Consider the following 965,504-nt stretch of genomic DNA (forward strand, 5'->3'; position numbering starts at 1 on the left):
TGAGTTCTATAAGATAAAGCCATAAACATGTTTGTCTGAGTCTTCTATCAAAAGTTACAGCTATTTATATGAAGTTGTACAAAAACGCTTTCTTTCGCCAAGACAGTGCGTTTCTCACTGTTACATGCATTTGAATGGGGAACTCGACCGAAACAAAGTATAGGTTTTCATTATGTGTATAACTTGAAAATCTTAGCTCAAACAGCTGCAAAACCTGTTTTCCCAGCACGGGGACCTTGAGTTCTATAAGATAAAGCCATAAACATGTTTGTCTGAGTCTTCTATCAAAAGTTACAGCTATTTATATGAAGTTGTACAAAAACGCTTTCTTTCGCCAAGACAGTGCGTTTCTCACTGTTACATGCATTTGAATGGGGAACTCGACCGAAACAAAGTATAGGTTTTCATTATGTGTATAACTTGAAAATCTTAGCTCAAACAGCTGCAAAACCTGTTTTCCCAGCACGGGGACCTTGAGTTCTATAAGATAAAGCCATAAACATGTTTGTCTGAGTCTTCTATCAAAAGTTACAGCTATTTATATGAAGTTGTACAAAAACGCTTTCTTTCGCCAAGACAGTGCGTTTCTCACTGTTACATGCATTTGAATGGGGAACTCGACCGAAACAAAGTATAGGTTTTCATTATGTGTATAACTTGAAAATCTTAGCTCAAACAGCTGCAAAACCTGGTTTCCCAGCACGGGGACCTTGAGTTCTATAAGATAAAGCCATAAACATGTTTGTCTGAGTCTTCTATCAAAAGTTACAGCTATTTATATGAAGTTGTACAAAAACGCTTTCTTTCGCCAAGACAGTGCGTTTCTCACTGTTACATGCATTTGAATGGGGAACTCGACCGAAACAAAGTATAGGTTTTCATTATGTGTATAACTTGGAAATCTTAGCTCCAACAGCTGCAAATCCTGTTTTCCCAGCACGGGGACCTTGAGTTCTATAAGATAAAGCCATAAACATGTTTGTCTGAGTCTTCTATCAAAAGTTACAGCTATTTATATGAAGTTGTACAAAAACGCTTTCTTTCGCCAAGACAGTGCGTTTCTCACTGTTACATGCATTTGAATGGGGAACTCGACCGAAACAAAGTATAGGTTTTCATTATGTGTATAACTTGAAAATCTTAGCTCCAACAGCTGCAAACCCTGTTTTCCCAGCACGGGGACCTTGAGTTCTATAAGATAAAGCCATAAACATGTTTGTCTGAGTCTTCTATCAAAAGTTACAGCTATTTATATGAAGTTGTACAAAAACGCTTTCTTTCGCCAAGACAGTGCGTTTCTCACTGTTACATGCATTTGAATGGGGAACTCGACCGAAACAAAGTATAGGTTTTCATTATGTGTATAACTTGAAAATCTTAGCTCCAACAGCTGCAAACCCTGTTTGCCCAGCACGGGGACCTTGAGTTCTATAAGATAAAGCCATAAACATGTTTGTCTGAGTCTTCTATCAAAAGTTACAGCTATTTATATGAAGTTGTACAAAAACGCTTTCTTTCGCCAAGACAGTGCGTTTCTCACTGTTACATGCATTTGAATGGGGAACTCGACCGAAACAAAGTATAGGTTTTCATTATGTGTATAACTTGAAAATCTTAGCTCAAACAGCTGCAAAACCTGTTTTCCCAGCACGGGGACCTTGAGTTCTATAAGATAAAGCCATAAACATGTTTGTCTGAGTCTTCTATCAAAAGTTACAGCTATTTATATGAAGTTGTACAAAAACGCTTTCTTTCGCCAAGACAGTGCGTTTCTCACTGTTACATGCATTTGAATGGGGAACTCGACCGAAACAAAGTATAGGTTTTCATTATGTGTATAACTTGGAAATCTTAGCTCAAACAGCTGCAAAACCTGTTTTCCCAGCACGGGGACCTTGAGTTCTATAAGATAAAGCCATAAACATGTTTGTCTGAGTCTTCTATCAAAAGTTACAGCTATTTATATGAAGTTGTACAAAAACGCTTTCTTTCGCCAAGACAGTGCGTTTCTCACTGTTACATGCATTTGAATGGGGAACTCGACCGAAACAAAGTATAGGTTTTCATTATGTGTATAACTTGGAAATCTTAGCTCCAACAGCTGCGAATCCTGTTTTCCCAGCACGGGGACCTTGAGTTCTATAAGATAAAGCCATAAACATGTTTGTCTGAGTCTTCTATCAAAAGTTACAGCTATTTATATGAAGTTGTACAAAAACGCTTTCTTTCGCCAAGACAGTGCGTTTCTCACTGTTACATGCATTTGAATGGGGAACTCGACCGAAACAAAGTATAGGTTTTCATTATGTGTATAACTTGAAAATCTTAGCTCAAACAGCTGCAAAACCTGTTTTCCCAGCACGGGGACCTTGAGTTCTATAAGATAAAGCCATAAACATGTTTGTCTGAGTCTTCTATCAAAAGTTACAGCTATTTATATGAAGTTGTACAAAAACGCTTTCTTTCGCCAAGACAGTGCGTTTCTCACTGTTACATGCATTTGAATGGGGAACTCGACCGAAACAAAGTATAGGTTTTCATTATGTGTATAACTTGAAAATCTTAGCTCAAACAGCTGCAAAACCTGGTTTCCCAGCACGGGGACCTTGAGTTCTATAAGATAAAGCCATAAACATGTTTGTCTGAGTCTTCTATCAAAAGTTACAGCTATTTATATGAAGTTGTACAAAAACGCTTTCTTTCGCCAAGACAGTGCGTTTCTCACTGTTACATGCATTTGAATGGGGAACTCGACCGAAACAAAGTATAGGTTTTCATTATGTGTATAACTTGGAAATCTTAGCTCCAACAGCTGCAAATCCTGTTTTCCCAGCACGGGGACCTTGAGTTCTATAAGATAAAGCCATAAACATGTTTGTCTGAGTCTTCTATCAAAAGTTACAGCTATTTATATGAAGTTGTACAAAAACGCTTTCTTTCGCCAAGACAGTGCGTTTCTCACTGTTACATGCATTTGAATGGGGAACTCGACCGAAACAAAGTATAGGTTTTCATTATGTGTATAACTTGAAAATCTTAGCTCCAACAGCTGCAAACCCTGTTTTCCCAGCACGGGGACCTTGAGTTCTATAAGATAAAGCCATAAACATGTTTGTCTGAGTCTTCTATCAAAAGTTACAGCTATTTATATGAAGTTGTACAAAAACGCTTTCTTTCGCCAAGACAGTGCGTTTCTCACTGTTACATGCATTTGAATGGGGAACTCGACCGAAACAAAGTATAGGTTTTCATTATGTGTATAACTTGAAAATCTTAGCTCCAACAGCTGCAAACCCTGTTTGCCCAGCACGGGGACCTTGAGTTCTATAAGATAAAGCCATAAACATGTTTGTCTGAGTCTTCTATCAAAAGTTACAGCTATTTATATGAAGTTGTACAAAAACGCTTTCTTTCGCCAAGACAGTGCGTTTCTCACTGTTACATGCATTTGAATGGGGAACTCGACCGAAACAAAGTATAGGTTTTCATTATGTGTATAACTTGGAAATCTTAGCTCAAACAGCTGCAAAACCTGTTTTCCCAGCACGGGGACCTTGAGTTCTATAAGATAAAGCCATAAACATGTTTGTCTGAGTCTTCTATCAAAAGTTACAGCTATTTATATGAAGTTGTACAAAAACGCTTTCTTTCGCCAAGACAGTGCGTTTCTCACTGTTACATGCATTTGAATGGGGAACTCGACCGAAACAAAGTATAGGTTTTCATTATGTGTATAACTTGGAAATCTTAGCTCCAACAGCTGCAAATCCTGTTTTCCCAGCACGGGGACCTTGAGTTCTATAAGATAAAGCCATAAACATGTTTGTCTGAGTCTTCTATCAAAAGTTACAGCTATTTATATGAAGTTGTACAAAAACGCTTTCTTTCGCCAAGACAGTGCGTTTCTCACTGTTACATGCATTTGAATGGGGAACTCGACCGAAACAAAGTATAGGTTTTCATTATGTGTATAACTTGAAAATCTTAGCTCAAACAGCTGCAAAACCTGTTTTCCCAGCACGGGGACCTTGAGTTCTATAAGATAAAGCCATAAACATGTTTGTCTGAGTCTTCTATCAAAAGTTACAGCTATTTATATGAAGTTGTACAAAAACGCTTTCTTTCGCCAAGACAGTGCGTTTCTCACTGTTACATGCATTTGAATGGGGAACTCGACCGAAACAAAGTATAGGTTTTCATTATGTGTATAACTTGGAAATCTTAGCTCAAACAGCTGCAAAACCTGTTTTCCCAGCACGGGGACCTTGAGTTCTATAAGATAAAGCCATAAACATGTTTGTCTGAGTCTTCTATCAAAAGTTACAGCTATTTATATGAAGTTGTACAAAAACGCTTTCTTTCGCCAAGACAGTGCGTTTCTCACTGTTACATGCATTTGAATGGGGAACTCGACCGAAACAAAGTATAGGTTTTCATTATGTGTATAACTTGGAAATCTTAGCTCAAACAGCTGCAAAACCTGTTTTCCCAGCACGGGGACCTTGAGTTCTATAAGATAAAGCCATAAACATGTTTGTCTGAGTCTTCTATCAAAAGTTACAGCTATTTATATGAAGTTGTACAAAAACGCTTTCTTTCGCCAAGACAGTGCGTTTCTCACTGTTACATGCATTTGAATGGGGAACTCGACCGAAACAAAGTATAGGTTTTCATTATGTGTATAACTTGGAAATCTTAGCTCAAACAGCTGCAAAACCTGTTTTCCCAGCACGGGGACCTTGAGTTCTATAAGATAAAGCCATAAACATGTTTGTCTGAGTCTTCTATCAAAAGTTACAGCTATTTATATGAAGTTGTACAAAAACGCTTTCTTTCGCCAAGACAGTGCGTTTCTCACTGTTACATGCATTTGAATGGGGAACTCGACCGAAACAAAGTATAGGTTTTCATTATGTGTATAACTTGGAAATCTTAGCTCCAACAGCTGCAAATCCTGTTTTCCCAGCACGGGGACCTTGAGTTCTATAAGATAAAGCCATAAACATGTTTGTCTGAGTCTTCTATCAAAAGTTACAGCTATTTATATGAAGTTGTACAAAAACGCTTTCTTTCGCCAAGACAGTGCGTTTCTCACTGTTACATGCATTTGAATGGGGAACTCGACCGAAACAAAGTATAGGTTTTCATTATGTGTATAACTTGGAAATCTTAGCTCAAACAGCTGCAAAACCTGTTTTCCCAGCACGGGGACCTTGAGTTCTATAAGATAAAGCCATAAACATGTTTGTCTGAGTCTTCTATCAAAAGTTACAGCTATTTATATGAAGTTGTACAAAAACGCTTTCTTTCGCCAAGACAGTGCGTTTCTCACTGTTACATGCATTTGAATGGGGAACTCGACCGAAACAAAGTATAGGTTTTCATTATGTGTATAACTTGAAAATCTTAGCTCAAACAGCTGCAAAACCTGTTTTCCCAGCACGGGGACCTTGAGTTCTATAAGATAAAGCCATAAACATGTTTGTCTGAGTCTTCTATCAAAAGTTACAGCTATTTATATGAAGTTGTACAAAAACGCTTTCTTTCGCCAAGACAGTGCGTTTCTCACTGTTACATGCATTTGAATGGGGAACTCGACCGAAACAAAGTATAGGTTTTCATTATGTGTATAACTTGAAAATCTTAGCTCAAACAGCTGCAAAACCTGTTTTCCCAGCACGGGGACCTTGAGTTCTATAAGATAAAGCCATAAACATGTTTGTCTGAGTCTTCTATCAAAAGTTACAGCTATTTATATGAAGTTGTACAAAAACGCTTTCTTTCGCCAAGACAGTGCGTTTCTCACTGTTACATGCATTTGAATGGGGAACTCGACCGAAACAAAGTATAGGTTTTCATTATGTGTATAACTTGGAAATCTTAGCTCCAACAGCTGCAAATCCTGTTTTCCCAGCACGGGGACCTTGAGTTCTATAAGATAAAGCCATAAACATGTTTGTCTGAGTCTTCTATCAAAAGTTACAGCTATTTATATGAAGTTGTACAAAAACGCTTTCTTTCGCCAAGACAGTGCGTTTCTCACTGTTACATGCATTTGAATGGGGAACTCGACCGAAACAAAGTATAGGTTTTCATTATGTGTATAACTTGAAAATCTTAGCTCCAACAGCTGCAAACCCTGTTTTCCCAGCACGGGGACCTTGAGTTCTATAAGATAAAGCCATAAACATGTTTGTCTGAGTCTTCTATCAAAAGTTACAGCTATTTATATGAAGTTGTACAAAAACGCTTTCTTTCGCCAAGACAGTGCGTTTCTCACTGTTACATGCATTTGAATGGGGAACTCGACCGAAACAAAGTATAGGTTTTCATTATGTGTATAACTTGAAAATCTTAGCTCCAACAGCTGCAAACCCTGTTTTCCCAGCACGGGGACCTTGAGTTCTATAAGATAAAGCCATAAACATGTTTGTCTGAGTCTTCTATCAAAAGTTACAGCTATTTATATGAAGTTGTACAAAAACGCTTTCTTTCGCCAAGACAGTGCGTTTCTCACTGTTACATGCATTTGAATGGGGAACTCGACCGAAACAAAGTATAGGTTTTCATTATGTGTATAACTTGGAAATCTTAGCTCAAACAGCTGCAAAACCTGTTTTCCCAGCACGGGGACCTTGAGTTCTATAAGATAAAGCCATAAACATGTTTGTCTGAGTCTTCTATCAAAAGTTACAGCTATTTATATGAAGTTGTACAAAAACGCTTTCTTTCGCCAAGACAGTGCGTTTCTCACTGTTACATGCATTTGAATGGGGAACTCGACCGAAACAAAGTATAGGTTTTCATTATGTGTATAACTTGAAAATCTTAGCTCAAACAGCTGCAAAACCTGTTTTCCCAGCACGGGGACCTTGAGTTCTATAAGATAAAGCCATAAACATGTTTGTCTGAGTCTTCTATCAAAAGTTACAGCTATTTATATGAAGTTGTACAAAAACGCTTTCTTTCGCCAAGACAGTGCGTTTCTCACTGTTACATGCATTTGAATGGGGAACTCGACCGAAACAAAGTATAGGTTTTCATTATGTGTATAACTTGGAAATCTTAGCTCAAACAGCTGCAAAACCTGTTTTCCCAGCACGGGGACCTTGAGTTCTATAAGATAAAGCCATAAACATGTTTGTCTGAGTCTTCTATCAAAAGTTACAGCTATTTATATGAAGTTGTACAAAAACGCTTTCTTTCGCCAAGACAGTGCGTTTCTCACTGTTACATGCATTTGAATGGGGAACTCGACCGAAACAAAGTATAGGTTTTCATTATATGTATAACTTGGAAATCTTAGCTCCAACAGCTGCAAATCCTGTTTTCCCAGCACGGGGACCTTGAGTTCTATAAGATAAAGCCATAAACATGTTTGTCTGAGTCTTCTATCAAAAGTTACAGCTATTTATATGAAGTTGTACAAAAACGCTTTCTTTCGCCAAGACAGTGCGTTTCTCACTGTTACATGCATTTGAATGGGGAACTCGACCGAAACAAAGTATAGGTTTTCATTATGTGTATAACTTGGAAATCTTAGCTCAAACAGCTGCAAAACCTGTTTTCCCAGCACGGGGACCTTGAGTTCTATAAGATAAAGCCATAAACATGTTTGTCTGAGTCTTCTATCAAAAGTTACAGCTATTTATATGAAGTTGTACAAAAACGCTTTCTTTCGCCAAGACAGTGCGTTTCTCACTGTTACATGCATTTGAATGGGGAACTCGACCGAAACAAAGTATAGGTTTTCATTATGTGTATAACTTGGAAATCTTAGCTCCAACAGCTGCAAATCCTGTTTTCCCAGCACGGGGACCTTGAGTTCTATAAGATAAAGCCATAAACATGTTTGTCTGAGTCTTCTATCAAAAGTTACAGCTATTTATATGAAGTTGTACAAAAACGCTTTCTTTCGCCAAGACAGTGCGTTTCTCACTGTTACATGCATTTGAATGGGGAACTCGACCGAAACAAAGTATAGGTTTTCATTATGTGTATAACTTGGAAATCTTAGCTCAAACAGCTGCAAAACCTGTTTTCCCAGCACGGGGACCTTGAGTTCTATAAGATAAAGCCATAAACATGTTTGTCTGAGTCTTCTATCAAAAGTTACAGCTATTTATATGAAGTTGTACAAAAACGCTTTCTTTCGCCAAGACAGTGCGTTTCTCACTGTTACATGCATTTGAATGGGGAACTCGACCGAAACAAAGTATAGGTTTTCATTATGTGTATAACTTGGAAATCTTAGCTCAAACAGCTGCAAAACCTGTTTTCCCAGCACGGGGACCTTGAGTTCTATAAGATAAAGCCATAAACATGTTTGTCTGAGTCTTCTATCAAAAGTTACAGCTATTTATATGAAGTTGTACAAAAACGCTTTCTTTCGCCAAGACAGTGCGTTTCTCACTGTTACATGCATTTGAATGGGGAACTCGACCGAAACAAAGTATAGGTTTTCATTATGTGTATAACTTGAAAATCTTAGCTCCAACAGCTGCAAACCCTGTTTTCCCAGCACGGGGACCTTGAGTTCTATAAGATAAAGCCATAAACATGTTTGTCTGAGTCTTCTATCAAAAGTTACAGCTATTTATATGAAGTTGTACAAAAACGCTTTCTTTCGCCAAGACAGTGCGTTTCTCACTGTTACATGCATTTGAATGGGGAACTCGACCGAAACAAAGTATAGGTTTTCATTATGTGTATAACTTGAAAATCTTAGCTCAAACAGCTGCAAAACCTGTTTTCCCAGCACGGGGACCTTGAGTTCTATAAGATAAAGCCATAAACATGTTTGTCTGAGTCTTCTATCAAAAGTTACAGCTATTTATATGAAGTTGTACAAAAACGCTTTCTTTCGCCAAGACAGTGCGTTTCTCACTGTTACATGCATTTGAATGGGGAACTCGACCGAAACAAAGTATAGGTTTTCATTATGTGTATAACTTGGAAATCTTAGCTCCAACAGCTGCAAATCCTGTTTTCCCAGCACGGGGACCTTGAGTTCTATAAGATAAAGCCATAAACATGTTTGTCTGAGTCTTCTATCAAAAGTTACAGCTATTTATATGAAGTTGTACAAAAACGCTTTCTTTCGCCAAGACAGTGCGTTTCTCACTGTTACATGCATTTGAATGGGGAACTCGACCGAAACAAAGTATAGGTTTTCATTATGTGTATAACTTGGAAATCTTAGCTCAAACAGCTGCAAAACCTGTTTTCCCAGCACGGGGACCTTGAGTTCTATAAGATAAAGCCATAAACATGTTTGTCTGAGTCTTCTATCAAAAGTTACAGCTATTTATATGAAGTTGTACAAAAACGCTTTCTTTCGCCAAGACAGTGCGTTTCTCACTGTTACATGCATTTGAATGGGGAACTCGACCGAAACAAAGTATAGGTTTTCATTATGTGTATAACTTGGAAATCTTAGCTCCAACAGCTGCAAATCCTGTTTTCCCAGCACGGGGACCTTGAGTTCTATAAGATAAAGCCATAAACATGTTTGTCTGAGTCTTCTATCAAAAGTTACAGCTATTTATATGAAGTTGTACAAAAACGCTTTCTTTCGCCAAGACAGTGCGTTTCTCACTGTTACATGCATTTGAATGGGGAACTCGACCGAAACAAAGTATAGGTTTTCATTATGTGTATAACTTGGAAATCTTAGCTCAAACAGCTGCAAAACCTGTTTTCCCAGCACGGGGACCTTGAGTTCTATAAGATAAAGCCATAAACATGTTTGTCTGAGTCTTCTATCAAAAGTTACAGCTATTTATATGAAGTTGTACAAAAACGCTTTCTTTCGCCAAGACAGTGCGTTTCTCACTGTTACATGCATTTGAATGGGGAACTCGACCGAAACAAAGTATAGGTTTTCATTATGTGTATAACTGAAAATCTTAGCTCCAACAGCTGCAAATCCTGTTTTCCCAGCACGGGGACCTTGAGTTCTATAAGATAAAGCCATAAACATGTTTGTCTGAGTCTTCTATCAAAAGTTACAGCTATTTATATGAAGTTGTACAAAAACGCTTTCTTTCGCCAAGACAGTGCGTTTCTCACTGTTACATGCATTTGAATGGGGAACTCGACCGAAACAAAGTATAGGTTTTCATTATGTGTATAACTTGGAAATCTTAGCTCAAACAGCTGCAAAACCTGTTTTCCCAGCACGGGGACCTTGAGTTCTATAAGATAAAGCCATAAACATGTTTGTCTGAGTCTTCTATCAAAAGTTACAGCTATTTATATGAAGTTGTACAAAAACGCTTTCTTTCGCCAAGACAGTGCGTTTCTCACTGTTACATGCATTTGAATGGGGAACTCGACCGAAACAAAGTATAGGTTTTCATTATGTGTATAACTTGAAAATCTTAGCTCCAACAGCTGCAAACCCTGTTTTCCCAGCACGGGGACCTTGAGTTCTATAAGATAAAGCCATAAACATGTTTGTCTGAGTCTTCTATCAAAAGTTACAGCTATTTATATGAAGTTGTACAAAAACGCTTTCTTTCGCCAAGACAGTGCGTTTCTCACTGTTACATGCATTTGAATGGGGAACTCGACCGAAACAAAGTATAGGTTTTCATTATGTGTATAACTTGGAAATCTTAGCTCCAACAGCTGCAAATCCTGTTTTCCCAGCACGGGGACCTTGAGTTCTATAAGATAAAGCCATAAACATGTTTGTCTGAGTCTTCTATCAAAAGTTACAGCTATTTATATGAAGTTGTACAAAAACGCTTTCTTTCGCCAAGACAGTGCGTTTCTCACTGTTACATGCATTTGAATGGGGAACTTGACCGAAACAAAGTATAGGTTTTCATTATGTGTATAACTTGGAAATCTTAGCTCAAACAGCTGCAAAACCTGTTTTCCCAGCACGGGGACCTTGAGTTCTATAAGATAAAGCCATAAACATGTTTGTCTGAGTCTTCTATCAAAAGTTACAGCTATTTATATGAAGTTGTACAAAAACGCTTTCTTTCGCCAAGACAGTGCGTTTCTCACTGTTACATGCATTTGAATGGGGAACTCGACCGAAACAAAGTATAGGTTTTCATTATGTGTATAACTTGGAAATCTTAGCTCCAACAGCTGCAAATCCTGTTTTCCCAGCACGGGGACCTTGAGTTCTATAAGATAAAGCCATAAACATGTTTGTCTGAGTCTTCTATCAAAAGTTACAGCTATTTATATGAAGTTGTACAAAAACGCTTTCTTTCGCCAAGACAGTGCGTTTCTCACTGTTACATGCATTTGAATGGGGAACTCGACCGAAACAAAGTATAGGTTTTCATTATGTGTATAACTTGAAAATCTTAGCTCCAACAGCTGCAAACCCTGTTTTCCCAGCACGGGGACCTTGAGTTCTATAAGATAAAGCCATAAACATGTTTGTCTGAGTCTTCTATCAAAAGTTACAGCTATTTATATGAAGTTGTACAAAAACGCTTTCTTTCGCCAAGACAGTGCGTTTCTCACTGTTACATGCATTTGAATGGGGAACTCGACCGAAACAAAGTATAGGTTTTCATTATGTGTATAACTTGGAAATCTTAGCTCAAACAGCTGCAAAACCTGTTTTCCCAGCACGGGGACCTTGAGTTCTATAAGATAAAGCCATAAACATGTTTGTCTGAGTCTTCTATCAAAAGTTACAGCTATTTATATGAAGTTGTACAAAAACGCTTTCTTTCGCCAAGACAGTGCGTTTCTCACTGTTACATGCATTTGAATGGGGAACTCGACCGAAACAAAGTATAGGTTTTCATTATGTGTATAACTTGGAAATCTTAGCTCCAACAGCTGCAAATCCTATTTTCCCAGCACGGGGACCTTGAGTTCTATAAGATAAAGCCATAAACATGTTTGTCTGAGTCTTCTATCAAAAGTTACAGCTATTTATATGAAGTTGTACAAAAACGCTTTCTTTCGCCAAGACAGTGCGTTTCTCACTGTTACATGCATTTGAATGGGGAACTCGACCGAAACAAAGTATAGGTTTTCATTATGTGTATAACTTGGAAATCTTAGCTCAAACAGCTGCAAAACCTGTTTTCCCAGCACGGGGACCTTGAGTTCTATAAGATAAAGCCATAAACATGTTTGTCTGAGTCTTCTATCAAAAGTTACAGCTATTTATATGAAGTTGTACAAAAACGCTTTCTTTCGCCAAGACAGTGCGTTTCTCACTGTTACATGCATTTGAATGGGGAACTCGACCGAAACAAAGTATAGGTTTTCATTATGTGTATAACTTGGAAATCTTAGCTCCAACAGCTGCGAATCCTGTTTTCCCAGCACGGGGACCTTGAGTTCTATAAGATAAAGCCATAAACATGTTTGTCTGAGTCTTCTATCAAAAGTTACAGCTATTTATATGAAGTTGTACAAAAACGCTTTCTTTCGCCAAGACAGTGCGTTTCTCACTGTTACATGCATTTGAATGGGGAACTCGACCGAAACAAAGTATAGGTTTTCATTATGTGTATAACTTGGAAATCTTAGCTCAAACAGCTGCAAAACCTGTTTTCCCAGCACGGGGACCTTGAGTTCTATAAGATAAAGCCATAAACATGTTTGTCTGAGTCTTCTATCAAAAGTTACAGCTATTTATATGAAGTTGTACAAAAACGCTTTCTTTCGCCAAGACAGTGCGTTTCTCACTGTTACATGCATTTGAATGGGGAACTCGACCGAAACAAAGTATAGGTTTTCATTATGTGTATAACTTGAAAATCTTAGCTCAAACAGCTGCAAAACCTGTTTTCCCAGCACGGGGACCTTGAGTTCTATAAGATAAAGCCATAAACATGTTTGTCTGAGTCTTCTATCAAAAGTTACAGCTATTTATATGAAGTTGTACAAAAACGCTTTCTTTCGCCAAGACAGTGCGTTTCTCACTGTTACATGCATTTGAATGGGGAACTCGACCGAAACAAAGTATAGGTTTTCATTATGTGTATAACTTGGAAATCTTAGCTCAAACAGCTGCAAAACCTGTTTTCCCAGCACGGGGACCTTGAGTTCTATAAGATAAAGCCATAAACATGTTTGTCTGAGTCTTCTATCAAAAGTTACAGCTATTTATATGAAGTTGTACAAAAACGCTTTCTTTCGCCAAGACAGTGCGTTTCTCACTGTTACATGCATTTGAATGGGGAACTCGACCGAAACAAAGTATAGGTTTTCATTATGTGTATAACTTGGAAATCTTAGCTCCAACAGCTGCAAATCCTGTTTTCCCAGCACGGGGACCTTGAGTTCTATAAGATAAAGCCATAAACATGTTTGTCTGAGTCTTCTATCAAAAGTTACAGCTATTTATATGAAGTTGTACAAAAACGCTTTCTTTCGCCAAGACAGTGCGTTTCTCACTGTTACATGCATTTGAATGGGGAACTCGACCGAAACAAAGTATAGGTTTTCATTATGTGTATAACTTGGAAATCTTAGCTCAAACAGCTGCAAAACCTGTTTTCCCAGCACGGGGACCTTGAGTTCTATAAGATAAAGCCATAAACATGTTTGTCTGAGTCTTCTATCAAAAGTTACAGCTATTTATATGAAGTTGTACAAAAACGCTTTCTTTCGCCAAGACAGTGCGTTTCTCACTGTTACATGCATTTGAATGGGGAACTCGACCGAAACAAAGTATAGGTTTTCATTATGTGTATAACTTGGAAATCTTAGCTCCAACAGCTGCAAATCCTGTTTTCCCAGCACGGGGACCTTGAGTTCTATAAGATAAAGCCATAAACATGTTTGTCTGAGTCTTCTATCAAAAGTTACAGCTATTTATATGAAGTTGTACAAAAACGCTTTCTTTCGCCAAGACAGTGCGTTTCTCACTGTTACATGCATTTGAATGGGGAACTCGACCGAAACAAAGTATAGGTTTTCATTATGTGTATAACTTGGAAATCTTAGCTCAAACAGCTGCAAAACCTGTTTTCCCAGCACGGGGACCTTGAGTTCTATAAGATAAAGCCATAAACATGTTTGTCTGAGTCTTCTATCAAAAGTTACAGCTATTTATATGAAGTTGTACAAAAACGCTTTCTTTCGCCAAGACAGTGCGTTTCTCACTGTTACATGCATTTGAATGGGGAACTCGACCGAAACAAAGTATAGGTTTTCATTATGTGTATAACTGAAAATCTTAGCTCCAACAGCTGCAAATCCTGTTTTCCCAGCACGGGGACCTTGAGTTCTATAAGATAAAGCCATAAACATGTTTGTCTGAGTCTTCTATCAAAAGTTACAGCTATTTATATGAAGTTGTACAAAAACGCTTTCTTTCGCCAAGACAGTGCGTTTCTCACTGTTACATGCATTTGAATGGGGAACTCGACCGAAACAAAGTATAGGTTTTCATTATGTGTATAACTTGGAAATCTTAGCTCAAACAGCTGCAAAACCTGTTTTCCCAGCACGGGGACCTTGAGTTCTATAAGATAAAGCCATAAACATGTTTGTCTGAGTCTTCTATCAAAAGTTACAGCTATTTATATGAAGTTGTACAAAAACGCTTTCTTTCGCCAAGACAGTGCGTTTCTCACTGTTACATGCATTTGAATGGGGAACTCGACCGAAACAAAGTATAGGTTTTCATTATGTGTATAACTTGGAAATCTTAGCTCAAACAGCTGCAAAACCTGTTTTCCCAGCACGGGGACCTTGAGTTCTATAAGATAAAGCCATAAACATGTTTGTCTGAGTCTTCTATCAAAAGTTACAGCTATTTATATGAAGTTGTACAAAAACGCTTTCTTTCGCCAAGACAGTGCGTTTCTCACTGTTACATGCATTTGAATGGGGAACTCGACCGAAACAAAGTATAGGTTTTCATTATGTGTATAACTTGAAAATCTTAGCTCCAACAGCTGCAAATCCTGTTTTCCCAGCACGGGGACCTTGAGTTCTATAAGATAAAGCCATAAACATGTTTGTCTGAGTCTTCTATCAAAAGTTACAGCTATTTATATGAAGTTGTACAAAAACGCTTTCTTTCGCCAAGACAGTGCGTTTCTCACTGTTACATGCATTTGAATGGGGAACTCGACCGAAACAAAGTATAGGTTTTCATTATGTGTATAACTTGGAAATCTTAGCTCAAACAGCTGCAAAACCTGTTTTCCCAGCACGGGGACCTTGAGTTCTATAAGATAAAGCCATAAACATGTTTGTCTGAGTCTTCTATCAAAAGTTACAGCTATTTATATGAAGTTGTACAAAAACGCTTTCTTTCGCCAAGACAGTGCGTTTCTCACTGTTACATGCATTTGAATGGGGAACTCGACCGAAACAAAGTATAGGTTTTCATTATGTGTATAACTTGAAAATCTTAGCTCCAACAGCTGCAAACCCTGTTTTCCCAGCACGGGGATCTTGAGTTCTATAAGATAAAGCCATAAACATGTTTGTCTGAGTCTTCTATCAAAAGTTACAGCTATTTATATGAAGTTGTACAAAAACGCTTTCTTTCGCCAAGACAGTGCGTTTCTCACTGTTACATGCATTTGAATGGGGAACTCGACCGAAACAAAGTATAGGTTTTCATTATGTGTATAACTTGGAAATCTTAGCTCAAACAGCTGCAAAACCTGTTTTCCCAGCACGGGGACCTTGAGTTCTATAAGATAAAGCCATAAACATGTTTGTCTGAGTCTTCTATCAAAAGTTACAGCTATTTATATGAAGTTGTACAAAAACGCTTTCTTTCGCCAAGACAGTGCGTTTCTCACTGTTACATGCATTTGAATGGGGAACTCGACCGAAACAAAGTATAGGTTTTCATTATGTGTATAACTTGGAAATCTTAGCTCAAACAGCTGCAAAACCTGTTTTCCCAGCACGGGGACCTTGAGTTCTATAAGATAAAGCCATAAACATGTTTGTCTGAGTCTTCTATCAAAAGTTACAGCTATTTATATGAAGTTGTACAAAAACGCTTTCTTTCGCCAAGACAGTGCGTTTCTCACTGTTACATGCATTTGAATGGGGAACTCGACCGAAACAAAGTATAGGTTTTCATTATGTGTATAACTTGGAAATCTTAGCTCCAACAGCTGCAAAACCTGTTTTCCCAGCACGGGGACCTTGAGTTCTATAAGATAAAGCCATAAACATGTTTGTCTGAGTCTTCTATCAAAAGTTACAGCTATTTATATGAAGTTGTACAAAAACGCTTTCTTTCGCCAAGACAGTGCGTTTCTCACTGTTACATGCATTTGAATGGGGAACTCGACCGAAACAAAGTATAGGTTTTCATTATGTGTATAACTTGGAAATCTTAGCTCAAACAGCTGCAAAACCTGTTTTCCCAGCACGGGGACCTTGAGTTCTATAAGATAAAGCCATAAACATGTTTGTCTGAGTCTTCTATCAAAAGTTACAGCTATTTATATGAAGTTGTACAAAAACGCTTTCTTTCGCCAAGACAGTGCGTTTCTCACTGTTACATGCATTTGAATGGGGAACTCGACCGAAACAAAGTATAGGTTTTCATTATGTGTATAACTTGAAAATCTTAGCTCCAACAGCTGCAAATCCTGTTTTCCCAGCACGGGGACCTTGAGTTCTATAAGATAAAGCCATAAACATGTTTGTCTGAGTCTTCTATCAAAAGTTACAGCTATTTATATGAAGTTGTACAAAAACGCTTTCTTTCGCCAAGACAGTGCGTTTCTCACTGTTACATGCATTTGAATGGGGAACTCGACCGAAACAAAGTATAGGTTTTCATTATGTGTATAACTTGGAAATCTTAGCTCCAACAGCTGCAAATCCTGTTTTCCCAGCACGGGGACCTTGAGTTCTATAAGATAAAGCCATAAACATGTTTGTCTGAGTCTTCTATCAAAAGTTACAGCTATTTATATGAAGTTGTACAAAAACGCTTTCTTTCGCCAAGACAGTGCGTTTCTCACTGTTACATGCATTTGAATGGGGAACTCGACCGAAACAAAGTATAGGTTTTCATTATGTGTATAACTTGGAAATCTTAGCTCCAACAGCTGCAAATCCTGTTTTCCCAGCACGGGGACCTTGAGTTCTATAAGATAAAGCCATAAACATGTTTGTCTGAGTCTTCTATCAAAAGTTACAGCTATTTATATGAAGTTGTACAAAAACGCTTTCTTTCGCCAAGACAGTGCGTTTCTCACTGTTACATGCATTTGAATGGGGAACTCGACCGAAACAAAGTATAGGTTTTCATTATGTGTATAACTTGAAAATCTTAGCTCCAACAGCTGCAAAACCTGTTTTCCCAGCACGGGGACCTTGAGTTCTATAAGATAAAGCCATAAACATGTTTGTCTGAGTCTTCTATCAAAAGTTACAGCTATTTATATGAAGTTGTACAAAAACGCTTTCTTTCGCCAAGACAGTGCGTTTCTCACTGTTACATGCATTTGAATGGGGAACTCGACCGAAACAAAGTATAGGTTTTCATTATGTGTATAACTTGGAAATCTTAGCTCCAACAGCCTCAAATCCTGTTTTCCCAGCACGGGGACCTTGAGTTCTATAAGATAAAGCCATAAACATGTGTGTCTGAGTCTTCTATCAAAAGTTACAGCTATTTATATGAAGTTGTACAAAAACGCTTTCTTTCGCCAAGACAGTGCGTTTCTCACTGTTACATGCATTTGAATGGGGAACTCGACCGAAACAAAGTATAGGTTTTCATTATGTGTATAACTTGGAAATCTTAGCTCAAACAGCTGCAAAACCTGTTTTCCCAGCACGGGGACCTTGAGTTCTATAAGATAAAGCCATAAACATGTTTGTCTGAGTCTTCTATCAAAAGTTACAGCTATTTATATGAAGTTGTACAAAAACGCTTTCTTTCGCCAAGACAGTGCGTTTCTCACTGTTACATGCATTTGAATGGGGAACTCGACCGAAACAAAGTATAGGTTTTCATTATGTGTATAACTTGGAAATCTTAGCTCCAACAGCTGCAAAACCTGTTTTCCCAGCACGGGGACCTTGAGTTCTATAAGATAAAGCCATAAACATGTTTGTCTGAGTCTTCTATCAAAAGTTACAGCTATTTATATGAAGTTGTACAAAAACGCTTTCTTTCGCCAAGACAGTGCGTTTCTCACTGTTACATGCATTTGAATGGGGAACTCGACCGAAACAAAGTATAGGTTTTCATTATGTGTATAACTTGAAAATCTTAGCTCCAACAGCTGCAAAACCTGTTTTCCCAGCACGGGGACCTTGAGTTCTATAAGATAAAGCCATAAACATGTTTGTCTGAGTCTTCTATCAAAAGTTACAGCTATTTATATGAAGTTGTACAAAAACGCTTTCTTTCGCCAAGACAGTGCGTTTCTCACTGTTACATGCATTTGAATGGGGAACTCGACCGAAACAAAGTATAGGTTTTCATTATGTGTATAACTTGGAAATCTTAGCTCCAACAGCCTCAAATCCTGTTTTCCCAGCACGGGGACCTTGAGTTCTATAAGATAAAGCCATAAACATGTGTGTCTGAGTCTTCTATCAAAAGTTACAGCTATTTATATGAAGTTGTACAAAAACGCTTTCTTTCGCCAAGACAGTGCGTTTCTCACTGTTACATGCATTTGAATGGGGAACTCGACCGAAACAAAGTATAGGTTTTCATTATGTGTATAACTTGGAAATCTTAGCTCAAACAGCTGCAAAACCTGTTTTCCCAGCACGGGGACCTTGAGTTCTATAAGATAAAGCCATAAACATGTTTGTCTGAGTCTTCTATCAAAAGTTACAGCTATTTATATGAAGTTGTACAAAAACGCTTTCTTTCGCCAAGACAGTGCGTTTCTCACTGTTACATGCATTTGAATGGGGAACTCGACCGAAACAAAGTATAGGTTTTCATTATGTGTATAACTTGGAAATCTTAGCTCCAACAGCTGCAAAACCTGTTTTCCCAGCACGGGGACCTTGAGTTCTATAAGATAAAGCCATAAACATGTTTGTCTGAGTCTTCTATCAAAAGTTACAGCTATTTATATGAAGTTGTACAAAAACGCTTTCTTTCGCCAAGACAGTGCGTTTCTCACTGTTACATGCATTTGAATGGGGAACTCGACCGAAACAAAGTATAGGTTTTCATTATGTGTATAACTGAAAATCTTAGCTCCAACAGCTGCAAATCCTGTTTTCCCAGCACGGGGACCTTGAGTTCTATAAGATAAAGCCATAAACATGTTTGTCTGAGTCTTCTATCAAAAGTTACAGCTATTTATATGAAGTTGTACAAAAACGCTTTCTTTCGCCAAGACAGTGCGTTTCTCACTGTTACATGCATTTGAATGGGGAACTCGACCGAAACAAAGTATAGGTTTTCATTATGTGTATAACTTGGAAATCTTAGCTCAAACAGCTGCAAAACCTGTTTTCCCAGCACGGGGACCTTGAGTTCTATAAGATAAAGCCATAAACATGTTTGTCTGAGTCTTCTATCAAAAGTTACAGCTATTTATATGAAGTTGTACAAAAACGCTTTCTTTCGCCAAGACAGTGCGTTTCTCACTGTTACATGCATTTGAATGGGGAACTCGACCGAAACAAAGTATAGGTTTTCATTATGTGTATAACTTGGAAATCTTAGCTCAAACAGCTGCAAAACCTGTTTTCCCAGCACGGGGACCTTGAGTTCTATAAGATAAAGCCATAAACATGTTTGTCTGAGTCTTCTATCAAAAGTTACAGCTATTTATATGAAGTTGTACAAAAACGCTTTCTTTCGCCAAGACAGTGCGTTTCTCACTGTTACATGCATTTGAATGGGGAACTCGACCGAAACAAAGTATAGGTTTTCATTATGTGTATAACTTGGAAATATTAGCTCCAACAGCTGCAAATCCTGTTTTCCCAGCACGGGGACCTTGAGTTCTATAAGATAAAGCCATAAACATGTGTGTCTGAGTCTTCTATCAAAAGTTACAGCTATTTATATGAAGTTGTACAAAAACGCTTTCTTTCGCCAAGACAGTGCGTTTCTCACTGTTACATGCATTTGAATGAGGAACTCGACCGAAACAAAGTATAGGTTTTCATTATGTGTATAACTTGGAAATCTTAGCTCAAACAGCTGCAAAACCTGTTTTCCCAGCACGGGGACCTTGAGTTCTATAAGATAAAGCCATAAACATGTTTGTCTGAGTCTTCTATCAAAAGTTACAGCTATTTATATGAAGTTGTACAAAAACGCTTTCTTTCGCCAAGACTGCGTTTCTCACTGTTACATGCATTTGAATGGGGAACTCGACCGAAACAAAGTATAGGTTTTCATTATGTGTATAACTGAAAATCTTAGCTCCAACAGCTGCAAATCCTGTTTTCCCAGCACGGGGACCTTGAGTTCTATAAGATAAAGCCATAAACATGTTTGTCTGAGTCTTCTATCAAAAGTTACAGCTATTTATATGAAGTTGTACAAAAACGCTTTCTTTCGCCAAGACAGTGCGTTTCTCACTGTTACATGCATTTGAATGGGGAACTCGACCGAAACAAAGTATAGGTTTTCATTATGTGTATAACTTGGAAATCTTAGCTCAAACAGCTGCAAAACCTGTTTTCCCAGCACGGGGACCTTGAGTTCTATAAGATAAAGCCATAAACATGTTTGTCTGAGTCTTCTATCAAAAGTTACAGCTATTTATATGAAGTTGTACAAAAACGCTTTCTTTCGCCAAGACAGTGCGTTTCTCACTGTTACATGCATTTGAATGGGGAACTCGACCGAAACAAAGTATAGGTTTTCATTATGTGTATAACTTGGAAATCTTAGCTCAAACAGCTGCAAAACCTGTTTTCCCAGCACGGGGACCTTGAGTTCTATAAGATAAAGCCATAAACATGTTTGTCTGAGTCTTCTATCAAAAGTTACAGCTATTTATATGAAGTTGTACAAAAACGCTTTCTTTCGCCAAGACAGTGCGTTTCTCACTGTTACATGCATTTGAATGGGGAACTCGACCGAAACAAAGTATAGGTTTTCATTATGTGTATAACTTGGAAATCTTAGCTCAAACAGCTGCAAAACCTGTTTTCCCAGCACGGGGACCTTGAGTTCTATAAGATAAAGCCATAAACATGTTTGTCTGAGTCTTCTATCAAAAGTTACAGCTATTTATATGAAGTTGTACAAAAACGCTTTCTTTCGCCAAGACAGTGCGTTTCTCACTGTTACATGCATTTGAATGGGGAACTCGACCGAAACAAAGTATAGGTTTTCATTATGTGTATAACTTGGAAATCTTAGCTCAAACAGCTGCAAAACCTGTTTTCCCAGCACGGGGACCTTGAGTTCTATAAGATAAAGCCATAAACATGTTTGTCTGAGTCTTCTATCAAAAGTTACAGCTATTTATATGAAGTTGTACAAAAACGCTTTCTTTCGCCAAGACAGTGCGTTTCTCACTGTTACATGCATTTGAATGGGGAACTCGACCGAAACAAAGTATAGGTTTTCATTATGTGTATAACTTGAAAATCTTAGCTCCAACAGCTGCAAACCCTGTTTTCCCAGCACGGGGACCTTGAGTTCTATAAGATAAAGCCATAAACATGTTTGTCTGAGTCTTCTATCAAAAGTTACAGCTATTTATATGAAGTTGTACAAAAACGCTTTCTTTCGCCAAGACAGTGCGTTTCTCACTGTTACATGCATTTGAATGGGGAACTCGACCGAAACAAAGTATAGGTTTTCATTATGTGTATAACTTGGAAATCTTAGCTCAAACAGCTGCAAAACCTGTTTTCCCAGCACGGGGACCTTGAGTTGTATAAGATAAAGCCATAAACATGTTTGTCTGAGTCTTCTATCAAAAGTTACAGCTATTTATATGAAGTTGTACAAAAACGCTTTCTTTCGCCAAGACAGTGCGTTTCTCACTGTTACATGCATTTGAATGGGGAACTCGACCGAAACAAAGTATAGGTTTTCATTATGTGTATAACTGAAAATCTTAGCTCCAACAGCTGCAAATCCTGTTTTCCCAGCACGGGGACCTTGAGTTCTATAAGATAAAGCCATAAACATGTTTGTCTGAGTCTTCTATCAAAAGTTACAGCTATTTATATGAAGTTGTACAAAAACGCTTTCTTTCGCCAAGACAGTGCGTTTCTCACTGTTACATGCATTTGAATGGGGAACTCGACCGAAACAAAGTATAGGTTTTCATTATGTGTATAACTTGGAAATCTTAGCTCAAACAGCTGCAAATCCTGTTTTCCCAGCACGGGGACCTTGAGTTCTATAAGATAAAGCCATAAACATGTGTGTCTGAGTCTTCTATCAAAAGTTACAGCTATTTATATGAAGTTGTACAAAAACGCTTTCTTTCGCCAAGACAGTGCGTTTCTCACTGTTACATGCATTTGAATGGGGAACTCGCCCGAAACAAAGTATAGGTTTTCATTATGTGTATAACTTGGAAATCTTAGCTCAAACAGCTGCAAAACCTGTTCTTTTTTCCCAGCACGGGGACCTTGAGTTCTATAAGATAAAGCCATAAACATGTGTATCCGAGTCTTCTATCAAAAGTTACAGCTATTTATATGAAGTTGTACAAAAACGCTTTCTTTCGCCAACACAGTGCGTTTCTCACTGTTACATGCATTTGAATGGGGAACTCGACCGAAACAAAGTATAGGTTTTCATTATGTGTATAACTTGAAAATCTTAGCTCAAACAGCTGCAAAACCTGTTTTGTTTTCCCAGCACGGGGACCTTGAGTTCTATAAGATAAAGCCATAAACATGTTTGTCTGAGTCTTCTATCAAAAGTTACAGCTATTTATATGAAGTTGTTCAAAAACGCTTTATTTCGCCAAGACAGTGCGTTTCTCACTGTTGCATGCATTTGAATGGGGAACTCGCCCGAAACAAAGTATAGGTTTTCATTATGTGTATAACTTGAAAATCTTAGCTCACACAGCTGCAAAACCTGTTTTGTTTTCCCAGCACGGGGACCTTGAGTTCTATAAGATAAAGCCATAAACATGTGTATCCGAGTCTTCTATCAAAAGTTACAGCTATTTATATGAAGTTGTACAAAAACGCTTTATTTCGCCAAGACAGTGCGTTTCTCACTGTTGCATGCATTTGAATGGGGAACTCGCCCGAAACAAAGTATAGGTTTTCATTATGTGAATAATTTTAAAATCTTAGCTCAAACGGCTGCAAAACCTGTTCTTTTTTCCCAGCACGGGGACCTTGAGTTCTATAAGATAAAGCCATAAACATGTGTATCCGAGTCTTCTATCAAAAGTTACAGCTATTTATATGAAGTTGTACAAAAACGCTTTATTTCGCCAAGACAGTGCGTTTCTCACTGTTACATGCATTTGAATGGGGAACTCACCGAAACAAAGTATAGGTTTTCATTATGTGTATAACTTGAAAATCTTAGCTCAAACAGCTGCAAAACCTGTTTTGTTTGCCCAGCACGGGGACCTTGAGTTCTATAAGATAAAGCCATAAACATGTTTGTCTGAGTCTTCTATCAAAAGTTACAGCTATTTATATGAAGTTGTACAAAAACGCTTTCTTTCGCCAAGACAGTGCGTTTCTCACTGTTACATGCATTTGAATGGGGAACTCGACCGAAACAAAGTATAGGTTTTCATTATGTGTATAACTTGGAAATCTTAGCTCAAACAGCTGCAAATCCTGTTTTCCCAGCACGGGGACCTTGAGTTCTATAAGATAAAGCCATAAACATGTGTGTCTGAGTCTTCTATCAAAAGTTACAGCTATTTATATGAAGTTGTACAAAAACGCTTTCTTTCGCCAAGACAGTGCGTTTCTCACTGTTACATGCATTTGAATGGGGAACTCGCCCGAAACAAAGTATAGGTTTTCATTATGTGTATAACTTGGAAATCTTAGCTCAAACAGCTGCAAAACCTGTTCTTTTTTCCCAGCACGGGGACCTTGAGTTCTATAAGATAAAGCCATAAACATGTGTATCCGAGTCTTCTATCAAAAGTTACAGCTATTTATATGAAGTTGTACAAAAACGCTTTCTTTCGCCAACACAGTGCGTTTCTCACTGTTACATGCATTTGAATGGGGAACTCGACCGAAACAAAGTATAGGTTTTCATTATGTGTATAACTTGAAAATCTTAGCTCAAACAGCTGCAAAACCTGTTTTGTTTTCCCAGCACGGGGACCTTGAGTTCTATAAGATAAAGCCATAAACATGTTTGTCTGAGTCTTCTATCAAAAGTTACAGCTATTTATATGAAGTTGTTCAAAAACGCTTTATTTCGCCAAGACAGTGCGTTTCTCACTGTTGCATGCATTTGAATGGGGAACTCGCCCGAAACAAAGTATAGGTTTTCATTATGTGTATAACTTGAAAATCTTAGCTCAAACAGCTGCAAAACCTGTTTTGTTTTCCCAGCACGGGGACCTTGAGTTCTATAAGATAAAGCCATAAACATGTGTATCCGAGTCTTCTATCAAAAGTTACAGCTATTTATATGAAGTTGTACAAAAACGCTTTATTTCGCCAAGACAGTGCGTTTCTCACTGTTGCATGCATTTGAATGGGGAACTCGCCCGAAACAAAGTATAGGTTTTCATTATGTGAATAATTTTAAAATCTTAGCTCAAACGGCTGCAAAACCTGTTCTTTTTTCCCAGCACGGGGACCTTGAGTTCTATAAGATAAAGCCATAAACATGTGTATCCGAGTCTTCTATCAAAAGTTACAGCTATTTATATGAAGTTGTACAAAAACGCTTTATTTCGCCAAGACAGTGCGTTTCTCACTGTTACATGCATTTGAATGGGGAACTCACCGAAACAAAGTATAGGTTTTCATTATGTGTATAACTTGAAAATCTTAGCTCAAACAGCTGCAAAACCTGTTTTGTTTGCCCAGCACGGGGACCTTGAGTTCTATAAAATAAAGCCATAAACATGTGTATCCGAGTCTTCTATCAAAAGTTACAGCTATTTATATGAAGTTGTACAAAAACGCTTTCTTTCGCCAAGACAGTGCGTTTCTCACTGTTACATGCATTTGAATGGGGAACTCGACCGAAACAAAGTATAGGTTTTCATTATGTGTATAACTTGGAAATCTTAGCTCAAACAGCTGCAAATCCTGTTTTCCCAGCACGGGGACCTTGAGTTCTATAAGATAAAGCCATAAACATGTGTGTCTGAGTCTTCTATCAAAAGTTACAGCTATTTATATGAAGTTGTACAAAAACGCTTTCTTTCGCCAAGACAGTGCGTTTCTCACTGTTACATGCATTTGAATGGGGAACTCGCCCGAAACAAAGTATAGGTTTTCATTATGTGTATAACTTGGAAATCTTAGCTCAAACAGCTGCAAAACCTGTTCTTTTTTCCCAGCACGGGGACCTTGAGTTCTATAAGATAAAGCCATAAACATGTGTATCCGAGTCTTCTATCAAAAGTTACAGCTATTTATATGAAGTTGTACAAAAACGCTTTCTTTCGCCAACACAGTGCGTTTCTCACTGTTACATGCATTTGAATGGGGAACTCGACCGAAACAAAGTATAGGTTTTCATTATGTGTATAACTTGAAAATCTTAGCTCAAACAGCTGCAAAACCTGTTTTGTTTTCCCAGCACGGGGACCTTGAGTTCTATAAGATAAAGCCATAAACATGTTTGTCTGAGTCTTCTATCAAAAGTTACAGCTATTTATATGAAGTTGTTCAAAAACGCTTTATTTCGCCAAGACAGTGCGTTTCTCACTGTTGCATGCATTTGAATGGGGAACTCGCCCGAAACAAAGTATAGGTTTTCATTATGTGTATAACTTGAAAATCTTAGCTCAAACAGCTGCAAAACCTGTTTTGTTTTCCCAGCACGGGGACCTTGAGTTCTATAAGATAAAGCCATAAACATGTGTATCCGAGTCTTCTATCAAAAGTTACAGCTATTTATATGAAGTTGTACAAAAACGCTTTATTTCGCCAAGACAGTGCGTTTCTCACTGTTGCATGCATTTGAATGGGGAACTCGCCCGAAACAAAGTATAGGTTTTCATTATGTGAATAATTTTAAAATCTTAGCTCAAACGGCTGCAAAACCTGTTCTTTTTTCCCAGCACGGGGACCTTGAGTTCTATAAGATAAAGCCATAAACATGTGTATCCGAGTCTTCTATCAAAAGTTACAGCTATTTATATGAAGTTGTACAAAAACGCTTTATTTCGCCAAGACAGTGCGTTTCTCACTGTTACATGCATTTGAATGGGGAACTCACCGAAACAAAGTATAGGTTTTCATTATGTGTATAACTTGGAAATCTTAGCTCAAACAGCTGCAAAACCTGTTCTTTTTTCCCAGCACGGGGACCTTGAGTTCTATAAGATAAAGCCATAAACATGTGTATCCGAGTCTTCTATCAAAAGTTACAGCTATTTATATGAAGTTGTACAAAAACGCTTTCTTTCGCCAACACAGTGCGTTTCTCACTGTTACATGCATTTGAATGGGGAACTCGACCGAAACAAAGTATAGGTTTTCATTATGTGTATAACTTGAAAATCTTAGCTCAAACAGCTGCAAAACCTGTTTTGTTTTCCCAGCACGGGGACCTTGAGTTCTATAAGATAAAGCCATAAACATGTTTGTCTGAGTCTTCTATCAAAAGTTACAGCTATTTATATGAAGTTGTTCAAAAACGCTTTATTTCGCCAAGACAGTGTGTTTCTCACTGTTGCATGCATTTGAATGGGGAACTCGCCCGAAACAAAGTATAGGTTTTCATTATGTGTATAACTTGAAAATCTTAGCTCAAACAGCTGCAAAACCTGTTTTGTTTTCCCAGCACGGGGACCTTGAGTTCTATAAGATAAAGCCATAAACATGTGTATCCGAGTCTTCTATCAAAAGTTACAGCTATTTATATGAAGTTGTACAAAAACGCTTTATTTCGCCAAGACAGTGCGTTTCTCACTGTTGCATGCATTTGAATGGGGAACTCGCCCGAAACAAAGTATAGGTTTTCATTATGTGAATAATTTTAAAATCTTAGCTCAAACGGCTGCAAAACCTGTTCTTTTTTCCCAGCACGGGGACCTTGAGTTCTATAAGATAAAGCCATAAACATGTGTATCCGAGTCTTCTATCAAAAGTTACAGCTATTTATATGAAGTTGTACAAAAACGCTTTATTTCGCCAAGACAGTGCGTTTCTCACTGTTACATGCATTTGAATGGGGAACTCACCGAAACAAAGTATAGGTTTTCATTATGTGTATAACTTGAAAATCTTAGCTCAAACAGCTGCAAAACCTGTTTTGTTTGCCCAGCACGGGGACCTTGAGTTCTATAAAATAAAGCCATAAACATGTGTATCCGAGTCTTCTATCAAAAGTTACAGCTATTTATATGAAGTTGTACAAAAACGCTTTCTTTCGCCAAGACAGTGCGTTTCTCACTGTTACATGCATTTGAATGGGGAACTCGACCGAAACAAAGTATAGGTTTTCATTATGTGTATAACTTGGAAATCTTAGCTCAAACAGCTGCAAATCCTGTTTTCCCAGCACGGGGACCTTGAGTTCTATAAGATAAAGCCATAAACATGTGTGTCTGAGTCTTCTATCAAAAGTTACAGCTATTTATATGAAGTTGTACAAAAACGCTTTCTTTCGCCAAGACAGTGCGTTTCTCACTGTTACATGCATTTGAATGGGGAACTCGCCCGAAACAAAGTATAGGTTTTCATTATGTGTATAACTTGGAAATCTTAGCTCAAACAGCTGCAAAACCTGTTCTTTTTTCCCAGCACGGGGACCTTGAGTTCTATAAGATAAAGCCATAAACATGTGTATCCGAGTCTTCTATCAAAAGTTACAGCTATTTATATGAAGTTGTACAAAAACGCTTTCTTTCGCCAACACAGTGCGTTTCTCACTGTTACATGCATTTGAATGGGGAACTCGACCGAAACAAAGTATAGGTTTTCATTATGTGTATAACTTGAAAATCTTAGCTCAAACAGCTGCAAAACCTGTTTTGTTTTCCCAGCACGGGGACCTTGAGTTCTATAAGATAAAGCCATAAACATGTTTGTCTGAGTCTTCTATCAAAAGTTACAGCTATTTATATGAAGTTGTTCAAAAACGCTTTATTTCGCCAAGACAGTGCGTTTCTCACTGTTGCATGCATTTGAATGGGGAACTCGCCCGAAACAAAGTATAGGTTTTCATTATGTGTATAACTTGAAAATCTTAGCTCAAACAGCTGCAAAACCTGTTTTGTTTTCCCAGCACGGGGACCTTGAGTTCTATAAGATAAAGCCATAAACATGTGTATCCGAGTCTTCTATCAAAAGTTACAGCTATTTATATGAAGTTGTACAAAAACGCTTTATTTCGCCAAGACAGTGCGTTTCTCACTGTTGCATGCATTTGAATGGGGAACTCGCCCGAAACAAAGTATAGGTTTTCATTATGTGAATAATTTTAAAATCTTAGCTCAAACGGCTGCAAAACCTGTTCTTTTTTCCCAGCACGGGGACCTTGAGTTCTATAAGATAAAGCCATAAACATGTGTATCCGAGTCTTCTATCAAAAGTTACAGCTATTTATATGAAGTTGTACAAAAACGCTTTATTTCGCCAAGACAGTGCGTTTCTCACTGTTACATGCATTTGAATGGGGAACTCACCGAAACAAAGTATAGGTTTTCATTATGTGTATAACTTGAAAATCTTAGCTCAAACAGCTGCAAAACCTGTTTTGTTTGCCCAGCACGGGGACCTTGAGTTCTATAAAATAAAGCCATAAACATGTGTATCCGAGTCTTCTATCAAAAGTTACAGCTATTTATATGAAGTTGTACAAAAACGCTTTCTTTCGCCAAGACAGTGCGTTTCTCACTGTTACATGCATTTGAATGGGGAACTCGACCGAACAAAGTATAGATTTTCATTATGTGTATAACTTGGAAATCTTAGCTCACACAGCTGCAAAATCTGTTTTCCCAGCACGGGGATATTGAATTCTATAAGATAAAACCATAAATACATCAATCTGAGCCTTCTATCAAAAGTTACAGCTGTCTTCATGAAGCTGTACAAAAACACTTTATTTCGCCGAGACAGTGCGTTTCTGACTATTACATGCATTTGAATGCAGTTCTCGCACGAAACAAAGTATAGGTTTTCATTATGTGAATAACTCGAAAATCTTAGCTCAAACCTGTTTGCTCAACACGGGGATACTGAATATTATAAGATAAAGCCATAACTACGTAAATCTGAATCTTCTATCAAAAGTTACAGCTAACTTCATGAAGTTGTACAAAAAGGCTTTATTTTGCAAAGATAGTGCGTTTCTGACTATTACATGCGAGACGTGTCTCTTTACTGTGTTTAAGACACTTTACAGGTCCCTCCCCTAATGAAGAGTAGTGAGCAGCTGATTGGACCATGGAACAGGTGACCACGTTCAAAAAGCCGCTCTGACAGCTCCAGAGGGGAGAGAGGGAGAGAGTGTGTGCAACGAGCGAGTAGCCTGACAGCCGTGGCGGTCCTGACCATGGTTTTCCCAGCCTGTGCTTATCTTGTGTATTTGTGTGAGGGTGAATTGTAAAAGCCGCTCCTAGTGCATTAGCTGAGAGCTTAGGCACTCGTGGGCTGAAGCGGAAGGGGTGAGCTGCCTTTTCTTTTGGAATCGTTTTCTCCAGTTTTCTTGGTCAGGGAGCGAGGGATAGCTCTGTCATTTGTTTGTTCTTTTTCTTTCCTAGGGTTTAGTTAGTCTTTGCTGGTGGGTCTTAGTTGGTTTTGTTTATTATTTTGGCCTGGGCTCACCCTGGAGCTATGCTTCTTGTCCTTAAATAAAATCACCTTTTTTTTACTCACAACTGGTTTGGATGTTTGGCTTGGGAACCAGGGCGGGGATTTGTATCTCTCTCCTCCAACCTTATGTGCGTCCCTACACGCCTAGATTAGGGGCGTAACATAAATGGAGTTCTCACACGAAACAAAGTATAGCTTTTTATTTTGTGAATAACTTAAAAATCTTAGCTCAAATAGCTTTAAAACTGTTTGCTCAACGGGGATATTGAATTCTATAAGATAAAGCCATAAATACGTATATCTGAGTTTCCTATCAAAAGTTACAGCTGTCTTCATGAAGTTGTAAACCCTTTATTTCGCCGAGACAGTGCGTTTCTGACTTTTACATGCATTTGAATGGAGTTCTCGCACGAAACAAAGTATAGGCTTTCATTTTTTCAATAACTGGAAGCTCTTGGCTCAAACAGCTGCAAAACCTGTTTCCCCAGCACGGAGATGCTGAATTGTATAAGGCAAAGCCATATTGATGTGTGTCTGAGCCTTCTATCAAAAGTTACAGGTAACTTCAAGCTGTACAAAAACACTTTATTTCGCCGAGACCGTGCGTTTCTGACTATTACATGCATTTGAATGGAGTTCTCGCACGAAACAAAGTATAGGTTTTCATCTTGTGAATAACTTGAAAATCTTAGCTCTGTTTGCTCAACACGGGGATATTGAATTCGATCAGATAAAGCCATAAATACGCATATCTGAGTCTCCTATCAAAAGTTAGAGCTGTCTTCATGAAGTTGTAAACGCTTTATTTCGCCAAGACAGTGCGTTTCTGACTATTACATGCATTTGAATGGAGTTGTCGCACGAAACAAAGTATAGGTATTCATTTTGTGAATAACTTGAAAATCTTAGATCAAACAGCTGCAAAACCTGTTTGCTCAACACGGGGATATCGAACTTTATAAGATAAAGCCATAAATATGTTTATATGCGTCTTCTATCAAAAGTTACAGCTGTCTTGAATGAAAGCATTATAGCAGCTTACCTCGATCATGTGGTAGAACAGACACATGGGCCACCTACGTGTCCTTCTACGGCAGGAGTAGTTGCCACAAACCTGCAAAACAAAAAGAAATGATCAGGTGACATGAACAGATTTATACAGCCATAAGCAAGAGATTCTTCCTGCCTGTGGGCGTCAAACTGGACCCCCCCCCCCCCCCCCTCCTTACTGTAACTATCAAAACTATCATAGTCTAAGACTATCATCTCATATCAAAACTATTATAATCACATTATCTGACTTTATCAGTTATAACAATGAGAAACGGTAAACAATTTGGCAAATAAATTACTTATAATTGTGCTTACCTGGTCCAAATGATCCACAGTCCCTTTGCATTTGTTATAATCCAGGATGATGTGGGGCTTTCTCTTCCCAGAGTCCTGGACTTGTAGCTCACGGTGCCTGGTGCTCAATAAGACAACCTTTTTTCTTTGCTTGGGGATGTAGGAAACCACAGCCTTGCCCCCCCCCCCCCCCCCCCCCCCCCCCCCCCCCTAGCGACCTGGACGGGAGAGACGATCATCGAATCTTACTGCCCGATTAATTTGCTCAAATCATTTTTTTTTTGACATGGTAGCATGAAACAGAAGAGCCCTGTCTCCCCATTTCACAGGCTTGTTGTCGTTTCATGTTGAGACCTGTACAGGCCAGCCAGCATCACAAGCCCCATGTAAGCCTGCAACTCCTCATCTATGTCCTTCCAGTCTTTTACTGACCTGTTGCCCCTGCAGGTTGGTGAAATGCAGGATTAGCTGCATAATGTCCTCTGCAAAAAAAAGATGGAAAGTGCTCACAGGGCTGCTGATCCTATACGAATTGCATAATGGGTTGGTCCTGGGGTTAAAATGGGGGGAGGAAAAAATGGCAGGACCTCTTCGTGTGTGGGTTGCCACATGATTTCTCCATTTTTAGATCTCCACTGGCCATCCTCCAGTCTTGTCTCTTCCTCCTGCTCTTCTTCCTCCTTCTCCTTCTCCTCCTCCGCACATGAGCTGCAAAGCTCCTCGGTGCCTGGCAAAAATTCTTCTTCGCTGTCAGAAGTATCTCCACTGCTTGTGGAGAGTGCAAAACTGCAGCAACAGCCTCCTCTAAACTGAGTGCACGCTTCATTGTGTCTGTGCAGAAATGACCACTCAGACCAGGCTGCAAAGTATTCTCATAGACTTCAAAGGTGCACCTGAATAAACATGCTATACCATACATCCAATAAGAGAGAGGAGGCACACTCTTGATCAAGAAAAAACATAAGCGCACGCCTTTGATCTCTCTCCCCCCCCCCCCCTCTCTCTCTCTCTCTCTCTCACACACACACACACACACACATGCACATACATACATACACAATACCATTTTATGGTGGTTAGCTGTTTTATTGTCATGCATTTTACAAGGTAAGATAACCATGTCCTGCATTCAAAACCACTGAAAATGTCTATGGTGGTGCTGTGCCTAATATTGTGCTGGTGTATGCTGGGTAATCGCACAGCTAGCGACTGGGTGACTTTATTCACCCGCTTCGGCTGTTGTCAGTCCATATCCCCTAGATATGGACCATCTCCTGCTAGATTGTTCAGAAGGTTGTTATCATCCATCCAGATGGAGGATCACTAACAGGAGCGTGGGAAGACTCCAGAATCCACTCTGGCTGCAATCCGGTGGATACAGGAGTGTGTACAGGTAAGACCGTTTAAACGGACAGCATTTATAGAATGACTATTAAAAGTCAGACCAGCGAGTGTCAATAATGTTAATGTGGTTATGTTAGTAATACACCGAGTGCTAATATAACAGCTTTAAGATGCATTTGTAGATGTTATTACGTGTTTTACCGTCTTTATGGTGCTAGCTTAAAGTTACGGTGTAAACGTTAGCTTATATTGGAGTAAAGCTGTTACTGTTTAAACGATGTTAGCACAGAAATATTAGCTTCTGTCATGACTGACGAAGTTACTAGTTAATAAAGTTTCCAGTAAAGTGTTTAATCGCAGCCACAGACTGACAGCAAATATCTCGATTAGCTTCAGTGCATCTGTAATAAATATGTGCAAGTTTCAGTGCTTCGTTTAAACTGTATGATACTTATACTGACCCAGGGTCAGTGTAAAATACAATCCTAGCTGTGTGAACAAAGCCTGGCTCCTTTAATCCTGCATGAAAAACCTCAGGATGCAGGCTATTATTACTCTTTCCTGCTGGCACACCTGTCACACCTGAGAGTCAGCTAGAAACTTACAGTGACGTGGACATCATGCAAAGACTGCCAGACTCTGTAATACTGCGAATGATCAGTGACTCAAGTTAACACTAAACTTTAAACGGTACCTCTGTGTCTCTGTGTGCTGAACATTTAGGATTGAGTCAGGCTGCATCTGTGTTAGTCCTCTGACAGACTGGTGACCTGTCCAGGTGTGCTCTACCTATGACTACTGGGACAGGCTCTAGCTCCTGTAATAGAAATTTTATGTTATTCTCATTTAAAGCATTTAAGTGCTTATGCATATGCTTAGTTGTGACACTGTTATAGACTGTTCAATGAAGGTTTCTAAAACTAGATGAACTTACTTCAGCAGTTTGAGAAAACAACTCCCTTTACAGGTGCTGATAACGTCAAGGGCACAAAACAGCATAACCATTGATCCGTTAGGTTTCATAGCGAGACACGTGAAGTGGCAGAGCTGACATGACTGAACTGTGATGTTTGATGTGTGTTTGCTCTCCTGTGCACAGTAATAAATAGCATGATCACAGCTCTTTCTGTGTTGCAGACTTTATTTAAAAAATTCCATGACATCTACTATAACTGAACCAACCTGGTGCTCTTCATTTATGGAGGCTGTTGAGTCTGAATGTTGGATGTTGTGTATCTCGTGTTCTCTGGGCTTTGTTGTCCTCAGTCTTTTTGCAGGATCAGAAAACAAAACCGGGAGGCGTGTAAATGTTTCTTCTCCATGATGTTTCTTCAAATGTTTCTTCTGGATGATGATATGACCGTGACACGGGATGCCACCTTTGGTCTTGTGACGAAGCAAAGCTCAGGAAGAAGTGTGATTAAATGGTACCCACATGTTGAGAAGGATGTACAGGGCACCTGCAGCCAAATCCAAGCTTCAGCTTAGTTGTAGTTGCAGAATGCTATAGGACTGAGACATCTAAGGCATCAAATGTTTGATTAAACGGATGAAAAAGAGAAGTTTTTTCCCTATAATTATCACTTCTTAAAATCTGTAGCAACTTCAAGTCTGTCAGCATGCTGAGCATGCTCAGAATGTGACAATATATTTTTGTTCAATATTTAATTTCTTTCAGTTGCAATTGTTAAATGAAAAAATATATATTCTTATAATTTAGCAAACGAATTTATAAAAAAAAAATACATATATCTGTATTAGTTTTAGTAAATTAATTTGACACCTGTATTGAAAATACCATATTGTATTCATACAGAATCAGTATGGTATCATTGTTTGTCTGTTCACTGATTGTTGAAGCTAAGAGCTACTTTGATCTGTTTAGATCTAAAGTATCCAAAGTTGAGTTCTAATGTTTCTTCACCCCTGTGTGTGTGATATGTGATTTCCTACATGCTGGCAGAGCAGAGCAGCAGTTTGTGCTCACAGATGGTGACGGTGTGGAGAGACGGTGGTATTTCCTCAGAAGAACCAGCAGAGTCACAAAGGACACCAGTCCATCTCACCACCTTGACTTGCTGACTGATGTTCGTCTACACTGCACAGAGGAAATCAACTGACCGAGGTTTGTCCAGTGACGTGTTATGAAATGTATATTTGTTTTATGCTTACAGATATGTTTTTCTTGACAGAGGCTCTGCAGAGGTTAGACAAAGCAGAGAAAACATGTGCTTTACATTTTACTGTGATTTATTGAGATATTTGTTGCCTGATGTTCAGCAGGAATGGAGAAATAGAATCAAAGGGAGATGTTTTTCCTGTTTTTGTAATGATGTAAGTAAATCTTCAATATTATTTATTTGCTTGGTTATATTAGGAGCGTTTCTGAGTGAGGGGGAGAGGAGTCATCATCCAGGTAAAGTGACGTGGATCAGTGGATACACTTGTCTCCCCTTTAAAGGAGACGATCCAAGTCATCCTTAAATGTTAGCGCTTTCAAATACACAAACATTTTTAAAGGACAAAAATGAACATCCAACTTTGACTGTAATACAAAATAAATCTTTGCATGTGTGTTTTCAAACTCTCAGATGGGCAGTATATCAGTCTTGGACTGTCTAACCTGCCGGAGCAGCACTGAATGACCACCGCACGAGCATGTTCCTGCAACATTCAGCATCTGATCCTTCATCTGTGTGCTTCTGCTTTTGGTAAGTAGAGTTACCCAACTCCAGTAACTCTAAACACATGCCATCCATTTCTAACGGCCTGGTTACTTCCTGTCAGTTACTTTAGAAACCATGTGGTCACCTGACCTAACACTGTTTCTTCTTCTTCTCCTTAATGTTGAAGTGTCAAATGTCAAACAGCTGGAGAGGAAACTACACCAGTGTACTGGGATGTTTCAGCAACACGTGCCAGATGCTGTTCCTTCATGGTGACATCACCAGAGACAGTCCCGCCAACCTCAGGACCCATTGATTATGATGATCTGATCCATCAAACCCCCAGCAGGTGAACTTTATTCATGACATAACACCGCAACAATGTAAAAAATTAAACAGCAACAGTCTAAATGTAAAGTGCATTCTAAAGTCCTCTTCAATAAATTGTATGCAAAGAGTCATTCAGGTCACTACAGAACCCAGAGTCTTCATCATTAAATCTCTGGTTGCTTCAATTTTTCTATCCTATATCAGATATTTTAAAGGTTAGCTTAGGTAAAGTTCCATTCTCATGGTGAGGCAAAGTGCTTTATGTGTGTGTGTGCCCGTGTCATGAACGGCTATAAAAGGCCTATAATTAAAGAACAAAGCGGGGTTTGAGTTCGAGTTGCGGCAGACTGTCACTACTTGTAAATGGAACGCAGCCTTCCTACGGCGGACAGCTAATAACAGGAATCGGACGCGGTCCAGCCAAGTCCACAGCAACCACCATAGCAACCGCCTAGCATGACCTTAAAAACATATTCTGTCTTCATAACTATCAAAATCGTGAAATGATTTGCAAAGTGTGAAAGTGTTACAGCTGCAGAGAGCTATGGCGGTATCTATGGAAGCTGTTTACATAGCTAATAATATACGATGTAACCATGGAGACAGTCAGTCACTTGAGCTAGCGGTGCATGTTTACTACAGTGAATAAGGTGATTGAGTGCACAGCGTCCACACTCTGCAGGGAGTAAAGACATTACTTCAATATTGTTTTATATTGATATATATTAGCCTTCTGTTGACCATCACCTCAGGTTCACCATTACAGTTTCAGATTACAGATGCACACTGTCTAAACACATTCAAAAACTCATGTCTCAGAAATAAGCACAGCTGTTCATGTTTGTCATTAGAGTTTTATTTGTAAGAAAATTATGAACTTCATATTGTGCATTAAATAAAAGAACATTTCACAACTCTGAGTCAACAGAAACAGGTAACAGAAATGTCTCTAATGTGTACAGTGTAGTGTAAGCATTAAAAGATCATAAAGGAAAAACTAACATTTATGTGAAACTAATTGTAATAAAAAATGAGCAGGTGCTTTATAGATTTAAAAGAAAGAATCTGAAAACAACACTTTTTTGGTCTAAGTGATCAAAGTAGAAAACAGAACTGATGTTCAAGAACAAACCGTAGCTGCACTAATATTACACATCTCGATCGTTGTACTGAACAGACATGTTGCTTTTAAAACCACATGCAGTGTGTGACCATGACTGTTCACTGAGACCATGAACGCCACTTCGCTGAAGCATTCTTCTTCTTCTTCTTGCCATTAAATTGGAAGCAGAAGCAGCACGAGCTGATTTGATCTACTGAAAGGAAAAAGCAGAACATCTGAGTTGAAACCAGTCAGCTGAAATCATTAAGACAGGAACAAATTCAATGCAGTGTCTCAAGTGGCTTAGCCTGTTACAACTGTTGATACAAGCTAAATACGGTTAACACACAGTGTCAGGGAGCTCCAGTGTGGGAACTAGTGGCTTTAGGTTTGTAGTCATTTAACTTTCATCCATTCATTCGTTTAATTCAGGAGGAAGAAATGCCAGGTTGGTGCAGGCTGGTTACATGCATTTGGTCCCATGCTGTCTTTAATTAAATGACTTGGTTCATTTTATGGCTGGGCTGTATGTGGGGTTATATCATGTTATTTGGGCAGGAGTACCTGTCCCCTGTTAGACTTAGAAAGTTTCTCCATAAGTAGAGTTTCTAACTCTTCTAGCACATCTGTGGCTGACAGCTTTTTGGTGGCTCTTTTTACCCCACACTGGTTGTGAGTGTGTAAATAGCCCCACTAGTTATTTTGGGTTGCAGTTAACTAGGGAGGAAGGGGTGGGTATGCCATGATTAGGTGAATAACAATTATATGTGATACATAAATTTCACAATGCATGCATATATCTCTATCAATTAAACCTGGCCTGAGGGCTGCCATTTTTTACATTCAGTTATTTCTCTTAGAAATGTTGGAACTAAATAATGAATGTGTTACAGTTAAAGTGAAACACTGGTCAGTGTAAATGGCTCATTGGGACACAGAAACCTTTAAATTAAACCTGATATCTAGTGTCAAACAATATCAAAGCTGTAAAAGATGTTTACATTCAGAATTTATAAAACTATGATTGTAAATAAATTCAAACAAGTGAGCTTTTCTCTTTGTGCTGAATATCAACACTGTGGTTTCTTAGACTGTAAGCTGTACTTTAGTGCAACCAGTTGCAGAAGCTGCCACTCCAAATGTCTTTTGATAACAAGAAAAAAATACCTTTTCAGTACACGGCCTGAAGTTCTTCTCCGACATCTTCTGCAATCGGCTTTGTCTGCTGGTTTGAAGACAATAAACCACAAAAAAGATGATTTAGTCACTTTGTCTGCGTCATGCAGCTCGAATGTGTCGTGTAACGATGTTGAATAGCCGTCGTTATCCCTCTGCTTTGAGCCTTTTATCAAAAGTTACAGCTAACTTCATGAAGTTGTACAAAAAGGCTTCATTTCGCCGAGACAGTGCGTTTCTGACTATTACATGCATTTGAATGGAGTTCTTGCACGAAACAAAGTATAAGTTTTCATTATGTGAATAACTTGTATTTTACACTGACCCTGGGTCAGTATCAACTTCATGAAGACAGCTGTAACTTTTGATAGAGGACTCACACACACACATATTTATGGCTTTGCCTTATAGAATTCAGCATCTCCGTGCTGAGGAAATAGGTTTTGCAGCTGTTTGAGCTAAGATTTTCAAGTTATTCACAAATTGAAAACCTATACTTTGTGTCGGGCGAGAACTCCATTCAAATGCATGTAATAGCGAGAAACGCACTAACGTGGTGAAATAAAGCGTTTTTCCATAAACTTCATAAAGACAGCTGTAAATTTTGAGAGAAGACTCACACACACATTGGGGGGATATTGAAGTCTATAAGATAAAGCCATGAATATGTTTGTCTGAGTCTTCTATCAAAAGTTACAGCAAGCTCTATGAAGTTGATGAGAAACGCGTTTCTCACTGTTACATGCATTTGAATTTAGTTCTTGCCCGACACAAAGTATAGGTTTTAATTTGTGAATAACTTGAAAATCTTAGCTCAAACAGCTGCAAAACCTATTTCCTGAGCACTGAGATGCTGAATTCTATAAGGCAAAGCCATAAATATGTGTGTGTGATTCTTCTATCAACAGTTACAGCTGTCTTCTTGAAGTTGATACTGACCCAGGGTCAGTGTAAAATACAATCCTAGCTGTGTGAACAAAGCTTGGCTCCTTTAATCCTGCATGACAAACCTCAGGATGCAGGTTATTATTACTCTTTCCTGCTGGCACACCTGAGAGTCAGCTAGAAACTTACAGTGACGTGGACATCATGCAAAGACTGCCAGACTCTGTAATACTGTGAATGATCAGTGACTCAAGTTAACACTAAACTTTAAACAGTACCTCTGTGTCTCTGTGTGCTGAACATTTAGGATTGAGTCTGCATTGACTTTATTTATTGAGACTTTAATGTGCTAAAAGCAGGTTGAAGACAGCTCAGAAACATTTGAAGATTAAAATTTAGCATTATGGCTGCTGGTGGTTTGTAAAGCCTATACTCAGCTGTAGTTTTTGTTACTAATTTATGTTTGTTGTTGTTTAACACAGATTTCAGAAGAGCAAATATGCTTAATAGTTTAACTAGATTTCATTTGTCAGTGTGGGACTGCTGAGTCACCTGAAGAACTCATTTCATTCATTCTCCACATGATGTTCATATACAGAAATGTTTCACAGGAACTGGTTCCTCCCAAACTGTGAACTAGTGTGTTTCCATAGATTATCTCTGTATGAATGTACTTTTAAATGAAGGCAAGTGTTTGTCCTTTTTTGTTCCTCAGTTACAGTACGTGATATCTTGATATCAGGCGGTCAACACTGGGGGAAGACAAGAAGCAGACGTACTTCCAAGAGGGAGCTGCAGTGAGGACACAGCCAGGTCACTGAGGTCAGAGGTCAGAATCTGAAACAGCTCAGGTTTATATTTTAGGGGTTATAAAAAATCAAAATGTATTTATGAAGAAACCTTTAAATAATAGTCATAATTATGATTATTATAAGAAATATCAAACATTTAAGTGGATTTTCTGTTACACATGTTGTATTAGCCCTGCAATAAACTGGCAGCCTGTCTTTGTCCTGTATCAGCTGGGATAGGCTTCATCCTCCCGCAACCCTGAATTGGATACATTGTATTCCAATTATGTAATCTGATCATTTACAAACTCAAGGTATCTAATCAAAATGTAAGTAATAATTATAAAATGGGAAAGCAGAAATAAGTGTGACATAAATGTAAATGTGTTAGCTGACATAGAGGACAGCTACATGTAGTCTGAAAAACCTTTGTTGTCAAGTTTGCAGGTATATCAGCACGAGACATTCTTACATAGAAGAGTCTGTTAAAGTCTCTAACTCAGCGAAGCATTATTGGTCCCGTCTGTTTGGATAAATATAGTAAGTTGATGTTTGTCCATTTATTGACACATTTTCTTAAGTGCTTATCCAGTTCAGGATCACAGTGGAGCTGCAGCTGGATATGTTCATTAAATAAACCTTACAAAAGTTAACAATAAACCTGCATCCATGTACGTTGTTGTCCACAGGATAAGAAAATCAAACTGGAACACTGTGGAACATGTTAATAAATGTTTGTGTGTTTATGCCTGTGTCTTTCACAGGAGGCGCTGGAAGGTTTCCCTAATAGTTCCTGGTGAATCAAAGCAGAACCATAAAGGTTGCTGGATTGCATGATGGCCTTACCCCTGAGCAGTCATCCTGTTAAAGGAGGAACCAGTTAGAAGCTGTTTTCAAAGTAGCTGAGCAGATTTCATCTCAAGTAAGCGATTAACTGTTTGTTCATCTGTTCTGCCACTTAAAGAGCATTTAAGGACGTCTTTTGAGTGTCCAGCTGAATTAATTCTACTGGCTCTCATGGTCATTTGTTATTATAGACATATTTTTCATGTTCATCCAGCTATTTAGTAAATTCTATCTATTTAGTAATATCCGTCAGCTATAAAATGTAATATAAATATAAAAAATATCTAAATATCTCCTGCACTTTATATTTTAATGATGTAAGTCTGTTATCGTGTTACATTAGCATTCCTCACATATCAATGAGATGCTGTACAGTACAATCCTACTGACGCAGCAGAGGGATAACGACGGCTATTCAACATCGTTACACGACACATTCGAGCTGCATGACACAGACAAAGTGACTAAATCATCTTTTTTATGGTTTATTGTCTTCAAACCAGCAGACAAAGCCGATTGCAGAAGATTTCGGAGAAGAACTTCAGGCCGTGTACTGAAAAGGTATTTTTTTCTTGTTATCAAAAGACATTTGGAGTGGCAGCTTCTGCAACTGGTTGCACTAAAGTACAGCTTACAGTCTAAGAAACCACAGTGTTGATATTCAGCACAAAGAGAAAAGCTCACTTGTTTGAATTTATTTACAATCATAGTTTTATAAATTCTGAATGTAAACATCTTTTACAGCTTTGATATTGTTTGACACTAGATATCAGGTTTAATTTAAAGGTTTCTGTGTCCCAATGAGCCATTTACACTGACCAGTGTTTCACTTTAACTGTAACACATTCATTATTTAGTTCCAACATTTCTAAGAGAAATAACTGAATGTAAAAAATGGCAGCCCTCAGGCCAGGTTTAATTGATAGAGATATATGCATGCATTGTGAAATTTATGTATCACATATAATTGTTATTCACCTAATCATGGCATACCCACCCCTTCCTCCCTAGTTAACTGCAACCCAAAATAACTAGTGGGGCTATTTACACACTCACAACCAGTGTGGGGTAAAAAGAGCCACCAAAAAGCTGTCAGCCACAGATGTGCTAGAAGAGTTAGAAACTCTACTTATGGAGAAACTTTCTAAGTCTAACAGGGGACAGGTACTCCTGCCCAAATAACATGATATAACCCCACATACAGCCCAGCCATAAAATGAACCAAGTCATTTAATTAAAGACAGCATGGGACCAAATGCATGTAACCAGCCTGCACCAACCTGGCATTTCTTCCTCCTGAATTAAATGAATGAATGGATGAAAGTTAAATGACTACAAACCTAAAGCCACTAGTTCCCACACTGGAGCTCCCTGACACTGTGTGTTAACCGTATTTAGCTTGTATCAACAGTTGTAACAGGCTAAGCCACTTGAGACACTGCATTGAATTTGTTCCTGTCTTAATGATTTCAGCTGACTGGTTTCAACTCAGATGTTCTGCTTTTTCCTTTCAGTAGATCAAATCAGCTCGTGCTGCTTCTGCTTCCAATTTAATGGCAAGAAGAAGAAGAAGAATGCTTCAGCGAAGTGGCGTTCATGGTCTCAGTGAACAGTCATGGTCACACACTGCATGTGGTTTTAAAAGCAACATGTCTGTTCAGTACAACGATCGAGATGTGTAATATTAGTGCAGCTACGGTTTGTTCTTGAACATCAGTTCTGTTTTCTACTTTGATCACTTAGACCAAAAAAGTGTTGTTTTCAGATTCTTTCTTTTAAATCTATAAAGCACCTGCTCATTTTTTATTACAATTAGTTTCACATAAATGTTAGTTTTTCCTTTATGATCTTTTAATGCTTACACTACACTGTACACATTAGAGACATTTCTGTTACCTGTTTCTGTTGACTCAGAGTTGTGAAATGTTCTTTTATTTAATGCACAATATGAAGTTCATAATTTTCTTACAAATAAAACTCTAATGACAAACATGAACAGCTGTGCTTATTTCTGAGACATGAGTTTTTGAATGTGTTTAGACAGTGTGCATCTGTAATCTGAAACTGTAATGGTGAACCTGAGGTGATGGTCAACAGAAGGCTAATATATATCAATATAAAACAATATTGAAGTAATGTCTTTACCCCCTGCAGAGTGTGGACGCTGTGCACTCAATCACCTTATTCACTGTAGTAAACATGCACCGCTAGCTCAAGTGACTGACTGTCTCCATGGTTACATCGTATATTATTAGCTATGTAAACAGCTTCCATAGATACCGCCATAGCTCTCTGCAGCTGTAACACTTTCACACTTTGCAAATCATTTCACGATTTTGATAGTTATGAAGACAGAATATGTTTTTAAGGTCATGCTAGGCGGTTGCTATGGTGGTTGCTGTGGACTTGGCTGGACCGCGTCCGATTCCTGTTATTAGCTGTCCGCCGTAGGAAGGCTGCGTTCCATTTACAAGTAGTGACAGTCTGCCGCAACTCGAACTCAAACCCCGCTTTGTTCTTTAATTATAGGCCTTTTATAGCCGTTCATGACACGGGCACACACACACATAAAGCACTTTGCCTCACCATGAGAATGGAACTTTACCTAAGATAACCTTTAAAATATCTGATATAGGATAGAAAAATGAAGCGACCAGAGATTTAATGATGAAGACTCTAAAACCCACTGTCTTGACAAAATAAAGCGTTTTTGAACAACTTCATATAAATCGCTGTAACTTTTGATAGAAGACTCAGACAAACATGTTTATGGCTTTATCTTATAGAACTCAATATCCCCGTGCTGGGCAAACAGAACAGGTTTTGCAGCCGTTTGAGCTAAGATTTTAAAATTATTCACATAATGAAAACCTATACTTTGTTTCAGGCGAGTTTCCCATTCAAATGCATGTAACAGTGAGAAACGCATTGTCTTGGCGAAATAAAGCGTTTTTGAACAACTTCATATAAATCGCTGTAACTTTTGATAGAAGACTCAGACAAACATGTTTATGGCTTTATCTTATAGAACTCAATATCCCCGTGCTGGGCAAACAGAACAGGTTTTGCAGCCGTTTGAGCTAAGATTTTAAAATTATTCACATAATGAAAACCTATACTTTGTTTCAGGCGAGTTTCCCATTCAAATGCATGTAACAGTGAGAAACAGACTGTCTTGGCGAAATAAAGCGTTTTTGAACAACTTCATATAAATCGCTGTAACTTTTGATAGAAGACTCAGACACACATGTTTATGGCTTTATCTTATAGAACTCAATATCCCCGTGCTGGGCAAACAGAACAGGTTTTGCAGCCGTTTGAGCTAAGATTTTAAAATTATTCACATAATGAAAACCTATACTTTGTCTGAGGCGAGTTTCCCATTCAAATGCATGTAACAGTGAGAAACGCATTGTCTTGGCGAAAGAAAGAGGTTTTGCAGCCGTTTGAGCTAAGATTTTAAAATTATTCACATAATGAAAACCTATACTTTTTTTCAGGCGAGTTTCCCATTCAAATGCATGTAACAGTGAGAAACGCATTGTCTTGGCGAAAGAAAGCGTTTTTGAACAACTTCATATAAATCGCTGTAACTTTTGATAGAAGACTCAGACACACATGTTTATGGCTTTATCTTATAAAACTCAATATCTCCGTGCTGGGCAAACAGGTTTTGCAGCCGTTTGAGCTAAGATTTTAAAATTATTCACATAATGAAAACCTATACTTTGTCTCGGGTGAGTTTCCCATTCAAATGCATGTAACAGTGAGAAACGCATTGTATTGGCGAAATAAAGCGTTTTTCAACAACTTCATATAAATCGCTGTAACTTTTGATAGAGGACTCAGAAACACATGTTTATGGCTTTATCTTATAAAACTCAATATCTCCGTGCTGGGCAAACAGGTTTTGAAGCCATTTAAGCTAAGATTTTAAAATTATTCACATAATGAAAACCTATACTTTGTCTGAGGCGAGTTTCCCATTCAAATGCATGTAACAGTGAGAAACGCATTGTCTTGGCGAAAGAAAGCGTTTTTGAACAACTTCATATAAATCGCTGTAACTTTTGATAGAAGACTCAGACACACATGTTTATGGCTTTATCTTATAAAACTCAATATCTCCGTGCTGGGCAAACAGGTTTTGCAGCCGTTTGAGCTAAGATTTTAAAATTATTCACATAATGAAAACCTATACTTTGTCTCGGGTGAGTTTCCCATTCAAATGCATGTAACAGTGAGAAACGCATTGTCTTGGCGAAATAAAGCGTTTTTGAACAACTTCATATAAATCGCTGTAACTTTTGATAGAAGACTCAGACAAACATGTTTATGGCTTTATCTTATAGAACTCAATATCTCCGTGCTGGGCAAACAGGTTTTGCAGCCGTTTGAGCTAAGATTTTAAAATTATTCACATAATGAAAACCTATACTTTGTCTGAGGCGAGTTTCCCATTCAAATGCATGTAACCGTGAGAAACACACTGTCTTGGCGAAATAAAGCGTTTTTGAACAACTTCATATAAATCGCTGTAACTTTTGATAGAGGACTCAGACACACATGTTTATGGCTTTATCTTATAAAACTCAATATCTCCGTGCTGGGCAAACAGGTTTTGCAGCCATTTGAGCTAAGATTTTAAAATTATTCACATAATGAAAACCTATACTTTTTTTCAGACGAGTTTCCCATTCAAATGCATGTAACAGTGAGAAATGCACTGTCTTGGCGAAAGAAAGCGTTTTTGTACAACTTCATATAAATAGCTGTAACTTTTGCTAGAAGACTCGGATACACATGTTTATGGCTTTATCTTATAGAACTCAAGGTCCCTGTGCTGGGAAAACAGGATTTGCAGCTGTTTGAGCTAAGATTTCCAAGTTATACACATAATGAAAACCTATACTTTGTTTCGGTCGAGTTCCCCATTCAAATGCATGTAACAGTGAGAAACGCACTGTCTTGGCGAAAGAAAGCGTTTTTGTACAACTTCATATAAATAGCTATAACTTTTGATAGAAGACTCGGATACACATGTTTATGGCTTTATCTTATAGAACTGAAGGTCCCTGTGCTGGGAAAACAGGATTTGCAGCTGTTTGAGCTAAGATTTCCAAGTTATACACATAATGAAAACCTATACTTTGTTTCGGTCGAGTTCCCCATTCAAATGCATGTAACAGTGAGAAACGCACTGTCTTGGCGAAAGAAAGCGTTTTTGTACAACTTCATATAAATAGCTGTAACTTTTGATAGAAGACTCGGATACACATGTTTATGGCTTTATCTTATAAAACTCAATATCTCCGTGCTGGGCAAACAGGTTTTGCAGCCGTTTGAGCTAAGATTTTAAAATTATTCACATAATGAAAACCTATACTTTGTCTGAGGCGAGTTTCCCATTCAAATGCATGTAACAGTGAGAAACGCATTGTCTTGGCGAAAGAAAGCGTTTTTGAACAACTTCATATAAATCGCTGTAACTTTTGATAGAAGACTCAGACACACATGTTTATGGCATTATCTTATAGAACTCAATATCTCCGTGCTGGGCAAACAGGTTTTGCAGCCGTTTGAGCTAAGATTTTAAAATTATTCACATAATGAAAACCTATACTTTGTCTGAGGCGAGTTTCCCATTCAAATGCATGTAACCGTGAGAAACACACTGTCTTGGCGAAAGAAAGCGTTTTTGAACAACTTCATATAAATCGCTGTAACTTTTGATAGAGGACTCAGACACACATGTTTATGGCTTTATCTTATAAAACTCAATATCTCCGTGCTGGGCAATCAGGTTTTGAAGCCATTTGAGCTAAGATTTTAAAATTATTCACATAATGAAAACCTATACTTTGTCTGAGGCGAGTTTCCCATTCAAATGCATGTAACAGTGAGAAACGCATTGTCTTGGCGAAAGAAAGAGGTTTTGCAGCCGTTTGAGCTAAGATTTTAAAATTATTCACATAATGAAAACCTATACTTTGTCTGGGGCGAGTTTCCCATTCAAATGCATGTAACAGTGAGAAACGCACTGTCTTGGCGAAAGAAAGCGTTTTTGTACAACTTCATATAAATAGCTGTAACTTTTGATAGAAGACTCGGATACACATGTTTATGGCTTTTTCTTATAGAACTCAAGGTCCCCGTGCTGGGAAAACAGGATTTGCAGCTGTTTGAGCTAAGATTTTCAAGTTATACACATAATGAAAACCTATACTTTGTTTCGGTCGAGTTCCCCATTCAAATGCATGTAACAGTGAGAAACGCATTGTCTTGGCGAAATAAAGCGTTTTTGTACAACTTCATATAAATCGCTGTAACTTTTGATAGAGGACTCAGAAACACATGTTTATGGCTTTATCTTATAAAACTCAATATCTCCATGCTGGGCAAACAGGTTTTGAAGCCATTTGAGCTAAGATTTTAAAATTATTCACATAATGAAAACCTATACTTTGTTTCGGTCGAGTTCCCCATTCAAATGCATGTAACAGTGAGAAACGCATTGTCTTGGCGAAATAAAGCGTTTTTGTACAACTTCATATAAATCGCTGTAACTTTTGATAGAGGACTCAGAAACACATGTTTATGGCTTTATCTTATAAAACTCAATATCTCCGTGCTGGGCAAACAGGTTTTGCAGCCGTTTGAGCTAAGATTTTAAAATTATTCACATAATGAAAACCTATACTTTGTCTGAGGCGAGTTTCCCATTCAAATGCATGTAACCGTGAGAAACGCATTGTCTTGGCGAAAGAAAGCGTTTTTGAACAACTTCATATAAATCGCTGTAACTTTTGATAGAGGACTCAGAAACACATGTTTATGGCTTTATCTTATAAAACTCAATATCTCCGTGCTGGGCAAACAGGTTTTGAAGCCATTTGAGCTAAGATTTTAAAATTATTCACATAATGAAAACCTATACTTTGTTTCGGGCGAGTTCCCCATTCAAATGCATGTAACAGTGAGAAACGCATTGTCTTGGCGAAATAAAGCGTTTTTGTACAACTTCATATAAATCGCTGTAACTTTTGATAGAGGACTCAGAAACACATGTTTATGGCTTTATCTTATAAAACTCAATATCTCCGTGCTGGGCAAACAGGTTTTGCAGCCGTTTGAGCTAAGATTTTAAAATTATTCACATAATGAAAACCTATACTTTGTCTGAGGCGAGTTTCCCATTCAAATGCATGTAACAGTGAGAAACGCATTGTCTTGGCGAAAGAAAGCGTTTTTGAACAACTTCATATAAATCGCTGTAACTTTTGATAGAAGACTCAGACACACATGTTTATGGCTTTATCTTATAGAACTCAATATCTCCGTGCTGGGCAAACAGGTTTTGCAGCCGTTTGAGCTAAGATTTTAAAATTATTCACATAATGAAAACCTATACTTTGTCTGAGGCGAGTTTCCCATTCAAATGCATGTAACCGTGAGAAACGCATTGTCTTGGCGAAAGAAAGCGTTTTTGAACAACTTCATATAAATCGCTGTAACTTTTGATAGAGGACTCAGAAACACATGTTTATGGCTTTATCTTATAAAACTCAATATCTCCGTGCTGGGCAAACAGGTTTTGAAGCCATTTGAGCTAAGATTTTAAAATTATTCACATAATGAAAACCTATACTTTGTTTCGGTCAGTTCCCCATTCAAATGCATGTAACAGTGAGAAACGCATTGTCTTGGCGAAATAAAGCGTTTTTGTACAACTTCATATAAATCGCTGTAACTTTTGATAGAGGACTCAGAAACACATGTTTATGGCTTTATCTTATAAAACTCAATATCTCCGTGCTGGGCAAACAGGTTTTGCAGCCGTTTGAGCTAAGATTTTAAAATTATTCACATAATGAAAACCTATACTTTGTCTGAGGCGAGTTTCCCATTCAAATGCATGTAACAGTGAGAAACGCATTGTCTTGGCGAAAGAAAGCGTTTTTGAACAACTTCATATAAATCGCTGTAACTTTTGATAGAAGACTCAGACACACATGTTTATGGCTTTATCTTATAGAACTCAATATCTCCGTGCTGGGCAAACAGGTTTTGCAGCCGTTTGAGCTAAGATTTTAAAATTATTCACATAATGAAAACCTATACTTTGTTTCGGTCGAGTTCCCCATTCAAATGCATGTAACAGTGAGAAACGCACTGTCTTGGCGAAAGAAAGCGTTTTTGTACAACTACATATAAATAGCTGTAACTTTTGATAGAAGACTCGGATACACATGTTTATGGCTTTTTCTTATAGAACTCAAGGTCCCCGTGCTGGGCAAACAGGTTTTGCAGCCGTTTGAGCTAAGATTTTAAAATTATTCACATAATGAAAACCTATACTTTGTCTCGGGCGAGTTTCCCATTCAAATGCATGTAACAGTGAGAAACACACTGTCTTGGCGAAATAAAGCGTTTTTGAACAACTTCATATAAATCGCTGTAACTTTTGATAGAGGACTCAGACACACATGTTTATGGCTTTATCTTATAAAACTCAATATCTCCGTGCTGGGCAAACAGGTTTTGCAGCCGTTTGAGCTAAGATTTTAAAATTATTCACATAATGAAAACCTATACTTTGTCTCGGGTGAGTTTCCCATTCAAATGCATGTAACCGTGAGAAACGCATTGTCTTGGCGAAAGAAAGCGTTTTTGAACAACTTCATATAAATCGCTGTAACTTTTGATAGAAGACTCAGACACACATGTTTATGGCTTTATCTTATAAAACTCAATATCTCCGTGCTGGGCAAACAGGTTTTGCAGCCGTTTGAGCTAAGATTTTAAAATTATTCACATAATGAAAACCTATACTTTGTCTCGGGTGAGTTTCCCATTCAAATGCATGTAACCGTGAGAAACGCATTGTCTTGGCGAAAGAAAGCGTTTTTGAACAACTTCATATAAATCGCTGTAACTTTTGATAGAAGACTCGGACACACATGTTTATGGCTTTATCTTATAATACTCAATATCTCCGTGCTGGGCAAACAGGTTTTGCAGCTGTTTGAGCTAAGATTTTCAAGTTATACACATAATGAAAACCTATACTTTGTTTCGGTCGAGTTCCCCATTCAAATGCATGTAACAGTGAGAAACGCACTGTCTTGGCGAAAGAAAGCGTTTTTGTACAACTTCATATAAATAGCTGTAACTTTTGATAGAGGACTCAGAAACACATGTTTATGGCTTTATCTTATAAAACTCAATATCTCCGTGCTGGGCAAACAGGTTTTGAAGCCATTTGAGCTAAGATTTTAAAATTATTCACATAATGAAAACCTATACTTTGTTTCGGGCGAGTTCCCCATTCAAATGCATGTAACAGTGAGAAACGCACTGTCTTGGCGAAAGAAAGCGTTTTTGTACAACTTCATATAAATAGCTGTAACTTTTGATAGAAGACTCGGATACACATGTTTATGGCTTTTTCTTATAGAACTCAAGGTCCCCGTGCTGGGAAAACAGGATTTGCAGCTGTTTGAGCTAAGATTTTCAAGTTATACACATAATGAAAACCTATACTTTGTTTCGGTCGAGTTCCCCATTCAAATGCATGTAACAGTGAGAAACTCACTGTCTTGGCGAAAGAAAGCGTTTTTGTACAACTTCATATAAATAGCTGTAACTTTTGATAGAAGACTCGGATACACATGTTTATGGCTTTTTCTTATAGAACTCAAGGTCCCCGTGCTGGGCAAACAGGTTTTGCAGCCGTTTGAGCTAAGATTTTAAAATTATTCACATAATGAAAACCTATACTTTGTTTCGGTCGAGTTCCCCATTCAAATGCATGTAACAGTGAGAAACGCACTGTCTTGGCGAAAGAAAGCGTTTTTGTACAACTTCATATAAATAGCTGTAACTTTTGATAGAAGACTCGGATACACATGTTTATGGCTTTTTCTTATAAAACTCAAGGTCCCCGTGCTGGGAAAACAGGATTTGCAGCTGTTTGAGCTAAGATTTTCAAGTTATACACATAATGAAAACCTATACTTTGTTTCGGTCGAGTTCCCCATTCAAATGCATGTAACAGTGAGAAACGCACTGTCTTGGCGAAAGAAAGCGTTTTTGTACAACTTCATATAAATAGCTGTAACTTTTGATAGAAGACTCGGATACACATGTTTATGGCTTTATCTTATAAAACTCAATATCTCCGTGCTGGGCAAACAGGTTTTGAAGCCATTTGAGCTAAGATTTTAAAATTATTCACATAATGAAAACCTATACTTTGTCTGAGGCGAGTTTCCCATTCAAATGCATGTAACAGTGAGAAACGCATTGTCTTGGCGAAAGAAAGAGGTTTTGCAGCCGTTTGAGCTAAGATTTTAAAATTATTCACATAATGAAAACCTATACTTTGTCTGGGGCGAGTTTCCCATTCAAATGCATGTAACAGTGAGAAACTCACTGTCTTGGCGAAAGAAAGCGTTTTTGTACAACTTCATATAAATAGCTGTAACTTTTGATAGAAGACTCGGATACACATGTTTATGGCTTTTTCTTATAGAACTCAAGGTCCCCGTGCTGGGCAAACAGGTTTTGCAGCCGTTTGAGCTAAGATTTTAAAATTATTCACATAATGAAAACCTATACTTTGTTTCGGTCGAGTTCCCCATTCAAATGCATGTAACAGTGAGAAACGCACTGTCTTGGCGAAAGAAAGCGTTTTTGTACAACTTCATATAAATAGCTGTAACTTTTGATAGAGGACTCAGAAACACATGTTTATGGCTTTATCTTATAAAACTCAATATCTCCGTGCTGGGCAAACAGGTTTTGCAGCCGTTTGAGCTAAGATTTTAAAATTATTCACATAATGAAAACCTATACTTTGTCTGAGGCGAGTTTCCCATTCAAATGCATGTAACAGTGAGAAACGCATTGTCTTGGCGAAAGAAAGCATTTTTGAACAACTTCATATAAATCGCTGTAACTTTTGATAGAAGACTCAGACAAACATGTTTATGGCTTTATCTTATAAAACTCAATATCTCCGTGCTGGGCAAACAGGTTTTGCAGCCGTTTGAGCTAGGATTTTAAAATTATTCACATAATGAAAACCTATACTTTGTCTGGGGCGAGTTTCCCATTCAAATGCATGTAACAGTGAGAAACGCATTGTCTTGGCGAAAGAAAGCGTTTTTGAACAACTTCATATAAATCGCTGTAACTTTTGATAGAAGACTCAGACAAACATGTTTATGGCTTTATCTTATAAAACTCAATATCTCCGTGCTGGGCAAACAGGTTTTGCAGCCGTTTGAGCTAGGATTTTAAAATTATTCACATAATGAAAACCTATACTTTTTTTCAGGCGAGTTTCCCATTCAAATGCATGTAACAGTGAGAAATGCACTGTCTTGGCGAAAGAAAGCGTTTTTGTACAACTTCATATAAATAGCTGTAACTTTTGCTAGAAGACTCGGATACACATGTTTATGGCTTTATCTTATAGAACTCAAGGTCCCTGTGCTGGGAAAACAGGTTTTGCAGCTGTTTGAGCTAAGTTTTCCAAGTTATACACATAATGAAAACCTATACTTTGTTTCGGTCGAGTTCCCCATTCAAATGCATGTAACAGTGAGAAACGCACTGTGTTGGCGAAAGAAAGCGTTTTTGTACAACTTCATATAAATAGCTGTAACTTTTGATAGAAGACTCGGATACACATGTTTATGGCTTTATCTTATAGAACTCAAGGTCCCTGTGCTGGGAAAACAGGATTTGCAGCTGTTTGAGCTAAGATTTCCAAGTTATACACATAATGAAAACCTATACTTTGTTTCGGTCGAGTTCCCCATTCAAATGCATGTAACAGTGAGAAACGCATTGTCTTGGCGAAAGAAAGCGTTTTTGTACAACTTCATATAAATCGCTGTAACTTTTGATAGAAGACTCAGACACACATGTTTATGGCTTTATCTTATAAAACTCAATATCTCCGTGCTGGGCAAACAGGTTTTGCAGCTGTTTGAGCTAAGATTTTCAAGTTATACACATAATGAAAACCTATACTTTGTTTCGGTCGAGTTCCCCATTCAAATGCATGTAACAGTGAGAAACGCACTGTCTTGGCGAAAGAAAGCGTTTTTGTACAACTTCATATAAATAGCTGTAACTTTTGATAGAAGACTCGGATACACATGTTTATGGCTTTTTCTTATAGAACTCAAGGTCCCCGTGCTGGGAAAACAGGATTTGCAGCTGTTTGAGCTAAGATTTTAAAATTATTCACATAATGAAAACCTATACTTTGTCTCGGGCGAGTTTCCCATTCAAATGCATGTAACAGTGAGAAACGCATTGTCTTGGCGAAATAAAGCGTTTTTGAACAACTTCATATAAATCGCTGTAACTTTTGATAGAGGACTCAGAAACACATGTTTATGGCTTTATCTTATAAAACTCAATATCTCCGTGCTGGGAAAACAGGATTTGCAGCTGTTTGAGCTAAGATTTTAAAATTATTCACATAATGAAAACCTATACTTTGGCTCGGGCGAGTTTCCCATTCAAATGCATGTAACAGTGAGAAACGCATTGTCTTGGCGAAAGAAAGCGTTTTTGAACAACTTCATATAAATCGCTGTAACTTTTGATAGAAGACTCAGACAAACATGTTTATGGCTTTATCTTATAAAACTCAATATCTCCGTGCTGGGCAAACAGGTTTTGCAGCCGTTTGAGCTAAGATTTTAAAATTATTCACATAATGAAAACCTATACTTTTTTTCAGGCGAGTTTCCCATTCAAATGCATGTAACAGTGAGAAATGCACTGTCTTGGCGAAAGAAAGCGTTTTTGTACAACTTCATATAAATAGCTGTAACTTTTGCTAGAAGACTCGGATACACATGTTTATGGCTTTATCTTATAGAACTCAAGGTCCCTGTGCTGGGAAAACAGGTTTTGCAGCTGTTTGAGCTAAGATTTCCAAGTTATACACATAATGAAAACCTATACTTTGTTTCGGTCGAGTTCCCCATTCAAATGCATGTAACAGTGAGAAACGCACTGTCTTGGCGAAAGAAAGCGTTTTTGTACAACTTCATATAAATAGCTGTAACTTTTGATAGAAGACTCGGATACACATGTTTATGGCTTTATCTTATAGAACTCAAAGTCCCTGTGCTGGGAAAACAGGATTTGCAGCTGTTTGAGCTAAGATTTCCAAGTTATACACATAATGAAAACCTATACTTTGTTTCGGTCGAGTTCCCCATTCAAATGCATGTAACAGTGAGAAACGCATTGTCTTGGCGAAAGAAAGCGTTTTTGTACAACTTCATATAAATCGCTGTAACTTTTGATAGAAGACTCGGACACACATGTTTATGGCTTTATCTTATAAAACTCAATATCTCCGTGCTGGGCAAACAGGTTTTGCAGCCGTTTGAGCTAAGATTTTAAAATTATTCACATAATGAAAACCTATACTTTGTCTCGGGTGAGTTTCCCATTCAAATGCATGTAACCGTGAGAAACGCATTGTCTTGGCGAAAGAAAGCGTTTTTGAACAACTTCATATAAATCGCTGTAACTTTTGATAGAAGACTCGGACACACATGTTTATGGCTTTATCTTATAAAACTCAATATCTCCGTGCTGGGCAAACAGGTTTTGCAGCTGTTTGAGCTAAGATTTTCAAGTTATACACATAATGAAAACCTATACTTTGTTTCGGTGGAGTTCCCCATTCAAATGCATGTAACAGTGAGAAACGCACTGTCTTGGCGAAAGAAAGCGTTTTTGTACAACTTCATATAAATAGCTGTAACTTTTGATAGAAGACTCGGATACACATGTTTATGGCTTTTTCTTATAGAACTCAAGGTCCCCGTGCTGGGAAAACAGGATTTGCAGCTGTTTGAGCTAAGATTTTAAAATTATTCACATAATGAAAACCTATACTTTGTCTCGGGCGAGTTTCCCATTCAAATGCATGTAACAGTGAGAAACGCATTGTCTTGGCGAAATAAAGCGTTTTTGAACAACTTCATATAAATAGCTGTAACTTTTGATAGAGGACTCAGAAACACATGTTTATGGCTTTATCTTATAAAACTCAATATCTCCGTGCTGGGCAAACAGGTTTTGAAGCCATTTGAGCTAGGATTTTAAAATTATTCACATAATGAAAACCTATACTTTGTCTGAGGCGAGTTTCCCATTCAAATGCATGTAACAGTGAGAAACGCATTGTCTTGGCGAAAGAAAGAGGTTTTGCAGCTGTTTGAGCTAAGATTTTCAAGTTATACACATAATGAAAACCTATACTTTGTTTCGGTCCAGTTCCCCATTCAAATGCATGTAACAGTGAGAAACGCATTGTCTTGGCGAAATAAAGCGTTTTTGTACAACTTCATATAAATCGCTGTAACTTTTGATAGAGGATTCAGAAACACATGTTTATGGCTTTATCTTATAAAACTCAATATCTCCGTGCTGGGCAAACAGGTTTTGCAGCCGTTTGAGCTAAGATTTTAAAATTATTCACATAATGAAAACCTATACTTTGTCTCGGGTGAGTTTCCCATTCAAATGCATGTAACCGTGAGAAACGCATTGTCTTGGCAAAAGAAAGCGTTTTTGAACAACTTCATATAAATCGCTGTAACTTTTGATAGAAGACTCAGACACACATGTTTATGGCTTTATCTTATAAAACTCAATATCTCCGTGCTGGGCAAACAGGTTTTGCAGCCGTTTGAGCTAAGATTTTAAAATTATTCACATAATGAAAACCTATACTTTGTTTCGGTCGAGTTCCCCATTCAAATGCATGTAACAGTGAGAAACGCACTGTCTTGGCGAAAGAAAGCGTTTTTGTACAACTTCATATAAATAGCTGTAACTTTTGATAGAAGACTCGGATACACATGTTTATGGCTTTTTCTTATAGAACTCAAGGTCCCCGTGCTGGGCAAACAGGTTTTGCAGCCGTTTGAGCTAAGATTTTAAAATTATTCACATAATGAAAACCTATACTTTGTCTGAGGCGAGTTTCCCATTCAAATGCATGTAACAGTGAGAAACACATTGTCTTGGCGAAATAAAGCGTTTTTGTACAACTTCATATAAATCGCTGTAACTTTTGATAGAGGACTCAGAAACACATGTTTATGGCTTTATCTTATAAAACTCAATATCTCCGTGCTGGGCAAACAGGTTTTGAAGCCATTTGCGCTAAGATTTTAAAATTATTCACATAATGAAAACCTATACTTTGTTTCGGTCGAGTTCCCCATTCAAATGCATGTAACAGTGAGAAACGCATTGTCTTGGCGAAAGAAAGCGTTTTTGAACAACTTCATATAAATCGCTGTAACTTTTGATAGAGGACTCAGAAACACATGTTTATGGCTTTATCTTATAAAACTCAATATCTCCGTGCTGGGCAAACAGGTTTTGAAGCCATTTGAGCTAAGATTTTAAAATTATTCACATAATGAAAACCTATACTTTGTTTCGGTCAGTTCCCCATTCAAATGCATGTAACAGTGAGAAACGCATTGTCTTGGCGAAATAAAGCGTTTTTGTACAACTTCATATAAATCGCTGTAACTTTTGATAGAGGACTCAGAAACACATGTTTATGGCTTTATCTTATAAAACTCAATATCTCCGTGCTGGGCAAACAGGTTTTGCAGCCGTTTGAGCTAAGATTTTAAAATTATTCACATAATGAAAACCTATACTTTGTCTGAGGCGAGTTTCCCATTCAAATGCATGTAACCGTGAGAAACACACTGTCTTGGCGAAATAAAGCGTTTTTGAACAACTTCATATAAATCGCTGTAACTTTTGATAGAGGACTCAGACACACATGTTTATGGCTTTATCTTATAAAACTCAATATCTCCGTGCTGGGCAAACAGGTTTTGAAGCCATTTGAGCTAAGATTTTAAAATTATTCACATAATGAAAACCTATACTTTGTCTGAGGCGAGTTTCCCATTCAAATGCATGTAACAGTGAGAAATGCACTGTCTTGGCGAAAGAAAGCGTTTTTGTACAACTTCATATAAATAGCTGTAACTTTTGCTAGAAGACTCGGATACACATGTTTATGGCTTTATCTTATAGAACTCAAGGTCCCTGTGCTGGGAAAACAGGATTTGCAGCTGTTTGAGCTAAGATTTCCAAGTTATACACATAATGAAAACCTATACTTTGTTTCGGTCGAGTTCCCCATTCAAATGCATGTAACAGTGAGAAACGCACTGTCTTGGCGAAAGAAAGCGTTTTTGTACAACTTCATATAAATAGCTATAACTTTTGATAGAAGACTCGGATACACATGTTTATGGCTTTATCTTATAGAACTTAAGGTCCCTGTGCTGGGAAAACAGGATTTGCAGCTGTTTGCGCTAAGATTTTCAAGTTATACACATAATGAAAACCTATACTTTGTTTCGGTCGAGTTCCCCATTCAAATGCATGTAACAGTGAGAAACGCACTGTCTTGGCGAAAGAAAGCGTTTTTGTACAACTTCATATAAATAGCTGTAACTTTTGATAGAAGACTCGGATACACATGTTTATGGCTTTTTCTTATAGAACTCAAGGTCCCCGTGCTGGGAAAACAGGATTTGCAGCTGTTTGAGCTAAGATTTTCACGTTATACACATAATGAAAACCTATACTTTGTTTCGGTCGAGTTCCCCATTCAAATGCATGTAACAGTGAGAAACGCATTGTCTTGGCGAAATAAAGCGTTTTTGTACAACTTCATATAAATCGCTGTAACTTTTGATAGAGGACTCAGAAACACATGTTTATGGCTTTATCTTATAAAACTCAATATCTCCGTGCTGGGCAAACAGGTTTTGCAGCCGTTTGAGCTAAGATTTTAAAATTATTCACATAATGAAAACCTATACTTTGTTTCGGGCGAGTTCCCCATTCAAATGCATGTAACAGTGAGAAATGCACTGTCTTGGCGAAGGAAAGCGTTTTTGTACAACTTCATATAAATAGCTGTAACTTTTGCTAGAAGACTCGGATACACATGTTTATGGCTTTATCTTATAGAACTCAAGGTCCCTGTGCTGGGAAAACAGGATTTGCAGCTGTTTGAGCTAAGATTTCCAAGTTATACACATAATGAAAACCTATACTTTGTTTCGGTCGAGTTCCCCATTCAAATGCATGTAACAGTGAGAAACGCACTGTCTTGGCGAAAGAAAGCGTTTTTGTACAACTTCATATAAATAGCTGTAACTTTTGATAGAAGACTCGGATACACATGTTTATGGCTTTTTCTTATAGAACTCAAGGTCCCCGTGCTGGGAAAACAGGATTTGCAGCTGTTTGAGCTAACATTTTCAAGTTATACACATAATGAAAACCTATACTTTGTTTCGGTCGAGTTCCCCATTCAAATGCATGTAACAGTGAGAAACGCACTGTCTTGGCGAAAGAAAGCGTTTTTGTACAACTTCATATAAATAGCTTTAACTTTTGATAGAAGACTCGGATACACATGTTTATGGCTTTTTCTTATAGAACTCAAGGTCCCCGTGCTGGGCAAACAGGTTTTGCAGCCGTTTGAGCTAAGATTTTAAAATTATTCACATAATGAAAACCTATACTTTGTTTCGGTCGAGTTCCCCATTCAAATGCATGTAACAGTGAGAAACGCACTGTCTTGGCGAAAGAAAGCGTTTTTGTACAACTTCATATAAATAGCTGTAACTTTTGATAGAAGACTCGGATACACATGTTTATGGCTTTTTCTTATAGAACTCAAGGTCCCCGTGCTGGGCAAACAGGTTTTGCAGCCGTTTGAGCTAAGATTTTAAAATTATTCACATAATGAAAACCTATACTTTGTCTCGGGCGAGTTTCCCATTCAAATGCATGTAACAGTGAGAAACACACTGTCTTGGCGAAATAAAGCGTTTTTGAACAACTTCATATAAATCGCTGTAACTTTTGATAGAGGACTCAGAAACACATGTTTATGGCTTTATCTTATAAAACTCAATATCTCCGTGCTGGGCAAACAGGGTTTGAAGCCATTTGAGCTAAGATTTTAAAATTATTCACATAATGAAAACCTATACTTTGTTTCGGGCGAGTTCCCCATTCAAATGCATGTAACAGTGAGAAACGCACTGTCTTGGCGAAAGAAAGCGTTTTTGTACAACTTCATATAAATAGCTGTAACTTTTGATAGAAGACTCGGATACACATGTTTATGGCTTTTTCTTATAGAACTCAAGGTCCCCGTGTTGGGAAAACAGGATTTGCAGCTGTTTGAGCTAAGATTTCCAAGTTATACACATAATGAAAACCTATACTTTGTTTCGGTCGAGTTCCCCATTCAAATGCATGTAACAGTGAGAAACGCACTGTCTTGGCGAAAGAAAGCGTTTTTGTACAACTTCATATAAATAGCTGTAACTTTTGATAGAAGACTCGGATACACATGTTTATGGCTTTTTCTTATAGAACTCAAGGTCCCCGTGCTGGGAAAACAGGATTTGCAGCTGTTTGAGCTAAGATTTTCAAGTTATACACATAATGAAAACCTATACTTTGTTTCGGTCGAGTTCCCCATTCAAATGCATGTAACAGTGAGAAACGCACTGTCTTGGCGAAAGAAAGCGTTTTTGTACAACTTCATATAAATAGCTGTAACTTTTGATAGAAGACTCGGATACACATGTTTATGGCTTTTTCTTATAGAACTCAAGGTCCCCGTGCTGGGAAAACAGGATTTGCAGCTGTTTGAGCTAAGATTTTCACGTTATACACATAATGAAAACCTATACTTTGTTTCGGTCGAGTTCCCCATTCAAATGCATGTAACAGTGAGAAACGCATTGTCTTGGCGAAAGAAAGCGTTTTTGTACAACTTCATATAAATCGCTGTAACTTTTGATAGAGGACTCAGAAACACATGTTTATGGCTTTATCTTATAAAACTCAATATCTCCGTGCTGGGCAAACAGGTTTTGAAGCCATTTGAGCTAGGATTTTAAAATTATTCACATAATGAAAACCTATACTTTGTCTGAGGCGAGTTTCCCATTCAAATGCATGTAACAGTGAGAAACGCATTGTCTTGGCGAAAGAAAGAGGTTTTGCAGCTGTTTGAGCTAAGATTTTCAAGTTATACACATAATGAAAACCTATACTTTGTTTCGGTCCAGTTCCCCATTCAAATGCATGTAACAGTGAGAAACGCATTGTCTTGGCGAAATAAAGCGTTTTTGTACAACTTCATATAAATCGCTGTAACTTTTGATAGAGGATTCAGAAACACATGTTTATGGCTTTATCTTATAAAACTCAATATCTCCGTGCTGGGCAAACAGGTTTTGCAGCCGTTTGAGCTAAGATTTTAAAATTATTCACATAATGAAAACCTATACTTTGTCTCGGGTGAGTTTCCCATTCAAATGCATGTAACCGTGAGAAACGCATTGTCTTGGCAAAAGAAAGCGTTTTTGAACAACTTCATATAAATCGCTGTAACTTTTGATAGAAGACTCAGACACACATGTTTATGGCTTTATCTTATAAAACTCAATATCTCCGTGCTGGGCAAACAGGTTTTGAAGCCATTTGAGCTAAGATTTTAAAATTATTCACATAATGAAAACCTATACTTTGTCTGAGGCGAGTTTCCCATTCAAATGCATGTAACAGTGAGAAATGCACTGTCTTGGCGAAAGAAAGCGTTTTTGTACAACTTCATATAAATAGCTGTAACTTTTGCTAGAAGACTCGGATACACATGTTTATGGCTTTATCTTATAGAACTCAAGGTCCCTGTGCTGGGAAAACAGGATTTGCAGCTGTTTGAGCTAAGATTTCCAAGTTATACACATAATGAAAACCTATACTTTGTTTCGGTCGAGTTCCCCATTCAAATGCATGTAACAGTGAGAAACGCACTGTCTTGGCGAAAGAAAGCGTTTTTGTACAACTTCATATAAATAGCTATAACTTTTGATAGAAGACTCGGATACACATGTTTATGGCTTTATCTTATAGAACTTAAGGTCCCTGTGCTGGGAAAACAGGATTTGCAGCTGTTTGAGCTAAGATTTTCAAGTTATACACATAATGAAAACCTATACTTTGTTTCGGTCGAGTTCCCCATTCAAATGCATGTAACAGTGAGAAACGCACTGTCTTGGCGAAAGAAAGCGTTTTTGTACAACTTCATATAAATAGCTGTAACTTTTGATAGAAGACTCTGATACACATGTTTATGGCTTTTTCTTATAGAACTCAAGGTCCCCGTGCTGGGAAAACAGGATTTGCAGCTGTTTGAGCTAAGATTTTCACGTTATACACATAATGAAAACCTATACTTTGTTTCGGTCGAGTTCCCCATTCAAATGCATGTAACAGTGAGAAACGCATTGTCTTGGCGAAATAAAGCGTTTTTGTACAACTTCATATAAATCGCTGTAACTTTTGATAGAGGACTCAGAAACACATGTTTATGGCTTTATCTTATAAAACTCAATATCTCCGTGCTGGGCAAACAGGTTTTGCAGCCGTTTGAGCTAAGATTTTAAAATTATTCACATAATGAAAACCTATACTTTGTTTCGGGCGAGTTCCCCATTCAAATGCATGTAACAGTGAGAAATGCACTGTCTTGGCGAAGGAAAGCGTTTTTGTACAACTTCATATAAATAGCTGTAACTTTTGATAGAAGACTCGGATACACATGTTTATGGCTTTTTCTTATAGAACTCAAGGTCCCCGTGCTGGGAAAACAGGATTTGCAGCTGTTTGAGCTAACATTTTCAAGTTATACACATAATGAAAACCTATACTTTGTTTCGGTCGAGTTCCCCATTCAAATGCATGTAACAGTGAGAAACGCACTGTCTTGGCGAAAGAAAGCGTTTTTGTACAACTTCATATAAATAGCTTTAACTTTTGATAGAAGACTCGGATACACATGTTTATGGCTTTTTCTTATAGAACTCAAGGTCCCCGTGCTGGGCAAACAGGTTTTGCAGCCGTTTGAGCTAAGATTTTAAAATTATTCACATAATGAAAACCTATACTTTGTTTCGGTCGAGTTCCCCATTCAAATGCATGTAACAGTGAGAAACGCACTGTCTTGGCGAAAGAAAGCGTTTTTGTACAACTTCATATAAATAGCTGTAACTTTTGATAGAAGACTCGGATACACATGTTTATGGCTTTTTCTTATAGAACTCAAGGTCCCCGTGCTGGGCAAACAGGTTTTGCAGCCGTTTGAGCTAAGATTTTAAAATTATTCACATAATGAAAACCTATACTTTGTCTCGGGCGAGTTTCCCATTCAAATGCATGTAACAGTGAGAAACACACTGTCTTGGCGAAATAAAGCGTTTTTGTACAACTTCATATAAATCGCTGTAACTTTTGATAGAGGATTCAGAAACACATGTTTATGGCTTTATCTTATAAAACTCAATATCTCCGTGCTGGGCAAACAGGTTTTGCAGCCGTTTGAGCTAAGATTTTAAAATTATTCACATAATGAAAACCTATACTTTGTCTCGGGTGAGTTTCCCATTCAAATGCATGTAACCGTGAGAAACGCATTGTCTTGGCAAAAGAAAGCGTTTTTGAACAACTTCATATAAATCGCTGTAACTTTTGATAGAAGACTCAGACACACATGTTTATGGCTTTATCTTATAAAACTCAATATCTCCGTGCTGGGCAAACAGGTTTTGCAGCCGTTTGAGCTAAGATTTTAAAATTATTCACATAATGAAAACCTATACTTTGTTTCGGTCGAGTTCCCCATTCAAATGCATGTAACAGTGAGAAACGCACTGTCTTGGCGAAAGAAAGCGTTTTTGTACAACTTCATATAAATAGCTGTAACTTTTGATAGAAGACTCGGATACACATGTTTATGGCTTTTTCTTATAGAACTCAAGGTCCCCGTGCTGGGAAAACAGGATTTGCAGCTGTTTGAGCTAAGATTTTCAAGTTATACACATAATGAAAACCTATACTTTGTTTCGGTCGAGTTCCCCATTCAAATGCATGTAACAGTGAGAAACGCATTGTCTTGGCGAAATAAAGCGTTTTTGTACAACTTCATATAAATCGCTGTAACTTTTGATAGAGGACTCAGAAACACATGTTTATGGCTTTATCTTATAAAACTCAATATCTCCGTGCTGGGCAAACAGGTTTTGCAGCCGTTTGAGCTAAGATTTTAAAATTATTCACATAATGAAAACCTATACTTTGTCTGAGGCGAGTTTCCCATTCAAATGCATGTAACAGTGAGAAACACATTGTCTTGGCGAAATAAAGCGTTTTTGTACAACTTCATATAAATCGCTGTAACTTTTGATAGAGGACTCAGAAACACATGTTTATGGCTTTATCTTATAAAACTCAATATCTCCGTGCTGGGCAAACAGGTTTTGAAGCCATTTGCGCTAAGATTTTAAAATTATTCACATAATGAAAACCTATACTTTGTTTCGGTCGAGTTCCCCATTCAAATGCATGTAACAGTGAGAAACGCATTGTCTTGGCGAAAGAAAGCGTTTTTGAACAACTTCATATAAATCGCTGTAACTTTTGATAGAGGACTCAGAAACACATGTTTATGGCTTTATCTTATAAAACTCAATATCTCCGTGCTGGGCAAACAGGTTTTGAAGCCATTTGAGCTAAGATTTTAAAATTATTCACATAATGAAAACCTATACTTTGTTTCGGTCAGTTCCCCATTCAAATGCATGTAACAGTGAGAAACGCATTGTCTTGGCGAAATAAAGCGTTTTTGTACAACTTCATATAAATCGCTGTAACTTTTGATAGAGGACTCAGAAACACATGTTTATGGCTTTATCTTATAAAACTCAATATCTCCGTGCTGGGCAAACAGGTTTTGCAGCCGTTTGAGCTAAGATTTTAAAATTATTCACATAATGAAAACCTATACTTTGTCTGAGGCGAGTTTCCCATTCAAATGCATGTAACCGTGAGAAACACACTGTCTTGGCGAAATAAAGCGTTTTTGAACAACTTCATATAAATCGCTGTAACTTTTGATAGAGGACTCAGACACACATGTTTATGGCTTTATCTTATAAAACTCAATATCTCCGTGCTGGGCAAACAGGTTTTGAAGCCATTTGAGCTAAGATTTTAAAATTATTCACATAATGAAAACCTATACTTTGTCTGAGGCGAGTTTCCCATTCAAATGCATGTAACAGTGAGAAACACACTGTCTTGGCGAAATAAAGCGTTTTTGAACAACTTCATATAAATCGCTGTAACTTTTGATAGAGGACTCAGACACACATGTTTATGGCTTTATCTTATAAAACTCAATATCTCCGTGCTGGGCAAACAGGTTTTGCAGCCGTTTGAGCTAAGATTTTAAAATTATTCACATAATGAAAACCTATACTTTGTCTGAGGCGAGTTTCCCATTCAAATGCATGTAACCGTGAGAAACACACTGTCTTGGCGAAATAAAGCGTTTTTGAACAACTTCATATAAATCGCTGTAACTTTTGATAGAGGACTCAGACACACATGTTTATGGCTTTATCTTATAAAACTCAATATCTCCGTGCTGGGCAAACAGGTTTTGAAGCCATTTGAGCTAAGATTTTAAAATTATTCACATAATGAAAACCTATACTTTGTCTGAGGCGAGTTTCCCATTCAAATGCATGTAACAGTGAGAAACGCATTGTCTTGGCGAAAGAAAGAGGTTTTGCAGCCGTTTGAGCTAAGATTTTAAAATTATTCACATAATGAAAACCTATACTTTGTCTGAGGCGAGTTTCCCATTCAAATGCATGTAACAGTGAGAAACGCATTGTCTTGGCGAAAGAAAGCGTTTTTGAACAACTTCATATAAATCGCTGTAACTTTTGATAGAAGACTCAGACACACATGTTTATGGCTTTATCTTATAGAACTCAATATCTCCGTGCTGGGCAAACAGGTTTTGCAGCCGTTTGAGCTAAGATTTTAAAATTATTCACATAATGAAAACCTATACTTTGTCTGAGGCGAGTTTCCCATTCAAATGCATGTAACAGTGAGAAATGCACTGTCTTGGCGAAAGAAAGCGTTTTTGTACAACTTCATATAAATAGCTGTAACTTTTGCTAGAAGACTCGGATACACATGTTTATGGCTTTATCTTATAGAACTCAAGGTCCCTGTGCTGGGAAAACAGGATTTGCAGCTGTTTGAGCTAAGATTTCCAAGTTATACACATAATGAAAACCTATACTTTGTTTCGGTCGAGTTCCCCATTCAAATGCATGTAACAGTGAGAAACGCACTGTCTTGGCGAAAGAAAGCGTTTTTGTACAACTTCATATAAATAGCTATAACTTTTGATAGAAGACTCGGATACACATGTTTATGGCTTTATCTTATAGAACTTAAGGTCCCTGTGCTGGGAAAACAGGATTTGCAGCTGTTTGAGCTAAGATTTTCAAGTTATACACATAATGAAAACCTATACTTTGTTTCGGTCGAGTTCCCCATTCAAATGCATGTAACAGTGAGAAACGCACTGTCTTGGCGAAAGAAAGCGTTTTTGTACAACTTCATATAAATAGCTGTAACTTTTGATAGAAGACTCGGATACACATGTTTATGGCTTTTTCTTATAGAACTCAAGGTCCCCGTGCTGGGAAAACAGGATTTGCAGCTGTGTGAGCTAAGATTTTCACGTTATACACATAATGAAAACCTATACTTTGTTTCGGTCGAGTTCCCCATTCAAATGCATGTAACAGTGAGAAACGCATTGTCTTGGCGAAATAAAGCGTTTTTGTACAACTTCATATAAATCGCTGTAACTTTTGATAGAGGACTCAGAAACACATGTTTATGGCTTTATCTTATAAAACTCAATATCTCCGTGCTGGGCAAACAGGTTTTGCAGCCGTTTGAGCTAAGATTTTAAAATTATTCACATAATGAAAACCTATACTTTGTCTGAGGCGAGTTTCCCATTCAAATGCATGTAACCGTGAGAAACGCATTGTCTTGGCGAAAGAAAGCGTTTTTGAACAACTTCATATAAATCGCTGTAACTTTTGATAGAGGACTCAGAAACACATGTTTATGGCTTTATCTTATAAAACTCAATATCTCCGTGCTGGGCAAACAGGTTTTGAAGCCATTTGAGCTAAGATTTTAAAATTATTCACATAATGAAAACCTATACTTTGTTTCGGTCGAGTTCCCCATTCAAATGCATGTAACAGTGAGAAACGCATTGTCTTGGCGAAATAAAGCGTTTTTGTACAACTTCATATAAATCGCTGTAACTTTTGATAGAGGACTCAGAAACGCATGTTTATGGCTTTATCTTATAAAACTCAATATCTCCGTGCTGGGCAAACAGGTTTTGCAGCCGTTTGAGCTAAGATTTTAAAATTATTCACATAATGAAAACCTATACTTTGTTTCGGGCGAGTTCCCCATTCAAATGCATGTAACAGTGAGAAATGCACTGTCTTGGCGAAGGAAAGCGTTTTTGTACAACTTCATATAAATAGCTGTAACTTTTGCTAGAAGACTCGGATACACATGTTTATGGCTTTATCTTATAGAACTCAAGGTCCCTGTGCTGGGAAAACAGGATTTGCAGCTGTTTGAGCTAAGATTTCCAAGTTATACACATAATGAAAACCTATACTTTGTTTCGGTCGAGTTCCCCATTCAAATGCATGTAACAGTGAGAAACGCACTGTCTTGGCGAAAGAAAGCGTTTTTGTACAACTTCATATAAATAGCTGTAACTTTTGATAGAAGACTCGGATACACATGTTTATGGCTTTTTCTTATAGAACTCAAGGTCCCCGTGCTGGGAAAACAGGATTTGCAGCTGTTTGAGCTAACATTTTCAAGTTATACACATAATGAAAACCTATACTTTGTTTCGGTCGAGTTCCCCATTCAAATGCATGTAACAGTGAGAAACGCACTGTCTTGGCGAAAGAAAGCGTTTTTGTACAACTTCATATAAATAGCTTTAACTTTTGATAGAAGACTCGGATACACATGTTTATGGCTTTTTCTTATAGAACTCAAGGTCCCCGTGCTGGGCAAACAGGTTTTGCAGCCGTTTGAGCTAAGATTTTAAAATTATTCACATAATGAAAACCTATACTTTGTTTCGGTCGAGTTCCCCATTCAAATGCATGTAACAGTGAGAAACGCACTGTCTTGGCGAAAGAAAGCGTTTTTGTACAACTTCATATAAATAGCTGTAACTTTTGATAGAAGACTCGGATACACATGTTTATGGCTTTTTCTTATAGAACTCAAGGTCCCCGTGCTGGGCAAACAGGTTTTGCAGCCGTTTGAGCTAAGATTTTAAAATTATTCACATAATGAAAACCTATACTTTGTCTCGGGCGAGTTTCCCATTCAAATGCATGTAACAGTGAGAAACGCACTGTCTTGGCGAAAGAAAGCGTTTTTGTACAACTTCATATAAATAGCTGTAACTTTTGATAGAAGACTCGGATACACATGTTTATGGCTTTTTCTTATAGAACTCAAGGTCCCCGTGTTGGGAAAACAGGATTTGCAGCTGTTTGAGCTAAGATTTCCAAGTTATACACATAATGAAAACCTATACTTTGTTTCGGTCGAGTTCCCCATTCAAATGCATGTAACAGTGAGAAACGCACTGTCTTGGCGAAAGAAAGCGTTTTTGTACAACTTCATATAAATAGCTGTAACTTTTGATAGAAGACTCGGATACACATGTTTATGGCTTTTTCTTATAGAACTCAAGGTCCCCGTGCTGGGAAAACAGGATTTGCAGCTGTTTGAGCTAAGATTTTCAAGTTATACACATAATGAAAACCTATACTTTGTTTCGGTCGAGTTCCCCATTCAAATGCATGTAACAGTGAGAAACGCACTGTCTTGGCGAAAGAAAGCGTTTTTGTACAACTTCATATAAATAGCTGTAACTTTTGATAGAAGACTCGGATACACATGTTTATGGCTTTTTCTTATAGAACTCAAGGTCCCCGTGCTGGGAAAACAGGATTTGCAGCTGTTTGAGCTAAGATTTTCAAGTTATACACATAATGAAAACCTATACTTTGTTTCGGTCGAGTTCCCCATTCAAATGCATGTAACAGTGAGAAACGCACTGTCTTGGCGAAAGAAAGCGTTTTTGTACAACTTCATATAAATAGCTGTAACTTTTGATAGAAGACTCGGATACACATGTTTATGGCTTTTTCTTATAGAACTCAAGGTCCCCGTGCTGGGCAAACAGGTTTTGCAGCCGTTTGAGCTAAGATTTTAAAATTATTCACATAATGAAAACCTATACTTTGTTTCGGGCGAGTTCCCCATTCAAATGCATGTAACAGTGAGAAATGCACTGTCTTGGCGAAAGAAAGCGTTTTTGTACAACTTCATATAAATCGCTGTAACTTTTGCTAGAATACTCTGATACACATGTTTATGGCTTTATCTTATAGAACTCAAGGTCCCTGTGCTGGGAAAACAGGATTTGCAGCTGTTTGAGCTAAGATTTCCAAGTTATACACATAATGAAAACCTATACTTTGTTTCGGTCGAGTTCCCCATTAAAATGCATGTAACAGTGAGAAACGCACTGTCTTGGCGAAAGAAAGCGTTTTTGTACAACTTCATATAAATAGCTGTAACTTTTGATAGAAGACTCGGATACACATGTTTATGGCTTTTTCTTATAGAACTCAAGGTCCCCGTGCTGGGAAAACAGGATTTGCAGCTGTTTGAGCTAACATTTTCAAGTTATACACATAATGAAAACCTATACTTTGTTTCGGTCGAGTTCCCCATTCAAATGCATGTAACAGTGAGAAACGCACTGTCTTGGCGAAAGAAAGCGTTTTTGTACAACTTCATATAAATAGCTTTAACTTTTGATAGAAGACTCGGATACACATGTTTATGGCTTTTTCTTATAGAACTCAAGGTCCCCGTGCTGGGCAAACAGGTTTTGCAGCCGTTTGAGCTAAGATTTTAAAATTATTCACATAATGAAAACCTATACTTTGTTTCGGTCGAGTTCCCCATTCAAATGCATGTAACAGTGAGAAACGCACTGTCTTGGCGAAAGAAAGCGTTTTTGTACAACTTCATATAAATAGCTGTAACTTTTGATAGAAGACTCGGATACACATGTTTATGGCTTTTTCTTATATAACTCAAGGTCCCCGTGCTGGGCAAACAGGTTTTGCAGCCGTTTGAGCTAAGATTTTAAAATTATACACATAATGAAAACCTATACTTTGTTTCGGGCGAGTTCCCCATTCAAATGCATGTAACAGTGAGAAACGCACTGTCTTGGCGAAAGAAAGCGTTTTCGAACAACTTCATATAAATAGCTGTAACTTTTGATAGAAGACTCGGATACACATGTTTATGGCTTTTTCTTATAGAACTCAAGGTCCCTGTGCTGGGAAAACAGGATTTGCAGCTGTTTGAGCTAAGATTTTAAAATTATTCACATAATGAAAACCTATACTTTGTCTCGGGCGAGTTTCCCATTCAAATGCATGTAACAGTGAGAAACGCACTGTCTTGGCGAAAGAAAGCGTTTTTGTACAACTTCATATAAATAGCTGTAACTTTTGATAGAAGACTCGGATACATATGTTTATGGCTTTTTCTTATAGAACTCAAGGTCCCCGTGCTGGGAAAACAGGATTTGCAGCTGTTTGAGCTAAGATTTTAAAATTATTCACATAATGAAAACCTATACTTTGTCTCGGGCGAGTTTCCCATTCAAATGCATGTAACAGTGAGAAACGCATTGTCTTGGCGAAATAAAGCGTTTTTGAACAACTTCATATAAATCGCTGTAACTTTTGATAGAGGACTCAGAAACACATGTTTATGGCTTTATCTTATAAAACTCAATATCTCCGTGCTGGGCAAACAGGTTTTGAAGCCATTTGAGCTAAGATTTTAAAATTATTCACATAATGAAAACCTATACTTTGTCTCGGGCGAGTTTCCCATTCAAATGCATGTAACAGTGAGAAACGCACTGTCTTGGCGAAAGAAAGCGTTTTTGTACAACTTCATATAAATAGCTGTAACTTTTGATAGAAGACTCGGATACACATGTTTATGGCTTTTTCTTATAGAACTCAAGGTCCCCGTGCTGGGAAAACAGGATTTGCAGCTGTTTGAGCTAAGATTTTAAAATTATTCACATAATGAAAACCTATACTTTGTTTCAGGCGAGTTTCCCATTCAAATGCATGTAACAGTGAGAAACACACTGTCTTGGCGAAAGAAAGCATTTTCGTACAACTTCATATAAATCGCTGTAACTTTTGATAGAAGACTCAGAAACACATGTTTATGGCTTTATCTTATAGAACTCAATATCCCCGTGCTGGGCAAACAGGTTTTGCAGCCGTTTGAGCTAAGATTTTAAAATTATTCACATAATGAAAACCTATACTTTGTCTCGGGCGAGTTTCCCATTCAAATGCATGTAACAGTGAGAAACACACTGTCTTGGCGAAATAAAGCGTTTTTGAACAACTTCATATAAATCGCTGTAACTTTTGATAGAAGACTCAGACAAACATGTTTATGGCTTTATCTTATAGAACTCAATATCCCCGTGCTGGGCAAACAGGTTTTGCAGCCGTTTGAGCTAAGATTTTAAAATTATTCACATAATGAAAACCTATACTTTGTCTCGGGCGAGTTTCCCATTCAAATGCATGTAACAGTGAGAAACGCATTGTCTTGGCGAAATAAAGCGTTTTTGAACAACTTCATATAAATCGCTGTAACTTTTGATAGAAGACTCAGACAAACATGTTTATGGCTTTATCTTATAGAACTCAATATCCCCGTGCTGGGCAAACAGGTTTTGCAGCTGTTTGAGCTAAGATTTTAAAATTATTCACATAATGAAAACCTATACTTTGTTTCAGGCGAGTTTCCCATTCAAATGCATGTAACAGTGAGAAACACACTGTCTTGGCGAAAGAAAGCATTTTCGTACAACTTCATATAAATCGCTGTAACTTTTGATAGAAGACTCAGACAAAAATGTTTATGGCTTTATCTTATAGAACTCAATATCCCCGTGCTGGGCAAACAGGTTTTGCAGCCGTTTGAGCTAAGATTTTAAAATTATTCACATAATGAAAACCTATACTTTGTCTCGGGCGAGTTTCCCATTCAAATGCATGTAACAGTGAGAAACACACTGTCTTGGCGAAAGAAAGCATTTTCGTACAACTTCATATAAATCGCTGTAACTTTTGATAGAAGACTCAGACAAACATGTTTATGGCTTTATCTTATAGAACTCAATATCCCCGTGCTGGGCAAACAGGTTTTGCAGCCGTTTGAGCTAAGATTTTAAAATTATTCACATAATGAAAACCTATACTTTGTTTCAGGCGAGTTTCCCATTCAAATGCATGTAACAGTGAGAAACACACTGTCTTGGCGAAAGAAAGCATTTTTGTACAACTTCATATAAATCGCTGTAACTTTTGATAGAAGACTCAGACAAACATGTTTATGGCTTTATCTTATAGAACTCAATATCCCCGTGCTGGGCAAACAGGTTTTGCAGCCGTTTGAGCTAAGATTTTAAAATTATTCACATAATGAAAACCTATACTTTGTTTCAGGCGAGTTTCCCATTCAAATGCATGTAACAGTGAGAAACACACTGTCTTGGCGAAAGAAAGCATTTTCGTACAACTTCATATAAATCGCTGTAACTTTTGATAGAAGACTCAGACAAACATGTTTATGGCTTTATCTTATAGAACTCAATATCCCCGTGCTGGGCAAACAGGTTTTGCAGCCGTTTGAGCTAAGATTTTAAAATTATTCACATAATGAAAACCTATACTTTGTTTCAGGCGAGTTTCCCATTCAAATGCATGTAACAGTGAGAAACACACTGTCTTGGCGAAAGAAAGCATTTTCGTACAACTTCATATAAATCGCTGTAACTTTTGATAGAAGACTCAGAAACACATGTTTATGGCTTTATCTTATAGAACTCAATATCCCCGTGCTGGGCAAACAGGTTTTGCAGCCGTTTGAGCTAAGATTTTAAAATTATTCACATAATGAAAACCTATACTTTGTCTCGGGCGAGTTTCCCATTCAAATGCATGTAACAGTGAGAAACACACTGTCTTGGCGAAAGAAAGCGTTTTCGAACAACTTCATATAAATCGCTGTAACTTTTGATAGAAGACTCAGACAAACATGTTTATGGCTTTATCTTATAGAACTCAATATCCCCGTGCTGGGCAAACAGGTTTTGCAGCCGTTTGAGCTAAGATTTTAAAATTATTCACATAATGAAAACCTATACTTTGTCTCGGGCGAGTTTCCCATTCAAATGCATGTAACAGTGAGAAACGCATTGTCTTGGCGAAAGAAAGCATTTTCGTACAACTTCATATAAATCGCTGTAACTTTTGATAGAAGACTCAGACAAACATGTTTATGGCTTTATCTTATAGAACTCAATATCCCCGTGCTGGGCAAACAGGTTTTGCAGCCGTTTGAGCTAAGATTTTAAAATTATTCACATAATGAAAACCTATACTTTGTTTCAGGCGAGTTTCCCATTCAAATGCATGTAACAGTGAGAAACACACTGTCTTGGCGAAAGAAAGCATTTTCGTACAACTTCATATAAATCGCTGTAACTTTTGATAGAAGACTCAGACAAACATGTTTATGGCTTTATCTTATAGAACTCAATATCCCCGTGCTGGGCAAACAGGTTTTGCAGCCGTTTGAGCTAAGATTTTAAAATTATTCACATAATGAAAACCTATACTTTGTTTCAGGCGAGTTTCCCATTCAAATGCATGTAACAGTGAGAAACACACTGTCTTGGCGAAAGAAAGCATTTTCGTACAACTTCATATAAATCGCTGTAACTTTTGATAGAAGACTCAGAAACACATGTTTATGGCTTTATCTTATAGAACTCAATATCCCCGTGCTGGGCAAACAGGTTTTGCAGCCGTTTGAGCTAAGATTTTAAAATTATTCACATAATGAAAACCTATACTTTGTCTCGGGCGAGTTTCCCATTCAAATGCATGTAACAGTGAGAAACACACTGTCTTGGCGAAAGAAAGCGTTTTCGAACAACTTCATATAAATCGCTGTAACTTTTGATAGAAGACTCAGACAAACATGTTTATGGCTTTATCTTATAGAACTCAATATCCCCGTGCTGGGCAAACAGGTTTTGCAGCCGTTTGAGCTAAGATTTTAAAATTATTCACATAATGAAAACCTATACTTTGTCTCGGGCGAGTTTCCCATTCAAATGCATGTAACAGTGAGAAACGCATTGTCTTGGCGAAATAAAGCGTTTTTGAACAACTTCATATAAATCGCTGTAACTTTTGATAGAAGACTCAGACAAACATGTTTATGGCTTTATCTTATAGAACTCAATATCCCCGTGCTGGGCAAACAGGTTTTGCAGCCGTTTGAGCTAAGATTTTAAAATTATTCACATAATGAAAACCTATACTTTGTTTCAGGCGAGTTTCCCATTCAAATGCATGTAACAGTGAGAAACACACTGTCTTGGCGAAAGAAAGCGTTTTCGAACAACTTCATATAAATCGCTGTAACTTTTGATAGAAGACTCAGACAAACATGTTTATGGCTTTATCTTATAGAACTCAATATCCCCGTGCTGGGCAAACAGGTTTTGCAGCCGTTTGAGCTAAGATTTTAAAATTATTCACATAATGAAAACCTATACTTTGTCTCGGGCGAGTTTCCCATTCAAATGCATGTAACAGTGAGAAACGCATTGTCTTGGCGAAATAAAGCGTTTTTGAACAACTTCATATAAATCGCTGTAACTTTTGATAGAAGACTCAGACAAACATGTTTATGGCTTTATCTTATAGAACTCAATATCCCCGTGCTGGGCAAACAGGTTTTGCAGCCGTTTGAGCTAAGATTTTAAAATTATTCACATAATGAAAACCTATACTTTGTTTCAGGCGAGTTTCCCATTCAAATGCATGTAACAGTGAGAAACACACTGTCTTGGCGAAAGAAAGCATTTTCGTACAACTTCATATAAATCGCTGTAACTTTTGATAGAAGACTCAGACAAACATGTTTATGGCTTTATCTTATAGAACTCAATATCCCAGTGCTGGGCAAACAGGTTTTGCAGCCGTTTGAGCTAAGATTTTAAAATTATTCACATAATGAAAACCTATACTTTGTCTCGGGCGAGTTTCCCATTCAAATGCATGTAACAGTGAGAAACACACTGTCTTGGCGAAAGAAAGCGTTTTCGAACAACTTCATATAAATCGCTGTAACTTTTGATAGAAGACTCAGACAAACATGTTTATGGCTTTATCTTATAGAACTCAATATCCCCGTGCTGGGCAAACAGGTTTTGCAGCCGTTTGAGCTAAGATTTTAAAATTATTCACATAATGAAAACCTATACTTTGTCTCGGGCGAGTTTCCCATTCAAATGCATGTAACAGTGAGAAACACACTGTCTTGGCGAAAGAAAGCGTTTTCGTACAACTTCATATAAATCGCTGTAACTTTTGATAGAAGACTCAGACAAACATGTTTATGGCTTTATCTTATAGAACTCAATATCCCCGTGCTGGGCAAACAGGTTTTGCAGCTGTTTGAGCTAAGATTTTAAAATTATTCACATAATGAAAACCTATACTTTGTTTCAGGCGAGTTTCCCATTCAAATGCATGTAACAGTGAGAAACACACTGTCTTGGCGAAAGAAAGCATTTTCGTACAACTTCATATAAATCGCTGTAACTTTTGATAGAAGACTCAGACAAAAATGTTTATGGCTTTATCTTATAGAACTCAATATCCCCGTGCTGGGCAAACAGGTTTTGCAGCCGTTTGAGCTAAGATTTTAAAATTATTCACATAATGAAAACCTATACTTTGTCTCGGGCGAGTTTCCCATTCAAATGCATGTAACAGTGAGAAACACACTGTCTTGGCGAAAGAAAGCATTTTCGTACAACTTCATATAAATCGCTGTAACTTTTGATAGAAGACTCAGACAAACATGTTTATGGCTTTATCTTATAGAACTCAATATCCCCGTGCTGGGCAAACAGGTTTTGCAGCCGTTTGAGCTAAGATTTTAAAATTATTCACATAATGAAAACCTATACTTTGTTTCAGGCGAGTTTCCCATTCAAATGCATGTAACAGTGAGAAACACACTGTCTTGGCGAAAGAAAGCATTTTCGTACAACTTCATATAAATCGCTGTAACTTTTGATAGAAGACTCAGACAAACATGTTTATGGCTTTATCTTATAGAACTCAATATCCCCGTGCTGGGCAAACAGGTTTTGCAGCCGTTTGAGCTAAGATTTTAAAATTATTCACATAATGAAAACCTATACTTTGTTTCAGGCGAGTTTCCCATTCAAATGCATGTAACAGTGAGAAACACTGTCTTGGCGAAAGAAAGCATTTTCGTACAACTTCATATAAATCGCTGTAACTTTTGATAGAAGACTCAGAAACACATGTTTATGGCTTTATCTTATAGAACTCAATATCCCCGTGCTGGGCAAACAGGTTTTGCAGCCGTTTGAGCTAAGATTTTAAAATTATTCACATAATGAAAACCTATACTTTGTCTCGGGCGAGTTTCCCATTCAAATGCATGTAACAGTGAGAAACACACTGTCTTGGCGAAAGAAAGCATTTTCGTACAACTTCATATAAATCGCTGTAACTTTTGATAGAAGACTCAGACAAACATGTTTATGGCTTTATCTTATAGAACTCAATATCCCCGTGCTGGGCAAACAGGTTTTGCAGCCGTTTGAGCTAAGATTTTAAAATTATTCACATAATGAAAACCTATACTTTGTCTCGGGCGAGTTTCCCATTCAAATGCATGTAACAGTGAGAAACACACTGTCTTGGCGAAAGAAAGCGTTTTCGAACAACTTCATATAAATCGCTGTAACTTTTGATAGAAGACTCAGACAAACATGTTTATGGCTTTATCTTATAGAACTCAATATCCCCGTGCTGGGCAAACAGGTTTTGCAGCCGTTTGAGCTAAGATTTTAAAATTATTCACATAATGAAAACCTATACTTTGTCTCGGGCGAGTTTCCCATTCAAATGCATGTAACAGTGAGAAACACACTGTCTTGGCGAAAGAAAGCGTTTTTGTACAACTTCATATAAATCGCTGTAACTTTTGATAGAAGACTCAGACAAACATGTTTATGGCTTTATCTTATAGAACTCAATATCCCCGTGCTGGGCAAACAGGTTTTGCAGCTGTTTGAGCTAAGATTTTAAAATTATTCACATAATGAAAACCTATACTTTGTTTCAGGCGAGTTTCCCATTCAAATGCATGTAACAGTGAGAAACACACTGTCTTGGCGAAAGAAAGCATTTTCGTACAACTTCATATAAATCGCTGTAACTTTTGATAGAAGACTCAGACAAAAATGTTTATGGCTTTATCTTATAGAACTCAATATCCCCGTGCTGGGCAAACAGGTTTTGCAGCCGTTTGAGCTAAGATTTTAAAATTATTCACATAATGAAAACCTATACTTTGTCTCGGGCGAGTTTCCCATTCAAATGCATGTAACAGTGAGAAACACACTGTCTTGGCGAAAGAAAGCGTTTTCGAACAACTTCATATAAATCGCTGTAACTTTTGATAGAAGACTCAGACAAACATGTTTATGGCTTTATCTTATAGAACTCAATATCCCCGTGCTGGGCAAACAGGTTTTGCAGCCGTTTGAGCTAAGATTTTAAAATTATTCACATAATGAAAACCTATACTTTGTCTCGGGCGAGTTTCCCATTCAAATGCATGTAACAGTGAGAAACACACTGTCTTGGCGAAAGAAAGCGTTTTCGTACAACTTCATATAAATCGCTGTAACTTTTGATAGAAGACTCAGACAAACATGTTTATGGCTTTATCTTATAGAACTCAATATCCCCGTGCTGGGCAAACAGGTTTTGCAGCTGTTTGAGCTAAGATTTTAAAATTATTCACATAATGAAAACCTATACTTTGTTTCAGGCGAGTTTCCCATTCAAATGCATGTAACAGTGAGAAACACACTGTCTTGGCGAAAGAAAGCATTTTCGTACAACTTCATATAAATCGCTGTAACTTTTGATAGAAGACTCAGACAAAAATGTTTATGGCTTTATCTTATAGAACTCAATATCCCCGTGCTGGGCAAACAGGTTTTGCAGCCGTTTGAGCTAAGATTTTAAAATTATTCACATAATGAAAACCTATACTTTGTCTCGGGCGAGTTTCCCATTCAAATGCATGTAACAGTGAGAAACACACTGTCTTGGCGAAAGAAAGCATTTTCGTACAACTTCATATAAATCGCTGTAACTTTTGATAGAAGACTCAGACAAACATGTTTATGGCTTTATCTTATAGAACTCAATATCCCCGTGCTGGGCAAACAGGTTTTGCAGCCGTTTGAGCTAAGATTTTAAAATTATTCACATAATGAAAACCTATACTTTGTCTCGGGCGAGTTTCCCATTCAAATGCATGTAACAGTGAGAAACACACTGTCTTGGCGAAAGAAAGCGTTTTCGAACAACTTCATATAAATCGCTGTAACTTTTGATAGAAGACTCAGACAAACATGTTTATGGCTTTATCTTATAGAACTCAATATCCCCGTGCTGGGCAAACAGGTTTTGCAGCCGTTTGAGCTAAGATTTTAAAATTATTCACATAATGAAAACCTATACTTTGTCTCGGGCGAGTTTCCCATTCAAATGCATGTAACAGTGAGAAACACACTGTCTTGGCGAAAGAAAGCGTTTTTGTACAACTTCATATAAATCGCTGTAACTTTTGATAGAAGACTCAGACAAACATGTTTATGGCTTTATCTTATAGAACTCAATATCCCCGTGCTGGGCAAACAGGTTTTGCAGCTGTTTGAGCTAAGATTTTAAAATTATTCACATAATGAAAACCTATACTTTGTCTCGGGCGAGTTTCCCATTCAAATGCATGTAACAGTGAGAAACACACTGTCTTGGCGAAAGAAAGCATTTTCGTACAACTTCATATAAATCGCTGTAACTTTTGATAGAAGACTCAGACAAACATGTTTATGGCTTTATCTTATAGAACTCAATATCCCCGTGCTGGGCAAACAGGTTTTGCAGCCGTTTGAGCTAAGATTTTAAAATTATTCACATAATGAAAACCTATACTTTGTTTCAGGCGAGTTTCCCATTCAAATGCATGTAACAGTGAGAAACACACTGTCTTGGCGAAAGAAAGCATTTTCGTACAACTTCATATAAATCGCTGTAACTTTTGATAGAAGACTCAGACAAAAATGTTTATGGCTTTATCTTATAGAACTCAATATCCCCGTGCTGGGCAAACAGGTTTTGCAGCCGTTTGAGCTAAGATTTTAAAATTATTCACATAATGAAAACCTATACTTTGTTTCAGGCGAGTTTCCCATTCAAATGCATGTAACAGTGAGAAACACACTGTCTTGGCGAAAGAAAGCATTTTCGTACAACTTCATATAAATCGCTGTAACTTTTGATAGAAGACTCAGACAAACATGTTTATGGCTTTATCTTATAGAACTCAATATCCCCGTGCTGGGCAAACAGGTTTTGCAGCCGTTTGAGCTAAGATTTTAAAATTATTCACATAATGAAAACCTATACTTTGTTTCAGGCGAGTTTCCCATTCAAATGCATGTAACAGTGAGAAACACACTGTCTTGGCGAAAGAAAGCATTTTCGTACAACTTCATATAAATCGCTGTAACTTTTGATAGAAGACTCAGAAACACATGTTTATGGCTTTATCTTATAGAACTCAATATCCCCGTGCTGGGCAAACAGGTTTTGCAGCCGTTTGAGCTAAGATTTTAAAATTATTCACATAATGAAAACCTATACTTTGTCTCGGGCGAGTTTCCCATTCAAATGCATGTAACAGTGAGAAACACACTGTCTTGGCGAAAGAAAGCGTTTTCGAACAACTTCATATAAATCGCTGTAACTTTTGATAGAAGACTCAGACAAACATGTTTATGGCTTTATCTTATAGAACTCAATATCCCCGTGCTGGGCAAACAGGTTTTGCAGCCGTTTGAGCTAAGATTTTAAAATTATTCACATAATGAAAACCTATACTTTGTCTCGGGCGAGTTTCCCATTCAAATGCATGTAACAGTGAGAAACACACTGTCTTGGCGAAAGAAAGCGTTTTCGTACAACTTCATATAAATCGCTGTAACTTTTGATAGAAGACTCAGACAAACATGTTTATGGCTTTATCTTATAGAACTCAATATCCCCGTGCTGGGCAAACAGGTTTTGCAGCCGTTTGAGCTAAGATTTTAAAATTATTCACATAATGAAAACCTATACTTTGTTTCAGGCGAGTTTCCCATTCAAATGCATGTAACAGTGAGAAACACACTGTCTTGGCGAAAGAAAGCATTTTCGTACAACTTCATATAAATCGCTGTAACTTTTGATAGAAGACTCAGAAACACATGTTTATGGCTTTATCTTATAGAACTCAATATCCCCGTGCTGGGCAAACAGGTTTTGCAGCCGTTTGAGCTAAGATTTTAAAATTATTCACATAATGAAAACCTATACTTTGTTTCAGGCGAGTTTCCCATTCAAATGCATGTAACAGTGAGAAACACACTGTCTTGGCGAAAGAAAGCATTTTCGTACAACTTCATATAAATCGCTGTAACTTTTGATAGAAGACTCAGACAAACATGTTTATGGCTTTATCTTATAGAACTCAATATCCCCGTGCTGGGCAAACAGGTTTTGCAGCCGTTTGAGCTAAGATTTTAAAATTATTCACATAATGAAAACCTATACTTTGTTTCAGGCGAGTTTCCCATTCAAATGCATGTAACAGTGAGAAACACACTGTCTTGGCGAAAGAAAGCATTTTCGTACAACTTCATATAAATCGCTGTAACTTTTGATAGAAGACTCAGAAACACATGTTTATGGCTTTATCTTATAGAACTCAATATCCCCGTGCTGGGCAAACAGGTTTTGCAGCCGTTTGAGCTAAGATTTTAAAATTATTCACATAATGAAAACCTATACTTTGTTTCAGGCGAGTTTCCCATTCAAATGCATGTAACAGTGAGAAACACACTGTCTTGGCGAAAGAAAGCATTTTCGTACAACTTCATATAAATCGCTGTAACTTTTGATAGAAGACTCAGACAAACATGTTTATGGCTTTATCTTATAGAACTCAATATCCCCGTGCTGGGCAAACAGGTTTTGCAGCCGTTTGAGCTAAGATTTTAAAATTATTCACATAATGAAAACCTATACTTTGTTTCAGGCGAGTTTCCCATTCAAATGCATGTAACAGTGAGAAACACACTGTCTTGGCGAAAGAAAGCATTTTCGTACAACTTCATATAAATCGCTGTAACTTTTGATAGAAGACTCAGACAAACATGTTTATGGCTTTATCTTATAGAACTCAATATCCCCGTGCTGGGCAAACAGGTTTTGCAGCCGTTTGAGCTAAGATTTTAAAATTATTCACATAATGAAAACCTATACTTTGTTTCAGGCGAGTTTCCCATTCAAATGCATGTAACAGTGAGAAACACACTGTCTTGGCGAAAGAAAGCATTTTCGTACAACTTCATATAAATCGCTGTAACTTTTGATAGAAGACTCAGAAACACATGTTTATGGCTTTATCTTATAGAACTCAATATCCCCGTGCTGGGCAAACAGGTTTTGCAGCCGTTTGAGCTAAGATTTTAAAATTATTCACATAATGAAAACCTATACTTTGTCTCGGGCGAGTTTCCCATTCAAATGCATGTAACAGTGAGAAACACACTGTCTTGGCGAAAGAAAGCGTTTTCGAACAACTTCATATAAATCGCTGTAACTTTTGATAGAAGACTCAGACAAACATGTTTATGGCTTTATCTTATAGAACTCAATATCCCCGTGCTGGGCAAACAGGTTTTGCAGCCGTTTGAGCTAAGATTTTAAAATTATTCACATAATGAAAACCTATACTTTGTCTCGGGCGAGTTTCCCATTCAAATGCATGTAACAGTGAGAAACGCATTGTCTTGGCGAAATAAAGCGTTTTTGAACAACTTCATATAAATCGCTGTAACTTTTGATAGAAGACTCAGACAAACATGTTTATGGCTTTATCTTATAGAACTCAATATCCCCGTGCTGGGCAAACAGGTTTTGCAGCCGTTTGAGCTAAGATTTTAAAATTATTCACATAATGAAAACCTATACTTTGTTTCAGGCGAGTTTCCCATTCAAATGCATGTAACAGTGAGAAACACACTGTCTTGGCGAAAGAAAGCGTTTTCGAACAACTTCATATAAATCGCTGTAACTTTTGATAGAAGACTCAGACAAACATGTTTATGGCTTTATCTTATAGAACTCAATATCCCCGTGCTGGGCAAACAGGTTTTGCAGCCGTTTGAGCTAAGATTTTAAAATTATTCACATAATGAAAACCTATACTTTGTCTCGGGCGAGTTTCCCATTCAAATGCATGTAACAGTGAGAAACGCATTGTCTTGGCGAAATAAAGCGTTTTTGAACAACTTCATATAAATCGCTGTAACTTTTGATAGAAGACTCAGACAAACATGTTTATGGCTTTATCTTATAGAACTCAATATCCCCGTGCTGGGCAAACAGGTTTTGCAGCCGTTTGAGCTAAGATTTTAAAATTATTCACATAATGAAAACCTATACTTTGTTTCAGGCGAGTTTCCCATTCAAATGCATGTAACAGTGAGAAACACACTGTCTTGGCGAAAGAAAGCATTTTCGTACAACTTCATATAAATCGCTGTAACTTTTGATAGAAGACTCAGACAAACATGTTTATGGCTTTATCTTATAGAACTCAATATCCCAGTGCTGGGCAAACAGGTTTTGCAGCCGTTTGAGCTAAGATTTTAAAATTATTCACATAATGAAAACCTATACTTTGTCTCGGGCGAGTTTCCCATTCAAATGCATGTAACAGTGAGAAACACACTGTCTTGGCGAAAGAAAGCGTTTTCGAACAACTTCATATAAATCGCTGTAACTTTTGATAGAAGACTCAGACAAACATGTTTATGGCTTTATCTTATAGAACTCAATATCCCCGTGCTGGGCAAACAGGTTTTGCAGCCGTTTGAGCTAAGATTTTAAAATTATTCACATAATGAAAACCTATACTTTGTCTCGGGCGAGTTTCCCATTCAAATGCATGTAACAGTGAGAAACACACTGTCTTGGCGAAAGAAAGCGTTTTCGTACAACTTCATATAAATCGCTGTAACTTTTGATAGAAGACTCAGACAAACATGTTTATGGCTTTATCTTATAGAACTCAATATCCCCGTGCTGGGCAAACAGGTTTTGCAGCTGTTTGAGCTAAGATTTTAAAATTATTCACATAATGAAAACCTATACTTTGTTTCAGGCGAGTTTCCCATTCAAATGCATGTAACAGTGAGAAACACACTGTCTTGGCGAAAGAAAGCATTTTCGTACAACTTCATATAAATCGCTGTAACTTTTGATAGAAGACTCAGACAAAAATGTTTATGGCTTTATCTTATAGAACTCAATATCCCCGTGCTGGGCAAACAGGTTTTGCAGCCGTTTGAGCTAAGATTTTAAAATTATTCACATAATGAAAACCTATACTTTGTCTCGGGCGAGTTTCCCATTCAAATGCATGTAACAGTGAGAAACACACTGTCTTGGCGAAAGAAAGCATTTTCGTACAACTTCATATAAATCGCTGTAACTTTTGATAGAAGACTCAGACAAACATGTTTATGGCTTTATCTTATAGAACTCAATATCCCCGTGCTGGGCAAACAGGTTTTGCAGCCGTTTGAGCTAAGATTTTAAAATTATTCACATAATGAAAACCTATACTTTGTTTCAGGCGAGTTTCCCATTCAAATGCATGTAACAGTGAGAAACACACTGTCTTGGCGAAAGAAAGCATTTTCGTACAACTTCATATAAATCGCTGTAACTTTTGATAGAAGACTCAGACAAACATGTTTATGGCTTTATCTTATAGAACTCAATATCCCCGTGCTGGGCAAACAGGTTTTGCAGCCGTTTGAGCTAAGATTTTAAAATTATTCACATAATGAAAACCTATACTTTGTTTCAGGCGAGTTTCCCATTCAAATGCATGTAACAGTGAGAAACACTGTCTTGGCGAAAGAAAGCATTTTCGTACAACTTCATATAAATCGCTGTAACTTTTGATAGAAGACTCAGAAACACATGTTTATGGCTTTATCTTATAGAACTCAATATCCCCGTGCTGGGCAAACAGGTTTTGCAGCCGTTTGAGCTAAGATTTTAAAATTATTCACATAATGAAAACCTATACTTTGTCTCGGGCGAGTTTCCCATTCAAATGCATGTAACAGTGAGAAACACACTGTCTTGGCGAAAGAAAGCATTTTCGTACAACTTCATATAAATCGCTGTAACTTTTGATAGAAGACTCAGACAAACATGTTTATGGCTTTATCTTATAGAACTCAATATCCCCGTGCTGGGCAAACAGGTTTTGCAGCCGTTTGAGCTAAGATTTTAAAATTATTCACATAATGAAAACCTATACTTTGTCTCGGGCGAGTTTCCCATTCAAATGCATGTAACAGTGAGAAACACACTGTCTTGGCGAAAGAAAGCGTTTTCGAACAACTTCATATAAATCGCTGTAACTTTTGATAGAAGACTCAGACAAACATGTTTATGGCTTTATCTTATAGAACTCAATATCCCCGTGCTGGGCAAACAGGTTTTGCAGCCGTTTGAGCTAAGATTTTAAAATTATTCACATAATGAAAACCTATACTTTGTCTCGGGCGAGTTTCCCATTCAAATGCATGTAACAGTGAGAAACACACTGTCTTGGCGAAAGAAAGCGTTTTTGTACAACTTCATATAAATCGCTGTAACTTTTGATAGAAGACTCAGACAAACATGTTTATGGCTTTATCTTATAGAACTCAATATCCCCGTGCTGGGCAAACAGGTTTTGCAGCTGTTTGAGCTAAGATTTTAAAATTATTCACATAATGAAAACCTATACTTTGTTTCAGGCGAGTTTCCCATTCAAATGCATGTAACAGTGAGAAACACACTGTCTTGGCGAAAGAAAGCATTTTCGTACAACTTCATATAAATCGCTGTAACTTTTGATAGAAGACTCAGACAAAAATGTTTATGGCTTTATCTTATAGAACTCAATATCCCCGTGCTGGGCAAACAGGTTTTGCAGCCGTTTGAGCTAAGATTTTAAAATTATTCACATAATGAAAACCTATACTTTGTCTCGGGCGAGTTTCCCATTCAAATGCATGTAACAGTGAGAAACACACTGTCTTGGCGAAAGAAAGCGTTTTCGAACAACTTCATATAAATCGCTGTAACTTTTGATAGAAGACTCAGACAAACATGTTTATGGCTTTATCTTATAGAACTCAATATCCCCGTGCTGGGCAAACAGGTTTTGCAGCCGTTTGAGCTAAGATTTTAAAATTATTCACATAATGAAAACCTATACTTTGTCTCGGGCGAGTTTCCCATTCAAATGCATGTAACAGTGAGAAACACACTGTCTTGGCGAAAGAAAGCGTTTTCGTACAACTTCATATAAATCGCTGTAACTTTTGATAGAAGACTCAGACAAACATGTTTATGGCTTTATCTTATAGAACTCAATATCCCCGTGCTGGGCAAACAGGTTTTGCAGCTGTTTGAGCTAAGATTTTAAAATTATTCACATAATGAAAACCTATACTTTGTTTCAGGCGAGTTTCCCATTCAAATGCATGTAACAGTGAGAAACACACTGTCTTGGCGAAAGAAAGCATTTTCGTACAACTTCATATAAATCGCTGTAACTTTTGATAGAAGACTCAGACAAAAATGTTTATGGCTTTATCTTATAGAACTCAATATCCCCGTGCTGGGCAAACAGGTTTTGCAGCCGTTTGAGCTAAGATTTTAAAATTATTCACATAATGAAAACCTATACTTTGTCTCGGGCGAGTTTCCCATTCAAATGCATGTAACAGTGAGAAACACACTGTCTTGGCGAAAGAAAGCATTTTCGTACAACTTCATATAAATCGCTGTAACTTTTGATAGAAGACTCAGACAAACATGTTTATGGCTTTATCTTATAGAACTCAATATCCCCGTGCTGGGCAAACAGGTTTTGCAGCCGTTTGAGCTAAGATTTTAAAATTATTCACATAATGAAAACCTATACTTTGTCTCGGGCGAGTTTCCCATTCAAATGCATGTAACAGTGAGAAACACACTGTCTTGGCGAAAGAAAGCGTTTTCGAACAACTTCATATAAATCGCTGTAACTTTTGATAGAAGACTCAGACAAACATGTTTATGGCTTTATCTTATAGAACTCAATATCCCCGTGCTGGGCAAACAGGTTTTGCAGCCGTTTGAGCTAAGATTTTAAAATTATTCACATAATGAAAACCTATACTTTGTCTCGGGCGAGTTTCCCATTCAAATGCATGTAACAGTGAGAAACACACTGTCTTGGCGAAAGAAAGCGTTTTTGTACAACTTCATATAAATCGCTGTAACTTTTGATAGAAGACTCAGACAAACATGTTTATGGCTTTATCTTATAGAACTCAATATCCCCGTGCTGGGCAAACAGGTTTTGCAGCTGTTTGAGCTAAGATTTTAAAATTATTCACATAATGAAAACCTATACTTTGTTTCAGGCGAGTTTCCCATTCAAATGCATGTAACAGTGAGAAACACACTGTCTTGGCGAAAGAAAGCATTTTCGTACAACTTCATATAAATCGCTGTAACTTTTGATAGAAGACTCAGACAAAAATGTTTATGGCTTTATCTTATAGAACTCAATATCCCCGTGCTGGGCAAACAGGTTTTGCAGCCGTTTGAGCTAAGATTTTAAAATTATTCACATAATGAAAACCTATACTTTGTCTCGGGCGAGTTTCCCATTCAAATGCATGTAACAGTGAGAAACACACTGTCTTGGCGAAAGAAAGCATTTTCGTACAACTTCATATAAATCGCTGTAACTTTTGATAGAAGACTCAGACAAACATGTTTATGGCTTTATCTTATAGAACTCAATATCCCCGTGCTGGGCAAACAGGTTTTGCAGCCGTTTGAGCTAAGATTTTAAAATTATTCACATAATGAAAACCTATACTTTGTTTCAGGCGAGTTTCCCATTCAAATGCATGTAACAGTGAGAAACACACTGTCTTGGCGAAAGAAAGCATTTTCGTACAACTTCATATAAATCGCTGTAACTTTTGATAGAAGACTCAGACAAACATGTTTATGGCTTTATCTTATAGAACTCAATATCCCCGTGCTGGGCAAACAGGTTTTGCAGCCGTTTGAGCTAAGATTTTAAAATTATTCACATAATGAAAACCTATACTTTGTTTCAGGCGAGTTTCCCATTCAAATGCATGTAACAGTGAGAAACACACTGTCTTGGCGAAAGAAAGCATTTTCGTACAACTTCATATAAATCGCTGTAACTTTTGATAGAAGACTCAGAAACACATGTTTATGGCTTTATCTTATAGAACTCAATATCCCCGTGCTGGGCAAACAGGTTTTGCAGCCGTTTGAGCTAAGATTTTAAAATTATTCACATAATGAAAACCTATACTTTGTCTCGGGCGAGTTTCCCATTCAAATGCATGTAACAGTGAGAAACACACTGTCTTGGCGAAAGAAAGCGTTTTCGAACAACTTCATATAAATCGCTGTAACTTTTGATAGAAGACTCAGACAAACATGTTTATGGCTTTATCTTATAGAACTCAATATCCCCGTGCTGGGCAAACAGGTTTTGCAGCCGTTTGAGCTAAGATTTTAAAATTATTCACATAATGAAAACCTATACTTTGTCTCGGGCGAGTTTCCCATTCAAATGCATGTAACAGTGAGAAACACACTGTCTTGGCGAAAGAAAGCGTTTTCGTACAACTTCATATAAATCGCTGTAACTTTTGATAGAAGACTCAGACAAACATGTTTATGGCTTTATCTTATAGAACTCAATATCCCCGTGCTGGGCAAACAGGTTTTGCAGCCGTTTGAGCTAAGATTTTAAAATTATTCACATAATGAAAACCTATACTTTGTTTCAGGCGAGTTTCCCATTCAAATGCATGTAACAGTGAGAAACACACTGTCTTGGCGAAAGAAAGCATTTTCGTACAACTTCATATAAATCGCTGTAACTTTTGATAGAAGACTCAGAAACACATGTTTATGGCTTTATCTTATAGAACTCAATATCCCCGTGCTGGGCAAACAGGTTTTGCAGCCGTTTGAGCTAAGATTTTAAAATTATTCACATAATGAAAACCTATACTTTGTCTCGGGCGAGTTTCCCATTCAAATGCATGTAACAGTGAGAAACACACTGTCTTGGCGAAAGAAAGCGTTTTCGAACAACTTCATATAAATCGCTGTAACTTTTGATAGAAGACTCAGACAAACATGTTTATGGCTTTATCTTATAGAACTCAATATCCCCGTGCTGGGCAAACAGGTTTTGCAGCCGTTTGAGCTAAGATTTTAAAATTATTCACATAATGAAAACCTATACTTTGTCTCGGGCGAGTTTCCCATTCAAATGCATGTAACAGTGAGAAACACACTGTCTTGGCGAAAGAAAGCGTTTTCGTACAACTTCATATAAATCGCTGTAACTTTTGATAGAAGACTCAGACAAACATGTTTATGGCTTTATCTTATAGAACTCAATATCCCCGTGCTGGGCAAACAGGTTTTGCAGCCGTTTGAGCTAAGATTTTAAAATTATTCACATAATGAAAACCTATACTTTGTTTCAGGCGAGTTTCCCATTCAAATGCATGTAACAGTGAGAAACACACTGTCTTGGCGAAAGAAAGCATTTTCGTACAACTTCATATAAATCGCTGTAACTTTTGATAGAAGACTCAGAAACACATGTTTATGGCTTTATCTTATAGAACTCAATATCCCCGTGCTGGGCAAACAGGTTTTGCAGCCGTTTGAGCTAAGATTTTAAAATTATTCACATAATGAAAACCTATACTTTGTTTCAGGCGAGTTTCCCATTCAAATGCATGTAACAGTGAGAAACACACTGTCTTGGCGAAAGAAAGCATTTTCGTACAACTTCATATAAATCGCTGTAACTTTTGATAGAAGACTCAGACAAACATGTTTATGGCTTTATCTTATAGAACTCAATATCCCCGTGCTGGGCAAACAGGTTTTGCAGCCGTTTGAGCTAAGATTTTAAAATTATTCACATAATGAAAACCTATACTTTGTTTCAGGCGAGTTTCCCATTCAAATGCATGTAACAGTGAGAAACACACTGTCTTGGCGAAAGAAAGCATTTTCGTACAACTTCATATAAATCGCTGTAACTTTTGATAGAAGACTCAGAAACACATGTTTATGGCTTTATCTTATAGAACTCAATATCCCCGTGCTGGGCAAACAGGTTTTGCAGCCGTTTGAGCTAAGATTTTAAAATTATTCACATAATGAAAACCTATACTTTGTTTCAGGCGAGTTTCCCATTCAAATGCATGTAACAGTGAGAAACACACTGTCTTGGCGAAAGAAAGCATTTTCGTACAACTTCATATAAATCGCTGTAACTTTTGATAGAAGACTCAGACAAACATGTTTATGGCTTTATCTTATAGAACTCAATATCCCCGTGCTGGGCAAACAGGTTTTGCAGCCGTTTGAGCTAAGATTTTAAAATTATTCACATAATGAAAACCTATACTTTGTTTCAGGCGAGTTTCCCATTCAAATGCATGTAACAGTGAGAAACACACTGTCTTGGCGAAAGAAAGCATTTTCGTACAACTTCATATAAATCGCTGTAACTTTTGATAGAAGACTCAGAAACACATGTTTATGGCTTTATCTTATAGAACTCAATATCCCCGTGCTGGGCAAACAGGTTTTGCAGCCGTTTGAGCTAAGATTTTAAAATTATTCACATAATGAAAACCTATACTTTGTTTCAGGCGAGTTTCCCATTCAAATGCATGTAACAGTGAGAAACACACTGTCTTGGCGAAAGAAAGCATTTTCGTACAACTTCATATAAATCGCTGTAACTTTTGATAGAAGACTCAGACAAACATGTTTATGGCTTTATCTTATAGAACTCAATATCCCCGTGCTGGGCAAACAGGTTTTGCAGCCGTTTGAGCTAAGATTTTAAAATTATTCACATAATGAAAACCTATACTTTGTTTCAGGCGAGTTTCCCATTCAAATGCATGTAACAGTGAGAAACACACTGTCTTGGCGAAAGAAAGCATTTTCGTACAACTTCATATAAATCGCTGTAACTTTTGATAGAAGACTCAGACAAACATGTTTATGGCTTTATCTTATAGAACTCAATATCCCCGTGCTGGGCAAACAGGTTTTGCAGCCGTTTGAGCTAAGATTTTAAAATTATTCACATAATGAAAACCTATACTTTGTTTCAGGCGAGTTTCCCATTCAAATGCATGTAACAGTGAGAAACACACTGTCTTGGCGAAAGAAAGCATTTTCGTACAACTTCATATAAATCGCTGTAACTTTTGATAGAAGACTCAGACAAACATGTTTATGGCTTTATCTTATAGAACTCAATATCCCCGTGCTGGGCAAACAGGTTTTGCAGCCGTTTGAGCTAAGATTTTAAAATTATTCACATAATGAAAACCTATACTTTGTTTCAGGCGAGTTTCCCATTCAAATGCATGTAACAGTGAGAAACACACTGTCTTGGCGAAAGAAAGCATTTTCGTACAACTTCATATAAATCGCTGTAACTTTTGATAGAAGACTCAGAAACACATGTTTATGGCTTTATCTTATAGAACTCAATATCCCCGTGCTGGGCAAACAGGTTTTGCAGCCGTTTGAGCTAAGATTTTAAAATTATTCACATAATGAAAACCTATACTTTGTTTCAGGCGAGTTTCCCATTCAAATGCATGTAACAGTGAGAAACACACTGTCTTGGCGAAAGAAAGCATTTTCGTACAACTTCATATAAATCGCTGTAACTTTTGATAGAAGACTCAGACAAACATGTTTATGGCTTTATCTTATAGAACTCAATATCCCCGTGCTGGGCAAACAGGTTTTGCAGCCGTTTGAGCTAAGATTTTAAAATTATTCACATAATGAAAACCTATACTTTGTTTCAGGCGAGTTTCCCATTCAAATGCATGTAACAGTGAGAAACACACTGTCTTGGCGAAAGAAAGCATTTTCGTACAACTTCATATAAATCGCTGTAACTTTTGATAGAAGACTCAGAAACACATGTTTATGGCTTTATCTTATAGAACTCAATATCCCCGTGCTGGGCAAACAGGTTTTGCAGCCGTTTGAGCTAAGATTTTAAAATTATTCACATAATGAAAACCTATACTTTGTTTCAGGCGAGTTTCCCATTCAAATGCATGTAACAGTGAGAAACACACTGTCTTGGCGAAAGAAAGCATTTTCGTACAACTTCATATAAATCGCTGTAACTTTTGATAGAAGACTCAGACAAACATGTTTATGGCTTTATCTTATAGAACTCAATATCCCCGTGCTGGGCAAACAGGTTTTGCAGCCGTTTGAGCTAAGATTTTAAAATTATTCACATAATGAAAACCTATACTTTGTTTCAGGCGAGTTTCCCATTCAAATGCATGTAACAGTGAGAAACACACTGTCTTGGCGAAAGAAAGCATTTTCGTACAACTTCATATAAATCGCTGTAACTTTTGATAGAAGACTCAGAAACACATGTTTATGGCTTTATCTTATAGAACTCAATATCCCCGTGCTGGGCAAACAGGTTTTGCAGCCGTTTGAGCTAAGATTTTAAAATTATTCACATAATGAAAACCTATACTTTGTCTCGGGCGAGTTTCCCATTCAAATGCATGTAACAGTGAGAAACACACTGTCTTGGCGAAAGAAAGCGTTTTCGTACAACTTCATATAAATCGCTGTAACTTTTGATAGAAGACTCAGACAAACATGTTTATGGCTTTATCTTATAGAACTCAATATCCCCGTGCTGGGCAAACAGGTTTTGCAGCCGTTTGAGCTAAGATTTTAAAATTATTCACATAATGAAAACCTATACTTTGTCTCGGGCGAGTTTCCCATTCAAATGCATGTAACAGTGAGAAACACACTGTCTTGGCGAAAGAAAGCGTTTTCGAACAACTTCATATAAATCGCTGTAACTTTTGATAGAAGACTCAGACAAACATGTTTATGGCTTTATCTTATAGAACTCAATATCCCCGTGCTGGGCAAACAGGTTTTGCAGCCGTTTGAGCTAAGATTTTAAAATTATTCACATAATGAAAACCTATACTTTGTCTCGGGCGAGTTTCCCATTCAAATGCATGTAACAGTGAGAAACACACTGTCTTGGCGAAAGAAAGCGTTTTCGTACAACTTCATATAAATCGCTGTAACTTTTGATAGAAGACTCAGACAAACATGTTTATGGCTTTATCTTATAGAACTCAATATCCCCGTGCTGGGCAAACAGGTTTTGCAGCCGTTTGAGCTAAGATTTTAAAATTATTCACATAATGAAAACCTATACTTTGTTTCAGGCGAGTTTCCCATTCAAATGCATGTAACAGTGAGAAACACACTGTCTTGGCGAAAGAAAGCATTTTTGTACAACTTCATATAAATCGCTGTAACTTTTGATAGAAGACTCAGACAAACATGTTTATGGCTTTATCTTATAGAACTCAATATCCCCGTGCTGGGCAAACAGGTTTTGCAGCCGTTTGAGCTAAGATTTTAAAATTATTCACATAATGAAAACCTATACTTTGTTTCAGGCGAGTTTCCCATTCAAATGCATGTAACAGTGAGAAACACACTGTCTTGGCGAAAGAAAGCATTTTCGTACAACTTCATATAAATCGCTGTAACTTTTGATAGAAGACTCAGAAACACATGTTTATGGCTTTATCTTATAGAACTCAATATCCCCGTGCTGGGCAAACAGGTTTTGCAGCCGTTTGAGCTAAGATTTTAAAATTATTCACATAATGAAAACCTATACTTTGTTTCAGGCGAGTTTCCCATTCAAATGCATGTAACAGTGAGAAACACACTGTCTTGGCGAAAGAAAGCATTTTCGTACAACTTCATATAAATCGCTGTAACTTTTGATAGAAGACTCAGACAAACATGTTTATGGCTTTATCTTATAGAACTCAATATCCCCGTGCTGGGCAAACAGGTTTTGCAGCCGTTTGAGCTAAGATTTTAAAATTATTCACATAATGAAAACCTATACTTTGTTTCAGGCGAGTTTCCCATTCAAATGCATGTAACAGTGAGAAACACACTGTCTTGGCGAAAGAAAGCATTTTCGTACAACTTCATATAAATCGCTGTAACTTTTGATAGAAGACTCAGAAACACATGTTTATGGCTTTATCTTATAGAACTCAATATCCCCGTGCTGGGCAAACAGGTTTTGCAGCCGTTTGAGCTAAGATTTTAAAATTATTCACATAATGAAAACCTATACTTTGTTTCAGGCGAGTTTCCCATTCAAATGCATGTAACAGTGAGAAACACACTGTCTTGGCGAAAGAAAGCATTTTCGTACAACTTCATATAAATCGCTGTAACTTTTGATAGAAGACTCAGACAAACATGTTTATGGCTTTATCTTATAGAACTCAATATCCCCGTGCTGGGCAAACAGGTTTTGCAGCCGTTTGAGCTAAGATTTTAAAATTATTCACATAATGAAAACCTATACTTTGTTTCAGGCGAGTTTCCCATTCAAATGCATGTAACAGTGAGAAACACACTGTCTTGGCGAAAGAAAGCATTTTCGTACAACTTCATATAAATCGCTGTAACTTTTGATAGAAGACTCAGAAACACATGTTTATGGCTTTATCTTATAGAACTCAATATCCCCGTGCTGGGCAAACAGGTTTTGCAGCCGTTTGAGCTAAGATTTTAAAATTATTCACATAATGAAAACCTATACTTTGTCTCGGGCGAGTTTCCCATTCAAATGCATGTAACAGTGAGAAACACACTGTCTTGGCGAAAGAAAGCGTTTTCGTACAACTTCATATAAATCGCTGTAACTTTTGATAGAAGACTCAGACAAACATGTTTATGGCTTTATCTTATAGAACTCAATATCCCCGTGCTGGGCAAACAGGTTTTGCAGCCGTTTGAGCTAAGATTTTAAAATTATTCACATAATGAAAACCTATACTTTGTCTCGGGCGAGTTTCCCATTCAAATGCATGTAACAGTGAGAAACACACTGTCTTGGCGAAAGAAAGCGTTTTCGAACAACTTCATATAAATCGCTGTAACTTTTGATAGAAGACTCAGACAAACATGTTTATGGCTTTATCTTATAGAACTCAATATCCCCGTGCTGGGCAAACAGGTTTTGCAGCCGTTTGAGCTAAGATTTTAAAATTATTCACATAATGAAAACCTATACTTTGTCTCGGGCGAGTTTCCCATTCAAATGCATGTAACAGTGAGAAACACACTGTCTTGGCGAAAGAAAGCGTTTTCGTACAACTTCATATAAATCGCTGTAACTTTTGATAGAAGACTCAGACAAACATGTTTATGGCTTTATCTTATAGAACTCAATATCCCCGTGCTGGGCAAACAGGTTTTGCAGCCGTTTGAGCTAAGATTTTAAAATTATTCACATAATGAAAACCTATACTTTGTTTCAGGCGAGTTTCCCATTCAAATGCATGTAACAGTGAGAAACACACTGTCTTGGCGAAAGAAAGCATTTTTGTACAACTTCATATAAATCGCTGTAACTTTTGATAGAAGACTCAGACAAACATGTTTATGGCTTTATCTTATAGAACTCAATATCCCCGTGCTGGGCAAACAGGTTTTGCAGCCGTTTGAGCTAAGATTTTAAAATTATTCACATAATGAAAACCTATACTTTGTTTCAGGCGAGTTTCCCATTCAAATGCATGTAACAGTGAGAAACACACTGTCTTGGCGAAAGAAAGCATTTTCGTACAACTTCATATAAATCGCTGTAACTTTTGATAGAAGACTCAGAAACACATGTTTATGGCTTTATCTTATAGAACTCAATATCCCCGTGCTGGGCAAACAGGTTTTGCAGCCGTTTGAGCTAAGATTTTAAAATTATTCACATAATGAAAACCTATACTTTGTCTCGGGCGAGTTTCCCATTCAAATGCATGTAACAGTGAGAAACACACTGTCTTGGCGAAAGAAAGCGTTTTCGAACAACTTCATATAAATCGCTGTAACTTTTGATAGAAGACTCAGACAAACATGTTTATGGCTTTATCTTATAGAACTCAATATCCCCGTGCTGGGCAAACAGGTTTTGCAGCCGTTTGAGCTAAGATTTTAAAATTATTCACATAATGAAAACCTATACTTTGTCTCGGGCGAGTTTCCCATTCAAATGCATGTAACAGTGAGAAACACACTGTCTTGGCGAAAGAAAGCGTTTTCGTACAACTTCATATAAATCGCTGTAACTTTTGATAGAAGACTCAGACAAACATGTTTATGGCTTTATCTTATAGAACTCAATATCCCCGTGCTGGGCAAACAGGTTTCGCAGCCGTTTGAGCTAAGATTTTAAAATTATTCACATAATGAAAACCTATACTTTGTCTCGGGCGAGTTTCCCATTCAAATGCATGTAACAGTGAGAAACACACTGTCTTGGCGAAAGAAAGCGTTTTCGTACAACTTCATATAAATCGCTGTAACTTTTGATAGAAGACTCAGACAAACATGTTTATGGCTTTATCTTATAGAACTCAATATCCCCGTGCTGGGCAAACAGGTTTTGCAGCCGTTTGAGCTAAGATTTTAAAATTATTCACATAATGAAAACCTATACTTTGTTTCAGGCGAGTTTCCCATTCAAATGCATGTAACAGTGAGAAACACACTGTCTTGGCGAAAGAAAGCGTTTTCGTACAACTTCATATAAATCGCTGTAACTTTTGATAGAAGACTCAGACAAACATGTTTATGGCTTTATCTTATAGAACTCAATATCCCCGTGCTGGGCAAACAGGTTTTGCAGCCGTTTGAGCTAAGATTTTAAAATTATTCACATAATGAAAACCTATACTTTGTTTCAGGCGAGTTTCCCATTCAAATGCATGTAACAGTGAGAAACACACTGTCTTGGCGAAAGAAAGCATTTTCGTACAACTTCATATAAATCGCTGTAACTTTTGATAGAAGACTCAGACAAACATGTTTATGGCTTTATCTTATAGAACTCAATATCCCCGTGCTGGGCAAACAGGTTTTGCAGCCGTTTGAGCTAAGATTTTAAAATTATTCACATAATGAAAACCTATACTTTGTTTCAGGCGAGTTTCCCATTCAAATGCATGTAACAGTGAGGAACACACTGTCTTGGCGAAAGAAAGCATTTTCGTACAACTTCATATAAATCGCTGTAACTTTTGATAGAAGACTCAGACAAAAATGTTTATGGCTTTATCTTATAGAACTCAATATCCCCGTGCTGGGCAAACAGGTTTTGCAGCCGTTTGAGCTAAGATTTTAAAATTATTCACATAATGAAAACCTATACTTTGTCTCGGGCGAGTTTCCCATTCAAATGCATGTAACAGTGAGAAACACACTGTCTTGGCGAAAGAAAGCGTTTTCGTACAACTTCATATAAATCGCTGTAACTTTTGATAGAAGACTCAGACAAACATGTTTATGGCTTTATCTTATAGAACTCAATATCCCCGTGCTGGGCAAACAGGTTTTGCAGCCGTTTGAGCTAAGATTTTAAAATTATTCACATAATGAAAACCTATACTTTGTTTCAGGCGAGTTTCCCATTCAAATGCATGTAACAGTGAGAAACACACTGTCTTGGCGAAAGAAAGCATTTTCGTACAACTTCATATAAATCGCTGTAACTTTTGATAGAAGACTCAGAAACACATGTTTATGGCTTTATCTTATAGAACTCAATATCCCCGTGCTGGGCAAACAGGTTTTGCAGCCGTTTGAGCTAAGATTTTAAAATTATTCACATAATGAAAACCTATACTTTGTCTCGGGCGAGTTTCCCATTCAAATGCATGTAACAGTGAGAAACACACTGTCTTGGCGAAAGAAAGCGTTTTCGAACAACTTCATATAAATCGCTGTAACTTTTGATAGAAGACTCAGACAAACATGTTTATGGCTTTATCTTATAGAACTCAATATCCCCGTGCTGGGCAAACAGGTTTTGCAGCCGTTTGAGCTAAGATTTTAAAATTATTCACATAATGAAAACCTATACTTTGTCTCGGGCGAGTTTCCCATTCAAATGCATGTAACAGTGAGAAACACACTGTCTTGGCGAAAGAAAGCGTTTTCGTACAACTTCATATAAATCGCTGTAACTTTTGATAGAAGACTCAGACAAACATGTTTATGGCTTTATCTTATAGAACTCAATATCCCCGTGCTGGGCAAACAGGTTTTGCAGCCGTTTGAGCTAAGATTTTAAAATTATTCACATAATGAAAACCTATACTTTGTTTCAGGCGAGTTTCCCATTCAAATGCATGTAACAGTGAGAAACACACTGTCTTGGCGAAAGAAAGCATTTTCGTACAACTTCATATAAATCGCTGTAACTTTTGATAGAAGACTCAGACAAACATGTTTATGGCTTTATCTTATAGAACTCAATATCCCCGTGCTGGGCAAACAGGTTTTGCAGCCGTTTGAGCTAAGATTTTAAAATTATTCACATAATGAAAACCTATACTTTGTTTCAGGCGAGTTTCCCATTCAAATGCATGTAACAGTGAGGAACACACTGTCTTGGCGAAAGAAAGCATTTTCGTACAACTTCATATAAATCGCTGTAACTTTTGATAGAAGACTCAGACAAAAATGTTTATGGCTTTATCTTATAGAACTCAATATCCCCGTGCTGGGCAAACAGGTTTTGCAGCCGTTTGAGCTAAGATTTTAAAATTATTCACATAATGAAAACCTATACTTTGTCTCGGGCGAGTTTCCCATTCAAATGCATGTAACAGTGAGAAACACACTGTCTTGGCGAAAGAAAGCGTTTTCGTACAACTTCATATAAATCGCTGTAACTTTTGATAGAAGACTCAGACAAAAATGTTTATGGCTTTATCTTATAGAACTCAATATCCCCGTGCTGGGCAAACAGGTTTTGCAGCCGTTTGAGCTAAGATTTTAAAATTATTCACATAATGAAAACCTATACTTTGTCTCGGGCGAGTTTCCCATTCAAATGCATGTAACAGTGAGAAACACACTGTCTTGGCGAAAGAAAGCGTTTTCGAACAACTTCATATAAATCGCTGTAACTTTTGATAGAAGACTCAGACAAACATGTTTATGGCTTTATCTTATAGAACTCAATATCCCCGTGCTGGGCAAACAGGTTTTGCAGCCGTTTGAGCTAAGATTTTAAAATTATTCACATAATGAAAACCTATACTTTGTTTCAGGCGAGTTTCCCATTCAAATGCATGTAACAGTGAGAAACACACTGTCTTGGCGAAAGAAAGCATTTTCGTACAACTTCATATAAATCGCTGTAACTTTTGATAGAAGACTCAGACAAACATGTTTATGGCTTTATCTTATAGAACTCAATATCCCCGTGCTGGGCAAACAGGTTTTGCAGCCGTTTGAGCTAAGATTTTAAAATTATTCACATAATGAAAACCTATACTTTGTTTCAGGCGAGTTTCCCATTCAAATGCATGTAACAGTGAGAAACACACTGTCTTGGCGAAAGAAAGCATTTTCGTACAACTTCATATAAATCGCTGTAACTTTTGATAGAAGACTCAGACAAACATGTTTATGGCTTTATCTTATAGAACTCAATATCCCCGTGCTGGGCAAACAGGTTTTGCAGCCGTTTGAGCTAAGATTTTAAAATTATTCACATAATGAAAACCTATACTTTGTTTCAGGCGAGTTTCCCATTCAAATGCATGTAACAGTGAGAAACACACTGTCTTGGCGAAAGAAAGCATTTTCGTACAACTTCATATAAATCGCTGTAACTTTTGATAGAAGACTCAGAAACACATGTTTATGGCTTTATCTTATAGAACTCAATATCCCCGTGCTGGGCAAACAGGTTTTGCAGCCGTTTGAGCTAAGATTTTAAAATTATTCACATAATGAAAACCTATACTTTGTCTCGGGCGAGTTTCCCATTCAAATGCATGTAACAGTGAGAAACACACTGTCTTGGCGAAAGAAAGCGTTTTCGAACAACTTCATATAAATCGCTGTAACTTTTGATAGAAGACTCAGACAAACATGTTTATGGCTTTATCTTATAGAACTCAATATCCCCGTGCTGGGCAAACAGGTTTTGCAGCCGTTTGAGCTAAGATTTTAAAATTATTCACATAATGAAAACCTATACTTTGTCTCGGGCGAGTTTCCCATTCAAATGCATGTAACAGTGAGAAACACACTGTCTTGGCGAAAGAAAGCGTTTTCGTACAACTTCATATAAATCGCTGTAACTTTTGATAGAAGACTCAGACAAACATGTTTATGGCTTTATCTTATAGAACTCAATATCCCCGTGCTGGGCAAACAGGTTTCGCAGCCGTTTGAGCTAAGATTTTAAAATTATTCACATAATGAAAACCTATACTTTGTCTCGGGCGAGTTTCCCATTCAAATGCATGTAACAGTGAGAAACACACTGTCTTGGCGAAAGAAAGCGTTTTCGTACAACTTCATATAAATCGCTGTAACTTTTGATAGAAGACTCAGACAAACATGTTTATGGCTTTATCTTATAGAACTCAATATCCCCGTGCTGGGCAAACAGGTTTTGCAGCCGTTTGAGCTAAGATTTTAAAATTATTCACATAATGAAAACCTATACTTTGTTTCAGGCGAGTTTCCCATTCAAATGCATGTAACAGTGAGAAACACACTGTCTTGGCGAAAGAAAGCGTTTTCGTACAACTTCATATAAATCGCTGTAACTTTTGATAGAAGACTCAGACAAACATGTTTATGGCTTTATCTTATAGAACTCAATATCCCCGTGCTGGGCAAACAGGTTTTGCAGCCGTTTGAGCTAAGATTTTAAAATTATTCACATAATGAAAACCTATACTTTGTTTCAGGCGAGTTTCCCATTCAAATGCATGTAACAGTGAGAAACACACTGTCTTGGCGAAAGAAAGCATTTTCGTACAACTTCATATAAATCGCTGTAACTTTTGATAGAAGACTCAGACAAACATGTTTATGGCTTTATCTTATAGAACTCAATATCCCCGTGCTGGGCAAACAGGTTTTGCAGCCGTTTGAGCTAAGATTTTAAAATTATTCACATAATGAAAACCTATACTTTGTTTCAGGCGAGTTTCCCATTCAAATGCATGTAACAGTGAGGAACACACTGTCTTGGCGAAAGAAAGCATTTTCGTACAACTTCATATAAATCGCTGTAACTTTTGATAGAAGACTCAGACAAAAATGTTTATGGCTTTATCTTATAGAACTCAATATCCCCGTGCTGGGCAAACAGGTTTTGCAGCCGTTTGAGCTAAGATTTTAAAATTATTCACATAATGAAAACCTATACTTTGTCTCGGGCGAGTTTCCCATTCAAATGCATGTAACAGTGAGAAACACACTGTCTTGGCGAAAGAAAGCGTTTTCGTACAACTTCATATAAATCGCTGTAACTTTTGATAGAAGACTCAGACAAACATGTTTATGGCTTTATCTTATAGAACTCAATATCCCCGTGCTGGGCAAACAGGTTTTGCAGCCGTTTGAGCTAAGATTTTAAAATTATTCACATAATGAAAACCTATACTTTGTTTCAGGCGAGTTTCCCATTCAAATGCATGTAACAGTGAGAAACACACTGTCTTGGCGAAAGAAAGCATTTTCGTACAACTTCATATAAATCGCTGTAACTTTTGATAGAAGACTCAGAAACACATGTTTATGGCTTTATCTTATAGAACTCAATATCCCCGTGCTGGGCAAACAGGTTTTGCAGCCGTTTGAGCTAAGATTTTAAAATTATTCACATAATGAAAACCTATACTTTGTCTCGGGCGAGTTTCCCATTCAAATGCATGTAACAGTGAGAAACACACTGTCTTGGCGAAAGAAAGCGTTTTCGAACAACTTCATATAAATCGCTGTAACTTTTGATAGAAGACTCAGACAAACATGTTTATGGCTTTATCTTATAGAACTCAATATCCCCGTGCTGGGCAAACAGGTTTTGCAGCCGTTTGAGCTAAGATTTTAAAATTATTCACATAATGAAAACCTATACTTTGTCTCGGGCGAGTTTCCCATTCAAATGCATGTAACAGTGAGAAACACACTGTCTTGGCGAAAGAAAGCGTTTTCGTACAACTTCATATAAATCGCTGTAACTTTTGATAGAAGACTCAGACAAACATGTTTATGGCTTTATCTTATAGAACTCAATATCCCCGTGCTGGGCAAACAGGTTTTGCAGCCGTTTGAGCTAAGATTTTAAAATTATTCACATAATGAAAACCTATACTTTGTTTCAGGCGAGTTTCCCATTCAAATGCATGTAACAGTGAGAAACACACTGTCTTGGCGAAAGAAAGCATTTTCGTACAACTTCATATAAATCGCTGTAACTTTTGATAGAAGACTCAGACAAACATGTTTATGGCTTTATCTTATAGAACTCAATATCCCCGTGCTGGGCAAACAGGTTTTGCAGCCGTTTGAGCTAAGATTTTAAAATTATTCACATAATGAAAACCTATACTTTGTTTCAGGCGAGTTTCCCATTCAAATGCATGTAACAGTGAGGAACACACTGTCTTGGCGAAAGAAAGCATTTTCGTACAACTTCATATAAATCGCTGTAACTTTTGATAGAAGACTCAGACAAAAATGTTTATGGCTTTATCTTATAGAACTCAATATCCCCGTGCTGGGCAAACAGGTTTTGCAGCCGTTTGAGCTAAGATTTTAAAATTATTCACATAATGAAAACCTATACTTTGTCTCGGGCGAGTTTCCCATTCAAATGCATGTAACAGTGAGAAACACACTGTCTTGGCGAAAGAAAGCGTTTTCGTACAACTTCATATAAATCGCTGTAACTTTTGATAGAAGACTCAGACAAACATGTTTATGGCTTTATCTTATAGAACTCAATATCCCCGTGCTGGGCAAACAGGTTTTGCAGCCGTTTGAGCTAAGATTTTAAAATTATTCACATAATGAAAACCTATACTTTGTTTCAGGCGAGTTTCCCATTCAAATGCATGTAACAGTGAGAAACACACTGTCTTGGCGAAAGAAAGCATTTTCGTACAACTTCATATAAATCGCTGTAACTTTTGATAGAAGACTCAGAAACACATGTTTATGGCTTTATCTTATAGAACTCAATATCCCTGTGCTGGGCAAACAGGTTTTGCAGCCGTTTGAGCTAAGATTTTAAAATTATTCACATAATGAAAACCTATACTTTGTCTCGGGCGAGTTTCCCATTCAAATGCATGTAACAGTGAGAAACACACTGTCTTGGCGAAAGAAAGCGTTTTCGAACAACTTCATATAAATCGCTGTAACTTTTGATAGAAGACTCAGACAAACATGTTTATGGCTTTATCTTATAGAACTCAATATCCCCGTGCTGGGCAAACAGGTTTTGCAGCCGTTTGAGCTAAGATTTTAAAATTATTCACATAATGAAAACCTATACTTTGTTTCAGGCGAGTTTCCCATTCAAATGCATGTAACAGTGAGAAACACACTGTCTTGGCGAAAGAAAGCATTTTCGTACAACTTCATATAAATCGCTGTAACTTTTGATAGAAGACTCAGACAAACATGTTTATGGCTTTATCTTATAGAACTCAATATCCCCGTGCTGGGCAAACAGGTTTTGCAGCCGTTTGAGCTAAGATTTTAAAATTATTCACATAATGAAAACCTATACTTTGTTTCAGGCGAGTTTCCCATTCAAATGCATGTAACAGTGAGAAACACACTGTCTTGGCGAAAGAAAGCATTTTCGTACAACTTCATATAAATCGCTGTAACTTTTGATAGAAGACTCAGACAAACATGTTTATGGCTTTATCTTATAGAACTCAATATCCCCGTGCTGGGCAAACAGGTTTTGCAGCCGTTTGAGCTAAGATTTTAAAATTATTCACATAATGAAAACCTATACTTTGTTTCAGGCGAGTTTCCCATTCAAATGCATGTAACAGTGAGAAACACACTGTCTTGGCGAAAGAAAGCATTTTCGTACAACTTCATATAAATCGCTGTAACTTTTGATAGAAGACTCAGAAACACATGTTTATGGCTTTATCTTATAGAACTCAATATCCCCGTGCTGGGCAAACAGGTTTTGCAGCCGTTTGAGCTAAGATTTTAAAATTATTCACATAATGAAAACCTATACTTTGTTTCAGGCGAGTTTCCCATTCAAATGCATGTAACAGTGAGGAACACACTGTCTTGGCGAAAGAAAGCATTTTCGTACAACTTCATATAAATCGCTGTAACTTTTGATAGAAGACTCAGACAAACATGTTTATGGCTTTATCTTATAGAACTCAATATCCCCGTGCTGGGCAAACAGGTTTTGCAGCCGTTTGAGCTAAGATTTTAAAATTATTCACATAATGAAAACCTATACTTTGTCTCGGGCGAGTTTCCCATTCAAATGCATGTAACAGTGAGAAACACACTGTCTTGGCGAAAGAAAGCATTTTCGTACAACTTCATATAAATCGCTGTAACTTTTGATAGAAGACTCAGACAAAAATGTTTATGGCTTTATCTTATAGAACTCAATATCCCCGTGCTGGGCAAACAGGTTTTGCAGCCGTTTGAGCTAAGATTTTAAAATTATTCACATAATGAAAACCTATACTTTGTTTCAGGCGAGTTTCCCATTCAAATGCATGTAACAGTGAGAAACACACTGTCTTGGCGAAAGAAAGCATTTTCGTACAACTTCATATAAATCGCTGTAACTTTTGATAGAAGACTCGGACAAACATGTTTATGGCTTTATCTTATAGAACTCAATATCCCCGTGCTGGGCAAACAGGTTTTGCAGCCGTTTGAGCTAAGATTTTAAAATTATTCACATAATGAAAACCTATACTTTGTTTCAGGCGAGTTTCCCATTCAAATGCATGTAACAGTGAGAAACACACTGTCTTGGTGAAAGAAAGCATTTTCGTACAACTTCATATAAATCGCTGTAACTTTTGATAGAAGACTCAGACAAAAATGTTTATGGCTTTATCTTATAGAACTCAATATCCCCGTGCTGGGCAAACAGGTTTTGCAGCCGTTTGAGCTAAGATTTTAAAATTATTCACATAATGAAAACCTATACTTTGTCTCGGGCGAGTTTCCCATTCAAATGCATGTAACAGTGAGAAACACACTGTCTTGGCGAAAGAAAGCGTTTTCGTACAACTTCATATAAATCGCTGTAACTTTTGATAGAAGACTCAGACAAACATGTTTATGGCTTTATCTTATAGAACTCAATATCCCCGTGCTGGGCAAACAGGTTTTGCAGCCGTTTGAGCTAAGATTTTAAAATTATTCACATAATGAAAACCTATACTTTGTTTCAGGCGAGTTTCCCATTCAAATGCATGTAACAGTGAGAAACACACTGTCTTGGCGAAAGAAAGCATTTTCGTACAACTTCATATAAATCGCTGTAACTTTTGATAGAAGACTCAGAAACACATGTTTATGGCTTTATCTTATAGAACTCAATATCCCCGTGCTGGGCAAACAGGTTTTGCAGCCGTTTGAGCTAAGATTTTAAAATTATTCACATAATGAAAACCTATACTTTGTCTCGGGCGAGTTTCCCATTCAAATGCATGTAACAGTGAGAAACACACTGTCTTGGCGAAAGAAAGCGTTTTCGAACAACTTCATATAAATCGCTGTAACTTTTGATAGAAGACTCAGACAAACATGTTTATGGCTTTATCTTATAGAACTCAATATCCCCGTGCTGGGCAAACAGGTTTTGCAGCCGTTTGAGCTAAGATTTTAAAATTATTCACATAATGAAAACCTATACTTTGTCTCGGGCGAGTTTCCCATTCAAATGCATGTAACAGTGAGAAACACACTGTCTTGGCGAAAGAAAGCATTTTCGTACAACTTCATATAAATCGCTGTAACTTTTGATAGAAGACTCAGACAAACATGTTTATGGCTTTATCTTATAGAACTCAATATCCCCGTGCTGGGCAAACAGGTTTTGCAGCCGTTTGAGCTAAGATTTTAAAATTATTCACATAATGAAAACCTATACTTTGTTTCAGGCGAGTTTCCCATTCAAATGCATGTAACAGTGAGAAACACACTGTCTTGGCGAAAGAAAGCATTTTCGTACAACTTCATATAAATCGCTGTAACTTTTGATAGAAGACTCAGACAAACATGTTTATGGCTTTATCTTATAGAACTCAATATCCCCGTGCTGGGCAAACAGGTTTTGCAGCCGTTTGAGCTAAGATTTTAAAATTATTCACATAATGAAAACCTATACTTTGTTTCAGGCGAGTTTCCCATTCAAATGCATGTAACAGTGAGAAACACACTGTCTTGGCGAAAGAAAGCATTTTCGTACAACTTCATATAAATCGCTGTAACTTTTGATAGAAGACTCAGAAACACATGTTTATGGCTTTATCTTATAGAACTCAATATCCCCGTGCTGGGCAAACAGGTTTTGCAGCCGTTTGAGCTAAGATTTTAAAATTATTCACATAATGAAAACCTATACTTTGTCTCGGGCGAGTTTCCCATTCAAATGCATGTAACAGTGAGAAACACACTGTCTTGGCGAAAGAAAGCGTTTTCGTACAACTTCATATAAATCGCTGTAACTTTTGATAGAAGACTCAGACAAACATGTTTATGGCTTTATCTTATAGAACTCAATATCCCCGTGCTGGGCAAACAGGTTTTGCAGCCGTTTGAGCTAAGATTTTAAAATTATTCACATAATGAAAACCTATACTTTGTTTCAGGCGAGTTTCCCATTCAAATGCATGTAACAGTGAGAAACACACTGTCTTGGCGAAAGAAAGCATTTTCGTACAACTTCATATAAATCGCTGTAACTTTTGATAGAAGACTCAGACAAAAATGTTTATGGCTTTATCTTATAGAACTCAATATCCCCGTGCTGGGCAAACAGGTTTTGCAGCCGTTTGAGCTAAGATTTTAAAATTATTCACATAATGAAAACCTATACTTTGTCTCGGGCGAGTTTCCCATTCAAATGCATGTAACAGTGAGAAACACACTGTCTTGGCGAAAGAAAGCGTTTTCGTACAACTTCATATAAATCGCTGTAACTTTTGATAGAAGACTCAGACAAACATGTTTATGGCTTTATCTTATAGAACTCAATATCCCCGTGCTGGGCAAACAGGTTTTGCAGCCGTTTGAGCTAAGATTTTAAAATTATTCACATAATGAAAACCTATACTTTGTTTCAGGCGAGTTTCCCATTCAAATGCATGTAACAGTGAGAAACACACTGTCTTGGCGAAAGAAAGCATTTTCGTACAACTTCATATAAATCGCTGTAACTTTTGATAGAAGACTCAGACAAACATGTTTATGGCTTTATCTTATAGAACTCAATATCCCCGTGCTGGGCAAACAGGTTTTGCAGCCGTTTGAGCTAAGATTTTAAAATTATTCACATAATGAAAACCTATACTTTGTTTCAGGCGAGTTTCCCATTCAAATGCATGTAACAGTGAGGAACACACTGTCTTGGCGAAAGAAAGCATTTTCGTACAACTTCATATAAATCGCTGTAACTTTTGATAGAAGACTCAGACAAACATGTTTATGGCTTTATCTTATAGAACTCAATATCCCCGTGCTGGGCAAACAGGTTTTGCAGCCGTTTGAGCTAAGATTTTAAAATTATTCACATAATGAAAACCTATACTTTGTCTCGGGCGAGTTTCCCATTCAAATGCATGTAACAGTGAGAAACACACTGTCTTGGCGAAAGAAAGCGTTTTCGTACAACTTCATATAAATCGCTGTAACTTTTGATAGAAGACTCAGACAAACATGTTTATGGCTTTATCTTATAGAACTCAATATCCCCGTGCTGGGCAAACAGGTTTTGCAGCCGTTTGAGCTAAGATTTTAAAATTATTCACATAATGAAAACCTATACTTTGTTTCAGGCGAGTTTCCCATTCAAATGCATGTAACAGTGAGAAACACACTGTCTTGGCGAAAGAAAGCATTTTCGTACAACTTCATATAAATCGCTGTAACTTTTGATAGAAGACTCAGACAAACATGTTTATGGCTTTATCTTATAGAACTCAATATCCCCGTGCTGGGCAAACAGGTTTTGCAGCCGTTTGAGCTAAGATTTTAAAATTATTCACATAATGAAAACCTATACTTTGTTTCAGGCGAGTTTCCCATTCAAATGCATGTAACAGTGAGAAACACACTGTCTTGGCGAAAGAAAGCATTTTCGTACAACTTCATATAAATCGCTGTAACTTTTGATAGAAGACTCAGACAAACATGTTTATGGCTTTATCTTATAGAACTCAATATCCCCGTGCTGGGCAAACAGGTTTTGCAGCCGTTTGAGCTAAGATTTTAAAATTATTCACATAATGAAAACCTATACTTTGTTTCAGGCGAGTTTCCCATTCAAATGCATGTAACAGTGAGGAACACACTGTCTTGGCGAAAGAAAGCATTTTCGTACAACTTCATATAAATCGCTGTAACTTTTGATAGAAGACTCAGACAAACATGTTTATGGCTTTATCTTATAGAACTCAATATCCCCGTGCTGGGCAAACAGGTTTTGCAGCCGTTTGAGCTAAGATTTTAAAATTATTCACATAATGAAAACCTATACTTTGTCTCGGGCGAGTTTCCCATTCAAATGCATGTAACAGTGAGAAACACACTGTCTTGGCGAAAGAAAGCATTTTCGTACAACTTCATATAAATCGCTGTAACTTTTGATAGAAGACTCAGACAAACATGTTTATGGCTTTATCTTATAGAACTCAATATCCCCGTGCTGGGCAAACAGGTTTTGCAGCCGTTTGAGCTAAGATTTTAAAATTATTCACATAATGAAAACCTATACTTTGTTTCAGGCGAGTTTCCCATTCAAATGCATGTAACAGTGAGAAACACACTGTCTTGGCGAAAGAAAGCATTTTCGTACAACTTCATATAAATCGCTGTAACTTTTGATAGAAGACTCAGACAAAAATGTTTATGGCTTTATCTTATAGAACTCAATATCCCCGTGCTGGGCAAACAGGTTTTGCAGCCGTTTGAGCTAAGATTTTAAAATTATTCACATAATGAAAACCTATACTTTGTTTCAGGCGAGTTTCCCATTCAAATGCATGTAACAGTGAGAAACACACTGTCTTGGCGAAAGAAAGCATTTTCGTACAACTTCATATAAATCGCTGTAACTTTTGATAGAAGACTCAGACAAACATGTTTATGGCTTTATCTTATAGAACTCAATATCCCCGTGCTGGGCAAACAGGTTTTGCAGCCGTTTGAGCTAAGATTTTAAAATTATTCACATAATGAAAACCTATACTTTGTCTCGGGCGAGTTTCCCATTCAAATGCATGTAACAGTGAGAAACACACTGTCTTGGCGAAAGAAAGCATTTTCGTACAACTTCATATAAATCGCTGTAACTTTTGATAGAAGACTCAGACAAACATGTTTATGGCTTTATCTTATAGAACTCAATATCCCCGTGCTGGGCAAACAGGTTTTGCAGCCGTTTGAGCTAAGATTTTAAAATTATTCACATAATGAAAACCTATACTTTGTTTCAGGCGAGTTTCCCATTCAAATGCATGTAACAGTGAGAAACACACTGTCTTGGCGAAAGAAAGCATTTTCGTACAACTTCATATAAATCGCTGTAACTTTTGATAGAAGACTCAGACAAACATGTTTATGGCTTTATCTTATAGAACTCAATATCCCCGTGCTGGGCAAACAGGTTTTGCAGCCGTTTGAGCTAAGATTTTAAAATTATTCACATAATGAAAACCTATACTTTGTTTCAGGCGAGTTTCCCATTCAAATGCATGTAACAGTGAGGAACACACTGTCTTGGCGAAAGAAAGCATTTTCGTACAACTTCATATAAATCGCTGTAACTTTTGATAGAAGACTCAGACAAACATGTTTATGGCTTTATCTTATAGAACTCAATATCCCCGTGCTGGGCAAACAGGTTTTGCAGCCGTTTGAGCTAAGATTTTAAAATTATTCACATAATGAAAACCTATACTTTGTCTCGGGCGAGTTTCCCATTCAAATGCATGTAACAGTGAGAAACACACTGTCTTGGCGAAAGAAAGCATTTTCGTACAACTTCATATAAATCGCTGTAACTTTTGATAGAAGACTCAGACAAACATGTTTATGGCTTTATCTTATAGAACTCAATATCCCCGTGCTGGGCAAACAGGTTTTGCAGCCGTTTGAGCTAAGATTTTAAAATTATTCACATAATGAAAACCTATACTTTGTTTCAGGCGAGTTTCCCATTCAAATGCATGTAACAGTGAGAAACACACTGTCTTGGCGAAAGAAAGCATTTTCGTACAACTTCATATAAATCGCTGTAACTTTTGATAGAAGACTCAGACAAACATGTTTATGGCTTTATCTTATAGAACTCAATATCCCCGTGCTGGGCAAACAGGTTTTGCAGCCGTTTGAGCTAAGATTTTAAAATTATTCACATAATGAAAACCTATACTTTGTTTCAGGCGAGTTTCCCATTCAAATGCATGTAACAGTGAGAAACACACTGTCTTGGCGAAAGAAAGCGTTTTCGAACAACTTCATATAAATCGCTGTAACTTTTGATAGAAGACTCAGACAAACATGTTTATGGCTTTATCTTATAGAACTCAATATCCCCGTGCTGGGCAAACAGGTTTTGCAGCCGTTTGAGCTAAGATTTTAAAATTATTCACATAATGAAAACCTATACTTTGTTTCAGGCGAGTTTCCCATTCAAATGCATGTAACAGTGAGAAACACACTGTCTTGGCGAAAGAAAGCATTTTCGTACAACTTCATATAAATCGCTGTAACTTTTGATAGAAGACTCAGACAAACATGTTTATGGCTTTATCTTATAGAACTCAATATCCCCGTGCTGGGCAAACAGGTTTTGCAGCCGTTTGAGCTAAGATTTTAAAATTATTCACATAATGAAAACCTATACTTTGTTTCAGGCGAGTTTCCCATTCAAATGCATGTAACAGTGAGAAACACACTGTCTTGGCGAAAGAAAGCATTTTCGTACAACTTCATATAAATCGCTGTAACTTTTGATAGAAGACTCAGACAAAAATGTTTATGGCTTTATCTTATAGAACTCAATATCCCCGTGCTGGGCAAACAGGTTTTGCAGCCGTTTGAGCTAAGATTTTAAAATTATTCACATAATGAAAACCTATACTTTGTTTCAGGCGAGTTTCCCATTCAAATGCATGTAACAGTGAGAAACACACTGTCTTGGCGAAAGAAAGCATTTTCGTACAACTTCATATAAATCGCTGTAACTTTTGATAGAAGACTCAGACAAACATGTTTATGGCTTTATCTTATAGAACTCAATATCCCCGTGCTGGGCAAACAGGTTTTGCAGCCGTTTGAGCTAAGATTTTAAAATTATTCACATAATGAAAACCTATACTTTGTTTCAGGCGAGTTTCCCATTCAAATGCATGTAACAGTGAGAAACACACTGTCTTGGCGAAAGAAAGCATTTTCGTACAACTTCATATAAATCGCTGTAACTTTTGATAGAAGACTCAGACAAACATGTTTATGGCTTTATCTTATAGAACTCAATATCCCCGTGCTGGGCAAACAGGTTTTGCAGCCGTTTGAGCTAAGATTTTAAAATTATTCACATAATGAAAACCTATACTTTGTCTCGGGCGAGTTTCCCATTCAAATGCATGTAACAGTGAGAAACACACTGTCTTGGCGAAAGAAAGCGTTTTCGTACAACTTCATATAAATCGCTGTAACTTTTGATAGAAGACTCAGACAAACATGTTTATGGCTTTATCTTATAGAACTCAATATCCCCGTGCTGGGCAAACAGGTTTTGCAGCCGTTTGAGCTAAGATTTTAAAATTATTCACATAATGAAAACCTATACTTTGTTTCAGGCGAGTTTCCCATTCAAATGCATGTAACAGTGAGAAACACACTGTCTTGGCGAAAGAAAGCATTTTCGTACAACTTCATATAAATCGCTGTAACTTTTGATAGAAGACTCAGACAAACATGTTTATGGCTTTATCTTATAGAACTCAATATCCCCGTGCTGGGCAAACAGGTTTTGCAGCCGTTTGAGCTAAGATTTTAAAATTATTCACATAATGAAAACCTATACTTTGTTTCAGGCGAGTTTCCCATTCAAATGCATGTAACAGTGAGGAACACACTGTCTTGGCGAAAGAAAGCATTTTCGTACAACTTCATATAAATCGCTGTAACTTTTGATAGAAGACTCAGACAAAAATGTTTATGGCTTTATCTTATAGAACTCAATATCCCCATGCTGGGCAAACAGGTTTTGCAGCCGTTTGAGCTAAGATTTTAAAATTATTCACATAATGAAAACCTATACTTTGTCTCGGGCGAGTTTCCCATTCAAATGCATGTAACAGTGAGAAACACACTGTCTTGGCGAAAGAAAGAGTTTTCGTACAACTTCATATAAATCGCTGTAACTTTTGATAGAAGACTCAGACAAACATGTTTATGGCTTTATCTTATAGAACTCAATATCCCCGTGCTGGGCAAACAGGTTTTGCAGCCGTTTGAGCTAAGATTTTAAAATTATTCACATAATGAAAACCTATACTTTGTTTCAGGCGAGTTTCCCATTCAAATGCATGTAACAGTGAGGAACACACTGTCTTGGCGAAAGAAAGCATTTTCGTACAACTTCATATAAATCGCTGTAACTTTTGATAGAAGACTCAGACAAAAATGTTTATGGCTTTATCTTATAGAACTCAATATCCCCGTGCTGGGCAAACAGGTTTTGCAGCCGTTTGAGCTAAGATTTTAAAATTATTCACATAATGAAAACCTATACTTTGTCTCGGGCGAGTTTCCCATTCAAATGCATGTAACAGTGAGAAACACACTGTCTTGGCGAAAGAAAGCGTTTTCGTACAACTTCATATAAATCGCTGTAACTTTTGATAGAAGACTCAGACAAACATGTTTATGGCTTTATCTTATAGAACTCAATATCCCCGTGCTGGGCAAACAGGTTTTGCAGCCGTTTGAGCTAAGATTTTAAAATTATTCACATAATGAAAACCTATACTTTGTTTCAGGCGAGTTTCCCATTCAAATGCATGTAACAGTGAGAAACACACTGTCTTGGCGAAAGAAAGCATTTTCGTACAACTTCATATAAATCGCTGTAACTTTTGATAGAAGACTCAGACAAAAATGTTTATGGCTTTATCTTATAGAACTCAATATCCCCGTGCTGGGCAAACAGGTTTTGCAGCCGTTTGAGCTAAGATTTTAAAATTATTCACATAATGAAAACCTATACTTTGTCTCGGGCGAGTTTCCCATTCAAATGCATGTAACAGTGAGAAACACACTGTCTTGGCGAAAGAAAGCGTTTTCGTACAACTTCATATAAATCGCTGTAACTTTTGATAGAAGACTCAGACAAAAATGTTTATGGCTTTATCTTATAGAACTCAATATCCCCGTGCTGGGCAAACAGGTTTTGCAGCCGTTTGAGCTAAGATTTTAAAATTATTCACATAATGAAAACCTATACTTTGTTTCAGGCGAGTTTCCCATTCAAATGCATGTAACAGTGAGGAACACACTGTCTTGGCGAAAGAAAGCATTTTCGTACAACTTCATATAAATCGCTGTAACTTTTGATAGAAGACTCAGACAAAAATGTTTATGGCTTTATCTTATAGAACTCAATATCCCCGTGCTGGGCAAACAGGTTTTGCAGCCGTTTGAGCTAAGATTTTAAAATTATTCACATAATGAAAACCTATACTTTGTCTCGGGCGAGTTTCCCATTCAAATGCATGTAACAGTGAGAAACACACTGTCTTGGCGAAAGAAAGCGTTTTCGTACAACTTCATATAAATCGCTGTAACTTTTGATAGAAGACTCAGACAAACATGTTTATGGCTTTATCTTATAGAACTCAATATCCCCGTGCTGGGCAAACAGGTTTTGCAGCCGTTTGAGCTAAGATTTTAAAATTATTCACATAATGAAAACCTATACTTTGTTTCAGGCGAGTTTCCCATTCAAATGCATGTAACAGTGAGAAACACACTGTCTTGGCGAAAGAAAGCATTTTCGTACAACTTCATATAAATCGCTGTAACTTTTGATAGAAGACTCAGACAAAAATGTTTATGGCTTTATCTTATAGAACTCAATATCCCCGTGCTGGGCAAACAGGTTTTGCAGCCGTTTGAGCTAAGATTTTAAAATTATTCACATAATGAAAACCTATACTTTGTCTCGGGCGAGTTTCCCATTCAAATGCATGTAACAGTGAGAAACACACTGTCTTGGCGAAAGAAAGCGTTTTCGTACAACTTCATATAAATCGCTGTAACTTTTGATAGAAGACTCAGACAAAAATGTTTATGGCTTTATCTTATAGAACTCAATATCCCCGTGCTGGGCAAACAGGTTTTGCAGCCGTTTGAGCTAAGATTTTAAAATTATTCACATAATGAAAACCTATACTTTGTCTCGGGCGAGTTTCCCATTCAAATGCATGTAACAGTGAGAAACACACTGTCTTGGCGAAAGAAAGCGTTTTCGTACAACTTCATATAAATCGCTGTAACTTTTGATAGAAGACTCAGACAAACATGTTTATGGCTTTATCTTATAGAACTCAATATCCCCGTGCTGGGCAAACAGGTTTTGCAGCTGTTTGAGCTAAGATTTTAAAATTATTCACATAATGAAAACCTATACTTTGTTTCAGGCGAGTTTCCCATTCAAATGCATGTAACAGTGAGAAACACACTGTCTTGGCGAAAGAAAGCATTTTCGTACAACTTCATATAAATCGCTGTAACTTTTGATAGAAGACTCAGACAAAAATGTTTATGGCTTTATCTTATAGAACTCAATATCCCCGTGCTGGGCAAACAGGTTTTGCAGCCGTTTGAGCTAAGATTTTAAAATTATTCACATAATGAAAACCTATACTTTGTCTCGGGCGAGTTTCCCATTCAAATGCATGTAACAGTGAGAAACACACTGTCTTGGCGAAAGAAAGCATTTTCGTACAACTTCATATAAATCGCTGTAACTTTTGATAGAAGACTCAGACAAAAATGTTTATGGCTTTATCTTATAGAACTCAATATCCCCGTGCTGGGCAAACAGGCTTTGCAGCCGTTTGAGCTAAGATTTTAAAATTATTCACATAATGAAAACCTATACTTTGTCTCGGGCGAGTTTCCCATTCAAATGCATGTAACAGTGAGAAACACACTGTCTTGGCGAAAGAAAGCATTTTCGTACAACTTCATATAAATCGCTGTAACTTTTGATAGAAGACTCAGACAAAAATGTTTATGGCTTTATCTTATAGAACTCAATATCCCCGTGCTGGGCAAACAGGTTTTGCAGCCGTTTGAGCTAAGATTTTAAAATTATTCACATAATGAAAACCTATACTTTGTTTCAGGCGAGTTTCCCATTCAAATGCATGTAACAGTGAGAAACACACTGTCTTGGCGAAAGAAAGCATTTTCGTACAACTTCATATAAATCGCTGTAACTTTTGATAGAAGACTCAGACAAAAATGTTTATGGCTTTATCTTATAGAACTCAATATCCCCGTGCTGGGCAAACAGGTTTTGCAGCCGTTTGAGCTAAGATTTTAAAATTATTCACATAATGAAAACCTATACTTTGTTTCAGGCGAGTTTCCCATTCAAATGTATGTAACAGTGAGAAACACACTGTCTTGGCGAAAGAAAGCATTTTCGTACAACTTCATATAAATCGCTGTAACTTTTGATAGAAGACTCAGACAAACATGTTTATGGCTTTATCTTATAGAACTCAATATCCCCGTGCTGGGCAAACAGGTTTTGCAGCCGTTTGAGCTAAGATTTTAAAATTATTCACATAATGAAAACCTATACTTTGTTTCAGGCGAGTTTCCCATTCAAATGCATGTAACAGTGAGAAACACACTGTCTTGGCGAAAGAAAGCATTTTCGTACAACTTCATATAAATCGCTGTAACTTTTGATAGAAGACTCAGAAACACATGTTTATGGCTTTATCTTATAGAACTCAATATCCCCGTGCTGGGCAAACAGGTTTTGCAGCCGTTTGAGCTAAGATTTTAAAATTATTCACATAATGAAAACCTATACTTTGTCTCGGGCGAGTTTCCCATTCAAATGCATGTAACAGTGAGAAACACACTGTCTTGGCGAAAGAAAGCGTTTTCGAACAACTTCATATAAATCGCTGTAACTTTTGATAGAAGACTCAGACAAACATGTTTATGGCTTTATCTTATAGAACTCAATATCCCCGTGCTGGGCAAACAGGTTTTGCAGCCGTTTGAGCTAAGATTTTAAAATTATTCACATAATGAAAACCTATACTTTGTCTCGGGCGAGTTTCCCATTCAAATGCATGTAACAGTGAGAAACACACTGTCTTGGCGAAAGAAAGCGTTTTCGAACAACTTCATATAAATCGCTGTAACTTTTGATAGAAGACTCAGACAAACATGTTTATGGCTTTATCTTATAGAACTCAATATCCCCGTGCTGGGCAAACAGGTTTTGCAGCCGTTTGAGCTAAGATTTTAAAATTATTCACATAATGAAAACCTATACTTTGTCTCGGGCGAGTTTCCCATTCAAATGCATGTAACAGTGAGAAACACACTGTCTTGGCGAAAGAAAGCGTTTTCGTACAACTTCATATAAATCGCTGTAACTTTTGATAGAAGACTCAGACAAAAATGTTTATGGCTTTATCTTATAGAACTCAATATCCCCGTGCTGGGCAAACAGGTTTTGCAGCCGTTTGAGCTAAGATTTTAAAATTATTCACATAATGAAAACCTATACTTTGTTTCAGGCGAGTTTCCCATTCAAATGCATGTAACAGTGAGAAACACACTGTCTTGGCGAAAGAAAGCATTTTCGTACAACTTCATATAAATCGCTGTAACTTTTGATAGAAGACTCAGACAAACATGTTTATGGCTTTATCTTATAGAACTCAATATCCCCGTGCTGGGCAAACAGGTTTTGCAGCCGTTTGAGCTAAGATTTTAAAATTATTCACATAATGAAAACCTATACTTTGTTTCAGGCGAGTTTCCCATTCAAATGCATGTAACAGTGAGAAACACACTGTCTTGGCGAAAGAAAGCATTTTCGTACAACTTCATATAAATCGCTGTAACTTTTGATAGAAGACTCAGACAAAAATGTTTATGGCTTTATCTTATAGAACTCAATATCCCCGTGCTGGGCAAACAGGTTTTGCAGCCGTTTGAGCTAAGATTTTAAAATTATTCACATAATGAAAACCTATACTTTGTTTCAGGCGAGTTTCCCATTCAAATGCATGTAACAGTGAGAAACACACTGTCTTGGCGAAAGAAAGCATTTTCGTACAACTTCATATAAATCGCTGTAACTTTTGATAGAAGACTCAGACAAACATGTTTATGGCTTTATCTTATAGAACTCAATATCCCCGTGCTGGGCAAACAGGTTTTGCAGCCGTTTGAGCTAAGATTTTAAAATTATTCACATAATGAAAACCTATACTTTGTTTCAGGCGAGTTTCCCATTCAAATGCATGTAACAGTGAGAAACACACTGTCTTGGCGAAAGAAAGCATTTTCGTACAACTTCATATAAATCGCTGTAACTTTTGATAGAAGACTCAGAAACACATGTTTATGGCTTTATCTTATAGAACTCAATATCCCCGTGCTGGGCAAACAGGTTTTGCAGCCGTTTGAGCTAAGATTTTAAAATTATTCACATAATGAAAACCTATACTTTGTCTCGGGCGAGTTTCCCATTCAAATGCATGTAACAGTGAGAAACACACTGTCTTGGCGAAAGAAAGCGTTTTCGAACAACTTCATATAAATCGCTGTAACTTTTGATAGAAGACTCAGACAAACATGTTTATGGCTTTATCTTATAGAACTCAATATCCCCGTGCTGGGCAAACAGGTTTTGCAGCCGTTTGAGCTAAGATTTTAAAATTATTCACATAATGAAAACCTATACTTTGTCTCGGGCGAGTTTCCCATTCAAATGCATGTAACAGTGAGAAACACACTGTCTTGGCGAAAGAAAGCGTTTTCGTACAACTTCATATAAATCGCTGTAACTTTTGATAGAAGACTCAGACAAACATGTTTATGGCTTTATCTTATAGAACTCAATATCCCCGTGCTGGGCAAACAGGTTTTGCAGCCGTTTGAGCTAAGATTTTAAAATTATTCACATAATGAAAACCTATACTTTGTTTCAGGCGAGTTTCCCATTCAAATGCATGTAACAGTGAGAAACACACTGTCTTGGCGAAAGAAAGCATTTTCGTACAACTTCATATAAATCGCTGTAACTTTTGATAGAAGACTCAGAAACACATGTTTATGGCTTTATCTTATAGAACTCAATATCCCCGTGCTGGGCAAACAGGTTTTGCAGCCGTTTGAGCTAAGATTTTAAAATTATTCACATAATGAAAACCTATACTTTGTCTCGGGCGAGTTTCCCATTCAAATGCATGTAACAGTGAGAAACACACTGTCTTGGCGAAAGAAAGCATTTTCGTACAACTTCATATAAATCGCTGTAACTTTTGATAGAAGACTCAGACAAACATGTTTATGGCTTTATCTTATAGAACTCAATATCCCCGTGCTGGGCAAACAGGTTTTGCAGCCGTTTGAGCTAAGATTTTAAAATTATTCACATAATGAAAACCTATACTTTGTTTCAGGCGAGTTTCCCATTCAAATGCATGTAACAGTGAGAAACACACTGTCTTGGCGAAAGAAAGCATTTTCGTACAACTTCATATAAATCGCTGTAACTTTTGATAGAAGACTCAGACAAACATGTTTATGGCTTTATCTTATAGAACTCAATATCCCCGTGCTGGGCAAACAGGTTTTGCAGCCGTTTGAGCTAAGATTTTAAAATTATTCACATAATGAAAACCTATACTTTGTTTCAGGCGAGTTTCCCATTCAAATGCATGTAACAGTGAGAAACACACTGTCTTGGCGAAAGAAAGCATTTTCGTACAACTTCATATAAATCGCTGTAACTTTTGATAGAAGACTCAGAAACACATGTTTATGGCTTTATCTTATAGAACTCAATATCCCCGTGCTGGGCAAACAGGTTTTGCAGCCGTTTGAGCTAAGATTTTAAAATTATTCACATAATGAAAACCTATACTTTGTCTCGGGCGAGTTTCCCATTCAAATGCATGTAACAGTGAGAAACACACTGTCTTGGCGAAAGAAAGCGTTTTCGAACAACTTCATATAAATCGCTGTAACTTTTGATAGAAGACTCAGACAAACATGTTTATGGCTTTATCTTATAGAACTCAATATCCCCGTGCTGGGCAAACAGGTTTTGCAGCCGTTTGAGCTAAGATTTTAAAATTATTCACATAATGAAAACCTATACTTTGTCTCGGGCGAGTTTCCCATTCAAATGCATGTAACAGTGAGAAACACACTGTCTTGGCGAAAGAAAGCGTTTTCGTACAACTTCATATAAATCGCTGTAACTTTTGATAGAAGACTCAGACAAACATGTTTATGGCTTTATCTTATAGAACTCAATATCCCCGTGCTGGGCAAACAGGTTTTGCAGCCGTTTGAGCTAAGATTTTAAAATTATTCACATAATGAAAACCTATACTTTGTTTCAGGCGAGTTTCCCATTCAAATGCATGTAACAGTGAGAAACACACTGTCTTGGCGAAAGAAAGCATTTTCGTACAACTTCATATAAATCGCTGTAACTTTTGATAGAAGACTCAGACAAACATGTTTATGGCTTTATCTTATAGAACTCAATATCCCCGTGCTGGGCAAACGGGTTTTGCAGCCGTTTGAGCTAAGATTTTAAAATTATTCACATAATGAAAACCTATACTTTGTTTCAGGCGAGTTTCCCATTCAAATGCATGTAACAGTGAGAAACACACTGTCTTGGCGAAAGAAAGCATTTTCGTACAACTTCATATAAATCGCTGTAACTTTTGATAGAAGACTCAGACAAAAATGTTTATGGCTTTATCTTATAGAACTCAATATCCCCGTGCTGGGCAAACAGGTTTTGCAGCCGTTTGAGCTAAGATTTTAAAATTATTCACATAATGAAAACCTATACTTTGTTTCAGGCGAGTTTCCCATTCAAATGCATGTAACAGTGAGAAACACACTGTCTTGGCGAAAGAAAGCATTTTCGTACAACTTCATATAAATCGCTGTAACTTTTGATAGAAGACTCAGACAAACATGTTTATGGCTTTATCTTATAGAACTCAATATCCCCGTGCTGGGCAAACAGGTTTTGCAGCCGTTTGAGCTAAGATTTTAAAATTATTCACATAATGAAAACCTATACTTTGTTTCAGGCGAGTTTCCCATTCAAATGCATGTAACAGTGAGAAACACACTGTCTTGGCGAAAGAAAGCATTTTCGTACAACTTCATATAAATCGCTGTAACTTTTGATAGAAGACTCAGACAAAAATGTTTATGGCTTTATCTTATAGAACTCAATATCCCCGTGCTGGGCAAACAGGTTTTGCAGCCGTTTGAGCTAAGATTTTAAAATTATTCACATAATGAAAACCTATACTTTGTTTCAGGCGAGTTTCCCATTCAAATGCATGTAACAGTGAGAAACACACTGTCTTGGCGAAAGAAAGCATTTTCGTACAACTTCATATAAATCGCTGTAACTTTTGATAGAAGACTCAGACAAACATGTTTATGGCTTTATCTTATAGAACTCAATATCCCCGTGCTGGGCAAACAGGTTTTGCAGCCGTTTGAGCTAAGATTTTAAAATTATTCACATAATGAAAACCTATACTTTGTTTCAGGCGAGTTTCCCATTCAAATGCATGTAACAGTGAGAAACACACTGTCTTGGCGAAAGAAAGCGTTTTCGAACAACTTCATATAAATCGCTGTAACTTTTGATAGAAGACTCAGACAAACATGTTTATGGCTTTATCTTATAGAACTCAATATCCCCGTGCTGGGCAAACAGGTTTTGCAGCCGTTTGAGCTAAGATTTTAAAATTATTCACATAATGAAAACCTATACTTTGTCTCGGGCGAGTTTCCCATTCAAATGCATGTAACAGTGAGAAACACACTGTCTTGGCGAAAGAAAGCGTTTTCGTACAACTTCATATAAATCGCTGTAACTTTTGATAGAAGACTCAGACAAACATGTTTATGGCTTTATCTTATAGAACTCAATATCCCCGTGCTGGGCAAACAGGTTTTGCAGCCGTTTGAGCTAAGATTTTAAAATTATTCACATAATGAAAACCTATACTTTGTTTCAGGCGAGTTTCCCATTCAAATGCATGTAACAGTGAGAAACACACTGTCTTGGCGAAAGAAAGCATTTTCGTACAACTTCATATAAATCGCTGTAACTTTTGATAGAAGACTCAGACAAACATGTTTATGGCTTTATCTTATAGAACTCAATATCCCCGTGCTGGGCAAACAGGTTTTGCAGCCGTTTGAGCTAAGATTTTAAAATTATTCACATAATGAAAACCTATACTTTGTTTCAGGCGAGTTTCCCATTCAAATGCATGTAACAGTGAGAAACACACTGTCTTGGCGAAAGAAAGCATTTTCGTACAACTTCATATAAATCGCTGTAACTTTTGATAGAAGACTCAGACAAACATGTTTATGGCTTTATCTTATAGAACTCAATATCCCCGTGCTGGGCAAACAGGTTTTGCAGCCGTTTGAGCTAAGATTTTAAAATTATTCACATAATGAAAACCTATACTTTGTTTCAGGCGAGTTTCCCATTCAAATGCATGTAACAGTGAGAAACACACTGTCTTGGCGAAAGAAAGCATTTTCGTACAACTTCATATAAATCGCTGTAACTTTTGATAGAAGACTCAGACAAACATGTTTATGGCTTTATCTTATAGAACTCAATATCCCCGTGCTGGGCAAACAGGTTTTGCAGCCGTTTGAGCTAAGATTTTAAAATTATTCACATAATGAAAACCTATACTTTGTTTCAGGCGAGTTTCCCATTCAAATGCATGTAACAGTGAGGAACACACTGTCTTGGCGAAAGAAAGCATTTTCGTACAACTTCATATAAATCGCTGTAACTTTTGATAGAAGACTCAGACAAAAATGTTTATGGCTTTATCTTATAGAACTCAATATCCCCGTGCTGGGCAAACAGGTTTTGCAGCCGTTTGAGCTAAGATTTTAAAATTATTCACATAATGAAAACCTATACTTTGTCTCGGGCGAGTTTCCCATTCAAATGCATGTAACAGTGAGAAACACACTGTCTTGGCGAAAGAAAGCGTTTTCGTACAACTTCATATAAATCGCTGTAACTTTTGATAGAAGACTCAGACAAACATGTTTATGGCTTTATCTTATAGAACTCAATATCCCCGTGCTGGGCAAACAGGTTTTGCAGCCGTTTGAGCTAAGATTTTAAAATTATTCACATAATGAAAACCTATACTTTGTTTCAGGCGAGTTTCCCATTCAAATGCATGTAACAGTGAGAAACACACTGTCTTGGCGAAAGAAAGCATTTTCGTACAACTTCATATAAATCGCTGTAACTTTTGATAGAAGACTCAGACAAAAATGTTTATGGCTTTATCTTATAGAACTCAATATCCCCGTGCTGGGCAAACAGGTTTTGCAGCCGTTTGAGCTAAGATTTTAAAATTATTCACATAATGAAAACCTATACTTTGTCTCGGGCGAGTTTCCCATTCAAATGCATGTAACAGTGAGAAACACACTGTCTTGGCGAAAGAAAGCGTTTTCGTACAACTTCATATAAATCGCTGTAACTTTTGATAGAAGACTCAGACAAAAATGTTTATGGCTTTATCTTATAGAACTCAATATCCCCGTGCTGGGCAAACAGGTTTTGCAGCCGTTTGAGCTAAGATTTTAAAATTATTCACATAATGAAAACCTATACTTTGTTTCAGGCGAGTTTCCCATTCAAATGCATGTAACAGTGAGAAACACACTGTCTTGGCGAAAGAAAGCATTTTCGTACAACTTCATATAAATCGCTGTAACTTTTGATAGAAGACTCAGACAAACATGTTTATGGCTTTATCTTATAGAACTCAATATCCCCGTGCTGGGCAAACAGGTTTTGCAGCCGTTTGAGCTAAGATTTTAAAATTATTCACATAATGAAAACCTATACTTTGTTTCAGGCGAGTTTCCCATTCAAATGCATGTAACAGTGAGAAACACACTGTCTTGGCGAAAGAAAGCATTTTCGTACAACTTCATATAAATCGCTGTAACTTTTGATAGAAGACTCAGACAAACATGTTTATGGCTTTATCTTATAGAACTCAATATCCCCGTGCTGGGCAAACAGGTTTTGCAGCCGTTTGAGCTAAGATTTTAAAATTATTCACATAATGAAAACCTATACTTTGTTTCAGGCGAGTTTCCCATTCAAATGCATGTAACAGTGAGGAACACACTGTCTTGGCGAAAGAAAGCATTTTCGTACAACTTCATATAAATCGCTGTAACTTTTGATAGAAGACTCAGACAAAAATGTTTATGGCTTTATCTTATAGAACTCAATATCCCCGTGCTGGGCAAACAGGTTTTGCAGCCGTTTGAGCTAAGATTTTAAAATTATTCACATAATGAAAACCTATACTTTGTCTCGGGCGAGTTTCCCATTCAAATGCATGTAACAGTGAGAAACACACTGTCTTGGCGAAAGAAAGTGTTTTCGTACAACTTCATATAAATCGCTGTAACTTTTGATAGAAGACTCAGACAAACATGTTTATGGCTTTATCTTATAGAACTCAATATCCCCGTGCTGGGCAAACAGGTTTTGCAGCCGTTTGAGCTAAGATTTTAAAATTATTCACATAATGAAAACCTATACTTTGTTTCAGGCGAGTTTCCCATTCAAATGCATGTAACAGTGAGAAACACACTGTCTTGGCGAAAGAAAGCATTTTCGTACAACTTCATATAAATCGCTGTAACTTTTGATAGAAGACTCAGACAAACATGTTTATGGCTTTATCTTATAGAACTCAATATCCCCGTGCTGGGCAAACAGGTTTTGCAGCCGTTTGAGCTAAGATTTTAAAATTATTCACATAATGAAAACCTATACTTTGTTTCAGGCGAGTTTCCCATTCAAATGCATGTAACAGTGAGAAACACACTGTCTTGGCGAAAGAAAGCATTTTCGTACAACTTCATATAAATCGCTGTAACTTTTGATAGAAGACTCAGACAAACATGTTTATGGCTTTATCTTATAGAACTCAATATCCCCGTGCTGGGCAAACAGGTTTTGCAGCCGTTTGAGCTAAGATTTTAAAATTATTCACATAATGAAAACCTATACTTTGTTTCAGGCGAGTTTCCCATTCAAATGCATGTAACAGTGAGGAACACACTGTCTTGGCGAAAGAAAGCATTTTCGTACAACTTCATATAAATCGCTGTAACTTTTGATAGAAGACTCAGACAAAAATGTTTATGGCTTTATCTTATAGAACTCAATATCCCCGTGCTGGGCAAACAGGTTTTGCAGCCGTTTGAGCTAAGATTTTAAAATTATTCACATAATGAAAACCTATACTTTGTCTCGGGCGAGTTTCCCATTCAAATGCATGTAACAGTGAGAAACACACTGTCTTGGCGAAAGAAAGCGTTTTCGTACAACTTCATATAAATCGCTGTAACTTTTGATAGAAGACTCAGACAAACATGTTTATGGCTTTATCTTATAGAACTCAATATCCCCGTGCTGGGCAAACAGGTTTTGCAGCCGTTTGAGCTAAGATTTTAAAATTATTCACATAATGAAAACCTATACTTTGTTTCAGGCGAGTTTCCCATTCAAATGCATGTAACAGTGAGAAACACACTGTCTTGGCGAAAGAAAGCATTTTCGTACAACTTCATATAAATCGCTGTAACTTTTGATAGAAGACTCAGACAAAAATGTTTATGGCTTTATCTTATAGAACTCAATATCCCCGTGCTGGGCAAACAGGTTTTGCAGCCGTTTGAGCTAAGATTTTAAAATTATTCACATAATGAAAACCTATACTTTGTTTCAGGCGAGTTTCCCATTCAAATGCATGTAACAGTGAGAAACACACTGTCTTGGCGAAAGAAAGCATTTTCGTACAACTTCATATAAATCGCTGTAACTTTTGATAGAAGACTCAGACAAAAATGTTTATGGCTTTATCTTATAGAACTCAATATCCCCGTGCTGGGCAAACAGGTTTTGCAGCCGTTTGAGCTAAGATTTTAAAATTATTCACATAATGAAAACCTATACTTTGTCTCGGGCGAGTTTCCCATTCAAATGCATGTAACAGTGAGAAACACACTGTCTTGGCGAAAGAAAGAGTTTTCGTACAACTTCATATAAATCGCTGTAACTTTTGATAGAAGACTCAGACAAACATGTTTATGGCTTTATCTTATAGAACTCAATATCCCCGTGCTGGGCAAACAGGTTTTGCAGCCGTTTGAGCTAAGATTTTAAAATTATTCACATAATGAAAACCTATACTTTGTTTCAGGCGAGTTTCCCATTCAAATGCATGTAACAGTGAGAAACACACTGTCTTGGCGAAAGAAAGCATTTTCGTACAACTTCATATAAATCGCTGTAACTTTTGATAGAAGACTCAGACAAACATGTTTATGGCTTTATCTTATAGAACTCAATATCCCCGTGCTGGGCAAACAGGTTTTGCAGCCGTTTGAGCTAAGATTTTAAAATTATTCACATAATGAAAACCTATACTTTGTTTCAGGCGAGTTTCCCATTCAAATGCATGTAACAGTGAGAAACACACTGTCTTGGCGAAAGAAAGCATTTTCGTACAACTTCATATAAATCGCTGTAACTTTTGATAGAAGACTCAGACAAACATGTTTATGGCTTTATCTTATAGAACTCAATATCCCCGTGCTGGGCAAACAGGTTTTGCAGCCGTTTGAGCTAAGATTTTAAAATTATTCACATAATGAAAACCTATACTTTGTTTCAGGCGAGTTTCCCATTCAAATGCATGTAACAGTGAGGAACACACTGTCTTGGCGAAAGAAAGCATTTTCGTACAACTTCATATAAATCGCTGTAACTTTTGATAGAAGACTCAGACAAAAATGTTTATGGCTTTATCTTATAGAACTCAATATCCCCGTGCTGGGCAAACAGGTTTTGCAGCCGTTTGAGCTAAGATTTTAAAATTATTCACATAATGAAAACCTATACTTTGTTTCAGGCGAGTTTCCCATTCAAATGCATGTAACAGTGAGAAACACACTGTCTTGGCGAAAGAAAGCATTTTCGTACAACTTCATATAAATCGCTGTAACTTTTGATAGAAGACTCAGACAAACATGTTTATGGCTTTATCTTATAGAACTCAATATCCCCGTGCTGGGCAAACAGGTTTTGCAGCCGTTTGAGCTAAGATTTTAAAATTATTCACATAATGAAAACCTATACTTTGTTTCAGGCGAGTTTCCCATTCAAATGCATGTAACAGTGAGAAACACACTGTCTTGGCGAAAGAAAGCATTTTCGTACAACTTCATATAAATCGCTGTAACTTTTGATAGAAGACTCAGACAAACATGTTTATGGCTTTATCTTATAGAACTCAATATCCCCGTGCTGGGCAAACAGGTTTTGCAGCCGTTTGAGCTAAGATTTTAAAATTATTCACATAATGAAAACCTATACTTTGTTTCAGGCGAGTTTCCCATTCAAATGCATGTAACAGTGAGGAACACACTGTCTTGGCGAAAGAAAGCATTTTCGTACAACTTCATATAAATCGCTGTAACTTTTGATAGAAGACTCAGACAAAAATGTTTATGGCTTTATCTTATAGAACTCAATATCCCCGTGCTGGGCAAACAGGTTTTGCAGCCGTTTGAGCTAAGATTTTAAAATTATTCACATAATGAAAACCTATACTTTGTCTCGGGCGAGTTTCCCATTCAAATGCATGTAACAGTGAGAAACACACTGTCTTGGCGAAAGAAAGCGTTTTCGTACAACTTCATATAAATCGCTGTAACTTTTGATAGAAGACTCAGACAAACATGTTTATGGCTTTATCTTATAGAACTCAATATCCCCGTGCTGGGCAAACAGGTTTTGCAGCCGTTTGAGCTAAGATTTTAAAATTATTCACATAATGAAAACCTATACTTTGTTTCAGGCGAGTTTCCCATTCAAATGCATGTAACAGTGAGAAACACACTGTCTTGGCGAAAGAAAGCATTTTCGTACAACTTCATATAAATCGCTGTAACTTTTGATAGAAGACTCAGACAAACATGTTTATGGCTTTATCTTATAGAACTCAATATCCCCGTGCTGGGCAAACAGGTTTTGCAGCCGTTTGAGCTAAGATTTTAAAATTATTCACATAATGAAAACCTATACTTTGTTTCAGGCGAGTTTCCCATTCAAATGCATGTAACAGTGAGAAACACACTGTCTTGGCGAAAGAAAGCATTTTCGTACAACTTCATATAAATCGCTGTAACTTTTGATAGAAGACTCAGACAAACATGTTTATGGCTTTATCTTATAGAACTCAATATCCCCGTGCTGGGCAAACAGGTTTTGCAGCCGTTTGAGCTAAGATTTTAAAATTATTCACATAATGAAAACCTATACTTTGTTTCAGGCGAGTTTCCCATTCAAATGCATGTAACAGTGAGAAACACACTGTCTTGGCGAAAGAAAGCGTTTTCGTACAACTTCATATAAATCGCTGTAACTTTTGATAGAAGACTCAGACAAACATGTTTATGGCTTTATCTTATAGAACTCAATATCCCCGTGCTGGGCAAACAGGTTTTGCAGCCGTTTGAGCTAAGATTTTAAAATTATTCACATAATGAAAACCTATACTTTGTTTCAGGCGAGTTTCCCATTCAAATGCATGTAACAGTGAGAAACACACTGTCTTGGCGAAAGAAAGCATTTTCGTACAACTTCATATAAATCGCTGTAACTTTTGATAGAAGACTCAGACAAAAATGTTTATGGCTTTATCTTATAGAACTCAATATCCCCGTGCTGGGCAAACAGGTTTTGCAGCCGTTTGAGCTAAGATTTTAAAATTATTCACATAATGAAAACCTATACTTTGTTTCAGGCGAGTTTCCCATTCAAATGCATGTAACAGTGAGAAACACACTGTCTTGGCGAAAGAAAGCATTTTCGTACAACTTCATATAAATCGCTGTAACTTTTGATAGAAGACTCAGACAAAAATGTTTATGGCTTTATCTTATAGAACTCAATATCCCCGTGCTGGGCAAACAGGTTTTGCAGCCGTTTGAGCTAAGATTTTAAAATTATTCACATAATGAAAACCTATACTTTGTCTCGGGCGAGTTTCCCATTCAAATGCATGTAACAGTGAGAAACACACTGTCTTGGCGAAAGAAAGAGTTTTCGTACAACTTCATATAAATCGCTGTAACTTTTGATAGAAGACTCAGACAAACATGTTTATGGCTTTATCTTATAGAACTCAATATCCCCGTGCTGGGCAAACAGGTTTTGCAGCCGTTTGAGCTAAGATTTTAAAATTATTCACATAATGAAAACCTATACTTTATTTCAGGCGAGTTTCCCATTCAAATGCATGTAACAGTGAGAAACACACTGTCTTGGCGAAAGAAAGCATTTTCGTACAACTTCATATAAATCGCTGTAACTTTTGATAGAAGACTCAGACAAACATGTTTATGGCTTTATCTTATAGAACTCAATATCCCCGTGCTGGGCAAACAGGTTTTGCAGCCGTTTGAGCTAAGATTTTAAAATTATTCACATAATGAAAACCTATACTTTGTTTCAGGCGAGTTTCCCATTCAAATGCATGTAACAGTGAGGAACACACTGTCTTGGCGAAAGAAAGCATTTTCGTACAACTTCATATAAATCGCTGTAACTTTTGATAGAAGACTCAGACAAAAATGTTTATGGCTTTATCTTATAGAACTCAATATCCCCGTGCTGGGCAAACAGGTTTTGCAGCCGTTTGAGCTAAGATTTTAAAATTATTCACATAATGAAAACCTATACTTTGTCTCGGGCGAGTTTCCCATTCAAATGCATGTAACAGTGAGAAACACACTGTCTTGGCGAAAGAAAGCGTTTTCGTACAACTTCATATAAATCGCTGTAACTTTTGATAGAAGACTCAGACAAACATGTTTATGGCTTTATCTTATAGAACTCAATATCCCCGTGCTGGGCAAACAGGTTTTGCAGCCGTTTGAGCTAAGATTTTAAAATTATTCACATAATGAAAACCTATACTTTGTTTCAGGCGAGTTTCCCATTCAAATGCATGTAACAGTGAGAAACACACTGTCTTGGCGAAAGAAAGCATTTTCGTACAACTTCATATAAATCGCTGTAACTTTTGATAGAAGACTCAGACAAACATGTTTATGGCTTTATCTTATAGAACTCAATATCCCCGTGCTGGGCAAACAGGTTTTGCAGCCGTTTGAGCTAAGATTTTAAAATTATTCACATAATGAAAACCTATACTTTGTTTCAGGCGAGTTTCCCATTCAAATGCATGTAACAGTGAGGAACACACTGTCTTGGCGAAAGAAAGCATTTTCGTACAACTTCATATAAATCGCTGTAACTTTTGATAGAAGACTCAGACAAAAATGTTTATGGCTTTATCTTATAGAACTCAATATCCCCGTGCTGGGCAAACAGGTTTTGCAGCCGTTTGAGCTAAGATTTTAAAATTATTCACATAATGAAAACCTATACTTTGTCTCGGGCGAGTTTCCCATTCAAATGCATGTAACAGTGAGAAACACACTGTCTTGGCGAAAGAAAGCGTTTTCGTACAACTTCATATAAATCGCTGTAACTTTTGATAGAAGACTCAGACAAACATGTTTATGGCTTTATCTTATAGAACTCAATATCCCCGTGCTGGGCAAACAGGTTTTGCAGCCGTTTGAGCTAAGATTTTAAAATTATTCACATAATGAAAACCTATACTTTGTTTCAGGCGAGTTTCCCATTCAAATGCATGTAACAGTGAGAAACACACTGTCTTGGCGAAAGAAAGCATTTTCGTACAACTTCATATAAATCGCTGTAACTTTTGATAGAAGACTCAGACAAAAATGTTTATGGCTTTATCTTATAGAACTCAATATCCCCGTGCTGGGCAAACAGGTTTTGCAGCCGTTTGAGCTAAGATTTTAAAATTATTCACATAATGAAAACCTATACTTTGTCTCGGGCGAGTTTCCCATTCAAATGCATGTAACAGTGAGAAACACACTGTCTTGGCGAAAGAAAGCATTTTCGTACAACTTCATATAAATCGCTGTAACTTTTGATAGAAGACTCAGACAAACATGTTTATGGCTTTATCTTATAGAACTCAATATCCCCGTGCTGGGCAAACAGGTTTTGCAGCCGTTTGAGCTAAGATTTTAAAATTATTCACATAATGAAAACCTATACTTTATTTCAGGCGAGTTTCCCATTCAAATGCATGTAACAGTGAGAAACACACTGTCTTGGCGAAAGAAAGCATTTTCGTACAACTTCATATAAATCGCTGTAACTTTTGATAGAAGACTCAGACAAACATGTTTATGGCTTTATCTTATAGAACTCAATATCCCCGTGCTGGGCAAACAGGTTTTGCAGCCGTTTGAGCTAAGATTTTAAAATTATTCACATAATGAAAACCTATACTTTGTTTCAGGCGAGTTTCCCATTCAAATGCATGTAACAGTGAGGAACACACTGTCTTGGCGAAAGAAAGCATTTTCGTACAACTTCATATAAATCGCTGTAACTTTTGATAGAAGACTCAGACAAAAATGTTTATGGCTTTATCTTATAGAACTCAATATCCCCGTGCTGGGCAAACAGGTTTTGCAGCCGTTTGAGCTAAGATTTTAAAATTATTCACATAATGAAAACCTATACTTTGTCTCGGGCGAGTTTCCCATTCAAATGCATGTAACAGTGAGAAACACACTGTCTTGGCGAAAGAAAGCGTTTTCGTACAACTTCATATAAATCGCTGTAACTTTTGATAGAAGACTCAGACAAACATGTTTATGGCTTTATCTTATAGAACTCAATATCCCCGTGCTGGGCAAACAGGTTTTGCAGCCGTTTGAGCTAAGATTTTAAAATTATTCACATAATGAAAACCTATACTTTGTTTCAGGCGAGTTTCCCATTCAAATGCATGTAACAGTGAGAAACACACTGTCTTGGCGAAAGAAAGCGTTTTCGAACAACTTCATATAAATCGCTGTAACTTTTGATAGAAGACTCAGAAACTCATGTTTATGGCTTTATCTTATAGAACTCAATATCCCCGTGCTGGGCAAACAGGTTTTGCAGCCGTTTGAGCTAAGATTTTAAAATTATTCACATAATGAAAACCTATACTTTGTCTCGGGCGAGTTTCCCATTCAAATGCATGTAACAGTGAGAAACACACTGTCTTGGCGAAAGAAAGCATTTTCGTACAACTTCATATAAATCGCTGTAACTTTTGATAGAAGACTCAGACAAACATGTTTATGGCTTTATCTTATAGAACTCAATATCCCCGTGCTGGGCAAACAGGTTTTGCAGCCGTTTGAGCTAAGATTTTAAAATTATTCACATAATGAAAACCTATACTTTGTTTCAGGCGAGTTTCCCATTCAAATGCATGTAACAGTGAGAAACACACTGTCTTGGCGAAAGAAAGCATTTTCGTACAACTTCATATAAATCGCTGTAACTTTTGATAGAAGACTCAGACAAACATGTTTATGGCTTTATCTTATAGAACTCAATATCCCCGTGCTGGGCAAACAGGTTTTGCAGCCGTTTGAGCTAAGATTTTAAAATTATTCACATAATGAAAACCTATACTTTGTTTCAGGCGAGTTTCCCATTCAAATGCATGTAACAGTGAGAAACACACTGTCTTGGCGAAAGAAAGCATTTTCGTACAACTTCATATAAATCGCTGTAACTTTTGATAGAAGACTCAGACAAACATGTTTATGGCTTTATCTTATAGAACTCAATATCCCCGTGCTGGGCAAACAGGTTTTGCAGCCGTTTGAGCTAAGATTTTAAAATTATTCACATAATGAAAACCTATACTTTGTTTCAGGCGAGTTTCCCATTCAAATGCATGTAACAGTGAGAAACACACTGTCTTGGCGAAAGAAAGCATTTTCGTACAACTTCATATAAATCGCTGTAACTTTTGATAGAAGACTCAGACAAACATGTTTATGGCTTTATCTTATAGAACTCAATATCCCCGTGCTGGGCAAACAGGTTTTGCAGCCGTTTGAGCTAAGATTTTAAAATTATTCACATAATGAAAACCTATACTTTGTTTCAGGCGAGTTTCCCATTCAAATGCATGTAACAGTGAGAAACACACTGTCTTGGCGAAAGAAAGCATTTTCGTACAACTTCATATAAATCGCTGTAACTTTTGATAGAAGACTCAGACAAACATGTTTATGGCTTTATCTTATAGAACTCAATATCCCCGTGCTGGGCAAACAGGTTTTGCAGCCGTTTGAGCTAAGATTTTAAAATTATTCACATAATGAAAACCTATACTTTGTTTCAGGCGAGTTTCCCATTCAAATGCATGTAACAGTGAGGAACACACTGTCTTGGCGAAAGAAAGCATTTTCGTACAACTTCATATAAATCGCTGTAACTTTTGATAGAAGACTCAGACAAACATGTTTATGGCTTTATCTTATAGAACTCAATATCCCCGTGCTGGGCAAACAGGTTTTGCAGCCGTTTGAGCTAAGATTTTAAAATTATTCACATAATGAAAACCTATACTTTGTCTCGGGCGAGTTTCCCATTCAAATGCATGTAACAGTGAGAAACACACTGTCTTGGCGAAAGAAAGAGTTTTTGTACAACTTCATATAAATCGCTGTAACTTTTGATAGAAGACTCAGACAAACATGTTTATGGCTTTATCTTATAGAACTCAATATCCCCGTGCTGGGCAAACAGGTTTTGCAGCCGTTTGAGCTAAGATTTTAAAATTATTCACATAATGAAAACCTATACTTTGTCTCGGGCGAGTTTCCCATTCAAATGCATGTAACAGTGAGAAACACACTGTCTTGGCGAAAGAAAGCATTTTCGTACAACTTCATATAAATCGCTGTAACTTTTGATAGAAGACTCAGACAAACATGTTTATGGCTTTATCTTATAGAACTCAATATCCCCGTGCTGGGCAAACAGGTTTTGCAGCCGTTTGAGCTAAGATTTTAAAATTATTCACATAATGAAAACCTATACTTTGTTTCAGGCGAGTTTCCCATTCAAATGCATGTAACAGTGAGAAACACACTGTCTTGGCGAAAGAAAGCATTTTCGTACAACTTCATATAAATCGCTGTAACTTTTGATAGAAGACTCAGACAAACATGTTTATGGCTTTATCTTATAGAACTCAATATCCCCGTGCTGGGCAAACAGGTTTTGCAGCCGTTTGAGCTAAGATTTTAAAATTATTCACATAATGAAAACCTATACTTTGTTTCAGGCGAGTTTCCCATTCAAATGCATGTAACAGTGAGAAACACACTGTCTTGGCGAAAGAAAGCATTTTCGTACAACTTCATATAAATCGCTGTAACTTTTGATAGAAGACTCAGACAAACATGTTTATGGCTTTATCTTATAGAACTCAATATCCCCGTGCTGGGCAAACAGGTTTTGCAGCCGTTTGAGCTAAGATTTTAAAATTATTCACATAATGAAAACCTATACTTTGTTTCAGGCGAGTTTCCCATTCAAATGCATGTAACAGTGAGAAACACACTGTCTTGGCGAAAGAAAGCATTTTCGTACAACTTCATATAAATCGCTGTAACTTTTGATAGAAGACTCAGACAAACATGTTTATGGCTTTATCTTATAGAACTCAATATCCCCGTGCTGGGCAAACAGGTTTTGCAGCCGTTTGAGCTAAGATTTTAAAATTATTCACATAATGAAAACCTATACTTTGTTTCAGGCGAGTTTCCCATTCAAATGCATGTAACAGTGAGAAACACACTGTCTTGGCGAAAGAAAGCATTTTCGTACAACTTCATATAAATCGCTGTAACTTTTGATAGAAGACTCAGACAAACATGTTTATGGCTTTATCTTATAGAACTCAATATCCCCGTGCTGGGCAAACAGGTTTTGCAGCCGTTTGAGCTAAGATTTTAAAATTATTCACATAATGAAAACCTATACTTTGTTTCAGGCGAGTTTCCCATTCAAATGCATGTAACAGTGAGAAACACACTGTCTTGGCGAAAGAAAGCATTTTCGTACAACTTCATATAAATCGCTGTAACTTTTGATAGAAGACTCAGACAAACATGTTTATGGCTTTATCTTATAGAACTCAATATCCCCGTGCTGGGCAAACAGGTTTTGCAGCCGTTTGAGCTAAGATTTTAAAATTATTCACATAATGAAAACCTATACTTTGTTTCAGGCGAGTTTCCCATTCAAATGCATGTAACAGTGAGGAACACACTGTCTTGGCGAAAGAAAGCATTTTCGTACAACTTCATATAAATCGCTGTAACTTTTGATAGAAGACTCAGACAAACATGTTTATGGCTTTATCTTATAGAACTCAATATCCCCGTGCTGGGCAAACAGGTTTTGCAGCCGTTTGAGCTAAGATTTTAAAATTATTCACATAATGAAAACCTATACTTTGTTTCAGGCGAGTTTCCCATTCAAATGCATGTAACAGTGAGAAACACACTGTCTTGGCGAAAGAAAGCATTTTCGTACAACTTCATATAAATCGCTGTAACTTTTGATAGAAGACTCAGACAAACATGTTTATGGCTTTATCTTATAGAACTCAATATCCCCGTGCTGGGCAAACAGGTTTTGCAGCCGTTTGAGCTAAGATTTTAAAATTATTCACATAATGAAAACCTATACTTTGTTTCAGGCGAGTTTCCCATTCAAATGCATGTAACAGTGAGAAACACACTGTCTTGGCGAAAGAAAGCATTTTCGTACAACTTCATATAAATCGCTGTAACTTTTGATAGAAGACTCAGACAAACATGTTTATGGCTTTATCTTATAGAACTCAATATCCCCGTGCTGGGCAAACAGGTTTTGCAGCCGTTTGAGCTAAGATTTTAAAATTATTCACATAATGAAAACCTATACTTTGTTTCAGGCGAGTTTCCCATTCAAATGCATGTAACAGTGAGGAACACACTGTCTTGGCGAAAGAAAGCATTTTCGTACAACTTCATATAAATCGCTGTAACTTTTGATAGAAGACTCAGACAAACATGTTTATGGCTTTATCTTATAGAACTCAATATCCCCGTGCTGGGCAAACAGGTTTTGCAGCCGTTTGAGCTAAGATTTTAAAATTATTCACATAATGAAAACCTATACTTTGTCTCGGGCGAGTTTCCCATTCAAATGCATGTAACAGTGAGAAACACACTGTCTTGGCGAAAGAAAGAGTTTTTGTACAACTTCATATAAATCGCTGTAACTTTTGATAGAAGACTCAGACAAACATGTTTATGGCTTTATCTTATAGAACTCAATATCCCCGTGCTGGGCAAACAGGTTTTGCAGCCGTTTGAGCTAAGATTTTAAAATTATTCACATAATGAAAACCTATACTTTGTCTCGGGCGAGTTTCCCATTCAAATGCATGTAACAGTGAGAAACACACTGTCTTGGCGAAAGAAAGCATTTTCGTACAACTTCATATAAATCGCTGTAACTTTTGATAGAAGACTCAGACAAACATGTTTATGGCTTTATCTTATAGAACTCAATATCCCCGTGCTGGGCAAACAGGTTTTGCAGCCGTTTGAGCTAAGATTTTAAAATTATTCACATAATGAAAACCTATACTTTGTTTCAGGCGAGTTTCCCATTCAAATGCATGTAACAGTGAGAAACACACTGTCTTGGCGAAAGAAAGCATTTTCGTACAACTTCATATAAATCGCTGTAACTTTTGATAGAAGACTCAGACAAACATGTTTATGGCTTTATCTTATAGAACTCAATATCCCCGTGCTGGGCAAACAGGTTTTGCAGCCGTTTGAGCTAAGATTTTAAAATTATTCACATAATGAAAACCTATACTTTGTTTCAGGCGAGTTTCCCATTCAAATGCATGTAACAGTGAGAAACACACTGTCTTGGCGAAAGAAAGCATTTTCGTACAACTTCATATAAATCGCTGTAACTTTTGATAGAAGACTCAGACAAACATGTTTATGGCTTTATCTTATAGAACTCAATATCCCCGTGCTGGGCAAACAGGTTTTGCAGCCGTTTGAGCTAAGATTTTAAAATTATTCACATAATGAAAACCTATACTTTGTTTCAGGCGAGTTTCCCATTCAAATGCATGTAACAGTGAGAAACACACTGTCTTGGCGAAAGAAAGCATTTTCGTACAACTTCATATAAATCGCTGTAACTTTTGATAGAAGACTCAGACAAACATGTTTATGGCTTTATCTTATAGAACTCAATATCCCCGTGCTGGGCAAACAGGTTTTGCAGCCGTTTGAGCTAAGATTTTAAAATTATTCACATAATGAAAACCTATACTTTGTTTCAGGCGAGTTTCCCATTCAAATGCATGTAACAGTGAGAAACACACTGTCTTGGCGAAAGAAAGCATTTTCGTACAACTTCATATAAATCGCTGTAACTTTTGATAGAAGACTCAGACAAACATGTTTATGGCTTTATCTTATAGAACTCAATATCCCCGTGCTGGGCAAACAGGTTTTGCAGCCGTTTGAGCTAAGATTTTAAAATTATTCACATAATGAAAACCTATACTTTGTCTCGGGCGAGTTTCCCATTCAAATGCATGTAACAGTGAGAAACACACTGTCTTGGCGAAAGAAAGCGTTTTCGTACAACTTCATATAAATCGCTGTAACTTTTGATAGAAGACTCAGACAAACATGTTTATGGCTTTATCTTATAGAACTCAATATCCCCGTGCTGGGCAAACAGGTTTTGCAGCCGTTTGAGCTAAGATTTTAAAATTATTCACATAATGAAAACCTATACTTTGTTTCAGGCGAGTTTCCCATTCAAATGCATGTAACAGTGAGAAACACACTGTCTTGGCGAAAGAAAGCATTTTCGTACAACTTCATATAAATCGCTGTAACTTTTGATAGAAGACTCAGACAAACATGTTTATGGCTTTATCTTATAGAACTCAATATCCCCGTGCTGGGCAAACAGGTTTTGCAGCCGTTTGAGCTAAGATTTTAAAATTATTCACATAATGAAAACCTATACTTTGTTTCAGGCGAGTTTCCCATTCAAATGCATGTAACAGTGAGAAACACACTGTCTTGGCGAAAGAAAGCATTTTCGTACAACTTCATATAAATCGCTGTAACTTTTGATAGAAGACTCAGACAAACATGTTTATGGCTTTATCTTATAGAACTCAATATCCCCGTGCTGGGCAAACAGGTTTTGCAGCCGTTTGAGCTAAGATTTTAAAATTATTCACATAATGAAAACCTATACTTTGTTTCAGGCGAGTTTCCCATTCAAATGCATGTAACAGTGAGAAACACACTGTCTTGGCGAAAGAAAGCATTTTCGTACAACTTCATATAAATCGCTGTAACTTTTGATAGAAGACTCAGACAAACATGTTTATGGCTTTATCTTATAGAACTCAATATCCCCGTGCTGGGCAAACAGGTTTTGCAGCCGTTTGAGCTAAGATTTTAAAATTATTCACATAATGAAAACCTATACTTTGTTTCAGGCGAGTTTCCCATTCAAATGCATGTAACAGTGAGGAACACACTGTCTTGGCGAAAGAAAGCATTTTCGTACAACTTCATATAAATCGCTGTAACTTTTGATAGAAGACTCAGACAAAAATGTTTATGGCTTTATCTTATAGAACTCAATATCCCCGTGCTGGGCAAACAGGTTTTGCAGCCGTTTGAGCTAAGATTTTAAAATTATTCACATAATGAAAACCTATACTTTGTTTCAGGCGAGTTTCCCATTCAAATGCATGTAACAGTGAGAAACACACTGTCTTGGCGAAAGAAAGCATTTTCGTACAACTTCATATAAATCGCTGTAACTTTTGATAGAAGACTCAGACAAACATGTTTATGGCTTTATCTTATAGAACTCAATATCCCCGTGCTGGGCAAACAGGTTTTGCAGCCGTTTGAGCTAAGATTTTAAAATTATTCACATAATGAAAACCTATACTTTGTCTCGGGCGAGTTTCCCATTCAAATGCATGTAACAGTGAGAAACACACTGTCTTGGCGAAAGAAAGAGTTTTTGTACAACTTCATATAAATCGCTGTAACTTTTGATAGAAGACTCAGACAAACATGTTTATGGCTTTATCTTATAGAACTCAATATCCCCGTGCTGGGCAAACAGGTTTTGCAGCCGTTTGAGCTAAGATTTTAAAATTATTCACATAATGAAAACCTATACTTTGTTTCAGGCGAGTTTCCCATTCAAATGCATGTAACAGTGAGAAACACACTGTCTTGGCGAAAGAAAGCATTTTCGTACAACTTCATATAAATCGCTGTAACTTTTGATAGAAGACTCAGACAAACATGTTTATGGCTTTATCTTATAGAACTCAATATCCCCGTGCTGGGCAAACAGGTTTTGCAGCCGTTTGAGCTAAGATTTTAAAATTATTCACATAATGAAAACCTATACTTTGTTTCAGGCGAGTTTCCCATTCAAATGCATGTAACAGTGAGAAACACACTGTCTTGGCGAAAGAAAGCATTTTCGTACAACTTCATATAAATCGCTGTAACTTTTGATAGAAGACTCAGACAAACATGTTTATGGCTTTATCTTATAGAACTCAATATCCCCGTGCTGGGCAAACAGGTTTTGCAGCCGTTTGAGCTAAGATTTTAAAATTATTCACATAATGAAAACCTATACTTTGTTTCAGGCGAGTTTCCCATTCAAATGCATGTAACAGTGAGAAACACACTGTCTTGGCGAAAGAAAGCATTTTCGTACAACTTCATATAAATCGCTGTAACTTTTGATAGAAGACTCAGACAAACATGTTTATGGCTTTATCTTATAGAACTCAATATCCCCGTGCTGGGCAAACAGGTTTTGCAGCCGTTTGAGCTAAGATTTTAAAATTATTCACATAATGAAAACCTATACTTTGTTTCAGGCGAGTTTCCCATTCAAATGCATGTAACAGTGAGAAACACACTGTCTTGGCGAAAGAAAGCATTTTCGTACAACTTCATATAAATCGCTGTAACTTTTGATAGAAGACTCAGACAAACATGTTTATGGCTTTATCTTATAGAACTCAATATCCCCGTGCTGGGCAAACAGGTTTTGCAGCCGTTTGAGCTAAGATTTTAAAATTATTCACATAATGAAAACCTATACTTTGTTTCAGGCGAGTTTCCCATTCAAATGCATGTAACAGTGAGGAACACACTGTCTTGGCGAAAGAAAGCATTTTCGTACAACTTCATATAAATCGCTGTAACTTTTGATAGAAGACTCAGACAAAAATGTTTATGGCTTTATCTTATAGAACTCAATATCCCCGTGCTGGGCAAACAGGTTTTGCAGCCGTTTGAGCTAAGATTTTAAAATTATTCACATAATGAAAACCTATACTTTGTTTCAGGCGAGTTTCCCATTCAAATGCATGTAACAGTGAGAAACACACTGTCTTGGCGAAAGAAAGCATTTTCGTACAACTTCATATAAATCGCTGTAACTTTTGATAGAAGACTCAGACAAACATGTTTATGGCTTTATCTTATAGAACTCAATATCCCCGTGCTGGGCAAACAGGTTTTGCAGCCGTTTGAGCTAAGATTTTAAAATTATTCACATAATGAAAACCTATACTTTGTCTCGGGCGAGTTTCCCATTCAAATGCATGTAACAGTGAGAAACACACTGTCTTGGCGAAAGAAAGAGTTTTTGTACAACTTCATATAAATCGCTGTAACTTTTGATAGAAGACTCAGACAAACATGTTTATGGCTTTATCTTATAGAACTCAATATCCCCGTGCTGGGCAAACAGGTTTTGCAGCCGTTTGAGCTAAGATTTTAAAATTATTCACATAATGAAAACCTATACTTTATTTCAGGCGAGTTTCCCATTCAAATGCATGTAACAGTGAGAAACACACTGTCTTGGCGAAAGAAAGCATTTTCGTACAACTTCATATAAATCGCTGTAACTTTTGATAGAAGACTCAGACAAACATGTTTATGGCTTTATCTTATAGAACTCAATATCCCCGTGCTGGGCAAACAGGTTTTGCAGCCGTTTGAGCTAAGATTTTAAAATTATTCACATAATGAAAACCTATACTTTGTTTCAGGCGAGTTTCCCATTCAAATGCATGTAACAGTGAGAAACACACTGTCTTGGCGAAAGAAAGCATTTTCGTACAACTTCATATAAATCGCTGTAACTTTTGATAGAAGACTCAGACAAAAATGTTTATGGCTTTATCTTATAGAACTCAATATCCCCGTGCTGGGCAAACAGGTTTTGCAGCCGTTTGAGCTAAGATTTTAAAATTATTCACATAATGAAAACCTATACTTTGTCTCGGGCGAGTTTCCCATTCAAATGCATGTAACAGTGAGAAACACACTGTCTTGGCGAAAGAAAGCATTTTCGTACAACTTCATATAAATCGCTGTAACTTTTGATAGAAGACTCAGACACACATGTTTATGGCTTTATCTTATAAAACTCAATATCTCCGTGCTGGGCAAACAGGTTTTGCAGCCGTTTGAGCTAAGATTTTAAAATTATTCACATAATGAAAACCTATACTTTGTCTCGGGCGAGTTTCCCATTCAAATGCATGTAACAGTGAGAAACACACTGTCTTGGCGAAAGAAAGCATTTTCGTACAACTTCATATAAATCGCTGTAACTTTTGATAGAAGACTCAGACACACATGTTTATGGCTTTATCTTATAAAACTCAATATCTCCGTGCTGGGCAAACAGGTTTTGCAGCCGTTTGAGCTAAGATTTTAAAATTATTCACATAATGAAAACCTATACTTTGTCTCGGGCGAGTTTCCCATTCAAATGCATGTAACAGTGAGAAACACACTGTCTTGGCGAAAGAAAGCATTTTCGTACAACTTCATATAAATCGCTGTAACTTTTGATAGAAGACTCAGAAACACATGTTTATGGCTTTATCTTATAGAACTCAATATCCCCGTGCTGGGCAAACAGGTTTTGCAGCCGTTTGAGCTAAGATTTTAAAATTATTCACATAATGAAAACCTATACTTTGTGTCAGGCGAGTTTCCCATTCAAATGCATGTAACAGTGAGAAACACACTGTCTTGGCGAAAGAAAGCATTTTCGTACAACTTCATATAAATCGCTGTAACTTTTGATAGAAGACTCAGAAACACATGTTTATGGCTTTATCTTATAGAACTCAATATCCCCGTGCTGGGCAAACAGGTTTTGCAGCCGTTTGAGCTAAGATTTTAAAATTATTCACATAATGAAAACCTATACTTTGTTTCAGGCGAGTTTCCCATTCAAATGCATGTAACAGTGAGAAACACACTGTCTTGGCGAAAGAAAGCATTTTCGTACAACTTCATATAAATCGCTGTAACTTTTGATAGAAGACTCAGACAAAAATGTTTATGGCTTTATCTTATAGAACTCAATATCCCCGTGCTGGGCAAACAGGTTTTGCAGCCGTTTGAGCTAAGATTTTAAAATTATTCACATAATGAAAACCTATACTTTGTCTCGGGCGAGTTTCCCATTCAAATGCATGTAACAGTGAGAAACACACTGTCTTGGCGAAAGAAAGCGTTTTCGTACAACTTCATATAAATCGCTGTAACTTTTGATAGAAGACTCAGACAAACATGTTTATGGCTTTATCTTATAGAACTCAATATCCCCGTGCTGGGCAAACAGGTTTTGCAGCCGTTTGAGCTAAGATTTTAAAATTATTCACATAATGAAAACCTATACTTTGTTTCAGGCGAGTTTCCCATTCAAATGCATGTAACAGTGAGAAACACACTGTCTTGGCGAAAGAAAGCATTTTCGTACAACTTCATATAAATCGCTGTAACTTTTGATAGAAGACTCAGACAAACATGTTTATGGCTTTATCTTATAGAACTCAATATCCCCGTGCTGGGCAAACAGGTTTTGCAGCCGTTTGAGCTAAGATTTTAAAATTATTCACATAATGAAAACCTATACTTTGTTTCAGGCGAGTTTCCCATTCAAATGCATGTAACAGTGAGAAACACACTGTCTTGGCGAAAGAAAGCATTTTCGTACAACTTCATATAAATCGCTGTAACTTTTGATAGAAGACTCAGACAAACATGTTTATGGCTTTATCTTATAGAACTCAATATCCCCGTGCTGGGCAAACAGGTTTTGCAGCCGTTTGAGCTAAGATTTTAAAATTATTCACATAATGAAAACCTATACTTTGTTTCAGGCGAGTTTCCCATTCAAATGCATGTAACAGTGAGAAACACACTGTCTTGGCGAAAGAAAGCATTTTCGTACAACTTCATATAAATCGCTGTAACTTTTGATAGAAGACTCAGACAAAAATGTTTATGGCTTTATCTTATAGAACTCAATATCCCCGTGCTGGGCAAACAGGTTTTGCAGCCGTTTGAGCTAAGATTTTAAAATTATTCACATAATGAAAACCTATACTTTGTCTCGGGCGAGTTTCCCATTCAAATGCATGTAACAGTGAGAAACACACTGTCTTGGCGAAAGAAAGCATTTTCGTACAACTTCATATAAATCGCTGTAACTTTTGATAGAAGACTCAGACACACATGTTTATGGCTTTATCTTATAAAACTCAATATCTCCGTGCTGGGCAAACAGGTTTTGCAGCCGTTTGAGCTAAGATTTTAAAATTATTCACATAATGAAAACCTATACTTTGTCTCGGGCGAGTTTCCCATTCAAATGCATGTAACAGTGAGAAACACACTGTCTTGGCGAAAGAAAGCATTTTCGTACAACTTCATATAAATCGCTGTAACTTTTGATAGAAGACTCAGACACACATGTTTATGGCTTTATCTTATAAAACTCAATATCTCCGTGCTGGGCAAACAGGTTTTGCAGCCGTTTGAGCTAAGATTTTAAAATTATTCACATAATGAAAACCTATACTTTGTCTCGGGCGAGTTTCCCATTCAAATGCATGTAACAGTGAGAAACACACTGTCTTGGCGAAAGAAAGCATTTTCGTACAACTTCATATAAATCGCTGTAACTTTTGATAGAAGACTCAGAAACACATGTTTATGGCTTTATCTTATAGAACTCAATATCCCCGTGCTGGGCAAACAGGTTTTGCAGCCGTTTGAGCTAAGATTTTAAAATTATTCACATAATGAAAACCTATACTTTGTGTCAGGCGAGTTTCCCATTCAAATGCATGTAACAGTGAGAAACACACTGTCTTGGCGAAAGAAAGCATTTTCGTACAACTTCATATAAATCGCTGTAACTTTTGATAGAAGACTCAGAAACACATGTTTATGGCTTTATCTTATAGAACTCAATATCCCCGTGCTGGGCAAACAGGTTTTGCAGCCGTTTGAGCTAAGATTTTAAAATTATTCACATAATGAAAACCTATACTTTGTTTCAGGCGAGTTTCCCATTCAAATGCATGTAACAGTGAGAAACACACTGTCTTGGCGAAAGAAAGCATTTTCGTACAACTTCATATAAATCGCTGTAACTTTTGATAGAAGACTCAGACAAAAATGTTTATGGCTTTATCTTATAGAACTCAATATCCCCGTGCTGGGCAAACAGGTTTTGCAGCCGTTTGAGCTAAGATTTTAAAATTATTCACATAATGAAAACCTATACTTTGTCTCGGGCGAGTTTCCCATTCAAATGCATGTAACAGTGAGAAACACACTGTCTTGGCGAAAGAAAGCGTTTTCGTACAACTTCATATAAATCGCTGTAACTTTTGATAGAAGACTCAGACAAACATGTTTATGGCTTTATCTTATAGAACTCAATATCCCCGTGCTGGGCAAACAGGTTTTGCAGCCGTTTGAGCTAAGATTTTAAAATTATTCACATAATGAAAACCTATACTTTGTTTCAGGCGAGTTTCCCATTCAAATGCATGTAACAGTGAGAAACACACTGTCTTGGCGAAAGAAAGCATTTTCGTACAACTTCATATAAATCGCTGTAACTTTTGATAGAAGACTCAGACAAACATGTTTATGGCTTTATCTTATAGAACTCAATATCCCCGTGCTGGGCAAACAGGTTTTGCAGCCGTTTGAGCTAAGATTTTAAAATTATTCACATAATGAAAACCTATACTTTGTTTCAGGCGAGTTTCCCATTCAAATGCATGTAACAGTGAGAAACACACTGTCTTGGCGAAAGAAAGCATTTTCGTACAACTTCATATAAATCGCTGTAACTTTTGATAGAAGACTCAGACAAACATGTTTATGGCTTTATCTTATAGAACTCAATATCCCCGTGCTGGGCAAACAGGTTTTGCAGCCGTTTGAGCTAAGATTTTAAAATTATTCACATAATGAAAACCTATACTTTGTTTCAGGCGAGTTTCCCATTCAAATGCATGTAACAGTGAGAAACACACTGTCTTGGCGAAAGAAAGCATTTTCGTACAACTTCATATAAATCGCTGTAACTTTTGATAGAAGACTCAGACAAACATGTTTATGGCTTTATCTTATAGAACTCAATATCCCCGTGCTGGGCAAACAGGTTTTGCAGCCGTTTGAGCTAAGATTTTAAAATTATTCACATAATGAAAACCTATACTTTGTTTCAGGCGAGTTTCCCATTCAAATGCATGTAACAGTGAGAAACACACTGTCTTGGCGAAAGAAAGCATTTTCGTACAACTTCATATAAATCGCTGTAACTTTTGATAGAAGACTCAGACAAACATGTTTATGGCTTTATCTTATAGAACTCAATATCCCCGTGCTGGGCAAACAGGTTTTGCAGCCGTTTGAGCTAAGATTTTAAAATTATTCACATAATGAAAACCTATACTTTGTTTCAGGCGAGTTTCCCATTCAAATGCATGTAACAGTGAGAAACACACTGTCTTGGCGAAAGAAAGCATTTTCGTACAACTTCATATAAATCGCTGTAACTTTTGATAGAAGACTCAGACAAACATGTTTATGGCTTTATCTTATAGAACTCAATATCCCCGTGCTGGGCAAACAGGTTTTGCAGCCGTTTGAGCTAAGATTTTAAAATTATTCACATAATGAAAACCTATACTTTGTCTCGGGCGAGTTTCCCATTCAAATGCATGTAACAGTGAGAAACACACTGTCTTGGCGAAAGAAAGCATTTTCGTACAACTTCATATAAATCGCTGTAACTTTTGATAGAAGACTCAGACACACATGTTTATGGCTTTATCTTATAAAACTCAATATCTCCGTGCTGGGCAAACAGGTTTTGCAGCCGTTTGAGCTAAGATTTTAAAATTATTCACATAATGAAAACCTATACTTTGTCTCGGGCGAGTTTCCCATTCAAATGCATGTAACAGTGAGAAACACACTGTCTTGGCGAAAGAAAGCATTTTCGTACAACTTCATATAAATCGCTGTAACTTTTGATAGAAGACTCAGACACACATGTTTATGGCTTTATCTTATAAAACTCAATATCTCCGTGCTGGGCAAACAGGTTTTGCAGCCGTTTGAGCTAAGATTTTAAAATTATTCACATAATGAAAACCTATACTTTGTCTCGGGCGAGTTTCCCATTCAAATGCATGTAACAGTGAGAAACACACTGTCTTGGCGAAAGAAAGCATTTTCGTACAACTTCATATAAATCGCTGTAACTTTTGATAGAAGACTCAGAAACACATGTTTATGGCTTTATCTTATAGAACTCAATATCCCCGTGCTGGGCAAACAGGTTTTGCAGCCGTTTGAGCTAAGATTTTAAAATTATTCACATAATGAAAACCTATACTTTGTGTCAGGCGAGTTTCCCATTCAAATGCATGTAACAGTGAGAAACACACTGTCTTGGCGAAAGAAAGCATTTTCGTACAACTTCATATAAATCGCTGTAACTTTTGATAGAAGACTCAGAAACACATGTTTATGGCTTTATCTTATAGAACTCAATATCCCCGTGCTGGGCAAACAGGTTTTGCAGCCGTTTGAGCTAAGATTTTAAAATTATTCACATAATGAAAACCTATACTTTGTTTCAGGCGAGTTTCCCATTCAAATGCATGTAACAGTGAGAAACACACTGTCTTGGCGAAAGAAAGCATTTTCGTACAACTTCATATAAATCGCTGTAACTTTTGATAGAAGACTCAGACAAAAATGTTTATGGCTTTATCTTATAGAACTCAATATCCCCGTGCTGGGCAAACAGGTTTTGCAGCCGTTTGAGCTAAGATTTTAAAATTATTCACATAATGAAAACCTATACTTTGTCTCGGGCGAGTTTCCCATTCAAATGCATGTAACAGTGAGAAACACACTGTCTTGGCGAAAGAAAGCGTTTTCGTACAACTTCATATAAATCGCTGTAACTTTTGATAGAAGACTCAGACAAACATGTTTATGGCTTTATCTTATAGAACTCAATATCCCCGTGCTGGGCAAACAGGTTTTGCAGCCGTTTGAGCTAAGATTTTAAAATTATTCACATAATGAAAACCTATACTTTGTTTCAGGCGAGTTTCCCATTCAAATGCATGTAACAGTGAGAAACACACTGTCTTGGCGAAAGAAAGCATTTTCGTACAACTTCATATAAATCGCTGTAACTTTTGATAGAAGACTCAGACAAACATGTTTATGGCTTTATCTTATAGAACTCAATATCCCCGTGCTGGGCAAACAGGTTTTGCAGCCGTTTGAGCTAAGATTTTAAAATTATTCACATAATGAAAACCTATACTTTGTTTCAGGCGAGTTTCCCATTCAAATGCATGTAACAGTGAGAAACACACTGTCTTGGCGAAAGAAAGCATTTTCGTACAACTTCATATAAATCGCTGTAACTTTTGATAGAAGACTCAGACAAACATGTTTATGGCTTTATCTTATAGAACTCAATATCCCCGTGCTGGGCAAACAGGTTTTGCAGCCGTTTGAGCTAAGATTTTAAAATTATTCACATAATGAAAACCTATACTTTGTTTCAGGCGAGTTTCCCATTCAAATGCATGTAACAGTGAGAAACACACTGTCTTGGCGAAAGAAAGCATTTTCGTACAACTTCATATAAATCGCTGTAACTTTTGATAGAAGACTCAGACAAACATGTTTATGGCTTTATCTTATAGAACTCAATATCCCCGTGCTGGGCAAACAGGTTTTGCAGCCGTTTGAGCTAAGATTTTAAAATTATTCACATAATGAAAACCTATACTTTGTTTCAGGCGAGTTTCCCATTCAAATGCATGTAACAGTGAGAAACACACTGTCTTGGCGAAAGAAAGCATTTTCGTACAACTTCATATAAATCGCTGTAACTTTTGATAGAAGACTCAGACAAACATGTTTATGGCTTTATCTTATAGAACTCAATATCCCCGTGCTGGGCAAACAGGTTTTGCAGCCGTTTGAGCTAAGATTTTAAAATTATTCACATAATGAAAACCTATACTTTGTTTCAGGCGAGTTTCCCATTCAAATGCATGTAACAGTGAGAAACACACTGTCTTGGCGAAAGAAAGCATTTTCGTACAACTTCATATAAATCGCTGTAACTTTTGATAGAAGACTCAGACAAACATGTTTATGGCTTTATCTTATAGAACTCAATATCCCCGTGCTGGGCAAACAGGTTTTGCAGCCGTTTGAGCTAAGATTTTAAAATTATTCACATAATGAAAACCTATACTTTGTTTCAGGCGAGTTTCCCATTCAAATGCATGTAACAGTGAGGAACACACTGTCTTGGCGAAAGAAAGCATTTTCGTACAACTTCATATAAATCGCTGTAACTTTTGATAGAAGACTCAGACAAAAATGTTTATGGCTTTATCTTATAGAACTCAATATCCCCGTGCTGGGCAAACAGGTTTTGCAGCCGTTTGAGCTAAGATTTTAAAATTATTCACATAATGAAAACCTATACTTTGTTTCAGGCGAGTTTCCCATTCAAATGCATGTAACAGTGAGAAACACACTGTCTTGGCGAAAGAAAGCATTTTCGTACAACTTCATATAAATCGCTGTAACTTTTGATAGAAGACTCAGACAAACATGTTTATGGCTTTATCTTATAGAACTCAATATCCCCGTGCTGGGCAAACAGGTTTTGCAGCCGTTTGAGCTAAGATTTTAAAATTATTCACATAATGAAAACCTATACTTTGTCTCGGGCGAGTTTCCCATTCAAATGCATGTAACAGTGAGAAACACACTGTCTTGGCGAAAGAAAGAGTTTTTGTACAACTTCATATAAATCGCTGTAACTTTTGATAGAAGACTCAGACAAACATGTTTATGGCTTTATCTTATAGAACTCAATATCCCCGTGCTGGGCAAACAGGTTTTGCAGCCGTTTGAGCTAAGATTTTAAAATTATTCACATAATGAAAACCTATACTTTATTTCAGGCGAGTTTCCCATTCAAATGCATGTAACAGTGAGAAACACACTGTCTTGGCGAAAGAAAGCATTTTCGTACAACTTCATATAAATCGCTGTAACTTTTGATAGAAGACTCAGACAAACATGTTTATGGCTTTATCTTATAGAACTCAATATCCCCGTGCTGGGCAAACAGGTTTTGCAGCCGTTTGAGCTAAGATTTTAAAATTATTCACATAATGAAAACCTATACTTTGTTTCAGGCGAGTTTCCCATTCAAATGCATGTAACAGTGAGGAACACACTGTCTTGGCGAAAGAAAGCATTTTCGTACAACTTCATATAAATCGCTGTAACTTTTGATAGAAGACTCAGACAAAAATGTTTATGGCTTTATCTTATAGAACTCAATATCCCCGTGCTGGGCAAACAGGTTTTGCAGCCGTTTGAGCTAAGATTTTAAAATTATTCACATAATGAAAACCTATACTTTGTTTCAGGCGAGTTTCCCATTCAAATGCATGTAACAGTGAGAAACACACTGTCTTGGCGAAAGAAAGCATTTTCGTACAACTTCATATAAATCGCTGTAACTTTTGATAGAAGACTCAGACAAAAATGTTTATGGCTTTATCTTATAGAACTCAATATCCCCGTGCTGGGCAAACAGGTTTTGCAGCCGTTTGAGCTAAGATTTTAAAATTATTCACATAATGAAAACCTATACTTTGTTTCAGGCGAGTTTCCCATTCAAATGCATGTAACAGTGAGAAACACACTGTCTTGGCGAAAGAAAGCATTTTCGTACAACTTCATATAAATCGCTGTAACTTTTGATAGAAGACTCAGACAAAAATGTTTATGGCTTTATCTTATAGAACTCAATATCCCCGTGCTGGGCAAACAGGTTTTGCAGCCGTTTGAGCTAAGATTTTAAAATTATTCACATAATGAAAACCTATACTTTGTCTCGGGCGAGTTTCCCATTCAAATGCATGTAACAGTGAGAAACACACTGTCTTGGCGAAAGAAAGCATTTTCGTACAACTTCATATAAATCGCTGTAACTTTTGATAGAAGACTCAGACACACATGTTTATGGCTTTATCTTATAAAACTCAATATCTCCGTGCTGGGCAAACAGGTTTTGCAGCCGTTTGAGCTAAGATTTTAAAATTATTCACATAATGAAAACCTATACTTTGTCTCGGGCGAGTTTCCCATTCAAATGCATGTAACAGTGAGAAACACACTGTCTTGGCGAAAGAAAGCATTTTCGTACAACTTCATATAAATCGCTGTAACTTTTGATAGAAGACTCAGACACACATGTTTATGGCTTTATCTTATAAAACTCAATATCTCCGTGCTGGGCAAACAGGTTTTGCAGCCGTTTGAGCTAAGATTTTAAAATTATTCACATAATGAAAACCTATACTTTGTCTCGGGCGAGTTTCCCATTCAAATGCATGTAACAGTGAGAAACACACTGTCTTGGCGAAAGAAAGCATTTTCGTACAACTTCATATAAATCGCTGTAACTTTTGATAGAAGACTCAGAAACACATGTTTATGGCTTTATCTTATAGAACTCAATATCCCCGTGCTGGGCAAACAGGTTTTGCAGCCGTTTGAGCTAAGATTTTAAAATTATTCACATAATGAAAACCTATACTTTGTGTCAGGCGAGTTTCCCATTCAAATGCATGTAACAGTGAGAAACACACTGTCTTGGCGAAAGAAAGCATTTTCGTACAACTTCATATAAATCGCTGTAACTTTTGATAGAAGACTCAGAAACACATGTTTATGGCTTTATCTTATAGAACTCAATATCCCCGTGCTGGGCAAACAGGTTTTGCAGCCGTTTGAGCTAAGATTTTAAAATTATTCACATAATGAAAACCTATACTTTGTTTCAGGCGAGTTTCCCATTCAAATGCATGTAACAGTGAGAAACACACTGTCTTGGCGAAAGAAAGCATTTTCGTACAACTTCATATAAATCGCTGTAACTTTTGATAGAAGACTCAGACAAAAATGTTTATGGCTTTATCTTATAGAACTCAATATCCCCGTGCTGGGCAAACAGGTTTTGCAGCCGTTTGAGCTAAGATTTTAAAATTATTCACATAATGAAAACCTATACTTTGTCTCGGGCGAGTTTCCCATTCAAATGCATGTAACAGTGAGAAACACACTGTCTTGGCGAAAGAAAGCGTTTTCGTACAACTTCATATAAATCGCTGTAACTTTTGATAGAAGACTCAGACAAACATGTTTATGGCTTTATCTTATAGAACTCAATATCCCCGTGCTGGGCAAACAGGTTTTGCAGCCGTTTGAGCTAAGATTTTAAAATTATTCACATAATGAAAACCTATACTTTGTTTCAGGCGAGTTTCCCATTCAAATGCATGTAACAGTGAGAAACACACTGTCTTGGCGAAAGAAAGCATTTTCGTACAACTTCATATAAATCGCTGTAACTTTTGATAGAAGACTCAGACAAAAATGTTTATGGCTTTATCTTATAGAACTCAATATCCCCGTGCTGGGCAAACAGGTTTTGCAGCCGTTTGAGCTAAGATTTTAAAATTATTCACATAATGAAAACCTATACTTTGTCTCGGGCGAGTTTCCCATTCAAATGCATGTAACAGTGAGAAACACACTGTCTTGGCGAAAGAAAGCGTTTTCGTACAACTTCATATAAATCGCTGTAACTTTTGATAGAAGACTCAGACAAACATGTTTATGGCTTTATCTTATAGAACTCAATATCCCCGTGCTGGGCAAACAGGTTTTGCAGCCGTTTGAGCTAAGATTTTAAAATTATTCACATAATGAAAACCTATACTTTGTCTCGGGCGAGTTTCCCATTCAAATGCATGTAACAGTGAGAAACACACTGTCTTGGCGAAAGAAAGCATTTTCGTACAACTTCATATAAATCGCTGTAACTTTTGATAGAAGACTCAGACAAAAATGTTTATGGCTTTATCTTATAGAACTCAATATCCCCGTGCTGGGCAAACAGGTTTTGCAGCCGTTTGAGCTAAGATTTTAAAATTATTCACATAATGAAAACCTATACTTTGTTTCAGGCGAGTTTCCCATTCAAATGCATGTAACAGTGAGAAACACACTGTCTTGGCGAAAGAAAGCATTTTCGTACAACTTCATATAAATCGCTGTAACTTTTGATAGAAGACTCAGACAAAAATGTTTATGGCTTTATCTTATAGAACTCAATATCCCCGTGCTGGGCAAACAGGTTTTGCAGCCGTTTGAGCTAAGATTTTAAAATTATTCACATAATGAAAACCTATACTTTGTTTCAGGCGAGTTTCCCATTCAAATGCATGTAACAGTGAGAAACACACTGTCTTGGCGAAAGAAAGCATTTTCGTACAACTTCATATAAATCGCTGTAACTTTTGATAGAAGACTCAGACAAAAATGTTTATGGCTTTATCTTATAGAACTCAATATCCCCGTGCTGGGCAAACAGGTTTTGCAGCCGTTTGAGCTAAGATTTTAAAATTATTCACATAATGAAAACCTATACTTTGTTTCAGGCGAGTTTCCCATTCAAATGCATGTAACAGTGAGAAACACACTGTCTTGGCGAAAGAAAGCATTTTCGTACAACTTCATATAAATCGCTGTAACTTTTGATAGAAGACTCAGACAAAAATGTTTATGGCTTTATCTTATAGAACTCAATATCCCCGTGCTGGGCAAACAGGTTTTGCAGCCGTTTGAGCTAAGATTTTAAAATTATTCACATAATGAAAACCTATACTTTGTCTCGGGCGAGTTTCCCATTCAAATGCATGTAACAGTGAGAAACACACTGTCTTGGCGAAAGAAAGCATTTTCGTACAACTTCATATAAATCGCTGTAACTTTTGATAGAAGACTCAGACACACATGTTTATGGCTTTATCTTATAAAACTCAATATCTCCGTGCTGGGCAAACAGGTTTTGCAGCCGTTTGAGCTAAGATTTTAAAATTATTCACATAATGAAAACCTATACTTTGTCTCGGGCGAGTTTCCCATTCAAATGCATGTAACAGTGAGAAACACACTGTCTTGGCGAAAGAAAGCATTTTCGTACAACTTCATATAAATCGCTGTAACTTTTGATAGAAGACTCAGAAACACATGTTTATGGCTTTATCTTATAGAACTCAATATCCCCGTGCTGGGCAAACAGGTTTTGCAGCCGTTTGAGCTAAGATTTTAAAATTATTCACATAATGAAAACCTATACTTTGTTTCAGGCGAGTTTCCCATTCAAATGCATGTAACAGTGAGAAACACACTGTCTTGGCGAAAGAAAGCATTTTCGTACAACTTCATATAAATCGCTGTAACTTTTGATAGAAGACTCAGACAAAAATGTTTATGGCTTTATCTTATAGAACTCAATATCCCCGTGCTGGGCAAACAGGTTTTGCAGCCGTTTGAGCTAAGATTTTAAAATTATTCACATAATGAAAACCTATACTTTGTCTCGGGCGAGTTTCCCATTCAAATGCATGTAACAGTGAGAAACACACTGTCTTGGCGAAAGAAAGCGTTTTCGTACAACTTCATATAAATCGCTGTAACTTTTGATAGAAGACTCAGACAAACATGTTTATGGCTTTATCTTATAGAACTCAATATCCCCGTGCTGGGCAAACAGGTTTTGCAGCCGTTTGAGCTAAGATTTTAAAATTATTCACATAATGAAAACCTATACTTTGTTTCAGGCGAGTTTCCCATTCAAATGCATGTAACAGTGAGAAACACACTGTCTTGGCGAAAGAAAGCATTTTCGTACAACTTCATATAAATCGCTGTAACTTTTGATAGAAGACTCAGACAAAAATGTTTATGGCTTTATCTTATAGAACTCAATATCCCCGTGCTGGGCAAACAGGTTTTGCAGCCGTTTGAGCTAAGATTTTAAAATTATTCACATAATGAAAACCTATACTTTGTCTCGGGCGAGTTTCCCATTCAAATGCATGTAACAGTGAGAAACACACTGTCTTGGCGAAAGAAAGCATTTTCGTACAACTTCATATAAATCGCTGTAACTTTTGATAGAAGACTCAGAAACACATGTTTATGGCTTTATCTTATAGAACTCAATATCCCCGTGCTGGGCAAACAGGTTTTGCAGCCGTTTGAGCTAAGATTTTAAAATTATTCACATAATGAAAACCTATACTTTGTCTCGGGCGAGTTTCCCATTCAAATGCATGTAACAGTGAGAAACGCATTGTCTTGGCGAAATAAAGCGTTTTTGAACAACTTCATATAAATCGCTGTAACTTTTGATAGAAGACTCAGACAAACATGTTTATGGCTTTATCTTATAGAACTCAATATCCCCGTGCTGGGCAAACAGGTTTTGCAGCTGTTTGAGCTAAGATTTTAAAATTATTCACATAATGAAAACCTATACTTTGTTTCAGGCGAGTTTCCCATTCAAATGCATGTAACAGTGAGAAACACACTGTCTTGGCGAAAGAAAGCATTTTCGTACAACTTCATATAAATCGCTGTAACTTTTGATAGAAGACTCAGACAAAAATGTTTATGGCTTTATCTTATAGAACTCAATATCCCCGTGCTGGGCAAACAGGTTTTGCAGCCGTTTGAGCTAAGATTTTAAAATTATTCACATAATGAAAACCTATACTTTGTCTCGGGCGAGTTTCCCATTCAAATGCATGTAACAGTGAGAAACGCATTGTCTTGGCGAAATAAAGCGTTTTTGAACAACTTCATATAAATCGCTGTAACTTTTGATAGAAGACTCAGACAAACATGTTTATGGCTTTATCTTATAGAACTCAATATCCCCGTGCTGGGCAAACAGGTTTTGCAGCTGTTTGAGCTAAGATTTTAAAATTATTCACATAATGAAAACCTATACTTTGTTTCAGGCGAGTTTCCCATTCAAATGCATGTAACAGTGAGAAACACACTGTCTTGGCGAAAGAAAGCATTTTCGTACAACTTCATATAAATCGCTGTAACTTTTGATAGAAGACTCAGACACACATGTTTATGGCTTTATCTTATAAAACTCAATATCTCCGTGCTGGGCAAACAGGTTTTGCAGCCGTTTGAGCTAAGATTTTAAAATTATTCACATAATGAAAACCTATACTTTGTCTCGGGCGAGTTTCCCATTCAAATGCATGTAACAGTGAGAAACACACTGTCTTGGCGAAAGAAAGCATTTTCGTACAACTTCATATAAATCGCTGTAACTTTTGATAGAAGACTCAGAAACACATGTTTATGGCTTTATCTTATAGAACTCAATATCTCCGTGCTGGGCAAACAGGTTTTGCAGCCGTTTGAGCTAAGATTTTAAAATTATTCACATAATGAAAACCTATACTTTGTCTCGGGCGAGTTTCCCATTCAAATGCATGTAACAGTGAGAAACACACTGTCTTGGCGAAAGAAAGCATTTTCGTACAACTTCATATAAATCGCTGTAACTTTTGATAGAAGACTCAGAAACACATGTTTATGGCTTTATCTTATAGAACTCAATATCCCCGTGCTGGGCAAACAGGTTTTGCAGCCGTTTGAGCTAAGATTTTAAAATTATTCACATAATGAAAACCTATACTTTGTCTCGGGCGAGTTTCCCATTCAAATGCATGTAACAGTGAGAAACGCATTGTCTTGGCGAAATAAAGCGTTTTTGAACAACTTCATATAAATCGCTGTAACTTTTGATAGAAGACTCAGACAAACATGTTTATGGCTTTATCTTATAGAACTCAATATCCCCGTGCTGGGCAAACAGGTTTTGCAGCCGTTTGAGCTAAGATTTTAAAATTATTCACATAATGAAAACCTATACTTTGTCTCGGGCGAGTTTCCCATTCAAATGCATGTAACAGTGAGAAACACACTGTCTTGGCGAAAGAAAGCATTTTCGTACAACTTCATATAAATCGCTGTAACTTTTGATAGAAGACTCAGAAACACATGTTTATGGCTTTATCTTATAGAACTCAATATCCCCGTGCTGGGCAAACAGGTTTTGCAGCCGTTTGAGCTAAGATTTTAAAATTATTCACATAATGAAAACCTATACTTTGTGTCAGGCGAGTTTCCCATTCAAATGCATGTAACAGTGAGAAACACACTGTCTTGGCGAAAGAAAGCATTTTCGTACAACTTCATATAAATCGCTGTAACTTTTGATAGAAGACTCAGAAACACATGTTTATGGCTTTATCTTATAGAACTCAATATCCCCGTGCTGGGCAAACAGGTTTTGCAGCCGTTTGAGCTAAGATTTTAAAATTATTCACATAATGAAAACCTATACTTTGTTTCAGGCGAGTTTCCCATTCAAATGCATGTAACAGTGAGAAACACACTGTCTTGGCGAAAGAAAGCATTTTCGTACAACTTCATATAAATCGCTGTAACTTTTGATAGAAGACTCAGACAAAAATGTTTATGGCTTTATCTTATAGAACTCAATATCCCCGTGCTGGGCAAACAGGTTTTGCAGCCGTTTGAGCTAAGATTTTAAAATTATTCACATAATGAAAACCTATACTTTGTCTCGGGCGAGTTTCCCATTCAAATGCATGTAACAGTGAGAAACGCATTGTCTTGGCGAAATAAAGCGTTTTTGAACAACTTCATATAAATCGCTGTAACTTTTGATAGAAGACTCAGACAAACATGTTTATGGCTTTATCTTATAGAACTCAATATCCCCGTGCTGGGCAAACAGGTTTTGCAGCTGTTTGAGCTAAGATTTTAAAATTATTCACATAATGAAAACCTATACTTTGTTTCAGGCGAGTTTCCCATTCAAATGCATGTAACAGTGAGAAACACACTGTCTTGGCGAAAGAAAGCATTTTCGTACAACTTCATATAAATCGCTGTAACTTTTGATAGAAGACTCAGACACACATGTTTATGGCTTTATCTTATAAAACTCAATATCTCCGTGCTGGGCAAACAGGTTTTGCAGCCGTTTGAGCTAAGATTTTAAAATTATTCACATAATGAAAACCTATACTTTGTCTCGGGCGAGTTTCCCATTCAAATGCATGTAACAGTGAGAAACACACTGTCTTGGCGAAAGAAAGCATTTTCGTACAACTTCATATAAATCGCTGTAACTTTTGATAGAAGACTCAGAAACACATGTTTATGGCTTTATCTTATAGAACTCAATATCTCCGTGCTGGGCAAACAGGTTTTGCAGCCGTTTGAGCTAAGATTTTAAAATTATTCACATAATGAAAACCTATACTTTGTCTCGGGCGAGTTTCCCATTCAAATGCATGTAACAGTGAGAAACACACTGTCTTGGCGAAAGAAAGCATTTTCGTACAACTTCATATAAATCGCTGTAACTTTTGATAGAAGACTCAGAAACACATGTTTATGGCTTTATCTTATAGAACTCAATATCCCCGTGCTGGGCAAACAGGTTTTGCAGCCGTTTGAGCTAAGATTTTAAAATTATTCACATAATGAAAACCTATACTTTGTCTCGGGCGAGTTTCCCATTCAAATGCATGTAACAGTGAGAAACGCATTGTCTTGGCGAAATAAAGCGTTTTTGAACAACTTCATATAAATCGCTGTAACTTTTGATAGAAGACTCAGACAAACATGTTTATGGCTTTATCTTATAGAACTCAATATCCCCGTGCTGGGCAAACAGGTTTTGCAGCCGTTTGAGCTAAGATTTTAAAATTATTCACATAATGAAAACCTATACTTTGTCTCGGGCGAGTTTCCCATTCAAATGCATGTAACAGTGAGAAACACACTGTCTTGGCGAAAGAAAGCATTTTCGTACAACTTCATATAAATCGCTGTAACTTTTGATAGAAGACTCAGAAACACATGTTTATGGCTTTATCTTATAGAACTCAATATCCCCGTGCTGGGCAAACAGGTTTTGCAGCCGTTTGAGCTAAGATTTTAAAATTATTCACATAATGAAAACCTATACTTTGTGTCAGGCGAGTTTCCCATTCAAATGCATGTAACAGTGAGAAACACACTGTCTTGGCGAAAGAAAGCATTTTCGTACAACTTCATATAAATCGCTGTAACTTTTGATAGAAGACTCAGAAACACATGTTTATGGCTTTATCTTATAGAACTCAATATCCCCGTGCTGGGCAAACAGGTTTTGCAGCTGTTTGAGCTAAGATTTTAAAATTATTCACATAATGAAAACCTATACTTTGTTTCAGGCGAGTTTCCCATTCAAATGCATGTAACAGTGAGAAACACACTGTCTTGGCGAAAGAAAGCATTTTCGTACAACTTCATATAAATCGCTGTAACTTTTGATAGAAGACTCAGACACACATGTTTATGGCTTTATCTTATAAAACTCAATATCTCCGTGCTGGGCAAACAGGTTTTGCAGCCGTTTGAGCTAAGATTTTAAAATTATTCACATAATGAAAACCTATACTTTGTCTCGGGCGAGTTTCCCATTCAAATGCATGTAACAGTGAGAAACACACTGTCTTGGCGAAAGAAAGCATTTTCGTACAACTTCATATAAATCGCTGTAACTTTTGATAGAAGACTCAGAAACACATGTTTATGGCTTTATCTTATAGAACTCAATATCTCCGTGCTGGGCAAACAGGTTTTGCAGCCGTTTGAGCTAAGATTTTAAAATTATTCACATAATGAAAACCTATACTTTGTCTCGGGCGAGTTTCCCATTCAAATGCATGTAACAGTGAGAAACACACTGTCTTGGCGAAAGAAAGCATTTTCGTACAACTTCATATAAATCGCTGTAACTTTTGATAGAAGACTCAGAAACACATGTTTATGGCTTTATCTTATAGAACTCAATATCCCCGTGCTGGGCAAACAGGTTTTGCAGCCGTTTGAGCTAAGATTTTAAAATTATTCACATAATGAAAACCTATACTTTGTCTCGGGCGAGTTTCCCATTCAAATGCATGTAACAGTGAGAAACGCATTGTCTTGGCGAAATAAAGCGTTTTTGAACAACTTCATATAAATCGCTGTAACTTTTGATAGAAGACTCAGACAAACATGTTTATGGCTTTATCTTATAGAACTCAATATCCCCGTGCTGGGCAAACAGGTTTTGCAGCCGTTTGAGCTAAGATTTTAAAATTATTCACATAATGAAAACCTATACTTTGTCTCGGGCGAGTTTCCCATTCAAATGCATGTAACAGTGAGAAACACACTGTCTTGGCGAAAGAAAGCATTTTCGTACAACTTCATATAAATCGCTGTAACTTTTGATAGAAGACTCAGAAACACATGTTTATGGCTTTATCTTATAGAACTCAATATCCCCGTGCTGGGCAAACAGGTTTTGCAGCCGTTTGAGCTAAGATTTTAAAATTATTCACATAATGAAAACCTATACTTTGTGTCAGGCGAGTTTCCCATTCAAATGCATGTAACAGTGAGAAACACACTGTCTTGGCGAAAGAAAGCATTTTCGTACAACTTCATATAAATCGCTGTAACTTTTGATAGAAGACTCAGAAACACATGTTTATGGCTTTATCTTATAGAACTCAATATCCCCGTGCTGGGCAAACAGGTTTTGCAGCTGTTTGAGCTAAGATTTTAAAATTATTCACATAATGAAAACCTATACTTTGTTTCAGGCGAGTTTCCCATTCAAATGCATGTAACAGTGAGAAACACACTGTCTTGGCGAAAGAAAGCATTTTCGTACAACTTCATATAAATCGCTGTAACTTTTGATAGAAGACTCAGACAAAAATGTTTATGGCTTTATCTTATAGAACTCAATATCCCCGTGCTGGGCAAACAGGTTTTGCAGCCGTTTGAGCTAAGATTTTAAAATTATTCACATAATGAAAACCTATACTTTGTCTCGGGCGAGTTTCCCATTCAAATGCATGTAACAGTGAGAAACACACTGTCTTGGCGAAAGAAAGCATTTTCGTACAACTTCATATAAATCGCTGTAACTTTTGATAGAAGACTCAGAAACACATGTTTATGGCTTTATCTTATAGAACTCAATATCCCCGTGCTGGGCAAACAGGTTTTGCAGCCGTTTGAGCTAAGATTTTAAAATTATTCACATAATGAAAACCTATACTTTGTTTCAGGCGAGTTTCCCATTCAAATGCATGTAACAGTGAGAAACGCATTGTCTTGGCGAAATAAAGCGTTTTTGAACAACTTCATATAAATCGCTGTAACTTTTGATAGAAGACTCAGAAACTCATGTTTATGGCTTTATCTTATAGAACTCAATATCCCCGTGCTGGGCAAACAGGTTTTGCAGCTGTTTGAGCTAAGATTTTAAAATTATTCACATAATGAAAACCTATACTTTGTTTCAGGCGAGTTTCCCATTCAAATGCATGTAACAGTGAGAAACACACTGTCTTGGCGAAAGAAAGCATTTTCGTACAACTTCATATAAATCGCTGTAACTTTTGATAGAAGACTCAGACAAAAATGTTTATGGCTTTATCTTATAGAACTCAATATCCCCGTGCTGGGCAAACAGGTTTTGCAGCCGTTTGAGCTAAGATTTTAAAATTATTCACATAATGAAAACCTATACTTTGTCTCGGGCGAGTTTCCCATTCAAATGCATGTAACAGTGAGAAACGCATTGTCTTGGCGAAATAAAGCGTTTTTGAACAACTTCATATAAATCGCTGTAACTTTTGATAGAAGACTCAGACAAACATGTTTATGGCTTTATCTTATAGAACTCAATATCCCCGTGCTGGGCAAACAGGTTTTGCAGCCGTTTGAGCTAAGATTTTAAAATTATTCACATAATGAAAACCTATACTTTGTCTCGGGCGAGTTTCCCATTCAAATGCATGTAACAGTGAGAAACGCATTGTCTTGGCGAAATAAAGCGTTTTTGAACAACTTCATATAAATCGCTGTAACTTTTGATAGAAGACTCAGACAAACATGTTTATGGCTTTATCTTATAGAACTCAATATCCCCGTGCTGGGCAAACAGGTTTTGCAGCCGTTTGAGCTAAGATTTTAAAATTATTCACATAATGAAAACCTATACTTTGTTTCAGGCGAGTTTCCCATTCAAATGCATGTAACAGTGAGAAACACACTGTCTTGGCGAAAGAAAGCATTTTCGTACAACTTCATATAAATCGCTGTAACTTTTGATAGAAGACTCAGACAAAAATGTTTATGGCTTTATCTTATAGAACTCAATATCCCCGTGCTGGGCAAACAGGTTTTGCAGCCGTTTGAGCTAAGATTTTAAAATTATTCACATAATGAAAACCTATACTTTGTCTCGGGCGAGTTTCCCATTCAAATGCATGTAACAGTGAGAAACGCATTGTCTTGGCGAAATAAAGCGTTTTTGAACAACTTCATATAAATCGCTGTAACTTTTGATAGAAGACTCAGAAACTCATGTTTATGGCTTTATCTTATAGAACTCAATATCCCCGTGCTGGGCAAACAGGTTTTGCAGCCGTTTGAGCTAAGATTTTAAAATTATTCACATAATGAAAACCTATACTTTGTCTCGGGCGAGTTTCCCATTCAAATGCATGTAACAGTGAGAAACGCATTGTCTTGGCGAAATAAAGCGTTTTTGAACAACTTCATATAAATCGCTGTAACTTTTGATAGAAGACTCAGACAAACATGTTTATGGCTTTATCTTATAGAACTCAATATCCCCGTGCTGGGCAAACAGGTTTTGCAGCTGTTTGAGCTAAGATTTTAAAATTATTCACATAATGAAAACCTATACTTTGTTTCAGGCGAGTTTCCCATTCAAATGCATGTAACAGTGAGAAACGCATTGTCTTGGCGAAATAAAGCTTTTTTGAACAACTTCATATAAATCGCTGTAACTTTTGATAGAAGACTCAGACAAACATGTTTATGGCTTTATCTTATAGAACTCAATATCCCCGTGCTGGGCAAACAGGTTTTGCAGCCGTTTGAGCTAAGATTTTAAAATTATTCACATAATGAAAACCTATACTTTGTTTCAGGCGAGTTTCCCATTCAAATGCATGTAACAGTGAGAAACACACTGTCTTGGCGAAAGAAAGCATTTTCGTACAACTTCATATAAATCGCTGTAACTTTTGATAGAAGACTCAGACAAAAATGTTTATGGCTTTATCTTATAGAACTCAATATCCCCGTGCTGGGCAAACAGGTTTTGCAGCCGTTTGAGCTAAGATTTTAAAATTATTCACATAATGAAAACCTATACTTTGTCTCGGGCGAGTTTCCCATTCAAATGCATGTAACAGTGAGAAACGCATTGTCTTGGCGAAATAAAGCGTTTTTGAACAACTTCATATAAATCGCTGTAACTTTTGATAGAAGACTCAGAAACTCATGTTTATGGCTTTATCTTATAGAACTCAATATCCCCGTGCTGGGCAAACAGGTTTTGCAGCCGTTTGAGCTAAGATTTTAAAATTATTCACATAATGAAAACCTATACTTTGTCTCGGGCGAGTTTCCCATTCAAATGCATGTAACAGTGAGAAACGCATTGTCTTGGCGAAATAAAGCGTTTTTGAACAACTTCATATAAATCGCTGTAACTTTTGATAGAAGACTCAGACAAACATGTTTATGGCTTTATCTTATAGAACTCAATATCCCCGTGCTGGGCAAACAGGTTTTGCAGCTGTTTGAGCTAAGATTTTAAAATTATTCACATAATGAAAACCTATACTTTGTTTCAGGCGAGTTTCCCATTCAAATGCATGTAACAGTGAGAAACGCATTGTCTTGGCGAAATAAAGCTTTTTTGAACAACTTCATATAAATCGCTGTAACTTTTGATAGAAGACTCAGACAAACATGTTTATGGCTTTATCTTATAGAACTCAATATCCCCGTGCTGGGCAAACAGGTTTTGCAGCCGTTTGAGCTAAGATTTTAAAATTATTCACATAATGAAAACCTATACTTTGTTTCAGGCGAGTTTCCCATTCAAATGCATGTAACAGTGAGAAACACACTGTCTTGGCGAAAGAAAGCATTTTCGTACAACTTCATATAAATCGCTGTAACTTTTGATAGAAGACTCAGAAACACATGTTTATGGCTTTATCTTATAGAACTCAATATCCCCGTGCTGGGCAAACAGGTTTTGCAGCCGTTTGAGCTAAGATTTTAAAATTATTCACATAATGAAAACCTATACTTTGTCTCGGGCGAGTTTCCCATTCAAATGCATGTAACAGTGAGAAACACACTGTCTTGGCGAAAGAAAGCATTTTCGTACAACTTCATATAAATCGCTGTAACTTTTGATAGAAGACTCAGAAACACATGTTTATGGCTTTATCTTATAGAACTCAATATCCCCGTGCTGGGCAAACAGGTTTTGCAGCCGTTTGAGCTAAGATTTTAAAATTATTCACATAATGAAAACCTATACTTTGTTTCAGGCGAGTTTCCCATTCAAATGCATGTAACAGTGAGAAACGCATTGTCTTGGCGAAATAAAGCGTTTTTGAACAACTTCATATAAATCGCTGTAACTTTTGATAGAAGACTCAGAAACTCATGTTTATGGCTTTATCTTATAGAACTCAATATCCCCGTGCTGGGCAAACAGGTTTTGCAGCTGTTTGAGCTAAGATTTTAAAATTATTCACATAATGAAAACCTATACTTTGTTTCAGGCGAGTTTCCCATTCAAATGCATGTAACAGTGAGAAACACACTGTCTTGGCGAAAGAAAGCATTTTCGTACAACTTCATATAAATCGCTGTAACTTTTGATAGAAGACTCAGACAAAAATGTTTATGGCTTTATCTTATAGAACTCAATATCCCCGTGCTGGGCAAACAGGTTTTGCAGCCGTTTGAGCTAAGATTTTAAAATTATTCACATAATGAAAACCTATACTTTGTCTCGGGCGAGTTTCCCATTCAAATGCATGTAACAGTGAGAAACGCATTGTCTTGGCGAAATAAAGCGTTTTTGAACAACTTCATATAAATCGCTGTAACTTTTGATAGAAGACTCAGACAAACATGTTTATGGCTTTATCTTATAGAACTCAATATCCCCGTGCTGGGCAAACAGGTTTTGCAGCCGTTTGAGCTAAGATTTTAAAATTATTCACATAATGAAAACCTATACTTTGTCTCGGGCGAGTTTCCCATTCAAATGCATGTAACAGTGAGAAACGCATTGTCTTGGCGAAATAAAGCGTTTTTGAACAACTTCATATAAATCGCTGTAACTTTTGATAGAAGACTCAGACAAACATGTTTATGGCTTTATCTTATAGAACTCAATATCCCCGTGCTGGGCAAACAGGTTTTGCAGCCGTTTGAGCTAAGATTTTAAAATTATTCACATAATGAAAACCTATACTTTGTTTCAGGCGAGTTTCCCATTCAAATGCATGTAACAGTGAGAAACACACTGTCTTGGCGAAAGAAAGCATTTTCGTACAACTTCATATAAATCGCTGTAACTTTTGATAGAAGACTCAGACAAAAATGTTTATGGCTTTATCTTATAGAACTCAATATCCCCGTGCTGGGCAAACAGGTTTTGCAGCCGTTTGAGCTAAGATTTTAAAATTATTCACATAATGAAAACCTATACTTTGTCTCGGGCGAGTTTCCCATTCAAATGCATGTAACAGTGAGAAACGCATTGTCTTGGCGAAATAAAGCGTTTTTGAACAACTTCATATAAATCGCTGTAACTTTTGATAGAAGACTCAGAAACTCATGTTTATGGCTTTATCTTATAGAACTCAATATCCCCGTGCTGGGCAAACAGGTTTTGCAGCCGTTTGAGCTAAGATTTTAAAATTATTCACATAATGAAAACCTATACTTTGTCTCGGGCGAGTTTCCCATTCAAATGCATGTAACAGTGAGAAACGCATTGTCTTGGCGAAATAAAGCGTTTTTGAACAACTTCATATAAATCGCTGTAACTTTTGATAGAAGACTCAGACAAACATGTTTATGGCTTTATCTTATAGAACTCAATATCCCCGTGCTGGGCAAACAGGTTTTGCAGCCGTTTGAGCTAAGATTTTAAAATTATTCACATAATGAAAACCTATACTTTGTCTCGGGCGAGTTTCCCATTCAAATGCATGTAACAGTGAGAAACGCATTGTCTTGGCGAAATAAAGCGTTTTTGAACAACTTCATATAAATCGCTGTAACTTTTGATAGAAGACTCAGACAAACATGTTTATGGCTTTATCTTATAGAACTCAATATCCCCGTGCTGGGCAAACAGGTTTTGCAGCCGTTTGAGCTAAGATTTTAAAATTATTCACATAATGAAAACCTATACTTTGTTTCAGGCGAGTTTCCCATTCAAATGCATGTAACAGTGAGAAACACACTGTCTTGGCGAAAGAAAGCATTTTCGTACAACTTCATATAAATCGCTGTAACTTTTGATAGAAGACTCAGACAAAAATGTTTATGGCTTTATCTTATAGAACTCAATATCCCCGTGCTGGGCAAACAGGTTTTGCAGCCGTTTGAGCTAAGATTTTAAAATTATTCACATAATGAAAACCTATACTTTGTCTCGGGCGAGTTTCCCATTCAAATGCATGTAACAGTGAGAAACGCATTGTCTTGGCGAAATAAAGCGTTTTTGAACAACTTCATATAAATCGCTGTAACTTTTGATAGAAGACTCAGAAACTCATGTTTATGGCTTTATCTTATAGAACTCAATATCCCCGTGCTGGGCAAACAGGTTTTGCAGCCGTTTGAGCTAAGATTTTAAAATTATTCACATAATGAAAACCTATACTTTGTCTCGGGCGAGTTTCCCATTCAAATGCATGTAACAGTGAGAAACGCATTGTCTTGGCGAAATAAAGCGTTTTTGAACAACTTCATATAAATCGCTGTAACTTTTGATAGAAGACTCAGACAAACATGTTTATGGCTTTATCTTATAGAACTCAATATCCCCGTGCTGGGCAAACAGGTTTTGCAGCCGTTTGAGCTAAGATTTTAAAATTATTCACATAATGAAAACCTATACTTTGTCTCGGGCGAGTTTCCCATTCAAATGCATGTAACAGTGAGAAACGCATTGTCTTGGCGAAATAAAGCGTTTTTGAACAACTTCATATAAATCGCTGTAACTTTTGATAGAAGACTCAGACAAACATGTTTATGGCTTTATCTTATAGAACTCAATATCCCCGTGCTGGGCAAACAGGTTTTGCAGCCGTTTGAGCTAAGATTTTAAAATTATTCACATAATGAAAACCTATACTTTGTTTCAGGCGAGTTTCCCATTCAAATGCATGTAACAGTGAGAAACACACTGTCTTGGCGAAAGAAAGCATTTTCGTACAACTTCATATAAATCGCTGTAACTTTTGATAGAAGACTCAGACAAAAATGTTTATGGCTTTATCTTATAGAACTCAATATCCCCGTGCTGGGCAAACAGGTTTTGCAGCCGTTTGAGCTAAGATTTTAAAATTATTCACATAATGAAAACCTATACTTTGTCTCGGGCGAGTTTCCCATTCAAATGCATGTAACAGTGAGAAACGCATTGTCTTGGCGAAATAAAGCGTTTTTGAACAACTTCATATAAATCGCTGTAACTTTTGATAGAAGACTCAGACAAACATGTTTATGGCTTTATCTTATAGAACTCAATATCCCCGTGCTGGGCAAACAGGTTTTGCAGCCGTTTGAGCTAAGATTTTAAAATTATTCACATAATGAAAACCTATACTTTGTCTCGGGCGAGTTTCCCATTCAAATGCATGTAACAGTGAGAAACGCATTGTCTTGGCGAAATAAAGCGTTTTTGAACAACTTCATATAAATCGCTGTAACTTTTGATAGAAGACTCAGACAAACATGTTTATGGCTTTATCTTATAGAACTCAATATCCCCGTGCTGGGCAAACAGGTTTTGCAGCTGTTTGAGCTAAGATTTTAAAATTATTCACATAATGAAAACCTATACTTTGTCTCGGGCGAGTTTCCCATTCAAATGCATGTAACAGTGAGAAACACACTGTCTTGGCGAAAGAAAGCATTTTCGTACAACTTCATATAAATCGCTGTAACTTTTGATAGAAGACTCAGAAACACATGTTTATGGCTTTATCTTATAGAACTCAATATCCCCGTGCTGGGCAAACAGGTTTTGCAGCCGTTTGAGCTAAGATTTTAAAATTATTCACATAATGAAAACCTATACTTTGTCTCGGGCGAGTTTCCCATTCAAATGCATGTAACAGTGAGAAACGCATTGTCTTGGCGAAATAAAGCGTTTTTGAACAACTTCATATAAATCGCTGTAACTTTTGATAGAAGACTCAGAAACTCATGTTTATGGCTTTATCTTATAGAACTCAATATCCCCGTGCTGGGCAAACAGGTTTTGCAGCTGTTTGAGCTAAGATTTTAAAATTATTCACATAATGAAAACCTATACTTTGTTTCAGGCGAGTTTCCCATTCAAATGCATGTAACAGTGAGAAACACACTGTCTTGGCGAAAGAAAGCATTTTCGTACAACTTCATATAAATCGCTGTAACTTTTGATAGAAGACTCAGACAAAAATGTTTATGGCTTTATCTTATAGAACTCAATATCCCCGTGCTGGGCAAACAGGTTTTGCAGCCGTTTGAGCTAAGATTTTAAAATTATTCACATAATGAAAACCTATACTTTGTCTCGGGCGAGTTTCCCATTCAAATGCATGTAACAGTGAGAAACGCATTGTCTTGGCGAAATAAAGCGTTTTTGAACAACTTCATATAAATAGCTGTAACTTTTGATAGAAGACTCAGACAAACATGTTTATGGCTTTATCTTATAGAACTCAAGGTCCCCGTGCTGGGAAAACAGGTTTTGCAGCTGTTTGAGCTAAGATTTCCAAGTTATACACATAATGAAAACCTATACTTTGTTTCCGTCGAGTTCCCCATTCAAATGCATGTAACAGTGAGAAACGCACTGTCTTGGCGAAAGAAAGCGTTTTTGAACAACTTCATATAAATAGCTGTAACTTTTGATAGAAGACTCAGACAAACATGTTTATGGCTTTATCTTATAGAACTCAAGGTCCCCGTGCTGGGAAAACAGGTTTTGCAGCTGTTTGAGCTAAGATTTCCAAGTTATACACATAATGAAAACCTATACTTTGTTTCGGTCGAGTTCCCCATTCAAATGCATGTAACAGTGAGAAACGCACTGTCTTGGCGAAAGAAAGCGTTTTTGAACAACTTCATATAAATAGCTGTAACTTTTGATAGAAGACTCAGACAAACATGTTTATGGCTTTATCTTATAGAACTCAAGGTCCCCGTGCTGGGAAAACAGGTTTTGCAGCTGTTTGAGCTAAGATTTCCAAGTTATACACATAATGAAAACCTATACTTTGTTTCGGTCGAGTTCCCCATTCAAATGCATGTAACAGTGAGAAACGCACTGTCTTGGCGAAAGAAAGCGTTTTTGAACAACTTCATATAAATAGCTGTAACTTTTGATAGAAGACTCAGACAAACATGTTTATGGCTTTATCTTATAGAACTCAAGGTCCCCGTGCTGGGAAAACAGGTTTTGCAGCTGTTTGAGCTAAGATTTCCAAGTTATACACATAATGAAAACCTATACTTTGTTTCGGTCGAGTTCCCCATTCAAATGCATGTAACAGTGAGAAACGCACTGTCTTGGCGAAAGAAAGCGTTTTTCTACAACTTCATATAAATCGCTGTAACTTTTGATAGAAGACTCAGACAAACATGTTTATGGCTTTATCTTATAGAACTCAAGGTCCCCGTGCTGGGAAAACAGGTTTTGCAGCTGTTTGAGCTAAGATTTCCAAGTTATACACATAATGAAAACCTATACTTTGTTTCCGTCGAGTTCCCCATTCAAATGCATGTAACAGTGAGAAACGCACTGTCTTGGCGAAAGAAAGCGTTTTTGAACAACTTCATATAAATAGCTGTAACTTTTGATAGAAGACTCAGACAAACATGTTTATGGCTTTATCTTATAGAACTCAAGGTCCCCGTGCTGGGAAAACAGGTTTTGCAGCTGTTTGAGCTAAGATTTCCAAGTTATACACATAATGAAAACCTATACTTTGTTTCGGTCGAGTTCCCCATTCAAATGCATGTAACAGTGAGAAACGCACTGTCTTGGCGAAAGAAAGCGTTTTTGAACAACTTCATATAAATAGCTGTAACTTTTGATAGAAGACTCAGACAAACATGTTTATGGCTTTATCTTATAGAACTCAAGGTCCCCGTGCTGGGAAAACAGGTTTTGCAGCTGTTTGAGCTAAGATTTCCAAGTTATACACATAATGAAAACCTATACTTTGTTTCGGTCGAGTTCCCCATTCAAATGCATGTAACAGTGAGAAACGCACTGTCTTGGCGAAAGAAAGCGTTTTTGAACAACTTCATATAAATAGCTGTAACTTTTGATAGAAGACTCAGACAAACATGTTTATGGCTTTATCTTATAGAACTCAAGGTCCCCGTGCTGGGAAAACAGGTTTTGCAGCTGTTTGAGCTAAGATTTCCAAGTTATACACATAATGAAAACCTATACTTTGTTTCGGTCGAGTTCCCCATTCAAATGCATGTAACAGTGAGAAACGCACTGTCTTGGCGAAAGAAAGCGTTTTTCTACAACTTCATATAAATCGCTGTAACTTTTGATAGAAGACTCAGACAAAAATGTTTATGGCTTTATCTTATAGAACTCAATATCCCCGTGCTGGGCAAACAGGTTTTGCAGCCGTTTGAGCTAAGATTTTAAAATTATTCACATAATGAAAACCTATACTTTGTCTCGGGCGAGTTTCCCATTCAAATGCATGTAACAGTGAGAAACGCATTGTCTTGGCGAAATAAAGCGTTTTTGAACAACTTCATATAAATCGCTGTAACTTTTGATAGAAGACTCAGACAAACATGTTTATGGCTTTATCTTATAGAACTCAATATCCCCGTGCTGGGCAAACAGGTTTTGCAGCCGTTTGAGCTAAGATTTTAAAATTATTCACATAATGAAAACCTATACTTTGTCTCGGGCGAGTTTCCCATTCAAATGCATGTAACAGTGAGAAACGCATTGTCTTGGCGAAATAAAGCGTTTTTGAACAACTTCATATAAATCGCTGTAACTTTTGATAGAAGACTCAGACAAACATGTTTATGGCTTTATCTTATAGAACTCAATATCCCCGTGCTGGGCAAACAGGTTTTGCAGCCGTTTGAGCTAAGATTTTAAAATTATTCACATAATGAAAACCTATACTTTGTCTCGGGCGAGTTTCCCATTCAAATGCATGTAACAGTGAGAAACGCATTGTCTTGGCGAAATAAAGCGTTTTTGAACAACTTCATATAAATCGCTGTAACTTTTGATAGAAGACTCAGACAAACATGTTTATGGCTTTATCTTATAGAACTCAATATCCCCGTGCTGGGCAAACAGGTTTTGCAGCCGTTTGAGCTAAGATTTTAAAATTATTCACATAATGAAAACCTATACTTTGTTTCAGGCGAGTTTCCCATTCAAATGCATGTAACAGTGAGAAACACACTGTCTTGGCGAAAGAAAGCATTTTCGTACAACTTCATATAAATCGCTGTAACTTTTGATAGAAGACTCAGACAAAAATGTTTATGGCTTTATCTTATAGAACTCAATATCCCCGTGCTGGGCAAACAGGTTTTGCAGCCGTTTGAGCTAAGATTTTAAAATTATTCACATAATGAAAACCTATACTTTGTCTCGGGCGAGTTTCCCATTCAAATGCATGTAACAGTGAGAAACGCATTGTCTTGGCGAAATAAAGCGTTTTTGAACAACTTCATATAAATCGCTGTAACTTTTGATAGAAGACTCAGAAACTCATGTTTATGGCTTTATCTTATAGAACTCAATATCCCCGTGCTGGGCAAACAGGTTTTGCAGCCGTTTGAGCTAAGATTTTAAAATTATTCACATAATGAAAACCTATACTTTGTCTCGGGCGAGTTTCCCATTCAAATGCATGTAACAGTGAGAAACGCATTGTCTTGGCGAAATAAAGCGTTTTTGAACAACTTCATATAAATCGCTGTAACTTTTGATAGAAGACTCAGACAAACATGTTTATGGCTTTATCTTATAGAACTCAATATCCCCGTGCTGGGCAAACAGGTTTTGCAGCCGTTTGAGCTAAGATTTTAAAATTATTCACATAATGAAAACCTATACTTTGTCTCGGGCGAGTTTCCCATTCAAATGCATGTAACAGTGAGAAACGCATTGTCTTGGCGAAATAAAGCGTTTTTGAACAACTTCATATAAATCGCTGTAACTTTTGATAGAAGACTCAGACAAACATGTTTATGGCTTTATCTTATAGAACTCAATATCCCCGTGCTGGGCAAACAGGTTTTGCAGCCGTTTGAGCTAAGATTTTAAAATTATTCACATAATGAAAACCTATACTTTGTTTCAGGCGAGTTTCCCATTCAAATGCATGTAACAGTGAGAAACACACTGTCTTGGCGAAAGAAAGCATTTTCGTACAACTTCATATAAATCGCTGTAACTTTTGATAGAAGACTCAGACAAAAATGTTTATGGCTTTATCTTATAGAACTCAATATCCCCGTGCTGGGCAAACAGGTTTTGCAGCCGTTTGAGCTAAGATTTTAAAATTATTCACATAATGAAAACCTATACTTTGTCTCGGGCGAGTTTCCCATTCAAATGCATGTAACAGTGAGAAACGCATTGTCTTGGCGAAATAAAGCGTTTTTGAACAACTTCATATAAATCGCTGTAACTTTTGATAGAAGACTCAGAAACTCATGTTTATGGCTTTATCTTATAGAACTCAATATCCCCGTGCTGGGCAAACAGGTTTTGCAGCCGTTTGAGCTAAGATTTTAAAATTATTCACATAATGAAAACCTATACTTTGTCTCGGGCGAGTTTCCCATTCAAATGCATGTAACAGTGAGAAACGCATTGTCTTGGCGAAATAAAGCGTTTTTGAACAACTTCATATAAATCGCTGTAACTTTTGATAGAAGACTCAGACAAACATGTTTATGGCTTTATCTTATAGAACTCAATATCCCCGTGCTGGGCAAACAGGTTTTGCAGCCGTTTGAGCTAAGATTTTAAAATTATTCACATAATGAAAACCTATACTTTGTCTCGGGCGAGTTTCCCATTCAAATGCATGTAACAGTGAGAAACGCATTGTCTTGGCGAAATAAAGCGTTTTTGAACAACTTCATATAAATCGCTGTAACTTTTGATAGAAGACTCAGACAAACATGTTTATGGCTTTATCTTATAGAACTCAATATCCCCGTGCTGGGCAAACAGGTTTTGCAGCCGTTTGAGCTAAGATTTTAAAATTATTCACATAATGAAAACCTATACTTTGTTTCAGGCGAGTTTCCCATTCAAATGCATGTAACAGTGAGAAACACACTGTCTTGGCGAAAGAAAGCATTTTCGTACAACTTCATATAAATCGCTGTAACTTTTGATAGAAGACTCAGACAAAAATGTTTATGGCTTTATCTTATAGAACTCAATATCCCCGTGCTGGGCAAACAGGTTTTGCAGCCGTTTGAGCTAAGATTTTAAAATTATTCACATAATGAAAACCTATACTTTGTCTCGGGCGAGTTTCCCATTCAAATGCATGTAACAGTGAGAAACGCATTGTCTTGGCGAAATAAAGCGTTTTTGAACAACTTCATATAAATCGCTGTAACTTTTGATAGAAGACTCAGACAAACATGTTTATGGCTTTATCTTATAGAACTCAATATCCCCGTGCTGGGCAAACAGGTTTTGCAGCCGTTTGAGCTAAGATTTTAAAATTATTCACATAATGAAAACCTATACTTTGTCTCGGGCGAGTTTCCCATTCAAATGCATGTAACAGTGAGAAACGCATTGTCTTGGCGAAATAAAGCGTTTTTGAACAACTTCATATAAATCGCTGTAACTTTTGATAGAAGACTCAGACAAACATGTTTATGGCTTTATCTTATAGAACTCAATATCCCCGTGCTGGGCAAACAGGTTTTGCAGCTGTTTGAGCTAAGATTTTAAAATTATTCACATAATGAAAACCTATACTTTGTTTCAGGCGAGTTTCCCATTCAAATGCATGTAACAGTGAGAAACGCATTGTCTTGGCGAAATAAAGCGTTTTTGAACAACTTCATATAAATCGCTGTAACTTTTGATAGAAGACTCAGACAAACATGTTTATGGCTTTATCTTATAGAACTCAATATCCCCGTGCTGGGCAAACAGGTTTTGCAGCCGTTTGAGCTAAGATTTTAAAATTATTCACATAATGAAAACCTATACTTTGTCTCGGGCGAGTTTCCCATTCAAATGCATGTAACAGTGAGAAACGCATTGTCTTGGCGAAATAAAGCGTTTTTGAACAACTTCATATAAATCGCTGTAACTTTTGATAGAAGACTCAGACAAACATGTTTATGGCTTTATCTTATAGAACTCAATATCCCCGTGCTGGGCAAACAGGTTTTGCAGCCGTTTGAGCTAAGATTTTAAAATTATTCACATAATGAAAACCTATACTTTGTTTCAGGCGAGTTTCCCATTCAAATGCATGTAACAGTGAGAAACGCATTGTCTTGGCGAAATAAAGCGTTTTTGAACAACTTCATATAAATCGCTGTAACTTTTGATAGAAGACTCAGACAAACATGTTTATGGCTTTATCTTATAGAACTCAATATCCCCGTGCTGGGCAAACAGGTTTTGCAGCCGTTTGAGCTAAGATTTTAAAATTATTCACATAATGAAAACCTATACTTTGTTTCAGGCGAGTTTCCCATTCAAATGCATGTAACAGTGAGAAACGCATTGTCTTGGCGAAATAAAGCGTTTTTGAACAACTTCATATAAATCGCTGTAACTTTTGATAGAAGACTCAGAAACTCATGTTTATGGCTTTATCTTATAGAACTCAATATCCCCGTGCTGGGCAAACAGGTTTTGCAGCCGTTTGAGCTAAGATTTTAAAATTATTCACATAATGAAAACCTATACTTTGTCTCGGGCGAGTTTCCCATTCAAATGCATGTAACAGTGAGAAACGCATTGTCTTGGCGAAATAAAGCGTTTTTGAACAACTTCATATAAATCGCTGTAACTTTTGATAGAAGACTCAGACAAACATGTTTATGGCTTTATCTTATAGAACTCAATATCCCCGTGCTGGGCAAACAGGTTTTGCAGCTGTTTGAGCTAAGATTTTAAAATTATTCACATAATGAAAACCTATACTTTGTTTCAGGCGAGTTTCCCATTCAAATGCATGTAACAGTGAGAAACGCATTGTCTTGGCGAAATAAAGCGTTTTTGAACAACTTCATATAAATCGCTGTAACTTTTGATAGAAGACTCAGACAAACATGTTTATGGCTTTATCTTATAGAACTCAATATCCCCGTGCTGGGCAAACAGGTTTTGCAGCCGTTTGAGCTAAGATTTTAAAATTATTCACATAATGAAAACCTATACTTTGTTTCAGGCGAGTTTCCCATTCAAATGCATGTAACAGTGAGAAACGCATTGTCTTGGCGAAATAAAGCGTTTTTGAACAACTTCATATAAATCGCTGTAACTTTTGATAGAAGACTCAGAAACTCATGTTTATGGCTTTATCTTATAGAACTCAATATCCCCGTGCTGGGCAAACAGGTTTTGCAGCTGTTTGAGCTAAGATTTTAAAATTATTCACATAATGAAAACCTATACTTTGTTTCAGGCGAGTTTCCCATTCAAATGCATGTAACAGTGAGAAACACACTGTCTTGGCGAAAGAAAGCATTTTCGTACAACTTCATATAAATCGCTGTAACTTTTGATAGAAGACTCAGACAAAAATGTTTATGGCTTTATCTTATAGAACTCAATATCCCCGTGCTGGGCAAACAGGTTTTGCAGCCGTTTGAGCTAAGATTTTAAAATTATTCACATAATGAAAACCTATACTTTGTCTCGGGCGAGTTTCCCATTCAAATGCATGTAACAGTGAGAAACGCATTGTCTTGGCGAAATAAAGCGTTTTTGAACAACTTCATATAAATCGCTGTAACTTTTGATAGAAGACTCAGACAAACATGTTTATGGCTTTATCTTATAGAACTCAATATCCCCGTGCTGGGCAAACAGGTTTTGCAGCCGTTTGAGCTAAGATTTTAAAATTATTCACATAATGAAAACCTATACTTTGTCTCGGGCGAGTTTCCCATTCAAATGCATGTAACAGTGAGAAACGCATTGTCTTGGCGAAATAAAGCGTTTTTGAACAACTTCATATAAATCGCTGTAACTTTTGATAGAAGACTCAGACAAACATGTTTATGGCTTTATCTTATAGAACTCAATATCCCCGTGCTGGGCAAACAGGTTTTGCAGCCGTTTGAGCTAAGATTTTAAAATTATTCACATAATGAAAACCTATACTTTGTTTCAGGCGAGTTTCCCATTCAAATGCATGTAACAGTGAGAAACACACTGTCTTGGCGAAAGAAAGCATTTTCGTACAACTTCATATAAATCGCTGTAACTTTTGATAGAAGACTCAGACAAAAATGTTTATGGCTTTATCTTATAGAACTCAATATCCCCGTGCTGGGCAAACAGGTTTTGCAGCCGTTTGAGCTAAGATTTTAAAATTATTCACATAATGAAAACCTATACTTTGTCTCGGGCGAGTTTCCCATTCAAATGCATGTAACAGTGAGAAACGCATTGTCTTGGCGAAATAAAGCGTTTTTGAACAACTTCATATAAATCGCTGTAACTTTTGATAGAAGACTCAGACAAACATGTTTATGGCTTTATCTTATAGAACTCAATATCCCCGTGCTGGGCAAACAGGTTTTGCAGCCGTTTGAGCTAAGATTTTAAAATTATTCACATAATGAAAACCTATACTTTGTCTCGGGCGAGTTTCCCATTCAAATGCATGTAACAGTGAGAAACGCATTGTCTTGGCGAAATAAAGCGTTTTTGAACAACTTCATATAAATCGCTGTAACTTTTGATAGAAGACTCAGACAAACATGTTTATGGCTTTATCTTATAGAACTCAATATCCCCGTGCTGGGCAAACAGGTTTTGCAGCTGTTTGAGCTAAGATTTTAAAATTATTCACATAATGAAAACCTATACTTTGTTTCAGGCGAGTTTCCCATTCAAATGCATGTAACAGTGAGAAACGCATTGTCTTGGCGAAATAAAGCGTTTTTGAACAACTTCATATAAATCGCTGTAACTTTTGATAGAAGACTCAGACAAACATGTTTATGGCTTTATCTTATAGAACTCAATATCCCCGTGCTGGGCAAACAGGTTTTGCAGCCGTTTGAGCTAAGATTTTAAAATTATTCACATAATGAAAACCTATACTTTGTTTCAGGCGAGTTTCCCATTCAAATGCATGTAACAGTGAGAAACACACTGTCTTGGCGAAAGAAAGCATTTTCGTACAACTTCATATAAATCGCTGTAACTTTTGATAGAAGACTCAGACAAACATGTTTATGGCTTTATCTTATAGAACTCAATATCCCCGTGCTGGGCAAACAGGTTTTGCAGCCGTTTGAGCTAAGATTTTAAAATTATTCACATAATGAAAACCTATACTTTGTCTCGGGCGAGTTTCCCATTCAAATGCATGTAACAGTGAGAAACGCATTGTCTTGGCGAAATAAAGCGTTTTTGAACAACTTCATATAAATCGCTGTAACTTTTGATAGAAGACTCAGACAAACATGTTTATGGCTTTATCTTATAGAACTCAATATCCCCGTGCTGGGCAAACAGGTTTTGCAGCCGTTTGAGCTAAGATTTTAAAATTATTCACATAATGAAAACCTATACTTTGTTTCAGGCGAGTTTCCCATTCAAATGCATGTAACAGTGAGAAACACACTGTCTTGGCGAAAGAAAGCATTTTCGTACAACTTCATATAAATCGCTGTAACTTTTGATAGAAGACTCAGAAACACATGTTTATGGCTTTATCTTATAGAACTCAATATCCCCGTGCTGGGCAAACAGGTTTTGCAGCCGTTTGAGCTAAGATTTTAAAATTATTCACATAATGAAAACCTATACTTTGTTTCAGGCGAGTTTCCCATTCAAATGCATGTAACAGTGAGAAACGCATTGTCTTGGCGAAATAAAGCGTTTTTGAACAACTTCATATAAATCGCTGTAACTTTTGATAGAAGACTCAGAAACTCATGTTTATGGCTTTATCTTATAGAACTCAATATCCCCGTGCTGGGCAAACAGGTTTTGCAGCTGTTTGAGCTAAGATTTTAAAATTATTCACATAATGAAAACCTATACTTTGTTTCAGGCGAGTTTCCCATTCAAATGCATGTAACAGTGAGAAACACACTGTCTTGGCGAAAGAAAGCATTTTCGTACAACTTCATATAAATCGCTGTAACTTTTGATAGAAGACTCAGACAAAAATGTTTATGGCTTTATCTTATAGAACTCAATATCCCCGTGCTGGGCAAACAGGTTTTGCAGCCGTTTGAGCTAAGATTTTAAAATTATTCACATAATGAAAACCTATACTTTGTCTCGGGCGAGTTTCCCATTCAAATGCATGTAACAGTGAGAAACGCATTGTCTTGGCGAAATAAAGCGTTTTTGAACAACTTCATATAAATCGCTGTAACTTTTGATAGAAGACTCAGAAACTCATGTTTATGGCTTTATCTTATAGAACTCAATATCCCCGTGCTGGGCAAACAGGTTTTGCAGCCGTTTGAGCTAAGATTTTAAAATTATTCACATAATGAAAACCTATACTTTGTCTCGGGCGAGTTTCCCATTCAAATGCATGTAACAGTGAGAAACGCATTGTCTTGGCGAAATAAAGCGTTTTTGAACAACTTCATATAAATCGCTGTAACTTTTGATAGAAGACTCAGACAAACATGTTTATGGCTTTATCTTATAGAACTCAATATCCCCGTGCTGGGCAAACAGGTTTTGCAGCTGTTTGAGCTAAGATTTTAAAATTATTCACATAATGAAAACCTATACTTTGTTTCAGGCGAGTTTCCCATTCAAATGCATGTAACAGTGAGAAACGCATTGTCTTGGCGAAATAAAGCGTTTTTGAACAACTTCATATAAATCGCTGTAACTTTTGATAGAAGACTCAGACAAACATGTTTATGGCTTTATCTTATAGAACTCAATATCCCCGTGCTGGGCAAACAGGTTTTGCAGCCGTTTGAGCTAAGATTTTAAAATTATTCACATAATGAAAACCTATACTTTGTTTCAGGCGAGTTTCCCATTCAAATGCATGTAACAGTGAGAAACACACTGTCTTGGCGAAAGAAAGCATTTTCGTACAACTTCATATAAATCGCTGTAACTTTTGATAGAAGACTCAGACAAACATGTTTATGGCTTTATCTTATAGAACTCAATATCCCCGTGCTGGGCAAACAGGTTTTGCAGCCGTTTGAGCTAAGATTTTAAAATTATTCACATAATGAAAACCTATACTTTGTCTCGGGCGAGTTTCCCATTCAAATGCATGTAACAGTGAGAAACGCATTGTCTTGGCGAAATAAAGCGTTTTTGAACAACTTCATATAAATCGCTGTAACTTTTGATAGAAGACTCAGACAAACATGTTTATGGCTTTATCTTATAGAACTCAATATCCCCGTGCTGGGCAAACAGGTTTTGCAGCCGTTTGAGCTAAGATTTTAAAATTATTCACATAATGAAAACCTATACTTTGTTTCAGGCGAGTTTCCCATTCAAATGCATGTAACAGTGAGAAACACACTGTCTTGGCGAAAGAAAGCATTTTCGTACAACTTCATATAAATCGCTGTAACTTTTGATAGAAGACTCAGAAACACATGTTTATGGCTTTATCTTATAGAACTCAATATCCCCGTGCTGGGCAAACAGGTTTTGCAGCCGTTTGAGCTAAGATTTTAAAATTATTCACATAATGAAAACCTATACTTTGTTTCAGGCGAGTTTCCCATTCAAATGCATGTAACAGTGAGAAACGCATTGTCTTGGCGAAATAAAGCGTTTTTGAACAACTTCATATAAATCGCTGTAACTTTTGATAGAAGACTCAGAAACTCATGTTTATGGCTTTATCTTATAGAACTCAATATCCCCGTGCTGGGCAAACAGGTTTTGCAGCTGTTTGAGCTAAGATTTTAAAATTATTCACATAATGAAAACCTATACTTTGTTTCAGGCGAGTTTCCCATTCAAATGCATGTAACAGTGAGAAACACACTGTCTTGGCGAAAGAAAGCATTTTCGTACAACTTCATATAAATCGCTGTAACTTTTGATAGAAGACTCAGACAAAAATGTTTATGGCTTTATCTTATAGAACTCAATATCCCCGTGCTGGGCAAACAGGTTTTGCAGCCGTTTGAGCTAAGATTTTAAAATTATTCACATAATGAAAACCTATACTTTGTCTCGGGCGAGTTTCCCATTCAAATGCATGTAACAGTGAGAAACGCATTGTCTTGGCGAAATAAAGCGTTTTTGAACAACTTCATATAAATCGCTGTAACTTTTGATAGAAGACTCAGAAACTCATGTTTATGGCTTTATCTTATAGAACTCAATATCCCCGTGCTGGGCAAACAGGTTTTGCAGCCGTTTGAGCTAAGATTTTAAAATTATTCACATAATGAAAACCTATACTTTGTCTCGGGCGAGTTTCCCATTCAAATGCATGTAACAGTGAGAAACGCATTGTCTTGGCGAAATAAAGCGTTTTTGAACAACTTCATATAAATCGCTGTAACTTTTGATAGAAGACTCAGACAAACATGTTTATGGCTTTATCTTATAGAACTCAATATCCCCGTGCTGGGCAAACAGGTTTTGCAGCCGTTTGAGCTAAGATTTTAAAATTATTCACATAATGAAAACCTATACTTTGTTTCAGGCGAGTTTCCCATTCAAATGCATGTAACAGTGAGAAACACACTGTCTTGGCGAAAGAAAGCATTTTCGTACAACTTCATATAAATCGCTGTAACTTTTGATAGAAGACTCAGACAAAAATGTTTATGGCTTTATCTTATAGAACTCAATATCCCCGTGCTGGGCAAACAGGTTTTGCAGCCGTTTGAGCTAAGATTTTAAAATTATTCACATAATGAAAACCTATACTTTGTCTCGGGCGAGTTTCCCATTCAAATGCATGTAACAGTGAGAAACGCATTGTCTTGGCGAAATAAAGCGTTTTTGAACAACTTCATATAAATCGCTGTAACTTTTGATAGAAGACTCAGAAACTCATGTTTATGGCTTTATCTTATAGAACTCAATATCCCCGTGCTGGGCAAACAGGTTTTGCAGCCGTTTGAGCTAAGATTTTAAAATTATTCACATAATGAAAACCTATACTTTGTTTCAGGCGAGTTTCCCATTCAAATGCATGTAACAGTGAGAAACACACTGTCTTGGCGAAAGAAAGCATTTTCGTACAACTTCATATAAATCGCTGTAACTTTTGATAGAAGACTCAGACAAAAATGTTTATGGCTTTATCTTATAGAACTCAATATCCCCGTGCTGGGCAAACAGGTTTTGCAGCCGTTTGAGCTAAGATTTTAAAATTATTCACATAATGAAAACCTATACTTTGTCTCGGGCGAGTTTCCCATTCAAATGCATGTAACAGTGAGAAACGCATTGTCTTGGCGAAATAAAGCGTTTTTGAACAACTTCATATAAATCGCTGTAACTTTTGATAGAAGACTCAGAAACTCATGTTTATGGCTTTATCTTATAGAACTCAATATCCCCGTGCTGGGCAAACAGGTTTTGCAGCCGTTTGAGCTAAGATTTTAAAATTATTCACATAATGAAAACCTATACTTTGTCTCGGGCGAGTTTCCCATTCAAATGCATGTAACAGTGAGAAACGCATTGTCTTGGCGAAATAAAGCGTTTTTGAACAACTTCATATAAATCGCTGTAACTTTTGATAGAAAACTCAGACAAACATGTTTATGGCTTTATCTTATAGAACTCAATATCCCCGTGCTGGGCAAACAGGTTTTGCAGCCGTTTGAGCTAAGATTTTAAAATTATTCACATAATGAAAACCTATACTTTGTTTCAGGCGAGTTTCCCATTCAAATGCATGTAACAGTGAGAAACACACTGTCTTGGCGAAAGAAAGCATTTTCGTACAACTTCATATAAATCGCTGTAACTTTTGATAGAAGACTCAGAAACACATGTTTATGGCTTTATCTTATAGAACTCAATATCCCCGTGCTGGGCAAACAGGTTTTGCAGCCGTTTGAGCTAAGATTTTAAAATTATTCACATAATGAAAACCTATACTTTGTCTCGGGCGAGTTTCCCATTCAAATGCATGTAACAGTGAGAAACGCATTGTCTTGGCGAAATAAAGCGTTTTTGAACAACTTCATATAAATCGCTGTAACTTTTGATAGAAGACTCAGACAAACATGTTTATGGCTTTATCTTATAGAACTCAATATCCCCGTGCTGGGCAAACAGGTTTTGCAGCCGTTTGAGCTAAGATTTTAAAATTATTCACATAATGAAAACCTATACTTTGTTTCAGGCGAGTTTCCCATTCAAATGCATGTAACAGTGAGAAACACACTGTCTTGGCGAAAGAAAGCATTTTCGTACAACTTCATATAAATCGCTGTAACTTTTGATAGAAGACTCAGACAAAAATGTTTATGGCTTTATCTTATAGAACTCAATATCCCCGTGCTGGGCAAACAGGTTTTGCAGCCGTTTGAGCTAAGATTTTAAAATTATTCACATAATGAAAACCTATACTTTGTCTCGGGCGAGTTTCCCATTCAAATGCATGTAACAGTGAGAAACGCATTGTCTTGGCGAAATAAAGCGTTTTTGAACAACTTCATATAAATCGCTGTAACTTTTGATAGAAGACTCAGAAACTCATGTTTATGGCTTTATCTTATAGAACTCAATATCCCCGTGCTGGGCAAACAGGTTTTGCAGCCGTTTGAGCTAAGATTTTAAAATTATTCACATAATGAAAACCTATACTTTGTCTCGGGCGAGTTTCCCATTCAAATGCATGTAACAGTGAGAAACGCATTGTCTTGGCGAAATAAAGCGTTTTTGAACAACTTCATATAAATCGCTGTAACTTTTGATAGAAGACTCAGACAAACATGTTTATGGCTTTATCTTATAGAACTCAATATCCCCGTGCTGGGCAAACAGGTTTTGCAGCCGTTTGAGCTAAGATTTTAAAATTATTCACATAATGAAAACCTATACTTTGTTTCAGGCGAGTTTCCCATTCAAATGCATGTAACAGTGAGAAACACACTGTCTTGGCGAAAGAAAGCATTTTCGTACAACTTCATATAAATCGCTGTAACTTTTGATAGAAGACTCAGACAAAAATGTTTATGGCTTTATCTTATAGAACTCAATATCCCCGTGCTGGGCAAACAGGTTTTGCAGCCGTTTGAGCTAAGATTTTAAAATTATTCACATAATGAAAACCTATACTTTGTCTCGGGCGAGTTTCCCATTCAAATGCATGTAACAGTGAGAAACGCATTGTCTTGGCGAAATAAAGCGTTTTTGAACAACTTCATATAAATCGCTGTAACTTTTGATAGAAGACTCAGAAACTCATGTTTATGGCTTTATCTTATAGAACTCAATATCCCCGTGCTGGGCAAACAGGTTTTGCAGCCGTTTGAGCTAAGATTTTAAAATTATTCACATAATGAAAACCTATACTTTGTCTCGGGCGAGTTTCCCATTCAAATGCATGTAACAGTGAGAAACGCATTGTCTTGGCGAAATAAAGCGTTTTTGAACAACTTCATATAAATCGCTGTAACTTTTGATAGAAGACTCAGACAAACATGTTTATGGCTTTATCTTATAGAACTCAATATCCCCGTGCTGGGCAAACAGGTTTTGCAGCTGTTTGAGCTAAGATTTTAAAATTATTCACATAATGAAAACCTATACTTTGTTTCAGGCGAGTTTCCCATTCAAATGCATGTAACAGTGAGAAACGCATTGTCTTGGCGAAATAAAGCGTTTTTGAACAACTTCATATAAATCGCTGTAACTTTTGATAGAAGACTCAGACAAACATGTTTATGGCTTTATCTTATAGAACTCAATATCCCCGTGCTGGGCAAACAGGTTTTGCAGCCGTTTGAGCTAAGATTTTAAAATTATTCACATAATGAAAACCTATACTTTGTTTCAGGCGAGTTTCCCATTCAAATGCATGTAACAGTGAGAAACACACTGTCTTGGCGAAAGAAAGCATTTTCGTACAACTTCATATAAATCGCTGTAACTTTTGATAGAAGACTCAGAAACACATGTTTATGGCTTTATCTTATAGAACTCAATATCCCCGTGCTGGGCAAACAGGTTTTGCAGCCGTTTGAGCTAAGATTTTAAAATTATTCACATAATGAAAACCTATACTTTGTTTCAGGCGAGTTTCCCATTCAAATGCATGTAACAGTGAGAAACGCATTGTCTTGGCGAAATAAAGCGTTTTTGAACAACTTCATATAAATCGCTGTAACTTTTGATAGAAGACTCAGAAACTCATGTTTATGGCTTTATCTTATAGAACTCAATATCCCCGTGCTGGGCAAACAGGTTTTGCAGCTGTTTGAGCTAAGATTTTAAAATTATTCACATAATGAAAACCTATACTTTGTTTCAGGCGAGTTTCCCATTCAAATGCATGTAACAGTGAGAAACACACTGTCTTGGCGAAAGAAAGCATTTTCGTACAACTTCATATAAATCGCTGTAACTTTTGATAGAAGACTCAGACAAAAATGTTTATGGCTTTATCTTATAGAACTCAATATCCCCGTGCTGGGCAAACAGGTTTTGCAGCCGTTTGAGCTAAGATTTTAAAATTATTCACATAATGAAAACCTATACTTTGTTTCAGGCGAGTTTCCCATTCAAATGCATGTAACAGTGAGAAACACACTGTCTTGGCGAAATAAAGCGTTTTTGAACAACTTCATATAAATCGCTGTAACTTTTGATAGAAGACTCAGACAAACATGTTTATGGCTTTATCTTATAGAACTCAATATCCCCGTGCTGGGCAAACAGGTTTTGCAGCCGTTTGAGCTAAGATTTTAAAATTATTCACATAATGAAAACCTATACTTTGTCTCGGGCGAGTTTCCCATTCAAATGCATGTAACAGTGAGAAACGCATTGTCTTGGCGAAATAAAGCGTTTTTGAACAACTTCATATAAATCGCTGTAACTTTTGATAGAAGACTCAGACAAACATGTTTATGGCTTTATCTTATAGAACTCAATATCCCCGTGCTGGGCAAACAGGTTTTGCAGCCGTTTGAGCTAAGATTTTAAAATTATTCACATAATGAAAACCTATACTTTGTTTCAGGCGAGTTTCCCATTCAAATGCATGTAACAGTGAGAAACACACTGTCTTGGCGAAAGAAAGCATTTTCGTACAACTTCATATAAATCGCTGTAACTTTTGATAGAAGACTCAGACAAAAATGTTTATGGCTTTATCTTATAGAACTCAATATCCCCGTGCTGGGCAAACAGGTTTTGCAGCCGTTTGAGCTAAGATTTTAAAATTATTCACATAATGAAAACCTATACTTTGTCTCGGGCGAGTTTCCCATTCAAATGCATGTAACAGTGAGAAACGCATTGTCTTGGCGAAATAAAGCGTTTTTGAACAACTTCATATAAATCGCTGTAACTTTTGATAGAAGACTCAGAAACTCATGTTTATGGCTTTATCTTATAGAACTCAATATCCCCGTGCTGGGCAAACAGGTTTTGCAGCCGTTTGAGCTAAGATTTTAAAATTATTCACATAATGAAAACCTATACTTTGTTTCAGGCGAGTTTCCCATTCAAATGCATGTAACAGTGAGAAACACACTGTCTTGGCGAAAGAAAGCGTTTTCGAACAACTTCATATAAATCGCTGTAACTTTTGATAGAAGACTCAGAAACTCATGTTTATGGCTTTATCTTATAGAACTCAATATCCCCGTGCTGGGCAAACAGGTTTTGCAGCCGTTTGAGCTAAGATTTTAAAATTATTCACATAATGAAAACCTATACTTTGTCTCGGGCGAGTTTCCCATTCAAATGCATGTAACAGTGAGAAACACACTGTCTTGGCGAAAGAAAGCATTTTCGTACAACTTCATATAAATCGCTGTAACTTTTGATAGAAGACTCAGACAAACATGTTTATGGCTTTATCTTATAGAACTCAATATCCCCGTGCTGGGCAAACAGGTTTTGCAGCCGTTTGAGCTAAGATTTTAAAATTATTCACATAATGAAAACCTATACTTTGTCTCGGGCGAGTTTCCCATTCAAATGCATGTAACAGTGAGAAACGCATTGTCTTGGCGAAATAAAGCGTTTTTGAACAACTTCATATAAATCGCTGTAACTTTTGATAGAAGACTCAGAAACTCATGTTTATGGCTTTATCTTATAGAACTCAATATCCCCGTGCTGGGCAAACAGGTTTTGCAGCCGTTTGAGCTAAGATTTTAAAATTATTCACATAATGAAAACCTATACTTTGTCTCGGGCGAGTTTCCCATTCAAATGCATGTAACAGTGAGAAACGCATTGTCTTGGCGAAATAAAGCGTTTTTGAACAACTTCATATAAATCGCTGTAACTTTTGATAGAAGACTCAGACAAACATGTTTATGGCTTTATCTTATAGAACTCAATATCCCCGTGCTGGGCAAACAGGTTTTGCAGCCGTTTGAGCTAAGATTTTAAAATTATTCACATAATGAAAACCTATACTTTGTCTCGGGCGAGTTTCCCATTCAAATGCATGTAACAGTGAGAAACGCATTGTCTTGGCGAAATAAAGCGTTTTTGAACAACTTCATATAAATCGCTGTAACTTTTGATAGAAGACTCAGACAAACATGTTTATGGCTTTATCTTATAGAACTCAATATCCCCGTGCTGGGCAAACAGGTTTTGCAGCCGTTTGAGCTAAGATTTTAAAATTATTCACATAATGAAAACCTATACTTTGTTTCAGGCGAGTTTCCCATTCAAATGCATGTAACAGTGAGAAACACACTGTCTTGGCGAAAGAAAGCATTTTCGTACAACTTCATATAAATCGCTGTAACTTTTGATAGAAGACTCAGACAAAAATGTTTATGGCTTTATCTTATAGAACTCAATATCCCCGTGCTGGGCAAACAGGTTTTGCAGCCGTTTGAGCTAAGATTTTAAAATTATTCACATAATGAAAACCTATACTTTGTCTCGGGCGAGTTTCCCATTCAAATGCATGTAACAGTGAGAAACGCATTGTCTTGGCGAAATAAAGCGTTTTTGAACAACTTCATATAAATCGCTGTAACTTTTGATAGAAGACTCAGACAAACATGTTTATGGCTTTATCTTATAGAACTCAATATCCCCGTGCTGGGCAAACAGGTTTTGCAGCCGTTTGAGCTAAGATTTTAAAATTATTCACATAATGAAAACCTATACTTTGTCTCGGGCGAGTTTCCCATTCAAATGCATGTAACAGTGAGAAACGCATTGTCTTGGCGAAATAAAGCGTTTTTGAACAACTTCATATAAATCGCTGTAACTTTTGATAGAAGACTCAGACAAACATGTTTATGGCTTTATCTTATAGAACTCAATATCCCCGTGCTGGGCAAACAGGTTTTGCAGCCGTTTGAGCTAAGATTTTAAAATTATTCACATAATGAAAACCTATACTTTGTTTCAGGCGAGTTTCCCATTCAAATGCATGTAACAGTGAGAAACGCATTGTCTTGGCGAAATAAAGCGTTTTTGAACAACTTCATATAAATCGCTGTAACTTTTGATAGAAGACTCAGACAAACATGTTTATGGCTTTATCTTATAGAACTCAATATCCCCGTGCTGGGCAAACAGGTTTTGCAGCCGTTTGAGCTAAGATTTTAAAATTATTCACATAATGAAAACCTATACTTTGTTTCAGGCGAGTTTCCCATTCAAATGCATGTAACAGTGAGAAACGCATTGTCTTGGCGAAATAAAGCGTTTTTGAACAACTTCATATAAATCGCTGTAACTTTTGATAGAAGACTCAGACAAACATGTTTATGGCTTTATCTTATAGAACTCAATATCCCCGTGCTGGGCAAACAGGTTTTGCAGCCGTTTGAGCTAAGATTTTAAAATTATTCACATAATGAAAACCTATACTTTGTTTCAGGCGAGTTTCCCATTCAAATGCATGTAACAGTGAGAAACACACTGTCTTGGCGAAAGAAAGCATTTTCGTACAACTTCATATAAATCGCTGTAACTTTTGATAGAAGACTCAGAAACACATGTTTATGGCTTTATCTTATAGAACTCAATATCCCCGTGCTGGGCAAACAGGTTTTGCAGCCGTTTGAGCTAAGATTTTAAAATTATTCACATAATGAAAACCTATACTTTGTCTCGGGCGAGTTTCCCATTCAAATGCATGTAACAGTGAGAAACACACTGTCTTGGCGAAAGAAAGCATTTTCGTACAACTTCATATAAATCGCTGTAACTTTTGATAGAAGACTCAGAAACACATGTTTATGGCTTTATCTTATAGAACTCAATATCCCCGTGCTGGGCAAACAGGTTTTGCAGCCGTTTGAGCTAAGATTTTAAAATTATTCACATAATGAAAACCTATACTTTGTTTCAGGCGAGTTTCCCATTCAAATGCATGTAACAGTGAGAAACGCATTGTCTTGGCGAAATAAAGCGTTTTTGAACAACTTCATATAAATCGCTGTAACTTTTGATAGAAGACTCAGAAACTCATGTTTATGGCTTTATCTTATAGAACTCAATATCCCCGTGCTGGGCAAACAGGTTTTGCAGCCGTTTGAGCTAAGATTTTAAAATTATTCACATAATGAAAACCTATACTTTGTCTCGGGCGAGTTTCCCATTCAAATGCATGTAACAGTGAGAAACGCATTGTCTTGGCGAAATAAAGCGTTTTTGAACAACTTCATATAAATCGCTGTAACTTTTGATAGAAGACTCAGACAAACATGTTTATGGCTTTATCTTATAGAACTCAATATCCCCGTGCTGGGCAAACAGGTTTTGCAGCCGTTTGAGCTAAGATTTTAAAATTATTCACATAATGAAAACCTATACTTTGTTTCAGGCGAGTTTCCCATTCAAATGCATGTAACAGTGAGAAACACACTGTCTTGGCGAAAGAAAGCATTTTCGTACAACTTCATATAAATCGCTGTAACTTTTGATAGAAGACTCAGACAAAAATGTTTATGGCTTTATCTTATAGAACTCAATATCCCCGTGCTGGGCAAACAGGTTTTGCAGCCGTTTGAGCTAAGATTTTAAAATTATTCACATAATGAAAACCTATACTTTGTCTCGGGCGAGTTTCCCATTCAAATGCATGTAACAGTGAGAAACGCATTGTCTTGGCGAAATAAAGCGTTTTTGAACAACTTCATATAAATCGCTGTAACTTTTGATAGAAGACTCAGAAACTCATGTTTATGGCTTTATCTTATAGAACTCAATATCCCCGTGCTGGGCAAACAGGTTTTGCAGCCGTTTGAGCTAAGATTTTAAAATTATTCACATAATGAAAACCTATACTTTGTCTCGGGCGAGTTTCCCATTCAAATGCATGTAACAGTGAGAAACGCATTGTCTTGGCGAAATAAAGCGTTTTTGAACAACTTCATATAAATCGCTGTAACTTTTGATAGAAGACTCAGACAAACATGTTTATGGCTTTATCTTATAGAACTCAATATCCCCGTGCTGGGCAAACAGGTTTTGCAGCTGTTTGAGCTAAGATTTTAAAATTATTCACATAATGAAAACCTATACTTTGTCTCGGGCGAGTTTCCCATTCAAATGCATGTAACAGTGAGAAACACACTGTCTTGGCGAAAGAAAGCATTTTCGTACAACTTCATATAAATCGCTGTAACTTTTGATAGAAGACTCAGAAACACATGTTTATGGCTTTATCTTATAGAACTCAATATCCCCGTGCTGGGCAAACAGGTTTTGCAGCCGTTTGAGCTAAGATTTTAAAATTATTCACATAATGAAAACCTATACTTTGTTTCAGGCGAGTTTCCCATTCAAATGCATGTAACAGTGAGAAACGCATTGTCTTGGCGAAATAAAGCGTTTTTGAACAACTTCATATAAATCGCTGTAACTTTTGATAGAAGACTCAGAAACTCATGTTTATGGCTTTATCTTATAGAACTCAATATCCCCGTGCTGGGCAAACAGGTTTTGCAGCCGTTTGAGCTAAGATTTTAAAATTATTCACATAATGAAAACCTATACTTTGTCTCGGGCGAGTTTCCCATTCAAATGCATGTAACAGTGAGAAACGCATTGTCTTGGCGAAATAAAGCGTTTTTGAACAACTTCATATAAATCGCTGTAACTTTTGATAGAAGACTCAGACAAACATGTTTATGGCTTTATCTTATAGAACTCAATATCCCCGTGCTGGGCAAACAGGTTTTGCAGCCGTTTGAGCTAAGATTTTAAAATTATTCACATAATGAAAACCTATACTTTGTTTCAGGCGAGTTTCCCATTCAAATGCATGTAACAGTGAGAAACACACTGTCTTGGCGAAAGAAAGCATTTTCGTACAACTTCATATAAATCGCTGTAACTTTTGATAGAAGACTCAGACAAAAATGTTTATGGCTTTATCTTATAGAACTCAATATCCCCGTGCTGGGCAAACAGGTTTTGCAGCCGTTTGAGCTAAGATTTTAAAATTATTCACATAATGAAAACCTATACTTTGTCTCGGGCGAGTTTCCCATTCAAATGCATGTAACAGTGAGAAACGCATTGTCTTGGCGAAATAAAGCGTTTTTGAACAACTTCATATAAATCGCTGTAACTTTTGATAGAAGACTCAGAAACTCATGTTTATGGCTTTATCTTATAGAACTCAATATCCCCGTGCTGGGCAAACAGGTTTTGCAGCCGTTTGAGCTAAGATTTTAAAATTATTCACATAATGAAAACCTATACTTTGTCTCGGGCGAGTTTCCCATTCAAATGCATGTAACAGTGAGAAACGCATTGTCTTGGCGAAATAAAGCGTTTTTGAACAACTTCATATAAATCGCTGTAACTTTTGATAGAAGACTCAGACAAACATGTTTATGGCTTTATCTTATAGAACTCAATATCCCCGTGCTGGGCAAACAGGTTTTGCAGCTGTTTGAGCTAAGATTTTAAAATTATTCACATAATGAAAACCTATACTTTGTTTCAGGCGAGTTTCCCATTCAAATGCATGTAACAGTGAGAAACGCATTGTCTTGGCGAAATAAAGCGTTTTTGAACAACTTCATATAAATCGCTGTAACTTTTGATAGAAGACTCAGACAAACATGTTTATGGCTTTATCTTATAGAACTCAATATCCCCGTGCTGGGCAAACAGGTTTTGCAGCCGTTTGAGCTAAGATTTTAAAATTATTCACATAATGAAAACCTATACTTTGTTTCAGGCGAGTTTCCCATTCAAATGCATGTAACAGTGAGAAACACACTGTCTTGGCGAAAGAAAGCATTTTCGTACAACTTCATATAAATCGCTGTAACTTTTGATAGAAGACTCAGAAACACATGTTTATGGCTTTATCTTATAGAACTCAATATCCCCGTGCTGGGCAAACAGGTTTTGCAGCCGTTTGAGCTAAGATTTTAAAATTATTCACATAATGAAAACCTATACTTTGTTTCAGGCGAGTTTCCCATTCAAATGCATGTAACAGTGAGAAACGCATTGTCTTGGCGAAATAAAGCGTTTTTGAACAACTTCATATAAATCGCTGTAACTTTTGATAGAAGACTCAGAAACTCATGTTTATGGCTTTATCTTATAGAACTCAATATCCCCGTGCTGGGCAAACAGGTTTTGCAGCTGTTTGAGCTAAGATTTTAAAATTATTCACATAATGAAAACCTATACTTTGTTTCAGGCGAGTTTCCCATTCAAATGCATGTAACAGTGAGAAACACACTGTCTTGGCGAAAGAAAGCATTTTCGTACAACTTCATATAAATCGCTGTAACTTTTGATAGAAGACTCAGACAAAAATGTTTATGGCTTTATCTTATAGAACTCAATATCCCCGTGCTGGGCAAACAGGTTTTGCAGCCGTTTGAGCTAAGATTTTAAAATTATTCACATAATGAAAACCTATACTTTGTTTCAGGCGAGTTTCCCATTCAAATGCATGTAACAGTGAGAAACACACTGTCTTGGCGAAATAAAGCGTTTTTGAACAACTTCATATAAATCGCTGTAACTTTTGATAGAAGACTCAGACAAACATGTTTATGGCTTTATCTTATAGAACTCAATATCCCCGTGCTGGGCAAACAGGTTTTGCAGCCGTTTGAGCTAAGATTTTAAAATTATTCACATAATGAAAACCTATACTTTGTCTCGGGCGAGTTTCCCATTCAAATGCATGTAACAGTGAGAAACGCATTGTCTTGGCGAAATAAAGCGTTTTTGAACAACTTCATATAAATCGCTGTAACTTTTGATAGAAGACTCAGACAAACATGTTTATGGCTTTATCTTATAGAACTCAATATCCCCGTGCTGGGCAAACAGGTTTTGCAGCCGTTTGAGCTAAGATTTTAAAATTATTCACATAATGAAAACCTATACTTTGTTTCAGGCGAGTTTCCCATTCAAATGCATGTAACAGTGAGAAACACACTGTCTTGGCGAAAGAAAGCATTTTCGTACAACTTCATATAAATCGCTGTAACTTTTGATAGAAGACTCAGACAAAAATGTTTATGGCTTTATCTTATAGAACTCAATATCCCCGTGCTGGGCAAACAGGTTTTGCAGCCGTTTGAGCTAAGATTTTAAAATTATTCACATAATGAAAACCTATACTTTGTCTCGGGCGAGTTTCCCATTCAAATGCATGTAACAGTGAGAAACGCATTGTCTTGGCGAAATAAAGCGTTTTTGAACAACTTCATATAAATCGCTGTAACTTTTGATAGAAGACTCAGACAAACATGTTTATGGCTTTATCTTATAGAACTCAATATCCCCGTGCTGGGCAAACAGGTTTTGCAGCTGTTTGAGCTAAGATTTTAAAATTATTCACATAATGAAAACCTATACTTTGTTTCAGGCGAGTTTCCCATTCAAATGCATGTAACAGTGAGAAACGCATTGTCTTGGCGAAATAAAGCGTTTTTGAACAACTTCATATAAATCGCTGTAACTTTTGATAGAAGACTCAGACAAACATGTTTATGGCTTTATCTTATAGAACTCAATATCCCCGTGCTGGGCAAACAGGTTTTGCAGCCGTTTGAGCTAAGATTTTAAAATTATTCACATAATGAAAACCTATACTTTGTTTCAGGCGAGTTTCCCATTCAAATGCATGTAACAGTGAGAAACACACTGTCTTGGCGAAAGAAAGCATTTTCGTACAACTTCATATAAATCGCTGTAACTTTTGATAGAAGACTCAGAAACACATGTTTATGGCTTTATCTTATAGAACTCAATATCCCCGTGCTGGGCAAACAGGTTTTGCAGCCGTTTGAGCTAAGATTTTAAAATTATTCACATAATGAAAACCTATACTTTGTCTCGGGCGAGTTTCCCATTCAAATGCATGTAACAGTGAGAAACACACTGTCTTGGCGAAAGAAAGCATTTTCGTACAACTTCATATAAATCGCTGTAACTTTTGATAGAAGACTCAGAAACACATGTTTATGGCTTTATCTTATAGAACTCAATATCCCCGTGCTGGGCAAACAGGTTTTGCAGCCGTTTGAGCTAAGATTTTAAAATTATTCACATAATGAAAACCTATACTTTGTTTCAGGCGAGTTTCCCATTCAAATGCATGTAACAGTGAGAAACGCATTGTCTTGGCGAAATAAAGCGTTTTTGAACAACTTCATATAAATCGCTGTAACTTTTGATAGAAGACTCAGAAACTCATGTTTATGGCTTTATCTTATAGAACTCAATATCCCCGTGCTGGGCAAACAGGTTTTGCAGCTGTTTGAGCTAAGATTTTAAAATTATTCACATAATGAAAACCTATACTTTGTTTCAGGCGAGTTTCCCATTCAAATGCATGTAACAGTGAGAAACACACTGTCTTGGCGAAAGAAAGCATTTTCGTACAACTTCATATAAATCGCTGTAACTTTTGATAGAAGACTCAGACAAAAATGTTTATGGCTTTATCTTATAGAACTCAATATCCCCGTGCTGGGCAAACAGGTTTTGCAGCCGTTTGAGCTAAGATTTTAAAATTATTCACATAATGAAAACCTATACTTTGTCTCGGGCGAGTTTCCCATTCAAATGCATGTAACAGTGAGAAACGCATTGTCTTGGCGAAATAAAGCGTTTTTGAACAACTTCATATAAATCGCTGTAACTTTTGATAGAAGACTCAGACAAACATGTTTATGGCTTTATCTTATAGAACTCAATATCCCCGTGCTGGGCAAACAGGTTTTGCAGCCGTTTGAGCTAAGATTTTAAAATTATTCACATAATGAAAACCTATACTTTGTCTCGGGCGAGTTTCCCATTCAAATGCATGTAACAGTGAGAAACGCATTGTCTTGGCGAAATAAAGCGTTTTTGAACAACTTCATATAAATCGCTGTAACTTTTGATAGAAGACTCAGACAAACATGTTTATGGCTTTATCTTATAGAACTCAATATCCCCGTGCTGGGCAAACAGGTTTTGCAGCCGTTTGAGCTAAGATTTTAAAATTATTCACATAATGAAAACCTATACTTTGTTTCAGGCGAGTTTCCCATTCAAATGCATGTAACAGTGAGAAACACACTGTCTTGGCGAAAGAAAGCATTTTCGTACAACTTCATATAAATCGCTGTAACTTTTGATAGAAGACTCAGACAAAAATGTTTATGGCTTTATCTTATAGAACTCAATATCCCCGTGCTGGGCAAACAGGTTTTGCAGCCGTTTGAGCTAAGATTTTAAAATTATTCACATAATGAAAACCTATACTTTGTCTCGGGCGAGTTTCCCATTCAAATGCATGTAACAGTGAGAAACGCATTGTCTTGGCGAAATAAAGCGTTTTTGAACAACTTCATATAAATCGCTGTAACTTTTGATAGAAGACTCAGAAACTCATGTTTATGGCTTTATCTTATAGAACTCAATATCCCCGTGCTGGGCAAACAGGTTTTGCAGCCGTTTGAGCTAAGATTTTAAAATTATTCACATAATGAAAACCTATACTTTGTCTCGGGCGAGTTTCCCATTCAAATGCATGTAACAGTGAGAAACGCATTGTCTTGGCGAAATAAAGCGTTTTTGAACAACTTCATATAAATCGCTGTAACTTTTGATAGAAGACTCAGACAAACATGTTTATGGCTTTATCTTATAGAACTCAATATCCCCGTGCTGGGCAAACAGGTTTTGCAGCTGTTTGAGCTAAGATTTTAAAATTATTCACATAATGAAAACCTATACTTTGTTTCAGGCGAGTTTCCCATTCAAATGCATGTAACAGTGAGAAACGCATTGTCTTGGCGAAATAAAGCGTTTTTGAACAACTTCATATAAATCGCTGTAACTTTTGATAGAAGACTCAGACAAACATGTTTATGGCTTTATCTTATAGAACTCAATATCCCCGTGCTGGGCAAACAGGTTTTGCAGCCGTTTGAGCTAAGATTTTAAAATTATTCACATAATGAAAACCTATACTTTGTTTCAGGCGAGTTTCCCATTCAAATGCATGTAACAGTGAGAAACACACTGTCTTGGCGAAAGAAAGCATTTTCGTACAACTTCATATAAATCGCTGTAACTTTTGATAGAAGACTCAGAAACACATGTTTATGGCTTTATCTTATAGAACTCAATATCCCCGTGCTGGGCAAACAGGTTTTGCAGCCGTTTGAGCTAAGATTTTAAAATTATTCACATAATGAAAACCTATACTTTGTCTCGGGCGAGTTTCCCATTCAAATGCATGTAACAGTGAGAAACGCATTGTCTTGGCGAAATAAAGCGTTTTTGAACAACTTCATATAAATCGCTGTAACTTTTGATAGAAGACTCAGACAAACATGTTTATGGCTTTATCTTATAGAACTCAATATCCCCGTGCTGGGCAAACAGGTTTTGCAGCCGTTTGAGCTAAGATTTTAAAATTATTCACATAATGAAAACCTATACTTTGTCTCGGGCGAGTTTCCCATTCAAATGCATGTAACAGTGAGAAACACACTGTCTTGGCGAAAGAAAGCGTTTTCGTACAACTTCATATAAATCGCTGTAACTTTTGATAGAAGACTCAGACAAACATGTTTATGGCTTTATCTTATAGAACTCAATATCCCCGTGCTGGGCAAACAGGTTTTGCAGCCGTTTGAGCTAAGATTTTAAAATTATTCACATAATGAAAACCTATACTTTGTTTCAGGCGAGTTTCCCATTCAAATGCATGTAACAATGAGAAACGCATTGTCTTGGCGAAATAAAGCGTTTTTGAACAACTTCATATAAATCGCTGTAACTTTTGATAGAAGACTCAGACAAACATGTTTATGGCTTTATCTTATAGAACTCAATATCCCCGTGCTGGGCAAACAGGTTTTGCAGCCGTTTGAGCTAAGATTTTAAAATTATTCACATAATGAAAACCTATACTTTGTCTCGGGCGAGTTTCCCATTCAAATGCATGTAACAGTGAGAAACACACTGTCTTGGCGAAAGAAAGCGTTTTCGTACAACTTCATATAAATCGCTGTAACTTTTGATAGAAGACTCAGACAAACATGTTTATGGCTTTATCTTATAGAACTCAATATCCCCGTGCTGGGCAAACAGGTTTTGCAGCCGTTTGAGCTAAGATTTTAAAATTATTCACATAATGAAAACCTATACTTTGTCTCGGGCGAGTTTCCCATTCAAATGCATGTAACAGTGAGAAACACACTGTCTTGGCGAAAGAAAGCGTTTTCGTACAACTTCATATAAATCGCTGTAACTTTTGATAGAAGACTCAGACAAACATGTTTATGGCTTTATCTTATAGAACTCAATATCCCCGTGCTGGGCAAACAGGTTTTGCAGCCGTTTGAGCTAAGATTTTAAAATTATTCACATAATGAAAACCTATACTTTGTTTCAGGCGAGTTTCCCATTCAAATGCATGTAACAATGAGAAACGCATTGTCTTGGCGAAATAAAGCGTTTTTGAACAACTTCATATAAATCGCTGTAACTTTTGATAGAAGACTCAGACAAACATGTTTATGGCTTTATCTTATAGAACTCAATATCCCCGTGCTGGGCAAACAGGTTTTGCAGCCGTTTGAGCTAAGATTTTAAAATTATTCACATAATGAAAACCTATACTTTGTCTCGGGCGAGTTTCCCATTCAAATGCATGTAACAGTGAGAAACACACTGTCTTGGCGAAAGAAAGCGTTTTCGTACAACTTCATATAAATCGCTGTAACTTTTGATAGAAGACTCAGAAACACATGTTTATGGCTTTATCTTATAGAACTCAATATCCCCGTGCTGGGCAAACAGGTTTTGCAGCCGTTTGAGCTAAGATTTTAAAATTATTCACATAATGAAAACCTATACTTTGTCTCGGGCGAGTTTCCCATTCAAATGCATGTAACAGTGAGAAACGCATTGTCTTGGCGAAATAAAGCGTTTTTGAACAACTTCATATAAATCGCTGTAACTTTTGATAGAAGACTCAGACAAACATGTTTATGGCTTTATCTTATAGAACTCAATATCCCCGTGCTGGGCAAACAGGTTTTGCAGCCGTTTGAGCTAAGATTTTAAAATTATTCACATAATGAAAACCTATACTTTGTCTCGGGCGAGTTTCCCATTCAAATGCATGTAACAGTGAGAAACACACTGTCTTGGCGAAAGAAAGCGTTTTCGTACAACTTCATATAAATCGCTGTAACTTTTGATAGAAGACTCAGACAAACATGTTTATGGCTTTATCTTATAGAACTCAATATCCCCGTGCTGGGCAAACAGGTTTTGCAGCCGTTTGAGCTAAGATTTTAAAATTATTCACATAATGAAAACCTATACTTTGTTTCAGGCGAGTTTCCCATTCAAATGCATGTAACAGTGAGAAACACACTGTCTTGGCGAAAGAAAGCGTTTTCGTACAACTTCATATAAATCGCTGTAACTTTTGATAGAAGACTCAGACAAACATGTTTATGGCTTTATCTTATAGAACTCAATATCCCCGTGCTGGGCAAACAGGTTTTGCAGCTGTTTGAGCTAAGATTTTAAAATTATTCACATAATGAAAACCTATACTTTGTTTCAGGCGAGTTTCCCATTCAAATGCATGTAACAGTGAGAAACACACTGTCTTGGCGAAAGAAAGCATTTTCGTACAACTTCATATAAATCGCTGTAACTTTTGATAGAAGACTCAGAAACACATGTTTATGGCTTTATCTTATAGAACTCAATATCCCCGTGCTGGGCAAACAGGTTTTGCAGCCGTTTGAGCTAAGATTTTAAAATTATTCACATAATGAAAACCTATACTTTGTCTCGGGCGAGTTTCCCATTCAAATGCATGTAACAGTGAGAAACACACTGTCTTGGCGAAAGAAAGCGTTTTTGAACAACTTCATATAAATCGCTGTAACTTTTGATAGAAGACTCAGACAAACATGTTTATGGCTTTATCTTATAGAACTCAATATCCCCGTGCTGGGCAAACAGGTTTTGCAGCTGTTTGAGCTAAGATTTTAAAATTATTCACATAATGAAAACCTATACTTTGTTTCAGGCGAGTTTCCCATTCAAATGCATGTAACAGTGAGAAACGCATTGTCTTGGCGAAATAAAGCGTTTTTGAACAACTTCATATAAATCGCTGTAACTTTTGATAGAAGACTCAGACAAACATGTTTATGGCTTTATCTTATAGAACTCAATATCCCCGTGCTGGGCAAACAGGTTTTGCAGCCCTTTGAGCTAAGATTTTAAAATTATTCACATAATGAAAACCTATACTTTGTCTCGGGCGAGTTTCCCATTCAAATGCATGTAACAGTGAGAAACACACTGTCTTGGCGAAAGAAAGCGTTTTCGTACAACTTCATATAAATCGCTGTAACTTTTGATAGAAGACTCAGACAAACATGTTTATGGCTTTATCTTATAGAACTCAATATCCCCGTGCTGGGCAAACAGGTTTTGCAGCTGTTTGAGCTAAGATTTTAAAATTATTCACATAATGAAAACCTATACTTTGTTTCAGGCGAGTTTCCCATTCAAATGCATGTAACAGTGAGAAACACACTGTCTTGGCGAAAGAAAGCATTTTCGTACAACTTCATATAAATCGCTGTAACTTTTGATAGAAGACTCAGAAACACATGTTTATGGCTTTATCTTATAGAACTCAATATCCCCGTGCTGGGCAAACAGGTTTTGCAGCCGTTTGAGCTAAGATTTTAAAATTATTCACATAATGAAAACCTATACTTTGTCTCGGGCGAGTTTCCCATTCAAATGCATGTAACAGTGAGAAACACACTGTCTTGGCGAAAGAAAGCGTTTTTGAACAACTTCATATAAATCGCTGTAACTTTTGATAGAAGACTCAGACAAACATGTTTATGGCTTTATCTTATAGAACTCAATATCCCCGTGCTGGGCAAACAGGTTTTGCAGCTGTTTGAGCTAAGATTTTAAAATTATTCACATAATGAAAACCTATACTTTGTTTCAGGCGAGTTTCCCATTCAAATGCATGTAACAGTGAGAAACGCATTGTCTTGGCGAAATAAAGCGTTTTTGAACAACTTCATATAAATCGCTGTAACTTTTGATAGAAGACTCAGACAAACATGTTTATGGCTTTATCTTATAGAACTCAATATCCCCGTGCTGGGCAAACAGGTTTTGCAGCCGTTTGAGCTAAGATTTTAAAATTATTCACATAATGAAAACCTATACTTTGTTTCAGGCGAGTTTCCCATTCAAATGCATGTAACAGTGAGAAACACACTGTCTTGGCGAAAGAAAGCATTTTCGTACAACTTCATATAAATCGCTGTAACTTTTGATAGAAGACTCAGAAACACATGTTTATGGCTTTATCTTATAGAACTCAATATCCCCGTGCTGGGCAAACAGGTTTTGCAGCCGTTTGAGCTAAGATTTTAAAATTATTCACATAATGAAAACCTATACTTTGTCTCGGGCGAGTTTCCCATTCAAATGCATGTAACAGTGAGAAACGCATTGTCTTGGCGAAATAAAGCGTTTTTGAACAACTTCATATAAATCGCTGTAACTTTTGATAGAAGACTCAGACAAACATGTTTATGGCTTTATCTTATAGAACTCAATATCCCCGTGCTGGGCAAACAGGTTTTGCAGCCGTTTGAGCTAAGATTTTAAAATTATTCACATAATGAAAACCTATACTTTGTCTCGGGCGAGTTTCCCATTCAAATGCATGTAACAGTGAGAAACACACTGTCTTGGCGAAAGAAAGCGTTTTCGTACAACTTCATATAAATCGCTGTAACTTTTGATAGAAGACTCAGACAAACATGTTTATGGCTTTATCTTATAGAACTCAATATCCCCGTGCTGGGCAAACAGGTTTTGCAGCCGTTTGAGCTAAGATTTTAAAATTATTCACATAATGAAAACCTATACTTTGTCTCGGGCGAGTTTCCCATTCAAATGCATGTAACAGTGAGAAACACACTGTCTTGGCGAAAGAAAGCGTTTTTGAACAACTTCATATAAATCGCTGTAACTTTTGATAGAAGACTCAGACAAACATGTTTATGGCTTTATCTTATAGAACTCAATATCCCCGTGCTGGGCAAACAGGTTTTGCAGCTGTTTGAGCTAAGATTTTAAAATTATTCACATAATGAAAACCTATACTTTGTTTCAGGCGAGTTTCCCATTCAAATGCATGTAACAGTGAGAAACGCATTGTCTTGGCGAAATAAAGCGTTTTTGAACAACTTCATATAAATCGCTGTAACTTTTGATAGAAGACTCAGACAAACATGTTTATGGCTTTATCTTATAGAACTCAATATCCCCGTGCTGGGCAAACAGGTTTTGCAGCCGTTTGAGCTAAGATTTTAAAATTATTCACATAATGAAAACCTATACTTTGTTTCAGGCGAGTTTCCCATTCAAATGCATGTAACAGTGAGAAACACACTGTCTTGGCGAAAGAAAGCATTTTCGTACAACTTCATATAAATCGCTGTAACTTTTGATAGAAGACTCAGAAACACATGTTTATGGCTTTATCTTATAGAACTCAATATCCCCGTGCTGGGCAAACAGGTTTTGCAGCCGTTTGAGCTAAGATTTTAAAATTATTCACATAATGAAAACCTATACTTTGTCTCGGGCGAGTTTCCCATTCAAATGCATGTAACAGTGAGAAACACACTGTCTTGGCGAAAGAAAGCGTTTTCGTACAACTTCATATAAATCGCTGTAACTTTTGATAGAAGACTCAGACAAACATGTTTATGGCTTTATCTTATAGAACTCAATATCCCCGTGCTGGGCAAACAGGTTTTGCAGCCGTTTGAGCTAAGATTTTAAAATTATTCACATAATGAAAACCTATACTTTGTCTCGGGCGAGTTTCCCATTCAAATGCATGTAACAGTGAGAAACACACTGTCTTGGCGAAAGAAAGCGTTTTTGAACAACTTCATATAAATCGCTGTAACTTTTGATAGAAGACTCAGACAAACATGTTTATGGCTTTATCTTATAGAACTCAATATCCCCGTGCTGGGCAAACAGGTTTTGCAGCTGTTTGAGCTAAGATTTTAAAATTATTCACATAATGAAAACCTATACTTTGTTTCAGGCGAGTTTCCCATTCAAATGCATGTAACAGTGAGAAACGCATTGTCTTGGCGAAATAAAGCGTTTTTGAACAACTTCATATAAATCGCTGTAACTTTTGATAGAAGACTCAGACAAACATGTTTATGGCTTTATCTTATAGAACTCAATATCCCCGTGCTGGGCAAACAGGTTTTGCAGCCGTTTGAGCTAAGATTTTAAAATTATTCACATAATGAAAACCTATACTTTGTTTCAGGCGAGTTTCCCATTCAAATGCATGTAACAGTGAGAAACACACTGTCTTGGCGAAAGAAAGCATTTTCGTACAACTTCATATAAATCGCTGTAACTTTTGATAGAAGACTCAGAAACACATGTTTATGGCTTTATCTTATAGAACTCAATATCCCCGTGCTGGGCAAACAGGTTTTGCAGCCGTTTGAGCTAAGATTTTAAAATTATTCACATAATGAAAACCTATACTTTGTCTCGGGCGAGTTTCCCATTCAAATGCATGTAACAGTGAGAAACGCATTGTCTTGGCGAAATAAAGCGTTTTTGAACAACTTCATATAAATCGCTGTAACTTTTGATAGAAGACTCAGACAAACATGTTTATGGCTTTATCTTATAGAACTCAATATCCCCGTGCTGGGCAAACAGGTTTTGCAGCCGTTTGAGCTAAGATTTTAAAATTATTCACATAATGAAAACCTATACTTTGTCTCGGGCGAGTTTCCCATTCAAATGCATGTAACAGTGAGAAACACACTGTCTTGGCGAAAGAAAGCGTTTTCGTACAACTTCATATAAATCGCTGTAACTTTTGATAGAAGACTCAGACAAACATGTTTATGGCTTTATCTTATAGAACTCAATATCCCCGTGCTGGGCAAACAGGTTTTGCAGCCGTTTGAGCTAAGATTTTAAAATTATTCACATAATGAAAACCTATACTTTGTTTCAGGCGAGTTTCCCATTCAAATGCATGTAACAATGAGAAACGCATTGTCTTGGCGAAATAAAGCGTTTTTGAACAACTTCATATAAATCGCTGTAACTTTTGATAGAAGACTCAGACAAACATGTTTATGGCTTTATCTTATAGAACTCAATATCCCCGTGCTGGGCAAACAGGTTTTGCAGCCGTTTGAGCTAAGATTTTAAAATTATTCACATAATGAAAACCTATACTTTGTCTCGGGCGAGTTTCCCATTCAAATGCATGTAACAGTGAGAAACACACTGTCTTGGCGAAAGAAAGCGTTTTCGTACAACTTCATATAAATCGCTGTAACTTTTGATAGAAGACTCAGAAACACATGTTTATGGCTTTATCTTATAGAACTCAATATCCCCGTGCTGGGCAAACAGGTTTTGCAGCCGTTTGAGCTAAGATTTTAAAATTATTCACATAATGAAAACCTATACTTTGTCTCGGGCGAGTTTCCCATTCAAATGCATGTAACAGTGAGAAACACACTGTCTTGGCGAAAGAAAGCGTTTTCGTACAACTTCATATAAATCGCTGTAACTTTTGATAGAAGACTCAGAAACACATGTTTATGGCTTTATCTTATAGAACTCAATATCCCCGTGCTGGGCAAACAGGTTTTGCAGCCGTTTGAGCTAAGATTTTAAAATTATTCACATAATGAAAACCTATACTTTGTCTCGGGCGAGTTTCCCATTCAAATGCATGTAACAGTGAGAAACACACTGTCTTGGCGAAAGAAAGCGTTTTCGTACAACTTCATATAAATCGCTGTAACTTTTGATAGAAGACTCAGACAAACATGTTTATGGCTTTATCTTATAGAACTCAATATCCCCGTGCTGGGCAAACAGGTTTTGCAGCCGTTTGAGCTAAGATTTTAAAATTATTCACATAATGAAAACCTATACTTTGTTTCAGGCGAGTTTCCCATTCAAATGCATGTAACAGTGAGAAACACACTGTCTTGGCGAAAGAAAGCGTTTTCGTACAACTTCATATAAATCGCTGTAACTTTTGATAGAAGACTCAGACAAACATGTTTATGGCTTTATCTTATAGAACTCAATATCCCCGTGCTGGGCAAACAGGTTTTGCAGCCCTTTGAGCTAAGATTTTAAAATTATTCACATAATGAAAACCTATACTTTGTCTCGGGCGAGTTTCCCATTCAAATGCATGTAACAGTGAGAAACACACTGTCTTGGCGAAAGAAAGCGTTTTCGTACAACTTCATATAAATCGCTGTAACTTTTGATAGAAGACTCAGACAAACATGTTTATGGCTTTATCTTATAGAACTCAATATCCCCGTGCTGGGCAAACAGGTTTTGCAGCTGTTTGAGCTAAGATTTTAAAATTATTCACATAATGAAAACCTATACTTTGTTTCAGGCGAGTTTCCCATTCAAATGCATGTAACAGTGAGAAACACACTGTCTTGGCGAAAGAAAGCATTTTCGTACAACTTCATATAAATCGCTGTAACTTTTGATAGAAGACTCAGAAACACATGTTTATGGCTTTATCTTATAGAACTCAATATCCCCGTGCTGGGCAAACAGGTTTTGCAGCCGTTTGAGCTAAGATTTTAAAATTATTCACATAATGAAAACCTATACTTTGTCTCGGGCGAGTTTCCCATTCAAATGCATGTAACAGTGAGAAACACACTGTCTTGGCGAAAGAAAGCGTTTTTGAACAACTTCATATAAATCGCTGTAACTTTTGATAGAAGACTCAGACAAACATGTTTATGGCTTTATCTTATAGAACTCAATATCCCCGTGCTGGGCAAACAGGTTTTGCAGCTGTTTGAGCTAAGATTTTAAAATTATTCACATAATGAAAACCTATACTTTGTTTCAGGCGAGTTTCCCATTCAAATGCATGTAACAGTGAGAAACGCATTGTCTTGGCGAAATAAAGCGTTTTTGAACAACTTCATATAAATCGCTGTAACTTTTGATAGAAGACTCAGACAAACATGTTTATGGCTTTATCTTATAGAACTCAATATCCCCGTGCTGGGCAAACAGGTTTTGCAGCCGTTTGAGCTAAGATTTTAAAATTATTCACATAATGAAAACCTATACTTTGTTTCAGGCGAGTTTCCCATTCAAATGCATGTAACAGTGAGAAACACACTGTCTTGGCGAAAGAAAGCATTTTCGTACAACTTCATATAAATCGCTGTAACTTTTGATAGAAGACTCAGAAACACATGTTTATGGCTTTATCTTATAGAACTCAATATCCCCGTGCTGGGCAAACAGGTTTTGCAGCCGTTTGAGCTAAGATTTTAAAATTATTCACATAATGAAAACCTATACTTTGTCTCGGGCGAGTTTCCCATTCAAATGCATGTAACAGTGAGAAACGCATTGTCTTGGCGAAATAAAGCGTTTTTGAACAACTTCATATAAATCGCTGTAACTTTTGATAGAAGACTCAGACAAACATGTTTATGGCTTTATCTTATAGAACTCAATATCCCCGTGCTGGGCAAACAGGTTTTGCAGCCGTTTGAGCTAAGATTTTAAAATTATTCACATAATGAAAACCTATACTTTGTCTCGGGCGAGTTTCCCATTCAAATGCATGTAACAGTGAGAAACACACTGTCTTGGCGAAAGAAAGCGTTTTCGTACAACTTCATATAAATCGCTGTAACTTTTGATAGAAGACTCAGACAAACATGTTTATGGCTTTATCTTATAGAACTCAATATCCCCGTGCTGGGCAAACAGGTTTTGCAGCCGTTTGAGCTAAGATTTTAAAATTATTCACATAATGAAAACCTATACTTTGTCTCGGGCGAGTTTCCCATTCAAATGCATGTAACAGTGAGAAACGCATTGTCTTGGCGAAATAAAGCGTTTTTGAACAACTTCATATAAATCGCTGTAACTTTTGATAGAAGACTCAGACAAACATATTTATGGCTTTATCTTATAGAACTCAATATCCCCGTGCTGGGCAAACAGGTTTTGCAGCCGTTTGAGCTAAGATTTTAAAATTATTCACATAATGAAAACCTATACTTTGTCTCGGGCGAGTTTCCCATTCAAATGCATGTAACAGTGAGAAACACACTGTCTTGGCGAAAGAAAGCGTTTTTGAACAACTTCATATAAATCGCTGTAACTTTTGATAGAAGACTCAGACAAACATGTTTATGGCTTTATCTTATAGAACTCAATATCCCCGTGCTGGGCAAACAGGTTTTGCAGCTGTTTGAGCTAAGATTTTAAAATTATTCACATAATGAAAACCTATACTTTGTTTCAGGCGAGTTTCCCATTCAAATGCATGTAACAGTGAGAAACGCATTGTCTTGGCGAAATAAAGCGTTTTTGAACAACTTCATATAAATCGCTGTAACTTTTGATAGAAGACTCAGACAAACATGTTTATGGCTTTATCTTATAGAACTCAATATCCCCGTGCTGGGCAAACAGGTTTTGCAGCCGTTTGAGCTAAGATTTTAAAATTATTCACATAATGAAAACCTATACTTTGTTTCAGGCGAGTTTCCCATTCAAATGCATGTAACAGTGAGAAACACACTGTCTTGGCGAAAGAAAGCATTTTCGTACAACTTCATATAAATCGCTGTAACTTTTGATAGAAGACTCAGAAACACATGTTTATGGCTTTATCTTATAGAACTCAATATCCCCGTGCTGGGCAAACAGGTTTTGCAGCCGTTTGAGCTAAGATTTTAAAATTATTCACATAATGAAAACCTATACTTTGTCTCGGGCGAGTTTCCCATTCAAATGCATGTAACAGTGAGAAACGCATTGTCTTGGCGAAATAAAGCGTTTTTGAACAACTTCATATAAATCGCTGTAACTTTTGATAGAAGACTCAGACAAACATGTTTATGGCTTTATCTTATAGAACTCAATATCCCCGTGCTGGGCAAACAGGTTTTGCAGCCGTTTGAGCTAAGATTTTAAAATTATTCACATAATGAAAACCTATACTTTGTCTCGGGCGAGTTTCCCATTCAAATGCATGTAACAGTGAGAAACGCATTGTCTTGGCGAAATAAAGCGTTTTTGAACAACTTCATATAAATCGCTGTAACTTTTGATAGAAGACTCAGACAAACATGTTTATGGCTTTATCTTATAGAACTCAATATCCCCGTGCTGGGCAAACAGGTTTTGCAGCCGTTTGAGCTAAGATTTTAAAATTATTCACATAATGAAAACCTATACTTTGTCTCGGGCGAGTTTCCCATTCAAATGCATGTAACAGTGAGAAACACACTGTCTTGGCGAAAGAAAGCGTTTTCGTACAACTTCATATAAATCGCTGTAACTTTTGATAGAAGACTCAGACAAAAATGTTTATGGCTTTATCTTATAGAACTCAATATCCCCGTGCTGGGCAAACAGGTTTTGCAGCCGTTTGAGCTAAGATTTTAAAATTATTCACATAATGAAAACCTATACTTTGTTTCAGGCGAGTTTCCCATTCAAATGCATGTAACAGTGAGAAACACACTGTCTTGGCGAAAGAAAGCATTTTCGTACAACTTCATATAAATCGCTGTAACTTTTGATAGAAGACTCAGACAAAAATGTTTATGGCTTTATCTTATAGAACTCAATATCCCCGTGCTGGGCAAACAGGTTTTGCAGCCGTTTGAGCTAAGATTTTAAAATTATTCACATAATGAAAACCTATACTTTGTCTCGGGCGAGTTTCCCATTCAAATGCATGTAACAGTGAGAAACGCATTGTCTTGGCGAAATAAAGCGTTTTTGAACAACTTCATATAAATCGCTGTAACTTTTGATAGAAGACTCAGAAACTCATGTTTATGGCTTTATCTTATAGAACTCAATATCCCCGTGCTGGGCAAACAGGTTTTGCAGCTGTTTGAGCTAAGATTTTAAAATTATTCACATAATGAAAACCTATACTTTGTTTCAGGCGAGTTTCCCATTCAAATGCATGTAACAGTGAGAAACGCATTGTCTTGGCGAAATAAAGCGTTTTTGAACAACTTCATATAAATCGCTGTAACTTTTGATAGAAGACTCAGACAAACATGTTTATGGCTTTATCTTATAGAACTCAATATCCCCGTGCTGGGCAAACAGGTTTTGCAGCCGTTTGAGCTAAGATTTTAAAATTATTCACATAATGAAAACCTATACTTTGTTTCAGGCGAGTTTCCCATTCAAATGCATGTAACAGTGAGAAACACACTGTCTTGGCGAAAGAAAGCATTTTCGTACAACTTCATATAAATCGCTGTAACTTTTGATAGAAGACTCAGAAACACATGTTTATGGCTTTATCTTATAGAACTCAATATCCCCGTGCTGGGCAAACAGGTTTTGCAGCCGTTTGAGCTAAGATTTTAAAAGTATTCACATAATGAAAACCTATACTTTGTCTCGGGCGAGTTTCCCATTCAAATGCATGTAACAGTGAGAAACACACTGTCTTGGCGAAAGAAAGCATTTTCGTACAACTTCATATAAATCGCTGTAACTTTTGATAGAAGACTCAGAAACACATGTTTATGGCTTTATCTTATAGAACTCAATATCCCCGTGCTGGGCAAACAGGTTTTGCAGCCGTTTGAGCTAAGATTTTAAAATTATTCACATAATGAAAACCTATACTTTGTCTCGGGCGAGTTTCCCATTCAAATGCATGTAACAGTGAGAAACGCATTGTCTTGGCGAAATAAAGCGTTTTTGAACAACTTCATATAAATCGCTGTAACTTTTGATAGAAGACTCAGACAAACATGTTTATGGCTTTATCTTATAGAACTCAATATCCCCGTGCTGGGCAAACAGGTTTTGCAGCCGTTTGAGCTAAGATTTTAAAATTATTCACATAATGAAAACCTATACTTTGTCTCGGGCGAGTTTCCCATTCAAATGCATGTAACAGTGAGAAACACACTGTCTTGGCGAAAGAAAGCGTTTTCGTACAACTTCATATAAATCGCTGTAACTTTTGATAGAAGACTCAGACAAAAATGTTTATGGCTTTATCTTATAGAACTCAATATCCCCGTGCTGGGCAAACAGGTTTTGCAGCCGTTTGAGCTAAGATTTTAAAATTATTCACATAATGAAAACCTATACTTTGTCTCGGGCGAGTTTCCCATTCAAATGCATGTAACAGTGAGAAACACACTGTCTTGGCGAAAGAAAGCATTTTCGTACAACTTCATATAAATCGCTGTAACTTTTGATAGAAGACTCAGACAAAAATGTTTATGGCTTTATCTTATAGAACTCAATATCCCCGTGCTGGGCAAACAGGTTTTGCAGCCGTTTGAGCTAAGATTTTAAAATTATTCACATAATGAAAACCTATACTTTGTCTCGGGCGAGTTTCCCATTCAAATGCATGTAACAGTGAGAAACGCATTGTCTTGGCGAAATAAAGCGTTTTTGAACAACTTCATATAAATCGCTGTAACTTTTGATAGAAGACTCAGAAACTCATGTTTATGGCTTTATCTTATAGAACTCAATATCCCCGTGCTGGGCAAACAGGTTTTGCAGCTGTTTGAGCTAAGATTTTAAAATTATTCACATAATGAAAACCTATACTTTGTTTCAGGCGAGTTTCCCATTCAAATGCATGTAACAGTGAGAAACGCATTGTCTTGGCGAAATAAAGCGTTTTTGAACAACTTCATATAAATCGCTGTAACTTTTGATAGAAGACTCAGACAAACATGTTTATGGCTTTATCTTATAGAACTCAATATCCCCGTGCTGGGCAAACAGGTTTTGCAGCCGTTTGAGCTAAGATTTTAAAATTATTCACATAATGAAAACCTATACTTTGTTTCAGGCGAGTTTCCCATTCAAATGCATGTAACAGTGAGAAACACACTGTCTTGGCGAAAGAAAGCATTTTCGTACAACTTCATATAAATCGCTGTAACTTTTGATAGAAGACTCAGAAACACATGTTTATGGCTTTATCTTATAGAACTCAATATCCCCGTGCTGGGCAAACAGGTTTTGCAGCCGTTTGAGCTAAGATTTTAAAAGTATTCACATAATGAAAACCTATACTTTGTCTCGGGCGAGTTTCCCATTCAAATGCATGTAACAGTGAGAAACACACTGTCTTGGCGAAAGAAAGCATTTTCGTACAACTTCATATAAATCGCTGTAACTTTTGATAGAAGACTCAGAAACACATGTTTATGGCTTTATCTTATAGAACTCAATATCCCCGTGCTGGGCAAACAGGTTTTGCAGCCGTTTGAGCTAAGATTTTAAAATTATTCACATAATGAAAACCTATACTTTGTCTCGGGCGAGTTTCCCATTCAAATGCATGTAACAGTGAGAAACGCATTGTCTTGGCGAAATAAAGCGTTTTTGAACAACTTCATATAAATCGCTGTAACTTTTGATAGAAGACTCAGACAAACATGTTTATGGCTTTATCTTATAGAACTCAATATCCCCGTGCTGGGCAAACAGGTTTTGCAGCCGTTTGAGCTAAGATTTTAAAATTATTCACATAATGAAAACCTATACTTTGTCTCGGGCGAGTTTCCCATTCAAATGCATGTAACAGTGAGAAACACACTGTCTTGGCGAAAGAAAGCGTTTTCGTACAACTTCATATAAATCGCTGTAACTTTTGATAGAAGACTCAGACAAACATGTTTATGGCTTTATCTTATAGAACTCAATATCCCCGTGCTGGGCAAACAGGTTTTGCAGCCGTTTGAGCTAAGATTTTAAAATTATTCACATAATGAAAACCTATACTTTGTTTCAGGCGAGTTTCCCATTCAAATGCATGTAACAGTGAGAAACGCATTGTCTTGGCGAAATAAAGCGTTTTTGAACAACTTCATATAAATCGCTGTAACTTTTGATAGAAGACTCAGACAAACATGTTTATGGCTTTATCTTATAGAACTCAATATCCCCGTGCTGGGCAAACAGGTTTTGCAGCCGTTTGAGCTAAGATTTTAAAATTATTCACATAATGAAAACCTATACTTTGTTTCAGGCGAGTTTCCCATTCAAATGCATGTAACAGTGAGAAACGCATTGTCTTGGCGAAATAAAGCGTTTTTGAACAACTTCATATAAATCGCTGTAACTTTTGATAGAAGACTCAGACAAACATGTTTATGGCTTTATCTTATAGAACTCAATATCCCCGTGCTGGGCAAACAGGTTTTGCAGCCGTTTGAGCTAAGATTTTAAAATTATTCACATAATGAAAACCTATACTTTGTCTCGGGCGAGTTTCCCATTCAAATGCATGTAACAGTGAGAAACGCATTGTCTTGGCGAAATAAAGCGTTTTTGAACAACTTCATATAAATCGCTGTAACTTTTGATAGAAGACTCAGACAAACATGTTTATGGCTTTATCTTATAGAACTCAATATCCCCGTGCTGGGCAAACAGGTTTTGCAGCCGTTTGAGCTAAGATTTTAAAATTATTCACATAATGAAAACCTATACTTTGTCTCGGGCGAGTTTCCCATTCAAATGCATGTAACAGTGAGAAACACACTGTCTTGGCGAAAGAAAGCGTTTTCGTACAACTTCATATAAATCGCTGTAACTTTTGATAGAAGACTCAGACAAACATGTTTATGGCTTTATCTTATAGAACTCAATATCCCCGTGCTGGGCAAACAGGTTTTGCAGCCGTTTGAGCTAAGATTTTAAAATTATTCACATAATGAAAACCTATACTTTGTCTCGGGCGAGTTTCCCATTCAAATGCATGTAACAGTGAGAAACGCATTGTCTTGGCGAAATAAAGCGTTTTTGAACAACTTCATATAAATCGCTGTAACTTTTGATAGAAGACTCAGACAAACATGTTTATGGCTTTATCTTATAGAACTCAATATCCCCGTGCTGGGCAAACAGGTTTTGCAGCCGTTTGAGCTAAGATTTTAAAATTATTCACATAATGAAAACCTATACTTTGTCTCGGGCGAGTTTCCCATTCAAATGCATGTAACAGTGAGAAACACACTGTCTTGGCGAAAGAAAGCGTTTTCGTACAACTTCATATAAATCGCTGTAACTTTTGATAGAAGACTCAGACAAACATGTTTATGGCTTTATCTTATAGAACTCAATATCCCCGTGCTGGGCAAACAGGTTTTGCAGCCGTTTGAGCTAAGATTTTAAAATTATTCACATAATGAAAACCTATACTTTGTTTCAGGCGAGTTTCCCATTCAAATGCATGTAACAGTGAGAAACGCATTGTCTTGGCGAAATAAAGCGTTTTTGAACAACTTCATATAAATCGCTGTAACTTTTGATAGAAGACTCAGACAAACATGTTTATGGCTTTATCTTATAGAACTCAATATCCCCGTGCTGGGCAAACAGGTTTTGCAGCCGTTTGAGCTAAGATTTTAAAATTATTCACATAATGAAAACCTATACTTTGTCTCGGGCGAGTTTCCCATTCAAATGCATGTAACAGTGAGAAACGCATTGTCTTGGCGAAATAAAGCGTTTTTGAACAACTTCATATAAATCGCTGTAACTTTTGATAGAAGACTCAGACAAACATGTTTATGGCTTTATCTTATAGAACTCAATATCCCCGTGCTGGGCAAACAGGTTTTGCAGCCGTTTGAGCTAAGATTTTAAAATTATTCACATAATGAAAACCTATACTTTGTCTCGGGCGAGTTTCCCATTCAAATGCATGTAACAGTGAGAAACACACTGTCTTGGCGAAAGAAAGCGTTTTCGTACAACTTCATATAAATCGCTGTAACTTTTGATAGAAGACTCAGACAAACATGTTTATGGCTTTATCTTATAGAACTCAATATCCCCGTGCTGGGCAAACAGGTTTTGCAGCCGTTTGAGCTAAGATTTTAAAATTATTCACATAATGAAAACCTATACTTTGTCTCGGGCGAGTTTCCCATTCAAATGCATGTAACAGTGAGAAACGCATTGTCTTGGCGAAATAAAGCGTTTTTGAACAACTTCATATAAATCGCTGTAACTTTTGATAGAAGACTCAGACAAACATGTTTATGGCTTTATCTTATAGAACTCAATATCCCCGTGCTGGGCAAACAGGTTTTGCAGCCGTTTGAGCTAAGATTTTAAAATTATTCACATAATGAAAACCTATACTTTGTCTCGGGCGAGTTTCCCATTCAAATGCATGTAACAGTGAGAAACACACTGTCTTGGCGAAAGAAAGCGTTTTCGTACAACTTCATATAAATCGCTGTAACTTTTGATAGAAGACTCAGACAAACATGTTTATGGCTTTATCTTATAGAACTCAATATCCCCGTGCTGGGCAAACAGGTTTTGCAGCCGTTTGAGCTAAGATTTTAAAATTATTCACATAATGAAAACCTATACTTTGTTTCAGGCGAGTTTCCCATTCAAATGCATGTAACAGTGAGAAACGCATTGTCTTGGCGAAATAAAGCGTTTTTGAACAACTTCATATAAATCGCTGTAACTTTTGATAGAAGACTCAGACAAACATGTTTATGGCTTTATCTTATAGAACTCAATATCCCCGTGCTGGGCAAACAGGTTTTGCAGCCGTTTGAGCTAAGATTTTAAAATTATTCACATAATGAAAACCTATACTTTGTTTCAGGCGAGTTTCCCATTCAAATGCATGTAACAGTGAGAAACGCATTGTCTTGGCGAAAGAAAGCATTTTCGTACAACTTCATATAAATCGCTGTAACTTTTGATAGAAGACTCAGAAACACATGTTTATGGCTTTATCTTATAGAACTCAATATCCCCGTGCTGGGCAAACAGGTTTTGCAGCCGTTTGAGCTAAGATTTTAAAATTATTCACATAATGAAAACCTATACTTTGTCTCGGGCGAGTTTCCCATTCAAATGCATGTAACAGTGAGAAACGCATTGTCTTGGCGAAATAAAGCGTTTTTGAACAACTTCATATAAATCGCTGTAACTTTTGATAGAAGACTCAGACAAACATGTTTATGGCTTTATCTTATAGAACTCAATATCCCCGTGCTGGGCAAACAGGTTTTGCAGCCGTTTGAGCTAAGATTTTAAAATTATTCACATAATGAAAACCTATACTTTGTCTCGGGCGAGTTTCCCATTCAAATGCATGTAACAGTGAGAAACACACTGTCTTGGCGAAAGAAAGCGTTTTCGTACAACTTCATATAAATCGCTGTAACTTTTGATAGAAGACTCAGACAAACATGTTTATGGCTTTATCTTATAGAACTCAATATCCCCGTGCTGGGCAAACAGGTTTTGCAGCCGTTTGAGCTAAGATTTTAAAATTATTCACATAATGAAAACCTATACTTTGTTTCAGGCGAGTTTCCCATTCAAATGCATGTAACAGTGAGAAACGCATTGTCTTGGCGAAATAAAGCGTTTTTGAACAACTTCATATAAATCGCTGTAACTTTTGATAGAAGACTCAGACAAACATGTTTATGGCTTTATCTTATAGAACTCAATATCCCCGTGCTGGGCAAACAGGTTTTGCAGCCGTTTGAGCTAAGATTTTAAAATTATTCACATAATGAAAACCTATACTTTGTCTCGGGCGAGTTTCCCATTCAAATGCATGTAACAGTGAGAAACACACTGTCTTGGCGAAAGAAAGCGTTTTCGTACAACTTCATATAAATCGCTGTAACTTTTGATAGAAGACTCAGAAACTCATGTTTATGGCTTTATCTTATAGAACTCAATATCCCCGTGCTGGGCAAACAGGTTTTGCAGCCGTTTGAGCTAAGATTTTAAAATTATTCACATAATGAAAACCTATACTTTGTCTCGGGCGAGTTTCCCATTCAAATGCATGTAACAGTGAGAAACGCATTGTCTTGGCGAAATAAAGCGTTTTTGAACAACTTCATATAAATCGCTGTAACTTTTGATAGAAGACTCAGAAACACATGTTTATGGCTTTATCTTATAGAACTCAATATCCCCGTGCTGGGCAAACAGGTTTTGCAGCCGTTTGAGCTAAGATTTTAAAATTATTCACATAATGAAAACCTATACTTTGTCTCGGGCGAGTTTCCCATTCAAATGCATGTAACAGTGAGAAACACACTGTCTTGGCGAAAGAAAGCGTTTTCGTACAACTTCATATAAATCGCTGTAACTTTTGATAGAAGACTCAGAAACACATGTTTATGGCTTTATCTTATAGAACTCAATATCCCCGTGCTGGGCAAACAGGTTTTGCAGCCGTTTGAGCTAAGATTTTAAAATTATTCACATAATGAAAACCTATACTTTGTCTCGGGCGAGTTTCCCATTCAAATGCATGTAACAGTGAGAAACGCATTGTCTTGGCGAAATAAAGCGTTTTTGAACAACTTCATATAAATCGCTGTAACTTTTGATAGAAGACTCAGACAAACATGTTTATGGCTTTATCTTATAGAACTCAATATCCCCGTGCTGGGCAAACAGGTTTTGCAGCCGTTTGAGCTAAGATTTTAAAATTATTCACATAATGAAAACCTATACTTTGTCTCGGGCGAGTTTCCCATTCAAATGCATGTAACAGTGAGAAACGCATTGTCTTGGCGAAATAAAGCGTTTTTGAACAACTTCATATAAATCGCTGTAACTTTTGATAGAAGACTCAGACAAACATGTTTATGGCTTTATCTTATAGAACTCAATATCCCCGTGCTGGGCAAACAGGTTTTGCAGCCGTTTGAGCTAAGATTTTAAAATTATTCACATAATGAAAACCTATACTTTGTCTCGGGCGAGTTTCCCATTCAAATGCATGTAACAGTGAGAAACACACTGTCTTGGCGAAAGAAAGCGTTTTCGTACAACTTCATATAAATCGCTGTAACTTTTGATAGAAGACTCAGACAAAAATGTTTATGGCTTTATCTTATAGAACTCAATATCCCCGTGCTGGGCAAACAGGTTTTGCAGCCGTTTGAGCTAAGATTTTAAAATTATTCACATAATGAAAACCTATACTTTGTTTCAGGCGAGTTTCCCATTCAAATGCATGTAACAGTGAGAAACACACTGTCTTGGCGAAAGAAAGCATTTTCGTACAACTTCATATAAATCGCTGTAACTTTTGATAGAAGACTCAGACAAAAATGTTTATGGCTTTATCTTATAGAACTCAATATCCCCGTGCTGGGCAAACAGGTTTTGCAGCCGTTTGAGCTAAGATTTTAAAATTATTCACATAATGAAAACCTATACTTTGTCTCGGGCGAGTTTCCCATTCAAATGCATGTAACAGTGAGAAACGCATTGTCTTGGCGAAATAAAGCGTTTTTGAACAACTTCATATAAATCGCTGTAACTTTTGATAGAAGACTCAGAAACTCATGTTTATGGCTTTATCTTATAGAACTCAATATCCCCGTGCTGGGCAAACAGGTTTTGCAGCTGTTTGAGCTAAGATTTTAAAATTATTCACATAATGAAAACCTATACTTTGTTTCAGGCGAGTTTCCCATTCAAATGCATGTAACAGTGAGAAACGCATTGTCTTGGCGAAATAAAGCGTTTTTGAACAACTTCATATAAATCGCTGTAACTTTTGATAGAAGACTCAGACAAACATGTTTATGGCTTTATCTTATAGAACTCAATATCCCCGTGCTGGGCAAACAGGTTTTGCAGCCGTTTGAGCTAAGATTTTAAAATTATTCACATAATGAAAACCTATACTTTGTTTCAGGCGAGTTTCCCATTCAAATGCATGTAACAGTGAGAAACACACTGTCTTGGCGAAAGAAAGCATTTTCGTACAACTTCATATAAATCGCTGTAACTTTTGATAGAAGACTCAGAAACACATGTTTGTGGCTTTATCTTATAGAACTCAATATCCCCGTGCTGGGCAAACAGGTTTTGCAGCCGTTTGAGCTAAGATTTTAAAATTATTCACATAATGAAAACCTATACTTTGTCTCGGGCGAGTTTCCCATTCAAATGCATGTAACAGTGAGAAACACACTGTCTTGGCGAAAGAAAACATTTTCGTACAACTTCATATAAATCGCTGTAACTTTTGATAGAAGACTCAGAAACACATGTTTATGGCTTTATCTTATAGAACTCAATATCCCCGTGCTGGGCAAACAGGTTTTGCAGCCGTTTGAGCTAAGATTTTAAAATTATTCACATAATGAAAACCTATACTTTGTTTCAGGCGAGTTTCCCATTCAAATGCATGTAACAGTGAGAAACGCATTGTCTTGGCGAAATAAAGCGTTTTTGAACAACTTCATATAAATCGCTGTAACTTTTGATAGAAGACTCAGAAACACATGTTTATGGCTTTATCTTATAGAACTCAATATCCCCGTGCTGGGCAAACAGGTTTTGCAGCCGTTTGAGCTAAGATTTTAAAATTATTCACATAATGAAAACCTATACTTTGTTTCAGGCGAGTTTCCCATTCAAATGCATGTAACAGTGAGAAACGCATTGTCTTGGCGAAATAAAGCGTTTTTGAACAACTTCATATAAATCGCTGTAACTTTTGATAGAAGACTCAGAAACTCATGTTTATGGCTTTATCTTATAGAACTCAATATCCCCGTGCTGGGCAAACAGGTTTTGCAGCCGTTTGAGCTAAGATTTTAAAATTATTCACATAATGAAAACCTATACTTTGTTTCAGGCGAGTTTCCCATTCAAATGCATGTAACAGTGAGAAACGCATTGTCTTGGCGAAATAAAGCGTTTTTGAACAACTTCATATAAATCGCTGTAACTTTTGATAGAAGACTCAGACAAACATGTTTATGGCTTTATCTTATAGAACTCAATATCCCCGTGCTGGGCAAACAGGTTTTGCAGCCGTTTGAGCTAAGATTTTAAAATTATTCACATAATGAAAACCTATACTTTGTTTCAGGCGAGTTTCCCATTCAAATGCATGTAACAGTGAGAAACACACTGTCTTGGCGAAAGAAAGCATTTTCGTACAACTTCATATAAATCGCTGTAACTTTTGATAGAAGACTCAGAAACACATGTTTATGGCTTTATCTTATAGAACTCAATATCCCCGTGCTGGGCAAACAGGTTTTGCAGCCGTTTGAGCTAAGATTTTAAAATTATTCACATAATGAAAACCTATACTTTGTCTCGGGTGAGTTTCCCATTCAAATGCATGTAACAGTGAGAAACACACTGTCTTGGCGAAAGAAAGCATTTTCGTACAACTTCATATAAATCGCTGTAACTTTTGATAGAAGACTCAGAAACACATGTTTATGGCTTTATCTTATAGAACTCAATATCCCCGTGCTGGGCAAACAGGTTTTGCAGCCGTTTGAGCTAAGATTTTAAAATTATTCACATAATGAAAACCTATACTTTGTTTCAGGCGAGTTTCCCATTCAAATGCATGTAACAGTGAGAAACGCATTGTCTTGGCGAAATAAAGCGTTTTTGAACAACTTCATATAAATCGCTGTAACTTTTGATAGAAGACTCAGACAAACATGTTTATGGCTTTATCTTATAGAACTCAATATCCCCGTGCTGGGCAAACAGGTTTTGCAGCTGTTTGAGCTAAGATTTTAAAATTATTCACATAATGAAAACCTATACTTTGTTTCAGGCGAGTTTCCCATTCAAATGCATGTAACAGTGAGAAACACACTGTCTTGGCGAAAGAAAGCATTTTCGTACAACTTCATATAAATCGCTGTAACTTTTGATAGAAGACTCAGACAAAAATGTTTATGGCTTTATCTTATAGAACTCAATATCCCCGTGCTGGGCAAACAGGTTTTGCAGCCGTTTGAGCTAAGATTTTAAAATTATTCACATAATGAAAACCTATACTTTGTCTCGGGCGAGTTTCCCATTCAAATGCATGTAACAGTGAGAAACGCATTGTCTTGGCGAAATAAAGCGTTTTTGAACAACTTCATATAAATCGCTGTAACTTTTGATAGAAGACTCAGAAACTCATGTTTATGGCTTTATCTTATAGAACTCAATATCCCCGTGCTGGGCAAACAGGTTTTGCAGCTGTTTGAGCTAAGATTTTAAAATTATTCACATAATGAAAACCTATACTTTGTTTCAGGCGAGTTTCCCATTCAAATGCATGTAACAGTGAGAAACGCATTGTCTTGGCGAAATAAAGCGTTTTTGAACAACTTCATATAAATCGCTGTAACTTTTGATAGAAGACTCAGACAAACATGTTTATGGCTTTATCTTATAGAACTCAATATCCCCGTGCTGGGCAAACAGGTTTTGCAGCCGTTTGAGCTAAGATTTTAAAATTATTCACATAATGAAAACCTATACTTTGTTTCAGGCGAGTTTCCCATTCAAATGCATGTAACAGTGAGAAACACACTGTCTTGGCGAAAGAAAGCATTTTCGTACAACTTCATATAAATCGCTGTAACTTTTGATAGAAGACTCAGAAACACATGTTTGTGGCTTTATCTTATAGAACTCAATATCCCCGTGCTGGGCAAACAGGTTTTGCAGCCGTTTGAGCTAAGATTTTAAAATTATTCACATAATGAAAACCTATACTTTGTCTCGGGCGAGTTTCCCATTCAAATGCATGTAACAGTGAGAAACACACTGTCTTGGCGAAAGAAAACATTTTCGTACAACTTCATATAAATCGCTGTAACTTTTGATAGAAGACTCAGAAACACATGTTTATGGCTTTATCTTATAGAACTCAATATCCCCGTGCTGGGCAAACAGGTTTTGCAGCCGTTTGAGCTAAGATTTTAAAATTATTCACATAATGAAAACCTATACTTTGTTTCAGGCGAGTTTCCCATTCAAATGCATGTAACAGTGAGAAACGCATTGTCTTGGCGAAATAAAGCGTTTTTGAACAACTTCATATAAATCGCTGTAACTTTTGATAGAAGACTCAGAAACACATGTTTATGGCTTTATCTTATAGAACTCAATATCCCCGTGCTGGGCAAACAGGTTTTGCAGCCGTTTGAGCTAAGATTTTAAAATTATTCACATAATGAAAACCTATACTTTGTTTCAGGCGAGTTTCCCATTCAAATGCATGTAACAGTGAGAAACGCATTGTCTTGGCGAAATAAAGCGTTTTTGAACAACTTCATATAAATCGCTGTAACTTTTGATAGAAGACTCAGAAACTCATGTTTATGGCTTTATCTTATAGAACTCAATATCCCCGTGCTGGGCAAACAGGTTTTGCAGCCGTTTGAGCTAAGATTTTAAAATTATTCACATAATGAAAACCTATACTTTGTTTCAGGCGAGTTTCCCATTCAAATGCATGTAACAGTGAGAAACGCATTGTCTTGGCGAAATAAAGCGTTTTTGAACAACTTCATATAAATCGCTGTAACTTTTGATAGAAGACTCAGACAAACATGTTTATGGCTTTATCTTATAGAACTCAATATCCCCGTGCTGGGCAAACAGGTTTTGCAGCCGTTTGAGCTAAGATTTTAAAATTATTCACATAATGAAAACCTATACTTTGTTTCAGGCGAGTTTCCCATTCAAATGCATGTAACAGTGAGAAACACACTGTCTTGGCGAAAGAAAGCATTTTCGTACAACTTCATATAAATCGCTGTAACTTTTGATAGAAGACTCAGAAACACATGTTTATGGCTTTATCTTATAGAACTCAATATCCCCGTGCTGGGCAAACAGGTTTTGCAGCCGTTTGAGCTAAGATTTTAAAATTATTCACATAATGAAAACCTATACTTTGTCTCGGGTGAGTTTCCCATTCAAATGCATGTAACAGTGAGAAACACACTGTCTTGGCGAAAGAAAGCATTTTCGTACAACTTCATATAAATCGCTGTAACTTTTGATAGAAGACTCAGAAACACATGTTTATGGCTTTATCTTATAGAACTCAATATCCCCGTGCTGGGCAAACAGGTTTTGCAGCCGTTTGAGCTAAGATTTTAAAATTATTCACATAATGAAAACCTATACTTTGTTTCAGGCGAGTTTCCCATTCAAATGCATGTAACAGTGAGAAACGCATTGTCTTGGCGAAATAAAGCGTTTTTGAACAACTTCATATAAATCGCTGTAACTTTTGATAGAAGACTCAGACAAACATGTTTATGGCTTTATCTTATAGAACTCAATATCCCCGTGCTGGGCAAACAGGTTTTGCAGCTGTTTGAGCTAAGATTTTAAAATTATTCACATAATGAAAACCTATACTTTGTTTCAGGCGAGTTTCCCATTCAAATGCATGTAACAGTGAGAAACACACTGTCTTGGCGAAAGAAAGCATTTTCGTACAACTTCATATAAATCGCTGTAACTTTTGATAGAAGACTCAGACAAAAATGTTTATGGCTTTATCTTATAGAACTCAATATCCCCGTGCTGGGCAAACAGGTTTTGCAGCCGTTTGAGCTAAGATTTTAAAATTATTCACATAATGAAAACCTATACTTTGTCTCGGGCGAGTTTCCCATTCAAATGCATGTAACAGTGAGAAACACACTGTCTTGGCGAAAGAAAGCATTTTCGTACAACTTCATATAAATCGCTGTAACTTTTGATAGAAGACTCAGAAACACATGTTTATGGCTTTATCTTATAGAACTCAATATCCCCGTGCTGGGCAAACAGGTTTTGCAGCCGTTTGAGCTAAGATTTTAAAATTATTCACATAATGAAAACCTATACTTTGTTTCAGGCGAGTTTCCCATTCAAATGCATGTAACAGTGAGAAACGCATTGTCTTGGCGAAATAAAGCGTTTTTGAACAACTTCATATAAATCGCTGTAACTTTTGATAGAAGACTCAGAAACTCATGTTTATGGCTTTATCTTATAGAACTCAATATCCCCGTGCTGGGCAAACAGGTTTTGCAGCTGTTTGAGCTAAGATTTTAAAATTATTCACATAATGAAAACCTATACTTTGTTTCAGGCGAGTTTCCCATTCAAATGCATGTAACAGTGAGAAACACACTGTCTTGGCGAAAGAAAGCATTTTCGTACAACTTCATATAAATCGCTGTAACTTTTGATAGAAGACTCAGACAAAAATGTTTATGGCTTTATCTTATAGAACTCAATATCCCCGTGCTGGGCAAACAGGTTTTGCAGCCGTTTGAGCTAAGATTTTAAAATTATTCACATAATGAAAACCTATACTTTGTCTCGGGCGAGTTTCCCATTCAAATGCATGTAACAGTGAGAAACACACTGTCTTGGCGAAAGAAAGCATTTTCGTACAACTTCATATAAATCGCTGTAACTTTTGATAGAAGACTCAGAAACACATGTTTATGGCTTTATCTTATAGAACTCAATATCCCCGTGCTGGGCAAACAGGTTTTGCAGCCGTTTGAGCTAAGATTTTAAAATTATTCACATAATGAAAACCTATACTTTGTTTCAGGCGAGTTTCCCATTCAAATGCATGTAACAGTGAGAAACGCATTGTCTTGGCGAAATAAAGCGTTTTTGAACAACTTCATATAAATCGCTGTAACTTTTGATAGAAGACTCAGAAACTCATGTTTATGGCTTTATCTTATAGAACTCAATATCCCCGTGCTGGGCAAACAGGTTTTGCAGCCGTTTGAGCTAAGATTTTAAAATTATTCACATAATGAAAACCTATACTTTGTCTCGGGCGAGTTTCCCATTCAAATGCATGTAACAGTGAGAAACGCATTGTCTTGGCGAAATAAAGCGTTTTTGAACAACTTCATATAAATCGCTGTAACTTTTGATAGAAGACTCAGACAAACATGTTTATGGCTTTATCTTATAGAACTCAATATCCCCGTGCTGGGCAAACAGGTTTTGCAGCCGTTTGAGCTAAGATTTTAAAATTATTCACATAATGAAAACCTATACTTTGTCTCGGGCGAGTTTCCCATTCAAATGCATGTAACAGTGAGAAACACACTGTCTTGGCGAAAGAAAGCGTTTTCGTACAACTTCATATAAATCGCTGTAACTTTTGATAGAAGACTCAGACAAAAATGTTTATGGCTTTATCTTATAGAACTCAATATCCCCGTGCTGGGCAAACAGGTTTTGCAGCCGTTTGAGCTAAGATTTTAAAATTATTCACATAATGAAAACCTATACTTTGTTTCAGGCGAGTTTCCCATTCAAATGCATGTAACAGTGAGAAACACACTGTCTTGGCGAAAGAAAGCATTTTCGTACAACTTCATATAAATCGCTGTAACTTTTGATAGAAGACTCAGACAAAAATGTTTATGGCTTTATCTTATAGAACTCAATATCCCCGTGCTGGGCAAACAGGTTTTGCAGCCGTTTGAGCTAAGATTTTAAAATTATTCACATAATGAAAACCTATACTTTGTTTCAGGCGAGTTTCCCATTCAAATGCATGTAACAGTGAGAAACGCATTGTCTTGGCGAAATAAAGCGTTTTTGAACAACTTCATATAAATCGCTGTAACTTTTGATAGAAGACTCAGAAACTCATGTTTATGGCTTTATCTTATAGAACTCAATATCCCCGTGCTGGGCAAACAGGTTTTGCAGCTGTTTGAGCTAAGATTTTAAAATTATTCACATAATGAAAACCTATACTTTGTTTCAGGCGAGTTTCCCATTCAAATGCATGTAACAGTGAGAAACACACTGTCTTGGCGAAAGAAAGCATTTTCGTACAACTTCATATAAATCGCTGTAACTTTTGATAGAAGACTCAGACAAAAATGTTTATGGCTTTATCTTATAGAACTCAATATCCCCGTGCTGGGCAAACAGGTTTTGCAGCCGTTTGAGCTAAGATTTTAAAATTATTCACATAATGAAAACCTATACTTTGTCTCGGGCGAGTTTCCCATTCAAATGCATGTAACAGTGAGAAACACACTGTCTTGGCGAAAGAAAGCATTTTCGTACAACTTCATATAAATCGCTGTAACTTTTGATAGAAGACTCAGAAACACATGTTTATGGCTTTATCTTATAGAACTCAATATCCCCGTGCTGGGCAAACAGGTTTTGCAGCCGTTTGAGCTAAGATTTTAAAATTATTCACATAATGAAAACCTATACTTTGTTTCAGGCGAGTTTCCCATTCAAATGCATGTAACAGTGAGAAACGCATTGTCTTGGCGAAATAAAGCGTTTTTGAACAACTTCATATAAATCGCTGTAACTTTTGATAGAAGACTCAGAAACTCATGTTTATGGCTTTATCTTATAGAACTCAATATCCCCGTGCTGGGCAAACAGGTTTTGCAGCTGTTTGAGCTAAGATTTTAAAATTATTCACATAATGAAAACCTATACTTTGTTTCAGGCGAGTTTCCCATTCAAATGCATGTAACAGTGAGAAACACACTGTCTTGGCGAAAGAAAGCATTTTCGTACAACTTCATATAAATCGCTGTAACTTTTGATAGAAGACTCAGACAAAAATGTTTATGGCTTTATCTTATAGAACTCAATATCCCCGTGCTGGGCAAACAGGTTTTGCAGCCGTTTGAGCTAAGATTTTAAAATTATTCACATAATGAAAACCTATACTTTGTCTCGGGCGAGTTTCCCATTCAAATGCATGTAACAGTGAGAAACGCATTGTCTTGGCGAAATAAAGCGTTTTTGAACAACTTCATATAAATCGCTGTAACTTTTGATAGAAGACTCAGACAAACATGTTTATGGCTTTATCTTATAGAACTCAATATCCCCGTGCTGGGCAAACAGGTTTTGCAGCCGTTTGAGCTAAGATTTTAAAATTATTCACATAATGAAAACCTATACTTTGTTTCAGGCGAGTTTCCCATTCAAATGCATGTAACAGTGAGAAACACACTGTCTTGGCGAAAGAAAGCATTTTCGTACAACTTCATATAAATCGCTGTAACTTTTGATAGAAGACTCAGACAAAAATGTTTATGGCTTTATCTTATAGAACTCAATATCCCCGTGCTGGGCAAACAGGTTTTGCAGCCGTTTGAGCTAAGATTTTAAAATTATTCACATAATGAAAACCTATACTTTGTCTCGGGCGAGTTTCCCATTCAAATGCATGTAACAGTGAGAAACGCATTGTCTTGGCGAAATAAAGCGTTTTTGAACAACTTCATATAAATCGCTGTAACTTTTGATAGAAGACTCAGACAAACATGTTTATGGCTTTATCTTATAGAACTCAATATCCCCGTGCTGGGCAAACAGGTTTTGCAGCTGTTTGAGCTAAGATTTTAAAATTATTCACATAATGAAAACCTATACTTTGTTTCAGGCGAGTTTCCCATTCAAATGCATGTAACAGTGAGAAACGCATTGTCTTGGCGAAATAAAGCGTTTTTGAACAACTTCATATAAATCGCTGTAACTTTTGATAGAAGACTCAGACAAACATGTTTATGGCTTTATCTTATAGAACTCAATATCCCCGTGCTGGGCAAACAGGTTTTGCAGCCGTTTGAGCTAAGATTTTAAAATTATTCACATAATGAAAACCTATACTTTGTTTCAGGCGAGTTTCCCATTCAAATGCATGTAACAGTGAGAAACACACTGTCTTGGCGAAAGAAAGCATTTTCGTACAACTTCATATAAATCGCTGTAACTTTTGATAGAAGACTCAGAAACACATGTTTATGGCTTTATCTTATAGAACTCAATATCCCCGTGCTGGGCAAACAGGTTTTGCAGCCGTTTGAGCTAAGATTTTAAAATTATTCACATAATGAAAACCTATACTTTGTTTCAGGCGAGTTTCCCATTCAAATGCATGTAACAGTGAGAAACGCATTGTCTTGGCGAAATAAAGCGTTTTTGAACAACTTCATATAAATCGCTGTAACTTTTGATAGAAGACTCAGACAAACATGTTTATGGCTTTATCTTATAGAACTCAATATCCCCGTGCTGGGCAAACAGGTTTTGCAGCTGTTTGAGCTAAGATTTTAAAATTATTCACATAATGAAAACCTATACTTTGTTTCAGGCGAGTTTCCCATTCAAATGCATGTAACAGTGAGAAACGCATTGTCTTGGCGAAATAAAGCGTTTTTGAACAACTTCATATAAATCGCTGTAACTTTTGATAGAAGACTCAGACAAACATGTTTATGGCTTTATCTTATAGAACTCAATATCCCCGTGCTGGGCAAACAGGTTTTGCAGCCGTTTGAGCTAAGATTTTAAAATTATTCACATAATGAAAACCTATACTTTGTTTCAGGCGAGTTTCCCATTCAAATGCATGTAACAGTGAGAAACACACTGTCTTGGCGAAAGAAAGCATTTTCGTACAACTTCATATAAATCGCTGTAACTTTTGATAGAAGACTCAGAAACACATGTTTATGGCTTTATCTTATAGAACTCAATATCCCCGTGCTGGGCAAACAGGTTTTGCAGCCGTTTGAGCTAAGATTTTAAAATTATTCACATAATGAAAACCTATACTTTGTTTCAGGCGAGTTTCCCATTCAAATGCATGTAACAGTGAGAAACGCATTGTCTTGGCGAAATAAAGCGTTTTTGAACAACTTCATATAAATCGCTGTAACTTTTGATAGAAGACTCAGAAACTCATGTTTATGGCTTTATCTTATAGAACTCAATATCCCCGTGCTGGGCAAACAGGTTTTGCAGCCGTTTGAGCTAAGATTTTAAAATTATTCACATAATGAAAACCTATACTTTGTTTCAGGCGAGTTTCCCATTCAAATGCATGTAACAGTGAGAAACGCATTGTCTTGGCGAAATAAAGCGTTTTTGAACAACTTCATATAAATCGCTGTAACTTTTGATAGAAGACTCAGACAAACATGTTTATGGCTTTATCTTATAGAACTCAATATCCCCGTGCTGGGCAAACAGGTTTTGCAGCCGTTTGAGCTAAGATTTTAAAATTATTCACATAATGAAAACCTATACTTTGTTTCAGGCGAGTTTCCCATTCAAATGCATGTAACAGTGAGAAACACACTGTCTTGGCGAAAGAAAGCATTTTCGTACAACTTCATATAAATCGCTGTAACTTTTGATAGAAGACTCAGAAACACATGTTTATGGCTTTATCTTATAGAACTCAATATCCCCGTGCTGGGCAAACAGGTTTTGCAGCCGTTTGAGCTAAGATTTTAAAATTATTCACATAATGAAAACCTATACTTTGTCTCGGGTGAGTTTCCCATTCAAATGCATGTAACAGTGAGAAACACACTGTCTTGGCGAAAGAAAGCATTTTCGTACAACTTCATATAAATCGCTGTAACTTTTGATAGAAGACTCAGAAACACATGTTTATGGCTTTATCTTATAGAACTCAATATCCCCGTGCTGGGCAAACAGGTTTTGCAGCCGTTTGAGCTAAGATTTTAAAATTATTCACATAATGAAAACCTATACTTTGTCTCGGGCGAGTTTCCCATTCAAATGCATGTAACAGTGAGAAACACACTGTCTTGGCGAAAGAAAACATTTTCGTACAACTTCATATAAATCGCTGTAACTTTTGATAGAAGACTCAGAAACACATGTTTATGGCTTTATCTTATAGAACTCAATATCCCCGTGCTGGGCAAACAGGTTTTGCAGCCGTTTGAGCTAAGATTTTAAAATTATTCACATAATGAAAACCTATACTTTGTTTCAGGCGAGTTTCCCATTCAAATGCATGTAACAGTGAGAAACGCATTGTCTTGGCGAAATAAAGCGTTTTTGAACAACTTCATATAAATCGCTGTAACTTTTGATAGAAGACTCAGAAACTCATGTTTATGGCTTTATCTTATAGAACTCAATATCCCCGTGCTGGGCAAACAGGTTTTGCAGCCGTTTGAGCTAAGATTTTAAAATTATTCACATAATGAAAACCTATACTTTGTTTCAGGCGAGTTTCCCATTCAAATGCATGTAACAGTGAGAAACGCATTGTCTTGGCGAAATAAAGCGTTTTTGAACAACTTCATATAAATCGCTGTAACTTTTGATAGAAGACTCAGACAAACATGTTTATGGCTTTATCTTATAGAACTCAATATCCCCGTGCTGGGCAAACAGGTTTTGCAGCCGTTTGAGCTAAGATTTTAAAATTATTCACATAATGAAAACCTATACTTTGTTTCAGGCGAGTTTCCCATTCAAATGCATGTAACAGTGAGAAACACACTGTCTTGGCGAAAGAAAGCATTTTCGTACAACTTCATATAAATCGCTGTAACTTTTGATAGAAGACTCAGAAACACATGTTTATGGCTTTATCTTATAGAACTCAATATCCCCGTGCTGGGCAAACAGGTTTTGCAGCCGTTTGAGCTAAGATTTTAAAATTATTCACATAATGAAAACCTATACTTTGTCTCGGGTGAGTTTCCCATTCAAATGCATGTAACAGTGAGAAACACACTGTCTTGGCGAAAGAAAGCATTTTCGTACAACTTCATATAAATCGCTGTAACTTTTGATAGAAGACTCAGAAACACATGTTTATGGCTTTATCTTATAGAACTCAATATCCCCGTGCTGGGCAAACAGGTTTTGCAGCCGTTTGAGCTAAGATTTTAAAATTATTCACATAATGAAAACCTATACTTTGTTTCAGGCGAGTTTCCCATTCAAATGCATGTAACAGTGAGAAACGCATTGTCTTGGCGAAATAAAGCGTTTTTGAACAACTTCATATAAATCGCTGTAACTTTTGATAGAAGACTCAGACAAACATGTTTATGGCTTTATCTTATAGAACTCAATATCCCCGTGCTGGGCAAACAGGTTTTGCAGCTGTTTGAGCTAAGATTTTAAAATTATTCACATAATGAAAACCTATACTTTGTTTCAGGCGAGTTTCCCATTCAAATGCATGTAACAGTGAGAAACACACTGTCTTGGCGAAAGAAAGCATTTTCGTACAACTTCATATAAATCGCTGTAACTTTTGATAGAAGACTCAGACAAAAATGTTTATGGCTTTATCTTATAGAACTCAATATCCCCGTGCTGGGCAAACAGGTTTTGCAGCCGTTTGAGCTAAGATTTTAAAATTATTCACATAATGAAAACCTATACTTTGTCTCGGGCGAGTTTCCCATTCAAATGCATGTAACAGTGAGAAACACACTGTCTTGGCGAAAGAAAGCATTTTCGTACAACTTCATATAAATCGCTGTAACTTTTGATAGAAGACTCAGAAACACATGTTTATGGCTTTATCTTATAGAACTCAATATCCCCGTGCTGGGCAAACAGGTTTTGCAGCCGTTTGAGCTAAGATTTTAAAATTATTCACATAATGAAAACCTATACTTTGTTTCAGGCGAGTTTCCCATTCAAATGCATGTAACAGTGAGAAACGCATTGTCTTGGCGAAATAAAGCGTTTTTGAACAACTTCATATAAATCGCTGTAACTTTTGATAGAAGACTCAGAAACTCATGTTTATGGCTTTATCTTATAGAACTCAATATCCCCGTGCTGGGCAAACAGGTTTTGCAGCTGTTTGAGCTAAGATTTTAAAATTATTCACATAATGAAAACCTATACTTTGTTTCAGGCGAGTTTCCCATTCAAATGCATGTAACAGTGAGAAACACACTGTCTTGGCGAAAGAAAGCATTTTCGTACAACTTCATATAAATCGCTGTAACTTTTGATAGAAGACTCAGACAAAAATGTTTATGGCTTTATCTTATAGAACTCAATATCCCCGTGCTGGGCAAACAGGTTTTGCAGCCGTTTGAGCTAAGATTTTAAAATTATTCACATAATGAAAACCTATACTTTGTCTCGGGCGAGTTTCCCATTCAAATGCATGTAACAGTGAGAAACACACTGTCTTGGCGAAAGAAAGCATTTTCGTACAACTTCATATAAATCGCTGTAACTTTTGATAGAAGACTCAGAAACACATGTTTATGGCTTTATCTTATAGAACTCAATATCCCCGTGCTGGGCAAACAGGTTTTGCAGCCGTTTGAGCTAAGATTTTAAAATTATTCACATAATGAAAACCTATACTTTGTTTCAGGCGAGTTTCCCATTCAAATGCATGTAACAGTGAGAAACGCATTGTCTTGGCGAAATAAAGCGTTTTTGAACAACTTCATATAAATCGCTGTAACTTTTGATAGAAGACTCAGAAACTCATGTTTATGGCTTTATCTTATAGAACTCAATATCCCCGTGCTGGGCAAACAGGTTTTGCAGCTGTTTGAGCTAAGATTTTAAAATTATTCACATAATGAAAACCTATACTTTGTTTCAGGCGAGTTTCCCATTCAAATGCATGTAACAGTGAGAAACACACTGTCTTGGCGAAAGAAAGCATTTTCGTACAACTTCATATAAATCGCTGTAACTTTTGATAGAAGACTCAGACAAAAATGTTTATGGCTTTATCTTATAGAACTCAATATCCCCGTGCTGGGCAAACAGGTTTTGCAGCCGTTTGAGCTAAGATTTTAAAATTATTCACATAATGAAAACCTATACTTTGTCTCGGGCGAGTTTCCCATTCAAATGCATGTAACAGTGAGAAACGCATTGTCTTGGCGAAATAAAGCGTTTTTGAACAACTTCATATAAATCGCTGTAACTTTTGATAGAAGACTCAGACAAACATGTTTATGGCTTTATCTTATAGAACTCAATATCCCCGTGCTGGGCAAACAGGTTTTGCAGCCGTTTGAGCTAAGATTTTAAAATTATTCACATAATGAAAACCTATACTTTGTTTCAGGCGAGTTTCCCATTCAAATGCATGTAACAGTGAGAAACACACTGTCTTGGCGAAAGAAAGCATTTTCGTACAACTTCATATAAATCGCTGTAACTTTTGATAGAAGACTCAGACAAAAATGTTTATGGCTTTATCTTATAGAACTCAATATCCCCGTGCTGGGCAAACAGGTTTTGCAGCCGTTTGAGCTAAGATTTTAAAATTATTCACATAATGAAAACCTATACTTTGTCTCGGGCGAGTTTCCCATTCAAATGCATGTAACAGTGAGAAACGCATTGTCTTGGCGAAATAAAGCGTTTTTGAACAACTTCATATAAATCGCTGTAACTTTTGATAGAAGACTCAGACAAACATGTTTATGGCTTTATCTTATAGAACTCAATATCCCCGTGCTGGGCAAACAGGTTTTGCAGCCGTTTGAGCTAAGATTTTAAAATTATTCACATAATGAAAACCTATACTTTGTTTCAGGCGAGTTTCCCATTCAAATGCATGTAACAGTGAGAAACACACTGTCTTGGCGAAAGAAAGCATTTTCGTACAACTTCATATAAATCGCTGTAACTTTTGATAGAAGACTCAGAAACACATGTTTATGGCTTTATCTTATAGAACTCAATATCCCCGTGCTGGGCAAACAGGTTTTGCAGCCGTTTGAGCTAAGATTTTAAAATTATTCACATAATGAAAACCTATACTTTGTCTCGGGCGAGTTTCCCATTCAAATGCATGTAACAGTGAGAAACGCATTGTCTTGGCGAAATAAAGCGTTTTTGAACAACTTCATATAAATCGCTGTAACTTTTGATAGAAGACTCAGACAAACATGTTTATGGCTTTATCTTATAGAACTCAATATCCCCGTGCTGGGCAAACAGGTTTTGCAGCTGTTTGAGCTAAGATTTTAAAATTATTCACATAATGAAAACCTATACTTTGTTTCAGGCGAGTTTCCCATTCAAATGCATGTAACAGTGAGAAACGCATTGTCTTGGCGAAATAAAGCGTTTTTGAACAACTTCATATAAATCGCTGTAACTTTTGATAGAAGACTCAGACAAACATGTTTATGGCTTTATCTTATAGAACTCAATATCCCCGTGCTGGGCAAACAGGTTTTGCAGCCGTTTGAGCTAAGATTTTAAAATTATTCACATAATGAAAACCTATACTTTGTCTCGGGCGAGTTTCCCATTCAAATGCATGTAACAGTGAGAAACACACTGTCTTGGCGAAAGAAAGCGTTTTCGTACAACTTCATATAAATCGCTGTAACTTTTGATAGAAGACTCAGACAAACATGTTTATGGCTTTATCTTATAGAACTCAATATCCCCGTGCTGGGCAAACAGGTTTTGCAGCCGTTTGAGCTAAGATTTTAAAATTATTCACATAATGAAAACCTATACTTTGTCTCGGGCGAGTTTCCCATTCAAATGCATGTAACAGTGAGAAACACACTGTCTTGGCGAAAGAAAGCGTTTTCGTACAACTTCATATAAATCGCTGTAACTTTTGATAGAAGACTCAGACAAACATGTTTATGGCTTTATCTTATAGAACTCAATATCCCCGTGCTGGGCAAACAGGTTTTGCAGCCGTTTGAGCTAAGATTTTAAAATTATTCACATAATGAAAACCTATACTTTGTCTCGGGCGAGTTTCCCATTCAAATGCATGTAACAGTGAGAAACACACTGTCTTGGCGAAAGAAAGCATTTTCGTACAACTTCATATAAATCGCTGTAACTTTTGATAGAAGACTCAGAAACACATGTTTATGGCTTTATCTTATAGAACTCAATATCCCCGTGCTGGGCAAACAGGTTTTGCAGCCGTTTGAGCTAAGATTTTAAAATTATTCACATAATGAAAACCTATACTTTGTCTCGGGCGAGTTTCCCATTCAAATGCATGTAACAGTGAGAAACACACTGTCTTGGCGAAAGAAAGCGTTTTTGAACAACTTCATATAAATCGCTGTAACTTTTGATAGAAGACTCAGACAAACATGTTTATGGCTTTATCTTATAGAACTCAATATCCCCGTGCTGGGCAAACAGGTTTTGCAGCTGTTTGAGCTAAGATTTTAAAATTATTCACATAATGAAAACCTATACTTTGTTTCAGGCGAGTTTCCCATTCAAATGCATGTAACAGTGAGAAACGCATTGTCTTGGCGAAATAAAGCGTTTTTGAACAACTTCATATAAATCGCTGTAACTTTTGATAGAAGACTCAGACAAACATGTTTATGGCTTTATCTTATAGAACTCAATATCCCCGTGCTGGGCAAACAGGTTTTGCAGCCGTTTGAGCTAAGATTTTAAAATTATTCACATAATGAAAACCTATACTTTGTTTCAGGCGAGTTTCCCATTCAAATGCATGTAACAGTGAGAAACGCATTGTCTTGGCGAAATAAAGCGTTTTTGAACAACTTCATATAAATCGCTGTAACTTTTGATAGAAGACTCAGACAAACATGTTTATGGCTTTATCTTATAGAACTCAATATCCCCGTGCTGGGCAAACAGGTTTTGCAGCCGTTTGAGCTAAGATTTTAAAATTATTCACATAATGAAAACCTATACTTTGTCTCGGGCGAGTTTCCCATTCAAATGCATGTAACAGTGAGAAACGCATTGTCTTGGCGAAATAAAGCGTTTTTGAACAACTTCATATAAATCGCTGTAACTTTTGATAGAAGACTCAGACAAACATGTTTATGGCTTTATCTTATAGAACTCAATATCCCCGTGCTGGGCAAACAGGTTTTGCAGCCGTTTGAGCTAAGATTTTAAAATTATTCACATAATGAAAACCTATACTTTGTCTCGGGCGAGTTTCCCATTCAAATGCATGTAACAGTGAGAAACACACTGTCTTGGCGAAAGAAAGCGTTTTCGTACAACTTCATATAAATCGCTGTAACTTTTGATAGAAGACTCAGACAAACATGTTTATGGCTTTATCTTATAGAACTCAATATCCCCGTGCTGGGCAAACAGGTTTTGCAGCCGTTTGAGCTAAGATTTTAAAATTATTCACATAATGAAAACCTATACTTTGTCTCGGGCGAGTTTCCCATTCAAATGCATGTAACAGTGAGAAACACACTGTCTTGGCGAAAGAAAGCGTTTTCGTACAACTTCATATAAATCGCTGTAACTTTTGATAGAAGACTCAGACAAACATGTTTATGGCTTTATCTTATAGAACTCAATATCCCCGTGCTGGGCAAACAGGTTTTGCAGCCGTTTGAGCTAAGATTTTAAAATTATTCACATAATGAAAACCTATACTTTGTTTCAGGCGAGTTTCCCATTCAAATGCATGTAACAGTGAGAAACACACTGTCTTGGCGAAAGAAAGCATTTTCGTACAACTTCATATAAATCGCTGTAACTTTTGATAGAAGACTCAGACAAAAATGTTTATGGCTTTATCTTATAGAACTCAATATCCCCGTGCTGGGCAAACAGGTTTTGCAGCCGTTTGAGCTAAGATTTTAAAATTATTCACATAATGAAAACCTATACTTTGTCTCGGGCGAGTTTCCCATTCAAATGCATGTAACAGTGAGAAACACACTGTCTTGGCGAAAGAAAGCGTTTTCGTACAACTTCATATAAATCGCTGTAACTTTTGATAGAAGACTCAGACAAAAATGTTTATGGCTTTATCTTATAGAACTCAATATCCCCGTGCTGGGCAAACAGGTTTTGCAGCCGTTTGAGCTAAGATTTTAAAATTATTCACATAATGAAAACCTATACTTTGTCTCGGGCGAGTTTCCCATTCAAATGCATGTAACAGTGAGAAACACACTGTCTTGGCGAAAGAAAGCGTTTTCGTACAACTTCATATAAATCGCTGTAACTTTTGATAGAAGACTCAGACAAACATGTTTATGGCTTTATCTTATAGAACTCAATATCCCCGTGCTGGGCAAACAGGTTTTGCAGCCGTTTGAGCTAAGATTTTAAAATTATTCACATAATGAAAACCTATACTTTGTTTCAGGCGAGTTTCCCATTCAAATGCATGTAACAGTGAGGAACACACTGTCTTGGCGAAAGAAAGCATTTTCGTACAACTTCATATAAATCGCTGTAACTTTTGATAGAAGACTCAGACAAAAATGTTTATGGCTTTATCTTATAGAACTCAATATCCCCGTGCTGGGCAAACAGGTTTTGCAGCCGTTTGAGCTAAGATTTTAAAATTATTCACATAATGAAAACCTATACTTTGTCTCGGGCGAGTTTCCCATTCAAATGCATGTAACAGTGAGAAACACACTGTCTTGGCGAAAGAAAGCGTTTTCGTACAACTTCATATAAATCGCTGTAACTTTTGATAGAAGACTCAGACAAACATGTTTATGGCTTTATCTTATAGAACTCAATATCCCCGTGCTGGGCAAACAGGTTTTGCAGCTGTTTGAGCTAAGATTTTAAAATTATTCACATAATGAAAACCTATACTTTGTTTCAGGCGAGTTTCCCATTCAAATGCATGTAACAGTGAGAAACACACTGTCTTGGCGAAAGAAAGCATTTTCGTACAACTTCATATAAATCGCTGTAACTTTTGATAGAAGACTCAGAAACACATGTTTATGGCTTTATCTTATAGAACTCAATATCCCCGTGCTGGGCAAACAGGTTTTGCAGCCGTTTGAGCTAAGATTTTAAAATTATTCACATAATGAAAACCTATACTTTGTCTCGGGCGAGTTTCCCATTCAAATGCATGTAACAGTGAGAAACACACTGTCTTGGCGAAAGAAAGCGTTTTTGAACAACTTCATATAAATCGCTGTAACTTTTGATAGAAGACTCAGAAACTCATGTTTATGGCTTTATCTTATAGAACTCAATATCCCCGTGCTGGGCAAACAGGTTTTGCAGCCGTTTGAGCTAAGATTTTAAAATTATTCACATAATGAAAACCTATACTTTGTCTCGGGCGAGTTTCCCATTCAAATGCATGTAACAGTGTGAAACGCATTGTCTTGGCGAAATAAAGCGTTTTTGAACAACTTCATATAAATCGCTGTAACTTTTGATAGAAGACTCAGAAACTCATGTTTATGGCTTTATCTTATAGAACTCAATATCCCCGTGCTGGGCAAACAGGTTTTGCAGCCGTTTGAGCTAAGATTTTAAAATTATTCACATAATGAAAACCTATACTTTGTCTCGGGCGAGTTTCCCATTCAAATGCATGTAACAGTGAGAAACGCATTGTCTTGGCGAAATAAAGCGTTTTTGAACAACTTCATATAAATCGCTGTAACTTTTGATAGAAGACTCAGACAAACATGTTTATGGCTTTATCTTATAGAACTCAATATCCCCGTGCTGGGCAAACAGGTTTTGCAGCCGTTTGAGCTAAGATTTTAAAATTATTCACATAATGAAAACCTATACTTTGTCTCGGGCGAGTTTCCCATTCAAATGCATGTAACAGTGAGAAACACACTGTCTTGGCGAAAGAAAGCGTTTTCGTACAACTTCATATAAATCGCTGTAACTTTTGATAGAAGACTCAGACAAACATGTTTATGGCTTTATCTTATAGAACTCAATATCCCCGTGCTGGGCAAACAGGTTTTGCAGCCGTTTGAGCTAAGATTTTAAAATTATTCACATAATGAAAACCTATACTTTGTCTCGGGCGAGTTTCCCATTCAAATGCATGTAACAGTGAGAAACACACTGTCTTGGCGAAAGAAAGCGTTTTCGTACAACTTCATATAAATCGCTGTAACTTTTGATAGAAGACTCAGACAAACATGTTTATGGCTTTATCTTATAGAACTCAATATCCCCGTGCTGGGCAAACAGGTTTTGCAGCCGTTTGAGCTAAGATTTTAAAATTATTCACATAATGAAAACCTATACTTTGTTTCAGGCGAGTTTCCCATTCAAATGCATGTAACAGTGAGAAACACACTGTCTTGGCGAAAGAAAGCATTTTCGTACAACTTCATATAAATCGCTGTAACTTTTGATAGAAGACTCAGACAAAAATGTTTATGGCTTTATCTTATAGAACTCAATATCCCCGTGCTGGGCAAACAGGTTTTGCAGCCGTTTGAGCTAAGATTTTAAAATTATTCACATAATGAAAACCTATACTTTGTCTCGGGCGAGTTTCCCATTCAAATGCATGTAACAGTGAGAAACACACTGTCTTGGCGAAAGAAAGCGTTTTCGTACAACTTCATATAAATCGCTGTAACTTTTGATAGAAGACTCAGACAAAAATGTTTATGGCTTTATCTTATAGAACTCAATATCCCCGTGCTGGGCAAACAGGTTTTGCAGCCGTTTGAGCTAAGATTTTAAAATTATTCACATAATGAAAACCTATACTTTGTCTCGGGCGAGTTTCCCATTCAAATGCATGTAACAGTGAGAAACACACTGTCTTGGCGAAAGAAAGCGTTTTCGTACAACTTCATATAAATCGCTGTAACTTTTGATAGAAGACTCAGACAAACATGTTTATGGCTTTATCTTATAGAACTCAATATCCCCGTGCTGGGCAAACAGGTTTTGCAGCCGTTTGAGCTAAGATTTTAAAATTATTCACATAATGAAAACCTATACTTTGTTTCAGGCGAGTTTCCCATTCAAATGCATGTAACAGTGAGGAACACACTGTCTTGGCGAAAGAAAGCATTTTCGTACAACTTCATATAAATCGCTGTAACTTTTGATAGAAGACTCAGACAAAAATGTTTATGGCTTTATCTTATAGAACTCAATATCCCCGTGCTGGGCAAACAGGTTTTGCAGCCGTTTGAGCTAAGATTTTAAAATTATTCACATAATGAAAACCTATACTTTGTCTCGGGCGAGTTTCCCATTCAAATGCATGTAACAGTGAGAAACACACTGTCTTGGCGAAAGAAAGCGTTTTCGTACAACTTCATATAAATCGCTGTAACTTTTGATAGAAGACTCAGACAAACATGTTTATGGCTTTATCTTATAGAACTCAATATCCCCGTGCTGGGCAAACAGGTTTTGCAGCTGTTTGAGCTAAGATTTTAAAATTATTCACATAATGAAAACCTATACTTTGTTTCAGGCGAGTTTCCCATTCAAATGCATGTAACAGTGAGAAACACACTGTCTTGGCGAAAGAAAGCATTTTCGTACAACTTCATATAAATCGCTGTAACTTTTGATAGAAGACTCAGAAACACATGTTTATGGCTTTATCTTATAGAACTCAATATCCCCGTGCTGGGCAAACAGGTTTTGCAGCCGTTTGAGCTAAGATTTTAAAATTATTCACATAATGAAAACCTATACTTTGTCTCGGGCGAGTTTCCCATTCAAATGCATGTAACAGTGAGAAACACACTGTCTTGGCGAAAGAAAGCGTTTTTGAACAACTTCATATAAATCGCTGTAACTTTTGATAGAAGACTCAGAAACTCATGTTTATGGCTTTATCTTATAGAACTCAATATCCCCGTGCTGGGCAAACAGGTTTTGCAGCCGTTTGAGCTAAGATTTTAAAATTATTCACATAATGAAAACCTATACTTTGTCTCGGGCGAGTTTCCCATTCAAATGCATGTAACAGTGTGAAACGCATTGTCTTGGCGAAATAAAGCGTTTTTGAACAACTTCATATAAATCGCTGTAACTTTTGATAGAAGACTCAGAAACTCATGTTTATGGCTTTATCTTATAGAACTCAATATCCCCGTGCTGGGCAAACAGGTTTTGCAGCCGTTTGAGCTAAGATTTTAAAATTATTCACATAATGAAAACCTATACTTTGTCTCGGGCGAGTTTCCCATTCAAATGCATGTAACAGTGAGAAACGCATTGTCTTGGCGAAATAAAGCGTTTTTGAACAACTTCATATAAATCGCTGTAACTTTTGATAGAAGACTCAGACAAACATGTTTATGGCTTTATCTTATAGAACTCAATATCCCCGTGCTGGGCAAACAGGTTTTGCAGCCGTTTGAGCTAAGATTTTAAAATTATTCACATAATGAAAACCTATACTTTGTCTCGGGCGAGTTTCCCATTCAAATGCATGTAACAGTGAGAAACACACTGTCTTGGCGAAAGAAAGCGTTTTTGAACAACTTCATATAAATCGCTGTAACTTTTGATAGAAGACTCAGAAACTCATGTTTATGGCTTTATCTTATAGAACTCAATATCCCCGTGCTGGGCAAACAGGTTTTGCAGCCGTTTGAGCTAAGATTTTAAAATTATTCACATAATGAAAACCTATACTTTGTCTCGGGCGAGTTTCCCATTCAAATGCATGTAACAGTGTGAAACGCATTGTCTTGGCGAAAGAAAGCGTTTTTGAACAACTTCATATAAATCGCTGTAACTTTTGATAGAAGACTCAGAAACTCATGTTTATGGCTTTATCTTATAGAACTCAATATCCCCGTGCTGGGCAAACAGGTTTTGCAGCCGTTTGAGCTAAGATTTTAAAATTATTCACATAATGAAAACCTATACTTTGTCTCGGGCGAGTTTCCCATTCAAATGCATGTAACAGTGAGAAACGCATTGTCTTGGCGAAATAAAGCGTTTTTGAACAACTTCATATAAATCGCTGTAACTTTTGATAGAAGACTCAGACAAACATGTTTATGGCTTTATCTTATAGAACTCAATATCCCCGTGCTGGGCAAACAGGTTTTGCAGCCGTTTGAGCTAAGATTTTAAAATTATTCACATAATGAAAACCTATACTTTGTCTCGGGCGAGTTTCCCATTCAAATGCATGTAACAGTGAGAAACACACTGTCTTGGCGAAAGAAAGCATTTTCGTACAACTTCATATAAATCGCTGTAACTTTTGATAGAAGACTCAGAAACACATGTTTATGGCTTTATCTTATAGAACTCAATATCCCCGTGCTGGGCAAACAGGTTTTGCAGCCGTTTGAGCTAAGATTTTAAAATTATTCACATAATGAAAACCTATACTTTGTCTCGGGCGAGTTTCCCATTCAAATGCATGTAACAGTGAGAAACGCATTGTCTTGGCGAAATAAAGCGTTTTTGAACAACTTCATATAAATCGCTGTAACTTTTGATAGAAGACTCAGACAAACATGTTTATGGCTTTATCTTATAGAACTCAATATCCCCGTGCTGGGCAAACAGGTTTTGCAGCCGTTTGAGCTAAGATTTTAAAATTATTCACATAATGAAAACCTATACTTTGTCTCGGGCGAGTTTCCCATTCAAATGCATGTAACAGTGAGAAACACACTGTCTTGGCGAAAGAAAGCGTTTTCGTACAACTTCATATAAATCGCTGTAACTTTTGATAGAAGACTCAGACAAACATGTTTATGGCTTTATCTTATAGAACTCAATATCCCCGTGCTGGGCAAACAGGTTTTGCAGCCGTTTGAGCTAAGATTTTAAAATTATTCACATAATGAAAACCTATACTTTGTCTCGGGCGAGTTTCCCATTCAAATGCATGTAACAGTGAGAAACACACTGTCTTGGCGAAAGAAAGCGTTTTCGTACAACTTCATATAAATCGCTGTAACTTTTGATAGAAGACTCAGACAAACATGTTTATGGCTTTATCTTATAGAACTCAATATCCCCGTGCTGGGCAAACAGGTTTTGCAGCCGTTTGAGCTAAGATTTTAAAATTATTCACATAATGAAAACCTATACTTTGTTTCAGGCGAGTTTCCCATTCAAATGCATGTAACAGTGAGAAACACACTGTCTTGGCGAAAGAAAGCATTTTCGTACAACTTCATATAAATCGCTGTAACTTTTGATAGAAGACTCAGACAAAAATGTTTATGGCTTTATCTTATAGAACTCAATATCCCCGTGCTGGGCAAACAGGTTTTGCAGCCGTTTGAGCTAAGATTTTAAAATTATTCACATAATGAAAACCTATACTTTGTCTCGGGCGAGTTTCCCATTCAAATGCATGTAACAGTGAGAAACACACTGTCTTGGCGAAAGAAAGCGTTTTCGTACAACTTCATATAAATCGCTGTAACTTTTGATAGAAGACTCAGACAAAAATGTTTATGGCTTTATCTTATAGAACTCAATATCCCCGTGCTGGGCAAACAGGTTTTGCAGCCGTTTGAGCTAAGATTTTAAAATTATTCACATAATGAAAACCTATACTTTGTCTCGGGCGAGTTTCCCATTCAAATGCATGTAACAGTGAGAAACACACTGTCTTGGCGAAAGAAAGCGTTTTCGTACAACTTCATATAAATCGCTGTAACTTTTGATAGAAGACTCAGACAAACATGTTTATGGCTTTATCTTATAGAACTCAATATCCCCGTGCTGGGCAAACAGGTTTTGCAGCCGTTTGAGCTAAGATTTTAAAATTATTCACATAATGAAAACCTATACTTTGTTTCAGGCGAGTTTCCCATTCAAATGCATGTAACAGTGAGGAACACACTGTCTTGGCGAAAGAAAGCATTTTCGTACAACTTCATATAAATCGCTGTAACTTTTGATAGAAGACTCAGACAAAAATGTTTATGGCTTTATCTTATAGAACTCAATATCCCCGTGCTGGGCAAACAGGTTTTGCAGCCGTTTGAGCTAAGATTTTAAAATTATTCACATAATGAAAACCTATACTTTGTCTCGGGCGAGTTTCCCATTCAAATGCATGTAACAGTGAGAAACACACTGTCTTGGCGAAAGAAAGCGTTTTCGTACAACTTCATATAAATCGCTGTAACTTTTGATAGAAGACTCAGACAAACATGTTTATGGCTTTATCTTATAGAACTCAATATCCCCGTGCTGGGCAAACAGGTTTTGCAGCTGTTTGAGCTAAGATTTTAAAATTATTCACATAATGAAAACCTATACTTTGTTTCAGGCGAGTTTCCCATTCAAATGCATGTAACAGTGAGAAACACACTGTCTTGGCGAAAGAAAGCATTTTCGTACAACTTCATATAAATCGCTGTAACTTTTGATAGAAGACTCAGAAACACATGTTTATGGCTTTATCTTATAGAACTCAATATCCCCGTGCTGGGCAAACAGGTTTTGCAGCCGTTTGAGCTAAGATTTTAAAATTATTCACATAATGAAAACCTATACTTTGTCTCGGGCGAGTTTCCCATTCAAATGCATGTAACAGTGAGAAACACACTGTCTTGGCGAAAGAAAGCGTTTTTGAACAACTTCATATAAATCGCTGTAACTTTTGATAGAAGACTCAGAAACTCATGTTTATGGCTTTATCTTATAGAACTCAATATCCCCGTGCTGGGCAAACAGGTTTTGCAGCCGTTTGAGCTAAGATTTTAAAATTATTCACATAATGAAAACCTATACTTTGTCTCGGGCGAGTTTCCCATTCAAATGCATGTAACAGTGTGAAACGCATTGTCTTGGCGAAATAAAGCGTTTTTGAACAACTTCATATAAATCGCTGTAACTTTTGATAGAAGACTCAGAAACTCATGTTTATGGCTTTATCTTATAGAACTCAATATCCCCGTGCTGGGCAAACAGGTTTTGCAGCCGTTTGAGCTAAGATTTTAAAATTATTCACATAATGAAAACCTATACTTTGTCTCGGGCGAGTTTCCCATTCAAATGCATGTAACAGTGAGAAACGCATTGTCTTGGCGAAATAAAGCGTTTTTGAACAACTTCATATAAATCGCTGTAACTTTTGATAGAAGACTCAGACAAACATGTTTATGGCTTTATCTTATAGAACTCAATATCCCCGTGCTGGGCAAACAGGTTTTGCAGCCGTTTGAGCTAAGATTTTAAAATTATTCACATAATGAAAACCTATACTTTGTCTCGGGCGAGTTTCCCATTCAAATGCATGTAACAGTGAGAAACACACTGTCTTGGCGAAAGAAAGCGTTTTTGAACAACTTCATATAAATCGCTGTAACTTTTGATAGAAGACTCAGAAACTCATGTTTATGGCTTTATCTTATAGAACTCAATATCCCCGTGCTGGGCAAACAGGTTTTGCAGCCGTTTGAGCTAAGATTTTAAAATTATTCACATAATGAAAACCTATACTTTGTCTCGGGCGAGTTTCCCATTCAAATGCATGTAACAGTGTGAAACGCATTGTCTTGGCGAAAGAAAGCGTTTTTGAACAACTTCATATAAATCGCTGTAACTTTTGATAGAAGACTCAGAAACTCATGTTTATGGCTTTATCTTATAGAACTCAATATCCCCGTGCTGGGCAAACAGGTTTTGCAGCCGTTTGAGCTAAGATTTTAAAATTATTCACATAATGAAAACCTATACTTTGTCTCGGGCGAGTTTCCCATTCAAATGCATGTAACAGTGAGAAACGCATTGTCTTGGCGAAATAAAGCGTTTTTGAACAACTTCATATAAATCGCTGTAACTTTTGATAGAAGACTCAGACAAACATGTTTATGGCTTTATCTTATAGAACTCAATATCCCCGTGCTGGGCAAACAGGTTTTGCAGCCGTTTGAGCTAAGATTTTAAAATTATTCACATAATGAAAACCTATACTTTGTCTCGGGCGAGTTTCCCATTCAAATGCATGTAACAGTGAGAAACACACTGTCTTGGCGAAAGAAAGCATTTTCGTACAACTTCATATAAATCGCTGTAACTTTTGATAGAAGACTCAGAAACACATGTTTATGGCTTTATCTTATAGAACTCAATATCCCCGTGCTGGGCAAACAGGTTTTGCAGCCGTTTGAGCTAAGATTTTAAAATTATTCACATAATGAAAACCTATACTTTGTCTCGGGCGAGTTTCCCATTCAAATGCATGTAACAGTGAGAAACGCATTGTCTTGGCGAAAGAAAGCGTTTTTGAACAACTTAATATAAATCGCTGTAACTTTTGATAGAAGACTCAGACAAACATGTTTATGGCTTTATCTTATAGAACTCAATATCCCCGTGCTGGGCAAACAGGTTTTGCAGCCGTTTGAGCTAAGATTTTAAAATTATTCACATAATGAAAACCTATACTTTGTCTCGGGCGAGTTTCCCATTCAAATGCATGTAACAGTGAGAAACACACTGTCTTGGCGAAAGAAAGCATTTTCGTACAACTTCATATAAATCGCTGTAACTTTTGATAGAAGACTCAGAAACACATGTTTATGGCTTTATCTTATAGAACTCAATATCCCCGTGCTGGGCAAACAGGTTTTGCAGCCGTTTGAGCTAAGATTTTAAAATTATTCACATAATGAAAACCTATACTTTGTTTCAGGCGAGTTTCCCATTCAAATGCATGTAACAGTGAGAAACACACTGTCTTGGCGAAAGAAAGCATTTTCGTACAACTTCATATAAATCGCTGTAACTTTTGATAGAAGACTCAGACAAAAATGTTTATGGCTTTATCTTATAGAACTCAATATCCCCGTGCTGGGCAAACAGGTTTTGCAGCCGTTTGAGCTAAGATTTTAAAATTATTCACATAATGAAAACCTATACTTTGTTTCAGGCGAGTTTCCCATTCAAATGCATGTAACAGTGAGAAACACACTGTCTTGGCGAAAGAAAGCATTTTCGTACAACTTCATATAAATCGCTGTAACTTTTGATAGAAGACTCAGAAACTCATGTTTATGGCTTTATCTTATAGAACTCAATATCCCCGTGCTGGGCAAACAGGTTTTGCAGCCGTTTGAGCTAAGATTTTAAAATTATTCACATAATGAAAACCTATACTTTGTCTCGGGCGAGTTTCCCATTCAAATGCATGTAACAGTGTGAAACGCATTGTCTTGGCGAAAGAAAGCGTTTTTGAACAACTTCATATAAATCGCTGTAACTTTTGATAGAAGACTCAGAAACTCATGTTTATGGCTTTATCTTATAGAACTCAATATCCCCGTGCTGGGCAAACAGGTTTTGCAGCCGTTTGAGCTAAGATTTTAAAATTATTCACATAATGAAAACCTATACTTTGTCTCGGGCGAGTTTCCCATTCAAATGCATGTAACAGTGTGAAACGCATTGTCTTGGCGAAAGAAAGCGTTTTTGAACAACTTCATATAAATCGCTGTAACTTTTGATAGAAGACTCAGAAACTCATGTTTATGGCTTTATCTTATAGAACTCAATATCCCCGTGCTGGGCAAACAGGTTTTGCAGCCGTTTGAGCTAAGATTTTAAAATTATTCACATAATGAAAACCTATACTTTGTCTCGGGCGAGTTTCCCATTCAAATGCATGTAACAGTGAGAAACGCATTGTCTTGGCGAAATAAAGCGTTTTTGAACAACTTCATATAAATCGCTGTAACTTTTGATAGAAGACTCAGACAAACATGTTTATGGCTTTATCTTATAGAACTCAATATCCCCGTGCTGGGCAAACAGGTTTTGCAGCCGTTTGAGCTAAGATTTTAAAATTATTCACATAATGAAAACCTATACTTTGTCTCGGGCGAGTTTCCCATTCAAATGCATGTAACAGTGAGAAACACACTGTCTTGGCGAAAGAAAGCATTTTCGTACAACTTCATATAAATCGCTGTAACTTTTGATAGAAGACTCAGAAACACATGTTTATGGCTTTATCTTATAGAACTCAATATCCCCGTGCTGGGCAAACAGGTTTTGCAGCCGTTTGAGCTAAGATTTTAAAATTATTCACATAATGAAAACCTATACTTTGTCTCGGGCGAGTTTCCCATTCAAATGCATGTAACAGTGAGAAACGCATTGTCTTGGCGAAAGAAAGCGTTTTTGAACAACTTAATATAAATCGCTGTAACTTTTGATAGAAGACTCAGACAAACATGTTTATGGCTTTATCTTATAGAACTCAATATCCCCGTGCTGGGCAAACAGGTTTTGCAGCCGTTTGAGCTAAGATTTTAAAATTATTCACATAATGAAAACCTATACTTTGTCTCGGGCGAGTTTCCCATTCAAATGCATGTAACAGTGAGAAACACACTGTCTTGGCGAAAGAAAGCATTTTCGTACAACTTCATATAAATCGCTGTAACTTTTGATAGAAGACTCAGAAACACATGTTTATGGCTTTATCTTATAGAACTCAATATCCCCGTGCTGGGCAAACAGGTTTTGCAGCCGTTTGAGCTAAGATTTTAAAATTATTCACATAATGAAAACCTATACTTTGTTTCAGGCGAGTTTCCCATTCAAATGCATGTAACAGTGAGAAACACACTGTCTTGGCGAAAGAAAGCATTTTCGTACAACTTCATATAAATCGCTGTAACTTTTGATAGAAGACTCAGACAAAAATGTTTATGGCTTTATCTTATAGAACTCAATATCCCCGTGCTGGGCAAACAGGTTTTGCAGCCGTTTGAGCTAAGATTTTAAAATTATTCACATAATGAAAACCTATACTTTGTTTCAGGCGAGTTTCCCATTCAAATGCATGTAACAGTGAGAAACACACTGTCTTGGCGAAAGAAAGCATTTTCGTACAACTTCATATAAATCGCTGTAACTTTTGATAGAAGACTCAGAAACTCATGTTTATGGCTTTATCTTATAGAACTCAATATCCCCGTGCTGGGCAAACAGGTTTTGCAGCCGTTTGAGCTAAGATTTTAAAATTATTCACATAATGAAAACCTATACTTTGTCTCGGGCGAGTTTCCCATTCAAATGCATGTAACAGTGTGAAACGCATTGTCTTGGCGAAAGAAAGCGTTTTTGAACAACTTCATATAAATCGCTGTAACTTTTGATAGAAGACTCAGAAACTCATGTTTATGGCTTTATCTTATAGAACTCAATATCCCCGTGCTGGGCAAACAGGTTTTGCAGCCGTTTGAGCTAAGATTTTAAAATTATTCACATAATGAAAACCTATACTTTGTTTCAGGCGAGTTTCCCATTCAAATGCATGTAACAGTGAGAAACGCATTGTCTTGGCGAAATAAAGCGTTTTTGAACAACTTCATATAAATCGCTGTAACTTTTGATAGAAGACTCAGACAAACATGTTTATGGCTTTATCTTATAGAACTCAATATCCCCGTGCTGGGCAAACAGGTTTTGCAGCCGTTTGAGCTAAGATTTTAAAATTATTCACATAATGAAAACCTATACTTTGTCTCGGGCGAGTTTCCCATTCAAATGCATGTAACAGTGAGAAACACACTGTCTTGGCGAAAGAAAGCATTTTCGTACAACTTCATATAAATCGCTGTAACTTTTGATAGAAGACTCAGAAACACATGTTTATGGCTTTATCTTATAGAACTCAATATCCCCGTGCTGGGCAAACAGGTTTTGCAGCCGTTTGAGCTAAGATTTTAAAATTATTCACATAATGAAAACCTATACTTTGTTTCAGGCGAGTTTCCCATTCAAATGCATGTAACAGTGAGAAACACACTGTCTTGGCGAAAGAAAGCATTTTTGAACAACTTCATATAAATCGCTGTAACTTTTGATAGAAGACTCAGACAAAAATGTTTATGGCTTTATCTTATAGAACTCAATATCCCCGTGCTGGGCAAACAGGTTTTGCAGCCGTTTGAGCTAAGATTTTAAAATTATTCACATAATGAAAACCTATACTTTGTTTCAGGCGAGTTTCCCATTCAAATGCATGTAACAGTGAGAAACACACTGTCTTGGCGAAAGAAAGCATTTTCGTACAACTTCATATAAATCGCTGTAACTTTTGATAGAAGACTCAGAAACTCATGTTTATGGCTTTATCTTATAGAACTCAATATCCCCGTGCTGGGCAAACAGGTTTTGCAGCCGTTTGAGCTAAGATTTTAAAATTATTCACATAATGAAAACCTATACTTTGTCTCGGGCGAGTTTCCCATTCAAATGCATGTAACAGTGTGAAACGCATTGTCTTGGCGAAAGAAAGCGTTTTTGAACAACTTCATATAAATCGCTGTAACTTTTGATAGAAGACTCAGAAACTCATGTTTATGGCTTTATCTTATAGAACTCAATATCCCCGTGCTGGGCAAACAGGTTTTGCAGCCGTTTGAGCTAAGATTTTAAAATTATTCACATAATGAAAACCTATACTTTGTCTCGGGCGAGTTTCCCATTCAAATGCATGTAACAGTGAGAAACGCATTGTCTTGGCGAAATAAAGCGTTTTTGAACAACTTCATATAAATCGCTGTAACTTTTGATAGAAGACTCAGACAAACATGTTTATGGCTTTATCTTATAGAACTCAATATCCCCGTGCTGGGCAAACAGGTTTTGCAGCCGTTTGAGCTAAGATTTTAAAATTATTCACATAATGAAAACCTATACTTTGTCTCGGGCGAGTTTCCCATTCAAATGCATGTAACAGTGAGAAACACACTGTCTTGGCGAAAGAAAGCATTTTCGTACAACTTCATATAAATCGCTGTAACTTTTGATAGAAGACTCAGAAACACATGTTTATGGCTTTATCTTATAGAACTCAATATCCCCGTGCTGGGCAAACAGGTTTTGCAGCCGTTTGAGCTAAGATTTTAAAATTATTCACATAATGAAAACCTATACTTTGTCTCGGGCGAGTTTCCCATTCAAATGCATGTAACAGTGAGAAACGCATTGTCTTGGCGAAAGAAAGCGTTTTTGAACAACTTAATATAAATCGCTGTAACTTTTGATAGAAGACTCAGACAAACATGTTTATGGCTTTATCTTATAGAACTCAATATCCCCGTGCTGGGCAAACAGGTTTTGCAGCCGTTTGAGCTAAGATTTTAAAATTATTCACATAATGAAAACCTATACTTTGTCTCGGGCGAGTTTCCCATTCAAATGCATGTAACAGTGAGAAACACACTGTCTTGGCGAAAGAAAGCATTTTCGTACAACTTCATATAAATCGCTGTAACTTTTGATAGAAGACTCAGAAACACATGTTTATGGCTTTATCTTATAGAACTCAATATCCCCGTGCTGGGCAAACAGGTTTTGCAGCCGTTTGAGCTAAGATTTTAAAATTATTCACATAATGAAAACCTATACTTTGTTTCAGGCGAGTTTCCCATTCAAATGCATGTAACAGTGAGAAACACACTGTCTTGGCGAAAGAAAGCATTTTCGTACAACTTCATATAAATCGCTGTAACTTTTGATAGAAGACTCAGACAAAAATGTTTATGGCTTTATCTTATAGAACTCAATATCCCCGTGCTGGGCAAACAGGTTTTGCAGCCGTTTGAGCTAAGATTTTAAAATTATTCACATAATGAAAACCTATACTTTGTCTCGGGCGAGTTTCCCATTCAAATGCATGTAACAGTGAGAAACACACTGTCTTGGCGAAAGAAAGCGTTTTCGTACAACTTCATATAAATCGCTGTAACTTTTGATAGAAGACTCAGACAAACATGTTTATGGCTTTATCTTATAGAACTCAATATCCCCGTGCTGGGCAAACAGGTTTTGCAGCTGTTTGAGCTAAGATTTTAAAATTATTCACATAATGAAAACCTATACTTTGTTTCAGGCGAGTTTCCCATTCAAATGCATGTAACAGTGAGAAACACACTGTCTTGGCGAAAGAAAGCATTTTCGTACAACTTCATATAAATCGCTGTAACTTTTGATAGAAGACTCAGAAACACATGTTTATGGCTTTATCTTATAGAACTCAATATCCCCATGCTGGGCAAACAGGTTTTGCAGCCGTTTGAGCTAAGATTTTAAAATTATTCACATAATGAAAACCTATACTTTGTTTCAGACGAGTTTCCCATTCAAATGCATGTAACAGTGAGGAACACACTGTCTTGGCGAAAGAAAGCATTTTCGTACAACTTCATATAAATCGCTGTAACTTTTGATAGAAGACTCAGACAAAAATGTTTATGGCTTTATCTTATAGAACTCAATATCCCCGTGCTGGGCAAACAGGTTTTGCAGCCGTTTGAGCTAAGATTTTAAAATTATTCACATAATGAAAACCTATACTTTGTTTCAGGCGAGTTTCCCATTCAAATGCATGTAACAGTGAGAAACACACTGTCTTGGCGAAAGAAAGCATTTTCGTACAACTTCATATAAATCGCTGTAACTTTTGATAGAAGACTCAGACAAAAATGTTTATGGCTTTATCTTATAGAACTCAATATCCCCGTGCTGGGCAAACAGGTTTTGCAGCTGTTTGAGCTAAGATTTTAAAATTATTCACATAATGAAAACCTATACTTTGTTTCAGGCGAGTTTCCCATTCAAATGCATGTAACAGTGAGAAACACACTGTCTTGGCGAAAGAAAGCATTTTCGTACAACTTCATATAAATCGCTGTAACTTTTGATAGAAGACTCAGAAACACATGTTTATGGCTTTATCTTATAGAACTCAATATCCCCATGCTGGGCAAACAGGTTTTGCAGCCGTTTGAGCTAAGATTTTAAAATTATTCACATAATGAAAACCTATACTTTGTTTCAGACGAGTTTCCCATTCAAATGCATGTAACAGTGAGGAACACACTGTCTTGGCGAAAGAAAGCATTTTCGTACAACTTCATATAAATCGCTGTAACTTTTGATAGAAGACTCAGACAAAAATGTTTATGGCTTTATCTTATAGAACTCAATATCCCCGTGCTGGGCAAACAGGTTTTGCAGCCGTTTGAGCTAAGATTTTAAAATTATTCACATAATGAAAACCTATACTTTGTTTCAGGCGAGTTTCCCATTCAAATGCATGTAACAGTGAGAAACACACTGTCTTGGCGAAAGAAAGCATTTTCGTACAACTTCATATAAATCGCTGTAACTTTTGATAGAAGACTCAGACAAAAATGTTTATGGCTTTATCTTATAGAACTCAATATCCCCGTGCTGGGCAAACAGGTTTTGCAGCCGTTTGAGCTAAGATTTTAAAATTATTCACATAATGAAAACCTATACTTTGTCTCGGGCGAGTTTCCCATTCAAATGCATGTAACAGTGTGAAACGCATTGTCTTGGCGAAATAAAGCGTTTTTGAACAACTTCATATAAATCGCTGTAACTTTTGATAGAAGACTCAGACAAACATGTTTATGGCTTTATCTTATAGAACTCAATATCCCCGTGCTGGGCAAACAGGTTTTGCAGCCGTTTGAGCTAAGATTTTAAAATTATTCACATAATGAAAACCTATACTTTGTCTCGGGCGAGTTTCCCATTCAAATGCATGTAACAGTGTGAAACGCATTGTCTTGGCGAAATAAAGCGTTTTTGAACAACTTCATATAAATCGCTGTAACTTTTGATAGAAGACTCAGACAAACATGTTTATGGCTTTATCTTATAGAACTCAATATCCCCGTGCTGGGCAAACAGGTTTTGCAGCCGTTTGAGCTAAGATTTTAAAATTATTCACATAATGAAAACCTATACTTTGTCTCGGGCGAGTTTCCCATTCAAATGCATGTAACAGTGTGAAACGCATTGTCTTGGCGAAATAAAGCGTTTTTGAACAACTTCATATAAATCGCTGTAACTTTTGATAGAAGACTCAGACAAACATGTTTATGGCTTTATCTTATAGAACTCAATATCCCCGTGCTGGGCAAACAGGTTTTGCAGCCGTTTGAGCTAAGATTTTAAAATTATTCACATAATGAAAACCTATACTTTGTTTCAGGCGAGTTTCCCATTCAAATGCATGTAACAGTGAGAAACACACTGTCTTGGCGAAAGAAAGCATTTTCGTACAACTTCATATAAATCGCTGTAACTTTTGATAGAAGACTCAGACAAACATGTTTATGGCTTTATCTTATAGAACTCAATATCCCCGTGCTGGGCAAACAGGTTTTGCAGCTGTTTGAGCTAAGATTTTAAAATTATTCACATAATGAAAACCTATACTTTGTTTCAGGCGAGTTTCCCATTCAAATGCATGTAACAGTGAGAAACACACTGTCTTGGCGAAAGAAAGCATTTTTGAACAACTTCATATAAATCGCTGTAACTTTTGATAGAAGACTCAGACAAACATGTTTATGGCTTTATCTTATAGAACTCAATATCCCCGTGCTGGGCAAACAGGTTTTGCAGCCGTTTGAGCTAAGATTTTAAAATTATTCACATAATGAAAACCTATACTTTGTCTCGGGCGAGTTTCCCATTCAAATGCATGTAACAGTGAGAAACGCATTGTCTTGGCGAAATAAAGCGTTTTTGAACAACTTCATATAAATCGCTGTAACTTTTGATAGAAGACTCAGACAAACATGTTTATGGCTTTATCTTATAGAACTCAATATCCCCGTGCTGGGCAAACAGGTTTTGCAGCCGTTTGAGCTAAGATTTTAAAATTATTCACATAATGAAAACCTATACTTTGTTTCAGGCGAGTTTCCCATTCAAATGCATGTAACAGTGAGAAACACACTGTCTTGGCGAAAGAAAGCATTTTTGAACAACTTCATATAAATCGCTGTAACTTTTGATAGAAGACTCAGACAAACATGTTTATGGCTTTATCTTATAGAACTCAATATCCCCGTGCTGGGCAAACAGGTTTTGCAGCCGTTTGAGCTAAGATTTTAAAATTATTCACATAATGAAAACCTATACTTTGTCTCGGGCGAGTTTCCCATTCAAATGCATGTAACAGTGAGAAACGCATTGTCTTGGCGAAATAAAGCGTTTTTGAACAACTTCATATAAATCGCTGTAACTTTTGATAGAAGACTCAGACAAACATGTTTATGGCTTTATCTTATAGAACTCAATATCCCCGTGCTGGGCAAACAGGTTTTGCAGCCGTTTGAGCTAAGATTTTAAAATTATTCACATAATGAAAACCTATACTTTGTCTCGGGCGAGTTTCCCATTCAAATGCATGTAACAGTGTGAAACGCATTGTCTTGGCGAAATAAAGCGTTTTTGAACAACTTCATATAAATCGCTGTAACTTTTGATAGAAGACTCAGACAAACATGTTTATGGCTTTATCTTATAGAACTCAATATCCCCGTGCTGGGCAAACAGGTTTTGCAGCTGTTTGAGCTAAGATTTTAAAATTATTCACATAATGAAAACCTATACTTTGTTTCAGGCGAGTTTCCCATTCAAATGCATGTAACAGTGAGAAACACACTGTCTTGGCGAAAGAAAGCATTTTCGTACAACTTCATATAAATCGCTGTAACTTTTGATAGAAGACTCAGAAACTCATGTTTATGGCTTTATCTTATAGAACTCAATATCCCCGTGCTGGGCAAACAGGTTTTGCAGCCGTTTGAGCTAAGATTTTAAAATTATTCACATAATGAAAACCTATACTTTGTTTCAGGCGAGTTTCCCATTCAAATGCATGTAACAGTGAGAAACACACTGTCTTGGCGAAAGAAAGCATTTTCGTACAACTTCATATAAATCGCTGTAACTTTTGATAGAAGACTCAGACAAACATGTTTATGGCTTTATCTTATAGAACTCAATATCCCCGTGCTGGGCAAACAGGTTTTGCAGCTGTTTGAGCTAAGATTTTAAAATTATTCACATAATGAAAACCTATACTTTGTTTCAGGCGAGTTTCCCATTCAAATGCATGTAACAGTGAGAAACACACTGTCTTGGCGAAAGAAAGCATTTTTGAACAACTTCATATAAATCGCTGTAACTTTTGATAGAAGACTCAGACAAACATGTTTATGGCTTTATCTTATAGAACTCAATATCCCCGTGCTGGGCAAACAGGTTTTGCAGCCGTTTGAGCTAAGATTTTAAAATTATTCACATAATGAAAACCTATACTTTGTCTCGGGCGAGTTTCCCATTCAAATGCATGTAACAGTGAGAAACGCATTGTCTTGGCGAAATAAAGCGTTTTTGAACAACTTCATATAAATCGCTGTAACTTTTGATAGAAGACTCAGACAAACATGTTTATGGCTTTATCTTATAGAACTCAATATCCCCGTGCTGGGCAAACAGGTTTTGCAGCCGTTTGAGCTAAGATTTTAAAATTATTCACATAATGAAAACCTATACTTTGTCTCGGGCGAGTTTCCCATTCAAATGCATGTAACAGTGTGAAACGCATTGTCTTGGCGAAATAAAGCGTTTTTGAACAACTTCATATAAATCGCTGTAACTTTTGATAGAAGACTCAGACAAACATGTTTATGGCTTTATCTTATAGAACTCAATATCCCCGTGCTGGGCAAACAGGTTTTGCAGCCGTTTGAGCTAAGATTTTAAAATTATTCACATAATGAAAACCTATACTTTGTTTCAGGCGAGTTTCCCATTCAAATGCATGTAACAGTGAGAAACACACTGTCTTGGCGAAAGAAAGCATTTTCGTACAACTTCATATAAATCGCTGTAACTTTTGATAGAAGACTCAGAAACACATGTTTATGGCTTTATCTTATAGAACTCAATATCCCCGTGCTGGGCAAACAGGTTTTGCAGCCGTTTGAGCTAAGATTTTAAAATTATTCACATAATGAAAACCTATACTTTGTTTCAGGCGAGTTTCCCATTCAAATGCATGTAACAGTGAGAAACGCATTGTCTTGGCGAAATAAAGCGTTTTTGAACAACTTCATATAAATCGCTGTAACTTTTGATAGAAGACTCAGAAACTCATGTTTATGGCTTTATCTTATAGAACTCAATATCCCCGTGCTGGGCAAACAGGTTTTGCAGCCGTTTGAGCTAAGATTTTAAAATTATTCACATAATGAAAACCTATACTTTGTTTCAGGCGAGTTTCCCATTCAAATGCATGTAACAGTGAGAAACACACTGTCTTGGCGAAAGAAAGCATTTTCGTACAACTTCATATAAATCGCTGTAACTTTTGATAGAAGACTCAGACAAACATGTTTATGGCTTTATCTTATAGAACTCAATATCCCCGTGCTGGGCAAACAGGTTTTGCAGCTGTTTGAGCTAAGATTTTAAAATTATTCACATAATGAAAACCTATACTTTGTTTCAGGCGAGTTTCCCATTCAAATGCATGTAACAGTGAGAAACACACTGTCTTGGCGAAAGAAAGCATTTTTGAACAACTTCATATAAATCGCTGTAACTTTTGATAGAAGACTCAGACAAACATGTTTATGGCTTTATCTTATAGAACTCAATATCCCCGTGCTGGGCAAACAGGTTTTGCAGCCGTTTGAGCTAAGATTTTAAAATTATTCACATAATGAAAACCTATACTTTGTCTCGGGCGAGTTTCCCATTCAAATGCATGTAACAGTGAGAAACGCATTGTCTTGGCGAAATAAAGCGTTTTTGAACAACTTCATATAAATCGCTGTAACTTTTGATAGAAGACTCAGACAAACATGTTTATGGCTTTATCTTATAGAACTCAATATCCCCGTGCTGGGCAAACAGGTTTTGCAGCCGTTTGAGCTAAGATTTTAAAATTATTCACATAATGAAAACCTATACTTTGTCTCGGGCGAGTTTCCCATTCAAATGCATGTAACAGTGTGAAACGCATTGTCTTGGCGAAATAAAGCGTTTTTGAACAACTTCATATAAATCGCTGTAACTTTTGATAGAAGACTCAGACAAACATGTTTATGGCTTTATCTTATAGAACTCAATATCCCCGTGCTGGGCAAACAGGTTTTGCAGCTGTTTGAGCTAAGATTTTAAAATTATTCACATAATGAAAACCTATACTTTGTTTCAGGCGAGTTTCCCATTCAAATGCATGTAACAGTGAGAAACACACTGTCTTGGCGAAAGAAAGCATTTTCGTACAACTTCATATAAATCGCTGTAACTTTTGATAGAAGACTCAGAAACTCATGTTTATGGCTTTATCTTATAGAACTCAATATCCCCGTGCTGGGCAAACAGGTTTTGCAGCTGTTTGAGCTAAGATTTTAAAATTATTCACATAATGAAAACCTATACTTTGTTTCAGGCGAGTTTCCCATTCAAATGCATGTAACAGTGAGAAACACACTGTCTTGGCGAAAGAAAGCATTTTTGAACAACTTCATATAAATCGCTGTAACTTTTGATAGAAGACTCAGACAAACATGTTTATGGCTTTATCTTATAGAACTCAATATCCCCGTGCTGGGCAAACAGGTTTTGCAGCCGTTTGAGCTAAGATTTTAAAATTATTCACATAATGAAAACCTATACTTTGTCTCGGGCGAGTTTCCCATTCAAATGCATGTAACAGTGAGAAACGCATTGTCTTGGCGAAATAAAGCGTTTTTGAACAACTTCATATAAATCGCTGTAACTTTTGATAGAAGACTCAGACAAACATGTTTATGGCTTTATCTTATAGAACTCAATATCCCCGTGCTGGGCAAACAGGTTTTGCAGCCGTTTGAGCTAAGATTTTAAAATTATTCACATAATGAAAACCTATACTTTGTCTCGGGCGAGTTTCCCATTCAAATGCATGTAACAGTGTGAAACGCATTGTCTTGGCGAAATAAAGCGTTTTTGAACAACTTCATATAAATCGCTGTAACTTTTGATAGAAGACTCAGACAAACATGTTTATGGCTTTATCTTATAGAACTCAATATCCCCGTGCTGGGCAAACAGGTTTTGCAGCCGTTTGAGCTAAGATTTTAAAATTATTCACATAATGAAAACCTATACTTTGTTTCAGGCGAGTTTCCCATTCAAATGCATGTAACAGTGAGAAACACACTGTCTTGGCGAAAGAAAGCATTTTCGTACAACTTCATATAAATCGCTGTAACTTTTGATAGAAGACTCAGACAAAAATGTTTATGGCTTTATCTTATAGAACTCAATATCCCCGTGCTGGGCAAACAGGTTTTGCAGCCGTTTGAGCTAAGATTTTAAAATTATTCACATAATGAAAACCTATACTTTGTCTCGGGCGAGTTTCCCATTCAAATGCATGTAACAGTGAGAAACACACTGTCTTGGCGAAAGAAAGCGTTTTCGTACAACTTCATATAAATCGCTGTAACTTTTGATAGAAGACTCAGACAAACATGTTTATGGCTTTATCTTATAGAACTCAATATCCCCGTGCTGGGCAAACAGGTTTTGCAGCTGTTTGAGCTAAGATTTTAAAATTATTCACATAATGAAAACCTATACTTTGTTTCAGGCGAGTTTCCCATTCAAATGCATGTAACAGTGAGAAACACACTGTCTTGGCGAAAGAAAGCGTTTTCGTACAACTTCATATAAATCGCTGTAACTTTTGATAGAAGACTCAGACAAACATGTTTATGGCTTTATCTTATAGAACTCAATATCCCCGTGCTGGGCAAACAGGTTTTGCAGCCGTTTGAGCTAAGATTTTAAAATTATTCACATAATGAAAACCTATACTTTGTTTCAGGCGAGTTTCCCATTCAAATGCATGTAACAGTGAGAAACGCATTGTCTTGGCGAAATAAAGCGTTTTTGAACAACTTCATATAAATCGCTGTAACTTTTGATAGAAGACTCAGACAAACATGTTTATGGCTTTATCTTATAGAACTCAATATCCCCGTGCTGGGCAAACAGGTTTTGCAGCCGTTTGAGCTAAGATTTTAAAATTATTCACATAATGAAAACCTATACTTTGTCTCGGGCGAGTTTCCCATTCAAATGCATGTAACAGTGTGAAACGCATTGTCTTGGCGAAATAAAGCGTTTTTGAACAACTTCATATAAATCGCTGTAACTTTTGATAGAAGACTCAGACAAACATGTTTATGGCTTTATCTTATAGAACTCAATATCCCCGTGCTGGGCAAACAGGTTTTGCAGCCGTTTGAGCTAAGATTTTAAAATTATTCACATAATGAAAACCTATACTTTGTTTCAGGCGAGTTTCCCATTCAAATGCATGTAACAGTGAGAAACACACTGTCTTGGCGAAAGAAAGCATTTTCGTACAACTTCATATAAATCGCTGTAACTTTTGATAGAAGACTCAGACAAACATGTTTATGGCTTTATCTTATAGAACTCAATATCCCCGTGCTGGGCAAACAGGTTTTGCAGCTGTTTGAGCTAAGATTTTAAAATTATTCACATAATGAAAACCTATACTTTGTTTCAGGCGAGTTTCCCATTCAAATGCATGTAACAGTGAGAAACACACTGTCTTGGCGAAAGAAAGCATTTTTGAACAACTTCATATAAATCGCTGTAACTTTTGATAGAAGACTCAGACAAACATGTTTATGGCTTTATCTTATAGAACTCAATATCCCCGTGCTGGGCAAACAGGTTTTGCAGCCGTTTGAGCTAAGATTTTAAAATTATTCACATAATGAAAACCTATACTTTGTTTCAGGCGAGTTTCCCATTCAAATGCATGTAACAGTGAGAAACGCATTGTCTTGGCGAAATAAAGCGTTTTTGAACAACTTCATATAAATCGCTGTAACTTTTGATAGAAGACTCAGACAAACATGTTTATGGCTTTATCTTATAGAACTCAATATCCCCGTGCTGGGCAAACAGGTTTTGCAGCCGTTTGAGCTAAGATTTTAAAATTATTCACATAATGAAAACCTATACTTTATCTCGGGCGAGTTTCCCATTCAAATGCATGTAACAGTGTGAAACGCATTGTCTTGGCGAAATAAAGCGTTTTTGAACAACTTCATATAAATCGCTGTAACTTTTGATAGAAGACTCAGACAAACATGTTTATGGCTTTATCTTATAGAACTCAATATCCCCGTGCTGGGCAAACAGGTTTTGCAGCCGTTTGAGCTAAGATTTTAAAATTATTCACATAATGAAAACCTATACTTTGTTTCAGGCGAGTTTCCCATTCAAATGCATGTAACAGTGAGAAACACACTGTCTTGGCGAAAGAAAGCATTTTCGTACAACTTCATATAAATCGCTGTAACTTTTGATAGAAGACTCAGACAAACATGTTTATGGCTTTATCTTATAGAACTCAATATCCCCGTGCTGGGCAAACAGGTTTTGCAGCTGTTTGAGCTAAGATTTTAAAATTATTCACATAATGAAAACCTATACTTTGTTTCAGGCGAGTTTCCCATTCAAATGCATGTAACAGTGAGAAACACACTGTCTTGGCGAAAGAAAGCATTTTTGAACAACTTCATATAAATCGCTGTAACTTTTGATAGAAGACTCAGACAAACATGTTTATGGCTTTATCTTATAGAACTCAATATCCCCGTGCTGGGCAAACAGGTTTTGCAGCCGTTTGAGCTAAGATTTTAAAATTATTCACATAATGAAAACCTATACTTTGTCTCGGGCGAGTTTCCCATTCAAATGCATGTAACAGTGAGAAACGCATTGTCTTGGCGAAATAAAGCGTTTTTGAACAACTTCATATAAATCGCTGTAACTTTTGATAGAAGACTCAGACAAACATGTTTATGGCTTTATCTTATAGAACTCAATATCCCCGTGCTGGGCAAACAGGTTTTGCAGCCGTTTGAGCTAAGATTTTAAAATTATTCACATAATGAAAACCTATACTTTGTTTCAGGCGAGTTTCCCATTCAAATGCATGTAACAGTGAGAAACACACTGTCTTGGCGAAAGAAAGCATTTTCGTACAACTTCATATAAATCGCTGTAACTTTTGATAGAAGACTCAGACAAACATGTTTATGGCTTTATCTTATAGAACTCAATATCCCCGTGCTGGGCAAACAGGTTTTGCAGCTGTTTGAGCTAAGATTTTAAAATTATTCACATAATGAAAACCTATACTTTGTTTCAGGCGAGTTTCCCATTCAAATGCATGTAACAGTGAGAAACACACTGTCTTGGCGAAAGAAAGCATTTTTGAACAACTTCATATAAATCGCTGTAACTTTTGATAGAAGACTCAGACAAACATGTTTATGGCTTTATCTTATAGAACTCAATATCCCCGTGCTGGGCAAACAGGTTTTGCAGCCGTTTGAGCTAAGATTTTAAAATTATTCACATAATGAAAACCTATACTTTGTCTCGGGCGAGTTTCCCATTCAAATGCATGTAACAGTGAGAAACGCATTGTCTTGGCGAAATAAAGCGTTTTTGAACAACTTCATATAAATCGCTGTAACTTTTGATAGAAGACTCAGACAAACATGTTTATGGCTTTATCTTATAGAACTCAATATCCCCGTGCTGGGCAAACAGGTTTTGCAGCTGTTTGAGCTAAGATTTTAAAATTATTCACATAATGAAAACCTATACTTTGTTTCAGGCGAGTTTCCCATTCAAATGCATGTAACAGTGAGAAACACACTGTCTTGGCGAAAGAAAGCATTTTTGAACAACTTCATATAAATCGCTGTAACTTTTGATAGAAGACTCAGACAAACATGTTTATGGCTTTATCTTATAGAACTCAATATCCCCGTGCTGGGCAAACAGGTTTTGCAGCCGTTTGAGCTAAGATTTTAAAATTATTCACATAATGAAAACCTATACTTTGTCTCGGGTGAGTTTCCCATTCAAATGCATGTAACAGTGAGAAACACACTGTCTTGGCGAAAGAAAGCATTTTCGTACAACTTCATATAAATCGCTGTAACTTTTGATAGAAGACTCAGAAACTCATGTTTATGGCTTTATCTTATAGAACTCAATATCCCCGTGCTGGGCAAACAGGTTTTGCAGCTGTTTGAGCTAAGATTTTAAAATTATTCACATAATGAAAACCTATACTTTGTTTCAGGCGAGTTTCCCATTCAAATGCATGTAACAGTGAGAAACACACTGTCTTGGCGAAAGAAAGCATTTTCGTACAACTTCATATAAATCGCTGTAACTTTTGATAGAAGACTCAGACAAACATGTTTATGGCTTTATCTTATAGAACTCAATATCCCCGTGCTGGGCAAACAGGTTTTGCAGCCGTTTGAGCTAAGATTTTAAAATTATTCACATAATGAAAACCTATACTTTGTTTCAGGCGAGTTTCCCATTCAAATGCATGTAACAGTGAGAAACACACTGTCTTGGCGAAAGAAAGCATTTTCGTACAACTTCATATAAATCGCTGTAACTTTTGATAGAAGACTCAGACAAAAATGTTTATGGCTTTATCTTATAGAACTCAATATCCCCGTGCTGGGCAAACAGGTTTTGCAGCCGTTTGAGCTAAGATTTTAAAATTATTCACATAATGAAAACCTATACTTTGTCTCGGGCGAGTTTCCCATTCAAATGCATGTAACAGTGAGAAACACACTGTCTTGGCGAAAGAAAGCGTTTTCGTACAACTTCATATAAATCGCTGTAACTTTTGATAGAAGACTCAGACAAAAATGTTTATGGCTTTATCTTATAGAACTCAATATCCCCGTGCTGGGCAAACAGGTTTTGCAGCCGTTTGAGCTAAGATTTTAAAATTATTCACATAATGAAAACCTATACTTTGTCTCGGGCGAGTTTCCCATTCAAATGCATGTAACAGTGAGAAACACACTGTCTTGGCGAAAGAAAGCGTTTTCGTACAACTTCATATAAATCGCTGTAACTTTTGATAGAAGACTCAGACAAACATGTTTATGGCTTTATCTTATAGAACTCAATATCCCCGTGCTGGGCAAACAGGTTTTGCAGCCGTTTGAGCTAAGATTTTAAAATTATTCACATAATGAAAACCTATACTTTGTTTCAGGCGAGTTTCCCATTCAAATGCATGTAACAGTGAGGAACACACTGTCTTGGCGAAAGAAAGCATTTTCGTACAACTTCATATAAATCGCTGTAACTTTTGATAGAAGACTCAGACAAAAATGTTTATGGCTTTATCTTATAGAACTCAATATCCCCGTGCTGGGCAAACAGGTTTTGCAGCCGTTTGAGCTAAGATTTTAAAATTATTCACATAATGAAAACCTATACTTTGTCTCGGGCGAGTTTCCCATTCAAATGCATGTAACAGTGAGAAACACACTGTCTTGGCGAAAGAAAGCGTTTTCGTACAACTTCATATAAATCGCTGTAACTTTTGATAGAAGACTCAGACAAACATGTTTATGGCTTTATCTTATAGAACTCAATATCCCCGTGCTGGGCAAACAGGTTTTGCAGCTGTTTGAGCTAAGATTTTAAAATTATTCACATAATGAAAACCTATACTTTGTTTCAGGCGAGTTTCCCATTCAAATGCATGTAACAGTGAGAAACACACTGTCTTGGCGAAAGAAAGCATTTTCGTACAACTTCATATAAATCGCTGTAACTTTTGATAGAAGACTCAGAAACACATGTTTATGGCTTTATCTTATAGAACTCAATATCCCCGTGCTGGGCAAACAGGTTTTGCAGCCGTTTGAGCTAAGATTTTAAAATTATTCACATAATGAAAACCTATACTTTGTCTCGGGCGAGTTTCCCATTCAAATGCATGTAACAGTGAGAAACACACTGTCTTGGCGAAAGAAAGCGTTTTTGAACAACTTCATATAAATCGCTGTAACTTTTGATAGAAGACTCAGAAACTCATGTTTATGGCTTTATCTTATAGAACTCAATATCCCCGTGCTGGGCAAACAGGTTTTGCAGCCGTTTGAGCTAAGATTTTAAAATTATTCACATAATGAAAACCTATACTTTGTCTCGGGCGAGTTTCCCATTCAAATGCATGTAACAGTGTGAAACGCATTGTCTTGGCGAAATAAAGCGTTTTTGAACAACTTCATATAAATCGCTGTAACTTTTGATAGAAGACTCAGAAACTCATGTTTATGGCTTTATCTTATAGAACTCAATATCCCCGTGCTGGGCAAACAGGTTTTGCAGCCGTTTGAGCTAAGATTTTAAAATTATTCACATAATGAAAACCTATACTTTGTCTCGGGCGAGTTTCCCATTCAAATGCATGTAACAGTGAGAAACGCATTGTCTTGGCGAAATAAAGCGTTTTTGAACAACTTCATATAAATCGCTGTAACTTTTGATAGAAGACTCAGACAAACATGTTTATGGCTTTATCTTATAGAACTCAATATCCCCGTGCTGGGCAAACAGGTTTTGCAGCCGTTTGAGCTAAGATTTTAAAATTATTCACATAATGAAAACCTATACTTTGTCTCGGGCGAGTTTCCCATTCAAATGCATGTAACAGTGAGAAACACACTGTCTTGGCGAAAGAAAGCGTTTTCGTACAACTTCATATAAATCGCTGTAACTTTTGATAGAAGACTCAGACAAACATGTTTATGGCTTTATCTTATAGAACTCAATATCCCCGTGCTGGGCAAACAGGTTTTGCAGCCGTTTGAGCTAAGATTTTAAAATTATTCACATAATGAAAACCTATACTTTGTCTCGGGCGAGTTTCCCATTCAAATGCATGTAACAGTGAGAAACACACTGTCTTGGCGAAAGAAAGCGTTTTCGTACAACTTCATATAAATCGCTGTAACTTTTGATAGAAGACTCAGACAAACATGTTTATGGCTTTATCTTATAGAACTCAATATCCCCGTGCTGGGCAAACAGGTTTTGCAGCCGTTTGAGCTAAGATTTTAAAATTATTCACATAATGAAAACCTATACTTTGTTTCAGGCGAGTTTCCCATTCAAATGCATGTAACAGTGAGAAACACACTGTCTTGGCGAAAGAAAGCATTTTCGTACAACTTCATATAAATCGCTGTAACTTTTGATAGAAGACTCAGACAAAAATGTTTATGGCTTTATCTTATAGAACTCAATATCCCCGTGCTGGGCAAACAGGTTTTGCAGCCGTTTGAGCTAAGATTTTAAAATTATTCACATAATGAAAACCTATACTTTGTCTCGGGCGAGTTTCCCATTCAAATGCATGTAACAGTGAGAAACACACTGTCTTGGCGAAAGAAAGCGTTTTCGTACAACTTCATATAAATCGCTGTAACTTTTGATAGAAGACTCAGACAAAAATGTTTATGGCTTTATCTTATAGAACTCAATATCCCCGTGCTGGGCAAACAGGTTTTGCAGCCGTTTGAGCTAAGATTTTAAAATTATTCACATAATGAAAACCTATACTTTGTCTCGGGCGAGTTTCCCATTCAAATGCATGTAACAGTGAGAAACACACTGTCTTGGCGAAAGAAAGCGTTTTCGTACAACTTCATATAAATCGCTGTAACTTTTGATAGAAGACTCAGACAAACATGTTTATGGCTTTATCTTATAGAACTCAATATCCCCGTGCTGGGCAAACAGGTTTTGCAGCCGTTTGAGCTAAGATTTTAAAATTATTCACATAATGAAAACCTATACTTTGTTTCAGGCGAGTTTCCCATTCAAATGCATGTAACAGTGAGGAACACACTGTCTTGGCGAAAGAAAGCATTTTCGTACAACTTCATATAAATCGCTGTAACTTTTGATAGAAGACTCAGACAAAAATGTTTATGGCTTTATCTTATAGAACTCAATATCCCCGTGCTGGGCAAACAGGTTTTGCAGCCGTTTGAGCTAAGATTTTAAAATTATTCACATAATGAAAACCTATACTTTGTCTCGGGCGAGTTTCCCATTCAAATGCATGTAACAGTGAGAAACACACTGTCTTGGCGAAAGAAAGCGTTTTCGTACAACTTCATATAAATCGCTGTAACTTTTGATAGAAGACTCAGACAAACATGTTTATGGCTTTATCTTATAGAACTCAATATCCCCGTGCTGGGCAAACAGGTTTTGCAGCTGTTTGAGCTAAGATTTTAAAATTATTCACATAATGAAAACCTATACTTTGTTTCAGGCGAGTTTCCCATTCAAATGCATGTAACAGTGAGAAACACACTGTCTTGGCGAAAGAAAGCATTTTCGTACAACTTCATATAAATCGCTGTAACTTTTGATAGAAGACTCAGAAACACATGTTTATGGCTTTATCTTATAGAACTCAATATCCCCGTGCTGGGCAAACAGGTTTTGCAGCCGTTTGAGCTAAGATTTTAAAATTATTCACATAATGAAAACCTATACTTTGTCTCGGGCGAGTTTCCCATTCAAATGCATGTAACAGTGAGAAACACACTGTCTTGGCGAAAGAAAGCGTTTTTGAACAACTTCATATAAATCGCTGTAACTTTTGATAGAAGACTCAGAAACTCATGTTTATGGCTTTATCTTATAGAACTCAATATCCCCGTGCTGGGCAAACAGGTTTTGCAGCCGTTTGAGCTAAGATTTTAAAATTATTCACATAATGAAAACCTATACTTTGTCTCGGGCGAGTTTCCCATTCAAATGCATGTAACAGTGTGAAACGCATTGTCTTGGCGAAATAAAGCGTTTTTGAACAACTTCATATAAATCGCTGTAACTTTTGATAGAAGACTCAGAAACTCATGTTTATGGCTTTATCTTATAGAACTCAATATCCCCGTGCTGGGCAAACAGGTTTTGCAGCCGTTTGAGCTAAGATTTTAAAATTATTCACATAATGAAAACCTATACTTTGTCTCGGGCGAGTTTCCCATTCAAATGCATGTAACAGTGAGAAACGCATTGTCTTGGCGAAATAAAGCGTTTTTGAACAACTTCATATAAATCGCTGTAACTTTTGATAGAAGACTCAGACAAACATGTTTATGGCTTTATCTTATAGAACTCAATATCCCCGTGCTGGGCAAACAGGTTTTGCAGCCGTTTGAGCTAAGATTTTAAAATTATTCACATAATGAAAACCTATACTTTGTCTCGGGCGAGTTTCCCATTCAAATGCATGTAACAGTGAGAAACACACTGTCTTGGCGAAAGAAAGCGTTTTTGAACAACTTCATATAAATCGCTGTAACTTTTGATAGAAGACTCAGAAACTCATGTTTATGGCTTTATCTTATAGAACTCAATATCCCCGTGCTGGGCAAACAGGTTTTGCAGCCGTTTGAGCTAAGATTTTAAAATTATTCACATAATGAAAACCTATACTTTGTCTCGGGCGAGTTTCCCATTCAAATGCATGTAACAGTGTGAAACGCATTGTCTTGGCGAAAGAAAGCGTTTTTGAACAACTTCATATAAATCGCTGTAACTTTTGATAGAAGACTCAGAAACTCATGTTTATGGCTTTATCTTATAGAACTCAATATCCCCGTGCTGGGCAAACAGGTTTTGCAGCCGTTTGAGCTAAGATTTTAAAATTATTCACATAATGAAAACCTATACTTTGTCTCGGGCGAGTTTCCCATTCAAATGCATGTAACAGTGAGAAACGCATTGTCTTGGCGAAATAAAGCGTTTTTGAACAACTTCATATAAATCGCTGTAACTTTTGATAGAAGACTCAGACAAACATGTTTATGGCTTTATCTTATAGAACTCAATATCCCCGTGCTGGGCAAACAGGTTTTGCAGCCGTTTGAGCTAAGATTTTAAAATTATTCACATAATGAAAACCTATACTTTGTCTCGGGCGAGTTTCCCATTCAAATGCATGTAACAGTGAGAAACACACTGTCTTGGCGAAAGAAAGCATTTTCGTACAACTTCATATAAATCGCTGTAACTTTTGATAGAAGACTCAGAAACACATGTTTATGGCTTTATCTTATAGAACTCAATATCCCCGTGCTGGGCAAACAGGTTTTGCAGCCGTTTGAGCTAAGATTTTAAAATTATTCACATAATGAAAACCTATACTTTGTCTCGGGCGAGTTTCCCATTCAAATGCATGTAACAGTGAGAAACGCATTGTCTTGGCGAAAGAAAGCGTTTTTGAACAACTTAATATAAATCGCTGTAACTTTTGATAGAAGACTCAGACAAACATGTTTATGGCTTTATCTTATAGAACTCAATATCCCCGTGCTGGGCAAACAGGTTTTGCAGCCGTTTGAGCTAAGATTTTAAAATTATTCACATAATGAAAACCTATACTTTGTCTCGGGCGAGTTTCCCATTCAAATGCATGTAACAGTGAGAAACACACTGTCTTGGCGAAAGAAAGCATTTTCGTACAACTTCATATAAATCGCTGTAACTTTTGATAGAAGACTCAGAAACACATGTTTATGGCTTTATCTTATAGAACTCAATATCCCCGTGCTGGGCAAACAGGTTTTGCAGCCGTTTGAGCTAAGATTTTAAAATTATTCACATAATGAAAACCTATACTTTGTTTCAGGCGAGTTTCCCATTCAAATGCATGTAACAGTGAGAAACACACTGTCTTGGCGAAAGAAAGCATTTTCGTACAACTTCATATAAATCGCTGTAACTTTTGATAGAAGACTCAGACAAAAATGTTTATGGCTTTATCTTATAGAACTCAATATCCCCGTGCTGGGCAAACAGGTTTTGCAGCCGTTTGAGCTAAGATTTTAAAATTATTCACATAATGAAAACCTATACTTTGTTTCAGGCGAGTTTCCCATTCAAATGCATGTAACAGTGAGAAACACACTGTCTTGGCGAAAGAAAGCATTTTCGTACAACTTCATATAAATCGCTGTAACTTTTGATAGAAGACTCAGAAACTCATGTTTATGGCTTTATCTTATAGAACTCAATATCCCCGTGCTGGGCAAACAGGTTTTGCAGCCGTTTGAGCTAAGATTTTAAAATTATTCACATAATGAAAACCTATACTTTGTCTCGGGCGAGTTTCCCATTCAAATGCATGTAACAGTGTGAAACGCATTGTCTTGGCGAAAGAAAGCGTTTTTGAACAACTTCATATAAATCGCTGTAACTTTTGATAGAAGACTCAGAAACTCATGTTTATGGCTTTATCTTATAGAACTCAATATCCCCGTGCTGGGCAAACAGGTTTTGCAGCCGTTTGAGCTAAGATTTTAAAATTATTCACATAATGAAAACCTATACTTTGTCTCGGGCGAGTTTCCCATTCAAATGCATGTAACAGTGTGAAACGCATTGTCTTGGCGAAAGAAAGCGTTTTTGAACAACTTCATATAAATCGCTGTAACTTTTGATAGAAGACTCAGAAACTCATGTTTATGGCTTTATCTTATAGAACTCAATATCCCCGTGCTGGGCAAACAGGTTTTGCAGCCGTTTGAGCTAAGATTTTAAAATTATTCACATAATGAAAACCTATACTTTGTCTCGGGCGAGTTTCCCATTCAAATGCATGTAACAGTGAGAAACGCATTGTCTTGGCGAAATAAAGCGTTTTTGAACAACTTCATATAAATCGCTGTAACTTTTGATAGAAGACTCAGACAAACATGTTTATGGCTTTATCTTATAGAACTCAATATCCCCGTGCTGGGCAAACAGGTTTTGCAGCCGTTTGAGCTAAGATTTTAAAATTATTCACATAATGAAAACCTATACTTTGTCTCGGGCGAGTTTCCCATTCAAATGCATGTAACAGTGAGAAACACACTGTCTTGGCGAAAGAAAGCATTTTCGTACAACTTCATATAAATCGCTGTAACTTTTGATAGAAGACTCAGAAACACATGTTTATGGCTTTATCTTATAGAACTCAATATCCCCGTGCTGGGCAAACAGGTTTTGCAGCCGTTTGAGCTAAGATTTTAAAATTATTCACATAATGAAAACCTATACTTTGTCTCGGGCGAGTTTCCCATTCAAATGCATGTAACAGTGAGAAACGCATTGTCTTGGCGAAAGAAAGCGTTTTTGAACAACTTAATATAAATCGCTGTAACTTTTGATAGAAGACTCAGACAAACATGTTTATGGCTTTATCTTATAGAACTCAATATCCCCGTGCTGGGCAAACAGGTTTTGCAGCCGTTTGAGCTAAGATTTTAAAATTATTCACATAATGAAAACCTATACTTTGTCTCGGGCGAGTTTCCCATTCAAATGCATGTAACAGTGAGAAACACACTGTCTTGGCGAAAGAAAGCATTTTCGTACAACTTCATATAAATCGCTGTAACTTTTGATAGAAGACTCAGAAACACATGTTTATGGCTTTATCTTATAGAACTCAATATCCCCGTGCTGGGCAAACAGGTTTTGCAGCCGTTTGAGCTAAGATTTTAAAATTATTCACATAATGAAAACCTATACTTTGTTTCAGGCGAGTTTCCCATTCAAATGCATGTAACAGTGAGAAACACACTGTCTTGGCGAAAGAAAGCATTTTCGTACAACTTCATATAAATCGCTGTAACTTTTGATAGAAGACTCAGACAAAAATGTTTATGGCTTTATCTTATAGAACTCAATATCCCCGTGCTGGGCAAACAGGTTTTGCAGCCGTTTGAGCTAAGATTTTAAAATTATTCACATAATGAAAACCTATACTTTGTTTCAGGCGAGTTTCCCATTCAAATGCATGTAACAGTGAGAAACACACTGTCTTGGCGAAAGAAAGCATTTTCGTACAACTTCATATAAATCGCTGTAACTTTTGATAGAAGACTCAGAAACTCATGTTTATGGCTTTATCTTATAGAACTCAATATCCCCGTGCTGGGCAAACAGGTTTTGCAGCCGTTTGAGCTAAGATTTTAAAATTATTCACATAATGAAAACCTATACTTTGTCTCGGGCGAGTTTCCCATTCAAATGCATGTAACAGTGTGAAACGCATTGTCTTGGCGAAAGAAAGCGTTTTTGAACAACTTCATATAAATCGCTGTAACTTTTGATAGAAGACTCAGAAACTCATGTTTATGGCTTTATCTTATAGAACTCAATATCCCCGTGCTGGGCAAACAGGTTTTGCAGCCGTTTGAGCTAAGATTTTAAAATTATTCACATAATGAAAACCTATACTTTGTTTCAGGCGAGTTTCCCATTCAAATGCATGTAACAGTGAGAAACGCATTGTCTTGGCGAAATAAAGCGTTTTTGAACAACTTCATATAAATCGCTGTAACTTTTGATAGAAGACTCAGACAAACATGTTTATGGCTTTATCTTATAGAACTCAATATCCCCGTGCTGGGCAAACAGGTTTTGCAGCCGTTTGAGCTAAGATTTTAAAATTATTCACATAATGAAAACCTATACTTTGTCTCGGGCGAGTTTCCCATTCAAATGCATGTAACAGTGAGAAACACACTGTCTTGGCGAAAGAAAGCATTTTCGTACAACTTCATATAAATCGCTGTAACTTTTGATAGAAGACTCAGAAACACATGTTTATGGCTTTATCTTATAGAACTCAATATCCCCGTGCTGGGCAAACAGGTTTTGCAGCCGTTTGAGCTAAGATTTTAAAATTATTCACATAATGAAAACCTATACTTTGTTTCAGGCGAGTTTCCCATTCAAATGCATGTAACAGTGAGAAACACACTGTCTTGGCGAAAGAAAGCATTTTTGAACAACTTCATATAAATCGCTGTAACTTTTGATAGAAGACTCAGACAAAAATGTTTATGGCTTTATCTTATAGAACTCAATATCCCCGTGCTGGGCAAACAGGTTTTGCAGCCGTTTGAGCTAAGATTTTAAAATTATTCACATAATGAAAACCTATACTTTGTTTCAGGCGAGTTTCCCATTCAAATGCATGTAACAGTGAGAAACACACTGTCTTGGCGAAAGAAAGCATTTTCGTACAACTTCATATAAATCGCTGTAACTTTTGATAGAAGACTCAGAAACTCATGTTTATGGCTTTATCTTATAGAACTCAATATCCCCGTGCTGGGCAAACAGGTTTTGCAGCCGTTTGAGCTAAGATTTTAAAATTATTCACATAATGAAAACCTATACTTTGTCTCGGGCGAGTTTCCCATTCAAATGCATGTAACAGTGTGAAACGCATTGTCTTGGCGAAAGAAAGCGTTTTTGAACAACTTCATATAAATCGCTGTAACTTTTGATAGAAGACTCAGAAACTCATGTTTATGGCTTTATCTTATAGAACTCAATATCCCCGTGCTGGGCAAACAGGTTTTGCAGCCGTTTGAGCTAAGATTTTAAAATTATTCACATAATGAAAACCTATACTTTGTCTCGGGCGAGTTTCCCATTCAAATGCATGTAACAGTGAGAAACGCATTGTCTTGGCGAAATAAAGCGTTTTTGAACAACTTCATATAAATCGCTGTAACTTTTGATAGAAGACTCAGACAAACATGTTTATGGCTTTATCTTATAGAACTCAATATCCCCGTGCTGGGCAAACAGGTTTTGCAGCCGTTTGAGCTAAGATTTTAAAATTATTCACATAATGAAAACCTATACTTTGTCTCGGGCGAGTTTCCCATTCAAATGCATGTAACAGTGAGAAACACACTGTCTTGGCGAAAGAAAGCATTTTCGTACAACTTCATATAAATCGCTGTAACTTTTGATAGAAGACTCAGAAACACATGTTTATGGCTTTATCTTATAGAACTCAATATCCCCGTGCTGGGCAAACAGGTTTTGCAGCCGTTTGAGCTAAGATTTTAAAATTATTCACATAATGAAAACCTATACTTTGTCTCGGGCGAGTTTCCCATTCAAATGCATGTAACAGTGAGAAACGCATTGTCTTGGCGAAAGAAAGCGTTTTTGAACAACTTAATATAAATCGCTGTAACTTTTGATAGAAGACTCAGACAAACATGTTTATGGCTTTATCTTATAGAACTCAATATCCCCGTGCTGGGCAAACAGGTTTTGCAGCCGTTTGAGCTAAGATTTTAAAATTATTCACATAATGAAAACCTATACTTTGTCTCGGGCGAGTTTCCCATTCAAATGCATGTAACAGTGAGAAACACACTGTCTTGGCGAAAGAAAGCATTTTCGTACAACTTCATATAAATCGCTGTAACTTTTGATAGAAGACTCAGAAACACATGTTTATGGCTTTATCTTATAGAACTCAATATCCCCGTGCTGGGCAAACAGGTTTTGCAGCCGTTTGAGCTAAGATTTTAAAATTATTCACATAATGAAAACCTATACTTTGTTTCAGGCGAGTTTCCCATTCAAATGCATGTAACAGTGAGAAACACACTGTCTTGGCGAAAGAAAGCATTTTCGTACAACTTCATATAAATCGCTGTAACTTTTGATAGAAGACTCAGACAAAAATGTTTATGGCTTTATCTTATAGAACTCAATATCCCCGTGCTGGGCAAACAGGTTTTGCAGCCGTTTGAGCTAAGATTTTAAAATTATTCACATAATGAAAACCTATACTTTGTCTCGGGCGAGTTTCCCATTCAAATGCATGTAACAGTGAGAAACACACTGTCTTGGCGAAAGAAAGCGTTTTCGTACAACTTCATATAAATCGCTGTAACTTTTGATAGAAGACTCAGACAAACATGTTTATGGCTTTATCTTATAGAACTCAATATCCCCGTGCTGGGCAAACAGGTTTTGCAGCTGTTTGAGCTAAGATTTTAAAATTATTCACATAATGAAAACCTATACTTTGTTTCAGGCGAGTTTCCCATTCAAATGCATGTAACAGTGAGAAACACACTGTCTTGGCGAAAGAAAGCATTTTCGTACAACTTCATATAAATCGCTGTAACTTTTGATAGAAGACTCAGAAACACATGTTTATGGCTTTATCTTATAGAACTCAATATCCCCATGCTGGGCAAACAGGTTTTGCAGCCGTTTGAGCTAAGATTTTAAAATTATTCACATAATGAAAACCTATACTTTGTTTCAGACGAGTTTCCCATTCAAATGCATGTAACAGTGAGGAACACACTGTCTTGGCGAAAGAAAGCATTTTCGTACAACTTCATATAAATCGCTGTAACTTTTGATAGAAGACTCAGACAAAAATGTTTATGGCTTTATCTTATAGAACTCAATATCCCCGTGCTGGGCAAACAGGTTTTGCAGCCGTTTGAGCTAAGATTTTAAAATTATTCACATAATGAAAACCTATACTTTGTTTCAGGCGAGTTTCCCATTCAAATGCATGTAACAGTGAGAAACACACTGTCTTGGCGAAAGAAAGCATTTTCGTACAACTTCATATAAATCGCTGTAACTTTTGATAGAAGACTCAGACAAAAATGTTTATGGCTTTATCTTATAGAACTCAATATCCCCGTGCTGGGCAAACAGGTTTTGCAGCTGTTTGAGCTAAGATTTTAAAATTATTCACATAATGAAAACCTATACTTTGTTTCAGGCGAGTTTCCCATTCAAATGCATGTAACAGTGAGAAACACACTGTCTTGGCGAAAGAAAGCATTTTCGTACAACTTCATATAAATCGCTGTAACTTTTGATAGAAGACTCAGAAACACATGTTTATGGCTTTATCTTATAGAACTCAATATCCCCATGCTGGGCAAACAGGTTTTGCAGCCGTTTGAGCTAAGATTTTAAAATTATTCACATAATGAAAACCTATACTTTGTTTCAGACGAGTTTCCCATTCAAATGCATGTAACAGTGAGGAACACACTGTCTTGGCGAAAGAAAGCATTTTCGTACAACTTCATATAAATCGCTGTAACTTTTGATAGAAGACTCAGACAAAAATGTTTATGGCTTTATCTTATAGAACTCAATATCCCCGTGCTGGGCAAACAGGTTTTGCAGCCGTTTGAGCTAAGATTTTAAAATTATTCACATAATGAAAACCTATACTTTGTTTCAGGCGAGTTTCCCATTCAAATGCATGTAACAGTGAGAAACACACTGTCTTGGCGAAAGAAAGCATTTTCGTACAACTTCATATAAATCGCTGTAACTTTTGATAGAAGACTCAGACAAAAATGTTTATGGCTTTATCTTATAGAACTCAATATCCCCGTGCTGGGCAAACAGGTTTTGCAGCCGTTTGAGCTAAGATTTTAAAATTATTCACATAATGAAAACCTATACTTTGTCTCGGGCGAGTTTCCCATTCAAATGCATGTAACAGTGTGAAACGCATTGTCTTGGCGAAATAAAGCGTTTTTGAACAACTTCATATAAATCGGTGTAACTTTTGATAGAAGACTCAGACAAACATGTTTATGGCTTTATCTTATAGAACTCAATATCCCCGTGCTGGGCAAACAGGTTTTGCAGCCGTTTGAGCTAAGATTTTAAAATTATTCACATAATGAAAACCTATACTTTGTCTCGGGCGAGTTTCCCATTCAAATGCATGTAACAGTGTGAAACGCATTGTCTTGGCGAAATAAAGCGTTTTTGAACAACTTCATATAAATCGCTGTAACTTTTGATAGAAGACTCAGACAAACATGTTTATGGCTTTATCTTATAGAACTCAATATCCCCGTGCTGGGCAAACAGGTTTTGCAGCCGTTTGAGCTAAGATTTTAAAATTATTCACATAATGAAAACCTATACTTTGTCTCGGGCGAGTTTCCCATTCAAATGCATGTAACAGTGTGAAACGCATTGTCTTGGCGAAATAAAGCGTTTTTGAACAACTTCATATAAATCGCTGTAACTTTTGATAGAAGACTCAGACAAACATGTTTATGGCTTTATCTTATAGAACTCAATATCCCCGTGCTGGGCAAACAGGTTTTGCAGCCGTTTGAGCTAAGATTTTAAAATTATTCACATAATGAAAACCTATACTTTGTTTCAGGCGAGTTTCCCATTCAAATGCATGTAACAGTGAGAAACACACTGTCTTGGCGAAAGAAAGCATTTTCGTACAACTTCATATAAATCGCTGTAACTTTTGATAGAAGACTCAGACAAACATGTTTATGGCTTTATCTTATAGAACTCAATATCCCCGTGCTGGGCAAACAGGTTTTGCAGCTGTTTGAGCTAAGATTTTAAAATTATTCACATAATGAAAACCTATACTTTGTTTCAGGCGAGTTTCCCATTCAAATGCATGTAACAGTGAGAAACACACTGTCTTGGCGAAAGAAAGCATTTTTGAACAACTTCATATAAATCGCTGTAACTTTTGATAGAAGACTCAGACAAACATGTTTATGGCTTTATCTTATAGAACTCAATATCCCCGTGCTGGGCAAACAGGTTTTGCAGCCGTTTGAGCTAAGATTTTAAAATTATTCACATAATGAAAACCTATACTTTGTCTCGGGCGAGTTTCCCATTCAAATGCATGTAACAGTGAGAAACGCATTGTCTTGGCGAAATAAAGCGTTTTTGAACAACTTCATATAAATCGCTGTAACTTTTGATAGAAGACTCAGACAAACATGTTTATGGCTTTATCTTATAGAACTCAATATCCCCGTGCTGGGCAAACAGGTTTTGCAGCCGTTTGAGCTAAGATTTTAAAATTATTCACATAATGAAAACCTATACTTTGTTTCAGGCGAGTTTCCCATTCAAATGCATGTAACAGTGAGAAACACACTGTCTTGGCGAAAGAAAGCATTTTTGAACAACTTCATATAAATCGCTGTAACTTTTGATAGAAGACTCAGACAAACATGTTTATGGCTTTATCTTATAGAACTCAATATCCCCGTGCTGGGCAAACAGGTTTTGCAGCCGTTTGAGCTAAGATTTTAAAATTATTCACATAATGAAAACCTATACTTTGTCTCGGGCGAGTTTCCCATTCAAATGCATGTAACAGTGAGAAACGCATTGTCTTGGCGAAATAAAGCGTTTTTGAACAACTTCATATAAATCGCTGTAACTTTTGATAGAAGACTCAGACAAACATGTTTATGGCTTTATCTTATAGAACTCAATATCCCCGTGCTGGGCAAACAGGTTTTGCAGCCGTTTGAGCTAAGATTTTAAAATTATTCACATAATGAAAACCTATACTTTGTCTCGGGCGAGTTTCCCATTCAAATGCATGTAACAGTGTGAAACGCATTGTCTTGGCGAAATAAAGCGTTTTTGAACAACTTCATATAAATCGCTGTAACTTTTGATAGAAGACTCAGACAAACATGTTTATGGCTTTATCTTATAGAACTCAATATCCCCGTGCTGGGCAAACAGGTTTTGCAGCTGTTTGAGCTAAGATTTTAAAATTATTCACATAATGAAAACCTATACTTTGTTTCAGGCGAGTTTCCCATTCAAATGCATGTAACAGTGAGAAACACACTGTCTTGGCGAAAGAAAGCATTTTCGTACAACTTCATATAAATCGCTGTAACTTTTGATAGAAGACTCAGAAACTCATGTTTATGGCTTTATCTTATAGAACTCAATATCCCCGTGCTGGGCAAACAGGTTTTGCAGCCGTTTGAGCTAAGATTTTAAAATTATTCACATAATGAAAACCTATACTTTGTTTCAGGCGAGTTTCCCATTCAAATGCATGTAACAGTGAGAAACACACTGTCTTGGCGAAAGAAAGCATTTTCGTACAACTTCATATAAATCGCTGTAACTTTTGATAGAAGACTCAGACAAACATGTTTATGGCTTTATCTTATAGAACTCAATATCCCCGTGCTGGGCAAACAGGTTTTGCAGCTGTTTGAGCTAAGATTTTAAAATTATTCACATAATGAAAACCTATACTTTGTTTCAGGCGAGTTTCCCATTCAAATGCATGTAACAGTGAGAAACACACTGTCTTGGCGAAAGAAAGCATTTTTGAACAACTTCATATAAATCGCTGTAACTTTTGATAGAAGACTCAGACAAACATGTTTATGGCTTTATCTTATAGAACTCAATATCCCCGTGCTGGGCAAACAGGTTTTGCAGCCGTTTGAGCTAAGATTTTAAAATTATTCACATAATGAAAACCTATACTTTGTCTCGGGCGAGTTTCCCATTCAAATGCATGTAACAGTGAGAAACGCATTGTCTTGGCGAAATAAAGCGTTTTTGAACAACTTCATATAAATCGCTGTAACTTTTGATAGAAGACTCAGACAAACATGTTTATGGCTTTATCTTATAGAACTCAATATCCCCGTGCTGGGCAAACAGGTTTTGCAGCCGTTTGAGCTAAGATTTTAAAATTATTCACATAATGAAAACCTATACTTTGTCTCGGGCGAGTTTCCCATTCAAATGCATGTAACAGTGTGAAACGCATTGTCTTGGCGAAATAAAGCGTTTTTGAACAACTTCATATAAATCGCTGTAACTTTTGATAGAAGACTCAGACAAACATGTTTATGGCTTTATCTTATAGAACTCAATATCCCCGTGCTGGGCAAACAGGTTTTGCAGCCGTTTGAGCTAAGATTTTAAAATTATTCACATAATGAAAACCTATACTTTGTTTCAGGCGAGTTTCCCATTCAAATGCATGTAACAGTGAGAAACACACTGTCTTGGCGAAAGAAAGCATTTTCGTACAACTTCATATAAATCGCTGTAACTTTTGATAGAAGACTCAGAAACACATGTTTATGGCTTTATCTTATAGAACTCAATATCCCCGTGCTGGGCAAACAGGTTTTGCAGCCGTTTGAGCTAAGATTTTAAAATTATTCACATAATGAAAACCTATACTTTGTTTCAGGCGAGTTTCCCATTCAAATGCATGTAACAGTGAGAAACGCATTGTCTTGGCGAAATAAAGCGTTTTTGAACAACTTCATATAAATCGCTGTAACTTTTGATAGAAGACTCAGAAACTCATGTTTATGGCTTTATCTTATAGAACTCAATATCCCCGTGCTGGGCAAACAGGTTTTGCAGCCGTTTGAGCTAAGATTTTAAAATTATTCACATAATGAAAACCTATACTTTGTTTCAGGCGAGTTTCCCATTCAAATGCATGTAACAGTGAGAAACACACTGTCTTGGCGAAAGAAAGCATTTTCGTACAACTTCATATAAATCGCTGTAACTTTTGATAGAAGACTCAGACAAACATGTTTATGGCTTTATCTTATAGAACTCAATATCCCCGTGCTGGGCAAACAGGTTTTGCAGCTGTTTGAGCTAAGATTTTAAAATTATTCACATAATGAAAACCTATACTTTGTTTCAGGCGAGTTTCCCATTCAAATGCATGTAACAGTGAGAAACACACTGTCTTGGCGAAAGAAAGCATTTTTGAACAACTTCATATAAATCGCTGTAACTTTTGATAGAAGACTCAGACAAACATGTTTATGGCTTTATCTTATAGAACTCAATATCCCCGTGCTGGGCAAACAGGTTTTGCAGCCGTTTGAGCTAAGATTTTAAAATTATTCACATAATGAAAACCTATACTTTGTCTCGGGCGAGTTTCCCATTCAAATGCATGTAACAGTGAGAAACGCATTGTCTTGGCGAAATAAAGCGTTTTTGAACAACTTCATATAAATCGCTGTAACTTTTGATAGAAGACTCAGACAAACATGTTTATGGCTTTATCTTATAGAACTCAATATCCCCGTGCTGGGCAAACAGGTTTTGCAGCCGTTTGAGCTAAGATTTTAAAATTATTCACATAATGAAAACCTATACTTTGTCTCGGGCGAGTTTCCCATTCAAATGCATGTAACAGTGTGAAACGCATTGTCTTGGCGAAATAAAGCGTTTTTGAACAACTTCATATAAATCGCTGTAACTTTTGATAGAAGACTCAGACAAACATGTTTATGGCTTTATCTTATAGAACTCAATATCCCCGTGCTGGGCAAACAGGTTTTGCAGCTGTTTGAGCTAAGATTTTAAAATTATTCACATAATGAAAACCTATACTTTGTTTCAGGCGAGTTTCCCATTCAAATGCATGTAACAGTGAGAAACACACTGTCTTGGCGAAAGAAAGCATTTTCGTACAACTTCATATAAATCGCTGTAACTTTTGATAGAAGACTCAGAAACTCATGTTTATGGCTTTATCTTATAGAACTCAATATCCCCGTGCTGGGCAAACAGGTTTTGCAGCTGTTTGAGCTAAGATTTTAAAATTATTCACATAATGAAAACCTATACTTTGTTTCAGGCGAGTTTCCCATTCAAATGCATGTAACAGTGAGAAACACACTGTCTTGGCGAAAGAAAGCATTTTTGAACAACTTCATATAAATCGCTGTAACTTTTGATAGAAGACTCAGACAAACATGTTTATGGCTTTATCTTATAGAACTCAATATCCCCGTGCTGGGCAAACAGGTTTTGCAGCCGTTTGAGCTAAGATTTTAAAATTATTCACATAATGAAAACCTATACTTTGTCTCGGGCGAGTTTCCCATTCAAATGCATGTAACAGTGAGAAACGCATTGTCTTGGCGAAATAAAGCGTTTTTGAACAACTTCATATAAATCGCTGTAACTTTTGATAGAAGACTCAGACAAACATGTTTATGGCTTTATCTTATAGAACTCAATATCCCCGTGCTGGGCAAACAGGTTTTGCAGCCGTTTGAGCTAAGATTTTAAAATTATTCACATAATGAAAACCTATACTTTGTCTCGGGCGAGTTTCCCATTCAAATGCATGTAACAGTGTGAAACGCATTGTCTTGGCGAAATAAAGCGTTTTTGAACAACTTCATATAAATCGCTGTAACTTTTGATAGAAGACTCAGACAAACATGTTTATGGCTTTATCTTATAGAACTCAATATCCCCGTGCTGGGCAAACAGGTTTTGCAGCCGTTTGAGCTAAGATTTTAAAATTATTCACATAATGAAAACCTATACTTTGTTTCAGGCGAGTTTCCCATTCAAATGCATGTAACAGTGAGAAACACACTGTCTTGGCGAAAGAAAGCATTTTCGTACAACTTCATATAAATCGCTGTAACTTTTGATAGAAGACTCAGACAAAAATGTTTATGGCTTTATCTTATAGAACTCAATATCCCCGTGCTGGGCAAACAGGTTTTGCAGCCGTTTGAGCTAAGATTTTAAAATTATTCACATAATGAAAACCTATACTTTGTCTCGGGCGAGTTTCCCATTCAAATGCATGTAACAGTGAGAAACACACTGTCTTGGCGAAAGAAAGCGTTTTCGTACAACTTCATATAAATCGCTGTAACTTTTGATAGAAGACTCAGACAAACATGTTTATGGCTTTATCTTATAGAACTCAATATCCCCGTGCTGGGCAAACAGGTTTTGCAGCTGTTTGAGCTAAGATTTTAAAATTATTCACATAATGAAAACCTATACTTTGTTTCAGGCGAGTTTCCCATTCAAATGCATGTAACAGTGAGAAACACACTGTCTTGGCGAAAGAAAGCGTTTTCGTACAACTTCATATAAATCGCTGTAACTTTTGATAGAAGACTCAGACAAACATGTTTATGGCTTTATCTTATAGAACTCAATATCCCCGTGCTGGGCAAACAGGTTTTGCAGCCGTTTGAGCTAAGATTTTAAAATTATTCACATAATGAAAACCTATACTTTGTTTCAGGCGAGTTTCCCATTCAAATGCATGTAACAGTGAGAAACGCATTGTCTTGGCGAAATAAAGCGTTTTTGAACAACTTCATATAAATCGCTGTAACTTTTGATAGAAGACTCAGACAAACATGTTTATGGCTTTATCTTATAGAACTCAATATCCCCGTGCTGGGCAAACAGGTTTTGCAGCCGTTTGAGCTAAGATTTTAAAATTATTCACATAATGAAAACCTATACTTTGTCTCGGGCGAGTTTCCCATTCAAATGCATGTAACAGTGTGAAACGCATTGTCTTGGCGAAATAAAGCGTTTTTGAACAACTTCATATAAATCGCTGTAACTTTTGATAGAAGACTCAGACAAACATGTTTATGGCTTTATCTTATAGAACTCAATATCCCCGTGCTGGGCAAACAGGTTTTGCAGCCGTTTGAGCTAAGATTTTAAAATTATTCACATAATGAAAACCTATACTTTGTTTCAGGCGAGTTTCCCATTCAAATGCATGTAACAGTGAGAAACACACTGTCTTGGCGAAAGAAAGCATTTTCGTACAACTTCATATAAATCGCTGTAACTTTTGATAGAAGACTCAGACAAACATGTTTATGGCTTTATCTTATAGAACTCAATATCCCCGTGCTGGGCAAACAGGTTTTGCAGCTGTTTGAGCTAAGATTTTAAAATTATTCACATAATGAAAACCTATACTTTGTTTCAGGCGAGTTTCCCATTCAAATGCATGTAACAGTGAGAAACACACTGTCTTGGCGAAAGAAAGCATTTTTGAACAACTTCATATAAATCGCTGTAACTTTTGATAGAAGACTCAGACAAACATGTTTATGGCTTTATCTTATAGAACTCAATATCCCCGTGCTGGGCAAACAGGTTTTGCAGCCGTTTGAGCTAAGATTTTAAAATTATTCACATAATGAAAACCTATACTTTGTTTCAGGCGAGTTTCCCATTCAAATGCATGTAACAGTGAGAAACGCATTGTCTTGGCGAAATAAAGCGTTTTTGAACAACTTCATATAAATCGCTGTAACTTTTGATAGAAGACTCAGACAAACATGTTTATGGCTTTATCTTATAGAACTCAATATCCCCGTGCTGGGCAAACAGGTTTTGCAGCCGTTTGAGCTAAGATTTTAAAATTATTCACATAATGAAAACCTATACTTTATCTCGGGCGAGTTTCCCATTCAAATGCATGTAACAGTGTGAAACGCATTGTCTTGGCGAAATAAAGCGTTTTTGAACAACTTCATATAAATCGCTGTAACTTTTGATAGAAGACTCAGACAAACATGTTTATGGCTTTATCTTATAGAACTCAATATCCCCGTGCTGGGCAAACAGGTTTTGCAGCCGTTTGAGCTAAGATTTTAAAATTATTCACATAATGAAAACCTATACTTTGTTTCAGGCGAGTTTCCCATTCAAATGCATGTAACAGTGAGAAACACACTGTCTTGGCGAAAGAAAGCATTTTCGTACAACTTCATATAAATCGCTGTAACTTTTGATAGAAGACTCAGACAAACATGTTTATGGCTTTATCTTATAGAACTCAATATCCCCGTGCTGGGCAAACAGGTTTTGCAGCTGTTTGAGCTAAGATTTTAAAATTATTCACATAATGAAAACCTATACTTTGTTTCAGGCGAGTTTCCCATTCAAATGCATGTAACAGTGAGAAACACACTGTCTTGGCGAAAGAAAGCATTTTTGAACAACTTCATATAAATCGCTGTAACTTTTGATAGAAGACTCAGACAAACATGTTTATGGCTTTATCTTATAGAACTCAATATCCCCGTGCTGGGCAAACAGGTTTTGCAGCCGTTTGAGCTAAGATTTTAAAATTATTCACATAATGAAAACCTATACTTTGTCTCGGGCGAGTTTCCCATTCAAATGCATGTAACAGTGAGAAACGCATTGTCTTGGCGAAATAAAGCGTTTTTGAACAACTTCATATAAATCGCTGTAACTTTTGATAGAAGACTCAGACAAACATGTTTATGGCTTTATCTTATAGAACTCAATATCCCCGTGCTGGGCAAACAGGTTTTGCAGCCGTTTGAGCTAAGATTTTAAAATTATTCACATAATGAAAACCTATACTTTGTTTCAGGCGAGTTTCCCATTCAAATGCATGTAACAGTGAGAAACACACTGTCTTGGCGAAAGAAAGCATTTTCGTACAACTTCATATAAATCGCTGTAACTTTTGATAGAAGACTCAGACAAACATGTTTATGGCTTTATCTTATAGAACTCAATATCCCCGTGCTGGGCAAACAGGTTTTGCAGCTGTTTGAGCTAAGATTTTAAAATTATTCACATAATGAAAACCTATACTTTGTTTCAGGCGAGTTTCCCATTCAAATGCATGTAACAGTGAGAAACACACTGTCTTGGCGAAAGAAAGCATTTTTGAACAACTTCATATAAATCGCTGTAACTTTTGATAGAAGACTCAGACAAACATGTTTATGGCTTTATCTTATAGAACTCAATATCCCCGTGCTGGGCAAACAGGTTTTGCAGCCGTTTGAGCTAAGATTTTAAAATTATTCACATAATGAAAACCTATACTTTGTCTCGGGCGAGTTTCCCATTCAAATGCATGTAACAGTGAGAAACGCATTGTCTTGGCGAAATAAAGCGTTTTTGAACAACTTCATATAAATCGCTGTAACTTTTGATAGAAGACTCAGACAAACATGTTTATGGCTTTATCTTATAGAACTCAATATCCCCGTGCTGGGCAAACAGGTTTTGCAGCTGTTTGAGCTAAGATTTTAAAATTATTCACATAATGAAAACCTATACTTTGTTTCAGGCGAGTTTCCCATTCAAATGCATGTAACAGTGAGAAACACACTGTCTTGGCGAAAGAAAGCATTTTTGAACAACTTCATATAAATCGCTGTAACTTTTGATAGAAGACTCAGACAAACATGTTTATGGCTTTATCTTATAGAACTCAATATCCCCGTGCTGGGCAAACAGGTTTTGCAGCCGTTTGAGCTAAGATTTTAAAATTATTCACATAATGAAAACCTATACTTTGTCTCGGGTGAGTTTCCCATTCAAATGCATGTAACAGTGAGAAACACACTGTCTTGGCGAAAGAAAGCATTTTCGTACAACTTCATATAAATCGCTGTAACTTTTGATAGAAGACTCAGAAACTCATGTTTATGGCTTTATCTTATAGAACTCAATATCCCCGTGCTGGGCAAACAGGTTTTGCAGCTGTTTGAGCTAAGATTTTAAAATTATTCACATAATGAAAACCTATACTTTGTTTCAGGCGAGTTTCCCATTCAAATGCATGTAACAGTGAGAAACACACTGTCTTGGCGAAAGAAAGCATTTTCGTACAACTTCATATAAATCGCTGTAACTTTTGATAGAAGACTCAGAAACTCATGTTTATGGCTTTATCTTATAGAACTCAATATCCCCGTGCTGGGCAAACAGGTTTTGCAGCCGTTTGAGCTAAGATTTTAAAATTATTCACATAATGAAAACCTATACTTTGTTTCAGGCGAGTTTCCCATTCAAATGCATGTAACAGTGAGAAACACACTGTCTTGGCGAAAGAAAGCATTTTCGTACAACTTCATATAAATCGCTGTAACTTTTGATAGAAGACTCAGACAAACATGTTTATGGCTTTATCTTATAGAACTCAATATCCCCGTGCTGGGCAAACAGGTTTTGCAGCTGTTTGAGCTAAGATTTTAAAATTATTCACATAATGAAAACCTATACTTTGTTTCAGGCGAGTTTCCCATTCAAATGCATGTAACAGTGAGAAACACACTGTCTTGGCGAAAGAAAGCATTTTTGAACAACTTCATATAAATCGCTGTAACTTTTGATAGAAGACTCAGACAAACATGTTTATGGCTTTATCTTATAGAACTCAATATCCCCGTGCTGGGCAAACAGGTTTTGCAGCCGTTTGAGCTAAGATTTTAAAATTATTCACATAATGAAAACCTATACTTTGTCTCGGGCGAGTTTCCCATTCAAATGCATGTAACAGTGAGAAACGCATTGTCTTGGCGAAATAAAGCGTTTTTGAACAACTTCATATAAATCGCTGTAACTTTTGATAGAAGACTCAGACAAAAATGTTTATGGCTTTATCTTATAGAACTCAATATCCCCGTGCTGGGCAAACAGGTTTTGCAGCTGTTTGAGCTAAGATTTTAAAATTATTCACATAATGAAAACCTATACTTTGTTTCAGGCGAGTTTCCCATTCAAATGCATGTAACAGTGAGAAACACACTGTCTTGGCGAAAGAAAGCATTTTTGAACAACTTCATATAAATCGCTGTAACTTTTGATAGAAGACTCAGACAAACATGTTTATGGCTTTATCTTATAGAACTCAATATCCCCGTGCTGGGCAAACAGGTTTTGCAGCCGTTTGAGCTAAGATTTTAAAATTATTCACATAATGAAAACCTATACTTTGTCTCGGGTGAGTTTCCCATTCAAATGCATGTAACAGTGAGAAACACACTGTCTTGGCGAAAGAAAGCATTTTCGTACAACTTCATATAAATCGCTGTAACTTTTGATAGAAGACTCAGAAACTCATGTTTATGGCTTTATCTTATAGAACTCAATATCCCCGTGCTGGGCAAACAGGTTTTGCAGCTGTTTGAGCTAAGATTTTAAAATTATTCACATAATGAAAACCTATACTTTGTTTCAGGCGAGTTTCCCATTCAAATGCATGTAACAGTGAGAAACACACTGTCTTGGCGAAAGAAAGCATTTTCGTACAACTTCATATAAATCGCTGTAACTTTTGATAGAAGACTCAGAAACTCATGTTTATGGCTTTATCTTATAGAACTCAATATCCCCGTGCTGGGCAAACAGGTTTTGCAGCCGTTTGAGCTAAGATTTTAAAATTATTCACATAATGAAAACCTATACTTTGTTTCAGGCGAGTTTCCCATTCAAATGCATGTAACAGTGAGAAACACACTGTCTTGGCGAAAGAAAGCATTTTCGTACAACTTCATATAAATCGCTGTAACTTTTGATAGAAGACTCAGACAAACATGTTTATGGCTTTATCTTATAGAACTCAATATCCCCGTGCTGGGCAAACAGGTTTTGCAGCTGTTTGAGCTAAGATTTTAAAATTATTCACATAATGAAAACCTATACTTTGTTTCAGGCGAGTTTCCCATTCAAATGCATGTAACAGTGAGAAACACACTGTCTTGGCGAAAGAAAGCATTTTTGAACAACTTCATATAAATCGCTGTAACTTTTGATAGAAGACTCAGACAAACATGTTTATGGCTTTATCTTATAGAACTCAATATCCCCGTGCTGGGCAAACAGGTTTTGCAGCCGTTTGAGCTAAGATTTTAAAATTATTCACATAATGAAAACCTATACTTTGTCTCGGGCGAGTTTCCCATTCAAATGCATGTAACAGTGAGAAACGCATTGTCTTGGCGAAATAAAGCGTTTTTGAACAACTTCATATAAATCGCTGTAACATTTGATAGAAGACTCAGACAAACATGTTTATGGCTTTATCTTATAGAACTCAATATCCCCGTGCTGGGCAAACAGGTTTTGCAGCCGTTTGAGCTAAGATTTTAAAATTATTCACATAATGAAAACCTATACTTTGTCTCGGGCGAGTTTCCCATTCAAATGCATGTAACAGTGTGAAACGCATTGTCTTGGCGAAATAAAGCGTTTTTGAACAACTTCATATAAATCGCTGTAACTTTTGATAGAAGACTCAGACAAACATGTTTATGGCTTTATCTTATAGAACTCAATATCCCCGTGCTGGGCAAACAGGTTTTGCAGCTGTTTGAGCTAAGATTTTAAAATTATTCACATAATGAAAACCTATACTTTGTTTCAGGCGAGTTTCCCATTCAAATGCATGTAACAGTGAGAAACACACTGTCTTGGCGAAAGAAAGCATTTTCGTACAACTTCATATAAATCGCTGTAACTTTTGATAGAAGACTCAGACAAAAATGTTTATGGCTTTATCTTATAGAACTCAATATCCCCGTGCTGGGCAAACAGGTTTTGCAGCCGTTTGAGCTAAGATTTTAAAATTATTCACATAATGAAAACCTATACTTTGTCTCGGGCGAGTTTCCCATTCAAATGCATGTAACAGTGAGAAACACACTGTCTTGGCGAAAGAAAGCGTTTTCGTACAACTTCATATAAATCGCTGTAACTTTTGATAGAAGACTCAGACAAACATGTTTATGGCTTTATCTTATAGAACTCAATATCCCCGTGCTGGGCAAACAGGTTTTGCAGCCGTTTGAGCTAAGATTTTAAAATTATTCACATAATGAAAACCTATACTTTGTCTCGGGCGAGTTTCCCATTCAAATGCATGTAACAGTGTGAAACGCATTGTCTTGGCGAAATAAAGCGTTTTTGAACAACTTCATATAAATCGCTGTAACTTTTGATAGAAGACTCAGACAAACATGTTTATGGCTTTATCTTATAGAACTCAATATCCCCGTGCTGGGCAAACAGGTTTTGCAGCCGTTTGAGCTAAGATTTTAAAATTATTCACATAATGAAAACCTATACTTTGTCTCGGGTGAGTTTCCCATTCAAATGCATGTAACAGTGAGAAACACACTGTCTTGGCGAAAGAAAGCATTTTCGTACAACTTCATATAAATCGCTGTAACTTTTGATAGAAGACTCAGAAACACATGTTTATGGCTTTATCTTATAGAACTCAATATCCCCGTGCTGGGCAAACAGGTTTTGCAGCTGTTTGAGCTAAGATTTTAAAATTATTCACATAATGAAAACCTATACTTTGTTTCAGGCGAGTTTCCCATTCAAATGCATGTAACAGTGAGAAACACACTGTCTTGGCGAAAGAAAGCATTTTCGTACAACTTCATATAAATCGCTGTAACTTTTGATAGAAGACTCAGAAACTCATGTTTATGGCTTTATCTTATAGAACTCAATATCCCCGTGCTGGGCAAACAGGTTTTGCAGCCGTTTGAGCTAAGATTTTAAAATTATTCACATAATGAAAACCTATACTTTGTTTCAGGCGAGTTTCCCATTCAAATGCATGTAACAGTGAGAAACACACTGTCTTGGCGAAAGAAAGCATTTTCGTACAACTTCATATAAATCGCTGTAACTTTTGATAGAAGACTCAGACAAACATGTTTATGGCTTTATCTTATAGAACTCAATATCCCCGTGCTGGGCAAACAGGTTTTGCAGCTGTTTGAGCTAAGATTTTAAAATTATTCACATAATGAAAACCTATACTTTGTTTCAGGCGAGTTTCCCATTCAAATGCATGTAACAGTGAGAAACACACTGTCTTGGCGAAAGAAAGCATTTTTGAACAACTTCATATAAATCGCTGTAACTTTTGATAGAAGACTCAGACAAACATGTTTATGGCTTTATCTTATAGAACTCAATATCCCCGTGCTGGGCAAACAGGTTTTGCAGCCGTTTGAGCTAAGATTTTAAAATTATTCACATAATGAAAACCTATACTTTGTCTCGGGCGAGTTTCCCATTCAAATGCATGTAACAGTGAGAAACGCATTGTCTTGGCGAAATAAAGCGTTTTTGAACAACTTCATATAAATCGCTGTAACATTTGATAGAAGACTCAGACAAACATGTTTATGGCTTTATCTTATAGAACTCAATATCCCCGTGCTGGGCAAACAGGTTTTGCAGCCGTTTGAGCTAAGATTTTAAAATTATTCACATAATGAAAACCTATACTTTGTCTCGGGCGAGTTTCCCATTCAAATGCATGTAACAGTGTGAAACGCATTGTCTTGGCGAAATAAAGCGTTTTTGAACAACTTCATATAAATCGCTGTAACTTTTGATAGAAGACTCAGACAAACATGTTTATGGCTTTATCTTATAGAACTCAATATCCCCGTGCTGGGCAAACAGGTTTTGCAGCTGTTTGAGCTAAGATTTTAAAATTATTCACATAATGAAAACCTATACTTTGTTTCAGGCGAGTTTCCCATTCAAATGCATGTAACAGTGAGAAACACACTGTCTTGGCGAAAGAAAGCATTTTCGTACAACTTCATATAAATCGCTGTAACTTTTGATAGAAGACTCAGAAACTCATGTTTATGGCTTTATCTTATAGAACTCAATATCCCCGTGCTGGGCAAACAGGTTTTGCAGCCGTTTGAGCTAAGATTTTAAAATTATTCACATAATGAAAACCTATACTTTGTTTCAGGCGAGTTTCCCATTCAAATGCATGTAACAGTGAGAAACACACTGTCTTGGCGAAAGAAAGCATTTTCGTACAACTTCATATAAATCGCTGTAACTTTTGATAGAAGACTCAGAAACACATGTTTATGGCTTTATCTTATAGAACTCAATATCCCCGTGCTGGGCAAACAGGTTTTGCAGCCGTTTGAGCTAAGATTTTAAAATTATTCACATAATGAAAACCTATACTTTGTTTCAGGCGAGTTTCCCATTCAAATGCATGTAACAGTGAGAAACACACTGTCTTGGCGAAAGAAAGCATTTTCGTACAACTTCATATAAATCGCTGTAACTTTTGATAGAAGACTCAGACAAAAATGTTTATGGCTTTATCTTATAGAACTCAATATCCCCGTGCTGGGCAAACAGGTTTTGCAGCCGTTTGAGCTAAGATTTTAAAATTATTCACATAATGAAAACCTATACTTTGTCTCGGGCGAGTTTCCCATTCAAATGCATGTAACAGTGAGAAACACACTGTCTTGGCGAAAGAAAGCATTTTCGTACAACTTCATATAAATCGCTGTAACTTTTGATAGAAGACTCAGACAAACATGTTTATGGCTTTATCTTATAGAACTCAATATCCCCGTGCTGGGCAAACAGGTTTTGCAGCTGTTTGAGCTAAGATTTTAAAATTATTCACATAATGAAAACCTATACTTTGTTTCAGGCGAGTTTCCCATTCAAATGCATGTAACAGTGAGAAACACACTGTCTTGGCGAAAGAAAGCGTTTTCGTACAACTTCATATAAATCGCTGTAACTTTTGATAGAAGACTCAGACAAACATGTTTATGGCTTTATCTTATAGAACTCAATATCCCCGTGCTGGGCAAACAGGTTTTGCAGCCGTTTGAGCTAAGATTTTAAAATTATTCACATAATGAAAACCTATACTTTGTTTCAGGCGAGTTTCCCATTCAAATGCATGTAACAGTGAGAAACGCATTGTCTTGGCGAAATAAAGCGTTTTTGAACAACTTCATATAAATCGCTGTAACTTTTGATAGAAGACTCAGACAAACATGTTTATGGCTTTATCTTATAGAACTCAATATCCCCGTGCTGGGCAAACAGGTTTTGCAGCCGTTTGAGCTAAGATTTTAAAATTATTCACATAATGAAAACCTATACTTTGTCTCGGGCGAGTTTCCCATTCAAATGCATGTAACAGTGAGAAACACACTGTCTTGGCGAAAGAAAGCATTTTCGTACAACTTCATATAAATCGCTGTAACTTTTGATAGAAGACTCAGAAACTCATGTTTATGGCTTTATCTTATAGAACTCAATATCCCCGTGCTGGGCAAACAGGTTTTGCAGCCGTTTGAGCTAAGATTTTAAAATTATTCACATAATGAAAACCTATACTTTGTTTCAGGCGAGTTTCCCATTCAAATGCATGTAACAGTGAGAAACACACTGTCTTGGCGAAAGAAAGCATTTTCGTACAACTTCATATAAATCGCTGTAACTTTTGATAGAAGACTCAGACAAACATGTTTATGGCTTTATCTTATAGAACTCAATATCCCCGTGCTGGGCAAACAGGTTTTGCAGCTGTTTGAGCTAAGATTTTAAAATTATTCACATAATGAAAACCTATACTTTGTTTCAGGCGAGTTTCCCATTCAAATGCATGTAACAGTGAGAAACACACTGTCTTGGCGAAAGAAAGCATTTTTGAACAACTTCATATAAATCGCTGTAACTTTTGATAGAAGACTCAGACAAACATGTTTATGGCTTTATCTTATAGAACTCAATATCCCCGTGCTGGGCAAACAGGTTTTGCAGCCGTTTGAGCTAAGATTTTAAAATTATTCACATAATGAAAACCTATACTTTGTCTCGGGCGAGTTTCCCATTCAAATGCATGTAACAGTGAGAAACGCATTGTCTTGGCGAAATAAAGCGTTTTTGAACAACTTCATATAAATCGCTGTAACATTTGATAGAAGACTCAGACAAACATGTTTATGGCTTTATCTTATAGAACTCAATATCCCCGTGCTGGGCAAACAGGTTTTGCAGCCGTTTGAGCTAAGATTTTAAAATTATTCACATAATGAAAACCTATACTTTGTCTCGGGCGAGTTTCCCATTCAAATGCATGTAACAGTGTGAAACGCATTGTCTTGGCGAAATAAAGCGTTTTTGAACAACTTCATATAAATCGCTGTAACTTTTGATAGAAGACTCAGACAAACATGTTTATGGCTTTATCTTATAGAACTCAATATCCCCGTGCTGGGCAAACAGGTTTTGCAGCTGTTTGAGCTAAGATTTTAAAATTATTCACATAATGAAAACCTATACTTTGTTTCAGGCGAGTTTCCCATTCAAATGCATGTAACAGTGAGAAACACACTGTCTTGGCGAAAGAAAGCATTTTCGTACAACTTCATATAAATCGCTGTAACTTTTGATAGAAGACTCAGAAACTCATGTTTATGGCTTTATCTTATAGAACTCAATATCCCCGTGCTGGGCAAACAGGTTTTGCAGCCGTTTGAGCTAAGATTTTAAAATTATTCACATAATGAAAACCTATACTTTGTTTCAGGCGAGTTTCCCATTCAAATGCATGTAACAGTGAGAAACACACTGTCTTGGCGAAAGAAAGCATTTTCGTACAACTTCATATAAATCGCTGTAACTTTTGATAGAAGACTCAGAAACACATGTTTATGGCTTTATCTTATAGAACTCAATATCCCCGTGCTGGGCAAACAGGTTTTGCAGCCGTTTGAGCTAAGATTTTAAAATTATTCACATAATGAAAACCTATACTTTGTTTCAGGCGAGTTTCCCATTCAAATGCATGTAACAGTGAGAAACACACTGTCTTGGCGAAAGAAAGCATTTTCGTACAACTTCATATAAATCGCTGTAACTTTTGATAGAAGACTCAGACAAAAATGTTTATGGCTTTATCTTATAGAACTCAATATCCCCGTGCTGGGCAAACAGGTTTTGCAGCCGTTTGAGCTAAGATTTTAAAATTATTCACATAATGAAAACCTATACTTTGTCTCGGGCGAGTTTCCCATTCAAATGCATGTAACAGTGAGAAACACACTGTCTTGGCGAAAGAAAGCGTTTTCGTACAACTTCATATAAATCGCTGTAACTTTTGATAGAAGACTCAGACAAACATGTTTATGGCTTTATCTTATAGAACTCAATATCCCCGTGCTGGGCAAACAGGTTTTGCAGCTGTTTGAGCTAAGATTTTAAAATTATTCACATAATGAAAACCTATACTTTGTTTCAGGCGAGTTTCCCATTCAAATGCATGTAACAGTGAGAAACACACTGTCTTGGCGAAAGAAAGCGTTTTCGTACAACTTCATATAAATCGCTGTAACTTTTGATAGAAGACTCAGACAAACATGTTTATGGCTTTATCTTATAGAACTCAATATCCCCGTGCTGGGCAAACAGGTTTTGCAGCCGTTTGAGCTAAGATTTTAAAATTATTCACATAATGAAAACCTATACTTTGTTTCAGGCGAGTTTCCCATTCAAATGCATGTAACAGTGAGAAACGCATTGTCTTGGCGAAATAAAGCGTTTTTGAACAACTTCATATAAATCGCTGTAACTTTTGATAGAAGACTCAGACAAACATGTTTATGGCTTTATCTTATAGAACTCAATATCCCCGTGCTGGGCAAACAGGTTTTGCAGCCGTTTGAGCTAAGATTTTAAAATTATTCACATAATGAAAACCTATACTTTGTCTCGGGCGAGTTTCCCATTCAAATGCATGTAACAGTGAGAAACACACTGTCTTGGCGAAATAAAGCGTTTTTGAACAACTTCATATAAATCGCTGTAACTTTTGATAGAAGACTCAGACAAACATGTTTATGGCTTTATCCTATATAACTCAATATCCCCGTGCTGGGCAAACAGGTTTTGCAGCCGTTTGAGCTAAGATTTTAAAATTATTCACATAATGAAAACCTATACTTTGTTTCAGGCGAGTTTCCCATTCAAATGCATGTAACAGTGAGAAACACACTGTCTTGGCGAAATAAAGCGTTTTTGAACAACTTCATATAAATCGCTGTAACTTTTGATAGAAGACTCAGACAAAAATGTTTATGGCTTTATCTTATAGAACTCAATATCCCCGTGCTGGGCAAACAGGTTTTGCAGCCGTTTGAGCTAAGATTTTAAAATTATTCACATAATGAAAACCTATACTTTGTCTCGGGCGAGTTTCCCATTCAAATGCATGTAACAGTGAGAAACACACTGTCTTGGCGAAAGAAAGCGTTTTCGTACAACTTCATATAAATCGCTGTAACTTTTGATAGAAGACTCAGACAAACATGTTTATGGCTTTATCTTATAGAACTCAATATCCCCGTGCTGGGCAAACAGGTTTTGCAGCCGTTTGAGCTAAGATTTTAAAATTATTCACATAATGAAAACCTATACTTTGTTTCAGGCGAGTTTCCCATTCAAATGCATGTAACAGTGAGAAACGCATTGTCTTGGCGAAATAAAGCGTTTTTGAACAACTTCATATAAATCGCTGTAACTTTTGATAGAAGACTCAGACAAACATGTTTATGGCTTTATCTTATAGAACTCAATATCCCCGTGCTGGGCAAACAGGTTTTGCAGCCGTTTGAGCTAAGATTTTAAAATTATTCACATAATGAAAACCTATACTTTGTCTCGGGCGAGTTTCCCATTCAAATGCATGTAACAGTGAGAAACACACTGTCTTGGCGAAATAAAGCGTTTTTGAACAACTTCATATAAATCGCTGTAACTTTTGATAGAAGACTCAGACAAACATGTTTATGGCTTTATCCTATATAACTCAATATCCCCGTGCTGGGCAAACAGGTTTTGCAGCCGTTTGAGCTAAGATTTTAAAATTATTCACATAATGAAAACCTATACTTTGTTTCAGGCGAGTTTCCCATTCAAATGCATGTAACAGTGAGAAACACACTGTCTTGGCGAAATAAAGCGTTTTTGAACAACTTCATATAAATCGCTGTAACTTTTGATAGAAGACTCAGACAAACATGTTTATGGCTTTATCTTATAGAACTCAATATCCCCGTGCTGGGCAAACAGGTTTTGCAGCCGATTGAGCTAAGATTTTAAAATTATTCACATAATGAAAACCTATACTTTGTTTCAGGCGAGTTTCCCATTCAAATGCATGTAACAGTGAGAAACGCATTGTCTTGGCGAAATAAAGCGTTTTTGAACAACTTCATATAAATCGCTGTAACTTTTGATAGAAGACTCAGACAAAACATGTTTATGGCTTTATCTTATAGAACTCAATATCCCCGTGCTGGGCAAACAGATTTTGCAGCCGTTTGAGCTAAGATTTTAAAATTATTCACATAATGAAAACCTATACTTTGTCTCGGGCGAGTTTCCCATTCAAATGCATGTAACAGTGAGAAACACACTCTCTTGGCGAAATAAAGCATTTTCGTACAACTTCATATAAATCGCTGTAACCTTTGATAGAAGACTCAGACAAACATGTTTATGGCTTTATCTTATAGAACTCAATATCCCCGTGCTGGGCAAACAGGTTTTGCAGCCGTTTGAGCTAAGATTTTAAAATTATTCACATAATGAAAACCTATACTTTGTTTCAGGCGAGTTTCCCATTCAAATGCATGTAACAGTGAGAAACACACTGTCTTGGCGAAATAAAGCGTTTTTGAACAACTTCATATAAATCGCTTTAACTTTTGATAGAAGACTCAGACAAACATGTTTATGGCTTTATCTTATAGAACTCAATATCCCCGTTGCAGCCGTTTGAGCTAAGATTTTAAAATTATTCACATAATGAAAACCTATACTTTGTTTCAGGCGAGCTTCCCATTCAAATGCATGTAACAGTGAGAAACACACTGTCTTGGCGAAATAAAGCGTTTTTGAACAACTTCATATAAATCGCTTTAACTTTTGATAGAAGACTCAGACAAACATGTTTATGGCTTTATCTTATAGAACTCAATATCCCCGTTGCAGCCGTTTGAGCTAAGATTTTAAAATTATTCACATAATGAAAACCTATACTTTGTCTCGGGCGAGTTTCCCATTCAAATGCATGTAACAGTGAGAAACACACTCTCTTGGCGAAATAAAGCATTTTCGTACAACTTCATATAAATCGCTGTAACCTTTGATAGAAGACTCAGACAAACATGTTTATGGCTTTATCTTATAGAACTCAATATCCCCGTGCTGGGCAAACAGGTTTTGCAGCCGTTTGAGCTAAGATTTTAAAATTATTCACATAATGAAAACCTATACTTTGTCTCGGGCGAGTTTCCCATTCAAATGCATGTAACAGTGAGAAACACACTGTCTTGGCGAAAGAAAGCGTTTTCGTACAACTTCATATAAATCGCTGTAACTTTTGATAGAAGACTCAGACAAACATGTTTATGGCTTTATCTTATAGAACTCAATATCCCCGTGCTGGGCAAACAGGTTTTGCAGCCGTTTGAGCTAAGATTTTAAAATTATTCACATAATGAAAACCTATACTTTGTTTCAGGCGAGTTTCCCATTCAAATGCATGTAACAGTGAGAAACGCATTGTCTTGGCGAAATAAAGCGTTTTTGAACAACTTCATATAAATCGCTGTAACTTTTGATAGAAGACTCAGACAAACATGTTTATGGCTTTATCTTATAGAACTCAATATCCCCGTGCTGGGCAAACAGGTTTTGCAGCCGTTTGAGCTAAGATTTTAAAATTATTCACATAATGAAAACCTATACTTTGTTTCAGGCGAGTTTCCCATTCAAATGCATGTAACAGTGAGAAACGCATTGTCTTGGCGAAATAAAGCGTTTTTGAACAACTTCATATAAATCGCTGTAACTTTTGATAGAAGACTCAGACAAACATGTTTATGGCTTTATCTTATAGAACTCAATATCCCCGTGCTGGGCAAACAGGTTTTGCAGCCGTTTGAGCTAAGATTTTAAAATTATTCACATAATGAAAACCTATACTTTGTCTCGGGCGAGTTTCCCATTCAAATGCATGTAACAGTGAGAAACACACTGTCTTGGCGAAAGAAAGCATTTTCGTACAACTTCATATAAATCGCTGTAACTTTTGATAGAAGACTCAGAAACTCATGTTTATGGCTTTATCTTATAGAACTCAATATCCCCGTGCTGGGCAAACAGGTTTTGCAGCCGTTTGAGCTAAGATTTTAAAATTATTCACATAATGAAAACCTATACTTTGTTTCAGGCGAGTTTCCCATTCAAATGCATGTAACAGTGAGAAACACACTGTCTTGGCGAAAGAAAGCATTTTCGTACAACTTCATATAAATCGCTGTAACTTTTGATAGAAGACTCAGACAAACATGTTTATGGCTTTATCTTATAGAACTCAATATCCCCGTGCTGGGCAAACAGGTTTTGCAGCTGTTTGAGCTAAGATTTTAAAATTATTCACATAATGAAAACCTATACTTTGTTTCAGGCGAGTTTCCCATTCAAATGCATGTAACAGTGAGAAACACACTGTCTTGGCGAAAGAAAGCATTTTTGAACAACTTCATATAAATCGCTGTAACTTTTGATAGAAGACTCAGACAAACATGTTTATGGCTTTATCTTATAGAACTCAATATCCCCGTGCTGGGCAAACAGGTTTTGCAGCCGTTTGAGCTAAGATTTTAAAATTATTCACATAATGAAAACCTATACTTTGTCTCGGGCGAGTTTCCCATTCAAATGCATGTAACAGTGAGAAACGCATTGTCTTGGCGAAATAAAGCGTTTTTGAACAACTTCATATAAATCGCTGTAACATTTGATAGAAGACTCAGACAAACATGTTTATGGCTTTATCTTATAGAACTCAATATCCCCGTGCTGGGCAAACAGGTTTTGCAGCCGTTTGAGCTAAGATTTTAAAATTATTCACATAATGAAAACCTATACTTTGTCTCGGGCGAGTTTCCCATTCAAATGCATGTAACAGTGTGAAACGCATTGTCTTGGCGAAATAAAGCGTTTTTGAACAACTTCATATAAATCGCTGTAACTTTTGATAGAAGACTCAGACAAACATGTTTATGGCTTTATCTTATAGAACTCAATATCCCCGTGCTGGGCAAACAGGTTTTGCAGCTGTTTGAGCTAAGATTTTAAAATTATTCACATAATGAAAACCTATACTTTGTTTCAGGCGAGTTTCCCATTCAAATGCATGTAACAGTGAGAAACGCATTGTCTTGGCGAAATAAAGCGTTTTTGAACAACTTCATATAAATCGCTGTAACTTTTGATAGAAGACTCAGACAAACATGTTTATGGCTTTATCTTATAGAACTCAATATCCCCGTGCTGGGCAAACAGGTTTTGCAGCCGTTTGAGCTAAGATTTTAAAATTATTCACATAATGAAAACCTATACTTTGTCTCGGGCGAGTTTCCCATTCAAATGCATGTAACAGTGAGAAACACACTGTCTTGGCGAAAGAAAGCATTTTCGTACAACTTCATATAAATCGCTGTAACTTTTGATAGAAGACTCAGAAACTCATGTTTATGGCTTTATCTTATAGAACTCAATATCCCCGTGCTGGGCAAACAGGTTTTGCAGCCGTTTGAGCTAAGATTTTAAAATTATTCACATAATGAAAACCTATACTTTGTTTCAGGCGAGTTTCCCATTCAAATGCATGTAACAGTGAGAAACACACTGTCTTGGCGAAAGAAAGCATTTTCGTACAACTTCATATAAATCGCTGTAACTTTTGATAGAAGACTCAGACAAACATGTTTATGGCTTTATCTTATAGAACTCAATATCCCCGTGCTGGGCAAACAGGTTTTGCAGCTGTTTGAGCTAAGATTTTAAAATTATTCACATAATGAAAACCTATACTTTGTTTCAGGCGAGTTTCCCATTCAAATGCATGTAACAGTGAGAAACACACTGTCTTGGCGAAAGAAAGCATTTTTGAACAACTTCATATAAATCGCTGTAACTTTTGATAGAAGACTCAGACAAACATGTTTATGGCTTTATCTTATAGAACTCAATATCCCCGTGCTGGGCAAACAGGTTTTGCAGCCGTTTGAGCTAAGATTTTAAAATTATTCACATAATGAAAACCTATACTTTGTCTCGGGCGAGTTTCCCATTCAAATGCATGTAACAGTGAGAAACGCATTGTCTTGGCGAAATAAAGCGTTTTTGAACAACTTCATATAAATCGCTGTAACATTTGATAGAAGACTCAGACAAACATGTTTATGGCTTTATCTTATAGAACTCAATATCCCCGTGCTGGGCAAACAGGTTTTGCAGCCGTTTGAGCTAAGATTTTAAAATTATTCACATAATGAAAACCTATACTTTGTCTCGGGCGAGTTTCCCATTCAAATGCATGTAACAGTGTGAAACGCATTGTCTTGGCGAAATAAAGCGTTTTTGAACAACTTCATATAAATCGCTGTAACTTTTGATAGAAGACTCAGACAAACATGTTTATGGCTTTATCTTATAGAACTCAATATCCCCGTGCTGGGCAAACAGGTTTTGCAGCTGTTTGAGCTAAGATTTTAAAATTATTCACATAATGAAAACCTATACTTTGTTTCAGGCGAGTTTCCCATTCAAATGCATGTAACAGTGAGAAACACACTGTCTTGGCGAAAGAAAGCATTTTCGTACAACTTCATATAAATCGCTGTAACTTTTGATAGAAGACTCAGAAACTCATGTTTATGGCTTTATCTTATAGAACTCAATATCCCCGTGCTGGGCAAACAGGTTTTGCAGCCGTTTGAGCTAAGATTTTAAAATTATTCACATAATGAAAACCTATACTTTGTTTCAGGCGAGTTTCCCATTCAAATGCATGTAACAGTGAGAAACACACTGTCTTGGCGAAAGAAAGCATTTTCGTACAACTTCATATAAATCGCTGTAACTTTTGATAGAAGACTCAGAAACACATGTTTATGGCTTTATCTTATAGAACTCAATATCCCCGTGCTGGGCAAACAGGTTTTGCAGCCGTTTGAGCTAAGATTTTAAAATTATTCACATAATGAAAACCTATACTTTGTTTCAGGCGAGTTTCCCATTCAAATGCATGTAACAGTGAGAAACACACTGTCTTGGCGAAAGAAAGCATTTTCGTACAACTTCATATAAATCGCTGTAACTTTTGATAGAAGACTCAGACAAAAATGTTTATGGCTTTATCTTATAGAACTCAATATCCCCGTGCTGGGCAAACAGGTTTTGCAGCCGTTTGAGCTAAGATTTTAAAATTATTCACATAATGAAAACCTATACTTTGTCTCGGGCGAGTTTCCCATTCAAATGCATGTAACAGTGAGAAACACACTGTCTTGGCGAAAGAAAGCGTTTTCGTACAACTTCATATAAATCGCTGTAACTTTTGATAGAAGACTCAGACAAACATGTTTATGGCTTTATCTTATAGAACTCAATATCCCCGTGCTGGGCAAACAGGTTTTGCAGCTGTTTGAGCTAAGATTTTAAAATTATTCACATAATGAAAACCTATACTTTGTTTCAGGCGAGTTTCCCATTCAAATGCATGTAACAGTGAGAAACACACTGTCTTGGCGAAAGAAAGCGTTTTCGTACAACTTCATATAAATCGCTGTAACTTTTGATAGAAGACTCAGACAAACATGTTTATGGCTTTATCTTATAGAACTCAATATCCCCGTGCTGGGCAAACAGGTTTTGCAGCCGTTTGAGCTAAGATTTTAAAATTATTCACATAATGAAAACCTATACTTTGTTTCAGGCGAGTTTCCCATTCAAATGCATGTAACAGTGAGAAACGCATTGTCTTGGCGAAATAAAGCGTTTTTGAACAACTTCATATAAATCGCTGTAACTTTTGATAGAAGACTCAGACAAACATGTTTATGGCTTTATCTTATAGAACTCAATATCCCCGTGCTGGGCAAACAGGTTTTGCAGCCGTTTGAGCTAAGATTTTAAAATTATTCACATAATGAAAACCTATACTTTGTCTCGGGCGAGTTTCCCATTCAAATGCATGTAACAGTGAGAAACACACTGTCTTGGCGAAATAAAGCGTTTTTGAACAACTTCATATAAATCGCTGTAACTTTTGATAGAAGACTCAGACAAACATGTTTATGGCTTTATCCTATATAACTCAATATCCCCGTGCTGGGCAAACAGGTTTTGCAGCCGTTTGAGCTAAGATTTTAAAATTATTCACATAATGAAAACCTATACTTTGTTTCAGGCGAGTTTCCCATTCAAATGCATGTAACAGTGAGAAACACACTGTCTTGGCGAAATAAAGCGTTTTTGAACAACTTCATATAAATCGCTGTAACTTTTGATAGAAGACTCAGACAAAAATGTTTATGGCTTTATCTTATAGAACTCAATATCCCCGTGCTGGGCAAACAGGTTTTGCAGCCGTTTGAGCTAAGATTTTAAAATTATTCACATAATGAAAACCTATACTTTGTCTCGGGCGAGTTTCCCATTCAAATGCATGTAACAGTGAGAAACACACTGTCTTGGCGAAAGAAAGCGTTTTCGTACAACTTCATATAAATCGCTGTAACTTTTGATAGAAGACTCAGACAAACATGTTTATGGCTTTATCTTATAGAACTCAATATCCCCGTGCTGGGCAAACAGGTTTTGCAGCCGTTTGAGCTAAGATTTTAAAATTATTCACATAATGAAAACCTATACTTTGTTTCAGGCGAGTTTCCCATTCAAATGCATGTAACAGTGAGAAACGCATTGTCTTGGCGAAATAAAGCGTTTTTGAACAACTTCATATAAATCGCTGTAACTTTTGATAGAAGACTCAGACAAACATGTTTATGGCTTTATCTTATAGAACTCAATATCCCCGTGCTGGGCAAACAGGTTTTGCAGCCGTTTGAGCTAAGATTTTAAAATTATTCACATAATGAAAACCTATACTTTGTCTCGGGCGAGTTTCCCATTCAAATGCATGTAACAGTGAGAAACACACTGTCTTGGCGAAATAAAGCGTTTTTGAACAACTTCATATAAATCGCTGTAACTTTTGATAGAAGACTCAGACAAACATGTTTATGGCTTTATCCTATATAACTCAATATCCCCGTGCTGGGCAAACAGGTTTTGCAGCCGTTTGAGCTAAGATTTTAAAATTATTCACATAATGAAAACCTATACTTTGTTTCAGGCGAGTTTCCCATTCAAATGCATGTAACAGTGAGAAACACACTGTCTTGGCGAAATAAAGCGTTTTTGAACAACTTCATATAAATCGCTGTAACTTTTGATAGAAGACTCAGACAAACATGTTTATGGCTTTATCTTATAGAACTCAATATCCCCGTGCTGGGCAAACAGGTTTTGCAGCCGATTGAGCTAAGATTTTAAAATTATTCACATAATGAAAACCTATACTTTGTTTCAGGCGAGTTTCCCATTCAAATGCATGTAACAGTGAGAAACACACTGTCTTGGCGAAATAAAGCGTTTTTGAACAACTTCATATAAATCGCTGTAACTTTTGATAGAAGACTCAGACAAACATGTTTATGGCTTTATCTTATAGAACTCAATATCCCCGTGCTGGGCAAACAGATTTTGCAGCCGATTGAGCTAAGATTTTAAAATTATTCACATAATGAAAACCTATACTTTGTTTCAGGCGAGTTTCCCATTCAAATGCATGTAACAGTGAGAAACACACTGTCTTGGAGAAATAAAGCGTTTTTGAACAACTTCATATAAATCGCTGTAACTTTTGATAGAAGACTCAGACAAACATGTTTATGGCTTTATCTTATAGAACTCAATATCCCCGTGCTGGGCAAACAGGTTTTGCAGCCGTTTGAGCTAAGATTTTAAAATTATTCACATAATGAAAACCTATACTTTGTTTCAGGCGAGTTTCCCATTCAAATGCATGTAACAGTGAGAAACACACTGTCTTGGCGAAATAAAGCGTTTTTGAACAACTTCATATAAATCGCTTTAACTTTTGATAGAAGACTCAGACAAACATGTTTATGGCTTTATCTTATAGAACTCAATATCCCCGTTGCAGCCGTTTGAGCTAAGATTTTAAAATTATTCACATAATGAAAATCTATACTTTGTCTCGGGCGAGTTTCCCATTCAAATGCATGTAACAGTGAGAAACTAATTGTCTTGGCGAAATAAAGCGTTTTTGAACAACTTCATATAAATCGCTGTAACTTTTGATAGAAGACTCAGACAAACATGTTTATGGCTTTATCTTATAGAACTCAATATCCCCGTTGCAGCCGTTTGAGCTAAGATTTTAAAATTATTCACATAATGAAAACCTATACTTTGTCTCGGGCGAGTTTCCCATTCAAATGCATGTAACAGTGTGAAACGCATTGTCTTGGCGAAATAAAGCGTTTTTGAACAACTTCATATAAATCGCTGTAACTTTTGATAGAAGACTCAGACAAACATGTTTATGGCTTTATCTTATAGAACTCAATATCCCCGTTGCAGCCGTTTGAGCTAAGATTTTAAAATTATTCACATAATGAAAACCTATACTTTGTCTCGGGCGAGTTTCCCATTCAAATGCATGTAACAGTGAGAAACACACTGTCTTGGCGAAATAAAGCGTTTTTGAACAACTTCATATAAATCGCTTTAACTTTTGATAGAAGACTCAGACAAACATGTTTATGGCTTTATCTTATAGAACTCAATATCCCCGTGCTGGGCAAACAGATTTTGCAGCCGATTGAGCTAAGATTTTAAAATTATTCACATAATGAAAACCTATACTTTGTTTCAGGCGAGTTTCCCATTCAAATGCATGTAACAGTGAGAAACGCATTGTCTTGGCGAAATAAAGCGTTTTTGAACAACTTCATATAAATCGCTGTAACTTTTGATAGAAGACTCAGACAAAACATGTTTATGGCTTTATCTTATAGAACTCAATATCCCCGTGCTGGGCAAACAGATTTTGCAGCCGTTTGAGCTAAGATTTTAAAATTATTCACATAATGAAAACCTATACTTTGTCTCGGGCGAGTTTCCCATTCAAATGCATGTAACAGTGAGAAACACACTCTCTTGGCGAAATAAAGCATTTTCGTACAACTTCATATAAATCGCTGTAACCTTTGATAGAAGACTCAGACAAACATGTTTATGGCTTTATCTTATAGAACTCAATATCCCCGTGCTGGGCAAACAGGTTTTGCAGCCGTTTGAGCTAAGATTTTAAAATTATTCACATAATGAAAACCTATACTTTGTTTCAGGCGAGTTTCCCATTCAAATGCATGTAACAGTGAGAAACACACTGTCTTGGCGAAATAAAGCGTTTTTGAACAACTTCATATAAATCGCTTTAACTTTTGATAGAAGACTCAGACAAACATGTTTATGGCTTTATCTTATAGAACTCAATATCCCCGTTGCAGCCGTTTGAGCTAAGATTTTAAAATTATTCACATAATGAAAACCTATACTTTGTTTCAGGCGAGCTTCCCATTCAAATGCATGTAACAGTGAGAAACACACTGTCTTGGCGAAATAAAGCGTTTTTGAACAACTTCATATAAATCGCTTTAACTTTTGATAGAAGACTCAGACAAACATGTTTATGGCTTTATCTTATAGAACTCAATATCCCCGTTGCAGCCGTTTGAGCTAAGATTTTAAAATTATTCACATAATGAAAACCTATACTTTGTCTCGGGCGAGTTTCCCATTCAAATGCATGTAACAGTGAGAAACACACTCTCTTGGCGAAATAAAGCATTTTCGTACAACTTCATATAAATCGCTGTAACCTTTGATAGAAGACTCAGACAAACATGTTTATGGCTTTATCTTATAGAACTCAATATCCCCGTGCTGGGCAAACAGGTTTTGCAGCCGTTTGAGCTAAGATTTTAAAATTATTCACATAATGAAAACCTATACTTTGTCTCGGGCGAGTTTCCCATTCAAATGCATGTAACAGTGAGAAACACACTGTCTTGGCGAAAGAAAGCGTTTTCGTACAACTTCATATAAATCGCTGTAACTTTTGATAGAAGACTCAGACAAACATGTTTATGGCTTTATCTTATAGAACTCAATATCCCCGTGCTGGGCAAACAGGTTTTGCAGCCGTTTGAGCTAAGATTTTAAAATTATTCACATAATGAAAACCTATACTTTGTTTCAGGCGAGTTTCCCATTCAAATGCATGTAACAGTGAGAAACGCATTGTCTTGGCGAAATAAAGCGTTTTTGAACAACTTCATATAAATCGCTGTAACTTTTGATAGAAGACTCAGACAAACATGTTTATGGCTTTATCTTATAGAACTCAATATCCCCGTGCTGGGCAAACAGGTTTTGCAGCCGTTTGAGCTAAGATTTTAAAATTATTCACATAATGAAAACCTATACTTTGTCTCGGGCGAGTTTCCCATTCAAATGCATGTAACAGTGAGAAACACACTGTCTTGGCGAAATAAAGCGTTTTTGAACAACTTCATATAAATCGCTGTAACTTTTGATAGAAGACTCAGACAAACATGTTTATGGCTTTATCCTATATAACTCAATATCCCCGTGCTGGGCAAACAGGTTTTGCAGCCGTTTGAGCTAAGATTTTAAAATTATTCACATAATGAAAACCTATACTTTGTTTCAGGCGAGTTTCCCATTCAAATGCATGTAACAGTGAGAAACACACTGTCTTGGCGAAATAAAGCGTTTTTGAACAACTTCATATAAATCGCTGTAACTTTTGATAGAAGACTCAGACAAACATGTTTATGGCTTTATCTTATAGAACTCAATATCCCCGTGCTGGGCAAACAGGTTTTGCAGCCGATTGAGCTAAGATTTTAAAATTATTCACATAATGAAAACCTATACTTTGTTTCAGGCGAGTTTCCCATTCAAATGCATGTAACAGTGAGAAACACACTGTCTTGGCGAAATAAAGCGTTTTTGAACAACTTCATATAAATCGCTGTAACTTTTGATAGAAGACTCAGACAAACATGTTTATGGCTTTATCTTATAGAACTCAATATCCCCGTGCTGGGCAAACAGATTTTGCAGCCGATTGAGCTAAGATTTTAAAATTATTCACATAATGAAAACCTATACTTTGTTTCAGGCGAGTTTCCCATTCAAATGCATGTAACAGTGAGAAACACACTGTCTTGGAGAAATAAAGCGTTTTTGAACAACTTCATATAAATCGCTGTAACTTTTGATAGAAGACTCAGACAAACATGTTTATGGCTTTATCTTATAGAACTCAATATCCCCGTGCTGGGCAAACAGGTTTTGCAGCCGTTTGAGCTAAGATTTTAAAATTATTCACATAATGAAAACCTATACTTTGTTTCAGGCGAGTTTCCCATTCAAATGCATGTAACAGTGAGAAACACACTGTCTTGGCGAAATAAAGCGTTTTTGAACAACTTCATATAAATCGCTTTAACTTTTGATAGAAGACTCAGACAAACATGTTTATGGCTTTATCTTATAGAACTCAATATCCCCGTTGCAGCCGTTTGAGCTAAGATTTTAAAATTATTCACATAATGAAAATCTATACTTTGTCTCGGGCGAGTTTCCCATTCAAATGCATGTAACAGTGAGAAACTAATTGTCTTGGCGAAATAAAGCGTTTTTGAACAACTTCATATAAATCGCTGTAACTTTTGATAGAAGACTCAGACAAACATGTTTATGGCTTTATCTTATAGAACTCAATATCCCCGTTGCAGCCGTTTGAGCTAAGATTTTAAAATTATTCACATAATGAAAACCTATACTTTGTCTCGGGCGAGTTTCCCATTCAAATGCATGTAACAGTGTGAAACGCATTGTCTTGGCGAAATAAAGCGTTTTTGAACAACTTCATATAAATCGCTGTAACTTTTGATAGAAGACTCAGACAAACATGTTTATGGCTTTATCTTATAGAACTCAATATCCCCGTTGCAGCCGTTTGAGCTAAGATTTTAAAATTATTCACATAATGAAAACCTATACTTTGTCTCGGGCGAGTTTCCCATTCAAATGCATGTAACAGTGAGAAACACACTGTCTTGGCGAAATAAAGCGTTTTTGAACAACTTCATATAAATCGCTTTAACTTTTGATAGAAGACTCAGACAAACATGTTTATGGCTTTATCTTATAGAACTCAATATCCCCGTGCTGGGCAAACAGATTTTGCAGCCGATTGAGCTAAGATTTTAAAATTATTCACATAATGAAAACCTATACTTTGTTTCAGGCGAGTTTCCCATTCAAATGCATGTAACAGTGAGAAACGCATTGTCTTGGCGAAATAAAGCGTTTTTGAACAACTTCATATAAATCGCTGTAACTTTTGATAGAAGACTCAGACAAAACATGTTTATGGCTTTATCTTATAGAACTCAATATCCCCGTGCTGGGCAAACAGATTTTGCAGCCGTTTGAGCTAAGATTTTAAAATTATTCACATAATGAAAACCTATACTTTGTCTCGGGCGAGTTTCCCATTCAAATGCATGTAACAGTGAGAAACACACTCTCTTGGCGAAATAAAGCATTTTCGTACAACTTCATATAAATCGCTGTAACCTTTGATAGAAGACTCAGACAAACATGTTTATGGCTTTATCTTATAGAACTCAATATCCCCGTGCTGGGCAAACAGGTTTTGCAGCCGTTTGAGCTAAGATTTTAAAATTATTCACATAATGAAAACCTATACTTTGTTTCAGGCGAGTTTCCCATTCAAATGCATGTAACAGTGAGAAACACACTGTCTTGGCGAAATAAAGCGTTTTTGAACAACTTCATATAAATCGCTTTAACTTTTGATAGAAGACTCAGACAAACATGTTTATGGCTTTATCTTATAGAACTCAATATCCCCGTTGCAGCCGTTTGAGCTAAGATTTTAAAATTATTCACATAATGAAAACCTATACTTTGTTTCAGGCGAGCTTCCCATTCAAATGCATGTAACAGTGAGAAACACACTGTCTTGGCGAAATAAAGCGTTTTTGAACAACTTCATATAAATCGCTTTAACTTTTGATAGAAGACTCAGACAAACATGTTTATGGCTTTATCTTATAGAACTCAATATCCCCGTTGCAGCCGTTTGAGCTAAGATTTTAAAATTATTCACATAATGAAAACCTATACTTTGTCTCGGGCGAGTTTCCCATTCAAATGCATGTAACAGTGAGAAACACACTCTCTTGGCGAAATAAAGCATTTTCGTACAACTTCATATAAATCGCTGTAACCTTTGATAGAAGACTCAGACAAACATGTTTATGGCTTTATCTTATAGAACTCAATATCCCCGTGCTGGGCAAACAGGTTTTGCAGCCGTTTGAGCTAAGATTTTAAAATTATTCACATAATGAAAACCTATACTTTGTCTCGGGCGAGTTTCCCATTCAAATGCATGTAACAGTGAGAAACACACTCTCTTGGCGAAATAAAGCATTTTCGTACAACTTCATATAAATCGCTGTAACCAGTGGGAAGGAAAAACTCCCTTTTAACAGGAAGAAACCTCCGGCAGAACCAGGCTCAGGGAGGGGCGGCCATCTGCTGCGACCGGTTGGGGTGAGAGAAGGAAGACAGGATAAAAGACATGCTGTGGAAGAGAGACAGAGGTTAACAACAGATATGATTCAATGCAGAGAGGTCTGTTAATACATAGTGAGTGAGAAAGGTGACTGGAAAGGAAAAACTCAATGCATCATGGGAATCCCCCGGCAGCCTATGTCTATTGCAGCATAACTAAGGGAGGATTCAGGGTCACCTGGTCCAGCCCTAACTATATGCTTTAGCAAAAAGGAAAGTTTTAAGCCTAATCTTGAAAGTAGAGATAGTGTCCGTCTCCTGAATCCAAACTAGAAGCTGGTTCCACAGAAGAGGGGCCTGAAAACTGAAGGCTCTCCCTCCCATTCTACTTTTAAATACTCTAGGAACAACAAGTAGGCCTGCAGAGCGAGAGCGAAGTGCTCTAATAGGGTGATATGGTACTACAAGGTCATTAAGATAAGATGGGGCCTGATTATTTAAGACCTTGTATGTGAGGAGCAGGATTTTGAATTCAATTCTGGATTTAACAGGAAGCCAATGAAGGGAAGCCAAAACAGGAGAAATATGCTCTCTCTTTCTAGTCCCTGTCAGTACTCTTGCTGCAGCATTTTGGATTAGCTGAAGGCTTTTCAGTGAGTTTTTTGGACATCCTGATAATAATGAATTACAGTAGTCCAGCCTGGAAGTAATAAATGCGTGAACTAGTTTTTCAGCGTCACTCTGAGACAGGATATTTCTAATTTTAGAGATATTGCGCAAATGGAAGAACGCAGTCTTACATATTTGTTTAATATGTGCATTGAAGGACATGTCCTGGTCAAAAATGACTCCAAGGTTCCTCACAGCGTTACTGGAGGCCAAGGTAATGCCATCCAGAGTAAGAATCTGGTTAGATACCATATTTCTAGGCTTTTCAGGGCCGAGTACAATAACCTCAGTTTTATCTGAATTAAGAAGCAGAAAGTTAGCGGCCATCCAGGTCTTTATGTCTTTAAGACATTCCTGCAGTTTAACTAATTGGTGTGTGTTATCTGGCTTCATGGACAGATAGAGCTGGGTGTCATCTGCATAGCAGTGAAAATGTATGCTATGTCTTCTAATGATGCTGCCTAAGGGAAGCATGTATAATGTAAACAGAATTGGTCCTAGCACTGAACCCTGTGGAACTCCATAATTAACCTCAGTGTGTGAAGAGGACTCTCCATTTACGTGAACAAACTGGAGTCTATTAGATAGATATGATACAAACCACTGCAGTGCAGTACCTGTAATACCTACAGCATGTTCTAATCGCTCTAATAGGATATTATGGTCGACAGTATCGAATGCTGCACTAAGGTCTAGCAGGACAAGCACAGAGATGAGTTCACTGTCAGAGGCCATAAGAAGATCATTTGTAACCTTCACTAAAGCTGTTTCTGTGCCGTGATGAACTCTGAAACCTGACTGAAACTCTTCAAATAAGCCATTCCTCTGCAGATGATCTGTTAGCTGTTTGACAACTACTCTTTCAAGGATTTTTGATATGAAAGGAAGGTTGGAGATTGGCCTATAATTAGTTTCATCAGTTGTTCAGTTCTTATAAAATGTTGTATAATTGTACCAAATCACTGAGGATACATCCAATGGGTAAATCACAATCAACAATTTTACTGTGATATTTGCTCGTGTTTAGAGAATCTCCATTATCTTTGTTACTGAGTTTCCATTTTTGTAGGTCCGAATGGACCATGTTCAGCGTCTCCATTGCCGAAGCTGCTGCATTGAGCTGCGGCCGCAAGGTGGTTGGTGCCTGCCGTGGTGGTAATCCCCGAACCAAATGGTGGACACCAGAGGTGAAGGGAGCCACCAGGCTGAAGAAGGAGGCCTATCGGGCTTGGTTAGCCTGTGGGACTCCGGAGGCAGCCGACAGGTATCGACAGGCCAAGCGGAATGCGGCTCGGGCAGTGGCTGAAGCAAAAACTCGGATGTGGGAGGAGTTCGGAGAGGCCATGGAAAAAGACTTTCGGACTGCCTCGAAGAGATTCTGGCAAACCGTCAGGCGTCTCAGGAGGGGAAAGCGGTGCTCTACCTGCACTGTGTATAGTGCTGGCGGAGCGCTGTTGACGTCGACTGAGAAAATTGTCGGGCGGTGGAAGGAATACTTCGAGGACCTCCTTAATCCCACTGACACGTCTTCCGGGGAGGAAGCAGAGTCTGGGGATGAGGGGTGTGACCCACCGATTTCCGGGGGCGAGGTCACTGAGGCAGTTAAACAACTCCTTGGTGGCAGAGCCCCTGGTGTCGATGAGGTCCGCCCCGAGTTCCTGAAGGCTCTGGACGTTGTAGGGCTGTCTTGGTTGACACGTCTCTGCAATGTTGCGTGGAGATCAGGGGCAGTACCTGTGGACTGGCAGACCGGGGTGGTGGTCCCCATCTTCAAGAAGGGGGACCGGAGGGTGTGTTCCAACTACAGGGGGATCACACTCCTCAGCCTCCCCGGGAAAGTCTATGCCAGGGTGCTGGAGAGGAGGGTTCGTCCGCTAGTCGAACCTCGGATACAGGAGGAACAATGCGGTTTTCGTCCTGGTCGCGGAACACTGGACCAGCTCTTTGTCCTCTCGAGGATACTTGAGGGTGCATGGGAGTTTGCCCAACCAGTCTACATGTGTTTTGTGGACCTGGAGAAGGCATTCGACCGTGTCCCTCGGGGCGTCCTGTGGGAGGTGTTGCGCGAGTATGGGGTGTCTGGCCCATTGCTACGGGCCATTCAATCCCTATACAACCGTTGCAAGAGCTTGGTTCGCATTGCCGGCAATAAGTCGGACTCGTTCCCGGTGGGTGATGGGCTCCGCCAAGGCTGCCCTTTGTCTCCGGTTCTGTTCATAATTTTTATGGACAGGATTTCTAGGCGCAGCCAAGTGGCGGAGGGCTTTCGCTTTGGTGGCCTCAGAATCTCATCTCTGATTTTTGCGGATGATGTGGTTCTGTTGGCTTCATCGGGTGAGGGCCTCCAGCTCGCACTGGAGCGGTTCGCAGCCGAGTGTAACGCAGCGGGAATGAGGATCAGCACCTCCAAATCTGAGGCCATGGTTCTCAGCCGGAAAAGGGTGGAGTGCCCACTCCGGGTCGGGGATGAGTTCCTGCCCCAAGTGGAGGAGTTCAAGTATCTCGGGGTCTTGTTCGCGAGTGATGGGAGAAGGGAGCTGGAGATCGACAGACGGATTGGGGCTGCGGCTGCAGTAATGCGGACGCTGCACCGGTCAGTCGTGGTGAAGAGGGAGCTGAGTGTAAAAGCGAAGCTCTCAATTTACCGGTCGATCTACGTCCCTACCCTCACCTATGGCCACGAGCTGTGGGTAGTGACCGAAAGAACGAGATCGCGGATACAAGCGGCGGAAATGAGCTTCCTCCGAAGGGTGGCTGGCCTCTCCCTTAGAGATAGGGTGAGAAGTTCGGCCATCCGGGAGGGGCTTAGAGTAGAGCAGCTGCTGCTCCACATCGAAAGGAGCCAGCTGAGGTGGTTCGGGCATCTGGCAAGGATGCCCCCTGGGCGCCTCCTGGGCGAGGTGTTCCAGGCATGTCCCACCGGGAGGAGGCCCCGGGGCAGACCCAGGACACGCTGGAGAGATTATATCTCTCGGCTGGCCTGGGAACGCCTTGGTATTCCCCCGGACAAGCTGGAGGAGGTGGCTGGGGAGAGGGAGGTCTGGACCTCTTTGCTTAGGCTGCTACCCCCGCGACCCGACCTCGGATAAGCGGATGAAGATGGATGGATGGATGGATTTGCTCGTGTTTAGAGAATCTCCATTATCTTTGTTACTGAGTTTCCATTTTTGTAGGGCCAAATTTGTATTAAAAATTAATATTTTCATATGATGTGAAATGACTCAATCATTTCTAATTTTTAGAAGAAACCATTCATTAAGTCCCTTAAGGTGAAGATTTCATATATTGATAATGATAAAATGAACACAAATTAAAGGTTTCACTGATAAACACACAATTTTTCCTTGCTTTAAACCCCATGTTCTATATAGATTACAGCTCTGATCTGGAGAACACTATTTTAAAATACTGTGTAGGGTTTTTGTCAAATGATTAAGAAACAGACTCTCTGTCACAAGAGACAGAAAGGTTGTATCTTAAAAGAAAAGTCTCCAAAATTTGGTAGAGTCTGATGTCATGCAGTTTCATAAACATGTATTCTTCCCAAAGAATGACACCTGAAAACTTTGCATTAAATGAACTTTTCTTTTCCCTTTTTAGGAGGCGCCTGATATCAACGTGAAACGCACTGCAGTACTTCGTGCCCTTCCTGTATGTCTATGTCTGTGTCAATTTTGGGCTCCTGAGAGGGGTTATCACAACCCGTTCTCACTCCCAAAGCGTAACATTTTACGCTAGGTGACAAATCGTCACCATATTACGTTTTCGGCTACCCACCACGTTCCTAAATGACGACCTCGGAAAAAGAGGAAATATGAGAACCGTCTGGACTGAACCTACACATGTTCGCTCTTTTTCTTCAAATCGCTTAGAAACACGCTATTTAACATCATTAAAGTCCTGGTTAAGGTCAGGAATAAGGTTATGGTCAGGGCTAGGGATAAGGTTAGGTTTAGGGCTGGAATACAGGGCTGGAACGTCTACTACCGCGGGAGCGTCATTGCACTGGATTCCAGCCATAACCCGCCGCGTACCATAAGAACGCCGAAGGTCTCCTTTCGCGTTCCTCAGGAACGCCGCGGGACGTGACAAAACGTCGACATGTTACGCCTCGGGAGTGAGAACGCTCTGGTTATCATCCACTTCCTGCTCCACAAAGGCTTTGTGTGGATACTGACGCTTCACTGTACCATCCTGTCTGGCAACCTCTGCTTCTTTTCGTATTTGTTTTGCAGAACAGATCCGCATGTTCCCTTCAATAAAACCAAGATGACGTGCAATGAATTTATCTGTCCTTATTGGGAGATTTTCATGCTTGAACAGACCATGTTTAATGTTCTTGAACTCTGCTTCAACATTAGCTGAAGTTGCAGTGAGTTTTTCGCTCTGAAATAGGGGAACCATTTCTCCAGTCCAGAGTGGTAGGTATCCTCCCAATCTAATTAGGTGTGGGACGAGCTCAGGTAGATAGTGCATATTGTCTCGATAACCATGATCTTCAGCATGGCACCTGCTCCCCTCACAAATATCTGCCACCCACTGCCTTAAGTCGGTGTTTATTTCTGTGCATGGATCCAATCTAATGTCTTCTTCTTCCTTGTCATCAGAAACAGATATATGGTAAATGGCCTGCATTTGTATAGCGCTTTTCTAGTCCCTAAGGACCCCAAAGCGCTTTACACTACATTCAGTCATTCACCCATTCACACACACATTCACACACTGGCGATGGCAAGCTACATTGTAGCCACAGCTGCCCTGGGGCGCACTGACAGAGGCGAGGCTGCCGGACACTGGCGCCACCGGGCCCTCTGACCACCACCAGTAGGCAAACACGGGGTTAGTATCTTGCCGAAGGATATTTGGCATGCAGCGAGGAGGCAGCCTGGGATCGAACCACCGACCTTCTGATTAGTGGCTGACCTGCTCTGCCACCTGAGCTACAGCCACCCTATATATATATATATATATAGTCTCATCTGCAATTTTTCTTTTCAGATTTGATTTGGACACTTCTGACATAATGGGGTTTCCAAAACTGTCACAGCCTTCTGTCTCACTTAATGCCACAATAGCAATGCTGCGTATTAGGACCTTTGCTTCTTCCAAGGATTGGGACTTGACAAGTTGTGCCATTGATCGCACGTAGAAATCCCTCACCCGATGAGGCTTTTTTCTCAAACAGTCCCACTGGCAAATCATTTTGAATAAGTGTGTCACATCCACTCTAATGAAACATTCAATTCAATTCAATTTTATTTATATAGCGCCAAATCACAACATAAGTCGCCTCAAGGCGCTTCATAGATACAGAGAAAAACCCAACAATCATATGACCCCCTATGAGCAAGCACTTTGGCAACAGTGGGAAGGAAAAACTCCCTTTTAACAGGAAGAAACCTCCGGCAGAACCAGGCTCAGGGAGGGGCGGCCATCTGCTGCGACCGGTTGGGGTGAGAGAAGGAAGACAGGATAAAAGACATGCTGTGGAAGAGAGACAGCGGTTAATAACAGATATAATTCAATGCAGAGAGGTGTGTTAATACATAGTGAGTGAGAAAGGTGACTGGAAAGGAAAAACTCAATGCATCATGGGAATCCCCCGGCAGCCTACGTCTATTGCAGCATAACTAAGGGAGGATTCAGGGTCACCTGGTCCAGCCCTAACTATATGCTTTAGCAAAAAGGAAAGTTTTAAGCCTAATCTTGAAAGTAGAGATAGTGTCCGTCTCCTGAATCCAAACTGGAAGCTGGTTCCACAGAAGAGGGGCCTGAAAACTGAAGGCTTTTATTCGATTCCATTACTGTGGGGGGGCTGGTTGACCTTTTGACCTTTACATTTTCATTAATATCTTTAAAACAGAGGCAGCACAAATGACAATTTTAGCAGCACAAACCAGCACAAACGTAGCACAGTTGATTGACACCAGTTTTGTTTGATTCCATTAATGTGCGGGGGCTGGTTGACCTTTTGACCTTTACATTTTCATTAATATCTTTAAAACAGAGGCAGCACAAACGACAATTTTAGCAGCACAAACCAGCACAAACGTAGCACAGTTGATTGACACCAGTTTTGTTTGATTCCATTAATGTGGGGGGGCTGGTTGACCTTTTGACCTTTACATTTTCATTAATATCTTTAAAACAGAGGCAGCACAAACCAGCACAAACGTAGCACAGTTGATTGACACCAGTTTTGTTTGATTCCATTAATGTGCGGGGGCTGGTTGACCTTTTGACCTTTACATTTTCATTAATATCTTTAAAACAGAGGCAGCACAAACGACAATTTTAGCAGCACAAACCAGCACAAACGTAGCACAGTTGATTGACACCAGTTTTGTTTGATTCCATTAATGTGGGGGGGCTGGTTGACCTTTTGACCTTTACATTTTCATTAATATCTTTAAAACAGAGGCAGCACAAACCAGCACAAACGTAGCACAGTTGATTGACACCAGTTTTGTTTGATTCCATTAATGTGCGGGGGCTGGTTGACCTTTTGACCTTTACATTTTCATTAATATCTTTAAAACAGAGGCAGCACAAACGACAATTTTAGCAGCACAAACCAGCACAAACGTAGCACAGTTGATTGACACCAGTTTTGTTTGATTCCATTAATGTGGGGGGGCTGGTTGACCTCTGATGACCTCTACAAATTTTCTTGAATATCTTTAAAATGATAGCGGCACAAACGTAAATTTTTGCAGCACAAACCAGCACAAACGTAGCACAAATGTTTGACATCAATTTTGTTCGATTCCATTAATGTGGGGGGGCTGGTTGACCTTTTGACCTTTACATTTTCATTAATATCTTTAAAACAGAGGCAGCACAAACGACAATTTTAGCAGCACAAACCAGCACAAACGTAGCACAGTTGATTGACACCAGTTTTGTTTGATTCCATTAATGTGGGGGGGCTGGTTGACCTTTTGACCTTTACATTTTCATTAATATCTTTAAAACAGAGGCAGCACAAACCAGCACAAATGTAGCACAGTTGATTGACACCAGTTTTGTTTGATTCCATTAATGTGGGGGGGCTGGTTGACCTTTTGACCATTACATTTTCATTAATATCTTTAAAACAGAGGCAGCACAAATGATAATTTTAGCACAAACGTTTGATACCACTTTTGTTGGATTTGAAGAAGGTGGTGGGGCCAACTTCACTCACATGCTTAATGGCTCAAAACACCTTATGCAATTATAAACTGATACGCACCTACTGGCATGCCCCTTTTAATTTCTTCATAAATGTTATTTAATGTTATTATTACGGCAGCACGGTGGTTAGCACTGTTGCCGCACAGCAAGAAGGTCCTGAGTTCAATTCCACCATCACGCCAGGGTCTTTCTGTGTGGAGTTTGCAGGTTCTCTCGTCATGTTTGCGTGGGCTCTCTCCGGGCTCTCTCCAAAGACATGCAGCTTGTGGTGATAGGTTAATTGGTTAATCCGAATTGCCCATAGGTGTGAATGTGAGTGCGAATGGTTGTCTGTCCCTGTGTGTTGGCCCTGTGACAGACTGGCAACCCTGCCTCTTGCCCTATGACAGCTGGGATAGATTCCAGCACCCCCTGCGACCCTTAAAAGGATAAGCAAATGGATGGATGGATGGAATTTTATTAATATCTTTAAAATAATAGCACCACAAACAAAATTTTTTGCAGCACAAACCTGTGACATCAACTTTTGTTTGATTTGGGTGATGTGGGGGGGCTGGTTGACCTTTTGACCTTTACATTTTCATTAATATCTTTAAAACAGAGGCAGCACAAACGACAATTTTAGCAGCACAAACCAGCACAAACGTAGCACAGTTGATTGACACCAGTTTTGTTTGATTCCATTAATGTGGGGGGGCTGGTTGACCTTTTGACCTTTACATTTTCATTAATATCTTTAAAACAGAGGCAGCACAAACGACAATTTTAGCAGCACAAACCAGCACAAACGTAGCACAGTTGATTGACACCAGTTTTGTTTGATTCCATTAATGTGGGGGGGCTGTTTGACCTTTTGACCTTTACATTTTCATTAATATCTTTAAAACAGAAGCCGCACAAACCAGCACAAACGTAGCACAGTTGATTGACACCCATTTTGTTTGATTTGATTAATGTGGGGGGGCTGGTTGACCTCTGATGACCTCTAGAAATTTTGATTAATATCTTTAAAATGATAGCAGCACAAACCAGCACAAACGTTTGATACCACTTTTGTTGGATTTGAAGAAGGTGGGGGGGCCAACTTCACTCACATATGTCATGTCTACAGAATTCTCATTTTTCATGCCTGTGGAGTTTATTATATGGACGTGGTGACAGTGTAAAGACAGCCTGCTCTTCTGATTTAACTTTTCAAGCATTCACACTAATTAGTGTTTAAACCTCCCATGGTTCTATATCTGGGGATGTGGCTTTGGTTTGCACTGATGAAAGCTTATAGTTGAAATGTGTTTGACGGTAAATGGTCAATAAAGAAGACAGCATTTTGTTTTGTTTTTACACAATGATTTTGTCATGTGCTGTGTGCAGGCAGGAACTGTGGACTCAATGTGCAGACACTTGGAGGTAAAAGTGTGAACTCAAAACAGCTTTAACGCTAAACACAAATATAACAAAAGCAAGAATACCAAAAGAAACTTACACAGGCAGCCAAACAGAACACACAGCATAGGATGAGGGAGATCGCAACAAAGACCAAAGAAAACTCAGGGCTTACATACCCAGAGAGAGCCATCAGGGAATGGGAGACAACAGAGAAACACAGCTGGGACAAATAAGGGTAGCGAGACAAGGGAAGCAAATCCAGATACATTAACATGAGACATGGACTTTCAAAGTAAAACAGGAAACATAACACAGACAACGCGGACTTGACGAGGGGATACAGCAGACAGGGGGAGACAGAACAACTATGTAACACAGAGACAGAAACCAGAAGACAGAACTCTAAGAAACCAAAAGCCTAGAAATGATAAATAATGGCAAAATCAAAGTTCAATAATAATGTAAAACTCAAAATTTTGGGTCAACGAACCCAGGCACCCTAACAGATTTATTGTTACAGTTAATTTTTTTCTATTTAATTATTTAGTTACAGTCCACCATACCTCTGATCCCCTGTCAATCCATCCACCCCCTTTTTAATGGTGTATCTGATTCAGGGTCATGAAGGGCTGGAGCAGCTGTCACAGACTGAGCAAGGTACACCCTGTACAGGTCACCAGTCTATGGCAGTGTCCCACTGTGTGTATTTTAAAAAGTACCGCATCTTAAAAACCACGGCTGCAGATAGATGGCCTTGGCAACTCTTCACTACATTATGAGGGGGATTTTATTATAGCAAATGACAAAAAAAAATGGACCACTCATGATCTATTCAAAATACAATCTAGAGATGTTTTAGTCCCTTAAAGAGAGCTAATTATCTTTGTTTCCAGCTCCATACTTTAATTTGTGCACTACAGCAAATTTGTGTGATTCATTGCTGAAAATATGCTTATTTATCCTATACTGAGTCTTGGTGCAGTCCTTCAATTTATCTTCCATTTGAAATATGCCAGTTTAGCTGTCCTCTCTTTGAGCCAACCTTTGTCTTATTGGCTGCTCCTCAGAAGTTTTGAATAGCAGGTGGGTGGTACTTCTGTGCTTGGAGCAGGGATTACTTGTACATATACTGACCTCATTATTTGAAACTTGGCCCATGTTCGATATGAGCATTCACCATTTATATATACACAATATCTGTTGGTGTGTGTGTGTGTGTTAGAAAATATGGAAAAGGAATATTAAGTATTGGTCGAGGAGTTTGATTTCCAAACCAAATGCAAATCTTACTTTCATTCAGCAGTCCACCTTTTCTCAAAGCTCAGTTAAAGACACTTTTGACAATGTCATCTGGGTTGTAGCTTTGTTCCTGAAGATGTGCATGTCTTCAGGAATGAAAAGAAAGAAAGAAAGAAAGAAAGAAAGAAAGAAAGAAAGAAAGAAAGAAAGAAAGAAAGAAAGAAGTCCAGGAGATCTGAGTAGTTATTATGTCTGATGAAAAGAACAATCGAAAACAACCAAGGCACTTTGTCTTCAGGTATTTGTATTAGGATCAGCACAGATTTCACTCTCTGGCTTTATTTATAGCATAATAAGACATTTTACTTTTAAAAATCAAGGACACCAACAAGGCAGATAGGGCACATGCACTGGGGCCACAAATGTCCCAGGTTTAGTCCGTAATTCAATTCAATTCAATTTTATTTATATAGCGCCAAATCACAACAAAAGTCGCCTCAAGGGGCTTCATAGATACAGAGAAAAACCCAACAATCATATGACCCCCTATGAGCAAGCACTTTGGTGACAGTGGGAAGGAAAAACTCCCTTTTAACAGGAAGAAACCTCCAGCAGAATCAGGCTCAGGGAGGGGCGGGGCCATTTGCTGCGACCGGTTGGGGTGAGAGAAGGAAGACAGGATAAAAGACATGCTGTGGAAGAGAGCCAGAGGTTAATAACAGATATGATTCAATGCAGAGAGGTCTATTAACACAGCGGTCCCTAAGCGCCACGGACCGGTTCATGCCCGACAATATTTTTACGGACCGGCCTAGTACCGGTACCGTAAAAAAAGAAGATTTATTCATAACACACGTGAAAAGACCCAGGAAAACCGAGTTAACGATAAAAACGATAACAAAATAACGCTAAAAAAACGATAAAAATCCTGAAAACCATACATTTCACACCTGAGCCTCAACTCTCAACTCTCGTGGTCCGGTACCAAACGACTCACGGACCGGTACCGAGGCCCGGGGGTTGGGGACCGCTGTATTAATACATAGTGAGTGAGAAAGGTGACTGGAAAGGAAAAACTCAATGCATCATGGGAATCCCCGGCAGCCTACGTCTATCGCAGCATAACTAAGGGAGGATTCAGGATCAGTGCTCTAAGTGCTCTAATGGGGTGATATGGTACTACAAGGTCATTAAGATAAGATGGGGCCTGATTATTCAAGACCTTGTATGTGAGGAGCAGGATTTTGAATTCAATTCTGGGTTTGAAGGGAAGCCAAAACAGGAGAAATATGCTCTCTCTTTCTAGTCCCTGTCAGGACTGTTGCTGCAGCATTTTGGATTAGCTGAAGGCTTTTCAGCGAGTTTTTTGGACATCCTGATAATAATGAATTGCAGTAGTCCAGCCTGGAAGTAATAAAAACATGAACTAGTTTTTCAGCGTCACTCTGAGACAGGATATTTCTAACTTTAGAGATGTTGCGCAAATGGAAGAACGCAGTCTTACATATTTGTTTAATACGTGCGTTGAAGGACATATCCTGGTCAAAAATGACTCCAAGGTTCCTCACAGCGTTACTGGAGGCCAAGGTAATGCCATCCAGAGTAAGAATCTGGTTAGATACCATATTTCTAGGCTTTTCAGGGCCGAGTACAATAACCTCAGTTTTATCTGAATTAAGAAGCAGAAAGTTAGCGGCCATCCAGGTCTTTATGTCTTTAAGACATTCCTGCAGTTTAACTAATTGGTGTGTGTTATCTGGCTTCATGGACAGATAGAGCTGGGTGTCATCTGCATGGCAGTGAAATTGTATGCTATGTCTTTTAATGATGCTGCCTAGGGGATGCATGTATAGTGTAAACAGAATTGGTCCTAGCACTGAACCTGTGGAACTCCATAATTAACCTCAGTGTGTGAAGAGGACTCTCCATTTACATGTACAAATTGGAGTCTATTAGATAGATATGATACAAACCACTGCAGTGCAGTACCTGTAATACCTACAGCATGTTCTAATCGCTCTAATAGGATATTATGGTCAACAGTATCGAATGCTGCACTAAGGTCTAGCAGGACAAGCACAGAGATGAGTCCACTGTCAGAGGCCATAAGAAGATCATTTGTAACCTTCACTAAAGCTGTTTCTGTGCTGTGATGAGCTCTGAAACCTGACTGAAACTCTTCAAATAAGCCATTCCTCTGCAGATGATCTGTTAGCTGTTTGACAACTACTCTTTCAAGGTTTTTGATATGAAAGGAAGGTTGGAGATTGGCCTATAATTAGCTAAGACTGCTGGGTCTAGAGATGCTTTTTGAGTAAAGGTTTAACTACAGCCAGCTTGATGGCCTGTGGTACATAGCCGATTATTAGAGATAGGTTGATCATATTTAAGATTGAAGAATTAATTAATGGAAGGACTTCTTTGAGCAGTTTTGTAGGAATGGGGTCTAAAAGACACGTTGATGGTTTGGAGGAAGTAATTATTAAAGTTAACTCAGAAAGATCAATTGGAGAAAAAGAGTCTAATATAACATCAATGGTACTAAGAGTAGCTGTAGATAATATTACATCTGTGGGATGATTATTGGTAATTTTTTCTCTAATGATAAAAATTTTATTTGTGAAGACGTCCATGAAGTCATTACTAGTTAACGTTAAAGGGATGGTTGGCTCAAAAGAGCTCTGACTTTTTGTCAGCCTGGCTACAGTGCTGAAGAGAAACCGGGGGTTATACTTATTTTCTTCAATCAGTGACGAATAGTAAGATGTTCTGGCTTTGCGGAGGACTTTCTTATAAAGCAACACACTATTTCTCGAGGCTAAATGATGATCCTCTAAATTTGTGACACGCCATTTCCTCTCCAGCTTACGAGTCATCTGCTTTAGGCTATGTGTTTGAGAATTATACCACGGAGTCAGGTACTTCTGATTTGAGACCTTAGTTTTCACAGGAGCTACAGTATCCAGAGTTAAATGGCAAATGGGCCCTAAGGACCCCAAAGCGCTTTACATATCCAGTCATTCACCCATTCACGCACACATTCACACACTGGCGATGGAAAGCTACATTGTAGCCACAGCTGCCCTGGGGCGCACTGACAGAGGCGAGGCTGCCGGACACTGGCGCCACCGGGCCCTCTGACCACCACCAGTAGGCAACGGGTGAAGTGTCTTGCCCAAGGACACGATGACCAAGACTGCCCAAGCCGGGGCTCGAACCGGCAACCTTCCGATTACAAGGCGAACTCCCAACTCTTGAGCCACAGTTGTATGTAGTGAGGAGGTGAAATTATTAACAAGATAATCGACCTCTGTTGGAGTAGTATTCAGATAGCTGCTCTGCTCTATGTTGGTACAGGGCATTGAAGATGATAACAGTGGTTGGATTATATTCTTAAACTTAGTTACAGCACTTTCAGAAAGACATCTACTTTGATAAAGTCTACTTTCCACTGTTGTGTAATCAATTATTTTAAATGTAAATGTTATCAGGAAATGATCAGACAGGAGAGGGTTTTCAGGAAACACTGTTAAATGTTCAGTTTCTATGCCATATGTTAAAACAAGATCTAGAGTGTGATTATTAAAGTGGTGGGTGGGTTCTTTTCCTTTTTATGAAAAGCCAATTGAGTCTAATAACAGATTAAATGCCATGTTGAGGCTGTCATTTTTAGCATCTACATGGATGTTAAAATCACCCACAATAATTATTTTATCTGAGCTGAGCACTAAATCAGATAAAAAGTCTGAGAAATCAGACAGAAACTCTGTGTAAGGAGATGGGGGGGGGGGGGGGGGTAGCAGGAGGAGAGAAGCTGCAGAGATGCGTGTGAGACTGCAACTCTGCTTCCTGGTCCCAACTCTGGATAGTCATATTTTGGGGGGTTTAATAAATCTGTCCATATTTCTAGAAATGAGAGCTGCTCCATCCAAAGTGGGATGGATGCCGTCTCTCCTAACAAGATCAGGTTTCCTCCAGAAGGTTTGCCAATTATCTATGAATTCCACATAGTTTCTGGGACACCACTCAGACAGCCAGCAATTTAAGGAGAACATGCGGCTAAACATGTCACTCCTGGTCTGATTGGGGAGGGGACCAGAGAAAACTACAGAATCTGACATTGTATGGGCAAAGTTGCACACCGATTCAATATTGCTTTTAGTGACCTCCGATTGGCGTAACCGGGTGTCATTACTGCCGACGTGAATTATGATTTTACTGAATTTACGTTTATCCTTAGCCAGCAGTTTTGCATTTCCTTCAATGTCGCCTGCTCTGGCCCCTGGAAAACAATTGACTATGGTTGCCGGTGTCTCTAGCTTCACATGTCTGAGAACAGAATCACCAATTACCAGAGTTTGACCCCCGGCGGGCGTGTCGCCGAGTGGGGAAAAACAGTTAGACACATGAACGGGTTGGTGGTGTACCTGGGGCTACTGTTTAGGACTATGCTTCCTCCTCACCGTCACCCAGCCACGCTCTTTCCCCAGCTGCTTGGGGTCTGCCGGGGAACAGCTAGCGGGGCCTACGCTATCTTCGGCTGCACCAGTTACAGGGGCCTGGCTAGCTACGGGTGAATGAAGGGTGCGAAGCCGAGTCTCCCTTCCAATGTGGATCACATCAGCCAGAAACAGGCTCTTGTGAAATGTAGATGACCTCAGACAGCAGCGCAGGCCCTGCTGTCGTGAAGTTGGCCTCAGAGGGAGCACTAGCCCTGGTGCAATGTGGATGGCCTAAGCCAGCAATACAGGCCCTGGTATGTTGACGATAGCCTCACAAGGAGCACATGCCGTGGTATAATGTGGATGGCCTCAGCCAGTAGCAAAGGCCCTGTTGTAATGTGGATGGCCTCATCTACCAACACTGGCCCAGGTGAAATGTGGATGGTAATGGCCAGCACCACAGACCTTGGTGTAATGTGGATGGCCTTAGCCAACAGCACAGTCCCTGGTGTGGTGAAGATGGCCTCACAGGAAGCACTGTCCCTGGTGTAATGTGGATGGCCTCAGCAAACAACACTGGCCCTGGTGAAATGTTGGTGGTATTGGCCAGAACCACAGGCCCTGGTTTAATGTAGATGGCATCAGCCAGCAGCACAGGCCCTTGAGTAATGTGAATGTCCTCAGCCAACACCACTGGCCCTTGTGTAATATGGATGGTATCAGCCAGCACCAAAGGCCCTGGTGTGGTGATGATAGCCTCACAGGAAGCACTGTCCCTGGTGTAATTTGGATGGCCTCATCCAAAAACACTGGCCCTGGTGTAAAGTGGATGGCATTGGCCAGCACCACAGGCCCTGGTGTAATGTGAATGGCCTCATCCAACAACACTAGCCCTGGTGAAATGTGGATGGTATTGGCCAGCACCGCAGGCCCTGGTGTAATGTGAATGTCCTCAGCCAACACCATTGTCCCTGGTGTAATGTGGATGGTATTGGCTAGCACCACAGGCCCTGTTGTAATGTGGATGGCCTCATCTACCAACACTGGCCCAGGTGAAATGTGGATGGTATTGGCCAGCACCACAGGCCCTTGTGTAATGTGAATGTCCTCAGCCATGACCACAGGCCCTGATGAAATGTAATTGGCCTCAGCCATGACCACAGGCCCTGGGGAAATGTAAATGTCCTCAGCCAGTAGCACAGGCCCTGTTGTAATGTGGATGGCCTCATCTAACAACTCTGTCGCAGGTGAAATATGGATGGTATTGGTCAGCACCACACACTCTGGTGAAATGTGCATGATATCGGTCAGCACCACAGCCCCAGGTGTAATGTGGATGGCATCAACGAGCAGCAGAGGCCCTGGTGTGGTGACGATGGCCTCACAGGAAGCACTGTCCCTTGTGTAATGTGTATGGCCTCAGCCAACAACGGTGGCCCTGGTGAAATGTGGATGGTATTGGCCAGCACCACAGGCCCTGGTGTAATGTGAATATCCTCAGCCAGTAGTAAAGGCCCTTGTGTTTTGTGGAACGCATCAGCCAGCAACACAATCCCTGGTGAAATGTGGATGGCCTCATCCAGCACCACAGGCCCTGGTTTGGTGATGATTGCCACACAGGAAGAACTGTACCTGGTGTAATGTGGATGGCCTCATCCAACAGTACAGGCCCTGGTGTGGTGAAGATGGCCTCAAAGGAAGCACAGGCCATGGTGTAATGTGGATGGCCTCAGACAGCAGCCAGGCCCTGGTGAAATGTAGATGGCCTCAGCCGGCAACATGCGCTCTGGTGAAATGTAGTCTGCCTCAGCCAGTGGCACAGGCCCTGTTGTGGTGAAGCCAGTAGTAAAGGCCCTTGTGTTTTCTGGAACGCATCAGCCGGCAACACAATCCCTGGTGAAATGTGGAAGGTTATCATCGAGTAGCACAGGCCCTGGTGTAATGTGGATGGCCTCATCCAACAGTACAGTCCCTGGTGTGGTGAAGATCGCCTCACAGGAAGCAGTGTCCCTGGTGTAAAGTGTATGGCCTAAGCCAACAACAGTGGACCTGGTGAAATATGGATGGTATTGGCCAGCACCACAGGCCCTGGTGTAATGTGAATGTCCTCAGCCAGAAGCACAGGCTCTTGTGTATTGTGGATCGCATCAGCCAGCAAAACAAGCCCTGGTGAGATGTGGTTGGTATCAACGAGTAGCACAGGCCCTGGTGTAATGTGGATGGCCTCAGCAAGCACCACAGGCCCTGGTTTGGTGATGATGGCATCACAGGAAGCACTGGCAGTGGTGTAATGTGGATGGCCTGAGCCAACAACACTGGACCTGTTGAAATGTGGATGGTATTGGCCAGCACCAAAGGCCCTGGTGTAATGTGGATGGCATCATCCAGCACCACAGGCCCTGGTGTGCTGATGATGGCCTTACAGGAAGCACTGTCCCTGATGTAAAGTGTATGGCCTCAGCGTAATGTGTAATGTGGATGGTATTGGCTAGCACCACAGGCCCTTGTGTAACGTGAATGGCCTCATCCAACAACACTGGCTCTGGTGTAATGTGGATGGTATTGGCCAGCACCACAGGCCCGTTGATTCCATCCACATTAAACCAGGGCCTGTGGTGCAGGCCCAAACCATCCACATTTCACCAGGGCTTGTGTTGCTGGCTGATGCGATCCAAAATACACAAGGGCCTGTGCTACTGGCTGATGCCATCCCCATTACACCAGGGCCAGTGGTGTTGACTGAGGACATTCACATTACGCCAGGGCCTGTGCTTTCCTGTGAGGCCATCTTCACCACAACAGGGCCTGTGCTAGTGGCTGAGGCAGACTACCTTTCACCAGAGCGCATGTTGCCGGCTCAGGCCATCTACATTTCACCAGGGCCTGGCTGCTGTCTGAGGCCATTCACATTACACCAAGGCCTGTGCTTCCTGTGAGGCCATCTTCACCACACCAGGGCCTGTACTGTTGGATGAGGCCAATCACATTACACCAGGTACAGTTCTTCCTGTGTGGCAATCATCACCAAACCAGGGCCTGTGGTGCTGGATGAGGCCATCCACATTTCACCAGGGAATGTGTTGCTGGCTGATGCGTTCCACAAAACACAAGGGCCTTTACTACTGGCTGAGGATATTGACATTACACCAGGGCCTGTGGTGCTGGCCAATATAATCCACATTTCACCAGGGCCACTGTTGTTGGCTGAGGCCATACACTTTACACCAGGCACAGTGCTTCCTGTGAGGCCATCTTCACCACACCAGGGCCTGTACTGTTGGATGAGGACATCCACATTACACCAGGGACAGTTCTTCTTGTGCGGCCATCATCACCACAACAGGGCCTGTGCTATTTGCTGATGCCATCCACAATACACCTGGGCCTGTGGTGCTGACCAATATCATGCACAATTCACCAGGGCCAGTGGTGTTGGCTAAGGCTATTCACATTACACCAGGGTGTGTGGTGCTGACCAATACCATCCACATTTCACCAGGGCCAGTGTTGTTGGCTGGGGCCATCCACATTACACCAGGGACAGTGCTTCCTGTGAGTCCATCATCACCACACCAGGGCCTGTGGTGCTGGCCAATACCATCCACATTTCCCCAGGGCCACTGTTTTTAGCTCAGGCCTGTGACAAAGTGGCTAGGACAGAATTCATTTGCCATTTGTCACTTGCGTATATTGTTATTCTGTGTTCTGTTATTTTACAGTCAGCCATAATGCTTTCATTTAGACATTGCTGGTGTAACTTCTCTTAACACTAGTGATGGGACGTTCTGTATCGAGGCTTCGGAGCGTGTGTCGAGTAATGGAGGGGGCGTTTCCGCGAAGCGCGTATCGAGGCTTGCTTCATTTATGGGAGGAGCTGAAAATGATGACGTCCGAAGCCTCGCTGCCCGGCTGTACCACGTGACTGGTTCATGAAGTGGTTCGAACTTTGCCGCGAGATATGACAGCGATATAAACCCCTCAGACTTCATTCAAAAATGTGGGTGTTTGATGGAGAGTTGCGGTTAGTGAGAGTTTGGAGACCGTATGGAGGTTTATGAGAGTGAGGAAAGTCAGGAGAGAATGGAGCCAGCTAAGAAGAGGAGGATGTCCTCCCCTGTGTGGGAACATTTTGATCTTATTCCTCCCAACAAGGTATTTCTACAGAAGATGTATTTTCATGATACTGATGGTGCAATACAATTTATGTTGAGCTGTCTTGACTTTTGTACAAGGTGAAGTGTTTGCTATGTGCCAGGGAGCTGGGATATAACAGCAACACCTCATCCATGCTTAGGCACTACAGAGCTTTGCATGAGAATAAGGGGAACACCGATCGTGGAGCAAGACCAGGTGAGCCATCAAATGCAATGATAATATAGGATGCAGTAATGTTACTAAATGATATAACAATATTATACAACTGTTATAAGTTACGTGTGTGATATTTATATTTGTGCTTTATCTTTATTGTCTTTCCTCAGGAGAACAATCTCAAATAGATGAAGACCTGGTCAGCATGGTGATTGAGGACTCCCAGCCATTTAGCATTGTGGAGGACAAAGGATTCAAAAGATTTGTTAAATCATTAAATCCTAGCTATGTTCTCCCCACTAAAATGTCATAAAAGCAGTGAAAATTTAGTTTTTACAGAATAAAATGTGAACAGGCAGGACTGAGGCTCAAAGCCTCAGTGTGTAGCTGTCCATACCTCAACGTTACAAAAGCACAACCACTGTCCACACCCCAACCACACCTCACCTCACAGTAAATGATAATTTCCATTTCAAGCATTTCCAAATAATCATTTCCCATACTGCCACTATAAATATACACAGTATACTGCCATCACTACAATATACATGTTTTACACACTCCTTTTGTTGTTGACATTTACAGGCTGTGTGCAAAATGCCACACTCTTCAAATTCATGCCAGCTATTATTTTTACGTCCAGTAGGTGTCCTGCTAGAGCAAATGAAGCTTCATGAAGCTTCGCGTTGGGGTGAACCAATTGGATGAAAAGCTTCAGTGCTTCATGGGGCTTCATCTGCCCATCACTACTTAACACACAATATCCCGGGTTTTGTTTGTGGTAGTAGTAGTTACATTCTTTACATCCATGCATGTGTTTTAAAGCAAACACTAGTGATGTGACGTTCTGTATCGAGGCTTCGGAGCGTGTGTCGAGTAATGGAGGGGGCGTTTCCGCGAAGCGCGTATCGAGGCTTGCTTCATTTATGGGAGGAGCTGAAAATGATGACGTCCGAAGCCTCGCTGCCCGGCTGTACCACGTGACTGGTTCATGAAGTGGTTCGAACTTTGCCGCGAGATATGACAGCGATATAAATCCCTCAGACTTCATTCAAAAACGTGGGTGTTTGATGGAGAGTTGTGGTTAGTGAGAGTTTGGAGACAGTTTGGAGACAGTTTGGAGGTTTATGAGAGTGAGGAGAGAAAGTCAGGAGAGAATGGAGCCAGCTAAGAAGAGGAGGATGTCCTCCCCTGTGTGGGAACATTTTGATCTTATTCCTCCCAACAAGGTATGTAAATTTCTACAGAAGATGTATTTTCATAATACTGATGGTGCAATACAATTTATGTTGAGCTGTCTTGACTTTTGTACAAGGTGAAGTGTTTGCTATGTGCCAGGGAGCTGGGATATAACAACAACACCTCATCCATGCTTAGGCACTACAGAGCTTTGCATGAGAATAAGGGGAACACCGATTGTGGAGCAAGACCAGGTGAGCCATCAAATGCAATGATAATATAGGATGCAGTAATGTTACTAAATGATATAACAATATTATACAACTGTTATAAGTTACGTGTGTGATATTTATATCTGTGCTTTGTCTTTCCTCAGGAGAACAATCTCAAATAGATGAAGACCTGGTCAGCATGGTGATTGAGGACTCCCAGCCATTTAGCACTGTGGAGGACAAAGGATTTAAAAGATTTGTTAAATCATTAAATCCTAGCTATGTTCTCCCCACTAAAAAGGTCATAAAAGCAGTGAAAATTTAGTTTTTACAGAATAAAATGTGAACAGGCAGGACTGAGGCTCAAAGCCTCAGTGTGTAGCTGTCCATACCTCAACGTTACAAAAGCACAACCACTGTCCACACCCCAACCACACCTCACCTCACAGTAAATGATCATTTCCATTTCAAGCATTTCCAAATAATCATTTCCCATACTGCCAGTATAAATATACACAGTATACTGCCATCACTACAATATACATGTTTTACACACTCCTTTTGTTGTTGACATTTACAGGCTGTGTGCAAAATGCCACACTCTTCAAATTCATGCCAGCTATTATTTTTACGTCCAGTAGGTGTCCTACTAGAGCACATGAAGCTTCATGAAGCTTCGCGTTGGGGTGAACCAATTGGATGAAAAGCTTCAGTGCTTCATGGGGCTTCATCTGCCCATCACTAGCAAACACTACTAACTAGTGATGGGACGTTCTGTATCGAGGCTTCGGAGCGTGTGTCGAGTAATGGAGGGGGCGTTTCCGCGAAGCGCGTATCGAGGCTTGCTTCATTTATGGGAGGAGCTGAAAATGATGACGTCCGAAGCCTCGCTGCCCGGCTGTACCACGTGACTGGTTCATGAAGTGGTTCGAACTTTGCCGCGAGATATGACAGCGATATAAACCCCTCAGACTTCATTCAAAATGTAGGTGTTTGATGGAGAGCTGCGGTTAGTGAGAGTTTGGAGACAGTTTGGAGGTTTATGAGAGTGAGGAGAGAAAGTCAGGAGAGAATGGAGCCAGCTAAGAAGAGGAGGATGTCCTCCCCTGTGTGGGAACATTTTGATCTTATTCCTCCCAACAAGGTATGTAAATTTCTACAGAAGATGTATTTTCATGATACTGATGGTGCAATACAATTTATGTTAAGCTGTCTGTACTTTTGTACAAGGTGAAGTGTTTGCTATGTGCCAGGGAGCTGGGATATAACAACAACACCTCATCCATGCTTAGGCACTACAGAGCTTTGCATGAGAATAAGAGGAACACCGATTGTGGAGCAAGACCAGGTGAGCCATCAAATGCAATGATAATATAGCATGCAGTAATGTTACTAAATGATATAACAATATTATACAACTGTTATAAGTTACGTGTGTGATATTTATATTTGTGCTTTATCTTTATTGTCTTTCCTCAGGAGAACAATCTCAAATAGATGAAGACCTGGTTACCATGGTGATTGAGGACTCACAGCTATTTAGCATTGTGGAGGACAAAGGATTTAAAAGATTTGTTAAATCATTAAATCCTAGCTATGTTCTCCCCACTAAAAAGGCCATAAAAGCAGTGAAAATTTAGTTTTTACAGAATAAAATGTGAACAGGCAGGACTGAGGCTCAAAGCCTCAGTGTGTAGCTGTCCATACCTCAACGTTACAAAAGCACAACTACTGTCCACACCCCAACCACACCTCACCTCACAGTAAATGATCATTTCCATTTCAAGCATTTCCAAATAATCATTTTCCATACTGCCACTATAAATATACACAGTATACTGCCATCACTACAATATACATGTTTTACACACTCCTTTTGTTGTTGACATTTACAGGCTGTGTGCAAAATGCCACACTCTTCAAATTCATGCCAGCTATTATTTTTACGTCCAGTAGGTGTCCTGCTAGAGCAAATGAAGCTTCATGAAGCTTCGCATTGGGGTGAACCAATTGGATGAAAAGCTTCAGTGCTTCATGGGGCTTCATCTGCCCATCACTACTACTAACCATCAGATCATCTGAATTCTCTTCTGTTTACAGGCACATGTCTAGTAAATTATGTTTCTTTATGTTGCTTTGGTTATACTTACCATGGTGTCCATGTTGTGCTTGCAGGTCCTATATGTGAGACAGGTGTATGGGAAGGGCCGCCCACTACTTCCTGTTTATATAGGGTCATGAGGTCAATGATTGGATCACTGGGTGTAACCAAATGGAGGGTTTTTCATTTTGTATAGTATTGTTTGTTTTCTTTAAAGTAGCCTTTTGAGTTATATTGTATTCAGTGTTTTACTTTACAAACTATTTAGTTGCGTAAATGAGTTTGTCAGTTTCATGCATGACTTTATTCCTGTTCTTTGTTTAGAATTGTATTATTTGGTTTGACCTATTTTGTTCAATGGTAGGGACTAACGAGGTCAGGTGTGGGCAAAGTCTTGTATAAAGCCAGTGGGATTTTTGCATGCCTGATTGATTGTTTTATGGTAAAAGGGAGATGCTAGCAATAAAGTATGCTTAAAAAGAACTTCAATTGTCTGCTAATGCTATTTACTTATCACCTTCCTTGCTGCTTAAGCTATGCTACATCACAAATGGTGGCAGCAGTGGCTCCAGGCCAATAGGTTATAGCAATGCAGAAATCAGCCAAGTCAAGGAAACCTCAAGGGCCAACAGAATTTCCCCCAGAGGAGGCCCAAGATGATGGCAACCTGCCAGAAGCTACGGGTGAGCACAGCACGGAAGCACAAAGTCTCTCAGAGCTCTCAACTTTATTAAAAGGCCTGATGCAACAGCATGCTGACCGTGAGGCAAAATGGGAGCAGGACAGACAATGCCAGGATGAACGGTGGCATAGAATGCAACACCAGTTCAGCCAACTGCAGCAGGAGGTCCAGTCGGAGCGCCGGGAGCATCAGATGCTGTGGGAAGGTGCAGTAGCTGATTCCGGAGTGCCTCTGAGTTCCTCAGTGCGGCAAAAGGTGCAGCAACCTGTTCAACAGCGAGGAAACCCCCCTGAATCTTCCACAGCACCACATTCATCCAATCTGGGCAGAGTAAGCGTTTGGAAAGGCCCGAAGATGCAGCCCTATGGTGAGGATGAAGATATTGAACATTATTTAACCACTTTTGAGAGGATTGCAACAGGATGTCAGTGGCCACAAGAAGAATGGGCACTGCATCTGGCTCCACTTCTTAGTGGTAAAGCACGTGCGGCATATGTTGCTATGGACACTGAAGAAACAATGGACTATGATAAGGTAAAAACCGCCGTTCTTGAAAAATTTGAAATAAGTGCTGAGACTTACCGAACCAGATTCCGCAACATGACGGTGAAGGACGATGAGACACCCAAAGAGCTGCGAACCCGCCTTAAAGACCTATATGAAAAGTGGATGCTTCCAAAGGAGAAGACAAAGGACCAAATAGGAGATGTCATAGTGATGGAACAGTTTCTCAGAGTTCTTAACCCAGAGCTGAGGACCTGGGTGAAAGAGCGCAACCCCACCACTTCAAAAGAAGCTGCAGAGATGGCAGAGGCTTTTCTTGCAGCCCGACGCCCACAAAAAGGGTACATGGTAGGAAAACCCAGTTCAGCCAATGTTTTTGTGGGTAGGTCAGGGGGTGGGAATGGGTACAAAGCTAAAAGCCCTAAACAAAGTTCCCCAATCACTAGCAGTAGCCGCGCTAGAGAATTAAAGCAGAGAGGCCCGTTGGTGTGTCATGCCTGTGGTCAAGCAGGTCACTTTAAGGCAGATTGCCCAGGTCAGCAAGTCAGTAAGACTTACATGTGTCTTTCACCACAGTGTTTTGACTTGCTAGAGGAAGAAACAGAGTCTCTAGTACCCTCCAGTGATCAGGAGCACACCATCTGTGTTTTCATTGAGGGAAAACCGTGTGTTGCCCTCTTGGATTCAGGCAGTAGCCGCACACTTGTCAGGCAAGATTGCCTCCCTAGCGACACCACATTTTGTGGTAAAGTTAAAGTCTGGTGTGTTCATGGTGATAATGTTGATTATCCTATTGCCAATGTTTGCCTGCAAGTTAATGAAAAGGAGTACATACTTACAGTTGGAGTAATGGATAAACTTCCCTACCAGATTGTGTTGGGCCGGGACATGCCAATTCTTGGGGAGTTATTAGCAAAGACAGAGAAGGACAGAGAAGAGAAGAATCTGCATGTTGCATGTGAAGGTCTGCTAGTAGTCACTAGGTCTGGTAATAAAGCTTCTCAGTCAGAGCCAGGTTTGAGTGAGTTGCCCTATGCAGACAGTGAAATTCCAGATATTGACAGACCAAGTAGGCCGCATATAAAGAAAAGTAAAATGCAGAGAAGACAGGAAAAAGTGAGGGGGACAGAAATTGCTGAGTCACTTCCTGAACCAGAGATCGATGAGCTCCTCGTTGTCCCGAGCAATATTGTCCAACTCCAAAGGGAGGACCCCTCTTTAGCACCCCTGTTTGCTAAGAGCACCCAAGAATCAGCACAGATTACAGACAGAGTACGGAAAGTATTCATTGTTAAGAATGAACGACTATATCGTCGTAGCAAAGTTGGTGACCAGTTGGTTGTTCCCAAAAGCTTAAGGCCTGTAGTCTTGCAGTTGGCTCATTCAGTTCCTTGGGCAGGCCACTTAGGACATCTTAAAACCTTTTCCAGAATGGTAACTCGGTAGTTTTGGCCACAGCAATTTTCAGACACTGCCCAGTTTTGCAAATCATGTCCACAGTGTCAGTTGACAGCCCCAAGTAGGAAAGGAGACAGAGCCCCACTCATTCCTATGCCTGTAATAGACGTCCCCTTTTCTCGTGTTGCCATGGATATTGTCGGCCCATTGGAGAGAAGTGGTTCAGGGCATAGGTACATTCTAGTGATTTGTGACTATGCAACAAGGTATCCTGAAGCTTTCCCATTGAGAAGGGTCAAAGCCCGCCAAATAGCTAATTGTCTGATACAGATGTTTTCAAGGGTGGGTATTCCCAAAGAAATCTTGACAGACCAAGGCTCAAACTTCACTTCCAACCTGTTGAAAGAAGTCTACAAACTTCTGGGAATTACCGGAATCAAAACGAGCCCTTATCATCCACAAACTGATGGACTTGTTGAGAGGTTTAATAAAACCCTGAAATCAATGCTGAGGAGGTTCGTAAGAGAATCGGGAAAAGACTGGGACCAATGGCTTCCATTTTTGCTTTTCGCCTATAGAGAGGTACCACAAGCATCAACTGGATTTTCTCCGTTTCAGCTCTTGTACGGCCATAATGTCAGAGGTCCACTGGATGTACTTCGGGAAGCTTGGGAGGAAGCTAGCCCTGAAAAACAGTGCTCTTCCCTCTCTTATGTGTTGAAAATGAGGGACAAGCTTGAACAGTTTCAGGAACTGGCTCATTGTCACCTAGTAAGTGCCCAGCGACGTCAAAAACAGAACTATGATAAGACAGCTCGCAGGAGGACCTTTAAAGAAGGACAAAAAGTGTTGCTCCTTTTGCCAACCACTGAAAGCAGTCTCTTAGCCAAATGGCAGGGGCCATTTGTGATAAACAGGAAAGCAGGTCCTGTCACTTATGAGCTCAACATGCCGAATCGTCGGAAAAAGCAACAGGTGTTTCATGTCAACATGTTGAGGGAGTGGATTGAGAAGCCAGAGCAATCACTTCAGTTGTGAGCTCGTGTTGTACTGCAGGAAGAAGAGCCTCAAGAGCAGCACAAAGCCAGGCTACACCCATCTTATTCAGCATGACATACACCTGCGTTGTTCGAATCAACCACCCATCAGGGATACCACCTCCAGAGTTCCAGCAAAGCTAATGCCAGCATTGAAACAGGAGGTGGAAGAAATGCTTGCAACAGGGATTATAGAGCCATCTAGAGGTGAGTGGTGTAGCCCTGTGGTACTCGTCCCCAAGAAAAATGATGCAAGACAGAGATTTTGTGTTGACTTCTCAAAACTTAATGCTGTCTCTGTTTTTGATGCATATCCTATGCCAAGAGTGGATGAATTTATTGAGTGCTTGGGTAATGCCAAGTACCTCACAACACTCGACCTTTGTAAAGGTTATTGGCAAGTCCCCCTAACAGAGTCCTCAAGGGATTTAACTACATTCAGGGTTCCCAGCGGACTTTATCGTTTCAGAACTATGCCTTTCGGACTACATGGAGCTCCAGCCACGTTCCAGAGGCTGGTGGACTTGGTTCTGAAAGGAGCTGATGGCTATGCAGCAGCGTATATTGACGACATTGTGGTGTTCAGCGAGACATGGGAGGACCATGTGAAACATCTGGCTGATGTCCTGCAACGCATCAGAACAGCTGGACTAGTCATCAACCCTGGGAAGTGCCACATTGCACAGACCGAGGTGGAGTACCTGGGTTACGTCATTGGGGGTGGGGTCATCCGCCCTCAGGTGAGTAAGGTCGAGAACCTTGCCTCTTGTCCTCCTCTAACTACAAAGAAAAACTTGAGATCCTTCCTGGGTTTAGCTGGCTGGTATCGTCGTTTCATCCCTAATTTCTCTACCAGATCAGCTATTCTTAGTGATTTAACTCGTAAATCATGCCCCAACAAAATTAAATGGATTCCAGAGTGTGAGGCTGCATTCATGGATTTGAAAAACTGTTTGTGTAATGGGCCTGTGTTACAGTGTCCAGACTTTACGTGCCCGTTATATGGGACGGGCCGCCCACTACTTTCTGTTTATATAGGGTCATGAGGTCAATGATTGGATCACTGGGTGTAACCAAATGGGGGGTTTTTCATTTTGTATAGTATTGTTTGTTTTCTTTAAAGTAGCCTTTTGAGTTTTATTGTATGCAGTGTTTTACTTTACAAACTATTTAGTTGAGTAAATGAGTTTGTCAGTTTCATGCATGACTTTATTCCTGTTCTTTGTTTAGAATTGTATTATTTGGTTTGACCTATTTTGTTCAATGGTAGGGACTAACGAGGTCAGGTGTGGGCAAAGTCTTGTATAAAGCCAGTGGGATTTTTGCATGCCTGATTGATTGTTTTATGGTAAAAGGGAGATGCTAGCAATAAAGTATGCTTAAAAAGAACTTCAATTGTCTGCTAATGCTATTTACTTATCACCTTCCTTGCTGCTTAAGTTATGCTACATCACAAGGCCATACACATTACACCAGGGACAGTGCTTCCTGTGAGGCTGTCAGGGTCCTGGGTCTCCTGACCCAGCGTTTTAGTTCTTTGTGATTTTTGTATTTGGTGTGAGTTATTCTATAGTTTCTAGTTTCGATCCCTTGCCCTTCTCGTTTCTCTGTGTCCCCTCTGTTCTGTAAGTCTGTGTCTGCATGTTTGAGTTCCCCTCCGTGTCTATCGGTTCTTAGAGTCCTCTGCCTTATGGTTTATGTCTCTGTGTTTCTTAGTTGCTGTCTCCACGGTGTCAAGTTCGCGTCTCTGTGTGATCCTTCCTGTTTTACTTTGAAGGTCCGTGACTTATGTGAATGTGTCCTGCTTTGCTTGTCTCGTCTGTTCTAATTTCCCCCAGCTGTGCTCTCCTTCTGTGTCTCATTCTCCTCGTTACTTCCCAGTGTATTTAGACCCTGTGTTTCTCTGAGTCGGTGTTGCGTCGTACCCTCAACAAGCTGTGTGTGTTTTGCCTCCGTGTTGCCAGTGTTTTGTTTCCAGTTCCAGTTCAGTGTTTTGTTTCCAGTTCAGTGTCTTCTGCTTCAGTGTTTTAGTCCACCAGCGTTTTTGTTTGTCTTTTGATGCCTTTAGTTAGTAAGAGGGTTTCCAGCAATAAAGCTGCGCTTTAAGTTGAACTTCTGTGTCTGAGTCCTGCATTTTGGATCCACCACTCCTGCTTGCCCGCCTGCCACACAGCCAACCATGACAGAACGACGCAACCATCAAATGGATCCTCTCATTCTCCTCGTTACTTCCCAGTGTATTTAGACCCCGTAGCCACTCTCAGCTCAGTCTCCAGAGTCACCAGTGTCACTGTCAGTTCAGTCACCAGAGTCACCAGTATCACTGTCAGCTCAGTCTCCAGAGTCACCCTCAATTCAGTCTCCAGTGTCACCCTCAGTTCAGCCTCATGACAGAGGCCATCTTCACCACACAAGGGAGTGTGCTTTTGGATGAGGCAATACACATTACACCAGGGCCTGTGGTGCTGGCCAATACCATCCACATCTCACCAGGGCCACTGTTCTTAGCTGAGGCCATCCACATTACACCAGGGACAGTGCTTCCCTTGAGGACATCTTCACCCAACCAGGGCCTCTGCTGCTCGTTGATGCCATGCACAATACACAAGGGCCTGTGGTGCTGACCAATATCATGCACATTTCACCAGGGCCAGTCGTGTTGGCTGAGGACATCCACATTACACCAGGGCCTGTGGTGCTGGCCAATACCATCCACATTTCACCTGGGCCACTGTTGTTGGCTGAGGCCATACACATAACACCAGGGACAGTGCTTTTGGCTGAGGCCATCATAACCACACCAGGGCGTGTGGTGCTGGATGAGGCCATCCACATTACACCAGGGCCTGTGGTGCTGGCCAATACCATCCACATTTCACCAGGGCCACTGTTGTTGGCTGAGGCCATCCACATTACACCTGGGCCTGCGATGCTGGGTCATGCCATCCACAATACACAAGGGCCTGTGGTGCTGACCAATATCATGCACATTTCACCAGGGCCAGTCGTGTTGGCTGAGGACATCCACATTACACCAGGGCCTGTGGTGCTGGCCAATACCATCCACATTTCACCAGGGCCACTGTTGTTGGCTGAGGCCATACACATTACACCATGGACAGTGCTTCCTGTGAGGCCATCTTAACCACACCACTGCCTGTGTTAGTGGCAGAGGCCATCCACATTACACCACTACCAGTGCTTTCTGTGAGGCCATCATCACCACACCAAGGCCTGTGGTGCTGGATGAGGCTATCCACATTACACCAGGGCCTGTGGTGCTGGCTGAGGCCATCCACATTACACCAGGGCCACTGTTGTTGGCTGAGGCCATACACTTTATACCAGCGACAGTGCTTCCTGTGAGGCCATCTTCACCAAACCAGGGCCTGTACTGTTGGATGAGGACATCCACATTACACCAGGGACAGTTCTTCCTGTGAGGCCATCATCACCACACCAGGGCCTGTGCTACTTGCTGATGCCATCCACATTACACCTGGGCCTGTGGTGCTGACCAATATCATGCACAATTCACCAGGGCCAGTGGTGTTGGCTAAGGCTATTCACATTACACCTGGGCATGTGGTGCTGACCAATACCATCGACATTTCACCAGGGCCAGTGTTGTTGGCTGAGGCCATCCACATTACACCAGGGACAGTGCTTCCTGTGGTTCCATCATCACCACACCAGGGCCTGTGGTGCTGGCCAATACCATCCACATTTCACCAGGGCCACTGTTGTTGGCTGAGGCCATCCACATTACACCAGGGCCTGCGTGGCTGGGTCATGCCATCCACATTACACCAGGGCCCGTGCTACTGGCTGAGGCCAACTACATTTCACCAGGGCCAGTGGTGTTGGCTGAGGACATCCACATTACACCAGGGTGCGTGGTGCTGACCAATATCATGCACAATTCACCAGGGCCAGTGGTGTTGGCTGAGGACATCCACATTACACCAGGGACAGTGCTTCCTGTGATTCCATCATCACCAAACCAGGGCCTGTGGTGCTGGCCAATACCATCCACATTTCACCAGGGCCACTGTTGTTGGCTGAGGCCATACACATTACACCACTACCAGTGCTTCCTGTGAGATCATCATCACCAGACCAGGGTATGTGGTGCTGGATGAGGCCATCCACATTACACCTGGGCCTGCGTTGCTGGGTCATGCCATCCACATTACACCAGGGCCTGTGCTACTGGCTGAGGCCAACTACATTTCACCAGGGCCAGTGGTGTTGGCTGAGGACATCCACAATACACAAGGGCCTGTGGTGCTGACCAATATCATGCACATTTCACCAGGGCCAGTCGTGTTGGCTGAGGACATCCACATTACACCAGGGCCTGTGGTGCTGGCCAATACCATCCACATTTCACCAGGGCCACTGTTGTTGGCTGAGGACATCCACATTACACCAGGGCCTGTGGTGCTGGCCAATACCATCCACATTTCACCTGGGCCACTGTTGTTGGCTGAGGCCATACACATAACACCAGGGACAGTGCTTTTGGCTGAGGCCATCATAACCACACCAGGGCGTGTGGTGCTGGATGAGGCCATCCACATTACACCAGGGACAGTGCTACTCGTAGTTGCCATCCACATTACACCAGGGCCTGTGGTGCTGGCCAATACCATCCACATTTCACCAGGGCCACTGTTGTTGGCTGAGGCCATCCACATTACACCTGGGCCTGCGATGCTGGGTCATGCCATCCACAATACACAAGGGCCTGTGGTGCTGACCAATATCATGCACATTTCACCAGGGCCAGTCGTGTTGGCTGAGGACATCCACATTACACCAGGGCCTGTGGTGCTGGCCAATACCATCCACATTTCACCTGGGCCACTGTTGTTGGCTGAGGCCATACACATAACACCAGGGACAGTGCTTTTGGCTGAGGCCATCATAACCACACCAGGGCGTGTGGTGCTGGATGAGGCCATCCACATTACACCAGGGACAGTGCTACTCGTAGTTGCCATCCACATTACACCAGGGCCTGTGGTGCTGGCCAATACCATCCACATTTCACCAGGGCCACTGTTGTTGGCTGAGGCCATCCACATTACACCTGGGCCTGCGATGCTGGGTCATGCCATCCACAATACACAAGGGCCTGTGGTGCTGACCAATATCATGCACATTTCACCAGGGCCAGTCGTGTTGGCTGAGGACATCCACATTACACCAGGGCCTGTGGTGCTGGCCAATACCATCCACATTTCACCAGGGCCACTGTTGTTGGCTGAGGCCATACACATTACACCATGGACAGTGCTTCCTGTGAGGCCATCTTAACCACACCACTGCCTGTGTTAGTGGCAGAGGCCATCCACATTACACCACTACCAGTGCTTTCTGTGAGGCCATCATCACCACACCAAGGCCTGTGGTGCTGGATGAGGCTATCCACATTACACCAGGGCCTGTGGTGCTGGCTGAGGCCATCCACATTACACCAGGGCCACTGTTGTTGGCTGAGGCCATACACTTTATACCAGCGACAGTGCTTGCTGTGAGGCCATCTTCACCAAACCAGGGCCTGTACTGTTGGATGAGGACATCCACATTACACCAGGGACAGTTCTTCCTGTGAGGCCATCATCACCACACCAGGGCCTGTGCTACTTGCTGATGCCATCCACATTACACCTGGGCCTGTGGTGCTGACCAATATCATGCACAATTCACCAGGGCCAGTGGTGTTGGCTGAGGCCATCCACATTACACCTGGGCATGTGGTGCTGACCAATACCATCGACATTTCACCAGGGCCAGTGTTGTTGGCTGAGGCCATACACATTACACCAGGGACAGTGCTTCCTGTGGTTCCATCATCACCACACCAGGGCCTGTGGTGCTGGCCAATACCATCCACATTTCACCAGGGCCACTGTTGTTGGCTGAGGCCATCCACATTACACCTGGGCCTGCGTTGCTGGGTCATGCCATCCACATTACACCAGGGCCCGTGCTACTGGCTGAGGCCAACTACATTTCACCAGGGCCAGTGGTGTTGGCTGAGGACATCCACATTACACCAGGGTGCGTGGTGCTGACCAATATCATGCACAATTCACCAGGGCCAGTGGTGTTGGCTGAGGACATCCACATTACACCAGGGACAGTGCTTCCTGTGATTCCATCATCACCAAACCAGGGCCTGTGGTGCTGGCCAATACCATCCACATTTCACCAGGGCCACTGTTGTTGGCTGAGGCCATACACATTACACCACTACCAGTGCTTCCTGTGAGATCATCATCACCAGACCAGGGTATGTGGTGCTGGATGAGGCCATCCACATTACACCTGGGCCTGCGTTGCTGGGTCATGCCATCCACATTACACCAGGGCCTGTGCTACTGGCTGAGGCCAACTACATTTCACCAGGGCCAGTGGTGTTGGCTGAGGACATCCACAATACACAAGGGCCTGTGGTGCTGACCAATATCATGCACATTTCACCAGGGCCAGTCGTGTTGGCTGAGGACATCCACATTACACCAGGGCCTGTGGTGCTGGCCAATACCATTGTTAAGAGATTTTCTACATTATACACTATAGCTAAATCTCTATAATACAATATAATCAAGTAGGCCTTATATTCTAACCAAGTGTGCCTTATATTTAGTGTGTTCATATATTTTCACATAACCAAGCCTATTGTTGAAGAATCAGCTAACCAAGTTTATTGTTAAAGAGAACATAATGCATTCCTTACTTAAGTGTCTGAAATGTTTGAGATGTTTTGACAGCATGATATAATGATGCATTCTTTCCTATAATGTCTGTGATGTCAGATAAAGCATGATATACTACTGTATTTTTAATCCCAGTGTGTGAAAGATCAGATAAGCTGATTTCATGTTTAACCTCTTCCCTGACTGTTAAAAAGAGGAAGTACTATGTAACCCATTTTTGCCTTATAAATAAAGCAGCGAGCCTGTGCTCGTGGTGGTGTCTTCTCAGAGAGACATTCACCCGTGCGCACGTTTTCTAATTACTCTCTGAGTTGGTCTGCAGTTGTCTCATTTCTCTTACTTGTGTTTTGAACAAATGTCTAAACCCCTGACATTTAATTGGTCCTTCGATAGCCGGAGAACTGACTGTTATTTTTAACGTCTAGTTTTCCACAGCGGTCTTCATCGGATCCTGACGTCGTGACGCCTGCGCTGGAAAAGAGTCTGTGCACAGCAAAAGAAAAACCGGGAGCGTGGAATTCGACCTCCGGTCAGCGTCTTATACAGGCCCCACGGCGCCAGGACCAGATGAACCGAATCCAAAAACGCAGCGCCACAGTAAGGTGAATATGAAACACTGCATTCCATCAAGCGTTAAAATACGTTGATATTGAGATTTTCCTTTAAAATAGTGTAAGCCTGGTGAGCGCCGACAGATCTCATAGTCCAGAGAGGGACTTAAGGAGACAACAGGCAAGAGCGATATTCTAGAAATCGCTATTAAAAGTTCCGGTTGCTCTGGGTAGCAGCTGTAACGGAACGAGTTCCGGTCACTCTAGGAGTGGCTGCAACGGAACAGGTTAAAGGTTACATGAAATAGGCCTATGGAAAATCTCAATAAAAATTATAAAAACGCGCTTTGTTTGTGTTGAAATAGAGGAGTGAGTTGTTTTTACGACCCAATAAGCGGTCGAACCACTTCTCAAACTGTTTTCCTGTGTACACTCACGTATTGGTTAAAGTGGAAAAAGGGTTGTGCGTCATCACGTAAAATCAATAACCGCTCACTCGAATAGCAAGTGAGTAGAAGGCTGTTATTGAAAACCCATTCTCACTTTTGCATGCCAAAGAAGGTGTCACAGTTCTGACGTAATTAGTTCAAAATGGGTAATTCTAAAACTAAAGTAAAATTAACAGCAGATGAAGAAAAGCTTGAAAGAAACTGTCAAAATGCAGGAAAAGTCAGTGCAAATAGGTGGAGAAATCCACATAAAATTTATTGTCCAGCCTGGCAAGGCAAATGCAATCAAGAGTCAATAACTGCTTTAAAAGCTGCTTTGCAAAAAGAACTATTCGAGGAAAAAAGTCAAAAGAAAAAAGCAAAACGTGTAGCAGAATGGCGACTTTTCAAAGCATGGGAAGCAGAAAATGATAAACGCAGTGCTAAACGTGCCCAAAAACAAGAAAATAAAGATAAACAGAGAGCTGCAGGAGAGGAAAAAAACCCCCCTCCTTATGCACCTTCCTCTCAGCCCACACACACAGCAGCAGCAGCAGCAGCTGCACCAACTCCTGCGTCACCGCTTCCTGTAATCTCTCCTCACAACCCTTTTGCTCCAGATCCCTATGCTGAGGCAAAACATCAGCTTAATCTTATGACTAAACATAATCACTACAAAAAAGAAGGAACTGTAGGTCAGTTTCCAATGGTTGCCTTATCAAATCCTAGGTATGGGCAACCCAGTGGGCCTGTAGACGGCCAAGGAATCATACCAATAGATGGAGAACCTCTGATATACGCATTCAGACCCTGGTCCCATAAGGACAGAGAGAATGTGCTAAAAGATGTCCCACCCCTTAATGAAGGTTTTCAACAGTGGCGACATGCAGTAGAGTTGATTCGTAGAGGTTGGGGTTTGAATGGTCATGAGATGCTCCAAGTTCTTCAAGATTTATTAGGTTTACGTTTTCCTAGAGTCAGAGGAGCCTACACAGGAAACGACCAAAACGGTGATGTTTTAGGACCAGACACTCCTCAGTTAGTTCAAGAAATAAATGACTTGTACGGCAGAATAGAAATCAATTTAGCCCCAAGGCCAGATTATGGAAAAATAGGAGAGTGCAAACAAAAGGAAGGAGAGACAGCATCAGACTATCTGGATCGCTTACGTCCTGTTTTCGGGCAAAATTCAGGACTGGATTACGATCCAAATCCACAGTCTGCTTTTCAACAACAATTAAAAAATGCCTTCCTGAATGGCCTAATGCCCAAAATAAAAACACACGTAGACAAACACTGGGTGACACAAAACACAGGCACTCTGCCTGACGCCCTGCAATATGCTGAGCATGCAGTTAAAGTGCATAAACAGAAAGAAAAAACAGAAGGAGTTTTCATGATTGACCCAGGGACAGGCTTCATAGCTTTCTCAGGACAACAAAAACACACAGCAGGTTTTAAGCCACGTAAGGGAAAGCAGAAAGTAGGACAAAGAAGAGACAAAAGAGATATACAATGTTATAACTGTGGTAAATACGGGCACTTCGCTCGAGACTGTAGAAGTGTAAGCCAGGACCAAGAAAGTGATGATGACAGGCGCAGACGCCGTGATGAATGACTAGCACGAGAGGAAGGAAGTGAAACAAGTGAAGGGGAAGTTTACAATATTGAACAACTACTGCTAGGATCAGAAGCAAAGCCAACAGTTATACTACACGTGAATGGTGTCCCAGTAAAATTTCTTTGTGACACAGGAGCGTGTAGATCTGTCTTAGCAGTAGAAGTCCCAAATGTAACTTTCTCAAAAGACACTTTAATTGTGAAATCAGCTTCAGGACATGTGACATTGCAACAGCTAACCGTTCCCCTCTTTATGTCACATAGAGAAAGTGGTCGTGGCTGCAAAAATCAGTGCATCTATGACCCATCTTGTCCACTAAATTTGTTAGGAAGAGATGCTTTAACAAAATTAAAAATAGGAGTTATCCCTGAAGAAAGTGGCATGCAAGCCAGACTCCTATTTTCTGAAAGTCAGAGCCAAACTGAAGACATTTTTGTTTGTGAAGGTTCAGGTGAGCCAAATTATTACTGGACCTTAGATTTACCAAAACTTGAACCTCTGGAAGCCAAGGCTAATGTGTACTTACCTGAGCACTCACAGAGGCAGGACCCAGCAGCATACCACAACACCCTGTGGTATAAACATGTCCCAGGCCCAGACAAAATTTATGATCAGCAAGTGCACAGACTAGGACCACAAAAACTAGTCCTACGGCACCTGTATGTAACACAGAGTGGCAACGCGGTATGCTCAGTGTTACAGACAGATGCAGTGCGACGCATAAATAAAATGTTGAACCCTCATGTATCTGTTGCATGCAACGACCAAACGCCTTGGTCTGAGTTAGGCACAGTGCTGAGAAATGTAGAAATGGACAGATATGACAGAACAGAGTGTGAGGGCTGGCAAAAAGGCCGTAGAACAGGGTGCATGAGACTCACGCTGTGTTGGCCGGTGACAGCCACACCAGCTACACATTTAACCACAACAGAGCAAGACGAATGACAAGTGCTAACAGTTGAAACACATCCTGAACTAGAAAAGCTGCCACAAACATTATGGTCTCAAGGACCCACAGATGTAGGCCTAATAAAAGAAGCAGATCCAGTAGTGGTGAAAACTACAACCACATATAGGCCTGTGAAACCACAATATCCTTTGAGTGCAGAGGCGAGAGAAGGAATTGGACCAGTCATAGCAGATATGCAAAAAGCAGGTATTCTCGTGAAAACTAATGGAGCCACGTGTAATACACCAATTTTTCCAGTAAAAAAGGCTAATACAGGAAAATATCGCCTAGTTCATGATCTAAGAGCAATAAACGAGGTAACAGAGCAAATACCTCCAGTGGTTGCAAATCCACACACAATTTTAAATCAGGTAACACCGAAAGAACAGTGGTTCTCTGTAATAGACTTGTCCAATGCTTTCTTCTCTGTGCCTCTACACCCTGACTCACAGAAGCTATTCGGATTCACCTTTAACAATCAAAAGTATACTTATACAAGGTTGCCTCAAGGATTCCAGAATAGCCCCACTCTATATGCTGAGGCTTTGAGAAAATCAATGTCATCTTGCTCCCTCCCTGCTCCAGGGCAATTCTTGCTGTATGTAGATGATATATTGATTACAGGCCATACACAGGATGAGTGCAAGACAAACACATTGACAGTTTTGCAACATCTCGCAGAGCAGGGCCATAAGGTATCACAGCATAAATTGCAGTTGTGGAGCCAGGAAGTGACATACCTTGGCCACAAACTAACAGGACAAGGCAGACAGCTGTTAGACAGCAGAAAAGTAGCTGTACAAAATGCTCCAAAGCCGATTACTAAACAACAAATGATGAGTTATTTAGGTCTGTGCAATTTCTGTAGATGCTGGATTCCAGAGTATGCACTGCTGGCCCAGCCACTACAGAACCTCATTTATGGTAAAGACCTAGCATTAAAAGACAAAATACAATGGACCCCAGAAGCAGAAAAAGCTTTTGTTGATTTAAAAATGGCATTGCAGACATGTACCGTCCTAGCTTTACCTGACTATGAAAGACAGTTTGTTCTCCATGTTGATGGTGCAGGAGGGTACATGAAAGCAGTGTTAACTCAAGCTTTTGGAGAAAAACAACGCCCATTAGCTTTCTACTCATGCAAACTTGACTCTGTAGCTGCTGGATTACCTACCTGTGTTCAGGCGTGCGCAGCAGCAGCAGAGGCAGTTAAAAAATGTGCAGACATTGTTTTGGGACATAAGTTGATCATTAAAGTCCCACATGCTGTGACCTCTATTTTACTCCAAGCAAATCTCTCTTTCCTCACACATGCCAGACAACTTTCTTATGTGGGGATTTTACTTTCACAATCACATATCACAATAGAGAAGTGTGGCCAGCTAAACCCAAGCACACTTTTGCCGACCCCTCTGGATGGAGAACAACATTGTTGCATTAAAAAATTAGAGGAAGACACAAAGCCTCGCAATGATATACACAGTTCCCCCCAGAGCAGTTTCAGTAATGTTTTTGTGGACGGCTCAGCGTCAAAAGATATTTACGGTAGAAATTGTGTGGGTTACGCGGTCACAACTGTTGATGAAGTGGTAGAGGCAAAAGCTCTCAGTTCCTCAAACTCTGCTCAAAGCGCAGAGTTGACCGCAGTCATCAGAGCATGTACACTGTACGAAGGTCAAAGTGTCAATATACACACAGACAGCCAATATGTCTATTCAGCAGTTCATCATTTTGCAAAAATATGGCATAACAGAGGAATGACAACGTCCTCAGGCAACCCAGTTCAACATGCAAACCTTCTAAAAAAGCTATTAGAAGTAATAACGTTGCCAAAAGAATTAGCACTATGCAAATGTGCAGCTCATCAAAAGGATGACACAGAAATAACAAGAGGAAATAACTTTGCTGACAAAGCAGCCAAAGCAGCTGCAGAAAAACATATTGATGTTTTAACAACAGAAACCATAGATTTAATACCATTAGAAATACTGGCAGATGCACAGAAAACAGCATCGCTGAGTGAACAAAAATCGTGGTTGAAAGATGGAGCAGAATTAAAAGACAATCTCATGATGTGTAATGGCAAACCAGTCCTTCCAAAAAATTTGCATAAAACTGCTGCATTAGTGACACACGGCAGAACACATGTGTCAACGGGTGGGATGGTTTCTATACTCAATAAACAGTTCTATACAAAAAATTTTGAAAGTTCAGCAAAAGAGTTTATTAGAACATGCATGATTTGCCAAAAACACAATGCTCAAGGTAATTTACGGCCAAAGCGAGGCCGGTTCCCTAAACCGCCACACCCATTCCATACTATCCACATGGATTTTATAGAACTAAATGAATCTCAATCCTCCAAGTATGCACTTGTGATAATAGATGTATTTTCCAAGTGGCCAGAAATATACCCAGTGAAAAAAGCAGATGCAATTTCAGTAGCAAAATGTTTGTGCAACCATTTCATTCCAACATATGGCATTCCATCTCTGATAAGATCAGACAATGGCACACATTTTGTAAATGAAGTTATAAGTAAAGTTTCTGAAGCTCTAGGCTTCAGCATAAAACATCATTGTTCTTATCATCCACAAAGTGCAGGATTAGTCGAGAGAACTAACGGCACAATTAAACAAAGATTGAGAAAATGTATGGAAGAAACTAAAAAACCATGGCCTGAATGTCTAAGCTTAGTAAAGTTATGGATGAGAATAACTCAAGGAGCAGGTGGTCTAACGCCATTTGAAGTTGTACATGGCAGACACTTCCCTCTTCCCATAACGAGCGAGCCAATTAATAAATCTATTGCAGAAACAACAATGGCAGAATGGATGACAAAACTGTTTGAAAATAAAGAAGTGATTTTAAACAATCAACTGCCGAGTGATCTATCTCCAGTCTCTTGCAGGTTGAACCCCGGTGATTGGATTCTGATTAAAGTCCTCCAGCGGAAAAACTGGAGTGCTCCGAGGTGGGAGGGTCCCCATCAGGTGCTGCTTACTACACCAACAGCTTGTAAAATCGCTGAAAGACCTTCTTGGATCCATCAAAGTCACGTGAAGAAAGTGTTTGCACCACAATAAGACGCCGGTTCCCCCGACTCTCAAGTGATCCCCTGGTGAAGGAAAGGGCTGATTGGGTATACCCCGCCCTTTACCTTCTCGCCAGTGGTCTCCTCACTTGGAGCTCAGGTGTGCCTGGTCGCCCTGAAGAACAAACACATAATAAAGAGTGACCCATCCCACCAAAGAGAGGAACCAATGACAACACCGGGGACGCCTAGAATGCAGAGAGCCAGCATGATGAATCTAGAAGAAGAAGTGCCACCAGCCCCAGCCCCAAAGCTGCTATGCTTAAGTGCTTGTCACTTTCAACGGAAACGGTTCATGTGCCGCCTGATCTGTCTGGTGGCCGGTGTCATCTTAGGGGTGATGCTCCTCTGGCTGATACCTGGAGGAGCCCGCAGAATAACACCAACTATTCCCCGTCTCAAGAGGTGGACCCATGACAACTCCCATCTAACTGAGATGACCCAAGATCACATTCACCCTTGGATGAACAATGCCTGGTACCGATATCTACACAACACCATAGATGAAAAAGAATGTTATGTCTGTTCTCACATGCCTTCAACTTCAGTCTACCCCACCATATATGGTCGCAAAATGGACAGTCACGTGCAAAGTGAATGTGCAGCAAGTTTCGCCAGCATTGGAAGACAATACTTTACAATCGGCATGAAAGCTTCACTCCCAGGTGCAAAAGGCCTGAAGAAGGATGGAATCTGTGACGACAAATTCTGGGTAGATATGACAGTAAAAAACAGAAATGCTTCTGTCCCTTTCCCTGTTTTTATGACCCATACAGAGACATGGCATCCTCTGTGCTTCTACCAAGCGTCAGTGCAAGGACGCCACCCTCTGGGCCATACCGACAACTGCAACACAACCTATGGAGGAGTAGGGTATGGGACAGTCAACCTAAATCAACAGGTAAATGGCACCTATTGGGTACAAGGTATGGCATGGCTGTGCGGACAGCGTGCGTACTTTATGTTGCCACCCAACTGGTCAGGATGCTGTGCACCTATCTTCATTTCAGATCACACTTTTAAGATATCTGTGTACAACAAGACCAGAGTTAGGCGTCATATAGAAATCAAGCCTCATGATTCAATCCTTGGAACAGATGTGCCAGAGGAATTCAAACTCTGGAGTACCGCCGACAAGGTAATGCACTCTCTGTTTCCCTGGACCGGAGTAGGAAAACACGCACTACGAATTGAGACTTTAGACTATCGCTTTGGACTGTTTTTGAACGCTTCCACCCGCATTGACAAATCACAGAATGAAGAAATTGATGCAATCCGCATCACTGTCATGCAACACCGAGTAGCTTTGGACCTTATTCTTGCAGAGAAAGGAGGTCTTTGTGTATTGTTCAACAAGACATGTTGTACTTACATACCTGACAACATACACTCATTAAACATGACAAATGCTTTGAATGTTCTGAGACAACTAAGAGACGCTCAGCAACAGGACTACGTAACCGATGAGCCTGGCTGGTGGGACTGGTTGCTGAGCGGCTCCTGGAAATCTTTGCTGATTAAAGGCCTGTTGGCCCTATGTACTGTGATGTTCCTATTTTGCATTTTTGCTGCTTGTATTATCCCTTGTCTGAGACGCATGGTGATGAGTATGTTTAATCGTACTTTAGGAAATTTTGTTTTGATCCAGAGAGATATGGAGGATCCCTTTCGCCAGTATGATATGCTAACTAGAGAGACCAGAGAAGAGAATGTCTATGATAATCTTAATCCTAGCAGAGCTGATGTTTAGATACTTCACTGAATGATATGCAAGTTGAAAATGTGATTTAACAAGTGACTATGCATTGATATTAAACATGTGAAATATATTAACAACAGGAGGGAAATGTTAAGAGATTTTCTACATTATACACTATAGCTAAATCTCTATAATACAATATAATCAAGTAGGCCTTATATTCTAACCAAGTGTGCCTTATATTTAGTGTGTTCATATGTTTTCACATAACCAAGCCTATTGTTGAAGAATCAGCTAACCAAGTTTATTGTTAAAGAGAACATAATGCATTCCTTACTTAAGTGTCTGAAATGTTTGAGATGTTTTGACAGCATGATATAATGATGCATTCTTTCCTATAATGTCTGTGATGTCAGATAAAGCATGATATACTACTGTATTTTTAATCCCAGTGTGTGAAAGATCAGATAAGCTGATTTCATGTTTAACCTCTTCCCTGACTGTTAAAAAGAGGAAGTACTATGTAACCCATTTTTGCCTTATAAATAAAGCAGCGAGCCTGTGCTCGTGGTGGTGTCTTCTCAGAGAGACATTCACCCGTGCGCACGTTTTCTAATTACTCTCTGAGTTGGTCTGCAGTTGTCTCATTTCTCTTACTTGTGTTTTGAACAAATGTCTAAACCCCTGACAACCATCCACATTTCACCAGGGCCACTGTTGTTGGCTGAGGCCATACACATAACACCAGGGACAGTGCTTTTGGCTGAGGCCATCATAACCACACCAGGGCGTGTGGTGCTGGATGAGGCCATCCACATTACACCAGGGACAGTGCTACTCGTAGTTGCCATCCACATTACACCAGGGCCTGTGGTGCTGGCCAATACCATCCACATTTCACCAGGGCCACTGTTGTTGGCTGAGGCCATCCACATTACACCTGGGCCTGCGATGCTGGGTCATGCCATCCACAATACACAAGGGCCTGTGGTGCTGAACAATATCATGCACATTTCACCAGGGCCAGTCGTGTTGGCTGAGGACATCCACATTACACCAGGGCCTGTGGTGCTGGCCAATACCATCCACATTTCACCAGGGCCACTGTTGTTGGCTGAGGCCATACACATTACACCACTACCAGTGCTTTCTGTGAGGCCATCATCACCACACCAAGGCCTGTGGTGCTGGATGAGGCTATCCACATTACACCAGGGCCTGTGGTGCTGGCTGAGGCCATCCACATTACACCAGGGCCACTGTTGTTGGCTGAGGCCATACACTTTATACCAGCGACAGTGCTTCCTGTGAGGCCATCTTCACCAAACCAGGGCCTGTACTGTTGTATGAGGACATCCACATTACACCAGGGACAGTTCTTCCTGTGAGGCCATCCACATTACACCAGGGCCTGTGCTACTTGCTGATGCCATCCACATTACACCTGGGCCTGTGGTGCTGACCAATATCATGCACAATTCACCAGGGCCAGTGGTGTTGGCTAAGGCTATTCACATTACACCTGGGCATGTGGTGCTGACCAATACCATCGACATTTCACCAGGGCCAGTGTTGTTGGCTGAGGCCATCCACATTACACCAGGGACAGTGCTTCCTGTGGTTCCATCATCACCACACCAGGGCCTGTGGTGCTGGCCAATACCATCCACATTTCACCAGGGCCACTGTTGTTGGCTGAGGCCATCCACATTACACCTGGGCCTGCGTTGCTGGGTCATGCCATCCACATTACACCAGGGCCCGTGCTACTGGCTGAGGCCAACTACATTTCACCAGGGCCAGTGGTGTTGGCTGAGGACATCCACATTACACCAGGGTGCGTGGTGCTGACCAATATCATGCACAATTCACCAGGGCCAGTGGTGTTGGCTGAGGACATCCACATTACACCAGGGACAGTGCTTCCTGTGATTCCATCATCACCAAACCAGGGCCTGTGGTGCTGGCCAATACCATCCACATTTCACCAGGGCCACTGTTGTTGGCTGAGGCCATACACATTACACCACTACCAGTGCTTCCTGTGAGATCATCATCACCAGACCAGGGTATGTGGTGCTGGATGAGGCCATCCACATTACACCTGGGCCTGCGTTGCTGGGTCATGCCATCCACATTACACCAGGGCCTGTGCTACTGGCTGAGGCCAACTACATTTCACCAGGGCCAGTGGTGTTGGCTGAGGACATCCACAATACACAAGGGCCTGTGGTGCTGACCAATATCATGCACATTTCACCAGGGCCAGTCGTGTTGGCTGAGGACATCCACATTACACCAGGGCCTGTGGTGCTGGCCAATACCATCCACATTTCACCAGGGCCACTGTTGTTGGCTGAGGCCATCCACATTACACCTGGGCCTGCGTTGCTGGGTCATGCCATCCACATTACACCAGGGCCTGTGCTACTGGCTGAGGCCAACTACATTTCACCAGGGCCAGTGGTGTTGGCTGAGGACATCCACATTACACCAGGGTGCGTGGTGCTGACCAATATCATGCACAATTCACCAGGGCCAGTGGTGTTGGCTGAGGACATCCACATTACACCAGGGACAGTGCTTCCTGTGATTCCATCATCACCAAACCAGGGCCTGTGGTGCTGGCCAATACCATCCACATTTCACCAGGGCCACTGTTGTTGGCTGAGGCCATCCACATTACACCACTACCAGTGCTTCCTGTGAGATCATCATCACCAGACCAGGGTATGTGTTGCTGGATGAGGCCATCCACATTACACCTGGGCCTGCGTTGCTGGGTCATGCCATCCACATTACACCAGGGCCTGTGCTACTGGCTGAGGCCAACTACATTTCACCAGGGCCAGTGGTGTTGGCTGAGGACATCCACATTACACCAGGGTGTGTGGTGCTGACCAATACCATCCACATTTCACCAGGGTTTGTGCTGCTGTCTGATGCGATCCACAATACACAAAGGCCTGTGCTACTGGTTGAAGACATTCACATTACACCAGGGCCTGTGGTGCTGGCCAATAAAATCCACATTTCAACAGGACCACTGTTGTTGGCTGAGGCCATACACATTACATCACGGACAGTTCTTCCTTTGAGGCCATCATCACCACACCAGGGCCTGTGCTACTTGCTGATGCCGTCCACATTTTACCAGGGCCTGAGTTGCTGGGTCATGCCATCCACATTACACCAGGGCCTGTGCTACTGGCTGAAGCCAACTACATTTCACCAGGGCCTGTGCTAGTCGCTGATGCCATCCACATTACACCAGGGCCTGTGGTGCTGGCAATATATCATCCACATTTCACAAGGGCCACTGTTGTTGGCTAAGGCCAAACACATTACACCAGGGACAGTGCTTCCTGTGAGGCCATCTTCAACACACCAGGGCCTGTACTGTTGGCTGAGGCCATCAACATTACACCAGGGCCTTTGGTGCTGGCCAATGCCATCCACTTATCACCAGGGCCAGTGGTGTTGGCTAACGCTATTCACATTACACCACTGCCAGTGCTTCCTTTGATTTATTCATCACCACACCAGGGCCTGTGGTGCTGGCCAATACCATCCACATTTCACCAGGGCCACTGTTCTTAGGTGAGGCCATACACATTACACCAGGGACAGTGTTTCCCTTGAAGCCATCTTCACCCAACCACGGCCTCTGATTCTCATTGATGCCATCCACATTACACGCCTGTGATACTGGCTGAGGACATTTACATTTCACGAGGGAATGTGGTCATGGCTGCGGACAACTACATTTCACCAGGGCCTGTGTTGGTGGCTGATCCCATCTACAATATACAAAGGCCTGTGCTACTGGCTGATGCCATCCACATTACACCAGGGCCAGTGCTCCCTGTGAGGCCATCTTCACCACACCAGGGCATGCTTTGCTGGCTGATGTGATCCACATTTCACAAGGGCCTGTGCTACTGGCTAAGGCCATTCACATTAAACAAGGGTGTGTGGTGCTGACCAATACGATCCATATTTCACCAGGGCCACTGTTGTTGGCTGAGGCCTAACACATAACAACAGGGACAGTGCTTTTGGCTTAGGCCATCATCACCACACCAGGGCGTGTGGTGCTGGATGAGGCCATCCACATTACACCAGGGCCTGTGGTGCTGGCCAGTACCATCCACATTTCACCAGGGCCACTGTTGTTGGCTGAGGCCATACACTTTACATCAGGGACAGTGATTCCTGTGAGGCCATCTTCACCACACCAGGGCCTGTACTGTTGGCTGAGGCCATCCACATTACACCAGGGCCTGTGGTGCTGGCCAATACCATCCACATTTCACCAGGACCACTGTTGTTGGCTGAGGCAATACACTTTACATCACGGACAGTGCTTCCTGTGAGACCATCTTCACCACACCGCTGCCTGTGTTACTGGCAGAGGCCATCCACATTACACCCGGGCCTGTGGTGTTGTCCGAAACCATCCACATTTCACCAGGGCTTGTGTTTCTGCCTGATGACATCCACAAAACACAGGGGCCTGTGATACTGGCTGATGCCATCCACATTACACCACTACCAGTGCTTCCTGTGAGGCCATCATCACCACACCAGGGCGTGTGGTGCTGGATGAGGCCATCCACATTATACTAGGGCCTGTGGTGCTGGCCAATACCATCCACATTTCACCAGGACCACTGTTGTTGGCTGAGGCCTAACACATAACAACAGGGACAGTGCTTCCTGTGAGGCCATCTTCACCACACCAGGTCCTGTACTGTTGGCTGAGGCCATCCACATTACAACAGGGCCTGTGGTGCTGGCCAATACCATCCACATTTCACCAGGACCACTGTTGTTGGCTGAGGCAATACACTTTACATCACGGACAGTGCTTCCTCTGAGGCCATCTTCAACACAACAGGGCCTGTACTTTTGGCTGAGGCCATCCACATTACTCCAGGGACTTTGGTGCTGGCCAATACCATCCACATTTCACCAGGGCAAATGTTATTGGCTTCAACCATCCACATCATACCAGGTACGGTGCTTCCTGTGAGGCCAACCTCACCCGACCAGGGCCTCTGCTGCACATTCTACCAGGGCCTGCGTTTCTGGGTCATGCCATCCACATTACACCAGGGCATGTGCTACTGGCTGAGGCCAACTACATTTCACCAGGGCCTGTACTAGTCGTTGATGCCATCCACATTACACCAGGGCCTGTGGTGCTGGCAATTTATCATCCACATTTCACAAGGGCCACTGTTGTTGGCTGAGGCCAAACACATTACACCAGGGACAGTGCTTCCTGTGAGGCCATCTTCACCACACCAGGGCCTGTTGTGATGGCCAATACCATACACATTACAGCAGGGCCTGTGCTACTCGTTCATACCTTCCACATTTCACCACTACCAGTGCTTCCTGTGAGGCCATCATCACCACACCAGGACCTGTGGTGCTGGATGAGGCTATCCACATTACACCAGGGCCTGTGGTGCTGGCCAATACCATCCACATTTCTCCAGGGCCAGTGTTGTTGGCTGAGGCCATCCACATTACACCACTGCCAGTGCTTCCTTTGATTCATTCATCACCACACCAGGGCCTGTGGTGCTGAACAATACCATCCACATTTCACCAGGGCCTGTGCTACTCGTTGATACCATCCACATTTCACCAGGGGTTGTGTTGCTGGCTGATGCGATCCACAACACACAAGGGCCTGTGCTACTGGGTGAAGATATTCACATTACACAAGGGCCTGTGGTGCTGGCCAATACCATCCACATTTAATCAGGACCACTGTTGTTGGCTGAGGCCATACACTTTACATCAGGGACAGGGCTTCCTGTGAGGCCATCTTCACCACACCAGGGCCTTTACTGTTGGCTGAGGCCATCCACATTACATCAGGGCCTTTGGTGCTGGCCAATACCATCCAAATTTCACCAGGGACACTGTTGTTGGCTTCTACCATCAACATTACACCACGGACAGTGTTTCCTGTGAGGCCATCTTCACCCGACCAGGGCCTCTGCTGCTGCTCGTTGATGCCATCCACATTACACCAGGGTGTGTGGTGCTGACCAATACCATCCATATTTCACCAGGGCCACTGTTGTTGGCTGAGGCAATACACATTACACCACGGACAGTGTTTCCTGTGAGGCCATCTTCACCCGACCAGCGCCTCTGCTGATCGTTGATGCCATCCAAATTACACGCCTGTGATACTGGCTGAGGACATTTACATTACACCAGGGCCAGTGCTCCCTGTGAGGCCATCTTCACCACACCAGGGCCTGCGTTGCTGGGTGATGTGATCCACAATTCACAAGGGCCTGTGCTACTGGCTAAGGCCATTCACATTAAACCAGGGTGTGTTGTGCTGTCCAATACGATCCATATTTCACCAGGGCCACTGTTGTTGGCTGAGGCCTAACACATAACACCAGGGACAGTGCTTTTGGCTGAGGCCATCATCACCACACCAGGGCGTGTGGTGCTGGATGAGGCCATCCACATTACACTAGGGCCTCTGTTACTCGTTGATGCCATCCACATTACACCAGGGCATGTGGTGCTGGCCAATACCATCCACATTTTACCAGGGCCTCTGTTGTTGGCTGAGGCCATACACTTTACACCAGGGACAGTGCTTCCTGGGAGGCCATCTTCACCACACCAGGGCCTGTACTGTTGGATGAGGACATCAACATTACACCAGGGACAGTGCTTCCTGTGATTCCATCATCACCACACCAGGGCCTGTGGTGCTGGCCAATACCATCCACATTTCACCAGGGCCACTGTTCTTAGGTGAGGCCATACACATTACACCAGGGACAGTGTTTCCCTTGAAGCCATCTTCACCCAACCACGGCCTCTGATTCTTGTTGATGCCATCCACATTACACGCCTGTGATACTGGCTGAGGACATTTACATTTCACGAGGGAATGTGGTCATGGCTGAGGACAACTACATTTCACCAGGGCCTGTGTTGGTGGCTGATCCCATCTACAATATACAAAGGCCTGTGCTACTGGCTGATGCCATCCACATTACACCAGGGCCAGTGCTCCCTGTGAGGCCATCTTCACCACACCAGGGCATGCTTTGCTGGCTGATGTGATCCACATTTCACAAGGGCCTGTGCTACTGGCTAAGGCCATTCACATTAAACCAGGGTGTGTAGTGCTGACCAATACGATCCATATTTCACCACTGTTGTTGGCTGAGGCCTAACACATAACAACAGTGACAGTGCTTTTGGCTGAGGCCATCATCACCACACCAGGGCCTGTGGTGCTGGATGAGGCCATCCACATTACACTAGGGCCTGTGTTACTCGTTGATGCCATCCACATTACACCAGGGCCTGTGGTGCTGGCAGATACCATGCACAATTCACCATGACAAGTGGTTTTGGCTAAGGCTATTCACATTACACCAGGGTGGTAGGTGCTGGCCAATACCATCCACATTTCACCAGGCCCAGTGTTGTTGGCTGAGGCCATCCACTTTACACCAGGGACAGTGCTTCCTGGGAGGCCATCGTCACCACACCAGGGCCTGTACTGTTGGATGAGGACATCCACATTACACCAGGGACAGTGCTTCCTGTGATTCCATCATCACCACACCAGGGCCTGTGGTGCTGGCCAATACCATCCACATTTCACCAGGGCCACTGTTCTTAGGTGAAGCCATACACATTACACCAGGGACAGTGCTTCCCTTGAAGCCATCTTCACCCAACCACGGCCTCTGCTTCTCGTTGATGCCATCCACATTACACGTCTGTGATACTGGCTGAGGACATTTACATTTCACGAGGGAATGTGGTCATGGCTGAGGACAACTACATTTCACCAGGGCCTGTGTTGGTGGCTGATCCCATCTACAATATACAAAGCCCTGTGCTACTGGCTGATGCCATCCACATTACACCAGGGCCAGTGCTTCCTGTGATTCCATCATCACCACATCAGGGCCTGTGCTACTTCCTGATGCCATCCACATTACACCATAGCCTGTGGTGCTGACCAATATCATGCACAATTCACCAGGGCCAGTGGTGTTGGCTAAGGCTATTCACATTACACCAGGGTTTTTGGTGCTGACCAATACCATCGACATTTCACCAGGACCAGTGTTGTTGGCTGAGGCCATCCACATTACACCAGGGACAGTGCTTCCTGTGATTCCATCATCACCACACCAGGGCCTGTGGTGCTGGCCAATACTATCCACATTTCCCCAGGGCCACTGTTTTTGGCTGAGGCCATACACTTTACACCAGGGACAGTGCTTCCTGTGAGGCCATCTTCAACACAACAGGGCCTGTACTGTTGGCTGAGGCCATCCACATTACATCAGGGCCTGTGGTGCTGGCCAATACCATCCACATTTCACCAGGGCAAATGTTGTTGGCTTCTACCATCCACATAACACCAGGGCCTGTGCTTTTGGCTGAGGCCATCATCACCACACCAGGGCGTGTGGTGCTGGATGAGGCCATCCACATTACACTAGGGCCTCTTCTGCTCGTTGATGCCATCCACATTACACCAGGGCCTGTGGTGCTGGCCAATACCATCCACATTTTGCCAGGGCCAGTGGTCATGGCTAAGGCTATTCACATTACACCAGGGTGTGTGGTGCTAACCAATACCATCCACATTTCACCAGGGCCAGTGTTGTTGGCTGAGGCCATACACTTCACACCAGGGACAGTGCTTCCCTTGAGGCCATCTTCACACAACCAGGGCCTCTGCTGCTCGTCGATGCCATCCACATTACACCTGAGCCTGTAGCACCAATATGACCTGATATGACCAATATCATGCACATTTCACCAGGGCCAGTGGTGTTGGCTAAGGCTATTCACATTACACCAGGGTGTGTGGTGCTGACCAATACCATCCACATTTCACCACGGTTTGTGTTGCTGTCTGACGCGATCCACAATACACAAAGGCCTGTGCTACTGGCTGAAGACATTCACATTACACCAGGACCTGTGGTGCTGGCCAATACCATCCACATTTCACCAGGACCATTGTTGTTGGCTGAGGCCATACACTTTACATCACGGACAGTGCTTCCTGTGAGACCATCTTCAACACAACAGGGCCTGTACTGTTGGCTGAGGCCATCCACATTATACCAGGGCCTGTGGTGCTGGCCAATACCATCCACATTTCACCAGGGCAAATGTTGTTGGCTTCTACCATTCACATAACACCAGGGACGGTACTTCCTGTGAGGCCATCTTCACCTGACCAGGGCCTCTGCTGCTTGTTGATGCCATCCACATTACACCAGGGCGTGTGCTACTGGCTGATGCCATCCACAATACACAAGGGCCTGTGCTCCTGGCTGATGCCATCCACATTACACCAGGGCCAGTGCTCCCTGTGAGGCCATCTTCACCACACCTGGGCCTGCGTTGCTGGCTGATGTGATCCACAATTCACAAGTGCCTGTGCTACTGGCTAAGGCCATTCACATTAAACCAGGGTGTGTGGTGCTGGCTGATGCCGTCCACAATACACAAGGGCCTGTGCTCCTGGCTGATGCCATCCACATTACACCAAGGCCAGTGGTGTTGGCTGAGGACATACACATTACACCTGGGCCTGTGGTGCTGAACCATTTCATGCACATTTCACCCGATAAAGCGGTGTTGGCTATGGCCATTCACATTACACCAGGGTGTGTGGTGCTGGCCAATACCATCCGCATTTCACCAGGGCCACTGTTCTTAGCTGAGGCCATACACATTACACTAGGGCCTGTGCTACTGGCTGATGCCATCCACAATACACAAAGGCCTGTGCTCCTGGCTGATGCCATCCACATTACACCAGGGCCAGTGGTGTTGGCTTAGGACATTCACATTACACCTGGGCCTGTTGTGCTTTCCAATACCATCCATATTTCACCAGAGACAGTGTTGTTAGATCAGGCCATCCACATTACAACAGGGCCTGTGATACTGGCTGAGGACATTACATTTCACCAGGGCCTGTGGTCATGGCTGAGGCCAACTACATTTCACCAGGGCCTGTGTTGGTGGCTGATCCCATCCACAATATACAAAGGCCTGTGCTACTGGCTGATGCCATCCACATTACACCAGGGCCAGTGCTCCCTGTGAGGCCATCTTCACCACACCAGGGCCTGCGTTGCTGGCTGATGTGATCCACAATTCACAAGGGCCTGTGCTACTGGCTAAGGCCATTCACATTAAACCAGGGTGTGTGGTGCTGACCAATACGATCCATATTTCACCAGGGCCACTTTTGTTGGCTGAGGCCATCCACATTACACCAGGGCCTTTGTTACTCGTTGATGCCATCCACATTACACCAGGGCCTGTGGTGCTGGCCAATACCGTCCACAATTCACCAGGGCCACTGTTGTTGGCTGAGGCCATAAACATTATACCAGGGACAATGCTTCCTGTGAGGCCATCTTCACCACACCACTGCCTGTGTTACTGGCATAGGCCATCGACATTACACCAGGGCCTGTGGTGTTGTCCGAAACCATCCACATTTCACCAGGGCTTGTGTTTCTGCCTGATGACATCCACAAAACACAGGGTTCTGTGATACTGGCTGATGCCATCCACATTACACCACTACCAGTGCTTCCTGTGAGGCCATCATCACCACACCAGGGCCTGTGGTGCTGGATGAGGCCATCCACATCTCACCAGGTCCACTGTTGTTGGCTGAGGCCATCCACATTACACCAGGGCCAGTGCTTCCTTTGATTCATTAATAACCACACCAGGGCCTGTGGTGCTGGCCAATACCATCCACATTTCACCAGGGCCACTGTTGTTGGCTTAGGCCATACACTTTAAACCAGGGACAGTGCTTCCTGTGGGGCCATCTTCACCACACAAGGGCCTGTACTGTTGGATGAGGACATCCACATTACACCAGGGACAGTTCTTCCTGTGAGGCCATCATCACCACACCAGGGCCTGTGCTACTTGCTGATACCATCCACATTACACCTGTTGGCTAAGGCTATTCACATTACATCAGGATGTGTGGTGCTGACGAATACCATCCACACTTCACCAGGGCCAGTGTTGTTGGCTGAGGCCATCCACATTACACCACTGCCAGTGCTTCCTTTGATCATTCATCACCACACCAGGGCCTGTGGTGCTGGCCAATACCATCCACATTTCACCAGGGCCACTGTTGTTGGCCGAGGCCATCCACATTACACAGGGGACAGTGCTCCCTGTGAGGCCATATTCACCACACCAGGGCCTGTGCTGCTGGCTGAGGCCAACTAAATTTCACCAGGGCCTGTCCTACTCGTTGATGCCATCCACATTACACCAGGGCCTGTGGTGCTGGCCATATATCATCCACATTTCACATTTCACCACTGCTGTTGGCTGAGACCAAAAATATTACACCAGGGACAGTGCTTCCTGTGAGGCCATCTTCACCACACCAGGGCCTTTACTGTTGGATGAGGCCATTCACATTACACCAGGGCCTGTGGTGCTGGCCAATACCATCCACATTTCACCAGGGCAACTGTTCTTAGCTGAGGCCATACACATTGCACCAGGGACAGTGCTTCCCTTGAGGCCATCTTCACCCAACCAGGCCCTCTGCTGCTAGTTGATGCCATCCACATTACACCTGGGCCTGTGGTGCTGACCAATACCATCGACATTTCACCACGGTTTGTGTTGCTGTCTGATGCGATCCACAATACACAAAGGCCTGTGCTACTGGCTGATGCCATCCACAATACACAAGGGCCTGTGCTACTGGCTGATGCCGTCCACATTACACCAGGGCCAGTGCTCCCTGTGAGGCCATCTTCACCACACCAGGGCCTGTGGTGCTGGATGAGGCCATCCAAATTACACCAGGGCCTGTGGTGCTGGCCAATACCATCCACATTTCACCAGGGCCTTTGTTGCTGGCTGATCCATGCACGTATATATACTGTTTCGCCCGAAACAAAGTATAGGTTTTCATTATGTGTATAACTTGAAAATCGTAGCTCAAGCAGCTGCAAAACCTGTTTGCCCAGCACGGCGATATTGAAGTCTTTAAGATAAAGCCATAAATATGTGACTCTGCGTCATCTATCAAAAGTTGCATCTATTTATATGAAGTTGTAAAGAAATTCTTTCTTTCGCCAAGACAGTGCGTTTCTCACTGTTACATGTATTTGAAAGGGGACCTCGCCCGAAGAAAAGTTTAGGTTTTCATTATGTGAATAACTTGAAAATCTTAGCTCAAACATCTTTAAAACCTGTTGGCCCAGCACGGGGATATTGAAGTCTATAAGATAAAGCCATAAACATGTGTGTCCGAGTCTTCTATCAAAAGTTACAGATATTTATATGAAGTTGTACAAAAAAGCTTTCTTTCGCCAAGACAGTGCGTTTCTCACTGTTACATGCATTTGAATGAGGAAATCGCCCGAAACAATGTATAGGTTTTCATTATGTGAATAACTTGAAAATCTTAGCTCAAACAGCTGCAAAACCTGTTTGCCCAGCATGGGGATATTGAAGTCTATGAGATAAAGCGATAAATATGTGAGTCTGACTCGTCTATCAAAAGTTACAGCTAGTTTCATGAAGTTGTACAAAAACGCTTTCTTTCGCCAAGACAGTGCGTTTCTCACTGTTACATGCATTTGAATGGGGAACTCGCCCGAAACAAAGTATAGGTTTTCATTATGTGAATAACTTGAAAATCTTAGCTCAAACGGCTGCAAAACCTGTTTGCCCAGCACGGGGATATTGAGTTCTATAAGATAAAGCCATAAACATTTTTGTCTGAGTCTTCTATCAAAAGTTACAGCGATTTATATGAAGTTGTACGAAAACGCTTTCTTTCGCCAAGACAGTGTGTTTCTCACTGTTACATGCATTTGAATGGGAAACTCGCCCGAGACAAAGTATAGGTTTTCATTATGTGAATAACTTGAAAATCTTTGCTCAAACAGCTGCGAACCCTGTTTGCCCAGCACGGGGATATTGAAGTCTATAAGATAAAGCCATAAACATGTGTGTCCGAATCTTCTATCAAAAGTTACAGCTATTTATATAAAGTTGTACAAAAACGCTTTCTTTCGCCATGGCAGTGCGTTTCTCACTGTTACATGCATTTGAATGGGGAACTCGCCCGAAACAAAGTATAGGTTTTCATTATGTGAATAACTTTAAAATCTTAGCTCACACAGCTTTAAAACCTGTTTGCCCAGCACGGGGATATTGAAGTCTATAAGATAAAGCCATAAACATGTGTGTCCGAGTCTTCTATCAAAAGTTACAGCTATTTATATAAAGTTGTACAAAACCGCTTTCTTTCGCCAAGACAGTGCGTTTCTCACTGTTACAATCATTTGAATGGGGAACTCGCCCGAAACAAAGTATAGGTTTTCATTATGTGAATAACTTGAAAATCTTAGCTCACACAGCTTTAAAACCTGTTTGCCCAGCACGGGGATATTGAAGTCTATAAGATAAAGCCATAAACATGTGTGTCCGAATCTTCTATCAAAAGTTACAGCTATTTATATAAAGTTGTACAAAAACGCTTTCTTTCGCCATGGCAGTGCGTTTCTCACTGTTACAATCATTTGAATGGGGAACTCGCCCGAAACAAAGTATAGGTTTTCATTATGTGAATAACTTGAAAATCTTAGCTCACACAGCTTTAAAACCTGTTTGCCCAGCACGGGGATATTGAAGTCTATAAGATAAAGCCATAAACATGTGTGTCCGAGTCTTCTATCAAAAGTTACAGCTATTTATATAAAGTTGTACAAAACCGCTTTCTTTCGCCAAGACAGTGCGTTTCTCACTGTTACAATCATTTGAATGGGGAACTCGCCCGAAACAAAGTATAGGTTTTCATTATGTGAATAACTTGAAAATCTTAGCTCACACAGCTTTAAAACCTGTTTGCCCAGCACGGGGATATTGAAGTCTATAAGATAAAGCCATAAACATGTGTGTCCGAATCTTCTATCAAAAGTTACAGCTATTTATATAAAGTTGTACAAAACCGCTTTCTTTCGCCAAGACAGTGCGTTTCTCACTGTTACAATCATTTGAATGGGGAACTCGCCCGAAACAAAGTATAGGTTTTCATTATGTGAATAACTTGAAAATCTTAGCTCAAACAACTGCAAACCCTGTTTGCCCAGCACGGGGATATTGAAGTCTATAAGATAAAGCCATAAACATGTGTGTCCCAGTCTTCTATCAAAAGTTACAGCTACTTATATGAAGTTGTACAAAAACGCTTTCTTTCGCCAAGACAGTGCGTTTCTCACTGTTACATGCATTTGAATGGGGAACTCGCCCGAAACAAAGTGTAGGTTTTCATTATGTGAATAACTTGAAAATCTTAGCTCAAACAGCTGCAAAACCTGTTTGCCCAGCACGGGGATATTGAAGTCTATAAGATAAAGCGATAAATATGTGAGTCTGACTCGTCTATCAAAAGTTACAGCTAGCTTCATGAAGTTGTACAAAAACGCTTTCTTTCGCCAAGACAGTGTGTTTCTCACTGTTACATGCATTTGAATGGGGAACTCGCCCGAAACAAAGTATAGGTTTTCATTATGTGAATAACTTGAAAATCTTAGCTCAAACGGCTGCAAAACCTGTTTGCCCAGCACGGGGATATTGAGTTCTATAAGATAAAGCCATAAACATTTTTGTCTGAGTCTTCTATCAAAAGTTACAGCGATTTATATGAAGTTGTACGAAAACGCTTTCTTTCGCCAAGACAGTGCGTTTCTCACTGTTACATGCATTTGAATGCGGAACTCGCCCGAAACAAAGTATAGGTTTTCATTATGTGAATAACTTTAAAATCTTAGCTCACACAGCTTTAAAACCTGTTTGCCCAGCACGGGGATATTGAAGTCTATAAGATAAAGCCATAAACATGTGTGTCCGAGTCTTCTATCAAAAGTTACAGCTATTTATATTAAGTTGTACAAAAACGCTTTCTTTCGCCAAGACAGTGTGTTTCTCACTGTTACATGCATTTGAATGGGGAACTCGCCCGAAACAAAGTATAGGTTTTCATTATGTGAATAACTTGAAAACCTTAGCTCAAACAGCTGCAAACCCTGTTTGCCCAGCACGGGGATATTGAAGTCTATAAGATAAAGCCATAAACATGTGTGTCCGAGTCTTCTATCAAAAGTTACAGCTATTTATATGAAGTTGGCGAAAGAAAGCGTTTTTTTACAAGTGTTGAAATCTCCCAATTCTTTGAATCTTTGGGCTGAAGGAAGGACAATACTCGGTGTATAAATGCTCAATCAACAATCATTTATTTCCATACAATTCAACACAAAGAGCATTAAAACGTCCGGACGGGAGAGATGCTGCCAGAGGGTCAGGCACATGTCTCTCAAAATGGTGGCAACATTCACAGAGACTGGTTCCTGACCTTGCCTCCCTGTCTTTCTACAAAGGTGGGGGCATAGAATGTGACTTATCTCTTCTAACCTAGACACAGAGTCTCCTCTCTCTTCATGATTCAGCAATAAAACATGTCAAGAACCCACAGTGTGAGACATTCTCAGCAGATCAAGGATACAGAGTGATGCACATTTAACTAATAAACTATCTGTTAACTCAAGAGTATAATGAGAACTAGACTACATACACAGCATACCATCTAAACTAAAGGATAATATATGTTCTACAGCTGTTAACCTAATTCAACTACCTTGACTAGGATCATAAAATAACATATGTTTTACTCATAATCTTCACAATTCCTCCTTTGATCTCTTTTCTCAAAGAGATCACTTACAACACGCACTCCAGGGTCGCAAGGTCCAGTTCTCCCCCATCCTCAGACCCATCTTTCAACAGAGGCATCATGACCCCCGGGCCCTCCGGCCCCGAGGCTATGGCCCTGTCAATGAGACGGATTACCAGTGCTCTGAGGCAAGGGATGAAACAGCAACCACATGTTGTTAAGACTGCAGTAAAAACAGACAGTGAGACCATGATTGACATAACAAAACCTTTCCATTGCCCAAAAACAGAAGTCATCCATTCCTCCAGCGGGTTCTCAATACCTGAGTGTTCATGCATATTATGGGCCAAAGTCCGCAGCCCCTCCAGTGCCTTGGTTATCGAGCCATCTGGAGCAGTATTATTGGGAATAAACGTACAACACATTTGTCCGAACATTGCACAAACCCCCCCTTTTTCCGCCAGAACCATGTCCAGAGCCATCCGGTTCTGCACTGCCATTAAAGAGGTGGGACCTAATTGCTCTGCTAACCCCTCAATCGCATCACGTGTCAGATTTGCCAGCCGGAGAACGTTATAATGCACATAGTTAATTCTATCCACGTTTTTGTTGGGGGTGACGGGAAAGAAGGCAGAAATCACTGGGATGTTTTCAAAACCGGCTGCTATCTGATCTACTAATTTATACTCATTGGGGACGCCGCGCGGAACACCAATAGAATCTATATACGTGGGTGAATTAGCAGTTAGATCAAACGACCAAGAAGATCCTTTAGACAGTACCTGACGTCTGCGCCTAATTGTGAGTCACGCATTACCATTTGTCACCACGGGTTTAACTTTCTCCCCTATTATCAGCAGAGGCGCTCCTAGTCTGACCATGGCACAAACACCAAACGCTTCTTTTGGTATTCGCACATGCAGACTCCCACCTCCACAATAATAGTACAAACCAGCTCGAGCCCAAGTCCCAACTGTCGTGGCGCCCGCACGCGAGGCATCCCCTCTCCCTGGATACGTCATTGTACACCAGTCAGCCGGGATCCTTCCAGCGTCATACTCCTGTTCTCCAGGATCATCTGCCATAAAATTAAAACAAGTGTAGTTAGCTTTCCGGGGTGTGAATGGTCCGGGGATGGTGTCATTATCTATGGGAGGAAATAAGGCAGACAACGGAGCACATTTTCCTGAAGATACAGCTCTCCGAGTAAGTCGGAGCATGCAATCAAAACCCCACTGATCCTCTGGATACAGAGGTGCTGGTTCAGTAAATAAGTGGGGGCGAGCTGTAGCGCACACCACACAATCAGACACATTTTGCTCTTTTGCATTTGCAATCAGCCAATCCAACCACAGGTTGCTGTCCACATACCCTGTGGCACGGGACATCAGCTGTCGGGGTTTCCATTTCGTATAATCCACTTTTGTTACCTTAGAACCAGAAGTGGGGGCTCTCACAGGTGCAGTATTGTTGCTGGATACATTACTGGGTGGATCTATAAAATTTATCTTTATCACGCCCATCGGGTCCCTCCCAGAAACGTCTACGCCTAACATTACATAGAACACTTTATCGGCTTTCCTGTTTCACTGAGGTGTAACCCGCCACCCACCAATAGACATTGTAATTGGATTTTGACTGTGACTATAATCACGCTGGATTGCAAACCCATGCCTCCATCGGCCCGGTGAGTCCCACCCTGGGGCGGTGTAGGCTGTCACCATATCCCACACCGGACACGGGTAACGCCCCAAGATGGTGGGATGACCTATAATACAAGCACCAGTTTTTTGCAGGTCATGACATATCCAAACTTCATACCCCCGCCAACTAGCTCTATCATTCCCACATTTTATCACGGAGCAGAGATCAAAAGTGAAGGCTGTAGTGGATCCTCTAACGTAATCCACCTCTATGCCTCCGAAGTGCGACAAACAAGGATCCGATCTCTCACCTACGTCGCGCTCAGCTCTGGTCATCTCAGGGTCCGCTAGAGGAAGAGGTGTTGGATGAGTTCTGAAGCTGGGCAATTCACATAGCAGAAAAACAATCGTTAGTACACCAATAATGATTATAGTTAACACTCCCATTACCCCCCAGTTTTCCCAAAGCTTTATTTTCTCATTTACTTTTCCCACCCCCATTTTCAATAATACCTAAAAATGCTAGACTAGGGCTTCTATCTAAGGCTCTTCTATTTTTATTATTGTTGCCGCTATTTATCTCTTCCAGTCGGGTGATTCTTGACTTCTTTCTTCAACCTCCGGGGTAGACCACCCTTTGGTCGTTGCACAGATCAGGGGATTATTCTGCCCCTTTTTTGCTAAGATCTGTGTTTTTTGTGGGGACCGACGTGTCCTCCTTTTTCCCCAAAAGCCTCTTGGACCGCCTGGGCTCCTCTGCTGCCGCGCACTGGCTCCAGTGATACCAGGTGTCACCTTTCCCCTTCAGCTGGACCGCGTGAGAGGTTCGAGTGGTCACCTCGAAAGGTCCCGTCCACCTCGGCTCGTCCCACTTCCGCTTATACACCTTCAGTCACACCCACTTCGCCTCTGGCGTGGTCACCTCCTTTCCGGTTGGGTCTCCCACCTGCGTAGTAAAACTAGAGACAAGAGCTTTTAGTGCTTTAAACTGTTTCAGATGTTCAGACACATTTACCTCCTCTCTTAATTCTCTTACACCTGCTGCAGGGCCTGGAAATTGTCTTCCTGTCATCAGTTCATATGGAGTGAACCCGGTGCGCTGATTAATGGCGCACCTTACACTCATTAGGGCTATAGGAAGAGTGTCAACCCAATTCATGTTTGTCTGTGCACAGATTTTTGCCAATTTGTTTTTAAGATTTTGGTTCATTCTCTCCACTTTTCCCTGAGATTGTGGATGGTAAACTGTACCATATCTATGTTGCAACCCCAACATACATTCCACCTCAGCGAGATCTCGATTTTTAAAATGAGTGCCATTATCTGATCTTACCTTCTCTGGGAATCCATGCCAGGGGACATAATAATTCACCAGACATTTGATCACTGTTTTACTATCCTCTCTGCGTGTTGGCCACGCCTCTGGCCAGCCGGTCAGAGCATCCACACACTGGATGCCCTTCCAGTGTTCCTGATTTCTCCACATGCAGCTGGTTTCCGACTCCTTTCACCACTGCATAACCTGTTTTCAATCCTTCACTCGGATCCCTAAAACAACATCCGTCTGTGAAATAATCATCTGCCTCATTCACTGGTTCTGCTCTCAAATCAGACCTTACTTTCTCCTCAACCTCTACTATTTGTGCACAGTCATGAGGTGTCCCCCCTCCCATCTGATCTGCCATGTTAATCCCTTCATGTGTGAAGGTCAAGTTTGGAGACTCCAGAATTTTAGTCAGTCTCTGTTGTCTCAGTGGGGTCATTGTAAATGCCTGTGAATTCACATAGGCCACCACACTGTGTGTTGTTAGCACTTTCAGTGGGTGCCCTCTCACAACGTGAGCCACTTTCTGAATTATTTTTGTCACCCCTGCTGCATGTTGTGTGCACGTGGGGTGTCTTTTTTCCATATTGTCCAGGCCAATGCTGATATACATCAGCACTCGTCTCTTTCCCCCTTTTTTCTGAAACAACACACCATTAACCACTCCATTTGTTTCAGAAACATCAACAAAGAAATCAGAGTTATAATCGGGGATTGCCAAATCTACTGCACGAGACAGGGCCTGTTTTAGTTCAATGAACCGCATTTCAGCCTCAGTGGTCCAGTTCAGACTAGCTGCGAGGTCTCTCATGCCGTGTTCTTTCACCAACTCCCGCAGAGGTTTGGTTTTGCCCACATAGTCAGAAATGTAGTGTCTACTGTAACCTGTAAGCCCAAGAAATGACAACATTTCTTTAACAGTACATGGCTGTGGGTGTGACATAATTGTTTCCCTCTGGGATGCCAACATGCCCACCGTCTGCATCGCCACCACCCGACCTAAAAATGTAACTTCAGTTCTGACAAGTTGAAGTTTGTCTCTACTTACTTTGAAGCCTGTTTTAGCCAGCTGACGGAGCACCGTCATCGTTGCTTGAAAGCAAGCATCAGCTGTTTCAGCAGCAATCAGCAAATCATCCACATACTGGATCAGTGTGCATCCTTCAGGTAATACACATGGAGAAAGAGCATTTTTAAGTACCTGATTGAAAATCCCAGGTGAAAGGGCAAAGCCCTGAGGCAACCGAGTGTAACGCAGTTGCTGACCCCTGTAAGTAAATGAAAAAATATCTCTCAAAGATGGATGCAGAGGGAGACAAAAGAAAGCATTTGCCAAATCTATGCATGTGAACCACCTCTGATCTGGAGATAAATTAGTCAAAGCAGTGTAGGGATTTGGTACAGGTACTGTTGGTGTCTTAAGGACAGCGTTTATTGCCCTAAGGTCATGTGCCATGCGATACTTGCCCATGCCTGATTTTTCAACTGGGAGGATTAGAGTATTCCATGCAGAGGAAGACGACTCCAGCACACCCACCTGCAGGAGCCCTGAAATTGTTTCTGCAATCCCATTCTCCGCCTCTGGACTGTGTCTGTATTGTGAACGCCAAATAGGAGTGTCATCTTTTAACTCAAATGTAACAGGTGAACAAAATGTTAAACCCACATCAGTGGGACCTTTAGACCACAAAGTGTCAGGGAGTTCTGCTAGGCCTTTAACAGCTTCCTCGTGATCTGATTTCTCCCTGCCATGTGTTCGCTTCAGATGTTTATGTTCTAAAACACTCTGATCAGTAGCTGTCACAGAAATTCGATACGTTTTACAACTGGGTGAGTATGAGACATCAGTGAGCTGTGTTTGCTGCCAATCTGTGGCCCTTGTGGCTGTTCTCACCATTGGGCCTAAATCTTTTGCTTGATGACCCTCATGTACTGCCAAAGACACATGGGGAACCGCTTCATCTCCCATTCTATACCAACTCATTTGATCTCCAGAGAGCGCCACAAACGCTGCCACTCCAGCTGGACCAACATAAATGTCCTCAGAGTTAAGCTCCCAAGCTTTCTCATCTAAACACTCATTAAACAGATCCTCAAACCACTCAGTATGCTCGCGATCGTAAAACAAGGTCACGTGGTAGGGGTCACGCGGGGGTGAATAGACAGACATGGACATTATCCAGGGACGCCAGAGTTGGTACTGTGCCAGAATTCCATCTGATGTGTTCAGTCTCGCCCAGTAAATCTGCGCTGTGCGTTCACAATCCTCAGATAACAGCCACTGTCCCCTTATTCCTGATTGCAAACAGGACAGCCGTGTGCCATCTTTCAAAGTCACTGTTAATCCATCAGCTCCACACATGATAGTAGCTCCAAGCTTAATGAGCAGGTCCCTGCCCAATAAATTAACTGGAACTTGTGAGGAAACCATGTATGAATGTGTTAAGGACTGACGTCCTAGCTCAGTCTTTAGAGGGGCGGTTACTGGCAGGGTCATAGGTACCCCAGAGAAGCCGATCACACTGATTCTGGTGTCTGACAGTGGAATGTCTTCAGGAGCAGTACGAATGGTGGAGTATGTTGCTCCTGTGTCCACTAAAAAGGGCAGGTTACGTCCTTGAACCCTCAGTGGCACCAGGGGGTCTGCCCCTCCCCCTATGCCCAGGCCTCTCTGTGGGGTGTGTCAGTATTGTTCCTGCTGCCAGTATTCCACTGAATACTGCCCTGGAGGAGCCATCTGTGAGTTGGGGGCCGTCCAACGCCCGCGTCCCCTTGTGGCCGGACGTGGCATGTTGTACTGCTGAGGCGGGTCAGGGCACTCTCGAGCCCAATGTCCAGTCTGACCACAGTTGTAACACGCAGTCCCTGGCACATATGGACCTCCTCTAAGCGCACCCCTTTGTCTGCCCATGCCGCCGCCTCCTCCCCGTTGACCACCACGTGAACCCCAATTTCCTCTACCGACCCCACGGCCACCCCAATTTATGCCTCGCGCAGATCCCTGCGTGTCTACTGGCAATACATTAGGATCAACATCTGTCCCCATTTGCTGGTAACCTTGAGCCACCATTACTTTTGCTATTTTTTCCTCCTTTTTCTTATCATTTGCCTTACCCCTCATTTCACCCAGCTGTAATTTCAACAATTGCTCTTTCATGTTATCTGTATCCTCACTTTTAGCCATAACCTCATCATGAGCTTTCTGCAGGCGATGCACCAGATGTTTCTCCCACACGTGAGACTCCGCCCCCTCCATGTCGGGGTTATCTGTCATGGCCACTCTGACCTGTTCGGGCACACCTTTTAACACAGCTTCTCTAAACCACAATTGTTGCATCCCCTCTCTACCAGGATGCTGACCAGTGCTAAGGGCCCACGTAGCTTTAGCCTATGTACTCCTTTGGAGTTTGATCAGGCTTCCACAACAGCTTCAAAATCTTAGCAGCATTTGGAGTGGGGTACTTTTCACGTAATGCATTTGATATTTCATTCACAGCACGACAAAATGGGGTGCTATCAACCAACAATGCAGTGCCTGCTAGCTTCTCTATGTCATCCAGAGCTGTGCCTTTGACACATCTGGCCACCACGGCTCTGAAATCACCCAGAGCCAACTGAACACCTGTTGTTGCTCTATCAAACTCCCTCAACCACCCCGCACCTCCGTCTGTAATAGGAGGTAATAATTCAGTCAATGCATTAACATCTCCCACTCCGTATGGCTTGTATTTCATGTGACCCCCAGCGGTCACCACCAGGGGGAACTCCCCGTGCAGAGAGAGACTGTCCCTCTCTTCTTGACTCCGGCGCACCATGGGGTGTGGTACGTTTCCGGGTTTGGGCCTAACTCCTCTGCCTCTCCCTGCCTTTTCTCTAGCTACTCTATTTTGAAAGGCCCCTCCTAGCTCCAGCCCTGCTTCGATTCTCTGCTTGGCACAGCCACCCACTTGCGCATTATCATCAAGGGTGCCAGATAACCATCCCTCGTATGCGTCCCCATAAGGGCCGCACACCTCACCTTTCCCAACCTGTGGTGCAACAACTGCTCCACTTCCTACCTCATCATCAGAAATTTGATAACGTTGCTCTAAAGTCGATATAACAGATTCAACCAGCCGCACAGCCCTGTCTTCATCACTCTCTTCCTGTTGTTGGGGTGACTCTTTCATAGGTGGTGCCTGTGCTCCGCCGCTGGCTCCCTCCTCATTAACAAAAGTCGAACTTTGCTTTATTGTTCCACTCTTCAGTATTGGAGTTGGCCGTTTGGGCTCTTTAGATATTTCACAATCTACATAGCCTCCTGTAACTTCTAACACTTGGCCATCCTCACCAGAGAGACAGCCCTGCTCTACCCTCAGCACAGGATAGAGGGGGGCGGGGGCCTGATAGGGAGGGGGAAAGCCAGTGAGCGATGACTTCACCGGAGAAGCCGGCAGCATCAGCTTCTCAGGCTCCTCCCTTCTCTCCCTCATCCAGTGCTCCACCCCCTGGCATGTCACAGCCCACCTCGTTACGTGGGCTTTCTCCTCCTGCACCTGTTTTTTAATCCTCCGCCTTGTCCAAATAGAGGCCTCCTCTAACTGTTTACTAATTTCCTGCTCTTCCTCCTGGAGCTTCTGTGCTATTCCCAGAAGCACTTTTGCCAACAAACCTCTTGATTCTCCTCTCACTCCTTCCTTATCACACAACTCTTTGACTTTTGTTGCTAGAGCTACAACCTCTGATTTTTTCTCGGGCGCGCTGCCAGGTCGCATGACCTTCAGCGCCCGCAACAACTCCTTTCTCTGTTCTTCAAAAGTTTTCCACTCACCCTGCATTTCTCCTCTTTCTATGTCAGATTTAAAACCCGACATATTCACACCACCACACACTTCTCACACTCTCTGTTTTTTTTGGGGGGTTTTTTGGTTTTTTAAATGCTTACACCACAGAGTAATACACGCAATTATGCCCGTCTATCTCTATGTGGCTCCGAATTCCCTCTTTATTTAATTTCACACTCGTCAGGGGACAGGCACACAACAATTTCAACCACTGAAACGAGGAATTCAACCTTTTTCTTTTTACTAATCTAGACTCAACCTTTGTTCGCAAAATGTGTCTTGTTCTAGTCCAGAATAAATGTGAACCCGTGGTTACACGGTCGTTCCAGTGTTATTCTGTAGCTATGCGGGGGTCCTCACCTCCCCAAGTCACCACCTCGGCATCCGGACGCCGCCGGGCCTGCCCGCGCATCCACGAACAGGAGGGTCGCCACACCTAGGACAAAATTATTTTCCACAGGTACACTAGACATCAACCTTTGATCCTAAAATGTGTCTTTGCTCTAGTGTCCTCCTATTCAAACACATCAACCGTCACTGTCACTGTGCTTCACGCTTCACACTCACAGAAAACACACTCAGAGCGCGCCTCACTCACACTCAAAACAGCACCCAGAGCGCACCTTACACACAAAACAGCACCCAGAGCGCGCCTTACACACAAAACAGCACCCAGAGCGTGCTTCGCAGCTTCACACACCCACTCAGAGCGCGCCTTTCACACACAGCACTTTTCCTCAGCGGAACTTTACACAGAAACTTCTGAGCTCAACTGTTAGAAATCTTTAAAGCACAACTGCACCATAGACCAAAATACCCTTTTCTCTGCGCCTATGACCGCCACCACGGGGCAAAATCGCATCATAAAAGTGACACTCGTCCCCGAGGCTCAAAACCGACACCATAAGCCAGGTTCTGCTTTACCTTTATTTCATGGCAAGTAAAATTTTACTTATTGTTTATGACCGCAGCCCTCGAGGCAAAAACCGACACCACAAATCACCGTCAAACCTCTATTCAATGTACTGAAATCATCACCAATCGCTGCTGTACTCACGGCCGCACCACCGGAACACGGCCGTATCTTAAACCAAAACCTACGGACGTGTTTCGCTTTCACACGTTGCCAGCGTTCAACCGCACCGTAAGCCAGCAGCTGCTTTTCCTTATTTCTATACTAATTTCATGGCCGCCTCAACAAAGACTCAAACCGACGTCATAACCAACTTCAAAACCTCTACTCAATGTACTGGACTTATGGCCGCGTCTCCAGAAGAAATTCTAATGTATTATTGCTACAGAAGCCAGTCTTAGACAAAATTAAATGTGGAAGGTAAAGTGGGCTGCAACTAGCTCAACGTAGTATGTTATTAGTTTCTCGGTAGAAGCAGTTTATTTAACACACTGGAATTCAGCCCCAACTTATGTTGTTAGTATCTCGCGCCAAAAACCAGACACCGACAAATTTAATGTGAAAATACATGTGACTCAGCGAACAGATTAATTTGGAAAGCCCAATATGCACATTTGGTATAATACAACAGGCTGTGCTTACCTTTTTGCTGTTAGACCGGTCTTCCGTTCGCCTCGCCCCACGATCTCACCAAAGGCCAAATCTGCACCTCCTCAGCACGCCAAAGATCCGGGTCGCCAGGCACCAAGTTGTTGAAATCTCCCAATTCTTTGAATCTTTGGGCTGAAGGAAGGACAATACTCGGTGTATAAATGCTCAATCAACAATCATTTATTTCCATACAATTCAACACAAAGAGCATTAAAACGTCCGGACGGGAGAGATGCTGCCAGAGGGTCAGGCACATGTCTCTCAAAATGGTGGCAACATTCACAGACTTTTATAGCTTCTGACAGCCCCCACCTAGTCATAAAAACTACATCTTCACATGTTTTTCTACTTCTTAGCGAGACTGGTTCCTGACCTTGCCTCCCTGTCTTTCTACAAAGGTGGGGGTATAGAGTGTGACTTATCTCTTCTAACCTAGACACAGAGTCTCCTCTCTCTTCATGATTCAGCAATAAAACATGTCAAGAACCCACAGTGTGAGACATTCTCAGCAGATCAAGGATACAGAGTGATGCACATTTAACTAATAAACTAATATGTGAATATGTTCTGTTAACTCAAGAGTATAATGAGAACTAGACTACATACACAGCATACCATCTAAACTAAAGGATAATATATGTTCTACAGCTGTTAACCTAACTCAACTACCTTGACTAGGATCATAAAATAACATATGTTTTACTCATAATCTTCACACAAGACAGTGCGTTTCTCACTGTTACATGCTCTTTGCCCAGCACGGGGATATTGAAGCCTATAAGATAAAGCCATAAACATGTGTGTCAGAGTCTTCTATCAAAAGTTACAGCTATTTATATGAAGTTGTACAAAAACGCTTTCTTTCGCCATGACAGTGTGTTTCTCAGTGTTATATGCATTTGAATGGGGAACTCGCCCGAAACAAAGTATAGGTTTTCATTATGTGAATAACTTGAAAATCTTAGCTCAAACAGCTGCAAACCCTGTTTGCCCAGCACGGGGATATTGAAGTCTATAAGATAAAGCCATAAACATGTGTGTCCGAGTCTTCTATCAAAAGTTACAGCTATTTATATGAAGTTGTACAAAAACGCTTTCTTTCGCCAAGACAGTGCGTTTCTTACGATTACATACATTTGAATGGGGAACTCGCCCGAAACAAAGTATAGGTTTTCATTATGTGAATAACTTTAAAATCTTAGCTCACACAGCTTTAAAACCTGTTTGCCCAGCACGAGGATATTGAAGTCTATAAGATAAAGCCATAAACATGTGTGTCCCAGTCTTCTATCAAAAGTTACAGCTATTTATATGAAGTTGTACAAAAACGCTTTCTTTCGCCAAGACAGTGCGTTTCTCACTGTTACATGCATTTGAATGGGGAACTCGCCCGAAACAATGTATAGGTTTTCATTATGTGAATAACTTGAAAATATTAGCTCAAACAGCTGCAAACCCTGTTTGCCCAGCACGGGGATATTGAAGTCTATGAGATGAAGCCATAAACACACTGTAAACCCGAACAAGTTGACTGAACTTAAAACTTTTGTGGAAACTGATTACCTCAAAAGATTTAAGTACACAAACTCACATCTTCTAAGTATGGGGTACTCAAAATTTGTATTTATTGTTAACCTAAAAGTTGAAAATTATATTTTATATTTTATTAATTGAGCTTTACTCAAAGACTGTATACTTTAATTTCAATATTTTTGTGTTTCTTGTAGTTTATTATTTTGATGCAACACAATGCAATTATATTACAACCTAAACTCAAATTATCTGATTATTAATTAAAACATATTTATGTTTCAATGTTTGAGTGTAGACTACTAAAAAAAAAAGTACAGAAATTCAGTTACTTTACATTTTGTTTATTTAACATTTTTTCATGAAAATTTAAAAACATCACAAAAAAAAATTTGTCTTAACATAAATTAATAATAAAATAAATATAACATGACATTTTCCTTTTTAAATCATATTTTCATATTTAAATAATAATAAATAAATAAATAAATTAATTAATTAATTAATTAATTAATTAATTAAACCAACAAATGAATGAATACATTAAAAAGAAAAAAAATGTTTTTATAAAACAACTAACATGGACATCAGCACCACAAAGTGAGCATTATAAATTCTGTGTAGAACATTTATCTTTTTATAAAATCACAAAGGACGACATCAGTCCTAATTGCATCTTTCTCAAAATACACAAAAATGCAAAACAAAAAGTCAAATACTAATCACTTTTTTTAAAAATAGAAATGAAAAACAATTTTTAAAAATGGGTACAAAGACGATCAGCTTCCAAATAACCAGATAAGGCAGTCAAGTATAGGAAAATTAGGTAAACTGATGGAGTTAAATCCACCCAAAGCCTGTAGTAAACTTAAAGTGCTTCAAACAAAGTGCTCAGTAACAGAGATGCATGTCCTAACAAACATTGCCTTACATTCCTTAAGAGCATGTAGGCAGGGGTTTCAGGGGTTTGCCGTCATCAAGCCCCATGAAGATATTTTGGACAAAGGCAAATGTGTGAACCAGCTTCCTGGGGTAGTCTAAATGCAGAGCATAGATCAAGCCAAACAATAAAGCAAATGCATCTGCAAATCTGGGAATATCACGCATCACCTAGTCGCCTTTCACCACAACAGCCATGCTTGAGGAAGTAAAATGGACTGGACTGGGAAGCGCCGTCGGTAATAGGGGTGGGTTTTTATAATCGATTCATCGATTAAAATCGATTCTGGCTTGGATAACGTAAAATCGATTCATTAAAATCCTGAATCGATTTTTTAATATAAATTTATTTTGCCCGAAATGCCAGAATCTCTGGTGACATCTCACAAAATTTCAAGAACCACCAAACAGCTAAGACAGTAAATGAGAGCAGGTACACGGATTCTGCACAAAGACAAAACCCGCAGATCAGAATCAGTGAGATGTCGCCTTTCTCACGCTCGGGGCTGAAAGCCGACAGCTCGCTGATTCTGATCTGTCGGCGGTCCGCGCTTTGTGTTCACGCCCTTTATGCGCCGATTCTAAAGCTGTTAGTTTGATGTCTCTCCAAACAATATTGACCGAACCAGCAGCAAAAGAAGATCCAAACTACGCTTCACATAAACATCGTCATGAATTCACTCTGACTTTTCCTGTTTTGCTTCCACCGCGATGCACAGCTCTCTCTCTCTCTCTCTCTCTCCCTCCCTCTCTCTGTCTCTCTCTGTCTGTCTGTTTTCTGCATTATTCGCTTGCTTGTTACGCACAAGTCTACTGTTGTTTACAGCGCTGTCGGCCGCTGTTTTTTTCCCTTTTACTTACTTCCGAAAAGAAAACCTAATTTCTGCTGTTCAATACTGAACAAATTTAAACTTTTTAAAATTATTCAAAATGCAAAACGCCGTGTCTCTAATAAAACCGCTGTAACTTCAGAGGTAATGTTCATATGTTGATTAATGGTTTTCTTTCGTTTTTGATGTACTGCAGAATATTTTTATAAAATCCCAGGCCAGGAAACTCACCTTCATGTATTTCTGTGTTTTATCTTCAGCTACTTTGACACAAAGGCATCTGCTGTGATGCTCACACCTGTGATAAAGTCTTGCTTGTGTCAGCTTCCTTTTTATTGATACAAAAATATGTAAATGTACTGATCTGAATTATAATATTTCTGACTGTCAAAATTTCCCAGATTTAAATCGAATCGAATCGTGGATCGAATCGATTCGGGACCTTGTGAATCGGAATTGAATCGATTCTAGAAATCAGTGACGATACCCAGCCCTAGTCGGTAACCACAGTGAGAAGGGCAACTGGAGTGTCAATGAGGGTCGACTCATCCAATGCGTCCGCCTGGAATAGACACAGTATCAATGGTAAATGGCCTGTATTTGTATAGCGCTTTACACATTCAGTCATCCAGACACATTCACACACTGGTGATGGCAGCTACATTGCAGCCACAGCCACCCTGGGGCGCACTGACAGAGGCGAGGCTGCCGGACACTGGTGCCACCGGGCCCTCTGACCACCACCAGTAGGCAACGGGTGAAGTGTCTTGCCCAAGGACACAACGACCGAGACTGTCGGAGCCAGGGCTCGAACCGGCAACCTTCTGATTACAAGACAAACTGCCAGCTCTTGAGCCATGATTGCCCCAATTAAATAAGTAAGGTTGGTTTGAGAGAATGTGACAAGCATGACCTGTAATCTAGCAAAACATTCAGCAGTGTAGTAGGTTACTTTGTAACGAGTTAGGGTACTCTACTTTTTTTGAAAAATGTACATTAACGTGTTAGCTTTTTGCATTACATAATTTGTATTTTTGTTATTTTTCTAAAAAAAAAAAAAGTAATTTTTTATTTCATGACTTTATCTCAAAAAGAAACTAAATCTTGACTTCAGCCTGGCTTTTGGGCCACCTGCAGCATAGCCATAGTGCTGTGATATGCCTGTGCCCTGCTCCTGACCTGTGTGTGTTTGTGTGTGAGGGTTTTCTAAAGAGAGGGTATTTTGTTTGTACAATTTGTTAGCTGCTAGGGTATTAAATTGTATTTAAAGAAATCCATAGCATTTTATCTTACTGGCAGAATTTAAGTAATGCAAAAATACACTTACATTACATGTCTAAAAGAATTTCGGGTCCTCCTCCCACAGGTATACAGGAAGGGCACAAAGTACTGCAGTGCGTTTCACGTTGATATCAGGCGCCTCCTAAAAAGGGAAAAGAAAAGTTCATTTAACGCAAAGTTTTCAGGTGTCATTCTTTGGGGAGAATACATGTTTATGAAACTGCATGACATCAGACTCTACTAAATTTTGGAGACTTTTCTTTTAAGATACAACCTTTCTGTCTCTTGTGACAGAGAGTCTGTTTCTTAATCATTTGACAAAAACCCTACACAGTATTTTAAAATAGTGTTCTCCAGATCAGAGCTGTAATCTATATAGAACCCCATGTGATAAACACACAATTTTTCCTTGCTTTGAACCCCATGTTCAAAGCAAGGAAAAATTGTGTGTTTATCAGTGAAACTTTTAATTTGTGTTAATTTTATCATTATCAATATATGAAATCTTCACCTTAAGGGACTTAATGAATGGTTTCTTCTAAAAATTAGAAATGATTGAGTCATTTCACATCATATGAAAATATTAATTTTTAATACAAATTTGGCCCTACAAAAATGGAAACTCAGTAACAAAGCTAATGGAGATTCTCTAAACACGAGCGAATATCACAGTAAAATTGTTGATTGTGATTTACACATTGGATGTATCCTCAGTGATTTGGTACAATTATACAACATTTTATAAGAACTGAACAACTGATGAAACAACTTACTTATGTGACCACATATGAAGTGTTATAACTTACCACAAAAGGTGAACTGTGCCACTGACCCTTGGTAGAGCTGCACATGATAAAAAAAAAAAAAAGCATTATAAATACTAACACAGCTATTAATAATTAGGGGTACATTTAAGATGTTAATGTCACAAAATAAAATAGACTGGTAGAAAGAAGTACAAGGAAATGGTAATGGGGGGAGCCATGAAAATAGATCTTTTCAACATGAGAGGAACTACCAGACCCCTGTCATCAACGAGTGCCCAGTGGAGAGAGTGGACAGCTTCAAATACCTCGGAGTTCACATCACGCAGGACCTGTCATGGTCCTGTCACATCAACACCATGGTGAAAAAGGCCCGTCAGCGTCTCTACCACCTCAGACGCTTGAGAGACTTCCAACTGCCCTCCAAGGTGCTCAGGAACTTTTACTCCTGCACCATAGAGAGCATCCTGACGGGAAACATCTTAACCTGGTTCGGGAACAGCACCGTGCAGGACAGACGAGCTCTACAGAGGGTTGTGCGGTCAGCTGAGCGCACCATCCGCTCCGAGCTCCCTGACCTGCACTCAATCTACAGCAGGCGGTGCTGGACCAAGGCCAGGAAGATCGTGAAGGACCTCAGCCATCCCAACAACAGACTGTTCTCTCTGTTGAGGTCAGGAAAGCGATTCCGCTCCCTGAAGACCAACACAGAGAGACTGAGGAGGAGCTTCTTCCCGCAGGCGATACGGTCTCTCAATCACACCACCACACAGTACTGACCCACACATACAGTTCTTACACACACTGGACATTCTGGACATTGTTTCACTTCATTACTTAAATCACGCTGCTGTTATTGTGTATATGCTGCTGTTATTGTGTATATATTTATTTATATTTCTTCATACATTCTTATATAGTTCTATATTGTGTATTTTGTTGTACAGTTATTTTATTTTCAACTTTAATTTATATATTTTATCTTATTCTCCCAGTTAAATTTACCCTTCATTCTAATTTGTGTTGTACAGTTATTTCATTTTTAACCTTAATTTATATTTTATTCCTTCCTAGTTAAATTTACCCTTTTTAATTTTTCATATTTATTTCCTATCTTATTCATAGCCTTTTCCTTTTTTGTTTTCTTTAGGTCACGAGCAGTTGTCCAAGCATTTCACTACATATCGTACTGTGTATGACTGTGTACGTGACAAATAAAATTTGAATTTGAATTTGAATTTATTTGATTCGGTGTGACAAAGCCAGGGCATGATTTTTTTTAAAAAAAACAGGTTGTCACGGTCCTGGGTCAGTGACCCAGTGTTTTGAGTTTCTTGTGCCTCTGAGTTTTTTGTATTATGTTCTTAGTTCTCTTTGTTGTCCCAGCTTGTTCTTTAGTGTAGTGTCTTAGTTTGGTGTTCTTGTATTCTGTTTAGTTCTGAGTATTTGGTAGCTGCCCTCTGTGTTTCTTAGTTGCTCTGTCTCCCCTAGTCTAGTTTGCATCTGTGCTAATTCCTGTTCTACTTTGAAGGTCTGTGTCTCATGTGAGTGTATCCTACTTTGCTCCCTTGTCTCGTCAGTTCTGATTTCTCCCAGCTGTGCTCTCCTTCTGTGTCTCATTCCCCTCGTTACTTCACTTTGTATTTAAACCCTGTGTTTCTCTGAGTCAGTGCTGCGTCGTCCCTCAAGCTGTGTGTTTCCTCCTGTGCCTCTCTGCAAGGTGTGAGTTTATATTTTCCCAGTTTAGTTTTGTATGCTCGTTTTCTGTGACCAGCAATTAAAGATGTGATTTTGAGTTCATCCCCTGAGTCTGAGTCCTGCATTTTGGGTCCAACTCCTGCCTGTCGCACAGCGATTCATGACACAGGTCTTTTAACCTAAAAATGTTTAATGGCCATGAAGAAAGGACTCTTCAATAGATCTTTCAACTCACCTGTGTTTACTGTCTCCACCTGAAATTAATTGCAGTCTGAATTTTTTTTCTTCTGTCTTTTGGTCTTCGGTCTTCAGCCTTGGAAGAAAAAATAAAAATATTGAAAACCTTATTAGCACACTAAATATACAACACCTTGCTATATTTCAATTGTTTTAGATAGAAGTTGCCACTGCTAGCTAAGTCACTTTTGAATGATGCTAATGAGAAGAAAAAAAAAAACCTTGGACTAAATGAAGAAATGGATAGGCTCAACACAACAGGAACTCAGCGTAATTGGCAGTCCACAAATATAATCAAACAGTATATGAACGACTTTGGTCTTTGCGATGCATGGCGCTCTCTTCACCCCACCAGTAAGGAATATACTTTTTTCTCGCATGTTCATCACTCTTACTCTCGTCTGGATTATTTTTTGGTCAGCAGCTCACTGCTGTGTGACATTTCAGACACTGAGATTCATCCTATAGCTGTCAGCGATCATGCTCCTGTATCTTTAACACTAATGCACAAGAATAATACTACGCCAAGTAAAAACTGGAGATTTAATATATCACTACTTAAAGATGAAGACTTTATTAAATACTTTAAAAAGGAATGGACTTCATATTTAGACTTTAATGACACTCCCGGAATATCTGCTTCTGTTCTATGGGAAGCAGGGAAAGCTGTGATGAGAGGTAAAATAATTTCTTTCTCATCACACAAAAAGAAAGAAGAAAACAAAAATATTCAGGAATTAGAAAAAAACATCAAATCACTAGAAGAAGCCTACGCGTCCCACCAAGATCAGGAAACATTGAACAAAATATGCAAAACAAAACTAGAATTAAATGAAACTATTAATAAAAAAACACAATTCCTTATACAAAGACTTCGCTTGCAGAATTTTGAACACAGTAACAAATCAGGTCGATTTCTAGCTAACCAGCTAAAAATAAATAAAGAAAAAACAACTATATGTGCTGCTAAAGATTTATCGGGGAACACAATATATGATCCTGGAAGAATAAACAACATTTTTAGGGATTTCTATGAAAATTTATACTCACCACAAATAAACCCATCTAAAAATGAAATTGATCTGTTTCTTGACAACGTAACTCTTCCAAAATTACTAGACAGTCAAGCAATGGAATTGGATTCGCCACTGACGCCAAGTGAACTCCAGGAAGCCCTGATAAGTATGCCCAATAATAAGGCTCCAGGTCCAGACGGCTTCCCTGCAGAATTCTACAAAGAATTCTGGACAATTTTGGCACCAGTATTCCACAGCATGTTGCAGGAAATCGAGGAAAAGGGCAGACTACCACCAAATATGAATTCTGCCAACATTAGTCTCCTGCTAAAACCAGGCAAAGACCCTTTATTTCCCTCAAGCTATCGTCCAATTTCTCTTTTAAATGTAGACCTTAAAATAATCTGCAAAGCTCTCTCAAAGAGATTAGAGAAAATGACCCCCCTCTTAATTCATCCTGACCAAACTGGTTTCATAAAAGGTCGGCACTCCTCAACAAACACTCGTAGATTACTTAATTTAATAGACTACTCATACGATAAAAACATCGAAGCCATAATATTATCTCTAGATGCAGAAAAAGCATTTGACAGAGTTAACTGGAAATTTTTATTCGCAACTTTACACAAATTTGGTTTTGGAAACTCTTTCATAAACTGGATAAGAATATTATACAATTCCCCAACGGCTCGTATCAGAACAAATGACCAGACATCCTCCAGCTTCTGTCTCCTGAGGGGCACCAGACAGGGATGCCCACTCTCCCCCTCACTTTTTGCAATTTTTATCGAACCTCTAGCAGCAGCATTTAGACAGGCTACAACAATTAAGGGCATAAAATGTAAGAACATAGAACATAAAATCAGTCTCTATGCGGATGATGTGTTGCTTTTTCTGCAAAACACACAAACCAACCTCTCTGAGGTAATTACTTTAATAAACTGGTTTTCAAGAGTTTCAGATTATTCAATTAACTGGCCAAAATCTACAGTTCTCCCCATTAACTGCTCCTTCCATAATTCTTCCTCTGCCCCACTGCAATCCGGAAATATTAAATATTTAGGTATTAATATCTCTCCTAAGCTTTCAGACTTAACTAAACTAAACCACATCCCACTTCTAAAGAAAGTAGAAGGCGATCTGACTAGATGGAAATCTTTACCCATATCACTCATGGGAAGGGTCGCCACTATAAAAATGATGATCTTGCCAAAAATAAATTACTTATTTTTGATGATCCCTAACAAACCATCACAAGATTGGTTCAGATCTCTGGATTCATATATTTCCAAATTCCTTTGGAAAGATAAACCCCCGCGTATTAGCTTAAAAACGCTACAAAGAACCAAGGATAGAGGAGGATTAGATCTGCCTAATTTTCACCAATACTTCTTAGCCAACAGGCTTCAGTTCATCTCAGAATGGTTAAAACATACCTTCTTAGTTGAGCCCTGGCTAGATGTTGAACAGGCACTATGCAAGGATCTAGAGATTTCAGACCTACCATTTATTAGCTCAAACATCAAAAGACATGAATGCTTTAAAAGTATCAACATCAGCTTTTCTCTAACAGCATGGTGGGAGTTTCTAAAAATAACGGAGTCTTCATTAATCCCATGCAAACGTACACCTATCTGGAATAACCCTGACATATTACAAAACAATAATATGATTAATTTCCCAGAATGGAGTTGTAAAGGAATTAAATACTTAGAACATATATTAGAGGGAACAGAATTTATTCCATTTGACAGACTAGTTGAACAATATGGGATCAACAAGACAAGGTTTTTAGAATATCAACAAATTAAATCCATAGTAAAAAAGAAATTTAACCTCAGTCAAGTTGAATTACAAACACCACTAAGTGCGGCACATTTTCTTACTCTTAAATCCCCCAAATTATTATCTAAAATATACAGAACACTTTCTAAATTAGATGAATCAATATCCCTTCCTACTGCAAAGTGGGAAGCAGATTTATCAGTCAACCTAGACCAAAACTTCTGGTCTCAGATTTGCTTAAAAACTTTTAAATTAATTAAAAATCCCAGTCTGCAATTAATACAATACAAAATACTTCATAGAGTGCACTATACAGGTCATCGGATGTTCAAGATGGGCTTTACATCTTCCAACAACTGCTCACACTGTCAAGGCAATACACCAGACAATTACATCCACGCTCTTTGGTTCTGTCCACCAGTGCAAAACTTTTGGCGCGAGATATGTGAAGACTTATCAAAATGTCTGAAATGTAACATTCCAACCTCCCCCTTAGTGTGTTTGTTGGGCAGCTTAGATAATGTCACTTCAGAAAAGAATATAGCCCATATGATCTTCACTGCCCTATGCATAGCCAAGAAAACAGTCCTCATGAACTGGAAAAATAAAAATAATCTTAATTCTAACCAATATAGAAATTATCTATTAGATTACATTAGTCTTGACACAGCCTCTGCCACCACATTAGATCAATTGCTCTGGGCCCCTTTTATCAGCTCCATCACCTAGTGGGGGTGGGGGGTCATAGTTTGGTCCCGCCTTCACTGTTGTGATTGGTGAGGGGGTAGGGACAGGCTTAGGGCGTCGGGGGGTTCCCCGGAGGCATCTTCCTTGGGGGGCTCAACCCGGGGTAGCGGTCACGTCCGGTTGAGGGCTCTGTTGGCTCTCAGGTGACTGTTTCCTCGCGGCTGCGTGCAGCGGGGCTAGGGGAGGGTCTGTGCTGACGGACGCGGGTTACTGACCTGGCAACCTGGCTGCCCCTGGGTGGGTCCGGGATGGGCGTGAGGTTCTGGGGGCGCTCCGTCTCTGGGCTGGGGCCCGGGCCGGGCCTCGGGGGCTCGGGTCCTGGTTGGTGTGTTGCCGGGGTTGTGGGCGGGTGGGTGCATGGGGGCCCGGCCCTGGAGCAGGGTGCCGCCGGTGCATCGAGCCGCCTGGGGGGCTCTTCAACTGGTGGGGGGGATGGTCACATCTTGCAGGAGCTTTCTTCTCTCAGGAACTCTCTGCAGGAGGGGGAGATACAGGAGAGGTGGAGGAAGATCTCAGCCTGGGTGTTTATTGTCTTATGTAGTCTGGAAGATGAGTGGATGGTGGGGTGGGTGCAGTTTTCTCTGTGGTGGGGTTGGGTGGACTGTCCAGGGCTCTGTGGAGCCGGGGGGGCGCTACTGCACTGGGCCCCGGTCTGATGGGCCTGGGCCCCCCTTCCCTGGCGGGTCGCGGAGGGTGGGAGTGCCTACTGGGGTCAGCGGGGGAGCTGGCCCCAGGGAGGGGTTACCTGCCCCTCCCTTCCTTCCCTCCCCATCTCCAGCTGCCTCCCTCTTCCCGCTCCTCCACAACCACCCACACATGCAGGGCCTTGGAGTGGGGGTATGTCACCAGGGTGCAGAGGAGGCTACCCCCCCCCCCCCCCCCCCCTGTCCCCTTCTGGCTGCCTCTGCCTCAATTTTATCCCACAACTTAGACATTCACATTATTCACACTCTCATTACACATACATATAGGATCTTGGGGGTGGGCACAATCACGGAGTCCAAATCACCATCAGGGTGTATACCTCACCCCTGACGTCGTTGCCCACCTCTCAATTTTAAATACACTTAGTCATTGAGGGTTAGCAGGAGGGACTATGCGCTTACCTGCTGCTCCTTGGCAGGTAGCTCCATGCCCTCCTGGGTTTTAATTGCACCTTAGAACACATATGCATCAACACTACAATGAGCGGGTGGAGGGAGGTTTGGAGTCTTCTCCCACCCCCATTCTCTGCGGCCTGCTGGAGCGGGAGGGCTAGTAGGAGGAGTTGGCCGTCCGACTGCGGTCTGGGGTGTGGGGCCTCCCTGCTGCTGCGGAGTCGGGGTGGTCTGCCTCTCCCCACCGCAGGGAAAAGGGTAACACCACCTGGGTCTGGGTGCAATTCCCCCCTCCAGGGGCAAGGGTACCTAGACCCGGTTTGTAGAGTACGCTTGGGGAGTGTGATTGTGTGTACAGCGTCTCTTTATGTCTGTCTCCACGTTGGTTGAGTGTGGAGTGAGTGCACATGAGAGCATGAGGGTGGGAATGGATGTTTGTGTCTGTGTGTGCCTGTATGTCTGTGTCTATATGTCAGGTTGGGTATCAGACGCCACCTCTCTGGGGACACCTCAGGCCCTCCAAGGTTTGGAGGCCTATCTCCACCCACCACCACTTCCCCTGCCGGTGGCGGACTCCCTCAGGTGTCGGTGTGTTGGTGGTTCTTTGTGTCTGGGGGTGGGCGTCCGGGTACACACCGGCTCACTCCTTGGCGGCCGCTTGTCGGGGCCTGGGGCTCGCTCGGGCCCCTTTGGAGGTGGGGTGCCCCCGGCCTCTCGGCCTAGGGCTCGGTCACTCAGGCGCAGCTGGGGGCCGGCGGAGCTCACGGGCGCGTCACTGCAACTCCCCCTGACTTCTGCTCCGCGGCTGCTGGGCGAGCCCTCATCTGGGACTCTCCTCAGCTCTTACTGGGACAGTGGCGCGGCTGCCCCTCTGTTGGTCTTCCATGGTCTCTTGTGTTCTGGGGGCCTCTGGATGTCTGGAGTTTTGATCTCCTCCATACCCGCTTCACACCCTGGAGGACGGGGCTATGGCCCCCCCACACTCCCTAGCAGATCATTACATGGAGAAACCTTTGGAATGCAAGCATGCTGATCCACACAGGTATGCACACATGGGTATTCACAGACGCGGACTAAAGCTTTCTTGGCTGCTGCCTCAAAGCACACTGTGCGCTGTCTATCTTGCGTGCTGCACAATATCGTTTATTACTTAGTAAATACTGATATCTATGACTAGCTAGTTTATTGTGATGGTGCTTTGTTTTCTCTATTATTATGTTGCTCTTTGTTGTTTGCTGTCTCCTCTGTTTGTTTTTGTTTGTTTGTTTGGTTTTTTTTTTTCTCCATACAGGTGACCCAGGAGTTTTTTTTTTTTTTTTTTTTTTGTCTCTCTTCCCCCCCCTTCTCACCGTCTCTTCTCCCCTTTGGTTTTCTTTCTTTCTCTCCCCCTCTCTCTCTCATTCATTCCCCCTGTCCTATTTATTAAAAAAAAAAAAAAAAGACAAAGGATGAACTGAAGCTCTGCCATCACGTAATGTCGCATACTGCTGTTTCTGATGTCATTTAGAAAAAAAAAAAAAAAAGAAAAAAAAAAAAGAAAAAAAAAAACCTGCCGAACAATGAGGCTGCTGTTGTAAAAACGCCAACTTTCTTGCGTTGGCAAGGGGTCGTTGAAATATCACTAAGACCCTTTCTTTGTGTGATTCTTCGTAAAACTGTTTTAATCGGTTAAAACTGTAAAACTGACGACATAATCTATGTTTGAAAAAGAGCGCGAACAACTATTCACCACCTGGGTCTGTGCTTTTAACACAACAGCGCATTCGAAAACAAGTTATTGGCTGCAACATATTAATATACTTGCTTTTTTACGGAAAAAAAATAAACATAACGAAGGTTCCGTTTTACTTACAAGTTTCTCCAAATGTGTTCTCCAGTCGCTTGAGAAGGGCAGCCATATTGAACAGAATTTTCTGTCAACGTCGTTCAGGTTAGAGAGAAAAGGTCATGACGTCATGACATGCGGAGCTCGGAAAAAAAACATTTACTCAAAAATCATAATTAAGAAAGCAGTATTTACTCTTAACTTCTAAGCCATGTATAATTATAACTGTTTGAATCGTTAACCGAACAGAAAAGTTTTAAGTTGTTTTAACTATGTGAGGAGTTTCAATTGTTATATCCAGAAACTTTATAAGTCAGGTAGACTGTTGGGGTTTACAGTGCATGTGTGTCCGAGTCTTCTATCAAAAGTTACAGCTATTTATATGAAGTTGTACAAAAACGCTTTCTTTCGCCAAGACAGTGCGTTTCTCACTGTTACATGCATTTGAATGGGGAACTCGCCCGAAACAAAGTATAGGTTTTCATTATGTGAATAACTTGACAATCTTAGCTCACACAGCTTTAAAACCTGTTTGCCCAGCACGGGGATATTGAAGTCTATAAGATAAAGCCATAAACATGTGTGTCCGAGTCTTCTATCAAAAGTTACAGCTATTTATATGAAGTTGTACAAAAACGCTTTCTTTTGCCATGACAGTGCGTTTCTCACTGTTACATGCATTTGAATGGGGAACTCGCCCGAAACAAAGTATAGGTTTTCATTATGTGAATAACTTGAAAATCTTAGCTCACACAGCTTTAAAACCCGTTTTCCCAGCACGGGGACATTGAGTTCTATAAGATAAAGCCATAAACATGTGTATCCGAGTCTTTTATCAAAAGTTACAGCTATTTATATGAAGTTGTACAAAAACGCTTTCTTTCGCCAACACAGTGCGTTTCTTACTGTTACATGCATTTGAATGGGGAACTCGCCCGAAACAAAGTATAGGTTTTCATTATGTGAATAACCTGAAAATATTAGCTCAAACAGCTGTAAAACCTGTTTGCCCAGCACGGGGATATTGAATTGTATGAGATAAAGCCATAAATATGTGTGTCTGAGTCTTCTATCAAAAGTTACAGCTATTTATATGAAGTTGTACAAAAACGCTTTCTTTTGCCAAGACAGTGCGTTTCTCACTGTTACATGCATTTGAATTGAACTCGCCCGATAAACCCATAAATATGTTTGTCTGAGTTCTCACTGTTACATGCGCAAATATCATGCACATTTCACCACGGCCAGTAGTGTTAGCTAGAGCCATCCACATTACACCAGGGTGTATGGTGCTTACCAATGCCATTCATATTTCACCACAGCTAGTGTTGTTAGATCAGGCCATCCACATTATAACAGGGTCTGTGTTGTTAGATGAAGCCATGCACATTACAACACGACCTGTGCTACTGGCTGAGGCCAACTACATTTCACAAGGGCGTATGTTGCTGGCTGAGGGCATCTACATTTGACCAGCGCCTGTTTTTATGGCCAAGGCCAACTACATTTCACCAGGTCCTGTGTCGGTGGCTGATGCCATCAACAATACACAAAGGCCAGTTCTCCCTGTGAGGCCACCTTCACCACACCAGAGCCTTTGCTGCTTGCTGATACCATCTCCATTTCACCAGGGCCTGCGTTGCTGGCTAATGCCATCCACATTACAACAGGGCCCTGTGTGCTGGCCGAAACTATCCACATTTCAACCAGGTCCTGTGTTGGTGGCTGATGCCATCCACAATACACAAAGACCTGTGCCACTGGCTGATGCCATCCACATTACACAAGGGCCACTGCTCCCTGTGAGGTCATCTTCACCACACCAGGGCCTGTGCTTCTTGCTGATACCATCTACATTTCACTAGAGCCTGCGTTGCTGGCTGATGCCATCAAAATTACACCAGGGCCTTTGCTACTGGCCAATTCCATCCACATTACACCAGGGCCTGTGATACTGGCTTAGGCCAGCTATATTTCACCAGGGCGTGTTTTGCTGGGTGAGGCCATCTACATTTTACCAGGGCCTGTGATGCTGGCTGAGGCAAACTACAATACACAAGGGCCTCTGCTGGTTGCTGATTCCATCCACATTTCACCAAGGCCAGTGCTCCCTGTGAGACCATCTTCACCACACTAGGGCCTGTGCTACTGACTGAAGCCATCTACATTTCACCAGGGCCTGTGTTGCTAGATGCGGCCAACTTCATTTAAAAAGGACCTCTGTTGCGGGCTGATGCATCAACAATACACAAGGGCCTGTCTTGCTGGCTGATGCCATCCACAATACACCAGTGCCTCTTAGAGTTGCTGATGCCATCTACATTTCACCACGGCCAGTACTCCCTGTGAGGCCATCTTCACCACACCAGGGCCTGTGCTGTTGGCTGATGCCATCTTCACCAGAAAAGGGTCTGTGCTCCTGGCTGATGCCATCTTCACCAGAAAAGGGTCTGTGCTCCTGGCTGATGCCATCTTCACCAGAAAAGGGTCTGTGCTCCTGGCTGATGCCATCCACATTTCACCAGGGCCAGTGTTGTTAGCTAAGGCCATCCACATTACACCAGGGTCTCTGGTGCTGGCCATTACCATCCACATTTCACCACGGCCAGTGTTGTTAGATTAGGCCAGCCACATTTCACCAGGGCCTATGTTGCCGACTTAGGCCATTTCACCATGGCCAGTGCACCCTGTGAGGCCATCTTCACCACACCAGGGTGTGGTTATTACCAATACCGTCCATATTTCACCAGGGCCTGTGTTGCTACTGGCTGAGTCCACCTACATTTCACCAAGGCATATGTTCATGGCTGAGGCCATCTACATTTCACCACGGCCAGTGTTGTTAGATTAGGCCAGCCACATTTCACCAGGGCCTATGTTGCCGACTTAGGCCATTTCACCATGGCCAGTGCACCCTGTGAGGCCATCTTCACCACACCAGGGTGTGGTTATTACCAATACCGTCCATATTTCACCAGGGCCTGTGTTGCTACTGGCTGAGTCCACCTACATTTCACCAAGGCATATGTTCATGGCTGAGGCCATCTACATTTCACCAAGGCCAGTGTTCCCTGTGAGGCTATCTTCACCCCACCAGGGCCTGTGCTGTTGGCTGAGGACATCTTCACCAGACCAGGGTCTGTGCTGCTGGCTGATACCATCCACATTACCCAAGGGCCTGTGTTGCTGTCCGAAACCATCCACATTTCACAAGGGCCAGTGGTGTTGCTGCCTGATGCCATTCACAATACTCAAGGGCCTGTGCGACTGGCTGATGCCCTCTACATTACACTAGGGCCTGTGGTGCTGGCCAATACTATCCACATTTCACCAGGGACAGTGCTTCCTGTGAGGCCATCTTCACCACAACAGGGCCTGTGCTGTTGGCTGAAACCATCCACATTACAGCAGGGCCTTTGGTCCTTCCCGATATCATCCACATTTCACCAGGGCCAGTGGTGTTGGCTGAGGCTATCCACATTACACCAGGGAAAGTGCTTCCTGTGAGGCCATCATCCCCATTACACCAGGGCTTTTGCTGTTGGCTGAGGCCATCCACATTACACCAGGATCTGTGGTGCTGGCCATTACCATCCATATTTCACCAGGGCCAGTCTTGTTAGATGAGGCCATCCACATTACAAAAGGGCTTGTGCTACTGGCTGAGGCTAACTACATTTAACCAGGGCCTTTGGTGCTGGCCTATACCATCCACAATACACAAGGGAGTGTGTTGCTGGCTGTTGCCATCCACAATACACCAGTGCCTCTTAGAGTTGCTGATGCCATCTACATTTCACCACGGCCAGTACTCCCTGTGAGGCCATCTTCACCACACCAGGGCCTGTGCTGTTGGCTGATGCCATCTTCACCAGAAAAGGGTCTGTGCTCCTGGCTGATGCCATCCACATTTCACCAGGGCCAGTGTTGTTAGCTAAGGCCATCCACATTACACCAGGGTCTCTGGTGCTGGCCATTACCATCCACATTTCACCACGGCCAGTGTTGTTAGATTAGGCCAGCCACATTTCACCAGGGCCTATGTTGCCGGCTTAGGCCATTTCACCATGGCCAGTGCACCCTGTGAGGCCATCTTCACCACACCAGGGTGTGTGGTTATTACCAATACCGTCCATATTTCACCAGGGCCTGTGTTGCTACTGGCTGAGTCCACCTACATTTCACCAAGGCATATGTTCATGGCTGAGGCCATCTACATTTCACCAGGGCCAGTGTTCCCTGTGAGGCTATCTTCACCCCACCAGGGCCTGTGCTGCTGGCTGATACCATCCACATTACCCAAGGGCCTGTGTTGCTGTCCGAAACCATCCACATTTCACAAGGGCCAGTGGTGTTGCTGCCTGATGCCATTCACAATACTCAAGGGCCTGTGCGACTGGCTGATGCCATCTACATTACACTAGGGCCTGTGGTGCTGGCCAATACTATCCACATTTCACCAGGGACAGTGCTTCCTGTGAGGCCATCTTCACCACAACAGGGCCTGTGCTGTTGGCTGAAACCATCCACATTACAGCAGGGCCTTTGGTCCTTCCCGATATCATCCACATTTCACCAGGGCCAGTGGTGTTGGCTGAGGCTATCCACATTACACCAGGGAAAGTGCTTCCTGTGAGGCCATCATCCCCATTACACCAGGGCTTTTGCTGTTGGCTGAGGCCATCCACATTACACCAGGATCTGTGGTGCTGGCCATTACCATCCATATTTCACCAGGGCCAGTCTTGTTAGATGAGGCCATCCACATTACAAAAGGGCTTGTGCTACTGGCTGAGGCTAACTACATTTAACCAGGGCCTTTGGTGCTGGCCTATACCATCCACAATACACAAGGGAGTGTGTTGCTGGCTGTTGCCATCCACAATACACACGGGAGTGTGTTGCTGGCTGTTGCCATCCACAAGGGCCTCTGCTACTGGCTGATGCCATCCACATTGCACCGGGGCCAGTGGTGTTGGATGAGGACATTCACATTACACCAGGGCCTGTGTTGCTGGCTGAGGCCATTCACATTGCACCAGGGCCTGTGCTCCCTGTGAGACCATCTTCACCACACCAGGGCCTGTGCTGCTTTCTGAGGCCATCTATATTTCACCAGAGCCTGCGTTGCTGACTGGTGCCATCCACATTATACTAGGGCCTGTGGTACTGGCTGAGGCCATCTACATTACACCAGGGCCTCTGGTGCTTGCCAATACCATCCACATTTCACCAGGGCCAGTGTTGTTGGCTTAGGCCATCCACATTACACCAGGCTCTGTGGTGCTGGCCATTACCATCCATATTTCACCAGGGCCAGTGTTGTTAGATGAGGCCATCCACATTACAACAGGGCCTGTGCTACATTTAACCAAGGCGTATGTTGCTGGCTGAGGCCATCTACATTTCACCAGGGCCTTTGGTGCTGGCCTATACCATCCACATTTCACCAGGGCCTTTGTTGCTGGCTGATGCCATCCACATTGCACCAGGGCAAGTGGTGTTGGATGAGGCCATTCACATTGCACCAGGGCCTTTGCTACTGGCTGATGCCATCCCCATTACACCAGGGCCAGTGGTGCTGGCCAATACCATCCACATTTCACGAGGCCCTGTGCTGTTGTCTCAGGCAATCCACATTACACCAGAGACATAATGAAAACCTATACTTTGTTTCGGGCGAGTTCCCCATTCAAATGCATGTAACAGTGAGAAACGCACTGTCTTGGCGAAAGAAAGCGTTTTTGTACAACTTCATATAAATATCTGTAACTTTTGATAGAAGACTGGGACACACATGTTTATGGCTTTATCTTATAGACTTCAATATCCCCGTTCTGGGCAAACAGGGTTTGCAGCTGTTTGAGCTAAGATTTTAAAGTTATTCACATAATGAAAACCTATACATTGTTTCGGGCGAGTTCCCCATTCAAATGCATGTAACAGTGAGAAACGCACTGTCTTGGCGAAAGAAAGCGTTTTTGTACAACTTCATATAAATAGCTGTAACTTTTGATAGAAGACTCGGACACACATGGCTTCATCTCATAGACTTCAATATCCCCGTTCTGAGCAAACAGGTTTTAAAGCTGTGTGAGCTAAGATTTTCAAGTTATTCACATAATGAAAACCTATACTTTGTATACTTTGTTTCGGGCGAGTTCCCCATTCAAATGCATGTAATCGTAAGAAACGCACTGTCTTGGCGAAAGAAAGCGTTTTTGTACAACTTCATATAAATATCTATAACTTTTGATAGAAGACTCGTACACACATGTTTATGGCTTTATCTTATAGACTTCAATATCCCCGTGCTGGGCAAACAGGGTTTGCAGCTGTGTGAGCTAAGATTTTAAAGTTATTCACATAATGAAAACCTATACTTTGTTTCGGGCGAGTTCCCCATTCAAATGCATGTAATCGTAAGAAACGCACTGTCTTGGCGAAAGAAAGCGTTTTTGTACAACTTCATATAAATATCTATAACTTTTGATAGAAGACTCGTACACACATGTTTATGGCTTTATCTTATAGACTTCAATATCCCCGTGCTGGGCAAACAGGGTTTGCAGCTGTGTGAGCTAAGATTTTAAAGTTATTCACATAATGAAAACCTATACTTTGTTTCGGACGAGTTCCCCATTCAAATGTATGTAATCGTAAGAAACGCACTGTCTTGGCGAAAGAAAGCGTTTTTGTACAACTTCATATAAATAGCTGTAACTTTTGATAGAAGACTCGGACAGCCATTGTTTCACAATGAACACACCCGAAACTCTGGCTGATTGGGACCCACACCCAGTTTAACACCTTGGCTCGGTTTCACAATGAACACACCCGAAACTCTGGCTGATTGGGACCCACACCCAGTTTAACACCTTGGCTCGGTTTCACAATGAACACACCCGAAACTCTGGCTGATTGTGACCCACACCCAGTTTCACACCTTGGCTCAGGCGATTAGAGGATCATCAGGGGGTCCTTTTGTCCCTCTGTGGGGGGTTACTCCCACTAGGTTTATATCTGGGACTCTCCACCATTTGACCTTAGAACTGAAGAAGCTTCTCGGATGAGAGGTGAAACGTCTTCAAGCAACTTAAAGAAGTCCAGACGCTTTTCTTTGCAAGCTCCTTTGACTACGATGACCTGGATGACTGAGAACCTTCACAGACATATCTGTCTTTAGCTTCCTCTCTATAATCTTAACTGCTCTCAGAGAGAAACACTTTATAAAAAGTCTTATAATTTTAACTTTGATTCTTACAAGTGTGGTGTGTATTGTCAACATAATAATAATGGATTTATATAGCGCTTTTCAAGGCACCCAAAGTGCTTTACAACGCCACTATTCATTCACTCTCGCATTCACACACTGGTGGAGGCAAGCTAAGGTTGTAGCCACAGCTGCCCTGGGGCAGACTGACAGAAGCAAGGCTGTCATATTGCACCATCAGCCCCTCTGGCCAACACCAGTAGGGTAAAGTGTCTTGCCCAAGGACACAACGACCAGGACAGAGAGCCCGGGGATCGAACCGGCGACCTTCCGGTTACAGACACACTTCCCAACCCCCTGAGCCACTGTCGCCATAAGAATGTACCACTTAAAGATTTAATGCCACATTTGACCTCCGACCTGTCCATTTGACTTCTCATATAGTGAGGGTCAAAAAGATCATAATGTTATTTAGAGCTATGTTCCTTACTGCCATTGTTTGTCTTGGCAAGATTTAGGAGATTATATACTAATATATGTGGATTCTAAATATCACATTATAGTTTACATACAAATATCCTGTCACATTTTATCTCTGTGAGGCCAAAAGTCAAATTTACAAATGAATACCTTTTATCTGTGACCTACTCCTACAGCATTTACAGGTTTGTGTAATCATCTGCCACATTTTAATATAATAGTTGCTACTAAAATGTTTGATTTTGAATAGAATAACAAATACACATGTTCAGTCTAAGCTGAAAATGTAGACATTTGTGTGGCAATGAAAAAATAGAATGGCGCTGCTGATAAGGCTAGTCTAAGGAGCTTGGAAAGAACAGCGTCTGGACTTCTTTGAGTTGCATGAAGACGTTTCACCTCTCATCCGAGAAGCTTCTTCAGTTCTAAGGGTCAAATGGTGGAGAGTCCCAGATTTAAACCCAGTGGGAATTTCCTCCCAAAGAGGGACAAAGGACCCCCTGATGATCCTCTACCTAATCACATGAGCCAAGGTGTGAAAGCGGGTGTGGGTCACAATCAGCTGGGGTTTCAGGTGAGCTCATTGTGAAACCTGGCCCCACCCTATCATGTGATTTCCTGAGGTCAGATGGCCCAGGATGAGAGTGATCTCAAAACTGGATTATAGATGGCAGACAGTTGGTGTCGTAAACCACCGCCTCTGTTCAAAGATGGTCGCTCACAGTAGACGTAAATGGTTTCTTTCACTCCTCTTTCAAACCATCTGTCCTCTCTGTCCAAAATGTGAACATTGGCATCCTCGAAAGAGTGACCTTTGTCCTTTAGATGCAGATGGACAGCTGAGTCTTGTCCTGTGGTGGCTCTTCTATGTTGTGCCATGGCTGTTTGGTCTCTCTGATGTAGAGGTCCGGGCATTCCTCGCTGCACTGTACAGCATACACCATGTTGCTAAGTTTGTGTTTAGGAGTTTTGTCTTTCGGGTGAAACAGTTTTTGTCTGAGTGTGTTGCTGGGTCTGAAATGCACTGGGATGTCGTGCTTGGAGAGAACCCTCCTGAGTTTCTCTGATACACTAGCTACATAGGGGATGACAATGTTGTTGCGTCTGTCTTTCTTATCCTCCCTCGCTGGTGTCTGATCTTCTTTCCTGTGTATCTTTGCTGACTTTATAAACGCCCATTTAGGATAGCCGCACGTTTTGAGTGCTTCCTTTACATGTGTGTGTTCCTCCTTTTTCCCTTCAGGCTTAGAGGGAACATGTTCTGCCTGGTGGTGTAGGGTCCTGATTACCCCAAGTTTGTGTTCCAGAGGGTGATGGGAGTCAAAGAGGAGGTACTGGTCCGTATGTGTGGGCTTCCGGTAAACTTCGATGTTGAGTTTGCCTTTCTCTTCAATGTGCACGCGCAGTCCAGGGAAGGCAAACAGTTATCCTTTGTGTCTTCCCTGGTGAACTTGATGTTTTTATCCAGGGCGTTAATGTGCGCAGTGAAGGATTCCACTTCTTGTGTTTTGATTTTGACCCAGGTGTCGTCTACATATCTTTACCAGTGGCTGGGTACTCTCCCTTTAAAAGAGCCAAGAGCCTTTCTTTCCACTTCTTCCATGTAAAGGTTGGCTACAATAGGTGACACGGGGGAGCCCATGGTGCAGCCATGTTTTTGTCTGTAGAAACCCTCGTATTTGAAATATGGTAAATGGCCTGTATTTATATAGCGCTTTACTAGTCCCTAAGGACCCCAAAGCGCTTTACATATCCAGTCATCCACCCATTCACACACACATTCACACACTGGTGTATATGTAGCAATTTACGTCCATTTACGTCCACTGTGAGCAACCATCTTTGAACAGAGGTGGTGGTTTACGACACCGACTGTCATACTGCAACTCAAAGAAGTCCAGATGCTTTTCTTTCCAAGCTCCTTAGACTACGATGACCTGTATGACTGAGAACCTTCACAGAGATATTGCTGATAAGGCTAAGTGCAAGAAAATTGATGTGGCAGATTACAGGGTGCTGGCTTGACCGTGACTTACAAATGACGACTTACTTGACCGCAGTCCAATATTAGTCTAATCAAACTGTTTTATTGTTTTACACATAACATAGTTTAATAACACATAGTTTTAATATGTTGCCACACTTTTGTTACTGTGAAATCAGGACACCTGGTGGTTAGTAGTTTTGTGAGTCTCTGTTGAGCAGTAGTGTTGCAGTTACTTCTAGTTGCTCTTGTTGCTTTGTTTAACTCATATACACAGTGGCCTTAAATTTCATGTCTTGGAATTTGCAGCATCCATGAGTAGTTGTCTTACAGTATCTGTGCTGAATATCTCGGGTCAGGGCTGTGATGCTCGATCAAGTTATAGACCTGCTGCTGTTTTTTGGGAAGCATTGATCAAATCTGTTCCTGCGGGTTTTTCTGTAAAAAAAATTCTCTGTAGCAGGTTTTATGTTATTGTAGAATATTTTCTATTAAATTTGTAGATTGGCTTTTAATATGTTACATTCATATCTATAATGGAGCTAGATTAGTCTGCCCTGTTCCAAACATGTCTATTAAGCTCTTAAATTCTCAACTAGTTAATAAATGGTCTTGATGCTGTGTGGTGGTGAGTGCAGTGGAGGCATCAGAAAAAACTGCTGAAAACAGATGCAAGCTACATCTGCAAACATGATGGAGAGGCAAATTTATGAGATGGAAAAAAACTAATCAGTCCTACTGTGCATAGAGCAGTTGAGTAGGGCACGAAGCAGAAACACTGCTGTTTGGAACACTGGAATACTGTTTGGAAGCTCTGCCAGGGATGAAACATTACAGACGTGCACCATGTATAGATGGGAACACCCTGTGGGTAGATCACTGTGACTGACTCCTATACACACTCATTTAAACTAGAGATGGCACGATACCACTTTTTTATGTCCAATACCGATATCATAAATTTGGATATCTGCCGATACCGATATGAATCCGATATAGTGTTTTTTAATCAACAAAACTGTTTTTTAAATATCTTGCTGCATTTTGTATAAGTTCATACTCAAGTTTAAAACAACAACTACACTAAAGCTATTCTGTTATACCTGTATGCAAAAAAAAAAAATTTTCATAGTTCAGCAATACTGATCAATCTAATAAACTTAAACCTGCACCATCCTCCCTATTCTGGTATTTTAAAGAGTACTTAGCATAAATATTAAGCAACCTAACTAATAGGGTTCCAACTCCCAGCAACAACAAAAATAAATAAATAAAAAATAGGGAACCACCCTTCACGCTCCACCTCATGATGCTTAATCGACGTAATCAACCTTAATTTGATGCAGTGTGAAAAAAAATGCACAGAAATCAATTATTTTTCAAGAAATATTAAATAGATTCAACATCTTTCTTCAACAAAATTGCAGACTGCACAGATGGTACCTTCCCAAAGGAAAAAGTACTATAGCTTACTAGGGTATATATATTAGACTTAATAGTTACTATATACAGTAATTGACTTCTATTCATTTTACATCAAATTAAAACTTTGGGTGTCAGATAATTATTTATTAAAAGCTAGACATTTTAAATGAGAATAAGAAAGAAAAGTATGTCTTTGTGCCCCCTTTTCCCTGTTAATGCCCTATCGGCCCCCCTGGCTAAACTTTGCTAGATCCGCCCCTGCACAGTTACCAGCATCAGCTATGTAGAAAAAGATCCTCGAGTAGAAAGTAATATTAAATAAATTCTAACAACAGCTGATCAAGCTTAAACGTGCTGCTGTTGTTCAGCCGCTGGTTTCCTCTTTCTGGTGCAAAGTGGGCCAAAAGCAAACTAGAGACACGGACTCGCGACAGAAAAGCTGATCAGCTGATCGTTAAGCAGTTTCATGATTGAAGTAGCAGCAGGAGAGGCAGTCGCTTGTTAAGCTTAACGCAGGAATGCTTTACAAACATTCAGAGATGGACTTACACACTTGCTTTACTTCTCTCGGGATAACTTTGTCGGAGATGAAATGCCGGGTTGCTAGCGAAGCTCCACATGCTATCCAGACCACCGACAGGTCCCGCATGCCACAGCCGCTCTATCAGTGATGCATACTGCTCCGACGTGCTAACGTTCTGAGGTGAGTTACTGCGTGTTGCAAGTTTTGTGACGTGCTTTCGTGATATTTAATGGATCGGATTACATTTTTTATTTTTCTCCGATATCCGATCCAGTAATTTAGGTCAGTATCGGACCGATACGTAATATCGGATGGTCCATCTCTAATTTAAACCAATAGTAATCTGTCATTGGAATAAGATAACTGACCTTTGAAGTTAAATAGTTTGAAACTGGAAAGCTGTCTGCTAAAACAATTAGTGCATTAAAGGGGAGAGTTGAAATACAAAACCAAGTTCAAACAATCAGTTTAAATGGGAAAAAAAAGCACAAATTTAAACTATAGATGTACCATCATCTATTCAACCATTAAAAAAAAGAAGAAGAAAAGACTGGTAAAAAAACAAACAAAAAAACCCAAACAAAACTTGTAAACCTGCCTGACTTTCATGTCATTGAATTCAATAGACAGTGGGTCAACTCTAACACACTTTCCAGCCGTGGTGCGAATTTACTGCAAGTCAAACACTAGGTATATTTTCTCTCGTGGTAGTGTGAATGTACTTTACCACACGTTTCAGTTCACTCCTTTTATTGATAGTCAAACACTGAAAAGATAAAGATTCAGAATTCATCACTACAAATCACGTGATTTATTTTACAAGACAGTCTGTCTTTACATAATAAACTCATATATAAAAAAAAAAAAAAAAAAAAAATCATTCCTGTCCACAGAAATTCTTCATTCATATTTGGAATCTCAGTTTGATGTTTAGGACAAAATAAGACCAACTATTTTGGGTCTTTCACACTTGAACACTGGGGGTCTCCCATATTTCATCATCATACATATTTGAGATACATGTGATCCCATCCTTCGAGGACACATCCAGATGGTTTACATCACTGGCTGTTGTCTCCTCAGTATTTGGGATGAAATCACCTGTATAATCACCAACACTTCCTAAAGACTCCACAGTAGGTTCATTAGGTTCTCGTGTAGACCCTTGGTGATTCAGTATACAAGGAGCTTGCTTAACTGCAGAAACTTCACTAGTAACTAAACCCTCCGTACTGCCAAGATCCAGGACTGCTGAATGTCCCTCACTACTAATCAAGAAGGCAAACGGGGACGCAACTTGGATTTTCTCTGATGATTCTTCCCATCTTCCTTCATGCTCTCCGTTTGTAACAGCTGCTGTGCCCTTGTTTCCAGTTTTCTCCTGGTTGTGACATCTGCTCTCCAGCCCAAAGAAGTGGTTTCTGACAATGTAGCGTACACACTGCAGGAGGACATTCCTCTCGTGTCGGATATCTGGAGCCAGTAACTAAACAAAGAGACAAACAAGAGTTGGACTAAATAACACATCTAAATAGTATAGCTTTAAACAGCGTGTCCTTTTTTACTAAATCAAAATCATATAAATACGCACGCAGTGTCAAATGACTTCCATACCATCTCAAGCAAAGTGGGGCGATGTGACTGTGGTAGTCTTCCTCGTCCCGCTCTTTCCCCTTTGCTGTTGGGCATGTGAAGTCTGGAATCTGTCTGAACTGTTTTCTGTCTCTCTGCATTCTGTAAAAAAGCCCCTCTACCCCTGGCAGGTGCCCTCTCCTGAGGGTTGGGTGGTATTAAGTTTAGAAGGTCCTGGTTCTCTTGCACCAGCTCCTTACCTCTCTGAATGGGTGTGGCTAAAACGCAAAAGCACAAGCGTTAGTAGAAACACTGGACATAAGTTACACTTTGTTATATATCCATCCATCCATCCATTCGCGTCCGCTTATCCTTTTCAGGGTCGCGGGGGGCGCTGGAGCCTATCCCAGCTGTCATAGGGCGAGAGGCGGGGGACACCCTGGACAGGTCGCCAGTCTGTCGCAGGGCCAACACAGAGACAGACAACCATTCGCACTCACATTCACACCTAGTGACAATTTGGATTAACCAATTAACCTATCCCCACTAAGATTTGTTATAAACTACATAATAAAACCAAACAACAACAGAGCTACTCCGAGATAAAATTAAAGTACATGTTTAATGTTGAATCTGATGAAAACTAGGGCAAGTTATTGTGACTCAGGACACACACACACACACACACACACACACACACACGTATCTGTATTGAACTGTTCGATACAGTGCCTTCAGTTCAGTACGCATATGTATTGAACGTATGGAACGATACAAAATTTTTAATTTATTTGATCAAATATTCTTCTGACGATGCCGTCTGTGTTGAGGGCTCAGTGGATCTGCATTTGATTACTCTGTCTAGGGTGCATTGTCGGGCGCAGATCAACTGAGTGCTGCCCATATGCATTCAGCCAAGTTTGCATGGCAACTCCTCAACGCTACCCAAAACTGAACCTCATCCACCGTCATTCAGATCTGGCGTTTGGAACCATTTTGGTTTTCATGTGAAGTATGACCCTACTTAAGCCTGTTGTGGAAAAAAGTACAACAGTATGTCGGATGTAACAAGCAATGCTCAATTACATCGGTCGGAACGCAACAAATATGATTACACATTTACGCCGACATCACACTAGTGCAAAGACAAGTGGAAGCAGACAAAAACAACACCAACAACAACACCAAGCACGCATGCTACGAACGGCGAGTCATTTAGACACCCGTTAGAACATGATTCTAAGAGGGCAAAGGGCAATTGCTACTTTTAATGCTGTCTACAAAATTGCTTTTCTTTTGGAAAGAGCCATTTCTCTGTAATAAACTCTTTTCCACAGATGAGTGATTTCGCCATCAGATGAAAAAAATAATATAATAACAAAATAAATGTATCGAAAAAAATATCTAACCGTGACACCCAATGTTCCCTCTAATCTGCGTGTGCGCAATTGTGCACTACTGGCATGGCCTTTGGAGTTAGTGCTGTTCTTTAGATTCTCTAGATAATTGGAAAACAGGGTTTTAAAAGCAAATATGTTTGGGCGCTGTTGAGAAAATTTTGTATGTGAAATTTGGCAAAAATAATCAGAAGATTGATAATATATGTTTTTCCTGGAGTTATTTTATCAGTATGTGAGAGGCCAAATAGAATATGTTGAAACTTCAGTTTACATGAGGGATCAATTTTGGTGTTTATAAAATTAATTGATAATTGACAATTATCATTCAGTAATTGACTAACAAGTAAAATTTTCCTATCCACCCATTTCTGAATATATATTGATTTGTTCTTAAATTTAATATCCTGATTATTCCAAATGAGATCTTTATGGGGAGAAAGGTTGTGAGAGTATATCATTAACCAAGAGATAGGAGTTGACTGAAAGTTGGAGAGTTTAATCGGTAATTTAGAGATATTGTAATTGCATTTTAGCAGAAAGTGCATTCCTCCAAGTGAGTTAAAGATATGGTTGGTAATAAAATTCCAAATTGAAATGGGATTTTTTAAAAAGAGTTTGATCCATTTGATTTTAAAAGACACATTTAAGGAAGTGAAATCTAAAGAATTTAGGCCACCAGAACACAACTTGTTTATCATTACATTTTTTTAATATAATGTATTCTCTTTTTCCAAATGAAGTTAAATAATATTTTATCAATTTTTGTGCATAATTCTTTTGAAACATCAGGTACCATATCTGCATATATAAGTCTGGAGAGGCCTTCAACTTTGGCTACTAACGATCTTCCAGTAATGGATAAATCTCTTTGAAGCCAAAGATTAAATCTTTGTTGTATTGCAGTTATAAGAGGGTCGAAATTTTCAGATAATCTAGCATCTTAGTCTTTTTGAATGGTAATACCAAGATATTTAACCTTATTTTTAACAGGAACACCTGATACAATTGTATCTGTGCAGAATTTAACAGGGAGAAGTTCACATTTTGTAATGTTGAGTGGTCTTAAACCAGAGGCTATTGAGAAATTATTGAGAACTTTGAGAGCTTCATCAACTTAATATTTATCCTTTAAAAAAAAAAAAGTGTTGTGTCATCTACTAGTTGAGTAATAGATAATGTTCTGCCAGCAACAGAGAGACCCATTACACTGCTGTTCTTAAAATGAATACAGAGTAACTGCATAGGAAGAAGGAAAGGATATGCAGAAAATGGACAACCTTGACGGATCCCACGGTTATTATCAAATCTTTGATATGTTTGATTATATGCAGATGCAAATAGCTCAAAGTTTGAATTGATTTTTTAAACATATTTCCAAAACCAAAAATATCAAGTGCTCTGAACATGAATTCATGTTCAATGGAGTCGAAAGCTTTATAAAAATCAAAAAAAAAAGAAAAAAAAAAGAAAGGAAAAAAAGAAAAGAAACTATTATCTGTGATTAAATCTGAATGATCCAAAATATCAATTACCAGTCTTATATTGTTAGTTATGTGTCTGCCAGTCATAAAACCAGACTGTTTCATCAATTAGGTGCACATTTTAATTTTTTAGCCAAACACATAGCAATTATTTTATAATCATTATTCAGGAGTGAAATAGGTCTCCAATTTTCTATCAAAAGGGCGTCTTTATGAGGTTTAGGAATCAAAGTAATCAGTCCCTGAGTCAAGGAAGGAGGGAGCTTTCCATTATCAATGCTTTCAATAAGTCCTTTGAAAATAATTTGTAAAATTCAGAAGTCAAACCGTCATTCCCTGGACTCTTAAGTTTCATTTTATTAATAGCACCTTCAATATCTAGTGTTGTGATGGGGCATCACACATAGTTTTATTATTGTCACTAATTTTTTTTAATATTTAATATTAATATAATAAGGAATTATAGAATTTTTCCATGGCTTCTGTAGAAAAATTAGATTTATATAAATTTTTATAAAAGTTCACAAGTCTTGGAAATCACTTGAGGATCTTGTGTGATGACCCCATCTGAACAAAGTTTAGTCATGCTGCCAAGAGTATTGTGATGTTTTTCTAATTTGAAAAACTAGCTAGAGTTTTGTTCTCCCTCTTCAAGCCATTTCCTTCTTGACCGCACAAAGGCACCTTTTGCCTTGTAAATGAAATTATTTCCGACTCTTCTTTTTTTTTCTCTTCTATTTTTAACTATTTCAGCTCCTCTTTTCATTAAAAGGGACCTCAATTCAAATTTCATGAGCTCCCAATTTTTACAAAAAGCATTTTCAACACATGCCTTGTTCTAATACTGATCTATTTTTGTTTTAATTTCCTTTACCAAAGAATCATTCAGTAGAAGAGAATTATTTAATTTCCAATATGAATTCACTCTTTTAGACGGATTACTGGCATACAAACATATCTCCAAAAAAAAATTGTTCTATGAGCTGTCAAGGGTGTTGGCAACATTTTTGATGTAGAAACATATTCAGATAAAGGATCAGAAATTAGCCAATAATCAATACGAGACTGTAATGAACCTGATCTATTTTTCCATGAAAATTCCTTAATGGTTTGATTTTTGAATCTCCAGATATCAATTAGGTCTCTTTCATTAATAAAATCCAACATATAATTACTACTTTCCTAACTTTTACTTGGCAATCTATCTATCATGTTATTGAGTGAATGGTTCCAGTCTCCTCCTAATATAATCTTTAGATTAGCAAATTAAAGATTCATTTTTTTCATTTACTACAAGTATTAGGTCAATATTCTCCTGTTTGTTATTATAGCCGTAAATGTTACCTAGTAAGAGGGTCTGATCATTAAAAGAAAAAAAAGAAAAAGAAAAAAGAAAAACACACAACCAGCAAAATAAAATATCCTTTTGGATCAGTTTCTGAAGATATAATTTTTCCATTAAATTTATGCTTCAAAATCAGAGTTCCCGCTGAATGGTTTGTGCCATGAGACTTCCATAAATCTTCGCTCCATTGGGATTTCCAGAAGTTAGCATCCTTAGTTCAGCATGGGATTCTTGTAAGAGACAAAAGTCAGTATTCAAACTTTTAGCATATAAAAACAGAGCTTTCCTTTTGGTATTGTCCCTTAGTCCTTGTAAGAGCCAGAGTCAATGTTTATGTTTTTCCTTTTTGTTTTGGTGGCACAGGTGTATAGTTTTACCTGCGTCTCAGGTGATGGTATGTGGGTGTGGTCACAGTCTATTTACCTGATGTCGGTGTTCGCAGCAGGTGTGTTGGGTGAGTGGTTTGTGGGCAAACTTTTCTGTTGACCGTCATTTTTTGGCACACCAGTTAATCCATGCGCTAGTTGTAAATTGATTGAAAGCGCAAATGTTTGTTTTTGTTTTGTTCTTAAAATAAATGCGCAAAGTACAAGTACGACTCATTATGGATTATTGGAGGCGCGTCACAGGGACACAACCAACTCAGCTGGCCGCGGCTTTATTTACAGATGAAAGTCGCAACAGTCCTCGAGCATTAAAAGAAATAAAGGACAAAGATGAAATTTTGCAAACTAAATTAACTTTTTACCCTGAGAAGAGTGTGTCAGCTTCAGAGAGAGCAGAACTACTCTGTCTAAAAAAGTGCTTCACAAAACATTTTAACAGCAACAGCATACTATAAGTCTTTAGAACAATAAGGAAAAGAGACCTTGAGGTATATCCACAAATAGGACTCGAAGAGATTTCAGTGAATTTCTTTTCTGTTCACAAAAGCACTAGGCAATTTTCCCTTCCTTACGTGCTTTCTCCACCTGTGGCCATAGCTGGTTGCGCCTCTCGGTACTCGGGAGAGAGATCTTCTTTGAAATGGAGCTTCCTTGTCTTCAGGTAGTCAAATCGCTTCGCCGCCTTCCAGATGATGTCTCGAAAGTGTCTCATTGTTAATTGCAGGATTATGGCGTGGGGCAGTGGCGCAGAAGAGGACTCACGTTGTTGACCGATCCTGTGGACTGAATCAAGTACCTCCGGGAACTTTTCACGGTGGTCAGGATCCATGTTTTGGCAAATTTCAATAACCTTACTGCGTACGTTTTCTCCTTCTTCTTCGGGTAGCCCATGAAGTCGCAGGTTCCATCTTCGTTTATACCGAGACAACTCCAACACCTTGTTTTCCAGTGTTTGAATTTTCTCTTCTGCTTTATCTCAGAAGATCTCAGGGAGCTAAAAGGAAAAGTCTCTCGTACTGAAATAAAGGTGGATAAAGTTAATAGTAACCTTAAGGTCGCCAATACTCTTCTTGATGTTAGCGCCTTGCTCTTCGATAGCCATCTTGAGCGTCGTAATAATGCTTTCCGCTGTGTCAGTTTCCATCACTCTTTTCTTACCAGAAGGTTTTGACAGGGAGGAAGTAGGAGTGATAAGAGCTCTCTTATCTGAGCCCAGGTTTTTTGCCATCACATACAGCTAGTAGTGTGCACCTTAAAGTTCGCTTTGCTGCTTATAAAGGAGTTTTAAGACAGAGCAAGTTCTGTAGCAGACCGTTCACATCTTGGCCCATCTTGGAGATGTGAGCAGGACAGATGGACCAATTGACGGAAAAAGTGTGGACTTTATACCAGTTTTTAAATTGTGTTAATAGGCCACGTAAAACCAGAGTTATGATAAAAATATATGAAATGTTTTGTTTTTTTCCCCTGAATACTATCGTTGTTTATATTCAATGTGGGAAGAAACGGTAAAGACAACGTTTTATAAAGAAAACCATCGAAACACTCTCAGCGTTTGAGCAAAAACAAAACCAGCCCCCAGCCTTTCCCATTGGTCGAAAAATGTACCATGTCAATCAATCAAAAAAAATTATATGGCAACATGGCATTTAGTTATTAAGACACGGGAGGAAGTCTTAGGAGTGTTTTGAGATGTGAGAGATTTGCGATGTTTAGCGCAAATCTTGTGTAGTTAGTGTGTAGTGTAGTCAACAGTTTTGTCGTGTGTGTCAGAACAATGAGGCGACTGCTAAATGTTACAGGTGTTACAGGAATGATACATTTCCTGTTGTCAGGCCTGCAGGTATCAGGCTGTTGTTCTCCTTTAACTCATAGTGGACAGAAATTATTTTTTGGAGTGGCACAAATAATTTGTGTGGCATCAAATTTGATGCAGAACACCTGATTGTTCTGTTAATATTTTGAAATGTTTGTTTAAAAAAAATGCCTTGGCAGCATTTATAGGTAAACAGCTGCAAAAAAATTTGTTTGCAAAACTCAGTAACTTTTTTGTAGAAATAACTATATAATTATTTGCCCAACATTGGTCATTATATACTGTATTTTGCAGACAGAGTTACAGAACTCTCTTCCAGACCACAGACTCGTACTCGTAATACAAGTCAGAGCTTTATGATAAATAAATAAATAAATAAATAAATAAATAAATAAATAAATAAAAAAAGTTGCACTTTCAAAATTGGAGTTCAAGTTATTTTTACTTCCAATAGTGTTAACATACTGCACAGGTCATGAACAAGATTTTTTAAATTTTCATAGTAAGTGGGCTAAAGCAGTTAATTAAAAGTAGTCTAACATAAATGTAAATGCTGTAATTTGATTATTTTAATAAACCATGTAACTTGGATGGATTAGATGCTGGCGTGACCACAGTGGACACGTCTGCTGTTGCTCACAGTGGTCCAAGGGACCGCTCAGGGAGTTTGTGTGTTCGCTCAGACACATGAAAAATTAGAACATTGACATAGACACCAAAGTATCGAAATGAACCGAACTGTGAATTTTGTGTATCGTTGCACCCCTAACACACACACACACACACACACACACACACACACACACACACACACGAAAAAACTCTATAAGTATATTACTCTTGCACGTGCCCACTGACAAATTTACATGTATTGGATCCAAAAGAATACAGTCTGCATTCGTGCAAGCAAGGCTCCATTCTAGTCAGCTTGGTTTTTAGGATTTTCCGGTAGGCAGTGGTACCGTATCAGGTACTTTTTTAGCACTTATTGGGCCGGGGTTTGAAGTGAGCAGAGTTGAGCCGAAAATGAAATGTCATCAGACTGCACCCAAGAGAGGGTAGAAAAGTCCATTTACGTTTGTGCTTCATGTCAAGGAACTTTAGGGTTGCGCTGCTATAACAACCCCACCCAAATTGAGGTGGTAATGTAAAAAGACTGAAACAGAGTAGATGAGTAAAGTAGGTGGTAGTGGAAAAGCGACATAGGTGAGGTAGTAAAAAGTGTAAATTAACAACAAAATAAAAACAATTCAACAAGACAGAATCATTAGCATTTTTCTTGCATGGTGAAGATTTTGGACTATTATCCAGCAAACACTATGTGCTCACCTGGTTCATCATCACTTTCGGTCATTGATCCGTAGTTTGCTACTAGGGATCCCAGAGCTGAGCTCATCTTCTTAGGGGCCACAACCAAGCCACTGGTCCTGGACTCATCTCTGTCAGAATCTTGGAGCCAATGAAAAACAGAGCACTATATATATATATCACTATCACTATATACTATCACCTCTGTCAGTGCGCCCCAGGGTGGCTGTGGCTACAATGTAGCTTGCCATCACCAGTGTGTGAATGTGTGTGTGAATGGGTGGATGACTGGATATGTAAAGCGCTTTGGGGCCCTTAGGGACTAGTAAAGCGCTATATAAATACAGGCCATTTACAGGCCATATAGGGGTGTCTGTGTATTTCAATCAAAGAATAACCAGAGGATAACCAGTGAAAGCTTTTTGATCTTGTCCTCTATGTAGGTGATTGTGCACAGGCTTGATTGAACTTTGATCAATTAACTCACCATGGTCACTAGTGGCTAATGCTCCGAGTGGATCCCCGTCCCTGCATGGGTGGGTGAGTGGTTTAGGCTTCTCTGTAACAATGCAGTCCGATGAGTGTGGCCGTCTCAGATGTCGCCCTTGGAGTCCTCTGTTTTTCCAACCACGACCTCTGCCTCTTCCTCTCATTCGTCTGAAAATAAATACATCATTGCTTATGCAAGTTAACTTTTTGGTAAGACAGACTTCATTTCAAATTAAAAAAATGTATATCAAAATAGAAAATAAAAGAGATGCACACCAAAATCCATAATTTATACATTCAAATGTAAACATTTACCCAAACTGAGCTGTTTCCAGGACAGCTCCCGTTTCCTCCCGCACCTCCAGGACTTTTTTCTTCTTCTCAATATTCACAAGTGTTGGATAGTTTCTAGTAAACCAGTAAAGACAAATTAATGACTGGACATGGGAAGTATGCATATGTGGCTTAACTAATGGCAAAATTGCATCAAAAGTTCATGACTGCCACAGTTTCTAACTAACTTGCGTCTTTCCTCTCTCCATTTAGTAATCTCCTCTGGTGTGTCCAGTTTGATTCTTTTAGTTCCTGGTGCATGGTTCTGTCAACACAGAGTATTCACATTAGAAAAGGGGAACTACTACAAGCTAATCACTTTACATCATCTTCTTCCACTTACATTTTTCCAGTGTATGCTGACAAGTTTTTCATGGGCCATGAAGCTGCAGTCAGCCACAGAACACTAAAAGTGGATTCAATTGGAGCTCTCAGTAAAAAGTAAAGAATATCAATGTGAACAGCACTAATATATATCTAGTAAGTAGCCTAGAGTGAAATACCTTGACATGCTGAGAAACATGCTCATTGTACTTTTCCTGGTTTTTGAAGCCCCGGTCGCAGGTGTCACAAAAATGGGAATACTCTGGTTCTTTCCTGTTTTTCTGCAAGGGGTGAAAAGCTCAAAGTTCCCAACAACGTTCCATTCACTTTAACCCTTGTGTGGTGTTCGTATTTTTGTTACTCAGCCAGTGTTCATGGGTCTGGTGGACCCGCTAGAGTTTTGGCTTTCCAAATTAACACTATCAAACAATTTTATGTTAAATTACTCAACAGATGTTTACTTCATCCCAATTACAAGACATATGAACAGCAAACATGGTTAATTTTTTCCCTTTACCTTTGTTAGATCACATTTATGAATTAATGTGCTTCTCGTTTTTCTTTTATATAAAATGTTATAAATAAATCAGTTATAATCAAGTGGAGTGAGTGGAAAGACACAACACATTTACACGTGAAAAAAAATTAATTGTTTAATTTTTCTTTTGAAAAAAACTGAACACGGGTCTCACAGACCCGAACACCATACAAGGGTTAAATATAAATACAAAGTTCTCAGAAATGTCACCTTTTTTCCATGATGGCTGGGAGCTCGGTAGCTTTGATGTCCACCTCGATCCCATTCATGACTAAAGTTTTGACCTGAAAACACACGCAAGAAATTCAAACACACCTTTCTTTAAAAAACAGACACACGGACATGTCCTTTATGGCGACTAAAGGCGCACTGCATGTATCTTAAACTACACATCTGCTATCAAAGTTATTGTGGGGATGTGGTTTTGTTTTTAGTTTATTTTTCCTTGTCTTCCACGGATGTATCCGTTCTGTCACTAGTTGGCTTTTATGAAACTAATTCAAGTGTTTTAACACCAAATAACCCACTGACGCCACTTGCTGCATTCACACATGCTATAAAGCTTTAAACACTTATTCCTTAACTGCAACATAACTGCTAAATCTATGACTTTTTTGTTAGAGCAGAACCCCATGGTGTAAGTCAGTCTTTACATTATGTGGTCCTTCATGTGCACTTTAGGGCGACAGTAACATGAAGGAACCCATCTTCAATAGGGAAACTACTGTATATTCCACTCACTGTATGTATGTGTAGGTCCGTGGTTTCCACGGTTTGATGAGAACCCATAACTTGCCGCTGACCCGTGGTGCCTGCCAACACTACTGTCGCAGCCCCAGGTGTGTTCGGTAGGCGTTTCGCTCCAGCTCCACATGGTGGGATGGAAGCTACTCGAGTGCGACTGCTGCTGCTGGAACGACTGGAAGGAATTGGAAGGAGGAGAGCCAAAGTCGGGCGGAGGATAATTTGCCGACTCGTTCATACCGCCAGGCCAAAATCTTTCTTCACGCTGAGAATGAAGGTAGTTCTAGAGAAACTTCTCCTCAACGCGTTGCCCTCATAGGCGCATGTATTTACTTTGAGCGAACTATGGTTTCGTCACATCCGCCAAAGAAGGAAGACCATAAACCAACACAGACGAAAACGAATAAATATATGTCTATACATACTTACGTTAAGTATTTTAATATGTATAAAAAGTTTTGTGGTAAAAAAAATTATACTTGAGACTTAGACTGCAATTTTGATTTTACCAGTAGTTGGCTACAACTTCTCGCGAGGTTTAATGTAACAAATTCTCTTGGGTTGCCATTTTTGGTGAAAAGCCGCCTGGTAGATATTATAAATGCACTGCATTGTCTAAAGAGCAACACATTAATCTTGTAAGCGTCATAAGCTAAGTGGCCGCTCGCTCGATTTTATTAACCTGTATGCCGTGTGCGTAATTAAACGTATTTCAAAGTGTATTTTTTCCACAATAGAAGCAGAAACATATTCTAAGGTAAAGAAAACGTATTGACAATACGGTGCATTAGATACACCGCGATACACCCATCCGTAGAAACATTTTCTTCCGCTTATCTATAAATAAACCCTAAATTGTCTTTTTAATGTTAAGCTCGGGGGATAGCGACCGATGTGAACGAACCTGGCAACCCAATAGTTTCCTGGTGCCCTGTCCACGCCGCGTGTGTTTCAGAGTGAGAGCAGCAGCGTGGTGATCGAGGTGGAAACGTGAAGGCTCCAGAGGTGTGCGCAATAACTGCACTAAGGCGTTGCCAAAATGCTCGTGTTGTTTGAAACCGCAGCTGGATATGCAATATTCAAAGTAAGTATTCGACTATTGTTTGCAATCTTTTTAAAATGGGCGACTTTAGCACAGGGGCAATTTGCGTTAGCCCGGATTAGCCATCCAGCTAGTTCACTGAGAGTCGGTAGGTGTCATAAACGTGTTATTTACGGTATGAAAAAAGCAATCTCTTCGTTGTACTTGTGGATATGGATTACATTTTTATTTAAAGGTGTTTTGTTTGCGCACGAGCTTGGCTAAGTCATAAGTGAACATCAAGCTTGTACTGTGAAGGGCCTGCAACCACGTGTGCACACTGAGGTGGTGCTGACTCCACATGCATTTTAGAATTGTAGGTTGTTCAAATGCGTCCATCAGCCATTACTTTAAGTTACATTCTTAACGATGTAAGCCATCTCACTGCTTTACATATTTCTTTTAACTAATGTCTGTGTATTGTGTTTTAAGGTTCTCAATGAATCCAAACTGCAGCAGGTCGACAGCCTGTATAAGGAGTTTGAAACTCCCGAAAAAGCCAATAAAATGTAAGTGCTGATGTTACATTTTACCACGTGGCGGCACTCTTTATGCCTGAAATATAACAATGGACTTATTACTATAAATCGTAGATGAAATGTAACTTCCATATATTTCCTTTTGTCCTACCAGCGTTAAGCTGAAGCATTTTGAGAAGTTCCAGGACACAACAGAGGCTTTAGCAGGTAATGAGAAATTTGAGCCCTAATGTTCACCTGAGATTAGTCTGTGATGCAAAGCTGTGTCTGATTAAACATGAGGTATTGCTCAGTCGTCACTACCGCTGAGACCAATTCCTCCTCATACATATGAGAGTTGACACTTTTTGTGTTTTGTGCAAGCGCTTAGCACAGCTAAGCTTTATTTTAGTCTCTATTTCCACTTTTTAGCTGCAACTGCCCTTGTTGAGGGAAAACTTGGCAAGAGTCTGAAGAAGGTCTTGAAGAAAGTTGTTGCCAAGGAAGCTCATGAGCAGCTGGCTATTAGTGATGCAAAACTCGGTGGCGTTATCAAAGTAAGTCACTGATATTTCTGTCAGCCTAAAAGACAGCATTGTTATCGAACGTTGTGTTTCTAATGACTTCTGGTCTTCAGGAAAAACTGGACCTGAGCTGTGTCCACAGCCCTGCTGTGGCTGAACTGATGAGATGCATCAGGGGTCAGATGGAGAGCCTCATCACTGGACTTCCTCCCAGGGAGATGAGTGCTATGTCTTTAGGGTTGGCTCACAGGTTAGTGGTGCATATATTATGTTATATGAATCCAACTGCTGCCTATGATTACATTTGCTGTCTGAAATATTTGTGTAGATTTTTCTCAGCATTCGTCACTACCACTGAGGCAGCAATCCTCTAGCTTATTGAAAATCCCTTCATTAATCTAGAAATTTGAATTAACTCGTGTTCTCATCTGGTTGCAGTTTATCCCGCTACAAGCTGAAGTTCAGTCCTGACAAGGTGGACACAATGATTGTGCAGGCTATTTGTAAGTGTTGTATTACACAGTTATGTCTGTTGTTGTGCCTGCAACATGTCAGACAGTAGTGCAAGAGAACCATCAGCAGTTTAAATTATTTTCAGAATGTCCAAAAACCTTCAGTTTGTTATCATTGCAAACAAAGAAAACATCTAGATTTTTCTTTTTGGGATAATAAAAATGTCAATTATTGATATTTTTGCTCTAAAAATTATCATTTGAGCAGTTAACATCAGCTGTACTGTGTTTTCGTCCTTGCTTCTAGCTCTTCTGGATGACCTCGACAAAGAACTTAATAATTACATAATGCGTTGCAGAGAGTGGTATGGCTGGCATTTCCCTGAGCTGGGAAAAGTGATCACAGACAACTTAGCCTACTGCAAGAGTGTCCGCAAGATAGGTAAGGACCATCCTGCTTTTGCACAACACAGTCAGAGAAGCATATTTAGATATCCTAAATATTTTGAGTAAAGCCAGCAAAAACACAGCATCCTACAATTTCCACATTCAAATTCATTAGCACCTTTTAATTTTATTCAGAGCCTCTTTCAATCCTTTAAAATTTTATGGTTTCCTGTCAGGCTGAGTAAACCACAGTGCTCTGAGCTTGTTTAAAGTCAGCGTATTGTTGCTCTAAGACTTGCGTGCATTGGTTTAACTTCCATGTGGTGACATTCCTGAGTAACTGCCATATGTTTGTGTCTGCAGGTGATCGCACAAACGTCGCCAGCTCTGATCTATCAGATATCCTCCCAGAGGAGATCGAGGCAGAGGTTAAACTGGCTGCTGAAATCTCCATGGGAACAGAAGTGTCAGAGGAGGACATTGGCAACATCAGGCACCTATGTGATCAGGTGGTGTGCTCACTGTTTGCTACAGTGACTGTGATGGCAATGACTGTTGTCTGTTGCAAACACAGGGTTTTCTGTGCGTCTTTGCCTTTTGTGACTGGTACCCTGCATTCATGAATTTGTTTTTGAATGTTTTCTTTATTTTTTTTTTTCTCCCATAGGTGGTAGAGATTTCAGAATACCGGGCTCAGCTCTACGACTACCTGAAGAACAGAATGATGGCAATCGCTCCCAACCTCACTGTAATGGTGGGGGAGCTGGTTGGCGCCCGTCTCATCTCACATGCAGGTGAATTGGGGGGGGGGGGGGAATGTCATTTGTGAAAACTGGCCTAGCAGTGATGATGATGACACTAAGTCACTTTCCTGAACATGACTGATGGTTTTAAGTCACTACCTCATCTGAGCTGGCAGTGAAAGCACTAGTAGTCAGGTCTTTGAAGAGCGCCATAGCTACAGTTCTTTGTTTCATTCATTGTGCGATCCAGGTTCCCTTCTGAATCTGGCAAAGCATCCAGCCTCCACAGTCCAGATCCTTGGAGCAGAGAAGGCTCTTTTTAGAGCCCTGAAGACGCGCAAAGACACACCCAAGTATGGTCTCATATACCATGCTTCTCTAGTGGGCCAGACAACTGCTAAGAACAAGGGCAAGGTATGTTCTTAGAGTGTGATATGTGACTGAATAATGGTTGGTGGCCACAATGTGAAGCTGTCAACTCAGGCTTTGGTTTTCTGTAATGCCAATGCAGATTTCCAGGATGCTGGCAGCTAAAGCAGCCCTGGCTATTCGCTATGATGCTCTCGGAGAAGACACAAATGCAGAAATGGGTGCAGAGAACCGTGCAAAGCTGGAGGCCAGACTACGTCAGTTGGAAGATAAGGGGGTAAGTACAGCTACAACCCCTATTCCAGAAAAGTTGGGATGCTATTTAACATCCTTGGCCCTGACGTCCACATATGTGGACATCACATTTTGGGTTGTCTGACCAAAATACTAAATCTTGCTCTACAAGGGCCTGATATCCACTTACAAGGACAGTATACTGCCACTGTTGTATCGAAATTTAAAACAAATGTCCTCATAGAGCTGGGCAATATGGCCTAAAATCAATATCACGGTATAATTTGAAGCATGTGACATGTATATCGCAATATTCTGTATAACGTATTTTACACACTATAAGGCACGCTTAGGATCCTTTAATTTTCTCAAAAATTGACAGTGTGCCTTATGTATGAATTCTGGTTGTGCTTACTGACCTCTAACTGATTTTATGTGGTAAACGCTGCGCAGAAATCTGTCAAAAAAAAAAAATTTAATACGACTTTGGTAAGCTATGAAGGCGTACAGCTTGATGGATTACCGGAGCCTTACGGCTGCCGTAGTCAGGAGCCTCGTGGAGTAATCTGGGTCCAAAACTCCTCCTTCAGGTCCCAAAGTCAGTCAAACACTACAGCATCACTGAGAGTTAAAAACTGTCTAAATTCTTTAATTTTTAATAAAATAATCAGCGTTGCGGCTTTACCAGGTTTAACAATTAAGTTTAACATCCAGGCATCCATGAAAACAGAATTTATTAAATTCAACGGCGTTAGAAGTTAGCAGGAAGTTTGCTCACTAGTTTCCACCTAAACATGATATGCCATGTTCTGACTGAGAGATTAATCATTAATATATTGCAACAACATGGGAATAGAGCAGCTGCGAGAAAATTCTGCATTAATGAATCAATGGTACGGAAGTGGAGGAAGTGCAGTTTTTGGCTTTTCCCATATCCCAAAAGTGCTTTGTCTCTTTGCTGTTACTGTCGCCCGGCATAATTTGCAGATATTGTTCGCAGCCGCTGCAATGTTTTCGACCAAAACAGGCACCGCTTGATGAGACCGTCACCATGCGCTATCGCGGTATAGTCAAAATGTCTACCGTTGGTCAAATTTATATTGTTTCTACTGTATACTGTTTATACCGCCCACAGCTATGTCCTCATATGTGGAACAAAAAATGGGCAAAAATAAAAATCTGGTAATTCTTTGTTTTTACATTCATTAGGTCCCAATATGTCCAAATATCAAAGAGAAATTAAAAATGCATGTCATGGAAGAGTTTGGGTCTTAGCAGTTTTTAAAATCCAAAACTTACCATTTTTAAGCAGCAAAAAAGGTAGTGTTGAATGATGGGACAAAGCTGTTTAATAATTAACACAGCATAGCACCCCATTTTGTTATAGCAGTCCTTAAATGTCTGGGAACTGGGAAGATGAATGTCATCCTTTTCTTGTCTTCGTTGTAATGTGTCAATGGATTCCAGTGGTCAAAGGTCTGGGTCAGACCAGTACCCAACCTGTTCTACTGTGAAACCATGTAATAGATGCCTTATGCCATTTAGTTTTGTCTGGTTTAACTATGCAAGGGTTCTACTCTGGATGGTAATCCTGTGTTGCTCTAAATCCAGTGTATACCTTTCAGTATTGATGGTGCCTCTCCAGATGTGACAGTTGCATAACCATCAATGCATCCCTGTACTATCAGAGGCTTTTGAACTGACTGCTGATAAGAAGCCACATGGCCTCTCGCCCCTATAGTTCACAGGACTGGATATCCCTATTTTCTAGAAAGAATTGCAAATTTGATTTGTCTGATCACTGGAGAGTTTCTCGTTTTGCTTTAGTCTGAACATTAGCCCTAAGAACACAACAGCAGTTCTGGCTCATGTTCACAAATGTGGCTGTACCTCAGGAGGTGGAGCAGGTCATCTACTAATCAGACAGTTCGCCATTCCATGTCTGGCTACTCCAGTATCCCCAGTCCTTGAGCAAGATGCTAAATGCAAGTAGTATCTTGCTCCAATATAGCACTTTTGAGTGTCCAGGTAGAAAAGTACTATATGTAATGGATTTTTGTATTTCTTCTGAATCTGTTATCCTGGTAAAATCCCTGTTTTTGTTATTTTTTCCCCCTCCTTTAGTCATTGAATCCACATTTTCTTTTCAGATCCGAAGAATCAGTGGAACAGGCAAAGCAATGGCAAAGGTAGAGAAATACCAGCACAAGAGGTTAGTTGTCACTTGCAGCATATTTTGCATATTTCCACATCTACACATGTATGGTGGTTAATGCCTGCTACTACTTTTCCTTCACAGTGAAGTGAGAATTTATGATCCGTCAGGTGATTCTACGATTCCGTCCACATCGAAGAAGAGGAAGTTTGAAGAGGTAGAAGAAGAGGATGCCACAGAGCCCACGACATCAGCAGTCAAACCCAAAAAGGCAAAACGGGAGTTGGTAATAGAAGGTGAGTGAGTTTGGAATCAATCCTCTGCCTCCTGTGCATTTGGATCTGTGATGCTGATAGTGTTCTGGCTCTGTGTTTAGAAGAAGAACAAGCAGAAACATCAGCGGCAGCAGAGGAGACCCCGAAGAAAAAGAAGAAAAAGAAGGATAAGAAAGCAGAGGAGGAAATGGAAGAACCAAAGGAAGAAGAGGTGGTAGCAGTTACTGAGGTAAGATGGAAGCTAAAGTTTTAAAATTATCCCTTTTTTTTCTTCCTCCCCTTTAATGATCGAACTCTCTCTCTCTCTCTCTCTCTCTGTCTCTCTCTCTAGACAACAGAGAAGAAGAAAAAAAAGAAAAAGAAGGTAAAGGAGGAGCAGGAAGAAGATTGAAAAGAGGAGAGTGTAAATAGATTTTTGTCTTTTATTTTTATTATTCAATTGTATTTTCTGAGGACTACAGTATTGAGTGCCTGTCTGTGGACATCTGAAAAGAAGTTCGAAGTAAACATCAGAGTAATCATTAGATCTCATTCTTTTCTCTGGTCATAAAGAGACTGTACAATAAAAGTTTTTTGGGTTTTTTTTTTTTTTTTTTTTTTTCAAAGATGTTTAAGCTTAATCTACCAGAAGCCTCTGTAGACAAGCATTTGTTTTATTCATGAAGAGATCTAGTTTTGTCATGAGTTCAGTACAGATTTCCCAGTTCTCTTGTGATAAACAAAGCCTGGTGAAATAAAACCTTTTGCTCAAATGCTGTGTGTGTGTGTTTGTTTTTTTTAATGTACAAATAAATGCATCCAGCAGGGGTGGGAAGTAATTAAGTACAAACACTTCACTTATTATACTAGCTAGATTTAGCTGTCTGCAATAGTATGAGTATTTATTTTTCTGACTACTTTCAATCCCTATATTTTTCCACAACACTTTCTACTTATATTTTCAAAACAGATTTGTTACTTTAGGTTCAGTGGTATTATCTATAGTGTTATAAGTGAGGTTTTTCTAAGTAGCATGTAATTTCAAATTCAACATTTTTATCAGCTAAACAAATGTCAGCAAACTGTGTGAACACAGTGTGTCTGCTAGCTAAAGGTACAGCTGCTGGGTTTCCCTGGGAGAGAAAAGAGTAACTTCACTCAAAGATGGAAAAAGATATAGTATATGTTTTGGGTTGTTTTTTTTTAAGCCTCATGCCCAGTACATTTGAACTTGAATCAAAGTGTTTGGAAAAGTGTCAAATTTTGGTCCTATAACATGTGAGGGTAGGATGCCCCACCTCATTCTGACATAGTCATAGGACTGCATGATGTGAGGAGTTTGCTCTAGTGATTATATTTAAAATGACTTGCACTCTAAATAAAGAAAATAACATGAGTGCAAAGATACAAGATTGTGTGGATGACCAAATGGTGCCATTTAAGGACAAGCAAATTCAAGCAGTACCTAATCAGTAAATTAAGAAAACAGAATTTGAAAATATTAGTCCTTGCTTTATGAATTCAAAAAATGAAGCAATAAGAGAGGGCAAGCCAACCGGTCGCTGCAGATGGTCGCCCTTCCCTGAGTCTGGATCTCCCGGAGGTTTCATCCTGTTACAAGGGAGTTTTTCATTCCTACTGTAGCCAAGTGCTTGATTTTAGGGGGCCATTTAATTGTCAGAGTTTTCTCTGTATTGTTGTAGGTTCATACATTAGAATATAAACCACCTTCAGGCAATTTCTGTTGTGATTTGGCAGAATACAAGTAAAACTGTATTGACTCAAATAAGGCAAGATGCATGTGTATAAAGTGTAATGTGCACCTTTGTTTTACAGCACAGAAGAACTGTTAAGAAAAGTTTCACACACTGTCACGGAATGACAGCAAAATCTCACAACGTGAGAATTAATATTCGAACCTAAGGCTGTATCAAGCCATACTTAGTTATTTGTTTAAAAATTGGTTGACATTTTTTGAATACTTAGAAAGCAAAATTATTTTTTTTAACAGTTGTGTAATTATTTATGAGTTAATAATTTTCTCTGTTGATGTCTGGCACTATTGGAGAGGGGTTGTCTGAAATTTCAAATTATTTATTTTGGCACTAAAACGGTCCAAAATGACTCGGATCATTTTCAGCATGTACCATCAAAATGTGTGCAGTAGAGGGTTAAGGCCACATTAAGAAAAATAATATTGTTGTTCATTCTGAGAATAAAGTCCAAATATTGAGATTAAAGTTGAAAGTGTATTTTGAGGAAATATCAAAATGTGGAGATTACAGTTGTTTCAAGACAAACCATACTTCAGAATCAGTTTAAGTAACAAGAAAGTAAATGATTTCTCTTTTAGCTCATAGACACAGTGTGGTGATCAGTATAAAGACATTAAGAAGATGGTGTAGAAAGCTGGATCTGGTTAGGTGGAAAACAACCAATGGCTCTTAATGCAAGGTTATTGATGATTACACCCTCATGCAATGAAGATGATGTATCAAAAGACAGCTGATCAATTTGTTTCACTAAGCTATCTAAACAATGAATTGTAATTGTAATCACATGTCAACTTTTTTTTCTCAAAATAGATGTTCGACTTAATCTCGAAATTTTTACTGTACTCTCAAAATGATGAACAATATATTCTTTTCTTAATGTGGCCCCAATACTCCCCCCACCTGTTGAATCCCACCGTAATCCCTGACTTTTCTTATTTTACTGTTGGTGTGGAGGCAAAGTCACCCTATAAGTAGGCAATAGAAAATAGGTATAAAATGTTCTCAAACTGAATACATTAATTTGAACCAAAATTTAAATAACAATAATATTTATATTTTCATGTTCTAATATTATTTTTATTATTACATTTATATAGTATAAGGTTACCTTTGTACAAAAATGGTTATAAAAAATTTCCTCCTTGGAGCTCATTTTTACTTTCTTTCTTTGAGTACATTTCGGAGTTTGTACTTTTGCTTTAGTAAAGAATTTACATTTTTAATTAGGCAAAAACATTTAAACCCTTTGAAGCTCTCATTACATATAAAGGCGATATACTCAGACCTGATGCTTTGGACTCGTGTTTATACTCATATGCTAATACATTGTATTGTCAGGTGAAGCTAACCTTCGTTTTTAATGATTAAAAGTGCTGATAAGCTATCAGAAGTTATGAGGAAACTTTGGTATTGGTTATTTTGTTCACCCAATGTAAATAAAAATATTATTTCTATTAAATTCCACCGTGTATACTGACAAATGCTATCTCACATCGATGAATGTAAAAAGCAGTCTCTCGATCTTTTAGGTCATTAATACAAACATTTTACATTGATGTTCATCTAATCATCGTAATAACTGGTTCGTAGAGGATTTATCATTAAATACATTACCGTTGAGTTCTGCCATCCTAAGGAAGTCAGTCCGGACTCCCGAGTGACCAAACTTGGGTGCTTGGGAGAAGCGGAAGTTCGCATACTGGCCAGGCGTCACTAGACGATCGCAGAGCTTCTGCTTTTCGTTTTGCAGTGGTTTGTTTCGTACCACATGGCAAAACTGCACGAGAAGCGTGTTATGAGGATTCCTTGTATTTTAATATTCTAGAGCTCGTGGTTGGCAAAATAAACACTTAGCTAAAAATGTCTCAGATACAGGCAAGATTCTTCACAGAAGACAAAAGGTGAGGTTTAAAAGAAAGAAAGAAAAAACTCAACAGAAAATGACAAACAAGCAAGCGAGCTAGCTAACTTGCTAGCTGTAATTTAGAGTAAACAGTATCATCTCATTGTGGGATGTTCTGTCTTTTCCTCTAGCAAATTTTTTTTTTATCTGTAGTTCTGATCGTGGCTAGTTCGTAGCGATGTTTTTTTTAAATGCTAATGCTAACAATGTGAAGTTATGTAGACTCCGGCAGCAGCTAAAATATGTCTATCTCTGTAGGTACGTTGTAGATGATGTCCCGTTCTCCATCCCAGCTGCATCCGAAGTGCAGGATCTCAGCAATGTAATCAACAAGCTGCTGGAAGCTAAAAATGGTAAGCTCACTTTATCATAGGCACACAAACTATTCCCCACCTTCTTTACAATTCAGCCTCCAGCTGCAGAGCTGTAAACACAGAATAAATAGCATTATAATCCTAATCCTCAATCACAGGGGCGGATCTACATGGAGTGGCACGTGGTGGCACCGCATGGCAGATCGATGGGCTGGCATGCCCTAAAATATTCTTGTAAGCAACTGATGCTTACGATTGTGCCAGAGTACATTTTGAATCAATGCCATGGGCATTTTTAGATTTCACACATGCATTGATTGTTACACTCTGGGGTCTATGGACACGCCTCATCTCCAAATCACCTGACCGATTTAAGATGCCATAGCAACAAGCTGCAGCCACGTTTAATCTCCATTCAACTTGTGTTGAAAGTTCAGGCTTCAAACTATACACCAGTTTTTAAATTTTATTGATAGGCCACTAAATCCGGAGCTACAATCATAAAAATACATGTGATGCTTTTTTCTACTATTGTCACATTTAATGTGGGATGAAATGGTAAAAAGTTTGTTTTCTAAGGACAGCACAAAAAAAGATCAGGAAAAAATGCCACCCCTTTTGTATTAGTGTAAAAGTGTACCATATTGACCAATAAAAAATTATTTGGCAACACATGGGATTTGGTTATTTAGGAAGAGGTGAACATTTTCGGAATGACGGCTGCGGGAGAGAGAAAGAGAGAACGAGTGTCTCCAGATGAAGAACAGACTGAGTGATGCACCTCCTGCTGTTAGGCCTGCAGGGTTTAGGCCTGTGGTGTTCTCCACTTTCTTGTAGCAGACAAACTATTTTTTGCACTGGCACAAATACTGTGTGTGGCATCTTATTGTGGCACCTGATTGTTCTGTAGATTTAGTTTTAGTAGTATTTTTAAATGGTTGTGCTATATGTTTGTGTATGTGTATGTCAAATGTAGTCCTTATCACAGACTGTACTTCTAAAAATCTCAGATAATTTATTTGGTTCTCTTAACAGCTTCTCACAGTAAAGTGGACTTTGACTTCCTGGTCAGGGGTCAGTTCCTGCGAACCTCACTGTCAACTCACATGGCGACAGAGGGTATATCGACGGTATGGCCTGCTATAGTGCTTAAACTCGTATGGCTATATTGTATAAAGCGAGTCACAAGCATCCACATGAGTAAAACAACATTAACCAGATGTTTTACTCTGTTTGCCCATGTTCCAGGAAGAAGTTGTGGAGATAGAATACGTGGAGCGGATCACGGCCCCAGAACCCGAGGAGTGTATGATGCATGATGACTGGATTAGCTCTGTAGATGCTGATGCTGAATGGTAAGATGGTTAAGAGCAGACCATCAGTGTGCTTTTTATTAATTGGGAAATTAGATCAGCAAAAAGTTTGTTGTGATGTGTTCATATTTTCTTTTTTTGTCTTCTTGGTTGTTCATTAGCTAAACAAAAGTCTTAAACCACCCCTTATTCTTTATCTTTTACTTTCAAGGAGCCAGACTTTCTATTCCTTTTAAAATAGTGCTGCAGGCTTTCTGAAAGTCTTGTCTAATTTGTCTTTAGACATTGGCTTCTTTTTCAGTTCAGTTCTTGTACATGGCAAAGAACCAGAAGCTCGAAGCTTCTATATGAACATAAAATTTCACAGCAACATTTTTTTTATATATAATATCCATAAAATCTTTAGTGAAACTGAAGATGTTTGAGCAGAAGGCTCATAATGATTTGAAATGGAATGACCCTTATTTTTTCCCCTGCAGGATACTAACAGGGTCATACGACAAGACTGCCAGAATTTGGTCTACTGAGGGCAAGCCTGCGATGACTGTGGCTGGACATACAGATGTGGTCAAAGACGTAGCCTGGGTCAAAAGAGGTAAGTGGGACAAAATGAAACAGACATGTACTGCTATGTTAATAGTCAAAGGCTTTATTAAGTCCTCTTTGTGGATGTTTTCTGTGTAGAGGGTCTGACCTCTCTGCTTCTGACGGCCTCTCTGGACCAAACTGTGTTACTGTGGGAGTGGAACTCGGAGAGAAACAAGGTGAAAGCCAGACATTGCTGTCGTGGACACGCGGGGAGTGTTGACACCATTTCTGTAGACCCCACAGGAACGAAGGTAAGGTTGGAGAGGGCAAGACAAAAACTTAAAAGACAACAAAGAGTGCTGCGATTAATGACTTTGGATGTTTGTGGTAAACACTTTCAGTTCTGCAGTGGCTCCTGGGACAAAATGTTGAAGATCTGGTCAGCAGGTATGATCCCAGAATGATTCAAGGCCTCTTTATTGTTAAAAAAGGTATTGTTGTGATGCTGCTATAAACTATATTTCCTGTGCTGTCAGTGCCTACAGATGAGCAGGATGAGATCGAGGAGCCGGCTGACAGACCAAGGAAAAAACAGAAGACTCAGCAGCTTGGCCTTACCAGGGTGAGTGCACAACCAGAGTATGATTGACTGGAGATAAGCCCACTAAGTCATTGCAAAATGAGTTTTTGTTTTCTTGGGCACAGACTCCCTTGATGACATTATCGGGACACAGCGAGGCAGTGTCATCTGTCCTGTGGTGTGACAGTGAGGAGGTTTGTAGTGCGTCTTGGGACCACACCATCCGCATATGGGACGTCGATACTGGAGGGATGAAAACTACGTTGGTGAGAAAAATAGAAAGTGACTGAATTAGCGATAATAAACACTTTTGGTTGTTTCATGTGACAGATTAATGAGCATCATCCTACAGTTGGCAGTTCGTCTTGTAATCGGAAGGTTGCCGGTTTGAGCACCGGCTCCGACAGTCTCGGTCGTTGTGTCCTTGGGCAAGATACTTCACCCGTTGCCTACTGATGGTGGTCAAAGGGTCAGGTGGCGCCAGTCTCCGACAGCCTCGCCTCTGTCAGTGCGCCAGGGCAGCTGTGGCTACAATGTAGCTTGCCATCACATGTGTGTGAATGCGTGGATGACTGAATGTAGTATGAAGTGCTTTGGGGTCTATAGGGACTAAGTAAAGTGCTATACAAATACAGGCCATTTACCATTTACAGGCTTTTATTCTATTAGCTATGTCACAGAGGGTGAAACACAGGTATAAATGATAAAAAAGACTCAGAGCCACAATTTGACTTGTTTCTTCAGTGTATGAGTGATTTAAAATGCCTATAATAGAGGAAATCAAACCAGTGACATACACTACGTATTACTGCTATATGCCTGTGTGTAGTGGATGTATGCAATGCATGTCCCAATCCTAAGAAAAATTAGGGTTGCAGACTAATTCAAAACTCGGTTAACATCTCAAATAGTTTGAAATAGCATATTTATCAACCACCAAGTTTACCTTTTGTTATCATATTCTCAGTTTTCCAGTATTTACCAGTTTCACTGTTTTTCTTTTCACAGACGGGCAGCAAAGTGTTTAACTGTATTTCCTACTCACCTTTGTGTCGACGGCTGGCCTCAGGTAGCACCGATAGACACATCCGACTGTGGGACCCTCGCACCAAAGGTACGACTGTTCTAAATGTCACAGACATCTATGTTTCGACTTGTATTGTTGTTTGTCACTCTTGTCATCTTTACAACTCTTCTTTCAGATGGGTCTCTTGTTCTGCTGTCGCTGACCTCTCACACTGGCTGGGTTACCGCTGTCAAGTGGGCACCATCACATGCGCACCAGTTGGTCTCGGGTTCCCTTGACAACCTAGTCAAACTTTGGGATACCAGAAGGTAAGTGAAGCTCATAATTGGTACTACTGTTAAGGGCTCCGCTCTAGTCACAAGGAACATATTTCTAATGGGACATGACCAGAGGTGGAAGTATTGAAGTACAAATACTTAGTTACTGTACTTAAGTAGAATTTTCAGGCATCTGTACTTGACCCAAGTATTTATTGTTCTGATTACTTCTTTAACAGAAATATTTTCTACTCTTTACATATTTAAAAAATTTCTCTGTTGTCTCCCAGCTGTAAGGCTCCTCTGTATGACCTGGCGGCCCATGAAGACAAAGTATTTTGTGTGGACTGGACAGAAAGCGGGGTACGATGTGTACGATATTTGCACACCAACAGTTGATAGATGGAAACAGTGATGTTCTCACAGTGTCCTCTCTCTGTTTCTGTTTGCAGCTGATGCTGAGTGGAGGCGCAGATAACAAGTTGTACACCTACAGATACTCAGCCCAACAGGCAGAGGCATAAAGATTCAGCACACATTGGACAGACAGACACAAAGACAATATTCAGGACTTAAATCAAGGACTTCAAAGTGTTGGACAAATATCTTGGCTTTGTTCTTTGCTTTCCTGATTCGTTTTACACAAATGTTCTTACAGCTCGTCCTCGTTTCAGTGTTATCCAAACAGATTATAAATTAAATCTTTCTCCTAAAATGTTGTCTCCTCACCTTCATTTAACTATACAGTATTTATATATAACAGTTTATAAAGTGTGTGTGTGCTCTGGAGCAGGATATCAAGGATGTCACTGTACTGATTCATCTTCCCCTCAACCCTGACTAGTCTTCCAGTTACTCAAGTTAAAGAAACATTTGACAGATCAGAACTGTCAGTGGAAGCAGCTGCTGGTCATCTTCTACACCACCATCATCCAGTCTGTCCTGCACACCAGTCACTGTTTGGTTTTGCTCAGCCGCGAAGAAGGACAATGGGCAATCAGGTCTGCAGAGAGGATCGTTCAGTTCATTTCAATTAGCAAAATGCCTACACAACATCAGTTGGACAACCTCAAGGTTTATATTAATAAACTACCTTTTAAAAATGTTTAACACATTATAAACTTCCTCATATTTCTCAAGAGCCAAAGTCAACCTGTTGACTATTTCCTCCAACTGGTTTGTCAGTGGAGGTGTGATGAAAAAAGGAGCTCCAACTCCTCCTTGATTAATATGCCTAACATAACTTTCTTAACAACTTGACGACTGAAACCAACTGATATGACCAGATAAGCTTTCCAACATATTGGTGCTGAAGTTCCTAAGGGACTCATTCATTTATAATAAATAATTATATCTACATTCATTTTGAATTTTAGTTACATTCACTATTTATAGACTGACTCATATAGCCAGTATCACGACCATCAGAATCTCTAGTTTCTTTTGACATTATCACGTAGAACACATATAGATTTAACATGCTATATATTTATTTATCACGCCAATCACGTCCAAATCACGTCCATCTTTACGTATCGGAGGAAAGAACCGATTATCCTCTGGTAGGTTATCCTGTCAACAGACGATCTTTGAATTCAGCGGTCTAACAGCGGCTTCTAGTGTTCATACATCGCTGCAGCTGCTTAACCATATCCTGTTTCTGTTACTCAGATGGTGATGGCTATCGTCAGAGGAGGCTAGCTGAGCTGAATACATGCACAGAGTGCTGGAGAGAAAGCAAATAAAGGTAACACTGTTTTCACCTTACAGAGGATGAAGCCATACAATGAAAGACTTTCAGTAAAACGCACGGTCGCTCAGTTAGATGGTCTCAAGACGTTTCGCAGCTTTAACCATCAAACCTGCTACTAGCTAAACTGCTGCTAGCACACAAGCTCCTTTGCGGTTCCTTAGTTCGTTTACTTCGTTTACGTGTTTACCCTTTCATAATTGTACTCTGTGTAGATAAATGTCCGAACGACACCTGGTTTGGGGGGGGGTTTTACGTGTCAGAGAGCTCTATTTTGCTGAAATGTAATGCTCGATATCCAGCTGTCTCAGTTCTCCCTGACTCCTTGAAGTCGCAGGTGTCTGATCCCTGCTCCATATTCGAGGCATTTTAGATTAGCTTCTTTAGCCCTCAGCACCGAGGCGTTTGGGCCAAAATAAACCCACATAAGCGTTTGTAACTTGATTATATGTCAGCTCAGGCTTCAGGCATGTTTACTGCTTTTTTGTGTTTGTGTGTACATCGAAGTCATACAGGAAGCTAAACTGCAGGAATATCTTTTATTACTCAATGATGTGTTAAACGTTGAATAGATGGATTTTATTCACTTTTGTACAAAACCCTTTCCCCCCTATCATATCTGCTGTCTGCTTATGTATTTTTGCGTTGAGGAATCTTCACCTAGACAGAAACCTAAAATGATTAATTTATGCTTTATGCTACTATTCTCTCCATCTGTCTAAACTGTTGTTTTGTATACTTTTAGAACAGTGGTTATCTACTATGGACGGGTAGGTGAAAATTTGTTATTATTGTGAGCATTATATGCAATTTATACACACACACACACACACACACACACACAGAGAGAGAGCCTGGTAAAAAATGTTGCTGACAACGTCATGTCCTTGGCTCCAGGTTTGCCGGAGACATGCTGAGTGGTGGCCGGGCTCTGCTTGGCGAGGACAGCTCAGTGATGGCCCGTATGCAGAAGAAATTTTGGAAGACCAAACAGGTCCTCATCAAAGCCACAGGCAAGAAGGAGGATGAGTATGTGGTGGCCTTGGATGCTGACCTGGATGCTAAGCTCGAGGTGGGGAAGAACAGGCTTAAGAGTGTTTTAATATTTGGCGACACACAAGATGATATTCATTGCTCAAAATTTGAAGGAAAATGAGGAATTTATTCAAAAGAGCCTGGGGCTGTTCAAGAAAAAGAAATTCTGTTGAGAAAATACAGTTTTTAAAATTAAATAACAGCTTCCAGAGTAGGAAAAAAGCAGCTCACAAACTTGAAGTTTTGAGGAATGGCTTTAAGCACAGGAACTACAGGATGTTTGTTTTTCCTTTATTTTCCGTCATATTGGTTTGATCTTGTTCGACTCTTCTGTCTTCCACAGATAGCCATAACTTATCCTAACTTAGCTGTTTTAGGTCAGGAGACATTGGGATTGTGGAGGGCAGATGGGTGGATGACAGATGTAATTGGGAGAGGATAAATGAATACATATAGTATATGTATTAATGGGGTTACAGTTAACCCTAATTCTAACTTGTGGCTTGTGAGGCGCAGGTGTCGACCTCCATTCTTTTCCCTGGGAGGCCGGGAATCTATGCCAGGAAACAACCTTGCCCCATTCAGCAGTGAGCAAGCCAGCTGTTTAAGATACAGCGATGAACTTGCGATTTTCATCCTGTTCTTTTCAAAACCTTTCAAAATAAAACCCCCTACAAAGTCCTGCTAACTCACAAAGAAAGCACAAAACATTCATTCTGTTTTCACATAATACATTGATATTTTAGAAAAAGTTTGAAGACAAGAAAATATTCTTGTCTTTTTTTATTTAGACAAGACAAGAATATTTTCTTGTCTAAATAAAAAAAGTTCTCTGCTGTATAGTACTCAGGCTAACTTCCTAAGGATTTTGTCCTTTTCCCAAGGGAAGGATTTGGTTTCAGTTGAGTAACCACAGGAGTGCTAAACTCCCTGCTTGAGTTAAAAGCACGGCACTGAACCAGCATTTGCCCCGGTGGCTTCACGTCCATTTGCTCCTGGAGAAAACTGCATCTGCAAGTTTAGTACAGATCACAAACTCTTCCACCTACCTGTTGTTGTTGTTGTTGTTTTTTTTTTTTAATCGCTCACCTTTTTCACAAGACAACAGCTAGAATAAGTGAAATGCGGTTCATTAGAAGGCAGACAGTATTGGATATCTCTTCTTAGAGATAAAATAACTGTTTAGTGTTCACAGTCTTGTAGGTGAGTGGAGAACATTTCAAAGGTCTCTAAAGCAACTGTGGCCTTGATCACTCAGTAGTCAGCAGTAATCTGAATATCAAAATAATGAATGCATCTTTAAACTGTCGTAAACTCTGTTGCCTGCTGTTTTGCTGCTGAGAGGAAAATAAAAGGAATCACACATATCAAAATAACAACCGAAAAGCTCTTACCTACAGTGCATTGTTTCCTGGTGTCCATTGCTTACAGAGATCTTTTCCCTGTCCACTTACATGAGTGCTAATTATTCATGAGACTTTTGCAACAACAGCTGGATGGGGTACAGTGTGCTCTTTTACTTCTCGTCAAAGAAGAGCACTTCTCTGGGTTTGCTGAAACACGGCTGTTATTTAGTCGTGCAGGTTCTGCCCTAAAGGCCTTTGTTTTGCTCTGGTACGAGATTATCTTTCTTCTGTTCTTCTGCTCTCAGGAGAACAGAAGAAATTCATCCCCCTGTGAGACAGACAAAAGGTACCTCTGTGCGTCTTCAGATTGCTCTTTCTGCTAGTATTGATTTGTGACACGTAATCTATTAAAATAAAACCTCCCGTCATATTTACGGAGCAGTACATTGTTATATTGCATATAGAAGAATGGAATTCATGATTAATGAATTTTGTATATATTGTTCTGTGTCATTGTGTTTATGTTCTAGAAAATCACAGTAAGTGCAAAGCTTGGTTAGTAATGCTCATTTACTTAGAGGCGTTGTGCAGGAGAAGTCACCTGTATGCTGATATGTTTGGCCACCGCTGAGGTCCAGATTAAAGTTAATGACTGTTTACTCTACAGTTAAAGAGTAACTACACATGTTCAGCACACCCACAACTTCTGCTGTCTCACAATCTTCAGTGAGCCCGTCTCTCTGCTAAGAATAAGACAAAGAATCGGAATAATTTATTAAACCCAGAGGAAATTATGTGGACACAGTTGCTCCAAGACAGTAACTAACAAGTTAAAGAACCAATGTTCAGTGTTGCAGTATATTATAAAATAGCTCTAGTAATACAAATAGAGTGTACATGTACTTTCTATACTGTAGTGCTACTATTTTATTTATTTATTTTTTAAACTACTACTTACTATTCTTCAGCAGACTCTAGAGATCAAGGTGACCCTTTCCTTTCTGTCAGACAGCAGCACTAAAATGGCCTCAGAATATGTGTTGCTATGACACATGTAGTCACTGCTGTTGTCTACCAGGCGGGAGAAGAGGCAGCTCACTGACAACAGATGGAAAGGGCCATAAAAATCTGTTCTGTTTTGTGATTGTCAGCAGTGAAGAGGAGCAAACGTCGCACTGTTAAAGAACAAAACTTGACTTTCAAAAAAAAAAAAAAAGCAAAAAGGTTAATCAAAAGGAGATGTTTTAAGAAAAGATCTCAAGATCGTTCCTGTTTGTCTCTGCAGTTCTTCCGCTCCGTTCAGTCTACGTGCACAGAGCTGCTGAAGGTGATCGAGAAGTATCAGGACAGGATCACACGTGAGTCAGATTCTGAGTCAGCTTCTCAATGAGGTAGGAATTCCAGGCGTTGCTATATCAGAGCACTCCGGAGACATACAACTAACCATTATGGGTGAACATTTTGTTGATGCGTGCAGCTTTCCAGAATTTAATAGTGTAAGTAAATGAAGGGCATTTTCCATCATTCAGTGTGAGCTGCTGTCACATTTCGTAAGTTGAAGTGTGAAGCACATGATGTAGCACATATAGCACTCGAGTAATTCCTGCTAAAAACTAGGGAGAGCTGATTGAAAAAATTATCTAAAGTTTTTTTGAGTGTGCAGCTTTATTCTTTAGCAGTGTTAGTGCTGCAGGTTTATGAGAATCTATCAAACTGCATTAGTCACTCATTTATGAAAGTCCTGCGATTTCATTGTGCAGCTGTCTTCGTTTCTCTTTCTTCAGGCTTGTCTCAAGAGGAGAATGAGCTCGGCCTGTTCCTGCGATTCCAAGCCGAGCACGATCGCACAAAGGCTGGAAACATGATGGATGCCACTAGCAAGGCTCTGTGTGCCTCTGCCAAACAGAGGTTAGCAGCAGGAGAGAACACTGGCACTAGTGATTATGCGCTATAAAAATGCGAGTACACAAACACGAACTGTTTCCTGTCTTTTTTCTTCAGGATGGCACTTTGTCCGTCACTGCACCGTTTGCACCAGGAAGTGGAGACGTTCCGGCGGCGTGCCATTTCGGACACACTTTTGACAGTAACCTGCATGGAGAAGGCTCGCACAGAGTACAGAGGAGCTCTGCTCTGGATGAAAGATATCTCCCAAGAGCTCGACCCAGACACCTACAAACAGCTGGAAAAGTTTCGCAAGGCATGATGTGGCCCATTTGTTCGGGTTGGTTTTCTTTTGCAGTACTCTGTGTATGTATGTGTATATAATGCAGATGTCTTTTTGTCCACAGGTCCAGGCCCAGGTAAGAGGGACAAAGAGCCAGTTTGAAAAGCTGAAGAACGATGTGTGTCAGAAGGTGGACATGCTGGGAGCAAGCCGCTGCAATATGCTCTCCCACTCCCTCTGTACCTACCAGGTACAAGTTTTTATCATTTCTAGGAATGGCTTCCCCACTTTGTTAATGCGGTGGACAAAATGTGAGGAACACTTCTAAATGTAATGAAGTCTAGTACGAGTACTGACGATTAACTCTGTCCCAAATGTTTCTTGAGCTTTTTTTTTTTTTTTTTTTAAAGCGACTAAATTCCAACCAGTCGTGGCAGATGGCCGGTCTTACCTGAGCCTGGTTCTGCCAAAGGTTTCATCCTGTTAAAAGGGAGTTTTTCCTTCCCGTTGTTGCAATAGTGCTCGCTCATAGGAAGCTGTCTGATTGTTGGGGTTTCTTTGTATTATTGTAGGGTCTTTACCTCTTGTAGGAGCAAGCTGGCAAAAGCTAAAACTGACTTTTTCCATTGTAAGTGAGCAAACTTACAAATCTAGTAAGTGGTGAATAATTATTTCACCCACTGTAATCTAATCTTCTTTTTTTTTTTTTTTGCTGTGTAAAAACACTCAGGCCCTAAAAGTTGATTCTGTTCATCTGGACGTAGCGTTTTCAGTCAGAGAAACGTTTCGTCACTCATCCAAGTGACTTCTTCAGTCTTAGCTGACTGTAGGTTTCCCCAATCTTATAAACAGTACATTTGCTTTATGGCTGAAACTAGGACCACTGAAAGAACAATGGGCTTGGAGGTCAGTTCCTTGATCATTAATATGCAAATTCTCATGACCATTAATCAACAACTATTGATCAAAGCTCATTGATCAAAGACCACTAATCAGTGACCATGAGTACCATTCACAGAGCCTAAAAGTCATAAGTTAAGTTTAGGCTCTTGTTTGTTGAAGAGAGATCAAGCTAACCTGTAATAAGACTGATGTGTTTAGGGACTCCTAAAATTAATGTTTTCAGTGATTGGGCTTTCTCTGTGCTGTTAGACCACCCTGCTGCAGTTCTGGGAGAAAACTGCTCAGGCCATGTCAGAAATCCACAAGGCCTTCCAGGGACATGTACCATACCAGTTTACCACACTCAAGGTATTTCAGAATGTTGCCCTTTGCTTCTACTTAAACACCAAACTGTAGTGGTTCAAAGTACTTGAATCTAAAGTTTTCCATAGATTGAAATGTACCACTGTTTGTACTTCCCTCAGGATCTGCGGGATCCCCTGGAGCAAATCTCAGACTCTAAAAAACAAGAGGAGAAAGAGAAGGCAGCACTGCAGAGCAACACAGAAAGGTATGAGAACATGATGGGACAAATCTGAATTGAAAAGTGTCTCATGAAATCCTTTTGTACGATCAGGACTTGGAGCAGTGTTTACCCAAGTGGTTTCTAAAAGCGTCTCCAAATCAAATCAAGGCCACTGCATTGCTATAAATAGCAAAAGCATCCTATAAGACACTTTTTATCGTTATTTACCCTTTTCTCTCTTTCGTTTCTTAGTCTGCTTTCCTTGGATGATGACAACCTGTCAGGAAGTGCCACCGATGCAGGTATGTACTGCCACCTGTCGGCTAAAAGGCAGTCTGCACCAGCTACACTCGAAGCATCCAAGCATACCTATAAAATCGAGGAAGAAAAATATCGTCAATAGCAAATTACACATTACTAATGAATTGTTTTATTTTCCAGACCTCCCACTCAGTAGTGATGGGCAGAGGCAGACTGATGACTGCGGTAAGTGACTGTCTGCTTGTTTAACTGTGTTCTGTAGCTGGCACTCGTGCAAATACAACATGCATGCATGAATTGCTGCTGCTGATTGTGGAATGGATGTCTATTGGCTTTATGATCGTTTGATCTCAGCTCACCAAATTGCTATCACATCCACACCAGCCCTGCAAAACCTCAGTGGACTGTCAAGAAGCTCTGATGATGACCTGATGCTTATGGCCTGTGACATGCCACAGCCCACAGCCCCAGCAAATGCCCTACACCAGCCTCTGGGCTTTGGAAACCTCGAGTTTGGCCTCTCACAGCTGCCTGCCACCGGTAAACTGGTTGGCTGTCTTTTTCCTCTCATTCTAACTTCAACCTGCTTCACTAAGTGTCGGCGTCCTACTTGACTTTGCTTGGTGTCATCAGAAATTCACTCCTACTGAGGTTTCAACTTGTGGGTTCAGTCTTTTTGCTTCCACTATCAGTCTTTTCTAAATGTGTGATTAACATTAAGCAATTGGGACCAATTCATCTCTTTATTTTCGGACTCATTTTATAGAGGACGGATACATAGCTGCGTTTCCCTCATTGCATGTTGTTACTCAACAAGTAGCTGAACTGAAGTCTTAACCTTCTGTTCTAATTTTAGTCCTCTTTTTCATGGTCAGACCTCATCTGACTTTGTTCGTTTCGGATGTGTTTTGTCTCTGGTTTAATAACTTTCCTGTTCTTCCCCCTTCCCTCTAGATGGGAGTCTGCACACTGGCCGTCAGCCACAGGAGGACGGTGAACCAGGGGACATGGCCTTCCTCAAAGACCTTCTTAGCCCTGGTTCAGGAGCTAGTGATGAGTTCAGCAAAGAATGGCAGGATGCTTTTGGGATGTTTACCTCTCCCAGTGTCCCCACAACCAGCCAAGGAGCACAGAGTGGTGCAACAGCAGCACGTCCACCCTCTAACCCCCCTAGCCCCACAGGCTTTCTGCCCTCCCAGCTGCTGGATCACAGTTTGAGTTCCACAGGTGAGCCACATGTTGCTTACTGCAGCATACTATCTGATAACTGATTGTGCTACTGGATTCTTCACAATGGCTGTTTACCTTTTAGGTTGGGCAACCCCTCCTATGTTCCAAGCTCCACCCCTGCAGGTTCCTCAAAGTCCAAACCAATCAGCTCAGCCAGCTCCCAAATTTGCAGGTAATGGTAAGCTCTTCCTCATTCTTCAGAAAGTACACTACTTAAAAATACTCCCTGGAGGAAGTAATTTGTGTTCCTTGTTACGCATCTTATGCATCCGTGGCCTTGGATGCATTCTCACATAACTGCCAGTTAAGAGACTGTACTGTAACTTTAATTAGTTGATATTTGCTAAATATATTGCTGATCCAGGTGTGGCTGCTGTGCAGTAAACTTATAAAATGTATAAATATGTGTGTGTGTATATGCAGCTACCCCTGGGGGATCCAAAGACATGTCTGCCTGGTTCAACCTGTTTGCAGACCTCGACCCTCTTTCCAACCCTGATGCCATCGGACGATCTGCAGACGAGCTGCTCAATGCCTGAATATGTGCTTGTGTGTATGTGCGTGCATCTTCTCTCCCCAAGGATTCTTTGCAATGTTCCATGTCATCATTCAAGTAAACAAACACGAACAGTGAGAAAGACGCATATGAGTAAAAGATGGTGTTTTAAACAGGAAACATTGTCAGTGAAGACTGTTAACACTACCTGTGAAGTCATGTACACAGCAAACCTCATGTTTTGGGTTTCAGGTTTACTTTGAAGGGTTTTTTTCTGTGGGTCACTGTCAGGGACTCAAAATGTCTCATCATAGGATATATTACATGTTTTACACTATTTTATATAGTGTATTTCCAGCTGCACCAGGAACACAGTGTATCACCATCACTGGAGAAACTCTGAATCTTCGCGTCTGCATTACTTTGATTTACTTTATTGATAGAGCTCTGTAATAACTGGCCTGCATTGTATGCTTAATCAGCTGGAGTTAGAGTGCAAGGCACAGAGTCTTCTATCTGTCCATCTTCATCTGTGATTTCACTCAAACTGGGTCAAAATGTATGTTTGAAATAGTCTCATCTGTTGTTTAACAATCACAAATCCAGGGCCAAGAAAAATCTGTGAAGGATTTATTCTGTACTTTTGAAGGAAATTTTGGCCATGGGATTTTTATTGTTATTGGTACATAAAAATGTACTGATTTACAAATGACAGCACTATTACTGGTTGGAGAAACGGAGTTTTTGTTGTGCAGCGTACTGTAAAGATGGAAGAAAAGCAACACTATCAAGTAACACTGTAACTGACTATTTTAACTTTGTGTGGTGTGTATTTTGAAGATACACAGATATATATGGTTTATATGGAGGAATCAACACTGGAGAGCTGTTACCATGTCACATATTTAAAAAACATGGATCCTTCACTTGCTGTAGATTTAGTGATTGTACTTCTTTGAGTGCGAAAAACTGCAGAAACCTGCATTTCTGAGTATTTATAAGTTTAGTGAAAAAATGTGCAGAGCTGTGTTTCTAAAACCGATTTGATGAAAACGAGTTATCATGTAAATATTCTCTCCACATGCACAGACTGAAACCAAATCCTTAGTTACGATATTTGTGTGCCTGTATAACCACACTCAGTTGAGCTAAAGTAATAAGACTGTGTGTCTCGAAGTTGAGCAACTCACAAAAATGACTTAATACCAGCTGCACATTATTATCTCAGCTTTTGGGAATACAAACAAACCTCACTACTACTCAGCAATTGAGGCAAGGGGACAAGAAAGCAAGAAGGAAGCCTGACACTATAACTATGTATGTGTGTATATATGTATATATATATATATATATATATATATATACATACATATATACATACACACACACACACACACACACACACACACACACACTCTACTGACTCTTGATTTCCTCACTTTAGGTAAAAGAATGTATTTCTCAAGTCAATCACAGATGCTTTATTTAACTATTCCTTTTTATTTCACTCAAAAGAATTTAACTTGGCAGTTGTTTCCAATAAACGGGACAAGCAAACAAAAAACTGACGTGTCGACTTTTTGCTGTGTCGTGCCTCACTCCAATACGACTAAAAGTGGGGAATAAATCTGTATTTTCACATATACAAATCTTTTTGTTCCTGTAAACACATCTGAAAAAGACAAAAGGGAATATGTAGGTGTGATTGTTTGTCAGCATTTTCTTCATAGTTTAAACATGTTTTTTGTTACATAATCATTTTTTAGGACTACCTATTATTCTGGACCAGGTCACTGAACAATGCTTCTGTCTACTTCAGCTCTGCTACATATTTAAGTAATTCAGGATCTCCACTGTGTGAGGCTACATAAACAGCAGCTGTTGGTTTGCTCTCGGTTCAGTAAACTTGTTAGTGCGCACTGAGAAGTCTGAGTATCTTGTTTTCTGTGCACTACAACCTGAGATGGATGATGATGAAATCTCTTCAGGATTAAAACTCTTAAGACCCAATTACACTCCTATCTGATAAATAAATACATTATTATTATTCACAATAATGAGACATGTAGGAATTCACAGTACTTGGTGAGGGAATAGGAGGGGGGAGTAGGGGAGTCGTACACTTGTGACTCATTCTGATACATATCTTTTTCAGCCGATAAATACAAACACATCGTGCCTCTATATTTACAAACCCGGTACATTCCTATCCTACCATAGCAGGCACAGTCGAGTAGTAGACATATACAAGAATACAAGAGGATGGGCCGAGGCAGGGAGAGGCTGGTGACCCATAAACTGCACAAGAATACAGTTGTCTTCATACAATGATCTTTCATGTTGCTCGCTGAATTTAAATCACAGACTATACTTTTGTGCGCCAATCAGATGTGCAGCTGCAGACAGTATAAAAACAGATGCAGTGAAGCTGACATGGAAGTGCCTTAAAACAGTAATCTTAAGACAGAAATCTCAGGGAAAATCACCCTCAACTATCTCGCTCCATGAGCTCAGTAAACACTTGATTACTTTAAAGCAGGTTTGGGGAACTCCAGGCCTCAGGGGCTGGTGTCCTACAGTTTTTAGGTGTGTCCTTGATCCAACACAGCTGATTTAAATGGCTAAATTACCTCCTCGCCTGGTAATGAACTAATCATTTGATTCAGGGGTGTTGACCCAGGGTGATATCTAAAACCTGCAGGACACCAGCCCTCAAAGCCTGGAGTTCCCCACCCCTGCTTTAAAGGCTCAGTCCCCATTTTCAGGTGTTGCTGAACAGAACAGCAAGTCTGTTTTTTAAAACTATGCTCACTCTAAAGTCAGAAAGTACAACATTCAGGATGCACTCCTGCTACATCCGGGTTTTACTGTCTACAGTTACATCAGATCCAACCACGGTTGTTTATTTTTACACTACATTCAACTCTGATATTATTTTTTAATATTACAATCTATCTTTTACCTTTATCTTTAGTCTCTACAAATTTCTGAGGGAACTATCTGTCTAAATAGCTCATTAATGCTCTACTACCTTCACCACTAGTCTCTAATCTTTCACTTCAAATTGCTGCCCGTCAGTTTGTAGACCGAATCTACACAGTAAAGTGGGTTCTAATTTGTACGCCCCCCCATCGACCAGTCTGCTGTGTAATACTCAGGTTCACCAACATCTCCGTACTCTCAGCCCTGCACGTCAGAAGGGAGCCTGTCCTGCAGGGAAGAGGGGCCCTACTGGACACATTTGAACACAAGCTGAGCAAGTCAGAAGGAAATTAGCATTACGGTGAAAGTGAGAGAAAAAAGGGGATAAAGAGCTGGAAAAAGAAGGAACAAATACGGCGGAGTAAAAAGAGGGAGACTTGGGAAGGAGGCTGAACATGCTGCACGCTTAGCCCTGGCCTGTGTTCCTCAAAGATACAAGCTGCCCAGCAGGGGACCAGTTCACTGCTACCAGTTAGCGTAACAAAGGCACTGCTTTGTCCCAGTTTTAGCTAACTTTTGTGGCAAACAGCTAATAAAAGTACAAAACAGATGTCTGGATTTGGTTTACAAGGTGGTCCAAATAAAGTATTTACTTGTTTCAAGGTGTGAATTATGCACCGTCTCATTGTTTGCTTGTTTTGAAGATGGTTCAGCCTTTCTCTATGAATATATGGCCACGATAGTGCAAAGATGTCTCATCTAAACATCAACATCATCAGAGCACTATGATGACTCAGGGAAATCAGTGAAAAATATCAGGCACATTTTGAACTCGTCTTTTTCCCCATCTCTTGAAGTTTTGCTACTATATTTTCTGGCAGCACCAAAATTAGCCTCTGTGGTCAAACTCTTGGTCACTAAGGAAACCAGCAGCCTTTTTTTGTTATCATGGAAGGCATATTTCATATCAAGAGAAATAACTACAGATAGAAAAAAAGATATGTCCGTGGAAAGGCGCCATGGTATAATACGATGAAATAAAAAAGTCTGTCCTTCCTCCCTTTTCCTCCCAAAAAAACAGGAACAATAACCAGCACTAAGGTAGAAGAAAGCGATGAAATGTTAGCTGCAGAGGTCTGCTCAGGCCTGCAGGACTCTCACATTGTAGTTGTCTGATGAGGAGAGGCAGTGGGAAGCGCTTTTTGAACAAGATAAGGACATCAGAGAGAGCTTAGCTGGCATGCTGAAGGCAGTTTTTTAGAGCAGAAGGGCCATTTCCTCAAATGTTTTTGGATTATGTTGGTGGGGGGAGGCTGTTTTAGAGGAAAGGAAGGGGTGTGTGCGGACTGGAAGGCTGCAGGGGGGGCATCAGAAACTCTCCGGCTCCTCCAGGAGGCAGGGCTGGGTGGACAGAGGCACAAGGGATGGGGATAGGCTTTGCAGGCCCACGCCGGAGCGAAAGTTGAGGTCCGGGGCGGGGAGTAAGGGCTTGAGGATGCTGACGAGGCAGAAGGCAGAGCCGCTGTTAGGAATGAAGTTGACCTTGTTGCGGTCAGGACACAGAAAGGGAGGGATCTCCTGCAGAGGCTTGGGCCTGGAAACACATGCAGAGTCATATTTAGCCTACATGTTAACCTCTTGTTTTTATACAAGTTCATCATGATTTTGCAAAACTCTTGACACACTTAGAAAAACACTTAGACACCTTTAATGGCGTTTGGACAACAATGTAACTGTGGAGAGATAAATTAAGGTTCGCTCACACACACACAAACAGTACTTGGCATATTTGATGTCGATTTTGGTTGTTCTATGTGATTTTATGGGACACCAACTGGAAGGACGCTGAACACCTCCTTTTCCACTCACATTGACTCCTCAGACACTTTGACCTTCTCACAGCCCTCTGGAGGTTCTCTCTTGAACATGTAGCTGTTGTTGGGTCTAGGAGAGGCGGCGTATTTGGGCAGCGGGGAGCAAGGTCCCAGCTCTGAGAATAAGCAAGAAGGTGGGTTAGCGACACGTCGAGCTCACAAAGGCACCGCTATGTGTCTGGTTTTGACTCTTGTATGTATGCGTGCGTTGGTCACCTTTGTCCTCGTATGGGCTGCCTCCACACGTGTCGTTGAGGACGGTGAGGTAGGAGGGTGAGATGGAGTCGGGACGGCTACTGCAGTTGCTATGGTTACTGCTCAGGCCCCCGCCAGAGGGAGTCTGCGTGTCGATGCTGCGGGTACTGCTACTTCGCTGTAGGGGGACAGGAGGGGGTGCACGGTGCCCATCGGGGACATCTTGTGGCTGTTGCACGAACACACACACACACAAAATCACAATTATATCTCCAATCTTTAAAAAAGAAACCAATCTGAGATTAGTTTTTTTTTAGGGAAGGACACGACATTTAACACACTGGGAGCACGTTAACTCATTGAAACTCACAACAATAGTCTCATCCTTCTCGGGGGTGTCACGGATGATGATGCGTTCGATCTCCTGGTTAAGGCCCTCCACGCTGTTGCGGAAACGAGGGGCCGACGACTTGGATATAGGGATGGGTATCAGAATGGTCTTAGGCATAGGCGACTGCAAAAACACAGACAAACCGAATTTATTACAAACGTCATCTGGGGGTTTAGTGACTTTAAACCAGCGGTCCCCAACCCCCGGGCCATGGACCGGTACCAGTGTGTGAGTCATTTGGTACCAGACCGCGAGAGTGAGACTCGGGTGTGAAATGTATGGTTTTCAGGGTTTTTAGTGTTATTTTGTTATCGTTTTTTTCATTAACTCGGTTTTCCTGGGTCTTTTCACGTGTGTTATGAATAAATCTTCTTTTTTTCGGTACCGGTACTAGTTTTACTTTGTTGTATTTATCCGCGACACCTTAAAGGCCATTCCGTGAAAATATTGCCGGGCACAAACCGGTCCGTGGCGCAAAACAGGTTGGGGACCTCTGCTTTAAACGGTCAATGCCATAGAAAGAAACAAATGTGGAGATAATTTATCAGAACTAACGTTTGCTATAGCATAAATGCACTATATCTGAGCCAGTCATTCATTTTCTTCCAGGACATCCAGAATACAGGACAGCTGAATTGCAACAGACTCCACAGGGAACGTGTGAGTGGCCCTACTGCCATCTCTGTCGCATACAGTAGAATGACATGAGTGGCCACTAAATGTGTACATACGTCTACATCACACACACACTGGAGCTAAATAAGGACATCGAGAAAGTGGGACGTCCTCAAAAACCCAGATCGGGTACCCAACACAGTCTTCCTCCAACCTGCATGCTGTCTCTATTAGTCACCTGCGATTGGATAATGGTGTGGCTGCCATTGAAAGGGGCCTTGCGCTCTTTGTCCCTCCGATGGCGGCTGCTGCGTTTGCTGCGCTGTAGCTGCTGACGCAATTTGGCGATCTGAAGAGAGCACATACAGACATCAGTGTTAACGGTGGCATGCTGAGAAACAAGGGATTCAGTATGCTCCAGGACCCGTATTGTAATTTGTTGTTTATTTGGGCCTGTAATCAGGTAAGAAAGTGACCTCCTTGAGCTGGTCGGTGCTCCCACAGGAGGCCGAGCGTTTGTGTGAGCCCCTCCTCCTCTCATCTGCCCAGGCCCTGGGAGTCTGACACACACAGATCCACACATACACTGTTCAGAACTAAAGCTCAAACACACAAGCTTAAAACTGCTAAACAGGAAAAAAAAATACAGCTGAAACCAAAAAACATTTGACAGTTCTTAATCAAATATATAGGGATTATTTAAACAGACAACACCAACTCCCCATTTATAGAACTGACTTATAGGATGGGTGCAGAACATGTTTTTTATGTTATAACTGAGAAGCCAGTTAAGAGCCTGGGGAAGGTCTTCCAACAGCAAACCGAGTGACACAACCATAACTCATGAAACACAAGAGAGCTGAAAACCTGGCTTATATTGTTGGACAAATCAGTAAAGTGTTGGCAGTAAAGTTCAAGGGCTGGATTTACTGGCATGGCATCCTGCCACACTGCTGGTTTACAATGTCACACTGGCCATTATGGGTTTGGGAGCACGATTGCTAGTAGGTGGTTGGCCCTTCCTTGTAGCCTAAAGTGGATTTGTGGTTCAGCAAGGGTAGCACGCTGACAGTCTGTTAGCAGTCTGGGATGGCCTGTCTACCTGTGGAGAGCTCTGTTATCAAGGCAGTGTATAAAGTGTCTGGTAAAACCGGTTTGTGCACCACTCTTGCTTATGCTGCTGCTGGTTTGTCAGCCAGCTGCAGAAAAGAGTGCAGTCATAACATACAAAGTGCTGAAGTGAAAAATACTGCAAACACTGTTTCTGCTTTTCATTCTCTATTTTAAAAAATATATATTTTTCATGGTTCTTCTGTTCTCTTCTGTTCAGCTGTTTGCCCTGTTCCACCCACCGGTGAACCAATCAGCATTTGCCAGACACACAGTTATGTTCAGCTGGGATTTTAGAGGACTGCACGGAAGCATATATCTGTCCGCTTACTGTCCGAACTGAAGCGTGTACGCAGATAGACACTTTTGCAGGACTGTGAATTACACAGAGGCAGCTTTATATGGGAGGAAGAATAAGATGTGACTCCTCTTGAGCAGACTATCAGAAGAATTCATGGTTTTCAGTCAAACCCAAACAACAGAGATGATGCTGTATAGAGACTCCAGTAACACCAGAGTCTCCTTGGTTGGCATAAGAGGTAAGGACAGGCAGGAAGTGGAGAGCTCTGGAACCTCAATAGGGCAAGGCCCAAGGAAGGGAAAGAAGCCAGTAGGTCCAGGAACTGACCCAAGCAGGGGTAGAGGAAACCCAATGCAGTAGGATGGTTGGGACACGGCAGCAAAGAATGTGGAATTTATGGGAGCAGTTAATGAACTGGAATATCTTGTGGTTAAAACTATGGAAGGCTGAGCCACCCTAGATCAAGTTTATCCAGTCAGTCTATAATGTCCTCCCAAACCTAACCAACCTCTCTTCCTGCAGTCTTGCAGAAACCACCCACATATACCTGCTGTGCCTGGGAAGAGGATGACTGAAACGCATCTTAAGCTGTTGCCCAATAAGCCTGAAAAAGGGCAACATAAAATTCCTACAATTTATTTTTAAGATTGTTAATTTTTCTTCCTTATGTCAGTCAGCACTTTGGGTTCTTTCCTCTTCCAGTAACAGTAATAATACTTTTACTATGTATTATGGCCTACGCATATAAACAAAATGCAAACTTTGTGTATCTCACAATTATTACTACACAAAGAGACGCTATACTCACCTGCGTCGCTTTGTCCCTCATGTAGGGAATGTGTTGTTGCTGGCTGTCGTCCTGAGGCCAGGGACCTGTCAGGTGAGAGCCAGCGAGCGTGCCCTGTGAGGGCCACAGCTGGACGCGATGGCGGGAAACCGAGAGAAGAATGAGGGAGCAGACTGCTCAGAGGGAGAGAAGGGGGGAATGCCGGAGGCGTCGAGGACAATCAGAGGAGAAATCTAGAAGGTTAAGGCCACAGATGCAGTCTGAAGGGAAAACAGAAAATGAGTTTGAGTAGATCTAGAGATGTAAAGACGTTTGATGTAAACACATCAACAAATCACCAGACATACAGCTGGCCAATGGGATAAGCTCGCAATGTCTGTCTAGGTCTGTGTGTATTTACTTTTGTGTCAGGGAGTCTGTGTGTGTGTGTGTGTGTGTGTGTGTGTGTGTGTGTGTGTGTGTGTGTGTGTGTGTGTCTGTGTGTGGCCAGATTGATGTTAATCCATCCCATGCTGGGCAGAGCAGCTATGCCAGGCTCACACGACCCCCTGGTTAATGGCATTAAGACACCTTAAATGAGAGCAGGGGAGCGTAACCAACTGACCCTGGCTGCAGGTTGAGGTTTTGCAGTGATTCACTGACACCCATGGGTTCTTGCATCCAGGGTACCAGCACCATCAGTGAATTGCACAAAACCTCTAGGATTGTGTATAGGCAAAAATTTGGTATACACAGTATATTACAACCTTGTATATAACGCCACTTATAGTGATTCTGTCCATCTCACTGTAGGGTTGTTGATATAGCATTAACAACAGCTTCTTTTATGTAATTCTGAGTCTATGCATTCTCTGAGAACAGAGAATTCTTTGCATTCTAATGAATCACATTTTCAATATTGAGATCATGATTATTTACAAAGTTTAAATACCAAAAAGTACAGTTCAACATCAGAATTCTCCCTCATCTGCTATGACAGCAGAACGGCAGTGCAACAGTGCAAACACACACTGCAGACAGTTTTAATGGATAACAAAGAATCAACTCATTCATCTTCTCTTATAATGTTGAAATGAATAGAACATGAATCCATAAATGCAAACACACAGCTCTGACTGGTAGTGTGTGTGTGTCCTTGAGCTAAATTCGGCAGGGGCCTTGACCAGTGCATATAGCTGTTGCTAGGAAACGTCGGTGGTGTGTGTGTGTGTGTGTGTGTGTGGGGGGGGGGGGGGGGGGGGGTTCTGATCATTATTAACACACAAGAGAACTTGGTTGTGTGTGTGACTAAGCGGGGTTTTCAGCATCAGCAGTCTGCCAGTGAAATGCTCCCACCACTTTATTTTGATGGCAGCTTTTTCCTGCCTCAGCGGCTGCCCACAAATCACCTGCACAGTGTACGCTACCAGCAATAGTAACACTGGTAGCAGCAGTAGTAGTAGCAGAAATAATAGAAGAGTGGCTCAACCTTCTGTTATGTTGTTGTCAGAACAACATGAACAGCAGAACATTTTTTGGCCTAAGAACATGACCCGAACCACTAAGAGAATAGATGTGGTTTTAATTGTAAATGTTGAACATTGCCTGTTTTATTACTATCTATCCTCCATGCTAACTTGACATATTAGGGGATGAAATATCCCTTAGATGAGAGGATCTTAATACGAAAAATAAATGCTCCCTGCACGTTCATCTCCATACAAAAGCCTGCACGGTGAAATGTAGGCCGATTGTGTTTGGTGGGAAGCACGCCACCCCTCCTCACACATACAAAAACATATTCCACGCTGGTGCTATAATCCATGCTCAGGAACAGCATCCAAATTTCTGACCTTGTGTATGTAAAATCAGACTCACCTGCAAAATGCAGTCTCGGTGCGCTGCATGCAAAGGGGCATGGGAGCTCTTCGGCAGCCCCGGACCCTGTTGCCACTACTCGAAGATGCTACAGATGCGATGAGAAAAGGCAGGGCAGAATGACCAGGGTGAAGATTACAAGTAAGGAAGGTAGACTCAGATATCAAAGGCAGACACCGAAAAAGAGGGAAAAAATAGAAACACGGCCTTCGTGAGGACAGCAGCGATACCGCTTGTGTCAAAATGGGCGTTGCTGTGTTCGCACCCTGCCTCCTCGAGACGTCGGGGATGGATGTTTTTCTCTCCCGGCTGAAGCAACGCGACAGCTTTAAGCGTCTAGCCAAACGCTTTGTGTTCGAAGAAAATAACTGTTAAAAACAGAGCGAGGGTGCCTCGTCTGTGGAGTTTGTGATGAGCTGGAAAAAAAACTAAACAAACAAACAACAACAACAAAAAACAAGACAGGAATAACACATTCAGAAAGGATAGAAAGAAGAAGGCGGTGATGCTGGGCTAGCCTCCGCTCACACAACGGGAGAGGGACCAGTGCAGTGTGAAGTCAGCCGGTGTAACCGATACTTCCGGTTGTTATCCTCTAAATCAAATCTGCACGCTGTCAGGTCCACGTAATCATGATCATTTGGTACTTTCACTTTAATATATATGATCACGACAACAGTCATCTTTGGTATTTACATCAACACCGGCAAATGAGGACAAGTGGGGCCGATGGCGCGATATGACAGCCTCGCTTCTGTCAGTCTGCCCCAGGGCAGCTGTGGCTACAACTGTAGCTTTGCCTCCACCAGTGTTTGAATGTGAGAGTGAATGAATAGTGGAATTGTAAAGCGCTTTGAGGGCCTCGAAAAGCGCTATATAAATGCAATCCATTATTATTATTATTATTATTATTATAAGTGCAATACGGAAATAATTGTGTTTTTCGTTTTTGTATAGACACACACACACACACACAACTTTATTGTAGTTTTGTATTATTCTTTTGCACTGAGGATTGCATCTTAATTTCGTTGCTCAACTAATGAAATCATTAGAAAGTTGTATAAAGCAGATAACCATAATTTTTATAGTATCATTTTTACAAATAAACGATTATATTAGCCGTTTTCCACTTTGAATTTCTTAGTTATGATGATACAAAATAATAATAAAAAAACACGAAAAAGCGTAGGTTTGTGGCACTTTATTTTGAATGTAATGTGATCGACTTCCGGTACGTCCTGGCTGCTCCCGGCTGACTTGGCGCAGAAGAAGTAGTGCTCTGACGTAGCTTACCAACGCTGAGCTGCTCGTGCTGATGCTGCAGTTGCTAGGGCGCGTGGAGCAGACAGCGGAGAACAGAGGTGAAGTAAACAAGCGCGAGAGGATATGACTACCTAGTGTTGATTAATCACTGAGAATTAAGAGGGTTGGTCGACAGGGGTGCAAAAAAGACAAAAGCAAAACAAAAAAAAAAAAACCCAACCGATATTATTTCTGTTTGAATGATTCCATTGATTTACGTCCAAGACAGCCAAGTGTTTCATCATGCGGCTGTATTAGTGTAGCTTAGTCCTTTGGTGCTGCCACTGTTGTTCTGTTAAGCGTCTTAAAACACTTTAGACTCTTTCCTTATTCACAAGAGGCCACCACAGCGATGTTTGAGTTGGAAGATTATAACGCCGATGTCCTTCCTGACGAAAAACAAAAAAACAAACAAAAGCAAAAGAAAACAATAAGTAATCACCTTTTTTTGTCAATATTGGCCTCAGTGACAGCTATCAGCAGATTTACCAGTGGCAGTGACCAACATTGTACCACATTAATTTTGCACAAACAAAATGTTTAAAAATTGTGTGACCAAGACCAGAAAAGACTATACAATATAGTTATTTTGAAAAAAAATTCTTGTTTTCATAGCATAAAAGTGGTAAATATGGTGTTAAATAAATAAAATAGCTATTTCACAGCAGGTTCTAACCTTGCACATCGTCCACAAATGTTTTTCTTCTGAATAATGCTGACAACACCTCAGGGGCACCAAAGGCATGAACCCAAACACAGATTAAATGTATATACCCAACAATTATTTCATACATTTATTGAGGGGTTTTTCTTCTTCCATATTGACTTGAAAATGTTTACAGAAACTGTACCAAGCAGATGCATAGCAATGGAATCAAAGGCAATGTCCATTGAATGCAAAACACAATACCATAAAAATGATGCAAATATTAATGCGATACATGTAAGGATTGTTTTTTTGATACAAACTACAGATTACAAAAACATAAATGAGATCTTTTCATATGCGCTGAAGCAGCGCTGAAAATACAGAATGAGTATGTCGACATTTCAGCACGCCTGTACAGCGCGAGTAAATAACACGTGCACATTCACGCAACACACACACATCACTCACTCCACCGTCAGGGGATGAGACGACAAGAAACAAAAAAGTAATATCCAGCGTGCTTCAGTGTGTTTTTTTTCTTCAGTTTTTGATTTGTGTTTGAACAGCAGAATCTGGGGTTTGTAATATTTCATGTCTTGCAGACAGACAGCTAAATGCAGAGTCCATACTGAGGTCAAATGATAGTGGTACAGTGACTCCAGTCAGCCACTGTAACAGATGCCTCTGTAAGTTCAGCTCCAGTGATTGTAAGACCCCAGAATGAGATTTGTTACTGGTGTAATTGTGCAAGCAGACAAGTTCCACGTCAGCCCACTTTTAAGTCAGCTGGGACTGATTCTTTTGTGTTAGCGTTCCCATAAAGATAGTCCAAAGAGGAGGATTGTCAGCTATTTTCTCCTCGTGAGTCAGGTTGGGGGGAGCGAGGGTTACAATAGTGTGCGATGGATTGTTTACAAAACGACTGTGACTATTCATAAGTGCAACAGAGATTAACATATCAAAATAACAACAGGATAAAAAAATTGAAGCAATAAAAACACTGAAAGCATCTAAAAGCTACATCCTATTGCACAATTAAAAGGTATGATACAAAAAGAGGATACAAAGTCATGAGACAACAATTGGTATTGCATACAAGGAAAATGTTTAAAAAGTTGCTTTGTCTTTTAAGACCATTAATTTGTTTACAGAGCCCACTCTCACTTTACTCGATAGAGCAAAGGGGGAGTAACCGAGCGCTCGAGTGTTGATTGTTTTTTCATCGCCTGTTTAAGTTTAGAGACCAATCTTCGTCTTGGTCGCAACAGACACGTTTAGGAAACACTGATTTCAAATTCATTCAAAGTGCACAAATAAAAAAAAAAAAAAGAATTAATGTACCACTATGAAACTTCAAACCAAGATTTAAAAAACACAAAACAAACAATGCAGAAACAGAAGCCAATGAAAATGCTGCATAGCTGGATTCCATTTAAAGCAATGCCATCAGAAGGACACACAGGAGCGGGACAGACCTAATTACTGTACATGATCAGACTCTATTGTTGGTTTGTGACATATTCCATAGCTTCCTCGTGCTGATTCAGAGCAGAGAGCTCCACACAAAATAAAATAATAAGTGCTCTCTAGATAGTGTTGCCGGGCCTGTTAGAGGGTCCAAGTTTACACATGCGTGTCACTGGGTTCGCTGGCCAAGCTGCCCCCCCGCAGGTAGATGGCTGAACTGGACTTGGGCCGGTTCTGACTGTGACTTTGACCTCGGGTAGAGCCATTGTTGTTAACTTCTGGCCCCCGGGTATCTGTAGAGATGACCCATGTGGTGGGTCGCCACTTTTTCAGAGAATAAGGGGTTTTGACGCGCTTCTTGATCTTATCTCCGGTCCCCAACGCTCCATCTGGCTGGACTAAACCATCTCCTGGAAAACAGGGTGGAACAATGATTAATGAGCAATGTAGCAACACCTTTGTGCATGAAAATCATTAAAGAGACCATGAAAAACTACACATTTTGATAAGGACCTTCTTTTCTATTAACCACTGATTATTAACTGAATTGCTGGATTAGACATTTAATTTCTAAAATATTCTAAATGAAACAAAGAATAAAATATAATGTTTCTTATTTTGACCAACAATTCAGTTTAAACTATTGATTTCTACATTTCACAAGCCTCTTTTTTCCAACATTATTATTATTATTATTTTTTTTTTTAAATAGATAAAAAACTACTGATAATAAATCCAATAACTGGAGCACAAAAAAGAAGAAGAAGAAAAAAGAAGAATGACCAAAATCAAAGCAGCAGAAGCAGCAATTTTGACTGTGTAACCTACAAAAAGCTTTGGACCCTACATTTCCCATAATGCAACAACACTCTCTGTGCCTAGTAAACATTATGTCTTTCAAACTTCATGCTTCCATTATATATTGCAGACATCTGTTATGAGCAAATTGACTTTCATGTGCATAGTTAATAACGGATGGATTACAATTAGTTATAATACAATTTAGCAACAGAGGGCTGTTTGAAGTACTTTATTAAATGAAATATGCCAAACATTTGTAGGTTCCAGTTTGTCAAATGTGATTATTAGATTTAGTCTAGTGATACTCTGGGGCTTCTTGCCAATTTGTTTTATCTGCAGTCAAATTAACACTGAATGTATCTACAATATGTGTGGTTCAAAGCCCGAAATATATATAGACACTAGGGCTGCCACGATTTGTCGACTAGTCACGATTACGTCGACTATCAAAATCGTCGACGACTGATTTAATAGTCGACGTGTCGTTTGAAGCTTTGTAAGATCGCAAAAGACGCAGGAATAATAGCAGGATTTAAGAGTGTAATAACGGACTGAAACAGAAGATGGCAGCACAGCATGTACAAGGATGCCAGCTGCCGTTAAACCCCGAAGAAGAAGAAGCAGCTGTGTCCCAGAATTCATAGCGCGGCCCAGCTTAGTTTCCAACAATGGCGGTAGCTAGTTAGTTTTAATATTACTCTTATTATTCTTTCTGGGTCACAAAATAAACGTTTAACATATTTTCAGGCGAGAATGTAGCTGTGTAAACCTCAAATATCTGCTCAGTTTATCAGGACACCACATATTTTCAAAAGCGCTCCGACGTTTTCGGAGACGTCTGTTACCCACTAGCTTGATAGCTAGCCGGGGGCTAGGTCACTAGCGCCGTGAGAACACCGGACTCCCGGCAAATTGTTTTCAAACCCACCGCCGTCTTTCGCGACTCAGGTTAAATATATATGAGTCACTTAGATAAATTAAAAATGTTATTGTTTGGCTTTTTTTTAGTATTTTATTTGTTCCTGAGTAAATCGGTTTGGCTGAGATTAAAGTTATAGTTTTTACACAGCTGAATAAACGTCAAGCAGACAGCTGATTATCAGAAGTGTGAGATGCTGGAGAATATACTCCGGTGTCCTGTTATATTTTAGATAGCAAGGAGTTTATTAAACTTTACCGAAACAATCTGCAAATTTCATTAAAATTGAATAAACTATCATCTTGTCTTTATTTTTAGTTAGCACCTTAAAAGCTTAAAGCTGTAAGCTAATGATAGTTATATAAGAGCAGATGCTGCTGGTGCAATAAGCTGTAGTTTTATGTCCAGTGGATGATGATCTGATTAGTCGACTAATCGCATAAATAATCGGTGACTAGTCGACTATCAAAATAATCGTTTGTGGCAGCCCTAATAGACACACACACACACACACACACACACACACACACACACACACCTTTGTGCTTCCAAAAATAGTCAGTTTAGCAACAAATTGGATTAGCTGCCACTGAAAACAGCCCCTCATGGAGATGTACCATTTCTCCATGTTCAGTAATATTTAATATAAACAACAGAGACCTGCTCTGTTTGGAAATTACTGAACCCTCTGAGAAATTTAAGAGTTGTTTTTAGACAATTAAACTGCAGTATGATCCAATGGGCCAATACAACTACAGAATACTTGCAAATGATTTTCACCTAGTGAGGCCAGGTCCTGTGTTGTGAAGGACAGATCCAGAGAGTTAGGTCTCTCTGGCCTACGGGCTCTGGGCTGCCTGAGCAGGGCCTCTCCTCTCATGGTGACTGGAGCTTCCCCCTGGGGGTCTGTTGCAACAGTGCCCGACAGTGAGCTTTCTCCTGGGGGCACCGTAGTTTCCCTGCTTGTCCCCTCACTGCTTCCCTCTGGCTCGCCTTCATCACTTTCTCCGCCGCTGTCGCCATCCCCCTGGCCATGCCCTGTGTTGCTGTTGTTGTTGTTGGTGTTGGGTCGGGCCGAGCGGAGAGCGGTCACATTCGTGGACGCGTCTCTTTGATCAGGCTGCTCTCGTTCTTGGCTCAAAAGAGGCTCGTGTTCATCGGGGCTCGCTGTGATGACGCCGAGGGACAGCCGGCTGTCATCTGACCTCAGAGCTCCAGATCCATTGTGAGTTATGTTGGAGCCTCCAAAACCTGTCGCTCCACCTGTTACTATGGATGAGATCCCAGCACTGATGTGACCATTGACGGTGCCGTTAATGGCTGCATTGGCATGTGTATCCCGTCGAACAGGTAAGTTGTTTGTGCCTGTGCCTCGGTGAACCTCTCCAGCCGAATTTGTGCCCGTAACTGTACTAATGTTCATCTTTGTTCCCTCCACCTGGCGCAGGTTGGACTTTCCTGAGCGCCCAAACTTAAACCTTAGTGAAGAGGAGGAGGATTCCTTCTTGACAGGCTTGTTGCGCAGGGGCAGACTGGATGGTCTCTTGGGCAAGTTTTGCTGCTTGGGCAAGGGAAAGATGGTAGGGGGCATTGTGGCAGCAGTGTCTGATGTACCGGAGACCTCACTCGCCATCTTTATAAGTGGATAAAGCAGGCTGGAACTGCCAGGACTAAGTGGGTCTGGTGAGCAGAACTGCTTCTGGGAGTGCTCCATTAAGTTCTCATCCGAGCTCTCCTTCAGGTTTTTGTCTACTTCTTTAGGGTCCAGCTTTGTGGTTTCCAGGTCTTCTTGGGTAAGATGTAGGCACACGGGCACTGTGGTGGCCCCTGCGAGTCCCTCTGACTCAGAGATGATAGTGGTAGTCGTAGTAGAGGCTGAAGGGCTACCTCTCATGCCCATGCTGGTGGTGCTGCTTTCTGGGCTGGGCAGACGGGCGTTTGCTTGCTGCTGACGCTCCTGGTTGATGGAATTCCTGTTCCTCTCTCCGGTCCCAACCCCAACTCTACCAGTCAAAGAACTAGTTGCATCCACCTGCGTGTTCTTGGCTACACCTTCATGCTCTTCAATGTACGTAGACGAATGGTCTGTGTACGGGCCAGACTTTGGCGTCATGCGATTTCTGGATCAAAGAAACAGTGTTGAAAACCTCAGCAAGATCATTTGAAACAATGAATACAATGACAGGATGTGGCTTTGTTGAAACATACCTCTCGTTGTGCAGTGTAGTGGACATGGGGTTGAGTGTAGGGCTGACAGACTTGGAGCGGTCCCATATGAGGAGCAGCTCCGCCAGACGCTCCTCAGCGCACTGAGCTGTGAGACGAGCCTCTGCGTCCTGGTCCCAGCAGTCCTCCATTGTCTCTTTCAGAGATCGAACCGCCTGGAAAACACAGCATATTATGGCTATTAACTACATGACTAGTATCAACAATATCAACACTGCAGTGCTTGTAATAGAAACACTTTCTGCATTTTGTCATTTATCCCCTAAGCTGGAGTAACTTTAGAAAATGAACTCTCCACCTGCAACACACACAGAGAAATTATAAACAATTGGGGGGTTTGGTGGTTTGCTTTGGACTATGTAATCAAGTGCATGTCCAATTGAACCAAACCCAGAGCTAGGTTTCTGGAAACAGTGGTCATTTCGACTGCAAATTTTGATTTTGTTTTATTCATTCTTTTCACTAAAACTTCTAAGTTCTTAAAATTTTAGTGAACTAAGTATCATAAGACTAAGAGATATCATAAGACTAAATCTAAAGTTATCAGTTGATTTTTAGTGTTTTTACCGGTGAGATTAGCTTCACAAATTGTCCTTGATATCAATACGTCTACTCTTCTCTCCTTCTGAGCACTGGCATTTTGTTGCATTTTCATGGGCTGAGGCCATCCTCCCAGCCTGTTTGTTGGGAGCAGATCAAATTGTGCGTGTCTGACCTTACTGAGATTACTTCTGATTGGATCGCTTCCAAACTCGTCCTGCCTTTCTACACAACTTCATCATCTTCACCATCCACATGTACGCAAGTATTTTTGTAAACATTACTAGTTTTTCCCTCACACATAAACAGGATTTTGGAGCTACAGAAAAATTAGCTTCTGAACAAATAAAGCCAGGGTAAACATCTTTGGAAAAGATTGATGGGGAAAAAAATATTTTGCTATATAGCCAAGCTCCAAAACAGACTATTTCTAAGCTTTTTTGTTTGCGGAATTGTTTTGCTATCCTGTTACAATGTGGCAGTATTCTCAAAGCATTCTCATTTTAGCCCTATTCCCTACATACATACGCACCAGACTGTTCTCTTTCCAGGCCTCAGGGAATTTAGGCCTTTGCTTCTCCCTGGATACCAGAACTTGCATGTCCTCAAATGTTGGGTGGTTCCCTGCTTCCGCCTGGAAGGCCATCTGGTACTCTGGCACAGACTCTCCTAGGGATAAGCAGGGACAGGAAGAGAAAAGCCTCGTTTTAGATGTCTATGACATATCAGAAATACCCATTAAGTTTGTTAAAAATGCACCTTTCACCTGGTGCTTCCTTTCCTGAGCATAACACAAGTAGCTTTACAGTCTTTTCTATATTTAATGTGTGCCTTTTTCTTATTTTGTATACATTTTGTCTGTTTGCTATTTATTCCTGCTGTCTTACTATTTATATTTTACTCCTGCACAGTTGGTGTGCAGCACACATAATTTCGTTGTACATGCAGAATGACAATAAATGGCTATTCTGTTCTATTCTTAAGTTGCAGTCCCACAGTAGGAATGACTTAACACAAAGCAGATATAACTCACCAGGGAAAAGGTCAGTACATCTCATGAAGGTCTCCCAGTAGACTAGGCCTAGGGCATACATGTCCACCTGCTTTAGTGCTGCCTCACAGTCCCTCAGGTTCACCGCGCCCTCAAGCACCTCGGGGGCCATGTAACGGATAGTCCCCACCTGGAAGACAAAGAAGGTGTAAGTGGGGGTGTGGTGGAACTGTTAAACTGTCCAGAAATACTGTAACACCGACACAGGTGGGTTTTGTTTGCTGTGGATGTAGTTGGATCACATTATTAGATCTCATAATCTTAGCTTTGACAAAATATCAGCAGGCTATATCTTTGCTGACAAAGTGCTAAACTAAATGAATGCATATATGCCAGAAACCACATTGACTGTTTTCTATAGAAACATAATCTCCTGTAGCCTATAGCCTCTCCGTGTTTAGTTCAGTAGCCATGCCATTTTATTTCATCTGAACTTGATGCTTGTAAGATGCAGTCTATTCTTTGCTGTTTGCTGTCTACTCCCGTTTTAGTAAGCAAATACAGAGACGTGCTTAACCCTGACTGCCTGCCTCTGCTGCTGTCTTTCTAGTAGACTACACTCATCAATACAGGTGCATCCTCTGCTTCCTCCTGAACACTCACCTCACTTATAGCGGCGTTTTCCTCTTCCCCGTGCCGTGCTGCTCTGTTCCCTGTCAGCTTCATGGAAAGGCCAAAGTCGATAATGACACACGTGCCATCGGCTTTGACGAGGATGTTTCGGCTGTTCAGGTCCCTGTGTGAAACCGCTGGCTTATACAAGTCTTGAAGGGAGAATTGCAAAATTTAGGCTAATTTCTTTTTCATTAAGGATGTTAGCATGTACAGTACTCCCAAAACCTCTCAGACAGCACACTCAAGCAGGTTTTGTGGGATTTGCTAATGAATGATAATTGATTAAAAAAGGCTTCATATATGCATAGATTCAGATTTCCCTCATTACTCACTGTTCAAAACAAGCTGCACTATTAACAGACAACTAAATCCTCTAATCTAATCTACAACAATGGGATTAAGATCATATCAATGGCCTCCACTTGCAGTATCCTTCTGTCCAGCAGAGGGTGCACTGAAGACTGCTGCAAGCTGTGGAAGTCACCACAGCTATGTGCTGCCTGCTATTGATGTGCATGACCAATGGGGGGGCGGGGGGGCAAGAGATTCTGCTGTTAGCTGCTGCACAGAGCTAACAAACACCAGCTCCCTCTGTCCCTGTTGCCTGTGACTTTAGCCCCCTCTGTCTTTTTTCCTTTGCAAAATAATACAAGTTTATCTTGTTTGTGCTGCAAGTTGGGCTTACAGTCTCTCTTACTCACAAAAAGTATTAGTGTACCTTCTTTCCCATGCCATTTCTTAAAAAAGAAAAAAAGGAGGGCCAAGTGTAGCCAATCAGTCTGAGGTTTGGTGACTTGAGACTCTGGCTCCAGCGAGCTCTACGCTACAGGGATATTCGCATATTACCTCAATTCCTATCTCTCCTCTCTTGTTTGTCTCCCTTTTCCCCTCTCTCTGAGGCTAGCTTGAGGCCAGTCTATAAATACCCATGGCTGGGCGTGTGCTAAGTGTGTACGTGTGTTTTTCAAAATGCAGGGATATACAGCACTCTAAGACAAATTGACCCACGTGCAGCTGCAGTGTGCCGCAAGTAAGACAGCTGAAAGTACTAGGAACAGAGCGGAGAAAGAGAAACACAGGCTATCCAAAGCATTTCTTTAAAAAAACAAAACAAAACACAGCAACAAACTAACTGGGCTAAAAACAAAGATACTTTCCCATTTCCCACGACAATTCTTTAAATGTGTTTGTGCTTCAGTAACAGGAGAAAGCGGCAGTCTTGGTAGTAATTAACTCTAAATCTCTCTGTGTAGCTCACCTCCTTTAAAGAGCTCGGTGTGCAGGTAGGCCAGGCCGCGGGTGACAGAGTGAGCCAGTCGGCAGCTGCCCACCCAGTCGTTGGTCTGGATGTTCAGGTAGCGACTGAGAGAGCCCTGAGAACCACATGGAGGACAAGAATATAGAGGACAAAGAAATTAAGATGGTGTAGGATGCAGAGTTTCACAGTGTAACTGAACCAAACATCTTATCACTGCACTTCCGTCGAGTTTTGAGGCAACTGCAGTGATTTTATTGTTCTGCAGTAGAAAAGTCATTTATGATTTAGATGAAAAAAATCTGGCATAAAGTTATGACATCTTATGATAGGTATCAGCAACAACTCTATGAAAACTGGTTAGTGGAAATTATATTGGATATTATTAATTTCCTGCTTCAATTATCTCCATCAGTCTTGGCTGGGCCTAGTGCACCAAACAACCCCCCCCGCCCCCTCCCTCCCAACACACACACATTTAATTTTTTTCTCTCACAATCAATCACAAGGCAATTTGTGCATCCGTTACTACAGAAAATTACATTACATCTGTTCATTTTAAATTGATTATATTATCATTTACTTGAATGCATTATGTGTCCCAGTCTCCTGTCCTGGACTGCACTGTGTTTCCATGACAATGTGTATTAGGACTAATGGTTATCATAAATTAGAGGTTCCTTTTATAGGCTGGACTGCAAGTCAGCTGACTAGTAATTAGCTCAAGGTTTGGACAACAAGCATATTGAGCTTTTTGCTAAGTACACATTAAAATTGAAGTTGAGTTCCTAAGAGTAGCTTTCAGCAGTCAGTGTTAAGGTTCTTTTTATGTGCCTCTTTTTAACCTACTCAACATTTTTTCTCTTCTCTGCTAGATTTTGAGAATGGCTGGAAGCACACTTCCAATAATGACACTGAAAAAACAGGATAAGTTAGCCATTTTTGTTTGCAATAAAGACATGTTAGATGTTGGTTGTGTGAGATTTTACATAGACTGAAGAGGTTTTAATCATCTTCTCATGCTGCTACTTCAAATTACTATCTTCCTATTGGCAAAACAAAGGTGGCCTTAACTGTGAAACACTGACAGGAAACACATTCAAATTATCAAGTGTGTGTCCACAATTTTCTCTCAGTGAACCTGCTTTAATATGTCCAGATGTTATGGAGGCACTATAAACAGCCAGTGTTTATGTTACCTTTCTAGCTGGAGAATGCCCTTTAATTGGCTGAGCTAGTGTGAGGAGAATTATTGATGCTGGATGCAGCATGAAATCGTATTACAGTTGCTGTAATTATTGACTGACTTCCTTATTAAAACGCCATGAGTTTGATTTGCTGCACCAGCTGTGTTTGCTTCTCCCAGAATTCTGTAGTATTAAATTAAACAGGCGTTGTCAATCCTCCATTACTCAAAGCTTAACAAATAGTTCAAGGAACAGCAGGTAAAAAGAAAAAGAAAACACTCTGTATGCTGAACACACATGCTTCATGTATAACACTTACATGGGTACTGCTTCCCCTGTACTCACATGTGGGTAGTAGTCCATGACCAGCAGGTACTCTGTGCGTCCCTCTGGGCCCGTCCGCTCATCGGCTGCCACGAACCGAGAAATGTTATCATGCTCTAGCAGCGGCAGCCGGTAGATAGAGCATTCGTTGAGGAAGTTCTGTCTGTTGGCTGCAGTAAACACCTTTACGGCGACAGGCCGCTCATCCAGAGAGCCGCAGTACACAGCTCCATATCTGCCACGCCCAATCAGCTGAAAGAGGTGGTGACAGCAGACTTCTTTGACATTCTAGACCTTTGGTACTTGTTTGTCTAGTAAGAGAATATCTGAATGAAGCGGTAATTATGTCTGAGTTGGTTTGAGTCCTATTACAGAAACACTAGCACACAGAAAAGACTTTTTGCAAACACGAAAGAGCCAAAAACAGAAACGGTAACAGAGGTAGGTACGACAACAAACCCAGACAGGCAGGGAAGAAGACAGATAGGAAAGAAAGTAAATTACAGGCAAACAGCAGAGTTAAACAGCCAAATCATTCAATTAGAGAGCTGAAAAAACAGCAAGCCATTAAGCCCCAAACAGTCTGGCTAAAAAGTCATCAGCAAGAGGTTAAGAACTGAATTTACCAGGGCATTTATTTCTGGGCAATTTTCATCTCCAAACATTCGTGCCTGGTTATAAAATCTACTGCGGGAAACAATGGACCCTGTTTTGTCTGAGTAAGGTTTGCTGGCTTTCCAGCCCTCAGTTTAACGTGAAGGAACATGTGCCTGCGTTTGATAAACTGCAAGGACAGTGTTCTGAATTCAACTCCTGCCTGAACAAAATGTCACTCTCTCTCTCTCACTGACTCTGAATTTAAACCCACTGAACAGATGTCAGAAAGAGGAGAAAAACATGCCTGCACCAGTGTCGTTGGGTCATTATGTTCATATCTTATTTCTCTCATGAAAGTACACAACGGAAATTGTATTTTCTAGCTGTTGTTCATTTTAACTGGCCTAACATATACTAACACACACACACACTCGCTTCTTTTTTGTGGGACAATCAACTGCTGTGACTCTTGGATCTATTTACTATCATTTTGTGATAAGGTGACTAAAAGTAAAGAGTTTGCTTATGTCTTTTAAAGAATATACTTTATGTACTAAAATGTAAGATTGAATGTTTTATTTCTTCTCCTAAAAGGTCAGTTTGAACCTTCGGGATCCCCGACAGCCGAAAACTGAATGTTTTAGGTCAATTAGTAGTTACTGACACAACTACACATATTTTTTCAGAATATTTAAGTGTTTACCTCTTTGAAATAAATGGTGAATACTACTAAGGACAAACTGGCAGGTTGATAACCAATCCTAGCTTTAAAAGGAAAGCTCATGCTTGCCATACACCACAGTGGGATAGTGCACTCAGCATGAGTCACAGACAGAGTCAGGCTGAAAAATGCCAGAATTTCATTTGAGGAATCAGGTAGTAAACAACCAAAAAATAGCCCGTGTTGCTTTGGAAATTTCAGCATATTGCAGAAATTGAGTTTGTAGGAAACTGAACTATGATGATGACATTAAATGGAAACATTTTAATAAGTGAAACTGTGATTTTGAAATTTTGCTGCCATCCTGCTGTCTCCCTGGACTTACTTTAATCAGATCCAGCATTAATTTGTATTCCAGTCCTTTGTTTATATTGCTAACGTGGCTGCATCCAAACTCTGCCGACTTCCTATCACATTATGAGCTCTCCCTCTTTAGTATCAGGATTTCAGGATCCTGTGACAGTGTAAGCACATTTCTATTTTTGTATGCCTGCCCCTGTCACTGAATGCCTCCTGTTGTGATCAGATGATAAAAGTCACATTGAAATGACAAACATAACCAGAATCCTTGATGTATTTTGAGTGCATTTTTGTTTTCTCCTTTCTCTTTCTAGCTTAGAGTCTCTGTACTCTCAAAAACACACTACCTTGTGCAGAGATGCTGGAGAAGCAACATCATCTCTTTAAAGAAAAAACAAAAAAAAACCACCAGTATAAAGGCCTCAGGATTTGGAGGAGAAAAAAAGAAGAAGAGGGATTTACTTTACTATTTTCACAAACATCCCTATTGTACCAATTAAAAACTAAGAATAATGTGCTGTGTGGAACCATGGCAGTAATCTTACTAAATCTAGAGTATTTAAATAGCTGGACAACAATTCAGTCATGGCTGTATTTTCTTCCTATTGGCTCATTTGATCATGTTGAGCTGGCACATCCCACCGCTACACTAAATACTCTGGCTCTTTCCTGGGCCAGAAAACAAACTGATTCAACTTATGAAAGATGACTGCGCAGCTCCAAACTAAATATATTCCAAGTCACAGCTCCTGCAGCCACAAAAGAGGACAAGGAGTCTGATGTGCGCACTGACCTCCAGCAGTTTGAGATTGTCCAGGTCCAGAGAACTTTCCGAACCCGCAGCTTCCATCATATTCAGATTGTGAAGGCCTTGTTTGCCATTTCCTATAATACACAGGATACAAAAAACACAAATATATAGACACATTTATGTGTATGAATGTGAGAGTGAATGAATAGTGGTATTGTAAAGCGCTTTGGGTGCCTTGAAAAGCACTATATAAATCCAATCCATTATTATTATTTAAGCAAAACAACAGCTCTGATTTAGTTCATCAAATTCTACCAAAAAACATTTAAAAAGCCTTGAATAATGAATTCTCTTCCTCACACCTTGGCGTCATGGCAACTCACCATGCATCATGCGGTAACCAAAGAAGGCTGCTGCAGCTACCACAGCCAGCACGGAGACTGTTGCCAGGGCGATAATTACCGTCTCTTTGTAGCCCAGTGTGGGAGGATCTACAAGCAGATGAAAACATTGTAAATAAAAGTAAAAATCAAACTGTGACCTTTCTGTTATATTTGGGCCTGAGGCTGGGGGTTAATGGTCAAAGCCACTCTCTGGCCTTTGATTTCTAAATAAGAGTCAGAGGAAAGAAATGTACTACAGCTACACCCAGCTACCAGTTCTAAAAGGTACAGTCTGATGCAATGGAGCACAAGAGATGTGCAATACAACAGTATTGATTCATTTATGCCTATAAAAAGGGTGTAAATCTTCACGAGCATAATCAGATAAAAATACAAACCATTACCATTAAGAAGATTTTATTTAAATCAGGTGATTAAAACAACATAACTGGACATTTTCACAGGTTTTTTTTTTCCTTTTTACCACGGCATAGCTTAGGGTTTTATCTCTTTATGAAGCGCCTTGAGGCGACTTATGTTGTGATTTGGCGCTATATAAATAAAATTGAATTGAATTGAATCTCTACTGTAATTCTAAACTGTAATTACATTCAGTTAAATTTTATTTAAATTTTATTTATACCACACCAAATCACAACAACAGTCACCTCAAGGCGCTTTGTATTGTCAGGTAGATCCTACAATAATACAGAGAAAAACCCAATAATCATATGACCCCCTATGAGCAAGCATCTCTGAAAACATTAGAGCACTTATGCAAATATGTGATGTCTTGATAAATCGAGCAGATATTTGAAGTTTACACAGCACCATTCTCGCATGAAAATATCTTAAAAGTTTATTTTGTGACCCAGAAGGAGTAATATTTCAAACTCCGCCACTCTGTGTTCCTCCGCCACTGCCTCATTTGAGTTTTGGACGAAATGGATTCTGGGATATTGCATTTCATCATTTCGAGCTGATTGGAGACCAAAACAGCCAATCAGATTTTTTTGCACGAAGTCTGTGATTGGCTGGTTTTGTAGCACAAATATAACGTGTAGAGAAAGAGTTGAACGTGCACGGGCAGAAATGTTGAGAGCGCAAGTAACACATTGCGAGCGAGCGCAAATGCAAAAACTGAGCAAGCGGGGCTGCTATTGTGTGTGTGTATGGATAATAGCAAACACTGAAATACATTTTCAGCAATGAATTTTGTTCACTCAAATTTAGCTTTTCTTTGCTCAAAATAAATTTCTCCTCAAAATGCAACACTTGCACCTGCAAATTTTTTTTTTAACATGTGCTCAATTTTTTTTTACGTGCGCTCAGAATAGTGGCACAAAAATAACGCCATACACAACCAGTAGTAGTAAGATATACTGGAAAGTTTGTTTTACTATCAATTATTTTTAAATCCTGTTTCCATCGATGATTGTTATCTGTACTTGTACAGATAATTGCTTCTATCACATACGGGCACAAGGACACACATTTACGCACCAAGCTGAACAGTGGTGCAACACATATTCCAGCAGGGTTTTTTCTTCTTTTCTGCTCTTGTGCTGAAGCAGCGTGCCAAAATACAGGTAAGAAAACACAGCTTGTACTAAAAATGGATGTATAATTTAAGGAAATGCATTCACTATTATAATTTCATGTACAACAGGATTGTTTTTCCAAATACCCCTATACTGGTGGAGTCCCACAGAGGCTATTTTATTAATTGCTGTCTGGAGCACTGTGAAAAACATTGTTTTTCCTCTTCTGAGGTTACGCCCACACTAGCCCGGATAGATTTGAAAACGCTGCACGTCCACACTACCGTTTTTGGTCGTTTTCACAGAGTTGCGCGTCCACATTGAAATGGCCAAAAACGCTTACGTTCCAGTAAGTGTTTTCGGCCAGTAAGAAGATTCAACCTGCCTCATTTCGGTCTGCCACTTATTTACTTTCCGGCTCTTTGAAATGTCATGGCAAAATATCGAGGAAAAGCACAGAGTTTTTTTAAATAGACTAACAATGAGGTGGAGTTGTTGCTGCGAGTAACACAAAAGTACAAAGTTGCAAAAGCAAGTGAGAATTAAAGAATTTGAGGAAAAGCTATCTGTAGCATGTACAGACTGATATTAATCTTTAATAGGGCTGTCAAAATTGCCCTCCGCTATCTTAGTTTAATTGGTCACATGACTGCATCACATGACTAACATGCGTCAATGTTTTAGAAATTCTCCGTTTTCGCTGTCTACACTGCGATGCGAAAGCACAGTTTTCAAATGTATGTTTTCGAGAGCATTTTCAAAACGCTGCGTTTTCCATGAGCGAAAACGCCGTCTCAGTGTGGTCGGGAGGCCAAAAGGGAGAGAAAACGGACAGACGGAAGGACGTAGCCTTACTCACAGATGTAATCATAATATTAAAGATAAACCATTTGCAACTCTATAACACACATTTACAAAATGACAATGCTGCACCACATGCTGGGTTACGTTAGCAAGACAGGTAGCTGAATATTGTTTTAAAAGCTGTGACAGAAGACAGATTAAAGATGATGAGAGGAAAGCAGAAATACATCAAAATAACGAGACCAGTGACTAGCTGTGCTCTTAACTACATTTCACATCTCGGATAATGCTAATGAGGGAGTTGTTGATGGCAAAAGGGAAAAACGTACACTGCATAAAGGCAGAACAAGCAGCCTGTTAAGGACTTACTGGATTGCTGCATTACAAAACTTTTCATAGTATAATTATTTATTGTGTTTGCTCTGTGGTGTAATGTTTGGCTGTTTGTTTAATTTCTTCTTTCTTTGTATTCTATGAACAGAAGAATATAAAGGGGCCCATTAATGCTTAAATTATATTGGTGATGACTGATGATGCAATTGGAAACCAAAAGGGAGGTAGGGGTGCACAACAAATGGAGATTAGCAGGTTAGTGGTGTTAAACTCAGAATCTCCTGTGTCATAAAGTTGGCTTTTTTTCACCATGGTAAATTATAGAATTTCAAGAGTTTCTGTAAAGAGGAGTGGGCCAAGTAGTCTCTGCCGCATACTAAAATCATGTTTTGCTTCAGGATCAAATACGTAACTTACTTTTTACTCAATGACTGCAAATTCAGCAGGAGATCAAATATTTTTCATTGATCCTTTGATTTGCAGCCAGCTTTCTGCTAGGGATACATGTACAAGGTGATGCCTGCTCTAGCATGCAGCCATCACCGCATGCAGCATAAAATAAATAACTTGTGCGATAAATATACAGATTAACGATTTTCTGCAGCATTAACATCTCATCCTACTTATAAAAATGCTGCAAACTGGTATATTTTCTATGCTGTTCAATAGATTTTTAATACCATTTTATCCTCATCATCTGATAATAACCCTGATTGGAGTAGCTGGCACTTATAGGAAAGATTTTTATGCTTACATCTATTTTTATGCTAGTGCACCTGGAGCCAGAAGTAGACTGACCGGCTTAACAGAGAAAACTGATAACCACTGTCATGACGCACATCACCTCTAACTGAGGGTTTAGGTTTTGTCGAGCCAGCTAACACAGTGTTTAGCTGTGTTTAACATTGTTCCTAGAATAACATTTCACACAACTTTGCATTAAAAGGTACAGTCAATCGTTTTTTGAGTTTATTAATGGGGAAAAAAAATAACACTATAAAAAATGGCAAGAATTTCAAAGCAATGTTTGATGATCTTAGTATAATACTTTGGCTAAATAAAAACAATTACTGCTGCTTTGGTAAAAGCAGTAACTCTCGCTCTAAAGTGGTCTACAAAACAAGCAGATTTTAAACATACTAAAAAAGTACGTTGCAATTTTTCTTCCTTCCCAAATAGCAAGTCACCCACCGCACACAACTATCTGAATGCAATTTTAAGTATTTGTGTCTGAAAATGTTTGGGTGTGCCGTAAAGAAAAGAAGAGCTCAAATAAAACAAACATGAATGGCCCAGGGAGCAGTTTATGAAGAGAGAAACAGAGGATGTGTGGGAAGTGAATGTTAAAGAGAAAAAGAAAATATGTAAAAAAGAGAGAATAGTAGGCAGATGGTCGGCTGTTTTTGCTTACCATAACAGATAAAAGCAGTTAGCTGAGGTGGAGACAAGCAGATATTAAATATTTTAACACTCGCACCCTCACATATACTACTACTGTGCACAAACAGTGGAGAGTCCACAAACACACTTTCTTGCATCTGTTACAAAAGTCAACACAATGGATATGTCATGAAACACACGTATTTTATAAATAATTGATGGCTTCCAGACCCTAAGGGCAACTCTGACTGACATACTACAATGAGCATGGATGTACACACTCTAGTGCGCACACGTGGGGGGTTGACTAGGCTCGGCTGAAATGCCAAGGTCACAGAGTTCATAATTAACAAGAGTGTTTTACAGGAAGTCATGTGACAGAACATACCAAGAGACTGTTAGAATCTCCCAACCATCCCAGACAGTGCCAGCTCTGCTGCCTTAAGAACATCAAAGAGGCAAAACTGAAATACAGGAGCATTTGCATTAAGCTTTAAAAAAAAAAAAAAGGAAATTTATATTTCACCATTGAAACTTATGTGACAGCTGTAGTCGCTAATTAAAGCGCATCTTAAGATTTTGATGTGATTTTGATGTTGACGAATTAAAGTAGTTTTAAAGTAGTTCACTATTTGGTCAGAAAAGGGGTAAATTCTCACACTGGAGAAATGAAAATTAGCAAATACCCCTAACCAGGGCTCGCAAAATCTGTAATAAACTCTCTTTTCCAAAGATGAGTGATTCCTCAATCAGATACAGGGCTCGCAATACGGGCTAGCGATTTTTCCAGTCGGGCTACCAAAATCTCTCTCTGCCCTGCCCGTCGGGCTATCGCAGGAAGGAAAAATATATGTCAATGCTTTTGCATTCTTTCAGAAATGTAGCTGGGTAATTATGTCATTGGCATCGGTGAGCCACTGTCAATATGTGACATATTGAAATCCAATTGAATTTGTGCTTGTTTTTTTGCTTTCACTTTGCAATCACGTGAACTGTGTATAGAGAGCGACAGCACTGATTGGTGAGTGATGATAATTTGTGCACCAATTCCTCTGACATCGTCTTATTAATCGTTAGCTTACTACGCAAACATGACAAGTGAAATCTCCGGCAGCAAGCTTAAACATGTGAGAGGTTAATCGTGCAGAGAATCGCTGAGCGTTATGTGAGTGCGTGTGTAAAAGCAGCAGGATATATATTTTAGTTCAGCTGAGCCAAATAAGACAGGTCAGGGTGAAGAAGTGACAGCCAAAGAAAAGCTTACCACAAAATGGAAAAGTTATGACAAATCAGACTATAAGGCAAAAAGAAAGTGCAGCTTTATGGTTTCATGGACAAAAGAATTTCTGTGGCTGCGATATGACGAGCTAAATAACCAGGGCTGCACATAAGTGGTCCGCAGGTGCGCATTCGCTGTCAAAATAAAAAACGCGCACAAGATAAGAAGGTGCAACGCGTGTTTGCGTACATACGATTTTCTGGAAGAGGACAGACATTTGTTTAGAACTCTTAAAGATGTCGAAGAAGCAAGCTCCTTTAAGCAATTACTTTGGTTTTCCTCCACCTCCAAACAAATGTCAGAAGTAGTCCGAACCACAAAAGAAGCACGTATTCTCGGAAAAGTGGTTGCAGGAGGTGAGCTGGCTTCAAACAAATGATGAACGCACAGAGATTTGGTGCAGAATGTGCTGTGAAAATCCCACTCTAGTGGACAAAAACAGTGCTTTTTATATGGACGCAAACACGCGTTGCAACTTCTTATCTGGTGCGCGTCTTTTATTTTGACAGCAAATGCGCACCTGCAGACCACTTATGTGCACCCGTGTAAATAACATAATGTTCTGCCGGGTGTGTTGTTGGTTTTCTCTCGATTTCTGAGTCGACAAGCGCCTTTGTTACTGGGACATGTAATTTTAAGAAAGGCCCCCATTAGAACCCATGAGAAATGCAAGAAATGCATTATTGCTCAGTCTGCAATATCTTTACCGGAACAAACACCAACTGCAAATAACATACTAAAAATAAACCTGGAAAATCTGTTTAGAACAGCGTACTATGTTGCAAAGAGTGAACTACCACTGGCAAAATTTAGCAGCCTTTGAAAACTTCAAAAAGCAAATGTCCTAGATCTTGGTTCCACTTGCCTCTTACCCGTGACTTCAGTGGAAATTCAGGATCTGACACAGACTGATTCATGTTCTACACAGTTCTTACAAGTTCATAGAAATTTCTGTTCAATTAGAACCAAGTATTTGAGTTGATGATTGTAATTTTTATACAATGTTGTAATTTGTGTTTCAACAATTTTTTGATTAATGTTTTGTTTCCGTTATAATAATATACTTTAATGTATAATATTATAACGGAAACAAAACATCAATCAAAAAATTGCTCTGTTTTTTATTCGGGCTACTTAAATTTATTTTGGGCTACCAAAAACTGAAGAGTCCCTGCCCGAAGGGCTACCAGGGACTTTGAAATTTTGCGAGCCCTGCCCCTAACCCTAACCCACATAGTGGAAAGTCAGAAATCATGTTATTAGAATTATAACTTTTATTTACTTAGTGGTCAGAAGTTCAACAAGACATAAGAACTAAATTCTAAATCATCTCACCATTGAGTGAATATTTGGACGAAGTTTGAACGAGGTTTCTCCAGGAGTTGTTGAAATACCTTGTCCGGGAGAATGTGACATACATAGGAGTGTATAGATAACTTAAAAATGTATCTCCAGCCGCAGGTGAATGAATAATTTTTGCAGTCTTTCCAATTTTTCTCTTCTACGTCTAAATCTATTTCATTTTAGTAACTAAATTAAAAAGTGCCGATATACAAAGGTGATGCACTGTCCCTGCTCCTGTATTGCAGCCACAGCCAAAATACATTCAGAAGGTAAGATGAGTGCTGAGAACCCAGCTCAGTGGTAGGAATAAGATCTGAGCTATTGATACATATGCTACCAGATCAGATACCCAGCTAGAATAATATGCTGGCCACAGGAGGAGACCCAATACTACTGATGTCAAAACATAAAATCTCCTCACAATATAGAGGCTTCTACCCAAAGTCCAGCGGCAGAAACAAGAAGGATGAGAATTATTGCCAGAGCTACAATCCAGGAAGAAACACACAAATACATCAAGAACATGGGTCCACAATATGAGCTCCTCCAAGAATGGCTCAGGCAGAGAAGACAGATGGTGATGAAGAAAAGGAGGAGGAGCTATCATGTACCATTGACAAAGGAAGTAGCTGACATCAAGAAAACCTACAACTAGCTAATAAAGGCCCATCTAGAGGACGCCGCGGAGGTTCTGATTATGGCAGCACATGAATATGCCCTAAGCACCAGATCCATAGAGACAGGTCTTTCACAGCCAACATGACAAGTTACAGCCAGTGAAAAGTACTGAACTGGAGACAGTTGAATACTTTGTAACAGGATGTAAGATGCAAGCTGGGACATTGTACAGGCACAACCAAGAAGCTGGGATAGTGTAGAGTAGGGCTGCTCAATTAATCGAATTTTAATCGCGATTCCGCTCTGGGCTTTCAACGATCATTAAAAATGACTGAGTCGATTATTAGCCCCTCGCTCATGCTTTACTGCTCCGTGTGGCAAATCGAGCGCAACTCTCTGCATTTCGAACACGCGTCACAACAGTTAAGAGGACCCGAGGGAAGCTCGGAAAGCTAAGCAGGAGTTATTTGGAGAGGAGAGTGACTGCCGTTGGTTGAAAAGAGAGGTAAAAAAAACTTCAGTGGTGTGGAAACATTATGGGTTCGCGGAGTCAGACGTGGATCAAGTAGACACAGTGTGTAAACTTTGCTACAGTGTCGTAGCTGCACCACAGAGCAACACTGCAACGTTCACTAAACATAGATGTTTACATTTTTCATTTATTTTTTATATTGCAAACATTTGTACTGTTATCAGTATTTGCACACTATGTTATATTATTTTTTGACAATCTTTAAAACCATTTTTCAATACATTGTTATTGTTAAATAAATATCGTCAAATAATCGAGATCTCAATTTCAGTGAAAATAATCGTGATTATCATTTTTGCCATAATCGAGCAGCCCTAGTGTAGAGGAACTTCTGTGCTGCCAAATGGATTAGACATCCCTAGTCCTGATGGGAGACGCTGCCGAAGGTGGTTGAAAACAACAGGGCTAAGGTCCTGTGTGGACTTCTTCAAGTTCCAGATAGGGCTGCTCGATTATGGCAAAAATGATAATCACGATTATTTTCACTGAAATTGAGATCACGATTATTTGACGATATTTATTTAACCCTTTAAGACCTACTATAGAACCAAGTCCACCAGAGCTTATATTATTTTTTTACATGCTGTAGTGCCATTTGTGGGAGCATTTCAAGTTGCTATACATCAATACAACTGTTATAGCCCATATTTTAATAATATGTATGCATTAAGTCCATAGTAATTACATAAATTGCAAAAAAGTGCAATAAACTACAAAAAAAATTGAAAATCGCTTTTGTTTTGTTTACATATATTTCTACTTGGAGAAATTTAAGAGGCTTATCCCTCAAAACTTTAAATACAATAAAGTTGCAAAAAATAGTTTCCCACCACAGGAAATTTATTTTGAGTGTCTTCATAGTTTTATTTCGGAGATACAGCAATTTTTATATACTGCAGGAAAAACAAAAAACAATCCTATGATGCAAATTTGCAAAGAAAACAGCAGGTGCATCATTTCACTGTGGGAAGTCTTACGAACAGCTGATGGATCGGCAAAGCATGTTTCTGGAATATTATGTTTTTGTTCCTGCAAGCGCTTTTTATGCAATTTTTGCAAAGCTATATGTGGAACGAAACCGTGACCGAGGACAAGCTGATGGCATCAGATGTAAGTACAACTCCTCCGGTTTCATATGCAAAACAAATTATTGCGCTAGCTTACACGGTTCAGGTTCTACAGGGATTTAAAAATAGTTATGCAAAACGGAGCATGCTGCTCTGACCGGCTTTAAAGGGTTAACAATGACTTTAAAAAAATAATATAAAATAGTGTGCAACACCACTGAAGTTTTTTTTTTTAAACTCTCTTTTCAACCAACGGCAGTCACTCTCTCCTCTCCAAATAACTTCTGCTTAGCTTTCCGAGCTTCCCTCGGGTCCTCTTAATCAGCGGTCTCCAACCTTTTTTGCGCCACGGACGGTTTATGCCCAACAATATTTTCACGGACCGGCCTTTAAGGTGTCGCGGATAAATTAGGGAGGGGCTAATAATCGGCTCAGTCATTTTTAATGATCGTTGAAAGCCCAGATCGTAATCGTGATTAAAATTCGATTAATTGAGCAGCCCTAGTTCCAGACAAGCAGTTGCTGGCCATCCAACCAGACAGAGTAGTGGTTATCAGCACAAGACTGCAGTTATCATAGATGTGACAATCCCAGCAGACAGAAAAACAGAGAAGTACCAGGAACTTGAGAAAAAACTGGAGCAGAAGTGGAAGCCAAAGGGCAAAGTGGTGCCTGTGATAATAGCAGCATTAGCAGCTGTAACCCCTAAACTGAAAGAGTGACTTCAGCAGATTCCATCACATCATCCAAAAAAAAAACAAAAAAAAACAGTGCAGTCCAGGAAACAGCAAATTTGTGAACCCTCAAACTCCCAGGCCTGATTGAAGACCTGAGCTTGAGAAACACACACATGGCATACAACTAAACCCTGAATTGGGACCTCCTGTATCAATAAATGCGTACATTCTCTGTAAACTTCTAACTTCAGTAATTTTAAATAAAATGATGAATTCCGAAGCTTTACTTAAATTTCTGTACCTACAAGTTTCTTCACTACACGAATAGGCGTTAAGCCAATCGCCTGTTTTCTAACTCGTCTCAGTGCCTCTTACCTAGACCTTAATGTCACTCTTGAATCTTGGCCTAAGATCATTCAGACAGCCAACTGATTCAAACCATTTCCTACTTCTAACAACACAAGAGTACGTCTGCCCAGACATGCCGAGAAATAACACCGTACTGAAAACGGAAACAGGATTTAGAGTTACAATACAACACAAACTTGAGTTTCCAGCAGCATCAATTTTTTCCCCTACAATTTATTTTCTTTGTCATCTGTCTACACAGTTGAACAGTCACCGGCACACCCACAGACAGACGGATAAAGCAGACGCCATGTAATCCGTGGAATGCAGAGAGACGACATGGATGGTAGGAAGCGTGTTTGTGTGTAGGCAAGGGAGATGACAAGCTGCTGTTGCCACCGCCCCCACCTCATGCTCTTTCATTCACGGGTCAACCTTGAGAAGAATTAACAATTAACAATTTATCTGTTTGCTTTGTCTGACACCTTTCACAGTATTCAGTCACGACTTAAACCGAATCCCCTATCAACCACTGTCATGGTCCTTTAGGGGTTATAATCTACACGGCTCCTAAGAGTGGATGTGGACAATACTATAATGTCATTTGTTGTATCCAGTTCTTCATCTTTCTGATCCACCGTTGTCAAGGTTTTCTAACTGGTGACAATTGGAAAGGTCATCTCAAAGTCCCTGTTGCTAAATGATATAGCAGACTAGCAAAGGGGGCTAGAGAGAGCAATAAGTAGGTGTAGCTATGGCAGCCCTTTTTTGTCTATCTAGGACTAAAAAAAGTCAATGTAACAATTAATAAAACCATAAATTTGGATCAGATCTGACTTTAGGTCAACTAATTTGCATTCACTGGCTAGAGGAAGACAAGACCTTTGGCTTGAAATTCACAACACTGACAGCATGTTTAGTATTCAATTTTATCTTCTGTAATCTCTCACAGGTGGCTGGGCGTGAGGCTAAAAGGTAACGGGGGTAAGAGAGTGTTCTTACGTATGGGTTGCGCAGTGGTGGGGCTTGGCAGCGGGAAGTCCTCTGTGAAGTTCACATTGCACATGTCACTGCCACAGCAGCAGAAGTGGTAAGTCCCATTCTGTATCTGTGGAGGCAAGTTGGTAACCACACAGCGGTCATCTCGGCATGCCTGGTTGTCGCCTAGGTGAGTCCAGCAACCTGAAGAAGGGTAAAAAAAAAAAAAAAATGTTGGAGAAACCCCGCCCAAAAAAACGTATTAACCCCTCAGTTTTAAAATAACAGTTATTGAATGTGACAGCACAATTGGGTCAGATATAGTGAAAGTAAAAACTAATTTCAGGGCTCTAGAGTGCGACCAATTTGGTCACAAATGCGACCAAATTTTTCAGTGGTGCGACTAAAAAAAAAAAAATTTGGTTGGACCTGTGCGACCAAATGTTTGGGTAGCACAAAAAAATAAAAAAAAAATAAAAAAAAAATAAAAAAAAAAAATCTGCAACCTTCCCTGTGGTCAACAACAGACACATTTTGCCCCTATTGTGGACTAAACCAATCAGAGCTAGTAAGGGGCGGGACCTCTCTGATTGGCCGTGGTCCAGTTGAAAGTGCAGGTGGAAGTGGGAGGTGAGTAGCTTGAATAAAGCGATATCAATTCATTAAATCCTGAATCGACTTTTAAATATAACTGTGTTTTGCCAGAAACGCCAGATTCTCAGATTAAAGCTCACAAAACCATTTCAACAACAACCAAACAGCAAATGAGAGCAGGTACAGGGATTCCACACAAAGACGTAAACACAGAGGACCGACGCATCAGAATCAACTTTGTCTTTCTCAGGCGGCCCGTAGACGGACACGCTGTCGGAGCTTAGCGATCCTGATGCGTCCGGTCCGCGCTGTGTTTACGTCTTTTTGCGCTGATTCTGAGCTGCAGGTTTTGTCTCTCCAACCAAAATTCGCCGAGCCAGCAGCAAAAGAAGCAGCAAACCGCGCTTCACATTTGATCAATGTCGTCATGAATTTTGCTGTTTTGCTTCCACGACTATTAAAATCACACTTCATGCACAGCTAGCTCTCTCTCTCTATCTCTCTCTGTACTTCAAGAACAGTTTCCCGTCTCCAATCTCTGTTTTCTGTATTATTCATTCACTTATTGCCCACCAGTCTACCGTTGTTTACAGCGCTGTGGCTGCTGTCTTTTTCTTTTCTTTTTTTCACTTAAATGACCCCGGACAAGAAAGCCTATTTTTTCTGTTGTTCAATACTGAAGAAATCTAAACTTTATATGCAGAACATTGTAGAATATTTTTAAGGTTATCTGCTATAAAAAGCCAGACCAGGAAAATCTCCTTCATGTTTTTCTGTGTTTTATTCTCAGTTACTTTCACACAAAGGCATCTGCTGTGATGTTCACAATTCTGATAAATGATCAGAATTATAATATTTCTGACTGTCTGAGGCTAAGTTGAATCGAATCAGGACTTTGAAAACCGGAATCGAATGGATTATAGAAATCAGTGATGATACCCAGCCCTAGTGAGCAGCCTAGGCCCGACAGAAGTGGATGTAGCTGTAATAGGAAAAGAACTATTGCTAACTTTTCTGTTAAGTTAAGGCCTGATCCTTCTGAAATTCATAGCCAGTGCTCTGACACGGTGTCATCAATCTTTGAATGCTGAAAAAGCACAGTGTATTCAGAAAAACACATTATATTATATAAATTATTATAAAATTTGTGTGCGCCTAACTTTTGTGCCGGTACGCCTAACTTTTTAAAGTTGGGCGTACCGGTACGCCCATGGCAAAAAGTTAGTCTAGAGCCCTGAATTTTCCTGTTAAGTTTGACCATTTTATGGACAAACTATGCTTTCACTGTTTCACTAAATAAAAAGCATCTTAAAAACATGATTATAGATAAAAGAAAAACTGTGATTTTATGAAACAGATAACAAAGTTCTGTGTCTATTTCATACTATATACTTTTGACTATGCCCTTGGATGAAGGCATTTGACAATGTGTATGTACAAAGGAGTGCTGAAGTGGACATTCAAAATAGCTCTTTTTGAGTCTATTCTAGGAAACCATTTCAATGTAAAAATTGAGCTTACAGCTCTTTTCAACTCTTTCAGATAACTTGAAACATTCATATGAATTTTCAAGTAGTGTGGTAGAGGTCAGCTTCTGTCACAAAGAATTTTTCCAGCCAAGATTGAGACACAAATGAAATATGCGTAAGGAGCCTTTTATTTCACTTTTTCTTAAATAATATTTCAGTCTAATATGTCACAAAACAGATAAAGATTCAAACATTTGTCTCTCAAACAGACAAACACCCCCAATTATTTAATTTAATATAATGTAAAGGAAAGCAGCAGATTACGACTTTTAAAGGGCCTCCAACAAGAAGATTTCTGCGTATGAACCATTAACATTTTTATTTACATCTTGAGCAAATGATTTGAACAGTTGATGATGACTGAAAAAACAAAAATGGAGGATTTGTAATTTTTCTTACTGCATTCTGGTTAAAATTGTGTCCCAATTTATGGGTTTTTGAAACAATTTATGGAGAAAATGTCTTTAAAATGCAAATGAAAATATTGGGCACTGCATGACATTGAATACTAAAAAATACTGTGACAAATAAGACAATATAAATACAAGTCTCTCAGGGTTGTATTTGACCCACCCTTCTGTCTTCCTTTATGTGTTGTTTGAGGATGTAACCTTTCTGAACATCCAAGCGACAGCTTTATATGTCAACGATGAATTCATTCTTCTCCGCATTTAAAGCATATCGAACACAGATGTTTTGTCTTCTGGTTTTTGTGGCCCTAAATGTAGTCAATGGCTCCATATTGTAGTGACTTATACATTTGCCCACCAAGTGAAGAGTTGCTGGTTTGATTCCAACGACTCGTTGTGACTGTGTCAGGAAGGGAATTAGGCATAAAAACTAAATTAAACATATAAAGCTTCCTGCTGTACCAAACCCTTGTAGCAAGTCAGCATTTAAAACTCACAAACAACATATGCTCTCCTCACCTGCATGAGTAAAGCAGGACAGCATGTGTTTTTTTATGCATCCACTACATTAGTGAATCTCCTCTGTGGTTTTCCTGCTTTCCTCTAGCCTGGCAGATCCACGCGTACTTATATGATGCTATATGATGCTAAAAATCAAGTTGTAGGTGTATTATGAGCTGAACTGTTGCTAAGCCACAACGTATGGAGTACTTTCCACACAGACCTATACACAACAATTTTACTGAGTAATTAAAAACTGATGATATTAATTTTCTGTCAACCCACTACTTTAATAATTACACAGTTTCATGCCGAGAACCTGGAATGATTAAAAATTCAACTGACATATACTAAGATTGATCAAGGATTGGGAAAATAACTAGCACCTGGTTTTCCTACTAGTGACAGCATATTTGTTGCAGTCACAAAGATTGTTTGAGCCAGAAAGGTTCTAAGCTTTTTGGCGACTTTTCACAATCTAACAAACAAACATTGTCACAGTGAAAATACCTTGCTTCACCAGGCGCACTTCTCCTGGAGGAGTTTTCTCCCACAGCCCAAAACAGTGTCTGCCTTTGGCACATCGGATAGTGGTATTCTCTGGGGAGACCCGGCCTTCATCCCCCGCCACTCGTTCCACCTCCCATTGCTGCTGCTGGTCTGTGAAGGCACATTCCCTCACCTCACCCTGCGCCGCTGTGAAGAGATAGAGAGCAAAGATGTATGTTATGTAAAAGAAAAGAAAAAAGAAAATTATTATTTTATATACATTTAGAGAGAGAGATATTTTTGTGTGTGTTTACGTGTGTGTTATAGGAGCTATAGAGGTAGGCACTGGAAAGATCCAAATATATATATTTTAGGGGTGCAACGATATTCGTATCGATATTGAACCGTTCGATACAGTGCTTTCGGTTCGGTACGCATATGTATCGAACAATACAAAATTTGAAATTTATTTTATCAACTTTCCTTCTGACAATGCTGTCTGTGTTGAGCGTTCGTGAATCTGCGTTCGACTACTCCACCTAGGCTGCACTGTCGAGCGCAGATCCACTGAGCGCTCAACACAGACAGCATCGTCAGAAGGAAGAGTGCAGGGCAAGCTAGCGAGACAGAAGTTAAGCTCTCCTTGCAACATGGCAAATTGAACCTCCCCCACCCTCATTCAGATCTGGCGTTTGGAATTATTTTGGTTTTCATGTGATGTATGACCCTGAAGGTAAGCGCGTCATGGACTAAAGTATGTTGGATGTGCCACGCAATGCTCAATTACACGGGTGGGAATTAGTGTGTTAGCGCAGTTAGCTCGTTAACGTGTTGGCCGTCTAGCCCCATGCACGGGGCGATCAGGGGTAGCTCGTTAACGGAGATTTGCCGTGTTGTGGCGTTAAGGTCATTTCAACGAGATTAACCTGAAAGCACTAGTGGGAACACAACGAATATGACTGCACATTTACGCCGACATCATCCTAGTGCAAAGACAAGTGGAAGCAGACAAAAACAACAAGCAAGCAAGCTACAAACTTTACCAGAGTCATTTAGACAGCCTTTAGCACATGATTCTCCTCATGGGGACCTGATATGTTTAATATGCTGCTGAGAATATAGCCCAGAAGAAGCGTATAGTATAGCTTTTATTTTTTGAAAGAGCCATTTCTCTGTAATAAACTCTCTTTTCCAAAGATGAGTGATTCCTCAATCAGATACAGGGCTCGCAATACGGGCTAGCGATTTTTCCAGTCGGGCTACCAAAATCTCTCTCTGCCCTGCCCGTCGGGCTATCGCAGGAAGGAAAAATATATGTCAATGCTTTTGCATTCTTTCGGAAATGTAGCTGGGCAATTATGTCATTGGCATCGGTGAGCCACTGTCAATATGTGACATAATGAAATCCAATTGAATTTGTGCTTGTTTTTTGCTTTCACTTTGCAATCACGTGAACTGTGTATAGAGAGCGACAGCACTGATTGGTGAGTGATGATAATTTGTGCACCAATTCCTCTGACATCGTCTTATTAATCGTTAGCTTACTACGCAAACATGACAAGTGAAATCTCCGGCAGCAAGCTTAAACATGTGAGAGGTTAATCGTGCAGAGAATCGCTGAGCGTTATGTGAGTGCGTGTGTAAAAGCAGCAGGATATATATTTTAGTTCAGCTGAGCCAAATAAGACAGGTCAGGGTGAAGAAGTGACAGCCAAAGAAAAGCTTACCACAAAACAGAAAAGTTATGATGAATCAGACTATAAGGCAAAAAGAAAGTGCAGCTTTATGGTTTCATGGACAAAAGAATTTCTGTGGCTGCAATATGACGAGCTAAATAACCAGGGCTGCACATAAGTGGTCCACAGGTGCGCATTCGCTGTCAAAATAAAAAACGCGCACAAGGGTTAGGGTTAGGGTTAAATTTAAAAACTGACGGCATATTGTTCAATTTGTCTTTTGTAAAAATGGATGCAGAAACTTTGATAAAAATATCTGAGGAAAAAAAAACTGTACTTTTGAGTTAAAATATATATTTATAATTTTAATAAATGACAAATTAAAAAGGCATGAACATTTTTTTGTATCGAAAAAATATCTAGTATTTAGTATTTATTTATTTATTGTCATTGTCAAGAACAATGAAATTGCGTTTGGGGCTTCCATACAACCCAAAAAAAAGAAGAAAATAATAAATACCCCTTAAAACCCAAGTGTACATATTTAACCCAGTGTGACTCCAATGCAATAAGACAATCCTTAGCAATAATGTTCGTAGAAATTCAGACAAAGACCTGAGAAACATGACAAAATACAACAATGCAACCCATTCAATATTATTGTACTGTGAGATATGATATCAGATATGATAGTTATCTATTTAAGAAAGAAGGGGGGGGGGGGGGGGGGGAGAGAATAAAGATATGATGCACCAATGCAGACCAGTTCATTGCTATTAAGAAGTTGGATATGGTTATTGTCCGTGAGGGGGGGGCAGAGAGTTCAGGAGCCTCACAGCCTGTGGATACAGGCTGTTGGCCAGTCTGGATGTTCTGGCCTGTATAGACCTGTACCTTCTCCCTGAGGGCAGCAGATGGAAAAGGTGGCGCGCAGGGTGATGTTGGTCCCGCAGGATACTGTGCACCCTCCTCAGACAGCGAGTGGGGAAGATATTACTGATCTCTGGCAGACTTGTTCCAATAATTCTGCCAGCTTCTTTCACCACCCGCTGGAGTGCTTGCTGATCGGCCTTGGTGCAGCTGGGGAACCACACTAGAAATCCATACGTCAGAACGCTGCTGATGGCACAGTTGTAGAAGTTCAACATCAGAGATCTGGGAATGTGTGCGCTCCGCAGTCTCCTCAGGTAGTAGAGGCGCTGTTGGGCCTTCCGTACAACTGAGGTGATATGGTTGCCCCAGGACAGATCCTCGGTCACAGTTACCCCCAAGAATTTAAAACTGCTCACCCTCTCCACCGCCTCACTGCCAATGAAGAGAGGCAGATGGTTGTTATGACCCCTCTTCCGGAAATCTACAATGATCTCCTTGGTCTTTTTGGTGTTTAAGACCAAGTTATTGTCGTGGCACCATGACTCTAGTTGTTGCACCTCTGTCCTATAGTTTGTCTCATCATTGTTGGATATAAGTCCGAGCACTGTAGTGTCATCTGCAAACTTAACAATGAGATTGGACGCGCAGGAGGAAATACAGTCATGGGTGAAGAGAGTGTATAGCAGAGGGCTCAGAACACACCCCTGAGGGGCACCGGTGTTGACCACAAGGGTGGAAGAGGTGTTCTTACCCACTCTGACACTCTGTCTACGGTTAGTGAGGAAGTCCACAATCCAGTTGCACAGAGAGGAGTTAAGTCCCAGTTGGTGGAGTTTGGGACGGAGTTTGTATGGCCGGATGGTATTAAAAGCCGAGCTGTAGTCTACAAAGAGGAGCCGTGCATAGGTGTTCCTGTGTTCCAAGTGCTTCAGTAATGTGTGCAGCACTGTGGCGATCGCATCCTCGGTTGACCGGTTCTCCCTGTATGCAAACTGGTGCGAGTCCAGGGATGGTGGAAAAGCAGCTCTGATGTGTTTAATGACCAGTCTCTCCAGGCATTTGGCGGGAATGAGGGTGAGTGCCACAGGTCTGAAATCGTTCAGACATGTGACATTTGACTGTTTTGGGATGGGAACGATGGTTGCTGCTTTGAAACAGGATGGTACCAGTGAACAGGACAACGAGGTGTTATATATAGAGGTGAAGACGTCCGCCAGGTCCGCAGCACAGTCTTTTAGCACCCGGCCCAGCACTCCATCCGGCCCGGCCGCCTTCCTGGTGTTAATGCTCCGGAACACACGCCTCAGCTCATGAGTGCTCAGGACCGGAGCAGGGTCGGTTGAGGGGAGAGGGGACAGGACAGGGTCGGTGTTCTCCCTGTCAAAACGGGCATAAAAGAGATTTAGATCCTCAGCCAGAGTAGAACTGTCGGCTGAGGGTGATGGTGTTCTTCTTTTGTAGTCCGTGATAGCCCTGATGCCCTCCCAGACCTGCCTTGGGTTTGTGTTGTTCTCAAACCTGGCCTCGATACGCCTCCTGTGCTGCTGCTTGGCAGTCTTGATGCCTCTTCTCAGGTTGGCCCTGGCAGCACTGTATGCCTCCTGGTCCCCGGATTTGAAAGCGTTGTTCCTTGTTCGAATAAGTTGTTGAACTCCGTGTGTCATCCAGGGTGGATTATTAGGGAACACACGGAATCGTTTCCAAGTTGTTACATTGTCCACACAGAAACAGATGTAGTCCAAGACAGTGGAGGTGTAACTGTCCAATGCGACACGATTGTCAGTGTCCTGCACCTTGAATACATCCCAGTCTGTGCAGTGGAAACAGTCCTGAAGCATCGGAATAGCATCCTGCGGCCATGTTCTCACGGTTTTGGTTGTAATCCCAGTGCTCTTGATCTTTTGTGTGTATATTGGGTGTAGCAGAAGGGAGAGATGGTCTGACAGACCCAGGTGGGGATAAGCCTGGGCTCTGTACGCATTCGCCATGTTGGTGTACACCTGGTCCAACGTTCTATCTCCTCTGGTAGCACACTTCACATTACGGTGGAAATTGTGAAGTACAGATTTCAGGTCCGCGTGGTTAAAATCCCCAGCCGCAATAAAGACACTGTCCGGGTGTGCTACCAGGCTGTTATTGATGCTGCTGCTCAATTGTGCTAACGCTAGCTTAGCATTAGCATCTGGTGGAATGTAAACAGCGCAGATGTAAACGGCAGAAAATTCCCGAGGGAGATAGAATGGACGGCACTTTAACACCAACAGTTCTACCTCTGTACTGCACAGTTTTTCCGTTACCGTGACGTTCGTGCACCAAAGGTTGTTAATATAGATGCACAGCCCCCCGCCAGTCTTCTTACCCGAGTCCGCAGACCTGTCGGCTCGATAGGCGGTGCGGCCTGCTAGATCGATAGCCGCATCGGGAATGGCGCTGTCCAGCCAGGTTTCAGTGAAAATCATGCACGAACAGTTATTAAAAGTCCGTCGAGTGGCGATCTGCAGTCGTATTTCATCCAGTTTGTAACGGATTGAACGGGCATTGGAGAGGAATATGATCGGGAGTGGTGGTTTAAACGGACTAGTCTTTAGCCGTGCCCACAGGCCTCCCCGCTTGCCTCTCTTCTGCCTCCGCTCGCAACGTCTCCTCCTGCGGCTTGCTGTTGCGGGTAGCCCCGGGGGTTGCTTAACGATCTCCGGGGGGGGATGAGATACTCGGATGTTAGTTGAAGATCTCCACGGCTTAGTTGTAGTAGATCATCTCTGTTGTATTGAAGTAACCCCAGACTGTGTGAAATAATACACAGTACCACCAAAAGTGTAGGAGCTCCGGGCCGCTGCGTCTGTGCGCGCCGCCATCCTGCAAAGAGACTTTTTCACGAATATATAAAAATTATCGAAAAAAAAAAAAAAAAAAAATATATATATATATATATATATATATATATATATATATATATATATATATATATATATATATATATATATATATATATATATATAGATAGATTATAGATTAATACAAATACCAATTTCAACTCTAGCCTGAAGGACATAACACATTCCCATACAGAGGAGTATGTGAGGATTGGAGCTAAAGGGTTCCAAATGGCACCAATTAAAAAACATCAATAAAAAGATGAGTAATAACAGCAGTGTCTAGAAGACCAGAGTTTAAGCAGCTCAGTGTGCATGGTTAAGTTCCAACCTTGTTCCTAAATAATAAAACAATTTTATAGGTCGTATTACATAAAATCAGAATAAACCTTGAATCTAATGTAATATTGTTGATTTTTGTGTAAGAAGTCAGAAAGTGTCCGTTCTCCTTTTTTCGTGTGCAGTGAATGTCTGGAAAACTGTGTGCTATGCCAGCAAGAAATGTGTGCACAGGATGCTTCCGTGGGTAATTTCAGATAAGGGAGACATAATATGCTACTTAGTTTCCTTTACTCCCAGCTCCTCCCTTTCCTGCATCTGAGGGTGTGGGGGGCTGAAAACTGTTTAAATGGGCGGACAAAGGAAAGTGGCTGTGCTCAGTCCAAGGTCAAGCTAGCTTGTGTGGGCAGAGGGTGACATGATGGAGTGGTAGCTCTGCTGGGCATGAAGCCAACTCTCCTCCGCTGCTCCCATCATCTGATAAAGCTATCAACCCTGGTCTACTGTGGGCCTTGGCGACCCTCAACCTGTGGGCTCCTCACTGCCTTCTGTTCTGTGGGTTGCATGCTTTGTAAAGCGGGAAAGGAGTTCAAACTCACAGTTATAACTATGTTGAAGAATTTTCATTTTCATGAGGAAATGGCTGACGGCTCTGCCGGGGTTAGCCGGTAAAATTCTAGCAGGGTGTTGCATTCTGATTACTAAATAGTACACACACTAACATCTTATCATACATACGGCTTCATATTGTTTCTATTCCACCAAGCTAAAATATGACAAATAAATGCTGCACGGTTGACAATGGGCACAGAAAGTCTTCTGATGCAGCTGTATTTTCATTTTTCTTTACTTTGAAGATTTGAAAAATAACTGATCTCTCTAGTCACATTTTTTCTTATTGAATAACGTCGGTGAAATCTCAGTGTCTGAATAGAGCTTTTGTGCGTTTCTTACATTTTCTCCCTGTTGAAAACATTTTGCAATTCCAAGGTGTTTTGATATTGAAAGAGACAGACAAACACTTTTTCTGACCAAGAACTTGGAAATCAGGTATACTATTTAAAATACTTTTTTAGAAAGGATCATCAATACAAAACACTTCAAAATAACTTCTATAAAAGACTGTTCTACTGTTCATGGCAAAAGAAATGATCCTGCCCAACATTTGTTCCAACGGTGAGTCAGCAAACTTTTTGCCAAAACCTCCACTTCAAGCATGATTGTTCAATTGCAGCACAGCCCCCACGACTAACTTTGGTAGCTATTTGAAGCGTTGAATTTATCCACATGTTGCAGCAGAAAGTACCGAGAGCAGCATGTTAGGAGGAAGGCAGCAGCTCCAGTGCTTCATCATCACATCCTGCAAAGGATGTGCTCAGAAACAGTATTAAACCGTAGGTCACCCACATTTAAGCAGTATATTTTTATGCTACAGGCTTTCTTTTCGAGAGTACGGCATGACTGAAACATAACCATTGTGAAATCTTTTGACAAAACTGATTAGTATGGGCTGTGTAGTCATGCCATACCCAGTATTGTGAACACATGGATAGCAGAGAACCTCCCAGCTTCTCACTGGGACTCCTCTGACCGTAATTTAATTTGAAAACAACAGCTATTATTGCACCTCTTCACTGTCTTTTACTCATATCTCACACCACTTTTGTTTATAAATACAAGATTGCTGTCCACCATATGCATATGATGATGTATTTTCAACCTCTTATTTATCATTTATAATTTTCGTTGGCCTTTTCCCTTTTATCATTTAATAGCCACTTCTAAAAAGGCGGAAGGGAAGGCTAAACATGTATAGATTTAATCAGCAATCATCTTTTCTTTTGTCATTTTCTATCATTTGTCAGCACTCAAATTCAGCAATAAGACTGGTATAGATGGTGGAAGTCAGAACAACTCTAGTACAAAGAGGAGAAACATAAAGGGACAACAGAAGGAAGTGCAGAGCCTGTGACAACACCCACAAACAGTTAAACACTCTTGTATGCCTGGCTTGGTAGAAATAAAATAAAAATAGTAGTGCATACAAAAATTATTTAGTAATACTTCTATTAGTATTTAAAGTCATGACATGAACCCTTTTCATAAAGCTTAATCTACAAGAGCGTTGAGGTATAAAAACAAATAAAAGCCCTCATCCTGTCAAGCAACGTGCCCACAGTCCCCAAACCCTTCACTCCCACCCAATCTAAACACATGATTGCCTGTCTGGCTAAAATATCATTATACCACACTGACTGACCTGCAACACATTGAATAGTTCCATTCTGTTTGTGTGGCTGCACATAACAAGCGTGCACAAGATTAACAGAGAACACGGGTCACACGGCAACTTCTTTAGCATCTACTCACATCTAAATCTTTACAGGAAAAGACATTCATTGTCTGAAATGTATTTATTGAATTTAGTAGCTCAATATACAAAAGTAGACTGAGAAGGAAGACAGTGGAGCATGGAATGAAGCCAAGTGACCCAGGCTTTACTCATTTGCAGTCTGAGCCATGGGAACAGTCCAGTAATCACTTTTCATTGGATTGCCTGCAACTCTACTTGACTTGGGTTCTGTGTTTTTTCCTTCTCCATTTATGATTGGTCATGGAAGGCTCTGTACCTGGGTGCTGTGGGTCAGATGCAGGCAAGGCCAGTGGACCGAGGAGGAGAGAGGGGAGGAGAGAGGGGGTAGTCATATCAGAAGGCTTCAGAGTAGTTTACTGCTCTGTGCCTCTTCATTGGATGGTGGCGGGCACTGCTGAGTGTTTACCCATGGCCCAGTTATTTGCTAATCTCTCTCCACCTCCCCCAGCTGGCCTTCAGTGCACCCTCCCACTCCTGTGGACTACCCCCTTCCCCTACTAAAAAAACAACAGCGATCTAATCTGGCTCTCTCTCCCTCTCTCAGTGCTGCCAAGGCCCATAGCACCAATGCAAGAGACGGCAGTCTGAGACTTGATTAAAAGTCACCCAGTGCATGGATGTGTTGGCTGTTTTTTCTCCACACATTCAAGATTAGAGACACAGGGTGGAAAAGGAAAGGAGGGAAAAAAACAGAGCAGGGCTTTTTGACTAAAGGCTGAAATGTGCTTGGTGCATCATGCACACACCATCATCTCTGCTGGCACGCGATCACGGTCTACTCCAGGATGCGAGATGTGCTCTCTTGCTTTGCTTTTTATGTGGAGCTGAAAGTATGCTGCACATAGAAATTTTAAACAGAGCTGATTCTGACTCAAACAAATATATTCCAACACCTGTACTACTAAAACACACTCATTTCCTTCTAGTGTTTACGTTTTCATTTCACATCTCAACACAACACAAATATGCTGAAAATGCAGAGGGGCATTATCTTTGCCCAGGAGCACGGTGTTTTCAGTGTCACAAGAGCTCAAGCTGCTGCACGCCGACAGCCATTAAAACACTAGTGTCTCTAAATTATATTGTTATTTGGGTGCATGCTTGCTGCTGAAGTACGATGGACAGGAATTTAAGGTATTTTCTGACACTCCCAATTTTTCAAGTCCCCTGGCTGAGTTTTAAGATGCTGGAGATGTGGGGTGAGGAGAGTGGGCTTTAATCTGTCCCATCTGTTGCCTCAGGGACTGCCCCCCCCCAAAAAACAAAAAAAACAAAAAACCAAACCACCACTCAGTCTGTATCTGTCTGGGTCTGGTACAGTTATGCTAATCCTGTGGCTTGTAATGCCCCTCAAAGCTTAAAGGCCTTCGTTACAGACCACCATGTATTTATACTAAACCCCAACCCCCCACCCTCTTTCTATATTTAAAACTTTCTCAAATATTTCATGAAAACACAGATGAGAACTAGACCGAAGAGGTGTTTATTATCATTTTGCGAGTATAGGATAATCTCAGATTTATGGATAAGCTCTCATTTTAGGCTGTGTCTGAATTTAGTCTGTGTTTATAACACATATTTTCTCGTTGAATAAATGAACAAGTACAGGCTTGACGGGCTACATAATAGCTTGACTGGTTGATTTCCCCTACACATCCACCCACTCTACCAGAGGACTGTGGCTGTCTGATATGGTGGATTTTTCACCTGTTCTCTAAGATTTAACACGTGCTGTAATGTTCTGCACAACTAAAATCTCAGCTCAATAAAAAGATCTGAAACAATTAGGTCACAGAAAGAATGGAAGCCAATGACTCTGGTAGTTAATTTATTATGCTGCTACCATGCAAAGAGCGGACAGTCATCGCTAGTTTAAGCTACAATAAGTCATATTTTCTGCCATTTTGAAATATATTTGGTACTGTATTTTAAAGTGGTTTGAACTCAGGGCTGATAAAGAATGTTATATGCATATGTTCTTGGTTTCCTGAGTTGCCCTTTACTGTGATTCGCATCAGTGCTGTACCAGCTAAATGGTATTGTGAAAACTAGTTTAGAAACTACAAAAGTTTTTTTTTGTTTTTCCCAGCGGCATCAATTATTCCTATCAACACTGTTTTGCAGAGAGGTGGTCTCTGGTTAGCGCTGGGTAGCTAGCAGAGATGTTCCAAATGTAAGTAGCAAAGAAAGTATCACAGTAAAGTAAAACACTAGATTCCTCTCTACTCAAGTTGGAACAGCATAACTGATCCTCCTCTATGATGACAAGCATTCCCAGTGTCCTACTTACAACTAAAATGTTTGAATAACACACTTCTAGAGAATCCTTAGGCTAAGCTAAGGTTGTCATCAAGAGGCCTGCTACCACAGCCAATGCTACAATCTATCTCTACAAATCAAATTAGGGCTGCTCGATTATGGCAAAAATGATAATCACGATTATTTTCACTAAAATTGAGATCTCGATTATTTGACGATATTTATTTAACCCTTTAAGACCTACTATAGAACCAAGTCCGCCAGAGCTTATATTATTTTTTTACATGTTGTAGTGCCATTTGTGGGAGCATTTCAAGTTGCTATACAACTGTTATAGCCCATATTTTAATAATATGTATGCATTAAGTCCATAGTAACTACATTAATTGCAAAAAAGTGCAATAAACTACAAAAAAATTGAAAATCGTTTTTGTTTTTTTTTACATATATTTCTACTTGGAGAAATTTAAGAGGTTTATCCCTCAAAACTTTAAATACAAAAAAGTTGCAAAAAATAGTTTACAACAACAGGAAATTTATTTTGAGTGTCTTCATAGTTTTATTTTGGAGATACACCAATTTTTATATACTGCAGGAAAAACGAAAAAACAATCCTATGATGCAAATTTGCTAAGAAAACAGCATGTGCATCAAAATAAACTATTTCCAGCAGTGCAATTCGAGTTCTAAGCATCCCAGAAACTATTCAGAAAAGTCTAACATGACCAGTATAGGTTTTTAAGGCCTACAAGTAAAAAACTACATTTTCCGCGAAAATGACGTCACTTCCGGTTTCGGGCAGGAAATGGCGGACATGCGATCGTTCGCGCTGACGTCTGTTTCACTGTGGGAAGTGTTACGAACAGCTGATCGGATCGGCAAAGCCTGTTTCTGGAATATTATGTTTTTGTTCCTGCAAGCGCTTTTTATGCAATTTTTGCAAAGCTTTATGTGGAAGGAAACCGTGACCGAGGACAAGCTGATGGCATAAGATGTAAGTTTCATATGCAAAAAAAATTATTGCGCTAGCTTACATGGTTCCGGTTCTACAGGGATTTAAAAATAGTTATGCAAAACGGAGCATGCTGCTTTGACCGGCTTTAAAGGGTTAACAATGACTTTAAAAAATAATATAAAATAGTGTGCAACACCACTGAAGTTTTTTTTAACCTCTCTTTTCAACCAAAAGGCAGTCACTCTCTCCTCTCCAAATAACTTCTGCTTAGCTTTCCGAGTTTCCCTCGGGTCCTCTTAATCAGCGGTCTCCAACCTTTTTTGCGCCACGGACCGGTTTATGCCCGACAATATTTTCACGGACCGGCCTTTAAGGTGTCGCGGATAAATTAGGGAGGGGCTAATAATCGGCTCAGTCATTTTTAATGATCGTTGAAAGCCCAGATCGTAATCGTGATTAAAATTCGATTAATTGAGCAGCCCTAAATCAAATAATTGGCTATAAATCAAGTGACTAATAGCTTAGGACTAGCTAATGTCCTTTGTTATCCTAGGGGCTAAAGGTAGCAAGATAATACCCAATAACAGTAGTTGGAAAACAATTCAACTAATATATTTAAGACATACTCTTTAGTTGAAAAAAATAAAATAAATAAAGGAAGACGAAAAAAATAATAAAGAAGTGGAAACAACACTCAATCTCACAGTAAATAAAGGTAAGTTATGATACCATCGCTGTCATTTGTATTATCTGGGGGGGTTTTCATGTAAGAAGAGGCAGTGCACATGAATGACTACGACCGCTTAAGCCATCATGTGACAGGCTTTGTCTATAGTCCCAGCCAGGTAACTTCATTAACTTTTTATCCCACAAAAATGCTGAATGCTTGTTGGAAATGTAAAGAATGTTTCATACTTTTGAATTTTCGACTTAAAAAAATTAAGGTAATCACATTTTTTCAATTATCCATCAGGTTAATTAATACTGTTAAACTCTGCCATCAATAATACAGCAACCATGCTTTGGAAAGTGTGATATTTCATATAAAAATAAAAATAAAAAGTCAAGGTGAACAAAATCAAGATTTTATACAGGTTTTAAAACATTACTACCAGCTGAATTCCAATATTAATCCAATATCAGGTGCTTTATCTGATCACCTGGCCTGCTTCATTTCTGCTGCCTTTTTCCCTTACTTTTGTTAAATGCACATCTGGTCTAACTTCCTACCAAATGTTAATTTTAAGTAGGGCTGCTCAATTAATCGAATTTTAATCACGATTACGATCTGGGCTTTCAACGATCATTAAAAATGACAGAGCCGATTATTAGCCCCTCCCTAATTTATCCGCGACACCTTAAAGGCCGGTCCGTGAAAATATTGTCGGGCATAAACCGGTCCGTGGCGCAAAAAAGGTTGGAGACCGCTGATTAAGAGGACCCGAGGGAAACTCGGAAAGCTAAGCAGAAGTTATTTGGAGAGGAGAGAGTGACTGCCTTTTGGTTGAAAAGAGAGGTTAAAAAAAACTTCAGTGGTGTTGCACACTATTTTATATTATTTTTTAAAGTCATTGTTAACCCTTTAAAGCCGGTCAAAGCAGCATGCTCCGTTTTGCATAACTATTTTTAAATCCCTGTAGAACCGGAACCATGTAAGCTAGCGCAATAATTTTTTTTGCATATGAAACTTACATCTTATGCCATCAGCTTGTCCTCGGTCACGGTTTCGTTCCACATATAGCTTTGCAAAAATTGCATAAAAAGCGCTTGCAGGAACAAAAACATAATATTCCAGAAACACGCTTTGCCGTTCCTATCAGCTGTTCGTAACACTTCCCACAGTGAAATGATGCACCTGCTGTTTTCTTTGCAAATTTGCATCATAGGATTGTTTTTTGTTTTTCCTGCAGTATATAAAAATTGCTGTATCTCCGAAATAAAACTATGAAGACACTCAAAATAAATTTCCTGTGGTGGGAAACTATTTTTTGCAACTTTATTGTATTTAAAGTTTTGAGGGATAAACCTCTTAAATTTCTCCAAGTAGAAATATATGTAAACAAAACAAAAGCGATTTTCAATTTTTTTTGTAGTTTATTGCACTTTTTTGCAATTTATGTAATTACTATGGACTTAATGCATACATATTATTAAAATATGGGCTATAACAGTTGTATTGATGTATAGCAACTTGAAATGCTCCCACAAATGGCACTACAACATGTAAAAAAATAATATAAGCTCTGGTGGACTTGGTTCTATAGTAGGTCTTAAAGGGTTAAATAAATATCGTCAAATAATCGTGATCTCAATTTCAGTGAAAATAATCGTGATTATCATTTTTGCCATAATCGAGCAGCCCTAATTTTAAGGAACATAATAACTGCACTTCATTCTGTTGCAGCTATCACTGTAAGTCAATGTGGACATGAGGAATACTGACGTCTGAGGATTTAAAACCTACAAAGAGGAGGATACACATTTGCAGCAAATTCCACATAAGTGGCAGTTAACAGATTGCCTTCTTTTTAAACCTTCTGTTCATGTAAGTACGCACGAACCCAAGCAGAACTGTTAATCCACACACTGAACAACACTTTTTGCACACTCTAGATGTATTGTCTGCACTGGTCAAGGAAAATGCCTCGTACTAATCATAGGCTGTCACTCTGAGTTACCATCTCAAGGTTGCACCTTTTGTTTTCTAAAGCATCCGCTAATTTCTCCTTTTTGCCAAATCGGAAGCATGTTAAACACTGCTCTATTGTATCTCTTGCTGCTTTTACCTCCGCCCAGAACTTAAACCAGTGGTACTGGAAGAGAGACACATTGATTTTTTTCAGCTAATAGAGTACAACGCTGGCTGTATTAGAGATCAAATGACCTCCCACCTCCTGCCCATTCCAGCATCCATTGGTCTGTTTCTATCTGCAGTCAGTATCACATCTTAAAAAATAATGACGAGGACCAACCAAAATATCATGGAATCAAAGTGAGGCCAGTGCTTTTCTCCAGCCTAAGCTTTTAATTTGCACTGTTCCAGTTATGTAAATATTATTTCTGCTTCTACGTGGCTGATATTTTAGCATTTCATGAGTGACTGTCCTCCTGTTTACTATCCTTCTGCTTCTCAGGATGTACGGCATCACATCCTGAGAGCTTAATGCACACTCAGCAGTGTAGGGTGAGGGCCAAAGTGGACACAGCTTGGTAATTTGAGCTTGTGGGCTTTGGGTAATTTTTTCACACTGCTGACACTGAGTAAAGACAGTTAAATCATTCCTAAAGCTTGGTTTGATTATATTAGTGTGCGTCATAATAAGCCACTATTTGGATTACTAATTCTCCCAAAAAGCTTTCAACGAACAAAAGATAAGCAGAAACTATTTTTGAGAACATTTAACTGTCCTAAAAATATTTGATAGGTGCAGCCTGTAACTCAGGGAAAGTACTCTCTGTGCCATCTTCGCCACCTCTCTGCCACCAAGACAAATTCCTCAAATTTTATTGAGAGTGATATTTAAATAATTCTGATCCATCCTCTTCTACATGTTTTCCAACCAAACTTGCATTTTAAAAGAATGAGCAAATCAAAGGATCCACAGCAGTTTACACCTGGCTAAAAGAATTCCATGGCCTACAATGTGGGCCAGGACGCACATCTAACAACCACACCACAGTCCAACAGGAGTCTGTAATCTTGAGCCACTAACTTCACTTTCTGTTGAGCCACTGATGTGGCCAAGCTGACAGATTCAAGAGACCTGCCGTGGCCTTGCAAGGCTAGAGAGGGGCGACCAGGCTAGGGAACAGTAGGTCTGTCAACGCCACAGTATGGGGCCCTCGAGACAATGTCTTTAGGTTTGGGAAAGCGGAGCAAATGAGCAGGCCTTTTATTCTATAGTATATTGGTGCTACTATAATCCTCTTTGGACCCCCAAATCTCCAGCTTACCTGGTAGAAGACTAAGTTTTTGGCTGTGGTGAAAAATTTTTATATTTTTAAATTGTCACACAGGTTTTCAGCATGAATATGCTACAACTTAGGCCTTACTTGGAAAGAATTCTCTGTAAATAAAAGCCCTGTTACAAAGAAAGCCTGTGGTCGCACTGCAGGTATGGTGTGCAAGTTTCTGCCATGTTTGAAACGGTTTCTACATGACATATTGGAGCAGCAGGCATACACCTACACCCACATCCACATACTGACGAGTCACCATGGACAGTCAGCGAAAGGACGACCCAGGCCAAGCTGCAAACAGGTTAAACACATGGCAGCAGAGGGAATTCAGACATGAACAGAGGTAACAGAAAAGTCATGAAAAGGGGACAACAGGAGGAGGAAGAAAAAAAAAAAAAAAGCAAGACGTTTAGTCAGAGAGATGACTAACACTTCTGCCAGATATACAGCCCTGTGCTGCTTCTCATCTTTATCGTTCCAAGGATGACCTCAAGATGTGACCACCGGGATGTGTCTGCTTTGCATTCATAAAGCAACAGCATAGAGAGCAAGCAGTTTGTCTTCTTTCTCTCTGACTGCTGTCCTAATTAATTTTGCACAGTCCAACGATTTGGATTTATTGGTCGTTTACACCACACATACACACATAAGCGTCAATTAATTGCCCTTGTGTTGATTACTGAAGTAATATGTCAATCTTCTGACAGTCGGCGCAAGTAAGCCACACTCATGAAGGTAAAGTATTAATTAAATATCAAATGACATCACCACAATTTACATTTTGCTTTTTGTTTGTCTTCTTTTTTTAAAACACCTCTGTAAATGATTTTAGCCACAACCTGAAAGGCTCTCTCTTCAAGAAATGTTTGTCTATTGAATCATGCTTTTTCTCCACTAGATAGGTACAAACCCGAGTCAATAGGTCTCACAATAGGTTAAAAAAGCAGACTTCAATGTCATGTTATAAAACCACCTTGTCTGTTAAATACACATCTAAATGCAAATAGGGCACCATCCGCAGGCAGCTTTAAAATATGAACACAGTCACACAGTGTATTCCAATTTTGCTAAATGCATTCTTATACTTTCCTATGCAACAGCAGTTTTAAATGTGGGTTTCTGATAATAACCTGTCTATGAATGGATGGAGGAGCCTAGGCAATAACACACACTCACAGAAATAATAATACATTATTAAGAAGCACACACATTCACACCCACGCACTGGGATGGGCAAACCAGGCAACACAAACCCCCCTATTTTCAAACATGGTGCCAGAGCCTGAGCACAATCTTGAACTTCACCAAAAGCACCCATCTTTTAAAATACCTTCCCACACATTCCACCTGCTCCCTCTTCTCTCCTCCTTTCCCTGCATACACTGCTCCACTATCTCTGTGCAGCTCTGCTACTATCTTATCACACTCAAGGTCTCACAGAAGCCTGGCTTCAGCCCAAAGTCTTGAACAGGGGGCACAACTTGGCAGACAATGGCTGCAGTATGTTTGGCAGTGTTTTTCTAAGCACTTTTGTACACCCAATGATTAAAATAAGCAAGGGGTGAATTTGCTGCTGTGTTTAAGAGAAGATATCTATGATGTTTTATTACATTCAATGATATGAGTGATATAGAAGACTCCAGAAAAGACCTAACCAGACAAGATGCGGGGGAAGAAAAAACAAACAGATGAGGCAGACGCACACAAACACAGGGAGCAACAAATGTCTTTCGGATTTTTTTAACCACAGCCAAAACACACACACACAAATAAATAAATACAATTAACAAAAAACGAAAATCGTTTTATATTCAAACATCTGCACCATGGCGAAGGTATAGAAAGAAGCAGAAACCAACAGGAAAGCATTAAATATTAATGAGGAGCACATTTTCTCTCAAACCAAAAATCAATTTACCAGTAACACACTCACCAGCCACTGAAGTCAGGAAAATCGCCAAGCAAATTCCAAATTCAGCCAGCGACTTTATCGTGATTCGGCCCACAGCCATGACAGTCTTGACTGACTTTGGTCTCGTAGTTAGAGGTCCACCGAGTTTTCTTTTTACTTCTTCTGTAGTTCCCACTTTGTTTTCAGACCCTCTCCCTCACGTCATAACTTGAACTACTCTCACGGACATGGAATAATACATCGAGCAATTGTGCAAAAAAGTAACGCTGTTAGGTTGGGGTCGGTGATTTGTTCACGATCGTTAAGTGCAAATGAAAGTTAAGTTAGTCCCGTTTCCGACCCCAGCACAGCCTGGACAGACGAGCCGAGCGGCTAACTTGTTTGGCGGATCTGCCATCCACAACTAGCCAGCGAGGAACGTCCATATCTGCTAGCTAACATGCTAGCTGCCAGGGGTTACTGTCTGGTACTACAAAACTTAGGCAAAGAGGGTAAATACCACGAAAAATCAGGCACTCAGTTCTTTCGTCTAGATTTCAAACCATTCTCAGCTTTAACCCTTTATAAAAATGTCCAGTCGTCGACACTTACAGCTATAAATTCGGCATTTAAAGATTAGCCACTTAGCCCGGATAGGTCGCAAGCTGACTGCTAACCGACGCTAGCTTAATTCCAAGCCAGTTACTTCTCTGTCCCGTCTCATTTCTCGCGCTTCCTTGCAGAAGAAAACAAAATTCATAAATCAGTGGCGCCTATACTGAGCTTTTCTGGTGTGCGGTACACCGCGACTACTCCTCCGGCGCTGACAGATGGCGGCGGGAGGAGATGGATATCTCTCGTTCTGAACGGGGCGGCTGGGAACGCCTCGTTTGCAGGCTTGTCTGGACCGCTCGTCTCCGGTATCAGGTTGCTGTGGGTTGGTGTTGGGGGTGGAGGACAGAATTCCACCGCGGGAGGGGTGAGCCAGCGCCACTGTGCTGCAGACTATGGATACAACACCCTGAATCATGTGCTGCATTCAGGCTATCGATGGAACTGTCGAAACGTTAATTACTGTAAACACCGGCCTGACGTTAACATCTTATACCTCGAAAAATAGTCGCCAATGTTATACGCCAACGTTATAATACGGTTATAGTACAAAGCGATAGGTATTGATAAAAACAAATAAATAACTGCTGTTTGTTAAAAGATGATAACAATCAAACATGCTCAAATATAACGTAAAAGTAAAGTAAAATTTTATTTATATAGCACCTCTCAAGATAAAAATCACAAAGTGCTTCACAGAAACTAAAACCTAAAAATAAAAATCAACCAAAAGCAAGTTTAAAAAGATGAGTGTTTAGCTGTTTTTTAAAAGCGACCACGGAGTCCACAGATCTCAGGCTCAAAGGGAGAGAGTTCCACAATCCGGGGGCCAGTTACAAAAGCTTTGTCGCCTCTTGTTTTCAGCCTCGTGTGTTGGACAACCAGCAAGCCCTGGTCACATGACCTCAGGGACCTGCTGGGAATGTATGGATGTAAAAGTTCACTTATATATGTTGGTGCTTGTCTATGCAGAGCCCTGAAAGTCAAGGTCAAAACCTTAAAGTGGATTCTGAATTTAACGGGGAGCCAGTGCAGCTGAATCAGCAGGGGTGTGACATGGGAGTACTTGGAGGACTTGGTCAGAAGCTCTGCAGCAGCATTCTGAACAACTTGCAGATGCTCCAAAGAGGCATTACATAAACAAGTAAACAAAGAATTACAATAATCCAGAAGAGATGAAACAAATGCATGAATGGCAACTTCCAATTCGGAGCGCGATACAATGGGACTCAGCTTAGCAATGTTTCTCAAGTGATAAAAACAGGAGCGAACCAGAGATTTTACATGGGCATCCAAAGTCAGAGCTGAGTCAATAATAACACCAAGGTTCCTGATAGACGGTTTGGCAAATGTAGCAAGTTGGACCCAAGTTTTCCATAACACTAGGTACAAAATTTTTAGGAGCACAAACAAGGACTTCAGTCTTCTCCTCATTTAGTTGAAGACAGTTTCCAGCCATCCAACCTCTAATGCACTTATGCAAAATCTGTAGCTTGGAAACATCATGGGGCTTAAAGGAGATATATAACTGAATATCATCTGCATAGCAGTGATACGAAATCTCAATAAGTGTTGAAGAGGAAGTAAATACAGCAAGAACAATAAAGGCCCCAAAACTGAACCTTGCGGCACACCATAGGCAAGAAAAGTAGAAGAGGAACTGTACTTACAGGTAGCCACAGAAAAGGATCATTCATGCAAATAGGATTCAAACCAGTCCAAAGCAGCCCCTGATATACCCACCCAGTGTCTCAGCCTATCTAGCAGAATATGATGTTCCACAGTATCAAAGGTAGAAGTCAGGTCCAACATCAACAGAACGGAGCATTCTCCTGCATCACATCTCATCAAAATGTCGTTGGAGACTCTAAGAAGTGTAGTTTAAGTTGAGTGAGCTCTATGAAAGCCAGATTGGAATTTATCCAGAATGCTGTATTCATCTAGAACAGCTATAAGCTGCTTAGCCACAACCTTTTCTAAAATCTTAGCAATGAACGGTAATTTTGAAATTGGTCTGTAGCTACTAAGAAGAGAAGCTTAGTTTTTTTTTTTTAACAGTGGGTGAATAACAGCATTCTTACAATAAACAGGGACCTGACCAGAAACCAGTGAGGTATTGATAATTGTGAGCACACAGGGACCAATAGACTGAAAGACATTTTTAAACAAAGATCTAGGTAAAATATCAAGAGAGCAGGACGACGCTTTCATCGAATTAACTAACTTGACCAGCTCTGGTAAGGACACAGGTAAAAATCTTTCTAAAATTACAGGCCTAGCTTGAGTTGGAGCAGACAAGAGAGACACAGAAGGAGAGATATTGTTCCTCACGTTACTGACTTTTTCAACGAAGAAAGAAAGAAATTTTTCACAATCTTCATTTGATATAATTGGGACAGCAGGTGGAGCAGGAGCAACAATATCACTAATGGTGTTGAATAGTACCTTGGGGTTACCTGCTCTTAGACACTAAGTCTGAGAAATAGGCAGCCCTCGCATCTCGAACTGAAGTGTTAAAAGAGACTAAAAGGTCTAAAAGAGACTAAAAGGCGGCTAAGCTGTCATCCCTGATGGACAACATCTCCCACCCCATGCAGCAGACTGTGACAGCACTGAGCAGCTCCTTCAGTGGGAGACTGCGGCACCCACGGTGTGGGACGGAGAGATTTCGCAGGTCTTTCCTCCCCACTGCTGTCAGACTCCATAATAAAGACTTTAACTGATCAAGCACACACATCCATACATATGCAATAATACTAAGTGCAATAATCCTTTCTGTCATCGTTGTATTTTTACTCAGTTGTATATAGTATTTGTATTCTATTTTTATCTTATTGTATATTTATTTTATTTTATTCTACTGTATATAGTATTTTATTTTATTCTATTCTGTACAGTTGTGTACTGTATTTATTCTTATTGTATTCTAATTTTTGCCTCATAACTTTTGCACTGTCCACTTCCTGCTGTGACAAAACAAATTTCCCACGTGTGGGACTAATAAAGGTTATCTTATCTTATCTTATCTTTAAATGAAGGAGCTTGACATGCAAAAGCGTTTTCCTCCATAAACGCTCAACCTTACGGCAGCAACGCTTCAAGGAGCGAATGCTGTCATTAATCCAGGGAGACGATTTTGAAACCTGAGCTAGTCTAGTTTTGACAGGACAAACCACGTCTAAAATAGAAAGACAATGATTATTAAAAAGATTTGTTACAAAATGAACATCGTTATAAGGAGATAAAACTAAATTAAAGGCATCGGAAAATTTAACAGCAGTGGAGGAATTTAAGATGCGAGAGCTAACCACATGTCGAATAGGAGAGAGAGACAGATGAAAAGACAGGTTAAAAAGAATACAACGATGGTCCGAAATAAAAATGTCCTCAGTACAAATAAAATCAATGTTTAAACCTAAAGTAAAAACAAGGTCCAGTGTGTGTCCTTTGGTGTGTGTGGGACCAGACACATCCTGAGTAAAATGAAAAGAATCCATGACGCTAAGGAAACCTCTGGCAAAGAGGTCAGAGTATATATTAAAATCCCCGACTATGCTTCAAAGTCGAGGATAAAAAGTCACTGAACTCCTTTAAAACATACTGTTTAGGCCACACACTACAGCGCAGTAAAACGGATCTTTATTTCCAATTCTAACCAGCTGTAGTTCAAAGGATGACAAATGTCCGACAAACACCGCAGCGACACCTCCTCCTCGACCCGACGTCCGAGGCTGGCTGATGAAGGAGTACCCACTCGGGGAAAGTTCGATGAAGGATGAAAAGTCACCATCGCGCTGCCAGGTTTCAATTAGAAATAAGAAGTCCAGTTTCTTGGAAAGAATAAAATCGTTCAGCAAGAACGTTTTATTAGTCATTGATCGAGCGTTAATATATAATGTACTATTCCTGCATTTACCTACTTATACTTAGAATTTTCCAATTGTCATTTAAGGCATCGTTTGTTATTCAATCATTAGTGTTACTTTACTGCCTCTGTGTAGTGAATAAAACATTATAAGTGTTAAAGTACACTGTAATTATTCCAGCAGGTGGCAACGTTAGCCCGTGCCTATGACTAACCGGTGTGTGGTTTTCCCTCATCTAATCTCAAAAATCAAGTTTTCCTATATATATTTTCCTATATAGTCCTTTTATGAATATATAAAACAAATAACCCTAATTGCAATGGAAAACACTGAAGCTTTTAATATTGGAAAGAGACAGAAAACACTTAAACCTCACATCATCTATACCACGGAAAAACATTAGAACGTTTCCCGTTTCAAGGGTAGTTAATATGGGCCACAGCTCAACTCAAGGGCTCTGATTTCCGAGGCTCCCTTTTCACAGCGGGTAGCTCGTCGTGTTTAATTTTGTAGTTTTACAAATTTCCTTCCTGACTCAAGTCCACAGGCCATATGTATTTCCCACTGGAATCGAACCACCTGACAGCAGCTTTCACTATCGTATGAGGAAACAATTACACTATGGAGTCACAGAACTTGGCCAGATAGGCACATGATGGCTGAAAAAGCTCTGTCCTAATGACTAAAGGAGGCGTGTCTGTTTGCGAAAGGGACCTCGGCTGCCGGGACGAGACGCCGCAGGATTTTGGATGTTGCTCTCTGGTCGCTGTTGACTGGGGACGCAGTCGCCAGGTATCCTGGGCTACACTGTCCGCTAGCGTTAAGTTTACGAAAAGCATGACGACAGAATAAAACTGCACGATTCTGCGCTTAGGCAAGTCGGACATCCCGGAGCGCAGAGTATCTACGTTTTGCAGCGACAGCTTGTAAACAACCTCGCACACCGTGTGCTCGTCGCGGGACCTGTCTGTCTGATGAAAGGTGGGCTATACTATGGCTGCTGCGCCACTGGAGACGAGGAAGTTTACCCGGGGTCTCAACAAACCGGGAACCGCCGCAGAGCTGAGGCAGAGCGTCTCCGAGGCTGTCAGGACGTCAGTGTTGATGGTAAGAGAAAGGCTCTTACCAAGGCAAGTGAATGAACATATTTGACCCACTGTGTATCATGCAGTGTACCTTTGGAGTAGTTTGCTTCGTTCTTGCTACAGAGGAGAATTTGTTTGGTGCAAAGTTCAGTGCCTTGCTCAAAGGCAGTACTTCTAAAGAATGGCGTGTTTTACTGTATCAAAAACATTATGTTCAAACTGCCAATTTCTGGTGCATATACTTTACACTCGCCACGACCTACTGTTTTCCCGAAGAGGTTGCCAGGTAACTGAAATATACACCAGCTCTAACATAATGAAGGCTAAACACACCCATCCATACACATTCTGTCATCTGACCCGCACAGTTTCATCTTTTAACTAGACAATGACCAAACGGCCACACAATGACAAAGGTAACAAAATATGCCTGTCTTATTTCAAATTCAAATTCAAATTGTTATTTGTCACGTACACAGTCATACACAGTACGATATGGATATGTAGTGAAATGCTTGGACAACTGCTCGTGACCTAAAGAAAACCAAAAAGGAAAAGGCTATGAATAAGATAGGAAATAAATATGAAAAATTAAAAAGGGTAAATTTAACTAGGAAGGAATAAAATATAAATTAAGGTTAAAAATGAAATAACTGTACAACACAAATTAGAATGAAGGGTAGGGCTGCTCGATTATGGCAAAAATGATAATCACGATTATTTTCACTGAAATTGAGATCGCGATTATTTGACGATATTTATTTAACCCTTTAAGACCTACTATAGAACCAAGTCCGCCAGAGCTTATATTATTTTTTTTTACATGTTGTAGTGCCATTTGTGGGAGCATTTCAAGTTGCTAAATAACTGTTATAGCCCATATTTTAATAATATGTATGCATTAAGTCCATAGTAACTACATTAATTGCAAAAAAGTGCAATAAACTACAAAAAAATTTATATCGTTTTTGTTTTGTTTTTTTACATATATTTCTACTTGGAGAAATTTAAGAGGTTTATCCCTCAAAACTTTAAATACAAAAAAGTTGCAAAAAATAGTTTACAACAACAGGAAATTTAGTTTGAGTATCTTCATAGTTTTATTTTGGAGATACACCAATTTTTATATACTGCAGGAAAAACAAAAAAAACAATCCTATGATGCAAATTTGCAAAGAAAACAGCAGGTGCATCAAAATAAACTATTTCCAGCAGTGCAATTTGAGTTCTAAGCATCCCAGAAACTATTCAGAAAAGTTAAACATGACCAGTATAGGCTTTTAAGGCCTACAAGTAAAAAACTACATTTTCCGCGAAAATGACGTCACTTCCGGTTTCGGGCAGGAAATGGCGGACATGCGATCGTTCGCGCTGACGTCTGTTTCACTGTGGGAAGTGTTACGAACAGCTGATCGGATCGGCAAAGCCTGTTTCTGGAATATTATGTTTTTGTTCCTGCAAGCGCTTTTTATGCAATTTTTGCAAAGCTTTATGTGGAACGAAACCGTGACCGAGGACAAGCTGATGGCATAAGATGTAAGTACAACTCCTCCGGTTTCATATGCAAAACAAATTATTGCGCTAGCTTACTCAGTTCGGGTTCTACAGGGATTTAAAAATAGTTACACAAAACGGAGCATGCTGCTCTGACCGGATTTAAAGGGTTAACAATGACTTTAGAAAATAATATAAAATAGTGTGCAACACCACTGAAGTTTTTTTTTTTTTAACCTCTCTTTTCAACCAACAGCAGTCACTCTCCTCTCCAAATAACTTCTGCTTAGCTTTCCGAGCTTCCCCCGGGTCCTCTTAATCAGCGGTCTCCAACCTTTTTTGCGCCATGGACCGGTTTATGCCCGACAATATTTTCACGGACCGGCCTTTAAGGTGTCGCGGATAAATTAGGGAGGGGCTAATAATCGGCTCTGTCATTTTTAATGATCGTTGAAAGCCCAGATCGTAATCGTGATTAAAATTCGATTAATTGAGCAGCCCTAATGAAGGGTAAATTTAATTGGGAAAGAATAAGATAAAATATATAAATTAAAGTTGAAAATAAAATAACTGTACAACAAAATACACAATATAGAACTATATAAGAATGTATGAAGAAATATAAATAAATCTATACACAATAACAGCAGCTGTACAAGTATTAACCGGAAATGAAGAATGTAGTGTCCAGTGTTGTGCAATCCACATTATGTCTTGTGCAGTGCAAATATGCTTAAAGTGATTTAAGTGATGAAGTGAAAACAATGTCCAGACTGTCCAGTGTGTGTGTAAGAACTGTATGTGTGGGTCAGTACTGTGTGGTGGTGTGATTGAGAGACCGTATCGCCTGCGGGAAGAAGCTCCTCCTCAGTCTCTCTGTGTTGGTCTTCAGGGAGCGGAATCGCTTTCCTGACCTCAACAGAGAGAACAGTCTGTTGTTGGGATGGCTGAGGTCCTTCACGATCTTCCTGGCCTTGGTCCAGCACCGCCTGCTGTAGATTGAGTGCAGGTCAGGGAGCTCGGAGCGGATGGTGCGCTCAGCTGACCACACAACCCTCTGTAGAGCTCGTCTGTCCTGCATGGTGCTGTTCCCGAACCAGGTTAAGATGTTTCCCGTCAGGATGCTCTCTATGGTGCAGGAGTAAAAGTTCCTGAGCACCTTGGAGGGCAGTTGGAAGTCTCTCAAGCGTCTGAGGTGGTAGAGACGCTGACGGGCCTTTTTCACCACGGTGTTGATGTGACAGGACCATGACAGGTCCTGCGTGATGTGAACTCCGAGGTATTTGAAGCTGTCCACTCTCTCCACTCTCATATTTACAGTATGAAGGAAGATTATTCTGCACTTGTGTGCTCTGTGGCACATGTAATAGTAAAACAAACAAATAAAAAATGTATCATTCCTGACCAGCTCATCAGGATAGTTAAAAATACTGCAGTGGGGTTTTCACATGCAACTATGTCTATGTAAAGAGTGGAAACAAGGAGAAATAAAACAGCTCTGTTTAAGAGTAATGTGATCCACCGGTGCCTGTAAAGCTCACAAATTGTTGCATGACTGTCATGTCATAAATTCTTGTCATCGTCAGACTCAGAAAACAGTGCATCCAATCTAGGACTGTCCAACACATAACCCCTTAAGCCATATAATCTTTTGTTTTTAAAGCACGGATTAGATTAATATTTAAGTCATATTTATTTTTGTCATATTTTAAATGTTAAGCTTCAAAGATATTGGTAGGCTGAGTTTACTACCTTTACCTCCCCCTTGCTTTAATTTATTATATTAAGCTAACTGACTTATCATTTAGACTTCTGTCAAGCCCTTATATCTTGTTTTCTGTTTCTCTCTTTGCAAATTGAAATATTAAATAAAAGTTAAGATGAATAACTACATACATGTATATATCTAAATTTAGTAATATCCTTCTACGATTTTTCACAGGTAAAAATAGGATTAGTGAAAATAGTTAGCAGAAGCCTGAAAGATATCTTTTCAGTTGTTAATTTAAGTTAAAAACTCTGGTCCAGCAAAAATGAGGTTGGCTGGTGTTGGACTGTGGTTGCTTGGTGGTTTAATCAACAAGGATACAGGATTGAGAAAAACACAGGAAGTGTTTGGTAGATGGGCATGGGCTGCTGTACATACAGCTCTTCAACTTACATAAAACAATCCATTATGTAGTGTTAGTCTTCATTTCTGTTATGTCACAGTAGACTATTAATTCTGTCTTAGGCCAGTGTGTGGAGTGGCATAATGGATACTGAATCAAATCTCTGGGTTGTGTTTAATAATGGATGAGATGATGGCTATTTTTAAACTTGCCCTCTTTCTCTTCCGTAATGTGGTGTCACATTAAGCACCCGCGGGGTCATCAATTATGAATACCCGCAGATGCAATAAATCGTCTAAATTCAAGAGTGAGGCCAGTTCTTGGAACAAGTGCTCGTACACACGCTGTAGTGTAAACAAAGTGGAGGCCAAGCAGTAGAGCTAAGGAGCTAAGGACAGCCTATGGCATTTTAATAATGACTTCCAACTGTGGGAAATGTTTACTTAGACATTTTATACATCATTCTGCCATTTCCCTGCCTTGCCTTTACCCACTTCTTCATACTCATGCCCAGTTAAATTCTGTCTTTTTCTTTTAATATTTTAGGTTCTTTGTTAATGAGCCTGAATAACCTCGTGGCCCCTGTAAATGTGTGAAAGTGAGAGACACTAACCATATAATGTGCATCCTGATACCTTAATATCACCTCCCATTTTCGGTGGAACCGTGGAACCACTTAAGAGTCAATTCCACTCCAGAGGATTTGGTCTGATTAGAGCATTAAAAAACTGGCAGAGATAAGCTGCAGATTTGCAGATGCTTTAGCACTGCTGACCTATATCTGTGACATGATACAGGGGCTGTGATGGTGCCGGCCGTTTGGTTGTCTGCTGGTTTTTGTGGTCCTGAGTTGCTATGACTGATCGCTGAGCCTAAGCCTTTTCAAACCATGTGGTTTCCATGCTTTCTTTATTTAGGCTGCCTCATGCTCTGTGTCATTACCACCCTTACAGTGAAGTAAACACCGTGGTCAGTCTGGTGTAGAGGAGACTGCAGGAGAAACATTATTTCTTTTTTATTCGTTGTAAGAAAACAACAAAAGTCAACATCACTGTAATCTGAAATTCCAACATCATGACATGATTTTGACATTTTGCCAACCAAACCAAACCAGACAGGCCACTGATCCTTTTAATGCCCGCAGGCTCACAAATGAAGAAGCTGCTTCTTGTTTGAACGCCACGTCATGTTTTTTGGATTGTCTCTGCATGTTTTTGCCGTGTTTTTATTTCTGCTGCATAGCCTGCAGCTGTAATTTAAGTGAGTGTATAGGAGAGGCTTCAACTTGTTGCAAAATCTTTTGTGTGTTTTGACGTTGCTGTTTTGTTCATTGGAGGTTTTTTTGCCTCAGATTTTGCAGGAAGCATTTATTGCATTTCAACTGAAGAGTCTTTTGCAGAGCTCAACAAATCTTAATTATTCTGTGAACAAATGAAACAAGACTAAGATAATCCCAAATTAAGATTTCTTCTTTGTTTAGCCAGATTTTCCTGCCATCGTGATTGGCAAAGCCATAAAACACATTGTAGAGCTAAACATGATAATTACTCATGTATCGTTTTATCTTTTATATGTAAAATTGTAAATAGTTACACTTTATAAGTATGATATTTCATGTAATTTTATGTATTTGTTGTCTGAACTGGATCGTTATAAATTGTTTGATGTTGTTGTTAAATTTCTTATTTATTGTTTTTGTCTGACCTGCCAGGTCAAGCGTGACACGTAGACTTTTGGCTAACTCTGGCATACTGACACTGATGTTCATTAATCAGAATCAGAATCAGAATACTTTATTGATCCCTGGGGGAAATTATTTTTTGTTACAGTGCTCCATTTTAAACCAACATTAAGACAAGACAGACAATACGCTAACTAAGAATAGTACAATATATACATATATATACATACATACATACATAAGTCACTTATAAATAAATAGTTGGAAAAGAAACATGTGTAGCTGTAGCAGCAAACAGTGTGTTAAGTGGATGCGTTGTACAGGGAGATGGCCACAGGCAGGAATGATTTCCTGTGTCGTTCAGTGGTGCTTTTCGGTAATCTCAGTCTCTCACTGAACGAGCTCCTGTGACTGACCAACATGTCATGGAGTGGGTGGGAGGTGTTATCCAACATTGTCTTTATCTTGGACAGCATCCGCCTCTCCGACACCACCTTGAGGGAGTCCAGCTCCATCCCCACAACATTGCTGGCCTTACGGATCAGTTTATTAAGTCTGTTGGCATCTGCGACCCTCAGCCTGCTCCCCCAGCATGCAACAGCATAGAGGATCGCACTGGCCACAACAGACTCATAGAAAATCCTCAGCATTTTCTGGCAGATGTTGAAGGACCTCAGTCGCCTCAAAAAATAGAGACGACTCTGGCCCTTCCTGTAAAGTGCTGTGGTGTTTTTAGCCCAGTCCAGTTTATTGTCAATGTGTACTCCAAGGTATTTATAGTCCTCCACAATGTCAACACTGACCCCCTGGATTGAAACAGGGGTCAAGTGTTTCCTGGTCTTCCTGAAGTCCACGATCAGTTCCTTGGTCTTTGCCACGTTGAGCTGCAGATGATTCTGCTCACACCACGTGACAAAGGAGTCGACCACAGCCCGGTACTCTGTCTCATCATCCCTGCTGATGCATCCAACCACCGCAGAGTCATCAGAAAACTTCTGAAGATGGCAGGTCTCTGTGCAGTGGCTGAAGTCTGTGGTGTAGAGGGTGAAGAGGAAGGGGGAGAGGACAGTCCCCTGTGGTGCCCCTGTGTTGCTAATCACCTTGTCAGACACACACTGTGGGAGACGTACATATTGTGGTCTTCCTGTCAGGTAATCAACAATCCAGGACACCAGAGAAGCATCCACCTGCATCGCTGCTAACTTATCACCCAGGAGGGTCGGCCTGATGGTGTTGAAAGCACTGGAAAAGTCAAAAAACATGACCCTCACAGTGCTTGCCGGCTGGTCCAGATGGGTGTAGACACGATTGAGCAGGTAGATGATGGCGTCCTCTGTTCCGAGACGAGGCTGATAAGCGAACTGAAGGGGATCCAGATGTGGTCTTACTATGGGTCGCAGCTGGTCCAGGATGAGCCTTTCCAGGGTCTTCATGATGTGGGAGGTCAGTGCCACGGGCCTGTAATCCTGGGGGCCACTGGGACGAGGCGTCTTTGGTACAGGGACGAGGCATGATGTCTTCCACATCACCGGGACATGCAGACTCAGACTCAGCATAAACAGTTTATGAAAGACTCCACACAGCTGGGGGGCACAGGTCTTGAGGACAAGGGGACTCACTCCGTCTGGTCCAGCAGACTTGCCTGAGTGAAGTCTCCTCATTTGCATCTCAACCTGGTATTGAGTGAAGGTGATGGGTGGGGGAGGGGTGTCAGGAATCTCACAGGAGGCAACATGTGAAGAGAGAGGCTGGCACAGTGGTGTGGCTCTGGATTCCAGGCTGACTGCAGGTGAGGTTGTGGGGGTGGGAGCAGACACTGTGGTGTCGAATCTATTGAAAAACAGATTCAACTCGTTGGCTCTATTCTCACCTCCCTCAGCTCCCCTGCTGTTGGTTGGCCTGAATCCAGTGATGGTCTTCATGCCCCTCCACACCTCTCTCATGCTGTTCTGCTGGAGTTTCCACTCCAGCTTCCTCCTGTAATTGTCCTTAGCCTCTCTGATCTTGTCCTTTAGTAACACCTGGATCTTCCTCACCTCCTCTTTGTTGCCCCCTCTGAAAGCCCTCTTCTTGTTGTTGAGGAGGGCTTTGATGTCCTTAGTCACCCACGGCTTGTTATTTGGGTAACAATGAACAGTCTGAGCTGGAACAATGGAGTCGGTGCAGAAAGTTATGTAGCCTGTGATACACTCAGTAAGCCCATTGATGTCCTCGGCGTGAGGCTCACAGAGTGTTTCCCAGTCGGTCACCTCGAAACAGCCCTGTAGTTCCGCTATTGCCTCCTCTGACCACCTCCTAACAGTCCTGGTGGTCACAGGTTCCCTCCTCACAATTGGCACATAGCGGGGGGTGAGGTGAATCAGGTTATGATCTGACCTACCAAGTGGGGGGAGGGAGGAGGAGCTGTATGCATCCTTGACGTTAGCATACAGTAAGTCTAAAGTTTTCTCTCCCCTGGTGGGACAGTCCACATATTGTTTGAATGTTGGTAGTGTATTGTCCAGTGATACATGGTTGAAGTCACCCGAGATCACAATAAAGGCACTCGGGTGCTGAGTCTGTAGCCGAGCTATGGCAGAGTGGATAGTGTCACATGCAGCTGTGGGGTTAGCAGAGGGGGGAACATAGACAGCCACCAAGATGACGTGAGAGAATTCCCTGGGTAAATAATACGGCCTGAGTCCAACAGCACACAGTTCAGTGTCCGGGCAACAAATCCTTTCTTTGATTGTTATGTTGGCAGGGTTACACCACCGGTTGTTAACTAAAACAGCAAGCCCACCTCCTTTACGCTTACCGCTAGCGATGCTGTCCCTGTCCGCCCGAACAGTGTGGAAGCCTTCCACGGAAGCATTCTCATCGGGAATGTCCTGGTGCAGCCATGATTCGGTGAAACACATCAGGCTACACTCTCGGTATTCCACTGTCTATAAATACTTTCAAATAACCATCATGAAAAAAAAACCCAGTGGCTATTTCAATCAGCTGTGTAGTCACTTGTGTCTGCAAAAAATGGGCAGTGACCAGAAAATATTTTATCTGACCCAGATGACACAATTGCATATCCAGTTCTGTGGAGCATGTGCAAAAATAGGTTTTTGGTGTGGACAACATTCATGGCCTCTTTGGTTGCTTGAGGATCCTGACATGTGAAAGTTGGACAAAAAGCGATACAATTAGAAAACTTGAAGCCTACTTAGATTGAAACAAAAAACAGCAACAGTGTGCTAATTTTAAAGCTACTAAAAGTCTATCCGAACATGTTTGGTTTTTTTTTTTTTTTGAAATAAAAACGTTCTTCTGCAGGGTTCATGTGGACCCTGTTTCACTCTGTCAATACCTGCAGGCACTCAATACCCAAATCACAGTGGAGTGCATTCATTACTTTTAGCCTAAATTTAGGTCCATGATGAAACTTATGGCCTCTGTGCCTGAGATGAAGAGAGGAAGCACAGTAACACTCAAAGAACAATGGGAACATGATCTGAGCCCTTCACATTTCAATGAGACTGTCCTTGGACCCATAGCTGGACTGGTCATTGGGCATACTGGGAATCTGTCCGGTGGGCCGATGGTAATTTTTCGTTTTTATGCGCTGATTTTTTTTGTTGTTCTGTTTTTTCCCCGTAACGGTGTAAACAATGAAAGGTGGCGGATTGGCCAGATGCTGGCAGATGTGTAAAAATAACTCAATTGTTTGGTGGTGGCTATGGCGGAGCTTCCACAGATTCAGTAAAATTAGAAAGTGGTGGAGGCCAGCAGGTGGATGAGGGAAAGGGGAGGCAGCTGCTGCTACTTCAATCACGAAACTGATCAATGATCAGCTGATTGGCTTTTCTGTCACAAGTCCCGTCTGTCTTGTTTGTTTATCGCCCACTTTGCACCAGAAAGAGGAAACCAGTGGCAGCAGCACGTTTAAGCTTGATCAGCTGTTGTTAGAATTGATTTAATATTACTTTCTAGTATCAGCTGATGTTTGCTGGAGCCACAGCTGTAAAAGCTGCTGGTCTTGATATCGGTTTGGATATCTGGGAAACATGAAGATGAAACCAGGAGATGTCCTTACTGAATCATCAGAGCTGAACAGGTGATGGAGAAACAGGTTTACCTTTTAGGTGACATGAATTAGTTGAAGGGAAGTTATGAACTGTTTGAGAGACAAATAACACCAGTATCCTTTTTTACTTAGCTGACATCTGGTAACTGTGTAGGGGCGGCTCTAGCAAAGTTTTGCCAGGACGGCAGGTAGGGCATTAACAGGGAAAGGGGGCACAAAGAAATACTTTTCTTTCTTATTCTCATTTAAAACGTCTAGCAAATATCAGTTTTTAGTTATTTTGTTAGTTAGTTTTTTTGTTAGAAAAAATATTTTGCCCTGCCATGATGTTAATTGATGTGGTAAATAAATAGTTCATGAAAACATCACTAAATCTGTCATTTATTATTTTTAATATTCAGTAATGGTCATGTTTTACCTCTAGTCTTCTCTGTCTTAATGTCAGGTTTCCACCATGTGTTGTAGATAGTTTAGGAGGTTAACTCGACCAAGCAGTCTTTGGGTTTTGGCTAAGTACTGTTTAGAATACCAGAATAGGGAGTGTAGGTTTAAGTTTTAGAGTGATACATATATACCAACAAGACGGTGTACATCACTGTCACAACGACGTTTGTTTTCATTCAAAGGCTTTATGGTCCATCCATCCATCCATCCATCCATCTTCATCCGCTTTATCCGAGGCTGGGTCGCGGGGGCAGCAACCTAAGCAAAGACCTTTATGGTTTTTCCTATAATACCTGGTGGGCCGGTCTGTAGTCAAAATGCCTAGGCTGATTTTTTTGTCCCAGTCCAGCCCTGCTTGGACCCCTATAGGGTCCCTCTCCCCATAACCTCAACTAACTTAAAAGTACCTGTGTTTTATTGTTTGTATTCATTTAACAAGAGCCATATCATGGATGGATAATCATATAATATCCTTATTATTTTGTACCGTATTTACCATATTATCTTCCTGATTTTGCCTGTCAGCCTATAGTCTTACCCCATTAAAATGGAAAAATTCCATTCCTCTTTTCATCCTAGATGGTTAAGAGATGCTGTGTGTAATTGAACTGATTAAATCAAATCAAACCACATTAGTGAAACCATTCGTTTGCTTGCTCACACTGGGCAGTGTTACAGTGTTTGGGCAAAGCTTTTAGTGACCATATATCTGGAGCTTTTTTGTTGTTTTGTTTTGTTTCATAGAAAGCTTTTTCAGAATATATTCAGGTTAGAAGTGTCTCCTGGCTTTTTCCAGCAAGTTATCGGGGTTGTTGCACTGTTAGTATCAGCCTCTGGGAGGCAGCATTGGTCCATGTCTCCTGGCATTACAGGCTTCAAGTTACTTTAGAATAAAGACTTATTCAAGGATGTGCACATGAGAAAAGCATAATGTTTGCTTTGCTGACTGAGGGCGATTTTCCTATTTTTGTTTTGCAGTCTGCTTTACAACACATGGAAAAAGATCAAAAAGTATTTGTATTTATTGAAAGGGAAACTCAAATGAATATATACATGCAGGTTATTGTCCTTACTTCTAAAGGGAGCTTTCAAAAGTGAAAACAGAATGCCTGTTGCAAGTGATTTGAGAATTTAGTAGCAAAAATATCCTGCAGAATAGAGAATTAATGTCAACTGTGGAGCTCTGCTGTGCAGGTCTAAAGACCATTTTATCGTTTTTCAGTTCATTATTTTGTTTAGTTTTTGCTCTATAGCTTTATAGAATTTCATGCTCATAGATGTTATTTTCCACCACAGCTGACAGTTTTCAATTCAGTCTGAATGTATTTATATAGCAGGATTATAAAGCAGTGGAACAACGATCCCCTCACTGTGCTTGAAGTAGAAATGAAACAGTAAATGTATAAAGGCTGATTACACCATTGAGGCCGGCTCTCAAAAACTGACATAACTAACATAAACTAATGGAAATCTTACTAATAAGACAACCAATAACTACAATAACTGCTGTTACAGCAGTTATTTATTTAGGGAAAAAAGGGACACTAAAACTAAAAATCAGTTTAAGGGGGTCACATTTGTGCTGCCTCTGGCTGTAACAGTGGGTTGAACCAGCTTTCACCTGACTCAAACAGACTCTTCTCCACATAGCCCTTATTTTTAAAGTGCTTTACAAACACAAACATTATGGCTAACAGGTGGATTTTCTTGTGTCAGTGCAGTTAGCTAAACAACGTACAACCACTTACTGCTTCAGAAAGTAGACAGTATAGCCTTGATTTTAACATAAAAGTTATTGTTGCAGCACAAAAGTGGTCCCCTTAAACAGATTTTTTTAGTTTACTCTCTTTATATTCCCCTGAGTTATTGGTTCTGTTGCTAGTTTAAGTCTATTGACAGTGACCAACCAATCGGTGACGTAAGGTTCCATACTGACAGAAGATGGTGCTAAACACGTTTTTAAAACTTTAAGTACTTATTTCTTAAATCCAGCTTCACAGACAGAGTTACTTCTATGTCAGTTTTTGAGATGAGGCCTCAATGGTATAAATTAGCCTTTACCTTTACTTGAAGGTAGATCATTACCAGGACAACGCTGGCTTGTGAGATCCTAAGATTTCCAAGGTGTACAGTAGACCTAGAAACTCCTTTTGTAGGAATAAAGTTGAGGTTCCAGTAACTGACATTACTATATGAGATTCTCTGAAAAGTCTTAACTGTATGTGTGTATTTTTACAATTATCCTCATGCATACACTAGTTTAATAGAAAAAAAAATGATTGCAGTACACGTGAACTTATTTAAATAACTTCATTCAGTATCTTACTAGATACTGGGCAGAATTCAAACTTGTGACTCCCGCTTCAAAGGTGTGTACTCTTACTACTACACTATCCAGCTGCCATAAATAATTTGTGTCAGAAGTGGGATTCGAACCCATGTCTCCACAGGAGACTGTGACATCCTGACAATTATGTATATCTCCTATCAGAATCAGATGCGTTACCCAGGTGTTACCCATTGTGCTACATCATCCACTTAAAAGTAGGTGAGTATATCAATCACTGATCAAATATTTATACCAGCAACCACAGAGAAGATGAAGAATATACATTTAAATTGCTGTAAATAAACACACCTGTATATTTTATAGCTTTTTCTATGACGCAGTAGGACAGCGACCAGTAAATAACAGTAAAAGTAATACCAGGCTTGTGTTAGTGACCATGTGACTGCCACACAAGATCAAGGGAAGTTAAGTCATTCCTTTTAAGACTAAATGACATCAAAGATTACTGCATCTGCTGTAATTCCAGTGTCAGTGGGGAAAAGAATATCAAGCGAGAGGGGGAAAGAGGAAGAGTAAAACGTTGTTTGCAGGAGGTGATTTATGTGTGGGTGAGTCTGTGTTTGCATTTTTGTTAGTAGTAGTCTGCTTGTACTGTTGACAAAGCATGCAGAGTCAGATAAATGACTAAGCTGCATGACTGTAGGTTGGGGGTGGGGGGCTGCTGAGAGAGCGAGAAGGAGTGGGTGGGGCGGGGTAGTGACAAGAATGAGTGAGATACGAGGTTGACAAAAGGGGGAAAGAGAAAGGGGAGAGAGAGGGAGAAGGAAAGAGCAACTGAGCATCCTCATCCCCCAGCAGAAGGAAGAGGAGGCTGTTAGTCAACGCCCTGCTCTGACTGAAAGAGCAGCTCAGCAGCCTCATGCCGTTCATCCCCACTGAGCAGCAAACAGAAGGATGCCACTCAGCAGCCTGACCCTTAGGCTGAGATTTGCTGGATTTGCTTTTCAAAATGGTGAATGTGTTTCAAATGGAATGATTGGGAATCCTTGTAAGCTACAGGGGATCATCTGATACCTGTCAGTTCATCTGCAACAGGACTTTGTGGGAAAGAGGTCAAGTTTGACAGACAAAGTTGGGGCTGCTGTATCTGTGTGTCGCAAAAATTCAGCTTTTCCTGCATGGTACCTGTGAGCATCTGGGAGCACCATGGGATGCACCACCAGCGTGGTTCTCTTGGAGGTGCTGCGTTCCATCCTTGAGAGAAATTGTGGCTACATCAAGGGGGAGGTGGAGCTGGTGGTTCTGGAGGAGCAAGTGGAAACATCAAGTCTAAGGGGATCTCAACTGTGGATTCCCACCAGCACACTGGTAACTACCACTAAATATTAGTCTTGTGTTTAGGTATATTTTCCAAGAAGTCAGTAACACAGTCAGCATATTAACCATCATCAAATAAAAAGCAAATTGATCATTAACTGTACTTAATACTTATTTATCAGTAACTAATAACAACACAATAATTAATGTTTACTAACTGGTTAATAACTGGCCAGCAAATAATCTGTCCAGTGTAGTTGGGTGAAAAATGTTTGATCTGCTGAATTTTAAGTTTGCTCACTTACAAAGGAATAAGCAGTCTATTTTTTATGATAGTTTCATTTTATTGGACAGGAACAGAATATCAACCAAAACCCTGAAAAAAAAACTCACATTACCAAAGAGCTCTCAAAGGATGTCAGGGACAAGATTATAGACAAGCACAAGGCTGGAATTCTGGAATTTGGCTACAAGACCATCAGAAAAAAAGTGTGATGAAAAGAACACAGCTGTTGGTGCAATTATTTGAAAATGGGAATGGAATCAAAATAGCCATCATTTGATGATCATGAGAAAGGTGGTGCATTAGCCCAAAACTATAACATTACTAAGTACCGGTACTAAGGATTAAGGACGACATCACTGCATTGAGAGGCCAGTGGATGCGGCCATTTACTGTGAAATCTTGGGCGAGAACTTCCGTTCCTCAACTAGGACACTGAAGATGGGTCATTGATGTGTCGTCCAGCATGATAATGACCCAAAACATACCACTAATGCAGTCTTTCTATAACAGAAGTCAAATATTCTCCAGAAAGTTCTTCCCGTATGTGTTGCAGAGGTTCCCATAAATGTGTGGCACTTGTAGGTTGCTTTGCTTTTACTCTTCTGTCCAGTTCATTCCAAACCATCTCGATGGGGTTTAAGTCTGGAGACTGTTTTTAAGCTTACCATCTTGTTCTTTTTTCCTGAGGTAATTCTGGCATAGCTCAGACTTATGTTTTGGGTTATTGTTTTGCTGTAGGATGAACCCCTGACCAACTAAGCGCATACCAGAGGGACCACCATTGCGTGGTGCTGCAGAATGCTGTGGTAGCCAGCAAAGATGGGCGCGTTACTGTAATCTGATTACTTTTTTCAAGTAACGAGTAAAGTAAGGGTTTACTATTGCAAAAACGGTAATTAGATTACCGTTACTTTCCCGTAGGAACGCTGCGTTACTAAAACCGTGATTTTTTGCAAGAATGTCTCACGACAGTGACGTAAGCGAGTGCGCCGTTAGTGACAACAGCTGTCTGCAGATCAACAATGGATCACATATCGATTGTGGGAGAGAGTATGAGCGTGCAGCGTTTAAAGCGTGGAAGTACTGACCTTACTTTGAGTTTGATTCCATAAAAAGTGACAAAAACATTAGCGTCCATTGTGCGTGGGAAGAAAACTTCTTTTTACAGCGAAAAAAACCCCTAAACTTCCAAGCAAGCACCGGGTGCGCCATGACGTAATGGGAAACTCACAGAGAAAGTCGCGGATTCTTCAACTGACCGCGGCACACCTGCACCAGGGTAAACCTCCGCCTACCGTAGTCCTGCTTTACAGGTGAAAATAGAGCAACAGCACCGCTGAGTCTTTGACTTTATTTATTTTCTGCTGTGTTTTACTTGCATCTATTTGAAAGAGTGAGTGTAAACACAAAAAATATTTTATTTTATGTGCTGGAATGTGCAGAAAATAGGTTTAAATGTTAAACTAATTTATTCAAGTCAGAGAATGTTGCATATAATAAAATTTTTGCTTGATGTATAAAGTTAAAAGATTAAAACTGATAAAACAAGTTTAAAAAAAAGAGACTTTTCCATTTGATTACATTTTGTATGATGGATTATGTAGAAAAAGTAGAATTGGGCTGAAAGATCTATCACTTTATCACCTCTTCAGGTTGTAAATCGTGTTTTTAAAAAGTAACTAAGTAACTAAGTAATTAATTACTTTTGAAAATAAGTAATCAGTAAAGTAACAGTAATTAGTTACTGATTACTTTTTTCAAGTAACTTGACCAACACTGGTAGCCAGGCTCTCCAGTGTATCCTGTGAAAACCACGGATCTTCATGTGATCACCCCAGCTAGTTGCAGGAGCATTGACTGAATACTTCTGTCCTTGGGACTTGGATAAAGCTGGGGTAGCCTACATACTGAGCATAGCTTAACCGCCCCGAAGTTGGTGTTAGCCTAACTTCAAGTCAGCAGACAACAGAACTATCTAGTCCAACTTGGCAGAGGTGTTTTAAGAGGGCAAGAACTGACAGATGACTGTGATGACAGGGGTGTATATGTGCAGGCAGGTCCCAGGTGTCATTGCAGATCCATCCATCCATCCATCCATCCATCCATTTTCTTCCGCTTTATCCGGGGCCGGGTCGCGGGGGCAGCAGCCTAAGCAGAGAAGCCCAGACCTCCGTCTCCCTAGCCACCTCCTCTAGCTTATCCAGGGGAACACCAAGGTGTTCCCAGGCCAGCCGAGAGATATAATCTCTCCAGCGTGTCCTGGATCTGCCCCGGGGCCTCCTCCCGGTGGGACATGCTCGGAACACCTCACCCAGAAGGTGCCCAGGAGGCATCCTTGTCAGATGCCCGAACCACCTCAGCTGGCTCCTTTCGATGTGGAGGAGCAGCGGCTCTACTCTAAACCTCCCGGATTGCTGAACTTCTCACCCTATCTCTAAGGGAGAGGCCAGCCACCCTTCGGAGGAAGCTCATTTCTGCCGCTTATGTCCGCAATCTCGTTCTTTCGGTCACTACCCACAGCTTGTGGCCATAGGTGAGGGTAGGGACGTAGATCGACCGGTAAATTGAGAGCTTCGCTTTTACACTCAGCTCTCTCTTCACCATGACGGACCGGTGCAGGGTCTGCATCACTGCGGCCGCAGAACCAATCCATCTGTCGATCTCCGACTCCCTTCTCCCATCACTTGCGAACAAGACCCCGAGATACTTGAACTCCTCCACTTGTGGCAGGAACTCATCCCCGACCCGGAGTGGACACTCCACCCTTTTCCGGCTGAGAACCATGGCCTCAGATTTGGAGGTGCTGATCCTCATTCCCGCTACTTCATACTCAGCTGTGAACCGTTCCAGTGTGAGCTGGAGGCCATCACCCGATGAAGCCAACAGAACCACATCATCCGCGAAAAGCAGAGATCAGTTTCTGAGGCCACTGAAGTCATAGCCCTCCGCCACTTGGCTGCGCCTAGAAATCCTGTCCATAAAAATTATGAACAGAATTGGTGACAAAGAGCAGCCCTGGCAGAGCCCATCACCCACCGGGAACGAGTCCGACTTATTGCTGGCAATGCGAACCAAGCTCTTGCAACGGTTGTATAGGGATTGAATGGCCCGTAGCAATGGGCCAGACACCCCATACTCCCGTAGCATTTCCCACAGGACACCCCAAGGGACACGGTTGAATGCCTTCTCCAAGTCCACAAAACACATGTAGACTGGTTGGGCAAACTCCCATGTGCCCTCAAGTATCCTTGAGAGGATAAAGAGCTGGTCCAGTGTTTCGCGACTAGGACGAAAACCGCATTGTTCCTCCTGTATCTGAGGTTTGACTAGCAGACGAACTCTGGTTAGTCATTGCAGATCATCTGCATTACAAGCTTGAACAGATTTGTCTTCAGCCACAACATGCGGAGGCATTATATGCCATACTATGTGTTGTAACAAGTGAATTGACTGAAAGGACACCTAAGAGCTACATCTCAGACTCATTTATCATGCTAACTCAATTAGTATAGTCAATATTTATGTTCAATTAGAAGACGACTCAATAAAAAAATCAATAAATACAAACAGAAGCTGGAACTAAGAACTGAAGACTCAAAATACAAAGGAAATCTAATATATATAAATAATAGAATCAAAATATAAAAAATAACTAAAAACCAAACAGAGAATACCTTATAGTAAAAGAGAATTCAAATTCCAAAAAACTCAGAACACTGGGTCCCAGACCTAGGACCTGAAATAGTTTTGCAAGTTTGCACAATGTCCTCTGGACAGACAAGACCAATAATGCACAGTGCCACTTAAAGAAAAGCAAACAAAACATAACTGCACAAACATTGAGTCACATTAAGCCCAGCTTTAGTTTTCGTGTGATGCAGAATACCCAGCATCTTATTATTACCCCCTTATCTTATTAGGTTACAGATTGAAGACTGAATGAAACTCAGCTACTAGTTTAATTTAACCTCATTCTGAATTGTTGTTGACTGTTATAGACAGTGGCAAAATGTGTTTTAAATCTGTGTATGACATATAAGATCAGTCTGAAGGGGAAGTTTCACTTCTTTTCAGTCAACACCCTCACACTTTGACTCCCCAGGCTAACTGTAGCTCTCAAACATTATGTCAATCTGGCCTTATGCAATACTCCACAGACTCTTGTGATGTGCTGTGTCTTTATATGTATATGTTTGTGTGTGTGCACATGCACATGTGTGTGCGTGTATATATATTCCCCTCAGGAACTTTGTGAAAGGCTCACATGTCGTAATTGGTTCAAGCTGAATAAAAGCAAGTGGAGACTATCCCACTCCACTTCCTCCTCCTCTGCTTTTTCTATGATTTTTTTTTTTTTTACAGGCTCTTACGGAGATGGGCCTATAAACTGATTTGCAATCCCTTCAAACACACATTCAGAGCCAAAGTCACTTGTGGTGTGACTGTTATGGTATCCGTGATACCCTGTGGAAGTGTATGAGAGTGCTCCAGAGATGTGGGTGAATGAAGCAGAATGACCTCAGTGCAGCCAGTCTATTGACAAGGGGCTGATTATTATACTGAGCTGGCGTCACCGTCACTGCAGCCTCCGTAGGATGACAGGGACACAGCAGTCAGCAGTGCATAAGACCAAAGGACAGCCAAGTCTCTAACATGCATTAGATTCAGTGTACAGTAAATGTTTTACCTCAAACTCTCCTGTTGAAGACAGTTGTTTTGCCCATTTTACTTCACCTAAGCTTTGAGGTTTAAAGGGAAACATCAGAATCCAGTGTTTTCAATATATTGTTTATTTTAAAGGCTTTCACATGCATTGCCTGTTTTGCTACCTCTTTTTGTCTTTTTGTTATCAGTACAGCTGCTTTTTAAAAAGTCGCCTGCTAGGTGGGCTTTCAGGTCACTCTATATTACAGTTTCTGCAGCTTTTGTGGTAGGAACCTACCTACTTTCCACTGCGACTGTCTTTCTGTTTGTCTGTCTTCATAGATATTTCATTGTGTCTTCATACGTGAATGAAAATAACTTGCAAAGCATTGTAAGCCAAAAGTTTTGTTCCCACTCAGTTCATAAAGTTTCTGTTTTCATAGTCAAGCTTGCCAAGTCCTTGTTTAGAGTGTTGACATGCTAGCATTTGGTAATAGAAATATCAGTAGTTTATAAATAAACTCAAATATTCAAGTTTAGTATTATAAATGTGTCCAATTTATGGTGGTAAGTTTTTAGGATTTGAGGCAGCTCAATGCTTGCTTACAACAAACCAGCCGTTAACCAGACCCTTGTTCACATCTTTTTGAGTTACGGTAAAGTAGATGTTAAATATTCTTAGCATTTCTTCAGTGGGAGTGCAAGTGACTTCAAACATACGGTTCCCATAAACTTACAGGAGCAGCCTCACAAGAAACAATGCAGCTAGCTTAGCAGCGTCATACCAGAATGTCACCAGTCTTCTCCCTGGTGGTATTGGGGAAAATTACTACGTGTGCAAAAATTGGTGTATCCGGTCGTTAAGTGATGACGTGACAAATCCTACTTCTGGGCCTAAAGTAGTCTGCGTTTAATATGGCTTTTGTGTTGTTAACATGTTTAATGTTTTGTATTTTCTTCTATTTAATCTCAAAAAGCTCCTAAAACAGTCAGTGATCACTGTTGACCTCCCTCGGCTTTTATTACCGCTAATCATTTATTTAAGATCAGTTTTTAAAACCTTAGGATGTAACTACAGCCCAGCCCATGCAGCAGTATATGAATGACTAACCTCGTATTGTGGATGGATTATCTCAGTTGTTCTCCTGGCTGAAGTTTGGTCCTTTTACAGCATCCTGCCATGCGATTACATTTGTACCTGACCACGAGAATACTCACGTTAACTTTTATCGAGTGGAAAAAAAGTTAGCTTGTTTATATTATGCTAACATAGCTGTGTCGCTAGCGATCACATAGCACATCATTATATACCAGCTAGTCCAACTTCAGTAACCCTGCAAACGTCACTGCTGTTTTCTGTCTTCATTTATGTTGGAAGTGATAACAGAGCTGTACGTTTTAATTTGTTTCCAAAACTCCGCAGTCAGGGCATGCTATATTGTGTTTAGATAGAAGCTAGCGAGCTAACTTCCTGCTAACTTCTAACGCCGTTAAATGTCATAAATTCCGTTTTCATGGATGCCTGGATGTTAAACTCAATTGTTACACCTGGTAGAGCAGAACACTGATCATTATTAAAGATGAAAGACAGTTTTTCAACTCTCAGAAATGCCATAGTGATCGTTTGATATATGGACCTGCAGCGGAGTTTAGGCCCAGACACAGCTAGTGACGTCAGACTTAACGACAGGATTCATTGAAAGCTGTCTGGCAGGTGTAATAAAAGTTTAGAAAAACTCTTTACAGCCCAAGTTGTTCGTAGTGTATTTAAAAGTAGAATGGGAGGCAGAGCCTTCAGTTTTCAGGCCCCTCTTCTGTGGAACCAGCTTCCGGTTTGGATTCGGGAGACAGACACTATCTCTGCTTTTAAGATTAGGTTTCACACTTTCCTTTTCGCTAAAGCTTATAGTTAGGGCTGGATCAGGTGACCCTGAATCCTCCCTTAGTTATGCTGCAGTAGGTGTAGGCTGCTGGGGGATTCCTATGATGCATTGAGTATTTCTTCTTCAGTCACCTTTCTCACTCACTATGTGTTAATAGACCTCTCTGCATTGAGTCATACTTGTTATTAATCTCTGTCTCTCTTCCACAGCATGTCTTTTATCCTGTCTTCCTTCTCTCTCCCCAACCGGTCGCAACAGATGGCCGCCCCTCCCTGAGCCTGGTTCTGCCAGAGGTTTCTTCCTGTTAAAAGGGAGTTTTTCCTTCCCACTGTTGCCAAAGTGCTTGCTCATAAGGGGTCATATGATTGTTGGGTTTTTCTCTGTATCTATGAAGCGCCTTGAGGCGACTTATGTTGTGATTTGGCGCTATATAAATAAAATTGAATTGAATTGAATTGAATATGCCTTACAATATAAAGCACCTTGAGGCGACTGTTTTTGTGATGTGGCGCTGTATACATAAAATTGAATTGAAAGTTACCCTCCCTATATTTCTGCACAACCACCCTAATTGATATAAACCAGTGTATGAACCACATTTGACTAAAATCCTTCCAGCAGTTACTTGCTCTTTTACTGATGGTTTTGCTGGACCATAATGAAGCTCTTCTGCACCACACCTTATTGAATAATAAATGGTGCACTTTTCCGTTGTTTTTAGAGGAAATAATTTCTCTGCATGCTACATTTCAGCAAGTCTCTTTGAAGCTTGTACAGTTAAAAGAAGTTGTGCAAATGATCAAAGGAAACTGCGGCACAAAAAAGTCTCACACGCTCACACAACTCACACACGCTTGCCTGCCTGTGTGCTACATTTTATTAGGAGCGATGGATCTGAAACTGCAGTGGAGCAATGATGGCCTTTGAAGTCATTCTGACCCATAGCATGTCATCTCCACGCTGTGATGTCCCACCTCCCCCTCTTACAGTCTGTGTGCACTAGGGAGCCATAAATTTACACCTCATGGAGATAATTGGATGAGTTATTAACTGTGTGTGTGTGACTCAGTAAGACTCCATGGCTCATAAACGGCAGTGTGTTTTGGAGTTGTGTGAATTATAGCTTAATGGAGAAAAGAAAGCCTCCAAAATAAAGGATTTGCATAAATTTAGCACAAGTAATTCCTCACTGAAAACTTTAAATGTCATCTTTCTGAAACACAGCCTTCGATGGAAAACGGAGCTGAGCTGAGGCGCCTCTGTTGCTTAAAGATTAAAGGCAAGTGGTTGTCCTCAGAGAGAGTGATGACTGTATGGATAAGCAAGAGGCAACTCAAAGTGTTCCTGAAGCAGCAGGAGAGCGTGTGCTGTATCTGAGACCCGGATAAGGGGGAAGTGTGTTTTTAGTAGACCCTGCTGTGGGTGCCTGCTGCAGTGGATACAGCACAAGAACAGTTCAAAGCAGAGCAAAACAGCAACGGGGAGTAGAACTTTCTCAATGCAGACTGTTGAAATACTGTAACTGTGACCATTGGCCATGTTTTCATATCAACAGTAGCTTTAGTGTTTTGGAACCAATGTAGGATCCATCTGTAAAACTAAAGCTTGTAGCTTTTATGTGTTCACATCATGAACAAAGTAATTCAGATGCCTCCTTTGAGGTGTTGATCAACCAAACAAATGACAAGCCAACTTTATTTTCTGGCATTTCAAATATGAACCTCAATGACCTCAGTATTATTGAAGTGCACTACAGTATAAGAAGGACAAACAATTTAGAGTAAATGGTAAGGTCTATAAAGTAATGGTTTGCTGTACAATGCATTTTGATAGCATTGTCTTTTGAGATGAGTGTTTAGGTATTTACTACACCTTATTTTAAAGAGTTAGCCTTTTAAGTGTGTTCGAAATGAAAGTAAGTATAGTATATCTGAGTTATTGCATCTTTTTTCCTACCTTTTTAGGTGGGTTCAGTTTTCAGCTTAGTAGTAGGTGGGGCCGGCGAGTATTTGTGCCTCTTCCGAATGTTTAATGGGGATGTGATTATATTCCCCTCCTACTCACACTAATCACATACTGTACATACAAATGCACACACACACACACACACGCATACACACACAGCTGTGAGCCCCTCCCACCCTCACAGACTGGAATAGAGAACGGGAGAGAGAAGCTTGACGGTTGCGACTGAGTATAGAGGGAATGTCACTGGACCCTGGCAACACTCTCACAGACTAAAGGCAGTAGCCCAGTGACAGAATCGTCCATCTGGCTATAGGCACAGACAAGACTGATCGCCATGCAGGGACGGGCAGGAAAAACACCCAGAAAGGAGATGGTGATAGAGTCTCCACAGCAGTACAAGAGCCTGGCTGAGATTGAGGCAGAGGTGGAGGCAGGGTCACAGGGGGCAACGGTGAGTTGTACTTATGCCATATTTCAGAAATAAATCACAAGTTGTTTTTTTTAAATCTGGAAATTTCTTGCTAAATGGAAGAGATGTGATTGTTACCTTTTAGTGCATAGATTCTTTTTAACAGCTACTTTGAAGATCTTTTTAAAGGCATTTGAAGGAAATTGGAAATAGTAGGTCACACCTCTCCAGAGGGTTGAATGTCAATCTTTTTTAGGATATGAAGCACTTGTGAGTCCTTTTTTTCATGAACTGTTCCTGTGCCTTAGCGAGTTTGAGAAGTTAAATGCAGAGTTGATAGAGAGCTCATTTGTTGAAGAAAATAGTAAAAAGCACCATAGCCTGGGAATGAATTACTTGAAAGTCACACAGTTCACAGCCGCTTGCTGTTATCTTCGATCTCACTGGCAAACATTCAGTTGGAAATTTGAACTGAAGTTTTTTTGCTTGTCATGCTCTTATAGATCCAAGGGACTAAGAGCTATTTGCACTGTATCATCAAAAGTATTGGTTGGATGAATGTAAATGTAATTCTGTGAGCAGACATTTGTTTATTTTTCTAATGTATTCACTGGATTCAGAGGCTTATCCAAATAGTTTGAATCATGTGTACTTCTAGTGGTCACTTTGAAACCAGAAATCTCAGTTTAGTTTTACAGCTATTAGTGACAGGTCAACACTCAACTGAGCAGTTTAGGAACTGAAATGATGTTGAATCAGTTCCTAACTACTGTCAATACTAGTTTAATCCATACTAAAGCAGGTGCATAGCTATGCTGGGCAGTCAGTGTTTTTGTCAAATACGGATGGATAAAAAAAATTCTGAATGAATCAGTCGAAAAATGACAAATGCAGATCCTTCCACACTGGTAAACTGCATTTTACAATTTAGCACTTAACATCCAGTCGTGCTCTGAGCAGACAGTTGTGTCTAATTTTGTGTCAAGAGGGTAAGAGGAAAACTCTTGATAGAGGTCTTATTGTTGGGGCGCAGATGGCAAGAGGCCAATGGCTTCGGTCACAAAGGCTGTGTGTGACTTGCGTTGGTCTGGTTGATGGTCAGGTTGATAACTTTATCAGTGATTTTGGAGCTAACACAGTTGGGTGGATCTACTTAACATCTTTTTTTAAGTAAATCCAAAAAAACTAGGTGCTGTTACTTGGTGCTATTTAAATAACATTGTGCTGAACTGAATTATGACCATTAAGAACAGAGGTGAAGGAGAGAGTGCGGCAAGGGTGGAGTGGGTGGAGATGAGTGTTGGTGTGTGATCTGTGACATTAAGGATAGCAACAAGAGTGAAAGAGCAGGTTTAAAAGACTGAAGTGTGGTTTGATGGAGGTGGCAAAGTAGTAAATACTCTGCATATGCGAAACATCAGCACTTTAGCTTTATTACAGTGAGTATGTTCATACATTGATGTTAGAATTTGTGTTAAATCTGCAAACTTAGCCTTTTCTTCTTTTTTGCACACAAGGCATAACTTTTTTTCACTGAGGTGTCTGTTAGTGACTTTGCTTGGAAAACCCCTTCTTTTCTTCATTCTCATGTTTTACTTCACAATACTTGGCAGGTATCTTAGTAAAATGGAGTTTAAAAACAAAGGCAAACCTATAGTTTTAAGCTTCAGTTCCCACACAGAAAACATAGTATAGCTACTTAATCTAGCTACAAGGGCTGAAACTGCAAAAGGGCACTCAAATACATTTTTGGCCTTAATGTGTAGAGAAATGTAGCTGTTCAGAACAGCTATTTCCTTGTAATTAACTGGTTCTGTAAACACAGAACTGTGTCTTGGTTTAGTCTAATATCCACATCCACAGAGATGGCGTGTATCACTGGTGAACATCAGACTTTGTGAGGGAGGACATGTGGGGGGGAACCCCTTGGGTCTTTTCTGTGGTATGTTACAGCTGATGTCTGCAGTGACAATACAGCATGGTCTACTTCTAAGTTAAAACTCCTGGTCAGGGTGTATCTTCCTCCTGTTGAGGTTTTAAATCTGAGCTCAGCCCACTGTGACTGGTACAGTGACACACACACACACACACACACACACACACACACACACACACACACACACACACACACACACACACACACCAGTGTCTCCTACCGTAACCCACATTCACTGCCATCTCTGTTTCTGTTTCTACATCTGTAGCTTTCAATCAGTAATGCTGTGAAAGGACAATGGCAACTTGTTGTCCATGCACTGTGACAGATTTCCTTTTGTAACTTATCTCACAACCCGTGCAATAATAATACCCTTGACAACTCTACAGTAAAAGACTGCCATTAAGGTTGTGCGCTTATGCTGTAAATGACTACGACAAAAATGTGAAGAGCTGGATTAATTCAGTCATCTGTTCCTTCAGGTAAAGCCAAAGATCATTGAGCCTCTGGATTATGAGAATGTGCTCCTACAGAGGAAAACTGAGATCATCAGTGATGTTCTCAGAGACATGCTGCAGTTCCCCACAGACGACTTCCAGGTAAGAAAAGTGAGAGTTCTGAAAGCCATGCTGCACTACCTTTTAGGGAAATGTAGAGAATCCATAACTGTGAGCTGGTAAACCAAGTACAAAGAAGTATAGTAAGTATGTATAAACAAGTATGTGTCATACATTGGATTTTTACTGTATTGTGTACACTGTCTGTACAGCATCTACATCTGCTGCTTCCATTCAAAAGAGCTTCTTTAAGCTCTTTTAAGCTCTTTTGAATGTCATGTGATGTCATGTTGATGCATTCTTTAATGCATCAACATGACATCACAGTAGTGCTGAGATTGATGTTAGATTGGCCTGTTCCCACTTTTGGAACAAGTCATGCTCAAATAATTGCCACTTGTCAATCAGTCTCCTTGGCAATAAACCAAACTTTATTCTTTTCTTACTGCACAATAAATTTGACAAAAACACCAAACCAACAAAGAAGAGATGAAAACAAACACAACCATGGGGCACACTACTGTGCTGGACTCAAACCCACATATACTCTCCTGCTGGATTAATGTGGCTTAATCCATGGCTAAAATGAATCTCTAACAGAGACACCATTTCTTCCTATTTGAATAAATTTGGGTAAAATGTATAGTAATTAATTACATGAAAAAGACATTTTATGAGCAGTTTTGTACAGGCTCACTGTCTCATGTCAATGCCACATACAGTAAAAAAATATAAATTAATTAAAAATTCATAGCAACAATAGTATGTGGTGGGAAATCTACAGTCTACAACTCCCCTCTGGACTCTTTCGTAATCAGTAGATGATGGGTGGGTTTCATTACAAGGCCGTCTGCAGTGTATAGTGATTAGTGAATGTGTGTGTGTGTGTTTTCATGGTCTCGCCCAGTATGTCCATCTAACCTGCCATATGTTTTACATCACTGGGCCCATAGAGAAGGGAGGGAGCTAGCCAGACATGTGGGTGTAGCATGTGCACGTGCTGCACAGATTAACACATATGAGCACACGCCCACGTTCACATTTATCAGCCTGCTAAGAATGCTGGTCTGTATCTCTGCATGCACATACGAGCAGAATACGGTAATGCCTGTATTTTAAAAACAACAAAATTAAATGGGATTACGTGAAAATGGTACTTTCATGGGCAGTTTTGCAGATCTCCAACTGTCACCTTACTGGTACCTTCAGTTTCCAAAGAAGAAGGTTGACCTCAGGAGACTCTCTTCTTACCCTTTACCACTCTGGCCTCTGTGATCTCTATGCCCTATAAGTATTTAAATTTTGTCTGTCCTCCTGCATTAGTGCTGTGGGAACACACTCCTTTGGTCTGGTGGAAGTCATCAAAGCCCTGTTTTAATGACTGTGAAAGGAATGATGTTAACTGGCTGCCAGCAGTTCCTGCTCACAGTCAAAAATGTAAATTTAGCCACCTTTAAAGAGCAACTTGTCCTTTATGCTTGTCTATACATTATGGATGTTACAGCAGCAGATGGATATTTTGGGAACTATATTTATAATATTTCTCTGTATTAATATACTGTATTGTCTTTCCAAATCATATATAATCCATTAATAAATCCATAGAGAGAGAGTAGAGTCATAGAGGAAATGAAGCTGAACAGTTGAAATATCAGTCTGAATAATCTGAATTTTCCACATTATAAATATAAGAACTATATTGGACCTTTATGCAGGATTACACACAGGAAGATTCAAGTGAGCCCAGTTTATCTATTGGCATACCTTTGATGGCTGATGTGAACGTGAGCTGGTCAGACATGCTTGCTAATGGAGGAATGAAGAAACTAGGTCATTGTGCCACAGCTGCATACTCATCTTTGTGGTTTGAGCAGAAAAACAGAAGACTAAGTGGTAGCACAACCTCCAGTAGCTTGAAAGTCTTGCCAGTCTTTTTCTGGCCTGAGGTGCTTTTTGCTCCTTTGCTTTGGATTATCACTCGTCATCTGTGTCTGGATGTCTCACTCTAATAAGGCTGGCAAAGATGAATTAGGTTGGAGTAACGTTTGGCTGCCATAAATCCTCTGTAGCAGAGGATTTCTCTGAGTAATCATTATGATTCCTTTCACTTCATTATTAAAATGCATTTTTAATATTGTCCAAGTTTACCAAGCTACTTTCAGCTGCTCCCTTATTCACAAGGGGTCAGCATAATGGCTAGCTCAGCACATTTCATTTGGCACTCTTTTACACCGGATGCCCTTCCTGACACAGCCCCCCTGAGGGATTGGATGATCTGATATCCTCGTGTTGGTGTTGTTCCCAGACCATCATGAAAATGTTGTTCCAGGTTCAACATTGCAAGTGACCAATCACATTGTTGTGACGTTATTCCAAGCCATTCGTGCATTTATGAAATTCCAATGTTGCAAGGACAATATCAATTCTGCTTACTGTTTATTAAAGGGTTACGGTTAGGGTTAGGGTTAGGGTCAGGGTCTGTTGATCGGCGGACAGAGGCGGTTTCACGCAGCTTAAGTACAGTTTTTTGTTTTACGCCAGTTTTTCCCGAAGTCGCAAAACTATGACGTCACAAAATTCTGATTGGTCACTTGCAATGTTGATCCTGGAACAGCATTTAGTATGATGATCTGGGAACAACACCAACACAAGGATATCAGATCAACCTGAGGGATTTGTGTCTCCTCTGTGGATCAAACCGGGGATGCTCACTTGTTAGGGAAATGTGTAAACCAATACACAGTGGAGCCACAATGAAGTATAATACGATCATCCATATGAAATAAAAAAATCACAGAGGCATAGGAAGTAGCTGCCACTATGCTGTAGGGTAACTGAGCACAGCAGTGAACCTTCTTGGCTCTAAGGAGGCCAGAATGTTGCCTACCTTCTTTTGAAAAAGAGTACAAAGAGAAGCCCCCAATAGGGATCAATAGTTCAATAGTTCAAACAAGAGTAAAGTGAATTTTTGGTCTTATAAAAACCTAAACCTAGATATGCTGTGCCAACCTCATTTTCAGGCCTGCCTTCTGTGTCTCCCCTCAGATCTCCACCCTGCAGCGCCAGGGCCGGACTCTGTTTTCCACTGTGCCAGAGACTGCAGAGAAAGAAGCTCACTCACTGTTTGTCCAAGAGGTAAAACTAATACATATCTGGATGCAAGCCTGCTTTGTCCGTTATTTATCACTCAACCGCACCACCATGATTTCACCTTTCAGCCAAAAGTAGGCATCCAGATTGTGTATCTGGATTTCACTCTTTGAAGACTCATCAAAGGGGGCTTGTATTTTCAGATACAAATCCATGCAGGGACATACTCTGATTTGTTTGTGGCAGGTTGGCAACGAGAGAGCTAATTATATTTCAGTCAAATCTAAGTGAAAAAGACAAATGTTATCTGACCACTAGAAACAAGTCATACCATGTGTGCTGGAATTTTTTTCTGCTCCCCTTCAGATGAACTTCCATTCATGTTCCCCGCCCTTACATGCTTGCTAACAGTCCAGTAGATTGGCCACAGATGGAGCCTATAGTTCATTGGTGGTTCATGTAGTTTCAGAAGAGCTGTGTGTTGAGATTGGTTTGGGTGCAGCCTGATAGAGCCTGATAGGTGATATTCCCCCACAGCTGCAGCCAAGAGTGAAATCATAAGTACATCTGGAGCAGCTGTGCTCCTTACACATGGGATGTTTTGTTTCATAATTTGTTATTCTACATTTTAATGACCCCCTTTTCCCTCACATTTTGTGAACACAGAACTGATGAGCACACATTGAAATAATAAAGCTATGTTTAAACTGCTCTTTACCTCAAAAACATGTTCTTTTATGCTTTGTTATCTTGAATAGCTGTTTTTTTTATTGAATCATGTTCTTTTTCTGCATATTAACTATAAACTTGTATAACAGTGTTTTAATTAAAACATTCAAGTGCTCTGAAAGGATTCATTCTTTAAGTTTACTTTGAATGATTTGATTCTCTGCTAAAATTCTAGGTTTGCTCATTTGAAAAGAAACAAAATGTCGTTGAGTGAAATAAGTATTTAATTCCCCACAACCCAGCCACAGATTGGCTGTGGAACACGTGTGACTGATTGGTTGTAATCTGTGTTAAAGTATAAAGGAGGGATCTTCTTCCACCAAGGCAGATACCTCGCTGGGTTACTTTTAGGGGAATAGCTGTACTTTAAAAGTTTGTAATGCAGTAAACAGAGGTCAGATGTTATTTGGATGCAAACTATAATGTGATATTTAGAAATACCATATCTCAGTATTGTTTCATAAATGTAGCCAGAGGTAGGGGTGAATTAGTTTTGAGGATCCAAATGTAGGACTCATAGGCAGTCATAAATAAACTTTTAATGCTGATTAGCAATGGGTGTACAAAGTCCAGGAATAAAATGAGGACAAACCAGCAAGTCCAAGTTCGGAAATCATTGGAATAACAATATAAGTAATACTTTGCTACAAGAACACGTAGCAATACAGATGACCCAAGACAGGACAAAGGAAGATACACAAGAAGTGATGAGGGGAGAGGAACCAGGTGATTACTATACTGACTCCTTTTAATCATTGAATGGCCCAAAATCAAAGATATTCCATTTATAAATAGTAAAGTAAGACATTTAGTAAACTAGAGATAATATTTAGTTAGTAAATAACAGAAGAGTGAACAAAGCGTGCATCTGCTGACGCTCCTGCATCAACAGGGCCATCTATTCCCAATTAAAAATAATTTTTGTAATGTTGTTAAACATCTCCATACTTTTCCTAGATTATTTTTTTAATAAATCTAATTACACATCTGTATATGCTTTGTTAAAGAGACCCCTCACCACCTCTTTACTTCATGTACCTGCAGTGTATCACGACCTACAAGTCTGACTGGCACGTGGTCAACTACAAGTATGAGGAGTATGCTGGAGACTTCCGCCAGCTTCCGAAGTGAGTATGCCGGAAGGCTTCTGCTAACAGGTCCATCAGACTGCACGCTCTCAACAGTCTATCAATGCTGCATTCATGTAGCCAATGATAGTGTTACTGACTCTGTTTCAAACACTACAGTGAAATTAATAAAGACAGTATGTAAGTGTTGCTGGTAGAAGGGCACTCCACCACATCTGTTTTTATCATTCTCAGCAAGTCTTGTAAAAGCATGTTGCCTTTATAAGTCTGATTTGTCTTAAGCACACTGCTGTTAGAACAAATCATCTATATACAAATAGCAGATTAGCAAAATTTGTTTAGCTCATCACACTTTGTGTGTGTGTGCCACTTGTTTTGCACATATTCAACTCTGTATATTTTATATATTTTATTATTATTATTATTATTATTATTATTATTTTTACTATTTACTATTTAATTTGTAAAAATGTGTATACACACACACACACACACACACACACACACACACGTAGGAAAATATTTAGTATACACATCCAGAAATGAATACACTATTATATATTGTACATATATTTATTAGTTTCAGGTTGGCCATTCTTGTATTTTGCTCGTTTGTGTTGTTGTGTTTGCACATCTCTGTTGCTTGTGGGGCTCGCACACAAGAATTTCACTCGCATGTGCTGTGCCAGTGTGCCTGCACATGTGATGTGACAATAAAAGTGATTTGATTTGATTTGATTTGATTTGCATATATATTCTTACTGTACTGCTTGCCCTATGGTTCTAAAAGCCTCCACAACATATTGTAAATCTCACTGTGTTCAGTGGCACTGCCCTTTGTGTACAAGTCCCAAAGTGTGAACTGGTGCCTCCTGGTGGCACATTACATTATTCTGTAATAACAGAATTTCAGTTTGAAATTGAAGTTACATATTTATAAAAAAAAAAATCATTTATTTATATTTAAATAAAATGGGAAATACCTGCAACCGGTCGAGGTTGAATAAAATATTTAGGATATACATTTCTTTCTTGTATTTTGGTTAGAGTGAAGATTTAAGATTGGGTGGCCCTATGAGATTTGGGAATGGCTATTTCAATCAAACGCTGGATTCTCTTTTGGTGGTTCTAAGCTCCACAGTAAAAATAGAACACTTTCGATGTTTTCCTACCAAGGAAAAGTAGAACTATTCTTGGATAGCTGTTGCCCAATGGCATCATAACAAAAAGAAAATACCACAATGCATATGTGCCCTTGGATGAGCCTTTACTTCACAAAAGAAATGAGTATTACAGATGTATGTCATGGTTAAGACATTGCAGAGTAACAGCAAGCTGGTTTTGGCACTGTTTATAGTTCTAGTTCCCCAGAGCCACTGGTGTTTGAGCTAGAGTAGAGAAACAGCTGCCGATTTCATCAACATCTTGCTAGAAGAATTACCTTACAAGATGTGGCTGAAGTGGTAGTGAGGTTATCAATGTGCTGTGGGGATAAAGGTTAGTATAGTTCATTAAAACTAAACTAAAGAGTTAAACATTCATTGAGTGTTTAACTTCAAACTTAATAGTCTCAGAGTTGTAAAGTAAAGTAAAGTGTAAAGTGTGCGTGTTAGTCCCCATAGGGAAATAGTTCCTCTGCATTTAACCCATTCACCCAGTGAAGCAGTGGGCAGCCACCAGTGCAGCGCCCGGGGAGCAGTGTGTAGGGACGGCACCTTGCTCAGGGGTACCTCAGGGTAGCCGTTCAGTGGAGTCGAACCCCCGACCTTCCGATCATGGGGCCACCACTCTACCTACTGAGCTATCCCTGCCCTTGATTAATGAAAACATTCTTGGCAAATGCTTTCGCTTTCGTCCGTCTTGCGCCGGTCCAAGAATTTGCCCCAAACATATGTAAGAGTTCTTACATATGTTTGTGAGATGGTTTAACATGAAATTGAATTAAGTGAGCCAAGGCTGAATTATCTTTTCCCAAACTTTTCAGTAAGGTATTGAGACCTGAAAAACTGGTGGCTCATGTGTTTGAGGTGGATGAAGATGTGGAAAAAGATGAGGTAAGATGACTAATTCCAGACTCGTCTTCAGCTGCTTGTTCCCATAGTTTCTTTGTGATCCACTTCTGCTCCTGTAAGATACAGAGCTTATAAGTGTGACTTTGCATTCTTCCTTTAGGACTGACCAAACGCTCTTCAAAGAAACTCAAATACAAGGAAGTGTAACAGAGCGCACTTAGCTTTTAATTTATTACTAAACATTGTATTTGTTTAGTTTCAGTACTCTTTTACAAGCTAAATGTCTTTACTGCTCTAGATCCACACTGTTTGTAGCATTCAAAGGCACATCTCTTCCCAATAATTATGACACTTTAACAACGATTTCAACTTTGGACCTTAATAGGCGCACAACAGCACTGTTTATCTTAATGTGTGTACAGGTTCTTACTATACTGGTGGGGACCAACAGCCCTTGTGGGGACTAAAATTCAGGTCCCCACGGGGTTGAAGGCATCAGTCCAAAAACAAAACATCCACAAAAACACTGGAGCACAGGGAGAAGTTCATAAACAGTTCAGGAGGCCGACCCGGAGGACGAGCAGTTCAGGGGGCTGACCGCACAGCAGAGCCGTCAGCGGACACAAGGTGCTGAAGCAATTCCTCTGACCCTTCAGCGATGGCGGACGGCTGAAGCGGCTCCTCGGGCCCTCTAGCGATGACGGACGGCCGAACGGGCCCCTCGGACCCTCCTGCGGAGACAGACTGTCCAACGGGCCCCTCGGACCCTCCTGCGGAGACGGACTGCCCGACGGGCGCCTTGGACCCTCCTGCAGAGATAGACTGCTGAACGGGCGCCTCGGACCCTCAGCGGTGGCCAACACAGAACCAACAGGTGCAGAGACTGATCAGAACCAGCAGGCACAGCTGCTGAGCAGGTGACACTGGAGACTGAGCTAGCGGCTGCTGCTGAGCCGGGCAGAACATCCTCCGGTGGGCCGGGCAGCGAAGCAGTTGTGGCTGGGTGAAGGTGTAGCGTATTGATGATGAAATTCCGTACGAGCGGGTGAAGCGCATCCAGTAGTCAGGGGATCCTGGAAATGAATCGCTGTAGCCTTGTTTCCACAGCGTGATGAAACTCCTTTCCCTCATGATTGAGCCACAGTTGAAAGAGTTTCTCCACGGAGTAAATAATGTCACGGCAAAGGTCTTCTGGTTGAATGCCGCTGGGTCCATGTTGGCTGGTTTGTGCTGTCACGGCTAGCAGGGCAAGCCGTGTGAGTTTTAATAGAGGACCCAAGATGCAGGCAGCTTCAGATGCGAGTGAGCTTTATTAATAAGGATGGACACACAAACCAGAATGTAGCAGGCACAAAACAAAACCTAAGAGCACTTAAACTGGGAAAACTAACCTGAACCCAGAACAAAGACACCTGGAGACTCGGGAAAGCAACACAGACAAACCAGCAACAGGCAGCAGAACACACAGGGCTTAAATACTCTCAGGAGTTATCATGGGATAGAAGACAGGAGGGGAACACACCTGGGAGAAATCACGGCTAGACACAGATGTAAAGCTGAGAACACTCACATGAGACAGAGACCTTCAGAATAAAACAGGAAACTGACAGACACAGAACCAGACAAGACACTGAACTTAACAGACAGATTCACGAGCAGACACTGTGACACCATGGATAGACAGAGGGAACACAGAGAAGTGGGAGCAGGTAGGCACAGAACAGAAACCTAGCAAATGGCAAACCTTAACAAAAGACATAACCAGAATAAACAAGAACATAGAATAATATAAGGAAACACAAAACACTGAGTCATCAGACTCAGGACCATGACAAAATGTGGTTTTAGTGTCAGGGTTACGATTGGGTTATGGTAAGGATTAGGGTAAGGGTTAGAGTTAGGCATACATTTTTGATGGTTATGTCAATGAGATATCCCCACAAGGATAGCAACACCAGACAATTTTTTTATTTTCCCCTTAATCTCCTCCTCCAGGACACAGCCTCTCTGAGATCTCAGAAAGGAGGAGTGTCTAAGCATGGCTGGCTTTTTAAAGGCAACGTCAACGGTGCAATCACTGTTACAATGCGGGTGAGTACAGCAGACTGAAAATGACAGAAATTTACATTTTCTTTGTTTATATATACAGTCCGGATTAGAAGTTTAAGACCACTTGAAAAATGACAAAAATTTATATTTTGAATGGTTGGATATAGTAGAGCTTCAACGTGCAACAAGAAGAAATGGAAGTGAGACAAAACATTTTTGAGCATGCAATTTATTGAAAACCAGGTTGAGGTGGGACGCAGTAAAACGGTCATTTGGAATTTCTTAAATGATTCTGAGGGTTAAGGAACAAAAACGTCAAGTGGAAGATCAAAAAACATTTTGTCTTAAGATCCAGCCATGATGTTTTTGTATATAAAAAAATCACATTTTATATATATCAAAGCACTTTAAATTGTAAGGAAGACCCTACAAAATACAAATATAACAGAGAAAACCCCAACAATCATATGAGCCCCTCTGAGCAAGCGCTTTGGCGACAGTGGGAAGCAAAAACTCCCTTTTAACAGGAAGAAACGTCCAGCAGGCTCAGCAAGGGACAGCTATCTGCAGCGACCAGTTGGGGTCCGGGGGGGCAAGACAGGACAAAGACATGTTGTGGAAGAGAGCCAGAGATGAATAATAAGTGATGATCCAATACAGAGAGGTGTATAGTCACGCAGTGCGTGAGAAAAGCGACTGAAGAAAAAAATACTCAGTGCATAATGACGGTTCAGTAACCCTACCGAACTACTTTTCCCTGCATCCTTTTTTCCCCTGTGAACATATGGAACTCAGATTAGTCTTTGTGTGTGATAGCTCAAAACTTTGCTTACTTTTTCAGTTTACCCACAAGCTTTCCCATGCTCTCTCTCCGTTCTTTAGTATTTTTTAGAGAAAATTAGTCCATTAGGAATGTTAACATTCTTTATTGTCATCATAGTCCTTCAAGAGGAGGTACTTCCATCTGGCTCAGCTGGGGGATGGGTCTTACAACCTCAACTTCTACAAGGATGAGAACACCTCCAAAGATCCCAAAGGAACCATCTTCCTTGACTCATGCATGGGAGTTGTTCAGGTAATGGTGAGCTGTGGTGGTGGTAGTGATGGTGGTTAAACTGAATGCAGCAAAAGGAAAGTTAGCATTCTGTTAGCTGTCCACTGGAAACAAAAAGATTAAAACCACTTTTACAGAAGCTGTGTTTGTGTTTCTTCTCTTTTAGAACAGTAAAGTGCGTCGATTTGCCTTTGAGTTGAAGATGCAGGATAAGAGCACATTTCTGCTGGCTGCAGACAGTGAAGCAGAGATGGAGGAGTGGATCACTACCCTCAACAAGATTCTCCACAGCAGCTTTGAACAGGCCATGCAGGAGAAAAAAAATGGCGATCTGAATGATGGTATGTATTTTTTAACACTTTGTCTGAATTATTTATATGTTTTATTGTCTGCCTGCCTTGTGTTTGTAATTGCATTTGTTTTCATCTGATTATATTTTTTGAAGCTTGCTGCACCTGTGGGATTCTTCGATTTGCTGAAATGTACTTCTTTAACTTTATAACCCATGTTTTTACTTCCTTTCAGTTATCCTTCTGAATACAAGAGACCAATGCATTACTATGTTTTATGCAGCAGCCACAGCTAACAGACCTTATGTTGATCTCTCCAGCAGATGAGGAACATGGAAAAACAGAACTTTCCACTGGAGATTTTCAAGAAACCTTTCAGGTATCTTGTTAGTCCATCAGAAATAATATTAATGGTTGGCATGTACAGTACCAGTCCTCATACTGTGGATGTATACTGAATTTTTGATGTTTGAGAGATCACTTGGAGCCTGTCTGTATTGTAACTATGGCCTGACCATTAGGCCAGCTGTTTCAAGGATCCAGGCCTCCACATTTTCCTCTTTGTGCTTACCAAGGAAACATCCAATATAATGTGCTAGATCTCTAAAAATGGGATTTAGTAGTCTGGGATCACACTTGAGACTCTAGCACTTGTGACACTATAGCATATGCTATGAGCTCCTCTTTATGGGTGCCGGTGCTGCCTGCCCTTTTGTTGAGTCACGGTGGGGGCCCTGGGCATTGATGGAGATCTTCCTGAATGTTTGGGGATCGGTACGCAGGTGTTTACTGCTTTTTGATCTTCGCTGTTGGTTGTAGCCACTTGGTGTTTCTGGGCTGACTTTAATCTCAGAATTCTGAGATCTGTGGGGATTTCTTTGCCTTAGTTTTATGTGAACAACAACATAGTGGGAGCTACCCAGACCTCATTGTGATTCCCGATTCAGATGGAGATAGAGCTCTTCTCCGATACCCTGAAACACAACTTCAAATAAATCCTAATGGTTTGCTAACACAGAAGGCAAAGCAGTTTTACATTAAGTAATGTCTTAGCATTGCCTTTACAGGTTTTTGCATTGCCCCTAATTTAAAAGCACTGTGTTGTTAGGTACTGTATATGCTGTATAAAATGTATTTAGCCAATGTCAGTTAAATTAAAAATCTTTTGGAAGGATAAATGATCAGAATCGGAATACTTTAATAATCACTAAGGAATTAGGTATGATATTCGTTACGATGATAGTTTTCAATTCAATTCAATTCAATTTTATTTATATAGCGCCAAATCACAACATAAGTCGCCTCAAGGCACTTCATAGATACAGAGAAAAACCCAACAATCATATGACCCCCTATGAGCAAGCACTTTGGCAACAGTGGGAAGGAAAAACTCCCTTTTAACAGGAAGAAACCTCCGGCAGAACCAGGCTCAGGGAGGGGCGGCCATCTGCTGCGACCGGTTGGGGTTTCAAAAGACGATATAATGGGGAAGTAGATGCAGAACATTGCTACACTGTGCATTTAGTGATATTTCACTAAGAGTCTGCAATATTGGTGAGAAAACCACAACAACCCTCTATGAGAAAGCACTTGGTAATAGTAAGAAGGAAGATCCAAAACTGGACCCAAGGCAAGCTTGGGAGTGAAGCAAAAGAGAAAAGACATACAGTATCAAGAGAATACTCAACTGATGCCACAGCTTCAAGATCTCCAGATGTCTAAAATGGACAACATAATTTGTTTGTTACTACTTTATAATTGGAAATGCATTCTTATTTTGCTTTGTTTTTCACAGACTGCCAGAGATATTGAATCTAAGATGAGAAGTGAAGCTCGCCTCAAGCTGTTCACTCTGGACCCTGACACTCAGGTATTGTCTGATTTCTCAGTAGCATCGCTGTGACTGATATTTTTGTTGTGGCAGCAGATAATTTAAGCCTTCTGACAGCAACTCTTATTTCCACAGAAACTAGACTTTTCTGCCATTGAGCCTAATGTGCAACAGTTTGAAGAGAAGTTTGGGAAAAGAGTCCTGGTCAGCTGTCATGACCTGTTGTTTAACCTGCAGGGCTGTGTTGCTGAGAATGATGAAAGGCCAACAACTAATGTATGTATCAGTGAAAACCCAGCAGTCAAATGCAGCTGCTGGATGTGTCTGTATTTGCACACAAACTTTCAGCTTAACAGACAAATATCCTTTGGCAAATGATGGTGAGGTTTAAATCACTTAAGAAGATCACAGACAATTCAGATGACCCACTTGGCTGGCCCCCATCAAAACCCCGCAGTGTTCTCTACCATGGAAACCAGCTTTGGCCTCCTACCATGCATTAGCACCAGTCTGAGGCTGGTTTCCTGTCGTCACTCCAAGGTCTCTGTCTCTGACTCTAACACTCAACGCTCAGCTGGGACAATACAGCCATTAGCTCTTGAGCTGCTCTGAATGCATGCACACACACACAAATGGTGTTGTGTAATGGAAAAGCTTGGTGGAAAGAGTGAAAGGGAAGATAAATTACCTCAATGGTACATTTAGTCTTAATGGAAAATCAGAAGTGCATTAGGAGAATGACTATCCCTTAACCCTGGAGAACCCATGGGGTCAGATCCGACCCCATTGGTTTACTAGGGAAACCATGGGTTCAAATTTGACCCCATGGGTTCTCCAGGGTTAAATTGCAGCTTTCTTTTTACTTTTTTCTTACACTGCATCTCTGTCTCAAAACATTTTCCCTCCTGTCCTCTATCGTCAAAGGTGGAGCCGTTCTATGTGATCCTGTCCCTCTTTGACGTCCAGAACAACAGAAAGATCTCGGCCAACTTCCATGTGGATCTCAACCACCCTTTGGTTCGACAGATGACATCCAGTCATGGTAGTGGATCCAACCAGCAAATCAGTGGCAGCAGTAATGATAGTGTTTTGGAACACAGGTTAGCTAGTGGGCTCCCAGAGGGGGCTGTCCGGTATCCCAAACAGGGTATATTCTCAGTCACCTGCCCCCATCCAGAAATCTTCCTAGTGGCCAGGATTGAGAAGGTCCTACAGGGAGGGATCGCCCATTGCACTGAACCCTACATGAAGAGCTCTGACTCTGCTAAGGTACATTTATATGAAGATGAGGATATGAAGTGTATTTTTCTTGTCTTATGCTGGTAATTGCCAAAATAAATCCCCTGTTTTCTTGTGTAGATGGCTCAAAAGGTGCTAAAGAATGCCAAGACAGCTTGCGGCCGACTGGGCCAGTACAGGATGCCATTTGGCTGGGCTGCAAGGTATAAAGCCACCTTATACTTAAACCATCAATTTACCTATTCAATTCAGTGTTAGATGATAGTCTTGATCTCAGGTTGCAGAAGCCGTCGCTCAGTGAGATGCTGGTGTATATAATACCATCAAAGACAGTCCCTGGTGCTGATCTAAATGTGTGATGAGAGAGGGCTTATAACAAACAACTGCTCACCTCTCGTGCTATGCCTTCATGGGTTGGAAATAGGAGACGATAAGTAGTCTGGTTTCTTTAAAAAATGTAATCCAGCTATGAGTTTATACATATTTTATGTACAATATTAATGGTAGGTGGAGGGTTGTTTTGTTTTTGCTTTGAGGATTTGTGGATTTTGTTAACTTTGGCTTGACTTGCTAGTATAACGCTGTTCCTGTTTCTAATGTTGTTGTAGTTGAGGAAAATAGGGAGTTATAGTTGAAATACAGCAACCAAACCAGGTGAAAAGTGTGACTAAAGGAAAGACTTTCTATAGGAACACACGTTATTAAACCAGTATTGTGGAACTTAGATGTGCTCATCAGTAATTTCACTTATTTTTATTTTTTGGGTGTGTCTATCTCCCCAGGCCTGTGTTTAAAGATGCATCAGGCACTTTAGACAAAAGTGCACGATTCTCAGCTCTTTACAGACAGGACAGCAGCAAGCTGTCAGATGAGGACATGTTCAAACTGCTTACCGACTTCAGAAAGTACGTTCTTTCTCTTATCTAGTCACTTGTTTCTCTGTAACATGTTTTGATACAGTTTTGCAAAAAATTATTTGTTTCTTTGTTCCCAACAGACCAGAGAAAATGGCTAAGCTCCCTGTGCTCTTAGGGAACTTGGATGTAACAGTTGACAGTGTGCCCCCAGATCTAACCAGTAAAATCTTCAAATTTATAACATAACTTCTGAGTATCTATTTACAGTTATCAAATTGTATCCACAAGGATTCTGACTATCATTCCTTCCTGTAGATTGTGTCACTGCCTCCTACATCCCTGTGGGGAACTTTGAAGGAAACGGGCAAAGCAGTGCTCTTCTGGAAGTGGAGGAGTTTGTGCCTTGTATTGCTAAGTGTTCCCAACCATTCACCATCTATAAAAACCACCTTTATGTCTATCCAAAACACCTCAAGTACGATGGGCAGAAATGCTTTGCTAAGGTACTCACAACAAGGCTGCATCAAAATAACTAATAATACAAGATACCTTTGATTTTGAGCTGTTGGTCGATGCATGACCCTCACAAACACTGCTTCATCTTTTAAAGAGAAACTTCTAAGACAAATCATTTTAGGAAATAAATGGTTTTGTTTGGCAGATATTCTGTTTAGCCTATGAAACTAACTGGGATCTCTTTCAAGCTCTTCCAGTCAAGCTGCAGAGCTGGATAGTTATCATAATGCACAGCAGCTGCTTCTGATTAGTGCATCAATACAAGATTGTTACATTTACTTTCACTAAGTCAGCTCCAAACAGGAAACCGACCGATCTTATTTCCCTTGCGCCTTCTTACTCTCTTTCAATTTATTGTGAGCTCTCAGATCTTTACAGATTTCTCCCTCCTTTTATTGTAACAAGCGGGTAAGTCTATTTCACAGTCTGAAATAGACTCAGAGAGGCAAAGTAGGAAAAGTATTTGCTGGTAAATTGCTTCTATGTGACCTGGGATATCGTGGAAATGTGTCTTACTTTTCTCTTATGTTCTATCTGTTTCTTCCCTCTTCAGGCAAGAAATATTGCTGTTTGCATTGAATTTAAGGATTCTGATGAGGATGAAGCCCAGCCGCTGAAGGTGCATTTATATGCTATATAGCATACTTCCAAGGCAGAACATAAAACTACGAGATGTAATAGAGGCATATACTTAGGTCACTTTATTTAGACACCCGGCAAGCTCTAAACAAGAAGACAAAAGACATCAACACTCAAGGGTTCACGGGTGCACTTTAGACTAATTGATGTCCTCTCCAAGAGAGGGTACTTTTCCTAAAATAGATATTAGCTAATTACAATGCACAAGCCTTGCACAGATATTATCACATTTGGCTATTTAAACAATTACTAAGCAGATCTCAAAATGTTCTCTTGCAACACTTATGTAATAATCATCATTATCATCATCTTAATCATAATAATTAATAATAGTATGGCTTTGAAGCCTTTATTCTTTGACTTGGTGTTGAATGTTAGGTCTTAACTTAAATCTGCTTTGTATTGACTACAGACTAGTTTGTTTTGACTTGGGTTTCTTTGCCTTGACTTAGAATTAATCTTAGGGCTTTGCAATCTTGACTTTGGATTGTTCATCTTGACAGCTCAAACTAGCTGATAAACCAACGACCACAACATATTAAACCACACGATGAGCATGACAAGATATCCGCCTGTCCTCACATGATTTCTTGCTCCTACTTTTTGAATCTACTGCAGTGCATCTATGGCTGTCCTGGAGGGCCTCTATTTACTAAGCAGGCATATGCAGCAGTCCTCCACCATCAGCAGAACCCTGAGTTTTATGACGAGGTATTTCTCTGCTCATGTTATTCACAATCAGAGTTTAATAGATACAATGGCTTAATAGGGCTGCATGTCATATCAAGAGGGTCCTGAGTTTGCCTCCACCATCAGAGTGGAATTTGGTTCCTGGGTACTCCGGCTTCCTTCTACAGTCCAAAGACATGCAATTAGTAGGGTTTGGTGAATTGGTGATACTGTTGCCCATAGGTGTGGATGTGAGTGTGAATGATTGTCTGTCTGTATCTGTTGTCCTGTGACAAACTGGTGACCTACCCTGTGGTAGCTGGGATAGAGTTCAGTCCCTCCCACGACCCTGATATGGATAAGTGGAAGAGAGTAAATGGATGGATTAAAAATAGCTACAAACTACCAGCAGAGAGTCAGATATGTTGCACGATTAAGCAATTTTTTTTTCAAACCTTTTTGTTTTTGAAATAACAAAATACTTCTCATTGCCTCTCATGTTGCTTGAGCAAATTTGAACTCTACAACTGCAAAGCTTCTTCGGTATTAGCAAACTATGTTGTTGTGCTCTCTCTAGATAAAGATAGAGCTGCCTACTCAACTGCATGAGAAGCATCACCTTCTCTTCACCTTCTATCATGTGAGCTGTGACAGCAACAGCAAGAAGAAAGACGTGGTGGAAACTCCAGGTGGGCCATCAGTTTAAGTCACATCAACCCTCAGTGAATATGAAGCTGTTTGTGTGTGTAGCAGTTTGATTCAGATACACAGTGATTTAATATTCAAATCTTAATTCTTATGCTGCCTCTATTCCAGTACTGGTGCTATGTTAATGGTGCTGGGTTTTTTTTTAACCCTCAGTTGGCCAAGTATGGCTGCCTCTACTAAAGGATGGCAGAGTTATCACGAATGAACAACAACTTCCTGTGGCTGCCAATCTACCTGCTGGGTACCTCAGCTCCCAGGATGGTGTGAACAAGGTAAAAGACAACAACAACAAAAATGAACTTTTATTTTTTTGTAGGTAGTATGGTGTAGACTATAGATAGGTAGTGGACTAGCCTGCCACATAATTCTTTCATAATTCTTTGATTCAGCACTCTGTAGGTTGACAAGTCTCATTTCCATCAAACAGCGTGGCATCCTATCATCCTTTCATTTCTGGTGTCTTGTTTAATTTTATATATTTTGTTTGTATTTTCCTAAAGCTAATTTTAGTATCAACCAAGACAACCAAGACAGATCTGTTAAACATATCCTTATTTGACAACTAAGTGTTATTTACCTCTAGCAAGGTAAGGCCGTAAATCAAGCAGCATATGTAGACAGGAATTAACCTGCTGGGAAATGGTGAAAGGACAATGTGGGAAACCCAGGCTTCTATTCAGAATAATAAAGTGATGAATTTAGCAAGTTGAAACCCAAACATCTGCAATCAGAGGTTATACAGTAGCTATCCATCTTGCTTGAGATAGATATTGATGTAGATTGATATATGTATTGATATATGATATATGTATATTGATAGCATGGGTACTTGCCATGGAGGAACAATAATAATTAAGGCTTATTGTCAATTAATCTGTGATAAACGTTATTATATTATAAATCAGTATATGCAAAAAGAACATCACTGTGTTTATTTGTTGTACTGCAGTTTATACTTAATATCTAGTGCAGTTAATAGTTGTGTACTTGTTGCAGCACTCTGGGTTGGAGATCAAATGGGTGGATGGAGGAAAACCCCTTTTCAAAGTCTCAACTCATCTTGTATCCACAGTTAACACTCAGGTGTGTACACAAATAGCACATATATCCATGCAGTTAATGTTAGCTGCCTACTCACAACGGTTTTATAGAATAAAAAAAATCTAAACATCGATATGACATGTTTCTATTAGGATCAGCACTTGCATAACTTCTTTCACCACTGCGAAAGCATGGAGATGTCAGAACAAGCTTCGGAGGGAGAGCTTGTTAAATACCTGAAGGTATTCAGAGCTCCATTTACTTCTAATACCCTGAGGAAAATGGAACACACACTGTTGAACAATCTTTTCATCTAGCATTTAAGGGATCATGACAGGAAGAGTCCACAGTTATTGACTTTTTTCTTCTTACTTCCCTCTTAAAGAGTCTCCATGCAATGGAAGGTCACATGATGGTAAACTTTCTGCCCACCATTCTCAACCAGCTATTCTGTGTCCTGACCAGAACCACACATGAGGATGTGGCTGTAAATGTGACCAGGCAAGACACACACACACACACACACACACACACACACACACAAATACATAGAACGTCTGCCTTTCAGCGCCACTTTTGAACTGTGTTTTGTTTTTATTTCATTATCTTTGTAGGGTGATGGTTCATGTGGTAGCACAGTGCCATGAAGAGGGACTTGAGCATTACCTGAGATCGTATGTCAAGGTGCTTATTGTCTTATGAATTTTATCACAATGATGATATTCACTGTTTCAGAGTCTGACACTCCCCGCCCCCTTCTCTGCACCCAGTTTGTGTTGAAGCCAGAACCCTATTCTTTCACCAATGTAAAAACTGTTCATGAGGAGCTGGCAAAAGCCATGACAGCCATTCTCAAACCATCAACAGACTTTCTGACTAGCAACAAGCTTCTAAAGGTAATTCATCTGTCAAAAGGCAATCAGCAGAAGCTAATTAAAGGAGACTTATAAAGAAAAATAAAATAATATTTTTAAACTAATCCACAAATCTTTGTAAAATGATTATTTTTTTCAATTTACCTGTAAAAAAATAAATTAAAATTAAATTAAACAACATAAATAGGTAATACATGATAGTAGATCTACAAACATTATATTCTGTTGCTATGAGTTCTCCAAAATTTACATCTGTTACTGAAATTTGAGAAAATAAATGAATAAATTCTTGTTGACATATTTATGATGTCATTTTCTAGTTCCATGCAACATTCACTTTCAAAATAATTCACATTTTGTACATTCATCGTATTTCTTTCTTTCACTGACACTGTGTTCTGGGTTGCAGCACTCCTGGTACTTCTTTGAAGGTCTGGTGAAATCCATGGCTCATTATCTGATAGAGCACGGGAAGGTTAAGGTAGATCTGTTGTTAAAACCTTTTGTCCTTAAGCCATTTTCTTACAAACGTGACTCCTCCAAATCTTTTTCTTCCTATGTCCAGGTCTCCAGGAACCAGCGCTTTTCTGCATCCTACTACCATGCAGTAGAGACTCTTGTCAATATGCTCATGCCACACATCACCCAGAAATATAAGGACAATCTCGATGCAGCTCGCAATGCCAACCACAGCCTGGCAATTTTCATTAAGGTTGCCACCAGCTGATTATTTTAGTTTATATATTATATTTATGTAGAACTATATCTCAAATTTTCTTTGTTTTGAGGTTAAACATTAAAACATTTTTACTACTTATTGTTTACTACTTATTGTTTATAAAAGACTGAAATGATAAGTTAATTCAACTTCAGAAAACTAAGTGGACTTTTTTTTTTATGAATCTTCGCTCATTATATTTGTTCCCTTTTCCACACAGCGCTGCTTCACCTTCATGAACAGAGGCTTTGTATTTAAGCAGATCAACAACTACTTGAACTGCTTTGTTCCTGGAGACCCCAAGGTTAGCAGGCATAATGTCTCTAAAGATTTGATACAGGTTGTTGAAGTTAATATAAAACCCTAAAATGTACATTCTCTTATGGTTCTTATAGACCTTATATGAATTCAAGTTTGAGTTCCTGCGGGAGGTCTGCAACCACGAGCACTATGTACCTTTAAATCTGCCCATGCCTTTTTGGAAAGGGAGAATACAGAGGTTCCAGGGTAAGAAAAAACCCACAATTTGCACTGACTTCATCTGTACATTGCATCTTTTTTTGCTCTTGCCTTGTCCTGCTAATAAATGCCTGCTACAGATCTCCAGCTGGACTACTTGCTGACTGATGACTTCTGTCGAAACCACTTCCTGGTGGGACTGCTGCTCAGGGAGGTGAGTAGTGCACTTCAGGAGTCCAGAGAGATTCGTCAGATTGCCATCCAGGTGCTCAAGGGACTGATGATCAAACACACGTTTGATGACCGCTATGCTTCCAAAGTAAGTTCTGCAGCTCTTGGCCATTATCCTTCTCTTTGGCCATCTGCTGCATTTCCATAAAAGTACATGTTAGATGTAGTTTAACCAGTGACACAATAATTTTTCAATTTGACAGCTTTAAATAATTTAACTCAAGGTTTGTTGTTGCAGAGCCAGCAGGCCAGACTTGCCACTCTCTACCTCCCTCTGTTTGGCCTGCTTCAGGAAAATGTTTATAGGCTTGACATCAAAGAGTCGTTGCCTCTCGACAATCGTAATGTAAATGTAAGCCTGACACCTAGTGGTTGTAAACTGAATGGTAGCTTGCATCTGTAATGCATGCCTCAGTTCTGCAGTTTCTCTCTTTATTGTTTTTAAGTGAGAACTAGAGCACTTCACAATAGTAATTTTAGTTTCTGTCCCAGAACCCACGAGAGGACTCTCCGGTACAGACCTCTATGGTGACTCCTCAGAAACCTGGCAGCTGCATAGAGAATGCTCTCCACAAAGATGTGTTTGGGGTCATCTCTGGAACAGGTGTTTCCCTTCTTATAAGGACATTACTGAGTAATAAAAATGTGTCGAATTTAAATAATTTCAAATAAATAAAATAAAATAAAAATTGTAAATAATTTTCCAATATCATTTAAAATGAATAAACTGTATCTTTAATCATAGTTTACTGATCTTGCACCATGATCACAAATGAAAAATGTGTTTTTGTGGTTTTACTTTTGGTGAAAAACTTCTTTTTTTTTTTTACGGTCCCTTTGCAGCCTCTCCTCAAAGTTCCACTACCAATGCCAGCTCAGTTCACCATGCAGACTCCAGAGGCTCTCTGGTCTCTACCGACTCTGGGAACAGCCTGCTGGGCAAGAGCAGTGACAGGACCAACTCTCTGGAAAAGGTAGGTCACCACTTGTGACATGGCAGTTCCTTAGGCACATTTGTTGTTGTTTCTTCTTGATGAAATAAAGATGAGTCAGTGGCATAGAGGAATGTTAACATCACTCTTAAAAAGTCAGACTAACCTGATTAGGATCGGGATTGATAATAAGGGTTGATTAATAAGGAAAATAAAATATTTACTGGTAGTGGAAATTCTGGCCTTATTTGAACTTTGAAAAAGATATAGTCTGCAACATAGAAAACATTTCTCAAGGTTAACAAAAACATAACTATTTGAGAACTACTCAGGTAGACTAGATTAAACCTGGACATCCATCCATCCATCCATTCACTTCCGCTTATCCTTATCCTTATATTATATGTCCTAAACCTGGACATATAATATAAAAATTGCCCCACCTCCCAGAAATATCCAGAGACGGGGAAATAAAAGCCTTGTTTCACGACACAGACTACATTACTCTGTTGGAGTCATAATAGTAACAAAGCAAAAGCAGCATCTGTAAGCTTCAAGGTCTCTTGAGATGTGTCTTTATTTTCTATTATTTTCATACCCACACCCTCCTCCCACCAGTGCTCCATCACATCCCAACTCCACCAAAAGGAGAGATCTACCAGGAGGCATTCTATCAATGTGCTCCCTTTCTCTTTTGAACCCGAACACCAAGTCGCACCTCATCTTAATCATGCAACCAAGCGGGTCACCGTGGACTTCTCTCTCCTCACTGTTCCCCTGCTTGACCTACTGCAGGACAATGACAGTGATTATAACAAGGCAGCTCCAGCCCAGAGGGTGGATGCAAATCATGAGGAAAACTTAACTTTACAAGTATTCTGTTTGACATGTGTGACCCCTTCAGAGTGTTTTTCATATTACAGAGTCTTGCAAATTTGGGATTTGTAAGATTGGCAGACCTTGTTGCTTTTTCACTTCTTTTCTTCTATGCTTTTTAAACCTGGAGTTGTTGTTACTGTCTGCAGTAGTAGACAGGTTTTTAAAGAAAGTATTTGACATTTTTCATCTTTAAAGTTTGGTTTGTTTGAGTGATGGGTTATATCTCTTAAAAGGTTGATTTTTTTCAGTACTCCAAAGATTGATAAGTAAAAGTTTTCTCTACTTTGTTCCTGTGCATCAGAATCCGTGTGCATCAGCCCTGGGCAGCACTGTGCTGCGCTCTGACAAACTGGACCAGGATGAAATCAAAAACCTGCTTATGTGTTTTCTGCATATCCTAAAGAACATGTCAGAGGGTAGGAACCATGCGATTCATATGTGATTTTGACACGTGCTATGGTCTAATAATCTAATTTCATGTAATTTCATCATACTCAGAGGCCCTATTTACTTACTGGAGTAAAGCTGCTTCCTCAGAGCTAATGGACTTCTTCACACTGATACAGTAAGTAGAGAAAGAACCTTTTTATTATTACATACATGTAAGAGTGACTGAACATTTTCTAAATAATATTTTTTCTAGATAACATAAACAAGATAGATTGTATTAGCAAGCCTTAGATGTCATAGTACGCAAATTAATGAACATTGACTTCGCTAGCGTCACTAAAAGATATTGACAAAGGGATGCTTGCGCCAGTTTGTGGACTACTGTTCTGCCTTGAGTTTAGAATTTCATTTGTTGCCATTTGGGATTTTTTTGTTTAGAGCCATAATTGATCATGTTTGTTTGCACCAGCCTGCTGGACTTTGCCATCTGCTAGTTAGCTTGACCACAAAGAACTTTCCTGGATTGAAGAGGGAATAAGACCATACCCAAACTCTGTCTGCCTTTATCATATTCTTAAGACATTTGGTGTAACATCTCGAGTTTGCAGCAACAAATCCAAGGGTTGTTTGAAGATTCCGATACAGATCCAGCTCTGCAGGGGTCAAATGGGTACTAGAAGTAATAACTTGTGAATAATAAAACCTGTGTTTTTCCTGCAGAGTCTGCCTTTATCAGTTCAGATACATGGGGAAGAGATTCATCGCCAGGTAGAGTCAATATTGTTCTGTCTGCTGATTTCTGAATTCTTGAACTTAAACTAATTTTGCCGGCATTCCATGCAATTAGTGATTCATATCTAAACAGAGACTTTTAGCGAATCTTCTGTAACTCTTTTAACTGTTGGATTTTGATTTGTTCTTTGATCTTTAACATTGCTGGCAAGTTGTTTTATGGCCCCTCCCTGGGTAAGATTGCGATCTTACATTCGCTGGTTGCTTAACAAAATGCATGACATTCTTTTTGCCTCTGTCAGTTTAAAACCACATTACATATTAGACATTTATTTATTTCATGTGTCCATGGTTTATTTTGTACAACCATTAACACCCTCCGTAAGTGATGCTTTAAAATAACAGTATTATACCCTTTTGTGTGTCTTTATTCTGACTTAGCTGTAAGTAAGTCATTCAAGCTTGAAGTTAATAGTACTTCTCCGTTTTCCAACAGGATCCATGAGGAGGCGGGGCCTGTAGGTCCTGACAGGAAATCACTGACTCTCCCTGTGTCTCGTAACAGAGCTGGGATCCTCCACGCCCGTCTGCAGCAGCTGGGATCTCTGGAGAATGCTCACACCTTTAGCAACAGTAGGCCTGCCCACCTGAAATGGATGATTAAATGGATGCTTTCCACATGTCAACAAAAAACAAATAAACATATAAATAAAAATACCCAATAATTTAGTCTAAATTTGGTAATGTAGTAATATTTGTTAGTTTATCCAACTTAGCCATCTAGTTGCCCGGCCACAATTTACTTTGTACAGTACTGGTTTAGCAAAACTTGCACATGATGATCACCTAATGGCTCTTCACCTAAACTGTCAAGGTCAAGCTCAACGTCTCTCTTTTTTTGTTTTATAGACAATAATCTATGAATTGCAATCGGTGCTGGATAAGATATGTCACTAATGATCTGGTTTTTTCCATCTGTCTTGGAATTCTGTCCCACCATTTGGCAAAACCAAAAGGAAGAATTTGTGATCGACGTTTTTTGAGTTTAGAGGTCTTGTTTGCTAATTTGATAACTAATCTTAAGGCAATGTTTTGTGTTCTTTTTGTGTTTTCAGTCAGAATTTTTTCCAAGTACAGATGTACACGATTCCTAAAAATCATCCCACATCTGTCTTAAATGTTTTGAACATGAGCAGAAACTACACATACATTTAAAGTATTACAGGTAACAAATGAAATGATCACTGATGTGATAATTATTCACCAAAACAAACGACACAGAACTCTAAGAACTTTCCATCTTCAAAAAAGATGAGGAAGTCGTTTTATTTTGTTGAATCATTAGGTAACGCTTTTATTCTCTAAAAACATTTGAAGAATGGCATAATGCCGGAATGCCGGAAACAAAGTGTTTGATGTTCCAATACTCAGGTGAAACCTACATGTAGGGTTACCAGCATATAAAAGTAAATCATTAACGAGACAGAATCAGTATGAAGGCAAAGCACACATAACAGATTTTGAGATAGCATGATGATGCATATGAGGCTATACTTTTTAAGTACACGAACTACAACTGTTCTTGTAGAAAAACACCCCTAACCTTCAAAAAATTGATTTATTAAGAGTTAACTGGGTTACAACCAAGACTATTAAACTAAAACTTCTTACGTCATTTAATTTCAGTAATAATGACACAACTGAAAATATATACATTTGTATTATTTTTATCTAGTCATTTGTAATAGCGCACTTTGATGTTTTATTTGTAATCATTTGGGCAAGAATGTACTGTATATACTTAGAGTATGTATGAAATGTTATTTCCTTCTTTCAGGTTGAATTTCAACATACTTAAGAGCAGTGTTGGTCAAGTTACTTGAAAAAAGTAATCAGTAACTAATTACTGATTACTTCCCCAAAAAAGTAATCCCGTTACTCTACTTATTTTCAAAAGTAATTAATTACTTAGTTACTTTTTAAAAACACGATTTACAACCTGAAGAGGTGATAAAGCGATAGATCTTTCAGCCCAATTCTACTTTTTCTACATAATCCATCATACAAAATGTAATCAAATGGAAAAGTCCCTTTTTAAAACTTGTTTTAGTCTTTTAACTTTATGCATCAAGCAAAAATTTTCTGCACATTCCAGCACATAAAATATATATATTTTTTGTGTTTACACTCACTCTTTCAAATAGATGTAAGTAAAGCACAGCAGAAAATAAATAAAATCAAAGACTAGCGGTCCTTTTGCTCTATTTTCACCTGTGAAGCAGGAGTAGGGTAGGCGGAGGTTTACCCTGGTGCAGGTGTGCCACAGCGGTCAGTTGAAGAATCCGCGAGTTTCTCTGTGAATTTCCCATTACATCATAGCGCACTCTGTGCTTGCTCGGAAGTTTAGGGGTTTTTTTTCGCTGTAAAAAGACGTTTTCTTCCCACGCACAACGGACACTAATGTTTTTGTCACTTTTTATGGAATCAAACTTAAAGTAAGGTCAGTACTTCCACGCTTTAAACACTGCACGCTCATACTCTCTCCGCACTCGATATATTATCCATTGTTGATCTGCACACAGCTGTTGTCAGGAACGTCGCACTCGCATACATCATGGTCATGAGACATTCTCGCAAAAACAATCACGGTTTTAGTAATGCAGTAACGCAGCGTTCCTACGGTAAAGTAACGGTAATCTAATTACCGTTTTTGCAATAGTAATCCCTTACTTTACTCGTAACGCGTTACTGCATTACTGCGTTGTAACGCAGTAATGCCCATCTCTGCTTAAGAGTATACTTAAAGTACTTTGTGTGTAGCTGGGGTGAGTTGTACTGTGCTAAAATGTGGTCATGAAGCAGATGTTGCTGTAGTTAAAGTAGGATATTATTATTTTTATTTATTTTTTGGACCTAAATAATATTGTGTTTATCTGAATTAATGTAGCCATGCTTTCCCGAGCTCTTGGCGGCAACGGATTTGTCTTTTACTGACTCCTTCGTGGAGTTGGTAATGGTGACAAAATCAACAACAGGTCTGCCATACAAGCACATGGCAAATCGTTATTGGTCTTAGATTTAAATCAATAAAGCAATCAACGGTATGCACTTTTTTTTATGGCTCTAATAAAACATTATCCCTATCGGAGACGTAGCTTATGTGCTTTCTGTGCAGCGTACTCCTGTACGGAAGCAGATGTGAGCAGCCAGTGCCTTCTAGAGGCCAGTGTGTCTACAGAGGTCTGTCTCACTGTGCTGGACACACTCAACACTTTCATCATGGGGTTCAAGGTATTAACAGAGACAGCCAACATGACACCCTTTATTATCTTGCTCAGCCAATAAACTCACCTTCCCTGTTTTCAGACCCAGCTGAATTCAGATCTCGGTCACAATCCCCTGATGAAGAAGGTTTTCCAGGTGCACTTGTGTTTTCTGCAGATACCTCAGTCTGAGGCTGCTCTCAAACAGGTCTTCACCTCACTCAGGACTTTCATTTACAAGGTGAAATATCTGGCTCCATGTTTATTGACTTAACATGGTGGGACTGAATTGGGTTGTAACCCATGTGGTTGTGATTTTTTGATATCCACAAATCGACTTGAAATGACCCCACAGCTGCATTTCCATGTCCTCTAGTTCCCTTGCACCTTCTTTGATGGCCGGGCCGACATGTGTGCCTCTCTCTGCTACGAAATTCTCAAGTGCTGTAACTCCAAGCTGAGCTCCATCCGTAGCGATGCTGCCCACCTTCTCTACTTTCTTATGAAAAGCAATTTCGACTACACAGGTCGTAAATCCTTTGTACGAACACATCTGCAGGTAAGCGTTTCATTTGTGTCTGTCTAAATTTGACATTTTATATGTTTAGTTATCTTTTCTAGTCTCTTATCTACATACAATATCTATGATGTATCTGCTAACCATGTTAATGATGTATCTCTGTATTATACAGGAAGTCTTAAATGTAAGGTTCTCTTTACTTGTTGATATTCACCCAGGTGGTAATTGCTGTCAGTAAGCTGATTGCTGACGTCATCGGCATAGGGGGTATGCGCTTCCAGCAGTCTCTCTCCATCATCAACAACTATGCCAACAGTGACAAGACCATCAAGGTGAGGAATGAGAGTTTGGTAGGCAAAATAAATTACCAGGAGAACTGTTGAATAATTTTAGTTATTTCTGTCCCAAACTGGTTGATTAACACTTGGTCAGATCATACATGTAGCAATACTATCTATTACTAGGTGGCTAAATAGATACATTTCAGCCTTTCTCCTGTTTTGGGGCAAACACATTTCAGTACCCGCTTCTTGCTTTATGTAATCCTGAACATTCACTTTGTTGTTGTGCTTGGGCAGCACACGGCGTTTCCTTCAGATGTGAAGGACCTAACAAAACGCATCAGGACAGTGTTGATGGCCACAGAGCAAATGAAAGAGCACGAAAATGACCCGGAAATGCTGGTAGATCTCCAATACAGCTTAGCCAAGTCCTACACCAGCACCCCTGAGCTCCGTAAAACCTGGTTGGACAGTATGGCTCGCATCCACAACAAAAATGGGGATCTTTCAGAGGTATTTTACGTCACATTGAATACCTTGACTTTTTTTCTGCAGTAAGGCATTGTTGTGTTAGCCTCTGACTCGTGACTGTGTCTGTGCTTTTCACCTGCAGGCAGCTATGTGTTACGTGCATGTTGCCGCTCTGGTGGCTGAGTATCTCTGGAGGAAAGGTAAGTTGAGGATATAATGTAAGGTCTCCTGGCAGTTAACTATTTGAACTCCAACATGTTTTTATGATCCTCATTTACAGAAGCCATAAAATGAATCTCTGATAAACATTACAGCAGTAGAGGAACATTATCCTGGAGAGATTGATTGATAAACTCAATAAAGCCTATCAACTCTCTTGTTGTTTTCAGATGAAAGATTTATGGAACGTGATAAAAAGCTATATGTCCGAGCTGGGGATGTCTGCAATCGAAATTGTAAATTGTATACACTGCAAATTCCTCCAACTCTAAAACCATCAATAATTGTAAAAAATAAACAGTGTGAGTCATATTCCTTCATCGTTATCCTTCAAGTTTATGGTCCTGTGCCGTGTTTTTGCTGCCCTCTTCTTGACAGAGAACTCAGATGTTGTTCCTGGGAAGTGCTTTAGTTACCACTGGGACTACTGTTGCCTTCACCCTTCACGTCTCTCTCTCTCTTACTACACACACAAAAGTGGAAGAAACGTGGCTGATAATTAGTGAGTGTCACAACCAGGATGAAAGAACAAACAAAGGTCCACGAGTACATCAGGAATTTATCTGCAACTGATAGTGTGCTTAGTGAATACCTCGGGCAGCAGAAGCCCAACAAAGAAGAGCAGGAAGGAGAGAGGAACCATCAGGGAAGGGCAGGCCCCTGCATGGCATGTACCACTGGCTGATACTAACAAATCCTACCAAATCCTAAAAGCTGGACTGAAAGACAACACAGAGTGTTGACAACAAATCATGGCAGCACGGGAACAAGCTCTGAGCACAAGATTCATAGAGGCCCGGCCTATTACACCAGGCAAGACCCCAGGCGCAGGCTGTGCAAAGATGCCCCTGAGACAGTCTAGCACATAACAGCATGTTAAATCTCTAAAATCCTGTAAGTTGTGGGGTCTCCATGGATCAGACTTGTTTGTCCAGCACATCCCACAAGATCCGCTTGGACTGAGATCTTGCCAACCTCAAACCATTCCTGAACTATTTTTGCATCATGGCAGGGCACATTATCCATGGCCATAGCCAACCGGGAATATAATTTCTATGACAGGGTTGACATGTCAGTGGTGATAGTTTTATGCTTGATCAGTGTATGGTTCTACTGGACCTCTCTGTGTACCTTTTTTATGCCAGGCATGTTCAGGCAGGGCTGCTCAGCTTTCCGTGTCATCACTCCGAACATTGACGAGGAAGCAGCCATGATGGAGGATGTTGGGATGCAGGATGTTCACTTCAGTGAGGTCAGACTTTGTTTCGATCTTTTCTGAATGTCAGCCTATAGAATGTCCTTTTAAAATTAGTCATTGGCTTCAGGAATATTTTTTGGCAGTAACATTAGTCCCACTTCTCAGTGTCTTTTCTAAAGATAAGATAATTGTTTGTGTTCAGGAGGTGCTGATGGAGCTTTTGGAGGAGTGTGCTGATGGCCTCTGGAAGGCAGAGCGTTATGAGCTCATTGCTGATGTCTATAGGCTCATCATTCCCATTTATGAACAGCGCAGAGACTTTGAGGTGAGCTGCACACTGAGCACAAGTTATAGACAAAGTGTGAATTGTTCTGTTCTGTTTATATAATGCCAATTCACAACAACAGTTTGTAAATAAAAACATCTGCGTGACAGTTATTGCAATTTGTTTTTGAATTTGTCAAACAGAAACTGGCACACCTGTATGATACACTCCACCGTGCGTATACTAAAGTGATGGAAGTAATGCATTCTGGCAAGAGACTGCTTGGCACATACTTCAGAGTGGCCTTTTTTGGACAGGTAAGTTTACAAAATAAAAAGTAAATAAATATGATAATAATTAAAATTTTCAGTTCAGCTTAAATTTGACTCAGTCCACAGTTTTCATAAAAGCATGGTGTTTATCTTATTGTTTTTTGCAGTACAGTACCACATACACACATACACTCTCTGATACAGCTGAACCTTTGAATCTAAGTGGAACGCTACTATTTTTTAAATTGAGATTTCTCTTCTTTTCCCTTTCCTTTTAAGGCTGCGGTAAGTGAATAGAGGAGTCCTCCTCTATGTCAGTGCCTTTTTACGTTGTTTAAGGGCTAATGAGTATTTGTAAAATTACTATCAAGTATCTGTAGATTTTTAAGCTTTTGTTGCTTCATGATTTTTTTTGACCAGTAGTGGATAAAACATGGTTACTTAGTCACAAAACAATAGCTGTTGTGTGACTTTTATATCATTTTATCTCTTTTCTGTTTCATTTGCAAATCCAGAAACTCATCCTTTTTTCAGTCATATGTGATCCCATTGTGATTTTTCCCCTGAAAGTTTCTTTTGATTAATTGATGAAGCCTTTCCAACTATTACTTTTATACAAATAAACCACAGTGTAACTGTTACGCATGTATGAATATATTAAATTAAATAGATTGTATCTGTTTGACTCGGTAGTGATCAGCTAATGTTTGCTGTGTTTGATAACTTTCTGTATATAATGACAATCACTTAAAGTGGACCTATTGCTCATATGTATATATGTATATATATATGGGCGGTTAATCCTTCAAGCTCCGGTCCTCTACCAGAGGCCTGGGAGCTTGAGGGTCCTGCACAGTATCTTAGCTGTTCCCAGGACTGCGCTCTTCTGGACAGAGATCTCCGATGTTGTTCCCGGGCTCTGCTGGAGCCACTCGCCTAGCTTGGGAGTCACTGCACCTAGTGCTCCAATTACCACTGGGACCACCGTTACCTTCACCCTCCACATCTTCTCGAGCTCTTCTCTGAGCCCTTGGTATTTCTCAAGCTTCTCGTGTTCCTTCTTCCTGATGTTGCTGTCATTCGGAACCGCTACATCGATCACTACGGCCGTCTTCTTCTGTTTGTCTACCACCACTATGTCCGGTTGGTTAGCCACCACCATTATGTCCGTCTGTATCTGGAAGTCCCACAGGATCTTAGCTCGGTCATTCTCCACCACCCTTGGGGGCATCTCCCATTTTGACCTCGGGACTTCCAGGTTATACTCGGAACGTCATAACCAAGTGGCCGACATAGTGTACAGGAACATCTGTGCCATGTATGCCTTGCCTGCTAGCATCTTGCACCCTGCTGTTATGTGCTGGATTGTCTCTGGGGCATCTTTACACAGCCTGCACCTGGGGTCTTGCCTGGTGTGATAGTCACACCCCAGCTTCTATGGATCTTGTGCTCAGTGCTTGTTCCTATGCTGCCATGATTAGTGCCTCTGTGCTGTCTTTCAGTCCAGCTTTGTCCAGCCACTGGTAGGATTTCTGGGTATCAGCCACCTCCTCTATCTGCCAGTGGTACATACTGTGCAGGGGCCTGTCCTATGGAACGCCAGGACTGCCATAATGAATTAATTAAATACACCATTAAATAATTAATTAAATGTGGCAATAATTAATTAAAATTGGAATTAATTAATTAAATAAATAGTTATGATATATGTAATTAATTAATTATTGACACATTTAATTAATTATTTATGTATTTCACGTTTTAATTAATTATTGACACATTTAATTAATTAATTATTGACATATTTAATTAATTATTTATGTATTTCACATTTTAATTAATTATTGACACATTTAATTAATTATTGACACATTTAATTAATTATTGACACATTTAATTAATTATTTAATGATATATTTATTTATTTCATTTTGGCAGTCCTGGCGCCTGGCTCTCATCATGAAATAATTTTATCTGTCAGCCTCACCCATCAAACTCAGGGGGCGGGGTTAACGCTGATCGAGTCAAAACCATTGCTTTGGCCTGGTGGCCATTGTTTCTAGCACACAACAACCGGCATGTGGAAGCTAACAGAACTGAGCTTTGAAAAACCCTGTTTGTGTGTTACCAAATACCGTTTTAATATTTTTTTAGCCGAGAATGTAGTGGTTTAATCTTCATGTGTCTGGTCGGTTTGTCAAGATACAGCCTCTTTGCAAAAGTGTTTCGATGATTTCGGAGATGTCGTCCCAGTCTCACGGCAAAGCGTGGGATAGACCCGCTCGCCTCGCAAGCAATCCCACCGACAAAGCGCAGGCCCCGGTACACAGCTGTAGTAACCCCCGCTGACTTCTTTTACTGAGGTTATATTTATCGGTGTTTTATTTCCTGATGTTCTTATGTGTCCTACGTGTTTCAGTCGCCAATTCTGAATTATAACTAACATTAAAAACATGTTTAAGGAGGAGAGAGAGCAAATAAATCTGTTTAACATCTGATCTTTGGGTTTTTGTTCAGTAATCAGCGTGACCTGTGTATAAACACATAAAAGAGATAACGTTGGTGTTTCCGTCATGTAGTAACTGCTGGCTTTAACTGTACAAAGGTTGTTCGACACTATGAAACACATACAGACTTCATGATGTTCGGCTAATATTTTTATTGTGAATATTAATCATGCTGACCTCGCTCTGTACACCACGCAGCGAGGTCAGCATATCCACGATATCCTCAGCTCCATGAGTTAACACAAAGTTTCCCAGCTGACTATCTAACTGCCAACTATTCCAGAGACGTGAAAATATACAGCATAAAGAAAAGTGTAAGAGACTCAGCAGCAGATTAGAATAACAGTTATACATTTAATAAATCACCAAATGAATCCAAGAAACGAGCAAACCTGTTCCGACAATTTGAGTTTGTATTCCCTCAGCTGCAGACTCGCTGCTGTTTAAATGTTTGAAAAGGAAGATTAGATATAAACAAACGTCAAACATAGACTCAGTCTGCCTTCACATTTGATATGAGGCCAGCACGTATAGTGGCCTCAGCAGGCTATTACTGAAATACACGTGCTATATCATAAACTATGATATAAACAGGGAGGTCCTATTAACATGTTTAGTTTTAAAGGACACCTTCCTGCCTTTAGTCTCATTCATGAGCAGTATTCGTTTTCTTCTAACATCCAGAAGTCTGCACAATGTGTTTCATAGTTTGTAACAAGCCTTTGACAGGTAAACATAACATGACCGAAAAAGCAAAAAAAAAAAAAAAAAAAAAAGAGAGAGAGAGAGTGTTGACATAAGAAGAGAAAATGCTCTCAATTATGGAGACAGGCAAATGGTTCATTTATGTTTGATGTGTGTTTATTCCTCCCTAAATATCGTCGGTGAAGTTTGCCATGCACGTCAGATTTTCCTGCGCATTTTTATACCTCTGCCAACAGAGAGAGAGAAAAAATCACATTCTAACAGACAGCTGGTGCTTAGAATACAGTTGAATAACTATTAAAAAACAGATGATATTTAGATGATAGTTCAGTCTAACACATGTGCCAGTGAACCATTAAACGTCTGTGAAACTATGCAGTTATGAAACGTAACTTTAACCTCAGCCAAACCGATTTGCTCAGTTGTAAATAAAACAGCGAAGTAAACGTGACCCGACAGACAGAACCTGAGTGAATGAAGTCCAGCGTTTAACCACTGAGAGCTAAAACTCAGCAGAGGTTTCAAAGCTGTGTGCCGGTGATTGGACATCAGCCGCTGATAAAGCTGGCTCGCCTATAAAGTGCTCTGTAAGGAAACAAGCTCCAGCAGCTCTGCGCTCGGGGAAAACACTATATTTACTTATCTTGTGCAGTTAAACTGTGACTATCACCAGGTAACTAGGCGTGTTTCTTGAATTAGCAGCAGGTGTTAAACAGCTGACAGATGAGGAGGAGGATGCATGCAGGTAAACTGAGGGTCTGCTGAGCTGATCGCTGGTTTCGTGAGAAAAATGTCAGCTCGTTCTTTATGTTACAGAAGCACAGAGACACAAGACCAGGCGGAAAGAGACGATCGTTCGGTGAAAATGAGAATCTGCGAATGCAACATGTGGAACACGGAGAGTGGAATATGTAAACAAACCGGTTAATGTACCCCCTCGGTGCGCTCTGCATGCTAACTGTTAGCAGAGCTAGTGAAATCTCTGAAAACATCTGAGCACTTTTGCAAACATGTTCTATGTTGACAACCTGACCAGACATACGGCGCGACATTCGCGGCTAAAACACTGTTAAAAGTGTAGCTGGTGACAGAAAAACGGCCTGTGATTTGATCTGCATTCTGGGATAACTGGCTGCCCCAAGTCTACACAAGCAATCGATTATCTAGGATCGACCTGTTTTGACTTACTTTGCACGGCAACCAATCAAATGTTAGAGAAGCTGCATGGGCAGCGTTAACCCCGCCCCCTGAGTTTGATGGGTGAGGCTGACAGATAAAATTATTTCATGATGAGAGCCAGGCGCCAGGACTGCCAAAATGAAATAAATAAATATATCATTAAATAATTAATTAAATGTGTCAATAATTAATTAAATGTGTCAATAATTAATTAAAATGTGAAATACATAAATAATCAATTAAATGTGTCAATAATTAATTAATTAAATGTGTCAATAATTAATTAAAATGTGAAATACATAAATAATTAATTAAATGTGTCAATAATTAATTAATTACATGTGTCATAACTATTTATTTAATTAATTAATTCCAATTTTAATTAATTATTGACACATTTAATTAATTATTTAATGGTGTATTTAATTAATTCATTATGGCAGTCCTGGCGTTCCATACTGTCCTTCCATGATGGTTGTATGTAGGGCTGCTCAATTAATCGAATTTTAATCACGATTACGATCTGGGCTTTCAACGATCATTAAAAATGACTGAGCCGATTATTAGCCCCTCCCTCATGCTTTACTCTCGCGCTGCTCCATGTGGCAAATCAAGCGCACTGCTCTGCATTTCGAACACGCGTCACAACAATTAAGAGGACCCGAGGGAAGCTCGGAAAGCTAAGCAGAAGTTATTTGGAGAGGAGTGGACTGCCGTTGGTTGAAAAGAGAGGTAAAAAAAAAAAACTTAAGTGGTGTGGAAACATTATGGCTTCGCGGAGTCAGACGTGGATCAAGTAGACACAGTGTGTAAACTTTGCTATGGTGTCGTAGCTGCACCACAGAGCAACACTGCAAAGTTCACATTTTTCATTTATTTCTTATATTGCAAACATTTGCACTGTTATCAGTATTTGCACACTATTTTATATTATTTTTTAAAGTCATTATTCAATACATTGTTATTGTTAAACCTTTAAAGCCGGTCAGAGCAGCATGCTCGTTTTGTGTAACTATTTTTAAATCCCTGTAGAACCTGAACGCTAAGCTAGCACAATAAATTTTTTTCCATATGAAACCAGAGGAGTTGTACTTACTTCTTATGCTTGTCCTCGGTCACGGTTTCCTTCCACATATAGCTTTGCAAAAATTGCATAAAAAGAGCTTGCAGGAACAAAAACATAATATTCCAGAAACACGCTTTGCCGATCCGATCAGCTGTTCTTAACACTTCCCACATTGAAAAAGACGTCAACGTGAACTATCGCAAGTGACGTCGTTTTTGCGGAAAATGTAGTTTTTTACTTGTAGGCCTTAGAACTCGAATTGCACTGCTGGAAATAGTTTATTTTGATGCACATGCACATTCTTTGCAAATTTGCATCATAGGATTGTTTTTTTGTTTTTCCTGCAGTATATAAAAATTGCTGTATCTCCAAAAATAAAACTATGAAGACACTCAAAATAAATTTCCTGTTGTTGTAAACTATTTTTTGCAACTTTTTTGTATTTAAAGTTTTGAGGGATAAACCTCTTAAATTTCTCCAAGTAGAAATATATGTAAAAAAACAAAACAAAAACGATTTTCAATTTTTTTGTAGTTTATTGCACTTTTTTGCAATTAATGTAGTTACTATGGACTTAATGCATACACATTTTTAAAATATGGGCTATAACAGTTGTATTGATGTATAGCAACTTGAAATGCTCCCACAAATGGCACTACAGCATGTAAAAAAATAATATAAGCTCTGGCGGACGAAATAAATATCGTCAAATAATCGTGATCTCAATTTCAGTGAAAATAATCGTGATTATCATTTTTGCCATAATCGAGCAGCCCTAGTTGTATGTATGTATGTGTGTGTGTATGTGTGTGTGTGTGTGTGTGTGTGTGTGTGTGTGTGTTTATGCCCGCCCCTCCCAGAGCCTGGTTCTGCTGGAGATTTCTTCCTGTTAAAAGGGAGTTTTTCCTTTCCACTGTCGCCAAAGTGCTTGCTCATAGGGGGTCATATGATTGTTGGGTTTTTCTCTGTATGTATTATTGTAGGATCTACCTTACAATACAAAGCGCCTTGAGGTGAATGTTGTTGTGATTTGGCGCTGTATAAATAAAACTGAATTGAATTGGTGTGGCTCAGGTGGTTGACAGGTCATCTACCAACTGGAAGCTTGGTGGATCAATCTCGGGCCTTGGTTACAATCCTGAGTTTCTCCGAATGTGTCCATTGGCACGTCATTTAGCATGACAATGCTAAACAGTGTTTATGTATACATAAAGGGCTGTATGAATGTTTGTGTCACTGGCTTTGAGTGCTCAATTTACGTATGTCATTGTTAACACCTTTAAACAAATACAGACTGCTTCATACATCTTGTAATTGAAAGAATAAATCCACCATCAAGTCATACAATAAGGAGACAGTGCAATACTAACAATGTGGAGCTTGAAATGAGCACAATAGGTCCACTTTAGTGCACAGATATTTTCTTTAACCATCTTATTTCAGTTTTGATCTTTCCGTTTTGCAGGGGTTCTTTGAGGATGAGGATGGAAAAGAATACATCTACAAGGAGCCAAAGTTCACTCCACTGTCTGAAATTTCCCAGAGGCTCCTGAAGCTATACTCTGACAAATTTGGCCAAGAAAATGTCAAGATTATTCAGGACTCTGGCAAGGTGTGATCACATTCTTGTATGTTTGGATGACAGTATGATAGACCTTAGTAACTGTGCAATAATCTTGAGAAAACGTTATTGTAGGTTTGACGTACACATTGCATTCAGAGAATTCACAATGAATCCGGTTGTTCAGTCTGACGTCACTAGCCGTGTCTGGACCTAAACTCCGCTGCAGGTCCATATATCAAACGATCACTGTGGCATTACTGAGAGTTGAAAAACTGTCTAAAGTCTTTCATCTGTAATAAAATGATCAGCGTTCTGCTCTACCAGGTGTAACAATTGAGTTAAATATCCAGGCATCCATGAAAACGGAATTTATGACATTTAACGGAGTTAGAAGTTAGCAGGGAGTTAGCTTGCTAGCTTCTATCTAAATACAATATAGCATGTCCTGACTGCGGGGTTTGGGAAACAAATTAAAACGTACAGCTCTGTTATCACTTCCAGCATAAATGAAGACAGAAAACTAAAAAGCAGTGACGTTTGTAGGGTTACTGAAGTTGGGCTAGCTGGTATATAATGATGTGCTACGTGACCGCTAGCGACACAGCTATGTTAGCATAATATAAACAAGCTAACCTTTTTTCCACTCGATAAAAGTTAACGTGAGTGTTCTCGGTGGTCACGAACAAATGTAATCGCATGGCAGGATGCTATAAAAGGACCAAACTTCAGCCAGGAGAACAACTGAGATAATCCATCCATAATACGAGGTTAGTCATTCGTATACTGCTGCATGGGCTGGGCTGTAGTTACATCCTAAGGTGTTAAAAACTGAGCTTAAATAAATGATTAGCGGTAATAAAAGCCGAGGGAGGTCAACAGTGATCACTGACTGTTTTAGGAGCTTTTTGAGATCAAATAGAAGAAAATACATAACATTAAACATGTTAACAACACAAAAGCCATATTAAACGCAGACTACTTTAGACCCGGAAGTAGGATTCGTTGCGTCATCACTGAACAACCGGATATATGAAGTCTTTTAAATGTGTTTTTGAATTTTTGGCTTCACATAGGAGACAAACCTCGTTCTCCTGCATGAATACATTTTCACCTATTCATCCACTACAATGTACTTTGTTGCTGTTTATGCTATATCTCCTGGTAACCTAAGCCCCAAAGGCAACCCCCCCTCCCCTCTCCACCACTGTGAATGTTTGTATTGAAAGCCCATAACTATGACAACTGTTGATGAGCCTCAATCTGATTTTGGGTCACATACCACATGCTGAGGGTTACTTTTGAAGTGCTGAAATGACTAGACCCATCTTGCTTAAGAATTATATGAATTCTAAAAAAAATCTCAATTTTTTAAAGTTAACCTTTTGATTTATTTTCAGCTTGCACTAACTTGACTTGTGAATGTTATTTTTTTTGCCAGTATAACCTGTAACCTCAAAAAAAAAAATGAAGTTGTGTAGCTGCCAATACCTTTGTTAAAATGTTAACATGAGAGCATACAAAGCCAGTTGGGAAGAAATCAAATTTAATATATACCTTTTATATGTCAACTGCTATTGGGAAATACCGTTACTGGTTGGTTAACACACTAATTTATTTTCATGTAAGCTTATATAAATATTATGGATTGAACACAAATAAAATATGTTGAAAAACTTCTTCTGCATCCACAGGTGAATCCGAAAGATCTGGACTCAAAGTACGCCTATATCCAGGTAACTCACGTCACGCCCTACCTCGACGAAAAGGAGCTGGAGGACAGGAGGACAGACTTTGAGAAGAGTCACAACATCTGGCGCTTTGTGTTTGAAACACCGTTCACAATGTCAGGCAAAAAGCAGGGCGGGGTGGAAGAGCAATGTAAACGGCGGACTGTTCTCACCAGTATGTCATACAATCATGGAAACTATTTGTAAATGTAGAGTAGATTAACCAAAGTTTAATTATATCTTCCTGATTGTCAGCTGTTATTGTTGATTACAATTGCCTGTGTCTCACTTTAGTGCAAATCACTTAAAAAATTATGTAGATGAATTTAGTTCTGTTTCATTAGTGTACCAGTAAGTTCAGCTCTTACGGTGCCTTATTAATAATTATGCTAACCGATTTGGCTATAGTGGAGACTCCGCTGTGGCCATTTACAGTGTTTAGTATCCTGGTTATCAGCATTACTGTGGAATCTACTGTTTCTGTGTTCAAAGGACATTTTTATGTTGCTGCTAACAACAGATATTTTTTCTCTTCCAATCCTGTGTTCACTCAGCCACCCACTGTTTCCCATACGTAAAGAAGCGTATAGCAGTCATGTACCAACACCAAACCGACCTGAGCCCCATAGAAGTGGCCATAGATGAGATGAGTGCCAAGGTGAATGAGTTGCGACAGCTGTGCTCGGCCTCTGAAGTGGACATGATACGCCTGCAGCTCAAGCTCCAAGGCAGCATCAGTGTTCAGGTAGAATCAAAATCACAAGGTTATAATCATTTTTACTTTATCAATAATTATTTTATTCCTTTAATCTAGAATTAACAGTCTTTGATTTTGATTTTCCAGGTAAATGCTGGTCCTCTTGCTTATGCCAGAGCCTTCCTAGACAGCAGCAGTGCCAAGAAATATCCAGACAACAAAGTCAAACAGCTCAAAGAGGTCTTTAGGTACTGACAGAAAACCTTCTTCCCACACACTATAACATACCCAATATTACTATGATTACATTGTGCCTTAGTGAGCTTGGCTACAGAGGTTGGATGCTTGTCTTTCTGTATTGCATATTACTATTTTGCGCTTGTTGCTTTGCTTTGAGTTTTTTCATGCCTCTCTTTTCAGGAAGTTTGTGGACGCCTGCGGTCAAGCGCTTAGCGTTAATGAGCGGCTGATTAAAGAAGACCAGCAAGAGTATCATGATGAGATGAAGGCCAACTACAGGAATCTGACGAGGGAGCTGTCGAACATCATGCACGAACAGGTGGAAACACTGAAGAATGATGAATGATCACAGCATGTGATGGCTCTGAGATGTGATGGCTCATAAATACTAAATATTTTATTTATAAAGTTTTGTTCCGTGTGAAGAATCAAGTTGCACCTGGTCTGTCAGATTTTATTTGTATTCACATCTGCATGCTTCATCTACACTTATCTACACATATATTTTGTTATGAGGGTGTTTGTCAATGTGTAATTTTATATTTAATTGCATGACAAAAAGTGCTGTCCTGTGCTGCAGTTCTTTTACTCTAACCTTTACTAACCATGTTTCCTATCTCCTTTATTTATGCTGTCATGAGCAGCTTGGATGGTAATAATGATTGTGTCATTGAATAAAGTAACTATTTACACTGTAAAAGATTTATAGACAGCAACTGACTAACAGCTTCATGGACATAGTATCTACATCCAAATCTGCCTTCCAAAAGATGAAATATAATGCCCTCTTGAATCAGCTTCATGTGTAGCCTGATATTTATGATTGTCCACGGATTAAGGAAAATTTTAAAAGACCATTCCTCACTAATTCCACCCCCCACCCCCTTTTAAACATAAAACAAACCAAACAGTATATTTTAAGCTTTCTAACAGTCCATTTCTTCCAGATAAACCCAGTGGACGATGGTCCAAGGAGCAATCTGTCTGCTTCTATGGGCATCTTCAACACCATCACTGGCACACCAACCAGTGCCAACCTACAGTACATGGCTCGACCACCATATTCTGACAGAGATGTTTGACATCAAAATTGCTGCTCCATCACTACTAATGACTGTTCAAACTACCTGAAGGATCAGCTGAAAACCTTCAAAGAATGTAACACTACCTAAAAACATAATTTGTTGCCGTTTTTTCTCCTATTTTATCTGATTTCAAAATTTTCCAGGTCATAACCTGAAAAATCAATTCAATGTTATTCTGTTTTATTTATATAGCGCCAAATCACTACAAGGTGCTTTATATTGTAAAGCAGAGACCATAAAATAATACAGAGGAAAAACCCAACCCCACTGAGCAAACAGTGGGAAGGAAAAACCTCTGACAAAACCAAGCTCAGGGAGGGGCACCCACCTGCTGCAACCAGTAAAGTGAAGTCACGTGTGCCCCCCATTATTCTTGTTTCCTATGGAGACTCCATTAAATACAGATGGTTTTCAAACCTTTACAACAATTGTAATATCATCATCTGTCTACATTTTCATGTGTTGTTTATTATTTTCTGTGTTCTAAGAGGGTTAAACCACATGTAACTTAACAAGCATGTATTAGTACTTCAGTTTACAACATGGTCTTATCTTGTTCTTCTGTCCAGAGCCCAACCCAAAGGATACTATCATGGGGTTAAAACTACAGACAAGGAAGTTAAGTGTTTTTGCATTTGACTACTTGATCTGTTTTTAACTCTGGGGATCTCATTCACATAGTGTGTTTGTAAAAGAGTGTTTAAGACAGTGAGACATCAGTGCCGCTGTAACCATTCATACATTCCTATGGTGCACAGTATTCTTTCTTCATTTTCCCCCATGTCTAGCTACAGCAGGAGCTTTTTTTGTAAAGTGCAGAAGCATCAGAGTTTATCTTTGATCTTTTCAAAGAATTATTCACTCTATTTTAGGCCATTGGGCATTTATAGAAACTATTTATAAAGCCAGATGAACCAAAATGTTTTAACCTATTTTCTGTAACAACATTATGTGCAATATTTTTTTTTTACAGTTACCAAGTCTATCCCCTCTTGCCAAAGACATGAGAGAAAAAGACAATGCAATGCAAGCCAAGAGTGTAACAATTTGTAAGCTACCCCTTTGTTTCTTTGTCATGACGCTTTTTATTATCTGTGAATTCAAATTTAAGAAGAAACACAAGACTTTTACTAGATTATGATTCATCCATTCATTCATATGTTTAAGACAAATAAATAAAACATGTAATAATAATAATGCCTACTTCCTTGCTTTGCCTTTAATTGTTTTTTTATTGTATGAAAAACAGATCAGTGCTGAAATACCACACTCCTGTATCTGCAGCATATCAAATTTCATCAAAGTTTACAGCTGTTAAGAAAATAATTACCTAAATAATTCCATCTGTATCTGATGTGAGCATGACTTAGCACCAGTGTTGCTGGAACTCTTTTGCTGTCTGATTGCAAAGGTCACATCTGAGATATTTGCCAACAAGATGTTAAGGCTGTCACAACTTGTGATTTGTCCTATCATGACTATTACTGAATAAAGAAGCAAAAAATGCAACAATGGTTCAACTTTATTCTAGACACAAAGATATATATGTATATATATGTGTGTATATATTAGGGGTGCAACGATACACAAAATTCACGGTTCGGTTCGGTTCGGTTCGATACTTTGGTGTCACGGTTCGATATTTTTTCGATAAAAAAATGTTCATGCCTTTTTAATTTGTCATTTATTAAAATTATAAATATCAGGGCTCGCAAAATTTCAAAATTCCTGGTAGCCCTTCGGGCAGGGACTCTTCAGTTTTTTGTAGCCCAAAATAAGTTTAAGTAGCCCGAATAAAAAAGAGAGCAATTTTTTGATTGATGTTTTGTTTCCCGTTTTGTTTCCTCTACAATATTATACATTAAAGTATAATATTGTAACGGAAACAAAACATTAATCAAAAAATTGTTGAAAAACAGATTATAACATTGTATAAAAATTACAATCATCAACTCAAATACTTGGGTCTAATTGAACAGAAATTTCTATGAACTTGTAAGAACTGTGTAGGACATGAATCAGTCCAAGATCGAGGCCGTTTGCTTTTTGAAGTTTGCAAAGACTGCTAAATTTTTGCCAGTGGTAGTTCACTCTTTGCAACATAGTACGCTGTTTTGAACTGATTTTCAGGTTTATTTTTATCAGTTGCAAGGAGAGCTTAACTTCTGTCTCGCTAGCTTGCCCTGCGCTCAGTGAATCTGCGTTCGACTACTCCGCCTAGGCTGCACTGTCGAGCACAGATCCACTGAGCGCTCAACACAGACAGCATTGTCAGAAGGAAAGTTGATAAAATAAATTAAAAATTTTGTATTGTTCGATACATATGCGTACCGAACCGATATATATATATATATATGTATGTATGTGTGTATATATATATATATATGTATGTATGTGTGTATATATATATATATATATATATATTATAGCGGTGTTGCCATCCTTGTGTTTAGAATAAAGTTTCTTTATTCAGTGTTGCTTCCCAGACCCACCCCTATACTTCTATCTTGGGGACGTAACATCGCTCTACTACTGTAGAGAAACTACTGTTTTTCTACTCCGTTGTATTTTGGCTAGATAAGAAAACACTATATATTAACCATATTTGTGAAATTATTTTGTTACAGCAGTGGAAGTAAGTGTTGTAGTATGGTACTAATAAAATATAATTGAATTTCATAGGGTCATTACTTACACAATGAAACTGACACTTCTTATTTTCATGCCTTCACCCTTTAAATTTTCTTCCAGGTTTTTCAGTGTGAAAGTGAATGGAGGCCTGTGCTGCCGTTGGTGGCACGCTCATTGAAGAGTTCATAGTGAATTTAGGATGCGACTCTGGTAAAATCCACACTGCCCTGTAAAAGGCCAACTAATCCTACCTGTAATCACTATTATCCCCCATCCCCTCAACAACACTACCACCACACCAAAAAAAAAAAGCCCCCCACAAAAACAACCTCTCATTTGTTTGCTGAACAAACTCCTCATGGTGTCATTCAGAGATTTGGGCAGCTGAGCATCATGTGTCTGCTGTGAGTCCTGCTAATGTTTCATGCTGTGTGTGATTGCTTTAATGAAGTGCAGGAATTCATAATTCTATAGGCTTTGTCCTTTCTATATGCTTTTTGTTGTTTTTACTTTTATACAGAAATGGTAACTTTGTGCTTCTAATTTATTGTTTAGCAGGTTTGTAATATAACAAAACGTGCTGTCCTGCAGTTTTAGCTAGCAGAATCATGGTCTGAATGCTTTGCTGTACCAAACATTTGCTTTGCCAAGAGGCGTGTTAATGACTCCTTATAGGGTCCACTTTTTAGTCCTTTTTATTACGTTTATTTTAGTGTTATTCTATTGTTCACATTAGTATATGTGGTTGAACAATACTGGAGCTGACAGGAGAAGACAAAACTATCCAACTTTTGCATCTGTAATAAAGTGCACTGAAAAACAATGAGACACATGATGACAAAAATTGCTGTGTGCGAAGAGAGCGAAAGTGTCTGAGTTTTTGCCACAAAACATGCAGGATAATGAGGTTTAGAATCTCCAATCTTTCCACATGTAAGCTCTAGCACACCCGGCCCATCCATGTACTGAAGACCTGAGGTCACGCATCTCAATGGCAACCAAATACCTACCAGAAGGACGCTAGATACAAACCAGGGATCTGTGATTTCCCCCACAAAACAACATTAAAGCAAACTAGTTTAAAGAAATAGCAGGAAGTCAAGTGCCTAATGTAATGGCAGTAGAATCCAATCATTATTAAGATACTTCATCAGCCCAAAGAGAATTCACAGAATGAATAACATTCATGACAGTATCTTATTTATCTGATAATTTTACTGTTCTACACATACAAAGGTTAATTTATATCCCTGACCTATATGTAACTCTGTCTGTGAAGATGGATTTAAGAAATAAGTGTTTTCAGTTTTAAAATGACCTCATGTGGTTGGTTGCGGCTATAATAGACTGGTGACACAAGAGAACTCGGAGAGAAATAACAGTAAAACTAAATAGTTTGAGGGGATCACTGCCCATGGCTGCTATCCAAACAACCTACAGCTACTTATTGCTAAAGACAGTAAAGTGGAGAGTATGGCTAATATAGCCCAATAAGTGATTCCCTCAAACTGATCTTCTGTTTTAGTGTCGTTATTTTCCTTTGAGTTATTGATTCAGTCTCTAGTTAGCTAACATAAACTAATTTAAAGCTATGACCTGCAACTAACCCGGTGACGTAACGTGTAGGACTGCCACAGCAGTTTTTGGGCCTCCATCTTACTCTATCCTCTTGTACAGTACATCAAACCAAGCTACATGCCCTCTTCTACTGTATCTATTAACTTTCTCTTTGATTTTCTTCTTTTCCTCTTGGCAGCTTAGTCTGCAACATCCATCTCCTGATATACCACTATCTGTCCTCTGCAGCTCTTTCATTCATCTCCAAATCCTCCAAACCTAAGCTGTGCCTCTTATTCATTTCTAATCCTGTCCATCCCAGGAAAAAGGAGTCTTCAAAGAGTCTACCTGTTGCAGATTGAAACCTTTCAACTGTATTTCCTCTCTAGGTGGCAAACACCATCACCAGTTTAGAAATCGTGATGAAAACCTGTACACATTATCAATCAGACATTGACAGGTTGTCTTTGGTCTGCAAAAATGTGTAGCTGGGTGAATGCCTGGACGACGCTTTCCCAGCAGGTCACTGCATCATAATGACACAATCGCTTGTTATTTGCTCCACCTGTATTCACTTTACCTGCCTGTTTTAATGTTGTGGTTGATTGATGTGAAGCTAAACAGGGCTAATGAGGTTTTACGAGAATGCAATGCCCGAATGTGCAGTTTCTAAGAACTAGTAGTGATAATGGAACCTGAAAGCAAAAAGGAAAAACACTGTACAGTATTGTCCCTGTTATCAGCTGTTCTAACCGTGCGTCTTATTGCACCTGAGTTCTTTGAGTCATCAGATAATTAGGGGTTGACACAGTCACTTGTGATAACAATGATGCTGAGAAGGGCAAATTGGGAGATGGTACTTGGTTTCACAGTCTAGCATCAGTGGGCGTCGCAGAATCGTTGATAGGAGGTTACATAAGGACCTGGTCATGTTGACTTAGTCTTAGTGTCGAGGATCTAGACAGGAGTCACTAGTCTCTCTCTCTGTCTTTTGTTCAAAGATTCAGTCAGAGAATTTGGGACCTAAGGTCGACACAGAGCACAGCAGCCATGGCAGGTGAGTCTCAATCTGGAGTATAGAGCTATGTGAGCGGGATTTCTTTATTTTTTTTTTAAGAAATATTTCCTGACACACACAGATTATTCGGTTTCTACTTTGTTTCCATAAGTATATAAGTTATATGGGACTTATGTTAACTTCTTTCTGCAGTTGAAAAGATAAAGAAGCCCAAGAAAAGAAGTGTAAGTTCAAGTTGCACCGCAGTTCATCTTTTGTACTGACAATACACAGTGCTTTGATCTTGCAATATCCGTGAAGATTAAACGCTGCAGACCTTCTCCTTTCCCCTTTAACAGGCCACAATCTTCGGCTACCCACTGAGCATCTTTTTCATCGTAGTTAATGAGTTCTGTGAGCGATTTTCCTATTATGGGATGCGAGGTAAGTGGCTTCATTGGGTTCTGATGTTATTTTTCTTCACCTGAAAGTTGATTTAATCAAGTATTTACTGTATGCTGTTTAAGGATGTTTTTATGCTACTGTGCATGTATAACTTTCCACTAGATTTTTGACACTTATAGTTACTTTATTTTATTTTTTTTTACTTAATGAATTTTTAGAATATAGAGTAAGCTTCAACTCAATAAACTTTTTCCTTTGTGCCCCCCTGCCTTCCTCTCTTCTTGCTGTCTGCAGCCGTGCTGGTGTTGTACTTCAAGTACTTCCTTAAGTGGGATGAAGACTTTGCCACCACCATCTACCACACATTTGTGGCTCTTTGCTACCTAACGCCCATCCTGGGAGCTATTGTGGCAGACTCATGGCTCGGGAAGTTCAAGTGAGCTTCTCAATAAAATCAAATCAATACATGAAAAGACACCAACCTATAATTTGCTTGTATTCAGTTTCAGTATTTGCATGAAGACTCAGTTTAAATGGTTAAAGTGTTTAACCTTGGAGTTTTGATCCTTGTCTATCTTACCTTTATCTGTACATGCTGTACATCTGCTCAGTGCCTCACACATCCCTTGTCCTCTTTCCTCTGTGTAGGACGATTGTCTACCTGTCCATTGTTTATACAGTGGGACAGGTCGTCATGGCTATAAGTGCTATCCAGGACATCACAGATACTAACAAGGATGGCACCCCTGACAACATGACCTTACACGTGTGAGCTAAACACACCCAGAGTTGACTGGCATAATAGAAATGCACTGGATCCACACTGTCAGACAAATGAACATCTGTCTGTACTTTGTTTTGCCCCCAGAGCTTTGTCCATGCTGGGTCTCTTCCTTATTGCCTTGGGAACAGGAGGCATCAAACCCTGTGTGGCTGCTTTTGGAGGGGACCAGTTTGAAGATCATCAGGTCAGACGGTGCTCAAGCATATGTGTTACTGCAGAGAGTGGAACTCGCCAGAAACACCTCTTTTTTCAAAGAGTCCAAGAGTTTTACACATTCATTACAGACTGTATATAAAAGATGGACATAGCCACCTTGACGTGAATCTCAGTCTCGACATCTGTGACCATATATGTTATTATAAAACAACACGACAACCAAAACCACACACAAATTAATGCAGCAACAAAGAGATGTACTTTTACATGTAATTATACACACACCAAATATATACATGACAGCATACACTGACTGCCCTTTGCACACAGCAGTTAAAGCTACACAGTTATCAAAGTTATCAGCTGTACTCGGTCAGCACTTTGTTTATCTGTTTTTTTGTTCCTGCTAGCTTTTTATTAACTACTTGATCGCAAGCACAAGTGCCCCTGTAATTTTATTACACCCTTCAAGGCCAGGGACAAAGATTAATCCATAATGTTAATGACATGGCTAAATTATCTAAGGAAATAAGTGTGCAATATAATGCTGTGCCCCACAGGAGAAACAGAGAAGCACCTTTTTCTCCATCTTTTACCTGTCCATTAATGCTGGAAGTCTCATCTCCACTCTGATTACTCCCATTCTCAGAGGTAGAGCCACAACACTCAAACTGATCACAGAAAATAAAATATACCACTGGGTCACAAACTGATTTTTGTGTCCTTACATCTTCAGCTCAGACATGTGGTATTCACATCCAGCAAGAGTGCTATCCGCTGGCCTTCGGTGTCCCTGCTGCGCTCATGGTGGTAGCTCTGAGTAAGGATTTTATTATAAAAAATTCTTGTTTGCTGTAATAAGCAAATTAATGCTTCTTTTCGATGACGTATCCTTCATTAAGTGTTGACAAATTGTAGCTAAGTAGTTGAGTGCTTGTTACAGAAATTCTAACCAAGCCGCTAAAAAAAACCTAGTAGTCACCATAAACTGTGTTTTCTAAGAAAGTTGCACCATAAAGAGATAACTGGTGAAACAATATTGTCATTTATAATTTCCTGTTACTTTTGTAACTCCTGTATGTGTCGTGTGTGTGTTTGCAGTTGTGTTCATTGTTGGAAGTCCCATGTACATTAGGAACCCCCCGCAGGGCAACATCATTGTGAAAGTTTGCAAGTGCATCGGGGTAGGTGGTTCCAGTGTCTTTCTAGCTTAAAAGTGAATCCCATTTGAATCTCCTGCTGTACAGTTAGAGTAATTATTTTGCAATTGTCTTTCTGCTGTTTGTAGTTTGCCGTCAAAAACCGTTTCAGGCATCGTTCTTCTCAGTATCCCAAGAGAGACCACTGGATGGACTGGGCTGAGGAGAAATATGATGTAAGTGGAGCACAGGCACATGCAAATACAAACAGCATGGCCATAGATTTCTTATCATTTTCTTATTTTTGGCATAGAAACTCCTGATTGCTCAGGTGAAGATGGCATTGAAGGTGCTGTTCCTCTACATCCCTCTGCCTATGTTCTGGGCTCTCTTTGACCAGCAGGTATGTGTGCATACGTGAGACTATGAATAACTAGCACCTGAATCCAGTGTTAGGAACATACTGTCTTGAGTGAAAGAGTTACTTTTACCTTATAATATAGGTAAATCCCACATTTACCGTATTTTCCGAACTATAAGGCAGACTTAAAACCCTTTAATTTTCTCAAAAATCGACAGTGCGCCTTATGGTCTGAAAAATACGGTATATGGCCTTGAGATGGCTGTAAAACTGAAATGAAAGATTGAAGCAAAATCCGGTGACAGGAAAAAAAATGACAACTGTGTTTGTTTCACAGGGTTCAAGATGGACCTTCCAGGCGGCCACAATGAACGGCAACTTTGCAAGTGTTATGTTTTAATGTTTTGATGCAAAAAAAACAGTTAAATACAGGTATAACACCTTGTGACCTCAAACCACAGAAATGGATGATATTAATGAGACTGTTTCTCTTCTTTTCCCAATAGGGAGCGATTACAATCCAGCCTGATCAGATGCAGGTGAGATACTGGGCTTGATTACATCTGACCTGATTAAATTAAGTATTTTTCATGCATGAAGAGCTGACAGCATTGGGAGAGTCTGGGATTGTCAACAAATCCCTGTCAGAATCAGCCAGTGGTTTAGATGATGGTGCTGGTTTAGCATAATGTCCTGAATGCATGATTGTGATATAAAGCGATGCTCAAAACCACACTGTGTGTGTGAACATGGCTTAAGCATCACTCTCTTCCCACCAGACTGTCAATCCTATCTTGATCCTGATTCTGGTGCCAGTCATGGACACTTTGATCTACCCTCTGATTGCCAAGTGCTTTAACTTCACGTGAGTGTTTTGTTCCGTCTTCATTTTGTTGAATCGATACCATTTTACATTCAAGAATGAAAACAAAATTCATATTTACTATCCATTAGTCATCTCATAATTTCTGTTAATGTATATTGTTATACTGTGTAAGAAAATAGTTGTTTGATGAATTAGCACAATTAATATTTTTTGTTAATGTATATATTTTAGGGTCTTTATTTCTTTACAGTAACCTTTTAAATAATTGGTTCACATAGCAACTAATTAATGTACTACATCGTAGCTTGTTATCTTTATTTAATTATAATTTATTTTTTTGTAATAAAAGAAAACAAAGCAAACTAACAAAAACAACTAATGTTTAATTAGTTGCATAAACGGTCTGTAGAAGATTACATGACTGTAAACAAATCACATCACCAAATTATAAAATGTGTTCAAACTGTAGAAATCTTTAAATAAGCAATTACTTTAAGCCTTCAAAAAGACAAATAGAATAAAGTAAATGCCTCCTATAAAATGACATCCTGTAAACACTGTTCCATGTGGCTGAATATAGGATAGTGATATAAAGAGGATTTCAAGTGTGTGTGTGTGTGTGTGTGTGTGTGTTCTGCAGTCCTTTAAGGAGGATAACAGTGGGGATGTTCCTAGCTGCTCTCGCGTTTGTGGCTGCTGCCCTGCTCCAGATACAGATTGATGTGAGTGTAACACAAAAAAAAACCCCCAAGCACACTTTTGGCAACTTATTAAACATGCATCGTATGATGCAAAATTCCATTGTTCTTTTAGAAAACCCTGCCTGACTTCCCATCAAGTACTGAAAGCCAAGTGAAGTTCATCAACATGGTTAACAGGGATCTACAGATTCAAGCTGATAACAAAACGATTTCCTTGAAAGGTTTTGGGGTATACTAGCCAACACAAGAAACTATTCCCAGACACTTTGGTCAGATGCAAGTTTGAAAAATTTTCTGATATTGGCAATTGTTTTCTCCTACAGGCTAATGAGGATTATCTGACCTTTCATAACCAGTTTACACTGGTTCTGGAGTCTGGGCAACAAAATACCATCAATTTGGCTAATGGCACTCGGAATACCATTGCTATCATTCAGGGATCCAAGCTTGGGTTTGAAAAGGTAAAAACACCTGGCCAACCCTGAAGCAAAGCTGGGAAATTTTTACTGTAAAATTCTTAATATTGGGAGCATGAACTTGGCCTTTTTTCTCTCCAATCTCCTTGGTATAATTCCTAAAGATTTTTCAGATTAAAACTCTTGCAGCCTTTACTTAACATGTAGACTTTCAAGGTAAAAGCATGGAGGAATGAAGCATTTTGTTGATGGAAGAATAACATATTTGTAAAAACTTACATGTACGTTGAGACAGCTGAGATGAAAACGATACAGTGCATGTGAGATGCTAAAATATTCTTTTTCTCCAGTTCGATGACATGACTTCAAAGCCAGAAAAGGGTGAAAATGCTATAAGGCAAGTGTTTTGTTCTTTTTGTTTTTTTAAAGTTACTCATACATTTTACATTACTGCCGGAGGTTTCTTCCTGTTAAAACAGAGTTTTCATTCCCACTGTTTTATCGTGTATGATGAGTTAGGCCTTGGTATTAAATTCTTTTGTTTATAATTGGATCTTTTCTGTTTTTGAACTGTCCTTCCGCAGAGTTCTGAATGGTTTTGGCTCAGATTTGAATGTAACCGTGCGTGACAAGGTGTTCAACTTTACCAGCAACATGTCAGAATATCTCAGTGTTTCACATGGAAAGTAAGACTGAGTTCTCATTCATATGAAAGTTCTATATGGTTATACTATACTATACTGTTTTGACTGGTGGTTTTCTTTAATATGGCAGAGCTGAGTTCATGATCAAGGATAATAGAGAAAGCTGCGTCTACACTCAGGAGCTGGGCTTTGGCAGCTCTTATACATTGATCATCCCATCCACTTTCACATTTGGAGAAATGGTAACATGTAAATCCACCCTGAGTCACATCATGGTTTCAGTGTTTGTTGGAAGCAGCTAAGACATGCATACCTCTCTGTATGCTCCAGTGCTCAGAGAACATCAAGGCAGTGATGGACATGAAGCCTAACTCTGTGCACATGGCCTGGCAGATCATTCAGTATTTCCTCATGACTACAGGAGAGGTCGTCTTCTCTGTGACAGGCCTCGAGTTCTCCTACTCACAGGTAGAGGGTGCTCTCCTTAACTTTTCTCATTTGATAATAAGGTCTGTGCCAGCTGCCTAGAGAATGCAACATGTAACCTGAGGACTGATGATGTCATTCTTGATGTTACTTATAATTTGGGATACTGCTTTTTGCTATCCAGGCACCCAGCAACATGAAGTCTGTGCTGCAGGCTGGCTGGCTGTTAACCGTTGCCGTAGGTAACATCATTGTGCTTATTGTTGCTGAGGCTGCAACGCTAAATGATCAGGTGAGTGGATGCATATGCATACTGTGCTCACTGACTTTGGGCAGGTTTATTTTAAGTGATATAAATGTCTGTAAGTTGCTGTACTTGCGTTTCATGGACAAGAACAACACAGGTTGAGTTCAATAAGGTACACCAGAAGTGCAGTGAAGAATTTCAGAACAACCTATGACTGGTGATGCAGTCTCTCACCCTTTATACCAAGCTCCAAATGAACACTTTTTTGTGTTTCTCTTCACCAGTGGGCCGAGTACATTCTCTTCGCCTCCTTGCTGGTGTTGGTGTGTATCATCTTTGCCATCATGGCCTATTTTTACACTTACACTGACCCAACCAAGATAGAGGCCCAGTTTGATGAAATGGAGCCTGAAGAGAAGGAGAAGAGGAAAAACTTCAACATGCCCAGGAAAGGCTCAGCTGAGAGCCACAAAGAGGACAGGAGGAGTTCTGATTCCAGCTCTGATGACGAGTGCACCAAACAGACAAAGATCTAAAGCAACTCCCTCACTATGGCTTTCCCCTTTCTTCTGCTGGATTTTGTCTTTCATGTCTCAGAGTGCCTGTGCCATTTTGGTCAATTTGTCAGAGAAATCAGCTCACAGTTGGACATGGACGTAGCAGCTAGAGTGACCCGAGTGAAATGGCACTGAATAGCACAGAAGCTGATTATCCACATATCAGCTCATATAATTAAAAACCATTCATAGGTTTGTCATCTATAGTTGAACTGTTGTAAATTTGACATGATTTCTTTTGCACTGAGCTTTATCTTCAACTAATTTTGTCTTTCATGTTTTTACACATGCATAATTACAAAGAAATCATCCCAATATTTGTATTTATTTCAAAGTGCAGTGATGTATGTATTGTAATATGCTGTTGGTATTTTATACATAAACGATATTAACAGGAGATAATCTGGCACCACACACAGCTTCCTCAGTAAGAAATCTTCGTTATTGAAAGTCTGAATTAATTTTGGGCTTGAAGAACACTGTCATGTTATGGCTATTCAATGCTCCAATGCTCTGACACTAAACATCTATGTCAGCGGTGGTTTCTTCCACATATGCAATGACATCATTTAAAATCAGTGTCTACGTTCTTACAATTCTGTAACTGAATATGCCTTCAAATACAAATGATTGCAGCTAGTTTGATGACTGGGTGGATTTGTCTTTCAGTGCAAGAAGGTAGTATTCACCATTCTTGCCCAAAGTACTTACCACAAAAAAAACATACAAGTTATTGTGATTACAATAAATCATACTCATGAACTATATATTAGAAATGGTTTATATCATATCTGGGTAATTACTTGGTGCTAATTATTTAGCTTTAAAAAGAGGACACTGACTGTAGTAAATATAGCTCAGTTTGCCATTTCTCTGGTCTCACTGACATTTAATGTCAGTAAATAAAATACTGCCTCAGCCTCCTAGTAGATGCACTTGCCAGATCTGGTGATCAAGAACAAACCTATTGTTGCATTAACAGGTTCATGTTGTATTAACAGGTTCATGTTGTGTAGTGTCTCTACTGCAGTTTTAATTATCTTTCACTGTAGCTGTCGACCAATGTGCTCCAGTCACTGTGACTTTGAGGCAGTTACTATCCTAAACTGCCAGAAGCTCCCCTTCTGTGTTCTGGGAATTTTGAATAAGAACAGGACTTTTTCTTTCCTACCTAAAAACAAACAACAAGCAAATGTATACTTTACCATGCTGGGGAATTGCTTTAGCGTCCTTTAGAAACACTTGTGAATGTGGCACAATGGTAGGGGAAGTGGAGTAACTAAATTCCTGAATGGTGTTGAAGGAGTTTCCAGTCTACAAACACAACTCCTGAAAAGTAAATGTGGCCATTATGTTCTCAGTTAGATTAGATCTTTATTTCTCATGTCACTTTGAAAGCTTATAAGGAGCTTAAATTTAACTTGGGGATTCTCAAATGACACAAGCAAAGATTATATACAGTATTATAAACTGTCAGCTATGATAAAGGAGACCAAATGTACACATTTTGTTATTTTCGTAGCATATGTTTTTCTGTAAGTTACAGATTTTTTTTTGTTGTTGCCAGAGGCAGGTGCTGATATCCATAAAGCATTCCATATTTCCATACTTAACTCTTTGCAGTTATAAAAATATCACATATTTCTTAATTTCTTTCAGTCCCTGTGTTGACAAGTGCGTCTTGATGCAACTCACCAACATTATTGCTGCATTAGCACAGTAGTAAATTCTGGAACTCTTAAGTAAACATATATAGTAAAACATGGCTATTAGCAAATTTTTGTTTTTTTTACAGGTTTCTTTAAATACTTGACACACTTTCAAAGTGCAAAAAAACTGATCTGAAAACTAGAAAAAAAAAAGGTGCAAATCATACTACAAAGATCTGGTGAAAGCATAAAAGAAGACATGGCACTTCTATAGCACGGTGTGGAGGTGAGAACAGAAATGTGTGAGGATAATAAAGATGGCATTGGATTCTGCAGCTTGGCTTGTGCTGATCAATAGTTTAATTTGGCCATGAGCAAAGTTTTGTGTGGATTGATTGCCTTCTTGGGGCCTTGCCATTTTTTCCTCATCTCCACGATGAGTTTCTAAACACTGCTAAGGAGAAATTACAAGCCGAGGAATAATAATACTTCACATATCAGCATTCGATCACCCCTAAAGGTTCCTCTTTGTAATTGTCCTAACTTCATCTTGACCTACAAAATTTCAAAACTGACTTTAATTGTCTAAACGTAAGTACAGGTAGCAGTTTTCCTCCTGACTAAAGAAACAAAGGAAATTCTTCTGCCACTAAACAAAGTCAGCTTAGTAACAAAGTTAGTTTGATTCAGCAGGTGATTGAAATGTGAGATTGAAACCAAGTCACTTTGGAAAAAAACCCCCAAAAACCCCAAAACACTGATGAATCTCACTCACTGATAAGTCAAAGAAAACTGATGTAATGCCAGAACACAGATTTGTGTGTATCTGTAAAGGCAAGGCATTTTCTGTTCTTACTGTTGGAGTAACTTTAAATATCTGCTTTTAAACATTATCAGTATCTACAAAATGCGCATGACCATTTTGTACACAGTGATTCAATTCCCGCAATGACAACTTGTATTCATGTACAGCATGGCCCCCCACCCCCCGCGCCATTGGAGGACAAATTCCACTTAAAGCACTTTACCTGAGGTTTCCTTATGAATGCTGCAATTTGCCTAAGCAGGGAGTCTTACTTGCGTGAGAGAACACATGAACACGCAGTCACAGGTACACGCGCACGCACGCACACACAGCTTGCACACTAAGATAATAACCCTGCAGGTTCATCAAGCATGCTTTCAGAGGTTTGGGGAGGATATGATTCCTACTTTGGGAGTGGGGGAGGGGTAGGGCGGCTGAAGTCTTGTTGTGGATTTTGGGGAGATTTTTTTGGCTCCTTGTGGACTCTGCTGTGTGAGGCTGGAGAAGTCTCCTGTACACAGAGCCCAGCATCGCTGACATCACTCTGACTGAGTTTGTCCCATCAAAGCCTTTCCAGCAGGTCTTGCTGCTCCCTTAACTTCTCCTTATTACTGAATAAAAGAAGCTCTCCAGAGGTTCCTTCTTTTCCTCTGATTTGGAGTTCAGTCATTTTTATAGGCCAGGTTAGCACCCCGCCCTACACAAAGAGGTCACATGTGGTCAGCTGGTATTGAATGACATCACCCCTGACTTTGAACCCTCTGATCTGGCTGCGGTGTTGGATGGGGGGGTAGGGGCTTGGGAGAGCAGGGCTGGGACAGAACCAATCACTAAGTGGAGGAAGTGGATGTCTTGCTTGTGGAGAAACTGGAAGAAAGAAGAGACAAGTATAAAACAGATTAATGGCATCTTCTGCTTTGTATAGTTACTGACTTCTGAGCACTAAATCTGAGGGAAGCTGTTACCTCTGGAGCCTGTGCACCATGTGAGCAACCAATGAATCAGAGATGCCAGGGTAGGCCTCCTCAGCCAGCAGGATAGCCTCTTTCAGCTCATCCAGGACCAAGGGGTTCCCGTTCACCTGTTCCTGTCGTGCCTTCAGCTGGGAGGTAGAACACAGGGAAGGAGCCACACACTTTGTTAATCTAATGACACAAAGACACAATACAAAACTACACATCTAAGGAGCTAGAAACGGTTGAGCATTAATTTTGCACAACAGGAAGAAGTGGTGACATGTTGTTTATCTTTATATACCACGTATGTTCTGAAAACGCAGTCACTCAAAATGTAAAAACAAAATAAAACTGCTTGTTTGATTGAGTTTAGTCAATTAATTTGAATGTTTAGATGAGTGAAACAGACAAAGGGAAATTACTCAATGGAAGCCCTGCTTGAAAACCATGGAAACGCAGCAAAGTTCATTTGGACAACACCAAAAACTATGTGAGCGAAAGAATGAGTCACACACAAATTACAGTTCCCAAAATATTCAGTGTGAAAAACAAGTCTCGTCTATAGTTTGCAGAAATCCACCACAGCTACACGAGTCAGACCAAGTGAGAAGTGATGGCTGTGGAGGAGAACAACTACTCAGCTGATCGTCCACATGAAGCTGCTTACCTCAGATAATGCAGGAGAGATAACAGTGGCCAGGCTCTGTGAATAAGGCCTCTTTGGAATGTCTTTTTTCTGTGTTAAAAGAAAATAAAGAAGTGCACTTACAGGGGATTAAAAAACAAAAAATTCTCAATTTCCCCAAATAACATCACAACTTTTTATCACAGTAAAGTGCGCATAAGCTGCAGATAAACTACGTCAAAGTAGGAAAATGGAGCTGGCTAAGGAGCCAGATGGATAAAGTGTCAAATTAAAAAATTTTAAAAACTAAACAAAAATCCATTCATGGCTGACCTGATCTGTTGTTCCTGACTGGCCATCCCCATTCTGCAGCTTCTTGGGGTCCTTCTCTCGGATGGTGAAGATCCAATCATCACTACCAAAGTCGTTCCCACCTGAGGCCTGGCCATCCTGCTCTCTGATTGGACAGATATTAAAGAGGATTTTGGACATTTATCAGGATGAGTGATAAAGTCATGCATGTTAAGTGCTTCCAGCTCATCAGAACAAAGCAGCACAGAGATGAATGCATTTTTTCGTTAATGAAAATTCACTTCACAGTTAAAGACATTTTGGACTTACGAGTCGGACTCGTCGGAACTGGATTCTGTGGTTCTAGACTGCTCTGCCTTCCACCTTTTGTACTTGTCCACCAGTTCGGTCAGGTAGGACGTCTTCTTCGCATGACGGACGATCAGCTTATGCTTCAGCAGCTCTTTGGCAGTTGGTCTCTGTAAAAACAAAGCTTTGAGATGAGCATGTGATGCAGTCTGAAAACTCTGTACAGACAGCAAAACAAAACTTAATATTACTTACAAAACTAGGCTCTTTGTTGAGGCAGGCCTCGACAAATTCCTTGAGTGGTTTACTGTAGTTGCCCTCCAGTGTGGGCGGATTGTTCTTTGGGATGAGGAATAAAACCTTCATTGGATGGAGATCTGAATGGGGCGGCTCACCCTTTGCCAACTCAATAGCAGTGATGCCCAGAGACCAGATATCAGCCTGGAACACACAGAAGATAAATATAAGATAAACTAAATGTAAGAGTTCTCGTTATACCTTGGAGTGACTGACCGATGACTGTGGAGCTGTGGACATCCTTTACTTTGTGACAAAGAAGCTAAAAACAACTAAAAATAACTAAATTCCACAAAGCTAGATAAAGAAAAAGATCATTTGTGGTCAAGTAGTGAAAATAACAACTAAATCTGGGTGCAGTTCCCCCCTCCAGGGGCAAGGGTACCTAGACCCGGTTTGTAGAGTACGCTTGGGGAGTGTGATCATGTGTACAGCGTCTCTTTATGTCTGTCTCCACGTTGGTTGAGTGTGGAGTGAGTGCATATGAGAGCATGAGGGGGGGAATGGATGTTTGTGTCTGTGTGTGCCTGTATGTCTGTGTCTATATGTCAGGCTGGGTATCAGACGCCACCTCTCTGGGGACACCTCAGGCCCTCCAAGGTTTGGAGGCCTATCTCCACCTACCACCACTTCCCCTGCCGGTGGCGGACTCCCTCAGGTGTCGGTGCGTTGGTGGTTCTTTGTGTCTGGGGGTGGGCGTCCAGGTACACACCGGCTCACTCCTTGGCGGCCGCTTATCGGGGCCTGGAGCCTGGGGCTCGCTCGGGCCCCTTCGGGGGTGGGGTGCCCCCGGCCTCTCGGCCTGGGGCTCGGTCACTCAGGCACAGCTGGCGGCCGGCGGCGCTCACGGGCGCGTCACTGCAACTCCCCCTGGCTTCTGCTCCGCGGCTGCTGAGTGAACCCTCATCTGGGACTCTCCTCAGCTCTTACTGGAACAGTGGCGCGGCTGCCCCTCTGTTGGTCTTCCATGGTCTCTTGTGTTCTGGGGGCCTCTGGATGTCTGGAGTTTTGATCTCCTCCATACCTGCTTCACACCCTGGAGGACGGGGCTGTGGCCCCCCCACACTCCCTAGCAGATCGTTACATGGAGAAACCTTTGGAATACAAGCGCGCTGATCCACACAGGTATGCACACGGGTGTTCACTTCTCGTAGACCCAAATTACACCTTTCTTGGCTGCTACTTCGAAGCACATCTGTCCTGCGTGCTGCACAACAACATTGAATATTTAGTATTTACTGCTGTTTACACTTAGCTAGATTAATGCGATGGTGTTGTGTTTAGTATGTTGCTTTGTTTTTTTTTTTTGTCTTTTTTTGCTTGTTTTCTATTCTTCTCTCAACAGGTGATCCAGGAGATTTTTATTTTTTTTCTCCCCCCTTTCTCACTGTCCCTCTCCCCTTCTGTTTTTCCTTTCCTTCCTCTTTCTTTCTCCCTTTCCTATCTCTCACTCATGTCTGTCCCGTCTGTAACATCTGAAAATAAAATATAATAAATAATAAAAACAAAGATCGACCAAATGGACCAATACGGCAATGCCACGATGATCCATTTGGCAAAGTAAATCCATTGGGTATCCTTGTTGGTCTTCAGACAACAATTCTGATGGCTAAAGAACCAAATGGGACAGGCGAGGAAAAAAAAAAAAAGAAACAAAAATCTGGTTTAAAAAAAAAAAAGACAATTCTTCAATTTTACCATCATCAGGTCCCAATCAGCCCAAATAGCAAAGAGAAATAAAAAATGCATGCTATGGAAGAGTTCGGGTCTTAGGAGGTTAAAGCTCAGTGGATAGTCGACCACAGTGCTTCACAGAGTCGCACCAGGCTAAGATTTAACCCAAATGTACCAAATGATTTTAAAATGATGCAGATGCTGATGGAAGCATTTCCATGTAAAACAAGTTTCTCATTAAGGATAACAATGACCTATATGGTACAATGGTAAAAAAAGAAAAAAAAAAGAAAAAAAAAAGCGAAAAAAAAAAGCGAAAAAAAAAGAAAAAAGAAAATAACAACTAAAAAAAGTTCATTTTAAGGCCACACATGTACTTTGTTATCCACTAAAAGACTAATTACAGACAACCAAGACTCTTCTTGCGAGTTTATATGTGCCGGCTGGACGAACCATTACTGATGTCCTTTTGGTCACAAGTCACTCTGGTAACTCACATCTTTCCTCTGCTGCTCATAGGGAGCCAGCGCCCACTTCAGAAAGTTACTCCTGTTCTATGTGGCATTTACCATCCTTTTAAGAAATGCACAGAGCAGTCACCAACAACAATAATAATTAATTACTTAACACCCATTTCCACAAACAGTTAATGGATGAAACGAAGGACCAGTTTGCAGGACTGTTATTCCATTTCTTAAGGAGATGACTTTCAGATACTGTTCACCTGCTGCAGAAAGTGGACATGAAATGCAGCACAATCTCAATGAAGTGGGCACCAGTTCGACATGGTAGCTGTCACTTTGAAAGCAGCTGAAAGCACATGTGCTGCTGCAGGCTGCTCTTCCTACGCTGTGTGCATCAGCCTAAGCTGACATAACTCTAACACTATTACAACCACATGACTGGTAAAGATGCTATTTTCATTGTCACCGGTCTTTCATAGCGTCTGTTAAAAAATATATGTAATGGATTTATACTGACCATGTTTTCAATTGCTGTCGAGGAAAGCTTTTAGACAGCTCTATGTACAAGTTATTCACAGTTTTCTTTTTTGTGTCATTTTAGCATCGTGAAAACTTTGAAGTTTACATTTACAGCAGAGTGTAGCCTGAAAGATTGCCAGAGGAATGTAAGTCAACGTAGCTGTGTACACTATGTAACTGGCTCTGAACTCACCTTGGAATCATAGGCCGACTGTTTGATGACCTCAGGGGCCATCCAAAAGGGGGTGCCCACAAAAGTGTTGCGTTTGATCTGGGTGTCTGTGAGCTGCCCGGCAACACCAAAATCAGCCAACTTTACTTCTCCTTGCTCAGACAGCAGAACGTTGGCAGCTGCAAAAGGAACAAGAAGGATAGCTGATGTGATCCAGCCTTGCTACTGTTTCAGACAATTCTCTTAATGCCATTTATCTACATCACCAATTTCTATAATAAAGAGGGAACGGTCAGATAGCTTTCAGAGAACTGCTGCAATGTTCATCTCAAGTGAACAACATCATAATGAAAGAAACTAAGTGGGTGTCAAAACCATGATATTTGTGTTCACTCCCTGAAGCCTAAACAGCTGAAACATGTGTCCTCTAATTATAGCACTCAAAGTCAGTTGGCTACCTTTGATATCCCTGTGGATCTTTTTCTCAGAGTGCAGGTACTCCAGGCCCTTGAGGATCTCTCTTAGGATCGTGGCGATCTGGGTCTCATCCAGAGCTCCAGGCTCCATCTTTGGAAAAAAAACCAAACAAGCAAACAAAAACTATGAGCTGTGGGTTTCAGCAGAGTTGTCTTCACGGAGATGACTGCTCATTTTCTGTGAGAAACATGTAAAAACCAGAAATAACGACTGAGCACACATACTACTATAGCCAGTACATTTATATCCTTTACATGGTCTTGGGTCAGGTTGACGTGTCTATACAGACATGTCACAGATACAAACACACAATTAAGGTTACATTATTATAATCTGAGCACAGGGAAGTCTTTCACCCTCAACATGACCAAAAGTTTTAGCTGTCAGAGGACTTTAGAGTTCATATTTGTTAATTGTATTCGAACAGAGACTAATTGCAATCAGTAAACATACATGTTTTCTCTACTGTTTGAAACTGAGATGAAGACAATAACTGTTAATAGTTCTATGTCAGACTAGGTTTTAAAACCCCAAATACATCCTCAGTCAGTGTGACCTGGGGGATACCAAATGGTCCTAAAAGTGAAGACAATACAGGTTTTGTGTACAGTGATAAACAGTGATAGTGACACTTGTGTTGTTTACTACTATTGCAATACAATGCTGTTTCAGTAGATGTACATTTTGAATTATGTAGTGTGCCATCAATCCCAGCAGTTCCTGTAAAAAGGACAGACTCATTTTACTGCTTCTAAGCTCGAAGCGCTGATAAAATGTTGTTCAGTCTCATTAACACAAATTTACAGAAATTTTCTATGGACAACATACAACATTTTGACCCATATACACATTGGGCTTGAGATGTGAACAAACACTGTCAATACTATATAAAGGAAAGAGTGTCAGAGGTTTTCTTTTGACAACTATTGTACTGGGTTGAGAGAACCACTTACCAAATCTAATGCTGAACCGCCACCTAAATATTCCATAATGATCCATAGCTTTGTGTCCTGGAATGGTAAACAGGAAGAATGAAAAGAGAAGACATTGAGTACTTTGGCATATTTGTGGGTGAAAGATATACAGTTGCTTTTTTAAGTTTAGTTTACTTTTTGCATAGTGACAAGTATGTTACAGGATCCAGAGAACACACCACTGCATTTATAGCTTCAGCTAGTTTGCAGTGATATTTAGATTCGGACCATAATGTGATACTTAGGCCACGTCCACACATACGGGTATTTTTGAGAACAGAGAAAAAAATCCCGTCCACACGTAAACGCAAAAAAGAAGGAAAACACTGCTAGGAACATGCCATGGTGATATATTCCTAACCGTGTAGAAATGTTGGCCAATCAGAAGTCTAGAAGCCTGGGTGGGAAAGAGTAAACAAAGATGGTGCATAGAACTGAGTCCTATGTATGGAGGAACAGTAACTGTGTGTGTATATGTAAGCATTTAAACACTGCAGTGAGTAAAATTAACAGTAACAGTATTTTGTCTAAAGTCCGCCAATGTATAAATTAATTTCACCAAAACAATAACGTGGCACACAGTGTGACGTGAAAAAAGGCGCACACCTTTGACGCTGTGTTTTCTCTGTTTTCCTCGTCCACACGTAAATGCAAAAATTGAGTTTTAGAAAATATCCACGCTGGCAGGAGTTTTTAAAAATCTCAGTTTTCAGTGACCGAAAACGCAGTTTACATGTGGACGAAAGGTGCAAACGCATAGAAAAATCTGCGTTTTCAAAAATACCTGAGTACGTGTTGATGTAGCCTTAGAATCCCCGTTGTCATGCGCACACATACAAATGCAACTAAAAACACATCTCTGGTGGGTGTCTTGAGTCATTTTTAGGCTAATCCCCATTAAATTTTGGATTATTTGTTGGAAACGTGGGCAGCAGAAGGAAGTTCATTGTATATCTCATCAAATTTGCTCAATGTCAAGTTCGACTAAACATCTTGTGTTAATGCAGGAGTAACTTGGAATACATGTAATCAGGTACTTAAGTTGCACAGACACACATGTAAGAAGTAACTAAAGTCGACCTCAGTAAAGGCCTGGCAGAGCATCTCATGTGTTCCAGATTCCAGAATTCTCATTCCAGTAATAATGGTGGTCAAATGCTTATGTGGGACCAAGTCATTGTTTTGCAAGTCTCAAGTAAGTCTCAAGTCTTTATCCTCAAGTCACAAGTCAAGTCTCAAGTAATGTCAGGCAAGTCAGAGTCGAGTCTCAAGTCACTGGTGTAAAAGTCCGAGTAAAGTCACAAGTCTGAAACTTTGAATTTCAAGTCCTTTCGAGTCTTAAAAAAAAAAAAGCATGTTGCAGTTATATGCTAAATGTAAATATTAGACCATGTGATTTTTAAATCTGTGTTTTTCTCAACACATGACAAAATAGTGAACTTAGAAAATATACACAAATTGTGAAATTGCATCTCTTTAAAATGCAGCTCAATTAAACTTAGCTCCAATAATAATTTTCAACGACAGTTCTGAGATAAGCTGCATGTTATTCTTGGATGCACTTGTAGGGCCGGCTTTAAAATCGCATGACAAAAATATCATACACATTAAAAAAAACTGTATCACCAATGGAGCCTGGACAACATTTGCTAGTTAGATGAAGTCAGCTATCTCATCATAGCAAAAGAGAAGGACCACCTACTGTTCTTTATGCAACTTCAACTGTTGGACAAAGTTGGAAGTTGTTCCATCTCTGTCTGTGATTCTCTGCTTGGATGTTTTGCATATTGCATTTCGGTTTTTTGTTGACTACTTCATAGTTTATGTACCTGAAAAAAATAACTCCTTGCAGCATTTTCGAGGGGTTTTTTTTCTTTAAAAAAAAAAAAATCTGGTTAATTTGATTGGCTGTGCTACAGCTCACGCACATATACGTACGGAGTGTGGTTTGAATAAATGAATTGAATTAATGGTGCACACTTTCTATATAATATGCGTGTTACATTTTATATTTGGGGTGAAATATCAAGTCTCTTCAAGTAAACCGGTTCAAGTCCAATTCAAGTCCCAGGTCATTGGTGTAAAAGTCCAAGTCAAGTCACAAGTCTTAGAACATTTTTTCAAGTCAAGTCTAAAGTCATAAAATTAATGACTCGAGTCCACACCTCTGACACCAAGCACGGGAATAAATATCGCTGTAATTTGGGGCTTTTAATGATTTGTTTGTATCGTTCTTTTCCCAGGCTGGACTGATTGTACAGCATACAGATTTAATGGCTTTAAAAGAAACAAGACGACCAAAGCAGGGTCAAAAGTACACATGAAGGCTCAACGGTATATACACTCTCTTAAAATCATTTAAAACCACTTTTAATAACTGGTGCTATACCCTGCTAATATTTGGTTAAATGTCTCTTAGCAAGCTGCACCTCAACTAGATGCTTTCGCAGAAAAGCTTTGATGTCTTCATGCTTCATTATTTAATCCATCTTGTGCGATGTACCAGCAGAACTGGCAGCAAAACAGCCTTAGCACGATGGTACTGTTACCATGCTTGACAGCTGGTACAGAGGCTTTAGGTTTGAAAGCCTCATCTCCACTCCTCTAATTATACCTCTTTTCATTGTAGACAAGCAGCTCAATCTTTTTCTTGTCTGAGACGAACACAAAAAACATATCTCCGGAAGGTAATTGTTTGTCCATGTGGACGACTAAATTTCAGTCAAACCAAAAGATGTCGATTTTGGAGCAGGGCCTTTTTTCTTGATCTGCAACCTCTCAGACCATGGCGGTGTCAAACTCGCTTCACTGTGGGCAGTGAGGCTGGTGTTCCAGGAGTTTTCTTAACAGACTTGGTCTTTATGTCATCCCTGAACATGCTAACCAATTTCCTCTCATCTGGAGCTGACTTTTTGAGTATTCCTCAAGATCAAACTGGTGAAAACATCTGAATAACTTGTACTTGTGTAGTTTCAGCTGATGGTTTCTGAATCTGCAGTTGTTTAGAAATGGCTCCAAGAGACCTCCCAACTTGTGTAAATCTACAATTATCCTTCTTAAGATCCTCACAGAGTTCCTTGAATTTTTCAAGACATTTTTTCTTATAAGAACTGGTCAATCTAATGAGTGTTGTCAAACAAATCCTTTTGATGCTGGCAAAGACAAATTACCAGTAGTCAATCATTTTCACTAACAAGACGTCAACAGGCCTTGACCATATCAAGTTAAAATACACTATAAAACCTTCAGGACCATTAATTAAACTGGTTTTAAATCACTGAATTAAATGATTAAAGAGAGTGTAAGTATAAACCTCCATGTACAGTTTTGACGCCAAGTGATGAGAAAATCCAAAATGGATTTAGATTTGACTTGTGCACATTAAAGCTGTATGTTGTATAATCATTCCACCCTGGCAAAACCCACAAAAAGAAATAAACCCCCCCACAAAATATCATGACATTTATGCCTGTGACAAGCATATGTACACTTCTTACCATAATTGTATACAAATATTAAATGTTTTGCCAGCATGCACAGTCATCTTTGATTCTCTGAAAACAGAATACTAAAGCTAAGTCTACAATTAAATCAGATCTTGACTGTTTGATGTCAAATCCACTGCGGTGGTGTAAAGAGCCAAAATTAGACCAAATGTTTATAAATACGTATGAACCTGAAAGTATGCTGCTGATTGCAACCTTGCTTTTGTGTGAGAAACAAACATCACCTTCAGGTATGAGCCATAGTACTTGGTGATAAAGGGGCTGTCGCACTGGCTCAGCACAGTGATCTCTTGCTGGATGTCTTCGATCTCGTCCTCTGCTTCCTCTAGATCTATGATCTTGATCGCCACGACCTTCTGTGTACGGTTGTCGATGCCTTTGAATACCTCACCAAATGAACCCTTGCCAATGCGCTCAAGCTTGGTGAACAGCTCCTCTGGGTCCACTCTAGCATTCTGATGTTTGACAGGCAGGGGAAACAAAACAAAGGCGGAAAGGGAAGATGGATTGAAAAAGCAAAACACAAAACAAACAAACAAAAAAACATAAAAGAAAGGAATGTTTAAAAAGAAATCAGCCTTGGGGAACAAACAGGAAACACCAGCAGGGTGCCATTCTTACAGGACACATTAATTCACTCATTGCAACACCTTTTGTTTGTGTACACAAAAAGAAAGACACAGGAGAATGAAAGGGAAAAGTGTAAAAATTGGACAGCATGCAGGTTAAGAAAGCATTAAAAACAAACAAACAAACAAACAAAAAACAAAAACCCAAAATGTAAACGGAAGGCAACATTTTAGTCGAGCTACCCCTTTGGGGTTTACTGTGCGCTCATCATTTTCTTCATTAATTTTTTTGAAACAAAACAAGCAAACAAACAAAAGACCCCCCCCCCCCAAAAAAAAAACAAAAAAAAAAAACATATAGAAGAGAAAAACAATGACCAAATTAAACTTTCAAAAAGGCTGAGTTACTGTTCTCATGATTATTAGTAAATGAAACGTTGTAGCTCTGCTTTGGACTCTCTAGGCCTGAGGCAGCATGTATAAACACACATTAAAAATCTTAATACGCTGAGGACTTAAGTCTGACTGCAGTAAAAACATCTAAGATTAAGTCAATCAACCCGTATGAGGCTTTCAAGGGGACTTGGAGATCAGGGCTACTTAACATGAATCATACATTCATGTCATTACTCATATATCATATACAGTATATAAGCATACAGATACATACACTATACAGACAAAAGTATTGGGCCACACCATTCTGAATTCAAATGTTTTCAGTCACATATGCACGGGTGTATACAAATCAAGCACCTAGCCAAGCAGCCTGCCTTTACAAACGGCTGTTCTAAAGAGCTCAATGAATTTGAGTGTGATTAACACATTAGTTACAGTGAAATATCTAGGCACGAAGAAATTTCTAAGAGCTAATATTAAAAGATGTAAGCCTTTAGGAACCACAGCAACGGATTGACAAAGTGACAGAGCATGTAATATTGCACAGCAGGGTCGCCAAGTGCTGAGGCTTAGTTACTAACACTCTGCTGACTCAGTAAGTTCAACATCAGCACAAAAAATGTGCATTGGGAGCTTCTTGACATGGGTTGCCATGATTGAGCAGCTCAAGCAGTTGTATGTGTAGGTGGTAGAGGGTGTGATATAGCTCATGATACAAGAAAATTTTTGTAATACTTTAAAAATACTTTCTATCTAGAATGTTGTATCTTAAATACTTAAAGTCCTGCTAGCATCTCCTCCTTCATAGCCTGGTCGCACTTAACACTGTTTCTGCCTCACGTGGTGAAACACATTTGTCATTTCCAGCTTTTGTGGTAACACTGTTCTTACATATTTTACAAAGTGCTGTGCTTTGTTAGAGACAGTTTAAGTAGCTCCTTTTTAGGTACTAACCCGCTGTCAGAGACTGACACATGGTTCTCAGACAAGACCACAGTAGGGAATGTAAACGCATAGCATTACTATATTAATGATATCACCATATGACATATTTATCTCATGTAAAAATTTGTACAGGTATTTTTGTGATATCATACACAGCTCTTGTACGTCTTATTTCCTTTGACAAGTTTTACATGCTGCCTGTTTAACACTGAGTAACTGCTTTTGCCTGATTTTAAATCGTTTGAGCAGTCACACAGAAAAGCTTAACACTCTGGAGTGCTTATGATGGAAAAACTGAAAGTGTGCTTAGTGAATTCACTGAAAACTGTATCGGTGGGGCCGGTGGATAGTAACACTGAGTGTATCTGAGTGGGGTATGAAAAAACCTTTAACACCACAGGAAGTGAACTAAAATTACTGAATTCTCAAGAGGCTGTTATGTGGGAAACACAGGACTAGGCACCAACAAAAACAACTTCTTTTTTTGACCTCTCTGAGCAAAGGCAGGGTCAATGTGTCCATTTTGAGATTACTAAAAAATGAAGCCACTGGTTTAAACAAGGAGGAACCCTTCTGTCAAAGGGTGCCTTTAAATCCAATTTTCCAAGGAAAAAACCATTGACTCTGCGAGTAAAATGTGTTACAATTTCTCCAAATTGTGGACTGGCAGGCAACAACGATGATTTAGCGTGCTTTAGTGTTGTGCAGACTCATATAACATAAACCTAACCTTTGTATACTTTCAGTATGAGTTACTATGTATTAACTGAGGTAGCCGTTGGCTAATCCCAAAAGCTTCTCTACTTCTGATATGCATCTTGTGTTTACTAACAAGCCTGCAAAGACAGCATAATCTGGTGCGTGAGGCAGTTTACATTAGGAACAGTTATCTGCTCTAGTCATCTGCCCAACACAAGCTCTACAGGCGCAGTAAGGATACGTGAGATGCAGGAACAAAGTTCCAGCTTGCACGTCTCTGCACAACGGCACGTGAGAGCTCAATATTTCCTTCAAGTCATGACTGAAATATCCGAATTTTACCTCTTGCAATTCAAAATATGTGTCATTAAATAGTAGACTTGTTGTCAGTGATACTAACAATGAAAACACATGGAGCAGAAAGGTTAATTAACTTACCCTCGGCACACGCAAGTCTATGTGTTTTGGTAGCTTTTAGAGAATATGTACCTCCGATTTATTCTGCCCAGAGCATGAGGCGAATTGACGCGATGTACCAGAGTACTTAAACGCTTCACTTCACTGAGCCGAGTGGGAGTACAAACTCACAGCAGGGAGGCAAACGATTTAAATTCTGTTCTGACAGTCATCTCGACTACGTATTGCGGACAGACTCCACAGACATTTAACTTACCTGCATCCCCGGCAGGTTACCCTGAACGGGAGAATGGGCCATGGTGATGCTGACTGGTTCTGTAGTGCAGGGCTGAGGTCTGATCGGTTTCACTTGTGTTTACAGTCCCGGCTGTGGTGCCGTTAATGCCCCACAGCGCTCCTGCAGCACACCTAGCTACCCAGATCTGCTCAGAATACCCCCGGTTACTCTCAAACAGGACAATAAAATGTCCTTCCTGCACACGAACTAATGCACTTTTTCTGTATCCGAACAACCTAAGACACCCAAAACAGCTGAGCACGCTAACCAACGTTTGCTAACGCTAACTCTGAAGAAATCCGCAATGTTAGCTTACTAACCAGAAGGCTAGTGTGTTAAATTAATTTTCTCACTCGTAGAAGTAATACCGTTTGCGAAAAAATGATATCTGTAATAAAGTAGCAGCGACGACTGTGTATTTCAAATTTAACCTGATGTCACTTTCTCAAAGCGTATTCTCTAGCTAACGGTGTCGTCAGCTAGCTAACATGATTAGCGGGTTAGCTCCCTGGCCAACGCAGACGACCTGCCAAACGTTCCCTCAGCTTGGACTACAATTCGTCTGCATACGGCAAATGTCACCCACAGAACAGAAACTCTAAGCAACCCAGCTTATATCTTTGCACTAACTCGTCACCCGCTGCTCTACAGGTCTGGCATCCACAGCAAGGATAGTGTCACCAGTGTTTTTGTTTCCTCCCTCATTTTCGTCCCGTACTCTCGGCCATCTTGTCGGTGCCGTGACGCCTGACTGGGCGGATCCGGATCCGAATCAGCAGCAGCATCTTTACTTCTCTCCCACCTAGCAGGTGTTGATGGCAGCTGGATTGATCCTGGGCTCCCAGACTTTATTTGTCTTTTCTTTTTTGAATGACTGAGTGCGAGTTTAATACTAATAAAAAGGATCCATATTTAAACCACAGAATCTCATCTAAGAAGTTCTGTTTGGCCTGTTCTGGTAACACCGCTTTACGGCAAAGAACAAAAACTGTCAATAATTCATAAACGTAGCGTTTTTAAAAAAGACCAAATAGCAGTACCTTGTCTTAAAATGCCTTAAAGTGCAAACATACTTATTTTAATGTTCCCATTAAGGCGTTATGTCAAAATTCAGACATGTTAAGTCCTAATAAGTTTTTTCGGCATTGAATGCATAATCTGTGTAATGACAAATATACTCACTATTCACTATTACTATTTATTCATCACGCGATCATATGTTAAGATAACGGTAAGATAAAAGTAATATGCCCCTTATTTGGAAGGATCATTGAATACGAGAAAAAAATGAATATGTCGTCTTTCTTTCATTGTTTTTTTTCTTCTTAAATTATTATTTTTATTTAATCATTTACTATAAACAAAACCAGCTTGGTAGACCTGACCTTTTACGATGAAACTCAAAGTTTTCCATATTAATACAGTTTATTTAAAACCACCTTTCAAGACACCCAAGGACGCTTAGTAGAATTAAAAACATAGTAGAAGATAAAATAAACAAACAATCAGTTTACAGTGAATATGCAGACTTGGACAGAACCGCTGTTTATTATATCTGGGGGAAGAGAGTTCCACATATTCCTTATTCAACCTATATCAGCCTATAGAATTTATTTCATTTTCTGCCATATTTATGCATGATCAAACTCCATCATAGCCTAAAGAACTCATAATATCCCAAATAATAGATTTCAGTCTCAGACTGCAGGCTTGCTTACTTGTAGTTCAAAGAGTTGCAAAACTTAAAATAAAAAGGCGGGGGCAATTTCCCCCCTGCTTCAAGCAAAAGTTTGACAAGGAATCCAAGAGTTGATGGGTTTGGCCTTAGAAAGCAGTTCACTGTAGCCTGATCATCATTAAATGCCACCATCAACTTAAATATTGATTACTTAGGTAAGTACTTAAGTACTGACGTTCATGCTATTGTCTTGTGTTACTCTTAAGTGAGATTAAACAGTTGCATTATGAATATAGGCTAAATCTAATTGCAACGGTTTTCTATGGCCACCAGAGGAGGGCACCCCGGTATAAACTTCACTGCAGCGGCATCCTGGTCAAACGTGAACTCCGGCACAGGCACAGCATGGCGTGCTGCAGCTAGAAATAATGATGGAATGACCGGAGCATTTCTGTAGCCGGTGTGTAAGACGTTCTGGATAGTGGTAATGGGCATTTGACGTAATATTATGCGTTATATGTTTATATCTGAAATGAGAAGAAAATAATGACAATGGCTGCGGCTGTTTTCAGTGTGGAGGGGGCCTGTGTATGGCGCAGTGGTTGAGAAAATCCACATGGGTAACACCAAACAAGCAGACATTGCTCCATTGCTGTATTGATTGCTGTCGCGGTTAAACTAGATATTAATAACGTACGCAGTACAGTACAGTATTTAAACTGCACCCTACTGAAATACATTGAATGTTTTTTTCACAGATCCAATTGAAACAATAGACTGTTTGGCCGAACATAGTTATGCGTGTCTTAACGACTACAAATGACTATAAATATGTATTCACAAATGAATCCCTGTATGCTCACTCGCCTGTGTGCTCATCACCGCCGCGTCCCGGGGTGAGCGCGTGTAATGGGAAGCACTACCTCCCTCCTTCGTGCGTAAATTATGTAGGGCAGGACGGCAATGCTTTGCTACCTCCATTTGATCAAACCCACCCGGTGAATACGAGGGAGAAAAGAGACATCAAATCAGCTACAACAAAAAGCCATCCTCGTTTTCGAGACGCATTTGACAGAGGCGGAGTAGCGCATCACGACTTGCCTGTTGTGAAGCCAAGGAGAAGAAAAGATGGACATCACGGATCAAGGAGCTCAAATGGAGCCGCTCTTGCCAACGGTAAGGCTAAATATTCACGTACTTGCAGTATTTGTGTTCAGTTCTTTAAAATTTAACTGATAATCTTGTTGAAATCATAATGTACTGTTGGTGCTCAGTGTTTACCCCTTTGGAATAAGACAGGCGCAAGCACGTGATAAATGAATGATTCATTTTCATTATAATCGTGCTTCAAAATTACCAATATTCGGACGCTTTGCCGGCTATATGACGCATGACTATATCACGACTAACATGGATGTTGCGCATCATATATAGGGGATGCAGTTCCCTTGTGCACTGCATGTATATCCGAGTAGAAGATGTTCACATCCTTCATATCCAAACGCCTTCACACAGGAGGCATTTGTGATGAGGCTAGTTGTATTTCATGGGTTCTTTGCTTCTTGTGTAGAAATCATATGGGCTGGCTACCCCCTCGACCCAGTTTTCTTATCTATATGAAAATCTACTGCCAAGCTGTTGCTTTAAGTACACATCATCTTAAGATGATACAGTGAGATGAGCATAAAGTGTTTGATCCTAGCAGTGAGGAGACAGAGACAGGAGAGACTGGATTTTTATGACTTGAAAATATCATATTCGGCAAATTGACTGTATCATGCAGGAATTTATGTGCAGTAATCATATTCTATCTCATGTGTAGGTGTTACTGTCAATACAGTTATAGACAGAGAGATGCAGCACAAAAAAAATTGACTGAGGAATACATGCATCTGTAGTATAGCAAATTAACAAACCCAATGGCAGAGTTACACACAAACAAACACATGCAACACACTGAGACACTTGAAGGCACAGCCTGGTTCTGCGGTCAGCCTCTCCTCATTAGCATTCAGGTGAGACTGTGTGGAGAAAAAAAATGTCAGCTGCCTTGGAAGCACTGTCAGTGCCAGAGGAGATATGAAATATGCTGCTTTGTGCTCACCATTTAAAAAAAAGCACCAAATAGAGGCAAATCAATACTCTCATTGTTTGTTCTATTTGTAGCTGTGTTACATGAGGACTTAGTTTTCCGCAGCTTATGGTGTACAGTGAAGCCTGATGGGGCTGATGTGGTATGGGATGGGATGTTCCGTTTCCCCGCAGTGCCATTGCAGTGGAGTCGTTTCCCTGTCATTGTAGCTCATTGCTGTTTCCCCATCCCTCCTCCTACATAGCTCATAGCAAGTGTTGTCATGGTTTCATCAGGATGTGTATGAGTATGTGAGGTGTTAATATAGTGAGAATCTCAGGGACTTCTCAGCAAACGACGTGGCTATAAAAAACCAGTGCAATTGTGTACCGTTCTACTGTGTTACCAGGTTTCCAGGGTCATGCATGGGAGTATGTTTAATTTACAACAGCAAGCGCTGCATTCAAATGCATTATTGGTTTTCAATGTCTGCTGCCTTTGAGTTGTTACACTCAAAGTTTACGTGCTAAGGTATGTTTTTCACAGACCATTTTGGCTGACAGTAATGTTCTTGCGTGTCTTGCTTTTGTCCCATTAAGTGATTTCCTGATATATATTTTTTAATTGCAGGAACAAAGTTCCCAAGAAACTAAAGAAGTGGTGAGTAACACAGAATAATGCAAACTATATGACTTTCTTATTGTTTTGCATGGTCAGTGGACTGCTCCAACCCCTCAGTCATCAGTTGGTTTCTGATAAGAGGCAGGTACTGTAAGGTTATAGAGTCAGTCTGGTGTGGGATGGCTGTATAGCTCAGTAGGAAAAAGTAGTAGTAGTGTTAGCAGCGAAAAAACTGCTGGGTACAATTCTAGCTTGCAGGGAATAGATTTACACAACTGTCTAATATATTGTTTCCCCCTTTGTAAGTATTTCTTGTTTGCTTTGTTTTAGTCTTAATGAAAAAATAATCACATGCAAAAATTTGGATAAAAAAGCCTCCTAGTACTAAAAAGTTATTGAATGACATCAAGCAGGTGGCCAGGTAACATGCTGGATATCTGCATAAGTTTCACTGTTATTTTTTATTTCAGCTATCTTGAATGGATAGTGATGATCAATCAACACCAAAACGTTAGCTGGGTGTACTAATGTTGATTTTGTGTTTGGTGTATGTGTAGAGTTTGCAGTTGAAATAAATGGTAAAGAGTTTTAGAAAAAGATTTTAAACCCTATATACTATAAGCCACTGTTATGCATACATGCATACACCACTCTATTCTCTGTATTTTAAGTCCTGTATTGATCTCACATCTACACCACAAGCAACGGTGAGAAGAAAACTAGAGAAAACCCGCACATGCTCGGGGAGATCATCCAAACTGTGTTGTTCTTGCCATGAGGTGACAGTGCAAAGTGTTGAGTAGACTTCCAACTTAAGACTGAAAATTATAGGAAATCTAAAGCTTCACAAAAAACAAATGTTAGAGACCGCAAATATTGTGTTTTTTGTGGGGGTGGAGGGAAGCCCTCATCTGCATAAGAAACTGTAAAAAAAATAGCTCAACACTGCAAACGAATCTGTCTTACTAAGGCAGAATGAATGAATGAGTAGATATTATAAAATTGAATGCAGGCCTGCATTGCTTTACTGGTACTATTGTGCTTCTCAGAACAATAGGAAGTAATTAAAAGTAAATGATCAGATAGATTTACTGATGCCTCAGATGGTGTTCTCACATTCTTTGCTGTTAAAAAGCTGTTAATCTGCAATAATATAGCAGCTGTATTTGGTTCAGATCTTCAATTAGATTGCTTGCTAAACAGATGTTGACTATTTTAGGTTGCAATAATCACACGTCACCTGCATTTGGCATCTACAATAGGTTAACAAAAATAAATAATAACAGATAATCTATGTGAAGGCTTTATATCTGTGAAATGCCTTTGAGAGTATGAGCCAAATATAGGAGTATGAGAAGAAAAACCATGGAGGATAGGTTTGATATGTGCATGCTATTTGCTCTGACAAAATATTGTTTATGCAACTGTGGGCCAAGAGCCAAACTGAGGACAAGACTAAGTACAAAGTGCCCCTGTCTAAACTGACAGGGGCACTTTGATGACTTTCACATTACAAGATATTGTGAATAAATACAAATATTAGAACCCTGTTTTATTAAGTAATGACAACAGTAACTAAATTAAACTCTGCGATAGAATGGAAGATAAATCAAATTTATCATTCACACGTATATACAATAATTTCACATGGAAAGTAAAACTTTGGTAACATTAGAAATAGATAAAGCTCAAATCTTAGTGTTTGAATAACTCAAAACTTAATTTCAGAGCAAATTTATTAAATCATAGAGGCTATTTTAAAAATTCTTTAACTAATAATGTCCTTATATACAATGCTGCTTTTGACAGGAGGCATCAGTCATCTTTAATTCCGTTCAGTTCAATTTTATTTACACAGCGACAAATCACCAAAACAGTCGCCTTAAGGCATTTTATATTCTAAGGTAGACCCTACAATAATACATACAGAGAAAAACCCAACAGTAAGCACTTTGGCAACGGTGGGAAGGAAAAACTCTTTAACAGGAAGAAACCTCTTGCAGAACCAGGCTCATGGAGTGGCGGCCATCTGCTGCGACCAGCAGATGGCCGCTATAAACTGTTGTTGGCATAACTTGGCCTTTTAAGTAGTCTTTGGTGTGGCATCAGGGTGGCTCAAACACTTTGCGTATCTTTTAGGAATTTCAAAAAGATAATAGTTTCAGTTTAATTCCTTTAGTTTAGTTTCTTTAGTTTTAGTTTAGCAGAAGCATTCCTAATGACACTTAGATATGAGAATATCTAACTCTAGTGTCTGGAAATTAAATTGAGCAGAATGTGTTTAGCCTAACTTAGAATATAAAAATTGAAACTTTCTTTGTAGCCAGCTTCAATAAACCAAAAGGGCAACTAGAAATACTTTTAAATGTTTTTTTTTTTTTACCTGAATCAATACATAATTGTTAGTTAAGTCTGTGACCCCAATTAAAAAAAAAAAACAAAAGTTAAAAAAAAATGGATGGATAGCTCAATGTATAGTTAGCTTAGTTTAACATTAAGCCTTGTAAATGACCAAAGTGCTAGCATAATGCTATATCCGACTAATTAAAACATTACCTTTAATATGTATAAAAGCCAGTGTGTAAGAACAGTAATGTGCTAATATTTCTGGTTTCGAAGACAATATCTGATTTTATGCTAAGCTAACCTAAGCTAATCTAAATAGCTTCAGCTATTATATTTACCATAGCCAAATGTAACAATGTTGTCAATATTCTATTTCTATATGGTGCAAGAATGCAGTGTGGCAGGCAGGAATTGGACCCAAAATGCAGGACTTAGAGGAAAAACGTGAACTCAAAAACTCTGCTTTAATGCAGGCTTGGAAGGAATACAAAACAATAACAAACTAAACTCGGAAATCCAAGAATATAACTCACGAGAGAAAACACAGCACGAGAGGGGAACCGCCGTTAACGACGCGACAACAAGAACTAACTGACAAGGACTAAAATACACTGGCAGGCACATTAGGAAACGAGGAACAGGTAGGCACACAGCTTGGACTCATGGACATAATGAGACACAGACCTACAAAGTAAAACAGGAAACACACAGACTATTTTACAACACAAACGCGGGGATCCGAACAGAGCACAGAGGGAAGACACAGGTAGGGATAATAAACACGACGAACAAACCCAAAGAACTAATATAAAATCAGAATAAACTAGAAAATGATAATAATAAACTTAAAGCGCTGGGTCACCAACCCAGGACCATGACAGTACCCCCCCCCCCCCCCCCCCCCCTCAAGGGCTGGCCCCCGACAGCCCCAAAACATAAACAGACCACCGAACCAGGGTGGGCGGTGGGAGGTCCAGGACGGAGGGACCGAGTCCAAAAACAAAACGTGCGTAGAGTCCATCAATAATTAAGGGGGCCGACCGTGCGGACGGCAATGGTGGCAAGGGGCAAACAGTTCAGGGGGTCGACCGTGCGGACGGCAACGGCGGCGAGGCAGATGAAGGCAGGCCGGAGGCCGAAGGCGAAGTTGAAGCTGAAGCGGAAGCTGGACCAGGCGGAGGCGAAGCCGAAGCTGGACCAGGCGAAGCTGAAGCTGGACCAAGCGAAGCGGATGAAGCTGAAGCAGAGGCTGGACCAGGCGAAGCGGGTGAAGCTGAAGCAGAGGCTGGACCAGGCGAAGCTGGTGAAGCTGAAGCAGAGGCTGGACCAGGTGAAATGGGTGAATCTGAAGCAGAGGCTGGACCAGGCTAAGCGGGTGAAGCTGAAGCAGAGGCTGGACCAAGCGAAGCGGGTGAAGCTGAAGCTGCTGCTGCAGGCGAGTATGAGGATGAAACTGCTGCTGCGGGTGCGGATGAAGACACAGAGGCAGGACCGGGCGAGGCAGGACCGGGCGAGGCAGGACCGGGTGAGGCAGGACCGGGCGAGGCAGGACCGGGCGGAAGCGTGGCAGCTGCGGAAGCCAATGAAGCTGAAGCTAGCCCAGGCCTGGACAAAGCTGATGCTGACGCTGCAGGCGCGGATGAGGCTGACGCTGCAGGCACGGACGATGCTGATGCTGACGAGGCTGCTGCTGCAGGCGGGGATGATGATGAGGCTGCTGCTGCAGGTGAGGATGATGACCCGGAGGCTGGACCAGACGAGGATGCAGACACGGAGGCTGGATCAGACGAGGATGCAGACATGGAGGCTGGATCAGACGAGGATGCAGACACGGAGGCTGGACCATGACAGTACACTGCTACATGTGTGGCAGACAGTGCTAAGGACTTTGAACCACATTGACAGAGAAACAATGTAATGATATAGAAATAATTATATGGTCATTTCCAAACAATTCAAGGGCAATCAGTCTACAGTGAGAAAGGTTATGCACAACTGGAAAACATGCAGTACACTTGCTTATACTCCCAGGCGTGGACAGCCTAGCGAATTCATGTCATACCATCGAATCCTCAGCGATTGGCAAAAAACCCAAAAGCTACATCTCAGAATTTAAAGGCCTCAGTTGGGGACTCACATATGAAATGTTCACAACGGTACAGTTAGAAAAAGATTTAGAAAAAGTGCGTGACCGCATCTTCGGTGCGCAAAGCTCTATCTGAACACATCACAAGACATGCGACTTCAGCCCAAACAATATTTTTTGGACAGTGAAGGCCAAAGTGGAGATATTTGGCTATAATAAACAGTGCCAAACACAAAACATCAGCACAAACTCCTTATACCAGTTGTCAAGCCCAGTGGTGAAGAGATGACTGAATGGTAAATGGACTGGTTCTTATATAGCACCTTTCTGCTGTACTTGAGCACTCCAACTTGCTTGATTCATTCATTTATACATGCACCTTTTTCAAACCACCAAACTTCCATTTAGTAATTGAGCTGCTCTACCTCCTAAAGTACAACCACCCAGATTGTCTATGTAGGTTTTTAATAATCCAGGTCCCGTATTCGTCCCGTATTCGTAAAAGCTTGACAAGAAGGTGACTGGACTTCTTTAAGTTTTTTTCGAGGACATATTACCTCGCATCCAAGAGACTTCAGTCGTAAAACCAAAAGGTGGAGAGTTCCAGGTATTTAAACCAAGTGGGGATTAGAAGTGAATGAAATTCATTGAATGTTGCAACTGTGTCTGCTGAAGTTTTCACACACTGCTTCTTTATTTGGCTTAATTGTTAAATAAAAAACGAGATGGTATAATACATCATGTGTTGTTGTAATAAGGTTATATTTGGCTATAAGTGACCGTGTCTGTGATTGGCCAGTACTGGTTGACAGTATTGTAAAGCAGAGATGTATCATTGTTGTTGTCTTTGCACATTTATCTGTTTCTTTATAGATAAATATATTTATTTTCCTTTACCTATTATCAACTTGACTCCAATTCAAATGACCATTATTTTGTTTTGGATGTGAACTTGACTGCACAGCTCTAATTGCTGTACAACCCTGACATAACAGCAGGCTTTCTGCCAATTTGTCCAGTTTAAGCTGGAGAAGATCAGTGAGAACAGATGGAGGAAGCTTGCTGGAGTTGCCGGGGTTTGTTCTATTGAGAATGTTGTTATCTGTGTGAAATCTGTGCTCGACTTAGTGATCTAACTGTGCAAAACTGGCAGGCAGGGAGGAAGCCTCCCCACCTCAGCTAGCAGCCCAGACTGGCTGCACTCCTTTCCATGGTTAATTATAGCAGTGTCAGTGGAGAGGAGGATGATGAGAGCATGGAGGTAGGCAGAAGAAGAGGATGCAGAGCTGGTTGGAGAAGATGATTTTGATTTGATTTTGATTTTATTGATTAGCATTCAAATATCTCAGTGAAGACAGAACAAAGATCTACCACAAAGCAAGAAAGCATGAGACAAGGCTAATCAAAAGGTATTGGCTGAAGCATTTGCTTATTACGCCAACCCTTTTAACAAAAGATCTCTTTGCATGCAGCTCCTGTACACAGGGCTCGAAGCAAATAATAAAACAAAGCAAAAACAAAACAAACAAACAAACAAGAAATTTTTTTTTTCCACCTTAGATAAGTAACTACATCAAAGCAAGATGAGAGACAGATGGATGGATGAGGAGAGGCAGGCTTATGGAAAATTAGATTGCATACTATAATTGTAATATGGCTGTCTGATCTTCACTTATAAATGTTTCAATGATAAGTGCTTTTTCTGTTAATGAAATCCTTCAGAAGTATCAGCTGACACAAACCACAAAGGCAGCACTACTGTAATTTCACAGTGGTCTCCGGCAGCGCAGCAGGAATATTTGCTTGTTCCTTTAGGATCTGCTTTTAGCAGATCACAGTTTTGCTGACAATGCACTAGAGCAGCTTCTTTGCCTCAGGTAGGTCATACATACACTACTGTGCATAATGAAACTGCAACGCTCCACCCTGCCTCTTACGTCCTCTGCTAGATGTATGTGTTGACCCGTAACTGTGTGAAGCTCCTTTCTGAGGATAGTGTTTTTAGAGCCCTTGCGACCTATGATTTAGGTAATAGAACAACAGAGCTTGGATGCTCAGCAGTAGAACTCTGCACAGCACAGCACTGGTGATGTCAGAGCGCTAATCTCTCTGGGGGGATTGGCGGATGGACGCTTGTCAGAAACATTTGATGTTACCCTGGATGAAAGGCGTCGGAGGCAGTGGAAGAGGCACAGGGAGAGCTGGCGCGGTGCTGAAGTCTCTGCTTTTGTTTTTAAGTTGTGTTCGCTGAGCTTTTTGGAATAAGGTTGCTGCCTTTTTAAAGCATGGGAAGAGCAGCTGAAAAGAGTGGCTGAGAAGAGAGGCGAGGGTTTGACTGAGATGCACAGACAAACAAGCTGTCTGCCTCTGTTATTCTCTCTGAGTCCTCTTACAACAGTCATAGTCATCCTGAGCTGAGTGGGGCTCAGGCCCTTAGCCTTAGCCTCTTATCTTACTATTGCCGCAAGCACAAGGAGAGTTAGCGGGCATCCTGCCCCAACGTTTCAAGAGGTGCACCATGCTCTCAGTGGACCTCAATAAAGGATTTATTTATCAGGTAGGCTTCTTTGATGTTGTTTCTGAGTTTATTCAAAGCATTACTTGCAATTCAAGCAGTTAGCTCTCACTGAGTTAGTTGACTTTTGATTTGTATACCCTGTTGTTATAATATTGAAGATAACCAGTAACTTAAAAACAATAGCTGGACTAAGGTTTGTATTTTTCCTACTGCATGTATAGTTAATAGCATGTTTGGTTCCTGTGGTGCAGAAAGGACCGGTTGTGCTGATGTGCAGGCAAAAGGTCCTGAGGAGGCTGACAGATGTGGCTGCCATTCAGGGGAAAGACAGGAGCTTAAACCTGCTGTACTGACCCTAGTAATCTCTGATAGAGAAATGGGTGAACAAAAGCCAGGAATGCTGGATTTGTTTTAGCTGGAGTACTATGTCAGATATATAGAGTTGCCTCTGTCTTTGTGTGTGTGTTTACAGAATGCTGAATGCTTTTACCACTGCTAGCTCAAATCCAAACAGCTTAAGTCTCAGCCTCATCCACACCTAATGCCCCTGGAACCCCTGTGTTTACAGCAAGCTAGAAAGCAGGAATGTTCCAAGTATTCCTTGCATATTTTTCCAAGGAAGGCTGCTGATGCTGAGCCTGCTGTCATTGCCACAGTAACTATGGCCATCTGTAGGGATGAAAACCATGACAACAGAAGCTGTTGGCCAATCGCAGTGCTTGTGCAGCCACTGATAATCTGTCTTGGCTAGCTACCACCTATACAATCACTCTATTTCACAACACATGTGGAAAGTCGACTAAAGCAGATTTACATTAACAGCCAGTTCGTGCTCCCAGCTGGCTAATATGATTTTTAGTACTCCTCTTGTCCTAGATCATAAGGTAAATTAATGTAAATCATCTCTACTGTTGTGAACATATCAGGAAAGATCCCTGAAGAATTCAGTAATGAGGTCACATACTACTTTCCAGAGAGTGATGTGGTAGTGTACACAGATTCCTGGAAATGAGCTTGTGAGAATCAATAGGATCTGATTTATTCTGGCCAAGAATGTGGAATATAAGCTCCCAGACATATCTAACACTGACATTTAAAGATATCTTCTTTGTTGTTTTGTAACTAGTTAAACCCTCAAAGATATTGTGATTGGAGTATCAGCTATGTTGCATTTGATGATTTTATTCCTGTTTCACTCTATATTTTCATTTCTGTGTGCTGGTACACAGTTTACAATGTGAGGATGAAAAAATTTGCTTTTATTTTAATTAAGCAAACTGTTAAAATTCTAAATGCAGGAGGTACTGTATTGTGAACATTTAAAGGATTTCCTTGAAAGTAATTTTCATCTTTCCAGTGTGGTGAAATTAGATGCTTGTCATCCTGAGGATTTTTTATTTTTTTTGCTGTAGCTTTCACAATTGACTTTTCTTTTAAAAGTGGCTTCAATAAAAACATGGCTGAATTTCAACATTGAAAAATGTTAGCCACATCCCAGCTTAACTTCTTTATATATAAAAAGGTGATTGCATTTTCATCGAATTTGTGCAGAGAAACACATTTGAGATAACACAAGTCCAGGGTTTATGATTCAAATAAAATTTGTATTCATCTATAAAATAATTAAAATCACAACGTTATCAATTAAGAGCACTGATTCATATTATAGCTATAGTCTCACACACTGAAACTAATGCCTGTCGTAATGAGGACACATATGTTCCTTCTTTTAGTGTTACGTATGAACACAAAACTGACAACAAAAAGCAAAATTGAAAACCAACTAGGAGAGTTGACGATTGATACAGTTATTCTACTTTAGAAACATGCACATGTAGAAATGGAAGTTACAATGCTATAAGCCTGATTACTGCCTATTGGAGGTCAGGCTTTTGGCTGTTGGGTGACATTACCATTTACTCTGCTTTAACATCACTCTGGGTTTTTTGCTAGCCTTGTGTTAGCATGCCGTCTGTTCAGATGCTTACAAAGAGCCAATGTTGTGTTAGCACTATAATGCAGTTGTTTCTGGATGTAGTTTGCACTCTTCTTCTTTTATGGAATGAAAATGAAATGAAATGTCCAAACCTAAACTCTGATATTTTCCTCCTTCCTGCACAAGAACTTTAATCAGCTGTTTGTAGATTAGCTGCTAAGAGAAAAATCCGCTAGCCACCTGTTGTGCAGATAACTTAAGAAACTTTGTTTCGCAGGTATGGCATAACTCTAACTGCAATGTGATTATGTCTTACTTTTGAACGTATTACACCAAAAATGTTTAAGAGGAAATGTTTAGCTGAAACAGTAAAATGTGGGAAAGCACAATTGTAAGAGTTGTGTTTTTGAAGCAGGATGTTCAGTTAGCATCCTTTGAGTTCAAACAGGTCACATTTTAGTGTTGGCTGGGTTATCTTTTAGACTCATAGCAAAGATACACAAACACTAAATGCCTTATCGATGATTAAAGCTGAAGTTTTAGTTGGTATCACTCAGTAGGTGAATGTGAAAGGAATATTGTTTTGTTTGTTTGACTTTATGCTAGGACTTATTTCAAAAATTCTTAAAAGATTCCATTTTTTTGCGAAGAAATGGTTTACTTGAAGAGTTTTAGTCAGGATTTAGAGTGCACCATAGCACAGAAACAGTATTAGTAAAGGTTATTAATCATCTTCTGTGCTTATCCCGCTAGACCTCAGTGCAGCATTCGATGTAGCTGAGAGAGTAAAACACACTGTTAGTATTTCAAGGATGTTTGTTGCAGTAGTCTGATTCTTATCTATCTGACTGATTTCAATTTGTGCATGTAAATGGAAACCTTTTTCCACACACAAGATTTAGGCAAACAGAGTTATGTGTTGGGACCAATACTTTCACATTATTCATACTTCTCTTAGTTATACTATTATTAAAAAATCAATGCCTACATTTTCATTGCTGACACCCAATTTTATTCATCAATGAAACAGGATGATACAAATCAACTAAACTACAGGCACATCTAAAAGACATGACAGACTATAGGCCTGGATGACCTCGAATTTCTTGCTAAAAACGATCTAATACGCCTTCAGCTGATCCAGAACGTTGCAGCGAGAGTACTAAATGGGACTGAAACCCTTATTAGCTTTTCTTCTCTGGCTCCCTGTTGTAATCAGGTCCAACCTAATCTTAAAGACCCTCATACTACCTTCAATTCAATGCAGTTTTATTTTTGTAACGCTAGATCACAACAACAGTTGACTCAGGGTGCTTTATATTATAAGGTAAAGACAATACTACAGAGAAAACATAGAAAATCTCCCAACAGTCAGATGACCTCCTTTGAGCAAGCACTTTGGCAACAGTGGGAAGGAAGAACTCAATTTTAACAGGAAAAATCCTCTGGCAGAACCAGACTCAGGTAAAGGCGGCCATCTGCTACCGCCGACTGGGGGAAGAAGACAGGACAAACTTAAAATTAAAATTAAATACAGAGTGGTGTAGAAACACATAAACACTCAGTGCATCATGGGAATCCCCCAGCAACCTAGACCTTTTGCAGCATAACTAAGGGAGGATTCAGGGTCATGTGATCCAGCTCTAACCTCATGCTTTATCACCTTATAATCCTAACAGAGCGCTTCACTCTCTGACTGCAGGCTATGGTTCCTAAAGGGTGCTGCTACCTCCCATTATCCAAAGTATAATGGGAGGTAGTAGCACCCATCAACGTCTCTAAACAAACACTTTTAACCAGCAATATGTTAGAAAGTCTTTATTCTTCATAGCTCCCAGAATAAAATAAATTCATGTACTCTCCTCAAATTCTACAGCTCAAATTTGTGGTCTCTCTCTCTCTTTGTCAATCTGCCAAATGAGCTAGTTATGTGCTAGCTCCATTGCTAGCATTAGATTGGGTCCTAATCCCAGAGAAAAAAAAAAAAATTAAAAATAAAGACATAAATCCAAGGATGAAACTTGTCTTCAACCCAATTGAATGAGCAAAGGTTCTGGGAACACAAACATTCTTGCGTGCACACTCACAGGTTTGTACTAATTTACATTACATTAGGACATGACTCTGTCCTAATTTGTTTTGAGACATATTGCTGCCATTAAATTCAAGAAGGAGCTAATGCTTTAAAAGATTCATTTTCTGTATAACCATTCACTTTTCTGTTTTCTGTTGTAAATAAAACACAGATTTATGAGATTTTCATATCATTGTATCATCCGTCATCTGTCTTTACTGATATTTTACACAGTGTCCGCTAAAATAAGCTGCCTATTTATGTATTAAAGTGCAACTTTATAATGTTTTTTTCTAAACCACAATCTACTGTGGCCACAAGCAGGATATAATTTGTGAAACTGTACACTGTTTCCAGATAATAAACTTGCATAAACTTTTATCCCCACTGGGAATAAACATTTAGCAGAGGCAGGAACGTGTTGACCGGAGAGAGGGAAACCCATCCGACCCCCCCTAACGAATCCTGGCCACAAGTATCAGTTACAAGACAACAGCAAGAGCAATGTAGTGTTTCTGTGTGTTTTAATTACCTCTGGATTTTGGCGATTTTGGCCTGCTCTTCTTTACAGAGAAGTGGACCAAAATCCCTCCTGAGACGTGAGCAAACCTGTTGACCAACTATAAGAAACGTTTTACTGCTGTGCTTGCCACCAATAGTTTCTCCACCAAGTGCTAAGTGATGTTTCGCTTGGGGATCAAATACTTATTTCATTCAGTGTCATGCAAATCAATTTATAACAATTATGTAATTAGTTTTTGCTGATAATCTGATTCTCTCTCCATTAAAGTTGTACAGGTCACTTGGTGGGGGAAACAAGCTTCTATCCAAACAATTGCAATGCAACTCAGACCGACTGCAGTCAATTTCAGACAGACTGGGGAACTGCTGTCTAATGCAAACAGATGGCCAACACATTGATATCAACCCGAGTTAGTCTGGAGTTCAACTCATCAGTTGCAAGGTTGCAGAGCCATTTTACTATTAGATTTCCATCCTACATCAACTATGCCACTATTTGTGGAGGAATTTCTCAATTTCTGGGTCAAATCTATGAGGTTCTGGCTGGGCACTGAATGTAGAAAGTAACAGATTTGTGGTTTTCATGGATTTATCACACATTGCATATAATTGCCAAATTGACGTGGATCAATCGTAAATTAATGAACACTGATAGTAGACTGTCTTATTGTAATTTGATCACTGTGCTTCTGCATCAGAGTTGGTCACACACCTTCTTCCCACCATAAATAAACCATTTCAAAGGCTACAAGATCACAAGTTTATTGAACAAAGTGGCAATAAGACCCCCATTGTTTGAAGCGTTTGAAGACCCCATTGTGCCGTGGGTCTTCAAACACTGTTTTCCATAGTGTGATCGTACCATTAATGATTTGGTGCTGCAGACCCTGACTTTCTACTAGTTGTCCACTTGATATACTATAACCTCCTGAGAACCAGCCTATTCATTTATGTCCTCTGTAATGGATATTTGTTTTTGGTCTATATCTTTTGACTAATGAAGTCCTGATGTACTAAAAGAAGACATTTCTTCATTTCTTAATGAAGCTTTTATTGTGAATGCATGTTTTGAGCATAGCATAGATATCTACATATTGTAGTTGAACATAGACGTTCTAGCAACCTCCGGCCTTAATATAGAACAAAAATAAAGATAAATATATCACAGCATGAGAAACTAAACCACAAACATAACTGAGAAAGAATATTTTTGGACAAGAACATCTATGCTTGTGAGGGAATGAGGTTTTTTTTTTGCTGTACATCTACAGAACATACTGTAGATTGAATCAAAACAGATGAAGTACAATGTCAAACCTTCCTCCTGAAGGTTGTAACGCTTGGCTTAACATCACTGCGCACATGCTTGCACATGAAGACTTCACACTGTGAGGCATCAAAACCCCCTCTCATGCTCTCTTTGTGTCCAGGCCTGATGGTTTTTTCATCTTTCCTCCTGTGTGCTGCTGTTTCTTCCTATTTTAACACTGCTTTGTGCATATGTGCCGCATATCCAGTACAATTTGTTCATACTATTTCTTTCACATATAATAACTAGTGCATCTAAAACTACAATAAAACTAATAAGCTGTAAAGGGAAAAAAGCTACAAGGTGAACAGCTATAGATATACTATCTGTTCAGGTTAAATTCAAGTGTCTCTGTTCATCATACCATATCTACCCCTCCTCCATCTCTTCTAGAGTCTTGATCACGTGAGTCCTGCCCCTGTTCCCCCTGAAGCCTCTGTCACTGACCAGCGCATTAACTGAGAACCAGCTGATTTAATTCTACCCACAGTGCAGGGCCCTCAATCACTGATCCCATGGTCAAAGACAAGGCTTTATCCTGCTGGCAGATTAATCTCAACCCAGATTGGTGAGCTGGGATGTAGCTGTGTGTGCTGGTCTGGGGTCAGTAACATACGCCAGAAATACCGTTGTCCAAAAATAGAAGCAGGGACCTGCAGGCAGGAGATTCTGGCTCAGCTGTTATATTAAACAGAGTAAAGCTTTGTTTGGGACAGAAAAAAACAAAAGTCCTCATTTGATATTGTTTATTACATCATTTATTCTGTGTGGAAATGAGAGAAAATACAGGAGTGAAGCAGTCAGGACAGTAGGGTGGAACTCATTGTTTCTAGTTATTATATTTCTCTCTGGTTTTCAGTAATAGGTAATGAATATAGATGCACAAACTCCTCAACGCTTCCTGTGTTGAAAAACAAAACAGTTCAGAGGAATGGGAGAAAAGAAGTAAATAAACATACTCCAACAAAATACATGCGCCAGAAAAAAAATTGACATTTTGCCTCTATAATACTTTAGTTTACGGTGAGCTCAAGTTCAACTCAGTTAGTGAAAGGTGATCTTTCCAAAGGGCATTATTCCAAAAATCAGTCAGAAGGTTTGTCCAGGCACACCTTTACAATTTTAAGCCATGTTATTTTTAGAGAGGAGGGGCTTTCTCATGGTAACCTTTCGAAACGAGCTATAATTATTTAGTCTTTTTCTAATTGCACTGTCTTTAACACTTAACATGCCTAATTGCAGGCTGATCTTGTGGTGAATCTGTCAAATGACTTTAAATTAGAGATGGCACGATCCCACTTTTTTATGTCCGATACCGATACCGATATCATAAATTTGGATATCTGCCGATACCGATATGAATCCGATATAGTGTTTTTTAATCAACAAAACTGTTTTTTTTTAAATATCTTGCTGCATTTTGTATAAGTTCATACTCAAGTTTAAAACAACAACTACACTAAAGCTATTCTGTTATACCTGTATGCAAAAAAAAATATTTCATAGTTCAGCAATACTGATCAATCTAATAAACTTAAACCTACACCATCCTCCCTATTCTGGTATTTTAAAGAGTACTTAGCGTAAATATTAAGCAACCTAACTAATAGGGTTCCAACTCCCAGCAACAACAAAAATAAATAAATAAAAAATAGGGAACCACCCTTCACGCTCCACCTCATGATGCTTAATCGACGTAATCAACCTTAATTTGATGCAGTGTGAAAAAAAATGCACAGAAATCAATTATTTTTCAAGAAATATTAAATAGCTTCAACATCTTTCTTCAACAAAATTGCAGACTGCACAGATGGTACCTTCCCAAAGGAAAAAGTACTATAGCTTACTAGGGTATATATATTAGACTTAATAGTCACTATATACAGTAATTGACTTCTATTCATTTTACATCAAATTAAAACTTTGGGTGTCAGATAATTATTTATTAAAAGCTAGACATTTTAAATGAGAATAAGAAAGAAAAGTATGTCTTTGTGCCCCCTTTTCCCTGTTAATGTCCTATCGGCCCCCCTGGCTAAACTTTGCTAGATCCGCCCCTGCACAGTTACCAGCCGTCAACTACAGTAGAAAAAGATCCTCGAGTAGAAAGTAATATTAAATAAATTATAACAACAGCTTATCAAGCTTAAACGTGCTGCTGTTGTTTATCCACTGGTTTCCTCTTTCTGGTGCAAAGTGGGCCAAAAACAAACAAGAGAGACGGACTCGCGACAGAAAAGCTGATCAGCTGATCATTAAGCAGTTTCATGATTGAAGTAGCAGCAAGAAGAGGCAGTCGTTTGTTAAGCTTAACGCAGGAATGCTTTACAAACATTCAGAGATGGACTTACACACTTGCTTTACTTCTCTCGGGATAACTTTGTCGGAGATGAAATGCCGGGTTGCTAGCGAAGCTCCAAATGCTATCCAGACCACCGACAGGTCCCGCATGCCACAGCCGCTCTATCACGTGATGCATACTGCTCCGAAGTGCTAACGTTCTGAGGTGAGTTACAGCGTGTTGCAAGTTTTGTGAGGTGCTTTCGTGATATTTAATGGATCGGATTACATTTTTTATTTTTCTCCGATATCCGATCCAGTAATTTAGGTCAGTATCGGACCGATACCGATACGTAATATCGGATCGGTCCATCTCTACTTTAAATTAGGGTGCACAAACCCAGAACAAAGTTTTGGAGTCACCCTGTCAAATAAACCAGTTAAGTGACCTTTGCAGTACTACAGATTTACTGTGAGGAAGAGTCGAGAAAGATCTTGTTTTTCTTAATATTCTTTGCTATTAAGTGTCATGTAGAGTAGTTGTTCTGGCTCTTCTGAGTCCATCCTGAGTGGAGTTTCTCCATTGAAGAAGCTCTCCGTACACCTGTCTAGTAATCAAATATGGAGTATACACGGCCTGAGTTTGCAAGATTTCTCTGACAGATCATGGTCGTCATTATTAATTCCATAATTAACCAAACTTGGATATCCACCAACTGCCCACAAACAATCTCTAAGTTTCCATTCACTCTTAACTATACTAATAACTAATAAAACTAATGACTATCACAGGTGGACCATATTCTCCTCTTCGACTCCTGGTAATTCTTTATCTCTTCTTTGACAGGGCTCCCATATGCAAACCTGTAGTGCTGCTAAATCTCCCTGCCAACTGCTCTCTATCAGTAAACCATTCACTTCTTAACTATGACTTCTTTAAACTTGCCAAGTGTTGCCTGGGTTTGCTCTTTGGATCCACCTTTTGGCAAAGCATGACACCAGAACTGTTACAAACATTCAGATCTTCACTGCAGCTTCTACCAAGAAAGAAAAGGACAGGGATTATATCAGTTTATTAGTGTTTCTGTACTTTTTCGCTCCTTGACATATACACACTTTGTCTTGAGTGACTCATATGTGTGACTGTAGATTGAGGTGCAGTACATGGAGTCTGTAGAGGGTTGATTCTGGATGCATAGGCATAAATAGTGACAAAATGGAGACACTGAGGAAATGTCAGATTATCATTTACCATCTGCCACACTGTAAAAAAAATTGTAATATAAAAGTATTTTACTGTGTATTTTACAGTTTTGTACTGTTCTTCTAGAATATCATTAAATTCACATAAATAGACTGTGATTTAACATTTCAAATGTAAATCAACGTAAAATCACTGTAAATGTAATAAAACATAATTTTCTTGTTTTTTTTAAATGTATCTGTCTGTACATATGCATATTTAGATTGTTAAAATACATTCACAAATGTATCATAATTTCACAAATATTTGTCCGTTATTTGAAAGATTGAACTGTTAAATTCAAACGTAATGCTATGGAAAAATCTATAAAATGATTTGTATAAACTTTTTTTTTTTACACCAAATAATAATAATTATTATTGTTATTTAGGGCGATGGTGGCTCAAGAGTTGGCAGTTCGCCTTGTAATCAGAAGGTTGCCGTTTCGAGCCCCAGCTCGGACACTCTCGGTCATTTTGTCCTTGGGCAAGACACTTCACCTACCACCTACTGGTGATGGCCAGAGGGGAATTATAAAGTAGAATTGTAAGGCGCTTTGAGGGTCTCAAAGCGCCTCCTTTGCATATATAAGTTAACATGAAATTTCAGACTTAAAATGACAAAAAGTAACTGTCTTAGTCTAAATGATTAACTTAACTCTCCAGCCCTGTCTCCAGTTCAGTAACTTCAAATATATGCTTCACATATTCATAGTTTTTTCCATGTCTAATTCATTAAAAGTTTTTCCTTGACCTTAAACAGGGTGTAAAAACTGCCTTCCTGCGTCACAGTCTGCAAAGATATTCTAACCATATAATGGTCAACATGGTGAGATATTTTGGAGCCAATGGGCAGCATTGCTGCCATTTTGAAATGTCCATGAAAAACTTCAAATTTTCTCTGTCAACAACTTATTCAATTCAATCTTTATTGGCAGACTTCATGTCCATAAAAACAAGACAAAAAAAACACACACACACACACAACACTCCCCCCCCAACACAAGGTATAAACCATTAAATATATATATATGTATATAAATAAGTATCTAAAACATTTGTAAAAAAATATAAAACCATAATATACATAAAACACAATTACTTAAAATAAATCAATAAATACACAAACACTTTAACCAGTGCTTTCTGAGACTGGATGAGTAACGGGAACCACTCAGTGTCGGATCTGTGAGTGCTAAAATTATACTGTTACTCGAACCATCCAGTCGTTCTCTAAAATTGAACATTAGCTTCCTTAAAAGTGCTTTAAAAGTCCAAACACCCACAGCTACAAACATCTGGCTGGCACTACCACTTCTAGGTATCCTGCAAAGGATTCTCATCGCATCATTATATGCAACATGCAGCTTCTGCATGCTACATTGTTTGTAGGATGACCACAAGGGGGCAGTATATAGCGGTGTGCAATACGCTTTAAACAAAGCCACTTTAACTGGAAGTGAACAAAAGCTGAATTTGCGTGCAATAGTATTTGCCTGCACATAGAGCTTACACCGTTGTCTGTATATGTCATCATCATCATTCATTTGCTCAGTAATAAAGTGACCGAGGTATTTCACCTTTTTATGAACTTCAAGAGTTTTTTGTGCCAGTTTAAACAAAGGGAAATTTAGCTGTTTATCCTGCTTGGTTCTACATATCAAAACAGCACTTTTAGCAGCATTGTACTCAATGTCATATTGCACACCATATTCAGTACAGACATTAAGAAGATCCTGTAACCCAGCACTGCTTGGACTAAAAACAACCAGGTCATCTGCATACATAAGATGATTTATCAGTGCTTTACCTAATATACACCCAGTGTTACAGGCTCTCAGTTGTATGGACAAATCATCAACATACAAATTAAATAAAATTGGAGACAAAATCCCACCCTGTCTAACACCATTGCTGACACCAAAGGGGGCAGAAATACTGCTTCCCCATTTAACCTGCATGTTCTGATGAGCGTACCAGTAAGAGAGAATCCTCACGATGTACTGAGGTCTCTTCATTTTATCAAAAAGTTTTCTGTGGTTCACTCGATCAAAAGCCTTAGAGGCATCAATGAAAGACATGAGAACAGATGAATTTTTAGCCCTGTACAAACTGTACAAATCATGCTATTGTCCTTTTTTTTGGTGTAGTGTATTGAATTAGATGATTGAAGTCTGAAGCAACAAGGTATATTGGCCGTTTATTTATTTAGCAAACAGGGGCGTCAGTGGCATGCAGAAGCCACAACGGCCCTAACAAAGAAAAATAGACCGAACACAAATTTCTCTACTTTTTGTGCTAAGTTAATTTTTTTGGTCAAATACTATTGTGTGAAGACTACCAAAATGCTTGTTGATACTGAATAATTCGATGATTTGCACATTCATAGGGAACATCTAGTAAAACACATATGATCTAGGAGCTAAAGACAAGACTCCTAATAAAAAGAGAGAGAGTGATAAGACGCAGAGTCAGAGGTATAAGAGAAAGTGACAAGGAGATAGAGAATTTATCGCTACGACCACTTTTCTACTACTAGAAGCCACAGAAGTTGTCTCCTTTTTTTTTGTCTCCAGAGCATATGTTAAAAACACCACATTCATATTTCAGTGTTTTCAGTGAATATTAAAAGCACAGTGAACACTCAAAAGTGTGTTTTTTTATTTGTCAAGGTCAGAGCTATTTATAGAAGGGTGTTACCAGAAAAGCACTACTCTGTGTCCATTATCACCAGGCCTTGTTTCTTCCACTCTACACTGAGTGTGTGCTCTTGCTCCAGTTCCCAAGAAACTGGGCTTGGGGAAGGTGTGGGTGGGTTAGCGTTTACATGATTTAAAGCGTACACACAATAAGGCGATCTTCTTAAAGGTGTAACTGAAAATGGTGTACTCTGGCATTCCATAGATGAATGTGCTCCTTCTAAATTGCAATTGGCTGTCTGTTGTTGCCATGGTAACAGTGACTGGATGTCAGCCTTAATGCTGAGTTTTCCTGTGTGTTTATTTCAAGACACATCGTCTCACTAGGCTGATAGCAGGGGAGGCAGAGAATTGTTGCATTTAGGGCAACAGGGAAGTGCTACACCTGTGAATTTGTAGGAAGATAATATTAAAAATGTGCATGCTACATACAAATTGTTGGTTCTTATTTTTTTAATGCTGAGTAATCACCTTTGCCTCTGTGTGTCTCCTGTAGAGAACTGATGAAGAGGCAATAGTGGACCGCGGGGGCACACGCTCCATGCTCACCACCAATTTTGAGAAGGAAGAACTAGAAGGTAACATCACTAAGTGATACTGAACATTTGCTTGATACAACAGAGGCCAAAATATTCAAATGTTTATTCCCAGGTGACTCAACAACTGCTCACACCAACATTTTCCATAACACTGATCAATTATATCTATCATTTTCATGTGTTATATAATATCAATGTAATATATAAAAGCTACAACATAGCAGTGTTAATCATAGCAGAGCCTAGGAACACCAGAAAAGCCGTATATAATATCAGTCCACCTGTCTAAGTCATTGCAAATGGATGTTGGATTTTGATGTGAGTGCTGCTGCATCAAAGAGCACAAGGTCTTTTCTCTGCACATCTGCTTGCATCAGCATTTCAGATGACATAAAAGAGACAGAGGTGCAATTTCTGCACCAAACAGCATCCTGAATAGACAACAAAGTTCAAAGGGTTACAAAAGGGTTTCCTTTTTGTAAAAGTGGACTTAATTTTTGTTTAAAAAGAAAAACCTTAATAAATCCACAGGGAAATATCAGCAAATAAGAAAACATCTTAAAAATGCAAAAAGATCAGTACTCCATGACAATCATATAATGTAAGCAGACCAAACCTTGGGTTTAGTCCAAGAGGATCTGGAACAGGCTCTCTGTTATGATATGTTTAAAAGTCATTAACTTTATAGTGCTAAGTAGCATCGCATGTTAAGACAAAGACTAACCTGACTATGTTAACAACAATGAGAGAATTGAATGTTGACTCACCAGTTTTAGTAATACAACTGTCCCCATATCTATTTTTGAATTTATTACCCTTATTATTTGACATTTTTCTTCTGCTCTTGCTCTTGACGAAGGCGGTCGCACTTTTCTCCTCTCCGCCTTTCCCTTAGCTTCCCTGCTTAGCCTCTTATGTCCTTGTCTAGTCTCGTGTTTTTTTGTATTACTTTTCCCTGGAACACTCTCTCACAGTCTGTTCTCTAAAACCTAAAAGAACAATTATGGATTTGATCAATTGGTCCCTAAATGCAATTGACACCCCTTTCTCAACGAGAAGTTTGGGCTTGGGTGAGCCTGAGTGCTGAAGATATCTACCTATTCGGAACCATGGTAACAGGGTTCTGGCTGATCGGAGCTGGCTTGGCCCTGACTTATCGAAGAATTAAGAAAGCGGAACCGGCTGTTTTTTTTGTTTCCTGTTCTCATGCTGTCCTCCCAGGAGCCCAGCACGAGTAGAGGTCTCTTTTTTTTCCTCTTGTACTTTCCCATTGTAGTGTATATTTCAGTGTTTTTTTTTCTGTAACGCTACCAATCTCCGACCTGTATCCCCATGTGATGTCTGTGTCGTGTGTGTAAGGTTGGGGGGGGGGGGTCCTATTTCACTGCAGGCCAACCTGCACGTGGCGAATAAAGCCTTGATTGATTAAAGGTAGTGAACATTACTCATACTAACGTGCTAAACCTGTAATTTTGCAATACAAGTGTAATAAAAAAAAAACCAAAACAACCCTGATGTATTTACATGTTTAGTAAGATGACCAAAGACAATCTAAACTAGGTGAAAATAGGCAAAATAATGTGGGTACATGAAATAATTTTAGAAAGCAGCATACAAGACAAAGGCCTGTTAGGAGGCAAATGGTGAAAATAAATGTACATTCATACCGAGAGCATTAAAGAGTTTTCTGTGCAATAGTCAAACAATAGAAAGCTTTGGTACACTCAAAAGATGAGTTATTACTGAAGCAGAATTGGTTCCCCGTCAGCATCCACAGAATTTTTGTTACCAGGCAACGTGGATCTAGGTAGCTGGCAGAAATGTCAGTCTTTTATTCTGACACTCTGTCAGTGAGGCAGTACTTTCATCTCAAGGACCCACATCTCTGGATGATGGTTTCCATAATTACTTTATTCTTGTCTGTTGCTGTGGTAACACAGACTCTTCAAAAAGCAGGAAAAGAAGATCCTCTGAAGTTATGTCACTGCATAACTCCTCCTACTAGATTAGTTCTAGGAGAGTTAATTATGTGTATTACATCACTGTTAATAGATCCAATTCAAATACAAAATTGAACAATATCTCAATAGAAAGTATTCCCTTAATGTGTTAAGTATGACCCCTATTCTAAAAAATTGGAATGTTGTGTGAAATGTAAATAAAAAAAAATATGAAAATATGAAAAGAATAATATGAGCTTGTTTTGAATTTAAATTTGAATTTGTTTGCAGCAACATGTTACAAAAATATTCTTTCAACAAGAGTCGTAAACATTTGGGAACTAAAGAGATCATCAGTTGGACCTTTTGAGGAGGAATGTTATCTCATTCCTGTCTGACATTCTAGGACTCTAGCTGCTCAACAGTCGTGGGTCTTCTGTCATATTTTTGAAAGGTCCGGACTGCAGGCAGGCAATTCAAATCCTGGGCTCTTCAACAATGAAGCTACGCTGTTGTAAAAGGTACAGCGTGCGGTTTAGCATTATCCCTCTGAAATATGTGAGGCCTTTCCTGAAAAAGATCTTGACTACACCAGAGAAGAGCGGTGACGTTTCTGTTCACATGTTACTTCTTCTTTGGATAACAAAGCTTGTGGATAACATGGTGGACTGTTTTCATGAACAGCAATTTCTAGAAGTGATCTTGAGTCTATGTAGATATTTCCATGACATAATCATGGCTGGGTTTAATGCAGTGCCACTTTAGGTTGAGAAGATCATGAGCATTCAATATTGACTTATTAGTGTCCCTTACACACAGAGACTTCTCTAGAGTCTCAGAATCTCTTGAGTATATGATATGCTCTATATGGTGACATAGTCACAGCCTTTGCTGTTAATGAGCATTATTCTGAAAGCTCTAGATTTTTATAGAGTGGTAAATCTCTTCCACTTTTACTTAAGAGAAGCTCAGTTAACTTAATTAGGTGCAAAATGTTCCTCCGGTTATTTCTTTATCACCGCTTACTTTTTGTAATCTTTTGTTGCCCGGTCCCAACATTTTTGAGACATGTTTGCTGACATTAAATTCAAAATCAGGATGATATAACTGTTCAAAGTCAAGGAGAAATTTCGCCACCACCTTCCCCTTTTTCACAAGGGAAACATGGTCTTTTGATAAGCTGATGTCCTCAGTAATCTCTGTCATCGCTCAGGAGCTGTTGAGGATGGAGGACTTTCAGCACTGGGTATCTCACCTGCAGCTGGATGTGAGATGTCTTCTCAGATGTATGCCTGATAGGTCTCTGTGAGTGGGGAGACCCAGAAGTGTTCGCTGTTGGTGACCACTTGGATGTGGTTGTTATGAGGAAAACTCTGACAACAGGTGCTTCATTGACTGGGTAGGGGGGTATTTTCAAGAGAAGGACCATAAATGGCACTTGTTTGAAGTTGCTCCTTCAAACAAATATGTGGAGGACAGTTTTTCTGGCTTTGAGCTATTTCTTGCTGCTTCTGAAAATTGTAATGTCTTGTTAAGGACGTCAATGCAACAGCAGTGGTGTATATAAACTGTCAGGGAGGCTTTCTCTCGGTGACATTACACAAGTTGGCTCACAGCCTGATTATGTAGAGCAGCAAACAACTCCTCTCATTAAGTGTGACGCATGTTCCTGGTGTGTTGAACACTGGAGCGGATTTGCTCTCCAGAGGTTCTCTACTCTACAGGGAGTGGTGACTCAATCCCAAAATAGTTTACCAGCTGTGGGACAAGTTTGGTAAGGCGTCCGTAAATCTGTTTGCATCATGCAATGAATTATTTTCTATAAGAAACGAGGGCGAGGACACAAAATCTCACCTCACCCATGGCTGAATGTGCTGCTACATGTGTTTCTCCCTTTCAACCTCAGGGAGCAGTGACTGTCTCTGATTTTAATTGCTTCTCATTGACCCAACAGGTCATGGATGACCATCCATGGCCTGTTGGGTCAATGAGAAGCAATGAGCCTGTCTGCTCCACAACCAGCAGTGGCCACTGCCTTTGTGACTCAATCCCAAGAGGGTTGAGGGACTTAGCGTCACAGAGACATAGGCAGCTTTTTCAACCACATCCAATGCAGTTAGTTCTCAGGGCCTGGCATGTGAAAACTTGAATTTGAATGAGTCTGTTCTTCTTCTGTGGGTCATTGAGACCATTCAGAGTGCAACAGCTCTTTCCACATGTTCACTTTATGGTGTGTATCTTAGATATGGTGTTCAGATAGTGCTCAGTTCCAAAGCTGTTATGCTTCCTTCAGGATTTGCTAGATAACATGTATTAAAATGTATTTGGCTGCAATTTCAGCCTGTCATGTTGGCTTTGGTTCTGCACCAATTGGTCAGAATTCTCAGATAAGGAGGTTTATGAAGGGAGGCCACTAGCTGAGGCCTCCTGCCAAGCCTGTTTTTCCCTTGTGCGATTTACTGACAGTTTTAGAGGCACTTTTAGAGCTGCCTTTTGAGCCTTTAGAATGTCTTTACTTAAAGGAACTTTCACTCGAAACACTCCTATTGCTGTCTAGATAAAATCCGATGTTTCTGTATCCTATGCCTGCCTTCGTGTTTAAGGATAGGGAGTCTACCTATAGCTGTCCCACACTGGAGCTTTTAACTTTTCATCTCCTGTTTTTTGCTGATGAGAGCCAGACGTGGCTTCACTTTGCAGTGTCTGAGCTTAAAAATGTAACCAGAACTAAAGGGTTTAGGAAAAGCAACAAACTCCTTCCTGGGATCCTTCTTACAGAAGGAATCATGTGTCCCTCCAGTGGTTGCCACACTGGAGTGCCAGGGACTGCAGCCTCCTGTGTACCTGCATGCACATTACACCAGGAGAATACCAAAGGCTAGGTCACGCACCTTTTTTAAGAGTGTTTCTGTTGGGGACATCCATACAACTGCTAGCTGGGCAACCCCACACACATGATTTAGGTTTTATTGCATTGATGTTACCGCACCCTTGTCACACTTAGCATGTTTACTATTATTAGCTGCATGCTGACTTTAGTCTTGTTGACTTTACCCTGCAATATTCTATATTGCATAAAATTTGGAGCAACACTGAAAGGAGTTCCCAGAAATACTTGTTTCATGTTTGATTAACATTTGATATGAAATTATAGCAAGCAGCTGCTTTAGGAAGTTACTGACATTAGGAATATATTCTGTAAATGTATATTTTACAGAATTTTGAATATGAATATATTTGAAATAATCAGCTATTTTAGCTATTTTAAATAGTCTCCAGTTGGCATCAAAAACTGAGATATATATAAAGACTATCTCTAATCAAAGAAAACTTTGCAATGTCAACAAGTACAAGAGGTTGCCACACATGACATGAATAAACTGAGAACATAAACTGTACTGCTTCTTCAGAGGCCAAGGCAGTTGTATGATAAGACTGCAAAACCCAGCAAAAGCCAATCAGAATTACTTTTGTCAGTAGTCACGTAATCCTACACATACATGAATACACACCCATGGACTTGAGGATGTGGACGCTAAAACACAGCATGTCACACAGCTGAGTGAATTCAGGCTGAGGCTGACTGAAAGCCAGTGACATGTGGCAACAGAAGAAAAGGAAAAGAAACATCCTATGACATCAGCAGTAGTTTAGGCCTGGAGGACAAGTGCTATTTTTGTAAAGTCCTTCACTTGTGAGACTTGCTCATGAACTCTAAAGCTCTCTTGCTTTCCTGTTATGTGTTCCTCAGCTGCCTAGGTCCTGTCTGTTCATATATGAAATTTCCTGCATATGCACAGTCATTCTCTCCTCGGCTTCTGACATGCATAATTCAGTCAATGCTGAGAACAGTTTGCATCGGCAACGGTACATGCTCTGTTAAGAAGATAGCCTCCAAACTACAAATCTATTCTGACCTGTCGTTCATTTTCTCATTGCATCCTCTGAGATCTAATTTTTTCTCTGGATTCCTATTGGTGCAGGGTGTGTACTCTGAAATGATCTGATGTTACTGTGCTCCTAGATGATTCATCTTTTGTCTTTTCATTGCTTAAATCTGATTAGTATGCTGTGATGAGATTAGGCATGTATCCAAGCAAGTGAAAACAATTCAAGGCAATCACTGGGATATTTTTATCTGACAAAATATACAATATACAGTACCGAAAATATACAGTACCGAGTTTTTCTGATAATCAATCAGATATGTATAGGAAGTGTATTCACACTTCAACTGTACATTGCAAATATAATAATAAATAATCTTTCCTCCTATATTAAAAAATACACATATCCTGAGGATTTAAAATACTTGTACTTGTACAGTTGAAATGTTGTGTTGAAATGCACACAGTTTTCACATGAACACTAATTTCAAATGCATACTTTCACTTTAATTCAGCATGTATACTGTTACAAACAAAGTGATATATTTAATGGTTGCTAATGATAAATTATTTATGAATGAAATAACCTTTTTTACAGTGGTATGCAAAATGGGTTTGATCTTTTCCTCTAAAGGTGAATGCCAGCAAGAGTGTTGTTTTTTCAGTAAAGTAGACATGTAAATTTGTACAAAAGTGCTAGTGCCTTTGATGGGTTGATGAAAACAGTATAACCAACCACTTTCCCTTGTGTCATCTTTCTGGTGAGAAAAAAATGACTTAAAGTGATGCTCCTTTGACGCACCCTATTTTGTGGCTCCCTAGCATCAAATTTCATGGGGTATATCCATGTGGTGTCACATTATGCCGGACAATGTGGCGCCTCATACGGTGGTGAAGCCAAATAAAGAGAACAGCGTGTGTAGAAGTATTGTCTGTGTCCGGACACAGAGCTGAGAGCCGGCAGGAAGGCAGCAGTGGCCAGGCAGCTCGATTGCAATAAAAGAGGAGAAAGTCAGCTCGCATTATCTTCTCACTGACCCTGCGGATGCGCGCGTACATACACATGGACATTAGAAAAAGGCCTTTGTGCTACATTGTACAATATCCTTTCACAATCTCCCTTTCATTATCTGTTCTGTATTTATTTGATGAAAGTAAGTAATTACAAAGATATTATAATGTCAAAATCATTTCAACTTGTGCAAAGATGACCAAAGACCCTAGAGGTAGTAGTTCGTTAAATAATGTCTTTGTGGTTTTTACCTAACAGACAATGGCATTTACTTCTCTATATTACTGGGCAAGTTGAGCATTGTTATTTTTATTTATGTACAAGCTACAAGCTATGATAGCTTGTTTTTATTATTTTTTTCTAGACCCGTTTTTGAAATATGATATAATAATATAATTTTCTTTATTAAACCAGCATTTGTGACAGTTAAAAATATGCCAGTATGGGTTCTTTTTATATGCATAAAAATAGGCTAAAGTCTAAACTCAACACTGCAATTCTATATGTGATTTACTTCTACTTGGGAATGAAAGGTCTATAAGTTGAATTAGATGATGTGCATTGGTATATTTAACCAATGTACTCATTCAGCTGCTGTCCTAACACATGTAGCAACGTGTTCACCGGTAGAAAAAGGTTTAGGTAAAATAATATTTACAAGTTTTCCACAAAGTTTACAGCAAATGACTCAAAATACGGTGGCTAAAGGCTAAAGGATGTTTTCTTTTCACTGGAGTACCACAAGGATTGTTGCTCAGTCCCATTTTCTTTGTATTCTACACCAGGTCTTTTGTTTTATTTATCTGTATGGGTGACCTCTGTCACAGTTATCATGCTAATGATACTTAGCTTTATTTCCACAGGATGTACGTACCCCCAGTTGTGCCAGGGATCTAACAACATTAATAAAATTTCTGCCACGTTTAAATATAATATAATATATAATATATAATAATTAGTTTACCCAGATGGTAAAAGTGTTTGGTTAGGCAGTTATAGAGTAATGTAAGACTGCACAATGCAACCCAGCTGTTTTATTTTGCATTTTGATTTTGAAAAGATAACAGATTTTACATGAATAATTAAAAACATTCACTGAAATAATCAGGACATTTCCTGATAAATAAAAGTTTGTCTCTAAGAATTAAACTTGTGACATTTTGGGCTTTTACTGAGCTACTTCTTAATCTTGCCACATCCCACATTGGCAGTATTCCTGCGTATGAGTCACTGGTGAGTGACTCACCGATTAGGTCTGTAAAATTTTAGATCAATGACACAGCTAATCTTCATCTTTTTCCATCTTTTCTCTAGGTCACCGCACTCTATACATTGGGGTTCACGTTCCTCTAGGCAGGAGGTCGCACCGACGACATCGTCACCATGGACACAGACACAGGAAGAGGTCCAAAGAGAGGGATTCCACAGCTGAGGATGGAAGAGAATCCCCATCACACAGTAGGTTTTGGTTCTAAAATGCTGATTTAGATTACACATTTTTACAGAACCTGGGTTATGTGCTTCTAATCCATGTCTTCCAGTGGTATTCAAATTCTTAATTTCTTTGGCTTTTTTCTTCTTTTCTGTGCTTGTCTTCCACCTATCAAACTTGCTGCAGCAGACACACCAGCTCAGAGGGTGCAGTTTCTGTTGGGGACTGAGGATGGCGATGAGGAACACATCCCCCACGCCCTGTTCACTGAGCTGGACGAAATCTGCCTCAGGGAGGGTGAGGATGCTGAATGGAAGGAGACAGCAAGGTATGCCTTTGTATTTTTTCTCCCCTGTTGTGCTTGAGACTTTGAATTGTTTCTATCTAAATAAAAGCTTATTAAATTGATGTGGCCAGAGGACTATGAGTTAGCAATGTGATAAAACATAATGTACACATCAAAACTAAAAGGAAAATACAAGGAAAAATTGAGGAATTTTTTTGTGTGTTTTCTTTTGGTTGCAGGTGGCTTAAGTTTGAGGAAGACGTTGAGGATGGTGGTGAGCGGTGGAGTAAACCCTATGTAGCCACTCTGTCTCTACACAGTCTCTTTGAACTTCGCAGCTGCATCATGAATGGCACTGTGATGCTGGATATGAGGGCAAACTCACTGGAAGAGATTGCAGGTAAACACTAGATGAAGTGATTTTTAAAAGGGTTTATGCGACCTTCATGGCACAAAAACATGCAGCAGGCACATTTGTTCAAAATCTACATAATAAAAAAAAACAACCCCCAGCTAAAACCTCATCTTTAGACTCGTGTTTGGTTAACTTTTTGTTTTTATGTTGGCTTTTGTTGTGAAGCTCTTCGTGGTGTTTCTCTTGAAAGCTTCTTTGCTCAAGTACTTAATATAATCGAGCCACTCTCCCAGTGTCAAGCTCTATTTTTGGACCACACTTTTGTCAGTCTCTGGTACAACAGTTTTCTCATGTTCCTTCTTTCTGATGTTGCTTGTCAGTTGGGATTTCCACACAGTTGCCCTCTTCTGCTCCTTGACAGCCACCTCTGTGTCTGGTTGCTGGTTCCTGTCTGGAACTAGAAGTCCCACAGGAACTTTGTGCTGGTGTTCTCAGCCACTTTTGATGGCATGTCCCATTGGGACATGGGGATTTCTAATCCATATGCAGCAAAGATGTTCCTGTACAATATCCCAGTGACTTGGTTATGCCTCTCAGTATATGCTGTCCCAGCTTGCATATTACTTCCTGCTACTATGCCTGCACAGACTTCTGCTTCTGTGCTGTGCTTCATGCTAGCCTTTTCCATCCACCAATAGAATGTCTTGATGTCAGCCACTGCCACTATCCATGATTAAGTACCAAATCCACCCTTTCCTGATCCAGATGCTCCACATGCTCTAGGCTTAGCCTCACTTGCTCTTCTGACTGTCCCTTGTTTCAGAATTGTGTGCCAAAGCTTTTGTTGCTCCACACCTCTCTGAAACTTACTACCATTTTACCTCTGCTAGCGAAACTCTATTACATAATTTAAATCTAAGATCATAACCCAACTGTTCACAGCATATCACATGTATTTTTTTTATTTTAGCTGTTAATTGTGAACACCAGTGTAGTCTGTTCATTTGCTAAAGCAGAGAGATCCAAAGTGTAATTAAATAAATATTGTCTTCTTTGAATGATTGTTTAAAAAAAAAATGAAACCAAGAAAGAGACTATTGAGTGAGCTCCATTGATTCATATCAACAGAGAGAGCGGTGCACTGAGCTGCAAATTCATTAAATCATCTCAATAGAAACCGCCTGCTTGACTTGATCCTCACTCTAACAGTTTACCCACATTGTGCGCAAACAGAATGAAGGAGTATTTATACTGTACAATACTTGACTAGCTGGCACGTTCCATTTCACATTGACCAGCACCTTTAAATCTACAGTAACCAAACACATCACAGTTCAGAGGTTACTCAGGATGAAGGATGAAGAAACTTTCCTTAATTTTAATTGTAGCTTATACTGCTGTAGATGCCATATGTTGTAATATAATGTTCATTCAGTGGTTTGACGTTTTGATGATCTGTTGATCTCATTCTCTTTGGGATATTTATACCAGCAGCACTACTCTGTTTTGGTCCTGGCAGATGGCCGCCCCTCCCTGAGCCTGGTTCTGCCGGAGGTTTCTTTTTATTAGGGAGTTTTTCCTTCCTACTGTTGCCAAAGTGCTTGCTCATAGGGGGTCATATTATTGTTGGCTTAATGTATGTATTATTGTGGGGTCTACCACAACAACAAAGTGCTGTTGTCGTTGTGAATTGACGCTGTATAAATAAAACTGAATGGAATTTTAGGATTTTTCCTACATTGATAAGATTAGGAAATGGATTGTCATCTTTTTAACCAACCAGATGACAGGTTGCTGTATAACCATGATATGACCTCCAATTGAGTTTAAGTTGTTGTGTAGCAATTACACTCTTTTTTAGCAGGCCTTCATGGTACAACTCCTCACTGTAGTCTGCTTACTGATCCAACTCTCAGTTCTAAACCTATACTCAAGCAAATAATTTTAATTTCTATTTGCCATTGGCTTTTATACATTTTATTTTGCAACTGCTTATTAATTTGTGATCTTTGCATCATTTCCTGTTTTTGTATATTAAGGTTAGGGTCTCTTAATTATTAAAATCACTGATTTAATGGGTTTTATTGGGGTGGAGTCCAGGTTAGCATGCACCATAATATGCCAGAAGAAGTTCATCCACAAGGACAATACAGAGGACCATTTGATCTGCTTCAAACTGCGTTTTAGATTTAGAGGTCTTCAAACTGAATGCTTTATCTGATTGTGGTAAAAACTGTTCTGCTGCACAAATCTATTGTATGTAACCTGGTTTGGTGCGATTAAATCAGGTCATTTTTTGTTGGAATAATCAGCTTAGTATTACTGGCTGCCACACAGCACCGGACACCAGCAGCCTTTGTGAATTCAACCATTTTAAGGGGTATTGCGTTAAACACAATGGCGTTTGTGTGTGTTTTCTTCCCTAGACATGGTTCTGGATCAGTATGAGGCATCTGGCCCTGTAGGTGAAGATGCCAGGAGAAAGATCCGTGAGGCTCTTCTCAAACAACACCATCACCAAAACCACAAAAAACTGGCCAACCGCATCCCTATTGTACGCTCCTTTGCTGATATTGGCAAGAAGCAGTCTGAGCCTCACTCCATGGACAAGAATGGTGAGCACAGAACATGTACAGGACACCCACACATACACCTGTCTGTAGATGAGACTGCAAGCTTTTCTGTACTCTGTAATGTCCTCAGCTACTCACGTGTTGATGTTGTAAACAAATATATGCAGTATGTTTCTGTTTAATGCTATTATCCTTTGCATGACGATCCAATAATTATCCATCTCGACATGCTGTTTTACTGCTGTTTGATATCTCATTTTCTCCTCTTGTTTGTGTTTCTCCATGTTTGTGTATGTCTTTCTTCCTGTCTGCTGTATTTTGCATGCATGTGTGCATGCGTATATTTAACTTACCCAGTAAATGGCCTCTGTTATCACACTTTAAAATCTCCTAAATGTTCACCTGAAAAAACACTCCTGACGAGCACTTCACCCAGAAAGGCCTTTTCTTATAGGGCTTGTAGGCAGCGTGTTTCTTGTGTGTTATGCTTGTCCACTCCTTCTTCACCTTTGAGTTCCTGCAGGGGCTTTGATCACATGACTCCAGACATGGTCTTTGGTGAAAACAAAACCACATGTCTTAGTGTCCTTTAGGCAGTTGCACAAGGCTACTGCCCCATCTCACTGGAAGACACAGATCAGAAAATCTGCACGGGCAACAAGATATCCTGTAGGCTGATTAGAAAGTCTGTAGACAGTAGTAGTATAAAAAGAACGTGCTAAGGATAGGAGAGTAACATTGTGATTGGTTGGATATGGCTGGTTAATAATCATGACAAAAAAGAAAAGAAAAGCTCAGCATTCTTCAGTTCAAGCAGTTTTCTCCCTGTCCAAGGCTCACTGTCAAAATGTTCTTCCAGCTTTTCTACTGTTGAGGCTTCAAAGTGAAGCAATATAAAGAGTTGAAATGTTTATGTTGTTGCGGTTTTGTGAGTTTTTCCACATCTGGGAATAGACTTAATTGAACTGAAGAATCACAAAAGTTTCTATAATACTCTCCCCTCCTTGTCACTGTCATCAATATGTTTGTTAAACAGAAACCATAAGAACTTGTAGAGCAACTCTAAAAAATAGTCAGTAATGACTAACTGCAGTAAATGCTCACTAGTCTTTATTTTGCTGCTTTTGGGGATCAGCTTTTATAAAGAAATCTTTGAACATTTCTTTATAAAAGCTGGGAAATACACTTGTGCTCCTTTTTGGCAACTGAATAAAACACGGACACTGCTTTTGAATAAATGATATGCTAAAATGATTCCTTTAAAGGAGGAGTTCAGCATAATATCATTGTTACTTCTGTCTGTTAAAAATGAGTCCAAAGCCCACAGGCTGTTATCTTCCCTTGTCGGAAAGGCTGGAAACAGTGAAACAACTTGGATTATAAATGTTACAAATTAATATGTTAATTGTAGATTAAATAAATAATGTATAGCGCATTAATCGGTGGGCTTTATCAAAATGTGGTGATGGGAGTGTTGTAGGCCAGGAGCCAGCTGTAAGCCACACTAGTTTCCATATTAAAGCTACAGTTTCTTAGCTATAGTGTCGTATCGAACAGATATACATTTCATTGCTGGAACTCCTTTAAAAGCAGCACCATAGCACACTCACTTAAAGAGTTGACATTCTGAGCAAGGCATATTTTTAGCTTTTTTCTTTAACTGTTTTCATTAACGCCCACAGTTGCAAGGTGAAATCTTTGACTTAAATAAAACAAAATGAATAAGGTGCTTTAAATGAGCACTGGTTAACTGATGCACATAAATCTGAACTGGAAGTTAAAGATTGCACCTTATTTTAAACTCTCTTTAAACGGTCTAGCAACAATTTATATATTGCGCTTTAACTCACCGGGTACACTCTGAAAATGGGTACAATATTATTTGTTTCATCACTGGGGCTAAAGCTTTTGTCCTCAATAAAGACTCAGCACCTACAACAAAAGGGACCAGTGCTGTAACCCTTTTTCAGAGAATGTAACTGTACCCTGTAGTCACTCCCTGGAAATCTCTGTCTTTGTGTGGGAAAGAGGTATTGGGATAGGATGAGCCCCTGTGAAAACTGATGTTGGTTTCCTGCTCTACCTGACAGGGCAAACAGTCTCACCTCAGTCCCAGCCAGCCAACAATGAGGGCAAACAGGACGTCAGCCGAGAAAACAGCACTGTTGACTTCAGCAAGGTTAGCTACCAGACCCACCACTGATCCTGCTGTTTATCTACGGGCATTGATAGCTGGACACATAAGTAGTGCTGTATATTTAACCAAGCCTGGGTTACATATGAAATCACAACCTTCTTACCCTGGGAAACTGAGTGGAATTTAACAGGAGTACTTCTTTCTTCTCAAAGCCTGATTCTTGCTGTGTTGTTGATTCTCATTTATAAGACGTTCAGTACGACTGCATCTACATCACTGTGTTTTTAAAGCAGACCAATAAACATTTTTACTTTATAATAATGTAGTGGTTTTCTTTTTCTTTTACAGATTGACCTCCACTTCATGAAGAAAATCCCACCTGGTGCTGAGGCATCCAATGTGCTGGTAGGGGAGCTGGAATTCCTAGAGCGCCCTGTGGTGGCCTTTGTCCGCCTAGCTCCTGCTGTACTGCTTAATGGCCTGGCTGAAGTTCCCATCACCACCAGGTAATAAACAAATTGTTGGCAAAGCCCTTAACTTGCCTCTGTCTCCTTCTTCCTTTATTCTGTGCGAAGGCTGGATAGATGAGCCGGTTAACCTTTGAATTTCTCATTAAAAAAGGATTTGACTTTTACCAAAAACCTTTTGTTCTTTGTCTTGTGCAGGTTTCTTTTCATCTTGCTTGGCCCTCTGGGGAAAGGTCCACAGTATCATGAAATTGGCCGGTCTATTGCTACACTGATGACTGATGAGGTGAGGCAAGAATCTGAAGAAAGTAGCAGGTGTTTAATGCTGTGTTTTAGGATATTTTAACTCTTGCAGTGATTCTAGGCACAGTGAGATAAAACGCAAAAAAGCTTTCTAGATTATAGGTTTTTACTATTAAAGTGGAATTGCTTGTATATGTGAAGTAATGTTTAATTTAATTATCATAAACATTATCTCCTTAGTTGATCAAATACAGTAGAGTAGGAATAGGAACGCAAACTGCAATCAGGATAGTTCCAATTCTAAAAAGTTGGAATATTATGTAAAATGCGAATAAAAACAGAATGAAATGGTTTACAAATCTCATGAACCAATTTTTATTTTTTACAGTTAAAAAATAGAAAACAAAAATTGCATAAACTACAACATTTTAACATCTTACTCTCTAATGAAAAACATTAGCTCATTTTTGATTGATATAAACAATTTCTCAAATCAAACAGGTTCTCAGTCATCCAGGTCATCGTAGTCAAAGGAGCTTGGAAAGAAAAGCGTCTGGTTATAATGGTTCAGGTCTCAGACAATTCTTTGAAGAGTCTGATGTACATTAAAAATGTGTAAGTTCAGCCAGACTGAGGAAAAATGGCTGTGTGTTCTAAAACTTCAATTCGTCTAAACTGCATTGTGAGCATTTTGTGGGAAGCTTTATTCCAAACATTTTTTGTAACATTTTACAAATATGTTTATAATACACACATTTGTCTTTTGTTTTTAGCTGTCATACTGTCATGCCTTTTAAGTCAAGGAATCACATATTTGATGGGCTGAGGCTCACCACTCTGTAGGAGAAGCTTTTTACATGGATAATTTTACAAAAGCATCCATCCATCCATCCATCCATCCATCCATCCATCCATCCATCCATCCATTTTCTAGAAAATCATGCATTGCAAGTTTAAGATGTCAAGATTAAAGTCATTGGAATGGAAAGTGTTAACTAAAGCATCTTAAAGTTGTTCTCAGTAATGGAGTAAGTGTCTTTTTCCAAATCTGCCTTAACACATACCATGATCCTTGGGTGGTTTCTTAGTTATTCTGGGTCAAATACTCACATTTGTATCCTGAACCTAGAAAAATCAATGTGAGATTTGCTTTCTGTTCTTATACGTGATATTAGTGTAGCTTGGGGAGTTGAGAAGCTTCAATAAATAAAGCCCAACTACCCACTTCAGGGTTGCTTTTCTATATCTGAGCCTGACCTTTGACTTATGTCAAAAAAGCAAGGAAAAACATCAAAAACAAAAAGCCTTTGGGAATCAGTAAAGTATGACATGAAAACCTTGACAGGAGATTTCCCACAGTATAGCTATGAGCTAATGTTACATGCCATCATCTGAGCCAGATGTTATCTCTTTTTTTCCCCTTCTCTGTTGGCAGCAGTCCTTTGGGATGCATGAAAACAGAAGGCAGAGATGTTAACCTACATTATATATGGAAATGGATTGAATGTGTCACTATGATTTGCTTTCGTGCCAGTGCAAGCAAGAATGATACTGTTTTTCATATATTCTTTGGATAAAAAAATAAACATTAGACAACAGAAATTGGAGCATGAATGTGTCTTATTCCTCTGTAGATTCACTTTGGATGCTGTTGTTGTGAATGAAGTTAGGTTATAAATAATAATTTGCTGACTGTATGGCTGGTATGCTATATGAGTTTACATTTCATTAGGTTATATTTAATCTGCCTCTCCGCAGATTTTCCATGATGTTGCTTACAAGGCCAAAGACAGGAATGACTTGGTGGCAGGCATTGACGAGTTTCTGGATCAGGTGACAGTGTTACCCCCAGGAGAGTGGGACCCCTCCATCAGAATAGAGCCCCCTAAAAATGTGCCCTCCCAGGTAAACAGTGAGTAAAAATGACAGTTTTTTGGGACTTTAATCCGAGCACCTATGCAGAGTTTTAAAGTCTGTGTGCACATAATGATTTTTTTTTCACAAATATCCGTGAGTCCCTTCTGTGACCTACTGCCTGACAAGAATTTTTAAACATCTGTGTTCTCCTCTAATCTCTACTGCGTTGTACTCTGTGCTTTGATGCGACTCCCCAGGGTTCTGTTCTCAATCCTCTCCAAAGCATTAGTTATTTCCCTCCATTAGTTATTCTGGTCTACTCTGAAAAGAGAGAGGCAATCTTGAAGGGAAATTTTTAGTCATACAGAAGAAACATTTTGAAAAAATACAGATGTTGTTTCAGGTATTGTTTTCCATTTCTCTTTTATCATTAGGCTCCTGCAGTGGATTAATGACAGACCACTGAGCAATTAGATTGTTATACTGATGAGCTCAGAATATGATCCATAAGAATTTAATTATTTGACTTTTTAAAATTATATTGTACCAAATGCAGGCTATTTGGTGGAGATTTGATTCCAACTAAGAGTTATAGTGATGTGGGCAGCAGACAGCTGACTGACAGTGATCTTAAACACACAGGAAAAGCGGAAGATTCCCCCAGTTCCCAACGGAGTGACAGATCTTGGAGAGTCTGGGGAGCACGGAGGGCATGGTGGCCCAGAGCTCCAGCGCACTGGGAAGTAAGTGTCAGAGAGAAAGATCATGATTTGCTGTGTTTTGAGAGCCCTGATCTCTCAAAACTCCTTTTTGTGCCTGGAACCTTCCTGTTGCCTGTGAGCCTCCTTCCAGCCCTCAAACTGTAAATTTAGTTCTCTTAAGAGGCAGTGCCCTACTTGCCTATTATTCCTCATACATCAATTCCACACTGAGACCTTTTGTTTAGGTTCTAATTCATTATTAGCTCATACAAATAGTGTGCTGTGACTTTGACCACCACCACCAAAAGAAAAATCTTCATCTGCTGTTTAAGAAGATTGGAAGCTTCCTGCACCTTTCTGCACTCCGTCCTGGATGTGTCCATCTTTCTGTAATTATTCCTGGATGTGTCCATCTTTCTGCAGTCCTTCCTAGATGTGTCCATCTTTCTGTAGTCCTTTCTGGATGTGACCATCTTACAATTTTGTCTTAGAGTGTGTTGGTGCACTTTTGGAAACCCTTATGTTTAGTAGAAATCCAACAACAAAAGGCCATTTGGGTTCAGGTTGGGCAGGCCAATCCTCCCAGTCACATCCTTGTAGGTCAAATCAGATGGGACACCTTCCATCTGTACAGTCGTTTGACGTATAAGCACTGATGCAAGAATTCAGGGAAGCATACCTCTCATCCCCTGGGGATAAGACTAACATATAGACACTGAATCCTGGAGAGGCCGACTGTACGTAGCCAATACCTTGGACTCCTTCCTCACCAGAGGGATGATGTTTCATCTAACTAAAGCCAGTTTCAGCAATCAAGCCGCCAAGGGCCCCATGCTTTATTTATTTACCTTATTTTATTAATAGTTTTTTAATGCTCTCTGAAGTCTCAGCAATGAACACCTAATAATATAAGCATGAGATCTCAAAATATAAATTTCGTTTTTACTTTCATATGCCTTCAAAACTGTTTTTGAGATTAGATGAGATTTAAAGAAGGGATTAAAAATGAAGAATATCATCTTGTTATCGCCCCAGAAAAAATCCCTGATGGTAACAAATGATTCAATTTATTGCCATCAGGAATTTTTTTTAACCCAAGCTTGAAAGAATAAAGTGAGAGTGCAGCACCCAGGAAGGGTTTAGCGGCAGAAGAGTGAGTGATGTACGTCTGCTTAGCTGCGGTATACTGCGGTACAGACTCTTATGCCAACTAAGATTGGCTGGAAACCCAGGCTCAGCTATCTGGCTGCTTAGCCTGAAATAAGAACAACAGCCCACCAACTTGCGCGCTTGCCACACCAACCACTTCCAGATTGTTCCCCACCATCCCAGTCCACAGCAGCAGTAGAGCCTGCTCATTGTGATTGAAAGTATACAAAGATAGAGCCATGAGTCAACACAATCACTCATATGGATGCACGGAGGTACAGTAATTTTAGTGTTGGTGCCCTGAAAATAACTTGTTTAAAGGCATGTTGATGTTCTTATGAATCTTACAATATCTTACAATAAGATGTAAGATAAGTTGCTCTTTGTTACCTTTATGCGTATGTGCAGCTCTTTCATAAAATCCCTTTTTCTCCACAGGTTTTGTGGTGGGTTGATCTTGGATGTCAAAAGAAAGGCTCGTCACTACCTTTCTGACTACACAGACGCTGTCAGTCTGCAGTGTCTAGCCTCATTTCTCTTCCTCTACTGCGCCTGCATGTCCCCTGTGATCACCTTTGGAGGACTCTTGGGTGAGGCTACAGAGGGGCGTGTGGTAAGATCATTTTTATTTTTTTCCTCAAGCCTTTATAAACACGCCCCAAAAGCATCTCTTTACATTCAAGAAGAATATACACAATCATCTGCACACCGCATCAAACTCAAAGCCTTTGAAACCAGTAGATGAATGAAGGAAATTGAAGGATTTGATCTCATCAAAAATTTTCTTTAAGCACCATCACCAGGTCAAAGCTCACATGTCCTCCTTTATTTAGTTTTATGACAAAAATGATATTACTTTGAGAGACAGTTGGATCCTCCAGATCACATTCATGCATCTCCAGCTATGTGCTGGTAGCCCATAGTCAGATTGGATAAATGACCAGTTTATTGGTGCTTCCGGCCAAAAGCGCACAGCTACAGATGTTCTTTATATGCAGTGAGATGTATTTTTTAACACATATCCAAAGCAGTTTCAAAACAGTTTCTAAAGATGACTTTACTGATGCTTCTGTGTAGCAAAGGTTTTTATTGGACACAGGCACTGACAAAGCTCTTTGGCTTTTTTTCCCCAGGCAAGCCTCACTTATGTTGTCTGACTTCCTGTTGGCTCCTTGCATGTGTGAACAGGATAAAGTTAGCGTTATAGCTTATATGATAGTAAATGCTGATTTAAACTAGAATACTCCAAATACAACATGTGTTTGACTAAATGAATCAGAGCATTATTGCGTGTGTTTCCAGAGTGCTATTGAATCCTTATTCGGGGCTTCCATGACTGGAATAGCCTACTCTCTTTTTGCTGGGCAGCCTCTCACCATCCTGGGCAGCACAGGGCCTGTTCTTGTCTTTGAGAAGATCCTCTTTAAGTTCTGCAAGTAGGCTATTCACTACACCTTTGTGCTTCTTTTATACACTAATGTTTCTGTTTATTTGATAGGTGTGTGTGTTTTATGCTTCAGTTGAAATGTCATATTGAATTATGTATCCTGCTTTTCTGCCACTGCTATGTTTTTCTGTGTTTTTTGTGTCCGTCAGGGAATACGGCCTCTCCTACCTCTCCCTGAGGACCTGTATTGGCCTGTGGACAGCCTTCTTCTGTCTGCTGCTGGTAGCCACGGATGCCAGCTCGCTTGTCTGTTACATCACACGCTTCACCGAGGAAGCTTTTGCTGCACTGATCTGCATTATCTTCATCTATGAGGCCCTGGAGAAGCTACTTCACCTGGGGGTGCATTACCCCATCAACAAGAACAACAACCTTCAGAAACTCACGTTGTACTCGTACGTACATTTTAGTTACAGCTCATGCACGGTGTGCTTAACTCAGCACATGTGCTCAAGTCTTTTGCTGTGTCAAGAAACGGCAGATGGTACAGCACTGTATCGGGCATGCTGTTCATTTTTTTCAGACATGGATTGTGCTTTATGATGAATAATCCCATGTTGAGTGTGTGTCAGGATGGATCATCGTGCTTTAAGCTGGCTAGTGGCTATGTCAAGCCAAAAGCTCCTTCTGTGAGTTTCTATTCTGGTGTAGTGGACAGCAGGGTAGGCTGACATTTAGTTTCGATAAATGCCAGCAGAATGAGTTAAGCTCAGAAAAATGTTACAGACAACTCCACACAGTGTTTTTACGACATATTATGAGTGAAACAAGCATTCAGTGAGGCTTAAGCATTTTAACCTTGAGAAACTCTAGTGTAACACTAACAATCACAAAAAAATAACAAATCCAAGGAACCAATCTCACCAAGTTTTAGACTTAGAAGACAGTTTATTTAATGTGATGAATAATTTAAAAGATGAACCAGGATCCAGGTATGAAAAGTGAAGCCATTTCAATTTCATTTGAAATTGAAATGGCTTCACTTTTCAGTTTCAGTTTTATTTTATTTATACAGCCCTAAATCACAACAACGGTCACCTCAAGTAACTTCAGATTGTAAGGTAGATCCTACAATAATACATACAGAGAAAAACCCAACAATCATGAGCAAGCACTTTTTCTGTTAAAACTCCCTTTTAACAGGAAGAAACCTCCAGCAGAACCAGGCTCAGGGAGGGGCAGCCATCTGCTGTAATCGGTTGGGGTGAGAGAAGGAAGACATGATAAAGACATGCTGTGGAAGAGAGACAGAGATTAATGACAAGTATGATTTGGTGCAGAGACGTCTATTAACACATAGTGAGTGAGAAATGTGACTGAAGAAGAAATACTCAATGCATCATGGGAATCCCCCAGCAGCCTACACCTATTGCAGCATAACTAAGGGAGGATTCAGGGTCACCTGGTCCAGCCCTAACTATATGCTTTAGCAAAAAGGAAAGTTTGAAGCCTAATCTTGAAAGTAGAGAAGGTGTCTGTCTCCCGAATCCAAACTGGAAGCTGGTTCCACAGAAGAGGGGCCTGAAAACTGAAGGCTCTGCCTCCCATTCTACTTTTAAATACACTAGGGACAACAAGTAAGCCTGCAGTGTGAGAGTGAAGTGCTCTAATGGGGTGATATGGTACTACAAGGTCATTAAGATATGTAGAAGTCTGTACAAAGAAAACATCTAATTCTAAATGAATTTATGATACCTGTAAACACTTTTCCTGGTTTCTAGTTTCAGGTCTTTTAATAGAGAATGATATTCATTTTGTAACTTATGACCACATTTACTAAAAATTCAACGGGTTTGATGCGTTTTATATTAGGTCAAAGGGTCAGTGGTGGAGGGCTGGGCAATAGGAGATAATTTGTGTATGCTTGGATGTGTACAGTTACATCTCAGCCATTTTAAGCTGTACATTGATATTAATGTCGTATTCTACATTTGCTTTGCTACGTCATATAAAAGCGACTAAAGATTAATTTCATTCAATCCTTTAGTTGACTTTAAGGTCTAGAAAGGCTCTTTTTTTCTTTAAGAAGAAATCATGGCCTTCTCTGCTAGGTGGCGCCAGAACATATTAAATACAAATACACAAAATACACAGCCACCGCTAATGAACTGCAGATAGAGTATATTTATCTTGGCCTGTTGTGTTTACTCAAGAAAATTGAATCTATTTATCCTCCTCCTATAGATGTTCTTGTGTGGAACCTAGGGACCCCAGCAATGAGACTCTGCACTTCTGGGACGAGAGAAACATCACTGCTTCGCAGGTCAACTGGACCATGCTGGAGGTCACGGTAAGAATAAAAATTATAGCAAAACACTTGCATACATACATATATATGTATATGTCTAAAATAATGCCTGATGCAGAGGAGAAGAAAGGCCGGACCTAGAAAGAAACTGTTCATTCAGCAATGAAACATAACACCACACATGTTGTGTTGTACTCAGCCCTTACTTTGTTACATAAACATAATAAGACTAGGCAGGGATTAGGATCATGTGGGCAGTATTTTATGGTATCTAGCTGTGCAAAATGAGGGTGCAGATGCAGTGTAAGGGATGATGTCACTTATCAATCACGCTGGTGGCAGCGCGCTGCACCACTCCTACACATGTTAGATGTGGCAGTCAGGTGAGGCCTCTGCTGTATGCAAGTGATGAATCATGCACTACAGGGATAGTAAAGAAAATGAGCAGTGAATGTGTCTGACTTTTGGTAGTCAGAATTTTCTAATTCATTAATGACACTGACATCCATCATTGCCATTATCCCCACTGTAACTCTAATCATTTTTTATTGGCATCATTATCCCTGCTTTCCTCCTTCTCCTGCTCACACCCTGTTTCTCACCATCACCGCCATCATCATCATCATCATCATCACTGTGTCCTCTGGGGTCAGTAGGAGTGCGAGATGTTACATGGGGAGTTTGAGGGGAGCGCCTGTGGTCCCCATGGCCCGTACATCCCTGACGTCCTGTTCTGGTGTGTGGTCCTGTTCTTCTCCACTGTCCTTATGTCTGCTTTTCTCAAGGAGTTCAAGACAAGCCGGTACTTTCCAACCAAGGTACATATGTTTTATCCAATTTATTTTAAATGTCTGTATTTGGTAACTTATGCTGACATCAGTTGGTTGTGTTAGGACACAGTATTTGTGGAGAACCTATGTTCAGTTTCTATGATTCATCAATGCGATGATGTGCATGTGTGGCCTGATGCTGCCACACTCATCTGTACTGTCCTGGCGCCACCTTGTGGTGATAAGTGCTGCACTGTAGTCTGGATAGACAGGGGTGCACATAAGTGGCCCGCAGGTGCGCATTTGCTGTCAAAATAAAAGACGCGCACCAGATAAGAAGTTGCAACGCTCGTTCGCGTACATATAAAAGGCACTGTTTTTGTCTGCTAGAGTGGGATTTTTACATATGCATATTCTGCACCACATCTCTGTGCGTTCATCATTTGTTTGAAGCCAGCTCACCTCCTGCACTTCTTTTGTGGTTCGGACTCCTTCTGACATTTCTTTGGAGGTGGAGGAACACCAAAGTAATTGCTTAAAGGAGCTTGCTTCTTCAACATCTTTAAGAGTCTGTCCTCCTCCAGAAAATCTTATGTACACAAACGCGCGTTGCAACTTCATGTGGATTGAGGTCAAAAATTAGATGAAAGATCTGAACTCTGTAGTGATGGAGTTAATTAATTAATTTAATGTAAGAAAACAAGCCTTACTGACTGTCAAAACAGAACTTGAGCCATTATAATGAGACCCTTTAAAATATATAGACAAGAAGTAATGTTTCTCATTCTAGATAAAGCGATAGAGACCACATGTTCCAAAAACAGCATAAACAGCATCTAGTTAGCACAGTATGTTGTACTGTATGCAGATCTTAGTTTTTGTAACATACTTCTGTCTAAAGATTGTGTGTCTTGTTTCCTTTAGGTGCGGGCCATCATCAGTGACTTTGCAGTCTTCATTACCATCCTCACTATGGTGTTAGTAGATTATGCCCTGGGTATCCCCTCACCTAAGTTACAGGTTCCCAACAAGTTCAAAGTAAGTCCACATGAATCTCACACAAGCTGCTGTTTACATCAAAATTGGACATTGTATTGGACATTTTTTCTGTGTTTCATAACATTTAAGCATGCAATTTTTGCGCAAATCTTGCAGAGATACAGAGAGCACTGATCCCCCATTAGCTTCAGTGTGGCTGAGGAGTAAAGACACAGGAAAACATGTATAAAACAGTATAAGAATGTTTAGATTTAGATTCGACAGCTATGTTAGCGGGCTGAATGGAAAAGTACAGCTGTGCATCATTAGCATAGCAAAGGTACAAGATGTCCTTGAAACTGTTCAGTAGATGACCCAGGGGTAACATAAGATAAAAAGTGAAATCAGAATTGGTACGAGGATTGTCTCCTGAGGGACCTCAAATATGAGGGGCAGATATGAGGACATACACCTGTTCCTATTCCTCCTTGCAAAAAGGAGCACCTCCAATTCTACAGCCCTGTCCAGCTCTCCTAGACTAACTCCAGTCTCCTGGAATCTCATCCATTCTCTTGAGACTGTGCTGGGAGATACAATAAACCTTCCGACAATTGGTATTGGTGTGCCATCCGAGGGATTGGACTACCTGTGAAACCTGTGTAGGATCCGGTATGTTACCAATAATGACACCGATCCTGGCCAAATAGGAAACTAGTGTAAAAACATGCAGAAAATATCTAATTTATATTAGCAGTGAACATCAAAGCTTCCTAATTAAATGTAATAATAGTCTAATAATAATGACTTAGAAGAGAAATTTAGAAATAAAGAGGAAATATGTATTTTGATTTATTAAAACATTTCAAATTCTTCATGATTATTATTATTTTTAAATGTTCTTTTTGCCATTACCCTTAGCCAACCAGGGATGATCGTGGCTGGATTATCAACCCTGTGGGGCCCAACCCCTGGTGGACCACAATTATCACCTCCATCCCTGCTCTGCTCTGCACCATTCTCATCTTTATGGACCAGCAGATCACAGCCGTCATCATCAACAGGAAGGAACACAAACTAAAGGTATTTCATTGGATATGTTCACATTGGTGTGTGAAAGTGATTTTAAATGTGGTCAATACAATTAATTCCTACAAGCCCCAGTGTGCTGTTTTTTAGTTTTCAAATCTTTGCTTTTCCTGAAGTGGGTAAGTAAGCTAAATCTAAATATCTAAATCACACTTTCCTTGATCCAACCCTACAGAAAGGCTGTGGCTATCACCTGGACCTGTTTGTGGTGGGGGTGATGCTTGGTGTGTGCTCAGTAATGGGCTTGCCATGGTTCGTGGCTGCCACTGTGCTCTCCATCTCCCACGTGAATAGCCTGAAGCTGGAGTCAGAGTGCTCGGCCCCTGGAGAGCAGCCCAAGTTCTTGGGAATCCGAGAGCAGCGCTTCACTGGCCTCATGATCTTTACTCTGATGGGTTGTTCCGTCTTCATGACCTCCGTGCTGAAGGTAGGGGATAAACACCTATACTTATACCTATACTTATCAGAGATTTCTGGATCTCAAAAAGACTTTTTATTTCTTCAGTTCTTAATACTCTTAACAATATATAAAAAAAATAACAGATAATTTATCAAAGGACCTATTTTAAATACCGTATTTCCCGGACTACAAAGCGCACCTGAATATTAGCCGCACAAGCTAAAATCAGGGGAAAATCCTGTTTTGTACAGACATTAGCCGCACCTGACCAAAAGCCGCAGGTGTTTCAATATTGACTTATCATATGTAAGAGAATATGCACAAAGCGAATTGTCAGGAAAGAGATGGCTGTTTGGAGACACACCCCTTTTATTAATATTTTGAAAATCAAGTTATGGGTACATATTTGCACATGTGCTGTGCTTCATAAATGAGTAACAAATGTAGTACATAACAGTAACCTACAGCACACCAGAAAAATAGATTCAGACTACCTTTTAGGCTCAGGTGCAGTGACACGGCTTTAACAAGAAGAAAAGTCAGTCATTCACCACCATCTTCCTGCGCACTAAAACCACCAAAGTCCTCTTCTCCAGTGTCGGAAACGAACAGGCTCAGGATGGCTTCGTCATCCACTCTCAGCTTCTTTCCTTCGTTGTCACTTTCAAAACCAAAGATAATCCTCATTGTCATTGTCAGTGTCGGAGTCGAACACCCTCTGAAGGGCCGTGGCAGTGTCCTCCTCTTCATCATGCAGCAGTCCAGCCCTTCGAAATCCGTTGGTGATCGTGGATGTTTGCACACTTTTCCACGCTGTCAGAATCCACCGGTAGAGTTGAGCACAACTTGCTTTTCGCAAGTTTATCGCCGCTCATCATCCACGACTCCAGCTGAACGCATAGCGCTACTTTGAAGTTTGTTTTTCGCGCTACTTGTACGGCACTATGTTGCCTGGCGGATGGACATGTGACCAACATACCACTCTTGAACCCCGATCCTTCCGCCAGGCAACGTAGTGCCGTACAACAGCGGAACAAACAAAACAAATCGTCTTACGATATCACAAAAATCATGGACAATCTATAGAAAAGCCGCACCTGACTAAAAGCCGCAGGGTTCAAAGCTTGTGCAAAAAGTAGCGGCTTATAGCCCGACAATTACGGTAATATTTTTAGGCACTTTGCTACTAGCAACCTGTTACAAGAACGCATAATGTTGTATAATTTTGTTGAGCCTATGAAACATTTCACCATTTGACTATTTGTTTGCATTAACAAAGGGACTCCCAAAAATATTTTAGAAGAAAACTAGTTGCATCTCTAGTGTGTCCATAAAAAAATATTTGAGGAAATTAGACAAGTGGACAGTGACCAGCCTAAAACAAACTACCTACTTCAAGTAAATAGCGTCTGAAACTCGTGTCCTTAACAATCCCTTTCTGTTCACTTTAGTCATCTCTCCGTGTATTGTCCTTTTTTTTATCTCCTTTAAGTTTGTCATCTCTCCATGTTTATTTTTTGTGTTGTCTCTACTTTTTCTAATCACCTGCTTGTGTATATGTTGTCTCAGTCTCCCTTTGTGTATTGTCAGAGCATCAGTCAACTTCCCCTTGGGTCGCCTAGCTTTCTCTTAGCAAGAGATTTTGGTTTCCTTTTGTATTTTATGTCTTACCTTTATTTTGTGCTTTGACCACCAGGCTAAATAAATTGCTTGCTTTTGTTTTTGTTTACTCCAGCTTGCCTCTGTGGGTCTGTGTTTGAGTCATCACATTCCTCAATATACTGTATGATCTGTGTACTACGCAGACCATGACAGAATCAGTGGTTACTTTCATATCTGATTATTAATCAGTGGTTACTTTCATATCTGATTATACAGACTGAGTGGACAGCCAACCTTGGCAAGGGGGCATTTAGCTCAACTCAGTGTTTGCTTTATTATCAAAAAAAGGGCATTTATCCAATCACTTATGTGAACAGTTGTGTTTAGAGTGACACAAGTTATGTCTACAAAACAATGGTTAAGTTAGAATGAAATCACATCATACTTGGTAAGGAATTACAACCATATGATTGCATGGTTACATTTCTCTAGCATGCTCTTATAGAAATGTAGCCACAGTTGCAAAGTACAAAAAAATATCAGACTGGAGCAGCCAGGGATCAAACCACCAACCTTCTCATTAGTTGATGAGCTGCTCTACCTTCTAAACTACAGATAATAATGTCTAGCAAACAAAACAGGAGAAATGTTTTCTGTAACCGCTGACATGGATGAATAAGTTCACCATCTAACAGGAAAGACTAACAGTTCTAAGTTTTTACTCATACTGGAAATGCTTTTCTGTCTCTACGCAGTTTATTCCCATGCCTGTGTTATATGGCGTCTTTCTTTACATGGGGGCTTCCTCACTCAGAGGTATTCAGGTGAGGTGACCATGGTATTTTCTGTTGGAAGAAATAATCCAGAAAAGCTTTGAAGGAAAATTCTAATTTTTTCTTTGTATCTCTGCAGTTCTTTGACCGTCTGAAGCTGTTTGGCATGCCTGCCAAACATCAGCCAGACTTCATCTACCTTCGTCACGTCCCTTTGAGGAAGGTCCACCTTTTTACTATCATCCAGCTAAGCTGCTTGGTCCTCCTCTGGGTCATCAAGACCTCTAAAGCTGCCATTGTTTTCCCCATGATGGTAACCCAAGTGTGCTTGTATATGCACGAGTGTTTGTGCACCTAATGAATATGATGGCTTGACGTCAGTCTGTTTCTCTTGTTCCAGGTCTTGGCCCTAGTGTTTATTCGTAAATTGCTGGACTTCATTTTCACCAAGAGAGAGCTGAGCTGGCTGGATGACCTGATGCCAGAGTGGAAGAAGAAGAAACTAGAAGATGCTGCACAAGAGGTGCAGTATGAGAGCACTATTTAGAGGACTTGGATGATCTTCAAATTTCTGCCACTGCAATAGATTTTTCTCTTCCCACAGGAGGAACACAGCATTATTGCAGAGGAGGAAGGCATTGTACAAGTGCCACTTGAGGGACACTACAAGTAAGTCTTTCGGATATTTAATTCTATTCTGTGTTTTGTGTTTTACCTAAGCTGTTTTGTCTGTCAACCAAAACTCACACATGCAGATATTTGTGAGTTCATTCTTAGCTCTAGCTCAGACGTATGTGTGGTTTAAGTGCTTGTGCTACTTTAGTGAAAACCAATGAAATAATGTCCTTTTCTCTGCTTGTTTGAAGGAGTGACCCAGCCACAGTAAACATCACTGATGAGATGTCCAAAGGGTCCTTTGGGAATGTGTGGAAGAGTGTGAACCCTGCTGAGAGTGCTAAAAAGGAACAAAGTGCTAAAAGGTTAGCCACATATTTGCATTATTAAGACTTCCAGATCTCCCATACAACAGAGAGATAATACTGGATGTTGATCCAGATCATAAGTAGGCTTCTGATCTTAAGGTTGTGAAAGCAGCAAGCACAGGTGTTTATTATTCAGGAATACTGACTTTTTCCAAGAAGCTGACAAGCTAGTATGTTTGTTTAGGAGCAGTCCTGCCCTTGTAGATTTCCCACTGAGCAGACTAACATAGAATTTCCTGCCTGCCTTTCTCATTTCATCCCACCCCTAAGCTCCCCTTCCTAACCTCTCAGAAGCTGATATCCCAAAGGTAAGCAGTTCAGAGGTGACCCCTTCAGCATGGAGAGTCTCATCCTAAGTGTTATTGCATGATGAACATGTGTTGCTAATTATGATTTGGGTGATGGAAGATGTTTGTGGATGTTATTCATTCATGTTTTCTTGATGTCAAATGTGACCTTGGCATGCTAATTACAAATAGTTAATAGCACTGGGTCTAATTTACTAGTCACTATAATCTGTGTTTTAAGGAAAGACTGCTGAACCTTTTTGAGATAAATTTGCATGCATGCATGCCACCGAAATTCTCTTTTTGTATCATTTTTGTTGGGTTTACATTTTCTTTTTTCCCCCATGCAGTTCCAAAAGCAACGAAAAGCGTCACAAACGGCGAAGGCATGACAAGAGCTTGGACAGGGAGACAAGTTTGTGATGACACATACTGGCAAAGCCACTGTGCTGTCAACCAGTAAATCAACAAGTATACCGTGCCACACTCAGCCACCTTTGTACTGTGCTACACTGTGTTTTTTCGTCACGTAAGTCTATGTGCAAGTCGGGTGAAACAAAGAAAATTTATTAGAAACTGTATTAATGAGAGGAAACTGAGACACATCTGTGTTTTTCTTTTTCTGTGTATATCAGTGTTTAGTGATACCAGCAACCGAAGGATGCCAGAATTATGACACCTGCAGTAACTGCTGTGTCTATGGGCCAATTCCGGAAAAATTTTAAAGAATTTTTAAAATTTATTTTATTTGTATTTTGTATGTTTTTATATTTTTCCAACAACTACAAGTTATCCTTTTAACAAGGTTACAGCGAACCACTAAAGAATTGATTCTATGTGGAACATTGTTTACTCCACGACATTCTCCGTGGAGCATTTAATGCCGCTGTTGTATTTAGCGCCTCATAATAGACTGAAAAAAAGTAGATATTTGCCAATATAAATCTGTAGTACTGATATCTAAAAGAGTTGGCTATATAGCAAATCTAGTAATTTTTTGGACACATTAAATATACATTTTATATATTAAATATATCTAAATGTTTTTGTGACAGTGACCACTCATCATTTCCCAGTCTTTTCCATTCCTATCAGGTATAAATGTCTCCTTCTCCTCTAGTATGAAGCATTTCCCAAGAAACTGCCCAGAAATTTGACTTTGAAATTTGTTTCTGAGAGTCACATGAAGTGACTGACCTAAAGAGATTGCTAAATATGAAGCTAAATCCAGCAGCTAGTTAACTTAGCTTAGCATAGACAGCGTAAATGGTGAAATAGCTTCCATTGCTTTGTTTAAAAGTAACCAAGAAAACAATTGCAAACAGGCACTTTATATTTTACTTCTTAATTCCCTTATTGCAGCGTCCCTCCGACAGAAGACAGAGATGATCGGTATTCCGTTTACCGGCTGTTTATTAAGAACAGTAACACAGGCTACTGTGGGCCGTAGCCAACGCCAAAAAAGCAGGGAAAACGCTCTCTCTAGAATCAAAACAAAAAACCCTGGGCTCTCCTGCCGAACTTGCGCTCCTTTCTTCCGCATACACACAACACACACTCTCTAACTCCCACCCCCCAAACACTCTCAGCCAGTTCTCTTACAGACTCTGTCATAGGTAGCTGATATAATTGACAGGCTTAACAGCCTCTAGACCAGGGGTGTCAAACTCAAATACACAGTGGGCCAAAATTCAAAACTGGAACAAAGTCGCGGGCTAACATTAATATTTATTGAAAAAAAAAATCTTCCTCCAGATATAAGAATGAATCTTTTCTTATGGACTCAAACACGTTTTGCTGGAAAACTGAATATGGAACAAGCAAAGCTTTATACTAAACAATATATATATTAGCTGTATAATACCAGTAGGCCAGCTCTAATAGTAATTTGGTATGGCTTCGCGGGCCAAATGTAATTAGGCTGTGGGCCAAATTTGGCCCGCGGGCCAGAGTTTGACACCTATGCTCTAGACTATTAAACCTTCAAGGACAATCAGTAATCACATGGCTGCAGGTGTGTAACAACTATGCCATAACTGAGTGGCAATAACACCGATTACACATCAAACTAACTTGTAATCCAGTCCTTTACAATATGAAGTGTAAAAATAACATTTTTGATTGGTGTCACTATTACTTGCTAGTGATTGCGCCATATTAATCACTCACTGGAATAGACATATCTATCATTTAATCTGACTCTCAGAAACAAAGCAATTAAATTAAACAAATAAAGTATTTTCTGATTTATTTTGGTGAGATTATTATTTTTGGGGGTAGGGTGGGAGGGGAACCTTTTGGGAAATTAGATTTAGCATGGTAACATAGATTGGGAAATTTTGGTATGTATCGACTTTTTTCCCTCAAATTGGACAATGATGAACTCTTGAGCAACTGTACAGTAAAGCACCATGTTTTCCACTTGCATTCTCTTCGTCATCTTGTCAGTAAGTGTCATCCATGGACATGTAATCTCCTCTCCAAATGACCCTCAGTGTGTTAATATCTGAAGCTAATTATTTCTTTAAAAAACAAACAAACACCTGCATGCTGGTGAAACACTGACTGTCTTGCTGCAGGACTATGGTTCTAGAAATGCAATAATACCTTTTTTTTCTGGGAAGGGCAACATGTAATAACAGTAAAGAGTCTTAACAATGTATAATACATAGAATATTTTATTCATGTAAAATGTTACTTATATATTACTAGCATTAAGTCAGTGTTCGATTGAAGTTTTTCTTGTAGATGTTATTTTCCCATTGTCTAACTGATGGTTCTTAGATGATTTGATTAGAGAAACTAATAATGGGTCAAAAATAATAACTGTATCAAATACTTTGACCACTTCTGTGTGGAATTCTGCCTTAAAATTGGTAGTAATAGTTGTGCACTTTCTGTTAGATAATTTAAGTCACCTGTATAAACAATCAGTTCATTCTTCAATCGTTTAATGAGAATGAGAGAGAGAGAGAGAGTAAATAAAGATATTAAACTGCAGGACTGTTTATATTTTCTGTGTTGTCTTATACTTATTTTATTTATATTATACTTATTTAATTTTAATTAATTAACCTGAGATTCACTTGCTCTGGGCTAGTTTTCAACTTTCTTTGTGTTTTCAGCTTTGTGTTCATGCCGAAATACTAAAGGAAAAATTGTATGTGTGTCCTCATTAGGACAGTTATATGACAAGTTATATGACAAGTGGTTACATTGCAAAAAAATTGCAAAAAATGACTCTCTCCTGGGAGTAATTAATAAAATACTGTATACTACTTATTTACTAGAGCAGTGTTTCCCAACCACTGTGCCGCAGCACATAGGTGTGCCATTGAAGATTATCTAGTTCCACCTGATTAGTACTCTAATAGAATTACTGACCCTTTTTTTTCCTGGTGCAAGTCCCTACTACTAGATTTACTAACCCTGCGAAAATTTGCGTAAATTCCCCTGAACCTAACACCTCCTAGCACCCCGCTGAGAGGCCTTCAGCTCCATTGTTCTCCTGCTTTTGTTGTGCAAAAAAAACACACTCTCCCCCAACCAGGAGAGATTCAGGAGACAGGAGAGAACCAGGAGAAGGTCTTTCCTTCCAATCGTTGTCAGACTCAACAACAAAGTACCTGCAGCCTACAATACACCATGGTAGTTTTTATGTGCAGTATTTCTCATATGTAATATTACTTCTTGTCAGTCGTTGTACATATATTTATATATCCACACCTTACATAATATACGTAAAGTCTAGTTATATATATACGAGTAGTGGTCAGAAGAAAGCAAAAAAGATATACTGGGGACAAACGGAATCAATTACACTATACCTGGTGCGTGGGAAAAAAACTATCAACATGCTTTTTGTGACATTTTTGCTTGGTGTTGTGCCGTGTGATTTTTCTAATGTGAAATATGTGCCGTGGCTCCGAAAGGTTGACCAACACTGTACTAGACATGTAATGATTATTGGGTAATACAGTAGGCTACTTTTGTGAGTAATGACCTAATCACAGATCACAACAAAGAGGGGAAATGCCTTCAACATGCACAAGCATTTAACCTAGAGATGTGCAAAGCAGCCGGTATTTGTATCTGTATTTGTATTTGTTGAGGGGGAAGTATTTGTATTTGTAAAGTAAAATTCAAAATAGGCGTAAAAATCCATTTTTTTGCATTACACTTCGAATTAATGTTATAGTGTAAGTATTCTTTATTTATATCCATTATAATAATTATGGATGTTTTTAATTGATGTTTTTCCATAAATCCAGTAATGAACATGTAACGTTATTGAAAAGAAAATAACATAACAGCCATTGTCTCATCCATGGTTAAACCAACAACTAATAAAATACCATTGTGAACATTGCACACATTACATATCACTTTGGTTTTGTCTGCAGCATTGACTGTAAAATGCTTCCACACAGAACTTGAGTTTTTTGGCTGGTGGAGGACCAAGAGATGGCTCAGCAGCAGCAACACTCTTTTCTATTTGGTTGCCCAAATCCATGTGGGGAGTTTCAGCCAAGTTAAAACACCAGCAGTGCCCAGCCTTCTACCTTTCTACCTTTAAAACCCACCTTCCAGCCAAATGGCTGGTAGGTGTTTAGCTAGGGTTTAGCTTCAGCCAAGTGGAAGCTAAATTGTCTAGTCATTCATATGTAAATTAGGTTGTTATCTGAGAATTCTGGAGGGGAGTGGGGGTGTGTGAATGAGGGGGTGGGGGAGCTGCTAAAAGCTGTGAACTTCCTTTTGTGTTCGTCTTGATGCATTCTCAATCATCCAGGGAAATAAATCTCCAAAAGTCACCAACTTGGAGTGTTTCAGTTTGCCATCTTAGGGAGAAATCAACACACATGGGTGTATGTCCTTTGTTGCTGAGATTTATTGATAAAAACAGTACAACAAACCAACCATTTGTACACATATTTACAAATAATAATAAAAAGTGAGTGAGTACATTTCAACATTTTCAGCAATCACTCACAATCCTGGCACTGCCATGGTATCTGTAGTCTGCATTTACCACATGTGTATCTGTAGCAGTGAACACATCGCACAGTGGCATGATTGTGCTTGCATTTGTGTTTGACCTGACACGTGGCTCTTTTTCCAGGGCTAGGTGTGGAGGGTTGTGTCCAAAGCAACTGTTCTTTTCTTGCCTTCTTCCCAGCTACATGAGAGTGAGCCAACTCTCTTGCAAGCTCCACCAGGAAGTCCACCCGTCTTTCCTTCGTCCCGGTGCATGCTTGATACAGCACATGTGCATTCAGTGCTGCCATGTCGATCATGTTGTAAAACACGGCAACTGGCCAGCGCCGTGTTCCTCTGCGGACAGTGTACTCCCGAAGCATCTGGTCCATCACATCCACGCCACACTTTGTTTTGTTGTAAAGGGTGACAGTGTTTGGCTTCCTTTTGGTAGTGTTATCAGTCTGAACCACGCTGTGCATGCTGCTAAGAATATAGACTGTCTTCTTCCGTTTGGCCGCATACGCCGTCAGCGTGGCATCAGAGGTTGAAAACACCTAAGAAATAAGATAAATTGTTATTTCCATAGCCCTTTTACACACAAGGAAACACATAAACATAGAACCACAAAAGACCTGCAACATACCTGAGTGGTGAATTCATTGCGATCTGCCTGTCTAGTGGATTGAGGAATTTCCCTGCGAATCTTGTTGACTGTGCACAGGATGGTGGTTTTCCGTCTAAGAAGTTTTTGCGCAAGTGAAAGCGATGTGAAAAAATTGTCCGTGGTAACATTTCTGCCCTTGTCTAGGAATGGTTCCATCAGCCTCATTACTACAGTTTCAGAAAGTCTCTCCCCAGTGGGACGATTGGGGTCCTTGCCAAGATATGGGAAGACATTGCAAATGTACTTGGATTTTAGGTCGCAAGCCACCCAAAACTTGATCCCAAACTTGTCAGGTTTACTTGCAATATACTGCAGGAAACAGCACCGAGTCTTTGATGGGAAAAGCTGTTCATCAACGGTGATATGTAGACCAGGGTTGTAGCATGTGATGCAGTTGGTGACAAATGATCCCCACACACTGGAAATTGCAGCGAACTTATCAGTCTTTGCTCGATCACTGCGGGTGGACTTGTCATCAAAGCGTAGGTGTTTCATGATGTCTTGGAAGCGCTTTCGTGCAAGGACAAATGCAAGCACAATCATGCCACTGTGCGATGTGTTCACTGCTACAGATACACATGTGGTAAATGCAGACTACAGATACCATGGCAGTGCCAGGATTGTGAGTGATTGCTGAAAATGTTGAAATGTACTCACTCACTTTTTATTATTATTTGTAAATATGTGTACAAATGGTTGGTTTTTTGTACTGTTTTTATCAATAAATCTCAGCAACAAAGGACATACACCCATGTGTGTTGATTTCTCCCTAAGATGGCAAACTGAAACACTCCAAGTTTCCTTGTGGCTCAGGAAACTAACCACTCCAAGTTGGTGACTTTTGGAGATTTATTTCCCTGGATGATTGAGAATGCATCAAGACGAACACAAAAGGAAGTTCACAGCTTTTAGCAGCCCCCCCCCCCCCCCCTCTCATTCACACACCCCCACTCCCCTCCAGAATTCTCAGGTAACAACCTAATTTACATATGAATGACTAGCCAATTTAGCTTCCACTTGGCTGAAGCTAAACCCTAGCTAAACACCTACCAGCCATTTGGCTGGAAGGCGGGTTTTAAAGGTAGAAAAGCCAAATGGCTGCTCTCTGGGACTCTAAGTGTTGGGTGATGGGAAGCTATGCTAAGGTTAACTAGCCTATAGCCTACATTTTGCTCTCTGCAAAAGACAAAGTAACTTAAGCGTACCATATAACTCCCACAAGTACATTCAGTTCGACACAACTACACACCTTTTTAACCTAACATTAAGGTTGCTCTGTCAACAGCCTATTGTCTAAATTACTGAGCTAACAGAGCTACGTAAACAGAGCGAACATGAGAGCACCCGACTGCAGACGTCATTAATGCAGCGCAATGGAATAAACTCCCAATCTCTGTGAAAGTGATAAACTGTGTCCGGAACCAAGTTAAAATACGAAAAAAATCTATTCAATAATAATAGTGATGCAGTTTAGCCTTTTTTATGGCGTTATTTTTGTGCCACTATTCTGAGTGCACGTAAAAAAAAGTTTGCACAAAATTCATTGTTGAGTGCAAAAAATGTATATATTATCCATACACACACAATAGGAGCCCCACTCGCTCAGTTTTTGCATTTGCGCTTGTTCGCAATGTGTTGCTTGCGCTCTCAACATTTCTGCCCGTGCGCACTCAACTCTTTCTGTACACCGTTATATTTGTGCCACAAAACCAGCCAATCACAGACTTGGATGCAAAAAAAATCTGATTGGCTGCTTTGGTCTCCAATCTGCTTGAAATGACAAAATGCAATATCCCAGAATCCATTTCATCCAAAACTCAAATGAGGCAGTGACAGAGGAACACAGAGTGGCAGAGTTTGAAATATTACTCTTTCTGGGTCACAAAATAAACTTTTAAGATATTTTCATTCGAGAATGTTGCTGTGTAAACTTCAAATATCTGCTTGATTTATCAAGACATCACATAAGGGCTCTAACGTTTTCGGAGATGCCTGTTACCCACCAGCTGACCGCATAGCTGGACTGGCCATTAGGCATACTTTTTTATTTTTATGTTTGCTTGTTTTTGTAACGGTATAAACAACGAAAGGTGGTGGATTAACCAATTTAGCTAGAATTTAAAAAAAGACACAAAGCTGGAGTTATTCTGTGTTTTTGCTGCACAAATGCCTCTTCTTCTCTCATTCTCTCCCCCTCCCTCTCCTGTTGCTACTTCAATCATGAAACCGATCAATGATCAGCTGATATGCTTTTCTGCCACAAGTCCCGTGTCTCTTGTTTGTTTATCACCCACTTTGCGACAGAAAGAGGAAACCAGCGGATGTTGCGCTAAACAACAGCAGCAAGCTTGATAAGCTGTTGTTAGAATTTATTTAATATTACTTTCTAGTATCAGCTGTTTGCTGGAGCCACAGCTGTAAAAACTGCTGGTCATGATATCAGTTTGGATATGTGGTGAGAGGGAAACATGAAGGTGATACAAATCATACATATATACCAACAAGACAGTGTACATCACTGTGACAACAGTGTTTGTTTTAGTTCAAAGGCTTTATGGTTTTTCCTATAATACCTGGTGGTGTAGTCGGCTATTTTTTGTCAGTCCAGCCTTATATATTATGTTTAACCCGAGTAGGGTTTGAAAACGATGTGCCACGCCTTTTGCAAATATGTGATGTCTTGTTAATCGAGCAGATATTTGAAGTTTACACAGCACCATTCTCGAATGAAAATATCTTAAAAGTTTATTTTGTGACCCAGAAAGAGTAATATTTCAAACTCCGCCACTCTGTGTTCCTCTGCCACTGCCTCATTTGAGTTTTGGACGAAATGGATTCTGGGATATTGCATTTCGTCATTTCAAGCTGATTGGAGACCAAAGCAGCCAATCAGATTTTTTTTGCATCCAAGTCTGTGATTGGCTGGTTTTGTAGCACAAATATAACGTGTTGAGCGCGCACGGGCAGAAATGTTGAGAGCGCAAGCAACACATTGCGAACAAGCACAAATGCAAAAACTGAGCAAGTGGGGCTCCTATTGTGTGTGTGTGTGTATGGATAATAGCAAACACTGAAATACATTTTTGTACTCACCAATGAATTTTGTTCACTCAAATTTAGCTTTTCTTGGCTCAAAATAAATTTCTCCTCAAAATGCAACACATTGACCTGCCATTTTTTTTTTAATGTGCGCTCAATTTTTTTTTACGTGCGCTCAGAATAGTGGCAGAAAAATAACGCCAAATTTTTTTCGCTCAGCCGAGCCTCTCTGTTGCTGTTTTGAGCAGCCCGTGTCAGTCACCTCTTTCACATGTCACTCACTCATCCACTCATGCACTGTGGTCTCATAAGGAAACTCAGCTTTTTGATATAAACTTTTCCCTTCTTCCTGAATACAAATATTTTTTTAAAGTATTTGTTCGAAATAAGTATTCGTAAAAAAAACCCACGTTATTTGTGCCCCTCCGAATACTGTATTCGGGTTCGGCTCCACCCCTAATTTGACCACAGTTAATTTGCATGAATGTTGATTTTCGATGTGCTGCTTGGATATGATGCTTAGCAATAGTGGTGACTCTTAAAGCTAGTCAGTGAGAACCCGGTGAGAATTGATAACAAATTTGAAACTGGTAATGGCTTCAGCACCCCTGCACCTTGCCCACTTGGATGTTAAAGGTGAGTAAGCAGCACACTCAAGGACATTTAAATCTGTTAACAGTATTGTCCTATGTCTGTTTCTCCGTCTTTGACCTCAGGAGCACCATGTTTTTGGCCCGAAAGGGAGACATACAGTAAAGACAACCCTGCGCTACCAATAGATTACTACCTATTGCTTGCATGACATGTGTGATAAATAAATAATAAATTCATGGTAACAGAAGTGGTAAAGGTATTAAGTCTGTGAAAGAACAGTCAAAAATCTGTCTTAACACATTAATAATGGTGAAGACAAAAACATTCTTTGGAATTTGATTATTAAGCTGTTAGCTAAGCAAGCACCCCATAATATGAGCAATCCACTTACCAGTCACTTCAGTCGTTTACACCTTGCTGGAACAGTGTTACACTCCGTCTTACCTTCAGAACTGCCCTAATTCCTTGTGATTGAAAAGATTCCTCAGGGTGTTTGGTCCATATTGACACAGTAGATGGTGGAAGCAGCCATAAGAAGATGACTACATTGTGGCCATAAAAAGATGAACACAGTACTCAGGTTTGCTCTGGCAGTTGAGTGATCCTAAATTTGTACCAAGGGACACAAAGTGGCAAAGGCACTATGGATCCATACTTTCATGTTTATGTCTAATTCTGACACTACCATCCAAACGTTAGAGCAGATCAATCAAGATTTATCAGACCAGTCAATGTTTTTTCCAGTCTTTGTTGTCCAATTTTGGCGAGCCCATGTGAAATTTAGCCTTTGTATCCTGTTTTAATTGACCAGAGTAGCACCGGGTGTGGTCCCCAAACCCAGTTCTGAGGCTGGGTTTGGGGATGTTCTGCATTGTTACATTGTGTTTTGATATTTGAGCTACTGTTTTCTTTTAATTCCAACAGTTTTCACAGACACGATTATCCTTATATTTTCTTCACATATTAAGATTTTGAAGTGGGTGTAAAATGTACAGCTTTTACGAGCTCACACAAATCAAGCATTATTACAGATTAAACCACTTCTTCATGCTTTTCATTGTGCTGACTGTTTTTCTATTCATTTTTTAAAAATGGTTTTGCAGGTTGGACTGTTCCTTGGAAAAAATAAGCTCTCTAGATGTGTCATTTTATGTTCTAGTTCAGTATTATAAGAATTACAATACGGTGATAATTAGTTTTAATACTTAAATACTTTTAAAGTGTTTTTGTCTGAATATTTTTTATATAATTTTACTTAATTAACCTTTAAATACAAATGTTTCGCAGCATTTACCGGTGCATGTTTACATGAATAAAGAATCCAGATCCTTCCTCAACCACATATCTATACATTTCTATGAAGTTCATCTTTGTAATATAAAACAGGACTGAAGCTGAAAAAACAGTGACTGAAAACTTTATTTTGCAGAGCAGAATATTAATATAATGACAATCATAAGCTAGATGTGCTTTCCATAGGTCTACCTGAGATTGAGCGTTTTTGTGTTCGTGTTAAAAATATAGAAAATAATTTAAAATTGTAAATTGTAAAATTGAATTTCTTCTTTTGTGTAATGTAAATTATACGGAAGAGTATTTTATATGTTTTGTGTCTTTGCCTTACATTCACAAAAAGTAAAAAAGAAAAACTTAAATATAGTTTTGACAATACATCATGCAAAGCAGAATGGCTTTCAATTCCTCCTGTGTATGGCTTTGTTTACAGCATGCAGGGAGCGACATGGAGCAGACTCTCATTCATCTGCTTGTCTTTTCTTACTGAAAAGAAAGAAAATTACAATCACGGCAATGCTCAGTCAATAAAAAAGACCTTTAACCTCTAGCATTTGCCAAATCAGCCATGATGATTTGATGTTACCTTTCCCCTGAAGGCTTGGAGGTCATGACCCAGAGTAAATATTCCTTGGCGGCCATGGAATCCAGTACCTTGTTCACATCGCTGGTGAAGCTTCCATCTACGTGCCTCTTGCTGAATGTTTCACCCCATCTTTCCATTTCAGATCTGAGTATGTACACAGGCACACAATGTAAACACTGCCCCCTAATGGTCAGTAACCCCACAGTACGGAAACCTGACAATTTAGCTGTAAAATTTGATCTGCACTGGAGAAATCATCAGTTTTTCATATGATTATTTTCATCATAAGTGAAAAGATTGTTCTGGTGTAATCATTTCCTAACTGCTTCATTGTCTCTTTGCATGGTTCATGTCTCATTGCACAGTGTGAGTAAGATATGATCAACACAGTGGAAAAGTTCAAGTGATTTATTTTGGCACAATCACAAGAAACACTAAGGGAAAAAAGCAGTGGAAAGGGGGAAAAAGGTTGAAGAAGCAAGAAGAATCAGCTGATTAGCTCGAGTTCTCTGTTTTGCTCTCCCCATCATGGTGGAATCAGACACAAGCAGGCCATTTTAGAAGGTTTGGGTATTGTAGGAGGAGATACACGTGAAGAAAAGAAGGGCGGCCTACTCTCTTCGGACTTGTCCAGACTTGAGGTTGGCAACAAAGTCTTTGATTGCCTGGTCTTTGAGGAAGGAGCTTACATCACTGGTGAAGGTGCCATCTGCATGTCGCTTCTCGCCAGCACTAAAAAACACAGACACGGACCACTTGATATGTCTTTTTTATACTAATGGAACATGTGAGTCAATTATAAAGGCGCTTTCTTATTTGAGGTACCTTATATTTACACTCTAGTGCTTTTAAATGTAAGATTTTACATTTACAAGTATAAAAGATCAACTCACTAAAGACTGGCTCTGAATTCCTCACAAAATGTGTGGCTTGCTGGGCACATGTGTCAGATGCTTTGGAAATAACCTGTTTAAGGCCAATGGACAGGCAAATAGAGAAATACTTCTTTTTATTATTATTCTTATGACCCCTCTGATATATCTGCAGAGGCTTTAGAAGGGCCAGGCCCCTAGTTTGAGAGCCAAAATGCATATAAATACATGAGATGTTAGGCTGCTTTTCTTGCATACTCCTTTACTGCTGCTACTTTAAGCACTATGTTGTATTACGTGTTTCACTTGTACAATTGAACACTACTCTGCTAGTATCCTTGGCTACTTTAAAAGATCAGTTCTAGTGTCTTTTATCACAAATTTCACACTGTTTTCACACTGACCCGCTCCTCTTGTTGTTCATCAGCCACCGAACAAAGTCCTGTGCTTTCCTGTCCTCCAGATATTTACTGTAGTCATTTGAGAAAGTTCCCTCTGAATGTCTCTTCATGCTCGACAACTCCACAGGCTCATCATTTAATGTGTTGTCTGATTCAAAACTGCAAGGAAGAGCAAAGTAGGTACCACTGAAGTGTTTTCCATAGCATATCATATTTCTACATATCTATATAAATCTCTAGGAACACTAGGAGTATAAAAAAGAGAAGTAAAAGAAAGGGGAACCGAAAGGAAGCACTTTGTTCTTAAACTTAGCATTGTCATATATAGTACATGTATCCTTTGTCCTTCCCTTTAATCCTACATTATGTATCACTTGTTTCAGGGTCACACTAAAAAGTTAATCAACCATAGGTTCTATGAGTCAGTATCAGGTCATGTAGGAATTTACACTACAATAAAAACAGTTTTTAATTGCATTTCAGCATAATCTTTAAAGCTTTTTCTTGTTTTTTAATACAGTTGGAGAGACTTTTTCTCATACGGAAAATATCTTCTAAAATATCTTTTAATTTCTTTTTGACGTATTTTATAGTTGACCTAGCTCTGAATTATGTTTCAATAGGCTCAGGATACTGGGGAGCTTCCCATAATGCACTAAGCATTTCTTTTCCCTCTCTGTTTTTTATACACCCCTACTGTTTAATCACTGTAGGGTCTTTACCTTACAGTATAACTATTGTTGTGAATCTGTGCTATATAGATCAAATTGAATGGAATTGTTCTTGTGATTTAGTCACAAGAGTAACACAAGGGTGCTAAAAACAGCTTTATCTTAAAGAAGCGTTTCGTTGTACCTTAAGCTGTCATCAGCATCATGCAGAGGAACCTGCCAACTGCTCTGGACAAAGCCGAGGACCAGGAGGATGCCAGCCAGGGAGTGAATGCTTTTCATGGTGGTGACCTGTAACAGGGGACAACACACACAAAAAAGAAATAAAACATTCAACCAAACAAAGAAACATTTCCCCCACCCAGAAAAAAAAACCAAGAAAAAAGAACTTGATGGCTAAAAGTAAAATACCTTCTCCACTGCAACAAGATACAACTCACCTTTTCTTCTTTCTTTCCAAACACCCGCTGTTAGTTCCACTGCTTATTGCTGGTGTCTGCATCTAACCACCCTCTCTCACTTTGCAGCCTTATATATTGAAAGAAGAGCTGCATAGGTGGGTCTTTTTTCCCACTCTTAGAGTAACAGTTCCACCTATTACTCTAAACCTATTAGACACACCCATTACACACGGGGCCTGTTGACTGAATAGATGAGCCGACCGTTTGCTCATGAAGGAAAGGTGCCAGTCAAGCGTGATGCCAGCTGGTCCTTCAGTGTTAAGGTCAAACAACCGCAGTTCATCCTGTCAAACAGAAAGTTGGGGAGATGCTTTAATGTGCTACTGTGTCATTGCGATCGGAAGCAATATTTGTGGCGTCATAACTGGATGGAGGTTGTGGAGTCTTCCGTTCAGAATCAAAAGATCGGAAATCTCTCTCCCCCCTTTTTTGCATCAGTTGCAGTTATCTCTGTTTAACCAAGCTGACTATTCAATAATAAATACACACATACAGGTGGGTGATGCTACATGACTGTCACACATAGACCAGATATTTAATTTGCTGGAAATTAAGGTTTATTAGTACAGGATCAGGGCTGGAACCTTTCACTTTGACACTAAATTTTGCTGACTTTTTTTGTGACATTGAATATTGATCATGAAATAACATTTTTTTTTAGAGCACTGACATCCAGAAATATTATTCAGGTGCTGGATTTAAACATAAGCTTAGTGACAGCCCTCTTCCCCATATTTAGATTTTCCTGGTGCTGTGGATCCACGGCTGGATCAGGAGGGGTCAAGGAATCCCAAAAAGGCGTTGAATGCACAACACTACTCAGTATCAACTGGGTCTATATAATGAAGGAGAAAATCAACAAGACTGTCTTCATATAGTGTCACAGATTTTTACAAAGGGACAAGAAAACTTCAGGTATTACTATTTCATCACCGGGACCTTTCCCCCCAAGAGTTCCGATACTACATGGAACCAACTGTTTGATATGACACATATTTAAACCAGATGTCTTTGACAAAAAACTCCCACTAACCCAGGTACACTAGTTTTCACCTGAGCTACACCCAACCCACTAATGACACCATACTTTAAATACCCCTTAAAATTGAAAGTGAAGCAAGAAGATATTTTTTTCCTCATTGTTAATTATTTATTACATTAGAAAAAACTCCATTAACAGTTTTACAAATGTCATAAAACTGTATCAAATACTTTGATGTGTCTATGCTTAATACAATGCTGTAGAAATTTTAAATGTCCAAGTAGTTCAGGTTCACTAAAATATTCCATTACACTCAGTTCCCATTTCATTCTTTGCATTATTATACTTTTTCTGCTGGCCTCTAAATGACATTTTAAACAATAAATGTACACTTAATATATTTCTAGAAAAATAATTTTTTTCACATATAGGTTTTACAAGGAACCATATCAGCTTTAATTCTTAAAGAGACAGATATTTTTAAAAGAACATATTACACACTTTTTGACTTACCATTATTTTATTAAATTACAACGTATCAGATTGTTTTTTGTACCCGATGAAGGTCAGTTGGACTGAAACGTTGTGGTTTAATAAAATAACACAGAGCAAGATGTTTGTTGTTAATTCAGAGCTTTTTTAAACTAAATGAACATATCTAAAACAAGCTCTCATAGACACAGAATAACATTAGAACTGGGACAGTTTTGCACCCATTAATTTTCCAATACTAAATGAGTTTACATGTATTTTTTTGCCTATCTTTATTCATAGAAAATAAAAACAATTTTTGGTTTTATGCAAAGCACCTGAGTAGAAAGTGAGTCATGTGGGTATAGACATGTTGATTGGCAGCACCAGCGAGCCCATGATCCTTGTCTGTGTACCACTGAAAGAAGAAAGCATTATATGTATGAGTGTTTCATGACATTGGTCCCACAATTGTCTGTTGCATTTCCCAAGTTGCTCACCATGGCCTCAAAGTCCACCTGCTCCTCAACCAGAGCTTCTGAGATCTCTGCTGCCTGCTGGAAATGGACATTGTCTAGAAAAACAAACCGAACAATAAGGCAGGGTTCCGTTGAAAGGTAACATAGTGGTATGATCATGGCCATTACTTTTGTCAGTGCTGATCAAGTTGCAAGTGTTGGATCTATTTATTTTACATCAGTCTGTATGAATTTGTTGATAATGATAAGTGCGGTATACTAATGGATTTTCTGCAATAGTATTGGCATTCAATTTAAAAAAGATGAAAAAAGTGTGCTTTACCAACCACATGTAGAAATTCAAACTAGTCTAGAACATTTCAGTTTAGTTTTCTATAACCACATTAATTTTGTTGCACTTTTCCAACGTCAGGAGATGGCTATGAGGAATGCATCTAAAACCTCCTGTTTGAAAAGGCAGGGCTGCAAATGTATTCTATCACAGCGAATGAAAAATAAACTCTCACACTTATTGTTATTATGTTTTAGGCTTATGTTGCCCCCCAAAATTATAAAATAATAAACAGACACAAACATAGAGGCCTTGTGTTGCTCACCATCGGCTGTTCCATGAACAAGAAGATACTGCACTGAATGGAAGTTCCTGGCCCTGCCAGTTACTGTTGTGTTCTGCACACAGTCAGATTTAATTTTTATGCGTCAACAAAGACAATCGCACAGCTGAAAATAAAGGACAGAGAACTTGATATTCCTGGCTGTGAAACTTACATCGTAACCTTCAGAATTCTGTGAAGGCAATTTCATGTAACGCTCTGTGTAGATGGAATCTGGTACAAATAGACAGATAGTTGCAGATGTTATTATTTCATATCATTAATGGGATTGTAAAAAGTGACAGCAAAAGAAATACCATAATAGCGCCATTTGGAGACTGGAGCAACTGCCATTCCACACTTGAAAACTCCACTGCCAGATCCCAAGACCATGGATGTGACATATCCTCCGTAGGACTGTTGAATATAAAAAACTCATTACTGCAGATCATCTATTGTCTTGAGTACATGCCAAACACATTGACTTGTGAGTGAAACATTAACTTGCACTAAAACATTCTCAATGTGTTTAACCGTTGTGGCGTTTTTGTTTAACACAAAGTCTTCACTACTTACCCATCCCCAAATAGCAACTCTGTCTTTGTCAATGAATCCCATTTTGATGAATTCCCTTGAAAAAAAAGAGATATGAATTTAATATGGATAAGGGGATGACAAGAACTTCTGCTGATCATTGCCATCATTGACTCGTGATATTTCCGCTACACTAAGTTTCTCTCTAAATGGGAGTCACAGAAACAAGTAAAATCCAGTTTTATCAAACTTGCTGGAGCAAAGAAGGAACCTGTTTGTTTGAGATGCACTGACTTGTCTAAACTCCTCCTCACTTTCCTTACCTGGCTGCTGTTATCTGATCTTCCACCTCTTTGGTTCCCAGGCTTTTGTAAATTTCATACATTAACTTGTCGCCCTGGTAACCGCTCCCTCTTCCGTCAAAGCTAGCAACAATGATTTTCTCAGTGCTTGCCAGGTAGGTGGACCAGTTTACCCTGTAGACGTAGTTTACTTTCTGACTGCATGGACCTGCGTACCTGGAACATCAAGCACATTCAGAATGAGTTTTTTGGCCCTACTTTAAAAAGTCTTTTCGTTTTATTTTTTAAATGAACTCTTACACATCGATCAGTAAAGGGTACTTCTTGGACTCATCAAAGCCTGGAGGCAAAATCATCTGGTACCAGAGATCTGTCAAAAATATGAACATAAAAAGAGTAGTAGGTATAAGACATGTAGTAAAATAAATAATGAAACAATGTACAAATAATAATTTCATGCTGGTCAGAATTGAACCCATGGTACTGCATTTCAGCCACAGAACATTAGGATGCCTGCTCAACCAGAGAGCTACATTATTTTTCATAATTGTTTTTTTTTTCATGACAGTTTTCCAATGGGCCACCTTCAGGGAAGGTTTACCTGCTTAAACCTTCTATCGTGCAAGCTGATGTCCTCTATGTTGACTGGTATTTGGACATCCACTGCTTTTTATTCAAAATGCCAAATTATTCTTTTTGTTTCCAAATTTTGCTAATGGCAGATCATATTTAAAACATGCCTGTCTTTTCCAATAATAAATATAAACAAGTATTAGTGAATGTCATTAATGTAAAAGATATTGCATATATCAGTGCCAGTATCTACCTATTGATCCATTCTCTTCCGTTTATACTTAGCAGAGTTGCAGGGGGGGCTAGAGTCTATCCCAGCTACCATAGGGTGACCCTCAACAGATTGCCAGTCTGTTGCAGGGCTAGCAACAGACTGGCATCTAACACAGAGAGAACATACAAACTCCACATAGAAATGCCCTGGGCAGATTGTGGCCTCGGGATCTTCTGGCTGTGAAGCAACAGTGCTAACCACTGCTACTACTATGAATGCTACTACGCATGAAACCCCAGTGCAAGGGGTTACACAAAGAGGATGTGGGACCCATGGAATCTCCGATACCCAGCATCCAAACTGACGGCGAAACAACTAGTAGCTCGGTGTTCCAGCATTCGGAAGAAGGAACTGCTATCACAGCTGGAGATCATTGAGGTACAACAGAAATGCTATGGCAAGGGGGAGCCAGGATGATACGTCATATCATCACCCCCACCTGAGATTGGGTACCAAGCCCCAAATATGATGGAACAACGGGCGTTGAGTGCGAGAGCAGCTGATCTGAAATGTAAGATCATGGTGAAACTGGAAACCTGGACCCTTCCTAGCCAGTTACCAAGACTATGTGAAGTACCCCCTTGAAGGTCTACTAAAAGATGTGAATGCAGCAACAATCCCTACTGCAACCATCAACGAAACCAACCAGCTGATATACACCATGAAACGAGTGATCATGGGGATCCATGGCTACACTGTAAAAAAAAATTGTAATATAAAAGTATTTTGCTGTGTATTTTACAGTTTTTTACTGTTTTTCTAGAATATCATTAAATTTACATAAATAGACTGTCATGTTACATTTCAAATGAAAAATAACATAAAATCACTGTAAATGTAATAAAACATAATTTTCTTGTTTTTAAATATATTTGTCTGTACATATGCATATTTAGATTGTTAAAATACATTCACAAATGTATCATAATTTCACAAAATATTTGTCTGTTATTTGAAAGATTGAACTGTTAAATTCAAATGTAATACTATGGAAAGATATATAAAATGATTCTTATAAACTTTTTTTCACATTAAATAATGTTATTTAGGGCGATCGTGGCTCAAGAGTTGGCAGTTCGTCTTGTAATCAGAGGTTGCCAGTTCGAGCCCCGGCTCAGACAGTCTCGGTCGTTGTGTCCTTGGGCAAGACACTTCACCTACCACCTACTGGTGATGGCCAGAGGCGCCAATGGCGCGATATGGCAGCCTTGCTTCTGTCAGTCTGTCCCAGGGTAGCTGTGGCTACAACTGTAGCTGCCTTCACCAGTGTGTGAATGTGAGAGTGAATGAATAGTAGAATTGTAAAGCACTTTGAGGGTCTCGAAAAGTGCTATATAAATGCAATCCATTATTATTTAAACCAACTGTTAACTGTATATTTCTGTACATTTAAGTATTATTATTCATATTGCCGCATTCATTGACCTTGTTTATAGGTAATTTCATTGTTTAATCACATTAAAAGGTTCCTAATTTAATGTTTAAAAGCACTTGAAAAAGGCAAAATCCCATGTAAAATTAGGGCAACAAACTGTATTGTCATTACTGAAAATAACCGTATTTTTATGAGAAAGTTATTATCTGTTATTTTATGGTATTATTTTGGCGCACCGGCTGCCGGAATATTACTGTTTTTTCAGGATTTAATTTTTACAGTGTACAAGATGATGGAGAAGGACACTAGAGGCCAAGATCATGGTAGCACGGAGGTGCTATGAAGAAAGGGTTGCTTAATAAATATAGCAGGCTGCCCCTACCTGAGGTCATGGAAACTACCAAGCAAAGACTCACAGACACTTGAAGAGATGCTGGCCAAAGGAGGCAATAGAAGCCACTGACATAAAGATCAGGAAGCTTGCAACCATGCCTGGAGGGTTTCACCCCAAGTCCAGCATCCTAAGGCTGTACGCTAAGTGGTAGGAAGGAGGTTGGGGACAAGTGAGTGTCAGCACCACAGTCCAGGATGAAACAATGAACATCCACATCAGGAAGATGGCTCGAACCGACCACATGCTCAGTGAATACCTCAGGTAGCAGAAACCCAAGAAAGAGGAGCAAGAGGAGGAACCATCATGTAAGGAGAAGCCCCTGCATGGTATGTACCAGCGGCAGATAGAGGAGGTGGCTGACATCCAGAAATCCTACCAGTGGCTGCTGGACAAAGCTGGACTGAAAGACAGCACAGAGGCACTAATCATGGCAGCACAGGAACAAGCTCTGAGCACAAGATCCATATAGGCTGGGGTCTATCACACCAGGCAAGACCCCAGGTGCAGGCTGTGTAAAGATGCTCCTGAGACAATCCAGCACATAACAGCAGGGTGCAAGATGCTAGCAGGCAGAGGATACATGGAACGCCATATCCAAGTGGCCGGCACAGTATACAGAAACATCTGTGCAGAATATGGCCTGGAAGCCCTGAGGTCAAAATAGGAGACACCCCCTAGGGTGGTGGAGAATGACCAAACTAAGATCCTGTGGGACAAGATACAGACGGACAAAATGGCAGTGGCTAACCAACTGGACATAGTAGTGGTGGACAAGCAGAGGAAGACGGCTGTAGTGATAGAGCTAGCGATACAGAATGACAGCAACATCAGGAAGAAGGAAGATGAGAAGCTGGAGAAGTACCAAGCGCTCAGAGAAGAGCTTGAAAAGATGTGCAGGGTGAAGGTAACAGTGGTAATTGGAGCGCTTGGTGCAGTGACCCCCCAAGCTAGGCAAGTGGCTCCAGCAGATCCCAGGACCAACATCTGAGATCTGTTTCTGCGAACATCAAAAAAATAAATAAATAAACATACTAGATTTGTAATTGACCCAGATACTCTAATGAGAGGGATTTTAAGAATTTTATCTCATGTTTAAAAACATCTACAGTGTAGTGGGGTTGAGGTTTAAAATGGGCAAAGCCAACTGCATATGGTTCAAGATTATGCTTATCCGTTGCCATTGACAAAATATTCTGGCAATGTAAAAAAAAACAAAAGCTTTCTGCAGGGTCGTTGTTTATTATTGCTATTGGATTATCGTTAGAGAGTATAGTCAAAAATGTTATCAGCTCAAAATGAAACTGATGGGGAAAGTCTTAAAGGAAAAATGATCATTTCTGCATTCACTTACTGTATTCGCCCAATTTGATGGTGCCTTGACGCATGGTTGGCATTTGAATACCAGAAATCATGCTCACAAATTCCTTGTTGTCTTCCAAAACTCTTTGCTCTACAAATGTACAAATACAAGAAAGTTATTGGAATACTTTTTTTTTTCTGGACTGCAGAACCAGTTGCATACTGTAACTTACCTCTGTTGTTTATGTTATCCATGAGAGAATAGAAAGGAGTGCCAGGACCTTTGAGTAAGGAATATGATGATATAATTAACTCAAATGATCCAAAAACTCTAGAGAGAATAAGAGGTAGGTTTTTACGAATCAGAAAGAGAATAAAACTGACCACTGCAGCTCATGCGGTAATAGGAGGCATTGTGGCTGAAGTAAGCGGAGTTATACCAACAGTTTTCACGTAGATTACACGTCAGACACTTGGTTTCTTGTTGTGTCCGCCTAAAACACATAAAAATGCCCACATAGCAATTCTTATTGAATTTCTTAATGAAAGATAAAGGATAAAACATGAAAATCATTATTCTTACTTGTAAACGTTTCTTCCTCCTGGCTTGCCACCCTCTTCATTACTTGAAAAATATCTGAGGAGTAATCGGTAAGAATGAGTGAGGCAGGAGTTTTAAGAATGTAGCAAAGTAGGAATAAAGCTTGAAGGACACTAGTATGGAGACTTTGGAATTCTTAATTATAATCAGTGGCAATCAGACAATACCAAAACCTACATGGCCCCATGTAAAAAAGTGATTGCCCTCTAAACCGAATAATTGGTTTGGCCACCCTTATCAGCAAAAACTGCAATCAAGCATTTGCGATAATTGGCAGTGAGTCTTTTACAGCACTGCGGAGGAATTTTGGCCCACTCATCTTTGTAGAATTGTTGTAATTCAGCCACATTAGAGGGTTTTCAGATATGAACCACCTTTTTAAGATCACGCCACAGCATGTCAATCTGAGTCAGGTCAGGACTTTGACTAGGCCACTCCAAAGTCTTCATTTAGTTTTTCCTTCAGAGGTGAACTTGCTGGTGTGTTTTGGATCATCAAGATGATTTTTTTTTTCCAAAATTGACACGAGCCTTTATCTTCCTTTTTCCTAGCAGCGGTTTTTGTCTCAGAATTCTCCAGGCCATTTTGTGTCTTTCGTATTGTGGAGTCACAAACACTGATTGTACCTTTATTAAGTTAGGCCTGTAGTTATTTGGATGTTTTTCTGGGGTCTTTTGTGACCTCTTGGCTCAGTCACTGCTGTGCTCTTAGGATCATTTTGGTCAGCCAGCCACTCCTGGAAAGGTTCTCCCATGTCCCATGTTTTTGCCATTTGTGGATAATGGGTCTCACTGTTGTTTTGCTAGAGTCCCGCAGCTTTAGAAATGGCTTTATAACCTTTCCAGACTGAGAGATTTGTTTCTCATTTGTTCCTGAATTTTCTTGGATGGCAGCATGATGTCTGGCTTTTGATGATCTTTTGTCCAACTCCTTTTTGTCAGGCAGGTCCTGTTTATGTGATTTCTTGATTGAGAACAGGTGTGACAGTAATCAGACCTGTGTGTGGCTAGAGAAATTGAATTGAGCTATCCAAAGATGTGATACACCACAGTTAATTTATGCTATAACAGAGGGGGCTAACCACTTTTTCCACATAGGGCCATTTATATTTTGTCTACGGAGTCCTGCACTTGAGTTCTCACTCTGCCTGCCACACAGCTAGCTGATGACCAAAAACAAAATTTGAAGACACCGTGTGCATCTATTACATTAACTGCAAGCAATTAAATGAATAGATTGGGGATGTCAAACTCATTTTACATTGCAGGCCACATACAGCTCACTTTAATCTTAAGTAAGCCAGACCAATTAAACTACATGATAAATGAGCAAAATTACAGACAAAGTTGTGGGTAAAAACAGCAACTTTTCTGATATATAACTGTTTAATTGTTGGTGGTGGCAGTATTGGTACTGGTTATGATGATAGTGGTGGTGGGGAAGGGGAGGTCTGTATCAATAGGAAATGCTGCAAAACTTGTGAAAAGACAGTTAAAACTTCAGTGCACTCTTTTAAAATTTCTAAAGCTTTTCAGTGGGCCGGATTTCGTCTGTGGCAGGTTGATTCTGGCCCCCGGGCCTTATGTTTGACAACCCTGTAGGAGATGATTTGACTTACACACTATCTGTTGTGACTTTCAGAATGTCAATAACTTCCCATTCTCCAGAAGTGATGGCTGTAGCCTTGCCCTGCATGAATACAGAATATGTGTGGGTGGTTAACATGTCACAAAAAATGATTCATAAAGATTCATAAAAGATATTGTGCAAGACAAAAGAAAGACTAGCCAGCAAAAATATTTCAGTACTCATACACCCACCCCAACCACATGATGGATGTGCTTGTATTGCTGGGTGTCACTCATGAGCAGGTAATAGCTGTTCTTATCTGTGGCAAAAACTGGTTCTGATGGAGAGAACTAAAGAACAAGCGTGTTATTATTTATTCTTTTATGCCTTTTCTGTGCAATTCATTCATGTCAGCACACATTTAATTTTAATATTAATTTTATTTCAGTACCCTGAAATAAATGGTTGTAAGCAAATGTTATCCAACAGTCAGTAGGGAACTATTTTCTGCAGTGGATTAATACACATACAGTGTTCTACTGAGTGTTTCTGCAGCACTGTCTGTTGACAGTCAGACAGTCAGAGCAACAGCGTGACTCACTTTGATGTAAGCACAATACTCGTCATTGTGGGAGTGAGTCTTTCCATGGAATGTATTACTTTAAAACATTTACATATTTAATACCTATTTAACATTTAACAGTGTAGTGACCATACCCGTCCAATCCAGCCAGTGCTTGCCACCTCCAGATGCTGTGAAAAGATGTTAAAACTTGTGTTTATTGTCGTTCTAAGCTACAGTTTAGAGTACAACACAGCAGCCTTATCGGCTCAGCAGCTTTAAACCCAGAGAGCACAAAGAGACATTGTGACTGGGAACTGAATTTTGAAACTCTTTAGCCAACAAATTAGGAAAATCTCTAAATGGCAGGGTTGCTCTTTCACATTTTTACATAAATGGAAATAATTAGCAGCCCTTTAGCTAAGTGGAATGCCACAAGAAACTCTGCTGCACCAAGTTAACACTTTCGACTAGCTTTTGTCACGGTTTATATGAAGATATTCCAGAATAGATTTTTAGATCTTTAAAAGTTTATTTTATCCACATGTATTACACTGCAGCATTTACATACATGACTGTATTTAGTATATAAGCCTGGACTACAGAAAATATTTTTGGACTAGATTTTTTCCTTATAAGACTAGGGATATAGGATGGAAGATGCATTCCAGATCATATTCTACTTCAGTTGTGCAAATTTCCAGTGGATTTGACATACATAACCATTGAGCTCTAAGCTATTTAGAGTAAATCTAGGGATATATTGAACAAATAGTCTTTTGTCCATACTTTAGATAAAAAGATCAATTTTTTATGTGATTTAACATGAAGCATGTCAAAAAACTCTAGTCTCAGTCAGCAAAATCTTAGCGGTTTTCACAAAGTTATGGACTCAAAGGTAGGAAAAAGTACTGGTTTATACATTTTTGTTTTACCTCATAAGTATTCCATGTGAATCCATTAAAGCTGTAGATCTGAAGGATGAGATGGTTTTGTACTCTCTTTAGCCACTGGACAGCTAGACGCTCATCACTCACCCAGGTTACAGTAGACAAGTAGTGCTCACTGAAGTGAAACAAAAAGAACAGTTAAAGTTCAACATTTTGTTTTTGGATATTTGTGGAAGAAATGATATATTAGAAAGTGTTAGATTACACTGAGCCAAATGAGTCTGGAACAACAACTTCAGAGATTTTTGTTGCATTGTCAGTGTCCACGACAAATAGCTTCACTGTGGGATTGGGAGTTCCTGGCTGCAAAGACAAAAGAATATAAGATAACAGACAAAAGCCAACACTGATTACTGATGTATGTCTTCAACAAAACAGCAAATGTGCTACCTTTGGATATGGAATAGAAACAGTGCTGGGGTACTGGTTTTCACCATACCACGAGTATTCAATAGTGTGGACCCCGGTGTCATTAAACTCAGCGTAAGCCAAGTTCTTTCCTCCAGGTGACCACCAGAGACCTTGGTTGGATGAGAACATTTCCTCTGGAACGATGAACGTATGAAGCTGTGTTAGAAGATCTTTTACAGCTTATGGAGTAGTAAAGCAGCATGGTTTCATGTTGTCACAGTACAATAGATCGATAGATCGATATGTGTTTGGGTTTTTTTTACACTCCTTGAAATGTGACTGTAAAAACACAAACATTCTTCTAAATGAATGGGAACATTTGAGGCCTGCTGCTGTCTTAGAAAATCTAAGACAGAAGAGAAATGACTGATATTATAGTGTAAACATATTTTTTTAAAGTACAGACATATTAGCAAAACATCCTTTGTATGCATTCTACTGTACAGTAATTAGTCAAAATCATCAATTACATTATAATAAAATATCTGTCATGAAACGCTGTGTGGCAGGCAGGAGTAGGACCCAAGATGCAGGCACTCAGACTCGAAGGATGAACTCAAAAAACTCAGCTTTATTTGCTGACAGGGGAAAGCATACAAAACTGAACTGGGAAATATAAGCTTACACTTGACGGCGAGGCACACGAGGAAACACACAGTTTGAGGGACAACGCAACACTGACTCAGAGAAACACAGGGTTTAAATACACTGGGAAGTAACGAGGGGAATGAGACACATAAGGAGGGCACAGCTGGGAGAAATCAGGACTGACGAGACAAGCAAAGCAGGACGCATTCACATAAGACACGGACCTTCAAAGTAAAACAGGAAGTATGACACAGAGACGCGAACTTGACACGGTGGAGACAGCAACTAAGAAACACAGAGACATAAACCATAAGGCAGAGGACTCTAAGAACCGAAAGACACAGAGGGAAACTCAAACATGCAGACACAGACATACACAGAACAGAGGGGACACAGAGAAACACGAAGGGCAAGGGATCGAAACTAGAAACCATAGAATAACTCACACAAGTACAAAAATACAAAAATCACAAAGAACTAAACATGCTGGGTCAGGAGACCCAGGGCCCTGACAATATCATTCAAACCAGAAGGGCACTCGGTCTAAGACCATACCACTACAGTGCTCAAAGACCAGCGTTGCTCCTTTGTCCTTGCTCTGCATTTCCACTTCATTAATAATTAAAAAAGTTTGACAATAAAAAAACAGAGACTGTTCACCTACAAAATAAAAATCTCTCCTTTTGAAATGTGTTGGTCTCAGCAGTAAGGCACAACTTTTACTTTAAAGATGAATGTTCTACATTTCTGGTCTTTGTTATAGTTTAATACTGCTCGGTGGTTGGTTACAGAGTGTTCGCTAACAAAGTTTGTATCTTCCACTGCAAACTACTGTATAGGTAGTTGCATAATATGCTAGTAATCAAAGCAATCACAAGGAGGTTGTTGGTGCAGCAACCTATTTAGAACGGATTTAAAAAACATTTCACCCAAACAATGGAAGCATCACACCAGCCAGCAAACACCTCTCCATCTGAGTTTTTGCTTTTCTCACCAAAAGATTCCAGTGAGTTCACAACTGATCTGAGGCCTAAACTTTGTATGATATCTAAATGCTAGTCAAGTATGACATCCTTTTTATTACTAATTGTGGCGGTGGCGTAGTCTGTGCCGCTGCTGCAGGGGAGGCGTGATGAGCTGATGCAGTTTCGGTGTGCCAGCCTGTATTTTCCCACAGCGGCGCCACAGACCACGCCCCACCACACCCCACCACACTAATGTTGTCTTTTTGTGCTTGAATAATGTCTTTATGTACCTGTATTTATCATATGGTATGGTCTAATATTAATATAAAATGGTTTATTTACATGTGATATTAAAATTTCAAATGTCTGTATCAGGATACGTATAGAGTTGATCAGGGTCTCTTCCTGGAGACACAGCTACTTGTGTAACAGTAAGAAGCAAGTTTCCTCATGCAAACACTGAACGTAAATGACTCATATATCTTCCACTTACCCTCATAAACCCAGTCTGGGATTCCATTTAAAATCTTATTTTCCTCGCCATTGAATGTGACTTGTTGTGATGTAGAGTTGGGGCTGGTCTTTATATACACATTATTGTTCCAAACAAAGGCCTAGAAAAACAAATAAACAAAAGTCAAGAGACAAAACCCAAATATATGGATGGATGGGAGGACTTCGAAAAGGTTGTACATGATAATCTTTTACCCACTTCAAAACAGAAGTGTCATTCAAAATTAAGCCTGCAATCATCTGTCTTTCCCTGAACTTACCAGTTTGTTCCCTTCAGGGGCCCAGGCAAAGTACTGGACTTTATCAGGAATGTCAGAGGGTGTGATAAATGTGCTGAAACAGATTTAAGCATACATTTTACGAGGTGCCTGTAACTGAAGTTGTGAATTATGTCGGTGATATAAATATATATTTAAATAGAGGAAGCCAAAACCTTCTTTGTAGTTGAAAAAAAAAGTTACTCACTCTGACTCCCGGTCATAAAGTGAATATGAAGCTGTAAATGAATGTCTCCACAGCTAATGGGACAAAAACAAAGTAAGGTAGTTTATCATTTAAAAACTTTGAATATAAATCAGTTTAGAAATGAATCAGATGTGAATAAAGGTACTTTACCTTGGAGTAGTTGCTCATGAATGCAACGTATCGGCGGTCAGCTGACAGCTGGTAATCATAGGCATTTTTGTCTATCTGTTTGTTGAACAGAGAGATTGTAAGCATTTCATAGACACCTCCTCAAAGTCTTGCATACAAACAACACAGCATCTGTATGGAAGCTGTGTGCTATAAGCTTTAAAAGAAGGCTATGGATGCACATGAGAAGGATGTCTTACAAATCTGTCTTTGCTCAAGAAGTCTGATATCTTGTCTGTTGCGACGTCATAGAGGAACACTGAGCCTTCTGACGTATGCAGATATTCATGATCTATGGTGGAAGATGAGAAAGATGAAAGCACACCCTTAAATATTCTACTTACAAGGGAAAATGTGTGTTAAAGAAGAGAGTTACTAAATGACTGATTACTGTGATAAAAGGCAGTTGACACAGTCATATAGATGACAATCTCAATATGGACCAAAGTTTTCTCATGATTGTTAAATTGAAAAAACTGCTACTACTACTTTATGGAAATGAACTTTAACTTGCTGTAGTGCTCTAATCTAGCTATAGCTACTACTTGATTTATTCACATGCTACAGTTATGCTTAAACATACCCAAATGTATGGGTTAGAATTAGGGTTAGACCCTATGGTAGGTTAGCTCTGAGAGGGTTAAAACCACTGGTACCAAAATCATAGTAGCACCAGATTTAGCACCAGGGGTTAGTTATCCATTGGGAACATGAATGCAAAAGTATGAAAAAGTGCTTGTGATCCATGTAGATGCATGGACAAAACCAGCTTGATATTTCAGAGAAAAAAGGTGCTGTTCTGGTTTCAGAACAAGTGAATTAGGCAGGTCAGAGCTGTCCTTATTAATATTACTGCATTCTAGGTTATTTGGTTCCATATACTGGGTAACTAAATACGTGCCAATAATTTCATGTGCCTCAGTGAGTCAGTAACACAAAGTGGATTTTTGGAGATATAAATTATCCTGTCTGATAACATATTTACAGTCCGGGAGACAATAACTCAGTGTCATCATGCCCCACACTTTCTTTCTTTCTTTTTTTAAAAATACAGGTTAATTACATCACCCACCAGAAATCCACCTCATGTTGTAGGATTTGGGTTTCAGTGAGCTGTTGAAGACGTCCTCAAGGGTGAAAGATCTAATGCTGGCCTCGTCGTTCTTTTCTGAAACACGTGTTTGGAAAGCACTTGAAGATCACATGTTACAGATATAATATCTAGCCCCCCCCTCCCACACACACACACACACACACTCACATTATGATGCTCAGCAATGAGATAAGCTAAGAGCTGTAGAGGCTGTAACTGATAACGGCAAGTGGGATGTCGCTTACGTTAATGTGTAATAATGGAAATTGTCAAAGTGGGTACAGAATGGGCTTGGATTTAAAGGTATGCATATGGGGTGTCAGAGAAACGTCATTGCGACTTTAATCACACTTATAAATGTGACTTCGCTCGTTTCTTAGGTGGCAACGTGACTCCCGATGAGCTAAATGTTTTCTTTCAGTGTTTTTAGAGAAGTGTTAAGTGACAACGGTCCAAACAACGCGCAATGACGCGCGCATAAAATACTTTCTGACAAATGTGTTTAACGGTAAAGCAGAGATGACGCCAGTGTGTGAAGCATTTAATAACAAAGACTCACCATTAAGAAATATAGCCGTGGGGACCGCTATCAAAACGACGACCACAGCTGCCCCAAAAATTCCGAGGAGCACCTTGGCAATGGAAACCTGTTCGAAGGGACAAAAGTCAGAAAGTGCAAACGGTTCCGTGTGAAGCATTCCATACGCATAACAACGACGTGTGAGTATTAACAAACCACCACCAACCATTGTTTCTGGCCGTAAAGTGAAGTATACAACCGATATCGCTCCGAATCACAACTTCATCGATCCAGTGCCACACGCGCAGAGAGCAACAAAGTTATGTGACACATTGGTTTGTTGTTAAATATTATCTCAGCTCAAGTTTCAAAGGTGACACAGAAAATGTTCAGCGGAGTAAAGTTCGTCAGGTTTTATGATGCACAACAGTTTTGAGGAAGTATGTTATCCAGCTGTTCCCCAATTTGTCCGCTATTCAGAAAATTGTTCCTCTTATTCAGCATGTGGAGCAAAATGCCATTTCACTTAAATATAAGAACACATATCGTGTCTGTAAACACTTTTTGTTTTGTTCAAGGCTGCAATTATCAGTTTAGTCTGTTACTCTGTTTTGCAATTGCCTGAAATGACAAAATTAATATCTTGTTTGATTAGTTATTTTCCTGTTCATACAGAAAGAGAAAATTATGCTTGTTAGACAGGGACGTTTGCCAGGAAAAAAGGAAAAAACGGATTAACGGTTTACAACTATGACTAAACAGAGTGTAGAAATAAATATTAAATAACGTCATTTTACCTCTCAGGACCTGGCGTCCACATATGTGGACATCACATTTTGGGTTGTCTAGACCAAAATACAAAATTTTGCTCTACAAGGGCCCAATATCCACATACGAAGACAGTATACTACCACTGTTCTATCGAAATTTAAAACGAATGTCCTCATATGTGGATATCATTTTTCCCAGAAACAAAAATCAGGTAAAAAGATAATACTTTGTTTTTACATTCATCAGGTCCCAATCAGCCCAAATAGCAAAGAGAAATTAAAAATGCATGCCATGAAAGAGTTAGGAGGTTAAAGAAAACGGATTATTTTCATATATTATGAACTACAAAAGATGATCACATAGCACCCAATATATATTAATTCCTGCAATTGTGTTATTAAATACGATTTAATACTGTGAAGGCTATTAAAAAAAACAAAAAAGCTTAAGCCAAACTGTACTTGAGCATCCTTATTATGTGCCAAAATCTATTAAAAATATTTCACTGCTTTGATAGCCAGATAGTCACCATTGCTATCACTGGCTATGCTGCTATTGTGGCTAACTCAGTCAAGCTAAGTTGTAGCATTATATATGCAGTCCTGAGAGTTCATTCATAAAAATCAAACAAACACAAGCTATTCATATTGAACCACCATCCTGTATGACAAGGAATAACTTTTTGTTAGCTCTCATATTGCACTGCATATGCTGTCCACCACTTTACATGACTGTCAAAATTATGTCTTAGATGCATCCACCATATAGTCCCTTCTGTGGTGCATGGTAAGAGTCCCCAAGCCGTATGCAATGCAATAAGTACGGAGGAATGAAAAAGTTATTTAAAAAAAGTGATTTTACATTCTCTGCTCAGATGTATTTTTCTAACAGCTGTACAAATAACACTATTTATTCTATATATGTACACACACACACACGTATATATATATATATATATTTTCTTTTTTTTCAGTCAGTGTGACTCTCAGAAATACAAGTTTAGGGTTTTTTTTAGACATTATTTCCACTGACTGTGCAAGTCTTCCTCTTTGCACACGACACTGACCAGTCTGAAAATGCTAAGAGCCCATTAAAGGCTTAACAAATATAAAGCTGTGCCTTTATGAGGAATAGACATCATATTCTGCACTTATTTTCCTCATACCGGACATCCTCAGCAAACAAATAGACAGTGGATGTCTTCCCTAATGCAGCATGGCTTGTTTGAAGAGTGTTACTTCACAGATGCCTCCATTTAGCTGACACTCAGCCTGACTAAAATCGTTTATAGGTGTCACTTTATACGCATTTAGTCTTATTGGACAGATATAGCTTTGACGTATGAAGGCAGAGAGTGAGGAAAGAAAACATGACAGATATAGAGCAAAGTTTGAACCGCTGGTCATCTGAATCTATGTACAGTTGTGTACTGGTGGATTTATAATCTAATGCAGGATTTTGATACATGGAAATATTGCAATGTCTTGACATAACAACCATTTTTCAGTTTAAAGAAAAGTGAATAAAAACAGAGAAAACAGGAAGTCATTAATGTAAGATAAACACTGTCACCGAGTCAGATTATTTTTTCAACTCTCTTTCAACTCTGCCCTGTGTTAAATAAAAATTTGTTATATAGGGCATGAGACATTTCTTTGGAGGGTGATTGTGCTTGACCGCAACCAGCCTTCTAATAAAAGTGTGCCGTCTCAGGGATAAATTGAGAAGCTGGGCCTTGACTTAAACAGATTCTTTGCTTCAGGTTGAATAGCCTTGAAATTTGGGAGTTGTTTGGAGGAACTGTGAGGAAATCACTGCTGTTGGAAATAAGCCAGTGAACATTTTGTAAACATCCTCACTGCACTGACGTATCAACTTAATCAGGGCTGCCCAATCCCAGTCCTCGAGAGCTACTATCCTGCAGCTTTTAGATGCATCCCTACTCCAACACAGCTGAATCAAATGGTTTGATTACCTCTTCAGCATGCCATCATGTTTGGCAAAGGCCTGATAACAAGCCATTCATTTGATTCGGGTGTGTGGGAACAAGGATGCATCTAAAAGCTGCAGGACGGTAGCTCTCGAGGACCGGGATTGGGCAGCCCTGAACTTAATGATACGTCAGTGCAGTGCAGCAGCTCATTTAAAAACCACTCACACACATATACTTCAGATTATACACTACAATTACTAATGTTGTTTTGCAATACAAATTTGTATTTCAGTTTGAAGCTATAAACACTATAAGTGGATAAAGGACTGGATACTGATAAACTGATAGATCATATAAATGTTTTACTGCTGTAAGTCCTGTAACTAATTGTATTTACTATTACATATGCACAGTATATATGCACTGCTCAAAGAAATGGAACCTAACAAAAAATAAATGAAAGGTAAATCGCATAAATCAAATAGTGGATCTTGGTGAGTGAACTATACAAAATGAAAATCTTTAACATACATGTGAGCAATGTTCCCTCTAATTTTTCATGTGTCTGAGCGAACACACAAACTCCCTGAGCGGTCCCTTGGACCACTGTGAGCAACAGCAGACAGTGTGCACTGTGGTCACGCCAGCATCGAATCCATCCAAGTTACATGGTTTATTAAAACAATCAAATTACAGCATTTACATTTATGTTAGACTACTTTTAATTAACTGCCTTAGCCCACTTACGATGAAAAAAAAATCTTGTTCATGACCTGTGTAGGATGTTAACACTATTGGAAGTACAAAAAAAAAAAAAAAAAAAAAAAAATTATATAATATATATATATATATATATATATATATATATTTGCAAAAGAATCTGGCTGCAAAATAAAATACAGTATATAATGACCAATGTTGGGCAATTTAATTATATAGTTACTTATATAGTTACTTCTTCAAAAAAGTAACCGAGTTATGCAAACAAAGTTTTTTGCAGCTGTTTACCTAAAAATGCAGCCAAGGCGTTTTTTAAATAAACATTTAAAACTATTTACAGAACAATCAGGTGTTCTGCATCAAATTTGATGCCACAAAAATTATTTGTGCCACTCCAAAAAACAATTTCTGACCACTATGAGATAAAGGAGAACAACAGCCTGATACCTGCAGGCCTGACAACAGGAGATGTATCACTCCTGTAACACCTGTAACATTCAGTAGTCCATTGTTCTGACACACACAACAAAACTATTGACTACACTACACACTAACTACACAAGATTTGCGCTAAATGTCTCAAATCTCTCATATCTCAAATATCTCAAAACACCTCCGTCACTCCTAAAACTTCCCCCCTTCCTAAACAATAAATGCCATGTTGCCATATCATATTTTGATTGGTCGACATGGTATATTTTTCGACCAATAGGAAAGGGTGGGTTTGTTTGGTTTTGTTTTTGCTCACAGGGGGAGAGCGCTTTCCTTATAAAACGCCGTTTACCGTTTCTTCCGCAGTAAATATAAACAACGATAGTATTCAGGAAGAAAACCAAACATTGCATATATTTGTTTTTATCATAACTCTGGTTTTATGTGGCCTATCAACTAGAGATGGACCGATCAGATATTACGTATCGGTATCGGTCCGATACTGACCTAAATTACTGGATCGGATATCGGAGAAAAATAAAAAATGTAATCCGATCCATTAAATATCACGAAAGCACCTCACAAAACTTGCAACACGCCATAACTCACCTCAGAACGTTAGCACGTCGGAGCAGTATGCATCACGTGATAGAGCGGCTGTGGCATGCGGGACCTGTCGGTGGTCTGGATAGCATGTGGAGCTTCGCTAGCAACCCGGCATTTCATCTCCGACAAAGTTATCCCGAGAGAAGTAAAGCAAGTGTGTAAGTCCATCTCTGCATGTTTGTAAAGCATTCCTGCGTTAAGCTTAACAAGCGATATATGGAGCGACTGCCTCTTCTTGCTGCTACTTCAATCATGAAACTGCTTAATGATCAGCTGATCGGCTTTTCTGTCGCGAGTCCATCTCTCTGGTTTGTTTTTGGCCCACTTTGCACCAGAAAGAGGAAACCAGCAGCTAAACAACAGCAGCACGTTTAAGCTTGATCAGCTGTTGTTAGAATTTATTTATTATTACTTTCTACTCGAGGATCTTTTTCTACGTAGCTGACGGCTGGTAACTGTGCAGGGGCGGATCTAGCAAAGTTTAGCCAGGGGGGCCGATAGGGCATTAACAGGGAAAAGGGGGCACAAAGACATACTTTTCTTTCTTATTCTCATTTAAAATGTCTAGCTTTTAATAAATAATTATCCGAATCTTACACCGAAAGTTTTAATTTGATGTAAAATGAATAGAAGTCAATTACTGTATATAGTGAATATTAAGTCTAATATATATACCCTAGTAAGCTATAGTACTTTTTCCTTTGGGAAGGTACCATCTGTACAGTCTGCAATTTTGTTGAAGAAAGATGTTGAATCTATTTAATATTTCTTGAAAAATAATTGATTTCTGTGCATTTTTTTTTCACACTGCATCAAATTAAGGTTGATTACGTTGATTAAGCATCATGAGGTGGAGCGTGAGGGGTGGTTCCCTATTTTTTATTTATTTATTTTTGTTGTTGCTGGGAGTTGGAACCCTATTAGTTAGGTTGCTTAATATTTACGCTAAGTACTCTTTAAAATACCAGAATAGGGAGGATGGTGTAGGTTTAAGTTTATTAGATTGATCAGTATTGCTGAACTATAAATATTTTTTTTTTGCATATAGGTATAACAGAATAGCTTTAGTGTAGTTGTTGTTTTAAACTTGAGTATGAACTTATACAAAATGCAGCAAGATATTTTTAAAAAAACAGTTTTATTGATTAAAACACACTATATCGGATTCATATCGGTATCGGCAGATATCCAAATTTATGATATCGGTATCGGTATCGGACATAAAAAAGTGGTATCGTGCCATCTCTACTATCAACACAACATTTAAAACTGGTATAAAGTCCACACGTTTTCCGTCAATTGTTCCGTCTGTCCTGCTCACATCTCCAATGGTTGTACACGTTATTATTAATGTGGCTTCACTCCATATCATCCACGCCGCTTTGCTAGCTAAAACACCGTTGTCGGCACATAAGGATGCTGCCATAGCCTGTCAACGACGTTGTTTAGCTGCATACTGTATATACGAATGTGAATCGCATTATTGGCTGGACTATGGCATCCCATAGGTGGCATCGTTCTAATCCCTTACGGGAGCAGCCAGTCATTTACTGACTAACACTGCAAAACAGAATTGTTAACATATTAATTTTAATTTAAATTCAGGTTGGATTTTTTTTGTGCACAACGCAGATTTTTTGTGCGCAGAGACCGTGCCAGCAATTGCGCACATGCGCAGCTTAGAGGGAACATTGCATGTGAGTTAGTAGTGTTGTGTAGGGAGCCGTTGACATGTCTTGAAGTTCTCCAGAGGCCTGATAATGAACTAATCATTTGATTCAGGTATGTTGACCCAGGTTGATATCTAAAACCTGCAGGCACTAGAGGCCTGGGGTTGGACACCCCTGGTTTAGAGCATCAATAAGCTCTCTCTAAAGGACAGAAAGACCTCATGCCAACCTCATGGAGTATCATTCTGACAGTTTAGTCAGAAACATGCACAAGTAGCCTAGTGGAGGTAATTTTGTAGGGCTCTGCTAGTGCTGCTCTTGTTCTTCCTCACACAAAGGACAAAATACTGGTCCGGGTGTTGAGTTGATGCCTGCCTTAGCCTATTTACACTCTTAAGACTGTGCAGCGAGATGCAGCAAACCTTCTAGTACCAGCATTTATTGATGTGCTGTACTGGAAATACTGGACTACCTCTGAACCTAAATGGGCAATAGTGACAATGACACTAGCAAAAAGCAAAACTGGAGAAACGTCAGTCAGAAAGGCCTCTCCAATGGCACAATATTGTCATGTTCAATTGCACCAAAGGAAGTGATGTAATTTTACAGCGAATTGTTGTAGAATGTCACTTTGGTAAAATAGTTCAAAAAATCTTGAGCAACTATATTCACGTGAATAACTGAACACAACATAACATTATGAAATGACGGATAGATTGTGCAGTTTGAAGCACCAGTATTACGGTTTTATCCACTGCCATGTTTCTTTATTTGAACTATATTTGGAGAATCACACTAAAACATAACTGAAAAGTAAAATACAGTTAATAATAGCATAAAACCAAGTTAAGACCCAATAAAATATAATGAAAGGAAACAAAAAATAAGAATAAAAAACATTATCAATAAGAGTTTCCACAGAAAGACTTAACAAAAAAGTTATCATTTGGTTCTGAGCTTGTGATTGAAGACAGCGAGGAGCAGTATTTTTTTTTAAAGATAAATTGAGATAAATAGTCTGGAGCTGTTGAGCTGATGTGGCATTCTTAGAGCAGACAGAACCGGATCACTGTAGAAGGTTCCATGATTACAGATTCTGACAGTCAGACACCTAATTGTTAGAATCTGGAAACACTGCAGAGAGGATTGGCTAGTTTTTCATGGGCACAACCAATGACTGTATGGGCACAACCCACAAATGCATTTTCCTCACAAGTATGGCAGGAATTCCAACAGTAATAAATTTATTGCTAAGAAACATTGTTACAACAAAGAAATAAGTGACCAAACAGAAATTCTCTTTTTATGCTAGGTGTGTGTGTGTGTGTGTGTGTGTGTGTGTGTGTGTGTGTGTGTGTGTGTGTGTGTGTGTGTGTGTGTGTAGACAGAGAGACATTATTCTTTCAAATCCGTGCACCTAGATTTTTTCACAGCATAATTACCTTCATAGCAGCCAGTGTGTGTCCTCGATGACCTACAGCACTCTCAGATGCTCACTGATTTCGGTGTTTGGCTCTGAGTGTTGGTATTTCCCTGTTATGATAAAGTGGGACCTCCCACCCCAGATGTTGGTTCTGTTAAGATACCACTCCACACTAAGCCATGGACATAACGTACAGGAAGTAATGTCTTTTGCACTGTCCTTTGCTCTCACAGTTCTCTAGCAGCCTCAGATATTTTGCTTTTCATTTGAATTTCTTTTACTGAAGTTTTACTGAAGAATGAAATGCCGTGAAGGCTGCTCACTTTTACAGATGTGAAATCTCATCTTCTATTTGTTGATATTTTCAGCTTCCTGTCTTGATTAGATACACATATTCTTATGATAGTGTTTTAGGTAAAGCTACTTTTGACTCCTCCCTTACTCAAAAAGGGATCGCGACAGTAGGTAGCTATACATAAATGATTTGGCAGGTTATTTATGCTGGATCTGCAGACAATTAAGAATAAATAAATAAATATATACATTTTTAAACTTAATTTAAACGTATCTTAATGTGCATTTTTCTTACTTGTAATTTTATTTGTTTCGTTTTTATTTAAAGACCTTTAAATTCCTGAAATTATGAAAAATAAATAGTATATAGCGCTTCTTTATTACACGAGCAGAACCAAGGTTTCCACAGCACAACCTAGTGGTGAATGACAACATTGCAGGAGAGCAAAGCTAAGAGCATTTTGGCGGTCCTTTTAAAAATGCCCTGTGCTCTTCTGTCATTGGCTAGTTGCAATGTCTGTCAAGGCACTTCCGACAACTCTCGGCAGCTCGGATGTGATGCACTGCTCTTCTGACTTCGGAAGTTACAGCGTTGTTACAGTGTAGCTCGTATCAAATCACACTGACATTTTATAAGTATTAAACTTGTCAGAGGTCTTTCCTTTTCACCAAATGGCTTATCCAGGATACGGCGGAGTGAGTAAACTGTACTAAACACTGTTAAACGAGCTACAGTAGCTAGCAGGAGGGTTAGCTGTTGCTGGAGGCTCTTGCATATTTTACGTTAAGTTGTGACTGTAGAGGTGCTGCATTTGTTCCTGTACTCCTGTAGTAATTATTAATGTGGTAACTTTTTACCTACTGTAACTCAGGAGCTATATTGGCGTCCTCTGTTGATTGTAAATGAACTTTTATACCCCGAAAAAATGTCTTCCGGGATGAAAAATCTCTCAGTGCTCGCCTTCAGTCTCTCAGCTGTGTATATGAAAAAGGTTTTGGCATAGAGTAACCTATGAAATTACAGCAAGTACGATTATCGGTGCTAAAGACTTTCTTTATGTCTGTACACTGTATTTAAACAAGCACTGCAGAGTATTTGAAAATGTAGCGTATTGACAGCACTTTGTGTAGGGCACACAGGGCAACAGGTTATAATTGTTTTGTGGTATGAAACAAATCAGCACTCTGATCAGTGTTTTACATACCAGTACTAATCTTCTCTCTATTTTCTGTCTCAGTATGGGGGCCAAATGCCAGGCATGCCACCGCAAGGAATGCCAGGAGGGCCCATGAGAGGTCCCATGCCTGGGAACATGGGGGGTCCGATGGGAGGTGGGCCACCTCAAGGAGGATATGGACAGTATGGAAGCTATCCAGGAACATTTGGTGCCCAACCCCCACCTGCAAATGACCCAATGTGGGGATACTTTACAGCCATAGCAGGCCAGGTGAGTTTGGATGCATGCAGAAACATGTCAGTCATAGTCTTTAAGAAAGTCACATTTTCCCAGCAGCTTTGATTTCATTTTCATATTTCAGATCAAAAACGAGACAGGCTCTGTCTGCAGATGTTCAATATGTCATAAGTGTCAGGAGCTCAGATGAAGCAGTAAAGGAGCTCTGACTTAACTTGAGTTCCCTCTGTCATCAATGCATAGATAATGCACAAAATCTTGGCTGCTGGCCTCCAGTTCGAAACGGTGTGAGCACAAAGTTTTACTTGATAGTGTGTGCACTCAGCTGAGAGGTTGTGGCTTGCTGAGACGAGAGCAGAAAGTTGTTTAGTTTTCAAGAAAAAACTGCATTAGAAACATTACAAAACAGCAGTGTACATGCACTTGCACAATGATGTTTGCAGTTATTGCACTCAAACTATTTTTGTTTAGTGGTTTTTATTCCGGGGTATTATTTCCTGTGGGATGAAACTGTTTTTAAACCTACTGGTTCTCATCTTCAGAGACTTGACACAGCTGCCTGAGGCCGACAGGTCGAACATTCTCTAATATCTGTTGATCTGTGGTCATTATATTTTTCATATTTGTCGCATACTGTAGTCTACCAAAATCTCATGGTTAAACGAGTTTTATTTAAAGTATCAAGGTTAACGGTGGATTATTTTAATTGAACTTTTTTTTTTCATCTTCACTTACACTACCGTCTGTCACATCTTCTTCCTTTCTTTACTTTCTGCTACACAGACAAGATCCTCTGCAAGAATGAATCATGTAGGACTAATATTAGTCTCTTAACCTGCCTACATACCATTTTCAACCTTTTTGGTGCTAAGGCATATCAGAGGTCAAATGTAAAGTTTTGATAATTATTAAAGTTTAAATAAGTGTCCAAACAGGCAGAGAGAGAACATGAAAACTATACAGAAAGACCCCAGTTATGGTTTGAACTGTCTTGCTATGCAGTGACAGAGCAAACCTCTACATCACCATGCCACCCTGCATAAGTGGTTGAAGAAATAAGTCACAGATAGTTAATAATTCGGAGAGTCAACTCTTACATGTCACCTCATTCACTCCTTCAAGCAATTCTAGTCAAAATCTGTTAGTATCACCCTGTCTTTCTCTGGTATCCCAGTCAGTGTTTGTTATAAGCTAATGTATGCTGCAAGGCTTAAAGAGTGAGTGCCAGTAGAGTTTGTACTGGTCTATAAACCTTCCATCCGTTATGGATGCAAAATAGAAGTAAATGCACAAAATAATCAAACTATTGGTAGCATTCATTTAAACTCGTTGGTTTCCTGGCACAGGCTCGGGTCTTATGTATAGTTTTTTCAATAGTGTTGAGTTTGGGTGTTTGGGAAGGCCATTCCAGAAGCTCAATGTTAGGCAGCTTTATCTCTTACAGAGCCAACTTTGTTGTGTGTTTGGGGTGATTGTCCTGTTTAAACACCTAATTGTGTCCAAGTTTCAACTGTTTAGCTGTTGATTTGAGGTGATGTTGAAGAATTTGGAGGTAGCTCTGACAGATCTAGAGGAGGTCTGTGTGGATGAGTGGGCCAAATCCCTGTTGCAGTGTGTGCAAACCTGGTCAAGAACTACAGGAAACGTTTGACCTCTGTAATTGCAAATAAAGGCTTCTGTACCAAATATTAACACTGATTTTCTCAGGTGTTCAAATACTTATGTGCACCAGTGCAATACAAATAAATTCTTTAAAAATCATACAATGTGATTTCCTGATTTTTTTTTTTTTTTAAATGCTGTCTCTCACACCGGGGAATGCACCTACAATGTGAATTTCAGACCCCTCCATGATTTCTAAGAGGGAGAACTTGCAAAATTGCAGAGTGTTCAAATACTTATGTTCCTCACTGTATACAGCATAAAGAATGAGCATCATGGTACAACCATCATGCTTGACAGTTGATAGTGTTAGGTTTGAAGTCTCACCTTTACATTTCTTGTCATTGTGGCCTAATAGTGCAGTCTTTGTTTTGTGAAGGATCAGGATCACTTATATTGGAATCTGCATCTGTTTAGAAATGGAAAGGTCCAAGATAAAGCTGAGACCTTTCCAACTTTTGTAAATCAACAATTCTTCTTAGGTCTTCACTGAGTTTCATGCACTTTCCTATTCTTTTAGGTATTGGTTAATCCAATGAGGACTGCCAATTTTTTTTTTTTTTTAAACGGTGAAATAAATTATTTTTTAAAATAAATCTGGTGGGAAAGAGAAATTACCAGTTGTAATTAATAGGCCTTGGCTTTGTCACATTAGGAAACCATCCAATTCCTAATGCAGAACCATCCGCACCACTTCTTACAATTTTAAGTGAAAAAATATGTGACTTCCTGCTCTGTACAGGACGGCGAGATTGATGCAGAGGAACTCCAGAGATGTCTGACTCAAGCTGGTTTTACTGGCAGCTACAGTCGTAAGTTTACTGCTTTCTCTTTAACTAAAGAGGTCGATGCTTGAATTATGCTTTTACACAATTTCTGTTTTAATTTTGAAGGGCAGTTTATATCTCCAATATCGAGCTAAAAGTTCCAGCTAAGTGGGCCCTTTAAATATTTGTTACTGAGAGCAATTTTTACTGAGAAACTGAGGAATTTTCACTGTCACAGCTTGGATTTTATAAATGTACACTTTTTTTGTGAAGTCTTGTTTGTGGACTGTTCACTGCATATCATTAATACGCACCTATGTTTATGTGTATTTAAAAGGGACAGATTAATTAGCAATTAATATGCCAGGTCTTTCCTGGCAGGTTGATGACATATAAAATTAATCAACAAAAGCAAACATTCAGACACATGTGAGCAATAAGTATGAGCAAAAAGGACAAAAACACGTAGGCGACTTTCCGTGAGATTACTTCACATCATGAAACCTGCTGAATTAACCAACAGTAATAACTTTCTAAAGCCGTCCTCTGGCCCGCCCCCTTAGGGCAGCTCTCACATGTTTATACATGTAGTTCCACACAGTGCTGAGCTCGAAGAGAGAAGTGAAAGGTTCAAACAATTATTGAAACACCCCAGAGTTAAGAGGAAGGATGAGGTTAACACACGTTGCAAGAATGTAATTGCGCATGTGAAAGTTTGGTCATAAAAAATAAATTTTTACAGAAAAGTCACATTTATGAAAACCTTCTGTTGGCTCTAATATTTGACTTAGAAGATGCTGAAGCTGTACAGTTCTACCATTTTTGGAGTATGGCGTGTTGCATTTGATCTTCATAGCCACTGGTCTATTGCTCACTGGATGGTTGACTGTCTATTATAAAGAAGGTAGTGAATGACAGATGAGTGATTTTGGACACAGCTACTGTATCTGTAGTGATTGGTTAACAGGTTTAAAATAGTGATTCAGTAAGTAAATTATCTGCAGCAGTTTTTGTTGTGAGCTAACAAGTAATCTATATCACCACCTAGGGCTGCTCAATTAATCGAATTTTAATCACGATTACGATCTGGGCTTTTAATGATCATTAAAAATGACTGAGCCGATTATTAGCCCCTCCCTTGTGCTTTACTCTGGCGCTGCTCCGTGTGGCAAATCGAGCGCACCTCTCTGCATTTCGAACAGGCGTCACAACAATTAAGAGGACCCGAGGGAAGCTCGGAAAGCTCGGAAAGCTAAGCAGAAGTTATTTGGAGAGGAGAGTGACTGCCGTTGGTTGAAAAGAGAAGTAAAAAAAACCCAAAAACTTCAGTGGTGTGGAAACATTATGGGTTCGCGGAGTCAGACGTGGATCAAGTAGACATAGTGTGTAAACGTTGCTACAGCGTCGTAGCTGCACCACAGAGCAACACTGCAAAGTTCACTAAACATAGATGTTTACATTTTTCATTTATTTTTTATATTGCAAACATTTGCACTGTTATCAGTATTTGCACACTATTTTATATTATTTTTTAAAGTCATTATTCAATACGTTGTTATTGTTAACCCTTTAAAGCCGGTCAGAGCAGCACGCTCTGTTTTGTGTAACTATTTTTAAATCCCTGTAGAACCTGAACCGCGTAAGCTAGCGCAATAATTTTTTTGCATATGAAACTTAAATCTTATGCCATCAGCTTGTCCTAAGTCACGGTTTCCTTCCACATATAGCTTTGCAAAAATTGCATAAAAAGCGCTTGCAGGAACAAAAACATAATATTCCAGAAACACGCTTTGCCAATCCGATCAGCTGTTCGTAACACTTCCCACAATGAAAAAGATGTCAACGCGAACTATCGCATGTCCGCCATTTCCTGTCCGAAACCGGAAGTGACGTCATTTTCACGGAAAATGTCGTTTTTTTACTTGTAGGCCTTAAAAGCCTATACTGGTGTTTTTATAAGTCATGTTTGACTTTTCTGAATAGTTTCTGGGATGCTTAGAACTCGAATTGCACTGCTGGAAATAGTTTATTTTGATGCACATGCTGTTTTCTTTGCAAATTTGCATCATAGGATTGTTTTTTTTTTTTGTTTTTCCTGCAGTATATAAAAATTGCTGTATCTCCAAAATAAAACTATGAAGACACTTAAACTAAATTTCCTGTTGTTGTAAACTATTTTTTGCAACTTTTTTGTATTTAAAGTTTTGAGGGATAAACCTCTTACATTTCTCCAAGTAGAAATATATGTAAAAAAAACAAAACAAAAACGATTTTCAATTTTTTTGTAGTTTATTGCACTTTTTTGCAATTAATGTAATTACTATGGACTTAATGCATACATATTATTAAAATATGGGCTATAACAGTATAGCAACTTGAAATGCTCCCACAAATGGCACTACAACATGTAAAAAAATAATATAAGCTCTGGCGGACTTGGTTCTATAGTAGGTCTTAAAGGGTTAAATAAATATCGTCAAATAATCGAGATCTCAATTTCAGTGAAAATAATCGTGATTATCATTTTTGCCATAATCGAGCAGCCCTATCACCACCAGCTTTTTCACAAGAGCAAATACTAGTTTAGAGCTTTATTGAGAAACCTTGTAGGAGTCATACGATTTGGAGTCACATGGAACTTCCTTTAGGAGCTTCCTAAATCCAGACCTTATCTTGGGATGCTTTGAGTATGGTATTAGCTCTGAAAGTTGCTTTCAACCACCAGGCAGTACTTTTGTGTTATCTTTAAAATGAAAATAAAAATGTTGCCTCAAGTAATTTCTAACATGTGTATTATCTTTACAGCCTTCAGCCTGGACACATGCAGGATCATGATTGCAATGCTAGATGTATCCTTTTTTGTACAGTATCTTTGGTCTAAGTAGCTGCAATATGCTGCTCGTCATATCCTAATCAAACTTTTCAGGTGAAATTCCTCAGGTTTATAGCAGGCGTGACTCAACCTTTGCTTTGTTATAGCAATTACTGTCCTCATATCTGCGCTTAAATCTTAACCAACCTGTCACCAGAGAGACTTGACAGGCAAGATGGGTTTCAATGAGTTTAAGGAGCTGTTTTCAGCTCTCAACGGCTGGAAGCAGAACTTCATGATGTTTGACCGGGATCGAAGTGGAACTGTAGAACCTCACGAGATGACTCAGGCTATCAACGCCATGGGTGAGAGTCCTAACATTTCAGCATCAGATACTTAATGGCTAATATCATCTTTAATTTAGTGACACTTAATTAGACCTAATAATATGTGACTGGTTTTTACTGGAGTTACCACTTGGCCCTCACAGTGAGAAGGTTCTGGGCTCCAGCCTTCAGGCTTCTCTGCTTGGAGTCTGCATGTTCTCCCTGTGCCAGTGTAGGTTTATCTGGGTACTCCGACTTCCTTGGGCAGTGCAAAGACAGGCATGTAAGGTTAATTTGCGTTTCTAAATTGGCCATATTTATGAATGTAAAGTGGATAAAGCTTTTAAACTGTATAGAATAAAGTACATTCAGTATGACTTATAAAGCCACAGAATAATGCTATAAACAGACGATTCCATAACAGCAGGCCTTAATCTTGAGTCACAGTACTACGAAATGCTGGTGATAATGGTTTTCATCATTATTAAATCTTTCAATTATTGTAAAAAAAATCTATTTATCTATACCTATCTATCTGTCTATGAAGTGCTTTGCAGCTTTCTTGCAAAAGACAGCAGTGAAGCACTTGCTTCCACTATGATGAAAGAATAAAATATTGAACTTTATTTTGCTCATAGGAGTGTTCTTTTGATTTCAAATCTAGTAAATTATTTCACAGTGACACAACTTTTGACCAGCAGATTGACAGGAATGATGAGCCTGATATTGTCGCCCCCCCCCCCCCCCCTTTTTTTTTTTTTTTAAGGCTACCGCATCAGTCCACAGGCCCTGAATGCTATTCTCAAGCGATACAACAAAGGGGGCAGGGTCTTCTTCGATGACTATGTGGCCTGCTGTGTGAAACTCCGAGCTCTCACAGGTATGAGAAGACAGACATGGTCTGACATGTTCAGTGATCAGCCATTGCAAACGCAGACATGGCTTTCATTTCACCTGTATTCCCCTGCTGTTCGCTGTAGTGTGCTGCAATGTTCTACTTTGCTCCATCCTTACGTCTGAGTCACGAAGCAGCAAGAAATTAGTTTTATTGAAATCATGACCCTGATCTTACTCTGCCTGTTACAGACAACTTCAGGCAGAGAGATGTCATGCAGCAGGGATCTGTCACCTTCCAATATGATGATGTAAGTATTTTTTATGTCCGGTGTTCCAATTTAGCTCTGCCCGAATCTGCTCAGATCACCTGGTTGCTGTGTTTGTGGTGTTCCAAACACCTGTGTTACCCATGCAGGAAAAAAAAGATTTCTCCAGTCTTACTCTATTTTATTTTATTTTATTTATTTATTTTCCTGTCCTAATCCCCAGTCATGGCCATATCACAGTCCAAGTTAAGCCCTTTGCAGACATGAATAGGCAGGATTTGGCCAGCATTATAGACATTTTTCATCGGTTGTGAGTTTGGTGCACTATTCTTACATCAGCACAACGTAAACTTAACAGTAGAAAGTTACAAGGTTAAAGATCGATTTAAACTAGGGCTGCTCGATTATGGCAAAAATGATAATCACGATTATTTTCACTGAAATTGAGATCTCGATTATTTGACGATATTAATTTAACCCTTTAAGACCTACCATAGAACCAAGTCCGCCAGAGCTTATATTATTATTATTTTTTTTTTTTTAAATTTATTTATTTTTACATGTTGTAGTGCCATTTTTGGGAGCATTTCAAGTTGCTATACATCAATACAACTGTTATAGCCCATATTTTAATAATATGTATGCATTAAGTCCATAGTAATTACATTAATTACAAAAAAAGTGCAATAAACTACAAAAAAATTGAAAATCGTTTTTGTCATTACATATATTTCTACTTGGGGAAATTTAAGAGTTTTATCCCTCAAAACTTTAAATACAAAAAAGTTGCAAAAAATAGTTTCCCACCACAGTAAATTTATTTTGAGTGTTTTCATAGTTTTATTTTGGAGATACAGCAATTTTTATATACTGCAGGAAAAACAAAAAACAATCCTATGATGCAAATTTGCAAAGAAAACAGCATGTGCATCAAAATAAACTATTTCCAGCTGTGCAATTCGAGTTCTAAGCATCCCAGAAACTTCAGAAAAGTCAAACATGACTTATAAAAACACCAGTATAGGCTTTTAAGGCCTACAAGTAAAAAAACGTCATTTTCATGGAAAATGACGTTTTTTCCCTTCCGGTTTCGGACAGGAAATGGCGGACATGCGATAGTTCGCGTTGACATCTTTTTCATTGTGGGAAGTGTTACGAACAGCTGATCGGATTGGCAAAGCGTGTTTCTGGAATATTATGTTTTTGTTCCTGCAAGCGCTTTTTATGCAATTTTTGCAAAGCTTTATGTGGAAGGAAACCGTGACTTAGGACAAGCTGATGGCATAAGATGTAAGTACAACTCCTCCGGTTTCATATGCAAAACAAATTATTGCGCTAGCTTACACGTTTCAGGTTCTACAGGGATTTAAAGGGTTAACAATAACAACGTATTGAACAATGACTTTAAAAAATAATATAAAATAGTGTGCAAATACTGATAACAGTGCAAATGTTTGCAATATAAAAAATAAATGAAAAATGTAAACATCTACGTTTAGTGAACTTTGCAGTGTTGCTCTGTGGCGCAGCTACGACACTGTAGCAAAGTTTACACACTATGTCTACTTGATCCACGTCAAGTAGAACCCATAATGTTTCCACACCACTGAAGTTTTTTTTTTTACCTCTCTTTTCAACCAACGGCAGTCACTCTCCTCCCCAAATAACTTCTGCTTAGCTTTCCGAGCTTCCCTTGGGTCTTCTTAATTGTTGTGACAGGTGTTGGAAATGCAGAGAGGTGCGCTTGATTTGCCACACGGAGCAGCGCGAGAGTAAAGCACGAGGGAGGGGCTAATAATCGGCTCAGTCATTTTTAATGATCGTTGAAAGCCCAGATCGTAATCGTGATTAAAATTCGATTAATTGAGCAGCCCTAACTTAAACCTGATCTCACTATATCTGACTTGCTTTTTCATATGCACTTCTTTCAAGCAATGTGTAGAAAACTTAAGAACTACAGTGATAGTCCCCTCCTCACCTATACCCTTTATCGCTCTGGAGCTTTTCCGTTGCACTGACAGGGCTCCGAGAAACTATCATAGAGGTTTTGTCCTTGCACACCTGTACACCCACGGTGTGAAATGTTCTCAGCATGACAAACAAAAGCACGCTGTGCAGAGGGCCCAGGACGTGTTTGCAAGCTGTGGGATCCTGCAGCAGTTGGGGGTTTGCTAGCATCTTGCTGTAGCTTTAAAAAGCATTTCCTGTTGAGTTGTTGTGGATGACCACATTTACCACTCTTCCCCCTCTTGTTGACAGTTTATCCTGTGCACAATGGCCATCTAAGTGCTGTCGTCTGTCCCAATCCACGAGGGCAAGCTGTTTGTGTGCCAATCAGAACCTAATTCTGGATTATTGTCTCACGGGAATGCAAGGGAAGGCCAGTATACTAAGACTGTGCAGCAACAGAAAATTCACCCACTGCTTGTAATGCTTACTATAATGCATTAATTGTGTATTTTACACAGGGATGTGCTGAAGATGTACACACATATTATAAATCAGCATTGAAGGGCAATATTTTAAAGCCTGTAATAGAAATGTTTGTCTTTCAAAATAAGGGCACAAATATTATAATCTTTTAAGTTTATTAAAAAAAATGTAATCTCATAAAATCTGCATGTAGTGGCTTTAAAGGGCTTCATCATAAACACCTTTTTGGATTTGGACTTCAAAAATAAATTTTTTATTTAGGATGATTTCCAAGAGATTTTATTCAATAACCAAACACCTGTTTTAACAGAAATTGTAAGATATGCTAACAACGTATCGCTGTTAAAAAGATGCTCTGATGTGCCATTAGACTTTCTGAATGTACGCTCCAAACACCTTTTGTTGGACTTACAGGAAGTGCATCACGAGTCACGATTGATTGTTGTTACAAAGAACATGTTCATTTGCTTTTTATATTAAATGTTTGACAGTAATGGATTTTGTCAGCTGCTGTTTTCTCATTTCCCCAATCTGATGTATACCTCTGTTTTATACAATTTACAAAACCAGATGCATATAAATTTAATTTACCAAGCAGTCAGTGATGACTGTGTGTTGGAAAAGTAGAGTGAGATCTGCAGTCTGTTCAAAAATGTTCATGTGTTTGAGATTTTCCAGCTGGGAATGTTTCAGCTTTTCCCTTTCGTCCATTGACAGCATTTTTGGAAAATCAGAATAACGACTTTTAATCAGCAAGCATTCTGTTTATTTATTTATACAACTGCGAATCCCCGCCCCCCAAGTCTATTTACACAATACACTTTATTTCTTTAAATATAGTTAACAGAAACATTCAAATTAGCTGTTAAGTGTTGCATTGTATAAAATACAGTGGCAAACATTTAAAAAAAATGCATAAAAACAATTGTGAACAGCACTAGATTTAAAAAGTGACATATCAAGTACAGCAAGTTTTCTAATCTCTGTGCAAAAGTCTGCAAATCCCAAGAAAGTTCATTAGATGCCTCTTCAGGTGTTGGACATGTCAAGTTTTGTTCTACACATGTGCTTGAGAAAGAAAGCTTATCCAAAAAAAGCAGGAAACATTTGTATCGTCCTGTAAAGATCTTTAATCTCACCCATGTTAATTGTGTATTATCTCACCACTTGGTTCTTCTGGAAGGATAAATCTGATTTCATCATTTCTCTCATATCTCACCAAGTTTTTGATCACGTCTACATGTATTATTGAGTGGTTTGGAGTCAAAGGATCAAATGCAAGCCAGGCTCTCTTCAGAGAACAGCGAAGTTCTGGGTTTGAACTTGCTTGTTTCAACATACCAAATGATCAGAGAGAAAGGTCCAAGTAAAAACTGGGGGGAAAAAAATCATCAAATCAATGTGCAAAAAATCAAGACAAACTCTGTGCAACACATCGCCTTCAGTGTTGCCCATCTCTTCTTGCTACATTGAGAGGCTACGCATGACATTAATCATCATCATCGTCCCAGCAGTAGTCCACAGCATTCCAACCGAGAGCAGGGCTTTTGGAAACAAACAAGGTACATAGAAAAATAATGGCAAATTAATACTTTGTTTTAGAAAAATAGATGTAACTGTTATTTCCAAGTCTCTGCGGATGAGTCGTGTGCTGTAATTACAGATCAATACGTGTCACGCAGACCTTTTTATAATTGTTTCAAGTGCAGTCTCCATGCAATACACGAGCTTGTGCTGGACTTTATGTAGTTGGAAAACTAAAAGGACTAATTCTCATAATGCAGTCTAATCTAAAATGGTTTGGTACATTTACATTTGTGGATAAGCAGATTTTTGGTGTGTCGGACTGATGTTTGTAAAGGCTAGAGCAGGCGAATAAAGCTAAGGCCGTTTGGAGGCTGAGCTCTGTCCTCAGCATAAAATACATGAAATAAACCTTGTTTAAGATGATTGTTTAATCATCATGCTTTGTTAACGTTCACATAGGCAATGTTATTTTAGGAGTATAATGGAAGACGTAAAGCATGCAACTGAATGAAACTAGCCTCCAGCAGTTCCTTCCAGCTTTCAAGAGAATTTGGGACGCTGGTTCCTGTCAAGCAGTCTCATTCTCAAACACTTGAAGGACTTTTATGTCAAGGAAATCAGTTTAGGAGTTTTAATTATTTCTAAAACATTTATTTTCTGTGACAAAATGACAAATGGAGCTCTTCGTTTGAAAGAATAATACCAAGTTAAGATGAATTTGAATAGGTGTAAACGCAAAGTTCACTTTATCTGATGTATCCAGATACAGATAATTCATAAGAAATCATGTATGTGTGCACAAAAACTGAAATGTGTACACATATTCTCACATATTCTTTTCTTCTTGTATGAACCGGGCATGTGTATTAGGAAAATTACCTTCTTAAACCATGAATGGATTTAGCCGATCCTATCACTGATCTTTTGTATACAAAAACTCTGGATCTTGTGTGAAACACTCACTTGTGGGAACTGTGTTCTGTTGGTCTCAGTTCTACAATCACATACAGATCAGCAGAAGCTAGAGCTCTGTATGTGTAAAGCAAAGGGCAGCAGGTGCAAGGGTTAAAAAAAAAAAGAAGAATACCAAGGCATCAATAAGGTCCTCCAATAAGCCCCATCCTTATGTATAACCACTACACACTATTATTGTTATTTATAGCTCCCACATCAAAAGCATTTACCAGATTTAGTGTTGCTCAGTCACGCTAGAGTGTAAATAGGGCAACAACCTTGGTTGCCCTGTGATTGCACTGAATCGTGAAGCACCTTCAAGCTTCAAATAGGGCAGCGACCCATCTCCAAACAGGAAATGTGGACTGATCCTCTCACACAAATTGGCAAAGGTTTGCATATAATTGCTAAGTTAGGAATAAAGTCAGACTACAAACATGTTGCAATGAGGCAACGTGTCAATATGAGCAACTCTCCTGTGATGAGTCTCTGCAACAGCCCACTCGACTCAACTGGTTGCTGCTAGTTGTATACTGATTATATTCCTGTATCAGAGCCTGTCATTTTGCAGTTATTCTGCTATATTGCAAAAACAATTTATGGAGGAATTTCTGTTTTAAAAACATAATGTTCTGGCTGGACTCTGAATCTACATAGCTAATGTGAATTTCTATTTACTTTCTGTGCAACAGATTAGCAGTTTTGACTAATTCCTCACAGATAACTGCAGTAGTGTTCCCAGACCTGGTCCTATCTTCGAAACAACTATTTCAGAGGCAATAAGATCCCAAGGTTGCAGTAATTTTGGTCACACCACAATCTCCACCCACTGTTTTCTACAGTGTGATAATAATTAAATAATAAGAAATTTAAGCTCCGGGACACTTTCTTTTGTTTTATTTCCATCACATTATTACTGATCTCCATGTCAGCAAGTCAAGCTTGACTTACTCTGAGAAAACCATGTGTACGCATGTTCTGAAGTGTGTTTGACTCATCCTTTGTCCAGCTTTTTCATGCATATTCATGGTTTATATATTTGGCTACTGGTAAAGTTAGATTTGTGTGTGTGTGTGTGTGTGTGTGTGTGTGTGCGTGTGTGTTTTTTATAAATGGACTAGCTTAATAAGCTACAGGAATTATTGTTGGTGAATTATCCTGAAAAGACTGGAAAAAACAATACATTTTGTAAACTTTCTGTCACAAACAGCCATCAAAGATTCATGCTGACTTTTGTCAGTGTCTCGTTGATCACTACCAAAATAGAATAGGACAAGCAGACAGTGAGCTGTGCTTCACACTGTAAACCATCACAGAAAAAAAACTTGTCCAAACAGCCTTGACATAAATGTCCTTCATGTTTTTGACTTCCTCAGGGTGTTAATCATCTTCATGTTGTGGTCTTAATTTTTGTTTGTTTCTAATAATTAAAGTGAGCTAAAATGTGTGAAGCTTTACATCAGGTTTGCTCTATACAAGTAAATTCATCCACAGCACAAACGCTATGTTCTTCAGCTCATAGATAATTATTTCCAGAATGTATTTAACTCTAGAAACATACCAGAAAATCCACTGTGGCTCCTCATCGTTACATCATTATTGCTTTCAAAGACTGACAAAGTTGTCATTGTGCTATGGGACATCAGAGCAGCCTCTACACACTCTAATATTACATCCTGTAATAGGGGCTGAATAACTGGTTTTTCATATGTCATGGCAATGTGGTGTACATTAGGCACGCTAAACATACAGACAGCTCTCCTTGCCAATATGCGACTGCACCAATTTATTTGGAGCTTGAAAGCTGTGGAGTGAAATATAAACTTAGCACAAAAAGTAAGGAAGTTTGTGTTTGGCTAATTGTATCAGTGATTGTTTATTTCCCCTTAAATGGTGCCACATTTGTAAGGAAAATGCATTTGTGGGTTGAGCAGCAAAGTTAAGTATGTGGTTGCTTGCCAAACAGCTTATTCTGTGACCAACACAACCACTTTGGCTGACTTGGGTCAAATGGTGGTTGTAAAATGGGACACCAGCGCACAGCACTGTGCTACCAAGCTGGTGACTAGGATGAGGAGGAGGTGGAAGGCGAGGCCCCTGTTTTATAATGAACAAATTGTCAATATTTCTTGTTTCTTCGCACTTCAGTCATTTAATTCAATAAACAACACCAAACAAGACAACAGATAAACTGGTTTGGCGTGTTTTTCATAGTTTCAACCCACTTGCTCAACACTGCTGCTCAACCCACAAATGCATTTTCCTTACAAATGTGGCACTATTTAAAGGGAAATAAACAAGCGTTCCAACAGTATAACATTTATTAGCAAGAAGGATTATTACAACAAAGAAATAATTGACCAAACACAAATTTCCATACTTTTTGTGCTAAGTTTAGAAATGCCTTGGAAAGAGTTTCAAGTAGCTTTGTTCCCTGTGAGGAGGGAAGAGTGGTGGAAAATGAGAGTGGAAAGCTACAGTCTGTGTGCAGTCTGTGAGCGTGCTGAGGCCACCCCTGAATGAATGGTGGTTTGCACTGTGTGTGAGGAACATGCAACAGAAGACAACATGAGAAAAAAAAAATCATGCATATCTTTTCGGAAGAGCACATTAGGTGCCTTGAGTTGCTGGCAGTGTTCTATTTCAACTATGTACATGGTAGATGATGACTTTACACGTGGAAGTAATATAGTGTATAAATACCTCTGTATAAATGGATTTTATACATCTAAATTGGAGCACAGGGCAGGGAGCACACGGAGGAGGGAGCTAGGGGGTTTTCTCAAAAGGAATGGAAGAAAGTCTACAGTTTCTTTTAACCTTTGCATATTTAGTCTCTTTCTTAAACCCTGAGTCAAGCTTTAGAAATAACCTTCAGTCATTGTCGAAGGGTTTGGAGTGGGGGGTAGGGGCTACATCCCTGGAAGCCCCGGGTCGGAGACTGGCCTGTGGAGTCCCAACATTCCTGAGCTGCTGGGGACATCTGGTAGAGAGGCTTGCCGGCTTGATGGGAAATTCAGTGGATGTTGGTGGTGCTGCTGCTCTGCTGAGTCTAGGATGTCTCTCTGCTCAGTGTTGGTGTTATTCTCAAGCAGTCCAGCTAAGTCCCCATTGGGATGAGTCTCTGCATGGAGAAGGACTGGGGAGGTTTCTTTGGATGTGTTCAGGGCTCTCTCTGAGCCGGGGCTCTGGGGATGGAACAGTACAGTGGAAATCCACAGAAATTAAAGAAAGACTACACACAGCAAACGACTTTCTATCACATGATATAAACCCCTGACAGCCGGTCAACGTAGGAGTGGTTTTTGGTAGTTCTTTCCAAGGCTTTATCTCACTTACTTTCTTATTAGTTTTAATAAATAATAAATAATAAAAATTTAATTTAATTTAAATTTTACTGTGAATTTTGTCCTTCCATATAGGTGCTCTCCTGCATTATTTCAACACTGCTTTCATAAATATCCACCTATAATACAAAACCTATAATAACAGGAGATGAAAAATTTTATTTGCTGTCCAGTAGCCTCTTTATTTATATGCCACTACTGCATGCCATTAACTTTTTCTACTCTCTGTGATTCGTTCTGTTTGTTGTCTTTCTGCTCCTGTTTTCTCTCTCTTGTTTTTTACGTCACCTGATGGCTGCCCTCTCCTGAACCTGGTCCTCCTGGGAGGTTTATCCTGCTTTTTTTTTTAAAAAAAAAAAAAAGGAATTCTTCCTCCCCACCATCACCAGTGCTTTGCTCATAGGACACACAAGGGCAAAATATGGCTTGAGGTTCAGAACTGGCACATGGAGCTTCCTAATCAGGCTCCTGATGTCCTAAAACTAAAAACTAAAAAACAAACAAAACAAAAACAAAAAACAGTTAGTAGATCTCATGGCGAATGACTGAAATGAGTCCATCCTGCTCGATTTAAACAAGAAAGTGCAATAGTGCAAAAAAGTCAATGTGGCCTTTTGAAAACAAACGCTTCTGATGCTCGTCACAGGAGATTGCTGGTTCATAAGGATAGTATTATTAATAAATCTTATAACATTTCAGGCTATTTACCTTCAAATGTAAAAGGACCGTGAACTGTGAACTGCTGCCACAAATAAATCAAACTGGATTTAATGGAATAAAAGATCAATATTTAATATTATTTTGAAGGGCAAGCTGCTCCAACTTTACAACAGCAGCACGCTGAGTGATGACGGGCAAAATCCACTGGTGTTCTCTGATTTGTGTAACGCAGAGCTCCATCACAGCTAACCAGTTTGCTCTACTATGCTCCAAAATAACTCCTAACTGATGTTTTCCTTGCTGACCTGTGATGGAGGGACCGTAACATGAACAGCAGGTTATGTACTGTGTAATCTTTCCTTTAAGTAAACATTAAGTAAATGTAGAGGAAATGACCCCTTTAAGCTCTTTTTGGTAAGGTAGTTGCTATTTGGTTTGACTTTTGGTAACTGTTATTTAATTATATAATAATTACAAAAAAAAACCCAAACAACACAAAAACTATGATTGGAATTCATCAACAAGAATCTTAAGATTATACAGATTTGAAATTTACCACAAAAACGGAGCCAAAGCTATTGTAAAACAGTGTGACAACCAGCTGAAAACCGTGGCAGTGTTAGGGAAAATCAGCGTTTCCACTCATTAAGCTTCTGCTGTACCTGCGGCTGGGATGGAGCAGGGCTCACATCGATGGCAGACACCAGCTGGATCCTGACGGCTGGCCTCTGGTACTCTGGGCTGGAGGTGACGGTGCTATAAGCTGGAGGACCGGCTGCTGTTTGCCTCTGAAGGAGCTGCAGGATAGCCTGGATGTCTGCAGTCATCTGGGACTCAAGTCTGATGGCCACAAAACATGAAATAAACTGAAAAGCAGCATGACAGTGGTTCCATTTTGGATGCTGTAGATCTTTGTGTTTCATTAGAGAAAACACATCTGAAGGAAATATATTAGCAGAACAAAAGTTCACTTCAACAAAGTAACAATGAGCCTTGATAGTTGATTGTTTACATCAGGGGAGGGGAACTCCAGGCCTCAAGGGCCTGTGTCCTGCAGGGTTTTAGATGTGTCCTTGATCCAGCCCAGCTGATTTAAATGGCGAAATTACCTCCTCAACATGTCTTGAAGTTCTCCAGAGGCCTGATAATGAACTAATCGCTTGATTCAGTTGTGTTGATCCAGGGTGATATCTAAAACCTGTGGGGACACCAGCTCTTGAGGCCTGGAGTTCCCCCATTTTTGATGCTCGACATCAGGGGTGTCAAACAAAATTAATAGGTAATTAGCAAGACTCTATAGAAAGTGGTAACCCCTAACTCTACCTAAGTAAATTTAAATAAATGTAAGTAAATGTAAATGTTTGGAAAAATGTACTTCTAAAAGCGTCTGGACTTCTTTAAGTTGCTTGAAGACGTTTCACCTCTCATCCGAGAAGCTTCTTCAGTTCTAAGGTCAAATGGTGGAGAGTCCCAGATATAAACCTAGTGGGAGTAACCCCCCACTGGGTTTAAATCTTCTTTCCAAGCTCCTTAGACTGCGATGACCTGGATGACTGAGAACCTTCACAGACGTACTTCTAAAAGTACTTTTATTGCGCCATGTTCATTCACTCATAAGCTGCTGTAACATGAATCAAATGGTTCTATAGAACTCTCAATCAAGACTGATTTCCATACTGATGACAAACAGGTGATGAGTTCCTGCTTGATAGTTCTGAGTACACCAGTCAAAAACTTTAATTAAATGAGATCCGAACAAATGAACAGCTCTTATTTCTAAGAGAAGTCTTCTGGTAATGGCTACTCGCTGTTGCTGTGACAGCAAGGAAGACCATTAAAGGTAATCATTACTACACAACATACGGTTACATTGTCACCTTGTTCTCTGAGCGAGAGACTATCTCTCCACTCTGTTACATATTTCATATGTGGGGGTTATACCCCATACATATGGAATATGTAACAGAGTGGAGAGATAGTCTTGATATGATAGAGAACTAAAGTACTCTTACTAAATCCCCAACGTCTGCAGTAATAGTATCAGTGTATCAGTAGTGCAGTTTACTACCAGGATTTTAAAAAATGTATTTGTGTAAATTTCAACTGTTTTGCAGAGTGTAAGTTATGCAGTGTGTGGACTGTTATACAATGAATATGCAGACAGAAAAAGCATACCACAGTATAGTGCAGTACCATGGATGGAACACTAGAGGGAGCTTTAAAGCTTCCTTCATATAGTAAGGACAATCAAGAGTTTCCCGGTAGTATGATCCTGCTCAAATGCAGAGCCTTCAGGAAGATGAGGAATTCTCAAAGGTGTGACCGAACACATATAGTGTGTGCATGTATTGATGCATTAAAGATTTCACCAGCAATAAATAAGGAAAGATAATTCAAATATTCTGAGTTGTGTGCTAAAGATATTCGCTAGTAAAAAGTCTAGTAATTCCCTCCAAAATGAAGTGGAAATGTGAAGTAGTAGATAATGAAGAAGTGCTCCCAGTGCTCAGTTCCCTCACTGTTGTGCCGATTTTGAACCTGATTCTGTGATATCTGCACTTGAAAGTATGAAATCCTCTATAAAAATGAACTGTTTTTCATTTCTCCTGGAGATTGCTGCATCACCTTATGCACCAAGTTACATCATGAGCCACAGGGTGTTAGGTGATGAATCACCTCTTTTCCCCCTGCTTACACACTCCTTTTCTGTCCTTCAGTACAAAATAAAGAGAGTCAGTAAACACAGCGAGCAAAACAGAAGCTTTCCAGTGCAGACTCAAGCACATTGGTACTTTGTCAGGTGAGTGGGGGTTTTTTCACCCAGAGGACAGAGTGGAAGTAAACACTTTGTCTCGGTTCTGCTGTGAGGGTAAATGAGGGTTGGTGGTGCGGTGGCCAAGCCTGCCCATCAACTGAATCAGCATAAATGGCTGAAAGGTATTCAGCAGTGATGAGACCAGAATTTCTACCGAGAGGCAGTGAGCAGAATATTGAAGAAACTCAAGTAGTTCCACCCTTCAATTCATTACTTCATGTGAGATTTGTGAGACAGTTGCTAACAAATGCCATCTCCTTCAATTGGCAACTTTACTGTGACTTCCACAAACCAAACCTCGTAGGATGACGTCGAAACCCTTGCAATTTGTCTGTATCTTTTGGCTCTGCGCTATAAATAGACAGTCGTTAACTGTCTTCCTCCCCCTCATCTGTATCAGTGCACCAGCCCAGAATCACACCAGCTGCTCACATGGTCCACTCTCTGCATTAACACAGCTGCAGTGGGTGTCTGGCCTAAAATGTGTATGCAAGTTTTAGCCAATTATAGGCAGAATTATGGGATTCACATGGCTAGCTCTCAAAGAAGCTGCTGAAAAATACAAAGCCTATTATAGAAAATTGAGTCAAACATGATCCCAGAGGTGTCTTTAGTAATCCAAAGGTTAAGTGCCTGAAAAATCCTGAAATAGCATTCCACTGATTTAGCTCCTGTAACATTGACTAGTGATGGTAAATCTGATTGGCCAGTAGTACTGACCAATAGATTAGTTTAAGTTTTAACCAAAACTGTTCAAAATGTGAAAAAAGCCTGAAAGTTTACATATTGGTGCTTTTTTCTTTGTTCCTTTATTTAAAAACAGGACATCCGTGATTTGGCAGTTGCTCCCCAGAAAAAGGATGTGTTATAGTTTTTATGGGATTAACTGAGAAAGCTAGCTTTCTGGTATAAAAATGAGCTATGAGTGGTTTCAACAATGCAAAAAAAGTAGAAGAGATCAAAATGCGTGGTCTACATAGGAAGAGAAATGGAGAAGGGGGTCAACTTGAAGGAAAAGTATGTGAATAATGTGACCGTGAAGAGGGTTGCAGACAGAATCATGAGTTTGAACCCAGAAATTTAAGGGGTGATGCTGAATGTTGTCAGTGTCACAGATTGAATATGTCAGTTAGAAGAAGGAATTCTAGAGTAAGTTGGATGAAGCAGTAGAGACTGTTCCCATGGGCGAAAGAGTGGTGATTGGAGTGGATGTCAATAGACATGTAGATGAAAGGAACAGAGGTGATGAGGGCATGCTGTATAGCTATAGTGAGAAATCGAGAAAGACAGATGGTAGTGGATTTTGTGAAATGGACAGAAATGGCTGTAAACACAAAGGGAGAAACATAGGGTGATCTAAGAATGAAGGAAGTTAAACACAGGTGGATTACATCTTATGCAGAAGGGGAATCCGAAAGAGAAGACTGCAAAGTTATGTCAGGGGAGAATGTCGCTAGTTAGCATCAGACGGTAGTCTATAGGAAATTACTGTATATTAAGAAGAGGAAGCAAGTACAAATAAAGCTGAGGATGAAAGAATCGTATGCACAGTTCAGGGAGAGAGACCTGCTCTGGTTTGTAGGGAAGTGTTACCGATGAGTGGGAAAGTACAGCTAAAGTACACCAAACAGCTGCCAAGAAGCTGTTTGGTGTACTTGGTGGGGAAATGGAGAAGTGCAGGAATGTATTCAAAGAAATAGGTTAGCTAAGAATAAGTTGAGTAGTCAGAGAGTTGAAGAATGGAGACAGAAGGCTTGCAGTGACTTCTATGTGATCCTAGGCACTAATGAAGGCGAAAAGGACTTTTACTGACTGGCTAGGCAGAGCGCTTGAGTTGGAAAGGATGTGCAGCATATTTGGGTGATTAATGATAAATGAAATGAAAAATGAAAAAAAAAATACTTATGCTATATATACTTATATATGTAGATAGTAACGTGTTTAGGACTGACATCATGTTCCATTCTGCTCAGCAGACTTTTGCAGGGACGTTCAGCTTCAGCTCCAGCATTGACTGATAAACTGGTCTTTTCCTGCTGCTGTTGCTATATCGCATTTAGAAATTCACTATTGAGTTTAGCCGCTAAAGTTGCCTGAAGTCTCTGTATCAACGTAATCCTGAGTGTTGACGATACAAAGAGCATTTGCAGTCTTTTGGTTTGACATGACCAACAAGCTGTTTCAAAACCCTTCCCCTTTGCCCTTGCGCACCTGTTGAGGTGCTGCTGCAGCAAGTCTAGACGTTGCTCCACCTCTCCATAGGTGAGCTCTGTGTCACTGTCATCCTCCCTGGCTGGTGTTTCCTGGCAGTGAGCCGACTCCTCCGCAGCCTCACCGGGATGCTGACGCACCCACTCGTCAGGGTGGAGCTCTGGAGGGAAAGACATGCAAGCAGAGATGAATACGCATACACACGCGTGCACAAGAAACGATCTGTGTTATTAGAATGGTTTCTCAGGGAAAGCACTGTATGTGCTGTGCCCTCTCATCATTTAGCTTTACTGAGCTCCGAGCAGCTTACCACCTTCTGATTCCTGACATTTACACTGGAGAGGAAAACACCCATCTGACCCCAGCTTGCATCACAACCTCAGTGGGATTTTCCTGCCTCTCTTTTGGGTTTCTGCTAGAGATTAAATTGACATTTCCTGTGCATTTCTCTCGCCAGTTTGTAAGAATCAATATCACTCTGCTCTCCAGAACAAATCCTCTTACAGCTGTAACATCTGAATTGTGGGATATTATCAAACCAACACACTGACACAGATTTCCCACGTCAGTGTGGAATCCTGCTGAGTTTGACTTACAGTTAAAATTCAGGAGCGCCCTGTGCGTGTGTTTATACTAAACCAATTTATGGAGGATTTAAGGTGACTGCAGCTGACTACTGAGAGTGCAGATCAAATGAAGTCAGATGCAGCTGTTTATGTGGAAGCTGCATCTGCATCGGAATGCATAGGAGGATTCTGTATCGGTTTGCTGCGCGTTTACAGCCGGTACAGTCCTATTAACAACATTCACATTACCAACATGTTTCCAACAGATCCTTCAGTTTGGCCCGAACCTACAGTCACAAGGGGTGTCCCGAGCCAAGTGCTGGATAAAATCCTCTAACATTTTATTACTGAGTTGGTTTTAGGTTTCAACATGACACATAATCCTTTTTGGGATTTTTAATAGATGTGACAATCCTCCCCTCAGGCTTTTTTAACTGGGGTTTTTTGAATTCTTGAAAATGAACTTCTAAGTTAATTACTTATTCTGGTGACAACCTTTACAGGGAAAAAACCCCCAGATTTACAGGAAACTGTGTATTTGAACAATGTCAGTAATTTCCCAGATGTTTCTTTAGTGTTTTATCCACTTGGTTTTTGTTAGAAAAAAACATTTATTTGAATGACAGGAAAGAAATAAAGACTAATCTCTTGTTACTTGATGGAGAGATAAAAAAAACCTCTTCATTTGTAGGAACAAATACATCTGACATCTCTGTCACCTTTGTATTCCTGGTTCTGTGCGTTGTCTCCAGCCTGTGTACTGGAAGCACTGTTCAACCCAAGGCCCAGGGCGTGGTCCCTTACCACCGGGTAGCCCAGCACACCAGAACACAAGGGCCTCTGCTCCTCTTCCTCCTCCCTGCCTTCCTCTTCCTCCTCATCCTCATCATCCTCTCCCTCCTCAGCAGACTCTCTCCTCTTCTCAGCTGCCGAGGAAGCATAGATCTGCCTCGTCTGCTTTGTGTTGCAGTAGGTGACTGCAGTCTCCTTGTTGTCCTGGTTGTGGGAGCCTACGGGCACAAAGTGCAGTCAGGAAACCTGCTGGGGGAACACTGACTTCCTCTGGGGATGTGGGGGTTGCCTTTGTTATCTGACAACAGTAGCACGTGTCTTGCTTTGGGATTAAAGTGAGGACAAACAATGTTAAAGCACAATCTAGCCTGTTAATGTTGTGCATTATATCATAATATGTTCCAAATGTGTGTTTACAAGGCAAGCTTGTTCAGCAGTAATGAATAGTGAACATGAGCTTTTCATTCCAAACTGAAGTGAGGTCTAAATCTTCACACCTGATGGATGTAGGCAAGATATGCCAGCTGCTAGACTGTGAAATGGACCATTAGCTACTTTCTCTGTCCCTACTTGTGTTATACTGTGAGATGGTGACACCAGTGACAGAGGACTCGTAACCATGGTGACCAATTAGATTAAATTAAAGATATTCCACTTCACGTACGAAGTACTGAATGATGATGAAGCATTATATTTTTAAAATCTCTTAGTATCAACTGTTGACAGAAGAGCTCTTCACTCTCATACTGCAGACTTGTTTGTGTATTTTATTTTACAGTCGACTAGGAGGCAGCGCCTTCAGCTACTGGATCTCTTTTCTGTGAAACTAGCTCCCAGTTTGGATTTAAGAGACAGACATGCTCCCTACTTTTCATATTAAGCTTTAAACTCTTCTTTTTCCTACAGGTTATGAGTAAGTCTATGGGCTCAAAATGAGGTCATAAATATTTTGTACTTGTAAATCAGGATTTGTATGTGTAAAAAAAATTTGTGTGTGTGTAAAAAAGATTTGTATGTGTAAAAAAGATTTGTGTGTGGACTTAGCCAAAAAAAACCCTGCAAGTTACAAGTACGAATTTTGACCCTATTTTTCTTCCTTTCATCTGATTGGTCAATGTCATGTCAATCACAAATGTAACAATCCAATCAGAGAACAGATGGGTTTGGCTGTCTGAGGGGTGCTTTTTTTGAACTGCAGGTCTTTGAAGGGAATAAATGCCCTTTTACATGCCAACCCAGAGTTTTCCTTCATCACCACGAAGGAAAACAGTCTGTGGTCGTCTGAGTTTGGTGATTTTTGTGTCACAGGTCTACGTGTTTAATATAGGGACTTCTCTGATTGGATTGTTACATTTGTGATTGACATGACATTGACCAATCAGATGAAAGGAAGAAAAATAGGGTCAAAATTCGTACTTGTAACTTGCAGGGTTTTTTTGGCTAAGTCCACACACAAATCTTTTTTACACATACAAATCTTTTTTACACACACACAAATTTTTTTACACATACAAATCCTGATTTACAAGTACAAAACCGATTTACAAGTACAAAATATTTTTGACCACATTTTGAGCCCATATAAGTCTGGATCTGGATATCCAAACAAGTTATGCTACTATAGGCTCTGCTGGGAGATGCACTGAGCACTTATCTATTCTCACCTCCCCCCATTTTCCCCATTTGTTGTTTGTAGCCTCTCTGTGCTCTTCTTTCCACTCATCTCTTCCCCCTCACTCCAACCAGTCAACATATGGCTGCACCTCCCTGAGCCTGGTTCAGCCAGAGGCCTCTTCCTGTTAAAATGGTCTGTCAGATTGTTGAGGTTCTCTTTTTGTATGTTGTTGCCAGTGACAGTGACAAAAGATGGATTAATTAATGTAGTTTAATGAAATTGTTTAGACTTCTCTGTATTTTAAATTCTGTCATGCGTGAGCTTCAGAAAAGTACAAAACAAGTCCAGCTTGTCAGTGCCGAGCACTTTCACAATGCATTAACAGTGCCGCAGCAAATAGGAAGGTTCAGAGAATTGCTTTCAGTTTGTATGATTGAGCATGACTGCACAAAGAAACCTAATATAACCCAGCCTAACTGTAAGAAAACATTCTTTATTAAAGTATCTTTTCTGGAAATAAGCTTTTTTTATTTTATAAACCTCCCCTTTTATTAACATTGAGGCTGTCATTGCACTTGAGTCAGCACACATTCATGAGAAGGGGCTAGGAATGAGGAAGCGCAGCTTTGGCAAGTTAAATGGAGCATCAGTGGGCTTCAGTGTAACTCAAACACCACCTGGAGGCATCGTTGCGTAGACCTGTTTATTTAAAATACTGTCCTGAGAATCAAAAATGTTTGTAGGAAAAACCGAATTCGCAGCTAAGGTCACCATGACTTCCTACAGAGTGGACGGTGTGCCAAAAGGCCACCGTGTGATAACTAAATGTTGAATTCTTGAAGACATTCAACACATCCAAAGCATTGAAAAACACATCACCCAAAATTCATTCTCATTAGCCCTCATGAGTTTCTGACCTGACACAGGGAGGTCACATGCTTTGCTAAGACATCAGGCAACTCTGATTTGCCTGCTGTCTTCCTTTTAAGGCCCAGTTTCAATACTGTTATTTGGTTAAGTGATCAGATTGGATTCGTGTGTCTACATGTCGCCCGGCTATCTGAATGAGTTGCTATGGTAACAGTGTAATAAGTAAGCAGCTCTGCATGTGTACCTTGTCCTTTGCGTCCTGTGTTTTGCATGACAAAAGACGCTTTGTAAACTGACTTTAGCATCCACACTGACACACTTCTCTAGAAATGTCCAAATGTGGTTTCAATCCACTTAAAAAAAATGCTGGAATCTTTCTGGATACAATATAGATGTGCTAAAAATAGGTCTGAGAAAGGCTTCACACTCAGCTCCACCTAGGCTCTGTGCACAGGTACATGTATAGGAAAATGACTTCATTTGAATGTGAGTCTCTGTGATAGGTACAGGTATGTGAAACATCAGTCACAGAAAAAAAAAACATGAAATAAGGCTAAACAGAGAGTGTAACAGTGGTTTTGGAGATCATTTCTCTCAAATTATGCTGACAATTCAATACCCAAACTTTGGTCATTTAGTCATAAGATCCATAATTGCAGCTGCTGTTGCTCGGATGAAAGGCTCACTGTTAATTATTAATAAAAGCTACTTTCAGATGCTCCCTTACTCACAAGGGTCACCTCAGCAGGTAGTTCCATATTTGATTTGGCAGATTTACATGCTGTGTGTCTCTCTTTTACACAAGTCCAAACAGATCTGTGTCTAAAACAGTGAAAAGAATTTGCAGACTTTAGACTTACAGTTTAAAGTGATTGTCAAATTTTATATGTAAAATTTATGACTAAGTTTTCAGAAGTTGATCAAATGAAAGTAAATAAATTAAAACTGAGAGAATGTTCACATTACTCTGTCATTAATCTGACAATCCCCGGTGAGGAAGGACAGGGCAGGAGTATTAGGAAAACTCTGTTTTAACAGGAAGACTTCCAGCATAGCCAGGCTCAGGTAGGTGCTGTCACCTGCTGAGGCCAGGTGAGTCATAAGGAGAAAGACAAGATGAACAAAGAGCAACCACCAACAACAACAATCTTCTGGAAGTCCAAGCCTATAGCCCAGGGGTGTCGAACCCCAGGCCTCCAGGTCCAGTGTCCTGCAGGTTTTAGATCTCACCCTGGGTCAACACACCTGAATCATTTAAACCAGTCCTCTGGAGAACTTCAAGATATGTTGAGGAGGTAATTTAGCCATTTAAGTCAGCTGTGTTGGATCAAGGACACATCTAAAACCTGAATAACTAAAAATGGTTCAGGCACCTGATCCAATCCTAATTATAAGCTTTATGACACTGTCTGTCTCCTGAACCCAAACTGGAAGCCGTTTCCACAGAGGAGAAACGCCTTATAGTTGAAGGCTCTGCCTCCCCTTCTACTTTTAGAAACTGCGGGAACCACAAGTAAGCCGTGCAGGCGTATTGAAGAGTGCTCGTAAGGATAACATGGTACTATGAGGTGTTTAAGATAGAGGGCCTGAAAGATCAGATGGATTTTATGAGGATTTTAAATGGGTTTTCTGGATTTTACAAAAAGCAAAGGAAGACTAGCTAATGTGGACTTTCTGTGCAGAGCCATTTCTAATTTTTTCAATATTCTGCATTTTAAAGTTGTTACTAGAGACTTGTTACATGGTCAGGAACGACTTTTAGGCACTGCTCCTTATAACTTACCTTACTGGAGGCCAAGATATCCATGGTATGTATCAGTTTTGGCAGCATGTTTCTGAGGAATATTTAAATGAGGGTGCAGCAGGTCTGAGGTGTTAGCTGGCTGAATAAATGGCACTGCTATGGTAACAGTAAACAGTAAACAGCATGTGTGCTGGTTATCCAGATGCAAAATAAACAGGGTTTCCCATTTAAAACCACCAACAGTAGTGCTTTTGTGCATCACGCTGACCTGTGGAGGATTTCCTTCTGTATGAGACCCGTTTTCGACACTTGGAGTCATCCATGTTAGAATCAGTTTCTTGTGAGTAGGTCACCTATAAAGAGATGATGTATGATCAGACTGAACCAGCGTAAAAGTCTGTGCCATATCTGTGTCACTCGCCTCTGTTGTTCTAGAAGTAAAAATGTTAGAAGCACAAAAATTGTGTTGGTATTAAAACAACAAGCTTCCTTAACTAAGCAATATAAACTCCTGCCTGTCTTGTTGGAACACCATGTCTCTGCTGTTTTTGTTGTAATCCTAGCACGCTCTTCTCATGTGTCACCTCTGCTCTGCGTCCCTCTCTGCTTTCCAGTTCTCTAAATAAATAACCAAAGGTCAACACAAAGTGCACTCCCAGCTCTCTTTTTAAAAGATAAAACTAGCTCATTTGGATTCACACACACACACGATGCTGCTCTCTCACTTAACGTGTTATTACAACCTCCCACATCATGTCTTCTGTCCAGCGATTAGTACTCTCTCATTCTTGTCTTCCAGCAAATGAGCGATTACAGAAATTTCTTTAAAATAGAACTGAATATGAAAGCCTATATTGCTATAATCGGTGGGGCCAGCCTTATTTAAGTTACCTTTGCATTTTCATCACGGAGGTCAAACGTGAGCTCCAGGTTAGTGAAGAAGTGGTCCGCGAATTCTGGATACATGTCCAGCACCTCCAGAATGTCCTCCCTCTGAATGGTTTGCAGGTCACAATAACTTAGCGCCCGCACGTCTGCGCAGGATTTCCCCGGCTTTGCGTACAGGTGTATCATTTCTCCGAAGATGTCATTTTTGCCTAAAGAAGAAACAAGTGGGGAGGTTGACACAGGAAGTGTCATCTTTCAGCTTATGAAGGACATTTATTTTTGGCAGAAGAAATTAAATTAAAGTTACTGGAGAACATATAGCATATATAACTTGTAGATGCAGTGTTTTGCAGACTGGGGAACCTCTGCCTAAGAAACTCTCCCTCTGATGCTTTTCTTATAACCAAACATGTTACTGAGCTACAAATTAAGCTAATTAGATGCAAAATGTTCCTCCACCTGTTTTTCTTAAAATGATAACGATAAAACTTTGTTTCATATTGACTAAAATATGGATTTATGAGATTTTATTTACATTTTGTGTTATTTTTGTGTTGATCTACTTCCCTCGCAGAGAATGTGCTGACTTACATGTGATGGCCCTTGCTTATCCTAACCCTATTGTGTCATGTGCTTTCTCTAGACCTTATTGGCTGTGTGAAAAGAGCCCTTAATGAAAAACAAGCGTATAAAAGGCTCAGCAGGCTACACCTGCCCACAGCTGAGATGAGAAAAACAGGGAGACCAGATGAGATTTGCTGTGATTAAATCTGGAAGCTGTTGATAGCAGAATGCGGCTTCTGTCATCAAGCACTACATCACACCACGCTGACAACCACACAAAATTTCTCTACTCTCTTTTCTTCCGCTGTCACTTCACATTCTTTGTTTTCTATTGCTCTTCTCTTCTCTCTAACCTGCCCACTCGTTCATCCCTCCCCATTTCTTTTGTCATTTGTCTCTATATGAAAGAAATCGTGCCCTTTTTTTTCCATTAACACATATTCTCTGTTACCCTCATCCCACTATATGTACCCCCCCCCTGTGTTCTGTCCTCTCCCTTCATCTTGAGCATGCCTGTGAGGGAGCAGTAATCAGAATTTTCTTTGAAGTTAAAACAACATACCCGATAGGGAGCTCAGCTGCCAGCCCAGCCTTATTATAGCACAACTGAGCCATCTTCATTTAGCTGGCCCACCTGCATCTACACTGATGGAGGTGTACTCAGGCAAGTCCGACCAGACTGGACTGACAGGACTATCAGTCATACTCTTTTGAGGTTCCTTTTAAAGTGTTTTTGAGCTGGCTCATCAGCTGGATTCAATTGTTATTCACTAATTAAGAACATTTAGATGTTTGCATACTTGGATGCTGAATTGTTGTCAGCGGGTTTTCTGCACTGTGAAAGCTCATGCTGGCTGTAACAGCACTAGAATTCATCAAACCCTCAGACATGAGAGTATGATTTGAAGAAAAAATGTTTTTTCTGTTGCTGAAAGCCAATCAAAAACAATTATTAACAAAATGTTATACTTTGGCTCTTTGGTTAAACTTAGACAAGACAAGAAGTTTGACATCCATCTATATAAACCTACAATCAGCAGGTGGTTGATGGAAAAGAGAAAAAACCACTAACTTAAAGCATGCTGCTTTTAAAGTTAATGTTTGTTAATGTGAATGCAATTCATATCTAACGTAAATCTTTAGATGAGTAATGCAGACCCACCCAGGATGGCCACCACAACGTCATCCTTTAGGATTTCAATGGAGCCACGGGAAACAAAGTAGAGTGCTGTAAGTACATCTCCACTGTGGACTAGCGTGTCTCCAGGGGGCGCATGGGTCGTCTTAAACCTCATGGCCAAGGCCCGAAGGCAGCCCTTGGTGGCTCCGTGAAATGCTTTACGGCCCTGGAGGAGATTCTTGTTGAGGTGGAGGCAGATATCCGCCTGTAGGCACTCTGGAAAACCCTTCAGGACCTGAGTCAAAGCACACATGTGTATGGTCAGACGTATTGAGGTAGTATATTATGTAAGATGTGATGGTTCTTTTTTCTTATATTTTATGACTTTGGGTTTGGGGTGAAGCAGTAGGTCGAATTGACTTGACTTCCAGAGAAATTTAATACAGTTGCCACTTGTGCTCTTTCCTTCTTCTCAAAACCCTGCAGTAGAAATACTCTGCAATGTCTTTTTACTGTTTTAGTGAGCCTCTGAGGAGCTTAAAATAAGAGGTAAACAGAACATTTAGAGACTGTAAAGCTGTAGATAAATGAAATCACAAAGTCAAAACACAGATTTGACATTTGAGTCTTCTGTCTGTTTCTTTATGTACTCACATAATGAGAATCCTCTAAGAATTCTAACCTCAGTAACGCTCATAATTTTTTTTTTCCAATACTCTGACCCTTTGTTTGTTGTTAAAGGATAAAAAAACAAATACCATTTAAAAAATACTGAACCGATAAAATGTGAAGCATTCCTACACATTTACCATTACAATTACCATTTCTAGTGACATCACATTCAACTTCTGTTAAAAGGAAGTTTTTCTTTTCCACAGTCACCAGGTGTTTGGTTAAAACACTGTTGGGGTTTTTCTCTCGATTGTACAGTATTTACCTTACAGTAAAAAGTGACCTGAGGCGATTATTTTTGAACTAAAATTAAAACTTATTTTTGCACTTACCGTTTAAAGACATAACCCCCCCCCCCCCCCCCCCCCCCCAAAAAAAAAAAAAACCCAAAAAAAAACCCAGCGACCACTGACAAAAAACTTAAAAATCCCAGGACAACTTGAACTGACTATTAATAAGTGTACATTTTCATAGACTGAAAGGCTTGAAAATGAGGTTTGAGTTCACTGGACATCACAAAGACATTTCTTCTTTTTGTCATTTAGACAATGACACAAGCACAGCAAAAGAAATGTTGCCTGAACAGGATTTCTGGCTCTGACATGCTTTTTGTTGCTCGCAACAAAAACTGATTAGTACATTTGGAAAGGAAAGATTGAACAACATTTGGCAAGCGCAGGTGCCGCCGCGGAGCGTGCAGCCAAGCCTCCCACAGTGGGAGGGAAACCTGGCAGTGCCCAGCGAGGCTGTGCCCACTCTCACAGGCATGATTCACTCACTCTCTCTGGTACCAGATGAATATCATGGGGTTGTGTTTGAATACACAGATTTCATGCAAAAGGAACTTCAAGACAGGCCACATGCAAGTCTACCAATGATAGACGATTACTGGGGCCTGTGAGAAACATGAAGAATTACGTGTGTGTTCCTTAATAAAGGCATGCACAAGTCGATAAAATATATGTGGTATGGTTTCACCACAGTTGTGTACAAAATAGCTATATGTCCATATATGCACAGTAAATTGTGTAACACCCTGATGAACAGAACACGTCCATTAATTACATGCATGTCTGGGGCACTAATAAAACCTTGACATGGTGTATTTGATGGTCTCATGGAGAAACTAACAAAGCATTACACTACTAATGTCAGACACAGCTAGGTGAAGCTCTAAGACTGAGGAGCATCCGTATAAACATTGTGTTAGCACATGTACCTCCTGCTCTTACCAGAGTGGTGGGGTCATTCCATTTGACATGAGGCAGACATGGAAAAAACAAACTTATATAAGTACCATGAACAGTTCATGATGACAAAAGCCTGAGTTACTGTATGCACACACAGTAACAGTGGCTTTCATTCACTTGGTTAAGGCTAAACATTGCACAGGATAATGAAAGCATTGCACTATGCCAATGACATAGCAAGATAGGTTCACACTGATGTGGTAAGAGCGTTTTTCAGAACAAGATAGTTGAAACTGAGCAGAAATGGGGTTCAAAACTTCAAACTCACAGAAATGAAATTGAAAAAGGGGGAGAAGAAGTAGCAGAGAGAAAAACCCAACAGCAATCCCAGTTTTGTTATAGTTCCGTACCAGTGCAAACACCATTCCTCTCGTACCATATTCATGTCGATGCCGTTAGTGTACGTCCAAGCGTGTTGGAAGTACTCCTCCAGCCTCTGCCTCAGTGGGTTTGGGATCTGGTGGAAGCGGATGAATTCTTTGACCCGCAGCATCTGGAGGTGATACCTGGCTGTACCTGAATACAACCTCTGGATGATGGCGGACACATTTCCAAAGATGCTGGCGTACATTAGAGCTGGGAGAGAAGCCATAGAGGTGACCTTTGAGTACAGATGGGTTCATCTCTTCATATACATAACACCTACCTTGGGAGTTGCTGCTACTGCCAGAAATGCACAAACTGATGTCCTGAATGTGGACTGTGAATCCTTTATGTTCCAATTATGCTATATCAGCAGGTTTTAACAGTGCATTTATTTATATTTAAAAAATACATTGGATCTTTCATGTAAAATGAAAACAGTACTAGTTTCAGTGTTTGGCTTTATGTCTTTCCTAACTGTCTGTATGTGCTGTCATTCAGTTATCACTCACATCCAATGAGCATAACACATATGGAAAAGATCTTCTCAGAGTTGGTGTTGGGGGAAACGTTCCCAAAGCCCACGCTGGTCAGACTGCTGAAGGTGAAGTAGAGTGCTGTGACATACTTATCTTTGATGGAAGGACCTGAGCTTGGGTCACTGTAGTTGTATTTTTTCCCTGTAAAATGCAACATAATCATTTTTCTATCCTACTTTTAAATTCAGCTTTAAAATAGAGAACTGAGGGAAGGAACTATCATCAACAGACATTACCTATTGACACCCCCAGGTTGTCCAGCCAGCCAATTTTATGCTCCAGGTAAGGCTTCTCCACATTTCCAATTGCGTACCAGATGCAGGCCAACCAGTGTGCAATGAGGGCAAAGATGCACATGAGCAGCATGAGGACAGCAGCACCATACTCTGAGTAACGGTCCAGCTTACGGGCCACTCGTACAAGCCGTAGGAGACGGGCCGTCTTTAGCAGACCGATCAGAGTGGTAGTCTGGAAAACAGAGAAGTGCACGCTCACTTAAATCTATGTGTTTTAAATACTCTACGTTTGGATATGTACATGGTACAATGTGCTAAAATATGTGATACAGGGAGTGATGGTAGTTTACTCATGTCCTTATTCTACTGGGTGATAAATCTGGGGATGTGTAGGTATTCAGGGATTTCAAAAAAAATCCTACTATTTAAAACTTCCTATTTTTTTTTCTTTTAGGCTCACGCAACACAAATAGAGTTCCTAAGATTTGTAATGTTTAGTTATTTATTTAATCTCCGACAGGGACCAGTTCCCTGTTGGAAACAGGGAACTATGGCGTTACCTGTTGAGAACAGGGAACTTGCAAATTGATAAATTATACAACACTCAAAACATGGCTAAAAGGAGTTTCTCTCATCTCTTTTTATTTATCAGGGGTTATAAATGAAAGTCTTGAAAAGTTAATAATGGCTAATAATATCGGTCTGCAAATAAATCAGTTGGGCTCTAATGGTTATCGGTCCATCAGTGATTAGGTTCACTCACTGTTTAGTTAAGCTTATAAGTGATTACCGACTCAAAAACATATGGTGTAGCTTTTTGCAACATACAGTAGTAGATCATTCGTGCTGGTATAAACAGATCTTTCAAGGTCTCAGCATCCCTTGGTGTCAGCACAACTTCCCTGCCTCAAGCTCTACAAATCATAAAATGTCAGTAAGTATCTGGCTTCTTAACTGGCATGCCAAAAAAGCGTATGAAAGAGAGAAGGTTGCTTTGGTGATTCATCTGTTGGCAGATGAAAAAAAAAACCTTTTCGATAACTGCATATGATGATGGCAAAATGAGCTTAAAAAAAACAAAAAATATCACCAGCTTGGAACCTCCATCAAAGTCTCAAAGCCAGTGTGCCAATGTGTCCCCATTTTTGACACAATGAATACAGAGTGTGTAACGTGAGAGTGGAGCGGCTATTAGTGTGGAGCAATCTGTAAACACAGTACAAGAAAATGCTAATAGGTCCAACCACTCCCTATCACACCTGGCAATTATCTTAATATCCTTAAAGAAGCACAAACCTTAGTAACTGTGCTTCGTCACTTCTGTGCTTGCCTATGCAGGTGAAAGCAAATACGACATTGATTATTCAAAGCACTAAAAAGTAAGAAGGGGGCTTGTTGTTTGTTGTTTTGTTTTGAAAGCAAATGACTGATGAGAAAGAGTGCGTCTACATCATGCTGAGGAAGAGTGCTGTAGCTGCTTCTGATGGGTCCATTAAAGAGCCTCCATTCTTCCAATCTCACCCCTAAATCACAGCCATCTGTCATTGCAGTGTTCCCTTTCAGTGACAACACAGTGAACAGTGAATGAATCTTGTATAGAAACAGATGGGCTTCAAATTATCCAGCATGCAAGTGACTCTGAGTGACCTGCACAGATGACACAGTGCATGCTGTATAATGTGTAAAATTGATTAAAATCTTAAAGTAAGTTGAATGCATTTGGGGCTAAGAGTGAAGCTAAAGCTAACATTAGGAACAAACTATATGAAAAATACCCAGAAAATATCCAAATATCCCTCTGGTCATCTGCCACTGTAGCTTTGCAGGCTCCCCTGGCCACTTTTAAAACCCAAGAGTCAACCAAGGGTGTGATATAACTTTCTGTCTTCAAAGTGGTCACATTCCTTCTATCCGACAAGAGCTCTGCACGGCACAGAACAAGCCAATAATCACCCAAATGTTTCCCTTCTTCATGTGATCTATAAAGAGAACATATTATCCACAACTATAGTGTCTACTGTCTGAGTGAACAGTTGCAGAAAAATTTCAAGTACAAATCTGTCTGTCCTTCCTGTGTGCACAAGCGAGACTGAGGGGGCTGCCTGTTACAACGAATCTGCCTCCTTTCTCTTTGTTTAGTACAGCCGTTGCTGCAGGTTTTACAGCATAATGGAGTTGGAGTGCATTTTTGTACAGTCTGCTTTAACCAAGGGGAAAACAATGCACATTTACCCTCTGAATGGAGACAGAATGTGAAGCCGGGAAGCAATCCATTACACACGCCTCACTTGATTTGCATGAAAATATTCACAGGACATCTGTTATAGAAAAGAGGATTTGCTTGTGTTGTTCACTTGACCTTAAAGGGTTAATTTAATATTTGTAATCATAAATGTCTCTTTCAGGAGGGCAGATACAGTAATATGATCAATTTTGTGGAACTGTCATGAAGTAGCTAGACACACTGGAAGCACAGTGTTTATGTAAATTTACTACCAGGCACGGAAGAGATGTATGTAACCACCCACGCACCCTGACATTTTGGCTTTGTTCCAGGTTTACAGTGGTCTGCCCAGAATTTCAGGTGAATGACATTTGAATTGTGATTTAGGTTCACTTTTTTCAGGGATCCTCCATAGTTTGCAAATGTGTCAAATGCGGGCACTATATCCATGTGAATGTGGACATAACATGCAAACTATCTGATCTTATCACAACAGGACATTGATATGAAAATGATGGAGGAGTTGAAACAAGTCCTGCAGGCAAATTCGAAGCCACATCATTTTCTTTTGTGTGCCAGCCTGCAGCCAAGTCCAATCAGAGCAGGATATCACCCAGGAATATGCACCCAATAAAATCAGCAGAAAAGACCCAACAAAACTCTTAACACATTGTCAGATGTGGTTTCCAGGCAACAAAAGTGCATGAAATTAGGGCTAAAAATAGTTCCTGTTTCTGCACAGTGAGCTAAAATAACACACCTTAAAGACCAGAGCTAAAAATGTACATGGATATGTTATTTTCAGCTTCTCTTGATTGGAGGAGGTAAAAATACAATTTTTTTTTTTTTTGCCTCATCCTGACACTGTGTGCTGTGGACGCAAATTGTAAGTAGAACACATCCTGTCACTGCACAAGTCATTTGGCTGTATGATGAGGACGTATGTTGTGCTGTGGTGTCGCTCAGCTGTCTGCTCTTTTTTCCTTGCCCGCCACTCACTGGTGGCCTCTAGCCATGTACTTCCTCAAAGAAACACACACCTAATGGTAAATAAAGACTTGGCAAACCAGTAGGCTGACATCAGATCAGGACCTTGCTCTTAATACACACCTTAATCCTGGATATATCCTAATTTTATGTGTGTTTTTGAAGGTATTGCTTTGCGTATCGTGGAACCTGGAATTTTCACACATTGCAATGGACTGCATTGCCAGATTTGCTCCTGGATTGATTTGAAAATGCAAGGAAGGGGCTGGGAATCAGACCCGCTCTAGAAACAAGAGAAATGCATGTGTTTGGGGCAGTAAAGGATTGGAATATTGTATTTCCTTTAAAATGTTTTCTTACTATTAAATATTAAATGAACCTTGATGTATGTAATTTTATTTTGGAGTGCAAATAATTAAAAAATGTTTCATTTAATCTGATTTTTTTTGTATATTCTCAAGCTAGTAATTATGTCCTCTGCTGCTCCCCATTCTCAGCAGCGGGAGTTTGCTAAGCCATCTCCCTCAGACTTGCAAGCAGAGCTGTTGGGCAGGCACAGACCTTTTTAAAGATTTGGATGGCCTGGGGCCGTAGAGTCTGTCTCTGATGAAAAGAGAGCGGAGGGAAGCAGATGCGAAAACGAAGTGTCAGATTGGTTTGGGAGTCTAAGCATTCAAGATAACATCTCAAAAAAAAAGACTGCCCAAAGTGTAGCCTGATGACACAGGGGTAACTAAGGCAGGACTGATGCTCAGCAGCTTCATGGTGTAAAAAAAGAGTTCTTTTCAATTTAGGTTTCACAAAGCTATTTCAGGTAAAAATGACCCCCCCCCCCCCTACTCATTAATCTACTGATTAAGTTTATTTAAATGTGTTCTGTACTTATTTAAATGTGACTGTACAAAGAGTTGATCTGTATCTAAGAGGACAGAGAGGATATTAAGTACAAAAATCCCTTTGGACTTCTCTATCCCCAACCAACCCCGGCAAATGGCCGTTCCTCCCTGAGCCTGGTTCTGCTGGAGGTTTCTTCCTGTTAAAAGGGAGTTTTTCCTTCCCACTGTCCCCAAAGTGCTTGCTCATAGGGGGTTCATATGATTGATGGGTTTTTCTCTGTAGTATGTAGGGTAGGGTCTACTTTACAATATAAAACACCTTGAGGCGACTGTTGTTGTGATTTGGAGCTGTATAAATAAATTGAATTGAATTGAATTGGAAGAGTGTGTATTGAGAGATGGACGGAGTACTTTAAGAAGCTGCTGAATTATGCAAATGAGTAGGAGAGGAAGATGGAGGAAAGTTCGTGAATCTGGAAGTGCAGAGGATTAGTCAGGAGGAAATGAGCAGGTTAAAGAGCATAAAGGCAGCTAGTCCAGATAACATACTTGTGGGGCATCGAACTGTTTAACTAGAGCATGTAATACAATCTTTTACCGATTTACAAGAATGAGGGTGATGTAAGAACTACAGATGGATAACGCTGATGAGTCATGAAGCAATGAGAATGAGTTGTAGAAGCTAGGTTAAGAAGAGGGGCGACGATCAATGTGTAATGTGTATGGGCTCATGTTGAGATGGGGTTAGGGTTAGGCACAACAGGCATGATGATTGCTTTGAGAGTATTGATGGAGAAGCATGGAGAAGATCAGAAGGAGCTGCACTGTCTTTGTGGATCTAGAGGAAACGTAACAGGAAGGTATGCTCTGGAGAGAAGATGAATGAAAGTCAGTAGAAGAAGTAAGAAATGAGTGAAATCAGAGAGACAGATTCATGGACGTATTGAAGGATATGCAGAGGGTTGTGTGAAATAGGAGGATACTAGGGATAGGGCAAGATGAAAGCCAGTGAGCTGCTGTGGTGACCCCTAAAGGGAAGAAGAAGAAGAAGGACCATACATACTATTGTTACTGCTGAACTGTAATAACCTCAATCACCTGAACGACATTCACCTCAAGATGAACTGAGATACTAGTGACCATAATGTGTAGTGGTTAACACATTTGCCTAACAGGTGAAAGATCCCTGGTTGGAGACTGGGAGAGGACACAAATAGGGTTGGATGAACCCACCAATGTTATCTCGTGTTCTAAAAGACCTTTAGAGTGAGTTGTGATTTATTCTGTGAGTTCAAGTGCTTTTCTTGTAAAGGCAGTCAGATACTCGGTCATCACTGTCATCATCTCCAACTCTGCCTGGTTGATAACTGACTGATAAACGAAATAAATCCTCACCTCATCAGATCCTGAGCCAAAGATGAGCAAGTCAAAAGGGATGGCAGCCACCATGTCTATGAGGAACCAGCCTTTAAAGTAGTGGATGGCGATCTTGGCTGGGTGGCTGACCACCTCCTCATTGGTGTTGACGTAAGTCGTCCTAAAATTTATAAGGATGTCCACTATAAACATAATGTCAACTATCAGATCAACCACATTGAGGGGCGAGCAGGAATAACCACACTCCCGTCTCCTCTGCTCCTCAATGTCATTGAGGAGGAAGGCAGCAGAGTAGGGGGTGAAAATGGCCGTGTAGATGACCAGCAGCAGGATCAGCCAGTCCCAAACTGCTTTGAATGGACTGTAGTGAAGAATGGTCCACTTATCCATCCGTGGTGTCTGGAGTTTGTATTCAGGAAGCACATCGGCACCCAGAGAAAGAACCTAGTGAAAAACAAAGAGAACTTTTAAAATTTTACTGCCTTTAACATTCACTATCTGTGTTCAAATACACACACATTTTGGGAAATAAAAGTGTAATACGGTGCTTTTTCTTGCAGATTCTTTGCAAATTTGTTTTTATTGAGGACTTCACTGATTGCCTTTGCAGTGCCTGGGAGAAGCTTTCAATTTCTATTTCTGTTTTACGACACCATCAGCAATATTTTCAGAGTGAAGGGTCAGGCGAAAGGATTAAAATTTTAACTACATGGACATTTCAAAGAGTCTGTAAGTAGATTTGCATCACAGGAAATACAGGATGAGCATTGTTTTTGATTAAGAGTCAGAACTTATTATTTGCCACTTTGAGTCTCTACTTTGTGAAGGTGCAACAAATCTAAGAACTGCATGCACTTAACAATCTTAAATATGCTCTGTTTTTTGAGAAATTTAGTTAAATACAAGAAAATTTGAAAATATTTACACTAAGCGTTTGCATGTCTGCTCTCTTACATTGCTGGGCATGCTAGTAAGTGGAATTGCATACAGTCATGGTGATAACTATCAGTACATATTAAAAATCAACTTGTCCTTAGCAGCTCTTAAAGTAAGGTAAATATAAAGTTAGATGAATAATTATTAAGCTAAAATGAAGAAGCGGTGTGCTAAAAATTATAGTACACAATGTCCACAGTTTGGACTGAGAAGAAAGACGGTTTGGAGTAAAGGAGGCCATTTACGTCCACTGTGACAAACCATCGAGGTGACCTCTAGAGCTCATATGACGGTGGGTTCGGGTGATGCCTTGTAATGTTAGCGGTTTCACACCTTTGTTCTGGAGGGGGTAATGACCCCGCCTTTTTTCACATCTTGGTTCATGTGATAACCCGCATGATTAATAGTGGGTCATTGACCCTCAGCACCACCCCCAAGGTGTTGGTTTACGGCAGGGGTAGGCAACTCCAGGCCACGAGGGCCGGTGTCCTGCAGGTTATAGATGTGTCCTTGAGCAAGCACAGCTGATTTAAATGGCTAAATGACCTCCTCAACATGTCTTGAAGTTCTCCAGAGGCCTGGTAATGAACTAGTTGTTTGATTCAGGTGTGTTGATCCAGGGTGATATCTAAAACCTGCAGGACGCCCTTGAGGCCTGGAGTTGCCCACCTCTGGTCTGAGGGTTAAGGGTTAATTTCCTGGGACTCTCCATCAGTTGTTTTAAAACTGAAGAAGCCTCTGATGACAGGAGGAATATCTTCACTATCCTAAAGAAGTCACTGTGGCTCAAGTTTTAAAAAAGTTTAGTTTTAATTAAGTTTGAAATCAAATTTGCTATGAAAAAGACAAACAGGCTACGAGAAACAGAAGTAAACAGACGAAGGTGCATGTGATCTGTCAACCCCACATGAAAAAAACAAAACAAAACTCCTGATTATCCAACATCTGTGGGAGAGTGCCAAGAAATTAGACTGTAAGTGATAACATCCTAGCAATGACATGCCATATTTTATGAAAGATAATTTAGGATAAGATGAGATAAGGAATACTGGAATATGTTTAAATGAAGGTTAAAGCCTACATCAATGTTACAGAGCACATGGAAAACAAATGGCCACAAACCTCGTTGAACTAAAGTAATGATGTAAACAGGTAACTGCTGCTAAAGGTGGTTCTACAAGATACTGAATCATGGGGTGTACTTAGTTTTATTTTGGCTTTGATATCATAAAGACAACATGTAATAAGTCATCAATTGTTAATCTGAAATTGTAAGACCTGATAAGGACCTTTTTAATAATGCCCTTATACGTAAAGCCGTGGAATTAACAAAATGTATATTTTCTTTAGATTAGGTCAAGTAAAATTCAAAAGAAAAGACTTATCGCTGTGTGAATAATGCAGCTGTACATCATATAGATTCAGATGTAATGCACTTCACCATTATCTGTCATCCACAAGAACATCTTGCACATTACTTTAGGCATGATTTCCAATAAATAAATACTTCTCCAGTGCCTGTTTACAGAAACTCTTAAAATTGAAGCTTCAGTTGAGGGAGTGATACCTTTTATTATTATTATTTGTAAGAATATTGTTTATAAGAACAGAAACTGAACATATCAAACCAAAATAAAATGACGATGCATCAACTGCATATAGAAAAATAAGAGCATGCATAAATGTCAAAATGTATCATCAAGACTGGAGGTATAATCCATTCCGGCAAGCCTGAATGTCAACATAATTATCTCTGTTATTGCAGTCACCATATAAACTACAGAACCTAATAGCTTTTAACATGAATATTAAAGCAGCGTCATGGGACTTTTTTCAGATAAGAGTCTCAGTGACTTGGAGGTAATTATAGGTGCAGGCAGGGGTACAGCTATTCATCTAAGTGTTCAACACTTCAATAGCTACAAATTTTCATTTTCACTGCTGATTATGGCAGAGGGGGTAGGTTTGATGGGTGGGTGTGCAGGTAAATTGCATGCACTACAAAGGCAAAGATACAATTATGATGTGATGTATGTGAGTGAGCACGAGAATGAAACAAGAAGGGAGGGCCTTAAGTGACTTTATTTTGGCATTCATCATATTTTTCATTGCTCCTCTATCGGTGCCCTGTCACCCCTCTATTCTAACCATTGTAACTGGGGAGGTAGGACCGGAGAACAGAAGGATGACGTATAGCACAATGTGGCGTGGTATTAATAATTGAATTGGTTATTAAAAACCCCATCCCTCTGGGAGGAGGGTTAAACGCTTTTACCCTCTGATATGGGATAACCTTTGAAATCGATCAGAAACCAAAGGACAGGCAAAGGGAATGCGCTCTAATATTCATCAAGCTGCCACTTCATTAAAGCTGGATGCTTAAAGTGATGGTTTTAACTCAGAGTTTAATTACTGTTGACTTTGAAATAACACCTTAGATTCCCATTCTTGTAAAATGATTTCTGTTAGGAAGGAGTATAAATGTTGAGAAAAGCTGACACTTGCTGTACCGAGGACGATTGTGGCCCGATCGCTCACATGATCCCACAACCTGCTGGTAATCCTGAGAAAGTTGGTTGATTTGTCAGAGTGACAGTTCTAGATCAAAGTGTTGTAGACATCTGTTTCTAAATTAATGATCCCATCTTAATTATTTAACCTGGTTACAGTAGCCATGTGCACTTGGTCAAATGAACTCTTTCTTGCTGGTTAATGGAAAGCACATTCTGTGTGTGTCTCGGTCTCAAGCACAAATAAACATTAGCTCTCCCCTCTTCTGGTTTTTCTGGTCTGCACAGTGCACACTGAGATATCATTTAGAAGTACATAGACCGTTATTTGACTCAAGATTCCACCTCAGATAACCGCAAGAAGTATAAACTGCTAAGATGCGGTCATTTGAGCCTCATATGGGGATGAGCCACACGTAGGGCTGTTCGATATAACGATATATATCGGATGACGATATAAAAACGTCTATCGTTTCATTTTACACTATCGTTTGTTTCGTGGTGTTGCAAAATAAACTGTTTACGGCAATATTTTTTCATCGTTTTGATGGTCACTGTAGTGGCTATATTAATTTCTTAAAGTTCTCTCTTTCTCTTATATTTTATATAACCACACTACTGACGGACAAGCGCATGTTTTTATGCGTTGTGGTTAGCAACAACTACGGAGCCCCGCTGGGGACATGGGAGAAAAAAAAATTAAGACAGACTTTTGTAAACTCGGGATCTCGCAAAACTTTTGCAACGACCTTTCACAATAAAGCTCAAGATCCTGTTGAGACTTTTCCAAAAAAAATGGATCACGTGAAAGAGCAGATTATTTACGGATGAGAATTAAAAAAAGAGCCGCCAGGTGCTAAAAAATAAACCTTAGACTCAAACGTTAGAACAGGCTTTTCCCCGCAGCACGCCGTGTAATAAATACTCACAAAGAAAATGGCGGCCTTTACAACTTGTGTCTAAAAATGTATAGTTTCATGCATCGGTTGAAACACTCGACTCCAGCTACATGGCGCGCAGCTGGAAACACTTCCCGCAAGTCGAGCTGCCCGAGATTCACAGAATTTACAGAAAATGTTACATTTTTGTGATTTATATCGTTATCGGGACGATAGAATTCTTATATCGGGGTATGAGATTTTGGTCATATTGCACAGCCCTAGCCACACGTGCACTGAGAAGTTCAAAATGTAATAAACAGCCTGTGAGGTGCAAGTCTGCTTTCCTTTTTAGCTGATCAGTTTCCTGGGTGAAGCCACCATCTGGCTGCAGTACCTGTGAGGTGGCCAAGGCCAACAGAGAGTGTATCTGTTCAGTTGCTTTAATTATAACTTCAAATAAACTCTGATGAGTTCAAAGTTGCTTTCAAGACATCTTCTGTCACTTGGTTGTCAAAGTCAGGTGTCCAGAAACCCGCTTACCAATCTAAGCTGTAAAGGAAAGTGATAGGATAGGAAAAGTATATTTTACAGTTATATTCTAGGAAGTATGAAGCTTCTTGATGCTTTCACCACTCTCATGCAGCAACTCTTCTGAGGTGTTGTATTCTACCACATGTTACCCAAGTCAATTAAAACCATATTAAGCCCTCTCTTACTTTGCACTTGTGTGAGAGGACATTGTGCCATTCTGTGGTCCCTCTGCCTCTGGCGTCAGTGTAAGGCCTGCAGCTGAAATTGGCTTTGAGCGCAAACAGTGGTCAGTTTCTGTGTCCTCTATCTGTTACACCATTAATTGGCAAAATGCAAAACTGAGACCTAATCAGTAGTTTCAAGCAGCACTGGCCTACTCCTAGGACTACATTAACTTATAGTTCCATGCCTCTCAGTCCTGGCAGGAAAGGTGAGAATGACCTCTTACACTGTTCGTAACTCTAGAAATATAGCCTGAGCTCTGGATGCTGTCTGACAGCTGTAAGAGAACACTTGGCTATAGACACCTCCAATGCTTTACGTATCAGATCCCTTGAATTTCAGTTAATCATCCTGATGCTGACTGAGGGCATTTGGGAGTGTGCATGCAATCTGCTGATAAAGTGCTCAATCTGTCCAAGTCTGATTTGTGATGATCATAAATGATAATATGATGAACATTATATTAGAATTCTAATATCTCACTGTTCTCCAGTCTGCACAGACTTTATTATTAAAATCATTACAAATAAATACAGACTAAGGGCCCAAGACATTTCAGTCTATTCCTGATTTTTTGAGTAGTCCTATTTATGTTGTTATTCTTATTGCAGTGCTGCCTCTGTTTGTTTGGGTGATACATTTGTTTTTATTTTATGTAGGCAAAAACCTTGAAATTACTACTTGTTTCTTCAAGAATGAAAACAGTGATGTAGTATGTTTTATTCCCTTCGCACTGTCCATAACAGTTTGAAGACCCAAATTCATGAGTCCTCAGATGACCAAACACACAGCAAGCACTGTTTAACTGAGGTTGGATAATTCCAAAGGAACAAGGTAATCCAAAAACTAAAACTGGCCTGAGCAATATATGAAAACCACACAGTGGAAAAGCACTGGCATCAAAGGCAAGGGGATGAACACAGCCAGAGAACATACGTAATCAGACAGACTGTCAACTATCAATAGGAATACAGGACTATAAATAAATAGAAAGAATAGAAACTCACAAGGCACAAGTGAAGAAAATGAGGCTGACAGGATGTAAATCCAATGAAAACATTTTTGTTGCGTTTGCAGGTCTCACGGGTAGTATTATTGTTATTTTAAGGATCCAACAGATCATTTTATGCCTGTAATTCTAAATTACAGGCCCTCAATTTTTCTCCCCATTCACAAACTTGAAACTGGCTCACGTCCTTACCTGTGTGACTTTGTCAGTGACATTGTGAGTGCGATCTTTGACTTTTGGGGCGATGATAGTTTTCTCAGAGGATGGAGGGGAGGGGCACTTCTTATCATTGTTTGCCTCTGAGAAGTTGAGCGTGATCAGGGGAATCTTGTTGATGGTGGAGTACTTGTTGAGGTTGGAGTCGGAAGTTGAGCCAAGCAGGCTTGATTTGATTTGGCTGAGTGGTCCTGAAAAAAGAGCACGGCAGAGGGTGGGTGTTATTATTAGAAGATGCCGTATCTTGTTTTATAGCTGGGCTCTTGTTGATCTGTTATGCACTGTCAGTAGTGTTTATTTGGAAGTAGTTGCGACATGGGTAGTGAGCATGGAGTGATTCCTAGTTTTGGAGTGACTTCAACCACAACACAATACCGAGAATACAAAAGATGCTGAAATATAAACTGTACAGCCTTTCAGAGCCTCTCATTAAAACATAATGAACAACACTGTTGGTGAATAAACAGAATGATTTAATGTGCAATCAGAGAGTGCAAGTTCCCATAGTTTGCCAAATCTAGTGCAGTGAACTCACTGTATAGATAAAATTATGTAGTATGATCAGTGAACACTTTGTATGTAGAACACAATCATATTAAAAACGGAACTGTGCGATAGCGCTAAACAAACTGACATGTGGCCCAATGAGAGTGAGAAAAGTGAAAACAAGAAGTTTGCTAATTCAGCTGCGTGAACCAGCAGAGGAAGGATACACTGCCCACCCCACAAAGCACAGTGATTGAGAGTCAAGGACAGAGAAACAGACAGTTGAGGATGAAAGAGTGCATGCGCAGCTTCAATACATGCCACAGTCAGGATACATCAAAGCCGTCATAAAAAAACAACTGAAAAGAAAAAAGCTGAAGCCATACCCCCAGCCATCCAGGAGCGAGATACTAGCCAACCAGGAGAGAGAAGAAATAGGAGGTAAAGGAGAAAGTGGGATTATGGAAAGGTGTTTGGGACGTTGGGTCAGTAGTCTCGGGTACAAGCATATCAATAATGTGGCATTACTAGTAAATAGAGCTTGACAGGGGCTCTATCAGTAAACCTTTAGAGGATTAAAAAGGGCAGACTATGATGCTAATGTTGCTATTAATGTGTATTCCATTTGATTACAAAGAGCATATGACTTTTAAAGAACCTGGTTGAATATGTACTGTACTATGCATTCAACATAGCACTGCAACAGTTCAATTAAGCATGTAAACAGTCAGGTTTCTTTCCATTCACAAAGACAAGATCCAGAGCTTGCACACAAGAAAGCAAAGGTTAAAGACAGTAGGAGGCATCATTTCTTAAGCATTAATTTATCCTCTTCAATGAACAACAAGCAGGAGAGAAGTTTAATGTGCTGCTTCCATGCAAGCATGTGCAGAGGTTACTGTGTTTTCTTTTTAGTGAGCACTTACAGAGGCTGGCTAGGTTTAGGCAGGTCGTGTAGTCATTTAGTGTCTTTCGAGGCCAAAGAACTTACAAACACAGTCATCTGCTGAGGCATTTGCATACAACATGAACCTTTTGTGGGAAAACTCATGCAACAAGCAGGCTTTGACATGTACACGTGTATCATTAGACATGCTGCTATTCACGATCTGAAAATGCAGCAGGTTGCCGTTAGTTACCTTTGATATTGCGACCATTATCTGTGAAGGTGGCAACAGAGTGGGGGAGAAGACAGAAAAAGGGGAGTGGAGGTGAGAGAAGAATTTGTGGGTGTCTATGATGATAAATGGGGGTTGCCGTTAACGACCCGCTAATGTCCCTGTGAACAATGCATTACAGGGAAGTAGATGTATTAAATGTATCTAAATAGGAATTAGAGGCAATTGGAGGAGACTGATTGAGCTGCAGGAAACAGGACCAGTATGGGTCACTCCTACCCTCAACCAAATGAGGACCAAAAGGTGGAAGATCAATACCACAGATTATAGATGTGACCATCTACTGAGGATTCACTAGAACCCCACATAGCTGATATTTTAGGACGACAGTCTTAGTAATTGATTAGATCTGTAAATAAAATATCAATTACATTTGTTTCTTTCTTATATCACATCAATTCAACAAATCAATAAACAAGACATCATCAACCAGTGCTGTGCACTTTGCAGTTTAATGTAAACTAATGTAAACTTTGTTTACCAGTTTAAAGCATTTAAAATAAATACAAAGTGATTATTAAGTAATACCATATATACAGTTCAGCAACTGTTGATGCATATCTGAAAATGTATAAAAGGACACTCTTACCTTCACTGGCATGCCGGTCCCTGAACACCATCTTAGAGTTGGACCCAAAGCCTTCCATGTCATGTACAGAAGAGGCCCTGCGAATACTGCACATACTCTCTCTGGAGGCAGTTGGAGTAAGGCCTGGGATTGATGGAGCTGCAATAAGCGTGTCCTCTTGGCTCTGGTTTTTTGTCTGGGCAACGGCCTGGTCCGGGTACATCCGGTCCCAGGGGCCTTTAGGCGACGAGTGGTCCAAAGGCTCAGACACAGGGGTTGAGCAGTGGCTGGGGCCGATGAGGGCACGGGTGTCATTGGCGTAAGAGGGACTGCAGCTCTCTCGAGTGGTGGGAAGTTGGTAGTCGCGTGTTGCTACTGAGCCGTCACTGTAGCGAGGAGAGTCTACCATGACGGCATCAGGGTCTTCCTGGGGCAGGGACTGCTTGCTGATTCCCAGGAGAGGTAAGGCTGGGAGACGGAAACGAAAGAATCTCCCTTTCCCTGACAGAAAACAAGAGAAAAATCAATAAGAACAAGTGGTCGCACTGCCTCTGTTTCTCCTATATTGTTCCACACTTATGCCACCAAGATAATATTTTTTTATAATAAGAATATGAATAACAACACTGACAAAGCGTCTCAATTCTGATTAGCACATGTTTTTATACAGCGCCAAATCACAACAACAGTTGCCTCAAGATTCTTTATATTGAAGTAAAAGACCCTAAAGAGGGTAAGACTTTTATTCTGAAACACAAAACTGGTATACCCCAATCCCCTTCGAAGCCTTCTCCAAAACCGCAGCTCAATTAATGTCCAAGCCATTCACCTTTATCTACTAAAACACTGTCAAACCTCAAATGGGAACGTGGGCCCAGTGAGTGAAATAAGATTTAAATTTCCAGCATATCAAATTTCACTTGCTGAGTAATCCTCACCTTTAAAAATAATCTCTCATCTGCTTCCCCGCTCCTCTCTTTCATACATCTGCACTCATCTTTCAGTGTTGTATATTTACAACAACTGTACATTTAGCTTGCAGACACTATTTGTGAGATGCTGCACAGAAACAATTTGTTTCTGCCAGCCAAATGTACAAATGTGTAGATATTTATTATATGCAGTATATATTTATATATTTATATATGCAATATTATAAATCTGTTGAAAAAATCCATTTGAAATTACTTGACACTTAAAAAACCTTACTCAATTTAATCGTGATGCTGAGCGCCATGACAAAAACTTTATTTACATCTACACCATGAACGCATCATAGAAAAAAAAGAGATGTGTTCAAGGTGTAAGCACGTTGTGGGATTTCATTTTCTTATTACTGAGCAAGAGGTAAACCCAGTCTAGCTATGGACAGAATGGGGACTGCCCATTCAATCATATCTATTATCCACCTGATCAAAGGTAAAGTAAAAAAACTTTTAAAAAAGTAAAGTAATTTGAGTTTTTCTTCAGGGAGTGACAAAAATAGCCCAGAAAATATGAGTATTGTTGCAAATTTTATCTCTAACCTTTAGCTTCTATTAATGGATTGGAACAAAATATTCTTGCATAGATTTGTTTCTGTCAAGCAGGGAACGCCTGAGGACAATTGATATCACATTTAATGTAACTGATCCACTCAATTAGTGTGAAGACTATTTGACTGTAGTCACACCCAAATAGCATAAAAACAGAGAATACAGTGGATTTTAATGAACCCTGAGAGACACAACCCCCTGTGACCTTGCGGCGTGTTTTTACGGTGTGTTTATAAGAAAACGTGCTTACATTCTTCAGCATCCCTGGTGATACCTCACATTTGTTTGCCAGCATCACTGAAAAGCCTACCAACACAGCTTTCTTAAAAAGACCCTGGCAGATCAACACAAGTGCTTGCTCTGCCTCAGGCACAAGTTCAGGCTTCAGTTTCCTTCAATTATTCATAAGGGAGGACATTTGTGAAAATACTATAGTGTGATGTGTAGTAGGGCTGAACGATTATGGAAAATAATCTAATTGCGATTTTTTGCCCCAATATTGCGATTGCGATGCGATATGCGATTATTTTTTAAGGTCTTTGTCTTCTGTATTATTAAACAAAGACAAGCAATACATCATATAGTATGGCCAATACTATATTACATTAATTTTAAACTGTTCTTTCCTGGAAGACAGACCTCTGTTATGATGACATGAGGTGATGCATGAATTGATGACTGACATTTTTATTTAACTTCTTCAATCACAACAGTATATTTGAACATACACAATAGTTTATTTTTAGCTTACAAACATCTGAGCATAAAGTGCTGACAAGGAACCCTGGTGTAAACATTAAAATGAAAGTCAGTACAATGTGCAGATTGCAGAAATATACATAAACAAAATCAGTGGCTTTACCACACTCAGTTTTTTGACATCTGTGAACTACTAGACAGTCATTCAATTAAAAAATAATATTAAATAAATAAAACTAATAAATAAAAAATACACACATCTTACTGATCTCTGCAGTCAGTAACATTACACATAAAGTGCAAACATAATAGCAATTGTATAAACACACACACAAACACGCCTTTAAAATTTAAAGGCGTGAAATTGGACGGTCTAGCCTTCTGAATCAGAAGGCTAGTTCTGATTAGCGTCACCGCTGTCTCGGTGGAGTTTAATAAACTCGGCCGTCTGCTTCTTGCTATCTAAAATATAACCAGACACTGGCGTAAATTCTCGACTGTCTCATACTTCTGTTTAATAAGTTTTCTGTTTGACGTTTAGTCAGCTGTGTGAAAACCAAGGAGGAACCCACCCGGGGGATTAATAAAGTTTTATTTTATCTAATCTAATAACTTTAATCTCAGCCAAACCGATTTACTCATGAACAAACAAAACACTGAAAAAAGCCCAACAATAACATTTTTAGGTTGTCTAAGTGACTTATATATTACGTTTAACCCGAGCAGCGAAACTCCGCGGTGATCTGAAAATGATGTGCCGGGAGTTGTGCCGTTCTCGGCCGCATCAGTAACCCTCGAGCTCCCGGCTAGCTGTCGAGCTGGTGGGTAGCAGACGCCTCTGAAAACGTCGAAGCACTTTTGCAAATATGGGATATCTTGATAAACCGAGCAGATATTTGATGTTTACACAACTACTTTCTCGCCTGAAAATATTTTAAAAGTTTATTTTGTGACCCAGAAAGATTAGTATGAGTAATTTTAAAACTTAGTAGCGGCCGCCATTGTTGGAAACTGGAGTTTGGCTGGGCCGCGCTATGAATTCTGGGATATGGTAGTAATTTGGACAGCCTTCGGCGCGTCGCTGTGACGTAATCGGTCTACAAATGCGGCCTCAGGAGGATGCAGCCCATGAATTTGGACATGTCCAGAGTATAATCGCAGCCTTTGCAGTTAGAAAATTGCACTTGATCATGTCGCGATATTATCGCAAATGCGATATATCGTTCAGCCCTAATGTGTAGAAGAGTCAGTCTTATAGGAGATTACAGAGAGTGCTTTAATGAGTGACTGATAGCTTCTGGAGAGATAGTAAAAAGTCATATTTCTGACCATATTGAAACATACGGCAGTTCTGAGGGATGATAGTATAACAATATAAGTTTACTGTAACGCTCCCCACCCCAAAGACACACACCATTCACACACACATTTACTTGGGTTGTACACTATATGCAAACACCATAAGACATGCTCAGACTTACAGGTTTTCACATACTGTATGCACTGCAAAGTCACCTGAACATATGCTATGCATATAACAATACTCTCTCAGCCTTTAGTCTTACTGCCATGGTGACACAGTGAAAATCAGTAAACACATCACATTATCATGTCTCCTTTGTATATTTTCTGCAGACAGCTACATTGTATACAACATACCGACATATGCAAATAGCGGAAAAGGTAAGGATGTATTCAGAAAAGTAGAATTAATGTTTGAGTGTTAGCAGGGAGCAGCCCGTCGCTTTATCTACCTCACTGCTTCTTCTACTGGGGTGAGACTGACAGGGAGGAGAGAGAAAAACTAACTTTAGACACAATGCCAATGTCTGTTTGGGTCAATGTGGTGTGTTTAAATTAAGTCTGGAGCCAGATGCTGATGCCAGAAGTGATCATCGGCATTTCATTTGAGATTCAGATTGGAAACTCCAATCTGGGATACCGTTCATATTCATCAGGATGAAAACAGGTTGAATCAGCATTCTCGTCTTTTAAAAGCGATTGTGAACAAAAGTCTGTTTCGTGAGAGCTCAGTTCTATTTTTCTAATCACACCACTGTAATATTACAATACTAACATGTTAGACAATTAATTGTGAAGCATTTCACAATTTTAAGGGCCAACATTGACTGCTAAAAGTGACACGTTATGAAAATAATGAACAATATTACTTGCCTCCAATTATTGTGCATGGAGGATAAGTGGACAATGTATGCCACAGCTCCTTAAATTAGTTTGTAATTCAGTCACACAGTCAGCGTGTGGTGAGAAAATTGCATGTACATTTAATTGTGGCACTGAAAGAGCCAAACGTTTCATGGATATGTTGCCCTTTTTGTGACTGCTGTTACTGCATGTACTGTATGCGTCTCTTCCCTCTTTACCCCTCCCGTTCCCTCCCTGCAAAATCTCACTGGCAGCTTTACACAACCAGTACAGTGGCCCTTGTTGCTATGATACCAGATAGTAATATTTGCACTGAATATTAATTGGGTCCTCAGATCCCCATGTTGGGGAGTGAAACATCTTGATGTAATGTGAGCATCATTCAGAGATTACGTTAGAAGCAGAAAGAGAACAACAACCCTCCATGCTGTGGTAAACGCAGGACAAAAACGATGGTGTGTCTTTTTGTCTCTGTCTTTTGTTCTTGAGCTTTTGCTGACATTACATAAAAAAGAGAGTTGTACAGCAGTTAATGTGTTTGCTAAGTGATTTGAAAGCAGATTTCTTTCACCTTAAGAGTTGTTTTCCTAGACTTCCAGCACAGCCCTAGTATTACTCACATGCTCTAGAGCAGGGGTCGGCAACCTGCGGAGCCGCATGTGGCTCTTTAGTCCTTATACTGCAGCTCCGCGTGGTTTGGGAAAATATATTACAAGTATTTAGCTGAAGTGTATTTTTTGTATTCGTTCTTTTTAAACTTGTAGTTCTAAATTGGAAGATTATTGTGACATTGAAATATAAAAATAAAATCAAATTTTATTATTTTTCGTCGCTCAAAATAAGCGTCACAATCGCGGAAGCATCTTTCTTGTAGTCGTCGTTCCAACACAACAACAGTGTGTTTGTTTTGATTTGTAGACCCCGAAAATGGCGCTGCGCTCCCACAATGCATTGCGGCGTGACGTCAACTCCAAAGCCCTATACTCGCCAATATAAACAATATATACAGTGTTATCTTCATTTTAGATGTCAAAAAGTATTTGCGGCTCCCAGAGTTTTCTTTTGTGTGGAAACCGGGTCCAAATGGCTCTTTGGGTGTTAAAGGTTGCTGACCCCTGCTCTAAAGGATAACATTTGTATTTCTGCTGGGTCCCAACTTTGCTCTCTGCTTATTTATTACAGAGGAAATTAGCCTGAGTTGATAGTCAAGAGCTTTATTTTATTTATTTTTTAAGTCAGGCAGTTGCCATCGGCGTGTGAAAATATACCAGAGTGATAATCAGTAAAGGTCCCTGGCTGAATTTGAAATAGAAACACTATAGAAGTCAGTGATCAGTATAAAACCTCACAGAAAGAAAGTTCCCCTTGGGTGGGCTCCTGCTGGGTACTCAGGGTTCCTCCCGCAGTCCAAAGACATATGTTATATTCACTGGTCACTCTAAATTGGCTACAGATATAAAGTACACGAATTACTTAAACTGCGTGGACAAGGGTAGAAAAACAAGTAAAGAGGGAAACACTGAAAGCAAAGAAAGAAAGACTAAGACAGAGTCTTAGTAGCCCTGAAGGCTAATCCTGAATAAACTGAAAAGCCATTTCCCCAACAGGAATTTGATGAATCTTTCCTCCTGAGGAAAAAGATAGCTCATAAATAATTTCCCCCAGCTGCTCTTCACTTCCTAGGCTCATCACCACATTCCCCAATGCACATAAGCCAGTGTGGTTGGTTACAGAAAACTATAGTGCGACTAAATGCTAAAGACAACACATAGCGCCATCAATCCACTAAATCTGCAATTCCTTGCTCGTTTTTTCCTGAAACCTATTCTGAACCTCCTGTTGTTCTACAGTTATAAACACATCATGTGGTTAGATTAGATGCTGAGCTGTAGTGGAGAGCTCAAAATAAATAGTGTCCAACGTGAAAATCTGGTGTCTAATGTAGAGATAGTAAGGAGACAAGCAGAAACCATTGTAACCTTTCAGCAGCATCATTTTTCTAACTTGAGATGCCTAGCATAGACAGAATATTTAGAAGAAGAACTGATATAGGCCTGGGCAAAGTAAGATAAGAGGTGAGACAATTTTAGAGCTACTTTATTGTTCTAATATATCACAAGCAGACAATCTCACATTATAGGAATGAAGGTACCAACAGTCTTAAAAGACAACAAAACTGTGTGAGGCCTTGCTTCCCCTTATAACTTACAAAGTTCTACGCAGGTTCAGTGAAGATGAATATAATAGTTTTGGTTGTCAGGGTTACAACAAATGACTTTTTGTACACTGCAGTGAAGAGCACCTGGCACACCAAATCCACACACTACCTTCTCCAAATCGCCCTGCATGTCTTCACCACCTGCACTCATGTGAAAATGAAACACCTTTAATCTTGATTTTGGAATTAAATACAGTATCTGTTTGTTATTTTTTAAAGCTTTTATCTATGTGACATTTACAGTCACCCATAAGACAAAAATTACAAATTATTAACCATTCTCTAATTTTGATATCTGCTCTTGGAACCTACTGATTATTTTATAAAATAGGCCTCTGGTTCAAACGTACAAGAAGCTCCAGTGATGATGTAAAGAACACAAACTTTTAGGCACACATATGCTTATTTGACCTGGATAAGTTTTTAGATTTGTCACACACAGCAGACTTAATTTGAACTGCATCTGTCAAATTTGTAGTGATCACATATTTTGTTCTGGTTTTACTAGTGTCAGCTCTCAATATACTGACAACATTTTCAACTATTCTGCTTCTCATCTTCCAAGTGATGCTCAGTGCTGGAGGAATTCCCTACTATTGCAACAATACTTATGAATTCATAAGAAACACAATACACAGCATAGTGAAATGAACCATTTTGCGCACATTTCTGTGTGAATTTTGTGAATCTGTTAGTGGCTCTTCTCTGCTGCATCAAAGCAATCCAAGTCGGTTGCAGAATGTATGACTCATCACTGGTTGACAGAGGGCAATTGATAAGCAGTGCCTAATGCATTCCTCAGATAGAGTCTAGATAACGCAATGCATGCATCATCTCCTCAGTAACAAGCAGTGTAAGGCTATTAATTAGAATAGTAACACTGTCTGTCTCACAGTCTTAAATTACATATTTAGCAGTTTTTTCATGAAAAATTCTGACAAAATTATTCATAATTTGTGAACATGACACAGGTTTCTAGAGTTTCTAGAGTTAAATGGATAAATAAACGAAGCACAAAGAAACCTATCCAGCATCGGGCCTTGACCCTATAAGCAAATCTGAACTATATCTGTGGAGGCACTCACTTAGATATTCAGACTGGAAACAGAGCTGGGAGAACTGCTATAGTGTTCAGACTGGGCCTTAGAAAAGTGAAATACTTTTCTAAGTGGGGGTGGGGGGTCATGGTTTGGTCCTGCCTTTGCTATTGTGGTTGATATGGGGGTAGGGACGGCCTTAGGGCATCTGGGGAGTCCCTGGGGACGTTTTCCCTGGAGGGCCTAACCCGGGGGATGTGGCCATGACCTGGTTAGGGGCTCTGGTAGCTCTTAGATGGTGTTTTCCTTGTGGCTGCGTACACCGGAGATGGGGGAGGGTCTGTGCTGGCGGACGTTGGTTACTGGCCTGGTAGCCTGGCTGCCCCTGGGTGGGTCCGGGACGGGTGTGGAGGCTTGGGGGTCTGGGGGTGCTCCCCCCCCGGTCTGGGGTGCTGGCTGGGCCTTGGGGGCTTGGGTTCTGGCTGTTGTGTCGCCGGAGCTGTGGGCAGGTGTTTTCAATGCACTTTAGAACAGCACACAGCAACACTACATATGAGCGGGCGTAGGGAGGTTTGGGGTCTTCACTCACCCCGGTTCTGTTAGCCTGTTAGATCCCAATCTGACGGCCAGCACCTCCTCGCAACTGGGGGGCTGGGAGGAGGTGCTGGCTGTCAGATTGGGATCTGGGATGCGGGGCCTCCCTGCTACTGCAGATAAGCAGGTGGTCCGCTTGGTGCTGTATTTATTATGTTGCTCTTTTTTTGTTTGCTTTCCAGGTGATCCAGGTGTTTTGTTTGTTTTTCTTTCTTTCTTCCCCCCTTTCTCACCGTCTCTTGTCCCCTCTGTTTTTCTTTCTCTCCCTCTCTTTCTTTCATTCTTTCTCCCTGTCCTATCCCCCAGTCATGTCTGTCCCGTTTGTAGCAACCGAAAATAAAATAAATACATAATTATAATAAAGGTCAATCAAATGGACCAATATGGCAAGGCCATGATGATCCACTTGGTAAAATAAATCCGCTTGGCATCTTTCTTGGCCTTAAGACAACAATTCTGATGGCTAAAGATCCAAACAGGACAAAAAAAAAAGGAAAAAAAAGAAAAGTGAAATACGAGGGCCTTATCAGTCACATGCACAACAGCCAAACATGGCCCCCTGTCATACACACACGCACACAAAAGCTTGACTATAGCCTAAGCATGCACACTGTCATAGTATCATACATAAACATGTATATAAACTGTATGTAAAGAACATGCATTCACACGCCACATGAAGCAAGGCAGTCTGTTCGAGTCCTCGTTCAATTACACTAATCTGAGGTGACCTTTGGTCTTCACGATGCTGCTTTATATGTCACAGACAGAAAATGGGGAAAGTGAAAAACTTTAAAAAAAGACAAGGCATCAAGAACACGTTCAAGAGCACAGCTGGGGAACGACATTATCCACTATTACACCGACAGCTCTGGGAAACCGAGGGACCCACAGCACTGCTCGAGTAGTTCATCAGGCCATCCTGAGCTATAATTGGTCCAGACCTTTGAAATGATAGCAGGCTAACACATAAGTGTCTGCTAAACGCTTGTGTCAACATGCCAAAGGAGCCATCTAGCTGGGAATTTCAGCAGCTGCCCTCGTGATTACTGCTGCTAGTACAGTTGCAAGATTAAAAAAAAAAAAAGAAAGTGAAAATGTAGCAGTCAATATGGGGATAAAAGTACCCCAGAGGTGTTTTTGCAGTAGTCAAGAGTACATGCAAAGATTAGCTTAACATGTCTGGAAAAACAGAAATAAGTGCACCTGAAAAGGGAATGACAAAGAAATACATAAAGAAGAATATAGCCTGTACAGAGAAATAAATAGACAATCAGGGAATCAAGTGTAAAAATGCTGAAGTAGCCAAATAAAAGTATAACTAAGATGATTACAGTGTTTTGGTTCTGCGTCTGTGTTTTAACTTTCTAGTTGTTTAAATATTCTATTTGGTCCCTGATTGGTCTAATGTGTTTGTGCTCATTGTAAACAGTTTGTGTTTTTGTTCGTCTTCTTTTTTTCTTTGTAAACTACATCCACAAATACTCAATAAAAATATTTTGAATAATGTGTTCATGCAGTGTTCTTGAGTCTGTTCTCCATGCCCTGCTGTTCATCCTTCCCACTGTTCCCCAGCTCTGTTGTTTCCTAGCCTTAGTGTGTTTTCAAGTTTAGGTTTCAAGTAGTTGCCATTTTCTTTGTACTTTACTTTTCATTTTTATTCAAATGTGTCATTAGCTTTCAACAAGTTGCTCACTTTTTGTTTATTTCAGTCTGACTGTCTTTGCATCTGGTATTTGGGTTCTCACACTCCACTCTGCATGACATACAATTTAAACTGGTAGCTGATAACATCAAGAAACAGGCAAAATTTCTTCTGACACAACGCATTTGTGCTAAATTGAGTCATCTTAAAAGTAGAGAGAGTATCTGTCTCCCAAATAGGAGCTGATTCCTTAGTAGAGGGGCCTGATAGCTGAAGAGTATGCCTCCTATTCTACTTTTACAAGCTCTAAGCACTACAAGTACAAGTACTACAAGCCAGCAGTCTGACAGAGAAGCGCTCTGTTAGGATAATAAGACACTATGACATCTTTAAAACATGCTTAGATTCTAAATTTAACAGGGAGTCAACGGAAAGAAGCTAATATGGGAGAAATATAGTCTCTCTTTTTAGTCCCAGTTAGTACGCTCACTGCAGTATTCTGGATCAACTGAAAGCTTTTCAGAGAGCTTTTAGAGGGACCTGATATTAGCTTTTTAGCATCAATCTGAAACAGGATGTTTCTAATTTCAGCAATACTGCGGAAATGAATAAAGACAGTCCTACATATTTGTTTAATGTGCATACTGAAGGACATAAAATATACCACAAGATCCTTCACAGTGTTACTGCAGGCCAACGTAATGCACTTTAAAGTAATTATCTGGTTAAAACGGAGGTTGTCTGATTTAGTGACTATCTGAATTTAGAAGTAGGAAATCAGAGCTCATCCAGGCTTTTGTCTGTGACATGCCTGGAGTGTAGTTGACTTGTATCATTTGGCTTCCTGGATAAGTACAGCTGGATATCTGCAGAGCAATTAAATTGAATGCAGTTTTTTCTAATAATTTTAAAAAGTATTGGTCCCAGCATTTAACCTTGAGGAACTCCGTGACTAACTTGTGTGTGAAGAAGAGTCCCATCTAAAAATTAGTAGATTTACATCTACAAATTTGCATACAGGGAGTGCAGAATTATTAGGCAAGTTGTATTTTTGAGGAATAATTTTATTATTGAACAACAACCATGTTCTCAATGAACCCAAAAAACTCATTAATATCAAAGCTGAATGTTTTTGGAAGTAGTTTTTAGTTTGTTTTTAGTTTTAGCTATTTTAGGGGGATATCTGTGTGTGCAGGTGACTATTATTGTGCATAATTATTAGGCAACTTAACATAAAACAAATATATACCCATTTCAATTATTTATTTTTACCAGTGAAACCAATATAACATCTCCACATTCACAAATATACATTTCTGACATTCAAAAACAAAACAAAAACAAATCAGCGACCAATATAGTCACCTTTCTTTGCAAGGACACTCAAAAACCTGCCATCCATGGATTCTGTCAGTGTTTTGATCTCTTCATCATCAACATTGCGTGCAGCAGTAACCACAGCCTCCCAGACACTGTTCAGAGAGGTGTACTGTTTTCCCTCCTTGTAAATCTCACATTTGATGATGGACCACAGGTTCTCAATGGGGTTCAGATCAGGTGAACAAGGAGGCCATGTCATTAGTTTTTCTTCTTTTATACCCTTTCTTGCCAGCCACGCTGTGGAGTACTTGGACGCGTGTGATGGAGCATTGTCCTGCATGAAAATCATGTTTTCTTGAAGGATGCAGACTTCTTCCTGTACCACTGCTTGAAGAAGGTGTCTTCCAGAAACTGGCAGTAGGACTGGGAGTTGAGCTTGACTCCATCCTCAACCCGAAAAGTCCCCACAAGCTCATCTTTGATGATACCAGCCCAAACCAGTACTCCACCTCCACCTTGCTGGCGTCTGAGTCGGACTGGAGCTCTCTGCCCTTTACCAATCCACCCACGGGCCCATCCATCTGGCCCATCAAGACTCACTCTCATTTCATCAGTCCATAAAACCTTAGAAAAACCAGTCTTGAGATATTTCTTGGCCCAGTCTTGACGTTTCAGCTTGTGTGTCTTGTTCAGTGGTGGTCGTCTTTCAGCCTTTCTTACCTTGGCCATGTCTCTGAGTATTGCACACCTTGTGCTTTTGGGCACTCCAGTGATGTTGCAGCTCTGAAATATGGCCAAACTGGTGGCAAGTGGCATCTTGGCAGCTGCACGCTTGACTTTTCTCAGTTCATGGGCAGTTATTTTGCGCCTTGGTTTTTCCACACGCTTCTTTCGACCCTGTTGACTATTTTGAATGAAACGCTTGATTGTTCGATGATCACGCTTCAGAAGCTTTGCAATTTTGAGACTGCTGCATCCCTCTGCAAGATATCTCACTATTTTTGACTTTTCTGAGCCTGTCAAGTCCTTCTTTTGACCCATTTTGCCAAAGGAAAGGAAGTTGCCTAATAATTATGCACACCTGATATAGGGTGTTGATGTCATTAGACCACACCCCTTCTCATTCCAGAGATGCACATCACCTAATATGCTTAATTGGTAGTAGGCTTTCGAGCCTATACAGCTTGGAGTATGACAACATGCATGAAGAGGATGATGTGGACAAAATACTCATTTGCCTAATAATTCTGCACTCCCTGTATAAAGATATGCGATGCAGTTCTTTTGCTACCATTAGTGTATTTTAATCACTGTAGTAAAATACTGTGGTCAGCCGTGTTAGATGAGCACAGACACCAGTCCAATTTCAAGATCATTTGACTTTCAGTGGTGCTATTTCTGTGCTATACACTCTAAATCCTGACTGAATCTCCTCAGACTAACCATTCCTTTGCAGATGATCAGCTAACTGTTTGAATACCACTATTTCAATAACTTTTAAAAATAACAGCAAGTTTAGAAATCCGTCTATAATTAAGGATCGATTAAGGACTTTTTAAAATAATGGTTTAATTACCACCACCTTAAAAGTTTGTGGTACATAGCCTGATATTAAAGACAAATGAATTAAATTTAAATTCGATGGATGGATAAAATTGAAGCATTAATGGTGAAACGTCTTTGAGCAGTCTTGTATACGGCTGGGTATTGTCACTGATTTCTAGAATCGATTCGATTCAATTCCGATTCACGATCCACGATTTGATTCAATTCGATTTAAATCTGGGAAATTTTGCCTCAGAGAGCCAGAAATATTATAATTCAGATCAGTACATTTACATATTTTTGTATCTATAAAAAGGAAGCTGACACTTGCAAGACTTTATCAAAGGTGTAAGCATCACAGCAGATGCCTTTGTGTCAAAGTAGCTGAAGAGAAAACACAGAAAAACATGAAGGTGATTTTCCTGGCCTGGGATTTTATAAAATATATTCTGCAGTACATCAAAAATGAAAGAAAACCATTAATCAACATATGAACATTACCTCTGAAGTTACAGCGGTTTTATTAGCGCATTATGCATTTTGCATAATTTTAAAAAGTTTACATTTGTTCAGAAGCCTATTGAACAGCAGAAATTAGGCTTTCTTTTCGGAAGCAAGTAAAAGGAAAAAAAACAGCAGCCGACAGCGCTGTAAACAACGGCAGACTTGTGCGTAACAAGCAAGCGAATAATGCAGAAAACAGATTTTTAGACGGGAAACTGTTCTTGAAGTATACTGAGAAAGAGAGAGAGAGCTGTGCATGAAGTGTGGTGGAAGCAAAACAGCAAAAGTCAGAGGGAATTCATGACGATGTTTTTGTGAAGCATAGTTTGGATCTTTTTTGCTGCTGGTTCGGTCAATATTGTTTGGAGAGAGATGAAACTAACAGCTTTAGAATCAGCGCAAAAAAGGCATAAACACAAAGTGCGGATCAGTTATACTAAAGTGAAATATCAATTATAGCAGACAGCAGCATGTGCAACATTAAGATTATAGTAGGTCTCTAGCAGTGTTGGGTAAGTTACTTTAAATTAGTAACTTAGTTACATTACTAGTTACTTCTATCAAAAGTAACTCAGTTACTTCAAGTTACTTGTTACTTTCAGAGTAACTAGTTACTAGGGAAAGTAACTTTGGTTTTACTCAGAATTCTCTTGTTAATGTGTTGCTTCCGTAACTGGATACCCAGCAAGATTGCCAGTCTTCTAGCTTGCTTACTTGCCACAAGTGCACTGTGCCACCTACCAATAGAAAGGAAAAAATAATGTGCACATTTCCACGAGAGAAATCCCACGCCTGATTCTATCCTAGCCTGCTTTTTACATCCAACACAAAAACTGCAGTCGTGGTGCTTTCGATTGTACTCAGAACTCGGAAATTCTGCCTTCTGAATAGGAAGATGTAGGTAACACCAGACTGCAGATGAGCTGCATACAGAGCTGGACTGGGACAAAAAAAATCGTCCCGGGCATTTTGACCATTATAGGAAAAATCATAAAACCTTTGAATGAAAATAACGCTGTTGTGACAGTGATGTACACTGTTCTGATGGGATATATGTATCAATCTATCAATTGTTTGTTGCAAGACTCAGATAATTATTTTTTTAAAAGTGAGACATTTAAAGGGAAGTGTCCTGATTTGTGCGGATCCTATAGACCTATAGCCCTCTTGAATGTAGATAGGAAACTGCTTTCTAAAATTCTGGCCACCCGCTTAGAAAATTTTTTACCTGTGCTGATAAGGGAGGACCAGACAGGCTTTATAAAGGGTCGAAACTCAGCCACCAATGTTAGACGCTTACTGAACGCTATTGTAGCTTTCAAGCAAAAATCTATTGACGGCCTGGTGCTTTCTCTCGATGCGGAGAAAGCATTTGACAGAATTGAGTGGTCTTATTTGTTGTATACTCTGGGCAAATTCGGCTTAGGGGAGAATTTTATAAAATGGGTCAAAGTTATCTACAATAATCCACAGGCAGCAGTCCTGACTAATGGACTTAGGTCTGATTACTTCAACACTCATAGGGGAGTTATGCAGGGCTGCCCCTTATCGCCCCTTCTATTCGCTCTGGCCATAGAGCCTCTTGCTGAGGCCATAAGGGCGACGCCCACAATACGTAGTTTAGAGATTGGACAGCTGTGTCATAAAATAACCTTATACGCGGACGACATCTTGATTCTTTTGACTAACCCTGTAACATCCGTACCCAGTCTCATTGAGGTGATTGACAGGTTTAGCCATTTCTCTGGCTATAGAATCAATTTGGCTAAGTCAGAGGCCATGCCTCTCGGTACTCTTTTCACAATGCCGGCTACTGTTCCTTCCTTTCCTTTTAAATGGTCTCCTAATGGATTTGTGTATTTGGGGATCTTTATTACCCCGTCTCTCGACCAATTGTACAAAGCCAACTTCACACCCTTATTTGGCAAACTCAAACAGGACCTAGAGCGGTGGGCGTCACTTCCTGTCTCCTGGCTAGGACGCATTGCCCTGATCAAAATGAATGTGCTGCCCAGGCTATTGTATCCTATCCAAATGATCCCCGTCTTGTTCTCTAAGAGAGTACTGAAGGACATAAATGGTTGGCTCACCTCTTTCATCTGGAACAAGCGCAGACCCAGACTCAAGATGGCAGTGTTGCATCTGCCAAGCTCCAGGGGCGGCTTGGATCTACCTAATATTAGATTGTATCAGCTTTCTGCCCATTTAAGATTTGTGAGCGACTGGGTTAGGGGTAAAACCTCAATCTGGTCGGATATTGAGACAGCTCTGTCACAATGCAAACTGAGCGATCTATTATTTTGTAATGATTTTAACGGAATTAAGGCCCTTTGTACAAATCCTGTAACAATCAACACCCTAAAAGCGTGGCGAATTGTCCGCCGTCTTGAGGGAAGATCGAGAATAACATCAACCTTTACCCCTATAATGAATAACCCTGCTTTCCCTCCGGGTTCTTTGGACCCCGGCTTTCAACGATGGTCTGATAAGAATATTAAGTCTCTTGGTGACCTTTTCTCGGGTGGTGAACTCATGTCGTTTGAACAGCTTACCAACAGTTACGGCTTGCCTAGACAGGATTTCTTTCGTTTTTTGCAAATACGACACTATATCACTCACAATACAACCCTTGCTGAGCACCCTGAAGTATCTGATGTTGAGAGGGTTTTGTTTGGGCAACAGCTGACGGTGTCTCTGAGTTCATTTTACCATGTGCTTAATGCTTTGACTACCACTGATGCGCAGGGGATTAGAGGTGTGTGGGAGAGGGAACTGTCGGTAACCATAGATGAAGATAAGTGGGATACCGTTTGGTCTCTCGCAAAAAGGATTTCAATTTGTACTCGGACAAGAGCAATCCAATTTAAGATTTTACACAGATTACACGTATCCCCTCACCGCAGACACCTCTTCAGCCGCTCTCTTTCCCCTGTGTGTCTTAAGTGCAAAACTGATGTAGGGACTTTAACTCACTGTTTTTGGTCCTGTTATAAGCTTCAAGAATACTGGGCTGACATTACAGGTGAACTGGGGAAAATCTTCCACGTTGATATAGAGATGGACCCTTTGTCCCTGATTCTAGGTCTTCCAAGTGACCGCCTAAAAGCGGCGGCCAACAAAAGATTGTATAACACTCTAACATTTGCAGCCAGGAAAAATATCCTCTTACAATGGATCAACGATAGGACTCCCACTGTCTGTGGCTGGCGCAAAATAGTTTTTGAACTGATTCCTCTGGAATACCTCACACACGTTATACACCACAGTGTGGGTCAGTTCTATGGGATGTGGTACCCCTTTTTGGACTATATTGGACCGGACCTTTCCGCTATCTTATTCAAAGGACTACTACACACGTGATCACCACCCGGGCGCTGTAAGACTGACTCACCACCTCTTGTATGTTATATTTTGTATTTTGTATCTTGTATTATGCCTTATTTAAGAGCTGTTGTGTACGTTTTGTGTTTGTACTGTTTTGTTGTTCTGTGTCTACTGTCGAGACACTGTCGTGTTAAAGGAAAATCTGCAATAAAAACAATGATGAAAAAAAAAAAAAGAAGTGAGACATTTTAAATGAGAATAAGAAAGTATTTCTTTGTGCCCCCCTTTCCCTTTTAATGCCCTACATGGACCCCTGGCAACACTTTGCTAGACCCGCCCCTGCACCAGCTGTCAGCTACTTAGAAAAGGATCCTGGTGTTATTTGTCTCTCAGAAACAGTTCATAACTTCCCTTCAACTCATTCATGTCACCTAAAATCCGCTGGTTTCCTCTTTCTGGCGCAAAGTGAGCGATAAATAAACAAGAGAGAAAAGCCGATCAGCTGATCATTGATCAGTTTCATGATTGAAGTAGAAACAGGAGAGGGAGGGTGAGAGGATGAGAGAAGAAGAGGCAGCTGTGCAGCAAACAGAATAACTCCAGCTTTGTGTCTTTTTCATTGTAGCTGAAACACAAACTGTGTTCCTTTTCACCTCAATACGAAACGCATGATATTTTCTCTGAATACGAGACGATTCCTTTTTTTTACGGGACGGTTGGCAACTCTAATAATTAACCTTATGAACAAAATAAAGTTCAACATCAGTAACATAGCACCACCCAGCTGTATAGAAACTCCGTCATGCTAGCTAGCACGCAGTACGAAAAAGTCAGCATAACGAAAATAAACTCCACCTAAACTTGGTTCATATCTGACCCAGATGGACTGCAGGTTATAACTTCTTACCTGAAGTTCAGTTCACCTGACACTCTCGGACCAGCAGCCGCTTCGGGTCTCTCCTCTTGCCTCCCTTTTCCTTCATCCACCTGCTGGCTTCCACCACTTGCTAATGTTATTGAATCTGTGGAAGCTCCGCGATAGCCACCACACGAAGTAACGAATAACGAGCCCCTCTAAATCCCAGTAATGAGTAACGCGTTCCCGGCTTTGGCATAATAACTAGTTACCGTGCTCGTTACCACAATAATAACGTAGTTACTGTAACGCGTTACTTAATAACGCGTTAGTCCCAACACTGGTCTCTAGTATATTTATGTATTTCTAATATATGTCCACCTTTATACGTGTATTATTTCTAACACTATATTTACTTAATGGTACAAACACAACCAGATTTGGGGAACGAATAAAAGCTCCGACCAAATGTCACAGACGGTCGTCTAGCACCGACCTTCTCCTGCCTGGGCCTTGCATGTTTTTACTCACATTGATCAGCTTTAGAAGGTGAGGTATGGTTTAGTCTCTCCAGCGAGTCACTGCTGCCTTCATCCAGGATGTAATCAAAGTTCAGGATGAACATCATGACCACACCCTCCTCGTTCTTCACAGGGATGATATGGGTGGCACAGAGGAAGTTTGAACCTAAGCAAAAGGAAATCACAGTTAGAAAGAGTTTTCTATTTGATTGACTTAACATGTGAGCCAGTGGCAGATACAGAATCTCGAAATTATGAGGCCCAATCAATCTTTGTAATTTTTCAGTCTGAAGCAAAATGGAAAACCTGATTTAAACCCGACATAGCAGGTTTCTAGACATTTTGACCCTGGAGTTTTCCATTAACACCCTTTGACATTCAAGCATCTTATTCCAGATAACGTTGCTCACACAGGCAGGTCTGGCAGAAAAATGAGGGTGAAAAGGTCAACAAGGCCTTTGAGAGGAAACCCACTGGAGCTCAATGATTTTATACATACAGACATGCGGCAAGTGTCCTTCACAGTTCAGTACAGTTGAAACATTGCAAACAGCTTACATCAAACCTAACATTAGCAGATTATTTAAATAATGTATCCCCTTGAATAATTAATAATTTCTTCTTCATGTAACAACCATGAATATTTTCACAGCAGTTCTCATGGAAGGAAAAAAAATGAGGCCCAATTACTAGAGTTGGCAATGGCTTCACAGTGGGAGGTAATTTAATACAACCCTGCTAGCTGCTAATGCCTCACATCTAAATGTTCCTAATTGATCAAATAGGAAAGAGGTGAACAAAAATAAAGCAGATATAGGAGACAAAATTGTAGACCATTCCTACCAGCTGACTTGTCCTAGCTTCAGAAAAAACCCTCAAATAAACAGAAAATATGATTGTTACATTTTTATTTTTAGGTTTGATTCCGTCTTTAATCCTACTCTAGGCTTAAATAGTAATTGAAGTGTTGCCAACATTAGTAAAGCTGTAGTACAGGAGCAATGAACAAAAATGAGATGCATGTTTATGTTTTAACTAATAAACATAGACATTGTTGGAAGATGCTCTCTCACACACTAGACTTGAAATCCTGGTATCACTATTAGGCTATTTATAGCTCACCCAGCAGGCACCCAGCCCAGCTTCTGGGGGAGCATAGATGCACTGCTGCTCAAACACCCTAAACTGCGATTCTTACTCTGCCTACAAAAGAATTGTGGATTACCACTCACTTTCTTATATCAGGTTCTCAAATGCTACTGTGCAGCTTTGTAAACCAAAGTAGTTCACAAGGCCTGGTTTTGATTTATGTTTTAGGAAGTCCAGATTTTGCAGGGCTAAGCAATATCCAGGGCCTAACAGTATATCAGTGTCACCATGGGTGGGTTGAACTATTCACTTAAATCTGGGGCGGGGGGGGGGACTACCGTGCCTCCTGTGACTACAGTGTCAACACTGTAGCACTGTAGCTTACAGATAATACAGAACATAAAGTCACAGCAGATGGTTGCCTCTTCTTCACCCTAGTTCTGCCTACTCACTCACAGGGAATGACCAGATTGCTAGTGTTCCCTCTCCAGTTCCGTACCTTTACCTTAAAATGACTCTTGGTGTAAACCGGCACTATATACACACATATACACACTACACTATGAACACAGCATTGACTACAGAGTGAGTATTAAGAGAACAGCATTCTGATATAGCAACTATGACTTGAGGTAAAAAAAAAGAAGCTTGTTTTGAATCACAACTGAAGCAAGCACTTTGGCGACAGTGGGAAGGAAAAACTCCCTTTTAATAGGAAGAAGCCTCCACCAGAACCAGGCTCAGGGAGGGGCGGCCATCTGCTGCGACCGGTTGGGGTGACAGGAAGAAGACAAGATAATCCACATAGTTTAGTTTGCATTCAACATACTTTTTAAAAGCAATTTGAATCAGACTTGACTGTCAATTTTATTCACACGCTCCCCATACACTTATGAAATACCTACCCAGAAGATGGTAAATGGCCTGTATTTGTATAGCACTTTACTTAGTTCCTAAGGACCCCAAAGCGCTTTACACTGCATTCAGTCATCCACCCATTCACACACTGGTGATGGCAAGCTACATTGTAGCCACAGCTGCCCTGGGGCGCACTGGCAGAGGCCAGGCTGTGGGTCACTGGCGCCACCGGGCCCTCTGACCACTACCAGTAGGCAACGGGTGAAGTGTCTTGCCCAAGGACACAACAACTGAGACTGTCGGAGCCAGGGCTCGAACTGGCAACCTTCCAATTACAAGACAAACTGCCAACTCTTGAGCCACGATCGCCCCAGAAGAGTTACCAATATGGCTGCCAAGTGGTAAGTCATGCTTCTAGAAGGACTTTGACGTTAGCTAGAGGGATTAAATCCTGACCTACACAAATATACACACATTATTAGTGGAATATTTTGGATATGAAAAGAGTGCATCCAGATATTATTGTGTACTTACCTCATACTGACAGATTCAGTTATTTACCCCAACTTAAAATATGAACTTCAATCAATGACTTTGATTTTAGCTTTCATCTCAGCTCAGATATGTTTGTCATTATAAAAATACAAATGCATCTGTTGTTTTTATCTCTTTAAGCACAAGGAGTAGCACTGACAGTGATAAGCATCCTATAATTTGACTCACTTTGTTTGCAAATTAAAATCTTCTCCGTCTGTCTCCATGGAAACAACTGAGCGCTCCAAAGAAAGTTAAACTCACTGCACCATTCTGTCATCAGTACAAAGTGACTTCAAGATGTTTTTCAAATGATTATCTTTATTCATCTGCCAATATACAGGGTGTTGAAAGAAATTTCCCTTTTATGGCAACAAACAAATGGAATAAATCATTTAGATGGGCATTTAACAGTGTTTCCACTGAAAACACAAACACCACCCAGCCACCTATCATTACATTTTTTCAGTTGTAGTGTTGAAGAAGTGTCTGAAGTTGTACAAATGCACATTTGCATAGACTAACCAAACATGCAAAACAAATCACATGCATGCACACAGATGCCCTCACATGTGCACAACCATACAGTGCTGTGCAGAAGTCTCAAAGCATTCTATCCATCAACGAACAAAATCCAATAAAACTTGCTAAATATTATGTGATGTAATGGTAAATGGCCTGCATCTTCAAACACAAGGCGAACAAAGAGCCCCACACTAAACACACCATGCAGAGATTATATCAAGAGACAAAAGACAGTGAGCCAGTCTAAAATCCAGAGACCTGTGGCACATTTTCCAAGCTTGAATAACTGCACCTGTACCCAGGAGAACTGGAGATGCTCACATCAAATATAGATAGTTATGATTTCATTTTTATGTGATTAGTTGACTATACTATATTATTTTTTAACATACAGTACTTTCCAGTACTTGTAGTAAATTCGTTCACAGTACAGTACAGAGCAGTCTATAAAAGTAGTGCTTGCAGGGACAAAACCCCAGCCTTGAAATGCAATCTATGTGTGTACGTGTATGAGTGACTCTAAAAATAGGCTGCTTGGAATCCATAGGCATTTATAATTCATAAGTGTCAAGTATTATATTCTAGAAAACATAATGGTGACTTGGTGACAATGGCTTTTTTAGGCAACATAAGAATGAGAATGGGTTTAAAGCTGTGTGTATGAAGAAGAATAGAAGAAGAAGAAAGTGATGGGAATTTTATAAAAACTTAAAGTTTGTTAAAAAAAATCTATATTTTGTTTATTGTAATAATTTTTCATGTGATCTCATGTCATATACTTAGCAATGGCTCAATTCAAATACAGTTGAATATGAAAAAGACAATGGAGTAGAGAAGTGCTTATAGTTTCTAAGCCATACAGGGGCACAAGGACATTGTGATCTTTTCAAGGTTCAAGGTTCTTTATTTGTCACATGCATAGTTATACAAGTATAACACACAGTGAAATGTAGCCTGACACGCTCTTCGACATGTGCAAAAATGGGGGGGGGGGGGGGGGGGGTGTAGAGGAAGAACATTATATATATATATATACATACATATAGTATATACACTGGGTGAATGTGCAGTAGTAGCAGCAAGCAGGTGAATTCTGTACATTAATATGAATAGACATCTGACTTTTTGTCATTACTTCAGTTGACGCATGTGTTACTTGGAGCGGAGTGACCAGTTTTAATATGGGTTTAGTATTAGTTTTAAACCTGCATAAAAATAATAATTCTACATGAACTTCTTTTCCCTCTATCTCTTCTGGTCATTACTCCTTTACTCCTTCATGTCTCTTAAATCCAGACTCCTTTTTTTTCTGTTGGTTTATTCCCCTTAGTCTTTATTTGCCTGCTCTCGTTCTCTGCTCCTGTCTCTGCATGTCTTTCTTCCTGAGAAGAAAGAGAGCTGCCCAGGTTCTCTGCAGGAAGGCCACCTGACGCGTTATAAACGGACAGATCAGAAAGATTCCCGACACTGCTGCTGATGCAAATTTCTGCCCATCTGCCTGTGTATCCTACCTCAGAGGAGTGTGACAGGCAAACACAGATACACATACATGCATGCACACACTCACACAAACAGAAATAACATTTACATTTCTTGCGTGCACACTGGCAGTGAGACAGCCAAGCATGCGCACAAAAACGCTAATGAGGTCCACAGATCTCGGCTCAGCACACTCTGAAACAGCCACAGACAGACACTGGCTCACACACATAAACACACACAGTCACTCACACACAGCCTGCCCGCAGCATTAATTAGCAGAATGTTCTCTGTCCAACTAAATCTAATACGCAGGCAATGGAGCTGCTTTACATGGTGCAGTGTAATGAGAGAGCACACCTTTGAAATTCTCTGACTAAAACAACTTTAGTCAGAGAATTTCTGACCTGAATATTTATAAGGACAAGCAAAGCAAACACAGTTAAATATCTCCATTTAATAGATCGGGTGCCATCTCTACTGCTTTAACAACAGATTTAGAATTGAAAAAAAAAATACCCTTCAAACTTAAAGAAAGTGTGTGACTCAGCATCAGCCCTCCCATGACACAAATTTACAGTCATGGATGGATGAAGTGAAACAGAAACACAATCTGTTCTTTTCTAGTCTCTAATCCTCAGAGAATGGTGGATGGAGGAAAGTGCTGACACACAGTTCATGTAAGTGGCAAAGAATCTCAAACTTTGGCAAGGTGAAAGTGATCTAATGCGCACAAAACTGCCTATCATCCCCATAAACAAGATTCTTGAGCCAAACTGGAGGGAATTCTATATATATAAGCAGCGTGATAAGGCTACTGCTTTGCTAGTGTTGAAACTGCTTGGTGTGTCAAGGTCAAGCCTTAAGCCTGAGAGGAAACGTGGGTCTTATTCATTGAAACATTTTCCACTCAACTTCATTTCCTCGCTGACAGGGTGCAGTTAGGAAGCTACCTGGATTAACAGAGCTACCTAGTAATCTTTTGCTAGACAGATGGCTCGGCAGGATGGCAGCACAGTGTGTTACCAAGTGTATATGCAGACTACGCCAAATCACAGCATGCTCTTTAATATTTTCAGACCAAAGCCACATTGTATAGCATTATCATTTTTGAACATAACTACTCTGGTACAGTGGGGAGTCAGTGTCCATTCTGATAAAAACACAAGATTTAAAAAAAAAAAGGTAGTTCCAGTCATGCAAAGTCACCTCCATGCCAGTTTTTGTACTTGATGTCTCTCCAGTAACCTAGATGACTGGTCCAAGCAAAGACATTACTATGAAATTAACACAACTGTGCATGAGATAAAACCGGCATTCATCTCAAACACAGTGGATAAAAGTTGATATTCTGCATAACAGACACGTTATAGACACCTTTTAGTACACAAGACTCCCGGGAACCTTAATTTGACCTCAAGGTTTGGACTAACAACAGGAACACTAATGGAGCTAAGGACAAAGTTCAGATGAGGGTAGTGTCTTATATTGCATTGATACACCAATGACCAACAATTCCAACAATGTCCTTTCATTACAGAGCTATCCAATACATGTCTCTGTTCAACACAGTTCTCTCAGTCTGTGCCTCACTGCCATGATTCTCTTTCTCAACTTACATTAATTACACCATCAAAGGTTGTGCCAGTTCAAGCTCATTTTAAGCTTGAGGGATCACTGCTCTGCTCTGCTGAAGGGCATTACCTCCAGCCGAGCAGAGCTTTGAAATATCTTTCAAGAAGCTTGGAGCTCTTTTCCTGAAGCCTACTTAAAGAAATTACAAGAAAGCTTGCGTAAGATATTTCAGGCTCTATTGAAGAATAAAGGTGGGCGTTACAACTTATTGACTTTCATAATCTCATTAGAATTGTGCAAATTCTTTTTTTCCTTATATATTGTATTTCTATGCATGTTTCAATTAATAATATCCCATTTCCCCTATTTCCCATTTTCGTAGCAAATCATTAAGAAATTAGGGATATCTCAAGATTTTTTCATAGTATTTTATAGTGTAAAATTTTTGTTTTATAGTGTAAAAGACCTGATACTTTAATTATATTTAGTGCTGTACAGGACATGAGATGTCATTGTATTAATTTCACCAATTAAAGAAAATTTACTGATTTCTTCAATTTTGGTTTCAAAAAGAAAGAGAGTTGGCAGTTCATTGGTAAATGACTTGTCAGCCAAGCAGGCAGTAGAATTATCTTAATCCTTAATGTTTTCTTGGCTGTTTATCTTAGCCTGCTGAGGAAATAACCTGAGTAACCTGTAGGAGTGTTAACCCACTACTGAAATGGTAGCTGTTCAGTTAAACCCTGGTTGAAAAGTTATAGCTCCAAAAAACCAAGATGGCAATGGCCAAAACACAAAACCCAAGGCTCAGCAGAGGTCAACAGTCTACACTACTGGAAGAAATATTCAATTTTCTTACTGAGGTTTTGCAAACATGTGGTGACAAATAAAGCCGAAGTTACATAGGCCTAGAGATTAGTCTGTGACCAGCTACCAGAAACCACTGATCATGAGGGAAAAATTAGTGTTCCCTAACTATTTGCTGGAAGTTGATGACAGTCATTGGAAAAATAATTGCTAGAGCCCTAGTCAGCGGTCAGCAACCCCCTGAGTTTTACCTCTCACTGGGAAAAATGTGTTGCACAACTCCACAACTATTTTCGATTGCTTTGGTCTCTAGGACACTGCTGTGGTCGCAGTTTGAAGGTGTTGGACTTTTCCACAAGCACTGCACAGCTATTCCCTGAGCTGTATGGAAACTGTGAATCTGCAAACTGGAAATGAAAACCATTTGGCTTCAAAGTGAAAGTGTCTTTTGAAACATGCTGGCTGCAGGCACAACCTTTACTTTAAAGAATTGAATTTTTTCAAATTCTACTTCTACTGAGCTAATAATTAGTGAGTATTTGCAGACCAACATAAACAACCATAGGCAGCTGTGGCAACTGGCTAGTAGCCAAAGTAGTCAAACAACATCTTATTTTCCACTAGCAAAGTTTCAAGATAAAGTAGTCCTCTTAGGCTACGTCCACATTAACACTAAAACGGTGTCTTCGTCTGAAAATACTCTGCGTGCACCAGGGGCGATTTTTCAGTCTTTTTCTAATTGCCCTGTCATAAAATGTAATATTTCACATATAACTGAAGCCTGTAGAAACTGAGATGTGGCTCTTGGGTTGTTTGCAACTTCTTGAGCATTGCTCATTCTGAACAAGGGTGATGCGCAAAGCTGTAGTAAAAAGTATTGATGGAGATGTACAGAGAAGGTCAAAAAGAGGTGCTCTGTCTTTGTGGATCTAGAGAAAATTAATAATAGGGTGCAAAGAGATGAGCTGTGGCTGTGCTTGAGGAAGTCAGGAGTGGCAAAGAAGTATGTGAGGCTGGTACAGGACATGCATCAAGACACTGAGATATAGTGGGATGGGATTACATCAGAGCTGCCCTTCTTGTTCGCAATGATGATGGATAGGTTGACAGATACGATCAGGCAGGATTCTCAGTGGAATATGATGTTTACCAATGACATTGTGATCTATAGTGAAAGTAGCGCGCAGACGAGAGCCTGGATAGGTGGAGGTTTGCTCTGGAGAGAAAAGGAATGAAAACCAGTGGAAGCACGACAGAATATGTGTGTGTGAATAAGATATGGGACAGGTGGAAAGGTAAACATAGAAAGAGTAGAGATAGTGAAGGCAGATGAGTTTAAATACCTGGGGTCAACCATACAAACCAATGGAGAGTGCAGAGGTGAAGGAGAAAGTGCAGGCAGTTTACCCTGCTGATATGAGTGTCAGCGGTGATTTGTGAGAAAAGGATAGCAGCAAGAGTAAAAGAGAAGATTTACAAGATGATAGTGAGACCTAATATGACATATGGATTGGCGACAGTAGCACTAACAAAAGACAGGAGGCTTGGTTGGAGGTGACAGAGCTGAAGATTATGATTGACACTGGGAATGACCAAAATGGACAAGATCAATTTCATGAAGAAATGAGTACATCAGATCGACAGCTCAAGTTGAGTGTGTTGGAGAAAAGTTAGAGAGGAAAGGCTGTAATAGTTTGGACATGTTTGGACAGGCATAGTGGTCATATGGGACAAAGCATGGTAAATATGGTGCTACCATGAAAAGAGGAAGATGCATGGATGTGCACAACATTCAAATGAATAAAAGAAGGATATGAAGAGGGTTGGTGTGATAAACAATTTGCATAGCTGAACAAAATCCTGGTATCTTTATTATAAAAAAAAACAACAACAATCCTTTGTAAAAAAAACTAAATTAGTTAGGTAATAGAAATTGCTGAATGTGACTGTGTACCTGACAGTTGCACAGCAGGAGGAGTTCCAGTTTCAGGATGCTGGAAATTTCATTCCATTTCCACTATCAATAATTAAAAGAATGCAGCTGAACGTACACTCATTCACAGTGGAAAGGTAACTAAAGTTCAACACAAGCATACATTTATCTCTGCAGTTTGATCAAGTTCTTCTTCTTGCTGTCTCTCTCATACACGGATACACACACACAGTTGCTTAACATCTGTTAACTGGTTATATCTGACTGTTATATGGGAATCTTGACAGCCCTCACTCGGAGAAATCTCTGCCAGCACCATTTAAGTGAAAATCATTTTAAATGGAAAACTCTACTTTTTGCCTTGGTTTGATAGACATGGTGTGTGTGTATGTGTGGGTGTATGCAGTTATGTTTGTATGTGAGCACAAATGAGTGATACTAATGTGAGCTGAGCCTCGAGCAGCTCTGGTGTTACACTACCTCAGGGGTTACAGTGACACTTCCCTCCTTGTTTCCACTCTCTATGTCTCTGTAAAACGCTCAACTGTGAGCTTTTTCAGTTCGCCACAACTAATTGTCATCAAATCAAGTTATCCAGGTCACTCTTTAACCGTCTCAGCAAGTTAGAATGTGTTGGAGTCGATCACTGTTGTAGCAGTAGTGTCTTTTATTCAGAAAGTGAGAAAAGCAACATGGGTGTAGGAATGACGGCGACCTGTGTAAACTGCAAAGAGCACAAATTCTCATTTACAGTAACAGACAAGCCACTCAATCTGATGACTCTACTCAAAAACAGAAGATGGGTGAAAAGATGCTGTGATTCCATTAAAGTATTAAAGCTAAATGATTATAAATGAGAAAGATTTAAAAAACAAGCCTATGCTTCTGGAAATGTAACCAGCGCTTCTCACCCCTCTCCCGTTTTCCTTTTTCCACTGAGAACATTTAGATGTACTCGGAACTGTATACGTGTATGTCTGCTATCTATTCCAGAATTGAATGTCATCAATGGCAGCACAGGGCCTGGTGGTTTGAGAAACTGTCTCGTAGCACAGAGGTCACTTGTCAAATCAAGAGAAGTGCCTCAGCATCTATATGAATAACAGGTACACAGTACATACGTACACATTATTTATAACTGCAGAAATATCCTCTGTTATTATTCATAGAAGAAAATTATTTCCATTTATCCCCTGCCAGTGGTAAGGCAATGACAGTCTTGGAACATAATTAAAATCGAATGTAATGGCATATCATAAATATATTCCTGGAAATTAGCGATGGAGTCATAACATCCCATAACATCTCCTCTTGAACAGACAGGAGATGTGGGTGTTAAACATTGTGATCACAATGACAGAGTACAGCCTTGTTAGCATGAGGCACAATGACTTTCAACAGGACCTGATAATGGTAGGAAGACAGTGACTAAAAGTAAAATTTGAATCAGAGGGTCAATGCATTCTGTCTCAGCATTTATATAAGAGACACTTCATAATGAGTTTAAATCACACAGTATAAAAGCCAAACTGCAGGCTGAAGCAGATAAACTTTATTCCAAATCTGAGTCATGATGCAGAACTGAATATAAGCAACTTAATTGCCTTTTGTGTGCCTGATTGTGGTGCAGATTCATTCAAGGTCTTATTTTATGAGCCCCTCCTCAAAATGTAAACCAGCAGTGTTTACCATGCATACATAACTATTAAAATATAGTGGTGCAAGGAGTCAGCTGACTCCTGCTTTGCCATTTTCAGTAAACAAGTTTGTCTTTCTGTTCCTCTTTTAGTGTCAGGGAAACAGAGTTACTAAACAGTAAACAACAAAAAATTAGGAGCTCAGTGCCAAAGTTACAGTAGGTAGTTTTTATGTCTTTACTTTATCTTTCCAAACTCAGTGCTACTGCACCATCTTGGACAGACAGATGGTTTTTGTAGCTGATGTGACAAGCGCTTCAGATGCTACCAAAAAAGGGACAACATCAAGCATGACAAAATTAAAGCATCCGCCTGTGCTGATATGTTTCTGTCACTGCTGATCAGAGATGGAGCTGAAAATTACCCACAACTGCAGAGTACTTCAGGGTTTATTACAAAAACTAGTTGCTGTATTTTAGCATATGTCGAATCTTTTATCTGATATTTCCTTGGTATTGTTTCTATCCTTGGATCGGGAAAACGTGGCTTACTGCTATTGACAGATTGACAGACTGATACTAAAATTCCATTATGATGTGTGAGGGTTTAAAAAAGGACCCAAATTCAGAATCCGGAGGACAAAGACAGGATGACAGCTAAATACAAAAGACACTTACAAAAGTAACTTAACTTCCACAGCATGTCTTTGTCCTCCCCTCACAAAAACTGGTCACGACAGATGGACGTCCCTCCCCCTGCCAGGTTCTGCTGGAGATTTCTTCCTGTTAAAAGGGAGTTTTTCCTTCCCATTGTCGCCAAAGCACTTCATCAAACGGGTTTTTCACTGTTTTCTTTGTATTATTGTAGGGCCTTTACTTTACAACATACAGCATCTTGAGGCAACTGCTACTGTGATTTGGCACTATATATAAAAAAAATTACTGAATACACGAACAACTGATTAGTGACTTTTAAATTTGTGGATATCCTGTGTTCATGTGGTGTATGGGTTACTGTTTACAGTATTATTACAGCACGAGAGCTTGACTGAATGTGTACTGTGTACGTGAACCTTTGAAGAATACCTTGAAGAGCCAGTTAATGATTGTACAGTTAGGGCTGGGCAATATGGCCTAAAATTCATATCGCGATATAATTTCAAGCATGTGCGGTAACGATATATATCGCGATATATTCTTTTCTTCTGTATAAGGTATTTTCAACACTACAAGGCACACTTAAAATTCTTTAATTTTCTCAAAAATAGAGAGTGTGCCTTATGTATGAATTCTGGTTGTGCTTACTGACCTCGAACCCGATTTGGGCGTGCAGAAATCTGTTAAAAAATGTTTTAGTACAACTTTGGTAAGCCGCACTGCTTGATGGATTGTCAGAGCATTACGGCTGCCATGGTGAGGAGCTTCGCGGAGTAATCTGGGTCCAAAATTCCGTCCCTTCAGGTCCCAAAGTCAAACTCTTTTACTGAGAGTAAAAAATGGTCTAAATTCTTTAATCTTTAATAAAATCATCAGCGTTGCTGCTTTACCAGGTGTAACAATTAAGTTTAACATCCAGGCATCCATGAAAACAGAATTTATTACATTTAACGGAGTTAGAAGTTAGCAGGAAGTTAGCTCGCTAGTTTCCACCTAAACATGACATACTATGTTCTGACTGAGAGATTTTTGAAACTAATTAAAACGTACAGCTCTGCTACCACTTCCAACATAAATGAAGAGAGAAAACTAAACAGCAGTGGCATTTGCAGGGTTACTGAAGTTGGACTACCTAATGTTGTGCTACATGATTGCTAGCGAAACAGCTATGTTAGCATAACATTGGCACAGTGAAGCTGGAGGATGAATGCCAACTTTTTTTCCACTCGAAAAAAGTCATTAATGAATCAATGTTATGGAAGTGGAGGAAGCGCAGTTTTTGGCTTTCCCCACATTTCAAAAGTGCTTCATCTCTTTGCTATGACTGTCGGCATATTTTGCAGATGCTGCCGGTGGCACGGTGGTTAGCACTGTTGCCGCACAGCAAGAAGGTCCTGAGTTCAATTCCAACATCAGGCCGGGGTCTTTCTGTGTGGAGTTTGCATGTTCTCCCTGTGTTTGTGTGGGTTCCCTCCGGGTACTCCGGCTTCCTCCCACCGTCCAAAGACATGCAGCTTGTGGGGATAGGGTAATTGCATAATCCAAATTGTCACAATGTGCGAATGAATGTGAGTGCGAATGGTTGTCTGTCCCTGTGTGTTGGCCCTGCGACAGACTGGCGACCTGTCCAGGGTGTACCCCGCCTCTCGCCCTATGACAGCTGGGATAGGCTCCAGCGCCCCCCGCAACCCTGAAAAGGACAAGCGGAAGCGAATGGATGGATGGATGGATGGATAATGGCTGTAAGCCGCTGCGATGCTTTCGACCAAAACAGGCACAGCTTGATGACATCATCAACATGCGCTATCACGATAGAGCGGTATAGTCAAAATCTCTATCGTTGGCCAAATTTATATCGTTTCTATCGTATATCATTTCTATCGCCCACCCTTATGTTCAGTCACTTTTTTCTTTTAGCCAGTTCATAACCAAATACTGGTTCGACTTTGTCAGACAACTAAAAATAGCGTTCACACAATATAGTAATGCAACATTTGCTAGAAAACATACAACAATATCTTATGAGGACTTCTAAGACTAAAATTTAAAAAAAGAACCCATAATTTCTTTTTTAGCGTCATTTAGCATTGCAACAATCTGAACAGCATTGGTCATGCTTAACTGTCTAGCAAGAGCCAAAAAAATAAGAAACAACGAAGACAAAATACACAGTACCAACCTGGATGTAAATAAGAAAGACATGCATGATGAAGAGACCTCAAACAGACGAAGTTTGGGAAATGTCAGACTTGAACTACTGCGGTCTAACACCTTGATAATGTCAGATGTCAGGTTTTGTTGACATTTGTACAGTTGTGATGATATATGCCACTAGCTTTAGGCTGTCCCCCTGCCTCTAAGGGTTTGTTGATTGAATCCCCATCAAAGTGGTCCTCCAAGGGTAGCAGAATACAGATCCATGGCATTTAGTGATAGGGTGCAAAAATGCGTCAATTCATGGAAGCAAGTGATTGTTGTGGGGCTGGGATTGTGTCTTGGGGTCTTTGTTGTGTTTTTCAAGTTGTTCCTCCTTTCTGTTATGTGGGAGATGCAGTTGAATTTCAATGTCCAGGTGTGAGGGAACATAAGATCCAAATTAAGGCCAGGACATGAGGTTTTTCAGAACATTTCATTGTTTCCCTTCCCTGATTGTTGCAACAATCCAAACAGCACAAAATCCAGTGAATGAAAAACTATATAACAGTGACAAAAAATGAATGGCTGCTCATTCACAGATTTGCTCTTTGCATATTCGTCTCTGAATGAGAGAAAATCTGGGATCAGGTCTGAAATATCGTTCATGAGAAATATGAACAACTGAGTGGAGGGGGCAGGGTTAAATTGGCAGACCCACACTGTGTGATTCTTCCATGCAGTCAGCATTCGTAGAGCCAACCTGTTATCTCCTGGACATCAGATGAATGAACGGCATCTCTGCACATGGAGCTGCTGGACAGGAGATGTGAGCCCCTTAATAAAACAAGAATGAGCAGAGACTTGTGGGGAGGGGGAGGAAAGCCAAGTGTTTGAGCCTGAATGGGTTGGGGGAGGGGCCGTCAGACTGTTTACTGTCTGTTTGCGGTAATACTATCACATAAATGCAGTGAGTGTGGGCTTAATTCAAAGATACAACACCAGACTGACCTACATTTATTCACTGGCGCTGTAAAGCCCTGGCTTTGTAATAGATTTCATTCATACCAGTTAATTAACTAGTATGTGTGACTGATATCATAAAATTCTATATGTGGGAAAATGACAAAGCTGTTGACATGTCCAGAGCAGCGTGTATAGCTTTCTGCTAAAAGTTTGATTTATGAAAGTAATTCTTCTCTTTGAAAGAATCCAAAAATGTCAATACCTTAATAGAGATGGCACGATACCACTTTTTTATGTCCGATACCGATACCATAAATTTGGATATCTGCCGATACCGATATGAATCCGATATAGTGTTTTTTAATCAACAAAACTGTTTTTTAAATATCTTGCTGCATTTTGTATAAGTTCATACTCAAGTTTAAAACAACAACTACACTAAAGCTATTCTGTTATACCTGTATGCAAAAAAAAATATTTCATAGTTCAGCAATACTGATCAATCTAATAAACTTAAACCTACACCATCCTCCCTATTCTGGTATTTTAAAGAGTACTTAGCATAAATATTAAGCAACCTAACTAATAGGGTTCCAACTCCCAGCAACAACAAAAATAAATAAATAAAAAATAGGGAACCACCCCTCACGCTCCTCCTCATGATGCTTAATCAACGTAATCAACCTTAATTTGATGCAGTGTGAAAAAAAATGCACAGAAATCAATTATTTTTCAAGAAATATTAAATAGATTCAACATCTTTCTTCAACAAAATTGCAGACTGCACAGATGGTACCTTCCCAAAGGAAAAAGTACTATAGCTTACTAGGGTATATATATTAGACTTAATAGTTACTATATACAGTAATTGACTTCTATTCATTTTACATCAAATTGAAACTTTGGGTGTCAGATAATTATTTATTAAAAGCTAGACATTTTAAATGAGAATAAGAAAGAAAAGTATGTCTTTGTGCCCCCTTTTCCCTGTTAATGCCCTATCGGCCCCCCTGGCTAAACTTTGCTAGATCCGCCCCTGCACAGTTACCAGCGTCAGCTACGTAGAAAAAGATCCTGGTGTAGAAAGTAATATTAAATACATTCTAACAACAGCTGATCAAGCTTAAACGTGCTGCTGTTGTTCAGCCGCTGGTTTCCTCTTTCTGGTGCAAAGTGGGCCAAAAGCAAACTAGAGACAGGGACTCGCGACAGAAAAGCCGATCAGCTGATCGTTAAGCAGTTTCATGATTGAAGTAGCAGCAGGAGAGGCAGTCGTTTGTTAAGCTTAACGCAGGAATGCTTTACAAACATTCAGAGATGGACTTACACACTTGCTGTACTTCTCTCGGGATAACTTTGTCGGAGATGAAATGCCGGGTTGCTAGCGAAGCTCCAAATGCTATCCAGACCACCGACAGGTCCCGCATGCCACAGCCGCTCTATCACGTGATGCATACTGCTCCGACATGCTAACGTTCTGAGGTGAGTTACGGCGTGTTGCAAGTTTTGTGAGGTGCTTTCGTGATATTTAATGGATCGGATTACATTTTTTATTTTTCTCCGATATCCGATCCAGTAATTTAGGTCAGTATCGGACCGATACCGATACGTAATATCGGATCGGTCCATCTCTATACCTTAATGGATATCAATGAAATAAAACAGTGAAACAAAATAGAAACAATGGAAGGATATTAACTCCTTTGCAACCTCCTAACAACTAAAGAAAAAAGATCAGATTTCTTTTTTTTTTTTAAATATTGTGTTGATTTTATTCTGTAGATATTAATGTCTACAACTATATGTATAGCATTGTACTTCATCTGACATGTCAGTGAGAAGAAAAAAAATGGTGTCTGCTGCTGCAGTGAAGAATGATCTAACAGGAGCACAATGGAGGGGAGGGATGGTGAAGGAATACGTTATTGATCCGAATGATCTTGTTACACACTAAGTGAAAGGTTTCATGAATTTTAATACAAATAAGAAGACAGAAAGGCAGCAAATCATTTATCTGTCTGAGGCCATGCTATTTTCTGCAAAAGATGACTGAAAGAGGAGCAGATCTTTTCATCTTTGTTGACAAAGGCTGCATTTTGGACCTTTATCTTAGCAAAGTGCTGGTGCTCAGTAGTGCCTTACAGAGCTACTAGTGTGACATTGGGCAAGTGATACTCAGCTTACGGGCCTATCAACCTAGTCAGGTCTGTCACGGGGGACAACTGTCCAGCTATTCATTGAAATATGGTTTGAAGATGTTACACCTATATGTACCATCATATAAATGCTTTCCAGGGCAACAAAGTTAGCATTTTGCAAGTTAAATTTTTGCAGTTTTTATCATGTGGGCTTGGTGTCAGTCTTTGTAAATGAATTTAGTTAGTTATTAAGTTATGACTCTTACTCTTTTCATTATGGGGGAAAAGCTGAGTATTCCTGCTGAGTAGATTTGAGTCAGATTTACAATTTCTGTCAATTTGTAACTGAAATACACATTAATTTAAACAGATATTCTAACATTAGACGTTATTCCTATATTACTACCAGTCTGCTTTCACAATTCTAGTGTCTTTATATTCAGTCTGTCAATGAAGCCAGATCTTTATTACCAGGTCAAATGTTCCTTTGCAATAGTTATAATAAACCGTCAGCTAAAAAAATAACTGTAACTGCTCTCATAACATGAAATATGAAGCTAAGTAGAAACTGCCTGCTTTTCTTGAGAACCACATCTGCATTTGGGGAGCCTCTTTCTTTTGCTAACAGCCCAGAAAAGCTGTTGAGGAGACTCGTTATAAATGGGATCCACGGACTTCCGGTTGAGCTTTGATGGAGTAGGACGCGAGTCTGGGAGCTCCCGCCGATTTCGATTAAATTGTTATTTATTCGCGCGTTTTGGCCGTATTTTCAGTCCTGTTTTGGTTTGTGGATTGTCTTGTTGAGAAGTTTTACTCGGGCCGGCGTAAAATGGCAGCAAAAAATGTTAAAACCCGCAGTACTATTCAGACACAACTGAGGCCTAGTTTGCAAACCGCGACCACACCCTCGAGTGAGCCGTCGTCTCCTGCAAAGCCCCCCACATGTCAAGCTAATCCTGATATTGAGGCTCTCAAGGTCGAGTTGCTGGCTTCGCTGAGGAAAGATATCGCCGACATCTTTAAAAAGGAACTTCAGGATACTCTGGGTGATGCTTTGTCTACCATTAAGTTCGACCTGCAGGCGGTGAAGACGCAGCTGGCGATCGATAAAGCTGCAAATGACGCTACCATGTCTGAGCTAAAAGGTACGGTGAAGGAGATGGAGCACGCACTTACTGTCTGCTCTGATGATATAGCTGAGATGAAAAACACTATCAAGGGTCTCACAGCTCATGTAGCCAAGCTGGAAAGTAAGTGTGAAGATTTGGAGTCCAGATCGCGGCGCAACAATGTTAGGATAGTGGGAGTACCGGAGGGCCCTGACACGTGCACCACTGCCGCCGTAGCTTCCTTGCTAAAAGAAGCATTTGATCTGGGGAAGGAGCCGCTTTTGGATCGTTCGCACAGGACCCTCCAACCCGCACCTAAGCCTGGCGACCGTCCACGAGCCATTGTATGCAGGTTTCATTACCACACTGACTGTGTCGACATTTTACGACGTGCTAGAGAACGCCGACAGATTAAAGTTGGAGATCGGACCATCTCAGTCTTCCCCGACTACACCGCCAGGGTGGCACGGGCTCGTGCTGCATTCAACACGGTCAGGCAGCAACTCCGTGGCATTGACGGTGTTCGGTATGGCCTGCTTCATCCAGCGCGACTCCGCATCACATATAAGGGTGTCGAGAAGGACTTTGTTTCGGCAGAGGAGGCCAGTGATTATGTCAAAACTTTGATTTCTGGGTGAGCCTCGTTAGCTCCTCAGTTTGATACTGTAATGCTGCTAAGGGTTCACGGTCTCCTTAGGTTTAACGCCACCTGTGCATTGTTTTCTTAGGCCATTGTGCTGGTTATTGTACTGTTGGTGTGCTGGTTCCTTTTATTTTCATTGTTATTTATTGAAACTGGATCATATAATATACTCTTGAACTTTGGACCAGTCCGGCACAATCTTCTCCAAGCTTGCTGCATTGATTTGCATAGGACTGAGTTGTTTTTCGTTTCTGTTAAATTTTTATTTATTTATTTTTTTGTTTGGTTGTTTTTGTTTTAATTGTTTATCTATTTATGTATGTTGTTTTTTGTTTTTTTAAATTTTATGCACTTTCGGTGATTTGTTGGAAAGTTCTCCTTCTGAGGAAGTCATATTTTGTACTGTGAGATCTTTTTTTGGTTGGTTGGTTTCCTTTTTATTTTTTCCCTTTTTAAAAAAAACATGTTTACTGTTACGCGCACACTGTTATGCTGTAGAGAAGTTGGTGAGAGGTTATTTTTCCCTCTCTCGCTTTTATTTTTATTTAGACAACAATTAGTCCAGTCACTTCGGTGAATCATTTTTGCTACTTTGGGGGTACACTGCTGTCTCCTTTGTTCTGTTCTGTGGAGACTTGGGGGTGTATTTGTGTTCAGGGTTGGGTTGGGGGGGGGCTGTCCCATTTCGGCTCTTCATGGCCACTGGCATTTTGGTTTGGTCTTTTTCCTCTTCCTTTTTGTAAATGGTTAATGGAAATATAGACCCCAGCATTGCTGGGTCAGGTATGCCTCTTAGATTCATTAGTTGGAATATCAGAGGTATGGGTAACCCTGTTAAGAGATCTAAGGTTTTTACTCACTTGAAACGTCTAAATTCTGACATAGCATTTTTACAGGAGACTCATCTTCGCATTAAGGATCATTATAGGTTATATTGCCCTTGGGTAGGTCAGGTCTTTCACTCAAATTTTAATTCGAAGGCTAGAGGAGTGGCCATTCTCATTAATAAGAAAGTTCAATTCACTTTGACCAATGTTGTCGCTGATAGGAACGGTAGATACATCATTGTTGCTGGTACCCTAATGCAGAAAAAGGTTTTGTTGGTAAATGTATATGCCCCGAATTTTGATGATGCTGAATTCGCTAATAGATTGCTGAGTAACATCCCCTTTCTGAATACACATTTGCTTATCCTTGGTGGTGATCTGAATTGTGTTTTTGATCCAATTTTGGATCGATCTAGTCCTCGTAATTTGACTCAATCATCTATGTCTAAAACATTCTCAGATTTTATGAAACAGAATGATCTTGTTGATCCATGGAGATTTCGCAACCCTTCAATCAAAAAATTTTCATTCTTCTCTCAGGTCCACCAGTCTTATTCCAGGATTGATTATTTTTTCATCGACAGAACTCTTAATTCATGTGTTAATTCTTCCGACTATTCTGGTATTGTAATATCTGATCATTCTCCTCTGCTATTGGATGTTCATCTTTCTACCCATAAACGTAGCCCTCCACTTTGGAGATTTAACTCTCTCCTTCTGGCGGATAAAGAATTTTGTGAATTTATTTCAGGCTCTATTGAGGAGTTCTTGTCCTTCAATCAGGATGATTCTGTCTCATATTCTTTGCTATGGGAGACTCTTAAATGCTACCTGAGAGGTCAAGTTATTTCTTACTCTGTCCGTGCTAATAAAAAGATTAATGCCAGGCTTAAAGAACTTATAGCTGCAATTAGTAACCTTGATCAAAGTTATACACTGAACCCTTCTCCAGAATTACTGAAGCAGCGCCTTGATTTGCAAGCAGAATTTGATCTTATGTCAACCAAAGAGGCTGAGCACTTATTACTACGCAGTCGTGGCTCATATTACGAATATGGTGACAAGGCTAGTCGCTTGTTGGCACATCAGTTACGACGTCAGGCCTCCTCGCGTGTGATCCCCATTATTAAACACTCTGATGACAATATTACTACAGATCCCTTGGAAATTAATTCTACCTTTAAAACATTTTACTCTTTGTTGTACAGGTCCGAATTTCCCACGGATAAAGCTAAAATGAATGCATTTCTTCATAATCTTTCAAACCCTGTTATTGGTGCTAATGATGCGGGGCAATTGGACTCCCCATTATCTGTTGAAGAAGTATTAAAAGCTATTACAGCTATGCAGTCTAATAAAGCCCCGGGCCCGGATGGGTTTCCAATTGAATTCTATAAAACATTTATTGGTAAATTGGCACCATTGCTTTTGTCTGTGTTTAACGAATCCTTGGAAACCGGTTCATTACCACCTACTTTCACACAAGCAACCATAGCGCTCCTTCTCAAAAATGACAAGGACCCAACCTCCTGTGGTTCCTACAGGCCATTATCTCTGCTTAATGCCGATGCAAAGGTATTGGCTAAAGTAATTTCATCTCGCCTTGAGGATGTGCTTCCTCGAATTATATCTGAAGAGCAGATTGGCTTTATAAAGGGACGGCAATTGTTTTTTAATACCCGTACACTCTTTAATGTTATTTACTCAAAGCGTCTATCTGAACTTCCTGAACTTGTGATTTCTTTAGATGCTGAAAAGGCTTTCGATAGGGTGGAGTGGGAGTACTTGTTTGCAGTTTTAGAGAAATTTGGTTTTGGTGATAAATTTATTTCCTGGATTCGGCTTCTTTATTCGTCCCCTAAAGCCAGTGTTCATACTAATGATGTTTACTCTGATTATTTTGCGCTGGGTCGTGGTTGTCGTCAAGGTTGCCCTTTGTCTCCCTTACTCTTTGCCATTGCCATCGAGCCTCTGTCTATTACATTGCGATCTTCTTCTGTATTCAGGGGAATCATCCGTAATGGAATTACACATAAAGTATCATTGTATGCGGATGACTTGTTATTATATATGACTGACCCCGCATGCTCCATCCCTGCTGTTTTAAGTATTCTGGAGAACTTCAGTTCGTTTTCAGGTTATAAATTGAATTTGGGGAAAAGTGAGTGTTTTCCTGTTAATACGGCAGCACGTCAACTTCAACAGTCCGATCTACCCTTTCGTCTCAGTCCGTCTGGGTTTAAGTACTTAGGGATTAACGTGACTCGCTCTCTAGCTGGCCTTAAATCAGCAAATTTGTCTCCTCTTATATCTAGGGTCACATCTGATATTCAAAGATGGGGTAATCTCCCCCTTTCTTTAATCGGTAAGATTAACGTTGTTAAAATGAACATCTTACCAAAATTTTTATTTTTATTTCAGTCAATTCCCTTATTTTTGCCGAAACATTTTTTTGTTTCACTGGACAAGATTATTGGTTCTTTCATTTGGGGAGGGAAGCCACCTAGGGTCTCTAAAACTTTGCTGCAGCGATGCAGATTTAGTGGAGGACTTGCATTACCTAATTTTTTAGTCTATTACTGGGCCGCTCACATCCATAAACTTTGCTACTGGCTAAAATCTTCTGGTTCCTCGTGGTGTAAATTGGAGCTATCATCATGTAAGGGCTCTTCTTTACCGGCTTTGCTCTATTCCTCTTTACCCGTGAGACCCTCTCTGTACACTGATAATCAGGTGGTTCTTAACACACTCAAAATCTGGTTTCAGTTTAGACGTCACTTTAATTTTGTAATGCCGTCTTCCTCGGGTCCTCTAAGCGAAAACCATTTGTTTCCCCCTTCACTTTTGGACTCGACATTTTCAGTGTGGTGTGACAAGGGTATAAAACAGTTCAAACATTTATATGTGGATGGTGTTTTCGATAGTTTTCCCAACTTGTCTTCTCGTCACAATCTCCCTGTTACCCATTTGTTTCGCTATTTTCAAATTCGAAATTTTGTTGCTAAGTGTTTCCCAAATTTCCCCTCTTTACCTCCAGAACAGCAGTGGGAAACTACGTTATCATTTGTTCCTCATCACAGAGGAACCATTTCGAAACTCTATGATGCTATTCTGTCTTTTAGTAACCACTCTAATGTTAAGCTTAAGCGTACATGGGAAGAAGAACTGGGATTTCGAATACATGAGGAGTCTTGGGAACGGGCTATAACGAGGATACGATCTTCCACCTCCTGTGCTCGTCTTGGACTTATTCAATTTAAGGTCATACACAGGGTGCATTTCTCTAAGTCTAGACTTTCTGAATTGTATCCAGAAGTGGAAAATAAATGTGATAAATGCCATGGTTCTCCTTGTCACCTTAGCCACATGTTTTTTCTGTGCCCTGAGCTACAAGGTTTCTGGACAAGGTATTTTGCTATTATGTCAACTGTTCTTGGGGTAACTCTTCATCCTTGTCCTCTGATTGCTGTGTTTGGGATTCCTGCTCGCTCACTTACACTTGATTCCACACAAAGGGATATTATAGCCTTCACATCCCTATTAGCGAGACGTCTAATATTGTTGCATTGGAAGTCTGCTAAGTATCCTACTATTTCCCGGTGGCTTAAAGATGTCATGTTTTTTTTAAAACTTGAAAAAATTAAATATACGTTGAGAGGTTGCACAGCCAAATTTTTTCACAAGTGGCAACCCTTTATCTCTTATTTTGCTAGTCTAGAGGTATTGCCTGTTTAAATCTACTTTTGTTACTGTTATATTCCTCTAATATGTTTGATGGTTGTGTTGATCTGTGTGGGACTGGGGGGGGGGGGGGGGGGCGTTGTGTTTTGTTTTTTTTGTTTTCTTTTTGTTTTTTTTCATATATATATATATATATATATATATGTTAATTTACTTAGGAAAATTAAGAAAGGTTGATTGTATTTCGGTAACTGCAAGTACTGTTTTCTTTTTTCAATAAAAATATTTTCAAAAAAAAAAAAAAAAAAAAAATGGGATCCACTGTGAGGCATGAATATAGAGGAAATCAAAGCTTCTGCTACAACACAAATCTATCTATGTCACTTTAGACTGAGAGTGGTAGCTTTGCTCATTACACTGCTCCCTAGCTGGGCCCTGTAAAGTGATAAGAGTGAGCTGGACAGCTTTATTCAGTCGCACAAAATCAGTTTTCTAAGCAAATCCTTTGTTTTATTTTATATGGGTTTATTCAATGTTGAACACGAGAACAGCTCACTCTGTTTTTAGCGCAGTCAAGTGAAAATAATGTTCTGTATCTGCATAAAGAGGTAACACTTTGCTTCCAGTGAGACAGACAAAGGGTGTTGGATATAGAACTAGGGCCATCAATTATTTAAGCAGCTCTCAAGCAACTGGACTGAATTCAAGGGGGCGTTCCCACAATGGAAGAAGCCATCTGATATTCAGCTGCACTTGATTTCTTTCCATCTCTGACACCTCCATTTACTCTCTCTGCCAGCCGCCCCAACCACACACACATTTAGATAAGGATGAATGCTCCTTTCTTCATCCCAGCTCTCCGTCTTTCAGTTATGCGCCTTATTTTGTCTTTTGTTGTCCCTTTTTTGTCCCCTGCATCTTCTTTTATTCTCTCTGCATTTCCTTCTTTTTAGCTCGCACTGTTTCCCTTCATACACATGTCTTTCACAGAGACAGGCTGCCCACTGTATGCGCTCAAACACAGCTAAACCCGAGAACATGACGGAGAATGCAGGTGAAACAGAATAAGAGCTTATCTTGTTTGCACAGCAATGGATCTGCAAGAATTGGTTTTATGGAGTGTGGTTTCCATTCAAGACTCACACCATTGAATAACCTGACTCATCTCATCATCAGTCATCTTGTCCAGTTTCCATAGCCTCATTGGCTATTTGCACATTGTGAGTTATTCATACAAAATTCCCACAATGTGGTGCACTTATGTCAGCAGCACCTTCAAAAAAACACCTTCAAGTCATCTCATTCTTGTACAAATTAGTTAGCCCCAAGCCCCTGCAATACCATGTTTGTATATCCATGGCAATCTGGTTTAGATACTAACCTAAGTGATTCAGGCGCTAACTGGGCAGATGTGTGGATGAAAACTTGTTTGGTTTACATATGGTGTTAAACTGTATTCTGTAACCTGTAACATTAAGTGTTTTGTGCATGCCCAAATATTACCCCTTTATGTAGGTGATGTTTGCTGAAAGATAAAGAAGAATAAATATTATTTCCACTGTGTTGTTTTGCTCCTGATGGATCGTTGCCCTACATTCTCTTAATTTTCTCTTAGAAGCACGTTTAACAAAATATTACCAACACTAAGGTTTTATAGGATAGTACACCTGATGTTGTTGGATTTCAACTCTTGGACAAAACATGTCATTTTACTGTGTCAACTTGGGTCTAGAAATTGTAATTGTAATTTTTTTAATCATTAGGGAACATGAACATGATGCTGCAATACAAAAAATGGACTGATAGGAGAGGCAGGCTAATTTTCTAATTTATAAACAAACATCAGTTAGTTGAGTAGTAATAACCAGACAACCGTGATAACAGGTCCCAGCAGACTCACTGAGAGAGCAAGCATCTAGTAACCAAAAGAATGCAGTGTAAGCACAGGTTTCATTCAATTCAAAAGTAGCATGGTAACTTGAATCAACAAGAGGCAGCTGCACATGAAACTGAGACACAAACGCACACAGCACCAGCTGTTGTAACCACTTCTGGACACCATGATTTGCAAAGGCAACAACCGTCTAATCCAGATGGGCTCTTGTACCAAAATTTGGCACCAATCGATTTAGTGTGAATCTGTCCTCTGTACTAATTCAGTTAATTCCCTAAAAAGTACTAGATTCTGTCCCAAGCCCTAGCAGTATGACCTGAAGTATGTACAGAAGCAGACAGAACAATATATATCTGCCTGCATGTTAATGACGTTAATGTTACTGTGCTTTGTTCATAAAACTTGCAGAACAACTTTTTCCCCTTTTACATGCCTTGCCATAGTATATGTATTGTATGTGTATTACTGCTGAGAAAAGATATACAACTGATCTTGCACTCACAGCTATGTTCACACAATCACTTACACACAATAATATATATTCACTCACATGCACCAAGCCAGAATGCAATCAACCAATTAGGAAATACTAACTATTAGGCACATCTCAGATGTGTACTATTGATCAGATAAGGACTCAGAAACAACATTAGTTTTGTAACTGAGCCTTTAAAAGCCAAAAGGAAAGAAAAGAAAAGACCCACTTTTAACACTCCATTTATGAATAACATTCAGATCCACGATAGCACTAAAAATATCCATTAAACATTCTAAAAGCATAATTTAAAATGTAGTTTCTACCAATGCTAAATACTAAAAGTTTTAGCAGGTCCTAAAATAATTCTGTTTGCAAAGTTTGGACAGATCGTTAGCAAATCTGACCCAACATGAATAACAGACTGAAAATAACTATGACTTGAACTTTATAACGTCACCTATTTTGTTCAGATTATGGCTTTTTAAGCAACGACAACAAATGTTCATCACAATCTAAAGTTCCCACATTTATCCATGGCATTTGAAGGTTGGAAAAGCTCTAATCTCAGCGAGCATCACTGAAGCACAACCAGCTTTAATCTATTTAGAGTGTGACATTTTCACTCTCATTTGCTATTTACAAATGAGAGCTGTTAGCATGTGCTGAGCTTATGGATTTCTAGATACACAAAGGACCCCGAGAGTCGGCATTTTTAGCATGGGAAGCAAGGCGCTGCAAATGCTTGGAACAGAGACGCAAATAGAGCGAGTGTTGCTGAGTAAATATGTGCTGCTGAGATTAGAACTGTTTATATTTACTCTGACTTTTTTTTGAAACTGTCATTAAGACACTAACATTTAAATACTTAATCTTTAACTCTGGTAATTTATTTATACACTGGATACATTCATTAGCAAATATCAGCCTGCAGAGTAATAATGAGTGCTGACAGGAACATCAGCTGTAGCTACCTCCTGTGGTGCATTGTTCAATGCCAGAGCTGAAACAGGTAGTCTTTTAAAACAGGAACTGTTTTACTATATGCTTGTGTTTCAGGTGGCAAAGATGTTGCAAAGACAATTTTGTAGCATTACCATTTAAATGGGCCATGCAACTATATTTAACAAAATCCTGCCAGAGAAGAATGAGCCCTGCATCTGTATTCCTTAAAAGATTAAAGTGCAAGACTCTTTGTACCATTGTCAAAATAATTGTCAGAACAATTATTGGCTAATTTCTTTCAATCTTTTAACTATTTTGCGTGAATTGTCTGTATTTAACACACTTTACATATTAAACTCATGAAATACATTACCGAATGCATATTTTGTATTACTACTGCGTATCTTCAGCACACTATTTACAATTACTTTCCCCAGCAGTTGGAAACAATTTCCACTTTAATGACAGAAGTCAGATACACTGAAAGGAAAAAGGACCAGTGGTCCAGTGAACGCAAAAATCATAAAGCATTAACAATGTGCCAGAGATTGTGCTGATGAGCAGAATCTCCTTCATGGACTGTAAAGGGCATTGGGCAATGTGCTTATATCGACCTAGGATCCTGGGATTAAAAAGAAGATTGGCTTGAGGAAACTCCTGCAGAGCACCACAATGAGATCTGCTGCAATGACATTTCTCCTAAAATCCTAATACAGAAGACAATAGAGACAGAGGCTGAAGGCTCTCTGATTGCTGGCTGTTACATCTAAATCTATTCTCATAAATGTATAAATCTGGGAGTTGCTAAACCTGATTTTTCTGGATTTTTTTCACTGCAGCACCACTCAAGACAGCTGGTGCATTTTTTAAAAGAAATTCTAATTGTTGTCCATCACTGACAAACAACCGTGCTTCAGTTACATGACTTTATCCATTGCTAGACTGTATCAAAGACATATTATTGTGTAAAGACACAATAATATGTGTATTTTTTACAAATGGAGCTGCCTGCTTCAGCACATTTGTATTAACAGTGTGATCACAAGAATGTTTTGCAGTCAAAGATTATAAATGGTTAAACATATCTGCAAACATACCAGATTACATAAAAAGCTAAAAATATATTTATATAAATTCAAAAGAAAAGATGATTTACATGTATGAATACATGTACCCATACTTGCTTATCCTAATACAAGCAGGATGTTTAACAGCAGTCTGCCAAGTTGAAACAGGTGTATGACCTTCCCTGGAGAAACTCTGACTCAGGTAAGAGGAAAACACTGTGGTAATTAGGAACCAGGATACAGAATAGTAATAAGGCATTTCCCTTGCTGTAGGGCCCAACAGTCTAAATCCAATGAACATTGTTATTATTAACAAACTGTCCAATTTCACTTTAGATCTCCTGTGGATGGGCCAACAGTAGGGCTGAACGATATATCGCATTTGCGATAATATCGCGACATGATCAAGTGCAATTTTCTAACCGCAAAGGCTGCGATTATACTGCGATTATAAGGCTGTCCAAATTACTACCATATCCCAGAATTCATAGCGCGGCCCAGCCAAACTCCAGTTTCCAGCAATGGCGGCCGCTACTAAGTTTTAAAATTACTCATACTAATCTTTCTGGGTCACAAAATAAACTTTTAACATATTTTCAGGCGAGAAAGTAGTTGTGTAAACATCAAATATCTGCTCGGTTTATCAAGATATCCCATATTTGCAAAAGTGCTTCGACGTTTTCAGAGGCGTCTGCTACCCACCAGCTCGACAGCTAGCCGGGAGCTTGAGGATTACTGATGCGGCCGAGAACGGCACAACTCCCGGCACATCATTTTCAGATCACCGCGGAGTTTCGCTGCTCGGGTTAAACGTAATATATAAGTCACTTAGACAACCTAAAAATGTTATTGTTGGGCTTTTTTCAGTGTTTTGTTTGTTCGTGAGTAAATCGGTTTGGCTGAGATTAAAGTTATTAGATTAGATAAAATAAAACTTTATTAATCCCCCGGGTGGGTTCCTCCTTGGTTTTCACACAGCTGACTAAACGTCAAACAGAAAACTGATTAAACAGAAGTATGAGACAGTCGAGAATTTACACCAGTGTCTGGTTATATTTTAGATAGCAAGAAGCAGACGGCCGAGTTTATTAAACTCCACCGGTGACGCTAATCAGAACTAGCCTTCTGATTAGCTAATCAGAAGGCTAGACCGTCCAATTTCACGCCTTTAAATTTTAAAGGCGTGTTTGTGTGTGTGTTTATACAATTGCTATTATGTTTGCACTTTATGTGTAATGTTACTGACTGCAGAGATCAGTAAGATGTGTGTATTTTTTATTTATTAGTTTTATTTATTTAATATTATTTTTTAATTGAATGACTGTCTAGTAGTTCACAGATGTCAAAAAACTGAGTGTGGTAAAGCCACTGATTTTGTTTATGTATATTTCTGCAATCTGCACATTGTACTGACTTTCATTTTAATGTTTACACCAGGGTTCCTTGTCAGCACTTTATGCTCAGATGTTTGTAAGCTAAAAATAAACTATTGTGTATGTTCAAATATACTGTTGTGATTGAAGAAGTTAAATAAAAATGTCAGTCATCAATTCATGCATCACCTCATGTCATCATAACAGAGGTCTGTCTTCCAGGAAAGAACAGTTTAAAATTAATGTAATATAGTATTGGCCATACTATATGATGTATTGCTTGTCTTTGTTTAATAATACAGAAGACAAAGACCTTAAAAAATAATCGCATATTGCATCGCAATCGCAATATTGGGGCAAAAAATCGCAATTAGATTATTTTCCATAATCGTTCAGCCCTAGCCAACAGAGGGCGGATGTTTGGCCACGACTGATTTGCACTCTCCAATACACTGTTTTCAGAGATCAATGCAACATGCAGGTATTTGTGTAATCGTTAATACTGTTTGCCCAGCAGATCAATGGACGCTGAACGTCCAGCTTGTCTTAGCTGACAAACTGGCCTAGAGGAGCATTAGACTCCTAATGGTCAGTTACTTTAATCCTTTAAGTATTAAAAGAAAATTCCATTATGAAAGAATGTTACCAATTTAAAATGTGCCACAATGGACATGCAAAGAAGAGTAGAATAGTGAATAGTGTGGCTGTCTCATAAAATCTTTCCAACTGGTAAACGTCTGGACGGACAGACAACTCAAAATATTGGCAGTTTGTTAATCACACCCCAGCTAATTTTGGTGACAGTGGCAACAATAATGTAAGTCATATTGCTGATGCCAGGGAAGCTCGTTCTGGCCAGCGCACTAGCTGAACTCGTGTTCAGCTAGTGTTACGCATACACTAAGCACAGGAGGACCGACTCTGATCCACTGTAGTGAAAATATAGGCTAAAAAATATACACTTAAATCAGCTTCACGCAAACTTGTGAAATGCAGACCAGTATCAAAGTATATTGTAAGGCAGACCTTACAATTATATATAGAGAGAAAAACCCATAAATTATATGACCCTCTATGAGCAAGCACTTTGGTGACGGTGGGAAGGAAAAACTCCCTTTTAACAGGAAGAAATCTCCAGCAGAACCAGGCTCAGGGAAGGGCAGCCATCTGCCGCGACCGTTAGGGATGAGAGAAGGAAGACAGGACTTTTAACTATGAATCCTCTATGTCACAGGTGTCGAACTCCAGGCCTCGGGCCCGGTGTCCTGCAGGTTTTAGATGTGTCCTTGATCCAACACAGCTGATTTAAATGGCTTAATGACCTCCTCAGCATGTCTTGAAGTTCTCCAGAAGCCTGGTAATGAACTAATCATGTGATTCAGGTGTGTTGACCCTGGGTGTTATCTAAAACCTGCAGGACACTGCCCCTCGAGGCCTGGAGTTCATGCTAGGTGTTCAATAACTCACATTTATTACACAAAAAGGGTGCAGAAATTCTCTGACACAAAAATAAAGTTCTCATGCAATCAATAAAAAATCTGAAATGGACTTTATGGTTTCAGAATGTAAAATATAATTATAAATATAATATAGAACAAAACCATTTAGATAAGCAAAGGGAAAATGTAGCATTACTGATGCAACATTTACAAAAAGCTCAGCAAGGCCAATATAACACAAAGCTAGATTTTATATTGAAAGGTGTTACAGGTTCAGGCTGTAGCACAACACTTTTCTTAAAAACATGGGCTGACATCTCCTCTCTGCCTATTCCCTCAAGAATTTTTCTCTATCTTTATCACTTTCTTTTAACCTCTGACCACAAACATCTATGTCTTTGTGACTGCTCCATAAGCTGCTTTTGACCTAATCTACATCACCTTCTTTTGGTCTGGATTTTCTTATACATTACATACACAATCATACTCACACTAACAAACAAAAAAAAGCTCAGTCTTTGAAGCATGCGTCATCCTGATTGAACCACAGCGCCGATTACACATCAAGCGTCAAAACAAATCCTCCTGACAGGATGTTGTTTCACTGTCCCTGAAAAAATGTCATTTCAAAAGCAGAGATATAACACCATTTTGTAAAAGCTGCATTTATTTCAAAATAAAGCCCCCCCCCCCCCCCCCCCCCCCCATTTTGAATTTGAATACATGGGAACAAATGACTGAAAACTGCAAAAGTACAATCAATTTGAGGATTTCAACTACAGCGCCTGAAGTCCAAAGCTTTTCACAGAAACGCACGATCAACTTAAATGTGTAAACAAACTCGAGAAGTGCAGGCATGTTAATTGGAAACTGCCTCATTGAAGATGACCTGAGGCAAAGTTAAAAACTGCCCTATGGTCTCGCCAGTCCACCTTTAAAAAATATTTTTGAAACTTAAACATCTGCAAAGACTCCTTTGGATGTTAAAGTATGGTCCCATTCAAAGTATAATGTAATTGAAGACAGTCTTTTTAGCTTTTGTTTTTCCAGACAAAAGCCAAAAAGTGTTGTTTAATAAACAATAGATTTTGTCCATTTTGAATAGATTTTGTTGAAGCAAGTCAAAATAGTACTCTTGTATGGCCCCCACATCCTTGTATGCATGCCTGACAATGTTAGGGCATGCTTCCAGTGAGACGATAGATTGTGTTCTGGGGGATCCAGATACGGACTAGGGCATTCCTGAGCCCCTGGACAATCTGAGGTGCAACCTGGCGATGTTGGATGAACCCAAACATAATGTCCCAGAGGGGTTGTATTGGCATTAGGTCAGGTAAGTGTGGAGGTCAGTCAGTGGTATCAGTTCCTTCATCCTCCAAGAACTGCCTGCATACTCTCATCATATGAAGCCAGATATTCTTGTTCACCAGGAAGAACCCAGAACCAGCATAGGGTTTGACAATGGGTCCAAGGCCTTCATCCTGATACCTAATGGCAGTTTGGGTGCTGTTGCTGAACCTGTAGAGGTCTGTGTGTCTCTCCGTGTATATGCCTCCTTAAACCATCACTGACCCACCACCCAACCGGTCATGCTGAACAATGTTACTAGAGGATGTTGGGCCCTCAGGCCACCTTCGTGAACTCTGTTTCTGATTGTTTGGTCAGAGACATTCATGCTAGGGGCCTGCTGGAGGTCATTTTGTAGGGCTCTGGCAGTGCTCATCCTGTTCCGAAGCAGATACTGGCCCTATAGGTCGTTGGTCATTACATATTGATACAAGTATTATTACTTGATGTTGTAGCCAACTCTTAAAAGTCATAAGAAATGCTGTAGAATGATCCCTGAGCTCAAGACAAAAAAATAAACAATTCCTAAAACACACAACCACATGGGGATCCTCCCTACAAAGTTCTTACAAAACTATTAATCCTTGTTTGAATCACAGTGCAACTTTACTGGTCCTTAAGTGTTACGCAAGGAGACTTAATCATCTGAATACATATGCCACGATTAGAGGACAGCACACGAACTCTCCCTGAACCAACACAGTTGATGTGAATCAAACAGTTAAACTTTCACTTTGGAGCTAACTTTGTATTTCATCAAAACTATCCCAGCTGTCAAGTCATGAATTAGCATATGCATGCTACATCATCTTAATCATAGATGAGTGATACAGATCCCATCATTTACAGACAACTGCCACACCTATGGAGGCTTACACTGGAAAATGTAAAGTAGCAGAATGAAGAGTGACATATGTGTTCAGTAAACTGAGGAGAAACCGAGAGATGGCAAGAACAGAAAGAGAGAAACCGCACGCTTGACTATCTTCACATTGGTCTTAAGGGAGCTGAGCTACATCCTTCCCGGAGTGTCCTATCCGGCGAAGGCTAATGAACACCTTTTCCCAGTCATTCAGTGCATACATCATTTCAAAACTGGACATCATGGGAGACAAAACTTTAACAGTTGCTCTTTTCCCCCCTCAGGGTTCTAAATGGGTGCACTTAGTGATTTGCTGCTGCAAAATGCTCCAGCTAGAACTGATTCAGAACTAAAAATTACACACTAAATGTACCTACACTGGCAGATGTTGTACAAGTCACCCTTCACATATTTTTTCTTCATCTACAGGCTTTCCTTGCAGATAGCAGCACAAAATCTATTCAAATTCAAACACTGTAACACTAGATTTAAAAACTGTATTATTTTAAGCAATTTCTTTACATCGAAAGGTATAACAGGGATCACAACATAAAGTCAAAACATAAGCAGCTTTCCAGCCAGTGTGGATTTCAATGTCAGACTATTGCAGCAGCCTTATGTCAAGTTCTGCATGTGTCACCTGAACCTTGCAACACTCACCATCCTTGCGGTGGTAGGTGATCTCCACTTTGCGCTCCTCGGACCCCAGCAGTGCCTGGGCCACCTGGGCCACAGCGTGCCGACTGGTGAACTGGCCATGCAAGAAGTCACAAGTGCATGGCTTCTGCATTACATCTGGCCTGGAAAAGCCCGTCATCTCGCAGAAACCATCATTACAGTAGATAATAGCGCAGTTCTGCACCCGGGCATTGGCTATGATGAATTTCTTATCTGTGACGAGGCAGAGAAGAAATTGGGGGAGAAAGAGTGTTACCGTGTTTATAGATGTAATTTTAAACTATTTGCACATAAATAAGAATATGAAAAAGTATAACAAATGTTTTATTTAACTAATACAAGTAGGTGTATTGGTTTGTATGGGATTATCCAGAATTACAGTCCTGAATGCTACTCAGCTGACTGAATAAAATTATGAAACTTCACATGTAGGTGGGATTGCTCTAGACAATAAGCATGTTCAGTAAATCCTTAGTAGGCTTAAATACTCCACTTTCTATTAACGAGGTGGCGTTAAATTTGACATTTTTTTAAAACAACAATGTGGAGACAACTGATGCACATTTTTGAGTTGTAAAAACCAGATTTGAGGCATAACTGAAACCCATTTTTAAAAGCGTAATTAGCTAAATTCATATATGGGGGATATAATCTGTAATTAATTACGTTAATCCTTTAATCCGTGTATATCACATGCAGCATTTTAAACTACATTTCCCACCGGAGCAGGAGAAAATGAGAAGGACACCAGAACTAAACAAACCTGGTGCGCGATAACACAGTATGGTAATTGACTCATAATGACTTTCATGGATTTCTGGCATTAACATCACAGGGTTAGCCATCCAAAGCCTTGCTGGTGTATAAAAGAAGGCCTATTCCTAACAATAACTGATCTCGAGGAGCAGCGGGACAGACACAAAAGACAAGCAGCACAGCACAGTGCACCCACACAGTACCTGACACCCAGGAAATCTACTTACTTTGTCCTTCGAATTTCCGAATAATTACTCCCAAAAATGTGTTTTGTGGCGCAACATGACCCCTCCGGACAGGCATGGTTCCCCTTCCAAAAATAATAATAATAATGATGGAAGAAAAAAAATCTTTGTCTGTCCAAGTAAGAGCACACCGGTCCCCACAAAAATGTCTTCCGTAAAGTTATATAGCGGATGTCAACCGAAGCCAGAGGGGCTCCCCGTATTCTTTGTCACCAGTCAGTCATCCTCGTAAAAAAAAAAAAAAGCCCCAACAAACCGCTTTCCGGTTTTCTTACCCAAGCCCCAATGTTTCCCTTATTTCAACTCCGACGTGTCCCCCGTTGAGCGCATCGCAGAGGCTTCTCTGCGCTCCTCGCCGACGTGAAGCTAGAAAGAAAGAAAGAATCGGCAAACCGCAGTTTAAACATTTCACCGTCACTCCTCGAAAGCACTGCGCGCTTTTTGTGTCTGCGCGTGAGCAGAAGGCGCGCGTGCGTGCGTGCGAGCGAGCGAGCAGGGGTCTATTGTTGTGAAGGGAAGACGGATGGTCTCTGAGGCCAATGGCTGAGAGGCGTAGCACCGACACTGCGAAGGGAGAACCCACAAGGATGCGCAGACAAAGCAGCAAACGTAGAGATGTTAGAGGCGAGGCGGAGAAGTAACGGATTACTGTAACACCTTCCAGTGTGGTTAGACGCATCATTTCATGAGTAGGCTTTAGTTAAGTTAGCACAGAGTAAACACAGCTCGTACTTTTAGCTGATACACGCCTAAAGGCGAATTATTATCGACATTTTCAATATTCAGTTTTCCTTTTTATCTGTCTTATCACAGCTGCTACATTTATTGTAGACTTTATGAGCGCAAGCTAGCTTAACTTTGCCTGCTTGAATAAAAAAACAAACCAACGGAATTTTACTGAAAGGACTTATCTTATTTTGGTTTGCAACATGACATCGAGTGAGGAAATACGTTTTGACATAGAATCATTATTTTTCTTTGTTACTTTTTCTGAGTCGCAAGCCCGACAGCGGCAGTGGGAGGCTGAGACCAGGGCAGGCGTATTTTATTCAAAGAGAGCGCTTGGCCACCACATATCTCCCCTTTCCGCTTTTCCTGTAAAACACCGTTTGCATCCAAAATGGAGCAAGGATCCGCTGTCACTGCCTCGGCCAGGCGCTGGCCATGGTGCTGCTGTTGCGGCGTCTCACATTTCCGCCCGCTGCTGGTTTCAGTAACTTTTTTTGAATGAAAAGATTCAGCCTTTGTTGCTGCCTTGTAACGAACGTAATACACTGTGTAAAAAATAACAACAACAAAAAAAAAAACAATAAAAAAGATAATATTTCCCATTCAAGCAGTCTACACTTAGTTGCTGTAAACTCTCCTTAGAATGCAACAGCTTACTTGAGGTCAAATAATTACTCTCTCTTCCAAAATTGTGCTTTCTGGCAGAGATTTAATAGTATATTCTGCACATTAGCAGTACTTTCATATGACTGAATGTTTTATTATTGAACTATTATTTGTTTACCATTAACAGCATTTTTCTAGCTTGTTGGGTGGTGTTTTTTTATTTATTTAAAAAAAGCAACTTATCTTTTCAATGCCATTTTCACATTCAAATACACAAAGAAGATAACAAATAACAGTAGACTGAAATAAAAAAAAAACCCACATAAATTAGAGTGACTTTAGCTAGCATTTCATGTTATTTACATGCAAATTAGGGCTCAGGTGATAGAACGGGCCATTTAGTAATCTACTAATACTTCTAATGAAGGTCAGCAGTTTGATCCCTAGCTCTTCCAGTCTGCAGGCTTCCAGTGTTCCTAAATTGCACCCAGTGTATCCATTATAATCGTCTGGGCGTATAGTGAAAAAGCAATTAAAGGCATGGAATTAAAGTGCTGCATGAATTTGTGTGGTATGAGTGGATGAATGTGACATGTAGTGTTTAAAGTGCTTTGTAGTGCTCAGTAAAAATAGTTAAGAGCCATTTAAATAGTAATCTATCACATATGAACTGGTAACATGTTTATATCAGTTGTTCTATAAATGACATTTATTAGGTCATATATGTGCAATCTTAATCTACAAACCCATAGCTATAAAATTAAAGTAGCATTTATTGTATAAATGTGCTTTCAACCACAATTATCTATATTTCTTTTGGAGAATTTGCACTAGATCTCCTACTGATCATTTAATGAACTACACCAACATGAGCTAGCAGGTTATCTATACCGGGTGTCTTAAAATGCTCTTGTTTCCTTTTATTATCTTTTCCCCCTTGGTCCACTTTCCTTGCAGATTCAATTTATTCACTATGTCTCCTTCAGTGTTCCACTCAGACACGCACAGGCAAATAAGCACTCCCATACTCTAGTGGAACATCTGTCCTGCTCCATCTGCTCCATTGAGAAAATGATTGACAATTCAACAGACATGGTGGGGAGGGGAGTTGCAGAGACTGCAGACTATGTTGCTTTTGCAGTCTTTTATTTCTCTCTTATTCCGCTACTCCTCCCTCAGTCTGTGTCTGTTACAGAGCGAGTAAAACTCTCCCTTCACTGAAACAGTGAAGGCAAGGCCTACCCCTGCCATAGTCACAATCCCATCCATCCATCCGCTTATCCTTTTCAGGGTCGCGGGGGGCGCTGGAGCCTATCCCAGTTGTCATAGGGCGAGAGGCGGGGTACACCCTGGACAGGTCGCCAGTCTGTCGCAGGGCCAACACACAGGGACAGACAACCATTCGCACTCACATTCATTCGCACATTGTGACAATTTGGATTATGCAATTAACCTATCCCCACAAGCTGCATGTCTTTGGACGGTGGGAGGAAGCCAGAGTACCCGGAAGGAACCCACGCAAACACAGGGAGAACATGCAAACTCCACACAGAAAGACCCCGGCCTGATGTTGGAATTGAACTCAGGACCTTCTTGCTGTGCGGCAACAGTGCTAACCACCGTGCCACCGTGCTGCCCACACAATCCCATTTAAAGAAAATGCAGTGTTTGTTAGTTTGTATTCCAGCTCTTAACGTGCTCAATGAAATGACAAAACAAAATTTACATAAGAATCTGAGGGCCTTTTTTATTCGTGTTTCCTTCTAGATGATCACCATCTTCTTCTTTCGACTGGTCCCTTTAGGTGTTGTCACAGTAGATTATCTGCCTCCATCTCACTCTGTCCCAGGAACATCATGCAATCAAAAAATCAAAAATAGGTATTCCCCAACAAATTGTGTGGGGTTTCTGAAAGTTGCTAAGAGTTACTGTGATTTCCAATTCATACAGGTCTAGTGACTGGTCAGTGTACCCCTGGTAATGGCATAGGGAAAGGTCTTGTATCTGTTTAAAAAAAAAAAGATGTGCATAACATTTTTAATCAATTTCAATCATTTTATCGTAAAATGAATTTAATTAAAAGTTTAAAATTGAAAATGAGATTATGATGGCTGCTGATACTGGTGTTTGCTCTTTAATGGCATTAGCTCAGCTTTTAAAACAGTGGATCAGAGATAGGCTACAGCATTTAGTTTTTCCATCAGAAGATTATTGCCTACCACTTGGAGAGTAGCTGGTGAGTTTCTGCAGACAAGTTAGCATCTTCATGAAAGTTACAGATGACTGCAACAAATCTTCTAGCACAAGGAGGTTTTTGGCACAACACCACAACTGTGGGGCTCTGGCCCTGTGTGAGTGAAACCTTACATAGGTAAAAGGGTGGACTGCTACTTTATCAGTTAATACTAGCAAGCTTGGTTAGCATGCTGCTTTCATAAATTGTGGTTGCAATGCAGACACAACAACTCAGCCATTTAGTGCTAAATAACTGAGTAATAACATGGGGACATTTGACTCAAACATTTAACACAAACGTTTTGAATAGTCGCTACCACACAATAAGCAAGCTTCAGGGATCACCCGAAATCTTGTAAAGCATCGTGTAAACCTTGCTTTACAAGGAAGGATCCAGGCCTAACTACGTGCTTTATCAAAAGGGAATGTTTTAAGCCTGATCTTGAAAGTAGAGATGGTGTTTGCTTCCAGAATACAAACTGGAAGCAGATTCTATTATTTTGTGGGGATTTCAGCCTGCATTGTCTGCAGTGGGTGTTGACCTCATTCTAGGCCAGGGGTGTCCAACTCCAGGCCTCAAGGGCTCGAGGGTGTCCCCCAGGTTTTAGATGTGTCCTTGATCCAACACAGCTGATTTAAATGGCTAAATTATCTCCTCAACATGTCTTGAAGTTCTCCAGAGGCCTGGTAATGAACTAATCATTTGATTCAGGTGTGTTGACCCAGGGTGAGATCTAAAACCTGCAGGACACCGGCACTTGAGGCCTGGAGTGGGACACTCCTGTTCTAGGCAATGATTTTGCATGCAGTTGTCTTTGGGCAAACGTGTCATCATCAAACGTGGTCGCTTTTCAGCTCAGATCAGGTAGAAAATGTAGTCTGTCCTTACACTTAACTGGCCTGTGCTGTTACTCAGGCTATTGAAATTAGAGAATTTCAATTGGCATTTCATTCAATGAGTTCGAGTATGACCAGTACTCTTTCCTCTAGTGAGGAGCTCGAACAAGGAGTAAGACAATTCTCTACTCATACACAAAAAGATGTGAGTGGGGAGACTTTAACTTAGGCTTGACTCCATTAACAACAAACATCCACCCTCTTGAGCCTCCCAGAGCATGAGAAGATAATGAATTCCCATCTATAGACAAACTTTTTCATCAATAGAAAAAATTATTTTCCCCTTCACTGTTAGAAGTAAATTATTTTAAAGCAGCTTTGTCATGGAAAAATTAGGGATGCTGTCCACCTTTAAATAGCCCCCTTTCACTTTATGTGACACCAGATTGAAAGGTTAGGGTCTACACGGGGTTTATTTTCCATCTTTTGTGAGTCTAAGAAAGCTGACATGGGTTAATTACATGGACCACCAAGAAATTGGCAGTAATTTCCCCTGATGGTTGTAAAAGATCTCTATTACTATGAGATGGGGTTTTTAAAACCTCATCCCATAAGCTCTAGCTGCTGTAGCTGGTTCAGCAGTTATTAAATTAACCCAGAGCATCCTAATCCACTCAGTGTATGAACATTTATTTGTAAAGTATGCCACTCTACTTTGTCTTGATCCTTCTATTGGATATTGTTACACAACAAGAAGAAGCAACACGTTTTGGGTTCTACACGTTCTTTATTACATTACATTCTTCTTCCTCTTCTTCTTTCAGCAGTCCCCTTTAAGAGGGTTCCCACATTGGATCTTCCTCCATCTCCACCCTATTTCTTGCAACCTATTCTGTCACCCCAACCCTTTGCATGTCCTTCTTCACTACTACTCTAACCTGGCAGCTCCACAGTCAGCATCCTTTGCATAATATATCCACTATTCCTCCCCTAACAACAAGAAGAAAATAAGCTGTTCAGAAATCTAAAAAATGAGATGCACATGTGTTAACAAGAATATCTGCTATGGGTTTTTTGAAACATCAATCTGATGTTAGGGGGACTTGGGGGACTAAACTACAATAATTCAAAAACTGGACACAATTTGACATTTCCAAGTTTAAAAACGTTGTTGTCAAGCTAAACAAAGACCTATTTTGATAATAGATGATATTATTAATGTTAAATCAATGCCACTGATGAGGATATAATTGGGACAGTCCTATTTGTGTTTTCTTCTGTGAGAAAAAACATTCTTCTTTGTGTTAATCTCCCATCAAAACTTGCATCAAAATATAGCCTCCTACTGCCGCCACTGGAGCTTAGGCCTGACTATCAGCTCAGTTGGCCCATTCATTTGTAGCTTAATCTTTTCAGTATGTGGAGCAATTTAGATCGGGCAGCTAGGCCTTGGCCCCTAATCCACAGATCACTCCAGGGCAAATGACTGTCTACATCCAAGAAGGACCCTATCTCTTCCTATTCTCTTGTGATTTACCTCTGCCCATTTTTGTTTTTGTTGGCTCTTCTCTGTTCTGGCTGGCAGCCAGGTGAAGACATGGGGACAGTCAGAAAAATCCAAAGCAAATTAATTCAGACACAGTAAAGCAGAATAGAAGAATGCATGGCAATAAGGTTAAGTAGGTAATGAAGCATTGCATTGGTTTTTGCTATGATCACCCATCCACCTTTTGTCACAGACTTTTTCCACAGCTGGCCCCTTGCACAGATACATTTCTCACCTTTCCTCTCTACTATCTTGCTATCATTTGGTAACCTTGCAGTCCACCTTTGAGGTTCATGGGAAATACATACTTAGGATGTAGTGTGGGCATTACAACGATAACCCACATGTCACTCAAAGATACCCCTGACAGCTCTCTATAAACCCACAGTTTTGTCTTCTGTCAGTGTCACCATCCTAACTAAATGCCTGTGATTGCACAGCTCATTGCCAAAGAGAGGTGTCATCCCAGAGATTTATCACCCTACACATGACCCAGTCTCCTTGGTAGTCCACTTGAAGTTCCAAAGTGGACTGACTGTGACTCAGGGCTGTGTATATATATCCATTTGTGAGTGTAATGCTGTGGCTGTCCTTGTAAGAGCAGATTTGAGTTTGAGGCAATTTTCATAAAAAGAAATGATTTTAGCGTGCTTTAACTGCACTTTATGGACTCATTGCCTGGTTCACCTGAGATCCCAGGGGCAGAGATTTGTGCTTCAAAGCTGCGAGAGTACAGACACCACATTTTAGATGCCTGGGTTTAAATCCACTGACCAGCTGGGGACTTTCTACGTGGCATTTGCATGTTTTGCACCAGATGACTGCCCCTCCCTGAGACCTGGTTCTGCTAGATGTTTCTTGATGATTGATGAGGAACAACAGAAATGCTACAGCAAGGGGTACCAGGACCTCAGGTCAGGAGGGAGATATCATCATCCCAATCCAAGATTGAGTCTACTAGATGATGTGAATGCACCACAGGCCTTCAAGATGGCAGCAGTTTAGCCATTACTTAAAAAGCCATCTCTAGACCCAGCAGTCTTAGCTAATTATAGGCCAATCTCCAACCTTCCTTTCATATCAAAAATTCCCTGAAAGAGTAGTTGTCAAACAGCTAACAGATCATCTGCAGAGGAATGGTTTACTTGAAGAATTTCAGTCAGGTTTCAGAGCTGACAGTGGACTCGTCTCTGTGCTTGTCCTGCTTGACCTAAGTGCAGCGTTGGATGCTGTTGACCATAATATCCTATTAGAGCGATTAGAACATGCTGCAGGTATTACAGATACTGCACCACAGTGGTTTGTATCATATTTATCTAATAGACTCCAATTTGTTCCTGTAAATGGACAGTCCTCTTCACACACTGAGGTTAGTTATGGAGTTCCACAGGGCTCAGTGCTAGGACCAATTCTGTTCACATTATACATGCTTCCCTTGACACCCCTTAGACCAGGGGTGTCAAACTCAAATACACAGTGGGCCAAAATTCAAAACTGGAACAAAGTCGCGGGCTAACGTTAATATTTATTGAAATATATGTACTGTATTCCTCCAGATATAAGAATGAATCTTTTCTTATGGACTCAAACACGTTTTGCTGAAAAACTGAACATGGAACAAGCAAAGCTTAATACTAAACAATATATATATTAGCTGTATAATACCAGTAGGCCAGCTCTAATAGTAATTTGGTATGGCTTTGCGGGCCAAATGTAATTAGGCTGTGGGCCAAATTTGGCCCGCGGGCCAGAGTTTGACACCTATGCCTTAGGCAGTATCATCAGAAGACATATTCACATTTTCACTGCTATGCAGATGACACCCAGCTCTATCTGTCCATGAAGCCAGATAACACACACCAATTAGTTAAACTACAGGAATGTCTTTTGTTTTTTTGCTAGGATGATTGACTGATAAATACCTAACTGCTGTATGTTAATGTCTGTCTGTCTGTTCAACAAAGTATGCTGTAAAACGTGATATGCCTTAGATCTTTGTAGATAAATAATAATTAAGTTCATAAATGGGAAGGATTAATTATTTACAGTCCATCATTAACACAGATCCCGATTCAAGTCTCAGATCAGCTTCTTGTGCCAATTCTTAGAACAAAATCCACGAGCATGGCAGTTTTGAATTTTTTGCCCTATAATGACGTCTGCTTTTGTAGTCATTTGTGAAATAACGAATATTTTCTTGTTCTTAGACTTAGCTCATCCTGTAAACACTCACTCATCCTACATGTATGGGTGAATTAAATGAAGCAGTGACTGCTGTTACAATTAGTGACAACTGCATCCATTTGTGATTGTAGCTGGATACTTCCCAGCTGCAGAATCGCAAACAAGTCACATTAGTCATCTTAATGGCAACAATAGTGGGCTGGTATTTGCATTGGAGAAGAGATATTGGAACAAAGTCATATAAAAATATCACTCACTTGGCAGCAGAACTACATTGGACAACATTTACTTTCAAATATAGCCTACTTTCATTAAAGAAACAAGAATTGATTCAGAAATATGAACTTTAGGCTGCCAGTTTAGCTCACAGGGTGAGGAGGCGACCATATGCTGTAAGGCTCAATGCAGCGGCCTGGATTTAACTCTGACCTGAGGTCCTTTGCTGTTTGTCTTCCCTCACTTTCTCTCCCCGCTTTCCTGTCCTCTCTTCTCTATGCTATCAAGTAAAGGCAGAAAGAAGTGTGAAATTATACAGCAGTTTTACCCTGGTTTCAGTTTGTACTCGACATTGAAAACAAAATTATTCATGTCTATGCAGCTTAGAAAGTGCTTTTCTTAAAATGAGATGTATAGACGCATTACAGATAGAATGGGGATATTCAGCTGTGTACAATTTGTGCCTATATGTCTGGGAAATTAAAATACAGATCATTGTGCAGCTCAGTACAATGCATATCACATAGTAACAAATTAGACCAGCGGCATGATGTTTTGCAATTAATGTTGACAGAACAAACAGAGGCTGAGGTATTTTTAGACTTTGTTTACAAGCTAAATTACTTTTCTAATTTTTTACATTTCCTTTCCCCCCCATTATTATTAGGTTCATAATTTGGTGGACAGACAGCTTTTTTAATAGATTTGGCTCTAGTACACATTTTAAATGGACTTTAAATTAAAAAAAATGTGATTGAAGTGCAGACTTCAATTAAAACTTAAATTTTAAGGTGATTAGCAAAAAAATAGTACATTAACTGCTTGGGAATTACAGACATCATCTGTTTAGCCAATTTAATTAAAAACTTACACATGACATCTTTTTTCATAGTGTAATCTTTATGTTCTGGGTGCTGCTCACGTGATGGTGATGAATGGTAAATGGCGCTTTACTTAGTCCCTAAGGACCCCAAAACGCTTTACACTACATTCAGTCATCCACCCATTCACGCACACATTCACACACTGGTGATGGCAAGCTACATTGTAGCACAGCTGCCCTGGGGCGCACTGACAGAGGCAAGGCTGTCGGACACTGGCGCCACTGGGCCCTCTGACCACCACCAGTGGGCAACGGGTGGAGTATCTTGCCCAAGGACACAACGACCGAGACTGTCGGAGACGGGGCTCGAATCGGCAACCTTCTGATTATAAGACAAACTGCCTACTCTTGAACCACGATCGATGAGGAAGTGTAGCTCTAAACAGAAAGCCCGGTCCACCACTAACCCATTTATGTTTCTAACTGTTTTCCACGCTCGGCAACACACCCACTGAGGAACAAACTCTGGTAATTGTCAATTCTGTTTTGAGACGTGTAAAGTTAGAGACACCAGCAACCATAGTCAACTGTCTTCCAGGGGACAGAACAGGTGACATTGAGGGAAATTTATAACTGCTGGCTAAGGGTAAACATAAATTCCATAAAATTATAATTCACGTCAGGAGTAATGACACTTGGTTATACCAGTTGGAGAGCACTAAAATTAATATTTAATAAGTGTGCAACTTTGCCAAATAAAATGTGGGACTCTGAATTTTTCTCTGTTCCCCTCCCCAACTAGATCAGGAGTGACATGTTTAGCTGCAAGCAGAACTCTTAAACGTGCACCTTAAAGCAGATGATCAGTAAGCTGGAGAGGAAATGGCATCTCACTAATTTAGAAGTTCATTATTTAGCCTGAAAAAATAGTTTGCTGCTTTACGAAAACATCTAGAACATCTTACTATTCATGACTGATAGAAAAAAATATGAACAACCCTAGGTTTCTCTTTAGTACTGTAGCCAGGCTGACAAAAAGTCAGAGCTCTGTTGAGCCAACCAATCCCTAAAGTACTCTTCACACACTAAGGTTACCAATTATGTTTACAGGCAGTATCATGAGAAGGCATATCATACATTTTCACTGCTATGCAGATGACACCCAAATTTATCTATCCATTAAAACACATGATAACACACACCAATTAGTTAAACTGCAGGAATGTCTTAAAGACATAAAGACCTTGACAGCCTCAAGGCATTACCTTGGCCTCCAGTAACACTGTGAGGAACCTTGAAGTAATTTTTGACCTGGATATGTCCTTCAGTGCACATATTAAACAACGATGCTGAAAAACTAGTTCATGCATTTATTACTTCTAGGCTGGACTACTGTAATTCATTATTATCAGGATGTCCTAAAAACTCCTCGAAAAGCCTTCAGTTAATCGAAAATTAGAGCACTTCGCTCTCGCACTGCAGGCTTACTTGTTGTTCCTAGAGTATTTAAAAGTAGAATGGGAGGCAGAGCCTTCAGTTTTTAGGCACCTCTTCTGTGGAACCAGCTTCCAGTTTGGATTCGGGAGACAGACACTAGCTCTAATTTTAAGAGTAGGCTTAAAACTTACCTTTTTGCTAAAGCATATAGTTGGGGCTGGACCAGGTGACCCTGAATCCTCCCTTCCTGAGTGAAAAAAGTAACTGAAGAAGAAACACTCATTGCATCATGGGGATCCCCCAGCAGCCTAGGCCTATTGCAGCATAATAATGTGTTTATAAACCTCTCCACATTCAGTTGCTAATTATTATCAATCCCTGTCTCTCTTTCACACAGTGTCTTTGTCCTGCTTTCTATCCCTCACCCGAACCGGTGGTGGCAGATGGCTGCGTCTCCCTGAGCCTGGTTCTGCTGGAGGTTTCTTCCTGCTTAAAGGGAGTTTTTTCTTCCCACTGTCGCCAAAGTGCCAAAGCAATTGCTCATATGGGGTCATAAGATTGTTGGGGTTTTCTCTGTTTTCTTTGAATTGTTGTAGGGTCTTTACCTTTCAATATAAACCATTCTGAGGACACTGCTGTTGTAGTTAGGGGATGCATAATTAAGACTGAACTGAATTGAAAAAAACTGAATTTAACAACATCTAACCAAGTAAAAAAAACACACTTTAGAAATGCCTTCATGAATGGAAAAAGCAAACAGCTATTTCGAGAAAAAAGTAAATGTATATTTCATCCATAGCCTGACAGACATTAAGCATCTACTCATGAACACTTTGCTCTGTTGGGCTAAACACTCAATTGAGGGTGAGACCTGAAGGCTGCATAAAGTCTTAAGGGTGGAGATGGACAGTCCACATACAATAACAGAGGAAAGCATGTCAAAACTCCAGAAATGATAAAGTCTCCTAAGGTTCAGCAAGAAAGAGAATCCAAATGCAGGACTAACAGGAAAGGCAAGTAAATGCAAAACTGACCGTTTTATTAAAGTAGGAGTCCACGAGAAGGAAAAAACAATGTAAAACAATAATAAAAGTTTATTAAATTTCAATAACTTACAAAACATGAACTGACAGACACTAGGGACATCAAACTGACACCACACATTCAAACACTGAAGGAAGACCAAGGCTTTAAATACACGTGAAGCAATCAAAGAGTTTCAGGGAGAAACACCAGCGAAACAAGACAGAACTGAAACTAATCAAGGAAATAACAAAAGAATTAAAATTAAATACACACAAACAAACAAATGACTACCAAAATAAATCTGGAAAGGAAAACTGAAACACTGAATATGTAGAACTTGACTGGCAGGGAAAACAAAGGGAACAAGTCCTGGAACTGATAGAGTACAAGATAAACACTTGAAAATAAGGAACCACCAATAATCCAAACTCAATTCTGCTCGATATTAGTTTTATCTCTTTATAAGCGTATTGGTGCAACTCTCCACAACAGTCCCAGTTTCATATGTGGCTCCTTGGGGGAAATTAATTGCCCACCCCTACCATAGAGTCTGGTGAATAACAGAGAATACAACCCTGAGGAACAATTATACTCTAATAGAAATAGTATAAGTATATAAGTATAAGTATAAGACAAAAGACCATATGAAATTCAAAATCTTCAAAAAAAAGAAAATAAAAACAGTATAAACTTTAAAAAATATTGAGAATTCCACACTCAACAATCTGAATCCAAAGTACAATTTGACTACAGCACATAGTTTCTGGATCAACGGCAGCAGCTGAGAACTTCAGAAATTACATATGTTCATCATTATCAAACCAATAGTTTGAAACCAATAGACAAGAATATGTTTGTGTGACACATACATAAGGGCGTGTGTGTGTGTGTGTGTTTCTTAAAGTGTTTCTTTAATCTTACTATTTCTGATATACTGGAATTTGTTCTGAAAATGCATCTGTGGATATTTGTCTGTGTCTTGTCATTGAATAATGGTTTCAGATGGCCTAACCATTAAGAGGTTATCCCTCTGGAGACCCCCGTGCGATGACTCCATCCCTCCTGTTCATTACTGCACTGCTGTCAAAACCTCTGGCAGCACTTCAGCTGACCGAAGGCACCCCACCTCCTCCATTCCTTCTTTCACCTCCAGTGTGACTCTTGCTTGCTCTCACTTTCTGTCAGCTCCAGTCGGTCTGACAGATCAGGAGGTAAGGTTGCCATGGCAACTTATCCATCCATGGATTGTTCCCTACTATCACAAACTCTTTGGAATACAGAAAAACAGAAACATATGCCAAGACAAAATAAACTTCGGTAAATTCCTTGTTTAAGCTGAACTATAGGAACAGACGTGTCTCTGTCAGATTTTCCATCATGCTTCTTTTGTTGGCAAAGTATTATAAGCTAGCAATAATGAAATTCTGCAGGGAAGAAGTGACATCTTCAGGTTTTTAGGCTATAGATGAGAGGAAGGGAAGGATTGTTTCCAGTGTTGTCAGTGTGTGACAGCACGTGCGGGGGGGCTAGAGGGGCTTGAGCACCCGCCCCTTTCCTGATGGGTCCCCTTTTGTTGAGGCAACTTTTTTAAAAAAAATTATTATTTTTTAATGTGTGTGTGCGTGCGGAGTCCTGTCTGTGCCCCTGAACAATAATATTTAACTATTAATCACAGTTTTGCTAAATAAAAGGATCTGGCTTGCATCAGTCACATGATCACATTTAACCAATGATCGCCCTTGACGGCAGAACGCGCTGGTTACGAGCCGGGAACGAGCTCACAAAGAGCACGCGCATTTTTTGCGGTCCGGAGCTGTAGAAGAAACACAAATTGACACAGACTGATGCCACAAAACCAGTAAGTAGGTGTACAGCGTACACTGTAGTGTATAGCACACAGGAGCATTAGCTTATTACGTACACGTTGGTAAGCTGTCTTGTTGCAACTGACGAACTGAAACAAACGAGCAACAGCGTGACAAACATTACCTGTCCTTTTATTAACTGCACAAGTAGTGCTGGTCATAGCTGCTGGCTACCTGTGTAAGGCTGTCATGGGTCTGTAGCTCTGTCACCGTTTTAGGGAACATATTTAGTTTTAAAGTAAGTTTCCGGGCTTTTCCTGCCTTTCTGGAGGGATTATATTTCACTAAAAAACGGTCTGATATGCATGTCCACATAATAATTATTATAATTATAATATATTAAAAAACACACGCTGTATTTTAAAGAACATACATTAAGAAGCAGATTATATTAGATTTATATTTTAAATAAGACAATATTTGGATTTTAAAGCAGTAAAATTATTGTATCTCTACAGTTTAAAAATGTAATAAGCTTTGCCCCTGCACAGAGTGGATAGTGAAACAAATGGAATCATCATAATGACATTATTTCATATTTATTTCTTCCCCCTCCTCATTGCTTTATTATTGTAGCTCTAGTAATAAATAATAATGTAAGGATTCTGGATCAGCACCATGGATGCCCATAGTATATACAGTATTCTGAAGACGGTCTAAAATGTCACTGTGTGTGCGTGTGTGTGTGTGTGTTTTATTTAGATGGATTTTTAAAAAAAATATTACTCATGATATAACATTGTCCAGACATGCCTGGTAAGGACATGAGGAGGAAACAGTAGGAGCTGTGTGAGGCTACTAAAGGCAGTGCTATAACATTTTTCTGTCATCATTTTATTATAGATTAAGTGCAAGAGTTGTTAGGTGTGGATAATTAAATTATAGTTTATTGCAATAGCAAGTTGTGCCTTGTTGTCAGAAAGACAGCAAGTGGAGAGATATATATGAAATGATGGGATGGAAGGAAGAAGAGAAGCAAAGAGTGATTCACAGGCAGAGCCTAAGCACTGTCACCAATCTTTGCATTTTGTCATTATCTCATGACACTTGTTTAATCAGCTACCATCTCTCCTATGGACTTTTTAATGTCTACAGTCTCAGATCAACACAGCCCTGCCCTCCAGCACTATCCACAGCAACCCCTCAACAGCAACATTGTACCCATCAGGTAAAACATTGGCTACGTTTGCTTTGCCTTGTTGCCCATATTAGATTCTTGATGAATGTGTGTTGTTGTTATTCAGCCTAGCTCAATGTGCCCCTTTTTAACTTTGAGCACCCGCCCCTTTAAACCTCTCTGTACGGCCCTGTTGCCAGGTGATGTTATTCATTTACACAGTAATACATTTGTGGCCGTGAACGGCTTTCAAAGGACAGACAGTGCTACCAGGTATATTAAAAGCGATATATTAGGGGCGATCATGGCTCAAGAGTTGGGAGTTTGCCTTGTAATCGGAAGGTTGCCGGTTTGAGCCCCGGCTTGGACAGTCTCGTTGTTGTGTCCTTGGGCAAGACACTTCACCCGTTGCCTACTGGTGGTGGTCAGAGGGCCCAGTGGCGCCAGTGTTCGGCAGCCTCGCCTCTGTCAGTGCGCCCCAGGGTGGCTGTGGCTACGATGTAGCTTGCCATCACCAGTGTGTGAATGGGTGGATGACTGGATATGTAAAGCGCTTTGGGGTCCTTAGGGACTAGAAAAGCGCTATATAAATATTTACCATTTACCAAAAGCGCTGTGATCACCACATCGCTTTGGTTTAGACATGAGAGGACAAGTGTACGTGCACTGGAGTTAACTCTATCAATTTACCACAACAAGCTTTGGGAGTCAAGACACTCCTCCCCACAGTCCAAACTAAAACAGATAAGTTTGTGTTTGTTTTTCTGCCGACATACCAATTCACCTGGGGTACCTAAAAAGTTCCTAAATCTGGAGAGTTTCCCTTCTTTGGAAACTATTTGCATTAGCCAGGACTAATTACACACAGGTTCACACCCCTATAATCACTGACTCTGTCTAATATCGTGACAGGACAATTAGTTAAAAAAAGATGTCATACAAGGTGAAGTTGGCCACTGATCAATCTCCTTCTAATCGATTTATGGATAACGACGTTGACTGATGACTGCAAAAAGCTCTTACAGGTAGCTTATTGACATGCTGTACTGAGTGAGTGACTGCTTACTGAGAATCATTTTCTAGGATAATCAACCTGCTTGCTGGCTTATTGATAGTATAAAGGGCTAAATATAGAATATAGCTGTAATGAATAGGGATATTTAAAGCATGGCTACTGAGTGTCTCATAAAAAACAAAACAAAACAAACAAAAAGAGTGATTGTGACTTCTGTGTTACCAAACAATGAGGTGAGCTGGGATGGGAGCCTGTCGTTCAGCTAAATCAAATTTTTAAGTTCTCACAGTGAATATTTTAGCTTTAGCTCAGACGCATGAACACTTGTAAAGTGTTACACTGGTCACAGTGTAAAGAGAGAAAAGAAAAAACAACATTTACACCAGGTTTTAGTTCATTAAAGTTAAATAATTAAAATCAATTAATTAGAGCTGTCAGCAACTGATGGTGTCGAGCAATAAGTGGAGCTCATTTAGAGAGAGTATAGCAGGAGCCTACACTTCTGTCGATGCCTATTGAGTGCAAGAGAAGATACAGATGGGCACCATCTAATACTAATGTTGAGCTTTGTCATATTTAATTTCATATATATATATATATATATATATATATATATATAGCATTTCATAAAACAGACAGATAAGTCTCTATCGCCCTCTTTTGGTGATGTTATTTAAACACACATCAAAAGTTGTATGGAACACTGAAACACAGTTTGCCATGGCAGCCTCAAATGCAGGTTAAGGCTTTATCGTGCAAAGAAGAAACAATAGAAGTCCATCCATCTTCTCTGTTTCAAAGCTAATTTAAAATGGGCTGGAGGAAGAAGAAAACTATTCTGTAGTCAGATGAAATAAAATTTGAAATTATTCTTGGAAAAGAGTAAGTTAAAAAGGGACCATCTGGAATTTTATCAGGACTCATATCAGGTCTGCATTTGCAGTCTAAGCAGTCTTTTTTTAATACCTAATTATATATATGTATAGGTAGGTAGATTTAGGCTGCCATAGCCTGTAGAGGTCTGCATGGATAAGCCTCACCAGACCATCACTGATCCACCACCAAACTGGTCGTGCTTAATGATGTGACAGACAGCATAATGTTCTCTATGAATCTCCAAAACCTTTTAGTTCGCTAGTGGTAGATTTTCCAATTCTGGTATTCACTGCAAATGTCATTCAGGTTTTGTGGTGCCAGGCAGATAGCACAGATCTACTAGAGGACATCAGGCCCTCAGACCACCCTCATTAAGACTGTTTCTGATTGGTGAGAGACATTAACACCAGTGCTAGAGGCCATTTTGTAGGGCCCTGGCAATGATCATCCTGTTCCTGCTTGCATAAAAGGAGAAGATACCCGTTCTTCCGAGGACCTTAAGGTCCTTTGTCCAGTGTGAGTTAACACACTCAGTTGGACTTTTTGTGGTGCAGACTGCTGTCAGCCTGGCAAGTGAGAGTTCCTCTCCAGCCTGTGAAGAGAGCCCAATGTGAGTTTACACACTCAGTGCTTTCTAAAGTTTGTGTATGTATTTATATATAAAAAATTCACATCCATTTAACCGCTACAGCCAATAGTAGTGGTTTTAATGCTCATTCCCTGTTATGAATTTAGCAAAGTAAAGTTCAGCACACGTTTTTTCCTGACCCTAAAGAGTACTGTTCTAGAAGCACACTCAACACTAGCATTCAGTAACTTGAACAGGACTAATTTCATTAATTGGAATCATTTATGAGTCTTGTTTTCGGGGGAGAACACAATAAGCTGTAGTGAGGCCCGTTTGAAAAGAGACCCATGACTTTCATACTGTCTGGAAGGGCAGGCTGTGTGAATACACAATCACAGGTGTAGGCTGACCCTCACTGTAAGGTCATGACTGAGCTTGGTTTCATGATATGACTCGTGTCTCTATCAATCATTTAGCACATCTTGTCAACTTAAACCTGGTGTTGACCTGGGCTCTCAGCCAGCGTAGCCGAGTATCACTCGCTCTCATTAACTCTATAACAACTAAAGTAAGAGCAGGAGTGGAATGAAACTGGAGGAGCGAACTTCACCAACTGAGAGTATAATCCCTGCTCGTTTGGCAGTATATCTCTCTCTTTCTTCATCTTCTCCATTACAGAGCCTGAATCTCATGTGTGTCCAAGTGTCTGCATCACAGACCCCAACCAGGACTCAATATAAGAGAAGCTTTGTCACGTCTGAACCACTTAGAGGATGAGCAATAGCCTCGGCTCCCTTAAGACATAGCATTCGACTGAGAATAAGATCTGGGAGCAGGCCTGTTTAGCCACAAGTAGCATCTCCACCTCTTCAACCCGGATTCCCAAGAGCCTCTTAAAAGATGTTGCACAGTTTTCTCTCTCTTAAAAACAGCTGAGTTTAGCATTTAGCAGTGGCTGGCAATTGTTGGGAATATATTTTTTTATTCTATCACCAGCTGCTGTAAAAAGGAACCACAGCACAACAGCAGATACCACACAAAGGAGTGCATTTTAGTAAAATGCTAAACCGTGTATTTACCACAGCAGCACAAAATATAAACAATCCCTGTCAACATAATTTCTCCCAGAGTCAAATGTATGTTCAGTCATTATATCTGGTTATTTGTAACAGCGGCCATAATAGGAGTTAAATTTGGCAAATTTTTGGTCCTTGAATTTACTCAAATGGGAATTCTAACAGAGGATCTTTCCTAACAAGTTTATCCTGCTGTTATGCCAAAGCGTTGTTTCCTGCCAAGAAGTGATTTCTAGTCTTATAGTGTTATAAATGACTTGTTGGCCAATAACCTGTCAAACAAATCTCATGAATGATTTCACGTTATTTAGAGCCAAAAGAAACATTCCTATTACACGTTAGAAGCTATGAATAGTTTTAGGCAATGTCACTTTTCTATCCTTTGTTTATCCAGTACTTGTTCTTTTATCTCATTGGGATTAAAAACATGTCTTTCAAGAGACCTGAACAAGCAAAATATTAGAAATATTAGTGTTTTTGGCCACTGATCACTTTTTGACGCAACACTTATTTTCTGATGTTGCCTCTCATTTCAAAAGAGAAGTGGTAGATGCTATCAGGAGTAAACAGTTGTCACCCAGTGCCTTGAACAGTTGTTTAATATTTTACAATCAATCCATGCTAAACTACCATCTGCTCCTTCCACAGGCTCCTCCACTCCTGCTTAGTCAGCTGTTCCAGTATCCACGACAACCTCGACAACCTCTTGCTCTTGGAGCTATTTGGTGGGGGGTAGGTTGCTGTGGTGTTTTATTGCTCCACTGCTGGGGTGGAAGGGGTTCTGTTCTGCATATGGAGCTAAGGTACATCTAAGCTCTGGGATCACAGAAAAAGATTGAATAAGGAGTTGGAGACTGCCATTCATTGTGTCATTGCCACTTCATTCTGGAGTTGACAGTTGTGCTGACAATGCCCATAACACATTGATGTCCTTTTGCTACTGGGCTGTTCAAGTTGACGCCATTTTCAGAATCAGAATCAGAAAATGTTGAGCAGGTTTACAATATTAGGAAATTGCTGCGGTGCTTCAGTGCAAACATACTGTCATAAATTACGCTAAAATAGACATGAAAATAAAAATAAGAATAAGAATTAAAAGTGCTAAGTAGATAGATATATACATGAGTGCAGGTGGTGATCAGTGCCAAACATGGAATGATGCAATGAACACAGTGAAGCACATCCTCTGCTGGGCTTTCTTAATGACGGAGGTGATGGTGGGCTCCCACTTCAGGTCCTGGGTGATGGTGGTACCCAGGAAGCGGAATGAGTCCACAGAGGTGATGGGGGTGTCAGTCAGGATGATGGGGGGGAGTGGAGCTGTGTGCTTCCTGAAGTCCACAATAATCTCCACTGTCTTCTGGGCATTCAGCACCAGGTTGTTGTGGCTGCACCAGGACACCAGACGTTCAACCTCCCTCCTGTAGGCAGACTCATCCCCGTCCGAGATGAGTCCAATAACGGTTGTGTCATCTGCAAACTTGATTAGCTTGACAGACTGGTGGGTGGAGGTGCAGCAGTTGGTGTACAGGGAGAAGAGCAGGGGAGAAAGAACACAGCCCTGAGGGGAGCCGGTGCTGATGGTCCGGGAGTCCGAGACATTCTTTCCCAGCCTCACATGCTGCTTCCTGTCCGTCAGGAAGTCAGTGATCCACCGGCAGATGGGATCAGGCACATTCATCTGGGAAAGCTTGCCTCGGAGATGGTCTGGAAGGATGGTATTGAAGGCAGAGCTGAAGTCTACAAACAGGATCCTGGCGTAGGTTCCTGGGGAGTCCAGATGCTGCAGGATGAAGTGTAGGGCCATGTTGATGGCGTCATGTACAGACCTGTTGGCTCTGTATGCAAACTGCAGGGGGTCCAGGAGGGGGGCCGTGAGGGTCTTGAGATAGGAGAGAACCAGGCGCTCAAATGACTTCATGACCACAGATGTCAGAGCCACGGGGGTAGTCATTTAGTCCAGTGATCCTAGGTTTCTTGGGGACAGGGATTATGGTAGAGGACTTGAAGCAGGCAGGCACATGACATGCCTGCAGTGAGGAGTTGAAGATGCCAGAAAACACTGGGGCCAGCTCGTTTGCACAGTGTCTGAGGGTGGCAGGAGACACACCGTCTGGGCCAGGAGCTTTCCGAGCATTCAGACTCTTAAACTGCTTCCTCACACCTTCTTCATGAATATGAAAAGTTGTGGTGGGAGGAGGTGGTGTGAAATCCTCTTTTGTGTGGGGTGAGGAGGGGGGTGTTGTAGGTGAAGTGTTTGAAGGTGGTGATGGCTCTATGGAGGGGGGAGAGGTGGGGGAATGAGTGTCCAAAGTGTCTCTATTGTTGGGGCCGTTGGAGGTGTGAAGGCTGCCTGATGGCTCGTCAAAATGGCAGTAAAAGTCGTTAAGGGTATTGGCCAAGAGCAAGTCATCAGTGGAGTGGGAGGTTTTAGGCTTGTAGTTGGTGATATTCCTAAAACCTTTCCACACAGAGGCCGAGTCATTCTCTGAGATCTGCTGCTGCATCTTCTCAGAGTGCTGATGTTTAGCAATGTCCACTTCTTTAGTGAACCTGTACTTGGCCTCTCTGTAGCAGTCCCTGTCTCCGCTTCTGAACGCCTTTCTCTTTTCCAGCCACAGCTTTTTGAGTTTAGGAGTAAACCAGGGTTTGTCATTGTTATAACTCTGTCTGTACGCGGGGATCAGGTGGATCATGACGTGGTCAGAAAGTCTGAGTGAAGCGCGGGGCACCGCACGATAGGCCCCGCTGATCGTGCTGTAACAGTGGTCTAATGTCCTCTCCTCTCTGGTCGGGCATTTAATATACTGCTTGTATTTGGGAAGCTCATGGCTCAGATTGGCTTTGTTAAAGTCCCCAAGAGCAATGATGAGAGAGTCCGGGAATGTCCGCTCCATGTGCAGTATCTGCTCCGCGAGTGCGCACTGAGCTGCCTGCGCATCCGCATCTGGCGGGATGTAAACAGCGGCCAAGATGAATGAAGCAAACTCCCGTGGAGAATAAAACGGTTTGCAGTGAATAAAAAGGTATTCCAGAGAGGAAGAGCAGTGCTGAGCAATCACTGTTACATCTGTGCACCAGCCACTATTAATGTAGAAGCAGACACCTCCACCTTCAGAGGTGCAGGCACACCTGGGAACAGACTAAGTTTGCCTTAATTCCACTGCTGACTACAATTGTTGCTTGGCTAACCAAGGCACTTTCTATTGTAAGGTAGAGATGCTACAATAATACAGAGAAAACCCCCCAACAATCAGATGATCTCGTAGGGATGGGAATTGAGAACTGGTTCTTGGAGAGTACTGGTTCCTAGTAGTCCAATTCCTCAGAATTATTAGTTTGCTTGAATATCGATCAGGCTAATTGGTTCTTGCACTCACGCTACGTTTAGCTGGTTTCAGTTTATTTGTCTGAGGAGGAAAATCGTGGCACAGTTGCTCAAAAAAAAAAAAAGAGTGCGATGGTAAAGTGCATCCAGGCCAGAAACAACTGCATAATGCTGCTAAGACAACTTTGGCTCATTGCAACTACCTGCACAGCTCTCTTGCACATAGGGTTGCCAACTCCCTGAAAAATAAATAAGGGACACCTCGTGGCCAGGGCCGGGCGACCCAATTGTCTTCACCCTTCCCAGTGTGGTGAATTTTCTAGCTCTTTTTTTGTGTGTGAAATTATTTTTTTAACCATTTGACTTGAATTTGATTTAAGTAGATGTGTATTCTTTGTGATATGAACACATGTGAAACAAATGATCATTTAGCCATTTATTTTTAGCTCAAAATGACAACACGATAAAACAGGTCTCCTTCTTAAACAGAAGCCTGTCATGCTTAACTTTTGAGAATATAAGTAAATCTTTCTTTAAAAGAACTCTGTCCTGCTTAACTTAAAATAATAGAAAACAATAGAAAGAAAAACATTCTTGTAACAGTGCACATTTAGTGCATTTAGTACAATTGGCTTCAGTTGAGGTATTATTTCAGCTTTTCTAATGCTAATCAGCTGCTCCTGTTTGTAAACCCACTTGCTCCCATGATTACGCATCTTAACTCATCATCATTATTCATCTATGTATTACTTTTATGTATTAGTCATCTATTTGTTGTAATCATCTATTCTTGCAGTTGTTTATTACACAAAATAAATTATATTATCACACTTCTGGCCACATAGCGCTGATATTCACTGCACATGCCCATATTAACTTTTTCCAGCCAGGTGTTTTCCTTTTCCCATTCTTCCCTTTCTCTGAGGGGAACAAACATTGCTGCTCTAATGCTGGGCTTACACTGTGCGGTTTTAGGCCCATTTTGAGCCGATTTTTGAGTGATCGGACCGATTTTGGCCTTCATCGTGCATCGTGTAGTATACGTGGGGTAACGAGAAGTGATTAACACCTCACGACCAGCTCCCGATCATCAATCGCTCGTGAGGGTCTCACCACAGCCGCTCACACTGCTCGCGCGCAAACACGTAAACGTTGGTGTAAAAGATGGAGCAGCACGGCTGTGCAGCCTGTGATCTGGACACAAGCGATGGAGGCACAACTTGTAGAACTTTGGAAAGCTCATCTGAGCCTTTTCGATGTGGCATCACAAAATTATCACGACCACAACCGTGAAAATAGTTGGATTTACATCGCTGCTCAGTCACAGCTGCCCGATCAATGTTTTTCATTAGCAATTTAGCAAAGTTGATGGTGGTGGTGTGTCTGTGTGAGTGTAAGACGGAGAGAGAGAGCGCGACAGATTTTCTGTTATAACCTTCATTTTATGGAGGCACAGTGTGAGCACTCAGGTCGCATCAGAGCATCGGGCCTTGCACCGCAGTGTCTGCGTTTGTTTCCCTGTTGGCCATGCTTCTTGTTGTGGTCATTTGTTGTCTTCCGGTATTTTCTCCGTAAGCGACCTTTCCTCGACCAATGAGATGAGTGGTAATCTGAATTGTCATACTCGTAAGTGTGCTGTCAGCTCATTGGTCACAAAGCAGGAGAGGGGCTGGGAATTATGTTTTCAAACAAAGCGTTAATTCCATTAAAAGTTATAGACTACTTTTGATTCTCACTGTATTACGGGACAAAGTGCGTCCCTTATTAGCTCAATACGGGACGTGTACTTTTGTTTCGAAATACGGGACGATTCCGTATTTTAAGGGACGGTTGGCAACCCTACTTGCACAGCATATGGAGAAACATGCTAATGCTTAGCTAGCCAAGAGCCCAGAGTGATGTTAAAGCTCACTGTATGCTGACCCCAGTCCAGCAGCCAGACCCTGTTCATGTTTCTACAGTAGAATCACTGTGCCATCACTTTAAAGTCTCTTTGTGCTTTTGTGCTGGTTTTCATCTTTGGTTTGTGCTGTCGGCTTTGTGTTCTACTTGTGTAATACTAAGAGTAAGATCGTGTGTTTCATCATTAGGATAGGGATCTGTGTTTGTGCGTAGGACTGTAGCCCATAGCTTTATATCGCTGAATGGTTATTATGACACAATGCTTTCAGGTCATTTCACCGAGTAACACGAAAGTAATGTAATGAGTAGTATAACAAATTAATATCTCCTGGGAGTAACAATGTACTGCATTACTTTTAAGAAAAAGTACTCTGTTTAATATGTGTAACACTGATCACAACAAAGAGGGGAAATACTGCCAACATGAACAAACATTTGATTAATTAATTTCAAAATGTAATGTCTAAATTCTTATCAGTTCCCATCCCTACCTATGAGCAAGTGCTTTGGCGATAGTGGGAAGAAGAAACTCCCTTTTAACCAGAATAACCTCAGGGAGGAGCGGCCGTCAGCTGCAAGTGGTTGAGAATGAGCGGGGGAAGAAAAACATCAGACAGGCATACCCCTGCTAAATGGCATCACAATGTACCAAAATGAACATCAGGTTCTCTTCCTTAACATCTCAAACTAGTGACCGAGTCAATAAACTCATAACAAAAGTTGTTAGGGCACATCTTTAATTATTGGTTTCACTTTTGGACCCTCTATCTTTTATTAATAGTTTCTGCACTAAAAAAAATAACTCTTTGAATAAACATGAACATGATTAAATTGCTTTATTTTAGCGTTATGCAATTCTTTTAATCCAACTTAATGTACTTGAGTTGGACCAACTTAATTAATTAATGATGAATCAACTTATTTACTGCAGTTGAGTCCAACTTAATTTGACTGAATTGATCCAACCCATGCAAATTACGTTAGTCTGATTAAGATACTTAAGGCTAATAGAAAGCCATTCATTAATGTGGAAAACCTTTCCATGATTATTGTAAGTTTATTTAAAGAGTTATTTTTTGGAGTGTTCCACAAAGTCTAGAGTCTGGTTAACATAAAAAGCTGATGGATTCATCCATCCGGTGGAGGGGTGCAGGGGCCTATCCCAGATGTGATAGTAAGGTGTGTCTATCACAGAGAGACAGATTACGCTTACATTCACACTTATGGGTAATTTAGAAAGAACCTAACCTTGATAACCGCATGATTTTTGACTGTGAGAGGAAACCCAGGACCCAGAGAGAACACACACAAACTCAGCCAGCCTGTAGATTTAAACCCAGGACTTAGCTGCTTGCTAAGACTGAAAGTAAGAGAAATGTTAATATTACACGAACTGTGCTGTGTGCCGCAGGATCAACACGCTCTTCTCTGTGCAAGTCTCCTCACATAGTTCAACCTTATATGGGCTATAGGTTTACTGACACTAATACCTCTGGATTATATTGAAACACCAGCGGCGTAATGATCTCAGGAAGAATGCTTATTGTACCACACTTTGTAGCATCTCTATTTTCAGAGACGGCTCGATTCAAAGGCACACAGAGCTTACCTGTCAGTCAGACTCACACAAGAACGATTTCTTTCAGCTGACCTGAGGTAGCAGGAGTCACTTTCAAGTAAATGGAGCAGGAACTGTACTGGAGCAGCTGGTGAAAGGCAACCCAATCTGTTCTCTGGCTGGCCATGTGGTGTTGTTTGGGTTTCCTTGGGAATCTCATAATGAGACTATAGTTAATGAGAAAAACCTTTAGGGAAGACATTTTAGTAGTTGAACAACTTAATGTACTTAGGTTTAGGTTTGCAGGTTTAACTCCTGGTTTCTATTGTACAAATTGGAAAATCTATACCAACTATAAATGGGATATTAATCAGATATTTTCAGTTCCATAGTTTAGTTTTTTAATATTTATATTGTGTACACTACTAGGGTGAAATCTAGAATGGACAAGCCTCCTTTTTAATCAAATTATAGCTGCTAGTTATGCAGAGTACAGCAGCATTTTTAACCCATTGTAGGACTGCCACAGTTTGTTATATCCTGCATATCAGAAATGCACCTTTTCTTTTTTGAACCAGATGTTTAAAAAGATCGACATAGTCACGAATCATGGGAAATGATGAAATGTGTTGATAAAAGCAAAAATAGAACAGAGCATAGAACAGTGCAGGAAACACTGAATACATCAAAGGCATGTAAAACCATGTCAAAACAAACATATTGCATCTAATATTAGCACAACACTACAATTCATGTCTTAACATTTGCTTCTTTTAGTAAATATTCATCTTTCACAGACAGATTCCTTCCCGTATCCATGTTATGTAAGCTGCAAGTAAATATGAATTACATGGGTTTTAAACCTGACGTTGCTCGTAGTGTTCAGTGCCAGTAGGTGGCAGTGTTTTTATATAAATGGTCAATCCACACAATTAATGATTCCATCTGTTAACAGGCAAAACCACTTTTATTTTCATTAATTTGTTACAAAAAATAAATATTTTAACAAATGAAATAATTTTATTCCCATCAGAATTTAAATTGAAAAAATAAATAAATAAATAAAATACATGTTCTATGCGCTGTTGAAATGAATTCCTTACATTGTTTTAAACATACTAACAGCATCATTTAAAATAAATGCAAAAATGTGTAATTCCCTGTTACTAACATGTACACTACTTCTTATCTAATTAACACTCAGTTATGAAAAGTAAGCTGAGATTTTTCACACATACAATTATCTGTATTTACATTATTTTTCATTATTTATATATACATTTTGGCTATATTTCTGTTACCACATTGTGCTTTGAATCATTTGGTAACATCCATTTGATAATAGCATCATATAGTCATTTTTTTAGTTTCTTCTTCGTGACACTGTCTAGTGAATAAATTTAGATATTCATAATTCAGGCACATTGAATTATGAATATAATTCATATCACTAAATGCAGCATACTTAAAAGTAGTTTATAGGTGGATTTCAGTGTTGTTGTTATTTTTTTTAAAATATGTTTAAATGTTCCAGTTTTGACATCAGTCATGTTCCAATTGCACATTGGATTACTGGCTCCAGGCTAGTTGTGACGTCACAAATCCTGTAAGTAAGTCAAGGTTTTAAACCCAGTCTGACTTGTTGATGTAAGAACATTACTGTACTTTAGAGAAAAAAACACATCAAGTAACACAGATATTAAGATGACATTCAAAATGTAGAAGAGGATTGATGATGATGTGCCATTTATTAAGAAATTAATATTTTTTTGCATCAACTGTGCAATCACATTATTAAAATGATTATTATTATTGCCATGTGATTTACCTTTCATATATTGGATAAGTGAAGATCAGCTTTAATCTGATTGTTGGCAACAAAATATTATCAAATGATTTCCTATTTAAGTTGGTATTTAGTTTAAGGTGCTTTTTTAAATTACATTAATTTTCATGTTTTTGAAGCTGTGAATACATAAACATTTAATGTGCAAAGTGGATATGAGTGGCAGAAAATTAAATACAGATGGAGTAAGCAGTTACAGAGCCATTGTTCTATCTATCTATCTGTGCTAACACATTTAACACCTTCATTTACTTATTGGCTCATAAATACAGAAAACATAATATTTAATATTATGGGTGCCATAAATAGTGAATGAATTGATCACAAAACTACTTTCAGTAACCAAGCAGTCATCATTTCCCCCACAGAGCAAACGTAAAACAAGGATTTTTCCAGATCCTTGTTGTTAATGTTTATTTGGTAAACAGTTTTAATTTGGAATATTTTGGAGTAATATGATAAAACAGTATAACTATGTTTAGGATATATTAGTGTACATTATGATGTAAAGAAAACAATTCATGTTCCTATAATTTTTCCTATACTTCAACAATTCATCTTCCTATAAAGTCACACAAATTTTGGATGAATAAATTAAATTTGTTAAATTTGTTCACTGAGAAAAAATTATGATTTTAGTACTTGTTTTTAAAACGTCCTACATTTATTTGATATAAAGCATATCAAACTATCACTGTCAGTTGTTTTCTTTTTTCTTGGCTTTGTTTCTTTGTTTTTAGAGCATGGAGCTTGGTTATTGCACACTGAGCTCCTGCAGCATAAAGAACTAGCTGTCTTAGTTCTCCAACAATTGTCTTTTCTGGTGACTCTTTTTGGTGGTGGTGGTGGTGGTGGTGGGGGGGGGCTACCAGCATCTATCCATATGTTTATAAACTACTTTTAAAACCAAGGGCTTTATATGTATTTATAATAATAATGGATTGCATTTATATAGTGCTTTTCGGGGCCCTCAAAGTGCTGTACAATTCCACTATTCATTTACACACTGGTGAAGGCAGCTACAGTTGTAGCCACAGCTGCCCTTTGGCAGACTGACAGAAGCGAGGCTGCCATATCGCGCCATCGGCCCCTCTGGCCAACACCAGTAGGCGGTAGGTGAAGTGTCTTGCCCAAGGACACAACGGCAGAGACTGTCCGAGCCGGGGCTCAAACCGGCAACCTTCCGGTTACAAGACGAACTGCCAACTCTTTGAGCCACTATCGCCCCATAATTTATCTCCTCCTAAAAAAGATAACCTGTAATTCCCAACTTGACATTAACTTATCTCCAGATGAGACTGCTACAGCTTCTTTTTTTAAGACTGATGCTCTGCTATACAGAATTAATCGAACAGTTAACTGTTCAGTGTAGTATTCTCATAATCTGCTGTGTAGTGTCCTCTTTACCCACCACCAGCCCCACCCTGACAGTGACTTACAGTGACCTGCAGTGCTTCATTTATCCATGCCAAATGATCCTATTTTAAGTATTGAAAAGGCCTTTCTCTACCACAACTAATGTCTTACCCAGCACGTCCACTAGGTGATAATGAAGCTCAGGAGACAAGACTCCACAAATAAGGCTGTTTCATTTGTGTTATATATAATACAGAAAAAAAAATCAGGCCTGATCCCTCTTCCTGTGTGATTAAGGAGTGGATGAAATAAGGAGCTGTTAATACTAGAGGCAAATTATACCTTTTTAATTCCTCCTTAAACTGTAGTCTGGTGTAAGGAAAAGGCCAACGAATTTAGCAGTGGTTACATTTGAATTATAAGGCAGGATGAATGTTCATGAAGAATATTTAATCAGATGAATTTGGTTTAAAGTTGAGATTTTACAGTGCAAATATGCATATTTCACATTTTCCCGTTCAAAGATGCCATTAAACCTTTTTTTTAACCTTATGATGTGAAATCATCACTATTATGTTACGTATAATTATCATCACCTTAATGATGACCCTTCCACATCTTTCTTGATGGTATGGCGGTAGGTGCATTTTCAAGAATCGTCATATTTGTGCTGATTGCAGCGTCTTTGTATTTGCATTATATGCCAGGGAAAGCTAGAACCTACAGGTGGGCTTCCTCTCCCAGAGTGCGGGAGTGAAGTAGGAAGTAAGGTAACTAAATCAATATCATGTGAATTATTAAGAGCTTCCTCCTCTGTCACGCAAGGTGGATCTCAAGCTCAGAGATTTACTCTCTCTCTCTTGCTCTCCTTCCTTCTCTTATTTTCTTTCTCTCTTCCTTCATTTCCCCTTGTAAGTATCTTTTTTAAATAATGCTGTATGCTCTGTACGACACATGCGTATGGCTACACCATTTACACACACGTGCATGCTCACAGACTGGTCTTTAAGTTCACCCTTGTTGGAGTGCTCATTAGTCAGTGCAGTGATGCAGAGTAGCCCTGTCATTAACTGAGAGCTCTCTGTCCTCCACTCCCTTCCCTCTGTTTTGTTCTCCTTCCTCTACTAAGGATTTGTCTTCATTTTATCTTGGACACCAGGGGCATTCCAGAGATCTACATGACAAAGATCTTCCTAATCCCACTGAAGTCTAAATACCCTCTGCAGACAGTCTTTATTAGCAGAATTGAGATCAGGTATCCTAATTGCCTTTGCCATACATGTCACTTGTTACTGCCGAAGTCAAAACTGTTAAGGCAAAGAGTTTGTTCCACTCTGCCTTTGTTTTCTCCCTTTGGATGGTCAAAAAACAAAATCACACAATTATCTGTTATGATACAAATTTTTTCACCCTTCACATGCTGGTTACGTGAACATATTTGGAAAACTCCATTTACACAAAGACGTTATAAGAGAGTGGCATGAGAAAATCTCAGATTGAAATCTTTGGTAAATCCCTAATTTCCTTAGGAATTAATAAAGTATTCTCATTCTTTGTCTGTTTCTGGTGGAAAATAGCAAAGAGGGTAGTAGAAGTAACTTCATCAAACTGTTTAAACATTGCTTTTCTAATATTAGATTTGTCTGTGGATTCTATGCATGTCCTAAACACGCTGAAAACTATGCTCACTATCAACTTCATTAGTAACACGTACAGGTGTGGACTTCTTTTGCCTTTAGAGCTTTCTTAATTTTTCAATGCACAGAATTAAAAAGGTCCAGGATTTATTGCTCAGAGATGTTGATTCATATTGAGGTGATAGCAACTACAAACTCATGATGCGAATCTTCCATTCCACCACATTACAAACGTGCTGTAGCTGAGTCCTGTTAAAGACCAGTTTGAGTTTATCATAGCTTGGTGACATAGCACTTTATCTGCTAGAAGTAGCCACTGTAAGATGGGCACATTGCGGTGTACACATCTTCCAATAGCATTATTGCTAACCATGTCCCATGGCTAGCAATAATACTCAGGTAGGCTGTGATGTTTTATGATTATGATTATGATTTATGATTTGGTATTAAAGGACCCAAAGTGTGCAACATCCATCTACACCATCATCACCAGGAGCCTCAACTGTTGTTACAGGGTAAAAATGATCCATGCATGTTGTTTATGCCAAATTCAGAAATCAAGACTCACCAGACCAGGCTATGTTTTTCTTCTGCTGCTCATTGGATCTCACAGTCAGATCCATCCCATTCTCCTGATATGTTCTTTCAAAAACACAAGATAGCAAGGCTGAAGATGCTAGCAACAGGACTTTGCTAAACCATGTGTAACATGTGTGGTAGCTCCTTCTATATTTTCAGTAAAGTCTACGCTTCAAGCTAGCATCTACTCATTATTGCAGATAAATAACAGTTCACAAAATAAGGTTTATCCCTCAGAATGCAATTTTATATTTGCCTCCAGAAACTAGCAGTGTTTGCTGATGATTGTAAAAACACAATATGCATGTAATCTATCCAAGAAAATAATGTTAGGGCTTTGGAATAACTCTACAATCTCATTATTCAAATGCTGTGTGAGTGAATTTATCAGCAGCCTTAACATGTTTTGATGTAGTTGGAAATGCACTCTTTTTAAAGAAATAGATAAACTTACTGTATGGAATCAATTTCTTGCTTGAGTGGAGACCCTGGAACCGCTTCACACAACTTCAACATTTATTATTGTATATTCAAGCTTGCATTGAAAGAGCTGTGTACAGGTATATAGGTATTACATTATTCATTATTACAATTTCATTTTTGAAATGCTGAATACAGTTCCCTGTCCAGGTGTGAAGTGTAACAATGAGATGGGTGATAACTGTTGGGGAAATTTTATAGCTAAGAGTGCTGTAGTACCATTTTCAAACCTCTTTCCCTTTGTCATGGTTTTATTTAAAGTGGACCTGTGCTTTTCTAGATTTTCTGTCATGAATATATATACAGATATAATTGTGCATGCTTGCATTAAACATAGGCAAAGTTTCAAATAATGAGTTCAGCATATTTCACATATTTCACGTAATCACCAAAAGCCCAGATTTCCAATTGCTTCAAGCACCAGAGATTCCAAAGACTGTAATACGCTCATTTCAGTTATGGCTATGAACTAAAGGCCCAGTATAAGATACAGTGGTGTGAAAAAGAGTTTCCTATTTTTTTGTGTGTGTTTGTCACACTGTTGCAGACCATCAGACAATTTTAAATATGCAATATGTAGTTTCTAAATAAATGTTTACTATTGAGGGGGAAAAATCCATTTATTCTATTGTCTATGTTTTCTACGACTTTTGTGAAAATACTCTGTGGACTGAAGAGAAAAAAGTGGAACTTGGAAAGTGTGTATGTCCCATTATATGTGGCATAAAAAATAACACAACATTTCAGAAAAGGAACATCATACCAACAGTAAAATAAGGTGGTGGTAGTGTGTTGGCCAGGGGTTGTTTTGCTGCCTCAGCACCTGGAATGGAACTATGAACTCTGGTGTCGAGCAAAACATCCTGAACAAGAATGTCCGGCCATCTGTTTGTGACCTGAAGATGAAGTGTATTTGGGTTCCGCAGAAGGACAATGATCCCAAACACACCAGCTAGTCCACCTCTGAATAGCTTATGAAAAACAAAATGAAGAGTGGCCTAGTCAAAGTCCTGACCTCAGCCCGATTGAGATGCTGTAGCATGACCTTAAAAAGGCGACTGATGCTCGAAAACCCCGTGGCTGAATTACAACAATTCTGCAAATTTGGCCAAAATTCCTCCACAGCGCTATAAACGTCTCATTGCCAGTTATTGCAAATGTAATCAACTGCAGTTGTTGCTGCTAAGGGTGGCCCAACCAGTCAATAGGTTTAGGAGGCAATCACTTTTTCATGCAGGGCCATGTAGGTAGGTGGATTTTAATTAAGTGCAAGTATACCATCAACACTGACATAAATACAAGAAAACGGCCTTTGAATAGCTGTCCACTGTAGTGACCATGCGTGAAAGGGTTAAATGTGACAAACATATTAAAAGAACAGGAAATCAGGAAGGGGACAAACACTTTTTTCACACCTGTAAATTCAATTTTCAAACTGTAAATGAATAATGAAATGTAAATATACTCCCATACATTTAGATTTATTTCAAGAATAATGATATGGAGCTAAATCAAATAACTGTTTGAATCAGCTGAACAGTCATCAGAGCAAATCTTTTTTGTTGACAATTAAGCTGCTTAAAGATACTTAAATGTCTGACTGCGTTCTACATTGTCAGTTAATACAATTTTGTCAAAGCCCTTGTGTGGCTCATTTACACATAAGGTGAACATTGCCATCTCTGACCCGAGGCACTGGTTTACAGCATTAATAAGATTTGTCATTTTTTTAATGTGCAGGATTTTCCCTCACTATGGCCTTTTCCTAACCAAGTAAACACTAGTGCCCAACCCTAACCATGCAACCTTCTCTTGCCAAAAAAACAAGCATCAAATATGATTCAGTTCAATTCAATTTTATTTATACAGTGCCAATTCATAACAAGTCACCTCAAGATGCTTTATATTGTCAGGTAGATCCTACAATAATACATACAGAGAAAGTCCAACAATCATATGACCCCCTATAAGCAAACACTTTGGCGACAGTGGGAAAGAAAAATTCCCTTTCAACTGGAAGGGGCTCTAATGAGATGTATAAGATACAGTGATATGAAAAAGTGTTTCACCCCATGTTTGTCACACTTAAATGTTTCAGATCATCAGACACATTTAAATATTGGACAAAGACAACAAGTATACACAAAATGCAAACTTCCATGCTCTCCACCCCCTATTATAAATGAACTGTGGTGTATCACATCTTTGGGAGGCTGAGTTCTTCCAAAGACCTGACTGATAAATTGAAAACGTATGACACGACTACCAAACCTTGTAATGAGGATTTCTTTTAATGTATCTAAAATGGGAACCACTCAGCAGTCAGCCATGCCACGCCCATTGATACACTGATGCCAAAGGACAACTTCTGTATAAGAGAGTGATGCAGGTGACATCTGGAAACTAAATTTTATTGGACACTAGGGAATATGAGGTTAGAATATCTTGAATACACTCATATAAAGGTTTAAATGTGATTAATAAAAATGACCCTGTAATAGATTAAATGAAACATGATCTTCTTCCTTACATAAATTTAAAAGTAAGAGGAATGAAGTTCTGGCTACCTTTGCTGATTTTTCTTATTCCCACAGACATCTGACCTTGAGATATTTCCAGCGCTGCTATGATGTTTTAGTGTCAGTCCTTCACAATCAAAGACTAATGGCCTCTTTCATCATCTTTCCAGCAACATTCAGCAATCATACACTGAGAAATACATACACTTAAATGGAAGACATTAGTTACTGAATGTGATTATTGTATTATTATATGTGTGGTCCAGATCTAAATTGTAGGCAATATGTTCCTTGATTATCATGAACACACACACACACACACACACACACACACACACACACACACACACACACACACACACACACACACACACACACCTTTATGGGCAAAAAAGGGAGAACATAAGCAGAGCAAGCAGAGTAAGACAATAAAAAAAACCAAAAAGCACCAGAGATTCAACAGTGGGACAAAGAGAGATACAGGGCTACACGCACAGAAAAGTTAGGAGGACATAGGAGGAAAAAATTCATGGCTTCATGGCAGGTGAAAACATATAATGATGAGACACTGAAGACTAACGCCATTGTGAAGGCTCACGCACATAGGTGAACACAGAGGGGGACACTCGGATAATAATTCAAGAAAGCCAAACACGCTAATAATAGAAATAAACAAAGATGAGATTACTGTAGCTTAAAGAGGTTTCCTACTTTTTTCCATATGGATATGGCCTCTTCATCATTATGGTTACAATAATAACTTCTTTGTGAGGGAAAGAGAAGAGTGCTGGTTATGGGTCACTTCTCTACTCGCTCATCTCTTGTAAAGGAGAATTTTAGGAATGAAACATTTTGCATGGTTAGATCAGTTTCCGGGTCACATTGAGGAGGAATGGCATAGACTCTGCTTCTACAGGGAGTGCAGAATTATTAGGCAAGTTGCATTTTTGAGGAATAATTTTATTATTGAACAACAACCATGTTCTCAATGAACCCAAAAAACTCATTAATATCAAAGCTGAATGTTTTTGGAAGTAGTTTTTAGTTTGTTTTTAGTTTTAGCTATTTTAGGGGGATATCTGTGTGTGCAGGTGACTATTACTGTGCATAATTATTAGGCAACTTAACAAAAAACAAATATATACCCATCCATCCATCCATTCGCTTCCGCTTATCCTTTTCAGGGTCGCGGGGGGCGCTGGAGCCTATCCCAGCTGTCATAGGGCGAAAGGCGGGGTACACCCTGGACAGGTCGCCAGTCTGTCGCAGGGCTAACACATAGGGACAGACAACCATTCACACTCACATTCACTCCTAGTGGCAATTTGGATTATCCAATTAACCTATCCCCACAAATATATACCCATTTCAATTATTTATTTTTACCAGTGACACCAATACAACATCTCCACATTCACAAATATACATTTCTGACATTCAAAAACAAAACAACAACAAATCAGCGACCAATATAGCCACCTTTCTTTGCAAGGACACTGAAAAGCCTGCCATCCATGGATTCTGTCAGTGTTTTGATCTGTTCACCATCAACATTGCGTGCAGCAGCAACCACAGCCTCCCAGACACTGTTCAGAGAGGTGTACTGTTTTCCCTCCTTGTAAATCTCACATTTGATGATGGACCACAGGTTCTCAATGGGGTTCAGATCAGGTGAACAAGGAGGCCATGTCATTAGTTTTTCTTCTTTTATACCCTTTCTTGCCAGCCACGCTGTGGAGTACTTGGACGCGTGTGATGGAGCATTGTCCTGCATGAAAATCATGTTTTTCTTGAAGGATGCAGACTTCTTCCTGTACCACTTCTTGAAGAAGGTGTCTTCCAGAAACTGGCAGTAGGACTGGGAGTTGAGCTTGACTCCATCCTCAACCCGAAAAGGCCCCACAAGCTCATCTTTGACGATACCAGCCCAAACCAGTACTCCACCTCCACCTTGCTGGCGTCTGAGTCGGACTGGAGCTCTCTGCCCTTTACCAATCCAGCCACGGGCCCATCCATCTGGCCCATCAAGACTCACTCTCATTTTATCAGTCCATAAAAACCTTAGAAAAACCAGTCTTGAGATATTTCTTGGCCCTGTCTTGATGTTTCAGCTTGTGTGTCTTGTTCAGTGGTGGTCGTCTTTCAGCCTTTCTTACCTTGGCCATGTCTCTGAGTATTGCACACCTTGTGCTTTTGGGCACTCCAGTGATGTTGCAGCTCTGAAATATGGCCAAACTGGTGGCAAGTGGCATCTTGGCAGCTGCACGCTTGACTTTTCTCAGTTCATGGGCAGTTATTTTGCGCCTTGGTTTTTCCACAAGCTTCTTGCGACCCTGTTGACTATTTTGAATGAAACGCTTGATTGTTCGATGATCACGCTTCAGAAGCTTTGCAATTTTGAGACTGCTGCATCCCTCTGCAAGATATCTCACTATTTTTGACTTTTCTGAGCCTGTCAAGTCCTTCTTTTGACCCATTTTGCCAAAGGAAAGGAAGTTGCCTAATAATTATGCACACCTGAATGATGTTGATGTCATTAGACCACACCCCTTGTCATTACAGAGATGCACATCACCTAATATGCTTAATTGGTAGTAGGCTTTCGAGCCTATACAGCTTGGAGTAAGACAACATGCACGAAGAGGATGATGTGGACAAAATACTCATTTGCCTAATAATTCTGCACTCCCTGTAGTCTATTAGATAGTCGTAATAGTATAGACTTCTGTCTGTAAACCTCCTTTCTCTTGTAAGGACGATGTTAGCTGTGGGAGAGACAAAAGAACAAAACGTAACAAAAACAAAGGTTAAGCAGGGCTCTAGAGTGCGACCAATTTGGTCGCAAATGCGACCAAATTTTTCAGTGGTGCGACTAAAAATAAATATTTGGTCGCACAGGTGCGACCAACTGTTCCGGTAACAAAAAAAAAATCTCTGTAACTCTCCGTGTGGTCAACAACAGACACACATTATGCCCCTATCGTGGACTAAACCAATCAGAGATAGTCAGGGGCGGGACCTCTCTGATTGGCCGTGGTCCAGTTGAAAGTGCAGGTGGAAGAGAGAGGTGAGTAGCTTGAATAAAGCGATATCAATTCATTAACGGATTCCACACAAAGACCCAAACACGGAGCGGACCCAACACATCAGAATCAGCTTCGTCTTTCTCGGCTTTCTCACCCGACGGCCTGAACACGGACACGCTGTCGGAGCTTAGCGATTCTTCGGGTCCGCGCTGTGTTTACGTCTTTTTGCGCTGATTCTGAGCTGCAGGTTTTGCCTCTCTCCAACCAAAATTCACCGAGCCTGCAGCAAAAGAAGCAGCAAACTGCGCTTCACATTTGATCAATGTCGTCATGAATTCCCTCTGACTTTTGCTGTTTTGCTTCCACCACGATAAAAATCACACTTCCTGCACAGCTCTCTCTCTCTCTGTACTTCAGGAACAGTTTCCCGTCTCAAATCTGTTTTCTGCATTATTCATTCGCTTATTACCCACCAGTCTAGCGTTGTTTACAGCGCTTTTTCTTTTTTCACTTAAATGACCTCGGACAAGAAAGCCTAATTTCTGCTGTTCAATACTGAAGAAATTTAAATTTCTTAAAATTATGCAAAATTGCAGAATATTTTTAAGGTTATCTGCTATAAAAAGCCAGACCAGGAAAATCTCCTTCATGTTTTCCTGTGTTTTATTCTCAGTTACTTTCACACAAAGGCATCTGCTGTGATTTTCACAATTCTGATGAAGTCTCATGTGTATCAGTACTGATAAATGATCAGAATTATAATATTTCTGACTGTCTGAGGCTAAATTGAATCAAATCAGGACTTTGAGAACCGGAATTGAATGGATTATAGAAATCAGTGATGATACTCAGCCCTAGTGAGCAGCCTAGGCCTGAGAGAAGTGGATGTACTGTAGCTGTGGGTAATAAGAAAAGATGAAAAGAACTATTGATAACTTTTTTGTTAAGTTAAGGCCTGATCTGTCTGAAATTCATAGCCAGTGCTCTGACACGGTGCCATCAATATTTGAATGCTGAAAAAGCACAGTGTATCCAGAAAACACATTATATGCTGCGATAAATGCACTGCCCAAGTGTCCCCTCTCCCCACGGCCTTTCAGCAGCAGACAGCAGCAAACAGGTCGTCAGAGGAGGCCAAGATGATGATTAAGTTTTTAACATTTTCTACAATATTGACAAAGCACTTTAAGCACAAGTTTGTTAGTTAATAATTTAGAAATTAATATTGTCTGTATGGACTTCCCCCCCAAAGAAAGTGCACATGTAAAACTGCGGTGTTAAGCGATGCGGTTGAAAAATTTGAGTGCGCCTAACTTTTGTGCCAGTACGCCTAAATTTTTAAAGTTAGGCGTACCGGTGCGCCCATGTCAAAAAGTTAGTCTAGAGCCCTGTTAAGTTCAAGCTCTCAATGGCACCAAAACAATTGAGCACAACTATTTCTCTGTTGAGGAGGAGAACGATGCTGATGCTAGAGCTCAAAAATCACAATAGCTATCTTTTAATTTGGCTAAAGCTTTGAGGGAAATAAGGATGCTAGTTTTGTGGAGGAGAAGATGCTATCATTATCACTGCACTATACAATGAGATAAACTTAATGTACTGTAAATGTGAAGTAGGCTCTGGTTATATAACTCTCTGGTTATATAACCAACAAACACATCTAAATTTAAAGCGGCGTGTATTTTTTTGGCAATGCAAATGTATTGCACTGTAATTTAGTAGGTTACCTATAAATTGCACTTTTAAAAGTAAAAATAATCATCAACAACAATAAAAGAAAAAGGTAAACATGACTTCCTGATTTCAAACCATCTGATAGACTGATGACTTCATTATAATGACCACACACTGTTTCAAGAACAGCTACTTAGTGTGTTCTAAAAACGTGACTCGAAATAATGAATTTATCGGTGAACTTATTATGTAACATATAGACACACTGTGAAAAAAAATTAAGTCAACATCAAGTGATGATGAGCTAATCCTAATGTTTCTAAATGTGATAAGCAAGAAACAGAGATCGGTTTCATCCAATTCACAAGAAAAGGCAGCAGCAGGAAAATTTTTGAAGCCATATCATGTTATTAAGTTATCATTTCTATATTCAGTACCAGTTCACGTTTTAAGCTACAGTGCACTTGTGGCCAAATGCAGTAGCCTGATTGGTCAGATTTATTTATTTGTATCAAAAAAATGGGGAAAATTGATGTTCGAAAAAATAAAATGTTGCAAATTCATCCAGTGAAATTAGCGGTTGGTGTGAATGGCTGCATTATGAATAGAGTCCAAAAAATATTTTTAATGAAAAGGATATTTACATGGATTTCCAATGGTCTGTAAAGGCCTTTACTTGGTAATATGGGTATAGTCATGTCTTGTAGTCAAGTTTGTGCCTGATAACACAGGGCAGCTTCAGAGGTCCTATAGAATCCATGTGGCACACGGAGGATGAACAGCAGGGCAGGGTATAAGGTCGAACTGGTCATAATGTTTTGGCTCATTAGTGGATTTCAGCAAAATAGAAACCTACCCAGTTCTACCCAGTACAAAAAAAAGAAAGAAAATTACATGATCACAACAAAAAAAGCAAACAGATTTATTCTCTCACATTGGGCACCCTGGGAGAGAATAAATCTACAACCTGAGACTGGCGTGTCACACAGAAGGATGGGATACACTCATGCAGTAGTATCAGTCTTCTTCTATTTCTCCTGCTGCTGTTTCTTATCTCGGAATTGGCCTCTTGTTTACAGACACCATCAGTTAAGCACAACATCCTCTAATATCTGTTCAGCTAATGACTGGGTTGTAAAACCTATCAATCTGCAGGAAGTACAGGCACCCGGGGAGATGTTGAGGAATGAAACTGTTAAGACTAAACTGTAAAGTTGTTAGAAAACATGCCAGGTAAATTTCCCAACAGGCATTCTTTAACAAGTATGAGTTTCAATTCCTAGCAAACCCATATTTACCAGAATGTGGGCTATTTCTGTCGAATAAACACTCATCACATTCAACCTGCTGTGTTACCAGCTAGCCATCAACAATGCAATTAATGAACACAATGATGATAGCGCCAGGAGGACATTCCTCATTGCTCATCGTGCATTCCACGCTGCATGCTATTACAAATGACCAAACACTCCATATAATAGCACATCATTTAGCCGACGTCCTTCGCTGGCTTTGCTCCCCACATACTCCAGACTGGCCATCAAAATCTCTCTGATAGAGCACATTAATTACACCCATCCAGAGACAGCTATGATTACAATTTCACACGTTTGAATGGACTACAGCCATTTGCAACAAAACTGCAGAGGCAGAGCAATGACTTTAGTGCAGGGGGAGGGGGGGATTGGAAGTGGGGAGGGTTATTCGTAATTCTCCGACGAGAGGAGCGGATGCGGGATGCGTGGATGCATGGATGCTGACAGTTTTGGCGTTCAAGCAATGTTCTGTAATCTCATGCAAATAGACCTGAATCTCTATCTTAACACATCTTCATTAGCCAGTTCACAAGTGTCTGCAGCATAGATTGAGGGACAATGGAGGGTGGAAGTTAATGCGTAGTAGGCTGTCTCTGTTTTCATATTGGACAACTTTAATTAAGCGATAGATTAAGTTTTGAAGAGATGGTTTAATGCACTGAATCCCATGAGTGCTCTAATAAACAGCAGAATAGAATCAGTCAGTGGATCTCTAATGGGGCTGAAAATAGACACAGACATCTATATTTCTGCAAGTAAGTCACTTATTTAAATAGAGATGCTATATTTAATAATTAAAGGGGTTTGCATACAAACAGTATATATGTACTCGATGGAGTTTCTAAGGACTCTAATAGACACATTTAATGTGATCCACAGAATTGTGTGCTTTACATGTTTTTGTCCACAGTAAACAAAGTGAATTTAGAACAGAGAAAGGCAGCTGTTATCATTGAAAGTAGAAAGTTAGATTTAAAAAGAGCCAAGTGAAAAGCTGGGTGAGTTTAATTTAATTACTAAAGCAAAACTTTAAGACATTTAAGCTATGCATGCTTACATGTCTATTTACACATTATACTAATACACTGTTAATCTAACATTAAACTAGTGTAACTTTGTTGGCCCTATTCACACGTCTAACATGACCTTGAATTGTAGGCTGGATGTGTAATAATTGTTGATAGGAATTCTGTTTGTGGCAGCACATGTGATAATCATTCTCTACAGTAAAGAGTATGCACTGTTTATTTTTTTCCTTTCTTGTGTCTGGAATCGTTTTGACCTGTAATCCCCAAGATTATAGTGGCTAAACTGCCCACTGTGTGTTTTCATGCTCTTTATCAACTCCTAGCATGCTAGGCTGAGATGACTGCTGGCCTCTGGGTGCCCTTAGCCTGACATTCAGGGATCACAGAGGTAGCTCACTGTGCGTGCGTGTGCACACGTGCACGTGCCTGCATGAGCACAGGCGTCTCCAATGCCCTTGGGTCAGAGACCAACCCCTAGGAGGTAACAGTGGGTCAGGGGGCACAGCAATTAGGAAGCAGTTGGAACCATTAATTAGCTGATATATCACCTATACTTTTGTTTATATAGACTGTGTACTGGAAATAACCTCTGGAAAACTTTTCCTCCTCATCATATCCCTGTTAGGCTTAATTCATAAACATTATTACCGCTCATACTTTTAGTCCTCCACCTTAACTAACCCAAAAGCTAGACAATATGATGCAGCACTCATAGAAATGATAATGGCAGGGAATAGCAAATAAGTAAGTGAACCTCAAAGATGATGTCTGGCATTGAGAAAGACTCGTGTGCCCCGTCTTCCGGCAACATGTCTCCTGAATTCACATCAAGATTTCTTTTCCTTTCTGAGGGTTTCACCTGTGATCCGAGCCTGCCTTGAGCAGTTTGATTTTCCTCTCTGTGCCTCCAAGCCAGACTGTGAACTTTCAAAGGCTGCGAGTGAAGTCGTGGTGAAAATTCAGAGAGGGGGTAAGTTAAGCCTGTGAGCTCCAGAGCTGTGCAGCTGAAAGGGATGCTGGATGGGAGGATGCTGCAGTTGTTTTAGAAACCATAGAAATGCGGGTAGTAATGGGGATTGACAAGGCCACCCACGTGAGGGAAAGACAGTGTGCTAAGACAGACATGAGCGGATGCGTGAGAAGAAAATGATGTGCACAAGTGTGATTGTGTGAGAAGACCCTTTCAGAGAAATGCCATCAAACGCCCCGTGTGTGGTATGTTGGGGTGATATCCTTGTGAGCAACACACAGCCAACACTTCAGTTCAGTGATAAGGCTTTTCCTGCCATTGCTGCACCTCTCTAACCCACAACCAAAGGATAAGCGAGAACACAGCAGAGCTCCTCAGGAGCAGCAGAGGCCATTTTGCCAAGCCGCCGAGTGATTGACAGGGGCTGACGATAAAGGGAGAGAGGAGGGGCGTTGAAGGATAGCGGCCTAGGTGATGGAGTGCTCATAGGGAAGAGCAGCTATTGAATCCTCTTTTTAATCTGTCTGTCAAGGTTATTGAAAGTGCTGTCTTCGTTATTGCATGGCAGCCTTGGACTTGGATGGACCGTAAGTATAAGAGCGTGCCGTGTTCTGGCAAACAAATAAACAAGCTGTAAGCAAATACATACAGACCAATAAATGTACAGAATATAAAAGCAAATAAAAGCAATAGAGGCTAATATGCATGGCTGAATTTGTAAATGTTCCCAAGTGGACAGATCTCATCCAGACCTGCTCTCTCACTTTGAGGTGCACTCTTATCCAACCAACGGCTATTCTTTTTGCCCTCAGTCAAAATCCACCCCCCCCACCACCACCATGCTGCTGTTTGAGCTCCGGTTAGACCGAGGGGGCTCCACTCCAAACTGGACCCCTTTTTCAATCGATGTTCATCAGCAGGGCTAGCAATAAGTTGTCAATGGGATTCTCATTAGAATTCAAGTATGCTTTTGAATAATATTGTATAGTACTGAATCACACTGACAGATGACTGGGTGAGTGGCAGTTGAGAGCTAGTCATGGAGTGAATTTTAATCAAAAGAGGCGATAGTGTCAGGCTGAAATTGATGTGTCTGTATCAAACCACTACTGCATGTTCCTGTTTTGTTGAATAATCTTTAGAAGAACAGGGTTTACATAACTTATCGTACCCTCGCAGTAGTTTGAAAGGTTAAGACTTTCATTATTCTATACGTTTTTTGTATTGTTGATCTATCTAAAATATCTCCTCTTAGTTTCTACTCGAGATGTAAATTTTTGACAGTGTGTCAATCATAAAGTATCTGAAGTTTTACATGGTTAAGGTTCCCTGCTGTGCTTAGAGCGCTAATACTGGATTTTTGTTCATAGTTTCAGGTTTCCATGAGATATTAGGGACTTGGAGGCTGGTTGTAGCTTGTAACCACAATAAAAATAAATTAGAACACATTAAATATTTAAGAGGGTAATGATTTGAAAGCAGAGGAATCATAAAGTCACAGGAACCAACAAACAAAAAAAATTCACACACTTGAAAAGCAGCAAAATCCAAAATACTTCAGGCCCTGTACTATAAAGCAAGTTTAGCATATCCAGGATATCTTTGTTTTCCGGCTTCACTTACTCGAAAACTGTAAATCAGGCTAAACAGTTGCACAAATTTGGCTTTCAACTCAATACGTCAGCTCAGAGAGTGTGTGTGTGTGTGTGTGTGTGTGTGTGTGTGTGTGACAGAGGTCTGAGGCAACTTCCCGCAATGGTGACGCTATCCGGTCTTTAAGTCTGACATCATTATCCATTTCCGGGTCTAAACTTCAGGTCCCAAAGTCAAACGAACACTGAGGCATCACTGAGAGTTAAAACTGTCTAAATTCTTTCATCTTTAATAAATGATCAGCGTTGCTGCTCTACCAGGTATAACAATTAAGTTTAACATCCAGGCATCCATGAAAACAGAATTTATGAAATTTCACAGAGTTAGAAGTTAGCAGGGAATTAGCTCGCTAGTTTCCACCTAAACATGATATACCATATTCTGACTGAGGGATTTCTGAAAAATTAAAATGCACAGCTCTGCTATCACTTCCGACATAAATGAAGACAGGAAACTAAACAGCAGTGACTTTTGTAGGTTTACTGAAGTTGGGCTAGCTGGTATATAATGATGTGCTATGTGGTGGCTAGCTACGCATCTATGCATAATATAAACACAGTGAAGGTGGAGGACGAACGCAAACTTTTTTCCACTCGATGAAAGTTAACGCGAGGGTTCCCGATGGTTAGGGACAAATGTAATCGCATGGCAGGATCCTGTAAATGGACCAAACTTTAGTCGGGAGAACAACTGAGATAATCCATCCACAATAAGAGGTCAGTGCTGCATGGGCTGGGCTGTAGTTACATCGTAAGGTTTTAAAAAGTGAGAGAGGCTGACAGTGATCACTGACTTTTTAAAGGGGCTTGTTCAGATTAAATAGAACAAGATACAAAACATTAAAACATTATAAAAACACAATAGTCTTAATAAATGCAGAGTAGTCTGGACCCGGAAGCAGGGTCAATATGTCATCACTTAAAGACTGGATAGAAGAACTATTGACTCGAAAGAGGTGTTTTAACCTGCTCCAGAGCAGGTAAGGTTTGCAGCATAAGTTGCCATGGTAATGTTCTCTAGTACAAACTGAACAACCTTCATATTTGTGAAAACCCAGGATTAGCGCCGAAGCTAACTGGATAAGTCTAAATCCTGCTTCATAGTACTGAGGGGTGTATTGCGAAGGGATATTAATGTGAAACTTAAAAGTCAGAGCTTTCTGTGTCACTACAGTGGTTCTCTTGTTACCTGGCTAAATCACCATGGTAACTTATGCTGAACACATAACCTGGTTGAAAGCAGGTTATAATATAATAGTTATGAATACACTAGTTTGAGAGCAAACTATTGTTGTTGATTTTCATGTTATCGTTGATGGATTAATACTTTATGGCCAATTTAGTGTGTGTTCATGAGTGCAGGATGGTGTGTAATTGTATATTTGATACACACACACGCTACTTAGCAGTTATACACATTATACAAAATAACATAACAACCCTTGTGTTTAAGGACATATTTATATAATGTTAGCTTGGAGTGGAAAATAAACTTTGTTGTAAGAAAAATGATCCCTACGTTCATCCGTAACATCCTGAGATGTGTGAAATGCATGACCAACCAAACGGAACTAAATGTAATTAAGATGTACTCAAGGTTAATTTGGTCAGTAATGGTAATACGTACGTATGGGGTAGCCCTTTTCTAAATACCAGTCCATTCAATCTGTGTTATTAAAAGCCAATGGTAAAATGAGACCAAGCATATACACATTAAAAATAATTAGTTTGTTCTGTATGTTTTCCTCCAGAGAAAAATGAGTGTAACTAAGGTAGGGTTTTAATGTTTATTATCAGTTCTCTTTTCTTCACTCATGCATGTTTTTTCCTCACAATTCCTTTTCCTCGTCATTCTGCGTGGAGTGCGTTATTCATGCGCTTTGGTTCAAATGGATTGGATGTCGTCCACTCATTTGAGCTCCTTTCAAATTACAAATAAAAGACAGCCTTTTTAAATGGAGCTACTTGAAAACAGGGATCTATCCAAGAGAAATAACCTTCTATTCTCTTACCCATTTCATTAGAAAACTTGGTCACAGATTGCCCTCATACAGAACAACTTTCATATGGCAAAAGTGTTGCTTTGTTATCACTGCAAGGCTAGCTTCTATCAACAAACTAGCCTGAAATTACCAAATAATCCATCAAGAGCCACTGCCTTTCAGAGAGCTCTGCCTTGTATCAAAGGCTTACCTTGCCTTGTATTCAAATTTTCCTGCATTATTTGATTATTCCATTCTTTAGAATATTAAATACGAAATATTTATTCTGGTGCAGTTAAATCAGTTATTTACTCAGGGGAAGCCAGTAATTTTGCTGTCCCTGAACCATCCATGGCCACGAAGAAAGACATGACAAAGGGAGCCAGATATGAATACACTCTTACTCTATACATCTCTTTAATTTGTCCTTTAGTAATATAATTTATTAATCTGCTGTTGACTGTTTAGAAATTATAATATTAAGCTTACATGCATGGGGATGTTTGCTTAAAAGAGAGATTTTTATGACCATAACATTATCAGCTACAGTTTACACTCCAGCCACAATCAAAAGGCTGGTTTGTGTGTGTGTGCGTGTGTGTAGGTATGTGTGTGTGTGTGTGTGTGTGTGTGTGTGTGTGTGTGTGTGTGTGTGTGTGTGTACATAGCCAAGCACTGGTGTGAATACAGTATGTGTGAGCACAGTCACAACATATGCTGGAGCCAGTTGGGAATAGTTTTCCCCAGAGAGTAGTCCACACAGCCCTCTAGTCAGTGCCTCAAATTAGTGGGAGCAGCAGCATAGCTGTGCCTCATCCACTTTAATAGCATTTTAACTGTTATTGGAGCTCTTATATATGAGCATTCAGTGATGCTGGTCATGCCGGCACGCCTATGAAAAGGACAGTGCCACAATAGCCTCCAACTGAACTATGACGGGCCAATTAATGAGCTTTCATTGGGAAACAGTCGTTACACAGGTCACCTAAGAAGTGTAATTAGAATGCATTGTAGATTCCTATTTTTATTGAGAGCGTTAAATTGAAAGAGGGAGCGCAATCAATGGCAAGTCGTTATAACTATGTGGGCTGATAGATTTGGGTGAAAAGTAAAAAAAAAAAGGTGACTGTTTATGAGATGCAAAGCAGCTCACACGCAAGAGTGAGCACACACACACACACACAAACACACATAAATGTCGCCCACGAAGCTTGATAGATGTGTCACAGTGGGGATGTGAATGGGAGCCAATTACATTTATAATGTCAAACGTGGTGCAGAAATTAGCTCCAGTATTATTATGTGAAAGCTAATTGCAAGGAAATGCTAAAATGATTTAAATCACCAGGGCTATTTCAAGACACTAAGACATTCTGAAGATAGCAGCAGCACTAACAATTTGTACAACCCATTTTATAATTACATTTAATAGGTTGTCTTATCAGTACTCTAAAAGTGGATTCGGATTATCACAGGGTGGACCAGACCGACAGCACAAAATTGTATTTTTTTTTTCAGTGATGAGTGCTGCCCATTCTGCTCATAGAAGGGAGAGAGATAATATTCTGGGGGTTAAAGTCTTGGATTGCCTCTTCAAAAGGCAAAGTGGAGCAGAACATCACTGGCGAGGCCATGCTTTGTATTTTCGAGAAGGCAGACCGGAAGGTCTACTATTGGCATTCATCGCCACTTAACTTCCCACCGCAATAGATTTCCTACAGTATGCAAAGACACATGCAGAGCATGTTGCCCAGCCGTCCACAGAATTGACCCCATCCAGCGGCACTGACCTCACCATTGTTGGCGCTCTCAGCATTCAGATTGTATGCTAATAAGGGCGGTGAATGGAGGAAAGGGGAGCAGCAGACACGCTCTGTTATTAAGCATACGCAACACTTGAGTCGCTGTTGCTTATTAATGTTCAGGGTCCAACACTTTAGCAGCATTATGAATTGTTGTCGGGAATGTTGGAATGCCGCTCCAGAGGAGTATAATAATGTTCGAACATTATAAAAAATGTCAAAAGGAATGAAAGTCGTCTTTAAGGAAAAGCTTGACTTTTGTATATAAAAGTTTTTCCACTTAAATAACTGTTCACAGTGCAGATCAGTTTGAAGGATACGCATGTTAAACTAGAGCAGTTCACTTTCTCCAGGTTAGCTGTACGTTTGTTAGATACACAGTTTAAACTGTGGCTTGGACTCACAAAATGAGCTACTAGAGCTGCTGAATTACAGCAAAGACCAGCTGGCGAATAAAGGACAAATGATCAGGAAAGTTTGAAAGGAACCTGGAGGGGATGTAGATCTGTATTCTGTAAGCGTGGGCCACTGCAGGCTTAGGGCTCTCTGTCCACAGCACCTGAAAGCCTTATCCACAGGTGTATAATCAGCAACATAAGCAATAGACCCCTTTACCCTAAGACCACATCATCCACAGGCCAGCCGCACAGACCCAGGGTGCTGCTTGGAGCTTAGAGGGAGATTAAGTTGTGGATTTCATGAAGGAGGAAATGTATCATTCATAAAGCAACATTTCCTAATCGTGTATGATATCTAAAGCATGTCTTAAACATTTAACCTGTGGCTCGCATTGCACATATTCCAAACATATTCACTATAAAAAGCCATATTTGAATCTTACCTCGTTGCTTTGGTGAGATGTGTCACAGCTATATGGACCCATGGTGTCTTTCATTCAAACGTTAGCTGCCAGGCACATGACTGTGAATTACGACGATCTGGGCATCAGTAAAATGTGCTCTGATCTCAGTTACAGGGATTTTTATGTTTTTATGGAACACACATTTACAGTACAAAACATCATAAAACCATCTTCAAGTGTCACCTATGTAGATGCTCTGGTGAGAAGGAGCAGCAGGGACTTTGGTGGGGGAAAACCAAGGGCTGGAAATGTGTTGGCCTAATCAAGCTGTATGTGCAGTTAATTCTATGATCCATCATGCGCTTACACGCAATGGCACATGGTGAATGATTGTGCTCATGTACACACACACACACACACACACCGAACAGATAGAGCTCTGCATGTGAAGCATCTCTGTCTCTCTACCTCACTGTGAGTCATTAGCCATTCCAGACGCAGGGTGATCAGCAGAGCCAGCCTGGCCTGAGACAATTAGAGACCCCAGAGGTGGCTGCACATCACAATGAGCCCTGCGGCCATGATTAAAACATCAGCTGCTTTCTATGCAATGCTGACGGAAAGAGAAAGAAAGGGAGGGAAGAGATCACAAAAAAGATGAAGGAATTGAGAGTTTAGCTCTATCAGCTGTCTATGTTAATGGTTAAAAGAGTGGTTTGTTCATTTTATAAGCTCAAAAACGAGGGGTGGATCTTCATTTATTTTTCTTATATATACATGCTTAATATCCCCCTACCCTCATTTACCACCACAAATATACCGCACACCCAATTTTCTATTATTACACCTGTTTCTATAATGACCTCGTTCTTTAAGAGATGTGAAAATTCATAGAGCTCAAACCCACAGACACACTTGCATAAGACTACAACAGCCAGTGGATTACCACTGCTGCAATGGTGCTATCTTCTTTGACATTTGTGGCTTTGATATGTATCTCAGTGAAGGCAGATTTAGAAAAATCCTTCAAGTGCTTCATTGAGTTGAGGTGCACACCATTCAAAAAGCTTGCAGACAACCAAAATAACTGGAACAACAGATGAAATAAGGCCAGTGCTTTAAAGCACCCACATCGTGACAACAAAGGCAAATAAAGCTATATTTAATACCAGTTATTGACATTCTTAATTCCTTTAAAGGTCCTTAAAGTAAAGAAAAGTTATGTCATTTGATGTATTTATTCATTTAGCTTTCTTTTCACCTAATTACATTTCAAAATATAAGTTGAGAAATATGCTTATGTGGAGAAATGATCAAAGTAAACTGAGCTTACTACTTGTGACAGCTACCTCAACAGTGGTCACTGTCACATAACATTACAACACATTTCTTTATGGGTTTTTTTATTTTTATTTTTATTTGATACCTAACTGAGCGCAGGTGGAAAGGAGCATTTCTAAACTGTCTTTTGTCGATATAGAAGTGGATAGTTTTGAGTGCTTTGAAAAGTCCTGTATGAACCTGTCATGGCACTGGGTCTGTGACCCAGTGTTTTTGTATTTGGACTCTTTGGATTCTGGTTTATTTAATATTCTAAGATTTAATGTATATCCCTGGTTCTGGTTCTTTTAGTTGTTTTTCCTGCTTTGTGTTATATTTGTAGTTTCTGGTCTTTAGGTTTTGTTTTGTGGGTTCCATGTTGCATGCTTTCTCAGCCTTGTCTTCATGTTTGCTTAACTGTTGTTTTCACGTTACCTTTCAGTCTCCCCATCCAGTCTTGTTTCCGTGTTTGTTTCTCCTCCCCACCCAATCTGAGTTTCAAGCCTGTGTGTCTTAGTCTTTGTGTTATTGTACCACCTGTTTTATGTTGACAGTCTCTCGTCCTGTGTTCATTGTGTTCAGTTTTGCTTCCTTGTTGTTCTGTTAGTCATTATTGGTTCCAGCAAATTATGGTGTGATGAAGCTCCGTGAATGAGTTGAATCTTTCCAGCCACATGAAGCCCTGTTTAACAGCTCATTTGGAAGTGCTGACATCTGATGGCCATTCGGTACACAGCAGCCCTTCTGTGATAATACATGTGGGCTACATACAAGTGGATATGTAAACATAATGATGTATCAAATGCAGTTACCCATATGAGGTCCTGTATAATATAAATATATATTATCTGTCTGAGGCAAAGATCTGTGCTCAGCAGCCTCCTGGTCAGCCTCCCAAGTGCCGCTGCCTGTGCCACCGGCCACGTGGCCGTCCTACAGAGCTCCACCGTCTGCGCCGCTGGCCACTCGCCAGCCTTCTGAACTGCTAGTTCTTTGTTTTGGACTGTTGTGCTCCTGTTGCTCATGATCCAAAAAACAGCAGGATGTTGTTCTCATGTTTTGTCATCTGGTCATTAGGTTCTATTTCCATACCTCCCCTGTGTTCCACATTCCATGTTTTGTCAGCACTGTCTTAGTCTTAAGCTGTGTCCCAAAACGTCGGCTGCATTCTTCGGAAGCCGTATTTGAAGGCCGATTACGTCACAGCCAGGCGATGAAGGCTGTCCCAATTCTTCGACTCCTTCAAATGCGGCCGACAAATGCGTCCTTCATTTCCCCGAATTTGAAGGATGGGTCGGGTGTGTCCTTCGTGACCCACCATATCCCAGAATTCATAGCGCGGCCCAGCCAATTCCAGCTTCCAACAATGGTGGCCGCTACTAAGTTTTAATATTACTCTTATTAATCTTTCTGGGTCACAAAAAAAAAAAACTTTTAACATATTTTCAATCGAGAAAGTAGTCGTGTAAACTTCAAATATCTGCTTGGTTTATCAAGACATCGCATATTTGCAAAAGTGCTCCGACGTTTTCGGAGACGTCTGTTACCCAACTGCTGTGGGGTTCTGTGGTCACTTGAGCCGGCGAGAGCAGCAGACTCGTTTTCAGACCCCCGCTGTCTTTCACTACTCAGGTTAAACATGATAATTAAGTCACTTGGATAACTTAAAAATGTAATTATTTGTCTTTTTTCTGTGTTTTATTTGTTCCGGAGTAAATAGGTTTGGCTGAGATCAAAGTTATTAGATTAGATTAGATTCGATTAAATAAAACTTTATTAATCCATCGGGTGGGTTCCTCTTCCTTTTTCACACAGCTGAATAAACGTCAAACAGAAAACTGGTTAAACAGAAGCGTGAGATGGTCGAGAATTTACGCCAGTGTCCAGTTATATCTTAGAGAGCAAGGGGCAGACGGCTGAGTTTATTAAACTCCACCGAGACAGCAGTGACGCAAATCTGAGGGCTAGACTGTCCCATTTCACAGCCTTGCACTTCCGGCCTTCTCGGTCTTTGAAGGACCCAGCCTACGTAGACCGCGAAGGCCGGGTCCTCCGAAGGATGGCCTACGTTTTGGGACACAGCTTTAGTCTCTGTGTTATCGTACTTCCTGTTTTATTTTGACAGTCTCTTGTCCTGTGTTCAGTTTTGCTTCCCCTGTCCTGTTAATCTGTATTAGTTCCAGCTGTGTTCCCTCCTGTTTCCACACCTCTCATTGGCTGTGTCCCAATTCAGGGTCTGCACGCTTGAAGTACGCATTTCAAGTGCGGTTACGTCACCGCCACGCGACGATGGCTGTCCAAATTCGAAGTGTGCTTCAAATGCATACTCCAAATGCGCCGTCGATTTCCCCAAATATCAAGCGTGGTCCGGTGCACGCTTCGTGGTCCCATATATCCCACAATTCATAGCGCGGCGGTGGGTGTGGATAATCTTGCCGCAAAATACGGCAGAAGAGGTTTTTTTTTTTTCAAACTTTATTGAAATTATAAAGTGAACAGTCAATCATTCCAGTTCAGTTTGTACAATAGACATACAAGGCGAATAAGAGTAACAATATACAGTACAATGAAATAAGAAGGATAAATAAATAAGGGAGAAAAAAGAAAAATAGAAAAAAAAGGGGGGGGGGATGTGACAGACTTCATAACAACTTTGTACTTGAAAGTTGTGACAGCTCATTCGTTAAACATTTCTGAATGAATTTCAATCAATGATAAACCTTTTTTATTGGAAGTTAATTTAAGAGAGTTTAAGTAATATTCAATTTATATATTCTTTTGTGTTTGCTTATGTATTCACTCTGTGCAAAATAGGGAATGTTTGATGATGAGTGTCAAAATATATAAATAAATAATAAATAAAATTAAGTTTGAATGTGTTGAATGTGACTGTAGTTTCTTTTAAAATTTTTAAAGCTATTGTGATATTATGATATTATGGTTACCGTGAATTTTTCAGGGAACTATTACAGCGTACAGAAAATATAACATTGTTACATCCATAGCGGTGACATTCAAACTTCAGTTAACTCATTCACTGCCAGCCATTTTCAAATGGCTGGCAGTGAAACACAACAAGACTTGCACCACATTTTTGTCTCACTGCGCAATCCCTTACGTGCGCAAACCCTGCACCTCCTTGCAGGTCTACTTTTACTGCTGGTGGGCTTCAGTTCAACTTACGTTGACTGCCATTGACGTCTATAGACGTCAATGGCAGTGAATGAGTTAATATTGTTGGGTTCAGCTATTCAGCATTCCGAATATTTATCTATGAATCCACTATTATCAGCCACCTATTGGCTCCAGTCAATGGGCACCGAAGCCATTCACTAGTATTCCCACTGATCTCCCCTTATATCCCCAGTCCTTGCTACCTTGGCCGACCCTCAGCTCCCCCACCACCCAGCTTCCGCCTATTGATTGCTACCGCGCCACCCTTCTCTGTCGCCCCTCAAGAGTCTGAACGTTCTCTGATCTGAAGCGACACCACCACTTACCCAAGGCAGCAGTCCTCCCAGAAAAGGCTGAGCTATCCCAGAGTCCCTGTGGTGGGCAGCCCTCTGTCCCTCTGTTCTTATGGTTCAGTCACCATTGAGCAAAACCACATGGGAGCTCCACTCCTGTGCCGGCCTCACCCACAGTGGTTCCACTGAAATCCCTAAACACCAACTGTGCAGTGTTTTGCTCATGTCTCTCTCCCTTTTTTTTTGCCTGCAAATCATGAAATAAGAGAGATTACTCAACTGTGCAAAAAATGAGAGTTTTCATGGAATTCACTTTTTCAAAACAATAAGATATTCCTAATTAGACGGCCGTTTTCTGATTACACTCGAATGAAGGAAAAATAACGCTTGTCTAACGCAACGCCTTATCTAACGGGTTCAAGTTGTGTTGCTGATGCTGTCTCATTGCATTTGAGATGTTGCTGCATTCCCTTCCTGTTCTGACACATGCTATAACGGCTAATTAAATGTGATGGCTGATATTATTCAATTCGGAAACAGTCGTACCTCAAAGAGCAAAGAAAATTACAAAATTGATTTGATGACAGCTAAATTGCAAGAGAAGGCCTTGATTTAACCAGCCAATGTAAATGAGTCTAATTTAGAATCGTGTAATGTGGCCAGGAGAACGTGGCGGGAAATGATCAGGCTGGCCAGTCACAGATATTAAAATGAATTATATCTAATCGGAATTTTAGTCACGCTACATTAACTAATAGAAAGTTATTAACATTTCAAGAGTGTGGGGAGGGGAAAAAAAGCTTTTGCCTGCAAAATTAACAGTGGCTGGGCTGACCCGTGGGCCTGCCGATGTGAACACTGTAATGACAGCATAATGGCATATTTACATTTAAAACCTCGCTGGCTAATATTCCGATTCCGAATTAGACGTGAAGTCGAGGAATATTTGGTTTGGCCTTCTGGCCTTTCTGCCGAGGGTTTCTCCGATTTCAATAGTAAAGTCTAACTTTTAATTTCTTTCGCCATTTCTGCCTAATCTCTTTATTTTTATGCACCCTCCCGTCTTTGGTTTGGTTATAGTATGTCTTTTATCTGGCATGTTACGGGAAAGTGCCAACTCCTTCTCTTGTTGCCTTTATTCCTGCTTTCATCCTTTCATGAGAGTATATCTATAGAAATATTGTGTTTCTCTACCTGTGTCGTCTTTGTTCCCTCTCTCGTGACGAGCCCAGCATGTCTTTAGGCTAGAAGGCCATCCCTGACAGCTATTTTACCTCTGGCAACTGAGTTTTGTATTTTAAGCGTTTTACTTTTATATTAATTTTCTTTGCTCACCAATATCACTTCAGTCTCTTGTGCGTCTTCAATCTGCCTGGTTTTTTAAGTTCAAGGACTGCTAAGAACACAGAGGAGTGCTTAAAGATGCAGCTTTTGAGGCTGTTGATACCTGCCAGGTTTTGCTAATTTTCAAAGGACAGTGAATATCCATAATGAAACAGCGCCCACTAGTCAGCCAAGGACAACTTAGGCATTCAAAGATGTTTCATCACTTATCACACACACTGCCCACTAAGCCATTAGTATTCACAACACATTAGAAGTTTCATGGACATCATACAAGCCTATTCAGATTAACTCAAAGCATAGTCAATCCTTAATAAAGGCATCAAAATCTTTCAGTATTCACAAAGTTTGTTTTCATGACTGGGAGGTTATTCAAATTCCAGTGTTTTTCAGTAAGTGAATAGAACAATTTACAAGCACACAATGTGTATATGTGTCTGCATATGTGTGTGTATCTCCAAGTGTGTGTCTGTTATTGTTTCTGGGTTTCGCCAGAGTTGGGCTGACCTCTGGCTCGACACGTTCAGCGCCAGACATCACCGGTCCTCTGCTCTCCTCATTTCCACTCCTCCGCTCGTCTGCAACAACTCTGTTCATCCGCAGCAAGCGATGAAATTTTTACACTGAACAGACTGTCTTTTTTTTTATAATTTAGCATGGCATGGGGATGAGCAGGAGTAGAATAGCTAGTGCGGCGTAGTGATGTGGGTTTAATGTTTGATAAAAAAAATAAAGAGAGAACATCATTCAACAAGGTTTGTCATTGCGAATTTAAAAGCACTGTGGTTTCAGAAAGGGTTAGCTTGAGTGCGTGCATCTGTGTTTGCATGAGGGAGAGATACATGAGGAGAGACAATACTGGATTCATGCATGTCAGGGTCCAATCGTAAAATGTTCCCTGTGCAAAATGTACGATGGTATTTGAGAAAAACATGAATGCTCGCTTCTCTGTGTCCTTTTAGGTTGACACTTTTAGCTTTTGACATTCATATGGTACTCGTGTGTGTGTATGTGTGTGTGTGTGTATACCTTGTTCGTGGCAGTGGTGGACTGTTTAAAAGGGGGGGAAAAGCAACAAAGAGCATCTTGGGCTCTGACGTTCAGCCAGCAGACCTTCCTCTCAGCCCACCATCTGCTCCCCAGGTCAACCCCCCCACCACCACCAAACACACACGCACCGTTCTTGGTGCCTGTGAGCTTAGTAGCTGCTTTAGAATGCACTGATGTGTGAAGCACTAAGAGAGCAAGCTTGGATTTTCTGTCTACTACAACTTCCCCCAGCAGCCACTTTTAAACACCTCTTTTAAAACAGGAAATTCTACTGCACTTTAATGCAGAAACACCTCGCACTAACCTTGAAAGCAACCATTTGACTTTATTTTAGTCCTGACCAAAAAAACCAAAAACCCAAGAGACAAAGAGATCAGCAGCATCTTCAAGGGTCTGGATAATATTAGTCCCTTAAGGCCCTGATTTCTTGGCAAGTTTCCAATCACGAATTTGCAATACTGTTTCATTTAAAGTACCAGTTTACTGCCTTTTTGTGCAGTACCCGAATCACTACATCAGAAAGTTTTGCTTATCAAGGTGAAAAGGACTTGTGTTTTTATACTAGATTTAGCCATTAATGAAGCTGATAAAGTTTTAAGACATATATTTAACAAAAGTATAACTTATTTTTCCAACCTTTTTTGGCTTTTTATTTGAAATTTTTTGAAATTTGCTTTTTAAAAAACCCCCAAATTCAATAGTTCTTCTGTGCATATGTTTGTTTGTTTTTTAATGCTCCAAAGACCACTGAAATTAAATGGCTTCATACTCATTGAGATAGGGGCTTCAAAGTAACCACTCGTAGACATAGATGGGAGTGGTTGTATTTACCATGCTGTTAACACTAAAATAGGGATTGTGATCTCATAAGTTTGGAGATATTTTGTTTTCGGAAACACATTTTTGAGCCTGTGGCTTGATAACATGTGTTTTCATGTTCCAATTCAATTGGTTCTTGAGAACCAACAACTCATTCTCTTCCACTTATCCTTGTCAGGGTCACAGGGGGGGCTGTAGCTCATCCAGTCTAACAGAGAGACAGACAGCCATTCACACCTATTTGTCAATTTAGAATTGCCAATTAACCTATCCCCACTAACTTCAGTCAGAGTATCCGGGAGAACATGCAAACTCCACACGGAAAGGCCCCGGCCAGGTGGTGGAATCAAATGCAGGACCTTCTTGCTGGGAGGCAACAGTGCTAATGCCCGTGCTACTACAGCAACTAAAATCACAAATGTAAAGTTCATGGTGTCACTAAAGGAGAAGTTATCCTTAGAAGTTATCATTAGAAATGACCACATATTGTGTGGGATTTAAAAATTCACCAATGATAAAATGGTAAATGGACTGGATCTTATATAGCGCTTTTCTACTCTAGCTGAGCACTCAAAATGCTTACCTACAAGCCAGGATGGATCTGTACTTTTATGTTGTTTCCAAATACTGACCGTAGCAACTGAATGTTGCAGCCCAAATCAAGATCCAAGACCTGCCGACATTTTTCCAATCTATTGTCCATTTTTGAGGAGCCAAAATTGTCGCTGATCTCTGTGGTCCTCTGATGCTCTATCCCATCTGCTTCAAGGGTTGACCTGCACTCAGAAATGGTCTTTTGCATAGTTTGGTTTTCACAAATGACTATTTGAGTTGCATTTCTATCAGCTCAGTCTGGCCATTCTTGGCATTTTTTGTGCCAAGAGAAGTGATTGTTTTCTCTTTTTCAGAGCATTCTCTATAAATCCTGGAGACGGTTATCCGGGGAAAACCCTGGTAGATCAGCAGCTTTTGAAATACTCAAACCAGCCTGTCTGGCACCCACAAGCATGCCATGTTTAGAGTCACTTAAATCCCTTTTGTTCCCCATTCTGATGCTCGGTTTGAACTTTAGCAAGTTTTTTTGACCATGTCTCCTTGCTGAATTGAGTTGCTGTTGATTAAATATATATATCAACAAGCAGCTAAACAGGTATACCTAATAAAGGGGCAGTGAGTATAATTTCTTTTTAGTGAATTATACATGCATTTTCTAGCGCACGTCACAAAGTAGCAGAAACCCTGTATAATTACCGTAAGAACCATAACTCATGCTTTGTGTGAGACAGCTGACAAGTAAAAAATAGCTACTTGTCATTGAAAGGACAAGACCTGACTATGACTATGAATCAGTACCACTGGTTATGTGATTGCAGAATGTGTATGCTATGCTATGTGTTAAATGTTAAATGCTACAGTTCGTCAAGCCAGCAGAGGACAGTGAAACTGCAGTGATGTTAAGTGTTAAATATGTGCTTCACTGTGTCCTTCAAGCAACTGCCTGCATCAGTCTAAACTTACCAGCAAACACCTCTGAGATCTTCAAAGTAAATGTGTGTTTTTGTGCAGTCTCCAAGGTATGCCAAGCAATTTAATTGTTGTTTTCTTGATTTTCACGTTTTCAGACTGCATCAAAGACTCTCCAATAATTTTCTTTTACTACCTACCGAGTTATTTTGATGTATGCACTATGCTGGCCTTGCTTTATATAATTATGCTCACGGTGATGGTCAGTTAAGGGTCTGCATGAAAAAGACTAAGAGAAAGTCAACGAGAGTGCAGACATCTGCTGATCTTGTTTTTTATGTTTATGTATGGAGATATGCATCATAGAGACAGCATGCTTGTATGTGTTGAATTGGAGATCTGCATCTATGTACGTTAGTACATGTAAATGTGGATAAAAACAAAACAAAACAAAACAAACTAAAAAAAAAATTCTCCCCCTACCACTTTACAAATGAAATCAGTGCTGTGAGGCGGTGGATTAATATCATAAGGAAGGCCAGAGTGGGCCATTAGAGTGGTGTAATGTTGCTCTGGGGCCTTCTGATGGATGGCCATCGGCGCTACGGCCCTATTTGCACACAGTCACCTCTGTGGTAGCTGCTATTAGCAGGACATGGGAGGTAAGGGCTAAGGGATGGTGGTGAGGTTGCTGTACCAAGGTTTTATTATTAGAGAGGTGTATGTGTTTGTTTTCCACTGTATGTGCCGGTGTGAGTATGCGAGTGTGTTCAGATTTGTGTATTTGTGAGCATGTGTTACTGCAATTATGAATGAGTGTGCGCGCGCATGTGTGTGTGTGTGTTTCGACTCTTTAACAGACAGATGTTGCGCTCCCCACTCTCCACTCTATCTAACGTGTCTGTCTCTCTCAGTGGACGGCGGTAGTAGGCAGCAAACACACTCAGTGTAATTAAGACAAATTAGCCTGGATGGCAGCTTTCAATAACACCAACATGTGTTAGGAGGTTTTTACAGAAGAATACAATCAAAATCATCATTAGCTAATCAATTATAGAAAACAGAGTCAAATTTTCCACCTTGAAGCTCTTGTGGATTAATAAGACGCATTTATATTTTAAATAGGTTTATCTTATCCCTCTCTCCTTCGTGCTACTTTCATAACTCTTTCTTTCTTTTTTTTATTTGGCTGAAAAACGGCAAATTGGAATCAGAAAGCCTTTATTGTCATTGTACTTGGCAATACAATTTAATTAGGAGTTTTATGCCTATGTGCTGCTTTAAAATAAATAAACACATACAAGCATAAAGTGCAATATAAATTTTACAGATAAAATGACACATTTTAAGTTCATGTTTTGGTGCATGGTAGGAAACAAACAACTACTGACAGCCCTGACAGTATAAAATGTTTCTTCCAGGTCTGAAAAATGTTGACGTCTGTGGTTGTAAAAACACTTCTGATCTTATAGAAGTCTTGGGGAAAATAACTTTCTGGCTTGACTTCTGATTCTTCTGATTGCCTAATGAGTTTTCAGCCAAGTTGTTAGGTAGTGTCAGACCCACCCGGTGAATACTCCCAATGTGAGTATTCAAAACAGGAATTCAGATATCACTGAATAGCATCCTGGTACCTGGATCCATCTTTCATACTGTCTATGATTAAAACACTATAGTTGCCTATGCCGCCTCCATACTTGGCTTCCGGTTACCAACTTTCTTAGAAACAACACGTTTCCAAACATCGAATAAACAATCCTGCTTAATTAGACATAGGGTTTTAAAGAGCTCAGCAATAGCTTTTCATAACTGCACAATAACATTCCTAACTAAAACTGCAGTCAGTTTACAGTGTTGCAAGTTGTTTTTGTTGTTGTTTAAAAACGCAAATCCTCCCATAAAATGCTGATTGTATAAACTGGAGGTGCACAGTACATAATGTAATGTTAAATGACTGACTCAGTTAACTAAACTTACTGGAGGCCTTAATTCTCTTCATGTCAGCCCTCCTTTGTGCTTTCTTTTTTTGCCATTTTCTCTGATTATCTTCACTTTTATCCCCTCCCCACGTTTTCACTTTCGAAACTTTTTGTTCAGATATGCAGCTTACAGTACTACGAACAGTTAACAGTAAGTTCTGAACAATGGGTGCTTGATTTCAGACAAAAGCAGCTCATCATTTGTATTTGACCCTTGTGAAATGAAATGAAACAAATACATTGTATCATGTTGTCACTAGGTAAACTAATAACTAGTTGTTTGAAAGCACTTGTTTAATAGATACTGTAATCCTAGAAGAGTAAAACTAAACAGTTTCATCCCTTAAGATTCTTTTAGATTTGCTCAAATTCACCTCTTTTTCCTCTTAGTGCCCCTTTTTTCAATGCTCTCTATCTCTCTTTGTTTTTTTTGCCTCATTCTCTCTCCGTATTCTCCATCTCTCTGTCTTGCTCTATCACTCTCTATGTCACTCGCCTTCTCCTCACATCTCTCTCCATCTCCCGCAACATTTCAAAAGAATGAATTACTTTGGGCTGTCACTTGGCCCTGGCCGAGAATTCATTTTTGTGGGTCAAGTGTTTCAAACTGTCATTTTTGACAGGAACCTTCTCATATAATAACTACATGGATGGACCTTGACTTGGGGTGTTTTAGTTTCTCTCTCACCCTCTCTCACTCACTCTTGTCTCTCTCTCTCTCTCTTCTCTTCATATGCATTCCAAAAAGATCTCATTGTTGGTGCCAAAAGAAGGAGCTGGAGAGACAGGGAACGTGGAGAGTGAAGTCTTGAAAAACGTGGTGTCGGAGAGATCAGTGCCAGTATTTAACTATGGCAAGGTCTACAACATAAGTAAGTCATGGAAAAAAAGGAAAGTGCATAAAAACATTATGCTCACATGTGTGAAGTCAAGTAAAGATGGAATTGAATGAATTTAAAGCCTCTGTGTGTGTGTGTGTGTGTGTGTGTGTGTGTGTGTGTGTGTGTGTGTGTGTGTGTGTGCGTGTGTGTGTGTTTAGACATCTTTGTGAGGACAGAAAATTGGAAGTTTATTATACTTCTGGGGACCAACAGTCACTTATTGAGACAATATACCTGTCCCCACAAGATTGAAGGCACTTTGAGGCTCAAAATGTGGTTTTAGTGTCAGGGTTACAGTTAGCCTAACCCTAACCATAACCTAAGGGTTAAGATTAGGCATTCATCTTTGATGGTTAGGGTTAGGGTAAGTGGCTAGGGAAAGCATTATGTCATATAGATGTCCTCACTAAGATATGAAAATTTGTGTGTGTGTGTGTGTGTGTATTTGTGTGTGTGCGTAGGTGTTTGGGCGTGTGTGTGTGTGTTTGCTGGGGACAGCAGGGCTTCAATGGCATTGGACTTGAGCAGACAATCTATTTACAGTGTGCTCAGGGGAGCTTATAAACAAATGTTGAGTAATTTCAGCCAGGAGTAATTACCCTTGCTGCTGACAAGGAGAGTGTGTTAGCACTCCCCTTCACCCTCTGCCCTGTCCAGAAGGCTCCAAGCTTATGTGCAAACACACACACATGCACACACACGCACACACAGAAACTTGCACAATATGCACATTAGAACTTCCTTGCACATGTGTGGCATTGTTGCAGCAGTTAACATGGAAAGCACCCACTCAGGCTCTTGGTTTATCCACCTGCATTCTTAGAAAAAGTACTTTTATTTTCTACTCTTGAGCCTGAATATTTCAAATTAATAAATTGTGAACTATATGCTCACATTAAGCAAGGCCAATATTTCAACCAGTAAGGTCAAGTATGTAAAGGTAATTCCAGTTACTGTATTTCCACAAAAAATTTCTATATATAAGTATCATAATTTTTGCTGCTACGAATTTGTGTCATTTCCACTGAAGAACAAGAAGTCATTTAATGCAGTAGATTTCAAGCTTTCTTTAGATTCCTTTACACTGGCTACCACAGTGCTTTGAGAATCACAAAAATGGGCTTGTATTTGACATTTCTTTCCCTAGAATCACAATTCTCAAAGTCTGTGCTAATAAGACAGGGAAAGAAAACACAATTGCACATTTTATACATCTGCAATTTATGTTACTATACAACACAGTGGCATTTTGTCAGGACAAGCAAGGAAAGCAGTGCTTAAATTTTCAAATCTAAAAGCAGACAGAAATTAAATGTACCATAGTTTTGGATTGTTTGCCACATTTACATGTTTCAGAACAAATTACAACAAAGCTAACCCATGTAAATACTAAATGCAATTTTTGAATGATGATTTTCTTTATCGAGTGGAAATAAAATATCTGATTGTACCACCTTTGGCAGCAAGAACTACAATCAAACATTTGCATGATCTGGCATAAGTATTTCATGATGTTGTGAAGAAATTTTGCCCCACCTCATTTTTGCAGAATTGTTTTGATTCAGCCAAAATAGAGGGTTTTTGAAGATGTCTGGCCTGTTTGAAGATCATGCCAAACCAACTAAATTGGATTTCATTCCTGACTCTGACTCGGCCAAAACCTTGTTTTTTGAGCAATTCAGTGGTTGACTTGCTGGTGTGTTTTGTATCATTGTACTGCTGCATAACCAGTGTCCCTAAGCTTCAGGCCACAAACTGGTGGCTGGACATTTTCTTTCTGGATTTTCTGATAGAGAAGCAAATTTAAAGTTCCATTAATCATGGCAAGTCATCCAGGTATGAAAGCAGGAGACACATACCATATTTGACTGTTGGCATGATGCTCTTTTTATGAAATTCTGTGTTAGTTCGTGTGTTAGACATAACAGTCCACAGACTTTTTCCCCATCAAGATGTTTTGCAGCAGATGTGGGATGATCCTTCGTATTCTTTTTGGTCAGCAGTGGTTTTTACCTTGGAACTCTCCCTTCAGTGCAAGTTTTGCCAAGCCTCTTTCTCATTGTTGAATCATAAAAACAGATCTTAACTGAGGCTTCCAAATCTTTAGAAGTTCTGGGTTCTTTTGTGACCTCTTGGATGAGTCATTGATGTGCTCTCTGAGTAATTTTGATTGGCCAGACATTCCTAGGTTCACATCAGGTTTTGCCCTGCATCACTTTGTAAAAGAGAGGTTCAATTTTTGTGACTTCTTGATTCTTGCTTGATGATTTGAAACATGTAAGTATAACAAAAATACCAAAAAGTAAGAAATCAAGAAGGGGACAATTGCTTTTTCAAAGCACTGTATGTATGTTGAAACATCTATCCTAATTGGGCACAGGATAAATATGTTTAATGAGCATGAAAATTATGTGAATAAATCCTATAAAGTCACCAGATTTTACCAAGTTCCCATCCAAAATCACACATGGTAAAATTTGGATGGCCATGTAACTGTGGAAATTCACTGGGTGTCTTAACATTTCTGTGACACTTGGATCACTGACACAGACAACAGTTCTGGGTTGCTTCCGAAATGCACTGCAGTGGCTCTAGTGAAATCACAAGCACTGTCTTAGATGTGAATGATTGACTCAGGCTGTCCCATTGTGGTTGCAATATGACAGCTGGAGTGCTCTCTACCAAACATTAAAAACTCAAATTAAGAATATTTTATTGCAGCCATTCGGCAGAATTCTAGAGTTTGGGATAATCAATGCAAAGGTACGTTTTTGTGGGGGCAGCACGGTGGCACGGTGGTTAGCACTGTTGCCGCACAGCAAGAAGGTCCTGAGTTCAATTCCACCATCAGGCCGGGGTCTTTCTGTGTGGAGTTTGCATGTTCTCCGTCTATTAAGTCTAATATATATACCCTAGTAAGCTATAGTACTTTTTCCTTTGGGAAGGTACCATCTGTGCAGTCTGCAATTTTGTTGAAGAAAGATGTTGAATCTATTTAATATTTTAATATCCATCCATCCATCCATCCATTCGCTTCCGCTTATCCTTTTCAGGGTCGCGGGGGGGCGCTGGAGCCTATCCCAGCTGTCATAGGGCGAAAGGCGGGGTACACCCTGGACAGGTCGCCAGTCTGTCGCAGGACTAACACATAGGGACAGACAACCATTCACACTCACATTCACTCGCACATTCACACCTAGTGACAATTTAGATTAATCAATTAACCTAATTATTGAAAAATAATTGATTTCTGTGCATTTTTTTTCACACTGCATCAAATTAAGGTTGATTACGTCGATTAAGCATCATGAGGTGGAGCGTGAGGGGTGGTTCCCTATTTTTTATTTATTTATTTTTGTTGTTGCTGGGAGTTGGAACCCTATTAGTTAGGTTGCTTAATATTTACGCTAAGTACTCTTTAAAATACCAGAATAGGGAGGATGGTGTAGGTTTAAGTTTATTAGATTGATCAGTATTGCTGAACTATGAAATATTTTTTTTTGCATACAGGTATAACAGAATAGCTGTAGCGTAGTTGTTGTTTTAAACTTGAGTATGAACTTATACAAAATACAGCAAGATATTTAATAAAAAACAGTTTTTGTTGATTAAAAAACACTATATCGGATTCATATCGGTATCGGCAGATATCCAAATTTATGATATTGGTATCGGTATCGGACATAAAAAAGTGGTATCGTGCCATCTCTACTATGAACACATCAGCTTCCTTTTGTTGATTAGAATTCTGCCGGCCTGGTCATCAGGCCAACAGATCATGTTATTGAATAAAAAAATAAAAAAGCAATCAAAGTCACATTCATTGTTCTATTGTTTTACATTTTAATCATTTGAAAGACTTAATTAAAGGATTGAAATGTAACTAGCAAACAGGCAAATTAATTTTCACCTTAACCTTTGAAAGTCAAGCAGGCCAGATACAGGCTTTATCCTGTCTGATCAATTACAAACTCTCAGCTCGCATGGAATGGATTCCCATGCAGATTGAGCTGGATCAATCTGCATTCCTCATCAATCGATGCAACAGCTTTTCCAGACCTTTGAGAGACAATGTATGATTAGGAGATAAGAAGATAATGACTGGAGGAATAACACACAGTCAAAACCGTCAATTTTGAATCAGAATGGGGCAAATATAACCAGTTCTGAGTCAAGAAAAGGAAATACACCACATGGAGAAAAGGTACTTCTGGTATTCAGCGTTTAAAATTCCAATCACTGGAGCTTTAAGGGCAATAGAGGAAGTCTTCATCCGTTTCTCTACTCCCCCAACCTTTGATTCCCTTTTGATGTGAGAAAGGTGACTGCTTAGGTTTGGTCTCACGACAACTGAGCGTCACTTGTATTCTGGTGTAACAATTAAGCACAGTGTTGTGTGAAATAAATTGAGCCAAACCCAGTCGTGAAAATCATAAAAAAAATTGCTGTGTGCAAGTTCAATTCAATTTAATTTATACAGCGCCAAATCACAACAACACTTTATATCGTAAGGTAGACCCTACAATAATACATACAGAGGAAAACCCAACAATCGTATGACCCCCTATGAGCAAGCACATTGGCGACAGTGAGAAGGAAAAACTCCCTTTTAACAGGAAGAAACCTCCAGCAGAACCAGGCTCAGGGAGGGGTGGGGCCATCTGCTGCGACCGGTTGGGGAGAGAGAAGGAAGTGGTCAATTTTTGGTTTGGTCAAATCAGTTGTAATAAATTACGCTTTATCCAGGATTCCTAAATTTGACGCCTTTCCACAAGGACATGCTGAAATTAGGATTACAACCAACATTTTTATGCTTTGTTTTGTTTTTTAATACCCTCACAAAGCAGTTGCTATAGTCCTGTATACATTTTTAGCAATGGAAACAAAATTTAACTGACAAGTGGGAACTGCAGGATATTCAATCAGTGTTAGATAATCGCAATAATAAAGTTCCATTTTGGTCCAGTACAAGTCTTGAGAAATATATATGGGTAATTCAAGGCCTTTCACTTTCCACATATATATTTAATGTGATAATTGATTATATCAGCTTTAACAATATTTTCTTGATATCAATAATATCTGTCTCAAAACTTTTTTCTTTGAGACAGATGCTTACCTAAGAAATAGTTAAAGCATCCATATAGGTATCAAACATTGTTGACTGCCTACTAATGATTGCCTACTGACATATTTATTTATTCATTTTCAGTGTTAACAATTGAATATGGAAAATAGCTTCACCAGTGTGTGTGTATATATATATATTAGGGGTGCAACGATACTGTATCGATATTGAACCGTTCGATACAGTGCTTTCGGTTCGGTACGCATATGTATCGAACAATACAAAATTTTTAATTTATTTTATCAACTTTTCTTCTGACGATGCTGTCTGTGTTGAGCGCTCAGTGGATCTGCGCTCGACAGTGCAGCCTTAGGCGGAGTAGTCGACCACAGATTCACTGAGCGCAGGGCAAGCTAGCGAGACAGAAGTTAAGCTCTCCTTGCAACATGGCAAATTGAACCTCCCCCACCCTCATTCAGATCTGGCATTTGGAACTATTTTGGTTTTCATGTGACGTATGACCCTGAAGGTAAGCGCGTCATGGACTAAAGTAAAACAGTATGTTGGATGTGCCACGCAATGCTCAATTACATGGGTGGGAACTAGTGTGTTAGCGCAGTTAGCTTGTTAACGTTTTGGCCGCCCAGCCCCACGCACGGGGCGATCCGCGGTAACTCGTTAACGGAGATTTGCCGTGTTGTGGCGTTAACGTCATTTCAACGAGATTTACGCTGACAGCACTAGTGGGAACACAATGAATATGACTGCACATTTACTCCGACAGCATCCTAGTGCAAAGACAAGTGGAAGCAGACAAAAACAACAAGCACACATGCTACAAACTTTACCCGAGTCATTTAGACAGCCGTTAGCACATGATTCTCCTTATGGGGACCTGATATGTTTAATATGCTGCTGAGAATATAGCCCAGAAGAAGCGTATAGTATAGCTTTTATTTTTTGAAAGAGCCATTTCTCTGTAATAAACTCTCTTTTCCAAAGATGAGGGATTCCTCAATCAGATACAGGACTCGCAAAATCGCTAGCCCGACATCCTGGGGCTAGCAATTTTTCCAGTCGGGCTACCAAAATTTATCTTTGCCCTGCCCGTCGGGCTATCGTAGTTAGGAAAAATATATGTCAATGCTTTTGCATTCTTTTGGAAATGTAGCTGGGTAATTATGTCATTGGCATCGGTGAGCCACTGTCAATATGTGACATATTGAAATCGCGTTTAAATTTGCGCTTGTGTAAATAACATGATGTTCTGCCGGGTGTGTTGTTGGTTTTCCCTCGATTTCTGAGTCGACAAGTGCCTTTGTTACTGGGACCAGTCATTTTAAGAAAGGCCCCCATTAGAACCCATGAGAAATGCAAGAAATGCATTATTGCTCAGTCTGCAATATCTTTCCCAGAACAAACACCAATTGCAAATAACATACTAAAAATAAACCTGAAAATCAGTTCAAAACAGCGTACTATGTTGCAAAGAGTGAACTACCACTGGTATAATTTAGCAGTCTTTGCAAACTTCAAAAAGCAAACGGCCTCGACCTTGGTTCCACTTGCCTCTTACCCCTGACTTCAGTGGAAATTTCAAATTCAGGATCTGACACAGATTGATTCATGTTCTACACAGTTCTTACAAGTTCATAGAAATTTCTGTTCAATTAGAACCAAGTATTTGAGTTGATGATTGTAATTTTTATACAATGTTGTAATTTTTTTTTAACAATATTTTTATTAATGTTTTGTTTCCTTTACAATATTATACATTAAAGTATAATATTGTAAAGGAAACAAAACAGGAAACAAAACGTCAATCAAAAAATTGCTCTGTTTTTTATTCGGGCTACTTAAATTTATTTTGGGCTACCAAAAACTGAAGAGTCCCTGCCCGAAGGGCTACCAGGGATTTTGAAATTTTGCGAGCCCTGGGATATATATATATATTTTTTATTACTTTTTTGTTTCAGCAACATCAAATTTAAAAACTGTACTTTTGAGTTAAAATATATATTTATTATTTTAATAAATAACAAATTAAAAAGGCATGAACATTTTTTTTGTATCGAAAAAACATCGAACCGAGCATGCACCACATATATATATATATATATATATATATATATATATATATATATATATATATATATATATATATATATATATATATACACACACAATATATATGTATGACTGGTGTGTCACTGTACAGTGTAAAGCTTTGTTCATGGCAGCAAACCTACATCCTTTACCTCTGCTGGGAATGAAAGTGGAGGTTGTTGGAAGGAAAGTCACATTTTCACATTCCACTGAACCATTTCAATGTCAGACTTCTCTGCTGCATCCTTCACTTTATATATGGTGGAGAAATACATTCTATGTTTTTTGCTCTCCACTTATAGAATGCATCATTTGCATTTTAACACACTCTGCTCAACTGACATATCCAGCAGACGTGCACATTTGTGAGACTCTGCATGTATATACTGCACCAGTATATCTTGCTGTAAAATACAATCTGTACTTCTTTGTCCTGTCTTTGAAATTTTTTTTCCCCCAGCTGATATAATATGCTGGGAGGGTGGTGGGCTACGTTAGGTGCCATTGTGCTGCTTTGGCTGCGGACTGCAAGAAGTTGTGCTTGGCATGAGGCCCAGAAGCAAGGTGAGGACAAACACTCCCAACAAACACTCAATGACGTCCACAAATTTATAGACGCAGCTACAGATTATGCATTGTTAGTCTGTGTGTGCGTGTTAGTTTGTGTGGGTGGTTGGGTGGGTCGGTAGTAGGGATGAGTGTTGTGACACCTGTGAGCATGTGTTTGAGTGTGTGCACACATGTCTGAGCAGGTCCACCTTTCGTCTGAGCTGAGATTTGGAAAGGCTTCACTTTGCACAGGCTCCTTAATTCTCCCTTAATTCATTTGTGCTCCAGATTCACTTGGCTGCTGGGATAACCTGGGAATGATAATGAAGCGGGAGGGAAAAAAAGAGATAGAATGGGGCAGAGAGAAAGACAGAGAGAGAGTGAGGGACGTGAAAACATCACAGCACAAGGCACCTCCTTCAGTTCCCCCTTTGAATGTGTTCAGAATGGATTTAGGGCTTTTCACTGAGTCTTTTAAGAGAAGATGAATCTTATTAGTGTTGATTGCTAGTCATAGGATGCTTTCTGCCTCGGGAAACCACTTAACTTAACCCTTTCACAGATGCCCAAAGACTGCAACATTAGTGGGGTTGGGGTTTGATAGCATTTTATCAAATATGAATCTCATTTAGACTCCATGTGTCAATTCCTTTCAAATGCCTTATCTAATGTATTATAATTATATATATATATATATATATATATATATATATATATATATATATATATATATATATATATGGCCCCAACTGACCGAGTGCTCAGTGAATACCTCAGGCAGCAGAAACCCAAGAAAGAGGAGGGAGACGAGGAACCATCATGGAAGGACAGGCCCCTGCACGGTATGTACCACCGGCAGATAGAGGAGGTGGCTGATATCCAGAAATCCTACCAGTGGCTGGACAAAGCTGGACTGAAAGACAGCACAGAGGCACTAATCATGGCAGCACAAGAACAAGCTCTGAGTACAAGATCCATAGAGGCTGGGGTCTATCACACCAGGCAAGACCCCAGGTGCAGGCTGTGTAAAGATGCCCCAGAGACAATCCAGCACATAACAGCAGGGTGCAAGATGCTAGCAGGCAAGGCATACATGGAACGCCATAACCAAGTGGCCGGCATAGTGTACAGGAACATCTGTGCCGAGTATAACCTGGAAGTCCTGAGGTCAAAATGGGAGATGCCCCCAAGGGTGGTGGAGAATGACCGAGCTAAGATCCTGTGGGACTTCCAGATACAGACGGACAAAATGGTGGTGGCTAACCAACCGGACATAGTGGTGGTAGACAAACAGAAGAAGACGGCCGTAGTGATCGATGTAGCGGTTCCGAATGACAGCAATATCAGGAAGAAGGAACACGAGAAGCTGGAGAAATACCAAGGGCTCAGAGAAGAGCTCGAGAGGATGTGGAGGGTGAAGGTAACGGTGGTCCCCGTGGTAATCGGAGCACTAGGTGCGGTGACTCCCAAGCTAGGCGAGTGGCTCCAGCAGATCCCGGGAATAACATCGGAGATCTCTGTCCAGAAGAGCGCAGTCCTGGGAACAGCTAAGATAATGCGCAGGACCCTCAAGCTCCCAGGCCTCTGGTAGAGGACCCGAGCTTGAAGGATAAACCGCCCGCAGGGGCGTGCTGGGTGTTTTTTTTTATATATATATATATTATATGTTATATATAATTATAATTTCCATCAGGCCATCAGACTGCTGAACACGTCATAGACACCTCAGCTTCACTACTGGAACTTCAACATTATGCACTCCACACTGTATATAAATGCCACTTGTTTTGCACATATTCAACTCTGTATATTTTATATATTTTATTATTATTATTATTATTATTATTATTATTATTATTATTTTTACTATTTAATTTGTAAAAATGTGTATACACACACACACACACACACACACACACACACACACACACGTAGGAAAATATTTAGTATACACATCCAGAAATGCATACACTATTATATATTGTACATATATTTATTAGTTTCAGGTTGGCCATTCTTGTATTTTGCTCGTTTGTGTTGTTGTGTTTGCACATCTCTGTTGCTTGTGGGGCTCGCACACAAGAATTTCACTCGCATGTGCTGTGCCAGTGTGCCTGCACATGTGATGTGACAATAAAAGTGATTTGATTTGATTTGATTTGATTAGGTACCACACATGGATGTTGGCAGTGTGTAACACCTCAGATTTTATACATTATTTTATTATTAATTACCTCATGTAAATACTTGATGCCTTAGTTTAAAGATTTTACTCGTCAAATCAAATTAATTCATAAAGCACATTTAAAGACAATGTGCTGTACAAAAGATGGAATATAATACATAAAAAACAAGTAAAATACATGTTAGTAAATGTTAAACCTTGGCTCAAGAGTTGGGAGTTCGCCTTGTAATCGGAAGGTTGCCGGTTCGAGCCCCGGCTCGGACAGTCTCGGTCGTTGTGTCCTTGGGCAAGACACTTCACCCGTTGCCTACTGGTGGTGGTCAGAGGGCCCGGTGGCGCCAGTGTCCGGCAGCCTCGCCTCTGTCAGTGCGCCCCAGGGTGGCTGTGGCTACAATGTAGCTTGCCATCACCAGTGTGTGAATGTGTGTGTGAATGGGTGGATGACTGAATATGTAAAGAGCTTTGGGGTCCTTAGGGACTAGTAAAGCGCTATATAAATACAGGCCATTTACAATTTACCATAAACAGATACAGTCATGGCTAAAAAAACCCCACAGAAGACACAATAAACAAATGAGACAGACTTAACTAAAACAATAATAATAATGATAGAATAAAAAATCATTTTTAAGTCTAGTTTTAAAAGACTCACTGCACGGAGCAGATTTGACTGTTAGAGGAATGCTCTTCCACAGTTTGAGGGCCAAGACAGAGAACACCTCTGAGTTTAAATCTAGAGTGGGGGGCAGTGGAGGGACTGGGAAGCAAAGTAGGAAATCTAAGAAGCCACACATAAAGGGCTTTACAGACAAACCTGAAGATCTTGAAATCAATTCTAAACCTCATGGGACGGACAGGATTGACTGTAAAATAAGTACATAAAGTAAATAAGATCATGGACGACAATTTTCAGATCTATCACACAAAGAAAAGGCAGGATTTTTAGTATAGCGTATAACTAAGTATAACTAAAATTTCATAGTATGATGAAGCATTCGGAGGTCCTGTTTGAAACTAAGGGGCTGAGCCCAACTCCTGAAAAACAACCCCCATAATTCTGCCTCCAATAAACGTTATGTTTGTCACAAAGCAGTCAGATAAGTACTGTTCTCTTGGCAACTCATGCATCGGATTGCCAGACAAAGAAGCATAATTTGTCATTCAAGTCCTGTCCAGTGGTGGTATGCTTTACACCACAGCATCTGACGCTTTGAATTAGACTTGGTAATGTAGGGATTGAATGCAACTGCTTGGCCATGGAAACCCATTCCATGAAGCCCTCTACACACTATTCTTGAGGTAATCCGAAGTCCACGTGAAACTGGGAGGTCTGTAGCAACTGACTCCACAGAAAGTTGGTGACCTCTGCACAATATGCAACTCAGCATCTTCTGACATTGTTCTGTGATTTTACATGGCCTACTACTAGCTGAGTTACTGTTGTTCCCAACCGCTTCCATTTGGCTATATTACAACTAAGATTTGACTATGGAATATTTGGCCATGAGGAACTTTCACAACTGGACTGGACTTATAATAACAATCTGCAATTCACTGAACTCCTGAGGGTGTGACCTGTTCTTTTACAAATGTTTGTAGAAGCAGTCTGCATGGTTATGTGCTTGATTTTAGGAACCTGTGGCCACAGAAGTGATCGAAATACCTAAATTTAGTGATTTGGATGGGCGAGTGAATACTTTTGGTAGTATAGGGTAGGTTGGCTGCTGTTGGGTAAGGTCTTGGTCTCAGTACAAGGAGTGGCAGTGAATGAGTTGACAAGTCAGATCCATCTTTCTCAAGATGAAACCGGTAGGGTTATGTTGACTGAGGACACGTTTTCTCAGAATTAGATCCTTCCCAAACTTCCTGAAACCTTCTCTCTGGTGACAGGCAGTGTTAACCCAGGGACCTTTAGTGTACTGAGGAGTAGGGAACGGAAAGGGCCATTTCTGACCAAATTCAAAAGTGTAGGAGTACATGAGAGACAGTCATAGATTCAAGAGAGTTTGGTGGTCATAAACTATGACAACTTATACATCATTCTTCAAAATGTTGAATGAAAAGCAACAGGGGCAGCAGGCGGTGGCAGGCAGCCAGACACAGAGACCGGCCATCATCTGGATGTTTGTTCGTTTAAAATCAACGAAAATAAAGCTGTGCCACACTATCCAGCAGGACTGGACTGAAACAAAAGTTCAGGCTAGGAATTTGACATCATCCCAGAACACTGTTAAATCAGATAACAAAGTGTCAATTTTATAGGATAACCGTTTACGTTGCTTGCGGATTATGACTTCCAATTTTTGGATTTGCTTCATTTTACCACTGTCATTCCTCTTTTTTAAAGAGGCACAGGCAGCTGTTTTCTGCTTTAAAGGCAAAACTTATTTTCATATGTGTTGGTATAGGAAAAATCCACATACATTTAAACAAAACAATTTATCTATTATCCATCCACCGACTCATATTCATATGCCAGTGTCAATGCAGTTCCATTAGCCTGGAGTTCAGGGGTGGAAGAACACTGAACTGCCAGACCTGCAATTAACTGACAGCCTCCACCTGCTGAGGTAACATTGATTAGTCTAGAGCTCGTATAGCTATGAAAGACCTGATATACATATCATCAGCATTGTAGTTTATCCATAACTTAACTGACTTGATATGAGTACAACTGAGAAGAGATGGCATAGAATGCACTCTTTATGTCTAATATGGACCAAAAATTATATTCATTTATTTCACTTGCACTCTTTAATTATGTTGGTTGGTATTTTGTGAAAATATAGATTCTCTGTCTCAGTATTTTCCATTTCTTCAAATCTTTAAATTGATTTTATCTTAAATACAAATCAATTAATTTGAATTTAAAAGTCAATTATTTTGGGATGAATGTCCTGTCTAACAGCAAATCACCCAGAATTTTCAGGCTTTGCTTAATTGAACTATATGCATGTCTTGGATAAATAAGTATTCCAAATTGGTTCACTTACCTCTCTGTAACTAATTGATCATGCCTGAAACAATGGCACTAATAGAGTAGTTCCAGCAGGACACAGGCTTCCCCTCCAGGAAAGCAAATGCAAAATGCTGCCACTAATTGAAATCATTTCGATTAATATGAAGCATAATCGAGGCTAACAATGTAGCATCACAACGGGTCATGCAGTTAGAATGTATTCCTGTTTGCTCTGTCTCTTTACTGTTTTGAACCTGCACCTCTGTGTTTTGACAGTCTCGCCCTCCTCAATGCACAAAGCAACAATTCATCCTGTAGAGAAGAATGAGCAGACGGGGCGGGGGAGCTCGGAACAGGGCCGATCGATAAGCAGAGTCGGAGCTGTGATTTATTTACCGTTGTGTGTTATGTTGAGGCGAGAGGAGGGAGAAGAAAAGCCTTCTGATATGACCACGGGCAGCCATCATAATGGGGCCCTCTCAATCTTCAGTGAGTTGCTTGTTGCATTGTCAGGCAGGTTTCCGCCGCTGTTCAAAAGCGGTATCCGATCAAACCCATGAGACGCGAGCGACCAGACAGATGATTACTCACTGTAAACGATCCAGGAGGGGAAAAAAAAGAGAAATAACTACAGCGGATATTGATGACTCAATAGACTCAATGACAGACGATTCCATTTGTGTCTAGATAAAGTGTTGACTGTCTTGGATCAATCATAATACAGGCCTGTTATTGAGCATAAAAACCATGTTTAATATCATTAAATCCAGATCAAGCTTTTCCCTCCCTCTGCCTCCTCTGGCTTTCCCTTCCCTCCTTTCCTAGACGCTTACACATATCTGGCAGCCTGCCTTCTACAGTACAACCATGTGAGCACGAGACGTGGGGGATGGGGATATTAGTTGTGTTGTTGGTGGTGAGGGCGGAGGAGGGTGTGTTGTTCGTTTGTGTGTGTGTGTGTGTGTGTGTGTGTGTGTGTGCGGGGAGGGGGGGGGGCATGTGCACCACAAGGAGAGATGGGAGAAAAAAAGAAACCTCCGAGGCAATCATTTCTGGAAGAGTGGTGGCAGTCAGTTTGGGTGTATGTGTTCTCTCTCTCCCTCCCTCCCCATCTCTCTTATTTATTTATTTTGTAATTTCAGACAGTTCAGACATGGCCAACACTCAGCTAAGGCCAATAACAGTTTATAGACTGCTAATGTCATCACATTTTGACAAACTTCTCAATCTGAAGTGACCTTGTGGTGCATGCTCACCTCTGTTCTGCATCTTCTCTATACTCCCCCTCATTTCTGAGCAGGTCGCCGATAGCAGAGGTTATTTGTGTTTATTGCTGAGATTTGAGTATGAAAACTATGCTTTTTACAAAACAGCCTGCTTTTCTATAGTAATGAGGAATATAGGTTCTTAGATAGCCTGTCGAATATAGTGAAGATGAAAACAAAGCAGAGAAGCTGTTTTGTGTGGTAACTTAAGCAAATAAATTCAAACTGAAGGTGTGTGTATTAACTGTTTTCTTTTTCCAAATTTCCAAATTGACTGGTTTTTTTTTGCATTTGTTAGTAAGTAACTTTTGTCCACTTCTTTTTAAAATTGATTTTGTATTTACTGTTTAAGCCATGTGAGTGACTCAAAGATTGCTTACTTTTCAAATCATGTATATTACATTATATATACATTATATTAAATTCAATTCAATTTTATTTATACAGCGCCAAATCACAACAACAGTCGCTTCAAAGCGCTTTATATTGTAAGGTAGACCCTACAATAATACATACAGAGAAAAACCCAACAATCATATGACCCCCTATGAGCAAGCACTTTGGCGACAGTGGGAAGGAAAAACTCCCTTTTAACAGGAAGAAATCTCCGGCAGAACCAGGCTCAGGGAGGGGTGGGGCCATCTGCTGCGACTGGTTGGGGTGAGAGAAGGAAGACAGGATAAAGACATGCTGTGGAAGAGAGACAGAGATTAATAACAAGTATTCCATGCAGAGAGGTCTGTTAACACATAGTGAGTGAGAAAGGTGACTGAAGAAGAAATACTCAGTGCGTCATTGGAATCCCCCAGCAGACTATGCGTATTGCAGCATAACTAAGGGAGGATTCAGGGTCACCTGGTCCAGTCCTAACTATTTGCTTTAGCAAAAAGGAAAGTTTTAAGCCTAATCTTAAAAGTAGAGATAGTGTCTGTCTCCCGAATCCAAACTGGAAGCTGGTTCCACAGAAGAGGGACCTGAAAACTGAAGGCTCTCCCTCCCATTCTACTTTTAAATACTCAACAAGTAAGCCTGCAGTGCAAGGGCAAAGTGCTCTAATAGGGTGATATGGTACTACAAGGTCATTAAGATAAGATGGGGCCTGATTATTTAAGACCTTGTATGTGAGGAGCAGGATTTTGAATTCAATTCTGGATTTAACAGGGAGCCAATGAAGGGGAGAAATATAGGAGGAATATAAGAATATAGGAGAAATATGCTCTCTCTTTCTAGTCCTGTAAGTACTCTTCCTGCAGCATTTTGTATTATATTCATTATATTATATATGTATATATATATATGTATATATATATATATTATATGTTTTATATGTAGTATCTTACACCTCTATAATTCTGTATGAGTAAAAATTCATATGGAAGGTAGATCTAATCCTCAGACTGATGGATGGTTTGCAGTTGCCTTGTGTTTTAGGGGTCTGCACTCCATTGTCACATATGTTGAGCCAGCAGTTCTTAAATCCTACAACTTGTAGAAAAAGATTCCTTTTACAAAGAAAACAAGGAAGTTTAAACAGTGTGCTACAAAAACTTGAAATAGATAACTAAATGAAATACTGTTAAAATATTTTCTTAAATATTCTTAGTGAACAATAAAAACTACTAAAAGTAAGTCAAATTAGAGCATATATGGTTGTTTTTTTTAAAAAAAGGGCTGAAAAGGTTAGTTTGCTGTTAAAGCTCATGGATAATTATTCTAATATGTAGCTAGAAATGAAACTTATGCAGAAGCTCAATAAGGAAGATCTGGAGTCCCCTATCTGGCTGCTTTCCTGCATTAAGGATTTACATGATTAATGCTTTCCTGCTGTCAACTGACATCACTACTTTAGTCCTAACATCTTCTCGCCCGCGTTGTTTGAGCCAATCAGCCTCCGCTTTACATGGTTGAAATCTTTTGCTCTGTCATTTTCCCTTTAGACTCTGTTTCATGCAACCCACCTCTTACCCATCTCGACATCAGCTCTATTGAAACCTCAGTCTTCATCTTCGCTACCACCAGCTTCTAGACTGGGGAGGGTGGTGTCCTGAGTCCTATCACCACTGGAATTCCTTTTTTAAATCTCCAAATACATTAATCCCTCTATCACAAAAAATCATGTTTACTTCTTCCAAGTGATCTCTCCTTATTGAACTAATGCATAAATGGTTAGCTTAATGGATCAACTGTTTAAAAAATATGAAAGTTTTGGTTTGTCATTTGGAATGACTTCTTATTTCTTCTGTGATTGCTAAGACTTGGGACAGCAATTTTTTAAAAAAAAATGTCCAATTGCCCAAGTTAAATAGGTTAATTAGGCTGATTGCCTAAGTTATGGTTAATTATCGCCAATGACAAATTTGACCTTACTGGGTTACTGAGATCTTATACCATGCTAAAAGTAATCAAAGGGGAGGTAAAACAAAAATGAAAATGAAACAGGTAAATTGTTAAAATTTTTAACTAAAAGTGTCAAATTAACCTAATAGTAATGAAACAAACAGTGATAAAAGTCATATTAAGTTCATAGATGAAACTAGCTTTTAAGTAGCTTAAAAATGATAAAAAGCTAATGCAAATCCACTAAACCAATATGTGTAAACCAGGAAACGATGTGATAAACCTGTGGAAAAACGCTGGGTTGACACTCAGCTTATCAGTCAGACCTTGTCCTTGCAAGCCCCCACGTTCCCTGTCATCTTTTCCCCATCCATCCAACCACCCCCACTGCTGGAGGCCTTTGCCCTGGGGCCCATCTGACTGGAAACTGTTGATTTGGATCTCTCCATCACTTGCCAGATAAAAGAAGGATTCAGGATTTATTCCAGCTTCTCTCTCCACTCCTTCCCTCCCTCTAGTCGCCACCACAAACACAATTCCCAGGCACCAGGTTTCTACAGGCCCTCCTAATGAAGTCATTCCCACTACTCATGATTTGGTGAGATTGCCACCACGACCATACTGCTCCCACTATTGCTGCCGCCATGATCTCCTCTTTTCCCCTCACACACCTCAGGTTTCCCATCCCCCATTCCCAATGAGTGAACTCATGTGGAAACAGCAAGTGGTTATATGCATTTTCTTGGTCCATTCCTTCCCCGCATGCATGTCTCTGTGTGTTTGCACATTTATGACATGTTTGTGTGTGTGTGTGTGTACATATATTATGTTATGTTAACTAAGCTAACATAACCTGAGTGCTACTAATTGGATGTTTCCAACAGCAGTTATGCATGATGTGGTATTATGGCCAAAATAAAAATCACATAAGAAACTACATACTGTGGTGAAACAAAATGATTGCAGCAGTTATAAATTCTACCCAAAGTAAAGAAAAACACAAGATGATGAACAGATCACAGTTCTTGTACAGTATGTGCTGTGATAAAATCTGCCAGAGAGGTAGAAATCAAGTTATTTCAACCTGTCAATCACTGTCTGGAAAGATGAAACCCTTTGATGAGTAATGATCAGAAAAAAACAGTAGACAGCTAATGAATCTCTCATAATGTCAGGCACACAAAAAAATCTCTTTGTGGAGGTCTCCTGCACAGCCTAATGCACATCACAGTCTCTGATAGTTCACTCAGCGACACCTCCTCAGTAGGAATCCTCCAGAGACAGCCTCACTGGCTGTCAGTTGGTCGGTCTGCCACTCACAACTATGCGCTCGTCCCCAAGTGCCTGTGAACATTCCACAAGCGCCGCCAATCTGACAACAACATAAAAAAAGCAAAAGAGTGTTTCTGAAGGTATTCTCCTGTGACGCTGGCAAAAGCTCGTTTTAAGTTTTTCTGCTAAGGGAAGTGGGCAGTGGAGTGAGGATGACTCACATCTTACTCCCTGTTAGCAAGGGGGCCATGCGATCAAATGGATCAGATTTTGGCTTTTGAAAGTCAATGATGGCTGCTCAGGAAGCTTGTAAGAGAAGAACTGGACTGGTAACAGCCAGCTGTTAAAACGAACAAAGATCTATGATGTTGAATAGTAAATCATACCATAAGACACAGGCCTAAAAGAAAGACTGAAAAAAGTATGGATAAACAGCCTACTCATTATTAACCAAAGTAAGGAATATCTGATAAGTGCCAATTAATATGCTTCTAACCTAGAATTTGCATGACAATAAATGCAATGCATTATCAGTATGCCAACATCATGCATTATTAAAGTTGGACACCATTAACATAATAATATATTTGCATAATCAAGACCAACATTTGCATGGAAGATGTTGTAGTGAACCATGCTGAATCTCCATACTTCAGCGAAAGGTGAAGTCGTTTCTACTACATGTCCTTCTTCAGTCAATTCAGAGTTTTGTGACATCTCACATTAGTTCCAGTCCCATCAGAAGGACTTGTTGCTCTAATTCAGTGCCTCAGATAAGTCTACATTGCATATCACTTCACTTATCTGATGACAGCAGTTGTACAGTGGTTAGTTCCTTTCAAACCAACTACTGTATTAAAACGCAGTCCTGCTATTTCTATTCTTATATATTTTAATACAATAATAATCATACATAGAATAAAAGATGGAAGTAGGTAGTACCTTAAACCTGGATTATATCTGAAGGCCACCAGATGCTGTGATTGCAAAAATACTTCTGGTCCTATCAAAGTGCTCAGAGACTGCAGATGAAAATTAGCATGTAGCTAAATCTGGTATAAAGCATTAGTGTGATTAATGTATTTTGTACAAAGAAATAACCAAAGAAAAACAAACTACAAAAAACCCCAATAAATAAAACGGTTCACTGAATAACCCCTATAAACATTTACCATTGAGTTTATGGGCTTGTTCATTATGGGTGAATAGAAAATTGTCAAATTGTTCATCTTGGTCATTCTATTTTTCAAAATGAGGGATTATCTGTAGTATGAAACTACATGTTTGGAGGTTTGGAGTCTTCTCTCACCCCCGTTCTCTGCGGCCTGCTGGAGCGGGGGGGCTAGGAGGAGGAGTTGGCCGTCCGACTGCGGTCTGGAGTGTGGGGCCTCCCTGCTGCTGCGGAGTCGGGGCGGTCTGCCTCTCCCCACCGCAGGGAAAAGGGTAACACCACCTGGGTCTGGGTGCAGTTCCCCCCTCCAGGGGCAAGGGTACCTAGACCCGGTTTGTAGAGTAAGCTTGGGGAGTGTGATCGTGTGTACAGCGTCTCTTTATGTCTGTCTCCACGTTGGTTGAGTGTGGAGTAAGTGCATATGAGAGCATGAGGGTGGGAATGGATGTTTGTGTCTGTGTGTGCCTGTATGTCTGTGTCTATATGTCAGGTTGGGTATCAGACGCCACCTCTCTGGGGACATCTCAGGCCCTCCAAAGTTTGGAGGCCTATCTCCCCCCACCACCACTTCCCCTGCCAGTGGCGGACTCCCTCAGACATCGGTGCGTTGGTGGTTCTTTGTGTCCGGGGATGGGCGTCCAGGTACACACCGGCTCACTCCTTGGCGGCCGCTTATCGGGGCCTGGAGCCTGGGGCTCGCTCGGGCCACTTCGGAGGTGGGGTGCCCCCGGCCTCTCGGCCTGGGGCTCGGTCAGTCAGGCACAGCTGGCTGCCGGCGGAGCTCACGGGCACGTCACTGCAACTCCCTCTGGCTTCTGCTCCGCGGCTGCTGAGTGAGCCCTCATCTGGGACTCTCCTCAGCTCTTTCTGGGACAGTGGCGCGGCTGCCCCTCTGTTAGTCTTCCTTGGTCTCTTGTGTTCTGGGGGCCTCTGGATGTCTGGAGTTTTGATCTCCTCCATACCTGCTTCATGCCCTGGAGGACGGGGCTGTGGCTCCCCCACACCCTCTAGCAGATCATTACATGAAGGAACCTTTTAAAAAAACAAGCGCGTCCATGCTCACAGGTGTACACACGGGTGATCACACCCACAAACTACACCCTTTTTGGCTCCTACCTCAAAGCACACTGTGTTCTGTTGATCTTATGTGCTGCACAATAATGTTTAATATTTAGTATTTACTGTCATATTCCCATATATCATTGTGATGTTGTTTATTCTATTACTCTTGTTCTCTTCTGCTTGTTTTCTTTTTTTCTTTCTCAGCAGGTGATCCAGGTGATCGATATATGCATTTTTTTTCTCTTTTTTTCTTTTTCTGCCCGTTCTGTTGGTTTTTGTTTTTTGCCCTTCTCCCCCGTCCCTCTTCTCAGCTGTTTCTCTTTCCCTCTTTCTTTCTCCCCTTCTTTCCCACAGTCAAGTCTGTCCCGTATTCAGTAAATGGAAAATAAAATAAACAATAAAAGGTGAATCAAATGGACCATTACGGCAAGGCTGGGATGGTCACTTTGGTAAAGTAAATCCGTTGGGCATCTTTCTTTGCCTTTAGACAATAATTCTGATGGCAAAAGAGCCAAACGGGACAGGCAAAAGAAGAAAAAAAAAGTATGAAACTACATGCTCACACCTGTTAATCACAACTCGTCAGTTAAAGAGTGTCTGGTTTCATGCTCAAACCCACTCCTACTTCTCATATCTACTTGATGGTAATGGCGTAAACTGTTATTTTGAGGCTTAAAAACAGGACTTCAAAGACCAACAGATGGCATCACAGTCACCATGTCCATCTGTTATACCATCTACGATGCTGTCATGCTTGGGAAAAAGGCAAATCCAAAGAGCAGACCCAGGGAAAAGTTGGAAAATTTAAATTGTTAACTGTTATGGAGGGAATGGCTTGCTGATAGAGAGTAGTTGGTGGGAAGACTTAGCAGCACTACAGCTTTGCATATGGGAGCTCTGCTAGTTGTTGATGCTCACAAACCTAGAGATGGGTATACAAAGTTATCACAGTTTTGTGTGATAACTTTTCAACCACTGGAGTGAGTACTATCACCATAAAACTCAGAGTCACACATTACAGAACAAGCCTGAAAAGTAAAATAGTGTGAGATGTGTCTAAAGACACCAGGACAACTGCCAAGACAGTAGTGCATGACTTAGCCAAGTGAGGAATTGTGGTCACCAAGAAGACAATCACTAAAAACCTATACAGGAATAAACTGTGTTGTTGCAGACCAAGAAAAACTCTGTCTGAAAGTTCAAGCCAGACTCAAGGATGCTAAGGGCAACCTGGACAAACATTATGTGTAGTGGAAGCAAAACCTTTGGTAAGAGTATGCAAAGCTAAAGCGCTTTGGCCATAGAGATATTGCATGTATTTGGAGGAAGAAGAGAGAGGGATTCCACCCAAAAAACACTATCCTCACAGTGAGACCAGGTGGGAGTATCATGCTGCAGGGATGCTTCAGTGCGTCTGGAACTGGAAATCTTGTCAAAGTGGAAGGAATCATGAAGAAATAAGGATATGTGAAGATTTTGAAAGGAACTGGATCTGGGTCATCAATTTGTCTTCCAAAAAGACTCCAAACATATGTCACTCCTGATGAAGAACTAACTCTAGAAGACCAAAGTAAATTTTATTGAATGGCCTTCACAAAGCTTTGACTTGGTTCTCATTAAAAATCTGTGGGATGAACTGAAGACCATTGAATGTGAAGGTGCTTGAGAGATTCACCAAAGAAGAATGGGCTGGGATTTCTCAGAAGAGGTGTGTGAGGCATCAAATGACTGTAGGCTGTTATCTAGCAAAAAGGATACAAAATTGACTATCAGATTCAGGGACCCACAATCTGTAATAATTTTGACCTTGGTAGGTCTTTTGTTTTATTTTTGTGAAATTATTTTGTTTCTGTGTTTAAAATAGGATGTTTGGAAAAGCTGTCTACAGTGCAAATTCCTTGCACTGTTTAACAGCAGTTTGGATATACTTAAAAAAAATGATATATAGGCTAATGATTCTGTACTCCACACTTGATTATCAGATGCAAGCATCTGCATCAAGGACTGCTCAAACTGAGAAATTCCACCCGGGCACAGACCCAGAGAGAAGAGCCAGCCCACTAACACCATTTGATACTCAATAGTAAAACGAGTTTAATAAACAAGAAAAACAGATTTCCAGTCCATCCAGCTGCCCCACAATAGTGATCGCCTAGCTCTTGCTGGCTTGTTTAGGTGCACCCTGTAGAAGTCTTCAATTAAGAGATGGATCCAAAAGGAATGACCAGGGAATACAACATCTATCTTCTGTTCCATATGCCTCCCAGTCCACTAGATAATGGAGTCCCCAACCTCGCCAGTGGATATCCAAGATCTTGTGGATTGTATATACTGCTTCCCCACACATGTACATGTTTGTTGGAGGATGTGTAGGGGGACAAAGTCAGTTGTAATTTGTCTGCAAAAGTTTAGACAATGGGAAAAGAAAGTTGGTGTACTGCCACTCTGAAGTCTAAAGCAGCCACCTTGACTGCCAAGAGCTTATGAGGATCAGGTAACCAGGACAAGTGTAGACTTGACAGTCTCTTGAGCTCAGCAAAGGCTTTTTTGGCTTTGGGATTCCATTTAAACGACCTGGAGAATGAGATGAGAAAGGTTGATTGTGAAACAAACTGGCTTCAGTTTCTTATAAAAGATCTGTCTGCAACTGTGTACATGGCATTTCAAGACAGCTTTAACTTTCCCTGGGTCAGTCTTCATCTGCCCACCCTCAGGAATGTAGCCCAGAAAAGACACTTTTGTGACATGGAATTTGCTTTTGCTTTTTGTCACACAGAGCCTGTTTTCCTATAGATGCTCTAATACTTTCACTACATTTTCTTTATGTTGTATGAGATCTCTGGAGAAAATTAGAAAATTGTAAAAATAGACAAATACAAAGTTGTTCAGAAAAACCCTCAGCACATCATTGACTAAAGCCTGGAGAACTGCTGGTGCAATGGTTAACCTAAAAGGGGAGCACTGAATGCAACCTACACTCATCAGCTTCCCTTTTGTGCACCAGACAGTAAGCGTTGAGCAAATCGAGCTTAGTGAACACGGTTACATCATTCAACGGCACAGGTGATGTATCTTTAATGATGATCTAATTCATGTACTCAATAAACGGTCTCAGTGTTGTATTCTTTTCCTCAACAAAAATATAAGATGACTATATAATACTGAGAGCAAGTGAGTCCTTGATGCAGGTTTCCATGGCTTCTCTTTCAGGACCAGAGAATTTGTAGAACCAGGTTGAAGGCAGAGGAGCTTCAGGCAACAGATCAGTGGCACATTCGTAAGGTCTGTTGGGAGGGAAAGAGCATTTTCTCCTTACAAAAAAACTTGTCCCAGGTCGTAGTACTTGGGGCGCACCAATGACAAATCTGGCAGAGAATTGGCTGACGGGAAGTGAATTGACAGGAGGCATAATCTAAGCAATGACAAAGGCAGAAAAAACTCCAACTCTCAATTCTCCTGTCAGTCCAATTTATGTGAAGGTCATGAGTTTCTAACCAGGTACAATCAAAAACGATTGGAGTTTGTGGTGTGGAGAATCTATGAAACTCCAGGTACTCACAGTCATTTCCTGATAGCATGAGATGAACTCGCTTTGTTCGGTACAAAATCCTGATCAGCAACTGACCGTTTAATGGAGACACAGAGAGGTGAGAAGAGTGGTTCCAAGGGAATTCCTAACTGAAATGGCAACTGATCACCTAATATTACTCCATTTTTATCAGTTCCAGAGTAAAGTAATGTCTACAAAGGCAGGCTAGTTGCAGGAAGTTGCCCACCAGTACCACCACAATTCCTGACGGACTTGGTCTTTTAATGGCATGCAACATAATGCCTAATCTGACTATGGTACATGCAACATTTTTCCTCCCTCCTCTCTTCCTCCAGGGAAAGTTTGGTTCACCCCAGTTCAGCTCCTCAATGATCACGAGGAAGCGCATGAATGGAAAGGTAAAGGAGGTTTTGGAAGCTGAACTCGGGGCAAGTGTTGCTTTGATTTGACACTATCTAAATACAATTGAAATTACTTGAAGTGTAGGATTTGTAGTTCTTTTCTTGTGCCTGTTCATGAAACTGGTTATCAATCTCCCTAGCAGTCCCCTAAATTCTCAAGGGAATCTTAGCTGAGTGTCATTCTTAGTGGCTCACTTACCCTTCAATTTATCACTTAGGAAATGATAGAAACCGTTTTTTAAAGCCTTGTCTCCCCAACCTGCTTCATCAACCAACACTTTAAACTTGACAGGAAATTCAGATACAGATCTATTCCCCTGTTAATCATTAGACACTTCAGATTCAGCTCAGGATTCCTTAAGGGGATTGTTAAAAACCTGTTAAAACTCATCAATGAACTCATTGTAGGTGACTGAACTGATGAGGTTTGAGAGTAAATGTAACTCCACCCAGAGACGATCAGAAATGCTTTTGGTGAGCGATTAAACAACAGTGGGCACTGAAGAAGCAAATCCCCGCAGCAATCCAACTCACCCCATGGGGAGAGCTGGAGTGACTACAGGACTTGGGTCTGGAACTGTAGATGAAGAAGCTTGAACAGTCGCTCAAGGCTGAGTGATTTCAGTATTTACAATCTGGATAGCTTTGTGCCTGTATCATGAGCAGAGGTGGGACCAAGTCATTGTTTTGCAAGTCTCAAGTAAGTCTCAAGTCTTTATCCTCAAGTCTCAAGTCAAGTCTCAAGTAATGTCAGGCAAGTCAGAGTCGAGTCTCAAGTCACTGGTGTAAAAGTCCAAGTAAAGTCACAAGTCTGAAACTTTGAATTTCAAGTCCTTTCGAGTCTTTAAAAAAAAAAAAAACGAAAAAATAATGTTGCAGTTATGCTAAATGTAAATATTAGACCATGTAATTTTTAAATCTGTGTTTTTCTCAACACATGACAAAATAGTGAACTTAGAAAATATACACAAATTGTGAAATTGCACCTCTTTAAAATGCAGCTCAATTAAACCTAGCTCCAAGAATAATTTTCACCGACAGTTCTGAGATAAGCTGCATGTTATTCTTGGATGCGCTTGTAGGACCGGCTTTAAAATCGCATGACAAAAATATCATACATAAATAAATGATATTTTAAAAAAAAATATAATTTAAAAAAAAACTGCATCACCAACGTAGCCTGGAAAACATTTGCTAGTTAGATGAGGTCAGCTATCTCATCGTAGCATATTTATATGCATATTTATAATTATACGGTTCTTGGAGTGAGTGCATACACTCATGAAGTTTAGTAACTTCCGGTCACTGCAACAAGCCCAGGTACAGTTTACCGACGGATGGGTGCAGGACCTTGAAATGCACCGTGTAGAAAGTAAAGACCATCGTATGTATCATAAGTTTACCAGTCTCACAAATCGTCGTCATAAATACACATTCGTTAACCGTTTATTAATAGGACCTTTGAGCTCAACGGTAGTTAATTAGCAGTGGAAATAATTTCTGGTAGCATCACAGAAATGTAGCAGTGACAATAATATTGTATGCTGTAATCGCACTGGACAATTAGTGATACAAAACAACTGTTTTACCCTGTGAATAAAAGTATATGTTTTTGTCAATGTACCATAATAACAGAAGCGAAACACAATATTCTGTCAGGACAATTCACTATTTATGCACAATAAACAAAGGAGCATAGCACGACAATTTCTGTTCAGCGCCAGACTTGCTTGTAACCTATATCACCAATTATGTTAAGAAAAATGACGCATTAACTACAACAGCAGACTGACCTTTGTGGAAATGCTTGGAGCAGACTAACCTGTGAGCTGGAGGGTTCTGGGACGTTATAATTGGTCTTTGAATGGCTGCAATCCAGTCGCATCTTTGTTACTTCGGAAACATGGCTCGAACAATTTCTCTTCAACGACGTAATCCGATAACAACCGATCTCTTTACCCGTCGGCTTCCCGTGGCTGTCATGCGACCAGCTATTGCAGTTAATAACACAACAGCTTCTTGACATTTTTGTGTTTCTTTTTATCGCTGTGTGACTGGTTTCAATTGAAAGCCTGCGTGCGCTAGTACCGCTTGCCACGAGTTCCCAGAATCCTTTGCGGTTCTACCCGTGAATGACGTCACATTTTCAATATCTATATAATATGCATGTTAAATTTTATATTTGGGGTAAAATATCAAGTCTTTTCAAGTAAACCGGTTCAAGTCCAATTCAAGTCCCAAGTCATTGGTGTAAAAGTCCAAGTCAAGTCACAAGTCTTAGAACATTATTTCAAGTCAAGTCTAAAGTCATAAAATTAATGACTCGAGTCTGACTCGAGTCCAAGTCATGTGACTCGAGTCCACACCTCTGATCATGAGTACTTCTATAACTGCAAGACAAGGTTAAAAATACAGTATAATATTAAAAAGGTAATATTATACTGAGTTCAGTAAACTCAGGTTTTTTTTACAGACTTGCTCTTATGTGACAAGCAATTAATATTAGCTGTAAACCAATAGTTCATTGATTTTAGTTGGTTCAAGTGCTACATTATGCATCAGAATAAAGCATTAATCTATAATTAGAAAGTATGGCCACTATTGACAACTAGTACATTGAAATGATCAACAACAACAACAAACAAAAACAAAAAAGTGAAATTAATCATAGACTGTATATAATATATTAACTTCAGTGTTACTGTAAGTGTTAACAAATAGGAGGTGTTAATGCCTATACATACATAAATACACAGTGTTAGGTACAATTTGTTCCAAAGTAAGGTGTTACTATAACCACATTTCATTTTTTAGGAACACTTTACTGTACTGAATTCAACAATTACATCACAGTTACAGTTATGTTGTTGCTTGTGTTACAAATATTTTGTGCTACAATCAGCTGTTTTCAGTTCCCGTGCTGCAGTCAGAGAAATGGTCGACGGTTCTACAATTTTTGATGAGGAGAGATATGAATGTTACTTTTTTATCGCATGAAAGAATAAGAGTGCAATGGTAAAGTGCAAACTGTATCCGGATAACAAACAGCTATATTATACCGCTAACACTATTTCCAAGCATCTGCGCAGACAGCATGCTAATGCAAACTTAGCAAAAAAGCAGAGTGAGGTTAAAGTTGAGTGTATGCTAACTCAGATCAAGCAGTCAGAGCCTTCAACAGGTATCTAAAGCAGTGAACAGTCAGGCTTGCAGCACTGTAACCTTCTTGTAAATGTCTCTACAGTAGAATGACTTTTTGCAAATTGCTTTTCAGCCTCTTTGGGCTGGTTTTCAACTGTGTTGTTGCTGGTGTTGTGTTTATGAATAAAAATACATAAAAACTAAAAGAAAGATCGTATAAGTGATTTGTGCTGGTGTGTAGAACTGTAATTTAAGGTACACGGGTTGGTAATAAATTACAGCTGCTTTGGTGTTAATGAAATTAACAAAGGTTCCACTGCAGGGGAAAAAATGAAACATGAGAATGGATTTTTGGAAAATAAGTCATTTATTATCTTAGCCTCTGCTTCTCTTGTATATCTCTTTAGCCTTGTGGGTAGAGCTATGAGCATTTGTTTGGCAGTTTCTCGAGCCTCAGGTATGGACATCTTATTGTACCTGTTTTTCATCCACGTTAACTGACCAACAGCTCCCAGCTTGTGCTTCTAAGATTGCTATGGCAGTGGTGAATGTGGTGTACACTGATTTCAGTGATACTGCTAGTGGTGATGATGTGTAGAGCAATGTGCACATCTGATACAGTTTAGGGCTCCCTGTATATAGCCAGTGTGAGTTTCGGGGTATTCGATTAGTTGTTTTCTGTAAGCTGACCATGAGATGATACTAAGGAATGGAAGTATAGACTTCATGATGTCACTGTTTTACTCAAGTATTAACGTGAATGACTGTTAATATAAAAACTTTTTTTTTCAGCTTTAATGAGAGGTAATGTCGTGGTCTATGACGTTTATTGTAAATTTTTCAATTTTTCATTTTTCATAACTTTTTGTTCAACTTTCTATTATACTACATATCATAGTTTCACTGTATTATACTTTAATGTGTATTTTCATCCACACTGCATGGGTAGTTGTCAGCTACATATAGAAAATAGGCAGCACGATTAATTTCAATTGTATATTTAAATACTTGGTATTGTATTGTTATTTTTCATCAGATAATTTAAATTAGATAGGTATGAGTTTTCAAGTTATATTCAAAGTGAAGCAATGTGCCCCTGATAAAACAAAGTAAAGGCACTTAGCATGTGTTCGCCTAGTTAAGATTCCCTCTCAGCAGTAATACAATGTTTCTAAGTGTCTGCTGGAAAACAAGTGGAAGGTCAAGAACATGAACAATAGATGTTGATTCCAATTATGTGTAAAGCATTGAACAAGATGCGCTAATGATGGCGTTGTAGGGAGAAAAAAGGTGTTTATGTGCTACTCTCCCAAAGCCTGTGAAACAGTTTATTAAGCAAAGGCTTTATTTCCATAAAGGCTGATAAGACTTCAAATGATTCACTGAAAAACAGTCCTGGCATCAGCACAGCAAAGCGGCGTGTGTATTTATCTCTCCCGACGTTGGGAGACAATCAAGACAAAGATGATAGCACATTTTGAAATGCAGCACAGAGACATAATGAGATTGCAGCTACTTCAGGAACAAACCAGACAAAATGTTTTTTTTTCTTTTTCATAAATGACTCCTTGTTTTATTCACACGCACCAAAAAAGGGCCATCGTTTTCAATTAATGAAGCAGGGAATTGAGTCCGAGGTCCTGCGGGATATGGATTAACTACGATGGCTTGAGGGCCCAATCTCACACTGAGTCTGTGCTGTGGTACTGCGTGGAAGAATTTTTCATTGAAGCCCCCCCCCCCCCCCCCCCGCTACCTCCTACTTCCAACTCATCCATCCATTCCTCATCCTAAGGTGAGTTGCTTCAGTGCAGACCGCTATTAGTGGTAGGGGGAGATAAAACTGTAAGTGTTGCTCCCAATTAGTGCATCAGTGACCGCTCTGTGCCTCCTCCACGGCGAAGCCTGCGAGGAAGGAAGGAGGAGAGAATGAAAGATGGGAGGAAAGGATGGAAGGAAAAAAGAGAATTGTGTGAAGATGATGGCCGTGGAAAGGAATAAAAGAAGTGAGCTGGTTAAAGAGCTAGCGAGATAAAGACAAGACAAGAGATGAAACAAAGTGAGGATAGAAGAGAGTGAGTGGCGGTGGTGTAGGTGGAGGCGGAGGGAGACAGAAAAGTGACTAAAAATGGCTTAACCATTCATTTTGAGTGGCGAGACAGGTCCTATTAACATTTAACAGCGTTTGCGCAACTTGGTGTGGAGGTTAGGATGCAAATGAGGAGGAATTAAAACTGGCCAGAGGTTTGTCATTGATGGATTGCAGTCTGGCGGTACTCACCACTTCCTAGTGTCCATCACAGACGATTACTGTATAATTAAACCTTATTTCTGGACTCTCCGACGCATAATTACTTGTGTGGGAATGTAACCATCATCTAAAAGCTCCAGCAAAATGCTTTAGCATTTAGTCTGGCAGGCTGCAGTCATTTCACAAGAGCAGCTAGACAGATAGAGCCATCTGATGATCGGCAAAAGAACAGTCACTTTTAATAAGAGGTGGGAAAAAAAATATTAGGCGACAGTGTGCTGATTATAGGAAAATTAGGCTTTCAACTGGTAAAGTCCTTTGTGTTATTTGCATAATTTATTCCAGCTTTACCCCCGTTCAATCGCCTCCGATTTTTTTTCTTTTTTTGTGAGCTGTGGGCAATTTCCTCTCATATTTGAATAGATTGCACATTTAAGACTACTTAAGGAAAATGATCACTTAACATATTTTAATTGTTGTGCAAAAGACTGAGCGAAGGTGTGAGGCACAGCTTATGGAGGGAGGAGGACCTTTAGAAAATGAAGAGGACAGTGTTTTGGCAGATAACCTCGGGGTACAAACGCACACACTGGAAGAATGTAAACCTTGAAATTGTGAGTAAAGCTCAAGTCCGGCTGCTGGACTTAATTTTCCAATAACGTCCCCTGCTGATCAACCATAGCGTCATAAATACGGGTTATTTCTTTGTGTCCGAAAAATCAGATGGGGGAATAGATGTATATACGTCATGAATTATTTATGATCATAGCATGTATAGCATGTGCCAAAGTGGAAAAATAAAGAAAACGGCACCCCTCGATGTACTTTAACCTTGTGACGTGTTCGAGTTTTCAGAGATAATTACGGAGGCTACGCGGCAGCTTCCCACACTTCACCAGTAGCTATATAATGACACCTAGGAAACATAGTGGGTAAATGCGCATCATTTTCTTTAAGAGCACTCACATAATCCAAATTCTTTGTGATGGAGAAACATAATTAATGCTTTAATGTTTTGGTCTAGCCACTCTTAGCATAGCAAGAGAAATGAATTGTTACATTTTAATGAGAGAAGCGACAGCGCTGGCTTCCTGTGCAACACGGATGATTTTATAATTGCACACAAGGGTGACTAACACAAGGCTCATTAAGGCGATTTTTCAGCTGGGCTATTTTTTGGCAGGACAATACATTTATTTTTCCATTTTACTGATAAATAAATTCAGTTATTACTTTACGCTTCCAATAAAAACAATAACAACAACAACAACAAAAAAAAAACGTATACAAGCTGTAATCTCCCAAGAAAATGTCTTTAATGAATTGTTTGTTGCTGCTTGTATCTCAGATTACATGAAAATACATTTAAGTTGACTGCAAGTATGGCAACATATTCACACATATAAACAAGTGGTGCATTTGTATTGTATGTATAGATATGTACAACAGAAACACATTACACTCTGTTTTAAAGTTGTGCAAGTGTGTTATATATACTAACAATTTATAAAATTTAACACACTAAATCAAAAAAAAAAAATTAAATAAAAAGAGTGTGCCCATGTATATACACATTCACACGCGCACAACCACAGTACTTCACAGAAGATTAAAGCAAATGTATTGGATTATACATTTCCAGGTCACGTTTAGGTTGACCCCCAACCGTTCCCCCGCCCCCTTTACGAATCGCTTGCGTGTTTTCACATCAGTTTCATCATGAGTGTGTGTCTGTCTCGGAGAGGACACGTGGTAACACACACAAACGCGCACACGCACACTAGGCTATGCTGCAGCCTCCGGTCGCACCATCAGCTAAATGTTTTTAAGTACAGTCATCTGAGGTAGACTGCGCAAAACTTCATGGTGTTATTCTTTCCTCCTTTTTTTGTCTTTTTTTTTAAATACATTTTCCACAAATGTCTGACATTTGTAAAAGACCTAAATCAAATACCACGTGTGTTTTGTAGCCATGAGGTAGAAATGCTTTAAAGAAGAACTCTATTTAAAGAAAGGAAAAAAAGGGGAAAAGATCAGCACATCATGGAGAAAAAGACATGAAAAGAGGACCCGCTAAACACGCAACAAACAAAGCGTAGCATTGACCAGTGTGTTTCAAGTGGTTTGTCGGTCGGCTTGTGGAGAATGGCGAGGGATAGAGAGAGAGAGGAGGAAAGGCCTGTGCTACTGTTGTGTGCTGTGAAGTGCATTAGTAGGTTTTTCTGTCCAAAGGGACTCTCTCTCCAGAGGATTTGCTGACAGAAGGAATTCTGGTACAGATTGTTTTGAGGGTGGTTTTCTGACGGACCACTCTGCTTTCCCCCCTTGTGCTGCTGCTGCTGCCACGCTGCCTGTCTGTCTCTCTTTTCCATCAGTTTGCTGATGCTCAGCAGAACTCCCCACCCCCACCCCACTCCAGGTGCTGAACTGATGGTGCCTACGAGATAGCGACACAAGGCATACACAACAAGCAGCTCGTACCTTTGGGATATTTTTCTTATAGAAAAATCAGGAGGTACGATAAAAAGGGTAAGACTGATCAGCGGTTTAGATAATTAAAACACCAACTAAATAAGTGCTGTCAATGCCGTTGAGAAATTTCAACAACCCCCCCCCCCCCCAGATTACACACAAAACGCTTTAGTGCACGTGCAATAGACTTAAGTAGTCCCATGCCACAACAGCTCCTTAAACGGTGGCGAGGAAGAGACAAAAATACATTCCAACATGATACAAAGGGAAACAGATATTGTTCAGTGATGTAGGTCTTCAAAACTACTGCCAAAATTCCCCACTCATGTTAAACAGTAGGAACTCAAATGTATGTAGATCGTGCGCTTCATACCATCTTAGTAACTTTCAAAAAGAAAGACAATACGGATACAGGAAAAAAAAGCGCTGACATTGTTTAGAATTGATTTGTTTTTCTGGGGTGGTCATCTTAGATTAAAAAAAAACAAAAACAGAATAAAACATATATATTCCAACTGCATATACCTCCTGGCTGACCGTATTATGGTTATGACAACTGCCGTGCAACCGAATTTATTTCTTTAAATTTCTACTTTCCACATATGTAATTTACATGAGTGGCATCTCATTCAGAAGCTAATCGAGTTCAAATACAGCTAAACATGGTAAGCTAGTTTCCCTAGATGTGGATTAAGCCTAAAAAACTAACTTTTTTTTTAAATCAATGAAGATGAAGAATTTGTTTTTGTCTATAGCTAAGCGTCATCTGTGTCTTGGAAACTGAGCCAGTGTTTAACAAGGGGAAATTCCTACAAACGTATCTATGATACCAAAGTCCAAATGAAATCATTGTGTCATCTTCTACAGCACAACTATCTCTCAAATTAGATTTTTTTGTTGTCTGTCCCCAAAAAACGTCAAAGTCGGTAACATTGCAAAAACTGTAACCATGTTCTTATATTTCACTTCTTATTTAATTTCATTTTCACAATGAAAAATAGACTTACTATTAATTTTCATTTTTTATTTCAAAATAAACACCAGTAATTGTTAAAGACCTCAATAAAATATAGCAAATAAAGCAATAATGCAATTTTTGTAAAATGTTGCACCTATACAGGTATGATATGACCCATGTTTTCATAGTGCTCCTATTTTAGTCACAGCATATTGTTACAATGTCTGATTGGTGTTTATGGTTGTATGAGCACGTTCTGTTCTTTTAATGATATCAAAGTTAAAAGTTAATTTAAAAGCATATTTATATATGACATTTGTTAATACTGCAAAAAATAACTAAATATGATTTCAGTTGGACTCGGTAAGGGCAATATCCAAGCCTCGCTTTCTTGATGCTGACTGACAAACATGCTTTCCTCAAAACCATGCAAGACCAAGTCAAACAATAATGTAATACCCACACAAAAAGACAGTATTTTTTCTTTGATATCACTGATATTTTGGAGAAATACAGTTATTTGTTCTCTTTATGAAAGATAGCCAAGTCTACAAACATTTGCCCGTTAGCTTAGCATTGCAAAATCCCTGCAAAAACACTGTTAAGTGTTTAAAAAGTTAACTGGTTAACTTTAACATGCTGCAGTCTAACAGGCTAACATATTTTATGCCAAGCTAACGTAAACAGCTGTTGGTACTAGCCTGATCTCTCAGTTAAAAAAGCAAATAAGTATATTTATATGAAGAATGATTCCTTCCATTTAAGTTCATCAAGATCAGAGAATACCTCGCTTAATGTATGATGAATATTTTACGCAGGAGTTAGCTGATAACTGATGCGGTTCCATGCAGCTAAACCATATAGCCTAGATCATGTATTATAGACAATGTTGATTATGGTTGTTTTAATTAATGTACAACTCCCACCACCCCAACACCTGCCCATCTTTTAAAACCCCAAAACAACACAGTTTTATATTTTGAAACAGCAATGGTAATAAGCTCATAAGGATTGGTCAAGTAGAAACAGGTAACTAAAGCACCTGCAGTGAGGGGGGGGAAAGGACAAAATCTTTTTACTCTCACTATAGAATATGTTCCACGAATCCAGAACACATTTAGTACATTCATTGCCACCTCTTTGCTATTTAGCCTAGTCTTTTGAGGTACACCTAACACTGCCAGATTCTCCTCTCAGGTCTTAGTGCTTTTCGTGAAGATGTCTTGAGGTACTGTACAATTCACAAACGCTTTCCTGAGTGTTGGTTGTTGGTTTGTTACGTTTGCTTGTTTTGCAGACACAGGATCAGAAACATGGGTGAGAGTCAGGGGCCCAGGGTACTGCAGCCCAAATGGATTTCTGCTCTTAGTAAGACAATAAAGGTCGATTGACCACCACCCAATGGTGACTGTCAGTCTGGGTCTTTCAGACATGCCGCTGAAGTTTTTAAAGCTCTTAATAATTATCAGCTCATGCCATGAATGTAGATTGTGAGGCAAATAAACAAATAAACTCAGAAAGCACCACTTCAGGCACTTGGATAGCCAACTAAATCTCAAGAACAACAACATAACAATATATACACAGACACTGGGGTGTCCTGTCTGAAGCCAACTTGCTTGCAATGTGTAAACAATCCCTGGCTTTCTGGAGTGTCGAGCATTCAAATTAAAACTCTTGTTCATTAACTGCAAAATTGTCAGTTGTCTCATCAAAGCGACTCTCTTGGTGCATCTAAACCCTACTTGTGAGAGCTTGTGTTGGCCTTTTGTGTGCCTTTCCCCTTCAGCACAATGCTTCTGCCCTGAGGGGAGGAATTGTGGAAACCTCTTTTTCTCAAGGGCGGGATCTATCTTTTCACTGACTGCAACCAAACATTTTGTTCCACTCAGTATAAGTGTCAATCTCTTTCTGCGATATACTTGCTTGGAATTTACAAAAGACACTCTCAATGTCCTGGTAGGTGAGGGGCCTGATTTGTCCCCTGGGCATCATACCAGTCATGTCCACGCCCTGTGCAGAGACATGTAACAGGCCTACAAGAGCCTCCTGGCAGAGTCTGGCCAGATCCAGTCCTGAGAAACCATCTGTACGCTGGACCAGCAGCGCCAGCTCCTCCTCGCTCAAACAGTATTTGTGCTGAGATTGGGCCAAGAGCTGGTTCATGATCTGGTGTCGAGCTGCGCTATCCGGCAGAGGCACCAGGACCCTCCGGGAAAAGTACCTGCGCAGTCCTTCATCCATATCCTGTGGTCTGCTTGTGGAGCAAACCACCAATACTTGGTTGCCTCCATCCTCGCCCGAGCCCATAAGAAGTGAGTCTAACTGGGCAAGAAGTTCACCTTTAAGTCGGTTGATAGGGCTCTCTTCACTGAGGTGGGCCGACAAGAGCATGTCCACTTCACTAATAAACAGTACTGAGGGCTGCCGGCACCGTGCCACTAGGAATGATGCTCGGATGATTTTTTCTCCATCCGCCAGCCACTTTGTCGCCAGTGTTGAGCCGCTGAGCTGTAGGAATGGTGCTCCCAGCTGACTGGCCAGGCAACGTCCCAGCAATGTCCTGCCACTGCCTCTGGGGCCAAACAGCAACACACAATGCGGGGATGGTCCTAAACTGCTGAACATGTCTGGACGCAGAATGGGCCACAGGACCTCTTCCTTCAGGGTAGCCTTGGCAAGTTCTAGACCTGCAATGTCACTCCAATCCACTGGGGGCCCCTGCTGTACAATTTCAGAGGTAACCATGTCCAGGAGGTGAGGATCACTGGTTTTTAGTTGTTCTTCAGCAGGCCGGGAGTTGGAAGTGGATGAGGAGGAGGTAGGTCCAGGTGCTGAGTGAGAAAGGTGGAGACGGTGGTCTTCAGGACCTTGCTCACTGAGGGAGGGGGTGGTAAAGCTGGGAATAGAGTCTGCTGAGCGGGAACCCCCCAGGGTGGAGGAGACGTAGGCTGGTGGAGTCAGAGGCCCACCAGTTGCCTGGCTGCTGTACTTCCTCTGCTGCTCTGATGCAATGGTGGATTGTTTCTGAGGATTAAAAGTTAAAGATGACTTCTCAGCACTCCTGTCAAACCCACCACCACTGGCACTGTTGGAGCCTCCGTTTGTACTGCTGCTATCTGCTACCCTGTACATGGGACTCTCAGCTGAGCTCCTTGCCTGACTGTAGCCAAAGTTACCATAAGAGGGGTCTATCTCTCCTTGACCTGTCATGTAGAAGGCTTTCCTCTTTAGTGAGTTGGAGGAGCTACTGTTGAGAGGGGTTGGGGCAATTGGGGTCAGGTTGTGGCTCTGGTATGGGTATCCAGGTAAAGCAGAAGAGGGAGCAAGGGGTGTAGGTGCAGCAATGCCTGAGGGAAGGTACGAGGAGGGAGGGGGGGCTCCTCCAGGGCTATATCCTGGCCCTACTGAGTTTTGAGCTGGGTAGCCTGCTGGGGGGTAATTATAACTAGACAAGTTGGGGGAGCCTCCATTGTAAGCTGGGACTATAGTGGGGTGGGAGGGTGGAGGAGGAGGTGGTTGCAGTAGCCCAGAGCTGTGCAGTGGAGATGGAAGTGCCGGGGCGGGGGTAGACTGGGAGCTGTAACTGCTGTGCAGGTACGAGCTGCTGTACGCTGGGCCATATTCCTGAGAGGGCATGGAGGAAGAGTGCAGGGCAGTTGCTGTGTGGCTCCCACAGCTACTGCTGGAGTAGCTGGGCTCACTCAGGGTGCTGGAAGCCAGGCCCGGAGAGCTGCACATGCCAGACACCACCTCTGAAGCTGCCGCAACCCCCCCTTTCCTGACGGAAATGCCCTCTGGGATGCAGCTCATGGGGTAGACACCATCCTGCCAAGGCTCAGATTCACCTTTCCGTCCATTCATCACTCCTGGGACACCAGGCGTCTCCGAATATGAGCCCGGCATGTCCAGAATACCAGAGTACTTCTCAGCGTACTTCTTGAGCAGGTTGGAGGCAGTGAGTGCCGAGATGTCGTCATTGGCCCAGGCATATTGGTAGGTGGCCGAGCGCTGCAGGTGGCCAGGTACTGCCCTGTATGCCTCAGCCTTGTGGGCTGGCGAGCGCGTGGTGGACGAAATGTCGAAATGCTGTTCGGCCCACTGGCTGTGCTCGGGGGTCCACTGCATCTTTACGCCTGAGGAAAAAAAGACAGAGATGCGTTAACACACTGTCAAGCTAACATCATTTTAACAATAATTAAAACTGTCCAAAAAGGTGATATTTGTCCAGAGGCGTTTGGTGTGTTATTTGGTGTGTTATTATGGATTTGCATCCAACTAATCAAGATTTGTTAAACCCTACAGCTCACAAGGACTCTGAGAGAGCATCAGCAGGTAAAGTGCGGTACAGAGAGACGCTGGGATGGCTGGTTACGGCAGCCTAATGCACCCTGGCCAGACCAATAAGACAGAGGCATTGAGGGTCACTCTATAATCCCCGGCTCATCTGAAGAGGCTGGAGATGGGTTTGAAAATGCGCCTCGCCGAGTGCCACAAAGCAACACACACACACAAACACACACCTCTGCTTGTGGTACTTTCATTCAATACACACTTAAAGACAAACCTGTGCTCAGACACACAGGCGTTTAAAAAAAAAAAAGAAAAAACATCTATGCCTGCACTCCGGCGTGCAGACGTCCATGAGCACACGCGCACGCACGCACATCCACTGACCCAGACAGACAAACACAGGCACACACGCAGGAGCTGTAGCGAGCTATGAATTACAACACATTGTGTCTCAAGCTTAGTTCCTTTCTGCACAGCTCCACCTTGACCTCTCTCTCTCTACCATTCTCTTTACCATTCTGTCTGCCTCTTCTTCATGCCTCCCTGCTGCCTTGTTTTCACTCTCAGCCTCTCTCCTCTTTGCTTTTGTTTGTTATCCATTTTCCACCTCCCCTCCTGCTAGATCTGTCTTTATTTCTCTTCACCTCCTTTTATTCAGACTCCATCTATTTCGATATATATCTCCACTTTTCACTCCCTTTCTTCGAAGCCACCCCTCCTCTTATTTAGTCCCTCTGTGCTCACTTCGCCTCCCTCCCCTTCCCTCCTTCCTTTGCTCCTTCTCATCTCAGACATACTCACCTGGCTCTCCCCTTTATTGCCTCAGGAGGCTGGAGAGCCACTGTTTCCTTTAATCCCAGCCAATGCCATCTGCAAACACTGACAGTCACACAGTGGCTCCATCGTTGTCTCACTATCAAAGCCGTGGCACTATCAAAGGCTGGACTGGGCGTAATCACAGCAGCCGCACAGCAGATTGAACCCTGTTTGATTTGACTTAGTGCACACAAATAAAGGATAATATCGGTGTCATTTAAGCTACTTCCTCCGACTTATTGACTGGCAGCGGTTGCATGTAGAGACCCACAACTGGGGGTCTAGTAAGCAATCCCTGTTTCAAAATTGGTTTATGTGTGTGTTTTTGTGCTTGTGTGAATAAAGCCAGCACGCACAATAAAATGCATTCACGGAGGAGCAAATCTTCCCTTCCTCCCATCCATTTATGCTACTGCAAACACATAAACATGGGGGAAAAAACGCAGAAAGCAAGCACACACAAACAAATACACGTTCACTCTCTCTTGCTCTCTTTTCTGAGGCCCTGTGTTTGTTTGGTAACAACACAGGCAGGGGTGGGGGTATCCCTAGACTCCTATTTCCTCTCTGATTCTTCTCTCTAGCCATCTCTCAGCAGACGCCAGTGGCTAATTAGCAGAATGGCGATCTGCTAATTGTGTTAATTTACAACATTTTAGCCGAGGGGAGTCTTGCCGGGGCTGGCGTGCCCATCACCCTCCCAGTGTAGTGAGCAGGGAACACCTCAGATAGAGCTGGGCGAAGTTTTGTGCTAGCTAAGAGGCTCTTTTAATATTGAGAATATATTAAGTGAAGGCAGCAATATAAAAAGGACAGTATTTCTAAAAGGAAATTACATTTCCAAAAACAGGAGAAAATAAGAACAACGCTCTAGACAAAATTCAGATTTCACACCAGCAAAGAAACATTTAACAGATATTAAAAAAAATGGCTGCACAACTGCCAAAGAGCACTATTTGCAAAGACAAAATGCTACAAAGTCACATTCCTCTGTGATGATTCCAATGCGTTCATACAGCAGTGTAACCATTTTAATCTGAGTAGCTCAGAGAGTCCACAGAAAAAAATTGTGTTTCCAGGAGTCCATCAGAGGGTGCAGTTTTGTTATTTTTCTTGTTATTTTGTCAGTAAGCCAGTGTCAATGAGTATTGATCAATCCTTAATAGAACAAGATCACTGAAAATATTAAACAATTCAAGGCTGCTCTCAAGCTTGTATTCTAAGCGTCATGTCTGATCCGTAGCCAGGAGCAAAAGACTGCACATAAAGTCTGTATAGTTCCAACATTAACTTTTAAGCATTACCAAATAACTATAAAGCAGATATGGATGAGGACAACAGATTCAGCCATGTGTTCAACTATCTGTAAATACATGTATATATTTATTATTATATTATATTTATTATTATTTATTATAGACCTTTTCTTACAAACAAACTGTCCACTCCCCATCTGATTCAGGGGCTATAATCACTGTATATACTATCAGAGTGACTCTCCTCTCTGCAGTGGCACAGACCTACAGTGAAACAGCATTGCTGACACAGGGTGATTCTGCAGCGTGATTCTGCCACAGAAAAATCCACCTTCAGATGTTTCTTAAATGGGCATTCAACAGTGCTTCAGTTGAAGATTATGGACATAACATAATATTAATTTGGTATAGTGCAGAGCAAGTGGCAGCAAATGTTATAAATATATATTCTATGATATGACACATTCTTTTTAAAGAAATTAAAGATATCACACAATCTCTGTAATAGATGACACCATCTGGGCTGAAATAAACATTTTTCTATAAAAACTGAACAGAGGCTAACTATTGACATCTAGTATATATTCATATTAATGTAGAGAAAAAACTGTATTTTAAGGCTTTGGTTTTTTTTTTTTTTTTTTGCTTTATTGTTAATGCCTGAGTATATATGTTTAACTTTAGAGAAATTCTCATGTCCTCTTGCTGCCAGACAATAAGCCGAAGCACGAAAGCTACATCAAAAGAAAGTTAGCAAGAGATGACCCTGTTAACCTTAGCTATGAACAAAATAAAATACACATTTCAAATAAAATAAAAATCAACTTCAAATGTACACTCAAAACATTTTATTTTCTTAAACATTGCCATTCAAAAGGATCTTAATGTGCACTTGATACAGTAAAACAATCAAATAGGTATGAGCTATATCAAATAAAAGAGCTAGCCAAACTAGCATTAGCTAAGTTTTTCTCTAGCCATTATCATTTATGAATGCCACATCTCAGGTATAATATATCAATCACATATACATAAATGATAAATTGCCTTCTTTGTCAAAAAAAAGTAATGCATGCATTTTTACTGATGTAGTGTATGTGGTGAAACCCCCCCCCCCAAAGAAAAACAACACAGCTAGCAAAGCTAGTGTAGCTTAATAAGGTGCCACACCTTTGGTGTTGCTACTTTTTAATCACATTAATTAACATAATTTGAATCTACCTATTAGCAGAAGACACAGAGAGATGCTAAGTACTGAAAAAAACTGTTCATTTTCTCTTAGACTTATCTGTTGATGACATTTAGGTAATTTGGCGTACCTTTTTATCTAGCTGTGTTATTAGCTAAAATACTCCAGCTTATCTTATTACACAAAATAATTCAAAAGAAGGTGTGAGGATAGAAAGAAATAAGAGTAATATATAAAAATGTGAAGGTAATAGAAATGAGGAATAAACACAAAAAACAAAGGCCTTCAAAGTCTTAGTCTTCACTCCCTGTAATCCGACATGCACCAAACTCTTATGTGCTCTGTTTAAAGAAACACGATCTTTCTAATACTGTCATTAATAAAGATAACATATATAAAAAGAGTATGTCAGGCTCCATCAGGGCTTTCATCTCTTCTATAATGAGGTTAATGCAGAGAAGCAGTGATTACCCTGCAATGCAAATGAAGGCCAAACGATAACTTGCACTATTTAAATAAGGTAATAGCGATTACGCTACGTTATTCAAATGAGGACGGATGCTTTGAACTGAGCACTTTGAACTTGCTGCTCCTTCTCCAAAACATATGGAAGAGATCGAGGAGGACTGACTTTGGTATCATTCAGGGGTGTATCCTTTAATTCAATGTGATGTAAACCAGGGGCAATGAGCAAAGCAAAGCGCCCTAATGTGATGGTGCAGGTGGGGTGGGGCCTTACTACATCCCTTTACTTGCTATGAATGACCTTGAAAGACATTGAAAGAAAGTCATTGAATTCATTGTCAAAGGGCGATTCAATATCCCTTTGTTATTAAAAGCATCACACATTCATTTTCACAAACAGTCAAGGCTCTTTTCTTTAAAATATAAAATTGTTCTGTTACTTGTGGAGCACAATTTGGCCTTTGGCTGCAGAGGCCTTCATTAAGGTTACAAGATTACATGCGTGGGGCCTCCGGCTTAAATATTTAACAAGAAATATTTCCATTCATTTGTTTTTGGTCTCGTTACAGCACTTTGATCGAGCTGCAAGGCTGCAGACCTGGCAGACATATTTACAGATCATTTGGACAGACACATGCAATAAGGTGTTCAAGTTTTTTTTGTTTTTGTTTTGTTTTTTTAAACCAAGAGTCGTACATGTTGCCGAGAAAAAGGGAGAGAGAGAAATCATGCACTCGGGTGAAACATCCAGCAGAAATCTTCTCCACCTTCTGAAGCATCTAGTCTGCCAGCTTTTTTCACCCCTCTCCTCCAGCCTCCACATAGAGAAGCCTAATAATTCTCATTACACTCGGCATCCATCTGCATCAACAGAACTGCCTATTACTCTGTGTGTGTGTATATGCAGTAAACAGCTCTTTAGAGAGAGCTAATGAGCTCTTTTAAGTCTGTCTGCTATGTGATTCTGCAAGCGGGGTGTCAGAGCAAACTGCCCATTTCGGTAACGCCATAATTAAGCCGTATGTGTATGTGTGCGTACGCGAAAAAGACATGCTGGCACACATGTTTCCACTGCGTGCGTATACACACACGCCAAGACAAGGCGTACAAATGTGCACCCCTCTTTGTCTTTCTAACATAAACACTCACCAGAGACCTTCAAAAACAAACTATTGTGTCGTAATTCTTTTTTTTCCCCTTCCTTTAAACAAATGCGTTCCGGCCGAGCGTTGGAAGAGAAAGAGGAGGACGAGGAGGAGGAGGTGGAGGAGTAGAAAGAGCTGCATGACAAGCGATAACTTCATCAAGAGAGACCCGTTTTCACGCACCACAGGGGAAATCTAACCAGCCAGTTATTCAAATCCTTATCAAATACACCAGAGGGCATCTTTTAACCCCTAAATCACAGCACAAAAAAACCTCAGTACACAACATACAGTACGCAGCTATTGTTTAATGACATATGTGTGTGCATTTTTCTATGCACGCAGGCCTCGTGTGTGTTTGACAAATCTCCGGACTGCCTCGTTAATGAGTCCGGCACACTGTGACTAAGCCACAGGCTACGCTGTATTGGCACACAACCTACAGTAGAGAGTCAAATAATGTGATTAGGTCCTCCAAAAGGCAATTAATTATAAAATTAGTCATGAGCTGGTGTCTCTCTCGCCCTCGCCCTCTCTCGCTCACACATACATGAGCGCACAAAATCAAAACTGAAATCATGTTTATTCTTTGGAGCAGAAATTGCAATCCAGAAAGTGACAGAAATGTTATTATTAACAACCTTATTTGAACCGAGTCCAAACTACAGACAGAAGTGTTGCTTGCAGAAATTTCATTTCATTTCCATCCTCCATGACAGACTTTTTTTCTCTGAAAATAGCCTGAATTCACATCTTTGAAGCCTTCGATTCAAGTCCAGCCACAGCTTACCATTACAACGACTAGTCTGCCGCAAAGCAACGACAGTAACGACAACAACAACAACAGATAAGGAAGTAAACAGAGCGAGTTCAAAGTCTAGACGGCGAGCAGTGACCGGGAGAGATGAGCTGTCACTAACTCAAAGACGGTGGGTGGGGGTGGGGATTCTGTAAAGATGACAGCTCGGAGCTGCGATATAAAGATATTTGACAAATGACAGCAACTTTAAAAAACTCTAACACCCATTGTAATCAGCGATCTGTGACCTTGGGATAAGTTTGCACAGCCAAACCAGCAAACTCTAAAATATTTCTGGAGCAAAAAAATAAATCAATCTGTTTTTGACACTTTCAAAATATTAGGACATGTTTAATGACGATACCAAGTTTAGCTTACGGGAGAAATCAGACCAAATCACCGTAAATCTCTAACTAAATTCCAGAGGCGTATCCTCGTAACCCCTGCCTGCCCATATCAGATCTTCCTTAAAGCTGTATAAATTGACACTGTCTAAATTTCCTTTTACTAGACAGACTATTGAATGGGTGGGTTAAATGGGTAGGGCGCAGTTAAACAAATGCTCTGGATCAAGGAAATTGTGCGTGGCTTCTTTTGTCATTCAGAGAGGAAATTGAGAGATATTCGGCAGGGGCTCAGCGCTGCTAACGCACGACATTCATCTATAATGCACTTGGCCTGTCCGTCAGATACTCCATTTCCTGTGACTAGCGCAGCGTGCCTAATCACCCAGCTCCATGCAGGGTTCCTTCCTCAAAGACAGCCCTGCACACACACACACACACACACACACACACACACACACACACACACACAGTTATGAAGTAAAAAATGAAGACAGACACATGCACAATACACGCACGCACACATTGAGCCCACTTAGGCAAAACAGATTATTCTTATCGTGTGAACAAAACATCTGTAAAGACTCTCAACACCAGTGTGCTCTAACAGTGTCACGACCTCAGCAGCATCTCCATAGCGCCTCTTTCATCAGAAAAGCCTTTCACAAGCATGCAGAAACCAGACACATCATCAATAGGTGGAAAGATATAAAGTATGTAACTTAAACCCATTTGTTGCTGCTTAAACATCTTACGGCAGCTGTTTTTCCCCCGTCTGCATTTACACGTATATGGTGAGAAAGCTTCTACTTGAGAAAGAAGGCAAAATCAGCCAAAAGTCATTTTAGAATCTGTGGCTCATTACTCATCCACAAGCTATTAATGATTAAGTACTCCAATAAATCTGCAAATACAAATTAGCTTCTTTTATTGCTATAAATTACATAAGATAAGATAAGATAAGACTTTATTGATCCCACAGCGGGGAAATTTTTGCGTCACCTCAGCTCAGGTACAGATATATGAAGGAAATACAAAAATAACGTGACATAAACAACCTAACACAGAGTGAAAATTTATAAAGCTTTAATAACATGTTTCTACTCTCGTTATTATGGTATCAGCTGCAATTATAATGATTTCACTGGTCTATAAAGATTTAACAGTTAACAGTTAATTTGATCATTTATAAAAATTACTCACGTATTAAAAAAAACTAAACTTAGCCATACTGTGGTAGCTCTTACATTTATAAATCATTTACCATTAGCACCTATTAGTGAAAACAGTTTGACATAATGACTGTTAAGGTACTAAAGTCTGTCACAAATTCTTGTTTTATTACTCATCTATTACTAGCGTGCAGCTAATGGGGACGGCAACAAATTAAAGTATTAACCCCAAAAATACTAAAGCCTACATTTTTATTAATGCTCTGCAAATCTTTAATCTTATTACAGATTAAATAAAAAACAAACTCACTGAGTTTTAAATGCCTGAGTTTGGTAATGAATGCATGGGATATACACACAGACAACTTATCCATGTATAACCCTTCTAATAAGGGTTATACATGGATGCACAATCTGTATGGGAAGACTAGCAGACGCTGAAGCTGGCAGCTTCTGATTAATTGTAGTAAAATGTGACACATTAACACCACAATGCAACAACTTGCTACACAGTATGTAGACTTCAATCTGTTTCCATCATCAATGCGGTCTGACGGAAAGAGTGGTCGCGGAGCTACATCGGCATTCCCCGCTTCCACCTGGGGTGCAGCCGGCAGGATCTTTCAGAGCGGCCCCGAGGTTAACGTGGGGCCACACGCTATCAATACTCCTCTGACGCTCGAATCCATACCTGTGAACCACCACCACTTTGTTTACCTGTGTGTTCAGTAATTAAAATAGATTTCTGAGAGGAGGCCTAATCCTTTCAGAAATGGCATCGATCTGACTACCAATGCACGAGAGGTGCGGTGTAATTTTGTCTGCTTTTTTTTCTTCCCTCCTCCCCTACACTCTGTTCAGCATAACCGAGTGCGCTGAGGACACACTCCCCTGCCTCTTCCTCCTAGACGGAAACTTTGGAAAGTCCTCGACATGAAGGACATCATTTAGGGGCAGAGGAGGGAGGGGGCTACAATAGAGGGGTGGCAGGTGGAGATAATAGAGAGGGAGCCTCTAACCTCGTCTAAAGCTGTCTGTCTTCGTAAATAAAATGAGATAATTATTGAGTGAACAACATTATACGCAGACGACGCACTCTTTCTTCTACCCCCCTCCTACCGGCGCAGTTGTAAATCTCAACAAACACGGTGCTTTTGGACATTAAGTGCTCACTAAGCACAGTGGATGCATCATATTTCAAGAGCAGGCGTTGTGTGGGTGAGGAGCTGGGGAAAATGGAGTGTAATGGTTATCCATTATCTTATATGGCAACGGCAGCAATGATCATTTTCAAGTGACTCATTTCTGGAAGTACCTATCTATTGGCCACTTCGAGAGAAGACTTTGATGGCTAATCCAAAACAACTATTCAGAGGTCATTTACTGCGGCAGCGTGGAGACACTCTGCACAAGAGAACGCTCAAGCCTTCCTCATTATTCAAATACAATCCTCAGGAAGATCTACATGACAAACAGCAGCGCAGCAGCCCCGGAGTGGGTGATTACCTACACAGCACACTCCGAACCAGAGTGGAAACATTAACAGCGCATCAACAAATGAATATATCACAATCCAAGTAAGAGTATGAAAGCGGCACAATAGATATTTGTCAGGGGAATTAAACAATGATACTGGAGCTGTATTAATACGTCGACGCTTGCTCACAGAGAAGCTTAGTAGTCGGTAATGTGGCCACGAGTCATGTCTGCCAGAGAACTTTCATATTAGTCAATCATATTCTATTCATCTCGCAAGGTAAATGTATTTTTATTAGTGTCGCTGCGCTGTTTGTTTGTGTGTGGTCTCAGCTCCACATGAATGGTTACTTAACACCACACTGATTTCCCCTCAGCAGTTAGAGAAAAACCAGCCTATGCTCAATGATGCATCACCGTGTTTGCTGCCGCCAGGCCGTGTGTGTGTTTGTGTGTGTGTGTGTGTGCATATGTCTTTGTGTGTTTGCATGTGTTATCGCTGCTGGCACGTAGACAGCCAGCCCAGGAGTGACTGCCGGGGTGTCACCATCTGTGGATGCATTTATGTCTGTCTGCACCGAGTTGTGTGTGTGTGTGTGTGGTTTGGAAGGGGAGGGGGGTTTAGGGGTAGGGTGGAGATGCACTCAGACAGTAGACTGGATGGCAATTGTAACATCAGTAGGCCAATTTGCTACCAAAAAACTTCAAATTTCAAATTATTTTTTCCTATTAAAGACCACAGAAAATGCCATGATTTATAAAGCCCCCTTGTATCAATTACAGAAAGCTAACTGTAAACTCTCATTTTGTCACATGGGCAAAAAAAGAAGAAGAAGATTTTAAAGCCTTTTCTACTCGTTACGATGGATTTTGCAGTGTATCAAACACTTGGCAAGCAAGCTAGATTAGAGTTCAACAGCAGTTGGTGGAGATTAACGCCCGCCGTGCTTAGCGCACGTGCAAGGCTGCAAAAGTGCGTGTGTGTGTGTGTATATGTGTGTGTATATGTGCCTGTGGGATGTGTGTGAATTACTGAAGAGGCCCTGGCTGGGATAACCTCTACCCCCAGCCTGTGAACTTGCAGGATCCTTCACGGTTCATGTTTGAAGTGTCAAATTCTGCACACTTCATATGGATTTTGGCACGATATGCCAACCCACACCTCTTACCGAGTCTGAAAGAGTCCAGTCTCACAGTCCAACTGTTTGGAAGTGTATTAAAACACATAAATGGAACCCTCCTCCCAGCCCCCCAAAAATGAAAAGCTTTCATGCCTGTCTGTGATGCTTTAGCAATAAAAAGGACATTAGTGAATAACCAACCTTTTCTATCATTTATTGGCTGTTGGATGGAAAGAAAAATTAACAAAAGTAAAATTGAATGAAAATAATTCACAGTTCGGTCCAAAAACGACATCAAGCACCAAAATGAGGCCTGGGAAAAGGAAGGTAGAAAGTCATGGCCTTCAAACAACTGTGCAAAAATTTTTCCAGATATTTGGGAACAGTGAGCCGTAAACAAATACAAGTCATTTATCTTAATCTCACACCTTTGCACACTGTGGGAAAATGTTATACATGATGTAGGGGCGACTGACAAGGGAACGATCGGACATGTTGGTATATGACGCTGGACTCCACCAATATCTGCTCTGAGATACAACCTATAGCTGCTTATTCTGAACTCGGATGCACATGTTTGTGCACGTGATGCTCCGAGCATTAGAAAGAACGAGCTCTCTGGTATGACAGCAGGCATGCGAAAGAGAGTACACGAATGCAAGGCAGTGCGGCCTGCACGTGCATCTTTAAATCCAGTGTGCTGCACATTATGCTAGAATTCACACAGGTTGTCTAAACAGTCAAACAGCGGATCAATACGCCCATCGATCGGTGGCATTGACACTGAACTGGTCGTGGCGAGGGGGCAGGAGATTCTCACTAGAGCTCTCTGCAGGCTGCCGGCTGGAGAACGTATACACACATACTCACACACTCCTTTACGGACACACACATTTACTGCAAAGGTGAGGCTGAGACAAATATTTGAGAACATGTGTATACAGATTTACGAACGTTAAATTTCTTCCTCTCTGCCTACTCGAACAGAAACTCAGGCTTCCTTGGGACACAGACTACCTCCGCACCAGCACAACGCTGCTCATCTCATATGAGCAGATTCAGGTCCTGTCTGTTCAAGTCAGAGCAGTCTGCCAGCAGTTTGTCTCAAAGTGAGGGCATCCAGTCAGCTTCAGCAGCTGAATATCAAGCTGCCTGCCGCCACGTCTCCTTGCGCTCAACTGACACAGTCGATAGCTCTGCATTATTCATGGGGACGGCGGGGGCCGATGAGATGGCCTCTCACTGAGGGCTGGATTTCAACAGTTCCAAACTTTACACGGGCTGGCGGACGCGTGACACCTTCAACAACTGCTTATCGTCAGCGAAAATGACAACCTAAGGCACAGGGAAGGGCACGGACTTTAAAGGGGAGGCTCGGGGAGGAATTTGTCAGAGGCGCATCTGTAGGTTTTGAACGAGGCTCGAAGACTGACACCATGGTTTTAATGTGACCCTTTCACAACTGACTGATGTGCCATTTAAATAACAGGCAGTGGAGCAAAAATAGCCCCTCTCTAAGAAAATAAAGTACATACGACTTTCTTGTCAGCTCTTCTTGTTTGCTATCAAGTCAATAAACACAGATCACAAAGCTAACATGAAACCCCGAGTATCTTTTAGCGATAATAAAAAAGAAAACAAATCATAATTTGAAATGTTGCTCAGCTACGTTTGCTTATTTCCATTACACAGACTCAAAACATCAATTAGCTAAACTGCGTCCGTTCAAAAAAGGAGGAGGGGAAAAAAAAGAACAAGTTAGGGAAAAAAAGAGAGACTGTTATTTGGAGTAAATCAAACACGACGCAAAGAGAACCAAAGGCAATAAAGAACGTCAGGCTGCTTGATATCAGATCTCGGAGGAGAAATTTGATGGGCACCGATGAGCAGAAGGCATCTCGGGAGGATTGGACAAGGGAGAGATTTAATGTGATCATAGGGGACGCTCATCTTTCAGGGAACGGGGTAATAATGAGCAATCAATAACATCCCTAACAGAGTTAGAGCGAGTGGCTGACAGCAGATGTAAGGCTCCGGCTAACAGGCTACGTCTGATCTCACATTACCACACTGGATCTGAGTTTAACACACACACAGGCGTGCAAAGTGTGTATAAATGCACAGACAGCATATGGATACCCCACCCCTCCACCCCCCACACACACCTACACACACTCTGTACTTCTTACACACTGACACATGCACACAGCGCACAATCTCCTTAGGTGACATCCAGCAGCAACGTGTCACTGTCTATCGATCAAGAGCTGTAATCACATTCACGGGTGATGAACACAGTTCGGTATTGTGAACACGGGCTTCTGTTTATCCGGTGACTGCAGATTTCACGGCCTAAAATGACAACCAGGATATAAAAAGTACCCAGTAAATAAAGCTCAATGTCCTGCTCACTGCTGTTTCCACCACTTAGACTTAGCTATCATGTAGACTCAGTTTGAATAGCTAGAAGTGACTTGACTAACACGTTACAAAAAAGCATTTCAGCATGGCTTAAGATTAAATGTTCAACAATCCCAGGGTTTCCTCCAGAAATATTAATTTAACTGTGAAAAGTGTTATAGGAGAGCTTATTTTCCACTTTAGAGGAGGACACACCAGTGAGCCATTATTCACATGCAGCAATGCATGCATAAACTACCCCACTGTTATCTGCAATTATTTGATACAAGTGGACAGATAATGGTTAAAAAGTTAAAGATAAGGTAGTAGACTAAAAAAATATATCCCCTAATTTAATAACTGTAGCTATTTTATCCAGAGATTCAGCATCACAGAGGTCTAGAAAAATACTTAAGAGTCAAGAAAATGGCTAGAATAATAAAATGCCTAATCTTCTGTTAATCAAAGCATTTTAGCTGGAAATATTTTCTTTTGATTAATTTGATTAATCCTTTTATGCTAAGATCTGGCCGACAGTTGATGTATTTAAGCCGCACTGAAACAAAAGTCAAATCTACTTGTACATTTAGATCATCACAGAACAATGCTGCTGATGTAACTGGCAAATAAATTACCACTAATTTAACACAATACATGTTTACAAGAGAAACATAGCATTAAGGTTAGCTTCTATAGTTACGCTCATTTCTTATAGCCTGACTCAAGGAGCCAAAAGACGATTAAAGAATGCGTTCTCAATGACCCTGAAGCTGTGAACCAAAACACCAAATACTATTTTCTCTGCCTATTTTGGAGTGACAAAGACCAGGGCCTTGATAACAGTTTGGATGTGCACGTTTGCATGCGATTTCACATATTTGTGACATAGCATGTCTCACAGTGGCAAAGCAGTTTTAGAAAATCAATTATTTTCTTCTTCCCATATTACTGTGCCGCTTCGCTGTCAGAACCTTTTCATGAGCATTTTCTGCTCCCTAAAAGCAGAGTCGGACGACGAGGAGGAGAGAGAAAAGGGCACGAGGTATTTATTGAGGAGATGAGTTGGGACACAAGATAAGGAGTGACTCTGCTGGCCTGTTCGAAGACGAATGTCATTCCACCACTGAGGTCCCATGAGGGACATGAGTCAAGGCTGAGGAACGAAGAGGCTGACAGAGGAGCCAGAAATTCAGGCTGTGATATTTCCATTTTTGAAAGTTACGATATTTGTTACTGGAAGACAAAGCCAGTACGGCGGCACCATATAACATCTGAATTCTGCTTTTACACTCATTTCTTCTTCACCTTGAGTTCTCTGCTCCGAACATCCTCCCTGCACGCTTTCGTTGAAAAAGCTGATTGACACCAAGCCTATAGGGAGCTGCATTTTGTAAACAGTATCATGTCGTTGCAGATGCTCCAGCTTTTGTTAACAACTTGTACTAACAGCTGACCAGATGTGTCCGAGGGTTGCAGCGTCTCCTAGCAACAGTAAAATGTTCTGGCAGAACGGGCAAATCTGAAAGCACAAAACAGATTTCTATACTGTGTCTGTCCTTTACTGGCCAGCAGAACATCAAACAGTGAGGCCACTGGTAATGTAAGTTTAATCTGCACTCATTCACTACCTGTTACAATTTGCTGTCCCTTGCACCCTCCTTAATCAAAGCTATAGCACAGCATCTCATCAGGTTGTTAGTTACTCTGAAGCTCTCAGAAGTTGCTATGGGCCTCTTATCTTATCAGTCAATCTGCAGCAGCGTGCAGGAAATGAGACACACAACAGCAATACTGCCAACAACACTCATCTGTCAACATACACTGGCTCAATTACCATACTGTAGCACAATTCAGGACATGCAGAACAGCAGCCAAGTGGATAAATTGAATTGCTGACGTTATACAAGCTAAGTCATTAGCGTATCTGTCACCGGTGTATCTGTGCAACAGTAAAAGTGGTCAACTTTTTGCCGCCCGGACGTAAATCTGCATTTTTCTAATCATTGGGAGTGTGCATTTGTTTTGATTCGGCATCCTCGTATTACCGACTTGTTTGCAGGCTCTGTCTGCAGACAGAAAAAGGCAGGGGGGAAAAAATATATATATAAAGAGGAAGGCGAGCAGATACACAGAGAGAGAAACAAAGCGTGAGACAAACCCATACAGTGATACGGAGAAAAGGGGAGAGAGATACACATGCAGGGAGATAAAGAAGGATGCCTGGTGTATGTACTGCATCCCAAGGGATCACTTACTCAGTATAGACACTTTCATTGGCCAAAACCTCTTCTCTTCACACACACACACACACACACACACACACACACACACACACACACACACACACACACACACACACACACACACACACAATCCCTCCAAGCAATATTCCTGTAAGCACTTGTCCACTGAAAATCACTGCAAGTGAAGTGGAGAAGAGGAAGGAACTGAGGAGGCTGCTAGAATACAGGGAAGTAAAACAAGGAAAAAAAGGGATCAGGAGGAAGCAGGAGGACACCTGGCTGGTGTCCAGGGGAATTAAACAGTCTGTTTACTGCTCTCAGCGCCTCAGCACTGCTATGTTAGCCTAATGGTACGGACATGAAGCCAATTGATTTGTAGACCAATAGACCTCTCCCACAGCACAGGCAGATTACCTAGATCACTGGCTCTGCATCGAGTAGACATCGCTTCTCATTTGCGCCCCACAGGCAGTGGAATGTGAAAAGGGTTTTTGTGTGTCTGTGTGTGGGCATGTTTGTGTATATGTTCGCGTGCACCTGGGATTAGAATGTGTTAATTCGCAAACTCCATACACTTACAACCAGGTGACCCTTATTTCAATTATTTTCCTTCAAATTATGTAAAATCCTTTATGGAGGATTAGCTACATTATATTATTTTCATATATATATATATATATATATATATATATATATATATATATATATATATATATATATATATATATATATATACACACATGTGGTTTAGTTCTGTAAAAGAGTTAAAACCGCCACTGATGTGTAAGTGCTCTGAAATTGTTCAACCTGTACAGCAGGTTATGTCCTACAACTAGGGCTGCTCGATTATGGCAAAAATGATAATCACGATTATTTTCACTGAAATTGAGATCTCGATTATTTGACGATATTTATTTAACCCTTTAAGACCTACCATAGAACCAAGTCCGCCAGAGCTTATATTATTTTTTTACATGTTGTAGTGCCATTTATGGGAGCATTTCAAGTTGCTATACAACTGTTATAGCCCATATTTGAATAATATGTATGCATTAAGTCTACATTAATTGCAAAAAAGTGCAATAAACTACAAAAAAAATTGAAAATCGTTTTTGCTTTTTTTTTTTTTTTTACATATATTTCTACTTGGAGAAATTTTCAGAGGCTTATCCCTCAAAACTTTAAATGCAAAAAAGTTGCAAAAAATAGTTTACAACAACAGGAAATTTATTTTGAGTGTCTTCATAGTTTTATTTTGGAGATACACCAATTTTTATATACACTGCAGGAAAAACGAAAAAACAATCCTATGATGCAAATTTGCAAAGAAAACAGCATGTGCATCAAAATAAACTATTTCCAGCACTGCAATTCGAGTTCTAAGCATCCCAGAAACTATTCAGAAAAGCCAAACATGACCAGTATAACCAGCTTATCTTATAACCAGCCCTTTTAAGGCCTACAAGTAAAAAACTACATTTCCGCGAAAATGACGTCACTTCCGGTTTCAGGGAGGAAATGGCCGACATGTGATAGTTCGTGCTGACGTCTGTTTCACTGTGGGAAGTGTTACGAACAGCTGATCGGATCGGCAAAGCGTGTTTCTGGAATATTATGTTTTTGTTCCTGCAAGCGCTTTTTATGCAATTTTTGCAAAGCTTTATGTGGAAGGAAACCGTGACCGAGGACAAGCTGATGGCATAAGATGTAAGTACAACTCCTCCGGTTTCATATGCAAAACAAATTATTGCGCTAGCTTACACGGTTCCGGTTCTACAGGGATTTAAAAATAGTTACACAAAACTGAGCGTGCTGCTCTGACCGGCTTCAATGACTTTAAAAAATAATATAAAATAGTGTGCAACACCACTGAAGTTTTTTTTTTTAAACCTCTCTTTTCAACCAACGGCAGTCACTCTCCTCTCCAAATAACTTCTGCTTAGCTTTCCGAGCTTCCCTCGGGTCCTCTTAATCAGCAGTCTCCAACCTTTTTTGCACCAAGGACCGGTTTATGCCCGACAATATTTTCACGGACCGGCCTTTAAGGTGTCGCGGATAAATGAGGGAGGGGCTAATAATCGGCTCAGTCATTTTTAATGATCGTTGAAAGCCCAGATCGTAATCGTGATTAAAATTCGATTAATTGAGCAGCCCCTACCTACAACTATATGGGATATTACCTGTCATTGTAATTATTAAAGAATGGAAGCTTGAAGACAGGAGACGTGTACCTTCTAACATGTTATGAAAAGAAACTTTGGCCAAAATATTACCTAATCAAGTAATTTTAGTACCTAGGCATTGAACAGGTTTCATAACTGTGGTCAAAAAACCCTGAAATAGTAAGCAAACACACACACACACACTCACACACAAAAAAAGACAATAAATAAATTTAAGCCATGTTCCCACTCACAAGACAAACAGGTCCTCTGGCTGAAAGCCAAGCCACCACCACACTGGGGCTAGAGTTACAAATGTAAAAATGCCTCAATATTATTTCAGGTGCCACCAAATATCCAGTTATTGTGCCATATATGTCTAAGAAAACAATGATTTTTAGGCTTATAGCATCAACACATACACTCAACAACAGGTTAAAAGCTAGCTCCTGAAAAACAGTATGTCTGATAGTGACATGAAAAGAAAAAGAAAGCACTAGTATGCAGAATGTATGGTAGTCTTCTGTTTTTATTGTTCTATGCACAAAGTATAGATAGCAATTAGGTAAACACATCTATAGTTGAAATGCTAAGCTAGCTTAACTGTGTCTTGCTAAAACCATTTTTGCAGCCACAATCAGGGACAATAGAAAACTGAGACATGAGGTTCTGAGACATGAAGCTGCCTCGCCCCGTCATGTATGGTTTACTCAAACCATCCATCTTAACCTTCCTGCCTTCTTGGGACCTTTTTGTGCCACTGCTATGTGTTAAATGGCTGCCATTTCCACTGTGTTCAGTGGAATATAACCAAACTTGCCACAGGATAGTTTTTACCTGTCAATGTTAATATTCCAGTGTGAATTCCTTAAATCAGCCTAAAATGGCTGAGCAGCAGAAATCCCCACACCCATCACCCTGGGGACCATTTTCTGCCCATTGACTTCCATTATAAACGCTATTTTTCAACCCCAAATTATCATCATATGATTTTATTTTTTCTTCTTTTCTTGGATGTCAATGAAGACTCAGGGCCTTGAAGTTTTAATTTTTAAATTGCAAAAAAAATGCAAAAAAAATAATGGCAGGTCAAAATGTATGTTGGTGCCAATCTTTGGTCCATCTAAAGGCCTACTTATAATGACAATCACATATTACTTCAACTGGTTTTTTGTGGAAATATTTAGTTTCGTTTTTTGGTTTTTGGGGCTTATAACACAGGGCGCTCATGTAATAACACTGGGATTTGAAGGGTTAAAACAACGAAAATATAATTAAAACTTTACATGAATATTTCAGGGAGAAGTAGTTTTACAAGGTTGGCTAATTTAAAGTGGACTAAAATATGGATATATGGTCTTTTTATGGCGTGGCTGAGAATGGTCCCTAGGGTGATGGGTGTGAGTTTTTTAAAGGATGGCAGGAGGGTTAAACTGGGAATTTAGAAATCAATGAATAATGTTTCAAAAACTTTTACAAGTGGGTATGAAAATGTCATTGACATAATGATTCCAATCCAATTTAGAGAAGAAAAAAAATATTCCATTGTGATATAAAAGAAAAAAAAAACCTGACTGTGGATTAAAAGTATTTTTTCCCGTGACACTAAACAGATGATGCTTAAGAACTGATAGTACAATTACTGTGGAAGTGTAACATATGGCTCCATGCGTGATGCACATCTGTGGCATCAGCAGTGAATGTGGTTCCAAACTGAATGTAGAAACCCAAACGACAAAAAAACAAAAAACAAAACCTTTCTGTAGGACAATGACAGACCACACACACTTGAAGCTACATTTATCCCTGTGTATGGCCGAATACTAAGAGCAATTCCACATTCTCCACAGTTTTCACTCATGTTACTGTCCCAGTTGATAAGCATGAAAATCCATTTATCTACAAAGGAACTGTATGGTCTGTATTTGACAATGTCTCTTTCATGGTCCCTTGCAGAACCCCTTTTTTTGTTCACAAAGCCACCCAACTGACTCCGCCACATCTGTAATAGACCACACTCATTTGATATAGACATATCAAGCAACTTATTGCAAAAGGTTTTTGCCGTGCATCAAGAGGAGCGGAGCTGGCCGACAGAAGCGGTGATACGCTCTGAACATAAAAGAACAATGGGCGCGGGGCAGATGCAGTTAGACGAGAAAAAGACACAGTGGACACCATACAGGGCTGCACATGTTTGCTGGCATGAATGCATGGACAGAAAACCTAATGGAGACATGCTAAGGGTGACTGTCATTCAGCTTTCTCCTCTGTGTGAGTCATTCTCCTGACTGCTGGGTGTGCAGGAGAACGGGGATCCAGAATTAGGCCTCTGGGGAGGATGAGGATGAGGAGGAGGAGCCATCAGATTACTGATTAGAGGGTGGGGAAGTGGTGGGATTAAAATGTGCATAGGTATAGACGGTAGCCCGACTAATGCAGCTCACAGCTCAGGAAAGGGCTTCGTCGAGCTTAGCTGTGGGAATTATAGCGTGCTTAATGCACTGACAAAACTGCACAGGTGGAAATGTTGCAAAAAAGAAATACAACTCTCCTGGAGATTCTTATCGTAACACCTTCCTCAATGTTATTCATTGCTGATCTAATCCATATTTGTGTAAATGAGCTGCACGGAGCTTTACAACACAAGGCAGACAGAAAAACCTTTGAGACTTTGGTATTAACAATGATGCTACGTCGTAATCACCCTCTGGCTAATGCAGCTAATGAATGAGAAAACGCTAGCAGGCTAACGGCTCTAATTCTCCTTCACAGGCTATCATGTTGCAGCCCGGAGACAGATCAATACCATTTGCTCAACACACAGGAGGCCTGGGAATCTATAAAAGGGCTTTTATTGAGTAATTAAACACCCATTACTGTCCCGTGCAGCCAAACAATAAATTTGATCAGCCTCTCAGGCACAGATCCAGCCCGTGATTAATACACAGTGCATGCATGACATAAAAGACCGCAATGACATTTTGGCTGTTTTAGACCCTAGAACAAGAGTTTGGTCCTTACAGCGGTTGTTTTCAGGTTCCATGTTATAGTCGCACCTTTGGGAAGCTCAGAGAGCGATTTTGTGCCTGTCCAGCAGCCTGTCTGACCGTCCTGGCCTGTAGTTTGAATCCCACCAGTACCACCAGTTACAGACACACCCTGCTTTTAAAAGTCCCGAAGTGAAATTTTAAACCTCGGTCAGTAACCCTGTAAAGGCAGTAATGTACTTCCAGGTGTTGTTGCTAAACAGATCCTGTAATTTTGAATATTTTAAAACATTTATATTGTGTAGAGGGTTTCATTTTTCCAAGAAAAAAGCAACAATACACACGACTGGTTTGGAAAACACTTGAATTGTCCTATGACTTCTAATGTCTCTACTTATTTATTCACACATTTCAGAGTTACTGAAGGCTGGATACTGTTCTTCTCAACATCCTTTTCGAACACTTGCACAATTGAAAATCCTGTTACAATCCCATCCTTGTTGGAGAATATTTAGCATTGTTGAGCCAACAATATGGCATCTGGGTGATTCTCCTAAATATGAATGGCCCATTCACAGGGCTCAATGGAGTTGCTTGGCAAAGGCCCTTCCTCCCCTCCCTCCTCCATACGCAAAACAATATTCAGCGCAGCAGTCTTGGCACTTTTCCCCGAAATCAACAAAAGAGGAACTTGAAGCTGTCCCTGAAACCCTCAAAGCATTAAGCCTCTGTGAGATGCAAGTACTTGGCACAAGCAAAGCGATTTATCGACAATGGGCAAATCATACAGTGCTTTGTGAGATTTAGGGGATACAATAGCACTCCGTTTCCAAAGCACACATTAGTAAGCATGTCATTGGGACCCCCTGGGGGATTTGAGCAGCCTAGAGGATTGTGTAGTGAAGAGGATAAATATATGTTACTGGGCAAGAAGATGGACCATTGCCAGTGACTCCCTCCCTCACACAGCATACTGTGGATTACAGAGTGAGGAATACATTAATAGAATAATCTTCTGACCACATAAACTAACCCACCAACTGAACCCATTTGGCTTGTTAAGTGTATACATTGGAGTGCATCTAAAATCAATTTACAACCATTTAACAGAGCTCAAGAGGTGCAGATGAGGAGAGATTCTCGCCTCACGCACGCACGTACACATGCATACCGAGGGCTTCTGCCACGATTGACAAAAAAACAACAACAACAACAAAAAAACTTGTTATAAATGTGCAGCGCTTGCAGCCATGCTGAACTCTTAGTGCTAAACAAAACCAACAATGGACAAGCAGACGCCCACTCAAAAGTCAATACCATGCGTGCCTCCTCTTCCTCTTGTATGGTTAATGCATGATGCCAGGTAGGGGAGACAGACGGAGAGTAGGATCTCATTATACGCTGCGTGCTATCATTAGCCATCTACCACATGTGTCCATCCTGCCAGCAGAGTCATACAAGCAACATCCTAATGCTCTCGCCCGCTTCCAGTGGGGAAACTTGGCCACACACACACACACACACACACAGTGCAAGCATGAAACAACATAATCACACACAATCCTCCTTAGCAGGCCTGAACACACACACACACACACACACACACACACACACACACACACACACACACACACACACACATACACACACACACGCACACATGCAGACGTTAAACAATTTCTCAGCGACTGAGCTGCAGATCGTTTCCTTTTTCATGTCACTGGGAAAAAAACCCATATGTACAAGTTTTTGATTGCTGGTCAAACAAAAGACAGTCAACAGTTTCATTTTGAAATTGAAGCTGAGGCAAATTTAGAGCTTGGCATTAGTGTTGATTGTACAGCACTTAAATGCAAATAAATGGGAATGTTAAGAATTATCGTCAAAAGCATGACAACAGTGAAATTTCTGTTTTAACTCATAACTCCGCTAACAAACGCTACTTATTCACAGCAGAAAAAATGAGATACATAAATCTTTTGTGTCTCTTGCTTTGCTTTAAAAAGCCATAAAAAGACTATAAAGTTATCACCTCAAGCTAGACAACATGTGACTCAAATTTTTTTTTCTTCTTCTTTTTTTTTTTTTAACATTTTACAAACCAAACCAGTAAAAAATAAATAGATAAAAAAAACGTAGCAACCCTGCAATAGCCACAGTCACATTTGGAGCTCTTTAGCAATAGAAGTTGTTTTTGCTCTCGCTCCCAGTTTGTGTCCATCTCCCTGAGGCCACAGGCAGCTAAGTGATGCTGTGCCACACGCCCAGCCACTCAACATCCTTTGTGTCCATCCCCTGGCAGCCTTCCAAGCTCACACAGACACCCATACACACATACAAATTCACTCTCGCGCCAAATGAGCCATTGTTCATTAACACGCACGCACACCTCAACCGCCTCAGACAAAAATAAATAGATAAATAGATAAAAATAAAATAAAAATAAGAAGTGCTGCTGACTTACTTTCCATTTGCCAAAGGTGTCCTACTAATCAAGATATTCAAACTGAGTGGCGGATTGGGGGTTTGTGGGGGGGGTTGCAGACGGTCACTATCTGGCCAAGCCTCGCTGTTAGCAAAATCAGATCATCCAGTCAGAGCCGCAAAGGGAGAGCAGCAGCAAGGCATCACAGTCAGCTCCTGTCTTGCTCTTTAGCTGCTGTTTTCTTTGGGCCAGTGCTTTTTCTTTTTCTTTAAAAAACAACAAAAAAAAAGAGGCTCTCGTCGGGGTCCTCCGTCGTCAAACCAAATGAGCGGCAGCCCCTTCGCACACTTTAACAAGACTTCCATGGCAATAACCTAATTAGAAATGGTGCCTTCTCATTTCAAGGCACAATGTAAAGGATAAGCTGTGAGCTGCCATGTCTATTAAAGGTCTAATGGTGTGGAATATTTTTCCTTTTTTTAATAAGTCCTTAGCATATTTAACACTTCCAAACGCAGAATGCTTTAATATCTGCCAGAGAATCCGGGCCACGGGTGGTGGAGATTGCTGGTGAAGAGTAAAGGGAGGTGAACGGAGGTCTGTTTAAAATTCAGAAATAGGGGGATAGCAAAAGAAGGTAGGAGGGAGGAAAAAGTATAAAATAACTGTCGCTTTGATTTGATTAAAACCTATGAAAAACGATGCATTACATAAAATGAGAAACTTCAAACATTTTGTGGGGATTCAGAGTTCAAAGAAATGGAGATAATGCTTTTTAATCCTGGAATTAACATGGAAATGAATTTGACAGGATGTCTTTTAGAGGATGGTGTGCGTGCATGTGTGTGTGTGTGTGTGTTGAGAGGGGGGTAATAAATCTGTAAATTTGGCTACATTGGTCATAGATCAGTTTCTGCTGCATTTATTGCAATTCTTTCCTCATTTGTGTCAAACTTAAATTCATGACTTCACATCTTTTAACGTCTAACTTTTTCTTACATGTTTTTTCCCGTTTTATAATAGCACCAAAACCTGATGAACCACGTCTGGCAGTGTAAAAGCACAATCTTAGCACTGAGCATCACAGGTTACAGCAAGATCTTTGGTAGTAAGCTGTAGGTATTACTCCTCCACTGAGTCAGTCTTATGTGGCTATCCCTTCACTTAAGAACACCCATCAGATTTTGACTGGATAATAACTTGTCAGTACTGAGAAGGAGAGATGCCAGGAAAAGTGAATAGGAATCAGAAGAGTGTGTAAAAAAGGTTGAGTCGCAACACAGGGAAAAGAGGAAAAAAAATAAAATTTATCAAGCGGCAACTGTCAGTCACAAAAAACAAAACCCCCATGTGAAACTATGAAAAAAAAAAAGATGCAGCCAGTGTAGCAGGGAAAAGAGGGGAGGAGGGGGAAACATAGAAAGAGGAAGAGGAGGATAGAGTGGATCACAGTGTCAAGGATTTTAAGGAATTGGCGTCCACTCATCTACGGAGAAACACAGGCAGCGGCCCTACCGACAGCTACCTGCCGTCTCTGAGAAGAGGAACTTGGATCAGCGAGGAGGGGGCTGTCAGCTAGCACGCAGGGAAACACACAAAGACTACACAGCCTCGCTACAGTTAGCTGACACACAGCCCCAGCACTGTCTTCTGGGACAGAGAGAGAGAAGAACGAGGGAGAGAGAGGAAGAGAGAGGGAGGAAATAAGTGGACAAAGAGTGAAATAGATGAGAGAGCAAAGAGACAAGATAGGCTGACGCACTGTCGAGCAAACGCGGAGAAAAGAAGGGGAGCAGGGAGGGGAGGTGGAGAGATGGAAGAGAGCGAAACAGACAGACAGGTCCGAGAGGGATTTGTTCTATTTGCATGCGCCAGGCTCCCATGGGGTCCAGCTCCGCTCAGCAAGCCAAGAGCACAAAAGATAACACTTAACATATTTGCTAAAAGATGACAACCCTGCCTGGATCTCATTTGAAGAGGCCCCTTTGTCAGGATGCTCAGACAGGAGAAATCCACTGATATGGACGTGGCAAGGACCAACAAATGTCTCTCTTTCTTTCCTTCCTTCTCCCTCTGTCTGAAAAGCCCGGTATTCCCCCCCCCCCAACATGCACATCCCCTTACATCTGGCAGGAGTCCCGCGGGGCAGACTAGATCGCACGCCGGTGGTTGCAGGATGGTAAAACAGCTTTTAATGGTAAACATTACATACTGATAGAAAGTGTCAGGATAATTTATTTATACGGCCCCGCTGGGAGTAGCTTAGCCACCCTCGCAGCACACCGACTCTCTCTGTTCATTTGAAGGAAAAGTCCACATTTAGATAGATAAAGTCAGAGTAAAGGGCTGCCTGTTTGTAAAGCACTTTTTCTGCTATTCCTATTATTTCTCCACACTCTGTCCCTATTAGCTTTACTGTGAGGCCATTGGAGATGTGAGGCGATACTTTATGTGTATAATGAGGGGGATTATTGCGACTGTCACTGCAACAAGCTCACACAGTGGACGCAGATCTTACGGTGAGGACTGGAGCAAAGGAATAAACAAACCGCTCAGTATCTACATTATTTACAGTAGGCCACACACACACAAATCAACAGCGCGTGTGGCTGTTCCTGCGTTTCCTTCTTGTGCACACACTCTTGCCTTTGGAAAAACTCATGCTACCCATCTCAAACGTCAGAGCCCGCATTTCACACGAGTCTCAAAAACAGCAACAAAGCAAGAACACAAGTGTACGCGAGCGCCCAATAAAAAGAACAGAAAAATCACATCTGCAAATCAGACCCGCACGTCCAAATAAAATCAGTATGGACTAATTTAGGGGAAAAAAGCTGCAGAAACTGTTCAGTTTTAACTGTTCGCTGCTACTTACATGTGCATACCTGCATGCTAATTTGGAACAATGAAACCAGTATCAGGATAACTTCTACATTTTCACCAAAGTGTTAGAACATCAGCACGCGCACGTATAAAGAGAAATAAAGGCGAGACACACGCAGCAGCAGGAGAGAGGAGGTGAGGTGAAGCGAACGACTGCGTGTGTGAGCTCAGAGATCAGAGACGAAAGGTTGAGTTCTCACTAACAGCCACTAGAAAAAAAACAAGACTGTGCAGTTACAGAACTTGGCTGTCATCCATCCTAAAACTCTCGCCTTCAACGTGAACCTTCTTATTGTGCATCGGCACAACAGCAACACGCATGCAGGGCTGTTTTGTTTGCGTGTTTATGTGGCTGAAATTTCAAAACTGAATTTAATTTTGGAGCAAGGTGCTCTCATTGTGTCATCAGCGTTCTTCTATCACGCAGGAAATCCCTCACCTGATTAGAAAAATAATAACTAGCACTGAATGTTTCTTTAGTACAATAACGGAAAAAAGATATGGTGCAACTAAGGGGAAAAAAATCATAAATATGTATTTTTCACTTTGTAAAAATGTGACAGAGGTCTCGCGCACAGTGACTCCAGTCACATCCATTTGTTTCATTAAGTGATCAGTGAATTTCTGAGCACATTATTCTGTCTCAATGATATTTTGAAATGTCAAGGAAAAAAATAATTAGCCTACTCAAACTGCTGTATTTAATCTGCAGCTCTGAGGGTTTTCAAGAACAATATTCCATTACAAATATGTCATTTATTTAATATCTTGAAAAAAATCGAATTAGAGCTGCAAAATTAAGCCATGTGTAATTTAGATGTTGCAGGCTTAGTCACCAAATATTAATTACCAGGTAGTGTGTGTGCTACACAAGGCTGTGTTTGTGTTACAGAAAAAAATAGTTTTTAAAAAATTAAGAGAAGGAAATTAATCCAAACAACACAGCTACAATTTGGACATCCATCTCAAACATGAAGAATTCACTTTTTGAGTCAACACTGAAAACAATCTGAGGTCATCAGCTCCCCCCTACCCCCAACCCCAGCTGCCCAATGTTATTTTAATAGTTTTACATACATAAATACACACACACACACACACACACACACATATATTTAAGTGAAAAAGTACATAAGTTGATGGAGAAAAAAACATCAACCTACCATAGACGCTGCTGCTGCTGATCATGTCGTGCTGGAACAGAAAGAAGAAGAGAGAGAGGAAGAGGAGGAGAGAGCATTGGAATTAATTTGTGGAAGAAAAGGCGGAAGGAAGGATTCCCTCTCAAAGAAAAAAAAAGCTTTACAATAGGAGACACTTTCTGGGTGCAACACAGCTCGGATTTCAAGCCGTGTGAGAGGTGGGCCCTGCGAGTCTTTGGAGCAAGCAACTCAATAGGAGAGCCATCTAACCTACATGCATCTCATTAGAAAGTGGAGCCCGAGATGACAGGCAGCAGTGGAGGAGGAGGAGGAGGAAGAGGAGGACGATATCGGAGAAAAATCAACTGGTGCGGATCTGTCATCCGAGTTAAATCCGCTCCTTACGACCACAAATGTCCAGTTTGTGAGATTCATTAATTAACACGTGCCGCGATATCACCGGATCCGCTGACTGCACGCGCAACTTGTTGTAACCGTACCCGCCTCATGGAAGCTAATGGGGAGAAGAAAAAAAGCCTCCGCGTGTGTGTGTGTGAGTGTGTGTGTGCACCCAAGTTGTGGCTTTTTTCTGTTCGGAGTGCCGCACAGTCGACACACACAAACAGGAAGCCAACGGTGCAGCCTACGTGTCCGTGCCTGTGCGATCCACGCGCGGCGTGGCGCAGGTGCGCTTCACCGACAGATGAATAAATAACCCGTTACGCAGAGGGCATCGCTCGCAAATCGGGAAACTTGTCAGATCACAAACTGCACATGCACTATTCCGAGATGAGCGGCGGGCTGCTCCGAGCTCGTCTCCTCCACACAGACGCGCTGTCTGCTCTGACCGCTCGCTCTAATTGCAGATGCAGCGGATCCCCGTTCCTTACCTTTTTTTTTTTCTCTCTCTCTCTCTCTGCTCTCCAGTGACAGGTCGACCTCTCACGTGTGTGCGTGTGCGTGTGTGTATGTGTGAGAAAGCGTGTGGGGGGGGGGGGAGCGTTATGGTCGCATCGATCCCTGGGAGGGGTCCTGCTGATGAGCGAGGTGCCGAGGTTAAGCCGGGATGCGTGTGAGCTGAAACCATCCCAAGTTAACGCAGTAGACACTGACCACAGCCACTGCCATGTTGGAATTTCACCAGCGCTGAACAGCTGCTTCTCAGACTGACCAGTACGCTCGCCAACACGCATGCGTCAAAAGGAGGAGGCGGCGGCGAAGCAGGGAGGTGGTGGTGGTGGGGGGTGGAAAAAAAATCCAATTGTTACCCATAAGGTTGTTGTGGGCACTTGATTTGTATGTTAAGTTTGGAAGTAGTGATGGGAGATGAGCCGAAAGAGGCAAACACAGAAAGAGTGAGGACGCCTGCGCTGAAGAAGAGGCGCCTTTTAACAAGTCACTTCCACTCAGCTGTTTTAGGATATGAAAGGTCACACACAGACAGACACACTTTAAGCGCGTTTCTGACGCAAAAGAAACGCCTTTTAATCTTTGCACATCACCGACGAACTGATTTTCTAACATGGACACTGATTTAAGCACAGTGCTTGCGATCGCTTAAAAGTTCTCACTGATGATAAACTTTAGCGTTCACCTCTTAAACCGAGCAGAGAAGAAGAAGATGGAGAGAAAAAAACACGAGCGCACGCAGCAGTCGCAAATATCTCCCAGTGATAATTATAGCAGGCAGTATGGAATTAGCAATTGAAGCCCTAATTAGAATGAAAATGTCCCAGTTAGCGCGTTATCAAAGCGTCAGCGGGGAGACCAGGTTTAAACAAGACATCAAAGATGGAAGACCTGTCACTTCATTGTTCCTAATATCACCCCACTAAGTAGTTAGCGCGCAAGGGGGAGAGAAAAAAAATCATCGTTAATGTAGCCAAGTTTTAAGTGAGGTTATTAAAAATGTGCTTGAAACAATAATAACTCGGGGTTAAATGTGCATCCATGCTGAGGTCACGCACACCTCCACCAGTGGCTTCCTCCTTTCTTCCCTTCGTTCCTTCCTGCTTCTTATGACTCGGGCCTGCGCTGCAACTTTCGCTGTCAATAATTATTATTATTTTACAATTCCACCACTTCATTAAAATTGTCAAGCCGGCAATGCAATCAAGGATTAATTAAAATTGATTGAAACCTTAGTTAATCACTATGTAATGGCTTCATGGAGGAGTGATCTTTTTGTTAGGAAGTGCTAATTATTAGTTACAGGGAAGAAGGCTTCCATGCATCAGGTTTGTAATGTTTAACTGGGGGAAAACAGGTCTCTGTCTTACATTACAGTGTGTAACTACATTACAGAGCATCCCCCCCCCCCCCTCTGATTTCCATACTGAAGGCAAAAGATATAATTCAAGTGTTTTGAATATTCAGTGTTGCTATAAAAGGCTCCCACACTGCTCACTGCTATGGAAAACCTTGTGTAAGGCTACTTTTGTGACGTGTAAAAGTGTGTGTGTGGGAAAGATTTAACAGCAACATAAATCTAAATAGATTTTAACTCATTAGCCATTGGAGAGGTAATGATGTAAGTCTGCCACTAATGAGCTTAAGCTCTTAATTGAATAGGAGGGGGGTGGAGAAACACAGTCGCACACACACAAATATGAACACCCACACAGTGCACAAAACACAATGCGCATACACACCTTCCAATGCAATCCTGTTTCCTGTGTTCCTCCTCTCTGTCTTTCTCTCTCCATCTCCAGGGTCATAAGAAGGGGGGGTTAGAGTCACATGACCAGCTAAATTTCAACCCCAGCACCAGCAGACTTCAGTGTCGGGCCTCATCATTTCAACGCTACACTTTTTTGGTGAATTTTCCCCTTCCCTCCACCAGCCCCAAATTAATTAATTAAATAAATAAAACCCAAAGAAATCTCTCGTGTTATTTATGAAATTACCGTGCTAAATGAAACACGAGGTCCTGTTCTTTAATGCGAGGCAAAAACAAAGCACCTAATCAAAGGAATCCCCGAACGTCACAATAATCAAGCTTCGGCTGCAAATGTATCATATTCCCGCTTATAAGAGGCAGAACATGCAACAAAACCCGTTGCTTTGATGTCACCTCCCTGCATATCATATTTTTCTTCATCTTCTCCAAATAATTATCAGCACTTAACCTGCCTTGTCTGCCACGAAGTAAAAATGTCAGAATCTATTTGGATAAAGAGGAAGGCTTATAGAATAAAACGTTTTTTCTTTACATTATGAATAGGCCATATTCCCTTGGTAATACAGGCTGAAAATGAAAATGATGATATCCAATTTCTTAGTGTCTTCTATCAAATATACCCTGATGTAAACAAAGCCCATGTGAATGGGGTACAATTGTAGGGGAATCTCAAAGGCAGGAAATCCAAGGGGAGAAAACGGAGAGATTATAAAAGCCCAGACAGTGTTTCCAGTCTCTCAGATAAAGAATAATAATATAGGGAAATAGAAAAAGGGATGAGTTGCCTGTGCTTTGAGGCTAGAGTGTGGCCAGTCCTCTTTTATAACCCAGACTAACGGCCTGATAGGACGCGGTGTAGATTTGAGCAGAGCCTATTGAACATAAGCTGCTAAATTTGGCAATAAGGGGAATGTGATTTACTGTAAGCTACAGTGGCCCAAGAGTGACGCAGCCACCTGCGCACACACACACACACACACACACACACACACACACACACACACACACACACACACACACACACACACACACCTGAGAGCATAAAAATACACACTAACAATAACTCAGTCACTCTGTTACTGTCTATTGCTCTCTCCCTCATTCTCCCTGACACACAGTGTGAACGGCTGGCCCGCTTTGCCTCTGAGCCCTGTGCACACACACATAGACACACACACAGACACGCTCGCACGACCACTCATGCGGCTCAGCAGCACTGACTTTGACAAATAACCAGGAAGTCCTGGTGTTGGCTTAAAAACTCCAACTTGTTCAGTTGCAATTCTGCATTTGTCCTGCTTTAATGGCTGTGGAAGTGGCTTTGGAGGTAATCTGTCAGTGATTGATTAGAGCCTGGCCAAATCCCCCCTCACTGAACGCATTGGTAAGCTGCAGGCCTGCCTGCTGCTGCCGCTGCTGCTGCTGTGTGAGGCAGAGAGAGACAGAGCAGAGAAAAGACAACACGGAGACAGAGAGTTCTTCGATGTGCAAGTACATCGAAGAACTCAATAAGAATTCAGCTGGGAATTCATGTGTCCTTCTTTTAAAGGCCAAAACAGCCACAAACTCATCTTGCATATATTATGAAGCTGACAAAATCAAAGCAAGTAAGGGAATGTTTTATCTTTAGCAATATATTATTTCACACAGTGCCCAAAAATTCCTTATTTTATGTTTGGAGACGATCAAACCCCCAAACCACCACATTTCTTTCTTATTTTTTATAGCATCATTTAATAAAAATTATGTTTGTAAGAATTCAGCTCCAATATTTTGCAGTCATTAAGCATCAACCTGGTCAAAGTCCTCATCAGTGGTGACCCCAACCCTAGCGCCACACACTAATCTAATCTTTTTGTTTTAGAGACAAACAAAAGGGACTTTTTTGGAAAATATAAAAAATATTTGTGATCTCCTGATTGCTAAGGGTTTGGAGAGCGAAAAAAAAAAATCATGACAAAAAAGTCCTGATCTGATAGCACAGGGTTACATAAGGTGATCCTTTAACTATATCAAATTTATAGTAAATTTTTTTTGAAAAGATATTAAATATTTTATATAAAAAATGTTGATATGATGTTTAAGATTTCACTGGAATATTGAATATATATATACTGGAGAATATATATATATATATATATATATACACACTTGATGCCAAACTGTCAGTGTTAAAATTCCTATAGGAGAAGAGGTATTTAGTTTATATGGAGTGCATCCTGATGTAAGAATATATACAGCATTACATTCTACTGTACCATGAAATATACTGTTGCCTACATACAGTACTGTGCAAAAGTCTCCCCCATTTCTCTGTATTTTGCTTCCATGTAGTCACTCTTTAATGGTAATTCTTAAGGAAGGCAAACAGGGAGAAAAGGCTGAGGTATGCTGAATTACATAAGAAGCAGAATGAAAACTAGTGGCGACAGGTCTCAGTGATGAATCTGAATTCATGAGGACGCTCTGGTTTGGGGCTGAGATCTTGTCAAAAGTAAAAGTGCAGAAAAGTACAGTGGTTTCCCAGTTCAGGCTGTGTTCAAGAATAGACGTGATAACACCAAATATTGACTTTCGAGCTCATCAGAATGGTGCTAACTCTGTTTTTGCCTCATATATTAGATTCATTTTAAGCTTTCACGTATTTTCCTGCCAAAACATGAAGAAATGAGGGGAAACTCGAGACTTTTCCACCGTACAAAATGCTCCTCCTCCTCCTGCTTGAGTAGGCTACAATGAACAAAGAAAACTAGGCCATACATTTGTTGACAATAAGAAAAGAATCATCCAAAGATTGTGCGTAAAGAGATAAAATACGGTTGCTTGAAGCAGCCACGTCTCACGGATGCATTAGTTCAGTTACAGAGCACCGAGGCCTCTGTCGACTTCACAATCGAATGAAATACAGTGTCACCATGTGCTGACATTGGTAAGAACTCTTCTTATGCGTCATAAAGAACTGTTGGATTCTTCTGACAGATTCACAAAGCAAAGTCTCTTTGCAACTAAATGACCGTGTTATCCTCCATTTTTATGGCTGCACAGATTTAATCAATGAATACACTTTATTTCACATGCTGTAAATGAATTAGTCCACTGATGGTTACACCTCTAACGATGTAAGCATCACTTTTATATACTGACTGGATGAGTGCTTTTGAATTTTACCATTTCGAACAAAAGAGGTTATGCTGTTCATGAAGTAATCAAAGTAAAAACAATAAAACAGTGCATTTAAATGTGTGTGTAATATTCCCATTTGGCATTTAAAACGATCTGCAACGTTACAGTCTCTGTTCTAATCAGTCACAACTCATTTCCACTTCTTTCTGCTTTTCTTTTATAATCAAAGACAAGCAAGTCCTTTTGCACATGCACAGGCTCTGACCATGAAAATGTTCAGCATGAATCTTAATATCACTTAAGTGATAATTATTCTGCTCGCCACAAACCTGACTAACAAAATGGAATTCAATCAGAGCCTGTGCATAATGACAGTCATTATGAAAATAATGAATAAAAAAGTAATAATGACATCCCTATCTGCATTCATACCTTTTTTCTCACACATCTCCATGGTGATTGGAGTTCTTTTTCTCTTCCCAACTCTACATTCTGGCTGCCCCATGGCCGCTTTAATCACATTGTTTATGGTAAACCAAGCGTAGTGTGCTAGCTCTGTGCGTGGACTCATTTAATTAACCACTTGAGAGGTGTAGCCGAGTAGTGCAGCATTGGCTCCTGCAGTGGTGAGTGCAGGGTTATTGTTGCTGACCGGTCTGTCTCTATCTCTCTCTGTTGCCTCTTTGAAATCAGACCAATCTCCCTCAGAGCAGGAATTTGCTTTTATTTATTTATTTATTTATTTATTTTTTACCACTAATGCAAATCAACATGTGACAATCAGGAACAATATAATTATAATAAAAAAATCTCTTCAGTGTTGTGGGAAGAACCGATGACACATGCTGGGATTAAATGATAAATCACAGACTCCTCTGCTTCAATCAGTTGTTGAAATTAAAATTCTTTTTTACTCTGACCAGATTAAGAATTGAAAGATTTCAAATGCCCAGACCGTAAATTGAAGTTTTTAAAACATATACATTTACAGTTCTTACACGTTCTTGGACATTGACGCAGTTTTCACAGGTTTACCTCCGTACCACCACCCTATTTGGCGTGATGCAGCTGGAGTGCAGACTCTCAGTTTTAATTCAAGGGGCTGAATAAAAACACTGCATTAATTTGGGGTGTGCAACGTAGTCTCAAAATTATATCTGACGATACAGAAAAAAATACTAGACTGCATTTTATCATTCAGCAAGCTGCTATTAGTGATGAGAGACTACCAAGTTCAAAGAGTGAATTTAGGGCCACAAGTTGCAAGCAGCAGTAGCAACTATATAGTATAGCTCTTCCACAGCATGTCTTTTATCCTGTCTTCCTCCTGTCACCCCAACCGGTCGGCAGATGGCCCCGCCCCGCCCCTCCCTGAGCCTGGTTCTGCCGGAGGTTTCTTCCTGTTAAAAGGAAGTTTTTCCTTCCCACTGTCGCCAAAGTGCTTGCTCATAGGGGGTCATATGATTGTTGTTTTGTTCTCTGTATCTATTTTGTAGGGTCTACCTTACAATACAAAGCGCCTTGTGGCAACTGTTGTTGTGATTTGGCACTCTATAAATAAAATTGAATTAAATTGAATTATCATGCAACAGTAGTGATGCAGCAATATGACACAACATAAATCAAATGTAAACACAAAAGTAGCTTGGGTACTGTTTTTCCTGGAAATTTTAAGTAAAAGCAGCTTCGTGTCATATGGCATGCAACCAATGAATGTTCAAGTCATCCTAGGTCGAGTCCTTTACTTCTGGGTTGCACTTCAGCAACTGCCAGCGTCTCGGCTTCATGGCCCTTCACAGTTTGGTTGTACTTGACAATGTGTTTTTGCCTCAAAACAAGTCTAATATTTCTGCCTTAAGTCAGAATTGTCACGTGGAGTGGTAGATAGGACCCAAGATGCAGCTTGTGACGAGAGTGAACTTTATTTAGTGAGGAGGATGAAAAACAGAAACGGTGAGGCGAGAATAAACTTAAACTGGAACAACTAACAAAAACAAACCTAAAACCAAAGCGAGAGAAGTAGGGAGACAGGGAGAGACAACAGAGGATGGGAGACAGGAGGGAATCACACCTGAGTGAAATCACAACAGACGAGGCAGGGGAAACGTAAACTGAACATACTCACATAAGACAAGGACCTTCAGAATAAAACAGGAAACTAACAGACACAGAGAACCAGACAAGACACTGAACTGAACAGACAGACTCACAAGCAGACACAGTGACACTATAGACAGACAGAGGGAACACAGAGAAGTGGGAGCAGTCAGGCACAAAACAAAACCCTAACGAATGGCAAACCGAACCCAAAGACATCTCAGAATAAACAAGAACACAGAATATTATAAAGAAACACAAAACACTGAGTCGTCAGACTCAGGACCATGACAAGAATGGATTTCTTGCGTATTTTGTAAACCATTGTGATGGTTCATCAACTGCTTGCACTCCGATCTCATTCTCAGGCATTTCTGGGCTTGTCTCATTGTAACATCACTGTTACAGTGTCATACTGGCATTATTGTGCACAATACGATATGGCACAAATGTAAATATGTTTAGGATAAATAATATGCTGATTTGTACCTCTTTGTAGAAAACCCCTTCTGGGCAATAACTGGCTAAAGTCTGGAGCCCTTGAACATTGTCAAAGAATGGGTGTCCTCTTCTGTAATGCTTTACCAGGCCTTTACTTCAGCTGGCTTTGGTTGTTGCCTGTTTCTAACCTTTCTGGCTTCAGTTTTGTAAGTGAAAATTCCTGATTTGGCCACTTCTGTATGGTACACTTATTTTCAGTTGCGACATAATGCAATATGCTTCAGATCATGATCTGCTCTAAGCCTTGCCCAGATTTGTTTCGCTTCCTTATTTGTCACAAGTTGATCACAGTGTCATCTATCCTAAGAAAACTCTTCTGGCTGCTTTAGATGTGTTTTGGTAAAGTCTGAGGCTTTGTGGCGTGATCTCTGTATTTTCTCTTATCGAATCTTATCTTTTTTAGACTTGGATAATGACAAGCCTTCCTCCTGAAACGTGTTTGTCGCTCTGGTGGAGAGTTTTCTGCAGCTGTGAACATCCACCATTGCTACAGTATCAACCACGGACCTCCAGGCCTCATTATTTCCTCTCAGAATGTACCACAATGGCTTATATGGACACTCCTAATGTTCTCTCGCTCTGAGGCATGGCCTGTTTCACTTGTTTTGAGAACTCCTTTGAATGTATGATCTGGATTAAGAACCACAGCTTTCCCATTCAAATGTCAGACTTGGAATAAACTACAGATCTTTTACCTGCTTAATTTTTAAAGCAGGTCTTCTGAAAAGCATTTCTAATTTCAGCAGAGCCCCTGAAAACAGTGGACTGTTTGTAAAAGTAGCTTCCTCAAGAGTTTAACACCTCCAATTACAGCTGAAAAGTCTATATTTAACATAGCACTTTGAGTTGAACATGTTTCAGTCCACAGCTGAGTAACAAAAACTTGTGTAACTGCCCAAACATTTCTAGGATAACTGTAAGTGTGTGCACCTGCTTAAAATTCAGAGGTTTTGTGTGTGTGCTGTCATTTGTAAGTGTGAGGATTTATCCTAGCTCACAGTGTGTGTGTGTGTGTGTGTGTGTGTGCGTGCGTGCGTGCGTGCGTGTGTGGTGGGCCATATCCTTGAGGTTTACTCTTTTGATTCAATAGCGCTCCACATGGATGGACTCAATCAGATACCTCAAACCCAGTGAAGAGTGATGTTCAATGGAGCTGAAGTTACACTACAGCTACTCCCCAGAGGAAAGACGGCCCGGTTTTCAGACAATGTTTAAATGTAGACACAGCAGAAAGCTAAATCTTAAGCACATAAACAAAGCTATTTTTACTTGTTGACACGATACAGCGCCATTAATTTCCTTAATTGTTGCCACTGGTGCAGAAAATCATTTTATGCCTGGGAAAAGACAACAAGTTTATATACAGTTTCCTACTTCATATACTGTAGTTGTGTGATTGTCAGTGAATGTGGAGAATTTCTTGCATGATTGGAGCATGCAAGAACCAAGGCCACATTTAAAATAAATTCTCTGTGGCTTTTTTCCCTATACTTTTCTGCTGTCAAATTGGCATTAAAGCAAAAGATTACAATGTGTATTTAAATCCTCAAAGGAGCTGCTCAGAGATCACGTCTTTTACTACCACAATCAGATGTACGGCTGCAGTTGGCCGTGCGATTCCGTCTCTTCAAACACTTCACTTGCACACAGTTCTTGAACAATAACAACAAAGGTCTGGGCAAAGAACTTGAAATGGCCAATAGGTTTGTGGCCCTAGAAGCCATTACTCCTTGAATACCTTGTGGATAATGAAACTGGGCCAGGGTAGAGCGGAGATGGAAAACTGTGCTGTTGGAGTGCACTGAGCCATTGCAAATTTCTGTTTGAACCCATAACACTGTAGCCATGTGACAAATGATAGCAAACACAGAGCTTGAGCCACTTGGAGAAGACTACAGTCAGCTGGATTCATTCTGAAAGTCCACCATACAAACACATGTCTCTATGGTGAGGTGAAATAAGGGCTAGAGAAAATCAATGTGTGTTGCTTTGAAACCTTTTTCTATGTATCTGACTAAAAGTAAAAAGTTTGTGAGCCAACACCATTTACCGTTATGGTAAATCATAACCTGCTGTTGCATTTACTTTTTTCCATAGAAGATAGAACCTCAGTAAAAGTTACCCTCACATATATTTATCAATTAAAATATTAAATAAAGCGGGTCAGATTGATGTCAAAATTGATTTTAGGTTCTTCCATTGCCCATAACCCACTTCATAACCATTTTCATAAATTGAAACTGGCCATCAGAAAACCACTATTTTCCCATTGGCCATTTTAAAGTGGTGTGTGTGCTGAGCCAGACACAAGCTACAAACACTGTTAAGTGAGTAGCTGAAGAATAATTACTTTCTGTCACGGTCCTGGGTTGTTTGACCCAGTGTTTTGACTTTTCTTATATTTTTTTCATTTATTTCTTGTCCGGTCGTCTGCTATGTTCACGTCATGTTTCTAGGTTTTTTATGTATCCACGTCAGAGCTTCCTGTTCAGGTTCAGGCTCACGTTCAGGGTTTTTTCATGTTAGAATCTTAGTTCACCCAGTCTAAGTTATTGTTTAGTTTCACCTTTGCCCTTTTATTTTTGTACTGTTAACCCAGCCTTAAATAAATGGCTTGTCCTTAGTTAAATCAAAGTTTTGTTTTTCATGCCTGCACTTGGGTCCTCCTGCTCACTCCACACAGCCAGCTTCAGCCAGACTGTGTAGAGTCTGAATGATTGTTGTTTTTTCTCTCTCTATGTATTATTGTAGGGTATACCTTACAATATAAAGCACCTTGAGGCGACTGTTGTGATTTGGCGCTATATAAATAAAATTGAATTGAATTGAACTTTCTAACTAGCTGCTCTCACAATCTTGTTACTTTTTTTGCTTTTTATTCACTCTTTCCTCTGGCTCTAAGTTTTTACTGAGCTTGTTTAACTTTTTGTTTTAAATTTTCCCTGAGACACTGATTAGATACTTATTATCTTAGATTTAAATGCAGTATTCAGCTTAGACATGCTTCTATTCATTTTATTTTGTAGGAGCTGCTGGCCGAGTATTATATAGTATTGTGCCTAGTAAGCTATGGAAGGTTTACTTGAAGGTTTTTCTCTCTAATTTCTGCAAATTTCAGTTTTTCCACAAAAAAAAAAAAAAATCAAATTATACCCTTTTTTTTCTTGTCTGCTTAAAACTTCCCACATCATACATAACATATTAGTAAAACTTGCAGGTGCCAGGCTAGCTGTTGTTCACAGCTTCCTGTTCCTTTGCTAACATTCTCCTAATTATAATGCCATAACTGTCAGTGGTGAAAGTCAGGTAATCTTTCCTATAACACTTTTAACGTATCATGTTAAACAGCAGTAAAAATCTCAATTTTGGCAATAGAAAAAATGCATTTTGTTGTGCTTACCGTGTGAAAGACCGACCATTCTGTTTCAGAATGTGAAGTCACTTGAATTTATACCAGCTCTAGCTCACAAATAAACACAAGGGGGGCACTTTGTTATTGGTCAATTTGAAGCTAAGCAGCATGTCTGCATGTCCTGACCTCTGCCTGTTGTTCTGCTGTATAACAAGACCTTCACACAGCACCGACCAGAGACAGCTGTGTGCGTTGTCTTATCGGAATGGGCTGCGTGGAGTGAGATGCCTCAAGGAACTATCAGTAAACAACGCAATAGAGTTTCAGTTGCTATACGCTCAGGCGCTCATGCAAAATTCAGCACTTTTGCATGTAGTCTGAGATAGAGCCAAAGCAGAAGGCAGGGGTTATGGTTTAACTAGTGAACCTTCAGAACTCAACGATTCCCCCTCTAATTCTGACGGAAATGTTTGCAAAGTTGACCTTAGAGCATGAAATGGAAATATTAATTGCTGCACTTATACATGAAATTCAAACAGCTGCTGCTATTGCTAAGTTCCAGCTCTATCCAGCTATCTCTCGCAGTCTCTCTCCATCTTCCTCCCAAGTCCTTTAATGGTGTGATCGCCCTTAACTCTGCAGTAAATCTCTCCCCAATGGCTTATGGTTCAAATTAATGGCACTGCCATAAGTGTTTGAATTTCATGAATTGTAATAATCCTTACATCACAAGACACATGAAGTCATGTCTCCCTCTCTACAGTGGAGATATGATACATTTTAGAGGGATGCACAAAGTGGTCCCCTGGTAGGGTAGTGATGTATTCTAATAGACTGTGCTGGCCAACCCCCGGGCGCAGATATTCATGATTCATATTTGAAGACTGCAGAACATTTAAATGGGACATTAAGTGGCGAAGAAGATTAAAACACTGTTGGCTTTGTGGAACAACTGGGACATTCACTGGTGGGGTTATGTCTTTTTTATTTTCTTTTTTCTCTTTGCTTTTCCTAAGCAGCGAAAATATATCAAAGTTGAATACTCTTCACTTTTTATGTTAGGAAATATAAGTATTTATTTAACACTATACAATGTTAGTCAAAAACTATAAAAAGAAGAACAATTTTCTAACCTTCCAGGTGTCGGATTGTGCTGCTTTTCCAGTGGTGGAGATGTGCTGTCAAGGAGAATGTCATGAATTTTGGTACACAGATAGATACGAGTATCTACAATGGCTATTAAAAGGTAATGATTAAAGTTTTTGTCATTACGAAACATTTATCATACTAATTATACTGATGAAGTCTAAAATGTGTTCAAAGTAGTAGCTCACCTAGGCAGGGTTAGGCTAGGACGAGGGTTAGGGTTTTTCACTAATCTTAATGTTATTAAGAGCTCGGTCTTCTTTTAAAAGCTGTCACAAGGAGAAAAAAATTAGCTCTTTGCTAGAACTTTTTGTTGTCATGATAACATAAAGTTTTAACCTTGCTCAGTTGCTAGCTAGTTGTTCGTCTATTCTAATGACTGTATTCTGATAGGATGTCAACAGCTGGTTTGTGAAGATGTCTGATGTATGTTGTCCATAACCATTTTTACATCTGACTGAGGACACTGCATGCTTGTATGGTAGGGCAGCCAGAGCCTAAATCTACTTCTTGTAAGTAGAGGAGTTGCCCCCTGCTCGCCATTTGAAAAATGCAAGTTTAGGTGTAGTAAAAACAAAAATACCTGAGCCTCTGATAATTTGCTGCTTACATCAACACTTTACTTTTGTGCTTTAATTCAACTCCAGTTAAATACATGTTTTAATAGTGCATACCTGTGATAATTGTAAAATCCATGCAGGCATATGTCGTAATGATTTCACAACTTTATTATAGTAGGTGCATGTTTTGCTTTTAAGACATTGAGGACTTGATTGTGTGCAACGCAGTCGTATATGTGTGTGGTGGAGCAGGAGGACAGACTTGATGATCCCCTGTCTCCTGGTGGCTGTGTGGAGCCAGCCAGCCGTGGCGAGGCTGCCATAACTACCAGTTGAGCTCTGTCAGGGAGATGACCCACTCTCTATTCAACAAGACCTGCCACGATGACAGACAGACGGACTGCGAGATAGGCAGGCATGAAGGCAAAACACACAGCATGTGAATATTTTAACTCTCGAGTGATTCTGAGAACTCGCCATCTCGCTCCGAACAGCTGAAAACAGGAAAAAGCTGTAGGTGTAATTGAACCACAACAGCACAGGTCAAGAGTCAATAGTCTTATTTGAGGGCTAACACCATTTAAGACTAATTTGAGACTATGTGTTATTGTGGCTTTAACTAAGTTTCTAACCTGATCTGTGTAGAGGTTCATTGTGCTTTTAAAAGAGACCTGCTGCCCTGCAAAAGGCCATCTAATGGTTTTTTCAAACCCACAGTATTACTTTAATGTACTGCAGATCAAAGGATAAAACATCCACTTCTGCAGATGATGGGAAAAAAGCTCAAGTACAGATAAGATTTTAGATTTTCTGCATAAGAAGTCCATTTGGGTTCTCACTGTTAGGAATGAATTAGTCTTGCACACGAATAAAAGGCACTTAAGTAAAATTCATAACACATTTATTATGTATCGTACGTGTTACCACAATTTAGAAATCCCCATAGTTTGCATATAGTTAATGTAGAGTTGTATATGACTTTGGTGTTCCTATGAAATGTGAAGAAAAAAACCTCCATCCCTATGTAATGGATATCATGGGGATGAAATCAGAGCAAAGATTTTTTGTTAGACTTTTCAGGCTTTAGTATAATTCTTAATTCTGATTTTGATTAAATACAAGTATTTATGTGTTTTGAGGCACTATTTCTACAGCACATGTGTGTGGGAATATGTGCATTAGCACGTTGGTGCTGTTGTTGATGTTTGTATGTAAGCGGTGAGGTCAGGACCTGGACTGGAGGCCCATCCCTGGAGAGCTCGCCTCCAGCATGGCCAACTAACACTACAAACAATTAAAAACCACTGCTGTCTCCCCCCAGGGCGTTCGGCTTTATCCAGCTCGGGTCGGAGAAATAGCTGCTCTGTGCTGCACAGGATTCCCAACCAAACCCTTCGTATCGGCTCTATAACGATGCCGGGCAACACTGAAGATGGAGAGGCAGAATCGATACGGCTACAGCCTGTGGACCAGTGTGGAGACAGGGGGCTATTATTAGGACGTCCTTTCTTTACCACCTGAGCCACTTACACACTTGGGGTAGTCACACATAAACACACACACAACTCTTCCTCTGTTGAAGGAGTTTGCATGTAAGAGCAAATGACAATTCTCCAGCAATATTACTATAGACAGGCTTCATTTTATAGCAGCAGTTCCAAATATTTCCATTCCAAAAACAAAAACATGCTCTCTGTCCGCTGTTTTGAATCCACTTGAATAGAGGCGAGACTTCTGCAAAATTAATCACAACTTTGAGAGCAAACAAATAATTTAGACTCATGGCCTTGCCTGATGCAATACAGACATATCAGCTTCACCGAGCAGGTCTTGTATACAAAGTGAAGTCTGGTTGAATTAAAAGATTTGGATTCATTAGTGAAGTGGACGCAGTCAGCACAGCGGCCAGCCTGTAAGATAAGCAGTCAGCCAACCAGTTATCTCCCTGGGCATATGCTGTGTCCACTGCTCCAGAGCCCCGCTGTCAAAGCCATTGTGAATTGTAATGATCACAGTGCATCCCAGCCGCTCGCAACACACACATACGCGCACACACACATGCACGCACGCTCTCCAGTCTTTGCTCCAGGGGTCCTGACAAAACAGGAGACGGCAGGGACTCGTCAGAAGACAGCGCTGCCGGTGCGCTCCACCTGCTCACTGATTCTTACGCCTGGAGGAGCCTGAAGGCATTGCCATCGCACACCCTCCCTGTACATGGCACACACACTCACACAAATACACAAATCGATAGACAGACACAGATGCCAACACACTTATACATAGATCCACAACGCACATATACACCCGGCTTTTGATTACCTCCCACCTTTATTTCTTCCTAGCATCCTTTCCCTCGTGCCCCCCTCCAATCCGACCCTATCCATATCCTGTTGTTTGTCCTCCTCCCTCCCCCTCTACCTTACCCCTCACTGCAGAACGCATGTAACACACACACACACACACACACACACACACACACACACACACACACACACACACACACACACACACACCCTAACCTGTCAGGTAACATCAGAGAAGGGGAGAGTTGAAGAGACGTGACAGCATGCTGAAGGAATCGAGTGCCAGGAACACAGACCTCTCTCTGTTCACCTCTGCTGTGCTGGAATACAACGAGCTCCAGCCCCTCACCTTTGTTAAGGATCAGACCTGTTTGGAGAGTGCTGGAGAACCTCCAACAGTCAGAGGAGTGAAGACACGCTGAGGAAAGGAGATATTAGAGAGGAAGTTGTCGAGAGGAAGTTCTGATAATCAATAGGCGCGGGGAGCAAGTTGGAGAAGAAGAAACAAAGGCAGAAAAAAGGAAAGAAAGCGTTAGATAGGGAGGGCCAACACATGCTGCCCGAAGGCCTTTTCACTATCCATCAAATTCAGCAAGTTGGCCTGAAAGCTTGCAGCTGCCATATGTGATGAACCATTCACACAGTGAAGTCCAACAAGTCAGCAACAACCCCTGCAGATGATTTGTTAGAATAAAAAAAAAAAATTCACTGTGAAAAACTTCAATGCTGTTAAGTAAAAGCTAATGAAGCTGCACTTTACATTTCTTGGCTGACATTATGTTTTAATTCCAGGAAGCTGAGCGTGAAACCTACCTATACTTTCAGGTATCGCACACATAGGATCAAAGAATCATTGAATACATGGCAACCCTGCCATTGCATCAGTATTAATATCCAATATTCAATAAACACACAGAGATAAATTTCAGCCATTGCTACAGCTGGCACCCAATATTTATTTAGTCTTTGCATGCTGAGGCTCCAGCTAAAATACTGTTTGCTGTCTTGGATGTTAAAAGGGGCTAATGGAGCATCGTAAAATTGATCTCAGTTTAAAAAAAATAAATAAATAAAAAATCAAGTTTGAACCAAGTCAAACTGGCATGTAGTTTGTTTTAATCCAATGCTATCTGTGTGAGTGATACTTGCAGCACAAAAGGGATGGAGCATTTTCATGGTGCCCTTCTGATAAAAAAAAAAGTAGAGGAGTTTCCCCCTGCTCGATAAAGATAAAAGATTAAAATAAAATACACTATATTACAAAGTATTATATAAATATATTATCATTATTACATATGCATTATGCAAAAGGATGAGTCTGTCCCTGTGAATTAGTATTAGTATTAGAATATATTGCAAAGATTGTAAATTTGATGATTATCAGTTTTGCTACTCTTTGCTCTCAGGTATCCTACATTTTTATTGATGAGCTTAGCTTATTTATATCTTATGGATGCATAATTAAATTCTGTGCTTGATGACAATATCTCAAATATTAACCTTTTCATCAAGTTTATATTTCTAAATGCAAATAAACATATAGCAAAAGATTTTGATGTAGATTTATTCAGATTTTTTTTGGAAATCTTAGATTAGCAAAATTTCTTTTGTTGTTGCTAGTATATTTGCCAGTACTGTTTTACTTTTTTGCATCATTATTCTGTATTTATTTGGATGATGCAAGCATTAAATAAAACTACCTATTTAATGGTGTATCATGGTATGTGCTATTACCATGTTAAAACACATACTGTGCAGGCCTGTAAAAAGTAACAGGTTTGGCAAGATGAATTTTGATATCTTTGGATCCATTTGCAATAGATCAATAGAATTCATAGACTTGCCAGTGACCGTACAACAAACTGATGACATTTCTGGTACACAGATTATTTTAGAAAAGACTGCTTCCATGACCCTTGAGGGAGTTATGAACAAAAAAAGTGCTGAAAAGTGAAGACTTGGTCTATCATCACCAACTATTTTTTTCCCTGAGAAGTGATCACTGATGCCCACAGGCAATCTCTTTTTCCACGTCTGAATGCTATATGCACAAAATGCCTGGTCATCAGTACAAAAAATGCCACTATTTATGCATCCAAACCACACTGCATACAAAATTCAATATATTCATGCAAGGAGAATGAATTAGTAATATGTGTGCATGTTCCAGCCTTGGGAAAACATCCCTTCTTTATAATTAAGCCAGTGGCAGAGTCAAGTGAGCCTTAGTGCAAACCTCTGTGTCTTATCCTGGTTGGAGGGGAATGTTGAAAGCTATTGCAACTAATTGGTTCCCCTGCCTCCTTTTTGTCATGGGAATGACACAACAATCAACACCCTCCATCATCTCCTGCAGAATTGAGAATTGAAACAACAGGGCGGTTGTCTCATGTCACACCAAACAGACTGTCAGTCAAGCATTAGTGAAGACTGATGTTGTGTGCTGTTTTCCCACTCTCTTCTTTTTGTTTGGGCCATAGCCAACAAGCATCATAAAGCAAAATCATCATCAGTTGTTTATGCTTCCTGAAAGCACTGGATTAATTCCCTATACTTTACAAATCCTCCTTTTGTCTAATCTTGCTTCTCATTTTTGTTTTGCTTACTTTGAGGGAGCACTCCAGCATTTGGTTTCAAGGAAAAGCCCTCCACACATATTTGATAGGCAGTTTGCAAGTTGGAGAACTCCACTTGAACACTAACTACCCATTTTTAGTGTTAGTTATCCTCTGTATTCACAAGACCAATTTTCACCAAGGAGGGGGGGGAATGATTTTGCTTCATCAAGAAGAAGTGGATCTTCTAAAAACAGTCATTCTGTTTCCTGCTTCTTCCCCCTCTTCCGCTTTACATCTCCAGAGACAGTTGCAGCCTGATTCTCTCGATGAAGTGGCTCTCCAAACTTACATCATGCATTGTTTTGCCGGTTGGTATGCTTTACGGGCTCTTGGCCCATTGGGGTGCTAGATTGAGTGTGTGTAGGTTAGTGGGTGGGCAGCAGAAGTGGGTTCTTGGTGAGGGGCAGTAAATGCTGGAATTCCTAATAGAAGGTAATTGAAATGAGCACTTAGAAGCCGTTGGCTGGCATTTTCCTCGTGCACGGTGAAGGGCTGTGGTAATCATGTGCTAGACTCTGTTGTACTCTACGTGCAACAGAAGGGCTCATTAGTGGATACTATGCATTATATAGGTGTACGTTTATCCTCGACAGCAAGAAGACAGAGCTCATGAGCTCACTCAGATAACTTTCTCAGGATTTTTTCTCAGATATTGCAGTGAGCATTTGTCACTGGTGGGCAGAAAGCAGCAGCCTTGAAAAGTTTCACTGAAATGTCACAAAATTTGATGAGTAGGCTGCTCGAGTGTGTTAAGGGGATGTGCTTACAGAAAGAGCCTCCACTTCAGTATTCCTTCTCTTTCTTTCTGCCTTCTCTTGCTGTTTCTGTCCTTGGCTCTCAGGACAAATAGTACCCTTACCCTCAGCTACTTTTTCCACCCCTATACAGACTGGAGCAGTTGTTACAAGCTTTCAGCGGACGCTTCATGCAAGACAAGGCCTTGTTCCATTTGATGAAAAGCATAAAGTAGACAATTCTCAGAATATGTTGAGTGTGAGGTATTGTAACTACAATGAATGACATGTTGTCAGGAGAGTGGTGAAATGGTCAGAAAATTGTGCTCTCTGGAAAAATAATGCTTCCATTGTGCTGCACAAGGCCATACAAGCACAGGGGCGACCTTGGGATGAGAACAACTTAATTTAAGAAAGTAGGAGAGAAAAAAACAAAAGAGATAAAGGTTCTGCCTGAGAAGCAGAGCACGTGAACCAGTTTTGATAATCCGCACATTTAAATGGTTGGACAACAACAACCCTGAAATACTGTAGCTGTGGACTTCGCTCAATCAATCACAATATCTTTCATGAGCAAACAGAACCTCCGGTGCTGCCGCTTAGGACTGGGTTAACAATCAGATTAAAAGCTTGACAAGTGAGAGCTGGACCAATGCCAGGTGATGGGAGCAGTTTGTGGCCCTACCAATAGTGGGCAGAAGAACAAGGCAGAAGTGCCCCACTGCCAACAAATAGGGGGTCGGGGTGGAAGATGGAGGAATGTTTAAAGCATCCCAGTCCCAGAACGCATCTGGTAATTCACCAGTTTCCATTATGAAATTCCATTACATCCCCCCACCTTTCTTTGTCTATCCTACATCTGTTTCTCTGTTCCCCTGTCCTCTTCTCCTTGTAATCAGCTACTCTCCATCTTCCTCACTTTCACTCAAACAAAACGATTGCTCAGCAGAAGCCCTTCTCGCTGTAGAATATTTCTGTTTCGCTTCACTTATGTTTCCACGTGCTCACCAAAGCTGAGGAAGAAATAAACAGAAGAAGGTAAGGATTTAAACACAGACACACACACGTGCACACACAGACTGAGGAGATGTCTTTGTCAGCAAGAGAAAGACATGAGTGGGCTGGCGCGCTAATCATCGATCGGATGATTAAGGCAGATGAGGAGGGCTTTTTCCCTCAGTGAAGGATCTGATTGTTGGTCTCCTCCCGCCTGGTGTCCAGGGAGCACGCCGGCGGCAGCGGATCAGGATCAATACACTCAATCACTGCTGAGAGGGCCAGCGTCAGTCACGCTGTGCCAGACTATTAGAACCAAGTAGGCAGACAGTGAATAAGTCCATGCTTCCCTGGTCCCAACTCACACCACAGGGGGAAGCAATGAAGTAGCTGGCTGGAGTGTGAGAGTGTGTGTGCACAGTTATCACACTTGTTTCTGTTAAAGAACCAGTGCAACATTTTGAGAATAACTGCTCTGTTTTTGTCTAGAATTAGACAAAAAGATTGATACGTCTCTGAAATCAAAACTCAAGAGTCCTAGCAAAGAGACAGCTTAAACTAGACGGTGTTAGTTGGGCTCTGTCAAAAGCAACAACATTCACCTATAAACATATTAAAGCCCACCGATGTGCTTAAGATTCTAAATGACCTAAATGCTAGCTAGAGCTTCAGATTTGTGCAGCTTGGGTCATAATTTTACAATTATGCACTCTGAATTTGGACCAACTGCAGTGGGCTTGTCCATCTGCAAGGTAGTGATAGAACAAACTAAAGTGTCATGCCTTTTTGAATATTGATATTGTAGTTTTACTTGCTGTCTCACATGGACCAACTTTCCTATGGTTGGTATCGGTCCTGAATTTGTTTTAGTTTAGTTTACGTAGGGATAAATATGTTAAATGAACAAGGCAATTCACAGCCTCACAGTTTGCAATGTCAGTGGTTAGTTGCCCATTTGAAACACAAGAAAATCAATGATGTGCTCAATTTTTATAATAAATATACAGATTAAAAGACAACAAAATACTTGATAATACTCATTTCCAAATTTCAACCAACTATTTTTAGTTTTTCCCCTATCTCTCCTCTTCCATTTGCTCTAAGTCTATATACTGTGGTTTGAAAGAATAATAAAAGTACGATTTTGAACTAGCCTTGAAACACAATAATAATGGCAATTGTTCTTTTGATTGCCACGAACAAGCTCTCGACCCTATTTCTCTATTTCCAACAGTTGGTTGTGATGTAAAATGTAAATAAATGTAAATAAAACTATAATTCAATGGCTAGCAAATACTTTAATCTCTATATATTGAAAATTTTACAAAGGTAGTATTTGAAGTGTAATTTTTTAAAACAAATTTCATTGCTTCTTCTTTGAATAACATGCTAAGTGTTTTGGATCTGAGGAGAACGATCGACGGAACCATCCATTGTGAACACAAACCTTCCTCTCCTTACTATGCCATTTAACTGTGGCTTGTGTACTATTGCATCCTGAGATGATAATTTGGGTTTCTAACTGTTAGAAAAATAAAATAATTTTATTTATAATTAAAATCACCAGACAGTCTTCCATGTTTCTCAGCTCTCAGTACAAATGGAATGTCCAAGGAACTCAGTGAAGACCAAAGAAGTAAAACTGTAGATTTACACGAGTTGGGAAGGTTTTTTGGATGGTTTAAAAAGTACTTTTAATTACTCTAGGAACAACAAGTAAGCCTGCAGTGCGAGAGCGAAGTGCTCTAATGGGGTGATAAGATAAGATGGGGCCTGATTATTTAAGACCTTGTATGTGAGGAGCAGAATTTTGAATTCAATTCTGGATTTAACAGGAAGCCAATGAAGAAAAGCCAATACAGGAGAAATATGCTCTCTCTTTCTAGCCCCTGTCAGTACCCTTGCTGCAGCATTTTGGATTAACTGAAGGTTTTTCGGGGAGTTTTTGTTACATCCTGATAATAATGAATTACAGTAGTCCAGCCTGGAAGTAATAACTGCGTGAACTAGTTTTTCAGTGTCACTCTGAGACAGGATATTTCTAATTTCAGAGATGTCGCGCAAATGGAAGAAAGCAGTCTTACATATTTGTTTAATATGTGCATTGAAGGACATGTCTTGGTCAAAAATGACTCCAAGGTTCCTCACAGCATTACTGGAGGCCAAGGTAATGCCATCCAGAGTAAGAATCTGGTTAGATACCATATTTCTAGGATTTTCAGGGCCGAGTAAAATAACCTCAGTTTTATCTGAATTAAGAGCAGAAAGTTAGCGGCCATCCAGGTCTTTATGTCTTTAAGACATTCCTGCAGTTTAACTAATTGGTGTGTGTTATCTGGCTTCATGAATAGATAGAGCTGGGTGTCATCTGCATAGCAGTGAAAATGTATGCTATGTCTTCTAATGATACTGCCTAAGGGAAGCATGTATAATGTAAACAGAATTGGTCCTAGCACTGAACCCTGTGGAACTCCATAATTAACCTCAGTGTGTGAAGAGGACTCTCCATTTACATGCACAAAATGAAGTCTATTAGATAGATATGATACAAACCACTGCAGTGCAGTACCTGTAATACCTACAGCATGTTCTAATCACTCTAATAGAATATTATGGTCAACAGTATCGAATGCTGCACTAAGGTCTAGCAGGACAAGCACAGAGATGAGTCCACTGTCAGAGGCCATAAGAAGATCATTTGTAACCTTCACTAAAGCTGTTTCTGTGCTGTGCTGAACTCTGAAACCTGACTGAAACTCTTCAAATAAACCATTCCTCTGCAGATGATCTGTTAGCTGTTTGACAACTACTCTTTCAACGATTTCTGATATGAAAGGAAGGTTGGAGATTGGCCTATAATTAGCTAAGACTGCTGGGTCTAGAGATGGCTTTTTGAGTAAAGGTTTAACTTCAGCTAGCTTGAAGGCCTGTGGTACATAGCCGATCATTAGAGATAGGTTGATCATATTTATGATTGAAGAATTAATTAATGGCAGGACTTCTTTGAGCAGTTTTGTAGGAATGGGGTCTAAAAGACACGTTGATGGTTTGGAGGAAGTAATTATTGAAGTTAACTCAGAAAGATCAATTGGAGAAAAAGATTCTAAATAAATATCAATGGTACTAAGAGTAGCTGTAGATAATATTACATCTGTGGGATGATTATTGGTAATTTTTTCTCTAATGATTAAAATTTTATTTGTGAAGAAGTTCATGAAGTCATTACTAGGTAACGTTAAAGGGATGGTTGGCTCAAATAGTAAGATGTTCTAGCTTTGCGGAGGGCTTTCTTATAAAGCAGCAAACTATTTCTCCAGGCTAAATGATGATCCTCTAAATTTGTGACACGCCATTTCCTCTCCAGCTTACGAGTTATCTGCTTTAGGCTACGTGTTTGAGAATTATACCACGGAGTCAGGTACTTCTAATTTGAAGCCTTATTTTTCACAGGAGCTACAGTATCCAGAGTCGTATGTAGTGAGGAGGTAAAATTATTAACAAGATGATCGACCTCTGTTGGAGTAGCGTTCAGATAGCTGCTCTGCTCTATGTTGGTGCAGGGCATTGAAGATGATAACAGTGGGTGGATTATATTATTAAACTTAAATACAGAACTTTCAGAAAGACATCTACTGTGATAAATGTAAATGTTATCAGGAAATGATCAGACAGGAGAGGGTTTTCAAGAAACACTGTTGAATGTTCAGTTTCTATGCCATATGTTAAAACAAGATCTAGAGTGTGATTAAAGTGGTGGGTGGGTTCTTTTACATTTTGAGAGAAACCAATTGAGTCTAATAACAGATTAAATACCATGTTGAGGCTGTCATTTTTAGCATCTACATGGATGTTAAAATCACCCACAATAATTATTTTATCTGAGCTGAGCACTAAATCAGATAAAAAGTCTGAGAAATCAGACAGAAACTCTGTGTAAGGCCCAGGCGGACGATAGATGATAACAAATAAGACTGGTTTCTGAGTTTTACAGCTGGGGTGCATCAGGCTTTCAAATGAATTAAATGCCTGTTTTGATCTTTGGTTGATAAATAGGCTGGTGTGAAAAATTGCTGCCACACCGCCCCCTCGGCCTGTGCTTCAAAGTTTCTGGTAGTTAGAATGACTCGGGGGTGTTGATTCGTTTAGACTAACATAATCATCCTGCTGCAACCAGGTTTCTGTAAGGCAGAGTAAGTCAATTTGTTGATCAATTATTAAGTCATGTACTAACAGAGACTTGGAGGAGAGAGACCTAATGTTTAATAATCCACATTTCCTGGGTTTGAATCTGTGTGGAGTCTGGATGTTCTCCCCGTGTCTGTGTGGGCTCTCTCCTGGTACTCTGGCTTCCTCCTGTTGTCCATGTTCTAAATTGGCTGTGAATGTGAATGGTGGTCTGTCTTTTTGTGTTAGACTGGTGACCTGTCCAGGGTGTACCCTGCTTGTCACTCCATGACAGCTGAGAAAGGCTCCACCCCAACCGTGACCCTGAATTGAATGGATGGATCATTACCAGAGTTATTTTCTTGTAAAAAACAAACAAACAAACACCCGAAAGCATGATCTGATTTTTTTTGTATTAAAAACAGGAATGTCAATTTATTTTCTGTTTCCATCACTTTCCACAATACTTCCTTCAATTTGCTAAGTTCCACACTTTTACCACGCAATGTTCCACTGAAAATAATGTAATTTTAGCAACATTAAATTACACAGTAAGCTCAGCTGCACTGGTGTGATGCCAGAAAAACAAAGATGCAATGTGTAGTACAGCTTCACCTTGAAAACCTTGTGCGTGGATAGAAAAAGCTGCCTGCCCTTATGGGGACTTCAGGCTATCTGGCGAATAAACTCCTTAGCACCATAAGAAAGGAGGAGAAGAGGGAACAACCCTTGTCAGACAGCTGTGTCCCTGACAGACAATAGATGGCCAGGATCCATCTGGATGCAGCAGCCCTGGACCAACATGATGTATACATCTTCACTCGCCAATGGGATCCATCAATCCCTCTCTCACCATGGTGACCAAGAGTGACACGTAGCCTATACCACCAGAGCCCTAATCTACTGAAAAAAATGAAATGCATTAATCTGGATGTGAACAGGTAATTGGTTTGAAATGTTTTATATTTTTTCTCAGTAGTGTTTGTGTTTTCCTTAACTCTGATCATTTCTTGTGCCTTCACTGTAACCAGGAGAATACAATGAGAAATTCAGCTTAAAAGGCATTCACACACATTCATAGTCTGATAGATGCAATGCAGAGTTAGTATCTTGTCCAAGGATATTTGGCATGCAGACTGAAGCAGCCAAGGATCGAACCACCAACCATCTGAGTAGATGACCTGCTCTATCACCTGAGCTACAGCCACCCCACCACTGGCTCTTACGGTCAGATGTTCCCCTGTTTGACAGAACACAGTGACCTGATGAGTTTTTTCATAGATATTTCTCTCAATAGAAGACTTCAATCACCTGAATCCTGTAATAAAAGACTACGTCAATTTTGACATGACTTAACGTTATGAGTAGTGAACCTTTAAGTACATATGAGGAGTGTAAGATTGTAAATGAAAGGAAAAAAATCAAAAGTGTGGAAAATGCTACAGTCTATGTGACAGGTGCTTTGCAGTGGTAATTCTAAAATCAGTGAGGACTTAAATGAGTTCTCCACAATGTGAAAAAGATTTATGCCAAGTAATTTTACACAGCTGGAGTAGCTCCTTTGAAACTGATTGGTAATTTTTATCTAAAATGTTGAGTTGACTTCATGAGATGACCTGTCAAAACACACTCAAACAAATAAAACCTCACTATTGTTGGTTTTAAAGAATCTTATTTAGTTCAATTTACTGAATAAATTTGTTTTATTTAAGTTTACTGTAGTCATTCGTGTTATTTAGTCATTTGGCAGGTTAACTCAATGGCATGCTGTTGAGTCAGTTCAACATGTTAGAGTTAAATGCAACCAGTTTTTTTAGGCGTTTTTGGTGGAATCACTTGACATAACTTTTTTAAGTAAATACAAAAAAGTATATTGAAACACTGAGATTTTTCTGTTTGTTTCATGTATATAAAAAGAAAATAAGACTGTATCAGAGCTGTGAGTGTGGTTGCTGGGTAGTGCTGATGAGTGGGAGGTTACACTTGGTCAAGCTGTCTTTGTAAGTCACATGACTTATTTGTAATATTTAGATTACTACACTATTTATTCAAAAAAGAATCAAACGACTTGAAATGAACAAATTTTATTGGAAAACTTCCAGTAAAACTGAATAAAAATCTAAAACTCTGTTCACCTGGTGTTTAAAATGGTATTTACAATTTCATATCGTCCTTTGAAAAGACCCTAGTTGAGTGTTTACAGCATCCATCCCTAATCTTCTCTTTTAAAAAAAAATCATGGGCAACCTTGTCAGCCAAGCAGTGGAGATGCAAAGAGGAATTGGGGGAATGGCCTTGCTACAGCACCATTCTGAATATGTTAACAGTGCTGCTTCCCTTGAACTGTCACAACTTGAAAATCCACCGTGTTAAGAGCTTCACACGCAGGCAGCCATGAATATCTGCTGGCTTCCACAGACTTAGCTGGGGAGGCTCTTAAAAAGCACTTGTTGTAATACATGACCAATTTCCCGGCAGCGAGTGTAGGGGAGTATTAACATCTCCTCAGCCTGGTTCGGCTTTAATGTGATGGAGATGTTATTAGAGCCATCGCCGGCCCAAATGAATGGCCAGTGGAAGCACCACAGCGGGAGGGAGGGGGGAAGGGGCCACATCGACCTTGGCCTCACCAAGGACAAGGACACTTGTGCTCATAAAAAGGGGTGGTCCAATTGTTCACACTAGCCATGACTGCTGAGCCAAGCCTTGGAGTCAGGCTTACATGTCCATATGCCCAGTTAGTCAGCTTCTATTTCACACTTTTTTTTTCAATAAAATGCCATGACATTTTTTTTTTACATTTGTATTTGCCATAGCTCAGTCTGCCCAGCATTTAATGATCACAAGCCTTTCATTTGGCCTCTTTGTTCTATAAATACATCAATAAATGTCACAAATTCAAGGATAAAATGTTTGAAAGTATATAAAGAGAATGATTTTGAGAAATGATAAAAACTATATAAAAATATGGAATCACATCATTTAAGAAATCTTTAATACATAGTGACATATATGTGGATTGCTCTGTGAGTTTGGAGATTATCTTATGCTATAAATTGGCTTTAATAGCTCTGGCGAGCCATGTGATTAATTTGGCTGTCCTGCATTGTTGTGGCAAGCAATTCTTCCTGTGTCAAGAGGTGCTCTCGTCTTTGAACATTTATCTTGCCTCCCTGCTCCTTTTAAGTGTAATTATTTCACCTTAATTAGAGGTGAATCATGCTTAGTAAACACAAAAACACGGTCTCTTCAGATTAATAAACCGAGGTAATGCGTTAGGCACGGGGAGTCGGTTTGAATGAGCTTTGGCTCTGCTCCAATTTGGGCATGATTCTCATTGTGCAGCAGCTCCCAGCCTTGACGAAAGTGACCAGTGAGTAGCAGTTGAGGACAGGATGGCTGGGCGCGGTGAAGATACAGCAGAAAAGGAGTTCGGGCCTGTGTCCAACACTGAATTCTGCTATTGTTTCAACACAAAAACATGTTGTTCTTTGGTGTCTGCTATTAATAATACATTGGCCAAAATCTGTAAGTCAGATACAGTAGAATAAGGCATGAGCCACCTTTTAAAAAAAAACCCAAATAGCTTGTGTAGTTTTTAAATGCTGTTTTATTATTTGTTTCCTTTTTTGCTTTTTATTTTACGTGGAATCAATTATACATATAAAATATACATACTAGTGAAATTTGGTTCAGTTCTTCAAAATACTTTTATTCTGTCCCTTAAGCCAGTCAATTTCATGTATTATTTCATTTTAAATAATCGCTAGATAAATGTAGACTGAAATTCTTGCTATCGCTCCTTAATGCATGTAACTATACCATCAAACTGAAAAGATAAAATGCTCTAATATTTACTTTCAGCTGCTATGTGGAGGGAGGGTGCAGAAGTAGGGAGGGGGAATCTACTCTCCCAGCAACTAATTACTTAAGCAGTTGTCAAAGGTTTGAAGCTCGCTCTTGAATTCCAATGAACACTGCCCATGGACAGCGGTGGTTTTGCATATATTATGAATATTTCAGCTTCTCCCAGTAACCTTGGTGTCGTTTGGCAGATAGGTGCTGGCAGAGAGCCATTTAAAAGCTTCTCTTTTGCAGAAGGGAGGAGACAGGGTATTAAGCTTTATCTATACTTGACATTTCCAAGTATTTGTAATTAATTCATATAGAAAATCTTTGCCCGCTTCATCTAAATGACTGGCCATGAAAAGCAAAAGGTAACTATTTGTTGGCTTTTCATTATTGTTTCTGTGAAAGGACACTAGACACAAACCCAACTGGTGCATGTCAAAATTACACATCAAGACAGCCTCATAACGCAAATAAAAAGGAAATTATGCAAAACAATTTACCACATATCTTCTCAAGCACATATAAATGTCTCTGTTTACACATGCTGTTCAAGATTCAAGGTGAGAGTTCACATGCAGTCAGGCTCTGAATACAGGCACAGAGATTTGAGATTCTGAGTGTGAATAAAGATGCACATGTAAACCTTATGAAAAGTTTAGTGTGAAAGTGCAGCTAGGTGGACAAAACTAGTCTGCATGTCACTACGCCTGGTTGTGTGTATATATACCTGTGTATCACATCGTTTCTATAGTTCTTTGAGTACTGAGTACTGTGACATGATATAAGCCTGGGGATATCTGCAACAATCTGGCCTTGCATATACTATTTCTGTAGTGCTTGTATTCCAGAAATGGTCACAAGCAAGATATCATATCCACTTTAACAGATGATAGCTAACAGTTTTGAAAACAACGCAAAACATTCTGAGAAGCCTCCACAGCTAACATGATTTCACATAAAAATTTAACTGGTTAAATAGCTGTTAATGTTTATACCAATGTATTACTTTTTTATTATGCATGTTTATCACTGCATAATAAACATGCATATCTGGTTTTTGTCACCTTGGTAGGGTCTCCCATGGCAAATGGATCCAGGTTGAAGGACCAGACAAAGAGCGATTCAGAAGACCCCTATGAGTGAAAAACCTAGGCAACAGTTGACCCTTCCTTGTGATAAGTTTACCCGGGCATCGCCCTGGAGCCTTTCTTTGTGATTTTTTTTTGTTTATGTTTAAGTCATTTTTAGTTTCTTTTTTGTCTGTTTTAGAGGGGGATACAGTCTCTGAGGTGATGGGGTTTTGAGGGGATAATGGGAGGAGAAAAGCTGCAGAGGCATGTAAGACTGCAACTCTGGTCCCAACTCTGGATAATCTCGTTTTGGGGGGTTTAATAAATTTGGCCAGATTTCTAGAAATGAAAGCTGCTCCATCCAAAGTGGGATGGATGCCTTCTCTCCTAATAACCAGGTTTGCTACAGAAAGTTTCCCAATTAACTATAAAAGCCACATCGTTTTTTGGACACCGCTAAGACAGCCAGTAATTTAAGCAGAATTTGCAGCTAAACATGTCACTCCTGGTTTGATTGGGGAGGGGACCAGAGAAGACTGCTTTACCCCACTCGCCGACACACCCACTGGGGATCAAATTCTGGTAATTGGTGATTCTGCTCTGAGACATGTGAAGCCACAAATTTAAAAACTGCTGGCTAGGGGTAAACATAGATTCAGTAAAATTATAATACTTAAAGAAATGCTTGAGGGTGCTCCACCTAGGGACTCTGTCATCCTACTTGGAGACTTTAAGGCTTTTATGGGCAAAGACAATGAGACATGGAGGGAGGAATGAGCTGCCAGATCTGAACCTGTGCAGTGTTTTGTTACTGGAATTCTGTGCAAACCATAGTTTCACCATGTTCAAACATAAGTGTGTCCATAACGGTGTCAATAAGTGGCAAAAGTGGCCCCTAGGCCACAGGTCAATGATTTGTATTTCAATTTTGTAATTGTATCATCAGATCTGCATCCTGGACACTCGGGTTAAGAGAGGGGCTGAGCTGTCAACTTATCACCAAATGGTGGTGAGTTTGATCAGGTGGCGGTGGAGGATGCTGGACAGACCTGGCAGTGAGAATGCCTGGCAGAGGCCCCAGTCTATGAGATCTTCAAGTCCCACCTCCAGCAAAGCTGTGACAGCATTTCAAGGGTGACTGGGGATATCGGTCCTTAGTAACTGAAACTGCTGTACTGAGCTGGCCAACAGCGGAAGTGAAGGGAGCCATCCAACTGAAGAGAAAATCCCATTGGACTGATTCTTATATAGTGCTTTTCTACTCTCCCGGAGTACTCAAAACGCTCTATACAACATGCCACATTCACCCAATCACACCCATTCTCACAAGCACTTTCTCTGTATTTAGTGCTTTCTAAGTACATTCACACACATTCACACTCCCTCCGATGGATGCAATTTGGGGTTAGTACCTTGCCCAAGGATGCTTGACATGCAGAGTGGAGGAGCCAGGATAGAACCACCAACCTTCCGATTAGTAGATGACCTGCTCTACCTCCTGAGCTACAGCCACCCCTCATCCTGTGAAACTTTGTAAGCAGTCGATAGGTACTGACAGGCCAAGATGGAACGTAGTTTGGCCAGTGGCTGAAGCAAAAATTCAGGTGTAAGAGGAGTTTGGAAAGTCCATGGAAAAGGACTGCCGCGAAGAGAATCTGGCAAACCTTCAGGTGATTCAGGACAGGAAACTGGTGCTCTACCTGCATTGTGTATAGTGCAGGTGGAGCACCGCCGACTTCACCTGAGGAGTTTGTGTCATGGTCCTGAGTCTGAGGACTCGGTGTTTTGCGTTTCTTTATATTATTCTTTGTTCTCGGTTATTCTGTTTTGTCTTTTGCTTAGGTTTGCTATGTGTTAGTGTTTTTGTTTCATGCCTGCCTGTGTTTTCTCTGTCTGTCCATGGTGTTATTGTGTCTGCTCATGAGTCTGCCTGTCAAGTTCAGTGTCCTGTCTGGTTCTCTGTGTCTGTTATTTCCTGTTTTATTCGGAAAGTTCATGTCTCATGTCAGTGTATTCAGTTTTACCTCTCCCCTGTCTCGTTAGCCTAATTGCTCCCAGCTGTGTCTCCCTCCTGTGGCCCATTCCCTGATTACTCCCCATGTATTTAAGCCCTGTGTTTTCCTGTGCTCTCTGTCGCGTCGTCTGTTTAACCCCATGTCCGTCTAGGTTTCTCTGTGAATCTCCCGTGTAGTCTATATTATTCCATGTTTCTTCGTGTCTCTCTGCTCCTCGCTCCATGTCCTCCATTTTGTATTAGTTTTCCCAGTTTAGGTTTATGTTCGGTTCTGCCCACACCTTGGTTTTGTGCACTGTAAATAAAACCCACTTGCACCTCCGCCATTGTCTGCTATTGGATCCTCCTTTCTCACCCTCCACACGACTGCCGCCCCAGCCGTGACAGTTTGTCAAGTGGTAGAAGAAATAATTTGAGGACCTTTGTAATCCCACTGACACGTCTTCCACAGAGGAAGCAGAGTCTGGGAATGGTGTGGATGACTCCTCCATCACTGGGGGTGAGATCCTTGAGACAGTTATACAATTCCTTGGTAAAAGGGGCCCTGGGGTGGATGAGGTTTACTCTGAGTTCTTGAAGGCACTGGATGTTGTGGGGCTGTTTTGGTTGACACAGCTCTACAATTTTGTGTGGAGGTCATGGGTGGTACATCTGGATTGGCAGACCAGGGTGGTGGTTCCGATCTTTAAGAAGGGGGGCCAGAGGGTGTACTACAACTATAGAGGCATAACACTCCTCAGCCTCTCTGTGAAAATTTCTGCTAGTGTGCTCGAAAGGAGAGTCCGTCAGTTAGTTGAATCTCAGTTTAAGGAGGAACAATGCAGTTTGCGTCGCGGTCAAAGAACACTGGACCAGTTCTTTAACCTTTCGAGGATACTTAAGGGTGCATGGGAGTTTGTCCATGCACCCTCAAGGGCAGCTGATGTAGTGCAGATACAGAGAAAATAAAAGGGCAGCAGATACAGGAAGACCTGAAGTCATGTAGATTTACACAGAAAGGTACAAGTATGATGTGAACCACTCCAGCGCAGTATCACAAATCCCTACACAGCCTACACAAATATTATGATCAACAGACAAAAGAGGCTCTTAAGTCTAAGAAAACAAGGTTACAAAGTTCCCTGAATCTGTAACAAGGATGATATATTAAAAAGTGTCAGCAGCGAGTATTCTGTGCTATAAAGAGACTTAAAAGAGACAAAGAACGCTAAACCTCAATTATCTGAAAAGACTGTAAACAATTTTCTCCAGAATTTTTGAAAGAAAGGGAAGTTTGGAAATAGGCATGAAGTTTCATAAGACAGTGGGATCCAGGCCAGATTTTTTGTTTAGGCCTTGGTGGTAGCATTTTGAGCTTCTTGGATCGAATATTTAGCATAGTTGGACAAAATACAGAGTGTTAAGATCAGAATTGGTTAGCAAGTCCCAGTTAGTGCTAAGTTACCAGACTATAGTAAAAAAAAATATTAAAAAGGCACCAACAACACAAACATGCTTGAGGGTTGTAGTTCAATGACTGTAGTTAGCAAAGTAGAGGCCTAGCATAGTTGAGCCTACAGCTACCCGTGTGTGCATGCTCCTACCTTTAAGCGTTCAAAGAATCAATCTGAATGGATTATAAAAAATAAATAAGTAAGTTAATCGCCCATTGTAGTGTTGTTATAAATGGGCATTTTAAGATGGGCGTTTATGGGGACTGACTCAAATTTAGAGGCGACTGCTGGAGGAAAACCAGTCATTTGGCACCCATGACTGCCTTTTGATTGGCACCCCAAACCATAATCATTTTGTAACCATGGAGGTTTAGTAAATACAGTACAAAACAATGTTTTTCCCCATATTCTTAAGTGAAAAGATTTGTATAAACATAATTTAGAAATACTCAGATTGGTTCTGGTTACAACAGAAGGAAAAATGCACTGATTTGTCTTATTTGTGTTATGCTAACATTTACTTATATAATCAATGGATATAGCCTATGGAAACAAACTGGTTCCCAAAGAATAATGTCATGTTAAAGATTTCATTATTGTGAGGATATCAACTTGTTCTTTTTTTGGATGGGTCACAGTGGATTTTAGTACCACAGACATGATCTTATTGACCTAAACTGCAGCTGTAGCCTCATAAATTCTCTGACAGGAAAAGAAAGGAAAAAATAAAACAAAAACAAATGAACCACATTATCCAGATGCCAATTAGTGTGAAGCAAATGACGAAAGAAAGGCAACATGACTTAGAGCTCTTACAGAGATAAACATGAAAAGTTGTTTTTTGTGCCAAAAATGATGCAAATTTTCTTAAAAGTTCTGACTAGTGAATTTTTTTTTTATTTCTTTTGAAAAAAGAAGGCTGTCTGTTATCACAGTTTTAGCAGAATAAGCTGTTAGTTGCTATGATCTGATCAGAGTCTTGGATTTCCAAAAGCTTGGGCTGGTTTGGAATATATGGCTATTGCTGTGCTTAGAGTTTTTCTGAGAAAAAATATACATCTATGTGTAGTCTCTTTTAATGGTCCTTTGTCGCTGTTGAATAAACTATTAGTACCTATAAAATCTGCACTGACACACAAATCCTCAAAGCCAAAACATCTTAGCCACAGTGGACTGAAAATGGGTGAACTAGCCAACTGCTGGGTGGAATGCATTTTAGAAAGTCAAAATACAAAATCTGAAGCCAATGTATCTTTACTACGCACTTTCCCGGTTGAATTTTGGGCTCATATTAAGTAGAAATAATATTCATTTTGTAAATATTGGTCCCAATTTAAGTCAAAAATATGAATAAACTATGGCATGTCCTATACTGATAACATCTTGTTTTAAAAAGCTAAGCCGGACAGGCAAAAACAATCAGTTTGAGCCAGGACATTGTATCCTCACCCAAATAAAAAAATAAATAAAATGGTTCATTCCTCTTTTATGTACGGCCAGTTGTTTTAGTATTTTTTTCTACATAATTTTCAATAATCAATAGATAATAAACAAGTAAGTTTATTATCTATTTTACAAGCTAACCAGTGAACGTATTTGCTAGCTAGCTAAGACTAAGATAAGATAAGATAAGATAACCTTTATTAGTCCCACGCGTGAGAAATTTGTTTTGTTACAGCAGTGGACAGTGCAAAGTTGCATAGAAAAATTAGAGAAAAACAGTGGAATAAGATATCAATAAGATACTGTACACAATAGAATAGAATAAAATAAAATACTATATACAATCAAATAAAATAGAATACAAATGCTATATACAATATGAGTATAATACAACGATGCCAGAAACAGTATTGCACTTAGTGTTATTTCTATTGCACATGTGTGGATGTGTGTGTTTGATCAGTTGAAGTCTTTGTTGTAGACTACCAGCATTTAGCTTGCTGTGGCTAAAAACAAGGTGATCAGGAAGTATCAGGAAGTATTTTATTTAATAAAATAATTTTACTCTTTCCAAAGAAATTGCTGTGTTGTGCTTAAATTTGTATTATAAGCCAGTACACGAGTACAGCCATCTGTTCTACAGCACTAAAATAAGTGACCAAGAATACTTACAAACATGCAGCAGACAAGATGCAAGGTCTGGTTCTGAGACAGTTTTAATGGGAAAAAATCAAAGTAAAGTCTGATTACTTATATCTCAAGAGCAAAAGTTTGGAATTATCTTCAGCTCTGTGTACTGACACACAAACCCTTCTCAGTCTCCAGTCACAGGATCAGCGTCTTCCTACATCACTCCATTTTTCAGCCTCTCCATTACCGTAATCTGTTAGTGTTGCCTTGAGATATTTATTTGACCCATCCTCTTTGTGAAGAGCGGGTTCCTAGGAAGTTGTTTAGTGTACATCAGGATAAAAAGTCATTTTTACAAATCATCTAGTTACCTACCAAAGTCTTTTTCGAGTATCCCTGAGTACATAATTTGTCTTTTGCCATTACAAATAATGTAACAAAACAAACACTGGCTGATTACAAATGAATATTCTGATTTGCTTTCTGTTCCAAATTTTACCAAAAAGGTTGGAAAGTGATCCCAAATCTTTTCACATATCCATTATCTTTGGGTTCTTTGGGTCATAGTTCAGCACTGATTTCCCCTTGTGGGTAGAAGCCAAAGTTTCCTGCTCCTCAACCGGACCGCCTCATCAGCCTTAGTGTAAAAGGATCAGCTCCAGCACTCTGGGTTCACCAGATTGTCTGCTTCGTAAGTGTAGTAAACAGGCAGTTTTTTTTAAAATAACTCATTAGTGAAGTTATATCCTCACTGTGCTAATGACATCGGCTAAAATAATGTCCTAATTTTCAGTGCCTATCTACTGGTTGAAAGAGTGGATCACCTACCTGTAGGGATGGGTATTGATAAGATTTTCACGATTCCGATTCCATTTTCGATTCTGTTTAACGATTCGATTCTTTATCGATTCGCTTATCGATTCTTTTTAAAAAAGGAGAACACTAAGTTCGATTAGCTTAGAACTTCGTTTTATATCTTCTCTTTGAACAAGATATAAATTTAGGAGTAACGTGGCCTTACAAACCCAACAGTGAGATCTTAAGAGATCCACAGCCTACGGCTCTTCAATGGGTGTCACAGGGTCCCCAGGAAAAAAAATTGTAAATGTAAAATAATAAAATAAATATTCTTCTGTAGCAATAACAAAGTATAACATAAATTATTCAGTAGCAATTACACAAGAATATCCAGAAATGTCCCTGCCTACAATTAAACACATTCACTTACCTAAAATTGGGGGCATCTGCTGTGGCAAATGGGTTCAAGCCTTTGACCACAAACTTAGTCACTGCTCGGTGACATTCGTTTATCCTGTCCTGAAAGGAGACGCTACCAGTAGACTGCAGCGAGAACTGCCAGCATCTGAGCCAGACTCTGTCTGTCTCTCTCATCATGGTCACCTAAATGCACAGTAATGGCAGGTTTTGTAATAAGGCAGATCGCACTAACATAATATGCACGTGTTTGGAGACCGCAGACTGGGACACGGTGGAGGCTGCTTCTAACAGCTTGGACGAGTTTGCGGACGCTGTCACCTCCTGTGTCCACTTCTGTGAGGACGGCATTGTGCCATTGCGCACCAGGGTGAGTTATAACGATGACAGACCCTGGTTTACTCCTAGGCTCAGGGGGCTGTGGCTGGAGGAGAGTGGGGCGTTCGGGGGCGGAGACAGGGACTGCTGCGGAGAGGCCAAGTGCAGGTTCACTAAAGAAGTGGACATTGCCAAACATCAGCACTCTGAGAAGATGCAGCAGCAGATCTCAGAGAATGACTCGGCCTCTGTGTGGAAAGGTTTTAGGAATATTACAAACTACAAGCCTAAAACCCCCCACTCCACTGATGACTTGCTCTTAGCCAACACCCTTAACGACTTCTACTGCCGTTTTGACGAGCCATCAGGCAGCCTTCACACCTCCAACGACCCCAACAATAGAGGCACTTTGGACACTCATTCCCCCACCTCTCCCCCCTCCATAGAGCCATCACCACCTTCAAACTGTTCACCTGCAACACCCGCCCCCTCACCCCACACAAAAGAGGATTTCACACCACCTCCTCCGACCACAACTCTTCATATTCATGAAGCAGATGTGAGGAAGCAGTTTAGGAGTCTGAATGCTCGGAAAGCTCCCGGCCCAGACGGTGTGTCTCCTGCCACCCTCAGACACTGTGCAAACGAGCTGGCCCCAGTGTTTTCTGGCATCTTCAACTCCTCACTGCAGGCATGTCATGTGCCTGCCTGCTTCAAGTCCTCTACCATAATCCCTGTCCCCAAGAAACCTAGGATCACTGGACTAAATGACTACAGACCCGTGGCTCTGACATCTGTGGTCATGAAGTCATTTGAGCGCCTAGTTCTCTCCCATCTCAAGACCCTCACGGCCCCCCTCCTGGACCCCCTGCAGTTTGCATATAGAGCCAACAGGTCTGTAGACGACGCCATCAACATGGCCCTACACTTCATCCTGCAGCATCTGGACTCCCCAGGAACCTACGCCAGGATCCTGTTTGTGGACTTCAGCTCTGCCTTCAACACCATCCTTCCAGACCATCTCCGAGGCAAGCTTTCCCAGATGAATGTGCCTGATCCCATCTGCCGGTGGATCACTGACTTCCTGACGGACAGGAAGCAGCACGTGAGGCTGGGAAAGAATGTCTCGGACTCCCGGACCATCAGCACCGGCTCCCCTCAGGGCTGTGTTCTTTCTCCTCTGCTCTTCTCCCTGTACACCAACTGCTGCACCTCCACCCACCAGTCTGTCAAGCTAATCAAGTTCGCAGATGACACCACCGTCATTGGGCTCATCTCGGACGGGGATGAGTCTGCCTACAGGAGGGAGGTTGAACGTCTGGTGTCTTGGTGCAGCCACAACAACCTGGTGCTGAATGCCCAGAAGACAGTGGAGATTATTGTGGACTTCAGGAAGCACACAGCCCCACTCCCCCCCATCATCCTGACTGACACCCCCATCACCTCTGTGGACTCATTCCGCTTCCTGGGTACCACCATCACCCAGGACCTGAAGTGGGAGCCCACCATCACCTCCGTCATCAAGAAAGCCCAGCAGAGGATGTACTTCCTGAGGCAGCTGAAGAAATTCAACCTGCCAACACGGACGATGATGCAATTCTACACTGCAATCATCGAGTCCATCCTCACCTCCTCCATCACCGTGTGGTACGCTGGAGCCACTATCAGGGACAAACAGAGACTGCAGCGTGTTGTGCGCTCTGCTGAGAAGGTGATTGGCTGCAGACTCCCATCTCTGCAGGACCTGTACACCTCCAGGACACTGCGGTGTGCAGCCCGGATCTCAGCTGACCCTTCTCACCCTGGACACAGTCTGTTTGACCTGCTCCCCTCAGGCAGGAGGCTCCGGTCCATTCGCACCAGAACCTCTCGCCACAAGAACAGTTTCTTCCCCTCTGCTGTTGGACACATGAACAATAACCACATGATTGTCCCCGCCACTAACACATGACCCTACGCTGTGTCACTGCATCATTTCATGTTTGGCACTGATCACCACCTGCACTCATGTATATATCTTTCTACGTAGCACTCATAATTCTTATTCTCATGTATATATCTCATGTATATCTCATGCACATATCTTTCTTTCTACATAGCACTTTAATTCTTATTGTCTGCACTGAAGCACCGCAGCAATTTCCTAATGTTGTAAACCTCAACATCTGGCAATAAACCCATTCTGATTCTGATTCTGATTCTGATTCTGCACTGTTAGTTGATTATTTACCTGCCGCATTAACGGGAGAGGACGTGCAAACGTTACCGCTACTGCTGGGTTGAGATTCCCGAGTCCGGAGTGGAATTAAAAACACGACATTCATTTAAGGTCATTGCGTGTTTTGTGAGCAAATGCTTTTGCATATTCGTAGTGTTTCCTCCCTTAAATGAAGTATCTACTTTGCAAGTATTGCAAGTTGCCCTGTTGTCATCCATTCTCATAAAGTATAACCAAACTTTTGAGCGTTTGAGCCGCTTACGCGCCGTGTTTCCTGCCAAGTAAATGATGCTCCGCAATGTGGTGACGTCATTCGGGGCGACTGGAATCGATAAAGGAATCGTTTGCAAAAATGGCAAACAATTCCAAGGAATTGAAACAGTGGGAACCGGTTCTCAACAAGAACCGGTTTTCGATACCCATCCCTACCTACCTGCATAACCAACCAGTTTCCACTGATCCGTTCCACTTCCACTGAAAAATCTTTTCTGGAACACTTATATGTTTGAGGGTGGGCAGCAGAGGACTGACCCCAAGAACATTAAATCTATCACTGAATCATCACTATCATGGACAGATTCTTTAAGTCAGCTCATTTCCTGGCATTTTTAGAAACTCTGCCATGTTCCTTCCCATATCCGCGTCGGCTGGTGTATACAGTTATCATGGATAAAATATGCTTGCAATGCTCTAACCTCTTTCCAGAGAATTTGTCCCACATTTCCTCTGTCACAGGCGAAACCTTATTTTTCCAATCCTCTGGCTCACTATCTGACTGCTTCTAGTGGACTCAAGTAAGCATTCTGAATCAGCTTCTTTTTTTGTCTCATCTGGACCAATTACTGTCTTTTTGGTCTTGTTGCTCTCCTGAGTCATCCTAGTGCCACTTCGGTTGCATAACCTCTCCAACTGTTAATCCGGTCGTAAAGTCTGACGTCACTAGCCGTGTCTGAACCTAAACTCCGCTGCAGGTCCATATATCAAACGATCACTATGGCATTACTGAGAGTTGAAAAACTGTCTAAGTCTTTCATCTTTAATAAAATGATCAGCGTTCTGCTCTACCAGGTGTAACAATTGAGTTTAACATCCAGGCATCCATGAAAACGGAATTTATGATATTTAACGGAGTTAGAAGTTAGCAGGAAGTTAGCTCGCTAGCTTCTATCTAAATACAATATAGCATGTCCTGACTGCGGGGTTTTGGAAACAAATTAAAACGTACATCTCTGTTATCCCTTTCAACATAAATGAAGACAGAAAACTAAACAGCAGTGACGTTTGTAGGGTTACTGAAGTTGGGCTAGCTGGTATACAATGATGTGCTACGTGACCGCTAGCGACACAGCTATGTTAGCATAATATAAACAAGCTAACTTTTTTTCCACTTGATAAAAGTTAACGTGAGTGTTCTCGGTGGTCAGGAAAAAATGTAATCGCATGGCAGGATGTTGTAAAAGGACCAAACTTCAGCCTGGAGAACAACTGAGATAATCCATCCACAATATGAGGTTAGTCATTCATATACTGCTGCATGGGCTGGGCTGTAGTTACATCCTAAGGTTTTAAAAACTGAGCTTAAATAAATGATTAGTGGTAATAAAAGCCGAGGGAGGTCAACAGTGATCACTGACTGTTTTAGGCAGAGGTGGGACCAAGTCATTGTTTTGCAAGTCTCAAGTAAGTCTCAAGTCTTTATCCTCAAGTCTCAAGTCAAGTCTCAAGTAATGTCAGGCAAGTCAGAGTCAAGTCTCAAGTCACTGGTGTAAAAGTCCGAGTAAAGTCACAAGTCTGAAACTTTGAATTTCAAGTCCTTTCGAGTCTTTAAAAAAAAAAAACGAAAAAATAATGTTGCAGTTATATGCTAAATGTAAATATTAGACCATGTAATTTTAAAATCTGTGTTTTTCTCAACACATGACAAAATAGTGAACTTAGAAAATATACACAAATTGTGAAATTGCACCTCTTTAAAATGCAGCTCAATTAAACCTAGCTCCAAGAATAATTTTCACCGACAGTTCTGAGATAAGCTGCATGTTATTCTTGGATGCGGTTGTAGGACCAGCTTTAAAATCGCATGACAAAAATATCATACACATTAAAAAAAAACTGTATCACCAACGTAGCCTAGACAACATTTGCTAGTTAGATGAAGTCAGCTATCTCATTGTAGCATATTTATATGCATATTTATAATCATACGGTTCTTGGAGTGAGTGCATACACTCATGAAGTTTAGTAACTTCAGGTCACTGCAACAAGCCCAGGTACAGTTTACCGACGGATGGGTACAGGACCTTGAAATGCACCGTGTAGAACGAAAGACCATCGTACGTATCATAAGTTTACCAGTCTCACAAATTGTCGTCATAAATACACATTCCTTAACTGTTTATTAATAGGACCTTTGAGCTCAAGGGTAATTAATTAGTAGTGGAAATAATTTCTGGTACCCATCACAGAAATGTAGCAGTGACAACAATATTGTATGCTGTAATCGTACTGGGCAATTAGTGATACAAAAACCCTGTTTTACCCTGTGAATAAAAGTATATGTTTTTGTCAATGTACCATAATAACAGAAGCGAAACGCAATATTGTGTCAGGACAATTCACTATTTATGCACAATAAACAAAGGAGCATAGCGCGACAATTTCTGTTCAGCGCCAGACTTGCTTGTAACCTATATCACCAATTATGTAATGAAAATGACGTATTAAGTACTAAAAAACACTGACCTTCGTGTAAATGCTTGGAGCAGACTAACCTGTGAGCTGGAGTGTTCTGGGACGTTATATTTGATCTTTGAATGGCTGCAATCCAGGCCATCCGTCGCGTCTTTGTTACTTTGGAAACATGGCTTGAACAATTTCTCTTCAACGACGTAATCCGATAACAACCGATCTCTTTACCCGTCGGCTTCCCGTGGCTGTCATGCGACCGGCTATTGCAGTTAATGATACAACAGCTCCTTGACATTTTTGTGTTTCTTTTTATCGCTGTATAACTGATTTTAATTGAAAGCCTGCGTGCGCTAGTACCGCTTGCCACGAGTTCCCAGAATCCTTTGCGGTTCTACCCGTGAATGACGTCACATTTTCAATCTCTATATAATATGCATGTTAAATTTTATATTTGGGGTAAAATATCAAGTCTTTTCAAGTAAACCGGTTCAAGTCCAATTCAAGTCCCAAGTCATTGGTGTAAAAGTCCAAGTCAAGTCACAAGTCTTAGAACATTTTTTCAAGTCAAGTCTAAAGTCATAAAATTAATGACTCGAGTCTGACTCGAGTCCAAGTCATGTGACTCGAGTCCACACCTCTGGTTTTAGGAGCTTTTTGAGATTAAATGGAATAAAATACAAAACATTAAACATGTTAACAACACAAAAGCCATATTAAACGCAGACTACTTTATGCCCGGAAGTAGGATTCGTCATGTCATCACCGGATTAAGACTTTACCTGGGTTTGCTTTGCAATTAATGGGGAGTGGAATGGAGCCTAAATTTCTGATTTAGGCTCAGAAATGGCTAATGACACGAGAGTATAACAGATATCCAAAGATCAGTTAATTAATATTATGTTGATTAAAATACAAAGACCACAGAAATGCACATAATTGTTTTTCAAAATCCTGCCCACTGTGATTCAACCAATATCCTCTGTGCGCTCTTATAGAGGGTAAGCTCTTCAGTACCTCTGATTCTTGCAATAGCTCAGCCTCTTTCCTGGAGGTGATGTCAATCCTCTGAGATGACTACACAAGTGTAAAGACTTCAATCTGCGCCTCTGCCTCATCTAAAGCTGAACCCATCCACACCATTGTGTCCATTTTCTATGAGTGAGTGAGTTCGAGCAGCATGGGGGTGGCGAGTGTGTTTGTATGGGTGTGCATTTGTTTGTGTGTGTGTGCGTTTGGATCAAGTGTGCCTGTCCAAGAGGTTGCCAACTGGGATTAAGGGAATGTGAATCAGTGAAGGACCACCGTGGTAGTATCCAGTAGTGTTGAGAGTGTAACCCCCCCACCCCCCACCACAACCTTCCCAACCACCACCACTGCTGCCATCACTTCCACCCCTGTGTTCTCTCTTTCACCACCCTGCCCCTTCTTTTCTCCCCCCACCATACATGTCCCTTGTCTCTGCCTCCAGCTTTAGCACTTCCTAGTTTAGTTCTGCCTGAGCGCAGAGCAGCTTTCTCTCCAATTTAGTGAGTGGCAGGGAAGATGCAGACTGACACCATACTGATTCAGTGGAGTGTTCACTGATGTGTGTGTCTGTGCGTGTGGGTTGGGTCTCGACACACACATACTCCAAAACCAGAGAAGAAAAAATTAAGAAGTAAACAGAATTAAAAGTATATGCAGTATATGGTATCTCTCTCTCTCTCTCTCATATATATATATATATATGTTTGTGTTTGTGTGCATGTGTGCGTTTGAGAATGAAGTAATTTGTCACAGTAGCAGCTGAAAAGTATCTTGATCTTCCTAAAATAATCAGTACCTATTGGGACATGACCCTGTGTGTCTTTCCTAATTAGTAACCCATTCATGTTAGACAATACAAAGACAAAAAGAGGCTTTAAAAAAATCTTATCTTCCATCAGCTGCAATGGCATATCTCTAAATCCCCTCTTTTCATAGCGGAGACTGGTGTTTGCACAAGGGCTGCTTCCATGTGAAGTCTGTATGTGTAAAAAGCTATAGCTCTCTATGAGAAGGCCAGCTCTCAGTCTTCAGGGTGCCATCCTGTGGCAACATCAGAAGAAATGTCAAAGATTTTGAAGGCTTGGTTAAATACGACTGGATTTCTTTGCCTTAAACCTTCAATGACATTTTTGGCTGTTGGAAAGGTCAGCATGCAGCTCCTGTGAAATGCTAGCTCTTTTGGGGTGAACTTCAATACAGGATAATAAATCCCTCTCTATTTTTTCTTCCATACTTCAGCACTGGCCCTGCCACAATAGTCTGTCACCTACTAACAAAACACACATTTGATGTATATATTACTCTCTATAATACTCTCTATGTGATAAATATTCTAGTCCTAAAGCAATGATGATACATTTTTGTGGAATTCTACCACTTCGCCAAAAAACTGAGATATTAATAAGTGAGCAATGTTTTTGTTTTGTTGTTTTTTAAAAAAAAAAAAAAAGAAGATATTTTCAGCCAATTTTTAAATGCATTACCTGCTAAATAATGACTGTTTTTCGTCTGCAAGGGTTTATTCATCACGGTCGACACTTTTTTGGCTACGAAGCTAACCCTAAGTTGTGTTGACCATTTTTGTAAAATAATAAAATTAAGCCTTTATGTCTTTATGACTACAAACTGGAGGCCTGGGCCAGGCTCAGTTAAAGATTATTCTGTAAAATAGCTATTGTTAGGCTATATCATACATTAACAATCATTATTTAAGTATTGTAAATGGGACAAGCAAGATATTTTTCATCCTTAATCTTTGAAACAGGATATTGGCCAGCTTGTTTCTGAAATTTTTATAAAATGTCACGAGGTTCCTCTGAGAGCAGAAAAGCAAAATGTTGAGTTTAGTTTACAGATTGTCTTTAAAAAAACATCTTTTGAGACAAGACGGATGAACTTCCCCTGACAGGACCATGAGCATTTCAGAGTGTTTTATAACTGAACTGGTTCCTTTTGACAGTAAGTGTAAGCAATCATACAACTTATTACATTATGCTGATTAATTACAGTTTTTAAAAAAAAGATGTAGGGGTGTCATTACGTTCCACAACAATGCTCCATCACCTTTTCTATTTCCTGTACTTGCAGTTTGGACAACCCAAGGGATATTTATATAAGCAAGTAAAGCCAGTAACATGTAATGTGTCCATTGGAGGAACCATTAAAATTGTTAAGATATGTTTTGTTCTTGCTCCAGGATCATTTCCATGGTTTACTCTTTTGTTTTGTGTTTTGCGTCACTTTTATTGCTCTCGCCACATAATGAGCACTAACTCTGCCTCTTCTCTTTCTGTGTGTACATAATCTAGATGTTATTCACCAAATCTTCTTTGTCTGTGTCCTTAACAGTCACAGACTGTTTTCATGTTGTTTTGCCTGATTGCTCCTTATGTGCCAAGTCGGACTCAATTTATGTAGCGAACTCCCACTCTAGCTGACTAATACATGTAAACTAACCATCTCTAATAAATAAAATAAATAACACCACAACCCTGTGTGTGTATGAGAGAGAGAGAGATGTGAAAAATCTAAACATTTAATTAATACCAGAATAAGAAACCATTAATATCTTCAACTGAAAAAATTTGTTTAGATGTTGTTGTGTCTCTGTGTTTGTGTAAGGGTTCTTGACTGGCTTGCTAAATTACATTCAGTACAGCTGTATTTACTTGCATGTGCAACTTGAAAACAACAGTTGTCTCAAGCCACTTTATGAAGACTCAACAATTGTATGATCCCCTGTAATCAAGCAATTGGCAACAGGGGAAGAAAAAAACTCCCTTTTAACAGGAAGACACATCTGACAAAGCCAGGCTCAAAGTGGCATGCCATGTAGTCCAACTTTATGGCAGTAGATGAGGAAAAAGAGAAGAGAAACAAAGAAAGAGACAAGGACAATATATGATCTATGTCAGTGAGTCGACAGAGGTTCAAGAAAGTTGAAGTAGTTGAAAGGAAGAATTCAGGTTTATTTTATTAACTCTAGGCTGTTTGGTTTTGCTGCATATTGAGTGAACATTTTAAGACAGCTCACTGTGGGGATTGGCTCACTGTTTGGAGGCAGTCTCTAGTGGCCATCGGAAGAATTGCAGGTTTGGAAACTTTCACAATAGCTTGTTTTTCTGCCAGGCTTGCAAGTTGGTTTAATGTTAAAAAGACAGCATTGTACACAAAAGAAAAAAAAATATTGGTGGCTGAAATTCTGTTTCAGCTGTTTCAGGGAGTTCATATTGACAGACAGATTTAATTGGGAAAATAAAAATTTTGAAATGTCCTTTTTTAAATGTTTTGGTTACATTACATTACTTTCCTTAAAATTAATGCAGTAGATTACTTAATCAACTGTATTATAATTAGTGAATTTAGCACAGTAAAGCATTATATTAGTGCATTACTGAAAAATGTTAAAAACGAAAAATGTAGTAATACTAAAGCATTACTTCACAATGCAATATACCCAAAACTGGTTGCAGCATTGAAGCCAAACTTTCCCTATTTCTGGTTTGTGTCTGAGTTTTCTGTGTTTCACGCAGGTCAGAGAGTAAAAGGCGGGTGTTTGCAGACAGGTCAGCATCTTCCATGCAGGTCAGTTTGTGATTATCAGAAATGGGCAATAACCCGTTACTGTAATCTGATTACGTTTTCAAGTAATGAGCAAAGTAAGGGATTACTATTGCAAGAAAAGTAATTAGATTACTGTTACTTTCCCGTAAGTAAGCTGTGTTACTGCATTACTAAACTGTCATGATTTTGTTTGTGAGAGTGTCTCGTGACAATGACGTAAGAACGTGTGATGTCAGTGACAGCAACAGACTTGGATAATATGGAGTGTGGGAGAGAGTATGAACATGTAGCATTTAAAGCTTGGAAGTACTCACATTACTTTGGGTTTGATTCTGTAAAAAGTGACAAAAACATTAGTGTCTGCTGTACACTCTGCGTGGGAAGAAAACGTCTTTCTACAGCGAAAAATTAAACTTCAAATCTAACCAAGTACCGAGCACACTGCCACGGGAATGTGAAATTCACAGAGAAACCCCCACATCCCCCCACTGATATGACCGCTGCGGCACCGGACAAACCCCCACTCCTGCTAAACAGGTGAAAATAGATTTAAGAGCGACAGGACTCAGTGTTGCTGAATCTTTGATTTTATTTCTTGTTTGCTGTGTTTTACTATTTGAAAGAGTGAGTGTATGTATATGTATGTATATGCTGGAATATGCAGAAAATAGGTTTACATGTTAAACATATTTCTTCCAGTCAGAGACTGTTGCATATAATTACATTTTTGCTTGATGCAATGTGCTTTACTTATTCAGGTTGTGTATCATGTTTTAAAAAGTAACAAAGTAATAAAGTAACTAATTACTTTTGAAAATAACAAATCTGTCTCCGGACTCCGGAGTTATGTTTTAACAGAGACGGTTTATTTACAAGATCTTCAGTGTCCAAAACTCCACAGAGAAGTCCGCCATACACCGTCTTCCTTGTTTTAAGTTCAGCAAACGGTGGCCCGCTGCCTCTGTTCCGGTGCCCCTTTCAAAAACACTTTTAAACTTTGAGAGAAAATCAGCATAGGCAATCTCCGGGTCGGTTCACAACACTGCTTGAGCCCAGTTTAAGGCTTGACCGCGGAGTAACTGTACAGAAAAGGCCATCTTTGCTCCATCACTTTCATATGTCCGCCGCAGTTGCCTAAACTGCAACGTAATCTGTGTTAGGAAACCAGCACACTTGTGGACTCACCAGCAAACGGCTCCGGTGACGGTAGAGCTTGTTCTGGAGGTTCTGCGGAAGCGGGGGTTGGTAGCGTGGAGGGTTCCGGGGTTGGCGGCTGTGAAGGAGCAGACGGGGGAGGCATAGTGGGACCTGGCAGAGGTCTGTGCTGAGCGAGAGCCTGAGTGAGTGCGAGCAACTGATGGTTAATGTGTTGTAGCATCTGCTCGTGTCGCTCCAACAAGGCTTTAGGAGAGGAGGCGGATTGCTGAGCCGAGTCTGCTCGATCCATGGTATGGCTGGATTGTTATTGTCACGGGTTGCTCTGAGGATCCACTTGCAGGTCTCCGGAGTTGCGTTTTAACAGAGAGGACAGTGCGAGGATAGTGCTATATACAAGATGTGAGAGGCAGGGTTCCAGGGCTCCAGGGAAAACAGGGGAATCACACACGTGCTCACTCCAACCTCTCTCTCTCCTTCCACACTCCACACGGGGAAACACGGGGACGGGTCCGGGGAATCTAGAACACAGAGACACACGTTAACTTTCTGAGACGGAGGCACGAAAACTTGGGCTCGACGTGTACTGACTAGAGTCTTCACAACAATCCAGCGTTGAACAGCTGACCTCCTCCCTCTAAAATACCAGCTGGTCTGATGAGGCCGAAGTGTTCCCAATCTAGGAAGGCGTGGGCCGAGGGCATGAACCCACCATGAGTTCCACCCCAGCTTGCCGATCCCACAGGTCGTGACAAAATTAATTAAGTAACAGGATTACTTTCTTGGAGACGTAATCAGTAATTAGTAACTAATCACTATTTTCAAGTAACTTAACCAACACTGGTGATTCCACATTTGTCTCTACACCCGAGGTTACCAGGAGGTCGTCGACCGGACTCTCAGCCTATGTGACCCTACAGCCTAAGCTTACACTCCTGAATCAGGTGGTCTCTGCTTGGAGTGGAATGGTGTTTTAATCTACCTGTTTTCATTGTACAAATTGAGAATTTTGATTACCAACAATCAGTCACTTGGGCTATTAGTTCATGTCTGTTAAAAATGTACACACTTTTGTTTTGTATTATTATAAGTTAACGGCAGAGGGTGGAGTAAGTGGATGTAAAAGTTTTAGAGTTTGTGCCTTATAGGAAGCTCTGATGAGTCAGGTAACACAAATATAATGTACAATGTAACGGATTACCGTAATTCCCGGACTACAGAGCACATCTGATTAAAAGCCGCATGCGCTTATTTTAGAAAGAGAATCAATTTTGTACTTGTACAGGCCGCACTGGATTTAAAGCCGAATGCGTTTCACTCGTAATATGAGATATTTACACAGAAATATTACACGTGAGGATTTTTAACGTTTAATTTAATCCGTAAGGTAACATAAACTTTATGGTAACATACAAAAATACATACTGGAAATGCTTTTTCCCCCCCTCGAACAGCGTCTGTAACACGGTTACCTTTAAGTATACGTACGTATCGGTAACACACAAATTACATTGCTCATGGTTTTTTTACGGAACAGTGCACAAACAATATTACAACGTCTCTTAACAACCGGTAAAAATATATACCGTATATATGCTACTTATCAATTTTATTGGTCTACTGGTACCAGGCAAAATGTTTTTGGCCGCATGAAAAAAAATGCATTAGCTGCACGCAGTGTTGGGAAGGTTACTTTTAAAATGTATTCCATTACAGAATACAGAATACATGCCCCAAAATGTATTCTGTAACATATTCCGTTATGTTACTCGATGAGAGTAACGTATTCTGAATACTTTGGATTACTTAATATGTTATCATGCTTTTTACAACTATGTGAATGTACTATTGCTGTGATTTATTACTGTTACTGAAGGTCCGCGGCTCCGAACCCGTAGTAAAGGGACCTCTGACTAATACGGCGGGGTCCCTGTCGGCTCGTAGCCGAAAAATAGCTTTACTTTGTTGTCTGGGTCAACTTTACTTGCGAGAGACAGAGAGAGGCGTTGAAAGGCTGCTCCAACGGAACTTATTGTTTCGGAGGAAAACACAAACACAAGCGTACAGTCGAGTCTTAATAGCGTACTTACAACTGGGCTTGTCAGGCACTCTTCTTGACTGCAGTGGTTATTATTATATTTACATGCTCCCAGCTCCCGTTTTTGCTCGATGACAACTCGTACTTTTCCAATCGCCTTTTTCTCCCTCCTCGCGCTCACAGACACATAACGAGTATAGCAGTCCATTCTCCCTGCAGCACGGACTACACTGCCCATGATGCTACATTCTTTAGAGCTATACCTGTAGCATTCTGCCTATTAGCTTAGCACAACAACAACAACAAAAAGGCGTGAGCGTCACCCTGTAACCATGGCAACCGTAACGCTGCTGCCTGGAACAACAGAACGTTCTGTTGTTCCAGGCAGCAGCGTTAAACAGCTGTCAAACAAAACCGAAACAGTCCTGACCCGCCACAATATGAAACAGGAAAGCACCGCCGTGTAATCCATTTATTTCAACAAAGTAACTGTATTCTAAATACCACCTTTTTACCACCTCATATTTTGTATTTTAAATACGTAACGGCGGTACATGTATTCCGTCACTCCCCAACACTGGCCGCACATCAGTATAAGCCGCAGTGTTCACAGTGTGGGAAAAAAGTAGCGGCTTATGACCCGAAAACTATGGTAGTTTTAATAATGAGTAAGTAGTAAAAATATTTTTAATTAGTTTTTAAAATTATTTAATGATACAGTGACACACCACATATTTCTGTTTTGTGGTTTGAACCATAGGTCATGTGACAAAAACTAGCCCTTCTTCAAGGCAAGAAACAGAAACTCAGTGAAACACAATGAAAGGCCACATACCCCACTTCTGCATGAATCAACATGTTATTGGTGAGGGAGCAGCACTGCAGTGCGTTCCACAAACATGTAATTAAAATATCGATCACGCACCTGCTCATTGGTTTACAGTCACTTTTCATTAGTTGCAGTTGTTTTCACTGCTGTGACTGCCGTTACTGAGTCACTTTCACTGAAAGAGAACATTACCACAATATTGTAAACAGCTTTCTCACTGGCAAGAAATGATCAGTAACAGTACTGCAACATCAAGCAACAGCTTCCCTCATCACTTTTTTTTCCCTTGGCTTTACCAGAGGACGTTGCACTCCACCATCCACAGTGATGCACAATTACTCCTTCAATATGATGCCACACAAAGACGATTTGGAGAGATGGAGAATCTGATGAAAAGCATTGAACAGGAATTAAATCATGTTTTCCACACCATAGGCTCAGAAAATGGTGCTTGAGACACTGGAGAGCCCAGCAGCGGATTCCAATCTGTGGACTGAAATTGGAAATGAACAGTGGTGGTGTCTCCATTCTGACAGCCTCGTGTCAATAAAAGTCAGTTTCCCTCCATTGCTTCCCATTGCTGACCACATAGGAACGTTTGTTAGCTTACTGTCAGAGCACTGGACAGTTAACAGTGTGCTAACATGCATAAAATAATGATTAGATTCACGAGCAGCGAGAATTTAACGATTAATCTGAATGTACAGCTCGGCAGAGTAAGCGAGGGAAAGGGGAAAACAAAGTCTTTTAAAACCTCCACCTGTGCCCATAAGTGCCATATTATACAGCGGTGAATTGGTCATTTTCTGCATTTAGCGAACAGCACACGACAACTGCACGGGCAAAGGAGATCTTATACTGTGATTTATGGTTCTGGAGTGAATTATGGAAACACTGACCTTCCCTTTACATCCCATCAAACAGATAACTGTGCATGTAAGTTGCTGTTATGATAGAGGCTACACTGTCATGCCCGCTTACATGTTCCAATATAAGCGAATAGCAAACAAGACTAGATTCATATCGGACCCTGCCTTTGATATTAAAGGCAGAAATTTGGCGGTGGCATTCCAGCGCATGGCACTATCATGTTTGAAAAAAATGCGCTAACAAAATGCCATGAGTGGTGGTATCTCACATTTTTCTTTTCCAGCAGAACATCATGACAATACCATCTCAGAGGTTTTTTTTTTTCTTCATATTATTAAAAAAAATCCTCTTCATCTCCCCCACCTTTGTTTGCACTTTCAATTTGCATATCAAAGAAATCCCATCGGGACCTGCTTTGCATATTTACATATGATTAGTAACTTTAAATGAACATGTCAAAAATGGTCGAATTTTCTTTTTTGAATGTGCGAGGACTACCTAGCTTGTATAATTAGTGCCAGCACATGTAACATAGCCAAAAAACAAAACAAGCTGATTTCAAACAACACAAGAGGCACCTTTTATATTGCCTTTCATTAGGCGTACTCAAATATTCCTGTCTCACCTTGGACCTCGAAGCTTGCTAAATGATAACTCCCTTCGAATGATAAAGACAAAAATATGTACTGTATGTTTGTGGTAATATTTCTTTGCAATGACATTAGGTCTCGTAAATTCCATCAGTTTGCTTGTGATGGGAATATTTTTAGATGTACGGAGGAAGAGTTTGAAAAGAGAACAGCTGGGTTCAAGGTCACTTAGTTCTGTGACAAAAACAATCTGTCTGCTTACTGTCATATAGTTCAAAGTCACAATAGGGTAAAGTGATATTCTGTCTTCTTACCTGACAGCAGAGTATGTCTCAATGCTGACATGTTATTCCTCTCATTCTAGAGGCCCGAAGTGAGATCTAAAACCAAATTTAAACATTTTATTTTGCCTGTGTTTTGTCACATGTGGGAGGGATGGGAGGGCCTGTGCCTTCTTATTTGCACCAACTTGAAGCTTGACATGTTTGACGCCTCGTGTGCTTGCGTGTGGATGCTGCGGAGCGTTGTGAAATTGAAGCCAAACTTTTGCCTGCCGAAACTTCTGGAAGGATGAGATCTCCTGCAGGCCGCGGTGAGCGCACGGGGAGCCTAAAAATGAACTAACTATATGATTATTAATTGGAGCCTATTTTGATTCAGTATTCCACGCTGCATATCGTCACGGGTCCTCAGTGGGGTTGTGTCTGCGTATCGGCGTGTTGAATTGGGGGCTGCAGCAGCAGTCTGGAAGGCTCTGCCGTGTGGAGCGCTGCTCGCTACCCGCGCATCGGCATACCAATGAGTGGGGTTAAGAAGGCACCGCTCCTCACGGAGACACCGTTCCTTCAGCAGACCCAATACGCCAAGTCTCCACGGACCTATTTCCAAAAGCTGCTCCTAATGTGGGCCTGTGTCAATCACCCCCACAGACAGTTCCTCCCTCGCTCCCTCTCCAGTCCATATGAAATAGTCATACATTAGGAACCAGGGGAGTACACCTCGCTGTCTAGAAGTCCTCATGTATTCTAATGCTATTCAAAAGCTGTGGGTAGTTAAGTGAAAGACAGCTGCTGGTTGTTGCATCCATTCCTTCTTTTTGGCTTTCAAAGAGTCGGATTTCGACATGCAAGATTTGGGCTGTCTTTTGTCTCTGTTTGTTTGTTTATGAAGAGTCATACTGTGCAGGCAAGAAGAGACTTTAACAGGAAAGACGTCGTTCTGTCAGCCAAAGGACGGGGGCTAGATATTGGATCTCGCCGTGACATGTTTATGTGACAACATCATTTGACAGCTTTGACACTCCATAGACAAACACCTTCAAATGGCTGAGCAGTATACCCACTCAAAAAATATAGGGACACCTTTTTGTTGCCAAATGTACACTAAATTGATGGGATAATGTTGTGTGTGTGTGTGTGTGTGTGTGTCTGTGCGTGTCTGTGTTTGTTTTCAACAGAATAGGGCTTTGTGTGCATTTCAAACATCATCAGGACTACAAGCCCAAACTTGTAATGTTGCTTCACTGACTGCCACATTAAAACGTAGTGAAGAATATTGAAGAAGATATTCACCTGGAATAAAATTATCCCTTCAAACAGGTAATTAAACTTTAGGTTTGGGGCTTGTATTTTATTTTTATTTTAAATACAGATTGGTGCATTTAATATGTAAGAGCATTATACATTGTAAAATCATTAAGCGGTGGACGATACAAGTAAATAAAACATAAACCTAAAAAAGGCCATTAATAAACTTCACAATCTAGTAAGTAATAGGTGCTGTTAGTTATTTAGTCATAATTTAGTCCTGAGGAAAGGACAAAAAAATTCAGGAAAGCACTTAAATGGATGTTTAAATTATTATGTGGAGGCAAATGCAGAAAAAGGATAGCAAACAATAAAATATTATAAAGACATGGGCCTAATATCATTTTTCCGTACATGTATACACTGTAGCGGCTTTTTAAAATATTTACTGGCCATCAAAGCAATTTGTACTACAAGACACATTTACAAACACACTCAAACATCAACAACTATTAATTTATCACAATTAAACCCGCACACACAGACACTTTTTTGCATCAGGGGAAATTTGGGGTTCTTTTCAGGGCCTTCAACAGATTGAACCAATAACTGATTCTAGTATTTCTCTGGCATGACTAAAACTTGCTTGGTATGGACTATTTTCAGCCACATGTAGTGCATTATTGAATCATAAAAGCAGCAAGACAGTGTTGTGGGAGAAAATAAGAGTAGACTATAGTGCCCACATTCAATCTATATTTTTAACAACAATGAAGCTTCACTAATATAAAGCTCCAGAATCCACACATATTACTGCTAAGTAGGATAGATATGATGGAATGGGCTGCTGTTTATATAGAGCTTAACTGATCTTACTGACCACTCAAAGCATTTTACTCTTAAAGCTGTATTTACCTTTACACATATATCCTTACAGCACTTTATTCTATGCATTTACCTACCTTTGGATCCACACCTGGTCAGTTTAAAATGAGTTTAAAAATCTGGCATGCGTGTCTTTGGACTATGAGAGGAAGCAGGAATACTAGGAGGAAATCCATGCAGTCACAGGAAAAATATGAAAAACTTTGGGGAATAATACTGAAAGAGCTTTAAAACATAAGAACAACATAAGAACTTGAACTGAAAAAGTTGACAAAGTAAAGGGGATGATCCCGTCTATCCTGTACTGACTCCTGATTTATCCCGGGGTCTTACATTTCTACAACTAACACATTATCCCGCTGTATGGAGTCACACTGCGAAGCCACAGAGGCAGCCGCTAAGGTTCTCTGCTACCAAGGATCCAATCTCCTCTGGGGTCAGAGTACAGAGGGTTTCCATGGCTGGTCCAATAACACCATGCTTGGTTGAGTGCGGCCCACGCTGGGCCAGAGGTATAGTCACAAGTCCACAGGACGTGAGGTAGGATGAGTAAACCACAGGGATCTGACTGGATTTATTCTCCTACCAGCATCTTTTTTTGGTCAACAGTGAACCTATTGTACAGTTTCAATGCGTTATAAGCAGCAATGTGACAAAAAGAGACAGGAAATAAAGACAGGTAGAGAGAGGATGGTGCTAATAGATAGAGTCTGACAATGACTTTTTTATTTCATCTTATTTTTTTCCAATTCTTTGTAAAACAGCAGGGGAAAAAAAATCAACCACAACAGTAAATGTATCGAGGGCCTTCAAGCAGAAAATTATAAACACTTTGTGAATAGTTTTTGTGCACACTTCCTCATGTACAACTTATCTCAGAAGTTAGTTGAGCATACGTGAAAAGAAGCGGATAAACCAATTAATTGTAAAGATGTGCTATGTAGAGAATGCGGATTCTTTTGAATAGATTCGTTTAAGATACAATGCTGAAGGCTGTTCCTTTGAGAGTATCGTTCTACTCAAAAAATTAACTGGAGTATGCAGCTGGAAAAATTAAACGGCTCCCATTCATTGTTATGATCTGAAATTAAGTTTTAGTGCATTGACAGTGAAATGAGACATTGGGCTGGCGCTAATTCATCTAGTTATAGCGTGACAAACATATCTTTACATGAGAGAATATTTGATAGCATAAAAAAGAAGGGTCACGAGAAGACTGTAAAATGTTGCCTTTGAAGAAATTGCTTTGAAAAGTCATTTCTTTAAGGTGTCAAATCCTGAAATACCTACACAAAGTGTCAGGAGAAACTTTGTTATTTCTCAGTTCCACAACAATTTAGACAATGGTTTGTAGGAAACTGTCAGACTTTAGCTAACTTCTGTCTTCACCTTCACCTGTTCTGCTGCTGTTTGCTTTTACTTTATATAAATATTGGTGGCTTCCTGCTGGCTTCCATAAAAGACAGTTAATCAGATTTTACCTTCATCTGGTAGTTAGTAATATTCAGATAATACACACATTATTTTGGACTTGATCTCTTTTATTATTATTATTATCATAGTTAGACAAAGCAGAGGAAAGTGTAAAGGACTGTCTGGGGGAGGGGTTGGATAGGTTTTTACCTGAATGTATGCTTTACTTCAGCTGCACAGTTTCCCAGAAAATTAGAGCGACTTAAATTTTGTGTAAAAAGGATCTGTAAAAGGTATCATTAGAAGTCACGGATCCTATTTTGCAATAGTCATATGCATGCCTCTCAAATTGCGTCTTCATTTTGAATCTTCCACATAACATAATAAAGTGAGGCAACAGTAATCCCTGAGTTAACGTAGGTTTTGCACTTTTCTTTTTAAAATTTTTTTTAAATCTAGAAAAAGTGCAAGCGAGAAATACAACATTTTTTTCATCAGTCACCCTCACAAGACAAATCATTTTCCTATAGTCCTTCATTTGAATTTAAAGTTAAGTCTTTTTTTAGATATGCACATTGTCAGGAAAATCAATTCCCATAATAAGACCTTGAATTCCATCAAATAAGAAACAAGCCTTTCTTCTCAGTATTGGGCACAGTTACCATATACCATGAGGTCCAGTGGAGGAATTTATCATTACTGTGTGAAGCCTGATGGTATGTGTGCTTTTAATGACAGAAGCACTCTGACTTTTAGTCCATCATTAAATTTCAGCTGTCTCTGTGGCTCTGAATTAATAAACTCCATGAATTACATTTGAGACAGCTGAATAATGAAATTTAATGAAAATTTTAGATGTCATTAAAAGCACACATACCATCAGGCTTCACACAGTAATTCCTCCACTGGACCTCATGGTATATGGTAATACTGAGAAAGGCTTATTTGATGGAATTCAAGGTCTTATTGATTTTAAAAAAGACTTTAAATTCAAATGAAGGACTATAGGAAAATGATTTGAATTTAAAGTTAAGTCTTTTTTAGATATGCACATTGTCAGGAAAATCAATTCCCATAATAAGACCTTGAATCCCATCAAATAAGAAACAAGCCTTTCTTCTCAGTATTGGGCACAGTTACCATATACCATGAGGTCCAGTGGAGGAATTGATGGTATTTAATGACAGAAGCACTCTGACTTTTAGTCCATCTAAAATTTTCATTAAATTTCATTATTCAGCTGTCTCTGTGGCTCTGAATTAATAAACTCCAGGTATCATTCCATGAATTCATATTACATTTGAGACAGATGGACTGAGGTATGCAGCATTTTTTCCCCTTTTACAATATCCTAAAAACATACAATTAAAAGTAAGTAAGTTCAAAGCACTTTCTTCAATGTGCAGCTTTGGTTCTTGCTTTGAAAATAGAACAGATAGAGCTGCTGCCTAGTAAGACGATCTCTCTTATAAAGAAAGACGGGCACATGGTCAGGGGCTATTTTTGTGAATGCAGAAATCAGTGGTTCAAACATATATCAGTTAGCTGGAAAAATATCTCTTTTTACTGACACTGTATCTGCATAAAACCCAAATATCCCTTAATGGCAGTGTCGTTAACTATTTTCATCTATACAACCTGATTTCCAAAGTACTCTATATGAAGGACAAATGGACAATACTCCTTTTTAATTTGTGACAGTATACTGAAATAACATCACAGTGCTGTACAGATGCCGACAAAGTAGCAATTAACTGAAACCACTTAAATTTAGGAGGTGATAAGCAACTGCAGGAGAAGGGAAATTATTTTCCAAAGCGAACATTTAGGCTCAGCAAATCCTTCCTAGATAAAACAGTGTAACTGGCAAGAGTCAGACTCATGAATACGGATTTATCTCCCACGAAAGAGTTTCTGACAGACATGTAGGGCATCTCTGCTTTTTTGTCATGTTTCTTGTTTTTATTTCCTTACATAAAACATCTGTATTGTTAGAAACTTTCACATATCCTGTGTTTGAATCCAGAAATCTAAAAGTATCCCCAGTTAATGTGGAGAATTTGCATTGTGTTCCATTTGACTCTGAAGAGCAGATTCCCACTGTGTTTAGGGTCCACATTTGTTTACCCTATATGATGGCACTGAGGTTAAAGCTCCCTCTGGCTCTATAGACAGGCAGAGCTGGAAGGCAGTGTGAACACCTGTTAATAGCACAGCCGCCGACAGTTTTTCTTCAACAAACTCTTTAAGAGATTTTACATTACAACACGCCAAACAAGAAAGCATCTCTCAGGCTCTGAACCTTCCACCTTAAACTCACAGCAGACATGGATGTAAAGTTTGAGAATGTCAGCATATCAATGTACAGATAAGAAAGAAGCAGATGCTTTTGAAAAAAGAAAGGAGCTTCCATTTCTGCGGAAAAAGAAGGAAGGAAAACTAGGCTTGGGGTGGATTTGGGCAGTCAAGTCAATGTTCCCATCTGGTAAGAAGTGTACTCACGGAACACTTGTCAACACTTCAGGTGAGAAAAGTCATTAACTGTATTCAAAGATAGTCTTTTATCTGTTCCCCCTGGAAGTAAACTCTGTGGTCCTGCTTTCCTGAATGAATGGATTCCTGCCAGATCTTTATTTCTCTTTGCTTTTTCCATCTTGTTTCTCTTCGCTTTGTCTTCTTTTCAAAACTAAATTAAAATGCAGATATGTCAATAGTTATTTACGGGACATTGCAAAAAATTATCATGGGTTGGAAAAGATTACATCTAGTGTATCTTTTTGTCAAAAAATTAGTGAGTTTTTAATTTTTTCCACTTTAATTTAGAAACAGAATGCAACTGCATCTGCTTTACCTGGAGTGGAAAAATGCTTGCTCCACATTGTGTTGATTCTATTGTTTGGTCCTTGTTTATGTTTTCTCAAAACATATCGGTTTTTAATCATGTGCCTGATCAATGGATTGCCAATGTGCTCTTGCAGCTCTTTCTCTGCGTCAGAGGGTACGCATGAGAAGAGATAGTTTTAGACAACGAAATTCCATGTGGGGAGTCATTTTTGGAAAAATAAAACATAACGGACCTCAGCTAGTTTTTGGAGACTCAAAAACAAATTTGTTGGGGGTGGCCAACAATTCTGCCGCCACAGCATGCAGAATGTTTCCATTCCACATGCTGGGCGGATCACTTTGTCCACCCTCTTTTTAAAAGTTAGGAAAACAACAAAAGATCAACTCATTGCTGTGCTTTAAATAACACTAATAAATGCTGGTATGCAAAATAAAACATAAATCCCATGCAAAGCAATGCTAACGTACTATCATAGGGATGCCTGAATAATGTCTCCATTACACACTTGCATGGAGAGGAAAAATAAAACACAAACAGTAAGTAACGTCTAATATTTCAGAGCTACCCAATAAGTTTCTAATTATGTATCATACAGTATTCTGAATTCATATCAAGCTGATTAACACAAATAATACCCAGCAAATTATTACTCATCTCAACCATCTTACACTTAAACAGAGGCAGTGAAAATATTTTTGTCTTTATTGCAGTGCCGTATTAATGCAGGTACAGGTACTGCATTTTATGTATGTCTCCATTTGTTGGTCTGCGTTGGAATAATTTCCTTTGGTTGCCTGTGAATTCTCATATGCAGAATTGAGTAGAATATGAATGATAACTTATACCCCTAGTCAGTTTGCCATAGAAAACCCATACGGGGGCCCCAAAGGGCAAAACTGTTGTTGGCCATGTGTGAGCAAACCTACTTGGGGCCCACATGGGATAAGGATAAGGCCCACACATCCCCACAGTTGACCGTCAGTTGCCCATTGACACACAGGTGTCTTCGCTGACACAATATTTATAATACTGCGATTACACCATAGAAGATTTTTACAATCAAAGAATCAAAAGATCAGTAAAAGGAAGTGAAACTGCATCTTACATATACACTAATATACTGCAGAAGAACTCAGGAAGTTAAAGTTCAATTCAATTCAATTTCTATTCAGTATCATTTATATAGCACCTAATCACAACAACAGTCATCTCAGGGTACTTTATATTGTAAGGTAAAGATACTATAATAATAGATAGAAAACCCCAACAATCAGATGATCCCTCATGAACAAGCACTTGGAAATAGTGAGAAGGAATTACCCATCAATCAAAACTTCGTTTTAAAGGGAAGAAATGTTTGGCAGAACCAGGCTCAGGGAGGGGCAGCTATGTGCTCCAACCAGCTGGGGTGATGGGAGGAAGACAAGACAAAAGAAACACTGTTTTAAGCCTAATCTTAAAAGTAGAGAGGGTGTCTATCTCCCAGTTCCAAACTGGGAGCTGTTTCCACAGAAGAAGGTCCTGAAACCCGAAGGCTCTGTCTCACATTCTACTTTTAAATATCCTAGAAGTTATCAGGCCACATTCTATTTTATAAGACAAACTCATTTGGCAGTATTTGAGTTCGGTAGCCCACTGGGGCCCATCTGTGTCCTACATTTAAGCCATTTTACCCTAGTGGGGCTTGTTGTAGGCTGCCCATCCTGCGCCATGTGGATCTGTCCACATTGCCTCAATGGGCCCAAAGAGCACATGTTTGCTGGGAAGGTTATGGAAAGCAATTTGAGACTGCATCATTGTAAAGATTTTTGCAGCAGTTTTCAACCCACAGTGTGCCTTTCCCTTTCTTTTTGGTACATTGCTATTTTAATGTAATATTTTAGGTAATAGTCAAAAACTCAATGCTGTAACTTTAACTACTCATAAACACTTACAATAATATTTATTCAGAAACAGGGTACATTTTTAGTTAGTTTGTTAGTTAGTTTTAGAATGTTAGTTTTAAAAATGATCTCTCTGAGACCTGTGCAGTGAGGCATGGGGTCCCTCAGGGCTCTGTACTTGGACCCTTGCTGTTTTCTATGTATCTGCTGCCTCTTGGTGTTCTTTTAAGTTCTTTTAATGTAACCTTTCATTGTAACTCTGATGATCTGCAGCTTTATGTTCCTCTAACCATTGGAAATTGTGCTGAAGTCTCTAAAATAGAATCTTGTCTATCTGCAATTAGGGGCTGGTTATCGGATAATTTCTTGCTCCTAAATACTGATAAGACAGAGTTGATGGTCATTGGACCACAAAAATTTCAGCACTTGTCCCAAAATGTCATCTTGAAAATTGATGACCATGTCATAAATTGCAGGGACAAGGTAAAAAACTTGGGCATGTGGTTCGACATGGTGCTGAGAAGCTGCATAAAAGACATCAATACACTGTAAAAAAAAAAAAAAAAAAAGTAATATAAAAGTATTTTACAGTTTTGTACTGTTCTTCTAGAATATCATTAAATTCACATATATAGACTGTAATTTTACATTTCAAATGTAAATTAACGTAAAATCCATGTAAATGTAATAAAACATAATTTTCTTGTTTTTTAAATGTATTTGTCTGTACATATGCATATTTAGATTGTTAAAATACATTCACAAATGTATCATAATTTCACAAATATTTGTCTGTTATTTGAAAGATTGAACTGTTAAATTCAAATGGAAAAATATATAAAATGATTCGTATAAACTTTTTTCACTTCAAATCATTATTATTATTGTTGCTATTTAGGGTGATCGTGGCTCAAGAGTTGGGAGTTCGCCTTGTAATCAGAAGATTGTCGGTTCGAGCCCCGGCTCGGACACTCTCGGTCGTTGTGTCCTTGGGCGAGGCACTTCACCTACTGGTGATGGCCAGAGGGGAGTTATAAAGTAGCATTGAAAAGTGCTTTGAGGGTCTTTAAAGCGCTCTATGCAATCCATTGTTATTTAAACCAACTGTTAACTGTATATTTCTGTACATTTAAGTATTATTATTCATATTGCTGCATTCATTGACCTTGTTTATAGATAATTTCATTGTTTGATCACATTAAATTGTTCCTAATTTAATGTTTAAAAGCACTTGAAAAAGGCAAAATCCCATGTAAAATTAGGGCAACAAACTGTATTGTCATTACTGAAAATAACCGTATTTTCATGGGAAAGTTATTTTCTGTTATTTTCTGATATTATTTTGGCGCTCCAGCTGCCGGAATATTACTAGTTTTTTAGGATTTTTTTTTTTTTACGGTGTAAGATTAAAAGGGATTTTGTTGGGCGTCGCTGGTTAAGCAGGCAACAATATGTCAAATCAGGGGCTCTCTGTCCTGTCCTACATCCCACATTAACCCCCCACCCTCCCAAAAAAAGCTAAATAAAAAAATCTTAAAAAACGAAGAAGAAAATCTGCTGTAGCAGCCCAACTGTAGTTTAGTTGTCTAAACTAGGCAATTTGACTGCCAAGGCAATTTCTTTTTCAAATAAAATTCATACTTGAATTTTGAATAGTTTTGACTTTTTGTCTAAATATGTATGTAGGCCGTGCAGTGCATCAAAGAAAAATGATTCAGGATGGTAAGTTTCTTTGTATCTTTTTCCAAATAATGTACAATATGTCAGTAGGCAATGGCAATATAACAACCTGGAAACATTTCTCTGTGACATTCAGGTGCTCAGAAAATATACACTGCTTAACCAGTTCCATGTTCAGCAACTTCTTTTCACTGTGGATGAATCCTCAGAAATCACCTCTGTCTGATTACAATAAAAAGAAAAAAAAACAGCCATATTTAATAAGATGTCACAAAGAAAATTATAAATAATTGTCCACTGTAATATTTTCAATATAAAAACTTGGAAAACAGACAATTACAAGTGCCACTTTTCAGCTTAAATCTGTTAATTCCCATATAAGAATAAAGCCTGTTGAAATGGCTCATGCATGTTCCTGAGAGTGGGACAACCACGAAGACAGCCGAGACAAATGTAACTAATTGTGATATATAACCTCAAATTGGGGGCAGGAAAGTGTCTAAATAATGGCAGCTAATTTGGCTTGTATTGTGCTTTCTTGATGGGCTTAAATTGAATGAGTCAGGATCCATTCTGGCGTAATGTGAAAGCTGGAGCACTGGTTCACACCGGAGACATTCAAGGTCGAGCTACTCCGAATGAAGGGGTGACGGGGGAGTGAAGAGATTTAAAGAAAAGCAGCTGAGTCAATGGAGGACCGCGGAGCAGATTTGGCACGGCGTACATGTAACCTTGAATTATTGTTTTTTGTCTCTCTCTCATGCATTGAAAGCTTTTCTACAAGCCCTTCTCAAAAATATATCCTTTTTTGTCACCAACATTAATGGCACAATCAGCCTGAAAAAATTGCAGTCACAAATTATTCATTGTAATCCTCCATTTGAGGACCCTAATGCCTCTAATTGGGCTTTTATGACTTACAAACTCTATCTTCCGCTCCCTTTTTTACATTTTTTTCCCCCTTCTGGCGTTTGTTTTTCTTCCTTCCCGCCTTGCTGCAGAGTGACATTGAGCCTCTCCCTGTTGGGGTGCTCTCTTGTCTCACTCCAGTACACATTTTCGCTGTCCCCTCTCCTCCTCCCCCAGACAATGAGCTTTTGACTGAATACATTATCCGAGCTGTTGTTCTGTTTGTTGTTGTTTTAGCATCCAAGAAAAGAGATGAATTATTAATGATGACAGACAAAAAAGAGAAAAAAAAAAGAGGAAAAAATCTATTATTTTTAGGATTGTTGCTGAGTGCTGCGGCTCCATCAAGAGGCCTGTGAATAAGACCGTAAATGCTGATAAACCTGATCAATTATTGCAAGAATTTTTGTTTGCATTAAATACATGCAGGATGCAGAACTAGAAAACAAACGTTGTCACTGCTTTGTTCTCACCATGTAATCAACAATTAAAAAGGATTAAAACTTTAATCTTTAATATTCAATATCTTATTAAATGTATTTGCATGTTGCTTTTCCATGTTATAGGTCTTCTTCTTGGATCAAAATACAGCTTTCCATATCACATGCTGCTTGTAATTTTTTTGGAATCCCAAATTTAATTTAAATGTGTGGAAAAACAGATATGTTGAAAGCTCAGTTTCAGATAGGTAGCCTTGTGGTCTGGCAGCTTGACCTGTTGCTATCTTATTGATCCATCAGTAAACTGAGCTAATAACTTGAAAGACAGACATGGAGCAAAGCAACCCTGATCACCCGGTCATTTAAGAAGCTTTAGGCTCTAGTCTGCAGTTGTCAACTAGTGGAATAATGTTAACTGTGCAACCTTGTCAGACTCCTTTAAAGTTACTGTAGGTTACCTAATACAGGCTGTTGCTAAGATAGTCTCTATGCATGCATGGATGGACAAGCATTGCTGGGAACATGTGATTATGTATTAACTTGTTCCTTATAATCTAAACATCTACCAGATCACTGGCCACCCACCTGAATTGGGGTTGGGTTTTTTTTTAACCACATGCTACTGTAAATCAGCAAAAGATCAGAAACTGGGAGATCCAATTTATTTATTAAAAGCTCTGGGTGTTCCAAACTGGGGAAATTCTGTTAAAACAGGAAGTTTACCAAACCTTTCCTCTTTTTCGATTCCTCAGTGGATCGCCATTGATCTGATGGATGTTAACAGGTAAAGTTTCACTCATATTAATTACATGAGCTTCTTTTGAATTTAAGTTTCGATGTTAGCCTCAAACTTGACTGTAAAGACCTCATTTTTTTCCAGATCGCATGGTGATGTAGAGGACATAATACTAAATCCTACATGTGGGTGTAATAAGTCTGCCGAAGGCACAACTATAAAAATCAATTTCCTCACATAATAGTCTCAATACTCTGCTGTAAAATATGTTATACAGAATCTGCTTTTACTTCTCAGAAGTGTATCGGTAGGTTCAGAGTACTTAAAAAAATGTAATATCCCTTTCCTCAAAAATATGGCAGGGTTCCTCCATACACGAGCTATTTCACTGAGATGCATGTTAAAATGAAACACTTTTTAGGTCATGATTTCTACTTATTAAAAATAAAATGAGCAGAGTTCTACAAAGTTAGGTAAAAATAATAATAATAATAATAATGAGATTCATAATGGAGATAGTTTCCAGCAGTTTGAGTTGTTTTATTCTGTCAAAGTGAAAATCAAATATCCATCAACTTCACCAATCATCTGTGACTCTCCTGGGTTTACGTCTCAATACAACCATCAAAGTCAGCGCGTTCCTCGGATCCATCTTAATGGTACTAATCTGAATCAGGGATTACTGTGCCCCCTTTTGGTTTTGAATAAGCACTGCATGGGCATTACAAGCCTCACAGCACATTCTCAGTGAGCTCACGGCTAAGAGGTGTGATTATTAGACTGATTAGAATGAAGGATGCACTACACTGGTGATCATCAGGAGGAGGAAATGCATTGTTTTTGCATTTGTTTCACTAAGTAGAATCAGGGGCCAAGGGGCTTGTGTTTTGATCAAAGAAACAGCCACCGGTGACATATTATCGGCTGTGATTGTGTCAGTTTGTCACCGCGCTGAATCAGACATGTGGACTATTCATCACAGAAGAAAGCTGCATTTTTTTCTCCCTCTCTCAGGTCTCAGCGATAAGAGGTGAATGAAGAAAAATGACGGCGAGATGGAGCTTGTCCACTATCTATCACAAAGCAATAGGGGCCGACCACTGTATGTTGAGCCGTCAAACGCTGCTTCTGCTTTTGCTTCTAGTTTGTTTTATAGAGAGCTGTCAAGCATCATTAATCAAATTGGTTTGACTTTGTGGTTTGTGTCAAAAATTGTTGCTGTGTCCTACAAGCAACAGTGGATCGTGATTTTAAAAAGGCATCAGCTCAAGTAGAAAATTTCAGATATTTGATTGATTTTAATACCGCCGAGCTCCGTTTCAGACGTCTATTTTTCTCCCTCTCGTTTGTATTTATAGCGTTGCTTTTACTGTAAGTCCTTCTTCCCTCAAACGGGGGGGGGGGGGGGGGGACAGCCTGCCTGTTTGGAGTTTACAGGATCAAAGAAGAGGTAAATATCATTTCCATAACATTTGAACCAGTTAACCACCAGCACAATACAGAGAAACACTACTGTAAGCGCCTGACAATGCCAATGAGGCAGGAACTCTGTGATTTGCCGCTCCGCCAAAGAGGAGGGAAGCGAGCGAAAACATGGAGGAGGTGAGAGGTCAACTGCGCTCTCCCTGCATCATTTTCCAAGCAGCCCCTCAAGCACTGGTGATGTTTTAGGCAAGTGTACCTCACTTTGGGGGGAGGCCTGATGGATGCCGTTCCCAAGGTGAATGGAAAGAATAGCATTAAGCTGCACCACACTGCCTGGGGAGAGCTCCACTGCTTTGGGTGATTCATCTATTGATTATTTCTACCAAAGCATGGAGGTGCCATGTAAACACACATATATTAGTAGTCTACAATGCACATGTGCACCCCTTACACACATCCAGACGCAGCGGATCCAGCAAAGCAAGCCTCGGGCCTGCTCACTGTTTTATAATCAGATTCCGACTTTTACCAGCTCGTGGGCATCTTTAAACCACGAGGCAGATACATCAGATGGAGAACTAAATAGAGATGAATGAAGAGATGAAGGAATAAATAAATGATAAATAGCATTACCTCGATTTGTGTGGGCCAGCTATTATGTTATTGATTCCAGCTGGAGTTTTTTAGTTGTACTCACAGCGCAGTATGTGGGCCAAGTCAGATGTTTACACTTATTTTGTGTTGTATAAAAATGGCAGAATTTAAATTTTTCTCAGTGGAGTGCTAAATGCATTCAGGGCGTACAATACATCTTCAACTAAAGCAGAATTCATCAACTTACAGGATTTAATGCAAATGTAAGTGTATTTAAAGATGCTCCAATCAGGGGACATGCGTGCTTTACGAAACTGAACACTTTTTTTTTTTTTGAATAACTGAAATCAACTTGATTTATAAAGCACCAATTCACCTCATCAGTTGCCTCAAGCCATTTTATATTGTAAGGCAAAGACCATGAAAAAGAACCCCCAACAATCACACGACAGCCACATAAGCCAGTCCAGGTGACCAGAGGACATCATGCCACTAATTAAAACCCATGTCAGAGCCCGTCTTTGTGAATCCTGGAGCTTTTTGTGTTATTTCTTAGTTTTTAAAACCTGTTTTGTTTATTGGATCTTTTTTTTCTGGCATCAGAGGCATTTTTTCTTTAAAAAAAAAAAGTGGTGAGAAATGCCAGGAAAATTAACAGATTTCTGTCTGATAATTGAAATTCTCTTCTGTTATTAAAACTAGTTTTAGTCCCCACTAGATGTGATGCTGCTGGTGCAGAATAGCTTTCAAAATCCTGATCATACATGATACATTTTGGATTTTTATGAACCTACTCTAACTGCCCATTTTCTCTTTATTAAAAAAAAAATCATTTATTTTTCGTCGTTGCATAATTTTTCCAGTATTTTTTATAACTTTTTTTTATAATTTAAATATATTTTTTTATAATTCAGGAAGATCTTGGTGGAAAGAGCTGCAGTACAACTGTAAGCAGTTTAGTGGCTTTCATATTGACATCAACATGATCACTGAAATCAAACATCAAAGACTTTTTTCATTTTTTAATTATGAATTTTGTGTGTTGTGTGAGTGATTAAGAGAGAGATTTTCCTTTGATTTTGAGGTTGTACGGTGGAGTCTTGCCGTGTAGGTTCCTTTGTTGTCCATCAGTGTTCTGTACATGCACTCACTTTTCCTTGTTTGTTCAGGTGTGTTTAACTAAACCGATCCAGAGAGTGATCTTGCATTCATCCCAAAGGCCCCTCATTAATGTGTTTGAACCTGTGTGTGCTCATGTGACTGAAGTGTCCTCCAGGATTTCACTCACCTCGTCTCCAGAGACAATAATCAGTAAAACCTCTTTGCGTCTGTTTCCTCTCTGTCGTTCACCTGTGCTAATAACATCACGGTTGTATGCTTGATCAGAAATGACATGTAGTATTTTTGTTATACCACGTTATAAATCCAGCTTCGTTGTGTCTGAATAATGACGAATATTAGTGCTCTGGTTGAAATTCAACCTTTCCCTGCTTGGAAAAGGATAATGCCAGAGTTGTCACTTACATTGGATATCATTGCTTTGGGCAGGAGAAAGAGCTTCTCTCCAGCATGTGTGTTTCTTTTCCTGCAGAC

At 39.6% G+C, this 965,504-nt stretch overlaps 18 protein-coding genes and 1 long non-coding RNA gene across 62 annotated transcripts; 10 read left to right on the plus strand and 9 right to left on the minus strand.

The window, feature by feature from the left end:
* Window positions 1-32,175: 32,175 nt before the first annotated feature.
* LOC309700326 lies at window positions 32,176-42,298 on the plus strand. 11 transcript variants are annotated; one of them, XR_014274624.1, is made up of 10 exons: window positions 32,176-33,941; window positions 34,478-34,639; window positions 34,892-35,000; window positions 35,106-35,225; window positions 35,368-35,529; window positions 39,389-39,502; window positions 39,905-40,004; window positions 40,229-40,386; window positions 40,814-40,871; window positions 41,825-42,298. It is a non-coding gene; the product is annotated as an uncharacterized lncRNA (long non-coding RNA). The 11 variants fall into 11 exon arrangements; XR_014274628.1 differs by lacking the exon at window positions 39,905-40,004 and having other exon boundaries at window positions 32,176-32,563; window positions 33,781-33,941; window positions 41,825-42,286; XR_014274634.1 differs by lacking the exon at window positions 39,905-40,004 and having other exon boundaries at window positions 32,176-32,277; window positions 32,483-33,941; window positions 41,825-42,271.
* Window positions 42,299-322,355: 280,057 nt separating this feature from the next.
* Window positions 322,356-323,322, plus strand: LOC309699854 (uncharacterized protein). Its single transcript, XM_082523034.1, has 3 exons — window positions 322,356-322,735; window positions 322,816-322,933; window positions 323,065-323,322. The coding sequence occupies exons 1-3, from the start codon at window positions 322,628-322,630 to the stop codon at window positions 323,205-323,207; spliced, it is 369 nt and encodes a 122-aa protein (XP_082379160.1). The 5' UTR covers window positions 322,356-322,627; the 3' UTR covers window positions 323,208-323,322.
* A 72,967-nt stretch (window positions 323,323-396,289) lies between these two features.
* Window positions 396,290-407,814, minus strand: nufip1 (nuclear FMR1 interacting protein 1). The gene is made up of 10 exons (XM_082524826.1): window positions 407,317-407,814; window positions 406,786-406,859; window positions 406,217-406,318; window positions 406,057-406,119; window positions 405,902-405,978; window positions 405,696-405,788; window positions 405,379-405,548; window positions 404,913-405,032; window positions 397,198-397,433; window positions 396,290-397,069 (listed from the first exon to the last, which is right to left on the minus strand). Exons 1-10 carry the CDS (start codon window positions 407,555-407,557, stop codon window positions 396,548-396,550), a joined length of 1,698 nt encoding a protein of 565 aa, XP_082380952.1. The 5' UTR covers window positions 407,558-407,814; the 3' UTR covers window positions 396,290-396,547.
* Window positions 407,815-408,254: 440 nt separating this feature from the next.
* On the plus strand, window positions 408,255-414,749 carry nop58 (NOP58 ribonucleoprotein homolog (yeast)). Of its 2 annotated transcripts, none has more exons than XM_082524828.1 (15): window positions 408,255-408,403; window positions 408,833-408,909; window positions 409,034-409,086; window positions 409,291-409,415; window positions 409,496-409,632; window positions 409,821-409,885; window positions 410,142-410,276; window positions 410,585-410,730; window positions 410,889-411,015; window positions 411,215-411,378; window positions 411,476-411,610; window positions 413,718-413,779; window positions 413,867-414,018; window positions 414,102-414,226; window positions 414,329-414,749. In XM_082524828.1, the coding sequence occupies exons 1-15, from the start codon at window positions 408,359-408,361 to the stop codon at window positions 414,386-414,388; spliced, it is 1,608 nt and encodes a 535-aa protein (XP_082380954.1). In that variant the 5' UTR covers window positions 408,255-408,358; the 3' UTR covers window positions 414,389-414,749. The 2 variants fall into 2 exon arrangements, with proteins under 2 accessions (XP_082380954.1, XP_082380953.1); XM_082524827.1 differs by having other exon boundaries at window positions 408,257-408,403; window positions 414,099-414,226.
* Window positions 414,750-417,455: 2,706 nt separating this feature from the next.
* wdr12 (WD repeat domain 12) lies at window positions 417,456-422,388 on the plus strand. The gene is made up of 13 exons (XM_082524829.1): window positions 417,456-417,652; window positions 417,913-418,007; window positions 419,004-419,098; window positions 419,217-419,323; window positions 419,761-419,876; window positions 419,966-420,120; window positions 420,211-420,256; window positions 420,346-420,431; window positions 420,515-420,655; window positions 421,398-421,503; window positions 421,592-421,724; window positions 421,964-422,036; window positions 422,126-422,388. Exons 1-13 carry the CDS (start codon window positions 417,612-417,614, stop codon window positions 422,195-422,197), a joined length of 1,266 nt encoding a protein of 421 aa, XP_082380955.1. The 5' UTR covers window positions 417,456-417,611; the 3' UTR covers window positions 422,198-422,388.
* A 906-nt stretch (window positions 422,389-423,294) lies between these two features.
* Window positions 423,295-432,144, plus strand: ical1 (islet cell autoantigen 1-like). 4 transcript variants are annotated; one of them, XM_082525293.1, is made up of 15 exons: window positions 423,295-423,420; window positions 424,169-424,193; window positions 424,321-424,495; window positions 427,090-427,162; window positions 427,589-427,712; window positions 427,806-428,004; window positions 428,096-428,221; window positions 429,124-429,222; window positions 429,339-429,424; window positions 429,632-429,681; window positions 429,821-429,865; window positions 430,025-430,180; window positions 430,595-430,867; window positions 430,953-431,048; window positions 431,294-432,144. In XM_082525293.1, the coding sequence occupies exons 2-15, from the start codon at window positions 424,186-424,188 to the stop codon at window positions 431,407-431,409; spliced, it is 1,626 nt and encodes a 541-aa protein (XP_082381419.1). In that variant the 5' UTR covers window positions 423,295-423,420; window positions 424,169-424,185; the 3' UTR covers window positions 431,410-432,144. The 4 variants fall into 4 exon arrangements, with proteins under 4 accessions (XP_082381419.1, XP_082381417.1, XP_082381420.1 ...); XM_082525291.1 differs by having other exon boundaries at window positions 423,305-423,420; window positions 424,174-424,193; XM_082525292.1 differs by having other exon boundaries at window positions 423,307-423,420; window positions 424,174-424,193; window positions 430,953-431,042.
* A 688-nt stretch (window positions 432,145-432,832) lies between these two features.
* Window positions 432,833-442,098, minus strand: fam117ba (family with sequence similarity 117 member Ba). 2 transcript variants are annotated; one of them, XM_082525295.1, is made up of 9 exons: window positions 441,684-442,097; window positions 441,419-441,506; window positions 439,583-439,821; window positions 437,840-437,923; window positions 437,602-437,712; window positions 436,728-436,871; window positions 436,379-436,586; window positions 436,158-436,278; window positions 432,833-435,882 (listed from the first exon to the last, which is right to left on the minus strand). In XM_082525295.1, exons 3-9 carry the CDS (start codon window positions 439,601-439,603, stop codon window positions 435,657-435,659), a joined length of 915 nt encoding a protein of 304 aa, XP_082381421.1. In that variant the 5' UTR covers window positions 439,604-439,821; window positions 441,419-441,506; window positions 441,684-442,097; the 3' UTR covers window positions 432,833-435,656. The 2 variants fall into 2 exon arrangements, with proteins under 2 accessions (XP_082381421.1, XP_082381422.1); XM_082525296.1 differs by lacking the exon at window positions 437,840-437,923 and having other exon boundaries at window positions 441,419-442,098.
* Window positions 442,099-443,503: 1,405 nt separating this feature from the next.
* Window positions 443,504-489,056, minus strand: LOC309700149 (bone morphogenetic protein receptor type-2-like). The gene is made up of 13 exons (XM_082523584.1): window positions 488,116-489,056; window positions 470,955-471,140; window positions 467,435-467,614; window positions 456,510-456,617; window positions 456,169-456,260; window positions 453,779-454,009; window positions 452,250-452,364; window positions 450,980-451,140; window positions 450,359-450,506; window positions 449,858-449,994; window positions 448,768-448,940; window positions 447,340-448,679; window positions 443,504-445,249 (listed from the first exon to the last, which is right to left on the minus strand). Exons 1-13 carry the CDS (start codon window positions 488,192-488,194, stop codon window positions 444,996-444,998), a joined length of 3,204 nt encoding a protein of 1,067 aa, XP_082379710.1. The 5' UTR covers window positions 488,195-489,056; the 3' UTR covers window positions 443,504-444,995.
* Window positions 489,057-492,994: 3,938 nt separating this feature from the next.
* LOC309700148 (dedicator of cytokinesis protein 9-like) lies at window positions 492,995-560,503 on the plus strand. Of its 5 annotated transcripts, none has more exons than XM_082523580.1 (53): window positions 492,995-493,658; window positions 518,639-518,755; window positions 521,759-521,848; window positions 523,577-523,659; window positions 525,605-525,674; window positions 527,628-527,723; window positions 528,622-528,756; window positions 528,902-529,076; window positions 529,346-529,404; window positions 530,821-530,895; window positions 530,992-531,132; window positions 531,781-532,125; window positions 532,216-532,298; window positions 532,878-533,000; window positions 533,093-533,172; window positions 533,268-533,455; window positions 534,022-534,087; window positions 534,726-534,818; window positions 535,354-535,465; window positions 535,638-535,756; window positions 536,481-536,567; window positions 536,678-536,767; window positions 536,911-537,026; window positions 537,140-537,209; window positions 537,296-537,421; window positions 537,810-537,881; window positions 537,966-538,112; window positions 538,339-538,422; window positions 538,514-538,625; window positions 538,718-538,896; window positions 539,047-539,160; window positions 539,301-539,412; window positions 539,652-539,782; window positions 540,921-541,035; window positions 541,118-541,184; window positions 541,730-541,777; window positions 542,238-542,374; window positions 544,917-545,032; window positions 545,108-545,245; window positions 545,381-545,563; window positions 545,743-545,856; window positions 546,103-546,318; window positions 546,419-546,476; window positions 546,666-546,797; window positions 547,641-547,747; window positions 547,896-548,018; window positions 548,162-548,275; window positions 555,153-555,299; window positions 556,943-557,153; window positions 557,533-557,723; window positions 557,823-557,923; window positions 558,096-558,234; window positions 558,863-560,503. In XM_082523580.1, exons 1-53 carry the CDS (start codon window positions 493,545-493,547, stop codon window positions 558,995-558,997), a joined length of 6,396 nt encoding a protein of 2,131 aa, XP_082379706.1. In that variant the 5' UTR covers window positions 492,995-493,544; the 3' UTR covers window positions 558,998-560,503. The 5 variants fall into 5 exon arrangements, with proteins under 5 accessions (XP_082379706.1, XP_082379707.1, XP_082379708.1 ...); XM_082523579.1 differs by lacking the exon at window positions 492,995-493,658 and adding an exon at window positions 515,969-516,262; XM_082523581.1 differs by lacking the exons at window positions 492,995-493,658; window positions 546,666-546,797 and adding an exon at window positions 506,498-507,081.
* Window positions 498,212-506,945, minus strand: LOC309700179 (uncharacterized protein; the record flags this gene model as incomplete). The annotated part of the gene is made up of 3 exons (XM_082523627.1): window positions 506,899-506,945; window positions 500,565-502,064; window positions 498,212-498,231 (listed from the first exon to the last, which is right to left on the minus strand). The coding sequence occupies exons 2-3, from the start codon at window positions 501,820-501,822 to the stop codon at window positions 498,212-498,214; spliced, it is 1,278 nt and encodes a 425-aa protein (XP_082379753.1). The 5' UTR covers window positions 501,823-502,064; window positions 506,899-506,945.
* Window positions 560,504-563,834: 3,331 nt separating the features above from the next.
* Window positions 563,835-571,055, plus strand: slc15a1b (solute carrier family 15 member 1b). Its single transcript, XM_082525044.1, has 23 exons — window positions 563,835-564,245; window positions 564,399-564,430; window positions 564,545-564,629; window positions 564,885-565,026; window positions 565,239-565,358; window positions 565,459-565,558; window positions 566,091-566,181; window positions 566,267-566,350; window positions 566,632-566,714; window positions 566,819-566,905; window positions 566,983-567,072; window positions 567,368-567,416; window positions 567,541-567,569; window positions 567,810-567,895; window positions 568,497-568,578; window positions 568,670-568,786; window positions 568,881-569,018; window positions 569,324-569,370; window positions 569,558-569,659; window positions 569,748-569,859; window positions 569,948-570,085; window positions 570,228-570,335; window positions 570,575-571,055. The coding sequence occupies exons 1-23, from the start codon at window positions 564,239-564,241 to the stop codon at window positions 570,824-570,826; spliced, it is 2,181 nt and encodes a 726-aa protein (XP_082381170.1). The 5' UTR covers window positions 563,835-564,238; the 3' UTR covers window positions 570,827-571,055.
* Window positions 571,056-572,208: 1,153 nt separating this feature from the next.
* Window positions 572,209-587,642, minus strand: stk24b (serine/threonine kinase 24b). The gene is made up of 11 exons (XM_082525045.1): window positions 586,851-587,642; window positions 583,790-584,020; window positions 580,039-580,095; window positions 579,067-579,175; window positions 578,630-578,787; window positions 575,738-575,923; window positions 575,504-575,652; window positions 575,216-575,339; window positions 574,925-574,993; window positions 574,267-574,403; window positions 572,209-574,168 (listed from the first exon to the last, which is right to left on the minus strand). The coding sequence occupies exons 1-11, from the start codon at window positions 586,890-586,892 to the stop codon at window positions 574,132-574,134; spliced, it is 1,299 nt and encodes a 432-aa protein (XP_082381171.1). The 5' UTR covers window positions 586,893-587,642; the 3' UTR covers window positions 572,209-574,131.
* A 1,449-nt stretch (window positions 587,643-589,091) lies between these two features.
* On the plus strand, window positions 589,092-642,582 carry LOC309701337 (sodium-driven chloride bicarbonate exchanger-like). Of its 4 annotated transcripts, XM_082525461.1 has the most exons (27): window positions 589,092-589,725; window positions 591,251-591,280; window positions 610,750-610,831; window positions 618,946-619,089; window positions 619,250-619,391; window positions 619,589-619,749; window positions 622,131-622,319; window positions 624,368-624,456; window positions 624,763-624,920; window positions 625,080-625,167; window positions 626,883-627,029; window positions 627,624-627,724; window positions 629,270-629,444; window positions 630,134-630,267; window positions 630,428-630,673; window positions 632,463-632,568; window positions 633,183-633,344; window positions 634,221-634,334; window positions 635,193-635,354; window positions 635,536-635,787; window positions 638,118-638,186; window positions 638,275-638,448; window positions 638,536-638,658; window positions 638,740-638,804; window positions 639,002-639,115; window positions 639,389-639,426; window positions 639,756-639,843. In XM_082525461.1, exons 1-26 carry the CDS (start codon window positions 589,678-589,680, stop codon window positions 639,399-639,401), a joined length of 3,288 nt encoding a protein of 1,095 aa, XP_082381587.1. In that variant the 5' UTR covers window positions 589,092-589,677; the 3' UTR covers window positions 639,402-639,426; window positions 639,756-639,843. The 4 variants fall into 4 exon arrangements, with proteins under 4 accessions (XP_082381587.1, XP_082381584.1, XP_082381585.1 ...); XM_082525458.1 differs by lacking the exon at window positions 639,389-639,426 and having other exon boundaries at window positions 639,756-642,582; XM_082525459.1 differs by lacking the exon at window positions 639,389-639,426 and having other exon boundaries at window positions 619,253-619,391; window positions 639,756-642,582.
* Window positions 642,583-650,154: 7,572 nt separating this feature from the next.
* On the minus strand, window positions 650,155-653,913 carry LOC309701647 (glucagon-1-like). Of its 2 annotated transcripts, XM_082525805.1 has the most exons (6): window positions 652,943-653,913; window positions 652,687-652,793; window positions 651,835-651,990; window positions 651,174-651,290; window positions 650,559-650,702; window positions 650,155-650,458 (listed from the first exon to the last, which is right to left on the minus strand). In XM_082525805.1, exons 2-6 carry the CDS (start codon window positions 652,782-652,784, stop codon window positions 650,434-650,436), a joined length of 540 nt encoding a protein of 179 aa, XP_082381931.1. In that variant the 5' UTR covers window positions 652,785-652,793; window positions 652,943-653,913; the 3' UTR covers window positions 650,155-650,433. The 2 variants fall into 2 exon arrangements, with proteins under 2 accessions (XP_082381931.1, XP_082381932.1); XM_082525806.1 differs by lacking the exon at window positions 651,835-651,990.
* A 177-nt stretch (window positions 653,914-654,090) lies between these two features.
* Window positions 654,091-676,289, minus strand: LOC309701456 (dipeptidyl peptidase 4-like). 3 transcript variants are annotated; one of them, XM_082525671.1, is made up of 26 exons: window positions 676,219-676,289; window positions 668,684-668,771; window positions 668,104-668,199; window positions 667,232-667,323; window positions 667,014-667,088; window positions 666,864-666,916; window positions 666,659-666,731; window positions 666,379-666,499; window positions 664,312-664,466; window positions 664,127-664,224; window positions 663,907-664,036; window positions 663,127-663,162; window positions 662,661-662,759; window positions 662,459-662,529; window positions 660,823-660,876; window positions 660,624-660,733; window positions 660,473-660,520; window positions 660,292-660,390; window positions 656,625-656,694; window positions 656,346-656,540; window positions 656,065-656,119; window positions 655,806-655,905; window positions 655,664-655,722; window positions 655,492-655,564; window positions 654,917-654,990; window positions 654,091-654,834 (listed from the first exon to the last, which is right to left on the minus strand). In XM_082525671.1, the coding sequence occupies exons 1-26, from the start codon at window positions 676,222-676,224 to the stop codon at window positions 654,742-654,744; spliced, it is 2,223 nt and encodes a 740-aa protein (XP_082381797.1). In that variant the 5' UTR covers window positions 676,225-676,289; the 3' UTR covers window positions 654,091-654,741. The 3 variants fall into 3 exon arrangements, with proteins under 3 accessions (XP_082381797.1, XP_082381799.1, XP_082381798.1); XM_082525673.1 differs by lacking the exon at window positions 676,219-676,289 and adding an exon at window positions 673,110-673,743; XM_082525672.1 differs by lacking the exon at window positions 676,219-676,289 and adding an exon at window positions 668,871-669,121.
* A 731-nt stretch (window positions 676,290-677,020) lies between these two features.
* On the plus strand, window positions 677,021-687,505 carry gca (grancalcin). Its single transcript, XM_082525674.1, has 8 exons — window positions 677,021-677,189; window positions 677,732-677,941; window positions 680,313-680,382; window positions 683,143-683,186; window positions 683,367-683,514; window positions 684,242-684,355; window positions 684,562-684,620; window positions 686,838-687,505. Exons 1-8 carry the CDS (start codon window positions 677,166-677,168, stop codon window positions 686,862-686,864), a joined length of 696 nt encoding a protein of 231 aa, XP_082381800.1. The 5' UTR covers window positions 677,021-677,165; the 3' UTR covers window positions 686,865-687,505.
* Window positions 687,506-687,690: 185 nt separating this feature from the next.
* Window positions 687,691-775,797, minus strand: LOC309701454 (voltage-gated inwardly rectifying potassium channel KCNH7-like). Its single transcript, XM_082525664.1, has 16 exons — window positions 775,323-775,797; window positions 774,322-774,552; window positions 741,680-741,835; window positions 723,727-724,206; window positions 721,450-721,664; window positions 715,187-715,612; window positions 709,745-709,976; window positions 709,482-709,649; window positions 708,983-709,182; window positions 706,727-706,979; window positions 705,004-705,209; window positions 704,381-704,465; window positions 699,811-700,101; window positions 698,526-698,685; window positions 694,162-694,339; window positions 687,691-692,680 (listed from the first exon to the last, which is right to left on the minus strand). The coding sequence occupies exons 1-16, from the start codon at window positions 775,396-775,398 to the stop codon at window positions 692,405-692,407; spliced, it is 3,633 nt and encodes a 1,210-aa protein (XP_082381790.1). The 5' UTR covers window positions 775,399-775,797; the 3' UTR covers window positions 687,691-692,404.
* A 12,948-nt stretch (window positions 775,798-788,745) lies between these two features.
* Window positions 788,746-927,622, plus strand: LOC309701459 (uncharacterized protein). 14 transcript variants are annotated; one of them, XM_082525680.1, is made up of 8 exons: window positions 788,746-788,837; window positions 789,940-790,012; window positions 794,145-794,228; window positions 835,145-835,268; window positions 842,912-843,015; window positions 858,462-858,533; window positions 859,137-859,199; window positions 859,611-859,855. In XM_082525680.1, the coding sequence occupies exons 1-5, from the start codon at window positions 788,824-788,826 to the stop codon at window positions 842,947-842,949; spliced, it is 333 nt and encodes a 110-aa protein (XP_082381806.1). In that variant the 5' UTR covers window positions 788,746-788,823; the 3' UTR covers window positions 842,950-843,015; window positions 858,462-858,533; window positions 859,137-859,199; window positions 859,611-859,855. The 14 variants fall into 13 exon arrangements, 13 of the variants coding, with proteins under 13 accessions (XP_082381804.1, XP_082381802.1, XP_082381806.1 ...); XM_082525678.1 differs by adding an exon at window positions 792,407-792,462 and having other exon boundaries at window positions 794,145-794,299; window positions 859,137-859,855; XM_082525676.1 differs by adding an exon at window positions 792,407-792,462 and having other exon boundaries at window positions 859,137-859,855.
* LOC309701455 (fidgetin-like) lies at window positions 865,900-945,603 on the minus strand (the record flags this gene model as incomplete). 6 transcript variants are annotated; one of them, XM_082525669.1, is made up of 3 exons in its annotated part: window positions 865,900-872,160; window positions 898,367-898,397; window positions 945,279-945,603. In XM_082525669.1, the coding sequence occupies 2 exons, from the start codon at window positions 898,389-898,391 to the stop codon at window positions 869,882-869,884; spliced, it is 2,304 nt and encodes a 767-aa protein (XP_082381795.1). In that variant the 3' UTR covers window positions 865,900-869,881. The 6 variants fall into 6 exon arrangements, with proteins under 6 accessions (XP_082381795.1, XP_082381793.1, XP_082381791.1 ...); XM_082525667.1 differs by lacking the exon at window positions 945,279-945,603 and adding an exon at window positions 900,997-901,026; XM_082525665.1 differs by lacking the exon at window positions 945,279-945,603 and adding an exon at window positions 899,236-899,538.
* Window positions 945,604-965,504: the final 19,901 nt, after the last annotated feature.

Source organism: Aulonocara stuartgranti (genome assembly GCF_965226115.1).
Source record: "Aulonocara stuartgranti genome assembly, chromosome: 23".
In the NCBI taxonomy this organism is placed as follows: Eukaryota; Metazoa; Chordata; class Actinopteri; order Cichliformes; family Cichlidae; genus Aulonocara; species Aulonocara stuartgranti.

Coding starts and splice junctions, on each gene's coding strand:
- LOC309699854 (XM_082523034.1), top strand. CDS start 322,628: ATGGAGGTTTATGAGAGTGAGGAAAGTCAGGAGAGAATGGAGCCAGCT. Junction 322,736..322,815: donor ATCTTATTCCTCCCAACAAG/GTATTTCTACAG, acceptor CTTTTGTACAAG/GTGAAGTGTTTGCTATGTGC. Junction 322,934..323,064: donor CGATCGTGGAGCAAGACCAG/GTGAGCCATCAA, acceptor GTCTTTCCTCAG/GAGAACAATCTCAAATAGAT.
- nufip1 (XM_082524826.1), bottom strand. CDS start 407,557: ATGAACGAGTCGGCAAATTATCCTCCGCCCGACTTTGGCTCTCCTCCT. Junction 405,549..405,695: donor CTGGAAACAGCTCAGTTTGG/GTAAATGTTTAC, acceptor ATTTATTTTCAG/ACGAATGAGAGGAAGAGGCA. Junction 405,033..405,378: donor ATTAGCCACTAGTGACCATG/GTGAGTTAATTG, acceptor ATTGGCTCCAAG/ATTCTGACAGAGATGAGTCC.
- nop58 (XM_082524827.1), top strand. CDS start 408,359: ATGCTCGTGTTGTTTGAAACCGCAGCTGGATATGCAATATTCAAA. Junction 408,404..408,832: donor CTGGATATGCAATATTCAAA/GTAAGTATTCGA, acceptor TTGTGTTTTAAG/GTTCTCAATGAATCCAAACT. Junction 408,910..409,033: donor CCCGAAAAAGCCAATAAAAT/GTAAGTGCTGAT, acceptor TTGTCCTACCAG/CGTTAAGCTGAAGCATTTTG.
- wdr12 (XM_082524829.1), top strand. CDS start 417,612: ATGTCTCAGATACAGGCAAGATTCTTCACAGAAGACAAAAG. Junction 418,008..419,003: donor GCTGCTGGAAGCTAAAAATG/GTAAGCTCACTT, acceptor TTCTCTTAACAG/CTTCTCACAGTAAAGTGGAC. Junction 420,432..420,514: donor AGCAGCTTGGCCTTACCAGG/GTGAGTGCACAA, acceptor TCTTGGGCACAG/ACTCCCTTGATGACATTATC.
- ical1 (XM_082525291.1), top strand. CDS start 423,388: ATGCACAGAGTGCTGGAGAGAAAGCAAATAAAG. Junction 428,222..429,123: donor ACTCCCTCTGTACCTACCAG/GTACAAGTTTTT, acceptor CTGTGCTGTTAG/ACCACCCTGCTGCAGTTCTG. Junction 429,682..429,820: donor AGGAAGTGCCACCGATGCAG/GTATGTACTGCC, acceptor TTTATTTTCCAG/ACCTCCCACTCAGTAGTGAT.
- fam117ba (XM_082525295.1), bottom strand. CDS start 439,603: ATGAGGGACAAAGCGACGCAG. Junction 436,872..437,601: donor ACACCATTATCCAATCGCAG/GTGACTAATAGA, acceptor GTGTTTTTGCAG/TCGCCTATGCCTAAGACCAT. Junction 436,587..436,727: donor AGAAGGATGAGACTATTGTT/GTGAGTTTCAAT, acceptor TTCGTGCAACAG/CCACAAGATGTCCCCGATGG.
- LOC309700149 (XM_082523584.1), bottom strand. CDS start 488,194: ATGGCTGTGGGCCGAATCACGATAAAGTCGCTGGCTGAATTTGGAATT. Junction 452,365..453,778: donor TCATGGACTACTACCCACAT/GTGAGTACAGGG, acceptor TGTGGTTCTCAG/GGCTCTCTCAGTCGCTACCT. Junction 449,995..450,358: donor ATGTACTGACCTTTTCCCTG/GTGAGTTATATC, acceptor GCTTATCCCTAG/GAGAGTCTGTGCCAGAGTAC.
- LOC309700148 (XM_082523579.1), top strand. CDS start 516,146: ATGCAGGGACGGGCAGGAAAAACACCCAGAAAGGAGATGGTGATAGAG. Junction 531,133..531,780: donor ATGAAAGGCCAACAACTAAT/GTATGTATCAGT, acceptor CTATCGTCAAAG/GTGGAGCCGTTCTATGTGAT. Junction 534,088..534,725: donor ATGAAGCCCAGCCGCTGAAG/GTGCATTTATAT, acceptor AATCTACTGCAG/TGCATCTATGGCTGTCCTGG.
- slc15a1b (XM_082525044.1), top strand. Junction 569,860..569,947: donor CTTTCACATTTGGAGAAATG/GTAACATGTAAA, acceptor TGTATGCTCCAG/TGCTCAGAGAACATCAAGGC. Junction 570,336..570,574: donor CTGCAACGCTAAATGATCAG/GTGAGTGGATGC, acceptor TCTCTTCACCAG/TGGGCCGAGTACATTCTCTT.
- stk24b (XM_082525045.1), bottom strand. CDS start 586,892: ATGGCCCATTCTCCCGTTCAGGGTAACCTGCCGGGGATGCAG. Junction 574,404..574,924: donor TCTCTCCTGCATTATCTGAG/GTAAGCAGCTTC, acceptor TCTACCTCCCAG/CTGAAGGCACGACAGGAACA. Junction 574,169..574,266: donor ATGGTGCACAGGCTCCAGAG/GTAACAGCTTCC, acceptor TCTTTCTTCCAG/TTTCTCCACAAGCAAGACAT.
- LOC309701337 (XM_082525458.1), top strand. CDS start 589,678: ATGGACATCACGGATCAAGGAGCTCAAATGGAGCCGCTCTTGCCAACG. Junction 589,726..591,250: donor TGGAGCCGCTCTTGCCAACG/GTAAGGCTAAAT, acceptor TTTTAATTGCAG/GAACAAAGTTCCCAAGAAAC. Junction 633,345..634,220: donor GCCGGTACTTTCCAACCAAG/GTACATATGTTT, acceptor TGTTTCCTTTAG/GTGCGGGCCATCATCAGTGA.
- LOC309701647 (XM_082525805.1), bottom strand. CDS start 652,784: ATGAAAAGCATTCACTCCCTGGCTGGCATCCTCCTGGTCCTCGGCTTT. Junction 651,991..652,686: donor GATGCTGATGACAGCTTAAG/GTACAACGAAAC, acceptor TCTTCCTTGCAG/TTTTGAATCAGACAACACAT. Junction 651,291..651,834: donor ATGAACAACAAGAGGAGCGG/GTCAGTGTGAAA, acceptor TGTGTTTTTTAG/TGCTGGCGAGAAGCGACATG.
- LOC309701456 (XM_082525671.1), bottom strand. Junction 668,200..668,683: donor CACGGCTATATTTCTTAATG/GTGAGTCTTTGT, acceptor CACGTGTTTCAG/AAAAGAACGACGAGGCCAGC. Junction 656,541..656,624: donor TACCCTTTACTGATCGATGT/GTAAGAGTTCAT, acceptor TTGATGTTCCAG/GTACGCAGGTCCATGCAGTC.
- gca (XM_082525674.1), top strand. CDS start 677,166: ATGGCTTATCCAGGATACGGCGGA. Junction 677,190..677,731: donor CTTATCCAGGATACGGCGGA/GTGAGTAAACTG, acceptor TTTCTGTCTCAG/TATGGGGGCCAAATGCCAGG. Junction 683,187..683,366: donor TCATGATTGCAATGCTAGAT/GTATCCTTTTTT, acceptor ACCTGTCACCAG/AGAGACTTGACAGGCAAGAT.
- LOC309701454 (XM_082525664.1), bottom strand. CDS start 775,398: ATGCCTGTCCGGAGGGGTCATGTTGCGCCACAAAACACATTTTTGGGA. Junction 715,613..721,449: donor TCACTGACAAAGTCACACAG/GTAAGGACGTGA, acceptor GTTTTTCACTAG/GTTCTTTCTCTGGGTGCCGA. Junction 698,686..699,810: donor ACAGAACCAGGAATACAAAG/GTGACAGAGATG, acceptor CTTTCCCTCCAG/AGCTCCACCCTGACGAGTGG.
- LOC309701459 (XM_082525682.1), top strand. Junction 790,013..794,144: donor AGCAACATTGTACCCATCAG/GTAAAACATTGG, acceptor CTCCTTCCACAG/GCTCCTCCACTCCTGCTTAG. Junction 835,269..842,911: donor TGGCAAGGTCTACAACATAA/GTAAGTCATGGA, acceptor TTTTTCCCCCAG/CTGATATAATATGCTGGGAG.